This window comes from Phocoena phocoena, chromosome 10, assembly GCF_963924675.1.
Source record: "Phocoena phocoena chromosome 10, mPhoPho1.1, whole genome shotgun sequence".
Lineage (NCBI taxonomy): Eukaryota > Metazoa > Chordata > Mammalia > Artiodactyla > Phocoenidae > Phocoena > Phocoena phocoena.
In genome coordinates this window covers 32414497-33567929 of record NC_089228.1, presented here as the reverse complement: position 1 = coordinate 33567929, position 1153433 = coordinate 32414497, and the positions used below count along the sequence as shown (strand labels likewise).

The window sequence follows — 1153433 nt, the reverse complement described above, 5'->3', positions numbered from 1 at the left end:
CACTCACCCTTTCCATAGATACTAGAGAGCACCTAGAGTAGGCAGAATCCTTAAAGTCCTCCCCACCCCAAAGATTTCCTGCTGTAATCGCTGACACTGGGACTGTGAACATCTCACAACATGATTATGTTACCTTATAGATATAATTAAGTTACTAATCAGTTGGCTTTAAATTAATCAAAAGAGAGAGTGAGTGGACCTAATTTAATCATGGGAGCCCTTTAATAGCAGAAGACTTTTCTCTTGCTGGTAGCAGAAGAGAAAGTCAGAGAAATCTGAAATACAAGAGGGATTTGCTAAGATGGAGGGAGCCACAGGGCAAGGACCTGAGAGTATCCTGAGGGATCCAAGAGTAGCCCACAACTAACAGCCAACAAGGAAATGGGGACCTCTGCCCTACAACCACAAGGAACTAAATTCTGCCACAACCTGAATGAGCTCAGAGGTGGGTGCTTCCCCAGAGCCTCCAGGTTAAATCCAGCCTGGCCCACACCTTGACTTTGGCCTTATAAGACAAAGAAGAGAACCCAGCGGAGCCTGAATGGTCTTCTGCACCACAGAAGTGTGAGATAATAAATGGATGCTGTTTTAAGCCACTAAGCTTGTGGTAATTTGTCATGCAGTAGAGAAAACTAATATGGCTCCTTTCTGTGCCAGGCAGTGTGCTTGGTGCCAAGAATACAATAGTAAAAATGACAGACAAATTCTATGCCCCCATGGAGCCAGTATTTTCAAGAGTGAGACAGACAACAAATAGATAAATAAATAAATAAGAGAAGGAGGAGTTTAAAACTTTGTGCCTGGAAGGAAAAAGCATGTGACAGGCATGCTTAAGATTTATGGACTACACGACAATTTTTATCTATTTTTTAATATAGAAAGATGTCCATAATTTTTCAGTGAAAAATGCAGATGGCAATTCCATATGTATAGTTCAATCTCATTTTTGTATCAACATAAACACTTGCAAATGCATATGCCAGAATATTGTTAATAATTATCTCTGGGTGGTGTTTTAAAATTTTCTTCTTTCAAATTTTTTTTTTTTTTGGTTGCACTTTTTGGATTTTTTTAAACCAGAGCATGTGTAACTAGTATCACAGCAGAATTGAAAGCTATTTCCATTGTGAAAAAATCAGTACTGGATGCGATCAATGCTCTTGACTTGGTTTTTTCAAAGGGAATCCTGCAGTTGGTGTGCAGGGGTCGGGGGCGGGGGGGGGGGGGGCGTGCAGGCGAGCTGAGTGCAGCAGTCAGATTCTGCCCCAGGACAAGCGCCCCCAGGAGAGCAGGCTATAAACGTGTGGTGTCTCACAAATATTCCTTCAGACTGTTTTTCTTTGGAATAAAGACACCTGCCGGATTATGGCTTTCTTCTCCTGCCCTTTCAGTAGTGATTTGCAGAAACAGGCTGGGAGAAAGGGGTCTTTGGTAAATACGGAGGGGTTAAAGGGGAAACTGTTTAATAACAGTAGTAAAACACAGGCTATTTTTGACATCTGGGTTAATGTCCATTACGCTCCATGTGCTTTCCAAATGTGTGCAGTGTGCCCCCAGGTACAAAAACAGACAACCATTCACAGCAACTTCGGATGCCCCTGACATTGCACATGGTGCCCACGTCAAAGCAAGCCCCTGATAGGCCAATTAACAACAGTCTGAAGAGAAGAGTTGTTTGTTCTGGGGGCAGTGGGCATCCTGTGGAACAGCTCCACTAAGTGACTCTGCTTGCAGGAAAACCCAGTAGAGTCATTTCTGCTCAAAAAAAAAAAAAAAAAATCTATAACTACATCTGTGTTATTACTTAACATCTTTTAAAACGGCGTGGAATAGGTTTCTCGTTTTCTTCATGAAGATTTATTTATTATTGTTGTGATCAAAGTGACAACAAATTATGTTAAATCATTTAATTTTCTTGATAGGAGCAACCACCTTGAAGCCATAATTCAAAAATATGACTGGAGAGCAACATGTTACCTTGCGAGTGGCCTCCTACAGCTCCACAGGGCAATAAAATGTAACACTTCAGAGCCCAAAGGGCTGAGGCTGGGGCTGCGGGTGGACCCAGCAAGGCCTCAGCTCAGAATTCAAACTGCTGTAGAGCCTGCTGGGTGGGAGGGGCCCTGAGAGTCTCCGGATTTCATCTTTACCTTTGCTTTCTGTGCCCTGGGGTGCAACTCAACCGCAAGGTTTTAAATGAAGGGATTTTGTTGGATTCAGATGTGTACAGCAAAACGGCAACATGTACTGCTGTGCCTCCTGAGAATTTATTTTTGCCATTATCACTGCGGCCAGAATTACTCACAGCTAACATTTTGTGCATGCTGTCTGCCACGCTGGGCGCTCTGGGCTTTTGAGTGAATTATCTCCAACAAGTCTGACGGCCCTATGATACTGACCTGGTTGACAGCGCCTTAGCAGGTGAGGAAACTGAAGCTTAAGGGAAGGAACGCTTTTGGTCCAATTCCCATCTTCCTGGGGCTTGACTTGAAGCCACACCTTCTCGACTCCAGAGCACATTCTCTTTACCATAAGGCCAGGGCTTCCTAAACCTCGGTCCTTTGTGTTCCACTGTCCCAGTTTCTGTAACCTTTCTATAACACCTGCCACAGTGGATCGATATTTTTCTTTAAAAATCTTTTCTAATAACCAATTTCCTTTTAAAGAAAGATTTATTTTAATACCATACTGGAGTATTTATCTAATATACCTTCCAATAATTGCACAGCTGTTAAAATGAAGGTGCTTCCCCATGAAACACCTAAAGCTGTCTTCTCGCGGACATGCAACGCCCTGCCTGCCCCTAGCCCTCCCTGCCTTGGAGACCATTCCCACTGCCCTGGGTGGCCTTCTCCAGAGCAGCTCCTGGTCTGTCGGCTGGCTTGAGCATGGGCCACACTCGGGCCACCAGCTATCCCCGGCACTGCCTCAGACGACACTTTAGGCTCAGCTACCATGGGCACTCTTTTCTCGTTTCTTCTCCACGGGCAGATGGCAGCAGAAGTAAAGGTCAGAAATCTGCCACTCAACATCAGTGTTAGGTACGCTATGTAACTTTTAAAATACTGGTTGAGTAGAAATGTGCTTTTAGTTGCCATTTTTCCCTTAAAATGATACCTTCTTTAACCCGAGAGATTGCCTGCAAGCTAAAGGCCTTTGCCACTCTACTCCACAATTTCTTGATCTTGGTACCACGGACATTTGAGGCTGGATAATTCTTTGTTGTGAGGACTGTCCTGTGCATTATAGGACGTTTAGCAGCATCCCTGACCGCTGTCCATTAGATGCCAGTCGCATCACTCCCTCTCCCAATAATGACAATAAAAAATGTCTCCAGATATTGCCAAGTTCCCCTTGCGGCGGGGAGCGGGGAGCAAAATTGCCCCCATTTGAGAACCACTGGTCTAATCAATTGTTTCTGTATTTAACCGGGTGATTGTATAAGCATTGTAAAATATGTAAGATAATTACATATTATAAGATATTTTTATAAGATATGTATATGCATACATGCATCTACCAACCCATAAAAGATACGAGCAATTTTGCAAAAATAAAGATCTATTTCTAAGCTCCCATCATATTATTGCAGACACCACAGCATAGATTTAAAAGTCCTGTGGAAATAGGTACAAGCTAAGTTATAAAAATAATGAAAATGTACAAGTTATCGGACATAAAATAGAAATGCCGCAATCCTGAGATAGCAAGACACCTAAGCCACTTGCTGAGCTAAGTGAAAAGGTAAAATCTAGTTTAAATTTATAGCATTCCTTCAGTGTCCCTCTAGGAGTTTGGCGTTTTGCCAGGGTTCCTTGTTAAAAATTTGTTAAACGTGTTTGGCATTAATGCAAACACAAAGTGGTCATTTGTTACAAATTCTATTGGAATGCATTCATTTAAGGCAATGAAGTAGTTACTAGAAAAGAAAAAAAGTTCATTAAATACATTTTAAAAATACAATGATGTATGCAGCGTGTAGCTGTGGCGCCCTGGTGGCTGTATAAATCGCTGACACAATAACCACACGTTGTGTTTAGTTTGAAATTGGAACCTTTTAAACGTAAGTGATAGAATAAAAACTGGTTTTGTTTGTTGTCAAAACCCATGTTAGTCTTTCTTTTCCGAACGGGTTAAAATAACCAGAAGTTTGGCATACGATTTCTAGCATCTCAAATCAGTGAAACACATAGGTTCAAATCATGCTTTGGGAATCTTTTCCGGGAACTGGCTGTGACACTGGAGATGAAGGCTGATTCAACAAACAGAATGCCCGCCTCCCCCGGCCCACCCGGAGAGGGGGGAAAATGCCCGTGTCATCGTGGGAACCCCACTCAGGGAGGGTCAGTACCTCTGTGTCCTCACAGCTGTCTGAGGTTATTAGGTTACCTGTAGAGGGAAAACCATTGGCTTTCATCATGGAGACAATGGAATCCTATGAGCAAATATTCTAAGCCTGGTGTATAGAACTTCCACCTTCCTGTCCCACCCTGCACTGTTCACACAAAGGAATTATTGCTGGGTAGTGATGACTCCTTATCTCCTTCAAGAAACGGTTCTGAAGCTCAGCTTTTGAGGAAAGGGTCTATTTGACATTATATGACATTTGATCCTGCCACGTTACCCTGCTGTGGATGTATGCATGGAATATGCCATCTCAGGGCCCCTAGATGTTTGCTAACAGCCAATCCTAAAGGTGAATAGGAAACTCATGTTTCACAAGAATATTCAGAAAGTATTCACTGCTCTCTTCCTCCCCCTTTCTCTCACTCTCACATACTCACTGCCATGAGAGCACCTGGAGGATAGAATCCCCGTAGTTCAGGGAGCCACAATCCCAAACCCCCATGGCCCCCAAACCTCTCTCTAGGTTGGCCTCTTTCGCCAACTGAGTTTGGCGTTATCCAGGCCGCCCTTGAAGGGGACAGACTCAGAGTCTTGAAATATTCCCCTAATTCAAGAGTAAACTTAGACAAAACCTGGTATCCCGTGTGTGACCTAAAGAAGTTTGCCCTTCCCGTCACAAAGGCCAAACAGGGCCAAGAAGCCAAACATCTAAGAACAGGGAGAAAATACTTATCTCCCAGGAGCAACCAGAATGCATGATATAAAAGGTAAGAAACACACCAAGTATTACAGAGCACACCGTGGTTCTCTTTTAGAAAACGATTGGCAGAGAGATGACAGTTTCAAACTGGACAAAACTATATGGCCACGAGAACACACTGTTAAGGCCTCTCTCAGGGCCTGGGAAGAGGTCTGTGTACTTGAGGGGGCAGAAGCTTATGCCCCATTAGATTCATGATGAATCTCTTCTGCTTGCAATTAAAGTTTACTTTTGAGATTGCATTCAAATTCTAATGAGAATAAAGTAAACCATGTTTTCAAATCCCTTACGGACAAGGATTCCGCTTGGGGATGATCTTGAGAAAGCTCATCGGAGCACGAGGGAGTTGCAGGCATGAGATGGCCCTCCTCGAGAAAGGGGCAGACGAGGCATCCTGGAGGATTTGAAACATGACGGAACCATTTGATATCTCAAGTTTGCCGACCAGAAGTGGCTCGGATGACAAGTGTTTACAACAGGATCTTCATAGAGCCAATAATGGCAATTAGTCCCCAGGATTTGAAGGCGCCCTTCCCGCCTTGCCTCACTGAGGTGGAATGCCATTTACTCTTGGGGCTGGCGACTAATTAGGGGTCTCTTTTGAAGATCAAGGTTTTGCGATCCCTGTTTCTTAATAACAAGGTTGGCCTGTCGGCCACCTGGGTCTAGGCGAGACCTCCCTTTCCCCCTCCCCAAACAGCAGGCACCGCCTGAGGCCAGGAGCAAGTGTGGGCAGGAAAACACAGATCCAGCCGATGAGCAATTTAACCTCTTCACCACCAAGGTTCTGCAATCCAGTGCTCCATTCAGCTGCCCGGAAACAGAGACAATTGACCTCGTTTCTCAGGAAGGGCTGAAGGCCTGGGTGTGTTGCAAAGTAACCATGATCAAGGTGCAAACACCACACAGCAAGCTTTCATACGGGAAGAGGGGCAGGAAGACTCCACTTCTCCAGAGGAGTGGCGAACGAAGAGGCTCTTCGCATCTCCTTCAGCTTGGGCAAGTTCCAGAAGGAATTCTAGAAGTCACCAGCTAACGAAGGCTGAAGGTAGAGGGGGAAGGACAATCAAGCGCCCCTTCTGGAGCCCTAATCTGTCATCAGACCTGAGAGAAAGGTGCCTGAATCTGCTGACCTCTTACCAGGGCCCCCATGGCCTTGCTGGAGGAGGCTGGGCGGGCTGCTATGCTCTTTAAGACACTGTCAGGGAGAGAGAGAGGCCAAGACAGCAGGAAAAGGAAGCTGCAAAGAATTAAACTTGTGACAAGTTGGGCAAAGCACAAACAGCAGAAGAGGTTGGTCCTTTGGGCTGGTGACACACTCTGGCCTGGGTTGGTTATGGTCACCAAGCCCATCGGCATTCCAAAGTGGCAACAGCTAATGCAGCAAGTTCAACGTGGTTTTGTTTCATTTCTGAATGCTGGTTGCACGGCGGCAATGATGGCCGCTGAAGGCCGGCAACCCCACTGCCATAAACAGTCAGCGCTGTCGGTGATTCTGAAAATCATCTAAAAAACTATTTATTTTTGGCAGATAGGGGCTAAATGGAGCTTGCATTTGACTAATTGTACTCTAATTTCAACTTGCTTCAAACTTTTTTGTGTTTTCTAAGCAACACCAAATCAGAGTTTCCTCAACAAAAGGAACTAGCCTTCTTGAGGGAGGGGGAGACTTCTTTGGTAGGTGGGGAGGGCAACGTGTAAACACGAGCCAGCAACCAGCTGAGTGAAGTTAGGCCTTTCAGAGACATATTCGGGGTCTCTGAGCCCACTGAGCCCTGATCCACACCCCCTGCAAATCAAGGTATAGGTGAAAAGCTCCCTCACTTTAGTCCATAGAGTTGAAAGTGAAATAGGTTATTAACTGTGATGCAAAGGCAAATTCAGTTTGCATTTTGTATTGTCTTTAAGCCATGTTTATGATAAGTACAAGAATCCTTCCTCCCTCCCCTCCCTCCCTCCCTCCTTCCCTTCCCTCTCTCCCTCACAATTGTGAGTGCATCTACCAAGAACCCCGCTAAGTACTGGAGACATACGGCTGAACAAGATAGACGCTAGCTCTTTCATGGAACACACATCTAGTAAGCCTGTCAGATATCACATTCAACAAATAATTAAACTGAACATGTGCTTAATTAATTAAAGTTGTAGTAAGTACCAAGGAGGAAGAATGACCTGTCAACATTCTCTGAGCACAGCACTTCTGACACGTGGCATCCAGTCCTCACACTCTGAAGAAGTTGCTGCGATTAGCTTATTATACTGCTCCAGAAAGAGGCACAGAGAGGTAAAGACACATACTCAGAGTCACACAACTAGGAGGTGGTGGGGTCATGGGGCAATCACACACACTAGGACATCAAATCCCTAATTTATAGGAACAAATGGGGGCCCTGATCTGATCTGCCAAGAGAGTTGGAAAGACTTTCCAAGGAGGTAATGTCTATGTTGGGGTACATACGCCAACTGGAAGAGAATGGCTTCTTCCAAGACAACTTCTTCTTCCTGTTCCTGTTCCTCCTCCCCCTTCTCCTTTCGCTCTGTGCTAACTGAAAAGTAAGTCTGTGGACTTCTATGTATTCCTAGGGTTTTGTCCAGACTCTGTCCTTTGAAATGGATTTTTACTCAGCGCTTTTTGTCTGTCAACACGAGCTCACCTACAGCCTCCTTCAAAAACCTCCACTTCAGAGTATCATGGCACATGCATCTTCCTTCCTCTCTAAGAGTCTGCATTATGGCCTTCCAGCTTCGTGGTATTTGGGATGATTAATCACTTTTAAATATGAAAAAAATTAACATGTCTGAAGCATTCTTCTCCACTGTCAGAGGTTTTGCTTTAACATAGAGCCAGAATGTCTCCCTTTCCCAGCAATTCCAAAGCAACATATCTTCTGTTGGAAATTCAACTGTAAAATCCCATGCAGAAGCCCCAAGCAATATATCTTAACATCTTAATTTCATTTAGGAGGAATGCAATGATTGATTATTTATCATTCTGAGATTGAGTGAACTATCTGGAGGATTCCAATCTATTGCCTCTATGCAACTGATGGGATATTCACATGTCTTCTGGCTGCAGGAGGGATTTGGAGTCCAAGTTGCCTTTGAAGAAGTGGGATGCTAAAAGGATTACTGAGCCGGCGGGGGGCAGGGGGGTCTGCCTTTACCAGCAAAGTATGACTCCAAGGCTTGACTTTCTCCAAATTAGAGCTTCCCCCAGTGATAGCCAGGATGTCTGCTGTCGAGTTACTCCCATTTCTCTATCCCCACACATGGAATCATGCCTTGCTGCCCTTATCCTTTCATAGGTAACCTTAAAAGGCCTGGGGAAACCTTGACATGAAATCCATTGACACTGGTGGACTTGACTTCTCATCCATGAGATTTCTTTTTTTTTTTTTTGCGGTACGCAGGCCTCTCGCTGTTGTGCCCTCTCCCACTGTGGAGCACAGGCTCCGGACACGCAGGCTCAGTGGCCATGGCTCACAGGCCCAGCCGCTCTGCGGCATGTGGGATCTTCCCGAACCGGGGCACGAACCCGCGTCCCCTGCATCGGCAGGCGGACTCTCAACCACTGCGCCACCAGGGAAGCCCCATGAGATTTCTATTTAACTGAAAGCTGCTTTGTCAGAAAGGAATTTTGACCACAGTATAAACAAAATGGCACCTTCCTGGGACATCTGGGTCAGACTATTGGCCTCATAGCTGCCATTCTGGTTTCCACACAAGACATCATTAATACCTCTTCATGTTGGTACTGTTGCTTGGTCAGCAGGAGAATTGGCCAAAATGTTAGAGAACAAGACTTTTGGAGTGTCTACAGTACCACTGATCTTCTGCTAGATGTGTGGGTGAGAGTGGACAACAAAAACATGGTCCTCAAGTCCAAGTACATGTTCTATAATGATAGATCCAGACTGAGTACCTACTATGTGTTTTACGCAGTGTAGGTTTTAAGAAATACTCACAGAACAAGATGCCTCCAAAATCACAATCCATCTCCGCAAACACATACTTGTGTAGCTTGCTCGGGAAACTCATTGCCCAGTGGACCACCTTACAAAGAAAAAATGCCATTCGCTCCAAAGAATGAAAAGTTTGGGACAAGCAGAGGTTATTTCAGAGGGAATCTAAGGCCAGTCACATTTGCACAGTGCTAAACAGCAGACATGCTCTCTAGTTTGAATTTACATTTAAATTCCATGTCGAAGTCTGCCCCTGTAGGTCTGCACAGAGCACAAGGTCAGTGGCTGCAGCCCTAGGTCTTCCATCTCCAGCTCCTGCTCGGGGATGTAAGTGAACTCTGTAACCGGCACTGGGACTGAGGGGCTATGAGTGAAACTGAAAGAGGGTTAACAATAGGCCCCTCAAGGGGACCCATTCTCCCACCTGTTATGAGGCTTCTGGCTATCACAAATGTTTCCAACTTAGATGTGGAGGTGCCCTGAGAGGGAATTCCAGCACTGCTTTTGTCACTGGTCACTTTGAAGATTAAATAGGGGAAAACGCATTTTCATAATACATGAACTCGCCGGAAGTTTCCCTATTAAATCCCAAGGTTCTGGCAGGTGGGGGCTATGTTTAACTCTTCCAAGACAGACCTGGCATCCGGGATGGAGGGCCAGGAAATGCCTTGGGGAAGAACGGGGCCAGAGATCAAGGAGCTGGGACAGGACAAAGTAGACACCTGAGGCATGACACCAGCTGGTCCTGGGTCCCTTGGAGTCACTTCCAAAGCCCAATATGGCAGGACTCCAAAGTCCTCCAGCAGTCCCCAGGGGACCCAAGGATACACCAGAGGCCTCGACTTTGCGGCAGAGAACTTCCTTAGGATTCGGCCCCATGGAATGTCGCAGACCCCTGCAAGAGCACAGGAAAGTCCTGACTGGCGGTGCCAGATCCGTACTGCAGGAGGGGGCACAGAGCTGGGTCCTCGTTCAGGGCTTTTTCAGGGCAGTTCCTTCTGCCTGGAGCACTTTCTCCATCGCCCTTTACCTGGCTACCTCCTGTTCAGGTGTCAGCTTAAATGCCACTTCCTCAGGGGAGGGTCTTCCCTGACTGTTGTTCCTGGTCAAATCTCCCTGCCCAGCTCTCCCTTAGCCCTCCCCGCCTCTCCCTCATGCCCCTGCTTCAGAACAATCTGGAGTCGTGCATTTGTGTCAGTACTTGATTAATGTCTGATGTAGCCTCAGTTGCCTTCAGGAGGACAGACTGTGCATACCTTCCTCATCACAGTATTTCATATATGCCTACCGCATAGTGGGTGCCCAATAAATATTTCCGTGGATTAAAGGGAGAAGTGAATCCACTGATGATAACAAATGTTTATCGAATGCTTACTACATGCCCGGAAGAGTCCGAAATGCTTTACAGCAGTGATTTTCAACTTCGGCACTGCTGACATTTGGGGTGGGTAACCCTTTGCTGTGGGGGGCTGTCCTGTGCTTTGTACAATGTTTAGCAGCATCCCTGGCCTCCACCTGCTAGAGGCCAGTAGCACGCCTCCCCTTCCGCTTCACGACGATCAAAAATGTCTCCAGACGTTGCCAAAGCCTCCTGGGAGGGCAACCTCAGCCCCTACTCCCTGCTGAGAACCACTGACGCACACACCTCAACCCACTTAATCTTCCACAGTTACCCCATGAACTGGGCACCATTAGTCTTCTCCTGTTAGAGTTAAGAAAACGGAGGCTCAGAGAGGTTAAGTAACTTGCCCAAAGTCACAACACCAGCAGGAAGTGGAACTGGGACACGGGAAATTCTGTTGCTCAATTTGAAGAGGTGTTGGAACGAGAAAGGGCTGGCCCCCCGGTCACACAGGTGAGAGGTGGCCACTGGGGGACCAGGACCTGGCCTTTCCTACCTTCGCCCAGTGAGCTTCTTGGCTGTGGCCCTGGGGTGCCTTTTCAGACTGTCCCAAACCAGGACGCTTCACTGGTGCTGGGCTTCCAGAAGGACCTCATAGACCAGAAGCAGCTGCATATCTTCTGTTCAGTGACTGCTTCTCTTTCCCGAGTCAGTGGCCAGCGATGCCAGACCCTCCGGGAGCAAGGCTGTTAGGAACCAGCAAGGTGAGGTCAAGGGCACCTCACTCCCAGGCATGTGGAATGTGATGGGGAAGTGGGGACTCAGACCCAGGTCTGCCCGCATCTGAGCATGGTGGGGAGCAAGCCCTGGACTGTGGTGCAGCCATGCTGAGTAGCAGTCCAAGTTCGGGCACGGTCTACCTTTCTTGCACCTGCTCAAGTGACTCCATTCGACCCTCGGCCTCTCATCCAAGGGTGAGTGGGAGGGGTGAGACTGTCCACCTCAGAGGGTTACCCTGAGACAGGGCCTAATAGAAGCTTTGCACACGTGAACTGCCTACCACTTTTTCCTCTTCTTAGTTTGAGTGATCTCTGGTAAATCACTTAACCTCTCTGAGCCTCAGTGTTTTCATCTACAAAGCAAAGATAATAATTCCAACCTCTCCAGGTAGTTGAGAAGATAAAAGAAAATGAGCTTGCTGCTAAAGCCCCTAGATCAGTGCCTGACATGTAATAGGTGTTAATTAGCAGTCGTTCTTGTCACCTTCCCCTCTACACTAGCCCATATACAGTAGAGAGAGACGGGTGTCAGGACCAGCTTGATCCAGAGTGTGGAAAGTACCAGCCCGGGGTGTTCGTGCCTAGGTTATTCATGGGTTGGACCAGGGCCTGGGCATTTCATGAAAGGAAGCATGCAGAGCAAAGAGGGAGCACATCAGAAGGGCCTAGAAGGAGCAGTGGCAGAAGGAACCCAAAGCTTCTCCCAAACTGCAAATTCCATGCCTCCAACCTGGAGCACCTCCGGCAGCCGGCCACACTGGCAGCCTCCCCCTTTCTCCTTGGGCTCTTCCTGTTGGCACAGCCCAGCCGCTTTATAAAGCTTCAGGAGAGTTTTTTCATGGCTCCAGCTGTTAGATAAACTTTCAAGGATATTTCTGTGGCAGGTACAAACCTGGACAGGAAGCCTCGGGAAGAAATCCTAAATTAATTATATGTCAACATTTAAGCCACAAGAAGGAGCAGTTGTCATAAATTTTGGGGAGGTTAGAATCCAATTTTAGCGGTAAATGTGAGCGAGCTCGCTGACTCACTTGTGAACTGGTGCCAACAAAATGATATATTTTACATTCTTTCACAGTTTGTTTTGGCTAAACACAATGAAAAAAAGGGGGGAGGGGATTACAGTTTTTATTCTTTAGCGGGCCGTTATGTTCAATCATGCAAAAGAGCTACATCACACATGTGCCAAAGTAGAAGAAATGAGCTCAACTTAGCCACTTTTTCTGTTGCCTTCCACCTTTGTTGAGAAAGGAGATGGGGCTGAAAACACAAGGCCACAGGCACTACGGTCACCTTCAGTGTGACCCGACGCCAGATATTCCCAGCAACAAATCAAGACTCCCCTAGGAACTGTCCTCCTGGTTTATCTTCAGTTCTGACCAAACCCTCGTATGGTAAGGGTCTCCGAAACATCAGTTCTCTGAGCACTTGTCACAGGTAAAACCTGTTGTCAGGCGGTCATTGGCAGAAAGGTAAAAAAAGTCTCCTTTAATCTCCACAAAATTAGGAATGTGGCTGGGTACTATGATTATTTTTGCTTTCTGCTTTCTTTCTTCTTCATTCCTTCAATTGGTTATTCAATTCAGGAAGCATTTATTTCTGCTGGCCATGAGCTAGGACTGGGGGTTCAATGGAGAGTAAGACACAGACCCTGATCTTAAAGTCTGGCGGCTAAATCGGAGGCATAGCTGGGTAAAGAGACGATTGCAATACAGTGTGATGTGTGAGCAAATGGGGACGGGTGGGGAGGGAGCCCGGGAGGCACCTGATACAGTGTCTGGGAGGGTCAGCAAAGACCCCACAGAGGAGATGACTTCCAGGTTGAGAGGTGAGGGGTAAGAAGTGGGAGTAACCACAGGAAGAGGGCAGACCGTTCTGACTAGCGGGGCAACATATGTAAGCACACAGCCTGACGTAGAGCCAGACCAAGGCCTGCTCAGAGGACTGCAAGCACCAAGGACAGTCAAACACAGAATGTAGGTGGGGAAGCCCTGTTTTCCCCTGTTTTCCCCTGTTGGGGAAAGCCCCAACAGGTTGCAGGCATCGAGGAAAGCCAGGCCGAGCTGTGCAGGAGATTGGACACTTCCCCGGGGGCAACGGGGCACCATGGCAGGGAAGTGATCTGGCCAGATGTGTGATTTAGGAAGGTCCCTTCAGGCAACGTGGAGGCTGGATGGTGGCAATCGGTGAGGCTGTGGGGAGGAGGTACATACCCTTCCTTAAGGGAAAATCAACCCGCTGAGTGGCGGTATGGGTTGAACTGTGTCCCCTAAAAGGAGATGTTTAAGTCCTAATCCCTGGTACCTATGAATGTGACTTTGTTTGGAAATAGGGTCTTTGTAGATGTCATCAAATTAAGATGAGGTTAGGGCTTCCCTGGTGGCGCAGTGGTTGAGAGTCCGCCTGCCGATGCAGGGGACGCGGGTTCGTGCCCCGGTCCGGGAAGATCCCACATGCCGCGGAGCGGCTGGGCCCGTGAGCCATGGCCGCTGAGCCTGCGTGTCCGGAGCCTGTGCTCCGCAACGGGAGAGGCCACAACAGTGAGAAGCCCGCGTACCGCAAAAAAAAAAAAAAAAAAAATTAAGATGAGGTTAGAGCGGATGAGGGTGGGCCTTAATCCAATGACTGGTGTCCTTCGAAGAAGAGGGAACTTTGGACACAGAGACACAGGGAATACACACGAGGAGAAGAGCATGTGACAATGGAGGCAGAGATTAGAGTGAGGTATCCGTAAGTCAAGGAACACCAAGGATTACCAGCAGCCATCAGAAACTAGGAAGAGCCTCCAAAGAGAGTGCGGCCCTGCCGACACCTTGATTTTGGACTTCTGGACTCCAGGAACTTGAGAGAATAAATCTGTTGTCTTAAACCACCAAGTCGGTGGCCCTTTGTCACAGCAGCTCTAGCAAACTAACACAGGGGTCATGGTGGAGTCTTGCTGTTCTGCTCCCACCAGCATCAAAACTCCAAGCTGCCTGTGTGCTGAGACAGCTGGGGTCCATATGGGAGAGGGTCATCTGAGATCCAAGAAGCATCTACCCTTGACTCTGGTCCCTTTGACCTGCTTGGTGGCCTGTGATGGGCCTCTCCCAAGGGTGGCCATCCGTGAGAGAGTTAGCACCAAAAGTCAATATTTGTCCACAGGCAACAGTTGTGTTTGCACTATGAAAGCCCCAACAGGTTTTTACAGAGATTTCAATCCGTGTGGTCTTCAGGCCATGAAGTAACCCTGTCCTGAAGAAACCCCTGAAGATGAGCCAGGAGGGGTGAAAGTCCCAAACAGTACGCTCTGACAGCCAGTGGCTCAGGAGGCGCGAGGGGACTGGTCCCAGGACCAGGATCTTCAGGGGCGTTCTGCAGACAATCGCTGTGCTTGTACTACTGGCAGGCTGGACTTCCTCATGTGGCTCCTCCGGGGCTCCTGGGCCCTCCCTCTGTGCTGATCAGCTATTCCCAGCTGGAAGCGCTAATGTCATCCGCTTCCCAGAGACGCCAGCTGATACAGCTGATGGGACTGCTGGCCATCAGGAGTGCACACGTCCCCACACCTCGTGTGGGAGGAGATGCCTTGCCACCCTGGTTTTGACTGGGTGGGGCTGGGGGTTCAGGAAGCATCTGCAGGGCCGCTCAGTGCCAAGGGCAGTGCCAAGGGCAGTGCCTGGAACTAGGGGCTTCTCAATAAATGAGTAAGTAAGTAAATGAAGACTATGGGCTTTTTAATCCAATGGAACTTAAATTCAATCCTGGCCTGGCCTATGGTTAGCTGTGCAACCCCGGGCTTCAACTGCCTCATCTGTGAGATGGAGATACTGAAAATATAGAAGTGTTGAGAGGATTAAATGAGATCATAAGTGCTTAGTGGAGTAGCTGACAGTAATAAGGGCTCAATAAATGTTAGCCATCGCAATTATCATTCTTTTTCTTCATGCAGTCATGTGCCAGTGTAACAGAAGTGTTAATATTGGCCAGTTCTAGACTTGGAGGCAGGAGTGGGAGGAAGGGAAGAGAGAGTAGAGAAATCCTCATTAGAACGCAGTTCGCAAACCCCTTCTATTGCCTTGATCATTACTGGCTGTCATGACAACCCTGTGACATAGGTCAAGGGTTGTCATCTCTACTCCTGATAAGAGAGTCCGAAGTTCACACCAGTTAAATAACTCAAGCAAATGCTTTCTAGTGATAAGTGGCAGAACAAAACCAAGCCCAGTTTTCCCTTCACATCGGGACAGAGCCCAGAGGCACTGGATGACTCCTCCCTGAATAAATGAATGAATGAGAGATCCAATTGCAAACCAATCTTCAGGAGCAGGTGGGGGAAATCAGAGCTGACAAGGATAAGATGGGAGCATTAGGAGACCTGCCTGGACACCACTTGCTGTGTGCGTTTGGGCAAGTGACCACCCCTTCTCTGACCTCAGTCCCTAAATCTCTTGCAAATCCTAGGAGAGGAGTAGTAAGGGGGAACCAGAAGCTACCGATTAGCAATCATTTAATTTCCTGAGCCTCAGTTTCCCCATCTGTCCAATGGAAACGATGATACCCCTCCAGTCTTACTCTGAGGCTTGGATGTGATATATATATGAAAGGGCTCTGCAAAAGGAGGAAGCAAAATATGATGGCAGATTGGAAAAGAGAAAAGGAAGGAAATGGCCCAAGATAAAAATGCATTAATATTAACCAACAGGTTCCTCCAGAACAACAAAGCGATGAAACAATAGTTTTAGAGAAACAAAACCCAGCCTAGGAAAAGTATGTCAGAGGGAGCGGAAATGAAGGAACAACCAAGTGGCCCTTGGCTTACCTATCTGGAAAACACAAGATGAAAAAGATTTTTTGTAAACCAATATTTGTAAAAGCCTCACTGGGCTTTCTGCCTGCACAGACTGCCTATTATCCTGGCAAAGGATGAAAACAAGTGAATTCTTATTTTAAATGAGTGTGAAGCAAATTCAGGTAAATGTTATCAGCATCACCATGAGCTACCATTTACTGAATGCCTACTATGTGCTGGGCAGTGTGCCAGGAACTCTGCATAGATACGATATTCGGTAAACATTTTTAGCACCTTTATAAGGCAAACATAATAGTCAATCATTCATACATTAGTATATTTTCACATGTTTATTTGTTCAACAGATATTTCTGAAGTGTCCCCTACAAACACTAAATGCTGGAGAGGGTGTAGAGAAAAGGGAACCTTCCTACACCGTTGGGGGGAATGTAAATTGGTACCAGCACTATCGAGAACAGTATGGAGGTTCCTTAAAAACGAAAAACAGAACCAGCATATGACCCAGCAATCCCACTCCTGGGCATATATCTGGAGAAAACCATAATTCGAAAAGATACATGCACCCCAATGTTCACTGCAGCACTATTTACAATAGCCAGGACAGGGAAGCACCCTAAATGTCTAACGACCGAGGAATGGATAAAGAAGATGTGGTACATATATACGATGGAATATTAGCCATAAATACAACGAAATAATGCCATTTGCAGCAACATGGATGGACCTAGAGATGATCATAGTAAGTGAAGTCAGTCAAAGACGAATATCGTGATATTATTCATATGTGGAATCTAATTTTTAAAAAATGATACAAATGAACTTATTTACAAAACAAAAACAGACTCACAGAAATCAAAAACACTCTTACGGCTACCAAAGGGGAAAGGTGGAGGGGAGGAATAAATCAGGAGCTTGGGATGGACACAAACACACTACTATATATAAAATAGATAACCAACAAGGACCTACTGTATAGCACAGGGAACTCTACTCACTATTCTGTAATAACCATTATGAGAAAAAAATCTGAAAAAGAATGAGTATATGTACATGTATAACTGAATCACTTTGCTGTACGCCTGAAACTAACCCAACATTGTAAATCAATTACACTCCAGTACAATTTTTAAAAAAAAGAAAAAGCAGATAACTAACAACAACAAACGTCCATTATGTGTTAGATATGGTACTGTCTGGTACAGGTACGGGATGAGCAAGGTCTAGTCCCTTCCTGTAAGTCAAGGTTTCTCAGTGTCAGCACTTGTGACTTTCTGGGCCAGTCCTTCTCTGTATGATAATTCTTTGTTGGGGGGTGGGTGGGGCGGGGCACTAGCCTGTAAACCGTAAGGTGTTTAGCAGCATCCCTGGCCTCTACTCACATAGATGCCCATTGCACCCTAGCCTGACAACCAAAAATGTCTCCAGACCCTGCCAAATTTCCCCTGGAGGGTGGGGGTGAGATTGCTCCCAGCTGAGAGCCACTGCCTTAAGTAAAAAGATGAGGAAAGTAAATCTCAGAGAGGCAAAGTCCAAGGTTGCACAGCTAGTCAGGGAGTCGGATGAAGCAGAAGCCAGAGCTGATCTTTGATGCTGACGTGACTTTGTTTCTATGCATTGAGCTCCTGGGGGTGGGAGATCCCAGGCCAGAGTCACTGTGATCTTGTCTTGTTTGCTATCAATACACGTCACCCTTCAACTCTACCTTTGGATTCTTTCGCTTTTTTGCTCCCTATCTGCCAAACCACATCAGTCACAAACATTTAATTCTTGAAACGTGGAGGAAACTCTAGGTGACCCACGTTCCGACCCCAAGACATCCTCACATATTGCTATGAAGGTAAGTCAATTCTCCACTGAGCCCCTGGATGGCCCTTGGGAGTACAGTTTCCTTCAACAGTAACTCGGTGGGGGGTGTAGAGAAAGTCGTAGAGGAAAGAGAATTGCGATTATTATATTCCCAAAATATCCTGGAATTTTTAAACTTCAAAGTTGTATTTCAGTTCCAAGAGTAGCCTAACCTTTGCAAAGGTTGCTCTACAAATACATATAAGATAAAGAATTCCCTGGGAGAGTATCTGCCAGGATCCTAAACCTACATTCATATCTCATTTATAATCACCCTGAAAAAGACAGGTTCCTTTCACAAGGAGCACACGTTACCCCTGGTCTGGCATTGTGCAGAGGATTGACAGGTGCAATTTGTGTGAATAACCACCGCAGTCAGCCGCGCTTGAGAAGGAACCAGGGACGCGTTCTTCAGAGGGAGAAACTGCTGAGTCACACAGTCAACTTTTGCTCCCCAGAACGGTGCCAAGGGCACTGGTTGTTACTGACCAAATTCAGAGGACCCGGCAGAATTAATTTGACCATCTATCGGGATCTAAGTTCCCCGACTTGGAAGACCTAGGCTCTGGTTCCAACTGTGCTATTAACCCATCATGTGATCTGGAAGAAGACCTTTCCCTTCACTGAGCCTCAGTTTCCTCATCTGTAAAATTAGATCATTGGACTAGATGAGAACAAAGGATTTGTCTTGCTTAAACAGTCAATGATTTTCCAGAAGCATCCTTTTCTCCACAGTAGTTGTGGCCTAGAGCCTGGGAGTTCCTCAGGGGAAGGGACTATGTATGAATATGATGACATCGATGATAATATCTCAGGGCAGGCGGTCCTTGAATGAATGACTCAAGGGATGAGTGTGGGTGTGGCCGTCTTGCACTTGGAGCACAGAGCTGCCTCTGCCATTTCACTGGATCCCAAACCCAGGATAACTTACTCTGGGACATAAGGGATTTACGGGTTTGTGAGAACCATTGTGTGGATCAAGGATTGGATAGAGAGTAAAGGGTCACGCAATAAATATTTCAGAGTCTGCAGATCTTATGGTCTCTGTCACAACCACTCAGTTCTGCAATTGTGGCGTTGAAGGAGGCCACAGACAGTAAGTAAATGCATGGGTGTGGCTACGAGCCAATAAAACAAAAAAGTAGGTGGGGGGCTGGATTTGGCTCTGGGCTGTAGTTGGCGGGTAGTTCTGGGTGTAGCCAAAGTATGTGATGTGTGTCTTCTCCATCTTGATCGGTCCCTGGTGTCTGGGCCTGGAGAACAGCATGGCCACTTCCTGAAATAACTACAATAATAACAGTCCCACCTCTCCCTTGGCTCATCCTCCTGCAGTCACTGGAGGCTAAAATCACCTCCTTTGAAGAGCCCGGTTGCCCAGCCCAGCTGAGGAGCAAAGATCTCCAAGATTACTGGCATCAAAAGCCACACTGTCTCCCTACATGAGCCTAGGGCTGTAAGAGCAGGGAAATCAGACGGAAGGGATGGATGGCATTGCAGCACCCATGCACGGGAACTTGGCTTGCCTTCCCTGGAAAATCAAATCCAAGTGTTAAGAGTCATGACACCCAGCTACAGCAGGCAGCAGCTGAAGGTGGGGGTGGGCTTTGCTCCCACCAGAACACCTTTCCGGTTCACACATGAGCACAGTTTGGATTCTAACAGGACTACGAAAGAATAGTTTGATCGTGAGGTCATCACATGGGGCTCCAGAGCCCAACTGACCTTTTGAAGTTGGCTCAGGGAACCTCATTATGTTGCATTTCTGCATCGATCCCTCTTCTGATTTTTTACAAGTCCCTTTGCCCCTGCATCCCTTTGATTAGATTTTTGCCTCGATAGAGAGGCACAGGCTGAGGGGAGGGGAGCCATGGAAGGAACCAAGAAGAAAGACCCGATTATTAAGTGAATAATCCACCCTGGGGGCCTTGGCTTGCTACTCCTTGGGCTGGGCTTACTGGAGAGGACGTCTTTAAGGAGTAGTAATTCTCCGGAAGGCAAGACTCCCATCGCTTACCAACACCATTTGGAATGAATTGATGCAACCGTCGAGTCGCAAGCAGCAACCCCGGCCAAAGCAAGCACGAAGTTTCCCATCTTGGAAAGCAGTCATTGGGAGTAGCTCCTCCAGAAAGGAAGCCAATCCTTCCACATGACAAGCCACTCCTCCCTTGCCTCTTGAACAGAAGTGTGTTTGCTCAGCCCGCTGTCTGCCCCGATGTGCTTTTGCGTCCTTGCTGCCATTTTTCATAGTAATGACTCCTGACTTTCTGCTAGCAGAATGTCAGAGCACAGAGAGGTCCCCAGAGATTCTCGGTTCCCTTTAAAAAGATGATAAAGGGCGGCTTGGCGTATAACCGCACGCAGAAATCACCGTATTCGTGATCCAGTCAGGAGAAGAGGTAACTCCTCCCCTGATTTCAACCTGCTGATGGGAACCCTCAGTCAGGCTCAGGCCCCCAGCTCAGTGATAAAAACTGCTTCCCCTGCCCGGCTGCCATTCTTAGAAAGCTAGGCTTTCCCTGGGCCACCACCGGCAGCAACAGGATGCCTCTTCTTCCAGATTCAACATATTGGAAGAGTTTTAAGGCACAAAGCGAACCTGGGGGGCTCCTCTCACTTGCTGGAATAAGAGGCTTGTAAATTTCAGAGTCGTTAATCATGGTAGTAAAAAGACTGGGAAATAGAACCCAGGGAGACTGTCCTCCAGGTTTTAGCCTTTCCAGGCTGATATTCCACATCCAGGGCTGCTTCATACCAAGACTCCAGGGCCGTACAAGATCTCTGCTTGAGCCGCACCACCTCCTCCATTGGTGTCCCAGATCTCTTCTGTGGTGTAAAGATAGTGAGGGCCATTAAAAGTAACTGTGACTTGGAAACGCCCTCACATGCATGGAAAGACCACAGGGATTGACATTAACACATAGGGTGACCGGGGTTAAGCTGTGCAACTTTTCAATGCTTTGATCAGGGCCCCTCCGGCTGCACAGGTCTCTCCCTCTGACCTAAGGACCAACACAGTATGATTACTTTCTCTTTATCATCACAAACATCACCAGCAACAGGGGCTCCTATTATGTGCTCGGCGTGAGCTAGGGCTGGGGCACAACACTCCGTAAGACACATCCCTGCCCTCCAACAGAAAGCAAACAAACCTTTCCAATATCTCAAGTCCGTAATCACAACGACGATACTTAGCACAGACCAGGCGCAAAGTATGGTTTCCAAGGCTGTTTCTGTACATTAACTCATCAAATTCCCCCATCCTAGTTTGAGAGATGAGAACATCAAGGACCTAACAGGTCAAGACCATTGCTCGGGGTCACACGGGTGTTAAGTGATGAAGTTGGGAACAAACCCAGCCTGACAGCACGGTCATCTCAAGCTGCACTTCCACCTCAAGGACATAATGGTGGTGTGGGGCTCCTTCCTCACTGGTGTGGTTCTCCCACTTAATCACTGCACCTTTCCCTTTATTCCAGAACATTTTAATGAACCCCTTGTAGGAACCTGACTCAACGTTGGGACTACGGCAGCAGCCAGGACAGACAGGGTCCCTGCACTCACGGGGCTCACAATGGAGCAGAAAAGACCCCTTCTCCCCCCAAACCGCTTTCAACCCTTCTTCACTGGCGAAGACCCTTTGTCCCTAGAAACCTGGGGCATGAGTCGGAAAATGTCTTCCCAGGGGACAGGACAGGCTAAACTGCAAAGACTGAGTCACGGCCAGGAACAGCTCAGTGTAAGACCTGTTTTCCCAAAGTGCGTTCTCTCACCTGACAGGGGTATTTTCTTGGTCAGCAAAAGATGTATCCATCAGGGGACACAGGGAGGGACACAGGGAGGTCTGGTGGGGGCGTCACAGGCAGGAGTGGCCAGGCTGAGGCCTCCTGGGCACAAGGGCTGAGTCCAAGAAGGGTTCTGGGTGCTTCTGTGACTCTGGAGGTGGGGGTGGGATGGAGGTTATCTCAGGACTGGAGGTTCTAACCAGGACTCACGACTCTTCAAATGTTCCCGCACCTCCAACTCCCTTCTATGTCCTTACGACAATACTCAAATGAGTCACAGCTGGATCCGCCAGTTGTCGAGTGCCCTGTGCAGCCGTCGGGCTGAGCGCATGACGTGTATTCCGGCATTTCATCCTCACCACCGCCCTGCATGGTGGGTGTTAATATTCCCATCCCATTCCAATTCCAATGCTACTCTCTGTATGACTGTTATCTCAGACAAGAGGCAGCAAAGGAACCAAAACCCAGAAGACTGCAAAGAAGGGAGCAGAAAATGAGAGGTGGCATGACAAGGACTTGGGGGTGAGGGGAGCAGGTTGGAGACGCAGAGGCAGCTTCTTCCATGTGGGCTGGTGGGTGGAGGTCAGGATCACAGCTGACAAGAGCTCCCCTCGTGGAGGGAGGTGACTCGCTGAACATTTCGGGGCCTCTCTCTGCTTATCCCCTAAGCCTCACATGCCCACCCTTCATCTGGGACAACTCTGCATTTTCTCCCTTCTATATTGTGTGGTTCCTTATACGATTTCCTACGAACTAAAGGCTCCGTATCATTTTGATGATGTAGAGAAAGTGAAGCCCAGAGAGGGGCAGGTCACCCAGTGGGTGAGTGATGGCACGATAAGGCGGTTAAGAATGTGGCCTTTACAATCAGAGGTGTCGGGTTTGAACCCCAGCTCTGTGGCTTACTGGCCAGGTGTCTTGGGCAAGTTACTTCATCTCTTCAAGCCCAGTTTCTTCTGTTGTAAAAGGACAAGAGGAACTCCTCACTGGCTTGGATGGAAGGATTTGCTGAGAACATGGGCTAAAGGACCTATCGCAGAGCCCGGCACAAAGTAATAGCTCAGTAAACAATAGGAAGTATTATTTTCAGGCTCATTCGAATTCTGACTCATACTCTTGAAGTCAGGGTAGAATCTGAATTTAGCACCAAACAGTGACACAAGGTTCTCCAGTCATTTCAGGACCCAACAGAACACTGGAGTTCCCATGGCTCTGAAGGGAGAGCAGTTAAGCGTCACAGTCAGTGGAAGACACAAAGGCGGAGAGCTGAGGGGTCCCTAAAGCATCCAGTGACTGGAGTCTTGCATCTCAAACAGGCTGGGGCATGTGTGGCCATAACTCAGCCCTGGTGCATCCAGAATGTGGTATTTCACCGTGTGTGACTTCCCCAGGTTATTTCAGTGGCTCAGAGCTTCATTTCCTACCCAAGCTTCCGAGTGGAGCTGACACACATTCCCCCTTCACGCCTGACTTGTTATTTCACCAGGCCCCCCTTCTAAATGACAGGGGAAATATCCCGTGGAATATTGGAAAGCAGGAAACTACCTTTCAAAAATAAATGGGTATCTTAAGCCAACCTTCCGGAATTCTACTACACGACCGCCTTCCAAATTCAATGACGGCCAAAAGCGTGTGTGAGCGTGTGCAGGCCCAGGGATATTATTTTTAGAAAGAAAGGCTGGGAGCAGGGGGAGGAGAAAGTGGAAGTCTATCCTAAGCCACGGTTGAGGGGTGGCTCTGGAGCAAAGGATTAACACCTGGGACACAAGCATTTTGGGAAACTGAGAGTCTGGTGACTGGGTGAGCCACCAGCAGCAAATGGCAGTGGGAGGGAGGGGCTAAAGTAGATGTGAGGCTCAGGCACATGAATGGGGCCGTTGAGGCCCTCTCCCTGCCCCGTGATCTGGGGAAGGGGATGAGATCCTCTCCCCCAGCCCACAGGGACCCGTTTCCATTTCTTACGATTAAACAAAAACAATAGTTTTAAGTGCCAAATTCCAAATCATTGTCCCCAGTGCAGTCAGAGTGAATTTACTAAAACAGAAAGAGATTAAGTCCCTCCCTCCCTCCCTCCCTCCTTTCTTTCCTTCTTTGCTTCTTTCTTCCTTCCTTCCTTTCCTCCTTTCCTTCTTTCTTTACTCATACTTCTACTAATTCTCTCTACTTTTTCTCCCTTTTATTCTGAGCCGTGTGGATGAAAGGCTCTCCGCTCCGCGGCATGTGGGATCCACCCGGACCGGGCCACAAACCTGCATCCCCTGCATTGACAGGCGGACTCTCAACCACTGCGCCACCAGGGAAGCCCAGTTCCCCTTACTTTCAGGAGAAAGACCAGTTCACCTCTTCCAGCTTCTTTCATAGTCCAGCTGCCTCTCTCTGATCTAGCTCTCTCCTTTCCTTGTCACCTGAAAAACTCAAATTCACCCTTCCATCTCAGGTTAGACAGCAGTTCCTCCTCTATGAAGTCTTCCCTGAGCCCCTGGTCTAAGTCAGATGACCCTCGCCCTTGCTCCCAAGGCCCCCCGACCCACCCACCCCTCCTGGCGCTTCTCACATGTATATGGCTGGTCTTCCCAGTTACACCGCATGTCCATGGGGATAGGGACCCTGTCTCTAGTCCATCGCTGTGCCCTAGCACTGTGCCCAAAGCATAGTATATGCCCAAGAAGTATTTGTGGATCCACGGAGCTGACTTGATATAGGGCCTGGGGTAAGGTCTTATAGAACCCAAATTTATCAGCCTCTGTCTAAGGAGCTGAAGTCATAAATTGATAGACTGTGAAATATAAAAATTGAAACTTAAAGATTTTGGTAGCAATGAATCCAAACTTCGTGCCTCCCACGGAACTAAACACAGGGATGTGGGCAATGGTGGAAGGAGGGAAGCCCCCTACCATCTGACTCAGATATCAAGAGGCAGGCCCTGGGTTGCTCTCAGTAGCACGTTGATGGCCTCCCAGCCCCCTCTGCCCAATGCCTCAACCCTGCCCGACAGGAAGGGACTGTGAAACCTCAAGCTCTTGCCTTGAAATTAGAGGCATCTAAACCTGTAGCTTAAGAACTTTTGCCACATGTAATTATTGGCCTGAGACATCAGTCACCTTCAAAAATTCTGCGCTGACAGAGGGCAAAAGAAAAGCATCTAGAATATCAAAAGGTAAAGGGTCCAGATTAAAAAGGGAGAGGCAAGGAGGGCTTTTCCCAAGTCATAGCCTTTAACTGACTCCAGTCTCTGCTAAGCACCTTGGCCTTCTTTGTCAGAATGCTGGGAGGTGGGCTGGGCTCCACTGACACCGGTGACTCGCTGCAGACAGGCCCGGCCAGCAGACACATCTCCCGGAGAAATGTCCCCTCTCTGCCATACTGGGGGCCATGAGCAATCAACATCTAGAAGTGACAAGTCTGTGGAAAGAACAGTCTTAGAAGCTGGGATGGGTCTGGAGCAAAGAGGTAGAGGACGGCCCCGTCCTCCCTCCCATCCCTGCAAGTGACAGACTCCAGAAAAACCACGAGAATATCAAAGGGTGAGATGCCAGGCCTGGCCCTTGACAAACTCTGGGCCAAAGGGAGGCTGACTGGCTGGCATTTTTAATTCAAATGTCAGTTGAGCAAATTTCACAAGTCAGCTCATTCCTCTGGGTCCTAGTTTACCAATCTGTGAAGTGGTTCTAGAAAATTATCTGTGTCTCTGCCCTTCACTCCCACTTTAGAGCACAGGCATATTTTCAAATAAAACAAGACCCCCTCTTCTCAGAAAGATGGCACGTGTAGCTTCAGTCAGCCTCCAGTTCAGTACAAATGCAGCTTTTCTTTGCACTATTTCAGATATAAAGAAATCACAGGCTGCCTTGGAAGGAAATTAAAAAGACAAACCAGAGTAATTCCTCCAGAAAGCCTTAGAAACCAAAGTCCTGCTTATTCTGCGTGCAGAGCACAGGCAATGAGGACACATATTTCAACTTTTTTTTTTTTTAAATGTTACATTAGCATTGTACTTTCCTGCAAGGAAGTCCAAAAATGAACCAAAGGGCTTTAGAATCGCGAATGAAGGTGCTGACTATTAGTCTATCAGAACACTGCAAACCGCGTCCACCCTCCCCCCACCTCGCCCCGACTGGGGACAAGCCTACCATCTTCGATTTGTCTCTCTGGTTGGCATGCGGGACGCAGCACAGAGGAGACGCTCTGTAGGATCAGCCTGTCAGATCCTTTGAGTTCATGTAGGATAAAAACTGGTATCAAAAGGAATGTCAAGCAAAGAAATCTAAATAATTAAAATCTGTTTAGTGGCTATGGACATCATCTCTTTCTCTTTGCATTTCTGTCCCTAGCTTTTTCTTTATCTCTGAATTCCCCACCAACCCGTGGGACTTTGCTGGGCAAAACCCACTTCTCCTCCGGTTGCTGCGCTGTGCTTATTAAATGTGGATGAATGTCAATGTCACCCAGCTCATTAATAATTGATTTCCAGCCCTGTCTCTATTTGCAGAGCAGAAGCCACTTACAGAGTCTATTATTCCAACTCTGTGTGTGGGTCATGGGGCCAAAGAGGTTCCACCAGGGGTAACCTTTGTTGACAACCATCACCATGGCAACTCCACACATCTCCAGCCTCAACTCAGATGCCCACGTAGGTGTCGAGTCCTGCCCTGCGCTGGGGACGGGGCTGGAGTTTGCCGAGCTAAATGTCTATACGAGCAACACTGCTGGCAAAATGGGATTTTTCCGTTTTAATTCTGGTCTTTGTCGAATAGCATTGCCTCCTTTAACGAACACATTTGGAAACGGTCATGGAAAAGGGCATTTTCAGATTTTAAAAAACAAAACCCTGTTTTTCCTTCTGTCTCCTCAGGCAAAAAATAAAGACAAAGTAAATCTCCCTCTGGCTGCTTTTTAAATTAGGTCATTTTAAATCAATGAAACCTATATAATCCCGGAATAACCGATGGTTTCCTTTCCACCCGACCAAAGGCTGCAAGCTTAGACGGGAAGAATTACTGTTTTGCTTTTAACCAACCTATTAATATTTTGTCCTACCAGCCACGCTTCCTCTATCCCTCTATCCCTTCTTTGAAGATTTCCCCCCACTAAATTAATGTTTGACAATTAAATGAAGCCAACGGAGAGTTTTGAAAGATCCACACAATTACGGATTGGGTGGGCGTGCAGAGCCTTTAATTTAAGTGGGAAATGTTTCCCAAATTATGGCCTGAGACCTCACAGCTAATTACATAATTTTTGGCATCTGAAAAAACATAAGCTGAGAAAACGCAAACAGAATCACACTGATAATGAGAGAGAAAAACCTGGAAGTGGGTCCATCTATTATTTTAGAAAATAAAGCTACTAGATATATCAAGGAAGACTCCATAGCAGAAAAACAGTGCTCGAACTCCACGTGGTTTGAGAGATCATCTGTCCTATATTTGTCAAGTTGAGGCAGGGTGCTTGATTAAACAAGACCACACATTTGCGAAATAGTGTATATTTCACCCCTGCTTGCCAATTTTTTTAGGCACTTATTTTCATATTGAAGGCTCTGCTAAGTCCTGCAATGAAATAACATATTTAATTTTTAGTCCAAAACTGGCCAAATTTATGTGATTTTATAAAAAGAATACTTATTTAAGTAATGTTTATTGAAACAAAATCAAAGATATTTTAAAGTACTTATTTTAAATAAATAACACTGATTTAATACATCCTGGGGAGACTTCTATTTTTTTAAGCAAACTTTTTATGCTCCTGTGCAACCTGAATTTCTCCAAATCCACTTTAGAAGACGCTGGATGAATTCTACGCCTTATAAACAAAGACACTGAGTCCCAGAAAGAGCACCTAAAGGGGTTCTTGGAGGAAGAGAATGGTGGATCACAATATTCCCAGGCCGATGCCCTCTGGATCAGAGCTCACTGATGCCCTACCTGAGAGATGAGAATGTACCACGGAGACAGACTGGATTCGAGGCCATGACAGGGATAAGTCAATGTGCCTTTCTGTGACATCCTCAAAAGAATGTGCTCTTGAAGTGAGAAGACAGAAGGTGCTTGGGGGAGTTGGGGTGATGTGCACTTGGGAGACTGGGGTGCCAGCTCATCAGAAGAGGTGCCTCCTTCTCACGTGGGAGTCATTTCATACTGTGCTCTTCTACTCTGGCTAATGATAACTTGGAGTGGTAGGAATGTTCCAGACTGAGAGCTAGGAGACTAGGCTGGTGCTATTTCAGGCTGATCTTTGCTACAAAACATGCATGTTGAGGTGGCTGGGGGCAGGAGTAGGGGTAAGAGGTAGCCCATCCTCACTTGGGAGAAGAAAATATAAGATTTAATGAAAGCTTTGCCACTGACTCGTTTTTTGCTTAGGACATGACTTTTAATCTGAGGTCTTAGATTCTCCGTCTGTAAAATGAGGGAGGTGAACCCCAGTATCTTGAAGGCCCTTCCCAGCTTTAACATTCTTTATCCTACTCTCCTGGGAGTGACACTCAAAGCCACATTCACACAATGACTATACCATGAATAGCTGCTTTTAAAGTCAAAACCGTCTTCTCTGAGAAAGAATCGTCTTTGTTTCTTTAAAGAGCAAGGTCAGTTCAGACCAGCACCCCACAGACCAAATGCTTATGCAAAGCTTATGCCTTTTCTGGGAGGCACTAGGGCAATCCTGTAAGGGCTGGCTGTTCCTTACTCTGCAGAGACTTTCAGATAACAGCTTCTCTTGTATAGTCTGGCTCTCACTCCCTGTGAAGAAAAGCAAGAGGTGCAGATGTGCAGAAGCCAACAAATACATATATATATAAAGTTTTCTTTGGAAGAAAATTTCAGAACTCAGAAAAGTTAGGTCCCAAGTCCAAGTTCAGCTCAGGTCTTCCTCCTGATCAAAAGTCTCCATTCCTGAAATGCTATCTGAGAGAAAACAACTTCGTTCAGGACATCAAGCCGTGAAGTCACCAAGTTTTGAAGAATATCAACCTCCCAGACCGCCATCTGTTATGCAAGCTCCACGCAATGAATAAGGCTGCTAATTTTTTTTGGCAAGAACTTCAAATTCCATGCTTTTACAAATTAAGATGACAAACAGCTTATTTTACAAACACTTTGGGCCAGCAGAAAACAGTCCGGTTCCCCCAGCGAAACCACAGCTTTGATGAGAGGTCTGAGACTGTCAAGTTGAGCCAGTGGTGCTTGCCGCTGGGATTTGGACCCTGCATCCAGGCTGACGAGACCCCTGGTGGTGGGGCTCCTAGAGGAAAAGTCATTGACTTTTCATTTTAAACAAAAGCTAGGAATGATCATTCCCATTTTTGTTCTTAACTAGCTTGTGCAACTGATCATCTCTGGTAAGGAAAGTTCACGGGACAGTTGAATGATTCATCAAGAGCAACTCTCCTAATCTTTATATTGCCTTCTCCAACATAAAAATTGGTCAGTTTTCAGCACATACCATTCACAGAATTCAAAAATTGTACAGGAAAATTGTACATTTCTACACAAAATGGGTTGTTTAGAAAGCCAGACAAGGACGGTCATTTGATTCCAGATAATAATACAAGCAGGAATGTTTTTGCCCTGGTTAGTTTCATAGACCTTGGAAATAGACAAGTCAATGTGCTAAAGGCCAAGTCAGTTTTGTTTGAATCGATTCAGCCCCAAACATATTGAGTGGATAGACTTAAAAGAGTTTAAAATTTTCCCAATACCAAGCTACCTTTTATTGAGCACCTATTATTTTCTAGGCACTATGAAAAGCAGTAACATGTACCATCTTTAATTCCTCACCGCAATCCGGCATAGTCTATATTTTAAAACTCATTTTATAGTTGGGGAAATTGAGACTCAAAAAGCCTAAACATTTATCCAAGAGCACAAGACTTGTTATCTGAAGCCAAGATTTGAATCCAAGTCTGCAGAGCTGGGTTCTTTCCCCTATATTCTGTAGGAGAAGCCAGTTCTGGTTCCTTTTACTACAGCTAGAGCAGCGCTCACCATTCCCTTTGCCATTTTAATGCCAAAATTCTAAGGCCATGGAAGATTGTATCAAAAAGAGAAAACTGCCCAAGATGGTCAATGTGGCTCATTAGAGTGCTAATGACTGCCTGGAGATCTGTATTCACCGTGGCTCAGTGAAAAGAAAGCTGGCCAGTTTGGGTGATACCAGCCATGGGAGAGGAGAGTATTGTTATCTGTATCATTTATTTTCTGACTCTGAGCTACAGGATACTATCAGGACCAAAATTCATCTCCTTCTCTCAATCTTGTTCTTTCTCTCATGCCTTGAAAAAGCAACAGTGACTCCATGACATATTCCACCAAACTTTATTTCCCCCAGGGAATTACTCTAGCAGTAAAATAGTCAAGAACAGGGGAAAAAAAGGCACAGATCTTCTTTCATAGAAAACTGAAGAGCCCTGAGTGCCCTCCAAATCATTTCCCCCTTTGCCCCTTCTCACTGACAGCTGCTCTGGGTCACCTTTTTCATTCAGGTTTCTGTCTATGTCAAGGTGACTCACAGCTTGCCTACCAGCAGACCAGTTCTCTCTTGCCTGACACCAAAAGGAACGTTCAAAGACTTCTCCGAGTCTTCTAATGGATTCCACTGTGGCCCATACTTGCCTTCCTTTTGCATCCTATTTCCACGCAGAAAGGCATTTGGTCTTCCTACCCAATCATATATAGTCACTCTTGTCTTCTGTCCCTTAGGGTAGGGCACCCTCTCTAGAGGTCCCTCCAGGGCTCTGGCTGTTGGGACAGTTTCCTAGTTCCCATATCTGCTCAGAGCTTCTGAATTGATGGTATTCCTCTGCAAGCCCAAGATGATCCCTTCTCCTGGCCTGCCTTCTCGACCTCCTGTGCCCTTTGTGTTTAATCTGTCCTCTCATCTGTCCCTGAACTCCATCAGACCTCATCTCTGGGGGAAATGCAGGAGTGAGGCTGAAAAAACAACAGGGGCTGCTGGGGAGTTGTTTGGGAGGAGAGCAGCCGCAGAGGGCTGTCCACGCGTAAGCAGTCAGATATCGGAACTTGGAGGGAGAGCTTTAGGGAGACAGGGTTTATATCCGCCAGTAACATCGAGGGCTGGAGCTTAGACTAATAGGAAGAAATAAAAATGGGAATGTTTCGGCTGGACATCAAGAAAAACATCCTGATGAAAAGGGAAGGCTCCCACGTGGATGTTCTCATAAAGATGAGTGAGTGGCCAGGTCACTGCTGCGCTCAGCTCCAGCGGGTTATAAACAAGGCCGTGCTGCCTCGGGCGAGTTGGAGCCTGGCCTCCCTCCAGTTTCCTTTCCCTTGGAGAAGACCACGGAGGTGGGGCATGCAGATAGATCATGCGGTGTGTGGCCAACCTTGGTTGTAAGAATCAGGAGGCATTTAAGCTACATCAAGAAAATGGGAGTTTGGGGAAGCATTCTGCTGGTCTTGGGGAGAATGTCATATGTCATATTTGGGACTGAAAGAGGATCTGACAAGTGCCAGGAACTAGGACAGCACGAAACCCCTCTCTCCTGCGTGTGTTGTCCCCGTCTGCCGTTTGATCCTCTCTGTGGACACCTTTTTCCTGGTTCCTCATGCTTTCTGCGTCCACAGAACCTCAGCCTGCATGCAGTGGCTGACCTGGCCTCTCTTGCCTCGCCAGCCTTGCAGCCTTACTCTCATGGCTAATCAACTCTACCTCCCCTCTATTCAGAGTCCCAAGAACAAGAACCTGACGGGCCCATATCACTGGTTCCTGGAAGGCCAGCTCACAGGTCAGCAACCAGGTGCCCAGCCCTCATCCAGTTAGTGATGGCTGAGGTGGGGCTGGGCAGTGGGGTCTACACACGGTTGCCTAGGGGATAGGAGCCGTGGATGGGGAATGGGGGGTGAGCGGGGGATTTAGAAAGCGATGTGGGCCTTAGAAACCACCAGACCTGTCTGGAACTACCTCTCCCCTATTTCAAGCACATAACTCAGTCCTCCAAGCTCCAGGTTTCAGTCTCCCCATTAGAGCTAGACCCCCTCCTGAGCTCCAAGGCCCTCCTGCTTGGGTTGGGCGACTGCTCAGCAGATGGAAAAAAGGCGACCTTCCCTCTCACACATATGGCCCAGCGACTGGCTATTGGGTTTATTGGGTCTCAACAACAGCCTTTTATCAGTGACGGATGTGCCATTTGTTCCCCCTCCCCTCCCCCCAATTCTGCCACACCTACCCTTTGCTCCTGGCTGTGAAGAGGCCAATCCTCCCCCACCTATGATGTCCCCCACCTCCCCGTATCAGTGGAGGGGGTAGTGAGGGGCACCCTCTGTGAATGGTCTACTGGGGGTTGTTTTCCTCTCACTTATCTGAGTCGCTTAGGATAAATCTGAATTCCAAAATGTTTGCCAAATAGTGGCTCCTTGCTTGATTCTCCTTGGATTCATTAAAGAATTCAGCTTAAAGTCAAGGAACCACTTCTGAGACCCTTACCAGGGCTGAGGAACAGGGTGGGGGGATGGGGGAGACAACACTCACCATTATTCACCACCACAACATACAGATCATCACAGTGTACCAGCCCCATGACAAAGGACTCATTATTATCTCCATTAAACAGATGAAGAAATAGCTCTCAGGAAGTTCAACTACTTTGTCCAAGGTCTTGTGATTAGTGCCAGACGTGAGATTTGACATCCATATTAGTCTTTACTAAAGGTATATCACTTTTGTAGGTCAAGATTTTTTTTTTGGGGGGGGGGGCGGTTATGCAGGCCTCTCACTGCTGTGGCCTCTCCCACTGCGGCTCCGGATGCGCAGGCTCAGCGGCCATGGCTCACGGGCCCAGCCGCTCTGCGGCATGTGGGATCTTCCCGGACCGGGGCACGAACCCGTGTCCCCTGCATCGGCAGGCGGACTCTCAACCACTGCGCCACCAGGGAAGCCCCCAATTTTTTTTTTTAGTATAGCATCGTTTACTATTTTATTGTACATTTAATAAAAAGTAGAAACACACACATATCCCCTCCCCCGACAATCATTAGGGAGGGCTGTTCACATTTTTCTTAATGCAGATCTGGCCAACCTTTGTGGTTGTCATTGCCATGTGACTGTTACGTAGTATAAAATAGCTCCTGCTTTTCTCCACTGTAGTACTGCACCTTCATTTGTACTGTTATCGTTTTGATGGCTGTAAGAGTGCTTTCTCCAAAGGACTTCTCCTCTCCCATCTAATCAGTTACCAAGTCCTGCTGCTTTTATCTTCAGAATGTCTCTGGGATGTGGTCCTATTTCCCATCCTCACCGCCACAGCTGCCACATCTCTCTCCTAGACTCCCTCATGGATTCTAACAGGGCTCCCTGCCTCCAGCCACGGCGCCCTCCCCAGCCACACTGCAAATTCCAAATGGCAACCAGAGGGCTCCTTGCAAGGGGGAGATCCGATGATATGACTCCAGAGGGAGGGATGGAAGGATGGAGTGATGAGAAGCAGAGAGCCCCGAGGATGTGCAGTGAACACTGACACTGAATCTCCACAGAGCTGCAGAAGGACAGGGACCACTATGCCTGGGACCAGGTGGATGGGAACAGAGTGCAGCCGGCCTGAGCACCTGAGGAGCAGTTCATCCTCCTCTCGGAGGGACTGCCAAGGACAATCTGCTCCCATTGGCAACTTTCTTCCCAAGGAGCACTCGGTATCAGCAAATCTCTGCCCTCCAGGAAGGAGCTTCCGTATGTGTCACATGGAGCAAAAACAGTACAAAGATGGGACGAAGAGAAAGTAGTCAAAGGTAGAAGCAAACAGAGGACAGCAAGCTGTGCTCACACCTACTGTGCCAAGCTATGGCCCACTGGGCCGAGGTCCTCCCGCCAGTGTTGTCAGAAGCCCAGCCCAGAGTTCTGGGGTGTGGTTCAGAGCGCGGGGGCACAGCTAGGTGTCCCCGCCCCCCGTTCCTGGAGGAACCCAAGGACAGGGGAGTCAGGTCCATTAGGGGGCCCTGAGTCCCCTCACCCGGTTTTCAGTGCCCTCCTTAGGGGCTCTGAGATTCACTGGCTCAGCACACACAGGGGCCCTCAGTAACTGTTTCGGCAATGAATAGGTGGAAGGAGGGTAGAGCAGGAAGTGAGGACCCGGTGGCCCGGAGCCAGGCACCATCAGCAACTATGTAGGTAAGGGGCAGCCTAGGAAAAGCTTCAGATGGGTGTGGGGATCCAGATGCCTGACTATTATCAATTTATATAATGAAAGCAAGAATAACAAAGGCAGCAGCTACCCAGGAGCCAGGTGCTGTGCAAGGCACTTCACTGCCATCTCATTCCAGACACCCTGGCCTCATGGCTGTTCCTTCATACACCAAGCTGGCTCCCACCTCAGGGCCTTTGCCTTCCCTGTGCCCTCTGCCAGGAGCACTGTTCCCTCACCTCCGTCAAGTCTTTAAATCACATTCCAATGAGACCCTCCTTGATCACCCCATTAATCCTGTTCCTCCCCCTCCCCCTCCCACCCCTTCTCTGGGCTGCATTTCTCTCCAAGGCATTTACATCATCCTCTGACACATGACATCATTTCCTTATTTATCATATTTACTGTCTGTCTTGTCTCTTCCACCAGAATCCAGGCCCCACGAGGGCTGGGATTTTATTTTGCTCATTGCTCTATCTCTAGGGCCAAACACAGTGCCTGGCACATAGAATTTGCTGAGACATTTGCTGAATGAATCTTACTTAACCATCACAGTGACACTAATAAAACCAGGTGTTGTATCTCTTCCCGTTTCACAGATGAGAAAACTGAGGCTCAGTGAAGGCAGGGAACTGCCTAAGTGAAAACAGCTAGTAAGTGGTGAGGAAGGAACATGTGTGTGTGCCTAGGTCTCTCTGATACTTGAAAGCAGTCTCCTCCCCACACCCAAAAGAAGAGTTTGGGCTTGGCGATTTCTGAGGCTCCCTCTCCTGACTTGTGAGGGGGAGTCACAAGTGGTTTAAGGAATGAGAGTTTGAGTTCCGTTTTCCCTACTCAGCCCTGGGACCTTGGTACCCTTCTCAGCATCTCTGAGCCTCTGCTCCTCTGCTGCAAAATGGGAATGACAACAGCGCATCTCTACAGGGGAGTCATCAAGAAGCCAAGATGCACATAAAGGGCTCTCACGGTGCCCTGCACAAAGTGCATGTCACGGTCGGTCTGCCGAGGCCTAGGACCCTCTCCCTACTCACCCTCGCCCTGCTTCTTTCTGTCCAGCTCCCCATCACTGAATCTCCTGGGGCAGGGAAGCACTCCGCTCCTGTTATCCTCTGAAGCAGCCAGGTCCTAATGGTTCAGCCTCCGAGAGGCGGGGTAGGGCCCAGTGGGCCATGTTTGCAGCCCGGCAAATGTTCCTAGAGCCTTGTTTTTTGTTCTGTTGCTGGGCCATTTGTTTTTATAGCTTATCGTTTCTGCAGGGGGGCTTTGAAAGGCTGCCATTGCTCCAATGGATGTTTCCGGTTCGCCTTCATCAAGCCACATTTAATGAAAACCAGTTTAAGGTCTTCTTTCTCATAAAATGTCTCAGGGTTGCTCCTGCAGCTCCTCTTGGGAAATAATGAAGATGAGCGCTCCCCGCTTGGGGCAGCAAACCCTCAGCCGCGGGAGATGCTCTGTCCCCAGGAAGTTTCAAAGACTGGAGGAGAAAAAACAATCCAGTGCAGCCTTTCCTAGCGGGGAGGAGAGGTGAAGCCTGGGGATCCTGAACGTTGCAGACAAAGGCAATGGAGCTGGGTTCCTCGTCCCCTCTCAAGGAATTGTCAGACCAAAGAATTTTTGCTCTGGGAAGCGGTAGTCTCTAAGCCCCTCAATAAACACTTGCAGTCCAGGGAAGTGAAAGACCTAAGATCACACAGCACAGTTCGGTTAGTTGGAGCAGAGCTGGGAATAGAAGCCAGTTCTCCTGGGGAGGACTCCATGAGCCAGGGCCAGGGGACCTCCTTCAGGCTGTCAGGCCTAAGCTAGGGTCGGGGATATCTGATGAAGATCTGACAGGTCTGCAATAGGGGCCGGAAGTAGCTGGAATACAGTTTCACAGACAGCAGGAGGCCTCCTCTGAATAGAAAGCACAAGGATTTCAGATGCATGTGCTTGAGTGCACTGGGGCCCAGGCACTGGCGGTTACCAGCCGATATAAACACCCATGGGCGAGACCTGGTTCTCCCCAAACATGCCGCGTGGGAAAGGACCGACACAGCATAGCCATGCTCTTCTCCTGGAGATGCAGCTATTTTTCTCCTTTCAGATTACCTTTGTGGTAATAAATCATTTTGGAACTACTCTACCAATGGATTGTTTTGTCAATTGTTGCAGGAGATAAAAGGGTTCAGTATAGCTGATTGATTTGGGTTCTTTGCAAAAGTGACATGGACTTTTTTCCCTAAACGTGTCTCCACATTTACTTCTAATTTGCCCATTACTCTAGCTGCCACGCTTGCTCTCACTGGAGCCCTCTCTTCTGGGCAGGAAAAATAAGAGCAGAAAAGAAATGGCCACGCTGGAGCCTCTCCTGTGGACCTGACAGATGTTATGTCAGCAAAGATGTTGATGCGGGGTGGGGGTGACCTGGGAGTGGAGGCAGCCGGGTTCTCTCTCTGCTCCTATCATAGCACCCCAAAGCTGTGTGTCCTTTGATAGGTCATTTGGCCTCTCTGGAACACTTTTCCCACTTCTGAAAGAGGAGCTTGGTTCAGATTAGGGGTCATGACTGTACAGTGTTTGCTTGGGCAGTAGGCGGGCAACAGTCCTGTCGTGGGAGTGGGAGGGACTGTGGCAAACTGGGAGCTGTTCCTGCCCTGACGGAAGGGGCGGCCAGCTCTCCGCTCCAGCCCATGTGGTTTTCCACACGTGGAGATTCTTAGCGGCCAGACTACCCATTTTTCAAAAGGAACTAAAAATCTAGATTTTTATGGGAACAACCAAGTTCTAAATCTTGGCAATAAAATCAGATGTTTCAAATACCATGCACACAGGTAAAAAAAAAAAAAAAAAATCCAATTGTTGATCTCTAAAGTAACCCTGGGTTTAAAACTCGAGAATCCATACTCATCTATTACCAAAAAGCAGAGGGTGTACAAGAGAGGAGCTGGAGTCCTGAATTCACCACTTACCCGAAGCACCCATCACCTCCAGTGTCTGAGCTCCTTGTCTATGAAACGGAACTAGATTGCCTGCCCTTTGTTCCTGCAGCGTGGTGGCGGCATGAGGATTAAATAGGGTCTCTTGTGCGGAAGGACTTTATAAAGGGTAGGGTGCCATGCCCTGGCTATTCTCATTAAAAATTCTTCTCACCACTGGGGACCCTGCGGCCTAAACTTGGAACTAAGCAGTCATCTGCGAGGCAAGGCTGCTCTCCCTCCGCAAAATGCCTGAGACAATATGGAAACCAGATGCGGAGCAAACACCGCCTTACCTTTTTTTTTTTTTTTTTCAGTGCTTTTGTAACGTTTCTAAGTCGTTCCACATTCATGAGCTCTGATATCACTAAACTCACAGCTGCTCTGCAAGGCTGTTAGATCAGGTATTATTACTTTCCAGATGGGGAAACTGAGGCTCAGAGATAAGAATGACTGGGCCAAGGTCCCAGAGGAAGTAAGTGAAACAAGATGGAGACCTTGTGGCCTAGACAGCTTCTGGCTGGCGATCCTTTCTGGGTGGCTGGCTGCTTGCAAAAGACATACTTTTCTAAATACAGGCTTAACATGTACGGTCCTGCCCTCGGCGAGCACTAAGGCAGCTGAAGCATCTTGGTAAATTTCATTTTCAGTGGCAGGAGTGACAATGGTAAAAGGAACAGCTGCTTCCGCCACTCTCACTCTTGCAGCCTGTAGCCTGGAGAACTGAAGACACCCGCTGGGCGCCCTCTGCAGCTTTACCAACCCACTAAACTTTAGTCCAGGGTCATCTTTCCTAAAGGCAAGACATTTCTCTCTCTCGCTCTCTCCCTCTCCCTCTCTCACACTCACACTCACACACACACATACACACACACACACACACACACACACACACACACACACACACACACACACTGTTACTAGAAAACTTTTCCATGGCTTCTTACTGCCCATCACGGTCTGAACCATACTCTTCGCATTCTTTGCAGCACAGCTTCTAGCCTGGCCCAGCCTGATGTCCATGCACCTTTGGCCTCTGCAATCTTCCCCTGCCTTATGCTCCTCCCCTCTCCCCCTGGCCTTCCTCCAGGAATACTTACCTTCTTCCCTCTCTCTTCAGGGCCTTTGCAACACCTGTTCCCCCCTCAGCTCAAGCATCACTGCCTCCAGCATGCCCTCCTTGAAGCCCCTATTCTTGGTCATATTCCTTCGCGCAGATGTCTCATAGAATCCTGGTCCTTTACTTCAAAGGCTTTATCCCAATTTGTGAGTATACGTTCAGGAGTGCGATGATCTCATTTAGTTCCATCTCCTCCACTGAAATCTAAGCTGCTGGAGGGCAGTGGTCTCATCTCTTTGTATTCAGCATCATGACTCCAACGCCAAGGATGGTGTACGGTAAATATTTGTTGAAACAGTGCATAAATAAATATGTGAATTGGGCTACACTCACTATCTCATTTAATTCTCTCCAAATTCTATGAAGTAGATTCTATGAAATATTCCTTGTTGTAGGTGGGGAGACAGAGTCTAGGAAGGTCAGTGACTTGCCCAAAGTCATACAGATAGTAAGAGATGCAGGTGGGATTCAGCCAGAGGTCTTCCTGATTTCCAAATTTTCAAACATAGACTATTTAACAAAATAGTATAGTAAACCTCTGTATTAGTCAGGGTGCTCTAGAGAAACAGAACCAACAGGATGTGTGCAGTGTGTGTACGTGACAGAAAGAGAGAGAGAAGGAGATGGACTCCAAGGAATTGGCTCATGCAATTGTGGAGGCTTGGTGGATTTAAAATCTTTTAGGTGAGGCCGGCAGGCTGGAAATTCAGGGGAAGATTGAAGATGGGTCCAAAGGCCATCTGTTGGCAGAATTCCTTCTTGCTTAGTGGAAGTCAGTCTGTGTTTTATTAAGGTCTTCAACTGACTGGATGAAACCCACCCACATTATGTAGGGTAACGAGCCTTACTCAAAGTCCACTGATTTAAATGTTAATCTTATCCAAAAAAAAAAAGAAATCTTCATAGAAACATCCAGAATAATGTTTGAAAATACCTGGGCACCGTGGCTCACACAAGTTGACATGTAAAATTAAGCATCACAACCTCCATTCACCCATCATTCAGATTCAGCAATGATCAAGAAGTTGCTACATTTGCTTCAGCTAGCCTTTTGTCCTTTCTTTTTCTTTCTTTTCTTTCTTTCCTTCTTTCTTTCTTTTCTTTCCTTCTTTCTTTCTTTCCTTCCTTCCTTTTCTTTTCTTCCTTCCTTTTTTTTTTTCTGTTGGTGAGTGTTTTGCAACATGTCACTGGCCCTCTATCGTTATACCCCAACCTACTTTGTAACTCAAGCCTGCACCCAATGACAATGCCTGCCCATGGTCCCCTGCACCTCCAAGAGCGGGGTCCCGTCCTCAACTTGGAGCAACCTGGTCTCTCAAAATGCAGAGAGGAGGCTTCCCAGGGCTCAGGGCCCAATCTCCACTACCTGGAAGGTGAGGTCTGATTTGTGGGACAATTTCCAGGGTCTCAGTGAGAAGTTTCCTCTACGCTCCAGCAAGTCTGCACGTAAATTGAGCTTGGCAGGGATGGGGTGGGGATGGGGGCAGGTAGCGATGCTTGCACCTTCTACTCCGGAAACTCACTCTCCCTTTTTCCACAGCCGTATATTATTTTCATTTTCAGGTTGTGCCCACCCGCTCGCCGTCGTTTACTGCTGTCTCCTTCCTCCCCCTCCCTCTCTTCCTCTGGCTTTGAGAGGTCTGGACTTCTGCACACTAGAGAAAGGGACCCATTCAATCTACTGTACCTACAAGCTTTGTAAACAAGGTACAGTGAGTGAATCATGGAAAAAATGTACTTTATGTGAAAAAGTTCATTATATGGCTTTGTTCTATTAAATTGCCTGGTGTGACTAACCCTACCCCGCGAATCTGGAAAAAAAAAAGAGAGAGAGAGAGAAAACAAAGGGACCCCTGGAAATGCCCCACTGGTATCTATGTCCCGAAATTCCACATCAACATCCACATCATTTCTGTTGGTTTAAAAACACATGAATGGACTATTTCTCTAAGCATGAAATACAGGGATTCATTTTATGTTGCCTTCTAATCACCTCTTCCTTCAAAAAATTTTTTTACTTGTCCAAATAGATTTAGGAAGTAGGGTTAAAAACCCACCAACCGAATAAATTCTTTTCTTGAGTGGTTGAGTAATTTGTAATCATTCTTCTACTTTAGCATCATTTTTGTAACTTAATAATCTTGTGTTGTTATGATTGTGGGGCTTCCAGATTTTTCTATTTTTCTTATGACGATAACAACAACGAGTTATTAAAATGCACTGGGCACTGTGCCGAACGCCCTACATTGGTAATTTTGTTTTATCCTTACAACAGCCCCATGAGGACACGGAGGCTTTGTGGGGTTAAGTAACAGGCCCCAGGTCACAGCTAGGAAATGACAGCACTGAGACTCAAAACTTACAGCCACACCTCTGCATCGTTTAAAGTCTAATTTTCCAAGTTACAAAAACAGGGTTGGAGATCAAGACATACTAATGATAATGGAATTGTCTGAAAGAGGTTGGAATACTGGGTGACTTTCAGTTTCTTCGTTAAACTTTATTAAAATTTTTAGAGTTTCTAAAATGAATCATGGACTAGTGCTTTTATAAAGGTTTTGTCGGGGAAATAATGTAATCCTGCCTAGGCTTGTAAAGGGAAGACTGAATGTCTTCTTTAAGGTGTCTCAATGCACCTGAGAGGACATAATACAAAATACGCCTGATTCTTTGTATACTGTGATAAAATGCAGTTTCAGGACCCAGAGGACCCAGACTGTGCTGGCTGCCCCACTCCTCACTGTGATTAAATGAGTGAGCTCCTCCCCTTCCCTGGGCCTCAGTTGTTTCATGTGTACAATGGGACTGATAGGTTGAAATACTTTCAAGGCCCTTCTGGCTGTAAACTTCTACAACGGAATAACTTAGATGGTTCTGTGTCACCAAATATTCAAAGACAATGCTTTATGGGAGCTCATGATATCCTTAACAGGTAGAAGGAACTTGTAGGCATTTTCCATCCTTTTGTTAATGTTTTCAAGACAGAGCTGCGGAGAGGGCCCTGAGGGATTAATAGCCAGGCTGTAGTTGGCCTCTTAGGGGACTGTGACAGGAGACACGGGCCTGTTTTCAGGAGATATTAAATGGATGACATCCTCTCCTGGGGCCTGAAGGGTCTCAGGATGCTGTGATTGGCTCTTTCTTCTCCTGCTTCTGCAGGGACAGCCTTGGACTCTCCATTAGTGACAAAACAAAGCCACTTGCAAATTGCACGGTTGTGAATTTTCACTGTTGCTTCCCAGGAAGCTGGGTTTCCATGCCTGTGACCCATGCTGCAGGTTGCCCCTGTTTTAAATCGAGAGTGAGGGCTGAGCCCAGGGGCACAGCCAACCTCGCCTTGGAGAGCCTGGGTTCTCAAGGCCGGCAAATCTCTTTCCACCCAAGCTCCAAGAGAGGCTGTAGCCGCTCTGCCCGCTAAGTCTTCAGTTCACCCACCCCTGGAAAGTAAGGAAGGGAGCCTTGGACTGCCTGTGAGGTGGGGCCTGAAGCCGGCCCAGAGCCCTGGCTCTCAGACAGAGACTTCACCAGTGATTCTGCGGATACCATTTCCCATCACCACACCTAGCTGCCTTGAAGAAATCGGCCCTGGATGCCGTGGAAAAAAATTTAAATGCAGGCACAAAAAATAGTAATAATCCTAATAGTCTGAGACCTGCCGTCCTTGCTAACAGGACCATAAAGGGCATTTGTTTCTAATTAAACACCAAAACCCTAAACCTTTCAACTCTGCATCCACAACTACTGTAAATGTTTATGAAAAACGGGAAATTCTCGTTTAATTCAAACCATGCCAGAAATGCGTTTTCATTGTCTCGACTGGTGGAGAAACCCTATCAGCCCCAGCTTGAGCACATCTGAGCTTTAAATTAAGAAGGGCAACCTGCCTGCGAGCAAAGCTGAGTCCTGGGCAAGACCTACGTGAGGAGTTAGGCCAGAGCAAAAGCCAGAGTGCTTTCCAGAAAGAGAAATGGGTACCAGAGGTGCTAACATTTGCGGGGAGGATCACAGACACCTCAGGAATGGATCAGGCTGCCCAGCAAAATGGTTACAAGCACAAGTTCTAAAATCAGATAACTGGGGTCAACTTGTTATCACCCAGGTGATCCAAGACAAAATTGTTAAACTTTGTGGGTCTCAGGTTCTTCAAAGATCATTATGTTAATTGAGATCAAGCCCTAGCCATTGGCAGCGAGCAAAGCTGGCATGGTCCCCGCCCTCAGGAAGCCGATGGGCCGCGCGGAGAAGCGGCATTAGTCAGATACTCGTCCCCAGCTCTGGGGTATCTCCTGGCAGCCCTTCTGAACCCTCATCAGTAAAGACTCCTAGAGTTGCTGAAATTGCCCCCACTCACTGAGGAAGCAGGTCAGAAAGGTGTCAGCAGGTGGGGAGCAGCCCTTTCAACAATTCCAACGTGACTGTGCCCCAGGGCCTGTGGAACCTTGAATGCCTTTCCAGAATTCCCAGCAGCCAGAATTCATCAGCACACTGATGACCACCCCGGCTGTGGAAATTCCTGGGACAAGAGGAATCTCTGCCTTCTAAATCAGAGGATGCAAGTCCTCCCTTGGAGACGAACATTTCATTTTGCCTGAGAAAGAGCAAAGAAGAAGCCTCAAGGGCTCGCTTAGCTGCATTTCCTCACCCTTCATCCAGCCTTAAAAATTGGGGGATTTCCTTTGCAAGTCTTTGGGGAGAAGGCTTAGGACCTAAAATCAGGGGCTGAAGCATCCTTTCTCTCACTCTCTGCATATTCCCACTCTAACAATGTCAGCATTGGCCTTTCAAAAGCAGGGAGGTCCACCCTCCCACCTACCCAATAGGGTTGCATTACTGCCCTCTAGGAGTAGAGCAGGCATAGGGTTTTGCCTTTTGACGTCCAGTTACCTTACCTCCAGGAAGGTAGCCCAAATTCTCACCTCCTGCAGTTCTGTCCACATGTTCCACCCCCAGCTCTAGCCGTACAGCCTATGACACAGCTTGACCAATCATAGTATGGCACACTCCCTGGCCTACAATGACTCAGTCAGATCTAATGGGGTGAACTGAGAGTTTTACTCGACTATTGGAAGAAAGGTGACTTCTCTTTGCCAACAGACCCGAACCTGGTGGCCATCTTGCTACCAGGTGGAGCTTGAGGGGGTAACCGATGCACAGGAAAGCACAGGCACAGGGTGAAGGGAAATGATCCCGACCACATCATTTGAGCCCCTGGTTCCCACCATGCCCAAGGGTGGGATCTCAATCTTCTAATGTCACAGGCCAATACATTCTCTTATTTGATTATGCGATTTTGAACTGGTTTTTCTTTCATTCACAACTGAAAGAGTTGAAAAAGAGAAGAGCTAGATATGTGATGGACAAGAGGCAAACCCTATTAACAACACCTAACAAATATTTACCGAAAGCCTGTTATGCGCCTGGCACGGTGCGAGGTACACTATGGAACACCAGGACCCAAACACACACACAGGCCTAGAGTTCACAGTCTTTTAGGAGAGATGAGATATGAGCTTAAGTGACAGAAATATAAGGGAAAATGTGACAAATGCTGCAAGAAAGGGGTAAAAAATTCTGCTGACACATGAGGAATGAGAGCCTTCCCCTGGCTAAGGGCCAGGAGCAGTATTCACGGAGCCGGCATTTTAGCGCCACTTTGAAGAGAGGTAGAATTTCATGAGCAGAATTTGGAATGGGAAGTGGCAGATGGCACCCCTGGTGGAGGGGACAGTGTGAGCAAAGGTGAGGGACACATGTTCTGGAGCGGCAGATACCACTGTCCCCACTGACAGGCCAGTACCAGGGAAAACGGGGAGCAGACGAGAATTCGGTGGGGACGTGGCCAGGGCTCGCCCTCCCTCTCAGCCCACCTCTAGTGTCTTTGTCTCCATCATGCAACCATTCTGGCTGAAATTCCGCCACCTAGGGCTGCTGAAGGCAAAGGTTTCTACAACAGATCTCAGCCTGCAAAGGACTCTAGGTTTTGCTATTCTGGCCACCTCTGGAGGGAATCCTTTATGTGTAGAGTAGTTGCCACGTGAGCTCTGCTCTCTCTGAGAGTTAAACAGTTCACTTGGCACTCTCCAAAGGCTGCTTCTAACATAAAGCCATGCAATGTGGGCAGGAAATCCACTTGGAAGAAGACCGGGAGGGGCACACTAATCAAGGTCCTACATGGGTTGGCCACACTAACCTCTTCTCACTCCACTCGTCTCTTGGCTTTCTGCATTCTGATGCCACCTCCAGCCACAGGGCCTTTGCACATGCTGTTCTCTCTGCCTGGAACTCCATCTCTTTACCTAATCAACTCCAACTTACCCTGCAGATCACGACTCAATTGCCACTTCATCACAAAAGCCCTCCTGGACCTCCAGAACTCAGCTCCTCCTGGTGTATGAGTTAAGGGCCAGGATTCTTGTGTCAGAATGCCTGGGTCTGAATTCCAGCTCTAATGCTTACTAGGTGTGTGACCTTTCTGTGTTTCTGTTTCCTCATCTGTAATATAGGCATAATCATGGAGAAGCTCCATAACAGCAATAGTGTTAGCACATAAAGACACGTGGTAGACAGGAGCCGTCATCATGTGACTCCAGAGCACCACTCTTTGCCTCTTCACACATGTAACTTAATGTTTTCACGTGATCCTTTGCTTGACATCTGTCTTTGCCAGCTGAGTGACAGCCCCATGATGCAGGGGTAATGTCTGCTTTTGCTCACTGTCCTATCCCTACCACTTGGTGCATTGCTTGGCATATAGTAGGTTCTTACTAAATACCTCAGGAATGCAGTTATGAATGAAAGAATCCAGGTGGAATAAAAGAGAGATCCCAAATATTCTTATCATTTGTAGAATCCCCGATCTCAACATGTCCCTCCAAGTAACTCAAGAGCAAGATCTTGAAGTTACAAACATCTGTTGTTTAAAAAGATGAAGAAAACAGGTTCCAGAAGATGCTCCAGCCACCAAATTCCCCTTCAGCAATTAATTTCCTCCTAAGAAATAGATACAAGGCTCGGAGTAAATGTAGCCAGCCAACCAGATGCAACACTCTGAATTCAGCAGAAGTCTGTCCAGTGTGCATCAAATGGCTATAATTCCTCCTCTAGCATCCCTAACAGTTGCTGAGAAATTTCCGTGTTTGTGGCCTTTGGCCCAGATTTTAAATAATATTATGCTTTGCTCTGTAATGCATCTGAGAGTTTACATGTTTAGGGTACATTTCTCTATGGGCCTCATACCATATAATGGGCCAAACTCTCCTCTGAGATCCACACTGGATCTCCAAAGTATGGAATATGTTATAGATCCATGGGTAAATAGTGGTTTCCATGCCAAACTTTTGATCCATCCTGTTCTGTGGTCCTCCAGAAAGCGTGGCTCAGATGGGAATGACCAAAAGTGAGCATGGTGTGCAGTGGGGACATTAACATTTCCCCCTGCAAAACTCATCGATTTAGTCCTTACAGCAAGGTCTGGAGAAGCAGATGCCAAGTGGGCACTAACAGAAATGCAGGCAAGAGAGCCCGATGCTAGAGCTTCACCTTTGGACGGACTCTGACGTGCAGCTCCATCTGGGCACTGGTTTCCCCGGAGCAGGGCTCCTTATTCTGCTTCCCCTTGTCCCAAGTGCCTGAGCCAGCCCAGCCAGGCTCATTTCATGCCTCTCTCTGTAGGTCTGAACCACAGAGATGATGTTTTCCTTCCTGCATTATTCAGCCTTCTGAAAATTTTTCTGCATCTTTCCTCCTTCCTTCCAAAGACATGATTCTCCAACTCTGAGGTTCTGATTCACGCAGCATCCATGGAGTACAGATCTGAGCCACAACTCTCCCCTCACAATGGCTTCTTACACAGAAGAAAGTGCTAGAGAGACAATAGGGGCACGCATATACCCAAAACCCACACACACCTCCCCTGCGACTGAAGCCATAGCCTCTCAGACCTTACCAACCTGAACTCCCACCTCTCCGGGGTTCCTATTTCGTTACCTTGGTTTAGGTCCCATATCTACCTGTTTAGCAACTAAATTGTTAGAAATCAATGCCAGAAATCAGATTAGCTGCACCAGACAACACGTGTGTCCCTGAGAGACCCGGCTGGTGAAATGAGGCTGGAAAGGAGGCCCTAGTGGATGGGGCCCGAGCACTGAGGTGGGCTAGGTTTTCAGGGGTGAACCTAGATCCCTGCAAAACTCCACACAGAGGGGCCTCAGAGGACAACGCCTCCCGTGTATCCATCAATGTCCTCCTTGTCTTTGGCTTCTCTCCACTGGAGATGGAGAACAAAGAGAGAACAAGAGAGATTAATTTCTTTCTAATCCTTCCCTTCAAGCAAGGGCCTGACCACTTGGCTTGGCCTGTATCAGCTCTGTCCCGGGCAAGGCCATATTTCACGCCAAATCATCGGTTTCTAGGGGAACAATGTACCACCCTGTGGGGTATGGATGGCTGTCCTATCTCACAAGGGCCCACGGGGGCTGCTCAGACGTGATGTCATTCATCCTCGCCCTCCAGAGCAAGGTGGGGACCAAGAGCTTCATCTTGCCTGTGCTGGGAGGGAGCTTTAGCCCAGAGGCGAGGTGCCTCTCTTGAATCCTGCGGCACTAGGAGTGATGCCCAGGCCAGCCCTCCTTAGCTTCTCAACAGCACAGCTCTTCTTCCCGGCCCAGGCAGCACGGTGGTAACAAACTCATATGTAAATGAGTGGGCGTGGCTGTGTTCCAATCAAACCTTACTTACAAAAGCAGTGTTTGGCTCACGGGACATAGTTTGTTAACCCCGTCTTAGTATAAGGCCTGCCAGAGAGAGAGTTCCTGCTCAAAACATTGTCAGACTGAAGCAGGTTTCTCAGCCTCGGCACTATTGACATTTGGGGCCCAGTCATTGTGGTGAGGGCTGTTCTGTGCACTGTTTTAACAGCAACCCTGGCCTCTGCCTAAGATGCTGGTAGCACTTCCCCCTAAGTCATGACAATCACAAATGTCTGCAGATACTGCCAAATACCCCCTGGGGAGCAAAATCGCCAGAAGTGGAGAACTACTAGGTTGGAGGGAACTTAAAGAGACCCTGATGTTTGAGTCCTTTCAACTGTTGTCCCCGCCCAGGGTAACGCAGGCCCGGCTGGCGTACCTGCAGGCAGAGGGATACTGGATACTCTCACTTAGAACAGTCTACCTGGAATCAGATGATGTAAAGGGTGCCACAGCTCCTACTTACTGAGTACGTCCAACAAGCCAGGCTCTGTGCTGTGTGCTTTGTATGTATCATCACAGCAACCCTATGAAGTGGGTACTGCTTGATCCCACGTTAGAGTAAAGCTAGATGGACCCCAGATGACATAGCCAACAAGGGCAGAGGCTGGGCTTCAAACCCCTAGCCCCTCTGCTCAGGGACCGGAAGACCACGCCCTCGGCCTCCCAGTCATTCCGATGTTAACTAGTATCTGCCTTCTTCAGCCAGACCTTTTCTAACACTGGCTGGGACTGGGGCCAGTTGGTTGTATCTGACGTCCCGCCTGTCTGCTCAGAATGGAGACTTGCCCACTCTCTGCCTGTGCCGGGCAGGGTAGACACAAGAGCTAGACTCCTCCAGGTCCACACTTAGCTGTTTGACCCTGAGCCAGTGCCCCATCCTCCTACAGCTTCATACGTCAGTGAAGTGAGAATGATCATCTTGCCCTTGAAAGGCTGCTGGAAGACCAGAAAGATAATGTAGGCTAAAGGCCTGGCAAAACCAAGCTCTATAGACATATTGGATTCATTACTGTTACTGGGCTGATGATCTCTTTCTCTAGCGTGGCTGCTACTTCTGGACTGGCTCCCTCTCTAGCTTCATTCTAAGTTTGCATTTTTCATTTTGGGTTCTGGGATCCCTGAGCCCTTCTCAGAGGTTCCTTTGGGACTCTTCGAAGAGTGGCAATTAGCCAGATCCCAGGTCCCCTTGTGCCATGCCCTTTACCCAGAGCACCTCTGCTTTTATCTTTTGTACGCATTGAGCCTCAACTTGAGATTCCTTTGGTAAAGTAGGCTCAGCTGCTAAATAGAGCTAAACACCATCGCTCTCGGGCTTTGCTCTCCAAGTGTGGCCCTTGAACCAGCACATCAGCATCTAGCCTCACCTGGGAGATCATCAGATTTGCAGAATGTCAGTCCTTATCTGCATTTTCATGAGATACCCCAAGAGAAGCATATGCCGGGGAAGTCTGAGTGGCTGTGCTCTAGGGGTCCACTGATGCAGGAATGCACATTATCGTACCCTCCTGGGAGCTCCTGCACTGGAAACAGGACACTGCTTTGACTAAGTCAATCCAAAGCTGCAGCTGGGAGATCCTTTGGCTATGCAGAAATTTCTGTAGACTGTAACTGTATTTTTTCTAACGGGATTATATCCATAATATATTACTGTGTGGATTAAAGATGGCCATAAAAAGCGGAGTCCATTTTTCCATCCACTGAATCTGCTCTGGCCTGTGACTGCTTTGCCCCATGGAGTATGGTGGAAGTGATGCTATGTCCCAGATTCTAAAAGAACTAGTAGCTTCTGCAAAATCACTAATTATTAGAGAAATGCAAATCAAAACTACAATGAGGTACCACCTCGCATTCGTCAGAATGGCCATCATTAAAAGTCTACAAATAATAAATGCTGGAGAGGGTGTGGAGAAGAGGGAACCCGCCTACATGGTTGGTGGGAATGTAAAGTGGTGCAGCCACTATGGAAAACAGTATGGAGTTTCCTCAAAAAACTAAACACAGAGTGGTCATATGATCCAGCAATCCCACTCCTGGGCATATACCTAGACAAAACTATAATTCGAAAAGATACATGCACCTCTATGTTCATAGCAGCACTATTTACAATAGCCAAGACATGGAAACAACCTAACTATCCATCAACAGATGAATGGATAAAGATGTGGTACATGTGTACAATGGAATACTACTCAGCCATCAAAAAGAATGAAATAATGCCATTTGCAACAACATGGATGGACCTAGATTATCATACTAAGTGAAGTAAGTCAGAAAGAGAAAGCCAAATACCATATGATATCATGTATACGTGGAATCTAAAATGTGATATAAATCAACATATCTAAGAAACAAAAACAGACTCAAAGATATAGAGACTTGTGGTTGCCAAGGGGGAGGGGTGGTAGGGGAGGGAAGGTATGGGAGTTTGGGATTAGCAGAGGCAAACTATTATATATAGAATGGATAAACAACAAGGTCATACTGTACAGCACAGGGAACTATATCTAATATTCCGTGACAAACCACAGTGGAAAAGAGTATGGAAAAGTTATATCTATATATATAACTGAGTCACTTTGCTATACAGAAGAAATTAACACAACACTGTAAGTCAACTATCCTTCAATAAAAGTTAAAAAAAAAAGAACTAGCAGCTTCTGCATTGGTCTCCTGGAGACCTAAACTGCCATGTAAGGAATCAGACTACCCAGATGAAGAGTCCACAGGGAAGGCTCTGAGAGTACGTGAAAAAGAGGGCGCCAGCTGAGCCCAGCCGGCAGCCATGCCCACCAAGGCACCAGGCATGTGAGTGAAGCCTTCTGGGACTCTCCAGCCCAGTCCAGCCACCAACTGAATATCACTGAGGGACCTCAGTCCACACCACATGGAGCTGAACTGCCCAGTGAAGCCCTAATAGAATTCCTGACCCCCAAAATTGTGAGATTTAAGAAAATGGCTGTTTAAGACACTAAGTTTTGGGGTAATTTGTTATGCAATGAGAGATAACTATTAGAATAATTTCAGAGAAGAATGAGGAAAATCTATCATTTGGTCAAAAGTCTTAGAAACTCAGGTTAGAAATATGATCAAGGAGGAACCAAATGGTCAGAAAGCCACTGTTGGGGCAGAGTATTTAGGTCATTGTCTTGGCAGGCTGTTGGCCTATTAAGCCCCTCACATCCCTTTTCTGAGTACACTGAACCTTGTCTCCCAGCAAGACTCAGGGCACCAAGTGAGGGAGGGCACTCCAGACTTTCCCCCCACCATGGCTTGGGATGCAAACTTGAAAGACTGGCTTATCAATGGATCAATGGCTAAAGGCAAATATGATTTCATCAGTTCAGGCAGAAGGTTTAGATGATGTTGGAATGTTCCCACCAAGCTATTGCTTCTTCACTTAAAAAAAAAAAAAAAAAAAGAGAAGAGAAAAACTTAGGCTAGAAATCATACATTCTGGGATTTAGAACAAGCTCTGTCACCTTGGATAGTGACAAGCTTTGTGACCTTGGGAAAATTTCTTGACATTCCCGGTTTTTAATTTTTCCATATGTCCGCTATGGGTTTGTACAAGCTCACAGGTTCTCATATATAGTTCTTGGGAGTTCATGGAAGATCCTCAGAGACTGTGTATGTTTATGTGGGTTAGAAGCAGGCAAGAGGGAAAACTCAGCAAACTGTACTCTGGGTCCTCCAGCTTCATTTCAATCAGAGGAATTTACTAGCACCCAGTGGAATATTTAATTCGAAAATGAAAGCTAAAAACATTCCTGAATATCACCAGTCTTTGTGATTTGTAAGGGTCCTTCTAGAATCCTCATCCCTAAATTCTCCGTTCTTAATTTTGAGGGGGAGTGGGTATGGCAGTCGTGCACGTATTTCACCCACTGTAGTTTTCAGAAAGGTAGGCATGCGGGCCACTCTTTTTTTTTTTCCTGCACAGTATCCACTCGCTTCTGCCCAAATTTCCTTTGGGAAACCACCCCTCCTGTACTCTCAGTCTAAGTAGGATATGACCATACATGGTCAATCACAACGCAGCATCCTCTTGGCCATGACATATTTTTCAGCAATGGATAGGCACGGGTCCCAAACCAGTCCAATGAGCGTCTGCCCTGAACTTTTACTAGAACTGTTAGAAAAGTGACCATCTCTTCATGGGGCTGTAGGATGCCAGCCTGGAGCTGACAGCAGCCATCTTGCCTCCTCAATGTGAAAGCCAGCCTAAGAATGAATCCAACCCAGAGGAGAGAAGAGCCAAGAGATGAAGAGAGACAGTATCTTGATGGCATCTTGAGGTTCTGGACGCAGCTACATGTGAAGTCAATAGACCCCTGACCCCTGGACCTTCTAGTTATTTAAGCTGAAAAATCCTGCTCTCCCCCTTCTTTTTCAATTAAGCCATTTAGAGTTGGGTATTTGTCACTTGAAACCAAGCATCTCAACTAACAGAGTAAGTACTTACAGCTTCATTGAATCTGGGGATGTCATATGAGAAAAGTCCAAGTGTTTTGCATACCTTGCCTGCAGAGAAAGCGACCGCCAAGGTTGGTGGCCTGAGAGTTTGTGCAACACCAAAGAACACCAAGCTCACCCAGCCCAGTTGCCCTCACATCCTTTTTTTCCCCGTTTCTTTCCAGCTGTACCTTCTTTTATAGAGCTCATCTTTCTCCAGCCAAGACATCCAAAATGACATGCTATTGGAAGCCATTTCTGTCCATGCTACTACCTGCGTTTAAATTTCTTTGTTGTGTTTTAAAAAATGATCGTGATGTGATAGCAAATGAATGTTGGCAAATTACCAACTGACAGGCGTAAAATTTTATGAACATGCACATTCCAAAGGAGTGTGGAAATAAGCCATCCACTGTGGTCCAGTTTGGCAGAAATGTTACAAAAATATAAGTTTGGCACATACTGTAATTCATTTAAAGATGCTTAAAAACCCATCCATCAACCTTGGACGGAAGGTCAAAGAAACATATGAATCCCAAATAAACAGTAACTGATGTACAAGGAAAAGGCCTGAATGTCAGCCCTGGATACCAGAGAGAACACACACATGTGAAGAAGATGGTGGTGAGGTTTGTTTGGAAGGCTGAGCTTCTAAACCTTCATCAGTGTTTAAAAAGAAATAATAACCACTTCTCAGCAATAAGTGGGGTGCACTCTTGCTTGCTGAATGGCCGCCTGAATTCTGCTCCTCGGAGAGAATTTTGCTAATGGACTGATGAGTATGCATCCTTAGAGTCTACAATTTTTACTTCAAGGACCATGTCTGTAAAAGGAGCAAGAAGAGTCCAATAGATTGCCCTTGCATATCTGGCATGCAGACCCTCTCCACCTCAACATGAATTGGAGGCGCTGACTCACTCCTTCAGTCCCAAAAGGGCTCCTGACTGGGACCTGACCAGTCAGATTGTCTGATTATTAATAATCAGATTATTCAAACCCTAGTCATTGTGACTGGTTCAAGGGTGGTGAGTGTTCCATCTGAGCCTTCCATATAATCTGATAAGTGAATACTGAAGAGGGGGCAGGGAGGGAGACCAATCCTTTTCTTCGAGGATCCTCAGCAGAAAAGACCGTGGGCTGTGGAGAAATTGCTACCTTTTCCTTAGCCTTTTGTAGAAAAAGGGAATGAGGTCAACATGCTGAGAGAAGTAAGATAGATGCAACAAGGGTGGGAGAGATAGATAGAGACAGAGAGAGAGAAAGAGACAGAGGTAGAAAGATCTGAGGTCCAGCTGTGCCTGCAAACAGAACCACCCCTGCCTGGACTTCTCAGTAATGCTAGCCAATACATATTCTTTTCAGCTTCAGCCGGTCTGAGCTGGGTTTCTGCCATTTGGAACTGAACTAATTTCGACTGATACAGTTACCCACATGCTGCAGCATGATCAGGACCATAAAAGAAGTTGGACAAAGAAGAAGGATGACACGGTTCTTACTTCAAAGAAACTCACCATCGAATCGTGCTCAGTTTGGTAATGGCTGGCTAAGCATCTGTTCTGTTCCAAGGCCTGTGCGAGGTGCTGGGTGATCCTAAGATGAAGATGACACAGGTCCCATCCTAAAGGATCTCTCTCTCGAGCCAGGAGGTGGCTTTCTTCTTGGTGTTTTGAAGGTAGGGAGATTTGTGACTATTTGGAACCAGGAAAGCACCATTCTGCTCTGGAGGAAGGTGAGCAAAGTAGAGGGGAAGAAGGAGAGCTTGGGGGAATGTGGACTCGGAAGTTCAGTTGTAGTGCTTTAGTACAGTGGCAAATCATTAAAGAAAGACTGGAAAATTATTAAAGAGAGATGCTCCCTTGATGTCTTCTAATCCCCTAATTCTAAGTGGCCTTGTTCTTTTTCACATTTTAATCATTTGTGAAACTGCAGTGTAGCTTCTAAGTCGCTTGAGTGCTTGAGATTCAGCTTCCCCAACTGCAGTGTGGGATAACAATATTCATGTGGTAGGATTCTTGGGACAGGAACACTGCTAGTTGCCCACCCTACTTTTTGTTCACCGTTCTTCTTAGTTACAGGATCTCTGACTTTTAGATAGACACATGGCTACTAGAATAATGACCATATTTTCCAGCCTCTCCTGTAGCTGTGTGTGACCATTTGTTTAAATTCTGACCGGTGAAATGCAAGCAGACTGGTCCTATGCAATTTCTAGGACAGGTCCATAGAGGGAGAAGGAGGCCGTATTCCTGTTGCTTAGAATACAGCCCTGATAGCTGGAGCTTGAGCAGCCATTTTGAATCAGAAGGCAGAAACCACTTCCTATCCTAGGACAGGGATCAGCAAATGTATTCCTTTCAGGGTCAGATAGTAAGTACTTTTGGCTTTGTGGGCAATATGTTCTCTGTGGCAGCTACTCAACTCTGTGGTAGTGCAAAAGCAGGCCTAGACAATATGTAAATGAATGAGCATGGCTGTGTTCCAATAAAACTATATTTACAGCAACAGGTAGTGGGCTGCAGGCCTCAGTTTGCTAAGATGGAAGAGCAGCAAGTTAAAGGGACCAGGGTCCCTGATGACATCATGACACCCCTTACCTGCACATGAACTGCCTCCCACAAAACTTCTTTTATATGAGAAAAAAAATAATAAATTTCATGATTGCTTTAGAATTTCTGCCATTATAAGCCAAACCTAATTCTAACTAAAATAATTGTTTAAGGAATGGGTAAATGATACATGTAAAACATCCAAAAAAACCATTAAAGTGAATACTGAATAAAGTGGGTATTTCATAATACTAAGCAGATAGCTATATTTAAAAAAACCTTTAACCTCCCTCCAAGTTGAGGACCTAGTGACCAACAGGTCTCAAGTCTTCCTGGAAGAGAGGGAAAGAGTCTGGGCCACAGACAGAGTGTACAGGTTAACCCTTCTGCCCTTGCATGCACCTCTTGCTCTGCTCTCCTCTATTTTATCGGGCTGGTATTCCTTCCCAGCCTGCTGAGATGCTGCCATCAGGACAACAGTAAACCACTCAGAAAAGAAAAAGTGCTAAACTTTATTAAACGTCATAAAAAAGAAGTGACTGCCTAGGCCCACGTAAGCTCACTTGGGTTGGAGCACCCAGGCTTGGCCGTAAGTCACCCTCTGGCAACCGAAACCACATGAAGCACAGTGTTGAAAACTTGCTAAATCATTTGGCACTCAAAGACTTTTAAAATAAAATATTTTCAGAGTAATCATTTGATTTCAGGCTCTAAACTGTGGGCTTCACTGAGCTGAATGTAAATACTCTGTCTTCACAGGCACGTTCAACAGCAACTGAAATCAGGGCTATAGTCAAAAGACTCTTGCTGTCAAGTTTCAAATCCAAAAATACACTTCTCTCAAATTCCACATTTCTTCTTCCTTATGCCTCACATGAAATAGTCGCATCTGGGTGGAGGCAGAGGTCCCTAAACCTAGGGGAAAATGTCCTGGCTATTGAGTTTTCTGGCTCTGGATTTAAGTATACTTGACGTTCATTCTATTTATGTTATGCCTTCACTGAACTTCCTACTGTGTGTCAAGAGCATCTGCTCTATTCTGACTATGTGGGTTCAACTCCTGGCTTCACCACTTACCAAATGTGGGACTTCGGGCAAATATGTAACCTCTCAACTGCAAAATTGGTTACCTGAAGAATTCATTCATTCATACATCATGAAAAAAAATTTTTTGAGCACCTACTATGCACCAGGTACTATTCACTGTGCAGGGAATAAAGTAGACAAATACCATGCATGTATTATGCCTGGTGCAAAATAATTACTCAATTAAAGCTTGCTGTTATTATGCTGGTCATATATTGTGTGTGTGTGTATATACACACACACACACACACACATATATATTAGACCACATTCTAGGTGTGAGAAATCCAGAGGGAAACACCAGAAGTCCTTCTTCCCATATCACTTGCATATGAGTGGAGAAGGCAGGCAATATATAAATGTAAAACCAAGATCCTTTCCTATGGTTATAAATGCCATGAAAACAACTAGCTGGAGTTATATGACAAAGTGATAATATGGGTCAGGGTGGTCAGGGGAAGATTGCTTGAAGTACCATGGGCAGATCTGGGACAGAGCACTCCAGGCAGCGGGGTGGGCCTGTGCAAAGACCCTGAGGCCAGGAAGGCCTTGATGTTAGAGGAACAGACAGAAGGTCAATGAAGCAAAGGGAAGAGTGGCATAAAGTACAGTTGGAGAGGTGGGCAAATAAGTCCCTCATCATATGGAATTTAGAAGCCCTGGTAAATCTTTTGGATTTTATCCAAATGAAATGAGATCTCACTGGAAGGTTTTCAGGAAGAGCTGAATCTGATTTTCAGTTTAAAACCTGATCCTTATGAATGTATAGACACTAGGGTGAAAGCAGGATGACCAGCTAGGAGGCTGCTGTGGTCCAGCTGGGAGATGGACTGGGTGGTAAATGGTAAGATGATAAGAAATGGACAGTGGTGGGGTGAACATATTGGGTGGAGGAGGTGAGAGAGAAGGAAGAGGAGACAATGATTTCAAGGCTTTTCAGGAGGAGGACCAGATCTGGAAAGACAGTGAGAAGACACCGAGAAGATGATTTCCCAGTGGGGATAGAAACAGGGGTCTGGAGCCCTGCTTCAGGCTTTAGAGTCATCACCCATGGATGGAAGATGAAGCCAGGGGAATGGATGAGGTCACTCTGGTGATTAGTGGAACAACATACAGCGGCTGGGAGAATTTCCTTCCGGCCTTTCCCTCACAGCTGTCCTATCACTATCCGGTGAGTTTCACTCCTGGTGATGGTTTCCCTCTCTGGACCCTTCTAATCTGTTTCCTTTTAGAAGGTGGCTGTTTTCAGTGGATTTTCATTTCTTTCTCATTTCTTTCTTTTATTGCTCATAGCCTTCTCTTTAGCTGCCTTGGCAGGGAGATGCTATATATTAAAATAATTATAATTTTATTTTATAGCTCAGTCGAATCTATATTCAGCTCATTACAAGTGTATGGGCCTCACTAGCCAAGTACACTTCATAACAGTGAGCTCTTATTGAGAGAGAAATCTCATGTTCTCTTCGTATCTCCCATAGGCTGCTCCCTGAATTGTGATGAATCACATGTGGGCACAAGAGGCCCACAGTTTGGGTCAGCACTAGTTAAAGCATTGTCCTGGTTCCACTTGGCAATGCTTATAAAGCTGGGACCCGTGAGGTCTAAGCTCAGAGTGGCAAAGTAACAAGAGGAGAATCACCCAGCAACCCGTGGTTAGTAGGTATCTCAAAACTAACATGTCCCGAACCGAGCTCCTGATCATTACCAATTCATTCTGTTCTGTCATCTTCTCTATTCCAGGTGGTGGCAACTCTGCTCCTCCAGCTGCTCAGGCCAAAAATTTGGAGACACCTTTGACTTCTGTCTTTCACACTCCACATCCAATCTTTTAGCCAATGCTGTCATTTCTCCCTTCAAAACCCACCAAAAAGCCACTGTTACCTTCACCTCCCTTCCCCTCCACTGTTGCCACCTTGGTTCAAATCCCTCAACATCTCTTTCCTGGGTTGTTTTAACGGCCTTCCTGCCCTTGTCCACATTCTGTCTATTCTCAAGTCAGCCAGAGAATTCCCATGAAAATGAAGTCAGATCATGACCTGCCCAAAACCTTCCAATAACTTTTCTTTTCATGAACAGTAAAAGTCAAAGTCCTTCTGTGGCTTCTGAGGCCCTACATGGTCTGGCCTTGTTTCCTCTCAACTCATCCCCTGCTGCTCTCCCAATGCTCGCCATACTCATGTTGAATGTCACGAACACATGAGACACATTCCCATCTCAGGGGCTTTGCAGGTACCCTTTCCACCACCAGGAATGTTCTTCCCCCAGATATAAGCAAGGCTCACTCTCACCTCCTTCAGGTCTCAAATATGACGCACAACACTCTCACCAAGGCCTACCCAGGCATCCCGATTTAAAAACTGCAGCTGTCCCACACCTCTCATCACCTCTTCTTTCCTGAATCTGTTCTTCTTCTTGACAAGAGGAAGCAGAACCATCAGCAAGTATTTCATTCACCTATTTATCTTTCTCAAATCGCCTATCTCCCTGAACTGAGGGCAGGGATTTCTGTTTTGTTCATTGCTGTATCTCCAGTGCTTCATCCAGCACCTGGCACAGAGTAGGTGCTCAATAAACGTTTGTTGAATGAATGAATAAAAAGACAGTCTTTAAAAATTCAAGTTTCTTTTAAATTACATTGACCTTACCACTAGGAAGGGCTTTGCTCACATGTAAGTCAGGATGTGCCAAGTTGTGCTGCAGTAACAAACTGAAACCTCAGTGGTTTTTACACAGCACAGTTTATTCCTTGTTCATGCTCTGTGTCTACAATGGGTTAGCAGGGGGTTCTGCTTGTCATAGTTACTTGGGATCCACCCCAGCAAAAGCTCCACAGTCAGAGAGGTAAGGAGGAGAGAGCAAGGTGAATTACACATGGCTCTGAAAGCTTCTGCACAGAAGTGCCACACATTGCCTCGGTTCATAGTTCATTAGTCAGAGCGAGACACCAGCTCAAGTCTGACTTCAGGAGGAAGGGAGGTGAAATCCCCCCTTGTACCCAGAGTGATGTTGGTCAAGGGCCCAAATAACTACCCCGGTCTAGCAGAACACAGTAAAATTCTCTTCACCTGTGTCCCCGCAGCATTCCCTGCAGCCTCTCCAGTTCCTCCCACCCTTTGTCCCCTCATCCCCCAAAGCTCCTCCAACACAATTCTCCTTCTTTCTTCAAGGCGTGCCCCTCTCCGGCTCTAACTCTTCCCCTGGACATACAAACATATCATTCCGCAGATTCTGCATCAAAGAAGCCAAGGACTTGGTTCTGCAGGGACGGCCCCCGCAGGGATGAGGTTGGTGGGGGTAACCTTTTCTCAGCTGGAAAAGCCAGAACCTTTTCAGCCGGCTGGCTGAAGTGCAAGGCTGGTAAAACTCACAAGTTATAAAGCTTTGTCCAGTAGCACGGGCACACGGCATCCTGCCCACTAGCCAGAACATAGCACTGGCGCTGATTTCCACATCCCTGACACCAAGATCTTACAGTGATCAAGGGAAGATCCAGCCCTTTGGCATCCTGTCCCTTCAAAAAAAACCCCCAAAAATCTATTTAGATTATCCTTTTAAACGTATTGAATCTGTGATGTCTAACCAGACCATTAGCCTGACAGAATTATACCCATTTCCCTCACCATTCCCTTTAATAGAGGTGTTACTATGTCAATCATTTTGTGAGTCCTTAAATCTCCATTCATCATTTCCACCAATTTTTACTGAGTATCTACTATGTGTCAGGTACAGAGTGAACAAGATGAAGCTCCTTGCCCTCCAGGAGATTAAATTCTACCAGGGGTGACAGACACTGAAACAGATGAAATGCTATCATGTTGGAAGATGCCAAGCGATATGGTGAAAATAGACATGGAGCAGAGGAAGGGAGCTTTGGAATGTGGCTGGACGTGGATCTGTTGTTCCAGGCCATGGCGAATACAATCACTGTGCAGCAAGGTGATGCAGAAGATTACGGTAAGCTGTCGTGTCACCTGTGGCCCAGGTAAGCCAAAGAGAAGGCTAGTGCCGCAGGGATGCTGTGGGTGGCTCTCATCACCCCATCAGCCAGGGACCACTGCTTCTTTTTATCCTCTTCATTTCAGAGTGATGAAAATGGAATGGGTTCTCCATTTTCCTCACCTTTCATTCATCTCTCATTGGGATCATTCCAGGAACTTCTGGGTAATATGATTGAGGGAGAGGGGCTAAAAGTTGCCTCTGGACCCACTTCAAGGAAATGCCACTGAAACCCCAGAATTCATCACACTTCAGTGAGCAGGTACCCTTGTCTCCAAGGAGCTGAGGAGGCAGCAACTTTCCAACCTATCTGATTAAACAAATAGATGAAAAGACCACATTTGGCGGCAACAAAGGATCAAAAATCCCTCCATGATTATCTTGGGCTGAATCTGAAGAAAGAATCTGCACTCATTCCAATAACGCAGTGAAGTTCAGTGGCTGAAAAATCTGCAGAACAAGTTGGGTCCCAGTGTGGAAAGGGCAAGGAAGGAGCAGGCACTCACTCTGCCAATGGGGAGGAAAAAAATTTTAACGAGGGCAAGATAAGAGCCAGACGTGTAGAAATATTTCTCTTTGAGGATATTCTTTGTACCAATTACTCTTCAAAGATATCATGTTAGCGTTTTTGGCACAACTTGACAATTAAATTAGACGAATGGTTTTCAATGTTTTTGCATCTGATGTGCCTGAAACTCTTATTATGCTAACATTTTCAGCCCGTCACACACATTTTTAAAACTTTGGCAAGTCATATAAACACTGATTTCAATTAAGTCAAGAATTTTTAAAACATTTCACTATTCATCTTTTTTAATGACATGGCAAGTAATTAATTGGGCTTGATTATCATTTTGCGGTGCCCAAAGTCTGAGGATAGAAGGAAACACAGCCACTAAATTTCTACTTTTAGATGATGCCTTTCAAGATGGCTTCATTTCTTATATTCATTGACTCTCCTCTCCTCCCAAGAATTAATGGTGCCTTGAATCACGCCCCCCGGCCCCCGCCCACCGCTTTCAATTTCATGCTCCAAAATGGTTCTTGTCCTGGTGCTACTGGTCCCATCTCCATCACAGAAAGGAGAAGAATGCTGTACTGGACATTGGAAAGGAGCATAATAACCGTGTGGTTTGCATATGAACCTCAGCCAGAGGAGAAGCAAATCTCAGGTCTTATCTCTAGGGTCATAGTTTCCCACTTGCTGATGTGACAATGTAACTTGATGAGATAATGATTTCCAGGTTGGTTCCAAATGGTCTGGGATCGGAAGGTGAGTGTAGACGGAAGGCCAGCAGGAGTTGCAGCGAGCAGATGACACACGGATTGGAAGACGTGGCTATTCTGCAGGACATCTTTCCCAGGAGTTCAGAGTTCTGACAATATTCTCTAACACACTGCCGATAGTGATAGAACAGATGGTCTATCTTCAGATAAGCCATAAAGACTGGTACGTGATAAGGAAGTTCAAGGAACCTCTAAACCTTGGAGCTTCCCTTTTCTTCTCTGCCCTTCCCTCACTTCCTGCCTTTCCCCTGCACAAGTCTTCTTGTTTTCTTCTCGCTTTTGACACGTGCCAGTTCTTAATCAGGCTGGCCAATTTTGACCAACATCAATAAAGAGAAGTGATGTTCCTTTCTCCATACCCATTCTCTATGCAGAGGGTTCTTTCAGGTCATCAGGGATATTTACTTATGAAAAATCCCACAGAAGTCTGTTCTTTCTCTATTTCATCTGTCAGTACATTTTAGAATGATCGGTGATCTGATGTCTTCATCCCTGCTGGATGGAAAACTCCATGGGGACAGAGCTCAGGTCTGTTTTGTGTACCACGTACGCCCCAGAGCCTAGGTGCATTAAATATTTTTTTTTATTATTCTGATATTTGGACATCTAGGGCCTTACTGACCCTAGAAAGACTGCTCATCCCAGGATCAGCTGATTGCTAGAGACAGGAAACGACTTGCCTTTCAGCGTACCTTTCATAAGCAAAGCGCCCAGCAGAAGCCAATTCCCCCAACCACCTCCTTTCCTGGGCACTCACAGGGTTCATATACTTGCTCTAGGCGAATACTGCCCTGCCCTAATCACCCCAGGGCCAGGTACCAGACAACTCAGGACAGCCTGTACCTGACAGACACCAATGAAATTACTCAAAGCAACCAAATCCTGAGACTGTTTGCCCTGCCTTTCCTGTGGAAACCACAATAAAGGCTCTTGCCCACTTCTTCCCCTTGCACCTCCTGCCTCCCGACTGACTCTGGTGCTTCCCCACGTGGTCCTGCATGGCATGCCTCCTACCCTTGGGAACTGTGGGTTAACAAACTAACTTTTCAATGGCAATCGTCTCCTTATCTGTTGGCCTCACCATCCCTGGATAATAACAAAACCTACATTTTGAAACACTAGCGTAGGTGCTCAATAACTAAGTGGATGGCTCTTCCAGCCCTTCCTCCGAACTTAGAAGTCCCCCCAGATTCCCTGCCTATTGTTTCTTCGGGCTTCTTCCTTCCTTACAAGATAATGTCAACACCAGGCCACCCACCTTGGCCAAAATTCAGGTGGTCCCTCTCCACCCAGGGAGTGCTGTTTTTCCTCCCCTGGCAGGATTTGCGTGGCCCAAGAAGGCAAGGCTGATGGTGTTGCTGAGGGGAGATGGCGTTGGGACACTGAAAGGGCTTTTCCTGGCCGCCTGTCATTGTGAGACATTCCAGCTAGCAAGGAGAACAAAGACAACAGCCAGGGAACCTCGCCTTTTACGGTTCTGTCCTGGCAGCACTTCAGGAACAGCCCAGCATGTAGGTGGGGGGCCAGGCAGGCTTTGTTACCCACTTATGCGCTCCTAGGCCACCGGTTCTCCAGCTAGAGAAACACTCATCACTGCAAGAGGTGCAGGGATCTGAAAGTGAGAATGCAATTGCTGAGGGGGACACCATTCCTGGAAATTAGCTTTCCTCACGCCCATCCCCAATCATTTCCCATACACACCTGCGTGGGCATCAGAAAGAAAGGACTGAAGGAATTCCATACTTAAATGACACCAGTGACATTTTTTTTGACCCCTCGGGGATATTTGGAATCTTCTACAACATGATAGGTAATATTTATTGAGCAGTTCCTCCATGCCAGCACCATTCTGAGCACTTTGTTTGTGCGATAGCCAAGCCTTATAATAACCCTGCCAAGGGGTATCGCCATCTCCATTTTCAGATAGAAACATGGAGATTGGGTAAAGGGACTTGCCCAAGGTCACAAAGTTGGGGGGGGGGGCAGGTTTAAACTCTCAATATGTAGCTTTCAAACAGCCAAATTCTAAGCATTCAAAAGCCTTAGCTGGGTGGCCTCTCAGGGCCTCAGTTTCCCTCTTTACTTTGAAGCAGTCGCCCCAGATGCTGCCACTCAGGGGCTTTTTATGCTCTATTATTTTGACTCAACAAGTGACACTCCAAGCATCACAGATTTTCCTTTGTCGCTGAGAAAACTGCAGGGTGTCTGAAGCCCCTTCATAGGCTGTGACCTCGAACAAGTTGCTTAACTTCTCTGAGATACAGGAAAGGAAACAAAATAGTCCCCAAGCAGGTTTGACCCCCAAACCCCAAGTTCTTTCCAAGTATTCTCCACCTGTACCACCTCCTTCCTCACCAGCATTCCTTTGTCAAGGCACATGTTTCTGGAATCTTATGGAATTACAGGACATGACACATAGAGGAATGGGAAAGGGATAGGCCTTAATGTTGCTGAACCTTATCTCTACTACTTCCTAGGAAATATTTAGCTTTCTCTGTGCCTCAATTCTCTCATCTGTAAAATGGGCACTGACAGTAGTCATTGTTCCATAGAGTTACGTGAGAATTGCCTGAGATGATGCATTTTGCATGAAGCTGGCCGACAGCAAGTACTCAATAAATGTCAGCCATTAATATGATCGTTGAACTTTATGATTTACTCTATTCTCTGCATGCCTCCTACATCTGGAATGATGATGTGAAGAGCAACAGATGTGACGGCAGTCAGGATGGCGGGGACCACAGCGGCCATCTGGTAGTGAGCAGAAATTCAGCACCAAGAGGCAATGTCACAGCTAGTTGGAGACAGGCTATAAAAGGGAAGACTAGGTTAGCTGGATGACCCATTGGGCTACTCTCAGGTAGTCCCTCACAATTGTCATTACTTCTTCCTCTATTTGCACAGCCAAGGTCTGTCCGTCCCTCAGTCCTCTGCTTGCCCGAGTCAACTGCCTGGACCTTCCTGAGCCCAGGCGTCCCTGCCTCGTCTTCACCCTGCACGCACACAGTTCAGGCATCCATGAAGCCTGCCACAGGCAAGAAGCCTACGTAGAAACGGTTCTGTCTACAAACTTTTTTGGAGTGAGGAGGAACCATGAATTTCCATAGTCCTAAAATGCATTATTTTCCTACCTTTAAGCTTTTTAGAAATTAGAATAGAGTTCACATTTGATGAGTGCACTTGACGTGATGTTTCTTATCACCCAAGAGCTGTAAATAAATGGGAGGGGCATTTTAGAGGTGAGGGAACACACTCACGTATCCCTGCATTTTGTGCAGAAATTAAATACTATCCTGCTAGGGTTGGTAGTAGTAGTAATAACAACAACGACGACAGCTGTTATTATTATTGTTGCTCTTGGTGTTATTGTTAGCAGCCACTTTGTGTTGAGTTCTTAAAAAATGCCCAAGACTTTCCATGTAATATTTCTAATCCCTTATAAACAGAGCTCTGAAGAGTGGGTTCTGTTAATCGTGTTTGACCAACGAGGAGACTGTGGCTCATAGAGGTGAAGTGACTCACCCAAAACTGCACAGCTGCATAGCCAAAGGGTTTGGATATCCATAACTTCTCTCCAGAGAGATCAGCTATCAGCCGTCCCCGCAGGTCAGAACGGGTCCCCTCTGTCCCTGTGGCCAGCAAGTACTAAGGCGTTAGCTGGTCACCGCTGCCACATGAGCACCCACTTGTCCATGACAGAGAACCACACACCAAAGGAGGGGTGGCTCTGGGGCCCCTCTTCTGAACTACTGGCTCACAGGTCTATTTCCCTATCCCTCTCCTGGTCTCGCCAACCCAGGGTTCTGAAGTCAGGCTGCCTGGGTGCAAATCTGCGCTGTCTCATTCTGACTAGCCCACGTGACCTCTTGAAAATTATGTCACCTCTCAGTTATCTGCAAAAGGGGGATTATGGAAACAAAACCACCCTGCAGGGCTGTTCTAAGAATTCTCTGGGGAGGATGGGCACAGAAGTCAACTATCATTATTCTGAACTCGCCCAATAGGATGCCAGGCCTGATTCCTGGCCCCAGCGCCCTCCCCCACCAGCCAGCCATGAGCCTCCCAGGCTGCTTCAGCTCAAGAGCTTCTGCCGTCCCACTAGGGGCTCGGTGCAAGGCAAGGAGAAAGAGCATGGGCGCCATCAGGACGTCACCAGACTAAATTCCACCAGCCTAAGGCCTTCTGACTGAAAAGAGCGTGCCTTTGCAGGAAACCCAGAATAGCAAGAGCGGCCAGACGCTGCCGGAGCTGTGTGCCAAGCCCTGGGCTGTGCATGAGACATACCTGATAGCACCGAACCCTCTCCATAAACGATCACATAGGTACTTTCACTATGCCCATTGGACAGAAGAACAAGCGGAGATTCAGAAAGCCTGCGAAGTGATCTGCTTCAGGTCACACAGCGACTTAACAATCAAGCTGGAATTCCAACCCAGGTCTGTGGGAATCTAAAGGCCCATTTCTATACATCCTACTCCAAAATAAAAACATCTATGAAGTTCCTATCATGCACCAGGAGCTCCTGCTGGTGCGTCAGCGTATTTAATGTCCCAAATGAGTGCACTTGATGTAGTGTTTCTCTCCTCATCACCAAAGAGCTGTTAATAAGAGGAAGGGGCATTTTAGATTTGAGGGAATTCACTCACTTATTCCTCAAAAATTAGTATACGTCATACCCTTCAAAGATATATATATATATATATATATATATATATATGTATATATATAATTTTATAGATGAGTAAACTGAGGCTCAGAAGGTGAAGGGACATGCCCAAGGGCAGCAGGGGAGCAGCTCTGGAATCCAGGTCTGCTAGGTTCCAGGCACCAGCCCTTAGGCATTTTCCGTGTCATTACCCTGGGGCTCCTCCTAGGCTCCAGAGCGGAAGCAGGTGCCGGGCATGCCCTCTCCAGCTCTGAGCCAAAACAAGAAGTAGAGAACCAGCCTCCAAGTAAGTCTACTGCCCTGCGGGCCTTTCCACTGGCTAAGAGCCCTCTGGGTCTCTTTATAGCCTTGGCTGACAGCGTCCTCTTAGTTCTCGGCCCTCAGCTTCTGACCCACCGCACCATATGGGAAAACTGAGGCTCCAAAGTGGTGGCAAACGTTAGTCACGCAGCATCACCAGAGACTCAGGGGAGAATCTTCTTGTGCGAGATGATGTCACACCCTCAGGGCCCCATGGCCTTTCCTGAACTGGGCTCTGGTCTCTCTCTTCAGGGGCGAGACCTGCCACACTTGGTTCCTAGACAGGTCAGGTGATAAAAGATCAAAAGACAAGCCGAGGCTGCTGGCTTACCAACAGGCTATTGTCTGCCCTGTCCCCAGAGCCACTTTCCAGGCCTCGGAGGCCTGCGAGCAGTCCCTCTCCACCCGACCACCTTCTCTTTCACAACTGATTTAAAAGAAACCCTCCTCCTCCTCTTAATTGCATGCTGTGTGTTCAGATTTCCTGAAGTTCATGAACTGCTGTGAAATTTAAGACAAGCCTGCATTCCTGCTGCATTGCTACTTTTTAATTCTAAATTCCACCCACCATTCCTAGGGAAAAAAGGAAAAAAAAAGCCCAGCTGAGTCAAAGAAAATTTATGCCAGTTGAAAGGAGAAGGCCAGCCCCAAATAATTCTACTAATAAAAGGGCAGCGAGAGACAGGGTAAAAATAATAACGCTATATCCTCATAAAGTTCCTTTATTTGTGATTCCCAAGGCACTTGGGGAACGTTAGCTCATCAGGGCAGGGTCCCAGATGCAGCATCTGCTCCCAGTGGCTGCCTCCATCACTCCGGGTGCTCCATAAACGCTGGATCCTAGCGGTCTAGGGCCTTCAACGTGGGTTGGTGGGAAGCGTGAACCAGAGGAATTTTATAGCAGGAGAAAGAGGCGCCAAAAAGCCTAAAGACTTCCCCATGGTCACCTGATGAGTCAGGCTGAACCCCAAACAGAGCCCAGGCACGCACTCCAGACTTTGGAGAGGAACCCACTGGGCGGTGGCCACAGGCCATTAAGAGATGCTTTGTAATAACAAAGACCACGTCCTGGAGCGGTTCATGGGGCCTCCACAGTCCTGTGAAAGAGGAATAGCACCCCTCCCAGGCCACTGGAGTGAAAGGAAAGGGAAGGGATTGGATAGGGCTTCACCGCACCAGTTAGGGATCATAAATTCAGAGAAGAACTTTCCTAAGGCAAGCCTTTACTAAGGCCCTACTGTGTGCGTGGCACCGGAGGTGGGGAGACAAAGGAGACAGGCGCCCCGCCCAGGGAGCCCACCATCCCCTGGTGGCAGCACTGCTGGGTAAACAGCAGGCTCTGAACAAGGAAGAATGGGGTGCGTGCTATGGCAGGCGCAGAGCAGGCCTGCTCACTTAGGGCCATCCTCGTCTGAGTCACCAGCGACACTCATCTGACCTCTGCCGCGGTCTGTCAACTGCTTTCTTGAGGCCACCACACAAGAGCCAGACAGTGAGAAATACAGTGTCACTCCCCTGTGTCAGTGTCCTCCATGGCTTCTCCCAGCACTTGTACCACAGTCTGGCTCCTGTCTCTCTCGCAGACCTCTGTTCCCACTATTCCCTTTCTACTTCGTCATTCCCCCAACCCTGTCTTGGGACCTTCACACGTGCTTTTCTTTGCTCCAGGAAAACTCTTGCCTCAAGCCTACCCACAGTCAGCATCCTCCAATCATTCAGATCTTGGCCCACCTGTCCCCTCCTCAGAAAGGCCTTCACTTAGCTTCTTATATAAAGTAAACTGTGCAAATCCCTCTCCATCATGTGACCCTGTCTTCTTTCCTTCATGGCAGTTGTCCCTATCTGATCTGCTTACTCTCCCTTATGTATCTGTTTACTTACATATAGCCAGTCTTCCCGTATTAGTTAGCTATTGCTGTATAACAAACCACCCTGAAACTCAGTGGCTTAAAATAGCAATGACTGATTGTGGTTCATGAGTCTATAGGTCAACTGGATGATTCATCTGGTCTTGGCTGGGCTCACTCATGTGTCTACAGGGATTAGTCAGGTGGCTCTGCTGATCTCAGCTAGGTACTCTCACGTGTTTGGGAGCTGACTGGCTGTGATCTGGTGTAGGATGGTCCTTGTTGGAACAACTAGGGTCTCCTGTACATGGCCTCTTATCTACCAGAAGGCTAGTGTGGGCTTGTTTTAGTATGATTAGCAGAGGTGTGTGTGTGTGTGTGTGTGTGTGTGTGTGTGTGTGTCTGTGTGTGTGTCTGTGTGTGTGTCTGTGTGTGTGTGAGACAGAGACAGAGACAGAGAGAGACAACAAGAAAAAGAGAGCAGGAGTTCACAAGGCCTCTGAAGGTTTAGGCTTCAAACTGGCACACTGTCATTTCTGCCACGTTTTGCTAGCCAAAGGAAGTCTCAAGACTAGACCAGATTCAAGAGGAGGTGAGACAGAATTCTACCTTTTTATGGGGGAATCTGCAGCACTACATTGCAGAGCATGTGGATAAATGGATCCTGAAAAACTGGGGACATTTTTGCAGCCAATCTAGCACATTCTCCATGTAACTTCCACGAGAGGAAGGACCTCAGTGAGCACTTGCCACGCACCATACACGGCTTTAACCATTCACGTAGTATACATAATTCGCGATCCGTGTTTGGTGTGTGTGTCAATTTTTTAAAAGTGGCGCAAACCCCTTTGGAACACTGGATTCTGGGACAAGGTTGTGATCTGGGTTAGACAAGTTACAACAGGCATCTACCGTATGGAGCTGCTCTGTGCTGGGAGACGTATTTGCCCCCTGAGATATCAAAATCCGCGTAATAACAGGTCATGTTATAACGAGGCTTTGCTGTACATGCTTGCTCTCAATTTAGACAGCAGGCCCTGCCAGGTCTTCCTCCAGCTGCTGGCTTCAGACCTCTCTTTCCAGAAGGATAAGAACTACCTGTCAAAATGCAAAGCTCTAACAATGAAATATACAGCGCATGCTGTGGGAAAGCCCTCGGTTTACTTCCACGGGCTGCAGCTGGCGTGCACGGCTGAAATGATTCATTCCTCCACCCAGCAAAACAAGTCCGTTTACAGGGCCTCCTAAACAGAACACATCCTCAGCCTTTCACATGCTCTGCATTCGGCTGGTGATTTAACCTCCTTTGCGTTGAAGAGCAGCAGACTCGGGGCTGGAAAAGGCGGCTCCCTCCTGCATCGCTCTCTGCTCCAAGGCAATGTACTGTTACATTTCTAGGAAATCAGAATGTCTTTTGAATCCTGCTTCAAGTATCTACACATTCCATGCTAAGCTGCAATGCTTAATTTAATATCTCCACGGCAGTGGTAAGAGTTTCAAACAATAGAGCTCGCAGCCTCAGGGACACAGGAGGAGAACTCAAAAAATGAAATAATAGTTTGGGGATGACTGCACATTTGAGATGAGGCAAAAAAGACCAAAAAGCAAGCACAGTTTTGGCCACAGTTGTCAAAAGTGAATGTAAATGCCACTTGATAGCGACATCAAGGACATCTTTTCTCTTGGGAAGCATGAACTTTACAGGGTTCCATTTTGGGAGAGGGTAGAGGCTAAAGGCTAAAGGCTATCCCTTGGCTGAAAACCTGAGGGCAAGAAACCTATTTCAGCCACCAAAAGAGCCACGGATTTTCAACGTCAGGGGAATCTGAGGACGGAAACCGAGAGAGGCCGAATTCACTTCCTTTGGAAATCACTGTCTGGATCAGGCGCCCTCAGATTGTTACCTACTCCCACGAGAGCCTTGAAATCACTTCTCCAAATCAAAGGCGCTAATTGCTTTCTTAAGGGTGCTGGCTAGAGTGGAACCCAAGAGCATGGCAAGTGCGATGTTCTCATTTCTCTGGGCCTCAATGATGCTGGAGTTTTGGAATGTAAACCTGTAGATTGACTACATATACATTCTGACCCCTGAGATGCCTGTCTTCCTCAAACCCACACAGGCATGTTATTTGTCCATTAATTCATTAAATATACATTGAATACCCCTAGTATGCGCCGTGGACTGTTCTAAGAACAGTGAGCTTACATGTTTGCCTGCATGAGGCTTATAAACAAAATCAATAATGGAATACTAAATACTAAAAATAAATAGTATTTAGATAATGATAAGTGCCAGATACACCACGGACAGGGGTGGGGTTTATTTTTAAATATGGTGGTTAGATGAGCCCTCACTGAGTAGGTGACATTTCAACAGGAGTTTGAATGTGGTGAGTAAGTCCTGTGGTTATCTGGGGGAAGTGAATTATAGGCAGAGAGAACAGGCAGTGCAAAGACCCTGTGGCAGTAAGTGCCTAGCTTGTTTGAGGAGCCTCCAGGAGGCCAGTGGTGGAGGAGAGTGATGGGAGTGGGATAAAGGGGACACACTGTATTGGGACCCGTGTGACACCGATTTTAAGGATGTGTTCCTCTAAGGCAGTGCTCCGTGATTTCCATCAGCCCTCAAAGGAGTCAATTTTAGGATGAGCAATTCAGAAGGGAAACAGAGGTACTGTCAATCTTTTCCTTTTCAAATACTTAAGCCCTGGTGCTCCTACTGCCACTTCCTTTAAAGAGGAAAGTGAGAAAGAAAACAGCATGTCTAAAAATAGGCATGCAGTAATATTATTTAGTCCAGCCATGGGGAGAAAAGGTGAAATGTCCAGGGTCATCCATCAAGGTGAGTTTATAGACTGTAACTTCTTTAAGACAGTAATTACACTGATGGCTGATAAACCCAGGGAACTTACCCAGAGGAAGGGACTTTAGATGTGTAAGGAGAAGTCTACTTGGGCAGGAAAGCGTGGCCAGCACTGTTTCTAAGTGGGAGTCAAGGTGAGAGTGAACACAACAGGGTTCCTGACCAGTGGTCCTTTCAGCCCCACTTCATGGGTGGGCTTCAGAAGGTACACTTCATGGGTGGGCTTCAGAAGGTACCTGTGAACCTCCTAAAATGATATACAACATCTCATAGGCGCTGTGTGCTTTTTCCTGGGAAAAGGGTCCAGAGCCTCTCAGAAATTTTCATGACCTCCTCCAGAACAAAGAACCATTGACTTCCCAAAATCTAATTGGTCTGAGCACTGTCAAGTCCTCCAATTGTACACAGGCTCTCATTTACTTCCTGGACTCCACGCATGCTGTTCCCTCTGTTTAGAACAGTCTTCCCTGTTTTTCACACAGCTAACGCTCACATGTCACTCAGGTCTCAGTAAAACGACATCTCCTACAGGAGGCGATTCCTGGTGGGTAGACTAGGCTATGAACACCCTATAGCATCCAGCGTGTTTCCTATCTCATCCCATCAGAGTTTATTGTGAGTTCTGGCTTCATAGAGGCTTTCCCCGCTAGGATGTAAGCCCTGGGAGGGCAGGAACTGGGGCTCTCTCCCTTGCCACAGGGCCTCGGATCTAGTAGGTACCCAATAGGTACTTCCAGATGGATGGACAGATGGGTGTACTGATCAATTACTCTTAGCAGAGAGGTAAGTTGTTTTGGACAACAACCTGCTCTACTCCCCAACCGGTGGCCAGGAGCCATGAAATGGGCTATTACAACCTACAACTTCTGATTCTCATGGATTGAGTAATTACACCCAGAAGCTGGCTATCAAACTTCTGTGGGAGAATCTTCTTTTTAAAAATATTTTGCTCTCCCTCAAGGACTGAATTTTGCACAGTGGATTGACTCCCACTTTGAGTGAGTTTTTAAGCAAGCCCAAACTACCTTCTGCCTCTGTACCACTTCACAGACTTCTTCAGGGCTTCCTGCTGAGCCTTCCCTTGCATGAAGGAGTAAATGTTGAGCCTGACCTTGAGAGCCTTTGTTAAAACAGACAGGATGACACAGGTAGCCTGAGTTCAAATTTAGACTTTACTATAAACCAGCTGAGGGACCTTGGTGAGCCATCTAGTGTCTCTGAGCCTCAGTTTCCCTGCACGTGCCCAACTCATGATGGTTAAGAGTATGGGACTTCAAAGGCAAAGCTCTGAGTTTGAATGATGACTCAACATTTGCCAACTGCGTGGCAACATGAGGGTTACTTAAACTTTGTAGGCTTCAGTTTTCTCATCTGACGAAATGAGGCTAAAATAGGTTTACTGCAAAAATATCGATTGCTTAGCACAGGGACTGAACTCGGTAAGTACTAATTATTGCGCTAGTATTGAAATGATATTCTCTTCATAGTTATTGATATGCTATGTAGACCAGAATAATAAGACAGCTATTCCTACAGCTAAGTCAAGGAGAGAGGACTTGGGTTGTTCCCTCAACACGACCCAGAGTCCAAAGCAAACTGTCAGATTCTTACCCCCCAAAAGATGGCGTGTAGTCTCTTTGCATTAGCCAGTAAGAATCTAGAAAAATCACACGTGAAGTCAGGCATCTGTTAGCTATTGGCTACTTTCCAATGCAAAAGCACTCATTCCATTCACCCATTCATTCAGGAAAGAAAGCAAGGGTGCACTAGGCGATTATTAGCTTCCCTAATAATTTACTGAGTACAATCCTATGTCAGCAACTATGCTCAGAGCAACAGTGGTACCAGACAGTATGGGCTAGTGGAAGCTGGGGGACCTGCTCAGCACAGGTGATGGAACCAGCCAAGTATATGACGGAAAAGTCCCAGCTCTTCTAAGTAATCCAAGGGTTCACTGAGTTGCTCCTGCCATTGTGGCCTTCAAAGGGCATCAGGGGCCTAGGAGGAGTCCTTGCCAGCAAGTCCAACTACACCCCGACCGTCTTGCTCCCCATCCTAACAGTCCAAATTCTCAAGATTTCCTGGGCTGGAATCTTGACCCCTCCACATATTAGTTACATGACTCTGAGTAAGTCACTCAACCTCCCAAGTCTTAGTTTCCTTATGTGTAAAAGAGTAATAAGCAACATCTGCGGCTGACTGCAAGGAACAAAGGAGATAAGGCAGGCAAAGTGCTTCTTTAACAGTGCTTGGCACAGGGAAAGCGCTCAGTAGACAGCTATTATTATTATTATTAGCAGTAATAACAGTGTACTCTCAGAGACCCTACAGTGTAGGGTTAAGAGCTCACTCTGGAGCCAGATGACCTGGGTTTCGAGACGGGGCCTGCCACTTCCTAGTTGTACACCACCCGGGGTCAGGTGCTTAATCTCTTGCAGACTCAGCTTCCCCATCTGCAAAATGGGATCAAGAATAGCACCCAAGGGCTTCCCTCGTGGCTCAGTGGTTGAGACTCCGCCTGCCGATGCAGGGGACGCGGGTTCGTGCCCCGGTCTGGGAAGATCCCACATGCCGCGGAGCGGCTGGGCCCGTGAACCATGGCCGCTGGGCCTGCGCGTCCAGAGCCTGTGCTCCGCAATGGGAGAGGCCACAACGGTGAGAGGCCCGTGTACCGCAAAAAAAAAAAAAAAAAAAAAAAAAAAGAATAGCACCCACTTCCTGGAACTTTGATGAGGACTCAATGAATCAACAGGCATGAAGCCCTCAGAGTCATGCCTGCTTTATATCAATGCGCAGTAAAAGATGGCTGCTATTACTGTTCACTATTCATGCCAGGTCTTCTGGGCTCAATTCCTGGGTCTGCCCCTGTCTTGCTGAGACTCAGAGGCCCATTCCCCTCAGTTAGACGAGGTTTTAAAACCACATGTTTTCTTACCTTCTCACTCACTCTATTATAATGCGGAGACCCTGAGGCATGGGGTGGACTTTGTAGAGGCTAAAAACTCTCTCACTTGATATGTCCTGTGAATGGGCTATTTACAACTTTCCTCTTTACTGCTGTGCCATCCTGCTCTGGTGAGTGGAAGCGGCCACGGTCCACATCTTCCTGCTAAGGCCGTCTTTTTTCACAAGACCCCCCCAAATGGGGTGGGGATAGAAGGATGTGTGTGGGAAGGATAACATAAGACAGACAGCAGCAATTCCTCACTGAGTTGGGAAGATTGACAGGGGAACCCCGCCAGCAAATTGGAATCACACATGTAGCACTCGGGCATTCCTGTCCAAAGAGGGAGGTGTCCAAACGAATGGCTTGTCTCAAGCTGAGCAGAGGCCCTGATTTTATCACGGAGTCAATGGACAACAAGAACCAGACTTGCCTGCAAATGCCCGGGGAGTTACAAATCCAAATACGGTCTTGTCTTTGCTGTTTCAGGAGCCTGATGTATGTCTGTCCATTTGGTGGGGAGGAGCTCAGGCAGAAACTGGGTTCTTTCGAGCTGGCTTCTGCCGCCACTGTGGTCCCTGAGATTCGGTTCTTTGAGTTCCTCTGTTTACCGTAAAACTCAAGTGGTACCATCTATTAAGTCCAGATTCCCCAGCTTGTTCTGAGATAAATAGCACCCAGCATGGTCTCCATAGCTGACTGTGCTGTCAGCTGGGCAGCTCTTAGCAGGGTGGGTTAACAGCCTTAGGACTAAATTTCTAAAAGGTGCCTCCTTCCAGTTTCTCATTTCTCCTGTGTCAGGGCTCAGGGTTTTTACACTGTTAACTGTCCTTGGGCATCAAGTGGCCTGCTAAATGGCTAGGCTTACCACCACTGACCTGGGGCTCCATTCAGCCAGATGTTCCTCCAATAACCAGCTTGACAGTCGTGACCTCAGGTAGCTGCCGAGCCCATAATAATGCAACTAAGAGTTATTAAGATATGAAGAAAATTCCCTACATACCCCCTTCCTCTTTCTGCAACTGCTATGGTTCTAGGCTTTTAAAAATGTGATCTTTGTCACAGGGTGCTGCTGAAAAATTATAAGCAAGAGTTCTACTTGAATTTGCTTGTCAGGGAGAGCTCTCTGGGGGACTTCTCCCTGGAAGAGAATAAAACTCCAAACTGTATAAGGATGTTTAATTGTTACTCCCAGTCATATAGGCCAACGGTATGGCTACTGAGGGATGTCTGTGGGTTTGAGGTTTTCTGACCCCAGTCCTTCCTTTGTGGCCATGTGAATCACCTTCTTGATTATTAAGAACACAAAGTGACCTAGAAAAGTCTGCAGGTTTCATGGAAATGAAAGACCCACAAACAAACACAGCTGGTTTCAGCTTTGATGCCGATAAGCTAAGCGAGGCAGAGCAGGACCGCAGAACGAAAATCAAAAACCAGCCTGAAAACAAGAAAAGAAAACCTTTTTCCTCTCAGCCTGTAGATGTGGGAGGGAGGCTAGAGGGAGCTTTGGAAAGGGCAGTGTTTGAGAGCAGGGCTTCCAGGAAGGGAGTCTGGGAGCCCTGAGTTGTGTCCTGGGTCACATAGAGGCCCCGGCTGCAGGCCTGTTGTCCAGAGCACTGGCACACCCAAGGGGACCCCAGGCCGGAGGAGGAACAGTAATTATGGGGGTGTAGGGGAAGGACCAGAATGAAACCAAGTGCGAGGTTGATATTTCCCAAAAGAGAGTGGGTTGGGTGGATGGGACCATATTCCGAAAGAGAATAACCTGCTTGTAGGAGGGTAAAGCAGATGCCTACAAGCCCTCTTCAGATGCAAGAGGAGGACCCTGGCACTTAACTGCCCAAAGAAGCCCTGGGAAGACATGTGGAGCGGCCCTTGGGCTGTGGGTCTTTTTTGCATTTCCAAGGTTAATTCCAAACTCTCCTTGCCCAGCACAAAGGTGGATTCTGGTCATGATGCTTAGAGATATGCTATTCATAGGTCCCATGTTACTTGGGGAAAAGATGTTATGATGAAAGTATAACTTTATATTACTGCATTTGACCATCACAGCAAAAAACACAACTATTACTAAAAACATCTTACTGGGAGATTTCCCCACTCTGCATTTACAAACACAGAAACACAGTCTGAGCTGGTGACCTAGCTGGTGACCCATTTAGCCATAATTAATTTAAAGAAAAGTGCATTTAAAACAACTGTAGTCTCTAATTGTCCTTCAAAAAAGAGTGCATATTTTTTAGCCAAATTTTCAAACTCTTTTTAAATCTCTTACTGCTCTAACCTTTTCCACATTTTGTGACATAACACGAAATTCCTTAACCCCCCCGGCTTGCACTATAGGAAAAAGAGATACAAACTCTTTGAAAGGAGTATTTTTATCCTTTTATTCCTTTTTCTGTGGGAAACTTAATTTTATTTATTAAAAATTCTATTGTGGGGTTTCCCTGGTGGCGCAGTGGTTGAGAGTCCGCCTGCTGATGCAGGGGACACGGGTTCGTGCCCCGGTCCGGGAAGATCCCACATGCCACAGAGCGGCTGGGCCCGTGAGCCATGGCCACTGAGCCTGCGCGTCCGGAGCCTATGCTCCGCAACGGGAGAGGCCACAACAGTGAGAGGCCCGCGTACCGCAAAAAAAAAAAAAAAAAAAAAATTCTATTGTGAAATAGTTCAAACATGCAGAATAAAATTGAAAATCATGTTTTAAGCACTTATATACCCACTTATATTTATATCCGGTGGAATAAATAAACCTTAACATTTTGCCGTACTCCCTTCAAATCTGTTTTTCTAGGAACAAAAAATACAGATATAATTTAAATCCCCCATTCTTGCTTTTCTTCCCCTCCCTTCCCTAATGCCAAAGTAAACACTAAACTGAAGTTGGTGAGTATTATTTCTCTGCACGTTTGTTATGCTTTTAATACTGTTGTGCTCTATGTATTCATTAACAAATGTAGTATAAACCTGCAAGTTAAAAATTTTTAAACAAATATTTTCATACTGCATTTATCACTATTAAACTTGCTTCTTTCATTCAATACGATGTTTTTGCAATTTACCCATTTTAATGTAGTTGGCTCAAGTGCATTTTAATGCTGTGATGTATCCTTTTGCATAAATATACCAGAACTTCTATTGATAAATATTTGTATTTGCATCCAGTTTTTTGCTATTACAAAGCTTCAGTGATGCTAATTACACCTGTCCTCATGTACATAGATTCAAGCATTTCCCTAGGGTATATACCTAGAGGTCGAATTGCTACGTTGAATTGTTAGTGACTGTCTAACTTAAACTTGACTAGATGTTGCTGAGTTGCACTCCAAAGTGGTTATGAAATCCGTACCAGCAGAGTCAGGGCAATCCACTTTTGCTGTAAAGTATTATTTTCCTTGTCTGCTAGGCTGGCAATAATATTATTCAGTGGTTTCTACGTGCCAGGCCTTGTGCTATGCTTTTCAAACATATTATCCCATGTAATCCTAACAACGACCTTGTAAAACAGGTTTTATCCATCCCATTTCACAGACAGGAATCAGAGGCCTGGACAAGCCACTTACACATGGTCAAGCTAACAGTGAGTAGTGTGTTGGTCATAGCAACCAGCTGTGTCTGGCTCCAGAGCTCTTAAAAAGTTAAGTATCACTGCCTTCAAAACTGCAAAAACATCCCTTTTCATTGACCAGACCCATGATTTTAAACCACAGAGACAATAAAGTTAGCCAAGTGACTAAAAAATTGCTATGCATCTCTAGGCTGAACCCAGTCTCCTGACTCCTTACTCCCAATTTGAGGCTGGTGCAAATGTCAAGGTTGCTTCCTTAACAGTTTTCCCCAAGGGACCACAGAAGGCCCCAAGCTGGGTGGCATCAATGGCAAACATCTCTGCTTCCCAAGCCTAGCTGTAATAGTGTTCACAGACCCCAGCCCCTCCTTCCAGGAACAGTCCTCCAGCCACGGCCTCCCCACCAGCAATCAGGGCGCCGTGGAACGCATCAGTCACGCAAACCATTCGGAGCATTTTTCCAAGAAAGGGAACGACATCATAAAGTCTCAGCAACTGAATCAGAACAAATGGATCTTAAAAACAACTTGCAAATTAGGCCCCAGTAAGTTGAGGAAATGTTAAAAAGACACTTGAACCTCAGAAGTGAAAGCAGAGAGCGAGAGGGAAATCCCCTCGGCCTGATGAATCAATTCCAGAAAAACCCTTTCACCTGGTCCCCATCCATCAGCACCAGAGTCAGAAGATACAAAATGTTGGCTCTCACTCTTAGCACCTCTGCATTAATGTTACCCACACTCTGAGTGTGGTCAAAGGAAACTGATTCTGGGACAGAGACCAGGAAATCCTGACTGGGGAAGAGTGTACATCGAAAAAGTGGCTCCTCCTTCCCAAGTGAGATCCAGAGATGCTGATCTCCCGATGAGATCGCTGTGGGCAGGAACTGTGCTCTAACGCTTTGGTTTTGTTCACAGAAAGGTTCTGTTGGGTCATGAGGGTCCCTTGGGTTGCTTCAAGTTCATTGTTTCAGTACGGCCCACTGGCCACCTAGCCCTTCCAGAGTGGTGGACAGGCCGACTGAACCCAGTGCTTGGGCCATAACCACGGCTTGGGGTATTGTGGAAGATTCTGAGGATAACCAGATCCCAATACAGAGGCAGAGCAGGGCAAGAGTTAAGCACAGGCTTTGTGGTCAGCTGGACCTGGGTCTGAATTCACTTACTAGCTGTGTGACTTGAGCAAGAAACTTAACCTCTCTGAGACTCAGTTTCCTCAGCTTTAGAGAGGGAAGTGATATCACCAACCTCAGAAGGCTATTGGAATGATCAAAAAAATGAAGTGTTTAGAGCACACAGCACAGTGCCAGCACGTGGTTAACTCTGCTTCTCTCAGTCGTGGTGGTTCTGTCTGAATTAGAAAAAACACCCCCTTCTTCAAGACACTTGATGGCCATCTGGCAGAAATAATCCTGCAAATCTACAATTATTGTGCAATGAGTGGTGCCCCTGGAGTTGTGCAGTGGACAACCTGCACAGCCATAAGCACTGGCCTTGCAAATGGTAAGTGCTCAATAAACTAATACTTCATTAGTAAGAATAAAAATTACCATCACCTAAGAGATCTATTAGAAGTCTTTCAGCTGGCACTGCATCCTTGAAGGAAGTTGTAAATGAGTTCCCAGGACTCCAAAAAGCGTACAGAACTCATGGTTGAGGGGTTTGGGAAGGGTGATGTGGGGAGGGCAATGAAAGGTTTTCAGGCAACAGTCCCAGCAGGAGACAGGCAAGCAGAGGATTCAGAATCCTCAGGTCAAACCCAAGAGGCGAGCCTCATCAGTCACGGGCAAGTTGAAGGTCTGACAATCAAGAGGTCATCCAGGGCTTCCCTGGTGGCGCAGTGGTTGAGAGTCCGCCTGCCGATGCAGGGGACGCGGGTTCGTGCCCCGGTCCGGGAAGATCCCACATGCCGCGGAGCGGCCGGGCCCGTGAGCCATGGCCGCTGAGCCTGCGCGTCCGGAGCCTGTGCTCCGCAACGGGAGAGGCCACAACAGTGAGAGGCCCGCGTACCGCCAAAAAAAAAAAAAAAAAAAAGAGGTCATTCAGAGCTCAGCCTACCTCCCAGGACTGCACCGAGGAGCATATAGGGGCAATAATACACATGAAAGAAAATGCCGTGAACAGCACGACTTGCCGAAGGATTACTACCTTTTGCTCACGCATCTCCAGTCCGTGAAATCCTTGTCCTCCCAACAGCTTTGGGAGGCCCTGCGTTTTCACCGTACCTTTAAAAAAAATCACTTTATTGGGGTTTGTTTGTTACTAATTATAAAATTAGGACAGTTTTTTTTTTAAAGACAATAATTTCACTCAGAAAATGGGCCACAGATACAAATGGGAAATTCTTAGGACAAAAAAACGGCTACTGAACAAATGAAAATAAGTTAAATATAAGAGAAATAAAAATTAAAACAGTGAGTGAAAATTAAAACAATTTTCCACTCATCAGACTGGGGAAAAAAAAATTGACTGATGTTGTCCAAAGCTATTAAGATTATGGGGAAACGGGCACCCTCTCATCCTACTGGTGGGTGTATAAGGTGCTTTCAAACATTGTGGAAACCAGTTTGGAAGACTTTATTAAAATTGAAAGACAGCATCCTCTGACTCAGAAGTTATACTTCTAGGAGTTGATTCCACAGAAATAAAAGCACCAGAATACAGAGCAAAACGTAAAGATGTGTTTGCTGCAGTCTTCTTGATACCACCAAAAAAACCAAACCAAACCAAAACCAAAAAAAACTGGAAACAACCTATTGCCTGTCGAAAGGGTATAACCAAATGAGTATGCTTTTTTTTTCTATGGTCTGGAACAGTATGCTGCGTTAAACTTAGGAGGTAGCTCTATATATACGGATCTGAAGGAATGAAACTGATATGGTATCAAGTGAACCACAGTGGCCCAAAAATGCAAATTGCAGGCCACAGTTCCGTAAAAATTACACATATATGTATGCATACATGCAAATAGGGATATGTGTTATAAACTCAGGGAAAAACTGGGAAGGACAAACACCAAACTGTCAACTGAGGTATAGCATCTGGGCGTGTGATCCAACTGCCAAAAGGAGGGGTGCAAAACACTGACTTCCCACTTTATATCTCTATTTAAGAATTGTGGGTGATTTTCACTTGTGACTTTAGCAAAGTTTTGTTCGAACAAGAATTTAAAAGCACATGCTCTATATTATTGAGCAGTTAGGAAATACTGAGAAGTATTTTTTCATTTTCGTATCTGTCTCTTCTCTTACTTAGGACTGCATTATGCCATGTATGACCTCACAGTTCTACCCCGGTGGGACCCGGCACTGCGACAGGGAGGGGAGGTCTCTGGTGCAGAAAGTCTAGTGGAGAGTCCTCAGACCTGAACCTCGAAGTTGGTTCACATGAATCAATATCGAGTTTGCACCCTTTGTTTTCCAGATGCAGACACTGGGCCTGGAACATGCTGTTACTCATGCAGGCCAGGAACTATTTACAAAGAGGATGAGAACTCAAAACATAAGCATGTGTGGTTCTGATGGAAGAAGCAGCTGACTGAAGCCCAAACCAAACATCCACAACGAGGATAAACAAGCACAGGTTTTGAGTGGGTGCTGGGGGGGTCTCTCCTGCCAGGTTCACTGCCCATCACTGCCCTCCTTCTCTTTGCCAGACCCTCTGTCAAGCACCTGATCTCCGTTATCCTCATCCTTACCATGGCCTCTGAGGCAGGTTGGATGTATCCCATTTACTAACGAGGAAACTGAGGCTCAGAAAAACTAACCTGGCTGCATAAGGTCACACAGTATATAAAGGACCGAGGCAGATTTTAAATCCAGTTATGTCTGTCTAATGCCCTAACACACAGCTAAAGAAAACATGACTTCCCTGTCTCAAGGCCTTCTTGGAAGAAGCATTTGTGAAAAAGAGCAGTGCCCAAAAAGGTGCCAGCCAAAAGCGGGCTTTGTGAGGGACAGCTCTCCAATCAGGCCAGGCTGTCTGCCAAGGAATAGCTGGTGAGGCTTCCTTGGGCTGTTCCAACGTGTGGGCAAGGCAGGAAGTTGGGATTCTAAGTGACCCAGCAAAACGGGAAGGGCGGCCAGGCCAGACGCAGGCTTCCTGGAGCTTATGGTAGCTCACTGATGAGTTCTGCTTACTCAAAGGCTGCCATCAGAGCCAGGAGAACAAAAGCCACTCGTGCTGACTCAGTAGCTTGGGCCACTGTGGGCACGTCCCTAAGCCCAGGCACAAGCTTTGCTCAATCCGTTTTTGTCATCTGTTAAAAAGCACCTGATTGGTAAGCTTTTGTTTTGAAAATAAACACTCTCTTGGATTCCACACTCTCTAGGCCAATCTTTTCAGCCTTTATTGATGCTCCTATCTCTCCCCTCTGCCCTCTCCTTCTGAAGAGATATTTTTCTTTTATTCTTTTGGGATTTGCCTGACAATCCTTTTCTCCATGCTGGTGGAGTCATAGGGAAAGGTAGAGAAAGATCTATTTTAGGAACGGGTGTGGGGAGAGGATAGAAAGCGTGAGTGAGAAGGGGACTCTGCTTCTTTATTTGAAACCCATTTTCATCTCTCTTTGCCTTCTTGGGACCCCAGCTTCCTGTCTATAATGACAAAGTGTATATACATACACATTAATAGCAAGAATGAAAAATGACTAAATCACCTTGGATCGGATCACCGAAGAGATAGGAGCTAAATTATCAATAAGCCAAACCAACAGATGTAGACATGCAGGTAGTTAAATCTGAGCAATTCTGGACAGCCCCCACCCAGCTCTGCTGAAAGTATTTCCTTTCACCTGCCCACCAGTGGTAGCTGACATTCTACTATTAGAGAGTCATTCTTTGGACTGATAACAGTGCTTGTTAAAATGCACATCAGAATAACAGTCTCTCATATTTGCAAAGGATGAGGTGTTTGAAGACCTCTCATATTCTTGCATTAACCTAGTCAGATAAATTCTATGAGCCCCTACTGTATGCTAAGGGCTATCAAGCCCCTAATTGATAACATGCTGGTATTGCAATGGCAAGTTAGAAAGACATGATACCCTGTGCTACAGGAGGACACGATAACGGGTTAACCATCTAGACCTGGGGCCACACTCCATGCCCTTGACTCCTGATGCTGTGCTCCTCTATCTGACTACCTGTCACACTAACGCTTGGGTGGTATGAGACACCGCACCTTTGCAACCTTCCTCACCTTGGCGCAAATCAGTCCACTGGTTCATTTCCGTGTAATAGCCATCTAAGAACAGGGCTGGGCATGGGGAGATGGAAAGGAAGGGCCCCATGGCGGGGGGAGTGGGAGGGCCATCCATGGGATTCCACGTGGATGCTTAGGGTGCACAGAATACCCCAGGGATAGAAACCAGGGTGAGGATGGTATGGGAAGATCCAGAAACACACACCTCCCGCCCGTCACAATGCTCCTTGGCAAGTCTTTTGATCACTGGCTAACTTCCTCTCCCATTTCAGACAATGGTTTTTGTCCAAATTTCTCCTTATGCCTCCAAACATCTCTCACACTCATCAGAGATCTCACCTGCTTTTAAGAGACAGTCAAGGTCATTCAACAGGAGCCTCACAGATTATACTTTTCCTCACCTGGTGATATTCCCTGTCTGCTCACTGGGGATGTGGCAGGTGCTTTTACAAGCTAATGAACTCATCCTCCTACCTCTCCCATTTCCTCCGGGACCAAATATCTGAAATCTTCCTGCTTTTGTATCTTCCTACTCAGCTTCCTCTGGCTCCCTCCTCTTGGTCTACAAATAGGCCTGATTCTCTCCCATCTAAAAAAAAAAATCTTTCCACACTACAACCTCCTCTCTCTCTCTCTTCAATGTCTGCGGCCTCCACCTCCAAATCTAGACATTCCTCAACTCTTCTTTTTTCACCACCTCAGTGATTTTGTGTCAGATGCCAACATTGAATCTTCAGTGCCAAAAGTCATGGTCTTGCCCAGGCTTCCTTATCCTCATCGTGTATCCTGTAATAAGAAACACTGTCCTTCCTCCTCTACCTGGAATTGTCCCCCTTCTCTGCTTCTGTGACACTACACTCAGATTCTGTCCCAGCCTTGCTGATGGCTCTTTTTCTCTCCTGCATTGTCATCCCTGAGTTCCCCACTAATGTATCCAAATGACCACAGAAAGAAAAGGTGGCAAAAAGATGTTGGAGAAGTGTTCAAGGAGACAGAAGAAGAACTCCAAAATGTCCAAAGTCACAGAAGCCAAGAAATGAGCAAGTTTTAGGAAGGAGACAGATGTTGACAAAATCAAATGACTCAGAGTAACACTGCTAGCTCTTTCTAAGACAAATCCAGGCCTGAAAACACAGTTGCATGAATGAACTAGGCTTTTGTGGCTTGTGGTCTACAATAGAATTTTATTAAGAAAGGCCCTCCTAGTTACTCAAAGTGCCCAAATGAAAAGTGGAGGACTCTAGGTCAGGTAGTAGTAGAAAATTCGGCCTCTTCTCCAGTTCTTTGATTATATAATATCCTTTCTCAGACTTGAAAGAACTCCTAACATATGGTTATCACCACCACCAATATCATCATCTTCATCACCGTTATTACCACCAACATCAGTATTCTCACCACCAGCGCCACCACTACCACCATCAGCACATTTATTACCATTCTCTTTACCACAACCTCTTTCATTATCATCATAATCATCAAACTTCATTGAACAATCCCCAAGTATGTACTTAGTATGTACCATGTTTTGTGCTGAGCACTTCATGTGTATTATCTCACTTAACGTTTATATCAGCTCTAAAAAGTCAGTTTATTATTTCAATGTTACAGATGATAAAACCAAACTCAGAAAAGTTCATTAACTCACTTATGATTACATAGTTAGTATGTCCTAGAATCAGAATTCAAGGGCTGATCTGCCTGAGAGATTTTGCTTCCCTATGGCAGGCTGTCTCTCTTGAAATGTGAAAGTAGACAAACCTGCCAATGACATATTCAACAAGCTAATACGGAAGAGGAAGTTCTTTTAAAAAATAAGCAAGAAATCTCGCCATAAATTACAAACATGTTGATTCCAGAAAAGTTAACATTCCCAGTCTTGGTCACATTAAGACAAGCCTGTCTTTCAGCACACACATTTCCCAGCTTGTTAAACTGGGATGACTCTACATTTGTTCATGAAGAGTTTGGCATCTTCTGCTAAAAATCTACTGCAATGATCAGAAGATAAAAGACCTCTCTTTTCTTATTTGCTTAGAAGGACCCACCAGTTTAAAATGTTTTCTCTACTAATATACACAAAAGAGTTTATTAATCCAAAATGAAGATATCTGTTTAAATGTAGACCAAAGGATTGAGGTCAAAAAGACATAGATATGACTTGCTTATCTTTAACAGGATACATTGAAACTAAATAGTGGTTTAATAGCATCATTCCAACATTTGGTCTCCTAATGGACTTTGCAGGATTATTTTACATGAAAAATTTTCCTGTCCAATATTAAGGTTCTTCAAAGACTTTGTCATCATCCCTTACCCTTTTGGGAGGTGGCGGCAGGGAAGAGAGGGGGAGGTGGAAAAGCCCTCTTGCAAATCCTTTTGCAAAAATCTTTGGCTGAACAAAGTCTTTCCCATTTAAGAGCAGGTGACAGTAAGATCTCTCCCATAGGCAGCACATTAAGACTCTCTGCAGCAGTAAACAAATCCGTTATGATGAAAGCCGGACATTCCTCAGGGCCAGGATCTAATGAAAATGTCAGTGTTTTATGCAGTTTAAAAACTGACAATTCAACAGTTTTACAGGAGCTATTTAACATTTATCATCACTTACAAGAGCTCAAATGTAGACAAGCAGAAGGGCAACAGAAGAAACCAAGTGACTCCTTGCTTAGAAGCTGCTACATTACCCATAACCCAAGAGCATTTTACAATCTGTCAATTACCGGAACTCTTAGGCAACACAGCACAGGTCTTGGCAAAGGCAAGTTGGAAGTCTGCACTCCAAGATATAACCATCACAGTGACCATGATCTGCACTTACATTTATACCTCACCCCATTAAAGACCCAACCACTCAGGAGCCAGGATCCTAGAGAAAGCTGTTAAACCACCTGAAGGCAATGCATTAAAGGCCTCTGAGTGTCTGCCAAATTATGCTTTAGATACTATCCAAACCACTATGAGAAGAGAAATAGAATATGTAACTTCCAAATCAGTAGAGGAGAAAATAAAAAGAAATAAAGGAAGCATAGTCAATTCAAACAAAGCAGTAAAGAAGAGAAAAGGAAGAAAAAAATGCCCATGGAACATGCAAAATAAGAAGGCAAAGTTAAGTCCGAATAGATTAGTTACAATAAATATAATTAGCTTAAATTCCCCCATCAAAAGACAGAGACACCCAATTAAAAACAAAAAACAAACAAAAACTCCAGCTTTATGTTGCTTATAAAATGGACCAGGAACACACAGAGGCTGAAAATGAAAGGATGGAAAAAGCAAACACACACATTAACCAAAAGGATGTTGTTATAGCAATATTATCAGACAAAATAAAATTCATAGGTAAAAGCATTAGTAGGATAAAGGGAGAGATTAATTAATAACAAGAATAACCCACTAGGAGCTGTAACATTAGATAATGAAATGTACTACAGTTAAGGTCATAGGCTGGAAATATATAAAACAAAAATTGATAGAATTACTGAGAAATGAGCAAATGCACAATAATGAATATGTGAATGCTTATCTCTAAGCAACTGAGAAGTTAAACAGCTAAAACATTAATAGAGATACAGAAGATTTCAGTTACATAATTTATAAGCTGCATCTAAGAAACAAAGAAGAGGCACTTGAAGGAAAAATACACATGCTCTTCAAGTACACATGGAATGTTTACAAAAAATTGAACACGGGCTTGACCTTTAAAAAAACTCAACAAATACCAAGAAGTGATATCACGTGCTTGACATCTGAACTTCTCTGTTGAAAGAATTAATGAAATTGTAGAACCGTATACATCAAGGCCATTCCACCCAATTCTTTGCCTAGAAAGTTCTTCTCATTTTCCAAGCCTTTTCTTAGTGTCTCCTCCTCAAAGCAGCCTTCTCTGATCACCTTAGGTAGAGTAGGTCCTTCCAAGCTCAGTCACTGTTATATTGCTCTACTGTATCTTCTTCATGCATTTAACTGGTTTCTGAAGTCACCTTATTTGTTTATTTACTGGTTTACTGTCTCTCCCCGTGGCCTCCAACCCTAAATATAATGGAAGGCATTTTTAATCTCTTGCTCTTAGAATAGAACCTGGCCATAGTAGGCACTCAATGAACATTTGCTGATGTCAGCCTGACTTGGCAGCCTGCAGTGCTCTAGCCCCTCACAGAGGTACAGAGCTGTCCCCTAGAATAGATCCCATTACATCAGGTTATTTGTGTGACAGTCTCAGTAAGAGAGAGTGAGCTTGTCATCATATCTGCATATGTAATAGATACCAAATAAATGGCTGTTGGATAAACTACGATCACCCTGTGTACCAGAAGTCTGAAACCTCGAGGAGCCGCATGACCTGCTTCAAGCCACATCTTAATGAAAGTGCCTGATTCCTCACTGTGGGCATCGCACTGATCCCCTCTAAGCAACCTCTGAAGCACATCCTATCACGTGTGGAGGCTGCAAATGAGGACAGAGAAGACAACTTGGAAATATCTTTTTCACCAAACTCAGTGTTTCTGTTACTGTTATACAGATACCAGCCTTTGCCGAGTCTATTAAAATTGACTCAAATGATCACTTCTTGTAGTAACTGCATGTCTATCTGTACAAGGACTGCATTTTCCAAGTAAGGAAATGAGGAAGGGATAAAACTTAAAATAATAGCTTGTTGACTTAAAATCAGCAATCTGGCCATGTTGTAAGCCCAGTGGTTAAAGTAGGAGGAATCACTATGTGACTTTGGACAAGTCAACTAGTAGGCCTAAGCCTCAGTTTCCCTATCTATGAAATGGTCATAATATTAGTGCTTACTTCATAGATTGCTATGAAGACTAATTAGATTAACCCATCAAAGCACTGAATATAGTATGTGTCCCAGTGAACTTGACAAATGTCACTAAGATTTCAGACCCTTGCATGGTCAACTTGATTACTTTGGCATTAGTTGTTTGCAAGCTTTGCTCAAGAAGCTGGTGTTTGGTAATCTGTCTTCTGGAGCTCTTCCGGAGAGGTAAAACAGTTATAGAATGGGCCTTAAGGTCTCCTTGAATCTGATTAAATCCATTTCCTGTTGTTAGAGCTGAGCTAGAAAAATCCTGGCCAATGCTATATGTATTTGTTGAATGGCCTTTTTACCGAAGATTTCAGGAAGATGAGGCTGCTAGAGGGGCAGCCAAGATGACAGCACTGATTAACAAAGGGGCATATTGTCTGGCACATTCTTCTCTGACCTAACCCACCTCCTGCCTCAGAAGGAACTATTCTGGAATGGAAAGTTTCACCATAAACATCTGCTTGCCAGATCTGTCCCAACACTGCAGCCACTGGTGACAGCCATCGGGCAATAAGAATTTTCCCTTGGATTGGGAGCTGCTTGAAGAAGGGCATAACCAAACTTCATGTTTATCATGGCAGAAGACAGGAGCAGCACAATTTCCATAGGGACTCCTTTTAAAGATCAAAAAAAGTTTGCATACCCCTTCATCTAAGTAATTTTATTTCTCTTATCTTTTGATTCAGAAAAAACACCTGATGACAAATAGCTACTGGGAATTCAGTAATGGTTTGAAATGAAACCTCATTGCTCCAAGTGACTCTCTTTCTTAACTCATTAATTTTTTAAAAAGCCACTCAGACCTCCCTGAAGTTTAACCACTCCCTGTCATTTTGTGTTCACTCAGGCTTTGTGCAGACAGCCAGTGAGCTGTCCTTCGGCACTCTAAAATGTCAGAGCTCGTGCCATGAGTTCCCTCCTATGGCCAAATTCTGCCACTCTGAAGAGAAGCAGACGCTCTCAGAGCTTGGGACCCTGGACCGTCACTCCTAAATGACAGGAGAAGGATGAACAGCTGGGGCTTCCGTAAAACTCAGTGGGATAAGAGCACAAAGGGATTCAGAAGCCAGAGTTAGTTCCGCATTTCCTCTATAATAACCAGCATCGACTATAAACATACCACACGCCAGACATTGTGTTTCAGCTGCAGTTAAACAGGAAGTCCTCAATAACTGCTTCTGGATGGGTGGATGGAGAAATAAATGAATTAGATATCAATTTTACTCCACCCTCCTGAAATCGAGCCTCAGCATTGCAAGGGCATTTGGATTTGCACAATCTCTTCTTTCATTTGTCAACTATTTGAGTGCCAGATCTGTGCAAAATTAGCTTGTCAGGCATCAAACAAAACCAGACAGAGAATCGGCCCTCCAAGCGTGTCCTGGCTTGGAAAGATGGAACCAGTAGTAATGACTCTGGGTCAACGAAGGCAGTGGGTGAAGACAGTTCCTTACTCCCAGGAGCTTCTGGCCACATCCAGTAAGATTCTCTGAAGATGCTTAAAACGCCTCCCTAAAAGTCACGGAAGAATCTTCGAAGGTATGGTAAACGTTCCCTACAGGCAGCTTTGCTCTCAAGGAGGAGACCAGCAGAGGCTGATCCCCAAAGGAATGATCTGAGAGAGAGGCAGTGAAAGAGTCAGAGGAAGCAACAAAAGGAAGAGAAATAAATGCCAAGGTGCTGGCCTCACACTTGGGCACAGTGGTACTGGTGCTGTTAGTGGACATTGGGAAAACTCAGTGTCTCCTGGGAGATGAGACCCTCCCCTGGGTTCACTCTGCAGTGAGTCTTTGGGTGTTTTCACCCATGTGGTTGCCCAGAAGGTTCTCTGCTGTGGCAGCCTCTACAGGCAGAGTCCCAGCTAGCATGGGAGGTGGTGCCAGCTCCCCAGGGACACTCTTCCTCACCCCCCCCACCACCATGCCACCAACCTCGACACACAACCAAAATAACAACTTCAATTCTCAGCTTCAATCGCCTGTCCAAAGAGAATTGGGAGCCTGCTTCTCTGTTCTCTGCTCTAGTAGCTCTCTCATCCTTCAGAACGCCTTTCAAAGTGCGAAAATGCACCTTTTTTCATGTAGATATTTGCTGAAGTCTCTGGGCCTCTGGGCTGTGGGCTCCCTGAGGGCAGGGGCAGGGCATTCACTGTGCATCTCCAGGCACATGAGGCTGACTAGCTTCATCTTCCAATAGGAAGGGCTTCCTGGCCAGTCACGGAGCTTTGTCACACAGTAGGAGACTTGCCTCCGTTTTCTGGGAGAACTTTAAATTTTACAAGGCAAGGTGAAGCTGAAAGGTTACCAGGATCGAGCACACCTCCATCACCCACTCTCCTTGATGGCTCCTCCAACCCACATTTCCCTCCCCTACTGAAGATCTCAAATGAGAGTCTCCCCAAAAAGCAAATAACGCCCCAAACCAGAGATGCTACACTTATAAAATGAGACAGTCCGTTACTGTGAAAGAGCTGTGGAGAGTGAAAACAAAGTCAAGACAAAAAAAAAAAAAAACAAAAAACCATTGCCCCTGTTCTAAAATCTTTAAGAAACCCTTCGCCTCACATTTACGTTTTGGGTTTTTTTTTTTTTTCTCAACAAATCATATTTAAAATATGTGTTTCCCCTTGGGGATATTGGTTTAGAAATATTATACCGAATTAAAAAATGCTTTAGTGACCAATTCTACTTTTTAACCTCAGCAATTTTCGCTCCTCCTTCCCCTTCCTCGGTATCCCTGCTGACACCACACTCAGGGGGCGTGTTTGAGGACCAGAAAGAAGGCCAGCGTGGTGTGGCAGAGCACAGGTTAGGGGTGGTGGTGGGGGACAGCATCAGATGAGCCAGGCAGGTAGGCAGGGGAGGGAGCATGCCAGGCCTTGTAGGTCTCAGCAAGCCTTTACATTTATTTCCAGTACAAAGGGAACTGCCTGGAGGGACTTAGGAAGTGAGTGTATGATGTAATTCACATTTTATAAACATGGCGCTGCCTAGCTGTCTGATGAATTTCTGCTTTGTGCCCATGATTGGGTTTCAAGCTCCTGGATGACAGGGTTAGAGGTAAACTCCTATCAATGCCCTCACCTCATGCATTCACAGGAGTTTTAAACCAATAGTTCTCAAACTTCTGTATGCAGCAGAATCATCAGGAAGTTCATTCAAACCCAGTGTCCTGGACCCCGCCTACAGAGTTTCTAATTCAGTAGGTCTGGGTGGGGCCTGAGACTCTGGATTTCTAACAAGTTCCCAGGTGATGCTGGGAAGGAGGTCGCTGGTGCAGGCAGGGCACTTAGAAAGCCAGTGTTTAAATCTGTTTGCAGAATAAATCAGTCAATGAAGGGACGTAAAAATGTTTTTTAAAAAACACAAATAGGAACAGTCAGTGGTTTGACTTTGACCTAAAACGGCAATCATTTATTCTAATTTTTCTTTTTCTTAAACTATTCCCATCCCCATATTATGTGATGATAACAAGAGGACTAACCCCTACACGCAGAAGTACTCTGAAAGGAAATAGATCATTGTGATTACACAAGATGAGACACTTCAGGGACTGCATCGCCAAGTTTAATTATAAATCAAATGTCATTCAAAGATTTTTTTTTTTTTTTTGCAAAAGTATGTGATTTATTTGTGTAGGCAGTAATTACCTGCCTCAATCCAGAAAGGATATGAGGTGGTGAGGCATCTGTTGGTGCTATTCCAAAACTGAAAATTAAACTAAACTTTCCTTGGATTCAGAAATAAAGCTCACCATGGCCCATCCCTGTTTGGTTCAAAGCACACAGCACTGGCGAACACACATACTATGAGACGAGGTCGTTTAAACTCTCTTTCTTGAAGGAACCCCCAAAGTTTCTAATTTACGTGCTTATTATGCCAAAGCAGATATGCAGCTGAAGAATACAAAGTAAGTAGAGACTCAGAACCAACAGAGGCAGCAAATATTCGCAAACAATGAGACCTGCAAGGGATTCATTTCCAAAATATACAAACAGCTCATGCAGCTCAATGTCAAAAAATCAAACAACCCTATCAAAAAATGGGTGGAAGATCTAAATAGACATTTCTCCAAAGAAGACATACGGATGGCTAATAGTCACATGAAAAGGTGCTCAACATCGCTAATTATTTGAGAAATGCAAGTCAAAACTACAATGAGGTACCACCTCACACCAGTTAGAATGGCCATCATCATAAAGTCTACAAACAATAAATGCTGGAGAGGATGTGGACAAAACGGAACCCTCCTACACTGTTGGGGGGAATGTAAATTGGTATAACCATTATGGAGAACAGTATGGAGGTTCCATAAAAAACTAAATACAGAAACACCATATGATCCAGGGACTTCCCTCGTGGCACAGTGGTTAAGAATCCGCCTGCCAATGCAGGGGACACGGGTTCGAGCCCTGGTCCGGGAAGATCCCACATGCTGCGGAGCAACTAAGCCCGTGCGCCACAACTACTGAGCCTGTGCTCTAGAGCTCACAAGCCACAACTACTGAGCCCGTGTGCCTAGAGTCCGTGCTCTGCAACAACAGAAGCCACTGCGATGAGAAGCACGTGCACTGCAACGAAGAACAGTCCCCTCTCGCCACAACTAGAGAAAGCCCGTGTGCAGCAACGAAGACCCAACATAGCCATAAATAAAAAAATTAATTTATTTATTTAAAAAAAAAAAAAGGAAATACCATGTGATCCAGCAATCCCACTCCTGGGCATATACCCAGAGAAAACCATAATGTGAAAAGATAGAGGCACCCCGATGTTCACTGCAGCACTATTTACAATAGCCAGGACATGGAAGCAACCGAAATGCCCATCAACACAGGAAAGGATAAAGAAGATATGATACATATATACAATGGAAGATTATTCAGCCACAAAAAGAACAAAATAATGCCATTTTCAGCAACATGGATGGACCTAGACACTGTCATACTGAGTAAAGTAAGTCACACAGAGAAAGACAAATATCATACGATATCGCTTATGTGTGGAAACTAAAAAAATGGTACAAATGAACTTATTAACAAAACAGATATAGAGTCACAGATGTAGAAAACAAACTATGGTTACCAGGGGGGTAAGGTGAGGGGGAGGGATAAATTGGGAGATTGGGATTGACATATACACACTACTGTATATAAAATAGATAACTAATAAGGACCTACTGTACAGCACAGGGAACTCTACTCAGTGCTCTGTAATGACCTACATGGGAAAAGAATCTAAAAAAGAGTGGATATGTGTGTATGTATAACTGATTCACTTTGCTGTACACCTGAAACCAACACAACACTGTAAATCAACTATATTCCAATAGAAATTAAAAAAAAAAAAAAAGAACCAACAGAGGGACAATATACTTCAGACCTAGGATAGTTGGCACAGACCGCTACGCAAGAAGCACCCAGGGTCTATGAGGGTTTACCTTGCCTCTCCCCTCGTGAGGCTGCAGTTTCCATGTGTACACATCCATCCATCCAGAAACTGTTATCGTAGCCCAACCAACAACAGGCAGTACAAACTTAGGGATGGCTGGGGGCTTGAGGGGTTCAACAGGAAGCCCTTTTGCCTAAGGTCTACGGGGTCACAAATTCACATTCTGCTTAGGGAAAAGGCTGGTTAGACATACCCCAGGACTGTTTGGGACTAGACCACCACAGATGGGTGGTCCTAAATGAAATCTCATCTATTCAGTAGTTATTCGGGAACTCATGGTCTAAGAGGTTGACCAAGGAGGGAGGAATTCAAAACATCAAAAGCCAGAGTTTCAACACAAGAAAGTCTGTTGAAAATCATAGGCCTTGAAAAGCAAATGATAAATAGTCATGCAATAGGAACCAATGAATGAACCGTACTCTCTATCCACATAGCAAGACACAAACAACTGGAAGCCAATGGACAATTTACTTCACGTGGATGATGAACCTGGATCTTTGTTCTGTGCTGGTGGGAACTCATGGAACAGTCTGGCTATGATTTAACCACAAAAATAGCAACCCCTACACTCTAGCAAAACATAAAGTACATATGAGCCCCCAAATCCAAGATCAATATTCAGAGTCCCTAAAACCCAACTCCCCATGGCATTTGCAGTTACCCACCTCCGAAAGGGTAAAAGTAAACATGGGACCTGCTCTGGTGTTAAAAGCCACCGGATCCTCCCCGCTGTCTCCCTCCTCCTCTTCTTCTTTACAGACACGTAAAGTTGGATCTCTTGAAGGAACTGGGGGCTCCCACTCTAGGCAAAGGTTGGACAGGTGATCAATGTACAGCATGAGATTTGACTGTGCCTCCGTGCCTCCGACAGAGCTGGATCATCTGGGGCAATGAAAATTATAAGCAACAAGAAAGTGGTATTAACAGCAAGGGTAGGGAAGCCCAGGCAGCGCACACCATGATTCCCTAGGACACCCAGCAACCATTCCTTTCCCCATTCAGTCATTCCAAACACACCATCAAGCACTGTGCCAGGCTCTGGGGAGACGGTAGTGACAAATATAAACACAAGCCCTGTCCTCACGGAGTTTATGGGCTATTCTGGACAGTGAGACAAGCAATTAAAGGACAGTGTGTAAAGGAACCTAGAGGGTGCAGTGGAGCACAAAGCAAAGGCAGTCAACCCAGACTGGAGGTGGGTGGTCAAGGAAGGATTCCCAGAAGTGACATTTAACGCTGAGCCTAGAGGACCCATGGAGTTAGCCAGATAAGACTGGGATATGTCAGCATGTGTCCGAATCTGAGATGAGAAATCATGGATGGTCTGAGGGGCTGAATGTCCCTTGTTCTCAGCCATTGTCCAGGCCATAATCCTATACTCAACAAAGGCACCAGATCTGGAGTCGGCAGCTTTCATCACAAGGTGCTCCTCCAATCCCCACAATCCAGTTGTGTTTCACACTCTTCCAAGTGGGATCCCAGGAAAGGAAAGAACATAGAAAATAGTTTGTTCTATAAGAAGATAGGAAAAAAAGTGAAACAATAATGTGGACTCGAACTGCTACAGAATAGACCCAATTGCAGCAGTCTGTTTTTCTGTACACCAGCATTACAGGTAAACTGAGATATCAAGCTCACTCAGGACAGCTGAAACGACACGAGGCCCAACTGCAACTTGGCGTCCCCAAAGTGGGAGCCCCAAGGCTTCTTCCCTTTGGCTCTCTCGCTTTGCCCTTCCCTTTCCTCCAAGTCCCCAGAAAATCACAGAGGGGGCTCTTCGCTCTGTTGCTCTTATCCTTGGTGTTTCTGATGTCTAAAAGTCTACCACAGGCGTGATACCTCCCACTTGCCTTATGCAGCTGAGGAAAACCAGATAGTTTAAGAAGCCAATCTTGCAGGGGCCCCCACGCAGGAAAACAAAACAAACAACAACAACAAAAAAAACTTGTGAAAGTCCCAGTAGCTTGAGTGTTGCCCAAGGTTCTAGCTGCCTGTGCATTATGAAAGAGACCATTGTAGGGGATGGTTTAAGACATGGCAATAAGCACGTTTTTACCAAAATGCACAGTCCGAAGTAGCTTTCCTTTACATTTTCATATTATCATAGAATTCAAGGCCTGCAAACAAAATCCTTGATTGAAGACAGAACGAAACGAGCAGGCAGCTATTTTAGAGACAAAGAAAGGATGTCTTTTTAACCTATGACAACACAAATTTGTTTAGGTTTTCGCTCCACTAAGTAAGTAAGCAATTAGGTTTTGTCCAATAAAAATATCCCTGTGCGTGTGCAAACACCCGAGGCAATCATATAATTACCCTGCCCAATCAGATTCAATTGCTGACAGTTGAGTTCCCACTGCTCATTAACTTCAGATCACAATGAGGTCTTTACGGAAGCCCTTTCCCGTCTCTTTACAAAGGTTCCTATGATGCCATGAGCAGCCCCAGCGCTACCTCGTTCAAGATAATCATCCAAAATGGCCAGGGCCAAGGCCAGCCTACTCTGACTTCCCTCTGAAAAAATAAAAAGAGAAATTCGAAGAAACACTGGCTTACACGCCCTTGCTTCATTTGGGGATCTCACTTCTAAATATAATAGTAACCTTTCACCCCCACACTTTAAGTGCCGTAATTATATAATTAAAACCAATTATGTCATTTAACAGAGACTTTTTCAAGATCCACAGCAAGTGGATCAATTACCTCAATCATTGACCTCAGAAGATTTCAAACTGACCTGCAACAATGACAATTAGATAAATTTAGACACTGGCTTCCAAGGCCTGCATGGACCAGCTGTGTGGATTGTAGCTCGTCTAGATTCTTCTAGACTCTAGAAGCTGAACTAAATTCACTAACTAAATGCATCTAACACTACCGCCACCACTTGTTTGCACAACACTTCCAATATCCCAAGATACTTGCTTGATTTTTTATAACCACCCTAATAGTGTTGTTACTTCCATGTTTCAGAGGAGAAAAAGGAGGCTGGGAGAGTTTGACATTATCTCAAGTGATGCAGCTAGGTAATGGGCTAGCTGCATAACTTCCACCACAGAATGCAAAGCCCGTTAATAGCAAGTAGTGTGTGTGTGTGTGTGTGTGTGTGTGTGTGTGCGCGCGTGTGCACGTGCGCGTGCACATGTCTTTATTCTCCTGGGCATCCATTCCTCCTATTTTCATTATCTTATCCCAATTTCCCTTTGAGGAAACACATCCACCCCACTTGCAGCTCATGTGCATGACACGGGGCTCCACTCCAGCTCCAGGGTATGCAGTCACCTAGGCCTCAGCCAATCAGCTCCTAGCATTCTCCTAGCCACAGCATTTGTTCAGGAGTGAGCACATGACCCAACCAAAGCCAGTGAGGCACACTGAGAATCTTGGGAAAGAGTCTTGCTCTTGGGCTTTCATGTGAGAGGAGGTACAATCCGGCAGTTGAGCAGCTATCTTGCTACCACCAAAGGAGTGAGGGATAATGGAGCCAAGAGATACAGAGAGATACACTGGTTCCAGGAAACTCCTTGAATCCCTTTGTGTTGACAGTAGGGGCATTTAGAACATGGAGTAAGTCAACAGTACACTGGAGAACATATGAAGAGTGCTACCACCTACCGCTTGGATAGGCTTGATGACAAGGATGGAATTAACTGTCTGTGGCTCTGAGCAGCAGCCCTGTCTCCTGCTCACAGCACAGTGAAGTGCCTCCTATTTTTGAGTTATTTAAAAAACATACCATTTTACGGGCAGAAGGAAGCACTTTAACCTGCAAAATGATTTTTATCACATACTAAACATCCTTATAACTTTGTGGTCCTCTGCTTTGGTCAAAGTTGTCTCTCCTTGGAGTTGAGACAGCTGTTGGAGCCAAGAAGACGACCTTGCACTCTGCCCTGCTCAGTGGTATCCTTGTGCTCTCCAATTCCTGGATCCGCGTGGGATGTAAGAACTGAGGACATACACACTCATCAAAAGGGAGCATTTCCTTTCTTTTTTCTCTTATCCCAGGCCTTGAGGGAAAAGAAAAAAGAGCAAGAATTCTTCTATCACAGGATTTTCAACCTTGGCACTCTTCAAGTTTGGGGCCAGATTCTTTGTTGTTGGAACTGCCTATGCACTAAAGCATGTGTAGCAGAGTCCTCTGGCCTCTACCTACTAGATGTCAGCCGCATCCCTGTTCCACACTGGACATCCAGAAATGTCTCTAGGGGACACTGCCAAAGGTCCAGGGGTCAGGGCTAATATCAGCTCTGGTTGAGAACCACTGCTTTAATAGAACATCTGAGGTATTTGTTGGATTTTCCTTGCAGCATCTTTGAGTATTATGACGTCTTCTCCTTAAAGTGTGAGGAGGGAAGGAACCACCATGCTCCTTAGAACTGGCTAAACAAAAAGACCCAGGATCTCAATACTGCCTTCTATCAGGGCCAGGAAGTCACATGAGACTAACTGACCCACTAAGGACCAAAGTGGGGAAAAGGCATATCAAGCAGAAATAATTTTACCTAAAGATCAGAGAGAGGAAAAGGATATGGAGGAGAAAATTACAAGTGAAGGACGAGTGTCTATACAGTGAGTTCCAAAGTGGGCCTGTGGCTTCTCACTCCCACAGGAAAGAAAATGAAACCTTAAGATTGTTGCTGGGTTTCTTGAATTCAGGTTCAGCCAAAAAGGTGGAATAGTCTGGTTTCAAACAGAAATGAAACTCACCCTGTAGAGAAAAAGCCAAAAATGGTAGTCTCACTTATTTGGACAAATGTGGGCAAAGACACTTGAAACAGGCAAGACTGGTGGATTAATAGAATATTTTTTACAGAAAGGCATTTACTCTCTTCCACATGTCAGCAGTGAGATAAGAGTGGGTTGGCAGAGGTCCTCCCTTCAGGCTTGCTTGAATGAGAAGACAGAATTCATTATATAAGCAATATGCATTGTGAAGCCTTGAAGAAAGGGGTTGAATTGGTTTGTCCTCTCAATGAGTTAATTAGTCACATTCCCTCAGTATTCTGGGGAATTGGTTTCAGGACATCTAGTGGATATCAGAATCCATGGATGCCCAAGTCCCTTATATAAAGTGGCAGAGTATTTGCATATAACCTATGCACATCTTCCAGTATACTTTAAATCATCTCTACCCCTAATACAATGTAAATGCTATTTAAATAGCTGTACAGAACATATTGATAAATGCTCTGTAAATAGCTGCTGGAGCATGGCAAATTCAAGGTTTGCTTTTGGAACTTTCTGGACTTTTTTTTCAAACATTTTTGATCTGCAGTTTGTTGAATCTGCAGATGTGGAACCCACGGATATGGAGGGCTGACTGTGTATCTTCACACTAGCAGGTAGCTGAGACCAGCCTAGGAATTCCACAGTAGTGGGATTTCAGTGAGGCTTTAACGCACAAACTTCTGCACACCTCACAGTACTGACTGCTTTTTCATTAATTAATGAATTAATGAATTAATGAATTAATGAATTTTTGGCTGTGTTGGGTCTTCGTTGCTTTGCGTGGGATTTCTCTACTTGTGGTGAGTGGGGGCTACTCTTCATTGCGGTGTGTGGGTTTCTAATTGAGGTGGCTTCTCTTGCTGCAGAGCATGGGCTCTAGGCACGCTTCAGTAGTTGTGGCTCACAGGCTCAGTAGTTGTGGCTCACGGACTCTAGAGCGCAGGCTCAGTAGTTGTGGCGCACGGGCTTAGGTGCTCTGTGGCATGTGGGATCTTCCTGGACCAGGGCTTGAACTCGTGTCCCCTGCACTGGCAGGTGGATTCTCAACCACTGCACAACCAGGGAAGCCCCAAAGTACTGACTTCTGATCAAGTCTGTCAAAAGAACCAGGTTGGTTTGCATGTTTTAAAGCCTGGCTTTTGTTGGGGTGTAACTGGATGAAAATGTTTGGATTCTAGCAGTTTCTCTCACTAGAAGTCCTAATGCCTCAGAGCATGGAGAGGTGTATTAGGGGAATTCAGATGATCAGAGCTGAGGTCCCACTGCTTCCTCAGTTCCCAGGCAGCCTTCCCCTCTAGCTACCACCATGATCCAGCTGTCCCATCTTATTGCCCCTAACTTCTCTCCTGCAAGCAGTGAGATCTGACTGCTAGGGTGTGACAGTGTCTCAAATCGAGAAAGAGTAAAAATAAAGGCATCTCTGAAGGGCCCTGGCCCTCCTCCCATTGTTCTTCTAGGCTTACGGTTTTTTGTTTGGTAGACGTAACATTTAGAATAAACAATTATAGAAAAATAGAAGTAGTTGTCTGGAGGGTCTAGCAGAGGTCCACAGGGACTTTTATGAGCTGTATAAAGAACTGTCTTTTGACTCAAATCAACAGAATTAGAACGGAAAAAGGAGAAGTAACAGCTGACACTGCAGAAATACAAAGGATCATGAGAGATTACTACAAGCAACTACATGCCAATAAAACGGACAACCTGGAAGAAATGGACGAATTCTTAGAAAGGCACAACCTTCTGAGACTGAACCAGGAAGAAATAGAAAATATAAACAGATCAATCAGAAGCACTGAAATTGAAACTGTGATTAAAAATCTTCCAACAAACAAAAGCCCAGGACCAGATGGATTCACAGGCGAATTCTATCAAACATTTAGAAAAGAGCTAACACCTATCCTTTTCAAACTCTTCCAAAATACAGCAGAGGGAGGAACACTCCCAAACTCATTCTACCAGGCCGCCATCACCCTGATACCAAAACCAAACAAAGATGTCACAAAGAAAGAAAACTACAGGTCAATATCTCTGGTGAACATAGATGCAAAAATCCTCAACAAAATACTAGCATACAGAATCCAACAGCATATTAAAAGGATCAAACACCATGATCAAGTGGGGTTTATCCCAGGAATGCAAGCGTTCTTCAATATATGCAAATCAATCAATGTGATAAACCATATTAACAAATTGAAGGAGAAAAACCATATGATCATCTCAATAGATGCAGAAAAAGCTTTTGACAAAATTCAACACCCATTTATGATAAACACCCTCCAGAAAGTAGGCATAGAGGGAACCTACCTCAACATAATAAAGGCCATATACAACAAACCCACAGCCAACATCATTCTCAATGGTGAAAAACTGAAACCATTTCCACTAAGATCAGGAACAAGACAAGGTTGCCCACTCTCACCACTATTATACAACAGTTTTGGAAGTTTTAGCCACAGCAATCAGAGAAGAAAAAGAAATAAAAGGAATCCAAATCGGAAAAGAAGAAGTAAAAGTGTCACTGTTTGCAGATGACATGATACTATACATAGAGAATCCTAAAGATGCTACCAGAAAGCTACTAGAGCTAATCAATGAATTTGGTAAAGTAGCAGGATACAAAATTACTGCACAGAAATCTCTTGCATTCCTATGCACTAATGATGAAAAACCTGAAAGAGAAATTAAGGAAACATTCCCATTTACCACTGCAACAAAAAGAATAAAAATACCTAGGAATAAACCTACCTAAGGAGACAAAAGACCTGTATGTGGAAAACTATAAGACACTGATGAAAGAAATGAAAGATGATACAAGCAGATGGAGAGATATACCATGTTCTTGGATTGGAAGAATGAACATTGTGAAAATGACTATACTACCCAAAGCAATCTACAGATTCAATGCAGTCCATATCAAATTACCAATGGCATTTTCCACAGAACTAGAACAAAAAATTTCACAATTTGTATGGAAACACGAAAGACCCTGAATAGCCAAAGCAATCTTGAGAAGGAAAAACGGAGCTGGAGGAATCAGGCTCCCTGACTTCAGACTATACTACAAATCTACAGTCATCAAGACAGTATGGTACTGGCACAAAAACAGAAATATAGATCAATGGAACAGGAAAGAAAGCCTGGAGATAAACCCACTCACATATGGTCACCTTATCTTTGATAAAGGAGGCAAGAATATACAATGGAGAAAAGACAGCCTCTTCAATAAGTGGTGCTGGGAAAACTGGACAGCTACATGTAAAAGAATGAAATTAGAACACTCCCTAACACCATACATAAAAATAAACTCAAAATGGATTAAAGACCTAAATGTAAGGCCAGACACTATTAAACTCTTAGAGGAAAACATAGGCAGAATACTCTATGACATAAATCACAGCAAGATCCTTTTTGACCCACCTCCTAGAGAAATGGAAATAAAAAGAAAAATAAACAAGTGGAACCTAATGAAACTTAAAAAGCTTTTGCACAGCAAAGGAAACCATAAACAAGATGAAAAGACAACCCTCAGAATGGGAGAAAATATTTGCAAATGAAGCAACTGACAAAGGATTAATCTCCAAAATTCAGAAGCGGCTCATGCAGCTCAATATCAAAAAAACAAACAACCCAATCCAAAAATGGGCAGAAGACCTAAATAGACATTTCTCCAAAGAAGATATACAGATTGCCAACAAACACATGAAAGGAGGCTCAACATGACTAATCATTAGAGAAATGGAAATCAAAACTACAGTGAGGTATCACCTCACACCAGTCAGAACAGCCATCATCAAAAAGTCTACAGACAATAAATGCTGGAGAGGGTGTGGAGAAAAGGGAACCCTCTTGCACTGTTGCTGGGAATGTAAATTGATACAGCCACTATGGAGAACAGTATGGAGGTTCCTTAAAAAACTAAAAATAGGGCTTCCCTGGTGGCGCAGTGGTTGGGAGTCCGCCTGCCGATGCAGGGGACGCGGGTTCGTGCCCCGGTCTGGGAGGATCCCGCAGGCCGCGGAGCGGCTGGGCCCGTGAGCCATGGCCGCTGAGCCTGCGCGTCCGGAGCCTGTCCTCCGCAACGGGAGAGGCCACAACAGTGAGAGGCCCGCGTAACGCATAAAAAAAAAAAAAAAAAAAAAAACTAAAAATAGAACTACCATACAACCCAGCAATCCCACTACTGGGCATATACCCTGAGAAAACCATAATTCAAAAAGAGCCATGTACCACAATGTTCATTGCAGCTCTATTTACAACAGCCTGGACATAGAAGCAACCTAAGTGTCCATCCACAGATGAATGGATAAAGAAGATGTGGCACACGTACAATGGAATATTACTGAACCATAAAAAGAAACGAAATTGAGTTATTTGTAGTGAGGTGTATGGACCTAGAGACTGTCATACAGAGTGAAGTCAGAAAGAGGAAAACAAATACCATATGCTAACACATATATATGGAATCTAAAAAAAAAATGGTCATGAAGAACCCAGGGGCAGGACAGGAATAAACACAAAGACCTACTAGAGAATGGACTTGGGATGCAGGGAGGGGGAAGGGTAAGCTGGGACAAAGTGAGAGAGTGGCATGGACATATATACACTACCAAATGTAAAACCGATAGCTAGTGGGAAGGAGCCGCATAGCAGAGGGAGATCAGCTCGATGCTTTGTGACCACCTAGAGGGGTGGGATATGTAGGGTGGGAGGGAGGGAGACGCAAGAGGGAAGAGATATGGGGAACATGTATACATATAGCTGATTCACTTTGTTATACAGCAGAAACGAACACACCATTGTAAAGCAATTATACTCAAAAAAGATGTTTTTTAAAAAAAAGGAATATGCTGGGGAATGGGCAAAATAGTTTCCTCTATATCCTTTTATTTTATAAATCATATCTATATGTTAATAATTTTAGATTTGGTTGTGAGTTCTCCATTAAAATAATAATTATATAATCAAAAAAAAAGAACTGTCCTTTGTAACATTTAGTAATTAAATCTGGAGGAGCGGGTCTTTAACTCTTGATACATAAAGAATGAATCTCAGGGCACACTTTTCCTGTGGATGAGCATCCCCCCACCCCACCCCTTTTCCACTGAAATCATTCACCCTGGCCTGCCTATGTTTCTCAGAATACCTGGCTACATCAACAGAGATAAAAGAGAAGAGTAGCCCACTTCCCAGTTCCAGCTGGTGTTAAAATCATACGATGAATTTTCTGTGTTTTGATGGAAGTGCCTTCTGAGTGAGTCCACACACTGGCACATGAAAATTTCGTTTGCACCAAAGAAGTGAGTCACGGTGAGAACATGGGTCTGCTTGAGCAGGCATGTGCCGCTGTTAAAAGCACAAAATCCAGGGCTCTACATACACCCTAAGACGAGTACTGCCCTCCCCATGTCCTTCTCAGCGTGAAGCAGGGGAGAGACAGCTTCACTGGGGTGGCAGGTGTCACAGGTCACCCTCACAGTCATTACTGAACAGAACTTCTAAGAGCAGCAAGTCCTTGCTTTTGCCACCGAGAAGCCTTACTGCCAAGTTCCAGAAAAGGATGTTAACAGTGTGTGGAATTCGGGTTAAGGCAGGAGTTGGCTTCTAGAGATGAGCTTCAGCAGATCTAGAAACTGTATGCGAAATTTGGCGTAAGCACTTTCATGCTTTATTCTGAGGAGTGGATTTGTGGTTTTCATCATCTTCTCAAATTAGTATGAAACTCTGAATAAGAAATTAAACAACAGTTTTTATAAAGCTATTCTGCAATTTTTTTCAACCGTTTTCTGAGCTGTAATTTACATGCTGTCAAGTTCATTCATCTTCAGTGTAAAGTTCAAGGATCTTGAATAACTTTATTTGTGGTGCAGACATCACCGTAAACCAGTGTTAGAACATTTCCACCACCTCAAAAAAGATCCTGTGCTCGTTTATAATAAACTTCCTTTAATTTTTGCAACACAAGTTCTAGGGTTGAAAGAAGGCTCTTTGCATATCGGCAGAGCTGACCCATTTTTCCTCCCCTTCTCAAAAGCTCTGCTAAAAAATTATTTATTGTTGATCTTAAATTCAACTATAACTAGGTATACTGTATTTTTATTTGTGAAATCTGACAACCTTAATCCAGGGTCAAAGCAGAACTAAGCAAGTAAATCAAAGTTCAGGTCTAGAAATAAGTGTACTTTTTTGAAGCACTGAAAATAGACATACGTTATATTAGCAAATTTGAACCATCTAGGTTCAAAGATGGTTAGAAACTAGTTCCATGTAGGATTCATGCTGAAAACTAAAGCTGCACAAACAACCAGACGAGCTCAGGACCCAACTGCTGTTTTACAAGCAAGCCTGGCACTCAAAGACTTATATGCCACATTTGCTTTGAAAGGTTAAGAAATTGGACGTAATTGTTAACCTTGCAACTCACAATCACAACTAGAATTGTGACTTTTACAGGCACAAATTATAAGGAAATTGTTCTTAACCCTTCTGAGGTCATAAACCCCTTTGAGAGAATCTGATAAAAGCTATAGACCTTCTTCACAGAAAAATTTATGGATACATACAATATTTTGCATAGAGTTTCTAGGGGGAAGGGAGGTTCATAGATTCTATAACAATGATTGTGGACCTCTCAAGGGTCCAAGGATGCGGGAAGAGCCTAGGCAAGTTGACGAAAGCTATCCTGAAATCTTACGCTCCTTGCTTTTCTCTTCCTCCCGTTGCTGCGGGAAGGGAAGTCAGGGTAATGGCACAGGAACTGGGTAAGGCAGGACGACATGGCCAGGCTGCTCTCAGCCAGCAGTGGTGAGAACTGGAGCAACTCGCCTGAACTCCACGGACTCGAGGGTCACTGTCCGTAAAATGAACAGATTGGCCCAACACTGTTTCCACAGCTTATGTCCCAGGGATCTAGCTGAAAGGTATCTGAGAAGGGTCATTTTAGACCCTGGAGCACTGCACAAGATTTAGTGTTTAAAAAAACCAACAACAACGTTCAAAACCACTGGACTATAAGTCACCAAAGTCATCAAGGTTCTGAGTCACCTGGTTATCTGATTCTGACTCTATAGAGCAGAGGTCAGGACACAGTGGGGAAGATCTAGGCGTTCTGGGAAAAAAGGCATTTGGCAGGGAGAGGAGAGAAAGACACCCTGGCCCTCACCACTCTTTAGTTCTGCAGCACGTTCTTCCTCCTTTGTGTTGCTCTCCCTTTCTTCACATGGAACATTCAAACACTGCCCAGTTTTCCTTTGCTAAAATAAATACTTTTCCCAAGTACATGAACTTAATCAAATTTCCTTTGGGTAACAAGGATACCCCAAGATCTATTATATCATTAGGTAATGTTATACTAAGTATAACAGGAGCCCACATGGATAAAGGACATGTGTGCCCAGCTCTGTGCATTAGAGATAGTATGTCTTTTATGCCTTCAAGCCTCCTAAAGTACTTCTCAGTATTATCAGTCTTATTTTTCAGAAGAGAAAACTGAGGGAAAAAAAATTAAGTGATTTATACAAAGTCACCCAGCTAGCCAATGACAAAAAGGGATTTCAAGTTCCAGAGCCTACACCCATAGCCACTCTACTATATTGAAGAGATTAACTATGCAATTTGTGACTCAAAAAAAAAAAAAAAAAATACAGGTTTTACTCATTTATCTTCTCTTGAAAACAAAGAACCTATCACTTTAAGGAAGTTTATTATCATGCCCAATGATATGAACCATAAAACTATTTTTGAACCTTATTTAACACTTATTGACATCTACTAAGCAGATCTACCATGTTCATATTTATCATCTCAAAGGAAAATAAATGATTTAGTTTTGGGCTTTATCTTATCCATCCTTGGTCCTTGAAACAGCACAAAAGATACACTCTCTTCTTACTTGTTGTCACAAGATACTAGAGGCAAGCTGAGGAAAACATGCTGGGAAGTAATGTTCCACACTTTGTGTTAAGACTTTTCTTCTTTAAATAGAGCTTGTGTAAATCACAGACGAAGTTGACAAATTTCACGGCTTAGTCATGGCTAACGTATCGGATTTCATGGTTTGACAGAGATTAACAAGAAAATCACATTAGAGTTACAACTATTAGTAGATTCTTAGATATTTGGTAAAGAAACTCCAAGCTCTCCAAACTCCACTGCTCACTGCATACCACTTTTCATCCTTCCCTCCATGGATGCAGAACCTCTGTGAATCCAGGGAGAGCAAACTGGGATCCTCCAGAGCTCCTCAGTCACCCCCTGGCTATCACAGGGGTGAGCTGCTGCCTAATGGGCTCTAGGGAAAGGTCTAGCATCATCGTGGAATAGAGCAAGCGTTAGCATTTATGACCCAATTCATAAAAGTGTAGACAGGGAAAAAACATACTATGTTTGTACATAACACAGGCATTTCACCCTAACATCACATGCACTAAAGAGAGGAATGAATTGTTATAGGTGTTGAAACTCAGATATTTTAGGGGAAAATTAAGTTTTTACATCTCAGATATTTTAGGTAAAATTTAAGATTTCACATGTTTATGAGGAGGCAGTTCAGCAGAGGTCTTGTTAAAAGCAGTGGCATCCAAGTAGAGACTTCAAAAAGCCTGCTGACTGCTGAGCCATTTGGCCTGAGGGCTCTGCATATCCTCTTTCGGTAAGAGCCCAGCTTGCTTGTCATTTTTGCATAAAAGACAACCAATTTGTCAGCCATTTGCTTTAATTCTTCTTCTGAGTCTTCCTAACGATAAACTCCATCTACCTTCTGGTCTTCAATATCATATATCTGACTGGAGGATGGAAATTCACTTGCACCTCAGACCAGTTTCCTTCCCAGGCGATCCTCCTGGGTCTTACAGGATGTCCTTAATCAGAACCACATTACTCAGCAAGAGGAAGTCCTTGCACAGACGCTGGCAAGACACTATGGCAAATTAGTTTCAGAACATGGAAGGTCAGATTGGGAATAAAACCTACAGTTATCTATTGTGTTTTCTTTAGCTGAGAAAATTAAGGCAGGGTGCCTAACTCTTAAATAACCAAGATTTGGATATGGAGCAGCCATTTAGGAAAGGAGTTCCAATGACTGCTGTGCACAACAGTCAGTTGTGGAAACTGCAGTCTTCACATTCCAGGTATTCTGGATGTGAGCAAGGATTTTCTCATTTTATCCAGATAGGTTTTTCTATTTCAGTAGCACCCTAGATTGGTAAAATAGAAATAGCTAAGGTATTACAGGTGTTGTCCAAAAATATAATTGTCATTTAACTTAGTGTGTCTGTGTGTACATAATACCTATATCTATATACATATTACACACGTATATGTGTGTTAAATAAACAAAGCATATTTTAATAATGATAACGGCTACTATTTATTACACTCTTATGTGACAGGCATTATACTAAGCGTTTTTCGTATGTTATTTTATTTACTCTTTCAACAAACTATCGTGGTAGAGATTCTCTTTGTTTTTCTTTTACGGATGAAAAAAAAAAAACCCTGAGATTAAAGGGGATTTGAGCCACAAAATGAGTCACAGAGCCATAAGTTGAACTCGGGGTGCCTGACTCCTGAACCTGTGTTTTTAACCACTGTGGTATACTGAGCCCTGGAAATTCTCATCAGTTCCATTGAGATGGGTGCCCAAGCTCACTCTCAAAAGAATACAAATATCCTGACGGCGGGAATGAGGAGTCTATTACTTCACTGACACACGACTGTGAAAGGCTTCGGGCAGACGGAGGGGAGGGTGTGAGAAAAGGGAGAAATTGTTGCAGAAACCCAAGACCTACCTCCTTCACAATCTTACACAGGATTAGCCTGCCTGGGGAGACTCAGAGAACCAGAAGGACCAGGGGCCTTAGTGGGAACCTGTCCCCCACCCAACTTCAAACTGGCAGCCTTCCCTTCTCATGAATGAGCTGGCCCGAGAGATTTGGAGCAAGAAATATTTCCAGTGTGTCTCTACCTTAACTAACACCACGGGGGCAGCTAACAATTACAAAAGGAATGAACTTTTTCATCAAACGCCCTTCCATAAAACCATTTCCCAGGAAATGTAACACAGCATGGAGCTAGCCGACTGCAATTTTCCATCAACAATGAGCATCCTGGGGCACAGGTACTACATTTAAACGATTTTCCTCCAGCTTTTTGGCAAGGCTCTCTCTCAAGGAGACTCAGAGTTGAGCTGAGGTCTCATTCCCCTCCGGCCAGCAGGATAGGAATGTTTAAAGCGGCCCTGTCTCTTCAACACCCATGTGTAAAACGCCAATAAACAAGCCAGCAAAGACCTGCAGGCCTAGTTGCCTTTTAACTCCGCCAAGATGATAAACTCCCTGAGTAAGGAAGGAAAGACTCCCAGGGATTTAACAAGTTTATCTGCCTGCCACTTGAACATTTTCTGTCTGCCTACACTTCAGTGAATTCACCAATAAAAGGATAAAAGGGTCCCGAACCTCAGACCCCTCAATGGCCGAGAAGCCACAGATTCAAAACGTATGCCCAGCAAAAATCAACCCGTTAACCGAACTTTGTTTCACGTGTTTGTAAGGTCGAGGGCAAGGAAAGTGGGGCCACTTGCCTGTTTCTAGCATCAGCCATTTCCCTGTTTTTGACTAAGGCCTACAAATCTTTACCTACAATAAAGAAAACTGTTCTCACAAAGAAACGGGAAAGGCAACTCATCCAGAAACCTCTAAAATTCAACTCAGGGGACTGTAATGAGAGGAGAGAAGCCACATGGGCCCTGGTGGTGGAGGAATGGAGTGTGCTCATCAACATACTGGTCAGTTCTGCAAGGACATTTTTTATCTCTCCCTCCCTGAACTGACTTTGGAGTTTAGCATTTTAGTTGTTTTTGTGCATTTGTACCCTACCACCCAGAAGAAGAATTCTGAGACCTCTGTACAAATTGGAATTAAATTGGAAAAGCAAAGTAAAACAAAACCAAAAGACTTGGAGGCAGTACAGGGAGGTAGTGCCATTCAAGACATAAAAGAAAGGTGAATGGGCATAACCTCTCTGGGAGGTCACTTCACGATATTTATCAATATAAACGTGCAACTTTCCTTTTAGGAATTCATTCTAAAGAAATTATTGGACAAGTGCATAAAGGTGAAGCACAAGGAGCTATAGCATTCCAATAGGAGATATTTAAAAAGAACTACATTCTCATCATTAAGGACTGGTTAAATAATGTAAAAATTCTATACTCTGCAGCTAGAAAAAGGATGCTGTGTGTATATATATATATATATATATATATATATATATATATATATGTATACATATGTTAGTGTGAAAAGGTGTCCAACCTACAACATTAAGTTCAAAAAGCAAGTTATAAAAACATGTACAGTATGATTTCATTCTTTTTTTTTCCCCAGAGGCTTGACACAGAGAAAGAACTAGGGGGCTTCCCTGGTGGCGCAGTGGTTGAGAGTCCGCCTGCCGATGCCGGGAACGTGGGGTTGTGCCCCGATCCGGGAGGATCCCACATGCCGCGGAGCGGCTGGGCCCGTGAGCCATGGCCGCTGAGCCTGCGCGTCCGGAGCCTGTGCTCCGCAACGGGAGAGGCCACAACAGTGAGAGGCCCACGTACCGCAAAAAAAAAAAAGAAAAAGAACTAGGAAGACACATAGTTCATCAAAATGTTAGTATTTCTGGACGGTGTAATTCTTTTGTGAAGACTTTTGAATTATTTGAAATTTTTAAATAATGAAAATGCACTGCCTTTAAAATCAGGTAAAGCACTAAAGCTAAAAAATAAAACATTCTGCCACCACCACTACTCTCCTGATCACCAGGAAGAGAACCCTATCTGAAAGAACTTTATGGAAAGATACAGTTTTCCTTTCTCAAGGGGACACAAGTGAAGAACGTTAAAGGATTTGGTCTTGATTTATCATCACATATAGTTGTTATTCCAGTATATTTTCCAATGAGATGAGAATGAACAGTGAAACTACAAGTGGGCTCAAAATCCCAGGGGGGTGTATTTCCTAGGTGGCCCATGCTCCCCTCTACCCTTAAATCAGGGTAAAACGCTGAGAGCTCCTCTATTAAGCTGACCTGTTCCACTTAATAAAATAAGAGCAGCCCTAGAGTAGGGTGCTTGCCAAATGAAAAATCTGAAACACTATTTTTCTATTAAAATCTCAACCATGTTTTTCCTATTGGAACCTGGAAACTGGACAAATTCTGAAGGAATCTAAAGGAATTTCTTTAGAAAAGAATTCTGTTAACACCAAAAGCTCCCCAAGCACTACACAGAGCAAATGCTAGAATGCATTACGCTGAAACGTGAAAACAGAAGTTCAAACCCACAGTGATGTGTCCTTCGCACCAGGCTTTGTGTTTATCAGGGCTTATTCGTTTGTACACTTATCCCTGTACATTTTCTTCATCTCCCTGCTTCATAATTTCATAATCAGTTCCAGATTTCCTATTTCTTTCACATCGTAAGGCATGGAATCCTGGATTTGGGATACGCAAGGTTTAAGGGTAAGGACGAGTGGAAAGTATGATAAAAATAAAATCAAAATGGAAGTTTTGTTTCAAACCCACTGAGAAGTAACAAATTGAGAGCATGCCTCAGTACCCATTTGACCCTCAGAAACTGTTAGAACATGGACACATGTATAAGAATTTCACGTGTAAAAGATCCTTTGGTTGGGAAATCTCCTGACCAGTGGATGGAGCTATGGGAAACTAAAAGGGTTCCCACATCAATGATGGGTACGTCTGCCAAAGCACTATCGCGCTACTCTCAGAATTCAGAACTCTGTCCCTAGATTATAAAACAGTAAAGTGAAATGTCAGCCTAATCTAGGATAAACTTCATCTCTAGAGTTAAAGACACTAGCCTCTCAACGGGCTTCAATTGGAGGTTTCTTTGAAGGAATGTTCTCAAATTCATTAAAGAAATTTCACCGACTTCACAGACTCTGGCATCAAATAGATGACCTGAGCTCTTCATTGCCCCGCAAAACGACTGTTCACCTTGAAGCTCTGCAAATTGGGATTAAGTTGGCCGTTTGCTTTTTACCGTGAAGATGACTCCCCGCCACTGATCACTGAGTCCTGGGGCAATCACCTGGTTGATCAATGATATCAGATTTAACTCTATAATGTGTCTCTTTTAAAATGCACATCCTTTCATGGGTTGGCTTTTTTAGGGATTTTGCTTTAGATGTAGTAGTGCTGCTTGATATTAGTGATTCCCCTCAATACAAACAAAAACAAACAAAACAGAAACAAAAAACCCCATTTAGGACATATATCATGTTTTAAAAACCCAAGTTTAACTTTTCAACTGACTTGAAAGATCGGTGGTGTTTTCAGATGCATAAACTCATTTTTAAATTCTGCCTTGAATTTCACCTACTGAAATGCCGAAAGGCTGAGGCATCTCATCAGACTCCGATGTGCTCTGGGGAGCAACGTTTACTTGCTTTTCACAGTGACTCTGCACATTCCAAAGACAGCGCAGCATAAACACATACACCAGCCTTTAGCTTTCACCCTCTAACCCCACCGTCTGCTTCCTGTGCACCCCATAATCTAAAACATCTCCTCTTCACAGGTATATGGTCTTGGATTTGTCATGGTGAACGCGAGACTTTACAAGGTCAATAAAATGACAGCTGCACAGAGGGGACGGGGTGGCTTTTACCGACTCTGACTCTAAAACACCACTGCCTTCAGCTCCCAGGGATCAGGAACTTGAAAGCACTCCGATTCACTTAGCTCTGTGTTTGCCATAAAGTTAAGGCTAATCAGATTTCCCCCAACTTGCAGCCCTATCTTAAATCCCCAAGCTTCTCCTATGCAAACTTAACTGATGGAAGATGTGATTATGCCTTCTCAGGTCATAAATTCTAGATATTTATAACATAACTGTTGTCATTTAGGTCAATTAAGATGCTTTTACTGGCTCAGAACAACTACCTATGGGGCTTGTCCAATACTCTGGCTGTGGTTTATGACCCTGAGGGTGATTTTACCTTAGAGAGGATATGAAAGATGACTGCACGCGAAAATGGTCAGGAGGCTCTTGAAGCATTTTCCCCGCATTGTGATTATCTGCACCCATTTCCACTCTGTCTCTGGAAGTTCAGACCCCTTCCTTACCCATTAAAACCACTGTTTGACTCTATAATTTCCCCTAAAATTGGTTTCTTTAATCACCTTTTTTCCTCCAAAGACCTGAGAGGGAGGTAACACCTGAGACACTCTGATAAAACTCCCAAGTGGTGGGTTGGCTAAGCATCCAGCTGGAAAATGCCAGGCTTTTTCAAATGTATAACGTGTACCTGTAGACAAATGGGTTTTACTTTTCACATGGGGCAAACTGCTCTGTCATGAAAAGCAGAATAGGGTGACAATAAAGAAAGAATGGAATATATTCGAGGATTTCATGCAGACAGGCTACAGCTTCTCCTTTTCCCTTGTGAAGTATCACTTATCTACCACTGTCTCCCTCCTGCTGTTTTTCCTTTCAACAAGAACCCTAAGCACCCACTATATTCCAGGCACTGTGCTGGGGGGTAGAGAATACAGAGATCCAGAAACTCCTAGGTTGGCTGGAGACATAGGCACATTAATAATTATAATACAAAGTGTTAATAGGCAACAGGAGAGTCCTGCACAGCAAATTCTGGAAGCCCTGAGAAGTGGCATTTCCACTTTTGGAGGGGAGGGAGTTCTTTAGGGAAGGCTCCTTGGAAAAAAAGAATTCCTAGTCTGAGGCTTAGGAAATGCAAGGAGACAGCTGGCCCAACTGGGGGAGAACAGCACTACCAGCAGGGAGAGCACCAGCAAAGGCTCATGGGGAAGGCGGAGGACCCGTGCGGAATGCAGAGGAGGTTGGTGTCCTGGAGCATCGCACGCCTGACAGGCAGCGGTGAGAGCTGAGGCTGCAAAGGAAAGCCAGGACAAGATCCTGGAGGGCTTTGCATTCATGTAACGCAAGCTATTACTTTTCTTGTTCAAAGGAGACCTGGTATGATGGCACCCTTTTCACAAAACCAACGGGATGGAGCCGAAAGAACTATTTTCTTTTTCTCTCCCAAATCTACTTTGCTCCATGCTTCAAACAACAGCTGGCGTTGTAAAATCCTCCAGCCAAACATGCCAAACAGAACTGTCTGAAACTTCGGTCACACCTCCCTTGGTAGAGAACACTTTGCTCTTGATTAGCAAACCAACAGTATGTGTAGAAGCCAGGTAAAACGTCCAAAATTCTACCTGGTAAACATATACCAAACGCTGACCCCATGCGAGGCACTGTCCTGGGGATGAGTCAGAAATGTGGCGGAGGAGGTGTGACCTCGGTGTGCAGTGTGATTTTGATGTACACAGTGACACACCCTGGGTTTTAGAATTTAAAGGCCTTTTATCATTTGATTTTTTCTTGCAATTCTGAGGATAATTTGCTTGAGTTTGGCCACAAAACAAAACAAAACAGAAAAACCAACACAACATCTACTAGGTGAAAGGAGGGCACTCGTGTGGAAAACACGCTACGGCAATGGCATTTGAAAGTGTGCAGTACGGGAAAATGCAAGCTACTGGCAATTTCCCTCAAATTAGCTGCTTAAAGGTGCTACAGAGATCCAGGCTCAGAAAGTGACAGTGATGATCCAGGCAGTCACAAGTTTCTCCAAATGATCAAACTGTAGTTCATTTTCAAGAGTCTTATGGAAGTTTTTGGCTGTTATTAAAATTTTAAAATACTTGACTTTGTTTATAGTCTACCTTGTTCCAAAAAGGATTAAAGCACCTAAGACCAAATAGAAGAGGCTCATATTACTGGAGAAGGGAGGAGTGGGGCTTGAGTTACATCTGTCATGCAAAGTCAAGTTGGTTCCAACTGGGACTGGGACAGTGCTGAGGAAACTCAAAGCTTTTCTAAAACAGACTATTCCGATTGAATACACAATTCTACAGCTGCTGGGTGACAGGCAGGAGCTACGAATCCATTTCTAGAGGAAGTCTGGGAACCAAGAGTTTCATCAGCTGCATGGAAATCCCACATAAAGAATTCACTTTCTTTCACTGGTCTCTATGCCCAAATGTGTATTTACACATTTACATAGATTTGACCCCTAGGACAGTGCGGGGTGGAGGCACCGCCTCCACTGCCTGGTTTGCATTTCAGTCTCACCACTGGAGCAAGTAAGTCACCAAACCTTTCCCTTCTTCAGTTTCTTCATCTGGAAATGTAGCTAATAGTAGTCTTCATCTCAGAGGATTATTGCGAAGATTATAAGAATTAATACATGTAAACAGTGCCTGGCACTTATTAAGTGCTCAGTAAATGTTAGCTATAATCATTATTTTCTAGTCTTCTGTTAAGCACAGAGAGAACAGCAGAAATAGACCATTGCTTTGTCATAAGGGTCTTGTTGTCTAGCTGGAGACAAGATCACCATAGGGGAAACCACGGTGATCAGGAAAAGGGAATTCAGGGGAAAAGTGAGTTAGAATTCTTAAGAGGCTCAGGAGTTCAGGAGAGGAGGAGATAATGCCATTTCCAAAATTTTAGAGGAGGCTTCCTAAAGGAACGTAACTAGGCTGGATCCAATAGGTAGGATTTAGACAGAAAATAGGGCATTTCATATAATGGCAAATAATACAAAGACATGGAAAGAAGAGTGAACACTATATATTTTTAGAAGAGGAAAAAGTATGTCATTATCTTGGAGTGGTGGAAAATGTAGAAAAGCTGCCTGGGGGACCCATTTGGGAGGAATTTGAGGATAAGGCAGAGGTAATTGAACCTAATGTGGTTGGAAACAGGAGGAACTGGCAATCTGTCATCAGGGGAGGGACGCAGGGAAAGTGGCATTTCAGGAAGGTGAGCCTGGCTGAGACACGCAGGTTGCATGGGCTGAGAAAGTTCTGAGTCAGGGAAACCACCAAGATGCCGCCAGAGGGGTGAGGTGATGTGGCCCACAACGGACTTGTACTGAGAGGACAGAAAGGAAGTGGTGGATGGGAAAGTTGCTCTGTGGGTAGAACTGGCTCGCCTTGGTCAGTGACTAGACATCTAGACATGAGGTTGAAATGCACAGAATCTAGAGTCCCATATTTTGGGTTTCAGGCCCAGCTCTGCCACTCAGCAGCCTTGGATCCAGCGCTCTGACTCAGTGTAAGCTCGGTTTCTTCCTTAGCAAAATGGAAGCAAGAGTGCCTACTTTATACCGACGAAAAGGACTTCGCACAACACCTGGCTCACAGCAAAGTGGTCAAAAAAGGTTAACCGTTTGTTTGGTGTTGGTATGATAAAGAAGAAAGAAAAAATGAGGGCAAGAAAATAGAGTCTCTATATTTGGTCCCTAAGTCACTGAGAGAGACACAGTCCTAACAGCTCCCTGGTTCCCTCCTCAGGAGACCTCATTAACATTTAACACGAGCCATGTAATGTCCTGTAGACAAATAGAGATGTCAGTATGAATAGACACTCATTTGTTGTATCCTCTTTATTACATACCTAATATACTTCTATCTCACCATGGAAACCAACTCTTTCCAAAAATATCAGACCAAAGGAAAATGGTGATAACTTTGCTTCATTTAAAAGAAATAGCTAAAGATAAAGAGGCAAGAACTTTGTACTTTATTTCATAAGAAGAGGGAGGAAAAAAGATGACACACCGTACCAGCGATTACCTGCCCATTTTAAGCCCTGTCAGCAACACAAAGACTTAAACTGAAGCTAAGTCCAGGGCACATTATCCCTTTAAGCCCCTCTGTTAACTTAAGGGGACTGAAAGGCATTTCTGCATTTCTACAGGAGGTTCGTGGTAGGTTCAGAAAACTTTTAAAGAGGTGCCTTATTATCTCAGGTAGGTGTGTTCCAAAGAATCTAAACTGAATGTACTTTTGTTTTAGTTCCTGAAAATGTTTCTCATCTACCTGTTTCCCAGAGTCCATCTTGCACAATGCAAATTACAGAGTTAAGTCATGCTGACCTAGTAAGTCTGGAATGAAAAGGCTAAGGAAGTGGGCAACACGGGGAAACTCTTCAACAGCATTCCTTTTTGACCCTTGCAGAACTGTCCTTGATGGCTCTGAGTGTGTGAGCCTTTGCATCACTGTTAAGCTGCAAGGTACTTGGAAACAAAGTTTTGAGAAAAGCCACAAAAATCAAAGGAGAAAAGGCAAAATGACCTGCTGCTGATTACTGCTGATAATCAGCTCTGGTGGTCACCAACGTTAGGACTTCCAACCCTTCAAGCAACTAGCAGGAGAGAAATGATGGAGTAACTCCCCCACATCTGCTAATGCATATTTGCTAAGGAATGGATGCTCCAGTCCACAGACCATCCTAGACCATGGATGAGCAATGATCACTTTTTCTAGCCTTTATACATGCAACTGGCTAATATACACAATTAATGAGCTTTTACTAGCCAGCCCTGCTTCCATACTGAATATAGCCCGAGCCAGTGATTGCTTTCATTACAGAAGGAAATAAACGGCTTCTCAAGGTTCTTCAGAAAAGATGGCATTGGAAAAGTAACCCCTAACAGATGCACGGCACAGAAGAACGGCTACTGCTCACCAAAGACATAAAACCTAAATCAAAATAGCTTTAGCTACCACAGAAGCTCCACAAGCGCCTTAAACTTGGCATCCGTGCATAAGAACACAGGTTGTAGGGTCTCTCAGACCTGAAGTTCTGTTCAACACGTAAGAGCCATGTATCCTTGGCCAAGCAACATCTCTGAGTACCAGCTCCTAGCCTCTAAAATGGAGCCAAAATCTACCTACCTCTTTGGACATCATACAGGTCAAATGGATTAACACATATAAAGCATTTAGATTATGCCTGGCATGTGAGAATTATTCTATAAATATTAGCTACTGCTATTAACGTAAAATCAAGAAAAGAACCACCTCTACCCCACTACACAGTGTTGTTATTCAGGCTATGAGTAAATTCTGATCAGTGGAAAAATCCTCCCTGAATGAGACAGAAACACAGAAAAATTTGGCTTCAGCTTCATAATACTGTTGAGTCAACTGTTTCTCTAGAAATTTCCCTTTTCTCTGGGTCCATTTTAAAAATCATCTTTAGCACAACAAATCAGATTAGTCATGTGGGTGATCCAGTATTGTCACTTTAATACTTGGAAGCTGTAAGTGTATAGACAAGATTAGCGGGAGGACAAGTAACTTAAAGTCATGGAACCAAGGGACCATGGAGCTGCCTAGGACTTTGAAAACCTTTTAGTTTAACTGTTTCATGATATAGATACCAAGAGGGAACGTATCTTACCTCCACAAGGCCACAAGGGACAGAGGAAGGACTAAAACCCTCAGTCCGGGACATTTTGGCCACTACCACTTTTAACTCAAGAGATTAGCTGTTCTTCGGAGTTTCAGTAAAACTTGACTGTAAAATCATCTTGACTTGGTGCCATTTTTTGATGGGGAGGTAGGGGCTGAGGTCATATTTTAGCTACTGATTCAGTTCTTTCAATGGTTACTGATACACTTAGGCTTGCTTTCTCTTTTATTTTGGGTCAGTTTTGGAAATGTTTATTTTTTCAGGAAATTGTTCATTGTATCTGGTTTTAAAAATATATTGGCACAAAGTTAGTCATAACACCTTGTATAATAAAAACAAGTCCCTATTGTATCTGTAGTTATGTCTCTATCTTACTTCCTAATGAAGCATGTTGTAGCTTCTCTACTTCCTTTCTCCTGTCTGGCCTGGACAAAGGTTAGACTCTAGAAGAGTTGTCCAACCAAACTTTCTGCCACCACGGAAATCTTCCACTCTGTGCTTGTACAATGTGGATAGCCCTGCACTGTCCAACACTGTGGCAGTAGCCACTAGCTCAGTGTGGTTACTGAGCCCTTGAAATATGACTGAGGAACTGAGTTAGAATTTTTATTTAATTTATTTAAATTTAAATAGTCACATGTGGCTAGTGGTTATCACATTGGACAACACAGGTAGATATAAAACGTTTTCAAAGATTTAGCTTTTCCTGGATCCTTTCTTGTTACCGTTGATGTTCTCTATTTTACATATTTATGCCTTTGACCTAAAAAGAATTTCCTTCATTTTACTTCTTTACGTTTACTCTGTCTTTATGAAGACTGGTCATCAGCCGGGACACAGATCTATGCAGCTTTCTGTTGAGACCTGAATTCCTGCTTCCTTGGATTCAAGTCCCAAAGGCTTAGTAGAAAAAGTCTGTGAAAAAGGTTACTGAAGAGAAAAGCTGAAAAGCTGAAGGCTTCCCAGATGAAAGCCAAGCCAGAAACCTGGCTGTTAAGAATATTTTCTCTCCTCTGAAAAATGAATTCGTTGAATCCAATGTGACACTGAAAGGAAAATCAAAATGCTTGAAGAGCAGGCTGTGGACTTGAACACCCATGTAACTGGATTCCTCCTTGGGACTGAAGGCTCTGACACACGATACCTGGTAGAGAGGGTCCTGCTAGCCTTGCTGAAATCTGGACACCATGGGCCTTTTTTATATGGGGAATTTTTAATATAAACAGACTTGAGAACCAGGAGCTTAGCTACCCAGGGATTTCTGCCATTCGGGACTAAGGAAGGATGGAAGCAACAGGAAAAAGAAACAGATGAACCACGGTAGAGGGATGAGAAGAAATCTCCTTCTGACTAGAGGGAGTCAGTCTCCAGGCCTGAAGGTGAGAGCCACCCTCCATAGAATAAGAATTCATTACACTTCCATTCCACCGTCCTCCAGGTCTTGCTGTACTTTGTGCCATCATACAATATATATTGTGAAATTCAATATCAGAAGGGATGCCCAGGCAGGGTGACGGGGAGGCCGCAGCTCCCAGAGACGATCAGAAGCCACTGAGCAATGAATTCTGGAGGCTTAGGCTTTTTCTGCTTTGATGGCTGGGGTTAGGGGCAAGGGCAAGGCTTACCCCAAAGGGACTCGAAAACACCAGAAATAAAGAGAATGAACCTAAAACACAACGAAACTTATGGTGATGTGGAAAGCACTGCAGGTGAAGTTAGCCTATGATTTCAAATTTTCCTCGTGATTTTACTACAGTATTTCAAGGTGTCTTATAATATCCTTGTCTCTTGCTACTTTTGAATTGTACTCTAAATGGCCAGAGAATTCTAACCACTTACATTATGTAGTTATAACCAGAAAGTTACAGACACGCGTATTAGCTGTTCCCTGATAATCTGTCTCATTAAACAACTAATTACAGTGCCAGGCACTGTGCCAGGGGCAGGGCTCACAATGGTAAATCATACAGATAAAGGTACTTCTCGTGGATGGGTGTTCTACTGAAGACAGACAGACATGTTCTCAAATAAACAACATAACAGGGTGACAAACGCTATCATGAGTACAAAACACGTGAATGTGACGGGGAGGGCCTGGAGGACAGGGGAGGCACTTTGGCTGGTGTGGTTAGGGAGGGCCACCTCAGCAGTAACAGGCTGAGAACTACACGAAAGAAGTCTTGCAAAGATGGACGGGAATGGGTTCCAGGCCCAGGAGACAGCAGGCTCAGAGGTTCTGAGGTAGGAATGAGCTTGGCATGTTGGAGGGGCAGAAGAAAGCCAGGGTTCCAGGGCTGCAGTGAACCATGGTATGGTGGTAGGAGAGAAGGTGGGCGAGGGATACAGGGGCCAGACCGGAGGGACTCTTTTGAGTGAGAGTAAGGACTTTGGATTATAGGTTCATGAAATACTTGAGGTCTCTCTCCTAAAGCACAGTGTCAGCTAAGACAGGTTTTATACTTCCTTACTGACCCTCAAAGCACAGTAGACCCTGATCTGGGTGAGTTTTCCTCAAAGAAAGGGCAGATTACATTGGTGCTTTTTGCTCAATGAGCTGGGCAAGAAACCAAGTTCTTCCAAGAACTCCCCATGTGTCTCTGACCATCAAAGACCCTACTGTGGGGGCTTCACCAAGCTCCAGGGCCTCCCTGGTGGGCACACAGTCAACTCGGGGAGGCCCAAACCCCTTGGCAATCATCCTGCTTCGGCCTCTGGATTTCACACAAAGATTTGTTTCCCTCTGCCACTGGGAAAAGTACATAAAATAAGTGTGCACTTGAAAATCAGACAGAGAGTAAATATCCAGGGCAGCTGGGCTGTGATCTAGATAACACGGGAGAAACTAAGAGTGGGGAGTCACGTAACATAAAAATAAGAAAGAAAGAAAGAGAGAGAGAGAGAGGAAGGAAGGAAGGACGGAAGGAAGGAAGGAAAGAAGGAAGAGAGAGAGAGAGAGAAAGAAAGAAAGAAAGAAAGAAAGAAAGAAAGAAAGAAAGAAAGAAAGAAAGAAAGAAAGAAAGAAGGAGAGAGAGAGAGAGAGGAAGGGAGGGAGGGATGGAGGGAGGGACGGAGAGAGAGAGAGAGAGAGAAAGAAAGAGAGAGAGAGAGAAAGAAGAAAGAAAGAAAGAAAGAAAGAAAGAAAGAAAGAAAGAAAGAAAGAAAGAAAGAAAGAAAGAAAGGAAGGAAGAAAGAAAAAGAAAGAAAGAAAGAAAGAATCATGGCAGTAATGATTGGTTTGGGAAAAAAAAAATAGATGGAAAGAATTTGGAAGGTAACAACTTCCAGATGGTCCGGGTGGTGAAGATAGCTATATATAGAGAAAGAGGGGCTAATTAGTTCCTGGGCCGAGGCCCCAGTTTCTGTTAAGTGAGTGATTGTCTCATGGTGGTGTAGTCCAATACTAAGGGACATACACCACTTCGCAAGTAAATTAAGTATTTGGGTTTTTTCCCAAGCAATGGGAATTGCCCAACCTTAATACAATTAATTAAGACTCAATGAATGTTTAATTTAGTTCTGGTGCTTGTACCAGGGACACAATGGGCTCTTTGTTTTGGCCAGGGCTCCTAAATATTGGAAAAAGGGAAGCAGGCTGAAAGAGAGCAAGGGTTAGTCAATAGCTTTCCCTCAAATGCTCAGATGCACAAGTTGGTTTCCAAACGTAACAGCCAATTCAGTGAAACCCAAGAGATTGCCCTAGGAGGAGGCTATGGACCTTCCAGGAGGAAAGGAAAATTATTGCCTCACGCCTCTGGGTTGGCACACCCAAAGTTATAAGCTAGTCTTTCAAACGCCCTCTCCAAAACTCTAGCTCTGCCAACTAAACGGACCATCTTTACAGTGCATGCTCAACTAAACTCTCATTTGATTTCTTCCTAATTTTGAGTCAGAAATTCCCAGCAGTGAAAAGGTCTGAGAAAGTTTAGGAGGTAGGAAGAGTGGTTGGAATGCTCCTTCCAGAATACTGTGACCAAATGGACTGCGTTTGGCTGGCCACTAACCATCACCTGACAGGCGCTGGACAAACACGTGGGGATTTTTATCACTATAGAATCCACACTACTGGCTCCTGAGAAAACCCCACAAGGAACAACAACAACAAAAAGTGCTTCCGTTTACTGTGTATCTACTGTGTGTCAGCTGTGTGTGGTGTTTCTCACAGATTATCTCATTCAACTTTCGCAACAACTTTGAACAGTCAGCGTTCTTATCATCCCCTGTGGTACACATGCAGAAGCTGAGGATCTGAGATATTAAGTACTTTGCCCAAGATCTCATAGCTAGTAAATGCGGGAATTGGGATTGCAACCAAGGATGCCTGACCCTGGAGCCTGCACCTACTCTCGCTCACTCCTGATACTGCGCTGACTTGCTCTCTAGGTAAACTCCCATGCGGTGGATGAGCTGGAGGAATTGCCACACGGCTGGCTCTCTCTGTGCGCACTAGCGGAGGAAGGCTCAACATTTTAGCCAGAGAGCAAATGTGTCCTGTACGCCCATCTATATACTAACTTGCAGAGTTGGCAAATGGTGAAAACTACAGGTGGATCCATAGAACAATGGCTTCCCATCCTGGTCAGGTTGGATCAGAGAACTAATTGGTTGGAGAAGAGAATCAAGGAGGCCCAGGGCATGAATAACTGTGAGGCTCAAGCTTTTTTTTTTTTTTTCTGGAATCTGGTCCTGCCCACTCTTGATCCACTGCTGGAAGGCTGTCAAGCTCTGGGAGACAGGGTGAGATGAAGGTAAGGAGGCAAGGATTATTGGCCCAAATCCCCATGGCTCCATTCTCTTGTTTCGTCTTGGTGAAAGCCCGAGGGGTGGCCCAAAGACACCCGGCTTGACCATGGGCTAATGAGCCCCCACCTTCACCTTACCCTATAGGACCTTTAGCAGCCTGAGGAGATTTCAGTCCTAACCTAAAACTTTAAGACTACTCAGAAGATGTAACTCACCTAAACTATCTTAGATTATAAAATTTAGAGCAGAGAAGAAAAGAAGTTGGTTAGCTAGCTAAGTCTCTAAGAGGTTCAATGACTTATGAGAGGTCACCAGGTTAGTGGCAAAACCAGGACAAAAAAGGCAAGCATCCAAATTCCTAGTGTGTGGTTTTCCCATTATATCATCCTGTCATTATTTTTTCCCGAGTATCCACTAGTTGTCCAGTGGTCCGTCTATGCATTCAGTCAAGAGAATCCTTATTGCCTACTATCTGCAAGGCATTGGAAAGTGCAAATATAAGTAACTCTACTCTGTTGTGGGCTTTCGTGGGTTCTGAGACAAGTAACTGACGACTTGTACTGTGCCTGATGCATGAAAATTGATGCACGAAAGCACCTGGATAACATAACTCAGGGAAGACTAAAAAGAGCTAGAAATACCCCTGGATGTCAATACAACTGGAAGAGTACCTGGTGCAGAGAAGGCACTTCAAACTATTTATTGAATGAACGAATAAGTGAATGAACAAACAGAAGTGTCTCCAGCATAATCTGCCCTGCTGGGCTTTAAGAACTCTAGGCAATAGCGACTGTGGAGTAATCACTCCCTCACGTGACTTTGCGAGGGGATCCTGGGTCAGTTCAGGAGGTAAGATCTCAGGACTCTGGAATCAGAAAGACCTACACTGGAATCCTGCTGTACCACCTACTCACCATAGGTCCTTGGCAAGTCAGTACCTTGTCCTCTCCAATTCTTGCCCAGTAAGAGGGCAAAGTAATACAACCTCCCTTATTAGGCTGGTGGGAAGATTAGAACTTGACAGAGTAAAATGCTCCAGAAATACAAGCAATTCCTATGGCAATTCTTTCCAACTTAACTAAAAGCTTCTCTATTTTATCCATCCTTCCATCCATCCATCCATTTATGTACCTATTTGTACTTTCTATTCACCAGGCATTATCTTAGCATTCTGCAAGTACTAACACATTCAATCCTCATAACAACCCAATGTGTCAGGTACCGTTATCTTCCATTTTACAAACAAGGAAAACAAACAGCAAAGAGGTTAAGTGACTTTCCAAAGTCACATAGCTAGAAAGTGACCAAGGCAGGAGGCCCGTGCAGGCAGCCCGGCCTCTGAGTCTGTGCACTTGGTCACTGTGCTATGCTGCTTGCCAACAGTGAAAGGAGGCTCACTTCCTGTCCCCTGAAAACGTACATGGCCTTTTCACCACTATTCCCACAAGGTTCAAAAGCCTACTTTTCACGAGGCTAATACCTAACACTTAAAAAACCACGTGGTCATCAAAATGGTCATGTCAGCCTGGCAAGGCATAGCTATAGCTCTGAACCCACTTGTCAGAGGAGTGACACGGTTCACCGAAGCAAACAGCACCAGGACACTGGTGACTAGATGCTCACCACCCACAGCTCCTACAGCACCATCAGGCTGACGATGTGGTTTCTCCATCCATGGCATGACTGGGTTGGTCTGGGACCTCAATTTGATGCCAGGCAAAGCACAAATGTCCAGACAACTCTGGTGGCATTGCTTGCCGGGGAGGATTCAGCCGCTGCCTCATGTGTCATCTTCTGAACTCTGCCCTATATCTCTAATTCTTCATCATCATATTTATAATCATAATAAAAAAATAGGTTTTAATCTTTACCAATATGAGCCAGAAATTTCATATATGTCATCTCAGATAACCCTGTAATAACCACATGAGTTAGGTGTTGCTGTCCACATTTTAAAACTGAAGTGCAGCGTTTCCTTTATTTCTTTATTTCTTTGCCAGGCCTATGCCCATGGTTAACCAGTTAGTCTTGCTGGGAGTGGGCACAGAGCCAGGTCACTCTTTCCACTACTCCATTCTGCCTGCCCTTTGTATGGCACAAAGCTCCATGACCCTCTCCTCATGATCATAATTTTATTATCTATGGATGAGAAATTACACAATGACAAAAATGTATCAGGGATACATCAACCCTTTTAAATTATTTTGTATTTTATCAACCACACCAAATCTATGTATATCTGAAAAACAGTCAACTATACTATATCATCTATCAATCCAGTGGTCAGACGGCACATTTGGGCATTTTATAAAATAACTGTGTCCCTTGCCCACAAAGTTTCTGGAAATGCAGGAACCCCTGGCAAGCATATGTGTCTCCCTCTACTGGGCTATGAGTTCCTTAGGGACTGCTTCTTACTTCAGTGCTGAGCATATAAAAGGTGTTTAATTGAACATGTGTTGACAGAGCAGATACATTCATAAACACTCAATGGCCTTTCATTCATTCAAGAAATATTTACTGAGTACCTTCTATGTGCCAGGCACTGGTCTAGAATCTGGGGCCATAGCAGTGAAAAAATGGAAATAGACGAAACAGATGAACTCATACACAGTAAATCATAAGCACGTGAATTAATATATACAACCTAACTGGGAGGCAGATATGCATTATTCTCATTTAAAAGGTAAATGAAGTTAATAAGTAACTTGCCTCTTGTGCCCAGCAAGTTGGGGGCAACAAGCCAGGAGATGAGCTCTTATAAAGTTGTCACTGAGACACATTACTTTTATTCTAGTGCATAGGCTTCCAGGTGATTAATATCCTCAGACTGTAACAACTAGATCATCAACCTGATATTGCCAATATGAGTAAAAACAATAATCTCTAACATTCAGATAGCACCTTTTCTATCTAATCTCTTTCACTCTACCATTATTTCATTTTAAAGATAAGGAAGGTGAGGCCTAAGGAATACCTTACCTAAATTTACATAGTTAGTAATTTCGGATACTTCTTAGATATATTTTCTTAAACATGGAATATGGATTTTGTTTTGTAAAATATATATTTGACCATTTAATCTTTTACTTCTAGGTTATCTATATAACTTATTTATTGAACAAACATTGTTGAGGCCCTAATATACTCGGGGTACTGTGGTAGATTCTGAGGATACTTCAGGGGATAATTTATACACGGTTCATTTCCTATAGAATTTACAGTTTGTTGGGGAAAGACAGTTACTGAACAAGTTTTGATTCTTATAAAACACTTTCAAGGAATTCTCTTCAAATTTGCACCCTGCTTAGTCACAGATATCACATGTATCTTTCCACTTGCCTTTTGTGTTCTACAGCCTACTGGTAGAGCCAGATACATTGGCCATTAGTTCGGTGGAAGAACCAAGACTCATCAGCTACACATAAAGAGGGCCAGTGGTGTTCAGGGTACAGGGATTGAAATGAAGTATTCTAGAGGTTCAGTGAAATGGGTAGGCTCTAAAGTTGAATTCTAAAGCAGAAGCCTAGAGGTGAACATAAGCAATAATACAAAGGTGGAATTTTCTAAGGCAGGAGGAGCATGTTGTTGGGACCAAATTCATCATATGCAGGGACAGAGTCCATAAATGCAGGGACAGAGTCCATAAACGATATAGTCAGTAGAAGCGGGTGAGCGATGGCCAAGACAGGGTCAGAAGTAAAGGCCGTAGTGAATCTCAAAAGGACAGTTGTGGCATAGATGGCGGGTGGACTGACAGATGCTGCCTGTAATGGGGTAACTAAAGGCTTCCCTTGAGAGCCTTCTCTGGGACTAGACAGTCCCTGAGAGAAGAATATTTCCTAGTGCGTAACTCAGGGTCAGATGCGAAAGCCCTTTATAATTCTAATGAAATTGGGAGGGGGAAGGGTGGGTCTTATTTTTCTTAGCAGAAAAATCTCCTTCTAGGTAAAGACTCACTTTTGTTGGGTGAATATTTTAATATGACTGAGGCTGCCAAAAGGCAAGTTGAATAACAATGGATTGTTGATAAATTGCCTTCTAAGAAGGATGCGTCCAGTCAACCTGAGTAGTTCTTTAAGGTCATTTAAGTTTTGAGTAGAATCTGAATCTTTTAGGACAATAGAACATAATTTAGAGATTTATGGGGAAAACATCAAGAAAGAAAGTCTATTCGTTGGTATACCTATTGGCCAGTAGCCAAAGAATCACTCTTGGAGAAAAGAAGTCTAATAGAGATGATCATTAAGCGGTTTGCTGTAAGGTATGCAATGTAAACTTACCCCTTTATTTCTTCAATTAAAAACTGTATCTTCTCTTTAGAAATTCTTAAATCAGGATTTTACTTTTTTCACCTACCTTAGAAAAGGTCTCACTTTCATTTCTATGGGAAATCAAGTCAACATCATATGCTTAATATCAGTCATCTACTCTTCTGTAATAGAACATGTCCAACCAAAATATCTGCATGAGATATTTAAGGGGGGGATTACAAGATCAATTAGTGAAATTATTAGTTTTCCAAACTGGAAGGTTCCATATCCCTGTCTCGCCATATTTATTTTCTGCTCTGAAGTGACAGCTAATGTGAAGTAGAATATTCTAATAAAACCTGAAAATTTGAGAAAAAAAAATCTGCATTGCTCCTTAATGCTTCTGTGAAGTACACTTGACTTTGGAGCACATGACCAAGTACTGAGTCCTTACTAAAGTTGGTAGAGGAAAAACTAGAAGTTATTCATATGGGGAGTCATATACAGATTACAATATTAATAATAGTTGACCCTGCTTAGCACTACTATGTCTTAATGCTTTCCTTACATTACCTCATTGAATTTAATCTTTACTCCAATGATATGCTTTAGTGTATAGCTATGGTGTTAATTACCTTGGCCTTGAATTGACACACATTACTACTTCTCATTTTCCACTGGCAAAACTTAGTTCTGTGGTAACATTAGATAGAAAAGAAGCTGGAAAACGCATTCTCTTCCTAGAAATAATTCTGTACTTTGAAAGAGAGAGCACACATTTGATAGACAGCCAGTCATATTGGCCGTATCAGCCAGGTGGATAGTATCCCCATTATATAGATGAGAAAACTGAGGCTTAGAGCAACCAACTTCCTCACAAATAAAAGTGGAAGAGCCTGCTCCATGCCGGATATTTTTTTAGATGCTTAATGCATATTACGTTTAAGGCAAAGATCCGTTAAGTTAGATGAAACAAAGTTAAGCCAACAGTCGCAACGAACAGAATGAAAAGACAGCAGGAGCCATTAAATAGAATAAGTAACTCCTCTATTTACTGATAAGGAATGAACTCCAAGATATGTTGTTAAATGAAAAAGAAAGAGCAAACCAGGTTGATACAATTTGTGTATCTTAAAATCGTCTTTATACACACTCATTTGTCCTCATGCATACACAGGCTGTCTCTGGAAGAAGGATACACAAACTGCTGGCACAGTCATTTCTTCTGGGGAAGGGAAGTGAAGGCTTGGAGAGGTACTGACCTTTCATTATAAACCCATTTATACCTTTTGAGTATTCTATTTTGCACATGTAATTACCTATGAAAAATTTAAGATTTAAATAAAAATACAAAAAGTGATCAGAAGATGGCATAAACCTTTGAGAAGTGCCGCTCTTCTTCCAGGCTGGAGAGAACTCCTCTGAGCTGACCTTCCACCCACACTCTGACTGCTGCCCAGTTTGCAAGAACACTATCCCTGACTCCCTCTGACTTGACACCATAGTGACTCTTGACAATCTTAGGGGACACTGACCATGGTGCCATTGCCGATAAACAACTCTTAGACATGGTTCTGCTTCCCCATTTCCTGGCAACTGAATGATCCAGGTCGACTAATCACCAGTCCAACACCCCCCCACCCCCCGCCCAAATTTACCACTTGTGTCTGCATCTACTTCCTGATGACTGACTAGCCGTCATCCTGGATAACTGGCCCAGGGCAGCACACACACAGAAAATCTGCAGAAATAAACGAAGATGTACAGCTTGGTAAAAAAGTGATTTTTGAGAACATTATCCTTTGAGAACAAAGGATAAGGGAGTTTCAAATGTGAATTTTTATGATTAAGGATTTTAAAAGAAAACAGGTATCACTTTTCTCCATTCTCGCTTATCAGAGCAAATCATTAGTGATTTTTATGCCAGCTATCTCATTAGGTCAAGCTTTACCTCAGCCAGAACTAATTTTACGGACATGAAAGTAGGTGCAAACAACCTGAAAAAAAAGAGAGAGGGAGTGAAGCGTCTGCCCTTATGGAGCTTACTTACACTCTTCTGAGTCCAGGAAGAATAAATACATTTCTCCTTTGACCCTTCATGCAAAAGCAAATTTAAACCTTCAAGGATTTTGTCCTTGATTCTTTTTAATCAATACAAAGACGATTCAGATACACATCTCTCCAGGCCCCTTTCCTTTCTGGCTATAGGCCGCATCATAAAACATCCCATGCCTGGGAATAAAGGATCTCAGATGGGAAAGGCCTCTTGCTCTGCCTACCTCCCACATGGCCCGCTAGTGGCTCCATTTGTGTTCCAAGAGCAGGGGACCTGTCACTCCAAAGGGGCCCCTTCAGATGTGGTGAGTTTGTGACACTTATCAAATGCTGCAGAGACCTCTGCATTAGGCCAGCTTAGTACAAAAGGGTCTGGTTCCCTTCTCTTCTCAAGTCTGTGGTTTTTACAGGGGATCTGAAGGGGTGGTTAGGAATTCAGGTCATGGAATGCCCCAGACATGAATGCCGTTTATAAGAATCTGCTCATGCCAGAAGTAATAGACAAAAGTTGAAGTAATTTATCTCCTTTGAATATTACATTTTATGCATTCATGCATCCTCCCAGGATATCCAATCCACAGACTGCCTTGAAGCTACTTGGGATGTATGTACACCATACATCCATGCTCCTACTATTTATTGGGACCAGCTTGCTCCATTTCTACCATCCTGTCTGATTCTACCTATTAAATATTGTCAGTCTCGGCTGTAACATAATCCTGGCTGAGATTCACATGCGAGATGTAATCTTGACAAGCCATTTGGAATCTCTTCTAAAAAAATGTAAAAGCCAGCTTTCTGCCAGAGGAATGAATCAATCTGATAAAAATGTATACAGGGGAAGCCTAATCCGTTCATATGAGAACTTGTCAGTAGAACCTCTACTTGGACTGTAAGATTAAACCATCTTCATAAATTGTCATTAGAAGGAGGCATGGTCCATTCAGCTGTCCTCCTATTTCTAGTTAGAAACTCTGGTTTGCATTTCTCGGGTGGAGACGTTGGCAAAAGCCATGTCAAGGATGAGCATCAGAAGGACAATGAAATCTCACTTTTACTCACTAATAGTGGTTCATTTTTTATTTTTGCTGTGTTGGGTCTTCGTTTCTGTGCGAGGGCTTTCTCTAGTTGCTGCAAGTGGGGGCCACTCTTCATCGCGGTGCGCGGGCCCCTCACTATCGTGGCCTCTCCCGTTGCGGAGCACAGGCTCCAGATGCACAGGCTCAGTAGTTGTGGCTCACGGGCCTAGTTGCTCCGCGGCATGTGGGATCCTCCCAGACCAGGGCTCGAACACGTGTCCCCTGCATTAGCAGGCAGACTCTCAACCACTGCACCACCAGGGAAGCCCAGTGGTTCATTTTTAACCTGTGAAAGCAGGATGGTAGCTCTTCCCTCTCCCACAGCAGTTTCGAGAGTTCTGAAGGGGAAAATCTGCCTCCCTTTATTATTTCTTTCTTCTAAACATCCTTTTTTTTGACCTCTTACCAGATAATCACCCACTGATTATTTTAAAGGTATGCTAATATTTAGACAAATCCTCCAAGATCTCTCTCAGGTTGGAACAGGAAACGCTTTATGTCATTTTAATGTTTATCAACATTAGTGGTGAAATCATATCATTATGAAGGAAAACATTTTCAGATGATTTTTTGATACCGTCCAAAGCGATCTGTGTGTGAGTTCAGGATGACGCACAATGAAGAAGCATCTCGAACACAAGCTTTGCCAAATGAATTAGCGATTTCAGTCACCTATCACTTTAAATAGCAAGAGTTTCCATCAGAGAGTTAAAAAAATAAATTTTCAACCTTTCTATCTTTCTTCCCTGCTCACAGTAATCCACACTAACAGGGGGAGATTAAGGACAAACGTGAGCCACGTTGTCAGAGAGTGAAGTTGACAGCACAGGATTTGGAGACTAACAGGCCTGGTTCCAGCCCTGGTTCTGTGGCTTTCTGGCTTAATGAACTTGGGAAAGTTACTCAGCCTCCCTCAGCCTCCATTTCACCGTCTGCAAAATGGAATGATAACATCATCGACTCACACAGTTGTTACAAGGATTGAGCACAGTGCCTGAGATACTCTGTGGGCCTAGCGTAGTGTATAGAGCACCTTGATGATGGGTGATTATTTGTTCCATGAATTAATGAATGGGTCAGTGAATGATTCTATTCCCACCAAAACAGTAGTGTTTTAAATCAGGGGTTAGTTGGCAAACTTTTCCCGCAAGGGGCCAGAGAATAAATGTTTTAGGCTTTGTAGGCCACATGGTCCCTGTTACAACTTCAGCTCTGCTTTGTAGCAGAAACCAGCCACAGACAATAAAGGAACGGGTGTGGGCTGTGCTCCAATAAAACTTTATTTGCAAAGACAGGCAGGGGACTGGATTTAGCCTGCAGGCCATAGTTGGGAGACCCATGTTCTAATGATAAACCAGGCTGACTTTCAAAATAAGTGCTCAGTCATGACTGAGAAGCCCAGTGTCAGAACAAAGCATTCACAGGGAAACTTGGAGGTGATTTGAGGTCAGACCCTCCCAGCTCTACTCCAACCATTCCCTGCACCCTGTCACACTCTCCCCCACCACTTTCAGGACCCATCATGGTCTCACAGTTATGCTGGGGTCCCCCTATCTCCCAGTCCCTCTCCTGGGGACTCACCCATCCAACAAACCAGCCTGTATCCAGTTGCTCCCTGGGACCAGTCCTGTGGTGAGGTCTGGCAGGGCAAAGGCCCTCTGGGAACACATCCCTTCTTTTTCTACTCAAACCACTGACAACCCTCTCTTGCCCCAAATCCTCAGAGATGGAAATGGAAACCTTCTTGTCCACAGCCAGGCCAAGAAATGGAAATGCTATTCCCTATTATACTCCTTTTAATCTCAAGAAGATGGAAATGTTGCTGAAGATGGAAAGGCATGGGCCAGAGCTGCTAAAAGAATGGGTTGTGGCTTTGTTGAGGTAGCATTTCTATGTGCTGAGCGCCCATCGTGTTCCAGGCACTGCCGAGAGCCCACCCCCCATACCTCACCGCCAAAGCCCTCTGTACAGAGGGAGAAGCAGAGCTCAGAAAGCCTGGAGGACTTGTCCAAAATCACAGCCTGGGAGCAAGGACTGGCACCAAAGCTGCAGTGACCCAGGTCTGACCAATTCGAAAGCCCAAGTTATGAAAATCCATTCCCTGCCCCTGGGCACACATGGCAGCTCTAACCCACTGAGTATTCACTGGAGTCAGGCTTTCAAATTTAGTACAATTTGCAAGCATTTTCCTTACTGACATGTTCACTTGCTTTTTGCCATCTTCCCTGCTAGACTATAAACTCAAAAGAGATTGGTCTGTATACCCAACATAGTCCCTGGCACACTGTAGGTGTTTATTACATATCTGTAGAATTAGTTAAGAAAGAATAATAATGAGGATATTAGATAGTAGTACTATTTATGGGCCAGGTTTTTTTTTTTTTCCGGTACGTGGGCCTCTCACTGTTGTGGCCTCTCCCGTTGCGGAGCACAGACTCCGGACGCGCAGGCTCAGCGGCCACGGCTCACGGGCCCAGCAGCTCCGCGGCATGTGGGATCTTCCCGGACTGGGGCACGAACCCGTGTCCCCTGCATCGGCAGGCGGACTCTCAACCACTGCGCCACCGGGGAAGCCCTGGGCTGAGAATGTGACACACATCAGCTCAACGATGCCTCCAGCTCCACAAGTTACTTACTGTTTTTTCCCTTTTTATTGATGATAAAACTAAGGTTCTGAAAGGTTAACCCTGTAGCTCAAGGTCGGAAAGCTAACAAATGGCAGAAGCAATAACTGAACCCAATTCTGTTGGTCTCTTAACCCAGATTCCTCTTATTCCATTCAGTTCCTACCACACAATGATCGCCCTTGTCCCAATCCAGGCAGTGAGCCTGCTGGCCCAGGGCCCTGTTCCTTCCACGACAAAAAGTCATCTTTTCTCTTTCTCGCTGACCATGTTTGTTCCTAGTGTCTGGAAATTGCCCTCACCTATAAAATCAGGATAATTTTCCATTGTCAACACACATCCCAACCTCCTCCATGGGGTTTTTGTGAGAATTAACTCCATTTGCAGCCATTAATTAAGCTGTTAAAAGTACAAGTAGCTTTTTCTCCATTTTTACATGGCTTCCCAAATGGTTAATGCTGATTTCTTTCTTGGTGCAAACACAAGGCGCTCATAACTTTTCAATGGATTATGAAAGTTATTCCCCCAGGGGCTCGGCAGTCATCGCTGAGCATAGCTTTGACATGATGTCAGTGAATTTAGTCCTTACCGCCCTAATAGTGGTTCTTAATAATATTATTGGAATTGTTATTACCTTCAATTAAAAGGTTGGCCATGAGTGACTTACTACTTCAGAGAGGTTCCCCAAAGATTCTCATTAGAGTTTGCCGTCCTTTCGCCAAAGGGCACCATAAGAACAGGAACCAAAGTCCTTGCCCATCCCCCAAATAAATACATTAATAAATACACAGCATTCAAATATTTTATGTTTTTGGCTGGCTACCAGGTTTTAAATTGACTTCCTTAAAGGTGGATAGGGCTGGCTAATCACTACCACTTTGTTTTTAAAAACAAAAAGGAAATCAGAAAAACGTTAAATATTTTTCTTCATTTTTACTCACCAAACTATATTAGAATAGTATTAACCGTGCAGCTGCAGCCTTCACAAAACGGTCCACCTCTTATCTTGCTAGAGACTCGGCAGCACAGAGGTTGGTTTCAAAGACAATATGATGAATGGTCCCTGGTGAACACTACCTATTACATCTCCCTTGACCATACTTGAGGGTTGAGAACACCCTGGAGAAATGCCTTCGAGGTCAGGTGAATGGCTCATTGGGTTCAGGGTCAGTGAGCTGACTCTGTAAATGAGCCTAGAGCTGTAGGTAGGTCTCAAGAGAAAAACAGGAACATGTAGGTTGGATCAAAAGAGGGCTTAGACTGTGCCCAGAATTTGATGCTCAGACATCAAGAAAACATGTCACCCACCTCTGGGGAGACTGAGTCCAAGTGCTAGGACAGGAACACTACCTGCGTCTTCAGAAGTAGTATCAGAATGCCCCCAGACCTAACGGACAGTGAAGAGAACTGTCTCAAGGGTATGGGAATGGATCCTGGGGACCCAGCTGCAGAGCTTCAGGGGAGGGTTTTTTTAGGCCAGGACAGACAGTGAATTCATACCCAGGAAATAAGGGAAGCTGGAGTGCCCACAGAAGAGAGAGAAAGCACAAGCTGCGGCCAAAGAGGAAGAAGATACTGGAACACAGTATCTGGTCCATAATGGACACACTCATATTTGTTAGATGAATGAACAAATGGATGGATGATTGGGAGAGACCTAATATTCTGCTTGGCCTGAAAGCTCCATCAACTTAAGTCTGCATCAGCTAAGAAAGATTATCTGTGTGTTACACCGAGGCTCATTTCGACATATATTCCAGAAAACTCTCCCCTGCTTTTAACCCAACCAAACCCAAGCCGATCCACTTGCATGAATTTATGGCACTTTTGTTCCTGCGGGGTATGCGTGTGTTTAATCTTTGTTTCTAAAAAAAATTACTTACGTAACCCCCCGGGCTGCTTTTGAGTTTATCAAGGGCAGGAAGCAGATGTTTTCACACTTGGACCCAGGCTGTGAGAGAAGAGGTGCTGCATCCCTGTGTTGAGGAGGCAGACCCACGGAGGGCTGGAGCCCCAAGGAGAACCCTGTCAAACTGGGAGGAAATGACTTTAGGAGCACTGCCTAGGAAATCCTGCACTGCCTGATATTAAAGAATGCCACAATTCACAGGTCCTGTGGCTGCATTTTACCTCCCCGGGAGAAGAAGTCTGTGGCTATGTTGGGGCGGGCAAGCCTTGGCTTTGATTCTTTGTCTGCCTCTTTGGTGGCTAACGGGGCCTTCCTGCCTCTTTGACACCCCATTCTTTGTTCATCCATCTTTGTCAAGGAGTGACATTCCAGGTCTTTCAGCAAGCCTCCCATTCCAGGAATAGCCTTGCAGCCCGGTTCTGCCCACATTTCTTTCTGTTCTCGACACATACTAATGCTTTCTCTGTCACACTTTTCTAGAGATCCTACCTTATCTACAGGCCTGGAAGGAGAAACCCCACAAACAGCTTGATCTGCCCTAACTTGCTAGAGTTGACTGTACCAAGAGAGGACTCGTGCTTCAGGCAAATACATCTGTAACTCTAGCCAGTGATCTGTAGCTTGTGGCCTGGTTCTGAGATTGACCAACGAGTTTCCTCCCCTAGAGATTAAGAGGAATTTCAAGAGACTGAGTCAGTCCAGGAGAAGGTTGTGGGGACATGCAGGCCATGGCAAGAGTATAATGAAGGTAGAGTAAGTTGGATGAGAGGGGAACAAAAGAACAGATGAGAAAATAGAAGACAAACATCTTGATATTCCACTCTCCAGATCCAGTCCTGTACAGCTCGGCTATGCTTCCAGCCCTTCAACTCTGTGACAGTCCCCTGCAGATTTTCAGCAAATCCCTTGCATCAGATGCTCTTTTTGCCTGCACGTCATTAAGTATAGTTTCATTTTGTAGCAGGACCTTGATTTTTCCTTTGGGGCATCACAGTTCCCCCACTGTCAGACCCTGGGGAGGGAACGTGACACAGGCCTAACTAATCAAAATATCCTATTTCTTAGCTACACAGTGATTGGTTCAGGGATGGGAATGTGATAAGAGTTGCTGTGGTGAGATTCCATATAGAGATTTTTGCTGGAACTATTGGGAGAGTGAGACTTTCATATTTCTCGGGTATCTATACAGTTATATAACCATCTGGGGATGTCAGCAGCTGTTTTTCTATCTTATGGTAAATCTCTTGGTGGAATTCTGCTAAGGAACAAGATTTCTTTAGGGGAAAGCAAAGCCAAGAGGTGGTGAGAGACAGAGTCCGAATAATATATATATATTTTTAGCCCCTGGATCCAGCCATACCTGAAGGCATGACATCTTGATCTTTAAGATATAAGAGCCAATATATCCCTCTTCCTTTTATTAAAAAAAAAATAGTTTGAACTGAGGCAAGAGTCCTACCTACTACATATTTCTTTTGAATTCTGATAGCCTGGATAGGTCACTATACCTTGCAGCACAGAAGCCTTCCCTCCCAATCCTGTCCCCCTTTTCCTTCCACCACGTACTCTGTCATGAACAAGGTGTTAAAAGAAGAGCAGAAATTTTGACTTTAGCTATCTCGGTGCCTTTGTAAGCTGCATATTCACCATCTGGCCATCTTTTCCACCCATCTTCCTATCCCATTAAGTTTCTCAGTTTGATTCATGTAGTCTTAAATGTGTTCAGAGAGCCTAAGAGGGTCATGAAGGATATTTTATGGTGAAGAATAGAAGTGTTGCCCACCACTTCCCTCCAAACCCCACTAGCCATTCATTCTGCAGAATCAAGCCCCAGTACCTCCATTTTACTATCTGCAAAATGAGAATAGTAATAATACCTCCTCTTTCTTCAATTTAAAATGAAAAAAGGAGAATGAGGAGTACTTCAAAAGTGAAGAGTTACGATGTGTAACTGTTCTACAACAAGCATGCATTTCTTACGTAATAAGGAAAGACTTTTAAAAGTTACTCATTAAGAAAAAAAGTCAGTGTAATATGTGAACACACAGAGTTGACTGAATGCTATAGAAAAAGTGACCGTTTAGGCCTTAGAAAAACTTAGTGGTGTTTGAAATGCAATACCAGACACTTACTATGACCTTAAGTGAGTTACCTAACTTTTCTCAAGGACTTCCCATATGTTGAAACTAGGACAATATCCCATATCCCATAGGCTCACTGTCAGCAATAACAAAAATAAATATACATAAAGTGCTCTGGCACTTAGTAGGTACGTGTGTGTGTGTGTGTGTGTGTGTGTGTGTGTGTGTGTGTGTGTGTGATAAACAGATAATATATGATGGGAAGACAGGGGTGTAGATCAAAGTTACTTATATCTATGATCAAGTATCTCAGTCCATGGATAGACATCAACAGTACAGGTGAACCCCTTCAAATTTATTTTGTGCATGGGTATTTTCTAGAAGGAGCCTCCTCAATTATCATGTTCTCCATCCAAACGGTCCAAGACCTTGGAAAGATGAAGCATCATCAGTGTAAACAGAGAGATATAGACTGATGGATACTTTGTTCCCATGTTGCCCACTGCCCCTAACTCAGAGCGCATAAACAGTACTCATCTAGAGTCAGAACCTCTCCAATGGAAACACACCAGGTTCTCCTTATTGGAGTTAAACTGGGACCTGGATGAGAACACCCCTTTGACAGGGATCAAAATTTCAGAGTACATATTGGAGAAGAGAGTTGGGACATCAAAAATGAGACTAAAATTTTTGGAAATTAATACATTTATCTTATTCTTAATAAAATTTAGGTTACAATTTCAACAACTCACTACTTCCTGTAAAGCAGGTACCAGTCCGTGGCCTGTTAGGAACTGGGCTGCAGAGCAGGAGGTGAGCAGTGGGTGAGCAAGCGAGGCTTCATCTGTATTTTTTTTTTATATAACTTTTTTTTTTGAATTTATTTTTTTATACAGCAGGTTCTTATTAGTCATCCATTATATACACATCAGTGTATACATGTCAATCCCAATCTCCCAATTCAGCACACCACCATCCCCACCCCCACCGCCGCTTTCCCCCCTTGGTGTCCATATGTTTGTTCTCTACATTTGTGTCTCAATTTCTGCCCTGCAAACCGGTTCATCTGTCATTTTTCTAGGTTCCACATATATACGTTAATATACGATATTTGTTTTTCTCTTTCTGACTTCCTTCACTCCGTATGACAGTCTCTAGATCCATCCACGTATCTACAAATGACTCAATTTCATTCCTTTTTATGGCTGAGTAATATTCCATTGTATATATATACCACAACTTCTTTATCCATTCGTCTGTCAATGGGCATTTAGGTTGCTTCCATGACCTGGCCATTGTAAACAGTGCTGCAATGAACATTGGGGTGCATGTGTTTTTTTGAATTAGGGTTTTCTCTGCATATATGCCCAGTTGTGGGATTGCTGTGTCATATGGTAGTTCTATTTTTACTTTTGTAAGGAACCTCCATACTGTTCTCTATAGTGGCTGTATCAAGTTACATTCCCACCAACAGTGCAAGAGGGTTCCCTTTTCTCCACACCCTCTCCAGCATTTCTTGTTTGTAGACTTTCTGATGATGCCCATTCTAACTGGTGTGAGGTGATACCTCACTGTAGTTTTGATTTGCATTTCTCTAATGATTAGTGATGTTGAGCAGCTTTTCATGTGCTTCTTGGCCATCTGTATATCTTCTTTGGAGAAATGTCTGTTTAGGTCTTCCGCCCATTTTTGGATTGGGTTGTTTGTTTTTTTTAATATTGAGCTGCATGAGCTGTTTATATATTTTGGAGATTAATCCTTTGTCCGTTGATTCGTTTGCAAATATTTTCTCCCATTCTGAGGGTTGTCTTCTCATCTTGTTTATGGTTTCCTTTGCTGTACAAAAGCTTTTAAGTTTCATTAGATCCCATTTGTTTATTTTTGTTTTTATTTCCATTACTCTAGGAGGTGGATCAAAAAAGATCTTGCTGTGATTCATGTCAAAGAGTGTTCTTCCTATGTTTTCCTCTAAGAGTTTTACAGTGTCCAGTCTTACGTTTAGGTCTGTAATCCATTTTGAGTTTATTTTTGCGTATGGTGTTAGGGAGTGTTCTAATTTCATTCTTTTACATGTAGCTGTCCAGTTTTCCCAGCACCACTTATTGAAGAGACTGTCCTTTCTCCACTGTATATCCTTGCCTCCTTTTTCATAGACTAGTTGACCATAGGTGTGTGGGTTTATCTCTGGGCTTTCTATCGTGTTCCATTGATCAATATTTCTGTTTCTGTGCCAGTACCATATTGTCTTGATTACTGTAGCTTTGTAGTATAGTCTGAAATGAGCGCGACTGATTCTTCCAACCCCCATTTTTTTCCCTCAAGACTCCTTTGGCTATTCGGGGTCTTTTGTGTCTCCATACAAATTTTAAGACTTTTTGTTCTAGTTCTGTAAAAAAATGCCATTGGTAATTTAACGAGGATTGCATTGAATCTGTAGATTGCTTTGCATAGTATAGTCATTTTCACAATGTTGATTCTTCCAATCCAAGAACATGGTATATCTCTCCATCTGTTGGCATCATCTCTAATTTCTTTCATCAGTGTCTTATAGTTTTCTGCATACAGGTCTTTTGTCTCCCTAGGTAGGTTTATTCTTAGGTATTTTATTATTTTTGTTGCAATGGTAAATGGGAGGGCTTCCTTAACTTCTCTTTCAGATTTTTCATCATTAGTGTATAGGAATGCAAGAGATTTCTGTGATTAATTTTGTATCCTGCAACTTTACCAAATTCATCATTTAGCTCTAGCAGTTTTCTGGTGGCATCTTTAGGATTCTCTATGTACACTATCATGTCATCTGCAAACAGTGACTGTTTTACTTCTTCTTTTCCGATTTGGATTCCTTTTATTTCTTTTTCTTCTCTGATTGCCGTGGCTAGGACTTCCAAAACTGTGTTGAATAATAGTGCTGAGAGTGGACATCCTTGTCTTATTCCTGATCTTAGAGGAAATGCTTTCAGTTTTTCACCACTGAGAATGATGTTTGCTGTGGGTTTGTCATATATGGCCTTTATTATGTTGAGGTAGGTTCCCTCTATGCCCATTCTGGAGAGTTTTTATCATAAATAGGTGTCGAATTTTGTCAAAAGCTTTTTCTGCATCTATTGAGATGATCATATGGTTTTTATTCTTCAGTTTGTTAATATGGTGTACCATATTGATTGATTTGCGTACATTGAAGAATCCTTGCATCCCTGGGATAAATCCCACTTGATCATGGTGTATGATCCTTTCAGTGTGTTGTTGGATTCTGTATGTTAGTATTTTGTTGAGGACTTTTGCATCTATATTCATCAGTGATATTGCTCTGTAATTTTCTTTTTTTGTAGTATCTTTGTCTGGTTTTGGTATCAGGGTGATGGTGGCCTCATAGAATGAGTTTGGGAGTGCTCCTTCCTCTGCTATAATTTGGAAGAGTTTGAGAAGGACAGGTGTTAGCTCTTCTCTAAATGTTTGATAGAATTCACCTGTGAAGCCTTCTGGTCCTGGACTTCTGTTTGGTGGAAGATTTTTTTTTAATTAATTTAATTTTATCATTATTATTATTATTTGGCTGCACTGGGTCTTCATTGCTGTGTGCGGTCTTTGGTGGAAGATTTTTAATCACAGTTTCAATTTCATTCCTTGTGATTGGTCTGTTCATATTTTCTATTTCTTCCTGGTTCAGTCTTGGAAGGTTATACTTTTCTAAGAATTTGTCCATTTCTTCCAGGTTGTCCATTTTATTGGCATAGAGTTGCTTGTAGTAGTCTATTAGGATGCTTTGTATTTCTGCCATGTCTGTTGTAACCTCTCCTTTTTTCATTTCGAATTTTATTGATTTGAGTCCTCTCCCTCTTTTTCTTGATGAGTCTGGCTAATGGTTTATCAATTTTGTTTATCTTCTCAAAGAACCAGCTTTTAGTGTTATTGATCTTTGTTATTGTTTTCTTTGTTTCTATTTCATTTATTTCTGCTCTGATTTTTATGATTTCTTTCCTTCTGCTAACTTTGGGTTTGCTTCGTTCTTCTTTCTTTAGTTCCTTTAGGTGTAAGGTTAGATTGTTTATTTGAGATTTTTCTTGTTTCTTGAGGTAGGTTTGCATAGCTATAAACTTCCTTCTTAGAACTGCTTTTGCTGCATCCCATAGGTTTTGGATCGTCGTGTTTTCATTGTCATTTGTCTCTAAGTATTTTCTGATTTCCTCTTTGATTTCTTCAGTGATTTCTTGATTATTTAGTCACGTACTGTTTAGCCTCCAGGTGTGTTTTATGTTTTTTCCCCTGTAATTCATTTCTAATCTCATAGCATTGTGGTCAGAAAAGATGCTTCATATGATTTCAATTTTCTTAAATTTACTGAGGCTTGATTTGTGACCCAAGATGTGATCTATCTTGGAGAATGTTCTGTGCGCACTTGTGAAGAAAGTGTAATCTGCTGTTTTGGATAGAATGTCCTATAAATATCAATTAAATCTATATGGTCTATTGTGTCATTTAAAGCTTGTGTTTCCTTATTAATTTTCTGTTTGGATGATCTGTCCATTGGTGTATGTGAGGTGTTAAAGTCCCCCACTATTATTGTGTTAGTGTCGATTTCCTCTTTTAGAGCTGTTAGCAGTTGTCTTATGTATTGAGGTGCTCCTATGTTGGGTGCAAATATATTTATAATTGTTATATCTTCTTCTTGGATTGATCCCTTGATCATTACGTAGTGTCCTTCCTTGTCCCTTGTAACTTTATTTTAAAGTCTATTTTATCTGATATGAATATTGTTACTCCAGTGTTCTTTTGATTTCCATTTGCATGGAATATCTTTTTCCATCCCCTCACTTTCAGTCTGTATCTGTCCCTAGGTCTGAAGTGGGTCTCTTGTAGACATCATACATATGGGTCTTGTTTTTGTATCCATTCAGCAAGCCTGTGTCTTTTGGTAGGAGCATTTAATCCATTCACGTTTAAGGTAATTATCATTATGTATGTTCCTATTACCATTTTCTTAATTGTTTTGGGTTTGTTTTTGTAAGTCCTTTTCTTCTCTTGTGTTTCCCACTTAGAGAAGTTCCTTTAGCATTTGTTGTAGAGCTGGTTTGGTGGTGCTGAATTCTCTTAGCTTTTGCTTGTCTGTAAAGCTTTTGATTTCTCTGTCGAATCTGAACGAGATCCTTGTGGGGTAGAGTAATCTTGGTTGTAGGTTTTCCCTTTCGTCACTTTAAGTATATCAGGCCACCCCCTTCTGGCTTGTAGAGTTTCTGCTGAGAAATCAGCTGTTAACCTTATCGGAGTTCCCTTGCGTGTTATTTGTCGTTTTTCCCTTGATGCTTTCAATAATTTTTCTTTGTCTTTAATTTTGCCAATTTGATTACTATGTATCTCGGTGTGTTTCTCCTTGGGTTTATCCTGTATGGGACTTGCTGCACTTCCTGGACTTGGGTGGCTATTTCCTTTCCCATGTTAGGGAAGTTTTTGACTATAATCTCTTCAAATATTTTCTCGGGTCCTTCTCTCTCTCTTCTCCTTCTGGGACCCCTATCATGCAAATGTTGCTGCGTTTAATGTTGTCCCAGAGGTCTCTTAGTCTGTTTCCATTTCTTTTCATTCTTTTTTCTTTATTCTGTTCCACAACAGTGAATTTCACCATTCTGTCGTCCAGGTCACTTATCCGTTCTTCTGCCTCAGTTATTCTGCTACTGATTCCTTCTAGTGTAGTCTTCACTTCAGTGTTATTGTATTGTTCATCTCTGTTTGTTTGTTCTTTAATTCTTCTAGATCTTTGTTAAACATTTCTTGCATCTTCTCGATCTTTGCCTCCATTCTTTTTCCAAGGTCCTGGATCACCTTAACTATCATTATGCAGAATGCTTTTTCTGGAAGATTGCCTATCTCCACTTCATTTAGTTGTTTTTCTGGGGTTTTATCTTGTTCTTTCATCTGGTACATAGCCCTCTGTCTTTTCACCTTGTCTATCTTTCTGTGAATTTGGTTTTTGTTCCACAGGCTGCAGGACTGTTGTTCTTCTGGCTTCTGCTTCATCTGTATTTACAGCTGCTCCCCATTGCTCACATTACTGCATGAGCTCCACCACCTGTCAGATCAGTGGTGCCATTAGATTCTCATAGGAGCGTGAACCATACTGTGAACTGTGCATGCGAGGGATCTAGGTTACACGCTCCTTATGAGAATCTAATGCCTAATGATCTGAGGTGGAGCTGAGGCGGTGATGCTAGCACTGGGGAGCGGCAGCAAATACAGATTATCATTAGCAGAGAGGTTTGACTGCACAGAGACCGTAATAAATCAGTTGCTTGCAGACTCATATCAAAACCCTAACAGTGAGTGGCAACTGACAATTAAATTGCATCTGGTGGCAGGCTTTAGAGTGGCGAGTGAGTCGATGTACTTCAATTGTAAAGCTGCATCTGATGGCAGGCTTTAAGTCAGAATCCGACACTTATTTTAGTCTGCGCATGGCCTGCCCGTTATTTTCTTTACCACTTCCTTCTGTGCCTCTTGTCTGCACTGCGCACCGGTCTCAGTCACAGTTTTGGTAAGCCCACAAGTTAACCCTAGCCAAAATGAGTAAAAAATAAATGTCACTGGAGAGCTTCTTTGAAAAGGAGGAAAGACCCAATAATGAGACAGCAGAAGACTCTAAGACTGCCAACAAAAAGAAAGCTGCATTTAAAAGAAAATACTAAGAGTCCTACTTAAATTACGGGTTCATTGCAACAGATGATTCACGTTCTCCAAGCCCGCTTTGTATAATATGGGGCGACCGGCTATCCAAGGAAGCCATGAAACCTTCAAAACTGCTTCGCCACACGGAGACCAGCACCCTGCATTAAGAGACAAGCCTTTGGAGTTTTTCAAAAGAAAAAAGCATGAACACGAAGAACAGAAGCAATTATTGAAGGCCACCACTTCATCAAATGTGTCTGCACTGAGAGCATCATTCTTAGTGGCTAACCTCATCGCTAAAGCTAAGAAGCCCTTTACTCTTGGTGAAGAGTTGATCCCGCCTGCTGCTAAGGACATCTGCCGTGAACTTTTAGGAGAGGCCGCAGTTCCAAAGGTGACACGTGTTCCTCTTTCAGCTAGCACCGTAACTAGAGAAGCTGATGAAACAGTAGAGGATACTGAGGCACAATTGTTACGAGAGGATGAATGAGTCACCGTGGTATGCAATCCAGGTTGGTGAGTACGATGTTGACAGCAAGGCAACAATGCTTGGTTTTGTGCGATATATTTTTCAGGAGGATGTGCATGAGGATATGCTATGTGCATGAGGATATCCTCTGTGCACTTTTGTTGCCAACCAACACCACAGCTGCAGAACTATTCAAGTCTTTGTATGATTACGTATCAGGAAAACTGAATTAGTCATTTTGTGTCAGTAAATGCACGGATGGAGAGGCTGCCATGACTGGACAGCTTTCTGGTTTCACTACTCAGGTCAGAGATGTCGCTTCTGAATGTGAGTCTACGCACTGTGTCATCCATAGAGAAATGCTGGCTAGCCGAAAAATGCCACCTGAACTTAACAACATTTTGCAGGATGTGATTAAAGTTATCAACCACATTAAAGTACGTGCCCTTAACTCACGTCTGTTCGTGCAGCTCTGTGAGGCGATGGACGCAGATCACACACATCTTCTCTTACACACAGAAGTGAGACGGCTTTCTCAAGGTAGATCACTGGTCAGAGTTTTTGAGTTACAAGAGCCACTCCAGAGATTTCTTTTAGAAAAACAGTCACCACTGGCAGCACATTTCAGTGACACAGAATGGGTCGCAAAACTTACTTGTGTGACATATTCAAACCTGCTCGACGAACTCAATCTGTCACTTCAGGGGAGGATGACAACTGTGTTCAAGTCGGCAGATAAAGTGGCTGCATTCAAAGCCAAACTGGAATTACGGGGGTAATAAGTGAATACTGGGTTTTTTGGCATGTTTCCAACATTAGCAGAGATTTTGAAAGCGACTGAGTGAGGGCCTTCTTTCTCCCAGCTGGTGCATGATCAGCTATCTCAGCTTTCAAAAGAGTTTGAGCATTACTTCCCAACCACAAAAGACGCTTGGACTGGAAAGGAATGGGTCCATGACCCATTTGTGAATAAGCCAGGTGAATCGACTTTGTCCGTGCTAGAAGAGGATCAACTGCTTGAGACTGCAAATGACGGTGGCCTTAAAAGTACGTTTGAGACAACTTCAAATCTCCTTACGTTCTGGATTAAAGTCAAGGCGGAACATCCTGAGATTGCCACGAAAGCACCGAAAAGCCTGCTTCTATTTCCAACTCCTGTCTCTGTGAAGCAGGGTTTTCTGCAGTGACAGCGACCAAAACGAGATCACAGAGAAGACTGGACATAAGCAACACATGTCGGTGTCATCGCCTCCCATCACCCCCAGATGGGACCATCTAGTTGCAGGAAGACAAGCTCAGGGCTCCCACTGATTCTGCATTATGGTGAGTTGTGTAATTATTTCATTATATATTACACTTTAATAATAATAGACATAAAGTGCACGGTAAATGTAACGTGCTTGAATCATCCCCAAACCACCCCACCCCCGGTCCATGGAAAAACTGTCTTCCACGAAACCGGTCCCTGGTGCCAAAAAGGTTGGGGACTGCTGCTGTAAAGAGCAAAGAATAAAATGTGTTGACTTATTTGACCCATTTTTTGCCTAACGTGGCTGTATGAGTGTATGATTTGACATCCTTTACTTCTACTAGCCCAGTCATTAAGAGGGTGACATTTGCAAAAATATTTGAGACTTCTGCCATTTCCCCAAGGATATGTCACAGCATCTAACATCCAGTCACTCACTTTGAAGACCCTGATGTGTCATCATGCTTACTGACTTTTCTCTTTTTAACTGATACAAGTTGTCTTCATTCGTTAATGAATGTGCATGTAATACAAACTTGGTTTCTAACATCGCTTTCATCAACTCGATAAACGCTTGCATCTTTTGAAAAATTTGTTGCTTCATCTTGCAAGTAATATATGATCTATTTTCACTGTATTTCTGGATGCTGGATAATCCAATAAAGACAGATACACAAAGGAGCTGACTCTTAATATAGTGGGAGGCCCAACATGAAATGGGGAAGATGTCTCAGTGAGGCTAATTTGATAAGTGGTCAATTAATTCATGAATGTTTTCATGTTATGACAATGTTGGCTTTCCTGCAACCTTTAAACCACTGGCCTCAGAGAGTGAATTTTCGGATAAGGGGACTCCTGTATAGTTAGTACAAACTAGTGCCAGGTTGGTACAGGGACAAGAGAGCCTTTCAGTGCGTCTTCCCATGAAAGCCATGTTGCACATAGCGGCTGGTGAGGGGGAAAGAATACATTTCAGATAAGTGCATATTAAGTAAGCCCTTGAGGATCAGTCCATGAACTCTAGACTAGTGAAAATGAGGCCCACATTCCAAAACAATTTTGCAACCCCCCCTTCTTTAATAACAACTCATTTTTACGTAGGGGTTTGCCTGTTCTGCAATTCTGTAATAGTGAATTTTTGTTTATTGTGTTTCTGGATGACAAGGTGTGCCTGTGTTTCTTTCTTGCTTGCACATAAGTTTGCAGAAAGTAACTGCCCTGCAATTCTTAATCCAACCCCTTCACGCATTCCTTTATGCATTGTTCCAGTTTGTCATGTCTGAGCTGTCACCTGAGAGCTGATCTTCCTTTGCTCAAGTCCATTCAAGAAGCATCTTTATCCTTCAAGATGTCTGGTGCATAGATGGACTGTTTTGACTGAGCTAGCAAAACATATACAGAGCATCTTTTCCCAAAGTACGCACGGGTTATTTCCCAAAGAAAAAAAAGCTTATAAAATAAAATAGTGGAATTTAGATTCATGACTTTTTTTTAGGGTGGGGTGTTACTTTGTAAATGGAACCTAAAAAACAATAATATTAATATTTGCTCCTTTTTACCAAAATCTTTTTACATGCCAGACACTGTGCTAGCCATTTTATATGCACAATCTAGTTTGATCCTTATAATAAATAACCTTCCCTGAAAGTTTTTTTTTTTACCAGTAAAATGGAAGTTCCATAACGCAGGGATTTTTGTCTTTTTGTTTATTGCTGCATCCCTGGTGCCTAGAACAGGGCCTGGAATAGAGTATTCCACAAATATTTGTTGAATAATGAATGAATCCCTATTTGCACAGAGAGAAACTGAGGCACAGAGATGCCGATTCTAAGCAACTTGCCTAAGGTCACAGAGGTAATAAGTGATGAATGATATTTCAAACAAAAATCTAATACCCAAACCTACCATCTTAAAAGATATGCCCTCTCTCCCATCCAATACACATACATACACCCACACATTCACACACACCAACACACACACACACACACACACACACACACAGGCCACGCAGCTCATCTGCTTCCTCAGCTCGCTACTGGACAATTGCTGAAGGACAAAAACCCAACCCCTACCTCTACAACCTGTCCTCCTCCACCAAAGGTCCTCCGTGGGCCCTTTTCGTCGGCAGTGTTCACTGGTATTTGGTGACCTCCCGGCCCAGTTCTCATTCCCTGTGCTACAACCCCCTGAAGACCACCGCACAGTCTACACCCGTCCAGGAGACAGGCTGTTTGGCAGCAGCTGCGAAAGCTGAACTAAGTTATTTGGGGATTAATCCGCTGCTGAATGTAGTCTTACAAGCATGGCTTCGGGGGAAAAAAAAAGATAAAGGGAGCTAATGCCCTTCGTATAAATGTGAACTTATATACAACACAGACACAGGCACACCCACAAGCACGTTGACTAAAAGTTAAAATATGATTATCAAAGGATAAGAAGGACTTACAACTGTAATGTAAAACATTAAGAAATACGTTCCAGCTTTTCTGTGTTCTGCAGGGATACAAGTATGCTCTGAGCCAAGGAGGGGGGCGGGGAAGGGAGAGAGCAAATTGAAATATCTTTAGGTAGACTTAAATACAGCTTCGGAGATTATAATTCAGATCAAGGCTAGAGCTCCATTTCAACGTTCCTTAACTGCTAGTAATATGACAAAGGCCTGCAAATTGGGAGGTACGTCTGCTTGGGAAGGGATGCTTATCTGATCTCAGCCCATCTTTCTTCATGTTTCAGTCCCAGAACAGCTGCCCTTCTCTTGCTGAGAAACTCAGCAGTGGCACCATAAACCGCGAGAGGCTGAAACCCCGGCTGAGATCCAGCTGAGGCTGCCTCGCCCTGGGTGTGTGTGTACCCACCGGTGGGTGGAATCGCTGTGGGCTGCCGCTGGGACAATAAGATGGTGCCCACTTGTAACCTGGTGGGAGGGGATGACAAGACAGAGAGAGAATGTGACCTTCAGAGAGTGGTGGCTCAAAAAGGGCATGGTTGCTTTCCCCCATGGCCAGGCAGGTTTCCTAAAGCTGGGGGTGAGATGGTGGGTGGTATCCTTCCCTCACATGTTCATCCATTCACTCATTCATTCATTCACCTTCTACTCATCCAAACATTAATAGAGCAATGCAGTACAACCATCTAATGCAAAGACTTGGGGGGCGGCCTTGGGTGGGACTCCAGCCCCCACATGCACTGGCTGTGAGACTTTTGAGGAGCGACCTGACCAAGCTTCAGTGTCCTCACCGTTCAGTGGAATAAAAACAGTGCCCATACCTCATAAGGCTGCTGACAGGAGACTATGAGTCAGTGCAGATAAAGCTCTTTACACACTGTCTGGAGCATTGTAAGTGCTCAAAAAAAAAGCAGATGTTAGGATGAGGATAACAGTCATGTGGGCGCTGTTAGAGATGCATCATGCACACAGGCTGGTACCTCCTAAGGCACCTCACGTGGTTGCCAATGAGCAGAAAAGGCTGATATACAAGCAGTAAGATAAAATGTAAAAACGGAAAAGGCCCCTAGGGAACATTCCAGAGAAAACTCCAGGGAGAAAGAGAGACCAGTGGACCTAGAGTTTGCCTACCAAAGGAGGATATCATTATCCTACCATCCAGGGTCAGAGATGTGGCCACTGTGGTCATCAGGCAGGGGAAGTAGCCTTCTCAGAGACTGGAGCACAGGACAGGCTCCCAGTGGGCCCTGGGGGAGAGAAGCTGTTTCTGCAGTCATGCTCCTTCAGAAGACAGCCTCTGTGGGTCTCTGGAGGGGGGCAGCGGAGAGAGGGTGAAAGTGCTGTAGGGGAGAGGGCGCACACCACCGAGACACAGGACAACCTGTCGCTCTGTGCCACTGTGGGACGAGGCCGGGCAAGGACACGAATGGAGGCTCCCTTTCATCTCCCTTATCTCATCTCACAGACCAGTTCCCTGAGAGTGTCCCGAGGAGCACAAGTTCTATGAGGTGTCCTCTTCCAAAGCCATCCAGGGCCAAGTACACAAATACACCTGTGACGTGCATCGGACTGTATTTCCCTCTTGGAGTTTGACAGTGCTCGTTAGTATAGTAAAGGCTCTGAGAACTCCTGCCACAATCTGTTTACTTTAGTTCAAAATTACTCAGAGTAGTTTTTCTCGTAATGCCTATGTCCCAATCCTCTCATTTGACACATAAAAAAAGTGCAGGTCCACAGTGAAGAGGGGACTTTCTCTAGGCCACACGGTCAGTCAGGACAGAGCTGACCCTGCATTCTAGCTCTGGTGGACAGCTCTTGGCCTTCCTCCTCATTTCCCCACGGAGCCAGGGTTCCCTCTACTCCGTGGAGTAGGTGGTGACAGTGCCGACACTTCTGTCAAGCAGAAGTCATTCAAGGTGACTGCCTTTTCATACAACACTAAAAACAAACCATGAAAGACGTTTCTGAAATGTCTGATGGGGAATGGATTTTAAATCTCAGTCCCTGGAAGACAGGCAGGTGGGTAAGGAGGCAGAGGAAGCAGGCAGGGATGAAGCACAGGAGGCAGCATCCCAAATTCTGGGTCTGGGCCCAGCCCTTCCCCTGCCCAACTTGGTCACACGTGTTGACTCTCCACACCTCAGTTTCCTCACTGTGGAGCACAGGGACTGCGTTGATTATAGTTCTGCCTGTTTGCGATCCTAAAGAAAGGCTTGGTAGAATTCTGCTTGACTACCTGGCATTGTGGGAGGCCGGAGTCTGCCGCTGCAAGCCCATCTCCCGCCTGGTGATTTTTATGCTTCTCTGCCTCCTCACTCATATAGCACTGCATTCCCCTGCTCCAAACCCTCCCAACGCTCCCTAGCTCTCCTGGAAGAATGTTCAGTCTACTTCTTCTAGCCTGGGTACTGTGAAAATCGGCTAGTGCCCACCGCTCCAACTTCACCTCGCACCACCTTTCCCATCTCACTTGGTCACCACCGCCCTGGCCTTCTTTGTGCTGGCTTCTCCTCCGTCCAGGTGTCACAGCACCACATCAGCCTTTCAGATGATTTTATCTGAGGCAGATCCTCACCCTTGGGCTTTTCCACCACGTCACCTCGTCTCCCTCTTTGTACTTATAGCTATCCAAAATCATCATACTTAGTCTTTCATTTACCTGCTTAATTTCTGACTCTCCCCAAGAGAAGGTCAAAATCCCTAAGAACAGAGTATTATTTACTGTTCTGTATTTACTGCTCGTTTACCTGGCACAAACACTGGCAAAAAGTAGGTGCTCATTAAATTTCAATTAAATGAACGAATGAATTTTCTGCCAAGAAGGAGTCTGCTTACCCCTTGAAGACCCAGGTCAAGTAAAGCTGTCCTTGAATCATCTAAGCAGAACTGAAAAGCCACCCTCTTTGTGTCCTCAGAGCCCTTTCTGCTTGCCTCTCAGAGGACACTGAATATGATTCTGTCCTCACTGCATCAAGGGCACACATTTGCATTGAGGAAAGGGACCCGTATGTGCCATACTATAAGTCCTAGGTCTTTGCTGGAGGCTGGCCCTCTGCAGGTCCTCCATAGTACTTAGAGAACTAATGAATCACTCTTCTAGAACCCAAATGTTTCTATATGTATACAATCAGAGATTTGCTTCCTCTCCAGAAAAGATCAGCCATCGGAGTTTTAAAGCTTATATTTAAACTGTTTATATCTTCATGTCTCTGTGCATCCCCTAAGAGAAAGATCACCTAGAAGCCACACAGTCTAGTGAAAGAGCATTTAATGGATGCCTTGTATCCTGGGTTCTAGTCTCAGGCCTCACTGAGGATATTGAGCTGGACTTTTCACTGTCCTGAGCCTTCGTTATCTCTTTATTATATGGAAGGGGTTGAAAAACCAGAATTTGAAATACCCTCCTAGCTCTTCCTTGTTTTGACTTTGTGGTTCAGTCCTCTGCGCTCTCCCTCTAACAGCTCATACATACAGTTTTACACAGGGGTATGTCTGGGTGTAGCCAAACAAGTATTTTGCCAAGAAAATCCTATCCTCAGAGAAACAGGAGATCATCCATTGCACTCTAATTGGTGTTTTAATTCAGAGTTAATCTGCCATGCACAAGCCTGTACCAAATGAGAGGATTTTCATATCTGTTGAAGGGTCAGAACTTTTCCCGGATTGCCAAAAAGTCAAAATCACAGCAGCTCCAAACCCTATTGCATTTCATTTTACCCAGCCTTGCAGATGAGCTTCTAAGCCTGCTTGGTCAGCAAACATTTCTACTGGCCTGGAGAAGCTCTTCAGTTCTCCCCAGTCACTCCTACCAGGACTGTGGCACCATAGCTAGGAGGAGCGGGATAAGCCAGTTTCCATTCCTGTGAACATTTCAGGGTATGAAGCCTGCCTTCTTTCAGACTCTGTGGGCCTTTGCTAATTTGTATGACAGCTTCAATGTAAATAGCACACATCTGCATGGGTTAAAAAAATAGCCACTCATTGCAAAGGGCAGTGTACTGTGTTTATTTATCATCAACAACTGGAAATCAGGTTCTGTCTCTGGTCTAGAACAGCTGATGGTTTGCGACAACCTCCAAGGCATTTAAGTAGTTTTAGTTGACTGTTGACTTTAAAAATTATTTTTTACTCATTTTATTTTCCATGATTCTTTCTCAACTACCCAGCTGGGAGAAAACAATGAGCACCTATCAAGTTGGGTATTTATAGTGTGTGTACTGCATATATCTCATCAGGCATACATACCTGACAGTTGTCTGCTAATGACCACACTCTCTTTCTACTACTAATAATCCCTATTTGCTGGGCAGGCAGGGTAAGGGCTTCTCTCCTTTAGTCCTCCCAACCACCCTAGGAAGAGCATATCCTCATTGTGCTCTGAGAAATGAGGAAACAGAGGCACAGAGAGAGTTAAACACACCGACTAAGACTGTATACTGGAGAGCATCAAAATTGGTATCTGAACCCACAGCGTATGTTTTTAGTAATCTATAGTATCAAGCAGTAGCCTCACACTTTGCTACTGAGCTGGGCTACCAGTCAAAGAACACACATAAGCATAAAATTAATTCTTGGCGGGTGGGTGAAGGAATTCATTCAAGAACAGTAACTCAGGTACAGAAGTAACATCTTTAGTTTTACTGAGACAGTCAATCATCTCTATTGAATTTTATTATACTTTATACACCCCCACACACACATATATTTCACATGTGCATATACATGTCCCAAATCGCTACTTCTAGAGTCATTTTTCTCATGAATTTCTCCATTGTTCACTTTAATTCTATCAAATTCCACAGGTAAGATAAAAGATTACTCCTACTGGCAATAATGAAAATAGCATCAGCTGCTAACATTTTTGGTTGTTTACCACAGGCTGGCAATTTGGGAAGCAATCTGAGAATTCATTTTGAAAACTGTAACAAATTGTTATAATCTGTCAAAAGAGCACCACGAAGCAATGGCAAAGATTACATGATATGGAAAGATGAGCGAAGTATATGACGTGCAAAAGAGGGACTTACAGAATAACTTACATAATACAAGTTCATTTCCTATAACACGTGTGTGGGGTGCGTGTGCGTGTGCACAAGTCTAGAAGAATCTCTGGGACAACACAGCGGGGACGGAACTGGGGATGTCGAAGAGGGAACTTTCACTTTTCTCTTCATGCATCTCTAGTCTGTCTAACCTTTTATGAGCATGTCATTTAAATTTAAATAGCAATAAAGATGACATTTAAAAGCATTCCCTGCCAGCTGACACAGGCAGCCCATGTCACCACTGGTGAACTCCACGTGGTAACTCCTGCCACCAAGGCCACGTCTGCTCTCCTGGGTCATGTATTCACCCAGCCCCAGCTCTGTCTTGGAATGCTCACTCCATCGCAGGGTCTCAGGGCTGGCTAAACCGGCTAAAACACATTGAACATCTTTCTGTGTGATTCTCCACCATCCAGGTCTCCCCCCCACCCTCATCCTCTGCATGCAGCAAAGACAACGTAGCTGAGAACTGTCTGCCCTCCGGACAAGGGTGCTGAACGTAGCCCTCTTGATGAGGAAGGCTTGCTTCAACCCAGCTGGTCAAGAGGAGATCAAAAGGAAGACACAGGTCTCGGCTCCTCCAGACAAGCAACCCTCCAAGTTCCAGTCCTCCTTCACCCCTGGCCTGTGCAGCTGGCCTTACCCATGCTAAGCTCGAAAACTGGCGTGAAAAACTCGCACGCTCAGTTTTTCAGAAGGCGCGCTGCCTGGCCTATCTGCAGGACACACCTCGGGTGCTGGGTGGCAGCACCTGCCAATCAGACGGCTTTTCCGTGTGAGCCTACTTCCCCCGAGCTCTGAGAACGTGGTTTCCGATCTGACTTTCACGTTTCAGGGCTGAAGTTTCAAGGACGCATCTGGACAAAATATGCTTTCCATATAGGCCAACAACCTATTTATTTATTGCTTATGACATTGTACTTGGCAGCTAAGGAGATATAAAACAATTTGAACCACTCTGCAGAAAACGGTTGCAGAGTTGCCACTGGAGACCCCTGTGGAAGATAATAGAGGAGAACGGAATCTCGCAGATCTTTCTGTAATTGACAGACAGAGCCTCAAGAGGCAAGCGCGGCGAGCGGGCATTCCTGTTAGGAGCTCACATCTCTTTCCAACCTCAACTCCTGCTTTGGCACAAGCAGGAGACCAGAGGCATGTGCTGGAAGCTTCATCTGACGGGGCGAATGAAGCCCGTGTGAAGGACTGCGTCATCCACCCCTAGTTGCCGGACTAGACGGAATGTTTGGAAGGGCTAACGTGGTGACTAATGCTGACTGCTTCCTCTGCCCCTTTCCCATGGACACTGTTAGTGTCCCACCTACGTCCCACTGCTGATCCTGGCCTGCCTTTGCCTGCCAGCTTCTCTGGCCCCCAAGGCCCACCCGGCACAAGCTTATGGCAGGGGAAGGGCGTGAAGATACCGATGCCTCCGGGGAGCAGCCCTCAGCCAATGACTGATGGGAGGGAGGGTACGTTTACCCCAGCTGCCTCACGCCTTAGGTGGGTCACTCTGAGGCACGTGTCCTACACTGGCTCCCAGAGGTCCCTACAGGATTAAGCTGCAGTCACCCGTCAACCACCGCGATGACTTGATAACAGCTCCTCTATTGGTTGCTTTCCCATCCCTGTCCTACTTCCCCACTGCCCTATTGATGTTTCCTGGGATCCCATCCCAAATAAACTACTTGTACTGTAACTCTGTTGTAGAATCTGCTCCTGGGGGAACCCAAATTCAGACTCCCTTACCCCAATCCTGCCCAGCCTTTAAGGTAGAGATCATAAATTAAAGCCCCAAGACCAGTTTCTGTCAAATGGGATGGTTGTTTGGCTTGCAGTCTTCAAAGGGAATTCAAATTAGTTGCTGTAAAGTAAACAATGGGATATTTCACAAAGAAATCTAGATTCTTGGTTTTTCTTTTAAAAATGCACAGATATGATCATACTGGGCCTGTGTTCCCTCATGGCATGTGAGGCTGGAGCTGACATGTGATGCCTCTGTAAGCCAGGCCTGACCATCCATTCCAACCCATTTCTCAACCGGTCTAGCTCCCTTATTGACATTTCCAGTCTGGACCCTGTACACAGCTGGGTTAGCTAGCCTACCTGTAAGGCTAGGTGCGTTCTTCCTCTGAGTCTCCCTGCCTTCCTGAGGGCCTGTACTGTCATTGTATTGCTCACTCAAGCCTGGACCATACCTAGAAAGGTACGTGAGCAGAGGGGAGTATTCTGCCAGAGGAGGCAATGATGTAGGTAACCAGATAGAAGCTAACAGCTAATGAGTACAACCATGTCAGATACCTGCTAAACTTTGGCATCTTGTGTTTTCTTTTTCATTTTAGTCTTCATAGCCATTCTATGAGGTAGATCCTGTTATTATTCTCATGCTTTACAGGAGAAAACTGAACCTTAGGGAGTTGGAGAACTTGTCCACATACCCAGTAACACTGAAGCTGGGATGCAAGTTCAAGTTCACTTAATTCCAACATGCATGCCGTTCTTTCTGTCTGCTCAGCACCCCCTGTCCAGGATGTAATAAATAGTTACTATTCCATCATACAGGCCTGGCCTCAAGTCCGGGAAGTTGTAAAACCCACTTTGTCAGTGCAAGGAAGAAATCCACCTCTAAAAGGGAAGTTTCCAAAGTTGCCGGCACCAGGATGCCTGGTGATTATTTTACACGGAGAACTCTAATAGACGTATGGCCCCCAATGCTTGCCAGCTTCTGACCAACCCAGTCTCTCACAGGCAGACTCATGGGGAAGCCAAATTAGACTTCGAAAGCCAATTCGTTCATTTACAATGATATTAAGTCATCACTGCAGAACCTTCATTGTCTATGTATGGCAAGTGCAGCCCTTTCCCTATAGATACACCCTTCAGGGAAGCAGTGTCTTCAAAATGATTTAAAAAGAGAATAGGAGGGATCATGATGAAAGGAGCATGGTGTTTCCAGTACTAGGGCTGTTGGCTGAAGCAGGCATTTAAGGGCATCATGCTAAGAGGCCCCGTGTGCTAATCCACAATGAAGACAGTAGCCTTCGTGGGAAGAGTGACTGCTGGATTCTATGGCCACAGCCTCCTCACTCATCTCTCCATTAGGATAGACCAGCCCTCAGGAAGCCCCATGGGTACGGCTCCCAACCGCTGGATAGTGCCAGGATAGACGTCCCCAAGATTCTCCTCTCCAACCCCTCTTTGCTCTTTGCTTCCATGGTTGGGTGACCCCTCTCCTGACATACTCATTCCTTCTTTGCTATCAATACATTTAGTCAGCTAGATCCAGCCTGGTTGGCCAGGAGCCACTTTGGCTCTTTAGGGCAAGTTGGCAAATCTCTGCTCTGATCCATTCTATGTTGCTTTCATGGGTATGCAATCTATTTTCTTTATTTCCAAGTTCTTGGGGTGGGAGGGAATAATCTCACCTGTCCTGCAGCACACAGGGTATTTCCTTTATGTCTCCCTGGCCAGAGTATGAGTACACAAGGGTAGGAGGCAAGAAAGCCAGGTGGTGAGAACACAGACTTTGGAGTCATGGTAGATCACAACTCACATCATACCTCTTCACTGACTAGCTATTTTTTTTACTGTTGTTATTATGATATTATATTGGATATATTTCTTAGCCTCTCTGGATCCAGGTTTTCTCCTCTGTAAAATTCAAGTAATTATTTCTAATTCAAAGATTTACTCAAAGGACCAAATAAGTAATGTGTGTAAAGTGAAAAGGAGTGTCTGGTAACAGGACAAATGTCCAATTCATAGAACAATAATAATTATAATAATTATGGCTGTGACCTCACCACGTCTCGCGTGTTCCCTACAGCTCTGAGGTACAGCTCCCACCATAGATCTCAACAAATACTTGCTCAATTGACTTGAACCAAGACTCAGTAACAGACACATCAGGACTCAAACTGGCTTACTGAAAAAGACATTTATTAGCTCTTGTAACTAGATCATGCAGGACTAGGCTGGCTTTGGGCACAGCTGAATTCAAGGGCTCAGACAACGTCCCTAGGGATCTGTCTCTGCCCCCCCCCCCCCGCCCCATCACTCTTGTCTGCTTTCTTCTTTTTTTTACTACCTTCTCAGGCAGGCTGTGGCCCCCAGTACCCCAAATGCCATCATCCCAGCTTGCAATTCTATAGAACAAGCATTTCTTTATCCAAACAGTCCTAAACTCAGAATGAGACTAGCTGGGTCCTGTGCCCACCCCTGAGCCAATCACTGTGGCCCAAAGGACAGCTCCCTCTGAGTGATCAGGTCTGGGGGTCGAGGATTCTGATTGGCTGGCTTGAGCCAAGTGCCCATACCTGACACAGTGCTGGGCAAAGAGTAACTGCCCCAGAACTGTGGAAACAAAGGGATTTCCCAAAGAAAATCTGGCTGCTGGTTTCAGAAGAGAAGGAGACCGATTATGGGCAGATCAAAGCAGCAGACAGCAGCAGATAGCAGCTGTACACCACTGTTAGGCACTGAACATACTTCACACACTTGCTCGTGAAAAATCTCCCTCTGCTGATGCAGAGTTAGAGTAATAAGAAGACTGAAGGACCATCACCAGTAAGTGGATCTCAGTAGCCCTGACCTGTCAGCCTGTGACAGGGCTTAGCTACGGGGTCACAGCAGCCACAGGTGTTTAACCAGGCAAATGTTACCAAGTCTCAGGCCTGCAGGCTCTTCCCAGGGTCCAGTCCCAACTGACTGGCAGCCTTGACAGGACCTGTCGAAGCCAAGAGTCAGGACACCTGTCCAGACATTATAGCACCTCAAGGCACATGGAGTGGGCAGGTTATAGGTGCACTGACCCTTCCCCAAACCCACAGGGCAACCTGCACCCACCACCTTCAACGGCAAAGGCCTTCTTCTCTGCAGAAAGCAAGAGCAAAGAAAAGACAGCGAACGTTTGAAACTGCTCATCATTTCCTGCTTCAGTAAGGAGTTGGGACGTCGTTTTCTTGAAAGCTTTTGTTCTTGTCAGCGTATTCAAAACAACCCAGAGGAGTCACCTGCTCTGAAAGCCCCAAGACGCCCATCCACAGAGGCGCTCTTGGCTGCCCCACGCAGCAGAAGGAAGACATGCTTCCCGGCTGATTCCCTACACCTCAGGCCTTCTACAAATTGCAGATTATAACCCCATCTCACCTCTGTGGACCACAACTCGGGCCTGTCAGCCTAGAAGAGTATTTGGAATAAGATTTAGCCAAGTCAGGCCTGGCTGTCATCCTAGACTCCCTTTTCTCCCTCCACGTCACAACCAAATTCCATTGACTCTCCTTCCCAGATAGGTCTGGAATCCAGCTGCCTTTCTCTATCCCTAATCCCAGCCTTCCTCTATTCCTAATCCCAGCCTTCCTCTACAGACCACACTTCTCTAGCCTCCCAAGGGTCTCCTTGCATCCACTCACTCTCCAACACCCATTCTTGATAGTTCCACCAGAGGGATCCTTCTAAAGCAGGGGTCCCCAACCCCCGGGCCTGTTAGGCATCGGGGTGGCACAGTAGGAGGTGAGCGGCGGGCGACAAGTGAAGCTTCACCTGCCACTCCCCAGCACTCGCGTTACCGCCTGAGCCATCCCCTCCCCGCTCCCCCCTCCCGCCCCTGGCCCGTGGAAAAGCTGTCTTCCATGAAACCGCTCCCTGGTGCCAAAAAGGTTGGGGACCGCTGTTCTAAAGCACCCACATCTGATCATGTCTCTGCTCAGCTCTTTATTACAAGGGAACCTGGAAACCACTGAAACAAAGTTCAAACTCCCTAAAGCAGTAGAAAGCCTTTCTGACCTCAGTCCTCACTGACACCTTCAGCCTCATCCTTTGCTAGTCTGCCTCTTTGCCTTCCATACTCCAGATATATTTATGGACTTAGTATGCTTCCAGATCAGACCTCCATTATGACATTCCTTTGGTCTGGAACATTCTCCTCCACCCCGTATTTGCCTGTATTTTTCCTGTAGGTCCCAGTTTAGGGACCCCAATTTTTGGTTTCTGAAGCTGAGCTTGGCATCTCTTCCCCATGTTCTCGTGGCATCCAGTACCTACTCCATCACAGCTTGACTAGACCAGCCTGCAACTACCCGCTGACCCATTCTTCCTTCTCTAGGCTGGAAGATCCATGAACACGGAGCCTGTCTTATTCATCACTGTAGCCTCAGCTTCCAGTGCAAACTCTGGCACATGACAGAAGCTTGGTTCCTATTTGTTAAATGTTTGAATACGTGAATGAATGAAGGCAAGGAGGGGTCTGCTGCATGCTCTGACTTCCCGTTGGCTGAATTTGAAGTCACGCTTTTTGTACAGACAACTGAGATCAAATCAGCACATCGGCCCGCCCTAGAAAAAAATGTCAGTTATGCATCACATTTGCTCCACTCGATACTCCTTTTGGTTCCTGATGTTTATGCTCAAGGTATAAAAATGTCTGCATCACAGCTTCCACCTCTAGAATTGAGTGCCTGGTGTGGGGAAGAGTGTACAATCTTTGACACAATCTAGAGCAAGTGGGACCTCCAAGGATTTGAAGAGAAATATAAGAGTGTGCACTGTGCTTTGACTTGAAGGGCCTGGAGCGGGGGGAACAGGGGTCTCCTGTTTCCTTGACCAACCAGCTTTGATTTTTTTTTTCCTCCTTGCTCAGCATCTGATGGTGTAGTATTCCAAGGGTATTAAAACAAGGTCAGTAGGCTTTATGTGACAAAAGGCATTCTTAAATGTGAATGTTTAGAGTTTAAATATCAGTGGTTTTGCGTATGGAAACATATTAGCCTCATATTTAATTGTGAAATATAGTGTTCATGTGAAATACAGGCTAGGCTGTGATGTCCCATAGGTATGGGTTTGAGTCCCAGCCCCGCTACTTATAAGCCATGTCATCCCTGCCCATGTACCTAACCTCTGTGAGGCTGAGTTCTCTCGTTTATAAAATGGAGATGATAATAAAAGCACCAATTCTTGCAGGGCTATTGGAAAGAATAAGGTAAGGAACGCACAGAAAGCACCCAGCAAAGCATCTATCGCGTGGTAAGCATTTAGAAGATGTGACCTACCCTTTGTCATATTATAACATTGGACTCTACCCTGCTTCATATGCAAGAGTAAGAAACACAACAGCCTGCTATAGGTATCCATTTTTGCTGTGTCCAACACACAGATGTTGGTTCAACCTCTGTATTAGTTTTCTATTGCTGTCATAACAAATTACAACGTATTTCGCATGTTAAAATAATTTATTTATTATCTCTCTGCTCTGGGTCTCCCAAGACCAGAATCAAGTTACTGGCAGGGCTGCTGTCTTTTCTGGGGATCTGAGTCATTCAAGTCATTGGCAGTATTCAGGTCCATGTGGTCATAGGACTTTCCTTGGTAGCTGTCAGCTAGGAGTCATTCACAGCTTTAAGAGGCCTTCTGCATTCTCTGGCTCATGGCTCCCTTTCTCCAACTTCAAAGCCTCTCATCATACTTATAATCTCTCTGACCTCTCCTTCTGCCTCCCCTCTCATTCCTCTTTCGTATTCCACTGCATCTCTCTGACTCTTCTGCTTTCCTCTTCCACTTTTAAGGGCCTATGTCATCATATTGGGTCCACCTGGATAATCCAGGATACCCTCCTTATTTCAAGATCAGCTGATTAATAAGCTTGATTCCATCTGCAAAGTCCCTTCACCCAGTGCCTGGATAAGTGTTTAAATAACCCGGGACAGGAGTCATGGGGAGACACCTGTGGAATTCTACCTACTACACCCTGTTATTTTTACTTTAAAATGTGCAACAAAATCCACATCAACACAGCACACTCATTAGGTATTTAGTTTGGGCTATTTTGTAGAGTTGGCTTAGCTGGGAAGAAAAACATGAAAAAGTTATTTTCTAAAAGAATGGCCCACCTCCTTTCCTGAGAGACTAATGCTCTTTTCAATACAGAGTTTTGCATCCACTTATCAAGGAAACTCCCTTGATTCATCTGCTTTTCCACTTTCTGCTCAATAAAGTCCATACTATTTTAAGGAATTTTAAGATGTAGATCTAAGGTTTTTATCTATGAAGCTCAACTCCAACTTTCAAAATGTCAGCCAGCAGTGTCCAAGCATGGAAGACTCTTAGGCAATCCTGAATTAATCCAAATTGAAAAGTGTGGGCTGAGAAACTTGAGATTCAGGTTGAAATGTATTTGCTGGTTGGCACCCAACCCTGTTCTCATCAGCTTATCGGATTCATTTGACATAGAAACTTAAAATGCTGGGTCTCCATTCTATAGAAATACTTGCCTATATCTTCGAAGACAGATACACGAAATTGTTTACTGCAATCTTGTTCGTCATAACAACAACTGGCAAACAATCTAAATAGTCATCAACTCTGAGTGGCTAAATAAAACTTGGCAGGGGAATTCCATGGAATATTACTATAGCTATTAGAAAAGAATAAGGCAGATTCACATGTACAAAGATGGAAGGCTTACCAAGACAAACTGTTAAGTGAAAAATGCAAATCACGGAAGAATCTGTATAATAGGACTCAATTTGTGTTATCAATGAAATGTGTAAATGCATATATATTTTGTGAGTGCACATGAAAGGCACATCTATGAATAACTGGCACACGCTGCTTCTGAGGAGAAGTGTGAAGTTGGGGAGCAGAGGAAGAGGGGCATCTGGGTTTCAAGCTGTTTCCTTCAATATAGCTTAAATCTTTAACAATGAGAATTGATTGAATAATGAATCAATCATAGACTAAAATAAATCAGACTAAAATAAAAATTGGGTGAAATATACCAGGCTGGACATACTACTGAGGAGTAGGGGGCATGCATTACTTCTACAAATGGGACTTGGAAAATGATCTTATTTTAAAGCTTTTTCAGAAATTAAAGCCTGTCAAAGTGCTAAAATAAATAATCTCTGAATATTTCAGCCCCAAATCCCATGCTTATTAATTGTTGCAGTAGAGCCAAGCATAAAACAGGCTGGACGAGAAAGGGCTATTTGTTCTCTAGTTTCAGATGACTGTAACCTTCCATAGACCTACCACAAAGTAGGTGCTCAATAAATACTTGAAGAATAAAACAAAACGATTCAATTTGGGAAAGTAAAGTGGCTGCCTCTGATTAATTAAATCAAGCATACTAAAGTCATGGTACCGTACACAGATATCCAAGATTCGACCCAATCCCAAGAATGAATGGACAGAAGGGAAATGATTCCATTACGAAATACAGGCAAGGAAGATTTGCAATGCAGGCAATCCTGAGTGTAGTACTTTAAAATAGAACAAAACAAAAAAGAAACCCCTAAAAAACAGAGCCTAAAAACCAGATTCTAACCGTATGTAGCAGCCTGGGATAAAGGTCTTACAGGCTGCATGCCAGACTGGCCAGCAAAGGGGAAAGGGGCTCCGAAGTTCTGTCCCTCCATATGTGGAATTCAGGGGCTGGAATAAGTGACTGTTAAGCTCCCTTTCAGGGCCAACCTCCAGCAATCTGTAAGTGGCTGCTCCGGTGGGCCCAGGAGCCTCAAAGGAGCTGGAATCAGTCCTCTCAGCTTCAAAGGAACAGAGCCTTGGGTTTGCATGTCAAATGTCAGAGCAAACCTAAGCCTGGCCCCCACCTCCTCCACAGATCACCTGTCAGGGGCTGAGTTGCAAGAGTCAAGGCAGCCCTTTCATTTCAAAGGGGAGGTTGGGAAGGGAGGCCGAATGTGGCAAAATGCCACCCGAAAGCCCTCAGCATAAAACACTGCATAATTTTTCGTTCTTAAAAAGGCTTTTTTACTCTTACTCTTTTTATTCTGTTACAGCAGTAACTTTACTTTGGCTTCACCAACATTAAATAAGTGACGAAGTGAATAAATACACAAAGCAAACATGAGTCCCACAGTGGCCCCTAGATTCTAAGCGGGGGAATGCAGGGGACCCCATTTCTAGAGATGCATGCACACCCTTTGCTGCTGTTGGTTTGTTTCTGGCAATAACCGAGCAACATTTTCTAGTGTGACTATCCTGTGAGCCACAGGCTTGTTTCCAAATTGTACCAGATGCTCTTCCACTAACTCAGCCTCGTGTTTTCATCAGAGTTTTATGTTTTGATGATGTACATCCTTGCTACTCAAAGTGTGGTCCACACACCAGCAGCATCAACATCGCCTGAGAGTAAGGTTGGCAGATAAAATATAGGAAATTCAAATTTAACTGGGCATCCAGCTTTTCTTCTCCTCTAAATCTGGCAACCCCACCTGGGAGCCTGTTAGAAATGCAAACTCTCAGGCTCCATCCAGACCTGCGAAATCAGAATCCACATTTAATAAAATTCTGGGTGGTTATAAGATCCAAGAGGCATTGTTCTACTTTGTTCCTGCGAATTAAATCTTTTACTCTTAGGTCTTGTTGGCAAATTCTGATCTCATATCTGTACCAAACCCAGATGAAAAGAGTAATCCATTAACAAGGTTGGTTTGTATGTCTCCCTCATTGGAGGGTTTCACAGTGTATTCTATTTGTAAATGCAGCATTTTCCAGCCTGGGCATACCGCTCACTTTCAATCACTGATCAGCCAGAGCTGGTCCTGCAGGCTGAATCCCCATCACTTCGGAGGAGACGCCAGGCTCTGTTAATTGCTTGCTGGGTGGTGGGGAGGAGGGGTGGGGTTACCATCTCGCCTTTGATCAGGAGGGAGAAGTAATGGTTTTACTTACATCCTGCTTTGTCTCTGCACAGGCCCAGAGCCTGAGGATCCATTTCAGGCTCTCTCTTTCTTCCTGGTATTCTGTTACTGCCTACATACCGTGGCCCAGGGCTTGGGGGGTGGGGGGAAAACCAACGCTCTTTGTGGTACACCCACATGACAGGCTTCAAAATGGAAACAATATTTAAGTCAAACCTGGAAGATCAAGTTTGCTCAAATCTCACAACACAGGGAGCTTTTGAAAACTTCAGCAGCAGGTCTGGGTTTTTGATGGGGAGAGGCGAGCTGGGATGGAGAAGCAAGACCCTGTTAAGAGATGCTGAATCCCCACATGGGAGTCAACATTTCCCTTTATTCCTTATAAATAGTGAGAATAGTAATAATGCACCCAGATAGAGCCTTGAGAGTTTCAAGGTGTCTTTAGAGACACACTCTTCTTCAGTCCATAGAATAATTTTGGGGGAAGTGAAGGTATAGGTGACCATTATTAGCCTCTTATGACAGAGAAGGCACAACCAAGTAAACACATTTTAAGAGTCAAACAAGTCAAGACACTTCCCTCAAGTGGCACATTTCCTGACTCCTAAAACAATGTTCTTTCCCTGCTGATAGAGGTTCATTTTTTTGGTTGCCCCAAACTATTCAGACCTCAATTATCCCTCATGGGACTGGAAGAAACCTTAAAAAGATTCATAGAATCCTGTTATGGGTTGAATTGTCCCCCCTCCCCCCAAATTCATATGTTGAAGTTCTAACACCCAGTACCTCAGAATTTGACCTTATTTAAAAATAGGGTCATTGCAGATATAATTAGTTAAGATGTGGTTGCACTGCAACCTTAATTCAACATGATTGGCATCCTTACAAAAAAAAGAAAGTTAGACACAGATACACCCACTCCAGGAGAAAGCCATGTGAAGATGAAGACAGAGATCAACCTGATGTATCTACAAGGCAAGGAATGTCGCAGATTTCCAGCAAACCAACAGAAACTGCAGAAAAGGCATGGAACAGATTCTGTGTCACAGCCCTCAAAAGGGACTAACCCTGCCGACACCTTGACTTCTAGCCTCCATAACTGCGGGACAATCAATTTCTGTTGTTTAAGCCACCCAGTTTGGGCACTTTGTTATATCAACGTAAATAACTAATACAAATCCTGAGGTGGCAAGTACCACCTTGGCGCTAATGCTGATGCTGGCACTGGGCAGAGGGCTTCACGTGCATCATCTCACAGCTTCCTCACATCAAACCCGGGATGTAGGGCGATTAGAAAGGATGAAGCTGAGGCCCACGGAAACTGAGCTACTCAGTGAAGATGACACAGCCAGCCCATGGCCAAGCTGGGTTGACACTCAGGCAGTGTGAGTCCAGATCCTGTTCTCATAACCAGTAAACATCACAACTTCAGGTAGAGTGGCCACGACAACAAACTAGCATCATTAAGCCCTTTCCCTAAGTATGCCAGGTGCTTTTAGGAACTCTTAACACCACACTGAGGTGGAAATGAGCATTGTCTATATTTGATAGAAGAGGAAGCAGAGGCCATGAGGCTCAATGACTGGTCCAAGGTCACATGGCTCATCAGTGGTAGAGCTGAGGTTTGAACCAAGTCTGTGAACTCTAGCAGGAGCCCAGAGAGCTCAGATTTGCTGAGTGTGTGGTATGTCTCAGTGGCGGGTGTGTGTCCATTTCCAGATCAGCACTGCCCCTCTCTCATGTCACCATGCAGGCATCATCTTTCTGTATTTCTACCCATTGTGCACATCCTGAATGCCATTCTCTCTTTCCAATCCCAATGCTCACAAGGACATTTTCAAAAAATTCATTTCCCTTCCCTTGCTCCATAAGAAAGCTCTGCTTCCTCCGAGTACTGCAGATGATGGCTTCACGGCTATAAAGTCTGTGAAGTTACTTCAGTCTGTGGGTCAAACTCTGATAATGCCCTAAGTCAGTTCCAGGAATTTTCATCAGCCACGCGTTTAGAGTGCATCTGAATGTAGGGCAGCGGCTCTCAACCAAGGGCAATTTTGCCCCTAGGGGACATCTGCAATTCTGGAGTCATTTTTGGTTCTTACAAACGGGGTGCTGGAATGCTACTAACATCTAGAAGCTAAATGCTAAACATTCTACAATGCACAGTCGCACGACAAAGAATTCAGCCCCAAATGTCAATGCTGTTGAGGCTGAGAAATCCTGACATAACGTGTATCCTCCAGAGGCCAAATGCCCACATACAGTCTCCAGCTCCATTGCTCACCAGTTCTGCAACCTGGGGCAATTTTCTTAAACTGTCTAGGGTCCAGTGTTCTTACCTTCAAAAGGAGACTAATAATAGTACCCACCTCATGGGTTTGTTTGAGGGACGCAATGAGTTAGTACATAGCAAGGGACTAAGTAAAGTACCTGGCACAGTGTAAATGCTCAAGATAGTCACCCTCACCACTTGCAAAGCTGGAAGTTAGGCGCCTGACTGTGGGGCTCCAGCAGCTGCTCGGCTGTACTCTACGATTTTAGCTGAGGTGGGTAGTCTCAGATTGATGGATGCCTGTGCACTTGCCATTGCACAAACCCTAAGTTGCAATTCAGTTGGAAACCAAGTTTCAAAGTAAAATCAGGCAGGAGAAATAATTTAGGCCATCCCTCTCTAAAACCTTTAGAAGTATTCAGACATTCCCTTTGGAATCTTTTCAAGGTCTCCATTCACCTATGCACCTAACATTTACATCCCTTTTACAACATGCCCAGACACTACGTGGTTTAATGGATTTAATCCTCGAAACAACCTCAAGAGATGGGCACTGCCTTCTCTTGTTCTTTCTAAACAAAACCGCTTCTCCTGAAGTATCGGGACCCAAGATTAACCAATACCTTATTAAGTATTTATTCAATATTATTGTTTTTCCTGTTATATCATGGGTGTTATCTTCTTGTAGGTTCCAACTCTCTCCATAAGCATAAGGATTTTATCAACAGGACACAGGCTTTGTGGGTTAGCCTGGGCACCTAACACGCCGTTTAACATACAATATGTATTATATAATAATACACAGAATATATACAATTTATAATAAATTATATACATATACATGTGAAAGATAGATAGACAGACAGACAGAGGGATAGGTAATACTGACTTATAAATTCTTGGAACTCAACCTTCTTTCGACCCACGTGGGGACAGTATGTGGTTTAAGGAACTGGGTCTGAAGAACCCCTTGCTATATAGTAGCTGGTGGTGGCCACACACTATTGAAGGAAGAACATGGGATGGGGTAGTGAATGACAGAATGGGGTTCCAGCCTGGTCTCTCCGCCTCCTAGCTGTTGACCTTAGCAGTGTGATTTAACTTCTTCTGTGTAAAATGGGACAACCTAAGAACTACATGTTAGGGTGGAAGGCGAGGCGGCGTTTCATGTGGACAAAATAAATGTTTGGTAATGGCTGCTCTCCATCTCTGAACAAATTCTGCTCATCATCGTGACTTGGATTCATGGCTATGAGGCTTATGAGACTCTGCTGGTGTCAGTTAACTGACTACAACTCCACATCTCAATGATGTTGTGTCACTTTCCTATCCTTCCTTTAGTTACTATGTGTTATCCCTCTCTGCTTCCAGCCCTGGTATTCAGGCCACATCAAACAGTCCTCTATGCCAGCCAACTGAATTGCCCGTGCTAACCCATTTATATGCAGAGTCGACGGCAATATTGATCATACAGTGTGAAGTTGCCCTGTGATAAATGGCAGATTCCTTGAATTCTTCTTATAATCTTATACTCACAGACAATTAAGAATATACCTTACTTGGGTAAAAGGACTCAAGGAGATCAGGGACCTTATTTGTGTAGTTTCTGTTGTACTGCACATAGTAGGTACTTGGTAAATATCTGTTGAACTAATTGCCAAACAGGTGAGCATTAACAGGTTAAGTCCTACATAATACGGCCTGTGGCATTTTTTTCCCAGTGTCTTCTTTCATTTCTTTTCAAATAATCTGAATAATTTGTAGGCAGGAGCACAAGAGCTTAGTTTTTAATCTCATCAACAAAGAACCTTCCAAAGAGGAGGCATTCCTTTGACTTGGTTGTTGGCATTTCAGATGTAATTACATTTTTCACCCTAAAATTTCCCAACGAGATTAAGAGTCAGATACAAAGTCTCCTTAACCCTCTGCTCAAAAGTTTGCACAAGGAGCTCTGCCCACTTTTCATGGGATTTCCGAAAGATGCCAGCTGCTGGCAACCATGAATCATGAAACACAAAGGACTCATAATCGCCTGGAACATACCCTGCTTGCACAACTCCTTAAGAGCCTCTCTAAGAATACACCAGAGTCTGCAAGCATGTACTTGCTTTTCTGCAGGTAAAGAAGATGCAGTATTGCCTTTTTCAACAAGTTGTATCCAATATTTCCTTTATCTATTCTGGATCAGTCAAGATAAGAGAGTACACACGTCTAGGAAAAAAGGCAGCTTTAGCATTTTCTTTGTAATTTCACTTGCCTTCTGGCCTCTGAGTTTCCCCCGACTTCACATTATGGTGATATTTCTTGTAATGACTGAAAAGTTTCAAGCTTCTTTGTGCATCTAATTCCAACTGGCTATTAACTGTGCTAGTTTATTGGAATTGTGTATTGAGGGCTTTTGAATCTGCAGGCATATATTTTTGTTGCCTAGATCATTTGCTTAACCCTAAGAAAGTTATATCCAACTTATTCCAGGCAGGGGCCTCAAGCATGAAGACCCCTAGGGAGACTGGGTCCACGTTTTCCTTTGGTCACGGGTGTTGATGCCAAATAGTTTCAATGGTCAGACTGGTGCTCAGTTCCCAACCTGATTCAGGAGATATCCACTAAGTAAACTTCTAGGTCTTTATAACACATAGTAGATACTTGATAGATAATTACAGAAATAGTGATGCTGCAAACTCTAAGGGGTGACCGATGAAGAAGGTATCAGAGGAGGTAGTAGTAAATAAAGAAAATAAAGACGACAAGGGCTAGTATTTATTGAGCGCTTACTATGCACTGGTACTGGGCTAGCATTTCACAGCCTTATCTCACTTGATCTTCATAAGAACTCAGTCAGGGAGGAAAATAAGACATCATTTTTCCCACTTTCTAGATGAGGACACTGAGGCTCAGAGCAATTAAATGATGTGCCCAAGGTTGCACAGCTATTAAGGGGCAAACCTTGGAAACAGAGCTCTCACTCGCATCCCATGGACTCCTCCTACAAGCAGGCTGGACATTTTATTCATGAAAAAGGAAAGAACAAGAGGAGGAAGGTGAGGTGAAATAAGGTATGAGGAGAAGGAAGATGTGATCTACAGAGGAAAGTCCTGAGGTGGAGAAGAGGAAAATGACGAAGTCTTTGTTGGCTGTCATCATGATTCTCAGAAAAACAGGCCCATCTTCCTTTCCCATGCGAGGGGGGCTGGGTGGGGAGTATGAAGGCTAAAGCAGAGATCTGAAAGGGTCACCTTGGGGATGCAATGTGGGTCAGTGCAGGAATCAGGAGTCCTGGTGAGCAGCTCTGGAGTGAGACGCACCTGGGTTCAAATCCCAGCTCTGACATTCCTGATCTGTGTGACTTTGGGCAAGGAACTTCCCTGCTCTGTGCCAAAGTTTCCTCACCTAGAAAACAGGATAACAGTAGTACCTACCACATAGGGGGAGGTGAGGACTGAACAGCATGACCAATGTGAAAGCAATGAGGATGGGGGGGTGGAAAAGTATGGCCCACCAAGTCGCGTGCAGCTTGCCACTGGTTTTGCATGGCCTACAAGCTAAAAATGGTGTTTACCTTTTTTAAACAGTTGGGAAAATATCAAAAGAAGGATGTTCTCTGATATATGAAAATTATATGAAATTCAAATTTTATTGTCCATAAATATGGTTTCTACTGGAATATGACCATGCCCATTCATTTCCTTGCTGTCTTTTACTGTTTTTGCATGGAATGGCAATTGAGTAGCTGCCACTGAGATGCTGTGTGGCACTCTCATGGCTTTGCACTGCTACTCAGCCCACTGCAAATGGCAGTGAGGCAGTGAGAACGTGACAGCCTTTTGAGTGACATGTGTACCATCCATCTGTGGGCAGAGACATTTTCAAAGACGAAATCATAAAATACCATTACGGAGCATCGTTTACAAATGAACATCTGCAAAAGATTCCGATGACAGAGAATACTCATGTTGAACACCAATTAAGTGAAATGTAATTTCTCTCCAAAGAATCCAATTCTTCTCATTAGTAGACATGTATTAACAAAATTTACACTCATTATATTTTGAATTTCATTAATGAAAAACTTGTGAAAATTTGCTTTCTTTCTTGTTATATAAATACTTATATAATATTCTTCATTTTGCCTTTTGGCCCACAAAGTCTATAACATTTACTATCCAGCCATTACAGAAAAAGTCTGATGAGCCTTGACTTAGGAAAGTGGCCAGTGTGTGGTAAACAGCACAGGAGAGGAACTGCTGGCTCGCACCTCTGCTGACATCATAGCCCTGCATCATTTCCATCATGAGGGCAACTTGGCTAAAGGCCCCAAATTCTCCTTTATAGGTCTTATTCAACACTGGGCATATATATCCCTCAAGTTTCAGGTAAATACTGGATAAAAGATAGCTATGCAACCATAGTAAGGAAAAGAAAAGCTTAATGGTGGGGCTGGGCTACGTGCCTTCTCCTTCTCAGGCCCATTCATTCGTTCTTTTTGGCACAGGATTCTGCCAGCTCCTAGCTAACGATCTCAAACAATGCTGGTAGCTCCACCTGCTAGGGCAAATAGCCCACCCTGAAGCCCAAAGAGACAGCAAGTTGCAGCAAACCTTTCCCCAAATATATTCCCAAAATACATTTTCCCCAGATAGAGTCTATATAATTCTAGATGAGGGTCTGGGAAGAAAAAGGTCCATGAGCAATAAGCATGGTAGACCCAGCCAAACCTCTCTTTCTTTCAGCATGTGACAACTGGCCTGAGGACACTAGCCCATCCAAGGCTCTGAGAATGCCTGCAGTGAAGAAACCTATTTGATTCTGTTTAATCCAGTTTTACTCAAACTTGTTTGAACATAGAATGCTTTTATTATAATTTAAAAATAGTGGGCTTCCCTGGTGGCACAGTGGTTGAGAGTACGCCTGCCGATGCGGGGTACACGGGTTCGTGCCCCGGGCCGGGAAGATCCCACGTGCCGCGGAGCGGCTGGGCCCGTGAGCCATGGCCGCTGAGCCTGCGCGTCCGGAGCCTGTGCTCCGCAACGGGAGAGGCCACAACAGTGAGAGGCCTGCGTACCGCCAAAAAAAAAAAAAAAAAAAAAGTATTTCTTAATATCGAGTACCATCAGCGCTCGGATAAACATCCTTAGGGACTTATTACCACAGGGGAAGGAGCAGCTGACCGAGAGGCAACTTTCTGACTCTGTAAAACAGGCACGGTGCTACCTGCCTGCAACCCTCATAGAGCTGATGGGGGATCAGAAGAAAATCAGAGACAGACGTGGTCTATTTTCTCTAAACTGGTGAGGGAGCTGTGTGAGTGAGAAAGAAGTGGGAGAAGTGGCAATGTCAGCCCTCAGAACTTTGAAGATGTCTGTGGTGATGAGTGGGCTATGCATGGTGCAGTCAGGCTGAAGGCCTCCCTTCAGCCTCCCCTGCCCCAGCGTGATTTTTGGGAAAGCAGTGATCATCCCAGGGGGAGATGGAGAGAGCCCGTCCTTCCCTGTTCCATCCCATGCCCAAGGTGAGAGGCATGCCAAAGGCAGACACCCAGTTACATAAAGCTCCTGGAAGGCCTTGATGGGTGGGAGTCCCAAGCCTCAAACCAGGTGCTTCCCACAAAGTGTGGAAACAGCTTCACAGTCTGGCCTTGAAAACATGTTAGTGCACTCATAACTTAAAGAAATAATAATAACAATGAGAAAATTCATCTGGCGTGTCTCGGCTTGCACTCTCCCGTGCAGTAACCGCCCTATCTGACATCAGATTTCACAGAGTCCCAAGCCTGTCGTACAAGGACAGACAAAGATTACTCTTTGGTTCCGAACACTTCCTCATTCTCCCTCTCTCATCTCCACATTCTGTTGACAATTGTACTGAACGACCTCTGAGGCTGAATCGAGTTTCTGATCGCCTGGTGGACATGCTGCCAGTGGGGCAAGCCGTCCCTCTGTCAGAAGAAAACAGGTGTTCTTTCATTTCCCAGGGTCACCTGCCTTCGGAAAGAGGAGCGCAGAAGATTTCCCCTGACATGGTTTCCTCGTGCTCCCAAGCTAGTGTCACGGTGCCAGGAGATACAAGTATAAAAAATAAACAAAACCATAAAAGTAACCAATAAGAGCAGCAAAAAGCCCTACAAGCAGAACCTAATCACAACCCAATGCCACGCAAGGGACAATGGGGAGACAGACTCCCTTTTTAATCATGGAGGGGTTTTTGGTTTTGTTTTCTGTAGAGGGATTTGTACAGAAACTCCTCTCAAGTAATGCAGTTACATCAGAGATCAAGGTGTGTTGAAAGAAGGATGGATGCTGGGGAATAAGCAAGGCGGTTAATTCCACCACATGCTGACCCAGGGCAGCCACAGGCATCCGGGCTACCTGGGCTGACACCTGAGTGCAGAACAATGAAGCCTCATTCCGCTGCCAAGAACCAACGCACTGGGCAGTATAACTATGCCCCTGCTCCCCAGAGGGCCGTAGTATGCCCACCCCAGCCTGCAGAGGCTCTTCCCACTGCCTGATGAAGGGCAGAAATCAAAATGATAAACCGATTTCAATTTGTCAATGTGGAAAATCAATCCCGCGGCACCGAGTAAATAACAACCACCATATAGCCTTTGCTACTTTAAAGGCTTAAAGCAACACTTAAGAGTGGTGGAACCAGTATTTGAACTGGGTCTGTGTGACTCCAGAGCCTGGGTGCTACCAACCACTTAGCACCAAAGACTATGCAAAGTCGGATTTGTCTCTGCCAGTTATATATTTACACGACCATATCTGATAGGGAAAATGTGCTTTAAAATGGTACTTTCTCTGAATGAGGACTTTAAGAACTTTTTTCCTGATTCCTCATTAAACTTTCTGTTTTTTGCAACGAACATAAAAGTAGTAAACGGCGAAAATAAAGCAGTGGCTGTGAGGAGCTCAGGGTTTTCCAGAGAAAGTGATCTTTGTAGTTTTTGTTTCAGAGCCTCATCCTACGTTTTCCTCTGAAGGATGAAGGTGCAATGTGCGCCAGGGGGGTCTTCAGCCACATATGGATATTTGTCTTTTTATTCTGAGTTTAACAGGTTTCATGGAGCAATGGTCTTTTCTCTAAAAGATGACAACAAACTCTTCCACATCCCTCTGGGAGCTCTGTTTCCACCACTCCGCACATATACACAGTGACTGAGGCACTAAGGACCTGTGACCACTGACACAGACATAACAGGAGGGGCCAGACTTATTAGGACACACAGTGGGGTAGCAAATGAGCCAGGCTGATCCTCAGCCTGTGAAAAGCTCCCTGAAGCTGAAAGAAACAGCAGGCCTCCTCCTTATGCAGATTCAGCATCTCAGTGATTTTGTTACCATGGGAACAGGTCTGTGAGAGGGAAAGCAAGTGTGGCCTAGTGTTTGTGAGGGCAGGATCTGCATGGGAGAGATGGGGGCAGTTTAGACAAGGGCCTGGCAGGAGAGAAGTTTCCGTTACTCTATGATGTTATTCTTAGCATTTGCATTATATTTTCTGGAAAACAAAGCTAGAGGGAATGCATTACCATCCCAATGTCTCTGACAGACATGTTCATGGGGAAGGGACCTTGTGGCCACCCAGGCAAAATGGATCCGTAGCATCTGTTTCATGAGATCATCTGATAGCCTAGTGGGCCAGCACGCTTCCTTCAGAGATCATGTTCCTCTGGGGAAGGCATATATGGGGAAGGCCTGCGGATGGAGTTAAGATCCATCTGGGCGTGGTCAATGGCTTCTCGTCACTTGATGACTCAATGGCAGAAAGGAATATTTCAATCATTCTGGTTGAAACACCCAGTGGTGACCATAAGTATACACTCTTGTTTTGGATGTTGTCTGGTTTTCCATTTTGTTGGGGATGTGGAAATGATTGGAAGGAGATGGGACTGGGGTTCCTCTCCCTGAATCACCAAGAAAATTCTGGTCCAGCTTATTAACACTGCCCACCAACTGGATGGCTGCCCAAAGCGGTGTCTACTCTCGGTCTACAAGTCTAGGAATGAGACCTATGGGTGATCTTCTGGAAGAGAGGGCGTGTAACATTTTGATGTCCCAAGCGTAAGACAATTTACGGGCAGGATTGTCACAAATGGTGATGTACGTCCCTCTGGCACCCGCTAATGCGCAGACAGTGCTAAATGCCATCGGCTCCTCTCTCCGTGTTCTCACCCATGGCTGGATTTTCCAGTGTCCACTCAGCTTATTATTTTTCTTTTAGTGTTCAGTTTCCATACCCCTCCTACCCATTGATATCTGTGTCTCAGATTAATTTTCACCAGATGTGCGTATCTGAACTTCTCCAAGATTTGTTACTTTGCCTTCATGATCCTAACCTTCTTTGGGCCATTTGTGTGATTTCTCTGACCTCCATAGTGTTTCCAACACAACCCAAATTAGTGTCATCTGCGACCTTCCTCCACATGCTCTTTTCTCTCCTTTACAGATCATTAATAAAAAGGTTAAACAAGACCAGACCAGCACCACACTCTACAGCAAATGACAAAGGGGTGGGAGAGGCTGAAGAGCTCCCTGTGAGCCGGCCCTGGCACAGGAAGGATGTAATGTAATGCAGCAACACTCCGCTAGACGCCTCCCACCTCTGGCCCACAGTCATTTATCACCACTGTTTGTTTATGATTTCTCAGCCAGATTTCAGGTCCTTAGAGTGTGGTCATATCCAAGCCAACACACATTGCTTTGCCAGGTAACCCTTACAAGCTCCAGAGGAACCCGTAAGAACTTATTTGCTGGACTCGATTCTGCTTAAAAGCTTCTCCCCCTGCCCCCAACCAAGTCCATCATACTTGAGAGCAGAAAATGGTGGGCTGCGACATCATCACCCTTTTCTCTCTTTCAATTCATCAGCTCACAACTGTTCATCAAATATTTGTTGGCTTTTCATATTATTCACTCGATTTTTCTCTGAGCTGAAAGAGACACTCTGCTAGACATGGACTAATCCAGAGTCTCCAGCAATCAAACCTTCCTTTGCTAGACCTAGGTGTCATTATAATCAAAGGTAACTAAACAGGGTGTGTTTTTAGGGTAATGATGCTTTAAGACCTGCTAGAAAATGTGTAGCTGGCTCGTATAGCTTTGGTCATAAAAACAGATTTCGCCTTTTGATTTTCCTTTCTTTTGTCTTTTCTCTTATCCCCCGAAGTCCCCCATCCCAGAGCATCAACTACTTTCTTCGGCTGGCATATAGAGTCCACTCTTCTGAGCACAGTTGCAGTAATAACAGTGATATTCTCATGAGGACTGGCCTCACCATGCACCAGACATGGCTAGGCATCTCATTCACCCCATCTCGTCTAATCCTCACCACAGCCCTGGAAGGTGTGTATAACCTTCTCCAAATGGGGAAATGGAAGCGCGGAGAGGGAACAACACTTGCCCAAGGCCACCCAGCCAAATAGTCTCTGGATTCAGCCCAGTCCAAACCCAGACTGGTTTGAATCCAGAGACCACACTATGAGCCACACTGCCACACTGTCACCCAGTTTCCCGTAGATTAGCGGTTCTTCGTCTTTTCTGAGTCACTGGCCCCTATGAGTATCTGTTGAGGATCACAGATACTCTCTCTCCTTGGGGGATGCACACATACCCACATCAAAGTCTGTTAACCATGTCCGGGGGTTTGCAGACCCTTGGGGGTTCATGAACACCAGCTTAAGAATCTGTGTACTACTCTTAATTCCTCCAGGGTAGGAACTGTACTTTCTTCACTGCCTCAACTCCAGTACTGAGATAAAGAAACATCTTTTGAATGAGTTATTGATTGAAAGAACTTGGGGTAGGACATTCAAGCTGTAGCTCTGAAGAACAGCTTTACAAGCCTGAAGAGAAGATATAAAAATATAGATATCTTCCAGAGGAGCAGAGAAGCCACAAAAAAAAGGTAAAGGGGGAAGAAATAAAGCAAAAACATTTTATTCCGCCCAGGAATTAATTGTGCCATTGGAAGTAGACAGAGTCCTTGTCAATGGTGGTTCTGAAACATCTAGCAGCTACTTCTAGTTATTCTCACCCTAACTCCTGAAAACTGGTTACCGAAAGCTTCTTCTGCAGGAAATAACATACTCAGAATTTTAAGATAGGAGCCAAAATCTCACAAGGTTTGCCTTAACTGACAGAATTCTTGATGACTGAGGATCTTAGGAAAAACTGCAAGAACCAATGGCATCTTCCTCCTTTTCATCCTTCTACAACTCATCTCTAAGTCCTTTCCATCCTTCTACAACTTTGGGTGCTCGGTTTTTCTGGAGACCGCTGTGCCCACATGTCTCCCTATTCTATGACTGCTGATTTTTCTTCGCAGTCTTCGCAGTCATCGATATTCAATTCTCTCCTTTGCTTTGAGAGTCAGAGGAGACACACACTCTGGAAGTTGGACTCCAGCTATGCTTTAAACTTGACAGCCCACACGTCACTGAAATGAGAGGCCAAAGATTCCCCTGATGATATACAGGCAAACGGAAAACAGGGGATCAAAAGTCTGCCTTTCCTTGGCCAGTCTGACTGGACACCTGGGGAACACAGAACAGAACAGGACTCCTACTCAGCCTTCAGCCTCCAATAATGGCGTGTCTCAGCATTGACACCCAAGGTAGAAATCTGGAGGTTCTTGATTCAATCCTCTCTCTTAACTCTTCATCAAAGTCCTGCTGACTTCACTTCCTAGTCTCATCTCCAACTTATCCACTTGTCTGCATCTCCCACACTGCTCCCCTGGGTCAGCACCATTAATTCTTCCACAAATGATGGAAGAGCCCCTACTTCCGCTCTTCCTGCCAAGACAATTCAACCTCCACACAGCAGCCTGGGTTGTTCTACAACATAAATCGAATCATGTCATGCCCCTGCTTAAGATCCTCTAATTTTCTTTTCATTTTTTTTCACTTTTCTTAGGCTAAAACCCAAACTCCCTACCTTGGCCTAAAAGGCCCTACATGATCTGGCCCCTTCCCACTTCTTCATCTTCATCTTACTGTCTTATTTGCTACCCAGAGTTATGGTTTTAAGCTCCTTCAGCCCATAAAGCTCTTTCCCACCTTCAGCCCTTTGCTAAAGTAGGTTCCTCTTGTTAATCTCAGTATCTTCCCAGTTTCCATCAAAGCAATGATCAAAATGTATAAGGTTTCCATTCATATATTTATATTCTTATCGTCTGTTTCCCTAAAACAGACTGTAAGACCAACAGGGTTAGCAACCGTGTCTAACTTACGCATCACTATTTTCTCAGCACCTAACCAAGAATTTAACTTTTTAATGAAAGAACAGATGAATAAGTGAAAAACGACTGAATGAATGGATACATGAATGAATGAAGGATAATTCTTAGGAGCCAATGGCACAAGGAGGAGATGTATCAGATCCTCAGTCATAGGAGATGTGGGTTGAATCAAAATCACTAGTTGGTATCTGGTACAGTTGATGTAAAAGAAAGCCTCCACTTTGCAGAGAAATCAAGACTTCAGTTGCGGAGGCTGAGCACAGGCCTTGTGCCCAGACCACCTCTGCTAAGAGAAGGCGCAAAACGTAGAAACTTCCCAGCCACCATAAAATATCTCCTTCCTCATTCTTCCTGAGAGGAGGCATGCCAGGGAGTTCCACGGGCCTTCGAGCACTGTTTCTGTGTGTGGAAAAACCCCTTCCTCAAGTCTACGTGCTCTGTGATTCATACACGCACTTACTGTCCACGTGCTGGTGGCACAGAACGACAATTCTTCATTTTGACGGGATGCATCTACTAGCATTATGGCCCTGTGCCAAAACTTGTTAACGCCCACATCTGTACTTTTACGAATCAGGTCCTAAACATTTGCATATGTTTTCAATGTAGAAAGACTTATCCCTTTCTAGTGGTTTAAGAAACAAAAATGATCTTGTGTTCTATGTCTGCTCAGTTACGAGAGTTCACAATAAAAACTCAAGCATTCAAATGTCAAGGCAGATGTGGCACTAGATCTCGCAAGGTCCCTCACTATCCCACCTCGCCGAATATTCACAAACCAAAGTGCCTCTTGGGGCTCCAAGGAAAGCACCTTCGTTCAGTGGACATGCAGAGTTATTTGCTGACACAAATGATTGCCACATCAAGTGGATTTTCCCGAAGGAAAGTAACGGAGAATGAAGCGGCTGCTTTTCCTGTATTTTCAAAGCAAGACAGAAAATGCAGAAGGGCTCCAAGGGCGCATTTTCACAATCAGACTGGGGGGTGGGGTAGGCAAGGGGACACTGGTTGAATACACACTTCACTGATGCCCGTGAGGGCAACAAATTGCTGGAAATGTGATCCCATGGGGTCTCTGCAAGAAAACCTGAAAAATAAGGTAGGCCAAAGGTAAATTCCAGCCATAACAAAATAGGAGTGGGGATGAGCCAACAGGGAGGGGGACTGGAGAGGAGTTGGAGGCGGAGTGTAGGAATATACGGTGGATCTAAGCAGTGCAGACTACATAGTTTGTGGGGCACAGTGCAAAATGAGCTGCGGTGTGCCTCGTTCAAAAATTATTCACAGTTTTCAGACAGTGACAGTAGAGCATTAAACCAAGCTCAGGGTTCTGTGGACTACACAGGTCACATGCTGATAATGCTGGGCTGGCGTGTGAGGTTTATGGGGGGAACGACTAGCTCTAGGGGCTGTCAAAACTCTTTAGAAAAGCAAACTTCTCCCAGTCCACTTTGCTCTCAGAAAACACCACCCTTGAATGATCACAGCGAGACAAATAAATCATGCCTGGGGTAGTATCTGGAAGTGCCAAAAAAGGGAGGAGCTTTGGGGGTTGTTATGTTAATTCCAATTTGTTGTAATTTTTGGAGCAATGTTTCCTAAATCATGATTCATTTCAGCACCAAAACACCAGATTCAAGTCAGGGCCTTCTGTTGCTATTATAAGCATATTACTGATGCCTAGTAAAATAACTTCTTGTAATGTTTCTTTTATAAGGGCCGTAAATCAAAATATTCAAAACAGTTAATTTTTAATGTGCCACTATTATCCATCTTTAGTTATAAATTTAATGTCTCCTTGGGCCCCAAAGATTGTAATGCGACTCAAAACATGCAACGGCTGTTCAGCAATAGAAGCTCCCCCAGTATCTCATTATTTAAATCCTTAAGATATGGTTTTAAAAGCCTGAGGATATCTGAGCAAACTTGTTTAAAGGAGTCATAAAGAAAGATAAGTAGTTTTCCTCAGAAGCCTATAAAATTTATTGCAGCATATAAAGCAGGATTATATATTGACTAATTTTCAGAAGACATTTGTTTTCTGGGGTACATGGTGCTTGGGGAAATTTCATGAAAGAATAAGGAGGATGGGGATTTAACACCATTGCCTCCATTTGCCTTGAGCAAAGCAAGGCTGCCTATGGTCCTTGGCACCAGTTCCCCCCTGAAGACGACAAGGTTCCTATCTGAGGGGATGGCAGGGCGGGTGTCAAGAATCTTGTGAAAGAGCAATAAAAATTTTTATTATTCAGGAGGAGACACAAATGCAGCCCAGGGTCCTAACACTTCTGATAGCAGAAGCAGCTCCACAAAAGAGCCCCAAGGAGGACTTACACTTCTCTAGGCAACCCCCAAACTCGAAGAACCTTCCTTTGCCTACCTATTCCACGCACATTGTGGGCAGGTTTCACGTGGTCACTCTTGTACGTTATAAAATCTTTACTTCTCACTTAAAGTTGCTTTAGGTCAATTTATTAGCTTTTCTGTATGAGTAAATGCAATGTTTCTCTTGAAGTTTTTCCTAGATAGGGAGTCTCTCAGACAGAATCTTAGGAATTGCTCTGGTTTCCCTACCTCCCCACATTGATAAGCTTCCCTTTGGAACCACTTTGCTCCTGGAAGAGTTAATTCCCGTGTTGTTTTCCACTTTACCCAGGAGAGGGAGAAGAGAGGCGATAGTCTGATGTGACCAGGAAGCAGGTTCTACTGGCAGCAAATGGGTCCAGGAAGTGTTACTTTTTTACTATGTGGGAAGACGTTGTAAAGGAAAATCAAACTCCTGTGTGTTCCCTGAAGGACCAGAGAAAGCAGTCTGACTCACTGGTGGGACCTACAACAGGTTCAGCTGAGCAGTGAAACACATCAATGAAACTGTCACCCACAGGCAGAACACACCAGTTACTGTTTTAAAATTCGTGTGAAGCACCACTGTTAAGGAATGTGAAGGCAAGCCTTGGAGAAGGGCACACCTGTTGAGTTACATCCCAAAGAACTGCCTCTCTAATCTCAGACCTGGGACATTTCACGTTTGTCCCAGAAAAAGAACGGCACATTGAGTACTTTTTGACTGTGGCACACAATCTACCACATTTCTTGTTCTGAACACAATGGCATATACAATGTCACCAACTTCAACAGCATATTCTACATCGCCCTATGTATATTCAACTCCAGAGTGTTGCGACTTGGTGTTGTACAGCCTGCAGTATCCTGAAGAGATGTGATTCCCAGCAGCAAAAGTCCCTAGAGTTCAGTGTTCCATTTTATAACACATAGCAATGACACACACCACTATTCAATTATAATGCAGAGAGCCCAGAAATAAAGAGTGGGTTCTTAATAGCTAAAAATCAGCCTTTAAAAGAGCAAAACTCTCTGAAAAGTTCAATGCGTGAAACACAATGCAAAACTCCACAGAAGCTCAATTGTCAAAAAACAACAGATGTAATACCACTCATGAGACCTGCCAATATTAATATTTCTATCCTGATTCACTTAAAGAGCTACAGTTACCCATTCACCATTACTATGCCTTGATCCTTGTGTTTTCTTCAGAACTGCCATAGAAGAGAGTACAATCCATTAAATGGGCTTCTTAGAGATGATAGTTTCAGCTCCATGAAGATAAACAGTTTTATTTCCCTTATTCCTTGAGAAACATGTGGTACAACCAGAAGGACATGAGAGTCACACCACACTGGCATATCTGGTAAAAGCAAGCAGTTGGCTGAAAACCACGACTGGAGAATCGTGACAATTTCTGAGTCCACAATCATGCCTTAAAAAGTGTGGATAAATCCTGACGAGGGCACAGTTTACATTTTAAATAACATAGAAGCATTCGACTCGTGCTCAACCCAGCCCCAACAAGGCAGCACAACCACGTGGTTGCAGGGAGGGGGCGCAGGAAGGAGGGGGCTCTTGGGGGTGGTCACAAAACACAGAAGCAAACATAGGGCACACACACGGACATCAGCCAACACAACTGAGCACACACACCATACCACACTAGAATGCAATTTTTAAAAGAAAAATGATATAAAAGATGGTTTCTCACCCCTCAAAACAAAACTGGAACTTTGGTTTACAGGCCCGGCTATGCCCATATGCCCTCCTCGTCATCCTGCGGCCGGCCCAGGGTAAGGAGGTGCACGGAGAGGAGGGGAACACCGGAATGAAAGAAGAGAAGGTTAGTTACACTGTGATGCACTACAAAGGCACACTGATCTTCACTTTGTTTTTTAATCTTAAAGAGCAAGGGAAAAAAAAAATCCACAGTAACTTAAGTGCCACATCACTGACTTGTCAAATACATAACTGAGTTTTGTATCTATGGCAACCCCTACACAAAAACATTCCACCCAACTAGCTCTGAGTCTGTGTCAAGATTGGATTAGAAGATTAAAATTAGTCTACATTAGCAGATGATTATTTTTTTGGAAAGCATGCAATCTGAATTGCATATGCCTAAGGAGTAGATTAAACCTTTTAAGTAAGCAGAGAAGTAATTATAGTAACCAAATACCCTTAATTTCTCTTAAGCTTCAAGTATCAATAAAGGCTGAAGAAGAATTAAAAAAAAAAAAAACAACTCCATCGACTTGGGTGGAACAAACTCTTGTAGCATGCGATAATTCACATTGGTTATTTCACAAAGGCTCAAACATGCTGTGATCTTCTTGATTTGTCAGGTTCTATTTTGCTCTCAGCATAAAAGAGGATGTGCCCGCCATGGAATGATTATACATTTGCATGGAATGATTATACAATTGCAATCAAATAAGTTTCAAAGCAAAGAGAGTAAACTTTCAATTCAGTAAAATGCTTGTAGAAAGGAAGTTTTGTTTAACTTAAAATTGTGTCCAACTGTGGATAAATGGAAACTTATTTGGTCTGAATTCTTGTTGAAAACGTTTCCAGAATGGTTCAGGCCATTTTCCTCGCTTAGTGAAGAAGCCGATAGGTAGGGAAATTGAATCTTTGAAGACAGAAGTATATCGACCAACACAAGGTCCTGTTTTGAACAAGAATCCTCATCGCTTACGGCAAGGATAGAAACAAAGTGTAGAAACAAACCACTCAGTAGTGGTTCATATCCTGGTCTCACACATAATTTGGGAGCTGTGTCTTTTAACAAATCCCTGATGAAACCAGGTTTTCCCATGATTTGCTTTTTGTTTTGAAAACCTGGAACAGGAAAAACAGTAACTTGGAACATTTTCACATCATATGTATCCTTATTGCTTAAGTTGTTGTAATGTTAGGTTGAATAATATGAAAATGTCTATATTTGACCATTTTTGATCTAGAAAACAGCAATTTCATACAGTTCAACCTAATATTGCCGACAGGTCAAGATAATTTTCATCTACTCAAGAATTTAAATCTGTGGTCTTTGAAATGAGTTTTCAGATAATTTCTTCCCTTTATATTTCTGTAAATTTTATTTTGTGCATTTTAAAATATTATTCTGATAAAAAGAGTTCACCAGACTGCCAGAAGGGTCTGTGGCCCACAAAGAATTAACAATGCCCCACTGATTTGAGTCAATCAAGTGATTTGCACAGAGTCTGAATTGGACAACTCAGTATGAATTTGTACTGACAGTTCGGATGGTAATATTCTGGCAAAAAATAAGGTACAATTGATCATCTTAGCTGGGTCTTCTCATGTAAAATTTACCTGTGTTTATTTATCACTACACAGTCTAGTCATTGCTCCTGGCAATAAACTTCCCTTTTCCCTACATAACTTGAGAAATACGGATTTTTACATTCATTAAACTTCCTCTCAGTTCCTGGAGAAAAGCAAAGTTGATGTCCTTTTTTATGCTAATTAAGAAGGAAAGTCTACAGCATGGGACCCTCAGGCATCCACAAATGGATTTCAAAGGGTCTAGCAACCCCTTGTAATTCAATGCAGAATATTGTAGGTATGTGTGTTAAGTATATTTCTCTGGATGGAGGTCCTAGCCTTCATTATAAGGTTCCTGACCCCCAAAGTCACGGCTACAGGAAAACTCCAGGCTCAGAGTCACAGAACAAAATAGAAGGTTTTCCCTAAAATGCAGCCCACAGCCCCTGCTGACTGCTTCTAAATGGCTGTAAAATCACTCTCCTTGCAGAGCAGCTTATTTCATTTTGTATTTAAAACCCAACAGCATGTATAGATTCAGTTTGTTTCAAATCCATTCATAGACGTTTTAAATTTTAAAAAAGAAGAAAGAAACAGGAAAGAAAGCCATTGCCACCAAAATCTACCACTATTTTCTTAACAGTGAAATGTGGTCTAATGCAAATCACTTTTAGCAAATTAAATATATTAAAAAGTAGTAATTAATTATGATTGAAGCAGACAGGAGTTGTAGCTCGAAAATATACACTGCCAATATCACTACTGTGCCTCGTCCACCATAGGAATAAAAAGGAGCTCCCAGATGTCGAGGGTTATTAAAAGCCAGATGTTGAGATCGACATCTTATATGCTGGTGAATAAAATAAAGAAATATGACAGTCCAATATAAACTTTGCTAACATTTAACATGGCAGAAATGTGGATAAATTCCTTCAGTGAACTCAGAATATTATGCATTTCTTTCAAGGTTTTAGTTTCTAAAGTTTAAAGTTTTTAAAAGAAAATAGAAAGGGAAGTGGTGGCCATTTCTGGTCTCTCTAATCTTCAAAGCTTAAACATGAATTGACCCTAATCACCAAGTGATCTGGGTCAGAGTGAGTGTCCGCTTGGGGAATAAAAACAAAAATGCAGGAGCTAATCAGAGATGGAGCTCCAAGCATTTCCAAACGTTCGCAGCTGTTTGACTCCTGCACTGCCTGCATCTTTGTATGCAAATGTTAATTTGCTCAGGAACCTTACTGCACAGAAATGTAAATCTGGGGACCAAAAAATAAGAAACAGATAAATGTCACTTGATCCCTAAATTTATGCCAAGTTATTTAGAAATTCTTGGAGTTTTAAAATGTATCTATCAGGCCTTGGAGAGTCTGTTTCCTTCCCTTGTTTTTCTGTTTTCAAATCGACTTTGCAGTCGGGTTTCTGGATGTTGCCTGGTGTTTGCTCCCTTGTGTGTTCTCTGGGAGTGATTGCTATGCCAGGAGTTGCCAAAATATCTGGCTGGGAAGAAAGCCTCTCTAGTCCATCCGTCATCCGCCTGCTTTTGTCCACAGCATCTGGGGATAGAACATCCAAGGTGGGCTGAAGCCCAGAGCATAGTGACCACAAAACACAGCAGGTATTGATGAGGGGAGAGGCTTAACTATCAAACAAACTCAGGATGTATCTATGGCTCCAGAGATGATATGAAGCCATGATGGAAATCCTGCAGTCCCAGATGCTGTGCTCTAATAGGGTTCTCTAAATACTGAGATAAAACAAAATCCCTCACCGGATGGGCTGCTCACGGGGCTATGTTGATGACAAGATCTAAGGGCAAAGTGACTGAGTCATCACTGACAAGACAGGAGACTTGCCATTGTGGGGGACATTTATTAGCCCCAGCAAAGAAGGTCTGGGAAGGAACTCCATAATATGACATGATAAACGGCCCAGTGTAAACCTTTAATTGGTCTTTATTTTGAAGTATTAGATATAGCCAGCAGGCAAGCCCTGGCCCATCACAGGATTTTTTTTTTTAAACATCTGCAATTTTCTTTGAGTTGATAGCTGGCTTTTTTCCTGAAATTGAAGGACTAGGTTCCTAATGGGGACCTTACTGTCACACTTGTCCTAGATGGAAATGAGAATGAAATTATGGAAGCGTCACTTTCAAATCCGCCTACTGCCTCTGTAAGAATTCAGCCAGCTGTCTCTGCAGGAAGTGCAACCTGGCCTCCTTGTGGAAAACGCAGGGAGACTGTCCTGGTTACTTACAGGGTGTGGCGTGGACAGTCACCAGACCCACCCCTACTCCTACTACAGTTCATGGCTTCTCTGACACTTTCTGCAAACTTCAAGCCCCAGGACTCTGCAAACTTTGGCCACGCGAGCCACAAAGGCAGGACCATAGAGCAGGATTTATGATGTGCTCTGTGCCCGGGTTCGAGCAAAGCAGCTCCTCTTGGCATTTCCAAACTGCAGGCTTGGCCAGAATTGGCAAAAGAAAGCATGTGTAAAGGAAAGCAGTGGGCGCGAACCTGGCAACAAGGGTATTGAGCCTCAAGCCTCGAGCCTTGTCAGGACACTAATGTGCTTTCTCCCAGGGTCAAGTCCAAACCTTCCCTCTGGAAACCTCCCATTTGTGTCTTCCACGTCTCCTGCCTCCTAGAATGCTTAGCCCATAAATGGATGTCTCTGTTCAGGTGATAAGGTCAGGAATGGCTGTAAACTCTTACATGATTTGTATTTGTTACAGCCTGTGTGACCCATTTGCAGACAAGTTCTCCCAAAGAATAGAAAAGTCCTATCTAGATTCAGATAGCTGCTTTGTGCTCTGTTTAAATATAAATGTTAATTTATTTCTGACCTGGGCTAGAAATCAGCCAGTGGGTATTAGCACCAGCTCCAGGTTAGAGAGAGTGTGATGGCTTTCCACGTTTCTTCACTAAGTCTCACCAACACACAGTTATGGGGAGGCTCTTTGTGCAGACAAGGAAAGGCAGGCTCAGGGAGAAAGATGAGGTAGCTTGCTAAAGGACACCTGGCCAGGAGCTGTGGAGCCGGGATCAAATTTCAGCCTGTCTGACCACAAAGGTACACTGTCCTGACATGTGAACTTTGAAGCCACAGAAAGAAGCCTCATTTTGGCCCCAGAAAACATCTGATGGTTCTGCTTAGCTCAGCTCTGAAGTCCTTAGGACTCTGCACTGCCCTTTTGCAAGCTGTTGAAGGTCCTGGCTGGAGCTGGATGGTACAACTTAGGTGGCGTCTCTCTGGCTCTTGGAAGAAAGAGAACCTCACATGCACACAGCAGCTGTCCCTGACAGGGCATAGCAGCACCCCAGGAAATTTCAAGGTCCCTGAGGGAAAAGGCAGCACCTCCACTCCCTTCACACTGCCTCACAGCATATGTGGGAATTTAACATGTATTTTCAAATGAGTAAGTATGTAAGGATAGGTCCTTGCTTTTCTGAATGACTCCACTCCACTGAGAGAGAAGGCCGCCTGGATTCCAGAGTTCCTTAGGGCTGCCAAGATCGCGTTTACTTGTTTCTCCCCAGAATGGTTCCGTCCCCTTCTCATTGTACTAGCGGCACCCCTGATCTATTCTTCTAACCTGAGTTGGAGAAAGCTGAACGGCACTGGCTAAGGGGCAACATGATGGATGATATCCCATTTTAAAAGACATTTAAAAAATGATATCTTTTAAAAAGATATTTTAAAAGACACATGCGCTTGTTTCTCAAGGGAGAGGCAGAGGCTGCAAGCCGGTGCAGCCTGGTGGGTTTTCGGCAAGTCCACCTCACAGGGACCCCCTGAGGCAGGCAGCCACCTCAGTCTTCTTTGCCAAGCCATGGAGAATATTAGAGAAGCTTGTGGGGCATTCTCCTTCACTTCTAATGTGGCATCTTTCTCAATTTTTTGGACTATCATTACAGGGTGACTTGAAGAAACTAGTTTTCTATTTCCTTCAAGCACAAGTAATTCTAACAAACCAATCTCTAGTGCGTGGTGCCAGCTCTCCCAGCTGAAAGATACAAGATACCCAGCTGAAGATGGAAATGCTGGAAGGCTGTACTTTGGCCAACAATAGTTTTTTGGAGCCCAAAGTCAACATCTGCTAAAAGCTGACCCACTGCCAGATAGCCATAAAAAAGGGGTGGGGTGGAGACAGGCTTTATTTTCACTCCCTCATCCATCAGTCATTAACGCTTGGCTTTGTTAAACAGTGAAAACTGTGTTTTTTAACAAGATTCTGGTTCTGCTGTTTCCTGGCTGGTGGGCAACCAACTCGCCTAGCCTCTTGACTTCCTCAGTTGCCTCAAAAAGAAGATGGGATCAGAAGACCCTGACACTTCATAGGGTTGCTGTGTGAATTAAACTGGAGAATGTAAATTAAACTACCTTGTAGACATTACAGACGTATACAAATATAACTGGGCACACCATCCCTGTTGGTAGCATTTGATAGTTTGTCACTATTATAACACATTATTTGATACTGCCCTAAGACCAAAGGCAAAAGGCTGTATGTAAAAAGGGTGTGATAGTGTATTAAACTATCCTTAGTTATTTTAACATCTCTGGGCTGTTCAAAGCTAGGGTTTATTCAGTTCATTAATATATAGATGCTGAAACAATTTTTAAAATGCTACTGTTCCATAAATAAGGTAGTTTTCAGAATCTGTGTGTGTGCAGTATATGTTTAAAGAATGTTTCCAATTCCCTTTTCTGTGGTTCCTTATCTCCTGAGTGCTGCAAGTGCCTGGGGTATGGAAGACCAACACTATCCTTATTACATCAGTTCAAGAAAAAAGGAGAAGCATCGGTGTTTAGCAATAGAAAATGGATTTCCCTGCTTCCAGACCTTTCAAGGTTGGCCACCCCCTTTCAAAGGGGGAGCTGAAGAGCTGCCTCTTAGACTAATGTGACTGGATTAAAGCAGCAAGTTGAAAAGGAATCAATGCTTCCATGTTGCCGAGATGAGTTACGTCTACGAGCTGGGGAGGGTAGACTGTGTCTGAAAACCCCTGCTGACTCAAAAGACGCTGCAACAAATCTCTTAATGAAACCCTAATACTGCAAACAAGGTTTAAAACTAAGAGGAATCAGGGAAAAGGGAGAAAAACAACTCTACCCGAAATAGAGTAAGACTGAAACAGGCTCAAATCTCCTTTGAGGAAAAATCCTTTTCTAAGAGTAGGATCCTGATGCATTAAGCAGCCCTGCCTTTTTCCCAGACATGAAGACCCTACCTACCTGGCAGGGTTTATCAAATCGTGCCCTCATGTGCTTACATGTAAGGAATTAACATCACACCCAGATTAAAGAGCTTTGGCAATAACCTGCTCATCTGCAGAGCCAGCTGCCTAAGGGCTGTATCAGCCCCGCCCCCTTCCTCTCCTGTGGCTGTATCAGCCCCGCCCCCTTCCTCTCCTGTGGCTGTAATGGTTGGGTGAGCACGTAACTGCTAGTAGAGGAAGGAGCAGTTAAATACCTCCCTCAACAGTTCAGACACTTGTCCTCATTTCCTTCCTTACCTGTGGCCTCACAGACAGCCACGACAGGGTCATTCCAGAGCTTCTGCTCTTAAAAACAAGCAAACAAATAAACTGTCACCTTTATTTCCCAATGGTGAGAAATCACATATTCCTCTGGTTCGTGTTTTAGTAGCTTTGGGGATTTCTGTTAGTCTTTGAGGGAGAAAGAAAAAAAACGACATCTGAGCTATCTTTCTACTTCATGTACTTAAAAAAAAAAAATCTGTTGAGTTTTAAATACAGCATCTTCCAATCTACTTGTGATAAAAGGAGCATCAGAAAAGGGGCAAGTGAGCACAAGAAAAAAAAAATTCGCAACTATGTGTGCTGAAGGATGTTAACTAAACTTATTCTGGTAATCATTTCACAATATAATCGTATATCAAATCATTATGTTGTATAACTAAAATGAATACAATGGTAAAGGTCAATTATATTTTGATTTTTGAAAATTAATTTATTGTTTACAAAAAGAAAAGAGGCAAGTGGCTCACAAGATTTAATTCAAACTGCATTCCAGGATATCTTTGACTCCAATTCTCAGAGGACTGGCCCAAGAGTGGGAACAGTTGAAATCTCTGAACCCTTATCCCATCCAATAAACATCAGCCCAACAAGAGGTTTCTTCATGGGTTTTTGAATTTGAAGGCTTCATCCCTACTTGAAGCCAAAACCCAAAGGCTTCTTCCAAGAGGTGGTCCATGAAATTAGATTTGCAATGCAAAAAACCTCTATCGTCTCTTGTTCAGTCAAGCTTCAGACATACTAGCTTGGATGGGAAACTGATATTAAAACCCTAAGACATGTAACTTTTCTTATTAGGTTACTGTCATGGGGAACAAAAATTTTTTTGTTTGTTCTGAAACTATAGTAAGTTCTGATATGTGGTAGTTAATTTTTCTTCTATGTAGGAAACATGAAAATGTATTTACATACACATACATATATGTATATACAATGTATATTCAAACACGCACTCAGGGGAAGTTAGGGAGAGAAATTTCTAGTTAAACATGATCTTGAGAAATTCTTCCATATGTGGAAAAGTCCTCAGTTCGTCTGACATATAGCTATACATACATATATACACACAGGACACTATGTATACATTTATCCCACATTCATTTAACCTCAAAACATAAAATAAATTCTTTTTTTTTCCTTCCCTAAGCAAAAGCTAGGAATAACAACTCCATATACAGAATCCATCTTCTGGGGGGCAATGGAGCAAGTTAAACCCCTCGTCTGTTTGTTAGAATTCAAAGGGCTGCACTTTGGCTAATCTGTTGGTGAAAGTGCAAGGAAAGCAGGGCATCAATCACAGGATCCCAACCAGCATTTCACAGAGAGGGCAAGTGGGGAATCCCAGGGCCTTGAGTTGGCTTTCTGAGAAGTAACAGGGCCCAGGGAGGAAATGCTGTGACTATTCCTTCTCTGGGGGGACAGTGAGACTCCACCAACTCCTGTTAACCAAACATAAAGTTCAAGGCCCTGGGAGGAAGAGGAAGAGGAAGAAGAGAAAAGCAGGGGGGTGGGTGCGGTTACAAGACAGATCTGGGGCCAAGAAACACATGGGGCTTGGAAATGTCACCTGCCTCCAGCCACACCTCCCTGAGGACCTGACGGCTGGAAGTTCCCCTCCTATGCGAATGCTCTGCAGGACACTGGCTAATTCAATCTGGGAGCTCAGGAGTATGCAGCATGGACAGAGGTGGGAAGGAGAGAGAGCAGGAACCTTGTCTTTATTTTCAGAACTAACTCTACCTTATGGCTTTTCTGCCTGAAAGAAGAGGGTAGAGGGGACACGTTCTGAGACCAGAAATCTCAAAACCAACCTAGCGAGCGTTGCAGCCTCTTTGAAGAGAGCATAGGTGCAGTCAGCATGGCAAGAATCACTGGGATAATTTCATTATATCTTAAAATACGATCTGTATATCTCTCTCATGACCACTAGTTTGAAAAGAAAGCCAAACCTAGGTCTGGGTTCTCTGGTGAACAAGTTATTTGATGGCTTATGGGAAAATAACATGTGTCTCAAGCAGAATTCTACAGGAGTTTTCAGCAGAAAATGAAAGTGGACATTCAGTGCTCTGAAATGTGCCCAGTGGTACAAACTCATGTTTCAGCTGAGAGCCAACACATGCTGGGACCACACAGTAAACAGGAGCAACAGAGAATGGACCAAAGATCACTATTTACATCTGCAGGCAGATTCTGGAAATTGCCGAGTGGAGTGGGTAATATTTAGGATTAGGGCAATCAAATTTCTAGGAATAGATTAGCAGAGGAGACACCCTAAAGCTGAGGATGCAAAATAGAGAACCCAGCTTCTGCCACAATAAGGTCACTATCTGAAAGTACTCCAATAGCCCTGGCTGATCTGATGGCAGCCCTGGGCCAAGTGAAGCATCCTCTACTCTGCTCTGGGGGCCTGACTTGTCCCAGGCCTTGTGTGTACAGAGGCCCATGAGTGAGTAAGCAACAGAATGTGGGTCCTGGCAATCCACTGCCAAGGGCCCGCTGTAACCTAGAGCAATTCCCCTCCTTCTCTGTGCCAGGCTCTCTACTCCTTGAGGATCTCACTCTTGTGACTCTAGGGAAGTGGGAGAGTTGTAGGAGGCCACATTTTCACTGGCACAGTGACAGCAGGAAGAGAGAAGAGTAAAAGGGCAAGGGGAAATGGGGGAGAAAGAAGTGAATGGTCACAAACAGAAGAATGGAAATAATGTCGATGAAGGCTGGGGCAAATGGGAGGAGAACTGATGGGATGACATTTTAATTCAAATTTGGAAAATAAATCAAAATAAGAGAAAATCTGCTACAGTTGGACAGGAAAGGGAAAACACACATTTGCATTCTAGAGGAAATCAATGTTGTAGCCATGCAACCATATTTAATACATGTGGTTGCATAAATATATCCAGACTGACATCCAAGGAGGTTTGCCCCCAGGGTACAGCACTCAGAGACTCAGGCCCTTCTCTTGGGCCTGTTGATTTTCAGGTGTGTGACTCTGAAAAATTAACAGCCTCTCTAAGCTCCAGTGTCTTTATCTGTACAATGGGGATACTACCATCTGCCCTATTTCCCAAAGGTAGTACGAGAACAACTCATTCAACAGACATTTATCAAGTGCCTACTGTGGGCCAGACAAGTGTGACTGTGCTTTGCAATATGTAACCAAGAGTATGAATATGACATAAGATATGGCCCCAAATTTCCTTAATCAATTTATTAAGTCTTATGCCTCCATGCTCCTGGACTCCGCAGCCCTCCTTTAGAAGTAAGATTTCTATAAGTAAAATGTGAAATTTAAATTTCAATTGGGATCTGAAAGTCTTCAAGGTGGTCAAAATGCCTTGATCTTTCCAGCCCCTGTGAGTGAGAATTTCCATTCAAAGAAGGAGGGAGAGAGAGGAGAGGCAAGTTCTAGGCTTGGAAAGTGGCCATATATTCTGGGGTTTCCAGTCCAAAAAGAATGTTTACGTTTTGGCCAGTTAGGCCCCCACAAATTAGAATCAGAATGGCAGATGCTTTACCAAACGGAGGTGCATTTTGCACACAAAAAAAGCAGTAAGATCCAGGTCCTTAAAGACCCAACATCCCACTCAAGACCCAAGGACAGAAGTGTGAGTCCTGCAAGCCAAAGGGCAGTCTGAACAAGCCTGGCATTTTGAGTTGGCTGAAGTGTGGTGTTCACCCTGACGCCATACTTTTTTCTTATCCATGGGGTTATTAGTCCATACCTGGGAGCCACTGGAAGGAGATTAATGAAATGTGACTATGAAAAGCATACGATGCCTAGAAAAATAAGTAAAAAATCTTGGCATCATGGTAAGACAAGGAAAGACGCTACTTAAAGAAAATGACAGAAAGTGACAATGACAGGTACAGAGGGCATTTAGGAGAAGTTGCGTTTCCACTGAGCTTTTCTAAATCAGTCAGGCTCGGTAACTTCAATAAAATAAAATCACTAATGAGTCTCCAGCATGTACTATTTATTCTTTGGTCTTAATTATTTCTCAAAGCTCACCAGTAGCTTGTGTCATGGGAAATATTTGTTGTCTGCCTCTGTGGCTGCTTCTTGGTTTGAAGGATTTCCTAAGGCATTACTGGTGTTTCTCTGAATGTTCGGCTTGAACACATTCAACGACTATGGCTGTCCTGGGGGTCACAGGCCACCAAATATTAACTGTTCCTTTCTTGGGTAGGGGGTCTAGGCTGTTGGACTGCCACACCCCACTGACCTCTCTTACACGTTCTCCATATTCTCTTCCCCTTATGACGCTCATTTTCAATCTCTGAAGGGCCATGTATTTATGATGAGCCTTATTTTCCTGGGTCCTCATTCTTGTAATGGCTCCCTTAATTCCAAGCTATTGATTTTTTTTGGTGGGATAACTCATTCTCAGATGTTAGAGTCTGAAGAAAAGTTATCCTAAGAAACGAACACTCTCATTTTCTGCTATGCAAAGCATAAGGAAAATCTGCCTTGAAACTTCACCTTCTGGTGAAAAACACTGACGGAAACTGGATCAGCCCTGTTTTAAACTGGGTAGTCTCTTTCTTCACCTGATACTCTGAGAACAGTATTTCTCAGAGCACAGATGTTACTAGAAAAGAAGAAAAAAGATTCCATGATCAAATAAATCTGGGAAATGCTGGGTTAAATAAAATTGGAGAGATTTCTTTCTTATATGGCTTTATAGATCCTTTGATCTGTTAATTGTACCAAGACTCTCCAAGATCGTGTTATAATACACAGCACTTTCCCAAAATTCTTTGCCCACCAAATCTTTATTTCAAGACTTTCCTCATGGGACTAATGTTCCAAACGTTACTTTGGGAAATCCCAGTCTAGACTTATAACCCTTGGATTCAGTTTCTCCCGAGAAAGCAAAATCATAGTAAAGGAGAGAGGGATAGGGAAGAAATGGAAAAAGAATCTAACTCTGAAAGTACCTGGCAATACTTAAATTGAATTTCCTAAGGAAAAATGAGTTTCTCTGGAAAAGTAGAAAAGTGGCTGCTTTTTTATATTTCTTCATTTTCACATGTATCTGACCTCTTAATAAAGCTCAAAAGGCAATGTCAACATTTTGTAGCCCCTCTTCTAGAAGATACAGATGGTCAGCCTCATGGCCACAGGAAGGTCAGGGCTGGAAGATTCATGGGAAGGGAATCAGGAATCCCTGGAAGAGACCTTTCCCCTTTAAGTCAGTTCAATTAACATCAAGAGCGTTTAATTTAAATCTCATCCAAATCAATCCATTATTCAGACTCTAATGTTGTCACACACTGATATAAAGCTGTCACTTTCTCCAAAGAAGTAGTTCCACTCCATACATATTAATATATATACTTACACAATTATGTGTAGCTTTTACAATCAACTGGGAAAGACTTCCCAGCCATTCAATAACTGTTACAGTCTGGGACTTACTTAGATTTATAACAATGCATATATTGATAGATGAGTTGGTGAATATAAATCTCAAAATCCCATACAGGGGAAGGCATCACTGTCCAAGACCTGGAATACCTAGTCAGAAAGGGCAACAAGCCCAGGGGATCTTGCCATCTCCATCATTGGAGTCAACCTATTCCTGCCAGGGCTCCTAACTTAAGCCTCCTTCTCTGATTGAAAAAGTGCACCAAGGGAACTTTACAGCCTAGCTGACTCCAGTTTAAAACCACAAAGCTACCCTTCCGATTAAGGGTATTGCACTTTCACAGTGAACCCCACTGCAGTTCCTAAGTCATGGGCCCCCTAATTAAGTTAAAACTACCTGTTATCTGTCTCGTTCTGATTGACAAGATCCTGAACAGAACTGAATGAGACATCAGACTTTTGCCCTAAACCAGACAGCAAACCCCTTGCATGCAGGGGTGTTACCCATCATCCTCTTCCCCAAGCCCAGCAAAGTGGCCGGCGTGGAACATGTGCTCCAAGTATTGGCTGAATGAGCAAAGACCCAGCAGCAGGACTCTAGTCAGTGGAGGACCCCCTCCTCTCAGGGCCTGGATTTTTCATCTGTAGAAAGGATGAGGCTCTCTGCCTCTATGTTCATGGTTTGCTTAGAGTAGTTACTGAGATGGAGAATGTGAAGGTGGAGCGTCATCACCACCTTCCTAACAGTGCCAATGAGAAACGTGTACCAGAGGTCCTGACCACGTATGTTAGTCAGACATTCCTCAAGGAATGCTAATTCTTCTGTGGAGGGCACCATCCCTGAGCAATTATTTCTGCCCCATGACAACCTCTAGTGTCTGTAGACAAACTTAAGAGGGTCAACCAAACAGGCAAGTACTCTAGTCTAATAATTAAAGATCTCTGGAAAGGTATCCGGAGACTAACTTTTGTAAAAAAATATCACTCACAAGGACGGTAAATTTGAACTGGTGCTGTGTTTCTAGCAGGACACATTAGTGTATGTGTCTCCGTGATGAAACAAGACGGTTATCTCAGCAGGTTCTTGTGCAAACCACTTCCCCAATTTGCCTCCAAACCTTCTTTCCGTCCCTATAGTGCTCTGTGTTCCTGTTTCTCTGGGGGAAATTCCAGGATGGCCTTCTAGCACCAATAAAGCCTTACACTTACACCTCACGGCAGAAGGTCAAGGAGCAAAGGGCAGGGATCAAGAGTGAGAATGAATTAGTTAGCAGGATGCCAGGTACACTGGGGCAGGTGAGTGTGGGGAGGTGGTGGTGGTTGTGAGGGATGAGAACTGAATAAATAAAACCAAATCAGACCCAAACCACAGACATATGAGATAATGACATAAAATTAATCTCTCTCTCCATTTTGCTGATCTCCAAACTGAGAACCATTTTTGAGAGCTAATGACATAAACCAGTGCCTTTCTGCACTTGGCTTCAGAAACTAAGATGTCCTATGTGGACATCTTCTCCAGGGTTGAGGTCTCTGAGGGCAAATGTTTCCCAGTACAAGGATAGGGCCAAGCTGGGGGCGGGGAGCCCTCCGATTGGAGCTACCTCACTGCACAGCTCCAGGGGGTATATTTTATGTTGTGTACTATATAAATGATGCCCCCTGGAGTTGTACTACTGGGAAAACACCTTGGAGACTTGGAATCTTAACTTCTCCTATGGGATGGAGTGACATGAGGTAAAAAGGAAACAGAGCCACCTGAAAAAAAATTTTAGGAGTACAATAAGCACCCCTTCCTCCAACAAACAGGTAAACCCCTCCTCACACAGGTAACTCAAACCCTTCCCTCACATATTTAGAAATACAGAACAAAGGCATTCACATTTACCCAGATGATTCCATTCCATTACCTATGACCCCATCCCTCTTAAAATTTATTGTATACGTTAAACTACTTTAAAAAAAGGTCATAGTACAATAAAGGAGGAATTACTGTCAATATTGATTATATTATCCTGCTAGTTTGCATTTAACTTCATAATTTCCACAAAGTTTACCTTCAAGAGTATTAATGCTAAACATAAATAGTTTTTGCATGTGGCGGGTGAGTGTGAATATCGTTGAAAACCACAGGAGGGCTGTGTTTTTGTCAATCCATCTCTTCACTTCTTTACTTAGTTAAGGGAGAAGATAGGGTCCAAATCAAATAAACTAGACCCCTTGACTTCACTGGCTAAAATGAAGCAAAACTGATTTCTTTTCATGTTGTTTTACCCCACTTTTAATTTGCATCACTAAGGAATTTTCTAGGACTGTTCTCACCAAGCTCAAGGCTTCTCTGATTGCCAAGCTCATGGAAACAAAGTGCTTTCTCTTAAAACCCTGAAAGAGACATTCCAAAGTAAGCCACCATTGGATACTGAGCCAGCAACAGACTACATATCTATGAAAGAAGAAAGGAGAGGAGGAAAGAAAATGCATAACATAAACAAGAACAGACAAAACCTTAAAGAGGAAGGAGAAAGGAAAACATTTAGATTCCTTGAGTGATGGAAATAAATACCAAAGCTATTAGTTTCAGTTCAAAGAACGTATCACTTTATGCTGTTTATTATTTCTTGAGGATTATTTATTTTATCTTAGAATATCCAAAGGGTAAAAGGGGCCTTGGAGGTAAGCGGCAATGAAACTGACCTGGTCAGGAGAGGGCCTGTGATTGGAATGTTGCGACCTCCCAGGAGATCGGTGGTGGTGGTGATGGTGGTGGTGGTGGTAGTGGTGGTGGTCCTCATCATAGTTGTCCGCCATCAGCTTCATTCTGTTCTGGGTCTGCACAGAACAAAAACCAGGGAAGATTCCGTCAGGAGCTAGAAGACCAGCCAAAGAGACTCAGGGCATAATTACAGCACCTATAGGGCTCCCTTTGTTCCTTTTTTAGGAACAGTTCTCATTTTTAGTTACACTGAAACTTAACAAAGAATGCACCATGCCATGAGCTTTGGCGAAAGAGGTTTTGTCACATCCTTGAAGCCACTATGTTGCTGGATCTCCATTCAGAGACATAAGTGTACTTCCCCCACGAGATTTAAAAGGCAATAAATGGACACATACTAAAGTGCTTTGTTTTATGTTATCAAGCGATCAGAGAGGTCCGGAGTAAGCCTGCAATCACATACCGTCAATGGTCACATCCTACACTCTAGAGCAAGCAAGAGAGGGAAGCCCTGGATGAAAAGATGGAAAAGGCCTGGATGGAGACACAGAACTACAGACAAACAGTGGCCTTGCAAGACAAGGCCGAGAAATCCACTTAAAAGCTGCCAAATGCAAAAATACTGATGGGGATGGTTTGTTACCATGACGACTTCTAGGGAAAGGGCACTCGATGGACATTTTAATTGATATTGTTCTTTGAAGAAATTAAGCAAAAAAAAAGCGAAGTTGATGGAGAAGAGCTTTACTCCCTGTTATGTTTGTCACGAGACAACTAGGTGTCAGAGTTAAACCCCAAGGGCCATAGAATTGTATTGTTTTATTATGTCGGGCAAGAAAGAGACCAACGATCAATCGACCTAACAGGGTCACAGAATCTAGAAAACTGCCTAAAGACCATGGAAAAAGGCAGATAAAAATATCCAGCTCGGAAAGCCAGGAAATGTAGGACTACAAGTGTGGGTTTGGAGATAAGGCCGTCTGGGTTCAAGTGTTGCTCCACCTCTTTGCCGGTTCCGTGGTCTCCTGAGAGTTAACTATTTCTGTGCCCCGATTTCCTCAACTTCAAAATGGGAGTAATAGTACCCCCTTCCCTGCGGTTGTTCTAAGGAGAAAATGATACGATGGACTTCAAGTCAGTCCAGGCTCTGGCACATAATGGGCTTGAAATAAAAGTCATGCTGTTATTACTATTACTGGTGCTGTTGTTTACTGGAAGACACTTCTCCTTCTTAATACACGTGGTTTCCTTTGCCTGTGACACCTCCCCCAGCCACCTTCCCTTGCTTCTAACTTCTGTGTCTGGCCTTTTCCTGACCCCACCCTTGAGAGCAGGTGACGTGTGCCTCCTACTTACCACCTCTCTCTAACCACCGATTTATCTGTCCATTTGTCAGTAAACTTGAGGCTGTTTCTTTCATCTGCCTCTCTCCAGAATCTAACACAGGGCCAAGTAGATGTAGATAACATTATGCATGCTGTTGCAACCAGTGACTGAAAGAAAGAAGGGGCCATAATTGTGAGGGACGCTGCCATTCTAGAGGCGAGCTGCATGACTGTCCTTAGCCAGGGAAGGTCACTAAGAGTTGAGAACATCTCATGAGTTGCCATAACAATACCACTGGTGGCTCATGACACCAAGCCATCAGCACTTTAAGAGAGCTGGAAGTCAGAGGCTGGCAGAGCCCCCAGCCAGATGGAATGTTACTATGTAATATAAATAATATTCTGATAATAATTCTGGACCTAGCAGTCTACTCTTATAGTATTTTTCATGTATGATCTTAACTTAACCTCAAAACTTTCCTGGGAGGAATTATTACTATCTTCATTTATAGCTAGGAAATCAAGGCATAGATTTCAGCCCCCAGAGGCTCTTTCTTGACATAGAACATGGAGATTTCCAGGCCTTCCAATTCTCAATCACTAAGCTTTTCTCTTAGCCGTGTTGCTAGCAAAAAAGGCAACAGCCGAACAGGTAGAAATAGCTTTCTCATAAATGCTTCAGTTCTGTTAAGTTTTGGAAACACCTCACATCGCAATTCTATGTGACAGAGGATGTCTCATGATTTACTCACTCCATTTTTTAAAAATGTGTATGGTATTTGAAAGGCCCCAGAGTGGACGTAAAAACATGCGTGTATATGGATAAAAACAATAAAAGTAGAGGGAAAGAGCCACCTAAAAATCTAATTAAAATATCTCAGGCAACCGTTGGCAGCTGATAGCATTTCCATCCTTCACTTGTCCACTTAAAGTGTCAGAAGACCCAATGGACAAGTTACATCTTATGAGAAACAGCAGGTCAGTGGAGCTGTTGCCGACCAAGTGCTGAGATTCCCCTATCCGGGAATCTCTTATACACCAGATTGTGAAATTCAGCACTTACACCTAAAATTCCAGTAGTGTCAGGAGCCTATACTTTTGAACTCATGAACTAATAAATCTGGAATTGTTTCTTCTAATAGAATTCTAAAAGTCTGAAGGGAGCTGTAAGACCTGCTATGGTCAAGAAGGAAGGGACTCGCCCAAGAATGAATGATGAAGCCTAAATGAACAAATAATAACTCTGCTATTGTAAACGTCATAATGCCCTTACCCTTTGGGGAAGCTCCTGTGATTTTATGAGATTATTTTCTTACCAGCGACAAGCTTAAAGTTCCCTACCTTTGAACTGTATCCCATAAAAGAATGTACAAGCTAAACAAGATGCTATATGCAGTCCTAAATGTGTCTGCTGAAATGAGGTGTTGGAGAATAGGCATGTCATGGGATAAAGACTGTAAATGAATGATGTCATCTTTCCAATTTGGTGCTGAAATATAAATAAACCACGTTGTTCATGTGAATACCAGATCTGGGGGAAATGTACACAGAGCAATTGTGAGCGGAAGAGGCTTCTTTTGATTAGTCTGGGCTGGAAGAGAAGAGTGTGAAATGGAGATGAAAAATGAGAGTTTAGCCTGATATTTTAGACCATTTTTATTTATCTTGCTTGTAGCACGTCCCCTAAACTATGACCGATTTCTTACAGGCTGGTGGCTAGTTTTCCCTTCCGTAGAAAAGTTTGACCAAATCCTGCCCATTTAATTGTGAAATTGGAAATGGACCTCTTAAAAATTTTTTTCAATCTACACTACCTATCCTCATCTCCACACAATTATATTGGTTTCCTAACACACCAAGAATGGTCTAGAAGGATAGAAAGCCATGAATAACATTTCCTAAAGGTGGATGGAAGAAAAACTGCAGAAAATTTAAAGAAGGATTGGAACAAGGATACTATTCGTTCAAATATTTCCAGACATGTTTACCAGGTGATGCTTCACATCCCTGTGGCCATCAGAGATATACAAGGTGCCCACCACAAAGCCTTAGACAGCAAATCCTCTGGGCAGTCATAACTGAAATCCCGGGAAAGCTAATATAGAGTTGGAACTAGGTAGCTTTCCACAGCTCTGCACTTGGCAACTCATGGCCTCATTTAGTAATTCACTGAAGCCCATTTTTATTTCCTTTTCAGAGTTTACCAAACTGCTGACCTGACACGTTTGCCCTGGGTAACTGTGTTATATTGGTTTTACTGTATTATGTCATGACTGCTGAGACAAATCTCATCAGATTTCATTTTCTACTTCCTCTTTCTTCCAGGCGCCACCTTATTGCTCTGGGGCAACAGGTTCCTAACAGTTCTCCTGTTACACTCTTGCCTCGCATTGAACACAATCTGTAGTCAAGAGTGACATCAGACCTCTGTTACTACCTGGCTTTAGATTCCTCAGAGGCTCCCCACTGCCCTCAGGAAAGAGCCCCATCTCCTCCGTAGCTTATGAAGCTCTTGTGAGGTAACTGCTGTTCACCTCTTGGCTGCCTATCCTCCCCTCCCTGCCCTGGGACAGGCTGATCTCTGGTCCTGTCATGCCTTTTATTCTCTCCCCCTTTACCTGGCTTATACTCATTAGTTCTTCTGGTCTTGGCTTCAACACCATCACCTCCAGAACCACTTTCCATAAGTCCACCTCAGAAGGGATTAAGTGCCCCTCTACTGCCTCTCCCAGAATGCTGTACCTACCCCCACCCGCTTCCATCATAGCACTTATGTCAATGAATGGTAAGTAGTCACGTGTTTTCTGGGCTTTCTCTGTCACTAGGTTGAAATTCTCTTGAGGGAAGCACTAGGTGTGAATTACCCTTGGACTCACCACCTAGCACAGAGTCTGGTACATAAGTAGCAAGTAAATGTGTGTGGAATAAATGTGTAAATGTACGAAGGAATGAACAGGCCACTTTGGAACAGATGAAAGGAAAAAATACACAATTAGCATCTATGACGAGCCAGGTTAGTATGTAACTCTTCATGTGATAGTTTAACCTTCCCTATTGTGCATTTGGTTTTGGTGGTTGTTGTTCTTGGGAGCGAGGGAGCAGGCTAAATGTATAGTTTCGGAGCTGTTACAAAAGTCAAATTGTTCTTGTTTGAGAAATATGCTGTTCTTGAATAAAATGGACCTACTGAAGTACTCCCTGCCTTTGGGTACTTACATCATTAAGAATAAAGAGTGTGGGAGTGTTATGGGGTTCATTTCCTTCCAATCATCTAGCGTTTGGAAGAACAGGAATCTTTATAGAATACTTCCATTAGCACCCAAAGTCAACCATGGAAAACTGAAACTGTATCCATTAACTAAAATCCCTGATGAACACCATCTGTGAAAAGGTGTCATACACTCCATCTCTCTTGACATTTCTGAAGAGTTTATCCAAGGAGCTCTTGAAACAAAATGAAAATCCTTGATTGACTAGAAACAGACTCAATAGCTTAACAGCAATATGTAGCTATAAAAGTGTAACATTAAAACTGCCTTTAAAAATATTTTAGCAAGGTGGCAATAATGAACTATGCTTTGATCAGTCATCTGGATCAAGTTAACAATAAAACCTTCATGACTATGGTTTAAATAAGAAAAAATATATAATAAGATTTGTTGCTATGGGATATGGAGATAATACCATACAATAGCAATTACACTTTCTTCTCTCAGGTTTTCTTTCTCCCTCTTTCCTGCCAGGGAAATCCGAAATAGTCCAGAACTCTTCTACTGGTCATGTTTCTGTGAAGTTAGAGCAAGGTCAACAGTTCTTGTCTCTGAGTTAAAGATGAAAAAACCAGACAACAGCTGAACAGTGAAAAGGAAAGGGATTTCCTGAACATCCACCAGGCCCACACGGCAATGAATCATAACTGAGTGGGGTCTGGGTTCCAATGCTTGGGTCACTCTTGCAGGACGAAATGAAGCAGGAGGGTGAAGAAACTATTAGGGGAATATGCTGCATTAGGGAACCTTATGGGAGTAAGTAAGAATCACTGAAGGGCATCTGCCTTCTACTGTGGACATTGCACAGAAATTCATTCAACACTCACCAAACTCCTGCAACCATAAAGACTAGAACAATTATGTGCCAGGCTAAGGGTCTGAGCAGAATGCATTCATTGAATCCTGAGATAGCTATTCTTATGAGCTGTCTTTTACAATTGAGGAAACCAAGCCCATGATCACTCAGCTAGTGAGCAGAGGAACAGGACTTAAACCCAGCTTTCTGACTCCAGAGTCCTACGGTAGTGTATGAAGGGGAAGGTCACAGGCCAGATGCATGCAACAAAGCAAAGATAAATATATGAGGAATTAGAGGATGGACTATAACACAATACGAGAAGAAAAACAAGGAGAAAGGCTTGGTTTACATGCGTGTCTGGAGGCAGGGGAAATCCCCTCTAGCTAAGGGCTGTGACATCAATAAGGCTCCATGGGCCAGATGACCCTTGAGCCAAGATTTGAAAGTTGGTGTGGACATGGCTAGAAGGAAGAGTGGACTGGGGAGATTCCATGGTGAACTCACTCTCTAATCGCCATGAGAGGAAAAACAGGTCAATGAGGGGAACTGGAATCCAAAACATCGTGTGTGTGTGTGTGTGTGTGTGTGTGTGTGTTGGGGTGGTGCTTTCCTCATTCCTTTATTGGATGTGGGGAGAGCAGGAAAAATATTTGAGATGATAATTCCTATCTTATTTCTCAGAATTTACCAGCTTGGGGCATTTTGGAAAGAAGTTAAGAAAAGCCATAGCCATATGCTCACACATGTCAAACTATGACACCTCTGGGAAAACGGGCCAGGCTCTGGACATCTTTGTATTTACAAATATCTACACACTCTACTGCTGCAGCATCAGTCCTGCCGTGAAAACTGCTCTGACCTCTTCTGACCCTTCAGCTCATCAGTCCTTCCTCCCATCCATCTGCAGTCAACAGGACATTGATGAGACTCTCCCCCACCCCAACTTTGCTGAAGCCGTTTTCCCTTAGTCCTTATTTATAGACAGAAAATTAGTAGTCACCATGGACGGTTTGGCTGCTATTTTTGTACCTACTCATTAAGTACCTTTATTTTATTTTATTTTTAATTGTTATAGGGAAGTCAGTGCCCCTCCCATCCCCTCTTGTTCCACCCTGGAGGTCACCTGTAGATTGAATGGGCAGTCCCGGATGTGCTGTTATCTTCCCACCTCAAGCCCCTGCACCTCTCTCTGCATGAGGTCTTTCTCTGATCACAGGGGCAAGTTTCGCCAGGGAACAGGGCAGACAGAAGAGCTGGGCAGTTCATGCCCTTAGAAAAACCCTCAATCTATGAGGGAGGGACGTGATGGATAACTAACCAGCACCCCAGTCCCTTAGTGGGACCATACTATGGTGTGTTCCAGAATCTCTCAGTAGGTCCCCAGCAGGGTGCAGCCCTGGTTGACTACATTGGGAAACTACCCATTAATACATGTTTATCTGCATGTTTATCACGTCCCTGTATCACTTCTCACCATGCTTCTTGGGATCACCTCCCAAATAAACTACCTGCACCAAATCCCTGTCTCTGTGTCTGTTTTTATGGGAATCTCAGCAAAAGTCTAAGATCTGCACAGGACTAACATTTCCGTGACTACCAGGCCTTTTCATGGGCAGTTCTGAGATTTTTCATCACCTAGGGAGATAGATCTCTCAACTTTCTTAGGCAAGTAACAGAGGCCTAGCACTAACACTGTTGCTGCCAAATATTCACTCTGTGACTCAAACTGAATCACTTTTCCAAGAGCCTCAGTTCCTGTATCTATAAAATGGGCAAGAGAGGAAAGAATGTTTTAGCGTGAACCAAACTCCACATGAAGAGATGTTGATCTGTTCTTCTTCCTTACTGTACGTTTTTTGTAGCTTTTCTTTTCTTTTCTTTTCCCTTCTAAAAGCAAGGGAGGGAGATTATTCTGATAAAGTACTTCCTGCTGTCACCTTAGGAACCTGAGGAATTCCCCAAAGGGTTATGGGCAGCAATTATAGCTGAGAATATCACCACCTCTGTTCTGCTATCACCCAGTGCAGCCCATGGGGGCAGAATTATTTACAGAGAAAGAGTTCTATGTACTTTTCTAATGATGTAGAGATTAGTATCCTTAATAGTAGCAGAAGGAAGGCTGGCACTGTGAGACAGAGCCTCCGGTGAATATCAGTGATAGTAATTAGGCTTTCCTAGCCAAGCACAGCACTTTGCTGTTGTCATCTCTTCTAGTCAGTCACACCAGTGCTCTGATGTAGGTTGCCGGGGAGGGGTATATTCAAAATCTTTAATAGCTGCTATCACAGGGGCAGAAGCCCATAAGAACCAAGAGCAACTCAAATGCATATGACCTTACTATCAGCCCTACTAGAGGCTGCTATTATCCCCACTCTACAGAAAAAGAAACTGAGGCTTACCAGTATGACAGCTCTATCTGCCTTCTTTGCTACAATATTGTGAGCTGAGATTGTGGGATAAGTTTGAGAAAAATGCCTTTGTAATGCATGGGTAAAAAGGGAAAGTCAAAGTAAAATAAATAATAGCAGTGGTAGTATTTAGAAAGAAAGAAAGAAACTGAGAAAGACTAAGAAACTTACCCAAGATCATACAAATGATAGATTTGGGATTATGATGCCAGAGCTTCCTAAGTAACCACTCTACCCTACTGCTCAGATTCATAAAGACTGACCCCTTTATTATAAAAATTAAGATTGAGTTGGAAATGAGCTCTGACTCTCTGGACATTGACCCCAATCAGAGCTGATGAGAGAAGCAGCTCATTTTTGTTTTTTTAAAGTTCTCTGTGAAAAGGATGAAACTCAGACACATTATAAAATCTTGATCGAGCCCCAAGGGAGTCCATATTGCTGACCAAGCCCTAATATAAATTCATAAGCCATTATCCACAATCCACACTAATTTTTAATGCTTTAACCAATACGATGGTTTCAAACCTAGGCTAACACATTAGCAACTGCAGACAACCAAGAAATTTCTAACATCTTGAGCACTGTTGGAGGTTGTGGGGGTCTTGCAGAAAGGGTAGGGCCTAGAAGTTTCCACCACAAACTTACTTCGTTTAGTGCAGGTCTGTTTAATTAAGTAGTGGACAGCACATGCTATACTTAGCTTTTAAACACTTGTAAAGTCCTCTTCATTCATTTATCTTACTTGTCACTGACAAGCTCTTCAAGGACTGTAACAGTATGCAGAGCATGAAGAGCCTGGGTAAACAAGGCATATTTTATGTTGAGTCTAAACTGTTTCAATTCAGAGAGTCAATAGAGGGTCTCTGAAAAAAACCCCAGACTCTCCTACTAACTAAGGACATATTCTGTGCATGGTCTGTTATGAGTTTCTTTAGAAAGTGATCTTCAAAATCAAATCCCAAATTTTTAACTAAAAAGAAAAAAATAAGAAAGAAAAAAGGGAGGCCTGGAAAAAAGGAAGAAAGGAAGGGATGGAGGGAGGGAAGAAGGAAGGAAGAAAGGAAGAAAAAAAAGAAAAGAAAGGAGGAAAAAAAACGAGAAGGCTGTGTGCAGACATTAGAATTCAGACTCTAAAACTGTGCTGAAAGGAAACCATAAACAAGATGAAAAGATAACCCTCAGAATGGGAGAAAATATTTGCAAATGAAGCAACTGACAGAGGCTTAACCTCCAAAATTTATAAGCAGCTCATGCAGCTCAATATCAAAAACACAAACAGCCCAATCCAAAAATGGACAGAAGAGAGAAAGAGACATTTCTCCAAAGAAGACATACAGATGGCCAAGAAGCACATGAAAAGCTGCTCAACATCACTAATCATTAGAGAAATGCAAATCAAAACTACAATGAGGTATCACCTCACACCACTCAGAATGGCCATCATCAAAAAATCTACAAACAATAAATGCTGGAGAGGGTGTGGAGAAAAGGGAACCCTCTTGCACTGTTGGTGGGAATGTAAATTGGTACAGCCACTATGAAGAACAGTAAGGAGGTTCCTTAAAAAACTAAAAACAGAACTACCATATGACCCAGCAATCCTACTACTGGGCACATACCCTGAGGAAACCATAATTCAAAAAGAGTCATGTACCACAATGTTCATTGCAGCACTATTTACAATAGCCAGGACATGGGAGCAACCTAAATGCCCATCAACAGATGAATGGTTAAAGAAGATGTGGCACACAGATATACAATGGAATATTACTGAGCCATAAAAAGAAATGAAATTGAGTTATTTGTAGTGAGGTGGGTGGACCTAGAGTCTGTCATACAGAATGAAGTAAGTCAGAAAAAGAAAAACAAATACTGTATGCTAACACATATATATGGAATCTAAAAAGAATGGTTCTGATGAACCTAGGGGCAGGACAGGAATAAAGACACAGACATAGAGAATGGACTTGAGGACATGGGGAGGGGAAGGGTAAGCTGGGACGAAGTGGGAGAGTGGCACGGACTTACATATACTACCACATGTAAAGTAGATAGCTAGTGGGAAGCAGCCGCATAGCAAAGGGCGATCATCTCCGTGCTTTGTGACCACCTAGAGGGGTGGGATAAGGAGGGTGGGAGGGAGACGCAAGAGGGAGGGGATATGGGGATATACATATGCATATAGCTGATTCACTTTGTTATACAGCAGAAATTAACAGAACACTGTAAAGCAATTATACTCCAATAAAGATGTCAAAAAAACAAAAACAAAAACAAAAAATCCTGGAGAGCTGAACTGCCCAGAACCCAATACTTCTGAATCAACACCCAGTGAAATTTTATATGTAATACTGCACTTATAGTTGATTAAATATGTTTGACATTGAAGAAAAATAAAAATAAAAAAATAAAACTGTGCTGACAAGGGAAGTAAAGGTCTTCATTTAATTCATATATCCAACAAATATTTATTATCACTGTCCTAGGCAGAACTGGCATCACCAAATCATCTCCTCAACTAATGAATGTTAGAAACTATCTTAGGGTATGGCCTAACAGAACTGGCCAACAGACTGGAAACTGATAGCTCGAATGACTATTCTGAGGGCAACGTGAAGGTCGAGCAACCCAGCAGTGCTTCAGGAAGGGACGGAGAGTCTTACACAGGAAGGGCTAAGAAGTGTCCACATACCTGGAGATATGCAAGATGATTCACAGGGAGTAAGTGGGGTTTTTTCATAGTTATGCGTTTGCTATAAAATATATTTGAATAAATTATAACAACCACATCCAACAGAGAATTCACAGAAATTATGTCATAGGACATGGAAAACCTTGGGGAAGGCAGTTTTCTAAATGACAGAAGCTTGAGACACCCTCATCAGAAGGAAAGAGCAAAGCAACTGAGAATGAGTTGGGTTACAGAGAGCAGACACTAGAAATTCAGAGCAGCCCAGAGAGAGCAAATGCATCCTGAAGAGCTGTGAGAGTACAAAAGGACGTTTCTCCTACAGGGGCTTTTGAGCTCAGCGCAGAAATGGGAGCAAATGCAGCCCTGGCCGGCTCCAGTTCTGAAGCTGAGTGGAAGGGCACAAACCCAAGACCTCCTCTGTACCTCATCCCCTTCAAAACAAAACAAATGACAACAAATCGGGTAGAGAAGGGAGGGTGTGAGCAATGCAAAACATGTGGTGGGGCTGCTGGCCAGTGCTGAACACAGAGAGAACCCCAGGGAGAGGGGTGGTGAGATGGCCAGGAGGGGTTTGGCAGGGCAGAGGGGGTCTGGCAGCCGGAGGGTGAGAGGAAGACAGACGGAGAGACAGCTAGGGCTTTGGACAGGGAACAAACCCCTCTCCCCAGCTGGTCTCACACTTGGGTAAAACAACTGGAGAAAATGTAAACATGCTCATTAGTACTTTTCCAATCAGTTGAAAAACAAATGGGAAGAGAGAAATGGCAGTGGAGTGTCCCAAATACCAAATCTATGAAACATTCCCTCCGGCGTTTATCTTCTCGTTGGGTTGCTTGCTGTGCTGTCCTCCCTCTGTTTGGATTTCAGTACCCTTACTAGCTTTATATGGGATACTCTGAATTTGCCCTAACTAGGACCAATTTAGTTCTACATGGAAGGAGAGTCTGAGTCACATGTTCCACTCTGGATAGGTCTCCATAGACCCTCCCAGAGACAAACAACACAGGCATGTCATTTGCAGGTCCCCTCACAAGCTTCTCCAGGCTGATATTCCCCCAGCACACAAGAATGAAAACTCATTTAAAACCATCACCTCTTCTCCTATGAAATCTTACCCCCAAAGAAGAGGCAAAGTGGAACTTCTGGGTTTTTGGATCTGAAAGCAAGCCAGTTTCCAGAAAGGATGATATTACGTTCTAATTTCATCTGGAAATGCCTAGCGTGTTGACTCATGTTGTCTTTTGTTGTGTGTGTGTGTGTGTGTGTGTGTGTGTGTGTGTGTGTGTGTGTTTCCCAACACATCAAATTAATTCATCAAAATATATTTTGACAGACTCTAGGTCCATCCACCTCATTACAAACAACTCAATTTCATTTCTTTTTATAGCTAATATTCCATTGTATATATGTGCCACATTTCTATCCATTCATCTGTCGATGGACATTTAGGTTAGAGTCTGTCATACAGAGTGAAGTAAGTCAGAAAGAGAAAAACAAATACCATATGCTAATGCATATATATGGAATCTAAAAAAAAAAAAAAAAAGGTACTGCTGAACCTAGTGGCAGAGCAGGAGTAAACACGTAGAGAATGGACATGAGGACATGGGGGGAGGGGAGGGAGAAGCTGGGGCGAAGTATATATCGACATATATACACTACCGAATATAAAATAGATAGCTAGTGGGAAGCAGCTGCATAGCACAGGGAGATCAGCTCGGTGCTTTGTGACCACCTAGAGGGGTGGGATAGGGAGGGTGGGAGGGAGGCTCAAGAGGGAGGGGATATGGGGATATATGTATACATATAGCTGATTCACTTTGTTATACAGCAGAAACTAACACAGTATTGTGAAGCAATTATACTCCAATAAAAATCTATTAAAAAAAAAGAATACATTTTGAAAATTAATTTCTCTTAGTTATCTGTTTAAGGTTGACTCCAAAAAGCCTGGTCTTCCATGACCCTGGAGTTGAAATAGCATAACTACAAAAAAATCCAAAAGTATTTAAACTTGAATCTAAACAAAAACAGATATTAAAGTACTACGTAACTAAAGTTTCTTCAGAGCGCTAGGTGGACGTGGGTAACTGGAAAGCTGAGATTTCAGCAGCTGTTTCAAATCTCTCTCCTACAAATGAGGACTTGCCAGAATAATCCAGATTCATGTAAAGTTAGGCTAGACCACACCTTAAATCAGTGACTCCAAGTTCACTATTTTACAGAAGGGGAGAATGAGGCTCCAGGAGGTTGAACATTAGTCAATCACAAACCCAGGAGAAAGCCCCAGAACACTTGACTGCTGACCCCAGGCCCTTCCCCTGCCCCTGGCTGCCTTCCCATTTGATTTCCATGTGTAGACAAGTCCACCGTGCCCATGACCAGGAATACCACAGGCCCATCTCATGTCTTTCATTTTGCATTCCAAAGTACTATGGTATTAATTTCCATTCTTGCAGTCTGAACAGCATCAAACACCTAATCACTTTGGTCTCAATGCCTACAGATAGGTTAAGGAATTTTCCATCTTCTTTGAAATATGAGCCTTAGTTTTCCAGCAGAACTACTGATTTAGCTTTCTAATTTCTTCTTTTTCTATAACATCTATACTTTTCTATTATAGGAATCAAACATGCTAGATATGAACAATTAAATAGTATAAAACAGTTTATTTTTTAAAATTCCCCCTTCTCCTACCCCAATATCCACTCCCACTTCTAAGGATTTTTGCCAGTCTTTCCAGAACATTTTTGTGCATAATGCAAGGAAGGAAATATGCATACCCTTTAAAAATAAAATGTCCAAGATGTCTTGGCCATCTTTCCATGTCAAGATCATGTAGAAATCCCTCATTTTTAATGGTTATGTATGATTCCATTCTATGCAATCCTCTATCAATGCACTAAAACAGCGGGCAGAAATCTTTGTTTATTTTGTTCAAAGATTTATCCCAAGCACCTAAAACACTTTCAGGCACCTAGTCAGCACCAGTAAATATTAGTTGAATGAGCGATGAACATTTGGGTCATTTCCAGTTTTTCATTATTCCAACAATGCCTCAAAGAATACTCTTCCAAAAGAACAGCTTTGCCTGTCCTCATGCGCTTGTTCTCAACAAGAACGGATGCTGAAACGTGTAATAGCTGTTTGTATAATGTACTAGGAAAAGAGAGATTCAGTAGAGATCCCTAGAATAAAGTATACACATTTTAAACTTTGAAAGATATTACCAAATTTCCCTTCAAAAATGTTGGTCAACTTCCAGTCTGCACCTCTTTGCCTACACTGTGCCAACACAGAATCTCTTCAAACCCTTTAATCTTCAAAAGTCTAATCCATGAAAAACTGTATCTCATTCATATTTCCCTAATTATAATTTGAGGCTGAGCATCTTTTCATTAATTTATTGGCCATTTCTATTTCACTATCAGAGGAGCCTCCTTTTCACGTCCTTTTGTCCACTTTTTGGGGGGTTTGTTGGGGACATTTTCTTATTGGTTGTGAGAATAACTGTATACATAAAGAAAATTTGTGGGAGCTGCTTTCAGGAAGGGAAGAACCTAACTACAAAAGGGAAGAAAGTGTATAACAACAGGCTATGGGAGGAGAAGGAAATATGCACAGACAGAGGTGACTTGAGGATACCTTGGAACCCAATCATTCAAACACATTACCATCTGACATGTTCACTTAAGCAGGAGAGAAAAGGGGGAAATATTAGCTAGTTGGTGTTTTGGAATGCAAAAAGAGTCAGTCCCCTTCCCTTTGTGCCACAGCTCTAGCAGCTGGTGGTTACTGGTGGACCGTTAGCAGGAGTCCTAGCGTTAGCAGCCAATATGGTCCTTTACTCCTCTGTGAAAGACTTTGGGTTTCTTCAAAGTCTAGGCCATCCGTGGGAGAGTGTTGGGTATGTTAATGCCATTCATCATGCATGTGTTGCTGGAAAGAATTAATATAACCTTCTTTCCTCAAACAGGAATTCCCTGCATAGGGGAATGCGTTACCATTAGAGATGGGAAACTCCGTACCTAATGACACAATCTGTTAAATGGCTTAAATGGGTGTTCCTCCTCCTCCGTACATATTTTGAGCTTTTTGGTTGCAGTTTTCTAATTCTGCCTTTTGGAGGGGACCCAGGTCTTTAGACATTTAAATACAGCTATGCCCTTGATCTCTAGCTTATGTAGCCTAACCATTCTTTGCCCTCTCAACCAGTCATCCTCCGCTTCTTTTAGTCCCCTCTCTGTACCCTAACATACATGGGGTTATTACAGTGGGACAGGGCTCCTCTTAGAGAATAATTCCCTGAACAGAGTCTGAATCCAAGTCTTCACATGTGTCCTTACCTGTGCTAAACACTATTTTAAAACAATCAATACATTCTTACATTTCATTGATTTCTTAGCATCTGCTGTACAATGATGACTAATATTCAAATCTGCAATTGATTAAACTCATATCCTGGTGGCAGTTTCCCTTCCATTCACACACACACACACATACACACACACACACACACACACACACCCCTGAATTTTAATTCTAAATATAAACTTCATTGTTTTCATTACTGAATATTTGCTTTACATTTATCTTAACTAAACTTGCTAAGATATTTGTCAATTCTAATCTTGTCTCCCACTGTTTTAGCTAACCTTCCCAGCTTTGAGGCATCACGCTTTCAAAAAGTGTATTATCAAAGGCTGTATACGATGGTGACAGTTGGGCACCTCTGGCAACCTCCCTGCTGACATGACAGGATTCCCTAACCAACCTGCCTAGGGTTGAGTTGTTTAATCATCTGGTAAAAAGTACACACACACACATACACACACACAAGTTGGTGTTGAATGCTTAGCTGAAATCCTGCCTTTGTATTAACCTTCCAAAAAACAATGTGAGTTTAGCAATACCTAATCTTAGTGAACAAATAAAGATAAGAGATTATCAACTTTATTCCAAGTTTCATAAACCACTGACTGAATAACTTGTTCTGGAATCTGGGTGTGGATCAATATCAAAACTACAGTACTTCATAAACACATTTTTCTTTTCAGCACTTAGTGGTAATGCTCAGGAGGTGGGTAAAATTTAGAAAAGCTTAAGAAAAGGGAAAGTTAATTTCCCTCTTCTTTAGGAACTTTCATACACTGTTGGCAGGATCGTAAATTGGTATAAACTGCTTCAAGGGCAACTTGGCACTATCTATGAAAATTCAAAGTATGCACAGGCTGGGGTCTAAAAGTCTCTTGAAAAGAAAGTTGGACAGATACACAGGAATGAAAAGGATAAAAGGATATTCACTGGATGTTGATCACAGGAGCAATTAATGAGAAGTAAACAAAATACCCATACAACATCAAATTACTGAATATTCATTATTCATATAGTAGAATCTTTAGAAGCCATTCAAGAGTGACGTATATTTATATTCATCAGAAGGAAAGAGTATCACAAAATATAGTTGAATGGACGGTGAAGCAGGTGGTAAAACAACATGTTCATATATGTACGTGTGTATATGGATACACACATACATACTTGCATATGTGAGAAAAGTCCAGTAAGATGAGCACAAAATACTGACGGTTATTGTTAGGTGCTTGAATTTCAGGGAGTTGACTTCCTCCTTTCTTTCTTTCTATATTATTTAAATGTTTAATAAATGACAGGAAATAATAAATGAAAGAATAAAAACTTTTCTGTGCTCCATATACAAAATTGCTGATATATAAGTTGTTCTCAGATTAGGGGGGAATGGTATCAAAATAATTTTAGGTTAGGGGAAGAGATTCCTGAGACTGGCCCTGGGGAACTTAGACTCCTGCTGTCTTCTATTTTGGTGAACTTCAAAAAACAGAACAGGCCACAGCTCCCCTCCTTTCAGCCTGGTCCTTCAAAATTCTGATTACTCTTAACCAATCTCTCTCTAGTCTAGCAAACTAGCACAGTAAACTTCCTCCAGGAGAGACAGTGAACAAACCTGGCCCCTATCAAATACTAAAGAATGCATGTCCTTCACAGTTAGAATGAATGTCCTGGCTGTAGCTACACAATACAGTTGCATGGAAAAGGAAGGGCTCCCAAGGTCAGGCTCAGGACCAATGCACTAGTGCCAAATTCAAATCCTCCCCCAAGAGCCCTAGGGCCCTCATCTGGATCAAGTCAGTGTCCATCTGAGTTTTGCATCATGGGCCAAAGATTGGGAGTATCTCTTTGCTGGGTCTTTTCAAGTTGAGAGAGTTAACAGTAGATCTCTGAGTTTAGGAAATATCTTGTAATAACACGGCATTGAAGTAATATATAGGCTAAACTCAGGCAAAAAATATTTGTCTCATTCCCACGCACTGAACTTGATAATTACATAGGAGCTGGATATTAAGGACCCAGACACAAAGGAGTGGGTTAAAAAGCATAATTACGGCTCAGAAATAGCATGTGCCTGAGGACATTTCAGGCCAGGTCCCACTCAATCAACAACAACAAAAAACAGCACCCCAAATCAAATGGTAGGCACTCTCTCTCTATCTCCGCCCCCACCCCACCCCTTTCTCTCTCTTTCCCCCTTATTTTGGGAAATAAACCATGAAAAGAATCATGCACCATAATGATCATTTAGGAACAAACTTGAGATGGAAACTGGTAGCAAAATAAGGTCCTTAGTTCTGGAATTTTAAGGTTAAAGGCCCAAGGGTCTCCTCTCAGGTCCTGAAACTTTATAGGACACTATTTGACATCTGTGCTTCCGAGAAAAGACCAAAAATGTCCATGTCTCATGGGCTGTTTAACTGAAGGAAGCTATTATTTTATCCTTAATATGGTGGGGGTGAGGATGCATTAATGAAAGACTCAAATCATTACTGGCCAACTAATCTTAAGCATGCAGAAAACAAGACCATGACCTGGGAGGGGCCCACGCTTCATCAAATGCAGGGCAAGGTCTCATGGGCAGAAATGACCCAGCAATCGAATCTCAGAAGCCATTTTATCATTCATCAAAAATGCTGGTTTCAAACTTGTTTCACGTTGACAGTGTTCATATCTTACTCTCCCTGAAGAATACAGAGTAGTTCCCTATCATCTTGTTTATCAGATAGAAACAGTTCAGCTGCCGGGCGAGGCCAACCTCCCTCTTTCCTCCTGAACAAGTGACCTCTTCCCAGCTTCCTCCACAGAAACTCTCCACAAGGATGCTCCATTTCTAACCCCATGTCCACACCCATTCATCTCTACCCTGGTGCTTCCCTTGTCAGAAGCGACTCCTCCCTACAAAACCAGGTCACAGCCAGGCTCAAATGTACCCTGTTAAGACAATTTCCACAACTGGAAGTATCCTGGAGAATAAAGAAAAGTAGAAGTAGAGTCAGAAGGCCTGGATTAAATGGTCAAAGTTAAGTCACTTAATAGCTGTTTAACTACCAGCAAGTTATTCAACCTCTCTGATTCTGTGCAAATGGCATCGTCAGCCTAGGCTGCTAGATATCAAGAGAGGTGCTCTAGGTACCTGAGTTCAGTCTGTGGCTTCTGATTCCTTTTTATAGCCCTAGAATGTCTGGAACAAGGCTCAGATTCTCTTTGTGCTGAGTAAACTCTGTTGATCAACTGTCTCTCTTACCCATTGTCATTGTGTGCCCTGTGCTGACAGGCTTCTTTCCACTCCCACCCTCACTCCTGTTACATGGTCCTGTATCAGCCCCCAGTTCCACCTCTTCTGGTTACAACTGCAGCCAAAGGCCAGCCCAAACCTTGCCATTCACTTTACGTTTACAGTAGCTGAATTTGCAAGGATATCTATAAAGAGAGAGTGAGCACTTGGTGACCCAAGGATTCCCACCTTCAGGGGCGTAAGGGTTGCTGGTCTCCTTTAGTAGCTCAATGCCTCCCAAATGCTGGTCTGTCAGTGGCATCCATCAGCTTTTAGTGTCCTTCCTCTGAAATTCTGAGGGTGTAGGTCATTGGGTTGGCCCTCCAGTTGGTATATGGTGAAGGTGGGGAAGAATCTCAAATGTCCATGTCAAAAGAGAGCTAGGTTTAGGAGCTGCTCCTGCAGTTAATGTAACTATTTTAAACTTTAAGACACACATAAATTCTTTTTGAGAATTATGCCTGAGACAGCCAGAAACATTACAGAGAACCAGAAATTCCTTTTATTTTCCACTCTGATTTGTGACCTTCCTTCTTTATCTATGAGACTATGGGGCACAGCATTAAGACTTGTAGAAGTTCCAAGCTGGGAATAACTTAGAAAAGGTCCAGTAGTTTTCACTATTTGTTCTTGGTATGCTACTACTGAAGAATAATCAGGAAAGAATCCTTTCTTCCTCTTTCTCAAGTTTTCTCACTTCTTTAGGGATGCCTCTGTGAAGTTTTGGGAAGCTTATATGCCATAAAGATCCTGGCGTTGTTGAGTATAAAATCCAGCATGAGCATATTCTGACTCTGTCCCTGAATAAGTGTGTGGTTTTTGTTTGGTTTGTTCCAGAAGCTCTTTCTTTGGTTTACGTTTCAGCAGTGTAAAGGATATGAGAAACACCTTAACTTCCTGGCAAAGTTTTAGGAGAATACTGCTTTAAATGGAGAATGAGCCCTCTGCTTTCCCAGAACTTTTCTCTGCATTCTCTGACTTTGGGAACAAAATATAATACTTAAAAAACAAACAAATAAAGGAATCAACAAAAAGCAATAGAATTTAGACCCAAGACTTTACTTCAGAGGGTTCAAGGTAAGGAGAGTAATTGCCTACAAATCAATCAACAGATGGAGCAAAGGAGGGGAAAAGATGTTGTGCTGTTTCCTTGATCCCTATCTGAATTCCCAGAGTTCCACAGAACATTCCAAAAGTAATTTGGCTTTTGTGCACAGTGTACAGGGACTAACATTTTTCAACAGAATTTCATAAGGAGATAGGATAATTTTGGATCCTGCTCTCAGCAGAAGCTGAAAACTGGGTGCTGCTAAGAGGACAGAAATGGTCTTTTTTACATGACCACTCTTCTGAAAAACCACCCCAGGGGTGGAAAATCGCCTACCCTAACCACACTGAGAATCATGGTGGAAATTCCCAAGAGAATTCCTGCTCATAAAAATCTGCAAAACAGATCTGTTAGAACAAAACTGTAATTACAAACAGAGCAAGACTCTCACTTAAATAATTTTGCAGCTATAATGCCAACTGATTCAATAACCGCCAAACCTGATCAAACTCATCAGAATTGACAAGATTTGAGTCCCCTAAAGGTGATTACTGAGCATGTTTGACTGACCACCAAACTATGTGAGATGCTTAAAAAAAGAATAAAGAACAGGACAATAGATTTCAATCCAAGCAATTTAAAATATTCAACGATTTTCAGTATGACCCAGCAATCCCACTACTGGGCATATACCCTGAGAAAACCATGATTCAAAAAGACACAGGCACCCCAATATTCATTGCAGCACTATTTACAATAGCCAGGTTATGGAGGCAACCTAAATGCCCATCGACAGATGAACAGATAAAGAAGATGTGGTACATATACACAATGGAATATTACTCAGCCATAAAAGGGAACAAAATCGGGTCATTTGTAGAGATGTAGATGGACCTAGAGTCTGTCAAACAGAGTGAAGTAAATCAGAAACAGAAAAACAAATATTGTATACTAACACATATATGTGGAGCCTATTTGCAGGGCAGGAATAGAGACACAGATGTAGAGAACGGATGGGTGGGCACAGTGGGGGAAGGGAAGTGTGGAATTAATTGGGAGATTAGGATTGATATATATACACTACCATGTGTAAAACAGATAGCTAGTGGGAACCTGCTGTATAGCACAGGAAGCTCAGCTTGGTGCTCTGTGATGACCTAGATGGGTGGGATGGGGGGTGGGTGGGAAGGAGGTCCAAGAGGGAGGGGATATATGTATACATATAGCTGATTCACTTCGTTGTACAACAGAAACACACAGCATTGTAAAGCAATTATACTCCAATTAAAAAAAAAATAACTGTTTGGCAGAAAAAAAGGGAGAACTTTTATCAAGTATATTTTTTTTTACCAAATTCCAGAAATGGAAGTAAAGTGACAGTAGGTGCCCAAGGTCATGTATATGTGGGTGACCTAGTAAAGAAATATGAAATGCCTGACATCTAGCCAACACCTAGCTCCTTCCACTTTGGAGAAAGTAAGAACCAAGAGTGAAAGGATGCTCTGTGAATTCTTGTGGCCGTACCTGTATCCTCATAGATTATTTCCATGCTCAGTGGAGTTATTACTAAACTAAAGCATCACACATCACTCTAAAATTTTCCTCAGAGAGAAATTATAGCTTTCTACTTCCTCAGTTCTCTTGGTCTGGGTCAGAACATTAATATTTGTTGGACAGCATGTTTTTAAAGTGGGAAGATATTTCAAAAATCAAATATTCTGGTTTGTTTCAAAGAATATGTTCTCAGCTAAAGTCTGATGCTTTCTTCCTGTGGGGGTAAGCCACAGTTGGCCACAATTCACCAAAGTTTCCACCAGCTAACAATAAAAAATTATGTCCCCTTCTAAAGAAACAAGAGAAAAATTACACTAAAGTTGCATTTCCTTTCCAGTCTCCAAAGACAATCTGAACAACTGGCTCAACATGCCAAATTAAGCCATGAGAATCTATCCATATCTAATAAGGATTAGTAAATGTTACAACATTCAACACAGCCTTAACAAAATTTATACTCCATCTTCTAAGGCGCTGGGTTCAGCGTGGTCTTGTTCCAGCCCTGATGGAGGAGGATATGCAGCCTAGTCCTTCAGTGTCCTCTGAGAAATCCCAATCATGTGTACAACAAGCAGGAGGGCTTTTCGCGTGATTAAAGAAGGTTTCTTTATACAGAAATAGTACCTTTAGAACCAGAACGTGGTAACTGAGCTAACTACCTAGGGAAGATTCAGGTGTCTCTCCCCTCAAGCCCAAGATAATTTTTTTGGAAGCGGAAAACCTAGTGATGGAACCTGCTTTGCGTCTTGCCAAAGCTGGGTGTCCACCTGCAACTTGGAAAACTTTGGAAACGTTTCTAAGTTACATATCTGGAGGGAGGAAGATTAAGACTTCTACACTTTGGGCTAGCCAGCTCTGACTGGGTCTGCTCCATTCCATTTCTCATCCATACTTGCCAAAAGTACAAAGAGGCAACTGGGACATTTGCTCATAGTATCTGCTATTAAGATAAATCGGCAACACTTAAGCGTCTTTGGTTCATAAAAAATAATCCCCCAGAGATGGCTCCTCCCCCTCCAAAATATCAGCTTTTTGTTTCCCTGCCTCACCAAGGATTGCATCACTAGAAAGCTCAGGAACACAGAGGCTCTCCCTGGAAGCCCGACCTCATCTCAAGAAGCCTCAGAAGACCCTGAGAAGACCCCCAGCAGACTTCCCAGGAGCCTGGACAAGCAAGACCGGGGCTGGGAGATCTGGATACTCTTTTCCTGGAAGGAAGATGTCTGAACCCACACTGAACTGGGGTTCTTTCAAGGCAATGTCTGCAACTTCTGCACTATTTGTTTTTCTTTAAGGATAAATCACGGTCTGGCTCCCAGAAGAGCAGAAGACAGAGGCCTATTTATGAACATTGTCACTCAATTTCTTTCTTCTTTGGTCAAGGGAACAAGTCATGTGGAGTGGGTCTGTGTCAATGGATTGTCACTAGAGACTGTTTGGGACCATCATTCCTCAAAGCACAGTGCTACCCTGTGGGGAAAAAAAACCATAGCCCTGTCTTTGCACCTCAGAACTGAGATCAACATCCTGCACATTTGTGCAGCCCTCAGCGTTTTTAAAGACCTTTCCCCAGAGAAGATGCTTCATGATAATGCTTCTCTGTGAGTTAGACAGCAAACAACATACCCATTTCACAGGAAGGTAAGTTGACCTGCTCACCATCATACAACTAATAAGTGAAGATGAGTCGGGATTACACAAGCCAAATGAGCAAAATTCAGAGCCTCCCTTCTTCTCTGTCATCTTTGAAATCTAGAATTCTCAAAATTCTAGAAAGATGGCAACTGTGTTGCAATGGAAAACAAAGGAGTTAACTCTGTTACCCCTAAGGTAGATTCGCTCACTAACTCTGTGACTTGGTTTCTCCATTTGCAAACTGGAGACAATGATGGTATTACCTCATTGAGTTTTTGTGAGGATTGTAATAAAACAACAAAAGTACAATGCTGTGCCTAGAATATCATTTCTTCAAGAAATAATAGCTGTGTTAATATCTTACTGAATAATATATCTCCCCTACTCAACTGCAGGCTCCATCAAAGCAAATACTCTCACTTTCCTGTGCATCCTCAAAGTCCTTGGTATAGACCAAGTACTCAATGTACGATATATATGAATGTGCTGGAATAGTTTCTGACTATCAGAACTGTGAAGAGCTAAGAGGTCTGTTAGTTTAACCCCTTCACCTTACAGATGGGGAAGCTGAGCCTGTGAGAGAGAAGCAAAACGAGCTGCCCAAGGTTCTCAGTGTGTTGGGGGTCAGAGCTGGGCTAAAACTCTGACCCCCAGGTTCATTCCCAGACCTTGCACCTTCTATTACCTGCCAGGGCTTTCCTGGCAGCCCACCTGGTGAGAGGGGCTCCCTTGTTTTGTTTAAAGATCAAAGATTTAACATCATACTTTCTGGATGGCTGCTGAGTCAGACATCTTAGAGAGTATCTGGCCCCCAAACCCGAGAAGACTGACAACAGAAACTCTGCCTGACCTTGTGACCCACACACCTGCTTCCTACGCTAGCACCCAAAGGGGCTTTGGCACACCCACGGTAGCCCAAAGCAGTAGGGTTTCTGGTTGGCTTCTGAGCTGTGTTTGGAATTCTAGGAGAGCTGAGCCATGAGAGAGAGGAAATAAACCAGCCTCGAGATGACTGGTTAATCGGAGGTTTCTGGGGCCTAAGAACCAGCCTGGACTGAGACCCTCTGAGTCGCCACTGTTGTTCAGTCAATCGTCACTGTTTTCTGAAATGGATCGCCTCTCTGTCCAATCTGAACTTGTAAACTCCTTGCACAATTCCACTGTGCAAAGATCATCTGAGTAAAGATTTGCTGGCTGTGCCCAGTGGGCATTTCCAAATGGCCATATCAGGGCAAAGATAAGAGAATGGGGTTTTGGTTGTGTGCTGATTTTCTAAAAAATTTATCTCATCTAAACACCGGTGCTGTGGGGTTCTGGCTCCCCCACCTTGTCAACTCAGCAACTGCACTTGGGATCTGACCTGAGAAGAACAGATTCCAACTCTCCTGGCTGCAGTTTGTCCCCACTGACCACTCCCTCCCTGCACAGCACTCCACATGGCCTACTCCCACCTCCCTGCAAGTCTTTGCTCACCTGTCCCTTTCTCCAGGAGGCACCCTGGGAATGCCCTATTCAAAATCACCCCCAGACACCTCACAGAACATCATCTTCATTTTTCTTCATAGCCTTTATTGCCAATTAACATGCCATATATTTGATGTCTTTATTTTGTTTCTTATTTGTGTCCTCCACTAGAATACAAGTTCTCTCGGGGCAGGGATTTTTGTGTTTTGTTCCCTATGGTACCCCCAATGTCCAGAACAGTATCTGGCATATAGTAGATGCTCAATAAAGATGTGCTGAATGAACTGCCCATTTTGTCCCACGACTACTCCCCTTAGAAGTCATAAAAATCTGCCTCTGCCTCTTGCTCTCTAAGTTTACCTACCATTTGTCCTAGAATAGCGATATTCTTTCCCAAATCTACGAGATTGGCATGTTATTAGAAACAGACTTAACACAAACAGTTGACATTTATGTAAAAATTTTAAAATGTCAACTACTTTGTAGAAGAGAGCTATTGCTTAATTCTCTAAAATCCTTAGAATACCCGAAACTCCAATATTTCAACTTTGGGGCATTAACCTTAAGGAAAATAACAGAAAAAAAGATTTATGTATCGAAATGTTCACCAAGTGAGATTATAAAAGTGCAAAACTAGAAACGATTGAAATCCCAACGATAGGAGAATGACAAAATTAATTATGGCAGTGATGGAAATCATAGAACCAAGTTATATGTGTTTGAAGACTTTTAAGGACATCGGAAAATGCACACAACATCAAACATTTATAAAGCTAAAAAAGCTTTATTATGTAGTATGTCATGTCTTTGTTCAAATATGTATGTAGACAATGGAATGTAGGCAAGTATAAATCTTATACTTATTATATCTTATACTTACACTTATACTTATTTCTGAGTGGTAGGATTATGGGTGATTTTAGTTTTTATTCACATTTTCTAAGTTTCTATAATGAGAATACATTACTTTTACAATAAAACATTTATTTATATGCTTTCAACTATGAAAAGTATCATTTACATAATAAGGATGGCTACAAAATTAAGTCCTTATTACTTTTTAAGAAAATTTTTATTAGACTATAGTTGCTTTACAGTGTTGTGTTAGTTTCTACTGTACAGCAAACTGAATCAGCTCTACATATACATATATCACCTCTTTTTTGGATTTCCTTCCCATTTAGGTCACCACAGAGCACTGAGTAGAGTTCCTTGTGCTATACAGTAGGTTCTCATTACTTATCTATTTTGTACATAGTATCAATAGTGTATATAGTCCTTATTACTTTTTAATATAGTGCTACGTTGAAAAAAAACAGTAAACATGGGGGATTCTGGAACTTGTACCTCTGCATGTGGCAGAGGATAACAAAAGAAAGTGGCACTTCCCAAAAAGAATATGGAGTTGAGTAAGAGTAAAGAGAAATGTTAAATTCTGAGTTTGATCATTGTGTTTCTGTAATCAGGAGAGAGGAGGGTAAAAAATCCTTTTCCTGTTAATTACTTGAAAAAGCCAAAAAAGAAGAAATTCTGAAGCCAGGAAAGGGTAAACTCAGTCCATACAACAATGCAGATCAATGACAAAATCAGCACGATTTAAACACAATTATTCAAGGGGTAGTATGAAGCAAAAAAGGGGCAGGGGAAGGACTTTTCTTTCATTTTGAAATTCAGCATCAGGAAGACACAAGGGCAGGAAGTCGGATCTTTTTTCAATTCAATTGAAATGATAAGGTGAAGACAACCTGAAAGGACTTTTAATTATATGATGAGAGGAAGGAAAGGAGGGAGAGAGAGAAAGAGACCAGGAGGAACCTGTTTTTGTATGTTAAATGATGAAGAAGAAACTGGAAAACTAAAGGAAGAAAGGCTTTCAAGCAGATATCTTGAGAATGAAACACAAAGGCTCCAAGAGGCAAATGTCAACATTTCATGCGGGAAAGCAGAAAATGCAACACACTTGATCAAGCCTGTAGCCCTTTCTCCCCTTGGCAGTGGGTGACGCCTGGTGATGCAGGAAGAGATAAATCGCCCTCCCCAGCCTGCACATGTGACCCCGGGGTCACGGCAGGAGCTGGCTGGGGCGGCAGGAGAGGCTGGGAGTGGTGCTCAGGGTCACAGAATAAAGCCTGCTTTTTATGCTCCTTTTTAGCCCCAGGTCAGGGGGGCTATGACCCAAGAGGTATAGCACCAACTTGGGGACATCTGTTGGGAAGACCATGAAAGAGTTTTGGAATGAGACCCCTCACTAGCTGTGGCATCTTTGCCTAATTCCTGGACCATAGTTTCCTCATCTCCAAAATGAGATTAATAACAACTGGTTTTCAGAGCTGTTATGAGAATTAAATGAGATAATATATTTAAAATTCCTAGCCCAGTGCCGGGTATACATAAGAGCTCAAAAACTGTTAACTCTTCCTACTCTAAAATGTGAGTAGAAAAACTATGATGAATAGCAAGAATGCTGCACACATTACACCCACACTTGATTTCTCTTAAAGCAATGTCAGTCTAAGGTCCCCGCAAAATCTACACAGCATAACCGCTGGATCCCTCCCTCCCCAAAATACAGTGGCTCCCTGGAGGCTGACATCTTGGAAACTCTCCCCCATATACACTATCTGAATGTTCTTGGAGGCAGTAATGAACAGGTTAAAGCTGAGGGGATTTCAAACATGTCTAATCCAATAAGAGGCTTGGTAAAACATGCGCTATCACTTAAAGAATAACTGTTTAAAAATAGAGCGCAGGTGTGAAATTTGAATTAAAAAAAAGAGAAAGACAGCACGTGAGAGATCTTCTTGGCATTTGTATACTCTTCTCTGTTTTGGTCACCTTCAGCTAAGCCTGTTATTCTGATGTACTGTGCCAACGGCTAGATACTGCAGGGGATGCTTCAAATGACTGAAACAAAGCTGGCAAATCACTCTAAAACTTACAAGTCAGACCCGTCTCCCCCTTTATGTATTTCTAAAAGTGGGGGAATGAAGTGGTAAAGTTGGTCTTTTCAAGTTTTTCTACTTAAAAAGGTATACTCCAAAAGCAAAGAGCAAGTTTTTCTAAGAGTAGCAATACTTACACTAGGATCCTTGAAAACTTAAGAAAGTATCATGGTTGGATAGTCATTTGTCACAAAAGATAGGCTACGGATTGTCAATTATGACATCCATAGGAATGCCTATTTCTGCAGGAAGTATTCCCTGCCTCTCTAGCAAGCAAAGACCTTTGCACATTGGTGACACTTCTGCACCAAAAAGTAGCAGTTTGCTCTGTCATCTGTTTCATGAGCTAATATCTGCCTTATAGGTGGTAGAGATGATAAAAAAAAAAAAAGCAAACCCAAGGCTCAAGGACAAAATCAGTATCAACATCTCCTTCTATAGCCCAAGAGTGCCCCACACAGCACCACCAAAGGTGCTCCATGAATGTTTAGGGAAGGGAACTAAAATGGTTTAATCAATTAATTTATTTATTTATTAACTGGTTTTTAAAACATGGCTTCCTTCAAATGAGAGACTCAGAAAAGTGGTCCATCAGAGTCCGCCTGATGCTTTGGGAAGGTGCATTTCTAACAGGGATTTGAGAAACACATGGATTCACAGAGAAAACACTTCGCCTCCACAATCTTTGAGCGCTAGTTTGTGTTGTAACTGGCAAACCAAATGGATTCCCTGAGTATTGGGATTGAGGCACCAGTTGCCTAGAGTAAGAAATGTCTCCAGGCTAAGAGAGCAGAGTAGTACCCTGGCCAATCACTTGGACACTAAGAGTATACTGTTCTCAGTAACACCAAGGAGTTCAGGTTTTACCTCTGTGAGGATGCCCTGCCCTTGGCCTGCCGAGGAGTGACCTAAGTATTTCTTTTTTAGAAAGGGGTTCTCTAGAACATACTGTAAAGACCCTTGGCACTGAAGTCAATGATAAATAGAGATGTGGCTAGATTCTACCAGTGGGTCACGAACAGCTTAACCCAAAGTGAGTCTACAGTGAAAACCAATGCATTTGCATTCCAGCAATTTGATCTGGGGCGAGTCTGTGATGCATTACAATGCTGGGATCAAATCAAGCTTTTCTGGCACTCATCCAACCACAACATGAGGCTATGGGAACCCTACTGCATGAAGTTCCTTCTCTGCTGTTCAATTGTGCTCACCTCCTAAACCATAAAGGGTAATTAAAAGTCATCTGCATACCATGTAATGGAAGTGTAAATGGGGAGCACAACCAGGTGTGGCCCCAAGTACAGGGGGTAAGAAATGCCTGGTCAACCATCCCACTCAGGTGCTTCCTGCTTTCCTTGACAGGATGGTTCTACCTCTGCTGAGATCCAATTTTGGCTAGAATCTCATCCTTACAACCAGCTCTCCTGAATACTTCCCAGGGCAGAGTCTGCCTTCTCCCACTCTTGGCCATACCTGTTTGGCTAATTCTTAGAGACAATCCTATGATGGTCTGGACACGATAGGGGAGGGGGAGACATACCCAAATCAGTTGTACTGTGCAGAGATGATAAAAAAAAAAATGATAAAAAGATGATAAAAAAAAAAAAAGCATAGCCTCCAGAATGTTAACCTGGACATAGGACTTCTCTGCAAGCTCTGGGGGAAAACACAGAGAATCAGTGGACTAGTCTTAACGCCTTCCTGTTCCCAACTGACCAGTGGGTAACCAAAAGCAATGCCAGAACTGGTAGGAAGGGGAAAAGAAAACCAAGCACAATTTATCTCTGATCACAAAAGTATTCTAACTGGTTCTGAGAAATAAGCTGGTTCTAATTTCAACTAAACAATAGTGTCTGGCCCTCATTTTAAACAGGCATTTTCATCAAGGATGTACATTTCACTACTTCAGCACACAAGGGAGCGTTTGGGAATAAGGCTTAGGGGGTAAGATTTAGTTTTAAGCTTCCTTCAAAACCCTTTAGCAGCAGGAAAATCCAATGATTTCAGAATTAATTATTTTGATGTCAGTCCTTTCTTCAAGGGTGGAGGAAAAGAGTTGGGGGAATTGGATCCAAGACACAGAAGAAGGAAAGATGGTACATTTTAATAATATTTTTTAGAACTACCATCCCTAGAGAAAGAACAAGAAAATTAAAAAAACAAAACAAAACAAAAAAACCCTTAACTAATTCCCAATTGAGTCCCTCTCCCAATATTGCAAAAATCTAGAAGGAAGATTTTTTTAAGAAGAGGTAGAATAAAAGTGTCAGGGGTGTGTGCTTGTGAAGAAATGGAATTGGGAAGAACACAAAAATTGGATAGACTTATATGTCTACCACCAAACTATGATTAATCCTTTATCTTCTTGTAAGCAACAAGTAACAGAAAGTTAATTTGTACTGCTCTCTTACCTTTATACAGCGCTCAGCCTAGAATCAACTCAGATGTCAACACCTGAAGAGAGTCATAAAGATTCTTTTGTTGTTGAGCATAGTTGGAATTTCTGAACTGATTTCACATCATCTTCTCTGGCTCTCTTGATAGGTGTTTAATGGGAGTTTAGGTATTTCTAGGCAAATTAATTTATAAGACGCTCAGACGTATTCAGGAAAGAAATGGCGGGACTTCCTTTATAACTGCAAATAATCTCTGCCACACCCGGAAACCCAGTGGCATTTAATTCAAGAAGAACCTCCAAAATTGGAAGGGATCTGAACTAGAATACAGCAAAGAGACTGGAAGGGAAGGTTCAAAATGGACACCACTGCAAATAATTCTAGTATGGTAAAAGTCATCTCTGCAAAGTGTCTTGCAACGTGGCAAGAAAGAACATGGCACCAATTCTGTGGTCATGATTCAGCAAGCAGGTCTCCATGTCTTCTACCAACTCTGATAAGTTGGTGGTGGCTTCCTGGAATATTAGGGTCAGAAGAATTACGAGGCTAAGTCTTGTCTAATGTAATGACTGATCAGAGAAGTCTCTTCTTTTAATAAGCTGCCCTGACAATTCACTCACTCATTTATTTATACAGTCAACTAATATTTGCTGAATGCCTACCATGTGCTAGCAATTGTGTTAGGCCTGGAGACAAATGGTCAGCAGAAGAAAAGTCATGAGGCCACTTCTCAGTCCTCATGGAGTTCATTAACTAGCAGGACAGATAGTTTCTATTCAAGTAATCACCAAAACAAATGCAAAATTGCATCTGTCCCAGTGCAATTAAATGATGTACATGTGCTACAAGAGTGCCAAATTGGGGATGTGAACCAGTTGAGAAAGTCCCAGATGCCTCCCTGAAATAGTGATATTGGACTGAGATTGAATTGAACCAGTAGGCGTTAACCAGGTGAGGAGAAGAGGGAAATGTGTTTCAGGCAAAGGGAATTGCATGTACAAGGCAGAGAGCACGTTGGCTTGAATTTGTCTTTATCTCACCAGCAAGGGAAGCCAGGGAAGATTTTTCAGCAGTGAGAGCCAGAGAGTGATGAGCATTCCATGATACATCTTTAGAAAAGATCATGCTTCTGCCCACTGAGGTTTGAGAACTTCTGGCCTGGCCTGGACTCTGGCTGCAGTTCTCCAAGGCATAGCCACCACCCTGAGCAGGCCAATGGCATGGAGGTGGTCACTACTGTCCACATGCCTACCTCCTCATAGCAAGGAAACGGCAGGATTTGGACTCGAATGATATGTTACTGAGACTGCCAGAAAGTCAGGGAGGGCATTTTGTCAAAGGGCCCTGTTCCTATTCTATTTGAAAATCTCAATAGCCATAACAAGCAAGTTCTGGCATTAGTTCTCTGTGGCTCCAACGGAGTGCCAATGCTTTTTATTTTTTTTTTAACTTTTATTTATTTATTTTTAACATCTCTATTGGAGTATAATTGCTTTACAATGGTGTGTTAGTTGCTGCTGTATAACAAAGTGAATCAGCTATACATATATCCCCATATCTCCTCCCTCTTGCATCTCCCTCCCGCCCACCAATGCTTTTTAAAAAAATGCAAGCTAAGCACTGGGACTCCTTCAAGGCTGGAGACAGGGGATTTGGAGAGTGGGCTCAATTAGAGCAACCTTAAACAGGGCACTCTGAGTGGTACTGGAGGGAGTCTTCCCTGTTCTGACACTGCATGGTTGGTGTATTCTGCTTCCTAACTTTGGATAATTTCTGCTCCAGAACATACCAATCTTAGCAGATCCTGCACAGCCTACCCTAGCCCATTACTGCTGTGATGGTTCACCTTTTTATTCACTCCGGCCTCACTGCCCTCCCTGCTATTCCCAAACACACCGGCACTCTCTTGCCTTAGGGTTTTGCACGGGCTGTTCCCTCTGCCAGAACATCCTTCCTCTAAATATCCACAGAGCTCACTCTCTCACCTCCTTCAAATTTTGCTCACGGCTTCTTCCAGGTGAGGCCCATCCTGTCTACCCTATTTTACAGTGTCATCAGCCCCTCAGTCCTACCCTGGCATGCCTGTTGTTGTTATGCTGGTCTATATTTTTCTTTTTTCTACCACATGACTTACTTATTATGTTTATGGTTTATTACCTTTCTCTCTACCCCCTCTAATTTAACAAGTAAGGTCCATGAGGAAGGGACTGTGGATACTGTGCGTGAAATATCTGTTGTGGATGAATCCCCAGCACCTGTCAGAGAGCCTGGCACATGGTAGGTATGCAATATGTTGGGTAGTTGGGTGATTATGAGGACAAAATGAGATAACGTTTGTAAACCTATGTATATATAAAACACTTGGTATAGACCTGGCTTATGGAAGTCACGTAATCATTCACACAATAAATATTTATCAAGTGCCCATTATGTGCTTGGCAAAGTGCAATAGCTATGGGGATTGTTCAATGAGCTACTCGAGTTCAGTCACTGGGAATGATGTGGGCAGAGAGACCCGCGTGAGATGAGCTCAAAAGGCAGCCTGGGGCTTCCCTGGTGGCGCAGTGGTTGAGAGTCCACCTGCCGATGCAGGGGACGCGGGTTCGTGCCCCGGTCCGGGAAGATCCCACATGCCACGGAGCGGCTGGGTCCGTAAGCCACGGCCACTGAGCCTGCGCGTCCGGAGCCTGTGCTCCGCAACGGGAGAGGCCACAACAGTGAGAGGCCTGCGTACCACAAAAAAAACCAAAAGGCAGCCTGAAGAGGGTGACACCTCTCATGAGCCCATCTGCCTCAAAATCTTTGCAGAACATTGTGTAGGTGAACACCCAGACCTATGACTTTCCCCTCCCGTTAGCCTGGGTGCCTAAAAGAGCTCTGCTCTCCCGAATCAGACATGCAGGTGATGACCACTGAGGTCTGGGACTCACCCTCCTGGGGATGTCCTCTCTGATGGACGTCCATGTGGGCTGCATACACAAACCAAACAAACTTAATAAATGTTGGGGGCCTGTTCAGTGCAGGCTGGGAACTAGGGTCTAGAACTCCTAACATGTCTGCTCCCCACTCCCCAAGGGCTTGGGCTTTAGGGGTGGGGGGACCGGGAAGGCTTTAGTGCCAACAACTGTCTGCTCTTTCTCCCACAGTTCAACAGTATATTCTCAACAAGCTGCGACTCCAAGGCATGTGAAAGACAGCAAAGATGAAATTGAAATTAAAATCAAACTATCTCTGAGGGCTGGTGGTGATAAAGTCAATTAGCAGCGGCAGTAGTAGTAGTAATAGCAGCTTACACATATACAGCACATTGGTGTGCCAGGCATGTGCAAATCACTTAGTATACATTACACCTCACAAACAACCCTTTGAATTAAGCTACTAGCCCAATTTACAGATGAGGAAACTGAGGCTCAGGGAGGTTCAGTATTTTGCTCGTGATCACTCAGCGAACAAGTGCCAGAAACAAAATTCAACCTAAGCAGTGCAACTCCAGATGGCATCTACAAAACCCATTTAAGGTTGTGTGGCAAAAAAATCTGTTTAAGTATCATGGTGTGTCCAGCTATGAAGCCTGAGCAGGGCACCCAACCTCTCTGGACCTCTGGTTCCTTCTCTACGAGAGCATCAGCCCTTCTGCTTTGGTGGGAGTCGATGAGTTAATGTATGTAAAGCCCTTTGACCCATACCTGGCACATGCTGAGAGCTCAGAAGTATTAGTAGTTGTTGATGTGATCAAACATCCTAAGCTCAAGAGCTCTAGGCAGAACCTACTCTTTGTGAGTGGCTGGAGAACATTCTTAAATGTGTTTTTGGCATCTACTTCAGGTTTACAAAGATAAGGGGCCCTCACAATTTCTGGAATACCCATCCGCTTGCAACTCTGAATTACTTTCTGAACATGGTGGGGTATGTGTGGACGCAGGTGGACTATACACAACCTGAGCTCTATCACTTACAAGCTATGTGTGTTGGGCTGGTTATTCCACACTCTGAGTCTCAGCTATGGCCCCTAAAAGAGGAGGTAATCTTGACACTCACACCACAGGGCTGCTGTGAGGACTGTGGGACAAAATCCCTCAGGGACACTGGATTCACATTCTGGCACAAAGTAAACCCTCAGTAAAAAAAGGGCATGCTTTTATAAGCAAATTACTCATTATCTTTAGAATCATTATCATTTACAACAAGGATACATAAATTCACATTCTCTCTTGCTCTGTGGCCCGTAGGGTGTGGGGAAGAATTTCAAACCTAAGTCACGGAAAGAAGCCCATCCTCCTCCTTTGCTGCCTCTTTTTCCACAACAGCCCTTCAGACCCTGCTTTAGCCCAGGCGCGAGACTAACTGTGCATGGCTGGGGTTTCCTAAATGTGCCCCATGATACCCAAAACCAAGCCTGTCGTGAATAATGAAGGCTTTGTACAGCTTCCCAGGAGCAAATTGAAGGGCTACACTCAATCCTTCCTGGAATCCAGGAGTGCATTTTCATGATGCTGAGAAAGAAAAAAAGCAGCCTTAAAAAAAAATTCCTTATTGGGAAGGGTAGAGGGAGATTTGGGGAGGAAAGTATCTAAGAGACAAAAAGAAAAATTTAATCCAATGTGCCTGACAGTAAGGCCTCTGGCATCTTGTCTTCACAGCAGTGCCAGGCTATTTCAGAAGAGCTGTCCCTGTAGGGTGGCCATCAAAACTAGAACCACTGGCAAATACAAAATAATCAAGTTGCATTATAAATCAAGATATAGTGCTATCATCGATGGTTCCAGACTTTATGGCCACTGAATATTGGAAATCATCAAAAGAGGTGAAGGTCAAGATGTGATGTAGGTCTTATGCACCCCCATCCCCAATGGTGGGGGAGAGTATCTCCTTAGCAGCTGACTGACCTGAGACCTTTGGATCATGTATGCATCGTAGCTGGACCCGTGGTACTTGGCCGTAATATCTGGGCTGTAGCCAGCATCACAAGTGCATGGTATATTCGAGCTCGGGGGCTGTTTCCTAGGTCTATAAACCTGTGGGAGAAAGCTACAATGGTTAGGTGCAAGAGGGGAGGGCACAGGGCGCACAGGGAAGGAATTAAGAGAAAGCAAAGAAGGAACCCCGACTTGACTTTCTGTGGCCCAGTGGGTGGAGAAACCAGTGTAGAAGGTGCACAGCCCCAAACAAAGAGGTCAGATGTAAGCGGCCCCCGACCCCTGGGGCCAGCACTAGCAAGGCATGCTGCTCTGTGGAATGACCCCAATGTCTGGCAGTGACTGGGACCTTCCCTCTGCAGAAGAGGGCACCCAGGCGTGGCAGTGCTTGCTCTCGTGCTCTCTCTCTTTTCTTCTCTCTCTCTCTCACAGCAAGGCACCCCATGAGAATAAGACTCTGGTTCAGGGCCAAAGGATGGCTTTTCCTTCCTGAGGAGGGAAAAAGTTGTCCCAGTTGTGAGGGGAGAGAGCTTTTCCTTTCGGGCTTCCTTTCCATTTACCTTGCACACTATGCTCAGCCCAGATCTCCCCAGCAGGCAGAGAGCCACTCCTGGGGGCTGAAATCAATATGGACGCACTCCACATGGTACCATGTGGCATTCACAGGTGGCCCTAGCTAAGACGTGGCAGCCACCTTGTCAGACCACAGACCATTGAGCCATTATCTGCTGAGTGGGTTTCATAATGAAGCTAGAATCCAACTGAATATCTTTAACTATTGATTCCAAAAGCCCTCAAGTTAGATATGGAGGAGAAATAATGCCTGAAGATTTCAGGGATGACTTTGCAATATGCTCCAGGTAGATATATTTCCATTTAAGTCACTACTAGAAAACCCTCCAGAAAGCAAAGAACTTTCTGCTCAAGTTAGGATTTTATCTCTTCTTCCTTTTCCCTCAGAAGAAGTATAGTGGCCTAGAGAGGAGGGAAAAACAGGTTAACGGGGTAAACAGGTAATAGAAAAATATTTGACTAAATAATGGCTGAGGAGGTCTCCAAGCATAGGGGGTGGGAAAGGGTCCTTGGCCGGAAAGTCCTGGGAAATAGGTGAAGAATCAAAGTTGGAAGAATGGTGAGAAAGAAATCGAAAGAACTGGATGACGGGAGTTTATTATTGGGCCCAGAAAGTGAGCAAGACAGAAGGTAACAAGTCCAATGGGAAAGAAGGTGCCCAGAATTTAATTAGTACTTTTTAGGATTTAGTCAGAAGTCATAGAAAGTCCACTGGAAGGAAGAGAGCTGAGAGCTATTTCTGGGGAGATGATGCTAATACAAAAGAAAGGAAAACAGCACTGGTTGCAAACCACACAAGCCCAGGCACATGCACAAAAACACAGAAAAGCAATAAAATGTTGTTCCAGCGACAACTTGGGCCATTTCACTCCTACCTGGTTTTAGCTGTGTGAGCCTGCAGGATGGATGGCAAAATGAAGAGTAGCTAAACCCAGAGAAAGCACCCCAAACCCCAAACCCAGCAAAACACACCATTCGTGCAAAAGGCCCCACCTGCTGCTTTAACTGATGCACAAGTCGATCTTTTTCCCGCTTGAGGGCCATCACTTCTTCCTGTGTCTTTTTCTTTTTGGAGGCAGACAGTTCCAGCAAGGCAATGTTTGCATCTTTTTCACTGATTGCCGCAAGCAGTGCTTCCTGTCTGGTAAAATAAAGATTATTGTGATGATTTTTATAAAGTGAAAAAAAATCAGCATTTATAGTTGAAATGAGCCATGAAGTGTTGTCTCATGGGGAGGACCTATGGATAGTGTTTAAGAAAAACTACCTCCTTGACTCTCAGAATGTACAAAGTAGTTTGGGTCAGAATCCCTGAGACCAACACACTGTGTCCTCTGAAACACGTATCTTTTGATGGTTTCACAGACACAGCTGCATATGAGAAATGGAGGGGGTCAATCTGCCCATTCCTTTCTAAGACATCTACCCATTTATCCATCCAGTCATTCAACCATTCATCCATCTGTCAATCCTTCCATCCAGCTAGCCAGCCAGCCATCTGCCAGGTAAGGTTCTAGGTATCCCAAGACAACTCAGCAAAATTGGGCAGCAACTTCAATATCAAGTATTATTTTTATCATGCAAGGTTTTCCTTGGAAGAAAGGCATGCAGAGATATTTACTAGGGCCTCCTTTAAATTTTCAACAAAATTAGTAACGCTCCCATGCCATTCTACCAAAAACCACTCTCATTTCTCAGTCTTCCTTATCTCAGTAATTACTGCACCATCCACTAAGTAGCCCAGGCCCCCTAATTAGAAGTCATCCTTCATTCCCTTCCTATAAACTTCTCCCAACCACCAGTAACCACTGGTATAGCTCTGGTAACCACTGGCCGCCCTGGTACAGAGACCAAAGTAGTCTTTAAAAACAATATAAATCCAGATTCCACCATTCTGTTTCATGAAAAGTCCATTCCATCACCCGTTAAACTTCAAATTCAGACCCTTTACCGACGCCTGCAACTCGTTACACCAACTGGCCCTGAGCCTCTCCCTGAGGTCATCTTGTTCCTTTCCTCCCTCCTCAATCACTAGCCTCTAGCACATTTCGTTCCTGATCTCTTTTCTAGTCCCTGAAAATGTTACACTTGTTCTCACCTCATATGCTTTGCTCTGCCATTCCCTCTGACTGGAATGCCTTTGCCACAAATGGCATGTCTCAGCTCAGAAAAGCCCTCTCTAGCCACTATCCCTAGCAGTGTCTTCCCAGCTTCTACCTTGTACCCAAGCCACTGGCCTGTCACGTTACACTGTTTTTTCATGGAACTCTTTACTATTTGAAAGGATCTTAAGATACTTTTTGTTTCTTTGTTTTCTAGACTTGACACTCCATGAATTGGAACCTCATTTGTCTTGTGCACCACCAATTCTCCAGCTTCTAGAAGAGCATTAAGCATAAAGCAGATGTCAAAAATGTTTCTTCAAACCTAGGGGCAAGATGGGAATAAAGATGCAGACCTACTAGAGAATGGACTTGAGGACACGGGGAGGGGGAAGGGTAAGCTGTGACGAGGCGAGAGAGTGGCATGGACATATATACACTACCAAACGTAAAATAGATAGCTAGTGGGAAGCAGCCGCATAGCACAGGGAGATCAGCTGGGTGCTTTGTGACCGCCTGGAGGGGTGGGATAGGGAGGGTGGGAGGGAGACGCAAGAAGGAGGAGATACGGGAACATATGTATATGTATAACTGATTCACTTTGTTATAAAGCAGAAACTAACACACCATTGTAAAGCAATTATACTCCAATAAAGATGTGAAAAAAATGTTTCTTCAAGAAATAAGTAAGTTCCCTTTATACTTTCTAAAAACTGTGGAAGACACCACTGGATAACTCTTGCTCTCACTTAAAAAAAATTACAATGCTTTGACTGCTGTTTAATCACTGATCATTGCTCACTCAGAAAAGTATTACAGTTTCTTGCTCCCATTTTACAGTGCAATTTTCTGTCAACATCTGTCACAAAGTTTAACCTGGAATTTTCTGAGACCATTATTGACTAAGAAATGGCTCTCCTGCTATGTTTCATTTAGTCCTCCTTTCCTCTGAGGAGGACTTGTCTCAACCATTTGTGTCACTTCAGCAATATTCTAGATAATTTAGAAGACCCTAGAGACCCAGGAAAGCCTCCATATTGGGTACTTTCTTGCACACAAGTCCTAGGACTAAAACCTGGTCATGATGCTGTTTTGCCTTTCTTTAATCCCCATCACCAGACCAGGCCCTCTCCAGATGTTTGGACAAGATGGTCATTATTTGGATCTCAGACTCTTTTCCCTTTCCACTATAGGGATTTGTATGGACTTTTCTGGGTCCCGCTCATGCCAGGCAGTAGGAGCTTCTGTCTGAGGATCAGTCAGATGTGAGCAGCAGAAATGTCAGGAAATATCTCCACTTTGCAGAAGAAAACCAGTGCAGGCTGGACTACAAATAACAGCATTAATATTCAGTTTCACAGAGCCTGTCTTCCTCTGGAGAACATCTTGAGACAACAGACATGTTGGCCATTCCTGGCCACTGCATATACTTAAGGCCAAGGTGAAGAGGCTGCATGGACTTCAAATCGGGGGGAACCCAATTGCCATCTACTCCAACTTAGCTACAACACACCCAAAGTGATTGCATTATTTTTTGCCACTCTGCCCCAAATAGAAATTTCCAAGTTTTTAAAATGGAAACAACCGAAAAGACCATTATTTGGAAAATTGGAAGTTGATAGTACATTTTGCTATATCCCAACGATTCCCTCTTTACAGCTATATGCAGCCATTTAAAATGCTGATGAAAAAAAAGCAATGATATATGAAAAGATTTATGTTTGTTGAGAGACTCTATGAGTCTCATATTTCTGCACATTTTATGAGCAAAGGTATTATCTTCTATTCTCACAGTTTTCCAAGGGTGTTTGTAGAGTGAATAGCCTTGGGAGATAGATGTAGTGTCTCCCTTAGGATCAAAGGGTAAACATGCTTACCGCCACGTACAATAGTGTCTCCCTCCAGAGCAAAAGGCAGACATGTTACTGCCCATTATAAAAGATTCAAGTTCCCTAAGCTCAGGGTTGCTCTCCTTTAACGAAACCCATTGCACATACAGCTATTCACCTGGCCCACCTGCCTTGCCTCCACGAGACTTGGGGAAAGGGGTATGGACATAAACATGCTGACGCTATTCTCTGCACCTTGAGCAATAAAGCCATTGCCTCTGACCCCAAAGTCTCTGGTCTTCTGCCTGCGTCCATGAAACTGAGGCAGGCTAGCCTGTTAGCAATGCCAATAGGGAAAATCTCAGACCCTTCATAATTTTTGGCTTGCAAATGTACACACAATAATATCCCCCAAACATAAAACCATATGCATAGAAAAATAAAATGAGAGGGAAATACACTAAAATGTTAAGAGTCATTATCTAATGGTGGTGGAATGGATAGGCTAGTTTTTACTCTTTTTCTCCTTATACCTTGCTGTGTTATCCTTCCCTCCCACAAAGTATCATAAGAGTAAACATTAAAAAATTGTAAATGAAGCTTTTCAGTCACCAAATAAACTGCAGGTACATGCTTCAAATACTTGGCATACCTGAAATTTCCTCATTTTCCCATCAAGGTATGTATGTTCTCTCTGTCCTTCTCATTCTTTAGACACAGGTAGGTGCACACACACATTTTCACATACACACACGTCTGGTACAATCCACATCATCTCCCACTTGGACAATTACAATAATCTCCTAACTAGGCTCCCTATGTCCACTTTTATATTCCTATGTTCCATGACCTTTTTAAACCCATTTTCCTCTGCCAGGTCAAAATTCAGAATGAGATAGCTTTAGTAACTGTTAAAAGTCATCATCAACCTAAAGAATGACCCTTCTAAACTCCTTTTATCCTACAATTCTATAACTTGGGCTCTTCATGTATTTAACATGCATTGCTCCTCTTATAATACCATCAAAAGTCCCAATAAATTAATTTAAAATTCCCAGTTTTCTCTTGATCAAAGAAAATCATTAATTCCCAATTCTCTATAGATATTGTCACTAAATATAGCCCCAAATCTAATTATTCTTAATTATTGAACCTCAAATATATTTAAAATCATTTTTATAAAAGTGTGTTTAAAACCACTCATCAATACTCATATCCATACAAAATAACAATTTTGTTCTTTGTAACCTTCTCCTTATTGATTGCTTGTTTTTTTGTTTGTTTGCTTTTGGCTAACGAATCTGTTTTATAAGTACTGGTATTATATAATGATAGAACTCTGAATAAAATTAGTGTAACAAGGATTACACATATTTGGAAACCCTCATTTAAATACTGGTCTTAAACTAATGATAATTCCTTCTAAAATACCTTGATTGAAATCTACGTTCCAGTAATTCCAGTCTACTTAAATCAAAGAGTAATTGGCAGAAGATTTTTTTTAAGTATATAAAACTAGAGAAATATGAACATTTCACACTTTAGGATATCTGGAGAGATGTTCTTAATATGTTAAGGTTATATCTAGCCATTATCTATTTGTACAGGGATGCCAGGCAAAGCAAATTCTTAATTCTGGGCTGACAGAGCCATTACATTTGTGGGGTTCTTTTAAGGGAAGTCTTTACAAAATGAGTTTAAAATAACTTTTTATTAATCTGATACTTTTAAACAAATAGTTTAAATCATTATGAGCTAATTCTGCATGGTTATGGATTTTCATTAACCTTACTTTGAAAGTCAGGAGTTTTTTTTTTTGAGGGTGAGGGATACTAAGCCTGAGGTTTTTCTAAGAATAAGTTCATCTGCTAGCCCTACATTAGCTTCTAAACTTTTACAATGTCCATAAGCCAATGAGCTGATATATCTTAAAGCACTTAATAACAAATACTTCACAGTTTTTAGAAAACAGCAGACATTGAAATAAACTAGGAAGCTTAAATTAAATGTTTCTGGGTTGTTGTTTTTTTTTTGACTCAGCCTTTCAAAACTGAAGTATTTGCAGCTCTGTAAAGCCTCCTTTACGTCTATATCTTTTTTTAAAAAGGCTCAAGTATAAAGAGTATATACACTTGGCTATAAATTGGAAACACAAAGAAAACTCCTCATTAATTTCTTCATCAAGTAAGCCACCTTTTAGATTCAAGGCCAGATTTACATTGCTTCAGAAATTGTCACTGTCCCATCAAACTGAAGAAAGTTTCTATAAGCCTGAAGTCACTTTCAGCACTTAATCTGTCCGTTTTGCTTATTCACAGACAACATAAAAAGGAACATATATACTCATCTTTAGATAGTTACTGGGGTTAAGTATATGCCAAAAGCTTGCAGAATTATCTTTAGAACACTGCAATGCTGCAGTATACAATTACTAAGGTAATCTGTCTATGCCTCAAAACGTAACTTAAAATATGAAAAGGAAGCCCAAATACGCTAGAAAGGAAGATAAGATAATGCAAAGAGAAATAAATCTATAAGAGTCTGCTGAATGCCAAGCTAAGAAAGTGGACCATAGACAGCATTTTATCAAAGTGCAGCCTAAACAAACGTCAAGGGGAATAATTTCTTTAACAAATATGGGCAACAATGGAGGGAAAAAGGGGGGGATTCTGTGCCCCTGCATGCATTTAGTCAGGGTTAACAATGGATAAAAATATGTGCAAGAACACATTTAATAACCCTAAACTGTCATTCAGTTTGTAGGAGGTAGTCAAGATACAGCTAATAAAACACCAAAAAAATGGTCTTAGCCACCCTGAAAAAAAATCCTCAAGGGAATAAAACAAAACAGGACTGAAGGGCATCTCCTGCCAAGATAAATGCCTTCTTTCGAGAGTTGCCTGTGGCTAGCCTTCACAAAGAGAGTTCCAGAATCCTCTGATGGTAATACATCTCTACGTCACTTACCACAGGCTATTTAAAAGGGAGCTTTATAAACATTTCTATTTCACTCCCTGTTGCTGTCGTTCTATTAATGATGACTTGGGCTCTGAGAGAGGGTCTAAAATTAATTTTAGGAGTTGTAAATGAGGCGGGCCAATTAGGAACTGTCATAAATTAGACTGGAAGAGAAGCATTAACACAGTTTTTCCTGTGGGCTCTTGCTTTAGTTAGCCGGCCCATCTTTAGGAACACATTCAATTACAAAAGCAGATGCTTAAAAAAGGCATTCCATTAAGAAATGTTTGGATAATTTCAAGGGAAAACCTATATTATGTATGGTGCTCAGCCCACAGTCATGTTCTAATCATAATGTGGGGGAAAAAATTCCGCTCAATCAACTTTTCCCAGTTAATTACTGTTTTCTTTCCCTCTTGACCCTGAACCTTCAACCGTAAGTTCAGTAGGAGGTGACTTAAGACAGACGGTGACGAAAGACCCTGTTCAAAACAGCCTCTCTCTTACCCCTGGCATGAGGGTGGGTGAGGTTCGCTATGATCAACCCTGGAGTTAGATGCTCATTTGCCTAAATTATAAGAGCTGTATTTTTTTTTTTTTTTTTTGCGGTACGCGGGCCTCTCACTGCTGCAGCCTCTCCCACTGCGGAGCACAGGCTCTGGACGCGCAGGCTCAGCGGCCATGGCTCACGGGCCCAGCCGCTCCGCGGCATGTGGGATCCTCCCGGACCGGGGCACGAACCCGCGTCCCCTGCATCGGCAGGCGGACTCTCAACCACTGCGCCACCAGGGAAGCCCTAAGAGCTGTATTTTCAAACGGCATCTTGAGAAAGAAGAGGCTTTTGATATCAATTACTATCAACACTACCCACCAGTAGAAAGATGTACCGTGTATACAGAAGGCCCACACAGAAAGTGAAGCAGCTTGCGTGAGGTGGGCCCACAGGGTGAGATATATTTGAACAATGTGAGTTTCAGCAAGGACAAAGAACAGACCAGATTTGTAAAGGCCAGGCTTCGGCAGCCCAGACTCAATGTGGTTTGCTCTCTGTCGCCCACCTAAAACTGACCTCAAGAAATCGTTTACTCCAATTACAGGGAATTTTGTCTTTGAAACTTAATAGCACACGACTTAAGGGACCACGAGTCTTGTGGAAGTTCTTTGCTCCGTGCACCGGCTTCTACCCCACTACTCTCTCAGGGCACAACCCAGGGAGGCAGCTGGCTCATCCTTGAGCTCCTCCAAGTGCAACCAGTCCAGGCAGCTCTAAAGAGCCAGCATCGTGTGCTTCAGGATACAAAGATGTCGGCACCTCTTGGCATCCTGCTACAAAGGGGTATTGGTGAGTCTGAGGCCAGCTGATTTTCCCGTGTGGAAAAGGCCTGATGTCAAAGGAGGCTGAGTGCCAGGAAGAGGTACTGCCCTCATCCTAAATTGCTTTCTCCATTCCCAGCCCTTTGGAGATTGATAAAAAGGCAATAAGGGATGGGAGGGACCTCTGTCCAGGTCCTGGCAAGGACATGTATGAAGTATTATTGACTACTGTGTGCCTGATCCAGAGAGACAGAGAGAGAGAGAGGGAGGGAGGGAAAAAATTAGAAAATACTTCTTCTGATTACCTTAGTCTATTTTGAGTTTTTAAAACTTACCCATACAAATAAAATATCACTGAAGTCCTTTAGAGGAGAAGATACTTAGTGCCTTAGTTTTGGAATTGAATATAACTCGGTTTGAATCTCAGCAATGTCTTTTGTTTCTGTGCCCCTGCACAAGTTACTTTATGCATCTGAAACTTCAATTTCCTCATAATGAATTAAGAAGGATAATAGTAACTCTCTCAGACTGTTGTAAGAAGTAAACGTGATGATGCAAGTAGAGATTCTGTCCACTGTCGGACAGGACCACACAAATGTTAGCAATTACTTATTATTACATAATATGGACACCACCAAATGTAAAGACTCAAAAGTTTTGCATTAATTTCTACTGGGGTCCTCTTTGTAGAAAACAAAACTAAATATGCCAATGGGTCTCTTATTTTCAAGACAGACTCTCAGAGAAGCCTCTGAAATTGGTTTCTGTTAAGCTGCCCATTTGACTTTCATGAGGTGATGTTTGTTTTGCAAACAAACTTAAAGGAGAAAATAGAGCTTGAATGTGGAGAAGAATATGTCCGTCATAGAAGAGTTGCATCCAAGAGCAGCCCGGTCTGACTGTTCAATATCATCCCGTCTGAACTGATAGGAAAGGCCACACAAAGGTGGGCAAGATGTGATTCACGCAGTGTGAGAAATGGAAAAGTGTTCTGAAAAGTGACCTTTTAAAGGGCAAGGTCAAGTGCAAAATCTAACCAAAGTCAAACAACTTCAAAACAACAACAAAAAATTCTTTCATTAAAGAAAAGACCAAAACTTAAAAAAACTGGTAAAATTGGAAGGCAATGAGGGCAAGTGAAATGAAAGGGCTCCCAGACCCAAGAGAATACCCTGTGTCAATGTAATGTTCTGTGATGCTCATTCATTCTTGTTATTCCCATTCAGTGATGAGAAGGCTTCTATGTTGAGCATTTAACTCTGCCAAGGTAGCTTTCTATATAAAATACACCCGACTAGACTCCCTGGAAAGGTTATTGATGATTGATAATAAGAAAACTAAATACATCTGGACTTCACTGTGGGCCGGAGCTTTGCCAACATCTACCTAAACTAAACCTATTGTCCATGGATGATCACTGTCAAGAGACTTGCCTCATCACATTAACTTTTTGGTTGACTTCAAGGCTTGGCCCCCAAGGCAACTGATCAATTAATTTTTTCTTATTGGTAAGATGTATATGTGTGTATCCATGTGTGTATTATGTAACTGTCCCAAAAGATAGTATATTTTAATTTTCCCTCTACTCTATATTTAAGGCTACTGAGGTTAGTGAGTCTTTGCACAGAGCAGCAAATCGCCCTCCTGTACCTTGAACTACATACTTCCCTTCTTAATTTGAAATTTTTGTGTTAAGTCAAACCTCCCTTTGTTTATGTTTACGTGGAATAGAATATCCCCATAGGCTATACTATAATGAAAAACAAAGCAGATTGTCATGTCATTGCTCTAAGAGGGATATAAGCAGAAGGAGGCACATTCCAGAATTTCGTTAATGCAACATTTGAAGAAAATCGAATTAAGGTTCTGTGGAGCAGATCTTTGTAGAGAGAAATACAAAAAAATTGAGTTTGTTGGAAGCAGCTTCTTTGAGAGACCTCCCATTCATGGGAAGGAAAAAGGCAGCTGTGCTCCTGTGTTGGGAGAAGGAAACATGGAGTGATATGTTTACGTGTGCTGTGGATGACCGTAGCGGCCAGGTAAAAAGCAGGCTTCTAGGAGGGGCAGGAAGGTGATAACGTGATAAAAAGGAGGGCTAAACAGATTCCCATCAACTTGAATCTGTTCTCCCTTGCTGTGCCTGCCACGGAACTGAACAACAATTCAGGATAACCAATAGAAGTTTTCCTTCGGAAAGCTGATGACTTTTAAGGCATCCTCAAAGATGAGATTTGGCACGTAAATCTCTTTGAGAAGTCCGGATTTTAGGTCTGCCATCTCGTGGCCACTGCAATAAATTCTACCCTTTTCCACTTTTTTTCCAAAGTAGTTACATCTTTATAATCTATGGTCTAAAGAGATATCACAAAGGGTGCTTATTTTTAAAAAAATGAACTTTAGCCATAGGAGAGCTCTGCAATGCAGAGGGAGCTAGGACATTTCACATTCTAATCCTCTTTCCACTCACATTTTTCATTCCTTGATGAAAGCCTAGAATCAAATTATCACTTATCAGATTATCAAATAATCATTCCATATGGGATTCGGCCTGTTGAGAAGTCAATTAAGAGGTGATAGGTACGTTTCAGGTACGTTTTGTTTTGTTTTTTTTTTTAAAGAGGTAACTTAATTGACACATAGTTGCCCACAAATGAAAGTCTCAGCATTTCTGTTCTTGCCATAGATTTGCTAAGAGAACATATAGAATACAATAGATTGTAAATCCAACGGGGCTTTGTACCTAAAAATTAGGAGGATGTGTCTTTCTGGAAATAACTTAAAAATCCAAAGGACAGAGATTAAAAATACACACTTTAACATAGTGAGGGGAAGAAGTGAGACCAAATTCATCACAGTTCTATGCTGGCAAGAAACTGCTAAAATGCCTCCATGAAAACAGACTGAACCTGTCTAAAGGACACTCACTAACCGCTTGTTGAATGTGTCAATGGGAGAGAAAGCAAATGCACAGGGCCGTTTTCTTGGTAAGGCTTCACCAATGTACCATAACCTATAGACTAAAAAGAGATGCAAGAACATATCCAAAGACGATAAATTCATTTCAGAGGCCAAATTAAAGAAGTATAGAACTATAAACACACACACACCTAAACTGCTGCATTGCTAAACAACTGATTTAAAAGATATGCAGAACAAAGAGAGGCAAAAATCAGCTAGTGAGTCCAAAAATAATGAGAATTTATATCTGTTAGTTTCCTGAAATTTCTGTATTCATGAATACAATATGTGGGACACTACGAGGGCTCCTTCTCAGAGGGTGAGGGAACATGAAACCAGACAGCGGATGAGGAATGAAAGAGTCTGGTAAACTACCTGAAAGCACTCCACATCTGGAAAGAATCGTGGGGGGAACCAGCCCAAGACACAATGGTATAGAAAGCAGTCTCAGATTTACAGTATGGGTGGCCCTGTGGCTCATGGAAGTGAAATTTCCACTCTGGGAGGAGTGATCACTAGAGGCAGGAACATTTCTGATGTGAAATTATGAAGTCCAACCAGAAGCAACTGAAATGAACGTGTTCCTCTGGGGTGGCTGTTTACTGGTCACACAAGGAAGAATAAACCAACCAGATGATCAGAGCCCAGTTCTTCAGTCCCTTCAACATGAGTGCCCACTGCACACCAGGAACCAGAGATGAAAGGACAAACAAAACAGGCACAACCCCTGCTTCCTTAGAGCTTGCCACACAGCAGATCCCAGAGACTCTCTATCCACATAGTCATGAGATGAGCTGACCCTGCAATGATGCCACAAAACACAAGGAAATACCCTTCGACTTCCTTTAGGAACAAATACCAGATCGTCAGCAGTACCATGCAAAGAAGATATCCATGAATCCTATTTACCAATCTGAAGGCTGGGAATAAGAATCCACGTGGCATCTCTACCCACGTGTACCAAATACTGGGATAACTGATTCAAAAGCTCCCTCCCATCCGGTCCTCTTCATTCTCAGTATCCAGTGCAATCCAGCTACAACCCAGAAGCTCAAAAACAAACAAATAAACAGAAACACAACATCTTATATTTATAGCTATTAGACTGAATGATATGAAGCGTTTTTGTAGGTCAGAAGCAATCAAATATCAGCAATTTCATGTAGTTCAACCTAATAGTTTTCTTCCATAATAAAGGCAGCTCTACTGGTTTCTTTGTTTGCTTGTTTATAATAGGTGCCCATTTTCATTCTTTACCACTTTCTACTCTCAAAGATTTCAAAGGTCGAGGCATTTCCCTCTCCACAATATCCAACTCTTTTTTTTTTTTTTTTTTGCTGTTAAGGAACTTTTTATTTATTTTAAAACATCTTTATTGGAGTGTAATTGCTTTACAATGTGTGTTAGTTTCTGCTGTATAACAAAGTGAATCAGCTATACGTATATCCCCATATCCCCTCCCCCTTGCATCTCCCTCCCACCCTCCCTATCCCACCCCTCTAGGTGGTCACAAAGCACAAAGCTGATCTCCCCGTGCGATGCAGCTGCTTCCCACTAGCTATCTGTTTTACATTTGGTAGTGTATATATGTCCATGCCACTCTTTCACTTCGTCCCAGCTTACTCTTCCCCTTCCCTGTGTCCTCAAGTCCATGCTCTAGTAGGTCTGCGTCTTTATTCCTGTCCTGCCCCTAGGTTCATCAGAACCTTTTTTTTTTTTAGATTCCATATATACGTGTTAGCATACGGTATTTGTTTTTCTCTTTCTGACTTACTTCACTCTGTATGACAAACTCTAGGTCCATTCATCTCACTACAAATAACTCAATTTCGTTTCTTTTTATGGCTCAGTAATATTCCATTGTATATCTGTGTGCCACATCTTCTCTATCCATTCATCTGTCGATGGACACTTAGGTTGCTTCCATGTCCTGGCTATTGTAAATAGAGCTGCAATGAACATTGTGGTACATGACTCTTTGAATTATGGGTTTCTCAGGGTATATGCCCAGTAGTGGGATAGCTGGGTCATATGGTAGTTCTATTTTTAGTTTTTTAAGGAACCTCCATACTGTTCTCCATAGTGGCTGTTTCAATTTACATTTCCACCAACAGTGTAGGAGGGTTCCCTTTTCTCCACACCCTCTCCAGCATTTACTGTTTGTAGATTTTTTGATGACAGCCATTCTGACTGGTGTGAGGTGATACCTCATTGTAGGTTTGATTTGCATTTCTCTAATGATTAGTGATGTTGAGCATCCTTTCATGTGTTTGTTGGCAATCTGTATATCTTCTTTGCAGAAATGTCTATTTAGGTCTTCTGCCCATTTTTGGATTGGGCTGTTTGTTTTATTGATATTGAGCTGAATGAGCTGCTTGTACACAATATCCAACTCTTAATCTCACATATACCCAAGACTAACCACTAGAGGCAATTAATCCAGTCCACAGGAGAGAGACTGCTACACAAATCAGAGAGGGAGGAGGGAGATTAGAAGCCTAGAAAGGTGACAGACCTCAGTCCCTTTCAGACCTGGAAAACCACTTAGTGAGAAACATCCTGGTGACCAGACCCCAACCTGAGACTAATTACCACTCCCTGAGATACTGACCTGTTGACTGATTGCTTTGAGATCAGATCATCTATCTCCCAGGACAGCCTTGAGGCTGTCCAGCCCCGCTGAGCAGCAATGGAGTACCTTCTTTTAGATTTGAACTTCAAGTCACAGGACCTAAGGCAGAAGTTCAAAGAAGAATGGGGCTGCAGAACTCTTAATGGGGTTTCCAAAGGCTCATTGATGAGAGGCCCAATAACAAAAAGCACCTTTGAGAATGGCAACACACTCCTGGGTAGTAGCATAAGAGAGCTGTCTAATGTTGTCAGCCAGTGTCTAATCTCCCTCTATATCTGAAAAGAATTTACTACAGACAAAAAAACTATGCTAAGAGGGATCAGCAAGGGATGAGGCTTGCAAACGCTTCCAGTAAAGAAAGCAAATGCATATGAAAACTTAAATCCCAAAAGATAAATAATAGTTGATTAATGAATGACTCCATTGTTAGGATGAAGGATAAATGATTATTAATAGTTATCACTGTGTTTGCTGTATGATACACAAGGCATAAGTAAAGCACATTATTTCATTTCATCCTCTCAAATTATCCTCCAAGGAAAATGTTATTATTATTCGTATTGTAAAGTTGAGTAAACTGAGTAAGTTTTAAGTAGGTTGCCCAAAGTCACATTACTTTTTTTTAAAATAAATTTATTTTATTTATTCATATATTTTTGGCTGTGTTGGGTCTTCATTGCTGCGCGCAGGCTTTCTCTAGTTGAAGCGAGCAGGGGCTACTCTTCATTGTGGTGCGCAGGCTTCTCACTGCGGCGGCTTCTCTTGTTGCGGAGCACGGGCTCTAGGCATGCGGGCTTCCGTAGTTGTGGCACATGGGCTTAGCTGCTCCGCGGCGTGTGGGATCTTCCCGGACCAGGGCTCGAACCCATGTCCCCTGCACTGGCAGGCGGATTCTTAACCACTGCACCACCAGGGAAGCTCCCACATTGCCTTTAAATGGTGGAACTGGAATTTGAATCCAAGTCTGTGTGACTTGGTTATTTTGCTAAAATGCTTGATTGTAGGAAGTAAGGAATGTCCCTTTGGTCCGGGATGATGGGGGGTTGCCTTCAGAGAGGGCAGGGGTGACAGCTGAGTATGATGGAAGGCTGGACTGGAAGGGCTCTGGAGGGAAAGAGAGGCTTCCAGATGGTCATAAGCCTTTGAGGAAACACTAAGAGGATTCGGCCATTTAAAATTATTTCTCTCTTGCTTATTTATGCTTATTTCCAGCTGCACAACTTCCAGGAATGTTAGGGTACCACCAAGGAAAAGTGTGGCCAAACTAAGTAATTCCTAAGTGCCAACCCAAAGACTGGTACTGGCTCGTACTGAAGTTTTCATACATGCACGCACTCACACATACACATACAAGTCCCTGCACACTCATTCACACACACACACGTGAAGACACAGACAAATATTGTGGGAGTAAGATCGCCAACCGCTTTGTAAGTAACAGCAGCCTTTTATTCTGAAATTAGGTAATGTCCTTCCTACTTTCTGCTGTTAAAATACCCTTTTATGCAATGATGATGACAGTAGTTAACATCTGAAGACTCTTATTTAATAGCTTTATGTTGTTTTCAAAAATATTTTTTCCTATTATTGGTCCATGACATCCAAAGTCTAGAAAGCATTCATTTGATTGACGAACATTACTCTAAGGAGGGTATCTATGAGGAATATCTGGGGCATTCCCTTTGTCCCCGCATTGTTCTACATAGATGGGCGCTTGTCTTTCATTTTGAAAAGTGCTTGACATTTCCCTAAGTATCGCTGAGGCTTCCAAGCAGTCTGCCTGACAAACTTATAAATGCCATGTTGAACTCAAATTGTGATTACCAAGTGACCATCCCTTTGACAACAGGAAAGTCTGTTTCAGATATCGTATCCATAGGATACGTGGAGAATAATCTTTTATTTCACAAATAAGCCTTGTCAGGCATAAAGTCCAGGTCCTTCTGGGGGCCCTCAGTGATCACAGAAGGAAAGAGAAATTGAGTTGGTCAACATCAGTCTTTAGGAAAACCACATCTAAAGGTGGCCAGAGGGTCCAGTGTGAACCTGCTTCCCCTCCCATTGTCCATTTTGTTGGATTTCTAATGCAATATGTATATGTATAGAAACTACGAATGTGGGAATAATCAATTTCTTGGGTGACTTAGGAATATGGTAGTTATTCCTTCAAATACTTCCTGACGTGACTACAGACAAGGCTTGTTCCAGGGGGCTCCTAATATTCGAATGAGGACCTAAGGATGAAGCCACAGGTAGGTGAGGCTGATAGCAATTCAATAAAAGGAAGAGCTCTGGCTAAGTAACAGATGCCCAACAGCAGCACAGACTGCCTCATTCTCATCTCGGAAGGTACTGGTACCGACAACACAGGACCATCTTGAGCAACTCCCAGAGAAAGAATGCTAACAAAGGATGAGTGACGCGACTGCAACTGTGTTTTAGTTAGGTTTCTTTGGATTATAAGCAGCAGAAACTGATTCTGGCTAACTTAGCAAGGAGAGGATGTGTTAGAGGGATGCTTGGATGGGACAAAGGAAAAAAAAAAAACAGCTAACAAGGGAGTTTTAGGAAGGTCAGTGAGAAAGTCACTCCAGGACCCTCACAGCAAGAAATCCCAAATCTTTCTTAGGAAGTTTATATAATAACTCTGCTACAACCTTTAGGCTTAATAGAAAAAGAGTGATGTCCGACCTTTCTGGAAAGGAAATAGATTAGCCCAACTCAGATCAGTAAACTACAACCTGGGATCCCTATCAATGGGAACCCACCCTAAATAACTGGGTCGCATAAACAAACAGGGATAGCTATGATTTGGGAGCAATTACTCTAATGATCTTACAGCCTGAAGGGTCTATTTCAGTGGGGTGGCTAGAGCTGTCTGTTACTGGCTAGCGAGAGTCAATTATGTGCATCTCTTTCCAACTCCACGGTCAGTCTTTACCTTTGCCATGGTAGGAGTATTTACACCGTGGAAATTGGCAAATATTACCAATCAGGGCTTTTTTTTCCCCGCTGACACTGTTTAGCAGCACACCATTGCCCTATTTCAAGATTATGAAACCATCTTGCCAAGATTGCTATACACCCAGGAGGACATGCCACAGATCCCATAACTGGGGATATTTTCTAATATTTGCTAACACTCACCAGCACTTTTTCTGTGCTGAACACGACACTATTGTAAAGCACTCTACTCCTGTGACACTATACTGTATAACTTCTTTATGTGTATTAACTCATTCAACCTGCACAACAATTTAAAGAGGTAGGTGCTTGCTATCTTTCCCCCATTTGACAGATAAGGAAATAGAGCCAGAGAGGGATGAATTAGCTTGCCTGAGTTCACATGGCTAATAAATGGCAAAGTGGAGATTTGAACCCAGGCAGTCTCTAATTCGATAAGCCCTCAGAATAAAAGAGACAATGTGTAACTATTGTTCTGAGTTGTGATATTCTTGACACAGAGAAACTAGACAACCCAATTACTTTGAATCTTGTGAGGACCTGGCTGAATCTCAGTAAGAGGATCATCTGTCAGTCACAGTGCTGCTGTCAATGAGACCAGCCCAGAACAGCTCCCAGCTAGTGCTTGGTTGTTCATTCCTTTCATTACCCAGGATGCCCAATGCATCGAAGACAAATCCGAAAGCTGCTACAAACCCACAGAGAAGAGAGAAATTCACAGTGTACAGTGCTAGAACTCCCGAAGCGAGTGAAAACAGCACTCCAGGACTCAGTGGACAGTGTATATCACATGGATGTTCCTGAAGAGGCCCTGACGCCACAATCCCAGGAAGAAAGGGGAGAGAAGTCTGAACCTTCAACCTACCTCCACCACTAGTACTACTGGGAGGTAGGCATGGAAAACAGAAAGCAGGGGCCTAATAGAAAGTCACCTGATTTTAGTTGTGTGTGTTGGACAAGTCATTTAACATTATGCATCTTGGCTGTGGGGCCTGTAAAATGAAAATGATGTTACCTACTCCCAATGTCACTGGGAGGTTCAAATGAGATAACCCACAGGAAAGCATCTGATAAGCTGCAAAATCTCACCAAAATGGTGAGCAATATCCCTACTCACATAACTGTGGCCCCTAAAGCACGAACAGCAATAATGTAGATGATTCATTTCAAGCAGTATCTGTTATATGCACTCACTATGAGCTAGGCACTGCTTCTATCAATTAAGCCAAACCGTTAAGCTGGTGTAAAGTCATCAGTCCAAATGGCTGATGGGAGTTTCAGCTGGGATAAACCTAAGTCCATGAAGGGAAAATGACTATCTGAAGGAAACACAAGACAGCTTTCCTTCTCTAATGATTTATTTAAAGAAGTGACCACAATCCATTGACAGGAAAGACAATGCTGTCCGTAAATAGTCTTTAAAAATTATCAATTATTTAAATCCACTGAAGAGTCAATGAATATTTGTTGAATGAATGAATGGGATTCCACAGATCTGGATTCAAATCCTAGTTCTGCACCACTACCATCTGTGTGATTTTGTGGAAGTTAATTAACTGGGTGAATCTCAGTTTCTTCATCTATAAGATGAGAATAATAATACTCTCATGGGGTATTATATGAGATAGAATATGTAAATCATTTAGCACATTTACTCGGATACAAGCAGTTATTATTATTATGAACACAAGCTGTAGTTATTATTGCTATAATTATTGGGTTAGCTTGTTAGTTTACTATTAATATCAGCTACAAGATAAATATGTTCAAATCACCAATTGCCAAGGGAGTAATATGAATATTCCCAGCTGTTAGAGCCGAAAAGAGAAAACTATTTAAAAAAATAAAAAAGAGGAACGTTGAGTAACAATATTCTCAGTTTTCTGTATTTGTATCTAGAGATTTAATACGTTCCTAGGGTTTATCACGGTATCACAATTCCACTTCCACTCGCTTAAGCAAATGTAAATTGGAGAGTGGAAAGGAATTTTCTGATAAGTGCAAGGAGAACCACATTATAAAATTGAGTGTAGCCAAGACAACATTTCCACTCTAGGCTCTGGCTTCCTTTTTTTCAATCACTTAGCAGGACTCTTTTGAATATCCAAACTCAGTATTTCAGTGGATCTTCAGAGCCAAGAAGCTTTCTGCAAAGGATTAAAGAAGTAGCAAAGTGTTAAGAATACAAATTTAATTCACTCGAAGAAAAAAACAACTGTGAAGCTGTGACAGTTGCCCATTCTTGGGTGAAGAATAAAAAATAAAAAACACCACAAAATTTTAACAGGGAAAATATCAATGGACTGCTATGGTCAAATAAACGAAGCCCCATCAATTTATTTGTAGCTTCTCTTTGAATTGCAGATAGAAACAGGTGCTAAATGTCTTCCTTTGTCCTGTTAAAGAAGTCTGAAATTCTCAGGCTTTTCTATACTAAACAACACGACGTGAGCGGTGACAGTTCTCGGCTCAAATTGAATCAATTTCTTGTAATAATATAGCACAATAACTGCATTACATTCTTAAGTGATAGCTGCATTCTTTATTTTTTAGTTTAAAAAAGGGAGGATGAAGGAGATACAGCAATTGTCCTGATAAGAAGACAAAAATCTATCTCCATGTTAAAGCTTTTAAAAAGCTAATTACGAATAAAATGCTCAGAGTTCTAGTGATTGGCTATTAATCTTTTTTTTCCTCAACCATTTCCTCGAAGATCCATCTGCACTTCATTTATTTATTTCCACATAAAGACAGCTTATAATTCGCTTATCCCAAATTTGAAATACTGGTTTGTCTGTAAATATGGAAGCCTAGAAGAAGCCCCAGTAATTGGTGCTTTTAGCCGCCCACTTAATCTTACTTAAATTACCAGCATTCACAATGAGGAATGACCGAGAGGCTCAGGTTGAGTAACCACCAGGATGGCGAATGCAGGAGATGAGGTTAATAAAGATTATTGTCAGGAATCTGAACACTACTCCAAATCACGGTTACCAACGAGTCACAGATGAAGAGCTTTGCTAACTAGAAGCAAGGTGATGGCCAACTGCAGTAGTTAAGACGTTATTACTTCTGTAAACGCTAAACCCGAGTATAAAGTAGACGTGTAATCTTCAACTCCCTGAACACCCCAATTTGGCCACTAAAGATGCTGTTTTACATTTCCAAACATTTTCCCCTGTCACTACTTTTTATACTTCAGTTCTCAGGTTGTAAGTATTTGTTACTTGCAAAGCAGGCCCCTTTGAACACTGAATCATTGGAGGCATCTGTAACTCACTGCCAATGCCGCCTGCCAAACAAAAACTCCCTGCTGGTGACATGACCACCTAGTGACCTCTAAAAATGTTGTAACAATGTGAAAAATAGCTCCCTCTTGTAGGAAACAGCAATTTTTTAAATTAAACGTACATCGAACGTTCGCTTATATACAGATAAATGGTGTTCAGAGTCACCTTCTCTGTTTCCAATTTCAATCTTTTGAAACCCAGCCCAAACCTAAATAAATAAACGTTGATACTAAGAAGAAACTAAGAGCTCAAGAGCCTTGTGATTTTGCAAACAGCTTTTTTCCATTTTCGAAAATCTAAACTCTGGGCCAGACACAGAACAGGTAATGAAAAGGAACAGGCTTGGCAGTCCCTCTGTGGTTCTAAGCTGAAAAATACGTCAGGCAGAAATAAGTGGCTATAATTTGGCAGGCTTAATGTCTTTAAAAGTTTGCAGCTTGCTAGAGAAAAAAAAATTTTTTTAAACAGTTATAACATTTACAAATTGAAACACAATCACTAAGCTAAAAAGCCACCTTGACATAATTTTCATTACCCTCATACTTTTAAATATACGTTTATCATCTTCAAGTGTTTTTCCACCTACATAATAGTAGCACTGGTGGTTATTAAAACTGAGGGCACCAGGAGGCTTTCTGATGCTAACGGGATGTTAGGCGACTGTAATAGTGGTGAATTTTGTTTATGCCGTTTGATATCAAATATTCAAGCCTAGTGTCAGTTTAAAAGGTGCAATGGAGGGGCTTCCCTGGTGGCGCAGTGGTTGAGAGTCCGCCTGCCGATGCAGGGGACACGGGTTCGTGCCCCGGTCCGGGAGGATCCCACATGCCGTGGAGCGCCTGGGCCCGTGAGCCATGGCCGCTGAGCCTGCGCATCCGGACCCTGTGCTCCGCAACGGGAGAGGCCACAGCAGTGAGAGGCCCGCTTACCACAAAAATAAAAAAAAAATAAATAAAAAAAAAAAAAAAAAAAAAAAAGGTGCAATGGAGCTTCCCATAGGTGCCCAATGGGACACAAGAAATGGGAAATTGGACTTGACAGTAAGTATTTTTGAGGCTGTGGATCACTGTTTTTCCAGTTAGCTTATCTTCCTAAATTTCAAAATTAAAAGTCTCAAAGCACCAGAGCTATGACATGTCAAAGGCTGTTTGACTTTAATGTGTCTATTGTTCATCCTGACAACTTCTCCTGATGAATTATTTGCAAACACTGGCCCGAGCCATGAAAAATCAAATCTGCTTGAAAACAAAGTGGCACCAGCAACTGTTTGTTTCCAAGCCGTTAAAATGCCTGGAAGATGACCCGTTTTAGAAAGAAAGGGTAATCAGTCCTTTTGCCTCTGAATCTTTCTGACCTATCACCACACTCCACCCTCCCCCTACCAAGGCAAAGAAAACCATCTGAGTTCCCTCCCTCAAGGCAAATGTACCTACTCTTAAGTCTGATTTTTTAAAATAATAAGATAGAAAAAACAAGAAAATGCATGCCCAAATTCATGTTAAAATATGCTTTTACCTTTTCAAATTTTAGCTTAAAACCTACTTTTTTAATATGTGGATGTACCAAATTCAATATGTTCTTGGTGAAAGTGCTGTACACGGCACTAAAAACTATTTCCCTTAAAACTAAAGTGAATTTTGGCAATCAGAAAAAAATGTCAAATGATATTAGTGTTATAGCATGGTGAATTCCTACCGTTTCCAACCGAGGATGGCTTCTCCTTAATTTGTGACACTTTCCCCAACTTTAATTAACAGTTCTATAATATGTAAATTGTTCTGGAAAACTTATGGTCTACAAAAGAGCACTCATACTACTGAGCATAAAGCAAATTTGAATTTTTAAAGAAATCTGAGAGGTAACAGGGGAACTGCCTTCCACCCTGACCTCTCTGTCTCAGGCTTTGCGGAAAGGCAGTTCATACTGGCAATATGGTTTGACCAATGTTACATCCAAATTCATGCAAATTATAACTATGCATATAAAATCAGTATAATAAAATTATATTAGGGGGATCTATATGAAGTTTCTAGTCTCCAAATGACAATATCACTTTCAACCTAACAATAAAGTACCTTACTTTCTGCATCTATAAAATGAGTCTAATAATTAGCTCACAAGACTGATATGAGAGGTCAATGGATATTGTATATAAAGGAGTTAACACAGTGCCTGGTACATGGTAATCATTCAGTAAATGAATGTAGTAGTAGTAGGAAGAGAAATCATAATTCTATAAATATTGTTCATTTTGAACATTCTAAGTTTAGGCTACTACTGCTTATGTAAACACAAGCTGTTTATCACATAGCTTACAATTTAAGAAATGTACGTACTTTACTTACAATTTAAGAAATGTAATCAATTCTTAGTTAATATCAACTAAGTGTTCTCAGTAAGTATGATATCTTTAAAAGTCAATTTTATTTTAGGTTCCGGTAATACTTCTCTTTTGTAAAAGACAATTGTATCAAATCAAGATAAATATTATATATACATACACACATTTATGTCTCTGGGTTCTTATTTTCTGTATTCAGATAACAATAGAGACCATTTTCTCATCAGGAGAGAATTACATTTGATCACTACAACAGTGGCTGAAATATTAACACTTTTCCAATTTTCTGTCTATCCAATATTTCCCAGAAATTCCCCGTACTGTGCTAGGTGACTCTAGTAATCTGCTATTCTCCCCAAAACAAACATGGAGTGCTCTAAGTTCATGAAGAAGAGACAGAGTTCCATAGTTTAAGTTTCATCATGCAAAGGAACAGTATCACACTAAATTATCCACTTCTCCAAGAGTATACATTATACATCTGAGATAGTCTAGCGCTCTGAAGTTAATTAAGCCAAATCATGTGAATTGGTTTCCTCAACTCCAAACTATGTACACCACAGGACCTCCACTCACACCCAGGAAGATCACAGAAACCCCTCCCTGCAACTTCTCATTTTCTGCTTTTCCTAGAAATCTGTCATTCTCACAACCACTTCTCTGGCTGGTAATCATGAAAGTTGAGAGGCCGACTAATGAGGAGGAGGGCTTCCTGCTGTCCTTCAGAGCCCTCCAGGGCCCCTACATGCACTTTAGGAATCTTTGGACTTGAAGATCCTTACCCCCATTATACAGCTTTCTGCATTAGATTTCTTTGTCTCCTAGGGTATTGCTAGCCTGCACATTGAGGGCTGGCATTCAGACAAGGTGGGTCATGTCTGTAGCCAAAAGAAATTCAGCTATTTAATGTAAGAAATTGTGGATATTGGATCTTTCCACTCTTCTTATTGTATGTTAAAAGCCAAACCAACTCCCTTGCAAAAAGTTCAAACTATATACTATTTTCCAAGAAGGTTACAGTGGGTTTATGTCAATGCAGGTGAGTGGATCAAATATATTCTTCAGGAAGGTCTCCAACAACAAATAAGGCTTAAGCCTATTAAAAGACAGTCCATTTTGGAAATTCAAAACACTTGGCTTGCCAAGGTAAGGGCTAACCACCAAATTCCACCAGATAAGGTGGTTTCTCTTTTTTCTTTTTAGATTATACACTCTAATTCTTGATATTTTTAGTTCTTTGCAGTGGAATTTCAATTTGGAATAAAATTTTACTCCCTAATAATTAAGCCAAACCTCAAAAGGAACTCTGCTTTATGACATTTCAGTCTCCCCCAGTTTACCTATCTGTGGAATTCCTCCTTTTGTACCAATCCAACAGAGCGTAAATTAAAGCAAATTGTGAGCAGTATCCTAAAGGAAATAAACCATCCCTGAGTTGGTGTATTGTTGTGCTATGTCTTCTTGTGATTTTGCAAATTACAATCGTATTATAACCTTCAGAAACAGCTTTCAAAATATTTCATGCATACAAGGAGATGACTACTTCCACAGTTCACTTAAACCACTCAGGTCTTACTCCATCTTCTCAACATTAGCAAAGGAAGAAGGTTTCACCATTGACTCCTCCCCCTCACTGGGAGTCTGACCAGCTGGGACATTTTAAGTCTCTTTCATTATAAAAAGAAGGTTAAGGTCAAAATAAGTATGATAAACATGGTAGTTTCTATTCTCAATACTCAAGGACGAAAGACTAAACAACAAAAAAATGTAACATTAAAATTCACTAAATACACGATGAAGATTGTTTTTTCTTCCCTTGCAACATAATCATGGAGTTTTGAAAAACAGAAGATTTTACCTTTAGTAAATCTAGTCTTCTAAATGAATCCAGTAGTTAATTTTACAGCTGCACATTCCTTAAATTTATGTTTCCAATTATCTGAGTGACTGACACTTTTAAGTTTTACAGTTGATTTTGAAGAGCAGTGCACTTAAACTCACATGAAGAATATTTTTACACAAAGGAAAAAGTAATGAAATTGTACTTTAACGAGTTCATCTTTGTACTTCTGAAGTTTTAGCATTTTGGTTGAAGTTTCTTTAAAAGTTAGTAAATTCCAACGCTGTGACTCTTCATAATACAAACTTTGTTATTGGGTTTAAACTTTTTTCCTACAGTGTCAGCATCCCTCCCTGACATAGACCTCCTATCAAACAGTAGTCCAGTGTCAAGGTTATCACATGAAAAGAGACTGTAGGTTTCAGTCTCTCGTCCTTTTCCAATAGCTGAAAAAGGAAAATTCACAGCACTGACAGACTAACACGTTGACATCAGAGAGTCTGTGATATCAGAGGTAAATTAATGTGCTTCCCACTGCCCAAAGCCAAGGAGCAGACTGGATTCTTCAGAAACACATTCTGAAGCCGTTTTATCTCCCAATCACCTTCTTCCTTAAAGGTAATAGTCTACTGTCTGTAATGTAAGCAAATATCTCAGTTAGGTTGTAAAAAATTGATTAGGGGCACGCTGGAGACCCCAACCCAGTGGTGTTTTTAATAAAAGATACATGGATCAGCTCTTTGATATTTGCCTCATATAGGAGCATAAATATTTACTTTTTTTTTTTTACTTTCTTTTTAACTTTTACTCTTTTACTTAGCTCAGAAACACTTGAAATAGAATGAGTAGCAAAACTTAGTTACCAAATCTAGTTGTTATCTAATACATTATTATTAAAGTATTTTCACAAATATGTTGGGGAGAAAAATGAGTGAACAATGATGCACAGTTACTACATGGCTTCACCACCAGAGGACTGGATCACAACTGTAGATGAAGTTGGGAAGACTGCCCTGAGGACATCCCTATCCAATGCTTGTTCATATCAAATCTGGCTTCCCGCAGGGTGCCTCGGCTGGTCTGCATGGAGGTGATTCAGTGCCTGAAAATGTGCCGTATAAAAACAACCCTCCGATACAATAATCCAGAAATAACGCTACAATTATTTGACACGTATAATAAGCATATGGAGTCAGTTAACCAAGGAATGAGATACAGCAAACGGTAGTGGTTCACAGGGTGCCTTGATTTGTTTCTGGAATAGGAGAGCCTAAACGGTGTGATATAAACCTGTAGGAAAGAACACTGATAAGCCACAAACCCTCCTCCCAAAAAAGTAGGTAGGTCCGGGTGGATCAGAACATGCCAAATGAGGAGACAGGTGTCTACCAACATTAAGGTAGATGCTTTGAGGATCAACCAAGATAACACACTAACGCTGATTCTGCAAATAAGAGAGGTGTTGCTGCTATTATTATTGGTGGTGTTCTTAATCCTGCTACTCCTATCGTCATCATCGTTATTCTTTTTTTTTTTTTTTTTTTTTGCTGTACGCGGGCCTCTCACTGTTGTGGCCTCTCCCGTTGCAGAGCACAGGCTCCGGACGCACAGGCTCAGCGGCCATGGCTCACGGGCCCAGCCGCTCCGCGGCATGTGGGACCTTCCCGGACCGGGGCACGAACCCGTGTTCCCTGCATCGGCAGGCGGACTCTCAACCCCTGTGCCACCAGGGAAGCCCTATCGTTATTCTTAACATAGCTCAGGTGTCAGCAAACTGTTTCTGTAAAGGGCCAGATAGAAATATTTTAGGCTTTACAGGTAGAGTTGCCAGATTCAGCAAATAAAAATACGAGAGTCCAGTTAAATTTGAATTTTAGATAAACAGTGAATACTTTTATTTTTAGTATAAGTATGTCCCATGCAATACTTCGGGAACTGCTTATACTAAAAATTTATTCATTGTTTATCAGAGTTGTGAATTTAACTTAGGCTTCTTGTATTTTATCTGGGAACCCTATTTACAGGCCATGGGTTCTCTGTTGCAACTTCTTGACTCTGCTATTGTGGTGTGAAAGCAGCCACGACAATACATAAATAATGTCATGTGGCTGTGTTCTAATAAAGTTTTACTTACAAAAGCAGATGACAGATAATGGTAGGAGTTGGTCCATGGGAAATAGTTTCCTGGCCCACACCACAGCTCAAAATTAAGCCTACACTGAGTAAAATAACCAGATTTAAAAAAGGATGGACTATTCTAAACATTGAGAATGGAACTTTTTTTTTTCCCATTTGTATAAACAGTATAAAACCTTTGCCACTGCCTGGGTTCAATTTCCAGGTCCTCCCGTCTGATACTTTGCCCAGGAAATGTTTCTTACATTACAATGTACCTGAGAACACAGTCATTGAAAACCAACATTTGACAGACATACATGTTCCAACATCAACTATAACAGATCAACTATAACAGATACACGAATGAGACCCTGTCCTTGCCATCAAAGATCTCCCACCCAGGTCACGAGAATCCATTTTTTTTTGAACAGTAGTACTAAAGGTAATCAATATTGTAAGCTAGGTGAGTCAAGCAATTTTTGACCAAGGTTGGTAAAAGAAACTGACTAAGGGACCTGAAAAGGTCTTGATGACAGATGACATGCACTCAGGTAGTTCACCTAAATGATAAATGAGGCAGAAAAATACAATCAAACTGGGATATTTATTCGAAGAAAAGGCTACGAAAGAGAAACAGTGAAGAGTGGTTGAGTATTTAAAGTGATACTGGTGGGGGAGAGATCCCATTTATCCATATAGGTTCCAAGGGACCTGAATTCTTTCATGTAGCTTGAGATGGCAGAACTAGAGTTCAGTTCAGTTCGATGTAACAATTCTGTACTGAACACATACTAAGTAGGTCAGCCAGAACCTGGCCACATGTAGGTTACAGTCTAGCTGGGAAGATAGAGGTAAATACATAATTAAATAGGGCATCAGGAAAGGGACGGTTGAGGAAATGGCATTATCAAGGACTTCAGGAATCACCAGGATTTGGCCAGAAGAAAGAGGTGGGAGGCAGTCTGCAGGCAGGTGGGAGATCATTGGCAAATGTCAAAAGCGTAGAGACAACGTGGCAGGTAGAAGGAACAATAAGAAGTTCAATGTGGCTAGAGAGTGGGGAGTTAGTAGAATTAACTCTCTCCCAGGAACGCTGATGAGACCGTCAAGGGTTTAAACTAATTAGTAGATAGGTATTAATTTTACAGAGGTGGAATGTGGCTCAACTTAAGCACTGATGGAATGCTCTCCATCCACTGAATTCTCCAAGAAGGGGAAGAATGGCTATCTTGACAGAGACTGTGGAGAGAATTCTGCTCTAGGCAGGACATTGCACTCATGATGAAGACGTGTGGGCTGTGTCCAGCATTAAACACACACAGATTCAGGGGTGGACTCCACCTCTTACCAGCTGGGTGACCCTGGGCTTCAGTTCTGCCATCTTGAAGGGAGGATAATTTTATTGTCCTTGCAGGGTTATTGTGAAATTTTAAAACGATGGCTACCCAGTACCAAGCATAACTGTCTGGCACATATAAGTATTCAGCAAGTAGTATAGGTATAGACTTCCCAACTTTAAATTATGGACATTTTCCAAACAACCAGAAATGGAGAGGAGAATAGTATAATAAACACCCACAAGCCCATCACCAAGACTTAATAGATGCACCATATTTTCTCATCTTTTATTTCTGAAATATTTTAAAGTGAGTTGGACATGACATTTCACCCCTAAATACGTTGGTATATGTTTCTAGAAAATAAGAGCCTTTTCCTATATAACAACACCTAATAAAATAAAGAATAAGATTATAGATATTTTAAGCCTCTCTCTTTTTTAAAAAAAATGTTGGATTTTCATGATACAGTTCTATGAGCATTATTTTAGTGCATTCACTAATTCAGACATGCAGACCTACCCCTTTTAATCTTTTAAGGTCCCCAAAACAAGTTCTCAAATACTAACATTCTCAATATTACTTTCATTCACTGTTTCCCTTACCATCTTTAGTTCAGAAAAAAAATTTGCAGTTCTTACTTTGGAGCCCTGCAGTGTTCTCCAGAAAGTGTTTACCTCTCTGAAGACAGACAGTTTTAACTGAAATTATGTCTCTGCAACAGTCATGACAGATTATTAAGCACATTTGTAATTAGGGCCCCATTTCCAGCAATTTCTTTTCTTTCTCAGGCTAGTTTAACTTCCAGGTGAACACAGACCACTCCTTCTTCTTATCTCCACTACTGCCTGTAAGAGGACTGACTTCTGTTGCATCTGCTGTGACATTTGCATTGTGTTTACTTTTTAATGGCTTCTTTTCACCTGGACTGTATACATAGGGCCTGTGTTCATCAGTCTGCAGTACTTCATCCAGAGCCTGGCAGATGTTAAACCCACAGTAACTGCTGGCTAAATGACTACATGAATGAATAAGATGCCTTACAGCTCTGATCATGCTGTCATTTTGTTTGTCAAACATTCCTTTCCTAGACGGGACAAAAGCAAAGTTCTGCTTAGATCATATGATCTTAAAGTCTGAATTAACAGATTCTAAACTGAGATTTTCTGATAGTTTCCTAGGCATTCCTAAGACATTTTGGCAATCACTGAATAAATCCTCACTTATATTTATTTACATATCTCCCAAGGATTCATTTACAGACCAACTAACACCCAGTAAAATCTAGAGGTCTAAGAATAAAGATGGGGACCTCCTTTCCCCTTTCCCTTAAATGAGGGAAGCATTTTTCCACTGTGTGTAGCTGAATGTGACTACGGCCAACAGAACACAAGCCAGCCAGGCCCATTTTTGGTGGGGCTTTTCTTCTTTTTGGCAACACGTAAGGTTAGAATACGGCTGCCAAATTCTAGAGCCCTTCAACTCTGTGCCAAACTGTCAATTTCAAGAATTACCTATTAGAACAATTTCTAGGAGACCGGTTTTAATCCAACTCAATATAGCTTCTTAGAAGTTGTCAACATACTACTGGTTCTTCCAATGGTCATAAAAGTAAGTCATAATCAAGTCTCCTCACAAGTCTACATGATCTCTTTCTTTTTTTTTTTTTTTTTTTGACTGAATGAAGCTGAAATTCCTAAGGTAGAGAATTCAAACCAGGGCACATACGTGACTGTAGTATCTTCATAAATCAAATTATGCAAAACATATGCAATTACCAGAACTACCTGCTTGAATAAAGGAGACTTTTTTTTTCTCCCAGACACAAGAACAATCTGAAATCTACTTTTCTTGGCAGATTAAGTTGCTCATCCATCTCTAGCCATTGGTACTTGTTCAAACCGGTGTAATGGTTCTGCAAAGGCTGATCCTAAAGGGTCCCCAAATTCATATTTAATCTAGAAATAAATGCAGCAATCAATCTTTCCTAGGGTCTAAGAGAGCTATTTTATTCCACTCCGTGACGTAGCACTTGCAACTATTGTTATGGCTTTCTGCCCTAATGCCTCAAAATGAACATTTTTAGACAATCTAAACTGGCAGAGACATCCTGAACAGAGGGAATGAGCATCAGGGAGTGGGTTGTTACTTGAGATTTTTTTTCCCCGAGGTTTAGGGAGTAGCTGTCACTGGAGCTATGACATCATGCAGACAGTATATTAATGCAAAACACTGCAAAGCCTGCTTTAAAAGGGGATGGCAAACTAGCTGAAAAGCCTGGGTAAATCTTGCCCGCATTGCATCTGTAGAGCTGCTATTCCTTGCCTGCTTAGGTGAGTTTGGTTTTAGTTCATTTTGCTGAATTATGAAGTGACCCCATCGCCTCTGTTTTACTTTTCATTAATCTCAGAGAAAAACAGTTTTTAATAGAATGAGTGTGAGATGGCAGTAGAGTTGGATGTGGATTTTGAACGAGCTGGCTCCAGGCCAGACTCCAAACTCGGGGAGGAATCTGTTAAGCCACTCAAAGCCCACACAGGGTGTGCCCAGGTCCCGCATCCCGGAACACCAAGGGAACTGTGAGAATCTACTTCCAAGGCCTGCCGGGAGGAGAGGCTGATTTCAAAGTCCAGACCATACACAGCAGCACTAAATCCCAGCAGATAATCAAGATTATCGCTGTCTCCCAGGGCAGGTAACAGGAAACTATAGATTTGGAGAAGGGGCATCTGCTCCACTGGAAGGTTCGAACATGCCTCCTGGCTCTCTCCACAAGGAAAGGGAACAAAGACCCAAACAAAATACAAGAAGAATGGACAAAGGAGTGTTTGGGTGGCTGATTTTAATAGAATCAAGTAACAGTACGGGAGCTCTCCCTGTTCAGCCTTGGAAATGACCTAAAGAGGCCAAGCAGGGTTGGCATTTCAAGTGGATATGGAGGGAAGCAGACTGGGCTCATCCCAGAAACAATGAGAAGGAAGGGGCATGGGCCGAGCTTGGGGGACAGGCTCAGAACATACAAGGGAGAGTATCTTGGAAGGCAGTGCTCACCCTCTGGACCCACCTCTATGTCTGGCACAGGCTGGGAACGGTTGATGATCCTCTTAGAGACCGTGGGCACACTGGGCATTGGTTATGTACAGAACTCCGGGACTGTTACCCAGAACTCATCTTCTCAGAAAGCCCAACATCTGGGGAGAGAGAGCTGCCAAAAAGCACACTATATTCCTTTTTGCCTTCCCACCTCCACTTCCTGGAACAGGAGACGTGAGGGTGGGCCACCCGCCTGATCCCCCACATTGTAGCCTCCTCCTCCTATCGCGTCCTTCCTGTCACCTACGTACCCCAGGTCATATCATCTTGAGGTTTAGAAAGGCTTCATTTGTTCCCTCATTCATTCAGACAGTGCGTATTTATTGCGCACCTACTGTGTGCCAGGCCCTGTACTGGGAATCGGGGATAAAATGGTGAGCAAAAGTAGGCAAGGGTCCTCCTGCATTCATGGAGTTATTATGACTTAATGGGTGGAAGGGGGGCAATGACAAGTGGGGAAGCGTTAATTAAGTCATACAGATAAAATGTAAACTTTGAAGCTCCAGTGGCATAATCAATTAGCGCACAGTACTTACAAAATGTAAATTGCTCAGAGGGCTTTGGTTTCTTGCCAGGGGTGCCAGATTCCAAGTCATTGGCACCTTCTTCCATTGCTAACGTATCTGCCTGCTCCAAAGTGGCTGGTTCTAGGGGCTGTCAAAGACCCCAGAGGCTTCAGCAAGGCAGCCTATTCAATTTTCACTGACTGTCCTAACTGCAGCCTCGTTGCCTTCAGGTACAAGTGCAAGGGAAGTAAAGCAGAAAGCTTCCTGTTTGACAGATGTACAGCTCCACTCAGAGTCACTCCTCCTCTCTCAGCCCAGATTTCCTTACGATGCTTGAATTCCCAGGACTCTAATGCAGGAGTCCTTCATGCATTAGACCTCTAAGGAACCTGCCTAATCAGACATGCCCAGATACACGAAGACTCAGCCTAAAGCAGGGGTGGCAAATAGACTCGCTCTGATCCATGGGTGATGCCCTCCAGGAGTATTAAGGATGAAAAGGGTTTTGAGGCTGAACAAGAAACTATAGCTTTAGTGATCAGTGATGTCTGCTATAGACATGAAAATGCAATACCTTGTATGACACTCAAGCTATGAACGCCCTCAATACTCCTTCAACGAATATTTGAGTACCTACTATGTACCAGATGTAGCAGGATGTGAAGAAGGCTGCCAGCCTCTTCACACGTTCATTCATTCATTCATTCAACAACTAGTTGATGATCACCAACTCTGTAATAGGCACTGTGCTTGGTGCTTGGGATACAGTGGTGAACACAAAGGACTAGATTCTATCTTCCTGAAATTCAAAGACTGTAAAAGAGAAGAACGATAAACAAGTAAACAAATAAATATAACTTCAGATAAAGAAAAGTGATAGAGTTAGAGGAGAGAAGGTAGATTGTAACTAGGCTAGCCTCTGTGAAGGAGACATTTGAACTGCGCTCCAGAAGGGGAGATGGGGTCACGCATCGGCAGATTAGAGGGAAAAGCATACTTGGCAGGGGGAACAGTAAGTGTAAAAGCTCTGAGGCGAGAGGCGGATGATACCAGATGGATTTGGGGAGGTAGGCAGTGGACGCGAACAGGCTGCATATCCTAGTATGGGGTTGGAATTTTACTATATTTTTATGTTTTCGTTTTATTTAATTATATAAATACAGAGATATGCATCTGAAGATGTAGTGCAGCAAACAGACATGATCTAACTTGTGCGTTAAGATCACTCCTGTGCCTATTGTGAGGCTGGATTGTAGAGCTGGGGTAAAAGCAAGATCATGGTTTCCTGGTCTATAAAATGGGGGTGTTGGACTACATGGGCTGTAAAGTCCCTTTGGCTCTGAAACTCTAACATCCGTGACGCACCAGGCTGAGCTCTAGGGCCACAGTGAGCCTGTCCGCCTTGTTCACTGTTATCCTCCTCGGAGCCCTGCCCAGGGCCAGGCACACAGTAAATATTATACTAAATTAACGTCTGCTCTCTATATACGTAAGACCTGTCCTCCTGCCATTTAAGAAGTCTGCCCTTCTGTACCTAAGAGCTCACCATCACTGTTGATGAGGTGAAGTAATTCAACATGTATTCAGAGGTGGGCTGGGGGCTAATAGCCAATCCAGCCTGGGCTAGGAGCTCTGAGGCACACCAGGCTATCCTCTAATAGTTTATACCCCTTCCTGCTGATTCTACACCTGAACACATTTTAGGGGTGAGACCGCAGAATGTGAGTCTCTGCCTGGGGTGGGTGGGAGGTGGAGAAGGCCATACAGGCAGAGGGAACGGCAGGAACAAAGGTCTGCAGGTGGAAATTACAGGATATTGTGAGACAGTGCTGGAGAGTCCAGCCTTCAGCTCTCAGAGGATAAAACATTACAAATGTTTGTTTGAAGATTATGAAATTGTCATTTTTCAGATTAAAAAAACAGCTGAGTATCAGCAATTTCATTCAGTTCAACCTAATATATAGGGGCCAAATTATGGAAGGCCTAAGTATCATGTTAGGGGATTGGGTATTCACCCCCCAAGCCACAGCGTCATACTTGGTTGTAAGGAAATCTGTATACATTCTGTTCTGGGGACAGCTGATAACTGGGGACAGCTGAACAAAACTCTGGACAGGGGAGTGAATGGAAGGCAGAGGATCAGGCAGAAGTTTTTTGCAGTAGATTATTTTACCACTCCCAATTATTTGCTTCCTACTTCGCTGTAAGAGCAGTCAATATCCCCTCCCGCTGCCAGGTGATGTGCCCGGCCTTCTGTAGGAAGAGTATGCTCCCCCCTGCCCACTATCCAGCTTGGCCTTATGATCTCTTTTGGCCAATAAGAGGCTAGGTAATTGATACATGCCAGCTCCAAGAAGAAACTCTAAGAGCCATCTTGTGCTTCCTCCAACTCTTTTCTCTCTGTCACGAGAATGGTATGTCCTAGACAGGGGCTGCTACTTCATCCTGGATCCTCAAGTGAAGATGACAGTAGAGCACAGCCCCCAGTGACTGATGACTGCCGTGTAACCTCTGAGGTGTGGGGGTCACTTGTTATACTGCAAAGCTGACTACTGTAGCTTGTAAATAGGCAGCCTTCAGGCCATACCCGACTCATAGGAACATTTTATTTGCTGTGCATGGAATTTTAAAAGTTTTTTCTTTTTAATTAGTTGCTATTATGTAAAACTCCCAATGTGGTGCTTTCTTTAACAACTGGCAGAATTAGTAATACCAAGGCTGTGTTCCTGCATGGCAGAAATCACTTAGAACTGAGTAGGACCTGCCCCCTCCAATGTGGAAGATGCTCTCCAGTCCTCACTATTCCTTAGTGTCTCTTCAACTGTTTGTCACATTTATCACAACTGGTAAACTGTTGTTTTTGTTATACCCAGCCCAAAATGGATTACTCAAATTATAAATTGTCTTGATTATTTGTCTTAAAGATAAAATGAAGAATGACACGAGCAACACCCATCCTGCTAGGTACTTTCCCTGCATTATTGTCTCACTGACTGTTCATGTCGACTCTATTGTACAGATGGGGAAAATGAAGCTTGGAAAAGCTAACAGCTGCTCAGAGTTAGACAATCAGTAAAAAGTGAGGCTAGGACTTGAACCCAGATCTGTCAGCCTCCAAACTCCATGCTCTTAACCTCCCTTATTACTTGTTCCTAATAGATGAAAATAAGTGGAAAGAATGACAGAAAAAACACTCACAACCAACTAGAACATGATGATATGGTTCTTTCTAAAGTCTGGTATGTGTGTGCTTTCTTTTCACTTAACAACCTTTCATACAATCTAAATATGCCTTTGTTTTCCTCAGTAATTTCACTTGCTGTGGCATCCTTATCCCGAGCTTTTGTATTATATGGGAAGGCTACAGGAATGGCTTCCCTCAGGAGTAATCAGGAGTAAATTAAAGCAATAGATTAGTTGGGATGATTTAATTATCAGCTCCTGCCACAGAGCCGCATTCTGGGCCTGTCTGCTGATGTCCCTGAATACAAGACCTTTCTTTCTCCCCAGGCCTCCATCTTCACTGCCACCTGCGTGTTGAGGCCCAGGCCCTCCTAGGCTGGCTAACTGTGTAGGCACAGAGCCCGGGCCACCTAATCGAACTGGGCTTCCAGTCAACCGCCGCCCTCTCCTGGGACCCCGTGGGGGCAGCAACAACTCTCAGTCCCACTGAGTTGAGATGACACTGTTAACCCTGCACGTCTGATGGGACTGTACCTTCTGCAATTCCCACCTTGCTCCATAACATGCCTGACGAGGCAGGTTCTCCACCTGCTGTGGGAATTCACCTTTGAGCAGAGCACCAAGCGTGTTGGTAGTTACTGTTTCATCAGAAGTCCCAACTGTGTTGGTCTTTTGCTCTTATCCAGTGGTGAGCCTCACTAATAGCCACGCACTTTGGAGGGGTGAAATAAGACATTAGCAACCCAAGAGCACCTCAGAAATGCTCTGGTCTTCAAAGCCTCACATCTGTGGCCTTCTCCACCCATCAGAGGGGTTGTTGTGCGTATTAGATAAGAAAGTCCATGCCCCAAAGTTCAGCATGGTGCTCCTGGTGTGCCACCAACAGTCAACATTCTTGGAACTGCCATTTATTTTTATTACTGAAAAGACTATTTAAGGTGATTTCCCTTCCTTTCCCTCCCTTCTGCATTTTCACTCATCAGAACAGAGCCCAGCATACTGGAATGATAAAATCTGCCAAGAAGGAGAAAGCCCCTTAACCCATAAGCAGCTCCTGCTATAGTCACCCTCATTTCAGCTCAGGGCAGCTCTGTTTTCCCGTTGCTCTGACCCAAAACACATCCCCCACCCCCTGACTCTCTCCTGTCCCACATCTGACCCTTCAGCATTTCCAGTTGGCTCTACCTTCAAAACAGGTCCAGAAGTGGACCAGCAGAACCACCCTGCTGCCACCACCTAGTCTGGCTCACCATCGTACACTGCCTGGATTTCTGTGGTGGCCTCCCAGCTGGTCCCCCTGCTTCTGCCCTTACCCCTGCAGCCTTCGCTTAACACAGGCATCACGCTGAAATGCTACATCGGAGCAAGTCATTCCCCTGCTCAGAAGCTTCCCACACGGCTCCCCATTTTACTCAGTCAAGACAAAGGCATCCTAATGGCACCAGCCCTACATGACCTGGCTCCTAATTACTTTTCTAACATAATTTCTACTCTCCTTTACCCACTTACTCTATTCTTACTACACAGGCCTCTTTGCAGATCCCACCTTAGGGCCTTTGCATTTGTTGTTCCTTCTGCCTGGAATGCTCTTCCTCCCAGATATGCATTTGGCTGGCTCCCTTACTCTCTTCGACCTTTGTTCCAACCTCACCTTCTCTGTGAGGGCTTTCCTTAACTGAAAGTCCCTAACTGCAACATTCCATATATCCCTTTTATAAGTTTTTTCTCCTTAGTGCTTATCACCATCAAAATATCATATGCTAAGCTGAAACTTACAAAATTGCCAACTTTTAAATTTTTTGACCTGTGAAACTAACAATGTCATATGGGTCAACCTAATACTTATCTTGTTGATTGTTTTTCTCCCTCTAGAACATCAGCTCCATAAGAGTGGGGATGTTGGTTCTGTTCACTGCATTTCCAGCACCTATAACAGCGCTCAGCACAAAGTATGTCCCAGTCAATAGTCATTCAATGAACAAAGATGGTGGCTTGGTGCTTCAGTTTCAGTTAAAAATGAAAAAAAAAAAAAAAAATCAAACTGCTGACAGGTGTTCCTGGGAAAGGCAATTTTGGTTAAAGTATCCTGAAAGTGCAGTGGGAAAAGCTTTAAGTGTATTTTTCGGTTCACTAAACACCCAGAATATACTGAAAGGAACAGAGATTACAGAGGGAAAGGAGGCTGCCTTTGTATATATATTTATCCAATTTGAGATTCTTGTCATTTTATTCTCCTCTTCCCCAAATCTGGGCTGCTACTCCTGCCTGATGCCCAAAGGACTGTAACCAGAAGTCCCATAATCATAATCTTTTTAAAAAATACATCCTTCTGGCTGCCCTGCTTAAGTTCAAAGCAGCAATTAACCCCACAGCCTATGAGACATGACACACCCTCATTTAACACACAGTTTTAATATGATACTTTCAGTCTCGAACCGGGCTGGGTGAAACATGGTCCTTACTTTAGGGAAAGGGAGGACAATGGGACATAACCGCAATGCTCCCAGTAGTCCAAGAACCACCTAGCTGGCTGGGAAAAGCACCCGCAGGATCTCATGCAGGGAGGCCTTATGTCAACAATGGTTCTTCTAGCAAGTTAAGATGAATTCCACAGCCCAAGTTCAGAGCCGAGCACTCATTTAGACACTGGGAAAGTGAAATTCCCTGAGCTGTGGCCTGGAGCAGGATGACAAAGCACTCAGGGAGTCCCAGACTCCATGGTCTTTTGTCAGTTTTATGATGCTGCGGTACACCCGGCCCCACCTCGGCTCTCCTGTTGGCAGGTTGGGCTCTCCCGGCCCTGCTCCAGTGGTTTCCCGCAGACTCGGTTCACACGTGGTGACACTGGTTCTCACTCTGCAGGTTTGGTTTTACAAGGCCAGGCCTTTGGAGGTGCTCATCCACCTACACCCTCTGCCTTGAGCCTTGAGGCTGGGTTGCTGCCACCAGGTAAACAGCATGGTCTGGCCCAGCCGGGGGGAACATGATATTCTTTTCCAGTCAATTTGCTTTATTTTCCATTTAAAAAGGAAGACCTTCATTAAAATATCCATTAATATTAACTAATTACTAATATTTATTTTAACATGGTTACGAGAATGGTGTGTTTTACAAGTTTTAGAGACATTAAAACATAAGCCCAATTTGGTTCTTGCCTCATTAAATTTTAAATTGTTACAGGTCACTGCTTACACCAACACTAATTCTAACTCCCTGGTCTAACAAGAGAAAAATTTTAATTCAGTGGACATTTGAGAAGAGTCAGCATCCTTATGGGGGCCTTTATACAGCTAACACAGGAGCCTGGCATGCCTCAGAAGTCCCCACATGTGTCATCCTGCCTTTCATCTCGTTACTCAGCTTCCAATCTACCAAACTTCAGGGGAAAAAAACTTCTTTGTCTTTAATTTACTATTTTGTCCCTTCCCCTCTGTTTCCTTCCTTCCTCCTTCTCCCTGATGAATAAAGGTGTGTGTGTGTGTGTGTATGTGTGTGTGTGTGTGTGTGTGTGTGTGTGTGTGTGTGAGAGAGAGAGAGAGAGAGAGAGAGAGAGAGAGAGAGAAAGAGAGACACAGAGAGACAGAGTGTGAGAGAGAGAGAGAAGATAACATGAATAAGTGTGAGAGGATGAGACAGAGTAAAGGTAATAAGAATGCCCTCCCCAAGCTTGACCAGAAAAATCGGATCAGAAAAATACTTTCCCTTCCCAACCTTCTGATAGTCACAGTAGCAGACAAGTTACGAGCTCAAACCTGCTCTTCTCTGCCAGTCTCTGCCAGTTTCCAGAGAATATGATTTGTTCTGTGTGAGGTTTGCTCAGAGGAAGTCTGTGGGTCAGTATAATTTGCATAATCCATTTTCCTTTCAATTTTAAAGGAAAGAAGGACAATGAGCCTGTGTGCCAGAGGAGAAAAAGGATGAGAAAGGCAGTCTGGTGGTGGTCCCCCAGCGCAGCCTCACTGAGCTAGGACTAAGCCTCCTTCCATCCTGAGACCAGGCTAGAGGGTTCCCTGGCCTAGGCCCCTGCTCTGAGGGCCTGCATATCAAAACACCCACAGGGAATTTCTTTTTCTTTTCTGGCTCTTAAGAAAGTTGTTGCTATTACTGTTGTTGTTGAAAGTTTAGTAACTGACCAAGCGAACTAGAATTACAAAGAAGAACACATCAGCCAAACTGAGCCTCAGTTTGCCCTCTTGTCCTGGGCCCTGGAAAAGTCAGAAGCAGGCCTGTCTGTGCCCCGTAGACAGAGGATAAGCATGGAAATTGAAAGAGAGGTTCTCATGGAGAAGACTAAGGAATAAGAACATACTGATGATTTAATTCTTCAGACACAAAACGTGACTAAGGGTGGAACAGACGTAAGTGAGACAGTGATGGAGTAGAGAAGCCACCGAGTGCATATGGTGGGACTACAGAGGAGATGGTCCAGAGATTCATGAGTAACATCAACTGGGGACTCTCAGAACCAGAGGAACCTGGGAGCAGAGGGGAAAATCCCTACACAAAGGAATGGCATGAGTCTCTGATGTATACATCCTAGAAGGACATGAAGAGCCAGTTAAGGGACGAGCTGTGGGCTAGCCAGACATGGCTTTGAATACTGGCTCCAGAGCTTTCTAGAGGTTATAAGCTGAAGCTGGTAACTGCAGAGGTTTGACCTAGACTTCTCTAACCCTTGGGTTCCTTATAACTGGTACCATCCCATAGAGTTGCTGGGAGAAGAAAAGAGAAAGCACATACAGAATAATAGCACAGAACCTGACACATAGCAAATACATACAAATATTAGGCATTTGCACTAGGGTTAGAATTACCATCAGTATTAGTTTCAGTATTAGTATTAATAGTAGTTGTTCTGTTTAACGTGATTCCATTTGGCTGGTGGATTCTGAAGAAACACTGTGGATAACTGTAACTCCTCAGCCCCATCTTTTCTGTGACTCTCGCTTACAAGGCCCAAGTGTCTCCCTCCTTGTCCCCCTCTCCCCCCAAGGACGTTTGAAAACACATTAAAAAAAAAAAAAAAAAACAGCAATATACAGCATCTCAAAAAGTAACATGTCATTTCTCCCCAAGAACAAATGACTCTGCCAGGCAGAAGCACTCGGCACCCTGTGCTTCACGCTTGGTGCTGATGTGTCAGTGCCAGGGGCGTGGGGCTTCAGGTGGCATCTGAAGACCCACACATCACCAGATTCTGGGGCAACACCCTGCTGGAAGGCAGGACTGTACCCACCTAGGGCAGGAAACAGTTGTGGCTTTGTTACAGTAAAAATGAAATTTACCTACATTTTAGCTACAGACAGGGCTAAAGATGGTCCTTAGCCCACACCCAAGGACACCCTCCAGGCCACCTCTGGAAGGAAGTCTGGCAACAAAAGCAGACACGAAGATACGCTACCAGGACAGCAGAAGGAGACGTGAGGCTTTGTTGTAATCTGAACTTATTTATGGACGACCTCCAGCTCCACTGGAAATGTTGCTCATTACCCAGAAAGCCAAATTTGTGCAAGTTAATTTACAACTCGAAGACGTAATGTTATGGAGTAATCTAGACTTTGATTTATAGTAAATTTCCTACTGGCATGAATTTTTATACACCGGGCTTTAGCTGATCTCTCTAACTGACAAATAATGCTCAGCAATTATACACTATCAGGCAAACATGCTGTAACATACACTTTTACCCTTAATCCTGTATATAAATTTTACTTTTTATACTTGTGTAGGTCTCTTCCACATGTGAATTTTAGAATACTGTGCCCATTTACTGTACCGTTTATCATGGTGAAATGTGACTAATTGTCTATTTCCTGTATGAGGCAATTATTTTAAAAATCATGTTTGTGGTGTTGCCTCATGTTTCTGAAGAGAAACAAAACTTTCATGGCATAGGATGTTTCCTTGAGGATGTTTCACATCTGATTAAATAAGTTTATTAACGCTCACTGATGGTCAACATGGTCCTTCTTCAATGGAACAAATCCAAATACCCGTGGGGGGAAAATATTTTTAATTTTTCAAAACAGAGATTTGTTACACTAGAACCCGTGTGTGTGTATGTATATGCATATACTGATGCATAACTAAAAGAATACCTGTGGGCGTGAATATATGTACATGAATATATGTGCGGGTGTTCCTTAAATCCTAGGAGGGCTACTGATAGTGATAACTGTGGCGAAAACCAGGTCCTCTAGAAATATGGTTTGGGTAAGCATGGCTGTTTCTAAGACTCTATTTTTGGCACTTTTCCTCCCCATTCAAAGTGGTATGGTAAGGAGGAGGGAACAAAGAAGGATGAAGGGGAGGCTGAGGGGGAGTATTTATGGGGAGGACTGTGTTTTCACGTCCCTTGCTAGTCATAATGCCCAGTTATTTCATTTCTTAATTTTTTATTTTCAAAATCTTAGCATTGGGAGGACTTTTCAAAAGACATGAAATACAGACATTGTAAAAGAAGACTGAGATTCATATACAGTAAGTCCCCTACATACGAACCTTCAAGTTGCGAGCTTTCAAAGATGCAAACGTGCGTTCGCGTGTCCAATCATGTAAGTTAGTTCATGTCTGGCGTACATTGTCACATGTGTGCATCCTCTACAAGTGGTTGTGCTTTTGTGTACTTTACTGTACAGTACTGTAGAGCATACCGTAGTACACTATCTTTATTTCAAGCCCAGGATGTCTGAAAGCAAGTGTAAAAGCAGCAGTCATGTAGCTGGTACTGCTAAGAAGCACCAAGCAGTAACAATGGAAACAAGTGAAAATAATTGAGAGAGCGGAGTGAGGCAAAAAGATGGTAGTAAAGAACAAGGACAAGATCATGAACATGTGAAGTCTGCTGTGCCGATGATGTCAACAATAATATCGAAGAAGCGTGGAAAAGTGACGGAGGAGATGCAGAAAATTCTCAGTGTGTGGATGCAGGATCAGCATCAGCGTGGACTCCCGCTCAGCTTCATTCTGATTCAAGAGAAAGCTAAGAGCCTTTAGGAAGACCCAAAGAAGAAACACAGCCAAGAATCAGAGGGTGCATCTTTTAATGCCAGCCATGGCTGGTTTCATCCGTTCGCGGCAAGAGCCAACCTTCACAACATAAAAGTAAGTGGCGAGGCAGTGAGTACAGATACGGTAGCTGCCTGGGAATATTCTGAAATGCTTCAAGAAATTATTGATGAAGGTGCGTATTTATCCGAGCGGCTTTTTAATGTGGGCGAGACAGGACTGTACTGGAAGAGGATGCCAGACCGAAGTTACATCAGTAAAGAGGAAAAGTTGATGCCAGGCTATAGGCTAATAAAGCAGCAAAGGATAGGCTAACTCTGCTGTTTGGTGGCAATGTTTCTGGCGATATGAAACTGAAGCCTCTCTTGGTTTATCATTCAGAGGACCCAAGAGCCCTTAAAAACATAGCTAAGGGCTCTCTTCCTGTTGTGTGGAAGAGTAATCCCAAAGCCTGGGTTACACAGGCCATTTTCCAGGACTGGTTTTTCCACCACTTTATCCCAGAGGTAGAGAAACATTGCTTGGAGAAGGACATCCCATTCAACGTTTTTCTGCTGCTCGATAGTGCTCTGGGCCACCCCCCATTCATGGATGACTTTCATCTCAACTTCAAAATAGTGCATCCGCCACCAAATACTACATCGCTCATCCAACCTATGGACCAGGGAGTTATACCGACTTTCAAGAAATATTATTTACGTCACACTTTTTATCAGAGAGTAAAGGCAAGTGACAAATCAGGAACAACCTTGCAACAATTTTGGAAGGACTATAACACCTACGAGGCTATAAAAAACACTGACTTAGTTTGGCGTGAGGTTATGACCATCACCATGAATGAATTTGGAAGAAACTTTGCCTGCAGTTTGTCCATGATTTTCATGGATTTGAGAAGGTGGATGAGGAATACAAAGAGGTCTCCAGCAACACAGTGACCCTCAGAGAGAAGCTGGAGCTAGATCTGCAAGAGGACAACTTCATCAAACTCCTTGCTGTGCAACACGTGGAGGTTACTAATGAACACCTGATGGGATTGGAGGCCCAGAGAAAGGACGAACAGAGATAAGAGGAAGAACAAATAACTGAAGAACCAAAGAGATTCACGATGCAGGAAATGGCAAGGGGATTTTCTTTATGTGTGGAGGCACTGTTAGTTTTGGAGGCAAAGGACCCCAATGTACAACAGTACATGAAGGTTGCAGCAGCCGTTCAGAATGCAATCCAGTGCTACTCGTGTCATCTATGAGCAAAAAAGAGCTACTACCCAGACATCACTGGATCGTCTTCTCAAGAGGGTAGATAGAAAAAAATCCAGCAGGGAACCAGAACCTCTGCCATCCACGTCAGGCATGAGTGAAATTGCAGTTTGCCTTCCATCTCCTATTGCTGACAATCCTTCAGCTCGACCATCTCCCACCTCCTCTCCCTCCTCCAGTCAGTAACCCTTCTTGCCTGTTCACTCGATGCCAGTTCCTGTATGCCAGCTGTTGTACTTTAACTGCTGTACTTTTGAAGGTACTGTACTGTAAGATTAAAAATGTTTTCTTCGTTTTTTGTATTTTTTTTAAAACATTTATTTATTAATTTACTTATTTTGGCTGCACTGGGTCTTCATTGCGGCGCATGGGCTCTAGAGTGCATGGGCTCAGTAGTTGCAGCGCACAGGCTTAGTTGCAGTATGTGGGATCTTAGTTCCCCCACCAGGGATTGAACCCGGACCCCTGCATTGGGAGTGTGGAGTCTTAACCACTGGACCACCAGGGAAGTCCCCTGTTTGTTTTCTATGTATTATTTGTGTGAAAAGTATTATAAATTATTACAGTACGGTACTATATAGCCGATTGTGTTAGTTGGGTACCTAGGCTAACTTTCCTGGACTTATGAACAAACTGGACTTACGAACAGGCTCTCAGAACAGAACTCGTCCGTATGTAGGGGACTTACTGTAATTATAGAAGTTCTATGGGGCAAAAAACAATCAACCACCACAACAAGCCAAAACAAAAAATAGCAAAAGACCTCACATAAGCAAAGGTATAAGATAAATGACAATTAGGTAAGCACATTTCGGATAAAGAATCTGCACATTCTTTGACACATTAATAAGAAAAAGATCCACTAGCCCAGCAGAAATATGGACAAATGATATGAATAGGCAAATCACGAGAGACACACGTAAACGACCAATCAATGAAAGGATGTTCACACACAAAAATATTAGGAAAACAAAAAGTAAAACAACCAAACCCCTCTTTCTGGGGCTGTCTAATCAAAAAAACCCAAAAAGGACAGCAGGAGAATTCAAACAAATAATTACAAAATGACCAAAAGGCAAGATAATATAATAGACAAAGAAAAGATCATAACGAGGACAATAGATCTCTATGTAGATGAAATGGATAATACTTTGGGAAAATAAAAATAATAAAATTCACTGGGAAAAGAAAGATAATACCCCCCAAATCACGAAATAAATGGAATATGTTGCAAAATAATTATCTCCAAAAATGGCCCTGGGTTTGGGTCTCTTGACAGAGAGAGTACTTTCAAGAACAGATCAATTTTTTTTTGTCTGCTTAAAGAGTTTTGGAAATATAGACTGCTTCACAGTTTAATCTTCAAAGCTGCCATGGCTTAGATACATAAAAGAAGAAATTATAGGCTAATTCCACTTATGATTATGATATAAAAACCATAAGTCATAACACTTGCAAAGAAAACCCAGTAACATATTAAAAGAATAACATAAACATAGCCAAGTAAGATTTATTCAGGGAAAGTAGGACAGTTTAATATTAGGAGTTCTATAACTTATCACATCATGAGTCAAGAGAGACAAATATATTCAATATATGTGATCATCCAAGTCAATGCTTCTTAATCAGTGGTACACATCAGCATCATGGGCCCGATTTTTAACATGGCCAATTATCCTGCAGCATATCTGGATCAAGTCCCGGTCTTTTTCTTTTTTTTTAAATGCTCTTCGGGAAGTCTTATGTATACCTCTGAGATCCATTGATTTAGAAAAATGCTTAAGAGGCATTTGGTAAAAATTGAAAAATTCCTGATATAAAATCACAAGAAACTAAAAATAAGAGTGCATCTCTTTAATAAGGATGATCTCATCTGAATAGTGAACATAATAATGGTTAACTACTGGCAGCATTCCCATGAAAACCAGATACAAGACAAGGGCACCCACTCTAGTCACTAGTATTTAGTATTGTTCCAGAGATTCTAAGTAAGCAATATGACAAGGAGAGGATATTAAAACATAGCTATCGTAAAAGAGAAGTCAAATCATCATTATTTACGGGTCACATGATTATCTACTCAGAAAGCCTAAGAATCAGCTAAAAAACTGCTCGAACTAATAATTCAGGAAAGCAACAGGTTAAAAAAATTCACTAAGCTCTCCTATAACTTGTACTGTCAGTTCAAAGAGACAATGGGAAAACTTCCTATTCATAATAGCCAATAGGTATATAAAACAGAATAAATAAACCTAAAAAATCAATTACAAGTTCCAATTTGAAAAATAACAAAATGGAAAAAATGTGTAACTTAGAATTAAAGCCATACAATAAGTGAATACAAATAACATAATATAAAAGAATACCTCAATCATAACAGCTACTATTTACTGAATGTGTAACATGTGCCAGTTATTGTATGGAGATGAGTGTTTTACATACATTATTTCATTTCCTACTCACAACAATTTACTTTTAGCTAGGACATGCCAAAATTATATCCATTTTACAGATGTACCTTTTGCCCCAGGTCACAAATCTAGTACTTGGTAAATCCTAGATTCAAATCCAGCCAAGTCTTCCATGTTCCTGATCACAGGTTTTACGGCAAATATCTCCCCACACTGAGTTGGGAGCATCTTATCTTGTTCTTTAGTTCTGTGTTATGTGTCAGTAAATGATATGCCAAGAAGAGTTCATGAAAATCAAAATCTTTCCACATCACTATTTACTAAAACTTCCTAAGTGGGGAATGGCACCAAAAGGCTTTGAAGGAAACCATCAGTGAATTCCAGGGCCTCAGCTTGCAGTATGTCACCCAAATATATTTGGACACCCAGTCATGGCTGTTGTTCTGGGCTCCTGCCAAAGACTTTGTGTAAGACCTTGAGCAAGGAAGTTTGCCTTTGCTGAGCTGAGTACTCTGTTAATATTCAAAATAATGTCGAGGTAGCCACAGCAAAGCCCAGGAAGGGATGTCCAGGGCTGTGACATTTTGCAGAGGATACCCATATTCATCACCTTGTTTCAAGTTCAGACCTGCCCTTGAGACCTCTTACAGAGCCCTTCATGTGAGACTGAAAGTGACACTCGAACTCTTGGAAGGAGAAGCACTAGGAAGAAAAAGACTCTAACATCCCTGACGCCACAGCCCTTCCCACCAGCACTGCTCCCCAGGGTAGGTACTCAGAAAACATTCCCTGACTTCTCCAAATGATCCTAATGAATGCCTGGGGGAAGAGCCATTTGTTACCTGTGAATTTTCAAGTTCATACAATGCATTCATTTAATTTTCAAAAAATGTTTTTGTCATGCCTTGGTTGCTAGGTCCCTTTTCTTTCCTCAGAAAGTCTAAGAACAGAAACGGCTCTTATATTTTAAAAAAAAAAAAGGAAGAGGCATACAAAGGATGAAGGACCATATTGGATAAGCAGCTTATAGGTACCTTCCTTCATTCCTCGGTGCTTCCCCGTAAAACGGGAATGGTCGAGCTGTCAAAAGAAGGGACCTGGGAAGACATCTCACTGCTCCTGTCCTCTCAGGCTCCCATACAGATATCCCTGGACTATCACGGACGGGCACCCCATATTGGTTCCCACTGTGTACTCTGATATATTCTTTTATTTTAAGGCTTTCTCACACCTCAACTGGAATTCCTTTCATTCCCACCTCTCCAGGAGAGACAGCCCACTGAGGAAGGTCTGCCTGTGTCAGGCAGACACTCTTGCTCCTATAAAAGACCACAGGTGACTTACCGAAGGGGTAATTCCAGCATTTTCCTGGGTGCCTTCGGTGCTCAGTCCCATTGTTTTTTCTACTTATCCCCAGCTCCCCACACCCTTCCCTCTTCCCTCTCCTTCCTTTTGCATTTCAGAAACAGACACCACCATCTGGCCATTTAATCAGACCAACAGACCAGATTATCCTTGACTTCTCTCTCTTACCCACCAGGTTCACTCCATTTACTCATCCCAAATCCGTACTTTTCTCTCCATTTCCATTGGGAAGACTACTACCATGTCACATGTCACAACCCCAATAAGCTCCTTACGGACTGTACCACTTTTATCCATTTATTCAACAATTACTGAGTCCCTCCTATGTTCTAAGAACTATTCTAGGTTCTGGGAACATGGGAGCAAAAAAAAAAAAAAAGAGCAAACAAAAAGCCATCAGGGGAAATGGAATGGGGAATGAGGAGTACTACATTATTGTCGTGAGAAGGGTGCACCAGGAAAGGCTTCCTGATGGCACAGAGGCTCTTTTGCTCCCACGCTCTCCAAGTTCCTCTCCACTCTCCATATGGCAGCCTGAACCATCTTTTCAAGATACAAATCAGATCAAGTTACCTGTCTACTTGGAAAGATCCACTGACATTTTAAATAACGTTCATCACCCCCATTATTATTTTTTGTCACTATAAGTAAGAGGTAGCAAATGAATATGTGATAAATAAACAGTACTGTATACTTGGTACTCTGCCTGTTATTGCCATTGGAAATACTGAAGGAATCTATAAAGCATACTTCTCACCTCCTGAGCTTACAATCCAATCACTGAAGCTACTATTTATTAAGCATTTACTGTGCACCAGGAGTGTCTGATGGCAAAATGTAAGCAAGGCTCCATTTCATCATTGAATTCTGTCCACCCAGCTAGTCCACAAGCTCTCTTCCAGGCTTCTAGTCTTTCTGCAGATATTCTTATGCTGTTTTGTATACAGAGGGTACTCAATCAACATAATGAAAAGAATAACACTGTGTATGTTAATTTGATAGTATGTTTGCTGCCAAGACAGGTAAAATATCACATATTCATGTCATTATGACAATATCAACCACAACAAATACTATCATTTATTGAACAACAGACTGCTTTCTTCAAGTTTTCTCATTTAGTTGGCATTCCACCCCTATGAGGTGGGACTGTTACTATCCCCATTTTACAAAAAACTAAAGTGAGGTTCAGCAGATAGCAAATGGCAGAGTGATAATTCACACCTTGGACTCCAAAGCCAGAAACAGCTGGTGTAGCCAGCCATAGCAGAGGCCACAAAATGTGGCCCTATCCTACAGTTGGACCCTGAGGTGTCCCACACAGAGCGGCACACTTTTCACTCACACCATCAAATAATTCTCACCCAGTAGCACCCACAGTGATGCAGTGAATACTCACCAAAGCATGAAATGAAGGGTTCACATACAGTTTTACAAATATCTGCACTTCACATGAGGAAGTATGCTCAGTAGCAAGGAGTTTGGGTTTGGCAGGCCAATTGCATGGGCTCAAGTGTCAGTTTGGCCACTCCTTGGTTAAGTCACCAGTCTGGGCCTCAGTTTCCCCAGGGATAAAAAGGAACAAATATTTATACTACCAATAAATATTTACCTTAGCATTGACTGCTACTTTTTAAACTATCTTATAAACAGATATTGATTTTCTCATACCGACAGTCTACTTATCACAATTAGTGCTAAACTGATTCAATCTCAAGTAATTCTCAAGTAATGAGAAATGTGGGATTTACTTTTTGAAATATTTTGTTCTTTCTCCTAGAATGACAGCCCTAAAGAAAAACTTTTCTGCTGATGCCACTTATTTATTTATTTTTAATAAATTTATTTATTTTTGGCTGCATTGGGTCTTCTTTGCTTCGTGCGGGCTTTCTCTAGCTGCGGCGAGCGAGGGATACTCTTGGTCGCGGTGCACGGGCTTCTCATTGCGGTGCCTTCTCTTGTTGCAGAGCACAGGCTCTACGCACACGGGCTTCAGTAGTTGTGACATGTGGGCTCAGTAGTTGTGGCATGTGGGCTCTAGAGCACAGGCTTAGTAGTTGTGGCACACGGGCTTAGTTTCTCCACGGCATGTGGGATCTTCCAGGACAAGGGCTTGAACCCGTGTCCCCTGCATTGGCAGGTAGATTCTTAACCACTGCGCCATCAGGGAAGCCCTGCTGATGCCATTTAAAAATATGATGCTTATCTGCAAGTTAACTTCCGAGATAGACTGATAGCATCTCTTAGTGTGCCTATCACTTAGGATTACTGAGGTTGGAGAATGCCCATCCTTGAGAACACAGGAAAAATAGTCATCTGCCTTGGGTAACAAAACATCATTGCTTTGCCCCTACAGGTGATAATGTGAAGATCACCAAACACACATTCTCAAGGTGGGATCCCCACACTGAAAGCCACAGGTGGCCATTAAAAAGATTGGACAGTAACTAAGAAACTAGGGTTAGCTGTCGAATATCCAAAATGATATTGGCTTCCATGACATCTCTATATCTTTCACCCCAACCACTATAGGTTACCACATTTCATGTCTTTAAATTCAAAAAACTTTTTTTTTTTTTGCGGTACGCGGGTCTCTCACTACTGTGGCCTCTCCTGTTACGGAGCACAGGCTCCGGACGCACAGGCTCAGCGGCCATGGCTCACGGGCCCAGCCGCTCAGCGGCATGTGGGATCTTCCCGGACCGGGGCACGACCCCGTGTCCTTTGCATCAGCAGGTGGACTCTCAACCACTGCGCCACCAGGGAAGCCCTCAAAAAACTTTTTAAAATTAATTACATGTGATTAAGATATTATCTTAAACTAGGATGCTTTTGTTCTAGAGGGGGAAAATACTTGTTATAGTAGATAAAATTCATTTTGAATAGGCTGAAATAGACCACTCTTTCAGGAGTAATTTTTTCATAGGTTATGTAAAATCCTGTGTTTCTTGGCTCATGTGTGTTTTCCGTTTCTGTTCAGAGAGCTCTGATTTGTCTCCCCCAACTTTGTGATTTTCCCTTTAACTCCACAGAGGAACAGAATGAAGGTTGAGAGGGAACTGTGATTTGAGATCTGCCACGGAGGTTCATCATTTTCCATCTTTTCAGAAAAAGAAAGAGTTTCAAGAGTTTCTATAGAGCTTGTCAAGGTTCTTCATATTGGTCACCAACTTATGTAACTGTGTAAAAAAAATGCTGCCTCGATGAGGTCATAGGACCCAAACCAGTCATACCAACAACAGAGCTCGGTGAGACTTTGAAATACTTCATAGGAACTCATAAATTATGTCTGTAGGTAAAAAAGCCTTCCCTGGTCTGTTCATTGTTTGGAGTCCCTCTTCGAACATGACACCTTGGTAAGCTTTCTTCACCCTTTAAGTTTTAACATCTACTATTCCCTTTCCCTCCCACATTTTTCTAGGTTTTGTGGGTTCTACACAAATAAAGTAAGTCTGCACAAATCACAATCACACAGGTGAAGTCTTCCTTGATTTTTCAAATTGTGTGTCAATCACCATCCACAGGAAGCCAACTGGGAAACATCCCTTAGCCTCCTGGTATTTGTCAGGAGTTAGTCCTTTGCATGTGGCCAGAAGTTGCTACCAAAGCAAGTTTCCACAAGTGCCAACAAAACAAAAAGCTGTTCATTTAGGCTTTCATCATATATTACTTAACACTTAATATATGTGGATAATTCTGGATAACAAGGACATTTAAAGGAATAACCAAAGATTTTTATGACAGAAAGCATCACAGGGGAGGGAACCGCAGTACAACACTATGGGGGTTTGGAAACAGTAAAGGTTACTTCCAGTTGCAGGAAAGACTTCTTGCAAGAGGTGTCATTTAAGCTAGGCCTTGAAAGAATGGTAGGATTGCTACACAGGAATTGAAAAAAGAACATCTGACCCAAACAGAATGACTAAAAGAACCACTGGGAAGTGAGATCGTTCAGGGTACACATGGAGAACCTTAAAATAAATCCGGATCAGAAGACTTTCTTAATATTCCTGTTTAGCCTCTCAGTGTTTAGATGACAGAAAGGGTCTTCAGAAAATTAACCAGCACCATCCTTTGCCATCTAACCAAATCTCACTTCAAATTATTATTAAAAAAAGATGTTTTTAAACTTATAGTTTCAAGGTTTCTTCCCCCACATTTTCTCAGTTTCTTCTTTTAGCTAACCTCAATCCCTGTGCTATAATTTTGAGCCTATATCTTCATCCTGTTTCCATGGGCAATAGCTGCTTCTCACGGTCTTTACATCGATTGTCTTTCTGCTCTTCCCAACCCCCTAATGCCCTGTGTTCCTCAACCTCAACTCTCTCCTACTCTGTGAATCTCTCACAGCACTGAAGGGTGCTCTGCCTTGTGCCAATGAAGAGATAGTGAGAGATGCCTCCTGAAACCTGTACAGTCCACAGCTCATTCATGCTGCCTAGAAGTGCCCCTGACTTTCAGCAATGCCTCTACTTGGGGTGGGCTGTCTTGACTGGGTCTATGCAAAGCCAGATCTCTACCACCTTCTGCTCATAGAGTTTGTTTTTCTCCTGCCCCGTTGAACTGAATTCAGACTGATTGTTTCTGATCACTTCTTTAACATATCAAGGACACAAGGAATTCTAATCCTTTCCTCCAAGGTGCCAGCTACTTCTGAGTGGTTTGCTTTCCAACTCAGTGGTTAAAGGGACTTTGAAATCAGCCATGTGTTTAAAATATTGAACAAAGACTTAGATCTTGAAATGTGCATTTATCCTTTCACTTATTTTCTTAAATCATGAATTGACTACCACGTATGGATCCTGCCTGTACATCTGTTTTAGATGTGGGAATTTCTTTTAATTCCTTCATCATTTGAGTTAAACTCTCCATACTATGTCACATTTAGCTTGCAATATGCCAACAGACAGTGGAATAATTTTCTTTTGCAAATCTGATAAAAAATGAGTCGAGTCCTGTCCTTCTGTGGAACGTGCGTGAATGGTGGTATGGTGGAAGGTAGGGGGGTTCTTTAGAGAAAGCCAGAGCCTTGCTTAACCATGAATTTTGGAAGGAATTACAGAGCTTTCTACACACTGAACCCAATGTCATGAAAATTATTCAAATGCCTTCTTGGTGCCAAGGTCCATGCCCATTGAGTTCATTCCTGAGGGGCAAGAGAGTCCAGTCTCTGGTTCTTCATGCTAGAGTCTGGCCTCACGATTAATTCCACGTGTGTGACTGTGAGTGTAGGCGTGTGCATAAGGCTCTCCTGCTGCTGCTGCTGCTGCTGATTGTAAATAACCATATTTATAATTTTGTCATACTTACTACGAGCCAGGCGCTGTGCCAGGTATTTTACATAAATGTTTAATTAAGCCTTCCCAGTAAGTCTGTTACATTGGATAAGTACTATTATTATTCCCATTTTATGGATGAATAAACTGAGGCTTAGAAAGATAAAAGTCATCTGAACCAAAATTTATACACTCCAAAGTCTTGACCAATACCTGCCTACCATTCTGAATGTCTGTCGCTAAGCTAGAGTCTGAGGGAATGTTGCTCCAGGTTTGGGCTGTGGCTGGATTGGAGGGTGAGTTGAATGAGCCCTACCCAAGGACAACAACGGCAGCATCTCCCTCAAGATGGTGAATAATGAAAAATGCCCGTGGCCTGTATCCAAAAGGAAAGATCTACTCAGTTCTTAGAAAGGTCACTCCCAGGAGAAAATATAATGCTTTGAGTCCTTGTCCTAGATATGTATGAATGCAACATGACCTGTGGGGTCAGACACAACTTGGTTTTAATACTACCTCCCTTAATTACAATCTTGACCTGAGGCAAGGTACTCAAGTGTCCTTGAGCATCAATTTCTTCATCTGTAAAATGGAGATAAGAATAGTACATGTCTATTAATACCCAGTAGGGCTGTTATGAGACATCTGTTAGATAAAGCCCAGTGCTTGATTGCTAAAAAAATCACTTCTATTTTTATTGTTGTTAGCCAAGCTCAGCCATCTCCATTCAAATACAGGGCCTGACTTGGCATCTTAATTATTTCTTACATGAATATTTCACTATTAACTTTATATGCATTTTACCTCATATAAGATCTTTTACTCACTAATATTTCATTTTATTTTAAATGAGAAATAGGAACAAGAGAGATAAGAAACATTCCTCTCTCCAGTAAATCTACAAAGACCCCAAACAGATATCTATTAATCCTAAGAACTCACTGGAGATTTACCAGTCCACATTGACAATACTACCCCTACAGGCTCAAAAGAGTCTCAACATCAAATATTCAAGACGAGAGCACGGCTCAAGCCCAAAGAAGTCTCATGGTAGTTTCTGAAACACAGAGGCTTTCTGATTCCTAGGACCTTTTAGTACCTATGATAAGAAAGCTATGTCTGAAAGAGACCTCTCCAACCCTGGGAGATCTTTGATGTTGACCCAGCCCCCAGTATTATTGACTACGACGCCAAGAGCACATTCATTCTTGCAATCCTTTCATTATGTGAACCACACAAAATAAGCCAGCACTTCCAGAACCTTCTGTATTAAACTTCCTGGAAGAAGGGAGAAGAGAGGCCTCTTAACTAAGACCCAGTTAAATCCATTTTCTTCAAATACTGTTTAGGTCAAGTCTTACTACCTCCCGTCTCTTAACAGAAAGTCAAGGAGAATGTGGCAGGGGTTAGGTCAGTTCCAGCTGGGATGAAGAGCCATGTCTGCCTTAAAAGATGGTCCAGAATCTCCACTGACAGTCTCACAGTGCCTTAAACACTGGGCAGCAGGAGACACTCCTCCACAAGTATCTTGAGTCCAGGCCACGTGCTAGGAAGGGGCCCATGAAATCTCCTCTGTTTCTCCCCAGCACGATCATTAGCTACAGTGGGAGGACAGGAGACAATTCAAAGCAAACAAAAAGCAACACAAAGGTATTTTGATCCTTTTGTCCTGTGAATTTTTATCTTCGAGGTTATTTCCCTTAAGAATTCAGTCTCCTTCCTCAATTCTCATCTAGAAATACCAAGCCCATCAAGTAGTTAGGATGATATAGAGACAGGAGCAACGGCTAAGTCCCTTTGGGCACCATATCAATTCCGCAGCTGAGGAGTTGGCCAAAGGCCTTAAACATACCCTTCCTCTTCCCTGGGCCTTGGTTTCCCAGAATCAAACATATATAGGCTGGAGTAAACGGCCATGAAAGTTAGCTCTGTTCAGTTCTGAGGCCTGAAGTTTCCATTTTCATTTTTGTTTTGTTTTTAAATAAATTAATTTATTACAGAATAACATGCATACGGAAAACTTCACACATCATAAATGTACAACTCCACGCATTTCACAAAGTGATCATACGTGTGTATCCAGTGCCCATCCCAAGAAACAGAACATAACCAGCACTCAAAAGCCTTCTTGTGCACTCCCTCAGTCACTTCCTAACAGGGGTAATCACTGTCATGAGTTCTAACACCATAGATTTGTTGTGCTTATTTGGACTTTATGGGATCATATGTTCTTTTCTCCTTTGTGCCTGGCTTCTTTCACTCAACATGTTGGTAAGATTTATCTTTGTCGTGGAGGTTACAATAGTTCATTGTCATTGCTCTAGAATATAACACTAGCCTTAGGTGTAATATTTGTGGTTTATACTAGATGTCTCCAATTTTGTCCTGTAACTTATGACCCACCATGATTGTCCTGCAAACAGAAGTAGAAAAACAGAAGAACCCACTTGAACTGCCTAAGAGAGTCTTTGTTAACTGCATCTTGGGGCCATGGATGCTATGCTCTTTCCAAATCCACAGGAGCCTTATGGTCAGAGAAGCTGAAAACAAAGTGTCAACAGCACCAAACTTACTTGAGCAGTACATTTTGTACTTACTACTATTCCGTAAGATTTATACAGGTTAGACCTGAGGCCCCTTAGGTGTTTCTAAGCCAAAAAGACGACACTGATGCATAGAGAAATTATAGAGACACTGACGATAAGCCTAACATACAACTTAGTTTAAAGAAAAAACATTCAGTATAAATGAAAGAAAATAATTTATGTGTAAGAAGAAAGAAAAAGGCATTGTGCAGGGTTATGTCAGGTAAAATTGCTATCATTTTTTCAAACAATTAGTCTGAGAAGAACTCACAAGGAACACTGGAAAAGAAAGGTACAGGGTTGTAATCTCGGGATAATAAACTGGATAGAGTTAAAAAAATTTAGCCACATTTTTGAAAAAGGAAATAAAACCTTTCCTATTTAAGCAAATGATCAAACATAGAGGGTCATGAGGTTACTGGTGATGCAAAAAGGCAAGAGAAGTTCCAGAGCCATCATCCATATCCCTTGACAAGGCCAAGAGACCTTTTGGCATCAATATTTGATTTGGCAGCCAGCGTTGACACTGTTGGGACTCATCAGCCTGAAGAAAGGCTCTTCTATCGCCCAGATTTAAGGCAATGACTTAGCCTCACAAGCTTGGATTTTACCACAAAATACTCTGAACTGGGCTCCTAGTCTCCTACTGTGACTTCTTCCCTCCGTTCTCTGAAATGAAGCCTGAAAGATCTCCCCCAAATGCAAACTTAATCATGACATGCCTCCATTGAAAAGCCTTCCATGATTCTCTATTGCCCACTGGATAAAATCCAAATTCTCTATTGTGGCTTTCAGGGCTCTTGCGATCAACCTCTGTTTACCTTGCCCTGCCCATCTCTCACCATTCTCTAGCCATATGGAACTTCTTATAGCTCCCTTCACCTGGAACACTTTCCACCCCAGCGTTTGCCGGCCTCATTCTACTTATCTTACAGGTCTCAGGGAACTGCTGGCTTCTCTGGAAAGGTTTCCTTGACGGCCTTACGGTGCCCCTGCAGCCTCCCACAGCACAGTAATCACAAATTGCTGTCCGGTTCCCTGTGGCAGACGTTCTGGTCAGTGCCTCACTCTCACCCCCTCAGCATTCACAACCACAGAATTTGCCAACAGAGTCCTACTGTGGAAACCTGCAACACCACCTGAAGGCTTCTTCTCAGCCTGCCCTGCACGTATAGGCCAGTATACCAAAAGCTCATGCTCCTGGAAGCGTCCCTCAGCTAAGGGTGGAATAAAGATGGAGAGTGACTATCTCAACTTTCTCCTCCTCCGGATAAGTTACTTGTTCCTAAATCCTTGCCTGAAGGCCTGTTTCTGGGGAAACCCAACCTGAGACACTGGCCCATCTCCCAGCCAGACTGTGAGCTCAGCAAAGCTAAGGACTGAGGTCTCTCGTTTGTCAGTGGGCATCCGCAGTGCCTGCCACATTCCTGGCACAGAGCAGATCAATGTTTTTTGACTAAATGGGATACAACACTCAATGAACACCTATTTCATTGTTGGTTTTCTATTTAAAGGAAAGATGGAGCCTAGCAAAGAGCACAGACTCTGGAGTCAAAAGACCTGGGTTCAATTTAAAAAATGAAATCCTCCACTTCTGATGAGTGGGACCTTGGGCGTGGGGGCATGGTGGGGGAAGGGGTACGACTACTGACTCTGCTCCTCTTCTGTCCAACAGGAGTCTTTAGGGGACTCAAAGAGAGCTTCTTAAAACTGGGGAGAGTTACACATATGTAAATTGTCCTTATTTTAGGCATTTATGTAATTCTTTGTGACTAAGTAGGGGAAAAGAGATTTTATCCTAGATACCATAAACACTTGTGGTGAGAAGAGGAAGTTGATGAAACTGGGGGCTGGGTAAACACTTAATTCCATTTGGAGAGTCTTTTAGACGTTGAAATCTCTGTTTTAATAAAGATGGTATTTATTAAGGAAATATGATCAAGGAAGTAAAATAGGCTTTGAAAAGTCTAGGAATAATTGCTAAATATAAATAGACATAAAAAGATATGCCTATATTCCTCTCTCTCAGACTTGTAATGCACCATATCAAGTACAAACACTCTCAGTATGGTTCTTACTTTGTTTTTCTCCTTTAACAGCTTCAAAATTCCTAAACACAAATGGAGAAATGTCTGAGATTTTTTTTCCAGATTAAGCTAAAATCAAGTGTCATCTGTGCCTTCACACTGCTGTTTTTATTTCGTGAGACATGCCAAACCCTATATTACCCAACCAGACCACAATTTTGAATATAGGACTTAATAAAAGAGTAAGAATCAACAATTAGAATATGGCCTAAAACAGTGAAATTCTTAGTTGTGGTCAATACCGAACATCAATATGGAATAAATTGAACATTTTTTGACATCTTTTAAATTTAAGGACCCAAAAATAACTGTTTTGTTTTCTGGAGAGAGGCAAAGCGAGGAGTAGTTCACAGGGAAAACTCGGATTCTTCATCATATTGATTAGCACTCCGTAAGGGTAAAAAGTATGTGAAAATTATTCCCACAGAGTTCTCAAAGTTAGTGCTTCCAGGGCTGGGCTTTCTCTTCAGACCCTCACCCACGACTGTGTATCTTATGTATCCATGCACATGGAGGACATAAAATACATGTCAAACAAAATAAAGCAAGTTATTAAGTACAACAAAACCCTAAATCTTGGTGGAAGTCAACAGATAAACAGACTATAACAGTAGAATAGTCTAAATACACAATGCATAATTCATGGCTAACCCAAGGCTGGGCTTGGGCAATATTTCACTGACTCCCCTTGCAGTTTTTGAGGTTAAGACTGGGCAAATTGCACTGCCTTTGCTAACTCAGCAAAACTCTGGACAATCAAAAAAGAAAATCCCATCTCTTCTAATAAGGGGAACAGGCAAGAAGGCAGAGGGTGGAGAGGGTGTTGTTTAGTTCTTGAAGCTAGACATTGAAAAGTTGTTGTGTACTAAGCTATCCACTATCTTTTTAATAGATAGTTTTATTGTGGACAAATGTTTACGTCTTCTTTAGGCTATTGTGCTCCTAAAATGAAGAGAGCTGACCAACCTCTTTCCCCACACTCCATCACCCGCCCCTGTGCTCAGTTCACAGTAGGCATCCAATAAACATTTGCTGAAGAAACTTCCTTTGATTTCCATTTGTTGTCCACTGGATGCAGCAATGAAGTGCACCCGTGAATATACAATGCCCAATAACAACAATAATGGAAACCTGAATAAAATTCAACATCTTCATGCAAATTGGAATCTTAGACAATTTCTCACATTTATCATTTCCCAAAATATAGGATGAACTAACAAATGAGTGTATATGATTTTCCCCAAAGCTGACAAGGCAAAACCAAGTCCTTGGCAGCTCTCCACTGGCCACAAATGAGGCTCTGTACTGCTAAGGACCACCAAGTCTTCCAGAGGCTAGAAAGCTGAATGGGTTGTGGGATACCATGTAGAGTGCATTGTCATTTTTGGCAATTAAGAAATAAGAGAGGAAAGGCAAGTGTCAAGTCATCACCAGCAAAAGTTCATGTCTTACTGGTACATGGGCAAACCATGCTTGGTAGTGCTACAAGTCTGAGCCTTGGGCAGTAAATGGATATGTCCACATAATAATAGAATTTAAAAGAATGCTGTGAACACAAAAAGGTGAGAACTACCCGATTAGCCTTTCTAAGCTAATGGATTTAACCAATCTTTAACATCTTCATTTGAGTACATTTCAGTTGATTGTTTGCTAATCAAAAACCCAGGTGAATAGTCCAATTACAGAATACCTGTGTCTTAGAGTGTCTATAGGACTGTTTTTGCCTAAGAGTGAGCAGAAAAGATACTGGGCCTGCCGTGAAGAAGGTTTCCTTCACGGTTTAAATGTGTAAAGGGGTAGTAGGAGACCAAAAAACTGTGTTTTGATTGTTATACAAGTCATGTTAGTTTGACATGTTGATTATATAAATATAATGATAAAATAATATTGTTAACAAAACATTAAAATGAAAAACAAGTAGAAAAGCCTAGATAAAGCAGAAATAATTTACACTTAATGTGATGAAAGGGCTAACACTATTCTTCCTGTGAATAACCATATAATTTAGGGTCTCTGTCTGCACTTAGCCAAATTACTGAAAACCTTACTACATCATTAATGAATAAAGAGAAAGGCAGACTAACAGAAGAACTTGAGTGCTAGCTTAGAACTTTCAAAACATTTAGAAGATGGTGGTGACTGGAAATCTTTTAATACGTGATATGCCCAAGCAAAAATCCATGGGGAAATGCCTAGGTATAGGAATAATTCCAGATCTCTGTAACATAGGCAAACAAATTAGAATGTCTCTCTATACCTTTGAAATATGTACTGAAAGCAAAACCATGTACCTTTTACAATATGGAAATAAAAAACAGTACTCTCATGTTATGGTACCAGCTTTTACTGGGGGTTGTTGCAGGAGACAGCTCTATGAAAACCACATCTGCATTTGCTGGAAAGGGCTGTTGAGGGCATTATCCATTATGTGGTTCAATATTCCTATAGAAAATCACACACAAGAAACTGTTTTTAATATCTGGTGCCAGGAAAATCTCTATCTCCAGGAGCTGGTCCATTTCCTCCTTTCTAATAACAAAAATGGTACAATTTATCCCATTTCCCTTTTTGCCCTGCCTGCCAGGGAGTTCAGGGCCAAACTTGATGACCAATCATAGTAATCAGAATGGACTTTGTGGTTAGCAGAGTTACTTCCTCCAGGTTTTCAAGGCTTTCATTTTCAATTTTTATTTTTTATTAATCATGGTGTGTGTGTGTGTGTGTGTGTGTGTGTGTGTGTGTGTGTATGCACACACTTGAAGACATGGGCTTTATTGTAACTTCAATTCCTATTTGGAAAATGATGAATTATGTTTACTGCATAAAAGTAAAAGATCCAGGAAGATGTAAAAATATGCTTTTTTTTAGTACAGATAGTTTTCGCACACATGTGTGTGAGCCTAAGTATCTTGTATTTCTCTCTGGGAACAACCACTTCTACATAAGTTAAGTGCTAGTCAGTGTTACACCCAGACAAGTTTTATTCTGTTTATGGATTATTTCTTTGACAAAGTTATATATTCTTATTTACAGTTGATGCCTTTCAGAGAATTAACACATAATTCTGCAAAACTGTGTTAAACTCACGGTTATCAATGAAGTCCTTAAAGCTGGCTCTCATGGTTTGGCTGAACTCACAGAATCACTGCACAGAATTCATTTATGTTACGTATACCAAATGTTTGAAATGGACCATCATGTCATTTTCACTTTGCTTCTATGTTTTCTTTTTTCTTAAGCAATACATATGAAATTAATGGTTGATTTGTTTCAAATGGTCTATTTTCCTGCCCTGAGTCTGTTCTATTAGCCAGCTTATATTTAAACATATTTTAGTCATATAGGTTTTTCCACTGACTAATAAGCAAAATACAGCTTTACAAAATCCCAAGAAAAGTACATTAACTTTCTTTCAAATTGTTGTTTTAAAAAAGTGTTCCACATTGAATTCCCAAGCTTGGGACAGACCGGAAAGATCCCATGAGTTTTTAAACCATATTCATTTCCCTGAGCATGGGGGCTCTGCCTCCTGGATGGTACAATGCATTCAGTCCTCCTGTCAGTTAGAATTTAGGAAGTCATTTCTCTTTAATGGTTGCCAGACCTCCTGGATAAGCTGGGGCACTTTGCTTTGCCCTGGATCTCCACTGAGAATGGAACCTTCCTACTTACTTTCCCTTTCACCACCATAAGAACACTGGGATCCTGCTGGCATAAAACTGTTTTGACCCCTGAATCATAAAGCTGTACCTTAACAGTGAGATTGTTTGCAATTAAGTAACCGATCCTTTTCCTATTTAACTTGAGTCAGTTCATTTGATACTAACACCAGGCTTCTGTAAGCCCACCTCTCCACCCCCCACCTCTTACTCCCTTGACAGGTCTCCAAGAGTATCTGGGCAACTTTGTTCTTCAACTCTGCACATAACAAGAAACCAAGAGGCCACAGAGGGACTGGAGATCAGCACAAGGCCTGGAATCAGACAGACCCACCTCAGATTGAATCTGGGGTCTGACACTTACTAGCTACACGACTTTGGGTAAGTTACTTTGGTGGAACCTAAGTCTCTTCATCTGTAAAAGGTAGATACTAGTAACAGTACCTGCCTCACAGGATTGTTTCATTCATTTGGCAAACAATTACCCAGAATACCTACTATTTGCCAGGAACTGTGCTGGGCTCTAGATACACAGTCAGAATATACATGGATCCTGCCCTCATAGAAAATACATAGTTACAAATTTCTGTCAGTGCTCTAAAACAAAATGACAGAATTCTTTGGCAAGTATCAATGAGAAGTGGAGGGAAATGGCTTTACAGAGGGAAATCAAGGAAATCCTCTTGAGCAGGAGGCATTAAGGTTATGATCTGAAGCTATAATGGAGGAAGCAGACACAGGGCATGTGGAAGGGCATTCCAGGAAGGGGAACTGCATGTGTAAAAGCCCTTAGCACGCAAAGCCTGGCTTTTCTGAGAAAGAAAGTAGACCACTGTGTCTTTGGTGGACTTGTAAGAAGGCAGAACCTTCAAAACAAAGTTGGTGAATATCAGTGAAGATTCAATATGCAAAACAAACAAACAAACAAAAAAACCAAAAATAACCCCCATGATCCAGAGTTTAGAATAGATCAGGTGTCAGTAAACTACAGCTCATGGGCCCACTGCCTATTTCTGTAATCAAAGTTCCAATGGAACACAGCCACATTCATTTGTTTATGTATTTCTATGGCTGCTTTCACACTACAACAGCAGAACTGAGTAGCTGCAACAGACCTGAAAGTCTAAAATATTTACTATCTGGTCCTTTAAGAAAAAGGTTGCCAACTCTGAGACAGAGTAATCCTCAATAAATGTTTAAATATAACAACAACAACAAAGTAAGCCCAGACTGTATGATTCCACTATATGACATTCTAGAAAAGGAAAAATTATGAAGACAGTGAAAAGATCAGTGGTTGCCAAGGGTTAGGAAGAGCTAGGAATGAATAGGCTGAGCACAGAGGATTTTAGGACAGTGCAACTACTCAGTACGATACTCTAATGGTAGATATATGTCGTTATAAATTTGTCCAAGCCCAAAGTGTGTACAATACCAAGAATGGACCCTAAGGTAAACTACGGACTCTGTGTGATCATGATGTGTCAATGTAAGTTCATCAGCTGTAGCAAATGTAGAACTCTGGTGGGAGGTATTGATAATGGAGGAAGCTATTCATGTGTGAGGGCAGGGAGTATACGGAAATTTTCTGTACCTTTCACTCAATTTCGCTGTAAACCTAAAACTGCTCTAAAAAGAAAAGCCTATTTTTTTTAAGTAATATGATCTTCAGAAGCAACACTTAATTGCTACAAAAAAGTGGGGGGAGGGGGAGGTAATTTCCTCTGTAATTCAGGCCCAAACCTACTTTTTCTTGGATTCCACATAAAATACAGCAACTCAAATAAAGTCTCCTCTGAATATCAAGATGTGAATAAATGTAAATTTTAAGTAAAAAAAAAAAAAGAAAAAATGGTAAACCATCTTGCATATCCTTGGTAATCCGTAATGGGATTTCACTTGAAAATCTTAGGGAGATGGGTTAAACTGAAAATCCTGGAAAACCTACAATGCAGCAATATTGTAAAATTAAGATTGACAGACAAAATATTTAAAGATTTTTTAGAAATTATTTCTATTGATAGTGTGTGCACATTGGGCATATGAAATAAGAAACTTCTGCTTCCAGCATCATGGCTGACTATGATGCTATGAAGGGCCCTTTCAAAACATAATTTTTATTGCATTGTTGGGCTCATGGGAAGTAAGGAAAACCTCTAAAGGACTAAAATAAACAAACAAAACTCCAAAACTGAGCTGAAACCAGAATAGTGTGCTGAAAGCCCACATAAATAGCAGGGGTTGCTCTGAGAGCAAATAGCAAGGTCACCTGTACAACTGAGAGACTAATCCAGTGGCAAGTTGGAGGGGCTTAACCTGAAAGCCCTGATTAAACCAGGATTATTAAAAGAACTAAGTGGTCCTAGATTAGTAGCAGCCCTTGCTCCCAGAAGAGGCCAAAACAAATTTTCTCTGGAGAAAAGAATCTCTATTTTAGTCACTTATGGCTCCCACTAATATTTGCCATTTATAAATCCACAAAGATTACCAAGCATAAAAGGAAACTAATCATCAACGAGGGAAAGACAGTAGAATTACCTGAGAATAAGTGTGAATTTACATATACATACATAATGGCTTCAGATATTGTAATTATTAACTATAGACTATAAAATAGCTGTTTATAAAATGCTTAAATAAATAAAAGAATTAAATAAAAAAAGCATGCAAAAAGAAACTAGGAAGATTTGGAAAATCCAAACTAAACTCTGGACTTTGGAGGACAAAAAAATATAATTGTTAATCTAAAAAACTCAATGATGAGCTAGTTTGCAAGGCAGAAATACAGACACAGATGTAGAGAATAAATGTATGGCCACCAAGAGGGGAAAGCAGGGTATGGGAGGGGTGGGATGAATTGGGAGATTGGGATTGACATATATACACTAATATGTATAAAATAGATAACTAATAAGAACCTGCTGTATAAAAAATAAATTAAATTAAATTAAAAAAACACTCAATGATATGCTGAGAAACAACAAAAACAAAAAAACCTCAATGAATGGGTTTAGTCACAGATTAGAGAGTACTGAAGAGAGAATGGTTGAACTGGAAGGAATAAATAGAGAAATAACCCAGAATACAGCTCAGAGAGACTAGAAGAGGGAAAGTGAGTCTGGGATGTTAAGCAGTATGGAGGACAGACACACATGTAATTAGAGTCCCATAAAGAGAGACACAAATGGTAGGTGATATGTGAAGAGAGAACAGCTGAGAACTATACAGAATGGGTGAAAGATATGAATTCACACATATAGGAAGCAGAATAAATAAAATAAAATTTACATCCGTACATTGTAGCAAGAGTAAAAACAATCACAGAGGAAAGCTAGTCACTCATAATTAGCCAGATAGCACACGTTTCCAGAGCAACAGCAGAACCTTGAAGTTAGTGAAACAATATATGGTTGAGAGAAAACAACTTTCTACCTGAAACCAGTTGATTCAAGAATGAGGGTGAAATAAAAACATTTTCAGAGAAACAAAAATTGAAGAGTTTATCACCAACAGATCTACACCAAAAGAACTTCTAAAAGTATAAAGAATTATAAGCCAAGGGGGGGACCTTCAAGATGGCGGAGGAGTAAGATGTGGAGATCGCCTTCCTCCCCACAAATACATCAGAAATCCATCTACATGTGGAACAACTCCTACAGAACACCTACTGAACGCTGGCAGAAGACCTCAGACTTCCCAAAAGGCAAGAAACTACCCACATAACTGGGTAGGGCAAAAGAAAAAAGGAAAAAGAGAGACAGAAGAGTAGGGATGGGACCTGCACCTCTGGGAGGGAGCTGTGAAGGAGGAAAAGTTTCCACACACTAGGAAGCCCCTTCACTGGTGGAGACGGGGGGTGGTGGTGGGGAAGCTTCACAGCCACGGAGAAGAGCACAGCAACAGGGGTGCGGAGGGCAAAGTGGAGAGATTCCTGCACAGAGGATTGGTGCCGACCAGCACTCACCAGCCTGAGAGGCTTGTCTGCTCATCCACCGGGGACAGTGGGGGCTGGGAGCTGAGGCTCCAGCTTCGGAGGTCAGATCCCAGGGAGAGGGATCTGAACACAGCCTGAAGGGGGCCAGTGCGCCACAGCTAGCCGGGAGGGAGTCCAGGAAAAAGTCTGCAACTGCCTAAGAGGCAAGAGACCATTGTTTCGGAGTGCGTAAGGGGAGGGGATTCAGAGCACCGCCTAAATGAGCTCTAGAGATGGGTGTGAGCCGCGGCTATCAGCGTGGACACCAGAGATGGGCATGAAACGCTAAGGCTGCTGCTGCAGCCACCAAGAAACCTGTGTGCAAGCACAGGTCACTATCCACACCACCCCACCCAGAAGCCTGTGCAGCCCGCCACTGCCAGGGTCCCATGATCCAGGGACAACTTCCCCGCGAGAACAGACAGTGTGCCTCAGGCTGTTGTAACATCACGCTGGCCTCTGCCGCTGCAGGCTCACCCCACATTCCGTACCCCTCCCTCACCCCGGCCTGAGTGAGCCAGAGTCCCCTAATCAGCTGCTACTTCAACCCCGTCCTGTCTGAGTGAAGAACAGACTCCCTCCGGCGACCTACACGCAGAGGCAGGGCCAAATCCAAAGCTGAACCCTGGGAGCTGTGCGTACAAAGAAGAGAAAGGGAAATCTCTCCCAGCACCCTCAGGAGCAGAGGATTAAATCTCCACAATCAACTTGATGTACGCTGCATCTCTGGAATACCTGAATAGAAAATGAATCATCCCAAAATTGAGGCAGTGGATATTGGGAGCAACTGTAGACTGGGGTCTAGCTTTCTGCATCTAGTTTGTTTCTGGTTTTATGTTTATCTTAGTTTAGTATTTAGAGTTTATTATCATTGGGAGATTTGTTTATTGATTTGGTGGTTCTTTTCCATTTTTTTTCCTTTTTATATATAGATATATATATATATTTTTTCCTTTTTCTCTTTTTGTGAGTGTGTATGTGTATGCTTCTTTGTGGGTTTGTCTGTATAGCTTTGTTTTTACCACTTGTCTCAGGGTTCTGTCTGTCCGGTTTTTTTTTTCTTATTATTATAGTTTTTAGCACTTGCTATCATTGGTGGATTTGTTTTTTGGTTTGGTTGCTCCCTTCTTTCTTTTTCTAATTACTTTCATTTTTTTATTTTAAATAATTTTTTATTTTAATAACTTTACTTTATTTTATTTTATGTTTCTTTCTTTCTTTTTTATCCCTTTTTTTCTGAGCTGTGTGCCTGACAGGGACTTGGTGCTCTGATTGGGTGTCAGGCCTGTGTCTCTGACGTGGGAGTGCCAAGTTCAGGACACTGGTCCATCAGAGACCTCCTGGCTCCATGTAATATCAAATGGTGAAAGCTCTCTCAGAGATCTCCGTCTCAACACTAAGATCCAGTTCCACTCAACAACCAGCAAACTACAGTGCTGGACATCCTATGCCAAACAACTAGCAAGACAGGAACACAACTCCACCCATTACCAGAGAGGCTGCCTAAAATCATAATAAGGTCACAGACACCCCAAAACACACCACTGGACACAGTCCTACCCACCAGAAAGACAAGATCCAGCCTCATCTATCAGAACACAGGCACCAGTCCCCTCCACCAGGAAGCCTACACGACCCACTGAACTAACCTTACCCACTGGGGGCAGACACCAAAAACAACGGAAACTACAATGAGATATCACTTCACACTGGTCAGAATGGCCAACATCAAAAAATCTAGAAACAGTAAATGCTGGAGAGGGTGTGGAGAAAAGGGAACACTCTTGCACTGTTGGTGGGAATGCAAATTGATAGAGCCACTATGGAGAACAGTATGGAGGTTCCTTAAAAAACTAAAAATAGAATTACCATACGGCCCAGCAATCCCACTACTGGGCATATACCCTGAGAAAACCATAATTGAAAAAGAGTCATGTACCAAAATGTTCATTGCAGCTCTATTTACAACAGCCAAGACATGGAAGCAAACTAAGTGTCCATCAACAGATGAAAGGATAAAGAAGTTGTGGCACATATATACAATGGAATATTACTCAGCCACAAAAAGAAATGAAATTGAGTTATTTGTAGTGAGGTGGATGGACCCAGGGTCTGTCATACAGAGTGAAGTAAGTCAGAAAGAGAAAAACAAATACTGTATGTTAACATGTATATATGGAATCTAAGGAAAAAAAAAGGTCATGAAGAACCTAGGGGTAAGACAGGAATAAAGACACAGACCTACTAGAGAATGGACTTGAGGATGTGGGGAGGGGGAAGGGTAAGCTGTGACAAAGTGAGAGAGTGGCATGGACATATAACACTACCAAACGTAAAATAGATAGCTAGTGGGAAGCAGCTGCATAGCACAGGGAGATCAGCTCAGTGGTTTGTGACCACCTAGAGTGGTGAGATAGGGAGGGTGGGAGGGAGGGAGACACAAGAGGGAAGAGATATGAGAACATATGTATATGTATAACTGATTCACTTTGTTATAAAGCAGAAACTAACACACCATTGTAAAGCAGTTATACTCCAATAAAGATGTTAAAAAATATATCTAGGGAATTCTCTGGTAGTACAGTGGTTAGGGCTTCATGCTTCCACTTCAGGGGGCACAGGTTAGATACCTGATCAGGGGACTAAGATCCTGCAAGCTGTGCGGCATGGCCAAAAAACTAAATAAATTAAAAAAATAAAAATACCTAATTTCTTTATTAAAAAAACAATTAAGAAAATGGTAATAGGAACATACATATCGATAACTACCTTAAATGTAAATGGATTAAATACTCCAACCAAAAGACAAAGACTGGCTGAATGGATACAAAAACAAGACCTGTATATATGCTCTCTACAAGAGACACACTTCAGACCTAGGGATGCATACAGACTGAAAGTGAGGGATGGAAAAACATATTCCATGCAATGGAAATGAAAAGAAATCTGGAGTAGCAATTCTCACATCGGAAAAAAATAGACTTTAAAATAAAGACTATTACAAGAGACAAAGAAAGACACTACACTCGGAGGCTTCCTAAGAGAGAGGGAGAAGGATGGCGGCAGTAATAATGGATCATCTGGGTGCATTATGGATGTAGAATCTGAGGGGGAAGCTGGTCTTGGGGAAGTCTACCATTCTCGAAGACAAAGTACAGCAAAGACAAGATGTGGTATTTGGCAAAACTGATACGAGGAATGTCCACTGACCAGGCTCTGGCTCAGCTGGAATTCAGTGACAAAAAAGGGGCCCAGATAATTAAAGAGGTTCTCTTAGAAGTACAAGACATGTCAGTGAGAGACCACACACAGTGTGGAATTCAGATCCAATTTATATATAGCTGAGTCCACCTCAGGGCGAGGCCAGTACCTGAAATGCATCCAGCACCACGGCAGAGGTTGCTTTGGAATTATGGAGAAGGTTTTTTGCCATTATTTTGTGAAGTTGGTGGAAGGCCCTCTACCTCCACCTGAGGCACCAAAGACAGCAGTCGCCCATGCCAAAGAGTATATCCAGGAGCTTCGCAACCAGACCATCATTCACACTCTATGATGGGGGTATTAAGACTCCACAGTGTACATATTTTACCATTTATTTCCTAAAACCAACAAAAATTAAAGACAGACGCTTCTTATGATTTGTCATTGAATTACTGAAATATGAAGTACAACTGCTAGTTTTACATGAATATTTATAAAGCTCTGCCCATCTCTCTTGAGCCTCTGGGTATATTTTTTGTATTGGCAACTAGGAAGGAGAAGTCAGCTTTAAATGTAGTGACACACTATATAATTCAGAAGGCTTTTTTGAGTGCTGTTTGAAGGCAATGTTAGCTTTCTAGCTTGTGCCCTGCAGGTGGCAGTTTTGATACTGGACTTGAGTAGAAAGTTATAGGATAAAAAAGCTTGTCCTTATTATTTCACTTGATTTCTCTCCTGGAACTGGGGGAGGGGGTGGTAGAGGGGAGCATCCCTGCACATTGTTTCAGTGTAGTATTTTAGGGCATTCTGTAGTTCAGTTTTTCCTTTCACTGTTGGCATAGGCCAGTGGACGACAGATTATATTTTCCTTTACTGTTTTAGTAGTAACTTGAAACTACAGGAGTTTATTAGATATATTAATCTAAAACTCCAAAAACCATTTAACTTAGAATGCTTTATTTTGCTTAAATAATGACTATTTTTATGTCTCTTACCAATAATGTTTGCTATTGCTTGGCTGTCTAGTTTAGGCTTGATTCATTTTTCAGAGTGAATTCAATTACGGAGAGAGGAATTGAACCAGTCTCAGCCTTGCACTCTAAAATAATTGATATGTTTAGGACATTCCACCTGAAAGTGGAAAAATACACTTTCTTCTCAAGTGCACATGGAACGTTCTCCAGAATAGACCACATCTTGGGTCACAAATCAAGCCTTGGAAAATTTAAGAAAACTGAAATCATATCAAGCATCTTTTCCGGCCACAACACCATGAGATTAGAAATGACTTACAAGACAAAAACAGTAAAAAACACAAATACATGGAGGCTAAACAGTGTGCTGCTAAATAACTAAGTGATCACTGAAGAAACCAAAGAGGAAATCAAAAAAATACCTAGAGACAAATGACAACAAAAACACAACAATCCAAAACCTATGGGACGCAGCAAAAGCAGTTCTAAGAGGGAAGTTCATAGCAATTCAAGCTCACCTCAAGAAACAAGAAAAATCTCAAATAAACCATGTAACCTTACACCTAAAGCAACTAGAAAAAGAAGAACAAAGAAAACCCAAAGCTAGCAGAAGGAAAGAAATCACAAAGATCAGAGCAGAAATAAATGAAATAGAAACAAAGAAAGCAATACCAAAGATCAATAAAACTAAAAGCTGGTTCATTGAGAAGATAAACAAAATCGACAAACCTTTAGCCAGATTCATCAAGAAAAAAAAGGGAGAGGATGCAAATCAATAGAATTAGAAATGAAAAAGAAGAAGTTACAACAGACACTGCAGAAATACAAAGCATCCTAAGAGACTACTACATCTCTATTCCAATAAAATGAACAACCTGGAAGAAATGGACAAATTTTTGGAAAACTACAACCTTCCAAGATTGAACCAGGAAGAATTAGAAAATATAAACAGACCAATCACAGGAATGAAATTGAAACTGCAATTAAAAATCTTCCAACAAACTAAAGTCCAGGACCAGATGGCTTCACAGGCGAACTCTATCAAACATTTAGAGAAGGGTTAACACTTATCCCTGTCAAACTCTTCCAAAAAATTACAGAGGGAAGAACACTCCCAAACTTGTTCTACAAGGCCACCATCACCCTGATACCCAAACCAGACAAAGATATCACAAAAAAGAAAATTATAGACCAATATCACTGATGAACATAGACGCAAAAATCCTCAACAAAATACTAGCAAACAGAACCCAACAACACATTAAAAGGATCATACACCATGATCAAGTGGGATTTATCCCAGGGATTCTTCAGTAAATGCAAAACAATCAGTGTGATACACCATATGAACAAATTAAAGAATAAAAACCATATGATCGTCTCAATAGATACAGAAGAAGCTTTTGACACAATTCAACACCCATTTATGATAAAAGTCTCCAGAAAGTGTGCATAGAGGGAACCTACCTCAACATAATAAAAACTATATACAACAAACGCACAGCAAATATCATTCTCAATGGTGAAAAACTGAAAGCATTTCCTCTAAGATCAGGAACAAGACAAGGATGTCCACTCTTGCCAACATGGTATTAGTAGTCCTAGCCACGGCAATCAGAGAAGAAAAAGAAATAAAACGAATACAAATTGGTAAAGAAGTAAAACTGTCACCGTTTGCCAGTGACATGATACTATACATAGAAAATCCTAAAGATGCCACCAGAAAACTACGAGAACTAATCAATGGCTTTGGTAAGGTTGCAGGATACAAAATTAATGCACAGGACTTCCCTGGTGGCGCAGTGGTTAAAAATCCGCCTGATGATGCAGGCGACATGGGTTTGAGCCCTGGTCCAGGAAGATCCCACAGGCCATGGAGCAACTAAGCCCATGTGCCACAACTACAAAGCCTGTGCTCCAGATTCCATGAGCCACAACTACTGAGCCTGTGTGCTACAACTACAGAAGCCCATGCGCCTGGAGCCTGTGCTCTGCTACAAGAGAAGCCACTGGAATGAGAAGCCCGCACACTGTAACGGAGAGTAGCCCCCGCTCACTGCAACTAGAGAAAGCCCATGCACAGCAATGAAGACCCAACACACCAGAAAATAAATCAAATAATGATAATAAATAAATAAAAATAAGGCAGTAGGTGGCACTCACTTCCCTCTTGTTAGCAGAAAATTGTTAGAGTGTTCAGCGCTACCTGGTTTTCGTTGATACACGTGTTTTCATTGACGAGAGGCACTCCGTCCATGGCCCTAGTCCAGTGTTTCTCAAAAGTTTATATGTAGAGGAAGAACTTGGGGTGCTTGCTTATTAATGCAGACTTCTGGGTTTTACCCCAGAGATTCTGATTCACTAGAAATCTGTTTTAAATAAGCACTTCCTGGTGATCCTATTGTAGGGGACTGCACTTTGAGAATACCCCTCTAGTCGAATGAAGAATGTATCTTTAGCACCATGTTTTAAGATGGCATTAATTATAGATACTATTTACTGGGACCACATTATTTTACATGCTCCCTGCTATATTTTACAAATAACTATCTCAGGGTCACACAGTTTGTAAATATTGGAGCTATGATTTAAACTCTAAGTTTAAGTACCTGGTTCTGCATCCCTAATGAATGTACAGGTATGTTTCTGGGCCTCCACAATTAACCTAATGTGTGGGTAAAAAGGCAAAGGGCTCAGTGGAATAAGGCACTGAGGTTTAGGGTAGATTCATTCTGGGTCCTAAGCTATTCTAGCATGGAATCATGGAAATAACACTGGAGTGGTCGAAGGCGAACTTCATTCTAGTCCTGGCATACTCATTAACCAGAAGAACACTCTGGGCAGGTCTCCTCCCTCCCTGGCCTCCATTTCATTCATCTAGAAGATAAGAGGCTCAGTGTTCTCTGTAGACCACCTTCTTCAGAATCACTTGAAGGACTTGTTAAAAGATCCAAATCCCTGGGCCCTACTCTAAGACGTAGTGAGTCAGGATCTGGTGTGGGAGACCAGGGGGTTTGCACTTGTAATGAATGCCCCAGTGATGTGTGGCTAGAGAATCACTGCATCAGAGGGTCTCTAGGTTCTCTTTCAGTGCAGGAAGTATACTGATCATAAGTTTAGCTCAATAAATGACCAAGTGGTGAACGTGCCCAGGTAAACAGGTGAAGAAATAGAATGTGACTGCAACCCTGAGTCTCCTTCATGCCCCCTGCCAGTCACTACCCACCTGTCTTCCCCAAAGGTAACCATCACCCCAACTGCTATCATATGATAGGTATTTTTTTAAAGGTTAGCTTTTGTTTTCTTTAACTCAACGTAATTTATTGGGCAACCATTATATGCCTGGTGCTGAGGATACAGGTAGTAAAAGAGGAATCGGCCCTTGCTTGTGGAGCTCACACTCTGCTGGGAAAGGCAGAGTAATTCAGTAAACCACTAATTACAAGTCTTCACTGTGCTGAGTGTTACGAAGCAGAGGGACATGGGCCTATGGCAGCAGACATCAGGGTGCGCTGGAAAATAGTCATTGGATTTTTGGGAAAGTTTATTTTCTTAAAGACACAGTGAGGGGAAAGGGTAAAATGGCAAATGTCATATGGATCAGTAAAGAGTTATGTTGTCAGAATGCTCACTTGGGTTTTGTTTTCAACTGTGTAAACATTAGGACCACTTCATCCTTCCAGAAGTATGATGTGGGATGTGGGATGTGTGATGTGGATGGGGAATATACTGTCTTTGGAGCTGACTCAGAGTTACCAAACTTTATGAGGCTCCAGCTAACCCTGAGGGGAAAGACATGCGAAGTGAGTATACTGCAAACACTGCAAAATAAAATGAATGTGTTTTTCTCTGTGGGGGGGAAAAAAAAAAAAAGAAGGACACTACATAATGATCAAGGGATCAATCGAAGAAGAAGACATAACAATTATAAATATTTATGAACCCAACATAGGAGTACCTCAATATATAAGGCAAATGCTAACAGCCATAAAAGGGGAAATTGACAGTAATACAACCATAGTAGGGGACTTTCACAACCCACTTTCAAAAATGGACAGATCACCCAAAATGAAAATAAATAAGGAAACACAAGCTTTAAATGATACATTAAACAAGATGGACTTAACTGATATTTATAGGACATTCCATCCCAAAACAACAGAATACACTTTCTTCTCAAGTGCTCATAGAACATTCTCCAGGATAGATCATATCTTGGGTCACAAATCAAGCCTTGGTAAATTTAAGAAAACTGAAATCATATCAAGTATATTTTCCAACCATAACGCTATGAAACTAGATATCAATTACAGGAAAAAATATGTAAAAAATACAAACACATGGAGGCTAAACAATACACTACTAAATAACCAAGAGATCACTGAAGAAATCAAATAGGAAATCAAAAAATACCTAAAAAGAAATGAAAATGAAAACACGATGACCCAAAACCTATGGGATGCAGAAAAAGCAGTTCTAAGAGGGAAGTTTATAGCAATACAATCTTACCTTAAGAAAAAGGAAACATCTCAAATAAACAACCTAAACTTACACCTAAAGCAATTAGAGAAAGAAAAACAAAACAAAAAAAAAACCAAAGTTAGCAGAAGGAAAGAAATCATAAAGATCAGATCAGAAATAAATGAAAAAGAAATGAAGGAAACAATAGCAAAGATCAATAAAACAAAAAGCTGGTTCTTGGAGAAGATAAACAAAACTGATAAACCATTAGTCAGACTCATCAAGAAAAAGGGAGAAGACTCAAATCATTAGAATTAGAAATGAAAAAGGAGAAGTAACAATTGACACTGCAGAAATACAAAGGATCATGAGCGATTACTACAAGCAACTCTATGCCAATAAAATGCACAATCTGGAAGAAATGGACAAATTCTTAGAAAAGCACAATCTTCCAAGACTGAACCAGGAAGAAATAGAAAACATAAACAGACCAATCACAAGCATTGAAATTGAGACTGTGATTAAAACTCTTCCAACAAACAAAAGCCCAGGACCAGGTGGCTTCACAGGGGAATTCTAATAAACATTTAGAGAAGAGCTAACACCTGTCCTTCTCAAACTCTTCCAAAATATAGCAGAAGGAGGAACACTCCCAAACTCATTCTATGAGGCCACCATCACCCTGATAACCAAACCAGACAAAGATGTCACAAAGTAAACTACATGCCAATATCACTGATGAACACAGATGCAAAAATCATCACAAAAATACTAGCATACAGAACCCAACAGCACATTAAAAGGATCAAACACCATAATCAAGTGGGGTTTATCCCAGGAATGCAAGGATTCTTCAGTATATGCTAAACAATCAGTGTGATACACCATATTAACACACTGAAGGAGAAAAACCATATGATCATCTCAATAGATGCAGAAAAAGCTTTTGACAAAATTCAACATCCATTTATGATAAAAACTCTCCAGAAAGTAGGCACAGAGTGAACTTCCCTCAACATAATAAAGGCCATATATGACAAACCCACAACTAACATCATTCTCAATGGTGAAAAACTGAAACTATTACCTCTAAGATCAGGAACAAGACAAGGTTGTCCACTCTCACCACTCTTATTCAACATAGTTTTGGAAGTTTTAGCCACAGCAATCAGAGAAGAAAAAGAAATAAAAGGAATCCAAATCGGAAAAGAAGAAGTAAAGCTGTCACTGTTTGCAGATGACATGATACTACACATAGAGAATCCTAAAGATGCTACCAGAAAACTACTAGAGCTAATCAATGAATTTGGTAAAGTTGCAGGACACAAAATTAATGCACAGAAATCTCTGGCATTCCTATACACTAATGATGAAAAATCTGAAAGAGAAATTAGGGAAACACTCCCATTTACCACTGCAACAAAAAGAATAAAATACCTAGGAATAAACCTGCCTCAGGAGGCGAAAGACCTGTATGCAGAAAACTATAAGACACTGATGTAAGAAATTAAAGATGATACAAACAGATAGAGAGATATACCATGTTCTTGGATTGGAAGAATCAATATTGTGAAAATGACTGTACTACCCAAAGCAATCTACAGATTCAATGCAATCCCTATCAAACTACCACTGGCATTTTCCACAGAACTAGAACAAAAAATTTCACAATTTGTATGGAAACACAAAAGACCCCGAATACCCAAAGCAATCTTGAGAAAGAAAAACAGAGCTGGAGGAATTAAGACCCCCAGACTTCAGACTATACTACACAGTAATCCAAACAGTGTGGTACTGGCACAAAAACAGAAATATAGATCAATGGGAAAGGATAGGAAGCCCAGAGATAAACCCATGCACCTATGGTCACCTTAGTTTTGATAAAGGAGGCAAGAATATACAATGGAGAAAAGACAGCCTCTTCAGTATGTGGTGCTGGGAAAACTGGACAGCTACATGTAAAAGAATGAAATGAGAACACTTCCTAACACCATGCACAAAAATAAACTCAAAATGGATTAAAGACCCAAATGTAAGAACAGACACTATAAAACTCTTAGAGCAAAGCATAGGCAGAACACTCTATGACATAAATCACAGCAAAATTCTTTTTGACCCACCTACTAGAGAAATGGAAATAAAAACAAAAATAAATAAATGGGACCTAATGAAACTTAAAAGCTTTTGCAAAGCAAAGGAAACTACAAACAAGATGAAAAGGCAACCCTCAGGGGCTTCCCTGGTGGCACAGTGGTTGAGAGTCCGCCTGCCAATGCAGGGGACACGCGTTCGTGCCCTGGTCTGGGAAGATCCCACGTGCCGCGGAGCAGCTGGGTCCGTGAGCCATGGCAGCTGAGCCTGCGTGCCCAGAGTCTGTGCTCCGCAACGGGAGAGGCCACAGCTGTGAGAGGCCCGTGTACCGCAAAAAAAAAAAAAAAAAAAAAGGCAACCCTCAGAATGGGAGAAAATATTTGCAAATGAATCAACGGACAAAGGATTAATCTCCAAAATATATAAACAGCTCATGCAGCTCAATATTAAAAAAACAAACAACCCAATCGAAAAATGGGCAGAAGACCTAAATACACATTTCTTCACAGAAGATATACAGATTGCCAACAAACACGTGAAAAGATGCTCAACATCAGTAATTATTAGAGAAATGCAAATCAAAACTACAATGAGGTATCACCTCACACCGGTCAGAATGGCCATCATTAAAAAATCTAGAAACAATAAATGCTGGAGAGGGTGTGGAGAAAAGGGAACCCTCTTGCACTGTTGGTGGGAATGTAAATTGATACAGCCACAATGGAGAACAGTATGGAGGTTCCTTAAAAAACTAAAAATAGAGCTACCATATGACCCAGCAATCCCACTACTGGGCATATACCCTGAGAACCATAACTCAAAAAGAGTCATGTACCACAATGTTCATTGCAGCACTGTTTACAATAGACAGGATATGGAAGCAACCTAAGTGCCCATAGACAGATGAATGGATAAAGAAGATGTGGCACATATATACAATGGAATATTACTCAGCCATAAAACGAAACGAAATTGAGTTATTTGTAGTGAGGTGGATGGACCTAGAGACGAAGTGAGAGAGTGGCATGGACATATATACACTACCAAATGTAAAACAGATAACTAGTGAGAAGCAGCCAAATAGCACAGGGAGATCAGCTTGGTGCTTTGTGAGCGCCTAGAGGGGTGGGATAGGTAGGGTGGGAGAGAGACGTAAGAGGGAGGGGATTTGGTGATATATGTATATATATAGCTGATTCACTTTGTTATAAAGCAGAAACTAACACACCACTGTAAAACAATTATACTCCAATAAAGATGTTAAAAAAAAAGAATTATAAGCTAGGAAGGAAAGTTTGAGATGTAAGAAGAAATGAACAAAGAATATTATTTTTAAAAATATTTTTGTATATATTTTTATATAAAAATAAATTTTTGTTTATAAAAAAGGTTTGTTTATAATTGCCTGTTTTTTAAAAATAATGTCTAATCTTAATATAATATAAAAATATGATATAATTTTTTAAAACAATGTCTAATGTTAATCAAAAAAAGCATAACTAAATTACTGGAAAAGAACATGTAATAGGAGGTGATAAACAGAGTTAACATGTTTTATGATCTTTAGGTTGCTTAGAAGAGGGAATTCACTGGCCACACAGTCAGGGATGGAGGCCATGCACAATTCAGTCACACAGTCTTCTCACCAAGGCTTATCCAACTACAACCAAGCCAAGTACCAAAGCTGCCCACAACAAAGGACAATACTGAGCCCTGGGTAGACTAACAAGCTACCTAGGGAAATACTGATGACATTAGACTTCTCTGACTTTGAAGAGGTCAGTGCTTTGACTTAAACAGGATACAATCATCCCTTTATGGCTTTAACTTCTCCTCTTCAGCACTTCTTCCAGGACCACAATTCTTAGACATACACAATGCCTTATCTATCACATGATAGTCTGCACAACATCACCTCCAACCATGAGACACACTTGGCCATTAATGGGCCCATAACCTAGAAATGCTGATTTAGTACCAAAGCAGGGGGACAACACCCAAAAAGGCTGGGTTGCTGTCCTAAAGGAATGCAGTATATGTCTTAAATCACAGGTCAATATATGGTGCCATCTCCCCTATAGTAAGGATACATGGATCAGGAAACTGAGAAGAGGAGGTGGGAGTGCTCTCTCGCATTTAACCACCTAATAACTCACTAGAAGAAGGTTGCTTCCACCAAAGAACATTATCATGGTGTGATCAATTAGAAGCTTAAATTGTCCTATGGCCATTTTGAGTTTCTCATCCCACTGAACCAATGAAAAAGTGTCACCATTTCTGTTATGCAATGGGTGAAAGGAAGGAGATATATAGAACCCAAGTATTCACGGGGATACCCTTAAATGAAAGTGTAACCCAATAAGTCCAGGCCATCAAGGACTTAGATGTTGCAGGAAAGAAGGTACGGATCACCCTATGAAGTCATGAACCCTATCCAGCTGAAGTGCCAGCAGAAGGTAAGGGGATTGTACAAGAGGTGATGGAAGAAGGAAACCATGGTTACCAACAAGGCTTCATGGCCAGCTATAGAGATGGGGACTATAGCAGTTATGTTTGTTTCACTAAATCATTTATTTTCTCCCTTTTACCCTCTGCTACCTTACAAGACTGGTGGTAGCTCAAGTTTTGGATAGGAATATGACATAACTGACATTGGCTCACAATGACACCGGAGCTGAGGTGACTTCATTCTGTGTTGGGGATGCTAACTTTTCACATGAAAGAAGGTTGAGAGTAGATGCCAAGAGGTGAGTGGAATTAACTATGCCAGATATTTTCCATTTGTCCCTCTGGATCCATCTCCATTCTCTCCTTGCTTCCTTCCCCACAGATTGATGTACTCAGGTCACATCAGTGTGCTCTCTGCCCTTGGGCCTCCAGTAGAATTAAGCTAATTGGATTGCAGGGAGGAGAGTGAAGTCAGCACGTTTATTTCTCTGGTTCCCTCCCTGTGAGTTCACTTCAGACTAGCTGTGTCCCTTGACAGAAGGTTACTATCCCTCTCAAAGCAGCCCCATGTGACTCTCTTTTAACAGGTTCTGGGAACCTCTCCTTCCCTTGTCTCTTTGGGCCTAGAAATGGTGACATTTCTGCCGCTATAGCCCGGGGTTCCTGCACAAGTCCTAATTGTTCCCCTATACCATACCTTTGGAATTAATTCCTTTGTAAATAAATGTTTCTTGAATTATCCTAATTTGAAATATCTGTTTCTATTGAGGCCCTGATTGACCTACTCACTGATTCCATGTTATATAACAACGTCTGTGAACAACCCCTACGTGGAGAGATTTTTTTTAAACACCCATAAACCCAGACACCTGGATAATTTGTTATGGAAACAAAACTGATTAACCGTTTGGCAGTACCAGATGGGCTCAGAAAAGGTTGCTATAAGAACACTTTCTGGGTAACCAGGAAAAAGAAGGTCCAAGATGGATATGAAAAGTCAGGAACTCTCTACTTCTGGCCACTGTAGGGCAGTTGCTATAGAAAGCCAGGAGATGTCCAAAAGTTTGCTAAAGCCCAGATTACTAAGTTAAGAGAAATGTTAACACAACTTAGTAGTAACTTGTCTGAGGACCAACTTGCTTAGAAAAATTTGGATAGGCTGTAATTTATAATAAAATGAGCAACTGATCAGATACTCAGAGGGAACCTGAATATTTCTCAAAGATGAAGGTTCTCAAACTGAGTTTACATGGGTATCACCTGGCATCAGGACAGGGTATATTATGGCAGGGTTCAGAGCAAAATGAAAATGTAGGCCTGTTGCTAAGAATTCCAAGATGATGACAGCAGAACCATTAAACCAAGCACAAGGCTCTTTTAAAACCCCAGTCCTGTGTGACTGCACAAATCACATGGCTATGAAGCCATCCCTACTTGGAGAGCTTGTTTCCACACAGATCACTGCACCCCACTCCCAGAGCTTCTGATTCAGTAAGCCTGGGATGAAACCCAAGAATTTGCATTCCTAACAAATCCTGGGGGATGCTGATCCTGCTGGCCCAGGGGCCACACTCTGAGAACCACTACCCTAGAGAACATAAAAGTGGGAAAAAAACATCAGGAGGAAATGAACATACAACCAATATATTTAGAGCCCAAGCTGATCGTATGAATAGCTTTTGTATTGGATATCACAGTATGTATATCAAAAATTTACAGAAAGTTAAATTTACTCATTTATAAATTTATAGATACAAATTTAATATCCCAAATAATATTAACTGCTTATACCACACTTAAATATTCCTTTTTTCAACAAACACTTATTGAATGTTTACTATGTGCCAGGGTACTATGCTTGCTCATTCATTATCTATGAATAGGTCATAAATAATTGAAGATATTATTTAGAATAGTGATCTCAAGTGTCAGGGAGAAGGAGAACAGAGTTGGGATGAGGGAGACCCCCCCCTCCCCACCAGGCAGGCAAATAGAAGAAGGAAAAACTATCGTTTTTTATAAGCATATGTCTATTGTATGCTTACCAAGAAAATATAGTTTAACAAAACCATCTTAGTTTTGATCAACTGACACATGACATAGAAAATGCATCACGGCTGAGTGATTTCTAAAAGGTAGAGAATGCCTTACTTCAAATAGGGTGAGATATTAGGTTTTCACGGGTGACCTATAAAAAGTTTATTAAGAATTAAAAACTTCTATCATATGTTGAACTACCCACTGTATAAACACACACACACACAAACCTTCAGAACTTTTCAAATACTCTACTTGGAATAACCAAGTTATTAGCTGAGAAAATCAATGAGTCCAGGGTGATTTTTTTCCTGAAGGATTAACAAAAAGTCAGACACCTTTTACAAAGAAGATTAAATCACCCCATTGTTACTTACAAAGTCTCACAAAACCACCGACAATTTATGTTCACAAACGCCTCCTGCTTCACAGCCTGTAAGAGCCCATACCAGCTTCAGTGTTCTGGTTTCTCCTCCTGGATGTACAGTGTGGCTGGCTGTTGACTATTCATCATTATGATTTCAAAGGATGAAAAGTTTGCTCATGTGGAATGTAGGTATTCTTGACCTCTGAAATCCATTGTTCTGAAGCCAGAGAAAAATATTTCTCATACTAAACAAATCTGATAAGGTCATGTCTGGCTTCAAAGAAAGATCAGCAACCGACTGCACAATAGTTTGCAATTTCTAATATATTCTTCTCTCTAGGCCTCGAGTGTTGATAATTAACTGCCTACGGTTCTAAGCTGAAGTTATTGCCTTTCTATTGTAATTTTGGTACAATTAAGTAATTGTTATTGTAAAAAATTTTAATCACATTGAGAAAATAAAGTGATTTTTTCCCCACAACCTTCCTATCCCCCACTTGCACATAAATAAGATGAAAATATATGTACATTACAAGAGTTTACTGGGAAGAATGCTACTGAAGAATCCTAAGAAAACTTTATGCTAGACTTTCAAAATATTATAATTAATAAGGGAAACCCCAGTTTCCAATGAAAATCTTCAAATCAAAAGTATTTTCAACAGATGAATATTTACTATGAGATTCTGGTACTGGTTTTTGCAAGGGCATTGCTTTTATTTTTCAAGCAAAGATCAAAAATATTTTGTATTTGGTCCCCTGTTGATTTATATCACTTTAACGGCCAATATTTTTTAATTCACAATGAAATTGCACAGAGCTCAATTTATAAATATTTATCTATAAAGTTAACAACTGTGAACTGTAGTGGTGTGTCAAACTATAAACATAGTCATGGAATATTGGTTCATTTTGAGAACAGATGTTGGGCCAGCTCCATGATGGAGTTGATTGCAGTAGACACAGTAATGATTTAGTTTCTTTCTTTCTAGGAACTTTTAAAACACACAGGTAAGTCTAGGGAAAGCAAACCTATACTTGAGTCCCCATTCTCCATTTCTGCCACAGTTGCAGACATCACTAAATGATCCTAGAACTTCTTCAGTTCTCAGACCAGCCTTGGTACAGATCTCATCACAGTACTCTGGCAGTCACTATCAATTGACTAGAAGAAGTACAAGCTCAAATTATTTTCTCTGTGTTTAAATCTTGTATCCTATAGTGGGTCTCAAATATTTTCATGTGTAGCATATTTTCAAATATTAGAAAGCTTGGTAGCACTCTCAAAGGGATTAAAAGATTGAAAACAATTACAAGTAATTTTCAACAACAATAATAATCTAATCTGTCACTGCCTTACAATGTCTAGCAAAGCAGCCACGATTGACCAGTCATTCACTTTGTATCCAGCTTACCCTTGAAGGGTAAGCTTTGGTTTAATGGGTATTGTACCCATTAAGCATGCCATGTTCCTTTAGGCCCTGCTGGTACTCTGCTTAGGAGAACAGACTCTACTATCAAAACAATGGGGTACGACGCTGTCATTTTACCTTGAGAAAGAACACTCTGGCCAATGAATGGCCACCTAATCCCAGAGACAGACAGAATGATTAGGAAATCTGCTGGGTTTTCCAGGTGAACACAATAGACAGGTAAACACAAATACCTGTTTTATTTTCCTTACCTCCTTCAATTCTCTCAGTGTCCCATAAGAAAACTGAGGCTCAGAGAGGTTAGCTCCTTGCCCCATGACTCACTGTGAAGAAGTGACAGAGACACGACTCCTACCAGGAGACAGGGCCGACTTCAAAACCAGCGTGCTTAGCCCCTCTGCCACTCTGCCCTCTGATGACTAACAGAATCCAGTCCCCTTCCGCAGTGGGAGTGGATCTTGAAAACCAACAGTAACAACTGGCAAAATGAAATAGCCACCATCACTCTTTCCACTGCTTCAGTCGGAGTATGTTATTTTGTTTTTGTTTTTGTTTGTTTTGAGGGCAGGCAATCCACTTTGTCTTCGGACCAGGAGTCTGAAAGCATGTTTCTTCTGCTTCCTTCAAGAAGTCTCCCACTTGAAATATGATTACTTACTGGAGATAAAGTGGATGATAGAGCCACAGGAAACACAGTATGAATTAGTATCGGGATTACCTACATTTAGCTCCCCCACCTTCACACAGGAGCAATACTTTTACTCTCACCTTACAAGTGAAATAATCGAGAAAAGAAGAGAGAGACTACTAAGTTTAATTAAGCATCTACATGTCAATACTCATGTGACATACGTGAGCTCCTTTAATCTTCACAATAGGTACCAGGTATATATTTTTAATATCTTCTGGTTATTTTTATTACCATGTCATCAACTATATGTTTTATGTGTTTGTTTATTATCTGTGTCATGCTCACCCCCATTAGACTCTCTATTCGGTAAGGGATTCTGACTTTGGTCTGTTTCATCTACTACTATATCCCTAATAGTGCACGGCACATGGTAGATGTCCAATAAATATTGGTTGAATGATTGAATGGACACTCATGAGATTCAATAACTTGCCTGAGGTCACACAGTTTGGAAATGAATCCTCTGTCATGTGTACCCAATCGCCACATGAACACCCCAACTCTGGGCTCAGGGCTATGTGAATGATTGAACAGTCCCACCAGGACACAGAGGGCTGGGGCAGTATTATAAGGATATCACTTGGCAGTGCATCTCACAGGAATAATGGTACCCTTTGACCACGGGTGTCCTGAAAATATTGCTTCTTCACAATAAAATAAAAAACAAGGGCTTCCCTGGTGGCGCAGTGGTTGAGAGTCCGCCTGCCGATGCAGTGGACACGGGTTCGTGCCCCGGTCCGGGAAGATCCCACATGCCGCGGAGTGGCTGGGCCCGTGAGCCATGGCTGCTGAGCCTGTGCATCCGGAGCCTGTGCTCCACAATGGGAGAAGCCACAACAGTGAGAGGCCGGCGTACCAAAAAAACAAAAACAAAAACAAAAAAACAAAAGAAGAAGAAGAAAGAAGTTTATCAAAGAGATAGCAGCTATATCCTCAGATTTAGGAAACCCCAAAACAAACAGCCCTGATGGGATTACACTGCAGGTGCAGGAGACTGCCCACAATTCCTCCTTGCTACTTCCCTCCTAATCTTCAGCCTCTGTCTGGTTCACATGGATGCAACTCGACTCAACAAACTCTGACTCAGGGTCACTCTGTGTCACCTGCAGGTGGTGACTGGGGAAGATGCATCCCAGTTCTTAAGTATCTCACAGTCTACGACAAGGAGAAAGGCAGTGAAACAGCTTGGTTTAAAATGAAGCATCATGAAAATGATAAAAACAACATACAGCAGGAGTACAAAGGAAAGAAAGTCTGGTTATGTGAAGGCTGCGTCAAGGAAGATTTCAGGGAGCAGAGGAGGCAGTATGTGACTCGGGCTAAAGAAGAGGGTCACTACCGCAAGGAAAACAAAACCCCAAAGTCACCATCAAGCTGAAGCAGGGTAATTATGGATTCCTGGAGTTCAAAGCAAAATTGAGAGGCAGTAGAATTTAGCCCAGTTGTTCTCATCTGGCATAAATAAGGGGTGACTGCCCCAAAGGGGACATTTGACAGTGTCTAGAGACATCTGTCACAACTAGGGGATGCTACTGACGTCTAGTGAGTAGAGGCCAGGAGTGCTACTAAGCATCCTACAATGCACACTGCAGCCCCCCGAACCCCCCAACAAGGAATTATTCAGGCCAAAATGCCAATAGTGGCAAGGCTGAGGAAACTTGGCTTAGAGTAACGAACAGGAGCTTTGAAGGCAAACAGACCTGGGTTGGAGTCCCAGCTCTGCCCCTAAGTACCCCAAATGGCTACTTAGTAGCCAAGAGGAAAACATATCTTCATTGAGCTTCAGTGAGGATATGTTCATTTGTTAAATGGGAAATGTCAGTAGTGCCTGCCTCACAATGGCCACTCCTTATTCAGCAGATATGACTAAAGGGTCTCCTATGTCATTGCTCCCCAACCTTTTTGGTACCAGGGACCAGTTTCATGGAAGACAATATTTCCACGGACTGGGGGCGGGGTGGGGGAGGATGGTTCAGGCAGTAATGGGAGCGATGGGGGGCAGCAGATGAAGCTTCGCTCGCTCTCCCACCGCTCACCTCCTGCTGTGAGGCCCGGATCCTACCAGGCCACGAACCAGTGCCGATCTGCGAACCTGGGGGTTGGGGACACCTGTCCTATGTGCCAGGCACTATACTAGGTCCCAGGATACTAGAGCGGGTAAAATGAATGTAACCCCCATCCTCATGGAACTTATCATGGAAATCAGGCATAGAAGGGAGCAATAATAATAAAGAGGTAGAGATGCTACTGGACAGATGTGTTAAAGGTGAAAGAAGTCCTAGGAAGGAACAAATAGCCTAGACAAGAGGGATCAAATAAGACTTCTCGATAAAAATAGCATTTAATTGGACATACGGAGGCTGGTGAAGGGTTACTCAAGCAAAGAGGGGCAGATTAAGTGCGATAACAAATGTGAAACCCTTATTACAGCACCTAGCACAATGTAAGCATTCCATGATGGGAATTATTCTGAATATCCTAAAGAGGCACACTATGTATACGATGGATTCTATTTTTCAGTAGGGGTCATTTTAATATGGTGGAGACTGCTAAATGTTTACCAAACTGTGTTTTCTCCTTCTCAGGTACTTGGCTGCCTGGCGAGACATTCTATGAGACCTTACAGTTAGATATGGCCATGGACCAAGTTCTTGTCAGTAAGATGTGAGAAGAAGTGATATGCTGATTTCTGGGTGTGGGCTTTAGGTCAAAGGACATGATTCCTGAATAACATTTTTGTTCCTTACTTTTTGTTTTTTATTTGTGGTATGCGGGCCTCTCACTGCTGTGGCCTCTCCCGTTGCGGAGCGCAGGCTCCAGACGCTCAGGCTCAGCGGCCATGGCTCACGGGCCCAGCCGCTCCGCGGCATGTGGGATCTTCCCGGACCGGGGCACGAACCTGTGTCCCCTACATCGGCAAGCGGACTCTCAACCACTGCGCCACCAGGGAAGCCCTTTTGTTCCTTTCTGACTGCTAAATACGGATGTAGCCCAGCCCAATTACAGCCATGCTAGGGCTGGGTAGGCAAAATTTTTCTGTAAACATTCAGTCAGTAAATATGTTCAGCTTTGTGGGTCATATGATCTCTGTCACAATTACTCAACTCTTCTGTTGTAGCACAGAAGTGGCTACCATATACAACAAATGACCATGGCCGAGTTCAATCAAACTTTATTTATAAAAACAAGCAGAAGGCCGAATTTGGCATGCAGGCCACAGCTTGCTGGCCCCTGTGCTAAGGGATGTTGGATTCATGACAGATGGTATTGAAAATAACTGCCTTATCAACCTAGACCCCCTCACCTTGGAACTGTTATGAGAGAGAAAGATAAACATATATAATCTTTGAGCCCTACAGCTTCGACTTGCCTTAACTAACAAATGGGAACAGGACTCTTTGGGTTTATTTGGACTGTCCTGGGAACCCAATAAATATGCACATATATTAGGGTCTTCTGGTGAAATGACCCCTGTACATCAGGCATTTGGAAGTAAGGCTGACTTCAGGCTGGAGGGAACACATGCTTTAGCAATAAGGGGTTCAGAGTTAAATTCTCAGCACTCAGTCCCCATCCAGCTGAGGGAAGCACACTGGAGACATCACCATCATTTAAAAATGGAAGGTTTACAGAAAAACTAACAAATTATCTAATTCAGGCTGCTGAATGCCTGTTGGTGTCCTCCTGGAAAACTCTAAGTAAACAGCTCGTCTCTTTAATCATAGTGGAGAGCACACAAAGGAGGCAGTGAAATAGCAAATGGACCCCGGGTGCTTCCAATGGCAGGCCACGCCGGCTGGAAGATGGCTTCAGGAATTTTATGTAAGATGAAGGGTGAATTCTTGTAAGCCTCTGAACCAAGCTCATTGGTGGTATGCATTATTTTTGGCTTCCTCTACAGCTGTTTTTGTTGGGGAAGTTTGAAGGTGCAAGTGTCCTAGGAAGATCTCTTTCCAAAAGTGTTTGAAAAAAAATTGTCATAATCCATTTTACATTCATAATCCATTTATATCTGCAACTATATTTTAGGCAACCTGACCTTCATTAGAAATTAACCATAGCTAACTATGGGGTAGCACTGTCAAGATGTCTGAGCTGGAAGGAATTTACAAAGTATCCAGTTTAATCTGATTTTCCCATTTCACATGTGAAAAAACTGAGGCCCACAGAGGTTAACCTTTCAAGGTCACAAAACTAAGTTAGAAATAACATACCTGTATGGTTTGGGGTGGGAAAACTATGGAATTTGCTATTTGTTTGTTTGAAATTGGGAGGAAAATACAATTCCACTGTCCATTTACCCTTTTGTTTTCTATATTGAAAAGGTCCAGAGGTAAATGTGGGTACCTCAGTTTTAAAGAAATTTTTATGACCAAATCACAAACTCTTATGAAACTTGGAGTTAATAAAAACTCCTGAATTTTGATTGATTTCTTATCATCATTCAGTTTTCTAGAGAAAAAATGGTTTAAGTAAGATATTTACATGTGTTCCTGTCAAATAATGACAGTTGTGTCCCTCAATGCAGCCTCTTTTTTTTTTTTTTTTCCTACTGAATTCTCTGGCTTTTGGAAATAAGATGTGGGAAGGAGGTACTAACTGCTAGTTATGTCTTAATTGAGATGCTAAAGCATCTTCATGAGGAAAATTCACCTTTTTATTTGTAATTTCCCTGTGTCTTCGCATAGGTTCTTCTGTATTTTCCAAAGGGTCTTATGCCACACCCTAAATGTAGAGAAGGAAATATTCCAACACAGCTCTCTGTACCAAGGCCCCTGGGCCAGGCTGCCACTCTTCATGGAGCTGTGAGTCTTGGAAGCAGTTATTCCCTGTCTTCCTCAGAATGGCACCAACACACAAGGAGTCAAGAGGACTCCTTGGGAAAGCCCCCAAATTCAATAAGCTGTCACTTCTTTGAAAAGACAGAACTAGGGCATGAAAATGTTTGGAACATGGGTGCCATGCTGTTGATTTTCACTTAAACCGTATACTTTACAGTACTTAGAGCAAATATATATAAAAGTTAAATTTGACAGCCTGGTATTTTAAAAGATATAGTTATCTGTGAGTTCTGGGATCGCAATCCAATATCTGGGAGCTGACCCTGTGACCGTTTGTCTCTCCACACAACAAAAGTATAAAAGTCCTACGTGTTGGTTGGCATCCATGCCTCAAATCACGGAGGTTTTGTGGTAAGGCAGTAGCTGTAACAACAGATGGCCACATTTTTGATCCCCAAAACTGCAGAGGAAATGCACATACAAACATTTTCTACACATTTTCAGATACACCAAATATGGTACCATCAAGGGCATCTCAGGTAGCAGAGAACAGTTCTGCTAGTTCTTGAGTCTAGTGCCAAAGGGACTAGGAAGGTTTCCACAGAAAGACCAAAGATGCATTTCACATTGAATAACCCACAATGACAAGAATTTATGGAGAGAAATCATTCTCCTCACAGACACAGGCATGTCTGCAAATCATCAGGCAACTACTGTACTTTTAAAAACCTATCTTGATGGTCTTCTGTTCATGTATATATTCATATTCTGACATTTTTGTCATGTCCAAACATTTTGGTTCTTTTTTTTTCTTTTTTTTTTGTTACACACAATTGAGATGCTAGAAGAAAACTCAGAAGATATAGAAAAGGAAAAATAAAAACAATAATCTATGATCTCATCAACTAAAAATAAACAATTTTCAGACAGTGGTAAATACCACTCCAAATATTTCTGCCCTTGTCTCATGCACTCTGTTTTTGTCTTCCCACTATCTTCTATATACACAACACACAGAGATACACATCCTAAAATGAATGCATATTATATATATTAACCTGACTTTTTTCACTCAGTGATATGTGTAGAATATTTTTTAATGAAAATAAATGCCTATCTGTATTATCCCTTTTAACACTTATATTGTATCCACTGAGTATGTATAAACGTACGTATGTGTACAAACACACCATTATTTACTTAATCAGCTTCCACTGTTGGACAAATGGAATGTCTCCTTTCCCTCTCTCACTATCATAAATGATTCCTTAATAGATGTGGACATCCATGTACCTAGATAACTGTCCAGCTGTTTCCATAGGCTAAATTCCTAAGAGAATTGTCATACCAAAGAATATAAATATTTTAAGGCTTCAGAAACTTACAATTCCTGCACTAGGATGGGTATTGTTCAATAAAACTGTTCAGTAAAACTCTGTGATATGGAAATGTTCTATAGCTGTACTATCTGATATAGTAGCCACTAACCACATGTGGATTAGCCTTGTGCTCTGCACTGACCATTTTCCCTAAGAAATGAGAAATTAAAACTTATGGAACACAGAAATGTTCAGCATGTGTAAATAGTTACATTAAGAGAAAATAAAAACTTGCTACAACACCTTCAAAGAGCTGGCCTTACTATAAACGCTAAATTTTTATCATTCCTTCAAAATTATTTCTCCTATTAAATGCGAGCTCCTCCATCAAAGCCACATTTACTCGTTTAGTCAACCGTTCTCCTAGCCTTGGGCAACACACGCTTTTCCATTTCTTCTCATCTAACCCTCTTGGCTACTGTGAATGCTACAAAACCCACTTCAAAGCATGTGAGAGGCGGGAACAGGATCTACAAGGCCAAGAAGAAAAGATTCCAGGGACGGGATAAGATATGAAATTCGTAGAGGAAGATGAAAGCATTTACAGACATCTTTGAAAATGCAGCAGCATGAGAAAACTGCAGATGAAAAAGAATGAAAAACAAAAATAAAAGTATATCTTTGGCATCTCAATCAAATGTCTTTCTAGGAACCTGATTATTCAAGTGTCCTAAAATTCAGGAAGATGTAAGTTAGAAAAATGCCCACTGGTTGTTAGACATGCATAATCAAATCTTCAAGATCACTTCATGTTCATTTTTCCTTTTCATTTTCTTGACAAGCCTGCAAGGCACACAAAGTTAATAATAGTATGTTCATCTTGCAGGTAAGAAAACCATGACAATTCAAGCAGAATTGTTGGAGATCTAGGATCAAAGATTTCCTGCTGTCAACTCTGAAGAGATTTTTTTACTATACTATGCTGCATTTTTCTTTATTTTTGCATTCTGAAGCATGAATCAGATCCTGTACCCTTCCTTTTCAGTTTAAACCTACAGTGGCCAGGGTTATGTAAAGAAGCACTTTGAAATCCATAGGTGGGACATGAAATAACTAAGAGAAAAATTGGCTGATGTGGTCAATCTCTCTATAAAGTAGTTACATAGCGTATGACAAGTTGTAAGATATATGTAGGCTGGTAAATGTGGGCAACTTATTTACAAGCCTACATGAAAGCTGGATGAATGTATGGTTTTACTCACCTTTCTCCAGGTCCCACATGAGAGCATTTTTCCTGGCCCTCTCCTTTCCTTCAAACACACAAACATACAGTATATGCTGAAACTCAGTGGACGCCATGCAATGACAGTAAGTCATTTAAAATAGGCATGATGTTTGCCAAGAGGTCTGCTCTGCCCTTTGCCCATTTGGTTAAATCCTTCTCATCCTTTAGGTCTATGTTTGGAGGTGCTACTCTATCCAGAAGCCTCCCTTAACTCCTCAGCACTCCTGACCCTTTCCATAGAAGCTGCCCATCCCATATCATTGGGAAGATATCTCTTCTAATCCCCTGTTTAGTCTTCCTTTGCCACTAGATTACTAGCTCCTATCAGGCAGATTCTTCAAATACTGAAACTGGGTCCAACATAGCGTGGTCACCAGTAATGTTTGTTAAACAACTATTTGTTGAAGTAATGGTTGAAGTAATACATGAACAAACAAATGATCTAACAAGTGGTTCCAGCCCAATCAGGGTTTGAATATGGTGGAGATGTCCACTTAGATATTTACTTAGACAACTGCTGTATTAGTGGGGTGTGGTAAGCAGAATTTTGGCTCCCATAACCTTTGTTCCCTTGTGTTATACCATGAATATGTCACATTACGTGGCAAAAGGACTTTGCAGATGTAATTAAGGTTACTGATGAGCTGACCATAAAATAGGCAGATTATACTGGATTATCACAGTGGATCCAATTTTGGCATCTGGGCTCTTAAAAGCAAAAAAGGAAGTCAGAAGAGGAAGTCAGAGAGATGTGGCAGAGGGGGAAATCAGAGAGATTCAAAACATCAGAACTCGACCTGCCATTGCTTGGCGTGAAGGTGAAGGGGGCCATGTGAGAAAAGCATAAGAAGGAAGTTAATTCTGCTAAAACCCAATGAGCTTGGAGGAGGAGCCTTAGCCCTAGATAAGAACAGCAGCCTCAACTGATACCTGGATTTCAACCTGGTGAGACCCTGAGCAGGAGAGTACAGCTATGCTGTACCAGAATTCTAACCAATAGAAACTGTGAGATAATAAAGGTGTGATGTTTTTATGATGCTACATTTGCGGTGATTTGTTATGGGAACAACAGAAAACAGATACAGGGGCTTTCTCCAGAAGCAACAGACCTTGAGGCAGAGTTTGACTCAAAGTTTTTAACAGGGGAGGTGATCACCAAAAACTGGTAAGGGATGAGGAAGTGAGCCCACAAAGGAGAGAAAGCCAATACAAAATGCATTACTGAGCAGGTCATCACAGCGGGGAGTTGGGGCTCATACCACTGGGAACCTCTGGGAAACCTACAGAAACAGCCTTGGTTTTCCTCTCTGAGGGTAGGAAGCCAGGGCACTGTTCCTCTGCTCTCACCTGCTCCCAGGGGCATTAACTCTCCAGCATGTCTGGCCTTTCTCTGTTTCCTTCTTCCTTGTAGTCTCTCCTCTGGGAGAAAAAAGCAATCTGATACATGGATTCCTCGGAAAGTATTAAAGACTAAACTATGACCCCTTGGGTTGCTATGCACCTAAAAGATGACTTACACTAAGAGAATGGGCACTATTTAACCTTCTCAAGAGTAAACCTCAAATGGAGGAATTTTAGGATTGTACCAATGGGAGAGGGTTTTCTAGTCTCCCTACGACATCTCCCTACAACCTTGTCATAGTGGGGAATATCCCCACTATGCTGGCAAAGCTTGTCTACCCTGAGCATTTACCAGCGACATGCTTTGTGAATACACACGTGAGCTCTATCAAAACCATGTTCTGAGTGGCCTTTCCCCACACTGTTGTGCACATCTTTAACCACTTTGGGTTCTCAAATGAAAGCCACATTATTAATACAAAGCATTATTCTTTTTTTTTAATTTTAAAAAATTTTTGGCTGCATTGGGTCTTTGTTGCTGTGCGCAGGCTTTCTCTAGTTGCGGCAAGTGGGGTCTACTCTTCATTGTGGTACGCGGGCTTCTCATCATGGTGGCTTCTCTTGTTGCGGAGCATGGGCTCTAAGCGTACGGGCTTCAGTAGTTATGGCTTGTGGACTCAGTAGTTGTGGCCATGGCCTCTAGAGCACAGGCCCAGTAGTTGTGGCACATGGGCTTAGTTGCTCCATAGCATGTGGGATCTTCCCGGACAGGGCTCGAACCCGGGTCCCCCTCATTGGCAGGCAGATTCTTAACCACTATGCCACCAGGGAAGTCCTACAAAGCATTATTCTTATGCGCTAGTAATGATGGTAATAAATCCAAAGAACAAGAGTGAAACCTAGTGCTTGAGGACGTTCTGAGGATGTGGGAGATCCATGCAGGAACTGGTTTCTTAGCAGAAGCGTAAGTGCACCTCTGTCAGATGCAATCTCACTCCCACATAATTCCCATTGTTTCAAGACAATTCAAATTCCACCTTTCATTAGATGAAAGGCTGTGATTGCAAAACAAGGAGCTTTCTACAGCTAGAATAAATTGGATTCTTCTATAGAACATATTGTTCCCCAAGCAAGCAGAATAGGCTTGGGGGAAATGCCTGTAATTGTCATGGGCAAGCAGAGCTGGCCAGGTAGAAATTTCTTTTACAAACCATGAAAGGGACTTGAAAACATTTTCTGGTGGCTGGTGTGTGTGGCAGTGCAGAGGAAATACTCGATGAGACACCTGCCTCTCAAATGTGGCAGGATTCCTCAGAATATTTATACTGGGGCTAAAGTCACTTACACCAAATGTTTCAAGTCCCACTTCTCAAGGATAAGGTTGGTAGGATATGAGGGGTTTCCACCCATGCCCACAACATGTGTGTTGTTTTCTATTTTCCAGGGCCTGGACATCATTTATGTACTACTCATAACCATCTTCTGCTATTAATATCAACTCCGCTTCACAGATGAGAAAAGTGAGCCTTCAAGAGGTTAGGTCACATGCCTAACTAAGATTGGAACCCAGGCATGACTTGCTACTCTGGTCCCTGCTTCAAACATTTTTCAGCTTTTAGTGTTTCACACTCAGACATGCACGTTGCCAGGCACCAAAGAGCTCAGCTTTTCTGGAAGGAAGTGTGAGCATCCATCTGCCTCCTTCCAGCCCTGACTTGTGCCACAGCATCCACAAATGGACACTTCTGGGAGCCCACCCACGGAATGGGCAGTCCTCAGCTTATCAAGTCCAACCACACCCCTTCCATTCAAGAAAGCACTTCAGTTTGCAAATAAGTGAGACCTGCTGTGTTATAAGAATAACCTTGGATCTACTCTCATGTATTTAGAAAAACATCAACCATTCCCAAACCTTGGTTGAGGCACTATTGTGTAGTGGTTAAGTCCTTGGGCTCTGAAGCCAAAAGAACTTTGGAGTCCACCTATTTGATTCCATCAATTACTAGCCAAGTGGCTTGTGAAGCAAAGCAATTAAGTTCTGAGTCTCAGTTTCCCCATCTGTCAAGTGGCCCATTGTATAGTATCTGCTCATGAGGCTGTTGTAAGAATCAAGTGAAGTCATTCACATAAAGAGCTCTGCACTATGCCTGGAACATAACAAGTCCTCAATAAATGTTAGTCTCATCATCATCGTTATCATCTTATTATTTTCCAGTTTGTTATTAGTGGCAAACCTCCAGCTGATGAGGACATAGCAACTATAGTTAGGTCTCAAGAACTGCCTTCCAGTTCTCTCACTGGATAAAGCCCCAGACTTGGCCTCTCTTTGTTCATCTTTTGAGTCAGCCACCTGATTGCTTGTCACCTCCTCTTTCACGGGGCACCACACTTCTGGGGGATCACAAGTAAGATTTAAGATCTGCATGATGGGACTGTTGAGTGGAATTCCTCTTTCCTTTGGGCAAAACTGCCAAGGCTTTCCAGAGCTGCCCTGGAAGGAGACTATACCCTGAATGTTTCAATTCATTACACTGACATTCATGAAACATACTCTGAGTGCCAAGCTCCACACACTCAGAGCTGGAGCCTCACAGCCAAATCAACGTGGCCCCTGAGGGAGAGCGTGGGGAAGTGCCTTTTGTCTTACCAGCATAGAGCAGGACCTTGAAAGAGCAAATAAATCCTAAAAAATCATAATTATAAAACAGTTCTACCACCTTTTATATCTAGATGAATGCTATCAATATAAAAGTTTCTTCCTGCATCAAACATTGAACAATTTGTCAAATGTTACTACACTGATAAAGTTTCTATAAAACACACATTACATCAATACGGTAATCTTTCTTCTTCCAAAGAAAAGAACAGGAACACAGAGACTGATCTTTGGCTCAGATGGATCCAGGTTTAAACTCTGGCTGGCTACTTGATAGCCAGGCTACTTAGCAGGTGTCCTAACCAGGCAGGCCTTGTTCCTCTCATCTCCAACTTGGCAATATCAAGACCACCAACCTCAGAGGGCTGCTGCGTATGTTAAGTGTGACAAAGCACTTAGCACGGCACCTGACGTTCAAAACTATTAGAAATGCTTCTTCTTATTAAAATGCCTCAAAACTCCCTACGTAGCTTTTCTGACAAAAATTCAGCAAAGAAACTACTAACGGACTTAGGAAAGGAACAATAGGTTTATATTTTCTAATAGAAAGCATTTAATGCACATAACTTATCTCTGCAAGTCCACAGTGTCCCTATTTCCATTGGGGCACATAGGAAGGGAACAGTTTTTGCAAAGACCAGCGTATACTTCAAGGCTGGCACTGGTGCCAGATAACGTGGGTCACCCCATGGAAATGCAGTTTTCTGCATTAGCTTTTAATGGTCCTCCTCTGCTGGGCATCTGGGGCTATGGTTAGAAGTAAATGCACTCAAGTTAATATCTGTTGGTGCCAGAACTGCCATGGGCACATACTTTTCTTTCGATGGTCCTGGGAAGTGGTTTGTTAAACTATTGTTCTCGATTAAAAACTCATGTGTTTGTTCAGTCCAATATGGGTCGCTGCTTTGAGTGAAAGATCCCCTTGACATGGCAAAACCTCTACTTGTGACAAGCCAGTGCCAAGTATGTCTTAACCAGATGCAGACCCGGGTTTGATTAGCAGCCACTGAATTCCTTGTAAAATCAGATAATGATGGTTTTTCCCCTCTCTGCTGAGCAAATATCCTCGGCTTTTAATCAAGTCTCTATACGAAAACCTCTATATAAATAACTCCACACAGTACAATGGTTTTAAATCTATGGTTCATCTCAACTTTCCTGACCTCTGACTGTTTAATCTGAGAAGGACCTGTGCAGTACCAACTAAAAATAAAGGGACTACAATATTTATTTTGGCAGATACCATATAGATATAATAGAGGGACATGTGGTGAGTGGAAATTCTCTACCACACACAGAGAGAAGAGAAAGGAAAGGCTCTGGAGCCCATTTTTGTTTTCCCACTTTGTGGGATAGCATCTATTGGATAATGATGATATTAGGACTGCAAAGACACGTGCCACTTTGGAACGCTGCACAGACTCTGTGGCTGTGCATAGAAACCTCCTTCTTTGCCCCTTTGGATGTTCAAAGGGCCCAACTGCAAACCTGGGAAACATGAGCCTTTTCAGAGGGGCTGGAGTCTCAGCTTGGGCTTCCTTTCCTTTCTTGTGGGCACAATTTGGGCGTCTGCAGTTAATTATTTGCAGGTGCATTTCTGCTGCATGCAATGGAATGAGTTCCCAATTAGGCTCCTGCAGGTGTAATTAGAAATTTCCACATCACTTTGAGGGGGCAAGTGGATAATTGTGCCCACAAGGTGGTAACAGTTCCTGACAGGGTCGAGCAGAATGTTCCGTTGTAGACCGCTATCTGGGTATCAGGCTCCATGAAATGGAATGCTGAACATTCAGGAATAAGTGTCAGGTGTGCTTCTGAGGTTTAGAAGTACAACCCCACATGGAGGGTGGGGCTAGGGATTCTCTGATTCTTCACATCCATAAAAGAGAGTGGAGCTACAAAACAGCATCAAAGGACCACACGTGGGTTCTCTGAGGCATAAGGGAGCAAAAGCTCTTGGCTGATGACATTGAGCAATTCAAGAAAAACTAGCTCCAAGAGAGAACTGGACCAGAACTATAGAATTAACCTTTTGTAGGACAAGAAACGCAACTCAGTGAGAAGAATAAGCAGCTATTAACTTTACAATAAACTTTACAGTTAAAGTGTTTTCACATAAATCATCTCATGTGAGCTCGCATAAAGTTACAATACTAAAATTTTATTTACACATACTGAGTGCTTACTGTGTTGGATGTTATCCTAAGTGTGTGTGTGTGTGTGTGTATGTGTGCGCGCGTGTGTGTACTCAATTTATGCTCTTAAGAGCCATTTAAAAGAATTATTATACCCATTTTAAAGAAGATAGATTGAGGCACAGGGAGATGAAGTAACATTCCCGAGGTGACAAGGCTAGTAAGTAGTGGAACCAGATCTCAAAGCTAGGCAGGCTAGCGCCAGGGCACTAGCTAGTTTGCCACTAAAGATGAGAAAATTTTCCAATGAGAAGGCAGAAACAGGTAGTCAAGGATTTGCTCAGCAGGACACAAGACCATTCATTTGCTGACTCATTTGGTCATCCGTTTATTCATCCATTCAACAACTCAAGGAACATTTAGTGAGTACTGTGGTCTAACCACTCTGCTAGACACCTACTTAAGGGATAAATGTTTTATAATATTTATAACATCAGATAAATGTTTCATAACTTTCCCTCATTGCTTGTTTAATGTGGGGAGGAAAAGAGAGGAGAGAGCAAGAAAAAAGGAAGGAAACAGAAAGCAAGCAAAGGAGAGAGGTGAGAGATAGAAGGAGGGCAAGAGCTAGAGAGAGTTTAGAAAAGGGGGAAAAGGAATCCTTGGAAATTAGTTTCTCTTCCAAAAACGAATTCCTTATAAGGGAGGGGGAGAAGTCTCATCAACCAATCCATGGGATTATACTGAGGAGTGCTGAAGAGAGACCCTGTCGTACCTCCAGATGCTTATTTCTTACTTTAACAGCAAGAGCAGGTTTCTATGGGACTGCCAAAGTGAGTTCTCACACTGAAATCTAAAAACCAAAATGGACCCAGGCTCCCTGTGCAGCCCTTTGTGGCCTACAAAGGGGCTAATTCTGAGTGCTTGAGTTCTGGTCAGTCCATCCAATGCATGGCAACGAGCTTGAAGAATCTCTAGATGTGACAGGGCCAAGTGCTGATAAGCCAAATTCCACAGACCTGTTCCCTTAATGACCACCCAACTGTATGCTGTCCTTTCTACTGCAACACGTTTTAACAGAATAATTAACCTATGGTTGGGATAAGTGTCTCAGAATGAAACAGAAGCTTAGCAATAATGTTTCCTAAAGGATGAAGAGAACTTGAGAGAGCTCCAGGACTAAAAGAAACCTAACCGTTGTTTCTCGATGAGCCTGAGGGTCATGATAGCCAGAGCTGACCTGGGGTGCATGCTAACTTTTTCTCAGGGACCATTATGCGAATCTCATGACAAACCTATGAACCTAATAACACCTAATACGTATGGAGAGCTTCCATATGCCCTGCACTGTGCAAAGCTCTTTAAGGAGACTATCTGATGATGGAGAATATCTCACAATAATCCTTTGAAGTAGATACCATAGGCTGGGCCTTAGAGAAGTCCAGCATCTGGCCAAGATCACACAGCTGGCCAGTGGCAGGACACAGAGAGAATGTGCGCACTTAGGTGCTTTCACACTTTGCTCCCAGTGTGCACATGGAGGTGGTTTGAAAATGATCTTTCCTAGGATGTTTCTTAGGGCCTCACTTAAAACTTCAAACATATTTTCTTTTTCTGAGAGGACATTTCCACTGTAAAAGTCCACTTTGCTTTACTGGTTTCATCAAATAGCTGGGCATTTTATGCTATTGGCTTACTACACAGCCATGCAAGAGTACATTTTACCTGTCCTTTCTGAAATACCCTGAGATTTGAACTTGGCATAGGTGCAGTCACTCAGGAGATTTTGAACTTGGCATGGGGACAGTCGTCCAAAATAATTTCCTTTTAACATCCTCACTTATTCCACAAAGAATTTAAAGTCAGCTAACACGTGGGGCCTGTTCCTGAAATTTATGCTGTTACAACATAATCTTCAAGTCACTCCATTAGGGCCAAGACCTGTTACATCCCTTTAAATTATTCTGCCTTACTATGAATTTCATGGCGGTGAAAGTAGGGGCTGAGTGCTCCTCTCATTGAGCCTGTGTAATTGTTTTTCTCATTCTCATCACTGGCTCTTATCAACAGCCAGACTGTTCTTGACTTGCAGGAATTGTTAATAGCCACCATGCTGCCCAGAAATCTCCATGGCAAGCTCCTCCCTTCCCTTCTTCATTCACCAACCAGACATGGCTTTGCCAGTACCATCTTGGCTAAACTGATGAGGTCAGGTACTGAGCAGTTCCTTTCATTTCCATTTTAAAAGATGTGAAGTAGTCACTTGGCCCCTTTGTGCTGAGTTAGCAGACCAAAACTGGGTCCATTTTAATGAGACATTTTATGCCCATTGTAATCCAGCTGGCCTCATGAGAAAGCTGGTCATGGGCAGTCACCCATCTGAGTGATTTGAAGTGACCCCAAAGAGTTCACCTGACCCAGGGCCTTAAATGCCCATCATTCAAACTGGACCACACGTGATGCTCTTTAAAAATACCAATATCCTCCCAGAGGAAGCCCAGGCGGCCTTCATAGTAGACAGCTCTGGTTTTGTTGGCCCAGTACCATTCATACTTTGGCAAGGGGCCTTCTTATCGCGCCCTGTTGTCCTCATGAATATCTCATGCATGGGTCCTACTCCTCCCAGCCTGTGTCATTCATAATACATGTCTCTCCTCCCCACCCCTACAATGAATAATTGCTTCAGAGGTGTGTCTGAGCCCAAGTGGTAACCAGTAAGAGGCAAAGGGGACTGGGGGATGTTAGTACCCACTTCATGGAGAAAAGTCATCTCTAATAGGAGAGAAGAAAACCTCTCTATCAAGAGAAGATGGCTGAGGGGCAGCAGGAGGGACATGGCCCTGATGACTGAGCACTTCACCTCACCAGCTTCTCTCAGTTACAAGGACCAACTAATTCCCTTTCTGGCTCATGCTACTTTGCAGTGAGTTTCTGTCCACTGCAGTGTACTAACTAGTAGACTGCTTCATAAGTACTCTGGAGTTGATTTTATTTAAAGTTAAAAAAGACCCAAGTGAAAGAGACAAATAACAGGCAAATGTTGACAAGGGGGGAGCACATGGCAGGTCTAAACGAGGCCTCCCACAGGCAAGTCTAACAATCCAGGTCCCAAGGATCAGCAGTAAGTCCACAGGCAAGTAGCAGGAAGGATATTCTGAGAGTGGGATAGAAAGGGAAGAGTAGTACATGGAATAAAAAATAAACTCTTTTGGGGCTTCCCTGGTGGCGCAGTGGTTGGGAGTCCGCCTGCTGATGCAGGGGACATGGGTTCATGCCCCGGTCTGGGAAGATCCCACATGCCTCGGAGCGGCTGGGCCCGTGAGCCATGGCCGTTGGGCCTGCGCGTCCAGAGCCTGTGCTCCGCAACGGGAGAGGCCACAACAGTGAGAGGCCCGCGTACAGCAAAAAAAATAAAAATAAAAAAAATAAACTCTTTTGGTACAATCACTTTGAAAAATTGTTTTGCAATATCTGCTAAAGCTGAAAACACACACATCTGTGACCAAGCGCTTCTATTCCCGAGACTAGCATACACACACGCGCACAAAAGAAATATATTACAAATAGCAGCACTATTTATAATTGCTTCAAACTGGAAACAGCCTTAAATGCCCATCAAGAAAAGAATGGATACATGAACTATGAGATAGTGATGCAATAAACTACTACACACAATAAAAATGAATAAATAAACTGGATATGCATAACATGGATGAATCTCATAAACGTAATGTTGAGCCAAAGAAACAGACACAAAGTAGTAGATACTGTATGATCCCATTTATATAAAATTCAACAGGCAAAACTAATCCATGGTGTTACCCTTAGGAGTGTAGTGATTGGAAGGGTGTGAGGGGCTGCTGCTGCAGCCCTAGTCTTTTCTATTTCATGATCTGGTTGTGAGTTTCATGGGTAAAGTTAAGTTTGTGTAAAATTCCTCAAGCTGTACACTTAAGATTCGTGTTATTTCTGTATGTATGTCAGCCTTCAATTAGAAATTAGAAAAGCTTCCCTTCTTTCACGTTCTTGAAGCTAACAGACTTGCTATGGAAACAATTCTTTCATTTTGAGTTTTGGTCAATGTAAATGGTTACTGCTCTTGGCCTTCTCAGATCTATTTGTCTTGCTTTCTTCTTTCTGCCTTTCCTCACTTCCAACAGCCATGTATTGAATGCTACAGGCATGCTAGGCTCAGGGCTGTCCCTCATTCTGCAGGTACTTCTTTCCTTTGCCTTTGCTGGTGCACATCCGCTCACCCCCCTCCAAAAGAAGAGCTTTGATAGAAGTGGAGAAGGGAGCTGATGATCTGGTCTACTGGACTAAGGAAGCTTTCTCTAGACCCATAGTTGAGTAGTCCAAATTCAAAAGATGAAGCAAAAGTGGTGGCAGACACTATTTACTAAACTTATTTTATCTTCTTCCTGGCATGCAGATAGGTTTCATTTTCCAGACCCTACTGCACTTAGGGAGCCATGTGACTGACTTCTAGTTAGTGAAGTGTGAGTGAAAATAATGTACACCATTTCCAGGACAACCCTTAAACCCCCATTTGTATTTGCTAGGCCTGCCATAACACAGACTGGGTCACTTAAACAACAGAAAATGATTTTCTCACGGTTCTGAAGGCTAGAAATTCAAGATCAAGATGCCAGCAGGTTTGATTTCTTCTAAGGCCTCTCTCCTTGACACATTCTTGCTGTGTTTTCGCATGGTCTCTTCTCTGTGCACATGCATCTCTAATGTCTGTGTCCAAATTTCCTCTTCTGATAAAGGCACCAGTCATATTGGATTAGGTCCCACCCTAAGGGCCTCATTTTTTTTAAAGGGCCTACCTCCAAATACAGCCACATTCTGAGGTACTTCAACATATGAATTTTTGGTAGGGGGGACACAATTCAGACCATAACACTCTGCATGATTCTCTAGGTTCTCTCCCCATCCACCAGCTAGCTGTTAACATCCAAATGATGTTATAGGCCATAAACTGAAGATGGCCATCTCCATGATCCTGGGTCCCAGACAATTATGTGGGAACTTAGACCCTGTTAACTTGTACTCTCCACGGACTGTTTACGTAAGGAAAAAATAAACTCCTGTATGAGCAAGAAACAAACTCCCGTATATTTGAGCACTTATACGTTTTGGGGGTCTATGTGTTAAAGCATTAGTTGGCTCGAAGTAAGATGAAGGGCAATGCATTTTTTGACATTTTGCCAAAAATCAGCCTGGGTGGAATGATTATTTATGTTGAGGATTCTGAGGCCTCTCAAAATACTTTATCATTTCTAGTATTATCACATGGTTTACATCAGTGTCTCTCAAAATGTTGTAAAAGTATGGAGTTTTGGGCCTCAACCCACACCTGCTAATCAAAATCTCACTGTAGTTTGGAGCCCTGCATTTTTAATAAGCCTATATGTCACTCCAATGCAAACTAAAATTTAAGAAGCATTGGCTTACCCAGTGGGTTTCTTTCTAATTTTAAAATGACCATTGAGTGGGTATAGCAAAGCTGCTCTTGACTAAATGTGATTAAGTTTTTAGATTTTCTCCATGGAATTATCAAACATGTTCATTTCTATTTCCTCTGTGTTCTAGGTAAAACAAATAATTCTTTCTTCCCTTTAATCATCACTATCTTTTGATGACTTACCACTGGATTGAGGTCTCAGCTAAAACTACCATTTGTATATTATGATGATTTTTCTTAGTAACTTTCATTGAAATTTCATTTATGGCTGACAAAGAATTTTACCCAGAGAGTTCTTCCTTATGTACTCATTTCAGGCTATGAACAGGGTTGCTTAGTTCTTAATGTCACAATTTCAGGTTCATGCTGAGTCAGAGAAGAAATGAGTCAACCTGAAAAATACTCCTACTCCATTTTATATATGTGAGTCTTGGGCTGGGATTTCTCAAAGTGTGACAATGGTTCCTTAGGATTTTAATAGTTATTAACAAATAAAATGGTTCCATGGTCAAAGTTACTAGGAAATACAAGGAAAAATTTATCAGATTTCTTCATCTAATGATTATATTCTGAACCTCTAAACCTCCAAGAGTAGGACATAATCTATAAATTTTCCCTGACTTAACTTGCCACAAAGTGTTTGTGTGTGTATCTATTTAACAATTTAAAATAACACTGTTCTGGGCTTCCCTGGTAGCGCAGTGGTTGAGAGTCCGCCTGCCGATGCAGGGGACACGGGTTCATGCCCCGGTCTGGGAAGATCCCACATGCTGCGGAGCAGCTGTGCCCGTGAGCCATGGCTGCTGAGCCTGTGCGTCCGGAGCCTGTGCTCCGCAACAGGAGAGGCCACAACAGTGAGAGGCCCGCGTACCGCAAAAACACCCACAAAAAACAAAAAGACAAAAAACAAATAAAATAACACTGTTCTTCAGAACACAAACACCCATCTCAAAATTCCCTCATAATTATTATTTAAGGTCATATCATGCTGGGGGTTTTTTGACTAACATAGTTACTTCTGAATTTCTTTATATTAGGAACATTATGTATATACAATGGTTCTTTCAGTCCTATGATAATTTAGGACATCTCTTGAAAGATATTTTAAAGAGAGGAGCACTCCTCTGGAAAACTAATATTGTGTCTGTGGTGACATTACAAATTCCTAACGTTAATGTAAAATAATGGAAACTGAAAAGCTGCTGTATTTGCTGCTGTTTGGTGTTTTTGTTGGAAGGGCCCTCAGTAACCACCTAATATGGATGGCACACACTGAGCATGTGTGCCTTCATTTTGCCCTCCTGTGCCATGGTAGGCACCAATAATCACTCAGGGACTATTCTAATGCACTTAGCCAGTATGGGCCTCAAAATGACTATGAACACAGTGCTCCAGGAAATCACTACAAGACAATCAGAATCAGGGCTCCAGTTGACCTCTACTACTGGGTAGTTAATAATTTTCAAGAGTTTATCAGAGTCTAGGGACATCCCTGGTGGCATAGTGGTTAAGACTCTGCACCCCCAATGCACGGGGCCTAGGTTCGATCCCTGGTCTGGGAGCTAGATCCCACATGCACGCCGCAACTAAGAATTTGCATGCCACAACTAAGGAGCCAGTGAACTGCAACTAAGGAGCCAGTGAGCCACAACTAAGGAGACCGCCTGCCACAACTAAGGAGCCCACATGCTGAAACTAAGAAGCCGGCGAGCTGCAACTAAGGAGCCCACCAGCTGCAACTAAGACCCGACACAACCAAATAAATAAATATTAAAAAAAAAAAAAAAAAAAAAAGAGTTTACCAGAGTCTACAGTCAGAATACGTTACTTTGCAATCTAAATATTTGACTTTGGCAAATCAGATAACTTATCTAAGCCTTAATTCCTTCACCTGGAAAAAGGGAATTTAATAGCGCGTATATTACAGTTGTTGTGAGGATAAGTGAGATAATCCATGTAATTCACATAGCACAATGCCTGACAATTATCATTGTTTAATAATTTTCATTTATTAGCCCCAGTATACAAAAGGCTAAAACTGAGGCTGAGAGAGTGTCTTAAACCGTGTCAAGTTAACAAGTCCAAGATTACTGATTTCCATTTTGGTTTTCTCTCTCTCCTATATTCATTCTGTATAAAGGCTTTATTAAACTTGTGGGTATGTATTCTCTTATTTTATCTCTAACTACTTAGATAGTTCTAAAAAGATTTAAAATAGCTTTCAAATAGATGGGCTGGTAATGCATATTCTGGACTGGGAAGGGTTCCAACTCTTCTGCCCGATTTTCCTTGGCGCCAATGGCTATCACGGAAGAGCTGGTTGTAGTAAGAGGTCACAGAGCAAAGCACAGCCTGTTTCATTTTAACAGCCTCACTTTACTTGTTACTGACAATGCCCTCCTTTACATTAGCTATGACCCCAGATGACTGCCTTAACAAAAGGAAGTAACACGGTCTAATTGTTCTGGATTCCTCTGCAACAACTCCCTCTTGGGTAAGGAGCATTCCTGGCCTTATTCCAGTACATTTATTCATTCCCTCAGGGGGCAAAAAAAAAAAAAAAAAAAAAAGAAATTATAAATAGTCACACGGTCATAATTAACCCTACCTTGCTTCCACAAATGCTGTATCTGATTATTCATAAATGCCATTGCACATGTGGGTAAATACATTAATATGTCCATTCTCATATAATGAGCAGAAACCCTCTAGGAAAACATGATACTACCTCTCTCATAGTACAGGGGTCCCTATGAATTCTACATCTCCTCATCTCCCACACTAACAAAGCCTGGTTAAGCCTGTAAGAAATGTCAGGAATCAATGGGAACTCATGGACCAAGAATAAGAACCCTCACCAGCAGAAAGTTCCAGAATCCATGATAAATGCAGAGTTCCTCATGAAAGAATGTTATTTGTGACATTTACAAACCTGTTCCATTCAGAGGCAATGGTGGAAGCCATACAACATTGCCCATGTTCAGGATATCCACTGCTGTGCACAAACCGATTAAAACCAGCTGGAAAGTTGTCAGCCATTTTAAACACTCAGCTTAGATCACAGTTGTGCTACTAACTGTGACTGTTTAGAAAAATCACTTAAGCACTAAGAGGCATAAAAGAATAAATTCTGAACTTAACTTTTAAAGACCATGGGGGAAAATTACATAATGGCAGGCAATATTTAACCCTTTAAATAATGCCCTGAGACTTCCATTGCTGGCCAAAAGGGAGTAGTCCACTACAGCCCCTCTCTCTCTCATTGATTACAGCTAAATCCTGTATAAAAGCAACTTCCTGAGGACCCTGAAAGTGATGTGTCTGTAGGAGCCCACACAACTAGAACTCCGAGAGAAATCTCATCTTTCTGGCTACAGAACTGGGGAAAGAGGTCTCTGTGATCCAAAGAGTATAAGGGAAATCCCCAATTTTCCCCTCTTTCTTTCTCTTCCACTTTTGCCCCAAGGGAGATCCTAGTTGCAGAGCTGTGCTGCAACAGCTGAGGTAGTGGGCAGTTAAACCTCCAAGAGAGATCCCAACTTTCTAATCAGAAGTCTGGGAAGGTAGGCCTTGCAAGCTGGAGATTGTGGAGGGAATCCTGGAGAGTAACGAGCTGAAGAAGAAAATCCCATATTTCTGTTATGAACCTGCAAAACTACTTGGCTCATCCTTAAGCTGTGCATGTGTGGGATAGACCTAAAGGCTTTGAAAACTGAACCGACATTGGAACCACCACTACGGAAGATGAAACAGAACTTGCAATGAATATAACTACACTGACTGCCTGCTAAGCCAAAAAATTCAATATTCTCCAGGGGATTTTAGCAGGACCCAGAGTCTAACCTACATGATACTCAAAATGTTCAGGATACTTGTCAAACAAAAACCTGGAATATGTGGCCAATTTGCAAAGAAAAAGAGAGTCAATAGATGCCAACACCAACATGACCCAGATTATCAGACAAAAAAACGTTAAAGCAACCATTATAACTAAGCTGCATGAGATAAAGATTAATACACTTTAAATGAATGGAAAAATAGAAATTCTCAGCAGAGGTAGAAACAATAAAAATAAAATATCTGAAATTAAAAATCACCCGATGTCTCAATGGCAGAATGGAAATGACCATGGAAAGAGATATGAAACTTGAAGATAAATCAATAGAAAACATCTGATCCGAAAAAAGAGAGGAAAATATTTAACAAAATATAAGCAGAGCATCAGGGACCTGTGAAACAATATCAAAATATCTAACATTTATGCCACTGGAATCCCAGAAAGAGAGGGAAAAGAATTTAGTGCTAAAAAGATTTTTGAAAAATATGGCTGAAACGTCTGAGATTTGGTAGAATACATAAATTTCCAATTTCAAGAAACAAAATAAACTTTAAACAGGATAAACTCAAAGAAAACCACCCACAGCTACATCAAAATCAAACTGCTAAAAGCCAAAGATTGAAAAAAAGTCTACAGAAAAATGACATGTTACACAGATGGGAAAAATAAATGGAATGACTGTGTATCTTTCATCAAAAATCATGGAAGCCAGAAGACAGTAGAACAGGTTCTTAAAAGTCCTGACAGGGAAAAAAAAATCTGTCAATCCAGAATTCTATAGCCAGCAAAAGGACCCTTCAGGAATGAAGAGAGAATTCTCTGACAAAGACACATTCTGAGAATTTATCAATAGCAGACCTGCTGTGACCAAAAAATGTTGTTCAGAACGAAGAGAAATGAAACCAGAAATTCAGAAAAGAAGGAAGTTCAAATGCAATGGGAAATAACTGGAAAATATAATAGACTATATTTTTTCCTCTTTGGACCTTTAAGTTATGTATGAATTAAATGTTCTTTTAAATGTAAAAATTATAATGTTGTCTGGCGGGGTTGTCAATGTATGTATGCAACATGTATGGCAAATATAACATATAAGTAAAAGGTGAAGAGAATGAGACGGTTGTGAGGTTTCTTCATTTTAATTAATGTGGTAAAAAATTAATTCTAAGTACACTGTAAAAGTTTAGGTATATATACACATATTGAAATCTCTAGAGCTTCATTTAAAAATTAAAGATATATAGTCTAAAAGCCAACAGATAAAGTCAAATGGAATATTAAACACATTCAAATAATCTGAAAGGTCTAAAGAAGAAACAGATGAATAAAAATTAGATAAGACAAACAGGAAACACATAATAAAATGGTAAACCTAAATCAAATCATACCAATGATTATAATGAATAGTCTAAATATATCAATTAAAAGACAGAAACTGTTATATTGGATTGAAAAAGCAAGATCCTACTATGTGCTAAGAAACTCACTTTAAATATAAATATATACATATATTAAAAATAATAAGAAGGGAAAGGATATACCATGTAAAAACTAAAGAAAAGAAAACTGAAGTGGCTATATTAATATTGATAAAGTCAGTTTCCAGATAAAGAATATTACCAGGAAAAAAAAAGTTTCCTGGTAATAAGAGAAGGTTACATAATAATAAGGGGTTATAACAGTATTCAAAATTGATATAGTTAATAATAGAGCTTCAATGTACACAAAGCAAAAACTGATAGAATTGAAAAGAGAACAGATTATTTTACAAGGACTTCAGCACTCCTCTTACAGTAATCAATAGAATAACAAGAGAAAAAATCAGTAATGGTATAGAAGAGCTGTATAACACTATTAACCAATTGGGCCTAACTGACATTTATAGAACACTCCACTCAACAACAGAATACACATTCTCTTCAACTGCAAATGAAACATTCACCAAAATAGAACACATTCTATGCCACAGAATAAATCTTAAGAAATTTAAAAGAACAGACATCATAAAAATTATTTCTTCTGAGCATAAAAGTAGATATCTATAACAGAAAGATACCTGGGAAAATCACCAACTATTTGGAAATTAAATAACACATTTCTATATAACTCGTGGGTTAAAAAGGAAGTCACAAAGGAAATTAGAAAATATTTTTAATCAAATGAAAATAAGAATACAACAAATAAAAATATATAAGAAGGATATGATGCAGTGATTAGAGAAAACTGCATTAGAAAACAAGGTGAAAAAATTTCAAATCAATGAAATTGAAACCAGAAAAAAATACAAAAAGAAATCAATGAAACAAAAAGTTTGTTCCTTAAAAGATCACTGAAGTAGATAACCTCTAGACATACTGACCAAGAAAAAAAGAAAAGGCAGAAATTACCTGTATCAGGAAAGAAAAGAGACCATCATTAGAACCTTTAAAACATTGATAAGGGAATATTACCTATGATTTTATGACCGTAAATCTGACAGTATTGATTAAAATGGACCAATTTCTTGAAAGAAACAAACTAACAAAGCTCACTCAAAAAGAAATAAGCTATGTGGTCTATTAAATATATGCTGCCAGTCACCAAGGTAGCCTAAAACAACAAGAAGTACAAACCCACAAATCTAAGAAGTGCAATGAACACCGAGCACAGGAACATGAAGAAAACTAAAGCAAGGCACATAATAATCAAACTACTTAAAATCAATGGAAAAAGGAATATTAAAAACAGCCAGAAGAAAACAAAGACATATTACAGAGAAATAAAATAAACATGATAGCAGATTTCTTATGAGAAACAATGCAAGTTGGAAGACAGTGGAGCAACATCTTTAAAGAATTAATGAAAAAAAAGTCAGTCAACCTAGAATTCTATACGCATAAAAATATCTTCAAAAACAAAGGTGAAATAAAGAATTCTCTAGATAAACAAAAGCTTAAAGAATTCAGCAGCAGCAGACTTGCTCTACATAAAAATGTAAAAATCTTCAAGGACAAGGAATATTATATCAGATGGATATCTCAATCTACAAAAAGGAATAAAGAACACCAGAAATGATAACTACAAGAGTAAATATAAAAACTTTTTTCTTATTATTTAAATCTCTCTAAAAGGTATTCTGCCATTTGAAACAAGCATGATAAAAAAAGGTATTGTGGAGTTTATAACAAAAATAGAAGTAAAATGTATTACAGCAAAAGCACAAAACCAGGAGGAAAAATGGGAATATAATGTTGTAATGTTGTAAAGTTCATATACTATACATGAAACGGAATAATAGCATTTGAAGGTGGATTGTGATAAGTTAAAGATATATTAATACATTATAAATTCTAAAGCAACCACCAAAATAACAAAAGAGCTACAGTGAATACACTGACAAAGAAGAAAGAAGTGAATCCGTTAAAATTCCTCAATTAAGGCAGCAAAAAGAGATTAAAGAAAATATGGGATAAACAGAAAACAAAAAGCAAGATAATACATTTAAACCTGACTATAATAAAGAATCACACAAAATATATTTGGTCTAAATACCCCAATTAAAAGGCAGCAATTTCATATTGGATAAAAAGAGACCTAAATATATGCTGCCTATAAGTAATCCACTATAAGTATAAAGATACAAACAAGTAAAAAGTAAAAAGTTGGAAAAAGACATATTTATGCCAATACTAATCAAAAGAAAATTGGACTGGCTATGTTAGTACCAAAACAAAGAATATTAGCAGGGATGGAGAGGGTCATTCCATAATAATAAATGGGTTATTTAACAAAGAGAACATAGCAATCCTAAATGTTTATGCTCCTATTAACAGAGCTTCAAAATAAATGAAGGAGAAAGTGATGGATATATCAGAAGAAATGGACAAAGTCACAGTTAGAGTTGGAGATTTCAACACCCTTCTCTCAACATACAACAAGTAGACAGAAAATTAATGAGGACATAGAAGACTTGAACAACACTAATAACCAACTTAATAGACATTTTTAGAATACTCCACCCAATATTAACAGAATACATATTATTTTCAAGTGCACATGAAACATTTACTAAGACAGAACATATTTTGGGGCCATAAAACAAGTCTCAATAAATCTAAAGGATTAAATTAGGACAAATTATGTTCTCTGATTATAATGGGATTAAATTAGACATCAATAGTATAAAGATATCTTTAAAAATCAGCAAATATATAGAAACAAAATAAGGCAATATTAAATTAACCAGGGGTAAAAGAAATCTAAAGGAAAATTAGAAAGCATTTCGAACTGAATAAAAATTAAAATACAAAAAATCAAATTTGGTATTCAGCTGAAGTAGTCGTTAGAGGGAAACTCATAGCAGTAAAATGCCTACATTAAAAAAAAAAGAAAGGTCTCAAATCTATGACTTCAGCTTCCACCTTAAGAAACTACAAAAAGAACGAATTAAATCCAAAGTAATCAGAAGAAAAGAAATAACAAAGATCAGAGTGAATATCAATAAATACAAACAGAAACACACTAGAGAAAAGTTAATCCTTTGAGAAGATCTATAAAATTGATAAACCTCTCTCCAGACTGATCAGGAAAAGAATACATAGAGAAAAAAACCAAATTATCAATATTAACAGTGGTAGAAGTGATATCACTGCAGGCTGCACTGATACCAAAAAGGTAGGAGAATATAATGAACACGCCAGAAATGTTGACAACATAGATAAAAATGGACAAATTTCTTGAAAGACACAAATAACCAAAGCTTATTCATTTAAAATAGACAACCTTATATAAAAGAACTGAATGTGTAGTTAAACATCTTTCCACAATAAACACCAAGAGTACATAAACTCTTCAAGAAAACTGAATATTAATAAATACTTCCCAGCTCATTCTTTGAGGACAGAATTACTCTACAATTTAAAGCAGACAAAAATTCCAAAAAACTATAAGCCAATATCCCTCAAGAACATAGATGCAAAAATTATTTTTGGAATTTTCATATACTGATGGTGGGAAAGTAAAGATAAAACCACTTTTAAAAACAGTCAACAGGGCTTCCCTGGTGGCGCAATGGTTGAGAGTCTGCCTGCCGATGCAGGGGACACGGGTTCGTGCCCCGGTCTGGGAAGATCCCACATGCCGTGGAACGGCTAGGCCCATGAGCCATGGCCGCTGTGCCTGCGCGTCTGGAGCCTGTGCTCCGCAACGGGAGAGGCCACAACAGTGAGAGGCCCACGTACCACAAAAAAAAACAAACAAAAAAAAACAGTCAACAATTCCTTCAAAAGTCAAAAACATCCTACCATACACATTCCACTAGGTATTTATCTAAGATGAGAGGAAATATTTCTGCATACAAAGACTTGTACAGGAATAAACACAGTAACTTTATTTATGATAGCCCCAAACTGGAAACAACTCAAATTTTCTGCAATAGGTAAATGGATAAATAGTATGGATAAATATTATAAAGATATAATAATATTATTTAATAGTAAATAATATTATTATTTAAAATAAAAATATTATTTTTATTATATAAAAATTATATTAAATATTATTATGGATAAATATTATAAAATGGATAAATATTACAAAGATTACTGGCATACTAGTCAGCAATAAAAAGGAATGACTTATTGATTCATGTAACATAGATAAATGAAAAAAGCAACTCAAAAAGAATGCATACTGTATGATACTATTTACATAAAATTCTAGAAATTGCAAACTAATCTACAGCAACATAAAGCAGATCAGTGCTTGCCTGGGGAGTGGGGTGGAGAGACTGTGGAGAGGAAAGAGGGGTGGATTACAGAGGCATGAGGAAATTTGGATACATAATGGATATGTCCATTATCTCGACTGTTTCACATGTGCATCCATATGTCAAAATTTATCAAGTTTTACACATTAAATAGCTGCAGTTTATTGTATGTCAATCATACCCAAATAAAACTGTTACATTCCAACTAATAAATTCTTAAATTAAAAAACCCACTGGCAACAACCAAAACAATTTAGCAGCTGCCTTTTACTGAGCATTTACTGTGTTCAAGGTGCTACACTAAATGCTTTTTCATGTGTTATATCACCTGTTGAAAAACCTAAGGCAAGGACTATCAAAGGGGATCTGAAATACAGAAAGGTTATATAATTTGCCTAAAATCACACAATTAGAAAGGGGTAGAGCTGGGATTTGTTCCAGAATCAATGATCTTAGTGACAATACCATGAAAAAACTGAGACTCAGAGAAGGCCACACAAAGCTGGGGATTCATCCTGTACCTGTCTTGCTTCAGAGACCAAGCTCTTCATTATATTGCATCCCTTGTTGGAAACATCTTGCCAGAGACATAACAGTCACCCTAAACTGACCAAACTTATGCTAAATAAATGTGTACTTTCTGGCCTCTGCAACACAGATGGGACCCACGTCCATGCTCCCTCGGCGTTCACATAACCATAACTGTTGCATGAATTAAAAGTGAATTAACTTACGGTTAGTAGCAAAATTTCTTGTTAAAAGTGAGGAAATTGAAGCTCACAAGGAGATTAAGAAACTCACCTAAAGCCATGCAACAAATGAGTAGTGGTGAAAGTAGAAGTCAAACTCAGGTTGGCTAACTCCTGGATGACTTCTGACCCTCTGAAAGAGATGCTCAAAATCTGCCTGACAGAAAATTACACCCTCTAAGACAACCACAAGTGGCTCAGAGGTGTTGAATGGCTGCAGATGAGCTAAGACAAGTTTACAAAGGAATGTCGGTGTCCTATTCCAGGGACACACAGTGAATGCTCAGCTTTTCTTGTCTCTGAAGACAATGCATTCCAAGCTCCAGGCTCTCTTGAAGAGTGGAGGGGCTCTGCTATTCAGCTGTCCAGCACCCCTGCTATCTCAAGGTTAACTAATTATTTTGCTTTATAATTCACTGGAGACTGATAACTATTATTTCCCTGTCTAACACATACTTAAAAGTGCTCTGGTTATAGATTGCTAGCAATCACGATGGACACATTTTTAGCTCAACTTTATGAAGGGTATTTAGACTCAGGATTCTAGAACCATCACATCTACCTCAGAGAAATTAACAGGTAGACTGAGTAAAACAGGTAGGATCACTGGGTTTGCTTGCTGTCTTCCTATTTCCTGGTTAATAGGGAAATTCCAAGGGATCAAAAGTGCATTGAGGCACTTTTAGAGATGAGTTCTACACAAGAAGGAAAACAAGAAAGACAAGGAGCGAGAGAATATAAATGAGAGATCAGAGGCCATGAATAAAGATATCTGACATATTTATAAAGGCTCCAAACCGACAAAGGACAGCTGGTTGTTCTCCAATATCCATTCTCTCCTTCTAGAGTTATGGAATTTTAGCTGGTCTGTAGCCCTCGGCTAAGGACTACATTTTTCACTTGCCCACAACTGGAGGTGGCCATGTGACTAAGTTTTGACCAAGGGGATGAGTGCAGTAGAGATGTACACAGCATCCAGACTGTGCCCTTAAAGGAAAGGAATATGTTCTTCCCCAGTCTCTTGTTCGTCTTCTGGTAGTTAGAGCACAGATTGGACACAGGGAGCTGGAGCAGCCATCCTGAGCCATGAGGTGAAAACTGTCATGTGCTGAGGACGGCAGAATAATAAGGTGGAGCCTGGGTCTCTTTCACTGTCAAACTACCAAGATAGTCCTAGGAGATCTACATAGACTTTGACATAAGGAAGAAATAAACTTTCATCTTATGTAAGCCACTGGATTTGGGGATATCTTTGTTATAGAAGCCTAATCTGAATCCTAACTAATATATCAGATTATATGAGATTGATAATTAGGTTAAGGATATTAAATTGTATTGATGGAAAGAAGGGTTTTATTTCATTGCAACAAACTCTTCTGGAACCACCTCCTCCAACCACCAGACAGTATAAATCAAGAAGAGATCAAAAGTGTGATTTATATTCATAGACTTAAAATCTAGAAAATGGGGTCAAGTTGTCGAGCCACCTAAATTTTCCCTTGCAGCTTCTTTGTGAACGCTTGGAATATTACACTTTAAGTGTGGAATGTTTGAGGAGAGGACTTTCTGAGGCTGAAAAGCATAAGTTCTTCCATTTCTTTAATCCCACTGCAAAAATGTGTGGCCCAAATGCTTCATGTCAGACCTGTTGGCTCCTTCTTCTGCAAAGACTCTAGTCGTTATCTTAAAATCACACTGGATCGTATTAGTTCACTCCTCCCAATTTCCTTTTCTTAAAGCCGGGAGCCTCATCATATCACAATGAAGTATTGTAAAAATATAGGGTAACAAATGTTTTCCTCTGGGCTTGGTAAATTGGAATGGGGCAAAGATTGTGCATTTACACCCAATTTACTTCAGACCATATTACCTATAGAATAACTTGTGAGTTCCCAGATAAAAGCAAATAATGGAAACCATGCCAAAGTAAGTGAACATTTTTCAGTTCCTTTCAAATATTAAATACTAATATATTCCCTCACAAATATCAAAATGTATAGCAGCATAGTCTACTTTCATGCAAAATGCCATACATACTCTCTACCACCACTTTGGAAAGACTGAAAATATGCATTTTGCATATACCTCCTATCAGCATTTCTACTCCTGAGTATATAAGCAGCAGAAATGTGTGCAAATGTTCACCAAAACACAATTAGTAGAATGTCACAGCAGTGCTATTCATAACAGTCCCCAAATGAAAACAGCCCAAGCGACCAAGAAGCAGAAAGTGGATAAAAACAAACGTGGTATTCTTGAGCAAGGGAATACTCAATGGGAATGAAAATGAATTGACTACAAGTGCACACAACCATATGGGTGAATCTCACAAGTAAAATGCTCTGTAAACGAATCTAGGAAGAAAATAATGCATATTTGACGATCTATTAACCTGCAATTCAAAGCCAGGTAAAATTACTCTACAGTGTTAGAAATCAGAAGAGTTACCTTTGGGAGAAATCATGACTGGGAGAGGTATAGAAGACCTCTAGAGTACACAAGATGCCCTGATTTTTTGATCTGGGTGCTGGGTACGTGGGTGTGTTCACTTTGTAAAAATTTACCAAGGTGAAATCCTGTGCTTTGTGCACTTTCATGCATGCATGCTATATATAATTTTTAAAGAAAACTTTAAAGAAATACATGAATCCAAACTATTAGATTTGTTCTAATACCAAAAGCAAAGCAAAGTGTGAAAAGACTGTTGCCACCATCCATCTAAAACATTGATACTAAAAAATACTATGGCCATTTCTATAAAAATGGATAAGTTACACCAAAGGACAAAAAGAAACACTATACAGAATAGGCCAAAATGGAAGAGCAGGAAGCACTGCCTTTTAGGAAAATCTGCTAACAACCTTTGGGTCAAATGCCAACAATATAAGACTTCAACACCAATTGTTTTACTTACAAGTAGAAATTTTCACTTTTACACCTCACCATTTGACTTACTTAAAATCCATTATTTTCAATGGAGATCAAAAGAAGATCACATCATAATTTTTGTAATCTAGATTATCCACTGAAAACCAGAATCTACTGGGTTTATAATGCCCAGCACACTGGATTCAAGAAGTTCGCTGTGTGTACAGGGATAAAGGTAACTCAGTTTATAAGAGCCCAATTTAATTTTTCAATACAGCAGCCACCTGCACTAAAGGTGGTGCTAATAGAGCAAGAAGCTGATGAAGTTCAGGCTGCCTCCTGGGTGTCAAACACAAATAAATTTGGAATAGAAATGTCAACTAATACAAACCACCATTGTGGATAGAAGGGACTGAGGGAAACTGTCAGGGAGAAGGGCAGCCTCTGCATTGGAAATGACTTCTTGTAAGGATTTAAGTTCCTCTCTTTCTCTTTCTCTCAGCATTGATGTGATTTCAGGTTATGCTTGCATGACGTGTTTTGTCAGGAGAAGGGATTTCAGAGAGAAGGCAATCTTCCATCTCCAAGACAGTCAAAGCTCATAATGACATCCTAGCCTGCCCTGCCACAAGGAAACTCAGGAGAAAGCTTGTGTAGGCTGTGAGGTAAATGGCACAGCAACTCAGCAAGTGCCAAACCCACCAATTCCGATATCTACCTGTTTTTGGTAGATGTAACAGAAGCTCTTTTTAGGCATAACCTGAAAACAAGAAACCATGAAGAAGTAATTGGTAAAGGTGAAATCATGAATGTCTAAATGGCAAACACACACACACACACACACACACAAACACACACACACGGGGAAAATGTTTTCAATGTTCCAACAAAGGGTATATATCTTTACTGTACAAACAGATTTATCAACTGCCACATCAAACAAAAAGGGCAAAGTGAAGGAAGAGGCAACTCACAAAGGAAGAAGGATAAATGGGCAATAAGTCTACAAAGCATTTTTTCTACTATAAACTTTAAAATAAATAAATAAAATGAGGTATCTCCCCCTCCTTTATATTGGGAAGGAAGAAGGGGCTTCCAAATTGAAAAGACATAAAAAATGTCTAAAGCCACTGTTGGCAAAAGTGTTGGACTACCTCATATAAGGACAGTTATATGCAAGGGCTCAAAAATGTGTGATCTCTACTAGCAAGACCTGAGACAAGCTCAACATTCATTTACAGGGAGTAGTTAAATAAATCACAATACCACTGATAAAGTAGATTTACAGTGAGGTAAATCTGTACTCACTCACAAGCACTAAGATTAATGAGATGTTGTTAGGGAACCATGCAGACTATGTAGTAACAAGTAGTGTGTTACCACTTTGATATGAAAGAGCATGTACATACACAGAGTGAGTGTGTGTAAAAAATAGAGAGTGAGAGAGAGAGAAGGAGGAGGAAGAGGATGGATAGATGAAAAAAGAAGGAAGAAAGGAAGGCGGGGGAAGGAGAAAGGAAGAATCGATTATTAAATGTTGACTACCTGCATGGTGGTAATTTGGGTGATTCTTCAATTATTACACATTTCTGAATTATTTAATGTTAGTACATGAAAATCCTTTATATTTACCATTAAAAAGGATATTTTCACTTAAGAAAAGCAAATGCATAACCCAAAATAACAAAACTAAGTAACTGAAAACATTTCAAGCACACTTGGAGCTCGTATTTATCACACCATACTTTGCAAGATCCTACAGGTTAAACACTTCAAGCCATCTTGTCTTCTCCTACCTTTCCTGCCTTTTCCCCCAAAGCCGATCTTTTTCCACATCCTATTAATTTCCCTTTCACTAAACATTTAATAAGCATTTTATGAATTCACATTTTCTCTGTGTGGCTCTCTCCTTCCCCTCTTTCCCGATTCTTCTTCTCCACTAGGTTCTTCACCCCTCCCTTGAATCATCGCTGTAGGCTCCTAAATTGCACCAGCGTTGCTAACTGACTTCTGCTCCTATTCACCCTTCATACCACAGAGCCATCCTCCTATTGTGCTTTCACATTTTCCTCTGGCCCCAAATTTGTGGCATTCAGATCTGCTAGTCCAAATCCACACTTCCAGCCTCATCTCCCCTAAACTCAACCCCTCTCCATTCTGAATCCCAAGTAGTTGCTTGCCCCTGGGATGACTTATTCTCTACACTCACCGAGTAAACTTATATTTCTGTGCCATTGGCCCAGTAAGAAGCAAATGCACCTGCCCTTTCCTGGTTATGGAAACTCTGCCTAATTTTTAAGTTTCAGATTGAATTGAATGACGCCCCCCTCTATGACACCCTTGCTTATCCCCCAGCAAAGCAAAACCAAAAATGATTTCTTTTCTTCATCAATATTTCATTATTCTAAGTGTGCCCTGGTCTTCTCCACTACAATGTGGAGCTTCTATTACATTGTTTTTGTGAGTGGAGACAATTTTTGTTTTTTTTTTTTTATCCCCTTATCTCCTGAAGTTCCTAGCACAGGCACTTGGGCCATTACCATTAAAAAAGTATACTACGGGCTTCCCTGGTAGCGCAGTGACTGGGAGTCCGCCTGCCAACGCAGGGGACATGGGTTCAAGCTCTGGTCCGGGAAGATCCCACGTGCCGCGGAGCAGCTAAGCCCGTGTGCCACAACTACTGAGTCCACGCTCTAGAGCCTGCGTGCCACAACTACTGAGCCCGCGTGCCTAGAGCCTGTGCTCGGCAACAAGAGAGGCCACTGCAGTGAGAATTCCACGCACCCCAACGAAGAGTAGCCCCCGTTCGCCGCAACTAGAGAAAGCCTGCACGCAGCAACGAAGACCCAGAGCTGCCAAAAATAAATAAATAAAAATTAAAAAAAAAAAAGTATACTACGAGCACCTGTTATCTGCCAGGCTCTGTGCTAGATGAGTCCATATTAAGCTGTTTTCACAACATGGTCTGTGTGGTGGGCATAGTCACTCCCATTTTGTGTGGTCAAGACTGAGGACAAGAGGTTAAGTAACTTGCCAGAGACCAGGGAGTAATGGCAGATTTGAGATGGCAGCCTTGGACTGCTGTCTGCCTCCAAGTTCATGCCTTCCCTCTCCTGACCAGGGTTCCTACACAAATGCATATGGAGGTGGACTGGTCTGAACATGCAGAAAGTGAAGACTCCTAAAATCCAATTTCCTAATTGAGAAAGTAATCAATGTATTATCAGGTTATCAAAATTTTAGTTTGCTTTAGGCTAGCTCAAATATCACCCACCCCCTGGGTCTGTGGTCTCTCAGACCCTGTCCTGTCCTGCTAAGAATATATCCTTTTTGCACTTTTTTTTGTTTTTGTCCCATGGCTCACTGTGCCTAGAATTAAACTCCCTGCCTTCTCTCAAGTTCTGATGTAATATCTGGTATCCATACCAGGAAGATGCCTTGTCCAGGCTACTATCAATCATTCTACTTCTATCTCAATGACGGTCCATGCCTCTCTTCTTCATTTTGTACATTCTGATTATTTTAAACTAAGTCCTTCTGGGAGCCAATGACTGAGGGGGAAAAGGAGTCCACTGACCAAGTCACTCACCATCATCAGAGGAAACAGGTCTCTGGGCAATCTGAGATTCTGTTTGACTTCATCAATGTCAACAAATTCCAGGACTGCCCAAATTACGAAATAACCAAGGTCTTGATCCTCGCCTTGAAGATAACAACAATAATAATACCAGTAGTCAATTACATTTGTTTCCTAGGGCTGCCATAACAAATTACCACTGTGGTGGCTTAAAACAACAGAAATTTATTCTCTCACAGTTCAGAAGGTCAGAAGTCTGAAATCAAAGTGTCAGCAAAGTTGATTCATATGAAGACCCTGAGAGAAAATCTGTTCCACTTATCTCTCCCAGTTTCTGGTGATGGCCCGTGGTCCTTGAGTTCCTTGCCTTACAGATACATTATTCCAATCTCTGCCTCCATTTTCACATGACTTTCCTTCTTTTCTGTGTCTCTTTTCTGTTGCTATCTCTTTTCTGTTGCTATCTCTTACAGTCAACAGATTTAGAGCGCACCCTAATCCAGAGTGGTCTCACCTTGAAATCTTTACCTTAATTATATCTGCAAAGATTCTTATTCCAAATAAAGTCACATTCTGAGGTTCTAGGTGGATATATCTTTTGGGGGCCACTATTCAACCCATATACCAACATTGGTTGAAAGTTTACTGTGTGCCAGGCACTATTCTAAACAATGTGTATTAATTCATTTTATCCTCACAATAACCAAAAGATGTAACCACTCCCCCTTTTTTATTGATGAGAAAGATAGAAAGACCTGTTAATTTTCACAGTAGCCCATGGTGGGAAAAGACAGAGCTAGTATTCCAACCCAGGTAATCTGACTCAAGAGTTCACGTTCTTCATACTGGGGTCAACTGCCTCAGAAGCATTTGAAAGAATCAAAGTGTGCTAATTAACAGCAAGGACACTCCTAGAGAGTCACACTGTTAATCTAAGAGCCCCAAGCTAGACAATGTTGGAGAATACATAATGTATACATGCCATTGCAACTTATGCTCAACCATCATTAATTGATCACAGAATTCTTTCCTATTAAGTCTGAAGCTAGCCTCAAGTGTTCCAAACACTTATTAGTAATCAGTTGAAGGTGACACTCAGGATAAAACCTCTTTGCTATCCTCGTTCTAGGATCTTCTATTTTACAAAAAATAAATAAGTAACTAAATAAATAATAAAACTGGAGAGAAGAGAAAGATGAGGCATAGCTTCTTCTGTCTCCTGCTGGAAGGTGAGCCCCTGTCCTGTCTTCTAGCCTGTCTCCCACTAGGACTTGTAACTACCTTCCAAGTCTGACAGAGCAAAACTGGATCACATCGGGCATCCCTGGTGGCGCAGTGGTTGAGAATCTGCCTGCCAATGCAGGGGACACGGGTTCGTGCCCCGGTCCGGGAAGATCCCACGTGCCGCAGAGCGGCTGAGCCTGTGGTCCGTGGCCGCTGAGCCTGCGCGTCCAGAGCCTGTGCTCCGCAATGGGAGAGGCCACAACAGTGAGAGATCCACGTACCACAAAAAAAAAAAAAAAAAAAACTGGATCACATCAAACAGCATGGAGATCCAGACCAAAGCCCAGGCTCAAAATCCAGATACCGGGGGCTTCCCTGGTGGCACAGTGGTTGAGGGTCCGCCTGCCGATGCAGGGGACATGGGTTCGTGCCGCGGTCCGGGAAGATCCCACATGCCGCGGAGCGGCTGGGCCCGTGAGCCATGGCCGCTGAGCCTGCGCGTCCGGAGCCTGTGCTCCGCAGCGGGAGAGGCCACAACAGTGAGAGGCCCGTGTACCGCAAAAAAAAAAAAAAAAAAAAAAATCCAGATACCATCAGACTTTGTTTGAAATTCAGAGACTGCACGGGCTGCTTGGGAAAGCTCTGCCCTTAGAAAGAAACTTTGCTCCAATTGCTAAGAAAAAATACTAGATAATGATTTTTTCCAAAGCCAATGGTGGGGGCTGCTGGTGGGATGGATATTCACATGGTGACAGGACAGTAGGTAGTACTAGACCAGAGCAGCCTCGTATGTGGCTTCCTTAGAATCTGACTTCATTTTCAGTGTTCCCTACAATCAAGCTGCTCTTCACATAAACTTCACTGCAGATAATGGCATTTGCTACAACTCTTCACAGTCAATTCTTTTTTAGTTGTCTTTATTTAAATACGCACACACAACTATAAGGAGTGCACTGGAAAAAGACACACAACACACTCCAAGGAAATAAAATTTTCCTGGGTTATATGTACAACTCACAAACTTGGGGATCACCAGAGTGTTGTTTAGTTTGGTTCATGCTGTCACTGTGCAAGGCATGTTAACAATTGGACTCCAGAGCTTTGCTTTAGATACTTGCTCCTCACCTCTCTTGTGCAGAGGTTTAAAAAACTAGTTTTTATTATCTTTTGCTTTTCCTATCCACCTAACTTTTAAACATTCTAGACAAACCTTCTGCTCTCATTGAAGTGGACCATAACAAAACAGCATTTTCTTTAACACCTTTATTGGAGTGTAATTGCTTTACAATGTTATGTTAGTTTCTGCTGTATAACAAAGTGAATCATCTGTATGTATACATATATCCCCATATCTCCTCCCTCTGGTGTCTCCCTCTCACCCTCCCTATCCCACCCCTCTAGGTGGTCACAAAGCACAAAGCTGATCTCCCTGTGCTATGCAGCTGCTTCCCACTAGCTATCTACCTTACATTTGGTAGTGTATATATGTCCATGCCACTCTCTCACTTCGTCCCAGCTTACCCTTCCTCCTCCCTGTGTCCTCAAGTCCATTCTCTACATCTGCATCTTTATCCCTGTCCTGCCCCTAGGTTCACCAGAACCTTTTTTTTTTTTTTTAGATTCCATATATATGTGCTAGCATATGGTATTTGTTTTTCTCTTTCTGACTTACTTCACTCTGTATAACAGACTCTAGGTCCATCCACTTCACTACAAATAACTCAATTTCATTTCTTTTTATGGCTGAGTAATATTCCATTGTATATATGTGCCACATCTTCTTTATCCATTCATTTAAAACAGTATTTTTTTAAAAATGAGTCCATTGGATCACATAGGTGTCACATCAGTGTTGGCCATGGGAGTCTGTCCTAATAAAGAGAGGATATAACAGCAGAAAGAGCCCAGGGTCTCAGGTCCCTTGCAAAGAACATAGTACATTTACTGGCAATCAGCTTCAGGCTTAACCTACTCATATATTACTAAGGCAATATTTAGTCTCCATTGATGTAGCAGAATGTACTTTACAGTAATTCAACCATAAGGAACAGTCACTTTTTAAAATTTTTCTATCTTACTCCTGTCAAAGACATAGCTTTTTATTTTAATACAACTCTCTCATTTTACAGGTGAGAAAAATATATTGAGAACTGCTGAATGTCATCCAGCCACTCCATCACAGAACAGAGGCCAGAACAAGGTCTCCTAGCTCCAACTCTATGATTCACAATCTCTGCTCAGCTGCAGCCACCCAACCTCGTTACCAGGTGATCTGCACAGAAATGTAAAAATTCCAAAAAGAACCCATAGCAAAATTAATGAAAGGACAAGTATATGGATGCTTTTGAATCCTCCAATTTTTTATGACTTAAGTTGCTCCAGGAACTCAGTCTGCATTTGGTTGTATTTAACCTCCAATATTTAATGCTTTAATGAATTAGTAATATATTGATGGCATCATAGAAATTTATTTCAAAACTACTCAATAAAAACATGCCCAGTGTTTTTCTCCAGATGTTTTTCCATAAATGACTCACAAGTTCATTAACCCTTGACATGATTTCTCAAACTTGGCATTATTGACATTTGGGCTGGATAATTCTTTGTTGTGGGGGCCATCCTGGCCATTGTAGGATGTTTAGTAGCACCCCTGGCCTCTGGCCTCTAGACACCAGTACCATCCCATCCCTCCCTACTCCTCTTCTGTGACAACCAAAATTAACGTCTCCAGTTATTGTTAAGTATGTCTGAGGGCCCAGTAGCCCCTGGTTGAGAATGACTGATCTATGGCAACAGCATGCCCCAATGCCATTCATAGGACACAAAACTTGACAAATTAATTAGCCGTACATTGAAAGATACACATAGAAAGAACTCAGGTGATAAAACTGAATCAGTATACTCTAATCTGCTTATATCAAACATCATCACCCTTGAAGACATTATACTGAGTGAAATAAGCCCATCACGACAAGGCAAATCCTGTATGATTCCACTCATATGAAGAACCTAGAGTAGTCAAATTCATAGAGACAGAAAGTAGCATGGTGGTTGCCAGGAGCTGCAAGGAGGAGGCCATGGTAAGTTATTGTTTAATGGGTACAGAGCCTCAGCTTGGGAAGGTGAAAAGGTTCTGAAGATGGATGGTGGTGTCGGTGGCACAGCAATATGAATGTATTTAATGCCACTGATCTGTACACTTAAAAATGTTTAAAAGCATAAATTTTACATTATGTATCTTTAATACAAGTTTTTAAAATAATTAAATTTTTTTTATGTTATCAGAAGGCTTAAAGTACCTAGATATGCTTTAAAACTCCCATACAGAAAAACAAAAAAAACAAAACAAAACAAAAACTGGGTTTTTTTGGTAATTGCTTTATTTTATTCGTTTTGTTTTGTTTTGAAAATAAACTCCATAGTTAAGGAATCCAAAGACTAAGAAAATCTCTCTCTTAATTCATGGCCAAGCTTTCATGGCCAGAAGCAACAGAAGCAAGCCCGGCTCTAGTGCCTGCTGCAGAACAGCGCACACACATACACCAGGGATGCAGGCCCTCAGGGAGGCCCCCTGATTTAAGAGCCTTCTCTGTGTGAAACTCAGCAAGTCCAGATCCCCTAAGGACCCGGCCTGTGGGCCACGTCAGCGCAGAGCCGTTCCAATTGCCAGGATGCTCTTGACAAAAGACGGTCTGGCACCGAGCAGCAAGGCCATTATTTTCATTTAAACCATACATGTCATGTCCTGTTTGTGAGAAACACGTTAAACAACTCAGAAACACATTCACAATGGGCTCCAAAGTGGGATTCACATTCCTATGGGCTGGCGTACTGTAAACTGCAGGGGGAGGCTGGCAGGGTGGCGGGAAAACTCAACCACCCTTGTTTCAACGGATGGTCCCGCCCCAAAGCTCAGCTGACAATGGGGGCCTTCTCTTCATTGTTTGATGTCTTACAATTTTCTTCAAGTGCTCAAAGCATACTAAGCTATATTATCTATGGCAGCCCAGAACCCTGAATTCCTTTAAGATTCTGTTACCAATTTTTATTTCCATTAAAAAAAAGAAGAATTCAGCCAAGGGAATATCCAAGAGGAAAGTAACTGCCCCATTTCTACCTAGACTGCAACAACAGATGATTTGTCTACCATGACTGAAAGGCATTTTGCAGATGTCAACCAACTCAATAAACTTAAATTCTCTTGTCCTGAGCCACCCTATCACAAGAGCATCTTGATGGAAATGTACTCATCTATAACACACTAGGTGAGAAATTCTTTGTTCACTGATAAAAGAAAAAACTAATAAACATGGAGAAAATAATTCAGTCAAATGCAGTTTCAATTTACCTTGCTGCTCACTTACTCACCAAACATATATTAGTTATATGCAAACCTCCAAGAAAAGTATATTCTAATATATTAAAATTAGAACCCAAATCTAGGACATCAGCCAAGTCAAATAATAAACAGTGTGATAACTACGTCTGCTTTTGTGCCCTGACATTTCTTTAGGGGAGAAAGATTTATCATTTAAACTGTACATATCACATCCTGTGGAAGTTTTTAAAAATTGAACCATTTCTTCCAAACGTTTAAAGGCAGATTAACTAGAAAGAAATACTAATCAAACAGAATCAATGTCCTATAGAATCCATGAAGAGTATTTTAAAAAGAACCATATAGTTCATTAAAACACAGGTGGAGCTAGTAGAATTCCTAAAAGCTAAAATAAAATAATACCTGCCAGAATTCACTGAAGATGGGAAGGCAAATGTAGAATGCCTTATTTCCCTTCTCCTGGGACTGACACTTTTCTTGTTGAAGTATACAAAAATTCTGCAGCAATTGAAGTTTTACCTTGGCTTTATGTAAAAATATGTCTCTGGCCTCTTAAATGCAACTGGTGAATACAAATATACTTGGCCCTCACCCCCAGGCTGCAACATCCCGTTCTTTCCTCTCTGGCAAGTCTATCAAAGGAGAGATGGACATCACACCTCCGAGAAAGAGGAAGATCATGCTTTTCTTGGCACTTAGTAAAAAGAACTTTATCTCTGCCTTTATTATAAATACAAGAGGATGCCTGTTGCATGAAGAACTGATTCTCCTGATAGCAGTAATCGGCATCAAAAATAACTTGGGCCCGTGGTTGGTTAAGACATCTCAGTTTTGTGTCTGTAAACATCAGCCTGGCAACAGTCTTGGTTGAGACTACCAACACTCCTGTGACACTGAGTAACAGCTCTCTTATTTGAGTGTTCCTCCCGGCCATATGCAACCCAAAGAATGGTGTAAAAGAGAGAAAGACCAAAGGACACACTCTGCAGCTCAGGAAGAACTTTGGGGCTCATCTAATACAGAACTCCATTCATTCTTCATTAGCTAATTCATTCAACTGGCACTGTTCTAAGCAATGGAGACTGAGGGAAAGTCTAGGTTCTCCCAGAACTTACCTTCTCAAATGGGGACTATGGACCTACGGACAACGACTACACACACACATACGCATATACAATACACACATGTACATAGTGGTGCTGTTATGAAGAAAAATATCTATACCATAGAGAAATGAAAACATATATCCACATAAAAACTTGACACAAATATTCTTAGCGGTATTATTCATAACAAAAAGTAGAAATGACTCAAATGTCCATTAACTGGTTAATGGATAAAATGTGGTATGTCTACTCAATGGAATATTATTTGCCAATAAAAAGAAATGAAGTAGTGATACATATTACAACATGGATGAGACTTAAAAGTGCTATGCTACATGAAAGAAGCCAAACACAAAAGGCCACATACTGATTTCATTTTTGGAATACCCAGAAAAGGCAAATCCATAGAGATAGAAAGCAGATTAGCGGCTGCCAGGGGTAGGGGAAAAGAGTTAATAGAGGGTAACTGCTTAGTGAGTATGCGGTTTTGGGGGGTGGTGAAAATGTTCTGGAATTAGATAGTGGTGATGATTGCACAACATTTTAAATATACCCAAAAAATCACTGAATTAGTTAAAAAGATGAATTTCATATTCTGTGAATTTAATTTTTTTAAATACTTAAAAAAATAAGATTAGAGCAAAGTATGAAGACAGAGAGTAACAAGAAAGGAGCTATTTAAGTTAATGTGATCAGAAAAGTCTTCTCAGATAAGCTGACATTGAAACAGAAACCTGAATATAATGAGGTTAAAGACCAAACAGATTCTTGGGGCTTTGTTCCCTACTATTCCTTTCTCATTCTCTCTCTCTCTCTCTCTCTCTCTCTCTCTCTCTCTCTCTCTCTCTCGCTCAACACTTTTTATTACGGCAAAATATATATAATACAAAATTTGTCATTTTAGTCATTTCTATTTACAATATTGTGTAACCATCACCACCATCTATTTCCACAACTTTTTCATTGCCCAAACAGAAAACTGCTACTCCTCTTTGTTTGGTCATTAATACAGAAAACAGAACAAAACAAGAAAAAATGAGAAATAATTTACAAAAGAAAAGGTGAGTATGGAGAGTACTTATATCACTGTTTTGTTTCTCTCCTCTTCAGTAAAGAGTTAATGATGACAATGGTAATATTTGTGTTATACGGGACACTCAAGTTCTGTGTTGAGAGAGATAAAGTGGTTGGGGAGGGAATGAGGAGAAAGAGATGTCTGGTAAGATTAGCCTTTTGGTAGGAAAAGTCCTTCCCTCATCATGAAACATTTGATTTCTCAATATTTATTGACTCAGAGAGAGTGTAATGGCCAGGAACCTCCCTACAACCGTGTGCTCTACAAAATGGACAGTCATCCAATCAAATCCAGGTCTAAGAAAATCCCAATTTCTGCTCCCCAAATATAAATAACTTCAAAAAGTTTAAGAGAACTATTTTTCTGTATCTTGGCATTAAACCTTAATAATTCATAGAAAGAGCAGTACTATTTTTCACTTAAACTAACTTGTAATATATGTATGTATGTATATACACACAATAACAAAACCTCTATTTTAAAAATGAAACATACACTACTTAAAGACAAAGAAACGTAAAGATGGCTAAAATTTTTTTAGTTTGAACTAATAAGAGTTGGCTCCTATTAAACATATCATTCTCAGCATTATTTTCTCATAATGTCATACTTATTCTGTGCTATAACCCAGCTTATGTATTACATGTCTTTACTACATGTAAGAAGGAATTTAAATTTACAATGCTGGCAAGGGAAATGGATTTATACACTCTATAAGCTCTTATTCAACACTTAAACATACTTAAAACACTACTGATAGTAAGCTGCCACGAAGCAAATGTGTGATCTAAGTAACTCTGACTCATTTTGCTGTACAGCAGAAACTAGCACAACGTTGTAAATCAACTATACTCCAATAAAAAAAATAATTAAAGTTCATTCACAAAAAATATTGAAAGGAGGCTCCAATGCATATCATAAAAGCACATCAATGCCCACGATGAAACTGAAGATAGGTATCTCTGCTCTGATGGGAAGTATCCCAGCTCCAGTAGTAGGTGTGTCCTACCTTAAAGCACTCTAATTCACAAAGTGAGAAGGAACTTTTTGATTCAAAACGCAAGTCTCTGTATTATGCAGCAAGACAAAAATACTCTGCAAGACAACTAGGCTGAAAATAACAAAAACACAATTCCTGGGTGTTCTCCCTTAAGCCAGTCACATCATCGAGCTGACAGGGCAGGCAGAGTTTAGGCCAGATTCAGTACCACTCTGTGCTTCAGAGCCCAGGGACTAGATCCTGTTTTCCTGGCATGCGGGACCTACATTCTCAATCAATCCACTTGCTGAGGTCCCAAATTGCCAGCCTTCCACCTCCCTTTCATTCCCTCTGCCCAGCTCCAGTTCCCTTCCAGCGGCAGCCCTGCATCTCACAAAGAACTGTCCTGCCCTTCCGGCAGCCCAGTGCACCCTCAGTGCCTCGCCATGCTGCATCCAGCAGCTCTATTAGCTGGGCGTGGTCATGCACCTCTCCCAGCAAGCCCTGAAACACTGACCACTCTCCAACAGCCTCGGGCTCCTCACACACCCTCTCTTCTGATTGTCCCTACTTCAGATGCAGAGACTTGCAGCTCTTTGGGTGTACACTTCCTGGGCTGCTGGAGGGAAGCTGCAGGACTTCTCACCTCTGGGCTCACTTTGCTTAGCCCCATGAAGTCACTTTGCCCACAAAATCATTTCTTTTTATTTTTTTTCCCCTCTTCTTCTTCCCTTCCACCCACCCCCCTCTCTCACCCTCCTGGAGTAACTCTAAACTGTTTTAGAGCACCTTCATTCCTGCAGAGCTTCAAACAGCAGATCAGCAAAGTCTAGAAGTGTACGGGCTGCTAAAGCTGTCTTCGCTGTTGTCCGTGCCACTGGGGCAGGGGTGTAGAATGACCTTAAGTCTCCAGGCTCCCTACAACGCCAGCCCAGCCAGGCTGCTCCTAATGAATAACAAATGGGCCTTCCCGATGCATTCACTCAGGACAAGCTGCCATTACAATCCGTTTTGTTTTTTTAGTGTTGTGGTAATGTATCATCTTGCTTGGCTGGATGTCATCCTTGAGAAGGTCACCAAAGGTATGTGTGCCTTTCTCCCAGACTCCCCTCCAACTCCAACCCACCCACACCCCCATCACCACCCCTCCTTTAAAGGAAGTCGTGGCAAATGTGGACAAAGTACTTGACACCTTTGTTTGGACCTACGGAACCAGAAAATCTAGGCCCCCCGCTCATGGGTCCCGCTTATTAGCTATAAACACTCCCCATTTTATAAGAGAAGTTCCTCAAAAGATGGCAGGTAGATCTTTAGCACAGAGAGAAGAAGACAAGCCACGTGAGCCACAGGGGACGGCACTGAACTTTCAAAATTCGGGGGGTGGGACGGACGGTGTTTGCAGAAATGAAGGCCCGTTATCCTAAACTAAAAACTCAGGTCTTGATTCAGAGTAGAAAAGGATTTTTTCCAAGTCTCCGACTCTTCATCTTCATTTCACAGATATTTAAAGCATGTATTATGTTGCTATGGACAATTAGCCTTTTATCCAATTTTACTTGAGAGTTTAACTCTCCCACCCGAAGGTTTTAATTATACCCTCAGCCCCATACTTAGGCCTCGGTTCCTGCAGCTGGAAATCTGCCCCAGTGATGTTATAACCTTGTTAATGTAACAAAAGAGGAGTTTACTTAAAACTGGACTGACTATGGACTTAAGCCAAATTTACTTGAAAGAGGAAAGAGTCTGTCAAAAATCCTATAGTAAACACGGCAAAGCAGTTCTTTCATAGCCTTCTCTTAATTCATAGCGACAAGCAATTTACATGTAAGTGGATTCATATGCTCTACCAAGAGGCCGCCTCTCCAAGCTCGGGCGGTGTGCACTGCCCCCCACCCAACCCGCCTCCCCTGGTTCTTTTCTTTCCTCCCTTTTAGTTTTTTTTTTTTTCCCTTTCTTGGTATGTGGAAAAGGCCATTCTCCTTAGTGAAACAGCATAAATCCACAATGTTTTAATCATCCCAAAGCATAATTAGGGCCCTCTAAACATTTACCAAGCCAGTCACTCTGAATAAAGGCAACCGAAATTTCCAAAAGCCACTCTTAGATGTGACTGTTGTCCTGTCAAATACACACTTTATATTCTGTTGCAGCCTGCTTACGAAGAGCGAAAAAGTCCCCTGCTAACGAGGCAAGAGTTGTGCGCCTTAAGTCGGAGCTGTTGATCAAATACCAGAGCCCACATTTTTCTCTGTTGCCAAAATCCTGCAGGGCTTCTTGCCTTCTACTGTTAATTAGATTACCTTTTTTAGTCCACACACTAACAGAAAACATACATTAGACTAAACAAGATATGACAACAAGGAAGGGTTGAAGAGAGAGCCTTCTGAGAAAACATTAAAGAAAAACATCCCTCTCAGTATCATTGTATAAAGGAAAAAAAGAGACTGCAGGTAATTTCAGCCTGCAAGGGGGAAATCCTCAACATTTGAGAAGCAAAGACCAAAAAATTAACTCCCCGCAAGCAGGACACCAGGCAGGGATTTGCTTTAGTTTCATTATTTGCAACTATGCTCTTTGACAAAATCCATCCACAGCAGACAACTGGCCAGCACTCAAGTTTCTTTCATGCACATTGAAAGTTTAATTAGTTCTAACTAGATCAAAAGTTGTTTTTCCCCTTTTGGCATGTATCTGTACCATTTCTGTGCTATTTGGAAGCTGCTAGACATCAAAGGCAGATCCATCATTCTAGGGGAACCTCCGTTCCTTGGAGGCGATTCCAGTCTACCTCTCCTGCCACGCTACTGGCTCTCATGGCAGCCAGGGGCCACCGTGCGGGGCTGGTTGCACCCCACGACAGGCACACAGCTCCTTCTCACTCCTCCGGAACAGCACCCAGCACAAAATGGCCTAACTGTTCCTGAGAATGCCCTTGGACAACCCCAAACAAACCATTACCATATGGACTTGGCAAATGGCCCCCAACGGAGAACTGATGGAAAATATTCCAAGATTGAGAGAGTCCAGAATTTGGCATCATTTAGGCCTTTAACAGCTCATAATATGGGGACCTATTTCAACTACTCCAAAGTTACCCTAACTTTTTCTTCCATTTTTTTTTCAGTCCTTTTTGCTATTCACTCCTAGGTCTTTGGTTCTGGGCTTTGAACTGGGTTAGCAAGTTACTAGGCAAACCAACTACCTACCAAGAGCCTTCTACTTATAGGAGAGCTTAGAGGTTATAAAAGCACAGGCTGAAAGCAAGGGTTAGCATCCTAGCTCTCCTTCACATTAGCTGTGTACCTTAGGCAAGCTTGCTTAGCTTTCTTGAGCCTCAGCTTCCTTCTCTGTAATCTGGGAGAATATTTCCTTCATCAGGTTGTTACAAGGACTAAGAAAGATGTAAAGCACTGAGCCCTGTGTTCTCTCTATAGGTCAAACAGGCCTAAGGGCATGCTCAGTTAGTGTTAGACACTAATCAAAGTAACCACTACTTTAGCATATATAGTTGTAGTGTTGCTTGATCTGGTCTTTTTACCACAAAGGTAAGGTTATTTTAAGATTCTTTTTTGGGGGGGCTTCCCTGGTGGCGCAGTGATTGAGAATCTGCCGGCCAATGCAGGGGACACGGGTTCGAGCCCTGGTCTGGGAAGATCCCACATGCCGCGGAGCAACTAGGTCTGTGAGCCACAACTACTGAGCCTGCGCCTCTGGAGCCTGTGCTCCGCAACAAGAGAGGCCGCAACAGTGAGAGGCCCGAGCACTGCGATGAAGAGTGGTCCCCGCTTGCAGCAACTAGAGAAAGCCCTCGCACAGAAACGAAGACCCAGCACAGCCAAAAATTAATTAATTAATTAATTAATTTTTAAAAATATTCTTTTTTTTTGATTATATACTATATGCCAAGAACTGAACTAGGAGCTATTTATGTAGACTACATCTTCCTTTGTCAGAGTGGCGAGCTCTATGGGCTCCACATTCTAGCTGCTTCACCAACTCACAGTCCCTGGCATCTGGAAGAAGTCACGCAACCCACTTCGGGCCAATAATATAGGGCTATCCCCTTGGAAGGGGATATACCTTCCCACAGGTAAAGCTGTGTAGCACATAACCTTCCTTCTGGTAGAACACAGATGTGATGACTGAGCTGCAGCAGCAATTTTACAACATGAAGACATGTCGTAAGACGTGTTGTAAGACATGACAGAGGATAAGACAGAATAGCAATAGTAAAATACCGTACACTTTCTGGACTGCCTACCTCCAGACTTACTGTTATGTGAGAAAACACATTATTTAATTTGGGGGTTTTCTGTTAGGGCAAGCAAGGATATCCCTAGCTGATACTTACCCTGATTTCTCTTTGGCCTAGAAGATGTGACTACAGAGAAAAGAGGATTTCTGGACACCCTGCAGGTCTGCCTGGACTTATTTAAGGAAGGATTAGATGGCAACTTGAGATGTAGAATGTCTGCTGCCCAAACTCATCACACTTCCCCTTCTAGCAGGCCCACCACATGCTGCAGGATCACACAACACAATTACTAAATTGTGGTTTTATCACTGTCTGCAATATTTTGGCTTCCCTTGGGTTTCAAAATATTATGTTTAAAAATCTCCCTCCTTGCCCTTGGTTGTGTTCCAAAAAGAAAAGGCATTACTGGCGGGCATGCGCCTTCCTAAGAAGCACTGATGAGGGTACATCTTGAAGTGAGCACATTAATGGGTGTCCTTTAAACCCTCCACTTCCCATTTTCCCATTAGAGCCTCCTTAATTTAGCACCCCAGGATTCTACTTAAATTACCTTCTTAGTCAGGATTAGGGGAGCAAAAGGAGACCACAGGGCCCTGACCCTGACAGTTCAAATTGTCAGCGCCAGGAGACTGACACACTTTTCTCCCCACTAATCCCGCACTGCATGGCATGGTCTCAATTTTAGAGAAATCCGAATGCTTATACACTTAGCCAATCCCCAAGTGATTCAGATAAACTCAGTACTGAATAAGTGAGGCATTTATGTATCTTGAATATCTCTACTTGCTCGATGCCAGGGCCTCAATATTTTGATAAAGTGATGACAGGAAGAACACAGAGAACAAAAAGTAAAAGCAAAGAAAATACTATAAGTACATGGAAAAACTATGAGCTGCTAGAATTTATTTTGTATATTAGAGAGGGGATACATGTCTATAATATTTTCAAAATGTAGATTTTAGAGGCCAGATTGGTTTTCCCTCCTTTTTTGAGGAAACTGAAGCAGATTTGGGCTCAGAATAATTCAAGGGCAATTTCTAAAAGCCACTTTGAATGGTCTTCTTCCTGAATCTGCCAAAAAAGTACACTGAAAAGGACTTTAAAAATCCTTTCTGTCTGTAGCAGCACTGTCAAACAGAAGTATTAATACAAGCCAAATTTTCTAGTAGCCACATCAAAAAAAATGTAAAAAGAAACAACTGAAATTAATATTAATATTTTATTTAACCAGATATACTCAAAATATTATTTGATGTATAATCAATATAAAAATTATTACTGAAATAATTTATATTCTTTTTTTCATATTAAGTTTTTGAAGTGAGGAGTGCATTTACATTCATAGCACACCTCAATTTGGACTAGCCACATTTCAAATGCTCGTTAGCCACAGAAGGCTCATGGCTAATGTACTGAATAGCACTGATTTATATACCTCTTCTGTACACACACACACACACACACACACACACACACACACAATCAATGGCACAGTGACTATATCATTAGCAGAATAACATGTATCAGTTGTTGACTCCTTCTACCCGTTCCACACATTTAGTGAAAACAGGTGGGGTATAAATCAGCACAAGGCATATTATAGCCTAATCCAGGTGAAATTGCTGATATTTAACCATTTTTTACCTAAAAAACGGCAATTTCATGTAGTTCAACCTAATACTTTTAACCCAAAGTTTTCATGAAAGGGGTCATGGTGAGATCCAGAGTTTATGCCCACAGTAGGCCTCCATAGTAGGAAAATCTTTGTCATGAGTAGTTTCTGATTACAAAAGTATGAACCACTATATTTCAAGTCCAGGTACAGTAATTCATTAACTACTAAAGTGTTTGGATCCTCTTTTATAGACTAATAAACAGCTTCTCCAAGTCTGGCTGAAAGATATTTGACCAAAAAGCAAGGCACTTGCCAATGACAGGTGTTCCTGGCTACCTACCACATGTGGCTCAAGGTCTATGGCTGTAGATGCCTAGAAGCACATCACTTAGATGCTTCAGAAGTTCCTCAAATTCAGTCTTTGCAAAACCATAGTCTTGGGTCCAAGCAGGGAGGGCGACAAGGGCAAGCGCCCCAGCGACATGCCCTGGTCCCAAAGCAGGCGGGGACCCTGCATGAACCCCCACATAACCAATCCAAGCTCCGGGAGAAGGCGGGAGGAGGGTGGCCCCGGGTCTGAGCACCCGAATGCCTACCCCAGGCCAGGCTCTGAGTCAGGCTGGTCGCCCTGGTGGGTGTCACGCCCTTTTCCGTGGGCGACCATAGGGCAGAAGCGTGGGTTTCAAATGCAAAACATTCGTTTCCTGGAATCAGATCTGGATTCCAGAGGATATCAGACTTTTCGTTCACAAAAAAGTCAGCACCTGGAGGAGACCTAAGGACCAAGGCCTTCTGCCGCTCAGCTGTATCTGCCAGTAAATAGGTACCTTGAAGCACAGGCCCGCTTTCTCTATCTTGCTGCCCTCCTGCAGTTCCTCTGGGATCATGGCTAAGACCAGTACATCCCACCAATGGTAGCTGTTATGAGACATAACTCAATATTTGTGGGGCAACACTCAAGGAAATAGCCACTTCAAATTTATCCTATTCTACCATTTAGACTACTTGTGGGAAGAGAGAACATTTTTTGCCTCCTGCCAAAACAAGGTCCTTTGTGCAGCCCTGTGGCTGACAGGGTCTCGGTGCTCCGGCCGGGTGTCTGGCCTGTGCCTCTGAGGTGGGAGAGCCGAGTTCAGGACTTTGGTCCACCAGAGATCTCCCAGCCCCACGTAATATCAAACGGCGAAAGCTCTCCCAGAGATCTCCATCTCAACGCTAAAACCCAGCTCCACTCAACAATCAGCAAACTACAGTTCTAGACACACCATGCCAAGCAGCCAGAAAAACAGGAACACAACCCCACCCATTAGCAGAGACACTGCCTAAAATCATAATAAGGTCATAGACACCCCAAAACACACCACCTGACGCGGTCCTGACCACCAGAAAGACAAGATCCAGCCTCATCCACCAGAACACAGGCACCAGTCCCCTCCACTAGGAAGCCTACACAACCCACTGAACCAATCTTAGCCACTAGGGGCAGACACCAAAAACAACGGGAACTACAAACCTGCAGCCTGGGAAAAGGAGACCCCAAACACAGTAAGTTAAGCAAAATGAGAAGACAGAGAAATACACAGCAAATGAAGGAGCAAGGTAAAAACCCAGCAGACCTAACAAATGAAGAGGAAATAGGCAGTCTACCTGAAAAAGAATTCAGAGTAATGATAGTACAGATGATCCAAAATCTTGGATATAGAATGGAGAAAATACAAAAAACATTTAACAAGGACCTAGAAGAACTAAAGAGCAAACAATGATGAACAACACAATAAATGAAATTAAAAATTCTCTACAAGGAATCAATAGCAGAATAAGTAAGGCAGAAGAACGGATAAGTGACCTGGAAGATAAAATAGTGGAAATAACTACTGCAGAGTAGAATAAAGAAAAAAGACTGAAAAGATTTGAGGACAGTCTTAGAGACCTCTGGGACAACCTTAAACACATGAACATTTGAATTATAGGGGTCCCAGAAGAAGAAGAAAAAAAAGAAAGGGTCTGAGAAACTATTTGAAGAGATTATAGTTGAAAACTTCCCTAATATGGGAAAGGAAATAGTTAATCAAGTCCAGGAAGCACATTCACAGGTGAATTCTATAAAACATTTACAGAAGAGCTAACACCCATCCTTCTCAAACTCTTCCCAAAAAGTGCAGAGGAAGGAACACTCCCAAACTCATTCTATGAGGCTACCATCACCTTGATACCAAAACCAGACAAAGATACTACAAAAAAAGAAAATTACAGACCTATATCACTGATGAATATAGATGTAAAAATCCTCAACAAAATACCAGCAAACAGAACCCAAAAACACATTAAAAGGGTCATACACTAACAGCCACAAAAGGGAAAACTGACAGGAACACAATCATAGTAGGGGACTTTAACACCGCACTTTCACCAATGGACAGATCATCCAAAATGAAAATAAATAAGGAAACACAGCTTTAAATGATAAATTCAGCAAAATGGCCTTAATTGATATTTATAAGACATTCCCTCCAAAAACAACAGAATACACTTTCTTCTCAAGGGCTCATGGAACATACTCTAGGATAGATCATATCGTGGGTCACAAATCAAGCCTTGGTAAATTTAAGAAAACTGAAATTGTACCAAGTATCTTTTCCGACCACAACGCTCTGAGACTAGATATCAATTACAGGAAAAAATCTGTAAAAAATATAAGCACATGGAGTCTAAACAATACACTACTAAATAACCAAGAGACCACTGAAGAAATCAAAGAGGAAATCAAAAAATACCTAGAAACAAATGACCCAGTGATAAACACGATGACCCAAAACCTATGGGATACAGCAAAAGCAGTTCTAAGAGGGAAGTTTATAGCAATACAATGCTACCTCAAGAAACAAGAAACACCTCGAATAAACAACCTAACCTTACACCTAAAGCAATTAGAGAAAGAAGAACAAAAAAACCCCAAGGTTAGAAGGAAGGAAATCATAAAGATCAGATAAGAAATAAATGAAAATGAAATGAAGGAAACAATAGCAAAGATCAATAAAACTAAAAGCTGGTTCTTTGAGAAGATAAACAAAATTGATAAACCACTAGCCAGACTCATCAAGAAAAAAAGGGAGAAGACTCAAATCAATAGAAATAGAAATAAAAAAGAAGTAACAACTGACACTGCAGAAATACAAAGGATCATGAGAGATTACTACAAGCAACTCTATGCCAATAAAATAGACAACCTGGAAGAAATGGACAAATTCTTAGAAAAGCACAACTTTCCAAGAATGAACCAGGAAGAAAGAGAAAATATAAACAGACCAATCACAAGCATTAATATTGAGATTTTGATTAAAACTCTTCCAACAAACAAAAGCCCAGGACCAGATGGATTCACAGGCAAATTCTATCAAACATTTAGAGAAGAGCTAACACCTATCCTTCTCGAACTCTTCCAAAATACAGCAGAGGGAGGAACACTCTCAAACTTGTCATCACCCTGATACCAAAACCAGACAAAGATGTCACAAAAAAAGAAAACTACAAGCCAATATCACTGATGAACATAGATGCAAAAATCCTCGACAAAATATTAGCAAACAGAATCCAACAGCACATTAAAAGACTCAAACACCATGATCAAGTGGGTTTTATCCCAGGAATGCAAGGATTCTTCAATATATGCAAATCAATCAATGTGACACACCATATTAACAAACTGAAGAAGAAGAACCATGTGATCATCTCACTAGATACAGAAAAAGATTTGACAATATTCAACACACATTTATGATAAAAACTCTCCAGAAAGTAGGCATAGAGCGAACTTACCTCAACATAATAAAGGCCATATACGACAAACCCACAGCCAACATCATTTTCAATGGTGAAAAACTGAAAGCATTTCCTCTAAGATCGGAAACAAGACAAGGATGTCCACTCTCACCACTATTATTCAACATAGTTTTGGAAGTTTTAGCCACAGCAATCAAAGAAGAAAAAGAAATAAAAGGAATCCATACTGGAAAAGAAGAAGTAAAGCTGTCACTGTTTGCAGATGACATGATACTATACATAGAGAATCCCAAGGATGCCACCAGAAAACTACTAGAGCTAATCAATGAATCTGGTAGAGGAGGATACAAAATGAATGCACAGAAATCTCTTGTATTCCTATACACTAATGATGAAAAATCTGTAACAGAAATTAAGGAAACACTTCCATTTACCATTGCAACAAAAAGAATAAAATACCTAGGAATAAATCTACTTAAGGAGACAAAAGACCTGTATGCAGAAAACTATAAGACACTGATGAAAGAAATTAAAGATGATACAAACAGATGGAGAGATATACCATGTTCTTGGATTGGAAGAATCAATGTTGTGAAAATGACTATATTACCCAAAGCAATCTACAGATTCAATGCAAACCCTATCAAATTACCAATGGCATTTTTTACAGAACTAGAACAAAATATCGTAAAATTTGCATGGAGACACAAAAGACCCCAAATGGCCAAAGCAGTCTTGAGGGAAAAAAACGGAGCTGGAGGAATCAGACTCCCTGGCTTCGGACTATACTAAAAAGCTACAGTAATCAAGACAATATGGCACTGGTACAAAAACAGAAATACAGATCAATGGAACAGAATAGAAAGCCGAGAGATAAACGCACGCACCTATAGTCAACTAATCTATGACAAAGGAGGCAAGGATATACAATGGAGAAAAGACAGCCTCTTCAATAAGTTGTGCTGGGAAAACTGGACAGCTACAAGTAAAAGAATGAAATTAGAACACTCCCTAACACCATACACAAAAATAAACTCAGGGGGCTTCCCTGGTGGGGCAGTGGTTGAGAGCCAGCCTGCCAATGCAGGGTGCGTGGGTTCACGCCCCGGTCCAGGAGGATCCCACATGCCGCGGAGCAGCTAGGCCCATGAGCCATGGCCGCTGAGCCTGTGTTTCCGGAGCCTGTGCTCCACAGCGGGAGAGGCCACAGCAGTGACAGGCCCGCATACCACAAAAAAGAAAACAACAAAAAAACTCAAAATTGGTTTGAGACCTAAATGAAAGACTGGACACTATAAAACTCTTAGAGGAAAACATAGGAAGAACACTCTTTGACATAAATCAGAGCAAGATCTTTTTTGATCCACCTCCTAGAGCAATGGAAATAAAAACAAAAACAAACAAACGGGACCTAATGAAACTTAAAACCTTTTGCAAAGCAAACTACAAACAAGACGAAAAGACAACCCTCAGAATGGGAGAAAATATTTGCAAACGAATCAACGGACAAAGGATTAATCTCCAAAATATATAAACAGCTCATGCAGCTCAATATTAAAAGAACAAACAACCCAATCCAAAAATAGGCAGAAGACCCAAATAGACATTTCTCCAAAGAAGACATACAGATGGCCAAGAAGCACATGAAAAGCTGCTCAACATCACTAATTACTAGAGAAATGCAAGTCAAAACTATAATGAGGTATCACCTCACACCAGTTAGAATGCGCATCATCAGAAAATGTACGAACAACAAACGCTGGAGAGGGTGTGGAGAAAAGGGAACCCTCTTGAACTGTTGGTGGGAATGTAAACTGATACAGCCACTATGGAAAACAGTATGGAGTTTCCTTAAAAAACTAAAAATAGAATTACCATATGACCCAGCAATCCCACTACTGGACATATACTCAGAGAAAACTATAATTCAAAAAGACACATGCACCCTAACATTCATTGCAGCACTATTTACAATAGACAGGTCATGGAAGCAACCTAAATGACCATCGACCGACGAATGGATAAAGAAGATGTGGTACATATATACAATGGAATGTTACTCAGCCATAGAACGGAATGAAATTGGGTCTTTGGAGAGACGTGGATGGATCTAGAGACTGTCATACAGAGTGCAGTAGGTCAGAAAGAGAAAAACAAATATCGTATATTAATGCATATATGTGGAACCTAGAAAAATGGTACAGATGAACCAGTTTGCAGAAACTGAGACACAGATGTAGAGTACAAACGTATGACACCAAGCGGGGGAAGCAGCGGGGTGCAGTGGTGGTGGTGCTGTGATGAACTGGGAGATTGGGATTCATATATATACACTAATATGTATAAAATGGATAACTAATAAGAATGTGCTGTATAAAAAAATAAATAAAATTCAAATAAATAAATAAAGGAGTCAAATTAAAAAGGGCCTACTCCATAAAAACAATGTTCTTCTTAAAATGTTTTAGCCAAAATTGTAATATAATTATTATCAGTGTTCAAATAAATTATTGCTTGGTTTCAAAACAAAACAAAACACCATATGCTAACACATATATATGGAATCTCAAAAAAAATAAAAAAAGAAGGTTCTGAAGAATCTCAGGGCAGGACAGGAATAAAGATGCAGATGTAGAGAATGGACCTGAGGACACAGGGAGAGGGAAGGGTAAGCTGGGACGAAGTGAGAGAGTGGCATGGACTTATATATACTACCAAATGTAAAATAGATAGCTAGTGGGAAACAGCCACATAGCACAAGGAGATCAGCTCGGTGCTCTGTGATCACCTAGAGGGGTGCGATAGGGAGGGTAGGAGGGAGACGCAAGAGGGAGGAGATATAGGGATATATGTATATGTATAGGTGATTCACTTTGTTATAAAGCAGAAACTAACGCACCATTATAAAGCAATTACACTCCAATAAAGACGTTAAAAAACAAAATCATCTCCACAACCGCCATTACCACCATCATCGTCGTCGTTATCTCCATCATCAGCACCATCATTACCTTCAACATTACCATCACCACAACCAAGACTATCATCACTGGGGTCATCATCACCACCACCACCATCATCACCATATCTCCCATTTAATAAGTCCTTACTTAGTTCTTTTTACCCATGTCCCTAAGATACTTTCACTCCTTTACCCATTGATCTTCTATCAATCTTTAAACTTAGTTTAAATATCACTCCTCAGAGTTCTCCCCACCTCACAGGCTAAATGAATTGCTCTCTCACCTCTGTGGAACCACTGAAAAAGTCCTTTGTACATGTCTACGTTATAATACAATGTACTAGTTATGCAATCCTCTCTCCCTGCTTTCAGCTCCTAGCACTGAGTCAGGTAGATTTTACAACACTGTGCAGAGCCCCCCTTTTAATAGCTTTATTGAGATATAATTCACATATCACACAATTCACCCATTTAAAGTGTACAAGTAAATGAGTTTTAGTATATTCAGTTGTGAACCCATCACCACAATCAAATTTTAGAAAATTTGCATTACCCCAACAGAACTCCATACCATTAGCAGTCATCCTACACTTCTTCCCCCCAGCCCTAGGCAACCACTCATCTATTTTCAGTCTCTGTACATTTGCCTATTTGCATATAAAATGGATCATACAATATGTGGTCTTTTGCGACTGGCTCTTTTTACTTAGCATGATGTTTTCAAGGTTCTTACATGTTGAAGACTCTATCAGTAATTCATTTCTTTTTATTGTCAAATAACAGTTCATATATGAATATACCTCACTTTGTGTATCCATTTATCATCAATTCATCCATTTGGGTTGCTTCTACCTTTTGGCTATTATTCATAATCCAGCTGAAACATTCATGTACAAGTTTTTGTGTGGATATATGTTTTCATTTCCTTTCGGTATGTACCTAGGAGTGGAATTGCTGTTTCACATGAGAACTCTGTGTTTAACATTCCAGAGAACTACCAAACTGTGTTTCCAAAGTGGCCACACCACTTTACAAGCTCATCGTCAATGTATGAGGGTTCCAGTTTCTCCACATCATTATCAACACTTGTTGTCTGTCTTTTTTCTTACAGCCATCCTAGTGGGTGTGGTGTCTCATTGTGGTTTTGATTTATATTTATTTATATTTCCCTAAAGACTAAAGATAGTGAGCATCTTTTCATGTACTTATAGGCCATTTGTATATCTTCTTTGGAGAAATGTCTATTCAAATCCTTTGCCTTTTTAAAATTGAGTTACTTGAATTTTTATTGTTGGGTTGTAAGAGTTCTTTATATATTCTGGATGCAAGTTCTTTTCCAGATATGTTTGCAAATATTTTCTCCCATTTTGTGGATTGCCTTTTCTTGATAGTGTCATTTGAAGCACAAAAGTATTTAATTTTGATGAAGTCCAATTTATTTTTTTCTTTAGTTGTCTATGCTTTTGGTGTCATATCTAAAAAGGCTCTGTCTACCCCAAGGTCACAAAGATTTATACCTATGTTTTATTGTAGGAGTGTTAATAGTTATAATGCTTACATTTAGGTCTGTGATCCATATTGAGTTAATTCTTGTATACAGCATGAGAGAGCCCTTTACATAGCTTCAAGTTTTCAGAAATAGATAGTCCACACATTTTTATGTATATCTCATATACACATTTAGCAATAGTTTCTTCTTCAATTGCAACAATACTCAAGTATGCTTTATCATGAGTATTTCAGAGAGAAACCTGGTATTCAAGATGTCCTGAGAATTTTACACAGGAAGAATCTAGAGAAGTTAAAAAGACTATTTATCATCAAGATACTGTCAATCTTGATAAATTTTTTGAAATTTTGATTTTATACTGTCCTGTGATATTCTTCATTGCCTTAAATGATTTCTATAATCTGAATATTGAAATTCAATAGGTGTTTGTGGTTTCTTGGGTTTTGGTGTCATTTCTTCTTCTTCCCTCCCTCCTTCCTTCCATCCCTCCCTCCTTCCTTCCATCCCTCCCTCCTTCCCTTGGTTTCTCCCTTCTTCCCTTCCTTCCTTTTCCTTCCTTCCTTCCTCTTTTCTTCTTTTGTCCCTGCCTCCCTGGTCAATTCCTTTCCTCCCTTCTTTTCTAAGTTCTTTCCTAACTACTGTTCTCCCTTATTTACTTATTAATTTCCTTTCTTAATTCTCCTCTTAACTGAAGTGTAAGCTCACTGAAAGCATCTGCTGTAGGTCTTAGTCATTTTCATAGCCCTTTACCAGCCACCACCATCCCACTGCCCAAACACAGTGCCAAGAATTGAGCCTGGCATGTGGTAGGTAGGTACTCAGTAAGTGTTTTATGATTTGATTTGAGTAGTTAAACCCTGTCCATAGTTCCTAACCAAACTATAAGGATTCCCTTCTCCCACAGTGACTGTATATGCACTATTCCTACCATTTTCAATTTTGCAAAGAAATTTATACTAACTGGAGAATGAGAAGCATTACTCCATGTAAATGAAAAAGATTGAGAGAAAACAGTAACAGTACAATCATGACTATGCAAAATGTATGCAAGGAAAAAGAGACTAGGAAAAAAAATCAGAATGTCAACTCTTTTTCTTGGGTAAATGCTTTCTTCTTGCTGCTAGTCAGTATTCTTATAATATGCACATTTAATTTCTGTTTTTAAAAAGAGAAGTCTCTTTCAAAATAAGTAGTACTTTACTTGATTTTTCAGATATGAAAAGAGATGTAACTTCACTGCTATTAGTCACTTGAAAATGTTATACAAGAAGAAAGCATTTTTATAATTACAAAGCTTTACACAAATATAATTTATTAGTCTTATCTTGAATAATAATAACACAATGAATCTACATCATCCAAACCATTATACTGTTTAAAATATGTAGCAATCACAGAATTTCTGATTTATTACAGATAATTTTCTATATTCAGTTGACCCTTCCATGATGATAACATATATCCTCGTCTTCTCTCCTGCCTTACTGACCCTGTGTACATTTCAACATATTAAAGATGAATTTAGTGGTTCCTTAATCTATAAATGAAGTAGCCTCTATACCTCCTCTGGGTTTTATCAGAAAGCGTGAGTAATGTGTGTGTGGTCTGTACACAAATACACGTGCACAATGAAGCCCTGCATCTCCAACAGGCAGGCTTTGCCCCTGCAGGTGCGGCAAGCTGGGGATAATATAACCTGTGTCTAAGATGCAGGAACATTTGCTGCATTCCTGGAAATGGTTTGTTGGTTGGATTTAAGAACCCTGGAGCCTGTAGTTGATCAGTTCTGCTCTGGCCCAAGGAAATGACGCTAAGACAGTTCAGGAGACAAGTGCATAATTCAGTCAGTTTACAAAGACAGAAAACAAAAGCAATCCCTGGCAACAGAAGAAGCCAGCTCTCCTTCTCTCCCATCTGATTTTGGAGAGCACTTGCCCTGTGGACTTTGACATCAGAGGCTGAGGCTCTCCTGGTCTTCCACTGGCTGCTGCTTAATAAAAACACTATCCCATTTTGATCATCATTAATTCCTCAGTTAATAAAGCTTAAAGAAGAAAGCATGTTTTCGAGATGTTAAGGGGTAGAGGCTCAATCTGGCTGAGGTCCACCTTGGCAGGAATCAACTCTTTTCTTCCTAAGGTTTTATATTCTTTTGGTAAATTTTTTGTATTATTTCAAATATTAAAATAATAAAACAGTTGGTTATGCGATGGAAAGTGGTTCAAGTTTGCTGCCACAGAGTTTCATGTATACACTTTTAGGTGCATTAAACAGCAAACTCCAAGCTGGAGTTTTAAATATTTTCCATGCTCAATATCTCCCTGAAAAATTCCAGACCAGTTCTGGGAACCCCTTTCATTGTGTACCTTATTTTTTTAAAAATCCTTTCTTATTATAAACATATAAATTATTTCCAACAACATCATGAAGGAAAGGTAATGCTGAAAATTTCATATTCAATTACAGTTGACCAACGTGAATGTAAACAATGTTACTATACATTGTAGAGCTAGCATCTCTAATGGCAGCTTGGGAAAAATGACTTGAGTTAGTAGCCAACTTTCAATGGCCACATGTCAAGAAGAATGTGAGAATGGAGGGAAAAGGGGGCTCTAACCTGCTTGGAGGGGAAACTGTTATAAGGTTAGGAGTCAAGGATGATGTGGTAGAAGGTTAGCTATTATTGCATACTTCTGGGGGTGACATTTTTGATCCCCTTCCCCATGTAAGTGGCCATTTTTCAGCAGAAGCTTCCAGAGCTGTTTTGGGCTTTTAGCAGGACCCAATCTATTTAATCACTGCATTATTTTAGTTGGCCATTTAAATTTTGTATTTGATAGTAAGTCCCATATGAAACACTCCTCCTATCCCCCTTCATTACCTGGCTCACTTCTCTCACCCATTAGGTCTCATATCAGCCATTCATTCCTCCTGGAAGCTTCCCTAAACCTTCATACTTCCTTCCAATCTGGATTAGATGTCCCAATACCCCCCAGAACCTTCCTTATCAGAGTACTTACTCCATCTTCCTCATTAGTGCATGAGCTTCACTAGGTAGGGACCACGTCACCAGGGTCAGACTCAGTGCCCTGTCCATAGAAAGTGCCCAGTGACTAACTGTGGAATACACAAAAAAATAATCCACAGAATTTCGAATGGAGATGGGTTAGAATACTGAGGGTCCTGTAAACCTGTTACAAGAAGAGAAATAAGAACTGGATACTTTGGAGATGAGAAGATTCTACAGCATGGAGGATACTGGGGACAGGACAAGACAGGAGAACAGCCTTAAATACTCAAGAATTATAAAGAAGGACTAAGTGCTTAAGCAGCCTCAAAAAGCAAAATGTAAAAGAATAAAAAAAGCAAGAGGGTGAAATGATGAAGAAAGTTATTACAGTACAACAAAAGGCAAACATTCAAGGGAGGGTTCTCTGAAGAGAGAACACTGAGGAGTAGATTTATTAAGAGTTACTAAGTATCAGATCTATCCTAAGTGTTTTACATGTATTAACTCATTTAATCATCAGAGAAACTCCACAGGCAAGGTAACGTCATTTATACACTTGTCAATGTCACAGTGCCAGTAGAGTAAGCGGCAAGGCAGAGATTTAAATCCAAGTCATCTTTCCCCTCAAAGCCCAGGTCCTTGACCCTTGTGCTAATGTATTCCTCGTCAATCCTGGTGCCAGGTAGAGGTTAAAGGACCCCTTCTCAGAAATGCTGTTGAGGAGTTTAGGGAACAACACCAGATGAGAGGACAGGCTGGTGATATGAAACACTAAGTTCCCATGATGACACTAACTGTCACCATGAAGTCTTGCTTGGCTCAAGGCTAACTGTCAACGAAAATGTGATGGATATAAAGTCTGTTGTGGTGTGAGACCCTAGCCTTCACATTTCCCTATCCTTCTGGGACAACTCTCTCCACCTTCTACTGCAACCAGGGTGAGACTGCTGCCCAAGTCCCTGGCCCACATGTTATGCCTTCTTGAATCATTCCCCTGTAGAGTAACCAGATTTGAATACCAAGCCCAAGACAAAAATATGGTTCAACCAGAAGATATCCCATGGTAACCTAGTCGAGGGAGAGAAGGGCAAAGATGATATTTGGATATGGAAACCATTCTATTGCTCCCTCAAATCACCAAGGTTGGTTGTACAAAAGACATTCAGATAATGAAGACATCAAGACTAGAGTTAAGGTCTGGGAAAATGGGGACTATGTCTGAGCCGTGACTAGGTCAGCATCTAGGGCAGTGGGCGGAACCTAGTTATTGCTCAGTGAATTATGATTGAATTAATTAATGACCAAATGCTCTAGAGCAACTACAGAAAAAAAATTTTCCCAATGAAATGGAGCTTCTGGAGGCAAGCACATGTCATCAATAACAAAAATAGTGCAAGAAGCAAAATGGTTATGTTCAGTCTTCAGCAGAGATTCAGGAGTTTAATCTTATTACAAAGAAAGCTTAACCTCAGTTACATTCCCTGCAGAAAAGCTACCATTAATCAATACCCAAGAAACCTTAGGCATAGAAGATGCGACCAATCATCAGTTCATGGTCACACTTTGGAAGTTGTTGTTTGTTTTCTTTCTTCAAAAAACCTGAAGAGTTACCATGCAGTCAAGAAGTTGAAAAGAGACAAGATCAAGAAAGGCCTACCCTTCCAGTCATGTGTACAAATGTCCATAATCACCAAAAGATAACAAAAACTCTACCCATGATGTAATCACATCAGTCCTGGGAACACTGAGACTTAGGCATAAGCCAGGGTGAATAGAGCCGAAAATCAACTGAAGAATGTGTCAAGTGTTGTAAATCTTTCTGATTTCCCTATATAATACCACTAAATGGTCCATTTTGCTGCTTTATAACAACATTTAAAAAAAAAATTAGAACCTAAGCCTCTCACATTTGGGTCCCAGTGGGTTTCAACCTTATGGGGGAAAGCCTTTGTTAGAAGTGTTCTCCACCTTGACGTGTTTGTAATTTGGTGTCACAAATGTTTATCTGAGAAAAGAATGTTTATATTGAAATATTTATGAATGAAATGATATAATGTCTGGGATTTGCTTCAGAATAACCCAGGGATAGAAGTGGGGAAATGTGGGATAGGAAGGAAACAGTACTGGCAATGACTTGAATAATTGCTGAAGTTGGGTGAAGGGTATGTGGAGTTTCATTTTACTTTTGTATGTAATAGACATTTTTAAAAAAAGGTTTAGCAGTAATTTACCCAAACCCATTGAGCCATCAATTAGAAAAGAGATGATTCTCACAGGAGTATGCCTCTCTGTCCTATGGAAGCACCCCCTGCTTTAAAGAAAGACAAAACCAGCGCTCATCAATATTAGACTTAGATCTCATTTTGGTGTTTCTCCCCAGATACCTGCATGGGTCCTACATTAAAAGGCAGGCTTCTCAAGGTACTTTTTAAAAAATATTCTTTAGTAGGGAACTTTCAATTAACCAAAATTCTTTAAAATTCTCTTCTCTAAACTAACACACCATTGTAAAGCAATTATACCCCAATAAAGATGTTAAAAAAAATCTCTTCTCTAAATATAGGCATTTGATAAATTCATCATTCTAAATAAGAAGCTTATCTAACTTCAATATATTCTTCATTGAAAGGCCTTCTCCATGGAAATCTTTAGTAAAAGGTGAAAGACTTATTCGGTCTGAAAAGAAACAAGAGTATGAAACACCTCCTAAGAAATGAAAGTATCCACAGGGGAGTTGGGAGTCAAGGTGGCCATGTGGGAAGATGCAGAGTTAGCAGTTCCACACAACTAAGGCGCCTGCTGGCTGCTAGTGGGGGGACTCTGATACCAAAGGAGACGGAACCCCAAAGTGAACCACTAGGATGTAAGGGGACTGATGGGGGAGGAGAAGTGGAGGCCAGACAGGATCGGCGCCCCTGAGGCAGGGAAGATCAGGAGAGGCAGGCAGGAGGGACTCTCTGGGAAGAGCAGGAGAGAAGCAGAGGGTGACTGCCCTGCTCACTCGGTCTGGGGAGCCTGCTGAGCTCCCAGGCCAGTCCCCTGCCCTCCAAAGCTCCCTCCAAGCCACGTAGGGCCTTGGGGGCATAGGAGGGAGGCCGGGGAGATCAGGAGAGGCAGGCAGGAGAGGCCCTCCCAGACAGGAGGAACAGGAAAGGAGAGGAGGACATTTTCCCCACCCACTCGAGTCCCGGAAGCCTGCTGGACTCACAGGTGACAGCCCCTGCCCTCTGAGACCAGGGGTAGGGGGCACGCCTGGGCCCCTTCTGTTCCTTGAGCCTAAGCCCCACCCCCTACAGCCCCCAGTGCCTTTTCCAGCCCTGCGGGTCCTGAGCATTGGCGCTGCCCACCACCCAAAGCTTGCCCTTGCTTAGGCCCCCCCCCCTCCACAGTCAAGGCCTTCCCCCCGCCCCCTTTTTTTTTTCTTTTCCCTCCTCCTCTTTTTCACTATTATGGTCCTGATGTACCTTCCAGTTTTTGATTCATCTATATTTTTATTTTTACATCCTTTCTAACATATCTGTTAGTTTCCTAGTCTAATTTTACTTTGTTATTTTTCTGTTTTATTTTTTTGCCACCACAGGCAGCTTGCGGGATCTTGGTTCACGAGCCCTGAGTCAGGCAAAAGCTCCTTCAGTGGGAGCTCCAAGTCCAAACCACTAGATTAACAGAGAACCTCAGACCCCATGGAATATTCATCAGAATGAGGTCTCACAAATTCCTCATCTCAGCACCAAGACCCAGCTCTACCCAATAGCCTACAAACCCCAGTGTTAGAAGCCTCAGGCCAAACAACCAGTAAGACAAGAACACAATCCCACTCATTAAAAAAAAAAAAAATAAGAGGTGGCGAAAAAATATGTCACAGATGAAGGAACAAGGTAAAAATCTACAAGAACAAATAAATGAAGAGGAAATAGGCAATCTACCTGAAAAAGAATTCAGAGTAATGATAGTAAAGATGATCCAGAATCTCAGAAATAGAATGGAGGCACAGATTGAGAAAATACAAGAAATGATTAACAAAGATCTAGAAGAACTAAAGGACAAACAAACAGAGACGAACAACACAATAACTGAAATGAAAAATACACTAGAAGGAATCAATAACAGAATAACTGAGGCAGAAGAACAAATAAGTGAGCTGGAAGACAAATGGTGGAAACAACTGCCAAGGAGCAGAATAAAGAAAACAGAATGAAAAGAATTGAAGACAATCTCAGAGACCTGTGGGACAACATTAAATGCACCAAGGTTCGAATTATATGGGTCCCAGAAGAAGAAGAGAAAAAGAAAGGGTCTGAGAAAATATGTGAAGAGATTATAGTTGAAAACTTCCCTAACACGGGGAAGGAAATAGTCTCCCAAGTCCAGGAAGCACAGAGAGTCCCATACAGGATAAACCCAAGGGAAAACACACCAAGACACATATTAATCAAACTAACAAAAATTAAATTCAAAGAAAAAATATTAAAAGCAGCAAGGGAAAAACAAAAAATAACTTAAAAAGGAATCCCCATAAGGTCATCAGCTGATTTTCCAGCAGAAGCTCTGCAGGCCAGAAGGAAGTGGCAGGATATACTTAAACTGATGAAAGAGAAAAACTTACAACCAAAATTACTTTACCCACCAAGGATCTCATTCAGATTCAACAGAGAAGTCAAAAGCTTTTCAGACAAACAAAAGCTAAGAGAATTCAGCACCACCAAACCAGCTTTGCAACAAATCCTAAAGGAACTTCTCTAACCGGGAAACACAAGAGAAGAAAAAGATACACAAAAACAAAACCAAAACAATTAAGAAAATGGTAATGGGAACACACATATTGATAATAACCTTGAATGTAAATGGATTAAATGCCCCAACCAAAAGACACAGACTGGCTGAATGGATACAAAAACAAGACCCATATATATGTTGTCCACAAGAGACCCACTTCAGACCTAGGGACACATATAGACTGAAAGTGAAGGGACAGAAAAAGACATTCCATGCAGACAGAAATGAAAAGATAGCTGGAGCAGCAATTCTCGTATCATATAAAATAGACTTTAAAATAAAGACTGTTACAAGAGATAAGGAGCGACACTACAAAATGATCAAAGGATCAATCCAAGAAGAAGACATAACAACTATAAATGTTTATGCACCCAACATAGGAGCACCTCAATACATAAGGCAAATGCTAACAACCATGAAAGGAGAAATCAACAGTAACACAATAAGAGTAAGGGACTTTAACACCCCACTTTCACCAATGGACAGATCATCCAAAATGAAAATAAATAAGGAAACACAAGCTTTAAATGGTACATTAAACAGGATGGACTTAATTGATACTTATAGGACACTCCATCCAAAAAAAACAGAATACACTTTCTTCTCAAGGGCTCACGGAACATTCTCCAGGATAGATCACATCTTGGGTCACAAACCAAACCTCGGAAAATTTAAGGAAATTGAAATCACATCAAGCATCTTTTCTGACCACAACGCAATGAGACTGGAAATCAATTACAGGAAAAAAACTGTAAAAAACACAAATACATGGATGTTAAACAGTGTGATACTAAATAACCAAGAGATCACTGAAGAAATCAGAGGAAATTAAAAATTACATAGAAACAAATGACAATGGAAACACGATGACCCAATACCCATGGGATGCAGCAAAAGCAGTTCTAAGAGGGAAGTTTATAGCAATACAATCTCACCTCAAGAAACAAGAAAAATCTCAAATAAACAATCTAACCTGACACTTAAAACAACTAGAGACAGAAGAGCAAAGAAAACCCAAAGTCAGGAAAAGGAAAGAAATGATAAAGATCAGAGCAGAAAAAAATGAAATAGAAATGAAGAAAACAATACCAAAGATCAATAAAACTAAAAGCTGACTCTTTGAGAAGATAAACCCTTAGCCAGACTCATCAAGAAAAAAAGGGAGAAGACAAAAATCAATAAAATTAGAAATGAAAAAGGAGAAATCACAACTGACACCACAGAAATACAAAGAATTATAAGAGACTACTACAAACAACTCTATGCCAATAAAATGGAGAACCACAAAGAAATGGACAAATTCTTGGAAAGGTACAATTTTCCAAGACTGAACCAGGAAGAATTAGAAAATATAAACAGACGTATCACGAGCAATGAAATTGAAACTGTAATTTAAAAACTTCCAACAAACAAAACTCCAGGACCAGATGGCTTCACAGGCGAATTCTATCAAATATTTAGAGAAGAGGTAACACTGATCCTTCTCAAACTCTTCCAAACAACTGCAGAGGGAGAAACAGTCCCAAATTCATTCTACAAAGCCACCATCACCCTGATACAAAAACTAGAAAAAGATACTACAAAAAAAGAAAATTATAGGCCAATATTACTGATGAGCATAGACGCAAAAATCCTGCACAAAATACTAGCAAAGAGAATCCAACAGCAGATTAAAAGGATCATACACCATGATCAAGTGGGATTTATCCCAGGGATGCAAGGATTCTTCAATATATGCAAATCAGTCAATGTGATACACCACATTAACAAATTAAGGAATAAAAACCATATGATCACCTCGATACAGAAAAAGCTTTCGACAAAATTCAACACCCATTTATGATAAACACTCTTTAGAAAACGGGCATGGGGACCCACCTCAACATAATAAAGGCCATATATGACAAACCCACAGCAAGCATCATACACAATGGTGAAAAACTGAAAGCATTTCCACTAAGATCAGGAACAAGACAAGGATGTCCACTCTCGCCACTCTTATTCAACATAGTTTTCGAAGTCCTAGCCATAGCAATCAGAGAAGAAAAAGAAAGAAAAGGAATACAAATTGGAAAATAAGAAGTAAAACTGTCACTGTTTGCCGATGACATGATACTATACATAGAAAATCCTAAAGATGCCACCAGAAAACTACTAGAACTAATCAATGAATTTGGTAAGGTTGCAAGATAGATAATTAATGCACAGAAATCTCAGGCATTCCTACACACCAACAACGAAAAATCAGAAAGAGAAATTAAGGAAACACTCCTATTTACCATTGCAATAAAAAGAATAAAATACCTAGGAATAAACCTGCCTAAGGAGGCAAAAGACTTGCACTCAGAAAACTATAAAACACTGATGAAAGAAATCAAAGATGACATAAACAGATGGAGACATATACTATGTTCTTGGATTGGAAGAATCAATATTGTGAAAATGACTATACTGCCCAAAGCAATCCACAAATTCAATGCAATCCCTATCAAACTACCAGTGGCATTCTTCACAGAATTAGAACAAAAAATCTTACAATTCATATGGAAACACAAAAGACCCTGAATAATCAAAGCAATCTTCAGAAAGAAAAATGGAGTTGGAGAAATCAGGCTCCTTGACTTCAAGCTATACCACAAAGCTACAGTAATCAAGACAATGTGGTACTGGCACAAAAACAGAAATACAGATTAATGGTACAGGATAGAATGCCCAGAGATAAACCCACGCACCTATGGGCACCTAATTTACAACAAAGGAGGCAAGAACATACAATGGAGAAAAGACAGCCTCTTCAATAAGTGGTGCTGGGAAAACTGGACAGGTACATGTAAAAGAATGAAATTAGAACACTACCTAACACCATACACACAAAAAAACTACAAATGGATTACAGACCTAGATGTAAGGCCAGACACTATCAAATTCTTAGAGGAAAACATAGGCAGAACACTCTATGACATAAATCACAGCAAGATCCTTTTTGAACCACCTCCTAGAGAAATGGAAATAAAAACAAAAATAAACAAACGGGACCTAATGAAACTTAAAAGCTTTTGCACAGCAAAGGAAACCATAAACAAGATGAAACGACAACCCTCAGAATGGGAGAAAATGAAGCAATTGACAAAGGATTAATCTCCAAAATATACAAGCAGATCAAAAAAACAAAGAACCCAATCCAAAAATGGGCAGAAGACCTAAATAGACATTTCTCCAAAGAAGATATACACATTGCCAACAAACACATGAAAGGATGCTCAACATCACTAATCATTAGAGAAATGCAAATCAAAACTACAATGAGGTATCACCTCACGCCGGTCAGAATGGCCATCATCCAAAAATCTACAAACAGTAAATGCTGGAGAGGGTGTGGAGAAAAGGGAACCCTCCTACACTGTTGGTGGAAATGTAAATTGATACACTCACTATGGAAAACAGTATGGAGGTTCCTTAAAAATAGAACTACCACATGACCCAGCAATCCTACTACTGGGCATATACCCTGAGAAAACCATAATTCAAAAAGAGACATGTACCACAATGTTCACTGCAGTACTGTTTACAATAGCCAGGACATGGAACCAACCTAAATGTACATCGACAGATGAATGGATAAAGAAGATGTGGCACATATATACAACGGACTATTACTCAGGCATAAAAAGAAACTAAATTGAGTTATTTGTAGTGAGGTGGATGGACCAAGAGTCTGTCATACAGAGTGAAGTCAGAAACACAAAAACAAATACCGTACACTAGTGCATACATATGTAAGCTAAAAAATTTTTTTAAATGGTACTGGGCTTCCCTGGTGGTGCGGTGGTTAAAAATCCGCCTGCCAATGCAGGGGACACGGGTTTGAGCCCTGGTCCAGGAAGATCCCACATGCCATGGAGCAACTAAGCCCGTGTGCCACATCTACTGAGCCTGCACTCTAGAGCACACAACTACTGAGCCCACGTGCCACTGAAGCCCGCATACCTGGAGCCCATGCTCCGAAACAAAGAGAAGCCTCCGCAATGAGAAGCCCGCACACAGCAATGAAGAGTAGCCCCCTCTCTCCACAACTAGAGAAAGCCCACGCACAGCAACAAAGACCCAATGCAGCCAAAAATAAAATAAAATAAAAATAAATAAAGTAAGAAACAATGGTACTGATGAACCTAGTTGCAGGGCAGGAATAAAGAGGCAGACATAGAAAATGGACTTGATGACATGGGGTGGGAGGGGGAAGCTGGGGTGAAATTAGAGTAGCATCGACATATATACACTACCGAATGTAAAATAGTTGGCTGGTGGGAAGCATCAACATAGCACAGGGAGATCGGCTCAGTGCTTTGCGATGACCTAGAGGGATGGGATAGGGAGGATTGGAGGGAAGCTCAAGAGGGAGGGGATATGGGGTCATGTGTGTGCCTATGGCTGATTCGCTTTGTTGTGCAACAGAAACTAACACAGTATTGTGAAGCAATTATACTCCAATAAAGATTTAAAAAAAAAAACAAAGAAAGAAAGTATCCACAGGAAAGTTTTGGAGCTATTTAGGAAACCGTTGTTCCAGAAACATAAGATTACAGGCAATGCCCGAACATGAGAGTAGATTACAGAAAGTTCACATTGAAATCAGTTGCATAGAACTGAAGAGTGAGTCTATGTCCCCAAAGAAAATGTCCTTGAATTACAGACAATTATCTAGGCTACCTACTAAAGACTAAAGATGGATGACACTGTTAAGTAGTGGGAAGGCTTCTTTCTAAGATTTATGAATCTACCTGGTCTAGGGCCGCCTGCCTCCAGAGGGCAGAAGGCCTATGTGCAGGGCATGGGCCAGTTTAAAACTTTACTAGTGCCACTAACGTTGGCTCAAGGCTCATAGTATTCCAGGAAGGAGGTAGGCTGCTGGTCCAAGGTGAGAAACTGTAAATGTATGCAGGCTAGGAGTAGACCAGCACTCCTCAACCAAGGGTGATTTTGCCTTCAAAGAGGACTTCTGGAAATATCTGGAGACATTTTTGATTGTCACAAGTGGAGGACGGGGACTGTTCCTGGCACCTAGTAGGTAAAGGCCAGGGATGCTACTAAACATAGGACACCTCCTGCAAAAAAGAATTTACCAGCCCAGTGTCAGTAGCGTTGCTGTTGAGAACCCCTGGACTAGAGCAATACTTGCCACAACAATTCCCTCACAGCCCCCCTGCGTGGAGGCATGAAAGTGTTCAGGGGAGAAGAACACAGAGCTGGCAGGAAGAAGGGAAAGAGAGGGGCGCCTGTCTCTACCACTCCTATAGCCAATCTAAACCCAGTCCTGTAAATTCAGCTCCCTGCGGGTCTCTTGAAATCTTCCACTCCTCTCCATCTCCACTGCCACCATCCTAGGACAAGCTCTCCCTACCCGAGAGACTGCAGCAGCTTCCCAAGTAGTATGCCCACATCCAAAACTATCCTCCACACAAAAGCATCTGTATGGTGTGGTGGTCATGCATGTGGCCAGACTACTTGACAATGCTGAGAGGTTCAAATCCCACTTTTGCTACGTGACCTTGGGCTAGTTATTTAACCTCTTTGTGCCTCTGTTTCCTCAAAAGTAAAATGAGGATGACAACAGTACTTATCCTAGAGAATGTTGTGAAGATATTGTTTATATGTTCAAAGCTCTTCAAAAGTTTCTGGCACATGGAAAGTAGACTGTAATTGCTTTTTATTATTTCCAAATCATAATCTGATCATGTGACTTCACCCCAATGGGTTTCTGTTCTTAGGATAAGTACCAACTATCTGACCATGGCCCCTAAGGTCCTGGGTAGTCTGGCCTCTGCCATCCCTCTAACCTCAATCAATCCTGCTTTCCCCCTTTGTCTCTGTGCTTCAGCCACACAGGCCTCCTGTGAGTTAATGGAGGGCATGTTTCTCCCTTCTGCCACAGGGCCTTTGCACAGGCAGTCTCCTCCTCTAGAATGTACTCCCCAACCTGACTCCACTCACCATCCCTGGCTCTTCATTTAATGAACTCTCATCCAACACATCATGGCTTATCTTCAGGGAGCCCTTCTACTACCTTTAGGACGCTCTCATGGCCCCAGAGACATTTCCTTTTTTGCACACTTTTCCCAGCTGTAATTCTACATTCAGATTTCTAATCCTATAATTGGACATCAGATTGTTCATTCATTCTCTCAATAAATAAATGACTTCCTGGATGATTTGTTTTATGAATGAGTCAGCGACTGAACAGGCGACTGGATCAATGAGTAGGCGTGCTGAGCTTGCACCTCAGGCTGAAGTGCCGCATTAGAGCAGTTGCTGACCAAAGATGCAACGCCCTCAGCTTTATGGGAACCCCAAATGCCCTGAGCTTGGATCTAAGGATGTTACCCATGGCCTGGAGGCAGCTGACTTGTGCTCTAGCCCAGGACCTCTAGAATGCTCTCTTTCCTCCCATCTCAAGAAATTCTTCCTTTTTCAGTCAAACCAACTTCCCTAAGCCTAAAGAATAAGGGAGGAATATTTTTTCCTTGTATATGGCGGGAGCAGGGGGCTATTTTCATTAGCCCTAAGACTGAGGCTGACTCTGGGAATGTCAGCTTCACATCTTTCTGGGGTCAGGGCAGCAGCAGTCATTCATGTTCAAAGGTCATTTGAAAAGCAACTGTTTTTTTAAAAAAATCACAGAATGACAGTTTCGTTTTAGTGTTTTGACTGTAGCGTCAAGCAATCTGCTTCTTTTTCCAAAATTACTTACTATGGGAAATGTAAACATTTTTTAACAATGCTTTCTCAAATCATCCTAACAAATCTCACACACGTGACCACAGCCTATGGCCTTCCCCACTGTACTGGTCTGGGTTTGGCCGGAAACAGAATTCACCACAGATGAGTCCACTGAGGAGAGTTCAATGAAAGTTCAATGAAAGGACTACAGAGGAGAGGTGGGCAGGGTTCATAAAACAAACGCGTTGAGGCACCCAGAAACTGGCTCTTACTGCAGCCAGTAAGGGGTGGCTCTTACTGCAGCTCGGGCTGAAGGGGCAAAGGAAACATGAGTTAATCCCAGTGCCAGTGGGAACCATGGATGGGGCACTGCTAAGAGGAGCTACAGTCATGAGAGAAGTCCCTGCTGCCAGAGATGTGGCCCCAGTGCAAGCAGGGAACAGGGAGGAAATTCTCTAGCCTTTTTCTCTTCCCACCCTCCCATCTCCTGCAGTGCCTCCTATAGGCCCTGGACCCAACCAGAAGTCAGCCAGCAGAGGAACCCCAGCAATGCACTATACAGGGAGCAGCTTCCCAGGGCACAGTCTCCCCTCCCAAAGAATGGAAGGGAGAGCAGAGAATAACCACTTTGCATACCCAATCCCATACTGCCTTAGAATAAAACCTTAGAAATGCACTGAAGGGAAAGTTTTACAAGAAAACATCCAGAGATAGAGCCAGGAAGAGAAAGAAGCACCAAGCTCAGGGCTCATAAAGTGAACACACTGACACCATTTTCAAAACAGAACAGAAAGACAATTTAACTTTTATCATAACTGTGCTGGCACTAGCCACAGTGTACTCTGCAAATCTCTTCAGCTAAGCGAAGGGTTGGGTGTGAGTAACAACAGATTCTCAAAGAAGTTGGCCAAAGCCTCCTGTAGGTTCAAATTAAGATCCCACGGATATTGGCTTAACCCAAAGATCAAGTCAAACACTGCATTTCAATGTTCACCATCCCCTGGTTCCCAAATTCTGTGACTGGAAAACAAAAGAGCTTGGCAGTTCTTGACCGGCGGCTTGGCTTCAGCCTATAGTTCTCAATTGCTTTGCTCCTGAAGAACTGAGTGGCCTCCCCTCTACATCTCATTCTCTACGCAAGATTGCCAGAGCTGGCCCTTCCTCCGCCCCGAAACATGCATGTGTGTGTCTCTCCCTGCCTGCCCCCACCCCCCGCCGCCTCTCTCTCTCTCTCACACACACACACACACACACACACACACACACACACTCTCTCTCTCTCTCTCTCTTCTTCCCAGGGGCTCGGTCTGCCTCCTGCCCAACAGTCAAAATGAGAATCTAGCAAGACAACCATTATGTTGAGAAAATAAAGAAAATATTTTGACCCCTCTCACTTTATAGGGCACCAGGACAGGGGTAGGAAAGGGAGAGGAAAAAGGAAGAAGAGGAGAGAGAACATAAGGAAAAGGAAAGGAAAGGAGGAAGAGAGAAGAAAGAGGAGATTGGGTGGAAGAGAAGGCAGGGGTGGATAAGATCGGGGAAAGGAGGAAGAGGCAGCTAGCAAGAGTCAAATTTTCATCAGCATTCATTCATTCCTTTATCAAACTTTTATTAAGTACTTTCCAGGGACCAAGAACATCCAAAGCCCTCCCCACCTCCATGCTGTGCCTTGTCCTGTAAGTCTTCAGTGACTTGGAGCCTTTTGTTATGATGCCCTCTGTCACTGAGGCTGCAGATCTTGATGTTTCCCTTCTACATCCTCAGGGTTGAGGCTTCCCCTGATTAACAGCTACAGTATATTTTACCTTCACAAAGAAGATACTACAGGGAGGCAGAGAAGCCCTACAAGTTGGGATTTTCCCTGAGTCCTGCCCTTTGCAGTTCTGGCAGACAGCTGGCACCTGGGCCACAGTCTATTTCCCATTGATGCCCCTGCTCTGGAATACATTCTCCCAAGTACGGTCCTCATTTTTCTTCTATCCTTTTTTTCTCTAAATGACCATTGCAAGAAGTGGTTCCTAGGAGAAGACCTAACTACCTAGTGGGCTGTGATGAAAAAAGAACAAATGGAAAGGAGGGACAAAGGTAGAAAGTAAAAGGGGCATCAATTTATAGGGCTGGCTGGAGGACTGGCCAATTTCATACCCTTAATTAATTTATAATTTAGAGTTGGACAAACTGAGGACCAGAGAGATCCAAAGGAACCTGCTCTTGGATTGAAAGAAGGACCACAACTGCCCCCTTTGACTTGCCATACTTTAGGAGGTTGGAAGGCCTGTACATTTCTCTTTCCCGTTTTTAATGGTTGATCTTCCCCAGCCCCCATGGAGCTGCTGCTGTGAAGATGGAGATAACATGAGGTATGGTGCTTGGAATAATTTAGACTCTACAATTCATAAGCATTTAGATTATTTAACTGCTGATTATGATTATTTAAGCTGAAAGATTATACACTCTAGCTCAGAAAATGTTTGTATTTCCATTAAAAACCACCAGGCCAAGGGACCCATTTGACTGACAGTTTTCACTATTAAACTTATACATGCAGTGCATGTTTTTGGCCAGAAGACAGTGTCTCCCCTTGCTTTGTTTTAAGATAAGGAAGCTGAGTTCAAAGGCCTCCTCCAACTAGCTCTCTTCCTGCCCCTCCCCACCCCCATCATCACCCCAGGCTGCTGTCCCGCTTCCCCAATGTGAGTTGGAAGAAGCACCTGTTTGCCAACTGCCTTCTATTTGACCAAAACTGATCCCACCATTACAAGACTTAAAATTCTTACAACAACATCCTGAGTTTTTCACTAGGAGACAGTGTGATGCAATTTGTCAGTGGTTAAAATCATAGAATGTACTGTCAAAAAGACTTTGAGTTCCAGGCGTCTGAGCCTCAGTTTCTGCATCTACACAGTGGAGGTAATAATACTCCCCATCTCACAGGAGGTGACATACTCAGCCCCTGCCTGACATGTAATAAGCACCTAAGAGTTGTTCACCGGTAATATTAATCCCATTGGCCAAAGTCTGCATGCAGTAAATAGTACATATGCCTGGGCTAGTTTAATTCTCTGAAGACATTTTAATCAAAGATAGTACAATCCAGGGCTTCCCCGGTGGCGCAGTGGTTGAGGGTCTGCCTGCTGATACAGGGGACACGGATTCGTGCCCCAGTCCGGGAGGATCCCACATGCCGCGGAGCGGCTGGGCCCGTGAGCCATGGCCGCTGAGCCTGCGCGTCCGGAGCCTGTGCTCCACAACGGGAGAGGCCACAACAGTGAGATGCCTGCGTACCGCAAAAAAAACCCACAAAAAAACAAAGATAGTACAATCCTTAGGGCAGGGAGAGTCAAGGGTTCTTGATTCTACCTGACATGAAATTTAACCACTGATTCTTTCTCTGTAATAGTTTGTGAGACACATCTTTGCTTGGCTCATACATTTCACATCTGAAGAGTTTTATGAAAAATAAATGCAATGTACAAAAGTACAGGAAAATTCAGTTGTGGTCCTATTAGAGAGGACAGTGTCTTAAACCAAGCAGTCATTTTTGGCTTTTGGCAAAAGTTCCTACGTTCAAACAGAGTTCCTTAAGAGAAGAAACAAAGAAGATTCCAGCATCTCCTAAATATTATTCATGTTCCAGATCACTTATTTAGCAGATTTACTGGTAGAATTCCACATTGAAAGGAACTGTGGAGATCATCCCTCTGTCCCCTTCCTGGGGATGGGAATTCTCTCTATAGCACCCAGAGCAGGTGATATCCCCCTCCACCCAGGATTTGCTGACATACCTCAGGAACAACCTCAAAAGGCTACAGAATTCTGACTGGTACAAAGCACTGAAGGAAGGCCTTCCTCCCCTTAAAGGATGATTGTGCTCTAGCACAGTCAGCTGAGGCGGCATAAGTCAAGTCCATTTCTTTCCTCTCATGTCACCCCTTTAATAGCTGAAGGGAGAATCTGCCTCTTGGTCTTCTCTAGACTAACACTCCTCACCCATCAGCTATCCCAACCATGATGAGACTTTTCAGCTATTTCCAAACCTGTTCACTCACCACATGACTCTCCCATAGTTTACCAACACTGGTACCCAGAAATGAACTCAGATATATACTGGACATGCGTGCATACAAGTAGATATCTGTTAGGAATACTATCTCTAAAAGTATAGTCACAAAGTTATTTTTAAATGCTCAGTGAGATAACATACCAGTTGTCACTTTCTTTCTATACTTCGTTTATTTCAGCAAAGACTGCTAGTTGCCCCCAATACCCCACCACCCCTTTCCTTCCTTGGGCTCCCTAAGTGTTAGCTGGACATAGAGCCACCCAGCTACAGTCTGCATTTCCTGCCTTCTTGCATCTAAGTGTGACCATGTGACAAACAATTTCTGTTCACTTAGAACACTGGCTTAGATCGGTGCCTAAGGTGTAGAACAGTCCTTGCAAGCAATGAATGCCCAACAGCTATGTATCGCATAAACTGTTAAATGACTCAGATGTTCGTGGATGGTATGTGCAACTTAAAGGGCACGGAGATTCCCCCTTCTCCTTTCTCCTGTCTGCTTGCTGGAATGTGGATGGAACGGTTGGAGCTGAGGCAAAAACCTTGTATCATCAGATGGACACCTCTCATGTACAGAGAATAGCAAAGCTTCAAGGCAGAAGGAGTGTGGGTCCCTGGTGACTATGCAGCTACTTGTATGAACTTCTGGAATGTGGGGTTTTCTGTTCCTCGCATTGAAGCTAATTAGACCATTCCACTGTTCTAAAGTTATTTTCTTTGTAGTTAAGTTTTGCTTACCCACTTTATGTACAGCAAGCCTTTTCTCTTCCACTAAAGGCCCTAAGCCACCAACTTCAGCGTTACAAGAGAGAAACAGAAATTTTGAGCGGTAAGCTACTGTCCATCGTGTGACTGCCTGCAGCTCAGACCACAATTGCTGTTTAATAAGCAGTTCTGCTCTCTGCCACCCGTCCTCGATCACTGCAGGTAACTTAGAAAGCTGAGACAAGCTTCACTAGTGTTTTCCCTGACTCAATTTACTTTTAGAATTTAGCAGGAGGTAAATAAGGACAGACAGACTGGGACATTCTAGGACACGTTAACATAGTATTTAATATATAGTCTAAATTGTGCATGCCAAGGTTTTTCTAAACAAACCATTCATTGATTAGAGAAGGAATTGCACTGTAGCTGCCTCCCTATAAAAAACTGTTGAAAGCAGGAGGTCAATTGGAATTTGAAGATGGGATCAGTGTATGCTAATTATAGTCAGTTTACCTAACATATTAATATGTCACACATTATACATATATGACTTCTACAGCTTATAAATCACTTTCTCGTAAATGCATAATTTCATTCAATCTCCATAACATCTCTTGCAACTGAGTTTATCAGTTTTAAGTAACAGTTGCCCTCAAAACTCCTCTCCCAGGCTCCATTTATCCTGTCCAAATTACCAGGCACTTAGGATTCCTTCCTAAAGAAATGTGATTTGTCTTTTCTCATGTTGGCATGAAGTAAAGAATAAATTGATTTTATCATTTTCTGCACCATGCTTCTCCTTTGAAGGGTACTTACCTAATGAGTGGCTCTCTCAAAAGAGATCCTAGATCAAAGAGGCCAACAGGATAATGCCTTGGAATAAGCCGGGGTCTTACCTCACTGTAAACTTCCTAAAATAGCCCAGTGTATACAAAGGCTTCTGAGGCTATCTAGAGAAGATGTCTAAAATGCAACAATACCCAGTAAATTAAGATGGATATCACAATGTCATCAGATGAGATAAAGTACAGAGGTCCCCTTAAAATCTTTACATAAGTATGAGAAATCACCTCAAAAAGTCTAAAACATGCACTTCAAATTACATAACTTTTAACCAGCTCTCAAAACCCTTATTCATTCAGTGTTTAATACTAAATGGAACATATCAGTTAGCCTGCCTGTCTGCCTGTTAAATTACTATGCTAGTTAAAATCGTCTGAGCAAATGCACACAGATAGATTTTAAGTACAGTATCTCATGGCCTTCAATTCCTTTTAGCTACAGATATCAAATTCACCTGCCACAAATTAAATAATTGAGCTTTGGTTACTGGAATGTAAGCTCATTAACCGGCATTAATAAAACCAAACATATAGAATGATGTTCTTAATATTATTTTGATAAAACCCTTTAAGTAGAAGCAAGTGTAACAAAGATGAACCACTATGAAATGTTTTAGTAAGAGGTTTTAGATTTTTTTAAAATAAAAGCATAATCTTATACACAAGGGAAGGAGAATATTATGTTCTCGTATGAAAATGTATGGTTGGGAACTGTTAGTTCCTTCCGGTGTGGGAATAATAACTGGCAGTTAGAATACAAAGCAATGAAGATCAAACTGGAAAAGGGCATACTGGGGGGAAGAATGCTACTCAAGACAGAGTCAAAGGCTCTCCTTTGGGCTCAGTTCCTAAAAGGGTTCTCAGACTATAGGGAGTGACAGGGCATGTCCCTTTTTACCCCAAATAACCATGATGGTCCTTACCTATGGAAGCAGATTTCTAAGTGGGATTCCAAACTCCTTTGGTTCCACAAGAAGCTACTTTATTCATCTACCTATTCATTTATTTACTTATTTGTTCATTCATTTCCTTCACTCATTTTACTAAAATGCAAGCTTGATAAGGGCAGACATTTTTGTTTTTCCACCTAGAACAGTACCTACCACATAGTTGGTGCTCAAGAAATATTTATAAATTTTTGAACTAATTCATCCTTTCATTCCTCAAATGCAGGATTTATAAAATATGGAAGTACAATCTAATTTTGTTAAAAAATAGAGAGCATTTGTAAAGGTATATACCAAAATGCTACCAGTATCCACCTCTGCATGGTAGGATCGAGGTGGTTTTGTTTTTAAGTTCTGCTTCTCTGTTTCTTTTTTTTTTTCTAAAATGCACACTTTTACCCAAACAAATATCTAAAAGGCTGGCTGGCCTGTGGATGGGGCTCAGGTGAAATCTATGTAGCTCTGAAACAAAAACCAAGACAAGTGGGACGATTCCATGGAAGGCCACTTCAGTTCCATCTAAGGACAAATGAGCTACCTGCATGAGCCGTGGAACATGAACCACCACCTTATGAGCCCGTGACTTCCAAAGGAAGTGGTCTTCACCAGGGCCTGGTGATTTCCTTATGAGTCATTATGTGGACAGGAGTCTGGCTTACGTAGGCTGGAAGGTTGGACCCAGCTGCTTTCCAATACTAAAACTCCGTGCCATTTGATTTTGCAACGAATTTAACAGACACCACCTCTTATTTCAAAATCCCCTTTTATGTTTCAAAGCACTTTTACATATGCTGTAAAAGTTCAGTATTAAAAAAAAAAATCCTGTCCCTATAACAATACTATAGAGTAGGCAGGGCAAGTATTATTACCTCCATGTTACCAAAGAAAAAACTGAGGCAACCAGAGAGTGATCTCCTTTAATGTTATGGTTCAGTTATAAGACCACATCTTCTTTCTCTTGACTCAAGGCCCCGTCCCTCTTTCCTCTAACACCACAGAGCCTCTCCCTTGCTACCAGGGCTGGGAAACTGGGTAGACTTGCCTAAAGCTGCTTGCACAATGCCTGTCAGTTGAATGAAAACCAACAGCGCTTGGCACAGAGTGACAGCAGATACAGTGATATGTCCAGCTGACTGCTCCCACTAACTTTCACTGATTTGGTTAATGCCAAGTAACCAATATGTCAACTCAGCTTAAAAATCAAGATTGACCAAACCATTTGGTTGACTTGAAGAGGCTGATAAAGCTAATTGGGGTTCTCAGTCAATGTAACTGCCCTGCACCTGTGTCCCCATAGTCCTGGGAAGAAGCCCACTGGTAAGTGGGGCTTCTAGGCCAGTTAAATAGTGAATGAGGTCCATATTGGGCTTAATGAAGCAGGGCTTTGTTACTGTTACCAAAGGAATTAATAGGAATTTTGTATTTATTTTGCAGTGGCAGATTAATAAGCACTTGGGCAATAATGTGGCAATTCACCAGAAGAGGTCTTAGTTAGGTGCTATCTGAAATCATGAAATTAAGTAGGAAAACATACACACGGAAAAAGTTTATAGGTTTTAGAAAAATAAACCCGAATTTTAGATAAATGATACTCTTCACAAAGTATATTAAACAAATGACATATTTTCATTGGCTGATAGCGCCATTTACACACATATATCATTTTCTGTGTGCCAAGCCCTGCTCTGAGTGCCTCTCCTCACAACCACCCCACGAAAGTCATCATAGTTGGAAACTGGAGGGTCAGCGTTGTTAAGGTCATTTTCCCCCAAGTCACACAGCCACCAAGTGGAAGCAACAGGATTTCAACCCAGCTCTGATGACTCCCAAACCAGCATGCTTCACCATTACTTGTTCTCTCAAAACATTGAAAGTATATGCTCTTTTTATAAACAGGAAATAATGAAAGTTTCCTTATAATGGCATAATAAATCACTCCAGGAGCTGTAGAGTTAACTTGGGAACAGCTGCAGAACGAAGAGAGAAACGAGGCTGAACTTGACACATAACAACACACAAGGAGGCAGAAGCCGGATAAGTGAAAGAGAAAGAATAAAGGCTGATGGAATCAATGTACTGGTATTGTTAATAAATTATTGATCACATCGATAATGTCACAAATGCTTGAAATACTTTTCTTCCTAAGTACATAAAATCCAATCTCCAGCATTCAATCTATTCATTGCTTCAACAAACAATTACTGAGCACTGTTCTAGGCAGCATAATTACTGCAGTGACTCAAACAGACAGAAGTTCTGGACTTGGTGGAGGTGACATAAGCTCCACAAGAAAATGAGGTAGTAGAAAGGGAGGCTGATTAGATTTTGGTTTTAATCCTGGCCAGATGTCCTTAAGCAAATTACTTGAAATCTCACTGAGTCTCAGTTCCCTCACCTCTAAACTGAGGATAATAATATCTGTTTTTATTATATCATCTTTTATTAGGAAAAATGAGAGTTTATAAGTGGAAATAAAACTACTTATTCTTTGGTCTTGGAGAAACTGAGGTAGTTGACGAGGAATAAAAGTTTTGTCCTCGTTATTAAATCCTTCAAAATATTTCATTCCATATTTTCCATGATCTAAGCTTCCTGGGTTTAATGTTAACCATGTGTAAGACTTGCAGGGTCAGGATAAGGTTATTCTTCCATACCTAGCCACCAATTTCAAAGTCTATGTTACAGGCTTAAGATGCCATAATTCTGTACATTTCCCCTTACTGTGGAAGGAGGTTGGATTTAAATTATATTTTAGTGATTATTTCATTTTAAAACTTACAGAGGGAGATGCTGCTTCTTGCCTATTTTTTTCAGAAACAGATCCACAGCAATTGATTACCTCTAAAATCTTTGAGTAATTACCTTTACTATGTTTTTCCATGGTGATATTGTTTCATTGTAAGAACGAAATAAAAGCTAGGTGAAGACAGGTGTGTCACAGGCCTACAGGAATGACCACTGCCCGACAACCAGCTGTACCTTATTGATTAAATCAAAGACATTTATTCCGGTCTCCCCTCAGCCCTTACCTACCCAAGGAGACAGGGAGGCAGGGGGATTTCCAAGCCTGTTTTTATCGGCCCAGCAAATCAGAGTCCTGCTTTCTAAACAAAGAGGTGCCAACCTTGAGACTCTATGAACACCAACACAAGCCAGGCATTGTACACAAGTGAAAAGAATATAATTAGCAAAGTTATAGTCACAATTAGGAAATACCTCCTCAGAAAAGTTTCCACTTAACTCTGAGCAGGACTTAAATTACCATTGTGCTTAACAAGGCCTCTGTCCCTTGGCCAACTCAGACCTTTTCGGCAGATCTATTAGTGCCGTCCACAAAACACAGAGGCACCTAATGTTGGATTTTTTTTTTAATAACAGATGTGAGACATGTGCAAACTGGGACGTGGAAGCTATAATTCAAAAAAAATAAGAAGCGTAGTCATGGAAATAACTAGTCAAGTGTTAGCTAAATTATTATTTCTCCAAGCTTTCTTCCTCTTCTCTAGCCTTCCCTTTCTCATCCCTACAGATAAGTTAGACAAGAGAGAGTAGGAAAGCAAAAATGGGTACTCACTTCATCTCCAGGATCTCCTCCAGCTGTTTTCTCCTCTCTATCCGGAGGTTGGCCAAGTGTGCTTCTTTTTCAGCCAGAGACTGCTGTGTGGAGGCAAGGCGAGCCTTGGTGGCATCCAGTTCCTGTCTGGTCTTCTCCAGTGCATTCATCAGTTCCTCTATCTGTAAAGCACATGGAACGCAGTGTGTTATTTCTCCTCCATTCAAGCACAAGGCACTTTGTGCTAGCCTATGTTCTGACCATAGACACAAAGGAATCAAAGCCATCCTTGAACTGAGCATTGTATCTTGGCATCCACTCTTTCTTTGTCACTAGTTAAAAATAAATATTTCAAACACAAGAAGTGTCCAAATTTCTAAAGGTCCTCATTCAATTGGATTATCCACTAACTTTTATAGAAACTGTTTAATATATTTATTAGAAGTGGAGGGAGAGTGGCTTGACCCAACTTCAACCTGTTTGGCAAACATCTCAGATACTGCCTCACTTCAGTTGGCTGAAGGCAACACTCAAAACGCATTTTGTCCGGCACAATATACTTCTGTGTGTAGGCCCCAGAGTATTCTGACAGGAAGTTATTCTATGTGTTTCAAATTCATTCATGTTTTAACCTATCAAAGCCTTGTTTGGCAAAAGCGATTTGGTGTCCAAAGGGCCTCAGGGGTCTCCCTCTCACCTCACCTCCCTGTTTCACATTCAGGAAGCAAGGTTTGGCCAAAGGTAAACAGAATTCCAGCCACAAAAGGTTCAAGTTTGGTTTGCCCCTGAAGTTTGAGAGGGTTCTAAACTTGAAATAAATGACATGTAACTTTTATAGGGTGCTAATACACCATAGAAATAAGCCAGACTATCAAATATCCAGGGTTTTCAGCCAGGTCCCAAAAAATTGGACCAGGGAGTCCCCAAGGCAAGGCCTTATCCTCCCCAAACCACTGGAGGCTTTTAAAAGCCAACACACAACAATGAGGGCTGATGTTTATGGTTTTGTTCCAGAGACTTCCGTGGAGCAAGCTGGTGAAATGCCATCTCTTGCACAGATGCATGCTGCATCCACCCTGCTGATTTAAAACCATGGTTTCAGGAAGTTTCTAGGTTCCAGGGTTGACGTTTGGGTCACCCCTTCCAGCTGAACTTGGCAGAATGGGATCATCTATCACCAAAGTCAACAGAACGCCCTTCAAAACTTGTCAATGATATGTTAAGTTCCAATTCATAAAGACTTTCTACACCATTTCTGCAGTTTTACATGGAATGTATTCAGAATAAGCATTATAGTTCACATCCAAGGTAAATTACAGGATTTTAAGATTCAGGAAACCCTCCATTTTGCCCTGATAGAAGGAGGAAACTTGATGGCCATGTAATGTAAATAAAAGCCAAAACCAAAACCAGTTTAAAAAGCAAGGAACATAAACGATAACCTATGAAAGTCACAGAATTACACAGGTTTAATTGTAGGATAAATAGCATTATTCTTTAACTTCAGAAATATACAAAATTTTAAAATTAAAAAGCAATTAAACTTTTTAGTTTCTCATATAAGTTCATAGAATATCATAAATAAAACTAGAAGCAATACGTGATGAGGCTGAAGCAGAGGTGGGGGTTTTCTTCTTCTTTTATTTTGTCTTCTTTTTTCCCCTACTATTGAAATACTCAATAGCAGTGTTTAAAAAATATATATTAGTATTATGGTCATTCCAAGTGTGCCAACTCAGACAAAGTCTGCCTGACCCTCCATATGGGATGGCCTTTGTCCTCACGACCCCGTTTCCTTTCACAAATGTACTATTTATCTCAGAGAAGAGGGAGAGTGTTGAGGATTCTCACCTGCTGAATCTCTTTCTCATTAATTGAACTGACCTGCCTGCAATCTACAGACACAGTATGCTACTCAGCTGGGTTTCCAAGTTCTTAGTTCACCTGCCACCTGACTCCTTAGGGCAGGCACTAACTAGTTTTATATTAACCCAACTTTAACAATTACACCTTAATGACTTGCAGGCTTCCCTGGTCATTTCAGCAATAATCACGTGGAGAAAACCTGGACACCTGAGAGATGTAATGCAGACTTTCTTTGACTGATGGAGATGCTTTTGGCTTCCAATGTCAATAATTCTTAGTTTGAGGTGAGACTGCTATTTTCAACACCTTGGAAGCAGAATCTCAAAACAGCTTCCCAGGCCAAGGCCTTTCACTCCTAATTCACCTGACCACTGAGGACTGCACACTGGACCACCTGGGGCACTGGCCTCAGATACACTGTTCTAGTCTTCGCACAGCCACTGTTTCTACCTGTAACTTTCTGCAAATAAGCACTTGATTCTTGGCGTCTCAGTTTCCCAGATGATGCCCATGGTACCTCCTGTGTTAGATGTTCTAGAGTTCTGCAAACTGTTTCCTTTACTACCAAAACAGGAGCATTAGAAAGCAAGAAATGTTTCCCCCGCCATGGTGGCCATCAGGGTCGTTCACAATATTCTAGTTCCCCCCTTTCCAGGCACATGGTAGGACAACACTTCCCTCTCCCTTTAAGTTGGGTGAGGGTTTGGCCAAGAAAATCGTTGTCATTTCCAGGTAGAAGCATTTAAGTACTAGCAGTCAACCCCAACCTTCCCTTTTCCCTGCCATGATGAGCATAGAAGCATGTTTCAGATGATGTCTCCTTCAGTCTGAGTCCCTGGGGGACCACAATGAAGCCCAAGGCCAACCCACATCACATAAGCAAGGTATACACCATTGTTGTACTACACCAAGAGATAAGGGGCCGTTACCCCCAGCTTGACTTGGGCTGTCTTGACTGATGAACTGTCACACTTCTTATCAAGTGCTCTATAACACCTGCCTCCATCTCCCCACCCACCCCACCACCAGTCCCCTCTCATCAAGAGGAAGTGCTTCTTATTCTTGCTATCCCATGGAAACTCTACCTTTGCAGGCCACTGGTACCTTCCTTCTTGCCATATGTCTTTTCTTAACGTGTAGTCTGCACAGCTAAACAGTTCCCCAACTTCTTCCCGTCATTTGAAGTAACATTTTAGCTGGCTATGTATACGAAACTTATGCCTTAAAAACTACCAGATTTGAATCATGTCTCCATCACTCACTGTATGACTGACACAAGTTCCTTCATCTCTTTCAGCTTCAGTTTCTTTATCTGGAAACAGGAAATTATGTTGCTTATTCTATTAGATGTTTATGGATAGTAAGTGAGATGATGTAACCTATACATCATTTATTCTAACTGATATCAATAAAATAACACTTTTTCTTATAATAAGGTACACTCGTACAGAATCTAAAAGATACAGATATGAAATTTTTAAATGTTTCTTTTTATTTAGGTTAAATGACATTCTTTTTAGCTAAGATCACCCAAAATCCCACCACATGGAGATAAACACTCTAAACAGTTTGTTTTAATTTCCCCATCTCTCTCTTTCTCTATTTGTGTGTATGTATAATTGATATGCTATATATAATTTTCTAAATAGTTTTAAATAAATGTATCATTAGAAAGTTCTCCTTCTCATTAAATAGTCTCTCTGAAACATGGTTTAATGGGTGAGTGGGGCTGTATCCATTCCCCATTTTCCTAAAAGCCAACCCTTCCCTTGGGCTCTCCGAAGCTCTCCTAAATTAGTAATCTATCTCCCCTGTTTCTTTTGCAAATTCTTCACCTTCCTGCAGTCCATAACTAGACCTTTCCCCTTATGACTCTGTCCCAGAGACATTTTCCTCATCCATGTGGCTCCTCAGAAGGAGGATTGAGATTTGTCTCCACAGCTCTCAACTCTGATACTTTTCCAACCTTTGTCTCCTTTTATTCACTTAACATCGTTCACATATACAGAACCAACCATTGATTACTTCTGTTTGGATGTCATAATATCACTTTAAACTCACAATGATCCATGCACATATAACTAAAACCAAATCCCTCCCAGCCATCCCAGCCCTCCTAACCTGCCACTCCCTAACACATTGGTAGCCCTGACCTTTTCTCAGTCACTCACGTTTAAGATCTCAGAACCACATTTGTCTCTTCCCTCTTTTATTTTCTATTCATCATCAAGTCTTGTAGCTCTGTTTTAGGGATACTTCTTGGACCCATCATCCCTTTCTACCATTATTTTTGATGCTTCAAGCTTGGATCCCTTCCCTTCCCACATTTCTGATAGGATTGAAAATAAGTGGGTGTGTTTGTGTGTATTCCTAGCCTTTGTCTCTACCCCTACCCTAAATAAGGACATGGCTTTGCCTGATCAGCTTCTCCCCTACCAGAGTTATCTCTCAGCCAGTTCTGTGCCTGGATTTTAGGAAATGGGTAGCAGAGTGAACCTGTAAAACTGAGTGCAAAAGTATAATACTTTTAAGTGCAGGCTACAATGATTTATATCATAAAAAGGAAGGAGATACAAGTGAGAAGAGAAAGAGGAATAATGAGCCTGGAGATTGGGGACACAGAGGTTTTGTTTTGTTTTAAGGGCAGAATAAGATAATTGAGAAGGAAGAGAAAAAGGGAAGGGGAAAAAACTTGCTAGGAGTTATTCCTGGGGTCCCTTCAATGTTTTCCAAAGATACAGATTGAAGGTTAGACTTCCCTTTTGATTTTTTTCAGCTGTTTTGACTGTGTGTCTCAATGTGACTTTGAACTGGGCCCTGTGGATTTGGGATTCAAAGACGTCTCACAGGATTTACTGTTACAACTCATCTCCCTACTGTCAGGAAAATATGCCTAAACCATCAATATTTTGTCAAAAATATCAACTGGTCTGGTTCCAGTATCCCAAGGGGCTCCTGAGATACCCAAAGTAGTTGTCTTCAGACTGTGTTCCCTAGTGCACCAGGGGTTCCAAAAAGGCATCTGGGGGCTGATAGATCGGTGGAGGGGAAGGAGGAGTGTGAATGAGAAGAGATCTCCGTCCACTATCTCACATTCACAGGGAGTCGTTCTACTTTGTTTTATAGATAGCATTCCACTTAAGATTTAATTTGAATTTTTAAAATTTTAAGTATTTTGAAATACTGAGAATGGTTAAAATCATGGATTATGAAAGCAGACTGTATTAATAATACCTGCTTTACCACTTTTTAATTATAGAGCCTTGATAAAGTGTCTGAGTTTCCTCATCTGTAACAATGGTATGTCTCATAAGCGTTACTGCAAGTATTAAATGAAGCAATCAAAGTAAAGCTCTTAGTGCAGGGACTGGCAAATATGAAAACACTTAGTACATTCTTAACATAAGAGATAAGCACAGCATAGTGGTTACAAACAGAACTTAGGAGCTAGCCTACCACTAACTATCTGTGTCCTTCTGAGTCAGTTATAAAAGTCTTCTGAGCCCAGGTTTCTTCCTTGTGATGTGGGAACGTAGCTCAAAGGGGTTTTGTGAAGGTTCAACGGGCTAACGTGTGTGATGCCCTAAGAACAATGCCAAGTACTTGGTGCCACAGAAGTGTCAGATCTTGTTAATAAAGTGCCAGTAAGTATTCAACCCATTTTATGTTTGCTTATTACTGAATTCAAGATTTTGTGCTTGGTGTCACCTACCGTCAACCACACACACACACACGTACACACACCCCTGGACTGCCCTATACCAACCCCTCCAATTACTGAAATCGCCTCTCCTTTAAGGCTCTGCCACAGGGCCCTGGCCTCCTTCACAGGTACAGTGATTAAATCTGGAGCTCTGAAAACAGGCAGACCTGGATCAAGTTTTGGCTCCACCAACAGGATCTCTGTGACCCTAGGACAATATTAACCCAATGCTTCCTAAACTCTGTTTCACCTTTGAATCCTTTAGAAAGATTTTTAAAATCCTGATGCCACGGTAACACTCCTACCAACTAAATTAAAGTGTTTGAGGGTAGGAGTCAGGCATCAGTATTTAATTAAAGATGAACATGATTCCAAAGTGATGCCAAAGTGCAAACTTGTCTGGGAACCCTGGACATTTGCTGACCTTTCGCTTAGCCTGAAGGTCCTCCTCTATAAAATAGGGAGGAGACAGAAGCTACCACACAGGATTGGCATGAGTATAAAGGGAGATAATACCCATAAAGCATCCAACCCTCTCTGCTAGAAACCCTGGAAGTGTCCAGTGTGTGACAGTTACCACTGTCCCTAGTATGGGTTCCTGGCCACATGATTTTCACCCAACCCAAGTGCCTTCAGTTCTTACCATCTGCACCTGACTTTCTTCCACCTAATTAAACACCACTTCACATTTCTGCACAACTATTTCATGTGTGTGCTTAGTTGCTACAACTGGATTGTAATCCCCAGAGGGCAAGGACCACATCTCCGCTCTCTTTGTGGGAGGCCCTTCAGCCCCGACACAGAACCAGTGTCCACACTCAATAAATACCTGAGGAATGAGAAGAAGGGGTATGCAAAGATGGGATTCTGAAACACCTTCCTTTGACCCACTTAGTGCAATGATGGATGAACTGTAAGTCTGAACTTGATACTTTCCTACCCCATCCATCAGTGGTCCCCTTGCCATCCTCACCAAATGCCCTTTAAGTTCTTGCTCTCTGTTTGCCTCAAGCACCTTCTCTTTGCTATGGGGACAAGAGGGCTCAGTTACTCAGCCCCTGAATGGATGGAACCCCTATGCTCAGTGCCACCCCATCAGCCACCAAGAGCACCCAGGAACCCGTGAGTTTCTAGGTGGCACAATAAAAATGTCCCAGGCCTTGAGCTGGGACATTTGAGGTTGAAGCAAGAAGCTTTTAATCCTGCTCTGCATTCTACTCGCTTTTTGCCCAGGACCTGGGAGACGTGCAGTCCTTTCATCATTCCACCACTTCATCTCACTGGGCGTCTCCTACGTGCCGGGCATTCTGCTAGACGCAAGCAACAGGCTCATCCTCAGAAGCTGTCTGGTTTGGCAGGCAAGCTTGAATCAAACAACTTTTTAATTACAATAGTGATATAAATAAAAAAAAACCCGTCAAAGGAAAGGACTGAGTGATGAGCAAGAGTTAAACCAAAGCCAGTCTTGCCCGAGGCCTCACGGCCCACCTCCCTAAGGCAGGTAAGTGGGAGCGGCCTGCTGAAGAGGAGGGAAACAACATGTGCTGGGGGGCCCAGGCTGGGGGCCATGTGGCTCTGTTCATTAGGGAATTGCTACTTGAAGCATCACAATGATTATGAGCCAATAAACACTTCTGAGAAGTCCAGCAGGAAAGCAACCCACATGTCTCTACTCAACACAGCACTTGCTTATTTTGGAAGCATATCTATTGATAATTCACCCGACAATAATATTTCCTGGGGGTAAAAAAGTTTTAGAAAGGCTGTCTTATTCCTAAAAGGCCATCCTTGATGAAAAGAGATACACAGCAACCTCAGAAATCTTCTATAATACTTAACATGTTCCACTTAAAAGAATTTCCTACAAGGTCCCCAAATATGGTAAGACTGGAATTCTGATCCTATATCTAGAAAACTAAGATTACATTTTTTTGTTTGTTTGTTTTTTTTTGCGGTACGCGGGCCTCTCACCGCTGTGGCCTCTCACGCCGCAGAGCACAGGCTCCGGACGCGCAGGCCCAGCGGCCGTGGCTCACGGGCCCAGCCGCTCCGCGGCACGTGGCATCCTCCTGGACCGGGGCACGAACCCGTGTCCCCTGCATCGGCAGGCGGACTCTCAACCACTGCGCCACCAGGGAAGCCCTAAAATTACATTTTAAAATATATATTGGTTTGGTGTTACATATCTAGAACATAGTAATTAAAGGTTTCTTCAAGCTAGATGACTACTTGGTCTCACCAATTAAACTAAACAAAAACCCCTAAGTAATTGTGTGTCGTTTCTGATTTTATTAGTTATCCTATGTAGCAGATTATAAAAACTCTCTTATAAAATGGTTAAGGTACAAGGACTATTCAAATGTATTTGAATAATTCTTAACTCTGTACACTTTAAGAAAAATGAAGCTATCAAACGAATTTCTAAAGAGTCTAATGCTTACAGCCAGCTCTGGAGAAACTGTCAAAACTTTTAAAGTGAATAGTGGAGCTTTAAAACAATAAAATAAAAAACCTGTCTAAGACCTTAAATCATTAACATGTGTCGACTTAAACTTACACATACATTTGTGTTGTTTAACTAAATATCTGAAAACCAGCTTCTCTCTCAGTTATCTGCCAAGAGCTCCACTCCCTGTTCTGTGTGTTTCTTCCTGACACGTGGCAACATCCAGTGCTTTTCAAGAGGCTCACTTGGCAAGAGCTGATCTTCAAATATTTTGATAAAACAGTTTGTTTCTTAAATTATATGTCAGTATTGAGTTAGTATCTATTTTGTGTTAATGATGTGGAATTTTAAAACCATATGTTAAAAAATACACAGGCTCTTCTGCCTTTCCCCTTAACCATCCATCCTAGTTTTCTGTCTTCGCTACATCCTGAGTGCAAGAGGATGGTAGTTTTCAGTCTGCACCAGAACACAGAGCCAAGGAAATCCCCGTATCCCAGGTTACAGCAAAACTGGAATGTGAATTGGTCCTGTGGGAATAGCTGGGACTTGGCCCAGCTCTGCTCTGGGCACAGAGGAGGTCACACTAAGATCAGAAGGTAAAGATAAACGCTGAAACCCTCCCTCCTCAAGAGCAACAACTTCTTAGACAGTGATGCTGTGGGACGAAGGATCTGTTAAAACAAGGACTACTAATCTTATTTTTCCAATTACTCTTATCTGACATTTCTATCTCCACCTCCCTCCCACCTCCCCACTGCTGCCTTAGAGTGACATCTTTTGGAAAAGGTTGAAACTGAAAATCCCCAGATTGCTTTCTGCCTGGACCTGGCTACCCTTAAGATTGAGTTTGGGATTTGTTTTTTCCTCACCGAAGTTAAACTTCTGGGAGCTTTGCTTAAAAGTGTCATCTCTGATCCTTCAGCTGCAAACAAATACCCACATCAAGTGCGGGTGTTTGGGCTTGAGCTCTTCGATTCTGACTACAATTTAAACTCCCCCTTTTCCCCCTACTCCCCCAAGGCTTACTGACAAAATTTCACATGACAATAAAGGATGGATGGAGAAGAAATGTGTAAAATACATACATTCTGACTGAACAGATTCCGTGTTGGAGTACAGATGAATAACAGTTTCTCCAGAAGGCCCTTGAGCACTCTTCATTCCAGATCGGATTTGGCTCAGTGGAACCTCCCTGAGAAACAGGCTGTGAATATACACTTCTGTGTATGTCTGCTGTAGATACTTACTGAGCAACTGGGAGGCATTTTTACTTTACCTGTGCACAGTTCTGCAGCACAGCAAAGAGCTGGGTTTTTTCCCTAACAGAGTCTCACATTCTTGAGAAGCAGTACAGAGAGTGAGTGGCTAACTGTGTGGACTCTGAAGCGAGAGGGCTTAGGTCCCAAACAAGATCCAGCCACATGCTGACCGTGAAAAAGGTACTTGAGCTCTATGTACGTCAGTTTCTTTCTCTGTAAAATGTGGATAACAGCTGCACCTCCCAGAGTCCTTATGAAGAATACCTGACTTACAATAGTTACATGCTTGGCACACAGAAAGTGCACAGTAACCTGTAATCATCAACAGTGATGTTAGTTTGAACACTAGCTCTTACTTTTCAGCCTATGAGAGGATGAGTAAGCAAGAGAAAGTGCTGAATTTCCATTTTCTTACATTTTCAGAAAGACAACACTTTTCACCTTCAATGGAACGGCGAAATTTTTTACTCAGAAATCTATTTATAACAAACCAAATTAATCACCCACAAAATATGCTAAATTCCAAACACAATTATAAAGGAACTCATGAAGATATCAGAGCAGCATGGTCCCATAAAACTTCCTGCAATGATGACAAGGTCCTAATTTGTACTTTCCAATATACATGCCACTGCTACACGTGGCTATAGAGCACTGGAAATATGACCGGTACCACTGAGGAACTGAATTTTTAATGTTATATAATCTTAATTAATTAAAATTAAAAATTCAATATCCATATGTCTAGTGGCTACTGTATTGGAAAGAGCCAGAGCATCAAAATTTTACAACTTTTATTGTCCAACGGTGATGTTTAGAAATTATTTCAATTTTTGTGGAAAGTGTTTCTTTTTTGAACATATGAGAAAAACTTTTAAAATTCCTTTACATTCAGTGTATCTCATGAATTAGCATTTGACCCAGTGATTTCACTTTAGGAATTTATTCTAAGGATATAATAAGGGATGTGTCCAGAGAAATTTATTCCAAAGATATAATAAACATATTCATCAGTGTTGTTTATAAAAATCAGAAAAATTATGCATGTGTGTATATACATATTATATATATAGATATACACACAAACATAAACACAAGTACAAACATATACAAACATACACATATGTACCCTCACCTTTCAAAGAAATTAGTTAAATAAATTACGGTGTGTGTGTGTGTGTGTGTGTGTGTGTGTGTGTGTGTAAGTGTTGCAAAGAAAGTGGATAGTAAATTGCAGGCATCCAATTGTTGAGATGTTGGTCAGACATTAAATACTAACTAGAAAGATTTAATGGAAAAGAAAGATGCTCATGAAATCCTAACTGAGAAAAGCAGGTTAGTAAATGATAAATACAATACAATCCCAACTATCTGTAGGTTTCTAAATGAATATTCATAGAAAAAAAGACTAGAAGGAAAGGCATCAAAATATGCATAACAGGTTTGTTTCTAAGCTTAGAGATTTCAGGTAATCTATTACATTCTTCTTTGTACTTGTTAATGCAAATATGAATCACTAATGTAAAAAGAGAGTTAAGTTTTAAAAATTGCAACCATAGCTATGAAACAGAAACAGACTCACAGACATAGAAAACAAACTTGTGGTTGCCAAGGGGGAGGGGAGGTGGGAGAGGGAAGTATTGGGAGTTTGGGATTAGCAGATGCAAACTATTATATATAGGATGGATAAACAACAAGGTCCTACTGTACAGCACAGGGAACTATATTCAATATCCTGTGATAAACCATAATGGAAAAGAATATGAAAAAGAATGTATATATGTATAACTGAGTCACTTTGCAGTACAGGAGAAATTAGCATAACGTTGTAAATCAACTATACTTCAATAAAATTCAAAAAAGTTTTTTTACAGTTGCAACGAAGGAAGGTCTGCAGAGAAAGTACTTCTGCTCCCACGGAAAAATTAGTTGCTGGTAGACCATGGCCTCCAAAGGATAGTAATAAAGCAGAAATCCAGGGCAGGGTGGGGCCCTCTGGTGGCAGCTATGGTGGCAACTACTGTCAGCCAAAATAACCTTAAGACAGGCCACACTTTGTAGCATGGTTTCTTTGCCCCGACAGTCACTTAGATTTATGCTGATTATAATCCGGGTTCACCAGGGAGTGCCTGAGTGTTAGTGACTCCACAGCTGTCAACAGCCATTCCTGCCACCTCCACCCGGCCCCGCAATGTGCTTGAATGTTGCTTCATTCATTTCAACTTGTTCCCTAATAAAGTTCCTATGCATTTTCAAGTCCAGTATGGTGGCTTGCTCGCTTGTTTTGTGCTTGTTTAGCATTTTCTAATTTTATTATTGTTATTATTGTTTTGATTCTGCAGCACTCAAAGTAAGTTGGCAGGCCCTGCAAAATCAGAACCATTTGTCCATGCCACTTGACCACTTCTATTAGCAAGGTTTATTCATTCCCATTCAACAAATCAGGGCAATGCTTTCAAACAGACCTTCTTTCTTGTGATGTAAGGATAAGCTGAGGCAATTCCAAGAAGGAAAAATGAAAAAAAAGGAGGCTTCTTTTACTCCGAATTCTCCTGCTGGCTTAGCTCTGCAGGAGGTACCTGTTGATGATGGCAAATTTCAATCAGGCCAAATGAGGCCTGCCTCCAAGCCCTTTCCTGATCCCCTCAGAATCCTTGAGCCGCAGTCCCATCTACCTTGAGCAATAGGTAGTGGCCTCCCTGTATGTCAAATGCATCCTTGAATGGGTCCACCGAGGCATCTTTGCAAACACACAGTAGATTGTCAACAGATGATTGTGGGCGGGATGCAGGGAGGGAGAAAAGAAAAGAAGCCATGCTCTAGAGAGGTAATCATTACGTCTGATTTAAATAATGTGGTTTCCTAAACCCCATTTGATCCTCACTTACTCCCAAAGGAGCATACCACTTAACTGATGGATAACTCAAACTCAAAAAGGGTAAGGGATTGACCCAAGAATTGCAGATGGCTTACTCTTTACCAGGATTTGAATCTGACTGTCGAGTACAAATATAAGGGGACACTTGTTAGAGGGAACTACATATACTGAGAGGATCTGGGAGGAAACTCTGGGCCACGAGACCCTCAACAGCAAGGAAAGACCATGGCTCATTCTCCTCAGTATGCCCAGGCCTGAACACAACATCTAACATACAACAACTGTGTGCCCTATGCTTTATTTTAAAAGATATAAAATTGCATCTCAAAATGTATATGCCAAATATAGTGAAATTTCATTAACTTGATAAAAGAGCATTTACTGAAAAATCTATAGCTAGCAGTTGTGAAAGACTGCTTTCTCTCTAAGATCAGAAGCAAGGAAAGGATACCTGCTTTCACCCCTCTTATTCAGCATAATATGTGAAGTTCTAGATGCTGCAATAAGGCAAGAAAATAAAAGGTACAAAAATGTCAAAGGAAGTAATAAAACTGCCCCTCCTTGCAGATGAAATAACTGTTTATGTAGAAAATCCTAAGAAATCTACAAAAAACACCTAGAAGTAATAAATGTGTTCAGCAAGGTTGCAGGACACAATATCAACACACGAAAGTCAACTGCATTTCTATAAGCTAACAATGAACATGTGGAAACCAAAATGAAAAACTAAATACCATTTACAATCACTCCCAAAAAATGAAACATTTAAGTATAAACTTAAAACATGGATGGAATCTGTACATGGAAATCTACAAAATTCTGATAAAAGAAATCAAAGAAGATTTAAATAAATGGAGAGATAGGAAGTGTTCATGGATGAAAAGACTAAACATAGTAAAGATGTCAATATTTCCCAGATTGATCTATAGGTTTAATGTAATTTCCATCTAAATCTCAGCAAGTGTTTTATAGATATAGACAAGCTTATTCTAAAATTTATATGGACGGGCATAGGTCCTATAATAACTAAAACAATCCTGACAAAGAAGAATAAAATGGAAGGAGGCACTTTACCCAATATTAAGGCCCACTGCATAGTTAGAGTAACGAAGACAATGTGATATTGGCAGAAGGATAGCCACATAGATCAGTAGAACAGAACTGAGAACACAGAAATAGATTTACTGTGATAATATTATATCTCAGAGATAAATGTTCAAGTGATGTTTGACAAAAGAGCAATAAATTCAATGGAGCAAAGATAGCCTTTTCAACAAATGGTGCTGAGCAACTGGACATCCATAGACGAAAAAAAGAAAAGAACATTGACCTAATCTTTATACCTTGTACAAAAACAAACTGGATCATGAACTTAAATGTAAAACATAAAACTATAAACCTTTTAGAAAAAAAACTGGAAAAAATCTTCTGAATCTAAGGCTAAGCAATGAGTTCTTAGAACTGACACCAAATATCACAAACCATAAAGGTAAAGATGAGTACACTGGACCTCATCAAAATTGAAAAATATTTGCTCTGTGAAAGACCTTGTTAAGTGGATAATAAGCCAAGCTATAGACTGGGAGAAAATATTTGCAAAACACATATCTGACAAATAACTGGAACTCCCAAAATTCCACAGTAAAATTTCCAAGACAATTAGAAAACAGACATAAAGCATGAGCAGACATTTTGCTGAAGAGGACATACAGACAGCAAATAAGCACATGGAAAAATGTTCCATATCTTTAGCCACTGGAGAACAACAAATTAAAACCACAATGAAACATCACTATACACCTGTCTGAATGGCTAAAATAAAAACTAATGACAATACCAAATGCTAGTGAGGATACAGAAAAACTGGATCCCTCATACATTGCTGGCAGGAATATAAAATGGTGTGACCGTTCTGGAAAACAACTTGGCAGTTTCTTAAATCTGCATGCAACTACCATATGACCCAGTAATTGTACTCTATCATTTATCTCAAAGAAATGAAAACTTATGTTCACACAAAAACCTGTGCATGATTGTTAATAACAGCTTTATTCACAATAGCCCAAAACTAGAAACAACTTGGATGTCCTTCAACTAGTGAATGGTTAAACAAACGGAGGGGCATCCACACCATGGAGCACTACTCTGCAATGAAAAGGAACAAAGTATTGATAAACCCAACAACTTGGAGGAATCACCAGTGAACAATGCTAACTGAAATAAGCCAGTCCCTAAAGGTCACATCCTATATGATTTCATTTATATAATGTTCTTAAAATGACGAAATTACAGAAATGGAGAACAGATTATTGGTTGCCAGGGGTAGGAGGTGGATATAGGGGAGTAGTTTAGTACAGTTATAAAGGGCAACATGAAGGATCCTTGGGGTGCTGGGACTGTTCCATACCTTGACTATATCATTGTCAATACCCTGATTGTGATACTGTCCTACAGTTTTGCAAGATGTTACCACTGGGGGAAACTGGTGAAGGGTACACAAGATCTCTATTATTCCTTAAAACTGCAAATGAAGCTACAATTATCTAAAAATAAAAGGTTTAAGTTCTTCAAAAATAAAGAACATGTCACGTGTGTTAGGCATCTACCTCCACAGGAGAAGGACAGCCAGGGCAAATGCTGGGGTAGAAGAAGGGAGGTGCTCACATAAGGTCAATGAGCCCACTCCCATGCTCTTCAGGAAGAATCCTCCCCAAAATGTTACAGCTTAGGAGGATTTCAACAGAGAATATTCGTGCTGTAAATGACTTCTATCCCCAAGGACAACTACATACCCAGGTAAAACCATCAGCATTCAGAACAATGGCTTGACACCTATTGAATTAGGATACAAAATCGACTTCCTCAAGAGTCAAATGAGAAAATTGTCATGATCGTAGTCCCCTTTTTATAAAACAATCACATATACACACAATAAAACTTTTTAAAATTTATTTATTTATTTTTGGCTGTGTTGGGTCTTTGTTGCTGCGCGAGCTTTCTCTAGTTGTGGCGAGCGGGGGCTACTCTTTGTTGCTGTGTGTGGGCTTCTCACTGTGGTGGCTTCTCTTTGTTGCGGAGCACGGGCTCTAGGCATGCAGGTTGCAGTAGTTGTGGCTCGCGGGCTCTAGAGCGCAGGCTCAGTAGCTGTGGTGCACGGGCGTAGCTGCTCTGCAGCACTTGGGATGTTCCCGGACCAGAGCCTGAACCCGTGTCCCCTGCATTGGGAGGATTCTCAACCACTGTGCCACCAGGGAAGTCCCACAATAAAACATTTTTAAGTGCCATGTTCAACAATAGCTTAGCTACTAGTGCATCATAGGCTTATCCATAAAGGCCACCGGCAGGTAGTGGTTTCTTTATAATTATAATCCAGGTAAGTAAAACAAAATTATAATAAAGCTTCATTACCCTCAAACTAAATACATCCTCCAGGTCGCTAGCTTGGTGAGCTTCTCAATGGGAGGAAAGCAAAAACCAGACATGAAGTGCTAGAATGAAATCTTCCGCTTCAATTTCTCCTTTATTTAAAACATTTTATAAGGGCTTTATGTTGACCCTGTGGCTTCAGGAGAAGGAAATCCTCCCAAATGCATCTCTGGGGCACAGCATCCCCCACAGCAATTTGGCTCTCTCCTCTCAGAGTGATTGCTGCTACATGTAAAAAACAATTCTCAATTGGTTAAATCTGGGAAAATCGCTTCATAAAAAGAAGACTCGGAACAAAGACGTCCACCCAGTCAGTTCTCCCCATGTACAAAGTGACTGGCAATGAGTATGAGGCACCCACATAAGCAAGGCAGACAAACCAAACCTCACTGCACTTTCAAGTTGAATAGAGAGTTTATCTGCTTTCTTTCCTTCTCCAAATGGAGTAAGTCTCCACCCCATCACAACAACAGATCTGCTAAATTCTGCCTCTCTTCTGATCTTAGCAGTCATCAGGGAGCTGCTTAACATCCTCCTTAGCACTCCAGGGAATGAGACTCTACTTTTTGGCCATCCGGCTGAACTAATGAGAGTAGGGTTGTGACACTGAGCTCCCTGGACCAGTTACTCTGCTTCTCACCTGGCTCTGCACCACAGACTGTCCCTGAACTCCTGCTAAGGGCTGTGTATTGGTCCCTAAGGGAGCCGGGCAGAGAGTGGGTGGATGGCAAGGGTCAAATGCTGTCCACTACTATAAAAACAATCAAGTACATGCCCTGCCGAGCATAATTTTCATGCTTAAAAACGGTAAATTTTGTTTTTCCCGATTACCCTGATGCATGGTAGCATTCACCGTTGGTCTGAGCAGAGACAAAAACTGAGCAAATCTTAATATGTGACACTCAGTTCTTCAAAACTCCACAATTGTGTTGAAAAGTTCTCTGTTGGATGGTACAACTTATACTCACATATTAAATGTCAGACATCACCAAATACTTGTATCATGCTTTAGAAGCAGATGTCTGTATGTTTTTCCCAAAGGACGTTTTCTACAAATTGATGCCTTTGATCTCTACTTTTAAAATAAGTGATGTTTTTCCCTAGTGGTTCTTTTCAGATCAAAAAAATTCAGCCATTTTCATTACCAATAGATTATAGCCTAGTCCCATGTAAAGTGATTAAACACAAGCCTGAAACAAACATAACCCTGGTATTTAATAGTCTCAAGAAAAACATAAGTGAAAACATTGGATTCCTTGCTTGAACGCCAAATATTCACTCAAGGATCTGACTGCTTCAGCTGGGATTCTCTTTCATGACTTTTCAAATATTTAAATTACTTTGTTTACAAATACTTCCCCTTATTTCTCCTCTCTTTTCTTCAATAATTAATACTGTTATAACTAGCTATAAGAAAATCATGCTATCTGGACTTCAAGAGGAGGAACATTTAAAATAATTGGGTGTTTAAAATAACTAGCAATACACTGTATAAAATAATTAATAAGAACCTGTTGTATAAAAATAAATAAAATTAAATTTAAAAATAGTAAATAATAATTACAGTAAAATAAATGTTAATGTTCATAATAGATGTGAATTAATGTTATGTTATCATATAATAAAAAAACAAATTAAATAACTAGCAAGTACACATACATGGAAATGAAACCCCATTTTGATGGGTCACACTCAGTAACCTTAGAGGCGCCTCTATCTGGGCAATAGTTCCTTTTGGACAAAAAACAATTAGGCTGTGTAATGTTGTGCTGAATCCCCTCAGATAAACCATGCACACACAGCCAGGCCACTCTTGTGCTGGCTCTGAGGCCGGGGCTGTCAGGCCTACTTCTCTGGTTAATGTCAGTAGCACTATGTATAAAAGGTGACTCCAGTGTGTACAAATGTTGATCTTTAGAGAAGTCATGCCTAGACTCACAGACACATCCACTCTTTCGTCCACTGGGTCAACGGCAGGAACAGAGGGCGACCCCGCAAGGGGCTTGCCAAGAGCAGAGTCTCACTTGTCAGGTTACGTTGCCCCCAAGGGACTTCCCTGCCTGAGATTAATCCATAATCCTGTTTTGTGTTTAAAAAGTTCAGGTTCTAAAAGCCTGGCCTATGAGACAGTTTCTGAGGCGACAGAGAAATGTTCTAATACATGATAACAAATTAAGTGCCAGTGCAAGTAAGCACCAAAAAGCAAGGAACTGTGTGGAGTAAGTGGCACGAAATGTTTGCCCTTGTCCCAAATCATTTCTGTAAGGCTCCAAAATAGATACTAAAAACATATTTTAACGGCTAGAGTACCTGTAGGTTTAGAAAACAAAGTTGAAGCCATCTATGGTTTTACCACCTGCTGCACAAGCTAAGCAACATAAAGATGCCCTCAGATCGAAAACACAGCCGAGGTTCTGAAGAAATATAGTATTTGCTGATGTGACTTCCAAACTAAATTTCATCTGAATGCCAAACAGTAAGAAAAGTCTCCGCTCCAAGCAATCCCATTTTTATTACATCAAAATTGTTTCTTCCCTTGCCAACCTCATTCTACCACTTTTGGCCAAAAAGTTAATGTCCAGAAAGCTTCCTTTTACAATTCTAGCAGAGCTGACCAAAAAAAGCAGGAACTTTCAATGCTGTACAAACCATCACGAACATGTTCTCAACTGGATGATTCTGAAAACTCGTAACTAACTCCACTCTGCAGTGAAGATGGAGAACGTGTTGGGATACACAGCTCTGAACAAGACGGCCACATGAACTCCTCGGCACTCATGACCACTGAGGTGTGGACAGAGACAGCTGGCCCCCTAGCATCTTCTGCCTTGATGCAGAGAGAAGAAAAGCATGACAGCTAATCATACAAATTCCCATTGCAATTTGTGGCTCTGTCTGGGTTTATAGCCATTCCCGCTCAGATTTAACTTACAATGTTTGGCAACATGGCTGACCTCTTCAAAGGTGAAGGTGAGCATGTAAAGAACATTTTCTACCCAGATGAAACCCTTCTAATCTAACAAAAGCAGCTCCAATTTCCAAACACGAAAAATAAAGAGACAAATCGTCAAGCTTGTTGCTCACAGTTTGGAGTTGCACGTGGTGTGTGTGTGCATGTACACATATAGCATCCCTCCTGCCCCCTCCCACCAGAAAGTGTCTGCAGAAGAACCAGCGGCTGAAGCGGCTGTTATGTCACCTGTATGGCTGGGAAGAAACAAACAAGGGAACTTTGCTTGCTGGATTTATTAATGAGCTAATAGCTTTATGATACAAGTGGTTCAGAAACATGAGAGAACTGGTGGTGGGTGGAGAAGAAAAGTACAGGACTCACAGTCGAGAAAGATCCAGGTTCAAATCCTGGCCACTTGCTGTTGTATGTCTTTGGCCTCTGACGTGACCTCTGACTTTTCAACTGGACATGAGATTATACGCCCTGTGGTTATGGGGATTACATGAGGTTGCAGGGTAAATGACAGCACAGCATCAAGCATGTTGTGAGTGATCAAGACACTGTCATGACCTGTATTATCAATATTGCTTAAATGTTTAACTGGGGAAAATGGATGAGAGTTCTGTGCCTCTGATATAGCTTTCAATGTGATGAAAGAGATCCATCAGTATAAAACAGGAGGAAACACAAGTGCTGAGGTTAGGTAGGTGACTGCTCAAATCCCTTCTCTGTCACTTACCAGCTATGTGACCTTGAGTAAGCCAGTTACACTCTCTGGGCTTCCGTATTTGTAGACTGGAGATAATAATACACTTTACATAGGGTCATAGTGAGGCCTAGAGTTTAAAATGTCAGTAAAACACTCAGCCCCGTGCCCTGTCCTTAGTAAGCACCTGATAGACGATAAGTATTATTTACTAAAATCAACAATAAGCAGGACAGAATTCCATCTCTGCCATAAGAAGAGGCATAAGCAGAATGTTAGAGGCATAAACAAGCAGGAAATGACACATTCGGAAAAGCAAGAAAAGGGGAGGGGACGCTTCTCAGAAGTGATAGCATTTAAACAACGTCTTAAAACCAGGTCACAAACCCACATGCTGGAAGAGCAGAGTAGTTATCATCAAGGAGTAATGCTGGCCAGGCAGGGAAAATGCTCCTTAGCAGCCACTAATTCTACCAGGCAAAAATGCACGTTCCATGAAACAAGATCCTCTTATCACAGAAGAAAACTGTCTGAAGTTTTCTCGTTATATCTGATATTTTCAAATGATGCCTCAATTAAAAAGAAAAAACCTACCTGAATTCACAAATTACATTTGGGGTCCACATATGGATTACTGGCTACCAGTTTTGACCTCTTATTTTAAAGGACGGGTAGAATTTTGTCAAGCAGGGATGGTGGGGAGAACATTCTAGCAAGGAAACAGTGAAGGGGAAGGCAGGGGAGGCAGCAAAGGCCAGGGAGTGTTTGGAAAGCAGAACACTGCTCCAAGGGATTGAAAGGGAGAGGATTAGAGACAGAATGGTCAGGAAATGATGAACGGCTGGAGAAGGCTTTCAGGGAGAGGCATGGGCCGGGCTGACAGGGTAGGTCTGGGAATGCTGACATGGAGAAGGAAGGACTTCGAAATGCCAGAAGAACAGCTAGCCTACCAGGTCACTCTCTTCCCCTCTTTGGGGCTCAGTTTTCCCTTTTTTAAGGTGAGCGCCTGAATAAGATGAGCTCTAAGCCCTCTTCCAGCCCTTTCTGCACCATTCAGAAGCACCACTGCAATTTCCCTTCCTAGGGACACTGCGTGCAGCTTCTGTGCTCTAGCCTGTGGCGGATGTCACTGCAGCTCACCACTAGGAGGAAAAGGAGTCAAGGTCTCTTCCATGGACCACCTTTACTAGCTATAGAAGACAAGGTGACCTGAGACATGCAGAGGGACCCAGAGGCCTTAAGCATAGACCTGATCCCTAGATGAAGCAGCAGCTCAAATAATAACACAATCAACTTCACTGAATACATGTTTTGGGCCAGACCCCAGTCTATTTACTGAACAGAATTATCTCATTAAATGAGGCAGGTCTTACTTTTATTTCCATGTTACAGATCAGGCATAGAACGGTTAAACAGGCGCAAGGTCAAATAGCTGGAAATCACAGGAGGAGCAGCTAGACCCAGCAGTCAGTCTGATGCAGAACCCTCAATCCCAGCCACTCCATCAAACTGTCTCCCTTCCAGTGTCTTTAAAATCTGTATTTTGGTTCTGTGTTCCTTTAACAATTGTGCCAAAATTATATGGCAGGTTAACCCAACTGGGAATGTTCCTTGGCTATAAGTACATCAAGAAAGGCTAAGGACTAGGGTTCCCTCTCTTGCTCCAGAGGGTGGCCCAGGGTTTGAGTCCTAGGGAGTTTTATTCCTCTTGACATGGTAAAGAGGTTAAAGAACTTTGTTGCGAAAAATTGGGATTCTTGGTCCAAGAAGTCAAATTGTCAGAATGAATGTGGATGAGTGGGGAGTTGCTGGATTAGGAGATTTGGATTCTACCTCAAGCAGCTAAAGGGGTGGTACATTTCACAGATGGCAGGGGCCTGCATCCCAGCCCAAGCAGCTCCCCAGAGTGGGGAGACTATAACCCCAGGACCAAATACTAAGCAAAAGGGTTCAGAAGCCATGGGAAGGAGTATGTTAACAACTACATTTGGCACGGATCCTGAGCATCCCAGGGGCAGCCACCTGGACCAAAGACCAGAGGCTTTGTCTCAAGAACCCTGGTAAATAAACCTCGGGATTCTTATAAGAATCCTGAGGGAGAGGGGCCCCCGTAATGTCTGAGATTTGATCTTCTGCCATCCATGGCTAATTGGGAGGGGAGTTGTGATCTAACATTTAATTTGACTTAGAAAAAAAGTTTTTGCACCCAAATATTAGCGGGTTAAATTGGCCAATTACAATTATGTACATGGAAAAATATTTATATTAAGAACAACATATGTTTGAGAAATTTTGATCACCTGATTATGGAAAACTTTCTATTATATACTTATACACTATATATTCTGATTGTTTTCTCTTTAAATACTCTAATTTTAGGTTGAATCAATGGCTAATCTATAAGATGAATATAAAACTATTTTTTAAAATGTTAATGTATGTGACTATACGTGGACACACAAATATTCATTTCTATCTCCATTTGAAATGAGAGACTAACCAAATATTCTAAGGGTTTCCCTAAGCTCTAACATTAATACCCAATAACTAATTAACTAGTAAGTATTAATACTAATTAACAATTATATGGCATTTACCCTGTACTAAGCATTGATCTAAGCTGCATAAGTGTGAATAATTGTTTACAACCCCATTTATTTCTTACCGTACTCCTTTGAGCTATATTCCCATTTTATAGATGGGAAAATTGAGACACCTGGAGGTTAAGTAATTTGCCTTCAGTAGCATAGCTAATAAGTGGCAGAGCTGGGATTTGAACCCAGACTGTCAGGCTCCAGAGTTTGTGATGACCTCTAGAGTACTTTGCTTCCTAGCATCTGCTGGGAGGACTGAAGGTAGAACATATAGCACTTTTCAAGTTCTCTATAAATTCATTCATTAATTCAACAAAATTATGTCTGGCACTATGCCAAATATGAGGGATTCAGTCCCTGCACTCATGGTATTCACAGTCCAGCAAGGATCTTCCTCTGAATTCCCTCCCTTCCTCCTTTCATCCCTCCCTCCTTCTCTCACTCTCTCTGTCCCAAGGAAGGTACCCATGTGAGCAGACTTCATTTCACAACTTCCTCCAAAAACTCACATGCACATACCCTGGTGATGTAGGTGAATCTAATACACATCTGAATGGGTCTAAAGAGAGCTAAATTTGCAAATCTGGAAAAGCGAATCACACCTAAATGTAAGGCCAGTCACTATAAAACTCTTAGAGGAAAACATAGGCAGAACACTCTTTGACATAAATTGCAGCAAGATCTTTTTTGACCCACCTCCTAATGAAAATAAAAACAAAAATAAACAAATGGGACCTAATGAAACTTAAAAGCTTTTACACAGCAAAGGAACCCATAAACAAGAGGAAAAGACAACCCTCAGAATGGGAGAAAATATTTGCAAACAAAGCAACGGACAAAGGATTAATCTCCAAAATATACAAACAGCTCATGCAGCTCAATATCAAAAAACAAACAACCCAATCCAAAAATGGGCAGAAGATCTAAATAGACATTTCTCCAAAGAAGACATAGAGATGGCCAACAAACACATGCAAAGATTCTCAACATCACTAATTATTAGAGAAATACAAATCAAAACTAAAATGAGGTATCACCTCATACCAGTCAGAATGGCCATCATCAAAAAAATCTATAAACAATAAATGCTGGAGAGGGTGTGGAGAAAAGGAAACCTTCGTGCACTGTTGGTGGGAATGTAAATTGATACACTCACCATGGAAAACAGTATAGAGGTTCCTTAAAAAACTAAAAATAGTTTTTTAAGGGCATATACTGGGCATATACCCTGAGAAAACCATAATTCAAAAAAGACACACGCACCCCAGTGTTCACTGCAGCACTATTTACAATAGCTGACATGGAAGCAACCTAAGTGTGCATCGACAGATGAATGGATAAAGATGTGACACGTATATACAATGGAATATTACTCAGCCCTAAAAAGGAACAAAATTGGGTCATTTGTAGAGACGTGGATGGACCTAGAGTCTGTCATACAGAGTGAAGTAAGTCAGAAAGAGAAAAACAAATATTGTATATTAACGCATACATGTGGAATCTAGAAAAATGGTATAGATGATCTTATTTGCAAAGCAGAAATAGACACAGACGTAGAGAAAAAAATGTATGGATACCAAGGGGGAAGGGGGCAGGGGTGGGAGGAATTGGGAGGCTGGGATTGACACATATACACTACTGATACTATGTATAGTAGACAACTAATGAGAACCTACTGTATAGCACAGGGAACTCTACTTAATGCACTGTGGTGACCTAAATGTGAAGGAAATCCAAAAAAGAGGGGATATATGTATATGTAGAGCTGATTCATTTTGCTGTACAGTAGAAACTAACACAACATTGTAAAGCAGCTATACTCACTAAAGACTTAAAAAAAAAGAAAAGCAAATCACAAATATTGATCTCACAACCCAAAGATAGCAGGACAGGGTCCTATTAGAAATAAACCCAAATTGCCAAGACATGTAGCATGGAAATCTAGAAGGCTTGATAGAGAACATTTGCCACTATTAAAAGATTTCTTTTGCGTTCACAGTTCATGAGCTGAGTGTGGTTCATAAACATTCTGGGGTTGGAGGCCCGATTAAATGTAATATTCTTGCAAGGGAAAGAGTGCTGACTTCATCGCAAGGCAGGCCCTGCTGACGGCAGACTAAGACTGGAATGTGCTGATAATTATCTTTAAGGCCAGTCAACAGCTATATGTCTCCTATAATATCACCTTTAAGATCAAGCCAAGACATTCCAGTCTGAATCAAGGTTTATTTATGAAAGGATTTAACACTTTTAGATCCCATATTGCTTGGAGGACCACCAATTTCCATTCCCAAATATCCAATTTCTTCAATTTCACAGAGTATGAATGAGATTTCGGGTTCCCATATGTGGAGGGAAAAATTTAAGACACTAAAGTTCCTTTTCTTCAATGAGGTGAATTTCTTTGCTAACGCCTCCGCAAAATAAAACACCACTAGGGACTGAAAGTAGAAAATACCATGTCATAATGCTACATTCATGTAGATGTGAGCAAATTTTCAGGTAATTCTAGCTGAATGGTCTCCCTTGTTCCCCTCAAACTTGAAAGGTCAAAGGAGCAATGTAATTGTGGGTGCTCTTTATAGACCACAGACAGAAGAAAGAATGGCCCTTCTACCAGCAAGGACACAGGATTTAAAGGGATACACAGATATCCAAAGAAAGCAACAGAGTCCAAATGGACCCCCGCATGTTGGAATCATCTGGAAGATTATATAAGGTCCTTCACTGGTGGTGTTAGGGACCGATCAGGTATCTTTTTTGAAGAACTCGTGTAAACTGGCTTAAACTAGACCAGGGCTGGCATACTGTGTGGTATGTAGTGAAAAGTTATAGTGTCCACTGGGGAGGAGAGAGAGAAGCAATCTCAGAGGAGATATCCCAGGGCCCTATATTTCAGGCCTGCAAGGTTATTTCCTAATTGCCATGCTAATAAGAAAGATAATGACGACCATGAAGGCAACCAACAGATATAAAAATAAATGTTTTTTAAAATAGGAAATATAGTATTAATCATTTGATGACATAACTTTATTCATTTGGTGACTGAAAGTAATTTAGGAATTAAGCAAGAAAAAAATGAAAAACATTTAAGCTGAAGAATGATCAAATGTCTTATATTTATTACTACACTAGTAAGTATTAATAATTACCTATTAATAAATAATTATAATATTTTAATTACCTGTTAATAAGTACATATTAATGGTGCTAATATGTATGCATGTGTGAGTGTATATTTATTTTTGCATGAGAACCAACCTGCTTGATGGTCGTTTTCTGTCATTCTAAATTAATAAAGGGACATTCTGGTTTTCTAAAACAAAATTATATACACATATGTATGTATTTACACACACAGGAGAGAAGGCTGTTTAGAAAGAAATGCACCAGGGAATTAAAAGTGGTTTTCCTTGGTTGTGAATCATGGATTTTTTTTCTATTTCTCATGATCCAAACCCAAAATAGCTTTATTGATACTTTGATCTCAATTATAAAAATAATACATGCTTACATATTTTTAATTCTGAAAATACAGCAAAGTATTAGGAAGAGAAAGAAAAACAAAATAAAAATAAAAACACAACTCCAGGACCCACAGAACTGCTGATGACCATTTTTATAGCTTTCCAAACTTCCTTCCATCTATGCTCATCATTTTAACAAAAGTCAATCATGCTACACATACTGCTTTGCAGTCTTCCTTTTAGCTTAACAAAATACCATTAATGTTTTCCCTGTCATTAAGTATTAATCTAGTTCATTCTTTAGTGGTCACAGTGTAATCTATAACACTCTCCTCCCAATGGGCCTTGAGTTGTTTCCAAGTTTTCAAATTGTATAAATAACTGTACAGAAATGATCTCTGAACATTATCCTCCACTCCTGATTCAGTTATTACTTAAGGTAAGTTCCTGGAAAGGCACTTGCTGGGTCAAAGGCCACGCATATTTTTAAGGTTCAGAATATACACCAACAAAGTTGCCTACTGAAAGACTATACAAATCCAGAAGGAGGAGCATATTTTATCTTTTTTGTTAGTTTGTTTCTCTGTATTTTCTGCTGATGCTTTCTATAACTTACACTTTGCTTAAAAATTGCTTGTGTAAAAGGAAAAAAAATAGTTCATGGAAAAATAAAAGGAAAAGAAAAGTGATAATTGGAAGACGACTTTTTCCAAAAGACAATTCTGATCTATGGGACAGGTCTTGCCTAGAAAGAAGATGTCAACACAGGACTCTAACTTGATGCCACTGTCCACTAAACTCACCCAGCTCACTCCCCTTGCTCATGCCCATCATGCTACCTTCCCACTCATGGTCATCTACTGGTAGAGAATGCAGTGATCAGCAAGGTTGAGTATCCAGTCCTTTTAATGGTCCTAGTCATCACTATGTCTTATGACTTAGACATAAGGAAGGTCTGAGGAGCTCATGAATTCCCCTGATGCAAGTGACTTGCTGCTAAGTTTTACCTCAGACCAGGAGAAATGATTTGTCCATTTACTGCAGTGTACAAACATGTGAATCTAGACTCAGAAAGGAAGCAGCTACTTGTCAGGTTGATTTTGAGGACTCTCTTGAAGTTTATCCCACAAAACTAGATACCCACCATTGGAAGATGAAAGGAAAGGAACCAGATACATGCTTGCTTCCTTCTAAGTGCTAACCATACCTGCAGTATGAAATTTAGAAGCTCATATAACTGCACAACGATTTGCCCTACCAACCAAGAGTGTGACGCTGTTGTCGGCTTATAGAAGACATTCCCATAGAATAGACAGAAAGGATCACTTTAGTTTGTTTAAAAAGAGAAATTCTCAGTGCAGTACACAAGGGGCTGTTGTAGAGGTATGGAGGATAGAAAATCTAACACAAAAAGCAAGAACCACTTACATTAATGTATAATATGCCTTTGCTTCAGGAAACAAATTGCTCTGTTTCCAATATTTTGGGGTCTTTTGATAAAATTCTGCCATTTGACAACTGTAATTTTCATTGGGAGAAGAGTAAAGTTGAATTGGTTTGGATTAATGAGAGACACATAATATTTGAGATACGAGGGATGTACAGTAAGATCCCATGTATTATTGATGTCAACACACCTACTTACAAATAACATCCTTCCTGTTTTCTGTTGGCTGAGGGGCTGGAAGCAAGATAACCACCCTCATTAAACATATGTGTATGCAGGAAGACAACAGGCTCTAATGAAGTTATTGGGGAGAGCTGATTATTAATTTATTTGGCCTGTCAGAGGTTTGGTATCCACTTCTTTATTCACTGCTGTATTGCAGAGAGTGAGAATGTTAGATAAGTAAAAAAAAGTTAGAAGTTATAGATTATTTCAAAAATTATTTCACTATTTTTGTTCATTAGAATGAACAGCATTCATATGAACAAACACAGCAAAGCAGAAACAGGGTCATAGATGGAGAACAAACAGGTAGGTGCCAAAGGGGAGGGAGATGAATGAAATAGATGAGGGAAATTAAGAGGTACAAACTTTCAGTTACAAAATAAAGGAGTCCTGGGGATGAAATGTACAGTTTGGGGAATGCAGTCAACAATAATGCAATATTTTTGTATGGTGGCTAATGTGGTCAAAAGGTACAAACCTCCAAATACTGGGGATATAATGTACGTTATACACATAATTAACATTGCTGTACATTATACAGGAAAGTTATTAAGAGAGTAAATCCTAAGAGGTCTTGTCACAAGGAAAAAACATTTCTTTTTCATTTCTTTTATATCTGTATGAGACGATGGATGTTCACTAACTGTATTGTGGTAATAATTTCTTGATGTCTGTAAGTCAAATCGTCATGCTGTACACCTTACACTTGTATAGTGCTGTATGTCACATATCTCAGTAAAAATGAAAGAAAAATTATTTGACTATTTTAAAAACTATGACATTTTTAGATTGCAGGACAAAAATAAAATATCATTAAAATATTTCCTAGTAGTTCATGTCTTCTAAATAGGACATACACATCCCTAGTATTTGTATAAGGTCATCCCAACCCACAGCCACTGACCCAGAGCATGAACTCCACCTTGAGGTCAAGCCAGGTGATTCTGAAAGAAGCGCTAAATCCTCCAACCACTGCAAAGCCATTCAACTCACTGTGGCAGCAGTATGGTATTTCTGTTCCAGTGGCCTAGAAGAATGAGTGTACTTCACAAAGCACCCAATTTATTCCCCCAAAATGCTTGGCCTGCCAGTTGACTTTGGGCTTATTTTACACAAAAATCCAGGATTTTGCAAAGATTTACTCTAGGGTTTCCAAACGTAGAGTATTATTGCCTCGCTGACAGATTTTTAGACTGGTGCTTGTAACAGGTGATTTTCACACCACTAGGAATCCAGAACATTGGGCCAAAATTGTCTCTAAGACTCCAGCTGATGTCAAATCAAACAGATTCTAAAATCTGTGTAAGCAAAAATACTTCTTAAATTAATAATCATGTGTGAGATAGTACAGCAGCATCAAAGTTACACAAACTACACCTCCTGCTCACCCTCGCTCTGTAACGGCCACGGCCACTGGTATTTCCTCTGTTTCTCAAACACACTGAGCTTGTTCCCACTTCAGCAACCTTACATTTGCTGTTCCTGCACCTGATGCCCGCTCATTCCAGTGCTTTGCTCCTGGTCACCATTCAGCTTCAAAAGTAGCCCTCCTGCCTCTCCAAACCATACTGTATATGACATGGCCTGGTGATTTCCTTCACAGTACATATAACAATCTCCAATTGCTTGCTCAATTTTTAAAATGTATTCCTTGTTAATAAGGGCAGGGCCTCATTTTCTTTATTCACAGTCACATCCCTAATACCTTGAACAACACCTAGGGCAGAGTAGGCACTCAAAAAATGTATGCTAAATAAATAAGTAAAAAGTTTAATTAATCCAAAGTACTAGGATTTTGCACTAAATTATAGGGCACAGCCATAAGGTATGATTTGTATTATATTCTAAGCACTCCATCATTATAAAAACAAGATCTATTCCATTAAGATCAAGTTCATGGTGTGCAGAATAAAGGGGATTATATTAATCTACTAGTTCTCAAAATCCATCATGAAGATACCCTGTTGAATTTTTTCTGCCACCATGTCAGTGTTTTAAAAGAGTTTGCTTTTCAAATAAACTTTCTTCTATTAAATTGATAATATGCCTTTATATACTTCTCTCAGAATTTTTGAAAGATAAAAAAATGGCATGTGGAAAAAAGTGTACAATGAAGGTTTATAGCAATATTACGCATAATAGCTAAAAAGTAGAAACAACCCAAATGTCATCAACTAATAAATGGGTAAATAAAACATGGTATAACCAAATATCCATACAATGGAATAGTATTTATTCTTAAAAATAAATGAAGTACTGACACATGCTATAACATGGATGAGCCTTGAAAACATTATCCTAAGTAGAAGCCAGACACAAAAGGCCACATATTGTATGATTCCATTTATATGAAATGTCCAAAATAGGCAAACCCATAGAGACAGAAAGCAGATTCGTGGTTAACAAGAGCTGGGGACTGGAGGGCAAAAATGGGAGTAACTGCTTAATGGGTGCAGGGTTTCCTTTTGGAGTGAGGACAGTGTTCTAAAATTGACTGCAGTGATGGTAATACAACTCTGTAAATATACTAAAAATCATTGAATGATACACTTTAAATAGATGAATTGGATGGTATGTGAATTATATATCAATAAAGCTATCATGTGTGTATATATAGACGCATATATATATATATATATATATATATAATTGGTAGATACCAATTATATCTTTGGAGAGTAAGCTGGATGATTAATTCTCATCTAGACCTAAAGTCTACAAATAAAGACACTCTCTGCTCATCCAGGGTTACATTGCTTAAGGAAACATCAGCTGTTCTATTCTAATAGATAAACTCTGAAATCTCAGTGGCTTATTGTAAGTTTATTTCTAGCTCAATTAAATCCCAATGAACAGCTGGATTGGGGGGGGACGTTCACTACGAGCGGTCGTTTGGGTTCTTTCTGTCATTCTGTCTGGGTCATCCTTTAGTCTGGGCCTCAGAGTTCCAGTGGATTTTCTGTATCTGGCCAGCAGACAGGGACAGAGGGTAGAGTAAATTACACTTCGGCAATATGCCAAGTCTGAAAATGGCAAAGATCACTTTCATTGACCAAAATTTAGTCATATGGCCACCCCGAACTACAACAGAATCTGGAAAGTGTAATCTATCTGGGTACCCAGGAGAAAGAGAAATCAGGTTTTGTTGAACGTATAGCAGAGACAAAGCAGGGTTTACCACCTAAAGAAGAGAGAGATTTGGGAGGGGTCTGTGAACATTTATTTTGTAACACACACTATTGAGCCAAAGATATTTCCTCTTAACAAGTAGTTGGTAACAACTGGAGAATAGAGTAATAAAACTAATTTAGAAAGAAATCTGGCAACATCTAGTAAAATTGAAGATATGTGAAATTTACGATACAATGAGATAGATTAGAATACCCTGGCCACAGTATTTTGCAACTTCTCTTATCCCTTGAATCTGGGCTGGCCTTGTGACTTGCTTTGACCAGTAGAATGTGATGGAAGAGACACTGTGTGCATTCCAGATCCTAGGTTTTAAAAGGCCTTGCACCTTCTCCCTGGAGTGATGCTCAAGAATGCTACGATACAAGGAAGGTGATCTACCCTACTGGAGGAGAAGAAGCCACATGGTAGATATCCGAGGTGCCCTAGCCTACAGATAGTCCTAATAGCCAGACATGTAAATGAGGCCAGTTGCACTATTCAGCCATTCCAGCCTTCATCTGATTGCACCCAGATGAGAAAAACTAGCAGAATAACCACCGTGTCTACACACGGAATTGTGTAAATCATTATTTTAAGCCAGTAAATGTGGGATGTTTTATGATACAGCAATAGGTAACTGATACAAACAGGAATTTCACCTCTGAGTATATATTAAAGATAACTTCTTACACTTTTGCCAAAAGAAAAAATGTTCAAGAATGCCCATCGTGGCAGTGTTTATAAAAGGAAAATATGGAAAAAACCAATATGTCAACCATTACAAAAGATGGATATTTAATGTATGATTTAGATATCTAACAGAACGCTATACAACAGTGAAAACAGAGCTATAGGTATCAACTTGGATAAACTTCAAAAATGTATTATTCAGAAAAGAAACTGAATTACCCAGTGATACGCATTTATTCAATCATCAAATATTTATTGAACACTATGTAGGTGTCAGGGATAAAACAGTTCTGAAAACAGACCAAAAAAAGAAAAACAAAAAATCCTGTCTTCAATGAACTTGCATTCTAGTGGAGGGAGACAGACAATAAAATAGAAAATAAGTTAAATGTTTAATAACCCAGATAGTGAAAAGTACTAAAGAATAATGAAGAAGGGAAAGGAGACGCAGCATTGGAGGGATTTGCAATTTTAGATGAGGTAACCTAGGAGGCTCTTTAGGCAGGGTCATTTAAATAAAGACTTGAGAGGAGTAGGGGACTAACCATGCGCCATCAGGGAATGGCATTCTAGGCAAAGGGAACTGCAAGTGCAAAGGCCCTGACGTGGAAGGACCACTGGTATTTTCAAGGACTAGGTAGGAGGTCAATGGGTAATTGGCCTAAGAAGTAAAAAGGAAAGTATGAAACCATTTATGTTGCACTTTATGAATGCACAAAATAATAGTATGTGTCATTTACTAATTCACAAGTATCCAGTAAAATTATAAAAAACAGTCTATATTGGTTAGGGATACATACATATGTCAAAAAAGTATAAACATAAGCCTGGTGGGACTTCCCTGGCGGTCCAGTGGTTAAAACTTCAGTTTCAACACAGGGGGTGCAGGTTCGATCCCTGGTCAGGGAGCTAAGATTCCACATGCCTCAAGCCAAAAAAAACCCAAAACATAAAATGGAAGCAATATTGTAACAAATTCAATAAAGACATTAAAAATGGTCCACATCAAAAAAAAAAAAAATCTTAGGAAAAAAAAAGCCTGGAAAAAGACCCATTACTTTCAGGATAGGAGTCCCTCTGGGGAAAATGGAGGTAAATGGAATCAAGATGGGGTATGATAGCCTATCTTTTAAAAATGTCACGTAAATATAGCAAATTTTATTTATTTATGTATTTAATTGTTTGTTAAGTAAAATTTATTCAGTGTGGATGTTGGGTAAATAGGCTTAATTACAATATTCTCTGTATTTTCTAGTATGTTTGAAATATTTCATAATTGTTTTTAAAAGGAAATGAAGCAATAACTATTTAATCAATAATTAGCAATTGTTTAAATGAGGAGACATAGTTGGACACATACACATACACACACACACACACACACACACACACACACACACACTAAATGAGAAGAGTATTTGCTGTCACTAGGAAGGACACAATCTCTCCCTGCAGGTAATAGCTACCACATTTCACACATAATATTACACAGGACTTAATCCACATATAGTTAGGGCAGTGCTATTTTGATGATGGCAAACACCAACACGGATTCTTCTTTAACCTTTAAGTGTCTCTCTATCTACATCTAATATAATTTCAAAGTAACATTTATATGTAAAATTACATCAAAATAAAAGAGCAGGTCCTTCTGTATAACTGGACAGGAAGAGGTTAATAATAATGATAATAATGACCATAAGAGCATTGACATTTACTAAGCACTCAGCCTCTTTTCTAACTTTCAAGTATATTAGTTCCAAGATTCCAAGTATACTAAGTCATTTAATCTTTCTAACAGTTCTATGAGGCAGGGAATGCGATTACTCCCAGCTGACCAATGAGGGGCAGAGGTACAGAGGTGACTGACTTGCCCAAGGTCACACAGGTGGGAAGTGATGAAGCCAGGCTTCAAACTTAGCAGCCTGTCTGATGGCAGAGGCTGAACTTTAACCACTAAGCTCTGCTGGGAATGCAGAAACCTCTAGGCACACCCTAAAACCACTCCCATAATTCACAGCTTGTACACTAAAGTTAAAACCAACTGTGAATATGTTTGTGTGACTGGCAATAAATTATTAACTATATGGTTCATATTTGCTTCAACTGATGGGATTACAGGGTTCAACCGAATCAATGTGAACCGTGATTGCCCACCAACATGAATTTGAAATCTTGCTGACTCTTGTAAATAAAATTGCATCCAAAATAGTTATGACCCTTCGAACTCTTATAAATGTTATCATCCTTAACACGGTGTTTGGAGAAGTTGGGGGTGGGGTCCAATTTAGCTCTGAGAAATGCCTCCTGATTCTCTCTGAAAACCATATTTATTTCCCTAAAAGCCATATTTCCATATATATTAGTCCTACGGAGTTCTTTAGGCAAAGTTTGGGGATTGCTTCTCAATTGGGAACTCCCAACATGGCAGGCCAAAATTCTCTGTCACCACAAACTGAATGGTCAGAACTGAACAAGATTTAAACAAAAAAGAGAGAGATGCTAAAACAAAATGAACACAGTGCAAAGGCATTTAAGGTCAATAAAACCAAAGTTGAAAAATGTAAATAGTTTTGCTTTACCTTTAGCCACAAAAATGAAAAAGAACTAGCATACCACATTTATACTAGATTTTGTTTAGTAATAGATTAAATATGTATGCAGTCCATATATGGAGAAGACTATTTCTTATAACTGGAAACAACTGGAAAAACATGTTTGCTAGAAATTATGGGCAACAGGGAACATCAAAATGTTTTTGGTGGGACATCTAAAAAGACATCTTAACTATTGGTTAATCACTTCTTTCAGATAATCTCTACTATAAATATACTTAATATTTTCCCTCATTTAAGATAAGCTTTGTTAAATAAGATCAGACACAAATCTCTGTCTCCTTGCTAAACTCTAACAATTGTATAGGATCAGTCCAGAGGTACTGTCTCACCCTGCACATTAGCTCATAAAAAGAACATTTATTCAGAAGACTCCCCAAACATACCTCCTGCAGGCAGTTAGTCTTCAAATTTGACTAGAATTTTCTGTCAACTGTCCCAGAATGTTTCTGATCCATATAGTTCAAATCAGTGACTTTAAACTACATTAACATTTTAATTTAAATTATTTCTATTACTGGAGGCAAAGTAAATTCAATGCTCCCAGAGTGATGTTTCTAACAAAACCAACTCAAACTTTGCTTCTCTAAAATATAGCCATAAGGGAGAAAAACACTATAAACATAGTAATTATGGTGAGATAATCAAAGGCCTCTACTCTGAAAAAGAAAATTGTCCTAAAAATGTCACTTGTGGGTTTTGAGGCTCTGGAGCCTTGAAAGGGACCTATTTTAAACAGAAGTTGAGAGGAAGCAACACACTTTGGATCTTTCTCTGTCTCCCCTCCCCTTTCTCTCACTCTTGGGAAGGAGAGAAGTTACAAGTTGAAAAACTCAACCAGCTCTTCTCCACATCCCCCCACCGCCCCACCCGCTTCTTTCTCTGTCTTCATTTCTACACTGGCTTCAAAACACCCCCATTTTACTTAGCCTTTTCCCCCCACTCAGATTTCCCTGGCTTATAATTACAATCATGGGGAGCTCCCTACAGGATTGTCTTTGAGACCTCTCAGACCCGGCACAGGGAAATTCCCAGCTGAAACTGACTTTGTCTCCTGCTCTTTAAAGAAACCAGCAGTGTGAACTAACTAAAAAGTTGACCCAATTTGAATAGACATTTCTCCAAAGAAGATATACAATAAGCACATGAAAAGATGCTCAACATCACTACCCATCAGGGAAATGCAAATCAACACCACAACGAGATGCCACTTCCCACTGATTGGGATGACTATTGTCAAAAGTGGTGGTGAGGAGACTTCCCTGGTGGTCCAGTGGTAAAGAATCTGCCTTACAATGCAGGGGACATGGTTTGATCCCTGGTTAGGGAACTAAGATCCCACATGCCACGGGGCAACTAAGCCCGCACGCCACAACTACCGAGCTCGCGTGCCTCAACTAGAGAGGCCGCGTGCCGCAAACTACAGAGCCCACGCGACCTGGAGCCCACGCACCACAACTAGGGAGAGAAAACCCGCACACCACAACTAGATAGAAGCCTGCGCACTGCAAGGAAAGATCCCGCATGCCTCAACAAAAATCCCACGGGCCGCAACTAAGACCCGACAGAGCCAAAAATAAATAAAATAAATAGTAAATCTTAAAAAAAAAACAGGGTGGCGAGAATGTACAGAAATTGGAGCCCTTGTGCATTGCTGGTGGGGATGTACAATGGTGCAGCCACTGTGAAAATGTCAGTTCCTTTAAAAATTGATTGTAAAATTATAATACAATTCAGAAATTTCACTTCTGTGTAGATGTCCAAAAGAATTGAAAACACAGATTCAAGCAGTGTTCGTGGCAGCATTATCCACAGTAGCCAAAAGGTAGACACAACTCAAATGCCCACTGACCACTAAAGGGATAAACAAAATGTGGTACATACATGCAATGGAATATTATTCATCCTTAAAAAGGAAGGAAATTCTGACACATACTACAACTGAAGACGTATGCTAAGTGAAACAAGCCAGACACAAAAAGACAAATACTGTATGATTCCACACATAGGATGTACTTAAAACAGTCAAAATGATAGAGTCAGAAAGTAGAATGGTTGTTGCCAGGGGCTGGGGTACAGGGGGATGAGGAGTTATTGTTCAATGGGCAGAGTTTCCGTTAATAATAAGAAAAACTTCTAGAGATGAATGACAGTGATGGCTGCACATCAATGTGAATGTATTTAATGTCACAAAACTGTACACTTAAAAATAGTTATAATTGTAATCTTTACACTATCTACCTTTTACCACAATAAAAAAGTTGACTCAGAGGGTATAAACACAGAATGATTTTCAGTCAACTATTTTTTTAAATAAATCAATAATCTGCCATTTTGCAGCTCCTCGCTAGGCTATAAATATGATGATTCTGAGTTGTAGAGACTCTCCTTTAGCAACCATCAGATTGGAGTCTCGGTTGTGGTGGACTGAACCAATGTCATTCATGCCTTTAAACTTTCTACAGCTTTAAGAAGGAGGCTCTAGCTTAAGACAAATGGATCACTTTTCACTTACGCCCAGGACCTGATAGACATCACTAATCAATCACAGCACTGCTTTTTGCTGAGGCCCCTGGCACTTCATAATCCTTCCCAACATTGGGTTCAGGCAGCCACCAATTAATCAGAGCTGTGGTCAAAATGAAGCCTATTTGCCATAGTTTTCTATTTTTACCCAAATTAAAATCTTACCGGTTACAATGGATTGAGCTGAGCACACCAGGTTACAGATGTAAGGGAACAGGTTTGCCCCAATCTCTGTCCATGCCTTTTAACTGCCCTGGATTCTGACACACACAGGGCCAGGGTACAAGAAAAGCACCTCAGGTAATACAACTCAAATGACCAAAGAGCCAGAGATTCTTCTAGCACAATAATAGAAAGGAGATATGCTAGTATAGTCATTATGAAAGACCTCATTGTTTTCTAGAACAGGGGTTAGCAAACTTTATCTATAAAGGGTCAAACAGTACATATTCTAGATTTTGTTGATCATGTGGTCTCTGTTGCAACTACTCAACTCTGCCTTATGAAAGCAACTATAGGCTATACATAAATGAATAGGCATGGCTGTGTTCCAGTAAAACTATTTACAAAAACAGGTAGCACGTGGGACTTGGCCTATAGGCCACAGTTTGCCAACCAGTGTTCTAGACGTTCCATCTTCAGTCCAGATCTCACTGAGGCTGCTTTCACCTTTCTTGTTATCTACCTTCAGAATTTAAATCCATTTCTATCCCCATCTGAGCACCCCCCGCCCGCCTCTCCCATAGAGCTTAATGAAGGACAAGTGGCACAGAAGGTAGAACATCAAGCTAGAGGTGAGAGGGCCAAAAGGAGAGGATCTAAGAGGGCTGAAATCTGGCAGGGGCAGGGGGGCAGCAGTACATGTAGAGTTAAGAATTAAAAGTTAAGAACTAAGGCCCTCTACCAGCGAGTGGCTGAAGGGTGGATGAGTAGCGTAGAAGAGCCATTCTCCAATCTCGACCTATCTGCAAAAGCTGGATGCAGTGTAACATGGTATTCAAATCCATCCAAAGTGAAGCCTTTCTGGGTATGCTCTTGGATTCTGTGTGTGAACTTGACATGACCAGGGGCCAGTTTGGTTATGGGTTGCACTACCTTGGTAGTACTGCAAGTGATATACTTAGATCACTCTAAAGAGTGGTGCGAAGCAGGTTCAAAGCTAAGATAAGGTTATTTAATCCACTGCCACTTCCAACAAAGTTTGCCGCAAAACAATTAGATAAACAGGGTAAGTATAGAGCAGGTCAGAGCCAGAGTAGTTCAGTCCTGGGCATGCTGTAACTCACTGACCCTGGAAAGTCACTTAAGGTCTGTTTCCTGTATTTAGAGTGGGAATCCAAATGCTAGCTCCATACACGGATAAGCAAGGGCACACATTCCAGGTAATCTGCATTCAGACTAATAAAAGATAACATCTAATAAAGGGAAAAATAATCCTTCATCCTACAAAGTTTTGATGATCCGCCTTCAAAACAAGGTGGGACTGAAAGAGATAAAGGTACTTGGTGGGAGAGACAGGAATGCAGAGGAGGAGATAGGGAGAAAAACTGTGATTTGAGAGTGGAATTATAGAAGCACAAAGGTCAGACCTACGCCAGTCTGCAAGAACTACATATAGCTTCTTGTTGAAGTTGACACATAAGCTACGGATGTGAGAATAAGCAGGAGTTAGTTGGGGAAGGCAAGTGGGAGCTGGGGCATTCTAAACATGAAGAAACACAGTAACAAAGGCCCAGGGGAGAGAAACAGCAGAGTAAATGTGTGTAGGGAGTGGATCTGTTCAATGTTATTAGCAGGCCCTAAAGCTGGAGGCAGGTTCCAGTGCAAAGTGAGGCTGAGGGTTAGGCCAGGGCAAGCCGATGGAAGGCCTTAAATGTCCCAATAAAGAGCACAATTTATTCTGTATGACGGCAGAGATGTTGAAGGTATTAGGTATGGCGGTGATGAGGAAACGCAGAGAGTGTCAAAACAATCAGGCTGGAGGCAGAGGAGCCAGTCAGGAAGCTGTTGGGTAGGGCAAGCAAAAGAAGATCAGAACAAAGGTGGGGGATAGAGGGGATGGAGAGGAGGGTGTAGATTTAAGAAACATCTAGAGGCTAAAATAAGAGCGACCTGGTGAGCAATTACATTGAGGGCAGGGGGACATGAGAGATAGGAAGGGACTAAGGGTGACTCTCAGATTTCTGGCCAGGCTGTATCCCTGTAAGGCCAGACCACGCCACACCCTAACATGATGTTTCCAACTACAGAGAGAATCATTCTCCCAGAAAATAGGCAATCTGGAAAAAGTTCCCCAGAAGGAAAGATGTAAAGACAAAACCAAGTTTGGAAATATCCTGGTAACAAGTACTGGAAATTATAATTACACACGTATAAATAAAAGGCCAGCAGAGATGAACGGCTATGCAATGCTATTCTTAAAGCCAGTTTCACTATACATGGTAGTATTTCTACCATGTTTCAATGTTTTGCCTGCAAAATGCACAAAGCTGTAAAGTGTATATCACATGTGTGTCTGGGTGTTTTACAACCACACCATGCCTCAGATGAACACCTTCTGTCCTGTAGTATTTCATTAGACAGAGCATTTTTAAACAATTGGAAGAAATTTTAGTAAGTGTATATTTCAAATTCCCTGCCTAGAAAAAAGATTTGAGTGTGTGGGCACCCATTTACTGTTTAGGTTTATAAATTACTGTTATTCTTATAACAGTATGTATACTGTAGGGTAGAAAAAACTTTTAAAACATTTTCAAGCTGTCTTAAATAGTATACACATCATTAAGCAGATGTCAAATTATTGACATGACATGGAATTGCTGGACACTTCAAGTACCACAAGTCTTGAGTAACTAAATTCAAAAAGGCATGTAGGGGGCTTCCCTGGTGGCGCAGTGGTTGAGAGTCTGCCTGCCAATGCGGGGGACACAGGTTCGAGCCCTGGTCTGGGAAGATCCCACATGCCGCGGAGCGACTAGGCCCGTGAGCCACAGCTACTGAGCCTGCGCGTCTAGAGCCTGTGCTCCCAACAAGAGAGGCCGCGATAGTGAGAGATCCACGCACCGCGATGAAGAGTGGCCCCCGCTTGCTGCAACGAGAGAAAGCCCTTGTACAGAAACGAAGACCCAACACAGCCAAAAATAAATAAATAAATTAATTAATTAAAAAAAAAAAAAAGAATTAAGAACTTCTTTTAAAAAAAAAAAAAAAAAAGGCATGTAGGGTAGAAAAAATGAAAATGAGCAGTGAAAGGTCCAGAGGCTTAGCAAAATCTGTTCCCTGAGGGTAATTCAAGGACTATAGGCTGTGTCTAAATTCAAACCCAGCACCAGGATTCTGGCTTCTACATTCCAACTGCTGTCCTAATGGAACATTTTATAAAAATTATAAGAGCAAAAGGCCTACAAGCTGGAGGTCACACAAGGATTTTATGTAATTTGATAGGGACTGAAATAAGTTACTCTCAGAAATAGAGACTCCTGATCTTCCAGTTTCACAGTGAAACATACCTGTGTTCCGTTGACTATGGAACAGTTGAACACAAGTGAGGTTCAGGTTTGAATCCTGGCTCTATCACTAGCTAAGCACACAGCTCTGAATAAAGCATCCCCCTTTACTCCTTCACCTTCCATCTCTACAACTGAAAATGAAACGGCTGAACAAGATCACCAGGGGCCTTTCCAGCCAGATCCTCCAGCTAGGTGCCCATGGTTAGCCCTCCCACGTAGCACTAAACCTCTCCTCCACAGCACTCAACAAGCTTATCATTCATTTCCGGTTTAATGTTGATCTTCATGTCTGGAAGGCAGTTCTATGAGGATGGGGATCTTGTGATCTTGTTGATTTCTGTATACCCAATGCTTAATGCAGTACCTAGCACGAGGAAGTTCAATAAATATTTTCAGGGAACTTCCCAACCCCCTTTAATTACTTAATTAATTAATTTTCTGTAATTAGTTACTAGCAGTATCAGAGTAAAATCCAGACCCTTTGATATGCCCTCTGGGAATGGAGGACAACTCAGTTCCAAGTTGGATGCCTCTCCATCCTTTCTTTGGTGTCAGATCATTTGGGAACTTGCCCCATCAGAGGCTTTCCCAGCTGGTTTCTCTCTCACCAGGCCCTGAAGGGCCATGTTCCTAAACTGTTTCCCTGAGCTTCCTGGTTCTTCTAAAAGGAAACAAAAATCCCATTTAAGTTTGTTTCAAATTTTATGTTAAAAGCTATAGAGAGGATGAACTTGGTTTTTTAAAATGGCACATACTAGAGAAGTTAAAAAGGTAAGATATCTCACAGTAACTTCTCAGAACTAAGCCTTGTCTCAATTCAATTCCTTTCTCTTCTTAAAGATCCATAGGGAATGACCCACCCCAGGGAGTTCCACCATCCCTTTGTTCCTGTAGTGAAGAGTCAAGCCTCTGGTTTCCTCCCCATTTCCTTATCCAGTGTCCTTCATCCTCAGCCAACAGAGGGAGACTCCCGCTCTTAAGTTTCTCTCATTAGTTCTATGCACTGATTGGTGATCTCCCTCCCCTGAGCCTCAGGTCCTGAAAGATCCTCAGGCTGTGGTTCTTTCAAAGGACTAGCACCAGCCTAGTATAGATAGACATCTCACCCTAAAACTCCCTGCTGGGGGCTGCCTCCTGCTGTGCAGTCTCCAAGCCTCCAAGTCGAGTCTTCCTCACTTTGCAGAAGGGATTCTCCTGGGAAGGGGCTCTGAGCCAGCCATGCCCATCCCAGGTGCCTTCCCGCCCTCCTCAATTTCTCCCAGAGTCTTCCTCTTGCTATTAACCCTGGTTGAGTTCAAGTTTTGCGTATTTATTTTTTTCCTGTTGACTTTTGGTCTTCCTTACATGGCCACTTTTATTTCATTCCAGGTCCTCCAATGTAGAAGTTTTTAGAGCTTGCTTTCAAATAGACAAACAAAATAGTGGACAAAGCTAGTATATAATATGTAGGGAGACACGACTGGCTAAGAAAACGTATGAAGGAAAGTAAGGCAGTGATTACCACAGAAGTCAAGAGAGTGGTTATTTGGGGAAGAAGGGAATAAGTTGGTTTGAGCGTGATCTTGGAAGACTTCTGGAATAACTAGAAAGTCTGAGGTTCTTTCACAAGTGGTAAATTCAAAGGTGTTTCCCTTATAAATTCACTAGCTGTACATGTATTTTTTGCTGTTTTATGTATTTGCATTATACTTAACAATATTTTTTTCTTTTTTTTTTTAAAGCTCACATCCTCTTTGACTGTACAACTTAGCTAAGGAATGATGACCAACTAGATTTCTATAAACAAAAAAAAAGTACAAATCTCTTCCCATGTTTCAGCAAATTCTCATCACTGCAATAAATATTTCACATCAAACTTCCACTTGCTTGTGTCCCCATTCATGAATCAGAACAGATCAGTTTAAAGACAGAGAGTATGTCAAAGGAAAGCTAGACCCAAGAAAACTTTGAATGATGGACAACTTAAAGAAAAAAGCCCTGAGTAGTCACTAAAAATATAATACCCCTTTGTTAGAGCATTTTTAATAATTACTATGTACAGAAAAGGACTTTAAAGCAGATGAAGGCAATAAAGATGCTACTTTTATGACACCTATTGTTATTGTGTGCCTGAGACTAAGTATTTAATGTACTTCATCAAATTTAATCTTTACAACAACTCTAAAAGATAGATATTATTTATCTTAATAATTCTACAGTGTGTGTACTGTTAGTCCTCTAACAAGTCAAGCCCATTCTCACCCCTGGAGACCTTTGCAAACGGTTTCCTCTACTTCCAATGCTCTTCCCCCAACTCTGCACACCTGCTCCTCCTTCAGGTTTTAGCTTAAAAGTGATACACTCCTCATTCCACAATTAGCCTTCTTCCCCCTGCTAGTACCCCTTAAAACATACTCCCAACCCATTTAGCACTCAGAAAAACAACTATCCAATTCCTCATTTCTTGCTCACAATTATGGTAAAATCTTCTGAAAGTAACAGACCATCCTGACGACCGAGCCGTCCTCGAATTCTTTTCAATAAATCCTCAGCTAGAATGAGACAATCTGTCTTGAGATATGCATTCCTTTCGACAAGAAGCCATGAAAAAGCAAGCAATTAATACATGGGGCTGGCCAGCAAAAAATGCTCTTGTTAATTACTATGAAATATAAAGAAAATAACAGTGCCTGATTACAAGCACCAACCTTCAGGCTTGGAAAGGAGAAAACCTGCCCTCCATGCAAAGATAAAGCCAAGGAAAAGAGTCTTAATTTCTCAGCTGTACATGGGTTGCTTTAGGTCAAGTTTTAACTGCAAACTTTAAGCAACAATAAAGATGGCAAACAAAATCCTTCGGACGTGAGAAGAAAGAATAATCATAGCTACACGTGCTTAGTCCAATGGGGGAGTATACAGAGCGTTACTAAAATTTATTTTATAGCTAAAATTTATGTTTAGCTTGGTTTGTGGCTGCCTCTGCAGCCTGTATGTGCAGGGCATTATAAATACTCTTCAGGGGTCCTGCCTACCTCCCACGCTCCATAGCATCAATCAAATTAACCAAGTAGCCGTCAAAGTCTTTTTGGAGGGCGCTCTGTGGCCCAAACCCACTGCAGGCAAACCTCTTGGCCACAGGAGCCATGCCATTTCCTCCTCAGTCTCCTGGCTCCTGTGGCCTCCAGCCTGGAGATGGTGTCCAGCCTCTCAATTTACGGGAACCCCTTCCCTGCCTCCTGTGCGTGGGTACGCAAGGCCATATTTAGCTCAGCCTACCCAGGGTTCACTTCACTGGACCAAGTGAAGCCAAACACCAAGTGAGCACAAGAAAGAAAGGGCTTTCTGTCTCAAGTATCTGTCTGTGTGAAGTCAGTGGCTTTTTAAAGGCTACCACTTTGGTGCCTACGCGTCAAATTCTTTGGGGGTTTAATTTAGAGGTGGAAAATATAGTCATCTAACGCCAGCAAGCAAAATTAAGGAGGCTATGATGTTTCAAGGCAAGAAAATAAAACAATCTGGGAATGGATATACATACGTGTGTCTATATCTTTATACATGCATATATACCATATGTGCACGTGTGCTAGAACAATGAGGGTATGGCTTGCTGCCAAACATTAAGAAAAGTTTTTAAAATTTACGATGCTGGGAAAAAGTATACAAAAACATAAATCTTAGATTTTTCTCCTAATCAATGCTAAACTACCAGAACATACAAATCTTTAAAACAGTATAACCCAAGGAATTGAGAGTTTAACAAAAAACCTAAAATTAACAAATGGCTTCCACCAATCGTATCAGAAAATGACACAATATTTGCTCAATGCTAACTACAATAATGATGATGACGGCAAAAGTAATTGTGTCTGCCATTCCTGAGCACATCCCAAGCACAAACAATTGTGGTAATGTCTTTACGTTGAGATGTCATGGATTCACACAAACCTGTGAGGTAGCTAGTCTTCTTATCCCCATTTTAAAGATGATAACACTGAGGCAGAGCAAGATTAAAAAACCTCAACATCACACAGCTGTAGAGTGTCAGAAGAGGGAATGGATTCCAGGCCCATGCGTCCCTAGATTAAAGAACGAAAAGTGACAACCAATGATATGCAGCCTCCCCATGGGAAAGGAACAAAACCCAGATCTAGATAAAGAAAATTGGGAAGAAATCAGGGAATTTTCTGGATAACTGAAGCCTCCAAGGAGTCAGTGTCGTCCTCGGTGTCAACATAATTCTGGCAACAAAGCTTCTGTGTGGTTGTAAATGACTTTGAACCTTTCATAGTACAGAAGCAGTCATTTGAAAAGTTGGAAACCCAATCAGTGTATTACTTATATGATGCCTAAAAATCAGCTAGCATGATTTCAAAACAGAATAATGTGGTCTGAAAGAAATAAGACGAGGTTACAAAATATGCCCTAATGTTCCCATTTCTATGCACATCATCCCTATTCCAAGTAGTTGCCTTGGAGGCTGTTAGTTATTCCAGAGAGGCAGGCTTTTTTCTCCAAGACATTTTGGGAAACCTGCCTTTGGAACCATCCCCAGAGTCTGGCACATTCTTGTGACAAAGTATCATACCAGCAGCATAACTTTACAAAGTCCTTTAGAACCAGATCTGGGGAATAAGGCTACGGATCAAAAGACGAAACTCTGGTTTTAGAAAAGAATGAGTTGTGATTACAAAAGAGTACCGGTCTCTTGTGTGGCTCCTAAGGTGGCCAAAGGAATTCCAGAAAGCTTTTGAGTAACAGCCGCCATGCTGAGAAATGTACACAAGTTCCACTGGGTGATGACTGAGCAGGGAAACATTCATTTGAAAATGAGAGTGTCAAAAACTAGACTGTTTAAGATGGTGGTAGTGATGCAGTTACCGTGCTTACCCAGGCTCGGCGCTTCCTGCACAGTGCCCAGCACACAGCAGGTGCCCGCTGCACGGTTGTAAATGACTCAGTGACTCTACCCATCGGTCAATTAAACAAAGAACAAACTCTTTGCTAATGAGAAAATTCTTTGCTCATACAACGGTTAATGGGTCAAAAACCTAAACACTCACAAAAGTATGGCTTTGTTGGAGAACTAAAATACGAAGAAAAACCTGCTGTAAGGATCTGCCACTCATTTTTCCACCTTTCTCCAGATGTTTCCAGTCTGCAGACTCTGTTTCCCCAACATGTGCATACAGGGTGCCTGCCACACAGGCAGTCGCTCTGAGAGCAGGGTGGGAATTATGTTACCACTGCCCCCCTCATTAAGCTGCTTTCCCTGTGCCGACAGCCACTCCAAGCAGCTTGCAATGAAGATGATGCCCCCTGCGGCTTATATGAGAAAGGAAGAATAACCGGGACTGACCTCTAAAGATGCACATGTTCAAATGCCAACAAGAATGCTTCTTGCAGGAAAATCCTATTCCAACAAACTTCAGGACAAAACCTAAATGGTGCACCCTCTATTTATGGTTAGCCTATCTGATTATTCAGCCGTTCATTCATCCCACGTTTATTAATAATTAATACATTATGATGATCTTACTACTTAATGGCACTGAAACGACCCAGTTGAGTAAGACACAGGTCCTCACTTCCAAAGAGGTCGCCACTGCATTTCATTCAGAACACCCACCCCCTGCTCTCCCCCAAGCCCCCAGCACCCGCTGCTGACCAGCATTAGCACTCTTCTCTTTCCTCCTGGACGCAACTCCCCAGTCCTTCTCTACTCTGTGCCAGGCAGCCACTCACAATCCACAGAAATGCCACGGGATCTTTTCATCCATTCTGCTTACTTACAATAATTCACTTATTCAGTTAGTCAAAAATGCTTATTGAATGCCTACCATGGGTCAACACGGTTCTGGAAACATAAGAGAATCCTATATTCTAGTGAGGGAGATGGACCAAGTCCCATGTGGTCACAGGAAAGACAGCTAGGAAACAAGTTCACAAATAACTGTACATTATTATATTTAGGCTGTGATATGCACGATGAAGAAACATAAAGTAAGGTTGGGACATAAAGAATGACGAGAACAATGAATTAGAAAGAGCATTCAGAGAAAGGCTCTCTGGGGAGATAACATTTGAGCAGAGACCTGTAAGTAGTAAAGAAGTAAGTCACACACATATCTGAAGAAAGAATGTTCTAGTCAAGGGAACCGCAGGTTCTAAGACCTAAGGGCGGGGCAGGCTTGAGACTCGTGTGCTAGAGTAGTCAGAGAAGGAGCCAGTGGGAGGAGAGGGGTTCCCAGAGAAAGCCAGGGCCAATGGCACAGGGCACTGCAGACTCTGGTAAGGTCTCCAGGGAGCCCTCAAAAGCGTTAAGTGTTGAACAACAATATGACATCATCCTCATCAGCGCCATCACGGCACCAGCAAACACCTACTCTGTGCTGTGGGCTGTTTCCTAAACGACCACAGTACTAGGAGGTGGGTGCTGTCATCACCTGAGATCCAGAAACTTAACCTGCCGTATATCACACAGCTAGCAAATGGCAACACCGGGAGTCAACCCAGAAGTCCATGACCTTAACCAGTGTGGTAACACATCTTAAAAAAAGCAATCTGCATGATAAAGAGATAAAAGGGTCAAACCACTCAGAGGTGAAGGCAACTAGACTGGGAAGACTGTACCTGCTGATGGAAAAGTCCCTCCAGGGATGTCACTGACTCTCAGAGGATGCTTGTGGAGAGTGAGTGAGTATGCTATTAAATACAAGAGTGGCAAAAAGTAATAAATGATTTTGGATGTAACTAAATTAACAAAATAAACATCATAAGTAGACATCTTGACGATTTTATCCATACCCCTATAAGTTTATACATTCAAACTTGAAAAATTTTTTTTCTGAAACGTCTCTTTGAGAAAGAGTAGGTAGCTTTGTAATCAGGGTGGCTTATATTTGGGTATATATGATAATATTTTCAGATTCATAAATGTTGGAATGTACTCATCAGAAATAGGGAGGGGGCCCAGCCCTCATCCTGGGGACATTTGCAGGAAACGCCAACAAAGCTGCAGGAGCTGCCTTAGGTGAGCAAATTCAAGCTGCTTTTGCTTCGAATGTTCATCTGCTGTACTTGTACTGTTGCCTAGTCTAAACCACAAAAAAATCTCTCCCCCATCTCCTAGTACATCTTACATTATGAGTATGTCGTCATGGTTATGTCCGTCCATTACACAGGGTGACGGAGAAGCAAGAACCTAGTCTCAGAAACCCAAGAGGTTAGTACAGAGCCTGACACAAATGGCTGTGGAATGAATGAAACTTTCATTTCATCAGCATTTAAAATATAGAGAAATGACCTTATCTTTATATGGTTAAAAAGCTTTAAGAATTAAAAACATTATAGAATCTGTTAAAACTGAAAAGAGGGTTCTCCCTCCTCTTGTAATATATCACCCAGACATCACAGTCCCTAAAGATGCAATTTTAACTACAACCCTGGTCTCAAACATTGGACGGTGGTGATTCCTGTGAGGTGAAAACTTTAATCAGGTGAACGAAGCCACAGTCTCGTACGGCCTTAATTCCCCATTTAGGGTACGGGGGTAAATAATTTTGTAAGATGAGTAAAACGGTAAAGCCATCATTAAGCCAGGTTAAGAGAGGTGCACTTCATTCAGAGATTATAGGCCCATTTACGATCGGACTCAGGCACCCAGGAGACATACAATCAATGTTATATTGTTTAACTGTTAACATTTTTAAATTTGCAGTTTTCTAATTTCTCATAAGGATCCTTTCACAGCCAAAAATGTACAACCAAAACAGAAACAAGCCTGCAACTAATGACACAGGGACGCTCTGCGCTTCATTTTCAACCCGTATAATTGATTTCGACAGCATGACAGGAACCTAAAGCACTATATTCCACACCGCCAATGAACTGCTTTAGTAGGAAGAGGGCAAAACTGCATCCAAGTGAGAATTAACAGTGGATACCTTAAAAATTCAATTTTATATTTTAAGGCTGGAATAATTTCCATCTCTTCCTCCAAAATATTCTTTATCAAATTTGGATTTGGGGCATAGCATAATGTGAGCTTATAATCAGAAGTCAGGGCAGATCCCAGAGTCACAGGGTGAGAGAAGGAAATGCTACTATGCCTATCATAAACATTTTTCAAGTTTGCTTCACATCAACGTTTTTAATGAGGTGCAATTTTTTAAAAACTATATCAGAAGTAGAACTTTCTTGGCCAATCTTTCTAACAGAACTATTTTTTTAATCAAGTAGCAGGTGTAAAGTCATTTTAAGATGCCCAGGTGAATTTTTATTCAGCAAAGGTAATAGAATGCTTAATAAAGCATCATTATAGAGTTTGTTCAACCTCAACCTGCAATCAAAGAGCTGATTGCAAAATTCAGCTATCAGCGTTGTAAACTGCCTCTATCAGCATTTGCCCAAGTCTCATAAAATACTAATTCTTTGCAATGTTAATAGCTGTTCAGGGGCGGGGGTGGGGGGGATTTCTTTTGTCAAATGATTTGGAGACATTTTAAAGAACATTAAACAGTTTTCTTGATCCCAGCACTTCTCACTGTCTTTAATATGCTAATATGCACCGTGACTCTGCAAGTGAGGGAGATAGTACCTATTATTTTCCAAAGGCATTTGACAAACTGAACACTTTTTTCTAATAGTATCTCATAGAACTTCACTTTCATAAATGTGTTTGGGAAATGTAAACCTAGATAATATCAACCAGGTTTTTGTCAAATTATTCTTTGTCTATTTTCCCACAGCTCAGTATGACCCACACAGTTGAGGGGGGGAAACAGCCTCTATTGACATAGTGGCTTATTAAAATAATAGTCTACTTCACAAATAATTACATTTAAAAGCCACATAGCTCCTGCCCTTGAGAAATAAGTCTGTAACCCAAGTAGGTCAATTCTGAGGAGTTCCTGCATTGTTTATCTTGTGTCCAGACTGTCACAGTGCTAATCTTTATCTTATACCAAAAAAGTAACAATTGGTGGATGTATTATTATAACCGACTACTCTAAAGAAAGAAAACAATATTTTAGTGCACCCTACAAAAGTCTTCAAAAAATGGCAGTCCTTGCAATTCAGATGGAAAACAGAATGAGTTCTTCGAATAAATATTTAAAACCACATATTATACTACAGGGCTGGTACTGAAGGAGACGAATTTCCCCCATTTTCCTGGATTCCCAACTCGAAGACATCCCTACCACTGACACGAACGCTCTATGTGGGCAGCAGCATTGACAGTGGGACCATGAACTACCCTCTCAGATGGCACTTTTAATTCATCACATGTATGCATCCTTCAGTTAGTCCCAGGACCCCAGGATTTCAGAGTTGAAAGGGCCCTTATCCCAATATAAGCCTCTTGTTTTGTAGACAAAAAAGCAGACTCGGAGAGAACAAAAATCCCTTGCTCAAAGTCACACAGCTAATTATAGACCGAGCCTAGAATAGAATCCAGATCCTCAACTCCCTTGGTACTTTCATCTCTTGCTCACTCAGACACTAGAAGCCCCACTGCAGAGCTGTGCTACATAAGGCCTTCTGGAGCTTCTGCTGTGGCTCACCAAGTCTGCAGCTACAGAAACATCCTCATTGTTACCTCTTTCAAACCTTCCATCCCGGAACAAGCAACAGCCCAGGAACACACTCTCTACTTTACTTACAGAAGCTGCTGCAAATAAGATGCCTGGGAAAAACACCTTTAGTCAGAAGAAAAGATCTTGAGATATTCAAGGGTAAAAGAATTTTATCATACTGATTGTTAAATGCCCAGCAGGTAGCACAGCACCCAGCACACAAAAGTCCTCAAAAAACACCAGTGGGACTGCTTGCTGAACTGAGGCAACATGAAGGCAGAGCTTTAGAAGCTTTTAAGAAGCATTTAAGTCTATCCCATTAATTAAAAGAAGTTTAACCAGTACTCTATAAAATCCATGTGAAGCCTCCTTACCCGAGGTTATGTCATCTAACTTTTCTACCTGTTTTTGGAGTAGCCTGACCATTATTTTCACTGTTGCTATAGTTACTGTAGTTGAGACCTGAGGAAAAATGCCAGCTCTTTCTCTTGTTTAACATCACCAAGTCTCAATCTTCTCACCTGTAAAAATGGCTTCAAAGATGGTAGCAGTCTGATTTGTTTGCTGGGAAGTTCAAACAAGTCAATGTGTATACAGAGCAATTTGGCCAACTAGGCTTGGTTTTTAACAGCTGCTTGTATTGAGAAAATTATGAAAGCTGGGTGGGCAAGAATCCTGAGATCAGATGTGTTTGTCTGTTGTGGGTGTCAAAGGGGAGAGGGCAACATACATACTGGATACTGGCTGTAGATGCAGTGGTGCGCTGCCCAGATTCCTCTTCAGGGCTGAGAAACTCGCTCCCCAGCTGCCAGGGACATGCCCTCCCTGAGAGCTGCCTTGCCCTCCCCAGGGGTTATGTGCATCCATTGACTGTTGATGAGGGGTTACAAAGGCCCAGCCCTCTCATCTCAACTGGGCTCAACTCCATCCAAAAGGCCACCCCAACTCCAGAAGAACTGATAGGAACTGCTGAGGCTTTTGCTACAACTACACTACAGTTCAGTTTCTTCCCGTGCCCAATCCTGCTTCCCTCCCTTCCTGAGAGCACTCCCAACCAACCCCCTGCATATTAATCTCAGATTCTACATTTCCCAAGGAACTCAACCAAAGACATTATCCTTGGCCTAGTTCATTGCTCAGTAAAAAGTAGCAGCTATCGTTGTTACTGTTGAATTCTCTAAGCAATCCATACTTGTTTTCCATGATAAGAGACTTCCTGAGTCTCTTTATGGGTGACCAGACTCTGTGAATGAGAAAAAGTGGCAAAGATAGAAAAACTTAAACCAATTTTTATTTATCATCTAAAGTATCCTAAGCTTCACAGACAGTTCTCATAGCAATTTTCTTCACTGCCAATTTGCCACTTCTTTATTTATTCTATCTTGAAAGAATATCTTGTTTATAAAATATGCATAAAGCTTAGTTTATTGTGAGGGGTAATTTTATGTTGTCTTAGACAGTCAATCTAAAATCCAGCACTGAGGGAGCACAGGCCTGATCTTTGGACCTTTGGGTTAATGGTTCAAATCCTACTAAAGGCAGATGTATCTTATGGAACCAGAGGTCTGCACAAACAGCATTGGACAAGAATGCAGAAGGCCTGGGGTCTGGTCTCCCTTTGGCCAATAACTCCTTCTGGGATCTTGGGCAGGTCGTTTGCCTTTGCTGGGCCCTACTTTCCTCATCAGCAAAACAACGGGCTGGTATTAAACAAAGTCTATGGTCCTTTCTAGTAAGAAAAACTTATGATGGCTTAACCTTGCAGGGTTTTTTCAGGCAACATAAATAAGAAGTGAGGGAGAGTGTAAGAGCAGAGAAATTAAAAATGTCATAAATCCAGATCACCAACTTCCCAAACACGTATTACAGGAGAGACTATTAAGTGAATAGGAACAAGATTTTAGAGTTGTATTTTTTTTTTTTTTGCAAGATTTCCATCTAAATCATTGCCCATGTCATTGATTGTCATTTCCATAATCTGGAGTGTTTGAATATACAGCTTAGCAATGCTTTGGACAAGCCGTAAGTCAAAGTTAACATTTTTTTAAATTAACCATGCCCAGGTCTCCACATTGGCCAGCGATGGTCTGAAATACCAACATCTATTAGAAAGAGGTTATTGATGTCAGGGTGACATGCACTGTGATCTGTAGGTGCCCCCATGACTAACCCCTGGTAGCCATATCTCAGGGTAAACCTGCCATAGTTACCCTGGCCAGGAAGAGCTGGTTTAACTGGACTGGCTTTTTTGATGCATGCTGAACACGATTGCCCCTAGGGATTACCGAATCCCAGAATCCCACGTGCGCGAGTCATTATGTAAATTCTACCTTTGAAAAAATAGTAAGGTGTGCCATCAGAACTTTTTTCTTCTTCCAGTCCCCTTGCCTTCAAAGTGTAGTAATGCCTTCGTTGTGTCTACTTTGAAAGTTATACTGCACATGGTATGGATTCAAGCAGAATAGAAGAAAAACATACTCCCAAGTACACACCTTAAAAATCTCACTTCTCAGTGGCTTTTAAAGCATGATTTCTGGTTCACAAACTTTCACCTGGGAAAGGAATATCACCCCATGAAAGAACTTTGAGAAGCACGCAGGGCTCTAGCTGAGCTGCATTATTGTTATTATTGGCTAACTTGATCACCAGCAGTGATTTTAATAAACATTTAAAAATGATGTCTCCAGTTTACAGCCCAAACCTCACCTCAAAATAAACCCAGAGGTCAAAGTTAAACAGAGGAAAAGCAGACTCTACAAAGCAAGCCCCCCTTTCCCTAGAGCTGAAGCACACCCTTCCTTTGGCACATCTATGTCTGCGTCTAATTCTCACTGGAGATCACACTAGGATGCAGGTTGCCTTCCCCTTATCAATTTGTATTTCTGGGACCAAAGGCACAAAAATGGGATAATATTAAAAAAAAGTCTCATCCTCCTAAGGAACCTCCACCTAAATGAATAAGATTATCAGATCATTCTAGCAAGATTTCTTTTCCCAGCCCCCATCCCCTCAAGCTTTGTTATTCCAGACCATTCAAGACGCTACTCCCATTTTAACAGTGATTTCATCTGACAAATATGTTACATTTCATTCTGCAGGATCTTCTGTCTTTGACAAACATCCACTTTGCTGAGAACTGCCGAAGAGGCACAAATGGAGCGAAACATGAAAACCCTGCAGCAAAGAATAATGAACTCCACTCTGTCTCCAGGGGGTAATTTAGTAGGTAGATTAGGCAACACTTGATTAAGGGTAAACCCCTCTTTTCCACAGAAATATATTGTGTTTGTACAGAGGGCCTATATGAAGTGGAGGATTAGGTCACAAATCCTCAGGAAAAAGCAGAAGACATTTCTCAGAAGAAATATGCAAGTTACTGCACGTCTGGAAAAACAAGTAATACTTTATTGGGAGGAAAGAAGAAAAACTCCACATACAACAGTTTTATTTACACGATTTCACTTGGCTTCTTGGAGCATTTGTAACAAATGGTTAGCTCCCAAATACATTGCACAGGATGCCTTGTCACCCCTGACAGTCTGTGCCTTACTACAAAGAGTAACTGACTTCAACTCAAGGCTACTAGAAACTGATTGTCAAATAAGATTTTCTGAGAATGCCTACAGGGACCTGCTACAACAAAAGTCATTTTTTGGCTCGTGGGGGATTATAGTGTGAAAGAAAAACAAATGTCAAAATAAATCCCCAAGAAAAGAAAGCACTTCTGTACTAACCGGCAGTCCCCCTCGTCAATGTTCTGTGTCCTCCGCAGACCTGCAAATACTTGAGTATTTCTCATCGTCTGAAACCATGAACAGATTTGGAAATGTTGGATGAAGCTCAGTCCACATGTCAACAACACGATGGAATTTATCCATAATTTAATGGAACTTCCCAATCTCTACCCATCAAGGTAGAAAATCACAAGACAAAAGAAATAAAACACCTCGGAGTATTAAAAAAAACATATTAAGTTCTAATGAAAATTTGAACAAATGTGGATTTTTCTTTTAAACCTATGTTAGGATGACTTTTCTCATCTTTCCATATGTTGAACAAGACGGCTGAAATGGAGCCTTCCTAAATCACTCTACACCATGCCAACAGAACAGCCATGGAAAACTAGGAACTAAATAATCATATTTTGACAATGATGAATCTCTTAACTCTGCTGGTCAGGTTTCTTCCAATGGCAGTCGTTAGAAGTGTACCATAACACATGAACATAGATCACAGTTACAGTAACAATTTTAAGCTTAGGGAATTGAACTTAACTCAGTGACTTAGAGAGATGAATGTATAGATATGAGGCTTAAAAACTGCTGCTTAAAAACCTACCCGTGTCCCTCTGTGAAGAAAAAACTTAGCAAAGCTTGGGAACTTCATAAAGAACTATATGTTTTGCTGAAATCTACGCATTTTTGAGGTTTATGTTGTTTGTTACACTCCCTCTGTTAGCCGATTCCAACTCTAATTGGAGGAGCAAAGTAAAGGAAGTCCCATTGGAAAAAAGATATGGAGGCACAGAGCTGCACAAATTGAAAAATAAAATTGTCTTTCTAGGTTTTTTTTTTTTATTTTTTAGAACTTTACTAAAAGGACAAGAACAAATGGGAACATTCATTTGCTTTTTAAACTGATCACACTTGCGTTTAACCACTGGCAGAGAAGAAACTTTACAGTTCCCTGGGAACCTATAATTTGGAAACGGAAGCATACAAGAACAGACTTTAGTTTTCAAGCAATAAATTGAAGAGAATTCTGCAGACATACAACAGAAAAGAAGCATAAAATATTGGCGCATGTATTTCTTAGAATGTTAGTTCATTAACTCGATAAGCTGCACAGGGAAAAATGCAGCCAAAATCTACAAAGATGTCCACTGGGACTTCAAATTGGCATATTTACTCAGCAAGAAATAGCTAGAGGTCGGCAGGTGGGGAATGCACCCCATTCTGGTAATGACGATTTAGGGTGAATCTTCGGCAAAACACCTTGTTGAAAAATGTTCATGTGGGCTCTAGTGGGATACACAGAAGCCCAAAGCTCCAAGGCCAGTCATAAATATTATGCTCTATAATCTGTGTCCTGGGAAACAGTTCTAAAGAATTATACAAGAAAATCATGATCTTTCACATCTTACTTTCACACACAATTCAACATAAACTTGAAAAATGTTTTAATTTTTCCTCCTATTGGCCAAAATGGTTTTTTAATGCTTTATTGGAAACTTTCATTTACTGGTGTGTGCTCTATATCTGTATTACTCATCAGTGTAAAATAATTGCAAAGTATTTGTTGGGTGATACTCCCAATGGTCACTGTCTTCTATGTTTGAAAGCTCATTATCAGTCTCTCTGGGAGAAAGCTCTAATAACTGAATGCCACACACATCAGGTACTATGCTAGGCTCTTTCATAAACCTCATCTTATTTAACCCACCCATGGACGTAGAGAGTGTAATCCCCACTTACAGATGAAAAAAGTGACGGTCAGAGAGATTCTCTGCCTTACTCAAGGTCCTGAGCTAAAAATAATAAGGGCCACTATTGGAACACCAGACAGTTCAGCTCCATGGTTCTTTATCTTTCCCTTCCTGCTCTCTTTGCCAATTCTCAAAAAAAAATTTTTTTAGAACTTAAATTAAGAACACTCTCTATTCCTATAGATTGTGGGTATTCCTCTGGGGAACAATAACTCAAGCTACTCAAGGTATTTTCTGACACACAAAAAAAACCCTCACACAAACACGCTGAACTGCCGTCTGTCTTCGATGCGTCAAGCTGATCTAGCTAGGGTGCACTCTTAGTCTCTTTATTTATACCACATGAAACCAGTGGGATCAGAGCATGAGGTTGTGTAACAGAGGCTGCAAACCAATGGTCAATTCACCAGCACTTGCTTCACTGGACTCATAGAGTGCTTTAAAAAATTGAACCAATTTTCTAAACTCCATGGATTGCACATAAAAATTCACATTTTATGACAGACAGAAGGTCCCTCAACCCTAGGCCCACCTTTGTGGCAACATCCAGCCAAAGCTTAGTGGTCCCAACTCCTTTCGATGAGGCATGGGCTCTTGAGTTCCCTCAGTCTCCTTCACTCTCAATTACATCCATAAACTAAGGCCACTGTAGCTGTAATTTTTCATTATATTTATGTTATTGTTTTTCCTATAATAGAGAAATGTTTCTCCAAACCTTATCTCTTTTAACAGATTGAGTGACGGGTCTCAATTCTTCACCCTTCCTTGTATCTACTTCTTTACAATGTTCTCTTCATGGACAGAGTACACTTCCCCAATCCTTGACTATTAGCTTATACATGTGTCTTGAAGTGGGGTGAAAAATCATAATGTTAAAGACTAGGCCTTATGAGGCCTAGCATGCTTTTGCTTACTGTCTTGTGCCTCTGCTACCGTCATCAGAAGAGTTTCCCTTGGGTTGCTGATGCCCCTCCAGCCTGAGTCTCAGACTAAACACATGTGGAACAGAGCTGCCCTGGCCACCCACAGACCTGAGTGAGAAGCAGACGTGCCCACACTAGGCCACCCTGGAGCAACTGAGCTACTCTGTCCACCTAAAAATCTGTGAGAATAACTACTAATGCTTTAAAGTCAATGAGTTTGGGGGTGATTTGCTACACAGCATTATTATGGCAATTGCTAACTGATACATCTCTACCAAAAAAAAAAAAAAATACAAGCTGAAAGAACCAGACGTCATAAATTTTCTTACATGCAAACATGTTTCTTACTTATATGAACAGCTTGGACCCTGAAGGCATTTGAGTTTGCAATTCCTGACATAAAACTATAAACTTAGCAACTAAAGACGGGTGAGCTTGTGAAACATTTCTTAGCATTACTATATTTCTAGGTTTGACTGAAATGGCCCAGTTTTTGCCTACATCCTGGTTTGGAAAATAAATAACATGGTCACTCTATCTACATTCAAATTTGTCTCCAATTTTCATACCAACTGGATGAATCTCTTTGACCTCTCTTTGGAGCCTAAGTGAACAGCTATTATTATTGCAGGCAGTACTTTACCTGAGATTTTTCTGGATGTAATACCTATTTGGTTGGTTGAAATCATGAAGTCAGGGTGTCCAACCATTACAAAATGCTGGTGTAGAATCAATCACATTTAGTAAGTGCCAATCCCACATCTACCAACCAGTCAACCAACCAACCAACCAAACCCAGTTGACTGATCCTTAAAGGGATTAATAGGCTAACTTATAAACAGGAAGTACTTAAAACAACAGCAATACTGAAAAATCAAGTGCCCCCAGAAAGGAAAGTTCTGTCTTCAGAAGGCAGTAATTACTGCATCTGAGTACATCTGCTTAACAATCCAGGAAAGTGGGAGTTTCACTCTCTATTAACCTTAACCAGAGACATTTTCATCAAAATTAATCGTGATTACTTTTTATTGCATTTCAAATGCTATCCTTTATTTGGGGTGGTCAGGAATGCAACTAAGCAATTCCAGACCATGCTATCTTTTATGAATATGTCTATGAGGTAGTTATCAAGGCCCCTCATGAAAATACTGCTATACTTAAGTTCATGGGCCAAAACAAGACATTAATTTCCATAACTAGATGTGTTCTAAGAAAAAATTACTATATATAGAAAAAACAAAAACTTTGATGCTCAGTGCATATCAGAGTAGAAGTATATAAATACCCATGCATGTAATAAATATTCTAAAAAATGTTTCTTTTATCTTTTCCTTGTTACTATAATAACAGTTCATCATTAACACTTATTTTGACCATAGCTTATGCCAAGTACAGTTCTAAATGCTTTATATGCATTGACTCTTTAATCCTCACAATAACTCTGGAGTAGATTCAATTATTATTCTCATTTTACAGATGAGGAAATTGAGGCTTAGGGAAGTTAAGTAACCTGCTCAAGGACGCTCAGCTAGTAAAATTTAAAGCTTGAATCCCAGGCACTCTAGCTCCAGAGTCAGCTAAGAAAGGTAACAACAACACTTAACTTCATTGCCACCATGACCAACTGGTCTATTGTGTTTTGTGCTCTGACTGTACCTTGCTCTCTGCAGCCTCTGTACTTTCTCTGATAGTTCTCCTGGCTGGTGAGCCTTCTCTACTGCTCTGTCCCTTCCATGTCAAACTTATTCACCTCCAATCCCATCAATCCCATGAAGTCTCTCTGCCACTCCACAGTTTTCTTACCTTCCTCTCTTAATTCTCCAGAACTCTCACTATTTGAAGACAGTCGGATCTGGATTTCAGTCCTGACTTTGCCACTTATTAGCTAAATAATTTTGGGCAAGTTACTTAACCTCTAACGGCCTTCTTCTTCTCATATATCAAATGGTAGTGAATATACCCCTTATTATGGCTATAGTGGATCTCTGTGATTTTACCTGCCTAGCACCTGTTCTGAACAGAACTCCTCTCTTTCTTGTGGGAGATCACCTGTCCTCAATCTCAGCCCAGCAGATTTGGGTGAGGTTAACCCTTTCCCCCTAGGTTCCAGGTAATCATATAACTTGATCCTGGCCTGGCCAATTTATTTATTCTATCGGCCTTTGAATTTTTGCTAGAATTACTCAGAAAGATCCTTTCTCCTCCCCATGTGGTGGCTGCACTTATAGAATGTAGGCTGGCTGCTGGTGGCCATAGTTGGCATCACCGTGGACAGCCTGAGACTCAAGGCAACAAAGAGCAAAGCATGCCTGTGAGTAGAATGAAGACAGATTCCTGATGCCATTGCTTGAATATCTGCATGTAGTCAGACCTGAATTCCTCTCCTGGTCTTTTCAGTTTATTAAGCCAACAGATTCCCCCCAACTTTTTTTTTTTTTTTTGCTTAGTTCAAGTTGTTGTGTTCCTGTCACTTGGAAATAAGACTCCCAACTAACCCAGTTGACATAAGAATTTAATAGGTGCTATAAAGTACATAGCACAGTACACAGCACACTGAAAATTCAATAAATGGTATCCACTACTGTTATTGTTCCTCTACATTAGTTTCTTGAAGGCAGGAAGACCTGAAGTCAGATCTATGTCCACCCCTTACTAGGACGCCACTTCATAACTTTTCTGAGACTCTAGTATTACCTTATATAAAATTGCCAGCATTATTGTTGAGGAATAAATAAGAATACATGTCTGACAAGGCAACAAAATTCTGCAAATTTTAGTTATTATTATCTCAGTTTGTAGGCTCTAATATAACATCTCATAAGATTCATGGGAGAATTAACAACCAAAACCCTGGGTGTCAAAAACATTGAGGAAGCCATGGATTCAAATAAACTACCAGTCCATCTTAAGATGATACCAGGAGTGTAAAAAGGACCTGATGCTACTATCATGCTATCCAAATCAGGCATCGATGTAAAGGGGCTTCACTGACACCATTAAGGCACCTCCAGGACACAGAGAAAAAAGAAACTAATACTGACTAAGTAACCACCTTGGGCCATGTTCTGTGCAAGACATTTCCTTGGACTTCCTACTCTGGAATAATTATTTATTTCTCTTTTGGTCAATTAAAAAAATGAATTATGAGTACATATTGAAATTATCTAACTTCTTCTATCTCCAAGGAGGAAACCTAATATATAACTAGAGAAAGACACTAATTAATAAGCAGAATTTAACATGAACTCTGGCCAACTCGAACTTGAACTGCTCTGTTTAAAGGCACACTGGAATAAATAAAGGGACTTCAAAGCAAATGCCCTGTTTTAGCTTGAATGTTTTATTGAACACATGGGGAGAGCTCTTTTGCCAAAAACAGGGATGGTTAATGAGGAAAAATTGGTGTTTTCCATCAGCCGGTTGGTTTCCGAGATAGGCCATCCATTCAGAGATAAGTATATTCCACAGAAAAGACAGAATAATGATCACAGCCTTGGAGTTTTGAACAAAACAAAACCAGTTCTGTAAACTGTCTGAAGTCAGTTTAATGCATCCTCTTCCAAATACTTTCTGTGATAATACTCATACATTTCCCTTCTGACACCAAAACAAGTTCAATATAATTCTAAAAGGAAGACATTTCTGTTTGAAGCTTCTTGCCAAATCTATAACTGCAGCCCTTGCCTTTTAAGGTGAGGTACGGGAACCAAGAGACTGTGTGTAGCATTACGGTAGTCTCCACCGTAGCCAGCCTTTCTTGGGCACTATTTTGAAAATGATGCTTTGAACTCGGAAAGACCTATTGGGCTCCCTGGGAGTACACTGTTAGTGCTGGACTCAGAGCAAAGGCAAGTCCACCATTTCCATGCATATTTTCCCACAGCAAGGAGTATATGTTGGAGGGAGTCAATCTCCAATTATTTAAGGGTTAAGAGGAGAAGGCTGGGCTCACCTGCAAATGCTGAGAGTTGTCCGCCATGCTATCCTCTCGCCTGCGGACTTCTTCCAGTAACTGGGCATTCTTCTTTTTTTCCAACTGTTGATTGTGCTTGAGGTTGGCCACCTTCTTATTCTGATCCTTCATATGCCTGAGAAAAGTCAGCACAGTTTGGTTAAATTCAACCAGTGGAAGATAATGTGTTATCATAATAGAAATACTAAGTATAGAATATTTTGCTATGGGTTCAGAAAAATTTCGGACCTGAGAATGTTCCATTCATTCAACCACAAGTACGTCTTGAGCACTCACTCAATGCCAGGTGCCAGAATGGCAGTGAGGCTGCAGTGGTGAATGAGAAAGGTAAAGTCTTCATCTTCCTCATGGAGCTTGGAGTCCAGTGGGGGAGACAGACAAGTACCAAGGAGACACAACTTAGGATTCCTAATGTTGAAGGAAATAAATAGGATGCTGTGAGAGATGATGATGTGCATTATGTGTGGACAGGCAGTGGGGTGTGGGAATGACTGCAGTCACTGTGGCCAGGGAAACCTCCCTAAGGAGACGAGACTATGGGTGAGACTCGAAGGATCCAGCCAAGGAGACACTAGTGGAGGAGTTCCTCAGGTAGAGAGAACAGCAGGTGCAATTCCCAAGGCAGGAAAGACCACAGTTACTTCTACAAACTGGAAGGTTGACGTGAGGCTAGTCCAGGCAAGGCGGGGGTGGGGTGGGGTGGAAGCGTGGGCAGGAAGGGGCGGGGTTGGGGGAGAAGTGAGGTTGGAAAGGGGACTGCAAAGGTAGGTGGGACTCAGTGCACAGAGGCCCCTGTGGTCTGTGATGGGGCATTTACTTTCTTCTAAGTGGTTGCTTTTCTAATTACTATTATTCTTTTGGATCACATTCCTATTTTGAGATCATAATCTATTACTTTGATTTTAAAATAATAATTACAAGTCTCCAATCAAATACACTGTCATCACTTAGCTCAAACAGAATAACACTTTGGCTAATCACCATGTTAAATAAAGCCCGGGTGCTTGGAATAAAAGATCTTAATGAATCTATAGGATGTCAAAGTGCAAAATCATAAAGTGATCAAGTGAGTAAAAGACTAAAGACAGAGGACAGGTTAAAAAAACGTGTGTGTGTTGGAGGGAGTTACAGACTTAATGTGGACTATTTCACCAGTAGTGTTTAGCAAAACATTCCACAGATTTAGGCAACCATGTCGACAGCAGCTGCTATAAATCTAATCCAACACATGAGCAGGCAGGAGGGCAGTACAGAGAGCTCAGAAGCAGTGATTCCAGAAAAGGAGAGCCACAGAGCAGAATCACTTGGGGTCCTTGCTAATCCCTCTGTCCCCTCTCCCCAGCATTGCTGAGTCAGCGACTGTTACTGAGCCCTGACTCCCGAAAGAAGCGTACTGAGAATCACTGCTCTTGCAAAGTTATGAATGAGATGAAAACTAGATGATACGCAGCAAACATGTCCAGAGGAAACCATTAATAACCAGGTGGAAGTCACGCTCAACGAGAAACCCTTATTTCTAGTTCTCATAAAATTATATACTCCCCTACTCCCTCCCACTCCAAGAAAATGAAGTTCAAGAGAATTGTTGATTAAGCCAAAAAATCTATTAGAAATCCTGCTAATAAAAATATTCAGAACACTTTGGCTCCTTATAAATATTTACAGAACCAACTGAAGCAGTGATTTTAGTATTCCTGGTGGCACTTATTAAGGGGGTAAAAGGTGAGATAGAATAGCCATCTTCTTAGTCATTATTTGGATCGGATAATCACTGTCTGATAGTTCTCAGTTTTACAGGATACAGTACTGCATACATATGAAACTACGAACTAAGTCTACTCACTAATCTACTTTTAGGAGATTGTCTTTTGGTTACTATAAAGATGTTAAGAATGACCTTTTGCTTCCTCATTGAAAAAGAATATAGTAGTTCCAAAGCTCATGCTAACCCAGGGCAAGCACATTTTCTAGTTGCTTAGGAAATAAGATCAGTGCTCAGTAACAGAATGTGATGGAGAGGTCAGTAATATTAGTGAGGTGGTTTAATTAGAGAACATCTTTATAAAGAAATATTTTTATTACTTTGAAATACACACTTACACAGAGCTAATTGCTAAATATTTCCCCTGCAAGTACCAGTGATAAATAAAATTGATTATTATTACAAACATCATTTGCACTGTTAAAAAACTCCCATATAGTTCTTGGAGCAGTTTGAACATATTAGACCTTACCTCCTGGGATATTACATGTTTTTTCAATCCAAAAACAAAAAAACAAATTCAAAATCCATGAATCCCTGAAAGCTTTCCTGAATTAAGAATGAGTAGCTAAGAAAAACGAGAAGCTGAAGTTCAGACTCTGTGATGGAGGCTGATCATCAGCATTCTCCAACCATCCCTTCAAATACTGTCTTACTTAGGACACCAGTGATTAGAAAAGAAAAGCTGGGTTTTGAATGGCACTGCTTAGGATTTGGGCCAATTAGATCAGTGCAGAGTAAGGTGATAAAAATGACCATCTTGTCTCTGTACACGTGAACATCAAGAGATACATACACAGTGTTCAAACTCCTTTGCAGGAATGCTATGGTTCTCAAATGTATTTCTAGCATTGGAAGTGTTTCTTCTAGTAAAAGCATACTTGAAAGTTAAAAAGGGAAGGAAAAATTGCTCTGCCAGAGGTAGGATAGAGGTAAGGAGTAGGGGGTGCCTAGGAACAGGTGATCAGCACCTCACCTACTACACAATCTCTCTCAGGTGGCCCTAAGGGAAGCCACAAGTTTGCCTGAAGCACAGGTCAGAAGCAGCAATTTACAGAGTAGGAGGAGAGACAGGGAGGCAGATAGAGAAGTCAGGAAATTTAAAAATGTGAGATACCTTGGAGAAGAGTAAATGCACCCACAGAAGCTCACTAGAAGGAATGACCATAGTGAGTTTTGCTACTAATAAACTTGACATTTCCAAGAATAAAATCTGTAAGTGACTTAACAGTCCTCTTACCACCTGCAAGAGTAAATTCACACTGCATAAATCCTGCTAAACTCAGTACAGATCTCAATTGTCTCTAATTTAAGAAGGCAGAGCTCCTGGGGGTACAGACTGCAAAGCCCTCTGGCAATACTGCCTCAGGGGAAGGTGCCATTGACACCCACTTCCCAAACTCCCACCCACTAGGCAACTCAGGCATTCCAAGGCTATGCCAGAGACTGACCTACTCCATGTTTGGGAAAAGAAAGTTTTTTTTGGAGTGAACTATTTGTGAAAGGAAACACCATTAAAAATATATCCAAGACACAGTTTTTCTTTTAAAAAGCAGTTACGGGATCGGGGGGTGGATAGAGGTTAGTTGGAGAGCACAGTGATAGGGTCAGTTTTCAATGTTTGCCTTAAATTGACCAGTTTCATAAAGCAAGTCATGTCACTTTTCAAAATTCAGCCATCATTAAGAAATTTGGACTAAATTTAAAAATTCCAACAGGTATCAAGATCAACAATGGCTACCATATTAAGAATGAATGCCTGACGTTTCTCCAAAGAAGACATACAGATGGCTAACAGGCACGTGAGAAGATGCTCAACATCACTAATTATTAGAGAAATGCAAATCAGAACTACAATGAGGTACCATCTCACACCAGTCAGAATGGCCATCATTAAAAAGTCTACAGGGGCTTCCCTGGTGGTGCAGTGGTTGAGAGTCCCCCTGCTGATGCAGGGGACACGGGTTCGTGCCCCGGTCCGGGAGGATTCCACATGCCGTGGAGCGGCTAGGCCCATGAGCCATGGCCGCTGAGCCTGCGCGTCCGGAGCCTGTGCTCCGCAACGGGAGAGGCCACAACAGTGAGAGGCCCGCGTACCGCAAAAAAAAAAAAAAAAAAAAAGTCTACAAGTAACAAATGCTGGAGAGGGTGTGGAGAAAAGGGAACCCTCCTACACTGATGGTGGGAATGCAAATTGGTGCAGCCACTATGGACAACAATACGGAGGTTCCTCAAAAAAATAAAAATAGAGTTGCCACATGATCCTACAATCCCACTCCTGGGCATATATCTGGAGAAAACCATAATTCCAAAACATACATGCACCCCAATGTTCACTACAGCACTGTTTACAATAGCCAAGATATGGAAGCTACCAAAATGTCCATTGACAGATGAATGGATAAAGAAGATGTGGTTGGTGTGGGTGTGGGTGTGGGTGTGTGTGTGTGTGTGTGTGTGTGTGTGTGTGTGTAATGGAATAGTACTCAGCCATAAACAAGAATGAAATTATGCCTTTTGTGGCAACATGTGTGGACCTAGAGATTATCATACTAAGTGAAGTCAGAAAGAGAAAAAAAAATACCATATGATATCACTTAGAAGTGGAATCTAAAATATGACACAAATGAACTTATCTATGAAACAGAAACAGACTCATAAACATGGAGAACAGACTTGTGGTTGCCAAGGGGTAGGGCGGGTAGAGAGGAATGGATTTGGAGTTTGGGATTAGCAGATGCAAACTATTATATAGAGAATGGATAAACAACAAGGCCCTTCTGTACAGCACAGGGAACAATATTCAGTATCCTGTAATAAAGTCTAATGGAAAAGAATACCAAAAAAATGTATATATATATGTATAGCTGAGTAACTTTGATATATGGCAGAAATTAACATTGTAAATTATACCTCAAATAAAATAAAATTTAAAAACGGAATAAATAAGCAGAATTTTGCTATTTTCACTAAAATAATCCATCAAATTAAAATTAGAAAGTATTCTCTAACTTGCTGTTGAGAGAGCATCAGGCCCTCAAAAATATTTGAATGAATGAATGCTTGCACCTATGTCACTGTCATCTCTCTATGTTAATATCTAATAGATACTATAATATTGTTTGAACTTAGAAACCATATCAAATACTTTCAAAAATCCTACACCTTCTATGAAACTCAGAATAAATACTACTTTCACCAGGTTTGAGATCTCTTTCATTTATTTAAACCTTTATGATTTTTCGTTCTCCTGCCTTTAATACCATACTTTCTCCCACTTATCATACCGTGTTGGAGGGCTTAGTACCTCTCTTTTTCTTTCTTCCCAAAGGAAAGAGAACTGTTCTCTAGAATTACATAGCCTGGAGCATAGGACAGGAGATGCATATGTTTCTCTATGGGCATGTGTACATTTGCATATAAACTAGAAGATCAAAACTTCCCTTTTAAAATCTCCGCAGAAACAAGATGTCATTTTTTACCCATCTGCTCTCAAAATCTTTAAAGATTGATAACATCCATTGTTGGAGAGAATGCAGGAATCCAGCTGTCTCACATGTGGTCAGGAATGTCATGGACAAAAGCATTTTTGGAAACCAATTTGTAAGTATCCACCACAGCGTACATACCTTTTGCCTAAGCAAACCCACTTCTAGGAAAGTAGCCTACAAAAATGCTTGCACATGTGCACAAATATATGTGTACAACAATTTTCATGGTAGCACCGTAAAAGTAAAAATGTGAAAAATGCCTAGTCATCCATCAGAAGGAAACTGACTGAAGAAATCAAGTACATTCATACGACAGAATCCTAAGTTAGTTAAGGACATTAAGGCAAAACTGAAGTATGGACACGGAAAAACCTTCAAGACGTACTGTTAAACAAAAAAGAAAGCAGGCAGCAGAATAATACATATAGTCTGACCTTTTTTATGTTAAAATATAAAAGCCCACTGGGATGTGTATGTACACACAAATGGAAATGTCAAGTATATATACTCCTGGAAACTCCACACCAGTCTATAAACAATGGTTATCGCTGAGAAAGGGAATTGGATTCGAGAAGGGGGAGCTTTCACAGTTTACTGTATGTATTCATATGTGTTTAAGTGATGTATAAATACAGACAAGGAAAGGCACAGATACTAAGTGCATAAGCCAATGATTTTTGACTAATCAAAATATAGAGCCTAGCCATCACCCAGCCTCATGTCCCTTCCCCCTGCCCTAAAGTAATCTCTGTTCTAACTTTTATCTACATGTATTTGTTTTGTCTATTCTTGAACTTCAAAGAATCATGCAGTACATGCTCTTTTGTATCTGACTTCTTTGACTCAAGGTAAGGTTTTGGTATCACTCATATTGTTGTATGTAAGCTCTACCTTACTACTGAATAGTATCCCATTGTTATGAATATAGCACAGTTTGATTAGCTATTCACTTGTTAAGTGGATATTTGGGCTGTTTCCAATTTTTACTGCTAAGAATAAGCTTGCAATGAACATTCCTGTACCAGTTTTTCTTTTCCCCTGTGGACATGTTTTCATTTCTCTTGGATAAATAACTAGATGTAGGTTTAACTCAGGGTGTAAAATGGTACAACCACTGTGGAAGATAATTTCTGAGTTATATGAATCTTCCAGGAGCAGCTGCAGTGCAGGGGCTAGTAGCATAAACTCTGGAGCCAGACTGCCTGGGTTTCCATCAGAAGTCCACTACTTTATAGCTGTGTGACCACAGGCAAATTTCTTAACCTCTCTGTACCTCACATATAAAATGGAAATAACTGTGTGTAACTCACAGAGCTATTGTGAAGAGTTGATAAATTAGTACAGGTAAAATGCTTAGAGCAGACTACAGTATGTTCCCTCCCTCTCACACTTAGCTTACAATATGAATGTAATCATGTCTTGTGCAATATTGTGAACACATACTTAGTGTCTTGCTCCCCACACCAGAATAGCAGGTATTCCAAATACCTCAGGCAATGGATTTTGGAATGCATTACTAAACCCTTTTTGTCATACCTTTAGTTTCCACTTGTGATCTCCTTAATAATAAGATAAGTTACATTCTTGGAAGGTTATCCTAAAGAAAGTGTTGCAGGAAGGTCATGACAAGCATGGGTAAGTGAGCTGGGATCCTGAAGTGACTGCACAAGTAGACGGGCCACACACACACAATGGAAGCTGACAATGAGTACTGCATGCAGAATTTCCCATAATAAAAGCTTTTACTTTTAACCACTGAGATGATCCCACTTTTTTTTAAAGCCTGTAAACACCATTCAGTACTTCAGCATAGCTATACATTTTAGAAAGCTCTCGTAAATAGTCTAAAGCTAGTTTTACAGCAGGCACAAACGTGCTGAGTATCAGGGGCACGATATTCCTTCCTGAAAGAGAAAGTCTCTGGGCAGCTTGGCTACTTGAATCTAGCTCTCCCCCCGCCCCGCAAAAGAGCAACAAGTAGGGTTATGGTCTTAGGACTTAGTTCCAGAATGAGCCAGATCTCTTGGACGTTGTATTTTGCAGCATCCCCTCAAGAGCAGCCTACCAGTTTGGCCACTAGCTTTGACGACTGCCTAGGTCCTTGCCAAAACCCTTCAGCAGGATGCCCACTACCTCCCCATGCTTTCCTTCTTGACTTCCCTCCTCAGTAGATTCCCCCTCCCCTCCCTACCTATAGTCCTTTCTCCCTTCATTCCCTGGAGGTAAGTACCCTCCCATCTCCCTCGTTTCTGTTCCCACCTCCTCTGTGGTGTTTGGGGCTGCACAAGGATCCAGAGACAAGGCCACCTTCAGTGAAAGCACATGATGTCAACACACCTTAAAGTGACATCATTTATCATTTACCAGCGCGGTTGGATATACCCAGAACCTGATAATATAGCTAAAGAAAGAAGGTGTTAAAGGGCAGGGAGCATTCAGATTTGAAAACTTGAGAAGTGGATCTTCCCAGAGATAAAGAGAGTCCTAGCTTTTCACCGTAGAGTACTGGGTCCCACCAGCAAAACTCTCCTTGGAGATGATTTAATAAGGCTATTCCTCATTCAGTCTGATGAGAATCATTTGAGACAAATCAGGTCAAGAAACAAGACAGTACGATGCCCAAGACCAAGGACTTTGCTGCCAGACTGGCTGCATTCTCATCACAGAGGCATCCCTTACTAAGCGTGTGACCCTAGGCAAGTTATCTCACGGGGGGGTGGGGATATTCAATGATTTCGTAAGCCTAATGCTCTTACAACAGTCCCTCGCACACAGTGGGTAACTTATAAATGTCAGCCTGATACCCCTGACCCAAATAACCCTCTTCTAAAGAGTATATCTACTCCCCTCATTGCTGATTTCCCCACATGAGCCAGGAAAACCTAGAGAACAGATTACACAGCAGAAGATGGTCACAATCAGCAAGAGAAGGGTTTGTTTTCTAATAGATATTTCACTTTGGGGGAGGTTTCAAAGGGCTGACTGCTTTCAACTGTTCTCCCTCACCCTAGCCCTGAAGAATCTCCTCCGCCCAAATATCAATGGAGCACTACCCTAAGTATGAACGGAACCCAATGACTGACAGCCGAAGCTGAAGAGAGTAGATGATGGGGGTCTGTTAGAGAAGACCCCAGGGATAGAGTGCAGAGAGAGCCAACCCTCTCTGATGCCCCCTTGCCCTCTTCTAGATGCACCTGGTAGGACTGGTATCCACAGGAAATTCAAACGGAAAAGGCAAGGCCTATTCTTCATCTGTCTCAGAACTCAATGTTCAGTCCATGGGCATTTAATAATAAGGCACTCTTTTGTCAAGTAGACCATACACAGCTATAAGGATCACATGATTACCTAAGAAGCTTGGCTCCAATTTACTATTTACCAAGTAAATTTTACTATTTTACCAAGTAAATTCTCCCAAATGGGTATGGTGACCCAGAGGGAGCAGCCTGGTCATGTAGGCCTGAGAACAAGAATTCTTCGACAGCGAAGAATTCAATCTCATAAAATGAATATCAGTTTATTGTCAATGAAATGGTACCCAGTCAAAGTAGAAAGAAATAAAATGAAACTGCACTGACAAATATAACAGGGCATTATTACCCAGTAAAAACACAATAACAAACCTAGAGTTGTCATTCCTATAAAGTCATTCTTCAAAGTAAATTGAAAATCTAAAAGGTTGAGTCCAAAAGAAATGAGCTGTGTTTCTCTTTCCTAATTTAATTTATATTCAATAGACAGTTTTTTAAAATCTACACAGTTCACAGCAGGCTGATGGCTTGTTCTCATTTATGCTGCTGAGAAAAGCTTTCTAAAGTCTAAAAACAAGGATCACGGCAGTGTGGGAAGACACAGAGTTAGCGTCTCCCCACACCTAGGGCGCCTGCCGGCTGCTGGTGGGGGACTCTGACGCCCAAGGAGATGGGAGGAACCCCAAAGTGAACCGGTAGGACATAGGGGTACTGAGGGGGGAGAAGTGGAGGCCAGACAGGATTGGCGCCTCTGAGGCCTGGGAGATCAGGATAGGCAGGTGGGAGGAGCCACCCGGGAGGAGCCATCCAGGAGGAGCTGTAGAGGAGCAGAGGGCGTTTGCCCCTCCCACTCAGGCCCGGGGAGACTGCTGAGCTCCCAGGCTGGTCCCTAGCCCTCCAAAGACCCCTCCTGACTGTGTGGGTCCCTGGGGGCATACGAAGGAGGCCCTGGAGACCAGGAGAAGCAGGTGGAAGGGGACCCCCCCAGCCCGGAGGAGCAGGAGAGGAGAGGAGGGCGTTTGCCCTGCTCACTCTAGCCCAGGAAGCCCAGGAGCCCCTGCTGGGCTCCCAGGTGAGGTCCCCTACCCTCTGACACCACGGGTGGGAGGCATGCCTGGGTCCCTTCTGTTCCTTGAGCCTAAGTCCCACCCCCACAGACCCCAGGGCCTTTTCCAGCCCTGTGGGTACTAAGCATAGGCCCCACCCACCACCCAAACCTCACCCTTGCTTAGGCCCCACCCTTCACAGCCAAGGCCTTCACCCCCCCTTTCTTTTTCCTTTTCCCTCCTCCTCTTTTTCACTATTGTGGTCCTGATGTACCTTCCAGTTTTTGATTCATCTATATTTTTATTTTTATATTCTTTCTAAGATATCTGTTAGTTTCCTAGTCTAATTTTATTTTTTACTTTGTTCTTTTTCTCTCCTTCTCTTTTTTTTTTTTTCTTTGCCATCCCACGCGGCTTGTGGGATCTTGGTTCATGAGCCGGGGGTCGGGCCGAAGCTACTGTGGTGGGAGTTCCAAGTCAGAACCACTGGACTAACAGAGAACCTCAGACCCCAGGGAATCATCACCGGAGTGAGGTCTCACGGAGTTCCTCATATCAGCACCAGGACCCAGCTCTACCCAACAGCCTACAAACTCCAGTGTTGGAAGCCTCAGGCCAAACAACCAGTAAGACAAGAACACAATACCATGCATTAAAAAAAAAAAAAATGAGACAGCAAAAAAATATGTCACAGATGAAGGAGCAAGGTAAAAACCTACAAGACCAAATAAATGAAGAGGAAATAGGCAGTCTACCTGAAAAAGAATTCAGAGTAATGATAGTAAAGATGATCCAGAATCTCAGAAATAGAATGGAGGCACAGATTGAGAAAATACAAGAAATGATTATCAAAGATCTAGAAGAACTAAAGAACAAACAAACAGAGATGAACAACACAATAACTGAAATGAAAAATACATTAGAAGGAATCAATAAGAGAATAACTGAGGCAGAAGAACAAATAAGTGAGCTGGAAGACAAAATGGTGGAAATAACTGCCAGGGAGCAGAATAAAGAAAAAAGAATGAAAAGAATTGAAGACAATCTCAGAGACCTGTGGGACAACACTAAATGCACCAACATTCGAATTATACAGGTCCCAGAAGAAGAAGGGAAAAAGAAAGGGTCTGAGAAAATATTTGAAGAGATTATAGTTGAAAACTTCCCTAACATGGGGAAGGAAATAGTCTCCCAAGTCCAGGAAGCACAGAGTCCCATACAGGATAAACCCAAGGGAAAACACACCAAGACACATATTAATCAAACCACAAAAATTAATTCAAAGAAAAAATATTAAAAGCAGCAAGGGAAAAACAAAAAATACACATAAAGGAATCCCCATAAAGTTATTAGCTGATTTTTCAGCAGAAACTCTGCAGGCCAGAAGGGAGTGGCAAGATATACTTAAAAGTGATGAAAGAGAAAAACCTACAACCAAGATTACTCTCCCCAGCAAGAATCTCTTTCAGATTTGACGGAGGAGTCAAAAGCTTTTCAGACAGGCAAAAGCTAAGAGTATTCAGCACCATCAAACCAGCTTTATAACAAATGCTAAAGAAAATTCTCTAGGTGGGAAATACAAGAGAAGAAAAAGACCCACAAAAACAAACCCAAAATAATTAAGATAATAGTAATAGGGGCTTCCCTGGTGGCGCAGTAGTTGAGAGTCTGCCTGCCGATACAGGGGACACAGGTTCGTGCCCCGGTCCGGGAAGATCCCACATGGCGCGGAGCGGCTGGGCCCGTGAGCCATGGCCGTTGGGCCTGCGCATCTGGAGCCTGTGCTCTGCAACGGGAGAGGCCACAGCAGTGAGAGGCCCGCGTACCGCAAAAAAAAAAAAAAAACAAAAAAAACTCAGAAATAAATGACAATGAAAACATGATGACCCAAAACCTATGGGATGCAGCAAAAGCAGTTCTAAGAGGGAAGTTTATAGCAATTCAGTCTCACCTCAAGAAACAAGAAAAATCTAAAATAAACAATCTCACCCTACACTTAAAACAACTAGAGAAAGAAAACCCAAAGTCCTTAGAAAGAAAGAAAGAAAAAAAGATCAGAGCAGAAATAAATGAAACAGAAATGAGGAAAAAAATAGCCAAGATCAATAAAACTAAAAGCTGGTTCTTTGAAAAGATCAACAAAATTGATAAATACTTAGCAGGGAGAGGATGCAAATCAATAAAATTAGTAATGAAAAAGAAGAAATCACAACTGACACTGCAGAAATACAAAGGATTATAAGAGACTACTACAAACAACTCTATGCCAATAAAATGGACAGCCACAAAGAAATGGACAAATTCTTAGAAAGGTACAATTTTCCAAGACTGAACCAGGAAGAATTAGAAAATATAAATAGGTCTATCAAAAGTAATGAAATTGAAAATGTGATTAAAACTCTTCCAACAAACAAAAGTCCAGGACCAGATGGCTTCACAGGCGAATTCTATCAAACATATAGAGAAGGGCTTCCCTGGTGGAGCAGTGGTTGAGAGTCTGCCTGCCAATGCAGGGGACATGGGTTCATGCCCCAGTCCAGGAGGATCCCATGTGCCACGGAGCAGCTGGGCCCGTGAGCCATGGCCGCTGAGCCTGCGCGTCTGGAGCCTGTGCTCCGCAACGGGAGAGGCCACAAACAGTGAGAGGCCCGCGTACCACAAAAAAAAAAACCAAAAAACATATAGAGAAGAGTTAACACTGATCCCTCTCAAACTCCTCCAAAAAATAGCAGAGGGAGAAACACTCCCAAATGCATTGTACGAAGCCACCATCACCCTGATATCAAAACCAGAAAAAGAAAATTATAGACCAATATCACTGATGAACATAGATGCAAAAATCCTCAACAAAATACTAGCAAACAGGATCCAACAGATAAAAGGATCATACACCATGATCAAGTGGGATTTATCCCAGGGATGCAAGGATTCTTCAATATATGCAAATCAATCAATGTAATACACCACTTTAACAAATTAAGGAATAAAAACCATATGATCATCTCAATAGATGCAGAAAGGTCTTCTGACAAAATTCAACACCCAATTATGATAAAAACTCTCCAGAAAATGGTCATAGTGGGAACCCACCTCAACATAATAAAGGCCATATATGACAAACCCACAGCAAGCATCATACACAATGGTGAAAAACTGAAAGCATTTCCACTAAGATCAGGAACAAGACAAGGATGTCCACTCTCGCCACTCTTATTCAACATAGTTCTGGAGGTCCTAGCCACAGCAATCAGAGAAGAAAAAGAAAGAAAAGGAATACAAATTGGAAAATAAGAAGTAAAACTGTCACTGTTTGCTGATGACATGATACTATACATAGAAAATCCTAAAGATGCCACCAGAAAACTACTAGAACTAATCAATGAATTTGGTAAGGTTGCAAGATAGATAATTAATGCACAGAAATCTCAGGAATTCCTATACACCAACAACGAAAAATCAGAAAGAGAAATTAATGAAATATTCCCATTTACCACTGCAACAGAAAGAATAAAATACCTAGGAATAAACCTGCCTAAGGAGATGAAAAACTTGTACTCAGAAAGCTATAAAACACTGATGAAAGAAATCAAAGATGACATAAACAGATGGAGAAATATACCATGTTCTTGGATTGGAAGTATCAACACTGTGAAAATGACCATACTGCCCAAAGCAATCTACACATTCAATGCAATCCCTATCTAACTACCAATGGCATTCTTCATAGAATTAGAACAAAAAATTGTACAATTCATATGGAAACACAAAAGACCCCAAACAGCCAAAGCAATCTTGAGAAAGAAAAACAGAGCTGGAGGAATCAGACTCCCCAACTTCAAACTATACCACAAAGCTACAGTAATCAAGACAATATGGTACTGGCACAAAAACAGAAATATAAATCAATGGTACAGGATAGAATGCCCAGAGATAAACCCACGCACCTATGGGCACCTAATTTACAACAAAGGAGTCAAGAACATACAATGGAGAAAAGACAGCCTCTTCAATAAGTGGTGCTGGGAAAACTAGACAGCTACATTGAAAAGAATGAAATTAGAACACTACCTAACACCATACACATAAATAAACTCCAAATGGATTACAGATCTAGATGTAAGGCCAGACACTATCAAACTCTTAGAGGAAACCATACGCAGAACAGTCTATGACATAAATCACAGCAAGATCCTTTTTGACCCACCTCCTAGAGAAATGTAAATAAAAACCAAAAAAAAAATGGGACCTAATGAAACTTAAAAGCTTTTGAACAGCAAAGGAAACCATAAACAAGATGAAAGGACAAACCTCAGAATGGGAGAAAATATTTGCAAATGAAGCAACTGACAAAGGGTTAACCTCCAAAATATACAAGCAGCTCATGCACATCAAAACAACAAAGAACCCAATCCAAAAATGGGCAGAAGACCTAAATACACATTTCTCCAAAGAAGATATACACATTGCCAACAAACACATGAAAGGATGCTCAACATCACTAATCATTAGAGAAATGCAAATCAAAACTACAATGAGGTATCACCTCACACCAGTCAGAATGGCCATTATCAAAAAATCTAGAAACAATAAATGCTGGAGAGGGTGTGGGGAAAAGGGAACCCTCCTGCACTGTTGGTGGGAATGTAAATTGATACAGCCACTATGGAGAACAGTATGGACATTCCTTAAAAAACTAAAAATAGAACTACCATATGACCCAGCAATCCCACTACTGGGCATAGACCCTGAGAAGCCATAATTCAAAAAGAGACATGTACCACAACGTTCATTGCAGCACTGTTTACAATAGCCAGGACATGGAACCAACCTAAACGTCCATCGACAGATGAATGGGTAAAGAAGATGTGGCACATATATACAATGGAATATTACTCAGCCATAAAAAGAAACTAAACTGAGTTCTTTGTAGTGAGGTAGATGGACCTAGAGTCTGTCACACAGAGTGCAGTAAGTGAGAAAGAGAAAAAAGGAATACCATATGCTAACGCATATATATGGAATCTAAAACAATTTTTTAAATGTTACTGATGAATCTAGTTGCAGGGCAGGAGTAAAGAGGTAGAGATAGAAAATGGACTTGAGGACATGGGGTGGGAGGGGTAAGATGGGGTGAAGTGAGAGTAGCATCGACATACATACACTACCGAATGTAAAATAGTTGGCTGGTGGGAAGCAGCTGCATAGCATGCGGAGATTGGCTCGGTGCTTAGCCATAACCTAGAGGGGTGGCATAGGGAGGATTGGAGGGAAACTCAAGAGGGAGGGCATATAGGGACATGTGTATGCATATGGCTGATTCGCTTTGCTGTGCCACAGAAACTGACAGAGTATTGTGAATCAATTATACTCCAATAAAAATCTATTAAAAAATAAAAAAACAAATAAAAGTGAAAACAAGGATCAGCAAACTTTTTCTGTAAAAGGCTATCCAGTAAATATCTTAGGCTTTGGGGACTATATAACCTTTGTAAACAATACTCAACTTTGCCTCAATTTTGTCATTGTAGCATGAAAGCGGCCACAGATTAACATGTACACAAATGGGTGTTGCTGTACTCGAATAAAACTTGATTTATAAGAACAGATGGCAGGGCTGGATTTGGTCCATGAGCCAGAGTTTGCTGAACCCAGCACAGCAGCAAATAATCACAGCAGCAAATGCTCACGTCACATGATGTGTTCTAAGCACCTTACATATATTAGCTCACTTCATCCTCACAACCCTATTAAGTGGGTCCTTTGATTATTCTTCTTACAGGTGAAAGTTACAGAGTAACTGAGCAGCAGAGGCAGAATTCTTAGTCATTCTGGCTCCAGAGGCCACCCGCAGCCCTTTAATTACTGTGCTGTGCCAACCGACTGTGGAGGGTGTAGCAGAGTTCCTACACACCACTGTCCCACCACCTCTTCTCCCAAGCAGCCCCAGAAAGCTCTAGTGAGTAGCAACAGACATTCTCAGGATACAATCCCTGTTCTGCAGTCCATCTACTTTAAGGCACACCACACCAAACTTCACAGCATGCCCTGGGCAGCAACTTGGTTGACTTGTAGAGGGAGAGATACATATGAGGTAATTACCCAAGAATATTAGCTTTCCGCCAGGGGAGATTTGGAGTGCAAGGTGGGAGTTTAACAGCTTCAAACTTCATGGTGGCAGCAACATTTACTGAAATGAAGACCCAGCTATGAAGCAGAACACAAAACCAACAAGGACGCCGCCATGCAATTTCCCTATTAATTTCCGGTCTCTGGACCTGTTAACCTCAATGTGACCACTTTTTGAACAAATTATTAGGTTTTATGGATGAGTCTACCTCCACAAGTAGAAATGTTTAGTGCATTTCATATCCTGGGACTTCACTGCCTCATAATGAGCTTGGTTCTTCTTCCTGTATAAACATTTAATCGGAGACTAAGAGTTTGGAGACGATAAAGTAAGTGAAGATGAAAGTAGAAGCTCAACAAAAATGGAAAGTAAGAGAAAAACAAAGAGGCAAGGACAGTTGCATGATAGTAACAGATCTTAGGACAGAACTTCTGGGACCATGGGGGCAAACCCAAGACAGAGCCCAGACCTAAGATTAAAACTCCTGCCCTGTTCCCCCCTCAAATTTTCTCCTTGCATATCATTCACTTCTTTTCAAATTAAAAATATGCAATCTGAACATTTTAAAAACAAAACATTTGTATAACTGCCACAATTCCATGGAGTACTGTATTCTTATAGAAGTCTCTGATTCCGCCGTTAGACATAGGCACGTTACGGCCAGTTTGGTGGGGTGCCAGCTGTATTTACAGTTTGGGGTACTATAAAAAACATATGGAAACTGTGAAAATTGAACACCGGGGGGCTAATGTTGGCGGAAACCAACATTCCACAGTCTGGCCAGAGGTTGGAGGTGATTTGCCCAGACAATATACAGCGAAAGCAACCTGTGAGCACAGGGGCACTTCATGTATGCAAGATCTGTTTTTATTGCATTCAACCCGGAATAGGGCTGTAGCAGCCCAGACATAAAATAAAGCAAAGGCATAAGAAGATAAAAATCTTACATACTGATTTTCCAAACTAGAGTACAGAAATAATGTGTCAGGATTTATATTATTTCCTGTCAGAAAGCCATGTCAAAATATTGCTAAACAATGAAAGCACCCTCTGTTTCTCGATGTCATATGTCAGGCACTGTGCTAAGAACTGTAAAAATATCATCTCAGTTAAACAAAACAACATCCTCATATCAAAAGTATTTTTATCCCTCTTTTATAGATGAAGAAAATGAGGCTTAGCGAGGTTAAGTAATTGGCCCAACATAATACAGTTAATAAGCAGGGGATCTGTAACTTGAACTATCATTTCTATGATGCCTAAGCTTAAGGTCTTATCTATTATGCTATATAAAAATCATTAAATATTACTCTACATTATTAGGAAATCTTTGCCACAAAAGTACATGGGGCATTCTGGCCAGACCAAGATATTCCTTTTTTTTTTGAGAGCTACGATCTTTTTTTTCTAAGAGGGAGCAAAGCACTAGCCTCAATAAGTAAGTTATACTCTCTTTAGGATCTGGACCATCTGAGGCATGGCTTATCAGACCTTCCCAAAGATAGACTAACACCAAATCAGTTGATGCCTAACAAAGTACCACAGATTTAGCAGCCTAAAACAACACATTTATTATCTTTCAGCTTCTGTAAGTCAGAAGTCCAGGCACAGCTTGGCTGGTCCCTCTGCTCCTGGTCTTGCCAGGCTAAAATCAAGATGTTAGCCAGACTGCGTTTCTCATCCGTAGGCTTAAATGGAGAAGAATGTGGTTCCAGGCTCATTCAGGTTGTTGGAAAAATTCCTTTCTTTGCAACTGTATGAATGAGATTCCTAACTCTTTACTGGCTTTGGCTGTAGGCTGTCCTCAGGTCCTAGAGGCTGCTCGTAGTTCCCTGCCATATGGCCCGCACCACAGGCAGTTCACATGGCTGTTTGATTCTTGGAGGCCAGCAGGAGAATCTGTCTTTCCAATCTGCTAAGGGAGAGTCTTATCATGGGAGTGCTACCCCATCACTTCTGCCATATAACACACCCTAGCCTAGGGAGTGGCATCCATCATTTTACCATATCCTATTAGCTAGATGTAGGTCACAGGGGACCATGTTAGAATTCTGTCTACCATATGTCCTATCCAATAGAATTTTTCACAATTATGGAACTGTTCTACTTCTATGCTGTCCAATATAGTAGCCACTTGCCACGTGTGGCTACTGAATATCTAAAACGCAGCTAGTAGAACTGCGCAACTATAGAACTGACTTTTCAAGATTATCTAATCTTAGTTAATTTAAATGTAAATAGTCACATGAGGCTTGTGGCTACCATGTTGGACAGCACAGATCTGGACATTAACCAATGTCCAAATTATATGCTAATTATTTTTTAAAACTTTATTTTATTTTGTTTGTGCTAATCTTTCAAAAGATTGCCCAGTTTTTTACTGCCAATTTCAAACATTTCTTGGGGACTATTTACTTCAGTATGTACCCAACAGACTTCATTTTTCCATTTCCCAAACTTCTTCCAAACCATTTTCACCAATGTAACCTAAGGCATCTGGAAGGCCTAACTTATGGCCAATGAGGGGTTATGGAAATTTATGCATCTTTATACTTTCCCAAGTATTTATCCCCATGACAGCACACTGCAAAAATAAACGCCTGTTCTTTCCACTCTTCTTCTCGTAACTCAAACCTCTTGTAACTCTTAGTCTAATGTCTTTACTCTAATGAGTAAAACAGAATCAGTGGTGGGTAGTGGATGAAGTGACAATCAATGAAGGATAACCAAGTGGCAGAATTATCAACAAAGAGGGCGTAAGCCACTTTCCCCCAGTTGTATGAGAAGACAGAACGAACCACTTCCCCACACAATTGCCTCAACACAATTAACCACTTCCAAAATCCAACACTGTAATGCCACCTATTTCAGTTTCACTTGATGATGTTTTTCTTAACTCAGTGACTTACAAACAGTGTTATGTCAGCACTAACCCTGCAGGATGTTAATAATTGTTACCAGAACAAAAACAGAAAACAAGAAAATAAGGGTTAAGATTAAATAAGTCTTGAGAGCACAAAAATAAATGCGAACTAGTTTCTTATGCTGCAGGACTTTTCAGAGCCTTTACTATTATAAAGTGCACTGTGAATCTCCAGAAAGGGATATGGTAGGATGTTTATTAGACTTATTTGATCCAAACCCTTTTCCCCCCAGGATCTTCCCACTGAATTATTGCTCTGAGGTACAAAGTCTGAGGAATAATAGTGTTAATCAGGGTTTCCCAAACTTTAGTCATTAGTGTATCATCTCAATGATTTTTGCTAGACCATGCACTACCTGCGTTACTTACTTAATATTTCTCTTTAAATATTTTTACCTTACGTACCTTTTAGCCTTAGATTCTTTCTAAGCAAGAATTAGTGTAACCATATGTTTGGTTTGATAAGCCATGCCTCATGCAAGTTATGATGTTCTAGTACAAAGAGGCATAGCTAATAAAATATACAAATATTCACCTGTACTACCTAAAAGCATCCTAATTTTTAAACACATAACTAAGAACAATAAAGGTTCCTGGGTACCACTAAAGCCACAGCTAAAAATGATAGATACAGCGTTTAAGAACAAGAGGAACAAGAACCATGTCTCTGTCTTCCCTGTATGGCTGATGAGATTATTGCTCAGAGCAGCTAAGTGACTTGCACACACTCACTCATGTCTAAGATCCTCAGCATCAATGGGAATTGCCAGATGAGCTATGAGGTAAAAGCAGTTATGTCTGGTTGCCACTAAGCTGGTCCCCAGGTTTCATCAATTACAGCTTCTTGAAATGTGTTCTTCTTCAGTACTAAGGTAAGACACCCTCTGCTGTAGTTTAGCATCTTCATATTCCCAGGGACGTGCAGATGGTTGACCTTCACTTTCACCTTAAGAAATTGCAGCCCTGACCAACCTGGGGATTCTGCTTGAAAGCAGAATAATGCCTCTCCTTTGCTCTTCAAAAGCAGCACCAAAAGGCCATCCAGGTGGAATCTGGAGGGCCCTGGGTCAGCTCTAGTAGCTTCAGCTAGCAACAAAGCCAAAGTGACAGTGGGACAGAGTGAGCTTAAGAGCCATGCCTTGGCACCTGTTTGCATGGGTTCAAATCTCAGATCAACCATTTCTTCACTGAAGGACCTGGGACCTGTGAATTATTTTTCTTGTATCACTTTCCTTATCTGCAGAATAGTATATCAACAGTAAAACAATACTTACTCAAAGGAGAACTAAGATAGAGATAAGGCATGGAGAATGCCTGGCACATAGTAAGGGATCTATAAATGCCACCTTATAGTAATTTTAATGATAAGGAAAAGAATAATAACAGTAAGAGTGGCTTAGGTTCTCCATACATCCAGGCTGGCTTACTGTAGGGGACAGACACCTTTACTCAGTGACACCTGTTAAAGGATACTGTGTGCTGGACAAAGCTATTGGAAAGAAGGCCCCCATCCCCCTCAACCCCATGCCCCAGGACTCACAAAGCACCAAGAAGATGGCACCTATCTGAAGTCCTGGGTTATCTCAGCTTCACAGTTAAAAGTTCAGACCTCAGGAGGCAGTGTGACGGGACTATTGAAGGCTTCAGGAGGTGGCATTTGGGCCACACGTCTGCCTCTGCCCCATTGGTCATGTGCATCAAGTCTGGGGTCTGATCTAAATTGCTTTAAAAGTAATAAAGATATAAAGATGTGGCATTTCTTGACCCCCTGCGTTTATGGAGCAGGACTTAGCTCTGCTATATAAGTTAGAACAACTCCCAGCCACTTCACAATCACAGAATACATTTGGGCAGCTTTTATTCCATCTGTCCTTCTTTGTGAATCAATGCACTCCTGTTCTCTCAATTGCCCCTGTGAAAAGGTCTTCTACTTGATAACAATTACTCAAACCAAAACAATCAGAGAATACCAAGATCCAGCCTAGACTTCTGTCATTTCAGGAAGATTCTGAAAGAGAGTGACCTCTCAGACCTCCTCCAGAACCTATCTGCAGATTCCTGACCACAGGATCATCAACCTTCCTTCTCATGCTTCCCTTTTTCTGACCCAGTCTATTTCTTCAAGGGATACATCTTCCATACTAGAGTTGTGATAGGATCTTTACTAGGAGGGATACAGGAAAATCCTGAGCATCCAGTTTTTCATCTCCTTTCTAGTTTCCATCTGGATGGCAATGCTTCTGGAGCTCCCAGAGGCAGGGTGGCCCAACTTTTAGGAATGTTCTCCCATCTAAAAAAACCCACAGAGCAGCCACAAACACTCAGGGTCACAAGCATGCATGCTACAGAAGGTAGCATTTCATCAGCATCTCTCTGGACTAGACAATGTGCACGTTTAATCCTCAAGACCACTTTGCGATGTAGGTACTGTTATCCCTATTATAGACCAGAAATATGAGGATGAGCAGGTAACCAACGTGCTTAGAGGACTCTTCCATTTAGAAGGAGGCAGAGCTAAGTTCCATCCCAATCTGTTATACTCCAAAACTCATGTTATTTTCCTAACCTATCATTGCTATTCTTGCAATTACCTCACTTGCTAATTTCGTATCACAGCTAACAAGGAAAATCCTTCTACTAAAAACAAACAAAAACACCACTACCCAGCTGTAAGACTGTTTTCCCAAAGCCATGTCACCACCACTCCCCATCAGCAGTTCCAAGCATCTTCTCTTCTCACCACAAAAAACTCAGCAAATATGTGTTTCCCACATCAGAAGATACACACGTACATATACATACACACATATATACCTACATATATATGTACACACATATTTAGTTCATACACATACTACTTATATTTATTTCACATAAACATACGCACCAATATACATACATATTTATTTATTTCACACACACACTCCTGCGAAGTGCCTGTGAAGGCATCTCTCCTTTAGGCAAAGGCTCTGCTATATAAAAAGACACTACAAGAGACTAAAAACCATCTAAGACTGTGAAGACAGATGAACAGACTAGAGGAAGCCTGCTCTAACATTCCTCATATAGCATCCAAGGAAACCATTTACCCAGTGAATGGCTAAGGTTTGGGGAATAACTGAAGTTTTATAGTTTTATAAAATTCCTACAGGATAGTGACGAATGACTCTATTTAATATAGCTATAGTGTAATTTAGAAAGGATAACTAAAGTTACACTGTATAAACTGATCTTTCTACACAAGTAGGTAATATCCTATTAATTTTTTTTACTTTTATGAGAAAAACACCTTCAATATTAATTAGATGAATGTAAAAATACTTAAGATTCAAGATAAAGCATTAAAAAAAATAAATTCACTTGCAAAAAGTAGGTGTTTTGCTCTGCTAAGTGGTCTCAAGCTTGGATTTTACACCCCATGCAGTGATTCTTATTACTAAGTCCATTCGCTGGTATAAATCCTAAATTCCTTCTTGTTGCACCTTATAAAATCAGAATTCTTCTTTATCCAAAGAGATGAGAAGCAAAAAAGATTTACCTCTTTCCTAATGGAAGAAACTGAAAGCCCTTATAAATTCAACATACCCAAAGTTCACTCCATGAGGAAAGCAACATCCTATTAGAAAATAATATGTTAAATTCTTACTAAATTTTTGTACCATAGTGAATTCAAGTCCTATGTTGTTCGCATTTTTAATTAATTGATTTTCTTTCCATTTGATCTTTCTTTTCTTTTTTTTTTTAATACTACATTTTAATTTGGATCTTCTAGAAAGCCAGGCTATTTGTTTCCGTCCTGAATGTGGAAGTGAAATAATTCCTGGCTGTTGGCACTTAATTTGTATATTGTTGTTTGGTAGAAATTGATTAAAGTCCTGGCAACACCTGAACACACGCTGGTTAAAAAAAAAAAATCACAAGTTTCTCACTGACTGAACTGTTGGGAATGGAATATTTTATGATACAGATTTACAAATCTCTAGGAACTGGAAGCACTTCCTGGGCAATTAATCAAGGGGAACTTTTATGTAAAAACACATCTCGACTGAGCTATTTACAAAAGATCCCACAAGCTGCAATGACTAATTATAAGTCTCAGACCTGGGCAGTTTGCTGAAATGCTTTTCTTCAGGTCATTAAAAATACCAATGACAAAATACAAATTCAGCAAGAAGAATAAACTAACTACGGGAAGTTACAATTACAGAAAGGAATTATTCAAAGTATGTGACCTTTGCACAAAAAATGATGTACATTTATTTGATACAACAGACGCTCCTCTATTTTGCCCCTTTGATAGGTCTGCTGTAATTCCCACTAACATTAATGAGAGATATGTGCTAAAAATGAATCGCTGCTAACTCCAGCCATCTGTGCATTCCTGGTACAAATAAAATTGAATGTCATCACTACCCTATTGGATTTCTCGGTAATGCTCTTTGCTGATAAGAACTTTGAAAAAATACCAATGGCTTTTTTTCCTTTTTCTTACTCATACAAAGCATGCCCATTCCCCTTGCTACATAAAGGAGTCCATTCTACTCTGAATCCAGGCAGCCACTGAGAGGTGGGGTGAGATAAATCCCTGCTTATCAAGATAACTATTTCCCCCCTCGGTATAAATGGAGACAAAGTATACCCAGACTCTAATGATTAAAATGGCCAAATTCTTAGCAGGTTAACTCATTACTTTTCATCCTTCTCTTGCCAGCCCTGAAAGCTAAGTAGCTGTCTTAACAGCCTGCAGCAGTCACTTCCAAACAACCCTCTTGCCCTACAGCTATGCTAAAATGGAGTTAATTCATTTTTCCTTTATGAATTACTGGCTGTCAAGAATTTTAGAAAGGTCCCAGGCTTTAATGGAGACCTTTGAAAAGAGAGGCCATGTACTGGAAGACCCAAGGAGGGATGCTGGGGAGCCAGAAAAGCAGGAAGATTGGAAAGCCACTGGTCAGGAATTGGAAAAATAAATACATATATATGGTGGAAGAGAGGCTCATGTGACTATCTCTAATCACAGCCAAGTGTTTCCTCAGTAAGAACTGGGGACATACAGCACCCCAGCGCCATGCAGTTATAACTTCACTTCTCTGAGCAGCCAGCCACCCAGCTGATCCTCAGCAAGCCAAACGTTTTCTAGGGCCCCTTCATACACCTTCTTGGAGTGGGTGGAGGGTGTGTTAAGCCTTGCTTCTGAAAATCCAAGTGTCTAATGGATCAGGTGGATCACTTCTTCCTCTCAAGCTGCACAGAAGGCTGTGGTGCTCGGGATCCTCTCTTAGATTTGATCATTAGATCTAGTTTTATATGACATGTGATGACAGAACTGCTAAGAATATTTATTAGCTTGGCTAACAACTAAAGAAGAAATGGTAATCACAGCTCTCTGGAGAGGCTTTTTAAATTTCATTTTATGGCACTATAAAATGAGGCCATACCCTGAGCATTTAAAATGGGCAAATTATTTCATTGGAAGGAGCTCAAATTTTGAACTTTAGTCATATCAATAGACAAAAGCTAAGTGAATATTCAAGATAAAGTCCATTTCAAATGTAGCTACTAAGACTTCACCAAAAGAGAGTAAGCATTTATTTGATATGAGTGGTCACATGTGTGTTTGTAGGAGTATGAATATCTGGGGTCTAGATTACACTTTGAATAAGTTCTTAATATTTGGTAAAGCATTCCTAATCCTACCTCATGGAACCCTTGAAAAAGCAGTGCCAATGTAAAACTGTCAACTGGTAATTTATTTGTAAGCAACATATTTAATTATAATAGTACAAATTCACTTACTTTCCCTGAGAGCCTAATTTTGAAAGCTATTACTTTATTATTTAAATTGTCATTTTATTATTTAAAATATCAATTAATTACTTGAAAATGTCAACTATTGTGTATTGGACAATTTTTTAAATAGAACACAGCAAATATAAATGTAAAATTACCAGTACACCAAAGAATGTAAGAAATCATATATCTAATAAGGGTCTAGTATCCAGAATATGTAAATAACTCTTACAACTCAACAATATAAAGATGAATAGAATTAAAAATGCGCAGGATCTTAATAGACACTTCTCCAAAGAAGATACACAAATGGCCAATAAGTATATGAAAAGATACTCAATATCTCTAGTCATTGGGGAAATGCAAATCAAAACCATAATGAGATACCACTTCATAATACTAGGATGGCTATGATCAAAAAGGCAGACAATAACAAGTGTTGGTGAGAATGTGAAGAAATTAGAACAATTATATGTTGCTGGTGGGAATGTAAAAATAGTACAGCCACTGTGAAAAATAATTTGGCAGTTCCTCAAGAAGTTAAGCACAGAGTTACTCTATGACACAGCAATTCCACTCCTAGGTATATACTCAAAAGAAATGAAAACATATATTCAAACAACTTGCACATGAAAGTCCATAGCAGCATTATTCATAACAGCTAAAAACTACAAACAGCCCAAAAGTCAATCAGCTGATGAATAAACAAAATGTGGTATACCTACAATGGAATATTATTTAGCAATAAAAAGGAATGAAGTACTGAAACATATTACAACATGAATGAACTCCAAACACATTATGCTAAGTGCAAGTAGCCAGTCACAAAAGACCACATATTATATGATCCCATTTATATGAAATGTTTCAAATATGCAAATCCATAGAGAGAGAAAGTAGATTAGGGGCTGAGGGAAGGGAGGAAATAACTGGGGAAATGAGTGTGACTGCTAATGAATATGGGTTTCTTCCTGGGGTGACAAAAATTTAATTCTGGAATAAGATAAGAATGATCATTGAGCAACCTTGTGAATACACAAACAACCACTGAATTTATACACTTTAAAAGAGTAAATTTTGGGCTTCCCTGGTGGCACAGTGGTTGGGGGTCCGCCTGCCGGTGTGGGGGATGCGGGTTCGTGCCCCGGTCTGGGAGGGTCCCACATGCCGCGGAGTGGCTGGGCCCGTGGGCCATGGCCGCTGGGCCTGTGCGTCCACGGCCCGTGCTCCGCAACGGGAGAGGCCACAGCGGTGAGAGGCCCGCGTACCAAAAAAACAACAAAAAAAAAAAGAGTAAATTTTATGGTATATGAATTATATTTTAATTTAAAAATTATACATGCTAGTAATTAAAAAATTAAATAGTACAAAAGAATTTATAAAAAGAAAAGTTATATCCCCTCTCCACCTGCCCCAATGACCACTCCCACTATTAGGGGGGTTTTGCCAATCTTCCCAGAAATTTGTTATGCATAACGCACAAATAGACACATATTCCCCTTTGAAAATACAACAGACAATGTTATGTATTTTACAATAGATCTTGGACATCTTTCCATGTGAGGAACATATAGACTGGGGTGTGGATAAAAAGACTGGAGTGAGATGGTGGAGCTGAAAGAGGGAATGCCAGGCAACAACCTGCAATCCCACCCTCTGGAAGAGCAAGAATCTGTCAGTTTCTCAAATTTTCAAATGTTCACTGAACAACGCTGCCAGGATATCCCACACAGAATCTCAATATATTCAAAACTAAATTCTCAACTGTCCCATCTCCAGAGTCCAAAATCACCCTACTTCTTTTGCAGTTTCTTCTCCATCAAAGTCATCCAAGATTGGGAGTAAAGGAGGAGTAAGTCCTCCGTCTTCCTAACACTTCACATGCAATGGATCACCACAATCAGCCATTTTCATTTAATTTAAAATGTCTATCAAAGCAGTTACCTCCTCCCTATTCTTACTGCTGCCATCTTAGCTCATGCCTTTGATTTCTTTATCCAGACACTGAAATAGCTCCTATCTGGCTTCTCTGCTGCCAATCTATCTATCTGTCCTCCCACCCATCCTTCCAACCATTTATCCATCTATTCATCCAACAAATATTTATGGAGCAATAACTATGTGCCAGGAAAAGAAGACACAAAGATGAAAAGGAAATTCTTTACCATTAGACAGTTCAAAGTCTAGTAGAAGGGAGAAACATGTAGCTGGAAAATAACAAACTGCTTTTGCAACATTAAATAAGTGCTGTCAGAACACAAGGTGGAACTACTGATTTTTAAGAGAAATCAGAGGGTGACATGTGAATTGGGACTTCAAAGATGAGTAGGAGTTTTGTACAAAATGAGGAAGAAACGGGGGGGGGGGCATTTAAGCAATGGGAAGAGTATGCGCAAATGTAGAGGGATGGGAAAGGTCTAGCAAGTGTAGGGAATAAGAAAAAATTCAGTAATGCAAGCAGGTGGAAAATGAGGAGGTGGAGGGGGCTGTGTGTGTACGTTGGGCTTTAAGATAAGACTTGAAAGCAACCCAGGGCTAGAGTGTGGAGGACTTTATAAGCCAGGCATAGAGTTTGCTATTTTGCCCAGTGTGTGAGGAGGCAGCAAGGGCTGTTAGGCAGGGGGTGCTGCCTCACTGATTTTCTCTGGAGTAGAGGGTGGGGGCAGACTGTGACTGTGGAGGCTACTGTATAGTCCAAGTGACCCACGAGGATAACAGCGCCGAGAAGGAAGAGAGGAAATGAGAGAAATGAAATGGGATGGATTCGACACAATGAGGGATGAGGCACGATGAGGCATGAGGCAAGGTTTCTATCTTAACACAGCCGAACGTTGTACCAGTTCCAAGAGTAAATGCTAAGTAGATGGAGTAGTGGGAGGATGGGTGAAGGAAAGGGTGATGAGTCCAATTGTGGTTATATTGGAAACACAAGGTAAGCATCCTTCTAAAACACAATCCTGTTCCCCATTGCCTTCACAATGAAAACATTTTAATTGTTTTTATTATGTCACGCAAGGGAGCATCCATGTGTGCTTGTATCCACATGTCCTTTGTTCTTGAGGAACAAGAACTCTGGGTTCAAATCCAGAGTGACCTTGAGAAGGTTACCAATAAACTCACTAAGCCACAGTTTACTCATTTGCCTATTGTAAATTATTACTATCCTTCTTACAGCATCGTTGTGGAGATTAAAATAAATATTTCACATCAGTGTTTTGTACAGAACCTGGCCCCATGGGAAGTACTGAATGAATGGCAGCAAAGTTTTCAAAGAAGGGCAGTTAGAATTATCTTTCTCCCAAATTACATTAAAAATATAGGGTCTTTTAAAGGTCTAGTGTGCTTTTAAAACTTAGTTGATCGTATGATAACAATCTGCCAATAACACTTAAAATTTAGAGAAGTTGAAGAAAGCTATGTTATTCACTCTCTCCAAAACTTCTTAATTTTAGAGCACTGGACAAAAGTAAAAAGGCTATGAGAGATGAGAAGGTAAACCAAATAAACTGACAAACAAGCAGAGGAGAAATTCCCCTCACCCCAGCAGCTGTAAGAACTGAGAAGCCAACACAGATCCTATCAGATGAAGTCATTAAAGCTTAAAAGTTTAAGGCTTAAAAGTTAAAAAAAAAAAAAAAATCTGAGCTCTGTAGGAGGAAGACCTTGCATTTTGATGGCATGATATCTACCCTAACATTATGATGAGGAAGAAATCATTCCACAGTATGTTTACTGCCTGGACAAGGGCACTAGTACATGAGTTTGAATTCTCAGCTTCTGTTAAGTGCTGCCAACCTTCCCACTTGTCTGAGACAAGATCAAGGGAGATGCAGATATTGTGCTGCAGAGAAGACCATCTCTCTATCAGGGAGTTGTTCTGTTTTCCAAAAGGAGCATCTTCATATATCACAGAAAAGGCCTTCATTTCTTTTCAGCTTTTATGCTGCTGGGATTCTCTGATTATACTGTGTGGGGCCATGAAAAACCCTCCCAAGAATGATTCCTGGAAGAAGCAGAAAACCCCTCTTGGAAATATATCTTTTCTCTTGGCTGCTTCCCCAGAATTCCCCACCAGGAACTGTCTTAAGCAGGCAGGAGGATGGATGGCCTGAGGTCTTCCCCATCTCTGCTGTCCACATTTCTTGAAACCTGTCCAGAGCTGATGACTGTCTCCAACATACAAAGCTGCTGTTGCCTCTGTGGAGGCGAAGTCACCAGGCCCCCTCAAACTCACTTCAAAAAGGAATTCCACATTCCTGCTCAAGAGAGGGTGAAGACTCAGACCAGCAGCTCAAAAAAGGCTGCTAGAACTGCCAACACAAACAGCTTCTCAACTTCCATTGTAAGACGTTTTCATCAGTGTTTGGAATCCTTTGTATTATAGAAATAGCTTTCCATCCCAAAAGAAGCACATTAAAGAGAGGTCCCTATGGTATCAGGAGTTCTTGAGCCAAACCAATTTATCCTAGCACAAAAAGTCTCGCTGCAGAACAGGACACAGTGATTGTGTCCAGTGATTTCTGGGTTCTGGAATCACAATCTGAGTTTAAATCACATCTGAGTTTAAATCCTGGCTCCACCAATAGCTGTGTGACAGCAGGCAAGTTACTTAACTCTTCTGAGCCTTACTGTCTTCATTTCACAAATGAGACCAATAATTTCACAAATGGCACCTACTGTCTTGGAGTTGGTATAAAGAAACTGTGAGATAAACCTTGAAGAATGCACAGCACCATGCCTAGCACCAAATAAGTAGCCAATTATGTCTTTTCTTATTTCTGTTGCTGTAACAGCAACAGTTACAACTACAGACTGCTTGAGCAAAATATCTGCCACCACACCTTTATTTCCTTCCTGCTATCATAGTAGCTAGGTTTTATCTGCTGGTTTTTCCTGTCCTGCTGGCTCTTGTTAAACTATTCAGGCTGCTGATTTTTGTGTTTTGTCTGTTTCCTTATTTTATTAATTATCCTGTTGCCTCCTCCTAACCTCTAGTGCCTACCTTATTTCAGTGCTGTTGTTCCTTCTAGCTTGGTCTACTGCCTACCCTTCCAGAACAGAGATGTTACAGAATTAATCATTCTTTAAGATACTCCTGACTATGCTCTTCCCAGGCTCAAAAAATTCAAAATCTTTAGCTAAGTACTCAAGGTTTTCCCTGTCCAAGCAAACCCTTATTGTTCACTCTTCCCCCTACTCCAGAGCCTAAGCTATAGAACCCTATTCTCTCTTCTGAGCATGGCTTGTACCTTCCCACCTCTGCTATCTTTGATCGTGCTCCCCACCTAGTTCTACATCTGATAAAATATTTTCCATTTTTCTGTTCCAGTACAAATATCATCATGTTCATAGAAATTTCCCCAACCCCTCCCTCTTGTGAATGCCCATGACATTCCTATAGAATTTGCCACACTCTTCCATGGGTAATGCCTCAACTATCCAGTTCCAGATTTTTCATTCCACTCTGCCTACTGGACAGGCCTACCTAGCTATCCTAAAGCATCTAAAACACAGCCTGGACAAAACCTTTCTGTTCTTAGCTCCTGACATATTTTCCACACCTGTTCCTACATCCTGCAACTGTTAGGCAGGAGTCTCAATCATGTAGGTAAGTCTCACTGAACCCAGGGAACGCTGAGAAGTTAGGCTTCCTATGAAGAAAAAAAAAAATGATATCCCGGCTGGGTCTCACAAAGCAGGATAAGGGAAAGCCATCTGAGGTCCAAGGTGACTCTTGACACAGGGTTGTTTTGTTGTCCTGTATAGCAAGGGCTGGCTAATCTTCCCCCACCCTGTTGACTCGGTTCCCCTCTATGTGAGCCTCCATGGCTCACATTCCACTCTGCATGTCTTTTCCATAGCTTCTGGTTAGCCATAATTTCTACCTCCTCATAACTTCAGATCTTTACGACTCGTGTTATTAATTCATTTCATAACTATTTATTAAGTGTCTACTATTTTACAGACACTGGATGAATTAAAGACAGGTCCTTTCCAGATGGAAGTTCCACCCTAGCCTAAAAGACAAACGTTGAACAAGAATTAAGGCTGTGCTTCATGTTCTAGTGGGAAGTTACACGAATTTGTAAGAGACAAACCTAACTTGGGCTGGGCTAGCTCCAGTTAAAGGCAAATGGAGGAAGTGATATTTAAACTTCACTTGACCTAGAAAAAAATTAAGTTATATCCATACTTCATATCTTGGAGTAAGATAAATTCCAGATGGTCTAAAGACTAAATATAGAAAATCAAACCATAAAAATACCAAAAGAAATCACAGGACAATTGCTCTTATACTCTTTTGTGTGGAAGAGGTTTTCAACTATGACACAAATTTCAGAAGACACTGAAGAAAAGACTGAATACATTTGACTACATAGAAATATTTTTAACATTTCTGTGTAACAAAAACCACTATTAGCAAAAAAAAGACAAACTAGCAGGGGGGAGCAATTAAAACTCAAATCAAAGACAAATGGGTCATTTTTGTAATATATAAAGTGCTTCTACAAATAAGTAAGAAAAAGACCAACAAAAGAATACGACAAATGATAAACATACTTAAAGATGCACTTCACATGGCACTTAAATGCCATGGTTCACCTTCCATATTGACAAAGATCAAAAAGCTTGCAAACCACACTGCACTGACAGAGTTAATGTGAGCAAAGGCACTCTTACATACTGCTGCTAGGACTGTAATGGTTTAGTCTCTGTAGAAGGCAACTAGCAAAATCTAGCAAAACTAGAAATGTATTGTCCTAGTAATTCCACATCTAGAAATTTATCCTACAGATATATTCATATATATACATACATGTATGAAATTAAGTCTATTCACTTATTAATTATAGCAGTCTGTATGAGAGGAAAAGATTTGAAACAATCTGTAAGTCCTTTAGGAGGTACAATGGAACAGTACACAGAGGTAAAAAAAGAATAGAAAACTTTAATGTATGAATATGGGAAGATCTGTAAAGATATTTTGTTTAAAATAAAGAAAATTGAAGTGCAGAACAGTGTGTATTACATTATGACACATGCATAAATATCACACTACAAATCCTATCACTTTGCTTCCATCTCTCTAGATGCTCCTTCCGCGAATAGTTTTAGTTACACCACAGTACCTGGAACAGAGCAGATATACAATTAATATTTGATGAAAGTGAATAAATCAATGAATAAAGAAAATGAATGGATGAAGGAACACACTTGGGTACTTGGCCTGTCCTCTAAACTCCATATTAGGTACTTTTATACATGGATACAAAAAGGTTGTGGCCGAATCCTGGCTACCTAGTTCCCTAGTTCCAGAAAAACCTAAAATACCTCCTTATATAAGACAAACGTATTAAATAAATTAATTTGTATGTATGTATATAGAGAGATAAATTACTTTTCAATAAGCATGACATGCATTTTCTAGTTCACGTGTTCATATCTCTCAGGAATAAAGCATTCAGCATTCAGAAGGATGATATTGTTTTCAACCTTTCCCTCAAAATCCCTCAGTGGTTTAGGGGAAAAAAGAAGTCTACAGTCTTTATTCCGGCAACTGAGTTACCTATGACTAGGAAAGCAAAGGAAGCCTTGACAGGATCATCTCCCACTTCTCTCTTGCACGAACCCCCTGCTACTCTCACCAGGAAAACCTTCAACACAACCGTAAGCATGAAAACCACAACCATCACCACTTAATGAACATCTACTATGTGCCAGATTGTGCTCCACACTCAACCTGTATCTTGACCATAAGCTCATGAGAGATGAGCTATAACATGAATGTCTCCATTTTACAGACACAAGGATAGGCTTAAAGACATGTGGACTTGTGCCCAGCATGCCACAGAAATGCTGATGTTGTTTCTTAGGATGGAGTTTATTTAATTTTCTACATGTAATATTCTGACAACAAATAGCAGTTTGAAAAACCTGGATTATAAGTGAAATGCTAACAAAAGTAATAACAGGTCTTGGATAGATGACAAAATCCAAGAATAGTGCTTTTTTATCTGTTCAGGAATCCCTAAAAAGCCCCTGCATGTTGCATGTTTAGGTAGCAGAAGAGCACCCACACTCACCACAGTGATAGGACACCTATGTGCCAATTGCCCAGTGAGTGTTTCTCACCAAGGCTCACTCATCGCAGGTTATCAGAAGATTCTCCAGCTATTCGTTATTATAACCAACTCATTCTCTCCACAGTAATTATCTGTGAGCAACATATCATGCTGTCCTTGGAACCATCAAACTGACATATGATTAAATAGCAGAGGGTTCTGAAGTTAAATTTAAAACCACTCTCTTACACTTCAACTCACACATCACATTGAGATCTGTCCAGCCATGGGAATATTCCAGTTAACCAATACCAAAGACCAGGGAGAGGCTATTCCCTTACTTCACGTTCCCATCTGAGAAAGGTGGTGATGACATCCTCAAAACTTTCTAAAGAGATTTTCCTAGGACGTGAAGTAAAATTTGGCAAAGCAGTTCTCTGTAGGAAGTTCTGCCCCCGCCCCACATTAAAATGTCTCAAGAGTTGCTTATATTCACCATTATATCATCACAGTTATGTGTGGGGTCTTACAAAGACAGAACAGTTCTTCAACACACCGTGAGGATCACACACTTTCAGTTTTCCTTGAAAAAGTGACTGTAAATCTTAAGTTATTGTACACTCAGCTGTATATACCAATAATGTTAATACTCATATTAACAATGTTACCAATTAGAAAAAAAAACTGGAAGAAAAGATCAATGGGCAAGCTGGGGTTAATATATAAGTCTCACTCTCCTTGGAATGAAAAAGGAGCAAAAAGAGGTTCTTCAAGGGGAAATGTTTCCATTTCCCGACCCACTCTATAGTTTCTTGAATTAAAGTTTTTCTACAAAAATGGTTCTACACAACCCACTTTATGTTTGCAGGAGCTGTGATTTAGGAAAAACAATTTTTTTTCCATCTCTACTAAGCAGTTGCACCCAAAGCAAAATCAGCCAATTTCTGCCTTACTATTCTACTCTAGTTTTCATATTTATTTAGTTTACTATTATAAATAATTTTCATGTATTTAGTATTCATTAAACTTACAGTAAAATAAAAGAGTGGCAAATACTGAAATCATCAGAATTCCCTAAAAAGAAGATTTCCAAAGCCTTTATGAGATATACCAACAACAAAGTAGTTTCTTCAGAGAAACACACACAGCATCCACTCATTTTTAAACAGGTACTCCCAAAACGTAGGCTTCACAAAAATGTGACATTATGCAGTGTGAAAAGTCCAAGCACCTTTACCCAATATGGAAGAAAGTCCCAGTCACTAGTTGGATAGGTTTCCCTACAACTCAAGCTGGTATTGTCGGTAATGAAGTGACAGAATTCACATTTCATAAGAAAAGCCATATAAAGGAAACAAGGTATCATTTTTCTAGAAAGTGATTTATAATAATACTGAGAAACTTTTTTTAAAAAATTCCTTCCCCTTCTCAACATTTACAGAAAAGGCTAACATATCTTGAGAGATTTACTAGTTGCTGATATTCATCCATATGGTAGCACCAACCAAAAGCCAGGAGCAGGGGAGGAAAAGAGAAAAGGAAAGATTTTGAAAAAAATACAAATGAATCGTTACCTCTACCAATATGACATCTCTTATTCAGAGGCCTGGACTTAATAGGCTTACCTGGCACTCTCTCTTGATTTTCCTGTTGTTTTATTGTTGTCATTGTTTTAATAGATTTGCAAGTTGAGAATGGTTTTACTCATTTCAAGGAACCTCAGAAACACACTGCACTACAAAAATATTTCAACTACAATGCAAATTGTATTCCTTCAATCTTTTTCACTATTCTGGAAGGTACGGATAGAGTGCCAGAGCAGCAACTTAAGCAGAAGCTAAAAAGTAAAAGTAATACAGAGCTTAAAGCCTTAGTTCTACAAATTGGAACTGGCTCAGCAAAACATTAGCCATGGCAAGTCCCACCAAGGCCAGGTCGGAAAGGTGCAAGAACCAAACCCTGGCTACATCTCAAAGGTTCAAAACCATTTCTAAATACAGAACCCACTTTATATTTGCAGGAGCCGTAAATCAGAGAAAACAACTTTTTCCCATCCCCGATAAAATATTTGCACCCAAAGCAAAATCTATTGATTTCTGGCTTTCTACCAGTTCTGCTTGGGCATAAAATTTTCTGACACTTCACCAGAAATGTCAGCATTAGTATAAGGCAGTTTTAAAGAGGGAAATGATTTTCTGACCTGTGGATAACCCCTTCAAAGGCAACAGGAAAACGAATTTTTAAAAACACCTGAAACCCAGTTTTTCCAGTTATTAGTATAAATGGCACAAACTATTTTTCATAAGTGGCCAAATCCTTCCTTATAGGAAGTACTGGTCTTTGAATTCAATGAGGGGAGGGGTCATTCTATATCCTCAACACCCAGCACAGACCCTTGCATGGAGAAGGAGTTTAATGAATAGTCAAGAAAGGAGGGGAAGGGGAGGGACAGAGGGAGGGAGAGGGAAGACGAAAGGAAGATGGAGGGAGGGAAGAGGGAACAAAGGAAGGAGGAAGAGAAGGAGAAAATGAGGTAAGTTCAGAAAGAGATCTTTTCCCTTTTATTTGTCTTAATTGTTCTTGAACTTTCAAGCATCCAGCTTGATAGAAAACCAATCATATCTTTTCTTAGAGCTTCCTGTCTGAAGCTAGATATGATATCCAGGGCAGTCAACTCAACCTCCAGAAAGAGCCCACCAGCAAATAGCAAATCTCTGTGGGGACCAAGTAAAAGGTAGAAGGGGGGAGACGAAGCTAACAGAAGTTCCTTTCTTCAACAGTCATGCATTGAACAACCTTCAGGAGTATGACTGCCACCTCCAGTGTGTGACACAACACCGCATGCAGCTAGAGACCCATGCAGCGCTAGAGGAGGCTGCTGTCTACTGGGAGACACAGTGCATTGATTAACTGCCCTAATTCAAGGTAGGATATGACACAAGCCAAGGAAAAGGGTTAGATAAAGCTCTGAGGAGATCAAGACAGGGCGAAAGTGCTTCTGTCTAAGGCACTCAGGGAAGAGAAGATAGCTGAGGTGGCCCTGCCAGAGCAGGATCTGTGCACAAGGAACCAGCTCAGGGTAAAGGAGGTGGGGTGGAGGGGGAAGGAGGGCACGAATCTCAGGGTGAAGGAAGAGGCTGGCTGCACAGCAGACAGCAGTCCCCCAAAATGCTTCATGGAATATAATCTACAAGTATTATATGTGGGAAGTCATAGATTAAACACAATTGCACACTAAGTTTCACACTAAGTTTCCCTCCTAAAGGCCTCTCAGAGTTTTTATTATGCAACTGGAGCAGAAGTAGCAAAAAAGTTTTTTTAAAGTAAATCAGAAAGGACTGGCTTTTGGGGGAGAAACCCCAATACCTTCACTTAATAGCTATATTAACTGGAGCAAAATATGTAACTTTTATGAACTCCAGTTTCCTCTTCCCTAACATGGAAGAAATGACAGTCCTGACCTCATACAGCTGTTATGAGAAGTAAATACTACCAAAAAAAAAAAAGATTAAATCAGTGCTGCCATTTAGTTAACGTTCAACGTTATTACTGCCGCTGCTACTTCTCTTATTCCGATTATTACTAGGATCAATGTGCATCATGAATATAAAAATGAAGAATGTAATACAGCATTTCTCAAACACTTTGGTCAGTTTTTCACCAGCTATTTTTTGGAAATGCCAGGCCAGCATGTAGTGCCCAGCCTAGCACACAGGAGGTGCTTACTCTGTCTTTGTGGAGGGAACGGAGCCAAGAACTGACCCCAGCAAAGAGCAAAAAACTGCAGGATGCTCTGGGCAAGGTGTTTTTCATTATTTCTTTGGGCAACAGGCCTCTGAGGTCTGGGAGCAGTGACTTCATCTTTTGCTAGAAGAATGAGGGACTGAGAGTGCAGTGTTCAGCTTTGGGGAAACATCACAAAGAGTTGATTTTGGTAGAAGTGTTTGAAGTGACTCTGTAACAATGAGCTCACGCCTGCTGCCAGGCGCAAACCATCAGCTCGAGCCTGCTTGCCAGGGAGATGCACACAGCCCCTCACCAGACATGTGCAGGGAGGATCCCAAAACACCCACTCCGAAGACAGCTACTTCCTCTCCAAGAGGGTATACTGAAGCACAAACAAGAAACCCAGAATCCAAAGCGAATCGGAGGCACAAACAAGAAACCCAGAATGCAAAGCGAATCGGAGGCTGGGAGAGCCCAGGAGAGGCCTGCGCCTTCTGGTTTTACTTGGTTGATTCTCTGGCAGGATTTTGGACTGAATCCCAAAGGATACTATTCCTTTTTTTGGTCAACTGCTGCATACATTTATCTAGATAACCTCATCTCTCATAAGTCACATACTAACCTCACAAATAGTTCCTAGAAATGAGCAAATTTCACATAAACCCTCCCCGAGTGCAATGCAGGGATCTTGCTATACCTCTCCAGCTTCCCACTGGTTTGTGTATAGAGACAAAAGTGGAGTTTTCTGGAGTGAGACCCTAAACAGGTTTAGCATATGACATTTGCATTTTACCAAACCCAATACTTAACATCTGTCTACCTGAATTTAAAGCAGGAGAGTCTACACAGAGTTTGAAAAAGAAATGAGGTCACTTTAAAAAGTAGTTGGAGGAGAGAATTTCTCATGGAGTCCACACAGCACATAGAAAAGACCCAAGAGTTAGTGAAATTTTCCAATTTCAGATTGGGAGATAAAGAGGTGCATGGCAGACTACAGACTTTTACGGTAAGAATGATCAGACATTTAAAAAAATATATATGATAAAAATATACACATATTATATATGTATGTATGCATACACAAATATATGTAACTCAGTTGTGAGCTATGTAAAGAAGGCACAATGGCCAAAGATCGTGTATTCAATTCAATTGTTACATTTCATTTTATTTTAGCTGGTAAACCTGCAAGTGGCTGGACAAAAAGCATAGTTAACTCTGAAAACTTGTCAAAGCTCAGAAAGCTTCTAGGACTCCATAGACTTGTTTCTAGAAGAGCAGGGCTGCCCAATTCTTCCTACACTGAAAATATAACTAGAGACAGTTTGCAATGATTGTACATTTTCTCCACCGTGTTCATCTGAGGCAAGAGGTTAAATGATATTGAAATGGTCTGAATCTTCTTTTGACCACTATAGTTCTCCCAATTAGACTTGGCCTGAACATTTTATCAAACACAATCAGCACACCCTTGTCCAGAGAACCCCTTATTACCCACAAACTCTCCAAACCCTAACCCTACAGCCCATCTTCTGACAGTCTAAGTTCACATTCATTCACTACACAATAGGAAAAAACCAAATACTGAACAACACAGTTCCTGGCACATAAAAGACACAGTAGAATAACTGTGGACGGCATCTAAAGGCTGGGAGCCTGAGGTGTGAGAATGAACGGGGTCCCTGGTCTCAAGGGCTTAAATATCAACAGGTACAGATTAGGGGTAGCAAAGGGAAGGCAAAAGGAGAAAGAAAACAAAAAAAGACAGGCAAGGAGAAAAGCTTAGAGCTTCTTAAATGAGCAAATCCAAAACTTGGAGGAAGAGTTTGGATGCCATGTGGCCAAGGCCGTCCTCCCCACCCTCATTATGATGTCTGTTCCTGCACATAAGGGCACCAGAAAGTGAATTAACAGTCATTAGGTTTTTGGTGAGAGCAGTTCTGTAGGGCTGTAATTTTAATCTCTGTTTAGATCTCTGTTTGGGGAACGATTGAGAACGGGCTTCCTTCAGTGTGATGAAGTTCAAGGCAGTTCCGGTGGGACACCCAGTGTGGTATGTGGGAACAACAGAGAAGTGGTTTCAATTTGAAGGACTATGAGCCCCACCACCGGGTTGGGAGCAGGCAGTGGGTGGTTGGAGGGGGCAAAACTGATGTGTGGGCAGGATGCCTTGTTTTAAAATTATTCACTACTGGCTTAGATGATAGCAGTGGACAGAATAAAGAGGCGCAGACCCTGAATAAAGAGAAGAAAATAATATAGCCTGCCTCTGAAAAGAGCAACTATATTGGCTACCAATTTAATTTGAATCTTTTTTGAAGTCTGGGTAAGCCCAGATCACACAATGAGCATCTTGTAGTAAACTCACTGACTGAATTATAAAGAAATCACTAGATATTATTATGTTGTTATTGGAAAGAGAAGTCTAGCTTGACTTAAAGGAGAACCAATTATTGACTTGGGCCCCCTGCCTTAGAGGAATCAAACCTGGGATGCATTTTCAAACAAAATGTCCATTTCGCTTCTTAATACTGGGGTGCACACAGTCAACGATGAATCTAGTTTTACATTTTGTTCCATATGCTACGCCCTAGGTAATTAAAGTATGTCTTATGGCTAATAAAAATGAAGTTAAAAAGGTTAAAACCAAAACAATGACAGGAAATAACATGTGTGTACAATATGTTACTAACACACTGATAATTTTCAAAAGTGACTTTAAAAAAAAGTATTATAAATCTTTCAAAACACAGTGATTTATTAAGCGAAAAGTCTAAACGATTTGCACTATTAAATTTAGCTTTTAAGTTGCTGTGTCACGAGCAAATCTTTTGTTCTCCTAGGTTAAATTTAGCATCCTGCAATTTTGTTTTTTCCACTGCTCCATGTTTTATCATCATGCAGCTAATTTTCTGAGCTGCTCAGGAGAAATGCACTCGGGAGTTTTCACAATGATTTCTCTTACTGATTTTATAATCCAGGAAGAGAATGTATCAAATAATCCAACAATGATTTATTTTCATCTTCTTCTGTTCCTTTTCCCACCTATACAGGCTTCTCATAAAATAAACCTTCCCTAGGCATGGGATGAAACGGAAAAAAAAAATGTGGTGGCCAGAGGAAAACCATTTCAGAAATGTATTTGTTACACAAGTGCAAGCAATAAATTGAGCTTAGGAGGGAAGGGCGGTTAGAAGAAAAACTGAAAGTACTGACCTGAGAGTCAAGCTGATTGGAGCAAGGGTGAAAGCAGCAATTTGGAGGATAAGCAGAAAGGAAAAGGGATAGCAAAAGAGAATAAAAGGAAGTAAATGCATTAGTTTTAAACATACAGCCAACAGATGTTATATTAGCAGGTTTTATAACCAAATGAAGGACAATAAAGCAACTTCTATCTGATATTACCCCCCAAAAGCCTGGGCATACACTCTAAGCTGTTATATTAATTATTACATATAAGAAACCAGTATCTGCTCTCATGCACATAATTACAAGCACTGATGTGAAACAGAGGTGTGTTCCAGCAACACAATGGCACAATTTGCTCTTTTCTGGAGGAATATTTATAGAGAAAGCTCCTATCTGTGTGCATGTAAAATTTTATTATTTAATAAACTGAAATGAAAATTACTAAGGTATTAGAACTGGTGGTAAGCACTTATGTCAGAAAGATTTTATTAGAACCAGTAAGTTGGAAGATTATATCCTATGAGATATTTTTTCTTCATCCCTAAAAACCAAAAGGATCTGAGCAATTTAGCTTTCTGTTCAAAGATTTCCATTTTACATGCTCACAGAGCACTGTACCTAGCAATGATCAAAGACTAGGAGGACAGCTTCAGGTGAGGTGCCATCTGCCTATCAGCCCCCCAAGAAAAGACAGATTAACTTCCAAAGCTGAGAGTAATTTTTTTTGGTTGTGAAAATGAGGATCAAACTTCATCACTGAAAATATCCAAACACTTGATAACTAATTTGTAGAAAAATATGTAGCATGTCTTTCTAATTTGTCAAAAGAATAAAGTCTCTAATGTGAAGCAAAAATTAAAAGTCATCTCCTCTTCAGGCTACCACAGAAATCATAGTGGACATTCATTTTGTTAACCTATAAAATGCCCTTTGCAAAAAACCAGTGGATTAACACATACTGTATCAGCCATCTGCTCAGTGGGAACCCACCATTCCATACTATTAAGAAGTAGTTTTAAGCATTTCACAAAGAAAGAAAAAGCACAACAAATCCTCAGAAGAAAGCTTAAACAAAAACATTTCAGATGAATGATACAAATCAAGTAGAAATGATTTGTATCAACTATAATGATACAAATCAAGTAGAAAATTCAAGATTAAACACTTGGTGAAAGCACTGATCCAATAATCCCTCGTGTCTGAAATTCCCCTGCAGAGTAGTTCGTGATAACGAATGCACGACTGATCAAAAATAAGAGTTAAGTCAGGCCATGGCCTTTGTGGGGACTCTAGTGATGCTGCTGCTGTTTGAAATCTGTCTGGAGCAGAGGTAAGCCAAACTGAGGTCCATGGTCAAACTTTAGGGAATCCTAAACTGAAACAGCAAGGAAACATTTAAGGTTTAGCTGCCTTTTCCAAGGGTCCCTAGTTTCTCTTGCCAACTCAAAGGCATCTATATCCATGAACTTCCCCAAAAAGCTGCTAGGGATGGTATAAAACCATCTGTCACTTGTCTTAAAGAAATTCCTTCAAATACATTTACAAACATAAATGGGAATTACTTAGCAACAAGAGTTTATATCAAAACAAACAGAACTGGTATCAAGTTTCCTCCATGTACCATCAGATTTCTAGATCATATTATAATTTTTTAAAAATGAAAGCTTAAGTTTACATTTTCTGAAAACAGTTCTGAAAAGCAGCAAAGAAATTATGTCAGCACGTTATTGAGCAAATTCAGAGGGAAAAATAATAGTCTATTTCTCAACCTTAGATAAGGTGCTTTTAGGCATCTAAAATGATTTCTCATTGTCCAATTGTCTGGTAGCATGAGTCCCGATCCAGATATTTAAATGCTACCTTGTTTTCCTTTCTTTTTTTTTTTAACATCTTTATTGGAGTATAATTGCTTTATAGTGGTGTGTCAGTTTCTGCTGTATAACAAAGTGAATCACCTATATGTATACATAAATCCCATATCTCCTCTCTCTTGCGTCTCCCTCCCACCCTCCTTATCCCACCGCTCTAGGTGGTCACAAAGCACTGAGCTGATCTCCCTATGCTATGTGGCTGCTTCCCACTTGCTATCTATTTTACATTTGGTAGTGTATATATGTCCATGCCACTCTCTCAGTTCGTCCCAGCTTCCCTTTCGCACTCCCCATGTCATCGAGTCCATTTTCTACTTCTGCGTTTTTATTCCTGTCCAGCCCCTACGTTCTTCGGAACCATTTTTTTGTTTTTTGATTTTTTTAGATTCCATATATATGTGCTAGCATACAGTGTTTGTTTTTCTCCTTCTGACTTACTTCACTCTGTATGACAGTCTCTAGGTCCATCCACCTCACCACAAATAACTCAGTTTTGTACCTTTTTATGGCTAATATTCCATTGTATATACGTGCCATATCTTCTTTTTCCATTCGTCTGTTGATGGACACTTTCACGGCTTCCATGTCCTGGCTATTGTAAATAGAGCTGCAATGAATATTTTGGTACATGACTCTTTTTGAATTATGGTTTTCTCAGGATATATGCCCAGTAGTGGGATGGCTGCATCATATGGTAGTTCTATTTTTTGTTTTTTAAGGAACCTCCACACTGTTCTCCATTGTGGCTGTATCAATTTACATTCCTACCAACAGTGCAAGAGGGTTTCCTTTCCTCCACACCCTCTGTAGCATTTGTTGTTTGTAGATTTTCTTATGATGCCCATTCTAACTTGTGTGAGGTGATACCTCATTGTAGTTCTGATTTGCATTTCTCTAATAATTAGTGATGTTGAGCATCCTTTCATGTGTTTGTTGGCAATCTGTATATCTTCTTCGGAGAAATGCCTATTTCAGTCTTCTGCCCATTTTTGGATTGGGTTGTTTGTTTGTTTTTTAACATTGAATTGCATGAGCTGTTTATATATTTTGGAGATTAATCCTTTGTCTATTGATTCGTTTGCAAATACTTTCTCCCATTCTGAGGGTTGCCTTTTCGTCTTGTTTGCAGCTTCCTTTGCTTTGCAAAAGCTTTTAAGTTTCATTAGGTCCCATTTGTTTATTTTTGTTTTTACTTCCATTTTTCTAGGAGGTGGGTCAAAAAGGATTTTGCTGTGATTTATGTCATAGAGTGTTCTGCCTATGTTTCACTCTATGAGTTTTATAGGGTCTGTTCTTACATTTAGGTCCTTAATCCATTTTGAGTTTATTTCTGTGCATGGTGTTAGGGAGTGTTCTCATTTCATTCTTTTACATGTAGCTGTCCAGTCTTCCCAGCACCACGTATTGAAGAGGCTGTCTTTTCTCCATTGTATATTCTAGCCTCCTTTATCAAAAATAAGGTGACCATAGGTGTATGGGTTTATCTCTGGGCTTCCTATCCTTTCCCATTGATCTATATTCCTGTTTTTGTGCCAGTACCACACTGTCTTGATTACTTTGTAGTATAGTCTGAAGTCGGGGAGCCTGATTCCTCCAGCTCTATTTTTCTTTCTCAAGATTGCTTTGGGTATTCAGGGTCTTTTGTGTTTCCATACACCATGTGAAATTTTTTGTTCTATTTCTGTGGAAAATGCCACCGGTAGTTTGATAGGGATTGCATTGAATCTGTAGATTGCTTTGGATAGTACAGTCATTTTCACAATGTTGATTCTTCCAATCCAAGAACATGGTATATCTCTCCATCTGTTTGTATCATCTTTAATTTCTTTCATCAGTGTCTTATAGTTTTCTGCATACAGGTCTTTCGCCTCCTTAGGTAGGTTTATTCCTAGGTATTTTATTCCTTTTGTTGCGATGGTAAATGGGAGTGTTTCCTTAATTTCTTTCAGATTTTTCATCATTAGTGTATAGGAATGCAAGAGATTTCTGTGCATTAATTTTGTATCCTCCTCTACCAGATTCACTGATTAGCTCTAATAGTTTTCTGGTAGCATCTTTAGGATTCTCTATGTATAGTATCATATCATCTGCAAACAGTGACAGCTTTGCTTCTTCTTTTCCGATTGGGATTCCTTTTATTTCTTTTTCTTCTCTGATTGCTGTGGCTAAAACTTCCAAAACTATGTTGAATAATAGTGGTGAGAGTGGGTAACCTTGTCTTGTTCCTGATCTTAGAGGAAATGGTTTCAGTTTTTCACCATGGAGAACGATGTTGGCTTTGGGTTTGTCACATATGGCCTTCATTATGTTGAGGTAAGTTCCTTCTATGCCTACTTTCTGGAGAGTTTTTATCATAAATGGGTGTTGAATTTTGTCGAAAGCTTTTTCTGCATCTATTGAGATGATCATATGGTTTTTCTCCTTCAGTTTGTTAATGTGGTGTATCACACTGATTGATTTACATATATTGAAGAATCCTTGCATTCCTGGGATAAACCCCACTTGATCATGGTGTATGATCCTTTCAATGTGTTGTTGGATTCTGTTTGCTAGTATTTTGTTGAGGATTTTTGCATCCATGTTCATCAGTGATATTGGCCTGTAGTTTCCTTTCTTTGTGACATCTTTGTCTGGTTTTGGTATCAGGGTGATGGTGGCCTCGTAGAATGAGTTTAGGAGTGTTCCTCCCTCTGCTATATTTTGGAAGCGATTGAGAAGGATAGGTGTTAGCTCTTCTCTAAATGTTTGACAGAATTCGCCTGTGAAGCCATCTGGTCCTGGGCTTTTGTTTGTTGGAAGATTTTTAATCACAGTCCCAATTTCAGTGCTTGTGACTTGTCTGTTGATATTTTCTATTTATTCCTGGTTCAGTCTCGGAAGGTTGTGCTTTTCTAAGAATTTGTCCATTTCTTCCAGGTTATCCATTTTATTGGCATAGAGCTGCTTGTAGTAATCTCTCATGATCTTTTGTATTTCTGCAGTGTCAGTTGTTACTTCTCCTTTTTCATTTCTAATTCTATTTATGTGAGTCTTCTCCCTTTTTTTCTTGATGAGTCTAGCTAATACTTTATCAATTTTGTTTATCTTCTCAAAGAACCAGCTTTTAGTTTTTTATCTTTGCTATTGTTGCCTTCATTTCTTTTTCATTTATTCCTGATCTGATCTTTACGATTTCTTTCCTTCTGCTAACTTTGGGGGTTTTTTGTTCTTCTTTCTCTAACTGCTTTGGGTATTAGGTTAGGTTGTTTATGTGAGATGTTTCTTGAGGTAGGATTGTATTGCTATAAACTTAGCACTGCTTTTGCTGTATCCCATAGGTTTGGGGCCATCATGTTTTGTCTTTTGTTTCTAGATATTTTTTGATTTCCTCTTTGATTTCTTCAGTGATCTCTTGGTTATTTAGGAGCATACTGTTTAGCCTCCATGTGTTGGTATATTTGACATTTTTTTTCCTGTAATTGATATCTAGTCTCAGAGCGTTGTGGTCGGAAAAGATACTTGATACGATTTCAATTTTCTTAAACTTACCAAGGCTTGATTTGTGACCCAAGATATGATCTATCCTGGAGAATGTTCCATGAGCCCTTGAGAAGAAAGTGTATTCTGTTGTTTTTGGAGGGAATGTCCTATAAATATCAATTAAGTCCATCTTGTTTAACGTATCATTTAAAGCTTGTGTTTCCTTATTTACTTTCATTTTGGATGATCTGTCCATTGGTGAAAGTGCGGTGTTAAAGTAAGCTACTATGATTGTGTTACTGTCGATTTCCCCTTTTATGGCTGTTAGCATTTGCATTAAGTTTTGAGGTGCTCCTATGTTGGATGCATAAATATTTACACTTATTATATCTTCTTCTTGGATTGATCCCTTGATCATTATGTAGTGTCCTTCTTTGTCTCTTGTAATAGTCTTTATTTTAGAGTCTGTTTTGTCTGATATGAGAATTGCTACTCCAGCTTTCTTTTGATTGCCATTTGCATGGAATATCTTTTTCCATCCCCTCACTTTCCGTCTCTCTGTGTCCCTAGGTCTGAAGTGGGTCTCTTGTAGACAGCATATATACAGGTCTTGTTTTTTTATCCATTCAGCCAGTCTATATCTTTTGGTTGGAGCATTTAATCCATTTACATTTAAGGTAGTTATCGATATGTGAGAGTTCCTATTACCATTTTCTTAATTGTTTTGGGTTTGTTATTGTAGATCTTTTCCTTCTCTTGTGTTTCCTGCCTAGAGAAGTGCCTTTAGGATTTCTTCTAAAGCTGGTTTGGTGGTGCTGTATTCTCTTAGCTTTTGTTTGTCTGTAAAGGTTTTAATTTCTCCATCGAATCTGAATGAGATCCTTGCTGGATAGAGTATCTTGGCTGTAGGTTTTTCTCTTTCATCACTTTAAATATGTCCTGCCACTCCCTTCTGGCTTGCGGAGTTTCTGCTGAAAGATCAGCTGTTAACCTTATGGGGATTCCCTTGTATGTTATTTGTTGCTTTTCCCTTGCTGCTTTTAATATTTTTTTTGTATTTAATTTTTGTTAGTTTGATTAATGTGTGTCTTGGTGTGTTTTTCCTTGGATTTATCCTGTTTGGGACTCTATGCACTTCCTGAACTTGATTGACTATTTCCTTTCCCATATTAGGGAAGGTTTCAACTATAATCTCTCCAAGTATTTTCTCAGTCCCTCTCTTTTTCTCTTCTTCATCTGGGACCCCTATAATTCGAATGTTGGTGCATTTAATGTTGTCCCAGAAGTCTTTGAGGCTGTCCTCAATTCTTTTCATTCTTTTTTCTTTATTGTGCTCTGCAGTAGTTATTTCCACTATTTTATCTTCCAGGTCACTTATCCGTTCTTCTACCTCAGTTATTCTGCTACTGATTCCTTCTAGAGAATTTTTCATTTCATTTATTGTGTTGTTCATCATTGTTTTTTTGCTCCTTAGTTCTTCTAGGTCCTTGTTAAACATTTCTTGTATTTTCTCCATTCTATTTCCAAGATTTTGGATCATCTTTACTATCATTACTCTGAATTCTTTTTCAGGTAGACTGCCTGTTTCCTCTTCCTTTGTTTGGTCTGGTGGGTTTTTACCTTGCGCCTGTATCTGCTGTGTATTTCTCTGTCTTCTCATTTTGCTTAACTTACTGTGTTTGGGGTCTCCTTTCTACAGGCTGCAGATTCATATTTCCCGTTGTTTTTGGTGTCTGGCCCCAGTGGGTAAGGTTGGTTCAGTGGGCTGCATAGGCTTCCTGGTGGAGGGGACTGGTGCCTGTGCTCTGGTGGGTGAGGCTGGATCTTGTCTTTCTGGTGGGCAGGGCCGCATCCAGTGGTGTGTTTTGGGGTGTCTGTGAACTTATTATGATTTTAGGCAGCCTCTCCGCTAATGGGTGGGGTTGTGTTCCTGTCTTGCTAGTTGTTTGGCATAGGGTATCGAGCACTGTAGCTTGCTGGTCATTGAGTGGAGCTGGATGTTAGCTTTGAGATGGAGATCTCTGAGGAGCTTTTGCCGTTTGATATTACCTGGCACCGGGAGGTCTCTGGTGGACCAATGTCCTGAACTCAGCTCTCCTACCTTAGAGGCTCAGGCCTGACACCCAGCTGGAGCACCAAGACTCTGTCAGCCACACGGTGAGTGACAACTGCGTGCCCAGGTCTTTTTGGACACATCTCACAAAGGTTCTTCAGGCGCTCCTCATTTCCTCTGGTTCTGCTTGCAATCTCCAGTATTAGACATGAGCCCAAATGGTGAACACACCTCCTTCAGACCCCAGTTTAGTGCTGTAGAGAACACTTCATTTCGATTCATTCAGTCTTGTCTGTAGGTACTTTGGTAGAACTGGAGAGATTCTGACACATACACTTGCTTTTTTATCCAAAGTATTTCATTCAAAGCCAAAGATGTGAACTGTCACAGCATCCACCTGATGGAGTTTGACACCTCGCTCCCCACCACATAGGGTCAGGGATGCCTCTCAGCCTTGAGCTCCAGCACTGCCCGGATTATCCCAGGGCACACTGCTACCCTGTTTTCTATTCTGATTTATGTTTTAGGAGTAAACCCCCCTGAGGGACCCACTCTCTTCTTCACAGTGGGGAGGGATCTGATTGAGGGCTCAATTTGGGCATTCCCTGACCTCCAGACAAACGGTGACAAAGCCCCTAATATATTTAAGATAATTTACATGAAAGGTCATCTGACTGATTCCTTCCCATGGGTGAGATGCCAGAAATCCAGTGGCAGCAAGCCTTGTTTGACAGACTCTGTTAACCTCTCTCCTTCCCCTAAGGCACTAAAGGATTAAGCTTGAAACTCTAAATAAAACTCAGAGACCTTGATGAGCACTGACATAGAAAGACTACATATTTCATTGCCTCTAATGTTGCCTCTAGCTACTTGATTGTGCACATACAAGGTATCTAGCATTGGTGATCTCATAATGACTTCAGCCTGATTTGGACCAGCTCTCAGGGGCTTGCTGAAGGTCCCCTGACCACATTGTGTCAAATTCCCCCAGAGCAGCCTGCAGTCCAAGGCAGAAGCTCCCTGCTGAGCCATCAGCATCAAGTGCAAGGGTTTATAGGCAGAACTGCACATAGGGACCACACTGGAGCAACATGCACTTTGAAAAGCAGAATCTTTAATGGCTGATGAGAAACATCATTCACGAAGAATTTAAGAGGTAAATGCATCCATGCAAGTGCTAGGCATGTGCTATTTAGAATGTATATATTGTGGAGAAAATAAAAAATGGGAATATTAACGGAATAGAAAGCAAACACAAACTGCCCCCTGAGAGAGAAGTAGGCATGTGTCAGTGTCGTTTGAGTTATCCCTAACCCCATACCTTTTCTCGCACGTGACGGAAGTTCTGGAATATCTTAGAACATTAGCTGCTTTTAAAAAAGGGTCTACTGACTCTGGTAGGTCACAGTACAGACCAGAGACCACAAATTTATTACGAGTTCAATTTTTTGGTTTTCAAAATCACAAACTTAATTGCAAACACTCCTCCATGATTCCAAAATGGAGCTATATGTCACATTGCTAAGAAATCTTTAGTTCCCAACATTATGAGGTATGAATTTTGTAGTTTAAGCCAGCAAATGGAGATACTGCCCAATTTGAAAAGGGCTGCCTGACAACTTGAGGAAGATGCTTTGGTCAGAATACACATGTAGCCCAGCAGATAATGCTTCAGAAAGACAGGCCAAGGCTGAGCTCTCCTGTTCCCAAGAAACTTCGCCTCTTGATCTCCACTCCCACCCCTTTCTGGATCTGGGCTGGGACTGGGGCTCAGACATTTCCCAGACTATGCTCTGCTGCTGGACGCAAGACACAGGCCGGCAGAGAACTGGGACAGAGTTAAGTCCCACCACACGTTTTATGAATTACAGTGCCTGGGAGGCATCAGCTTTAAGGGGAGGCAAAGGCAGAGATAAAGAAAATGTGCAGAAAGTACATAAAGATAAATGCCTGTAAAATCACTGTTGTTTTAATGCATTCCATATTGCGGAAATAAAAACGTGAATATTCTTGATGATTTAATGGCAATAGCGTTCAGCTAAGACCTGTTTGTCCAACTAGACAATTATGCTATTTTATGCAAATATTTATAGTTGCTGATCCTGACTTTCAATTACTGTTCTGAAGGGCTGGTTTAGTGCAAAAAAATGCCTTCTAAATGAGCTTTCTCTCATGAAAGCCAATAAAGATGAGGCAGATCTCCTGTGGCCCAGCAGCGATGCCTCTCTGCCAGCTACGAGACTGTTGAGTGCTACTGGACTAGCTTCTTCTTTCTGGCCCATTGTTGGATGGGATTGCTCTCAGTCACTCATCTGTCAGACCTGGGTTCAAATCCTAACTTTGATTCTTATAAACTCTGCAATCTTGAGGAAGTTACTTAATCTGTATAAGTCATAGTTTTCTCACCCATAAAATGATGATAATGAGACTTTCTGTGTTGTGGGTAGAATTAAAATGGTATACAGTACTTGCAGGTCAAGTGCTTAGCAGAGTACCTGTTATACTGTGAGCATAAAATATATATAATCTATTTTGAATCATAATTACTATTAGTAATATTATCTAGGGCATCCTCGCTATGGCTCCCTTCTTCTCAGCGAAGTGGACTAGGAGTCAAGAAACCTACACTACAGTTTTGTCTCTTTCTGACCACAGGACTAATTTTCAGAAGGTCGTTCAACCCTTCAGGGTCTCAATTTTCTCAGCAATAAGAAAAACATGGGGCTTCCCTGGTGGCGCAGTGGTTGAGAGTCCGCCTGCCGATGCAGGGGATGTGGGTTCGTGCCCCGGTCCGGGAAGATCTCACATGCCGCGGAGCGGCTGGGCCCGTGAGCCATGGCCACTGAGCCTGCGCGTCTGGAGCCTGTGCTCCGCAACGGGAGAGGGCACAACATTGAGAGGCCCACGTACCGCAAAAAAAAAAAAAAAAAAAGAAAAGAAAAAAGAAAAATATGATAACTTCACTGTGATTTCACACTATCTTTTTAAGAAAAATTTTGGTCCTAAAATATCATTCCAAAATAACCATGTAGATACATCTAAAATTAACAGTATTTTTAAGAACCAGTAGGCTGGCAGAATATTTCCACACTTTAAAATTAAAATGAAGCCCTTAAGGATTTTAATTTGCCTATCAGAAAAAAAAAAAAACTTGACATAATTTCTAAAATGGGTCACACTGAACAAAAATCAGATTACCATCAAACTAATACAAAGACTTTTTAAGTGGTTTTCTTTTCAGGTAGTCAAAGCTTCAGTCTCTTACACACTTTGCTGGCACAAATGCTAGATCATGGATATCACTCAAGGAAGTTGCCCATTATTTTCTCAAACACTGAAGAAGTACATAAGCCCTCAAAAGATAAGCCAACTGACTTCCGAGTATCCCACAGAAACACAACATCATCCCTACAGGCCATATTCCTCATGCATAACTTGTTTCCTCCGTGAAATATGAATGTGCATTCCAAATTTACTGCAACCTGAGATGGGCAACTAAGCAATCAATGTTCATTCACTGTTGACAATTCACAACATGAATGCAAAGTTTACCTCTCAAGTTCTGCAATTTTCTTGTCCTTGTCATTCTTTTCATTCTCCACCTCCTTGAGGATCTCCAGCAACCGGTCGACTTCTGCTTGGGCCTTGCCACACTCATCACGGTAATAAGATGCCTCTTTATCAAGCTGTTTTATTCGGTCTGCAAATTCTGGGTTCATCCTGGAGTCATCTTCAATATTATGAGCCTTCAACATTATATTTTTAAAGAATGTAGTTAAGATAACAATTTAGAACAACAATAGATAGTGCAGTCACCAATGGCCCAGAAATTAACTTTGGAGAAAAAAATAACAACTATCAAGAATTATGGGTATACTGTCAGTTAAAAGGCAAAATAGAAAAATCACAAATTTCAGCTACCTTAGAACTATCTTGGTTTTTAAGGCTAGTTTCTTCTACTGTTAATATTTTATTTCATTAAATGATGCTGCTTTTTGCTTTTTTTTCCCCACAAGAAATGGGGGCTTGGTGGAGGTAGAGACAGTGATGTGTTTATTTCTGGTGTTTTGGCAAACAGAACTAAGACAATTCAACTCCTCACAGTAAATGACTCATACCAACAGCTTCCTTTTCCAATACAGAGAAACTGAGAAAAAACAATGTTAAATTATTTCTCCAGGAACCATCAAGGGTATATGTAAAGCTAGGTAACATATAAGAGACTGGCTGACTGATCATTGAACACTTCATCCCACTGAGAAATTTCAGCAGAAGATGTAGAATGAAACAAAGCCTTGAAAAAGCAGAAGGGCTTTCCAGCTAACAGTCATACCCATAAATTCTTGTTCTTTTGATTAAATAAACCTGAACCGGGAGGAGGATGAGCTAATTCATGAGCAAGCACACAGACGAGAATCTTCAAACACATGCATGGGGGGTGGGGGGCAGCTTTACACAGGAGAACAGACACAGGCAACAACACAGCAACAACACTGCAGAATAATTTGCAGCCAAAGTATTTGTGGTTTTTTGTGTGTGACAGTGCGTTATGGCTTTTTTTTTTCCCAAAATAAACTTTTGGCTGAAATATTCCCAGACAGATGGAAATAACACTGCACTGCAATGTTTTGCCTACCCCTTGTTTCCCATTATTCCTAATTGACTTCTTCAAAGAGCAGGCAGGGAAAAAACAAGTAGTTTAACAACAGTGCACATTCAACATAGAAAGTTCAGAGAGGTCATATATGTATATATCTCCAAAATCCATGTGTGAACTAATAAAATGTTAACAATTTATTAGGACTTAAATTATCCTGCTGTCTTCTATGTAGAGCAGATGTCCGTTGTGTTTTTATACACTTTTTAAAAAAAATTTCAGGGAAAAAACAAGGCAAGCAAGCTGCAACTACTGTGGGGTCAAATGAATCATGCATGGTTAGAAAAATTAACACTAATACTACTGTTAGAAGATTGACAGTCTTTGCAATAATTTAGTAGAAAAAAATTCAAAAATTAGTAGAAATAAAAATAAATTTCTTATTTATGACAAACTAATTATTTTTAGGATATTTTTGCATGTAACATATTATTTAAGCATGAGGATAGATGGGGAATAATTTGCTTTCACATTCTTTAATCTAAGACTTCCTTATTCAAGAAATAAACTCAACTACGCAAAAGAACTTGGAAAAAATATATCAATTCAACACAGTATCAGGCAGCCTGTCATCACATTTCTCAGAAAATATTTAGTTTTATTTATTTAGTGCATACACTGAGTTTCATTATAATAGAATAGAATAGAATTAGTGAGCTTTTTCAGTATAATTAAAATAATCTGAAAGTGAATCTTGAGCTAATATTCCTTTAGGAGTTTATTCATCTAATAATTTTATTTTAAATTGAAGTAATGAATATTAATTTGTTAATCTCCCATCAAAAAATGTAGAGCAGGTATTCTATTTTAAAACAAAATACTCCATATAACTACTTCTATTTGTGATAATAATAATCAACTCATTTCTCTTATAACAGAAAAGCATTTAAAATATACAGCTTTTCGATTACTATGAGAAAGAAAACAAAAATTTCATGTTAATTCTCTTCTACTTTTATACTATATTACCATTATTTTATGGCAGCTAAAAACCTGTCCATGGCAGTTTTCTCAAACTAACCAACCAGTGACATTGAGATGTTTAAGAAAAAGAATTAAAGAACTAAGTAATGACCAGCTAGAAAGACTCAAAATAAATGAATAAATGTTTTGTAGCTTATTTCTGATGAGTGAAAATTCCTTTTTTGACTCAGATTTGAAGATTCACAAAGAGCTAGCCGTTAGCTGCTGTGGTTTATTTTGGTTGTTTTTATTCTTAAGATTATTATTATCACGATTTTTAATAAATGGGTACAGGATTACTAATTGTAAGATCTAGATTCTAAATATGGCCTTGTGTCTTACGACTATGGGCAAATGAATAAGCCTAAGGACAGTGAAAACTATAAAATGACAAACATGGGGAAGGTATTATTCATTTGTGTTTTTATTGTGATTATTATTTTATAATATGCATCCCATAAGTGGGGCTTGTCATACAGCTAAATTGATATGCTTATTTAATTTTCATTGACAAGATACTACATACACCTTAGAGAAGCCTCCCTGCTAGGTTTTCAGAGAAAGCAGTCTGCTGGTGATAGGTATGTAAACACATTCCTTATTTTAGCTACTTGAAGAAAAGAAGATGAACCAAGGCAAGTTTTCAGCACAGGGTGAAATTCAATGGGTTGGCAATCTTTTAAACCTACCAAGTGAATACGGTTAAAGGACTCACGGGATGTTTAGAGGTACAGAAAGCCTAGGAAAAAACAGTCCTGAATCTAGACCATGTTGACCACTGTGTGTGATGCTACGGTTAGATCATGTTATTAAAATAAAGACCATAGCCAAGTTTACAGCTGGCCTGGTGTCTGTTAGATAATTTGTAGGTGCTAATGATTCTTCCTTTTAAAAGGAATAGACAACCTGAAGAACACCTTTGAGTTAAATATATCTATTTATCTCTATATCAATGTCTACTGATTTCTGGGCAAAAGAGTTTATGTCAAATCACCTTCAATATTGGTGTCAGAATTCTTGGAAAGGTTATTAAATAAAGGTGTAGATACATATCATTTAAACATTTTTCAAGTCAATAGAAAGCTGCAAGAAAGAGTCATATAGAGATGGAGGAGTAACAGCTGCGTTTGGATAATCACTAGGGTCCATGTGAAGACCCAAGGGAAGAGAGAGTTTCACATGACTGTAGCCTGGTGAGTCCCTGATCCAACCTAAGCAGTGGAAGCAAAAGTCTTCCACAGAATTTAACCAGCTCTACTCAGCATGAATCACAACTTTTCAGAGGATCGGCTGAAACTGTTAACTAGTGTAGCGTGAGTGTGTTATACTGTGATCTATAGACATGGGGGAGATACTATACCAAAGAAAAACAGGAGGAAATTGAGCTTACAAAGCCAATGCTTCCTTCAAAATTGTAAGGCCAGAGCCTCCTCTAAAACTAGAGAGAAGGAAGCACTTTCTTTGCATTTAGGCAATACTCTTGCCTTTTCAAATTAAAACATGGGTTCTTTAATCTGGACTGGGAGTTCCTGATAGGGATCAAAAGTAGACAACAGATTTGGGCCTAATGTACTTTAGGCACTGCAAAAACATAAAAATACATTTGAATAAATCATTACCTGACAAATTCCTACCATGGCATTGTGACCTATTCAAGGTTTAGACTGAAAATATACAATAAGTACTTCCCCTTATGAATCTGTTGATTTTAAATTAGTACCCCCAAAAGGTCAGGAAGCAATTGCCCATTCCATTCATCTAAGACACATCAACTTCATTCACTAGTCAGGAATCTAGCTCTTGAAAAATGCAGATTGGTGTGGATTTTCTTTTAATTATTTCAGAACTTATGTATCATAAATATAGTTAAGCACATTGTCACTTTCAAAGACGTACACCAGTCATTAAAACCAAAGGAATACCGATGAGCATTTTTTTCCTAATGTAGAGATTTAATTTTTCTGATTAAACAGGTCAGTTTAAAAACAAATCCAGGTATCTGGTTCTGCTTCAAAATATTTCTGGTAACTTTTAGAGCAAATTTCAAGCATCTTACAGAAACACAGAAAATTGAGAAAAGAACATTTCAAAAATGTCTGTATTACATATTAGATCAGTAAATTTTGAGGGTCCCCCAATTATGTTTCTTGCATTTCCATATGTAAGGAAATTTCCCCGCAAATGGGAACAATCAAAACAAAGTTTGGAGCCTCACAGATGTGGGCAAGCTTGCCATTTTGATGTGAACTGGTTCTGAAAGCCTGAATCAAGCACAGAAGAGAAATCTGGTCATGACTTAGGACAAGGAGTACACAACAATACCTAGTGGTTATTTTAATGAAACAATTTAGAACTGTTTCAGGAAATAAGGCAAAATTACAGATTAATACTATATCTAAATCAAAGTTAAGAGCAAACGTGATTAAAACCATACCAGGATTGATAGTATCAATATGACAAATCACAAGTTTATTTACACTCCTTGTGTGAAAGTTAGCCATTGATTATTTTTAATAAAATGTTAGTTCACCATTCCAAGTGCCTAGAAAGGAAAGTATTAACTTTGGTCCAGAAACCTGATGTGAAACTAGGCAGGGAATATTCAATTATAATGTTAAATAACATTCTCTCTTTGAAATGGGCCTTAACAACTTTAATAAAAAATCATTTCTCTCAAAATAAACAAATGATTAGTCATGACCATAAAGTGCAAGCAGAACGCTAACTAATGAATCTGAGGACTTTTCTTTCATGCTGCTTATGGTTTTAGCAATAATTTATTAAATTTATGCACTGTAAAAATATGATTCTCCATTGCAGCACTTTGGGGGTTTAGTGTCTGTTAACAACACTTTAACGGTCCTTTCATATCTTAACAGCAGAACAGGGTATATAAACTACTCTAAACATTATTTCAATCCGCTACAGTAAGTTCCAATCTTCACATAATTCTGAGTTATAAACAAAATATTACTTTTTAAAATAGAGTTTTTAGGATGATTTTAGAACTCTAACATGTTATAAAATTTAAATTTTATTTTAAATCCAATTAATTAATACCAAATATAATAGGTGAGTCTAAAAAATATGTCTGGAAACTAAAAACGATGTACCTTTCAGTCTTACATTAATTAATGCTCAAGGAAATTATTCTTTCACAATTCCAGCTAACTACATCCAGAATATTCACAATTTGCATATTATAACAACCATTCCAAAAAGAAATTTCTTGTCATAGATGAGACAGATAGGATATGTATAATAAACATAAGAAAAATTATTTTGAACATTTGTTTAAGTTCCACATATGCAAAATAAAAGGAACCAACTGTATGCTTAACACTTCTTAAGACCCTTCACACAAAAATATAATTATTAATGTAATACCTTTTAACTATGGAATTTCCTAAAATTAGCAATGTAGAGAACTGAGTAATTATCTGGATGGTCTGATACAAAACATGTGACTTCCAATCTTAAGTGTTATTTCAAATATAACTTGAATTCTTTAAGTACTGAAAGCCTAGATTCAGTGTGAGGTATGTTTTTTGTGTGTATATGTGTGTTTGTACATGCTACATGTACGCTACATGTATGCTACAACTACCTCTTAAATAGTTGTAATTTTCCACTGTGTCAAGGGAGCTAGTTAGTCTATGAGTGAATCAAAAAATTTTCAGACACTGGCTAAAAAAAAATCGTAAAAAGAAAACACTGTACCTAGATAAGGACTGTGAAAGTATTTATAATTCAGCCTATCATGTCCCTGGGATTGCACTCTTATAATGACATATAAATCAGGAAGAGTTCACTGAACATGAACAAATTTTTTTTTCCCTTTGGACTGGAAAAATGCTTGGTCTTTTTCTTGTAAAACCTTACATAAAATATGAGTCCCACAAAAGGTGAATTTGTAGAAGAGATGGGATTTCAAAAGATAGTGACCAGGCAGGGTGGACTAATATGTGTGGGAACAACAGAGGGGTCTCAAGTGTGCCTTAGCCAGTAGCAAAGTTGCCCTCAGTACCTCCAAATCAAACATTTGCCCTGCAGCAATGATGGTATTAAATGAAGCACTAAATTTAGGACCCAGAAAGTCTAAAGATTTATTAAAAATTTATAAGAGGCTTCTGGATACGATCTCTGGGCACAATAACCCATCAGGGCTACAGCAAAGAAGGTATTGGAGACTGATGAAAAAATGATATTACTTGTCTAGAAGTAAGAACTAAAGGAAGAAAAGAACTCGCCTGAAGATAACCTGCACAGTGTTTATAATGACAAGACAAAACTCCTTCAGGAGTAGAGACTGGTAGTTAAGCTCAAGAAAGGTTATTACTATAAGAAGTAATAAGGATACACAGACAACATTTTAGACTCCTAAGACATGGCATTAGAGTATCACTTAGTAAAATAGAGTGACTAATGTAAAAGGTTTTTCAAAGTAGAAGGTTTATTTCTACTCTAGGGTAAAAATACTCCCAGCAGGACTTCAAAGCTTAATTTTTATTTATTCTGATTTAGCTTAGACAGATGTACATAGGACTGACTGTAAAATTATCTTATTTAACAAAAACAAGTTATAATTCACCAAATTTTGTAGGGCGGCCATATTCAAAATAAATAAACAAGAATAAATTTCCTAGGTACCAATAACTGGTTAGAAAATAAAAGGAGAAATATAGCATTCACAACAGTAACTAAAAATTATATACATAGAAATGCTCAGGGCTATCCTTAAAAAGAAAGATCACAGGCTTATAATAGGAAAATGTCAAAACTTTACTGTAAAAGATAACTGAAATAGATAAAAGTTGTATCAAGTTCACGAAATGGGAAAAAAATATTGGAAAGATAGCAATCATTCTAAAATTATTTTATAGGTTGAATATAATTCAAATTAAACAACTGTGCTTTTTAATTGACAAGGTGATCCTAAAGTTTACTTGGAATGAGAAAATTAAAGGCTAAGAACATTAAAACAAACTGAGACTTTTAAAAAGCAGAGAGAAGTAGGGTGGAATTTGTTGCACTAGATGTTTAAAAATATTATAAAGCCACAATAAATAAAATTCCGACTCAACAAGCAATGGAAATTGATAAAACTAAACAGAAGCTCAGAAATTAAAATATTCATCCATATAAGAATTTAGTATAAAACAGTAACAAGATCAGTGGATACAGAAAGAATTACTTGATAAATGGTGTTGGGATAACTAGTTGATCATTTAGAAAAAATATAGTTAGAACCCCACCACTCAACATGAATCAAAGTAATCTAAAGATAGATAAGGTGGATAAATTGATATAAAAAGTAACATTTAAAAAATTTAATATAGGTGAGTGTCTATGCTTGAAATCAGAGGATGACTTTTAAGCATAAAGGCAATGAGGAAATCCTAAAGGGAAACACAGGTCAGGAATGTAAAAATAGTTCTCTATAGAAAAAAATTAAATAAAACTTTGCCACAAATCTGACGAAGTTTCCATATAAAGCACAGAATAACCCATACAGAATAATCCAATGAACAAAAGAGAAAACTCAAAAACAAGTGCTTACATGACTTAAAGAAACAATTTACAGAAGAAAAATACAAACAGCTAATAAATGAATTAAAAACCTCAACCACACTAGTAATTAATGAAAGGAAAGTTAAAATGAGAAAAAATATTCCACCTGTGCATTTGTCAAAGTTATGTAAAATGAAAGTCCTTGGTGTTGGTCTGGATGTGACAGAAAGAATGCCTTTATTCAGTGCTGGAAGAACCATGCCTTAGTAGAACTTCTCTAAAATGCAACATAGTGGGAACTACCGGGAACTTTTAAAAGTTACTGGCCCAGGATTTTATTCTATTAAAAAAATAGAAATATGGGAAAATTAATATGGAAAGATGTTCTTCAGTGTATTATTTATACTGGCAAAAAAAAAAGGGGGTAAGAAATGATTAACGTTTGGGGAATGAGAACATAGAGTGGAATATCATACAACCATTAAAAAGGTGTTTTAGAAGAACAGTTAATTATATGAGAAAATTCTGATGATATGTCATAAAAATAGGATATAAAACTCAACAAACACTGACACAATTTCGTGAAAAGAAATAGATGTTAGATAAGAAAAAAGAAAAAGAAGAAAGAATAGAGGGAAGGAGAGAAGGAAGGAAAAGGGAGGGAAGGGGGAGAAAGGAAAGAAAGAAGGAAAAGCGTAGAAAAGGAAACAGGAGATGAAAGAACACTAACAATCAATCAAAAGATATCTGGGTGTGGAACAACCTAGATGTTCCTAGTTATCATCTCTGTTCACTGAGGTGTCTTGTTACTTTTATTTTCTCCTATATCCATCTATACTTTGGCAAACTTTCTGCTGAGACCGTACCTTATTTCTATAACCAGAAAAACAGTCATTTTTTAAACACTCTAAAGTATAGAAAATTCATCATGCTGCTTCTCTATCAGTCTAAAAAAGAATTGAGGGCTTCCCTGGTGGCACAGTGGTTAAGAATCCACCTGCCAATGCAGGGGACACGGGTTCGAGCCTGGTCTGGGAAGATTCCACATGCCGTGGAACAACTAAGCCCGCACGCCACAACTACGGAGCCTGCGCTCTAGAGCCCGTGAGGCACAACTATGAACCTGCGTGCCACAACTACTGAAGCCCGCATGCCTAGAGCCTGTGCTCTGCAACAAGAGAAGCCACCACAATGAGAAGCCTGCGCACCTCAACGAAAAGTAGCCCCCACTCACCGCAACTAGAGAAAGCCCACGAGCAGCAACAAAGACCCAACACAGCCAAAAGTAAATAAATAAATTTTTTAAAAATTCAAAAATAAATAAATAAAAACGAATTGAACCCTGAGAATATCTGCAGACAGGGGAGTTAAAATAATAAGCTATACACTATGGAAAACAGTATGGAGGTTCCTCAGAAAACTAAAAAGAGAGTTGCCATATGATCCAGCAATCCCACTCCTGGGCAAATATCTGGGCAAAACTATAATTCAAAAAGATGCATGCACCCCTATGTTCACAGCACCACTATTCACAATAGCCAACACATGGAAACAACCTAAATGTCCATCAAGAGATGAATGGATAAAGAAAATGTGGTACATATATACAATGGGACACTACTAAGCCATAAAAAAGAATGAAATAATGCCATTTGCAGCAACATGGATGCAACTAGAGTTTACCATACTAAGTGAAGTAAGTCAGAAAGAGAAATACAAACACCATGTGATAACACTTATACGGGGAATCTAAGATATGACACAAATGAACTTATTTACGAAACAGAAACAGACTCACAGATATAGAGAATAGACTTGTGCTTGCCAAGGGGCAGAGGGGTGGGGAAGGATGGATCGGGAGTTGGGAATTAGCAGATGCAAACTATTATATATAGAATGGATAAACAACAAGGTCCTACTGTATAGCAGAGGGAACTATATTCAATATCTTGTAATAAACCATAAAGGAAAAGAAAATGGCAAAGAATATATACATGTATAACTGAATCACTTCAGTGTCCAGCAGAAATTAACACAACATTGTAAATCAACTATACTTCAATAAAATAAATTTTAAAAAATAATAATAATGAGCTATATTAATTGGCTATATTAATAATTGGCTATATTCCCAGGATGCCAAAACAATGGGTTAGCTTAATTAACTCAGGGAGAAAAATCAGTCAACGACTTTTGAATTAGTCACCTAAAGGACTGAAAAGTTTGCTTTTGCATCCTAGAGACCCATCACTGGGTTAAAATGAAGGCAAAATCCAATACCTGCCATGTTATCAATATTTCTGGAAATGGTCTAAAAGTTAACAGAACTATTTCTTTGGCCCTACCTATCCTAACAGGGATGGTGAACTCCTATTGTGGTCCTGATAAATCATAGCTGCTGCAGAAACAAAGCCCTCCCCATTTGCCCTGCACACCTAAAATATGACATACTTAGGTTTTTTTCCTGTCCTTAAGTAGTAAGTGTGAGACAATTTCAGTGGGATTACTTTACACCTCTTCAAAATGATCTACAGAAAACACTTATTTTTCTCGCGGTCAATTTTCAAGCTTGAAGATATCCCAATCTTAATTTGCCTTTCTTCACATCTCCACTGTCCTAAGCCTGCTTATTAACCATTCAAATGTTAAGGGAAAGGAAATTTGGATTATTTTTGTTGCTCTGCTAAAAATCACACATGGGGAAAGAGGTTAATAAAGATGCTCCAACGAGGCTTGAGGAATTCTGTTTGCAAAAGTAAAATTTGTTTTAAAGAATGGAGGGTGGAGACTGAATCTAATGAAATACACCCAAGTATCTTGTGTATCATGCTGTATGTATCCTGGAGCAGTGGCTTAACAAAAAGTTGTTGGCTGAATTGTTTCCTTTATCCCTGCTATTCCTTTTTCCCATGATGGGAATTTATAAATAAGAGATAATTAGAATGCATGATAGCACAGATCACATCTGCCACATAACAAATCCCAGTCACCTTATGTATTATTTCTCCCATTAAGTCACCTAAGTTGGAAAAACAAAAAAGCCCTTCTTCTTTAATAAGTTAAAGAAACAAACTGCTTCATATAAACACACACTTGTCATGAGGATAAAAAAATTAGTGGTGGCATCTGGGCTGTTTTACACATATTTTTACTAGTTACCTGTTTTTTTGTACCATTAAGCTATAATCAGAATTGTTACTACCTGTTATTAGGAGACTATATTTTAGTTTGTTCTCAAATGATATGTTTTTAACTCTTACAAAACCCACAGTAATGTTAGGCATTTACTAGTCTCAAAGAGCATAGCCCTACTTTAAAATAAAAACCTATTTTAACTTCTATCCCTTGAATATAACATACATTGAGTTGTTTGCTATTTTACAAATGCTATCCCTTTTGGCATAGATAACTCTATGTTTGAAGGATCTGGGAAAGAATTCTATGAGCCTAGATCTGCAGATGACCTCTGTTTTTCTATCACCTTAGGGTTGAAGTTAAGACAGAGGTAATATCAGAGCTGGCAATAGTTCCCTGAGTTCTTAATTTTTTAATTTCACTTTCAAAAGAAATGGCAGTGGCCTCTGCACAGGTCATTTCTTTTGACAGAACGGAAATGGGAAGAGACGTATATTTTCGAAACACCCCCAATATGGCACACTGTGACGTGATCAATGGATCCTCATGCTTTGATATGTTACAGCGGGAACTTTCAGAAATGACTTACTGGGTTGTACATCTGATTGAACAACTGCTCAGCTTGCTACATTGCAAAGGTGGGGAGGCATTGAAGCACAGACAGGGAAAGAAGGAAAGATCCAGAAACACAGCATTAGCTCAACAAATCTAGTGCATTTGCACAGACAAACTCATGGTTAAAAGGAAGAAATTTCAGTTTCTAAACATTCCACAGTGAAAGTGAGAGGCTCTAGGGAAACAGAAATGTTGACTTTGGCTCCTAAAAAAGAATAGCTGGAATAAGAAATTGAAGGTTTGTGTTACTTTCCCTTTCTCAAGTTAAATAACCCATGAAATAAAGAAAGCTGTCCACTTTTGATGATACATGAAGTGCTGGCCTCCAGCAATGAATCAGAGGAAGTGCTTTTGGCCAAGCCTGCAATTTGTTACCTGAACTTCAAAGATGGTAATAATAAAAGATTAATTAAATCTTATCATTGAATTTATAGCTCTTCTTTTATATTAACACCAGCCTGAATTTTCTATTCAGTCTAACTTTAGAAAAATATAGATCAGCAAACAGCAGGTTAGCAACAGCAAAATATCAGTAAGCAAGACATTACAGGATTAACAGCAAATGGGAAAAGAAAAAATTTAAGTCAGTAGGAAGATTAAAGGGAACCAAAATACAGTATTATCCATTGTCTACTACCAGTTTCCACTGGTAGTTCATAATAACAAAAAATACCATTTTTTGTGTCTATCCTACTATGTTCCAAGTCCTTTAGAATCTGTAATGCTCTTCTATTTTGTGTAGAAGATTTAAATGTTTGCAGATTTAAATGTACTAAATATTTTAAATAGCATCCTCAAGTTATATTTATTAAATACTCGCATCATTAATTTTGGGCCCAATGTCAAGGTGTAGAAGGTGAAATATTGTAGGATCTTTTCATTTGCTTTAAGCCAAGACATGTCTTTGAAGAACATGAATTTTTTTCTTCAACTTTGATAAAGTAAATGATAGTTTTACTGTGGTTTTAAAAAACACCCTCCTCAAAATGATATTAATTGGAAAATTACCAAATAAGACAAATCAAAACATTTTGAATTGCTGTTGCTTCTCAAATGATTTCTAGTCATTTAAAGTAAATTTACTTCTACATATTGAACACTGAATACTCTTTTGAAAGACAAAATGATCCACATGTCACTAGGCTCTTCTCAACCCCTAGGTGTCTAATTAAGATTAATGAATGCACTAAGTTATAAAGCACACTCATAGCTAGTACTTAAGAATTATTTGGTTAATATCGTTTTATCAGCCTCACTAATATCAGTAAAGATTTCCTTACAAGTGAATCTTGGATTGTTTGTTTTTAAGAGGTGGGATGGAATGTGTAAGGAATAGCTCCTTTTCTGCCTATAGTAACCATTTTTGACACAAAGTATTTGGAACTGTCTTAAACTGACATAGGATAGTAAAGGGTTCAAAGCAACTATGTGTATGAATGTTCTCCACAAACTTTTCTGTTAAAAACTCACCAATTTCAAGCATTGTTTATAAGACAAAAGCAAATTTAAATCGCCATTTGGATTCCATTGTCACTAGCAAACAAGATTTCTGTTCAGCTAAACACATCTACAATGCTGTATGGATTTTATGATAAAAATACCTGGACGCTCACAAATCTTAAGCAAAATTCCATGGGGAACTCATGGTTTATTTATGATATAATAAAACTATTATGTTTTCAGCTTTCATTTAGTAACCCTTTATATTTTATTCACAAGTCACATACCCTTTTATTTAAAAGGAGGCCCAGACACTCCTTAAGCTTTTATAGCTGCTTATTTTTCCATGAGTAAATGATGTGTTTTATGTATATTCACATACTGTTGGCTTATATTTTCAAATATTTCATGCAGATCTCAATTCTTTTTAAGGTGATGGGTACTTGAGGTTTTTACAGAACTATTTATTAGCAGAAATTAAAGAGTACTAGAAAAAGTATTTTGAACTTTCGAATTTAGTTGATGTAGAGGGCCAAAAATAACAAAATAACATCTGCAGGTTAGGTATAAAAATATTTAAATTATAATTACCTTATTTAATCTCACTGTACTATGCATTTAGGAGACAGTATAAGCAAAGATTATTTATATACTTAGAAATAAGTTATCTTTTCATAAATTAAATAGGTCCTTTACAGCAAGACAACCATATTTGTTACTTTAATCCTGGTGATGTAGCAGAATGTTAAAATGTCCTCAGGAATAATGCTAAAATATTTATAGGATTTGATCTATGAATTTCAGAACATGGTGTCTATCTGAGAGTCTAAGGAAACCACATGTTCTAATTGACTTTTGGGGGTTAACCATAACTATGTTGAAAGAAACTAAATTCAACTGCACAGACATTCATTTATTAAACTAGTTAAGTCATATACATGGAAACTACAAGCATCAATACATGAACCTCTTTCTTTTAATTGTTAGAGGATTTCAAATTCCATAGATGACTTACACTAAAAGGGAGGGTGTCAAGTATGTATCTGCAGAAATAATATATGGGATGCCCTCAACTCCATAATGGCTCCTCAGAGTTGATGAAGGGCATCTTTCATGCCCAGGTCTATTTGGGGCCCTCCTTCAGGACTTAGCACACTGCAAGTGAGGTAAGATAACTCAAAGACCACCACAGGAAGCCAAAGAAGTTCTCTCACAGAGTTACCTGAGAGTCTGCCTTATCATCACAAAACTGTTCATTAAATAAAAAGTACCTTTCTTAGGTTCATTTCTTGATATGCATATACATGTATAACATATTGCTGAAAACATTCATATATGCGTCAAGAGTATGTATCATACACCCATGCATAAATAGCCAAGTCAATCTCCGCGTAAACACCCTCAAAGAGGCAGTTTAAATTCTTCTATTTATTGCTCAAGATTTCTGTTTAACTAGATGTTGCTTGAAAAAAGTGAGATGTTGAGTGGATTAGGAAATAGACTTTGTAATATAGAGATTTTCTGGCTGTTTTTTTGTAAAGAGATTTGACCTGTATATTTATCTTTTTCTGTATTAGTAAGGAGACTTTATTAGTGTGAAATCTCATGACAATTCCCTAAAATTCTGTGGTAAAGTGTACACAGTATAATCACATTTCAGTTATATATTGCATCATACGTACAAAATAGTATATTAAATTTTAAAATATCCAGAATTTCTCCACAGATATGATGCTTTCACATCCCTATCATCCATATCATATATTTTCATAACTCTAGCGAATAAATCCCCATTCCAATATGCTATGAATTATACAGTCAAATTTTATTATATGCTTCGTTTGACTGTTTAGATTCTTATCATCTCTTTTGAATAAGTTTATAAGTTGTCAAAGGGAAACAAAATGCTTAAACTCATAATGTTATGAGTTTTACGTGAACAATGAATGCAGACGTACCAAACAACACAGGGAAAAAGTCAAAGGAACAATGCATGACTGGAAATGTACTCCACAAAAATGTCCAGTTCAGAGAAAACATGTTAATGCTGCAATGCAAAGATCCTGTTTTCTTTTCTGAAGCCTTCTACATACAAACTTGCTTAGACATTCAGGCCATTTCTGGTCAAGTATAAATAGTCAATCCGTACATCTTCCAAGGACTCGACTATTTTGGTGAACTTCTAGAAATTTAACATTGTCGGGTAAAGTTTTGCAAAGTTCCAATTAAAAAAATTGACCTACTTCTGAAAGTAGTAAAAGTTTATTAATGTATAATGGGACCCCTGGATTCTTTGGTTTATGCAAACACTTCCATTTATCTTTTTCTGATAGTTGAGATTTGCCCAGAGAGTAATGGCTGGTTTTTGGTTTTTAAAATATTTTTCACTTCTACTACAATTTTCATCTATTTGTCAAGGTTTTGTTTTGTTTTGTTTTGTTTTGTGTTTCCCCAGACAGGAAACCTAAGATAACTTTTCAGGTTCACAGACAGACTTGATGCAGACTTCTTAGGAATAAAGATTGCTCAATTAATCCTTTTATCACCAGATGACAAAAGATAAGGGGTTTTTATTTTTTGAAAAATGTCTCTTTCTTTCCTATTTTATAAATTCAGAAAATGAGCATGTTTTTTCTTAGACTTCACTTACCTTTTTTAACTGTGCTTCCAATTTGTTACATTCTTCTTTCTTTTGTTCAATGGCTATTTCTAGAGATTTTAATTTGGAGTCCCTTTTCAGCCCCGCTGAGGCTAATGAAGATGCATGTTCCTTGAGGTCAATTAAACTAGACTGAAAGGAAAAGAACACTAGTAAGTAGAACACTATAATTTCTACTCGTAATGTCTTCAATTTGAATACATTGATTCTATACATAGTAATAAAGTGTGCATTAGACAGAGAGGGTAAATATAGTCTTACTAAGGTAACAATAGTCGGCCCTGGCCAGGAAATTAAAGTTGACCAGTTTACAGAACCAAGCAGGATCTAATTGCAGTAAAAATCAAATGTGACCAAATGGTGCAGTCAGTAAATGCATGTTTCATGTCTCAAAGTTATGCTAATGAACTAAGTCCCAAGGTGGTCTTTACATGTCATGGCAAAACAGACACCCTGAACCTTCCATTTATGTTTATTGCTGTCAGGTGGCACAGACTCTAAGAAAAATATGAAAGAAAATACAAACTTTAATTCTTTTCTCCCCAAAAAGGGCAGACCAAGTATAAAAGAAGAATCCTGTTGTTTTTATCAAATTCCATTTCTTTAATGAAAAATGGCCAATGGTTTCTCAAACATCTTCTACAGAATCAAAGATAAAATTACTTAAAAATTCAGAGTAGACTTTATGGCCTAGTGCTTTGTAAATTCAGATTCAGCAATATAATGAATCTCCCCAACTCTGACATGGGGTTACCCAAGTTGTTCCATTCATTAATCACGCCCAGAAACCAAGAGCTTCCCTGTATAGTACGAATCCCAAAAGGTAAAGAAATAAATACTAGCATATACCACAGAACACAACGTTGCTAGCTAGGAGAGCAATGTCCACCAGCAAACACAAAATGGTTAGCAACGTCTATCTACGCGACTAAGTTGTTCAGGTTCCACCCAAAATCAGACAGGGTGTATTTCCTTTATATGCCTTTGCAGTGCCTAGGAAAACACTAAGCACACAGCAGTTTCTCAGTAAATGATGTGGTCTAATACTTTACTGCTTCATGGGCACTGGAACAACCTTATTGGTGAAGATACTGCCACAATCACCCAGCAAACCACCCAGGTCCTAACAACCCTCTGAGGGACAGGTTAGCCATTCTCATTTTTCAGGTAAGGAAACTGAGGCTCACATGAGGCCCTGTCTTCTCCAAGGTTCTCAAGCTATTAATGGGAGACATAGGTCTGAACCCAGGTCTCCGACTCCAATTTCAATGGTCTTTATCATGTAACTACCACAGAAATAATAAAGAAACATAATCCAGGCACTCTGTCATGCTGAAGATTATTACCACTCCAACTAAATTATAAGCTCCATGCTAACAACAATTATACATTGTTTTCCTTTATAAATTTAAAATTGCCAGGGGTGATAGCTTTATGTGTCAACTTGGCTAGGCCATAGTCTCCAGTTATTCAATCAAACACTAACCTTAAGTGTTGCTGTGGAGGTATTTTGTAGATGTGACGAACATCTGCAATCAGTTGACTTTAAGTAAAGGATATTATTCTTCATAATCTGGGTGGGCCTGATCCTATCAGTTGAAAGGTCTTAGGAGCAGACTAAGGTTTCCCTCAGGAAGAAGAAATTCCTCCTGTGGACTGCAGCATCAGCTCCTGCCTGAGAGTTTGCAGCCCGCCCTTCCTGATGGCCTTCCCTGTGAATTTTGGACTTGCTTAGCCAGCCTCCATAACTATGTAAGCCAATTTCTTGTAATAAATTTCTTAATATGGTTAAATCCCTTGGTACAGTTCTGTTTTTCTGGTGGAACCTTGACTGCCACATCTAGCCGAATGGCAGGCACATTATTACACAGGAACAATAAATGTTTGCAGAAATGCCTATCTGAAGTTCATAAAATGTAAGCATTGTTTACAAAATTATTTTCATTTAAAGCTTATGCTCCACCATGTCATCAAGATCTCTTTTCAATTAGAAGCATATCTATCTATCTATCTATATATATATATATTTTTTTTAAGGTGCAAACCCATGAATAACACTTGCAATCTGTGAAGAATGCTGCAAACGAGATAGAAGCTTCTGTGCCTTCTGTTACATACTAACTACAGTAATTACAGATCCCCCAGGATTTACATTCTTTATTTTCATATCAAAGAAATAATCTCTTCTCTAAAAACTAGTGAGCTTAAGTTTTAGAGAATACAAATTTTGTTTCTAAGTTTCCTCAAAATTCCTATTACTCATCAATTGTTCCCTTCTTGGACTCCTAATTTAGACAGTACTTTAGTTTGTATAGAATTATCAAAATCCAAGGGCTGAGGTGATACTTTGGAGCTGGGACATATACAACTATGCTGTGATACAACCCAACAGAGCAAAAGGATTGACATATCATAAAGGAGATAAGACATTTTCCACAGACAAAAATAAATGTGAGGGGACCAAGTGTGGACAATGGCACATATCTCAGAGCTTTGGAGACTGAATAAAAGAATGGGCATTGCTGCTTCTCAGACTTCTCCACCGAAGTATCCCTAAGTAAACTAAAGGGGTTATAGCCATCCCTCAGAACAGGGATACTCTCCATAACCACCAAAAAAATATTTCTTTAAAGCATATTGGTTTATATTAAAAAAATGCAGGTTAAGATTTGTTTTTTGTATCCATGTTTGTGCTAGCATTAAAATACTCTTTCAAATTATTTACCATAATGTAAAAATGATGTCCCAGAAGAGCAGCCACAACCTATATCTATGTGTCCAGCATGGTACCATATCTCCTAACCTGGGGGTATTGAGTGATCCATTTGAGAAGCACAGATGAATGTACAGCACCCAACACAAGGATTAGTACATAACAGGCCCTCAGTAAAGTGGAGCTATTGTTATTATCATCAATGCTGTTGTTGTTACTGTTATCTCAAACAAGGGATCATGAGACATTGAAAAAAAAAATACAGAATCCTCCAAGCCGTATGAATATGGTAAGACATCAAGAAAACTTTCAAGGAGCTAAATGGCATGTGGTCAGTAGAGTACAAAAGATATGCACAGAGCATCACCAGATGTAGGGAATTACAGTAAATGCTGTTCTTTGAATTCAGATAGCTTTACAAAGCAAAGGTAACTAGGTGCACCAAGCCTTCACACTGTCCCTCAAACTAAGTCTCTAGTCTCCCAAGGCTACATGGATATGGGTTTATGAGTACTATCAGTGTGGTTGTTTTCCCAGACTCACCTCTTTTTCAGTCAGTTCAGCTTGTAAAGCGTTGACCTTCTCTTTCAGGTCTTTATTCTCTTTTCGGAATGATTCTATCTCTTCAAGTCTTTCCCGATCATCTCTCTCCCGTTGTTCTTTCAAACGCTCAATTATTCTTTCCTGTGAGGCAATTGCCCAAAAAAAGAGTTGAGAACCGATCAGTGTGCATGCCAAGGCATGCTACAAAAGGAAATAAGAAGAAATACACATAAGAAATGTTCTAGAGGAATCAACAAACACAAGATATTCAAAACTGGGTTTGTGAAGAGAAGCTGTGCGTAACAGTATTTGGAAAAGACAGTCAATAAAGCTTTCAGCTGTTAATCAAAGTTAATATCATAGGGTTGCAAGGGATCTCAATGTTCAAGTTCATGGTGGTACCAGGAAAATTCCAAGAGCAATTCCAGAAGAGGGAGGTTCAGGCACCAAGACCTAAAGTCTTATATGGGTAAGGGGAAGAGGTAGAACTAACCTCTTGGATCAACCCTCTTTGCTTGGCTTTCCCATCTGATGTCAAAGAACTTTCCTTGATTTCTGAAGACTCTTCTCACTAGAAAGGGGATCAAAGTGGGGCAGGACCTAGACCCCTCCGGGACTTAGAGCTGGACTCCCAGTGAAAACTTGAGACAAAAGAAAGAATAAGCTCCTTATATAAGTGATTTTTCAATGTGTCTGGAGCTGTTTATTTACTTCCATATTTTTTCAGTGGTTTCTTGGCAATCAGTAGAGACTCAAAAACATTGCTAGAATTTGAGCAAAGTTCAAACAGCAGCTTCTTTTACTGAGAAGCTGCTACATGCTAGGCACTGTGACCCACCCTTCTCATCTAGTCCTTATCACATCTGTGAGATCTGAACCAGTACCACTGGTAACAGAGTAGTGCAGAGGAAACCCAGTCTCAGAGAGGCCGACTGACTCGTCCAAAGTGATCCAGCTCATAAACAGAAGGCCCACCCTGCCATCCAGGGCTGTCTGAGTCTTAGCCACGCCCAAATGAACACACTGCCACAAACATACACCTGGAGCCATTCAAGGAGATCTGAGGGTCTGTCTGTCCTTGACTTTTATATTGAAATAAAAACATTACTCTAGTAGACATGTTTTCCAAAAGTGTGAAATCTTACTGATATCAAAATAAGAACCTTTTGGTTTTTTCCTAAGGATTTTTTTAAAAATTTATTTATTTTTGGTTGCGTTGGGTCCTCGTCGCTGCGCGCGGGCCCTCTCCAATTGCGACGAGCAGGGGCCCCTCCTCGTTGTGATGCTCAGGCTTCTCATTGCAGTGGCTTCTCTTGTTGTGGAGCACAGGCTCTAGGTGCGGGGGCTTCAGTAGTTGTGGCGCACGGGCTTAGTTGCTCCGCGGCATGTGGAGTCTTCCCCGAGGGGCTCGAACCCACGTCCCCTGCACTGGCAGGTGGATTGTTAACCACTGCGTCACCAGGGAAGTCCCAGAACCTTCTTTTTTTAAGGAAAATTCTGCTTGGGTAAAATTTAAGTTAGATTTCTGAAACTTGTTTCAAATTACCTAACACATATTTGAATTTCCTTTTGGATGGTCATGTTAAAAAATGTTGGTGCAACGATTCTTAAGAATATTGTCTTTTATATTCTTACAAGTATACAGTACAAGACGATGCCTGATATATAAGACAACTGTAAAACGGTGTTTAATGTAGAGGGAAGTTAGTTTGAACACTTAGCCTGTGATTTAAGTTCCCCCAGGGGAGCAACTGTTCTACCCCAATGACAATAATTTATGTCTAATGCTTTCAAGGGCAAAAAAAGTACCATTGTTGTTTTGTAATTACTCAAAAACACTTTAAAATGAAGTATATTATTACTATAACAGTGGGGGTAGAAATAGAACAAATGAGTCTATTACATTCCCTATTTTGTTTCTTCTTGATTTCAGTTACTGTCCTATTTTACTCTGTCTGTGCCATTGTAGAGTAGATGATTATGTGATTGACAGAAGAAGGAAATGGCCTCAGTGCACGGTAAGTCTCTCAAGGACTTTTAACAATTTCAGCAACTGAACCCACACCTTTTGCCTGCACTTATTGCAAAAGCCTCACAACTGGTAACCCCGTGAGCAGGCCATCTCCATCCCATCACTTCCACCCCGTGGCTGTTGGAGTGATATTTTTAAAGCCCCAAACTGACCATGTCACATCACTATTTAGAAACCTTCCCAGGAATCACTCTGGCCAGAACATAAACATGCATTTATTCTCACTAGGCACCCTTTGCTTGGTTTTATTGCATGTCCACTCTCTCAGCCTAGCTTTTCAAAAGGCAACAGTCAAATCTTATGAATCTCTTAACCCAGGGCTGGGCAAACTGTCTGGCGTACAACAGGCAATCAAAAAGGCTGATGGAAGGAACAAAATTCAAATTAGGGATCATCCTGTCTTCAAAGGAAGGGAAATTAAGTATGCATGTTAACATCCAGAAGGTGTCAGAGTCACTTGGAAATTAGGTTGATTTGCTCTAAGCACTTGTACTATTGACTGGGCATCGATGACAAAGAAAATCAGCAAGCAGTATAATGTTTTTAAGTGTTATTGATGATTCAATACTACAAAATATTTCTCCGTCAATCACAAAACTAATTTAACTGTCAGCCGCGCAGGGCCAGATGTCAAAAACATGTGTTAAAAGGTCCTAATATGGCATGATCTACTTGATTAACAACCAACTTGCAGAAATTCCAACAATGTATTCTTGTTTTAGTCTTATTTGCATTGGCAAGTGTTCCTTGTGCACCCATCTGGCTCTGCACAGGTCTAATCTATTTGTGCTTTATCACTGGGTGGGAACTGCACTGCAGTGGCCTCCAGCTCTGCTATCTGGCTTTCTCAACTGCTTATCTGCTACGTGGCCACAGCAAGGCTTGGCGAGACCAGCTTTATAAATACTGCGGGTTCCTTGAGCTTCTGCGTGTCATTCCTAGAGCTAAGTCATACTCAAGCTTAACTCACCAAGCAGCAGTATTTATTTATTTATTTATTTTTACACACTCTGGATATTTGAATAAGTTCCCAGACATTAAAAGGAATAACACACTCCCTGGGATGTAATAATCCAAGTGAAATGGTGAATAGTGCCTAATGGGTTCTATTCATCAGCCAAAGGACAGCAAATAATTAAATGCTCTTATAAGTACACAATTTTTAATTAATCATTTTCTTTTTTGTCCCATGTCTTGTTGCAGAGGATCGGTCCACTTACATGCGGATAAAAATGGAACTGGTGAGGGGAAGGCTATTAAAAGAGATTGCATTGTCAAACACACAAAGAACAGAACGTTTAAATTTTAGTCCCATTCCATCACCCATGAGCTGAGTGGCCTTGGGGAGGCAATAAAGTCCCAGCTAAGGGCTAACTTAGACAGAGCAGAAGTGGCTTCCCAGAGTGCTGGGGTGAGAAGTTAACTGGTGCCACGGGTGATTAATGATGTCCACCCAGGGCCCAGAGATGAGGAACAGTGCTGCACATGTCCCAGATTTTCATTTCTGGGCATGTCATCTTGAGCCCACTTCCCATGTTTAAAATGAACATGGATTTACTGTTTAAAATGAACATGGATTTACTGTTCCTCAAAGTGTGGCCTTCCAAACACTTGCATCAGAATCACTGGGCATGCTTGTTAAAAATCAAAGATTCCCCACAGCAGAGCCCACAGCAGAGCACTGAATCAGAATCACTAGGAAATGGGATCCAGGAAACTGTATTTTAAGACACTCTCTAGATGAGAAGATTATTTTTAGATACATACAGAAGTCTGATACCCACTGGAATAAATACTTAAAATAAATCTACTATTCTTTGTCCCATGATAGAAAACTTTGCCAGTTCCTATCCAATGTTTTTGTCTGTGTTTTTCAAATACACTAATGCTCTGATTTTTGGCACCTTTTGAAAATTCTCTCTGTTTGCTTTTATTCTTCATCAGGTGAAAGGCTAAAAATCAGATGCAAACAGGGTTTAGAAACTAACAGCTCATGGGCCACAGCTGGTCCAAAGAGCTATTTTGTTTGGCTTGAGCATCATACTATAAAATCTGAACTTGAATATTTTGAGGTAAGTCAAAGACTGCTCCATCACCAGCAGTCCCTACTACTTAACACCAAACCCACTTCCCTCATTTCTGCTCCCTGCATGGCCCTTCATGGCATCCAAGTTCTCAACTGCCCATCTATGGTCCGGTACAGACTTCACATGCCTGAGATTGTGGATCAGCAAACTAAATAATTATTGTCAAGGTAATTCCAAAAGATAATGGAATTTAGAGGTCAGCTAGTTTAAATGCACATTTTGAAGATAAGTTACTGAGATGCCCTGAGAGGACAAGAGGCTTGCCCCACGTGATGCAGTTATCAAGTAATGGGGACAGTTTGATGGGGCCAGACTCCCACAGACCTCAGCTTTCCTTCCTGAACATCTCCTGAGTCTCAAAGGAAGTACTTAAGTAAAGGGAGTAGTTTCAGGTATGAGAATTGTTTTGGGATTTAAACTAGAATAAATCAAATCTTAGCAGGGGGGAAAAGGATAAAATGCTGCCAAGAATACGTGATATGGCGCTTCCCTGGTGGCGCAGTGGTTGAGAGTCCGCCTGCCGATGCAGGGGACACGGGTTCGTGCCCCGGTCTGGGAGGATCCCACATGCCGCGGAGCGGCTGGGCCCGTGAACCATGGACGCTGAGCCTGCGCGTCCGGAGCCTGTGCTCCGCAGTGGGAGAGGCCACAACACTGAGAGGCCTGCACACCGCAAAACAAAAAAAAAAAAAAAAAAAAAAAAAAAGAATACATGATATGGAAAAGTATATGGTATAAGTTTATTTCTGTACATTTGGAGAAAGAAATCAAGGGTACAAGTGGACTGACATGATATCACTCAAAAACTGCAAAAGGGATACATGATTATTAATAGTTTTTGAAACAACATTCCTTTATTCAAATTTTACAAACAAAATTACTACAAGAAAGTTTTGAGGGACTTCCCTGATGGCGCAGTGGATAAGAATCCACCTGCCAATGCAGGGGACACAGGTTTGAGCCCTGGTTCAAGAAGATCCCACATGCTGTGGAGCAACTAAGCCCGTGCTCCACAACTATTGAGCCTGTGCTCTAGAGCCCGCAAGTCACAACTACGGAGCCTGCGTGCCACAACTACTGAGCCCGCACGCCACAACTACTGAAGCCCGCATGCCTAGAGCCCATGCTCTGCAACAAGAGAAGCCACCGCAGGGAGAAGCCCGCGCACTGCAACAAAGAGTAGCCCCTGCTCGCCACAACTAGAGAAAGCCCATGCGCAACAATGAAGACCCAACACAGCCAAAAAAAACCCAAACATTTGATACTAAATTCTTGAAAATTGTAAAAAGAATATTTTTCCTGAAAAACCATCTTATTTATTCTTATGTTTCCACATAAAATCTTGTCTCTTATTTATAATTTAATGTTAAAGTTATAATCTTGTAATTTTAATAGGAAAATTAAGACTATCTAGGCATAGAATTATGGCTCCTTTTTTTAACCTTCTATATTTTTAGCATAGAGAAGTGGTTCTTAGACTAGTGTATGTATCACAATGACCTAGGGAGCTTGCCAAAGTGCAGACTTCTAGGCACTACTCAAGGTTCTGATTCAGTAGATATACATGGGGCCTAATAATTATATTTTCAACAGACTCCTCCTGGTGGTTCTGAAGTAGAGGTCAGAGAAGCCTTCTTTAAGATTCACTGACTTGTGGAACCAGTGGGCTATTTAATCTAATTCTCCCATCCTACAAATGGGAAATCTGAGGCCCTGGGAGAGAGAGTTATTTGTCAAGGTCACCCAGTTAGTGGCAGAGCTAAGACTGAGCACACTACACACACTCTGCACAGTACGAGTCCTACAGAAGTGCCGAGAGAATGAATGAACTAACTTAACTAGAATGAAATGCGCTAGAAATCGGTAAACATCAGGATGACCTATTTGCCTAATAGATTTTGTTCATTCTTTTAATCAAAGTAATCCTTTTAAATGTCAGTCTGAACAAAACCCTCCAAATGGCTTCTTATCCCCTTTGGAGTGAAAGTCAAAATTTTTCATCCTTTCTCCCAGGGGCTTCAAGGGATACTCTTCCCCCCTCCCCCTCCCACTCTGCACTTGCTCTCCCCTCTAGTACATTCTCCCTCCAGAAGTGCTCATGGCTCATCCCTCACTTTCCCTTCTCAGTAAGACCCTCTACCTGGCCATTTCACCCCAGCACTCCTTGTACCGTCTTCTTGCTTTCTTCTATGGAAATGATTACCCTCTGAAGTCCCATGTGTTTTACTTACTTAATTATTGCCTGTGTCTCCTCAGTCCCATTAGAATCTAACCTCCACGAGAGCTAGGATTTTCACCCATTCTCTTCTCTACTGGACCCCTAGTCCCCACAGCAGTGCCTGTCATATGGTGGCGACTCACTCAATCAACACCCACTGAGCACTCCCCCATGCAGGTACTGTGCTAGGCACTGGGGGAAGGTAAGCTAACACACACAAATAACACATATATACGGGTATGTTGCTCAGGCTTGGAGTCCAGCAGAGAAGACCAATTAATCACATTAAAACAGTTAAATGAACAATTAAGATTGTGACAAGAGCTCTGGGAAATTCACGGTGTTCATGAGAACATAAGAGAGGATTTTACCTAGGAGGCTTCCCTGAGAAAATGACTGATAATAATAATAACAGCTATAACTTATTATGCCTGTTATTCTCAACACTTTCCATATATTAGTGCATCTTCTCCTCAACGTATTCCACTAAAGTAGGTACTATTATTATCCTCTTTTACAAATGATAAAACTGAGAAAGCGAGGGGTTAAGTAACTTGCCCTAAGTAGTAAGTGTCAGACCTAGGATTTGAACCCAAGCAGTCTGACTCCCATGTCCACATTCTTGACTACTGTGCTATACAGCTTCTCAGGAAGTTGAGCTCTCTGAAGAAGAGAAATTAAGTCTGCAAAGAGTAAAGAACATTCTAGGCTCAGTAATAGCATGTGCAAAGTGTCTGAGGCAGGAGGGAACAATGGTGCACTTAAAAACCTAGAAGGCCGGGGCTTCCCTGGTGACACAGTGGTTGAGAATCCGCCTGCCAATGCAAGGGGCATGGGTTCAAGCCCTAGTCCGGGAAGATCCCACATGCTGCGGAGCAACTAAGCCCGTGCGCCACAGCTACTGAGCCTGCGATCTAGAGACTGCAAGCCACAACTACTGAGCCCACATGCCCCAACTACTGAAGCCCGCACACCTAGAGCCCATGCTCTGCAACAACAAAAGCCACCGCAATGAGAAGCCTGAGCACCACAGCAGAGAGTAGCCCCAGCTCGCCGCAACTAGAGAAAGCCCGCGTGCAGCAACGAAGACCCAATACAGCCAAAAATAAAAATAAATTAATTAAAAAAGAAATCTAGAAGGCCAGTATGCCTGGAGCACAAAGAATGAGGGAAGAGAGATGGGGGATGAGGCTGGAAAAGGAGGAAGGAAGGAAAGATGGGAGGAAGGAAGGGAGGGAGGGAAGGAGGGAGGGAAGAAAAGGGGAGAGGAGAGGAGGGGAGGGGAGGGGAGGGGAGGGGAGGGAAGTGAGGCAGGCAGAGAAGTGGCTGGTCAGGTAAGAGCCAAAGCAGATGAAGGGTCGGACCCTATGGGTGAGGTTAAAGATTTCAGTCTTTATCATCCTAAAAACAATGACAAGGTAGTGAAGGTTTTTAATCAGGGCCAAGGGTGATGTGACCAGATATGCATTTCAAAAAGACACCCCTTGGCTTCAGCGTGCCAAGTCTACTGCAAAGGGCGAGCACGGGAGTGGGAGGCCCAACTGGGACTAGGCTTAGTGCGGGTGCATGAAGAAAAACAAGCTCACTGAAATGCATTTGGATCATTTCCTCCCAATCATGCTTCCCTAAATCCTGATACCCCTGCTAATTTTTAGTCCAAGCTTACCTTCTCTGACAAAGCCTCCTCAAGCGTCGCCAGTGCAGTATCCGTATTACTGGAATCAGTCTGCAAGGACTTCACTCTGTCTTTCAGATTGGTCAGTTGCTTGTCTTTATCCTTAAGTTGTTCTTGCAAGTTTTCAATCTGAAAGTAAAGATCACCATATTTAATGCACATTTTATTACATATTCAGTGCCAAGGTCCCTGAAGTGGACCTATCTAAAAAGAAAAATTTTAAAAGACCCAAGATTATGGAAATTGTCAGTATTATGAAGTTACACTTTGACTCAGAATCAAGGCCATTATGAAGAGACCTTCTTTCTTCCATGTAATTCAACTTCGTGTTTAAATGGCAATACAGACGAGCAGAATATCTCCCTCCATGCAAATGCAAGCCCTTCAGACATGTAAGCACTATTATTTCTATCTATTTCTACCTCTTTCACCAGCCCTTTAAGTCTCAAGTCCATAAACCTAATCTTGGTGCAGTGAATCAGAGAAACACATATTCAGCATTACTTTATTCAATGAACAGACACGTACTGGGTGCTCATTCTGCACTGAGCACCGTATCACTATAAGGCAGAACCTATGTAGTCATTCACTCACTCCTTTATTCAGTATTAAACTTTGTGATATGCCAAATGTTGTCAAGTGGCTGTTTCAAGTAACCACATGAAAAGCCAAGTAGGTTATCACCAGTAGACTGTTAATGGGAAGAACCTGTGATATAAATCAAATGTAACAAGTACTAAACACTCCATCTGGCAAATAAGTCATGTGCTGGCAACCAACCAGCCACTTTTATCCACTATCTGCAGCCTGAAATAAACACACCAAATAGCCGATTATAACGCCTGCCCAGGAACAACAGCAAGGACCTTCTCTTGGGCATTGCGTACATTATCATTCATGTTTTTATTCTCTGCTTTCAAACCTTGTATTTCTTATCTAAGGATTAAAAAAAAGTCCCACTGTACAAACAATTTATTCATATTAAGGGTTTTAAATTGACAAGGAAAAAAAGCAGTACAACTCTAAGATAAGTCCATTCAAAATATTTGTATTCTGCACCCAGGCTTTCTCAGGAAATCATTCCAAATGCATGTTTCACAATGTGTGACTCAAACAAATTTGGAGATTACTCGATTCACGTAGCATGAATCTGGAATGGCAATACAAATAATGACAAGAGTAGAAGCAATAATGAGAAGGAGGAGGGTTGACAGTGGAGGTGGCAGCAGTAGCAGCATCAAAATAGTTCTGAATGCAAAGATGCTGACCCTCAATCTGAGGACAGAGGACGTGGCTAATTTTTCCAATGATTAAAATAGATGTGGCCTAATGCAGATGGACATTTCCTCCTTCCATTCTTCCCACCATCCTTTGCGCCTTCCTTCTTTCTTTTATTTTTCCCTTTCTCCTCCCCCTTCCTTCTTCTCCTTCCTTTTTTTTGCCAATGTATTTTTTAATAAGACATGTTTTCTGCCTTGAGACGGACATCCTGGTTTGGGGAAATAATTAATCTTCTCCTTCATCAAAATGCATTGTATCCTATTCAGCTACCACTGTAAAAATTCAGTGTCCCTCCATGCAAAACACAGGAACTCAAAAGGTATAATCATCTGCACTCAGAACAAAGGCTCCCTCCGTTCCAGACAAGTGTTCACGGGGTTACACAATACAATAAGCAAATATATGAGTGAGCAAAAATATGGATGGTTACATATCAGAATGTAGTCATTATACAGAAGAAGCCAGCAGCTGAGAGGACTGACTCTTGAGAGAGTGTGTGTTATTATTTTGAGTACACTCACACCCACATTTGCATACACACGTGTGCAAATCCATGGTGGCTCCAAGCAAACTGATTAAGTTCCCCGTGTTCACCCTGGGAGACAGTGCCCTGGACAGAAGAAAGGAGACTTTCTCTCAGGGCATCAGCCCTGGTGTAGTGGCATCACTGATTTCAAGGGACTTCGGGCGCTGCAAATAGAGGCTAAAGAAGACTGCTGTGAGACTCCCTGGGGCCTCCTCAGTTACTGGGGAGATTAAGGATGTTGAGGGTCAGTGGTCCAAGGAATACTCAGGTAGGCGATAAGAGCTGGAGAAATGTGGGCTGGTGAGACACAGGAGTGACATAGCTATTATCTCACATCTAAGAACTCAGCAGAAGAGCCAATTATACCACAGACAAGATTGAAACACAGAGCTGGAACTGGAGACATTTATAGAGGTAGGGATACACCACTTTTAAAACGTTGCACAAAGATCACCAAGAATGATTCTTAATAAAGACAAGGTACAGACCAGGGTGGGGAATATATAGCCTCTTGTGTAAATAAAAAATAAGCCTATAAATAGATACATATACACAGCTATTAATATAAAATTTTTTTCTGGAGAAAAAATTCACAAGAAATTTTAATAGTGTTTAACTTTGGGGGAAAGGGTCTAGGGTACAAAACTGTGGAAGAGGCCTTCTGTTTCTCCTTTCTGAACATTTCTGTAGTTCTCTGCTTGAATTTTCTAACCATGTGGGTTTTATTCATTTTTAATGCCAACCAAGATTATCTGGTTGGTAAAATTATGGGTAATTTTTAGTTTATATTTGTATATAAAAATTTAAACCATTATGCAAGTATTTAAAATCATGTTTGCATACAACTGATAACTAAGTAGAAATCAGAGCATGAGAAGGAAAAAGAGTAGAATGTAAAATCATATGATATTTCTTTGTAAAAAGAGACAATTCTACCATAGAACAACAACAACAAAATATATATATGGAATTCACTAAAGTATTATTTGGCAGTGGTATGAATGATGATTTTACTTTTCTTCTTTATACTTTACTGCATCTGCCAGCTTGTTCTCCTTGAACATAACAGACAGAATAAAAGATATTTAAGACCAACTACAAAATATAAGAATGGTTCTTTAAATGTGTTTTGAACAGTAAGTTTGTGCTTTTTAAAAGGACTCATTGTAAGAGGAAATATTCCTTTCTTACTCCAAGGAGGACTCAACTCTTAAAATTTTAAATTTAGGAGACTGGGGCAAATGTAAAATTCTGTATCTTTTTAAAAATTATTTTGCAGCTTTCTAATGTTTGTAAATTATTAACAACATTTACAAGAAAAAAAGTAGAAACTTTTCTTCAAAGGGTGAGGTTGTACTAGGTTGAAATAGCAGGCAATGAAAAATAAGCAAATTGAAAACCAGGGTTTAGGACTGGGGATGGAAAATGAGGATTTTGTGAGAAATTCCACATGCTGCAAAAAACTGAATCCACCTAAGCAACATAGTCAACTCACTGGTCACTGTGACTTGATAAAATAAGAGATGGGCCTGAGCAGAAGAGGGCTAGAGATGGACCTGAGCACAGGGTTGTCCTTGCCTTTGAACTAAGCTGCCTTTTCATCACAGCTAAGGAGACTCGGAAGGAGCCAGTTTTGCTGAAGTGGTACCTGCACCTCTCAGAGCAGACCACTGGAGAGGGGGCAGGGGCAGGGAGAGCTCAGGCCCTGGAGGTCACCAGGCTGCCCTAATCCTAATGGCTTCAGACTGATTTCTGAAGCTCCAGGCCTACCAACACTGTTGCCCCAGCTGCAGAATACCAGAAACTGAGATTTACAGCACAAACCCAGCTGCCATGGACCACTGAAAACCACCACTAGCCCTGTAGCTGTGCAGCGCCATGGCCTCGACCTTACAGTCTCTGCAGCAGAGAGCACACCACATTCTCAAAATTCCAGCAACTCTGGGGCAGCTACATCTAATGAGCAGAGCCAGGGTCGGGTACACAGCACAGCTGCAAAGGAGGCTGAGAAACCAAGTGTTGACATTTTCACCTTCCATCAGGAAAGGTCCTTCATAAGATCAGAAGAGAGTTCAAAATATGGGTAGCCAAAAAAAAAGAAAGAAAGAAAAAGAACCCATATCTACACACCTAGGGAGAGCATGGTTGTTAGCTCCCAAACCTGGAAACTGAACCATCCTGAAACAATTTCTCCCAACTGTCTCTCTCTCTCAAGTACCTAACGCCTATAAAGCTAAGATTTGACTTAGACACTTGTCCAAATGTGGTCCATGCAACTCTTTGTTGCCAGTCTATAAGATAACTACAAAAATCGAGAGTGCCTATGTATCACACCAATATTCAAGAACAAGACTGATGGACTTGTCACCGTGAGCAGTGTATAGACAAACTGAGATATTTCTGAACACGAGTCACATGTGGCCAGAACTTCACAATGATCATACACAGCAGGACCACATATTGTTCCATGACAAATTAGATATTTTAAAAAAGAAACAGGTAGCTTGGGAAGCATGAATTTACAGGCCTGCAAATCTCTCATAATGCTTCAGAAATACCTTTTCTTTTTTTTATTGTGGTAAAACACATAAAGAATTTGCCATCTAACCCATTTTTAAGTGTATACTTCAGTAGCAGTGTAGTATTTAATACCTTCATAATGTCGTACAACCAACACCGTCAACCACCTCTAAAACTCCATCTTATAAAACTGAAACTACCCATTAAATGATAACTTTCCATTCCCCCTACCCCCAGCCTCTGGCAACCACCATTCTACTTTCTGCATCTACAATTCTGAGTACTCTGAGTACCTGATATAAGTAGAATCATACAGTGGTTTTTGTGTAATTGGCTTATTTCACTTAGAATAATGTCCTCAAGGTTCATCCAGAGCATACATCAGAACTTCCTTCCTTTTTTAATACTGAATAACATTCCACTGTATGTATATACCACATTTTGCTTATCCATTCATCTGCTGATGGATACATAGGTTGATTATACATTTTAGCTATTGTGAAAAATGCTGCTATGAACATGAGTGTACAAATACCTCTTTGAGACCCTGTTTTCAATTCGTTTGGTTATATGCCCAGAATCAGAGTTGCTGGATCATATGGTTGTTCTACTTTTAATTTTTTGAGGAACCACCATATTGTTTTCCACAGTATAAGAATGTACCACTTTACATTCTCACCTACAGTATATAAGGGTTTCAATTTTCCCACATCCTGCCCACTTTTCTGGTTTGTTTTTGATTGTCACCATCCTAACAGGTGTGAGATAGTATCTAATTGTAGTTTTGATTTGTATTTCCCCAGTGATTAATGATGTTGTGTGATCTTTTAATGTGCTTATTGGCCATCTGTATTTCTTTAAAATGTCTCTCCAAGTCCTTTGCCAATTTTTAAATCAAGTTGTTTGATTTTTGTTGTTGAGTTTCAGAATTTCTCTCTATATTCTGCATATTATTTCCTTATCAGATACATAATTTACAAGTATTTTCTCCCATTCTATGGGTTGCCTTTTCACTCTGCTGATATTGTCTTTGGATGCACAATTTTTAAATTTTTTCATGAAATCCAATTTGTTTATTTTTTTCTCTCATTGCCTGTGCCTTTGGTGTTATAATCAAGACATCACTGCCAATCCAATGTTGTGATGCTTTTGGTCCGTATTTTCTTCTAAGAGTTTTAGGTCTTACATGTAGGTCTTTGATCCATTTTGAGTTAATTTTTGTATATGGCGTCAGGTAAAAGTCCAACTTCATTCTTTTGCATATGGATATCCAGTTTTTTCCCAGTACCATTTGTTGAAAAGACTCCTTTCCGCACTGAATGGTCCTGGAACCCCTGTCAAAAGTCATGGGACCATATATGTGAGGGTTTACTTCTGGACTCTCCATTCATGGTTTGTGTTTATGCCAGTACTACACTGTTTTGCATATAATAACTTTGCAGTAAGTTTTGAAATCAGAAAGTGTGATTTCTTCCAGCTTCATTCTTCATTTTCAAGACTGTTTTGGCTATTCAGGGTCCTTTGAGATTCCATATGAATTTTTTTCTTTTTTTTTTTTTAACATCTTTATTGGAGTATAACTTATTTACAAATGGTGTGTTACTTTCTGCTTTATAACAAAGTGAATCAGCTATACATATACATATATCCCCATATCTCCTCCTTCTTGCATCTCCCGCCCACCCTCCCTATCCCACCCCTCTAGGTGGTCACAAAGCACCGGGCTGATCTCCCTGTGCTATGTGGCTGCTTCCCACTAGCTATCTATTTTACCTTTGGGAGTGTGTATGTGTCCATGCCATTCTCTCACTTCATCCCAGCTTACCCTTCCCCCTCCCAGTGTCCCCAAGTCCATTCTCTATGTCTGCATCTTTATTCCTGTCCTGCCCTTAGGTTCTTCAGAACCTTTTTTGTTTTTTAGATTCCATATATATGTGCTAGCATACAGTATTCGTTTTTCTCTTTCTGACTTACTTCACTCTGTATGACAATCTCTAGGTCCATCCACCTCACTACAAATAACTAAATTTCATTTCTTTTCATGGCTGAGTAATATTCCATCGTATATATGTGTCACATCTTCTTTATCCATTCATCTCTCGAAGGACACTTAGGTTGCTTCCATGTCCTGGCTATTGTAAATAGAGCTGCAATTAATATGGTGGTACATGACTCTTTTTGAATTATGGTTTGCTCAGGGAATATGCCCAGTAGTGGGATTGCTGGGTCGTATGGTAGTTCTATTTGTAGTTTTTTAAGGAAACTCCATACTGTTCTCCACAGTGGCTGTATCAATTTACATTCCTACCAACAGTATAAGAGGGTTCCCTTTTCTCCACACCCTCTCCAGCATTTATTGTTTGTAGATTTTTGGATGATGGCCATTCTGACTGGTGTGAGGTGATACCTCATTGTTTTGATTTGCATTTCTCTAATGATTAGTGATGTTGAGCATCCCTTCATGTGTTTATTGGCAATCTGTATATCTTCTTTGGAGAAATGTCTATTTAGGTCTTCTGCCCATTTTTGGATTGGGTTTTTTTTGGATATTGAGCTCCATGAGCTACGTATAAATTTTGTAGATTAATCCTTTGTCAGTTGCTTCATTTGCAAATATCTTCTCCCGTTCTGAGGGTTGTCTTTTCGTCTTGTTTATGGTTTCCTTTGCTGTGTAAAAGCTTCTAAGTTTCATTAGGTCCCATTTGTTTATTTTTGTTTTTATTTCCATTTCTCTAGGAGGTGGGTCAAAAAGGATCTTGCTGTGATTTATGTCATATAATGTCCTGCCTATGTTTTCCTCTAAGTGTTTTATAGTGTCTGGCCTTACATTTAAGTCTTTAATCCATTTGAAGTTTATTTTTGTGTATGGTGTTAGGGAGTGTTCTAATTTCATTCTTTTACATGTAGCTGTCCAGTTTTCCCAGCACCACTTACTGAAGAGGCTGTCGTTTCTCCATTGTATATCCTCCTTTATCAAAGATAAGGTGACCATATACTATAGAAACTATCCCTGAAAGTATGGTGTTTTGGCATTGGCTTTTTTTCACACAGTATGATTCTTTGGAGATCCAGCCAAGTTGTTATGTTTACCAATAATCTATTCATTTTTATTGCTAACTAGTATTCCATGGTATGGATACATCAGCTTGGTTAACCATTCACCTATCTAAGGATGTTGGATTTTTCCAGTTTTTAGCTACTACAAATAGGCAACTATAAACATTTATGCACTAGTTTTTTCCATGAACATAAGTTTTCTTTTCACTGGGATAAATGCTGCCCGAGTACAACTGCTGGGCCTTATGAGAGTTGTAATTTAGCTGTATAAGAAACTCCCAAACTGTTTTGCAGAGTGGCTGCACCACTTATACTTGCTTTCACAGAACAGAAAGGCCAATTTATTACCCTTTCTTTCTATAGTTCATGCCTTTAATATCAATTCTATGAACTTGCTACCTAGCCCTACATTCTGAAGATTTTATCCTATAGTTTTTCTCACAAATTTATAGTTTTATGTTTTACATTTAAGTCCATGATCTACTTTGAGTTAATTTTGCATAAGGTGTGAGATTTAGGCTAATGTTCATTTTTATTATCTATGGATGTTCAGTTGATCCAGCAACATTTGTTTAAAAAAAGGCTATCCTTCCTTCACTGAAATGTTTTTGCATGTTTGCAAAATATCAGTTAAGCATCTTTGTGTGGGTGTATTTCCGGGTTCTCTGTTCTGTTCCACTGATTTATGTCTCTGTCTCTCCAATAATACAACACTCTCTTGATTACTGTACTTACATTGTAAGAGTTAATACCAGTAAAGTGATATTTCCTACCTTATTCTTTTTTTCAAAGAATGCTTTAGTTAATCTAGGGCTTGTGTCTTTCCGAAAATTTTTTATAATAAGCTTGTCTACTTCAATAAAAACCCTTGATGGAAATTTGATAGAAATTTCATTAAACCTACAGCTCAGTTTTGGGAGAATTGACACCTTTACTATGTTGAGTCTTTCAAACCATGAATACAGTGCATAACTCCTTTGTTTAGATCTTCTTTGATTTTTTTCATTAACGTTTCGTTAATTTCAGCATGCAGAACGTGTACATGTTTTGGTAAGTTCATATCTAAGTATTTCAGTTTCTTTGGAGTTAATATAAATGGTATTATGTTTCTAATTTTAGCTTCCACATATTCATTGTTAGCTTATACAAATGTAGTTAATTTCTGTGTGTTCAGTTAAGTCTCAGGATACAGGACAACACACGTGAGAGATAGTGGTCTGTAGTTTTGTTCTGGAGGGTTTTTCTTTGCTTTTGCTTTTATTTTTTTTAATATTATTTTTCTGCTTTGGGTGTCAAGGTAATACTGGCCTTATAAGTTAGTTGGAAAATATTCCCACATCCCTTTTTCAGCATGAGATTAAGTAATAATAGTGTTAATTCTTTAACTATTTGGTAAAAATCTTAAGTGAAACTATCTGGGCCTGGAAATTTCTTTTTCAAGAGCTTTTAAATTACAAATTCAACTTATTTAACTGTTATAAGATTATTCATGTTATCCATTTCATCTGGGTTGAGTCTGGTAATTTGCAGTTTTTGAGGAATTGGGCCATTTCCTCGAAGCTATCAAATTTATGAGTATTAAGTTGTAATATTCCTCTCTCAACTTTTTAATGACTACAGAATCTATAATGGTGTCTTGTTTCATTTCTGATATTGTTGATTGGTACCTTCTCTCTTTTATCTTTTTATCAATTTTATCGATTTTTTCCCAAAGAAGCAGCTTTTAATTTTATTGATTTTTTTCTATTGTTTCTGTGGTTTCAATTTTATTTATTTATGCTCTGTATTTATTATTTCCTTACTTATACTTGTTTTGGGTTTATTTTGTTCTTCTTTTACTGGTTTACTGAGGTAGGAACTTTGAATATTCATTTGCTACCCTTCTTCTTTTCTGATGTAAGTATTTAACGCTATAAATTTCCCTCTCAGCACTGCTTTAGCTGCATTCCACAAATTCTGATATGTTGTAGTTTCATTTCCATTCAGTTATATGTATATTTTTTCTTTGAGACTTCAGTTTTTTTTTTGTTTTTTTTTTTGCAGTACGTGGGCCTCTCACTGTTGTGGCCTCTCCCGTTGCGGAGCACAGGCTCCGGACGCGCAGGCTCAGCGGCCGTGGCTCACGGGCCCAGCCGCTCCGCGGCACGTGGGATCTTCCCGGACCGGGGCACGAACCCGCGTCCCCTGCATCAGCAGGCGGACTCTCAACCACTGCGCCACCAGGGAAGCCCCAGACTTCACTTTTGAAGCATGGATTATTATCTATTTAGCATCTGTGAACCATAAATTATTTGTAGATTCTCTTCTCTATTACTGAATTGTAGTTTGATTCTAGTATTGTCATAGAGCATACTCTATGAATTAAATTCTTTTAACTATGTTGAGGTTTGTTTTACCACTCTGCATATGGTCTATCTTGGTGAATGTTACATGCATACTTGAAAGTAATGTATAATCTGCAGTTGTTGGGTGGAGTGTACTATATATGTCAAATAGCTCTTGTTAGTTGATAGCTGTTCAGTTCTTCTATATCTTTGCTAATTCCTGTAATTAGTTCTATCAATTGTTGATAGTGGGGTGCTGAAGTCCCCAACTATTATTGTGAATTTGTCTACTTCTCCTTTCACTTCTATCTGGTTTTAGTTCATATATTTTGAAGCTCTTTTAGCTGGTGCATACACATTTAGATTTGCTGTCTTGTTGGTGGATTACGTCTTTTATTATTATATGTCACCTATTGTCCCTGGTGGTTTTCTTTGCTGTTAAATCTACTTTTTCTGATATTTATATAGCCATTCCTCCTTCTAAAAAATTTGTCTTAACGTGATATCTTTTTCAATTCTTTTACTTTCAACTTACCTATGACATTGTTTTTGAAGTGAATTTCTTATAGACAGTATATAGTCGTGTCACATTTTTGTTGCTGTTATTGCTGTTGTTGAATCCACTCTGGCAATCTCTGTATTTTAACTGGTATATTTTGACCATTTATATAAAGTAATTATTGATATGTTAGGGCTTACTTCTGCTATTTTATCATTTGTTTTCTGTTTATTTCCTTGGTTCCTCATTCCTCTGTTTCTCTTTCCTGGCTTTCCTGAGAGCTACCTGAAGTATTTTTAGGATTTCATCTTCAATTATTTATACAATTTTTGAGTATAGAGTTTTGCATATTTTCTTAGAAATTGCCATATGTGGTGCAATTTACATATGCAACACGTCACAACCTACTGATATAAATGTTTTACCATTTCAAATGGAGTATTGAAATTGTACTTCCTTTAAGGTCCTTTTACCTTACCCATTTTTAATATATAGTTATCTCATTATTTCCTTTATATACATTGAGCACAACAGATACTGTTATGATTTTTGCTTCAACCGTCAAATATGATTCCAGAAACTTAAAAGAGAAAGACAGTCTATTACATCCAGTTCTATTTCCTTCCATTCCACTGTTCTTCCTTCTTTTCTGAAGTGCTAGTCCTTCTGTTATCATTTCCTTTCTTTTTAGAGAGCTTTCTTTAGTCTTTCTTTAAGGATACATGTGCTAGTCTGTTGGTGGGAATGTAAGTTGGTGCAGCCACTGTGGGAAACAGTATAGAGGTTCCTCAGAAAGCTAAAAATGGAATTACTCTATGATCCAGCAATCCCACTCCTGGGACTATATCCAGACAAAACTATAATTCAGAAAGATATATGTACCCCTATGTTCACAGCAGCACTATTCACAATAGCCTAAATGTCCATTGACAGATGAATGGATAAAGAAGATATAGTATATATATATATATATATATATATATATATATAATATATATATATACAATGGAATACTACTCAGCCATAAAAGAGAACCAAATATTGCCATTTGCAGCAACATGGATGCAACTAGAGATTATCATACTAAGTAAGTCAGAAAGAGAAAGACAAATACATATGATATCACTTATATGTGGAATCTAAAATATGACACAAATGAACCTATCTATGAAACAGAAAGAGAACCATGGACATAGAGAAAAGACTGGTGGTTGCCAAGGGGGAGGGGGTTGGAGAAGAAATGGAGTGAGAGGTTGGGGTTAGTAGATGTAAGCTTTTGTATACAGAATGGATAAACAACAAGGTCCTACTGTACAGCACAGAGAACTATATTCAATATCCTATGATGAACCATAATGGAAAAGAATATGTTAGAAAAGAATGTATATCTATGTATAATTGAATCACTTTGCTGTACAGCAGTAATTAACACATTATAAATCAACTTACTTCAATTAAAAAAAAAAAGGATATATGTGCTAGTGACAAATACTCTTGGTTTCCCATTATCTGAAAATGTCTTTAGTTCCCTATTCACTCCTGAAGGATAGTTTCACCAGATAGAGGACATGTGGCTGAAATATTTTTCTTTCTGCACTTGAAAAATGTGTCAAATCTCTCTGGATTCCATAGTTTCAGATGAGAAATCTACCATCATTTTATTTGGTATTTATTTCTCTATAAATATTGAGTGGCTTCTCTCTGATTGCTTTAAGATTTTTTTTATCTTTAGTTTTTAGAGGTTTAATTATGATGTGCCTTGGTATAGATTTCTTTGGGTTTGGGTTTATCCTATTTTGGGTTCACTCATCTTTTTGAATCTGTAGGTTTATACCTTCTCCCAAATTTGGGAAATTTCAGCTATTGCTACTTTGAATACTTTTTCAGCTCCATATTCTTTTTCTCCTCTCTTTCTAGTACTCCAGCAATATGTTAGGTATTTGTTATTGCACAGGTCCCTGAGCTGTGTTCATTTATTTTCCAGTCTACAGTGTCTCTGTTATTCAGACTAAGTTCTATTGATCTGTCCTCAATTTTACTTGATTCTATCATCTGTTGTCTCCACTCTACTATTGAATCCTTCCAGTGAGGTTTTCAAGAAGTAGAAAACCTCACTGGAAGGATTCAGTACTTGTTCAATCAGTTTTATGATAATTGTTTTAAATTTTTTATCAGATAATTCCAATATTTGATTCATCTTGGTGTTGGCATTAGTTCTTTCCTCACTCAAACTGTGATTTTTTTTTCTGGTTCTTGGTATGATGAGAGATTTTCAATTGTATCCTGGACATTTTGAATATACCTTAAAAGGTTTGTTTTGTTTTGTTTTCCTATTTGTATCTTAGATTTTAGCAGGCAGTCACCCTATTTCAGTTTAGTATGTGGGATCTGGTTGGCTTCCTTGACTTGCTGACATCACTGCTAGGGGCAGAGTGGCTTGTTGCTAGGGGTTTTGGGTCTGGGGATGGGTTAGGCTGCCCTAGCTCTACTGATAAAGCTGCTGTGGGCAACTTGAGCCCACCACTACTGGCAGGTGTGAGACGGAGGATGGATCAGCTCATTGGAGCTCTGCTAGCAATGCTGCTGTGGGCAGACTGGGCCACTGCTAAGTCCCAGCTGGGCTTCCCCTTTCCCAAAGGGAAAGCAGGCATTCCCTTCTTCTCTTCCTCCCACCCTCATTCCTCTGTCTCTCTGTATCTCTCACTGCGCCTGCCTCTCTCTCTTTTCCTTCTTCCCTTCCTTCCTTTCATCTATTTCTGTTGGCAGTTCAGAATTGCAGGGCTCTCCAGCTCCAGTCAGGGACGTATAAGGAAGAACAAGATAACCCAGGGAACTCAATGAGGCATCCTTCAATTCCCGAGGCCCACAGCCAGTCCTCCTTCTTCTTTTCCCCCTTTCAGGGTCCTTTTATGATGGTCTGTTGAATTATTTCCAGACAATCTAAATTAACTTGTATTTAGAGAGAAGGAGCAGGAACAAGTGAGTTTATGCCACCTTATCCCAGAACTGGAAGCCACTAAATGTTTTTTGAGAAATGGATTGTTTAACTTGCTCTTCAAAATCCCATCACTGATTTAAAATGAAAAGAAGCAAAGTAACTTGTTTAAGGTAATCCAAACAACTAGTGGTGAAAGGAGGGTTCACACTCAGACTGTCTGACTCTAGAGACTCCTGCCCTGCCTCAGATTCTCCACGGTTATTCAGGAGCATTTCAGAGCAGAGACTCTCAGCCCCCTCCCTATATCAGCACACCTAGGGACCAATTCCCACCAGATGATAGATGGAAAGGATGGAAAGGAACAAGAGTCTAACTGGAGGGTTGAGTAGTTTCCAAATCAGACTCCATTTGAGTTTCACTCCCAAGTGGCATGAAGTTACATGGTAAATAAGTTCAAAGAAACTCAAACAAATTCACTGCGTTGGTAAATATTCCCTCAGCGAAAATGCTTAACACAAAGTGAAGAAAAGGACTTGCATGATACCACTAAGATCTACGTTTCCCATCATGGGGCTGGCACATAGTAGGCCCTCGGTAAATATTCCTTGACTGTAACCAAAGTAAACGAGTCCTTTTAAATTCTAGATGAGCCTTGGCTCAAATTACCTCCCACAACAGTGTTCCTGAGAACAAATAACCACATCATGACACCCTGTGGAATACTTGAGACACTGCACTCAGCAAGTTCTACCAACACCCAAATTCAAATGGACAGGGAGAAAGCAGAAGAGAACACAGCTCTGCAAAGCACATAATCAGTATCTAAAGGTCTAGAATGTTCTTTTATCATCAGCAGTCTGACCCCAATGGATAAGCTCTCTAAAATAAAAGTGCCTGCTTCCCATGCTTGGTGCTTATCTGAATTCCAGAGCATTTATATGATTTCCTTTCTTTTAAAACTAATTTTAAAATGTGATCCAAACCCTAACCAAGACAGCATGTTCCCAAATAGTATGGAATTTTGTATAATTTTCCTTTAGACATAAAATGAATAGGCAGCAAATTTAAAACATCCCTAAATTGTTCTAAGATGGAACATCCCGAAACTGTCCAATGAGAAAATGACAGGCAAGGTCCAAAAGAGCTCCTAGAAATTCTCATGATGTAAAAATATTAATAAATAATTGTTGTAAACTATACTTTCATGGTTTGCTAACCATGGCTAAACTTATTGGGAGGATGGCAGGGTGGTTAAGAGGTCTGGAGCCTCCTAAACAGAAAAGTTTCCTAACGTCCTGCAAACTGATTTCTGCTGAAAGTCATGATAAAAAGATTCTACTTTTGTTTTCCGCATAAAAAAACTGAAAACCCATCAAAGTTAGAATGTAAAATATTGCATTTTTTTTCATATTTTGTACTCCCCAAAAGAAAAGAAAAGAAAAAGAAAAATGTATACAGGGGAATTACTATATGCAGCAAAAGTACATTTGCACACGCATTGAACAGGAAATAGTTTTAAAATTTATATAACACTGATTTTACCTGAAAGTCATAGCTTTACACATTATATAGCTTTTGTATCAAGTTTCAACGATGCATATACCTTTAATTTTTATGGACTTCTTTATTCTAATAGTATCTGACATCACAAAAAATAATTTGCTTATTGGAACACACAAAACTCACATGGAAGAAGGAGGGATTAAAAAAGAAATAATGGGACAAATAGAAACATCTTGTAAAATCTTTAAAATCTCATAATCTTATATATGATTCTGAGAAAGATATCACTGTAACTGATCTTGTGCAGATTTTCATTTTATTTTCTTTTAATATTTACACATTCATTTTTCACTCTCTATTCTAAACTTGAAATTTAGTTAACAGGATACTACCTGCCTTTCACGCTTGTTTTGTTGCTATTTAATTCCTAGGCTGCAATTCAACTGCAACTAGCTTTAACTTTTAAGTGCACCATCTAATCTTTGACTATTTAAATAATGAATATTTTAGTAATTAAAAATTGCCATTAAGATCACTCAAAAAAATCATTAAACTCTTCAGGATAAAAGTCTTTTCTCCTCCACACACTGTCAATAAACAAAGTGCTAATCTTGTCACTTTTTTGGCCACTGTCTCAGGAATGCTTCTTAAGTACTCAAAGGATTAAATTAAATCTCACCTGCAGACAGGCTTTACAATTCAGCCGAAAACCGGGTTCTCAAAGGAAAATTACTTTCATTATCTTAAGTTAAAACCAAAGATTCTGTCCTCTGGAATTTGCAGGAAAATAGCAGCATCAAAGAAAACAATTCACTTCAAGAGAGTTTGTTCTTCAAGACCCTGTCTAAAAGAATTACTTAAGAGAGAATTCATTTCGGGAAATATTTTCTCAAGGTCATTCTAAGACAGCCATAAAACTGTGTCATTTAAATTACTTCAAGTTGATGTCTTTTCACAATTCTGACTGTCTTCTTGGGGTTTTAAGAGGCTTTTTATTTTTAAAAAATCATTTTATTTATAGTCCTTGTTTTGAACTCTAAATTTGGCTTAGGGTCTTTTGCTTTTCTAAGAGGTTATATAATTTTATGAGCTAAACATTTGAAACCCATGGAGGGGATAAGAATAAAATTTATATCTTTTGAGTTCAAAAATGAAATAATAGAAGAAACTGAATTTGAAATTAAAATATGTATGCATTTGGGGGCGAAATGACAACACTCTAGTACCCAAGAAACTATTTTCCAACTTAAAGTAGTCTATCTATGTTCTTTAATTTAAGAAATACTTAATAGGATAAAATACTCACATTGCAGAAAATTTCCTCCTAAGAAGAGATAGCATTTCAAAACTTTCCCCCACCATGTTGTTAAGAGCCACTGTGGGGAGGATTAGGACATGGTTCATTTTTGGACTCTTGAATCTACCTCCTAAATAAACAAATCCTGGCTCTTTCTCCCCAACTCAAACACAAACCCAAAGGAAGGACAGGGAGATGAACTACCAGACTGAAAAATAGAAACATTATGTCAAAGCACCCTACATCATTATTTGCAGACAATTTATTTTGTTACTGGTTAGTATCCTTCATGTTAAATGTTCTGTCCCCTACAGCAAATGTTCCATTTCAAAAACATAGTAACATGTGCTGGAAACAGAAACCACCAAAGAAATACGTCTGGTGGCTATAGAATGTATTTGTGGTGGATTAGAAAAATGCACATTATTACTGAAGCTCACTATGTATGAATTTCACTATCAATATAATATGTAAAATAACCCAACAGTATATCAAAATTCTTTGTCACCTGGAATAAAAGTTTTATGAGATAGAAATTAAAGTATATTTCACCATCACCAGGCTATCTGTAAAAGAGAGTTCTGCTATATACAAGTATTAAAGACAAGATTTGCAAATTCACTCTTTATTTTCATCTTAGAAACAACAGGAAGTATAAAAAGTAACAGTTCCTCAAATAGATACATGAGCTGACCTGTAAAAAGATCACTCTGTATCTTAGTGGGGTTTTTTTTCCTTTGGTTTTTCCATTTGACTCTTTAAACAATGTGTTTTATCTATACTTGGCGAGACTTGCCCCAGGCTAAACCTTCTAGAGCCCAGTCATAAATGGCTCTGGCAGGACCTCAAAGAGAGATCCTACCTGTGCCCCAGCTTCCCTTCACTTCAGATGAATTTCTTCAGGGACACATAATCTTACATGTCATTCTTACTAAAGCCACGGTGTTGCGTCTGAGCCTCACAAATGTTATACAGTAATTCTGAGCATCTTTAACATTTATCTCAAATATTTTGGAAACTAAGCATGAAAGAATCTCTGGAAATGAAGAGTTTTCATGAGGTTAAGGCCAAAACCCTTCCTGAGAATTTTTTATGACATAATGAATTATGTTCTTCATTGGAACAAAGGAGTGGGTGGACAAAAAGCCCATAAGCATGTAATTCAGCAACCTCTGAGACACTAGCATCCAAATGATTTAAACAACTAAATACTGTCAGGGGTCCCAACGGAATAATCTATTCCTATCACTCACTGTGCTGTGATGAGTCACACATCTGCAAAAACTATAATCAATTATTAAAATATAAAAATTATCCATGGGGCTTCCCTGGTGGCACAGTGGTTGAGAGTCCGCCTGCCAATGCAGGGGACACAGGTTCGTGCTCCAGTCCGGGAAGATCCCACATGCCGTGGAGCGGCTGGGCCCGTGAGCCATGGCCGCTGAGCCTGTGAGTCCGGAGCCTGTGCTCCGCAACAGTAGAGGCCACAACAGTGAGAGGCCCGCGTACCGCAAAAAAAAAAAAAAAAAAAAAAAAAAATCCAAAACAAGTGTGGCTTCCAAATTGACCACATACAAATTGACCACATACAAGAATCGTCTAGGTACCTGCTAATGCAGATTCTTGGGTCACAGGACCGGAGGTGCTGACTCATTGGGTCCATGGAGAGATTTGGTAATCGGCATATTTTAAAAAGTGCCACAGGTGATTTTGATCTAACGGTTGATGGACCAAAGTTTTAGAAACACTGAAAGGGAAACCTTTTTATATCAAACTGAGTCCAAAATGAATAGTAACTACCCATTTCTCCCTCAGTCATCATCTCCTTCAAGAAAAATGGACAATATTCTCCCTTAGTCCCTCATAAGTGAAGTTATTTTTCAGAGGTCTGAGAATTCAAAAAGCATTTCCAGAATATGGATCCAGGTAGAGGCCGGGGGAGAAGGTTCCTTTTCCCTTGTACCTTCCTTATCATGAATCGATATACCTAAGTGGTTTTTGCATTTGATAGGAGCATCTTCTATGAGAAAGCAAGGTCCTGTGAAGATCCAGTCTCCCTAAAAGACTCTGAACACGTGAAATCACCAGTTACATGGCAAACCTTATCCACAACCTATCTTCACTTAGTACCCACTGGAGGCCAAAGGCATAACTAAGGAGATGAAGATATAACAAGCACTCATAAAAACAACAGGACCTGGCAAATTCTAGCAGACAGAGCTTCAGCGTAAGTGAAACAGATTCTGTATATTCTCTGCCTCTCAAGTTCCTGGTAAAAGAATTTCACGGAATCTTAAATGTATTGGGAGAAAGAAGCACAAAAAGATTATGAACAGCAAACCTGCAGGCCTGTGATTTAAACCCTGGGGTTGGATAGACGAGCTGAAATGGGTAAGCAGCCCTTTCATTTTCTTCCCTTCAAAGTTTAACATCATTCCTTCCAGCAGGAACCATCTGTGCTTGAGAGGTCTGATTACAGCAGATGCAGAATTTACAGAATAAAATAATGACTCAGGCTCCAGATTTATTCAGCTAATGGAAAGGGGTCTGTCTTCTGCAAAGTGTCAAAAATTCAATCTCGTCTGCTAGTCTGACACTAAAGAAAACGCAAACCCCTTCTTTTCCCAATTACATTCAGGGTTCCTTAAACTTTCCTAGGAGGCTAGTCTTGTTCTGAAATTGGATATTTAAAGAAGCAGTCTGCTTTTGTTTATACACTTTTGTTTCCTATTAAGATCTAGAATGCATTTTGTTCTTTTATTGTACAAGGCATCCTCCCCACGTAATTTCTGAACCTCATGGATTGATGTTTCTAGATGGCCATCAACAACTTCTAACCTTTATTAACAAACTCTTCTGGTGCCCTAATACCACGGGGTGCTGTCCTTAATCAGAGAAAACAGTAAGGTTTAGTGATTCAAATCCAGATGTATTCAAAGGTGCAACACTACAGATCACTGCAAAATTCTCCACAAAAGTAGAGTAAACTGTAAGGGGATGCCGCAAAGCAGCAGGGATCGTTCCAAAGGAAAATGGATCAGAGCTCATGAGCCAGATATTTTACCAATAATTAGTTAATGTGTAGTGTGAAGCAAGTGTGAAACCAAATGTAGCAATCGAAGCACACGGTATATTTAAATAATCCCTTAGAATAAAATTAAGGGGGAGGGAAATGGGAGCTATTTGAAGCATTTCACTCTGGGAAAGGTACATTGAGTTACTGACAGGTCCGTTCTAAGGTGGCTTTTACATACTTACAAGTGCTTTTTTAAAAGAAAAAGATAGCTGTAACTTAAAAAAAAAATAAAAGAAATTTGCCCTCATACTTAAATTTCCACAGGCTCTCTCCCCTAAGGCTTCCTCTTTTCCATGATTCAGTAATTGCTGGCAAGAGGGGCCACTTGCACCTCAAAATAAGGGGCAAGTGGCTAATTATTTCTGTACAGGCCCATCTGCAAACCCAATCAGTTGCAGATGTAGAACTGTACCCACAGAAAAAGCAGCAGCTTCTATACCATAGAGGCCTAAATGAAGTGGAACTCCAACAGAGGCAACACAATGACCCAGCAGTAGATAGACATGAGGTACAGCTCTATTTAGTCCCCAGAAATGTGCTACCTTGGTGATTTTCTTTAAAACAAGTAAATAAGAACCACCAAAAAACTAGAATTATATTCAGATAAGCAAGTTAAATCTGCTCACGATACTTATCTTGGTCTAAATATTAAGGCTTAATTTCCTTCAGTGTTTGGCCTAACTCTACCTCAGTCTTTTTTTTAATTCAAGAATGAAGGGAACAAGAAGGAAACCATATGTTCAGAGGGAGGCCTCCCACACCAGGTGCTATGTTTGTTGATTGAATCCTCATGATGACCCTATGATTTGGTGACAATAATCCCTATTCTACAGACAAGGAAACCATTACATACCTACTAGATGGAAAAGTAATACTTGAACTCAAGTCTGTCAGATTCTAAACACTGCTTTTCTTTCTTTTTTTTCTTTAACCATAGTCAGCTAGCCACCACTTTAATTTTTAATATTTAATGTGAATCGGACACAGCATGCTTAAGAACAGCTCTTCTCTAAACATTTATTCCAGACTGGCCTGACTACATACTATTAGCACTTTCCTTTGCCCCCACCCCACCCCCCAGATACAGTCTCGGTAAAGGTCAGTGATAAGACAATGTGCAGTAAACTGTTCAGTAATAAGAAATCAATGCATCTTATTTACCGATATGTCTGATTTTATATATTTTTAAAAATTTATTCAGTATTGAGCTACTATTTGTTTGCCAGGTACCTTTGCAGACCTGGTGAAGAAGCCAGACAAGCTCCCTGGCCCCGTGGAGCTTATGCACATTAGGGGACGAAATTAATAAACATGTCAACAAATGCTCATAAAACATAGTAACTTCAGATAGTGATAAGTATGAAGTCCTATGGGGAAAAAATAAATAAATCAGACCAGGGAAAAGAGAATGATGGGAGTTGGAACAGAGTTATGTCAGACAGGGCGCTTAGGAAGACTTCTTAGAGAAGATAACATCTCAGCAGAGACATAAATGCTGTGAAGAGCCAGCTGGGGAGAACAGCAGTGCAGGCTCTGAGGTGAAAAGGAGACAGGGGAGTTCAGGAACAGCAAGAAGCCTTCACAAACACTGGCCAACAGAAAGCATCATATCACCTGGTAACAAAGCTTTTACTCTCCAAAGAGATGTGACTGAAATCTCTGCAAAAACTAAGGCAGTCATCTATTCTTTTGTTATGAGTGTCTACTACACGAGGGCTATCTAGTTAGATGATTTATAGAGATACGTAAACTACTGTGGGACTCCTAGCCTGGGGGTCAATTCACCAACAGCCTATCAGAGAAGATACCAGAGAGAGAGAAGAGAAGCAAAACCTGATGCCTGGAGACCCAAACAGAACCTTCCCCCCAAAATCCAGACAGTGCCAAGGGGAACTCAGTATTAGACCGGGCAATCCTCTGAGGTCGAGCTGGTCAAGCGGTATTCAGTCTCGCACACACTGGGTGGGATGCTGGAACGTGTTCTTGAACTTCAGAGAACCTGGGATTCTATTTCTAGGGGCACTACAAGGTTTCAATCAAGGCTGAAAGGGGAAGAAACGTACCTGCAGCAACAAGACATTTTGTGATACAGAAATCTGGAGAGGCTTCCTACACTCAGGAGTCATATCACATATGACACCATATGCAGGCCTGTGAGAAGCTGGAATTCTCCCAATGAGCTGAGCAACATAAAGCAACTCATGTGGACATCCCAAGCTTCAGGGTTATTTCCCTAACTGGAATGATCATGTTTCCCCAGCTATCCTCATTTGTGCAACAAATACTAGATGAGCGCTGGACACCCATGAGGTGTTGGAACACAGTAGTGAACAAACAGCTCCTATCTTCACGGTTCACATCTAAGGGGAGAAGACCCCGAAATAAACAGGGAATTACAATATAGTGTGTTGTTACAAGTCAAGTACAGAGCCACTGTGGCACCAAGAGGGAGTACCTACCTCATTCTGTGGGGTCGATGAAGATGTCCTGTAGAAAGTAACAACTAAGCTGATACTCAAGGGACAAGTAAAAATTAGCAAGCTGGGAAATGAGATGAGAGGAGAGGAGAATGTTCCAGACTGAGGGAGGAAACCTTTGAAGGAGCAGAGGAAAGAGAGAGCAATGATTTGTTCTGGGACCTGAACGTAGTTCCAAATGGCAGGAGAAAAGAGTGAAAAGAAGGGTGGTGGGACAGAGGAGGCCCATATTTTATAGGGTGCTGTGAGAATTCTAGGGACCTTTATCCCAAGGGCAATGGGAGTATTTAAAGTTGGGAGCATGGGGACAGCATGACTCGACTTGTGTTTGATAAAGATAATGCTGGCTGCTGTGGGTCAATGTATGGGAGGGGCTGAGCGCAAGCAGGATGGGCAAGAAGCTCCCACAGCCATGCAGGCAAGATACTGTGAAGGGGTATCCAACGTGACAGTGACTGGACAACTTCAACAGGTCAATGGACAAACAACTGCAGTTCATCCATGCAATGGAACGCTACTGATATTCCACAGACTGATAACCACCAAAGCATGGATGAACTTCAAATGCATTATCCAAGTGAAAGAAGCCAGGCCCAAAAAGGCTATATACGTATGGGTCCACTTATATGATATTCTGCGAAAGGCAAACATAGAAGGACAAAACAACAGATCAGTGGTTGACAGCAGCTGAGGCTAACTGCAAAGGGGCAAAAAAGAATTTTGCAGGATGATAAAACTGCTACATATCTTGATTGTAGTGATGGTCACATGACTATATGCATTTTTTAAAGAATTAAAAAAAATTTTAAGACTGTTTTTTAAAGCAATTTTAGGTTCACACAAGATTGAGAGGAAGACGGAGAGATTTCCCATATACTCTCTGCCCCCACACGTGCAGAGCTTCCCTCATTATCAATATCACACATCACAGTGGTACATCTGTTACAACTGATGAACCTACAATGATACATCATAATCACCCAAAGTCCATACTTTATATTATGGTTCACTCTTGGTGTTATATATTCTATGGGTTTGGACAAATATATAATGACAAGTATCTACCATTATAGTATCATACAGAGTACTTTCACTGTCCTAAAAATTCTCTGTGCTCCCGTCAGAATGGCCGCCATCAAAAAATCTAGAAACAATAAATGCTGGAGAGGGTGTGGAGAAAAGGGAACACTCTTGCACTGTTGGTGGGAATGTAAATTGATACAGCCACTATGGAGAACAGTATGGAGGTTCCTTCAAAAACTACAAATAGAACTACCATACGACCCAGCAATCCCACTACTGGGCATATACCCTGAGAAAACCGTAATTCAAAAAGAGTCATGTACCAAGATGTTCACTGCGGCTCTATTTACAATAGCCAGGACATGGAAGCAACCTAAGTGTCCATCAACAGATGAATGGATAAAGATGTGGCACATATATACAATGGAATATTACTCAGCCATAAAAAGAAACGAAATTGAGTTATTTGTAGTGAGGTGGATAGACCTAGAGTCTGTCATACAGAGTGAAGTAAGTCAGAAAGAGAAAGACAAATACCGTATGCTAACACATATATATGGAATTTAAGAAAAAAAAATGTCATGAAGAACCTAGGGGTAAGACAGGAATAAAGACACAGACCTACTAGAGAATGGACTTGAGGATACGGGGAGGGGGAAGGGTAAGCTGGGACAAAGTGAGAGAGTGTCATGGACATATATACACTACCAAACGTAAGGTAGATAGCTAGTGGGAAGCAGCTGCATAGCACAGGGCGATCAGCTCCGTGCTTTGTGACCACCTAGAGGGGTGGGATAGGGAGGGTGGGAGGGAGGGAGACGCAAGAGGGAAGAGATATGGGCACATATGTATATGTATAACTGATTCCCTTTATTATAAAGCAGAAACTAACACACCATTGTAAAGCAATATACTCCAATAGACATTTAAAAAAAAGATAAAAGAAAAAAAATTCTCTGTGCTCCACATATTCATCCCTCTCTCCACCCAGAACCCTTGGCAACCACTGTCTTTTTACTGTCTCCAAAGTGCTGCTGTATGCATTTTTTTAAATGCATAGTTATACACCAAAGAGGGTATACTTTACTGTATAAAAATTATATATCATATATTTTAAGTCACTGGACCCCTAAAAAGTGCTTATAGGTCTAAAGGTTGTACCACTAAGACTCAAGGGAGAGGCAGAGCCCATGGCCTCCAGGAGCTGTTTCTGTACAACTTCCTCACTCTGAAACACCCCATAGTTGGGTGTGGGATCTGCAGGGGACTAAGGTAGAAGCCGGCTGGTGGATTGTTGAGACTCCCTTGTCTCTGCTTCACTTGCAAAAAGGGGTGGGAAAGTGTTGGGGTCACGGGTGAAATACATGCATGCCTACAAGATACCCACCCCCCACATGCACACACACCCTCGCAAACTGGCCCTGCCTAACTCCCAGCCTGCTCTCAACCCTTCCTCTTTTTTTTTTTTTTTTACATCTTTATTGGAGTATAATTGCTTTACAATGGTGTGTTAGTTTCTGCTTTATAACAAAGGGAATCAGTTATGCATATTCATATGTGCTCATATCTCTTCCCTCTTGCGTCTCCCTCCCTCCCACCTTCCCTATCCCACCCCTCCAGGTGGTCACAAAGCACCCAGCTGATCTCCTTGTGCTATGCAGCTGCTTCCCACTAGCCATCTACCTTACGTTTGGTAGTGTATATATGTCCATGCCTCTCTCGCATTGTCACAGCTTACCCTTCCTCTTTATTAAAGTCATACTGTATCCTCAAACTGCTAAGCTCCCCCAGCTCCGCCCTCTCTGGCTTGGCAAATACCTTATCTTCTTTCCCTCTTCCCCTGGTCTCCCTGAGACCTTCCTGCCCCTGACAGACGAGTGCCCTCCCTCCCTCCCCACCCCAACTCCTGCTCTCTTATGCTCTCAGCACCTGCAGTTCTTCATGAAACCGTCTGCAACTACATCAGGTCATTAACTCCATATTCATAATTGTAGCTTGACTTTTGTTTATTGACTACCATTTTCCACTGAAGCTCCATGGGGCAGGGAATCCATCTCTCCCTCTCTCATCTCCTGCTGTATTCCCAGCCCCTAGCACATAGTAGGCCCTCAATACATACGTGTTCAGTGAATTTCAATAAGCTGCTCATTAGAAATACTAGATCTGCTGAAGATGCTCTGGAACATCTTCCTGACTCTTCCAAATTAATAGTTAGGGAAAGCAGGTGAGAAACACTTGTAAGACTTTTACAGAGAAGAAAGCTCCTTCCCCACTCATTTCCCTGATGCACGCAGCTGAAATAATCAAGATAAGACACATGCAGGACCCATTTACCGTTCAGAATGAGCTGCTTCCCTAGGCTGTAGATTTAATGGGAACCTTGCTCTGCTTGTTCCAGAATGAATGCAACTCCTAATTTGTAGATTCAATAAGAGTCACAGAAATAATTTTCCATGGCCCTCTTGGAACTCAGATAAGTGCTAGAATGAAAACATTTACCAATAGATTAAGGTGGTTTCAACTTTTCCATTATAAACCTCTATTTTCAGGGACTTATATGATAAGCCAGCTGCAAAACTTAATTCTGAACTGAAACTTGCCCAATAATGATAGACTGTCTTCACAGATATTTCTAAAGAAAAAGAGAAAGAAAGGGAGAGAGAAAAAGTCTAACCCTTGGCCACTAGCAAGTTACGGAACTGTCAAAAAGAAAAACTGAAAAGCAGTTTTCAGTGTTTCTTTAAATCATCCTTGTAAGAGAGAAAATGCACCTTTGTTTTCAACATTAATCTTCAGAACAGGTGATCAGAGATGAGACCATTGCATAAATATGGGAAATGTTTTCATTGGAAAGTTGACTCAGAAAAAAATAGGGTGTTGATTCCATCACCATGGTACACTGGGCAGCCACTTTTAAAAAACCCACAAATTTAATCTGATAACATTTGTTTTTCAGTGTCCCAAGATGTAGGAAACAGCAACTCCTGCTTTCCTTTAGATACAATAAATTGAGCATAAACTATGCTCTCTTAGGTCCCTTATGGCCTTGGAGAGAAAAAGACTTTGAGAAATGTGGGCAGTTCACGCACTGTCCATTTTGCTTAAACAGAAGTATAAATAAGTCACACAATTACAGCAATGTGTCCTTTACGCAGACTTTAAAATTCCAGCATGTCTCCAACCAAGGTCAGAGGCAGCACCATCATGGATATCCTATGGGTAGTTTAACAATTATCACAGACTTGTTTGCTCTGTGCAAAGCTACAGATGGCTTTCCGGAAGAAAATGAAAAGGAACTTGAAATGATGTGACGCATGTGGATTCTGTTCTGGATTCTGTTCTCAATCCACTTTAGGCTTTAGAGACATTAAACAGAGAGCCGGTATTATGGAAAAAGGCAGTGAAGTGCAGGGCAGGCAACTCTGGCCCAGAGGCCAGTTTCCAGTCCACCACCTGTTTTTTGTGGGTTTTTTTGCGGTACGCGGGCCACTCACTGTTGTGGCCTCTCCCGTTGCGGAGCACAGGCTCCGGATGCGCAGGCCCAGCGGCCATGGCTCATGGGCCCAGCCGCTCCGCGGCATGTGGGATCTTCCTGGACCGGGGCACGAACCCGTGTCCCCTGCATCAGCAGGCGGACTCTCAACCACTGCGCCGCCAGGGAAGCCCACCACTTTTTGTAGACAAAACTTATTGAAACCCAGCCATGTCCATTTGTGTCTATACCTGCTTTAGTGCTTTGTTTCAAATGGCAGAGTTGTGTAGTTGCAATAGAGACCATCTAGTCCTTTAAGAAAATACTTGATAACCCCCAGTGCAGTGGACATGAGGAGATTAGATCTCTGTGTGACCTTAGGCAGGTTAGCTAATCCCTTTGAGCCTTGGGTGCATCAACTGTAAAATGAGATAATAAGAATATCTATCCCATAGGATAAATATGGTGGCTACAGGAGTTAACACAACTGGAGAAAGCTGGGAGGAAATGGGATTTTTTTAGAGCTGGCACCTGAATTTCATATGGGGGATAACATTGCCTTTCCTTTGGGAAATATGAAATATTACACAGCCCTTTTTTTGTAGAAAAGATGAGGAGCTAAAGGTGTAGTCTACAGGGAAACAGAGGAGCACAGAGACCTGAACTCCACTATACTCAGGTGGGCTATGGCCAAGATGAGAAGAAACGCAGTTAGGTGGGCCAGGGAGAGAAGTGGGCAAGAGACAGGGCTGAGCAACTGCCTCTTGGCAAGCTGCTGAAATGAGCAGACAAAGGTGAGCAATGAGAAACTCCACATGATGAGGCAGCACTAGATTTCTGAAGAATCAGGGAAGCCTGAGGCTCTGTTTACTCAAGTCTGCCCGATTGTGACCTGCTCTCCCACCTCTACGTTTCAGGAAAGGCTGCTCAGCCCCCACATGCCTTATGTGAGTGGTAAGAGTGGAAATTAAGGAAGGGTGGTTGTATTCCATGACCAGGTAAACAGAACAACCAGACCCCAAGGAAGGAGATACAGGTGAGCTCAACAGTACAAGGGTAGAAATTCACAACTCAAGGGCATCCTTGAGAACAGGAGACTCTGAGGAACGGTGGGGACTCTGGGGAAGGGGTGGGCTTCTTACTGGATGTGGGACAGGACAAGAAAGCTGTATTTACTCATCCCAAAGGACAGGCTGACCTCATCTGGCACCTGACTTACACACATCAGGAACTTAGCATAGGAGCTGACACAAAAGATCACTTGCCGATCTTTCAAATATTCTTGCCATTATGATTATTGTTGTTGTTTACTGGGAGTCAGAAAACTTGGTTCCCATTGCTTTTCTATCTCATAATCTCAATCAAGCCATTTAACTACTGCTAGACCTCGGCTTCCTCATCTATAAAAATAGCTGTCCTGATGACCCCACAGGATTGTGGAGGGGATTGAATGGGACAACATGTACCCTATGAAAATTGTAAAGCCCTATCCCAATATAATGTGGCAACATTAAGAAGTAGTTGACTCTTTGGGTAAAACATTAACAAGTCTAACCCCCTTAAAACTGAAACTTCAAAGATCTAGAAGCAGTCTACATTTTCTCCCCATTTAATTCCAGGAAATAAAACTGGTAACCTCCTCAAAGTTGCAGTAGGAGATATGAAGAGACAGGCAAGCCAACTGTAGTTCATGGTACCTTCTTCCCATAGCCTGAGATCATTTATTCAAAAGTGTGCCTTTAAACCATCTGTGAACGCTACCTTCAAGTTCTTACTAAGTTAAACTTTGCAACAGCTATCAATTGTATGGCAGTCATTATATCCATCTGTCTTGTAGAAGTAAGTCATATTATTTTAGGAAAACAGGTGAGGATAATATAAAGTCATCCTTTAAATAAAGTTTTATACGGTACCTGTGCCCCGACCTGGGGCTACAGAGCTATTTCTTTAGGGGATAGTGCTTCAGATGGCACTTAAAGAGAAATAGCAGGACTATGCCCAAGCATGGCCCAAAGTGATGAACCTGCTTTGAACTGAAATAGGAAAGCAAACATTGCTGAACAGGGAAAAAGGGGTTCAAGGGTTTCAAAATAAAAATTCGAGAGAAACTCCAGTTCAAACCACTAGAGCCAATTTTATTTTGAGATAACATACGAATGAATTCTAGACATGGAACATGGTGGGTGAACAATAATACTGAGTAAATGACTGAATAAGTGCCATTTGTATATATAATATGATCCTCAGTATATATAAAAATGGGCTATTGTGTATTAAGTGTTTATTATGCCCCATGTACTCTATTGGTTATTTTGAACACCCATCATCTCATTTCACTCTCAACACAATCCTATGGGGGAAAACGTGTTCTTATTTTAACAATGAGAAAATTGAGGCTTAAAGGAGTAAAATAACTTGACTAAGTCCACCCAGCTAGATCACTGGCTCAAGACACTGTCTATCAATAATAACATGGGCCAGATCTTTTAGAATAATGGTTAAAATCAAGTGGTTTTGCCAATACCCAACCAAGCAAGATGGAAAAATCAATACAGTAACAAGCAAATGCCTGTTTTCAAGTGCTTCAATTTTTATTCATTCATTCAAAACTGCCCTCATGCTCAATATAGGCACTTTTCTATTAAAAAGCAATTACGATCTGACATGGGCCAAATGTTGGTCTTCAGAGGTTCACAGCACTCATGGCAGTGCAATGTAATTCAATATTCCAACACAGGGGCTACCAAAGACAATGCTAGTGTTGGGTTGCAGCACTCGTTACCTCCGGCGAGACACGTACCCTCTGTGTATAAACTATCAAAGCCCCACTACACTTAAACTGAAAGGCCAAACATGGCAACCTGGGTCCCTTTAATAAACATCTGCTTAACAGTTTGTCTCTCTGCAGCAGCCAGCGAAGGGAATGTGATACGGCCTCCCTGCTATAAAGCCGGGATAGGCCAAGCCAACAACCTGAGCTTATGCATTCTAGATGAGATGGCAGTGTTCCCTGATGGGAAGGGCAGACATAAGGAGAAAAGACAGGCATCAGTCGCTGTCAAGTTTCAGAGATGTTCTCTCCCAGCAGAACAGCAAATGAGGCAAGTTATTCTCCTCCCTTCCAAGGAGAGATATCACTTTTTTCAGACAATAAAATTCATGGAAAGTGAAATGGTTTGATTATCTTTAGCACCAGTAAATTTTATTGTAATCTGTGGCCAAATATGTTTATGTCTGATTCTGATATGCAGCCTTAGTTTCTATTATTCAGAGAAAATTTGAAGACATTAAAAGACATTAGTCATCAAGTCTGCCCCAAAGAGCTCAAGCAGTACTTTTCTACTAGAACATCCTGTATAATAGGCGAGACAGACAGACTGCCGAGGTAACAGATGCTGGCTTCCAAATCCGCTACTATCTGGAGGCCCATTAGCCCCATCCCTAGCACAACCCAGCTGCAGAGACTCTTCTTATTTTTGTTGAATTCATTCTGTCTCTACCTCTTGGCCCACCCTGCTCTGAGCATTTTCTACCTGCACTTGTCCCTCTGGTTTGAGGGTTGTCCTCTTGTGGTTGCTACTATCTGCCCACATTTCAACAACAATAACAACAGGGGTGGATCGAGATTTTGTCGGGCCTGAATTGAGTGGGAGTGGGGAAAGCTCATTTAAGAAATACAGGAGTATCTTAGTTTTGCAAATTAAAAAAACGTAACATGAGAATACACTCCCAGGGCTTTGGAAGACACCTGCAAAAGGGAGGGGACACAAACTTGAGCATAACTAGGTTCCCAGTAAATTCGTCTCTGTTAAGTAACAACTAATGCTTAATGAGCAATGTCCAGAAAACCCTCAGATCATCCCGCCTTGCCAGGCAACATCTTAACTACTTGCCATGTGACAATCTTTCCTTCACCTGGAGACAAATACTTTTAAAAGCCTGTCCTTAGATGACACAAGGTTAGTCTGTTCCATTCCTAAGATATAACTTACATTGATTCCCATAAGGGGAGGGAAGGAAGACATGAAACGTCATTGGGTCTCTATAGTTTTCTCAAAGTCATAAGGATTTTTGCATGCTTGCTACAACTTGGTGATGTTTCTCCTGAAAAACAGGAGAAACCTACTTCTCAATGCCCCAAATAAGAAAGGAAGAGTTACAACTCAGTGGCCTGTCAACCATCTAAGATATAAGAGAAAGATACAAATGAACAATACTGACCGGGTCTCCTAGCACTGCCCAGACTTATAAGAAACTCACACAAAAGGGCATCAACCTTCAAGAGCTGAGAAATCACTGTTGGTAATAATTGGTCATTACTTACTATCATCCAATTAGAAAACAGAAAGGACCATGTGGAAAGTACTCTCTGGTGTTGGTCTCACAGAGCTCTCAATCCTGTACTCACTGTCTTAGAAAAAGAATTAATCAATATACTAAGAGTTTGGCAAGAATAAAGGTGTTTACCCTGATCATTCGGTTAGAAATGCTCTTTAAAAAAGGATTCATTAGGAGCCAGGCACTCTGCCAGGCCCTTTTCATGCATTCTCTCTTGAATCCTTAAAACTTCTCTATGAGGTGGGTACTATGATCATGTTTATCACAAAGATTAGGGAAACTGAGGCTGAGAGCAGCTAAAGAACTGGTCTAAGCCACAGAGTCAAAATAACAGAAGCCAAAATTTAATCCCAGGTGTTTTCTGCTTCCCATTGTTCCAATGAAACGTTTTTTATTTCTCATCTGTTCCTCCTTCCTCCAACACAAACACATCTCGTAAACAATGGCTATTAAATCTTAACTTTAAAAAAATTTCTAATTTCTTATATTTTAAGTTCAATTCTGGCAAAACACACACAACATAAAATTTACCATCTTAACCATTATTAAGTGTACACTTCAACGGCATTAAGCACATTTGCTTTATTGTGTGAACATCACCACTATCCATCCACAGAACTCTTTTCATCTTGCAAAAACTAAAACTCTGTACCTATTAAACAATAACTCTCACCTTAACACTTTTTGGTTGTTTTTTTTTTTCTTTTAATTTGTCAGCATCAGGACCCAAAGTGCCTCAGCACATCTTGGCCTTACTTCAGAAATGCTGGATTCTTCTCAACTGCAAAGCCTATGGCAAGACCTCAGCTGACTGGGTAAGCTTCTGACTTACCTATGTGATTCTTCAGCCTCTCTACGATATGCCTAAAATACAGCACCAAAGTAACTTCCCACAACCTTGCCTTCTTCTGTTAAATTGGAATAAGATCAGTACGTACCTGTCATGAGGGTGTCATGAAGATTAAATGACATACTCATTCAGTATAATCCACAAATATTAATTCAGCTCCTATTACCTGGCAAAGGCTGATCTGTGCACTTGGGCTACATGAGTACACAAAACACACAAAAATCCTTGCCACTGTGGAACTTAGATCCAGCAAAGCAACATAATTAGTAAGTAAATGATAGAGTGTATTGAAAGGTGAAATATTATGGGGAAAAAAAGAACAAACAGAGCAAGATAAGGAGGATAAAGACTGCTGGAGTGGGGGGCAAGCAGGACGCACTACTTGCATAAGGTGTTCAGGGAGGGTTTGAGAAGGTGACAGTAGAGGAAAGACTTGGAGGTGGTGAGGAAGTTACCCTTATAACATGTAAAGTCTCTAACACCCAGCACAGAGGAACTCAGTAAATATTAGCTGCTATTATGAAATAAAATAATAATCACAATGATGATAACAATCATAAATATCTTCTTGATCTTGCCCCTAGGAGGTCTGATAAAGCTACAGAAGTGAATAAAATTAAAAATGTATTACTTTTCTTTGCATTATGTTCACACTAAATTTTTCTCTAAATAACTGATTTCTAGTTAGCAGGTATACTCATAGAGATGTAATCAATATGATTTTCAGACAAGCTCTTGTAAAACAAATCATCAATTCAGATTACAAATTTCTGTATTAAAATATCCTAGACTTTATAATCCTTCAGTTATAATTCCCAATATCCAAACATACTCTGAAGTAGTGAATATCTGGAAACCCATCCTCTGGAAAGCTACACCTCTCCTTCACATTTAAAGAGACACATACCCTGACAAGGAAGGTATACAGACTCGTGACCGGTGTCCGTAATAGCTGCGACCCATGGGCTTACTTCAAGGACTGGCTCTTGCAAAAGTTGTGAAGCTGAAAAAATTTGACCTTCAGATTTATGACTTTGCTAATGCTGACCCTACCACGCTCCAGGTACCTAGTATCCAGTATCTCCCCCACCAACTCTGCCATCACCCCTAATTACCTCTCTGGACTGGCAAAGACCCTCTGTCCTTTGACCTGATGTGATGGTAAATTTTATATGTCAATTTAGTTGAGCCACAATGCCCAGATAGTTGCTCAAACATTATTCAGAATGTTGCTGTGAGGGTGTTTTTGCATGAGATTTACATTTAAATCAGTGGTCTTTGGATAAAGCAGATTGCCCTCCATAAAGTGGGTTGGACATCATGCAATCAACTGAAGGCCTGAATTGAACAAATGACTGATCTCCCCCAAGTAAGAGAGAATTCTCCAGCAGACTGCCTTTGAACTTCATCTTTTAAATCAGTTCTTTCTGGTTCAACAGAATACTGCCTTAGACTCAAACTGCAACTTTATCCTGAGTCTCCAGCCTGCCATCTCCTTCATCGGATTTTGGACTCATAAGCCTCCATAATCACATGAGGTACTCCCTTAAAATAAATCTTTCTCTAAATTTATAAATAGAAAGATGTGTGTGTGTGTGTGTGTGTGTGTGTGTGTGTGTGTGTGTGTGTGTTTTTACCCATTCAACTGGATCTGTTTCTCTGGAGAATCCTAAGTAATGCACTTGGTCTTTATTTCACCACCGCAGACACTTTGGCCTGGGGCCTTCCTACTCTTCTCTGGCCACATGCCAGTAAACGGATCATGGAAAGGCAGAAAGTTACAAAACTTCTTGGGCTAAGGAGGTTAGTGACTTTGGACAATTTCCTTTAGCTCTCTAGGCCTCAAATTCCCCATCTGAAAAATGAGATGCCTTCCAGCTTAGAGATTCTCATTTTAATTCCCATATTTGCCCACAAGTCCTTTCTGAACAACTTAGGAGTGCTGGACTTATTCTCTGTATTTAAGTCTTTTATCCCAAATCATACCCTACTGTTCTGCATCACAATTCTCTCTTTAGTCTTGTAGGTAAAAACTGTGCTTCAATAAAAACTATTGTTTAGATCATACTCTTTCAGGTTATCTGATTTCTAGTCTTTCATTGTCTTTGAGCTATTTTGCAACTTGGTAAATTGTAGACAACTCATAGCAAAGAAATTAATTTTTGCCTATAATCATACAAATTCTGACCTGTCCAGTAGAGGCTACACTGACTTCTCTCTCTACTTGGGGAAAAACAGTTTTGCATCCATTTGCATATTCATTTCAATATTTCTGATCTATAAATATTTCTGACTTCGAGATTCTCTATCCAGTTCTAATATCTGCCTGGTTCTTTCATCGATTAATGAGTTAAGTAAAATCTTGAACACATATTCACTTTATATCTATATCAGAGTCATGATATTACCAATTTTTGAAAATTGTCTTTGAATGGGTCCTGTCTCCTCTGCTACCAAGAACATCTTAAGTATATTTAGGATGTTTGCTGAATGAATAAACAAACGAATGAATGAACTAACAAAGAAACATACTTCTTCCCCATGAGCACATCGTGATACTATATGCATAAAGAGTGGTTAAGAGTAAAAATCAGACTACCTCATTTCGTAACCTATTACCATACATACCATCTTCATTACCTACAGTAATTCTCTATAACTCACTTTCCCCAACCACAAAATTAAGAGAGAAAACCCCCTCAGGTATTGCCACTAGGATTAAAAGAAATAATCCATGAAAAAAGGCTCAACACTATGTATGGCAGCCTTGTAAGTGTTCAATAAATTGTACCTGTTATCATCATTTTAAAACAGGTTGACCATCTGGACAATTGTACACATTCTATCTCTCTACTAGCAGCCCCCAGAGTGCCCCATACCCAACAGGTACTTCATAAAGGCTAATGACAGTGGTGGACCACAACAGTACCAAAACCTCCTGGCCTGCCAAGCTTAATAAAGTGTGTTATCCATTCTTCCAGACCACTGCTGGAGATGCTACAGCCTGACCTTCTATTGATCCCAACATCGTCCCAGTGGACATTGTTCCATTGTAATTTATTACAACAGCCAAATTGAATCCACATGACAGTGCTCTGAGCCAATTCTCACTGAGGTTCTCCCCATCCCCTGCCATCACCCCCACAGCCCCCAAAGATTTGTGGAGACACTGAATTAGATGATTTACTCAATTCCAGATATTAAAGCTATTGAATTCCTTTCTTTAATCTTGCACGTCCACCTAGAAAACGATAAAGATGGCCTGGCATGATTTGTTCTGTACTCTCGTAAATTTATTATTAATGTGGAGTCAGTACCGTTCTCTTGCCTGCTCAGTTCTTCCCAGCCATGGTCTTTATCTTGAGGAATTCAAGTTGCTTGTTGCTACTGACATCTCCCATATTCCTCAAGCCTTTATTCTCAGTTAGAAAGAGCCAAGTCCAGAAAGATAGTTCTCTGGCTGCAGGCATTACTGCACATAAATAACAACAGGACTGAGCAGATTCTACATGCAAGGTTGCCAAAAGATGTCTGAACAAATTAGCACCTCCCATGTACTGTAAGGCAATTTCAATAGCTGAAATCAATGTTTTTAATTTTTCCTTCAATTCAACAAAAGGATGGTGTATCAGGCCCTTTCTCTGTCACAGCTCATTGCTTTTGTAAGCATTTTGGACAATATTTTCTACGTTTTTCTTCTCTCCATGGACTAGACTAATCTGTGCTGACACTCCAATTGGGAGACTTATCTAACCGAACTAGTTTGTCAACTACCATAACACTTAGCACACTCTCTGCAACCTTCCATATCCTTGTTGGTAGAGATGCTACAGAAGGAGAGAAGGGACTTTACAGGATAAATTATTCAAAGAAAAAAACATTTAGCTTAAAATTCTAAGTGAAGGTCTTGTGGGGCACTGATGTTAAAAAATATATAAACCACACAGAAATGTACAACAAATGTTTGAACTTTAAACAAAACTAAAATACCAAACTAAAGACACAATTACAGTCCCTTTAAAAACTGTTTCCAAGAGTTCAGATTTGAACATGGCAAACAATGTATATTTCCTTATGACAACTGCCATGTTTACCAAAGATTTCAGTTGAAGTTATTGTAAGAACAATATATAAATCACCTTGGATGCCTAACTAAGTTCTGTATCTATGACATTCAACCATCTGTTATAAAAATATCAAAAAGGTGGTTTAAAATAAGGTAGAGGAAAATGAGCTGATATGCACATGGGTAAAAACTTGCATTACTGTGACCAACTTAAATTAGCAAATAAATGCTTCATGTTATTTATAGAAGTTTTTTATATTATAAACCATAACTCTGAATTTTCCTTAAGATTAAATATTTATTTTGTTCATTGCATTATGTAATAAAAATGGATAAATATTTGATATAGATGCAAGAGATAACATTATTTTTTAATTTTTAAATTTAATTTTATTTTTTTATACAGCAGGTTCTTATTAGTCATCAGTTTTATACACATCAGTGTATACATGTCAATCCCAATCGCCCAATTCAGCACACCACCATACCCGACCCCCCTGCCGCTTTCCCCCCTTGGTATCCATACGTTTGTTCTCTACACCTGTGTCTCAACTTCTGCCCTGTAAACTGGTTCATCTGTACCATTTTTCTACGTTCCACATACATGCTTTAATATACAATATTTCTTTTTCTCTTTCTGACTTACTTCACTCTGTATGACAGTCTCTAGATCCATCCACGTCTCTACAAATGACTGAATTTTGTTCCTTTTTATGGTTGAGTAATATTCCATTGTATATATGTACCACAACTTCTTTATCCATTCGTCTGCTGATGGGCATTGAGGTTGCTTCCATGACCTGGCTATTGTAAACAGTGCTGCAATGGACACTGGGGTACATTAGTCTTTTTGAATTATGGTTTTCTCTGCATATATGCCCAGTTGTGGGATTGCCGGATCATACAGTAATTCTATTTTTAGTTTTTTTAAAGAACCTCCATACTGTTCTCCATAGTGGCTGTATCAATTTACATTCCCACCAACAGTGCAAGAGGGATCCCTTTTCTCCACACCCTCTCCAGCATTTGTTGTTTGTAGATTTTCTGATGATGCCCATTCTAACTGGTGTGAGGTGATACCTCATTGTAGTTTTGATTTGCATTGCTCTAATAATTAGTGATGTTGAACAGCTTTTCATGTGCTTCTTGGCCATCTGTATGTCTTCTTTGGAGAAATATCTATTTAGGTCTTCTGCCCATTTTTTGATTGGGTTGTTTGTTTCTTTAATACTGAGCTGCAAGAGCTGTTTATATATTTTGGATATTAATCTTTGCCCATTGATTCGTTTGCAAATATTTTCTCCCATTCTGAGGGTTGTCTTTTAGTCTTCTTTATGGTTTCCTCTGCTGTGCAAAAGCTTTTAAGTTTCATTAGGTCCCATTTGTTTGATTTTTATTTCCATTACTCTAGGAGGTGGATCAAAAAAGACCTTGCTGTGATTTATGTCAAAGAGTGTTCTTCCCATGTTTTCCTCTAAGTTTGATAGTGTCCGGTCTTACATTTAGGTCTCAAACCCATTTTGAGTTTATTTTTGTGTATGGTGTTAGGGAGGGTTCTAATTTCATTCTTTTACATGTAGCTATCCAGTTTTCCCAGCACCACTTATTGAAGAGACTGTCTTTTCTCCATCGTATATCCTTGCCTCCTTTGTCATAGGTTAGTTGACCATAGGTGTGTGGGTTTATCTCTGGGCTTTCTATTTTGTTCCATTCATCTATGTTTCTGTTCTTGTGCCAGGACCATATTGTCTTGATTACTGTAGCTTTGTAGTATAGTCTGAAGTCAGGGAGTCTGATTCCTCCAGCTCCGTTTTTTTCCCTCCAGACTGCTTTGGCTATTTGGGGTTTTTTGTGTCTCCATACAAATTTTAAGATTTTTTGTTCTAGTTCTGTAAAAAATGCCATTGGTAATTTGATAAGGATTGCATTGAATCTGTAGATTGTTTTGGGTAGTATAGTCATTTTCACAATATTGATTCTTCCAATCCAAGAACATGGTATATCTCTCCAACTGTTGGTATCACCTTTAATTTCGCAAGGATCTCATTCAGATTCGATGGAGAAATCAAAAGCTTTACAGACAAGCAAAAGCTAAGAGAATTCAGCACCACCAAACCAGCTCTACAACAAATGCTAAAGGAACTTCTCTAAGTGGGACCCGATGAGCACACTACTACAGAGTGGAGTCTCTGTTTCCCCCAGTCCTGTCGAAGTCCTGCAATCAAATCTCACTAGCCTTCAAAGTCTGATTCTCTAGGAATTCTTCCTCCCGTTGCCGGACACCCAGGTTGGGAAGCCTGACGTGGGGCTCAGAACCTTCACTCCAGTGGGTGGACTTCTGTGGTATAAGTGTTCTCCAGTCTGAGTCACCCACCCAGCAGTTATGGGATTTGATTTTACTGTGATTGCGCCCCTCGTACCGTCTCAGTGTGGCTTCTCCTTTGTCTTTGGATGTGGGGTATATTTTTTGGTGAGTGGGACCCAGGGTTTGGGTTTGTTTTTGTAGATCGTTTTGGTGAGTTCCAGTGTCTTCCTGTCAATGACTGTCCAACAGTTAGTTGTGATTCTGGTGTTCTCACAAGAGGGAGTGAGAGCACGTCCTTCTACTCCACCATCTTGGTTCCTCCCCTCAAGAGATACCATTTTTAAAAACCTAATTCAATTTTTAATAAAAATCTATTTTTATTTCTTAAGGACAGAGATATAATACGGTACTTATATGTTATCTAGTTATTTTTAGATAAAGTAGTACTATGCCTTTAGAAATAAAACATAAACAGGATAAATAATAGACAATAAAAGGACTCATTCTAATTTAGGCTTCAAAGTGAACTACACAGCTCTGCACACTTCAGGATCTGGTGTGAGCTTTCTGTGGGGATCTGGTGCTCATCAAACCAAGCTTACATGTTTAAAAGGCTTAGCCAATACTTGCAGGACATCTGGTCCTGTCCAAAATGTCCATAAGACATTTGGTCCATGCCAAAACATCCTTGATATTTAGTCGTATTTGGTCCTGTCGAAAATATCCATAAAGACATTTGGTCCATGCCAAAACGTCCTTGATACTTGGTCCTATCCAAAATATCCATAAAGGCATTTGGACCATGCCAAAAGGTCCTTAAAATTTGGTCCTACCCAAAATGTCCATGAGCATATTGAGTCCATGCCAAATGGTTTTGGACAGGACCAAATATCAAGGACCTTTTGGCATGCACTAAATGTCTACTGGACATTTTGGACAGACCAAATGTCTGCTAACCTGCCAATTACCATATATATTACACACCCCTGGGGTGAAAGCAACAACTGTGATATCTGCTGGCCATTCTCCAAGCCAGTGCTTACTATGAATGATACAAAGTTGAGGTAGATTACACAAACTCACCCTTTGCCATTTGCAACAACATGGATGGACTTGGAGGGTATTGTGCTAAGTGAAGTAAGTCAGAAAAAGACAAATGCTGTATGATATCCTTTATATGTGGAATCTAAAAAATAAGACAAGCTAGTAAATATAACAAAAAAGAAACAGACTCACAGATATAAAGCACAAAACTAGTGGTTACCAGTGGGAAGAGGGGAGGGGGAGGGGCAATCCGAAGGTAGGGGATTAAGAGTTACAAACTACTATGTATAAAATAAACTAAAAAGATATATTGTACAACACAGGGAATATAGCCAATTTTTAATAATAGCTATAAATGGAGTATAACATTTAAAAGTTGTGAATCACAATACTGTACACCTATACCTTAAGTAATACTATGCATCAACTATACTTCATTTAAAAAAATAATAATGATAGAAGGTCCTTTCTTCTCAACCTAAACACAAAAACGTGCTGGTTTGTTCTCTTTCTAAAAGCAATTTAAGGTCATCATTTCAACGCAATACATCACAGCAGATGCACGCACGCATGCACACCCCCTCCCCACCCCCACCCCCACCATCTCACTGCCCTTCAGGGACCTTTCCACTAGTTCATCACTAAAATGGTTTCCCCTATCTGACCTCCATATAATTTTGCTAGTTTAGCATCAAAGCTCTGAATTCTGGTCTTAAGTCTGACTTGAGCTCACCTGAGGTTATGTATCTGATTTCTGGCTCTCAGAACCCTCACCTCCTCAACAGGCTGAATCAGACCAGGCTGCTTCTCAAGTCTTCTTCAGTGCTATCATTCTATACTGTCACAACTCTGGCTTCAGGGCAACCTCAGGGACAAAAAAAAACACCTGTGTGGCTATGATACAGATGTTTCATAAATAAGAGGCATTATCTTTAGAAGTAGTATCTTTAGAATGAACTATTGATAAAGGCTACAGCGTGGATGAATTTCACATGTGTTATGCCACGTGAAAGAAGCCAGATGCAAAAGGCTATATGCTGTATACTTTTATTTCTATGACATTCTGGAAAAGGCAAAACTATCAGCATGGGGAGCAAACTGGTGGCTGCCAGGGATTGGGGGCTGAGAAGAAGGGCTGCCTACAGAGAGGGCAGCACAAGGGAGGTTTTGAGGTGACACAGGTGCCCTGTATCATGACTGCGAAGGTAGTCATACAGCTCTATGCTTTTGTCAAAGCCCACAGAACTGTAACACAAAGAGTGAATTTTATTGCATGTAATTGAAAAATCAATTTTAAGTAATCCTTACAAAGTAATTCTGTTTTCTTTCCAAGCTCTTTGAAAGAGTTGATGGGTCCAACATTTAAATTCTGATTTTTAATATAAAATAATAATTACCTGTGCACCAGTAGTAATGGGCACCTTGTGCATTCAACAATATTCCTTTGAACACCTACTACTATGTTGAGAAGAACTGAGATGGAAAGTCAGCTCATCCTCATTCTAAAGATGGGGAAACTGAGGCAGAGAGATTGTAAGTAACTTGCCTAAGGTTAAAATGTCCTTAAGGTGAGATTCAAAGCCAGGCTTGACACAGTCCATGCTATTAACAAACTAATTCTGCTGATGCGTACATATATGTATATGTGTGTAAAAAATTTTTAAAAACAAAAATAGTCATATGTTGGTGAGGGTGTGAGAAAACAGGCATTCTCATTTTCTGTACGTACATATTGTAGACAGTTTATTTCACTTAGCAAAATAATGTGACTATCTTTCCATGTCATTGCTGTAGGCTGAATTTCTATGTAGAAATATACCATCATTTATTTATTCACTCCTCCACTTTATAATATTTTCACTCTTCAGGTAAAAAATTTTTTTAAATTAAAGAACCATGCTATGAACAAGGCTGTGACTAAATCTATGCCTACATCCTTAATTTTTTCTTAGAATGAATCCCTAGGTGAAGAATCAGTAATGAAGCAGCTTTGGTCTACTACCCCCATATCTGTCTTTCCCCCAGCTACCTGACACATTATACCTGCCTCTATTTCTTTTCAAAGACCCTCCCCTGCAAGCTCTAATGATAAGTGTTGGTAACACAGAACGGCAGCACAGAATATTTGCCTCTACTCCTACCTTCCCATCTGGCGACCCTTGTCTATGCCTCCAGCTGTTCACAAGTTCACAAACATTCATAATTTGGAGAAAGCCTCAGTGTATGTATGTGCTACCCTTTATAGCCTTTTATAAGTCAAAGTGCCACATGCAACCTAAAGAATTTAACTTCATATTTCACTACTAAAGAAATATTCCCACCCCAAGTCAATTAGTGCTATTCATTCGAGCATCCTATTTGCTTAGCTTTGCTTCATTCAGACTTTACTCACAAAAAAAGCCTCAGAATGCAACAGAAACTTGGGAAGAACTCATCCTTGGAAGCAATTGACTTACTTTCCGTTGCATCAACAGGAATGTCTGAGGCAAATAGTAAATACAGCCCCCCAAAGAAGTACACCTTGTTCAGCTCTATCAAATATTTGGAGTATATTTTTGAAAAATCTCAAACTTGCCATGAAGGCTGTTATATGTTAGAGTTGCCTTTAGGCTATAATAACTTGTGATCTACCCCAGAGCTCAGCAAACCATAGCCCATGGGCCAAATCTGATCCACTGCCTGTTTTGTAAATAAAGTTTTATTGGAACACAACCATTCCTATTTGTTTACTCATCCTGAATCTCACCAGAACTTTGGAGAGATTTGTTTATTCGTGCCATTACATTTCAACTTTCCAACTAACACTTATTAAGCACCTATAAGGTGCCAAGCACTGTGCTTGTTGCTAGGGATAAGAAGATGAGTAAGACCCAGTGGCTTCCTCGGCTGAGCTCAGGATTTAATGGGGAACCAAACACATAATATCATACTTTAAGAAATCTCAGTTATGCAACCTGAAGTAATACAACCTGAGAAGTGTAATAAAGGTTCATTCCTAAGCATACATTTTGAAATCATGCAAATCCCCCTCAAATTATAAAAATTCATCCAACTTCCATGGTTTCTAAACTGAGCAGTCAAAGGCACAGGAAACTGCTTTCATTACAGCTACAAGCAATACCACTTTAGTGAGCCAACACCCCTTGTAAGTATCCTGTGAACTCCACTACTCTCCACTTGCCTCTGGATTTCTGTGACAGGTTTACTACTACTGAACAGTTATATTAATATGCACTTGTATCAGTTTTCTATTGCTGTGCAACAAAATACCACTAATCCAGTGGCTTAAAATGACATCCATCTATCAGCTCACAACTCTGTAGGTCAGATTTCCAGCACAGTGTGGCTGGGGTCTCTATTCAGGGTATTCTGAGGATGAAATCGGGGTGTTGGCCAGAATGAATATTTGTCTGGAGGCTCTAGAGGGAAGAAAAACACTTCCAATCTTATTCTTGTTATTGGCAAAATTCAGTTTCCTGTGGTCTTAGGACTGAGGTACTTGCTTCCTGGCTGTTGTCACTGGGAGTCACTTTCAGCTCCAGGGGTTGTCGCATTCCATGCCATGTGGTCCCCTCCATCTTCAAATCAACAGTGGAGAACTTCTCATGCAGTGAATCCCTCTCCTATTTTGAATCAGTGACTTCCCTGACTCTGACCTTAGAATCCATGTTTAAAGGGCTCATATGATTAAGTCAAGCTTACCCAGATAATCTCTCTTTCTTAAAGTCATCTGTGCCACATAACATAATCTATGTTAAATCCATCATATTCACAGTCCTGGGCATTATTCAAAGAATATATACCAGAGAGATGGGAAACCTTGGGGGCCATCTTAGAATTCTACCTACCATAGCACTTTTGTTAAAATTATAAATTACTTTTATAAACTAATTATATTATCCAAGGGCCGAGTACATGTTGGTGCTATTTTTTTCTTTTTTTAGATAAATTGATCAGATTTTCTTTAAATTAATTAATTAATTAATTTTTGGCTGCCTTGGGTCTTCATTGCTGTGTGCGGACTTTCTCTAGTTGCAGCGAGCAGGGGCTACTCTTCGTTGCGGTGCGTGGGCTTCTCATCGCAGTGGCTTCTCTTGTTGCGGAGCACAAGTTCTAGGCACACAGGCTTCAGTAGTTGTGGCATGTGGACTCAGTAGTTGTGGCGCGCAGGTTTAGTAGCTGTGGCTTGAGGGCTCTAGAGCGCAGGCTCAGTAGTTGTGGCGCACAGGCTTAGTTGATCCACGGCATGTGGGATATTCCCAGACAAGGGCTCAAACCCGTGTCCCCTGCATTGGCAAGTGATTCTTAACCACTGCGCCACCAGGGAAGTCCCCTTGTCGGTGCTACTGCTGGTTCTCAGAAACCAGCAATCATAAAAGCATGTAAGTGTGATATAATGCTATGCTGAAGACCCCAAACTGCCATATACCCTGTGCCATTAGTTTAGAATTCAACTTCTGGGAAAACAGTCTGTTTAAAGCAGTTATCTCTTTTAGTTTGCAAAAGGTATAGTATAGGGCTTCCCTGGTGGCGCACTGGTTGAGAGTCTGCCTGCTGATGCAGGGAACACGGGTTCGTGCCCCGGTCCGGGAAGATCCCACAAGCCGCGGTGCGGCTGGGCCCGTGAGCCATGGCCTCTGAGCCTGCGCGTCCGGAGCCTGTGCTCTGCAACGGGAGAGGCCACAACAATGAGAGGTCCATGTACCACAACAAAACAAAACAAAACAAAACAAAAAGGTATAGTATAATCAAGTAAGGAAAAAGGGGAAAAAATGGCAACAAGACTGCAATATCAGAACAATATTAAGGTGTCCCTTTCCCACAATAACTGTGGAGTTATGTGCCCCAAGAATGCATCACTTCTAATTTACATTTAGCCTTATGGGAAACTTAAGACACATATTATAAAAGTTTTGAATTAGGGACTTCTCTGTACAATATAACATGATAAATGCTAATATAGATATGTGTAAACTCTTCACAGCAAGGTAGAATCCACTGTCAAACACAGGATAAGTAAAAAAGACAGACAGAAAATTTTCCTTCCCACATACCTAAGGTTGATTTAAATTAAATGGCTTGGGGAGTATGTGGGAGGAAAAATGGAACCAGCTCCGGACTGAAATCTGTAAAAGCTCAAACACCTCTAATTCCCTACCACAAAACAACAACAGCTGGCAGCTGAGACTGACAGATGTGTCAAGATGCCTGTACCCATTAGGGTAGCAGCCACAGTCAGGGCACTCTGGGCATTTTTATTTTAAATCTTCAGGGGTTTTGCAGGTAATTACAAACAAACTTTTAAAAAATCCATCATGCTGAAATTGAGTACAGAATATAAGGTCTTAACCCAGAAGCAAATATTTATTTAAAAGAGAATTTGCCTCCCCTGGCTCAGGATCAGCTCTCTCATTGAATAAGAAGCAGTTCTCAGTACCATCTGGCTCTGAACTGCATTTTGAAATAACACAGATAATCACTATTGCCACTAGCAAGTCATAAGGGATTGGAAGAGAACATTCATAATATGGAAGTCAAAATGACTCTCAAAGCTAATTACAAAATATATTTGATTTCTAGAAGACATAAAGAATAGAAAAACTTCTCTGAAATTTGTTTTCTAAATGAGGCAGGGGAGTGTGGTCCATCTATATTAAATTACTTCTAATTCCACCAAATGCACTGTGCTGCCCCTTCCAGCCAAACCTTTGCAAATACTATTCTTGCCACTTTGACTGGACAACACTTCCTACTCCCTCAGATCCCAGTTTAGTCATCAACTTTTCCAGAAGTCCTCCTTGACCATCCTATTCCCCACAATAGGTGAGGTGGCCCTCCTACATGAACCATGTACCTGGCTGGCATAGCACATATCACACTTTGCCCTGCAATTGCCCGCTCAGTGGTCTTTTCCATGAGTGTGAGCTCTCAAAGGACAGAAACTATACCTTCTCCAATAGCCTCTGTATCCCCGAGTGCCTGCAGAGCATCCAGACCATTACAGATGCTGAATATGTATTGCTGGATGACTGAATGGTAGGAAGGAAGGGAAGGCAAACTGGCCAGAATAGGGCAGTGATGTCCCAGGCCTCAGCTATCATAGGGGAATGGAGAGAAGAAAAAGGAAAAGTGTAATCAGAGCCCAGGTTCTGTCACTAATTAGTTCTTTGACCCTAAACAAGCCACTTCATCTCTGGAACCTCTGTGTCCTGAGTGGAAAAATAAAAAGGTTGGACTAGGAGGGTTCACCAAGTCTCTTCCAGATTTATGCTCTCTCATATCTTTGTCTTCCGGACTGCCCATGCTTTATCAGCATACCCATTTTAACATGCCTTTTAAAGTCAAATAATATTCAGTTGGGTTCAATGGGGTGAGGGGGTAGAAAGATGCAGCTAATTGAGTATAGTGCCTATAGATGCTGACTGAATGCATGAATAACTGAGCAGGCTTCCTAAATCCCTTTAATGGCTCCATCAGAAGGTAAAATTTTTAGCTTTGGTTCTTTTGATAATTAAATGTCATTTCATCAATGTCATCTCTAAGAGAAAAGGCAACCTCAAATCCCTTAGGAAAAAAGCAATTACACAATGGAGGAGGCTGGTGAATTCATTGCTTATCAAAGAAGCTAAGGTTTACCAAGGAAGCCACAATCTCTACTCAAGAGACACAAAGTGACCTTCGAAATATCACTTCATTGGGGCAAAATGATCAATAGGAAAAACTGGTTAAAATCAAGCTGTTTCTTCCCTAGGCCATTGCTAACATTGGGCAAATAATTCCAGATAAGAGTAGCATCCACGCATGCTTGATTGTTTGTCCTGTGGAATTTAATGTGTCCTAGGACCCTTGACACCAACCACATGCCATAATAAAGACACAATGTATTAAATGATGCCAGAGGAAAGATGCTTTTGCTTAGACCCAATGACATACTGCTACCCTACAAACATAGAATACATACAGAGAATTTATTATACTATAATAAGTTAGCTTTTTCCTATATTTTCTACTGAAGAAGGCAGTTTCAAAAGAAAACGGGCAAACCACAAACGCTAACCTAGACAATACTATTTTTAGTTGCAAATATTTAAGCAACGTAGGTTAACCTACGATCAGTCAACATGATCAAATGATGTTACCTTATCCCAAATGACTAGACAAAATATATGAAAAATGCATTAAATGTGAATATAGAAATCGTATTTTCAGCCCAAATGGCTGCTAAAATAAAGTTCATTTTTTGTCAGAAAAAAAACAATAGTCTTAAAGGTATTTTCCAGATGACTGAAATGCTGGCATTTAGCTAAAGAAATTTAAACTGGGTCATAACTGATAGGTGACTCATCTCTATTCTAAATCAGATGTTTTACTTCTACCATATATTCCCTATACTGAAGTCTGACCACCACCCCTCTCCAAATTAGTTGATTTGATCAGTATGGTCAGATCAGTTTAAATAATTCTAAAAATTTTAATACTTCAAGAGTGCTATATACATACTCTTTATAGATTAATTAATATATGTGAAAATTATAAAAGAGAAAGTAATATTAATAGTTCAATCATACACACACCCACTCACCCACCCAAGATATTTACCTCTGTAAACTGCCTATAATCATGCCAGAAAAAAGGTGTAGCTAAAAATGTTACAGAGAAATGTCTGTTATACTATGTAAAAATCACTTTAAGGAATACTATCTCAAGGCAGGAAGCAGAGAGATCCAAGATGAGAATGGTGGTCCATACACAGGAAGAAAAGGACCCCAAAAGACCAGGGTTAGGTCTGGATAGTAATTTGCTTTGGCAGAGGCCAAGGGGCTGTCTCTTGTGCATTGCAGGATGTTTAGCAGCACCCCCGGACTCTACCCACCAGACGCTTGCAGCAATCCTCCAGCTGTGGCAACGAAAACTACCTCCAGGCATTGCCAACTGTTCCTCGGGAGGTTGGGGCTCGTAAGTGTACCCCAGTTGAGAACCACTGCCTTAGATTCACAGCCACCTCGGTTGTGGCTCCATCCCCTGAGTGCCAGCCCAGTTCCTGGCTTCAGATGTAGAGTGAGCTTGACTACACGAAGGTCTAACCTTAGGTGAACAGCTCCCTGCAAAGTGGAATGGCTTCCCAGACCACTTCCTCTCGGACTAAGGGAGGAGTCTACCGAATCCTGAATTCATCTGCAACTAGTCCAGGAAAGATGCTCAGACGTCTCAAATCATCTTTTGAGGTCTCAGTCCTTAAAGCCAACAACCAAAACAAAATGAAACTACTAAGAGAGCAAAAATGGCGCAATCCTTTGAAAAGGAAGCTGCAAAACAATCCAATGGCTTAGAATGGTACGGGAAGAAACTCATGGAGGAAAATATAAACATAAACTGAAGGTCACCACAATCTTTCTTTTTTCTAAATACAGACTAACAAACTTTTAAAAATCCAGATCTGATGTCATACTTTTTAATTTAACTGTTTTCCTATTTTTCATCACATTATTTAGTAGCTGCATCTCGGCCCGTTTGGTATTAAAACCAGGCATCCTCAGGTATCGACCTCAGGTAAATTGTTCAAGCTAATCCCTAAAAGCTAATGACCCCACTTGTCTCATGAGGGAAGCAGGACCATAAATAGAAAAACACCAGAATAGTGTGGTGGTTAAGAATAGCTCTATCACCTCCCTGCCATGTGACTCTGGGCAAGTCACTCTCTAAACCACAGTCTCCCATTTTAAAAATAGCAATTATGATTGTACGTACATGCCGTTAGGTTTGTTATAAGGACTCGACCTAAGAATGCAAAGCCCTTAGCACAGTGTCTGGTATACAGTAAGGATTCAATCAATAGTAGATTACCTTTTTGTTATGAAAATTATCATTTGCATGGTCATAATTGGAAATTACCATGGATAATCAGCAATTTCATTGTATCACTCTCATAAAATGCCATGACTCTAACAATCCAGTAAGTTAGAAGTGAGAACTGGAGGAAGAAGCATTCTCTTTGGGGAACAAAACAGTATTTTCTATAAATGCCACATTTTCTTTTTATTAAAAGGGAAAATTAAAGAAGAGTGGCTAAGCTCCCTTACTCAAGGCTTCATCCATTTTTATCTTCCCAGGGTAATGGAACAGAGGCTGGAGGTGTTAGATGCAGGTGGAGCAATAATCATTTCCTTATCGGTGCTTTATTACTCATGGGATGGTTCCATCTTGCAGCCTACACAGAACACACTGTTCTGGGAACAAGTGTGTCTGACATTTCACTGGGGCAAATGACTCTTCTCACAGCAAACAATATTCTTGGGCCAGGAGTGGATCTCAAAGTGATTTCTCTTCTCCCAAGTTCTCATTCATTCAGAATTTACTGACATAATTTATTCATCAAATGCATATTGACTGAGGACCAACACCTGCCAAGAATTTTGCAAGGAGCTGGGGGGTATCTTGATGATGAAGTCCGGGGTGCTCAAGAAGCTTAGCCCTGGAGGGAAGCCAACATTCATTAACGGGGTGCATAACTTCAAAGTGAGCCAAGAAATGGTTATCTACGAGTGTAAAACCTCTCCCAGCCTGCAGTGTCAGCAAAGAACTGAGGGGAAAGCTCAGATGTAAGGCTTGGAACCACATTTCCCAGATTCCTTTTAGGTAGGGTCCGGTTAGATCCTACTAATGAGAGGCATTTGTGTGTACTTTGGAGCTCTGTCCCAGGACTCTGAATCTTGACCAACAGCACGATGTAAGGGTGTGGGGCGGGGGTGCAGGGGAGGGGTGAGGGCAGCCATCAGCAGAGAAGACACTTGACCAGACACTCCGGGTTACAAGGTCAGGGCACTGTCTGCTTTCTCTTGGTCTCCTAGAGCTGTCCTGGTTCTTGATCATCCCTAATCTGGTTCTACCAGCCAGATACTGGAGCTCTGGATATTCCTGCAGTAAATTTCCTTTTGCTTAAGGTAGCCAGAATTAGCTTCTGCTCTTTGCATCCATCAAGTGGTTTGTTTCTGGTAACATGCCACTTTATACAAGTCTACCTTCCCAACCAGACTGTCAGCTTCTTGAGGACTGGAGAATGTCTTATTTCTCTTTAAACCTCCAGGGCCTACAGTAGTGACTGACTGACATGTAGGAAACACTAGTAAATGCAAAATGAATATGATTTTTCACATGTTTAAAAAATTAGGAGGTTTGCCAATAATAAATATAAAAGTCCAACTGGATATTTAACACTGAGAAAGAGCTCAATTGAGTCAGAAAGTCCTCCATACCTTACGTCAATTTTACACTCATGTGGAAATCTCTATGTTCCCTAGCCATCTTCTCAAATTTAACTTTTTAATATAAACTTCACGAAGCAATCCAGTATGCTAATAACCACATTCCTGTAGCATTCTTTCCTCTATTGTCATTCAGAATTTTCACCATCATACTTCCAAATGGGTAGAATAAAACTGCTAAAGGGGCAGGTCCATATATACCATTCCCAGGAGCCAGCTACACTCCCCTCTCCCTGCCCTTTCCAACCCACGGGGCAATCTATGAAGCTCAGTAGACAGCTAGGGAACTTGGCGTACAGAGAAATCACCATCTGTTTTTCTACCCCTAATAAATAAAATACCTCTGCTCTATAAATTCACATTGCTTGTGGGACTGAGACCTAGAATGAAAATGGAGACAGAATTTTTCTCCAATTTAATGGCTTTAAAAAAATTTTCTTGGGTAGTAAGTTTATGCTGCAAGAATCTATGAGCTACATAACAGTCTGAATTTGATCTGGTTCAAATAATGCTACCATGTTCTAAAATCCTAGGCATTATACACTTTCCAAATGTACAATGTCATCAAGGTTTTATGACATTTACTACAAAAACTCAATAGTCAGGTAGCACCTCATCAGTGGAAGCTTGAATTCAGGTATGGGAACAGAATGCTATGGCTGTAGCATGAAAACTGGGATGCTTCTCTGACTTCAGTATCATAGCCACACAGGGATGATCCACTAAACAATCTTCATACATGCACCTTTTTGACACCTACTAAAAGAATTCCATTTCTTGGAACTATGGAGTAGAGCCAGAAACATGGTGGTAGGACCAAATCCATTCTCGATGACTTCTGTTTTGCTACACAAGTTTGATCAGAGATACTATGCTACCTGGGGTTCTCTGTTTATTCAATTCCACTTCCTTCCTCAAGTAACAAAATGCTTAGAGCGTTATGCCCGTGCCTGCTGCCCAGACATGTGACCTGTGCACATGGCTTATGGAGTACACAAGACTTCTGAGACCCAAGGCTCTGAAGGCAAAGCTGACAGATATGAGGTGCAAGCCTAGCTTGGCCAGGTTCAACATGGCTATGGAAGGAGCATACCCAGTTCTACTGGCATCAAAACACAGTGCTGGTTGCCAAAGAGTCTACAAGAAAGAAATATTAAGTAATACTGCACCTCTGACATTGACATGAGTTTATTGTTCTTCCATGCCAACACACCCTAGTCCAAAGCTTATGCTGTCGCAGTCCAGGCCTGCCCTAAATCAGCCAATTATGCTGAATGTGGTCAAAACTCTAAGGAGTCCCCAGTCCCAAAGACAGTGTTTCATTAGCCCGTCAGCTTCTGTATTATTTACACATTCTGAAGTAGTAGTTTCTGAATTGTGTGCATCACTTCTTTAGGAATTATTTCTCTTTCACACTGCAGGTATAATAGCACTCCTGCCCGATCACTATGTTGCCAGTGGTTTTATATCCTCCACCAAATGTACTGGTAAACACTCAGTGAAAAAAAAACAAAACTTGAAGCTAAACAACCTCTCCAAATATACATGAAATATTCCCAAATCCATTATCAGCATGGCTTAAATAAGTGGGATCATGACCCTGTTGCCCAAAGGAGCCATAATACACAACTGGCTTTGTTCTAGAATTCCCAAACTGATTCCCAAACCTTTGAATCTGGCTGTGACGGAAAGTTTAAAATTTTGCAAAATACTCACATCAGCAAAAGTGGCCAACTGTCACTTCTGCATTGAAAGGACTTCCCAGGGACTTGCCTGGTGGTGCAGTGGATAAGACTCTGTGCTCCCAATGCAGGGGGCCCGGGTTTAATCCCTGGTCAGGGAACTAGATCCCACATGCATACCACAACTAAGAGTTTGCATGCCACAACTAAGGAGCCCATGTGTCGCAATTAAGGAGCCCTGAAGCCACAACTAAGGAGCCTGCCTGCTGCAACTAAGACCTGGTGCAACCAAATAAATAAATAAATATTTTTTTAAAAAAAGAAAAAAGATAAAAAGAAAGCGCCTTCCCAAAATCTTTACTGAGAAAACTGTTGCCATTTATTCCTCAAGAATGAAGGAGCTTAGACTGGATAAACAAAAAGGTCCTACTGCATAGCACAATCTCCTGCGATAAACCATAATGGAAAAGAATATTTAGAAAAAAGAATGTCTCTATGTGTATAACTGAGTCACTTTTCTGTACAGCAGAGATTGGCACAACACTATAAATCAACTATACTTCAATTAAAAAAAAAAAGAACAAGAGAGCTTAGTCTCAACTCCTGGTTGTGCAATTGTGATGTTCTTACTTGATTTGCTCTCGCACTTGGTGTCATCATAAACTTGAGGGCCAAAGAAAAAGGAGGCCTATTCTCTTAATTTGCAATAATCATTTTATTCTATACTCCCAAAGACATAAACTTGTATCTAGGTTGTATGACCTTGGGTAAGTCTACCATAAGCCTCAGCATCGCTGGGGTTAATAACTGTGCTTGCCTCACAGGGTTATATGGTCAAAAGTAAGTAAATAGTGAACGTAATAACTGTAGCAGAGTACCTAGCATACAGTGTTCAACATAAGTTAAGTTCAATAAATGCCAGCTTTTGATATCATTTGCTGGTGGGGATTCTAAATGAAAAGTCTTCTTCTGAATCCTTAGTATATGCTCCACGAACTGCCACTTAGTCCCACCTGCCCTAGACAGTCCTTTGATTCAAAGCGTCCTCAGTTGTCACTTCCCAGCCCTCTTCTAATCACCTGTATCAATTAGCTGGAGCTGTAACGGTGACCAGGGCCTTGTCTGTAAAATCTTAACAGAAATGAATTAATAATATGATCTATCAGACCACCAATATCCTGTGAGGATGGAAGCCGCTGAGGATGGGGACACGGCTTCATGGGCGTGCAACTTGTGTAGGGTCACAGGGCCCCATACTCAGAAGAGCCCCATGCTTGGTTTAATGCTTTCCTTTACCATCCTGAAATTCTCAATAAAGTCTGAGCAAGGGGTCCCACATTTTCACTTTGCACTGGGCCCCACAAATTAGGTACCTGGTTGTGACTGGAGAGGTTTGGTCAGAGTGTGATAAGAATTATATTATGTTTTAAAAGAATTACTCCAGCTTGTGTTAAGAACAGCCTGTAGTAAAGGTAAGAGTTGAAGCAGGAAAAACAGATAGGATGCTGTCAATATAAACAAGGTGAGAGGTGATGGTGGCAAATGACACCAAGAGGAGGGCCGGTTAGATTCCATTTGCCTGCAGCTGCAGCATTGGTGCCCGGCAACATGCCTGTCTATGGCAGTGTCCTGGCCAGCCAGCTCGTGCTTCCCCCCACTGGTTCCTGCCCAGCTTCCATGCCGCCTGCTTGTTAATCTGAGACCCCTGTGTTTCCCAACAGCTTCTTTTTATTAAAAGAGCAGGTGTTGGTTTCTCTTTTTGCCTACACTTTTTCTTACGGAAGGCAAGGGACCCTATGGTCCCACCAAAATTGTACACAGTAGCAAATAAGAATTCTTAAAAAAAAAATCTGGGTGCTGTCCCCAAATCTCATTCCCCTACAATGGAGAAAATGAACTGCTGGAAGAAGGAAAGAAAAAAGAGCCCTAACCAGGCCAAGCATCTTCTGGGTTAAGTCACTGTATTAGAACTTACTATACATTCTCTCACTGATTCCAATTAAGTAATGGGTGTAAACATTACCACTCCCGCACTAAAATCTGTATGGGTTTGACAGGATAAGAGCTACTAAAGTTTATGTAAATACAAAATGCAACTAAAATACCTTTAAGACCCACAAAACACACTGCTCAATTCTCAGTAAGGAAAAAGGAAAAATTAACTATAAATTTTAGTTTTATATCTAAATTTGTACAATTATCTCTATGTTTAAGATGGTAAATGAAAAAATAATCATCACTATTTAGTTTCCAGGTAATCAAATAGAAAATTCAACAGGTCATGCTAAAAATGACACAGTCAAACCACAGGTAATTTAAATACCAGTAAATTTAATGTTTATACTCCCTAATCTACAATTCTTCAACAATAATTTCTTCTTTTCCACGTGCTCAGAAGTTTCTCTCAAATGACAAAACATGGATGTTATCAATTCTCAACCTGAAGGGCTTATGTCAGCTACTCACCTTTTTCTGAAGAACATTGATTTTCCTTTCCTTCACTTCTAACATATCCTTCATGTCTCGAATCTCTCCAGCCAGTGTCCCCTTCTCTTCTGTGAGGTCCTGCAGCTGTTTTGTTTTTTTATTGAGAAAAGATTCTTTCTCTTCTAGTCGTAATCTCAGTGCATCTACCTGAAATCAGGAAAAAGAAAAAGGGTTGTAGTTTTACAGAGAGGTCATCAGTAACCATCAGTCCTGCCCTGCGAGGAGCGTGGGGCAGCAGTATACCTTCTGAGCGGTGTGATCAAACACTGCTCATGGGCACCTCCATGTGTTTTAAAGCCTACATCTACCTTAAAGTTCTGTTGCATGTGTACCCGAACAGTGATACATTTTTTAAAATATAAGGTTTATATGAAATAAGACATTATGAAATAGTAGTATGTCTCACGTTGTAAAACCAAAGGTTGGGGAAAAAAAGCACACTAATTCTGTGTGTCTTTCAGAGTCCAGGGAGGGTACAACACGTCTCATGCAGCATGCTCCAGGGATGCTCATGTTCTCCTCAGAGAATACAATGAGCCATGCCATGGATATCTGGGAGAACAAGACTGACACGTTGAGAAACACTCCTAAATTAGAAAAAGACGTGTTGCCAAGAGGAAGTAAATGCTGCTAGAAGAAAATGCTGTGGAAATGACACTCGTTCTCCAGCTTTATGAAAGACTGCTTTCCAAATACTAAAGAAAAAAAAGACACAGCATACAAAAAAATTCCTATTTCTACCTTAGCTCAAAACTTAGATTATTACAATTTCTGCTTTTCAAGTGTCGGTAATAAAATGAGGAAACATATCCTTTATTTTTTCAATGTTAGCGTTCCAAAGACCATGTGCAAAAAAAGTTTACATGGGTGATGTGGGGCGTGGGGGCGATGGAAGACTTTAATCCTCACCTTCCGTACCAAGAACTGGACAGATAGAAGCTACATCAACATTCAGGAAGTAATGATGCAAGCATGTTATTCAGAGATATCAAAATAACCAGGTATAAAGAGTTTAAACAGGTGGTCTTGAGGAAAAAGAATGGGACAGGGGTGAGCTGGGGGTTGCTGCATCTGATACCAATTCTTGTTGAACATTTTGCTCATTACACTACCAGCAGGTAAAATTTGGATGAAAGGGGATAAAAACAAAAGTTGTTTACAAAGGATGCAAGAATACTGTAATATGCCAAAATAAATAGATATGTAAATATTATGAGGACTCAAAGTCAAAGGCAACTGGGAACAATGGAAAGAGGACACTTAGGTTTTAGGCCAGGTTCTGCTTCCATCTTCTACCTGTGAGGATCAGGACAAATAACTCTCACTTCCCCACACCCAGGCTTCCAGACTCAGTTTCTTCATTCATAAAACAAAGTGGTAAGAACAGACTGTCTCTAAGTGCCTGACATTTTATGTTTTTAAAGACAGAAATCAGTCATAGGCAGAATACATCAGGGAAGGAGGATGATATTAGAGATAAAGTTATCAGAGTAGAATCTCCTTTTCCTACCCCTCTCCAAGAAAGGGGTGCCAAAGTTGTGTTTTTAAAGGTCAAAGGTGATGGGGAGGTTGGTGAGGAGGTTTTCTAGTTTCTGTCCCAGAGAGGAGGATGAAGCTGGGAGGTCCCAGCAAGGGAAGAAGCGATGACGAGTGCTTGAAGCCCAGTTTGGCCGAATGACCCAGACTGCGTTATGAGAGAGGATGGACATTCTGTGCTTGCAGAGGGTGTGAACTGCAGATTCCTCAGACATCTGATAGCTGTGTGTCTTCTTACATAATGGCCATAGAGGTCTGGGGCGGGTGGGCGAAGGGGATACTCATGTCCTGGGGATCTGCCCTTTTCTAAGTGAAAATTCACGCCAATTGCACTAAAGCTTAAACATCTCAGATTCTCAAGTGGCTTATCTTTGTTTAAAGTTATCTTCGTCTACCAACCTGGAGTAACATCAATACTTCTCTTCGAGCTTTCCTCTTATCTGGTGAAAAAAATATGATTTTTAGTTTATACATAAAGGATGGCATTTAGTGGGTTCCCTGGAAATTGGTGGAACATGCTGAACACTGTAGATCACAGCAGTGGTTAGAAGGGGTTACATATTCAATTGTAGAGATCTGCACACAGGCTGACCAGGATTCAGTGTATATCTGAGAAAAAACCGTGGTCCCATTAGCCCCACGTTCTACCTATCAAAGATGAATGGTCTGTATCTGGATCGAAGGAAACACCCAATATCCAAAACCATGATATAAATAAATTACAATATGGGAGGTAGTAGTGAGTAGTGCTAGAGAGAGTTTAGAAAAAGAGACTCTCTATTGATGAATAATAAGCTTAACATTTGCAGTGCCCTCTGGCTATGTGTGATCTATCAGTGCCCTGCCCCATCTTACTGAGCCCAGAAGAGATAAACAGCAACCTTAGCCATAAGACTATTTCTCCAGGAATAAAATGGAGAGCAAAGATGGTCGTGATCAACACACTACTCACAACACCCAAACTCTACATGGCAGGAGGGAGTCTGTGCCAGCTGAGGTCTTCTTTTTGGGAGTTTATTTTCCATGTGCCTGACAGCATGTACTTAGCTTCAAAGGAATTTGAATTGTGCCCTTCAGTCACCTTCACTCTATCTTTACAGCTTTGCACAGTCTCCTAGAATCAAGAAATGAAGCTTAAGGGTCTTTTTTTTTTTAGACAAAACTTTGACCTGAACTGCATCCAATTCTCAACCAACATTAGCCCAGTTTGTAGTAAGCAAGCATGACATCATTTCTAAAGTCAAATTTTAACTTCCAGATGGTGCAAAACCACAAGCAGGCACACAGACCTTCTGATGCACAGAAGTTTAAATACAAGGAAGATCAGGCCAGAAAGAACATAATTAAAAATTAGAATATGTAGCTCCAAACTGAGCAACAATGAGTAGGATTAAAGTTCCCCTCGCTAATACTCGAACCTCACTCGACAGTGTACATCATTTTTAAAAGAATCAGAAAATCCCTGAAGTTTAGATTATATTCCAACATCAGGTAGAGACATAAAAGTTAAAATGTTTGGGAATATGAAATACCTTTCTCTGCCTTGTCACTCAACACCAAATAATTTTAAGGGCCCTTGACTCTCTCTCAAACTTTGGCAGTCGACTCAATAATAAAACTTGGCAAAGCAAAGAGCACCATCATTTCCCAGAAAAAAAAAAAGAAAATTAGAACTGTATGATACAGTCAGTGCACAAAGACCCATAGGTTGAATTTTCAATTTTTACATATGACTTAACCACATGGGAACTAGTTACCTAATGTTAAAACTAAGACAATCTTTTCATTTTAGAAGAATTACTCATTACCTTCTGATCCAGTTGTGTATTTGTGTGTATATGTGGGTGCATGTGTGTGCATATTTAAAAGCATATAACATATGAAAATTTAACCTTTTACCTGGCAGTATGAAACATGAAGCATTTGTTATCACTTCTGTTCCAGGTAATAACTTGAAAGAAAAGGACCATGGCAATGAAATGGGCAAAAATTGCCAAAGTCAGAGTTAAACATTATTAATCTTCATTGTCATCACCCAGGAGTTATAACCAGTTCCAATGGTGAGGTATGTTTCTAGAAGTTCTATATATAAGCCTCCTGACCTTTCTCCCATAAGGTCACATAGGCCTTCAGAAACGGGTACAATATTGTGACAAAACACAAAGTGCTACTTGATGTGCCATGAATAATTTTTAAAAATCAAATGGTTCACTTCAATCTTAAAATGACTACAGCAACATTTGAGAAAAAAAAAAAAACACTTGAGAGAGAAAAAGGGGCCACTTGAAAATTTTCACAGATTGAATACTACTTACTTGACAACACTTCAGGCATTGAATAAACATGCTATCACAAAGAAAAACTTTAAAAGAAAATGAAACTGGAACATACACAAAAGCTCCCAATATAGTTTTATTTCACATTCAAAGTGTCGTTTGTTTGTTTTTCCTAATAGTAGACTTGGGTTAAGGGTATATTTGAATTTGATTCAACTTGCAATCATTCAAATGAGGAGACAGTTTCAAAGTTGGAAGTATGCATAAAGTACATAGCTTCCAAAGACACAAACACTAAAAATAACCTAACATCTAAAAGTAGTAACCACTACTTCTCACTCACATCCAATTCTCCTTTCCTTCCTGAACACAGGAACAATTTCCCTTCCCAGCCCCCTTGTGGGAAGATGAGGCCACGTGTTTTATTCATGAAATGTAAGCAGAAGCGACATACATCATTTCCTGTCTATGCCATCCCCACCCTCCTCCCCTTCCTCAGAGATCTTAAAGGCTACATTTTCCAGATGGTGGAGCTAGATGATGGCAGAACCTCCATAAATCTGGATCCTCAAGAGAAGCAGGATCACCCCTAACCTCCTGCCCCCCAATCCCTAACATGGGTTGGACATAACAGTATGATGTGTTAAACCACTCATCAATAATTACAATAATTTCCCCTGGTTTTACTAAAAAGTGTGCGCCTTAAAGCTAGAAAGGTCTGTCTTAGAGATTACCATAAACCTAAACGAAATCGGGCCATTGTACTTCCCTCTACTCCTTCCATGTGTGTTAAGACCTCAAAATCTACTTTCCCCTATCCTTTCACTCCAATTCCAAAGAAGGGGAGAAATGTCAGAGGGCCAAGGCCAGAGCTGAAAGGAAGAAGTAGCAGAACCCTAGGGAGTGAACACAGAGGTTAAAGATCAAGACCTTGGGGAGAAAAGAAAGAGATCGAAGAGGAAGAGTCTCCTTAAGCACATTGGTTTGAACTTCAGTTTGTATCAATATCAACAAGTGGCTCAAGTAGACAACTCTGTTTTGCAAAGTCTCTGCATTGCAAATATATGTGTTCAAGCAACTCATGGCAATGGCCATGGACTTACCCACGGGCCTTCCAAATGTCGGGAACAAAACTAAGGTGTTATGAGCAAAATGTGGCTAATAAGAGTACCTCTTTCACCAAGTTATGTTAAAGATTAAATTAAGTAACACATATAATGCACTTAGCACAGTGCCTGGCACCTAGAAGCACCCAATACATTTTGGCTATTATTATTATATTTTATTATTCTGCTTTCCACAGCCTCTAACCCAGTGATTTATATACCGTAGGAATGCAACAAAGGTTGCTAATCAACAACCCTCAGGAAAAGTGAAGAAACAGCAAGTAAGGTTTTGTGCTCTAACATGTACCAGCGTGTTATATTGTCTGTCATTTACTTTAAAATATTTCAGCATACACAGTATGATGTGTGTGTCTATGTGGAGGGGTTGCCTGGGTGGGTGGGTAGATGGGTATATTTCCCAAATGCAAAAAAGTTCTCCAGGGGTAGTTAATTAGCCTATGAAAGATTTCAGTTAAAAGCTGAGATGCCAGAGTCAACTACCAAAAGTGCCTCAATATTCTTTATATTTGATGAGTACCTGAAATTCGGTCAATTAACGTAATTGATGTGAGGAGTGATTTTTCCTTGGTGAAATGGGCGGTGTTCGAGATGTGTGGATTGGCTAGAAATGTTGAAAAGACATTCCCACCCTTCCAGAAACAAGACTGAAGACAGTGTGTCCAACGAAATTATGATGCAAGCCACATATGTAATTTTTCATTTTTTAGTAGACAAGTTTAAAAAGTAAAAAGAAACAGGTAAAATTAATTTTAATGAAATATTTAACTTAACCCTATATCAAAACCCTAATTTTGATAACACTATATCAAAAATATTACTCTTTAACATGTAATCAATATTAAAAAATTAATAATATATTTTACATTTTTTGTATTGTCTTCAAAATTCAGCATTTATGGGGCTTCCCTGGTGGTGCAGTGGTTGAGAATCTGCCTGCCAATGCAGGGGACACGAGTTCGAGCCCTCGTCTGGGAAGATCCCACATACCGCGGAGCAACTAGGCCCGTGAGCCACAACTACTGAGCCTGCGTGTCTGGAGCCTGTGCTCCGCAACAAGAGAGTCCGCGATAGTGAGAGGCCCACGCACCACGATGAAGAGTCACCCCCACTTGCCACAACTAGAGAAAGCCCTCGCACAAAAACAAAGACCCAACACAGCCATAAATAAACAAAAAAAATTTTTTTTTTTTAAATTCAGCATTTATTTTACACTTTTAGCATATCTCAATTAGAACTAGCCACATTTCAGGTGCTCAATAGCCCCATATGGCTCATGGCTACCATATTGGACCATGCAGGTCTATGATTCCAATAAGCCCCAAAGTTTCAACCCTTACATTTTGATCTCCCCACATATAGACACTTCAGGGAGGATTTTGGACCAACAGCAAACATGGCTGGCTGAGCCTTGCCACAGGAAATAGTGTCACACTGACCTCTCATGAACCTTTTATGATCTCAAAAGGACAGAGAGCTGGAATTTCAAGGAGAACTCAGAGAGGTTGTATGACTGATACAACTGGAGGCAGGGTCATGGGCAGGAGTCCTATAGCCTTCCCTTCTTTCACCATCAGAGGCTACTGATCTCTACCAAAGAGAACCACCTAATTGGCTTGGTGATTTAGTTAGTATGATCCTTCTGGAGTCTTGCTGAAAAGAAAAATTCAGAATAATCATTGCTTTTTAAAAGCTCTTTCATACAAATCTCTAATTATAGCAAAAGTTGCCTTTCAGAAAAAAATGACCTTCAGGAACTGCACCATTAAAAATTAACTTATAGATGAGGGTGTGTCTATCTCTTACCCTATACTTAGGTTATGTCTTTCTACTCTTCGACTTCTGCAGCTATTTTGATTTCAGACTTCTCTTCCCTGTAGGTGCTCTTTTTATCTCCAGTAACTAGAATTAATTATTCATTCATTCAACAAATACGAAGACTTGATTTTGTGCCAGGCACTGTCCTAGTTTAGAGATACAGCCTTTTAACAAGACTGTCAGGTCATGACTTATTGAACCATATATTTGTGAAGTTGGAGGTGAGGTAGAGCAAATAAGTATTACGTAAATATTATCAGTAAACATGACTTTTAGGGTAAGAGGAAAGTAATACAAATATAAAATCTAAGAACATATGTAAAAGCCTTGTAAAAAAAACTGGATGAAAAAAGGCTAATTTGTGGCTATCTGTGTTTATTGGTGAAAATGTATATTGTGTGTTTCGGTACATACAAAATAATAAAATTCATGATTTAGCAAATGTCTACCAGCTATTATAAATTAGACTTGGACTGACACTTTGATATTCATTAAAATGGTTTATTTAACTGATGGCTACTCTTTACTATCCCATCTTAGAACACTAAATGGTCTTTACTGATTTGTTTTTGCTTTGTTTCATTTTGGCTGTGCCACACGGCTTGTGGGATCTTTGTTCCCTGACCAGGAATTGAACTCGTGCCCTCGGCAGTGAAAGCTTGGAGTCCTAACCACTGGACTGCCAGGGAATTCCCTTTATTGATCTTTAAATAAGTTGTGCTTTATACATGCTCCTCTGCTTTCAAGATAACTTTGGATTTTAATAAATTTAAGTCATTAAAAAAGAGCCTTGTAATACTAGTAAGGATGAACACATGGTATGTATTCTTTTTTAAAATATTATTTTCTAGCTTTGTCCATTAAAAAAGCTTAGAAAAAAGTGACCATCTCAGTAACAATGATCGCCCACCCCAAATACTGTCTCTTAAAACCATTTCTAACTAAAACCAAAACCATTTCTAACTAAAAAAATCAGTTTCACTGTAGAAATGATTGATTTTAGGTCTGTGGCAAGAAACTGCGCAGTAAGTATAGAATACCTTGTTGAACCAGAAAGCAAGGAATTGTGAAAAAACAGTAGTCTTTTTGTTGGTCAAGGATGGGACAATTTGATGCTACTGTATGAACAGACATTGTGGGCGTCGGGGGGGGGGGGGGTGGTATGGAGGCCAGGGACAGGCAGTCAACCGGAGGAGAGACACTGGCTGCCACAACTAGGATGGAGGTGGTGGAGAAGGAGAACGTGGCTGTGTTTGAGATATATTTTGAGAAACAATCAGGAGGCAGCTGGGAGAACTGCGGGTTTGTAATTATGGGCAGGGGGGAAGGAAGGAAGGAATCAAAGGTTACTCCTGGGTTACTGGCTGGAATAGACAGTGGAATTATTGCCTGTTATGGGAAAGACTAGGGAGAATCAGACTTGAGGTCAGAAATCAAGAGTTCAGAATTAGGTACATGTAGCTTGAGATGCTAGGAAACATTAAAAAGGTAAATGGCTATATGAATTGGAAGCTCCTGAGACAACATAACCTAGACTAGAGTCTAACCTACTTGTGGGCGAGCAGTCCTGTAATTATATCAACATTCCTCCAGAAGACTAATCAGGACATCTTCTGCATATTTACAGATTTACTTCCACATAGATGCATTTACTCCCACTGAGATCAAGTCAACAAAAACTTGTGAGGAGAGGACATGTACACAACTGAAAACCGAGAGAAATCCCTTTAAAACGGTCCCTGGTTTTCAGTCTTAGTTAAAAGGTCTCCCTACCCCTGGCAGTAAGAGATATGATCTTATCAGTTACACCCTTAAGCTCTTCAAGACGACCAGTTAATGTCAATCATGAATTTACCCTCCTGTTGATCAATGGAGTGATAATGACTGGGGGAAAAAGACTAGATAATCCCAATTCCGTGTACTAGCTTTCATCTAGCAACCCAAAACTTAAACATTTGACCAAGGAAAAAATATCTATACTATATTTTAAGATATTTAAATAGCACAAAGAGTAACAATAATGGCTGTATTATACATTGCTTCATATTTACAATATACTTTTCTCTTAAATTATAAGTCCGTTCTTTCATACAATTTCAATTCGAAAAATAAAATTCAGGTATATTCAGTATTGTATAAACACATGCTATGCTTATAAAAGTTAAGTTACAATCACCAACTTGTTAACACAGTTAAAATGTTCAGGTTGTAAAGATGCATTTTGTCTTACCTACCTATCAAAAATTATACCCAACTCCCACATGCCACCTACTTGAAGAAAACAATACTGGGTTAAGAATGCTTTGTATCACCTACATGGAAGGATTCATATCATACGTGGGTTAATAATCCAGCCAACTTTATAAAGCCTGTTTTCATACTTAAGTTTTTGGCTACTTCTTACACTAAAATTAGGTGGTTTTAAGTGACTAGTCCAAAGTTCAAAATTTAATGTTCAGTTCAGTTCCAGCACATTTCTGAAAACACATGGGAATTGTAACTCATGTGTTAATACTTAAAGTTTTTGTTAATAAAACTTCCAACACTAACCTTACCTCATTGAACTTACCTCACTGGTTTTTATGCTCACTATAAAACTATAGCTGTCATAATATTTTTGAATTACTACAAAAGGAAGTAAGCCATTCCAAAGTCAATGTTATTTTGCAACATGATGATAGTTATAAATTCAAAATACTTAAAACCAATTTGCAAAGCTATCAATCTTAGTACCTCCTAACATTTGAAAAGCCCGTCTTCAAAACATTTACTATTACCAAAAAAACAAGTTTAAGAAAACACCATGTATCATTCATACTGCACTTTCCCTTCAAGTAAGCACATTAAATTTAAACAAAAAATTTTAAATATTGGTCCTACTTAGATATGCCGTCAACTTTCTAAACTATCACTGAACCCAAAGAACTTAAATCACTGATAATTTGGTACCAAGATTAAGTAACAATTTTGTGATCTCAATGTCAGTTATTTTCAATAAATCCAAATAAGTAACCTCCATCCAGGTATGTGTGACATGTTTGTAACTGACTAACAAATTAGAAACCAGAGTCCTTTTATTTAAAAGAGAATTAAACCTGTATTTTAAAGTCATGTCTCTCAAATCAGGGCCCATACTCCTGGAGGATGGGGACCTATGTTCAAGGATCCACGAGTTTGCTATGAGACATATTTTATGTTATATTTTCTTTTTAATGATTATCTCCAAAGTTAAAGCGAACTTATTCTGGATCATATAAATAACTCCTTATAATCAAGGATTGTTAAACGATCTCAATACCTGCCTTTGTATTTGCACTTAAGATTCTTTGGGAATGAAATGGAGAAAGCATAGAAGAAATATATCTTATTTCTCTGATACATTCCCTCCTCCAAATCTTGGCCATGGGATATAATGGTGAACATGCAAACAAGGGGCTTATCAGCACTACAGAAACAGCAATCAGTGAGGAAACTAGATTAATACACAGCACATCACCATGCAGACTTCTGAGCTAGCATCTGAGCCACAGCGGTTGGCACCATATTCATATCAGGTATAAATTTACATCCAGCAAACACAATTCTTCTCCATATAAAGTTAATATAATTCATTTAAATTTTATAGGCCTTGACATTGTATTTTCATTTAGTGTGTAATTTTGATTTGGTTTCATAGTTCTGTAAGAGCTATAAGCATACCTAGTCTTATCTTTGTACCTAATTAAGTAACGTAAGTAATAATTATTACATAAAACAATACTGGGTGTCTATAATGTTCTTTTTTTCTTTTAAAAGGAATTTCTTCCCAAGTGTGAGACATACTGCTCTAAAGTAAACAGTATTTGTTCTTTGAAAGCCTCCTGGGTGTTGTGCAAAAATTAATTGGGGGGGTGGAGGTTCGTTCTATGATCAAGTCAACTTGGGAAACACAGCTAGCTCTCCCGATTTATGGTAGACGTTATCATACTAAAGGTTCTGAAGTCCCATAGCCAAGACCTTACTTACTTTTCCCAAACCTATCCAACCACAGAACCCGTATTTTTCTAAGAACACAACAATACCCTTCAGAAAATTTTATGAAACATTGTTCTCGAGTACCTTTTCACAATCAAATTTTTAAGGCATGGCAAAGATATTAAATGTTTGAGTCCTGTGAAATGGGGACACACCACTGGATTAGATTCAGAAGGCCTTGGCTCAGAGTCAAGAGATACATGTGAGACATCCTCTGGGGCTAGCAGTTTGTTAGGTGATGAACCAGGGTGACTCATACATTCCTCAGGGCCACCTAGGAGGTAGGTACTGTTTACAAGTTAAAACACTGAAGCTCAGAGGGCGTTCAGGGCTAATGTGGTAGACTGTGTTAAAGCCTTATCTTCTAGTTCAAGATCCACTCCAGTCTACATCCCAAGTTCATTTCTGGCTCTGCCAAAACCTGAGGGTGAGACCTTCAAGAAAGTCACTTGCTTCTTAGGGACTCATCTACCTCCTCTATAAACCAACAAAACTTTGCTCAATGACCTCTAAGGTCATCACCTACTCGAAACTTTCATGATGTCAGGAGGTGAGTAATCCAGACACTAAAACATATTTTAAAGCTTTGAAGTTAAAACAGTTTGGTATTAACACAGGGAGAAAAAGACAGAGGAAATCCGAAATAGATTCACATACTTAGAGAAATTTAGTATATGATAATACTGGCACTAGATTAGTAAAAAACAATAGATTATTCCATTAATAATGGCTAAACTCTGACTACCCATTCAGAAAAATAATAATAAAGGTAAATCCTTACCTAATTCCTCATGACAAAAACAAATTCCTAATGAAAAGTCCTAGAAGAAAATATTGGGGCCCTTCTTTTTACTTTTGAAGCATGCAAGTCCTTCTAAGCAAGAGAAAAAGCTTAGATACCATAAAGAAAAAGATAGACAAATAAGATTAAATACAAATGAAAATATTTTCATGAAAAAAGACAAAAGGTAAATTGCAGGAAATTTCTGTGGAAGCCAAAAGTAAAATGCTATGTGTGTCCCAGTGTGTATAATATGTTTCCAATTGGGAATAAGAGAAGGAGAATTTGCTTGTGTGTGCATAGAATTTTTCTGGAAAGATGCATAAGCAAATAAATAAGAGTTTATTAAATGCCTACTATATGCTCAGTCACATAAGTGATAAAAACAAGGATTAATTTAACACATTAGTAAATTCCACCTGTAAGCTAACTAAGGCAAAATACATTGTTGGAAGGCAGGAAAGAGTAATAGCTACAAGTAGAGGCTCTTGAGCTAGACTCCTCAAGTTCAAATCTTAACCTTCCACTTACTCACCATGACCTAGAAAAAGATACAATCTCTCAAAACTTTAGTTTCCCCACCCATAAAATGAGGATAATAGTAGTACCAATGCCCCAAGGATTAATCGAAACATGACTTGCAAGGTGCTTTATTAAAAGGTACTAAGAAATAAAGTAGAACCAAACAATGAACAGTGGCTACTGCTTAGTACTGAATAGTAACATAAATTATGATTACCATGATAAATAATATATGCCATCATCTATATGTGATTGGCAAATTTAGTCATTAGAGTACTATACGTTATATTCTAGCAGCTGCCATTGAAAGCTAATTGCACTGACAACAATGATCGTAACATTAGCTAACACCCATGGGGCAGTTTCATGTGCCCATCTGCACTTTGAGACAGGGAGTTAATGCTCTCCATTTTCAAGGCCCAGAGCCACACAGATTACAGGTGGCAAAGACAAGACTGGAGCACATGTCTACCAGACTCCAAAGGGCCTACTCTGGATCAAGCTCAAAAGGAGGAAAGCTGGAAATATTTGAATAGTATAAATGACAACCACAGGAGTGAAGAGGAATATGGCATGAAGCAAAGAAATGTAAACTGCTTAAATTATGATATGTATTTTATCCTGTCTGATATACTGGTATTGGTAGGTATTGTTTATAGGTGAAAACATAGATGCTCTGAGGGATCTCCAGGCTAACATGGTAGTACTGTGATTTATATATTTATCATATATAATGTATATGTATATATTATGTCTATCTTTATATATCATATGTTAAATTCTATATGATAATATATATTTATATGAATTTATTTATAAATTTATATAAATATTTATATAAATATATATATACAATTAAATCATGTTTGCTGTCTCATATCACAAAAATACATAATATATGTAATATATAACACATGGCAGGATACAATAGCTCTAGTCTCCATCCATGTTTAAAATGCGCTGAACAAAATGTCATCAGTGAGAAAATCCTGCAAAATGCCACCTATAGGTATATACCATTCCATCTACATATTCTTATGATGTTTCAACATGAGCCAAATATTTACTACAGAAATAGTTTTCATAGGTTTGCTTTTCAAAATAGTGAAAACACTTCTTCTATCCTAAGATATTCAGACAGGTCTTTTACTCACAGAGATAGCTCAAGGAAAGGAAGGTTGACTACTGAAGTTCCACTGTAACACACCCCACTAGGGTGTGTGCTGAATTTAGGAACACATTCACTTTTAAGCCAAGTTGAGGCTTCACATCATTGACTTTCAGGTAGAGCATAAATGATTGTGAAATGGGTGGTACCACCAAACCCTGTGCAAATTTAACTTGGCCAGAGTAAGCAATTGTTTCTCTGTTGGGACTTGTTATAGACTCTTCCAACTTGGAAGCATTTTGTTACTAAGGAACATGGAGCTGGAAATAAACTGAGTTCCAGGAGTGAAGACGATCGCTATAAAAACCAATTAAACCAGAAGCAAAACCCGCCATGATGTTTTAAAAATTAAAACCATGCTACATACATTCTTTGGTCATTTTTTTTCCCTAAAGGGAAACAAACAACCATCTCTTTCTGGGTTCACCATCATTGCTCCTGAAAACAATCTACCGTGATCAAAGCACTATTATGGCAGGGAACATTTTGGTATGGAAAATTTTTGTGTGTATGTGTGTGAATTTACCATGTGTGCAATGGGTCAATAATATTCTACTGTACTCTTCTTCCAGCAGTGGTTTCTTTGTTTAGAGTTCTACAATTTTATGACAGAAATCACAAGTGAGCTGCTCAAAGAGTAACAATTGGTGACTGGGAGTTCCCACCATTTTCAACATCTGTAAAATGAGGAAATTGAACTTACTGTTCCAGTTCCAACTCTGACATTCTGTGATTTTATGATTCTATCTTGTTAGTTCATATTCTACAACACTGGAATGCATCAAACCACCCACATACTAAGGGACTATTATTTCTGAGCAGCCTGATATCCTATAAGCAAACCTGGTCACTGGGCATTTACCCCTTTAAACAGTATTTTCATTGCAACACAAGGAGGGGGGAAAGACAGCACTTTGCATCACTTTTAGTCTTGCAAACAGAAGTGTCTTGGATAGAAAATAACTAAAAATCATAGCCCTACCTTTCACAATTACCAGTTACACAGAGAGGAGAGAAATGTGCTGACAGCATCCTATCTAGCTGAAACACAAGAAATGCCCAGAAATGAGAGCAGTAATCTAAAAAGAAGTACTGTCTGAGCCAGAGGGGGGAAAATATGTCTAGAAACTACAACCTTCTGATGATGGGGAAATCAAATGCACCAAGTGAGCTTGCCACTTCACTGCATTTCAGATACAACCTAATTTATACAAAAGACAAGAAGAGCAAGGATGTTGTCAGGACAAACATACTGCCAGATTCATATATATCCATGTAGAAAGCAGAATTTGAGTCTTTTAGAAGCTGTCACCATTAACCACAATAGTCCCAATTTCTTCTATAGATTTAGAAGTGGAGCATACAGGAGGGCAATTCTTCCCTCCTAAGTTTCTTCTCACCAGGCACTTTGGATCCTGCGGCAAAGCACATAAAGGACCAGAAACATGCACAAACACCTCCACCCTATCCCCAAAGCATTCCCTAAGAGGAATACATGTTTTGCTGGACAAAATAATATGTTTGTGCCCCATGTTCATTAAGTTTGAATTCCTTAGCCTCTTATGGAACTCTTTCAATGAGACTGTCTGTCCATGCCTCTAGAGTACCTGCTCTGTTTATCACCTCAGGGATTCTCTTGCCTCACACGCCCACTCCAGCTGATCGGAAGTAGCTTTATAGAGCCCTTTGTTAAGAAGGATCCTGAGGCTACATCCAGCATTGGTGAGAAGACTGGCAAGATAAAGAGGTGATGTCTGCTCTGCACAACAACTGTATTGCAATTTTGGATCCCTGCATCTAGAACGCCCAACCCTGAACCTCCACCCTCATGGGCACATCTGGCTCCCTGTCCTTGAATTAGGCTTAAGTATCCTCCAATCTTGAAAACCCTTCACAGTATCTACAGTAAGTTGACTGGTGGCTCCCAAAAAGATATGTCCATGTTCTAGGACCTGTGAATGTGACCTTATTTGAAAAAAGGGTCTTTCCACATGTAATTATGGATCTTGAGATGACATCATCCTGGATTATCTGGGTGGACCTTAAATCCAATGATAAAGGTCCTTATAAAAGACATACAGATCAGAGACACAGACTCTGAAGAAGGAAAAGGCCATGTGAAGGTAGAGGCAGAGATTGGAGTGGAGCTCTAGAAGCTGGAATGGAAAAGACAAGGGAGGATTCTTCCCTAGAGCCTCTGGAAGGAGTGCAGCCTTGTTAACACCTTGATTTTGGATAACTGGCCTCCAGAACTGTCAGACAATAAATTTTTGTTGTTTTAAGCCACCAATTTTGTGGTAGTTTATTACTATGTGTAATCCTAGCATTTCCAAAAGTATTTCCAGAGAAAACCAGTTCTACAAGTACTCTTGTTGGGGGAAAAAGGACTGGGAGTAAAGTGGGGGAAATGTTCCAAGGTAAAATTAGTTTGGGAAATCCTCTTTCTAGAATTTGCAAAATGCTCTGTGAAGTCCACTTTAACTTCGGTTAATCAGCATTTCCCACGCTTATTTAACTCCAACACTCTTTTTTATAACATCCTATTAATATCCCAGGGAACACACTGTGGAAAATACTGCACTAGCAGTATGGACTAAGCACCCAAGTCCAGGGCACAGTGGCAGGTCTTAGAAATATAACATTTAGAAGATTCCCTTAGAAGCTTACATGGCCACACATAATGCAACATGATTTAAATCTACACTTAACAAAATGGTCACATACTAAAAGTGGGTTAGAGTAGTCCCACTGGAAGGAAATTTCTTCATTTTGATTGCTAGCAATTCTAAGTATTGTTTATACAAAGGAGTAAAATAGCCTATAAAATTTACATTTTTCAAATGCCAAATTTTGTCTTGACAAATATTGTTAAGAATCCCCGTGAACTTGAAAAAAGACATTTTCTGAAATACCTTCCCTCAGAAGATCAGGGCTAAAGTATGCTTTCATTCCATTCCTTTCTATATATTCCCCATCATCACAAGTTACTTTCATTAACATTATTAAATTGCAATATATTTATGCTTGAATCATGGTGAAGATAAAAGCTGTAAAAATAATCTCTTGGTTATTTCATGACTGCACATGCTATGAAAATTATAAGGAAGATGGAATTACAAGGAAGGGAGCCTTAAAATTCATTCTGTAACCTCTGATAATTGTCCTCAAGACAGAAATTTTGGGACAAATCAAATTATGGAGGAAAAAAATCCTCCTCTGTTTTTCTTTTCTTGGTACAGTTCTGAATGCAAAGTTATATTCCAGGCAAAGATGAGTGAAACTCTGCTCTTTCTAATCTCTGTAAAGACTATGAAAATAAAGATATCCATTTCATTGGACAGGATGATGCCTGCTCTGAAAAGCAGCCGTTCTCTGCTGTGATTGGAGATGAGTGGACAGAACCTGCACTCTTTGAGCTGTGGCCATGTAGGCCTCCAGACTGCACCTCCATAATCCTTTTCATACCTCAGGAAAGCAAACACCACAAGAGCTGCTTTATGTCACCAATGAAGATAAGAGCATTTATACATTGGACAATAACGATATTATAATTTAACAAAAGAGAGCAACGGTTTTCCTTCAAAGAGTTCACATTATTCATATATATGCCTTCACTATTCCCATATGATTTTTGAGGGGCTCATTTCAGTCCCTCTTTAAAACAACAACATTGTAATAATAACAAAACTACTGCTAATTATTGAATGCCTTAACTACTACATGCCAGCCTAAGGGTATGATGATGAAGCAGAGAGTATCACTCCTCCTGTTTTCAGAGAAAAAAAGTGAGCCTTAGGAAAGTGAAGGACTTAGCGCATGACCCCACATCCACTAGAAGTCAGAACTGAGCCTTATCTGCGCATCAGAAAAGCCTGGACACGAGGGACCTGGAGGACTTAGGTGACAAACAGGATTCAACAACTCAGCTTTTCTGCCTCCCACATCAGGGCCTGGAGAAGCCCTTATAGTTTCAGTGTCCCAATAATGTAGGGGAGGAAGTCATTCATTAGAGAAGAAAATGTACTAAGTTGGAAATACTCCACTCAGCAAGAGGAAATTGGGTTGCTCTTAGCCTCAGGGAAGAGAGTCAAGATGTTTGTGCTGAGACCTTCTGAGCTGGGGAAAGTAGGCTATACATGTCTTGGCCAAGAAGCATCCCAGCTTCCCCTCATCCTCTGCAACCTGTGCTGGTTTTGGGAGCATAAAAATGGAGTTTGCTTGGGCTTCCTTTCGGAATTAAACTTCAAATCCAGTAAAACAGGGCAGGCACTTTCAATAACAATTGTTACCAGATCCTTGTCACCTGGATGTTCTTACACTCATATTTTATTCAACTGTTCACTGGCTAACCTTTCCCTCCCTTAATTTCACTTACAAAGCAGACTGGAGTCGCAAATTAAATGCCAAGGAGGTCAAGCCAATGACACTAAAGAGTGACTCTGGCTGGGTGGGGACTCGGTGAACTGGGGAAAACACATCTCATCCCAAGGGGGCAGCGACTCTCTCAGCCCCTGGGCAAGGTTGCCAAGACGGAAGCATGCCAGTGCTGCAGAGCTTCCCCTTATTTAAGAGAAACTACAAATCTACATTATTATGTGACACGTCCTGATATTTTTATTTCTAGCACCTTTTTAAAATTTCTTTAAGGAAAAAAAAAAAGAACACTGGATGAGTCCATTAAACTAAATCGGTGGATTGGATTCACCTTGTGGGTTTCCAGCTTGTAAAACTTCTGCTAAACATTATGGAGTTAAAGAATGAGGAGTAAGTTAAGATCACTTCATTTAAAAGAACAGCAGAGACAGCTTGTTAACAATGTTATGTTTTCCTAAGAAAAGATTTACTCTGAATTTATAATAAGACAAAGAATAATATGCAATTTTGTGTCCTTTCTATTGATATGTTGATATTCTGAACTTCTAACAGGTTGGGGAGAAGGGCAGAAATTAAGTTAAATTTCTTCCAATTAACCCATCAATTCTGATAAGCAGTTGGTTTTATCTTTTGGACGCTAACTGAAAAACTGTCAAAAACATATGTATTATTCACCAAATTGGTATATTAGCACTATTTTCAAAAATTTATTTGACAACTTTTTTGTCAACATTGACCAAGTTCCAGGCTCTACTTTGAGCTCTGAGGAAACAAACAACAGTGTATGAGATAGTCCGATCTTTTTCACTGGAATGATAAACTAGTAAGAAAGACAGTTAAATAACCAATTCCAATAAAGTCTGGCTACCTGTTATGATAGAGAAGGTAGAGAGTGCTACAAACTTAGGCTTAGAGCACCTACTTTAGCCTAGGATGAATTAGGGAGAGTTGCCTCAAGGAGGAGACACTGAAGCTGAGACTGAAGGGACAGAGGTCAGTGAAAGGGAGACAATCATTTCAGATAGAAAATACCTCAAATCTTTAAGCAGGACATAAAGCTACTGGTGGGGAACCTACACAGAAATCTCTTTCTAACAATGAAAGGTCACAAAGAGAAATCAAGGAAACACTCCCATTTGCCATCAAATCAAAAAGAATAAAAGACCTAGGAATAAACCTACCTAAGGAGGCAAAATACCTGTACTCAGAAAACTGTAAGATACTGATGAAAGAGATAAAAGATGACACAAACAGATGGAGAGATATACCATGTCCTTGGATTGGAAGAATCAATATTGTGAAAATGATTATACTACCCAAAACAATCTACAGATTCAATGTAAACCCTATCAAACTACCAGTGATGGGGTGGGGGGCAGTGAGAGATGAGAGAGATGAACTGAACCATGTTGTGGATTCTGGCTTCTATCCTGATGGCAATGGAAAGTGACATAATCAGATACGCTCTTGAGAAGGAGAACTCAGCAAGGATGTGCTAGGGCCAAAGTATTACTGTGTGCATAGACACAACCTTCCGTCCTCTTTCTAGGAGGGATGAATTTTCACTTGCTGGGTCAGCTCTCAGGCTCCCCGTTGTTGTACAAAATCCAAGCGAGGGACTAAGCTAGCAGTTCTAACCTAGAGAGGGCAATCCTGCCTCCCTTGGAACATTTGACAATGTCTGGAGACATTTTTGATTGTCACAATTGGGATATAAAGGGGTGTGACTAACATCTAGTAGATAGCATCCAGGGAAGTCCCTCCACCACAAGGAATTATCCAGCTCAAAATGTCAATAGTTGCAAGGCTGAGAAACTCTGGAATAAGCTAAGAAAAACTGAAAGTCAATCTATACCTATTTATCTATATATAGTTTTTAAAGGGACAGGAGGAGAGAGAGGGAGAGATTCCAAAATGCTGTATGGGACTTCCCTGGTGGCACAGTGGTTAAGAATCTGCCTGCGAATACAGGGGCCACAGGTTCGAGCCCTGGTCCAGGAAGATCCCACATGCCGCAGAGCAACTAAGCCCGTGTGCCACAACTACTGAGCCCACATGCCACAACTACTGAAGCCCGCGCACCTAGAGCCCATGCTCCTCAACAAGAGAAGCCACCGCAATGAGAAACCCACGCACCGCAACAAAGAGTAGCCCCTGCTCGCCACAACAAGGGAAAGCCTGTGCCCAGCAACCGAGACCCAACACAGCCATAAATAAATAAATAAATAAAATTTTAAAAACACGAAAACAAAATGCTGTATGACCTTGGTAACAAAAGGAGTTTGCAGGGATTTAAAAGAGGGGAGAAGATGAAGAATAGCTGAGTGCTAAAGAAGGAACCTGAGATAAAAGGAAAGAAGGGTTGATGGGAAGCTCTGCTGCACTACTAGCCTGGTGTCGACTCACTGTATGATACCACGTATATGTGGGATTCAAAAAATACAGCAAAGTAATGAGCACAACAAAAGTGAAGCAGACTCACAGATATAGAGAACAAACTAGTAGTTACCAGTGGGGGAGAGGAGGGACAATATAGGGTGGGGCAGTGGGAGATACAAACTACCGGGGTAAGATAGGGTCAAGGATGTATTGTACAACATGGGGAATATAGCCAATATTTTGTAACAACTATATAGTTATTTTAAAGGAACGTAACCTTTAAAAATTGCATAAAATTTTTTAAAGTCTAGAAAAACAGGAAATCAATATGTATTTTTCAGATGAATCAATAAACAAACTGATGAATGAATGAAGTGCATTTCCTTTAATGAGACACAAGAATTGAGAATTGAGACCACCTTTGTCACTATAACTTCAATATGACTGTAGACCACCATGTCAACATCTTAGTTGTTTGTTCCAGGAAATCTTTTCCCAGAAAAGACAAGGTTGGAAACCAATAAATAAATAAATTCACTTTTAGCTTCAGGAAATTCCCATTGATCAATAAAAATCTATTCACCGAAGGGTAAGCTGGGACAAAGTGAGAGAGTGCCATGGACATAAATACACTACCAAATGTAAAATAGATAGTTAGTGGGAAGCAGCCGCATAGCACAGGGAGATCAGCTCGGTGCTTTGTGACCACCTAGAGGAGTGGGATAGGGAGGGTGGGAAGGAGACGCAAAAGGGAGGAGATATGGGGATATATGTATAGCTGATTCACTTTGTTATAAAGCAGAAACTAACACACCATTGTAAAGCAATTTTACCCTAATAAAGATGTTAAAAAAAAAAATCTATTCACCTAGTCAAACCATCCTCTTGTCCACCACAGTTATTTATCAAGACTCTCTTCAAGGCCCTCACTTTGCTGTGTCCATCAACCCTAAATTACTATATCACAAACTTTGGCCAATTCCAATTAGTACTGCCTGAAAGACCCATCTTAAACTACTGTAAACCTAGACCTCAAAGCCCTATAAATATTCTACTTCTAATTTCCCCTTCTGAGAAACTGCAAAGGCTTTGTCAAGGTGGCATTCTCCCTCACTGAAATAAGTTGTAATAAACTTAGCTGGTGATATTTTAGGAAGTTCAACAGAATAGAATTACTTTTTAATTACTGTAGTTATTAGCTATGTGTCTTTGAATTTGACAGGACTGGGTCATATGAGATCCTAGATTTGGGGGTTTTTCTGAGTTATATTTTAGGACCTGCCTGGGATTTTGAACCAAAGCTTAAGAATCCAGCTGCAGCATATCTTAAAACATCCCTACAGCGTTCCATCCACTTATCTTAAAATATTCATAGAGTACTACCGTGTTCTACTGTTTTCTAGATCTTAGGAGTATTAGTGAACAAAAAGCTTTCAGTTTAACAGGAGGAGGGAAGAGGACAGGAGAAAGACAATGGTAAACACAGAAAATAATTAAAATTATAGAATGCTAGAAAATTATACAGAGGAGGGCAAAGGGAATCCTGCAGTTGGAGGGGGCTGCAATTTTAAACAGGGTGGCCAGTGTAGACCTCACTTAGAAGGTAAATGAGGTGAAGAGAGTTAGCAATGTGGTGAGTCAGAGGACACGTGCTCCAGGTGGAGGGAACCAGTACAAAAAACCAAGAGTGGGCACATGTCTGGCATGTTGGAATAACAGCTAGGAGGCCAGTGTGGTTGGAGTGGAGTGAGCAAGGGGACATGGGCCAGGAGACAAAGTCATGAAGTAACGGGGTGAGGGCAAGAGTGAAGAGAGATCACATAAGCCTGATGTCACTGTGAGGACTTTGGGTGAAATGAGGAGCCCCTGGAGGGTTTTGAGCAGAGGAGAGATAGGACTGGACTAACATGTTAACAGGCTCACTCTGGGGAGGCACTGAGAGCAGAAGGAAGACCACTTAGGAGGCAACTGCAACAATCCAGACAGCTCTTAGTGGCAACGAGGAACAGTGGACCAGTTCTAGGAAGATCCAAGAGGATGTCCTCACATCCTTCTGATTGACAGATGTACTAGCAAAAGAGCAGTTGAGACCCAAGCTAAGCAGGCATTTTAACATGACTGCTGAACTGCTGGACTCATGATATAAAGGAATATCAGCATCAATCAGACACAAGCAGTCCTTGTTCTTAAAATACCACCTCAAAGTCAAAGAGAATTGGGGAAATGATCTAAAGCTGGCATGTGATTTTAGAAAGAACATACAATTCAGGACTGGATGTTTCTGGTACAGAAAGTAACTTAAAAGACATGATTTCAGTCCACTAAGAGAACTTTTCAAAATTCCTTTATACAATTCCAAACTGTATATTAATTTTACTATAATCTCTATGGGCACCAGCTTCTTAAGAAAGTAGGGTCCCTTCAGCACGAACCCTTGAGAAGGGCCTGTTCTCTAGATGGAAGTTTCCTTAGGAGGAATCAGAATGAACACAACCGGGCTTCCCTGGTGGCGCAGTGGTTGGGTCCACCTGCCGATGCAGGGGACGTGGGTTCGTGCCCGGGTCCGGGAGGATCCCACGTGCCGCACAGCGGCTGGGCCTGTGGGCCATGGCCACTGAGCCTGCGCGTCTGGGGCCTGTGCTCCGTGGCAGGAGAGGCCACGGCAGTGAGAGGCCCGCGTGCCGCAAAAAAAAAAGAAAGTGAACACAACCAAGCTCAGCATGGCAGTACCTCCAGATGCACAGGAAAATTACACTGGCCCCTATGGAAAGAGGAGGAAAGATAGGTGCTTACTTGTAACCAGAATAATCCAATTATATATTAGATGTCTCTTTTGTGGAGGTCTACAACTGGGAAGAAGGAACCAAAATTATTAATTTTTCACTTGGACAAAATGTTTCACTTCCTCTCCCCTTGTCCCAGCATTGAAGGGGGAGCAGCCTTTTACTCTGGGTTGTCTCTGGGGCTCTCCTGGACTCCAGAGACAATGCAAAATGGAGGGAACATAAAAGCAGCCCCAGAGATTAGGTCCATATATATATATATATATATATTTTTTTTTTTTTTAAAGGGCTGAAAGGGCAGAGAGAGGGAGAGAGAGAAGTCACTGAGGTCAGAGGGTAACAAGGATGGAGTACCAGTCGCCCTGCGTATTCTTTCAAAGTGTGAGGAGTGCTGCTATTGTTTATAAACTGGAAAGTTTGTAATATTCTTTATGATATATAGGAAAAGATTACTTTTCAATTACTTTGGCTGCTGGAAGTATTTCATTGACTGTGACCTAATCACTATCATGATTAGATCAGAGATAATCAGGTGATTGATTAAGCCCAGCCAATTACAGTCCTTCTTAGAACCATCCAATGAACCTAATAGGGAAACCTGTTTTAGTCTCTTGAGGTTGCAAAGATGGGAGGATATGATTCTGGGTTGGCTGACAGCCCTAACTTCTTACAGAATATAACCAAAAAAGGAACAAAGGCCAAGAAGCTGCAGGGAAAAAATGAAAGAAGTGCAATGAGAATGTTTGAATCCCTGGATCCAGCTATGCCTGAAGTCAATGCAATCTTGAAATCCTCAATTGTACAAATCACTAGATCCCCCTTTTTGCTTAAACTAATTTGAAATGGGTTCCAGTTACTTATGCAGTCCATTAAACTTCCCAACCCTTCTTTTAAATGAACTGTAAATCCTCAAGCTTGATACAGTAATCTCAGACTCAGAGGTTCAACTCTCAAGGACATGGGATTCCAGATTCACTCTCCCCACATTTTGGTAGCCCTAAATCCAACTCTGTACCCTCTCAGTTCACGAAAGACAATAGGGTATAATAGAAAAATGCCTAGATAAAGACTAAGGGGCTTTAGGTACTCGTTCCAGGATGCACTTTAGGTATTTTTCCCAGGATGCACACTTGCTGATTTGTTCTGGCCAAGCCACATAACCTATCTACCCTTCAGCTTCGCCATCTGAAAAATGAAGGGATCTCAAGGATCCTGTCCACCACTGATACTGTGCTTTCACCCTAAAAATATGCAGGCAGCCACCAGGGCTAAAGTACTGGGAAACTTCTCCCCATCACCAAAGCCACCTTTCTGATTTTTTTAACAATACCAAAAAAAAATTTAACCTAAATAAAATATAATCAACTAGGAAAACTTAAATACTTACTAAAGAAGTAATTGTCTAAACTTCTCATTCTAACAAAGTAAGAGAGAAACTTGAGATGTGATCCCACCCGAAAAGAAATACCAAAATTGATAGTTATTCCTTCTAAGACAGCAACTGGTGAATTTTTTCAAACTTTCAAGGAACAAATAATTTCCAGATTAGATAAACTACTCAAGAACATAGGGAAAAAATGTTAATTTACACTACCAAGAAAAATATGATTCTGATCTTAAAACCTATCTAGCTCTGTGTATGTATAAAATATTCCTTATTAATATAGATACAAAAGTCCTAAATGAAACTAGCATATAGTACTTAAAATACTTTGAAAATCACACCACAACAAATAGGCCTTCACCTGGGATCCTTCAGCATAAGAACTTTTGTTAATAGAAACACCACATCAATAAGCAAAGTAAGAAAAACCGATGAGAATTTTAATTGATATTAAAACATCATTTAATAAATCACAACTTTCATTCCCATAACATTTTTCTTTTTTTTTTTTTTGCGGTACGCGGGCCTCTCACTGTTGTGGCCTCTCCTGTTGCAGGGCACAGGCTCCGGCTCAGTGGCCATGGCTCACAGGCCCAGCCACTCCGCGGCATGTGGGATCTTCCCGGACCGGGGCACGAACCCGTGTCCCCTGCATCGGCAGGCGGACTCTCAACCACTGCGCCACCAGGGAAGCCCTTCCCATAACATTTTTAAAGGGAAATAGAAGCTCTCTCAACATTAGGAAAAGTATCACCATAGCAAAGAAACACAGTGCCATCACTGGAGAAACTCTTTAGGCATTCCTACAGACAGTAGAAACAAAGATTTAATACTGTTTTGAAGTTTGCCTATTGCATAAGAACCAACAAAAAGTTTTTCAAAAAATAAATAGTGGCACTAAAGGGATAAAAACATTACTATTTGCCTTAACATTATAGTATGAAAATTGAAATGACCAATAATTTTTCGTAATTCTTACAGTAAAAGAGTAAGTGGTCTGAATACAAATATACATGTATTTACTTCATATAAATATATATATTTCATAACATTACAAAAGATAAAGTATATATGAATAAACTTAATAAGGGTCATAAAAGACACTAAAATTAGAGAAATACCTGACAAAATATATTATTCACTTAATTTAACTATTTAATTTAATCAACTTGTCCCCAGTTAATTTGCAGATTGAGTGCACCTCATAGATGATTCTTTTTAGAAATAAAAGAGAAAATAGTGCTAGCAATAAAATGGGGGGAAAGAATCCGATAAGCATATCAAATATCATTCTGAAAAATCAATTTTGGATTTAGGGTAGCAGTCTCCCTATCTAGAACACAAAGCAGGAGAGCTTGATGCAAGATATAGCACAAACAATCAGGCTGAGAGGAAAGCAGCTTCCCAAAAGAGCACCAATTTTATATGGAAAATAAGATGAAGACTGAATCAAGACTGAACAATGAAGAAAAACCATTTAAATAAATCGATCTTTGGAGAACCAAAAAAGTGATGACAAAAATGCTTGACAGATTCAACTACATTAGCCAAAAACTTGATGAAAACTCACAAAACCAAAATTTAAAAGGCAAGCAATAAAATGGAGTAAATATTTGCATCAACTAAGAGAGTTAATATCTCTAATGTATAATTATACTAAGTAAGAATCCACCACGTGAGACTCATGGAGAAAATAAACCCAGTAAACACTTTTAACCCTGCCTAATAATTAAAGTCATAACAGAGTGTAATAATGCTATGCTGAACATTTTAACACTAAAAGACCCAGTACTGGCAAGATTGTGGGGAATGTTTTATCAGCCTTTTGCTGAGGCATTATACTTGGTTTATTTACAAAAAGCAATTCAGAAGTGCACATAAAATGCCATAAAAACTGTTACATTCTTTTGATCCAGCAAGCCAAATATTCAAAGACATCCACACTGAAATAGTACCTATAACCAGTGAAAATTTTTATAAACAACTGCAGTGACGAAAAGTAGAAGTGTGGCTGGAGAAATCAGAGCACTCAATGAGATTAACAATAAAAATCAGGAGGCTTATAATCACATAGGCACACTTTTAATAACATTATGTTAAATTTAAAAACTCAAAACCCCAAATTTTAGGTATATTATAAAAGCAATTTTATGATAAATAATGTGAACACAGCATAACAGATGAGAAGGGAATATGGAAACAATTTTTTAAATTCTACCATAATGTTAAAATTGTGAATGATTTAAACACCAATAATATCATTAGAGCATATTAATAACACATTAAAAGTGGGGGGAAGAAGGATTTTTGTAAAGTACCCCGTAGGCAGTATTGAAACAGGTAAGAATTTTTCAAAAATTTCCCCAGAATGATGTGGCTTATTTGATTCTACATATCTAAATGAATAACAGAGACTTACCCAGAATGAAAAGCTGTGGAAAAAGCCTTTGAACTGGTTAATCCCATATCTGCCAAGTTTACCTCTGGAGTCCAGGACATACACCTGCTCTTATTAGGGGCCCCACCTGTTCATATGGAATTCCTGTGCCTCTTTCAATTGTTGAACTGATCACTACCAAGCAGTTGCTTTCACAAAGGCAGGGGGAAGCCCACAGCCTGACAATGTCTCAAGGACTCCAATTTTCTCTCTAACTGAGGGAACATGGCCCAAGCATTACAGACCCAAGAGCATGACTCTTCACACCCTTTAAAAGAAGAAAAATTGGCCAAGTAACGATAGGTATGTGCCATTCTCACACACAGGACTTCTATAATGTCCAGCAAAGAAATGTTGGTACTCCATTCAAAAAATAGATTTAAAGGGAAAATTTGTCTTACATCCATGAATTGCCACCCAGAGCCCATGCTGAAGGAACATGCCCCTGGTGTATCCAGGAAGCTCTGTTCTATGAACTCGAGTCCTGTCTTCAGTCCTAGGGTCTGCAAGAGATCCACTTTCTATCAACCAAGACTAGTAGGTGACTTTTGACAAAAATAAGAAGACAAGCAACCAGTGTGCTCTCCTTTCTCTCTCTCCCTCTCCCTCCCTCTCACCTCGCACCTCTGAGAGTGCACCTTCTTCTGATTTTGATGTTGATAGTGTCCAAAAGCACCAAAGAGCAAAAACTCTGCCAAGGGGGGAATCAGAAAAACAGCAGTTGATTCAGAAAGAGAACCAGAGTGCCTTCCAGAGTGGACCACTCCCAGGAGCACCCACACAAGAAGACATTCAGTTAAGTCAGCCATGCCCATCATTAAACTATCTAAGCTAGGGAGAAAACAAAGATGATGCTTTGAAATTCATTCATAGGATTTCAAGACAAAGCTGGTTTTACCTAACTTTACAACAGCCAGTTTCCACTGAACCATGTCACAGCTCCACAAGAAAGGCCAAATGGCTCATTATGTGAAAAGTTCCAATGACTGTTTTTTAATGTTTAGCAGCGGTTTGCTTGGCTTGGCCACTGCAACAAATATTGCTGAACTGTTTAACTTACGAGAGACATTTAAAAGCTAAAAGCCCAAATTCTAAATATGTAATTCATAAAACAGCATATTTTCTTTAATTCATTTTCTCAAAGTTTACAATATCTGTACTAATTCTCTGTAACTAGATATGTTCTGGATACATTCTCAGAGAATCTGTGCAGAATAAAAATTTGAAACATCTTAAAACTAACTAAAAACATCTTTCTAGTGTGCTGCAAGGCAAATGCTTTTTAGATGTTTTGCATTTTTATGCTAAACAGTGCAGCTGCGATTGATAAAAAGCAATCAAGCTAATTTAAGTCAATCAACTCCAGGAGGTTCTCACCACTTGGATAAAAATGTGCTCTCACTCCTTAGAAAATAAATAAAGATTTAACAGAGTGAATGTATTTTCTTGACTCTGCTTTCTTGCCATTCCAAAGGCAGCATATAACCAAGATCATGTTAAGCAATTTCTGTCACTACTTTAAAGTATAATGCAAACTTTTAAGTCATGTTTAATTAAGTAATCCTGGGCAATAGCATATTAGCAAAGAGTAAAAAAGCCTTGAATGAGAGAATCACACACACACGCACACACTCACACACATGCACGCACACACACACACACACGATTGCTGTTAGAGAAGCGATCAATTCCTCTTTAGTCTCTAAGGAGACTATCACATTAAACAATTTAGTTCTGGATGGTTGTTATTACTAAAAGATGATCCTGGAGTTTTAAAATCACAATTTGAAATATGTAAGTTCAGCGATAAACTGGAAAGCAGAGTTCATGCATTTAGCTAACTACATACATTGTAAAGAAAACCAGGAGGGATGGTTACAAAGTACTCTACCATGATAAGGATAATACATGTTTAAGATTTGGGGCGGGAAGGGGAGGAGAGAAACTAAATTTCCCATTTCCACTAGAAGGTCAACATGTCACTCCTCTGACTGCAAAATTCTAAGATTCCTGCAAACATGACCTAACAAATAAACCTGAGCAGTATCTGATAAAGGCCCATCATCAGAGATATTAGCTACCTGGGCAGGAAAAACAGACCAAAACCATTTGTTCTTTTAGGGAAGTGGTCCCCAAAGAGGCAATATGAAAAATCAGGAAAAGCTTCTCTGGCCCTCGTGTATAAAACCCTGAATAAGTTACACAGCAACTCCAAAAATATGTCTCTCCATCTTCTAGATGAGGGTGTTAATATCCTTTTTGAGAATTAAACGACTTGACAGGGCCCCCCATACAAGCTCCAGTTCATAGGAGACATCAGCTGCTGTACTAGTATCTTGTGTGAATACAAGTTTTCTTTCTTAACTTCTTGAATGTAGGAGGAAGGGGTGCATTTAGGAAAATGTGATTATAAATGAAGGAATGAAGTTGAGAACACTACTCTGAAAAGCTTCTATGAAAGCAGTCACGTGAGTAATGCTGAAAAGATGAACTGGGTGATTTCATGGTGTTTCAGTCCGCCAGTCTTCTCTAGCCATAAGAAAGCCGCATCCCTGGTGCTGAGCAAGCAGGTAAAAAGATGCCTTCGTGTAGCAGGCCTCTGTGATGTAACACCCACCTACTGAAGCTCTACATGCTTTGCAGTGGTGTGATGTATGTGTGTGTATGTGTGTCTGTATGTATGTATTAGAAATATCAGAATTTCTGCAAATTCCTGAAGGACACAATTTCCTTGTATAATCAAGGACATAACTATATTAATCATGCCTTTTTATTTTCTGTATTATGATGCTTTGACATGTGTGTCCTTGCTGACCCCGAAGAGACTTCCCCTCCCAGGGCTGGCCAATTCCTAGAGATAGTAAAGGGCTCACCTATAGGTATGCCTTTCATATGCAAACCAATCAATCCAGAGCCCACACCCCCACCATGGCCTACGTCAGAATCTCACGCTCAGGGTCGCTATCACCCAAAGGCCAGGTACCAGAAAACTAGGGACAGCCCATACGCTCCAGAGCCTGCTGAAATTATTCAAACTAGCCAATCCTAAACGTGCTTACCCTGCCTCAACCAGTCCTTCCCGTGGAAACCACAATAAAGGCTCTTGCCCATGTTTTCCCCTCCCTCCCTCTACTTCCTGACCAGCTCTAATGCTTCCTTGCGTGGCCCCGCCATGGTATGGCATATCCCCTCCTCTTAGGAACTGTGAGCACAAACTATCTTTTCAACGGTAGTCTTCTGATCTGTTGGCCTCACCAGACCTGAATAAAATAAAATCTACATTTTAAAATAATAAGAAAGCCATGCTTCACTCTATTTTACCTTCACCTAAGTAAGTGTGGCCCAGGAACCTGGCTTTATGATCAAGGAGAACATTTATGATCAAGGACCTGTTTTCTGCCACGGAATTACAAGTTGTAAGAGCAGATGTATCTCTAGTATTGAACCTGGGAGGGACAACTTGTCCTGCCAGTAATGTGGAGTCAAGGCACTAATGTCTTGAGAGCAGAATAGCAAGCCTTTATATCTTCCTGCAGGAGAAGGGGATCACTTTGCAGCCTCCAGGAATGGCAGGCATCCACAGAAGGAACAGTTGCACATTCATTGGGATACCACCACATACTCGCAGTCATGTGTTCCAGAAACACTTTTTTCAATATTCATAAAGTCAGACTCTCCACATCTTTCCATTTGCCCTCCCCTTTCCAGCCACCCAACCCCACGAAGAATTCCCTGAACATACCCGACTCTCTTGTCTCCATGTTTTCGCTCACACTGTTTCCTAAGCCTGGAACGCCATTCCCTCTCCTGGTCATTTTGCCCATCAGCATTCTATTATCCCTCAAGTTCCAATGTGCCTCCATAGTGGAGCCTTCCCAACACCCCCTAGCATGAGGAATTATTCTTCCCCTCTCCAATACCTCTTTCATGTTTGCCTGTTTGTACTTTCCTGGGGACCATGTTTCTCTCTACTATAGATTACATCTATTAATAGTTAAGACATTATTGAGTGGTCTGTATATGACAGGCACTGTGCTAAATGTTTTACCTGCATCTTATCCGTGGATGCTGATGCTAACCCTTTAAGGCAGGTATTCCCATCATCCTGTTTTACAGTTAGGAAAACTAAAGTTCTGAGAAGTTAGTCAAATTGCCCAAGATCCCAATATTAGTCAAGTGACAGAGCCTGGACTGGAACTTGAGTCCCCAGACACAAAGCCTGAGCTCTGAATAGCTGATGCCGCCTCCTCCAGGGCTACATACTGCCTAAGACTGCCTCAGGCATTTGCAGCTGCTCTCACTATGCTCAGCTCAGTGCTCACTCACAGTGGATAGTGAGTGCTTAATACCTAAGAAACTGAACAAATAATTCTAGTTATGTTTGAAAATCATAAATTCAGCCATTGTGCTTCGTCACTTATTTGGTAGTGAGCCATTGCCTGGATTCTCCGTGTCAATATGAACTTGAAATAATCCTTAGAAGGGAACCACTTGGCCTCCATTCCATACAAGTAGCTGCTAAGACAAGACAACTGGTCCGTCCAATGGACATCTTCGTCCTTATTGGATATTCCCTGCCTAGTCATGAGACCTTGGGCCAGCCTCAGTTTCTGCACCTGTAAATCAGGTTAATAAGAAGACCCCCTCACAGGGGTGCTATGAAAATGGCATGATGTGTGTAGCATGAAGACTGCCACGTATAAAGTGCTCAGTAAGCTATTCAAAACCAAAAAAGGAGGAGGAAGAGAAATGATAGGTGTAATTCACTAACTCTACCGGAAAAACACACTAAATGAGTGCCTACTCTGCAAGGGGCTCATCCTAGTCTACTCGGTTTTGTCACTTTAGCATCTAATGAGCAATCCAAAAGCTCAGCCTAGGTCAGAGGAAGGGGAGGTCACAAAAGCAATGAGAACAAGCCTCTCTAAGACAAAGGGGTTTGGAGATGAGCAGACTGTACACATTGGGGAAGAAAAGGAAAGACTACTCTGAGCAGAGGAAATGCAACAGAGAAGCTGTCCCCGGGACAAGGAATGGGCCAGCCTGGCCAAGAGGTGACTGAAGCTGTCATTTTAACCACTCTACCCTGATTACTCATGGCACGTGGGATGGTACAGTAATGGAAAGTACGTTCAAGGTTTTGGTGTTAGAAGGGCTGCAGTTAGAATCTCAGCTCTACCACTTCAGAGCAGAGCAAGTGACTCACTGCTCTAGGTATCAGCTTCCTCATCTGTAAAATGGGATGGTTTTATAAGGACCTAGTACTTATGTGAGCACCATGTTTGGGCAGAGTAAATGCTCAGTCAATGGTAGTGTTTGTTACTAATAAGAGCAGGGTCTATAAAATGGGGATACTTCTCCTTCACAGGACCACTGTAAGAGTTCAAGATGATGACACACAAAGTCCCCAGCACAATACCTTAAACGCCATAGATGAGCACTAAATGTAAAGAGTTACTGTTAGTAGTGGCAGTAATAATACTGATATAACATACACAAGGCTTAGCAATTAGAGCAGGGGTTTCTAAGAGCAAAAAAACAAAAAGATAGTATTAAGAAAAATAACAAATAGCAGAAGCAGTATATGACATGCCAAGCGCCAAGCACCAAGCTAGGTCCTTTCCATGAACAAATGTGTTCCTTTACACAACCCCATGTGTAGGCAGTATAATTTCCAGTTTCCCATTAAAGAGGCTCCCACCAATACCGTTAAACAGGGATTGGTAATTTTTTTTCTTTGGTAAAGAGCCAGGTAGTAAATATTTTTGGCTTTGCAGGCTGTGTAGCCCCTTTCACTACTAATCAATTCTTCCATTGTAGTGGGAAAGCAGCCATAGACAATATGTAAATGAATGTGCATGGCTGTATTCCAATAAAAATTGATTTACCAAAGCAGGCATATACAAGATCTGGCCTATAGGTCATAATTTGTCGATCTGTGCCTTAAGCCACTGCAATTTTGAGGTTGTTACTGCAGCATGACCTAGAAGATACTATCTGATTTAACTGCTACTACACTTGACAAAGGGAATCTTGTTAGAGAGCTGCAGAGAATTAACAGTACTTTTGTGTCTCTCCTTGAAAATATTTGTTAAAACGGGACCATGTAAAATTGACTTGGGCTCAGATCATTGCTCAATCTGGTTAAATGATAGCAGCGTGATTTCAATACCTTGGAAAGGAAGTACACATTGGCCTTTTGGACAGAAACACTATTCCATCCCTTTCTTACCTGGTTTACTCCAACTCACCTTTCAGATCTCAGATGAAGCATCTCTTCCTCCAGGAAGCCCAGCCTAGAATCACCTTTCACTGGGCAGAGCACTTAACCTCCTTTTCTCATTATAATTGTATTACTGAGACTATTTGATTAATATCTTTCTCTTGCACTGGACAGTGAGCTCCAGGAATGCCAGAGCCATGTCTGATTTTGTTCACTGTGGCATCCCCAATACCTAATTCAGTGTCTGGTAGGTGCATAGTTGGCACTCAATAAGGATTTGTGGTACTGTAAAGCAATTAAGACAGATCATGAGTAGTCACCTTTTCCTGGTGACTCACAGAGCTGTAATCACCCATCCAAGGTAACAAAATTATCATGCAACAGAGCTATAATTCAACCTAGATTCAGCTGATACTCAAGTCTGGATCTTAAACAGAACACTCCACTGCCTCCTAGTGATCCGGGGATGACACTTCTGGGAAATAAACCTACCAAAGATCAGATCACCTCAGTCAAAACGTAGGGAAGTATGGAAGAAGTTGTGTGATAACCCTCAAAATAAGAAAGCTCGAAATTTTTCTTTGGTTTACTAAGAAATTCCAAGTGATGTCTAACACATGTCTTCTGCTTGACCGCACACTATTGCAAAATAATTTTCAAATTGGTTGCCGGCACTAAAAAAGCAGAGGTTCCACCAAAAAGTCTGGATTTCCTGCTTCTCTTCAAGTCAGAAGATCTGGCAACACTGGATTCCTAGTTCCTGAGGGCAAGAATCAGCTTTAGATTGGGCCTCTGCTCTCTAGTTACAACAGTCTCCACTCAGCTGGCTTCCCTGAGTTACAACACCTGTCTGGATCCCATCACGTTGATATGGGAACCCCTGGGTTATATGGACTCAGTGGAAGGAAAGAGGGCTACAAGCTGAGTAGAAAGTAGGAGAGAGTGGTTGTTTCCTTTCCTTTGGAAAGGATATTGAAAAGAAAGAAGGAAGGAATTAAGAGACTGAGGAAGGCAGAGAAGGAAAAAGGAAAGAAATTATAATCTTGAAATTGGAAGCCAAAATAGAAATATTGAAGAGGTGGGAGGTTTTCACCTTGGTTGTAATTTTGTAACTGTCCAAATAAAGGATGGGAACGGGGAGAGAAAGCAGTTCCTGGAGTACATGGCAGTGATGGAGGGAATATCCACAGCAATTCCCATTAGCATTATCTGATTTAGTATCGTATGATGCAAGCAGTTCTGAATACCTGAGAGTTATCCGTGTGCAAAAATCTTAGCAACTATTTCATCCAACCCCTCCACATCTGGCATTTAAGAGCAAACTACCCTGTAAAAGCAAACTACTCTGTAAACAGGTGTCCACCGTTTTGCTTGCCAGGCCCTCTGGTAACCTTAGGAGTTAACCTAAGACCTTCAGGACCTTTAGGTCTATTTTAGAGTCAAGGCTGGCCAGTGAATTTAACAATCATGATACTTCATAAGTATCACGAAGGAAGCTTGTTTCAGTTCCTGGTAGTAAAAGTACTGACAAATCCAAAATGGAAAGCAAAAATAAACCCAGAATCACACAGCTGAAAGAGCAGGGAAGTCAGGCCAACGCTGGGTTGAAATCCTACACTGCTACTTTTTAGCTGTATGTCTCTGGGACATTTACTTTACTTCTCTGGGCCACAGTTTTCTCACCTGAAAAATGAGGACAGCACCTCATTTTGCAGGATTTCTATAACAATTTACTAAGACAAGGTCTGTAAAGTCCCTAGAACACACACATTCCTCTTTCCCAGCCCTCCATTCTCCCTGAAACAGGCATAGACAGGTTAACCATTTGCATTGTATTACTGTCTTTACTTTTGAGAGTATTCACAAGATATATATAGTATGATGACACCAGTTAGAACACTCACTGGTTTTCAGCAAGTACAATGTCTTTCTCTAAAGCAAAGGTGGATTACTTCAAAGATATCCAGAGTTTCCACGAACCTATCTACAGAACGCACACAAATTGTGAGTGCCCTATGACTTAGGTTTTTATATGAATTTTCAAAAACACAAAGGCTCCAACTTTCAAAGATCAAACATCCAGGCATTCAGTGCAGTTAAATATTTTTCCTTCTGAAGAAATAGTTATTACTTCTTAAAAGGCTGAACTTTGAAGATACTGTTTATCCTTTGCATGTTTAATTAAAACCCTTAAATTTATTCAGAAATTCTCATTAAACCTGTCTCTTTAGAAGTTTATTTTAGCAAAGTTAATATTTTCTTTTACTAGGTGTTAATATAAATAGGGTAGTTTACTTCAAGTTTTTCTTGAGGATGCTGCAATGTTTGAGGCTTATCCTGCCCAGCAGTTCCAATTCCTCCCTGCAGCAACAGAGGAAAATTGCTACCACATGTGCCTGACTTGCAATCCACACAAGCTCCATGGACTCCGCCTGCAGCTCAGCCCAACCCTAGGGCTGAGATGTACTGCACAGCCACCAAATGACAAAGGACTTCACCAAGATCACTTTGGTTTTGCCCAAATGGGTGAAAGGTTGCATGCTAGCACAGGCCAGCTCTCAAAAATAATTCTGTAGTAGCAGAATGATTGGAAACAATAATTTGCAATTTATTTATTTATTGAAACAATAAACAGAAATTTTGGAAACAACTTAACTGTTCATCTATAGGAGAAAGAGTGACTAAAGCATGGTAAGTGGAGTAATGGGCAACTGTTGACAGTGAGGCAGGTGTGTGTGTACTGACATAGAAGGACCTCTAAGAAACGGTAAGTGAAAAAAGGAAGTTACTGCTTTTACTTTATTTTTTTGGTAAAGTTATTGTTTTTAATATCCCATATAACCTCATTTATGTTTGGAAAATCCCCACAATATCAATATATGTATATATTTGATAAGTATGTAACTACTTAGAAAATATATGGAAGGGTACACCCCCAAAATAAGGGTGGTTACCCCTGGGGAGAGGACACAACTTCACTGTGTTCAGAAGACTGAAGAGGAATTTATTCTACATGTTAAATTTTTTTATTCTACTTTTCAAAATCACAATACAAATACATTTTTGCATTACGTCATAATTAAAAATAAATAAAAATCCATTTATAAGAAAGATGGGCCCTCCAACATGAAAGAAATTCACTCATCTTATTTTGGCTCCTTCAGGTTAAATGAGTGGACAACTTTGGATTTTTCCAGGTAGAGAGGGCTCGTGGTGGGGAGGCGGGAGCAAAAGAAGGACCAGAAAACTGTGGGCAACAGTACAACCAGGTCTGGGAGAGAACAGAAATTCCCTTTCTGATATCCCAGGAGACCAGGTGGCTCAGAAGCGACACCAGAATGCCCATTGGATTTATAATTCGATCTCTCTTTTGCCACTGCTTCTGCTACTGTTACCACCACCCTCCTTTCTCTCCACATCATGACTTCTGCTTCTTCTTGGGTTCGGCTGCCACATGGCTTCTGCTAAGTACCTTTTCTTTAGCCCTCTCTCAACTTCTCTGTCACTCTATGGGCTTTGTTTCTTTATACCTTGAGTCCAAACACCGCAAGAGAACACAAAGCATATTTAATGAATTCATCTACCATTCCATATGCTTTTCCTATCCCATTTAATCCTTGGAATAGCTCTCTGGAATTCAAAGAGTTACATGACTTGCCCATCCAACTTAGTCCTAAAACCTCAGAATTTGTCCTTGATTCCTCTCCTTCCTCACACTCTCGCTCCATATCCAATCCCTCCACATATCCTGACAACTATCCCTCCAAAATGGATGGGAAAACCATCCTCTTCTCTCTATCTCCACATGCTCTCTAGCCCACCATCACTCCTCACTAGCATGTCTGCACTGACCTCTAAGCCTCCTCTCTGGCACAATACAGGCCATTCACCACAGAGCAGCCACAGTGGTCTCTTAGGAATGCAAATCAGATCACCTGCTGCCTTGCTTAAATCCTTCTAGTGCCTTCCCACTGCACTGTGAACACAATCTTATTATTTCCTTACTGTGATCAACAAGACCCTCCTTGGCCTGGCCTCTGCCCATCTTTCCAAGTTCACCTTCTCCCACTTTCCTCAGGCCTCACTGGCTTTCTCTTTGCTCTGTGTACATAAAAGCTCATTCCTGCCTGAGGCCTGGGCACTCACTCCTCCCTCCACCTGGAATCATTATCTGATCTACTGTACTGGCCATTAGATGGTCCTTTCATATTTGATTTCTCCACACTTTCTCCTGAAAAAAAACCACACACTAGAAAAGCTCCCTGAGAGCAGGGATTTTTGCCTGTTTTTTTCACTGCTCCATCCCTAGTCCTTAGGGTAATGCCAGGTTCATTGAAGACATCAATGAGTATTTGTTGAATAAATAAATGAATGAATGAGCAAATTCAGCTGACACAGAGCTAGGAAGACACAAACCTAGGACTCTAAACCAGGCTTGCCTCTGATCCCCAAACTGATGAACTCAATCACTATGCCATACAGTCCCAGCTACCCATCCCACCCACCCACCCACCCATGTCTCTCTCTCTCACACACATACACGCACACACACACCAAATGGCACTCCGGCCACAGTTACTTACTCACTGTGCCTTCTACAGGCCACACTTTCACCATCTGTATTATATCTTATGATTCAAATACCCTTTTTCGCCCCACCTTTTCCATCATAGCAAACACTTTTCATACTCAGGGTCCATCTGAAAGTCTCCTCCTCTTTAATGCCTATCTGGACTCCCTCCCCAACAAGCACATTAATTCCCAGGGTTTCACAGTTCTTTGTTTCTGCCTTTATTATTGAATGTGTTCCATTATGCTGTTTTTGGTTCTGCGTCTACACATGGGGAGATCCTAAAGTCATCTAACTTACTCTGAAGTTTCTCAGTCAATATGTATTACAGATAATTACTAAAAGCCATTCTAACTATGGTTACTTTGCCCATATAAAAGTTCTATAAAATAAGAAAGTCCATCAGAATCAGGTAGCATCAACTTCACAGGATTGATATGAGGATTATTTGGCATCACAGATGGGCTTCATACCTGGTAAATGTTCAATAAAGATGGTATGCTACTATTGTTTCAGTTAGTGGTATATAAGACTTGCTGTTGGCAATCACTAATCATTAGAGAAATGCAAATCAAAACTACAATGAGGTATCACCTCACACCAGTCAGAATGGCCATCATCAGAAAATGTACAGACAATAAATGCTGGAGAGGGTGTGGAGAAAAGGAACCCTCTTGCACTGTTGGTGGGAATGTAAATTGATACAGCCACTAATGGAGAACAGTATGGAGGTTCCTTAAAAAACACAAAATACAACTACCATACGACCCAGCAATACCACTACTGGGCATATCCCTGAGAAAACCATAATTCAAAACAAGTCATGTACCACAATGTTCACTGCAGCTCTATTTACAATAGCCAGGACATGGAAGCAACCTAGGTGTCCATGGACAGATGACTGGATAAAGAAAATATGGCACATATATACAATGTAATATTACTCAGCCATAAAAAAAATGAAATTGAGTTATTTGTAGTGAGGTGGATGGACCTAGAGACTGTCATACAGAGTGAAGTAAGTCAGAAAGAGAAAAACAAACACCTTATGCTAACACATATATATGGAATCTTAAAAAAAAAAGAAGGTTCTGAAGAACCTAGGGGTAGGACAGGAATAACGACACATACATAGAGAATGGACTTGAGGACATGGGGAGGGAGAAGGGTAGCTGGGACGAAGGGAGAGAGTGGCATGGACATATATACACTACCAAATGTAAAATAGCTAGTGGGAAGCAGCCGCATAGCACAGGGAGATCAGCTCAGTGCTTTGTGTCCACCTAGAGGGGTGGGATAGGGAGGGTGGGAGGGAGGGAGACGCAAGAGGGAAGAGATATGGGGATATATGTATACGTATAGCTGATTCACTTTGTTATACAACAGAACCTAACACACCATTGTAAAGCAATTATACTCCAATAAAGATGCTAAAAAAAAAAAAGACTTCCTGTTGGCAAAACGTGCCAAATTGCATTGATGCCATAAGTAACTTCATTCCACTGATTTTTTATAATTGTAAGCACCTAAGGGAAAATCACTCTCACTTTGTTAATCATCAGCATAAAGCATTAGCCTGCCAATAAATACAAGAACCATGTTCTTCAGAAATCTTCCTTTTTTTTTTTTTTTTTTTTTTTTTTTTTTTGCGGTACACGGGCCTCTCACTGCTGTGTCCTCTCCCATTGCGGAGCACAGGCTCCGGACGCACAGGCTCAGTGGCCACGGCTCACGGGCCCAGTCGCTCTGCGGCATGTGGGATCTTCCCGGACTGGGGCACGAACCCGCGTCCCCTGCATTGGAAGGCGACTCTCAACCACTGCGCCACCAGGGAAGCCCAAATCTTCCTAATTTGAATTACAAATTTCAGCTTGCAGATAGTACAATGCCCAGGATGAGGCATTGTGTAATAATTTCTCTCTAAAAGACTGACATTATAGCAAAGTATTATAAAAATGAAAATAAATGCAAAGCTGAATCCACTTTCCCACAGTGGTCAGTCAACGCAAAATCTTGGGCTCTGAAACATTCCTAAAACTTTGTAAGATTCTTTGAGATAAACCCATAGTGGCTAAAGAGAGGGAGTTGAGCAAAACTAGACACTGCAAAAGGAAAAAAATATATAAGACAAGATAGCTCCATCCTCAACAAACTTACAGTCAAATTAGAGAACAATTCTGGAAACTCAATGTTAATTACTGTGCTGAGAGACAAGAGAAAAAGTGATCGAGGCCACATCACCCAGGGATTATGAGCACAAATAGACGTCTGCCAGTACTTAAAGATATGTGGAAAAATGAAGATGAGAAATGTGTCCAAAAGGAAAGAAAGAATTGAAAATGAGCTTGCCAGGAACTTACCTATATAAGTCCTATAACTGGACAAAAGAAATATTTTCAAATCGCCCATGTCCTAATTTTCTCTCAAATCTTCACAAATTAATGATCATCCTTTCTTTTTTATGTTTGCAAATCCACTCTACGGTACATTAAGATTTTTTTGAAACCAGAACCATTTTATTATTAGACTCAACAGACATAAGATCACATTTCAATAATCTAATCGAACATATAATAGGAAAAAAGAACTGTTGCAAAAACTATACACGTTATTCACTGAAATTTTGCACGTAGGTAATTAATATATGAAATATTATTACAATTGTAACTTTTTGTTCTCCAACTTCCACCAAACAAAGGTTATTACTGAAGTAACAATCCCCATACTAAACTCCTGTATGCACACTTTTGAATCAATTCTGTGTTTGTCAATAATGTTTTTAAGTACATTAAGATATCTTGATAATGATCTTAACTCTATTGTATTTCATCCAACATGTGGTATTACTTTAAAATTCACTTTCTAGAAAAAGACTAGAGAAAATTGGCTTACTTCTTCTAGACTGGGATTTAGATAAAGTCAATTTACAAAACACACTGGCACACTCTAGCAAGTCAATATTGAAAGTGCTTCTCCTTTTGTAGTATCCAAGAAGATTCCAAAAAAATCAGCATGGAGAAAGAATAAAATTAACAAGGTTTTACTACCTGTATTTCATCTTTTATATACTTTCTCTTTCTTAAATACGTAAGATAAATATCTAGGATTCCTTGAGTCAGACTTCTGTTTTACTAATCGGAAAACAGCCTGATTGTAAGATTAACTGAAGAATCCAAGCAGGCAAAATAAAGTCTTCTAAACTTCTAGACTGAGAGTAAAATAGAAATTAGATCCTCTGATGACTGATACCCATCATTGTGGGTAAAAGAAATGATGTCAAGCAAAAATCATGTGGCCGTGGTCTGTGCCTGGCAGCCCAAGCCATTTCCAAGGAAGTTATCAAGGACTGACCCTGCCTAAATGAAGTGAGTCATGAGCAGGTCCCTGACAGCCAGCTGCAAAGTCTTACAGGGACTGGCTAGATTGAAAAAAGATTTCGAAAAGCTTCAACATAAAAAGCCCAACTGATTCAGCTTCCCTATCAGATTTCCCAATGCTTTCTTCTACGTCTTTTACATCCAAATTACACTCTCATAAAAACAAAGACTTAGAAAAACTACAAAAGGTTAAAACAAGACTTTTTCCCTCTGAAGAGTATACTTTGGTTGATTTGATAAAAGGTCTGAAATCATCTTCAAGGTCACCAACGAATTTAGAATAATTTAGCTGCAACAGCATCTGTATAAATGAGAACATAAAGTCCCAAGATAGGTAGATGGGAGACATCTTGTGGCATCTTCATGTCACTGGGAATGAAATTCAAAGCGCCTGTGCAAGTCACTGACGTTTATTTTTATTTTGTTTTCAATGTTTTCTTACGTAAATATCAAACATACAAAAGTACAGAAAATAATATAATGAATCTCCATGTACTCATTTCCCACTTCAACAAGTATCCACTAATGGCTACACTTGTTTTATCTTTCCCTCCCCAGGCCCCTGATTATTTCAAATCAAATCCCAGGTATTATACCATTTCATCTGTAAATATTTTAGTATGTAACTTGAAAAGATAAGGAGTCTATATTTTAAAAAATTCTATCATCACACCCAAGAAGAATTTACCAATGATTCCTTACTATCATCAGTTCAACCTTCAAATTCCCCTAGTTGGCTCACAATTTTACCATTTTGCTTATTTGAATCAGGATCCAAATAAGGTTCATACATTATAATTGGTTCATAGGTCTCAAGTTTTTTAATCCATGGTTTCCCTCTCTACCTTTCTCTCTCTTCTTCCTTGAAAACTATTGTTGTTGTGTTAAAAAACAAAAAACAAACAAAAAAACAAAAAAACCACGGAGTCATCTATCCTGCAAGAGTATTCCCATGGTGGGGAGCTTCCTCACTGCACTCCTTGGGGTTGTTTGCCAACTTCCTCTCTGTCCTCTGTATTTCCAGTAAGATTCAAGTTTGATTTTTCTGGCAAGCCTACCTCATTGGCAACAGAGCATACCTCTATCAGGAAACGTGTAATATTTGATACGGCATCCATTAAAGCTCAATCCCCAGATCCATTAAATCATTAGAGGTTGCAAAATGGTGAGAGTCATTTATTAGCTGGAATACTTCTACAAAGAGAATCTTCTCTGCGTCGACTCTTTGCTACCCCGAGGTACAATTTATACAAAAGAGTTACGATGAATGCTCATTTCTTTCCCTTTATTTACTAGTTTCAAATGCTCCCTAGAATCTACCAAAAAAAACAGTTTTTTTAAATAGTTCTCATTCTGAACTCATGGATTGAATAAAGCATATTTTCTGGGCTATTAATGCTCAAATTCTTTGTTCAGTGGGCACTTTTTTTTTTTAATTTGCTCTTGAGCTCTTTTGACATGTCCTATCAATCTCTGATAGCTTCCCTACTTTCTGGAATGACAAGATGTCATCATTTCCTGCCTCCAGACACAGACTTATCCATTTCTACAAAGGCCTTTAGTGAGAAAACAGCAAATTTGACACTAGGAATAGCTATCACTACCAGAGACTGGCTCTTGTTTCTAGGACTTTCCAGCGACACAGCTAGGATATAATAGATATTGATAGATATAGATACAGATATAGATATATTGATATAGATTTTAAAAAATGTACATAAGACTACAGTATTTTTACTTAACTTCATCAATCTTGCATTTGTATCTTCTTTCTCCCAAGTTCTGAAAATCCAAGCTCTTACTGACACCAACAGAAACACTCATTTATTTTACCACATTCTTCAACACACACCTGTCTTAGAATAAATAATATCCATAACTACAACCAATAATATAATCACTGAAAAGAGTTTAAGATTCTATGCAGGTTTTTTTCTCCTGACTATATCCCACTATGATGTACACTCAAAATACATATTTTATAGTCACTTGGAATAGATCCTCTCAGTGTGGTTATAACACCACTCAGATACACAGAGAGGTTCATTTGTTTCACTTTAACTTTTTAGAGATTGCCTTTTTGGATTTAATTTTGCTTCATAATTACATAAAATACTTACATGGTTCCAAAGTCAAATCTATAAAACAAACTATATTCAAAGAAGTCTAGGTTCTCTCCATGTTCACTCATTCTATTACCAAAAAAATAAAAACCACTTGTTTTTTTATATTATGGTTTGTCCATCATTTTCTTTAAAATATAAACAAATATGTACATTCATACATATATATTTGCATTCCCTCAATCTCTTAGGTAAACACTAGCATACCCTAAACACTTTTCACCACGCTCTTTTTATTTTTCACTTAACCAGATTATCCTAGAGGTCACTCCGTATCAGTATATACATGCTTCATCTTTTACACAGCTACATAGAAATTCATTTGTAGATCACAGTGATTTATTCAGTAAGTCCCATCCTGGCAGATGTGTTGGTTGTTTCTAGTCTTTTACTATTACAGATGGTGTTGTAACGAAAAATCTTGGATATTTTGTATTTCTTTGGAATCCATTCCTAGAATTGGGATTGCTGAGTCAGAGGCAAACTTGTATAATTTGCTAGATGTTGCCAAATTCCCCTCTGAAAGGGGATATACCACTTTGCATTCCTAACAGCAATGTTATTATAGGGCTAATTTTTCCCCACCAATAAATAGCATACATTTCAAATCTTTGAAGTTTTGCCCATCTAATAAATAAAAAAATTATTTTTCAATGTAGTTTTAATATGCATTTCTCTGATCATGTATCAGGTTGAGCATCATAAATCAAGCACCATTCACATTTATTTTTCTATGTATTATCTATATATCAAGCCCATTATTCTATAGGGTTGTTGGCCCTTTGGTTCTACAGGTTGTTGGCGCTTAGGGTTGTTTTTAAAAACTTTACAAAAAAGAAAAAAATTTTATAAACCCTCTTTCTGCAGCATAACTAGCAAGTATATTGCCCAAATTATCTGCCTTTTTACTCTATGATAATTTTTGCCCTGTAAAAATTCTTTATTTGATATCATCAAACTTATCAATCCTATATATTATTGCTACCAGATCTTGATCCATAGTTAGGAAAGTTTTCCCCATAACTAAGTTACAGAAGGGTTAATCCATGTTTTCTCATAATACTAACATTAAAGCATCACCTAAGAATGGATATTTCCATTGCTACCATGATACAATATCTCATCTAATTCTCCCACTGTATCTCCAGTGATACCAAAGATCAACAGTAGATTCAACAAATATTTCTGGAATTCCTATATTGTGCTAGGCACTGCTCTCAGAGCTCATATACTCCAGTGAATAAGCCAAAAGATCCTTTTCTTCAAGAAATTTATACTGTGATGAAGTTTTCCTTCTATATAAATATTAGGTTAACAAAGGGTTAATATAAATACTCAAGTGCAGGCAGCACAGTAGTGAAAACCCCAGCTAGGCCACAATGTCCCTGAGGAATAAGATTCTGTTTTTGTGTCCTATACAACCTGTATGAGAGACTTTATCCAAGAAAGTGACACTTGAAAATTTAAAGATCTGTAAATGAAAAGGGCTCCAAGCATTGAAACACGTTCTCTTTCTGGTTAGTTGCTTTCATGAACTTACTCAGAGGCCCTGTTATATACCCAAAGTTTCTATGGGGTTGCTCTGATAAGTAACCAACAGTCCACTAGATCGAATTTTCCATGAGTCAATCCTAGTGGATACTCAGGGAGAAAAAGAACTACAAACAATTCTTAAACATTTTTCAATAATCATATTATGAGTGTAATATTGGCAACATTTATCTCTTATTTATTTCTGTATTCCTGGCACCTAGCACTACACCTAACACACAGTGAGTACTTTATTTAGTAGGTTTATTTAATCTACTGGAGATCCAACAAAGGTTACCAAAATGATGCTGTATACCTAGCTTCCATACCTTAGTGCTGTCTCTTCTAACACACACACACACACACACACACACACACACAGAGCAAAGAGCAAATATGATTCAATTTTTCCAAATTAAATCTTTAAAACTCATGTACATCTTTCTGCAAATGTACTTTTTAACTTTGGATGGGAGGGAGGTTGAAAGAGTTGACAAATCCTAAGGTCTAGATATCTGGCAGTCCCAAGCAGTTCTCCTAGACATGCATTTCCCTTTGTCCTCAACTGCTCTCAGAAGAGCTGTCAAAGGTGGTCATCACTATAGAGAGAACCAACCCTCTGACAACCAGCTTCGCTGGCACTACGCTAAGCAGTCACACTCAGTAAATGAGGAGCTGGATCTTCTTTTTTCCTTCACATTTGACCAGATCTTAATGACAGAACTTACCATCTGTCCAATTTCAAATTAACAACTGCCAAGTAGTATTTTAGAGGCCAAACATCATTCTGTTATAATAACAAGGGCTTAATAAATCACTCACGTTGAAATGTTAAAGATAAAATAAAAAATAAATGCAAGAAAGTAAATTTCACACACTTCAAGAAAGAAATGCTGGCCACAAAAACAAACTGCTATAGGGTTAAAATGATCCTCATCATCACAACTTATTACCTCAAGTTGTATTCTCTCTCCCTTTTTTTTTTTAAACAAGAAGAGGAGAGTACATGTCTGTGTGGAATAAATATCTGTATTTAATTTAAACAGAATAAAGTTCATATGAAAATGGGTAAAAGATTCTTGCAGAAGCCCTGCAATTTAACTTCACTCTTTACATTTTGGTTTGATATGTAAATATACACATAAAGAAACCCAACCACAGTAAATGTTACACTTTTTCCAGAGGAATGGAAGCAAGTATTACAAATGTGGTCCAGTGTCAGGGAGAACATAATCACAACGTACACTGGTTATTTCCAAATGGTGCTCCCCAAAAGGAAAAACCTGAATGGAAGTACTTAATAAATTCTGTTTTCCATAAAATTCATACAGAAAAAAAAAAGAAAGACTGTGAGCTTGGAGGTCAGTGAGAGTTTTGTTGAATTTCCCTCCTCCTAAATTCTGTCATCTCCTTTTCTAAAGTGGCAAGCCAGCTTCCCACAGACGTGACCGAAATATATTCTTTTTTTCCTGCAAACCATGGTAAGTAACACATACCATGGACATGCACTCTCTCATGGATGACTAGCTAATTGGATGTTGTCTCTTTCAGTTGCAGCTTAATATAGTATAGCCAATGTCTTTTGCAAACAGAAGTAAAACCAAACAAAAGCACTAATGATCTACTTCTTTTCTTTCAAAGAATATGAAGGGCTCTGACTCCATATCTCTACACCCCAAAACAATGCAAACAGATTATGAAGGGATTTAATGTAGAAATTAAAATGAATCAGTTATCTTAATTACATGTTTAGCTACACAGGTCAAATAATATCCCAACGAGCTCACAAAGAAGGGCCAAATTCTTTTGTTTCACTAGAAAAATAAGTTCCTCAAAATAAGTTGACAATGGGCTAAGGATTGGAAAGTTTTTGATTAAAAAGCAATTTTTGTTGGAACACTTATAATGAGATTTGAGCTGCAGAAACAATATAAAATTGAAAGCAGAATTACATATAAAATGAGTACTGTAAAATATCATTATTTTAGTACAATGGAAAATAAGGTGTTTGTGGTTTTACTCTATAAATTCTGTGTTGTCTGTTCATATGTATTCCTTCTTGGCTGTCCTCGGAATAGCCATTCTGATTTCCGAGTCCTTCTGCACCAGCATTCATTTGTGGTGGGGGAACCCAGACAATCAACATCTCCTAGGCACTACTTTTTTCCTCCATTTTATTGGCTTTTCAGGACTAATTCCTGTCCATGCATCACACTGGTGTTCAGTTACACAGCAGACAATGAATTTTCCTAATCCATTTAGTGTGCTGACAGAGCCATGTTCACAATTTATAGAATTTCCTTTTAGACATCTACCTATTTCACAGTTCATTAAGATTCAAACTGAACACCTGTGTTTATGAAGTCAAACGCAATTTTATACTAACAAGGTGTGAAATATGGCATTTTCTGGGGCTTCCCTGGTGGCGCAGTGGTTGAGAGTCTGCCTGCTAATGCAGGGGACACGGGTTCGAGCCCTGGTCTGGGAAGATCCCGCACGCCGCGGAGCAACTAGGCCCCGAGCCACAACTACTGAGTCTGCACGTCTGGAGCCTGTGCTCCACAACGAGAGGCCGCGACAGTTGAGAGGCCCGCGCACCGGGTGGCCCCCGCTTGCCACAACTAGAGAAAGCCCTCGCACAGAAATGAAGACCCAACACAACCATACATACATACATACATACATACATACATAAATAAGCCAAGCATTTGAAGCCCTTTAAAAAAAAATGGCATTTTATGAAAGCCTGAACAACAATAATAACAACAAAAGCACTAGACTCTGGCCCTATGGAATAAAATAACGTCTACAGCTACCTGTACCATCCTTAATCGGCCAAAAAAACCATTGCAGCCAACAGCCATAACACATTTTAATTCCTCCACCACATGTCTTTCATGTTTTACCTTAGGAAAGCAAGAGTATGAAGCTGCCTTGCAAAGTTCACCCGATTATCTAAAGTCTGCAAAACAGCTAAAACATCTCAGGAAGTAAAGCCTGGCCCCTTTAAACAATGTCTTCACTAGCTAGATACGAGGACATTTTCAGCATTCTGGGGCCCACAAAGCCTGACCCTGGCTCATTTTTATGTGACCCCAAAGTTTTCACATCATTAATAAAGAGAGAATCAAAACAAAGCCCACAGACATTAGGAGAGGTGAAAGTGTGCAGTCTGGCACTGCCATCGTACATACCCTCAAAATGAAAAGGGATAAAAATAAAATGCACGTAGCAGAGGTGGTGACCCCTATAACGACTGTGTTTCTCAAGACTTTTTTTTCTACTGGTAATAAACTGTTTTGCAGACCTCCCAATTGTGGCCACCATGATAGTTACAGCTTTGCAGGTTTATGTCTTTTTCTTGCAGTTAAGAGTGTTATCAATAAAAATTTCCAATGATGCCTTTCCTGGTTAAATAAAAACATTTTAAAATGTGAAGCCAATGATGGGATTAGAATGGAAAACTACAAGTGACACTGGGATTTTGTTTTGTATATTTTTTCACCAACCCCCTTAATTTATTAATTTTAAAGACATTCCTTGCAAGTCTTAAGTGATACAATGCACCCTGATTTGGCACTGGGGTGTTCTGACAGTCTTAAAAGTTGGTTTGGGGGCTTCCCTGGTGGTGCCGTGGTTGAGAATCCACTTGCCAATGCAGGGGACACGGGTTCGAGCCCTGGTCCGGGAGGATCCCACGTGCCGCAGAGCAACTAAGCCCGTGCGCTACAACTACTGAGCCTGTGCTCTAGAGCCCACAAGCCACAACTACTGAGCCCATGTGCCACAACTACTGAAGCCCGTGCACCTAGAGCCCATGCTCCACAACAAGAGAAGTCACCACAATGAGAAGCCCATGCACCATAATGAAGAGCAGCCCCCGCTCACAGCAACTAGAGAAAGCCCGCACGCAGCAACGAAAACCCAATGCAGCCAAAAATAAATTTAAAAAAAAAAAGGACACTTTAAATATTATCCTTTGAAGGCTGGAATAAAGTGATTAAAAAGGACTTTACTGCTTGCCAGTCAACCGAAGCAAGAGGTAAAACGGAAAACTGAAATTATTGTTTTAAAGTAAAGGAAAACTCCTTGTAAATCCCACCTTATGTACTGTAGCAAGTATTATTTCCAGTCATTTAAAAAACTCCTTTGCTCAACATGTGTGAGTTCAGAAGAAAGAGTAGTTCCTTAAGTATCTGAATAGTTTGCAAAGCCCTATGTGAATGCATCTAGTCCCGCAGTCCCTGGAGGTCACAAAGCGTTCCTGACTCCTTGTCAGGGTGACTTTTTATATCCAAGAATCCCGGCCTCACCATGAAGTGGGGTAGAGGGCCCATCTCAATGAGAAGCAAACCAAGAACCAAGGAAGGACTCATAAAACTTGTTCTTTTTCTCCATGTGACAACAACATTTTCATCGTCAAAAGCTTGGATTTATGATTCATCTTGAAAACTGACAGCCCAAATTTGCTTTCTAGTTGTGTTATCACACTGAATCATCCATGACTCAGAGGAACAAAAAATGCTGCCACAGGCTCAGAAAACACCGCCTCCTCCACCAGTACCTTGCACAACCTCCCTGAAGAAGTGATCGCCATCATTTCTGTTAAAAATGCATTTAATTTTTACATTACAAATGTACAGCATGTGTATCATAGGCCATTTAAAGATCACCTGAGTCTAACATAAAAAGAAAACACAGTAAGATACTGCTGTCCATTCTTTTACTTTCTTTCTACAAAGGGTGCATGCATGTTTGAATATGTATATATATACATATCACAAACATCTTTAAAGAAATAAAAACTAAATATTATACAATAAATTCTTCTTAATATACTAGAATTCTAGTCTTCATGAAAAATGGTACCCTCCCTAAAGTTTAGGTGACATCCTTCATTACTATGGCCACAGTGCCACTGTTATAGCCACAATGTTACTGTAAGAATTTACATCTCAGAGTTATTCATTCTTATCCCTCTTCATAGCCAGTAGAGGGTTGTACCTAGTAAGCATTCTTGAATCCCTAGTGAACCTCCCTGTTAAGAAAGAACTATAAAACCTGCCATAACCTTTGCCATGAAGATTAAATGAGACAATGTATGTCAGCTTTTTGACACAAAGAAAGCCCTCAGCCACTGGGACTCTTATGGAAAGTGCTAGATTTCTAGTTAAGAGTTTAGAACTTGAGAACCCAAGCCCTGTTACTCACTGTTCTGTGACCTTGAACAAGATACACATCCTCTCTGAACCTCTATTTCCTTGTCTTAAAAAAAAACGGTCAACAATACCAAATTCACAAGTTGTAAGCAAAGTTTAAAATAATGTATTGCATAGAAAACACTTAGCCACACTTCCTGGAAATCAATATAGCTGCCATGTCTTGTGCTCAGTAGAAATTTGGGCAATAAAGTTAAATTAATAAGTCCAAAACCAACAGCTTCTGAGATTATGGGTCCCACCTTGTCCAGCACCTTGCACATCATAGACGCTCAATAAAATATTATCAAATGATACCTTGCTTGTTTAGACAAGTTGAGGGAAGGGTCTACCTAAATTATAGCTGACTGAAGCATTTCTAACTAGATGCAGTAACTCCTGAAATAATCTGTAAGCCTATAAATACCATTCCCTTTCTCAAGGAAAGCCAGGTTGCTTGAATGTAGGCTCAAAAGAGGATCAGTTTTCTTTTTTCTTTCTTTTTTTTTTTTGAGGATCAGTTTTAATCAGAACATAAAATCTTAACATTATCAGAGTAATCACCTTAGCAATATTAGCCTTAAATTATAACAGGTATAAATAGACCTTTTTTTTAACATTAATTTATTTTCAGCTGTGTTGGGTCTTTGCTGCTGTGCGCAGGCTTTCTCTAGTTGTGGCAAGCAGGGGCTACTCTTCGTTGCGGTGCATGGGCTTCTCATTGTGGTGGCTTCTCTTGTTGCGGAGCACGGGCTCTAGGTGCGTGGACCTCAGCAGTTGTGGCACACAGGCTCAGTAGTTGTGGCTCATGGGCTCTAGAGCTCAGGCTCAGTAGTTGTGGCGCCCGGGCTTAGTTGCTCCACGGCATGTGGGATCTTCCCGGACCAGGGCTCAAAACCGTGTCCCCTGCATTGGCAGGCAGATTCTTAACTATTGCACCACCAGGGAAGTCCCTAAATAGACGTTTCATACAGCTTGCATACTCTAGTCCTCAAAAGAACTAAACATTTAGTTTTATCTTCTTTCTTTCCTTTACTTATCTGCCTTTAAACAACCAAAGAAAGATGAAGTCCAATTAAAACCTTGTGTGGAATTATTACTAACCAGTGATAATGAACTCACTGAGTGTTTATGGTACTGTGATCAGTTCTCTACCATACATCCACATACCCAATATAATGCTGACTGGATGAAGGCAGGAACCATATCTGGCACATAGTAGTCATTTAAAAAATATATGTTGAATGAAAAATGCATGAAATCTATAGGGCAAGGATCTTTAATGTGAAACTCTTGGAAATGCTTCAGGGTATCTGTAAACTACCTGAGAGTATATACGTTATTGCACATGAATATAAGTATGTATGTGCCAAGGTGAATTTTCTGGGAACTGAGCCAACAGATCACATGAGATTTTCTTATATTGATTACATTTAAAGAGCAAAACGAAAAATGTTCTGGACCCTTACTATGGAGCTGCCACTAACCTAACCTGCATGTGTTGCCTCTCGCCTTCATGAACACAAAACCCCTACATTCTTTAATTAACATGTTGTCAAGTGTTTTTTCTTACAAGTAGAATGTTTCCCTAACCTATTTGGAACAGAAATGATTATAAAAGCAGCATCATATACCACTGTCACATAACATATCTTCCAGAATACAAAAAAAGATGCAAAAGAGATGCCATGCCTGGCAGTTCAGAAATCACGCTGGGCCGGGGCAAAGTGTACTCGCAAGAAAACAGAAAGAAATCTTTTAAGTTGGAGCTAGAACAAAATAGATGGCACTTTCATAGTATTTTCACTTCTCTGCATTATTCTAGGGCATAAAAAAGTGACTCCGTTGAAATATAAAAGTCTGAGCTCAGTAAAAGTAGACACCAAAAATTCAAAGGAGACCCACAAAGGTAGACCCGTAAGAAGTGAGGTAGAGTATTCCCCAAACATCCTGATATACAATAGTAATAACAATCACAACAATGATAATAATCCACACAATTTATAGCTAAAACCCTTTAGTAGAATCAAAGCACATTTCATACAGATGCATCAGGCTGGTACAATGACTGCTGCTTTACAGATCAAGACATGGAGGTTCAGAAATACAAGTCTTGTTCACGTCATAGTGATTAAATGGTGAGGCTAAGGCATGTCCACACATCTTCCACTTCTAAATGCTGTGTTTTTCATATCACATTTTACTTCAGATTATAAAATAATAGCTAGGCCTTTCTTCTTTCTGATTTCTGGATGTGCTGGTAATTCATTGAAATCCATAAAAGTCAAGGTGCTGAAGTCTATTTATTATTATCTCTACTCACATGAAATTAATGTGTTGGTGGATAAGGGTAAATTGGTATGTGGGAAACATCAAGGGAAGTAGCAAAATAAGATACTTGGCCTTACGGTCCTTTGAAGCTATTTTAAAAAGTAAAATGTTATGTTAAGAGCTATGTGGTGTCTGTGTGTGTGTGTGTGTGTGTGTGTGTGTGTGTGTGTGTGTGTAATTATTATTCCATTGATTTATTGCACACATGTCAAAGAGCATCTGGGCATCTGTACAAGTTAAAACAAACCTACCCAAGCCACATAGCCACAAACCCAGACAACTTGCCTCCCCTCTCATCCCAGCCTTCAACCTACTACCTCCCAAGCGCAAATTCTGTGGTGGCAAAAGCCTTCCTTGCAGAGATTAACCGTTGAGTCAGTGACATCTGTCATTTTTAACATATTCTAAAAGAGTTGCCAAAGATAGTTGATGGCACAGATTTTCCAGAGAAACCAGTAGGGCTCTTTCCATTCTAGAGAGAGTCCTCTTCTGTTTTAGCAAGAACGTTCAGCAATGACTCAGGGATCTAATTGGAGGGAGCTATCACATGTAACCTCTTCTAAGGATGAAAACAGTATCTTTCACATGAACGTAAATTCAGTTCTTTCATTGCAGGGCACAATGAAACATAACATATCTTACCTACTGAATACTCACCCACTAACCCACATTAGGTAGGGAGACTCTTATTTCCCTGTTTTTCCAAGAAGCAGGAAAATTACTTCAGTGTATTTTACCCTGCTGCCAAAAATCCCTTGCCTATGATCCAACAATTAGAGCTAATTTCAACCTAAATTGCTTCCTCTGTGAGATGGATATCATCAGATAACTCTCTTCACTTCCATTTACAAAGATTTTAAAAGAAGAAAAAAAAGGAAAAGAAAATTCCTTGGATATTTCCAGCTGATAAAATCATTAATCTCACAATCCCAACTTCAAAGCAGAAAAGCAGAGAATCATCTCACCTTCTCTGCACATAGAGAGTAATTTTTTCTACTTTAAAGTGCTGTCTCTTTATTGGGTCATTTTAATTATTGAACGTGGGATGGAAGCTATCCACATAATGTCACCTCTGTCTTTTTCATGAAATATGTACAGGTCTAATTTGGACTACATTAATTCGAGAGAGGTAAAAAACAGGGCAAAGAATAAGAAAAGGGAAAGAGGCCACAGAATACAACACTCATCAGTACAAGGAAGAGGTAGTAAGCTTCTCCAAGCTGACTTTTCTCATTCTCTCCTTCTGAAGAGAAACTATCAAGAAGCCTGACTACCTGTTTGGGCAATACCTCAGCAGACTGCCTTGCTTCTCAAATTTCCTTCTACCCAATACACAGCAACACAATTACAGTAACTTCATTAGTAATGCTGGTATTATTGCCAACTTAAGACAGCTGTGAGTACAATCTGTTGCAGTGTGACTGACCACTTTGAAGAAAAACTTGGGCTCTAGAATGGAGGTCAGCAAATTTGGCCCTGTTCAGAGTAAGCCTGTTAGAGAAAGGACAAGCCAGGCATTCCAATTCCCACTCAAGCCTCTTCCCAGGAAATTACAATGCCATGGGTGGCAAACTTTTTCTGTAAAGGGCCAGAGAGTAAATAGTTCCAGCTTTTCAGCCTTACAGTCTCTGTTGCTACTAAATCCTGCTTTGGTAGCACAAAAGCAGCCAAAGACAACACATAGATGAAAGGGTGTAACCATCAAGTTAAATAAATTTAACTTTAAAGTTAACTTATTTAACGTTAAATAAGTTTAACGTTAAATAAGTTTAAAGTTAAATAAGTTTAAATATTAAAATTTTAATAAAACTTTATTTACCAAAGCAGGCAGAGGGCAGGATTTGTCCCAACAAGCCATAGCTTTCCACCCATATTCTAGACAAGTCCAACATGGTAGAAATGGTCTATAGTTGTGCTGTCCCATACACTAGTCTCTAGCCACATGTGACTACGAAATACATGAAATGTGACTAAGAAGCTCCATTTTAAATTTAACCGAATTTTAATTAATCTAAATTTGAATAGCCTCATGTGCCTAGTGGCGACAGTATTAGCACAGTTCTAGATACTATTCACTGCTGCCTCCTCAAAGGAAATACAAGCCAACCTCCAATTTATGGCATAGTTTGCAGTTATGTCTTAAAAAATAAAATATCCATGCTTCTACATTCACAATGGAACTATACACAACTGAAAATGGTATTTCTTAAATGTAAAATATCTACATCATTGAAGCCAAAATGACAGTTTTGATTCGAAGCAATCAATTAACTGCCTATTGGCCAATCAAGTGCATAGACCTATCAGGTCCATGCCAAGACCTATCCAACCTGGAACTTGTTTCCTTTCTCCTCTGGACATTGTCCTGCACCTTGACTGAGGGCACAGACCTACAAACTGGCATGGCCCCATTAACTCCTACAGAAAATCCAAACCTACCCACAGACCCCAAAATGTATACATGCAAAGACACGGCTCCAAGAACACAAGAGAGAACATCCAACTCAATCAGACTGCCTTCTCCTAAAGTAATCCATGTAACACACTGCCTCAACACAAAAATCAGGTAGATTCACTGCATTCTTTGCTACTGGCCCCATTTAATAATTTATTTTCTGGCAACTGTTTCATTTACATAATAACTAGCTTGTATTTTGCATTTCTTAGCAATGAGATATCATCCAATGAGAAGCAAGAAAATAGGATAGCAACATGTATTTGCGTTTTTTTTCTTAGTATGAATAAGAAATAACAAACCACATTTCATTTAAGAAACTAACACAATATCAGCTTTCTTCAATGGGTAAAAGAATCTTGAAAATTGAGGATACTGCTTAGGATGTGAGAAACCCAAGGGTGCCAGGAGGGGGGCCTACACAGATACACAGTAAAGTAAGGTAGATGACACCCTGACACTTTTATGATTTTTGATAAAATGAAACCGTTTCAGATCCAATCATTTATCTATGGTTCCCAACTGCGAAAAAACTCTGAAAAGTGAAAAAAAAAAATCCAAGTGTGAAGCAAACTCCTTTGGTGGCACAACCTAACACGAACCAACAGAAGGCTCCTTATATAGTCTTTATTTACTCTACTTTAGTGTAAGAAAATTTTTTTCTGCAGAAATATCCATGTTTGCTTATGCGATGTTGCTGCAACCCCATTGGGAGTGTTATACAATCTATGATACTTGCAATGGATCTGACCTTTCCCAAATCCCCAATGTATCTGATATCCAAGATGTATCTGGCCCCAAGGATTTGGATAAGGGATCTTGAAAAGAAAGCTGTTCAGATAGGATATTTTCTATCAACTCAATGTCTGCTGCCCGAAGTCCTGAAACAGCGCCTTACCTCGGTCTGAAGGATGGCAGCCCTCTGTTCTTTGGCAGTAAGCGACTCTTTAAGCACTTCAATGTGTTGCTTGCAATCTGAATTCTGATTGCTAAGAGTTTCAAGCTTTGTTTGTAAGGCAAGAAGTTCTGACTCCTTCTTTGAAAGCTCCTGCTTCAGCTGATCAATCTGTGAAAAATGAAATTACAAAAAATTAGAGCCGCAGCTCCTACTCTTTACATTTGAGAACTACTGAATTCTCTTAATTTCCAAGAACCAGTGATCATTCATCCAACAAGGCAGACCATGAGTTTGCTTAAAAATATGGCTTGAGAGTCACTCAGTCTTAGGGGTCTGGGGAGGCTCTTTAAAGGTGACTCAGAGTAGAAAATAGGAAAGGTAAGGTCAGCAGCCCGCCTTCTACCTTCCACACCACTGAGAACCAAGCTTTACAGTGGAATGAAGGCTTCCTGGCCAAACCTACAACTCATCCAAGAAACCACAAAGTCTACTGACCATAGTCCTCAGAAGTGTCAACAGGAAGCTGACAAAGGTAATTACCCAAGACAGAACCTGGACCTTCTCTGCTACTCCAAAATGGAAATGATCATTCAAGGGCATCATTTGACAGAAAAGAATCCTCACCCCAAAAAAAGTAAGCATTGAGGGTTTTTTTTTCTCACATTAAACACTAAAAAGACACAAACATAAAATACATATAACATAGAAAAATAATACAAGAAACATCCATCATTCAATTCACCAAAAGGATCATTAGAATTACCCATATCCCAACCCATTTCTATCTCCTTCTCTCCCACTTTGGAAATAGCTACCACCCTAAATTTTGTGTTTGTCCTTTTCTTGCTTGTCTTTCAGGCTCACCATATATTTATTACATCTGTAAATAATACACTATTTAGTTTTACATGGTTCTTAACTTTATTTGCACTGTGTATTTTTTTTAGCACTTTGCTTTTTGCTACTCAATCTTACGTCCTGGAGATTATATCAAGTTATTGTACGTGCGATTTGTTCATTTTCAATGAAGTACAGTATTCCATTGTAAGACTTCATTAAAATTTGTCTATTCTGCTGTTGATATACATTTGGGTTTGCTTCCAGGGCTTTCTGCCATTACAAAAAGTGCTATTCTAAACATTCTTATACATAGCATCTGGTACACATAGTAAAAATAACCTAGGAGTTAAATTGCTGGACCACATAGTATGCACATCTTTAACTTCACCAGATAACACCAAAGTGTTTTCTAAAGCAGTTATACTAATTTTCATGCTCACAAGCAGTATGTAAATGTATCAATCACTCCATGCCTTTGACAATATCGTATGTCACTGGCCTTTCACATTTTTGCCAGTCTCGTAGGAGTTGTGGTCGATGATCTCCAAAAATGAATGCCACCGATTTCCTCCTACTTGTACACACATGCTGCTCCTCACAACTAGAGGAGGAGTCTATTCACCACCCTCTTGAACCTGGGCTGGACTGTGACTTGCTTCAACCAGCTAAATGCAGCATGTGTCATATGCCTGCTCTAGCCCTAGCCTGTAGGAGGACTGGCAACTTCAGCTTCCTCCCACTGGAAGTCAACCACCAAGACAGAAGTCCAACCAACCTGCGACCACCAGGCTGTGAGGAAGCCCATACCAGCCCATGGTCAAGCCATTGAGAAAGACAGAGAGGCCTGGTGGAAATTGTGGCTCCTCTGTCTTGTTCTTGGTCTTAAAGGGAAGAATTTCAATGTTTCATCATTAAGTTCGATGTTTGCTTTAGCTTTTTATAGGTACTCTTAAGTTTTAGAAAGTTCCCTTTTATTACAACTTTGCCAAGAGTTGTTTTTTTTAATGATTAAGGAATGTTTAATATTATCAAACATTTTTTCTGCATCTCATGATTTATCACATTTTTCACCTTTAATATGTTATAATTATATTAATGGATTTAAAAAATATTACTCTCCCTTTGCATTACTAGGAACAATTTCACTTCATCATGATGCAGTATATTTTTTATATGTTACTGGATTCACCTTGCTAATATTTTATCAGAATCTTTTCTATGTTTATGGGTAAGATTGATTTGTAATTTTCCTATCTTGTAGCTTTCCTTGTCAGGTTTTAGTATCAATTTAGCCTTCCAAATAAAGTAGGGAGTGTTTCTTCTTTTAATGTGTTCTGAAATGGTTTATGTAAAATTGCTAATTTTTTCCCATTGATGTTCACTAGAAATCACCAGAAAAACTATCCAGAGCTGGTGTTTTCTTTCTCCAAAGACCATTACTTACTTCAACCATCTTTAATGATTATAGGAATATTCATACTTCTAATTATGAGAATCAATTTTGAGAAACTGTTTTTCATTTAAAATTTTTTCATTTCAGCTAAATTTTCACCTTTATTGGCAGGAAGTTTTCATAAAACCCATTTATCTTTTGATATCTATGGCACTATGGAGAACAGTATAGAGGTTCCTTAAAAAACTACAAATAGAACTACCATATGGCATCTATGATTATCTTTTTTCTCCTTCCTAACAGTCTTCATTTTTACTTTTTCTTGATGAATCTCAGCAGAAGCATGTCCCATTAAATAATCTCTTCAAAGAGCTAATTTTGGTTCTGTTGATCATCCAACATTTTTATCTTCTATCTCATTAATTGTTGCTCTCCTTTTTAAATTATTTTCTTCTTACTACTTTCCTTAGATTTATTCTATTTTCTCTTCCTAACTTTAAGTTGGAATCTAATCTCACTAATTTTCATACTTCTTTCTTTCCATGTATAAGCCTTCAGACCATAAATTTTCCTGTCAGTATCATTTTAGCTCACTCTCCCTAGTTTGATATGTAGTATTGACATTATTGTTCAGTCTTAAATATTTTCCAATCTCCATTACGATTTATTTCTTGACCCATGAATAATTTAGATGTTTCTTAATCTCCAAATATATAGATGTTTCCTAGTTATCTCTGTGGTTTTTATTTCTTACTTGCTCTGTGAACAGAGAACATGGCCTGTTCTATACTAATCATTTGAAATCTGGTGTATCTTGCTTAATGCACAGTATGTGGTCAGTTATCATAAATGTACTCTGTTTACTATGTGCTTTAAAAGAATATGGATCGGACAATTGTTGGGTGCGATATTCTGTATTATGTGCATGACATTTGATAACACTTTTAATTGGGTAGTTTAAGTCTTCTGTATTTTGATCTTCTAATGTGATTCATCTGTTGATTACTTGAGAGTGGGTTAAAACCACCCACTATAATGGTGAAATAATCAATTCCTCCTTGTAGCTCTGCAAATTTTTCAGCTCTCAAATGGTTTCTTTGCCTCAAGGTCTACAACAGCTTTCTTATGATTGGTATTTGGTCAGTGTGTTTTTTTCATTTTCGGTGTATCTTTAACCTTATATTGGAGAAGTTTCTTGTAAATAGCATATACCCAGATTCCTTTATCCTATCTTATAAAATTAGTGGGGCATTCATTATCATTGTGGATACATGTGAATTTATTTCAACCATCTTTGTGCTTTCTATATATGCTACCATTTCTATTTCTTCTCTTTTCTTTCTTGCCTTGTTTTGAATGACTTTTTTTCTCATTCTATTTTTTTGCCTCTACTCTTTTAAAAGTTATACTTTTATACTTATTTAATGTGTTTGTTTTATTTATTTCTAACTGTTAGGGTATTACCCTAGAAATCACAGCAGGCTTACATTTATCTAAGTCTAAAGTCAATCTATGCTTATCTCCTTTCTGAATAATATAAGGACCTTGAGACACTTTAAGTCCAGTCACCATCGTCTTGACATTCACATTGTCATCATATATTTTAGCTCTTTCCTGTTTTGTTTTTCACTCGTCATTTTTTTTTACAGTCCATGTTTGTTTAGATTTACCCCCACATTTGTCACTACCTTTGTTCATTATTCATTCTTTCACCTCAGATATTCCTTTAGGAATCTCCTCGTGCCTGAAATGCATCATTTAAAATTTCCTTTGGTGGCAAACTCAATTTTGGTCTACAAATATCTCAACTTTATTCTTTATTTTATGAATATTGTTGCTGACTATTAAAAGTAATTTTCTAGGTTAAGAGATATGTTCTCGCAGCACATTGAGCATATTATTCCACCTTCTGCCTAACAGACGCTATTAAGAAGTCAAGCTCTCACTCCAAATTCATTCCTTTAAAGGTAATGGGGAATTTTTATTTTTTTATTCATTTATTTTTTTGCGGTACACGGGCCTCTCACTGTTGTGGCCTCTCCCGTTGCGGAGCACAGGCTCTGGACGCGTAGGCTCAGCGGCCATGGCTCACGGGCCTATCCGCTCTGCGGCATGTGGGATCTTCCCGGACCGGGGCACGAACCCGTGTCCCCTGCATCGGCAGGCGGACTCTCAACCACTGCACCACCAGGGAAGCCCTAGTTGCCTTTTTTTAACAGCTTTATTGAAATATAATTTATATGCCATACAATTCACCTGCTTAAAGCATACAGGTGATTGTTTTTAGTATATTTACAAAATTGTGCAGCCATCATCATAAGCAAATTTTAGAACCTTTTCATCATCTCAATATGAAACTTTGTAACTATTAGAAGTCACTCTCCTTTCCTCACCCCCTACGCCCAAGTCCCAGGCAACCAATAATCTACTTTGTCTCTATGGATTGGCCCTTTCTGGGAATTTCATATAAATGGACTCTCACAATATATGTACTTTGTGACTGGCTTTTTTCACATAGCACGTTTCAAGATTCATCCATGTTGTACCAAGTATCAGTACTTCATTGTTTTTTATGGCTGAATATATTTCACTGTATGAAGATGTCATATTGTTTCTATCCATTCATCTCATGGTGGACACTTAGGTTGTTTCCACATTTTGGCTATTATGAATAATGCTGGTAAGAACATTCATGTGCAAGTCTGTGTGTTTTTATTTCTCTTGGGTATAAACATAGGTGTGGAATTGCTAGGCCACATGGTAACTATATGTTTAGCTTTTTGAAGAATTTCTAAACTGATTTCCAAAGTGACTATACCATTTTGTATCCCCACTAGCAACCCCAGAGTTCTAATTTCTTCATACTCTCATCAACACTTGTTATTATCTGTCTTTTTACTTATTACCATTCCAGTGAGTATGAAGTGGTATCTCATTATGGTTTTGATTTCTCTAATTATTAAGATGCTATCAAACATCTTTTCATACACTTATTAGCCATTCATATACCTCCGTTGGACAAACGTTTTGCTTTCTAAGACCTTTTCTTTGCCTCTAAGATTTTATGGCTTTATTTTTATGCAAATAGATTTCATTTTATTTATATCCTATTTGGGGTATTTTGAGGTTCCTGAATTTGTGGACTGATACCTGTCATCAGTTTTGGAAAATTCTCAGCTTTCATCTCTTCAAATATGGCTTCTGAATAGTGACTGTCCCTACACTCCATCTCTCTTTCTCTGGAGAATTCAGATTACACTTGCACTACAGCTTCTTATTCTATCTTCTATGTATCTTATCTTTCATGTATTCCATCTTTTTATCTTTTATTTAATTTCTTCTGCCCTGTTTTCTAGTTTATTAAATTTCTCTTCTGCTATGACCACTCTGCAGTTAAACCTATTTATCAAACTTTTAAATTTCCATTTTTATATTTTCCCATTTCTAGACATTTTATTTGGTTCTTTTTAAATTTGCTTGGTCTTGCCCTTTATTCATATTTTCAACTCCTTTTATATTTTAAACATATTAAACATATTTATTTCAGAGTGTTTGCCTTAAAATTTCAATTTCTGAAGTCCTTGCTTTCTGGTTCTGCTGTTTATTCTTTCTACTGGCTTTCACTTATGGTGGCTTGCTTTCTTGCAGGTTTTGTAATTTTTTAATATTTTTTACTCATATGTTTTGGAACTTTATCTGGAGAAAACCACTGAGGTCTAAGGTGAACATGTGGTCCTTGAGAGCATTTGTCTCTGCCAAGACCTGGCGCACAACCAAGCAAAGGCCCCTTTAAACTAAATTCGATACTTAAAGTTTTGGGATCACCTCACACTGCACATCTGCGTTAAGAGCCAGCTGTGGTTATGGATTCTCAAAGCTAGTTTTTTCACTTTTCTCTTGGCTCAAAGTTTTAAAATAGATAAATAAATAATTTTCCCTGGAACCCCTTAGTCTAAGGGGGAGGAGAATAGAATGGGGAGTTTATTTTTACTTTATCCCTGCACTAAGAGTGTAGGTGTCTGGGATCCCAGCTCTATGCGGTAGTGGGATTCCTATTTGACTCCTCATCTTGAGCAGACTTAGGCTTCTATCACTTTCCTTTAGTGTCCCTGTGACTGTGAAAACTAAAGTTCAAGTTCACCTGCCTAGCAAATGCCAACAAGAAGACAGAATCAGTGCTCTGCTTATCACTCCAGCCTCCTGCCTTGGCTTAATTTTGGCCCTTCAGATTCCTTCTAACTTGAAAGTTCATAAGTACACTTTAAATTGTATGTTTTTAAACTCTATTTGATCCAGCATTTTTGTTTTCAACAACTAAAACTAGCTAAATAAGAAGCAAGCTACTGACAATAACTACTGAGCATGAACAGAGTGGCATGCTTAAAAAGAACTGAGACCTGCCATCTTCAGAAGTTTTCAGGGTGCAGCATTTACTAGAAAGGTCGATATGGAATCCCATTTGCAGGGAGACATCAGACTAGATCGAGGGACAAATAGGTTTCATGTTGTTTGCCAAATCTGAAGATTTGGTAGTGGCTGGCCAGAAGTCATTCTTGAGAAGGATTCTGGGTATGCTAAAAGGCTCACTGCAAAAGAATTGTGATAGATTTATCAACATGCTTTGGGTATGTGGGACCAGGTGGTGGCACTGCTCAGGTCTGTGCAATCCATGAAACACATTATTTCTTTATAATTTAACAAATGATGAATCTATGATTTTTAGCCAGAACAAAGTAAGTCCTCTCCCCACCCCTCTCTTTATCTCTCTCACACAAGAACAGAATATAAATAAAATGAGGGAAAATCAGGATTAGGATTACACAAAATTATAAAATTAAATCTGTTGGATCAGCATGATCGGCACTCTTCTCAGGGGGTACAGCCCCAGATCACGTGTACTTGTAGGTGACAGCACAGTATATAGTTGATTCCACATATGAAACTGATTTATCTGAAAATAAAGCTAAAAAAACTTTCAACTCTACATGCCTTAACAAAGATGATGTTTATAGTAAAAACAAACAAACCTATTTTGTGCTAACTTCTAAAAATTATCAGAGTAGAAACTTCATGTGGGAGTAGGGTACTGAGAGAGGAATTTGAATGAAATTAACATCAATGGAATAGTATTTAATAGGAAGGAAGACATGGCAGGGTCTATATACACCTACTTTATTCAATAAAAATAGATTGATAATGATAAAATTATCTCAGTCCATAAATATTGAATAGGCAGCTGCTTTAAATAGCTTTCAACTGCAGAGCAGAATAAAGAAAAAAGAATGAAAAGAACTGAGGACAGTCTCAGAGAGCTCTGGGACAACATTAAACGCACCAACATTCGAATTATAGGGGTTCCAGAAGAAGAAGAAAAAAAGAAAGGGACTGAGAAAATATTGGAAGAGATTATAGTTGAAAACTTCCCTAATATGGGAAAGGAAATAGTTAATCAAGTCCAGGAAGCACAGAGAGTCCCATACAGGATAAATACAAGGAGAAATACGCCAAGACACATATTAATCAAACTATCAAAAATTAAATACAAAGAAAGCATATTAAAAGCAGCAAGGGAAAAACAACAAATAACACACAAGGGAATCCCCATAAGGTTAACAGCTGATCTCTCAGCAGAAACCCTACAAGCCAGAAGGGAGTGGCAGGACATACTGAAAGTGATGAAGGAGAAAAACCTGCAACCAAGACTACTCTACCCAGCAAGGATCTCATTCAGATTTGATGGAGAAATTAAAACCTTTACAGACAAGCAAAAGCTGAGAGAGTTCAGCACCACCAAACCAGCTTTACAACAAATGCTAAAGGAAGTCCTCTAGATAAGAAATGCAAAAGAAGGAAACGACCTATAATAACGAACCCAAAACAATATAGAAAATGGGAATAGGAACATACATATCGATAATTACCTTAAATGTAAATGGACTAAATGCTCCCACCAAAAGACACAGATTGGCTGAATGGATACAAAAACAAGACCCTTATATATGCTGTCTACAAGAGACCCACCTCAGACCTAGAGACACATACAGACTGAAAGTAAGGGGATGGAAAAAGATATTCCATGCAAATGGAAACCAAAAGAAAGCTGGAGTAGCAATTCTCATATCAGACAAAATAGACTTTAAAATAAGGACTATTAAAAGGGATAAAGAAGGACACTACATAATGATCAAGGGATCGATCCAAGAAGAAGATATAACAATTGTAAATATTTATGCACCCAACATAGGAGCACCTCAATACGTAAGGCAAATACTAACAGCCATAAAAGGGGAAATAGACAGTAACACATTCATAGTAGGGGACATTAACACCCCACTTTCACCCATGGACAGATCATCCAAAATGAAAATAAATAAGGAAACACAAGCTTTAAATGATACATTAAACAAGATGGACTTAATTGATATTTATAGGACACTCCATCCAAAAACAACAGATTACACATTTTTCTCAAGTGCTCATGGAACATTCTCCAGGATAGATCATATCTTGGGTCACAAATCAAGCCTTGGTAAATTTAAGAAAATTGAAATTGTATCAAGTATCTTTTCTGACCACAACGCCATGAGACTAGATATCAATTACAGGAAAAGATCTGTAAAATATACAAGCACATGGAGGCTAAACAATACACTACTTAATAATGAAGTGATCACTGAAGAAATTAAAGAGGAAATAAAAAAATACCTAGAAACAAATGACAATGGAGACACAACGACCCAAAACCTATGGGATGCAGCAAAAGCAGTTCTAAGGGGGAAGTTTATAGCAATACAAGCCCACCTTAAGAAGCAGGAAACATCTCGAATAAACAACCTAACCTTGCACCTCAAGCAATTAGAGAAAGAAGAACAAAAAAGCCCCAAAGCTAGCAGAAGGAAAGAAATCATAAAAATCAGATCAGAAATAAATGAAAAAGAAATGAAGGAAACGATAGCAAAGATCAATAAAACTAAAAGCTGGTTCTTTGAGAAGATAAACAAAATAGATAAACCACTAGCTAGACTCATCAAGAAAAAAAGGGAGAAGACTCAAATCAATAGAATTAGAAATGAGAAAGGAGAAATAACAACTGACACTGCAGAAATAAAAAAAATCATGAGAGATTACTACAAGCAACTCTATGCCAATAAAATGGACAATCTGGAAGAAATGGACAAATTCTTAGAAATGCACAACCTGCCAAGACTGAATCAGGAAGAAATAGAAAATATGAACAGACCAATCACAAGCACTGAAATTGAAAGTGTGATTAAAAATCTTCCAACAAACAAAAGCCCAGGACCAGATGGCTTCACAGGTGAATTCTATCAAACGTTTAGAGAAGAGCTAACACCTATCCTTCTCAAACTCTTCCAAAATATAGCAGAGGGAGGAACACTCCCAAATTCCTTCTACGAGGCCACCATCACCTTGATACCAAAACCAGACAAGGATGTCACAAAGAAAGAAAACTACAGGCCAATATCACTGATGAACATAGATGCAAAAATCCTCAACAAAATACTAGCAAACAGAATCCAACAGCACATTAAAAGGATCATACACCATGATCAAGTGGGGTTTATTCCAGGAATGCAAGGATTCTTCAATATACGCAAATCTATCAATGTGATAAACCATATTAACAAATTGAAGGAGAAAAACCATATGATCATCTCAATAGATGCAGAGAAAGCTTTTGACAAAATTCAACACCCATTTATGATAAAAACCCTCCAGAAAGTGGGCATAGAGGGAACTTTCCTCAACATAATAAAGGCCATATATGACAAGCCCACAGCAAACATCATCCTCAATGGTGAAAAACTGAAAGCATTTCCACTAAGATCAGGAACAAGACAAGGTTGCCCACTCTCACCACTCTTATTCAACATAGTTTTGGAAGTTTTAGCCACAGCAATCAGAGAAGAAAAGGAAATAAAAGGAATCCACATCGGAAAAGAAGAAGTAAAGCTGTCACTGTTTGCAGATGACATGATACTATACATAGAGAATCCTAAAGATGCTACCAGAAAACTACTAGAGCTAATCAATGAATTTGGTAAAGTAGCAGGATACAAAATTAATGCACAGAAATCTCTGGCATTCCTATATACTAATGATGAAAAATCTGAAAGTGAAATCAAGAAAACACTCCCATTTACCATTGCAACAAAACGAATAAAATATCTAGGAATAAACCTACCTAAGGATACGAAAGACCTGTATGCAGAAAATTATAAGACACTGATGAAAGAAATTAAAGATGATACAAATAGATGGAGAGATATACCATGTTCTTGGATGGGAAGAATCAACATTGTGAAAATGACTCTACTACCCAAAGCAATCTACAGATTCAATGCAATCCCTATTAAACTACCACTGGCATTTTTCACAGAACTAGAACAAAAAATTTCGCAATTTGTATGGAAACACAAAAGACCCCGAATAGCCAAAGCAATTTTGAGAACGAAAAAAGGAGCTGGAGGAATCAGGCTCCCTGACTTCAGACTATACTACAAAGCAACAGTAATCAAGACAGTATGGTACTGGCACAAAAACAGAAAGATAGATCAGTGGAACAGGATAGAAAGCCCAGAGATAAACCCATGCACATATGGACACCTTATCTTTGATAAAGGAGGCAGGAATGTACAGTGGAGAAAGGACAGCCTCTTCAATAAATGGTGCTGGGAAAACTGGACAGGTACATGTAAAAGTATGAGATTAGATCACTCCCTAACACCATACACAAAAATAAGCTCAAAATGGATTAAAGACCTAAATGTAAGGCCAGAAACTATCAAACTCTTAGAGGAAAACATAGGAAGAACACTCTATGACATAAATCACAGCAAGATCCTTTCTGACCCACCTCCTAGAGTAATGGAAATAAAAACAAAAATAAACAAATGGGACCTAATGAAACTTCAAAGCTTTTGCACAGCAAAGGAAACCATAATCAAGACCAAAAGACAACCCTCAGAATGGGAGAAAACATTTGCAAATGAAGCAACTGACAAAGGATTAATCTCCAAAATTTACAAGCAGCTCATGCAGCTCAATAACAAAAAAACAAACAACCCCATCCAAAAATGGGCAGAAGACCTAAACAGACATTTCTCCAAAGAAGATATACAGAATGCCAACAAACACATGAAAGAATGCTCAACCTCATTAATCATTAGAGAAATGCAAATCAAAACTACAATGAGATATCATCTCACACCAGTCAGAATGGCCATCATCAAAAAATCTAGAAACAATAAATGCTGGAGAGGGTGTGGAGAAAAGGGGACACTCTTGCACTGCTGGTGGGAATGTGAATTGGTTCAGCCACTATGGAGAACAGTATGGAGGTTCCTTAAAAAACTACAAATAGAATTACCATATGACCCAGCAATCCCACTACTGGGCATATACCCTGAGAAAACCAAAATTCAAAAGGAGTCATGTACCAAAATGTTCATTGCAGCTCTATTTACAATAGCCCGGAGATGGAAAGAACCTAAGCGCCCATCATCGGACGAATGGATAAAGAAGATGTGGCACATATACACAATGGAATATTACTCAGCCTTAAAAAGAAATGAAATTGAGATATTTGTAATGAGATGGATAGACCTAGAGTCTGTCATACAGAGTGAAGTAAGTCAGAAAGACAAAGACAGATACCGTATGCTAACACATATATATGGAATTTGAGGGGAAAAAATGTCATGAAGAACCTAGGGATAAGACAGGAATGGAGGCGCAGACCTACTGGAGAGCGGACTTGGGGATATGGGGAGGGGGAAGGGTGAGTTTTGACCGGGCGAGAGAGAGTCATGGACATATACACACTAACAAACGTGGTGGGGTGGATAGCTGGGGGGAAGCAGCCGCAAGGCACAGGGATATTAGCTCGGGGCTTTGGGACAGCCTGGAGGGGTGGGAGGGGGAGAGTGGGAGGGAGGGAGATGCAGGAGGGAAGACACATGGGAGCACATGTATATGTATAGCTGATTCACTTTGTTATAAATCAGAAACTAACACACCATTGTAAAGCAATTATACCCCAATAAAGATGTTAAAAAAAAAAAAAAAAAAAATAGCTTTCAGACTATCACTGCCATAAGGTAAATTTTAAATAAATATTTTATGCAGACAATAACAGAAAAAGGCTTTTCTAAGGGGAACATAGTTACAGGGTAAAAAATCATATTCTTCCATAAAAGTATGCCTTTGGCTTCTTTTATAACCATAAACTCAATAAAAATGGAAAGTGACACACATGAGAACTGAGGCTGGGGAAGGTCTGTCTCCGTGATGGCAAGAAGAAAAGCCTATCGGAATTACATCACATGGTTTATATGAAGTCCATGTGGACATCAGGCACACTTCATCTCGTCTGAAAATTCCTCCACCACTTATGCCTGTGACACAACTAACACCCTGAAAAAACTACTTTGCCAAAGAAAACAGCTTCTTTTTCACTGCAGATATGGCCCTCAAGTCTAGAAAGTGATATGCTTATTATCATGTAGTTTGGGTTGTTAGGTTTGTAATCCATCAGAGGTTAATAAGAAAATGTGTTACAAATTCAGAATAAAGGGGGAGATCTAAGACATCAGAGTGGCATCTTTGGCAAACTCTGAAAACAGAGGGAGTGGCAAATGTAGAAGTACTGGGATCAGTAGATGAAAAATGTGTGAAACTAGGAACAAAGCCTTGTATAGAACAGGGGATGCCATCACTTTTTCCCTACTAGAAAAACAATTATTTATATGGTACATTCCATTCTTAAAGGCTTAACAGTGCTCCTGAAGGTAACTCATGCTTTCCACTACCTCTTAGATTTTGCCCTCACAGTCTGATTCCTCTATGCCTTGGGAGTAGGGGGTAGAAACTGGAGTTTCGAAGAGGGGAGAGTTGCACAGCTAGGAAGGTCTCCCAGCACCTCAGTTCTCAGGGACAACGTGCATGTGCCAAAGGGCTTGCAAGATGCATGGATTTCAATCCTGGCTGACTATGTCTGGTATCCCTGCCTTTGCACAAGCTGAGATTCCAAACTCTGCTTTTACATTTTTTGCAATTCACCTTCTATTATTCCAAAAATGTTATGTCATGTTTATTCTATGATGTCATATTTATAAAAGCAATTTAGGTCTTCACTGCTACTTAATTTAATCACAAAGCTTTCAAGAGGACCTACCAGTCCCAGCCATCTGCTCAACATCAAACTGGAGGTGCATGCCATTTCACATGGCTACTTAAAATACTTTCTTTCCCTCCAGCTACATTCTTTATTCATTTTAATAATTAATGCAAGCAGCACTTCCTTTTCATACAACATTGTTTCCATGTCAAATTTTCATTGAAACATTTAAAATTATCTATTTCAACTTATTTCTATTTCTGAAAATGAGTCTGTACGTAAGAATTATTATTAGCTGCCTTTATTATCTATTTGGAGCAAATAGTTGCATATTGAGATTGAGATTGATTGAGATCATGCCCTGTTAATGAAGAGGAATCAAATGCTGAGTCAATTTTATTACCAATGGGTCATAAAAATAATTTTCAGCTAAAACTTCAAAAATATAAGCAAACGGGCTTCCCTGGTGGCGCAGTGGTTTAGAGTCCGCCTGCTGATGCAGGGGACACGGGTTCGTGCCCCGGTCCGGGAGGATCCCACATGCTGTGGAGCGGCTGGGCCCGTGAGCCGTGGCCGCTGAACCTGCGCGTCCGGAGCCTGTGCTCCGCGGCGGGAGAGGCCACAACAGTGAGAGTTCCGCGTACCGCAAAAAAAAAAAAAAAAAGCAAACAAGAACATAGATATTATAGGAGCTATTTTTTATAATTAGGCTGAATTTTAAAATCTTTTTTCAATTTAAAAAAATAATAAGCTTCCAAGTAATCATGATAGAAAACATTTAGACCTCTATTAAAGAAATGCTCAGATTAAAGAGCACCTCTAAGCCTGGCACCTTTATAAACAGTGATCAGCCTGAAGGTGCCTCTCCAAAAGACCTGGTGAAAGAAAAGTTCTCTGGGGCACTCAAAAGCTTTCTACGTATTCACTACAAGCAGCAAGAAGAAGTAACAATATTTAGCTGCAAATTCAGGTTTGGTTTCCAAAGAGTTCCACTGCCCCTCTTGTGCAGCATTTCATAAGAATTTCTGAAATGTTCCTCTACCATGACCCTTCGAGTCTTTATGAACTATTAAAACAAGTTTCTAAAGTCAACTGTCCCTGCCTCAAACCTACCATTCTCTAGCCAGACAGGATCCAAAGTCACCTTATGATTTCCATTTCTATCACTGCTTCTATCACAGTAAACCCAATAAGTTTAACAACTACATTTCCATTTCCCGTGTATGTTTTAGAGCCTCTAGATTTTTGCAGTTTAAATCTAGTATTTCTTTACTCTTTTGGAAAAGCCTATCATTTCACATACACTTGAGTTCTTCCTACTTCCTTATCTGTGTGGAGTTGGGGGTGGAATGGTATTTTCACTTATCCTTCTAGGTTTGCTCAGACATTGATTTGAGTTTGCATTCTTCACCAGACCTGTCAATGCGGTCTTACCAATCTGATTATTTAGACAAAAAAAACCGCTAACACTAAACTTACACAACTTGCATCACTCCAGCCAGAAATGGACTCTCCTCCCATCAAATCTTCAGGGTAGTATTTTGAGTACATTTCTTACCTTCCCAACTAAGTGGTCAGTATTGGGAAATGGGAAATACTTTAAACGTGCACCACTTTTAGTGCCCCTTTGGGGACCACAGAGCTCAAAATCCAATATTGAAAGCTTTATCCATATAACTCTGAACAAACAAAAGAATTCAAGAGACTCCACTGGTGACACTAAACAGTTTTCTTGTCAATGTGTGTAACCAACTATTGTAAAAATTAACTCCTCGGATGTGTGTGATGATGTTGATAAGCAACATATTCATATAAGCTTTGTAGAAAAGTTATCCAAATAGGCTACAATGGACCATGAACTATGAGAGCAATCCCATTTTAGAGGATATCAGTCTATGCCTCTAAAATTTAACAAGTTCCATGATAAATTATTCACCCAACTAGAATCAGTTCACACAGCCTAAGGGATCTCACAAAGCACAAAACACAAGCACTCAGGACTAAACGCTTAGCAATAACTATGTCTTAATAGACCTGTTCAACCACACCCAGGCTTAAATAAGGAATCACACTACCCTCTCAAAAGTAGGAAAGGTAAGAAAAAAAAGCAACTGAAGTAATGATACGAGGTATAAGCAATAAATGTTACAGTTCAATCCAATAAAAATATTCTTTCAATGGAGAAAATACTAAAAACTAACTCTTACTAGTACTTTTTAGGTAATGTTCTTATCAGTCTATAAGAGATATCTGCATGATATTATAAGAAATCATTTTTATTTATATTTCTTGGAAATCCATTTTTCCCTGTTAGTCAAGTTAAATATAACATTTATATTACTTTTATTATAATTATTATTATATTTGGTTATATGTCTTCAATAATAATGGATATTGTTATTAGCTACTTTTTTGAACCAGGTGCTTTAACTACATTATTTCATTTAACACTTTGAGTCACCCTCTAAGATTTACATTGTTGTCCCCACTTTACAGAAGAGGAAAATGTGGCTGAGTGACTTAAGTCACTCCTCAAGGCCATGGAGCTAAAGGGCAGGCTAGAGATTTGCCAGAGTCTGCTTTAGTCCTCAGCCTGCACTCTTTTCACCTAACTCCATTTCTCTCCTCAAACATCCTTCTGACCTAACCACTTTGGGAACCCTTGAAAGTAACTAACCATTAAACGTTAAAACTAGCTCAAGGATTGATGGTGTCTCAGAAGACTATGGGTTAATAAAGGTCATGACTTGCTTGCTGAAGACCATATACATGTTTTATTCACCTGGACACAATCTATGGTGAGGGGCAGAGTTAACAAATTGCATTGCCTTTTCAGTTGTAGAAGTGGCTTGAACTATCTCCCACTGCTGAATAACAGGACAGGATGCGGAGGAAAAGTTTCAGCCAAAACAATAATTTCCCCCAAACTCCATGAGTTCACTCATATCTGTGCATCTGGTCTTCATTCCTAGAGTGATCTGGTCATTGTCTGCAGGCCACCCTACTACTGTGCTTGCTGCACATCAGCTCAACTCTCTATGAGGAAGGACTGCAATAAAGAAACCAGAAGGGAGGACTGAGCAGGGAAACCCGTTCTGCATTTTGTGGTCATCCCTGAAAGGAAGGGGTTATATTCAACTACACTGGACATTCTTCTTATCTCTGCTCCTTGATACAAATTTTTAGTCACAACCTCAACTTCAACTAACAGATGGAAGCTGGCAGAAGTAAGCATAGTTTTTGTTTATTTCCTAGAGAAACACACACACACACACACACACACACACACACATACAAACACACACAGTGAAGCAGATGCTAGATATTATTTCCTCTAATTTTGAAAATTCTCTGCAATGATTATGCATGTATTTCACAACTGATAAAAATCATAACCATCATCTAAGCATTTTTCCTCTCAACTCCCACTGCTTTCTCACAGAAGTCTGCATCACTCTTAACTCGGTAGTGTTTTATAAAGCAACAAACAGTAGTAAAACCTACAATAAGAACAGGGGTATTTAAGAGCAAGTGGTAGGAAAAAAAAAATTTTTTTAACTGGTGTGATTATTATCTTCACAAAGAAAATAGCTTAAATAGAGGAATAAATAAAAGCATTTCAAAGTCTCAAAAGGCCTATTAGGCTGTTCATAAATTTAATAATTATGCATATATAAAAATAATAGATTTTCAGATGATTGGTCCATTTGCAACCCAAGGTTTCATTTTGAAAAATACAAACCGAATTCTTTAAAACTGGCAATACTGATATAAAATAATGGAACATATTACTCTAACAATATTTCATAAATATTCCACACCAACAGATAACAGTAATAACAACACTCTCAACAACAATGGCTGACGTTTATTGAATGCGTTTTAGAGATCACTCAAGGGACTAAGTGCTTTAAATGCATAATCTCCTGGAATTGTCAAAGCAACCCAACGATGAAGGCATTTTCTTTTTCTTATCCATATTTCATGGATGAAGAAACTGAGGATTACAGACATTGAATAATTTCAGCACTGGGACTCAAAATCAGTTCTCTCTTAAATACTACATTAAAACCTTCATACCTTTGAAATCAGTTAAATTGGCTTCCAAGATCAACACCTTTTAAGCCAAGATCAACACCTTTTAAGACAATCACCTTCCAGGGATGGGCCAAAAATTGGGCAATGATTGAAATTTTTAAAAATAGCAAACTTATGAAAACTCAAAAAATTTGGAAGAGACAGGACTATTAAAAATAAATGTTAATTTCCATGAAAGAGGGACACCAAAGAACTCATTAGGAAATCCTGAACCCCTCAGTAAGTAGAAATTCTACCAAAAGCTTTCCCTGGTTTCTGTCTGGAATCCATGCTTCTGAACTAAAAATCTTCTTCATTCTTCTTTATTGTCCATATATTTCATATATCACATAAAGCAGATTATGTGGGTATCTGGGGAAAGCATGTATTTAAACCATAACTTTCCAGTCACACTAAGAATATAAAAGTTTATAATTGTGGACCATACCTTGGTTTTCATGAACTTGGAGTGACTTTTGTAAACCTCTATTTGTTTTATCTCTTCTTCGCGGTCCTCAGTGTTCAGCACACCATTGGCTTTTAACATCTGGATCTCATCCTCAAGATCCCTTATGTTTCGCTCCAATGAAGCTATTTTTGTGTCCTGTTGGTAAAAAAGAAGAGAAAGAAAATTGTTTTTTTAATATTATCAAAACAGTTTCAGAAAGCAGTTTCAGTAGTAATACATTAATCAGGGTGTAGACATAGCCTTGAATTCAGAACAATTTATTTTTTTCACTTCTGAAGATCACTTGTGAGATTTTTTAAGCTCCCAGTAAACAGCATATGTCAATACAATACAGAGAGTTACCTAGATATGTTTGTCTCATATCTGGGAATCAAATTACCAAAGCAATAGTGATAAAAGTGATCTAAAGTATTAGAAAACGAAAACGTCATTTAAATAGACGAATTTGTAATTTCAGATATAGTTTACCAGTGTATATTTTTCAGTCTACTTGCAAATACAAAAACGGTTTGTTCATGTGTGTATTCTGTGGCTGGTTTTATAAGGCATGCTTGGAATTTGACTGTGAAAGAGAAGGAAATTAAAATCTACTAATGGGGAAAAGGATTCTCATCTAAAATACAGACATAAGTGAAATTAAATAACTGAATCACGACTTAGTATGACTGATACACTAAATATTGAAAATTTATAGCAACTGGAAATAATATATCACACCATGATTTATTTGGCAAGCAGTCAGCTGACTGCGTGACAAAAAGCATTACTACCTTGAAGGGCATTTCTAACCCATTGATTTACAGAGTTAAAAAACTAGAAATATTGCACTGAAATGTGGGATTAATTGAGGAAAAACCACAGAGAATTTTTTTTAAAAAGGAAATGACAGACTCCACACACAAGATAGAGCATAATAAGAAATGATGCACTAGAAAGTAGAGAAGAGAGAACTCTTATAGAGGAAAAAAACATTTCCTCAAACCTCAGGTATGAGACTCATATCAGTCCTTGGAATGAAACACACTGAAAGTTTGACTTCAAGTTTTCTGACTGTCACCATCTACCTGACATTTTATTGTGCAGATTCAAGGAGCTTATATTATATTTGTAATTGAAATTTAATAAAAAATGAGCCACCAATGCATTTTTTTTTTTTTTACCATTTTTTAGAATCTAAAAGACTAAAGAGTTCCAGAAGTAAAGACAATGAATGGGGCATTCTATTCATAACTCATAGAAAAAACTTTTCAACAAATATGTCTGTCCTGATTTTGTGGCTATTTTCTATTTTATTTTCCTATATTATATGCCCAGTGGCATGTTTCCTGTAGCAACATGATAATCATTATTACTATCACTGACATCGCCATCACTGTTAAAAGAGAAAAAGTGAGGAGCAGCAACAGCTGCTTATTGAGCTCCACTGTGTGCCCATATCTGGGGGCTCTAAGTGCTGAAGACGCTTTTATTAATTCTCAGGGAGACCCCCAAGAAGATGAAAGAAAACAATTCTGAAATTTGCAAGACTATTATGGAATGTTACATTCTGTAGTATTTCATTTTACTTTAAAACTATTTATTGTATTTTTTTCAGTTATAAAAGTATAATAATATACTTTAAATTCACAGTAAATGGAGAAAATCCCCTCTATTTCTACCATCCAGTGATAGCTATCATGTTTTTATGTATCGTCTGCCAGTCTTTTCCTATTTTAGATGCATATCTGGAAATCTTGTATACTGCCAATTTGAGCGAGGAGAATGTTATGGACTGAATGTCTACGTGCCTCCAGAATTTATATGTTGAAGCACTAACCCCTAGTGTGACTATATTTGGAGATGAGGCCTTTGGGAGGTAATCAGGATTAGATGGGGTCATGAAAATGGAGTTCTCATGATGGGATTAGCACCCTCATAAGAAGAGATACCAGAGAGCTTGTTTACTCTCTCTGCCATGTGAGAACACAGCAAGAAGGTAGCCATCTGCAAGCCAGGAATAGAGCTCTCACAGGAATCCAACCATGTTGCCACCCTGATCTCAGACTTCCAGCCTACAGAACTGTGAGAAAATAAATTTCTGTTTTTTAAACCACCCAGTCTGTGGTATTTTGTTATAGCAGGCCAAGCTGACGAATGTAGGGAGTCTTCCTTAGTGACTCATTTGAGTTCTAAGCTGTGATAACTGTAGATAAAAAGAGCAGCAATAATGAGAAGGCTATGGAAAAAAAAAAAAAAAACTTCCAGAAGTTCATAAGAGCCTTCATAAATAAGTGAGAGTCATTTTAAATCAAGATTTTTTCTGACTATAAAATTGACATGCTCATTATAGAAAACTTGAAAAGCCACATAGATAATTATGACACCCACCCCAATCCCATCACTCCAATCTACCCACTAGTAACAATTTTATTTACCCCCATGAAGGCCTTAAGACTACATGATTTCTTTAAAACACATTAAAAGATAGATCTCTATTAAAACTAATCAATATAATATAGATTTCCCCTCTTTATTGAGATACAATCTTTCAGCATTTACAAATATCTAAGTGCAATCTTTACAAGAGTTAACTGTAAATTAAGTGTGAAAGGGCCAACATTCCTTTCCTTTTTTTTTTTTTTTTTTTTGAAATTCTCATAATTTTAATGGTCAATAGCTTCTGGTTGGCTCTGGATGGTACAAATACAGGTAAACAACATACTTAACGATACCCCTCCCCTCCCCCGGCGCATTCACATCCCCACTGTAGCATTGCTTCCATCACATCCTGCTGCCCGGTCAGACTTCCACAGCCTCAGGCCCCCATGGGTTACGGAAATCCACATCTTAGTGTGATGAGCTAAAAAAAAAACCGTGGTACACTTGTGATCTGTTATTTCTTTAAAATAACAAACGTGAAGCCGGATGCCTACCCAGGCTCTGCTGCCTCACAGAGCAGCACGGGTGCTATGCCACCTCGCAGGCCGGGCTGCCTGCTCCCCCTACTCCGCCCCGATCATACAGCGCAGAGCTCGTAAATCTTCTTGACGTAGTACACCAGAGCCGCCAGTGCTATCGTGTTGTGCAGTCTCTTCCTGTGCAAGTCGTCCTTCAGGACCAGCACCACCAGGGTGGAGGAGGTGAGTGTGTGCAGGGGCAGCCGGGACAGTCTGTAGGCGTCGTACTCCACCAGGTACTTGCAGCAGGGGTCGAACTGCCAGGAGATGCCGTAGAGGGTGCAGGAGGCCTGGCTCAGCACACCCGCGGGCAGCGAGATATAGTGGGAGTAATCCAGGGGCGGCGCCAGCAGGGTGAAGAGGCAGGCGGTGTCCGCCAGCACAGGGGTCTTGTGCAGGCAGTTGCCCACGGTGATCCAGCGGCCAAAATCTTCTGAGATTTCAGATTCAAGTCTAAAGTAACTATATTTACATGTATAGACGTATGTATATATATATATATGTATAAATATGTTGTGTACTGCAATATGCTTTGTAGTCCCATATTTTACACCTTAAATTCTTGATAGCGTTTGTTAAAATTTCAGGTCTTAATCATTCAGGCAAGGGGAAAAGAAACCCTCAGCTTTCCTCTCAGTCAATTTCTAAGGCTTTAAGTTAGCAATTACCACAGCTGCCAACTTCTAAATGGGTTAAAAAGGAGCTTTTCACTGGACCTCTAAAAATTACATACTGCTAAAGAAAGATCAGAATGGAGTTGGAAACATAGAAAATCCTATTGACCTATACATATCCGAGTTAAAAATCTCACCAAATGTTGGAACACATTTTAAAAATAATATTTTAACTTTTACTACTAATTTTCTTAAATTAACCAGACTTTATATTTCCTCCCAAACTTATTTTACTTTAGCCACAGATGTCCCAAAATACCAAAAAAAAAAAAAAAAAAGAAAAAAGATGAAAGAAAGAAAAATGTATATTGTGGAAATCACTTTAATAAAGATCTGTTTCTTCTGTCCTTATTTATATTTCTGTTCTTACAATAAGAAGTCAATTTCAAGAACCCATACCTAAAATCAAAAGCATAGAGAAAAGGAGATGGGAGAATATCAGTAAGATCTAGGGAGGAGAAGAGATGCAAAATACACAGACATATTAGATGATCTATTGATTCTGCCCAAGAAGATATTCAAAATGCTGAACCAGAGAAAGACATGAGGGGGCTTCCCTGGTGGCGCAGTGGTTTAGAGTCTGCCTGCCGATGCAGGGGACACGGGTTCGTGCCCCGGTCCGGGAAGATCCCACATGCCGCAGAGCGGCTGGACCCGTGAGCCAAGGCCACTGAGCCTGCGCGTCCGGAGCCTGTGCTCCACAACGGGAGAGGCCACAACAGTGAGAGGCATGCGTACCCCCCACAAAAAAAAAAAACAGAGAAAGACATGAGGAAATATAAGCATGAAAAATAAAGGCAAAGAAAATGACTGCCATGGTCACACCTTCTCTACTGCTTCAGTTTGAGGAATTCAGGGAGAATAAATTTTATTTTTCTTTTTTTAAAACCTCTAAAACTAAGATAAATGACTAAAAACATATTTAAGGAGGACTACAGAAGGAAACTATCTCACAAGTCCTGATATGGCTCAATGTTGTACATGGATGTTGCCTTTCAAAATAGATACTAAATGCACATGCTCAGTAACTCAAGCACTGGTCCAGAATAGAGAGAAAAAATACTTAAGACATATGCTGTAACATCTTGAAAAGTGGAGTTTTAGAAGGCAGAGCAGCATTTTATTCCCAATCGCCAAAGCATCTTCATCGGAATATCTTTAAATGTTATTTATAACTGATATTCTAAAATAAGTTGTGTAGTGAGATCTTCAAATACTCATCTAGATTGTGTTTCACAAATAAGCAAGCTCTCAAAGCAGATAACTGTAGGCCTTCCTTAGAGATGGGGTAAGTGAAATACAACATAAAACAGCTTTTTCCGAAGTGCACAGAACCCAAATGCTCTGTGAAAAGGGGCTTGCAGGGTCAAGTAAGCTTGAGAAATGATTATTGGGGATTCCCAATGCATATTAGCATTAATCACTCTGGGAAGTCCTACAGCAAAGTATTCTACTTACTTTTATTTTTTCCAGTATTATTCCTCTAGAAGTCAATTCTTGGGGAAAAAAATAGAACTTTAATGATGTTAAGCTTGGGGTTATATACTAAAGTGAAGAGTCAAAACAATGATTTGGATTCTTCAAGAGAAAACTTACCATGATTACCCCCAATTTAAAATAATTGAGGGCTTAAATATCCAGATCACCTTGTCAGCTTCTGTCACTCAAGTCATTTACTGAGAGCCTGCTGTGAGCCCAGAGCAAGGAAAGAACAGACATAGACTCCCATGCTCCCTGATTCAGCACTCCATGTCTCAGGTGACATTTTTCAAATAGTCTTGAGATCGGAAAAGCATAAAATTGCTTTGCTTTTATAATATTAACATATTTTGGTTAAAGATTGCAAGAATGTGGGGAAAAAAGTTTCGGGGGGGGAAATAAACAACTTAAGTGTGTTCGCTTCATTCCCCATGAGTAAGAAAAAATATCTGAATTGAATATCTCTTTAAGTTACTCCTTTCCATATATTCATAAAATAATACTTGTAATAATACTTCATTTTATACATCCAGATTATAACTCCTACTCAAAGATTAATACCCAAGACTATTTTATATCCATCATCCAAAAGATGCAAAATAGGTATCTGATGGGCAAACAATCAATCACTGGAATCGAACCCCTAGCAACCATCTACCCAATGGGCCCAGCTTGCTGATTCTGGAATCAGCCATGAATATTAGCAAGCCAACGAGTGCAGGGATTACAGCAATGAGGATGAATGTCAGGTGGAAAGACTAAAATAAGTTTACCTTATCTTTGCTTTTATCTTTTTTTTTAATAATCTCTGGATTTTTCTAGGACATGTCTGCTATAATTGATAATAAATTTAGATACAGGAAGTTCTCTCATTCATTCAACAAATATATACTGAGCATCTGTTGGGTACCGGTCACCTTGCCAGGTGTGTGAGATACCAGGTAGGTATGAACAAGATTCATGGGCATACCCCTCTACCATGGAGCACAGTCTAGATCCTTGTTATGCAAAGTGTGGTCCACAGACAGCAGCACTGACATCACCTGAGAGCTTTTTAGAAATGCAGTATCTCAGGCCACAACTCAGCCAACTACTGAATCTGAATCTCCACTTTCATAAGGTCCTCAGGTGACTTGGGTGTTCTGAATGGCTTTAGGTGTCCAACATATACAAGGGACAAGACTGATTAGTGCAAAAGAGACTAGGACAACTTTACTGGCCAAGTACATTTAGAGAAACATGAAGCTACTCTCAAGAGCTATCCAACTTGGCATAAGTGTACAGCAACCCTAGGACTAAACTCTCTGGAGAAACTTTGCCAGTAAAGATGCCTTTATTACCCTCTTTGTGTTTGCCAAACATTATGTTCCCCTTAAACAGCAAGAAACAGTTTTCAATTCCTCTCTAGGAACTGTGGACACTGAAATGGTGAGTGGGTGGAATATCAAAAAAAGCAATATCATTTAGTTACAAAAAGTAACAATTATGTTATTGCTGAGTGTCACAATGTGCTTTCCTTTCAAATACAGGAAGAATTACTGGTTTCATTTTAATATCAGGCCAAGAAAGAAAATAGAAGCATTTTTTACAGAGCACGGAACTCGCTGTGATCACATATCGGTCTATGGACATTAATCAACAAACTTAGGGCCAACTGGTTTAAAGAAAAGACGTGATCTAATGTTCAGGAAACATCCCTACATAATTATATTACACTTTATTTAGAATAAAATTCTAGACTACTATTACTGGGTACCACAGAGGCTCTTGAAGGCTTAACTTTTAAAAATCATCTAATTGTAGTTGCAAACAAAACTGAGCAGTCTTTGGTCCAGCTATCTAAGTAATGCCCTGCCTTTGGAAGGATTTACTGTGTGGAATTCACCGCAGTTATGTGAGCCCAAGTTAAGCGCTCCACAAAGAAGTCAACTTGGGCCTAAGGCACATTCGGAGGAAAAACAAAAAATCAAAAACTCTTCTTCTTGGCTCTTATCAAACTATAAAAAGATGATGACCTAGATTAGAAGATGACATGGGACACGCTGTTTTCTCGTGTTGCCGTTTTTGTGTTTGTCTGTTTATTCAGATGGTATCTAATTCTTTAGAGCAAAATGTACACGCACAGAATCAGGTTGGGCTAGTTCAAATTAAAAGCAATTAGGGTGTTTTTGCTTTTAAATTTATTTATTTATTTATTTTTGGCTGCGTTGGGTCTTCGTTGCTGCACGCAGGCTTTCTCTAGTTACAGAGAATGGGGGCTACTCTTTGTTGCGGTGCATAGGCTTCTCACTACGGTGGTTTCTCTTGTTGTGGAGCATGGGCTCTAGGCGCCCAGGCTTCAGTAGCTGTGGCTCACGGGCTCTAGAACACAGGCTCAGTAGTCGTGGAGCACGGGCTTTGTTGCTCCACTGCATGTGGGATCTTCCTGAACCAGGTCTCGAACCCATGTCCCCTGCATTGGCAGGCGGATTCTTAACCACTGTGCCACCAGGGAAGCCCAATCAGGGTGTTTTGACGTTTCTTTTTGTGGTCTCATTGGCCTACTTCTGAGTCATTCTTCATGAAGTCCATGCCCCAGGCATGCATCCTGCTGTCCTGTCTCTGTACCCATTACTAATGACACACAGGGAGAAGATATGACTCTAGTGGTTCTTGCTGGACACTATGTGACCTATGAGGTTTTGGTCTCCATGTATTAATTTGTTGTTGTTGTTAACAGACTCATGTCTAACAAAAAGAGCTAAAGATAAAACAATCCAACTGACCCTTAGAAAGTCGCAAATCAGATTTTTATGTCTTTGGGCAAGATACTGAGCTTTCCAGAAATAAGACCGTGCTCAAGAGCATGTTATGAAAATTACAAGTGATCTGTAATGCATGAAAAGTACCTATCATGGAACTCCCTCAAGAGAATAAAGGGTTGCCATTATAAGCCAACAATAGTATAGAAGTCCCTATCCATCTCCCAGTTCGGTGAGGTACACATGTAAAAGACAGTAGCTTCTATTTTTATTCCACCCTGTTTATCTTCCTGTGTTCCTAACCTTGCTAATCCTATAACCTAAGGTTGTTATGAGACTTCAATGAGTGACAACATGTACACCTTCCAGTATAATACCTAACACACACTACATGCTCTATCCTTCCTTCCTGTTTCCAGCTGTGGCAGTAGCTGTTTCTTTTCTGTCTATTTGCTCAACTTCTTTTTCTTTTAGGAACTACATCTCCCCAACTCCCTGTGGTTTTAGTGGGGTTTTCTAGTCTGACCCACAGTGGCAAGCACCATGGATCCTCTGGACGCTGACTGATCCAGGGGTGAATTCATTAAGCCATCAAGGCCAATCAGAGTTCTTCGAGGGGACTGACACAAAATCAAGGACCTCTCCTTTTGTGAGATTATGAATGATAAGAAAAATATGGGCCTGTGGCTGGTTGTGGCCTTCTCTGATACCATGTATTAAGAATCTGCCTGGGCTTCCCTGGTGGCACAGTGGTTGGGAGTCCGCCTGTCGATGCAGGGGACACGGGTTTGTGCCCCGGTCCAGGAGGATCCCACATGCCGCAGAGCGGCTAGGCCCGTGAGCCATGGCCGCTGAGCCTGCGCGTCCAGAGCCTGTGCTCTGCAACAGGAAAGGCCACAACAGTGAGAGGCCCGTGTACCGCACAAAAAAAAAAGAATCTGCCTAAATGATGGAGCCTTATAATATCAATTGAACAGCTAGGTCTATCTGAATCATCTACTCTCCATAACATCAAAATACAGTAGCAGGGTTTCATTCACTTGTAACCAGAAGAGTATAATACACAAGAAACAGTGTGAAAGATAACAAAAAATATAGTTAGATATAATATTTTATAAGAACACAGGCAAGTCAGAAATGGGTAAGACCACCACAAAAGAGTCAAGAAATCTCCAGAAAGCACAGGACTCTAATATGGGATATGGAGATAGATAAGAACAAGATTATCAAGAAAATTAAATGTTTTCCAGCCAGAAGTAATAATACTTGCAAAGTCAAGAGCACTCAATGTGATGTCCAGCACATAATATTTAATTAATATAAGTTGAAGGAATAACAGAACAAGTATGGACCATGTATCAAGCAAGAGTAAGACAGGACTGATTAAAAAGTATAGATCACTTTTAGTTGCAGTGAAGTAGGAAATAAAAGGAAGATGGGGCTGAATGATAAGCAGTCTTCAGAATCAAGCAAGGAGTCTGCACTTGAATCTGACTGGGAATCATTTATAAACTGGTAAAAAGAAGGCAATAAGGGGCTTCCCTGGTGACGCAGTGGTTGAGAGTCCGCCTGCCGATGCAGGGGACACGGGTTCGTGCCCCGGTCCGGGAAGATCCCACATGCCGCGGAGCGGCTGTGCCCGTGAGCCATGGCCACTGAGCCTGCGCGTCCGGAGCCTGTGCTCCACAACGGGAGAGGCCGCAACAGTGAGAGGTCCATGTACCGCAAAAAAAAAAAAAAAAAAAAAAAAAAGGCGGCAATAAGATGGCTTTCGGGAAGTTAATAATAAAAACCAAAGCTAAAATGGAAGTTGCAACACTAGAAATGATGGTGAAAGAATTCTCAGATATAGTTGAGAATCAAGTATAGAAAAAACAGTGGAGGAATCACCAAAAGAAAGATGAGTAAAAATTGATGGAAATCATGAAAAGGTTGCAGAGAATAAGAGAGTGAAGTTTCAAGAAAGAAAGGGAGTCAAAGAAAAGTTTGAAGACAGTAAAGACTAAGAAAAAAATTAGGATATCACTGCAGACATAAAGGCAGTTTCAATGGAGTTGTGTTATCTTAATTGGAAATTGAATCCCAGTGTTTTAAATCCCAGAGTCAGGGGTGATTGCTGAGTCATTCAACAACAGTACTGCACAGGGCAAGAACCAACCAGAACAGATGCCACCTGGAGCACAGAAACCAGGTCTTGCAAGTCCCTGTGTGGACAGGGGTTAACTCTTTAGTTGCTGGATTTGGGAGGTCCCAGGGTAAGAGCTGGAGTGGGACGGGTACTCTGAGGGTTTGGGGTAACCATAGAACTATTTCAACATTTTAACAATCAGTATAGCTGTACCTATGCCTCTCAGTTGAGTATCAGCCCTACATAGAAAGCTGCTGCAATTAATAGTGAGAGTTTCCTACGTTTCCAAGGCATGGAAGGGAGCACTGGCTAACCCAAAATCATATCCATGTGCCTGTGAGACAGCCTAATACAGAGCCTCTCCAGTACCAACCTGTGGACTAGGTGCATCAGAAACTACTTTTTTGTGGTTGTGTGTGTGTGTGTGTGTGTGTGTACGTGTGCGTGTGCGTGTGTGTTTTAACTAACAATGACTTGGCCTCTAAAGACATTCCCTTTAAGGACAGGGTGACACAAAGATCTGCATGTATCTGCAAGTTCCTTGGGCTGGGGAAAAACACATCAAAAAGATTTTTTTTATGCCTACATTTTCTTCCCCATTTATGCTACAATATAAATATCTATGCATTATCTGAATATACAGACAGGAATAGCATAGGACAGAAGCAAACAATGTTTCTCCATCCTGGTACTAAAAACGGATTAATAACAACATCAGCTAATGTGTATTGATTACTAAGGCAAGCACTGTGCTAGAAAATCTCATTTAATCTTGCCCATAACCCTATGAATTAAGTATTTATTTTACCTACTTTATAGGTCAGGATATCCACAAAAGGGAAATAACTTGCCTAAGATTTTCTCTTTTGTTGAAATAACTTTCTGGGCTCAAGAGGGTGCCATATCAACAAACCAAAACTTTTAACTTCCATGTGCCTGTAAATGTTCTACTAGACCAGAAACACAGTATATCCAGTCAGCCAATCCCCAAACACTAAACCAACTCTGGGCTCGGAACTTATTCCCTTATTCCTTTTCACCTCAAACAAGGTTGACTATGCCGCCCCAGCCAATCAGATGCTTTCTATTTTTCTCTTCCTTGTTCTCTTTTCCTTATCCTATAAAACCTTTCTACCTTCCACACCATTTTGCAGTTCTCCAGATGAAGACTGCCTGCTTCATGATAACACCTCATGAAGTGTTTGTTTGTATCACCGTAATTATCTTCTCTAATCATTTTTTAAACACCTTTCACAAACTGGAATGATTCCCTCCACAAAGCCTTCCCTTGAATAGGAGTGAGGAGGCCACACACTGTGACCTTGCTGTTCCCAGGACAACCTCAGGACAGACTGGCCTCAGAGACAGTCAGCCACCTAGAAGCTAGGCTCTTTTGGTCCTTTCCTCCACACAGTACTTTTAGCCTTTAAAGATCACAGAGCAAGGTCAAAAGGAAACAGTGAAGATGTTGGGAAGAGAGGAAAAGGAGGAAGAAATTTCAGAAACTGCTTCCAGATGACAGGGTAGCCCCTCGGTGTATGCAGCCTGCCCTCCCAAGGCTGGATCCATGTTATCTTTCACAAACATTTGAATACAAAGAATGCTTGAATTCCCAGAAATTCAGTGAAATACTACTTTGCAAAATTGTGAATGCATTTCAGGGAGTAATAAAAAGACGGACACCTGACACTTCTTTTCTCTTCCAACACTCTTTGGGAAAAGATCAGGTGAAGTTCTCCTTACTGGCCTTCTAGCAACCTGAACTCACTCTTCCAATTCCTTTTAACACTCCCCCAAAGCCCCCAACAGCCCTGGTTTGGGGCCTCATTCTCAGGATCTCCAAAACATACTGCAAATCCTTCTATGTTCAACAAGCTTGTCTCATGGAAAAAGCAACAGGCGGCAGAGGAATTCAGGCCACCCCAAGTCACCAACAAGGCCTGAGGGATGTGGAAAGTGGACCATGCCTTAGGGATGAGGCATGTGACGGCCGGTACACTGTCATTACTGAAAGTTGAAGGGGGAGTTCACTTGAGGCCTGTGGTTGACTTCTCAACTCCGCTGGAGGGGGGTGCGCACGTCAATAAGGAAACTGCAATGCCTAAATAAACAATAAGCTGGGAACCTGAGCACCAGCAAGGGAGAGGGCAGGGGCTGCTGGCCTGAGCAGAGCTGGCCAAGATGGAGCAAACAAAACAAAGTTTTAAACTTTGCAAGAATGCCATGTCAATTCAGACTCCCCAGGCAGGCCCTTTGAGAGTCCAAATTGCCGGTCACCAAACCTCCAGACTCAGTAGAATTTTTAAAGCAGGACACTTTGTTCAATCCCTTCATTTGCCAAATGAGAATAGTGAGAGCCAGAGGGGACAAGTGACTTGCCAAGGACCCAGCAAAGTCCCTGGGTCATTTATTATACCACAGGCCTACTGGGAGTTGCTGTTTTTTTCTCCACTGGTTTCTCATTTCAAAGACACTTTTAAAGTCTTTCCACATGCAAACTGTGCTAAATTCAGAGCTAAGACTCTGAAGTAAGCTTGTTAAACTCTTTCTCTCTGGTGGTCCTTGCTCAAAGGTACCATCTCTTTTTTTTTAAACAGGTAAAATTCAATTTTCAGACTGAAAAGGAAGGGATGGAGGAGCAGAGAATTCCTTGAGCATCTATTGTATGCCAGGATTTTCCCACGCCTTAAGACATTTTAATTCCCACCGCAATTCTGCGCAACCTGGTATCATGGTCCCATCTTACAGAAGAGAAAGCTGGACTTCAGAGAAGCACTAAGTGGCAGGACCAGATTCTCAATTTCCATAAATAACATAACCTTCTCCACTTTGGAGCCTTTTCAGTTCAGCAAAAGAAACCAGAATAGAAGAAATTGTGTATCTTTAAGACTTTTGATAGATGGTTTTTCTTTCAACAAACTTATTGATGTTTTTCCTAAATTATAATTCCTGATCATCCCTATATAATGAATGCACACTACTGAAAACATAAAAATATAGGGAGGAGAAAGAAGAAAAAAATCCTTTCTAATCTCCCCTTCTAGAATTAGTGTCAACATTTTGGTACGTTTTTTTCCCCAAGCTTTTATTCCACACTGATAAATATAACCTCTTTATATATTATTAAGACTGTAACTACTATACACCTTAGAAATGCATCTCCTAGTTGGTTATTCTATAATTCATTTTATTTTTTAATCTTTGAGTAACCAAAGTTATTGACCCTTTCTTTTATAATATCTTCATTTTTTAATAATGGCTTTGTTAATATACAATATTTATACCATAAAATTCACTTTTTTAAAGTGTACAATTCAGTGATTTATGCAACCATCACCACGATCTAATTCCAGAATAGTTTCATCACCCCAAATTGTTGTACCTATTAGCAGTCACTCCTTTTTCTCCTCTCCCCTTAGCTCCCTGCAACCAGTAATCTACTTTCTATCTCTATGGATAGGCCTATACTGGAAATTTCATATAAATGGAATCATATAAGATGCCTTCTGCAACCGGCTTCTCTCATTTAGCATGTTTTCAAGGCTCATCAATGTTATAGCATGTATCAGTCCTTCACTTCTTTTCAGTGCTGAATAATATTCCACTATATGGATATACCATATTTTGTTTATTCATACAAGATAGTGAACATTTGGGTTGCTTTAGGTTTTTGACTATTATTAACAATTATAATATGAACATCTGTGTATAGGTTTTTGTGTGTAAACGTTTTCAAGTTGTTTGGGTGCATATGGTAACTCTACATTTAACATTTTGAAGAACTGCCAAAGAGTTTTCAAAAATGGACTGAACCATTTTAGATTCCTACCATCAATACATGAGGGTCCAGCTTTTCCACATCTTCCCAACACTTGTTATTGTCTCTCTTTTTATCTTAGCCATCCTAGTGGGGGCTAAGTTTTATCTAATTGTGGTTTAGATTTGCATTTCCCTTTTGACAAATCACACTGGACATCCTTTCATGTCCTTATTGGCCATTTGCATGTTTCCATTGAAGAAATGCCTATTCAAATCCTTTGCCCAATTTTTTTTTTTTTTTTGCGGTACGCGGGCCTCTCACTGTTGTGGCCTCTCCCGTTGCGGAGCACAGGCCCCGGACGCGCAGGCCCAGCGGCCATGGCCCACGGGTCCAGCCGCTCCGCGGCATGTGGGATCTTCCCGGACCGGGGCACGAACCCGCGTCCCCTGCATCGGCAGGCGGACTCTCAACCACTGCGCCACCAGGGAAGCCCTTTTGCCCAATTTTTAATAGCATTATTTGTCTTTTTATTTTTGAGTTTTTCTTCCTTTATTTTTCAATGAACTTTGTAATTAAAGTATACTATACATAGGAAAGTAGCCAAATAACAGGTTTTCAGTGTGATGAATTATGATAAAGTGAACATGGCTGATTACATACAAACCATAACATAAAATAGAATATTACTTCTACTCCAGAAGCTTCGTTCACTCCCCCTCCCAACCTCCCCACCCCCCCTCCTCCTCCAGATTAACCACTATCCAGACATCTAACACTATTGATTACTTTTTTCTATTTTTGGAACACATACAAACAGAATCATATTGTATGTATTCTTTTGTGTCTGGCTTCCTTCCACACCGTTTTGGAGTTATTCAATTATGTTGTTACAGGAAGCAATAGCTTGTGCCTTCACATTGCCATATAGCATTTCATTGTATGAATATTTCACTGTTTATTTATCCACTCCACTGTTGATAGCTATTTCATTTGTTTCAAGTTTTTGGTTATTCCATATGTAATTATGTTTTGTACCTTCTATTTAAATTAGGTCTTGCTTACCATTGTCAGATTTGCTCCTAGATGTTTGGGGTTTTTTAATACCATCCTGAATTATATTGTTTTCTAAATTTCATTTCATAATTGTTTGTTACTGGTATGCAGATGATTCATTTTTATATACTGACCAGCTGTTTAAGTTCATTTATTAATCTAGTAGTTTATATATGGATTCATTGAGATTTTTTACACACAAAATTATGGTGCCTGTGAATAAAAGGGTTTTATTTCTTCCTTTATAATTCTTATACCTAGGATATCCAGAATATTGTTGAGTAGAAGTGATAGTAATAGGCATTCTTGTCTTGTTCCTTATATTATAAGGAAAGCTTTATCTATTTTACCATTAAATATGATACTTGCTGTAGCTTTCTTGTAGCTACCTCTTATCAGATTAAAATTCTCTCCTAATCTAAGTCTGATAAAAGCGTTTTTTAGGTTTTTTAGCATAAATGAATGCTACATTTATCAAATGCTTTCTCCACATTCATTGAAATTAATTTTTCTCCTTTATCCTGTTAATGTGGTAAATAACATTGATTGATATCCAAATATTAGTCCAACCCTGCCTTCCTGGAATAAGCACAACTTAGTCACTGTCACTGCATTCAGTTCATTAGAATATTTTGCACTGATGTTTATGAGAGATTGTTTGTAATCTTCCTTTCTTGTAATGGCTTTGTTGGGTATTGATATCAAGGTTATACCGGATTCATAAAATAAAATGGGAAGTGTTTCCTCTTTTTCTATTCTCTGGTATAGTTTCTGTATGACTGATAACCATTTTTTCTTCAAATGTCTAGTAAAATTCATTGAAGAAGCCATCTGGGACTACGGGATTTTTTGTTTGGTTTGTTTTTTAGATATTTTTTTTGGTGGTAAGGTTTCAAATCATAGAAACATTTTCTTTAATATACAGGACTACTCAGATATTCTAGATATTCTGTTTCTTCTCATCGAGTTTTGATAAGTTGTATTGTTAAAAGAATTAATCTAAAATTTCAACTTTATTATCACAATGTTGTTAATAAAATCCCTTGATATTTTTTAAGTCAGTAAGATTGATAGTGATGCCCCCTTTCAATCCTGGTATTGTTTGTCTGTCTCTATTTTTCTCAATGATTCTGACCAGGAGATCTGTTAATCTCTTCAAAGAATCAGTGTTTAGCTTTTATATTCCCCTGTTGTATATGTTTGGTTTCTATTTCATTAATTTCAGCTTTTATCTCTATTATTTCTTTTCTCCCACATTCTTATGGTTTCATTTGATCTTCCATTGCTTTTTAAATTTAAAAAGTCTTCTCTCAACCAGACTGAATGACTTGCTCTTCCCCAGACACGTCTCATAATTTCCAACCTCCTTGCCTTTGCTGATATGGTTCCCACTGTTTATAAATAATCCTTCTACCCACTATCAAAATCATGCCACTTTTTTCAAGGCCCTCCCCAAATGCTATCTCCTCCAAGAAGCATTCCCTGTCCCTCTCTTATTTGATATCCTCTGAGTCTCTGCAGCCCATTTTGCTGTTCTTAGGTCACTATTTAGATCCAGGCTCATATACTCCCTTCCACTAGCCCCTTAAAGACTGAGCGCTCACTTCTTCTGAAAGGCCCACCATGGTGCTGTATACGATATAGCTGCTTGGTAAGCACTGGTATTTGTAATTCAACTTCAGGAGTTATAGTCACACAAAATAAACCTGTTTATAGCAGGAATTATCAATTAGCAACTCAAACATTTAGATTCAAACACATATAAGAAGAGTTTGGGGGAAAAAAAAGTCTCACTTTTTTAATCTTCCTTGCTTCTAAATGACAACGATATATCATCCAGAGCTAACATTTAACTTGACATTTTGCTTTTTCTGGCTATCACTTAAAACCCACATTTTTCCCCTTATTTAAGGAAAATAGTTAAAAAAAGAACACAAAACCGTGTCCCATTTAAGTTGAAAGATGAGAAAATGAAGAAATTTCTCAAGAAAAAAAAGGCTAAAGGATAATTTCTGGTATCATAAGCGGATAGGGCACATCAAAAACACAGGGCTTTGCAAGTTTAAATGAGTTATGCTCCACACTACTATAAAGGCTTCAGGGCAAGACTTAAAACTCAAGGAAAGAAACCAGGGCATATGTTGGCTGTAGGGTACATATTTGGAGCCCCATGTGCAGGACTGATAACATATACATGTAAAAAGGATGAATCTTGCCTTACAGCACAATGTACAATATTGCCCCTTTCCAAATATATCAAACAGAACTTTCCAGCTCTCATGAGCTGCCTCAACCTGTTCTATGATGCAAAACTCAGTGCATAATTTCCAAAGTGTGGAAAGAAAAACTAGTTGAACTGATGGGTCCTCTTCAGTAAAAGCAGACTGGAAGAGTAGAGAGTCTAAGAACTTCAGAGAAGAAACCCATGTTCAAATCTCAGCTGCCAACCTACCAGCTGTACGACCTTGGGCAGGTTGCTCATCTTCTCTAAACCATAGCTTTCTCATCTGTGAAATGGGGCTAATTTTACCTACTCATGGGTCATACGTCAGACGCCTTGCACCTGACTCCACATGTGTGGAGTGGTGTTCGGGCTATAGCTGTCACTGGTGACGCAGGTGGTAATTTTGTTGTTATTGCTGTTATTCTGTTTAGCAGCCACAAAAGGAGCTATGGCCTATTTTTAAGGCCTAAAAAGCCATCAAACTGGCTTGATTAGAAAAAACGAGGCTTGACACCAATTTGCTACAAACACATCATCTTGGGAGAAGAAACAATGCTGAGTGCAGTGTTTAGACTCAGATAAGTAACAGTTCAAAATATGGATGAAATAAACCAGGGTAGGCCCTAGAGCCAAAGAAAACATTTAAGCCACTTCATGGTATTCCTGACCAGATCCCAAGACTCAAATTAACTTCACACTAGGAAATGGGATACTTTCAATGGCCAAGGTTTGAATTTGAAATCTCTCCCTTCCTAGCTATGAGATGTTGGGAAAAGTTACCAAGTAGTTCTTGCCTTCTCCATGTTCCAGTGTATCCCTTCCATGCCTAGTGAAACTGAATTGACTGAATTTGATCAGACACCAAGTTATCTCTTAAGAGAAAATTAACTCAACTACAGGTCAGTCAACCCCATGCAGAAGAACAGCAGACATCTGCCTGAACACAAAGATAAGGCTTGGTTTTTAGTTTTAAAAGCAAAAGATCAACCTCACCATAGAGTTAGCACCTGAATGCAAAGTCATATTCTTTCATCAATAGCACATCTACAAGGCAGCAATTTCGTCAAGCTCAATCTTGAATTGCTTACTACTCAGTTTCCATAGAAAAGCTCACTGGCGTAAACGTTACACAAGAACCACCACTCATGACACACAAGTGCAGCGGCTGGTCATGTGACGAGAAACCTAAATAACTACAATTCTCACTTCAGTTACCACAGAAATATTGTCACATAGTCACATTATACCCCTAACTTCTTAATCCACTTTAGTTAACAAGTTCACCAGATCAAGTACATTTTCTGTGACTCTTACTAAAACGCTTATGTCACTCATGTATGTCCCATGTGATAAATTCTGCTGAATTCAGTGCTAGCATAAAGTTTGTTTTTCTTAATGAATGTCATTTAATTTATTAAAGCAAATGAGAATTAGGAAATTCCATGCTTTTTCTTACAGCCTGAGTTGTTAAATTTGGAGTGAAGGTTTATGCTCCATTCTCAGTAATTATTATTATTCTAGGGTTGGTTCGTTTTTTTGCATTTTTTAAAAACACAACTTTCTCCCTGTCCCTTCCTCCTGTGATTATTGGAGATGCTGCAGCCATCTTGCTCAGACAGGCAGAAAGGGGCTGTCTGAAAACAGAGCTCATGTGAAGAAAGCTAAAATAAGAGATGGAATGAGAGAAAATGGAATCTGTTAACATCTTTTGAGCCCCAGGATCAAGCTATGCCTGAAGCAATACCAGTTTTTCCAGTTAAGTGTACACTCCTTTTAGGCTTTAGCCATTTTGAATTAGATTTTCATTCACTTAGAAGTTTTAACTGACAAAGAAAAAAAATTTTGAGATTATCTGACAAATACTGTCACTACTGAAATTCATTTTTGTTAAAAAAAAAAAAGAAAAAGGGGCGGGACTTCCCTGGTGGCACAGTGTTTAAGAATCCGCCTGCCAATGCAGGGGACATGGGTTCATTCCCCAGTCCAGAAGATCCCACATGTCGCGAAGCAACTAAGCCCGTGCGCCACAACTACTGAGCCTGCTCTCTAGAGCCTGTGAGCCACAACTACTGAAGCCTGTGTGCATAGAGCCTGTGCTCTGCAACAAGAGAAGCCACTGCAATAAGAAGCCCACACACCACAACGAAGAGTAGCCCCCGTTCGCCACAACTAGAGAAAGCCCGCGCACAGCAACGAAGACCCAACGCAGCCAAAAATAAATAAAATTTTTTTTAAAAACTGGATAGAGCTTTATGAATGAACCCAAGAAAGTAAAACTTTTATGTCATGTCAAATTTATAATAAAAGTAGGTTAAAAACACATTCTTTCAAAGGAATTAACATTAAAGAAAAAAGAGGAAAGAAGCCCTTTTAACTACCTTTTTATTGACAGTTCTCCATAAGAGCAGAAAAGAGAAGCTAAGAATCTTTAGACACAAAAGCAAGAAACGGAGGAGTACTGCAACATTTACGAGAAAACTGACTTTTCTGAAAAACACATGCAATGTTCTAAGTGCAAACCTGGAACATACCTGCCAGACCAAACCAAGATTAAAATTAAAACTTGGTGCTTCCTGCAGTAAGATAAATCACAAATAACTTCATTCACTTTGCTTCCTTTTATTTTCATTCAGGTGACTTTAGCCCCCCTGGTTCAACTGGCTGGCAGCAGTTGTGATGGCTGCAAGCGAATTGCCCCCACTTTGGTGTGTGCAGATGGCCCTCCCTGACAGACATATTCTCACAACTCTAAAAGCCCAGAGGGGTACATAGAGATCTACTAGAACTACCAGACTGTGGTTCTAAAAGTGCTTTCATTTGGACAAGATTTCACAGATGTTCACAACAAACACCTTTCTTGAGTTGATGCAAAGCATATTTTTGGAGAAGATGAGGAGTCACAACTTCACCCTCAGTTTCTCTAAGAAGCAAGGGAAAAGTAGGGGTAAGCTCTAAACCTTAACTCGTGTCATCTCCCTGAAACTAAAGGTCCAAATTACTCTAGGAAAGCTCCTTTTAACTTCAGATTTTGCCAAGGCACTAGATGATACTGATGCTTACCCAAGGTGTTTAAATTAAAATACAACCAATGTCTCAAGTCCCACCCATCAGGTTTAAGGGTCAGTTCTATTTGGTAGTCAACCCTAAGTCTTGTAGAATATGGCTTTCCAATATTCCCTCCAATTTCAAACAGATATAATATACAAAATCAGAAGAGATCACAGGCTCTGTCACAACCTACACATGGCTGAGGAGATGACCCTCTACCAGCTGCCTCCATAACTCAATTTATGCATGTTAAGTATAGATGCTAATGGGACCCAGACTTCTCCACTGACAAAACAGAAGGCAGTGCTTTGTAAATTAACACGCAACCAAAAGACAATAGAAAAACTCCAGGCTCAGTTCCCTGACAAGTATATAAGTATATTGACTATCAATGTCCTAAAAATAAATGTGTTCTTCTACAAATCAGGATCACTGGCATCCATTTAAAAAAAAAAAAACCCTCTGGACTCAATTTACTGATAACATATGGATGTGAATGTGCCCTAAAAATTATATTTTATGCCTTCTCATGTAGATAGCCTAAATGAGTGCTTTATTTACTATTTTTTGTTTTCTAATAAAACATATGATGCTAAAAAAGAGTAAGCCATAATCAGAGTTTCTACTTATAAAAGTCACAAAAAATTACTAATTGTACAGAGAACTTTATCAGGAAAATGCCCACTGCTCTGGGATAGATGTCATTCCTGGTTTCTCCAAAGGTTTCTGAAACTCAATCTTTACTTCCTTTTTTTTTTTTAAAGATAATTTGGAAGTCGTTTTATATACATCCTCTTCTATTACTAACTGTGCTGGAACTGGGGAGGGAGGTATGGAGGTGGGTAGAAGGAGGACTAAATGACTCTTTGCAAAAAAAAATAAAATAAAATCTTTAGTCTTCTCTTTTTTTCTTTTAAGCCTTAGCCAAGTTTCAAGTTTGGTTCCAATGTGAAGTGAGGATGAAATCTCAGTTATGAGATTCTACACTCCCCCACAAGTATAGAATGGTAAGTTTATTTTCAAAATAGTGCTAAGTAAAAATTACACAAATTCAAAATGAATTGATGAGCCAATATTAACTTTTTAAAAATCTTACTATCATTTGATCCCTTTGATAATATTTTTCACACCAATTTGCAGTATAAGTGCCTTGAATCCTGTAACCTCAGTTAGGGGACATAAAGTTTTAAAGCAAATGTTCTACATTATTTCCACAAAAATCCACTTGGATGAAGACACTGTCATTGACTAGAAAAAAAAATACGAAGTCAGAATTGTACACACCAGGAACTCAGTAGCTCGTATTAGTTTCTTTTTCCCCAGGACTTGGGAATTTGGGGGCAGACAATTCAAAATCATGTGCTACAAGACAGAAAAATCATTACCCTATCAACAAGTTTCAGAAGTCTTTTGTAGGATGATGGTGACCGGCAAACTCTCAAATGTTAAACTTATGCATGAAATAACCAGATTGCAAACATCATCATTATAAATTTTTTTTCTTCAGGGAACAACGTAAATCAAGAATTATTTATTCTTAAGATAAATACTATTTGCTTCCTTCTGTCAAAAACTAGAAGTAAAAAGACTTCAAATTTCTATCAACTGACAAAGAAACTGGCTTTCATTTAGATCTGTTTCTTTACAGCTTGCTCATCATTATTTACTTCATTATTCTTTAAATGCCCTAAATCCATGCAGGAGGATCTTTGCTTCTTTTAAATATCTCTATGCATCCACTGCTAAATAGAATACCTTGTGAGTATTTAATAAATTATTGTTAATTCCAGACTTGGTTAGGAGAAAATACTGGAGTCATAAGAAAGTATTATTCTTTGAAAAGTAAATTTTGCTGATAGCATAATTTTAATCATTTAACGCCTCCATTGCATGTACAACAACTTCTCTTTGCAAATCTTAGTTTCTCAAGGTATCTTTTCATTGTAATGTGAATGGGAGGAAAAAAAGAATTACTCTAGCTTTAGAAATTTACTTTTAAAGCACATACAAAACCTCTCTTAGGGTTGAAAGCATTGGCTATCCTCTGGAAATCAACCCAGCTCCTTTGAGACAGGGATACTTGAGCCCTTTATTCTTTTGCCCAGAAAAGGCATCCTAATTAAAGGGCCAATAAATTAAATGCGCCAGAGAAGGCCAAAAAAACAATCAAGAAGAAAAGCACCCACCAGGGTGTCTAGAGAAAAACACAAGGTTCATTTCACATGTTTGTGTTAGGCACCATCAAGTTTAGAACAAACTCCAGGGGAACAGCTGTTTTTGAGAAATGTGAACAGCTCCTACCTTCATTTCAATGACAGTCTGGAGAGCCTTCGTCTTGGCTGGCTCTGGCTGAAGTTGGCTTCTTCGGTGTAATTCCTGGGGAGGAACACGATAGAAATAAGCCTGACGGTTCATCCTTCCGTTATACCATGACCTTTACACAGGTACCACTCAGCCCACCAAGTCCAGGCTCGCTGTGTACAGACATAAACAAGCCACAGGTGCCTCTTCCCCCACCCTCTTTAGCATCCCTCCTGCCTGGAGCCTGCGTTGCGGTGAAAAGCTCCTGGCACATGCGCTATTTCTGAAACTTCCATCAATAATTAATGTCAACTGTGACAAAGCCAGCAAGTAATCATAGTCCAAATACTGTTCAACACTGGGGCTGTTGCCCAGCCGTCAAATCATAGTTTAGTAAATTACATTACTCCGTGCTCCCAATACAAACACAGCAAGAAAACGGAGGAAAGAAAATGACTAACGTAGTTGCAAATCTGCTGCACGGGTGGCATTTTGCTACTGAAGTAGGTTTGAAATGAGCAATTTAAAACATTTTCAGTACAACTGTGTCACTTTCTGGAGTGAATTGGTCTGATGAAACCCTATGAATCTCTTGCTTCCTAATTTACAGTTTCAGTCCTTGTTCAAAATCACATCTGTATGTGATATTCCTATGCATTCATGATGCCAAGAAATTAAAACTGGCATTAATATCAACAGTGTTAGAGGGGAGAAAAAATGGTTAAATCCAGATGTAGACCAGTAACTTCTTTAGGTAAAAAACAAAAAAACACATTACAATTTTAAGCTTCAAGGCTTACTTTTTACATGCCTCTTCTCAAAAAAAAATTTTAAAAGAGTCTGTCAACACTTTGAAAGATTGATTTGGCAGAAGAGAAGAGATAAAGTTTGTTCAGTCCATGCTTTGATTTTCTTAATGATAATTATCAACACTTATATGAAAGTAGGCCATGCATGACAGGAGTAAACAAAAATGCTCATGCATGTCCACACTGCTGATACAATTACTCACCTAAGTGAGTAATTGCACCTATGGAACAATTCCATTAAGACTTATTTGACTTATAAGTCACCTATGGATAATTCCATAAGATTTATTTGCTTCCTGAAAAGTCATTTAAAGTCGACATGGAGTAGTTTTAGGTCTTTACATTCCATTGGACCGCCAACATTTAAAAAAAGAAAAGAAAAACCTTGGGTGTTAAAGAAGAGGACCAACATAATTTCTGGCTTTATCTAAGCAAGGACATTAAAAGTAACCCTACATCCACCACTACCATCTACTATCATCACCATTTCATTAAGATAGAACATATTTATGTAAAAATTGTCAGAATAACAGAATTGCACAAAAAAAGATAGTCCTTCCCTGGATTCCAGGATAAGAAAACAGGCAACCTTTCACCCATGTCCTATTACATTGTTCTTATTTTCCAGCAGTCCAAGAAGACTTGGTCAAGGGCCAAGGTGCATAAGTCTAGAGATCAGTACAGGGGAATTACTGCTACAGCTCTGCACTGTAGCATATTTTCTTCTCAAAGTCATCACTGGCACACAAAACTACTTCTCAGACTTCAATCTGAGCAGAACTAGAATTAGTGCTTCCTCATTGTTCAAAATGGCCTCAACATCAGTTAGGACATTTTTGCCCCTAACGTATTTCTGGAAGGGATGAGGTCAAGTATTACTGACTCCAGTTCCAGCACACCACTGGGCACCTTACGTAAGGACCTCAGGCTAAGAAAACAGAGCTACTTAGCCCTCAACGTAACTTCCAAGGTTGTTGGAGTTCACTAGACCAATAAAAGCTTATAGATGACAAAACAGAAAGTAAGTCCCTTGTTAGAGTTGTTCCACAGTAAGTGGTAGGAGTATCACATTTCATAGGTCACCAATTCTGATACCATGTGGCATCAGAAACATCTTAATGAAAAAAGCTGAGAATGAAATTCATGATAATTTCATACCACAGCCAGTCAAGTTCCAGAATAAAAATCATATGATAATTTGAGGAGAGAGGTTAAGATTGTATAAAACAAAAATAATCATGAAGCAACTAAGCAACACAACAAAAATAAAAACACAGGGTAAAGACATGTGCCGTTATAATTTCTGCCAAGCATGAAAAGATTTTTAAGGGCAAACATGCAATAACAAAGCTGAACTTGTAGCAATAGTTTTGCAAAAATGAAAACAGAGTTCTCTTTGCTATAATTATACGAGTTCTATTATAATATAAACCAGCTCAAAATCCAGATTGGGCCCTCACCCTCTCTGTCACTCCTTAAAAAAATAAAATCTCCAATTACCCAAGAAGTGCAATATTCCTACCCTAACTACATTATATTTCAATCAATTCTGGCTTCACAGTTTCTGAGGATCACCTTAATTCTTAAGGTGTCAGGTAAGTGAAGATTATAAGCCACCTGCAGACTTTAGGGATTGCCTGAAAGTCCCATCTCAGACACTTTATCCATCTCTGAGATTCAGGATCATTAAAATGCACACCCTGACTGCGGCAGAGAGGACCAGTTGCCCAACAAAGATTGGTGTGCCTCTTCATCAGTGTAGAGCTATTGCTAGGAAGTACCACCACCACCACCCTTGTATCCAGGTGAGACCATGTGACCTATTTCTGGCCAGTGGAATGTGGGTAAAAATGAAGAACTCAAGTCCATAAAAACCTCCTACCCTGTCCTCAACTCTCCCTCTTTTCCTGTCTGCTGACTAGAAGTAAAGGACTCCAAGACCCAAGAAGATGGCAGAACCCCGAGATAAAAGGAACCTGGGTTCCTGAAATGCCGTGTGAAAAGTCTGCTGAACACCCACACTGGATGGTGGAGCACAGGAAAAATAAATTTCTATTAAATTAGTCTCTGCGCTTTCAGGCTTTATCTGTAGAGATCCCAGGGCCCTCTGCTTTAACTACTGCAATGGCTGGAAGGAAAAATAATACCTACCTAGTCCTGTATTGTTTGTTGCTTTTGAATTACAAAAGTGATGTTAACGTGTGAGTGCTTGCCGAATTTTTCTAAACTGAGAGTAAGATGAATTGGTTGCTGGTGCTCCAACTATCCTTAACCATCTGAAAGATGTACCCATTAGGCACTAATCTTAAATAACTAAAGAATTTCCCCAGCAGCATGTGGTGTAGGGATGCGAGAGGACAAGATTTAACTTACTCTAGAAGTTTTTAAATGACAGTATTAAACCATCAAGCGCAGTGGTTCTATGCTTTTCTGGGTCACTGATCTCTGTAAGAATCAGACGGAAGCTGTGGATTATCTCCAGAAATGGACACAAAAGCACGCATTAACAAATTTTATACCATTACAGCTGGTTCAGAACGCCTGTTCCAACACCCAAGAAGTTCATCTGTGAAACAGACTACAGGCTAAAAACCACTTATTGAGATGAAAGAGAACTGCATGGGGAGTGGGGAGCCAGGACCCTGTCCAGACACAGCCTGAGACCTTGGTCATGCCCCTTCCCCTCTCTGATCAGTAAAATAAGCAGTTTTATGAGTGAGTTTCTAATGGCCCTTCCAGCTCTGAGAACACCCAGATTTTTAATAGCAGCTGATTCTGAAAAGCTGATCTCTGGCTGATATTTCTAATCACACTCATTCTCCATTTCAAAAACAGAATAAAAATAAAAGAAGAAAATTGGATATCTCATTGCAACACTGACACCGAGGTTATTTTTCTATAATCTAATGACTAGGCTGGCCTGAGATGGTCTAACACTGCCAGCTCCTCCAGCTGTTCAGCATGGAAATATACCAAGACCCCAGAATTTTGAGCACGAAATCTCAAGTGGTTCATCAGGATGACATTACTTGGCAGTTAATGAGAATCTGAAGTCTAGTGAGTTAATCTGGATGGACACTAGCATACAAGATGAGCTTGACAGAATAACGTTTGCACATACCATATACTTTCTCCAGTACACCAAAAAAAAAAAAAAAAAAAAAAAATCAAACCTTAACTTTCTCTCTAAAGGTAATTTACTATTTTTATCTGGCCTTTCCACCTTACCGTTCTGGTACTCTACTGCTATGTAACAAATCACCCCAAATTTTAGTGGTGTCCAACCACCACCATTTTATTATGCTCATGAATTCTGGGTCAGGAATTCATAAAGGATAGAGTAAGGAAGGCTTGTTTCTAAAGCATGGTGTCAGAGGGCTGGAACAGCTGGGGCTCGTGGATCCACTTCCAAGATGGCTTCTCCACCCACATGTCTGGTGCCTCGGCTGAAAAATAACTTGAAGTCTAGGTTTAGCTGGAATTCTCAATCTTATCAACTATATATGGCCTCTCCATGTGACTTGGGATTCCTCACAGCATGGCAGCCTCAGGGTACTCCCACCTCCTACATTGAGGTGTAAAGATTCCAAGAGCAAGTGTTCCAGCAAATAAGCCAGAGACTGCATGGCCTTTTATTACGTAACCTCAGAAGTCCCATAGCATCACTTCTGCAATGCTATGTTGATTAAAGCAGTCACAAGCCTGCTCAGATTTCAAGGAAGATTGCCCAAGATTCTGAAGCCATATTTTTCAATTGCCTCTTTTAAGAAACAAAACCAATCGGAGAAACCAAAAGGAAAGAAACACTATAATCTCAGCATCAACTCAGGTCAGTCTTAAGATACAGCAGAGCTTCATATATTCAAAAAATAATTTGACGCAAGGGATATAGGAAATACAGCAGTAAACCAAATAGACAAACGTCTCAGTCCTCATGTGTTTTTTCATTTCAAATTCCAATTGGAGAGAGGCACAATTTAAAAAGGTGACTAAACCAGTTTGTCATAAGTGCTGTAAAGGAAAATAAGTCATGAAGGTGGAGTGGGACATTTGGGAGGTGAGGGATTGATAGCCATTTTAAATAGGGTGATTAGGGAAAGCTTCAGGAAAAGGTGACATCTGAACAAAGATCTAAAGGAAATGAAGGAACCAGTTGTGCAGATATTCCAGGCAGAGGGAATAGTAAATATTTACGTACATGGCTAGAGCTGCATAAGGGATGGGGAAAGTAGTTGGTCGGAGAAGTCCAGGGGTGGGGGATGATGGGAAGATAGGTATACATTTGGAGTCCACTGTAGGGATACTGGTTTTACTCTGAGAAAAATGGGGATCCACTGGAAGGTTCTGAGGAAAGACAAACCATGATATGGATGTGATGCACATTCATAAAGGATTACTTCAGCTATTGGACTGAAGTATGGTTTTGGATTGAGGAGGGAGGTAAGAGAAGAACCATAGGGCCTAGTAAGAAGAAACTAGAGTAACCCCGACAAGGGATGACAGAACCTTGGACCACAGTGGAGGCAATGGGAAGGAACTCAGTTTGGATATACTTTGAAGGTGAGGCTCACTTGACTTCTTGATAGATGGCCTGGGATTAGAGAAAGAGACAAGTAAAGGATGGCTTCAAGGCTTTTAGCCTGAGCAATACGAAGAATGGAGGTGGAATACCAACATAGGCAAGAGTGGGGAGAAGTGGGAGTTATGGGAATCAAGAGTTTGGTTTTGCCTGTGTTAAGTTTGTGATGCTATTAGACATTCAAGTGGAGATGCTGAGTAGGCGGTTTAGTAGATGAGTTGGATGTGAGGGGAGAAGTAAAAGCTACAATTACAAATTTGAAATCGGTGGATAGCATTTAAAGCAATGAGCCTAGATAAAACCAACTAGGGACTAAGCATAGAGAGGAGAGGAGAAATCAGAGGACTGAGCCCAGGGGCAATCCAACATTAAGGGGTCTGAGAAGTGAGGAGGAAGCAGCAAAGGAGACTGAGAAGAAATAAAGGTAGGAAAAGAACCAGGAGAGTAGCATCCTGGAAATCAAGTGAAGCAAATAAGCCCAGGATGCAGGAATGACCACCTTATCAACTGCTGCTGAGCAGTTAATAGGATGAGGCCAGAGGAAAGACCACAGGACTTAGCAACAAGCAGGGCATTAATAAACTTGACTATCCAGTAGGTGGATAGTGTGAGTGAAAGTCTGACTGGAATGTGCTGTGGGAGAATGGAAGGAAAAAAGACCTTCAGGCTACTATATTTGCTCAGGCTGCTATACTGCACAATGATTTACTGATCATTTCTTTCATCAAAACTCTGTTTTAGATTTGTACACCCATGTTCATAGCAGCATTATCAGAAAAGCCAAAAGGTGGAAGCAACTGAAGTGTCCATCAACAGATGGATGAATAATCAAATGTGGTGTATACATACAATGTATTACTCAGCTTTAAAGGAAGGAAATTCTAACACCTGCTACAACGTGGATAAAACTCAAGGACATTATGCTTAGTGAAATAAAGCAGTCACAAAAAGACAAATACTGTATGGTTGATAGGAGGCATCTAGAGTAGTCAAAACCATAGAAACAGAAAGTAGAATGATTACTGCCAGGGGCTGAGAGCAGGGGGAAATGGAGAGTTGTTTAATGGGTACAGAGTTTCGATTTTGCAAAATGAAAAAGTTCTCCAGATTGGTTGCATAACAGTGTGAATATACTTAACACTACTGAACTGTACACTTAAGAATGGTTAAGGTAGTAAATTTTATGTTGTGTGTATTCATCACAATTAAAAATAAATTTTTAAACCATAAATATATAACAGAAACTGTTTAAGTTCCACAACCTTCACCACTTCCATTCTGCTAGAGAGAAACCATCATCTAAAGTTGGTGTCTTTCTCATGCATGTTCTGTGCTTTTATTACATATGTATGTCCTCATAAATAGTAAAATCTAACAACAGAGTACATTGTTTTCTCATTTACATAAATGACAGCTGTCCATATTGCACAAAGCTTTTGCATTTTGGTTTTTACCTCAACAATATTTATGTTTTTAGAATTTATGTGCGGAAATAAGCGTTCTCTATTCTTTTTTTCTATTACAAACAATTTTGTAGTAAACCTCCTAGTACATGAAAAAAAACCTTTTTTTGGTACCTTTACTCTTAAGTGCCCAATACTTCTGTTCTTTATGAAACATTCTGGTTTTCTGCTTGAAATAATCCTCTACCCTTTTCATCTCTTGTATCTGTAGGGGTCAGCAAACTATAGCCCACCATCAGTTCTGGTAAATAAAGTTTTATTGAAACACTACTACATCCATTCACTTACATATTGTCTATGGTTGCTTTCATTTCATTTCATGGCAGAGTTGAGTAGTTATAACAGAGACAATATGGACTCACAAAGCAAGAAATATCTACTACCTGGCCTTGTACATAAAGTTTGTCAACCCCTGGTCTAGAATATCTTCAATAATCAATCTAGCCATCTCCTTGTGTGGTAATTTAAAATATGTCCACAAAGTTTGTATATTCCCTTTATAAGGTGAAGCCTAAATATCTTCCCCTTGCCTGTGGACTGGACTTAATAACTCAGTTCTAACAAATAGAATACAGTAGAAGTAACATGTGTGACTTCTGAGGCTTGGTCATAAAAGACATTATGGCATCCTTCTTGCTCACGTTCTTGGACCACTTGTTCTGGGAGAAGCCAGCTGCCACATCCTGAGGACATTCAAGCTCTAAAGAGAGGCCCATATGACATGAAACTGAGGCCTCCTGCCAACAGTCATGTGAATAAGCCATTGTAGAAGTGGATGTCTAGCCTCGGTGAAGCCTTCAGATGCCTGTGGCCCTACCCAACAGCTTGACTGCAACCTCTTGAGGTACTCTGAGCCAGAATCACTGAGCTAAGTGACTCCTATATTCCAGACCCACAGAATCTATGAGATAATAAGCATTTGCTGTATTAAGACACTAAGTGTTTGGGGTAATTTATTTTAAAGCCGTAGATTACAAATACGTCACAGAAGAGCCATTACCTGACCCTCCAGACTAGTCTACATCCTCCTCCACCCTCATTTAGACTCTCATAGCACTGTGTACCTTTTCTTCCTATCATTGGATATGGCTGCAATTAATAGCTTCGTGTCTGTATTTACCACTGAGTGGTAAATTCCATGAGCATAGGGACCCTGTATGTCCATTATACTCCCAGTAACTAACATAGTGCCTGCCAAGAGTAAGTGCTCAATTAATATAGACACATTGAATGAAACAGTACAATTGACATTATACTTATAAGCCTGGTGGTTCTAGAATTCCTTTGGACCAAAAGGAGTCTGATGTGAAGGATGATAATAGCTAATAGGTACTTATACACTGCTATGTGCTAAGCACTCTTCCAAGCACTTTATAAATAGTAACTTGTTTAATCATCACAATAACCTCCTTAGGTAGGTACTATTATTATCACCATTTTTTCACACCAAGAAATGGAAGCATAGAGAAGTTAATAACTTGCCCAGTCTACTGCACTGCACTGCTGGGATTTATGCCAGGAAGTCTGGTTCCAGGGTCTCTGCTTCTAACCACCACGCTTACTGCCCATGTTTCACCACTTGGCTTTGATTTGATATTTAAAGGTGACACCTTTATCTCCACTGGCTTCTTTCATTGTAGCCACCTCCATAATTTTCCTTTGATTCAGTCTTCCATTTCTCAATCTTTTCTTGAGTACTTGAAAACATACAGAAACTTACTCTCAATAACAGTTGTCTGGTACTGATCTCCATATTAGATATTAAAACAAATGGCAAACATGGTGAGGCACACAGAAGTGGATAAAAAACAGTTACTTTCAAATATTAACAGCATTCTCAATGTTTGAAAGATCAAGTACTAAAAAATAACTACGTAAAAGATTTAAGTGATATAATTAGTAAGACTGAATTAATAGACAATTCTATTTTGGATCCTATAGATTTCCATTTCAAGATTCCATGGAATATTTAAACAGATTGATCACATACCAGACCACCAAGAAAAATCTCAAATGGATTCCAAAAGGCAGAAGTGATATAGGACACATTCTTTGCCCACATAATAAAACAAAAACAAACGTTAAAAATGAAACCTCACTATTTGGAAAGCTCTTAAAAGTTTTAAAATTCATCCACTACAGTTAAATGGATCCTGTCCACTCCATCTACTAGGTGTGTGACCTTAGGCACGTGCCTGAATGTTTTCTGATCCTCAGGATGGTGAAGTTGAGTTGAGGTAAGCATGTATAGTGCTTGGCTGGGCTGGCACTCAGCACACTCTCAATCACTGAAACTCATCCTTATTTTTCTTGTTGCCCCTGAATGGTTATTAGTATTCCTGAAAGTATATTACAGAATGAAGCCTGGCAGAATGCCTTCCCTGCCACTTGTTCTGTGATCTGATACTGGCTATCGTCGCCACTGGGTCTCCCTGAATAATTCAAGAAATACTGAAGGACCACTATGTGCCAGGTAAAACACAGAACATACCTGGCTTACACTCCGGAAGTGATATCATGCCTAGAGGTTTCGGCAGATGGTGAGTTGCACAGTGCTGTTGGAGTGGAGAGAGTGATGAAGAGGGTGCTGGGAGATGAGGCCCAAGAGGTCAGGGCTAGGAAAAGGACAGGCTGTGTAAGGCCATTCAGGTTCTCATGAAGATCTTGGTCTTATACAGAAGACTTCAAATTCCAGAGAGATGGGAAAGCAGTTTCAATGGAAATATGTAAAAATGATATAAGCTTACTGTTTTTTTTAATTGGGGTAGAGTTATTTTACAATGTTGTGTTAGTTTCTACTGTACAGCGAAGTAAACTTACTGTTAAATTATTTTTTTAGTCTTCACAAAAAATGGATATTTGGGAACATAAGACCATACCATCTGAATCTCTGCACATACACAATTCCCTTAATTTGTTTTGATATATAACTGACTTTTTGCTAAATCTGCATTAAAGATGGTTTGACAGATTTATCTTGTTCCTTTGGACACTATGATCCTGGGAACAATAGAAAGTAATAGAATGAGACGCCAGCTTTCAAATATTTGGCCAGTGGTGTTAGCGATGTCCAAAGTTTTTTGGGATAAAGTTTGTCCCAAATAAACTAAATAATAAAGTTTAGTTATTTAATTCAATAATTACTAAGGACCTAACACGTAATAAACATTACAGAGATATCAAAGATAAATGTAACAGGGAGGGGCAAGATAGGGGTAGGGTGTTAAGAAGTACAAACTACAAAGAATATAATAAATAAGCTACAAGGATATATTATGCAGCACAGGGAGTACAGCCGATTTTTATAATAACTATAAATGGAGTACGACCTTTAAAAATCGTGAATCACTATGTTGCATACATGCAACTTATGATATTGTAAATCAACTACATCTCAATAAAATAAAATTTTAAAAATTATTTTAAAAAATAATTTAAAATAAAATAGATGTAGCACAGTGACTTTGTAACATGTCAGGTCTCAAGGAACTTGACTGTCTAGTGGAAGAGGGAATACATAACTAGATTACCAGACCACAATAATAGCAGCCACCATTTACAGAATGCTTACCATATGCCAATCTCCATGCCTCCCATCTAGCTCCTGGGTGAATCTGCATAACACCCCTATAGGTAGGAGTTACCACCCCCATGACAAAGCTGCAAACACTCAAACTCAGAGAGTTAAATAATATGCCCAAGATCACAGAACTAGTAAACTTGAGAGTGTGACCAAGGTATCTGACTCTTAAACTCACGCCCTTAATTACTAACATAACACCAGGTTTAGATTGCTATTTGTGTTTCCTTCACGCTCTGCAAATGTCTAGGGTTTTTTTTTTTTTTTTTTTTTTTTTTTTTACGATATGCGGGCCTCTCACTGTTGTGGCCTCTCCCGTTGCGGAGCACAGGCTCGGGACGCGCAGGCTCAGCGGCCATGGCTCACGGGCCCAGCCGCTCTGCAGCATGTGGGATCTTCCCGGACCGGGGCACGAACCCGCGTCCCCTGCATCGGCAGATGGACTCTCAACCACTGCGCCACCAGGGAAGCCCGTCTAGGGTTTTAACAGCTAACTGAACCTGACTTCTGGTTTGTTTTTCAGTCCTGTTAGGCCCTCACCAGTTTTGAACAATATGCTAATGGGAGAGAATGAGAGGTAAGCATCCAGGCCTGATGAGGGAAGGACTATGGAAAGCTTCATGGAAAAGTACAGGTGGGTGGTTAGTCTTTAACCATTTTTGGACTCCAACAGAAATCTACCAGAGGACTCTTTCTGAGCTGAAATACTTCTCCTTGAACCTTATATACAATGGCCTTTGTTCTACTCATTTGGGAACATGAAGAAAACAGGATCCATCCCTCCCATGACGAGAGCTTCTTTGTCCAAAGTCTTTCTTACTAAGCAGTCATTATTCTATCCACTATGTCTTACATGGCACAATGTTGGGTGCTCTCAGCAGCATCCTGGTCATTCACCTCTACCCGTGTACCTGATCTCAACTGATCTTGGAAGTTAAGCAAGCTTTGGGCCTGGTTAGTACTTGAATGGGAGAGCGCCTGAGAAAAACGGATGCGATAGGTTTTTAGCATGGAACCAAGAACCACAGAGGATTATTTCCAGGCCTTGAAACCTAGTGAAGTTTGCCCTGCTGGATTTTGAAACTGCCTTGGACCTAGTAGCTCCCTTTTACCTTCCATTTCTCCCTTATTTAACCTGGAACGTCTGTAACTTATCCTATGCCTAACCTATCATTGTCTATTGGAAGCAGATAAATTGTTTTAGTTTCATACGTCCCCTGATGGAGAGGAATTGTGCCTCAGGAGTTGTACATAATAGGTTATACCAAGAGCCTCATCCGTACATAATTTTAGACGATTTAGATGATGGGAATTTTGAACTGATGAGATTTGGGGACTCTGAGTTGATGTTGTTATGGGATGAGACCTTTGAGACTTTGGGATGGAGCGAATGTATTTTTTATTTGGGAGGAACATGAATCTGTAAGGGGCAGAGGGCAAACTACAGTCAGCAGAATAACACCCACTAACAAAGATGTCCACTCATTTCCAAAACCTGTGAATACATTATATTACATGGCAAAAGGGGCTTTCCAGATGTAATTAAGGTTATAGATATTAAGATAGGAATCTTAATATCTATATTAAGGTATCTGGGTGGGCCCAATCTAATCACATGAGCCCTTTCAAAGCTCAGAACTTATTCTGACTGAGGCAGAAGACAGAAGTAGCAGATGGGGAAGCCAGAGAGACCACTAAGCATGAGAAAGTTTCAATGTGCCACTGTTGGTTCTGAGATATAGGGGCCATGTGAAAGGACCAGAAGGGGCCTCCAAGGAATGAGGATGGTCCCCAGTTAATAGCCATCAAGGAAATGGGGACCTTGGTTCTACAAACACAAGGAACTAGATTTGACCAACAACCTAAAGAAGCTTGGAAGCACATTGATCTCAAGAACCTCTAGAAAGGAGCACACTGGTTTTGGTCTGAGAGTCAAGGCAAAAAATCCAACTGAGTCATGATGTACCAGAACTGCTGACCTATGAGCTAATAAATTTGTGTTGTGCTAAATGTGTGCTAATTTGTTATGGCAGCAATAGCAACTAATATAGTGTGGTTAATCTTTTACTAACCTTTGGAATCCCCTATTAGACAGTTCTGTCCACACTGAGGTGGCATACATGGCTCTGAAGCGTCTATATACAGAGGTTTGTTCTACTCTTTCAAGGAGAAAAGAACAAGTCAGGTTCCTCTTCCATGGTGACAGGTTCTTATCCCATGATGACAGCTTCCCAGTCCAAAGTCTTTCCTACTAAAGAGTCCTATTCTACCCACTGTTTCTTATATGACACAGTGTCAGGTGATCTCAGCAGTACCCAGGTCATTTACCTTAGTGCATTTCTATATCTTAGGTCAGATTCCTAAGAGGTACAGTCTGAGACAAGGACTTTTATGTAAGTGATTTCTTAAGGGAGAGTTCAGAGGGGAACCCATAAGAGAGGGAGGAAACCCATATGAAGTAGAGAAGAAAGTTGAGCAAGGATTTTGTTGTTTAGGAAGTCTAGCCTGATCCAGGCCAAGATGGTAGAGGAGGAAAACCCTGAACTCACCTCTTCCCATGAACACACCAAAATTACAACTACTTACAGAGCAAGTGTCTATGAGAACCACCTGAAGACGAGAAGAAAAGATGTTCCACAACTAAATATATATATAAAGAGGGAAGCACAATGAAACAAGTAGGAGGGGCAGAGACACGGTTAGTCAGGACCCACAACCCACAAATGGGAAAAATATCACAATGCTAGAAGACCTCCCGAAGGAACAAGGTGTCCAAACCCCATACTGGGCTCCTACACTGGGAAGACAAACCTGAAGAATGTCTGCCTTCGTAAACCAGTGGGGCTTATGTTTGGGAGAGATGGAGGGTTATGGAAAACAGACTCAGCTCTCAGAGGGCATAAGCAAAATCTCACACACTTCAAGTCCCAGCACAGAAGCAGTAGTCTGGAATCCTCCCTCTAGCCTATTAGCATTGGGGTCTTACCCAGCTACCAGTAACCTGGCACCAGCTCTATGACCCACAGGCTGTGCACCTAGACACACCAGTACCTGGCCTCACCCACTAGCAGGCCAGCATCAGCACCAGGCCCCCAAGGTTTCACACCCAACCACGTGGACACCCGCTCCACCCACCAGAAGTCTGGCACCAACACCAGGCTCCAAAGGCCATGCAACCAATGTCACAGAAAGCCTACCCTGCCCACTGGCAGACCCACAGCCACCACATGAGGCAAGGCCTTGTAGCCAACCAAGCCAGGAGCCCACCCCGTCTACCAGCATGATGAGTAAGTTGGCTCTGCCAAAACAGAAAGGTACTGGACCTCATAGGAAGTCTTCCACATTTCTGGTACATTTCTCCAAGATTGAGAAATGTAACAAACCTATCTCAGACATAGAAATAAACACAGAGAATTAGGCAAATTGAGGAGACAATGAAATATGTTCCAAATAAAGGATCAAGACAAAGCCAGAAAAAATAAACTAAAAAAGTGGAGATATGCAATCTATCCAATAAAGAGTTCAAGGTAATTCTTAAAAAGGGGGAGAATAATGGATGAACACAGTGAGAATGTCAATAGAGTTTAAAGATATAAAGAAGAACCAAACAGAGCTGACAAATACAATAAATGAAATTTTAAAATATACTAGACAAGGGCTTCCCTGGTGGCGCAGTGGTTAATAATCCGCCTGCCAATACAGGGGACACGGATTCAAGCCCTGGTCCGGGAAGATCCCACATGCCACGGAGCAACTAAGCCCATGAGCCACAACTACTGAGCCTGCTCTCTAGAGCCCACGAGCCACAACTACTGAGCCCACGTGCCACAACTACTGAAGCCTGTGTGCCTAAAGCCCATGATCCACAAGTGAAGCCACCACAACGAAAAGCCTGCGCACCGCAACGAAGAGTAGCCCCTGACCGCCTCAACCAGAGAAAAGCCCATGCACAGCAACGAAGACCCAATGCAGCCAAAAATAAAATAAAATAAAATATACTAGATGAAATCAACAGTAGATTAAATGATACAGAGGAATAGATCAGCAATCTGCAAGACAAAGTAGTGGAAATCACCCAAGCTGAACAGAAAAAAGCATCAAAGAAATGATAGTTTGAGACAATATCAAGCATACTAACATTAGCCTTGTAGGGGTCCCAGAAGGAGAAGAGTTAAGAGGAAGGGGCAGAGAAATTATTTGAAGAAATAATAGCTGAAAACGTCCCCAACCTGGCAAAGGAAACACATCCAAGTCCAGGAAGCAGAGACAGTCCCAAACAAGATGAGCCCAAAGAGGGCCACATCAAGACATAGCATATTTAAAATGGCAAAAGTTAAAGTGAGAATTTTAAAAGCAGCAAGAGAAAAGCAATTAGTTATGTACAAGGGAACTCCCATAAGACTATCACCTGATGTTTCAACAGAAGCTTTGCAGATCAGAAGGGAGTGGCACAATATACCCAAAGCGATGAAAGGAAAAACCCCACAACCAAGAATACACTACTTGGCAAGGTTATCATTCAGATTTGTAGAAGAGATAGAAGGTTTTACAGATAAGCAAAACCTAAGAGTTTAGCACCACTAAACCAACTTTACAAGAAACGTTAAGTGGACTTCTTTAAGTGGAAAAGAAAAGGCTACAATTAGAAATATAAAAATTATGAAAGAAAAAATCTCACTGGTAAAAGCAAACATACAGTTAAGGTAGTAGATGAACCACTTATAAAGCTAGTAGGAAAGCAAAAAGACAAAAGTAGCAAAAAACATCTATATCCACAATAAGTAGTTAAGTGATACACAAAATAAAAAGATATAAAATATGATGTCAGAAACATTAAATGTGGTTGGGAGGAACACAGGGTTGTTGGAACGCATTCAAACTAAAGAGATCATCAACTTAAAATAACCCCATATATATAAATTGTTTTATATGAACCTCATGGTGACCACAAACCAAAAAACTATAATAGAAACACACACAAAAAGAGAAAGGATTCCAAACACTTAAGATAGTCATCAAATCACAAGGGAAGAGAGCAAAATAAGTGTAAGAAAACTAAAAAGCACACAAAAACAACTGGAAAACAATCAACAAAATGGCAATAAGTACATACCTATCAAGAATTACTTTAAATTGTAAATGAACTAAATTTGCCAATCAAAAGACAGAGTGGATGAATGGATAAAAACAAGACCCATCTATATGCTGCCTACAAGAGACTCACTTCAGAGCTAAATACACACAGAGACTGAAAGTGAGAGGATGGAAAAAAGTATTCCATGCAAATGTAAACAAAAGGAAAGCTGGGGTAGCTATACTTATATGAGACAAAACAGACTTTAAAGCAAGTATTGTAACAAGAGACAAAGAAGGGCATTACATAATGATAAAAGGATCAATCCAACAAGAAGATACACCAATTGTAAATATATATGCACTGAACATAGGAGCACCTAAATACATAAAGCAAATATTGACAGAGATAAAAAGAGAAATTGACGGTAATACAATAATTAGTAGGGAACTTTAACACCCTACTTACCTCAATGGACACATCATCCAGACAATCAATAAGAAAACCCTGATCTTAAATGATACATCAGATGGAATTAACGGACACATAAAGAACATTTCTCCAAAAACAGCAGAAAAACATTCTTTTCAAGTGCACATGGAACATTGTCCAGGATAGATCACAGGCTAAGCCACAAAACAAATCTCAATGAATTTAAAAAGACGGAAATCATATCAAGCATGTTTCCTGACCACAATGGTATAAGATTAGAAATAAACTACAAGGAAAACACTGCAAAAAACACAAAACACTATGCTACTAAACAACCAGTGCGTCCTGAAGCAAAGAGGAAATGAAAACACAATGATCCAAAATGAATGGGTTGCAAAAGCAAATCTAAGAGGGAAATTTATAACAATACAGACCTACCTCAGGAAACAAGAAAAATTTCATATAAACAATCTAACCTTATGCCTAGAGGAAAAAGAACACACAACACCCAAAGTTAGTAGAAGGAAGGAAATAATAAAGATCAGAGCAGAAGCAAATGAAATAGAGACTAAGAAAAACATAGAAAAAAAATCAATAAAACTAAGAATTTGTTCTTAGAAAACATAAAATTGATAAAAATTGATAAACCTTTAGCCAGACTCATCAAGAAAAAAATGAAAGAGGCCCAAATAAATAAAATCGGAAATGAAAGAGAGTGAGAAGCTTCGGCGGCCATGGTTCCCAACGTGCCTGCAGTCAAACGGGCTCAAAAGTGTCCTAAAGGCATCCGGTCTGTGCTTCTGGGGCCACCCAGAGCCAGCAAGGGTACCCAGGCACCCAAATTCGCTGAAAACTTCCGTGTCTGCCATTTGGCTACTGGAGACATTCTGAAGGCCATAGTGGCTTCTGGCTCAGAGCTGGGAAAAAAGCTGAAGGCAACTATGGGTGCCAGGAAACTGGTGAGAGATGGAATGGTCGTGGAGTGCATTGAGAAAAATTTGGAGACCCCTCCATGCAAAAATGGTTTTCTTCTAGATGGCTTCCCTTGAACTGTGGGGCAGGCAGAAATGCTTGATGACCTCATGGAAAAGAGGAAACAGAAGCTTGATTCTGTGACTGAATTCAACATTCCAGACTCTCTGCTGATCTGGAGAATCACAGGATGACAGATTCACCCCCAGAGTGGCCATTCCTACCACAAGGAGTTCAACTTCCCAACGGAGCCCATGAAAGATGACATCACAGGGGAACCCTTGGTCCACCGATCAGATGATAATGAGAAGGCCTTAAAAATCTGCCTGGAGGCCTACCACACTCAGACAACCCCACTGGTTTACTACAGTAAACGGGGGATCCACTCTACCACTGATGCATCCCAGACCCCCGATGTCATGTCTGCAAGCATCCTAGCAGCCTTCTCCAAAGTTACATCCTAGTAACAAAAGGCCAAGGCTACACCACTGCTCATCACTCCATGGCATGATCCCTGCTCTTAGATACTGGGCAGAGGGCAGGGGTGGTCAGGGTAAGGATGGAGAGGGAGGAGTGGTGAGGGGTCAAGAGGAGAATGGGAAGAGCAGCAGTGCTGTGGTGAAGCGATTTCTTTTACATGGAGTAGAAGTCTCAAAAAGTATAAGCAAAGGGAAAAATTAATTTTTTAAAACACTGACTGGAGGACAGAAATAGAAACAGGGAGAGGCAGTATTATTTCTAAGGAATCACGTTGTCATTTACTCCAGACTGGTGACAGTATTTTTTAAAGCCAGTGCCCTAAGACCTCAGCTTTTATGGGAACCTCATGCCAGCCCAGGAACGCAGGAAATCACACTGTTGTCCTGTCTGTCCTGTAGCTTGGAACAGGGCAGGAGTTAACTACTAACCCTGGTTCCCCATACCATGAGATCAAAAAGTCATCTCCCCATTTGAAAGAGATATGGAGTGTGCACATGGGAGCAATGGCTCAGCACATCAGGTTTACTGGAGTCATGGGGCAGGTGGGGCAGCTGGTCTCACTCCCCTCCCAACTTATCACTGATTTACCAGCCCACCTGCTCTCGTGGGTAAGCTCTTGGCAGCCACCCAGCATATGCTACATTCCTACACTCTTGCCTTCCTCCACCCATGTCGTGTGAAAGAACCCTTTTTAATAAATAAGCAAGTGTCCTAAGCAACATTATCCAAAGACTGTCCTTTCCATCCTCAAATCCTGTGACTGGGATCACTCAACAGCACTGTGATGTATTATTTTCAATGAGGTGCCTTTCTTAACTGTCCAAATGATGCCTTGTTTGGCCCCTAAATCAATAAAGTATGTTAAAAGTTTGTAAAAAAAAAAGGAAGGGAGGGAGGGAGCGAGGAATGAAAGAGAAGTTACAACTGACACCACAGAAATCCAAAGGATTAAGAGACTACTATGAACAATCATATGCCAATAAAATGGATAACCTAGAAGAAGTGGATAAATTCCTAGAAACATACAATCTCCAAAGATGGCATCAGGAAGAAATAAAAAAATATGAACAGACAGATTACCAGGAATGAAACTGAATCAGTTACTTCTAAAACAAAATCCCAAGAAACAAAAGTCGGGACAAGACAGCTTCACAGGTGAATTCTACCAAGCATTTAAAGGTGAGCTGACACCTATCCTAGCCAGACTATTCCAAAATATTAAGAGGAAGGAATGCTTCTGAACTCATTCTACAAGGCCAGCATCACTGTGATACCAAAGACAGACAAAGATTTTCACAAAGAAAGAAAATTATAGGCCAATATCATTAATGAACATAGATGCAAAAATCCTCAATGAAATATTAGCAAACAGAATTCAGCAGTGCATTAAAAGGATCATACACCATAATCAAGAGGGATTTATCCCAGGGATGCAACAATGGTTTACTATCCTCAAATTAATCAATGTGGTACACCACATTAACAAACTGAAGACTAAAAATCATATGATCATCTCAATAGATGCAGAAAAAACATGACAAAATTCAACATCTATTTATGGTAACAACTCTCAACAAAGTGGGTATAGAGGGAACATATCTCAATGTAAGAAAGTCTATATATGACAAACCCACAGCCAACATCATACTCAACAGAGAAAAGCTGAAAGCATTCCCTTTAATTGAGGAACAAGACAAGGATGCCCACTCTTGTCACTTTTATTCAACATAGTATCAGGAGTCTTAGTTAAGCAAGACACATAATACTGAAAATCCTAGCCACAGGAATCAGAAAAATAAAAGGAACCCAAATTACAAAGAAAGAAGTAAAACTGTCACCGTTTGCAGATGACATGATAATATATACAGAAAATCTTAAATCCAAAAAACTATGAGAACTAATAAATGAATTCAGTAAAATTGCAGGATACAAAATATATAGAAATCTGTTGCATTTGTATTCACTAACAAACTCTCAGAAAGAAAAAGTAATAAAACAACCTTGCTTACAATTTCATCAAAAAGAATAAAATACCTAGGCATAAACCTAGAAAAGGAGGTAAAAGATTTGTCCTTAGAAGACTGTAAGACAGGGATGAAAGAAATTGATTATGACTCAAGCAGATGGAAAGATATGCCACACTCATGGACTGTACTGAATATTGTTAAAATGGCCATACTATTCAAGCAATCTACAGATTCAGTGCAATCCCTATCAAAATTCCAATGCATTTTTCAAAGAACTAGAACAAATAATCCTAAAATTTATATGGAAACACAAAAGACCCTGAAGAGCCAAAGCAATCTTGAGAAAGAAGAACAAAGTTAGAAGTATCATGCTCCCTAATTGCAACCTACATCTACAAAGCTACAGTAATCAAAACAGTATCATACTGATACCAGAACAGACATGTAAATCAATGGAACACAATAGAGAGTGCAGAAATAAACCCATGCTTATATGGTCAATTAATTTATGACAAAGGAAGCAAAAGTATACAATGGGGAAAAGACGGTCTTGTAAATGATGTGGGGAAAACTGGACAGCTACATACAAACTAATCAAACTGGACTACTTTCTCACACGTATACAAAAATAAACTCAAAACGGATCGAAGGCTTAAATATAAGACCTGATATCATAAAACTCCAAGAGGAAAATATAAGCAGTACACTATTTGACATCTATCTTGGCAGTATTTTTTTTTCCTTTGTCTCCTCAGACAAGGAAAACAAAAACAAAAATAAGCAAATAGGACTACATTAAACTAAATGCTTCTGCACAGAAAAGGACACTACCAAGAGAACATAAACGGGACCTCCCTGGTGGCCCAGTGGGTAAAATTCTATGCTCCCAATGCAGGGGGACTGGGTTCGATCCCTGTTTAGGAAACTAAGAGTTCACATGCATGCTGCAACTAAGAGTCTGCATGCCTCAACTAAGAAGCCCACATGCCACGACTAAAAAGCCGGCATGCGGGGGGTTCCAAGATAGCAGAGGAGTAGGAGGACGGATGCATCAGGAATACATCTAAAGATGCAACAGTTCTCACAGAACACCGGCTGAACACTAGCAGAAGACCCTGGACACCAGAAAGGACTATAAAGATCCCCACATAACTGGGTAGGACAAAAGAAAGAAGGGAGAAGGAGGAGGGGAGGAAGTGGGACAGGACCTGCACCCTGGGGGGTGGAGGGGAGAAATGAAGCAGGGGAGAGATTTCCACATCCGGGGAAGCCCCCTCACCGACAGCAAAATAGGTTGGGACAGAAGGGAAACATTTGAGGCTGTCAGAGGAGGTTGAAGCAACCGATCTGTGGCAGACGAGCCACCACAGTCCTGCGTGCCCCAGGCAGGGACGTGTGTCCACCAGTGTACACAGGGGCTGGGAGCTGGTGCGTGGTGATTAGAGAGCAAACCTGGGCGACGACTGCTGTTGGCTGTGGGGAGATGGCCTGAGGGGACGGGAGGGAGGAAATCCACAACAGGGAATGCCTATGAAGGAAAACCAGACTGCGATGGAAGCAGGGCACTTCTGCTGAGTCACACGGAGCCACCACCGTAGCCTCCGTCTCTCCACAAACCGGCACCTGCAGCCGGGCAATAAAAAAAGTCCTACCAGGGCTGACCTTCACGCATCTGCCGCTGGGCACTAAAAGAAACCCGGCCAGGGCTGGCCCTCACATGCCTACCACCAGGCACTAGAAAAAGCCTAGCCAGGGCTGGCCTTCAGCAACTTCCACCAGGCATTAGAAAAGGCTCCCACTAGGGTCATATCTCTTGAGCCCATGGCCGCTGGCTTCCTTGCACACCTGGCACCGCCAGGGCTCCCATGATCCAAGGAGCCATACCACCTCCACGCCCTGTCCTCACCAGGGCAGACCCAAGTGCTCCAGGGCAGCCTTGGTAGCAAACTCCTGTGGGTGGCCCACATGCAGAGCTGGGGATAAAACCACAGACAGGCCCCAGGGGTGGGGTGACTAAGGAAGAGGAGTGAAAATCTTTCCATCAGTTGTACAACCTGCAGGTTAAATCCCCGTCATCAGCTAGGGAGACCCTGCGTGTACAGAATATCTGAGCGGACGAGTGTTCCCACAAATGAAAACAGTCTAGCTCTAGCAGCCGTGGACTTTGGGGGCAAGCACATGTGGGAGTAGGGCCAGATCAGAGTCTAAGCTATCTCCACAGGCCCACAGCAGATCCAGAGACCAGCCTCGGCACTGGAGGGCCTCGTGGGGAGGCAAAGGTGGGCTGTGGCTCACAGCGGGGGCAAGGACACTGACATCTGAGACCCCAGGAAAACATTATTACTACTATTATGTTTTGATTTGTTCTGTTGCTAGTTCTGTTTTTGGGGTTTTTTTTTTTTTTATGTAGTCCTTGGGGATTTTTTTAAACATATTTTTTATCTTTTTATATATTTCTATTTTTACTTTGCTTTTTTGTTCTGTTTTTTTTAATATATTTTTAATCTTTTATATTTCTATTTTTACTTTGCTCTTCTGTTGTCCTGTGGTTTTTTTCCCTTTTCCTTTTTTTTTTCCTTTTAATCACTTTTGTCTGTTTCTTCTGTTTTCGTTGCTTTATTCTTCAGCTGGCACTCTGCTTTGGTTTTGTTTTTTGTTCTGTGTTTTTGTTAGTTTTGTTTTTAATTGATTTCATTTTGGGGTTCTTTTGTCTGTGTGGTGTTCTCTTCTTTTTTGTTTTCTTTGGTTGTTTTTGTTTCTTTTGGGTGTGTTTCTTTGTTTCTGTTCTTCAATCTTTGATTTTGCTTTTACCATTTGTCTGGGGTTTTGTTTGTCTTTTTTTTTCGTCTTCTTCTTTAATCCCCTTTATTTCCATGACAAGTAGCTTGCAGGGTTGTGGCTTCCCGACCAGAAGTCAGGCCTGAGCCTCTGGGGTGGGAGCACTGAGTCCAGGATGCTGGACCACCAGAGAATTCCTGGCCCCAGAGAATATTAACAGTGAGAGCTCTCACAGAGGCCTCCATCCAAATCCAAGACCCAGTTCCACCCAATTGCCTGCAGCCCTCACCACTAGACACCTCATGCCAAACAACAAGCAAGACAGGAACACAAACCCACCCATCAGCAGACAGGCTGCCTAAAGTCATACTAAGCTCACAGAAAACCCAAAACACACCACCTGACATGGTCTTGCCCATCAGAGGGAAAAGACACAGCTCCACCCTCCAAAATGCAGGCACCAGTCCCTCCCACCTGGAAGCCTACACAAGTCACTGGACTAACTTCACTCACTGGGGGCAGAGACCAGAAGTAAGAGGAACTACGACCCTGCAGCCTGGGGAAAACAGACCTCAAACACAGTAAGTTAGAAAAAATGAGAAGACACAGAAATATCTTGCAGATGAAGGAACAAGGTAAAACCCCCAAAACCAAATAAATGAAGAGGAAATAGGCAATCTACCTGAAAAAGAATTCAGAGTAATGATAGTAAAGATGATCCAGAACCTCAGAAATAGAATGGAGGCACGGATGGAGAAGATGCAAGAAATGTTTAACAAGGACCTAGAAGAACTAAAGAACAAACAATCAGTGATGAACACCACAATAAATGAAATGAAAAATACACTAGAAGGTATCAACAGCAGAATAACTAAGGCAGAAGAACGGATGAGTGAACTGGAAGATAGAATGGTGGAAATAACTGCCGAGGAGCAGAATAAAGAAAAAAGGATGAAAAGAAATGAGGACAGTCTCAGAGACCTCTGGGAGAACATTAAGTCCAGCAACATCCAAATTATAGGGGTCCCAGAAGAAGAAGAGAAAAAGAAAGAGACTGAGAAAATATGTGAAGAGATTATAATCAAAAACATCCTTAACAAGGGAAAGGAAATAGTCAATCAAGTCCAGGAAGCACACAGAGTCCCATACAGGATAAACCCAAGGAGAAACACACCAAGACACATATTAATCAAACTAACAAAAACTAAACACAAAGAAAAAATATTAAAAGCAGCAAGGGAAAAACAAGAAATAACATACAAGGGAATTCTCATAAGGTTAACAGCTGATCTTTCAGCAGAAACTCTGCAGGCCAGAAGGGAGTGCAGGATATATTAAAAGTGATGAAAGGGAAAAAACTACAACCAAGATTATTCTACACAGCAAGGATCTCATTCAGATTTGATGGAGAAATCAAAAGCTTTTCAATCAAGCAGAAGTTAAGAGAATTCAGCACCACCAAACCAGCTTTACAACAAATGCTAAAGGAACTTCTCTAGGCAGGAAACACAAGAGAAGGAAAAGACATACAGAAACAAACCCCAAACAATTCAGAATATGGTAATAAGAACATACATATCAGTAATTACCTTAAATGTAAATGGATTAAATGCTCCAACCAAAAGACACAGACTGGCTGAATGGATACAAAAACAAGACCCGTATATATCCTGTCTACAAGAGACCCACCTCAGGCCTAGAGACACATACAGACTGAAAGTGGTGGGATGGAAAAAGATATTCCATGCAAATGGAAATCAAAACAACACTGGACTAGCAATTCCCATATCAGACAAAACAGACTTTAAAGAATGTTACAAGAGACAAGGAAGGACACTACATAATGATTAAGGCATCAATCCAAGAGGAAGACATAACAATTGTAAATATTTATTCACCCAGCATAAGAGCACCTGAATACATAAGGCAAATACTAACAGCCATAAAAGGGGAAATCAACAGTAACACAATTATAGTGGGGGACTTTAACACCCCACTTACACCAATGGACAGATCAGACAAAAAATTAATAAGGAAACACAAGCCTTAAATGACACATTAGACCAGATGGACTTAACTGGTATCTTCAGGACATTCCATCCAAAAACAGCAGAATACACTTTCTTCTCAAGTGCACATGGAACATTCTCCAGGACAGATCATATTTTGGGCCACAAATAAAGCCTCAGTAAATTTAAGAAAACCGAAATCATATCAAGCATCTTTTCTGACCACAATGCTATGAGATTAGATGTCAATTACAGGGGAAAAAACCTGTAGAAAACACAAACACGTGGAGGCTAAACCATATGCTACAAGATAACCAAGAGATCACTAAAAAAATCAAAGAGGAAATCAAAAAAAATACAGAAACAAATGACAACAAAAACACTATGACCCAAAACCTATGTGATGCAGCAAAAGCAGTTCTAAGAGGGAAATTTAAAGCAATACAATCCTACCTCAAGAAACAAGAAAAATCTCAAACAACCTAACCTTACACCTAAAGCAATAAGAGAAAGAAGAGCAACAACAACAACAAAAAAACCCCAAAGTTAGTAGAAGGAAAGGAATCATACAGACCAGAGCAGAAACTAATGAAAAACAAATGAAGAACACAATAGCAAAGATCAATAAAACTAAAAGGTGGTTCTTTGAGAAGATAAACAAAATTGATAAACCATTAGCCAGACTTATCAAGAAAAAGAGGGAGAAGACTCAAATTAATAAAATTAGAAATGAAAAAGAAGTTACAACTGACACCGCAGAAATACAAAGGATCATAAGAGACTACTATAAGCAACTATGCCAATAAGATGGACAACCTGAAAGAAATGGACAAATTCTTAGAAAAATACAACCTTCCAAGACTGAACCAGGAAGAAATAGAAAATATGAACAGACCAATCACAAGCACTGAAATTGAAACTGTGATTAAAAATCTTCCAACAAACAAAAGCCCAGGACCAGATGGATTCACAGGCGAATTCTATCAAACATTTAAAGAAGAGCTAACACCTATCCTTGTCAAACTCTTCCAAAAAATTGCAGAGGGAAGAACACTCCCAAACTCATTCTACGAGGCCACCATCACCCTGATACCAAAACCAAAAATATCAAGAAACAAAGAAAACAGTGCACACCAATGTCACTGATGAACACAGATGCAAAAGTCCTCAACAAAATACTAGCAAACAGAATCCAACAGCACATTAAAAGGATCATACACCATGACCAAGTGGGATTTATCCCAGGGATGCAAAGATTCTTCACTACATGCAAATAAATCAATGTGATACACCATATGAACAAACTGAAGGATAAAAACCATATGATAATCTCAGTAGCTGGAAAAGCTTTTGACAAAATTCAACACCCATCTATGATAAAAACTCTCCAGAAAGTAGGCATAGAGGGAACCTACTTCAACACAATAAAGGCCAAATATGACAAACCCACAGCAAACATCATTCTCAATGGTGGAAAACTGAAACCATTTCCTGTAATATCAGAACAAAACAAGGGTCCCACTCTCACCACTATTATTCAACATAGTTTTGGAAGTCCTAGCCATGGCAATCAGAGGGAAAAAAAGAAATAAAAGGAATACAAATTGGAAAAGTAAAACTGTCACTGTTTGCAGATGACATGATACTGTACACAGAAAATCCTAAAGATGTCACCAGAAAACTACTAGAGCTAATCAATGAATTTGGTGAAGTATCAGGATACAAAATTAATGCACAGAAATCTCTCACATTCACATACACTAACAACAAAAGATCAGAAAGAGAAATTAAGGAAAGAATCCCAGTTATCACTGCAACCACAAGAATAAAATACCTAGTAATAACCTACCTAAGGAGGCAAAAGACCTCTATTCAGAAAACTGTAAGACACTCATGAAAGAAATAAAAGATGACACAAACAGATGGAGAGATATACCATGTTCTTGGATTGGAAGAATCAATAATGTGAAAATGACTATACTACCCAAAGTACAGATTCAATGCAATCCTATCAAATTACCAGTGGCATTTTTCACAGAACTAGAACAAAAAATTTACAAATTGTATGGAAACACAAAAGACCCCAAATAACGAAAGCCATCTTGAGAAAGAAAAATGGATTTGGAATCAGGCTCCCTGACTTCAGACTATACTACAAAGCTACAGTAATCAAGACAATATGGTACTGGCACAAAAGCAGAAATACAGATCAATGGAACAGGACAGAAAGCCCAGAGATAACACCAGGCACATACAATCACCTTATCTTTGACAAAAGAGGCAAGAATATACAATGGAGAAAAGACAGCCTCTTCAATGAGTGGTTCTGGGAAAACTGGATAGCTACATGTAAAAGAATGAAATTAAAACACTTCCTAATACCAAAACAAAACTCAAAAATTAACTCAAAATGGATTAAAGACCTAAATGTAAGTCCAGACACTGTAAAACTCTTAGAAGAAAACATAGGCAGAACACTCTTTGACATAAATCTCAGCAAGATCCTTTTTGACCCACCTCGTAGGGTAATGAAAATAAAAACAAAAATAAATAAATGGGACCTAATGAAACTTAAAAGCTTCTGCACAGCAAAGGAAACCATAAACAAGACGAAAAGACAACCCTCAGAATGGGAGAAAATATTTGCAAATGAAGCAGCGGAGAAAGGATTAATCTCCAAAATATACAAGAAGCTCATGCAGCTCAATAACAAAAAAGCCAAACAACCCAATCAAAAAATGGGCAGAATGGAACTCCCTGGTGGCACAGTGGTTAAGAATCTGCCTGCCAATGCAGGGGACATGGGTTTGATCCCTGGTCCAGGATGATGCCACATGCCACAGAGTAACTAAGCCTGTGTGCCACACTACTGAGCCTGAGCTCTAGAGCCCACGAGCCACAACTATTGACCTCACGTGCCACAACTACTGAAGCTCACACGCCTAGAGCCCATGCTCCACAACAAGAGAAGCCACGACAGTGAAGAGAAGCCCCCACTTGACTCAACTAGAGAAAGTCTGCACACAGCAATGAAGACCCAATGCAGCCAAAACTGTAAATAAAAACAATTTTTTTTAAATGGGCAGAAGACCTAAATAGACACTTCTCCAAAGAAGACCTAGAGATGGCCAACAAACACATGAAAAGATGTTCAACCTCACTAATTATTAGAGAAATGCAAATCAAAACTACCATGAGGCATCACCTCATACCAGTCAGAATGGCCATCATCAAAAAATCTACAAACAGTAAGTGCTGGAGACAGTATGGAAAAAATGGAACCCTCTTGCACTGTTGGTGGGAATATAAATTGATTCAGCCATTGTAGAGAACAGTATGGAGGTTCCTTACAAAACTAAAAACAGAACTACATTATGACCCAGCAATCCCACTACTGGGCATTATACCCTGAGAAAACCATAATTCAAAAAGATACATGTACCACAATGTTCACTGCAGCACTATTTACAATAGCCAGGACATGGCAGCAACCTAAATGTCCATCAACAGATGGATGGATAAAGAAGATGTGGCACATGTATACAATGGAATATTACTCAGCCATGAAAAGGAATGAAATTGAGTTATTTGTAGTGAGATGGATGGAACTAGAGTCTGTCATACAGAGTGAAGTAAGTCAGAAGGAGAAAAACAAATACTGTATGCTAACACATATATATGGAATCTAAAATAACAGTACTGATGAACCTAGTGGCAGGGCAGCAATAAAGACATAGGCATAGAGAATGGACTTGAGGACACAGGGGCAGAAGAAGAAGCTGGGAGAAGTGAGAGAGTAGCACTGATATATATACACTACCAAATGTAAGGTAGATAGCTAGTGGGAAGCAGCTGCATAGCACAGGGAGATCAGCTCAGTGCTTCGTGACCACCTAGAGGGGTGGGATAGGGAGGGTGGGAGGGAGGCTCAAGAGGGAGGGATATGGGGATATATATACGTATAGCTAATTTACTTTGTTGTACAGCAGAAACTAACACAACATTGTAAAGCAATTATACTTCAATAAACATGTGAAAAAAAAAGACACACGCACCCCAATGTTCATTGAAGTCCTATTTACAACAGCTAGGACATGGAAACAACCTAAATGTCCATTAACAGAGGAATGGATAAAGAAGATGTGATACATATATACAATAGAATATTATTCAGCCATAAAATGGAACGAAATTGTGTCATTTGTAGTGAGGTGGATGGACCTAGAATCTGTCAGAGTGAAGTAAGCCAGAAAAAGGGAAAACAAATATTGTATATTAACGCATATATATGGAATCTAGAAAAATTATACTGATGAACCTATTTGCAGTGCAGAAGAGGCACAGATGTAGAGAATGGAGTTGTGGACACAGGGTGGGAAGGAGAGGGTGGGATGAACTGAGAGAGTAGCACTGACATATATATGCTATCATGTGTAAAATAGATAGCTAGTGGGAAGCTGCTGTATAGCACAGGGAGCTCAGCTCGGTGCTCTGTGATGACCTAGAGAGGTGGGATGCGTGACAGCCTCCAGAGGGAGGGGATATATGTATACATATAGCTGATTCACTCTGTTCTACAGCAGAAACTAACACAGTATTGTAAAACAATTATACTCTAATTAAAAAAAAAAAGCCCACATGCTGCAATGAAGACCCCATGTGCCCCAACTAAGACCCAGCACAGCCAAAATAAATAAACAAATAACTATCAAAAAAAAAAAGAAAACATAAAGGCTGCCTACTGAATGGGAGAAGATATTTGCACATGATATATCTGATAAGGGATTAATATCCAAAATATACAAAGAAGTCATACAATCCAACATCAAAAAAACAACCTGATTTAAAACTGGGCAGAGGACCTGAATAGACGTTTTTCCAAATAAGACAGGCAGATGGCCAACAGACACATGAAAAGATACTCAACATCACTAACCATCAGAGAAATACAAATCAAAACCACAAGGAGGTATCACCTCACTCCTGTCAGAATGGCTATCAACAAAAAGAAAACAAATAACAAGCATTGGTGAGAATGTGAAGAAAAGGAAACACTTGTGCACTGTCGGTGGAATTGTAAACTGATGCAGTCACTGTGGAAAACGATATGGAGGTCCCTCAAAAACTTAAAAATAGAACTGCCATATGATCCAGCAATTTTACTTTGGGATATTTACCCACCCCCCCCCCCCACACACACAAAAAGCAAAAACACTAATTCAAAAAGATATATACACCCCAATGTTCATTGCAACTTTATTTACAATAGTCAGGATATGAAAGCAACCTGTGTCCATCAATAGATGAATGGATAAAGAAGATGTGGTATAAATATACAGTGAAATGTTAGCCAAAAAAAGTGACATCTTGCCATTTGCAACAACATGGATGGACCTGGAAGGTATTGTGCTAAGTGAAATAAGTCATACAGAGATGATCTCGTACGATCTCAGTTATATGTGGAATCCAAAAAAACAAAACAAACGAAAAGAGACATAGGTACAGAGAATATGGTTGCCAGAGGGGAGGTGGGTAGAAGTGAAACAGGTGAAGGGAATTAAAAAGCACAGACCTCCAGCTATAAAATAAGCCACAGGGACAGAGCACACAGCAAAAGGAATATGATCAATAATATTGTAATAACTTTGTATGAGGACAGATGCTTACCAGATTTATTGTGGTGATCATTTCATAGTGTATGCAAATGTCAAATTACTATGTAGTACACCTGAAACCGAAGATCATATTGTGCTATATCTTATTTTTTTAAAAAAGAAAGAAAATTAAGCCTAAGCCCGCAGGAGCTCTGGGGAGTCCCCTCTGCCCCAGAATTTACCCCACTTGACTCCAGGAAGCTGAGCTTCTGTAACTCTGCTCTAGTTAGTCACTGCGTGGGGGCTGCCTGGACACTTCTGGACAGGAGGAAGTATGGCAACTCTAGTCACATGAAGGCACACCTCTAGGAAAGATCACAGGTATGAGTCTTGGCAGCAGCACCCACAGCTACTGGAAGATGGGCACACCTGCCCAGTAAATGGGAGGCCAGGGGGTCTGAGCCAGGCAGAATTAGCATCTGCTATAGTTCATGATTCAGAGGTCGTGCACAGAACTCCAGCTTTGGTGTGAACCAGCACGGAGTGAGTAGGGCTGGATTCCATTTCTTCTATTCTAGATAACTGGCTTTAAAATTTTCATTTTAAAAGTAAAAGTTTTTTTGTTCCCAAACAAAATTCGACATCACACACAGATGATAAAATTGAGCATCTAGTATGTTTCAGACAGTGTGACAGATCCTAGAGATAGGGAGGAAGTAAAACAGATTTATCCCTGCCATCATGAGGCTTACTGTCTGGTAGGAGAGACAGAAGAAATATGAAAAGAAACAAATTAAAAACCGCAAATATATACAGAAGGTAAGTGCTGTACAAACAACAGCAATAAATGGATGCTGAGATGGAGATAATGGGGGAGGGAAATTTACGATCCAGAGCCATGCTGAACATGTGGTCAAATTTCTAATTCTTTAGCTCTGAACTGTAGTATCAGTTAAGGTACTTTATTTTTCCGTTATCATCCCCCTTAAATTTCTTTTTTTTTTAAACATCTTTATTGGAGTATAATTGCTTTACAATGGTGTGTTAGTTTCTGCTTTATAACAAAGTGAATCAGCTATACATATACATATATTCCCAAATCTCCTACCTCTTGCGTCTCCCTCCCACCCTCCCTATCCCACCCCTCTAGGTGTTCACAAAGCACCGAGCTGATCTCCCTGTGCTATGCGGCTGCTTCCCACTAGCCACCCCTTAACTTTAATCTAGTGATCAGGGAAGAACTCCCACAGTGGGAAACATTCAAGCTAAGACCTAGAGGATGAGCAGGAGCCAGCCATGCAAACACCTGTTGGGAGAGTGGTTCAAGAAGAGAACAAAGAAGTGGAAGAAAGTGGATCTATTGTGACTGATGGGGTGGGAGGAGAGGAAAGGCCTGGAGCCCACCCACTCCATTGCAGGGATCCCTAAAGCACCTTCTGGGAACTCCAGGCCACCTTAAAATGTCATTTGAGAGCCATAATTCTGGGTATCATACTTCTGGTCACAGATTCTAAAACTGGATTGAAGAAAGTCACTGGCTTTCTGTCCAGTTACCCTCAGGGACCACCCAACCATCATTCCACATTCTTGGATCTTTACACACTTTTTGTCATGTCCCTTTCTTTCTCAAGTACTTGGAGAAGGCATGGGGGAGGGAGGGCCTGACTTGCTTCACAGCTCCAACCAGAGGGCCCATTTTAGAGATGCCAGCAGGGGATGGCATATGAATCAACAGCGTGTTCCCTGCACACCCCCACGGTCCAGATGGCTGCGTGTCACAGGAGGAGAGGGCGGCTCCTCCGCAAAAGACCTCCCTGGCTGGAAACACACGCCATACTTTGGACCACGAAGGGAACACACTGTGGTAGTGGTGGTGACATTTTTACAAGAAAAGGACACAGTATTTCTTTTGCAACGTTTTCATTTCAAACACCCATCTGTAGTAAAACCTTATAGTGTAAGATACTGAGGGCTCATAGAATCGGAAAGCACCATAGGAACTAGCTGGTGCAGCTTCTCACTCACAGTGTGAATCTCTTCCTATCCCTGATGTGGGTCACTGAGCTGAAGTTTGAAAATTTTACATCTGGGCAGTCACAACTCCACGAAGCAACTCTGATAGTTGGCAAGTTTTCTTTACATATGTTAACTCAAAATCTGCTCCCTCTGACTCTCCTCCATCTGGTGTGGTTCTTCATTACACAGAATTTAATAACACCCATGCTGGCCATTCATCGAGGTCTTGACATGTCCCAAGCATTGTGCTAAGTACATGACATAAAATACCTCATCTCACCCTCAACCCAAACTTGGGAGATAAGCACAAATCTTATCCTCACTTGTCATGAGGAAACCCAAGCCTCAGAGAGGATAATGGAGCAACCCAAGATCAGACCACTGAGAGGCAAAGCTGAGATTCTGACCCACAGCTATCATTCTTTAAAAGCTCAGGCAACTCTTGACATGCAACTTCCACAGAAAAAACCTAGCTCCTTTTCATAAGAAGGCACCCCAAGTAAGGGAAGCCAGGCCACATCTATCTCTTATGGAATTTTCTTCTCTACCTGAAATATCTCCAGGTCCTTTGACCATTCTTGGTAGAACATAAGAGCCCAAATAAGAACCACCCTGATGACCCTTCCCTGGAAAAGCTCCAGCTTCTAATCTCATTCCTAAAACATGGTGCCAAGAACTGGCCATTCCACACGCAAGCAATCTGACAATGGTAGAGTCCATCCATCCTTATCCATCTTCTAAAGCAGCCAAAAATTAGTCAGCCATTTCAGCCACTGTGAGCTGTTTTGCATCAAGCAAAGATGCTCCTGAATCAGAAATGGTGTGACATTGTCCCATGTGGGACAGGTAGGCTCACATGAATGAGCCCAGGGCCAATTCCCCCCACCCCCAAGAGAAGTGCCCTATACACGGGTGTTCCTTGGCTTCCCCTGTGGGACTTGCAAACATTTGGCTTTCAGGCATCACAGATGGAGCCTTTTAAACCACCATGCATGCACTCAATCAGAATTTTAGGGTTTCAGATGGTGAACAAAACCTGTTGGTGCTGCTTGCAGGTCAACCCTAAATCTGCTCAAAATCCTCACCATCTAGTCTTTCTCTGCAGCAGATTCTGTGCAACTCTAGAATGTTTTATTGCATTTGCCTTTGTTATTGTATTAAAACTAGTGGAAAACTGAAACAAAAGGACTGACATAAGTGACAACAAGCACCAATCAAATAACTGAGGCAGGTGGCACTAGTGCACATCTCAAAGTGGCTCATCTCTAGCGTGAATCTGACACTTTAGCCAGGCAACTCCCTTTCAAGTATGAGGCTGAGTAACAAAATTATTAATACTGCCAGAGATTCCTAATGACTGTACCTTAAAAAAAATTTTGAGATTTTAGAATTTTTTTCATATCTCTAAGAAGAGTAGTCTCTTCCTCCTGTAAAACATATAAATAACTGATTTTTGGACATCTGATTTGCAAACACTTCAGGCTTTACCACCAACCAGCTGTAAAATCTCAGATAGGATGGAGACCTCTCTGTGCCTCATGGCCTCATCTATAAATGGGAACAAGAACTGCACCCGTCCCATTTGTTACAAGGATGAAATAAGCTAACAGGTATAAAGCCAGTATGCAGTGGTGCCTAGAAGGGTACCTGGAACATAGTTCAATAAATGTTGACTATTTAACATTTATTTAATGGCGCGACCCATTCCTCATGACCATCTGGAGTTCGGAGGGCATTAGGACAAGCCAATGCAGGAAGGGCAGGAAAGGCAGGAAGCTGGAAAAGGGGCATGCACCCTGGGAGGGGACAGGAATGGTCACAAGAACAGGATGCCCCCAAGATGGCAGATGGTCCCTTTGGAAATGTGTAACAGGTGAGAAGCAACCTAGGCAGAAAGGCAATGATGGGTCACGTGTGGAGTTCATTCACAGGCAGAGCTGGTAAATGGGAGGCCCTTACAGAGGCCTTGTTGAGCAAGCTGGCAGCAAGGTGAAACCAAGAGGCAAGCTGTAGTCCTCAGGAGGTCCAGAAGAAAAAACCCAGGGTCCAGTCTAAGAGCTACACAGCAAACTGTCTGAGGGCACACTCTGAGTAGTTACCTAACCCCTAGCACACAGCACACCCTCTAGCATATGGCCCAAACAAGAGCACCTAACATCCATTACCAAGCACCTCTCTCACACAGCCCTCAACCACAACTCCCCGAAGTCCTGTGATTATCCTCACTTTACAGATGAGGGGTCTAAGGCCCAGAGAGATAAAATGACTAGGCTAAGTGCTCAGATAAGGGAGAGACGGATGGATGGGTAGATGAAGTAAATTGACAACACGGTCTCAAACCTAAGGCAGAAGCCATTTCCCAGAAAGAAGCTACACATCACCCTCTGATTTCATGCTCCACCATAACCGCCCCCATATCCCGCCATTACGGTCACATTCATCCATCCACACTCCTCCCAACATAGTCCCCAGGTTATCCTTTCTATCATACAAACTTCATTCATTGCAGTCTCTCAAAGGCAGAGTTCAAATCCCATGTACTGCAGGAGGCTACACACACACACACACACACGTATTAATTCTTCCTTCTTGTCCTGCACTTTGCTTTTATTTCCATTAGAACGCAGATAACGATAGCTAACATTTTAGAGTAGTTTCCATGTACTAGGTACTGTGCTAAACTGTACATGTTCTGTGTCATTCAATCTTCAGAATTTTTTCCATTTCACAAGCAAAGAAACCAAGGAACTGAGTGGCCTACAATAATACGGTTCAGATTCAATTCCTTGCCTGTGCTCTTAGCCATTATTACCTAGCTCTCTGCAGTATTCTTTCTGCACGTGTATGTATATGTCTTCCGGGCGGCCCTGGGAAAGTGGAGCAGAAGGTGGCCTCCCAATCCCCAACATAACTCCACAGTGCCTGCCCACTGCTGATACTCACCACTGTTTGCTAAGTCTAGTTGACTTCCTTAACTTGGCGAGTTCAAGGAAGCTGGATCATCGGGAACTATTTCGATAACTGAGGAAATGGGGGCTGGCAGAGAAGGGGGGCCATGAGCACGGAGAGGAGAGGGGCAATGTGAGGGACGAGCAAGCCACACTGACGTGTCCAGAAAAATAACAACAGCTGCTGTTTACTGAACCCCTACTCGGGCAGGCCCCCTGCCAACTGCTGACAGGCATTACTGCACTTCTAATCCTCACAGGGTAACCCGCATTATTCCCATTGTAAAATGCAGATCTGGAAACTGAGGCACTCACCTGAAGTACCCAGCTTGGAGCAAAGGAGACAGGCCTTGAACTGACACTTAACTCTGATGTCCGCATGTCCCACTACAGCTGGTAAGCATCTTTGGGTGGAGGGGGCGTACGTTTAAAAAAGAAATGCTTATCATAAGAGCCACCGCCAAAAGTGGGGAGTGGTTTTGGGAGGGTTTGGTTGGGGGGTGAGGGCGGGGTTCACATAATGCTTGGGGAAAAAGTGAAATTTACCTGTAATCCCAGTATCAGAGATGACTGCCATCAACAGTCTGCCATAAACTTGCTTTCCAGACCCTCCATGAATGTGTATAAATGTGATATGTTGGGGCGGGGGGCGGTGTGTTCTCTTTAATTAAAACAGGACAGTACTATACATTGTGGGAAATAGTAGAAAAAGGTAAAGTATATTAAAAAACACAGCCCATCCTCAAAGGAGTCTAGACAACCACATCCAGTCAGGCAGTTCCCATCTAAATTCATTGCTGAGTGACAAGACAGATGACTTCCCTCCTTCCTTGCTTAAGACTAAAACTTCTTGAGATCAGTTATTGAGAAGATATAATGGAGGTTGAATAAACTGCTCTAAAACAATCAAGCTGTCCACAAAGACACAATTGGAGTTTCGCTTCTAAAAACTGTACTGGTATAATTTTCCTGTTGGCCATTCCCTTGAAATAATAATTGAACTAGTGAGTCCATTCCTCATAAACACTTTCATCATCTTTGGCTTGACGACGCCTAGCTACCAAGCCACAGATAAAAGTTTCTTCAAGATAGTAAATCATGAGCCATATGTTAGAAGTTACCCTTCCTCCCCTATCAATGGGACTATATCCCCCACCCTTTGTCCTTTCCAAAACAGTGGAAGGGATTTTTGGCAGCCAGACTCACATTAGAATCCCTGGGAATAACACTGCTAATCCCCAACACGACACTTTGAAACCTTCAGAGTCATATTTCACAATGGTATTTTCACAATGTCTGTGGAGATCATGTTTATAAAAACAGATTCAAAACAATGAAAAAGGATAACTGGAAACTGAGCTCCAGTCACCTATGTGAGAAAAGCTCTTGGCCTTGGCTGTGCCTGTGCCTGAGACAAGCATCGTCATGAGAGAGAGCACAATGTCATGATGGAAATCCCAGCTCTGCAGACTAATGGCCTGGATTCAGATCCTGGCTCCACTAATCTCCAGCTCCATGACCCTGACCAAGTAACTTAACCTCTCTGTGTCTCAGCTTCAGTATCTGTAAAATAGCAATGGTAATAGTACTTGCTTCACATGGTTATTAGAATTAAATGCAATAATACGAAAGCTTCTAAACTTTTCGATTGCAATTTTCTGAAATACACTTTAGTATAGGCTTCCTACTACAGGAAGCAACTTGAGTGGTAAGTTGAGTCAAGGTTTCTAGAGGCCAAGCCTGGAAGTGGTATATTCACTTTTGCTCTTGTTCCACTGGCCAAAACTTAGTCACATGGCCAAACATGTAAGGGCATCTGGGAAATGCAGTCCAGTTGTGTACCCACGAAGAAATGGGGAATGCAATGCTGGTGGCAACAGCAGTTTATAACAACATGGATTTAACAGCAAGTTTCATGAAACAATTCCTCTACTTACTAAACATGAGAAACTCTGATTCTATTCCACTCTGCTCTATTCTAATTTTTTTATTTAAAACATGTTGGTCATGACCCAATCAATTGCTTTTCAAAATCCACTAGTATTTCACAATTCACCATTTGCTCAGTAAGTATTAATTGTTATTGACAATGGTGGTGACAGCAACAGCGAACAAAAGGACAAACTAGATACTTTCAAATTTTTCAGAAAATTTTTGGCATTTGGGTTCACAAGACTTTACAACAAAGACATGCTTGGGTTCTGACTTCAGGTATTAGGAATCTGAAACACGCACCTAGAAACACTGATCAATTCCTAGAGCCCAGGCTGCCTGAGGAAAACATAACTTACAACTATACGATGTAGAAACTAACAGAAATAAACACACGTGTGTGTGTGTGTGTGTGTGTACATACAAATGAAAAATGACCACTATAAAGAGATCAGAGAAAACATAAAGAAGAAGGGGCCATGACAAGAGATTTGTACTCTCTGAATACACAATAGCAAGCACAGAGTCCAGAGTAAGCCCAGGCATTACCTTATCAAAAAGTGTACAAGTGATACATCAGGTCTTGCTCTTCATATCCTTGCCCTATATATTCCCCACAACTTGTGCATAAGTTAGTACAATGTACTTCCCTGGCCTTCTAATGTGCTAAGGGATTTGAAACTTCCTCTCAACCTCCATGGGGAGGCTATGTAAGGACTCAAGAAGAGTGTGACTTGATCAAACGTGCATTTCCAGTAGATATCTTAGGATATACTGGAGCTGACCTGACCTGAAGCAGGGAGACCCACGAGGAGGCTGCTGTAGTAAAAGGTCAGAGAAGACAGTGACCTGAGTTAGGGCAGAGATGGTAGGTAGAGGAAGAAGGGCCCTGAGTCAAAGGATACACAGAGGTTCAAAGTGGTAGGTTTTACTGACTGACTTGGAAATAAGAAAAATCTCCCAAGGAAGATGCACAGGTTTCTAACTTGGACAACTGAGCAGATGAAAGTGTGCCATTGTCTTGAGATGAGGATCATAGAAAGAGAACTAGAGAATTTGATGAATTCAAGCTTTGTGCAAGTTATGTTTGAGACACCTGGGGCTCAGTCAAAAGGTGCCCAGGTGGCATTGGAAATGTAGGCTACAGGTGAGGTAAGAATGTTGTGAAGACGCAGATTTAGGAACTACCAGCAAATGAATGATGGTTAAACTCAGGGGGTAACTGTGGGACTGGATCTAGGCTATAAAGACATCACAGGCCAAACCCCAACCCCCAGCAACATCAGCCCACTGTACAACAGAAGGTGGGGGGTGGCAGAGAAAATGGCAATGACCTTAGGTGCTCGCTAGAGAGAACAGGCAATAGCGTAAAACCCAAGTGCCCTTGGACTCTGACACAGCTTCTTTATTCATTCAACAAGTGTTTATCGACAGGTGTTTATGTACTATATGACAGGCACAGTGCCAGGGACTGAAGAAATCATGATACACAAGAGAGACATAGTACCCACCCATGGTCTAGTGGGCAAGAAAGCTAAAAATAAGGAAGCAAATTTTAAAAATTAAATAGGGAATGCTATGAAGGAAACAGGGTGACAAGAGAGAGAATATCATAGAAGGGGAAGGACCTACTTGGATTACAAGATCAAAGAAGGTGGTATTTAAACAGAGACCTCAATAGGTGGTATTTAAACAGAGACTTCAAGGATGAGAAAGAACCCGATAGGGGGAAAGGAAGCAAACGGAACTGGGTTTTAGACAAAGGCAAAGGAAAGATATTGGATGTTTGAAAAACTGACAAATCAGTGTTCTGGAGCTTGGAAAGCAAGGGGCATCATTAATAAGGATTAGATCATGGGAAGGAATTTAGACTTCACAGTAAAAGTCATAGAGAGCTATTGAAGGTTTTTAAGCAGGAGAATAACATGATATGACATGTACTTTTAAGAGTATCATTCTTGCTGCCATGTAGAGAAAGGATGAAGGAGGAACTGTGGACTCAGGGATATCAGATAAGAAGTGAATAATGATAGTGGCCTAGTCCAGGGGGTTAGATGGGGACATGGAGAGGAGTCAAATGGCTGTGAAATGTAAGTGGAGGTATAGTCATCAGTACTTGATTATAAATAGGATGTAGTGGGTGAGAGGAACAATCAAGGATAATTCCTAAGTTTCCAGCTTGAGCAACTGAGTGGACTGGGTATCTATCTCTCAAGGTTGTTGTAAGGGATGAACAATATATCATGTACATCACTCAGCACCAAGGCCAGCACACAAATAGAATTACCACTTTCTATGTGTCCCTTCTGTTCCATGTACAGACTTCTCCCATGGAAGTGTATTATTAGGAAGTTTATCATTATTTAATTATTTGAACTATATGAAAATCTCATACTCTTTTTTTTTTTTTTTTTTTTACTTAAAAAATATGGGATGGAGTCATTTTGGGGTCAGTCTTCTCTTCTTAGGAGAACTGTATGTAAACCAAAACTTTATTCCAGGAGTACGAGAAATCAGCATGAACCAAGCTCTTTTTCCTTAATTTTCTTTTCCTTTGTAAGGAACTAGGCATAGAATTAGTAAAAGAGAACATAAAGCAATTCTAAGCATCTCTTCAAACACAAGCCCAGCTAAGTATCCCTTCCCAACACTCCATAACCCTCTATCCATCCATACACAGCCCAGCCACCAGGGGAGGATTGATCAAAGCCATTTGCTTCAGTGGGTACAACAGGCTATACCCTAAGTAGAAACCCAGATTGTTAAGTGACTTCTTTAAAAAAAACAACAGTAAGACAATATCTAACCACGAGGTGCATACATTTTGCTATCAGCAAAGAATAAAGAGTTAAGAATATGCTCTTATGCACAATAAATTCGTTCTCATGGAACAACGTCTTTACAACACTAGGAGCGTTAAGTCTTCATATGTTTCTAGAGAATTCCTCTTTGCTTCTAGAAGCCAGTTCTCTGGACCACTTTCAGAAAGGGTGCTTTATTAACATGCTTGGCTACACAAGAAGCAAATGTTGCCATTAACTCAGAGTCAGATCGCCAAAACATAACTTCTTCCAATGCCTGGATCAAAACAGCCATCAGAACATTGGTTTGGCCATCTTTGTATTCCACCAATACACAGAATACCGCAGGACATCTGAGTGGAACGGGAGGATTTAGCCTGTTGGCAATACCCGAAGTCTGCAATCACTTTCCCTAATAACCACTTGTAACCAACACTGTCCTCAGGTGAAAACTCCATTTTCCATTTTGAAAGCCTCAAGATACCTTATCCATGAACTGCAGTACGTTTTAGGGGGATATAAAAATGTCTTTCATTGAGGATGAAAACTGGTTTCTCTTAGTTATCCAAAAGACATTATACACTCTTATAAATAGCTGTAACAGTAAATTAAAATTACAAAATCTGATTATAATGAGTTTGTGTCTCTAGAAAGCCTCCCAAAATGTCCTGATTGAGGAACTCATATACAATTGTACTGCAATCTAGAATAAAGGACGACGGTGGGCAACCACAGCAGAGAATTCTGAGCATCACTAAGCTCAAGCTCTTAAAAGGCAGCCAAGCCTATGCTACTAATTGCTTTGGAAAAATAAAACGCATTCCATAACCACTGACATTGAAGTCACACATGTCTTAGGTCCAAAGATTCTTGGGCCTTCCTGCTAAGACAGCCCTTGGGCAAAAGACAAGTTTGTATTGCACCTGGGCTCACAGTTCCTGAAAGACAGTTTCTTTGTGCAGCTGAAACCTAAACCTCGTTGGGAAAACATTTCTGCCCATTACCAGCTTATCAGAGTCTATCCAGAATGAGATCACCCAGCATCTCCTCCTTGACTTGATTAAACTATCATTAAGTTCCCAAGAGAAGGACAGTGGCCTGAGAGCCTCTGACCTTAAACTAACTCTAAGAGCTATTTGTGGAAGATGAAGAAGGCCAGATTTTTCTGATCACTTTTCTATTTCTTGACCGCTGGCTTAAAAGGGGTACGAGTAAATGCTACTCAACCTAATTAGGACAAAAGGATTATTTCTTACTTGAGAAAAGCCCAATTATCAAATTATGGTATACTCTCTAATTATATATAATTTTATAGCAATTTCTTTAAAATCTGCATAAAGTCTTTTCTTCAATTACTTAATAAATAAAATACCAACTGAAAATGTTCCAGATATGATGAAAAGGCACATTCTCCTATCCATATTGTGTTTATGACAGGTCAGGGGTTCAGCATCCCCTAATTCATTCCAATTACTTTGTGACTATTCTCCCCCCAAAAAAAGCATATTAAAAAAGAAAACACAAGGGACAAACTGAAAGCTTGGGAACAGGAATTATAATACTTATTTATAATGAGCTTGGTAAGTGCTAAGTAAATGCCATCTCATAACAAGCTCATAGACTAACCCAAAGAACAGCCTTATGTAGAGGACCTGATGGGAGGTACTTTTTTATTGTCTTGGGGAAATTCACAAGACAGCCTTGAGTGTAGTAGTCAGACTGCTCTAAGTTCCATGAGGGCAGGAGTTGCTTGCCTTGCTCACACCAGGGTACTCCACCTCCCAACACAGGGCCTGCCACAGAGCAGGCATTCAAAACATATTTGTGGACTGGATGCATGATTTAATTTTACTTTTGCTCTGCTAACTCTATTTAAGGTTTCATTTTCATTAAGAGACACACAAACATTTGTAGTTAATTCCCCTGAAGTTTTTAATGTGACATATACATTTAATTAGATGCATATTTAGGAAGCACTGAAAAATCTTCCAGTGACATCAATATGACATAACACTGCCCCCAACAGAGTCACTTATACTCAGCAAGAAAACTTTTTTTTGAAGAATGGTGTGTCTGTGTGTGTGTATCTCATTATGAAGCCACAAAGTTGGATTCAGGTTGTCTTTGAATGGCTTCTTCAAAAGTATTTTCATGTAAACTCTTTTAACACTTCATGAAAAAAAAAAAAAACAGCTTGTCTTAACATAACTGCTTGTCTTGTATAGAATACCCATGTCTTAGAACAAAATAAAACAAATAGACCCAATCCTTACTATCTGTCATCCAGATATCAACACCTTCATTGAAGAAATTAGCAGGGAATACGTTCTCAGATTTTATTTTTCAATCCACAGACAACTAAATACTTGATTAGAGTAAGCAAGAGCCTGTGTTCCATAATTGTGTATGACAATACCTATGATTGCTATGGAGATTTTCCTCATTAAGCCCATCTCCAAATTGTTTCCCCAAGTCCAGGGTGCTCTCTTAGAAAAAGGCAGTATCTTTCCACAAAGTGAGTCACTGGAGAACATTGCATTCTGAGCAGGATCCCAGTTACTCCAGCATCTGATTAATGTCTGTCCAAACTCTGGACCAGTAACAAGACCCTCTGTAACTCAGCTAACCACCTAACAACCCACATCATTAGGGCCCATTATCTTTTACAATGTTGATTTTTGGTATCCAAGGGCTGTGGTTCAGACAGACTATTTAAAGGCATTAAAATAACAACAGTCTTGCCAGCTGTGGGCAATGCCACCAAAACTACCATCAGGTCACAAGACCAGATGCAAAAGATGCCAAGAACAAGACTAAGGCAGAGGGAACACTCACTTAAGAAAACAAATCCATTTGTGTTCCCAAAGGAGAGCACTGGGCAGCAAATCCAATGGGTATGGAGAATCAATAGCTGGTAATATAGATGGTGGTACCTCAAGTTGTTTGCCTAATTCTGTTTAGTTGTCCCTTAAACTTTATCTGCTTTCTTGTCAAATTTTATCTTGGTCAAGGTTTAAAAGTTTTAAATATTGGATAAATTTTATCTCCTTTTTTCTGGGCCTGAGACTCAAGTCTACAAAAAAATCACCTATGTGGCTTCGTATAGCAACTGCCATTCACTGGTCTTTTTTCAACTTAACCTGTGACTATAAGCTCATTATGAAATAGGTATCATTTTTGAGCACTCTCTACTTGTCAGGCACCATTAAGGATTCTGCCTGTATTATTTAATCTTGTAACAGTAATTTCTGTTCTACAAATGGGGAGAAGCATCGAGGAATGCTAAATAACTTGCTCAAAGCCACACAACCAGAAAAGGGCAGAGCCAGGGTTTGAACCCAGGTCTTAGTGACACCGGGATTCAGCTTCTAACCCATTAAACTACACTGCCTCCAAAGCTTTTGGGTCTTAGAATTTACACCAGACATTCTCAACCAGTAGTTCCCAATTTTTCCAAGGATAAAGACACCTTTCCAATAACAAAACAGCATTTCATAAGTTAGTGTAGAATGAAGAGCTTAGCATAGAGTCTGAAACATACTAAGCACCCAAGAAATGTTAGATGTGTCATCATTAGCATTATTATGAAGGACCTCAAGATACTAACTGCACTTTTAGGATACACTGATGACGCTAATGAGTAAATTAATTTCGTATCCATTATAACAGCATCTACATTCATTTGGGAAAAGAAGTACTATATACACTATTGTATATATAATTTCATCCCCAAAATATATGATATAATTTTCTGAGTACAAAAAAAAATACCCATAGCACATACATATAGGCAGACCTTGTAACACAAACACACACACACCCAGATTCGGAACTCCTCTTAAGGTCCCAGCTTTTCACTGAGTGGCATGCCAGAATCCTCTGTCTTCTTCCTCCCTTTCATGAACAGTGTATCAATAGTACCCTACACCTCCAAAGGCACCCCAAATGGATTTTCACATCATTCATATCTTTACTTAATTTCACCACTTTTAACATGTCTAAGTCCTTGCCTAGGCTGGGATTTAAATAGATGCAACATAGCGAGATACGTCAGCCTATACCCGAATTATAGTAATTTCTCCTATATACCAATAATAATTTAGTTAAGTAACCAGAAGAACTAGATGGAGATAAGCAAAATGAAGGGTGACTTCAAGGAGAGAGGTAAAGCATTTAGAATATGAGAAACAGGAGATAGGAGAATTATCATCAGGTGCAGTTCTCTCTGCTATAAAAAAAAACCCCCTCAAGATGTTTGGTGCAGACATCTCTATAGCAATAAAATGTCTATTTCATAGGGATTCAAGACTGGGATTATTTTCAATAACATTTTCCCCTGATTATAAAATTAATACGTATTATTTTTGAAAATAGGAAAACTATAGAATAGTTTAAGAAAAAAAGTAACCACTATGCCCCTACCCACACATAACTATTAACAATATTCTGGATTTCCACCCAGCCTCTTATCTATGTGTTTTTTAATTTTTCCAACTATTTACAAATGTTTATATCTCTGTAGTTATTTATAAAATACAAATGGGATCATATGATATATTAAGCTTATATTCTGCCTTTTTCATTTAACATTATGTCCTGAGGTACTTCCCACTAACTATTTTTCAAAAATATTATATGTGGGCTTCCCTGGTGGCGCAGTGGTGGAGAGCCTGCCTGCCGATGCAGGGGACATGGGTTCGTGCCCCGGTCCGGGAAGATCCCACATGCCACGGAGCGGCTGGGCCAGTGAGCCATGGCCGCTAAGCCTGCGCGTCTGGAACCTGTGCTCCACGACGGGAGAGGCCACAACAGTGAGAGGCCTGCGTACCGCAAAAAAATATATATTATATGTAATGGCATTAGAATATTCCATCTCATAGGCTTAAAGTATCTTAAAGATCACAATTACCTTTTTTTTACATCTTTATTGGAGTATAATTGCTTTACAATGGTGTGTTAGTTTCTGCTTTATAACAAAGTGAATCAGTTATACATATACATATGTTCCCATATCTCTTTTACCTCTTGCATCTCCCTCCCTCCCACCCTCCCTATCCCACCCCTCTAGGTGGTCACAAAGCACCAAGCTAATCTCCCTATGCTATGCGGCTGCTTCCCACTAGCTATCTATTTTACGTTTGGTAGCGTATATATGTCCATGCCACTCTCTCGCTTTGTCACAGCTTACCCTTCCCCCTCCCCATATCCTCAAGTCCATCCTCTAGTAGAACACAGGGTTGGGAGAAGGTAAATTTTCTCAGGAAAAAAAGCTTTTAAAAATGATTTTTATGGGGCTTCCCTGGTGGCGCAGTGGTTGAGAGTCCGCCTGCTGATGCAGAGGACATGAGTTCGTGCCCCGGTCCAGGAGGATCCCACATGCCATGGAGCGGCTGGGCCCGTCAGCCATGGCCGCTGAGCCTGCACGTCCGGAGCGTATGCTCCGCAACGGAAGAGGCCACAACAGTGAGAGGCCCACGTACAGGAGAGAAAAAAAAAAAGGTTTTTATGGTGTTCAGTTACTTGGTAAACAGCAAACAAAAGGACACATCCCAGTGTAGACACCATGAGATTAAGGACATATCTATCTTGTCCATGCCATGATATCTTCAGGACCAAGAAGATTCCCTGGCACAATATTTATTTAAAGGGAGGAAGAAGAACGGGTGGTTAGGCATTAGAGTTTGGAGGATATACTTAGAGAGTTGTACACTTGGGGTTTCTAGAAAACTCAGTTCCTCAATGACTGTGAGCCTCCTCTAGATTAAATGGAGATCAAGAAGTGAAAGGCTGGCACACATAATGTTTTACTGTTCATAGATGGCATTTTTACTAAGTGTAAACTGCTTCCACTTTTGCAGCATGCAAACTAGCTGGCAACACTGCAAAGTCAATTGTGGTAATTTGATCCCCAAAATGCATAACGGTTTATCAGATCCAGACAATGTGGGAATAAACTGATGCATCTTCAAGCAGATTTTCCAATCAATTACTTCTGGGACATCTGCTTCTACATCTGCTTGGGCAGGGTAGAATTTCCATGATTCAGCCTATCAAATCATAAAGATACCAGAGGGATCACCATAAATATATCACTAATTGTTGCCAGGAATACTATGTTTGTCCTTAGTATTCCAAAATTCATAAAGAGATTCTGAATAAATATTTTAAAAATAAAATTGTTGGCCACAAGTTAATTCTAGCAAGTTCTGCTTGAGTCAACAGGTCAGAAATTCAATACACCTGCTTGTTTTACCTATACTTTCTTAAATTCTAGTTTTAAAGCAGTGCTTTACTCTATGTTATCATTTTGCAGATGTAATGGCAAACAGTGCTAAATAAGATATTATAAATCCCCAATGGTCGAGTAGCTAACAAGAAAGATCAACAGCTGAGGAAGGTGGAAATTTGTGCTGTTCTTCACCCTTAAAACCTTTCTTTGTCCTTAGGCTATGGTCAGGAGCTGGTAACTTTTCAGAAGTTGCCTCATTGGCAAAGAACACACTGGTGCCTCATTAGAAACAGGCAAATGGTAGCTTCTCAGCTCTCCAGAAGGAAAGAAAATACAGGGTGTAAGAAAGTATAGCCCAGCTAGTGATATGGCGTGGGGGACAGCTCTATAGTTAAGGAGCACATCCATTAGATAAAGCAAAGAACTCGGACACTGAAAAGAACACTGGGGCCCCTCTGCAGAAACTGAAGTTAAAACAACTTCAACTGACATTGCCAGAGGAACCAGGGGCTAGAATAGGCAGGCTAGGAAACTGTGGATAGCCACAGCCACTGGCCCCTTTAGAAACTCAGGCTCAGAAAATGGGGTGCATGGTGATAGAGCAGGGCCCCAGAGTCCACAGAGCCCTTCACCCAGTTCTCACAGAGCAGCCAGGGTGTCAAACTTGAAGACTCCTCTCCCCTTCAAAGGCTCCCCACTACCCAATGGATCAAGTCCACGCATTCGAAGCTTTTTGCCACCCTCCTTCACACCTCACCACTCCTCCTTCACACCACTCCCCTCCCTCTCTCACTAGCTCCAGAGCTCAGCTGATTTCAGCTTCTGGAGAACATCATTCGAGAATCTTCCCTGTCTTGAATCTTCTCCCCTGCTCTGCTTCCCTCCTATGCACTTCTCCCCTCTCTACCTGCTTTCAGTTTCTAATCAGGTCTCCAAGATGCCTTGCTTGGCCTCCCAGACTAAATTGTGGTCTCCTAGTATCAGTGCATTTCTCCTTGATTTCACTCCTCATCATGGAAATTTCCTATGAGGTGCCTTTAGACAAACTATAAGTTCCATGAGGATGTAGAACACTTTTGTCGATTCACCATTCTCATTTCTAGCAGAGCATGCAGCACATAACCAGTGCTCAGTAAATATTCATTTAAAAGTGGACAGATGAACTATGTTGTTCCTCTTTCAAAGGGACTCACAAGGACGACCACGGTCTTGCCTGGTGAAGTTAGCCCCAAAGTCCTCTCAAAAGTAGACACGAGGGCTTCCCTGGTGGCGCAGTGGTTGAAGTCCACCTGCCGATGCAGGGGACACGGGTTCGTGCCCCGGTCCGGGAAGATCCCACATGCCGCGGAGCGGCTGGGCCCATGAGCCATGGCCGCTGAGCCTGCGCATCCGGAGCCTGTGCTCCGCAACAGGAGAGGCCACAGCAGTGAGCGGCCCGCGTACCGCCAAAAAAAAAAAAAAAGTAGACACGAAACAAGGGTCTACCTGGGGGCCAGCCCAACTTGGCTGCGCACTCTTATCATAGTGAGTGAGCAGTTTCAATAAGCCCTAGTATCATCCTCCTCATTATTAACCTATAAACAAGCACCAGTTCCAAGCTTCAGAGAATTCTCAAATGAGTTAACCATGAAAAATACACTTGAAATTTCCATGAAGTCATGGCATTAAGTTCATTCAGACAAAAGAGTGCTGCTCTGTGGAATTGAGGGGCAGCCTATTTCCCTTCTTACTTCATCCTTGACAACATAGTACAGTATAAAAGCATATACTTTAAACACAAACAAATCCCAAGCACAAACTTTAAGGGCACTTTTACAATCAACAGATATTTTCCTAATATCATCAATGGTACATATGTAAACACATACTCTAGTAAACTAAACTGCAAGTAAAGTTCCTGATCTAATTTCTTTCTCCTAATTAACTGACAATAGTTTTCTTTTGTGCAAAAGTGAACTACCTGGGGGCTGATAAATCAGACACTTAAGCAGAGAACTTGGCAAGGGATTCTGGTCATTTGCCGTGGAGATGTGCATTTCTGATGTTTCCTTTAATAAAAGTTATTATCTACAGGAAAAATAATTTGTTGAGCCTATCTAATTGAAAAGAAGGAAACATGCCCCAAATGGCTTTCATATTTACGACTCAAAATCTGTTTTTAAGCCCAGAGAACGCATATATAATACAGCTAAGCTGCTTCTACATAATTTAATTACTGGCCTGACAGCATATTCTTGAGGGAATCCATGTAGGTGTGCTTTGTACTAAATATTATGCTTTATGCTCTAAAATGAATAATGCATTCACACTGTAGGTGCGGGCTTTTACTTTGTGCTTAAGTTACACTATCAGGCATTCTTTAGGAAATTCCACAACTGAAGACTCAAAATTGAATTAAGCTAAGTAAACTGTCAAGGCCAGAAATCACCATTAAATGAAGAAATCTTGGATAAACCTCTGTGCCTTTTCAGTAAATGTTATTTTGTTTACGTCTCATCTTTCAGATTTGCATGTTATAAAAACCATAACATCAACATGAAAATTACTTGACCAACTGAAGTCATTCTTAATATTCAATTAACATTTAATGGAGGACACCTTATACTCATATTTGAACATCTACAATACAACAAGAACTGATACATACTGATGCTTTAATCTTCATAGCAACCCTACAAATTAGATGTTCCTAGCTCCATTTTGTAGAAGTTGAAACCGAGAAACAAAAAACTTGGCCCGTGCATTCTTAACAGGGATGATATTGCCACCAACGGACAAAAATTGGTTCTTAGGTGATGAGAAAAACTTAGATATTACAATGGTTGGTGGCCATCCAAAGGCCAACCCTACCCCCTTAAATTTTTATTCCCTAGTGTTTAATTTCTCTCATTAGGGAGAATTAATTTAATTTTTCTTCCTATGTGTGCAATTAAAAAAAACAAAAAAGTTTGAGAAACGCTGACCTAACCTCTAGCAAGTGATGGACCCATTCATTTATTAAGTGATATTTGGGGACTGTCTATGGGCTAGGCACTGTGCAGGACCTAAGTATACAGTGGTGAACAAAACAGACATGGACCCTGGAGTTCCCAAAGCTTACAGCCCTAAGGGGGATACAAATATAAACCAAATAGCCACACAACATACCATTCCAGACCACAGAGAGTGCTCTGACAGAAAAATAGTCGAACATGACTAAAAGGTCAGAAACTGCCTCTTTACAGAAGTGACTTTAGGCTGAAACCTGAAGACCAAGAAAGCTCAACTGAGGCAAACAACAGTGAAAAACAGTGCTGGGTCTAGAGAACCAGGCAGAAAGACTCTGATGCCTTGAAAACAAAGTGGTAAGAGAATTCCTGCTCCCTGATTTGAGAGACACTTTAATAGCTTAGTTTCAATTAGCCCAAAGAGCGTGAGCACAAGGTTAAAATCACAGTTTTATGGCTAATGATCTTGGGCAGTTTATTTCATCTTGTTGAACCTCCATTTTGGCAAGTGAAAATAAAGATAACATTGTCCACACATGGCTGTTATGAGGATTTAAATGGAAATTATTTATGGCAAGTGCCTGGCACATGGAAAGAGCATAAAAGAGTTAGTTGTGGAAGGGCTTCCCTGGTGGCGCAGTAGTTGAGAGTCCGCCTGCCGATGCAGGGGACACGGGTTCATGCACTGGTCTGGGAAGATCCTACATGCCGCAGAGCGGCTGGGCCAGTGAGCCATGGCTGCTAAGCCTGCGTGTCCGGAGCCTGTGCTCCACAACGGGAGAGGCCACAACAGTGAGAGGCCCGCGTACCACAAAAAAAAAAAAAAAAAAAAATTGGTTGTGTATTATGATTGTTTATAATGATTATAATCAGAGTAATACAACAAACAAAAGTAGACTCCTCTGGATGACACAAAGAACAAAACAAAGTCTAGCCTTGATTTGGAGGTACTAGTAATTGCCTACCTATTTATCCCCTGCAATACCTTAAAGTGTAATTACAAAACTTTCTGCAGACAAGATTAGCTGCAGACACACATAGGGACTTGCTAAGCATGGTCATTTTCACAATTCAACACTATCCCTAAGTTTTGCTACATCATGCTACTCTGCATTTAACGTCATATTTTCTAACAGTAATCCCATGAAATGCTCTATGAAAAACAGGTTGCAAGGGCAAATGCAATGTAGGTCAACTGGGTTTTTCATGACAAGCCATAAATTGATAAGTGAAGTAGAAATGTATTGAAAGGTTATGGGGCAGCTCACAGGATCACTGGGAGGGATGGAGAACCAAGCTGAGATGCCTTGCAGCTAGGATCACAACCCAAAGCACCACCATTGCATCTGACTTGGCTGTCCCAACCATCACCACACACTGACAGCTGCATGTTGCCACTGGCTCCACTGCAATTGCCCGTAGACCCTGGGTGCTTCAGATTTTACCATTGCCACAAAAGTGTCACTACTTCCTGTTCAAATTCCAGAACAAATGCATGTGACTGGCTGAGTCAAGGTCACTTGCTTGAGGGATAGGTGCATGGAAACTTGAAAAGTAAGCATTTGGTATTTTCCACTTCTCTGGGGGAGTTAAATTCTGCTTCTTATCAAGACTCCTGTGGTAGAGAAATCCTTCCACCAAATATGGAAACAATGTTATGAAACTGAGAGAAAAAAATGAATGTCCACTTTATGCATATGCTCTGAACAAATATCTGTCAGAGATACCCACTGAGGTAAGGAACTTCAAAAGTCCATAATTTAATTTGGCAATTTGGCATCTGTTACTAAGATTCTCTTTTTTTCTCTGCTTTGTGTCAAGCTAACATTAGGTACTGACTAAGCATTAGCAAGTTAAGTGTCAATAGCACAGAAGCCTCCCACTTCTGCAAAACTAGAGAGTGAATTTAAACAATGTTATTCTGCCTGCTTTGGTTAAAGAAGTCAAGGGATGTCATTTCAGAGCCCAACAAAAGTTATCAGCTCATCGAAAAAACAACAGTAACTCTTGTTTTTTGAGCACCTACTATGCAGCACACCCTGGAGAAGATTAAGCGCTTTACATGGAGTTCTGGTTCAGCAGCTTTGCAACCTCCTACAGAAGAGAAAAACAAAGACCATACATACAGGTTACAGCCTTGCCCAAAGCCACACTCAATTCCAAGGTATGCTACTGACATCCATGGAAATATCTCATCATGTTTGCACAAAACCTAAGAAGCATTTCAAAATTCCTGAAACAATCTACACAACAGTACAATAGATGCCCTGGCATCTTCCGAGTAAAAAGTAAAAATCGAGGACACAAGAAGTTATGAAGAATCATGAAAGAAGTTTAGATAATTCACTCACTGGTGCAAGGAGAGATACCATTTTACTGTCATTCACTGTCCAGAGCATATTAGAATGTTTTTAGTAGTCAAAGACAATGTTACTAACAACCCATCATGGGACTTGAAATGCTAAAAATTATTAGCATGAGCCCAAGTGGTGAGCCCAAATGAAAATACTCTGTGCTGAGAATGGCAGATAATACAAAAGGTATCATAGGTTATTGGAAGGACATAGCAGTTTATGGTCATAGATTACAGCCTCTGTTTTCATATTTGTGAGAAATGTCTACAACGCATAGTCTGAACGCAGGGTCTTCAGTTCTCTTAGCTCTAACCATACTACTTTCCTCTTAGTTTCCTACACAAATAATTTCTCTCTTTCCCTGACTTTTTGCAGATGATGTCACTCTGCATGGAACACCAGAGGCACAAACACCACACCACCACCACCTGCTCCTTCCACCTGACTCCACTGGCCAACTGCGATTCCTCCCTCAATTCTCAGCTGCAGCATCGCTTACTTGCGAAGCCCTTACCAGACCATTTAAAAGAAGCTTAAGTGCCCTTGCATAACCCTCCCCACATGCTCCGTCCTTCCCCTTTCTGAACCATCACCACACTTTTAACTACTTACCCAGTTTTGGGCTCCCCCTAGAATGGAGGGTCAGAGGTCAGGCACCAACCTGATCTTCTTCAGCAACAAATTCTCTAACAATAAACTGCTCAACAAATGTTAAATAGATGAACAGATGAATGAATGAACAAATGAACAAATAGCTGCTATAGCTCGAGGTAAAATACATCACAGTCATATTGTTTCTACGGCCTAAACAACCATACAAAAGCCCCATGGTTGTGACATGTCAAATGGGAAAAAAGGAGACCTACAGACAGACTCATTCAAGCCTGACCAAGCTTCAGGTTACACACAAAGCTTTCCTCCGTCTTGGGAACAACCAGTTCCCAGAACAAGTTGGCTCCTACTTGAAGCCATCATACTTCTCCTCTCCCTCATCTTCCCAGTGAAAAGCCACATCCCAGCTAGGTGCCTTTTGCCACACCAGCAATGAAGACACACACTGCCCCCCAAGAGACCAAGCTCGGAATTTAACTCATTCCCTCCCAGACGCAAGGCAGCTCTCTATGTTGACAAATGGAGCTCTGTGGCATCTGAACTGTCCTCACCTCTTCACATTTCATTTTTCAAAGGAATCTTTGTGCCTAAAATGAACATCCTGGAAACCAGAAATAGAGAATCCAAGTAGGTCAGTATGAATGAGCCCATTTGAGGAGATTCCTTTGCTGGGAGGGCAAGGCTTGTCAGCGTTGTGGTGGGACCCCTGTTAACCACTGTCCCCATTTCACATCACACCGACTGAATTATGCCTCTTAGATGGAAAAACATTCTCCCCAAAACCAAGATGGCACACAAACTGAAGGCAACATTTGCTAGAAAATGGTGACCATGTTTGTCAAATAGAGAGGGGACAAATTAATAGAGAACAACAAACTCAAGGGTTACCAAAGAAAAATAGCTGAAAAATGACAACCAACAGTTGACTTGGCAGGGTAACCACACTATTTCTGCTGATACTTTAGCCCTGCAATTTATGTAAATCTACCCTTTTTTTCAATCCACTGCTTCTTGGCACCTGCACTTTAGCTACTGAAGCTCTCTTTGGCATCTCTCTGTAGTAACTAATCATGTCCCAGCCCTGGTGGTCAACCAGAGGGTAAATTTGTTATCAAAGGGTCCTCACTCCTCAAGAGACCATTTCTACGTTAAAATTTATTTGCAATGCTCCCTATCCACCAAATACAGTTTTAAAAACATTCTACAAAACATCATCTTTGAAAGTTGAAGCCTGCCAAAATACATGTTAGTTCACCCACATCTTTCTGCATTATATTTTTAGATAACTTTACATCAATATGAAAGATACATCTAGCAACAAAGAAGAAGAAGGAAAAGTGATATATAGATTTAAAGTTTTTGTATGTTCCCTATATGTCAATTAGATTTACTAAATAATAATATTTTTAGATTCAGATCAGCAAAAATGCTCAGGTTTAGCACAGCCACAGCTAACCACAGTATGGAAAAAAAGCCCTCTCAAATCCTATTGGTGTCTAAATGAGCACAATTCATTTATAAGGTTATGTGGCAAAATCTTAACTGACTGGCCCACCAATCCTACTGCTAGGAATTTACCCAATGAATATATTTACACAAGAAACTTAGTGTTTATGTTAAAGGGTGTCTAAGGTAGCACTATTTATGATCAAAAAAAGTCCAAATCTAGAATAAGGAGGAAACAAAATAGATTTTTTTTTTTTTAAAAGAATCAGAAATTCTTAGAGCTACACCTTGGGTGAGGGGCAAGGAATTTTTCATAGTTATAGGAACAGGGATGGTAACAGAAACAGAGCAGGAAAGGAGTGTTCTTGTTTATCATTACAAGGAAGTACTGCCACAGCTATTTATCCTTCGTGGTGTTTGAGAAATTTAACTATAGAACTTTGAGCTACTTTGAAATTATTGTTGTAGTTGCAAGACAGAGACACTATGTAAAGCCTGGACTAAGTAGGCTTTCTTAAAAAGTAAACACACACGCACAGAGGTTTGTTTTTTTTAATTGAGGCATAGTTTATATACAATATTATGTAAGTTTCAGGTGTACAACATAGTGATTCATAATTTTTAAAGGTTATACTCCATTTAAAGTTATAAAACATTGGCTATTTTCCCTGTGCTGTACAATATATCCTTGTAGTTTATTTATTTTATATATCGTGGTTTGTACCTCTTAACCCCCTACCCTTGTCTTGCCCCTCCCCACTTCCTTCTCCCCACTGCTAAGCACTAGTTTGTTCTCTGTATCTGTGAATCTGTTTGTTATACTCACTAGTTTGTATTATTTTTTAGATTCCACATATAAGTGGTAATATACAGTATTTGTCTTTCTCTGTTTGACTTATTTCACTAAGCATTATACCCTTCAAGTCCATCCATGTTGTTGAAAATGGCAAAATTTCATTCTTTTTTATGGCTAAGTAGTATTCCATTGTGTGTGTGTGTCTGTGTGTGTGTGTGTATGTGTGTGTCTATACACACACACATAAACATTGGAGTGCATGTATCTTTTCTCATTAGTGTTTTCCTTTTCTTTAGATATATACCCAGGGTTGGAATTGCTGGATCATATGGTAGCTCTATTTTCAGGGGGTTTTTTAAGGTTTTTTTTTTTTTTGATGTGGACCATTTTTAGTCTTTATTGAATTTGTTACAATATTGCTTTTGTTTTATGTTTTGGTTTTTTGGCCGCGAGGCAAGTAGGATATTAGCTCCCTGACCAGGGACCGAACCCACACCCCCTGCATTGGAAGGCAAAGTCTTAACCACTAGACTGCCAGGGAAGTCCCCTATTTTTAGTTTTTTGAGGAATTGCCGTACTGTTTTCTACAGTGGTTGCACCCATTTACAATCCTACCAATAGTGTACAAGGGTCCCCTTTTCTCCACATCCTCACCAACATTTGTTATTTGTGGTCTTTTTGATGATAGCCATTGTGACAGGTGTGAGGTGATAGCCCATTGACACACACTGGTTTTAATATGCAAGTATACCCAAGGTTACAAACCCTTTCTTACTCTACAAATACACATGTATTCTATATCCCAACAATGCAGAAGGCCTTCACACATCATTCTCTTCTACCTTTTACCCCATGGGAGACACAGAGATACTAATAAAAATAAGAGAGATTTTGTACACCCACTATGAGCCAGGCACCTGCTAAGGGCTTTACATGGCCACCAACACAATGGCTGGCAGCCCCCCACCCCCGCCAGAGAATTAACTCTCTCACTTGGCATATATTTCCTATTATCACCTCATTTCTTGGCCTCTGGTGGGAGGGAATCTGCACCCTTTCCTTTCACTTTTCCCTTGTTTATCCTGTTAATCTCCCCGCAGGCAACCCCTTTCTCGTGAACACCAGCTCTTTTTCCATTCTTCCACCCTCACTTCAGCCTTCCATCCCCTACCTAGGTTCTTCAGTAAAACCTCCCTCTTAAGATTTGGTCCCCTCTTTCTGCATGCCCCCTCTTTTTTTCCCATTTGTTAACTGCTCCAAGAGGAGGTCCTGAAACTGTCAGCATACTTAGGATGGGGAAAAAAGTGTTATCTGACATCCAGAAGCTGGCCTGGCACTCACAGCAAGGCCATGTTAATCTCCTGTTGGACACAAACCACCTCACAGAACACCGACTTCAGACAAGGTTACTCTGGGACCATGATAAAGTGAGACAAAACAAAACCACGTCACAATTTTGTCTAAGCACAGATGGTAATAAGGACACTGTGCCACCAACATAATACCAAACACCCCCTTGGTTATAACGAGCGACTGCTGCTTACTTACCAATGATGATTTTATCTTCCATCTAGTCTGCCCTTCCTATATATAAGATTTATTAAGCTACTCAGTCATAGAATTGTGCCCACTTTCTCACAGCCTCCAATCTAGAGCAAAATCATCTTCCCTGAATCATTCAACCCAAGCCCAAATCCTATAATAGGTTTCTTCTAACACCCTATTACTGAGACTCTGCATTTCCCCATAATGCATGTTCTCTCTCACTGCAACAAGCAATAGATCCAAAATGGTCAACAAGTGTGCTCTTTCTGGTCACTGGCTGGATGGCACTGACAGTAACATGAAAGGAAACAAAGTCTACGTTCTGAAGGAAAATGGGATGTCATCTTACTGATGCTTCCAGCCCATCAACAGCCACTCACCCCCAACTCACAGGGCTCTGGCCAGAACTTCAGCTCCTCAGATCCAGCATTCTGCCAACCCAAGCACTAGCACTTATGAAAAATGAGAACTATGCCTCATGCAATCTATCATTTTTCTATTTATTAAACTACTATTGCAACTGAGATGCTATTATTCTGCTCCAAGATACATATTATCTACCTATAAAAAAAATTCTGTGACCTGCATTTTACTTATGATTTTTCCTATAAGCAACTGTCAAGTTAGAGAAAATACCTCCAGCCAACGTGCAAAGAAGACTTTTTCAGTTTTGTCTTGTTTTAAATTAATTCTCTGCAATTTCCCTGGGTCAGGAATCCTGTTTTGTTTACCATCATCTCCCCAGCACCTAGCACCATGTATAGAACATAATACAGGCTCAACATATTTGCTAACATTTTGTAGTTGCATAAAATTTAAAGTACATGGAAAATGGTTATTTTTTAAAAGGACAGGAAAGAGATGTGAAAAGGCGAAAGTCTGCAGAGATGAGAAGATAGCTGGAAGCACTATGGGTATGTGAGAAGGGTCTCCAGCCTACTCCCAAGCTACATTCCCAGCTGGTGGTCAGGGAGGAAGAGCATACAAACAATCCCATCTAGAATTCCGAGGCTCATAGGCTCTCTTATCCATCTCAACTCCTAACATCTTTTTGGTAACCTCCACATACTTGTGGAGGACTCATCCAAACTCCCTGGCCGTTTGTTTTTGACTTCCTCACCTCCGATTATCTTTCAGTTTGCCCTGTTGCAACATGCTCACAATTACTCTCAAAACCTTGTCAACACCAAAAACTAACTCCTGTTTATGCTAATATCCTACCCTTTAACTTCACCTTCCATCCTCCATCTTTCTTGCTTGACTACTTCCACCTCATCCTGCTCTCAATGCACGGATCCCACTGCGTCATCATCAGCCCTCCCTGGTCCTTTCCTCACTTGCCCTGCTTAGATTCCAAGTTGCTCATCATAACTACTCCTTTCTTCTCATCCACAGCATTCACCCCATCCTTAATTTTATGTACATACATGGTGTGTTCTGACACAAGATGTATTTTCACGAAACCAATCCGCTCCGATGTGACTGGTGAATGAATTCAGTATAATGTGGAAGCTGTGTTGGTTCATAAGCAATTTTTCTGAGGCAATGGGGAGTAAGAATACAGGAGTAGAGTTACAACCTCCTAGAGGAAATAAAGGAAGTAAGTGTCAGCTTGACTAAAGCCTTTTCAGCTCTATTTTTAAAAATTAAACAAAAACAAAAAAACCTCCTGCATGTTCTCCTCCCTCCCCAGAGTCACACCGCAGCTGTAACTGGCTCTCCGGTTGTAGCAAGTTGAACTTCCTCCTATGCCCTCCTTAACAGAAGCCTCACCAAAAAAATTGGAAACAGCCTCCAGCTGGACTTAGATGCCTGCTTGGGCTGTGTATGTTTTCCTGGTGGGGTGCGGAGCAGGGATGCCAATTATTGTTTTTGCCAGTGCTTTGGTTACAAATGTACACAGATATTGAACAGTCTGTACCAATCCTATTTTTCCCCTAAGTCCCAATACTTTTACTGCATGATTTTACAGAATGCCATTTGCAAGACTGCATGTATTTTATTTTAATACTTAAAAATATATGTAACAGGGCTTCCCTGGTGGCGCAGTGGTTGAGAGTCCACCTGCCGATGCAGGGGACGCGGGCTCGTGCCCCGGTCCGGGAGGATCCCACATGCAGCAGAGCGGCTGGGCCCATGAGCAGTGGCCACTGGGCCTGCGCGTCCGGAGCCTGTGCTACACAACGGGAGAGGCCACAACAGTGGGAGGCCCGTGTACCGCTAAAAAAAAATATATATATATATATATATGTAACATATTTATTTAGAATATATTTATCAAGTGCCTACCATGTTCCAGGCATTGTTTCTGCTTATTGAAAATACAGTAGTGAACAAACCAGACCCAAAAAAGTCCCTGCCTTTCTAGAGCCTAACATACTAATAGATATTTTTTAGTGGGACAACTGGTAGAGATGTTCTTGTGCTTATTTCTTACCAGTTCTCCCACTGCACTGTAAATTCCATGAGGCAAGGTCTGTCCTCTGTCCAGCCCCAAGCACAGTGTTGTACACACGAAAGGCGCTTCTACCATTCTTTAGACACTTGGAAGGCATGTTCAGCAAAGCTTCAAATTTTACAAGTAAAAAAGGTGGTTTCAGAGAAATGACAATAGCCTCTCAAGTCACAGTGTCTGTGAGTATCAAGCTGAATAGAATTGGGGTCTCCAGGTTCCCCTCTAGGAATTTAAAGTACAAAGCAAACTGTAAGAACTAAGGGTACTTGAGTACAATACTTAAGTACAAAGTCTGAAGATTTTAGTCTTTGCTCAGAGAATCACCTAAGAAAAAACAATAACAACAAACTAAAACAATCAAGGAAGATGTGACAGTCCTTGCCAATTTTTCCAGAAGGTCCCTAGTTATAATGCTTATTAATAACTTAAGCAGAACACATGACATTGACTGAGACATCTCCAATGATAAACAGAAAATGAGAATAAGCTCCATCGCTTTAAAATAGGAATTGAAAGGATGATAAAGACAATTTCAAATCCAGTAGTGGTTGAATAAGGCAAGTCAGCATCCATATAGCATTATAGTAAAGTGCTTTTAAAATTATCCAAATTATTATAGAGTAGTAGGATACTCCCTGGGGATCCTTGAATTCAAAGTCATTAGGCAGGAAAAAGAAAGAACTTTATAAATTATGTATGCCAAAATTATGTATGTCAGAAAATATTACCTTCTTTATAGAACTAACTATAGTTAATATTTGTGTTTTTTAAGCATTTTACTGTTAAAGTAGGAAAAAAGGTAAACTAAAGATTGTGTCATAAAAGTAAAATACTACTAACGGCATTCACATGCTCTTTGCCACTTCTCCCAGCATCTCCAGGATATGTACTACCTCTTACATAGATTACTGTAATAATTTTTAGGCATATTTCACCCAAGTGATAATAACAAAATTAAAATTAAGATAACAACAACATGTGTCCGGTGCTAAGGAAAGCATTATGACATGTGCTGTGTTTAACTTCTCTTAATCCTCACAATAACCCTAAGAAGTAGGAACTACTACTACTCTCATTTTAAAGATGTAGAAACCGAAGCTTAAGCATATTTAAGTTACTTAGGATTCAAAACAGGAAAGTGTGATTCCAGGGTTCATGTCTTTAACACTGTACTATATACATATTTGCAGCTTCTACTCTAAATTCAAATTGTGCTCTCTAAAGCATGGTGCTTCAATACTTTGAATGACTCCTTCCATGTGAAGAAAAAATTATTTTACTAAGCATTCAAAGCCCTTCCTGCCCTGACCCCAAATCTATCTTTCAAGACCTGTCTCTCATACTTCAATCACTGAACTGAGTATTTTTTTCCTTAATATATAAACAGATTTCCCAAACCCTTCACCTGTGTGCACACTCTTCTCTTAGGAATGTCCCACCAGTTCATCTCTTCCCATCAAAAACCAACCCATTGGGCTTCCCTGGTGGCGCAGTGGTTAAGAATCCGCCTGCCAATGCAGGGGACACGGGTTCGAGCCCTGGTCCAGGAAGATCCCACATGCCGCGGAGCAACTAAGCCTGTGCACTGCAACTACTGAGCCTGCATCTAGAGCCCGCAAGCCACAGCTACTGAGCCCACACGCCACAACTACTGAAGCCTGCACGCCTAGACCCCGTGCTCCAAAGCAAGAGAAGCCACCGCAATGAGAAGCCCATTGATACAACTAGAGCAATCCTGCATGCAGCACCGAAGACCCCACGCAGCCAAAAATAAATTTTAACAATAAATAAAAAAAAAACCCAACCCATTACCCAAGACTAAGCTCAAAAGCCACCACCTCTGTGGCATTCCTTCAACCAACTGTGCACATGCTATAGCATCTCTGATTGGCTGCCCTGTATTTGAATATTCCAGTCAAAACTCCACGACAGTCCATGACGTAATTGTACATAATGCATTATAAAGTAAAGTGGTTGAACTTGAGGCAATTATGCAGGGGTTACAGTTATGACACATTTATTTGCATTAACATATTTCTATCTTTTTTGAGTCACAGAAAAATAGGTCAGGTCTGACAGGCTGAATTTTAGCAGTCAATCACCACCATTAGCCATTCTCTTCAAGAACAATATTACTCAAATTGTCAACAGTGACTTTAATAACAGACACATGGCCTAGTTACTATGCATCAGACCATCTCCCTCATTGAATGCTTAAATAAGAAAGGAAAATCATTCTAAATAAATTCTCTCTTCAGTTGCCGCTAAAAATACCCTTTGGCCACACAATATAAGCACTATACAACTTACATTAGAAAAAATTCTTTATAGAATATAAGATCTAGACATATTTCTTAATTGTAAGCCAAAACAATCCAAAATAAGAAACAAAAATCCCTTCTCAACTAGATACATGAGATTTAAAAAACTAGTTTTGCTACAATCTCCCAAAGCAAGCAGGGTTCCTCTCAGAGGGCTTTCTTTCAACGATCTAGAATTTCTCTTTTTATCATTCAGAAAACATCCTCCTATGCTCCAATGGCCTCCATTCCAGGGGAGCTATGTACAATTGTCGGCTCTGTCGATGCCTGGGACTTCATCCACGTGCACAATCCCGTTGGGGCACAAGCAGAGGTAACAAACTCAACCAGCAACTCAAGGAGAAAAGTGAAATGGCCAGGGCTATGATATGGCTCTGCCATCCTTCATCACATCACAAAGAGAACCTCTACCCATCAGCAGTGAGCAGTGCTTGCAACCAACATTCACACTGGGGAACTTGAAAGCACGTGGAACAAGATGAGAATGATGAGGAGGCGTTTAGGATAAAATTTACCCTGCAGAATAAAGTTGGAGTTTATCGATGAAATTGGCAAGATGGGAAAGGAACAAATATATCCTGACAACCTTGCTGCCTGTCAATGAGAGATACTTATCCAAAGACACACCATGGTAGTAAGTGCTACTTCTCTGAAATGCAGTGTTAACAGGCCTTACTTTGGTAGCAGTCTTGGGTTTGAAACCTGGCTTACCAGGTGTGAGGTCTTGGGAAACTTACTCTCCTTGACCTTCAATTCCCTCATCTATAAAATAAAAACACTACCTCTCCCAGCCATCTGGGGACTGAGACAGCATTTAGAAAGCAGACAGCACGGTGCATACCACATAGTAAATGCCAGTAAGTTATGGTTCCTGCTATTATCATTTGATTTTTATTATCTGAAGGTATTAAAACAAAGACTTATCTGTCTAAAACCGTGCTGCCAATACAACATTTGTTAACGATGGAAATGTTCTATAGCTGTGCTGTCCGCTTTGGTAGTTACTAGCCACATGTGGCTCTGAGCACTAGAAATATGGCTAGTCCAATGGAGAAACTGAATTAATTTTACTAAACTTTAATTAATTTAAATATAAACAGTCCCATGTGGATAGTGTCTATTGTATTGAATAGCACGCGTTTAGGATAATTAAAATACCACTTTCATTTGAAGGGAAAATGACCTAGCCCAACGGCTCTAAAATTTCAACTGGTAGGTCACTATCAGCCATCAAGTTTTCAACAGTCCATAGCAAAACAAACTAAAAAATTAAGTTTTATGAATTTTTCATAAAGCTAAATTCATTCCATTTAAAGGACTATTGCTCCTTCTGAGATTGGATGCTCACTCTAAATTTTTATGAAATTTAGCCATTCATTCGACAATTGTAAGTCCTTTCTATATGCCAGGCATTATTCTGGGGATACAGCGTAAATAAAACATTTTCCTCCTTCATTCTAGTGGAGGAAGACAGACAAACACACACACAAAAACACACACACACAGCATACACACAGAAGTCTACAAAGAAAAATAAAGCACGAAAAGGTAATAGAGAGTAGAACAGGGGGAGGGAAAAGGTCAGGGAAGCCCTTTCTCATACTGTGGCACTTGAGAAAATATCTAAAAGAGGTGAAGGAGCTAGTCATGCACTGAAGAAAAAGCATTCCAGGCAAAAGACACAGTTAGTACAAAGGCCCAGAAGCAAGAACAAACTTGGTATATCCGAGAGAGTTTAGTATGGCTTAAGAGGGTAAGTTATAGAAAATGAGGTTAGGGTATTTATCAGAACCAGATTACATAGGACATGGTTGGACACTGTAAGGATTTTTTTTTTTAGAAAATTTTAATTTTGGAATAATTTTAGATTTGTAGAATAAAGATAGTTCACAGAGCAGATCTCTCAGCCAGTTTCTCCAAATGTCAAACATCTCACACAACTGTGGTACACTTGTCAAAACAGAAAATAGCATTAGTACAATAGAATTAATTAAACCCCAGATTTTATTCATATTTCATCACTTCTCCCACTAATGTCTTTTTCTGTACCAGGATCCAATCCAGGACACCACACTACATTTAAACATGTCTCCTTAGTCCTTTCTGCTCTGTGACAGTTTCTCAGTCCTTCCTTGTTTGTCATGTCCTTGTAGTGTAAAGACCACTGATCAGGTATTTTGTAGATTATCCCTCAATATGGGTTTCTCTGATGTTTCCCTTGTGTTTAGTCTAGGGTTATGGGTTTGGGGAAGAATACCACAGAGATGAACTGCCCTTGTCATCATATCCTATCAGGTGATGATATGATAGCCACATGATTTATTACTGGTGAAGGAGTCTTGGCTTTTATTCTGAATGAGATGGGAGCCATGGGAGAGTTTTGAGCAAAGGAGGGACATAGCCACACTTTTAAAAGGATCATTCTTGAGCTGTGTTGAGAAGAGTTCGTTAAGAGGCAATAAGCATGGAAAGCAATTAGGAGATTATTGAATGATTCAGCTGAGAGATGACTTTGGTGGCTTAGGCTAGGATTGTGGCAGCTGACGTGGTAAAAAGGGGTTGAGTTCTAAATATATATTGCAAGGAGAACCAACAAAATTTGCTCATGAATTGGATATGAGATGTGAGAGACAGGCCAAAAGATAATGAAAAGATTTCTGTCCTGAACATCCGATGGGAAACACTGAAAGAAGACCAAGGGAGTGGGGGGAATTAAGAATCTAAGTTGGACTCACTGCATTTGCAATGCCTATGAGACATATAAGCAGAGAGGTGGAGTAGCGATTGAACAGATGATTCTAGAATTCAAAGGTGATGCTGAGGTCAAAGATATAAATTTGAGAACCATCAATAAACTGATGGTATCTAAAGCCATAAACTGGATAAGCTCACCCAGGGGCTGAGTGTTGAGAAAAGAGAAAAAGTCTGACATGAAAAATGACGAAGCTAGGGCTTCCCTGGTGGCGCAGTGGTTAAGAATCCGCCTGCCAATGCAGGGGACACGGGCTGGAGCCCTGGTCTGGGAAGATCCCACATGCTGCAGAGCAACTAAGCCTGTGTGCCACAACTACTGAGCCTGCGCTCTAGACCCTGCAAGCCACAACTACTGAGCCCACGTGCCACAATTACTGAAGTCTGCACACCTAGAGCCCGTGCTTCCCAACAAGAGAAGACACCACAATGAGAAGCCCGCGCACCGCAAGGAAGAGTAGCCCCTGCTCGCTGCAACTAGAGGGAGCCTGCGCACAGCAACAAAGACCCAACGCAGCCAAAAATAAAATAAAAATAAAATAAAATTTTTAAATGACAAAGGTAGTCGATGATAGCTGTCTTTTTTTTCAATTTCCTAAATTGGAAAAATTAAAAGCTGGCAACTCTATAGCCATATTCAAAGGTTTGGTGGTATACATATAAACAATTGTTAATATATATTTACTTATTTTACTGTATCTCATTTTTTTCACTCCAAAGTCCTGAGAGAGAACCATAAGTCTAAGTAATATCTCCAGCTCCCTTTGCTATCTTTAGTTTTTCAAAGGTTTTCCTGCGAGGCACTATTTTTCGTGGACTGGAAGTTTTTACTTTGGAGAAAAGAGGAGGTATGGTTTTAAGGGCTTCAAGAGCATGGATCCTGTGGTAGGAGAGAGGCCCAGAGAGCAGCAATTACTTGGTGCTGTCCCAAGGCCCGGTGACACTGGTGAGGCGGTGTGTGGGGTAGTTAAGATCAGAGACTTTGGAAGGGGGCATGGGTATGCCCCAGCTCAGCCACTTAGTAGCTACAGGACCTTGAATGAGTGGTTGCCCTCCCTGAGCCTCTGCTTGCTTCTCAGCATAACAGGGTTCTTCTTCTAACATACTGAAGCCCTAAGCACAGCGTCATATCCAAGATTTTTGGCCAGCTGCAGTTTTGGTGCAGTGCTGTCCAAGACAGAACAAAGATAAATCCTCCTATAAGCAAATCTCTTTCAATTAGGGAAGGAGGTGTGAGAGAAATAATGTCACAAGCAACCATTTTTAACATTTCTTTTTTTTTTTTTCGGTACGCGGGCCTCTCACTGCTGTGGCCTCTCCCGTTGCAGAGCACAGGCTCCAGACGCGCAGGCTCAGCGGCCATGGCTCACGGGCCCAGCCGCTCAGTGGCATGTGGGATCTTCCCGGACCGGGACATGAACCCGTGTCCCCTGCATCGGCAGGCGGACTCTCAACCACTGCGCCACCAGGGAAGCCCCTATAACAATTTTTTAAATGCCTGTATCTACCAGCTGCCTTCCTAACGAAGCATAAATCTTTCAGATATAGCATTGAGGTCTGCAATTCCCAAATTCTAAATGAACGAATGAACGAATAAACAAATGAAATCTCAGGATGATGACTTTTTCAGAGGAAGTTCAGAAAAGGAGCTAAAGAGAAAACCAAGGTTTATTCCAGATCTTACATATCAAGTATAAGCATGAGGTGGGGCAATTTCTAATATTTTTTCCCCTATCTTCTTAAGCAGTGGTTATCAAGCTTCAGTGTGAATCAGAATCACCTGGAGAACTTGTTAAACTGTGGATTGCTAGGTCCAACCTCAGAGTTTGATTCAGTAGGTCTGGGAGGTCTGGGGTGGTCCCAGAAACTCTGAATTCCTAACAAGTTCTTAACTGATGCCAATGCTGCTTGTCTGAAGACCACTCTCTGATAACCACCGCTCTAAAGAATGTCCCTTAGGTCAAAGCCATATCTGAGAAGATTTGTGTGGACACTAATCTCTTTTATTTACTTCCAGCAGGGCAATGACTGATGGCCAACGGTGCCTGAAAGATTTTACCATATGATTTGCAAATCCAGTCCTAGATATTTACTGTGTGAATCATTTTCCAACCATCCAGAACTTCCAGGAATTCATGGACACCAAACCACACACTTCTGAAAGCCTTCCCTAAAAGGAAAGCTTAAGAAAAGCCCAGAGGATATGAAGTAAAGACACTCAAAAATGAATTCAACAATTACTTCATAGCAACACTGTCAAACTTTGACATAACCAAAGGCCATATGAAATATACTAGAAATTGACTACAGCAAAACCTAAGACAGCCCAGCCAAAGTGCAGGAAAAAAACATTTTAATAACTCTTACTACTTCTTTTAAAAACTATACCATGATTGAGGACTAGTAAGAAAAAGAAAGTTCAGTTAAAATTGCTCTACATTATTAAATACAAATAAAAATTCAGAATTATGCCATCTACTCCACAAGATTTACATTAATAATTTAATGAAGAAAATACTCAATGAAAGCATATTCTGGACAAGGCACTGTTGGAATGAAATACACACCCCACACACACACTTATCCCCAGACTCAAGGATGTCCATGTCATGAGCTGATGAGTGTTACAACAGAAAAAAACATATTTATACCATACTGAACACAGAGGTAAAACAGACCATTACACAGGGGAAATCAGTCCTGGACTTGTAAGAATGGAAGGGCATCCCAGGTGAGAACATGGAAAACACCAAGTTCTAGAAAGAGAGACAGCTCAGGGATTACTGGGGGAAGGCTGTAAAATGTGCCAAAAGTGGAAGACGCCCTTGGGAGTATAGCAAAGGGTGAGGCTATTAAAGCGGGAGGGAGACCCCCAAAGGCAACCCATAAGAATGTGGCCTTTGCCACACATTTAACAAGCAGTAAATGAATAAAGTTTCACCCTATACAGGAAACAGAGCATCCCTGTCAGCATGCAGAATTTAGGCATAAATATAGTAATAGTAATGGCAGATGTCAAGCATGAAAACTTTCTTGAGATTCACACAAAGTGATAGAAAAGGTAACAAACAGAAATCAAATCTATGATTGCAAATATCCTTACTCTTTTCTCATAATCAGTCAGGATTGGGGGAATTGTCCCCAGTTGAGGCTCTATGCGCTGCCTTACAAAGGATTCAATACAGCACCCCCTATCGAAAATCACTGCCAGAAACCAGCAAACTGCTTAATATTCTCTCATATCAGTAGGAATGGCAATGAAAACTTAGAGGTTGAAGAAATTGCAGTTCAAGTGCAGGCAAACCTGGGTGTCAGGTTCCATGGTATGTGCCTTTGTTTCCACTTGTGTAGTCTGCTTGCACATGGTATGTCTTCAGAGGTAAGATCCAGGGATTCCATGACAGCAGGACAAAGGAGGCAGGTGTGGTGGAAAACATGAAGCCTGTTTACAGAGTCCAACATACAAAGCAACTGGACCTGTTTGAAATTATTTATCTACAAATTTTATTCCAGCAAGAAATGAACATAAAAGGGCCAAGGGAAAAAGAAAGTACATTCTAATGTGGTTCTCAAGGAGCCATCTTCACAGCTACCACGTGGTCCAGGCTACTCCTGCTCTTGTTCACTTCGGGACTACAACAGTTTCCTAGTGTCCAGTGGGCTTGGGACACTGGAGTTAATATTGTCCAAGTAGTAAAGCACCTCCTCTCACTCTCAGAAATGTCCCAGTTTGGATGATGTATGGTCACTCTACTTCTCATTTATTCTCACCTAACTTCAATCCTTTTTCCACATCACAGGCAAAATGATACTTGCTACACTACTACAGTCCTTGATTCCTTCCCAGCTTAAAACCTTTCCTTTGATCCCACTGTGTTGGCATCCAAGGCCTACAGTGCTAGGCTCATTCCTGCACCTTTCCTTCTATCATCCCCAGAATTCTTTAGCTCCTCAAGGATGCTGGAGACTTCTGCCTTGGGCTCTCAAACATTCTGTTCCTGCTACCAGGAATGCTCCCCCATCGTCTCCCTTTCCCTGCTAATTCCCAGTCAGCATGTGGAGCTCAACCCAAAAATCACTTCCTCAGGAAAGCCCTCCCTGACCACCTTTTCAAACTATGCATTTTCCCTTCCCCTTATAACACCACATGTGCAACTAAATACTTGTGTGTGTAGTTGTTTAATATCTGTCTCCATAGTGCCTGAGGGCAGGAACTATGATGGGGTTTGCTCACCATTGAATCCCCAGTGGCTAGAATAATGTCCTCCTCATAGTAGGTGCTCAATTAATATTACTGAATAAATGAATTCACTTAACAGATCACATCATAATTTTTGATGTGGAACATAATTTGTAAACAGACTTCATTTCATTCATTGGTGATGTAATTTCCTATTGCTGCTCTTACAAATTATTAAAAACTTAATGGCTTAAAATAGCACAAATCTTTTATCTTATAGTTCTAGAGACAAGAAGTCCAAAATGGATCTCACGAGTCACAATCAAGGTGTCAGCAGGACCATATTCCTTCTGAACACTCTAGCGGAGAATCCCTGCCTTTGTCTTTTCAAGCTTTTAGAGGCGTCCATGCATTCCTTGGTTCCTAGGCACATTCCATCTCCAAAGCCAGTAATGACATTACTCTAATATCTTCCTCTATCATCACATCTCCTTCTCTGACTCTCTCTTGCCTCTCTCTTTCACTTATAAGGATCTTTGTGATTATCTTAGGCTCACCTGGATAGTCCAGGATAATCACCCCATCTCAAGATCCTTAATTTAATCACATCTGCAAGATCCTTTTGCCATGTAAAGCAACATAGTCACAGGTTTCAGGGATTAGGATGTCCACATATTTGGGGGGCCATTCTGCCTACAGTTGGTTTTAAATGTACTTATTTCCTTATAAGAATACTAACAACAATAACAGAAATGAGAATCTATTACAGTTCTATATCTTTAGAGAATCACTATGAAAACTCATCTATAGACAAGGCGAAGAAGAGCAGCATGAAAATAATCACAATTCGTTCTTTTCTTGGAATAATTTCTCATGAACATCTCAGATGATTTGCTCAATTCAAAGCAACTGTGTTAATAGTGAAATGGGCTTTTTTATAAACTCAACTGGGTAATTGGAGGGCAGAGAATTTAATTCAGTTAAACTTCGTAAGTTTTATACCAACACTCCAAAAATGTAATTCCGAGATAGACTCTTACTAACATCAAAGGTCTTGATACACAGTTCTTAACAATTTATGGACCATAAACCTTGGAATTTACAGGATATTCAGACGGTTTAGAGTATTAAGACAAAATGGTTTCAGCCAGGATATAGACACCATGACAAGTAGTAGCAACAGCATTTTCCTCTATTGTCTTGAAACAATTGATTCTTCCTGATCTCCTTTAGGGTTTACAGGGGGAACAACTGCTTTCACAAAGAGCCTCTCCTGTCCAGATTCCTTTGGTCTATACCACCTCTCCCCCTTCTCAGAGAACCAAGCATACTCAAGGCCACACACTGCATTCTTCTAAGATCTGGTCTCTTTCCTTAAACCCACCATACACCGAGTTATATCCAGAAGAGTTCCTCCCATCCAGGCATTTGCTTATCCATGAAGAAAAGCAAGCTGGATTTCATTCAAGAGCTAAATTCCCTGACTCTTATTACTTACATTTGACTTTTCCCCCCCTTTTAATTTATTTTCACCTTATGCATACACTAATCATTCAACAAATATTACTAAGTGCCTACTCAATAGCAAACTGAGTATTAAGTTGTAATAGTGAACAAGACAGGCATGGCTTCTGTCCACATGGAGTTTACATTCTACTGGAGAGACAAATTAAATTAATAATTATACTAACGATTGTAATAGTGACACTTGCTACGGAAATATCACAGAAATCACAAAATGGCTACATGTGGGCAAAATCTGACCAAGAATTTCAGATAGCTGCTAACTTAAAAAATGATAATAATAAGGAAATTTCACAGTGAAATAGGATTTTCTGTTACTCTGAAAAACTGGCTAGAACTGAGCAACAGCTGTCCTTTTTTGATATGGCACATGGTTTCTGGTTTTCCACAGTCCTCAGCACTCCCTTACGTCTCCCCGACACTGAGCCCAAGTCCTATCACCATCTGTCATCACATTTATGCTGCTATTTTTTCTACAGGCCTGTGTTACTAGCCACGTGATTATCTAATTTTAAGTTTTAATTAATTAAAAGTTAAATAGTAACTAACTGTTTAGGTCCATAGTTACACTAGTCACATTAAGGGCTCAATAGCCACATGCTGCTAGTAGATACCATCACAAACCAGGCAGATATAGAACACTTCCATAATCACAGGAGGTTCTGCTATCAACAGTCCATTTCATTCTTTACATCACATACTTGGCTCCTATAGGCATACCAGTCTGCAAGTCCTACTATGAGATGATATGAAATCATTTGAAAATGAGAACCAAAGTGAATCTGGGAATTCAAGGAAGACTCCCCTGTGGAAGTGACCACAAAGCTAGGATCTGAAAGACAAATGACATTGCCAACTCACGTGCCAACATTAGTTGATTAAAGATACTTGGAGGGAAAGTGATCTAGGCAGAAAGAACAATGCATAAGGGAATGTAAGGTGGGAATTTATCTTTATGGAAATATTTCCTGATGATCTTAGCTCACTAAATGTCTCCTTACTAAAAAAAAAAAAAATCCTTGGTTAGTGCAAATCCAAACAGTAGAGGGCTACATATAAATTCAGAGCTTCAGGTAATAGTGCCATACTTTTTTTTTTTCAAGTATCCCTTGAGAAATGATCTCCATTTGAAGGGCACATACCCAGAAAATCAACTTTTCTTCCTCTCCATTTCAGGATGATAATTTCCAGTTCTGAAACTATCAAGGCCCTAAATGTGAAGGCCATCTGCTGAGCAGACCGTTTCCCTGGGAACAGCAAATGTTCTTCTTGCGTGGATTCCACTGTAATATTTTTCCTTTCTAAAGGACAGTGACTTCGCTGTGGAGGAAGGCATCCTCAATTTTTTTTAGAACCTGCTTCTTCCGTGAAAATGATGTGCTTTGTGAGTTGTTTCAGATCCCATGCTGCTAAAAGCTAGATTTTTGCTAACAGCTTCTCAAGTCCTAGGGTCTATTTATTACTTGAGGCATTTTTGGACCCTTGGTGGTAAGAATAGGGAAACAGGTCTGATCTTTCCATGAAAGGAGACCTTATTTTCTGGTTCCACACAGCCAACCTCTACTAAGTGACCACCTTTCCAAAGCTTAATTAGTTCTGTTTAAGAATAGAGAGAAAAATTATAGATGACTAAGTACTGCCCTAAAAGCCCAGGAATACAACAGACATGTAAACAAGCTTAATCCCTCCAATCAATGCAAAAACAGACACGTTACAGGTGCTAAATGAACAACCAACACACATGTTGGTAAAAACATCAAGGCAAGTCAACATAGAAAGCCTACAGGAGAACCATCTCTCATACAGTTCTTCCACTGACCTCTCACAGGACATCCAAATGCAGTTTTTGAGTCAAAAACAAACCCACTTGCTACTTCCCGGCCTAAGCCATTCTGCCCACTCCCAGATCCTTGAGACCAGTAAGATTTAAGATTTTATTCCCATCAGCAGACTCCCAAACCCACAAAATACCTGCCTGTACCTAAAGCTACATTTTATACTTCATTAACCTGGTATTTTTCCAGCGTCAGTGGGAATCTCCATCACACCACCAGATGACGGCATCACCCTTCCTGGACTCCACATGTGTTTATTGCAAGAAGACATAAAAATCCTCCATACTCAAACCCTTCCAGTTGGCCTGTCTAATACTTGCTTGTACTTTCATCTTTACTGTGAAGCAACCTTGTTAAAAACTTTATTTTTCAGGTGCCACCATGGATAAATCAGTCTTTTGATCAGGGAGAAAGCATATGCGAAGCTGGGAAAGGACACATTTTCCTTTTTCTGGGAAGGTTTTGAGGTTGTCAGTCACTGTAAAAATCTTTTCTTGGGAATGCTGTCCACATCTGCAAACTGTTCCTATAACATCTACATAGAAATCGATTTAAGAATATAGCTTTGCTCTATGATAAGCAATCTTCCTCAGAAAACACCAACCCTGGCCTCCTCAGCTGAACTATAAAGTCACGTTTCTTTCTTTTTTCTATGACAGGACAGAAGTGATTCACATACCTGAATTCCCTAAAAAATGGAAAATTTCACATAGGAGAGTACCTTGATCGCTTTTCTTTTGAAGTCACGATGTACACGTGAGTTTCAAGGGTTCCTTAGCACAAAGAAAACTTAGGAGGAGATAATGTGAATAATACATCATTTAAATCACTTCTGCTTTTGCATTTTTTCCTTTTTTTTCACTCTATCAGAAGCAAGCATGTTTGTAAATTATAAAGTAGATGGCACAAATGTTTAGTTTCTGAAGAACATATCATCATGCTTGCACCACTAGTTAGCTGTGTAATGTTATCCCAACCTTTGCCTTCTCTTAGACCTAGGCCAGAGGGGTCCTTCTCCTGGGCCACACACTATAGAGGACCCCACATAGGACAACTCTCAAACTGTAATTTTTTTCTTTTAAGTCTCATAAGAAAGTTGTGTATATTTTTTTATTTGGTGACTTGCCTGAACCAACAAGAGGGACTTGTTAGCTGAATTTGGCCTGCAGACCAGAGGATGCTGAGCTGAAAGCCCATGGCAGGGTGAACCACAGCCTCTGCCACTGGGAACCAAGAACAAAATGGATGTCCAGGTATACTGAATCCCCCAGATAACTCTGTTCTCTCCCTTCCCCTTGTTCAAAGGATGTGGTCTCAGAGGTACTCAGAACCCCCTGGAAATGGAGAATCAGACAAGTGGGGCCTGGAGGTAGAGAACAGGCCAACCCACCTCCCACCCTGTGGCAGCATGGCAGATCCATGCTGCCACACAGGCTCACAGGCCATAGAGCTGGCCCCGGAGAGACTGAGGCTCCTGCAGTCTCCAGGCACTGGGCTGAAGGCCCCAGGAGAAAAGGCAGGCATAGCTTAATTAGACCTTTAGCATATTTAGCTATTTGGGTCTGTGGGGCTCCATTACCATGTTCCCTGGGTCCACTAATGGTAGGTAGGGCAGCCTGCCTCTGGTTCCTTGACTAAAAATAAGAGAATTCAATTAAATTGCTCTACAGTTTAGACCTGCTCTAAAAAGTCATTATATTTTTCACTTAAGTACGTTAAGGTAAAGCCAGGTAAAAATTGCAATTCAAGGTGTCAGAAATAAATAAGATTTATTTTTCCAGAGTTATTCCAAGAAGAAATCGTTGAATGAATTGCAGCTTCTGGCTTGCCCTTTCCTACCTCTCATGCCCTATAAAAAAAATGTCATTAAGTAAAACTACGGTTTGAAATGCTTTGGGTTACACACACACAAAAGAACAATTACCACACTGTAAAATTCTGCATGTGGCATAAGAATCACAGTTACTCTCTTTCTAATGATCAATTGCCAATTAACATTTAACCACCTTCTTGCACCGAAGACCTTTTCTAAAACACACAAGAGGAAAAACACATGGAGAGGTTATTTCAAGACTCAGCATTCAAATAATAAGTTTTGAGAGAACAAATAAATGAAAGCCATGTCAAAAGGAACCAAAAACTACAAACACTGAGGAGTGTTTACTATTTTTACTTAGGAGCAATGACTAAAAAATATTTAGAGATGTCAGCTGTGAAATACTAATCTGAATTTTAATTTTTCTGATTTGTTTATACTAATTACAAAGACAGATGTGCTTACTATGCACACTGCTTAGCCCATAAGCACCGTATGAGAAACAGCTTTCCCCTTCTGATCAGAGGCATAAATAATGTTTCTATATTATGTCTTATTCCCATATATCATGGAACTGGTTGAAATGTATCTCTGGCTACTGTAAATCATAAACACAGTTAAGCAGAACCTCCTCCTTGAATGTAGAAAACAAGTACATAGCAATGAAATCTAGAGCTATACAGTATTTGAGTGTGAGTTCCTTCACAGTCCATTTTAATTGATTTATACAGACAGGAAAGAGGGGGAACATTAAACCTTTTACAAACCTTCCCAAGCTCGCCTAATTAGGCCAGTCCTGCATAAAGAACTTCATAGTTTTAGAAAATCTGAGAGCAATGAAATAAAAAATGAGATAAATTAGGGAAAAACACACGTATTCCAACACCTGTTCTCAAATTCTGTGCTTCTAACAAAGGGAAAATTATAGGTAATAGGCACAGTTCTGTGACCAGGTTCCTTACTGGGCCACAGAAAGGTATTTCTGAAATTTTGATCCATATTTTACCTTTATGAAGGAAATCTGTGAAACAAGCCAAAATCATTAAAGAGCACAGAAAAGGCCATGCTTGACATGAGAGTTTATTTAACAGAACATTATCTGAGACATGTAAAGTAACCAATCTCTGTCAGGATTTAAGGTATCAGTTTAAAAAAAAATAGGCATTTCCAATCTTTATTTAAAACGTTCTCAGAATCTTTGTGTCTAGTAGGTACCTGAGTAAATGTTAAAGTAAAAACTAAAGTATCTAAAGGAAGTGACCCTGTTCTAGATTCTAAGCCATCATCGATTATCTGACACATCTTAATTTATACCTGCAAAGAAAGGACTATTTTGTAACACCATCAATTGGGAGCTGCATCCCAATTTCAGAGATACTAAAGTGTAAAAACAAGTCATTAAAACACAGAAAATACAACAAATCATTAAACTTGTAAAAACTATAATCAATTTGTCTATAATGATCACTTCGCAAATATTTGTAAAATATATGAAAACACAAACGACTTTACAAACAACTTTGATAGGAAAGTGGAATGAAGAAAATTTCTATACGTGTTCACATAGACAAAAAGTCCCCCTTCGTCAAGCCTCTCCCCTACTACTCTGGCTCAGCCTTCTCTCCTACCTCAGAGTTCCTACAATGTTGGCAGTAAAAAGCACACTAGTTTTATATGCATACACATATCCATTTATATACACCCTCACCCACACTCTAGAGCAGGGGTCAACAAACTGTGGCACACAGGCTAAACCAGGCTGCCAGTTTTGTAAACAAAGTTTTATTTTAACAGTCATGCTCATTTGTTTACATATTATCTATGGCTGCTGAGAACACCCTACAATGGCAGAATTGAATAACTGCAAGAAACTGCAGAACTGAATAACTTCAAGAAACTGAAGGCTTTGCTCACAAAGCCTAAAATATTTATCATCTGATCCTTTAAAGAAGAAAAAGTTTGCTGAGCCCTGTGCTAGAGCATAAGGCCCTAGAGGGCAGGGACCATATTTTGAACTGGTCTTATTCTCCCAGTACCTCTGGCACCAATTAAAAAGCAGTTAATGTATGCTTATCAGTAGTAGATTTTAGAAATTTAAGAGTAGCATGCCTCTAAATCGAGCTGAAAGGTCTTCTGAAGACTAATTTCCATTTCTAGAGAAACCCTTTGCCCTGCTTTTCATCCCTCCTTATACAAGTTAAGATTCAGTATATAAAACAGTCCCACACTAGCTGTATGATTAATACAGAGAGAAACTCTATTTATATCCCTGATTAAGTTGATTAAACAGGATCATCGATTGTCTTCCACACCACAAACAATATATAATAAAGAAGCATTAACCACCTAACAGTAATACAAGGCATCAATCATTTCCCAGACATCTGTTAGTCATGCTCTCTGTGCTACTCTAGATAAGGAGCTACCGAATAGAATTAGACACAGCACCTACCCTCAAGGGGCTAACTACCTTCTTTGACTTACTCTCCCCTAGACTCATTTCCAAGTAAGCACATTGTAAACAGCATGATAGCAAACAGAACCTCAAGTTGATAACAAAGGGATGACCCACTGAGTATTTGATGAGGACGTGGATGCTTACCGTGTGCAAAGGCCCTGTGGCAGAAAGATGGATGTGCTGTCGTGGCTCCTTACCTTGAGCTGTATAGAAGGATATCGTTGTGACTAGATCTAACAAAAGGCAAATGGAAGAAAAATGCAGTCCTTCAGGCCCCTGAAGAGGGAGGAATTCATAGGACTGGAGGTTAAAGAAAAAATAAGCGAAGAAATAAGTGAAAGTCTTTCAGGTAGATTTTAACAGAGAAGATGAAGTTCAATAAGAAAACCTTCCAGAGTGAGGAAGGAATAAAGGCACAAAGATAGGGAGACACAGTGTCTTGTACATCTGTACATGCTCTACAAGGAGAGGTATTATGCATTCTCCAAATGTATACTGAGTGCCTATTCTGTGCCAGGAGCAAGACAAGTTCCCTTTAGAGGCACAAAAACTGTCTCTAAAATTGACTTCATATTATCATCACTCTAGTGTAAAGAGAGCACAGTGTAGGTGAGGAATACAGTGGGAGACAAGGCTCAACAGGTAGATTGGGGACCTAATTGCGACGTGCCTGGGAGGCCAGGCCGACGAGGTTGGAGTCTATTCTCAAGAATATTTATAATATTTTTTAATATTTATATAATAAATTATATATACATATTTAATACGTTTTAATACAAGTTCTGCTCACATTTTAGGGTACTGGCAATCACTCCTAATACTAATCTTTAAAACCAATTGTATTTATAGCAAAGTACAGAGCAAAATGTGAATTTAACTCTACTCATAAGAAAAGTACCACTACTCATTTTCAAATGTTTGAACTTGATCATTTTGAGATAAACAGAAGGGACCCAGTATATATGTTAGTACAGCAGCCAATGTACTGCTGGCTATGGATTAGAGGTTATTTCCAAATGACTTTACATTAATACTCCACATAATTTGCCATCTCTGTATTCACGTGTGTGTGTTTCTCAACCTTGACACCATTGACAATTGAAGCCAAATAATTCTTTGTTATGGAGGGCTGTCCTGTGTACTACAGCATGTTTAGCAGCATCACTGTCCTCTACCCACTAAATGACAGTAACACACCACACTGTGATAAACAAAACTGTCTCCAGTCATTGCCACATGTCCCCTGGGAAGTGGAATTATTCCCTGTTAATCATCACTGCTCTAAATTTAATAGTTCCATTTTATATTAATATTAATAGTAAAAGGTAACATACATTGAGGCTTACAACTGGCCAGTCACTATTTCAATCATGTTTATAAATTAACTCACTTAACCCTCAGAATATCCCATTTTAAAGATGAGGAAATAATCAGAGAAAGTACATGTCCTCTCTAAGGCCACATTTCTACTGAGGGGTAGAATCATTTATTGAACCTGAGTTCACTGACGTCAGACCCTTACCTCCTAACTACTGTGCCACTTTGCCTTTCTGTAAATGGACAAAATTGACAGGAACAGACCAGGTACAATCTCTATCTTCCCTACTTTGTGACCCAGAGCCATCCAGGAGATCCAGCACACATTTAAGGATATACCTGCACAGCAGAAGCTCTTGCATCTTCCCAGGACTAAAATTCAACTACTGAACAACTGGTAGGACCCAGGCATGCACCAATCCCAGGGACACAGGTCATAAACAACCCCTATGAGTATGACCACCTGATGCCTACAGGATGAGTATGAGCTCTACATTTTCCTCAACTGAAGTTTTGTTTTGCCCAAGCAAGCACTGCCTTAATCAAAAGCACACATTCATATGGCCCCTGCAAGGTGCAGAACACCAAAAACAAGCATGAGTACTTTAAAAAGAGATGAGATCCTTGCTTTTAAGAAATCTGAAATCTCATGGATAAGGTAAAGCACCCAGCTACAAAATGGTGTTAAGAAGACTTACAGCACATCAGACAATAATAACTATTTCACCTAAAAGTAAGGAGAACCCAAGTTGACTACATCACAAAATTAAAATTATATATTTTTCTTGGAAACAATTTTTTGAAAGTAATCAATCAGGTTAATAAAATGTTGTGAACTAACAGTACTTGAGAATTTTATTAATAGACATTAAAATGACCTGAAATTCACCTATCAATTTGTTTATAATTAATAAAGTTTTTTATTATTCTTGAAAGCTGTTTGTGCTCTTTAATAGGATAAATGTTTCCTTTATGCTCCAGTTAATCTATTAATTTGCTTAGCAAATCCTTTGCAAAGGCAAACTTTTGCCCAGCCCATACAAACTGATGCAAATTTTAACTGAATTAATTGAACTTTTACTTGAGAAATAACTGACCTCAGAACTATTAAAACTGACCGCGGGGGCTTCCATGGTGGCGCAGTGGTTAAGAATCCACCTGCCAATGCAGGGGACATGGGTTCAAGCCCTGGTCCGGGAAGATCCCACATGCCATGGGGCAACTAAGCCCGTGCACCACAACTACTGAGCCTGTGCTCTGGAGCCTGCGAGCCACAACTACTGAAGCCCGCATGCCTAGAGCCCCTCCTCCGCAACAAGAGAAGCCACCAGAATGAGAAGTCCATGCACTGCAACGAAGAGTAGCCTCCCGCTCACAACAACTAGAGAAAGCCCACGCACAGCAACAAAGACCCAACACAGCCAAAAATAAATAAATTTATTTATTAAAAAAAAAAAACAACTGACCAGGAATAAAGGGCAGAGGGGAGAGGAGTTCTCAGCCAGCCTTCTCTGCACAGTAGAATCACCTGGGGCTCCTTTCTAGTGATTCTAATTTAATTAATCAGATCTGGGGGTGGAACTTGCATGCATTTTTAAGCTTCTTAGATTGTTCTCATGAGACCCAAGGGCGAGAAAAACTGAGTTAAAGGAATGTCAGTGCAAAGGGGGAATCAGAAAACACTGGACACACCCACGCATACTGTAGGCTCTTGCACCCCAGAGTCAATCAGCTCTTCTACCAACTCCTACTTCATGACCTTGAGCAGCTTATTTCCTCTCTCTGATCTCTGGCTTCTTCATCTGTAAAATGAAGATGTTCAGAGGAATATATAATAAAACTCATGTAAAGAGCTTAGCACACTCCCTGCAAGTGCTCAGTATATTTTAGTAATTATTGCAGGCCTTCCAGAAGAGGTGACTTTTGAATTGAATCTTGGTCTCAATTGGTCTTGATGGTAAAAATAAATCTATGTGCCTCTGTCTGATAATGTTTTAATTCTTACAATTTCTTTAAAAAAAAAGAGAGAAAGATTCACAGAATTCAATGATATGCTGTATGGACTTCCTGTTTATAATTAACATGCAAGTTAAATATCAAACTTTGTGTTTGCCCCTTAGGTATCCAGTATCCAACAGATCTATTACTTTTTGCCACTTCAATCTTTGAGGTCCCTGATCTAATTCCAACAGCACTCCCATACTTTCCAACAATTACACAAACATTTGCACCACCCCCAACTGCTAAGACAAAAATCTGTTCGCATCTACATTCTTCCTTGCAATAACTAATCCTGCAACCACAATAAAGTAAGTTCCAGGTGGGGCTGAATTTTTTTACAGTATTAGTTATAACCCTCTAAAATAATTTATAATGGAAATTCTGAGATGTCCTTCACTATGGAGGATACTGGTCCTAGGCACTATGACAGAACATGTGTTCACAGGCGCATGCAACTGTATGTATGCAATATGCATACACAGAAGAGGGTTCTGTTCACTTAAGTCAAATTTATTCAGAACAGTTTTATGTTATTTATTTTCATGAGTTTTAGACAAGATCTTTTTTAGCACATTACAGAGGCCTGGAGGGGCTTTTTGCATAAAAGACAAAGCCAAGCACTGTTAATGCAAAGTATAGTAACTCAGTGTTTTGAGAAACACGGCCAACATATTTGAATATGAAGCCATCAGGCCAAGAAATCTTGGTGTCTAAAGCTGAGAAAAAAATTGACAGTTAAGTTCTCATTATCAGGAAATTTCTTCCTACCTTGTGGCAACTTAGCACAGCCTGCCTCAACATTACAAAGATTCATACACACATTCCACAAAACACTTAGGATGTGAATATTTCGTATCATTCATGTGGTGGCAAAATGTAAGGCATGAGAGACCAAATCTTCAGTCTTTGCTGGGCCACTTACAGACCGTATGACATTAACTAAGTCACTTCACCTTTCTAACCCTCAATGTATTCTCTGAAAATGCCATAGAAATAGCACCTATCCCATTCAGGTTGCTGTGAAAATGAAATGAGATGATATGTGTAAAATGCTTGGCACAGTGCCTAGAACAATAAACACTCAATACATATTAACAATGATTATTATTATCTGTTTTATCTGATACTTCAGTTATAAACCACGCTCACAAAATCCGCATCAAATTTCTTAAATAGTCTAACCAAATAAGAGCACAACACACAAACTATGCTAAAAATCTAAGGTCTGAAGATCAACTAAAACCTAGGGCCCATGTCGTGCTGAACATTACGATGGAAAAAGCTAAGGAAAAATGCAAAATATGAAGCAAAAGACCTGATAGTCATGCTAAGAAAATCACAATTCAGACAACTTACCTTAAGGAAGTATGAGAATTTTAATGTCCTTGGGTGCTACTGGGGTTCAGAAAGAATCTTTTACTAGAATAATACCTAAGAGGCCTTACCAATACTTCACCTTCTAAAGATAACACTGAAAGAGCAAGATGAGACTCCACTCAGAGTGTGGCTTCTCACTACCCCCTGCAAATATACACAGATTTCAGGTAATTGAGAGAGCTGTTCAGGAAGCCTCCTCATTGTATTTTTAAAAGCTCCCTTTCCATCATTAAAAAGGTACACATTTCTAATAGGTAAACATCCTTCAGTTGAACAAACTCGAAGCATGACTATTCTTAAGTAAAGCTGACTTCATTTGCCAAAACTCCTGGGCACACTTAAACCAACGTGTGAAATTCCATGAACTCCAGGCAGGGGGATGCAGGGGAGGGTGGCGGGGGGTTGCTGAAATGCTTAACCTTACAACAGTGAGACCCAGTGAAAGACGGACTAACTGACGAACCCACAGACCAGCAAAATCTTAATGGCTAATAGCAAATTATTTTTAATACAGAGCCAATCACAAATTTACTAGATCATGAAGAAGACTTTCTTTAACAGACCACTTAACATAGTTTGCCTGGAAAGGGAGAACTTCTGAAGGTGCACCGCCATCTAAACACAATAATATTTCAGTGACCCCCTAACAAACTCACATATACGTAGTGGCTGAAGACACTTCTTACCCATCATAGAACTAAAGAACGTTCTCAACTGCCTCCTGACACCCTGACAGCCTCACAGTTCAGTGTTTCAAGTAGATCAATAGAACCCAAATGTCCAATTAAATTTTGTCTGGCTAAAGTCTGATTTAAAACGTGAAAAAATAAGACACACTGGTATTGTTCAAACAGTATTGTGGGGGTTTTTTTCTAAGTTAGCTCTCGTGAGAAAATTCATATACTATTTCAATCTAGGCTGATATGTATCCTCAAAGTTGACACAACTGCTTTATTTTAAATAGCTTGCAAAATGTTACAAGAATGGCCTTAAAATCAATAACTGATCTGCCCTCTCCCAGAGCATGGTAAAAGCAATGTCCAAAACGAAACCAGTCAAAAATAAAAAGTAAATCTCATTCAAGGCTGCCATCTAGTGGGAAAATCAGGTGGCTGTAATGTTGCTATGCAACATTTGGATGGCATGTTTAAAACCCCAGAATGTTGGAACTCAGAAAAAACTTAGTTCAGTGTTTTCCAAAATATGTTCCTTGCTAACAGGATTCTGTCATCAAATATATTTAAGACATGCTGGGTGAAACACTGGAAAATACGTTTTTACTACAGAATATCGCACAGCCTAGAATATGCTCACACACTGGGAAACTCTAAAGGGGGATGTGGCATTTCTCACATGTATTTGATCAAGGAAACTCTTTACTTGTGGATGCCTTTGAACTCCTCACAGAGCACTGGAGTTTCACAAAATAACGTTTAGGAAATGCTGATCTAATCCAACTCCTGCCTCCACATGTTACACATGAGGCCTCCAGCAATTTAAGCAAATGCCCTGGTACCCAGTACTGCCTATATAGCCTGTCAAGCCCCAGAGTGGGTCTGTCTTTGTAACCTGAGGGGTGAGTGGAACTGAGCTGAGGGTGGTAGACTATAGGACACTCCCACTTGCCCCTCTTCTCTGTCATTAAAATTCTATTGTGGAAGGTCTGGAGGCTTCATTTAAAGTGCCTATCAGGCTAGAAGGACATTCTATTGCACTTAGATTAAATACTGGTTTTGAAACTCAATACTCCCCTGTCAGGACTTCCCTGGTGGTGCAGTGGTTAAGAATCCTCCTGCCAAAGCAGGGGACACGGGTTCAAGCCCTGGCCCGGGAAGATCCCACATGCCACGGAGCAACTAAGCCCGTGTGCCACAACTACTGAGCCTGCACTCTAGAGCCCGTGAGCCACAACTACTGAGCCCACGTGCCACAACTACTGAAGCCCGCGTGCCTAGAGCCCGTGCTCCGCAACAAGAGAAGCCACTGCAACGAGAAGCCCATGCACTGCAACGAAGAGTAGCCCCCGCTCGCCACAACTAGAGAAAGCCTGCATGCAGCAATGAAGACCCAATGAAGCCAAAAATAAATTAATTAATTTAAACCATTGTGGGTATTGTGTTTCTTTGTATTCCAAGGAACCTATGAAGCACCAGCCATACAGCTCTTATGAGAGTACTTTGTTCGGGTATTGCTGGCTAAGGGGCTGCAGATCCACATCTTCTATGGACAGCCTCGGCCACAGCCAAGTCTCCTGACACTTTATTCAGTGTTTCTCACTGCTGTAACTTAACAGCTGGTTACTGTAAGAAGGAATTCATGTTCACAGACTCTGGCTCCACAGCCTACTCTCTTCTCTCCAGATTGAAAAATGGATTAGTAATAACTTGAGTGAAAATTAAAGAATAAAAAACAAGTAATAAAGTATCTGGTTTGGTACTTTTAAAATCATTTTGATGGCTATATAATATTCCATCCCTGTTAGTTTCATATTTGGAAATGTTTACATTTTATCTTATTTGAAACAGTTTCCTCTTATTTAAAAATATTACAGGGCTTCCCTGGTGGTGCAGTGATTAAGAATCTGCCTGCCAACACAGGGGACACAGGGTCGAGCCCTGGTCTGGGAAGATCCCACATGCCGCGAAGCAACTAAGCTCATGTGCCACAGCTACTGAGCCTGCGTGCCACAACTACTGAAGCCCGCGTGCCTAGAGTCCATGCTCCGCCACAAGAGAAGCCACCGCAGTAAGGAGCCCATGCACCGCAACAAAGAGTAGCCCTGTTTGCTGCAACTAGAGGAAGCCTGCACACAGCAGCAAAGACCCAATGCAGCCAAAACAATAAATAAAATATTTTTTTAATTTAAAAAATTTTTTATATTTAAAAATTATGTTTTCTCTTATTTTAAAAAAGGGAGAAATTCCTTTCGATATCTTCGGGCACAAAACATTTTCTGTACTAAGAATTATCTCAAAGGATAGATTCCAGAATGAGAACTACAGAATTCAAAGCCTAAGCCTCATTTATACTGACAAGCTTTTTCCCAATATGGTTGTCCCAATTTACACAAAATATGAGATTTCTTATCCCTCAGTTATGAACAGGAAGCTTGAGAGGTAACTGTAGGTGCAGACCACTCTCAGTATAGTCCAGGTCGAACATGCACAGCAACTGGGAAGCTCCGGAAATACTCACCTGTTTGCACACACACTCAGAATTTAACATAAAGAATCCTCTCCCATATGTGTGATGCAACTTCTAAATATTCCCCAAACTCGAAAACCATAAGTTTCCAAAAGGACTTGTGCTTCCAGTAGATTTTAAAAAGCTCTTAATTAAGACCTCAACCTCAAGGTGCTCACAGGAGATTTAACACCTACACATAGGATTGGTGTTTTAATCAGATTAACAGAGAGACCCAAGCACAGAGTGGAAACCAGATCAAAGTATTGTCAGTTAGATTGGACTGGTTGGGAGAGGGCTGGTGCCTAAGTTTGAAACTGGCACTCCTTTGCACCAGAGACCTGCCTGTAACTTCTTCACATCTGTCCTGGAAGGCTACCCACTTTTATTCTGCTCATGGCTTACAGCAACATAATGCGATGTTGTAAAGAGACTCTAAGAGCCATAACTGACCTGAAATACTTTCTTGGCCCCTCACATATTTCCCCTCATACTACACTCTGCCCAAGAGTTAACTTTCCTCAGGAGACCCTAAACCACAAAACATTTTCTTTCACTTCTAAAACTATTTTGCTTTCTGTATATTTTCTGACAGGACTCACAAGTATTTCCAAAGGCTTGACTATGAGTTAGAATGCACAGCGTATTAGGGATAGCTGATTCATCAAGAGGAGGATCCAGCTCTGATTAATTTTTCTTCCCTCACCTTGCTTAGAAAAGGATTCCCAACATACCACTGGTCACCTGATGCTGCCACACAACTGAGAAATCATTCATTCACTCAAGTATTTATTGCTCTCTTGTTTTCTATCAGATCCCATGCCAGGCTCTGAGAATCCAAAATGCATGTTGAATCAATAACTCCAGCCTCACTCATTTATCAGCTGTGTGACCTTGGCCAACTAAACTAATTTCTCTGAGCCTCAGTTTCCTCAACTGTAAAATGCGGGATAATAATGGTATATGCCTCGCAACAGTAAATAATTGTACATACCTCCCAAATTTAGTGAGATAATATGCATAGTGAACACGGTTTCCAACACCTGTTAAATATTCAGAAAGTTCAGTCACTAATGTGAAAAAATAGAAGCATAATTAACTCAGTTGATACTGCTTAAAAATTATTATAGCAATTATTGAGACAATGTGCAAAATATAACCTTATATTTGATGTACAAAAGAATGTTATATCTAACCGAATTTCAATGCGGCCTATAAATTCCTAATTCCAACCCCCTAGTGGAGAATAAAGGTACAGGTGACTTAACCTTGGCAATTAGAAGTAACTTGGTAGAGAAAGACCTTAAAGATGGCAGAGGAGTAAGACGTGGAGATCACCTTCCTCCCCACAAATACATCAAAAACACAACTACATGTTCCACATCTACATGTGGAACAACTCCTACAGAACACCTACCGAACACTGGAAGAAGACCTCAGATTTCCCAAAAGATGCCCTCAGGTGACCTACATGCATAGGCAGGGCCAAAATAAAAGCTGAATGCCAGGAGCTGTGCGAGCAAAGAAGAGAAAGGGAAATTTCTCCCAGCAGCCTCAGGAGCAGCAGATTAAATCTCCACAATCAACCTGATGTACCCTGTATCTGTGCAATACCTGAACAGACAACGAATCATCTCAAAATTGAGGCAGTGGACTTTGGGAGCAACTGCAGATTTGGGGTTTGCTTTCTGCATCTAATTTGTTTCTGGTTTTATGTTTATCTTAGCTTAGTATTTAAAGCTTATTATAATAGGTAGATTTGTTTATTAATTTGGTTGCTCTCTTCCTTTTTTCTTTTAAATATAATTTTTTTTCCTTTTTCTCTTTTTGTGAGTGTGTATGTGTATGCTTCTTTATGTGATTTTGTCTGTATAGCTTTGCTTTTACAATTTGTCCTAGGGTTCTGTCTGTCCTTTTTTTTTTGTACAGTTTTTAGCACTTATCATTGGTGGATTTGATTTTTGTTTTCGTTACTCTCTTCTTTTTTATTACTTTTTAATTTTTTTAATAATATATATATATATCTTTTTTCTTTCTTTCTTTTTTTCTCCCTTTTCTTCTGAGCTGTGTGGCTGACAGGGTCTTGGTGCTCTGGCCGGGTGTCAGGCCTGAGCATCTGAGGTGGGATACCTGAGTTTAGGACATTGGTCCACCAGAGACCTCCCGGCCCCATATAATATCAAAAGGTGAAAGATCTCCCAGAGACCTCCATCTCAACACTAAGACCCAGCTCCACTCAATAACCAGTAAGCTACACTGCTGGACACCCTATACCAAACAACCAGCAAGACAGGAACACACCCCCACCTGTTAGCAGAAAGGCTGCCTAAAAACATAGTAAGGTCACAGACACCCCAAAACACACAAGATGCAGTCCCACCCACCAGAAAGACAAGATCCAGCCTCATCCACCAGAACACAGGCACCAGTCCCCTCCACAACCCACTGAACCAAACTTAGCCACTGCAGGCAGACACCAAAAACAATGGAAACTACGAACCTGCAGCCTGCAGAAAGGAGACCCCAGACACAGTAAGTCACACAAAATGAGAACAGAGAAATACACAGCGGATGCAGGAGCAAGGTAAAAACCCAGCAGACCAAACAAATGAAAAGGAAATAGGCAGTCTACCTGAAAAAGAATTCAGAGTAAGGATAGTAAAGATGATCCAAAATCTTGGAAATAGAATGGAGAAAATACAAGAAACGTTTAACAAGGACCTAGAAGAACTAAAGAGCAAACAAACAATGATGAACAACACAATAAATGAAATGAAAAATTCTCTAGAAGGAATCAGTAGCAGAATAACTGAGGCAGAAGAACGGATAAGTGACCTGGAAGATAAAATAGTGGAAATAACTACTGCAGAGCAGGATAAAGAAAAAAGAATGAAAAGAATTGAGGACAGTCTCAGAGACCTCTGGGACAACATTAAACCCACCAACATTCGAATTATAGGGCTCCCAGACAAGAAGAGAAAAAAAAGGGACTGAGAAAATATTTGAAGAGATTAAAGCTGAAAACTTCCCTAATATGGGAAAAGAAATAGTCAATCAAGTCCATGAAGTACAGAGAGTCCTGTACAGGATAAATCCAAGGAGAAACACACCAAGACACATATTAATCAAACTATCAAAAATTAAAAACAAACAAAAAATATTAAAAGCAGCAAGGGAAAAACAACAAATAACATACAAGGAAATCCCCATAAGGTTAACAGCTGATCTTTCAGCAGAAACTCTGCAGGCCAGAAGAGAGTGCAGGATATATTAAAAGTGATGAAAGGGAAAAACCTACAACCAAGAATACTCCACCCAGCAAGGATCTCATTCAGATTTGATGGAGAAATTTAAACCTTTACAGATAAGAAAAAGCTAAGAGAATTCAGCACCACCAAACCAGCTTTACAACAAATACTAAAGGAAGTTCTCTAGGCAGGAAACACAAGAGAAGGAAAAGACCTACAATAACAAACTCAAAACAATTAAGAAAATGGTAATAGGAACATACATATTGATAATAACCTTGAATGTAAATGGATTAAATGCCCCAACCAAAAGACATAGACTGGCTGAATGGATACAAAACCAAGACCTGTATATATGCTGTCTACAAGAGACCCACTTCAGGCCTAGGGACACATACAGACTGAAAGTGGTAGAATGGAAAAAGATATTCCATGCAAATGGAAATCAAAAGAACACTGGACTAGCAATTCTCATATCAGACAAAATAGACTTTAAAATAAAGACTATTACAAGAGACAAAGAAGCACACTACATAATGATCAAGGGATCAATCCAAGAAGAAGATATAACAATTCTAAATATTTACGCACCCTAAATAGGAGTACCTCAATACATAAGGCAAATTTTAACAGCCATAAAAGGGGAAATCGACAGCAACACAATCATAGTAGGGGATTTAACACCCCACTTTCACCAATGGACAGATCATCCAAAATGAAAATAACCAAGGAAACACAAGCTTTAAATGATACATTAAACAAGATGGACTTAATTGATGTTTATAGGACATTCCATCCAAAAACAGCAGAATACACTTTCTTCTCAAGTGCTCATGGAACATTCTCAGGAAAGATCATATCATGGGTCACAAATCAAGCCTGGGTAAATTTAAGAAAATTGAAATCATATCAAATTGAAGGAGAAAAACCATATGATCATCTCAATAGATGCAGAAAAAGCTTTCAACAAAATTCAACACCCATTTATGATAAAAATCCTCCAGAAAGTAGGCATAGAGAGAACTTACCTCAATATAATAAAGGCCATATATGACAAACCCAAAGCCAACATCGTTCTCAATAGTGAAAAATTGAAACCATTTCCACTAAGATCAGGAACAAGACAAGGTTGCCCACTCTTACCACTATTATTCAACATAGTTTTGGAAGTTTTAGCCACAGCAATCAGAGAAGAAAAAGAAATTAAAGGAATCCAAATTGGAAAACAAGAAGTAAAGCTGTCACTGTTTGCAGATGACATGATACTATACATAGAGAATCCTAAAGATGCTACCAGAAAACTACTAGAGCTAATCAATGAATCTGGTAGAGGAGGATACAAAATTAATGCACAGAAATCTCTTGCATTCCTATACACTAATGATGAAAACTCTGAAGGAGAAATTAAGGTAGCAATCCCATTTACCACTGCAACAAAAAGAATAAAATACCTAGGAATAAACCTGCCTAAGGAGACAAAAGACCTGTATGCAGAAAACTGTAAGACACTGATGAAAGAAATCAAAGATGATACAAACAGAAGGAGAGATATACCATGTTCTTGGATTGGAGGATACAACACTGTGAAAATGACTATACTACCCAAAGTAATCTACAGATTCAATGAAGTCCCTATCAAACTACCAATGGCACTTTTCACAGAACTAGAACAAAACATTTCACAATTTGTATGGAAACACAAAAGACCCCAAATAGCCAAAGCAATCTTGAGAAAGAAAAATGGAGCTGGAGGAATCACCCTCCCTGACTTCAGACTATACTACAAAGCTACAGTCATCAAGACAGTATGGTACTGGCACAAAGACAGAAATATAGATCAAAGGAACAGGATAGAAAGCCCAGAGATAAACCCACGCACCTATGGTCACCTTATCTTTGATAAAGGAGGCAAGAATATACAATGGAGAAAAGACATCCTCTTCAATAAGTGGTGCTGGGAAAACTGGACAGCTACATGTAAAAGAATGAAATCAGAACACTTCCTAACACCATACACAAAAATAAACTCAAAATGGATTAAAGACCTAAATGTAAGGCCAGACACTATAAAACTCTTAGAGCAAAACATAGGCAGAACACTCTATGACATAAATCACAGCAAGATCCTTTTTGACCCACCTCCTAGAGGAATGGAAATAAAAACAAAAATACACAAATGGGACCTAATGAAGCTTAAAAGCTTTTGCACAACAAAGGAAATCATAAACAAGATGAGACGACAACCCTCAGAATGGGAGAAAATATTTGCCAACAAAGCAACTGACAAAGGATTAATCTCCAAAATATAGAAGCAGCTCATGCAGCTCAATATCAAAAAAACAAAAAACCCAATCCAAAAATGGGCAGAAGACCTAAAGAGACATTTCTCCAAAGAAGATATACACATTGCCCACAAAACATTAAAGGATGCTCAACATCACTAATCATTAGAGAAATGCAAATAAAAACTATAATGAGGTATCACCTCACAGCAGCCAGAATGGCCATCATCAAAAAATCTACAAACAATAAATGCTGGAGAGGGTGTGGAGAAAAGGGAACCCTCTTGCACTGTTGCTGGGAATGTAAATTGATACAGTCACTATGGAGAACAGTACGGAGGTTCCTTAAAAAACTAAAAATAGAACCACCATATGACCCAGCAATCCCACTACTGGGCATATATACCCTGAGAAAACCATAATTCAAAAAGTCATGTACCGGGCTTCCCTGGTGGCACAGTGGTTGCGAGTCCACCTGCTGATGCAGGGGACACGGGTTCGTGTCCCGGGCTGGAAAGATCCCACATGCCGCGGAGCGGCTGGGCCCGTGAGCCATGGCCGCTGAGCCTGCACATCTGGAGCCTGTGCTCCACAACAGGAGAGGCCACAACAGTGAGAGAGGTCCACGTACCGGAAAAAAAAAATAAAAAAGTCATGTACCACAATGTTCATTGCAGCTCTATTTACAATAGCCAGGACATGGAAGCAACCTAAGTGTCGATCAACAGATGAATGGATAAAGATGTGGCACATATATACAATGGAATATGACTCAACCATGAAAAGAGACGAAACTGAGTTATTTGTAGTGAGGTGGCTGGACCTAGAGACTCTCATACAGAGTGAAGGAAGTCAGAAAGAGAAAAACAAATCCTGTATGCTAACACATATATGGAATCTTAAAAAAAAATGGTTCTGAAGAACTTAGGGGCAGGACAGGAATAAAGACACAGACGTAGAGAATGGACTTGAGGACATGGGGAGGGGCAAGGGTAAGCTGGGATGAAATGAGAGAGTGGCATGGACATATACACACTACCTAATGTAAAATCTATGGCTAGTGGGAAGCAGCCGCATAGCACAGGGAAATCAGTTCGGTGCTTTGTGTCCACCTAGAGGGGTGGGATAGGGAGGGTGGGAGGGAGACGCAAGAGGGAGGAGATATGGGGATATATGTATACATATAGCTGATTAACTCTGCTATACAGCAGCAACTAACACAACATTGTAAAGCAATTATACTCCAATAAAGATGTTAAAAAAAAAAAAGAACAAACTTGGTAACCACTAGTTTAACATCAGTCTTTGAGATTCTCTTCTTTCCCCATCTTCTCATCTACCCCTAACTTCCTGACACTGGAAAAGCAGCCTCTGGGGCATACTTGCCATCTACAGATAGTGTCAGAGTAGCAGGTGCCACCTGACCTCTGGCATCAACTACTGATGACTGTTGCCCCCACCACGGACTCCAACAAAGCCCACACTCTGAGTCCTCCTCCTCACTCACTGCCAAGGTCTCTCCAGTCTTCCCTCTCAGCATCTGCCACAGCTTCCCTTGAGGGCTCGGTCCTCTTGGCTGCTTTTCCCATACCACATTGGAGCTTGGGTCCTACATGGCTGTCCTCAGCCACTGCCATTTCATTCAAGCGGTGAGTTAAATGTGCATCATCTAGTCTTCCCCAGGCTTCCCTGGGAAGCAAGTTCAGTTCCCCCACTGCTCTATATGGCTCCTGAATTGCCCGCGAAGTTTTCTGGATCTAAGGAGACTGTATCTCACTCTCTCTTCCCTCACGTGGAATGGGGCAGGGTTCAAGGGCTCTCTTCCCAGGCACCCACTTGCTTTCCAACTTCAACTACATCTCCTTTGAAAACACTGGGCCAATATGCTTAAGTACTTACTGGTTGCATGACCTTGAGAAGTGCTTAATTAACCAGTTTCCATATCTGTAAAATAGGAATAATATTCATCTCATAGGGACACTTTGAGGATTAAATGAGATTACATATTGATAAAACTTATGAAACAACTGCTACCCATTCCCAACCCCTTCTGGATTTTCCCTTCTAGGTGACCTTCTGGTCACTGCATCCATATGTATAAATTGTGCTTGTTCTAACTATAAAATCCACCCTCCCTTATCTAACACCCTGAAAATTCATTTGCAAGCATATGCCCCAAGTTCCTGCCCACATAAATCGGCAAAACCTTGAGATTCTTTTGGTATACACCTTAACGCATCATGGCTTAAAATCTTTATCAGGCATTGCAAGCTTAATAACCACCTGCAGTTTAGGTGACTTAAACTGCACTGAATAGCCTCATCCTTACCGCTCCAATCACAAGCCTCCATTTCCCACCCTGAGTAACTCTCGCAACTCACATTTAGATTTTCATTTACATTATAAAAATTGAAATACTTAAAAAAGTTACCTCAGAGGTCACTTTCCATGACATCAGGTTCAAGGTCAAATCAATATATTGATGCCTTAAAAATCGGAACAAAAATCAAGGATTTGGTACATTTTACTTTTCAGCCATTGCCTTGTGAGTATGAACTTTACCCCTTCATCACCTCTAGTCATATCTTCCTTTTAAAATCTGATTGTAGCACAGAAAGAAGTTTAGGATCTTTGCCTACAAAAAATGGAAAATGGGCCACCAGAGATTTAAAAGCAATTTCCAGCAAGTCAGTAATTACAGAGGTCCACCTAAGCGGCCAAATTCCCATCAAGGATTTTTTTTTAGTTAGAGACATCATGTCAAGGTAATCACTTCAGCTAGCAATGAAGATGATCAGACATTCTCAGAGAATGCAACTGCACAGATTAATCCCCCTCCTCCCAAAAAACGGTATCTCATAAGGATCACGTAAAATTAGTTTCTGCCCTTCCTCTCTCCTGTGTAAATAGCTGATATTATGAAAAACAGGGCAGAGTCAAAAGAGTTTCCTTATAACAAGCATTATATCAGGTGGCCAAGGATGCAACATGGGGAAAAAACTTGGGTTTTGGAGTAATTTTTAATGTAATATCCCAGACACTGCTTAGGATATTATATCTATAATTTTCTATTTATCACATGACACCATAATGAACACCATTATGACAACAACCAAGCAGAACTCCATAATCCTAAGAGGGTAGGGAAATGGGGGCCCAAAACCTGTATTTGTTCTGTGTGGTCGTTCCCTGCAAGTCAGACCTGACTGGAACAAAGATGAAAACTGACCCAAGCTGGGCCCCATCCCAGGTTCCAATTGGATCTATAAAACAAATTCAAGAGCTTTGGGTTGGCTGATTTGACCACAAGGACCAAGACACACCACAGGTGAAGCCAGTGCTCAGAGGAGCTGGAACACACTGGCAACCGTCAGGTTTCTACCTCCAGCCTTTCCTAAGGGCCAGCAATATCCAGCACTTGAATTCCACATGCTGCCCTTTCAGTAAAGACTCCTTTTCTAATTGTGCTAGCTATGATTTCTTGCAACCAGAGTCTTAACTTCCACATACACTGCCTGCTTAGATTCTCACTGCATCTGCCTAGCCACCCCTCTCAGTCTTCTCCAGAGAGAAAGTGAATTTGCTCAGTCAGTCCGTTTGGTCCGCAACCAGGGAAAGTAAGCTCTATGAGAATGTTGCGGGGAACCCTCAGGAAACCACTCCTCCCCGCTAAGTCCTGGGGTTCTCTGCCACGGCCCAACACTTCCTTACAGGAAACAGATGAGAATAACAGACTTTTCATAAAAGGTTAGTGAAAAGCTTACTAAATAAGGTAAAAGAAGATTGAATGAGATGTCACAAAGGGCCCTTAATTTCAGCACCAATTAAAAAACAGGAGGACATCGCCCCCATGCCATATCCCCAGAATGGCAACCCACAGTGACTCTCAGAGAGTCTGAAAGCTTAGGCAGCCCCTCTGTCGTGTGCCCTGTAGCTCTGTGAACCAGGTCCACTCTGGACCCAAGCACTGCTCACAGTTGAAGCATCCTTCTTCCAGGCAAACTGAAGATAGCAGACCATAATTTGTCTCTGGCAATCAGGCTCCAGACCTTGCATTATTAACTATGCTCTACCTCTTCCCCCTCTGATGTCTTCACATCCCTCCATCCCCTGCCCAGTCCAACCCATCCACTCCATAGCAACCTTCCTTAGGGACAGTGTTATTACTATCAATTCCTTGCTCAACTCCAGCAGTAGCATCCTGTTCCCAGGCCAATTACAGAATGCCAATTTGATTATGTCCCCCTCTTTCATAAAACCCTTTAGTGGTTTCCTAAAGCTCTTGAATAAAGTCTTGACTGCTCACCATTGTCTACCATATCTCACAAAATCTCTCTCCAGGCCTCTTCAGCCTGATGAAAACCTCTCTCCCTCTTTTTCACTCTGTTACAGGTATTCTAAACCTGTGCTGTCCAATACTGTAGCCCCCAGGAGTGGCCAATTAATTCAGTCTCTTGGTTGCACTAGCCACATTTCAAGTGCTTAAAGTCACATGTGACTATGGCTGCCATATTGGACAGCACAGCTCCAGACTTTCCTTGGTTCCTACTATGGACCTAGCTCTCTGCTGCCTCCAGCCATTATAAAGCCAATCCTTTTGCCTCCAGTGCATCTGTACCTTCCCCTCCCCAACACTCTCCTTGAATTCTTTTTCATCTTTCAAGACTCAGCTTATATACCACTGATCCAGAGAAGCCTTCTTTGCCCCCTTGACTAGGTTAAGTAACTGTTAAACACTCCCAGGCATATTTAATAATTGAAATGATTTAACTATATACAATCTGGGTTTTCCCCATAAGGATCAGCACTGTCTATCCTATGAACAGCTTCATCTACGGTGCCTGGCGGGCAGTCAAAACAGACTCTTCCACCTACTAACTTCATTCTCTTGTATAACGTTTTGGAAGAAGGGTAGACCTTACCTATCTTTCATCCTGGACTTCCCCTGATCCTCCCTGCCTCTCCTATTCCCTAGCCAAACTGCACAACTCACTGTCCTCTAGACCAGTCCTTTGTGTTCCTACCCTTGAGATTGTGCTTGACTGTGCCCTGTCTTGCTATCCCATCCTATTTTATCTCCTGAAATCTGCCCACTTTCAAATGCCACTTCCCATAGGGGTTCCCAACATTAATGGAAATCATTCATTCTTTGCACCTTTTGAAGACCATATGTGGCATTACTTCTCTTCAAGTGTGTATCTCCTCCTGCTGCCCTTACTGTATGACTGGAAAGGAAGGGGCCACATCATCCCCACACCCAGCACCACATCTGGCACACATTTTGCACTCAGTGACGATGAGGTGGTAAGGAACCACTGGATCTTAGACACAGCCATCAACAAGATATGATCAGTGGAGCTGGGATGATTAGCAAGACAGAAACTCCAAAAGAGAATTACCTGAATAACAAGAGATAAAAGAGGCTTCTGGGAAATGTCAAGAAGTTCTTTAATATATTTTTGGCAAAATGACTCTTTTTAAAAAATGGTAGGGTGAAGGTGAAACACTGAGTGACAGACATTGCATCATGGTAGCTGTCCATTTTTTCAGAAATATCTTGTCTAAATGAAAACTGATATTTGTGTTTTATTCCTTGTTCTTTCTCTTCTAAAAATTAGCACAGTTATATTTGTCACTTATATTTTGTTAAATGTAAGATTTGAAAACTCATTCCATACCATTAATTCCATTTGAAAGATGAACATCCAATCTAAACTTACTAACTTTATTCTCATTATTTATATGAATTTTGCTCCCAATATGAGTATCTTCAGGTAAGAAGGACCTCCTTCATGGGGGCACAGTCTTAACTAATCCCCTGTAACAAGTTAACATTCCTAAGATTGTCACTTCTTCGTCTCACACTTGCGCTATAGAAGTTATAACCTTAGATGTCTTCACAGCCACAAACTAATTCCCCTAAAACAGAATTATCCTCTTACAACCTACATGGAGACTGATTAGGAGAAGGCATTTTCAGAATCAGAAGATTCAGAGTAGCAACAAGAGAAATACAACAATACTAGCCCACTTCCATTCATTTTATGCCCTTTCAGGTAGAAGAGCCTTTAACCTTCTACTCTCAGGCTTATGTAATTTACAAGACAGTAACAAGTTCAAAGTGATTTTTATTTTTAGTCTATTAATTCAGTCAGCTTTTGATTTTCTAGTTGACTCACAAATACAAGAGATTTCTAATACATACACATATTTGTTCTAGGCCACTACACACTCATAGAAAGTAAAAACTTGAGAAATTTTTGCTAGGCCAGAATAATACAGAATTTTTCGTTTGTAATGCACAAACTAAAACAGCTTTTAATTTTTTATATTATACTAAGCCGAATTGGTATAAGTGGCTTAACTTTCTCACTTAATCCAAAGCAAGTCTAATCACTTTTAAATTTCAAACAAATATTAAGAGACCGAAACAGGCTGGCAGTTCGGTAAAATTTACTGTCACAGTCTAACAAAACAGGCTGAGGGAAACATATGGCTTTAAAAGTTCTAATTTTCACCTGCCTTCTCCCAGACCTTTCAACACTATGCTCAGCTGACTTCCACAAGGTACTAAGGAATAGGAATTTTAACCTACTTTGGGGCTTCTCCAAATTTGGTTATGAAATGTGGTGTCATTCCTTTTTTCTAGTTACACCCAGTTTGGTTGAGGATAAACATGTAAGTAGGAGGTTAAAGCATTAAAGATTAAAAAAAATTCCTTATCCATAATTAAAAAGAAAACAAAGGAAATTTCATAAATACAAGTACTTTGGCTAACATTATAAACATGTAATATCCAAATAGCTTGAATAAAATTCTGTTACTCTCAATTTACTCTTGGTGAGTCTGTTCAAACCCTAGTTACTCTACACAATTCTAAAAAGCTTGGCAATCTAATTCCCAATCTAAACAGAATTAACACGTCAAAGAAGTGCTAGAGACACCGTCAACAAGAATAGGTGATTTCTAGCAGCATAGGGAGTACAAGAAAAGAAAAAAAACATCAACAGTGGATATTAAAGGACATCATCTGAGACCACTTAGGAAAGAGGCAGATAACCTTCTATTCCCAAGACCATCCAAAGGGACCCACCCCTTCACAGGAAAGAGTAGTAATAGATAATGCTCATCTCGACCCCGAGCTATAAAAAAAAAAAAAAAGGCTTCAATATGTCCAAGACACATTGTGTGTAAGAAAGCCAGGAAGTATTCAAATAGCTGTAATTTATAAAGATTTCCCTCAAAGTGGTTAATCATTTTTTGAAGTGTTGACATGTAAAGGGCGAGGCTCTGGTCACTTGGGGAACAGTCTTATAAGAAAACCTCCTTTCTCCCATACCATCAGTTAATGGAGCACTGCAAAGGATACTCCACATCAGAAGTTGTTCCAAGGACAACATTCCAAAGTCAGCTACAACAACAAACAGCAGATGTCCTGAAGAGACATGGATATCTCCTCCCCACACCCAAACTGTTTAATGGGGGGGCAGGGGGGGAATAGACGAAAAATTGTGTGACCACATAGGCAAGCTATCAATTGCTAAAAAACAAATTTCCAAGTTTCCAATGAAGGCACAAGAATACCTTTAAAAAAAAAGACAAATCATTCTTATTTTTACAAAAAAGGAACCAAATACATTCTCCTTGTACAACTGCCAGGCCGACAAGCAGATCTTCCAGTATGAGATGATCAAACCTGAATAACTTCCTCAAGGGAGTAGACACTTCCAAGTAGCAAATTTACATTTTAGAATAAGCAAATTTATTTTTATTTTCTCCAGGACAACAATGTGAATGGTAGTTAAACGTTAAATTCTAGTTTCTAAACTCCTGTAATGGAAGAAAAACAGCCCAAATTCAGGGCAGGGTTGTGTGAGGGTATGAACCCCCAGCCCCAATCCCTAGCACCAAATTACTAAGACCCCTCAGTTTAGTGGAAAACAGGACTTAGACATCTGGCTGCAATGTGACCATCGTGGCCAAATCTGAGGTACAGTAAATGTGTTTCCCCACCATCAAGGCAGGCTATTTATTTATGTATTTATTTACAACTTCTTCACCTGCTTCTAGAAAGACCCCAAGGATCCTGGCTGGTGAGCTGCCTACAAGGCCAGCCCTGCATCTTCACACATTTTCTTTATATCCTGAAAAAGTTTAATGGAAAACCATACCCTCATCCAAACCGTCCAGAATACACATAACAATTCCAAGGAGGATGAAGCAATCCAGTGGTTTCCATCTTATCCTTACCTCGTCCTTACCAATGCATGCAGGAATAGGGTGACCAGCTCTTTCCGATTTGCCCAGCACTATTCCAGTTTTTAAACTGAAAGTCCCACGTCCTGGGACTCCCCTTACTCCCAGGAAACTGGGATAGTCAGTCATTCTACACAGGAACTGTGATATTCACACACCCCCAAGGCAGGGTCCAGAGATGTGGTTATGCACAACCCCTTATCTTATTAGCTCAGGGAAGCATAACTGTGAGTGGGAGTCTGTTGGTCAGGCTTGGGTTCAAATCCCACTCTCTCCACTTCATGGCAGTGTTAACCTCTCTAAGCCTCAGTTTCTACAACTATAAGAAAGATAACAACAGAACTTTCCTCAGGGAATTATGTGAGAATTAAGTGAGATTATGGACCCAAACTAAGCTTTCTATTATATAAGCTATCTAACATTGCATCTATTATTTCTATCATTATTATACCTTAATATTTTAGTTTTAACACATTATTTGCAAATTTCATGACCTTAACTATTATGAAGAACAAATTGTTTCCCCTGTACCTCACAATTTATGCTCACAGTTGAGAATTCAGTCACAACCATTAACATGACATCACCCCCCCAAAATACATGTGAGATCCCTCTTTGCATTTCAGTCAAAATGACCAATTTGGGCACTTCCAGACCCAAGAAAAATAACTCCAGAAGTTTACCACTTGAACAAAAACGATTTTCCTCCACCTGGTTCCCTGTCAGTAATTGCATTCTCTCTTTCCTGCTCTGCCCACCTAGAGGAGTCCCTGTCATCTGCACCACCAACACTGCTGCATCTAAAACGGCCGAGTTGAAAGAGACCTTTTCCCCTCCTCAGTGGCTGTTCCAATGCAATTCCATGTAAAACTGCAGACTATCTCTAGAAAGAAATGGAAGTAAAAGTGGGATAACTACAGGAACATGTGTAAAATGTGTCAACTCAAAGTATGACACTAAACAAACCAAAAATGCTCACATGACCAATACTAAGTTGCATGAATAGCCCTCAAGCCCAAGAGGCAAAGCCTTAAAGAAGAATATACTAGGTATAGTCTCATGTATAAGAAGAATATCGCCACCCCCATCTCCCCAGCTTAACCACCTGTCACCCACCTTCCTTCAAGGTGTCAGCTGATCTTCAACTAATCTGAGCTGATGCGATTCTTTGGTATAACCTGACTTTTCACTGCTGGACTTACGTGGGCAAACTTCTTCTACTTCTTAAATTATTTCTCCTTCACTTGAAAAAGATGGCAACATACACACAGACATTAGCAATAGCTTCAAGATGAAAGTAGTATTCAAGGATCACTTTTATGGAGGATTCATTTTTCATATTCATGAAATGGGAAAATTAAACAAATTATACTTTTCCTGTGGCTCTCAGCCACAGTATGACTTCTGGGATGATAATCTGTATTGCTTTTCATACCATAGTAGGAGCTTCCAAACAAAAGTGAGATTGCGAGGTTGCCACTAGCCCATATGGCTCCTTTGTGCAAATTAGAAAAGAAAGCACCTTCCTCAGGACATTTTACTTCCATGTGCCGGAAAACTGTTGCAATATAATGATTTTGTTGGAACAAGGGACTGTGTTACCATCTTCTGACAAACTGTCATAATATTTATGCAAATCTATGATGTCCATGATATACACAGCACATTCAGAGTTGTGCAGTGCCCAATCTACACAACTGTACATTGGTTCTGGTCAATGTCCCTTCATCTTCATAGCATCACAGCTGTAATAAACTAGCTACTTGTGATTTGCCTAAAAATTGTCCTGACAAGTCAGATTCTTATATTGTTTGTTTGGGTGTGTGATTTGCACACGTGCATGTATGTACCTGTATTATATGTTATTTTTAATGCATTTTGCAAAAAAAAAGAATCATCTATGTCAGATTAGACTACTGGCTCAAAGCCATGAACACAGCTATTATATACATAAGGATAAGAAATTTTAAAATATATGCTTTTATACCAAGGCAATGTCATGGTGGGAGAAAGAGGAAAAGGGGAAAATTAGGTCTCAGAGCAATCAGTTTATTCCCAAGGCAAAAATGTGCATTCTTATCTTGCATAACCAAAGATTTTACTAATGATAATAAAAACAACTGCTCCTTTTCAAAATCCACTTGCTATAGCACAGGAATCAAATTTACCATGTGGGGCTTCCCTGGTGGTGCAGTGGTTGAGAGCCCGCCTGCCGATGCAGGGGACACGGGTTCGTGCCCCGGTCCGGGAAGATCCCACATGCCGCGGAGCGGCTGGGCCCGTGAGCCATGGCCCCTGAGCCTGCGCGTCCGGAGCCTGTGCTCCGCAACGGGAGAGGCCACAACAGCGAGAGGCCCGCGTACCGCAAAAAAAAAAAAAAAAAAAAAAAAAATTTACCATGTGAGCTTCTTCTTCCTTTAAACAGTTTTACATTTAGCTGTCATCAGCTTCAACTTTCCTACCTTTAGATTCTGGCCTCTAAATGAGACCATTAATAGTTCACAACGCCCAAAATAATGGGTTTTCCAGGAATGGGATCCCAGTTTCCCAAGCAATGAGAAGGCCAGATCACAAAAGCCACATCTTAAAGAAAGTAGATAATTATTCAGAAATAAAAATCTGTAAACAAGATTTTTTATGGCCTGCTCTACTTGTGGAGCACTTAGACATACTGCTTTTCTTCCCCCTCTTAAATCATCACTACAAGTTAACAGTGAATGCAGCAGCAGCAAGGCCAAGTAAAACAGCTTTATAAAGAGAGGGAAGGAAACCAGCCCAATTAAGATCCTAATAAGGGCCAGCTGCCTCTTTTGCTGCCTCACCTGGATTCCCCCATTTTATTCTCAGAGCACAGAGGTTTTCTTAGTCCCATTTTACAGAGGAGGAATCTGAGTCATAGGGAGGTTGAACAACTTGCCTGAGGTTACACAGCTATTAATGATAAGCCATAGCTGGCTCCAAAGCTCTTGCCTTTCTGCTACACCACACTGACCTGGGCAGAGCTTTAGGTCAGCACTTCTCAAACCTTCATGTGCTCAAACCTTCCCCTGTAGATCTTGTGAATGAAGGTTCTGACTCCAGAGGCCTGAGGGGAGCCTGAGATGCTGCATTTCTAACAAGCTCCCAGAAGATGCCCATGATCTGATGGTTGTTAAACCACATTTTGAGTAGCGAGGTTTGACCAGTGGTTCTCATCTGCGGACAATTTTGGGCCCCGCCCCTCTGAGGGACATCTGGCAATGTCTAGAGACACTTGACTGTCATAACTAGGGGTGGTGGTACTACTGGATCTTGCAGGTGGAGGTCAGGAATGTTGCTAAACATCCTACAACACACAGGACAGCCCTTCACTCCCAACAATACATTACCTAGCTCAGAATGTCACAGTGATACAGTTGAGAAATCTTGCTTTAGAGGCCCCAAGTTCATTTAAACTTCTTCCAAAACTGCTGCAGTTTTGCAAACTTGCACTGGGGTCAAAGGTAGCTCTAGTTATTTCAAAAATTCTCCTGAAAGCCCAATAGAAATGCAAGCAATGTCTAGAGTATTATGAAGTTTAATTTCCTCACAAATATTCTGCCATTATACTGAAGAAAATCAAATCAGTTGATTACAAAGAAGGGTTTCACACACTGCTCAGAGTTTCTGTGAGATCCTTATTTCTTTGCACTGGAGGTCACAATTGAAAAGGCAAAGGATAGGATTATTTGTAGATGCAAATTTTATAATTTCCTGTTCTGGCAGCACAAACATTTACCCTGTTGACAAGGATCACATGAAACCATCTTTCATTATTCAGCCTTAGCTATTGCTACTTACCATCAATAATGTGCTGGGATACTGCAGTGCTTTGCACCCAGCATCCACCCAATTCCCAAAACTCAGCAAAGAAACCAGTCATTCATCTGAATCTTTACTGTTCATAATACCAAAAGACTAGTTCAATCTTTTTTTTTTTTTTACTGAAGTAACCATGCCTTATTGTGGTGTTAAGAGAATCTTCAAGTGTCATTTGTTTGCTTATAGCATATACTTTAGGAAGATTGTACATTTGAATACAATTTAGGGGTAAGTTAAGGTTCAGTTAAATTCATACAGTTTTGGGGGGAGTGGGCATCTAACATAGAACACGTGTGCTAACATATCAAGCCCCCAGGCTATACAAATCCTTCTGTCTTTCCTACCTTACCAATGAACTTTTCCTCATCCCTAGGGACCTAGCCTGAAGGTCCCACACTAACACAGCTACCATAACAGGGTCTTTGTCATCTCAGTGTCCCCCTCAAAACATAGTTTAGAGTTGAAGACTCTCAATAAAATGACTGACTGAATCAATGAATGAATGAATCAATGAACTCTCTATCCTTGAACACTCAGCTTTCTGGGTTCTCCCTCCTTTCTAAATAATCCCTTCTCAGTTTTTGTTTTCACTGCTTCCCTTCCTCCTTCTAGGTCCTGAACTCAGATATGCCCCCAGATATGCCTTTGGGCCCTCCTCCCTTTACAAGGGCTCTTCCCTTCCTCTTACAAATGATCCCAAATCCACATGAACAGCCCAGTCTTCTGCCTTGAGAGGCAAACATGTATTTTCAAAGGTCAAATTAATCTTCCCCTCCCAAAACCCTGCCTCCCTCATGACTGTCATAAACATTATCAGTGACCCTGTCACCCAAGCTGAAAACTCCAGCGTTCTCCGATATCTCCACCCTCTTCATCTTCACATTCTTAGCTACCATACAATGTGGTTCCTGTTTCAAGGCATTCCCTTCTATTTCCAGTCTGTTCCCACTGTCATCACTTCAATTCCACTCCACAAACAGCCTCCCGGACTTTCAAAGCTAGCTCCTAATTGTTAGGTGCAGGACTAAGGGGACCAGTATGGGGGCCACTTGTAGAAAGAGTGTGGGTTATAACTGCCCCATAAGAAGCCTTTGTGACCCCAAATGCTGCACTAACAGCACCCCCTGGTTCTCTCACACACACAAAGGAGACGGTGTCATCTGAGGGTTAAGAGCATGGGCCTTGAGTCCATCCTGACTGTGACTCCCTATAAGGCTCTGGACAGGGTAATCCACTTCCCTACAACTCCATTTCTTCATCTGTAACAAGGGGAGATTAATAGGCTCTATTCCATTAGGTTCTTGTGAGGATTAAGTGAGTTCCTCCATCTAAAGTGCTCAGAGCAGTGCCTGGCACATACAACAGGTGATTAATAAATGTCAGCCATGTTGATGACAATGACCACAGACCACTTAATATGCCAGGATCCCAAAGCAGAGCTCAGGCTGGTATAATCAGCAGTAATAAGGCACAGCAACATCATGAGCACCAAGATCCAATGCACTGAGGAGGACATGGCACCGTTTCTGTAGTGTTACTGTCAGGCACATATAAAACCTTAGTCCAATCATAAGAAGACATCAGAAGAACCTGAACTGAGGGAAACTCAGCAAAATAACTGGTCAATATTCTTCAAGGGTACCAAGATCATGAAAGACAAAGAAAAACTAAGGAACTATTACACACTGGAGGAGACCGAGGAGAAATAACAGCTATATGCAACGTGGGATCCATAAAAGGCCATCGGTAGAAAAATGTGAAGTTTAAACAGCGTACTTAGATTGCTTAATAGTATTGTGCCAGACCAGGCAGAAACATTAATTTCATGGTTCTAATACTTATATTCAAGTTAGGTAAGATATTAACATTGGGGTAGGCTGGGTGAGGGACTTATGAAAACTCTGCACTATTTTTGCACACTTTTTGTAAGTCCAGAAGTAGTTCAAACTAAAAAGTTAGTCCTCCACAAAAGAACTCCAGTGCAGCCTCACTCCAAAGTCAATCCACAAATATTTATAGGGTTCTTATCATCTACCAAGGACAGCACTAGGTCCCATGGATGCACCAGTGAAGTTCAGAGGGTTCTTCCCTTGGATATTCACAGTAAATTGATATTTAATAATTTCTCTGAGAAATACCTGCACAGGCAGGGACCCTAATTCAGTCTAGAGTGTAAGGGAGTGAAATTGAGGACTTGTAGAGAAGGTAATACGTAGGCTGAATAATGTAGGATAAATAAAAATTGGTCAAGTGAAGATGGAGGAGTAAGGGTGTCCCCTGTGTCCGCAGACAGTAGGAGAGACACACGAACATAGGGACAGAGCCCAGAGGCTGGTTGTGGAGCAAAGCCAGAGTCTGAGGTGATTGGGAGGCTGAGGAGAAAGAAGGAATAGGACTTAAGACTGGAAAAGCAAGGCCTTGTGAGCCTGGCTCAGGAGTTTGTACTTTGTCCTCCCAGCAACCGAGGGTTCAGAAAGGACAGATAAGCATTTTTCAAAGATGACCCTAACAAGTGTGAAGAATTATGAGGTACAGCGCTGGGAAACTAGTTAAGAACGCCAGGCCAAAGGTAAGAGCAATGAAAATGAAAAAACATGGGCAGATCCAAGAGTCTGTAGAGACAGTAAACAGGACTTAGTGATACATTGGATACAGGGGGTATGGTAGGCTGAATACTGTCCCCCCTCAAAGAAGGCAAAGCCTTAATCTCCAAAACCTGTGCATATTTAACCTTGCATGGCAAGAGGGACTTTGCAGATAGGATTAAGAATCTTGAGATGAAAAAATCATCCTAGATTATCCGGGTGGGTCCAATGTAATCACAATGGTCCTTGTAAAAGGGGGATCAGAGTTACAGGGAAGGAAACATGACAACAGAAGCAGAAGTCATAGAAAGAGAGATCTGAAGATGGAGGGAAAATGCTTGAAGATGGGGGAAGGGGCCACAAGCTAAGGCCTGCAGCTGGCCTCTAGAAGCTGCAAAACTCAAAGAAATGACATGCAGATGGCCAGTAGTCACATGAAAAGATACTCAAGATCACTAATTATTAGAGAAATATAAATCAAAACCACAATGAGGTATCACCTCACATCAGTCAGAATGGCCATCATCAAAAAGTCTACAAATAACAAATGCTGGAGAGGGTGTAGAGAAAAGGGAACACTCCTACACTGTTGGGGGTAATGTAAGTTGGTACAGCCACTACGGAAAACAGTATGGAGGTTCCTCAGAAAACTGAAAGTAGAATTATGATATGATCCAGCAATCCCACTCCTGGGAATATACCCAGACAAAACCATAATTCAAAAAGACACATGTGGGGTTCCCTGGTGGCGCAGTGGTTGAGAGTCCACCTGCCGATGCAGGGGACATGGGTTCGTGCCCCGGTCCGGGGGGATCCCACATGCTGCGGAGCGGCTGGGCCTGTGAGCCATGGCCGCTGAGCCTGTGCATCCAGAGCCTGTGCTCCGCAACGGGAGAAGCCACAACAGTGAGAGGCCCACGTACCACAAAAAAAAAAAAAAAAAAAAAAGACAGATGCACCCCTGTGTTCATAGCAGCACTGTTCACAATAGCCAAAACATGGAAATGACCTAAATGTCCACTGATAGAGGAATGGATAAAGCTGTGGTACATATATACAATGGAATACTACTCAACCGTAAAAAAGAATGAAATAATGCCATTCGCAGCAACATGGACGCAACTAGAGATTATCACACTAAGTGAAACAAGTCAGAAAGAGAAAGACAAATACCATGTATCACTTACATGTGGAATCTAAAATAGGGCACAAACAAACCTATCTACAAAACAGAAACAGACTCATAGACACAGAGAACAGACTTGTGGTTGCCAAGGGGTGAGGGGGAGGGAGAGGGATGGACTTGGAATTTGGGGTTGGTAGATGCAAACTATTACATTTAGAATGGATAAACAACAAGGTCCTAATGTATAGCACAGGGAACTATCCTAAATATCCTATGATAAACCATAATGAAAATAATATTTAAAAATAATGTATATATGTGTATAATTGAGTCACTTTGCTATACAGCAGAGACTGGCACAACACTGTAAATCAACGAAACTTCAATAAAAAGAAAAAATAAGAAGAATGGTAAGCTAACATTTATTGAGCACCTAGTATGTGCCCGTCATTACATTTAATTCATGTATCACATGTATTACATTCAAATTAATTTATTCAAGGTATTCAAAGCAGCTATTTACCATACAATATAATCCACTCTAACTTTCTGAAGCGATTACAAAGTGAAACCAGGATGGTGAAGCAAAGGTCACTCTTGAGTCTGCCCAGCTCAGTACAAACACCTGTGCCCAAATAAGTGACCTATAAAATGCCACCAGGCAAGGTTTGATTCTTAAGAAACAAATCTATGTTTTGTAAAGGGAGCATAGACTTGCTTTACAAGGAAACCAACTGATGTGAAGGTAACTCTTAGTTATCCCCTCCTCACCTTTCCTCAAGGAAACATAAATGGCATTTGTTGAGTCAAGCCCTGTGGAAAAGTGTTTTGCATAGGCATTTCATTGGAAACCAAAGAATAAACTCAGAGGTGGATGCAAAGGTTTTGTAGAAGGCAGAGAAAACTTCTGATTAAATTAAAATTAGGCCTGCCAGAAGTCTCCTGTAAGTTTCACTAGCATTCTTAGGTCTCTTGCAAAAGCCCAGCACTGCTACTTGGGAGAAGACAACACAATTAACCCCACAAAACAACGGCAGAGCGCAACAGAAAGGGAAGAAAAGGAGTGAGCTTACAATAAAAGAGAAAGAAATCAACATATGAAGAGACAGGATAAGATTTTAAATGAAGTCATAATAGAAACCAGATGAGAAACCTAAATGGAAATACAAGTTTCAAATAAAACAAATCAGAGAGAAGGAGAGGAACTGAATGGGAAGAAATGACTGGAAGTTACCTTGACTTTCGACAGAGTAGATGATACAATGATTCTCATTTCTGAGGTCAAGTCCCCAGTGAGGTCTTAGGCAAGTTACTTAGCTGCCCAGCACCCACACCTCATAGGGTTGCACTGAGGAGTAGCTTAGTATAGCACTGAGCTCTGGGCTGGCACCTAGACAGCCTTCCATTTAACAGTGGTGGTGAGGAACTGTTGGTGAGGAGCCAGGATGATTAATGCCATTAACACCCTGCCAGGACCTCCCAAGATGAGATTCCTTGAACCTTTCTCTTTCCCCGTGATAACCCTCAGACAGTCAGTGCCACACAAGTTCCTTGGAAGGCTGCTGTGATTTCAGGAAATGTGGTCATTTTGGACCATTCTCCTTGAGTTCTCTGTGCAAGAAGTAACACATTTGTGTCTGTAAGGCAACAAAGCAAGGAGCCAGCATGTAAAGATAACCACAGCCTAGAGAAGAGGTAATAGAGAACATATTTTCCAAAAAGGTTTCATGTCCTCTGGAGAATCCTGTGTCATCCCATGTCACAGTCCCCACTCGGCACAAGCATCCTCAAGTCTCCACTAAACTCCCATGATCACTCTGTCTGTAACAGTTGCTCAAAAAGCATCCTGAGGATACCTACTGAGATTAGCACGTGGCAGGTTTTTACGGTGTTTCCAGTGAGGAATTGGCAAGGACATTTATGCAACATTCTGTCTTCTAAAGCAACTAAAACGTGAGTCTTTAAAATCGTCTAAACCTTCACGTGCATCATGAAAGTACTGCAAAAAAAAACCTGTTGGCAGGAACACCGCTGGGTATCATGAAGGAGGATGGAATACTCACACTAAGTAGGTATTATTTCTACTATCTAAGGCACAATCAGGTTTTGCCTCTTCCTTGCTGTATAGACCCTGCCAAAACAACAAATATCTCCACTGTCCTTTAAAAGAAAATCACTTTGCAATGCATTTCTATTTGGATGTGCATGGAAAAAGCACTGCCTTAAAGAAGATCATTTGTCTAAACCAGGATTAACTTCCAGCAACTAAAAAGTATACATAGTGAGGAGAGAGCTCTCAATTCCGGGTTCAAGTGATTAAATAGAAATGTTTCCTTTTTCACAACTATTTGGAGAAGTACATTTAAGTCTGGCCAAGAAATATAAAAAGAAAGTGGCATCAATGAACCCAAAAGAAGTTAAGGTTGGAACGGCAGCTAATCTCCATCAATAGGTTTCTGAGTGGGGGATGTGTTGGGTGTTGATCAGCATTTCCTCTGTATATGACTACTGGCCCCAGCAGAAACTCGGCTGTTTAAGGGCTATATGCATCTGAGGGACTGTCTGTGAAAAGAAAACTTCCCTCCATTAATAAGTTTTAAAAACATGCGCTAATTAATTCATGCTGGCGGTCCAAATCCTCCCAACAAATTTCATTAGGTGATCAGGCTGAGTTCAAAAATATATGCAGGATAAAGAGAAAAACTCAAGTCTAGAGACAACTGGTAGAAGGGGGAAGGATGGTGAACAAAATCCAAGAGTCTGAACTCAAAGTTTTAGAGTCAGGAAAAGGGGTAAAACTAGAGGACTTGGTTAAGTGGGTCAAAAAATAAAAGTTTCAGTTGCATAAAAAGTCAAATTTGAGTTCAGATTTTTAGTGTGATGTGCATAAATACTTACTTCTATTTTAATATTTGCCTTTACTTGAGATTTACTGGGACTCTGCCTGAGGCAAGATTTTTTTAATAGTAATAATAAAAATGCTAAATAGTACTTAGAGCAAAGCATGTGTGGTCATGATGTTTTAAAGAGAAAGAAAAGGTAATTCTGAACATCTGTACTACATTTCCACATGATAAAATCACCACACTCCAAAATTGTTCTGAAGTTTGGTGGTGCTGGGGTTGGGGGAGGGGGGATAGTGGTTCATGCGAAGAAATGTTTATTTAAAAAACAGAAAGGGACACTCAAAGGCCATTTAGGGAAAAGCAAGGACGACAACATTTATTGTAAAATAAAACTGCTGGCATTGACATATATACACTACCAAATGTAAAATAGCTAGCTAGTGGGAAGCAGCCGCATAGCACAGGGAGATCAGCTTGGTGCTTTGTGCCCACCTAGAGGGGTGGGATAGGGAGGGTGGGAGGGAGGCTCAAGAGGGAGGGGATATGGGGATATATGTATATGTATAGCTGATTCACTTTGTTATACAGCAGAAACTAACACACCATTGTAAAACAATTATACTCCAATAAAGATGTTAAATAAATAAATAAAAATAAAACTGCCAATTAATAGTGAGAGTCCAGTAGTCAAAAAGTCAGGTCACGTGTCTTCTCGGATCCATTCGTATTACCTCCTGAGAGTAAATGTCTCTTATTCTCACAAAGTCCCAACCTTCCCATGTGGTATCTCATTATCAAACCCCCTCCCTTAGATTTCTTTGCTACCTTTTCTGAGAGTAAAGGAGAGAGGCGGGGGGAAGTCGGAGAAAGCTTCTCTCTCTCTCTCTCCCCACTCCCCCCACCACCGCCCACCGCCCCCCACCCCCGCGCGCGCGCGCGCGCGCACACACACACACACACACACACCCCCCCCCGCACTTTTGTTTTTTTTTTTTCAGGCTTAAACCCCCACCTCCCCTCAGTACATCTGTTTCCTAGTTGTATCCCCTGTGGTCAGTCTTTGGGTCAGGAAGTATCTTGATCTGGGTTGCCCTTCCTTAGTAAAACAGAGTTTCAAGCACGTGGGGCTGGGAATTACTATATTTGCCATGTCCACAGGCCAACCACCAGAAGGATTTGTCAATCACTCTATATCAGAGTTCACAACCTGGGTGATTTTGGTCCCTGGAGGATATTTTGCAATGTCTGGGGATGTTTTTAATTGTCACAATTGAGGGAAAGGCAAAGGTACTACTTGCCTCTAGTGGGTAGGGGCCCAGAATACTGTTAAACATCCTACAATGCACAGGACAGTCCCCACAACAAAGAATTATCCTGCTCCCATGTCAATAGTGCCAAGATTGAGAAACCCTGGCCCATACCGACAAAGCAAAATTACATCAATAGGCAGGGTCTTCCCCCAACACTAAAAATGCCCTAACAACTGGCAACCCAACTCATACAACCACATATCACCAAAAGAAATCTGACTGCCTTGGGGGCTGAAGGAAGGACAGCCAGTGGTAAGGGGATTTCTCAGTTGTCATCCTGACCAGGTCCTAGCTTTACCTAAATAAGAGTACTTCCCATAGGAAAACCCAGCAATTCTATGGCATGCCAACAATTACAATAAGTAAATATTTTTTTAACACAACTGTATACACACGGCCACTTTTTCATGCTAGTCCCTTCAAAGCAGCCATAGATTTTTTTTTTTTTTTTTTTTTTTGTGGTACGCGGGCCTCTCACTGTTGTGGCCTCTCCCGTTGCAGAGCACAGGCTCCGGACGCGCAGGCCCAGCGGCCATGGCTCACGGGCCCAGCCGCTCTGCGGCATGTGGGATCCTCCCGGACCGGGGCACGAACCCACGTCCCCTGCATCGGCAGGCGGACTCTCAACCACTGCGCCACCAGGGAAGCCCCCAGCCATAGATTTTTAAAGCACTAACTGCATAAGCCTAACAAGTATCAATAAACACTATTTCTAAAAACATAAGAGAAGGACGAGTTGGAACCCTGTGCTTTAATTAAGTCAGAATTCCTAAATCTATCAGAGTTTTAATGGCAACCTCCATTTCTCTGGTACTTTCTAGGCTACTGAATACTTCACACAGAGTCCCTTTTTTTTTTTTTTTTTGCTGTACGCAGGCCTCTCACTGTCGTGGCCTCTCCCGTTGCGGAGCACAGGCTCCGGACGCACAGACTCAGCGGCCATGGCTCACGGGCCCTGCCACTCCACAGCATGTGGGATCTTCCCAGACCAGGGCACGAACCCATGTTCCCTGCATCGGCAGGCGGACTCTCAACCACTGCGCCACCAGGGAATCCCCAGACTCCCTTTTTAATCCACACAGGTTACCTTCCTAACACCCACCACTCCTGAAAGAGCTGCAGACTTTTGTGATAACTGGCAATACCCTATGTGCTGTAATTCTGGAGATTAAAATCTGATCTAATAAAAAAAAGAAAAATGTGCAGAAATGATGAAAAAAATTGTCTCCCCGTTTTAAAAAAACTCAAAAGTTACACATAAAAGTAGTAGGATTTTTATACTCTGCACATAACTAATTGCACGTATTTTTTTTTTAACCAAATCTCTTGATTCAAAATCTATTTACCTATCATCAAAATTAGGAATCTCCACACTTTCTTAAAGGGTCAAGTAGTTAATATTTCAGGCTTTGAGGGCCACAGGCAAAACAGAGGATATTACATAGGTACTTACATAACCATTTCAAATGTAACCATTTAAAAAGGTAAAAACCACTCTTGGCTCCCAGGCCATTAAAAAAAAAAACAGGTGGTGGGCCACATTTGTCCCACAGGCTACAGTTTGCCAACTCTTAATCTAAGTGAGCAGTGAGTGACTCTTTAGAATTTTCACTCTAGTGTCTCACTTATCTTTCTTTTTCATTTTTCTACAAACTACTCATATAATTATATTTTTCCTTTAGTAAGGAGGGTTTATTTCATTCTTCACAACTGCTGTAACTATAAGCCACTCAAAGGAATCAACCAGCAACCATTCTCATTGCCTTATTTAACACTCTGCCCAAGACATTTAAGGCATCCTTCAACCTATATGCCAAACTGGAAACACAAATAAAGCTATCCCTTTCAACCAAGCCAAGGTGGCTAGGAAAGTAGATTTTGCTTTACCAAATTTTGGCCAATTAGAAGAGAAATGAAATGGGGCACATATTAGGAGGTTATAAATACAATTTTAATATCTCACAATTGACAAAGAAAGAAACCCACAATACCCAACAAAAACTAGATAAAAAGTAAAGTCGTTTTGAGAAGGCAAAGTATTTCTTTTAGGCAATGAGGTAATGATGAAGTAAAAAAGTTGAAAAAGAAGGCTAGCTGAACAGATGAAATAGAGGTCCGACTCTAAGCACCTCCAAGTTTTCCTTATTCTCTGCTATAAAAATTCACCTATTCCCTAGGAATTCATGGAATGCCTATATATGCAGTACCATGCTTCATATTTTAAGCAAGTACCTTCATTTTAATGAGCCACACATGGTCTGAGGAGGCCTAGCCCTGGTGCTGCCTTCTATGTGGCACTGTTTAACCTTCCACTGCTCGGTGACCTCATGGACTTACCAACCCCAATTCAGCAGGCCCAGATAAGACGTGGCAAGGAAAAAAAAAAAAAAAAGAGCCTTTTGCATTTTTTCCTCTTTTTGCACTTACAGAGAAAATATCCCTGAGCTAGAAGTCAGTAGACTAGAATTCTCGTCTTTTGTCTGTTCAGAGATTTCAGGTTGAAATCCCTGGCCGTTTCAAGGAGTGGTTAGGGACAGATGCATGAAACCAGCAGGCCCAATTTTGAATTTTAGATCCATCACTACTTGCTCTGAGAACCGGGACCAGACTCTCTGGGCCTCAGCCTCCTCATCTGAGAGGCAGGAAACCACCTCCTACCCTAGAGTATTGTTGGGAGGATTACACGGCACTCCCCGAAAAGTGATTCGCTCATGAGTACCTGGTAAATGTTACCTGTCATCACTTCTTAATCTCTCTGAGCCTCAGTTTCCTCACAGGGTTACCAGGAGCATCAGAGGAAATCATTAAAATGCAATGTGTTCTATAAAGTACAAAGCTTTCTCCACATGTACGGTATTAGCTAATATCCCCATCCAAGACACACAGGACTCTGTTACAGGTGAGCAACTTCCCATTGCTGCAGCTTGTGAAACACACTCAAGTACCTGCAATACCAGTGCTTGGAGTACTTTCTCACCACTGAGGTTTTGTTTGTGGTGCACTGTTTCACCAAATGATGACAATGATAAATTAGGTCAGCTGCCGAAAGAGTATTTTTCAAAAAGCAGTCACACCCAAGGTAGAGCAGGAGGACAGAGTCCTGTTAGAGTCTCTCCCAGCATAACCTCCTGACTTCTCCCGGCTCCCTGGCACTTCCCCAAACACCCTTTACCCTGCCACTTTCTCTTCTCAACAGGTTGCAATATGCCTTGAGACTAATGGCTCCCTGGGGCTCCATCAGTCTTTGTTACTGTAGAAAGCAATCAATTACACTCATTAAAATCAATATGGGGTAAAACCTCGACCATTTCAAATTAGCATGCAGTGTTTAAACTTTAAAGAATGTATTAGAATTTAAAGATAAGGCAAATGCTGCCAAACAGAAATGAATACATTCCCTATGTCGTCAGAAATGTGAGGGTGAAAGTTATGAAATCCTGTTTTTGGATGTGTTGTTAGCAGGGTCCAGAAAAAGTGCTTTTCCGCAGAGATTCTTCATTGGGGTCTATCCTGCATTCAATGCTTGGAGAAAATGGAACTCAGTGAGAGCAAAGGAAATCTGTATCAAGTAGGCATCAGTCAGTGAAAAGTCCATGTAATCTCAAGATACCATATTCAAAATTAAGTGCTTATTCAGAAAAGAAGCATGAAAAAGTATGCAGTTCCTAGGGTCTCCTCCTAAATAATAGTAAGAGTAAGTGACATGGCAGCCTTTAGAACAATCATATAAACTGGGAGCTTGGTGGTCACAAATAATGAAGTGTGTGTGAAAACAACTACAATAAAAAGTGACCAGTAGTCAGAAATGCCTTGTGCATCTGGGCAGAACTTCTCAGTCATTTCCTCAGCCATATTCTCACCCTTGGCTGGACAGCTCCACCAGGATTTCATCAAACTCAACACATCCACAGTCTTTCCTCAACCCCAGCTCCTCCTCCTGACAGTTCTCTCCTGCCCCTTGCCCCACCACCTGCCTCTACCAGGGCCCACAGTGATTGGCTGCCCCTCAAAGCTCCTAGCACTCAGCTCCTGAGCTGTCAAAGTCCTGCCTGCAGGTGGGGATGACCTTGCCCTTCAATTTCTTGGCCACCACCCAGATTCAGATTCTTGTTCACCTGAACAACAACAGTATCCTTCCAACTTATCTCCATGCCTTTATTCTCCTCCTATCCAATCTACTATCAATTAGCACCTGACAATCTTTTCTGATCATGCCATTCTCCAGGGAAAATTCCTTCAAAGGCTGCCCAGAGTAGCAAGTAAAGACCAACTTCCTGTATCACATGCTCAGAGTCCTCAGTGACCTGACCTCAAACCACCTGTTGAGATTTATTTCCTTTCCCTCCTGACAGGTGGAGTTTCAGCTGCTCCAAACTCACTATGCCCCAAACCCACCACAGTTCCCACCTCTAACATGTGGCTCAGCTACCTCTTCTACAACCATATCTGCGTGTTGAAATTCTTCCTGCCTTTCAAGACCAGCTTTATCACGGAGGAAGCCAGTTGTCAGCTCCCCTACCTCTAAGCTGCGCAGCATGTAAGTGCCATTCGAGGGCCTCTCAGTGCACCACCGCAACAAGCAGTAGTGTGTAGTGGTGACAAGTGTAAACTCTGGAGCTAGACTTCCCAGGTTCTGATCTTGGCTCCAGTGCTTGATCTGTGACGAGGTACAATTATTTACCTCTTTGTGCCCTGCTATCTGTGTAATGGGGATGATGACAACAGTTTTCACTTAGTACAGCACCTGACACAGAATAAGCCTCAGGGCTTCCCTGGTGGCACTGTGGTTGAGAGTCCACCTGCCGATGCAGGGGACACGGGTTCGTGCCCCAGTCCGAGAAGATCCCACATGCCGCGGAGCGGCTGGGCCTGTGAGCCATGGCCACTAAGCCTGTGCGTCTGGAGCCTGTGCTCCGCAACGGGAGAGGCCACAACAGTGAGAGGCCCGCGTACGGCAAAAAAAAAAGAGAGAGAGAGAGAATAAGCCTCCGTAAGTGTGAGCTGTTTCTCTTATTGCCCAACTGAATCCCTGAACAAGACCACAAACTTGCCATGGATGCTCCCACAGCACCCTTGTATATGGATGCTCAACAGGTAACCAGTGATATACAACACATTTTGAAAAAAATAAAACTTCCAGTTAAGCTTACCCTCAAAGCTACTGCTCCACTCCAAACACAGAGCAATGAGAGAAAACAACAGAATATGGCTCTGTACAATCATTATAAACTTGTCCAATATTGACAAAATAAACCACGGAGCAACTCTCAAGGTACTTTTAAACTATTTTTTCACTCTTTCAAATATTTATTGAGCATCTTGCAGGTGATATTTGAAGTCTGGGAATATTGATGGAAGGTACTCGTTATGTTAAAACTTACTTTATTAAAATAGGGAGCAGTTGTTAGGTTCTATTATATATAGGAAAAACTCCTGCAAAAAAAGGATATAAAATGTTATGTTTATATGGTCACTTGTGTCTGGGAATATTTTCTGTGATAAGCTTTCTTGGTAGAAATAGAATGTATAATCTGTACAGTCAGATTTAGAAATGACTGCAGCAGCAAAATCATGGCTCAGCCAACCAAATTGGAGACAAGTGTGTGTTAAAGAGAACAAGGCCATTTGGTACTGAGAGAGGGTGGACTAGGGTGAAGATTAAGTATATAGGTGAAGTCTGAGCTGTCAATAAAAGGCTTAGGAGCTCAAGAACTTCTAGGTCATAGACTTTGCCTTGGTGGATCTCCTGCTGGCCTAGGGACAACTTGGATAAGTTGCCCAAGTTTACTTGGCTAAGTAAATGAGGAGACCAAGAATTCACGTTGCCTTGCTCTCCTCCTCCCTATCCCCCAACAGCATGAAGGGAAGCCTAGGCCCAGTATCCTGGGGGCTTTACTTGTCCAGGGTTGGTAGCAATTGCGGCTCCCAATGACTTAAGTGTTTTTCTGCCCTTCCTTTCAAAGAATAGCAAGCTGCCCAAGGGTATTAGCATAGAAGACCAACAAGCATGGCAGAAGAACGTATATCCTTTCCCCTCAAACATCTTACGGTACAATGAATCCAAAGACTCCTGACTCTCTTCTGAGCATCAGCCAAGAAAACATTAAGGAGAGTGAATATAGGAGGATCCTAGTATGTAAACCCTCTTTTTCTTTAATGAGATCAGTAGTACCTCGGGTACTTGATTACTAAAACCTTTATACGGAACAATATGTCCTCTGCGGAAAAAGCTGGAGAACAAGGTCAACTATTACCACATCAAACAATGTCTTATCAAATCAACCTGTATCAAGAAGCATCAGACTACACTAGTGAGCAATGCCTGCATTTTAGCCAACACTTCAGCTCACATCAGCCTGTCAGTTGTAGTTCTTGGCCAGTAGTTCTGGTCTTCCAAATAAGTTGAGATCATAATCTTTTTGTTGTTTTTTCCTGCCAGGCAAAGAAGAGGTTTCACCCTCAGTCTTTTCCAGACCACCGAAAGACAACAAGACACTAAAGCAACCCAACCCTCCCCATGTGCAACTCCTGCCAATTCTCAATCTCCTGAAACAATGGGCTAAACAAAGCCAGTATTCCAGGAGATGGGGTTTATATGAGGTCCAACACCTCTGCCTGAGAATTAATCATAAAACCACTAACACTCCATTCCCCAGCATTACACCATTCAGCTCCAACTGGGTTGAATCGTGCAAAATGAAAAAGGAATCAGGAACACTCTGAACTTAAAACCTCAAGTACATTTTAAATCCTGTTTTAGATTCATTTAAATTAACAGAGGTCAGGCAACTTCTTTATTCAAGCTGGGTTATTCTTACTGGTTTAATACCAAAAGCAGTCAGCCACATTTTTCCACTAAAAAAAAAAATACCCTGACAGAAGAACAAACAGCCTAAAACCCGGTAGAGAATATGGAAACAGCTTACAATAAACTTTACTTTCTAGAATAACTAATTGAGGAAATTACCCAGTTAATTGGCCATGGGAAACAACTATTTGTATATTATTACATATTTTGTAGGTCATAAATTAAAAGCACAGTTTTTCTTTTCTAGCATAGCATTCTTCCAAAGTGTTTTTACAAAGAACATCAGTGCAACAAGAGAAAAGCAAATCAAGTAAGTTTGTGAGGCTCTGCCTTCCCCAGGCCCCTTCTTGGAAATAACTGATGCACACTTGCATATGAGAGAGTCTGAGAGCCCTTCGATAAGCTCTATGGATTTCAACATTTTCCCAAGTTCATTTAGCCCTGCAGCCCTTTTTCTCTCATAACACATAACAATATCCCACAAAACAGCTTGTTCTGTGGAGCACACTTTGAGAAAGATTCTTCTAGAACAGGAATATATGTAAGATATGGTTTAAGAGTGGAGACTAGAGGCAGCTTAATTCAAATACCAGCTTGTTAGCTGTGGGACACTGGGCAAGATTTTTGATGTCACTTGTCCCTCAGTTTCCCCAGGCAAAATGGGCAAAATAATAGCACCTACCTCCTAGGCATGGGCCTTTCCATCTAACAGGAGTTTTCTGAGAGCCTTACATGGCTGGTTCCTTCTTGTCATTCAAATTCACAATGTCACCCCCTTCAAAAAGCCCTCCCTGACTATCCAATATGAAGTTGACCCCACCCAGCTCACTTGTACTTCATCCTCTTCTTTTTCTCATGATACTTCTCTGTTTAACTATTAAACTGCTATCTGTTTCACCCCAATAAAATATAAGCACCGTGAAGTCAAATTTCATCAGTTATCATTACTCAAAACCAGATCCTCAATAAGTATTCACAGAATGGATGGGTGGATGGATGAATGGATGAATGAATAAATGAGGTGGTTGTGAGAATTAAATGTGAATCAACGTAAAGCACTCTTCATAGTGCCCAACAGATAAACATCTATCCAGATGCTGTTATGAAAATATCTGATGAACTATGACTGGTTAATGGATTCAGAATCATAATTCTTGCACTATTTTTAACTTGCCTCTTCCTAGCGTACTGTGGATAAACATTTCATGGCACTTATTTAGAGGTGTGTTGGAAAATGGACTTTCAGGGATGGGGCAAAGCGGGCAGAAGACCCTGAGAGTAGCACTTGCTGATTTCCACATTGTAAATACTCCCACCATGACCAATTTCAAGCTACCAAAATTCCTGGAAATATAACAAATGGCTCTCACAAGCCAGTACACTATTTCTCTTGGGAAGGGTCCTTTCAGGCCTCCAAATCTTGTTTGTTGAGTTCAAGTTTAAAATGAGATTTTTTTTTTTTATAGACAACTTTTTCACACTCTCCCTTCTTGATGAGATAAGGTAAGGGCCACCCACTGACTTTGGTCGGGTGCTCAAGGAAACTAGTTGCATGCGTTGGGCTGCGTTTTCTGTATGACTCTCTGTGCGCTCTTAGACTAATGTTTAAGGCTCTAAACATGACATATTCATGCCAGACCATCGTGAGGACCAACTAATCTCATAAAACACAAACCAAATTGTGTTTACATTCGTTTAAACAAAGATATACTAAAACAGAATCAAGGCACCATCTATTTAAGTGCTACCCGTGAGCAGAATCTATTCAGACTGACTACCTGACCCCAAGATCCCAAAATGGAGTGAAGGTCAATGCTGCAGATAGAGGCTTCTCTGGTATCACAGCCCTGCTATACATCCAACATGATCCCTTGGAACCCAAAATAAAGCAGCAGCTTTTTTAAACTATAGCAATCTACCAACCAGAGTTTTCAGATAACACAATCAAAATTTCAAAATCCACAGACACTCTACATGCAATGATAACATGCCAGTAATCATTTCTTCTCTTCTGTAAACTAAATGGAAAGTCTATGGAGTAAGACAGGAAGAGATTAGTTTCTGCTCCACTGTATTAGCTATCTATTGCTGTGTAACAAATTATCCCAAAATTCAGCAGCTTAAAACAACACACATTTATTATCTCACAGTTCCTGTGGAGCAGGAAACTGGCGCACAGCTCAGCTGGGTCCTCTGCTTCACTGTCTCTCAGAAAGCTGCAACCAAGTTGTCAGCCCAGGAACTGAAGTCTCATCGAAAGATTCGACTGGGGAAAGATCCACTTCCAAGCTTACTAAGTGATTGTTGGCAGTTTTCAGTTCTTTGTGGCTGTTCGGATGAGGGTCCCAGTTCCTCACTGGGTGTCAGCTTGAGGTTACCCACAGTTCCTTACCACACGGGCCTCTGCAACATGGTAGCTTGCTTCATCAAAGCATGCAAGGCGAGAAGGCAACAGGGTGTACTAACAAGATGGAAGTAACCTAATCATGGAAGTGACATCGGCATTCCACTACCTCTGTCATTCTATTGTTTAGGAGCAAATCACTAGGTTCAGCCTAAACTCAAGAGGAGAAGATTACATAAGGATATGAATTCCAAGAGGTAGGGATCTTAGAAGTCTTCCCACCACATTCACAGTCTTGGAATACAGATAGGAAGACCAGGCCCAACAAAGCATATCTTTAAGCATCTCAATGTGAAACCAAGCCATTTGACTTCCCAAACATGTAGCTAAGGTCTCATGAAAACAAAACCAAGGAGAATAAGCATGGAGAATATTAAATCTGAAGACACAAAAGTCCACTCAAATGTTATAAGCAAATACAGTTTATATCAGAGAAAACTCCTGGGAGCACCTGCATTACCAAATCCCAACACGAAAGCCATGTTTTCTGAACAACCAAACAAATGACTCACTGGAAGCGCTGCCCATCCAGAAAGGTACATTATGCCAAGAAATCTAGTTTGGTCTAAAAGCAAATGTCTTTTCGAATTCTTATTTATGGCTGCAGAATATTTTGCAAATATACTTAATGCCACTTTATTGCTTCCTGTTTTCTGTGAGATCTGTGTCTGCCACAGCATTTTGCCTACATGGTACTATTGAGATCCACATCCACCATAGTAGCAAGGAACTGCTATAAAAATTTCAAACTTTGGCTGTCACCCACATTCTTTCTAAGATCTATCCAACTACGTATTCTCAGATATCTGAGGCTCCCAACATTCAATGGTGGTGGCAAGCCAGAGAGGCTGCCTCTGAAAAACTTCAAATGATTTAACTAAGTGCAAAACACACTCTCAGAAAACTTGGAACACTGTCCTTGGAACATTCATGTCCCTCTGTCCATGAATGTAAATGCAGACAAAGATTATCTAAACGCTCAAAATTGGTCTGCACATTTTTCTATTCTTTCCAGAAATATCCTTAGGCTTTACTTTCTGAAAACCCCACCCCCAATTCAGCTATAAAAGTATTTATGCTCATTGTTTTGCTAATCACCTATTCATTTTGCTCCTTTAAAAAGAGGATACTTAATAAACATCTAAAATTTAACCAGTAGTGCATTTAAAAGGCCCTGAAACAATGGCCATCTGTAGGAAAGCAATTGTAAACCACCTCAGAGTTGACACGTGCTGCACACACTTGGGTCCTGAATACGTGTTGAATCATAATGGAACATGTGTGTGGTGGGCATAGGAAAAAAAGGCTAATGCGAAATTCCAGTTTAAAGGTGATAAGCAGACAGGAAGGTTATAAAACATGACAACAGCAATTTGGTTAAGGCTATAGATAACTTTCAACCTGTGGTAACAACTTGATAACATATTTAACGTATTTTAACTTGTAAAATACGGCTTTGGGAAAATAAAGTGAATGTCCTTACCTCTCTAAGATGTATGTTTTCCTTCTCTTTCTGGTCTAAAATCACTTCCAAGTGGCTGACTTGAGACTCAGCCTCTGCCATCCTACGTGTCCGCTCATTGTCATCCTCAAGACTTTTGGACGGCAAACCTTTACTTTGCAACATCTCAAGAAGCTTTTTAATCGACTCATCTCGGGCATTGAGGGTCTGTTTCTGTGTTTCGATTCTCAGCTCCATTTCCTCCAAGGTCTTCCTCAATAGGAACAGTTCCTTAGCCTGTCTGTCATGCTCAGCTTGGAGCCGCCGGAAGTTCTCCTCCGTCAGTTCGATGGTAAAGTGCTCTGCTCCTCGGTTGCCACTCTCTTGCTGCAGGAGGTGGTTGAGGTCTCTCTGGGTTCGCAGCTCATCCTGAAGGGCCTGGATTGTCAACTGCAGGTGCTGTGATGAGAAAGACGGAGCAGGAGAGGAGAAAGAAGGGGGGAAAAAGTCAATGGACATGCCAAACGCTATTTGCTGCTACCACACTATGAAGATGGAATGTTAATCATGAGGTCCAGAGGGCCAGCCGTGAAGTCCTCCAGGGTGACTTCAGAAGCATGGGACAGCACATGGAGAGGGGGAATTAATTCAATGATGCTTTCTGAATGTCTTAAGAGAAATGTACACATACATAGAAACAGTATATTAGTGTCAGTCACAAGGTAAATTATACATCTACAGGGTTTTAATTTAGGAGTGGAAAGGGTTAGAAGGGAAGCTTTCACAAACACACCTTCTTCACACCCACAATGCTCCAGACTCAGTATTCCTTGTTTTCTAAGGTGTTCTTTATTCTACTATCCATTATTTTCTGCGATTAAGTGCACGTCCATTTAAAAATAAAAATAATAGCATCCACTACAAGTAGACACAAACGAGGACTTTATTTTTACAAATAAAGCTGTGAACAGGTTTAGTAAACAGGATTACTTCATCTGCAAGCAAAAGGGAACAAATGCAGACAGAGACAGAGACACTCAAACACACAAGGGGGTGAGGTTGTGCAGAGCAAAACAAACGAGCTGCAAAGAGTGGACAAACCTTGGTTCTTCTGGCATCCAGTAGCTGAACAGCATGGGAAATGAAAGAAAAACGAAGCAAAAATCAACACAAAGAAAAGTCCAGTGCAAGCAAAGGATATTTAACAGAAAGAACTTAATCAACACAAAGTACCTTCACAGAGAAAAAAAAGAAAAAAGAAAAACAGTTTCTTACTGCAGCAAAGACCCATAAGCTACACAGAATTTATAGCACTGATACTTGATAAATGTGATTTTAAAAAAGAAACAAAATGAGGTTTATTCCACCTTTTGTCTTCCTAAATCTCACTGACCCAAGAACCCAATATCTTGGTTGTATTACCAGGGAGGAAAGCACAACACTCCAGAAGTACCCACATGTCATTCCAGGTCACCATTTTAGCCAAAACCAGAGTGAAAGCGCCAGAGAAACAAAATAGTTACCACTTGTGAGAAAAGAAACCCTTGCACAAAGACAGCTGAATTCAGCAACACTTTCCCAACAGGGGCAACCCCCAGGCTGATCAGAGCAGGCAGCCATAGCTGAAGGCATTTCTGTCCTAGGAAGAAACCAAGGGGCTTCCAAAACACAGTTACTCATCCATTCACCAAACACATTCTCCCCATGCAGACCGGACACAATGCTAAGTACGGGAATCAAGATGGACATAAGGCATAGGTCCTGCCTGAAGGGAACTCACAGTATTGTAAGGCATGGATAATACTATGTCTAAGTTACATAAATACTGGAGGAGTCCACACTGGGAAATCCTTCTGAATTCCCACAGCTGACACCCAGAGGGCTTGAGATTTTTCTCAGTGTGGGCTGTACCCAGAGACTAGCATCTAGTGATGCATTAATTAAACTCTTCGTTGGTATCCACTTCAACTTTCCATTTAGGATCATCGAATGAGAAATTCCTAGAGCACAACGAACAACTACTCTCTCTCATTTGTGCGCCACAGCGTCTCCCAGGGTACTGAATGCAGAGTAAGAAACTGGTATGTATTTAATGATGGTGATTATAAATTTTTTAAAATATAACTCACCCCTATCAAAATTACTATAAACTAAGATTAAAATTCAGTGCTTTTTAGTATAGTTACAAAGTTCTACAATCATAAACACAATAAATTTTAAAACATTTTCATCACCCCCAAAAGAAACCCTGTACCCTCTACAAGTCACCCCCCATCTCCCTCCCTACCCTCAGGCCCTAGCAACCATTAGTTTACTTTCTGTCTCTATGGATTTGCCTATTCTGGACATTTCACATCAACGGAATCATGCAATAAGTGGTTTCTTTCACTTAGCATGTTTTCAAGGTTAATCCATGTTGTAGCATGGATCAGTATTTCACTCATTTTATAGATGAATATTATTCCATTATAGGGACCTACCACATTGTATTTACCCATTCAGCAGTGGATTCATACACAAATACTCAGAGCACCATTATTAATAATAGTCAAAAAGTGGAAACAAAACATATGTCAGTCAACCGATGAATGAGTAAATAAAATGTGGTATGTGCATACAATGGAGATCATTTAGCCATACAAAGCAATGAAGTACTGATACACACAGCAACATGGGTGAATCTTAAAAACGCTATGCCGGGCTTCCCTGGTGGCGCAGTGGTTGAGAGTCCGCCTGCCGAAGCAGGGGACACGGGTCGTGCCCCGGTCCGGGAAGATCCCACATGCCGTGGAGCGGCTGGGCCCGTGAGCCACGGCCGCTGAGCCTGTGCGTCCGGAGCCTGTGCTCTGCAACGGGAGAGGCCACAGCAGTGAGAGGCCCACATACCGCAAAAAAAAAAAACAAAAAACACTATGCCATGTGCAAGAAGCCAGTTACAAAAGACCGCATGTTATATGATTACACAGGAAATATCCAGAATAAGCAAACCCACTGACAGAAAATAAATTGGTGATTGCTGGGGGGTTGGGGGGATGCAGGATGACTGCTAAAGGGTATGGTAGTTATCCTTCCATCCCTCATTTGGAGGATGATGAAAATGTTCTGGAATTAGACAGTCATGTTGGTTGCACAACTTTGTGAATATAGCAAAAACCAATGAATTTTACATGTTAGATGGGTGAATTGCATGGTACATAAATTATATCTCAATAAAGCTGTCAAAAAAAAACATGAGGTGGGATTGTAAGGTAATGTGACCTTCCTCCACCACCCCCCATCCCTAAACCACACCAAAGTTCACAGGAGTATCAACCATCTTCAGCCCACTGATTCTGCTGCCAAGCCTCTTGGGACGGTGCAACTGTCTTCAAGTCATTTAAACATTCCTGACAACGGCAAATCTTTGTCCTTTGAGAGTGGCTTGGATTTCTGAGACAATCCAAGTTTATCTGGAGACAAACACGATGAATCAGAATGATCAGACTACAAATCATCTTTTCTGAGAGTGACCAAAAATAAGATTGGATTTTTTTATGTAGTTAATAAACTACTAGCCAGAAGGGAATTCCCTCCCCTCCCTAAAAAAGATTGCCGTAGTGCTTTGAGCAAAGACAGCAACACTGGAAGATAACTCTGTTAAGGCGGCTGCCCGCTTGGATGGGCAAGTTGCCTATTGCCCTGATCCTTTGTTTCCAAACCCGCAAAATGGGACTAATCATAATGCCTCATAGATTGCCTGTGAGGAATAACTAAGATAACACATCAAGTGCCAGGTTTAGGTTTCAGAGTGAAGGGAAGGAGTAAGTTCAGTAGAAAGAGAGGAAGGAAGAGAAGTGGAAGAAAAGAATGAGAAGGAGGGCTTCCCTGGTGGCGCAGTGGTTAAGAAACCGCCTGCCAATGCCAGGGACATGGGTTTGAGCCCTGGTTGGGAAAGATCCCACATGCCATGGAGCACAGCAATGAAGACCCAACGCAGCCTAAGATAAATAAATTTTTTTTTAAAAAGAACGAAAAAGAAGGAGAGAGAAAGAAAAAGAAACGGAAGGAAAAAAAATCAGTCTATTTAACCATTCAGTGTGCATTTACCCAGTGTCTTCCTCATACTGATGAAATTTTTTTAAACAAGAAACGAAAGGAAAAGAAGTGGTCCATGCTCCCAATCCATGTGGACAAGTAAACCAATAGTAGCAATACAACATAAGTCATAGCCAGGTGGCTAGAAATGCAGAGAAGGTGTAACCCAGGCTAGAGACGTGTAAGAAAATACCCCCCACAAACCAACAGCTACCACTGAGCTATGTCTTGAAGAATACATGAGCCAACTTCGTGCAGAAAGATGGAAAGAGTAGAGAAAGTACAAAAGCCTAGAGGCAAAGACAGACTAGATTAATGAACAGTAACAGCAAAAATCTGTAGAGTGCTTCCACACTCCAGGCCCAGTTCTAAGCATTTTTAATGTTCACAACCATCAGTGAGACAGCCACTGTTATGAACTCCATTTAACAAATGAGAACATGAACACACAAAGTGGTTAAGCAACCTGTACTGTTACCCAGCTAGGTAAGTGGCAGAGCCAGGTGTTCATCCAGAAAGTCTGACCCCAATACCCCTGCATGAACCACTACACAACCTGACCTGTGAATTGGTGTAAATACTTCAGGATGGCTGAAAAAAAGAATAGGGAAGTGGGCAGGAGTGGTGAGAGCAGACAGGCAGGCAATTTTGAAAGTTATAGCAATTCTCAAAATTAAAAATTAGCCATCCTAACCAACCTATTCCTCAGAGGTTGTCATGATGGATACTTCCAGTTTGTACATTAAGAAAATTTACTTTCCAGATAATCATTCTATTAGTCACTGAATGACTTCAGCATGACCAAACACAATCTGATAATCAACGTAAAATTTAGTGTTCAAAAATTTCTCAAACCCATATGTCATTTAGTTTTCATTCTCTTTTAAGATATTTAGGGGCTTCCCTGGTGGTGCAGTGGTTGAGAGTCCGCCTGCCGATGAGGGGACACGGGTCCGTGCCCCGGTCCGGGAAGATCCCACATGCTGCAGAGTGGCTGGGCCCGTGAGCCATGGCCACTGAGCCTGCGCGTCCGGAGCCTGTGCTCCGCAACGGGAGAGGCCACAGCAGTGAGAGGCCTGCGTACCGCAAAAAAAAAAAAAGATATTTAAATTAAGCAGGAATCTCCTTGTTCCTAAAAAGGGATTCTTGAGCATAATTAACGTGCCTTATAGAACACTGATCATCCTTCTGCTTCAGAGGATCGGGAGAGATTTTAAAACACTCTTTTTCTCTCTCTCTTGCTCTCTCTCCCCGCCGCTCCCCACCTCGCTTTCTCTCCCCTCTTCATTGCCTTACTTTTAAGAGAGTTAACTCAATCAAGTTTCAAAAATTATTTACCAGATACTCATCTCTAGTTGAATACTTAACATAGACAATTTCAATTTTAAAATATAACAGTACTTTCAATAAATAACCAACTGAAAATAATATTCTCTGTGTCTGTTTCCTTATTTGTAAAAGTGAGAGTAGTAATTCTACTGCATAAGGTTATTTTAAGGATTAAGTGACTTAATACATATAAAGCTCTAGAAAGTACCAGGTAGACAGTAATCAATTACATCAATCAGGATAGGCTAGAGTATGCTGTGACAACAGCACAAAAACCCACATTCTGAAAGATGAAACCCACCTGACATGCTGATGGCATGGGATCAAAATTCTTAGAGCTCACAGAGGCCTTAGAGATTAGCTTCTTAACTTCATTTTACAAATGAGAAAAATCAGATCCACACAGGTTAAATAACAGGTCCAAGAGCACACAAGCACACTGCTAAAGCCAGAATCTTTCTGGGATCTTGGACTCCATCCTGGTATGTATTCTAATAACCCTAAGAGTAGACCAAAAGGGGTGGCTCTCCACTTTGACAACTTAGGAAATAGCAGTGGTGTCTCATATGGATAAGAGAACCTAGATCATTTCCTATTTCTCATTAGGATAAGAGATAACCTAAATCATTTCCCTCTGCATTACTGGTGCCATCAAATAGTTAAATAGCATGGGACACTCCAAGGATAATTTACTGAGACCTCCTTTCTAAGTCCCTGCAATTAGTAATAGCTACTGAGTAGCTATTAGAAACTAGTAGTATTAGTATTAGAAGTAGTAGCTATTAGTACTAGTATTAGAAGTAGTAGCTATTAGAAGACAAGCTCAATTTTAAAAAATTCTCTGTAAAAGATCAAGATACAACAGTACAAGTGAAAACTCTGGCAAAGCCAAAGCACTTTCTCTAAGAGTCAAAAGATTTTTTAAAAATTAAAAAAAAGATGCACAGGTTTCAATCTCCCCGCTTCCTTGATTATTCAATTCCTTGGAATTGAATCGTCTCCCACTTCTCAACCACGAAAGCACATTTCTTTTAAGGCAGCCACTTAAACTTCATTGGATCAATAATCAAGAGCATTCATTTCAGTTTGTTACCTACATCAGGTACCTACAAACCCACAACTTGCAAGGATGTGTCCAGGAGCCATCTCTTTGGAATCTCCCAGTAATCACTGTGGTCTCAACTTCCCAAAGCCTCAACCACTCCTTCTGTTGCTTCCATTCCACTGCATATTAGGAGAGAGAAGCCCTTCCAATGTCCACCTGCATCGGAAGGGGACATCACCAGGTGATCCGACCTCATGCCTGGGTCCCAATCAAAATTCTATCCACTTGGCACTTATGGCACAGGTGAAACAGGTGGCAAAACAGCTAATTCCCTTCAAGCACAAAAGTGAGTCTATGGTTGGATGAATATTCAGAAAGCTTTTTACTCCCCACCCTGATTGTGGGATCATTCTCCAGTTGTCCTCAATCAAAGCTGAAAAGGCAAACTCCCTTATCCACAGCTGGCCACTGAGGACACGACAGAAGAAAGCAAAAGCAGCTGTGACAACAAGCATCCAGGCTCCTCTCTGCAGTCACTCTGTTAGGAGTGAAAACAGAATGCATCATATTTATCCTGATACCTGGCCTTTAACCCAGTTCTTTTTCATCTTCCCCCCACACAATTAATTACATACTTTGAACTTTGTCCTGGACAAGGCTTAACCCCATCTCCAGTCCACGGAAGGAAAAAAGTTTACAATCACTGCCCCGTCTGTTAAACACAGTTAAACACAGTTAAACAGAATGGGAGCTAAAGAGATGAGTCCGTCCAATTGATTCTAAGTCTCAGACAATAAAGGAGGTCATAAGGACTTCTGTTTCTGATGTTATGGCAGGCTAATTTTCTGATAGGACCTCCTAGTACTCAATAGTCGGATAAAGGCAAATATATCTTTCAAAGCATTGCTGTGCTCACAAAAAAGCAAGGGAAACCTTCAAGAAAGAGAGAAAGTGAGCACGTCAAGGGCAGATTCTGGGCCAGATTTGTATCATACCCCCTACTCTAGCACATAATAGGTACCCAATAAATAGTGAGTAAAATATGGATAGGAAGATGAAGACCAGAAAGAAAACTGTTCACCCAAAGGTCAGCACAGGGAAACAATGTGATGGAGAACAGCTTCCATTCTTTGCTTTGCTATTGTTAGCCTGGGGGTGGGGGGAGAGTTGCGGAGGGAGGGGAGAGTAGGAAGAATATCCTTGGCCTCAGATTACTCTGTCCTGTTCTCTCCCCCAAAACTCAAAATTCCTCACGTCCACCAGCCCACTCATCTGATAATACTGCTCCAAAGCTGCCAGAACTATGTCCACTTAACAAGAGAATAAATTGAACTGGCTTAAGGGATTCTACTGCAATCACATCGTTAGCAAACATGGTCCAGGGTCTAAAATAGACATTTCCTCCAGCCAATTCTAAAGTCTCTCTTGCTCTAAAAATACTATAGAACTTCATTTTACACAACTCTTATAGGCTTCCATAGTCACTTCATTTTGAAAAAAGGAGAACAATGAAAATATAAGGAACTAAGCCATACTTGAGTTTATATGGAAAAGGGGGGGAGATAAACTTTGCTTTTAGCCAACATTTAGGAGACTGACTTCTAATAGCTACTGGAGTCAGAATCGAATCCAGATATCAGAATGTCTAAAACACAAAAAAGGTAAATAGAATGAAAATATAATTATATATGTATGATGTGCATGGAACACACAATTATTTAAGTAGGGACTAGCCAGATGTTTAGAATCTACTGTGTCTTATCCCCAAACATGGAAAATATGAGTTCCTGGCAGATTTGAAAAAATTTGTGACCTTAAGCTCTTTTCTACACTATGGGGAAAAAACAAAAAATGATAAAGTTTTCTACTACAAAGCAGTTTAGGGTTTCATTGCTATGAAAACCATCTCTGAGCTTGATAAAAATATGAATTGGCTTATATCCAAAAGTCTTGAACTTTTTAAAAATAAATCCATACTCCTTCTCAAGCAAGGGCTTAACATACTCTTTCAAAGAAAAGAGAATCTCTTTTCAGACAACTTGACCTGCTCTACTTCTCCTATGACTTTATTTTCCTATTTATCATTTTCCAGCTTGTCTCAAATCAAATATTAAGGGCAGGTTCTCTGATTCCTTTTTCCATAATTCTGCTTGCAGGATGTGCAGCATTCCTCGTGGCTTCAAACCTTCCATGGGCTGTGTCATGTGTGTGAAAAGACACACAGCAGGCATTGGCTAAAAACATGTGGCCCCAGTGGACTGTTCAAGAGTTGCTCTGCTGAGAAAAGTATTAAAAATTATGTGAACATATGGTCTAGGCTTTCTCCTTTAGGGTAGAATAGGCACATAGCTAATAGAGAATATTGATAGGTGATTTTTTTTAAAGCACCAAAGCACCAGTATCCTGGGATCCTCACACAGATGCACTATCCATGATAACCGCAGAATCCACTTTGGTTGATAATATGTGACATTTTGCCAAAATTCATAATACTAAGTATACATGCAAAAGCCCTCTTGGCAGTTGCTTTTGTAAGCAAGAAGGAGTTCTGGTTTTCATTACAGACCAATACTATAAGGTGGCACAGTATTGGAATACTGTACTGAGCTGAGAGTTAAGGACTTAAGTTCTAATTCCAGCTTTGCTACTAACCTATTACATGATCTGGATAAAATCACCAAACTTGTCTGGGCTTCCAAGAGCAGTGATGATGAGCAGGGTTTTGAATCCTATAGCTACCTATGACAGCCTATGTCACCTTGGACAAATTATTTAAGTACTGTGAGCATCAAATTATTCATCCATAAACAGGAAATAATCCTCATAACTAACTTACACGATGTGCACAAAGACAACATGAGACACTCATCAAAGTGAACAAGTTCCCATAAAGCATGAAGCACAGGGCCTGGCACATAATGAGTGCTCAATAAATGTTCACTGCTATCATTGCTGTTGAGACAGTGGTGGCCGCTAGAGGTCCAGAATTAAAATGTGTCTCCTTCCTCCTCTCATTGAAAAGAAACAAACAAATTTTTGACCATCAAATACATGCAACAGTGGGAAACAAAATGCTAAGTACTTTGGCATTTTTTAAATAAGGGAAAACAGGAAACAGTTGTTTTAAGACCAACTCAGAGATGGATGGAACTGATATCCTATTAACTTGTCTATAAATAACTCTTTAAGCGGCTCTAGGGAATACCAACCATTTGTTTTGAAGGTCAGGGTTCTATCCCTACTATTATCTAGTAATATATAAGCAGCTAAAAGACAGTGGCATCCCCTGATGTTGACACTGCTCAACCTGTTACAGCTAAAAAAAGATACAAATTTAAGAAATATTGATTTTTTAAAAATGTGTTTAGAGAAGCAACCCCAAACATGCAACCATAAAAATGATGGTTAAAATTGGAACTTTTCCAATTATTATAGTCACAGCCACATGCAGTCAGTGGATAGTTGTTTCATTTTAATTGCTTAGCAAATCTTCAGGGTAAATGACATTTTAAAATCTTTACTGCAATTTCCTTCCCTGTCACCTCCTCTTCACCTCAACATGTTCACTTAACAGAACTGCTTACCACCTAAGTATTTCTAAAAAAAGTAAGAGGACCTAAATTAATATCATTGCAAATAGCTGGGTGGCAAGCATTGAACTACTCGTTTTTTCCTACTCTGACCACATGATTTGCTCAAACTCTAATCCTTGTTATTCAATTTTTCATGAGGAGAGATTCTTCCTAAGTACTCTCCTGCTTCTCTCTGCTTCTTGATTCACTCCACCCCTGGGAAGGGGGGATAACTGACCTCCATGCTACTCAAAATGTGACCCTTGGACCAGCAACATCAGCATCACTTGGGATCTTGTAAGAAAGGTGGAATCTCTGGGGGGGTGGTGGTGTGATGAATTGGGAGATTGGGATTGACATGTATACACTGATGTGTATAAAATGGATGACTAATAAGAACCTGCTGCATAAAAAAATAAATAAAAGATAAAAAAATAAAGCAACATGACTGCCAAAAAAAGAAGAAAGGTGGAATCTTAGGTCTCACTCAGACCTGCAGAATCTGAATCTGCATTTTAACAAGACTACCAGGTAATCTGTAGGCACATAAAGGTTTGAGAAGTACTTCTCTGGACTTAAAGAAGTTTCAGCTCTATTATTGCTTTAAGAAATTTTTGGTAATTGAAAGGTGGGGAAGGGAAACATCATGAAAATAGGACTGTAGTACAGTCCTAAGGAGCACACTAGAAAGTCAGTTTGTGTGATTAATAAAAACTGAGTAAACTATGAGTAGTGCCCCTTAATACAAGACAATACTAGATAAAATAGACCAAGAGGGTCATTCGTTCATTCATTCATTCAACCTTAATTGAACTATGTGTTCTCTGACAGGCAATATACTAAGTTTCCTTTCCAAGTCCTTAAAACTGTGTTCATTTATCTATTTCATATTTATTGACATCTTAGACACCGTGTTAGCTGCTTGCTCTAGATGTTAGTAAAATATAGACCTTCCTGCTCAAAGGGTCACAGTATTTGTGGGAAAACAAAAAAATGAACCCATGTCTCAAATAGCTTTGTACTTCCCAAAGAGAACACACCTCATAGGTACAATAAATATACGTATTATACGTTAAAAAAAAAAAAGCCTGCCAGGTTAAATATAAATATTATTATTATATACATAATATCTATTTTATTATATAAAATATATGTTACATATATTATATAGTATATGATTATATATTATACGTTTATTTTTTAATGATATATAATATCTGAATTTTAATTCTACACCTTTGTTATTGTTATTTAAAGTCAATCTGAAGGAATCTTTAAAGACTCATCTAAAATGCCAAGTTCTAGGCTTTACATTCAACTCTTTTACTCATTTTTACTTTTAAGTAGCATATCCATGCTACTGTGCTCTCGGTGGAATTTTAAGTGACTGTGAAAACCAAGAGGAGTCTGAGATGAACCTTATTTTACAAACTATAACTTGAACAGTATATAGGGAAAATGTGAATATACTGGGTCCTAAGTAGCCTAATCACTTAAACTCCCTAAGTTTTTCCATTTTATTAAAAGGCCTACATCTTCATTTCTTTCTCTGGTGTAAAGGTAAGATTACTACTGTATCCACACAATGCCTATGATCTTTAATATTTTATATACATACTTTTTTTTTTTTTTTTGGTGGTACGCGGGCCTCTCACTGTTGTGGCCTCTCCTGTTGCGGAGCACAGGCTCCGGACGCGCAGGCTCAGCAGCCATGGCTCACGGGCCCAGCCGCTCCGCGGCATGTGGGATCCTCCCAGACCAGGGCACGAACCCGTGTCCCCTGCATCAGCAGGCGGACTCTCAACCGCTGCGCCACCAGGGAAGCCCCATATATACATTTTATATTATAACAGAGAGAATGAATATACCATATCCCATAAATAAAAATATGGCCAACATACCATAGTATGTAAAATGAAGAGACAAGAAAAACACTAGAAGAAAATACATCAAAATGATCATTGCTGGGGGAGAGGGGAATAAAGACAGACTACTAAAGGGTATGGGATTTTCGGGGGAGGTGATGAAAATGTTTTAAGTGAATACAGTAAAAATCACCAGATTGTACACTTTTCAAGGGTGAATTTTTATGATACATGAGTTATATCTTAATAAAACTTAAAAATGACAGCAGGTGGGAGCATTATGGATGCCTTCTGCAAATATTTTTTCTAAGAATAATTTTTGAATGCCTACTGCTATAGATTGAATGTTTAGGTCCCCCCAAAATTCTTATGTTGAAACCTAATCCCCAATGTGACGGTACTTGGGGAGGTGGGGCCTTTAGGAGGTGATCAGGTCTTCAGGGTAGAGACCTCATGAATGGGAATGCTGTCCTTATAAAAAGAGGTCTGGGAGAGCTCTCCCGCTCCTTCTACCCTGTGAGGGCACAGTGAGAAAACAGCTGCCCATGAACTAGGAAGTAGGCCCTCACTAGACACCAAATCTGCCAGCACCTTGATCTTGGACTTCCCAGATTCCAGAACCGTAAGAAATAAATGTTTGCTGTTTATAAGCCACCTGGGCTATGGCATTTTTTTTTTTTTAGCAGCATGAATGAAACTAAGACGCCTGCCATGTGCTCATCACTGCTAGATTAGTTAATATTCTTTGAGTTCCAAGCAACAGAAACTGATCTGGCCTACCTTAAGCCAAAGAAGAGAATGTATGAGAAAGATATCAGGGTATCTCCCTGAATCAAAACAGCAATTGTGAAAACAAAACCCAGGAAAAGAAACAAGCAGGACATAACAGGAATCTCTGCAAGAAGTTGTGACTTGGTTTCAACAATTCTTTGCTCCAAATTGTAAATACCCAGGACAGAAGACAAAATGGTCCTGGCATGGGCCAGGTGTCCACCATGAATCAATCAGCTGTGGCAGGTGACACTGCTCATCAGGAGCTACTCAAAAGAGAAGGATATTTGTTTAAAGGTGGGCAGAGACCACAAGAAGAATCTATCAATACTACAATTGCTGTTATAATTAAAGAAGCAAAATATGAATAACATAATAGTGCTGTGGTTATGTTTATTCAGGGCAAGGAATTCCTAAACAGCAATATATACAAGACTTGGGTGATCTCCATGGTACAAACATAACCATGCTAATTCAAGCTTCTGACACCCAACAACAGACGTGAGTTAAGAGAATGGAAAATTTAAAGAGAATTATAGACTTCCGGGAGGAAATAAAGGAATAATTAATTTGACAGTGAAAGTCCTAAATATTTGATTGAGAATAATACTCCCAATTAATAACCCTGTCTTTGATGTCAAACACTTTGGGGTCAATCTCCAGCTTGGGCACTCACTAGCTGTGGGGTCAATCGGATCACTCACTAGCTACAGGGTCCCACAGCCTTGCGTGGGCTGTGGGACCCTAACAGGTTACTTCTGTTCTCTAGATTTCACTTTCTATCTCTTTTAAAAACCCCTAATAATAAGGGGCTTCCCGGGGCTTCCCTGGTGGCGCAGTGGTTGAGAGTCCACCTGCCGATGCAGGGGACAAGGGTTCGTGCCCCGATCCGGGAAGATCCCACATGCCACGGAGCAGCTGGGCCTGTGAGCCACGGCCGCTGAGCCTGCGCGTCCGGAGCCTGTGCTCCTCAACGGGAGAGGCCACAACAGTGAGAGGTCCGCATACCGCAAAAAAAAAGAAAAAAAAAAAAGCTCCTAATAATACAAACATCTCACAAAACCATGATAAAGTTAAACAGATAATGCATGTTTGATACTTAGCAAGTCCCACTCCAATCCACAGGAAGCCATCATTTTTAAAAGCCGTTGTTAGGAATATACAAACCCAAAATGTAATGGAAAGAAACAATAGTAGAGGTGGGGGGGGGGTGAAATTATGTTTGGCTGTGTCATACACAAATAAAACCTTTAACCCAGAGGAAATTTTCTGGCTTGGCCACTTCAGATGCTAACATTTCAATATCAAATAAAATACTTTGAAAGGGGCTTCCCTGGTGGCATAGTGCTTGACAGTCCGCCTGCCGATGCAGAGGACACGGGTTCGTGCCCTGGTCCGTAAAGATACCACATGCCGCGGAGCGGCTGGGCCCGTGAGCCATGGCCGCTGAGCCTGCGCCTCCGGAGCCTGTGCTCCGCAACGGGAGAGGCCCGCGTACCGCCAAAAAAAAAAAAAAGACAGCAAATATTTAACAACAGAATCACTGAAGATTAGTGAAGAAAGGGATCAGAAGAATAATTATTTTTGCTTCATTTTATAGGAGGATAAACTGAGGCCCAAAGAGAGGAACCACTCCTCACCCAAAGTCACAGCAGAGATGGCAGCACTGCTAGCTGTAAAGCCCAGACACCAAACTCACAGCACATTGTTTTGTCATGGTCTTTCCCATATAGCCCCATGCACCAGTCTTATTTGGTCACCAAACTGCAGAAGGATCCCATTACCACATAATTAGTGTCAGGGCATGTCCAACAGCTGCCACGAGCCAGATTTCCACACTGGAGTCAAACATGTTTGGCCCAGACACATCCCTTCCACCACATACCACCGATGGTGCAGCTGCCGTAACCACACTCCATACCCCAGTGGCTCCAGGACTTCAGGAGTCGGAACAGATCATTAATTCCAACCAAGATGAAGTAACTCTTCTCTCTGAAAGGACTTCTTAAACAATACCTTTAGAGAATTTGAAAAGATTTAGCATTCTTCCACCTGAGAGCTTCAGGACTTTAAAAAGTGTTTAGAGGAATTTCCCCCTCCAAAAATGTGAGATAAATGTCAAGACTGAAGGGGCCACTTAGGAACCTGGAAAATATGATAAGTCACAGGAGATCCATGTTATCATTGAGAAAGCAAAAGCAAAAACCAGAAAGGAAGGAAGGGTTCTTTTACAGATACCATCACTGGAAGAATATGTTATATGGCTGAGAAATAAGATCCCTCAATACCAGTCCTGAATGATATCAATTTGAGGTTATTTTTATTTTATCTGGATAATTTTATACATATTATTAATAACAAAAGCTTTCCTTAGCAAAAACTCAGAAACCCATGTAAGCACATTCATGAGCATATGGATACATTTCATATGCTTTAAAAGCCCTTCTCAAATCTTTAAACCAGTGAAAGTGAATAGAAGTTTCTCCAAAAGGATAGTAAAAATTATTTTTAAACAAGGACTTGCAAAGTACTTTTTTCATCCCTGGGTATTTATTTTGTTTTATAATTCATTTGAGACTTTTAAAGTTGGGAAGGGAGGAAAAAGGCTTTCAAATTTGAGTCTGGAACAGAGCTAACCTATCAAGTCTAACAGGGATATAAAGAAAGTGTGTCTAACAGTGCAGACACTGCTGGTGCCCTGAACAAAAGCATTATTGAATGGAAGAAGAATTTAAATTGAAGCAAGTCAATTGAAGCAATGTAAAACCTTAGTAACTCCAAGTCCTGCTGCCGTTTTTCCTAATAAGATAAACTATTAGTTCTGGGTTACATACATTTCAACATACCAGAGCCCTCAGCAAATTACAGGGAGGCCAATGGCTCTCTTGAATCTATGCATCTGCACATTATTTAAAATGCATGATTGTCCCTTTCACCATCATTTGAATCCTTAGCTGTGGAGTAGAAAAAGGCTGCTGTACAAAACCAATGAAGATGGGGGCCTATGAAATGAGTGGAACTTTTTGCTGTATCTTTAAAGGTTTTGTTTCTTTAGTTTAAAAATCTAAAGGGAAATAAGAGTGGAAAGAATTGCAGGCTTTATGGTTTTAGAAAGGAGGAAAAAATAAACATAGGATGAGTTTACAGTGTCTGCAAAGAGACTCCTCACTTATTCCTTTAAATAAGCTTTTAAGTCACCTTTTAAAGGGGCAAGGAAAATTCTGTTATTAGAGGAGTTACTGAAATCTAGTGTGGATTTCAGTTAAGTGTCCGAGTCCTGGACTCAAGCGAGAACTGGATTTACCACTGTTTATGTCTATACTGTTTAATCTCTGGCAAATAATTTGCCCTCACTTTCTTCCACTGTAAAATGAGGATGATACACTTGTAGTTGTGAATGATTTTATATTTATGTATATATGTAAATGTATATATATACTTATATCTATGTATGGCTATATATATAGCTTAGTACAGTTTATGAATTTAATAAACAACCTCTCTTCATGTTACAATTACTATGAATAGTGAGAAACACCATTTTGCTAGAAAGTACCTTTAAAGGTTATTTAGCAATTCATTCAATAAACTCTAGGCAAGATAACATTTATTTACTTCCTCAGAAAGAAGTCTTTTTTTGAAAGAAGCTTTTTTAAGGATGCTAACACAATCTCCCATCAAATCCGCTATCTGTCTTCCTTCACTTGAGTCCAGTCAGAGGGTCTGTGGTCATTAATTTCTGCCACAACCACTCCCAGGCAACATTCACTCAACTCACTTTTACTGAGCATTAATTAAGTGTGATAAGCACTATGCTAAGGCACTGAGGATTCAAGGTCAGATAAAGCAGGAGACATTGTCCTTGGCCTTGAGAAGCTCTTAGTCAAGAGGAAGTGACAAATGTGTAGACCAATAATCAGGACAGCAAGGGATGTGAGCATAAGGGAGCATATACAAAGTGCTGAGGCAGCACAGTGGAAGGAGGCATCGATCTGGTTTGAGCACAAGAAACTCCACAGAAGATGTGAACTTTGAGTGGGGACTAAGAACAAAGGAGAATTTTCCAGAGGCAAAAAGGGGCGGTATTCCAGGCAGGGTAAAGGACATGACTAAAGTCTGTAAGTGTGGAAAAACCATGGCATGTTGGGTAGGAAAAGAATACACCATCAAGAGTGGCAGGAGGTAGCTACAAAAGTGGCAGTGCTCATCGATAAAGGACTCAAATGTCATGAAAAGGATGTGAACTTCAGAAAGTGATGTAAATACTGTTTAATACTGCACGTTACAAACCACGCTTATGAATGCATTCTCAGAGGTCCATGAGTTTCATAAAAATTTGAAATTTCTTTAATTTTAATGATAATAAAAATAAAATTATCTAAAATTAAGACACCACTTTTGTCAGTGCTAACAATTTATGTTTCATTCATTCATTCAAAATATATCTACTGAACATCTACTATGTGCCAGGCACAATACTAGGCATCGGAGATGTAACAATGAGCAAAAGAGACAAGTACCTGACCTCATGGAACTTAGAATCTAAAAAGGGGAGACAATCAGTAAACAAATAGAAATATAGCATATCAGGAAATAGTGCTGATAACCCTAACCCTAACCGATAAATAAAACATGAAAATGGTAAGAGGGTATTAATTTCATGCAGGATAGACAAGTAGTCAGTCATACTTCCTCACCAATGTGACATATGAGTAAAGATATTTGGAAGGTATCTTCAGAAAATAAGATTTTCCCCATGGTTGTCACAAACGTTCTTAAGGGTCTACAAGAACGTTTTTTTATTTTTACTTTAAAAGGGACACATATACTAAAGTTTGGGGGAGACACAGGGGTGGATGTTTTACAGTTGGAAGATAGCCTGAAAGGAAGGTTAGAGGCAAAGAAACCAATGAGGAAGGTATTGGAATAATCCAAGTTACAGGACGGGTAACTATAAACACCAGGAAAAGCCAGAGAAAATCAAACAAAAATACAAAAATACCTCGTTGCATGCACAGGTGACCATGCATAAAAGAGAAATCCTTGGGAGCCAAAAACAAAAAGGAAAATTAAAAGTCAGAGTAGTGAAAGGAGCTGAGGGTTTGTCTGTCAAGGGCTCAAGGCAGGGGCAGAGAGAGTGAGCTTGGGTTAACAGCCTTAGAAGAGTGCCAGAACAGGCTCTGGGCAAGTTAAAGCTGAGACCCCCTCCATAAAACTGGATCCGTGAAATGGTAGATGACAGCCTGAATTCTGGACTCGGGACAAGATAAAACTAGTTTCTCCAAGGGTCTACCTTCATGTGAATATGGGGTTCACTTTCCAGAGAAATAAAAATGATCCCAAGGTGATACCTGCAAAAATAAATGCTGTACAGTCTTTCAACCCAGATCATGCAGAATCTCAAAGATCAAATGATATTCAAAGAAAGAATGACTAAAACTTTTCTAAAATTCATTAAAGATTGAGGGAAGCAAAATATATCCAAACAAGTAAAATTAAACTCACATCCAAGTATAGCAAAGCAAAACTACAGAACATCAAGCATAAAGAGAAGGTTTTAAAAGCAACCAGAGAGGAGGAATAGATTAACTGCAAAGGAATAATGCAAGATGACAATAGACTTCAAGAAAGTAACAATTTTATTTCGATAACAAAAGATTGAAACTGCTAAGAGAACACTTTCAACCTTAGAATTTTACTCCCAGTAAATCTGCCATTCAAGAATGAAGAGAAAATAAAGGTATCTTGAGACAAAAACAGTTTACCACTAACATAAACCACCTGAAATAGCAGTGTGTTATACTAGCTCATAAAAGCCAAATTTTCTGGACTCTTGAGAGTCAGTTGACAATATGTTGGTTACTTGAAATCAGCCATGGTGGGAGTATTTACACGATGGAAAAGAGCAAACACTAAAAACCCGGCTCTTTTGTCCTCAGGGAACCAGCTGTTAAACATTTACCAGCACACCACAAAGAACATTAAGTAACTTCTAGAATATGTACTTCAAGAAAAAAGAAAAATCTAGAAGGAAGTATTGATACGAATGAAGGACAGGTGATCAAACAAATATGGTAAATGTTGTAATTCTAAGCACTGATTATATAAAACAATAATAATGATGACAACTAATTTGGACGGAATCAGGAGTTTATCAATCAGGTGATCAACTTATGCTGTGGTAACAAACCCAAAATCTCTATAGCTTAAAACGGCAAATGTTTATTTCTCACTAACACTAAATATCCTTCAGAGGTTAGCAGGAGGACTCTGCCCATTGTAGCCCCCCAAGGACCTCATCTCAAAACTTGCTTCAACAACTGCTACAGGTCATATGGTGAACTACACACTAGCTCTTGAAGCTTTCTGTTTCTCATACTTCACTGGCCAAAGCAAGTCACATGGCCATGCCTAATTTCAAAGGGGACTGGAAAGTATTCAATACAACACTATCATATCCCCAGGGAGATACATAAAGAAAAACATATAAGACGGGAGGCAAATGGTTGGTGTTAAAATGTTCCAAATTCTTCATGGATTTTTTTTTTTTTGAGAAAACTAAGATAAACAGGTTACCTTTAGACTTGAATTCAAGTGCACATGTTAAAATTCAAATGTAATAGTTAAAAGAATAGAGAATATAACTTCCAAATCTGTAGGAAAGGAGAATAAAGAAAATGCAATCAAAAAAAAGACATAATCGACCTAGAAAAGGGAGAGCAAATAGGAAGCACAAAGTAAAACAGTGGAAATAAACCCAAATACATCAGTAATTACAATAAAGGTAAATGGAATAAACTTACCACCTAAAAGGACAGAAATCATCTTGGCATTTTTTAATGCTGCTATATCTGTTTATAAGCAATATGCCTAAAACTTAAAAACACAGGAAAGTTGAAAGTAAAAGGATGGATTCAGAACACAGGCATGCAATCACACAGGCATGGAAGCCACAAAACCTCAGGCAAATCACTTAACCTGGGGGAATGGCAGTTTCCTCACCTGTAGGATGAGCTTTACAATGTTACACTAGTTCCACATATGAACCATGTTACAAAGTTCACAACACTTCACAATGTTATTAGGATAAGCTGTGCATAAAGTGCTTCAAACAGGGCCTGGTTCATAGCATCAGCCTGGCAAATGATAGCTGTCATCTTATTAATCCTACCTGCCCACACACAGTTGGGTAGTGTTTGCAAACAGAACTTCAATCACTCTTCCCATCCCTTTCCTCATGTCCTTTTGTAATGTAACTTTGCTACCACTCCCATCAAGAAGTCCAATCTATTTCTCCACCCCCTGGGTGTCTTTTGATTAACAGAATTCAGAGGTGATGTCTGTGAGTTCCAAGCCAAGGCCCCAACACAACTCGCCACTTCACTTTCATCCTCTTGAGACTTTGGCTTCCAGCCAAGAAGGAGTTATAGAGACAGAATAATTTTCTCGCCTGAAACAACTAATAAACTAGACAACATATACAACAATGGTTTCAAGAATAGTAATCCCTGACTTCCCTGGTAGCACAGTGGTTAAGAATCCGTCTGCCAATGCAGGGGACACAGGTTCGATCCCTGGTCTGGGAAGATCCCACGTGCCGTGGAGCAACTAAGCCCACGTGCCACAACTGAGCCTGCGTGCTAGGGCCCGCAAGCCACAACTACTGAGCCCACGTGCCACAACTACTGAAGCCCACGCTCCTAGAGCCTGTGCTCCGCAAGAGAAGCCACCGCAATGAGAAGCCCACACACCAAAACAAAGAGTAGCCTCTGCTTGCTGCAACTGAAGAAAGCCCACGCACAGCAATGAAGACCCAATGAGGCCAAAAATAAATAAATAAGTAAATTTATTTTTTAAAATATGTTGAAAAAGAATAGTAATCCCTGAGAAATGGGAATCAAAAGAGGTGAGCACTATAACTGCCCCAGCCTATTGCCTGAAGACAATGTCCAGGCTGCAGCACAAGGAGGAGAGTCCCAGGCAAAGACCTATACTCTCCCTAGTTTGGGAGGAGTCTGGAAAGATCAAGGCAACTAAAGTTCACAGGGCAGAGAACTGCAGAGGGTCCCCCTTAAGTATTCAGCTATTAACCATCAAATGTGTGTGAATAAACTGCCTGAGGCCAGGGAAAGAACCACCCAAAAGGATAGAGGAAACCATACTTGGAGCTCAGACTTTTGCCCTCTTGATATTAAGCCCAAGGTACCCTCTTTAAGACTACGAGACCATGAGAAGAAAGACCCAAGCAGGAGCTTCCCTGGTGGCACAGTGGTTAAGAATCCACCTGACAATGCAGAGGACATGGGTTCGAGCCCTGGCCCAGGAAGATCCCACATGCCACGGAGCAACTAAGCTCATGCGCCAAAACTACAGAACCTGCACTCTCGAGTCCGTGAGCCACAACTATGAAGCCCGTGTGCCTACAGCCTGTGCTCCACAACAAGAGAAGCCACCACAATGAGAAGCCCTCAACAAAGAGTAGCCCCTGCTTGCTGCAACTAGAGAGAGCCCACATGCAGCAACAAAGACCCAACGCAGCCAAAAATTAATTAATTAATTAAATTAAAAAAAAAAAAAGACCCAACCAAAAGGCAACACCAACCACCAAACATGTGACAGAGTCCAGCTTAAACCAAACATTCCTGTCAAATCACCAGATGACTGCAGCCTCAAGAATGACCCTAAAAGAGATCAGCAGAAGAACCACTGAGCTGAGCCCAGCCAAGTCAGGCCAAAATTAATGATCCTCAAAACTATAAGCAAATAAAAATATTATTTTAAGTCCCCAAGTTTGGGGCTGATTTATTACAGTGCAATAGATAACTGATATAAAAGACGCCTAAAACAATGTTGTATATACAGAAAAATGAGCAATAAATGTCCAGTAAATAGCCTATCCCTGCCTCCCACTGGCATAACCGATACCTAAGGGCAGCCAGCCCCAACTACAGCAAGAGTCATAACCTTCTTGCAGGAAATTAAAACCATTCTGGAAACACGTTCTGAATCAGAGAATCGGGAAATATCACAGCTCAAATGTCACATCTACTGTAAAACACTCCCAAGAGTCTGCTGATGGAAATACCCGCTTCTTCCTCTTGTTACCATGGAACATTGAAGATAGCCCTGCTCTTACACCTATGTCAGGGTAGTCTGTGGGCCTCCTATCCTCAGCAGCAGCCAGCCGCAGACACAGCTGAACAGTTCACCTCTTACTTGTGGTGAGTCACTTAGCACACTTCCTGTCCCTCAACAATAACTACACTGGATGCAGCATGCTGGGCTATTTTAATCCTTGAGAAAGAGGTCAGAACACAGAGATTAAAGGATGACTAAGGAAGCAGCTCTGTGGTAGTGATGAGAGAGGAAGCTGGCTTTACATTTATTAAGACCCTCCCCCCCACCATGACTCACCCTACCCTGGTGGGGAGAAATACCAGCTGCAGTCTCAGGAGCCAACAGTCCACAAGATAGTTCAAAACTCTAATGAGCCTTTGTGCATCTCCAAGTCAGCCTGCTTCAAAATGAGCATCTGTCTGCTGCCCTTGGTCACAGAGGAAAATGACAAGCCAGGAGTTCATGCCAATCTGAAAAGCCCAGATGAGCCTTAGACACAAGAGCCTGTTGTAAAGTTAAAAATTAAAAATCACCCCGGGCCCCTGGCTACCTCTGAGACCTCATTTCCCACCACTCTCACCTTCACTGAATAGGCTACAGCTACCCCAGGCTCCTTGCTGTTTCTCGAGCATGCCAGGCACACTCCTGCCTCAAAGCTGTTGCTCTCACCCTTCCCTCTGACTGGAATGCTCTTCCACCAGATGGCTGAATGAGTCCCTCCCTCACTTTATTTAGTTCCCCACTCAAGCATCATTTCCCTAGGGAGGTCATCATGAACTACTCCATGTAAATTAGGCCCCTCACATTCACCCCGGCATTCTCTATTCCCTTACCCTATTCTTTTCCCTCATACCACATAGCATCACTAGACACTACCACCATCTGTCTATCTTTAATCAGTGTCTCTATCTTCTAACTAGACATGAGCTCCGTGAGGGTAGGGATTTGACTATTTGTTAAAAACTGTACACTCAGTGCCAGAAACAGTGACACACACCTAGTAGATGGTCGATAAATATTTGTTCCATAAATTAATTTATTAACAATATGATGTCCTCCAAACATTATAAATGCATTGTCAATAGTGCTGTCCGTGGCTCATGAAAATTAGATTACAAGCTCTATAAAGACAGATGCTATACTTGTCTTGCCCATTTATGGACTATATGTAAAAAGAATAACTTAAAAAGTGCTTACTCTGCATTGAGCCTTATGCTAAGCTCTTTATATGCATTTTCTCACATCTTCAAAACAACTTTATGAAGTGAGTGGGATTACCATCCCCTTTTTACAGATGAGGAAAGTCACACCTGAGATTTAAGTCTGACTTTGGGACCCAAGTTCTTAACCCCAATGCTACGTTCCCAGGTAAGAAACAGAATGAATGAATGACTGGATTATGAGCTAGAGATGTCCATCATGACTTGCTCTGGTCACAACCTACTCCAAGCAACTCTGTCCATCCACAGCCAAGCTCCATGTCAGTTGGCCCTGCTCCTGCCTCCCCCCAGTCCAGTGGCTAAATGGACCAAGGAATAGGCCTCTCACCCATGGCCTGACTGGGCCATCATATGTCTCTCAAAAAAATGGAATTGGAAACTGAGAGCCTGAGGCAGTCAACAGAGGAAGCAAAGTTGCAAAGAATTCCTCAGGAGGATATGGGGCTTTGACAAACCAAAGTCGCAGAGAAGCCGAAGTTCTGAGGAAGCAAAATAAACATGGAGAAGGCTGTGGAAGGTAGATAGTAAAGAGGGAAGAATAGGGCAGGAAAGCCATAGAAATGCCCAAAGGAAGAGCCAACTTATATACCAGTAGTGCTTCAGTTTCAGCTCCAGTGAACCTCTGGTTTCTTTCTCTTGAGGTAGCTTGAACAATCTCAACTTACCCAATCAACCATAGTGTAATAAACTGGCCAGGCTAAACTATAGGATGAGAAATGGCATTCTTATCCAATAGGACCCTCTCTGGAACCACGCTGAATTGCTTACTAATCCTGGACACGTAAGAGAGAGCTAGGAGAGTTCCAGATTTCAGATTTTTCTCCCTCCACCACTCCTGACCTTCAAGGTCACCAACTTCTGCTGTTCTTGTCTATTTCTGGCCAGAAGGAGAGCTCCTGTGGCTGTGCATAGCCAGGCTGTTCAGTAGGTTCCCTCAGCAAAGCTTGTGGGACCCTAGTGACTCACCTCTCTTTCTTTATGCCACAGCCTTCTCGCTCTCAGGAAGCAGCAGCACAGAGGCTGTGTCAGGCCAGGGTAAGGCACCTGCTCCACTTCTCGACTCCTTTGTTCTCTGAGAACTCTCCTCACTCATGAGTTCTTTTCTCAAGTGTCCCATGATCTGCTTCTGCGATCTGGCTTTCTTTTGGTGAACCTCAGTCCACCAAACTAGGGCTGCATAGGTCTAGATTCCACTTACGTTAAGAGCGCAAGTTCTTTCCCCACAAATGTTCCATGACACCTGGGCGGCCTGGAAGCATACAAAGGGAATGCTGCTGCCTAACTCTGCCTGCTGACCAATTCAACTCAGCCCCAGTCAAAATATCCCCTTAGAAGACCACTGAAAGATAATGGACCCCTATTTACATTTCACTACTCTAAATACACATTCGTGCTGCCATCTAAAGCGACACCAAATTCCCTCAAGAGAATCAAAGAAACACTAACCAGAAGGAGCCTAATTCATTCCTTCCAGTTTGCGTATGATGAAACTGAGTTATAACAAGGCAAGCAGGAACCCCTCAGGCCCAAATAAGCCAAACATGAGAAAGGAGAATTCCTTTGTAGGTCTACCCTCCTCAAAGCACAATGTGGTTTAGTTCAGAAAACACTAACTGATGGCCAATATCAACAGTGTTATACAGGAAGCTATGACCATACGAAGATGAGTAACATCCTCTTCAAGGTAACTCAGTGGGAGCAAGATTGACCCACATATTTATGTGATAAGATAGGAATTTGTACATATTATACCTGAGGCAGAAATAAAGTGCTACAGTAACCTCAATCAGGAGTGTAAAAAATAAATGTGACCAGAAAGGGCTCCAAGGAGAAAGTCCTCATGCTTCCAGTCTCAGCTGGACTGTTCCCTCCTCACAGAGGCTTCCATGACCTCACAGGCTGGGGTTGTGCCCTGGCTGCACAACCCCACAGCACCTTGGTCTTTCTTTCACTTCTATAACTGATTCATTTTCTGTATTTTTGTCACTAGATGCAAACTCCACAAAATCAGGAATCTCATCCTCAGTATCTACCAGAGCGCTGTATACACTATAGGTACACAGTAAAGAAACATATGTATATGTGCACGTGTGTATGTATATGTGTGTTTGTGTGCATAATGAAATGAGTAGGATATACCACAACCATATTAGAGAAAGAGAAGGTACAAATGGGAATTTTTAGAATAGCCTTTGCAAAGGCAAAGAAGAAAGGAACAGAATAAGAAAAAAGAGGCAAAGCAGGAGGGTAAATAATAATAGCATCAAGTAACATTTACCAACCCCTTACAATAGCTCCATACATGGATTCTCTCATTTAATCCTCCCAGCTGCTCTAAGAGGGAGGTAGTATTATTAGTCATGTTTTACAGACAAGGAAACTGGGGTAGAGAGAAGTAATCACACCCAAGGTCACACACTGAAGAGTAAGAGCCAGACTGGAACCCAATGAGTCTGATCTCAGAAGCTGAACTCTTCATCACCATCTGACACTGAATTTGAAAAAGAACAGCAGACTTTGTGAGAAGAGAGAAAGAAGTCCAGATTTGGTGTTTGGAAAAGTACAAGAACGTCTCCTCTGAGAGTTAGCTTCTTGAAGGCTGCAGCTCCAGCCACGTGCATCCTAAAAGTAATTCAAATAAAAATGGTGGAAGAGCAAGGCAACAGACAAATCCATCGACATCAAAGCTCAGATATTTCCCTGCATCTTCCCAATGTGCCTTCCCCTAGCTCCCCCTTGCTCACCTTCTTTTATTTTCCAATAAAAAGACATTTATGGATCCAGAAAATAATCAAAAGCAAAATATTTACAAATTATAAGATGGGAAGTAGACTTCTGATATTTAAAAGATTTTGTTATGAGCAGACTAAAGTATAAATTCTATTTTGAGAGAAGGCTAAGGATTTATTTTTTACTCTTTTACCCTAACTTCATTTAGAACATAAATCAGAAACAAATCCAGTTATACAAAATGTCCAACAATGAAAATCATTCAGCATGATAGGAATTTTAAAAAATAGTTTAAAGGACCTTCCAAAGCAATGACTGATTAAACAGTTGTCTGGTATTTAAAGTAAGCCAATGACTTCTATGACTTTCTAGCTTTCAGTAGATTTTGAAGATCCACCATAACCTGAAGTGGATATAACTCAGTTTTCTGTTTTGTAAAATATCCACTTTACTACCTTGTTTCCTCCAAAAGAGACAAAGACAGGTAGCATATTCTTTTCATCCACTCCCTTTTCCTTTCAACCACACACTTGTGTTAGAAGCATCTGGTTGTAACCACAAGACAGTTATACGTTGGCTGCCAGCCATTATCATTATTCTAAATAAACTCCTTAAATGGTTGCTAACCATCTTCCTATCTCCTATCTATAAGCTGATAGGAACAAAGTAAGAAAAAAATTACTCTTTTATTTATTAATTTTTGAATAAACAATGTTATAAAAACTCCAGTGGGGGCCCAGTCTTGGCCAACCCCCATACTTTTGTGAGTTTTACCCCAAGGAGCCCTATCAGGCTTTCACAATAAAGCCAGGAGAAAAGTCCTTTGGTTCTTCCTGCAAGGAGGGTGAGGAAAGCAGTCATTATGTATTCCCAGAGCATTCTGTTCTACTTAACAAGGTCTGCCCTCAAAGTAAACTATCAATATTTTACCAGAACCTAACTGAGGGAAGGGAAATACCCAACTCCAACTTCCTCTAGCCTTCCTGTCTCTCCTAAGAGGGAAAAACAAAATGAAACTGAGAAGCCCTAGTGAAGGTCACAGCCCAGGGGCACAGCCTCACAAGTAAAAAGACACCTAATCATAGGACTATTAAAGAACAACTTTAGACAAATTACTAGTTGTCCAAGTACTTTCACATATATTTTCTCATTTATTGCCATCCTGCAGGACAGTCGAGGAAAAGGATATTGTCCCATTTTGCAGATAAAAAACTTAAGCTCTGGGAGGATGCTAAACATTGGTGTGGCCAGACTTTAAATCCAGCTATTTAAACCCTTTCAGTCCACAGCAGTTTTCACTAAACCACGTATTTTCCTATTACTGGATCAAAACTTAATTACAGGGCTTCCCTGGTGGCGCAGTGGTTGAGAGTCCACCTGCCAATGCAGGGGACACAGGTTCCTGTCTCGGTCCGAAAAGATCCCACATGCCGCGGAGTGGCTAGGCCCATGAGCCATGGCCGCTGAGCCTGCACGTCCGGAGCCTGTGCTCCGCAACGGGAGAGGCCACAACACTGAGAGGCCCGCGTATCGCAAAAAAAAAAAAAACAACTTAATTACAGTCCCCAACTTATAATACTAATACCGTTTATCAAGCCTTTAGTTTAGGAAAGACACCGTGACAAGTTCTTCCCGTGCGTTATCTCATTTGATGCTCACTGTATTCCTTATGAGAGAGATATTTTACTGCTTGGCCCATTTTCCAGTAAAAGTCTCAGGATCATAAAGGCCCAAGGTCACACATCAAGCAGGGGTAATTAAAAGGTGAGCCCGTAACCACGTGTGCTTCATTCTAATCATGGCAGGTGGCAAAGACTCCCTCCTTGATCAAACTTTAATTAGGCTCCTCTGAGCACTCTCATCAACTAGACCTCCACTTGGCCTCTGTTCTGTCCTTGCCAGGCCTGCAAAACCCAGTCTTAGCAAGAACCTGGTAAGTCAGTTTAAAGAGAATCCCCCACCCTAGGTATCTGATGATGTTCCTCATCCTCCTCCTCTGACGTCTAAGTCCGTGGCCTGCCTTTAGCAAGAATTCTCCTACCCTTGACGTCTCCCCTTAGTAATTTTCCACCCACTCACCCCCTCACTCTGCTCACTGGCTATAATCTTCAGCTGTCTTTGCTGTATCCCAAGTTAAGCCCCATCTCTCTCCTCTAGTGCAATACCCCTATTGCAGGAATCTTGAATAGTCTTCCTTACCATTTTAACAAGTGTCAGAATAATTGTTCTGTGAACACAGGAATGATACTCCAACAAAATAACAGTTCTCAGGAGCTTCTGCAACCAAGTTTCTACCGTGCAGAAGACTCTGAAGCTTTGTCGACCTGCACCCCACAGGCCTACAAGGCCTATACGTGCCCAGCTTCAAGACCGAAGAAAGAGCCTGGAGTCAGGTGACAGAGACACCAGTGGTTTAAAGGATAGGGGGAGCTTACCCTGTGAAGCAAGGTCCTGAAGCGACAACCCACCCTGCGCGGCAGAGCAGAACATGGCAGCAGCCTTCACTCCCGGGGAAAGGGGAGCTTACTAGTTATAGGGGGAAGTGACGTCAGGTTGGCTCATTGGTTGCCAGGGAAACCAGCAGAGGAGCACGCCCCTCATGCGCCTCTTTGGTAAGCTATCAAGGTGCAGGTATTTTGACTTAACGGTTAGAACAATCACCAGCTGGGGAGGGGGTAAGTACGTAGGAAGGTCAGTCATGTGAATAGGGTGTAGGTGAAATAGGCACTGGTCGAGCAGGGGATGTACAGAGAGCAAGAGAACAGCCGCTTTGGGTGGCCTCATCATACACACTTGTACATACTAAGATGTTCAAGCACTATTTTAAATCAGTATTTGATGTGATGGGGGGAAAGTACAAGAGCACCAAGCACCTAAACATGGGAAGTGAAGGCTGGTAGGCCCATGTGGAATCAATCGCACTTCAGTAGCTGCGCCCAGCCCAGCCCGCGCAATGATTTGTGGGCATGCGGCTTTGAGGCGCATCAGTTTCTCACTCTCCCCATCACCAACATTTGCCTTCTGCACCCCAAAAGCTAAGAGAGTAAAGATGATGAGACCTCACATCTAGATTTTCGGGGCCAAGCACCCCACTCACAGCCGAAAAAGGGTACTCACTCTACCCCCAAACCCAGATTATGTAAGACCTAATTCATGCTGAAGGTTTACTGGTGAGACCACTCCCACTGCCTCCATTCTGAGCTTGCAGGGTTCAGAAAGCAGAGCGGGGAAGATGGGAATCTAATAGCCGCTTACAAGAACCCTTCTGAAACAGGCTCTGGGGACTGACTCCAGGGGAGACTTCCTATATTACACACACACTCACACATGCACACATATACACATGCACAGAGTTGCTTTTGCTCTGAGAGGAAAGGTGCTGAGGGAGGCATTGTAAACTATTGTCAAAGCATACAAACTCATCTTATCCCTGAGTCGTCACCATAAGGATAATAACCATGACAAAAATAATAGCAGCTACTAGTTATTGAACACCTGCTGGTGCCAACAGGGTACTAGTGACTTAAATCATTGTGTTTACTCCTAACAGCCCTGTGAGTTGACTAGATTTTCCAATGAGGAAACTAAGCCTTAGAGAGGTAAAGTAACATGTCCAACAGCACCCAGCAGAGCCAGGATTTCTACCCAGATCTGTCCAATTCCAAGACCAGCGTTCCTTCCACCTCATCCAGAAATTCACGTCAGGAGTCATTCTATCAAACACGTGAGTGCGACTCAATACTCAGTGTCTCAGTGTCAAAGCCTTTCCTGAGCCAATTAGTTTCACGTGGTAACACACACCAGCCACAGAGTAGGTGCTCAGTAAATATTTGCTGAGTGAAAGAATCTGTTTAGGTTCTTAATATTTCCAGTTTATTGAGGACTATATCTTTTGCCTCTGGGCTCTTCTCACCAGATTTTCCTGCTTTGTTTGGTAACAACAATGGAAACTTATATCCCTTTGTTATGGACTGAATGTTTGTGTCTCCCCAAAATTCATATGTTGAAATCTAACCTTCAAAATGATTAGGTCATGGGGCTTCCCTGTTGGCGCAGTGGTTGAGAGTCCGCCTGCAGATGCAGGGGACATGGGTTCTTGCCCCGGTCCGGGAAGATCCCACATGCCACAGAGCAGCTAGGCCCGTGAGCCACGGCCGCTGAGCCTGCACGTCCGGAGCCTGTGCTCCGCAACGGGAGAGGCCACAACAGTGAGAGGCCCGCGTACCGCAAACAATAAAATAAAATAAAACGATTAGGTCATGAGGAGGGTGGAGCACTCATGAATGGGATTAGTACCCTTATAAACGAGACCTCAGAGAGCTCTCTTGCTCTCTCTCTCTCTCTCTCTGCCGTGTGAGGCAAGAAACAAGAAAATGGCCATCTACAACCTGGAAGAGGGCACTCACTAGAACTTGTCCAAACTGGCACTCTGATGTCAGACTTCCAGCCTCCAGAACTGTGAGAAATAAATTTCTGTTGTTTATAAGTCACCGAGTCTATGGTATTCTGTTACAGTAGCCTGAACTAAGACACCTTTTGATCCCATAATTGCACTCCTAGGAATCATATCCAAGAGGATAATCAGAGAGGCTCTTTTATTTTGAGAGACAGGGTGAGTCAGAGAAAGAGAGAAAGAAGAAAAAGGAAGAAGAGGAAAAAAAGTTTTTTAATTCCCAACGTGGACACTGCATTTTCCATTTACTTGGCCTCAAGAGTAAAGGTATGGCATTTTTGAAACAAGAAGTGAATCCTTTGGAGGAAGTCATGTGTTCATTTCTCACTGAAAAGGTAAAGTTTTCCGTTCATGCTGCCAGAGCCTTTTCCAGTATCCGACACATGGTCACACTTGGTTCACACATAGTAGTCCCTCACAGATAGGATAAAATCAGTTGACTGGACCCATGACCTAATTGTCAGAGATGGTCCATTAAATTCTTATGCTCTCTCTCGTCTACAGCTGGTAAGAATGTAAACTGAAACACCCTCTCAAAGGGCAGAGTGCCCATCTGGATCCAGAGACTTAAATGTGTGCCTTCTCTTTGATCTCCTGAGTCCATTACTAGGAATGCGACCCAAGGAAATCATCTGAAAACCAGACAAGGATTTAGGTTGCAGAACATTCTTTGAGTTTTTCATGTTGACAAAATATAGCAAACATCTTCAATGTGGGATACTGGAGAAATGGTTAAATAAGTTGTGGTTCAGCCATTTGGTGGATTATGAAGTAGAGAATAATAAAAACCCCATCTCTCACATATGTTTTATGGCATGGGTAAATGCTCACAATAAAACATTAAATAAAAAAGCAAGATTCAAAACTGTAACACTCTTAAACCAATTTTTCTAAAGCATAAAAATTAGATAAGTTATTTTGTCTTTACACATATGCATATCAAAGACCATAAGGAAATACCAAAATGCTAACTAACAAATGAAAAGGCCATCTTTGGCTGCTAGAATTTTTTTTTTCTTCTTTATACTTTATATTTTCCAAATGAACATATATTTTTTCATCAGAAGAAGAAAACATAATTGTTTCAATGAATGAATTTTAAAATCTATGTTCACCTTCCAGGATATTGGTTTGTGCTATCTATAACAGTCAAGTCATCCCAGAGAAGTGACAAATCATGAAAGCACAACAAAACAAAATTCTAAAGAATAAGATGAAACACATTCCAAAGTATAACTCCAGTCACTCCCAGGAGGCTTTTCCTTACATTTAGCCCACTCCCTCCCATTGTAATTTAGAATCATTTAACTTGCTTTGTAATCTCATCACTAGTCTTTGAATCCCTAGTGTATCACAGGGTGCCTGACACAGAGGAATCACTCAGTAAATGCTTATTTAATCTCAAGAGCAACCATCCAGCGGACTATGGAAGCCATGGTTTCATTATTCCCTCAAATGTTCTTATCCCTCTTCTAGCAACAGCCCCCCTTTGCTTTGGCTAACTCATGCTCTCTCCTCACCACTCAGGTGAGGCTGTCTGTCATTCACAGCCTCCTGACCAGACACAGGGACAGTTCAAGAAGTGGGGATATGGACCAAGCAGGGGCAAAGTCCTTCCCTAAAATCAACATGGGGATATTGAGGGACAGAAGCACTCCCCCACAACACACCACAGAGGCCAAGGTGCAACAAGGTGCCTAGAGCATTGGGGGGCCACCTTCTCCGTGTGAAAAGCCATATTATAAAGCCATATCGGCAGGAGGACAAAAGGAGGCTGACAAGAAGGGGGAAGGAGGGCTGCGAGATGAACAGAGACAAGGCAAGGGCTGCAGAATGATGTCCAGGTCAAGAGGAGCAGAGACCATGACAGCAGAGAGAAAGAGAGTTCTTGAAGCCTTGAAACCCCAGTTCTAGCCCTGATGACCCCATTCCCACAATTTAGCCTCAATTCTGTCCTTCCTAGAAATGGTGAGACAATAAATTCCCGTTTTCCTTAGGCTAACTTGGTTTAGGTATCTGTATGTGCAACCAAAACTGTCCTGACTTCTTGGTGTCTCTAATAACTATAAACATGAATCCTTAAGTTAGAATCCTTAAGAAATATTGCATAGAAAAAAAAGCACTGCTTTGTTTCTGAGAGACTAGGGAAAGACCATGCCTGATAAACTTACTTATTAGAATATCTGAAAACACTTGAGAAGTTGCCAAGCTGATTGATACTGATGATAAAGTTGGCAATAAAAATCTCTTGTAAAAAATTTGAATGTGAGGAAAGCTCATAGGATTAGAATATAAAAATATATATATTTATTGAAGGGTGGCATTGATACTAGCACATTAGGTTAAAATGTGACTTCTAAAAGGTAGATTCTCTACTCAATTAGTAAGAAGACTATTTAACATGCTCACCATTAAAGAACAAACTGAAAACTCATTTCATCTCAAGGTCCCACCTTCTCTCAAGTTAGCACATAAAGGGCCCATACGAGACACATACATGTCAGTCACAATTCTTCCATGATTTTACCTAAAACAGATCATGATTTTCACAGATACATGACTAGGGGATGGTCTTGGGTCAACTGAGAAAGCTGTAATTAAAAAAAAAACAAAAGTGAGGGGATTTTCTGATAGGCAGCAGCTCCAGTGTGCATTATATATACATTGGAACATTTTGCCTAAGTGTTATTAATGACCCATAAACCATAAGATGAAATACAAAACCATGAGCAAAACACCTTAAGCTAATGGAGCCTTGTAAATCAGAAGGCAGTGCCTGAAGGAAAGGAGACTGAGAACTAAAAACACATATTAAAAATCCAGATCAAATGAGGCACCAGACCAAAAACGCCATCTAAACAATAATTAGAATCTAAGTTCACTTAAGTTAGGGCTTACTTGAAAACCATATCTGAGGATAGAAAAACAATCGTGCCTCTATACCCTGCTGTGAGCCATCCTTTCATTCATTCATTTGCTGAATGAACACACAAGGTTTGCAGCTGTGCACCAAGGGAATAAACAGGGTGAGTGGGCCTGTTTGGAGCTTACAGTTTCAAAGTAATTAAAACGCACTGAGTATTTTTAAAATAGTAAGATTAAGCAATTCAAGCAACTTCATTGAAGCTGGGCTCTGAAGGGGAAGAGATGCTAGTTAGATGACAAAGAGTGAGGGGAGAGAATCTCAGACAAAAGAACACCAAGTGCAAAATCCCTGAGGAGAGGAGTAGGGTGTATAAAAGGTACTTAGAGAAGACTAGGAAAGAGAGACAGCACCGTGCTATGGATAAGAGCACGGACTCTAGTGCCAGTGGACCTGTTTGAATCCTACCTTCACCTGACATTTATTAACTGGGTGACCCTGAGTAAGTTACTTAACCTCTCTGTGCTTCCTATTTAAAATAGGAATAATACTTTCTACACAATGGAATTATTAGAATAGTGTCTGGCACATGGAAAGGCATTTAGACAGTATTGTGGTTGGAATACAAAGAAAAGGGGAGAGCAGCATGAGGCTGGGTCCAAATCACACAGGGTATTGATGAGAAGAAACACAAGAAGACTAGGTCTTTTTAAAAGATCCCACTGACAGTTATCTGGACAACTGATGAGGGTGTGGTGATGAATGAAGATGTACCAGCCAGCCAGTAAGAAAGTTTCTGTGGTATGTGGCTGAAAAAGAAGAAAAGATCAGTGGGGATAGTGTTGAGGCCTTGGAAAATGTTTATATGACATTATTATTCTACGTGTTTAAGATTTCAATTTTGTCACTAATGAAAAAAAAGAAACTTCATAGAAAAGCCAGATACTAACACATGAATCTTTATTACTCTAACCCCTACTAGAAAAACACATGATTATTTTATAACCTCAGAATTTGAATAGGGGCATGAGAGGTATGGTCAAGGCACAGCCTTGTGACATTTGAGAAAAACAAATATGAATAGGCAAATACTTGAGGCAAAGTCTCAGCACTAGGACCAGCAGAGCCTGGCCTTAATAGTACATAAGCCAAAGAGGACTAAGAAGTGCTTCAAGCTCCCAGACACCTGCATTTTCTTCCACGTGTTTTCTTCCTAGAAAAATAGGCTCTTTCTTTAAAGAAATGACTGCCAACAGGCATGACCCACATTTGTAGGCAGGAAGGCACGGGTGCACTGTGCCAAACCACAGTTCCCACACTCTGGCTACCAGGTAAACCCCAGCCTTTCAATGTAGAGGTAAGAGCTCAGGTTATGCGTAAAATAGATAGCTAGTGGGAAGCAGCCGCATAGCACAGGGAGATCAGCTCGGTGCTTTGTGACCACCTGGATGGGTGGGATAGGGAGGGTGGGAGTGAGGGAGACACAAGAGGGAAGAGATATGGGCACATATGTATATGTACAACTGATTCCCTTTGTTATAAAGCAGAAACTAACACACCATTGTAAAGCAATTATACTCCAATAAAGATGTAAAAAAAAAAATAATAACTTCACTCATTAAAAAAAAAAAAAAAGAGCTCAAGTTATGGAGTCAAGGAGCTCAGACCCAGGTTTGGGTCCTAGCTCTACCACAGACTAGTTATGTGACCCTAAGTAAATTACTTAATCTCTCTTTGATCCTCAGGACCCTCATCTGCAAAATGGAGAAAGCAATTTCACTTGTCCCTAAGGGTTGTTGTGAAGATGACTTGATATACTATTTATAAAGCACTTCTCATATGGAGTAAGCACTTAATAAATGGCAGTTGTGATTATTATCTCTGTGTGGTTCCTGCAATGCCACCAAAATTGGGGATTAGAAGAGGTAGAGAAAGAAAACACTGCTGGTAAATTGGTCACCTGTTTTGAAAAACTGGCCTATAGACTAATGGTGAAGATATACCTACCCCACACTCCACTACTTCTACTCCTAAGTGTACACCCAACTGAAGCATATCCCACGTGCACCAAGAGACAAGAACAATAAAGTTCACAGGAGTATCATTCATAATAGCCCAAAACTGGAAACAACCCAAATGTCCATCAACAATAGAATGGAAAAATAAATGATGAAATGATGGTACCTTTATAGGATAAAATACCACATGGTGCCAAAAAATGAAAAACAGCGCTATGCTCAACAAAAGGGATGAATTTCTCAAACCCAATGCTGAATGAAAGAAGCCAGACACAAGAGAGTAAGACTAGATGATTCCATTAGTATAAACTTCAAAAACAATCAAATTAGCTCTAGTGTTGAAAGATGCATACTTGGGGGGTATAAGAATAAATAAAAGAAAAAAAAAGAATAAATAAAAGAGATTACCATGAAATCAGGGTAATGGCTGGCTTTGGGGGGAAGTCAGGGGTTGTGACTGAGGAGAACACGGAGGCTTCTGAGGTTTTGTTTCTGGACCGGGATGATGGTTATATGTATGTGATACTGATTCATTAAGCTATATATTTAGGTTTTGTACACTTTCTGTCTGTATATTTGTGATATTTCACAATAATTGAAAAACTAAATATTCTGCCTGCCCCATCTAATCCAGGCCCTCTTTTCAGGAGTGTCAGAAGATTGAGGAATGTGGTCTATGTAGTTAGCTCTGCCTTTCCAAACCCCCTGTCTCCTTGAGCCAAAATCCTAGTGGGGGGGCTTCCCTGGTGGCGCAGTGGTTGAGAGTCTGCCTGCAGATGCAGGGGACGCGGGTTCGTGCCCCGGTCCGGGAAGATCCCACATGCCGCGGAGCGGCTGGGCCCGTGAGCCATGGCCACTGAGTCTGCGCGTCCGGAGCCTGTGCTCCGCAACAGGAGAGGCCACAACAGTGAGAGGCCCGCATACAGAAAAAAAAAAATCCTAGTGGAGGCTGACAGGAAGGGAGGATGCAGGAGAGATGAGGAGGTGGGCCCACCACCTATGACTGTCTAGACAGAACTGCCTAACCTTGCATTCTGGTTAAGGGATACTCGTGAAGTCAGCCCCTGTCTTGTATCATATCATTTTTGAGATATGATAAAAAATGAAGAAAAGTGAATGAAGAAGCTTATAATTAGCACACGCAAGAAATGAGGGACACAAAGAGAAATGCCACATGGACTATTCATTTAACATGCACAAAGTGCCAAGACACAGTGATCATTCCAGGGATGACCTAGGAAGGACCAAAGTCCTTCCCCCCAAATCCCACAGGGATACTGGGGGAGAGAAGCACTTTTCTCCCTGAGGCTGCCAAGCTACAAGGATGAGTCTGGAGGGACTTCTCTGGTGGTTCAGTGGTTAAGAATCCGCCTTCCAATGCAGGGGACTCAGGTTCGATCCCCGGTCGGGGAACTAAGATCCCACATGCTATGGGGCAGCTAAGCCTGAGTGCCACAACTACAGAGCCCACGTGCTGTAGAGCCCACGCAATGCAACTAGAGAGAAGCCCGCACGCCCCAACGAAAAGATCCCGCATGCTGCAACTAAGACCCGATGCAGCCATAAGTAAGTAAATAAATACTTAAACCAAAAAGAAGGGGATGAGTCTTCTGGAGGCCACTTTCTCCAGCCATGTGGAGGAACCCATGTCTACATGGAGGACAAAACATGGCTGACAGAAGAGGGAAGGAGAGCTGAGAGTTGGAGAGAGACAAGGCAAGGGCCTGAGAACAGTGCCTTAGGGCAAGAGGAGCAGAGGCCAGAGAAGGCAGAAAGAGGCTTTGCGAGCCTTGAGTCCCCAGTTCTACCTCTGGTGCCCCGATTTCTGCAACTTAGCCTCGATTCTGTCCTTCCCACCTACGGTGAGACAATATACGTCAGATCTTGTGCTCAATTCTAATAACAGAAAGGTAAATAATATGCAGGACCTTCTCTTAAGGATGTGACCGTTTAATTAGGAAAACAAACATTCCAACAGATAGTTACACAGCATTACAGGAGTGCACGGAGGTAGAACACCTTAACCAGACTGGAGAAGGAGATGGAATTGACCAGACTAGAGAAGGAGAGGGAAGGTTACCTGTGAGCTGAGCCCTACTGAATAATTTGGATTCATTAGGAAAAACAGAGGAGAAAGGGTGGTCAAGGCAACAGTGGTGAGGGGCAGTTCAAACAAAGGGAGGAAGGTAAGAAAAGGAACTGGTACCACCGGGGCAATTAAGAGCACTCTGGTGTTGCTGGAGTGGCAGGAGAACTCAGGGAGCCGGGTCATAAAGGAGCTGAGAGCCACTTAAAGAAAGGAGTCTGGACTTTGTCATGTAGGCAGAGAGAGCCTTGAAAAGCTTTAATCATGGGAACAATGATTAAACATGGGATTTAATGTTTAAACCCCAACATGGGGTCCACTTTCCCTTTTAGAAAGAATGAGGATATGTTTTCTAAGTCTATGCAGCAGGAATCTCTCTCGCACTCCCTCTCTCTCTCCCTCCGTCCCTCCCCAGCCCCACTTCCTCCTGCTCCTGCCCAACACCCTGATTCTCTAAAACTCCCATCAGCACAGACATGTTCATTTCTTGCATTTGTCACCCTATGATGTAAATAATAAGAACAGCATCAGCTAATGACGAGAGCAACAGATCAGCTGTCCTGAGAGCTGGGTTCTAATCCTGCCCCACCACTATCATGCCTTGTGACCCAGGGTGAGCCACCCATGCCTTCCACCCCATCTTCTCCACAGACAAAATAAGGATTAGGAGATCAGTTCTAGATACCTCAGAGGGCTGTTGTGAGAAATGTGATAAAGTAGGTCAAAAATCACATCCTCAGCATTGCTGAACCTGCCAAAGGACTTCAGTAAAAGTAGCATCCTTATGCAAAATAGCATCACACAGCATAGTTTATTTGTTCTCTTATTAATTAAAGGTATATAAATTCTATGATGTGGCAAATCTATATAAACAAGGCATCCAAATTTTATTTAAAGTAAATAAAAAAGAATTTCTCATACCTGTACATGTCTGATATTATATTTGAGGTAATCTGTTTGTATTTGTTTTTTTCTCAAATAAGGTCAGCATTAAATACTACCACTACGAAGATATATTTTATTAGATACCTAATATTTAGCTCTAAATGAAATAAAGAAAACCATGTTAAAATATGGTGAAAACACAAGGCTTAAAAAAAGAACACAGATACGCCGACAATGTTTTCTACAGGTAATAAGACACTGGTACCTCAGCAGGGTATCAAAATCCCTGAGGAAAAATCAAATGTTTCCTGAAATTAGGTAGCAGTATTGCCTCTAAGATGAAGCTGCATGAATCTAGTGAAAGAATCACTGAAATATGGGGTTTTTTTAATCTAACAAATTTACAGAGCATATTTTTTGAGCACTATTAATTGCCTCGTGGCAAGTTTTCTTTTAATGGCACAAATAATAGTCTGACAATTGCCCACAAGGTGGCACCAAACTCATGCCCAGAAAACAACCAGGGGAATTTTTTTTAATTGTAAAGCAGACGTTCCAAATACTCAACAGACAGCTTCCTTTATAGCTTATCCTCAACGAGCCAGATTTATAGATATTAGCTTCCTCTTCTCCCTATATGATACAAAAGTTAAAGCCTATTGCCACCTACAAGAAAACTTTAAAAGTAGACCTGTTCTACTTCTGTGCAGAATTTTCAACAGAAAAAAGAAAATGTATGTAAGTCCTAAAAATAAATGTCCCACTTCTTGGGGGGAAAAATCCTGAAACTAATTTAACATACTGAATGGCACCCAGAAGTTGATCATTCTTTCCTTTGTTTTAAATTTTATTTGATTGAGCTTAGATGAGCGGATGTAAATCTTTAAAGAACTGAATGTTATTTAAAAATTGAAACAGTTGCAATTAATACTTAATGTAACAGGTCATGGTTATTTTTAAAGAATGAGATCTATTCTTGAAGACCTTCTCCTTCCTACCCATCTCCACCCTCTTCCATCTTACAAAGGCTGTTCTAAGGTGAACTGGTCTAGGCCAGCATAGAGCTCTTAGAACCTATACTAAAAGTCATTCTGGGAACAGACACAATGCATCACTGTTGGGTTAGGGGATATTTCTGCCAATTAAAAACACTGCACTGAGCCTGAGCCCCTGGGAGCTGAGCCTTCCATTTTGAAAAAGCAGAGGTTGTACAGAGCTTTAGATTATCCTCAAAGAGCCAGCTTCCTGTTAGCATGAAAAGAGGAAGCTACCTGTTAGGAATAGAACACCCACCACAGATAAGAGTGACCATCTGTGAAGGGTTTGTGCCATGAGCTCATCAACCTTTTACCAAAAAAAAAAAAGTTAAAAGAACAAGGTAGATACCTCCCATCCTAAGACTACCAAGCTACTTTTCATCAAGCAGCACCCCACTGGGCATGCCTGAGAAGCTTCTCTAATCCTGTTAGCAATCCTGAGTCATTAGTTCAGCCTCCAAAACATTGCTCCACCAAGGAAACACTCTTGATTGCAATCCCTTGGTTTTTATATATTTGTGATTCCTAAAAATATAAGGTAAACTTCATGTTCACTTATTTATGTTTCCTAAGCAAGGCATCTCACACCCCTAGACCACATGCATGTAGTTTGAGAGCTCAGGGACAAGGTATTCTAGAAGGTTTGTGAAGGTGCTGTCTGTAGCTGGCTCTGTCCACCAAGCCAGACACTCCCGAAGGCTGGCTGGAGAGGCAGGGTGGCAACAGGAAGCAAGGATGTGATCGTGTTAACAAGGATCTTAGTGCCTGCTCATTTGACACTGCATTCTGCAAACCTGCAGTGCTGACCCTGCCGCTATGCCTCTTTCTCCACATGAGGGATACAGAACTCTAGCGTCTCAGAACACAACTCTCTTCCGAGTAGTATACGTGCGGGGCAATCTGGCTGACATTTTACCTCAAATGTCCCAGACTATTTTTAAAATGCTGCAACAAGCCCTTTCTTACCCTGATTTTTAAACCGACAATACTACTTATTGGCATCACAGAATGGAGAACATATTCATACAATAAAATACTATAATAACAAAGCGTGTATCATTTCTCTTAATTCACCAAGCAATGCAAGGACTGTAAGACTTTAACAGGGGAATAGCATGACGGAGTAATGCAGCTTTGATTAAAATAGGTAGAAAACTACCATTCATTAGACATTTTCCACGTGCCAACTACCGTGCTGGGCATGTGTCAGTCTCCTTTTAAAAATGTATTTCATAACTGCAAACTTCCAAAGGGCCCATGACAAATCCTTGAGCGTGCCCTTCTGTAGCATTCAACACACGTTTACCACTGGGCTGTGCCAAGCACCACGATGGACACAGGTTAAGTGGCCCTGGTCCCTGCTCTCAGAGGACTTACACCCTAGAAGGGGAGGGGAAGCAATACAAGGCTTCTGTGACGTGTGTATCAGGTACTGCCAAGGGGGGGCCATTACTCACCCGTGTATTCTAGACCCCACCTTTATTAGAACAATCCAACCGAAGGGAGAGAAATAAAATGAAATACAAAACTGAATCCACTGGAATAGAGAAAAATCATTAAGAATCTGAGAAATGATTTTTCATGCGATGACGAAGTGATCTCTCATATGAGGATTCTCTTTTAGCTCACGAAGGAAAAATAAATTCTCTAAGCAAGGGGGCATTTACTTCGATGAAGTTTGCGCCCCTCAGCCTGCCTTTGCCTGATCTCCTCTCTGCCCCAGTGCAGGCCCTGGGCTGAGCACACACCCTCCCTTTAGAAGCACTACCAGGCCACACCAAGCTTTCTCCCCCTCATATACCATGTGCTCTTTCTCCCTCCAGCAGGCTCATTCTGATTTGTTCTTAAGGAACCACCTCCTTTATGCAGCCTTCCAAGCCCCACTCCCCCCACCACACACACATCAGACTGTGTGGGTTAGAAGTTCCATGGCCAACATTTCCCCACTAGGCTGTAAATGACGGCAGGGATTTTGTCCTTGAGGGCAGGGATTTTGTCCTGCTAGTTATTGGGTCCCCAATGCCTGCAACATGATAATCACTTAATAGATAATTATCAAATGATAGAATTTTAATTTTTAGATAACTTGACCTTCTCCCACAAAAGACTAAGCTCCTGGAGGACCAAAAGTGTCCAGCTTCCAGAAAGTGCACCAGAAATGTTCACTAAATAAACAGCAAACCTTAGGCCACAAGACAGAGTTGTCTAAATTAAATTATTGCTCCTTATTGTATAGTGGGTTTTTTTAAATAATAAATTTTCTGATTCGGAAGAACCTACGGGCAGGACAAGAATAAATATGCAGACATAAGAGAATGGACTTGAGGACACGGGGAGGGGGAAGGGTAAGCTGGGACCAAGTGAGAGAGTGGCATGGACATATATATGCTACCAAATGTAAAACAGATAGCTAGTGAGAAGCAGCCGCATAGCACAGGGAGATCAGCTCAGAGCTTTGCGTCCACCTAGAGGGGTGGGATAGGGAGGGTGGGAGGGAGGGAGATGCAAGAGGGAAGAGATACAGGGATATATGTATATGTATAGCTGATTCACTTTGTTATACAGGAGAAGCTAACACACCATTGTAAAGCAATTGTACTCCAATAAAGATGTTAATAATAATAATAATAATAATAATAAATTTTCTCCCTTCACAAAGTCTTGTCCTCATTAGCTTTGCAGATTCTGTTGTTTGCATTCAGATGCCGCAGTGAAGAATTCAGTAACAACAAAGAAAGGATTATTTATTTCAATAATCTTATCTGTTGATATTTAACATTCTTTTTTCCCCAAAGAATACAATACATGATCCCTGGCTCCTAACTCAGCTAAGCCTGTGTTACTAGGACTTATCAGAGCAAACAGGCAGAGAGAGGCAAATGGATATTTCAAATATCATGTAAAATGAAATAACCTTTTACATTTGTAAAATAAACGCCATTTCATTGCTCATATCTCCTGGATAAAGTGGCAAAAAGAAAAAACAAAACAAACATAAGGAAAGGACCCAGCGTCTTGCAGAATGTTTAATAACTTAGGTTAAGCTGGCCACTTGAGCCTCTGAACACAATCAGGCCTCCACTGCTCAGGCCAACAGCCGTTCCCTCGTTCTCCCTTCTTCTCTCCTTCTCCACCCTCTCTGATTAGCACACCGAGGAAACCTGACAGCAACACACCTTCATATGGTCTGCTGAGCACAAAGCTCACAATTACTGTAACCAAATGCCCTAATGTCTGCTTCCAATAAAAGCCTGCAGCATCGCTCAGAATGAAAACCCAGGAGCTTCTCCCAGCTCCACTCCTCCACCTCACTCCCTGCACACCAAGAAGTGGCAAGGACAAAAATACCATCCTTCAATAAAAGGTGGGCCCTGACACCAATATACAATGCATTTACTATGAAAATGGATTTAAGTTATTCCCTCAGTCACTTTTTTCCTGTTATCAAGCCAACCCCTCACATCATCAACCCCAAGCAAATAAGAAATTGGGATTGGAGCATTTTCACTAATGGAACATCAGTTCCACGGTGCCCTTGTGACGGTGGGTCATTCACTCAACAATGACTGAGTGCCTACTATGTGCCAAAGGTTATTATGCTTTACCTTCTACTCTTCTGTTAGGTGTTTCAAGGACAGGGACATGAATTCCCAGTTCTAAGCACGGTGACTGTTATAGATGTGAAGAGATGTACAACAAACCTTCACTGAATGTGTCAACAAAGTCCTCAAGGGATGTGTCAATGAAAAGCCACATACCAGCCAAAGTGCTCTTCTCAAGGCCACTAACAGCACCAAGCCGCACAGCAAGGATCCAGCTTACCTTCTCTGAAAACAATGAAGTCTGAATATAGGTTTGCCTTTAATGGGTTTTGTTCAATTATTCATTCAGCATCTTTTATTGAACATCTATTTATTCCACCCCCTGGAGACACACACTGCAAAAGAGAGGTGCAGTCCAGCTCTTGTCGAGCTTACAGTTTAGCTAGAAGGGCAAGCATCTAGCCAAACATTGCCCAGAAAAAGTTGTAGGGGTTATGAAAGTAAAACACACGTGCTCTGGTTCAACTGAGGCAGGAAAATGGAAACAACTGGTTTGTGGAAACAATCATTTGTGTGGTAAAAGAGAAAATGGCATTGGGGGACTGCAGAGGTGAGGGAGGGTTGTTCAAAAACAATGTGGCATTTATACAAAAAGGAAGACTGCAGGCTTGGGGAGAGAAAGAGAACAATAAAGAAAACTGCAGAAAGTAGCAGAGGGCTCAGCTGGAAGGTTCCTCAGTGAACTTTTGTGTCAGAGTGGTAAAAGGGCATCAGAGCAGTACTAAGACTTCCACTGTCTTAGATAACCTATTCCCCACACGCACGCCCACACTCTGGAATACTATGAGATAGTAGAGCAAACACAGGTGTGTAATTGGTAAGCATAAGTCATGGAGTATGGAGGCTCTGAGTGGCCTCTGGGTAGCTGGGAGCCATGAATCACTTCCCACTCTGCCTGTTGCCTGTGCCAGGCCAAGGGGAGAAAGAAAGTGACCTCACACAGCTTTCAAAGTCTGGCTCTCCTTATTATTTGGAGATCTACCCCTCACCCCATAGAGGGAGGCCAAAACCATCCCAAAGGGATGTCACCCCAGAGGAAGAATCACTGGGCCACAGGATACGAATATTTTTGAGGTTTCTGAAACATTTTGTCCATTTCATTTTGGCTTCTTATGTTACTAAAAATCTCTATGGAATAGAATTCAGTGTAACCCTTTGAATAAAGAAGATATATGCATATTAAAAGAGCTACCCAGGGGCTTCCCTGGTGGCGCAGTGGTTGGGAGTCCGACTGCCGATGCAGGGGACGCGGGTTCGTGCCCCAGTCCAGGAGGATCCCACATGCCGTGGGGCGGCTGGGCCTGTGGGCCATGGCCGCTGAGCCTGTGCGTCCGGAGCCTGTGCGTCCAGAGCCTGTGCTCTGCGGTGGTGAGGGGCCCACGAACTGGAAAAAAAAAAAAAAAAAAAAGAGCTACCCTTTCTGAATTTGCTAACAAGATTTTCAGAGACCAAAATGTGATCTCCATGGCTGTGTCAGTATTTTTTAAACTTCTACTTGCTAACTAGAACATTTAAAAAATATATTTATTTATTTGGTTGCATCAGGTCTTAGTTGCAGCACCTGGGCTCCTTAGTTGTGACAGGCAGGCTCCTTAGTTGCAGCTCACCAGCTCCTTAGTTGTGGCGTGCGAACTCTTAGCTGCAGCATGCATGTGGGATCTAGTTCCCGGACCAGGGATCGAACCCAGGCCCCCTGCATTGGGAATGCAAAGTCTTAACCACCACGGAAGTCCCCTAACTAGAATATTTTAAAAACTGATATCGGCCAATATTAACATTCCTCATCCTTTCATAAGACTATGACAATAATTCTTCACTGATATTTGATATTGATATTGATTAAAATGTATTTTAGTCACCTAAGCCCATGTTGAAAAATAAGGTCTTTGATTCAAAAAGTGCATGCCATCCTCCCCTCAGAAAGAATGACGGTAGTCTTAGTAATGTTTGTTATTAAACTTAAATTATTTTTGCCCTATATTTATTTTATAAAAATAATTATTCCTTATTTTACAGTAACAGTAAATCATTCATCAACAATTACAATGATCCAAGTGCTAGATATTCTGCTAATTACTTGGGCCAAAGAGGAAACAAAATTCAGAAGCTGCCCTCAAGAAGATGACCATCTAGTAAAGAGAACCAGACATGCAAGCAATTGTACTTAATATGTTAGTTTATGTAAGCAAGTGTGTACAAACAACAAAGAGAATATTAGGAAAGGAATATCTAAGTGCATCTGGGAAATTCAGAAAGGGCTTATAGAGGAGGTAACTCTTAAGCTAAAACTTAGACTTAAAAGAGAGACGGACAGGCAGACAAAAAGAAAGGTCTTTCTAGGCACAGGACATTAAAGGGAGTTCAGTAAGGACAGCAAACACAGAGGATGCACTGGGAGACTGGGAAGACTATGGGGAAGCTTGCCCACCATGCTGAGGAGTTTGCTTTCTCTCAGGGCCAGCAAAGAACGCATGAAAATTTTTGAGAATCGAAGGGACATGATCCAATTTAAGTTTCCTATATGAAATGGGGTAGACTGGAATAAGATTATAAAAAGAATGAGTAGTTAGAAAATAATAGTCCAGGTGAGAGGTTATACACCCTGAAATAAGACAACAGTGGTGGGCATCAACAGAGAGGTATAATACAAATGGTGTTAAGGAAATAGAAGCTAAGGGACCTGATAACTGACTGGATATTGACAGCAAGGGAAGATAGAAAATAAAAAGATGATTTCTGGGTTTCTGGCAGGTAAATTTATAGCTGTGCCATCCTATGTATGACCTAAGGAGAGGCAGCAGACATGAAGAGGAAGAGAGTAACTTTTGGTTGAACACTGTATTGATCAGCCTAGATTAAAATAAACTATAGTAATTGACAATCCCCAAATCTCAGTGATTTAAACAACAAAGATGAAATTCTCATTCATGCTACATGTCTATTGTACTTCAACAGACCTCCCTCTGGGGCACAGACTGATGGATACCCTGCCATCTGAAACACTGCTCAATTCAAAAGCAGGACAAAGGAGTGCTAAAGATTCATACCATGCCCTGACAATTAAAATACTTTGGCCCAGAAGTGGGACACATCACTTCCACTCACAATCTATTGGCCAGAAATAGACATATGACTGTGCCTAAATTCAAGAGGGCAGAGGAGTTGCAATCCTCCTAGATGTAGCCCAAAATAGCCCAGAAGCAGAGGAGAACTAGATATCTGTGGTCATCAGGAATGTCCATCAAAGACATGTTAGGTCTGAAGCACCTGACATGAAGTAGGACAACTTCAGCATGCCCTCTAAAGGCCATCGTGTGTGCAGGCTAGAGCTCAGGAAAAGTATCAGGGTGGGAGACACAGACCAAGGAGCTACAAGGATAAATGTGAAAATTCTAGTCCTCAGGGCATCTATGTAAAAATGAATTGCCACGGTTAACTGCTTTGCCCACAGTCACAGAGCAGCATGAATGTGGTGGCACCAGGCCTCCAGGTGTCTGACTCCAAACTCAACATTCTTTCTGAAGATGCCTCTAGTGGAATGTCTTATTTGGACAGGCTCTGTTCAAGCAGCAATTATCTGTTCAAGAAAGGTGGCATTATCTTAATTTTATCAGCAAGTCCAAAAAATTGCCCATATGTGTCCATTCTCTCAGAAAGCCAAGGGAAATTTTGGTGGCACTCACTCACACTTGGACAATGCCTTCATTTTTTTTTTTCACATAAAGATCTAACCTGTGTGTTTGGTTTTTACAGTGCGAGAGTTACTTTTCTAAACTTATGTGTCATAGTCCTCTGTTTTAAATCAGAACTAAAGAAAGGTTGAAATTTACACTACAGAAGGAGTCTGCAAACTTTTTCTGCTAAACAAATGGGCATGGCTGTATTCCAATAAAATCTGACTTATAAAAACAGCCAGCTAACCATATTTGGCTCACAAGCTATAGTTTGCTAACCCCTTCACTAAAGGACAAACTTAATTAAAAACGATACTACTTTGGGGTATATTATAAAGAAATCAGTAATTAGGGAATTCCCTTGCGTGCCAGTGGTTAGCACTCTGCACTTCCACTTCAGGAGGCAGGAGTTGGATCCCTGGTTGGGGAACTAGGATCCCGCATGCCACTCAGTACAGCCAAAAAAGAAAAAAAGAAAAGAAAAGAAAAAGAAATCAGTAATTTGGAAACTAGTATTGCACAAGATGGAAATCTGGTGATCACAAGAACTCCAGATTACAAACCCACCTAAATTATATTTATAAAATTAGAACGATGGATTTTTGTGTAGTGCTTGTGAAGCCCTCCACAGTTCAGTCTCAAAGTTCTGTACTGGTTAAAGAGACACTGAGCCTGTTATTAAGCTACTACCTCTCAGCTCCAAACACATCCTTCCATACCATCTCTATGATGCTAGGGCTGGGGCTCTGTGAACACCTTGTTAGCTGCTGCCTGTTAGGCTCTGACCACAGAGGGCACTGGATGGAAGCTAGGAGGCTGGAAGAGGGAGGTGTGGCTTGTTCCTTTCTGTCTGTAACCTATTGGCTTCCTGCTCCTGTGGATGGCCTAGCCCTGCTTCTTCACTCCAGCAGCTGCACTTCCTTCCTGTGGCAGCTGCTGGCTGAATCCAGTTAGCAGTCTTTCTGGAAGCACAGTTCCAGCCTGCCTCCTCCTCAGATCCTGGTCCTAGCCCCCTGCCCCTCACCTGAGCTCAGAGACTCCATAACACCAACCAGGTAGTACCATCTCTCAGAGGTCTGGGTACCAGGTCCTCAGCTTCCCTCCTCCGAGCTCAGAGGCCTCAGCACCAGACATTATCTTGGAGATGTGAGTTCAGCCCCACAGGGCCCCTCCACCAAGCTTCTGAACTTTAGTAATCTCAATCCTAGGAGTGGCAAATGCTTCCTGTGGTTGCTACTTCTGTGATCCCGTAGTGTTCTCTTGTTGTCTTTTCAGTTCTTTAATATCTGGTTGATATTTTTTATATTAAATTCTCTGTTAAAATATTTAATGTAATTTCTGTCTCCTGACTCAACCCTAACTGATACACAGTCAGGCAATTTCAAAAGAACTCTAATCCTCAATTTTTTTTTCTCGAGCACTATGAAGCAGACACATAATTCTGAACTTTACTAAAATCCCATCTGCTGCTCTCAAATACTACAGCTGCTCCCATGCCTGACTCCTCAAGAGTCTCCTCTCCCCCTGAAATTCCTTCCACCCTTAGCTTTTCAATGTAGTCTCTTTTGTCTTCCTCCCCAACTCCTTTCCTCCTAATTCTCCAACACAAAATCCCAAGAACCAGTCTGCCAAAAAGGATGAGTCTCAGAAGGTGACAGAGCTGAGGCACTTGGGCTCCTTTCCTCATGCCAGAGGTTACAAACTGAAATGCCCACCATGGGAAGGTGGGACATAGGTGAGAAGGTGGCCACGCATAAGAACCCTGGGACTCCAATGTCATCACCGTCTAAGTACAGTTATGCAAATATGCAAATTGGAAGTTGTGGTGCCAGTGGCGGCTGCAAAGTGTGTGCCTGTCTAGATATCAGAGCCTCAATTTTTCAAGGGAGGTCAAAAAATCAAGATTTTTTACGTGAAATCTCCGAGTTTTGAAACATGGCTCTTTACCATTCTGTGCAGGTTAACTGAAACTTGCCTAATCCTGCCTGCATGCCCTGTTTGCTAGCACTGCACAATGCTAGCATCAAATGCATTAGACATATTCCATTTTTTGTCAAAGATTTGATGATTAAAACTATTTTTAATAGTAACCTACAGAGCTCTGAATTACAACAGCAAACCAAAAATAGGATTCCCCTCCCTGCCACTTTTCAAAGTTACCACGAAAATGAAAGAAAGAAAGCAAGAAAGAGTTGAGTAACAGAAGATACTACCTGATTTAAACCCTCACCTCAGAAAATCTGGGATTCAACTTTGAAAAAAATTAACAGAAGAAAATAGCCTCTAAAGCAACGCTTTTAAAGTTTATTTTAGAAGGTGGTAGTGCCACATTATTTTTTAAGTAATATTTACAGAACAGTTTGTTCTAGAGTTCTAAATGACACAAACAGAGTAGGCCTGGTATACATATGCCAAAATGGTGACAATGAAATTAGAGCTTGATCCAGTGGTAAATTTACCCTCTGCTCATCCCACCAACACCTAAGGCTCTGAAATGGAGAAGGCATCATTTGAGTAAGTCGGCCAGTTGGGTACACATAAGGGCACACACCCACTTACCTCCCAAACCCCCCATGTACAATTACCCAGTCTGCAAGAAAAAGACACACTGGCTCTATAATTATCATAGGTGAACTAAAAAAGCATGCCATTTTAAAAGCTTAGCTACATTTCCCAGCCATACTTTACCAGCCTCAGAGCAAATTCCAAAGCAGTATGATGTCTGCTGCCTGGAATGTCTAACAGCACAGAGCAACGTGAAGTCCATCTGCTGGGGGACAAAGCGATGTCAGTAATGCCAGAGTGGGGATGCGGGGCAGAAGGGGTTAATTTCTTATTCCTTATTCCAACATGTCCCTGTGTGTTATTCCTACAGAAGGAAGACATTACAATTTCCCACGGCCAACTTATTTTGCTCCACCTCCACAAGTACTTATTGTCAACTGCAATAAGAACTAGCCCATCTAAAACCCACAACCTGAATCTCCAAAAGCCAGAAAGGAGCCATAAGAGGCCTCTACAGAGTTCACATGGTTGGCACACAGGCCATGCCCTAAAGACTCCTTGGAGAACTGCTGTATCTTCAGTCCATTCACTCTTTCTTGACACAAAATTCTAATTAGCCTGTTTGATTTTCAAAGTTTACAGATCAGACTCAGGAAATTTCAGTATAGAGACAAATCAAAGGCACTTGGGGACCTCAAAAGGCCATATATATTGTGAAATGCCAGAGCACATGGTGAAGATACCAAATGTTGAAGAGAAGGGGAGATGTGTTAAAGAAATGAAGAGGAGCGCATGAGTCCATCTCAAAAAGTGGGCCTTAAAAAGACAGTGTAATTGGTTAAAAGGCTGGAAGAGACTGGAGCCAAGTAAAAGAGGAGAAGACAGAAACAGACAATATGCTCAGATCAATAGGAAAAGAACCAATATGAAACAGCTCAGAGGGGCAAAATAACATGATTCTCACAGCTGTTAGAGAAGCATCTGATGTTTATTGCAGACTTCGGCATGTAGGCTCAATGTCTAGTACTTCACCTGCTTTATCTTATTCAACCCTTTCAACAACCCTGTGAGCTGGGTATTATGTCCATTTTACAGATGAAGCTATAGGCTCGGAGAGTTTAAGCCCAAGGTTACTTGGCGAGGAAAGGGCATATCCAGATTCAAATTCCAAGTCTGCCTAGTTCCAAAGGCTCTCTTGGGGAGGAGAAGAAGGAGAGGGGAAGAGAGAAAAGAAAAAGGATACCATTTAGTATGCAAGGTACCCACCATGCCCCTGACTCTCTGCACTCTGCATCTACCACTGCTCTATGAGGGAACATGTCTCTCTAGCATAGCATCTGGCCCAGGTCTGTACTCTCTGTATCTAATGAATGAGTACATGAGTCTTTCCATAGTACAGTTCTATAATGTAGGTGTTGTTATTCTCATTGAACAGTTGAAGAAAGCACTATTCTTTAAAGCATTTGGTCTAAAAGAGAAGAAAGAAAACTTTCCCAGTGAAAGATAAAACCAAGGGTAATCTTGACAGGACAAATGACTGCCCTTGTCAAAACAACTGATGGAATACTGGGAAGGAAAATAAAGCAGAATTATGAGGGGATGTAAAATAACAGACATTTTGTACTATTTCTTTTTCTTTCCTTTAATATTTGAGATAACATAACTTGCAGTAAGATCAGCAAAGGAAACAGCTCTCTTTGCAACAAAATTTCATTTATAGACCAAATTCCTGAAAAGTTTGCCTATGACAACTGATGCAGGGCATCCTCACTTGAAAGAAGGGAAAGAAAGAGAGAAAGAGAGATTCAGAGACAGAGAGAGACAAAAAGAAAATAAAACTAACAACCCAGAAAACTACGCAGCTCATCACGTGTTCTCTTCCAAATTCTGCAGAATCACACTTAACGTGACAGATGTGAAGAGGGAAGGAGGCTCACACTCAGAAAGGCAGGAGAACTATTCTGGGGAGGTTTGTTAGAAGAGGTGGCAAAGTGCCTGGAGAACTAGTGCACAGACATAGCTTTGGCATATTCATTCATTCATTCATTCATGGATACATGCATGCATGCAACAAATAATTACCACATCCTGACTATGAGCCTGACTCATCAACAGTAGCTGAAGATACTGTGGGGAGCCAGACATAGTCCCTACCCTTAAAAAGCTCATAATCTGCTGGAAATTTTCAGGCAAGTAACAAGTCAATTAATTCTACCCATAATGGGGTACATCTTAGGGATTCTAGGAACTCAGCCTATGGGAGCAAGGGTTGAGGAAGGCTGCTCAGAAGTGGCATGTGATTCTTGAAGGGAGGAGGGATAACCACGGAAAGAAGTAGAAGGAGGGCTGGAGAGGTTATCAGGGATATGACTTTGCATACCATGGTGAGATCTTTATATTTTATCCTGAAGAAAATTGAAAGTCATTCAATGTTCATTATTAGGGGAATCACGTGTCCAGATTGGCATTAAAAAATAAAAATGTGGAGAAAATACAGATAACAGAATGGAAAGACGTTAGATTGGAGGAGAGGAGGTAAGTCATGAGACTACTACAGTTGTTCAGGCTGGAAATATGGAAACCTAAGCTAAGGTTGAGATGGGGAGAATGAAAAGGAGGGAACTGAGTCAGGAGACGCTTGGGGGGAAAGAATCAATAGGAACTGGGGACTAATTTGGACAGGGGTTATGAAGAGTCAAGGATGACCTCAAAGTGTGTGATTTGGTTGTGGTGGGGCTGGGATGCTGGAAACATTCCCTAAAAAAGGGACACAGGATAAAACTGGGGGAAGGTGACAAGTTCAGACTTGGACGTATTGAGTTTAAACTGTCTGTGTCTGGTGAGAGCTCCTTGTCATCTGTGCCTCTATAGCCTACTCACTGAGTTATCTATTGCTACATAACAATATTAGCACAAATTTAGTAGCTTCAAGAAACACATATTTATCTCACAGTTTCTGTGGGTCAGGGGTCCAGGTATATCTAAGCTGGTTCCTCTGCAAGGCTGCAATCAATCTGTCAGCGAGGGCTGGGTTCTCCTCTGAAGCTCAGCTGGGAGAGACTCCATTTCTTAGCTTATATGACTGTTTGGAGCATTCAGTTCATTGTTGATTGGTGTCCACCCTAGGCTCCTTGCCACAAAGCTCTTTCCATAGGCAGCTAACAACATGGCAGCTTTCTTCTTTAAATCTAACAAGAATGAGTATCTCCTTGAAACACAGGCATTACAACCTTATGTAACATATTCACATACATACCATCACCTTTGCTGTGTTTTATTGGTTAGAATAAAGTCACAGGTCTTCCCCTCTCTGCCTCATTCAAGGGCAGAGGATCACACTAAGGCCTGAATCCAGGAGGTAAGGGTCATGGAGGCCACCTTAGTGTCTATCCACCACAGTCATTTTCATCTGATCGCCAAAAGTTGGAAACACCTGGACCTTCTTTCTTATCCCCTACTGCCCCATGACCTAAGCAACTAGTTACTGAGTGGTATTCAACTATAGATTCATGACCCATCCATCACTCTCAATTCAACCTCTTCCATGAAATCTTTCCAAGGAGGCTCTCCCCTCTGCTCCTTCCCCACCCCATTCTGGTCTGATAGCATTTAAAATCTAAACTAACAGTTGCCAAAATCTGAGGGTCAAAAAACTGCATACCCCTCAAAAGAAATAATAATAGCTACCACTTATTAAATGCTTGCTATATATCACTCACTATACTGGAAACCATATATGCAATATCTCATTCAATCCTCAAAATGATACCAAGTGAAGTGCAAATATTATTCGTATTTTACAGATGGGAAAATGGAGACACAGAAAGGACAAGGCACTTACCCAAAGTCATACAGCTAATTAAGTGGTGGGTACTGGGCATTCTGACTGCAGAGCCCACACTCAAAGCCAGACCAGCCACTTAAACATAACCACTTGCATTTTTAGGATCCTCTGAGTGAGAAAATAAAAAATAACCGAAAGCCACTTTGAGTTCAATAAATATATTTATAGTTTTTTCCCATGATAGAATATATAAATATCTGCGAAACACAGTACCTACATGTGCAAATGTTTATTCCCCCTACAGGTAATGAGGATTAGCAAACAACTGCAGAGCCTCACAGGCTTCCCCACACAACTCCTCAGCTGGGCACCAGCGGCCCCTGTCACATTCTTTTGGTACTGGGATTATAACCTGTATCAGTGGTTCTCAACGAGCAGCGATTCTGCCATCCAAATGGGGACATTTGGCAGTGTCTAGAGACACTTCTGATGGTCATGACTAGGGAGGGGGTGCTGTTGGAACCTAGTGTATGAAGGCCAGGGACGCTGCTAAACTTCTTATAATGCGCTGGGCAGTCCCTACAAGAAATTATCCAGCTCAGAGTGTTAATGATGTCAAGTTTGAGAAACCCTAATGTATATCAACATAAAGTTCACTCACTGTTTTATGTGTATGTCCTAACTCTCCAAGATAAACCTACATGCAATCAGAGCCCCAAATATCTGAGCTCCTTTCCCAACCTACACCTAAATTCCAAACAGGACGAGTGTCGAAGAGATAGGAATTGAAGTTTATTTCAAAGATGGAGTAGGCTTTATTTCTACAAGAGTAATTTATTCAATGATTAACACATTTCCTCCAAACTAAGAGCTTCTCCTTTGAATTTACTAAAGTCTAATTTACTTCTGGAATTAATAGAGCCTTACCCAGAGCAGCCTCTGGCACCTGTATATTTGAATTAGCAAACAATTCCCTGATTTAGAAAAATCAGATAAATGAAACAATATGCAAAATGGAGACAAACAGACCCAGAAGCATCATCAAATGCCAAGGACTGGAAGGTGTTTATTTCCTCAAGCAACCATTCACCCCTTAAATGTTTGAAAGGCAAGGACATGCAAATGAACTACCTTCCAAAAATGATTCTTTTTATTTTTTAATCACAAATCATTGTGAAGGAAGACAACAAGATTGTTCTAAAGCATGTCAGATGTATTTGCTGAATGATGAAGAGTCCTCTTTTTCGTTAACACATGTAGGAGTTGTGTGTATACTAAGCAGAAAATACATTATAATTCTAAGAAGGAGAAGGAACCATTATTCTATTTTTCAAGACAAAGAAATCTAAACCTGTACTCCAGACAATGAGTCAAAGGACCATCCCAACAAATTTTCTACCAAGTAGGAAATGGCCATGTTGTGTATTTCCATGCCTCTGTGAGTCAATCTCAGGGTACAATCTGGCTCCTCTTTTGCTCTCAAATAAATAGAAAACAAGTCCATTGAATCCCAAAATAACTTAAAACCTTTGGGACCGCGCCCACACTGCTGAGAAGACTCCAAAATTGTTCCGTCTGCTCTAGCACTGTACTTACCACGGGGGAGCTGATGAATCAGACTGGACAGGACCGCGTGGGTCTCTGAAATTCCTCAGGAGCATCTTGATTACACCCAATCAGTGAGGCCATACACAGAAGCCCAGTGAATCAGAAACCCAGCACAGTCAGCAGGGCTGGAAAACCAAGGCCATTAGTTCCTGCTGTTTCCCACCTCTTAAAGAATCAAATCCAAGCTGATTGTGAAAGACAATGGCCACTTTGTACAATCAACCACAGATTATTTTTAATGGGGGCAGGAGAGATTCAAAGCAGTGGGGGACTCCAAAATCACTAATCATCACATTTGGAATTTTCTGAAGGTTATTCTTTGAAACAACAGATCTAGTTTCTCAAATATAATTTTCCTAGGCACATGCCTGAGTACATGCCAAACAGTATCAGCAAACAGCAATACAAGTACATACCAAGGCCTGGTGGGGTAACGTGGTCTGGGGTTTAAGTTCATCTGAGCATTAGCCTGGTTCTACAGGGGTTGGTGAACTCATGTGAGTGGATTGAGCCCTTGGCTAGGATCTGGTTTGGAGTCTGAGTAGGCATCTAGTTGGCATATGTCTACACCCCTTCATTCATTCCACCTACAATTAGCTGAGCATTTACTCACACATGGGGACTTTATTCTGACTTTTCCTTCCTTTTCTGATGTCTGCTCACTCAGATTCTATACTTTCTCCACTTGATTTAGTGGCCTAAATCAAGCTCTACCTCCTCTAAGAAGCCAACCTCACCAACTCCAGCCAACATGATCTCACATTATTTGCTGAATACGGAACATCAGGGTAGCTGTCTGTGGAGCTCTTAACGATGTTCCAGGCACCATGCTCAACTCTTTATATATATTTGACCTCATTTAATTTTCCTATGCCAGATATATATCACTTCTCCCACTTCACTGATGAGAAAACTGAGGCTAACAGAGGAAAAGCAACTTACCCCAGATCACACAGCTAGTAAAGAGTATAGCCCTTGGGCACTAAATCAGGGCACAGTTTTTCTGTAAATGGCTAGATACTGAATATTTTAGCTTTGCAGACCACATATTCTCTGTTGTAACCTCTCAACTCTGTCTGCCATTGTAGTGTGAAAGCAGTCATAGGCTATACATTTAAAAATGAAAAACACATTCTTAGCTCACCAGCAGCATGAAAACAGGTGGTCTGGGGGCCTGTATGAATCTTCCACTATGTAAAGTCAATGGGCTACAAACACCTTGGCAATGTTCCCCCCCTCCAGCACACACAGCTCAAGACTTACACACGGTAACAGCAACCTGTGCTAGGTACTTGGTAGGAGCCAGACTCTGTCCTTATTTCCCAAAGACCTCACAAAAGTCCTCCCTCCACGCAGGAGCCATCACTATTCCTATTTGAGCAAAGGTGCTTCAATAAGCGAAAGAACTTCACAAGGTTGCCCTGCTGGTTAGGTGTGTGGGCTGGGATTTGAACCCGGTTAGTGGGACCCTAGAGCTGCATTTTCCACCTCCACAGCCTATATATACCCAGGTTGAAGCTGGAACCCACACCTCTTCAGTGTGACCACCCAGAACCGAGTCCTGGTCTCCTGGCTACTCTGCTACCCTTGTATGTCCACAGGAAATATAGGGCCACTACAGCCCCTGGCTTCCTGAGGCAGGTCTCACATGGAATGCCACTTCTTACCACTTTGAAGAGACAGAAAACATTCCAGATAACTAAAGATCAAAGGTCATTTCAGAAGATCCGATTTCATATTCCATTGTTAAACTTGAATAAGCCATTACATTCAGTGGAATGAATGATCTAAGGGATCAAATACATCATGTCACACAATGTCATTTTTTTTTAATTATAAATAAATATTGCAAGCACCAAGGAAATCACTTCCCAGAGCCCATTTCATTTATAGTCCCTACTCCAAGTGTGCCTGATTCTACTCTGAGGCACCAACCTGCCATATTAAACCATGCCATCCATATAAAGTTTCCTCCTCCATAAGACTTCTTCTGCCCTAATTCTGCAAATAACAGATAAAGACAAGCCCGGATGCTGGCTGAGGAGAGAAAAGGGGAAAATGGATCCTGATTACAAAAGAATAAATCTTTGCTCTCCCCATGGGTTGATATGTCATCCAGTGGAGCAAACATGAGTTTCAGAGCCAGAAATGTAGTTTACTGTCGGAGTGACCTTGAACCTCACTAATCCTCAAGTTCCTCATCTAGAACATATGAACAAAAATGGCTATGGCACAGGTTCTTGATAAATGAAACAATATTTCTAACGCAACTGGCCCAAACACTAGACCTACCCTCTTCTCTTTTCCTCTTATGTGAGGATTTTATTTTTAAAACACATGAAACAGGGACTTCCCTGGTAGCGCAGTGGTTAAGAATCTGCCTGCCAATGTAGCGGACACGGGTTCGATCCTTGTTCCGGGAAGATCCCACATGCCACAGAGCAACTAAGCCCGTGGGCCACAACTACTGAGCCTGTGCTTTAGAACCCGCAAGCTACCACTACTGAGCCCGTGTGCCACAACTACTGAAGCCCACGAACCTAGAGGATGTGCTCCACAACAAGAGAAACCACTGCAATGAGAAGCCCGTGCACCACAACAAAGAGTAGCCCCCACTCACCGCAACTAGAGAAAGCCTGCGCACAGCAACGCAGACCCAACGCAGCCAAAAATAAAATAAATTAATTTAAAAAAGAAAACACATAAAACAGATTAACTGTCATAGTGGCTGTTGTTTTACTTTTAATACACATTCTTTTAAACTTCCAAATTAGCATAAGGTAAAAGAGTCACTGTGACAAATTTAAATTGGAATTATCTAAAGTGGTGGTCTTCCCAGATTTTTTTTTTAGGTCCACAGTCAAGTGTATGAAATACTTGATAGATTAAAAGCATACTTCAATCTAGCTTACATAGTCAGTGTGGGTAACATAATACAACGAACACCTAGTGCTAGTTACGGCCAGACATAGCTTGGTTTCCAAAAGGTAACTACACCCTTAAATGTGCAGTAGATGCCCAGTCAGGCTGGTGGCTTAGGCCATGGGAACTAAAGACTTGGTTCACATCTCAACTCGTGACACTTAGTAACTGTGGATGTGAGCAAACCCCTACCTCTTCAAGCTCTGTTATCCTCAGCTATAATATGGAATGATGGTGTCTGCCCCCTGAGCTTGTTATGAGGGTGAAATGAGATAATCCATTTAAATGCATATTAAATCCATATTAAATATAAAGCATTAACATACTGCCTGACTCCTTATAAGGATTCAATACCTGTAGGTTATGATTATTAGTTTTATTAATGTTGGCTTATGATCACTGAGGAAATTCTGAAGAACATGCAGCTCTGAAAGAAGAGCTGAAAGAGAACGCTGAGCAATAAAACTACTGGGAAGGGTGGATGGTCTAGGTGACACCTTGACCAGGGGTTAACTCACTTGGCAGAAATTTATTTCAACATGTGTGCACGTGTGCATGCATCTGCAAAGAGTGCATGTGTGCCAATTCTGGCATATTTGCCAAAAACTCCACCACATTATCATCATGCCTTGTGAACCTAACCAGACTGGGGAGTCTACCACAGAACAACTGTCAAGTTAAAATTGGATCCTCGCTGTCCAAATGAAGGCAGTTTTTTAATTTCCTTTTCCCTTCTCCACTTCTCCTCAACCTCCCACAAATGAATATACTTACCCAAGCCAAGAATATACAGCTCAGAAATGAGATCAGGAAAAAAATTAAAATGAAAAACAAAAACTTAGGAAAATAAGCATATCAGAGAAAGTAATCAAAGAGCAGCACCACTTGATTATTCACACAATTGACACTATGATCTGCCCTGCACCAGATACTCTATCAACTGCTGTGTTGTTGTCTCTAATCTTTACAACCAACGTGCAAAGTATATATTCTTATTCCCATTTCACAGATCAGGAAATCAAGGCTTTTACAGATGAACTGACTTGCCCAAGGCCATCTAGTTCATAAGTGGTGAGTCAGGATTTGAACCCTACCCTCTCTAGTAATAAAACTCTTCCAAATAGTCCCTGCCACTTCTCCAAGCTCTGTGGCAGGCATGGGGTCCTATATAAAGAAACTAAGCTTGGCTCTTGCCCTCAAGGAGCATATAGTCTAATGGGAAGGACAGAGGCAAGCAATGATGATACAGAGTAAGGCATGGTCTCCAGGGCTAAAAACAATGTGTCATAGGAGATCCAAGGAGAAAGGGACTCAATCCAGGAATGAAGAAGCAATGTAAGAGTTAGGTACTGAAGGATGAGTAAGAGTTTGCCAGTTAGAAAAGAGGGAAATGCGCATCCAGACTTGGGGTAATCATGCAAACAGAAGCACAGAGATAGGAAAGATCCTTGCATGTTAGAGGTAGTAAGATGGGAGGTATCTGAGTGAGCTGTGAAGGAAAGGGAAACAGGCTAGAGAGGAAACGAGGGGCTGATAGAGAAAAGTTTGTCAGCCATGCTATAGAGTGTAGAGTGCATTCTGCAGCCAAATTACAGGCAGAAAGAGACCAGCAAAGCAGCTGTTGCCCCAGGACAGAGTATAGAAGGTGAAGACAGAGGACAATGGGGTGAAGGAAAGGCTCATTCATGGGTTAGAGATGGCGTGAGAGGTGAGGAGATCAAAGGCTGAAATGAAACACATGGAAGAAGAGATGATGCCTGCTCAAAGGAGTTCCATCCAGGGAAAAACAGCCCACAAGAGAAATAACAACAGTACAGGATCCTTGATATTTAGGAAACAGAACTGAAAACAGAACAAGCCCATAGCATATTTGATTTAGATCAGTAAGAAAAAGGGAGAGGAAGTTTCAAAAGTGAAAGTGATGGAGATTAGCACAAGGTCTCCAACAGAGATCAACAGAACCCAAAATGTAAAAAGTAGGACTCAATCTTCTATGTTTCAAGAGGAGCTTAACTAAAAGGAATAAGAAATTGAAAGCAACAACAACAAAACAAAATGAGTCTGGTTTGGAGGTGAAGCCACTGTACCATTGGAGACATCAAGAAATGAACCAGCACCATCAGTTAGAGCAGACAATGGTCCAGCAAGCCAACCTGAGCAGTAGAGATGGTAACTATTGCTAAAGGGACAGAGGTCATGCCCACAGGGGTGGCTTTCTTCATTTTCCCCTGAGAAATGCATCATAAATCATATATAGATGGGGGGTATGGATGCAGAGTACAACCCAGGAAACACTAAGACCTGAAATGACAGCACAACTTCCTTGTTATTCTCAATGTCGCTCCCATGATGCTGGCTGCAAGTCATGACTCACACTAGGGAATTAAGGGTTCTCCAAAAAAGATCTGTTTCAATTACACACACCACTTCTACAGAAAGGAAAGTGATATATTTCTATTGATGCAGACAGAACTTTAAAGCCCAACCAATCCTCTGTCTGGAGATTCAAGAGAGTTCAAATATGACAAAATAAAGACTAAAACCATATCTCCTGTCAAACAGAAAGAAGGACATTGGTCAACCAAAACCAGAGTAAACACATGAAGAAAGATCCATGGACCAAGCTACCAGGGATTTTAAGTGTTAGAACTTCCAGGTTCCTTGGATACCATCCTGTTCAACTTCTTGGTTTATAGATTAGGAAAATAAAGACCCAAACAAGAAAAATACCCCAGCCTCTTATAGCACATTGGGAGGGGAGAGAGAGAGAGAGAGACGGAAGGAGGGAACAGGGGAGAGAAAGAGAGACAAAGAAACCAGGGCTTATCACAACTTCCATTGCAAGATGATGCTCTTCCCAGGGTCCAGAACCCAAGTCCTCAGATAAAGCAGCCATCCTCCCCTGAGGGTGGGCTCAAACCCCTCGAGACCAGAGATAAATCAGCCACACCCTGGTTCTGCAACACTCTGAATTAGTGACTTTGGTGATGAGTGGTTCTATTCCCAGAGCTTCTCCTGTTTTGTGAGTATCTCCAGTGTGCCTCGAATTATTTTTTCTCCTAGGAAAAGGCAGGAACAATAACATGCAAGTCTATTCAGAAGGGACAGTTAGCATTTCGTATCTGCAAGGAGCTTGACAGTTGGCTCTTCCTGACAGATGCCATCCCCCTCCCAGGAGAACATCAGTCCCACTGGAGTAGAGGAATCCTGCTCTGGAAGCTCTGTCCAACAGCTGGGAGGAGGCTCCTCCTTATTTACAGTGCAGCCTTTCTTGGGGTTTTCAAGCCTGAGCTTCCTAGGTATCTTGAAAATCTGTCCAGAAATTGGCAGACACACCTAACAGAGGATGTAGTCCTTTCATAGTCTGGTCTCCTTTGGAAGAGGTAAACAGGATGGTTGCAATTTGTTTTTAGGATAGCCACATACAGAAACAGAGTGGTCATTCTATATGGCAGTATAATAAACATCATTTCTTCATGATACTTTTATGACACAGAGGGAAATAAAGAATTGAATCTGTGGATGGCGATACATTAAAGAGTAGAGTAACAATCGAGCATAATAGAAAGGACTATAATGAGAAGTAGATTAGAAGTGTAGGAATAAACTCCTGATGAAAAAAATGGCCATAATTTTAAAACAAAAATAGATTTGCTGAATTTCAAATGGAACAAACCATCCACAGTATGAAAAATAAACACACGATATTTCAACCTTAGAAGTTAAGCCCTGGGGATGTCCCTGGTGGCACAGTGCTTGAGAATCCGCCTGCCAGTGCAGGGGACCTGGGTTCAAGCCCTGGTCTGGGAAAATCCCACATGCCGCGGAACAACTAAGCCCGTACACTGCAACTACTGAGCCTGCGCTCTAGAGCCCATGAGCCACAACTACTGAGGCCATGTACCACAACTACTGAAGCCCGCATGCCTAGAGCCCGTGCTCCGCAACAAGAGAAGCCACCGCAATGAGAAGCCCGTGCACCGCAACGAAGAGTAGCCCCCACCCCCGCTCACCACTAGAGAAAGCCCGTGTGCAGCAACGAAGACCCAATGCAGCCAAAAATAAATAGTCAATGGGAGCATCAAAGAATGATCCCTTATAATAAAAAAAAGAAGAAGAAGTAGTTAAGCCCTTGTTTTGAAATCAATTAATCAAGTACTCATGACTGCCGACTGGCACCAAACACTGTGGGACGTAAGAGGGGAAGGTAAAGCAGGCTTCTTATCCAGAGCAGTTTGAAACTCAAGTTGGTACAAGCAAGGTGCACACAACTGAATTAGTGAAAAAGAGAATTTATACAGTGTGAGGCAGAAGTCATTAGGCAATGACACTGCCGCATCATGTATTTCTTCCTGTCAAAGTAAGTCCCAGAGTGTCAGTTTTCTTTGTATTGAAAAAAGGTGCAACTACACGACTTTTGCTTCACTTTAAATAGAAAAGCATTTTCTCTCTCAATGCAATTTAAAAAATAAAATTAGGCAATACTACAAATTAGTCTTCCAACCTTCAGTCCAATATTTCTCAAAGTCCAGTAACCATCTACATAGGAATCAACTGGGACACAGGTTTAAAATGCAGATGTCTTGGCTTCATCCAAGACCCACTGAGGGAGGACTTCTGAGGTGGGGCCCAGGAATATGCATTTTTATAAACACTGTGGGCAACTCTAATGTTTACTCAAGTTTGAGGACCGGGGCTTCCAAAATCTCCCTGTCTCAGGCCTCTTCCCTACCTGTGTCAGGGTGCATTTTCTGAAACAGAAACGTCATCATGTCATTCTTCTACTTAAAAAAACAAAGAAAGAGAAAATGTTTGCTATTCCTTCTTTGCCTACAGAAGTAAACCCAAACTCCTCAGTGTGGTTTACATAAATCAGCCCACCTCCAATGTCCAACCGCTGCCCAACCAGGAACATTTTCACAATATACTGTTAAACTAAAAAGTAGGCTCCAAAGCAATATGAACATCAGACACAGGCTACAGCTTGGATGAAACCTGAAAACATTGTAAGTGAATAAGCAAAGTACAAAACGACAAATACTGTATGATTCCACTTACATGAAATATCTAAAACATGCAAATGCATAGAGACAAAGTAGATTGGAGGTTACTGAGGGCTTGGAGGGAAATGGAGTACGTATTTACTGCTTAATGGTTACAGAGTTTCTGTTTAGGGTAATAGAAAAGTTTGGGAGGGCTTCCCTGGTGGCTCAGCAGCTAAGAATCTGCCTGCCAATGCAGGGGACACAGGTTCGAGCCCTGGCCCAGGAAGATGCCACATGCCGTGGAGCAACTAAGCCCGTGTGCCACAACTATTGAGCCTGCGCTCCACAGCCTGCAAGTCACAACTACTAAGCCCGCGAGCCTACAGCCCGTGCTCTGCAACAACAGAAGCCATCACAATGAGAAACCTGTGCACTGCAACGAAGAGTAGCCCCCACTCACCGCAACTAGAGAAAGCCCATGCACAGGGACGAAGACCCAACGCAGCCAAAAATAAATAAATAAGTAAAATAAATTTTTTTAAAAAGTTTGGGAAATAGTGGTAGTGGTTGCCCAACATTGTACCTATAATTAACGCCATTGAATTATACACCTAAAAGTGGTTAAAATGGCAAATTTTATGTGATGTATATTTACCATGATTTTGAAAAATTAATGATGTAATATACCAAACACCATTGAGTTGTACACTTTATATGTGTGAATGGTACTGTATGTAAACTATATCTCAATAAAGCTATTTAAAAATGTACATAAAATACCAGTGTGTGAGAAAGACAGGGGAAGATATACTCCTAATTACGAACAGGGATTAACTCTGGATGGCAAGATGCAGAAGGTTCTATTTTCTGAGCTTCTCTACATTTTCCCAAATTTTCATAATGACCTTGTGTTGTATTGCCTTTGCATCCAGAAGAGGAAGAATAATTGTCATTTTAACGCTAAAAGTTTAAACAAGACAAAAATAAGATATAAGCCGTGACCTTCTTGGGGGTCAAGGCACATGGTTGTGGAGTGTCAGAGAGGACCCCAGGCATCTAGTGCTGCCTACATTCTTCTTCACTGACTGAGCCCCTGGTCACTTCCATGTGTCTGTTTATAATGCTGTGTCTTGGTGGCCAAAAGAGCTTAATAATGCAGCCAGGGGGCTTCCCTGGTGGCGCAGTGGTTGAGTCTGCCTGCCAATGCAGGGGACACGGGTTCGTGCCCCAGTCTGGGAAGATCCCACATGCCGCAGAGCGGCTGGACCCGTGAGCCATGGCCGCTGAGCCTGCGCGTCTGGAGCCTGTGCTCCGCAACGGGAAAGGCCACAACAGTGAGAAGCCCACGTACCGCAAATAAATAAATAAATAAATAATAATGCAGCCAGGGACTCTGGAGGAAGACTGCCAGGATTTTACCACTCACTAAGCCCCTCTCAGAACCTCTATTTCCTCATCTGAGCAATGGAAATAATAATGGTACCTACTTCATAATGTTATCAAGAGAATAAATGAGCTAATTTACATGAAGTACATGAAACAATGTCTGACATCCAGTACTCTGACTTAAGTGTTTAGTTCACTATCAGCTGCAATCTTTTTTTTTTTTTTTTTTTTTTTTTTTGCGTTACGCGGGCCTCTCACCGCCGTGGCCTCTCCCGTTGTGGAGCACAGGCTCCGGACGCGCAGGCCCAGCAGTCACGGCCCACGGGCCCAGCCACTCCGCGGCACGCGGGACCCTCCCAGACTGGGGCACGAACCTGCACCCCCCGCATTGGCAGGCGGACCCCCAACCACTGCACCACCAGGGAAGCCCTGCAATCTTTTTTTATTGCTGCTGTTGCTGTTACACTCGTGTGTGAATATTTATTAACCATCCCCTTCTAGAGCAGGAATTGGCAAATTACGGCTCGAGGGCCAAATCTGACACATCACTCATTTTTGTATGGCTCATAAACTACATTTTTTTAATGTTTAGAAAAAAATCAAGAAAAATGACATTTCATGACACACAAAAATTATTTAAAAATTCAGATTCCAGTGTCCGTAAATACGGTTGTATTGGAACACAGCCATTCGTATAAATTTCCATATTATCTATGCCTGCTTTCATGTAGTTGCATGAACCATTCAGCCTGCAAAGCCTAAAATATCTGACCCTTTACAGAAAATGTTTGCTGACTCCCAGGTATGGAACACAGAAGGTCCCTTGTGCCTTGCTACTCTCCACTTGTCAAGTCTGTATCAACATGATAAGTCAGCACTGGGTCTGAACACCACTCTCTCTGCATTGAGTTCCTTGGCTGTTTATTCTCTTTGGTAGCACCTAGGCTTTGGCATCAGTTCTTATTGGTTTGGAGGAATCAGATCATTCCTTTTCAACGCTTTTTGCTCTCTTTTGTCTTTCTGTTTCATGTTGTACTATCTAAAAAGTGTTTGTCATAAAAAGAATCACAGTGTATAGAACACAGGCAATTTACGCACCCATCATAAAACAGGCCCTGATAAGCCTGCTGTTTGAGTCAGTCTCACAGGCTGGTGATTTTGTGGTTCTCATCAGACCAGTGTCCATTTGGACAAGCTTTTCTGTGAGTCACCAATAAAACCAGATAAAGTACTCCTTCCATCTCTAATTTTTCTCCTGAGAGTTTGGTTTTAATCCAGAAAGAGCATTCTCCCTGGTCTTCCTGCCAGGCGGGCAGAGATTGTCAGGTCTGTGTGTTATTGTTGTTGGTTTGGATTTTTTTGTTTTTGTTTTTGTTTTTGTTTTTGCAGGTTGAGGTTCGTTTTTAATTGAGATATAACTGACATATAACATTATGTTAGTTTCAGATGTACAACATAATAATTCAGTATGCATATATATTGCAAAATGGCCACCACAAAAGTCTAGTTAACATCTATCACCACACAGAGTTACAAATTATTTTTTCTTATGATGAGGACTTTTAAGATCTACTCTTAATATGTAATACAGTATAATTAACTATAATCACCATGCTATACATTACATCCCAGGACTTACTTATTTTATAGCTGGAAGTTTGTACCTTTTGACCCCCTTCACCGTCTCAACCAACCCCCCACTCTGCCAACCACCAATCTATTCTCAGGTGTGCTTTTGACAGTAGCCAACCATCAGGTTGAGGGTCCAAGATGCTAAGTGGACAAGCATCACTTTCAATCAACTGTGGCCAGCTCTCATGGGGTCATCTAAGTCTAAGTCATCTCCTCCTCCAGGAAAAACTCCTGACTCTTGTATGTTTACTCTCATATAATCCTAATTCTTGTACCTGTCTCACCTAATTTCACTAAAGACACCTTCAATGGACAATCTAGAGAATATCTGACTTAAATAAAATTGTTTTTTGAGAGGTGCCTTAGGGGAAAAAAGGGAGGAATAAGATTTCTCAGGCTCAATAAGCATCATTTTTTATTGACAGGCAGAAGGCGCCAAACAAAATTCTGATTCAAAAACTGCTTCACTAGGGCTTCCCTGGTGGCGCAGTGGTTGAGGGTCCGCCTGCCGATGCAGGGGACACGGGTTTGTGCCCCGGTCCGGGAAGATCCCACACGCCGCAGAGCGGCTGGGCCCGTGAGCCATGGCCGCTGAGCCTGCGCGTCCGGAGCCTGTGCTCCGCAACGGGAGAGGCCACAACAGTGAGAGGCCCACATACCAAAAAAAAAAAAAAAAAAACTGCTTCACTAAAAGATTCTTTGGCCAAAGCTAATGAACAATTTAACAATCTCGAGCAACCGCAAACTAGACTCATTTCCCTAGTAAACACTCCTCCTCCTTGTCCTCCAGATGCCTTCCCCTATGTCTAGTACCCCCTCATCCCCCTATCCTTCTGATCTCTCTCCTTCCACACCTTTGTCAACTTCTCTTCCCCTTTTCTCAATCCAGGTCCTCCACCTTTTCTCAATGACTCTCCTAAGACTCCAAATGCCAGTTGTGTCTGAAGATCCATCCTGCCCATGATTCTGGTATTCAAGCAACTATAGAATTTAAACCTTGACCTGAGCTAAATGAATAACTATAATTAAGGGTTTTCCTAAATCCAGATAAGACCAGCAACCATTGATAGAAGAATTCAGAATTCTTTTGAGTGCATATGACTCGGGTTACTAGACTTTTATCAACTTGTACACATATTTTCTAGAATCTAAATCCTGAATAGCAAAGGCTAATTGGACTGTCCCAGAAAAGGACCTACAGGATCTCTCTTTCCACAATAAACCTGAGAGTAAAAAAAAGGCCTGAAAAGTACGGCAAAATCTTCTAAAAGCCATAACCAAAACATTTCCGATAAAAGTAGATGGGACCATAATTCAATCATGCTGAGAAAAAATGAAAAGAAACTATAGGAGAGTTTTAGAATAGAATGAAAAATAATTTCCAACAATATTCAGGAGTTAAAGAAGGTGCTGATATAACAGTGGCTCTTTCACCTTGGCCAAAGGTACTCCCACTCGCCCTTATGGGCATGTGGTCCACTCCCTTGGGTTTACATTAGTTATTCTCCTATGAATCTGTATGTTTAGGGACTTCATTCCAAACACTAGATTCTGTCTTGCTGCACATAGACATGGCAAATATTGCAGTGTACCCAGCCCTATCACCCACAGGTTAAGGCCCCCTTCTTACAACATCTTCCTAAACAGCCTATTCATGATCTTGAGGAAATTTGTCAATTGAAAGAAACATGAGAGAAAAACTGCCCTTTAACCTTGTTAGAAGGGACATTATCAGGTACTGTTAACAACAAATCCAGCAGTGAAACTCCAAGGAGTCAATGAAAATTGTCAGATATCCTCTAAAAGTAGCCAATTTTCAGAATAGACAGCTGACCCAAGACTTTTGGAACAAGCTGATGACCTTAGATAGAGGACAGTTTCCACTCAAGGCAATTCCTGTTTTGTTTTTCATCTGCCTCCTTCTAATCATTCTTCCCATTTTCTATAGATTCCTGATTGTTTCCACCCACAACAGCACCTTTTCTTTTCTTTCCTCTTCATAATAATTGTTAGGTCAGAAAACATTCACTCTTAGATTAACTCAAACAGTAGCCACTACCTCAATCTTTTTTTTTTTTTTTTTAACCTCAATCTTAATGATTGCTAGATGCCCCATCCAACACTGGATACCCATGATATAATCCTTCGGGCAATTCCATTCTCATCAAATAAGACCATAGGGAATTACAGTTGATGGCATTTCCACCTAAATCTATGTGGCCAAATGACTTTAAATCAATCTGTGACTTTGCTAATGACCCTCTCTCCCAGAATAAAGAGCTAATTATTACAATCTGTTTGTCAGAGCCTAGGTAATGTCACATTTGAATTTAACACATTTCCTAGAGTAATGGTCCAAATGTCACCTGAAGGAGACTCTTAGAGATTCAAATATGTAACCCAGCTAATGTGATGCTTTGGCTCAGATCTCATGTTATAAACAACTCCTATTGTCCTATATATCCATGAGCACCTACTGAATACTACTCCTTTTTTTTTTTTGGCGGTACGCGGGCCTCTCACTGCAGTGGCCTCTCCCGTTGCGGAGCACAGGCTCCGGACATGCAGGCTCAGCGGCCGTGGCTCACAGGCCCAGCCGCTCCGCAGCATGCAGGATCCTCCCGGACCAGGGCATGAACCCGTGTCCCCTGCATCGGCAGGCGGACTCCCAACCACTGCGCCACCAGGGAAGCCCTGAATACTACTCCTTTTGCAGCCAAGATGCCTGATGCTATTTGCCTCAAACTAATACCTCACGTACTTCAGGAATAGTCCAAGACCTGTTCATGCACAGAGACTCCACTTCTATAATTCACCAAGGCTGGACATGAACTCCAAAATGAGGCCACCCTTGATTATTCAGGCACTCTACCAGGGGAAATGACTGACTCACTGTTTATGCAAACAATCAGAGCAATGTTTCCAATTATGGGAATCTTACAAACATAAATATCTGCAAGAAATTAATGACTAACTCTGGCAGAAGTTATTAATACTACCACTTCTGCCCTAGATGAATATGGATTAGTCTCAACTCATTGGCTCAAATAGTTATGGACAACTGCATTGCTCTACATTTCTTGTTGGCTAATCACGTGGTGTCTGTGCAATTGCTAATGCTGCCTGCTGGACTTGGATCAATGAAAAAAAAAAAGGTAGGATAGGCTAAACACAGCCCTCAGGAAACAGTTACTTGGCTCTCCAAGGTTGATCCTCATGGCCTATGGAATTCATTCTTTTGGTCAGGGTTGAGCAGTTGGTGTACCTGGGTCTGAAGCACCTTACAGGCACTATTAATTATTCTCTTTTTTGTCAAATGGTCAAATAACTGCCATGATGATACAACAACAAAAAGGTCAAGAAGATATTGCAACACTACAGTTGACTGTGGAGGGAACTGGATAATCTCTGACAAGTGAAGTTCTGGATCTCTAATCTGCCCTGAAAAGCAAAAGCAAAAGAATGGTGAAAAGAGAGGACTGTGGGACTGAATATACAAACGAACATGGTCATGACAACAGAACTCTGACCCAAAAATCTGCTGCCACCAGCCTTCAACAGTCAGGATTTGGTCAATGACTGCTAGCTTCCCTGTTTTTCGGTCGTGCTTCTAACTCAGGACCAATGAGAGGAAGCCAAATATTTTCCCCCAAAGCAATCACATAAAATGCCTTGTTTCTAGTTAGCCTGCTTGTCCATGCCAACTACCTACAGGCAAACCTTATATACCTGAAGGCTCCCCTTTTATCACTAGAGAGCTTTCCCACTCTACCAACTGCTTCCAAGAGTTTCTGTCAAATGCAAGCGATGGTGGCTGCCTTCCTTGTTATAGCAGGCTCTGAATAAATAGTCTCTGTTCTCATTTGGGTGACCTTCATTTATTTCTACACTACACATACCCACACGCGTGCACGCGCACACACACACACACACACACACACACACACACACACACATACACATATAGCAGGGCCATGTGGAATACTTCAGAAATCTCAGTAGCCATATAAAGAGCGTCACTCTTCAGTGAGGTAGCACATTCTCACCTCTCCACCCCACCAGCCAAAGGCCAGGTGTAATTGCTACCACCTATCCAATATCCCCTTCCCAGTTAGGCAAACTTGCCTGACATCCTACCACTGCACCCAGACTCTGCTCAGAGATGGAGCTTCCTAACCATGTGCTATGGCACAGCCACAAATGGGTTACCAGTGTGGTAATAAGTCATTTATTCCCACACCACCATCCCAGCCAGGCATCTCCAGCCATGGGCAACTTCAGCTGCTCACTCTAGAGTGACACAGGAACATTACCATTTTCTGTGTTTGCCATGGCTTCAGAAAACTGGGAAGGTACTAAGGAGTTTCCATGCCACCCAGTCCTTGGATCTTTCATGCTGTATGCGAGCCTCTGCCCTGGGAAGGAATTTGAATGGACCTATGGAGGTTTGGCAAGATGCCCAAAACGAGAGGAGCATAAATGTGATGCTTTTGATGGGTAAGACAGTTACCAAGGAAACGAGTAGAAGACTTCTCTGGTTAGGAGGTGTTCCATGCTTTCAAATTCTGAGGACTATACAAGCTACAAGCTGCAGTATGACTCCAAACAGGTGAGACCCATAATATCCCCACATTCCCACTGATGGCAGGACATCCAAATTATACTGATCAACATTAGCAACATTACATAATATTACTAAGGTTGATTATATCCTAACAATACATCTATCACTCAATAAGCTTTCACTATATTCCAGGCACTATTATCAAATACTTAATATGTGTTTTCTCATTTAATCATCACATCAGCTTGACGGTACAGGTTCTATTAATGAATCCATTGTATAGATGAGGAAGCTGAAGCTAACAACATTTGAGCAAGGTCACATAGCAGAACAGGAGCTAGAACTCAGCTATAATCTGTTAAACTTCATACCCTGAGCTACCAACCTCTAATTTACAAGGCTACATATAACCCATATTTGACTAACCACACATTAGCGACTCAGGCATAACAGCTTAATATAAAGAAAAACAAATGTGACAAGGGAGAGAAAATTCATCATTACTCAGCAACTGAAAATTAAATTTAATTTATATGAAGTCAGCTATTAATACTATGTCAATTCTAATTAGATACCTGTGTTGCACTTTGACAAATATGTAATATAAATTCCTTTTAGTGTTTCGATTTACTGTAGTTTTAAAGTTGACTTTGCATCAGCAACTGCCTTCCAAATTATTTCAGATGATAACCACTAAAGTAATTTCATATATTGTAAGTCTATTTTATGTACCAGGGCAGCATTTCATCAGCATTTTTCAGCCTAATATTAATGGAAATTTAACAATATATTTTATTTTAACAATATATTAATATATTTTAATCATAATGATCCCATAAAATTACACGGAAGTCACACTGAAATACTAACCAAAAAAAAACTATATATCATACTAATAATTGTATGTTATTTCAGAAGAAGTAGATTCAATAACTTGCTATGTTAATACAGAGTCAATTTCTATCAACTAAAAAGAGGAAGAAATTTTAAAGTCATTTAGTCTATTCAACCTTAGGATTTGTTACTTCCTAAATTTGAGTATAGGATATGAATAACTGGGGACATCACCATATCATGAAAGCATATTTAAGACCCAACAGGATATTAACTGCAGAGCCTTTCACCTTCCCCATCTCATTGTCCCCACCCTCCCAACTCTGTGCTTCATGCAGACAGTAGCATATTGGTCTAAAGCAAGGGTCAGCAAAGTTTTTCTGTAAGGGGCCAGATACTAAATATTTACTCTTTGTCAACCAGATAGTCTATTGCAACTACTCAACTCTGCCATTGTAGCATGAAGCAGCCAGAGACAATGCTCAAATGAATGTGTCTACTGTATAAACCTTATTTTTAATTAAATTTTGTTAAATTTCATTTGTTTTTATTTTATAAACTTTACAGACATTTGTATTTCAGGCAGATTTCATACGCTCTGAAATATTATTCTTTGGATCTTTTCCAACCATTTAAAAATGAAAAATCTATTCTTGCTCATGGGCTATGTGAAAATAGGCAGTGGGACTGACTTGGCCCTTAGGTCCTAGTTTCCTGACTCCTGGTCTAAAGCAGAATTGCCCGGTTTCGGGTTTTCTAAATGATCACATCCTCAGTCAACTTTACACCTCTGTGCAGAGATCATCCAGTATTTGTTTTCAAACAATAAACACAGCTAAAACTTAAGGTATGCCAGGCCATGTGTAAAGGGCTTTGAGTGGATCGTTTCATTAATTCCTCTCCTTAAGCTTAAAGGTAGGTTCCATCATTATCTCCATTTTATAGATGAGAAAACTCAGAGAAAGGTTAAGTAACTTTCCCAAGGTCAAAACTGACAAGACCTAAGCAATCTAACTCCAGGATCCCTGCTATCAGTACACCACTACTAAATGCCCACCTAAAAATGTTTCTGTGAGGCAGGAGGCAGGAGGCAGGAGAAAAAAAAAAAAACAGTCAACCAGGAAGCTTAATATGAAGAGTAACAAATAGGAGACATCAACAGAGCAAAGGTCACAACCACCAATACAATTAAAAAGTTCCTATTTCTACACTTCTTTTGAAAATGACTAGTCTGTTTCTTTTATTTAATGGTGAACTGTCAGTTTCAATCTAACAATAGTTATCACTGAGGATGAAGAACTGGATTCTCCCAAAATATAACTGTGCGTTTACTTAGTGTCCAAGGTCACCTTCATATTTTACCTTTTTCAGAATAGATGAAACCAGCCATTCCTGTGTGTTCTTCCTCAGTACTTGCATTAAGGGAGGAGAACCAGGATGCTCCCAAGGTTACCAGATCGTATCTGCCCATAACACAAAGGAGATATAAGTAGTAATCTCCCACCAAAACCTTTCCCTCTGGGAAAGAGATTCCAAACACTCTTCCTTAAAAGAGTACACCACGACCCTGAAGGCAGGGCTAGGTGTGGGAAAGGGGCAAGAAAGGAAGAATGGAGGCAAGGGGAAGTGAGCTCTGGGGCCAAAGGGACTCCCAAAACATTGGATCTGAAGGAGTGGGAAGAGAGGTAAGAAACAGGACTAAGGTTGGAGTCAGGCAAACAGGGGAGGTCCAGGAGACCCAGCAGGAGGAAGAACTTGGCAACACATGTGTACTGAACATAATTTTGTGCCACAAACCTAAGCCTTAAGGACATAGCCAGACAAAGTCTCCAAGTCTCCATCCTCTGGGTTTACAGGCTATTGATGAAAGGCAGTCCACTAATGACAATAATGATAGAGAAACATAAAATGAGGAAACACTGAATCCAGTGGGAATATCAGTTTGGAGAGAACCATTAAGGAAGCTAGGTTAAGTAGCTTCTTAAAATGGTTCCCAATGATTCCTACCTCCTAGTACGCATGCCCTGTGTAATTCCCTCCCCTTGAATATGGGCTGCACCTATCAACTTGCTTCTGTTGAACAGAATATACCAAAAGAGACGGGATGTCATATCTGAGATTAGGTTATTAAAGACTGCAACTGCTGCCTTTTTTGCACCCTTTCTCTTTCTTCCTCTCCCTTACATATTCACTCTGAGGAAAGCCAGCTGCCATGTGTGAGCTGCCTAATGGAGAGGCCCAAGTGGCAAGGAAATGAGGACAGCCTCCTACAACAGCCCATAAGGAACTGAGGCCCCTCAGTCCAACGGCCTGCAAGGAGCTGAATCCTGCCAACAACCTCATGGGTGAGCTTGGAAGCAGATCCTTCCCAGTCAAACCTTCAGATGTGATTGCACCCCAGCTGGCACATTGATTGTAACCGGTTAGAGACTCTGAGCCAGAGGACCCATCTAAGCTGCTCCCAAATTTCTGACCCACAGAAAATGTGAGAAAATAATTATCATTGTTTAAAGCCACTAAGTTTTGGGGAAACTTGTTATATAGCAAAGGAAAACTAATACAGATACCAAACCAGGTTGCCCAGAAAATACCCACCTCACTCTTTCTTTCAAACTTCTCTTGTTCCCCACAAAAAACATACAGTTTATAGGGTTTTCACTACCAAGGTCCAGAAGCTCTGATATGGTAACACTGATAAAACAAATGGAAACCATCCCTCCCAATGGGTGAAGCTGAGCTGATTTCAACTATTCAGTAGAGAATCTCATTTGCTCTCAGAAAAGAAATGACGTGAAAGAAGAAAGTCCTTCTTTTGCCAATGGGCTCGGTGTCATGAGTGGGGCAGAGTAGAGGGATTCTAGTAGAACCAGAATGGCAGAAAAATGCAGTAAATAAAGCAGTCACAATAAACAGGAGGCTGTTTCTAAAATATCATTTAGGAAGCAACAGATCAACTGGTTTCCCCTAGATTTACTTTGTCAAGGGTACTTCAATGCTCCCACAGCACCCTGTATTTCTCCCATCAAATCCCTTAATATGCTAACCTGTAAATGAATTGTTTACTGTATATGCCAGGCAAATCAAGGTCAGTCTCAAAGGTCAGACTCAGGCATGACTGCATCCTCAGTGTCTAGTACAGTGCCTGTAAGAATTCAATATATTTTTCCAAATGAGTAAAACATGATCCCACGTCTATGATAGGACATATGCATAGAAAAAGACCAGAAAGGAATGCATCAAAACATAAACAATGATGACCACTAAATGGAAGAGTATAATCTTTATTCATTTTCTTTGATGAACTTGTCTGCATTTTCCAAAATGTCTTTAATGCAGAAACACCAGAGACCACCATAAAACAAATCTTTTGGACCTATGCAGTTTATTTTTATAATTTTATAATCTTGAGATTGCTGACCTAACTTTCCAAATTCAAAGACTTATGTATAATAGATTATCATCTCACTTGTCAATTTTTCAACCTGACAACTGAATTCTTAAGCACCATGTAGCAGCCTTCAAATATAAATTAAGAGATCAACACTTGCAGAGCAATATTATGCATACAGTTACCATTGATTTTCATCTTTAAATAGAATTAATCACTTCACACCTTAGGTCTCAAGAAGGTATCAAATGGGAGAACACAATGTATTAAAAATAACCACATGAGAACCTTTGGATTGCACAGTACCTTGGCTCCAACCAGTCTTAACATGCACTGGAGCATCCGACCTACAAAACAAGATTACCCTCAAATGCAATCAATTAAGTAGAAAGCGATTTTGTGTGTGTGTGTGTGTGTGTGTGTGTGTGTGTGTGTGTAAACTACACATTTTTATTCTAAATCATGGGACTAAATCACAAAAGCAGCAGAGAAGAGCAACTCAGTACTTTCTATCTTGGAAACAAAGGCAGCCACCTGAAATTACTCTCCATATATACTCGAGATTTATACAGATAGAAAATATTTCTTTCACATAATTCCAAATTTCAAAGAGAGCTCAAAATCATCCACGTGTCTCCAGTTTAGAACTTTACCGAATAAGCCAGTTGAAGCAAGCTCAGAGACAGGCTCCCATTCCTTCCTAGTCATGACTATACCCACAGTGTGCCAGTAACAGTTATGGGACATCTCCACAGCAACAGGGCACTCTGATTCTGGCAGACACACCTCCATTAAAGAAGTCTTGGATTAACAGATATAAACTACTATGTATGAAAAAGATAAGCAACAAGGATATACTGTATAGCACAGGTAATTATAGCCATTATTTTGTAATAACCTAAAATATAGTATAATCTGCAAAAATACTGAACCATTATGCTGTACACACTGAAACTAACATAATACTGTAAATCAACTATGCTTCAGTTTAAAAAAAAAACGAAGTTTTGTCTCATAGGTTAGTCCTGCACAGTCCAATGGAAATATAACATAAGCTACATATTAATTTTACATTTTCCAGTAGCCACAATTTAAAAATGTAAAAACAAACAGGTGAAATTAATTTCAATAATATATCTCATTTAGCCCAGTATATCAAAAATAATATAATTTCAGCATGTAACCAGTATTAAAAACTGCTGACATACTTTACAATCCTTTTTTTTTGTACTCAGCATGTCACACTTAAAGCACATCCCAATTCAGACAGCCCACATTTCAAAGCAGCATCTGTATTGGACAGTGCAGGTTTTGTGCACTTCTCCTATCTCATTACCCAGTAGAGACGTTTTTGTGTTGTTTATTACTCACCAAGATAGCCCATCTCTCATGAATTTAAACAAAAGTCCAACCACATAGAGATGAAAAAGAAAAATAACCTGGTGCACTTTCTATTCGCTCATGAAATAATATATACCAAGTACCTTCTTTGTGTCAGGTATTGAGCCAAGAGCTTTACATAGCTCATTTCATTTAATGCTCACAACAACCCTATGAGAAGGTACAACATAATCCCTGTTTTACAGACGAGAAAACTGAGACACAGAAAATTATTCTGCCTAAGGCACACTTCTAGCCCTGGTGGTGCTTGGATTTCAACCCAAGGAAGCTGACTCTAGAACATACACTCTTACCCACCACACTTACTCAACAATAAGGAGCAAAGAAGGACAGGAGATAAATAATTAAGAAATCTTAGTCTGATTTGAGTGTGCATATCAGAAGACACTTGGGGAAGAATTTGAAAAGGCTGGGACAGAAATCCAGGCTTGAGGTACAAAGGGAAATTCACCTACCAAGGTAAGGAAGAGATGAGAGCAAGAAACATGTTCAGGGGAAAAAAACTGGCAACCAACTGAAAATTTTTGTGTCAACAAATGATGATGATGATGATGATGATAAGTACTAACATTTTTGGAGCCTTTTCCCCAAGCCAGGCATTGTGTTAAACTCAGGGTTTCTCAACTGCAGCACTATTGACATTTGGGGCCAAATAGTGGCTGTGGGGGCCTGTCCTGCACATCACAGGATGTTTAGCAGCATCCCTGGCCTCTACTCACTAGAGATAAATAACAGTCCTCCACCCCTAACAGGTGTGTCAATCAAAAATGTCTTAAGACATTGCCAAATGTCCCCCTAGGAGGCAAAACTGCCCCCCAAAGTTGATGAACCCCTGTACTAAGTGCTACACATTCATTATCTCATTTATTCTTCACAGTAGCACTACAGGAAGCAACATTATTGCCCTCATTTTACAGATGAGAAAACTGAGGGTCTGGTTGGGCAGTCGACCAGAGAGGCCCCACCACTAATAAATGAAAGAGCTAGGACTGGAATCCAGGATTGTCTGATTCTAAAGCATATTTTTACTGGTGGTCAATACAATTTCCCCTTCTATCTCTGATCCATTCAGGGATTTGCATGTTTTCCCACTCCCTCATCTGATTCCAAAGAGGAATATAAATAAAACGACAGCTTGCAGCTGTCCCCTTTTGTCTTGTGCTCTTTTAACTCTATTTGCACCCATGTTTTCACAGTTAATCACCTTTCAGGAAATAGGTATAGTATGAATGAACAAATAAATGTTTAAAGGCATGAATACATGCTTATGGAGAATGTGTCCTCATGTTCTTAATACAAACATCTAACCAACTGCAATTAAAAGCCACAAATGTTTTTATATGGAAATTAAACTATCAGCATATCACCTTTGATATAAAGTGAGATGTGACTAAAAATGTAAACTTCACAAATGGAGCTAAAGTTCAAATTGCTCCGAGTTGTAAATTTGTTCTTGAAATATTAAACACATGGGAAACAGAAGCTAATTATTTTGTCCTATTTTGGTATGTGAAAATTACTTATAATCTGACTGTTAAACAATTCAAAACTTATTTTAAATGATAATTGACTATCAAACTAGGCCAATTTATACCTACAATCCCTCTGAAACCACCTAGAAACTGGGACAACAGAGAAGAAAAGAAAAACACTTCCATGTGTGTCAATTTCTTTCTCTTTCTTAACCATCAGTCCCCAAGGCTAAAAAGAGAGAAAATCAAGAGAAATGTTTAACTAAACACAACCAATTAAAAAGGAAGCACTTTTCAAGCACTGAAAGTTTTGCGTGATTTGGTTTGACTATGTCAAGGAAAATCCCACGACTCCCACGCTTAAAACAGGCCATTATTCCAATGTTGCTCACAGGGAATTTTCTTTAAAAAAAAAAAAAAAAAAAGGAAATTTCTTCTAACAACTCATCGTCAATATTTTTAAAGAACTGTATGAACTGTTTAAAGCCTTTATCCTATCCCAATGAAGGAAAGAAGATCTGTATTCATACTAATCTTTGTAAATGTGTTGGCCAGTTGCAGAAAATAGATTCAATAGCCGATTCTTCTTAGTGCTTCAAAGTTGAGTAGGGGAGAGGAGAAGATGGTGAAGGAGAGAGAAAAGGAGGACAGGGGAGCAGAGGAAAAAATGAGAAGGGAAGAGAATTTTAAGGAAAAGAAAAGGAAGGGAAAAAAAGAAAAAACTGCCAAAGTTTTTTGCCAAAAAACTGCCAAAGCCTCTTCTGACGGCTTATGTGGGACTCTAATCTCCCACAGCTTTATATCCCCTCATCTGAATACATCTCTTTCCCCCATCAAACACTCAAAATTCCTTCACTGTGCATTCTGTAATCCAGGGTCTTCAAAAGCAGAGAACCCCTATACCCTCAACCTCTTTAGAGTAATAAGTCCTTTCCTGATTTAATCTATTCATCTTTCTACCCTCCTTAGCAAATACTTCATAACTTCTCCTTCTTCAAAGTTCCACCAACTCCTTCCCCCATCCTCACTTTCAGCTGATGGCCTTCCTACCCATCTCACCCAGAAAACTGAAGCTGCAGAAGAGAACTTCTTTGACCTGTTGCCACCTCAATAACCCATGAACTTGCAACTGTCTCTACCGTCTCTCCTATAACGCTGGATATCATGTCCACATACCTATCTAGGGCAGCCCCTCCTTTTGTGTACCAGATCCCATCCCCTCTCTCCTACTTGAAGACATCACTCCAGTGGTGCCCTCTGTACCAAGTCATATCCATCAGCAAAAATACTGTCATGTCTTTTATCTCAGAAACACCCTCTCTTGATCCCTACTTCCTCCTCCACCTGCTGTCCCATTTCTCTCCATTCTCCCTTTCAGCAGAACTTCTTTAAAAAGTTGTCTAGCGGCTTCCCTGGTGGCACAGTGGTTGGGAGTCCGCCTGCCGATGCAGGGGACGCGGGCTCGTGCCCCGGTCCGAGAGGATTCCGCATGCCGCGGAGCGGCTGGGCCCGTGGGTCATGGCCACTGAGCCTGCGCATCCGGAGCCTGTGCTCCGCAGCGGAAGAGGCCACAGCGGTGAGAGGCCCGCGTACTGCAAAAAAAAAAAAGTTGTCTAAGGTTATGGCCTCCAATTAGAATCAAGCTCTCCCCCTACCACCATTTCTCTAAAAGAGTTCTTAACCATACTGAGGTCATCAGTGACCTTGATAAGACCAATGGTCAATTCTCAGTTCTCATAGTACCCGATCTACCTGAAGCATTTGAAACAACTGATAATGCCCTGCCTGTGAATACTTTTCTTCACTTGACCTCAAGGATACAATATTCTCTTGCTTCATTCTACTTCATCAACTTGACCTCTTACTGTTGGACTGTCACTGGGCTCAGTCCTTGGCCATCCTCTCTTCTCTATTTATACTACGTACTTTATATTATACCCACCCTCTTGACGATCTGATCCATACTTCTGCTGATCAGTCCTAAATTTATATATCTTGTCTGGATATGTCTCCCCTGAATTCTAAACTTACAGAGCCCACTGACTAATCATTTCCACTTGGATGTCTAATAGACATCCCAAGCTTCAGATAGTCAAAACCAAATCCCTGGTTTTACCTTCCAAGCCTGTTCCCCTACAACTTTCTCCTCAGTAAATGGAAACTCCATATCACTGCTACCATCCTGGTCCAAGCACCAACCTCTCTCACCCAGACTAGAGTATTTGCCTCCAGTCTTCCTGCTTCCATTGCCCTCCTATGGTTTGTTCTCAACACAGCAGCCAGAGGAATTCTGTTAAAACATCCCATCACTCTTCTATTCAAGAAATCCTCTAGTGGAATTTCACATAGAGCAAAATTCAAGTCCCTAAAATGGACAACAAAGCCCTCCACAATCTGGCATCTTTCACTCTACCTCTGTTTTATTCTTCTGATACCACTAATCCCCCGTCTCCACATCCCATATATTCTACTTTGTTGTTGCTGTTTATTGTCTGCTCTACTTACACGTAAGCTCCAAGAAGGCAAGAGTTTTGTCTGTTTTTGTTTACTTCTATATTCCTAACATCTAGAACAGTTCCTGGCACATAGTGGATATTCAACAAAATATGCTGAATAAATGGAAGTATGAGAGCAAGAAAAGCAACAAATCACATCTGACGACTAAAAAGTTCATTTCATTTCTGTCATGTCCCTAGTTTCTTTTTATTATTATTATTATAAAATATATATAACATAAAATTTACCATTTTAAGTGTACAGTTCAAAGACACTAAGTACATTCACATTATTCTGTAACCATCACCACCATCCATCTCCAGAACTTTTTTCATCTTCCCCAACTGAAACTCCCTACTCATTAAACAATAATTCCCCATTCCCCCCTCCCCCGCAGCCCATGGCAACCACCATTCTACTCTCCATTTCCATGATTTTGACTACTCTAGATATCTCATATAAGTGGAATCATACAGTATTAGTCGGTTGGTGACTGGCTTATTTCACTTAGTATGCCTTCAAGGTTCATACATGTTATATACAGCATGTGTCAGAATCTCCTTCCTTTTTAAGACTGAATAATATTCCACTATATGTATACACCACATTTTGTTTATCCATTCATCCATCAATGGACATGTGGATTGCTTGCACATTTTGGCTGTTATACTAATGCTGCCATGAACATAAGTGTACAAACATTTGAGTCTCTGCTTTCAATTCTTTCAAAAATAGTAATTCTATTTTTCATTTTTTGAGGAACCATCATTCTGTTTTCCATAGCAGCTGTATCATTTTATATTCCTTCCAGCAATGCACAAGGGTTCCAATTTCTCCATATACTTATGAACACATTATTTTCTGTTGTTGTTTTTTTTTTTAATAATGGTCATCCAAATGGGTCTGAGGTGACAGCTCATTGTGATTTTGATTTGTATTTCCCTAATGAATACTGATGTTTAGCATCTTTTCATATGCTTATTAGCCACCTGTGTATCTTCTTTAGAGAAATGTCTACTCAAGTTGTTTGCCCATTTTTTAGTCAGCTAGCTTGAGTTTTTTGTTGTTGAGTTGTAGGACTTCTTTATATGTTCTAGATATTACCCCTTATCAAATATACAATTTGCAAATAGTTTCTCCCCATTCTGTGGTTGCCTTTTCACTCTGTTGACAGCATCCTATAATGCACAAAAGTTTTTAATTTTGATGTAATCCAGTTTATCTATTTTTCCCTTTGTTGCCTATGCTTTTGGTGTCCTACCCAAGAAACCACTGCCAAGCCCAACATCATCAAGATTTTCCCCTATGTTTTAAGTGTTTTTTAGTTTTAGCTCTTAAGTCTTTGATCCATTTTGAGTTAATTTTTTTATATAGGGTAAGGTAAGGATCCAATTTCATTCTTTTGCATGTGGATATGCAGTTTTTCCAGTACCATTTGTTGCAAAGACTGTCCTTTCCCCCATCAAATGGTCTTAGCACCCTTGCAGAAAATTATTTGACTACATGTGAGGGTTTATTTCTGGACTATCACTTATATCTTTGGGCAAGTCTCCTGACCTCTCCAACTTCAATTCCCCCAAATGTAAAATGAATAGATACCACCAGTAGGATAGTAGATACGTACCACACATGCCACATCCCTGCAAACAAAGACCAAGACAGACATCACTAACCATCATAGCACTCTTTCCCATAAGTTCAGTTATATTATCAGACTCCTTCTCAAAAAGGAAGTTTAGGCAGCCCCTAACAGGCAAAGTTGGATTGCTAGTTGAAATGTGAGGCCATCCTGGATAGAGAATATCTAAGGTCCTTATCAACCATACAGTTATCTGTGACTGCAAACAAAACACAGCCAAAATCCTTCTACACAACACCCTAAGTCCACCCAGCATTGGCAAAGAATAATTTCCCCAACCAACACGTGCATCTAAATGCACCATATTTGAGCAACCAGTGGGGAAAAAAATCAACATAGTGAGTAGTTTATAAAGGCTTTATAGGTCACATGCCAAATCTTTTCTGTAATATTGAAATCTTTACATAAAAATCTCCACATGTTTATTTCATCTACATTGGGACACCTCCTCTATTGATGGGAAACTCACTACTTTCACAAGAATCCCACTGCATTTTTTTAAAGCATTGGCTACTAGGAAAATCCATACACATATATGTTCTTTTAAAATGCTTTGCTCTTTTCACTTTATTATATTCATTTGGGTCCCTTCAAGAAGACTCTCTAAAGACTAGAGAACTACCTACCAAGAATGAGACCACTGAGGCTTCCCTGGTGGCTCAGTGGTTAGGAATCTGGCTGCCAATGCAGGTGACACGGGTTCGAGCCCTGGTCTGGGAGGCTCCCACATGCCGTGGAGCAATTGAGCCCATGAGCCACAACTATTGAGCCTGCACTCTGGAGCCCACGAGCCACAACTACTGAGCCGGAGTGCCACAACTACTGAGCCTGCACTCTAGAGCTCGCGTGTCACAACTACCAAGACTGTGTGCCACAACTACTGAAGCCCGCATGCCTAGAGTCTGTGCGCTGCAACAAAAGAAGCCACTGCAATGAGAAGCCCGCACAAGACCCAATGCAACCAAAAATAAAAATTAAAAATAAATACATTTATTTAAAAAAAAAAAGAATGAGACCTCTGTAAAAGGAATAAGAACTTTATTTACAGCTAAATGTCCTGAGCTGCAGATTAGATAGAGTATGAGATATAACTTGGTTCCTGGGGTATCCAGTGTAAACTTGGATCTTTCCAGAAGGGAAACTATCTTAAATTAATGACAGATATATGGCCTCAAAGTCATCTCAGTTTGGGACAAAGCAAAGAGAGAATGGAAAGTGTTGTTATTATGAATAAAGAGAAGACTTCAAACTCCCTCTCTAGAGTGAACACAGCTCTATAAAAATTAGAAATCCAGTGGAAATGATTATGAAAACACTTAAACAAAGGTTTGTATCTATACCTTGAAACCCCAGATCACTTGGTAGGGAAGTGACTAAAGGTGGAAAGTCAAGAGAGACTCAATACTCAGTAATAGCAAAAAACAAGATGTCAACGTCAAAATACTCTAGATTAAATTAAATATTAACAATAGTTAAGTCAGAGTGAAACACCTCAGCATCCCAGATTTCTCTGACCCTTGTTCGTGATACAATGGTTACAGACATTGGCTCTGATTACACTTTTCTCATAGTTAATTCTGATAGAAAGAACAGGATCATGGAATTATCCCCACAACTTCCCAATCCTGACACTCATCTAAATCTTCTTGAAAAGTATAGCCTCCATCCAGACACGCTAAATCAGAATCTCTACAGTTGGTTTTTGTTATCTGGGCTTTTTTGTTGTTTTCTTAAGTTCCCCCAAGGTGATTCTGATAATAAGTGGAACTGAGGACCTGTTGGTCAAGACCCCACGACTCTACTGGCTTTCTGTGCTGGAGAGACAGCATTAATAATTGGCTCTGCCAATGAACAAGGCACCATGGTCATTGGGAAACAGCTACTGTTACCAAAGACAATGAATTGCTAGACCACATAGAAACTTGGAGAAGTGCAAAAAATAAGATGCTAATTATAAAGCAAACACCAAATATAGCATTATATGTAACTTAAGATTTGGCTAGGCAAAATAATAGATACAACAGAAGCTCTCTCATCGAACATGAATAGCATATAAAGATGATCACAACTGAGCCTGAAGCCTTTTGTTGATAGCAAGGAGTTGCCTGGAACAACCTGTAAGAGGGATTCAGGTGGTTTTTCAAGTGTTCCCCTGTCACAGATATCCCTTAGACGAAGAGAAGATCTGCCAAAGATATTCTCCCCTCACTGTAGCATTTCTACTTCAATTTAAGAGCAACAGAAACCCAACTGCAATGGTCACAACCAATAGGGCTTTGTTTTTCTTCACAAAATAAGAAGGCTGTGCCACTTAATGATGCCATCTAAGACCCATATTCTTTCAGTCTTTCTTTATTCTTATTTTCATACTTGCATCACAATAGCAAAACAGCCACTTCAGCTCCAGGCATCGCATTCACATTCAAAGCAAAAGGAAGGGGAAAAGGAGTCACCGGCTTTCCCAAAGCCCCTCTCCAGCCAAGTTCCTCTATGTCTGAGTAGTCCATGGGTTACATGACCACATGTATATATGAGGGACCCTGGAAAATTAAAAATCTATCAAAGGAAGTAGGATTGTCTTGATCGGTTTTTATTAAATCATGGTTCATCTTCTGGGCCTGGCTATATTGCTGATCCAAACAAAATTAGACTCTGTTATCAAGAAAGAAGGTGAGTAACAGTTGTTGGGTAGAAAACAGTATCTACCACAACTTTCCTGACTCAATTTTGTAAATAAATGTCCCAACAACAAAAGAAATGACATGCTTTGCTTTAATATAATCCCATAGTTTTTGAAGAACTATGATGGGCCAACCATTATGCTAGTCACATCAGGGGCTAGAGTTAGATCAGACAATGACTATATCTGGAACTTACCAATTGAGACAGTCAAGCCAGAAGATAAGGCAACCAGAACTGAGGCCATCAGGATGTAAGAATATATACTATTAAAAGGGTACCAAAAATGTGCTATAGTGAAACAGCATCTACAGAAAATTCACCAATCTAAGAATTTAATAGCTGAAGTATTTTAAAATTTTAGCTACATTATAAATACAGACATTAAGGAATGTCAACTTTGAGAATGCAAAAATGCTATGAATTGAAATCATTTACAGTTACTGTGAAAGTATTTAGCAATGTGTTATTATTATAATAGAGCCCCATAAAAACATACAAGATCTCTGTTACAAAAGTCAACAGTTTGGCCTTTGTCTAATTTTGCCTAAGCCTTAAGCATTCTCATCATATCATGGGTGTTCTTGATTTCTCTTTAACCTGCGCAATGCAAAGTGATTTTTTAAATCCTCTAAAATGAACATGCCAATAAAATGGGCAATGGACCATACTAAAGATAACCTCCCTGCTGTTCCCCCCTTGTTTATTTGACTATTCAGAGTTTCTGCCGTTTTGTGTCTGTGAAACCTGGGATTAGGTCAGGCAGGTGCAGGTAATATTCTTTCACCATGACAACACCATCGTCTCTGCTAATGCATCCAAGCCTTTTAATATGATGAGGAGACTTTATAACGTCTCTAGTTGGGCTCTTCTCACCACCTGAACAGAGGAGAGGCTAACCAAATTCTATTTCAAAGAAGAATATCACTGCCCTTCTGTCACCCTTCTTTTCCAAGAGTGTCCTCGCAAGAAGTATATGACCCAGCCATCAGTGCTAAAGAGGCATGACTGGATAAGGGGATAAAGCAAGTTCCATGTTCCTGTCTCGGACTCTCATTTTCAGCAAAGGCTCTCAGCCTGTGACAATAATAATTTGGTGTGCAGCAAAAGCTGGAATTAACAGGTGAATATCTTCTTGTACGTTTGTAGACAGACATGATTCTTACAGATGATTCCTGTTTTCATCTGCCATTCTATTTCTGTCCATGATCATGCCTTGCTTTTGAGTAAGACTTTTTTAATGTCATATTTACATGTCCAAATTCCAAATCATCATTTTCACAATAAATATTTATGGAGCACCTATTATGGGCTAAGGACTATGCTCAGCATGGAGCATACAATGGTATCCAAGAGAATCCACAGACCCTGCCCTCATGGAGTTTAACGTCTAGACTTCCCAGGCTATTTCAAATGCCACCTCCTCTAGGAGGCCTTCCATAATTCCATTTCCTACTCTACATGCTCACAGTACTCTACTCACACTATACTTTCAGTTCATGCCATTTTCTACTTTGTATGGCAATCATGTATATATCTCATCTATCCTGTCCATTCACAGGAAGCTTAAGCCCACACTCATTTTTGAACCCCAACAGCACCTCATTCACTACCTCGCTTATAGGTGGCACCCCCCCAAAAAAATTATGAATTGAATAAAAAACACAGGGGAGAATAAATTTGTCAACCTTTAAAATCAGCACTAATTACATTTTCAGAACCTAAAGAGAAATTACAGATAGGAAGAGGATTTGTGAAAATTGTGGGGCAGTAGAACACATAGTATTAAGACACAGAGTACAAAAAATTATAATAAACATTTTATAGAATTCTCCTTGTAAGGAGGAACAAAGAATACCTCACTTCTAGTATGACCACATTCTAAATGGGAAAAAGCAAAAAATATAAGCCAGCTAAGCAATAGCTGTTAGGTGGAAAATATTGATCACAGGGGGAATCTATTACATGGGAGGAGGGAAATATATCAAGTTCAGTTAACAAATGCAGGAGAAACTCTGCCAGTCAGCCAGACCTTCAGACCAGACTCAGATTTCACAGAGAAAGAGAGCAAAAGGCAGAGAAAAAACAGGTCTCACCATGGAATGATCTGTAATCTTTTAACTACAAGAGTAAGGGGCACAAAAGAAACTACCAAGCAGGGCTCATGAGCCCCAGAGCTACATGCATAATATTCAGCTACCCAATGGCAGTTCACAGCATGAAAATGAGAAAAGCCATCTCCAAATAAAATAAAACTATCCCACCTATAATGACAGGTGAGGTTCACACGTGGTCTTATTAGTGCCACCTCACGTGTTGTGCCACAATAAGAATGATGTCCTAGGAAGGAAGACCACACATTAGGTCGAGCCTGTGCTCCCAAGGGATCTGGCCTATTGCTTCTGCAGCCAACTTGATTGGAATCAGTGGAGGTAAAATCACTGTCTGGTCCTATTACCTCATTCCATCTACTTTGATTCTGCTGCTTAGAAGGAAATCCCAGAAACAGGAAGTCCAAGCTGAGAACCCATAGATGTCATTCTCCAGGTAAAGAAAGGTTCAGAGCATTCAAGAAAACTGCAGGAATCTGCCATGCTTTGACCTAGGACAGCTAGACCCATCCAGATGGAGGCGAAGAACAGGAAGTTAACAACTAACAACAGCTCTATAAATCCAACTTCACAAAAGTGGCTAAATTTTGGTAGCTAAATCTACAGCTGACTCTGAAAGGAAGCCTAAAATAGAGCTGAAATTTTAACAATGGAAAATCATCTCAGTTAATAATTCCTTTTCCAGTTCTAAACCAGTGACAGTCAATAAAATAAATGATCATGTCGAACTCGGGAATGGAATAATGTGTTCTTACAATGAAAAAAAGAATCCCTTTCTCAAAACCTCTCTCAATAGGATAAAATGCCCTGATTAGTAACTATCTCTTAATTAGCTTTTCCATCAGTTTTTCCATCAAGTATATTTTACTCTCCACAAAAGATATTATCACTCAACTTCTTGGAAATCCTCCCACTGAGTTTCAAGAAAAAATTACAACCACTCAACATTGGTTTTCTAATAATGTTCTTAGTCCTACTCCAAAAATAGAATTTTTTAAAGCTTTTTAAAGCTTCTCATAGCTTGCTTTTCAAATTAATTAACTCTAAGTCATTTTCCTCTGCCTCCACCCCACCTAAGTGAATAAGTAATGGGAATGTTATAAGCTACATTAACAGTGAAAAGCAACAAAGGACAGCATATGGTAGTGACTTGGTTGCCTGGTACATTGGATTTAGAAGGGTTCTAAAGCCAAAACTAGGTTTAGTGGGAAAGTTTCATGATTGATTAGTGATTTCTGCCATTGCAAACAAAATGGAGAGTGGCAGCATGATATTTGTCAATGGGGCAACCTATATACATACTAGTTGAAGTAAGAAGAAAGAATTGAGAAATGTTTTCAGTAGTAGCAAGAAGATTCTTAAGTTGTTTTGTTTTTAAGATTCAGCTAGTTCACACGCAACATAATCAAGAGTTCACTGACCTGGCCTGATGAAGAAGTGGAATTATCATGCCATGGGATGCACTCTAATGCTTTGGGCCTACCTCACATGCAGGATTAGCAGGAAGTACTACTTATTGATATAAGGACCCCTCCCGGGGAGGAGAGGAGACCACCCATTTAAGCTTGGACTCTGACAGTCTAATAGAGCTGTAGGCAAAGTGCTGTGGAGAAAAAGCACTGAACTCAGAGCACCTGCTTCAATTTCTAAATGTGACTCATACTATATCAGACTGACTCCATCAATCGCATGGGAATAATGGCTCTTGCCCTCATCTCAAAGGGTGTTGTGGGGATTAAAATGAGAACCTAAGTGAAGCACTGAGACCTCAACATACCTTGAACACCTTTCAATCTCACGCCTAGGAGACATTCCAAAAATAAATGCTAAATTAGGCTCCCAAATACCAACACTGCAAATTATTCTCCATTGAAAGATTACCATAAGGAGCAGAAAGCTGAGTTCCCCTCCGTCCCCTGGAATAAGCCACCAGTGTCACTCCATTCAAGTTGCTTGGTCACAAATTTCAGTGGGCACCACTGACCACACCTCCTTCACCAGTGAGGGGATAAAAACAAAATAATGTCAGTGATTAACTTCTGTCTAAAACTTTACAGTTTTCAATCATTGACTAAAAGAAGACCCTCACATCAACTAGAAGTATTACCATCAGTCCTGCTTTAGGAATAACAAGACTGAGAAAGAAAAAGATTAAAGCAAGAGGAAGTGGGGGGCAGGGAAAGGCTGCAGCCTTGATTGTAAATACCATGCCATGTCTTCTGCTTAAGGTGAGTCTTATCAACTTAAGCAGGTAGATTGTGACAGCTGAATAATGACCCTGTATTCTCTGTTATCACTTAAAAACAGATAAAAGAAAATGAGCTATAATTATAGAGGTAAAAATTAAGTTTTCATATAAGGGAGAGTGTATTGATAAGTCACCCAGGCACAGGAACGTGTTACTAATGAGATTGTGGAGAACATCTCTCTAGGGGAGAGAAGAATGTGCCTGTAAACAGATACTTTTTTTATTTGCTGAATTAAAGTAGGCCTCTGGGCTTTAGGGAAAATGTTAAAAATAACCTTCTCTGTCCCCTGGGCATCATAATATTCCAAATCATATCTGATGGAAGATTAATTATTCCATTCCATGGATGCTCTTCAATTTTTTTTTTTGCGGTACGCAGGCCTCTCACTGCTGTGGCCTCTCCTGTTGCAGAGCACAGGCTCCAGACGCGCAGGCTCAGCGGCCATGGCTCACGGGCCCAGCCGCTCCGTGGCATGTGGGATCTTCCTGGACCGGGACACGAACCTGTGTCCCCTGCATTGGCAGGCGGACTCTCAACCACTGCGCCACCAGGGAAGCCCGCTATTCAATTTTAAGTTAAAACACTTACCGTGCACCTACCATGTACAAAGTACGGTTTAGCAGATGACATGCTGTGCAAAGTATTCAAGTAAACATATTAGAATCCTGGAGTGAAAATTACAGCAAAGACGCTCTCCTCTGCTAGATAAAGGTGAAGATGACTTCAAAGAGACAAACTATTTTAAAGAAATGTTTCAAATACCAAAATTATCAAGATGCAAGTGGATACATCCAAGCAAAGGTGTGTATGCGTGTAAATAGGAATGCCCGATAACATTTAATGCCACCACAACGGTTTTATTTCCTTTACAATGTTTCCTGGCCCCTGGATGTGGAACTATCTCACCTATATCTTTGGTTCTCAATCCTGAACCAAGTTAACTTCATGGAATGATTATTTCACCATGATACCGGCTACCAACAAAAGCATCCTCTATCTTGTTGGGGCTTATTATAGGACAATTTAAAAAGGAAGTGGTAGGCATGTGCACAGTGACTCAAAAATTCCTGCTGCTCTAGAGAGATGAAAATGATTCACATGGACTCTCTTACTGAGATGCATTTTGCCCAAAGATACTGGTACTCAACTTCTGTCTACCCTCTTTCCTTGACCATTATACTAGAATTCACCATAGCATAAAATCCTCTTTCAGGGCAAATAGGGAAGAGTTAACTAGCTTTCTATGGGGGTAAAATGGAGGGGGAAAGTCCTTGAATGTGTATTTTAAAGTGTCATTTGGACACAAGACTTTTCATCTTTTAAGATTTTTTTTTTTTTTTGATGTGGACCATTTTTAAAGTCTTCATTGAATTTGTTACATTATTCCTTCTGTTTCATGTTTTGGTTTTTTGGCCGGAAGGCATGTGGGATCTTAGCTCCCCGACCAGGGATCAAACCCACATCCCCCGCATTGGAAAGTCTTAACCACTGGATGGCCAGGAAAGTCCCAAGACACAAGACTTTTATATAAAGTTCCATAGAAAATGGCTTCCAATAAAGACCACAATCTCACTGCCCTCCCTTCAGCTCTTTTTGTCCAAAATTCCCTTCCAGTTCCTCCCAGTCACCATTTCCTCCCATGGGTCTTCACAGCTGTCATTCCCTTTGCCTGGAACGTCCAGCACTTATACCATTCCCCAGTCACCCTTCATATTATAGCTAAAATGTCATTCCCTCACGGAAGCATTCTCTGTGTCCTAAACAAGTGAGGCTTCCAGTTATGGCCCCCAGTTATGTGCTCTTTTCATGCCATTTAGCACAACTGTAATTCATTATTTGTGCAACTGTCTATTTAGGAACTATCACACTACACTACTAGTTCTTAAAGCCAAGGATTGAGAGGAGCTTCAAGGTGGCGGAAGAGTAAGACACGGAAATCACCTTCCTCCCCACAAATACATCAGAAATACATCTACATGTGGAACAACTCCTACAGAACACCTACTGAACGCAAGCAGAAGACCTCAGACCTCCCAAAAGGCAAGAAAAGCCCCACGTACCTGGGTAGGACAGAAGAAAAAAGAATAAACAGAGACAAAAAAATAGGGACGGGACCTGCACCAGTGGGAGGGAGCCGTGAAGGAGGAAAGGTTTCCACACGCTAGGAAGCCCCTTCGCGGGCGGAGACTGCAGGTGGCGGAGGGGGGGAAGCTTCGGAGCCCCGGAGGAGAGCGCAGACACAGTGGTGCGGAGGGCAAAGCGGAGAGATTCCCGCACAGAGGATCGGTGCAGACCAGTACTCACCAGCCCGAGAGGCTTGTCTGCTCACCCGCCGGGGCGGGCGGAGCTGGGAGCTGAGGCTCAGGCTTCGGTCAGATCCCAGGGAGAGGACTGGGGTTGGCTGCGTGAACACAGCCTGCAGGGGGCCAGTGCACCACAGCTAGCCAGGAGGGAGTCCGGGAAAAGGTCAGGAACTGCCTAAGAAGCAAGAGACTTTTTCTTGCCTCTGTTTTCTGGTGCGCAAGGAGAGGGGATTAAGAGCACCGCCTAAACAAGCTCCAGAGACAGACGCGAGCCGTGGCTATCAGCGCGGACCCCAGAGACGGGCATGGCACACTAAGGATGCTGCTGCAGCCACCAACAAGCCTGTGAGCAAGCATAGGTCACTATCCACACCTCCCCTCCTGGGAGCCTGTGCAGCCCGCCACTGCCAGGGTCCCGTGATCCAGAGACAACTTCCCCAGGAGAACGCACAGCGCGCCTTAGGCTGGTGCAATGTCACGCTGGCCTCTGCCGCAGCAGGCTCGCCCCGAATCCGTACCCCTCCTTCCCCCCCGGCCTGAGTGAGCCAGAGCCCCTGAATCAGCTGCTCCTTTAACCCCTGTCTGAGCGAAGAACAGACGCCCTAAGGCGACCTACAGGCAGAGGCAGGGCCAAACCCAAAGCTGAACCCTGGGAGCTGTGCGAACAAAGAAGAGAAAGGGAAATTTCTCCCGGAAGCCTCAGGAGCAGCAAATTAAATCTCCATGATCAACTGGATGTATCCTGCATCTGTGGAATACCTGAATGGACAACAAATCATCCCAAATTGAGGTGGTGGGCTTTGGGAGCAACAATATATATATATTTTTCCTTTTTCTCTTTTTGTGAGTGTGTATGTGTATGCTTCTGTGTGTGATTTTGTCTGTATAGCTTTGTTTTTACCATTTGTCGTAGGGTTCTGTCCGTTTTTTGTTTTTAGGATAGTTTTTAGCACTTGTTATCATTGGGGGATTTGTTTTTTGGTTTGGTTGCTCTCTTTCTTTCTTTCTTTTTTTTAATACCTTTTAAATTTTTTATTTTGAATAATTATTTTTTATTTTAATAACTTTATTTTATTTTTTTCTTTCTTTCTTTCTGTTTTTCTCCCTTTTATTCTGAGCCGTGTGGATGACAGGGTCTTCGTGCTCTGGCTGGGTGTCAGGCCTGTGCCTCTGAGGTGGGAGAGCCGAGTTCAGGACACTGGTCCACCGGAGACCTCCCAGCTCCATTCAATGACCAGCAAGCTACAGTGCTGAACACCCTATGCCAAACAACTAGCAAGACAGGAACACAACCCTACGCATTAGCAGAGAGGCTGCCTAAAATCATAATAAGGTCACAGACACCCCAAAACACACCACCAGACGCGGACCTGCCCACCAGAAAGAAAAGATCCAGCCTCATCCACCAGAACACAGACACCAGTTCCCTCCACCAGGAAGCCTACACAACCCACTGAACCAACCTTAGCCACTGGGAGCAGACACCAAAAACAACGGGAACTACAAACCTGCAGCCTTCAAAAAGGAGACCCAAAACACAGTAAGTTAAGCAAAATGAGAAGACAGAGAAACACATGCAGATGAAGGAGCAAGGTAAAAAAACCACCAGACCTAACAAATGAAGAGGAAATAGGCAGTCTACCTGAAAAAGAATCCAGAATAATGATAGTAAAGATGATCCAAAATCTTGGAAATAGAATGGAGAAAATACAAGAAACGTTTAACAAGGACCTAGAAGAACTAAAAAGCAAACAAACAATGATGAACACCACAATAAATGAAATTAAAAATTCTATAGAAGGAATCAATACCAGAATAACTGAGGCAGAAAAACAAGTAAGTGACCTGAAAGATAAAATGGTGGAAATAGCTACTGCAGAGCAAAATAAAGAAAAAAGAATGAAAACAATTGAGGACAGTCTCAGAGACCTCTGGGACAACATTAAATGCACCAACATTCGAATTATAGGGGTCCCAGATGAAGAAGAGAAAACGAAAGGGACTGAGAAAATATTTGAAGAGATTATAGTTGAAAACGTCCCTAATATGGGAAAGGAAATAGTTAATCAAGTCCAGGAAGCACAGAGAGTCCCATACAGGATAAATCCAAGCAGAAACACACCAAGACACATATTAATCAAACTATGACAAATTAAATACAAAGAAAAAATATTAAAAGCAGCAAGGGAAAAACAACATACGAGGGAATCCCCATAAGGTTAACAGCCAATCCTTCAGCAGAAACTCTGCAAGCCAGAAGGGAGTGGAAAGACATGTTAAAAGTGATGAAAGGGATAAACCTACAACCAAGATTACTCTACCCAGCAAGGATCTCATTCAGATTCGACAGAGAAATTAAAACCTTTACAGAGAAGCAAAAGCTAAGAGAATTCAGCACCACCAAACCAGTTTTACAACAAATGCTAAAGGAACTTCTCTAGGCAGGAAACACAAGAGAAGGAAAAGACCTACAATAACAAACCCAAAACAATTAAGAAAATAGTAATAGGAACATACATATCGATAATTACCTTAAATGTGAGTGGATTAAATGCACCAACCAAAAGACACAGGCTTGCTGAATGGATACAAAAACAAGACCCTTATATGCTGTGTACAAGAGACCCACTTCAGACCTAGGGACACATACAGACTGAAAGTGAGAGGATGAAAAAAGATATTCCATGCAAATGGAAATCAAAAGAAAGCTGGAGTAGCAATTCTCATATCAGATAAAATAGACTTTAAAATAAAGACTATTACAAGAGGGCTTCCCTGGTGGCGCAGTGGTTGAGAGTCCGCCTGCTGATGCAGGGGACACAGGTTCGTGTCCCGGTCCGGGAAGATCCCACATGCCACAGACTGGCTGGGCCCGTGAGCCATGGCCGCTGGGCCTGCACATCCAGAGCCTGTGCTCCGCAATGGGAGAGGACACAACAGTGAGAGGCCTGTGAACCACACACACAAGAAAAAGACTATTACAAGAGACAAAGAAGCTACATAATGATCAAGGGATCAATCCAAGAAGAAGACACAACAATTGTAAATATTTATGCACCCAACATAGGAGCACCTCAATATGTAAGGCAAATGCAACAGCCATAAAAGGGAAAATCGACAGTAACACAATCATAGTAGGGGACTTTAACACACCATTTTCACCAATGGACAGATCATCCAAAATGAAAATAAATAAGGAAACACAAGCTTTAAATGATACATTAAACAAGATGGACTTAATTGACGTTTATAGGACATTCCATCCAAAAACAACAAAATACACTTTCTTCTCAAGTGCTCATGGAACATTCTCCAGGATAGATTGTATCTTGGGTCACAAATCAAGCCTTGGTAAATTTAAGAAACTTGAAATCATATCAAATATCTTTTCCAACTGCAACACTATGAGACTAGATATCAATTAAAGGAAAAAAATCTGTAAAAAATACAAACACATGGAGGCTAAACAATACACTACTTAAGAACCAAGAGATCACTGAAGAAATCAAAGAGGAAATCAAAAAATACCTAGAAACAAATGACAATGAAAACATGACTACCCAAAACCTATGGGATGCAGCAAAAGCAGTTCTAAGGGGGAAGTTTATAGCAATACAATTCTACCTTAAGAAACAAGAAACATCTCAAATTAACAACATAACCTTGCACCTAAAGCAATTAGAGAAAGAAGAACAAAAAAAACCCAAAGTTAGAAGAAGGAAAGAAATCATTAAGATCAGATCAGAAATAAATGAAAAAGAAATGAAGGAAATGATAGCAAAGATCAATAAAACTGGTTCTTTGAGAAGACGAACAAAATTGATAAACCATTAGCCAGACTCATCAAGAACAAAAGGGAGAAGACTCAAATCAATAGAATTAGAAATGAAAAAGGAGAAGTAACAACTGACACTGCAGAAATACAAAGGATCATGAGAGATTACTACAAGCAACTATATGCCAATAAGATGGATAACCTGGAAGAAATGGACAAATTCTTAGAAAAGCACAACCTTCTGAGACTGGACCAGGAAGAAACAGAAAATTTAAACAGACCAATCACAAGCACTGAAATTGAGACTGTGATTAAAAATCTTCCAACAAACAAAAGCCCAGGACCAGATGTCTCCACAGGAGAATTCTATCAAACATGTTGAGAAGAGCTAACACCTATCTTTCTCAAACTATTCCAAAATATAGCAGAAGGAGGAACACTCTCAAACTCATTCTATGAGGCCACCATCACCCTGGTACCAAAACCAGACAGAGATGTCACAAAGAAAGAAAACTACAGGCCAATATCACTGATGAACATAGATGCAAAAATCCTCAACAAAATACTAGCAAACAGAATCCAACAGCACATTAAAAGGATCATACACCATGATCAAGTGGGGTTTGTCCAAGGAATGCAAGGATTCTTCAATATATGCAAATCAATCAATGTGATAAACCATATTAACAAATTGAAGAATAAAAACCATATGATCATCTCAATAGATGCAGAGAAAGCTTTCAACAAAATTCAACACCCATTTATGATAAAAACTCTCCAGAAAGTAGGCATAGAGGGAATTTATCTCAACGTAATAAAGGCCATATATGACAAACCCACAGCCAACGTCATCCTCAATGGTGAAAAACTGAAACCATTTCCTCTAAGATCAGGAACAAGACAAGGTTGCCCACTCTCACCACTATTATTCAACATAGTTTTGGAACTTTTAGCCACAGCAATCAGAGAAGCAAAGGAAATAAAAGGAATCCAAATCGGAAAAGAAGTAAAGCTGTCACTGTTTGCAAATGACATGATACTATACATAGAGAATCCTAAAGATGCTACCAGAAAACTACTAGAGCTAATCAATGAATTTGGTAAAGTAGCAGGATACAAAATTAATGCATAGAAATCTCTTGCATTCTGATACACTAATGATGAAAAATCTGAAAGTGAAATTAAGGAAACACTCCCATTTACCATTGCAACAAAAAGAATAAAATACCTAGGAATAAACCCACCTAAGGAGACAAAAGACCTGTATTCAGAAAACTATAAGACACTGATGAAAGAAATTAAAGATGATAAAAATAGATGGAGAGATATACCATGTTCTTGGATTGGAAGAATCAATATTGTGAAAAGGACTATACTACCCAAAGCAATCTACAGATTAAATGCAATCCCTATCAAACTACCACTGGCATTTTTCACAGAACTAGAACAAAAAATTTCACAATTTGTATGGAAACACAAAAGACCCCGAATACCCAAAGCAATCTTGAGAACGAAAAATGGAGCTGGAGGAATCAGACTCCCTGACTTCAGACTATACTACAAAGCTACAGTAATCAAGACAGTATGGTACTGGCACAAAAACAGAAATATAGATCAAAGGAACAGGACAGAAAGCCCAGAGATAAACCCATGCACCTATGGTCACCTTATTTTTGATAAAGGAGGCAAGAATATACAATGGAGAAAACACAGCCTCTTCAATAAGTGGTGCTGGGAAAACTGGACAGCTACATGTAAAAGAATGAAATTAGAACACTCCCTAACACCATACACAAAAATAAACTCAAAATGGATTAAAGACCTAAATGTAAGGCCAGACACTATAAAACTCTTAGAGGAAAACATAGGCAGAACACTTTATGACATAAATCACTGCAAGATCCTTTTTGACCCACCTCCTAGAGAAATGGAAATAAAAAGAAAAATAAACAAATGGGACCTAATGAAACTTAAAAAGCTTTTGCACAGCAAAGGAAACCATAAACAAGATGAAAAGACAACCCTCAGAATGGGAGAAAATATTTGCAAATGAAGCAACTCACAAAGTATTAATCCCCAAAATTCACAAGCAGCTCATGCAGCTCAATATCAAAAAAACAAACAACCCAATCCAAAAATAAGCAGAAGACCTAAATAGACATTTCTCCAAAGAACATATACAGATTACCAACAAACACATGAAACATGCTCAACATCACTAATCATTAGAGAAATGCAAATCAAAACTACAATGAGATATCATCTCACACCAGTCAGAATGGCTATCATCAAAAAGTCTACAGACAATAAATGCTAGAGAGGGTGTGGAGAAAAGGGAACACTCTTGCACTGCTGGTGCGAATGTGAATTGGTACAGTCACTATGGAGAACAGTATGCAGGTTCCTTAAAAAACTAAAAATAGAACTACCATACGACCCAGCAATCCCACTACTGGGCATATACCCTGAGAAAACCATAATTCAAAAAGAGTCATGTACCACAATGTGCACTGCAGCTCTATTTACAATAGCCAGGACATGGAAGCAACCTAAGTGTCCATCGACAGATGAATGGATAAAGATGTGGCACATGTACAATGGAATATTACTCAGCCATAAAAAAAAACGAAATTGAGTTATTTGTAGTGAGGTGGATGGACCTAGAGACAGTCAGAAAGAGAAAAACAAATACCGTATTCTAACACATATATATGGAATCTAGAAACAAAAACAAAAAAAAATGGTCATGAAAAACCCAGGGGCAGGATGGGAATAAAGACAAAGACCTACTAGAGAATGGACTTGGGATGCGGGGTGGGGGAAGGGTAAGCTGGGACAAAGTGAGAGAGTGGCATGGACATATATATACTACCAAATGTAAAACCGATAGCTAGTGGGAAGCAGCCGCATAGCACAGGGAGATCAACTCTGTGCTTTGTGACCACCTAGAGGGGTGGGATAGGGAGGGTGGGAGGGAGGGAGACTCAAGAGGGAAGAGATATGGGGATATATGTATATGTACAGCTGATTCACTTTGTTATACAGCAGAAACTAACAAACCATTGTAAAGCAATTATACGCCAATAAAGATGTTTAAATAAATAAATAAACTATTAAAAAAAAAAAAACACCAAGGATTAAGTCTTTCTTTTTCACCCCTGTTTCCCAAATAGTTAAGACAGTTTCCAGCACACAGTGAGAACTTAATAAATTTATGGAATAAATGAATGAATGAACTGAATCAAATAACTAGAAAGTTCTCTAAGAATCTCTCTCCTTTATTTCCCCAAATCAAACAGGAACCTGTTGACTGAAGCCAGAATCAGCAAACCATCATCTACACTACTGTAATCCTCAATGAAGACCGCAAAAGCATCACAGCACGAAGTTTAGTGAGCCATCAGCCAGAGTTTCTTTTTTGGGTGATGAATTAAAATTTATTGTGGTAATGTTTGCTCAACTATTTGAATATACTAAAAATCACTGAATGTATACTTTAAATGGGTGAATTATATGGTATGTGAATTACATCTCATTAAAGTTGTTATTAAAAAATTTCAGACTCTAAGCTATAAAACCAAAGTACTTTATTTCAAACCTAAAGTTTTTTACGTTGTCTTTGGATTCACTCTTAAATCATTAAAAGGGGAACTGAAATTTTTTGTGGCTTAAATTATCCAACTGGAGACTGCTGTATTTTGAATGAGACGTTCAAGAAAGAATTAGAATCTCTCCTTTCACATAAATGGACAGTTCACCAAAAACGGACTCCAAAAGGGTGCTAAACTATGACATCTACAAGGAATTAAAGAAATGCAAATTAAAATAAGATTAAATTTTTGCTTATAATTCTGATAAAAAGCTGAGGATTGAAAACTTCGTGGTAAAAGAGGAATTCATACTCACTGTTGGTGGGAGTAGAAGTTTGCACAACAATTTGGAGGGCAATGTGGCAACGGCTATTAAAATTTTACATATTCATATCATTTTACCTAGACATTCTCTCCTAGTAGTTCATTCAGAAACACTTGCTCAATTGGAAAATTATCTGTAATACTGAAAAACTAGAAATAAACCGGCTGTCCAATGGTAAGGGACTGGCCAAATAATCTGTCCACTCAATAGAATATTTGACAGTTGTTAAAAAGAATGAGATGTTTTGACATGTACTAACATGGAAAGGTGTCCAAGATGTATTGTTAAACAAAAAAAGTTAGAATATAATATGCATTTATAATTTTAATACACACATAGGAAAAATATGAAGGAAGATACTCTAAATTTTTTTTTTTTTTTTTTTTTTTGCGGTATGCGGGCCTCTCACTCTGCTCCGGACGCGCAGGCTCAGCGGCCATGGCTCACGGACCCAGCCGCTCCACGGCATGTGGGATCTTCCCGGACTGGGGCACGAACCCATGTCCCCTGCATCGGCCGGGAGACTCTCAACCACTGCGCCACCAGGGAAGCCCCAAGACACTATAAATTTAATGAGAGTTATCTTAGAGTGATGGGATTTCCATTTTCTGTGTTAACTATTTCTTTCAAGTTTGAATTTTTTACAATTCAAATTTGAATTGCATCACTTTTCAAGCAAAGGAAGGAAAAAAAATTTTAATTTCCCTTTCCTTTGCTTGGCACACTGGAGAATTGGGGGGGTGAAGGAGCAGACGGAAGGGAGAGAGAGAGCTTGAGGGAGGCAGAAATTGCAACTGTCTCCAGTAACTAGGGAAAATGGCAACTTCCTACCTTCTATTGTAAAAAGTCACACCCCCCTTTTTTTTTAATTTCCCACAGCTCCTCCTTTCTCTACTCTCAAACTTAACCAGTTTCTACTTCAAACCACTGGATGGCAATCAATCAATTCTCATGTCTTTACCCTCTTGTTGGACACAAGCTCCTGAAAGACAAAGGACTCAATTCATTATATCTCTAGGTCTTCCACAACACAAAGGACAATGCCTGTACACACCGTTCTGGAGACCTTCAGCAAGCATATCAGAACTTTAAAAAGAAAACAGTTTTTATTTTTTAAGTTTTTTTTAATGGTTTTGGCTTTAAAATTCAAAGAGTAAAAAAAAGATTAAAATGTCTTCCTCTTATCCTGGATTCTCACCTTGCAATGACTGTTACCTGTGTCTTGTCTCTTCTTTCAGAGACAATCTACGTATATACATGGATGGGGCAGGAGTGGCCACAGGTTGGTGGACTGGGGGAAGGTGATGGGTACACAGGAAGTCACTACACTATTTTCTGTTTATATTTCTGCATGTTTGATATTCTCCATAATTTTTTAAAAATTTCTAGTACATGCCAAAAAATTAGTATATTCCAACAAATTAAAATAAAACCTGAGTAGTATAGTTGTAAATATCTGAAATACGATAATATTCCAACAGAAAAAAAATTCAAACAACCCCACTATTTCACATCCCACTGTGAATAATGTATTAATTCAGATAAAACCGTGTCTTCAATATTTTTCAGAAGGAAGGGTTCGACTTACTTGTCATGAATTTAAATGAGGAAAAATACTACATACTAAGATTATTTCAAACACATTTAATTTTCCTACAAGCCAGCAATATCAAGACCTCTCTCCGAAAAAACAATTACTATTTTCTACTAACAAACTGTAAATAGAGCCCTAATGAATGATTTTGCTAATACCTGTTCTTACTATCTTCATTATTCTGTGATCCAGTTTTTAGTCTGATAGATAATTGGAACATCAATCAAATATCAAAAGAGGATACTTTAGTCTGATTTTAATAGAAGCTAAGAAATCTACGCTCCAAACATTTTTTTTAAGTTGCTAGTGAGAAACCTCAACAGCCATACTGTGAAATAATTTTTATCAGCCTTATTAGCCATAATCGCTGGGGGGGTGGGGGGTGGGGAAGCATCCTCTTTCAGTTTGTTTTCTCCCTCTAGCGATTACCTGATAAGAGGGAAGCAGGCAAGTCCTAAAGTTGAACAATCTAAACAATGCCTGGGGAGACAGCCTGTGAACTCTTCTAGCTCTGTTTAAACCTATCACTAAAGCCCAATAATTTTAAATTAGGCCAGTGCCAACCTGGAAGTATTAAAACACATAGTACCTTTCAGCAAACAAAGCATAGTTCAGTCTAGGCGTTTTGTGAGTAGATTGCTCAGGAGTTACCCCAACTTTACAAATGAAGAAACTAAGACTCTGAATTAACAGATTTGTAAAATGAGAAGAGTCAAGGAGTAGGTGAGTCGAATTTAAATCCTTTAACAACTAGTCCCAGTATTCCCCCATTCCCCCAGGTGTAAACATATGGTCATATGTACAAATCTTTTTCAACATAAATTAGTATTTCTGTAACCTGATCAATATTTATTTATATCAACATCCTTCCACTCATCAATGCCCACCTTATTATGCAAAGTGCAGAATATTCCATGAAGAAATGTACCATAATTTGTTTAGCCAATCCTATAAGGTGGATATTTAAGTTCTTTCTAATCTTTGCCATAATAAAAATATTATAATGAATGTCCAGATATACACACTTATGTGAATCTGTCCCATTATTTCTCCAGGATAAATTCTTAGAAGTAGAATAGCTGGAGGGCAAAGGGTATGCACATTTAAAATATGAATTATAACAACAAACTGCCCCCCGGAGGGATGGGGCAATTTAGAACCCCAGTAACAATGATTAGGGTCCATTTCACCAGTCTGCCCACCACTGTGCATTAGCTTTCTTTTTAAACTTTGGCAATACGATAGCTGAAAATAATCTCATTATTTTAACCTGCACATATTTATTAGTCAGTTAAATATCTTTAACTTACTTAAGTAAGGTTAAATATCTTTCCTTTTTCCTGCCCTGGGAATTGCCTGTCTGTGTTTTTCACTAATTTTTCTACTCCATTGTTACTCTTACTATTGATTTACAGAAGCTCTGTATACGGTAAGGCAAGGTTCCTCCACCTCTGCACTATTCACATTTTGGGCTGGATACTTCTTTGCTGTGGGGGACTGCCCTGAGCCTTGTAGAATATTTAGCAGCATCTCTGGCCCCTACCCAGTAAATGCCAGTAGCACTTCCTTCAATTGTGAAAACCAAAAATGTCTCCAGGGATTGTCACATGTCCTCTGGAGAGCAAAACTGCCCCTAGCTGAGAACCACTGTGCTTAGTGGATTAACCCTCTATTCCAATTACATGCTACTGCCTCTTGGATATTAGTCCCCACCTCCCCAACCAAGGGAAGTGTTCCTTCTTCAATATTTTTTACAGATGGTCAAATTGAATACTAATTTTCCAGGCAGGCTTCTTAATGCTGAACAACTATAGTTGTTCCAAAACTCAGATTAGTAAAATGAAGTCTAAATACCTTTAAGTTCTAATCATTAGTTTTAGTTATACCCTCTAGAACTGTACTGTTCAATACAGTAGCCACTAGTCACAGTTAAATTTAAATTACACGAAGTTAAATAAAATTAAAAATTCAGTTCCTCAGTCACACTAGCCACATTTCAAGTGCTCAATAGCCACATACAGCAGGTGGCTACCACATTGGACAACACAGATATAGAACATTCTCAGCATCACAGACTGTCCCCTTGGACAGAGCTGCTCTGGAACCTTGCCATTCAAAGTGCGGTCCATGGGGCTTCCCTGGTGGCGCAGTGGTTGAGAGTCCGCCTGCCGATGCAGGGGACACGGGTTCATGCCCCGGTCCGGGAAGATCCCACATGCCGCGGAACGGCTGGGCCCGTGAGCCATGGCCGCTGAGCCTGCGCGTCCAGAGCCTGTGCTCCGCAACGGGAGAGGCCACAACAGTGAGAGGCCCGCGTACCACAAAAAAAAAAAACAACAACAACAAAGTGTGGTCCATGGACCAGCAGCACTGGCATTGCCTAACAGCTGGTCAGAAATACAGAATCTCGGGCCCCACCCTGGACCTACTAAATCAGGATCTTCATTTTAACAAGATCCCAGGTTAATTTATGTGCACTCTGAAGTTTGAGAAGCATTGCACTGGGAGACTCAAACATCTAAGGTCGGTTATCAAATGTGCACTCATTCCACAAGTCCATACTTCTCCAGACTAAATGTCCTCAGCTTTTCATCTTATGATCTAGTTTCCAAATCTCCACTGATCCAATTCTTCACTTCCCTCTATCATCTTCCAGTCTACAAAGGACAGACAGAAGGGGAAGCCATGCTTCAAGAGAGGTCTGAAATGGAGACCATCACCTTCTTTGAACTAGACACCAGCTTACTTTTAATGTAGCCTCAATGTGCATTAGTTTTGTCATTTAGTAATTTCCCATCAGCCAGATTACACCAGAGGCATGTAATATACTTGTGGTCAACAGGTTCCTTGGGCCTTCTTCATGGAACTGCAGTAAGGTCACATGTACCGTAGACTTTTATGGGTGATTGTTTGAACCAATGTTCTGAAATGTACAATTATCTATATTAAATTTAACCTTGTTGGCTTCTGCCTTTTGGCTTCATCTACCAAGCTCTTAATGAATCCTAATTCTTTCATCCTACTTTGTCTGAAAACTTGATGCATATGCCTATGTCTTCTTCCAAACACTTGAAAATGTTAAACAGGAGGAAATCCAGAATAGTGACCAAAAGTCCCACAGTGTCTTCTTCCTCCTGCCTATATGAGCCATACTCAGACTCTTGGGTATGGTTCTGACCCAGCTATTAATCCACCTAACTGTACTGATACTTGAAATTACTTCCTAATTCCAAAATGTGTTGTTTCAGAAACCAATATAATTTTTCTAGCAAAAAGTAATTACAAGGTTAGATTTATATTGTCTTAAAGATTGAAGACATCCTCTCTTACTACCAATACTTCATGACAAAAGCATGATACCCTTTCATTTATATCCAGCCCCCAAATTAGGTCTACCAAAATGACTGCATTTTCACTGAAATACATACATTCATCTACATTGAAACAAACAAAAGTATTTTAAGTGATCTGTGCCAACACTTAACCTGTATCTGTGATGAGACCAATTCCCCAATGCAAAGGTGGTCTACTCACAGAATATCTCATTAATTACATCGAATGACTCAGTGATTCAAGCCTTATAACATTCTCCTCCTTTTTCTTACATATTTCACATAAATGAATGAATGATGGATGTGGTGAAGAAAAATATTAGACATAGGATGACACCCATAAGATGGCCTCTAATTTTGCAAATGAGTTGAAATTATTTTTATACTTCCACTAAATTAATTCTGGAGATTTTAATTTTTTTTACAGTCCCTCTTATCCCTTTCTCATTTTGTTTTTTCTTTTCTGGCTAATCCTGAGAAAGTCCCTATTTGTGCTGCCACCACCATGCATATTAATTGAACATATGCACTAGAAAAAAATATATCGAATGACTCTTACAAGGGAGGCAACCTGGGTGATTCAAAGAAATGCAAGATATCTCCTCCTTGAGGGGTTAATAATCCAGTGGAAAAGAGAAGACTTGAACATAAATAATTATGTTAGAAAGCAATATACAGAACATGCTATATAAGTAATCAACAAGCTATAAAATATTCAAACCCAATTTCTGGCTGGGATCATTAGAAAAGGAGGAAAAAAACTTCTCAGAGGGAATATTATTTGTACTGGTTTGAAAGATGGATAGGATTTCAACATGTGGGTGGGGAGAAGATTTGGAGACTAGTCCTGGCCAACCAAGCAAAGGAGCAGAGCAAGGGAGGGCAATATTGAATACAAATGGATCCACTTTGGCCAAATTAAAAGATGCATGGTGGGAAACCAGCCAGAAAAGACCAGAGCACCAGGGGTGGACATGTTTGATGATGATGAGAAAAGAAATGGATGGACCCAGACTAAGGGCAATGGCCCTCAGCAAAGTCAATATTGACACAATATCTAAGCCTATTATCAGAGTTGACTGAAGGGGAAGTATCAAAGACTGTTTATTCATGATATATAGCATAATATACAGCGATTCCCATATCATTAAATAGTCTTGTTTCTAAATATCTGGATGGTACTTAACAATATGATAATATGCATATCCTCCACTAGTGGATATTTAGATTAGTCCCTATACTTTATTTCTTAAAATAGAACCATTATGATGAACATCTTTTTACTTTGTGTACAAATAATTCTTAGAAGAGGAAACAAGGTCCTACTGTATAGCACAGGGAACTATATTCAATATCCGAGAATAAACCATAATCGAAAAGAATATAAAAAATAATGTATATATGTGGGTAAGTGAGTCGCTTTGCTGTACAGCAGAAATTAACACAACATTGTAAATCAACTATACTTCAAGTTTAAAAAAATTTTTTAGGGCTTCCCTGGTGGTGCAGTGGTTGAGAGTCCGCCTGCCAATGCAGGCGACACGGGTTCGTGCCCCGGTCCGGGAAGATCCCACATGCCGCGGAGCGGCTGGGTCCATGAGCCATGGCTGCTGAGCCTGCACATCCGGAGCCTGTGCTCCACAACGGGAGAGGCCACAACAGTGAGAGGCCCGGTACCGCAAAAAAAAAAAAAAATTTTAACTCTTAAAAGAGGAATTACTGGGGCTTCCCTGGGGTCGCAGTGATTGAGTCCGCCTGCCGATGCAGGGTACACAGGATCGTGACCCGGTCCGGGAAGATCCCACACGGAACGGCTGGGCCCGTGAGCCATGGCCGCTGGGCCTGCGCGTCCGGAGCCTGTGCTCCGCCATGGGAGAGGCCACAACACTGAGAGGCCCGCGTACCACAAAAAAAAAAAAAAAGAGGAATTACTGGTCAAAGGATAAAAATATTAAGACTCTTAATACACATTTACTATTTTCGGGTTTAAATCCAAGTCCACATCCTTCTCATATCCTAACTCCCATTCTGACATTCTTGAGAGCATGTTCTCCAATCTGGTCTCAGATTTTGCTTCTGAACTATACAGGGTCTTTCTAAAGAATGCTGATTTCTGGGCCCCACACTGGACCTTCTGAATCAACATATCTGGGAACAGGCCTCAGATATCTATTCTTTTGTCCAAAAGTGGTTGAGTCTATGCACAAACCAGAGCTTCTCACACTTCATTGTGCTACACATCACCTAGGGATCTTGTTAAAATGCAGGCTCTGATTCATTAGGTCTGGGTATGTGATTAAGAGTCTGCATTTCTAACAAGCTGAGAGCCGTAGTTCCTTCCTTGGCTCCATATGAGCAAGTTTTAAAAATCTCAATGCCCAGGCTGTATCCCAATTGAAGCACAATCCCTGTGACAGGGCCCAGGCACCACCCTGGAATATGACTGTGCGTAGATACCCCTTGAGCCTCAGTTTTCGTCTCTATAAAATGAGAATGGTACCAACATCTCACAGATGTCACTCATCACTAATCATCTCCCAAACTCCCTGCACTCCCATCATGCTGCCCTTCCCCTTGTAACCTTTGCATGCACTACTCCTCAACCACCAGCTACCCCCTCACCCTTGGCCTTGTAAGACCTATTCTCTGTCTTCACACTGTAGCTCACAGGGAAGACTTCCTGACCAGGCCCCAGTGCAAAATCAAATGAGGTTCCTGCATTTATACTGTTCATCGTACCCTGAACATCCTTCAAAGTGTCACATATTTTATAATGACGTAATTTTGTGCAGGTAAAGAAATAACATCTGCATGACCCCACTCACTAGCCTTGGTAGGCATGGATCCCCTCAGTCAGAGGGCAGTCCCTGGCTCACCACCACAACCCCTGTTGCTCCCGAGCTTCATAATAATAAATGCTAACGTGTTGAGCTACCTTACTCTATGTTAGGCTCTGCTCTCAGCATTTTATAGGGTTTCACTAATTTAATCCTCACACAATCCTATGAGGCAAGTGTGACTATTATCCCTGTTTTATGGATGAGAAACTGAAGCACAGAGAGGCTAAGTTGCTTGCCCAAGGACTCACAGTTGAAGGTCTTTAATGGACGAAACAGAATCTGAACCCAAGCAATCTGGGTTAAGAAAGGGAAATAGGCACAATGAGGGACTACAGAGGTTCCCTGGGAACTCACCCGTTTCCCAAACACACACACACACATGCTTTATAAGGGTCACAATGCCAGGGGAGCGACAGTTACTCAATTTGCACAGTAGACACCTTAGCTCATATTCATTCGTTCAAAACAAATGTACTGCACAGTCACTGCTCTAATGTGGAGATTCTACAACTACATGAGAAGTAGATATTTACCTATTATTAGACAGAACATAGAGGAATAAGCAAATACAGAAATTGTGGTAAGTGTACGGAAGGAACCAAATGAGGTGGTGAGGTAGGGGCTGGCAGGCTCCCTCAGTCAGCGTCAGGAGGGAAGTCTCTGAGGAGGTGACATTTGGCTGAAACTGAAAGGACTGGAAGCCAACTATTCCACCAGGAGGCCTGGGGCGAGTGGGGGGACGCAATACAGGCAGAGGCAGTGCGTGCAAAGACCCTAAAGCACAAAGAAGAAAGGACGGTTTGAGAGGTGCTGAGGGAAGGCGGGGAAGAGGTAGGAGACAAAGCAGGCGAGCCCGGCAGGGCCCAACTCACACCTCCAGATTCAGGAACTTTTCCATCCATGTTTTCACCAAGTCAGTTACCAAAACGCTTACTAGTGGGTTCACACACTCTCCTCTCGGTTCCTGGACTACGCTTCTGAAGAGAGCAAGAGCTGCAAGCGGCCGGGCTCTGAAGCGAGGCCCCACCCCCTTAACCTCATTGGTCCAGAGGTTGGCACGTGACCCAGAGCATTTCTTGGTTTCCAGTCCAGCAACCTTAGACAGCGCCTTGTACAAGAAGTCTGCTCGCAAAAGGGAGGATATGATTAGATGAGCCAGTCAGATTCTCTGAGGAATTTAACCGGGAATATGAAAAGAATAAACCAGTTGGATATAGGGAGAAAAGTGGATAGGGAGAGGAGTAATTGTGGCTATGTTAATAACAGAACTCTTGAGTAAAGATTGAAAGCTCCTACTCCCCAGCCCCCAGTGTCACCACGCCCCAGCTATACCTCGTTTCTTATTATCAGATTTCTGGAAGATTTCAGCCATCTTAATACCACTTGAATGCTTTTATTAAACGCTTACCTGTGCTCTGCGTTAAGGGCTTTCCATGTTATCTCACATAGTCTTCGCTAGCAAGTGTTGCAAGAAACACTATCTCCATTTTTACAGTTAAAGAAGAAATCTCCAAGAAGTTATGTACTCCAAATCACAAAGCTGTAATGGGCATACCTAGGACCCCAAAGGTCTGTGCTGTTAACCAATATGATTAACCGATTCTCATTTTCTTAAAACAGGGCCTCATTACCGGAGTTGTCCTGAGTGAGGCTCTGTTCCTTATATGGTGTAACGAATATACTTTTCAGTGTATCCATGCAGGTAACTATAGAGAGATGGCTTTTTAAAAAATTATGAAAAGCTGTATCCAAAATGTCAAATTTCAGGATATATGTAGAGCAAACTGATTTTAATTTAGGTCCATGTGATACAGAATATAAATTTAGTAAATGAACTTTGGTGAAAGATTTAAAGACAGGTAATAAAGCATACACTCATTAAATATACCACACAACGTGATACATAAACATCAAGCCATATGAATAAATTAACAAAATTTAACAGCTCTTCTCATGGAACTTTATTTCTATAGTAATAATGACTAACATTTACTGAACACTTATTGTATGCCAGGCATCATGCTAAATAAATGCTCTGTTTATATTATCTCATTTAAACCTCACTATGGGGAAAATAGTAAAATAACTCCAGTTTACAGATGTGAAAATGGAAACTCAGAGACGAAGTAGCTGGTTTTGTTTTTAGAGGCAAGTTTTAAATGCTGGTATATCTAATTCCAGAGGCCTGTACTTAATCATTTCAAGCATCTCAGTTAGAGCAATAATCATATACCACGTTGTGATGGTTTATTTAAAGGCCTGTCCTCCACTATGAAGCCACCTTCAAAGAGTTTATGGACTCTCCTATTCACCTCTATCTCCTCTTTGCCTGAGATAGAGTAGAAATATAATATTAATACAGATAAATTAGCTGGTCTATTTCTAATGCAAGACCTAGGCCAGTAATCACTCCTGCTGAATTTAGGCTATTGGGGGAATTTTGAAAGGTGATGAATTATCACAGAAAAAAATCCGCATCCTGAAAATGAAACACGTTAGTTACAAAACTTGAACTGCCATCAGTCCCCAAACAGCTAAATTCTTAAGCTTCTTATTAACAGATTGATTTGTAACAACTGTGTGCCACTCAGAGGATTTGGAAAAAACTGAGCATCTCTGAAAATCTCTCATAAAAATTATCTGTAAATAACACGCAAGATGTTGAAATATTAATGCCTCCTCCATGAGCACATCAAAATGCTCCCTCAGCCACCTTCCATCTGCTTGCCCGCCTCTTCCAACGTGAGCACAGCCTCACCCTGTTTTCAGCTTACTTGATGTCTAAAAAGATTATGCCAAAAATTGTTTCAGCCCACTGGAAAGTATCAGCCTCACATTTCAGACACATTTGGACATCCTAATTTAAAATTTGATGGAAAAATAGCATACTTGTGGGCTGTTCCTTGCCATATTTCAAATGCATCCCTCGCAAAATTCATTTCTCTATCAAAATCATAGGCATGCACTTACCTTCTAAGTGGAAGTAACAACAGCAATAACAGCAATAATAGCAGCTGACACTAATAGCCGCTGGCTCCATTTTACAGAGTAGAAAACTGAGGCCCAGAGGCATTCAATGACTTTTTCCAGGTCACAGGGCTGATGGTAGCAGAGCCAATGATTGAAACCAGGGCTCTGGACTCTAGATTCTATGTTCTTGCCCACTGCACCAAACTGCCCAGGAAGCTTTAGCCACTACCTAGCTTTAATCCTTTCTTTTCCAATATCTGTGGTCATTGTCATGTTGCAGCACAAAAAAAAAAAAAGGCTGGAGGGTGAGTGTAGCTGGTTGAGCAGTGCCCTCAAATAAGATATGTCTAAGTCCTAACCCCCTTAACCTGTGAATGTGACCTTATTTGGAAAAAAGAGTCTTTGCAGATATAATTAATTAAAGATTTCAAGATAAGATCATCCTCGATTTAGGGGAGACCTAAGTCCAATGACAAGTATCCTCATAAGAGAAAGGCAGAGGGAGATTTGAGACACAGAGACACACAGAGAAGGTGACATGAAGACAGAGGCAGAGATTGGATTGATGTCTCTACAAGTCAAGGAATGCCAAGGGCTGCTGGCAGTCACCAGAAACTCTGAGAAAGGAATGGAATGTATTCTCCCTCAGAGCCTCCAGAATGAACCAACTCTGCAGCCACCTTGATTTCAGATCTCTGGCTTCCACAACTGTGAGAGAATAAATGTCTGCTGTTTTAAACCACCAAGTTAGTGGTAATTTATTATGGTGTCCCCAGAAAGCTAATACATTGAGCTATGGACCCAAAACCCTTGAACAGAAATCAGATCCTCACTTTGCAGGAGGAAAGGAAACTGAGGTTTAGAGCAAATAATTCATTAGCATGCTATCAATCACACAATGGGTTCATGACAAAGCCAAGACAGGCTCTAGGCTACACTCTGGTCTCCCAATTCCTGGGTCAGCGTCTTCTTCAGTATCTCTTACCCACTTCATTGAGAGACAGAATCATACATGCACTTTAGAACATGACCACCTACATCAGTGTCCTTGTTCCACCATTTGCTAACTGTGCACCTCCGTTTCCCATCTGTAAAATGGGAACAGAAGTGACAACTACTTCACAGTGTTATTTTGGAGAACAAATGAGTCAATGTATATGCCTGGTATGTAGTAGCTCTCAATAAATGTTAGCTATTACTATTATTTTATTCCAATATCTATTGAGTTATTGATAAAGGGCAAATTATAAAATCAGGAATATGGCAGTGCCTAGAAAAATAGTGGTAGACACATTAGCAGGGTTTATCATTATGTGTGGAAATTTGTGACAAATTTTATTTCCCAATTTCTTACGAGGGGAGTTGGACATCAAGAGGTCACAACCACCACCCTTGATTTGCATCTCTCTGACAGTCTTCACTGTCCCAAGCCCCCCAAAAGAAGTGCCTAATATGGTTGGCCAGTGACCAGGACATCAACTGGAACGTGTTGTGCTAGTGGACAGAGTCACTGTAGAGCAAAAAGAACACAGCCCTGCCTCACATCCTCTCTCCACTTGTGCAGCCCCAGTAGGGCAAGCTGGCCCCAAGCCTCCCATCTGCTTCCTGCTCTCCCATTCCTGATCACTCCTGGAAACACTGTTTTCTCAGGCATCTGCCATTCACACAGCTCTCCAGGCATGGGACCAGGAAGGCAGGTGGTGCCTTTCCCTGCCGTGCAGGACAGGGCCCTGTCCACCCTCCTTTACCTTTTCACTTCTGGGTATTCATGTGGTAAGCACACCAGAGCCTCCTCTTCTTTCTAACCTTGATGTCCCGCTGGCCATGGTGGCTACCTGGGGTCAGCCTGAAGCAGGTGTGGCCATCTTGGGTCTGGTGGGGAGGGAACAGCAAGCTCACTCACCTAATCAAAAAATCCCTGCATGGAGATATTGAGCCTATCCTCAGCAATTAATAAAGCCATACTCTGTTTCCCTTTTGACTGCTAGTCTTTAGGTGATCAGACTCCTTGATCAGACTCTGGAGACAGGCAGAAAGAGCAGTAGCATTCAGACACCAAAACCCTACCCAAACTCCTAACAAAATCATATTACTTCCTGGGCTTCCCTGGTGGCGCAGTGGTTAAGAACCCGCCTGCCAATGCAGGGGACACAGGTTCAAGCCCTGGTCCGGGAAGATCCCACATGCCACGGAGCAACTAAGCCCGTGCGTCACAACTACTGAGCCTGCGATCTAGAGCCCACAAGCCACAACTACTGATCCCGCGTGCCACAACTACTGAAGCCCGCGCACCTAGAGCCCGTGCTCCACAACAAGAGAAGCCACCACAATGAGAAGACCACGCACCGCAACGAAGAGTAGCCCCCGCTCACCGCAACTAGAGAAAGTCCGCGCACAGCAACAAAGACCCAATGCAACCAAAAATAAATAATAAATAAATAAGTTTTTAAAAAAATCATATTACTTCCTGATGGAAAATGTATATAATAAGTTATGTTTTTTCAAAGAATAATGTTCATTATAAAGTGTCCTCTGATGTATTGAACTTCCTATTAGTCATCTGAATGATAATTAACACTTGAAAAATACAAAGAAAATGAAACACTTGGGGAAATTAAAGTCATATCTCCCCAAACCAAATACATCAATCTGTTGTAATGGTTAGCCTACTCTAATTATAGCACTGGATCTACATACACACACACACACACACACACACATGCATACACACCACAAGCCTTGGCATATATATCCCAATATAAAATCCAAGCCAGCTGCTGGAATTAAGCTAAATACTATTGAAATTAACAGTGTCCTTAGGAAATATAGCACGGGGATGCTGATTTCATCAGAATTCTATCTGCCTGTACTTTTTCCAGGAAGTTCAAGAACCATGAGCAGCTGTAGAAATCCAAGTCATCAGAAAAGCAAACGAAGGCAGCTCCTCTCCTGCAAAGCAAATTCCTTAAAAGAGCTTCAGCATCTGCCTTCTTAGCATAAGGGGGCAACACCTTAATCTACTGTGAATTTTTAATAGTTCTCTCTTCCCTTTTACTCCATTCATTTGGGAAACATGATCCATTTTACTCCAGGCCAGACACCAGACTTCTACCATCACTCTTTTTTTTTTAATTGGAGTATAGTTGCTTTACAATATTGTGTTAGTTTACTGTACAGCAAAGTGAATCAGCTATATGTATACATATATCCCCTCTTTTTAGGATTTCTTTCCCACTTAGGTCACCACAGAGCACTGAGTATAGTTCCTTGTGCTACATAATAAGTTCTCATTAGTTATCTATTTTATACATAGTATCGATAGTGTATATATGTCAATCCCAATCTCCCAATTCATCCCACCCCCACCCCTTTCCCCCTTGGTATCCATACGTTTGTTTGTTCTCTACGTCTGTGTCTCTATTTCTGCTTTGTAAATAAAATCATCTATACCAATTTTTTCAGATTCCACATATATGCGTTAATATACGATATTTGTTTTTCTCTTTCTGACTTACTTCACTCCGTATGACAGTCTCTAGGTCTCTCCCTGTCTCTACAAATGACCCAACTTCATTACTTTTTATGGCTGAGTAATATTCCATTGTATATATGTGCCACATCTTCTTTATCCATTCCTCTGTTGATGGACATTAGGTTGCTTCCATGCCCTGGCTATTGTAAATAGTGCTGCAATGAACACTGGGGTGCCGCCATCACTCTTTTTTTTTTATATATCTTTATTGGAGTATAACTGCTTCACAATGCTGTGTTAGTTTCTGTTGTACAAAGAAGTGAATCAGCCATATGCCTACATATATCCCCATATCCCCATATCCCCTCCCGCTTAAGCCTCCCTCCCACCCTCACTATCCCATGCCTCTAGGTCATCGCAAAGCACCGAGCTGATCTCCCTGTGCTATGCAGCTGCTTCCACTAGCTATCTATTTTACATTTGGTAGCATATAGATGTCGATGCTTCTCTCACTTCGCCCCAGCTTCCCCCTCCCCCCACCCCATGTCCTCAAGTCCATTCTCTATGTCTGCATATTTATTCCTCCTCTGGCACTAGTTTCATCAGTACCATTCTTTTTTAGATTCCATATGTATGTGTTAGCATATGGTATTTGTTCTTCTCTTTCTGACTTACTTTGCTCTGTATGACAGACTCTAGGTCCATCCACCTCACTACAAATAACTCAATTTCGTTTCTTTTTACAGCTGAGTAATATTCTATTGTATATATGTGCCACATCTTCTTTATCCACTCATCTGTTGATGGACACTTAGGTTGCTTCCATGTCCTGGCTATTGTAAATAGTGCTGCAATGAACATTGTGGTACATGACTCTTTTTGAATTATGGTTTTCTCAGGGTATGTGCCCAATAGTGGCATTGTCTTTGACTTTCAAGAATTAATCAATGCCTGATATACCTTACCTATTTCTCTTTCCCCAAATATCCAAAAGCAGATCTTTTCCCATTTCCAATCCTGTGCAGGTAGCTCTCAAACTCCTTGAACCCAAGAACATGATTAAGATGACGCCACCACCCACTCCCACTGCTAGAGTCAGGATTTTCAGCTAAGACGCTGAGGCCAAAAGATGCTCATATTTGACTAACATCCTGAATGTGAAAACGTTCTTCATTTCATCTTCAAACTAAGAATGTACATCTGTCAACCAAGGGGTAGACTAGAGCAACGTGGAGAGACACGTCCCACCTAAGACAAGCAACAATCCAAGTGAGGCAGCTCCCTGGGTTCAGAGATACTGGATCTGCTCGGTGTCCGAGAAAATTCAGAAATCCAGGTTCTTCATAGTCTCCCAGTTTACTGACGTTGACAACTAATTTCCAAGGTCACACAGCCAACTTGTGGCAGAGTGAGAATTATACCCAGCCCTCCTAGCCTCATGAAACCCAAGAGGCCTTAGCTCTGTGTGTGTGTGTGTGTGTGTGTGTGTGTGTGTGTGTGTATAACTGTATTTTATTCAACAGCTATTTACTAAACAACTGCCATATTCAGGGATATCATTTTAATAAGCAGATGGATGGATGGACAGCCAGATATTTATTTAAAAAGCAAGTGAAAAAGCAAAACATAGTTCCTAAATTTACAAAATACCTTTAAAAAACTGAGACACAACATTCAGTCCACAACTACCATTTCTGTCCTAAAATACTTTTATCTGCAATTGATATTGAATAGGGAATAGATTGCATAGTCTTAAAACAAAAAGGCAAACAAAATTTTATTTAAACCAGAGCATCTTCCACTAAGAAAGCCATGACTAAGGAAGCACTGTAGCTTTGTAATCCACAGGTAAAACCTCTTCTTGGATTATTTAAGAACCACTGTGCACTCTTGGGAGCATGGGGTATATTTCTGCAGCGTCTCTATCAGGATAGTAATTAGTATAGCTGAGAAATGCCATCAACAGCACAAGTAAAATTAGCCTTTACTTGTAAAATTTCTCCTGGGAAGTGCCGGTGGCTCCTGTCTCCACCAAGCAGAGTAATGGGCTTGCTGGGTCATCCCACAGCAAGCAAATCGCCCCATCGGCAGCACCTGCATAAAACCACCAGCACATCAAGCTGGACTGCCAGAACATCCACCTTTGTCTGCTTCAGTCACACCTGCCTCATCCTGGCCCCATCCCCTCATCAAATCTCACTTATGAGTCGTAAAACAGCACTTTTTTTTCTTTGGCCACCAGGGAACTCTTAATTTCCCTGAAAATTTTTGAGTAGCCTTAGAGTTATGGCATGTTTCAACCAAACATTTTTGTCTCAGTGCAGTGATACCTCAGGGCAGCAGTCCCCAACCTTTTTGGCACCAGGGACCAGTTTCGTGGAAGACAATTTTTCCACGGGCAGGGGCAAGGGCGGAGGGGGGGGTGCAGAAAGTTCAGGCGGTAATGCGAGCGATGGGGGGCGGCAGATGAAGCTTGGCTCCCTCGCCCGCCTCTCACCTCCTGCTGTGCGGCCCTAACAGGCCTCGGACCCGTACCGTCCGCGGCCCAGGGGTTGCGGACCCCTGCCTCAGGGGAAATGAAGGTCCAAGGAGAGGAGGCGACTGGGCCAACATCACATCCTGTCTGGCATCAAAGTCAAGTCTAAGTTAAGTCTAAAGCTCCGTAGTCTGGAGCTTTCTCTTTTTGTTAAACAAAGCAATCTCCTTAGGATAAAAGTTACTGCTTTTACTCCACACCTACTAATATCTCTTTATCTGGACCTTTCCTGACCACCTTCTCCCTGGGTTTGAGGAAGAGAAACACCACCGGCCCAAAACATCTCATGTTCTCCCTCCTCTTTCAGACCTTGTTCAACCAATAACCCCTCTTTCTAGTGGCCCATTCCCTAAAAGTTAAAAATATGGCCAAGTGTGTCACACATTGGTGGAGGAAGACTCCCCAGACTCTGCATCCCCTCCAGTTATCTCTTCAAAGCCAAGCTCCTTGCAGGAAAAGTATAAAAATCTATATTACCACTTGCAACTCACTGCAGTTTAACATCCATTCTCACCACCGCCATGATGTTAAAAAAAAAAAAAAAAAAGCCAGTTCCACTAAACCCACATCCCTATTCAGCATCACCACCTGGATGAGTGAGACTTTGCAACAAAACATGATCAAAAAACATGATCTCACAGCATCCTGATCCTGTTTTGCCCTCAGGCTTCCCAAGTGGATCAAGCCCCAAACCTTTGACTCCTTTTGTTTCCTCCACTAGAATGGAACCTCCATAGAGGCAGGAATTTTTTACTATTACTATACCCTCAGCACCTAGTCCAGAAAATGGTGGCAATTCCATATTTGTTGACTTGATCCATTTCAGCCGTTCAGTCATCACTTTGTTTGATCCCCTTGGGGGACAGCAGTGATATCTCCAGTGGAAAGTATGTAGACACATCTAAAGACCAGTGGAGAGATTAGGGTTAGAGAACTTGATATGAGAGACCATTCCTTTGGTACAAACTATTAAAGTGTCATCATAAGAGTTTTAGCTGGACATAGATTATGCAGCAGATGGATTCAGTAGACAGAGATTAATAAAACAGGCCAAAGTTTTTAAAAAATCAATCAATCAAACACCTCCTCTGAGTCCTCAGGAGTCTAGCTTGGTTGGATTAATGTGTGGAGCTATCTAGACCTGGAAGCCATGTGATCTTCTTTGGACAACTTGAGAGTTTGCCTTTCCTGAGAGTTTAGACAACAGCATTTATTGGGAAATCATCCTCATCTTTTTTGTCTATTGCTCCCTATAGTGATACAAAAATTTATAGTTTCCGCCTTATGCTGCAGAAAATATTTCAATGCAGCCTACCAGAAAAATGTAATATGAGTCTCCCTTTTTTTAGCAATAGAAAAGTCTGACTATGGCCCAAAATTCTCCAGAGGAGCCATCTGTAAAACAACATGAACTGCCTTAGATTCAGCTAAGGGGGTCAATATCTCAGGCAAGAAAACTCTCCTACCCATCCCTAAGAAACTCATCTGAACTGCTTTCAAGAGCAGGGTATTCTAATTCCACTGAATCTATAAAGGAGAAAGAATAACAGGACAATAAGGAAAAAACATTCCCAAGACTGTAATATGGCATCTCCTTGGCATATAACAATACCTATGCATCCAGGGATGACGTTTTAGAGATGGCATTTCCCCCTCCATCTCTCTCCCTCCCTCACTCCTTTCCTCTCTCTCTGTCTCTCTCTCTATCTCTCTCTCTGTCTCTTTGTCTCTGTGCCTCTGTCTGTCTCCCTCACACACACACATATTAATAACAGAAAAGGCATGTCAAAGAACTGAGCCAAGGAAAACTGGGCTGTTCTCAACTCAAAAGACGCAGAGCTTCTGCTGGGTCTGTAAGCACCCTTCCCTTTTGACCATCAGCATATTGACAGAGGAGGTCTTAAACTCATCCTTCTGCTGTACCATGGCAGAGGAGTTCACAGAGCCAGGAACATACAGGAAAAATCATGGAAGCAAAATACAGTGCCTCCATGTAATATTAAGTACCATACTTACTTCTCTTGAATCAGAAAAAAGTTTTAAGGTGATCTCCAAGGTCCAATTTCTCTTTCTCCTCTTTAAACATAAGTGCCATAATTGGACAAGTACTTTTGCCCTACCTTCATCCCAATGTTTTATGAAATAAATCTCTAATCATCTAGTTTCTCTTGTCCATTCTCTCCATTGAAAGTCTGGACTCCCCACCACCCACCCCTGCTCCCACCTTCCACCATTTTGAATATTAGTCCATTCTCAAGGACTGACTCCAATGCCACTTTCCCTATATGAAGTCTTCCCTCATCCCTTCCTTCTCTGGGTTTCTAAAGCATTTTAGTTGTATATTTTAGTGGCAGGTACAACTTTCTTCCCTTTTTTTAGTGGGTCTTTTTTTTATAGGTTTTTATGAGTACAGCATTTTCCCTGCTAGACTACATTCTCCTGGCAGGAGCTAGGACCTACTCATTTTTGTAACCACAAAGCTTCTAAACAGAGGGCCCTGTCTACCAATCAAGATGCTCTGGGCTATTAGTAAACCTCAACTCAAATTGGCTTATACAAATTGCAGGAAATCCAGAGGTGGGACAGTCTTCAGGTATGGCTCTGGTTCCATTTCTCTGCCATTCCCTCAGCTCTCTAACTCCCTTATGTGTTGCCTTTGTCCCCAAATTGGTTTCCCTCATGGTTATCATCATAATCTATTATTTGAATGTTTACTCGTGCTAGCATGGTGCTAAATATTTTTACATTAACCCCCTCATTTAATCCAATTAAACTTAAATCCTATTAAATTTACCCTTATAGCAGTAAATTTACACCTAAAGCAGGTACTATTATTATACCTACATTACAGGTGAGGAAACAGGTTCAGCCAGATAAACTAAATTGCCCAAAGTCCCACAACTGGAAATGGAACCCAGGAACTTAATCTCCAGAGCTGGTGCTCTCAACCACCAGCTGTCAAAGACAACCCAACAAGAACCAAGAAGGCAGGCCCCACTAATGCCACATTACCAGTCAGCTCACAGAAACTCTGAACGGGCAACATATCAGATGCAGAGGGTAAAAGTGTGGCTGCCAGAATTACAATATAAGCATCATGTATGAATGCCGCTACACATCCTACAACAAGGTTAGGAAACACCTAATAGGTGTTAAGAAGGCATTCAAGACTGGCACCAAGTTGAGACTTTCTCATAGAAGCTAATCAGAAATACTGGATGGGATTTGGAAAGGCAATGACTTTTTCAACATGGGCTTCCAAGTTGTTGTATTCAGACTCCATGCCGGCCCTAAGATTACCTTGTGTACACAGGGCTGGCCACTAGATAGTTCAGCCGACCCTGATTTTGGCAACCAACTTTGGAGTTAGTCTCTCTGGGCTCAACCTCAGCTCTGACATTTGCTAACTGTAACCGTGGACAAGTAACCTCCCCTCCGAGCCTTGCCTTGCTTGCATATAAAATGGGGATAATACTAATAGGACCTACTTCACAGGGTCCTCATGGGGATTAAATGAGACTCCATAGGTGAACCCTTTGGCACAGAGTTTGAAATATCATTATTCCATTTAGAATACACGTAGGAAGTGCTTTATGAGCTACACTGATAATTTTTATTCTTATCAAGGGAACATACTGCAGTCGGGTGGGTGTGCTAAATGGGAAAGTGATTCATAGACCTCACCCTCCTGCCTGAGAAAGGCAGGAGCCCACACCTTCCCCACAACTCCCCCTCCCCAACCCCTTCCAGAGGTCCCACATTGGCTGAGTGTTGGGAGGCTGCTATGCCCATTCTCCTGGACTCTGCCTCGGCTTCTAGAGAAGAGAGAAAATGCTCACATCAAGGACTCTTCTGAGAAAGGTTAAAAAACATGAGCAAGAAATTTCCTTCCCTAGCTAAAACTTCGTGTTCAAGCTCCAAGGTAGAGTCCAAAACAAGGTATATCACTGCTATGTTCCTTATTCACATTCTACATAGAAAAAAAAATGGCTCTCAAATAATTTTCATGAGATGGTAAAGGGACCGAAAGTGTGTCTCACACTACTTTAGAGTATTCTTCAGCCCTGAGCATGTAACTGGGAACACAGTAGTTACCCAATTAACCTTTACTTTCTAACTCACCAAAATCTTTTGTTTCTTGCTCTATCACAAATGCCTATGGCATAATTTAATTTGCAGTTTTAGATTTATTTGCAATTACAAAGAAATGAAATAGAATTCTCTCAGGTGAACTGGGAATTTCGGCACCCCAAGGCAAACATAATGACCTAAAAGTCCTCAATGAAATATTTAAACGTATACTTTACTATGACACCCAACACTATGCAGACTCTTTCAAGGTAACATTCCTGAGGGTAGAAGAAAATCTACCACCTCTAGTATATTGTACCTGAATACATTTAGTGAATGTGGTACAGTCTATCTACAACCTTCCACCTTACCAAATACACTCTTTAACCATCACCAAAATCCTGGTACGTGTCCCCACTTCTCAGCACAAACTGAATAGCAGTGAGCCAAAGACATGTCTCATACCACCAAGAGCTCATTCATTTCATTAACTACTAGGAACTACTTACTCCTAATACATGTACTTAATATTAAATGGCAATATCTAGACAAAGTTTTACCTAAATGCCCTTGGGGCTCAGAGCAGGGGTAGGGAGGAGAAATGTGCACAATTCAGATTTTGCACATTGTCCTAGGGAAAACTACAAAGTTTAATGAAAGCTTCGCAGCAAGTACCTTGTCCCCAAAGTTTAAAATCACAGACAGAAGTTTTAAAAATTTCAGAAGGCAAATTTTATTTATTATTTGCTGCATTTCTAAATTTGAGCAGTTTCTAAATTTGGTCATCGTGTGCATTATCCAACTTTCCATCGCATATATTTACTTATTTCTACTGGTTTCAGGATTCATTGGGAACTTTTATATTATTTTACATGGGTATTTCAGAAAGCTCCTCCAAGGGACAAATCAGTGAATCTTAATTTTTTTCAACCTTTTTAGATAATATGTGCTCAGAAGCCAGTATTTTTTAGAACTCAAGCTAACTGTTACACCTTAGAATAGAAGACGTCAGATTATAACATGCCTAGTTCTAAAAGTCTACAGATACTATCACCAAAATTTCAACCAGTTTGGAGACCCAAGTGTCAATGAGACTAAGGAAGTTTACAAACAGTGGAGAATTTTTTAAAGTTCCATACAGGATGCAATCTGACATTATGTAAAGGAGCCATATGGGTTCCATTAAGATAAGATAGCATGAACCTGGTATCAGTCAATACTACTTCTGGAATTTCTGCAGTGGGCAAAATCACAGCCAGGGATCGACAAGATGGGTGTGATGGTCAAGAGATTCCAGAGGGCTTACTGAAATAGCTAGTTATAGAGGTAACAGTAGTTAACTTTCTTTGATTGGTCTTGGTCTTCCTAATAACTGAAAGAAGGCAATCTCCCAATTATATGTTGCACAAACATATTTCCCAGAAATAGCTGCCCATTCCTCCTTACCACCTTACCCACAGGCTCCCTTGATAGAGAATCTACCCAACATGCCCTTTCTCAAAGAGACTCTCCATGGTTCTTCTGGGGGTGGGGCATGGGAAGGGGGCCACAGAGCTCATGACTCCTTTGGCCACAGCTGACTGGATCTAGAGCAGACTCTGATTCAAGTTGGGCCAATCCGATTATTGTTTCTCTGAATTCAAAACTGAAATAGAGAAACTATGCAGTATCTATTGAGCACTTGAATGGAGAAGACATGTATGCTTTCCTTTAGTGGCCACTTTTTCACAAGTGACATGTAAAACCAGATACTGAGAGAGAAATGAGACAGTGAGAGACTTTGTCCCTATTCCTGATCATTTTCCAACTAGCTCAATTCCAGCCCCCCAAGACACCTGGCTATCCTACTTACCCTTAGAGTCTGGGAGGAACTCTTATGTGTTCCTAGTAAATCCCCCATTTTTTTCCTTCAGCATGCTTGAATGTGTTTCTGCTACTTGGAACTACATTCTCCCTTAACCAAGAAGTGACGGAATGAATCAGTAAATAAATGAGCTGGATTCTCAAAGAAGACAAAGAAGAGGTTTCATAGGGCAAAGTTGCTAAGAAAGGCAGAAATCGGGAATGCTGGGACCCAAGAGGTGAAGATCTGACTTTCAGAGACAAGATTTGGAACAATACAAAAGATAATTCCTGAATAGGTGTGAGCATCCCAGTGAGGTCAGAAATTACTTGAAGAGGAAGCTGAGAGATGCCAGTTGAGGGACTCCTGGGTCAGGAGGCCATCTATATACCCTGAAGTTCTTGAAGATGGAGACAAGGTCAGGAAAATTCTAACTGGGTTAACGAGACCATCCTCATTGGGGTCCAATAATCCATAAAAAAGAGCTTCCCCATCCCTGAAGCTCTGCTCTTGTGGACCCAGCAAATTTGACAAAATCATAACCACCTTAAAGGATCTAATGGGCCTTTAATGAGCATCGTAAGAGATAATCTCTCTCTGCCACCTGTGGTTTTAATTTTCCAGCCAGTCCTGGAGTGGCTTCCTCTCAGCCTTCTAGATGGCTTTCCAAGATAGGAGTGTTCCTTTGGCATTCTCCCCTGTTCGTTCACTTGACAAGAACGTATTTGCTCCTTCCTGCTTGCTCTCTATCCTCTGTTGCTCCCAGCAACACACTCCCTTCCTCATTCTTGCTTTCCATCCTTTCTGTATACCTCCTTGACAACATCCTTATACTGTCAGGGAGCACACTACTACTTACACTCTATATTAGGTCTTCCACTTCAGCACCAAATTCCCTGGTTTTTAAGCAAATCTGTTGTTTTCCCTTTCAAGACAGTGGAAAGAAAACAATTTTGGAGCTAGGCATACCTGAGATTCAAATCCCAGCTCTCTTTAATGGTGAGACCTCAGGCAGACCACTTAATCTCTCTATGCCTTGTTTCTCATCTGTAAAATGGGGATGCCACATGTCTTGCAGGGCTGTTGAGCTCATGCACGTGGAAAGCAACTAGTAAGTTCCTGGTACATAGCAGGAGCTCAAAAATGCTTATCAGGGCTTCCCTGGTGGCACAGTGGTTGAGAGGTCGCCTGCCGATGCACGGGACACGGATTCGTGCCCCGGTCCGGGAGGATCCCGCATGCCACGGAGCGGCTGGGCCCGTGAGCCATGGCCGCTGAGCCTGTGTGTCTGGAGCCTGTGCTCCGCAACGGGAGAAGCCACAGCAGTGAGAGGCCCGCAGACCGCAAAAAAAAAAAAAAAAAATGCTTATCCACCCTCCCTTTCAAGATCAATGTGAGACAGAAACAAAAAACACCATAAAAGGTCAGTTTAAAAAATGTTTCATTTTCTTTATAGGTTGTCCATCTCCTTATAAGACTGATCTCTATTTACCAAATGTCTACATCTAAAAGAATTCAAGGTATTTGAAAAGTCATGGTTACTAGTCCAGGTCAAGATTTTTTTTAAGACATCTTTCACAATTCTTTCCCACACAATGATGAGTCGTTTTGCCTTTTAAATCATTATTTTTACATAAATATATAAATTCTGATCATCACTTCACAAAGTGAATAAATTGAGTATAGGCAAAGAATCAAGAAGATATAGTAACCATCCAATTAACTCAGGGTTTCTCAACCTTGCATCTATTGACATTGTTGGACAGATAATATGGCGGGGGTGGGAGGAGTCTAAACATGCATTATAGGACGTTTAGCAGCATGCCTGGCGCCTACCCACTAGATTCCAGCAGCATACCCCACCCAGCTGCAACAACCAAATGTCCCCAGACGTGGTCAAATGTGCCCTGGGGGGCAAAATTGCCCCCAGTTGAGAACCACTAAGTTAATTTGATCAATGTATATTGCAGTCAGACAGTACAAGCCCAGCTATGGGTTTATAAGACAGGAAGTAGCTGCTTAAGTCATTACTTCTTCTCTCCAGAATATTCCTACTGAAAAAACAAAATGGCTGCATGTCACTTCCAAGATACAATCAAATGCTGGCTTCACAGAAAAATAGAGAAGAAATTGCACGTGCCAGAATTCTGTTTGTCAGGCTGCTCTAGCTCTTGGCTGCATGCCCACATTCTGCCTAAAACCTACTTCCCAAACTTTTGAGAATGCTTTCCACAGCTTTCAGAACCTGACCTTTAGAGCAGCTTTATCTATGTGTGTGTGAAATAGATTTACAATTTTCTCTACTCCTGCAAAGCCAAACCACTTATTGAGTCCAAATGCCAACTGAGGATGGTGGGAATTTGCACACAGATGTCAGTGGACTCCAAAATAACAACACAGGAGCTCCACCTGCAACTAATTATAGAAACTGAAATTGCACTCTGGCCAGAAGAGGCCAGGTTCAGAACCCACCCCACCTGCTTTGGCCGATAAAATCACTCTGTTACTTCTTCTCCTGTCAATATAGACTTGCTTCTTAAATTCCTCTGAGGATGTTGTCTATAGGGAATTTTATTAGGCAGTGAATGCTTTGGGGGTGACCAATTCCCTCTGCCTTCCCCTCCCAGAGCTTGGTTTCAATAAGTGCCTTCAGCACAAGTGAGACTAAAATAATCTATTCACTGAAATATTCCAAAATGTTTTCTTTGGTTGATTGTGTGCTGTTGCTATCCCATAGCCAAAATAAAGTGATCCAGAGAGAAAATGGAAGATGGAAGTCATTTAGTTCTCCCAAGGTCTGGCATGCAAGAATGTTTATTTTCTTCCCATTAGCCAAGTCTTTCATAAGAAAACCTGGGAATAAAAATCTGTAAGGCTACAAATGCAGTGCACATGGCTGATCCTAGGGCTGACTGCAAGAGATTACTGAGGCAAAAATCAGCTGACATCTGTGACAAAGATGTATCGCTCACTTCAAATCATTCTCCTACATTCTGGCAAACAAAGAAATCAACTGTTGGATCCGTGCCATCTCATCTATCTTCAGAACCAAAGGAAGTTTTCACCTACCGACAAAAGGCATTTAAAATTGTGGTTTCAGTCTAAGTAGGTCATTGCCTAAGTCTGGACCAAAGTTTTTCCACCTTTCTGGAAAGGTGGACAAAAGCTACTATTCTCTGAAGAGCTGAGGAAGACTATTTCAAGATGAAGAAGATGATTTTTTTTTTCTTCTAAGATTCAGCATTCCAAGTTATGTTGTGGTACCAAACTAGTTCATATTCCCTAGTTCTAAATCCATGTGCCTATGTAACATTGGGCAAAACACACACAGGCACTCGCTCTTTAAATCAAAGTTAAAGTGAAAAAACTTACAGATATGACATATGATTGACTTCTTAATTTCTCACATCTCTTGATATGACTTACAAGGACATTTGGAGAAAGAGGGTGACTAAGGACAGCTCAAGTCAGTGCAGTGGACACCTGCTTTTGTCCTAGAGCATCCCTTCGCCCTTCATGTCAGTTTCTTTAGAGAATTGCTCCTCTCCCAATGCCTGCAGTTCTAATAGGTCACCAGTCATGGTAACCCCTTCTCACATACCTGTCCCCTGCCACCACACACACTCACTAAGTCCTGGAGAAAGAATATAACCAAGGCAGGACCAAAGTCCTTCCATAAATTTTCTAAATGATAAATGAAGATACAGGGATCTCTTACAGCTTCAATTATGACCTACCACATGAAGGAGAAAATGAGGCTCACACGTACAGGCAGATATTGAGAACCAGAAATGAAGAAATGGGGAGAGACAAAGTCCTGCTACAGTTTGAGGCCCTGGATCCAGTCAACCCCAAGCTCCATACCTGAGCCTTTCTGCAATTTCATTGCAGGAACTAATAAATTTCCATTTTCGCTTATACAGGCTAGCAGTAGCATTCGTGTCACTACTTAAGAGTATTGTCCAATACCATTAGTAAGTAGGTTTCTTCATTCTCATGTGTAAGGTCCTTTAAGGTCTCATTTCACCTCACTGAAATGCACCTATTTTTATGGTTTGATGACTGGTGATAATTAGAATAATAATTATCAGTTCATGATTTTCTATGTTTTATCAGTTAGGAAGGTACTAAGCTGCAAGTAATAGGATACCCAACCAGCAGTGACTTAAACAACTAGGGGTTTATTTTCTCACATGACTAGAAGTCTGGAGGCAGGCCATTGCTGGGGCTGGTGCAACTGCTCAGAGATGGTAAGACATATGTCTCTATGCTTTTCTTGTCCTTCCTTCCATGGTTACTAACAGGCAACATATTGACACTAAAGACAGAAAGAAGGAGGAAGGAGCACTGCTGGTGACATTTATTCCTTTATCAGGAAAATAAAAGTTTGCCTAGAATCTCCCAGATTTCCACTTGAGTTTCATTGGTCAGTCACCTCAGGAAGGGGAGGAGGAGCCTGAAGGTGAGCCACTAATCAGGCATCATTAGGATATTAGAAGGCCCAGGCACTGAAGGAAACTTTGACCACACTGAAAAGGTTCATCCACTTTAGAAGTCTCAAACTTAATGTCACAATTCCAGAGCTGCTCTTAAAGAAGTCTTTCCCAAAGTATGGCCTTTATACCCTTAGTTCTAGGAATATTTATAGTTTGTGACAGATAGGATTTGTGTGTATATATATATATATATATATGTGTGTGTGTGTGTGTGTGTGTGTGTGTGTGTGTGTGTGTATGTATATATTCACTTCACTCCCTTTCTGCTTCACAGGGAGTAGATTTCCCTGACCCCACTGACTTTGGACTTGGCCACATAACATGCTTTAGTCAACAGGATGTTAGTGGACAAAATGCAAGCAGAGGCGTTAAATGCATCTATGTGGTTTGGTTGGATCACTTGGTGTCTGTGATCCACCATCAGAAGATAAAGCCCTGAATAGCTGCTGTTCCAAAGAGAATGTGCAAACACGTGGAACGTACCTGAATCCCACTTTCAGCCTAGAGCCTGGTACTCAGAGCCCAGACCTGCCCAACTAAGTTGCAGCCAACCTGTAAATATGTAAGGGAGAGGTAAATGCTTATCTTCTTAAGCTAGCAAGTTTTAGTATGGCTTGTTAGACAGCATTACTGCAGCAATAGCTGCCTAATACATAAATGTTCAGTTTAAGATAAAGTTTCATGGTCAAGTAAGTTTGGGAAATTGCTGGATTAAGCAAGTTTAATAAATATTTTTAACTGCAAGAGTTAGAGCATTTCACATGCTGATATATTAGTCTGCTAGTACTGCCAAAACAAAGTACCACCAACTGGGTGGTTTAAACAATAGAAATTTATTGTCTCGCAGTTCTGGAGGCCAGAAGTTCAAGATCAAGGTGTCAGGGCTTCCCTGGTGGCGCAGTGGTTGAGAGTCCACCTGCCGACGCAGGGGACACGGGTTCGTGCCCCGGTCCGGGAGGATCCCACATGCCGCGGAGCGACTAGGCCTGTGAGCCATGGCCGCTGAGCCTGCATGTCCGGAGCCTGTGCTCCGCAATGGGAGAGGCCACAACAGTGAGACGCCCGTGTACCACAAAAAAAAAAAACAAAAAAAAAAACATCAAGGTGCCAGCAGGGTTCTTCCTTCTCAGGACTGTGAGGGAAGGATCCGTTCCAGGCGTATCTCTTTGGCTTATACATGGCCATCTTCACCCTGTCTCTTCCACTGGTCTTCTCTCTGTGCATGTCTATGCCTGTGTCCAAATTTCTCCTTTTAATAAGGACACCAGTCATATTGGATTAGGCCCACCCTAAGGACCTCATTTTACCTTGATTACACCTTATTTCCAAATAAAGTCACATTCTGAAGTACTGAGGGTTAAGACCCCAACATATCTTTTTTTAGGGGGGACAGAATTCAACCCAAAATATAGTGTTTGAATTTCTAGGAGAGGAGTATCTAATATGTAGTGTCTTAAGCTTATTTGACCAGAAGATCCCCTTTGGAAAGTATCATTTCCCTGGACACACTTTGGAAACCTGGCTTTGAGGGATCCATGGATCTCAGAGTAGTAGAAGGAATGGTGCCCAAAAGAAGATATAGGGATAAGACAGATCTGAGTAGTGAATATATTTAAGTACCACCCACAAACCTGATGGGACCCGACTCTCCAGGGATAAGCCCTTGATCTCATAAACACTCAGTACTCAAGGTTACTGCAGCTGCATTTAACTGTCAATGGACACCACTTCACAATGCAGCTGCCTCACCACCTTTTCAGCAGGAGATAGAATTAATTTTGTCACCCACTTCCAACTGGTACAACTCTTCATATCTGGACACTCACAGTGAAATGAATATTTTAGAACAGAGTTGAATGACCTCTGTTGAAATGGCCCTGCAGTTATATAAATAAAAGAAAAAATAATAATAAAGGAAACACGGAAATGTGATCCACCTCGACCTTTTCAAGTTACAGGCTCAAAATGAGAATCAATAAATCATATATGAAACTAGCTCTAAAACTCATCAAAAACCCTTATTAATATTGATTTAGAGTAGATTATTTTCTATTGTGTTAAGCCAGAAATAGAAATTATCACATAACCATTGCTTAAAAGCCATAACATTCCCCAGACAGGTTTACTTACACTTCTTAGGTTACGTTTCCCAGTGACCTTGTCCCACTTCTGCACACACGAGATGGGTAAATATTAGATCTAGTACAAACTTCCAGAGTATGATGCTATTTATATTCATGAAGATCCTTGACTAGCCATGCATGAATTAGGAAAATGTCTAAAAACTGCTTTATGTACACCTAATTTGGAAAAAATAATCCAATAAAAATACAAAGTTTGGGACTTCCCTCATGGCGCAGTGGTTAAGAATCTGCCTGCCAATGCAGGGGACACGGGTTCGAGTCCTGGTCCAGGAAGATCCCACATGCCACGGAACAACGAAGCCCGTGCACCACAACTACTGAGCCTGTGCTCTAGAGCCAGTGAGCCACAACTACTGAGCCCACGTACCACAACTACGGAAGCCCGCGCGCCTAGAGCCTGTGCTCCGCAATGAGAAGCCACCGCAATGAGAAGCCTGTGCACCACAACGAAGAGTAGCCCCCGCTCGCCACAACTAGAGAAAGCCCGCACTCAGCAATGCAGACCCAACACAGCCAAATATAAATAAATAAATAATAATAATTTTAAAAATACAAAGTTAATAATTGCATTAAAAATCCAGGGATATGAAAAGTTAATAACCTATATGCACAAAACTGCAAGATGTAAGTCCTTATGAACTTTCTGAAAATGTATTTTCTACCATGTTTTCTCTCTCTGATCTCCACTGTATGGGTAAATAGAATGGGGTTGTAAAGAAAAGACCACCATATCATCTTTTAGAGAAAAACGGGTCCACTTTCTCCCATACACAGTTGCATTCTCTTGCCCCCAACATCCACTCTTACCCCACAGGCCATTAAAAATAAAAAAAGGACTACCTCAAGTGGCAGCCTAACATCTATTCTAAATCTTTTCTCCTCATCTCTCCCCAAATCAGTCTACAGGTGTGACACTGACAGCACGAGACTCCACCTCACTCTTCCTCCATCAAGAAAATACATCGTGAAGCAAAAAGCTCAAGTGCTGGAATACAGATAACTCTGCATCCATGCACTCTGGTTTCTACAAACAAACCAAAAATTCCACACATCAGTACTGTAACTTAGTATCCCAAATGTATTTCTATACATGCAGATCTTTGTGGCTGAGAAGTAGGGCCTTGGAGAGAACCCAGGAAGTGTGAATGGGAAGGGGGTCTGGGGTGGAATATCCATCCAGGAACCTGGGCATCTACCCTTCACACATAAGAAATTTGGTCATAGCCACCTACCCATTGGCTCCAAGGTCTGTACTTCGTTTAACACAGGACGGGTGTTCAACATCCTCCCTTAGATCTGGAGTTGGGTTCAGCTTCCTCTGACAGAACCACAAGGACTTCAAAATATACTGCAAAGGAATTGATGAATGGGAGACCTCTGTAACACTGCACGTAAGGGTGAAAGGTCTGTGCCTGTGATCATTAAATTCACAGAACTATGAATTTCATATACAAGAGCATTCAAATATCCTCATCTCCACACTATAATGGACCTGCTTCCCATTTCTATTCACATAGCACAATTCAAATCATTTTAGATCACCTGAATTTAGTTAGTGAAATTCTAATTATCCAAATACCCCCTGGTAGAACTACATTTGTTGTTGTGGTTGTTAAGAAACCACAATCAAGTGTTGTTTCTCTCTTTTACATTCTTTTCTTCCATACAGAAAAGTTTAAGAAGAAATAAATTTCTAATTAAGAACAAAAATCGTAATTAAACTAAATTACATTCTTAATCATTCTATCAAAACTAGTCATGTTTTTCACCTAACATATGAAGTGTGATCTTCCTATCATACTAAGATTCTATTCATAGCTCAGTGATCCTATAAGGAGGTAGTAAGCATAAAGTTAAGATCTTACATGTTGGCATAAAATAGACCAAAGCCTTAAAGCCCAGCTCCGTCACTTACCAGCTGTGTGAACTTGGGCAAGCTGCTTATTCTCTCTACATTTATTTTTAATCTGTACAATGAGAAAAAATCTAGCACCTACCTCAGATGATTGATGCAAACACTAAATAAGATGATGTACACAAAGCTCTAAGCACAATGCCTAGTACATAGTAAGCCCCCAACTGATGTCTACTGATTGCAGTAGCAGTAATAATAGAAACAGCAGCAACAGCAGAACTCTGGATTCTTCCCCAAACTTTATTTCATCTCGCTCCACTTTCTGACAAATATAAAAACTCCACTGGTACAAATTTTTAGTGCTCCTTCATATCTGACTCTCCTCTCCTTCCTGGAAAGAAGAGAGGACTACACCTCACACCCCCTTGCATTTGTGTCACTTCCAGTCCAAGGAACTGAGAAGCCAATGTGCCACCACAGGCACTCTTTTCCTCTGCTGTAGCAACCCTTGAAGCCACGTGCCAAGATGAGGAAAGCCTGGATCCTGAGTCACTGCCTGGAGGAGAGCTGCCCTGGCGAGTCACTTGACCTGCTTCATAACTTCAGGTGAATAAGAAATAAATCTCTGATGGGTTAAGCCACTGAGATTTGAGGTCTGTTGATTACTGCGGCAGGATCGACCCTATTCTGACCAACAGGTATTCATATACCCCTGAAAGGGATCCTGATATACTTCTGGGGGGGGGCACTTCAATTTTTTTAAATATCTTGCTTTTTGTCAATTTTTATATTCTTTACTTTGTAATACTACTTCATATTGCAAGTAAATTGACTTTTCAAAATCTCCATGCCTCTTCCTCCTTTTATATTTTTAACCTAAAAAAGAAAATAATTATAGTTTACTTATATTTAATATACAGATTAAGACTAGGGCTTTCACTGGGTCATATGTTGCATAGTCATATGTCACCCACAGTAACCAAGGTAGCCTGTGATCATAGTAGGTTCCAGAAAAAGGAAGAGGTTCCCTCAAATATTCACTTCCTTCTGGCTAAGGTAACATGGGACAGTTAAGTGGAATTGTGGATATTACCTGCTTTAAACTGAACTATGTCTTACAAAATAGACAGGGGGCTTAAAATGTTTTTAGTCAAAGCAAAAAGGTTTTGTGTGTCGTTAAAATGTACCTCAATAAATTATTTATTTTATTTTTTCTTTTCCATATTAATTCTTTGTGAATGTCAAAGAAGAAACATAATATATTGGCACAGTAGCACATTGTGTAATTTATGAATAAATATACATGTATAAGTAGGGATCTGTGCTCAAAAAATTTTTTAATGATAAAACCATAAGAAACAAGTAATTTTGCAGCTGACAGTTTTAAAAATGGCTTCCAAACTTTTTGTCATTACTTGCATCATTCCTAAACTGCTTTAACCATTTTCCAAAACAACTAAAAAAGGAAGAAAACCAGTACAGAACTGGGGAAATGGACTTCATAAACCAGCAAAGTCAGAAAAAAGCAGAAATGATAGTGAAGGGCATTGATTTGACTTAGGAATGAAGAACAAAGCTTTCTGTTCCAACCAAAAATCATATTTCCACATCTGAAAACCAGCAAAGTCTCTGTCAGATAATCAAAGGGATAAGGTGATTGCTTTCTGCACATAGAAGGAAAACGAAGAGCAATTCTCAGATTATCAAAGGGATAAGGTGATTGCTTTCCACACATAGAAGGAAAACGAAGAGCAGATTCTCATACAGATCAGAAATGCTTCTACAAATGCTTGGACTCCAAAGGGGTGGCAGCCAGGGAAACAGATAGAAGCCAGCAGATGACCCCAAGAAAGGCAGAGAGCTTCCTTAGGACAGCATCAGGACCAACTATCAGAGAATGACTAGTTCAGCCAAGTTAAAATTACCTCCAGCTTCTACAGAAAGTTAAACGACATCTGGGAATTTTTTCCAGCCAAATGGCACAACAGCCTCTACTTCCCATCTCTTAGCATTTATCTCACTGCTAATAAGAGGTGAAGCTGGGATATAAACCCAGGCATGTCTTACTCCAAAGCCCCTATGAACAGCAGCATATAAATGAGCCTCACAGTATAGGTAGGATTTGAAAATGAAGACTAGCTGGGACTGAACAAAAAGAGGCAGGGAGAGGGGATGCTGAGAAGGCCACGAATGGAAAGGAACAGAGGGAAAGGAGGTGGGAAACTTTGAGTATGTGCAAGAATTACCAAGTGGTAGTGCAGGTAGCACAGAAGATGTGGAAGGAGGTGGTATGAGATAGAAGGTACTGTAGGCTCAGCCAGAGGTACACTTCATTCTGGAGGCAACGAGTAATTATTGAGAGCTTTAAAGCAGGGGAATGGCATAACTGCAGGTACACAATGGGAAAACTAATCTTGCTATGACATGGAAGATGGATCAAAAAAGAGTAAGCACATAGTAGGTGCTTAATTAATATTGAATGAATAAAGGTAGAAAGACCACGTTAAAATTTATTGTGTTTCTCTAACATGACATCAAACCCATCCTATCCAATCCCATTTAATATTGTTCAGTTTGCTATTTAGTGAACCAACTTCCCTCATTCTAGAAGGAAATGTTGCTGGTGCATTAAAAAAAAAAAATCAATTCACCAGTCAAATGTGGCCCTCTAAATGTTGCTGTTAAAGTGTCTACTCTTGGGCTTCCCTGGTGGCGCAGTGGTTGAGAGTCCACCTGCCGATGCAGGGGACGCAGGTTCGTGCCCCGGTCCGGGAGGATCCCACATGCCACGGAGTGGCTGGGCCCGTGAGCCATGGCTGCTGAGCCTGCACGTCCAGAGCCTGTGCTCCACAATGGGAGAGGCCACAGCAGTGAGAGGCCCGTGTACCGCAAAAAAAAAAAAAAAAAAAAAAAAGTGTCTACTCTTGCAAAAATCAACATTTTCCTCTTCTATTCAGAAGGAAGTACATCTGAGCTGCTCTTGTGACTACTGAAAAAGAAAACAAAAATAACCAAGTATAAAGTTAGCCAATGAGGACTGATCCCCCCTCTTCTGCAGCAATGTGAAAAGGTTATTGGAAAACAAGGAGATCACAAGCTGTAACCTTATATTTCCTATGCCCTCTGCTAGTCTCCAAGTCAAACACATACTAAGCCATAGCTATCTTGATGATGCCAAACTTTCTTCTGCACAGGCCGTGGTACCATCTGCAAACCGTCAACTACTCCGTGAGAAGCCAAGGCTGAAAAACACTGAGATGAGTCATAACCTACCTGATTTTCTTCATGGGAAACCCTCATCTGCTCCTTGAGGACAGACATCCGGGCTGCCTCTTCTTTCCTCAAGACTCTCTCCTTCTTGAGCTCAGGACTCCAGAAAGTCTTAATACTGTTCATGGAAGACCCCAACTTGCTGTCCTTGATGTCTAGCTCTTTCCGGAGGAGGTCATTCTCTCTCTGAAGTTCCTTGAGCTGGGCTTGAAGGTCTAACATTGTGCTATCCCTTACCTGCCTCAACATGGAGGGGACCTGGTGGTGGTGATGATGGGATGAGCTGGTCAGACCGCCATGTTGATCCGTGTATGAAAGGACATCTGTGTGGGAAAGTCCAGCAGAGGCAATATTGGGACTACTCCCCATAGCTGTGACTCGGCCTCCATATACAGCTCGATTTGTGGCCCTTCCCAGAGTCATGGTGCCCTTTGGGTAAGTTGTTGAAGCCACCCCCTCATGATCACTCAGATACATGGGTCCAGACGTAGCATAGGCTGCATTAAGGGACTGGATATTCTCCATGGACAGAGTCTTGCCTGTTCCTCCACCTCCCCCACTACTTGTTCTTCGGTGGCCCAAACGAGGAGACCTTGGCAAACGAGGAGATCTGGAAGGGCTACCTTCCAGATTGGTGATTGTTCTTGCACTTCCATACATTTTTCTTCTATTATGAGGTGCTATAGAAGAGAAGGAATGCTATACTAGGTTGGAGATTAAGCCAATATTTCCACTGTTGGCCAGAATTTTCACTGCATTCTTTTCATAGTCTGTACCAGAAAATGCATCCAATCAGAGATCTGAAAAATGAGAAAAAAAGATAATCAAAAACAAATTTCTTTAGAACTCTGTTAATTGCATTATATTTTTAAAATATGTACATAGATGATAGATTGATGATAATAGATGATAGAGTCACACCTATGCTTATTTAAAAATAATAGTGATCCCAAACTTTTACTTACTACACGTAAACATTTTGTAAACTCCCCCCAACCCTGCTCCCAAGCAAGGTGAAAAGTTCTCAGAGCAAAAAAGAAGCTCATTTTTCCTTAAGAAAATGAAGCTCTGCATTTCAGTCTGTGCTAAGTGACAGTTGGGACCTCCAGAAAAATTCACCATAGGATTCCTTATCATAGAGACCCTAGCGATAAAATACTCCATCCTAGGGACAAGACCCCCATACACAAGTGGCTTGACAGTGACTCTGAGAAGTTGTTGCTTCTTAGGATGTCAAATAATAGTCAAGCAGGCTGTTACCTCCCTCTCCTGTAACCATTACAGACAATACTAATCCATCACAGTTCTCTTTCCCACAAAATCCAGAACTCTTCTCAACACAACACTCTAGATGGTTTACCAATCAACTGGTATTGACACATGAGTCGGAACCTATTGGCCATCTTGGAGCTAGAAGAAAAAGGTGGCTCAACCAACAAGTCTCCTATACATATAGCCAGATCCTAAATGCTATCACCAAGGAACATGGCAGTCCTGTCTCTTTCCCCCTTCATACACATCTTTCAGGCTAGTGTTTTGAGAATTTTTTCCAGTTTGGTTGACATAAATATTCATATTAACCACTCTACAACTGTACAGAAAAGGCACAGGGAAACAGTCCCCCATGTCAGAGTTCCTGGTCCCACAACACCTAGAGAAAAGCTCCCTGTCATAGTTACTCAAGTACTTTGGTGCAGATTTACGTAGCTAGGGCTACAGGATTGTGATTATCCCTTCAGTGTTAGGATCCAAATGGCCTTAATGGGGTGCATCATGGCTTCCTGCTCTTCCTCTTAGGGTATGTTTAGTGTTCTTTCTTTTGCTTCAGCTTTTAAACACTAAGACCACAGATTTTGGAGAGGGGCCAACCGAGGTTCAAATATCCATTCTAACACTGACAAGCTGAGGGACCTTAGGCAAATTATTTAACTGTCACATCCTTCCCTTCTCTAATCAATAAAATGTGGGTAAAATCACCTTACTCAGTATTGTGAGAAATAGGTAAGATGATGCTTTTAAAACACCCAGTTTGGTGCCTAGCACAGAATAGTCAATAAATAGTTTTTGTTGGTAGTATCAATAAGTACATTAATAGCATTATATATCTTTTTTTACCTGCCTATCTTTCATTCTCCCTCAGCTCTCCCACCCCGCCCCACCTTTCTGGTAATACTCCCTATTTCTCTTAGAGAAATTGTTCCCAACTCTCTACCCACAGTTCATCAGGTTTAGGTGAGGCTGACTCCCTCCATTCTATCCTGGAGGGTGCCAGCGGTGAGAACATGACCCAGTCCTAGCCAATCATCATATTCCATCCACCAGACATGATAGCTGGTTTAGGGATAGGCATGTGACCCACATTGGTCCAAAAACACTCCCTATCATGACTTTAGCTGGAATAATTGGGAAAGATAAGCTCTTTTTTGGCTAGAATTACTTGCTTTCAAGATAGAGCTTCTGAGTACTACCATGTGGAAAGTGCTTCTCTGATAATGAAGCTAACGCAAAGGAAAGCAGAGCCAGACTTTGAATAGTGTGAAATCAAACTGGGTGACATCACTTGAAACCCTGGATCCAGCAGTCACTGACGCTACATCTATCCCTAGGCCATTTTAGCTACATATGCCACGTAGACTGACTACATTAATGGTCTCAATTCTTTACCCCTTCCTGTATCTGGGTCCTTGGCTGTGCCCTCCCAATCTGACTCTGGGTTCAGTCATGTGACTTGCTTTGGCCAATAATGTGATAGCAAATGGGAAGCAAGCAGAGGCCTGAAATAGCACTTGTGTGTTTACCCTCTTGCTCATTTTCCTCTGCCATGGCAGTTAGAACATGCCTAGTCTAGCCTGCTAAAAGATGAGAAACATAAAATAAGAGTCAAGGTATCCTAGCCAATAGCCAGCCAACCCCAAGACATTTGAGTAAGCCCAGCCAAGATCAGCAGAGCTGCCTAGCAAACAAGCAGCCGACCACAGATGCATGAGTAAGTCCAGCTGAGATCCAGTGAGCCCCATACATACATAGACTAAATAAATACTTCTGAGTATGTCACTGATGTTTTGTGGTTGGTTGTTTTGCAGCATTACTGCGGCAACAGAAAACTGATACATTCACCCATAAATTTTCTTTTTTGCTATGTTCAATTTGAATTAGGGTATCTGTCATTTATGCCCTAGAGAGTCCTCTACATAGTATGAAGAAATATTTTGCATACAGCTTTCTCCTAAAAAGTCTCTCCAAAGAATTATACACCTGTTCTTAACTAAGGAACTTAGTTTCAAACGTTTATGTTTCTCAAAGCTTAATTTTGTTTTCCTTGAAAATATACAAAAATCATTTTGTATCTAAAATTTTTGCATGAATAATCTGTTCTCTAAAAAAAGTGAGTCAACGGTTCCAACAGTAGGAATTCAGTTACAAAAATGATGAGGCAGACAGACAGAAAGTGGAATAATGTGACCATTACATGAATATTTAATGTTATGTAATACATATTACATATGTAATGTGTAATGAATATTAATCATGAGATGGAAAGATGCTCATGACATACTAGTAGTGGGGGGAAAAGTAGACTCAAAAACATTTTTATGGTCAATTCACATTGTAAAACACATATACATACACACTAGCTTGCAGAGAAGACTGGAACAACACACGTCAAAATGTTAACAGTGATGGGGTTCAAAATGGTTTTCATTTTCTTCCTTTTGTTTATTTGCATGTTCTAAATTTTCTATAATAAAGATCTTTTCCATTGTCTTTTTAGTCTTTATTTATTTCTACTCTGATCTTTGTTATTTTCTTCCTCCTACTAACTTGGGGATTACTTTGTTCTTTTTCTAGTTCCTTGAGGTGTAAAGTTAGGCTATTTTCTGAGACCTTTCTTTTCTCTTAATGTACCTGTTCATCATTATCAACTTAAGAAAATAATTTTTTCCTTCTATAATTCCAATAGTTAAATTAATTGTTATTTTTGCTATGTTTAGAATCTAGGTCCTAGCTAAGCCACCACTTACAGATGTATCTTCCAAGAAGTGATAAAATCTAACTTGTCCTTCTCTCTCTTCTCTTGTGTCTAGAGGCAGACATTTCTGAGGTCCCTAGCCAGGTTTGAAGTCCCAATCCAAATTCAGTAAAATTTACACCCACACAGATTTAATCTGCAGTGATATTACCAGCCCAGCTGGCCAATGCTTTGGAGAATTACAACAACCAACAAACAAAAGTGGATTTGCTCCTTCTGGAAATACACACACACACAACACACACGTGACATAACATGCACAGATATATTAACTAGCTTGAAATAACGTTTCTTTAAATATCTGCATTCTCCTTTTCTAGGTTTAGTATCGGTAGTTTAGTGTCATAGAATGGATTGAGAAGCTTTCCATTTTTCATATGTTCTGGAACAGTTAGCATAATAAAGACTCTCTATTCCTGAAATGTTCGGTAGAACATACCCATAAAATTAAATGGGCTTAGTTGTTGATTATCTTTTCACTTTTTACTATGTTTACTGATCTATTCAGATTTGCTGCCTATTTGGTGTCAATGATCATTAAAATGTTTCTTGAGAAACAGTCTGTTCCATCGAGATTTTTCAGTCTTCCTGGTATTGCTCTGTCTAACTTTTCCTTCAAATTTTTAAAATCTCTTCAAGTTATGTCTCCATCTCATTCCTAATGTTGTTTGTATTTTTCTGTTTCTCTTGATGACAATATGACAAATTCTTGTCTATTTTTTAGTGTTTTAAAGATACATTTTTTTCTGTTTTACTGACACATTTTACTACAGTTTGTCTTCCATTTCATCAATATCTCTTTATCCTTAATAATTTCTATTTCCTTTGTGTTTACATTTGCCGTTTTGCACTAAATGTTCATTTATCATCAATCATATTTTCTGATGAATGCATGTAAGATTACACACACTGGCTGCATATGTTTTATGTATAGAACTCTTCTTTAAACAGCTTTTCTTTTGAAATTTTTTCTACCCCAGGGAATATTCAGGATATATTTAAATGTCAAAGTAGATAGAAGTTTTTGGCTAAAACTTTGTAGTCCTCATGTTATGGCACTGGGATCATAGAACTTAATACATATATCTTCTAATCTTTGAAATTTGTCAAGACTTTCTCAATGGCCCAATAAGTGATTAAAACAACTAATAGGGGCTTCCCTGGTAGCGCAGTGGTTGAGAGTCGGCCTGCCAATGCAGGGGACGCGGGTTCACGCCCCGGTCTGGGAAGATGCCACATGCCACATGCCGCGGAGCGGCTGGGCCCGTGAGCCATGGCCGCTGAGCCTGTGCGTCCGCAGCCTGTGCTCCGCAACAGGAGAGGTCACAACAGTGAGAGGCCCGCGTACCGCAAAAAAAAAAAAAAAAACAACTAATAGATGATACAGAAAATTTTTAAATTCATATATGTGTACAGAAGAAAATGAAAACACTCTCAATTTTGTCACTCATAGACAACCTCTGTTAACAAGTTGATGTCGTTGCTTCCATTTCCTTTTAACTGCGTGTGTATAATTTTAGACAAAATCCTTATTATATTCCATATAAAGTCTTGTACTATCTTTTTCCTCAATGTTTTATTCTTAACATCTTTTTCCACTTAACATTAATGCCATAAGATATTTTGATAGAACATGATTTTTAATGGCCATCATAAGTCTCCAAAGGTGGCCACCAAAATTCCTCCCCTTCCTGTACAGATTTGTCTCTCCTTCCACTAAGAAATGGATGATATTTCCCTTCTTGAATCTGAGCTGGCTTCATGACAGCTTTGACCAACAGATGCTACAGAAGTGACACTGTTCCAGCTCTGGGCCTATCCTTGAAGAGGCCTAGCAGCTTCTGTTTCTGCTCTCTTAAAAACCAGAGATGTAAGGTTCAAGCTATCCTACTGGAAAGAGAAACCACACAGAAAGGCCCTGGAAGATGAGATACTACATGGAGATAGAGAGACCATGAGAAGGAGAACCGAAGTATCCTAGCCAACAGCCAGCACTAAGATGCCAGACTAGTAAGACAAGCCATCTTGGACCTCAGACCAGCCCAGCCCAGCTGCCATCTGAAATCAGCTGCATGAGTGACAGTCAACATTATGTGTAACATGAAGGACCACCCAATCAACCCACGTAGTGATGGAAAATAATAAATTGTAGTTTAAAGCCTCCTGAGTTTGGAGGATTTGGGTTGTTGTTTTTACATAGCAAAAGAACTGAAACAGTCACTTAATGTTTCATTGAATGGCTATCTAATCATTTCCTCAACCAATCACCTATTACGTGACACTTATGTAATTTCTTTTTAAAATAAAATTAACATAGTTAATATTCTGATTGATAAAGCTTTGTATACATCTCTTATTACTTCCCTAGGATTAAGTTCTAGAAGTAAAATTTTGAAATTTAAAGGCTCTTGATACCCACTATCAAAATTCCCCTCAGAAATGTTGACACTCACACCCTCACCCTTGGCTGTTTTTCCTCCACAGCCTCTAGTCTTTTCTCTCAACATAGCCAAGAATCCACCATCTTCTCCTGAAGCTACTAAAAATCTCTGAATTAACCAACTCAGGATCACAGCATATTCAGTAAACACACCTTAAGAAGTATTTATTAAATACCAATAGTGTGCTACACCAGCTCTGCTTTAGGCCACCGCTTCCTCAACAGTTCGTAAATGTTCAAATAAACAAGGCTTAACGGGATTTTGATTTTACACCTAGATATCTCAGAGACTTTAGGACACTAAGGTGTATTGTGACTGTTCCAAAATTCAGTATATAAGATAGCTTTTCCCAAATTTATTTGACAAGAGAACCCCTTTTCCCTTTGGAATACCTGAAAACTTTTCACTGAACACTCAACTTTATTCATGTAATAATTATATTTTAAGCATCAGCTTAATTCCCAGTCTTGAAAGTTGGGGATAAAGCAGTGATTAAGATAGACACAACTTCTGTCTATGGGAAGTTTACCCACTAGAATAGACTTTCTCAGAGTTTTCTTCATCTCAGATCTAACACAGTTTGAGGGGAAGATGGTTATGGGAACTACAATCTGCTTTAAGGGCAGAGACGTGAAACTGACCCAGAAGACTCAGAAATGAGTCTTTCAAGAAATACAGAAGATCAAACTAATGACTGTTTGGAGTTCTGACCCTCTAAGACAAGAAATAAATATAATTCTGTATTTATTTTTTCAAACACTCAACAAAGAAGCTAGAATGTCAAAAGGAACACAAGTCAATCATCAGCAGGCTGTTAATCTAAGAAGTGAGGAAACAGGTTGACGTTTCTTACTCCAAGGTCACAACAGACAAGAGGTATTATGCATAATTCCACATAACATCAAACCAAATAGGAACTCCAGAGAACATCAAAACAGTAACAATAATTTCTTTACCCCCATACATCTGCTTCTTAACAGTAAATTTTAATTAGCAACCTAGGCCCAACCCTTTATTTTGGAATTAGTCTCTTCCACCAAATTTACAATGAGCAGGGATGGTTTCCTGGAACAATTTCACCCCTAAAGCTGAAGCACATAGAGTGATGTCGATTTCACAAGTGAAAAGGCTCAGTTGACAAGGTAAAGCAAAGGCGAGTTCCCATGGTTAACAAGTCCTCCTAAGTCATATGATTCCTTCCTGTTCTACTGAGTCACTCCCAAATGCACCCCCCAGATGTGTTTAAGTCTCCTGAGATAGATAGATAGATAGATAGATTTTTTTTTTTTTTGCGGTACACGGGCCTCTCACTGTTGTGGCCTCTCCCATTGCGGAGCACAGGCTCCGGACGCCCAGGCTCAGTGGCCATGGCTCACGGGCCCAGCCGCCCTGCGGCATGTGGGATCCTCCTGGACCGGGGCATGAATCCGTGTTCCCTGCATCGACAGGCGGACTCTCAACCACTGCACCACCAGGGAAGCCCCCTGATATATTTTTGGGTACTTGTTTTGACACTCAGGCTTTCTTTAGTTGTTGTCTCCTAATTCTCATCCATCCTGATTTGGTTTTAGTTCTTAGTGCTATAAAATGAATCTCTGAGAAAGAACAAGAAGATCAACTTTATTCACCAATCAATAATGCAATGACGCTTATTTCCCATTACTGACTTCATGAAAACCATTTCTATGCTTCTCCACCCACCTATAAATACATTATAGGAAATGAGGTAGCAGTTAAGATCTTATTGTTTTAATTATTATTATGAAGCCAAGATAGGCTCAATCATTGAGCTTTCTTATAAACCCTTAAAAAGGGTTTATATATTTGTGAGGTACAGTCTTAAGAAAGATAATTTATTAATTAGGTTAAGCTGTGCACAGAAACAGACAAATATGGCTGAATATAACACCAAAGAAATTAACTACACATCTTTAAACCACCTTGTAAATAAAATTCGAAGTCCAAGGGTAGGTTCCATTTAAGGTTCAAACGCAAAATAAAATTTAAAATCTTATAGGTTTTATGAACCTATATGAATACTTTCTCTAATTACATATGGATTCATAAGTAAAATAAACACTCATTCACTCACTCTCTTAAAAGGTCTCTCAAAAGGGACTCGAGGGCTTCCCTGGTGGCGCAGTGGTTGAGAGTGCACCTGCCGATGCAAGGCACACGGGTTCGTGCCCTGGTCCAGGAAGATCCCACATGCCACGGAGCGGCTGGGCCCGTGAGCCATGGCCGCTGAGCCTGCACATCCGGAGCCTGTGCTCCGCAACGGGAGAGGCCACAACAGTGAGAGGCCTGCGTACCGCATTAAAAAAAAAAAAAAAAAAAAAAAGGGGGACTCGAACTGTAGCTCAAGGGGAAAAAAGGTAGAAAGAGCCTTGATTCCTGTCTACCTCAAGTATCTCAGACTATCATGGTCTAGAATGGTCTATTTTAAGAAAAAAGCACTTCTTGCTCTCTGCTCTAAAGTAGGTTAAGTTTATTTCCACAGATCTCAACCTCAGCCCATCACCTGAGCCCTGCTGACAGACTGTGTGAGCTGAGATCATCGCTATCTCCCAAGATTTAGCCCAACTTAACATACCTTTTCTTTTCCTATTGGCATCCCTAACTTTTAAAATATTTTGTGTCACAGATTACAGTTAATTCTAAAGCCTTTCTAGAGGAAGACATGGTGTAGAATAGATCTTAAGCAAGAAGTGGCCAGGAGCCAGATGCTGCCTACAGATGTGTGGTATCATGGCTAGCACAGTGTTCTTTAGAATTTTGATCTAGTTGCCAACATAGAGACAGCCATTTCACTTAAAAATCCAGACTCTGGCTTCTCCTGAAACATCTGAAAATCTGACAATGTCAAGCCCACTTCCCTACATGGCAACGACTGGTCAGAACCAACCAGCAGCTGCCCCTTAGAGAAAGGGCATGCATCCTCCACATTGGCCACAGCCCCCTCCATTCCCTCTTACCTTTTAACAGTCTGATTCCCTCTTTTCATGTTTGTCCCTAAAGGCATTTAAATGTTACTACTTCTACTCATATAAAAGATCTTAAATAAAAATTTGCTCTCCTTTACCACCTACTTCAAGTCCGTCACCAAATCCTATCAATTCTACCTCCAAAATCTCTCTCGATCTGTTTGTTCCTTGTTTCCACTTCTACTATCACCACCCTATTGCACCAGCAAGACTTGCCTAAGCTATCCCATATCCTCCTAAGGTATCTCCACTTTCTAATCCTCCTCCATTCTATTTCTCACACACCAGCCAAACTAAATATTTTAAGGAACAACTCTGATCACAGAATGTCTCTCCCCTTACCCACTTAAAACCCTTCAAAGTTTCCCAGTGCTCTTTGGACAAAGACCAAAATCCTTCCCATGGTCTGAGGCCACACAAGCTCTTGTTCCAGCATCCTCTCCTGCTGCTTTCTTCACTGACTGCCTGGGTCTTCTTTCTGTTGCTCAAGCACATCAAGTCTCTTCCTGTCTCAGAGCCTTCCTATGTGCTGTTCTCTTTGCAAGGCTAATTCCTCTTCATCTTTTAGATCACAGCATCTGACAGCATATCCTTCACAAGGTCTATCCCATCCAAATCAAGTCTTTCAGCTATGCTTACTCAAAGCATAATGCTTTTTCTTATAATATGAAAGACACGGTATTTTTTGTTTTATAAGAGAAGCTGCGCATGCCGCAACTAAAGATCCTGCATGAGGCAACGAAGATCCCACGTGCCACAACTAAGACCTGGAGCAGCCAAATAAATAAATAATTTTTTTTTTAAAAAAAAGAGAACCTGACTTTATCGCCTTGCAAGGGTTGTCTAAGTGTCTCTCTTGTTTAGGCTAAATAGGGTGACCAAGTAGCCTGGATCCACTACGTAAGGTGTAAGAAAGCCTTTTGTAACCCAATCAAGGCTGCCCCTCCTCAGATTCTTGGTTTGGAAAAAAAAAAAAAAAAGGAAACCATGAAGAAGAGGAATGGATACGCACAAAAGATTCTGGAGCCTTCAGGGAAGAAAGTCATTGACACCCCAGTCATGATGTCCCGGATTCAGAGTAAATGAGATCTGTGGGAGGAGATGAATATGGTTGCAAACAAGACTAGAGTTTCCAGAAATAATTACTTCAAGATAAGAGGGAGTCCAGGTTGGTGACTGGGACTCAAGACAAGTGACCCAGGAGCCGTGGAGAAGCTTGTATGGACAAAGCATGCAGGTGAGGCAGGAAGCTCCTAGAGGCCCTGCCATGCCAAGTGGAGCCTGTGCAGTGGGGCACAACGCTGTGCATGGGGTGGGGCTGTAACTCATGAGGAGGTCCACGTATCCTAGTAGGGTTCCCCGCAGAAGACAATGTGACAAGGATTGGGGTGCAGGTGGTTCATTTAGAAGGTAATCCCAGGAAGTACTGAAGGGAGAGTTTGGTACTAAGGCAAGGAAGTGAAGGAAGTGAATATAGGGTGCATTTTCAAGGAAATTTCTGCTGTGGACAACTGGGTTCAGTGTTGCTGAAGGAGTTCTGGGAGGCGGTATAGAACCTGCCTCGTAGGTGCACCTCTGTAAAGGCAAGGGACCCGTTCATCATTGGCAGAGGGCTGCTCCCCTGGCACTTCCAGCCTGTGCTACATGGAGACCAAGAAAAAGTCCTCATATTCCAATACAGGCCATAAGTGCTGATACAGTATCTGCTGCACCACGCATGGCACACCAGTGGCTGAGCTTGGCCACTTGGAGACTGGATTGGCCTTCCCTGTGGGACCATATACTGGGGACCACAGAGGGACCCACAGCATCTTTCATCTGAGGAAGACCAGCCTCAACAGAAACACCTTGTGGCACAAAGATGAAATCATGTGGTGTAACTGTTGGACAGAACATCTCTGGGCTTGGGTGTGGGATCTATACCCATATCCCCCTCACTTTAGGACAGTGAAATCCTGGGGTAGGGGTCAGGAAGGGAGACGGGGAGAAGTGGAGAAAGACGGGAGGAGCCCTAGTGGAAAGACCTAGAACTTCCAGCTAAGTTGGCAGGTGGGTTCCAGCATTTTTGGTTTAATTTGGACAAGTGAAACTTGAAGCAAGGTTTCTGAGTCATCCATATATGACCCAAAAGCACTTCCACACATTATAATTCCATATTAATTTGTGTGATTATTTGTTGGGGTCTCTCTTCCTTCCTACTTTAAACCCTTACACTGTACCCCAGGGCTTAACTTTTGTTCTAACATATATGGGGCCCAGGTCTAGAGTACAAATAGAGGCCCAAGTACCACATGTCTATATATTTTACAGTTATAAATCGAGGTAACAAACTGGTAAATAAAATGCATTTTATCTTCCTACCTTGACAAATATAAAGATGTAGAAGGTGAGGTGTGAATTTTGAACTTAGAATTCCTGGGCTCTTCAGAGCTCTGGCCAAAACATGGTGGCAAGAGGTAGGCCTTCCCCCAGCCAACATCCTTCTCTCCCGGCTCCTGGCTCAACCACACCCCAGGGGCCTCACATATGTGAATTCTGCACCCTGCACACTAAGCTAGCTCTGTCTACACCAGGGGCCGGCAAACTTTTTCTTAAAAAGACCAGATAGTAAATATTTTAGGCTTTGTGGGCTATTTGGTATCTGTAACAACTACTCACTCTGCCACTTCAGCACAAAGCAGTCATAGACAATTTATAACCAAATGAGTGTGGGTGTGTTCCAATAAAACTTTATTTATAAAAACAGGTGTTAGGCAGACTTAGCCCAAAGGCAGTAGTTTCCTGACACCTGCTCTATACTTTCACAAATAAGTACCCCTCAACAACTCTAGGCCTAACGGTGTGCACAGTGGTAGCATGGTTTGTCCTCAGGAGGACAGACCTGGCAAAGAAGCCCAAGCACACCTTGGAAGACCACTCAGGGTCACTTAAGCAGGGAGATCCCAGGCCTGTTGGTCCCGCAGACTCCCCCTCCCCCATGGGGAAGGTGCAGGCAGATGAGGGCCAGAGTGGGCCCTCTAAAGCCTCAGGCCCTGTGCAGGTGCTCTTCCTGCCCAGAGCTAAGGGTACACAGGAGATACATAAAACAGTTTTTGAATATTTGAAAGAATATATGTAATATTATGACATTTTCATCATATGATTGAAATTACTTCCATGGCATTTAATGCAATAATTTTGTAATTGTAGCCAGAGAGGTGATACATAGTGTTTTATAAAAGGAAAGAGGGGAGCTCAATATCAGACCTGGTTGGAGTCATATCTTTAATTTCTTAATGTGTAGCCTTAAGCAAATTACTTCACTTCTCCAATCCTCACTTTTCTCATTTGTAAAATGAGTATAATTGTGGTACTTTCCATAGTGATTTGGAAAAGATTAAATAAGACAATAGAAGAAAAGTAATTAGTACAATGCCCAGCACACAGCTAATGCTCAGTAAAAGCTGACTTTAATACGCCCAAGGCTACCAGAACAGGGCACAGTCGTTTTAAACCTGAAAGTTGTCTTAGAATTCTCTCAGTCCACTAAGCTTGCTTTGTCAGACTCCTGAGTCAAACTCAGCCCTCTATTCAAAAATGCTCAAGACATCAACCATTTTTTAAAACTGGAAAGAAAAATAGACATTTTCTCATTGTCTGCAGGCTACAATATCATACATATGTAGGTATTGAAGTCCTAATAATAAGCTATTTCCTCTTTAAATACCACAATGATATGAATCAGGGGGAAAAAAGTCCAGCTTCAGGTAGCAGAGATTTTCAAAAATGCTTTTCCATCATTCTCCAAGAAGCTCTCTGCAACTTAAACATACTCATCCACATATCACTACTCTCTCCTTTAGTCCTCCCAAACTCATTTTATAATTACTGTTTTCCATGTGCAGATTTAGCATGATTACATGTTCAGCTGCCTTGGCTATATTTTATGGTAAGGTGCTTAAGTGAAGAGATTGACTATATCTTATACTGCAAGGTAAGGACTCTGTACACCAAGTATTAGTTAATTGTACTTTCCATTGACACCTTCTGTTTTAATTTCAAACACTATCAGTTTATTCTAAGGGATTAAATTTAAAATCTGAAGCACCTAAAAACTTTTGTTAAAGGAATAGACCACTAGCTACTACACAGCTAAATCCACACGTTTAAAATACAACAAAATGCCAAACAACAACCAGTAAAAGTAAAAAAATAATTTGAGATGCTAAATCAAATTTTTTTTAAATTATGGTTAATATAATAAGCTGATTATAACAACATTATTCACTGCCTCATAAAGTTTCATAAATTAAGCTAGTTGCAACGAACAGATAAATAAGGTTTCTGATTCGTTTTTGAAACATCTGTGCATTTCCTTTAATCTGCAAAGGTAAAATGTCAATTGGCAAAGCTCTAGCTATAGTGTACTTACAAAAAAAATTCAGGAATTATTGGGTCTTACACTAAAAAAATCCTCAATCTGTCAACTAACAGATGTTTCAGAGAAAATGATAGAAAGGTAGAAGAATAACAACTCTACCCCTTTGCCCCTAAAACTCCAATCACACAAAAATTTTCTACATTTAAAATCAACACGTACAGATTACGTTTAAATAGCCCTTTACTAGAAAAGAATATACACATAATCATATACACAAGGAAAAATTTTAGCAAAGATTGTAAGCTGGGGCTTCCCTGGTGGCGCAGTGGTTAAGAATCCGCCTGCCAACGCAGCGGACACAGGTTCGAGCCCTGGTCCGGGAAGATCCCACATGCCACGGAGCAACTAAGCCCGTGCGCCAAAACTACTGAGCCTGTGCTCTAGAGCCCACAAGCCACAACTACTGAAGCCCGTGCACCTAGAGCCCGTGCTCCACAACAAGAGAAGCCACCACAATGAGAAGCCCGCACACCACAACCAAGAGTAGGCCCTGCTCACTGCAACTAGAGAAAGCCCACATGCAGCAACGAAGACCCAATGTAGCCAAAAATAAATAAATTTATTTTTAAAAAAAGATTGTAAGCTATTCCAAACACACACACACACACATACACACACACACACACAATCAATAATAAGAGAAGGGAAATGGCTTAAATGTGCAAATGAGACAAGCATTCATCTATGCATTCTGGAAAGAAGATAAAGAATAAATGTTATATCCTAACTCTGGGGTCTCTGAAAAATATGACTGATCATCATGGAGGAGTCACATGAGACTTTAGCAAAGGCCAGGTTCAGGGCGCTGAATAGTATTCAGTAACCACTATAACAACTGAAATTATAGTGAATAAGAGTCAATAACTACATTAAGTCATCAAGTGACTGAATTAAATCTCTTAGTGCATGGATAAGTGTAGGCTTATCCAGCAAAATATATTAAAAGAGAAATTACGGGACATGGTTTCAATCTATTTAACAAATATTTCGAGAACAAATCTGTAGTATTGTTTCTGACCTTCCAGGGACTCAAGTTCCTCCATTTCAAAGGAAAACAATAGCCCCTTTATTCAGGTTTACACAAGCAACTCCAGTTATTGTGCATGGCTACCAGGTATTGTGAACATTGGAAATAGATGAGACCCTTTCTGGTAGTAATAGGGTGTGGTCTCAGATGGAGAGAGTCCTATAAAAGAAAGACAGAGTAGTACCAGAGAGAAAAAATCCAGTTTTTTAACCTGAGCAAAAACTAAGGAGGAGGGGGGGCAGATCTGCAGTCGCATATATTAAAGAATTTACAAGCCTCGTGAGAAATTAAGGTTGTTTTTATTTCAAGAATCTGAAAACAAATAGTGTAAGGATATTTTTGATCATCACGGCAGCCATGCCCGTTGAGTTTGAGCAACAAGCTGTACCCTAAGGAATCACTATGTGCCAAAGAGAAAGGAAAAAAGATGGACCTGGGAATCTAAATGATGTGTTCTCACCCAGTGAAAGGTAAGGGACGTCAAGCTCCTCAGCATGAAGCCAAGTTTCGCACAAGTTGAATATTGTGAATACGGTGGGAGAATTGAGTCATCACCCAGCACACAGCAGGGTAGACCAGCTGACTGCCAAAGAACCGGCCCGGAATAGTTGGCATCATATTCCAGTTACAAGCAGCAATTTAGTTAATCTGGTTAAATTAATGTTGTTAATTTGAATTAGTAATATGACGTGTACTTAATTTCTAAATTGATTTAAGTTTTATAAAGGCGTAGGAGCTTAGAAAAAAAAAAACCTCACCAGCTTTATGTTTATACAGTTAAAAGTATCATTACAATAACAGTAATTTAAGCATACCTGGGGTTCTATGAGAAGTATCTTCTTTTAAAGGGATCTCATCTAACTGGGAGAAACCTTGGTTAAGTGATTAAACGTATACTAGGTTTGAGTCCTGAAACTCACATTTTTTTATCTGTTTAACCTTGAGCTAGCTAACAAACCTCTCTGAGCCTTAGTAAGTACCTCAGTAAGTTAACAATGGCCTCAGGAGTAACAACAGCTACTTCGCGAAAACAAGGCGAGTCATGACTAAATCAAAGAAAGTGTAAGTGCTCAGCACAGTGCCTGAGGCGTGATAAACACTCAGTTCAACAACCCTCATCATCAATATTAACTACAGACACACTGCATTATTTTCTTAAAGGATGATCATCATGTTGTTAATAATGAGTCCTTTGTTCCCTATTAATTTCACATGACTATAAAAGGCATTCAAATTTTGAGTCTCAATGTTTCCTTCAAACTCTATGATTAGTTCTTGAAAGACAGTAACGACTGAATTATTAGGAATAATAATACTAGCTACATGGGTGGTTTTACATGGATCCCAGGAAGAGAACTAGTCCCTTACGTACAATATGTGTCTTCCTCATGAGAAAAAGGAGAAAAACAATATTAAACATGTTGCGATGAACCTAAAAAGATTAGATGGTTAAAAAGGTTGCTAAGCAATTTGCACATGAGAGCACAATTTTAGCCAGTGCAGTAAATTGCCTCATTTGTTCGAAATATTCACTGTCCCTCTGTAGTCAGCTCATCCCTATAGTCTCTCCCTCCCATGAGAGGAGAATCCTTCCTGCCCCACTGTCATAAGGCTTGGCCATGTGACTTGTTTTGCAGAATGCAATGTGAGTTGAAGCAACACATGCCATATCCAAACAGAAGCTATAAGAGCCATCTTGTGAGTAAACCATAGTTGTTTTCTTCTCTACCATGAGAATGGCTCATCCAAGGAAGGGACGACTCCTTCAGCCTGAGTGCCAGAATAAAGACAAGGTGGAATAGAACCATGCACAACCCATGAGAGAGAAGGAGGCCACTGAGCTTTGGAGTTGTTATCTCAGCATACCCTAGCAATATCTGACTAACACACCCAGCTCCCACAAATGTAGTACTAAAACAAAATATTTAACATTTAGGTTAAAATATAGGGCAGCATTTTCTCACTGACGGACCTCTCATTTTTTTCTTCTTTTGCCACAACACCAGTCTAGGTAATGTCATCCTTTCGGGGACAAAATATCTCGTGTTAGGTTTCTAGATAAATGCAAACCACTTGTAAATGATGTCTTTTCAAACACAGATACACATAACCAACCATTTTAACTGCCTCCAAATGTATTCTCTTTATAATTCCTGGGCCCTAATTTCTTTCCTAACAAATAGCTGCTTCTGATGCTTGGACATCAAGATGAAGACAATCGTCAGAAAAGCTCATAGAAGGATAACCCCTGTTGAGGTGACATATCAATAGTTGCACAAACAGCTCAAGTGAACGCCAGGAAGCATCAATGGGTGTGGGCTGGAACTCATGACTCCAGTGGTCAGCACGTGTGTGAGTGCCTATCCTGGAGCACAGCCCCATGAGGAGTCCAGTCGTGCCCGGCCCAAGCATGCCTCACCACAGGGTGTCAGGAGAAAGGGAACCCGTACGTCTGCTACGTGTGATTCCATCTTACAGTGGCCCTGTGAGTTCCAGATTGCTCCATGTGATGCCACTGTCTTCCCTGGAGCCTTTTGCAGAACAGATGATTCAACCCTGATAGGTCCTTGAAGGCAATAACCACGGCTCATTCATCTTCAAATCTCCATACTGTAGTACTCAGTGTAGAGCAGTTAAAAGCATGGGCTTTGAGGCAAGAGTCCAAGATTCAAATCCTAGCTTCTCTATTTACTTGGGTAAAGACCATGTGAGGAAATGCTCTTAAGCGCCCTACTGATGTCCCTCTGACTTGAACATTTTAGAGTGCCCCAAAGGACTTCACACTGCCAATATCAGCATCTCTGCTGAGGATTTCTTTTGAACCTTGGAAAACTACTCTGCTTTTGCAAGGCGGGGGATGGAACTGCCAGGGAATTAACCATTCTCAGAAACAACTGACAGAAATATGGATACACCAATGTTCATAGATGCATTATTCACAATAGCAAAAATGTAGAAACAAACCAAATGTCCATCAGCGGATGAACGGATAAACAAAATGTGGTATATAAATACAATGGAATATCATTCATCCGTAAAAAGGAAGGAAACTCTGATGCATGCTACATCATGGACGAATCTTGAAACCATTATGCTAAGAGATGTAAGCCAGACACAAAAGGACAAATATTGTATGATTCCACTCGTATAATGTACCTAGAATAATCAAATTCATAGAGACGGAAAGTAGAATAGCGGTTGTCAAGGGCTGGGGGCAGGAGGGAATGGGAGTCATTGTTTAATGGGCACAGAGCTTCAGTCTGAGATGATGCAAAAATTCTGGAGATGGAGAGTGATTATGATTGCACAATATTGTGAGTGAACTTAATACCACAGAACTGTACACTTAAAAATGGCTTAACTGATAAATGTTATATATATTTTACCACAATAAAAAATAATAAAAATAAATTTTCAAAAAGAAAACAAAAAACAACTGACAGGAGCTGGTGGTTACATACCCCTGCTTCCTCACCCCTCACATGAGACCATCCAGAGGCAGGTGTGTTACACTATCTCCAGAGTTTCCTTGTGCGATTAAACTCCAGTCGCCACTGAAGTAACTTACTGAATAATGTCCTATGTATTGGCTGCCTTCTCCCCGCTGTCTCATATCCTTGTTCACCTACTGGCATTCCCTGTATGTCCCAAACAATTCCTTGTACTAGAATACTTGTCTCAGGTTCTAATTCTGGGAGAAGCTAAACTAAGACACCCAGGCAAGTTTCTTAACTTCTCTAAATGTTAATTTCCTCATCATGAGAAATAATATTTGGATCATGGGGTTACTGTCAAGATTAAATGAGATCATTCTTGCACGTTCTTAGCACAGTGTCTGACATATAGTAGGTACTTAATATGAGTTTCTTGAACTTCTGGTCCAAGAGTTATTTGCCCTTTTGATAAACTGTGTCTCAGTTTCAGGAAGAGGTTAGAAACCCAAGAGCTATTCTTTCCCATCTCCTACCTGATTAACACCTCCCATGTTATTTTTATTGAAATATAGTTGATTTACAAAGTTGTGTTAGTTTCAGGTGTACAGTAAAGTGTTTCAGTTATACATATATTTAAAAACATACATATTCTTTTCTTTTACATCAACATCTCCCATGATTTAACATTCACCATTTAACCACAAGAGGCATGAAAAGGAACCGAAAGTTTGCATCCAACTCAATCCTCTGCTTAGAAGTGGGCAGAGCCCACAAAGTTAAACAAGCTCCCAAATAACAGTTAGATCCTCCAAGGCAGACAGATCACCATCATACCCTCCTGACCAGGGGAATTAGAGGGCTGTGGGGTTAATTGTACACAAATCTTAATTCTTACCCTTCTTTCTCTTTGGCTCCAAATGTACCATCATAGCATCACTAAGGCATATGATGAGGACTAAGATGCATTTAGTCTTTTTCTACCAAATGAAACCATGGAATCATGAAAATCCATTGAGGTGCATCCTTTGCTAAGTACCATTTTATTTTCTTTGGTTTCTCTTTACTGGTTCACCAAAATACACAGAGAATTTTGCTAAGCACAATGACCACCTATGCCACTTAGCCTATCAAAGGAATATGCTACTGACGGTGGCAGACTCTCCTAAATAAGACTGGTGAGAAGTTCAATTTCTATCCACTACTTTTGCAGAAAATGCCTTTCTTAATATACGTTTTTTTAAAGCTGAACAAACAAAAGTTTACTACACTTATATGTTAAAAAGGGAAGCTCTGTACCCCAAGACAAATAAGTGACAAAATCCAAATTACATCTTGATCTTTATCATAATCCACAAAGCTTTTTTTTTTTAATTTCATATGTCCATAGCCTTTAACTTCATTCTTATCCCTCACAACTATATAGAGTTGGCCACCTTAAGTCCAAAGCATCTGACTGAGTAAACACCATCTATATTGGGCATGTTTAAATGGTTTCCATCTTTGCCTCAATTACATTATGTTTCTGAGGCTCATGTTTCTCCTTTATTACTGCCTATATTTTTTTCATTTTCCACTTACTTTTTATAAAATAATGAGAAGATTAAAGAACTACTCAAATGATTACACGAACTCTGCTATACAAATATGGTGATGTTGCTGAAATAAAACTACTTGTTATCAGGTAAGGCCATAATATAGTAGCTCAAAATGTTGGCTCACAAGCTGAAGCACAGAAGTCAAGATTAAGGTATGAAAGGCAGTTTAGCAGTGTTACCATCTAGAGTACAAAAATCATACAAAAGTAAAGCCATAGGCAGCTGGTATACATGGGGCACTGAAGGCAGTTTCAGCGCATAACTCTCAATCGTGTACGCTTCACAGAATAATTAAACCATTTTCATTCATGAGCATTCTCACGCCACTCTCAGAAATTGTACACTATGAATTACTTTAACTATTGCTTTCTATTGGTCTAACAAAGTCAGTTTAATTGCACCCGTTAACTGCAAACATTTGCAAACATTTTAAAACAAGATCCATACTCTGTGCTTTGCTCAAAACTCACTGAAAAGGACCTGGTCCCAGACGACATTCAGAGAGATGCTCAAAACCAACAAACAGCGTGGAGTCTCACTACAGATCTTTTATCAGGAGCATCTTCACCTGGAAAATGGTCTTTTAAAGTTATTAAGGCTGCATAAAGTGTGTTTGGTCAATGAAATCAGAATGGGCACTGCTAGGATTCCCAAGACCATATTCATAATCTTTCTATTGTTTTCCAGGTCATCCTGCTACTCCCTTACCCCAATTTCAAACTCCATACTCCCACAAACACCAAAAGCAGGTAGTTATTGCCACGAAAGTGGAATGAAAGAAGAATAAAGAGAATTCAGCATCTCTGGTTGTGTCAGTCCCCTACTGAAACCCTTTGACGGTTAAGCTTGAACTTCATCTCCTTAGTGGATCACAGGGTCTTCATGCCTGTTACTCTCCCTGGCCTCTCTCACAAACCCCCACCCCCAGCCAAGCTAAACTCCATCTCCTCAGGTCTACTTTCATCTCCCCAAACCCCCAACCTTCCATTCTCTTGCTCATCTTTGGACCTGGACTGTTCCCCCTGTTATTTGTACCATCAAAACCAAGGCCAGGGACTTCCCTCGTGGTCCAGTGGTTGAACTCGCTTTCCAATGCAGGGGCTGTGGTCGGAGAGCTAAGATCCCACATGCCTCGCAGCCAAAAACCCAAAACATAGAAAAGAAGCCATATTGTAACAAATTCAATAAAGACTCAAAAAAATGTGATAGGGGAAGGATGTTTTAAAAAACAAAACAAAAAACCAAGCTTACCCCAGCCAGGTCCTCTTAGTGTTCTACCTCCCCTTAGGTGTTGCCTTCTTCTAGAAGCCTGTCTCCATCCTTCATCCATGAATCTCCCACGTCCTCCTAGAGGAGGACAGCCTGGGTGTTCTGCCATAAGAGCTTCCATTACAGTAGCCTGCTTACTTGTTTGGTGCCCCCCCTAGAGGCTACAATCCCTGAGCCCCCCAAAATCACCTATTTACAACTCTGCTCTGTTTACAACTGCACCCCCAGTGCCAGCAGAGAGCTGCCATGAAGTAAGCACACATATATATAGCGAAAATATAATATAATGGCTTAACTCTTTGTTAATAAAGTCCATCATGAAAGCACACTGGACATTCTTGTTTTCCAGGATAAAATAGCTTATAAAATGACAGTTACTTAGCTGATCCTTTGCATGAAAAACCTGCTGTAAAAAAAAAAAAATCATTTTAGACCTGGAAAAGAGCCAGATGGTTTTGATATATATTAAGAAACGGAGAAATAAGTAGAAAGCTAGTGGTAAAGCCAGAAATGGAATTTAGGTCTCTTGACTTGCAGGTCAGTGCTCACATCTCTATATCCAAAAGAATCTGCTTGGGGCGGTGGGGGGGAATTCCCTGGTGGCAGAGTGGTTGAGAGTCCGCCTGCCGATGCAGGGGACACGGGTTCGTGCCCCAGTCCAGGAAGATCCCACATGCCGCGGAGCGGCTGGGCCCGTGAGCCATGGCCGCTGAGCCTGCGCGTCCGGAGCCTGTGCTCCGCAACGGGAGAGGTCACGGCAGTGAGAGGCCCGCGTACCACCAAAAAAAAAAAAAGCTGCTCGGAAGTTATTCTAAGCAGCTATTCATGTTGCTGATTTTAAGGATGTCCCCTCAATGTATTTGAAGGCTCTGTATGAAAAGATAGTACTTTCTCAGACTTAACAAAAAAGGTAAAGAATTTCCCTTATGTACCCCTACTAACTGCTCTGTGCTTGCAAGCCTGATGAACAGCAGTCACTGAAACTCCAGTGCCTTTATATCCACCCAGCATCAAACAGGACCTATTTTCAATGAACTCCTAAGAATACCAAGCTATCATCCAATTCACTATGTAACCTCCTGCTTCCCCCCATGGAGAGGTTTCAGAAACAAGATGGCTAGAGAACCAAAGCGGGTGGGGGGAAGGAAGCAGGGAGAATTTTACCCAGAAGGAACAAAAAGCACACATCACCAGACAGAAAGAAAACACATCTGAAGCCCTCTCCTGAGAGCCAAATGTGGAAAAGGATCAACAACGCTGCTCCACTAGGATCCTGATCTTTGAACCACAGTCTTGCTCCTCCAGGGATGGCAGTTAGCTTGCAGCCAGCTGGCAGGAATGCAGCATGGCTAATCTGCCTTAAACCAGGAATAAGAAAGTCATCTCGGTAGGAGTTTGGTGCCTATCGGTGTCACTAAGAAAATAACCATGGATCAGACCAACCTCACATCTTACAGAGCCACTCAACCTTCCGCCTTCAGAGTGTTGTTCTCCACCCTCAGAGCAGCTCCCAGACCCCAAATCACCTTGGGCCCCTACCTTCAATCACCTTGGGCCCACAGAAGATGAACTTCCCACCCTGCCCACACCCATCTTGTTTTAGAGAAATCTGCTACAAAAGAACTGGTAACTACAGTGCACAACTCAGTATAATTCCTTACATAAAACCCTGCCCTTTCTTGCTATAATTAGCCATACTGTTTTAGGGGAAAGCCTCTCACAGTTTGCATAAGGATCTGAGCATATTCTTAAAGAACACATTGCTCAATTCCCATTCAAGCTCTTGTCTTCTGAGCCACTAAGAAATTGCCTTGAATTAATAGTTTGCTCTTAACACACTTACAGAGAATGCACTTTGCTGCCTGTAATTCATTCACATCCTGAAATCACAGAATGACAACTACCTTTAGGGGTGGAAAGCTGTAAGGCAGGAAGAAAGAATTAGACTCCCCCCATGCATACACACACACGTGCGTGCACATACTGCACACATACAAGAGAATTAAGTGAGCGAAATGTAGAATTTGAAGAACAAACCACAGCAAAGTAAAGCTGCTGGTATAAGGCATCTATGAACATTGCCACTGGCCTTCCATCTATAGGTGTACCCCAGGGATGCCCTCCAACCTAACCCATACTCCTCATCTGCTGGGGCTGCAATCTCACGATTGACTCCCAGGAAAAAGTAATCACAGTTCTTTCCTGAAAGTGCTGGCTGCCTTCCTTTCCTTCTCTCTCTCTCTCTCCCTTTTTTTTTTTTTTTTAATTTTGTTGAGTGCCCACTAGGTGCCAGCAACTAGAGATTTCCTGGAACTTCAAAGCAACAAATCTGGAAAATGAAAGTGGAGAAGGAATGCACAAAATGCTAAAAGCAGAACTTGAGGCACAGACCTGGGAAACAGGGCCAGCCAAGTGCTAAGGAAATCCGGATAGAGCAGAAGTTGAACTGGCCCAAGAGAGGGGTGACCAATTACATCAGCAATTAAGTCAGTGAGGTAGTGGCCTCGAGTTTCCCCAGCTGAGACACAGTGAGTAGCAAATCATGCAGAGAACTCGGCCCTAGCCATAAAAGAGAGACAATCTGGCTCTTGCTGGTGCCTTTGGCATTGACACTGGTGGGGCTCAGTTGTTGCTTCTGTTGTAACTGTGTGTAAACACACTGCTCCTGCTATGCCCACTGATAATTTAACAGCCTGAGAGTCAAGCAGATGTGGGTTCACCCAACCAAGTTCCGGTTCTACCATGGCATTAATTTTAAGCAAGTTCCTCTGCTCATTTATTCAATCAACAAATATTTATTCAGCAGCCACTATGTGTCAAAGATTCTTCTAAGCACTGGAGGATACAGCAAAAGGCAAAAGCTCTTGCCTTCATAGAGTTTATCAAATTCTTTGAGCCTCAGTTTCCTCATCTATAAAATGGGGATAATATACCTACCTTTATGGGTATTATGAAATGAGGGATATAAAGCACCTAGCACATAGTAAATGTTCATAACTGGTGTCCTTCATAGAACAGAGCAAACTTTTCCACAACCCCCAATTAGGGTGTAAGCTCCAAGTGAGGAACTATCTATGGTTCACCCCTATACCACCAGTACCTATCACATAGTAGATGCTCAATAAATATTACACAAATCAATGAATGAGTCCTCAAGCTATAGTAGCCATTATTATGGTAACTGATAATAATTATTCTTCCCCAAACCACTGAGGTTCTACTACCTTAAAAAGCAACAGGACATTAAATTAAAGGCTTTTTTTTTAAAGTAAGGTGCACTACACAATATATCTTTGGACTTTTTTTTAACATGACAGCAAATGTAATTAAGCGTAAGTATTCCAATTCATCGAATCTATGAGTACAGAGACCTACATGGACAGCTAATGTAGATGCTACCTCCTACTTTCCTAAGCACAAAGTAAGGACAAGTTGGCCAGACCTCAGGTTGATCCAGAAGACACTTAAAAAGTAAGTTAAAGTTTAGCAGATGTGCCAAAAGATGATCAGTAAAGATAAGCTTTTTAAAAAGTGCTGCATAAACAATCACAAAATCTCAATGGCTTAAAACAACAAAGGTATTTCTCGGTCACATTGTATGTCCAATGCCAGTTGACTGGAAGCTTTGCTCATTTAGTGACTCAGGGACCCTGGCGGATGGAGGCTCCATCTCAACAGGTGCTTGCATGATCATCACAGCAGAAAAGAGTACTGGATGGTCTCACACTGGAAATTAAATGCTCTAGCATAGAGGTAACACAACATACACCTGGAGAAAAAGTAGCTGTGGCGAACATTAACAACCTCTATCCTGGACGATACTAAAACACAGCAAGCTGTGAAATAACAAAGGGATTTGTTAAAGAGGATGCTCCAATAAAACATCTGAACAGCTCTAAGATTCACATAATCCTGGACCTGGGAGAATGTGTAGGGATCATTTCAGATCAGTGGCCTCAACATAAAGACATACCAGACTACACAAACCTGGACCCTGAATTTTCAGAGCAGCTTTGCTTTTTTCTGTAAATATACTCAGGGTCCAGACAAGTTTTTTTTCAGGAAACAAAAGTTTCTACAGCTGAAAAACATTTGAAAACCACTAATGTAAACCAAATCCTTTATTTTACAGATTAAAAAAGTAGAGAGACAGGAGAAAAAAAGGAGGCCCAGGAAGTTAAATTGACCCTGCCCCACCCCTAAGAAAGCTCCAGAATGATTAGCAGATGTGGAAATAAGTCCACTGACAGAATTTGTTGTAATGTTCACCACTCTCTGGCCATACCCTTCATCTCTGCTACCTTTGGCACAATGGAGCCAGACCCAGACCAAAATCATGTCATACGAGGTCATCAAGGGTTCAGTAAATGATACAGACAAGAAGTAGAAGTCCCCACCTATTGCACTAAATAATGATTCACATCCCATTAACAATTCTCTACATTACTCATTCCCTACTTCCTGGTAAATGTGAAGCCATTAGTAGAAATTAATACTAACCTTCAGGAGACTTTCAGTTTTGTTCTCAGAAGATTACAGGTAAGCAGCCAACTATGATTTGTGTTCCCTCAGTTCCATTCTCTTCTCACGTTCCCAGCTCACCTTTGTGCCCAGCTTCTCCTCCACTTTCATTCACACTAAAGCACTGGTGTCACGTATTTAAGCCTCAATGATCTTCCAACCTCCAGTCTCATCTTACGCAGTTGTCCCTCAGTATCTGCAGGGGATTGGCTCCCAAAATGACCATGGATAGCAAAATCCAAGGATGCTCAAGTCCCTTACAGTCAACCCTCCAGACGCAGAACCCGTATACACTGAGGGCCAACTGTACTCGTTAGCCCAGAACTAAAACTCAGACTTTTCAGCCTGGAATCCAGTTGCCTCCTCAATTTTACCCCAAACTACTTTTCCAACACTATCTCTTCTGTGGCTATATTTGCCCAGCCAAAGGCAGGATGATGGCCCTGAAAGTCAAAATGACATAGTGATGAATCCTAGATCTTGTGCAAATGCCTTAATCTGATTTTTGATGTTCTCACCTTTAAAATAGGTATGATGGCATCTACTTTGAAAGGTTCTTGAGAAGGTATGTATCAGCGAGGATTATGTTTGATTACAAGTAACAAATAGTGGCTTACAAGTAAGGAGGTTATTTGTTTTAAGCAACAAGAAGTACAGGGGAAGGCAGTCTAGGCTGTTACTATGGCTCAACAATGTCAATCAAGACCAACAGCCTTCCAGGTGCCAGCTTTGTCGTTTTTAATACATGGTCTTATCTTTGTTGTTGTAGTTCGAGGCTGCGCCTCAAGGCATTGTGCCCATTTTCCCAGCGGCAAGAAGCAAAAAGCGGTCAAATGCTGCTGGGGTATACCAGCCAAGTGTGTCCTCCTCACTAAGCTTTAAGGAAGGCCCCCATCCAACAACATCCACTTGCATCATTAAGACCTGAATTTCGTGGCCATTCACGTAACGGAGTTTGGGAGCGTGAGATGCGCATATCCCCATCCCAAACAAAATTGGAGTTCTTTTAGTTAGAAAGGGGAGAATGAATACTGGATAGGCAATCAGCAATGTCTACCCCAATATTAAATTATATACTTTACGTAAAGTGCTAAGCGGAGTACACAGCACGTAGTTAACCGCTCGACGAAAGTTAAGCTATAATTATTGCTATTATTATAATTATTGTTATTATTATTCACGTGTCTTACCCTCTAGCCAAATGGAATAACTCATTATAACCAGATGTGCTCCTTACACTTCTACTATATCCACTGCTCTATCTGTACCTCTAAAACTGTCACTGCTTCAAGGTCCAGGAAAATGCCATTTCATCCAAGAATTCTTTCCTGACACCTACTCCTAATAAGTTCTATGGTAACAGGACTCACGTCAGACAAAAATTCTTGAGCTCCTCACTCCATTGAGCACAGTCCCTCAAACACAGTAGGTTCTAATAAATAGTGCCTTGATCATTTAAGTAATTCGCGTATACACTCATGTATATATTCATACCTGCTTTTACAGTCAGTCCTCTAGAATCAAACATGGTATATTCCTGAAATGCACAAGTAAAACACTAGGTTTATATGTCATAAAGCCAGGGATAGGAGTGAGGGGATGAAGACTGCATTCCCCAAGAATGAGAAGAAAAATTACAAAATTCTATAAAAACACCATACTTCTTACACATTGTAGGAGTTCAGATTATAGTTCATCAAATATTCCCTCCCCAACTATGGGCAGAGTCTACTTTTACCCATGGATGTTGGGCTTCCCCATGTGACTTGGTATATCCAAAAACACTGTTAGTGGAAATGACATTAGCTTGTGCAGCTTGGCAAGGCTCTTGAATACAGTGATATCCCACGATAAGAGCATGCTCCAAGTAGCTGCTATCCCTTCAGCCCTGGCCCCAAACACAGGTGGAGCAGATCAAAATCCAACTTACAGCTTATAGCAGAGCCACCACAAGGAGCCCAACCTAGATGAGCCAAATAACAGTCAACCGACAGACTCATGAGGGTGAGAATAAATACCTGTTTTTTTGTTTGTTTGTTTTTTAAGAAGATCCCTCTTTTCTTTTTTAAAAATATTTATTTATTTATTTATCTGGCTGCGTCGCGTCTTAGTTGCAGCACACGGGATCTTCATTGCAGCATGTGGGCTCTTTGTTGTGGCGCGTGGGCTTTTCTCTAGTTGTGGTGCGGTTTTCTCTAGTTGTGGTGCGCTTTTCTCTAGTTGTGGTGCACAGGCTCCAGAATATGAGGGCTCAGTAGGTAGCTGCCCCATGGCATATGGGATCTTAGTTCCCCGACCAGGGATCGAACCCGCGTCCCCTGCATTGGAAGGTGGATTCTTAACCACTGGACCACCAAGAATAAATACCTGTTGCTGTAAGTCCGGGAGTTTTGTTATGCAGCAAATGTTGACTAATTTATTTTTTACCATTTGATATAATTTCACATTTATTACATAATCATTCATTTTGTTCTTTTTCTTCTGGTAAGAAAGAACCAGTTAAAGCATCTCTGCCTTTGGTACACCTAATGATTTCTATCTTTTGATCAACTGTTTTAAATTTATGAGACCTACATTATCATTAATATCAATGCTTTTCTATTTCCCTTTTGTTTTACTATCTTCCTAAAATAAGGAAAATCACAATAAAGTATCAAGGAATAACATAAACATTGCTAAAACTGAACTGCTGGCTGGCAGGTAGGTCTCCCATGTGACAGCCAAAATGTTAACTTCTGAGCTGATAAAAGGGGTTAAAGCAAGTCCCAGTAAAACAAACAAAAATGTTGATTGTACAAAGTCAACGCCACCAAAATCAAAGACTATCTGTTGAGGTGAATTTCTGGACTCCAACACCATTCATCTAAACTCACTTTTCAGGATACCTGTTTTGGCCAACCATGACCACTGAGTTTCTTCAATGGGAAGAAGACACTGATAGGCTTAAGTCTGTGGGTTTTGCAGCATAATAAAGCAAGAGAGCAATATTGTTTTAATAGAATCATTTTAAATATAATTATATTTAATCACTAATGGAAAAGAACCTCTTTGTAAGTGGAAGAGAAAATAAAATTCCTATCCTTTAGCAAAAACAAAACAAGAAAACAAGCCAATTGGATGAAAAGAGCATGTATTCAACTAAGAACTATTCAGAACTCCAGTGGAAATTTAAGATATCAAGAAAAATGGAAGAGTGTGCATTCTATTCTGTTTTACCTTTTTTTAAGTCACCGTTAAGTTTGAAACCAAATTTCCTTTGGGCCAAAACTGACATACTGGAAATATATAATACACAAAATTACTTAAATTGCCTGTTGGTGGAGGCAACAGCTTTCAAAGTGGCAAGGCAAATAGGACAGTGCAAAGACCATCAATATGGCAGGGAACTCTTAACAGAATAGACCCTATGTAAGCCGGAAGAGCCCACACTGCAGACTGGACACATGCAGACTGCACAACCAAAATTTGAATTCAAGGCCATGTCCAAGGTCATGGGCTCTGGGTCAGAGAAACCTGGGCTCAAGTTCTCACTCTCACACTAAACTGTGGCAAGATACTTAATTCCTTTTAGTTTCCTTATCTATAATTTGAGGATAATAATAGTCCTACCTACCTCATAGGGGCTTTGCAGGGTTTAAAAAAGAAAATACATGTAAAGTACTCCCCAAAGTGCTAGCATATGCAATAACAATAATAATGATAATAGTAATAATACTACCTTGACAAACCTGTCTCCTACATGAAGACCATCCTAATCAGTATACGCTGGCTCACAATCTGTTCATGAAATACTGAATGCACAGCTTTATATTCACATCCAGGTACAACTTCCATAAGGTGACAGCTCTCTGGTTCAACCAGTAATTTTTCCACTGAATTCAGTGACAAGAGTATTGAAAAATTAGCCTTTCACTAATAGAGAATTGAGAAGGATCTGCTCCTTCCGCCCACAATCCATCCACCCTTGAAGATCTTGCTGGTGAAAGCCATGCTTCCATCACAATCCACACACCACCACCCCCAAACTGTACAAAGCTTTCATTAAAGCACAGAAGCAGACCGACAAGATGGCTCACCTTAAAAGCAAATTCACCTTAAACGCAAACTCTTCTACCCTCCAGAAAGGATCTGGCTTGACCCCACTGCCACCTCCAAACTGGCATCCAAACTGGAAGTGAAGAAGGCAGCCTTCACTTCAGAAGTTGGGTTATACTGTCAAAAACTAAAAGAATCTATTCGTGGTAATCCAAATAAAGCATGCTTGCCTGCTTCAAAAATATCTTAAAAATCCACCCAATAGAGCCAAGAGCCAAGTACTGTATACTGAGAAACAATGTGACTTTACAAGGACAAGAGTGACCATAGGAGACAAAGCGCCACACCCTTTTCCAGATACCTCAAGAGTAAATGGTATCTCTTATCAAGGAGCCTGCAATTCTAGAGAAATAGGTGGACAATTCAAACCCCCAACACCTTCTCCCATTTCATTCTTTACACAGATTCATTTCATTTTCATTTTTAAGCCAACGGCCTGAGCATCCCCAACTACTACAACTAAAAAAAGGGTTGGGGGTGACAAATACAAGTCAAGCATACTTGCTTCTAAGCCCATTTTCGAAGAGTTTTCTTCTCGCTTGTCTGCCTCTCACAGCTGGAGCCTCATACCTGGTATAAACCAATGGTTAAGTAAAACCACTGATTTAAAAAGCCAACCAGGAAACTAACCCTGACAGTGGGAACTGCCCTCCTCTCTCGAGCATTGATTGGCTCCTGAGATTCCAGCGGTCCCCATTCTGCCCACCTAAGTGGTAGGTGTGGCTGTCAATCACAGAAGGAGCTGACAATTCACCGCTCCGGGAGTAAACTGCCTTTCATCCAGCAAAGGCAGGTAGCCGCCTAAAATCGATCCTCTCGTAACAGAGCGGACCCTCCCTCTCGCGCAAGGAGAACAGAGACCCTTAAGTACAAAATAAATAAGGCAGGGCCGATCGTAGTTCACGAGCGCTGTTTTATTATCCCGCACCAAAGCAGCCCTTAATCTTCACTGTCCTAAGATGATCTTTCAAAGGCTCCGACAGTAATAAAAAAAATAAATAAAATGAATAGGTACAATCCTATAAGTATCGCTTTTCTTGTATAATTCGGAGATGGGAAAGGCGAGGGAAGGAATGTCGTTCAGTTTAATTTCACATCGTATTCGTTTGCATATACCACCACCCTCTACCCCTCCCCAATAAATCCGCTTCATGTTCTCTGACACGGTTTTTTTGTTTGTTTGTTTGTTTTAAACCGCTGCCCTCGGAGCCCACCGAAGCAGCTAGGTACCCCACCCCCTAGTCTGAGGCTCCACCTTTCTCTACTTTGTTCTGCTTGGGAATTCCCTGAGACCCTTGCCCCTGCCAACACCCCACCCTTCAAGGCAAGAGGGGGAAAGCCAGGCGAAAGAGGGGGAGATGGAAAGAAGAAAGGCAATAGCAATGAGAGTGGCTGCAGGAGAGGGACTGCGGGAGGTGGCCCGGGCCGCCGGGGCGAGCGAGCGGCCCCCGCGCGCCGGAGGAAGCCGTGCACTTGTTCCAATCCGGGGGTTTCTACATCGAGACAAATCCGCCCTTAGGCCGCCCCATCCTTTCCCCCGCCCCGGCAAGCCCTGGTGGAGGCAGGTGGTTCACCCCTCGGCTCCCCCCGATAACGCATTGCAGCTCCCCACGAGTGAGGGGGACCCGGCACGAGGGATGCCCGGGCACGGGCGCCCCGAGGGAGCCGGGCGCCCAGCGGCCCCGGCGTCGACGTCTCACCTTTCCGATGCTCGCCCCGGGGCCGTCCCACATGGATTTTTACAACCTCTTGTCGCCTTGGCCCCGGGCGGCGGGGAAGAGCCGGAGCCGGCACCGGAGCCGAAGCCCGAGAGAGCAGGAGCGGGAGGAGGAGGAGGAGCAGGGAGGGGAGCGGGGGGAGGGAAGGAGGAAAGGCGCCGTTCCGAGGGCCGAGGCCGGGCGCCGGGCCGGGCGGGGCCGACGGCCGAGGGGGCGGCACCCGCCGCAGTCTCGAGACTCGCGCTCTCTCGGGCGCTGCCAGAAATGCGCTCCGCCGGGCCCCCCGCCCGGCCGCTCGGCGCGCTCGCTCGCTTGCTCGCCGCTGCCCTGACTCACATTCCCAGCATTCCCGAGGAGCTGCTGGGGGGGTGGGGGGGGGGCCGGGGCTGGGACGCGGCCACCTCCGCGGGGGGCAGCAGAGAGCGCCCGGCCGGGGCGGGATTCAGGCGCGGGGGTCTTCGTAACGCTTCCTCCCAGGAGGCCGCTGTCTCGGAGCATCTCGTCTCCATCCCCTGTCCCCGACGCCCCTTCCCGGCTACCCTCCTCCAAAAGCTGCCAGGCACTCGGGGGATTAGTTAGGTGGCTTCAGCGACAGGGACAGGGATGACACTTGGTGGAGGGGGTGCAACTATCTTTCAAGTTAAGCTTTAGAGCGGGGGGGTCGAGGTTCCCTTACCCTGGCACCCTCCCATTAGTTTTATCTTCTTTAGGAGGGTGAAGGGATTTCAAAAGACTTACTTTCTTGTTCCTCCGAAGGAAAAAGAGAATGTAAATGAAGAAGGGAGCAAGAAAATAATACCATCATCATCATCATAGTTGCCATCATTCATTGAGTGCCTCATCTGTGCCCAGCAAAGTGTGTGCATCGTCCTATTTAAGGTAGAAAGATGGTGTCAGTTCATTCACACACATACAAATACACCTGAAGATAAAGTGCATGAGGAGTTGGACAGGTTTTGCATTGGAAAAAGCTCCCACCCAGCAAGTCTGGAGCCCCAGCTGCTGCTATTGTCTATTAGGGGACTCCAAACGTCAAGGGAATCTCCAGATTTGGTCTCTTTCACTTGAGTAGAAAGTTTGCAGGACTAGAGCAGTGATTTCCTTCCTGTCCTGATGAGTCTTATAGGGAGCTTAGACAAATGAAGCAAATCCAACCATGGGATGTCTGGGTAAGCAGAGGTAAATGGAATCATCCAAGACCAGGGATGACTCCTTTTTTCCTCTCCTGGTTGGAATTCAAATATTAAATGAAGGAAGTTGCCCCTGAAAGAGGAGGATGCCTTCCTTTTCCAGCCCAAATGCCCTATTTCTTACACCTTCCTTTTACACCTCTGGTATTTAAGGTTTTTCACAGACCCATAGACCCTGAGGCCTCTTTGCCCTCATCCTCTTCTTTCTCTCAGTCACAAGGAAATCAGCACTCATTCTGTTGACCTGGATGCTCTGTGGGCAAAAGCAAACTACACCTGTTGTGTTTAGTTTCCCATGTACCTTTTCCTCAACTGAAAAGGCTTGTTATATATATAAAAAGCCTTGTCGAGAGTCCTTTGAGAAGTCCTATAATGCCATGTCTTTTGAAATGTTACCAACGTTTTGTGGAGTACCTTCTAAGTGCAGCACTTACATTTTCTCAACTACTCTCACAAAAACTCTGTAAGGTGTTTCTATCTTTCAGAAAAGTCAGGTAACATACCCAGCTAAAAATGTATTTAAATTTATACCTAAGGCTCACTATTCTTGGGCACCCTATCTCTTTTCCTTTGATCCTTGGGTTCTAAATAGGAATCCTTGGACTCCATGGGAACAATTTCTTACTTATATGCCTATGTACGTTTTTCCTCCAGAGAGAAGATCTATGATTCTCAACAGAATTCTTTCACACTGGGTCCTTGAAAAAGTAAAGAATAATTGTATTAAATAGAAAGCAACTTTATATAGTAGAACAAGGACTGGAAGCTTTAGGGATCTTAAATAAGTCATCTTTACCCTCTTGAGACTTAGTTTTCTTATCTGAAAAATTAAAAAGCTGAACTAAAGGATCTTAAGATTCCTTCTAGAGCCAACATTCTCTAACTTTATGTTTAAATATGTATATAAACGCATACAGTGTTCAAAATGCTTAAAAGTAGCCCTTGAGGGCTAGGGATAGAAAATTATAAGATGTGTTATGTTTTATAAAACCTGTTAAGTGGCTCCAAGTTTTTTGTTGGTTTTTGTTTTGTTTTGCTTTGCTTTGCTTTGTTGTTTTTTTACATATTTCTTCATCATGGTGATCCCTTCCAGCAAGTCAGAGAAAACACTTTGTGCAGGTATTTTTTTCTCACATATTCATGCATTCATTCCCTCAACAAATACTTACTGAGTATCCACGCTGTACTAATTCCTGCAGGTTCAGAGCCTCTGCCCTCAAGGATTGCACGGTGTAGTAAGGGAGACAGGAAAACAGGCCATTACAATACCACTTAGAAGGGACAAAGCTCTGGGAACTGTAGGAGCATGAAGGAAGGACAGCCAACTTTTTACCTTGGGGTTCAGAAAATACTTCCCATGGGAATGTCATAAAATTTGCTTGCCACATCCAGCTTTCCTGCTCTATCCTGTGCTCAGTCCAGAGCAGCAGCCTGCATACTCTGTGAGCCCCACCAGAGATCAGATCTTTGATGGACACTTGCCTCTGGGTGGGCTATCACAGCATATCTCCACAGTATTTGAAACTGTGCCATGAGAATGAGTCAGCCAGCTGGTACTGAATGGTGAGCTGGTAGACCATGGTGGCCCAAATCAGAACCATGGCACCCAAAACAATGAAGCCAAAGATCATGGAGAAGTGAGCTCTAAGACCTTTGCCAAGGAAGCTGGTCTGCGGAGAGGAGAATAGGAAGCCATATAGACAGAAACCGAGATTCCTAAAGGCCTAAAAGACTTAGATAGCTAGCTGTTTACTTGATATCCCCAGTGTGGGTATCTAACTAGCATCCCAAACTTGATTTGTCCTAAACAAGACTCTGCATTTTAAGGTACCAAGCCGCTTCTCTCCCAAGGTTGCCCATCAGATTAATGGCACCACCATTTAACCAGCTACTCAGGTCCAAACCTAGGAGCAGCTCTGATTTCTCCTTTTGCTGATTTCATAGCCACCCCATCAGCCAGTTTTGTCATCTCTACCCAGGGCCATATCAGAATCTGAAGCAAAAGGAAAACTCTGTATATGTAACCCAGAATAGTCGTTCACCACATGAAGAATCTAGTTAGATGAGAAACAAAATCCCTAAACAACTCAACAATTATCTGTCCTTCTTAGGCAGGAAGTAATTTGTACATATCCCTTAACAAGGTAGATTTTAGTTGAAGAGAAACATCATTGGGCTGCCACAAAAGAAAAAAAAGGCCCAATCACCTGACCCTTAGGAAGTCAACCTATTGGCTCAGCTAAGCCAATATGAGTCAATTCTCTTTGCCAAAAGTGTTTTAAATTCTCGGTAGCCCTAAGCATCGTAGCAAACATATCAAAGCCCAGCACCATCAAAATATGTATCCTTTTTCCTGTAGAAATTTTTGAAAGTTTCTTTAACTTTGCTTTTAAATTTATTTGACTAATTCGTTTTATCCACTTGTGGCTATGCTTTGTCTGTAATCATCAAGCATACTCAAGAATTATTGAGATGAGAAGAAAATCTAACCTACAATTGTTTTCAAATGAAATGAAATGTTTGTAAATATGAAAAGCCATAAAGCTACATTGTGTAGGTATTTATAACTAAACAACTATTAATTCCCCATTTACAGTTTTCTGTATATCTGTAATGTCAAGGCATGTAAGTCTTTCAGGGGCTTGTAAAAAATGTTGATTAAATGTCCAAATTACATCCATTTACTTAGTTCCTTGGTTTCCAGTAACTTTCCATTTCTATGATTCTGGCTAGTCATGAAGTCTGGCCACCTTTGCTGTCCTTGTTTCCATGAGAGGCCCCCATGTCCTTCCAATAGATACATACCTTTCTTTTTTCTGTCTCAGGTAGCCTGAGCGAGTTTCTTTTCTTTGCAGACACAAATTCTCCCTGAATTGGAAAACCACCTTCCTAGTGCTTAGACAAAGCGCTTCACTCCAGTCCACTAGAATCCAGTGGCCAAATCTGGCCCAGTGACCGAATCTGGCCCAGTAACCAGATTCCCCAAAGAAAACAAACCTTGGGGAAACCTCATAAGTAGACATTATTACAGTCTTTGGGGATTCCTCACTCTGCTTCTGAGAAGATGTGGCAGATGGCCATGCTAAGGCCTAAGCCTGGGCTATGTCTGTTTCTATGTGGTATTTTCCATGAGCTACTGCCCATCCCTTAGGCCTCCTCTTCCTGCAGTGTTCCCTGACTTGGCTATTTAAAGGTAGTTCATTAGCACATTTTAAATTATGCTAAAAGCTGTAAAATTAAAAGGACTTTTAACCGTGCCCATTTTTCAAGAACAATTTCAGGGTGGAAAAGGCCCCTTAGAAGCCCCTAAGGAGAGGAATAACTACAGATGCAGGTTTTAAATATTTCAGAATGCTACAGGCTTATATATTCTTTTGGCCTTACCCAAACCGTGGTTCCTTAGACTTGTGCTTTTTGCTACTAAAGCAGTTACTTTCAAATACCACTGTGTTTTTCCTTCTAAAAAGCTAAAGGCATTCTGGAGAGTTAAGCTATTCTAGAACCCATGAACAGTTCTTACCTTGAATCCTGTCTGCACTTCCATCCATGCAGATGCTGAAAGGATGCAACAAAAATTTTAAGCAAGCTAATGATGGGATCCATTAAGTGAGAGAAAAATAACAAAATTGGGTGGAGGGTGTTGCAACATGAAAGGTATTTGAAATATCCATAACATGACAAAACCAACCTTTTTTCTGTTTACCCCCTTAGTGGCAAAAATTCAGCATTCAATAGTTGTAACATTGTCAGGAGTTTTAAATAAACCTGTGAAACTCCATGCTAAATGGGCAGGACTAGGGTGAGGCAGGTGAGACTCTAGCCTTAGGTGCAAATTTTAAGGAGACACCAAAATCTCAGTAATCAATATAATATATAATATTTTTGAAATGGAAATCAGCAAACTACAGCCCATGGGCTGGCTGATTGTTTCTGTAAGTAAAGTTTTATTGGAACTTCTGAGGAACAAAGAAAACAAAGAGGAAAAAAGGGTCTGGAGCTTCAGTTATAGGAATTTTATACCCTAGGGTTCCAAACAAGAATTTCTTATACTAGAGCTTCTAACTAACACCCAACTTCCTGGTGTTCCAGCGCTGCTGAAAATGCCTGCATTCATCTTTACAGTCCAGAGTCTCTCTGAGCAGGAGAAAAACATTTGCCCAAGGGGTGGATTCTTGTGAGAGAAAGGGTAACAAGCCACTGGAAATGTTTCTTGCAGCAAAAACAGTCTTGTTTACCCAACTTAACCAAGAGTCTTGAAGGTCTATAAAATACCTGCTTTAGGCTACATATTTGAAAAGTCACTGAGATAAATGTCTGAATAAACACACTCAGTACTCCATAAATATGAGCCATTTTTTAGTAATAGGAGAATTGTTAATGTAAATTTGAAGAGTGGAATCACAGTTGTACTGCAAAGATAAAAGTGATTGGCCCATTAATCATCCTGCCTCAGGACAGAGGCCAATGCTAGATAAAGGTAGAACAGGGCCAGGACCCAGAAAACAGGAGAGGGTGTTGGCTTTCCTTCCAAGCATTAAGTATATACCCTACCACCTACAAAAGTGGCTCAGACTACTGAATGTTCTACCACCAAGCAACTCTTATAGACTGTACAAAGGTTCATAACTTATGTTGCCAAAAATTCATCCATTTCTTGAAACAGGCTTTGGATCAGCTCTGAGAAAGAGTTCTTTTCTAAACAAAAGGCTTAACTACACAATTATATGAAAGGGAACTAATTTGCTTGGAGGAGAATAATGAAAGAAAACAAGTTATTTTAAATGATAAAAATATATACCAAATTGACAACAGCTTTAGAATGATGCTCTTGGGTTTGATTAATGAGATACATTATCAGCTGAATAAACAAGAGCTTACTAGTTTAGGACCTTCTTTTACTTAACCTTCTAATGAAAAAAAAATTTAATTTTAACTTACAAAAGTAAGAGGAACGGGTTATAAGATAAAATTCAAACATTCCAGAAGAGGTTAAAATCTGCTCTAAAAACAGCCAACCACTTTTAACAACCTGGTGTATATTCCCTTAGATTTTTTGAATGCATATTTTAACAAAAATTGGGCCCAATTATGTTTTCTGACTTTCAGTATCCTTTATCTCCTCCTTCTAGCTTTAGACCTCGTTCTTCTGGCTTCAGAAATTGTCACATCATCTTCCCTCCTTGGCCACAGTGGTTGCTCCAAGGGCTAGACATGTGGCCACAGTCAGACCAATCAGAATCCTTTCCTGGGATTTTTTTCAACTGGAGCTCTGTTCTTCTCTAGTCATGGAACTATAAGGACGTAATAACAGAGTTAGCAACACCCATGGCTCCACTGCCATGGAAAAGCTTCTCCGTGGTTGTCTACCACTTGTAACCAAGTGAGTCCTAATATACATACTCTCCTGCAATTTGATTTTGTTCAGCTAAAATTGTTTACATTGTGGACAGTTTCCGTGTCAGTGCACATCTCCCTCTTCCCTTTCAATAGCTGAATAATAGTCCATTGTATGGATGAATGTTTATGACCTTTTTCTAGAGCCAGGAACATAAGAAGTTTTTAAAAGTGATAAACACAGAAAATTATATTCAGATGGAAGAGCTGCAGCCACATCACAAGTGATGATGATTGTTATATAAATAAGAGACCAGCACTAATAAAGTTTAAGTAGAACTTAGTCCCCAACCACCCATGCAGACCTGCGGTAGCAAGAATACTTTGTGGCATTTAATATCACCTCTGCCTGTGCATTTAATATCACCTCTGCCAGGGACTTCTCTGGTGACCCAGTGGTTAAGAATATGCCTTTCAATGCAGGGGACACAGGTTTGATCCCTGGTTAGGGAACTAAGATCCCACATGCCGCAGGGCAACTAACTGAGCCTGCACACTTTGGAGCCTGCGTGCCACAACTAGAGAGAAGCCTATGCACCACAGTGAAAGATCCCGAGTGCCACAACTAAGACCTGACAAAGCCAAAAAATAAATTAATTAAATTAAATTAGATTAATAAATAACAATAATAATATCACCTCTGCTAGATGACTAAAGACTATGCCTCATGCATCCTGGTTTCTCCACTACACCTAGTAGTAAACTTGAACTCACCATTCATTTAAAGGGTCTTTAAACCTCTGTTAGAGAAACATTTTAAGGGAAGTTGAGAGGAGGCTATGTTTGCATTAGTTGTTGAGGCCTGGAACCATAAGTACAATTACTATTCAGTTTGAGTGTCTAAAAATCTGATAACCAACGTTTCCATCGTGCAGTTTCCAAGACATGGAACAATTGTAATAAAGAGTTAGACTTGGGCTTTGTGGCCCCACAATGATAGAGTCAAGCCAGTCCCTCCCTTTATGACCCTGTGTGGTCTTGAGCAATTTATCTAACCCCATTCAGCCTGTTTCCCCAAGAGAAAAAAAAAGGGTGGGTTGATTAACTGTACTTGCCTCACAAGTAATTTGAGAATATTAAATAAGAAATTGTATGGAAAGTTCCTAGGACTGTGCTGGGCCCATAGTAAATGCTCAATAAATAGAAACTAACATCATTTTCTTCATGAGATACAGTAAATTCAGTTGTCTGGGCTGTATGCTGTTTCCACTTTCCAAGTTTCTCAACTGCCAGTGTAACTTTAAAAAACTGTTCTTTTTAAAGTTTCAGAACACACATAGAAAGCTGGGTGCTAGCCAGGATACAGTTGGAATCAAAACAATCCTAAAAATAAGAAAAAGATGCATGACTTTTTAAATGTTGGATTTCTTTTTAAAAGCAAATTTATACTGTGAGTAAAGATCAGAATTCATTCTCTCTGTGACCTAAGTCAAAAACGAAGTTTATTGAGACATGATGCATGTCAGATGTTGTTTAGGGTGGCACGTGCCCTTCTCATGACATGTGAACATACGCAGCACATCTGGGGTTTTTTCTAGCAGGTGTTTCAGGCTGAAGAAGGAAGACGAGTCCTACATTTGACTACAACGCCCATAGCACTCAGGCTTTCCCTGGGTTATGTTCTGCAAAGTACAAACAGGTACAAAAAGGATAATTTTCTAGAGCCTTAAAGCAAATAGTTTGTGAAATAGAATTCAAAAGGCTTTCCCTTAATGGTTTTGAAGTCTCAGGAATTCAGACTAATATTCACAGAAAATCCACAGTGGGAAATACTGCAACCTGATTTGGGATCCAATTTAATACATTCCAAGAAATGGGCTCCTTCTTGCCATTTCTACTACTTAACACCCTCCTTTCCCACCACTCCACTTAATTAACTTCTATTCCACTTTCAGCCTCGACTCAAATGGCACTTCTTCCAGAAGGTCTCCCTGAGCCCTCTGTGAGGTGCCCTTGCTATCAAATCTCACTGCCCCCTGCACTTCTTTTTTATGGCTCTCATCATGACTATAATGGAATAACTGACGATTGATTCATGGTGTCGGTGCTGTCCACTCAACAGTATGTTTCAGTTCTATCAGGAATAAGACCACTTCTAGTGTGTTGACCCCAATGTCAGGACCACTGTCATGATATAATAGATACCTGTTGAAAGTATGAGAAAAAAAATCTTTTATTCTATGAATTTCAACTCAGAGTGGAAACTCAAAGAGTAGATAATTTTCTAAGATGATTTCCTTATGAAGATCAGAAGAATGCCTTTATTCCATGTAACAAAAACCCCCCACAAAACTATAGCATTTGATGTCATATCATCCATAGTCTATGAAATTAATTAGTTATCAGTTTCAGGAAAGAAAGTGATAATTATAACAATCTGCACTAATTGCATGTGTAACTGACTAGGTCCAAAAAGGGACTGAAAGAGACTTAGATAAGAGGGGTTCAGAAGCCATAGCTTACCTCCCTGCACAGACACACTTGAAAGTGAGGGTTCGAGACACAAGCCAAAGCGCTAGCAGGTCACTGATGCTGCTGTCCACCTTCTCAAAGCACCTGCTACGTTAGGTTTTAGCACAGCGTAGAATAGAAAAGAAATCTGAGACAGCTTCTCCTTCCCAGAGCCAGCTAGCCTCTGCTTGGATCCTTTCTGTGAGAGAGGACTCACTTATACCACAGGACTGTCCATTTCATTATCAAATGGTTCAAAGGGTTAGGTCATTTCTTCCTATATTAAGACCAAAGCATGTCTAACTCTAATTCTACCCATCAAAACCAGAATAAGTAGATGTGTGAATAAATTAATATTTACTAATTCTGCAACCCAAATGAGGCTTACTGCTCTATTTTAAAATACAGTAAACTTCTAGTTTTCTTCATTCTGTGTGTGAATTGTGAGCAAGCATGCGTAAGTGTATATGTGAGTGTATGCATGTGTGTGCATGTATATGTGTTTAATATAACTATTTTGCCACATCAACATAAATGGTAGTGGGTTTATAAGATTCTGGAGGCTTACTCCACTGTAGTTATTTTTATAACCATCTTTGTTAATTCTCAAAGCCATTAAAAATCAAAATGCTTAAATAAAGTAAACTTAATTATGGACTAAACTCTAGATCTGCCTCATCTTTAATATAAGACAAAGGATGGAAAAGAATCAAATGTTTTCTCTGTTTTGCCAAAGCCCAAAACCCTTCTTCTTTGGGCAAGGAAATACACACCATAAGGAGTAATTCTTTTATTGCTTCTAATTAGAATAAATGCCCAATATATCCTGGGTCTCCAGGAACATGACTAACACTTGCCTCACCTTGCAATGACTGCAGATGAAGCGTGGGCGAGGGTGTGAAAATGGTGGGTATCGCCTCAACACTGCTTCCTCCTCTAACCTTACAGTTGAAATCAGGCATCCACTAATATCTGGGCCTAGAGGCTCTTTCCAACAAATGTGTGAGAATATTAGGGGAGCTCAGATATTGAATCATTCCCGAAACAGATTTTGGGGGAAAGTAGCTTAGTAGTTAGGAAACCATGGCTTTGGAGACCAAGAGACCCCCAAATTCCACCCAGGTTCCACCTCTAGCTAAGCCAGGTAACCCTGGCCAACTTACTTAACCACTCAGTAGAATGAGGGTAACACCTCACATGGTTGTGATGAGGATTCCATGAGCTGCTCTTATGCACAGCCTGGCATAAAGTAAATAAATACTCAGAAGTGTTAGCTTCACAGATACCCAGGATGATCCCCACACATTGATTTAATCATCGACAGTGGGGCACCTACATGTTCAAGAAGCCCCCCACCAGATACATCAAATGTATAGCCAGGATTGAGAACCCTTGGTACAGTTTTGAACTAAACACTGACCAAGACTGGGAGAGGGACACCTACTATACATGACTGAGCTCTGGTGGCAAGTCAATTACATGCTTCAGAAGGAGGAAGAATGAAACTTACCTAAGGAACTTCAGGATTTGCTTGAGAATTTGGAGGCATTTGATGGGGGGTTACTGAGACAGAGAGGAAGAGGATTATACAAGTCTTGGTCAAAGACTGAGCTAGATGAGGATGGCTTGGAGTCTGTTTCAGATATTGGTGATGATGTCCACCCACTGCCTCAGGAAGTCCTGTCTGAGTTCTGTGCAGAGGGAGCCTCTAACCAGAAGTGATGGAGTCACTTCCACTGGGTACGTTTCTGAGAGACCCGGGGGGCTGAGAAACTTATTCAAGGTCCAGATGACAAAGGACAACACTAACAATAACAATGGTAACAGCAACCACCCTTAATATACACACTTGTGGGGCTTCCCTGGTGGCACAGTGGTTAAGAATCCACCTGCCAATGCAGGGGACACGGGTTCAAGCCGTGGTCCGGGAAGATACCACATGCCGTGGAGCAACTAAGCCCGTGAGCCACAGCTACTGAGCCTGCGCTCTAGAGCCCTCGAGCTACAACTACTGAAGCCTGTGCTCTGCAGCAAGAGAAGCTACCGCAAGGAGAAGCCCCCGCGCACAGCAATGAACACCCAAGACAGCCTAAAATAAATAATTAAAAAAATATATATATACACACTTGTGCCAAGCACGTTACATGCTTGTAACAATAACAATAGCTGATATCCATTGAGTGCTTACTGCCTATCAGGCACTAGTCTAACAGCTTTATAGGCTTAGTTTCATTTAACCTTCAAAACAACCCTCTGAAACAGCTACCATTCCACTATAAGAGAAAAGGGAAGCTCAGAGAGGTCAAGGGACTCACCCAACCTCCCACAGCTAGTAAGGTCAGGCTCTAACTGTGTCGTCTGCCTCCCAAGTCCAAGCTCCTAACCAACTGCTAGACAATGAAGACTCCCACTGTCTGACACATTCTCTACAGCTCCATGCTCATCCTAGCCTTCAAATAAGCAACTGCCTCTCAGAAGGTGCTGCCCACACAGCTGCAGGACATAAATTTGTACCAACTTCCTGGGAGTGGGCTGTGGTTGGGAGTCCCAATTTTAATTGTCAACAGCGGTGCCCAAGCAGTTCTGGCCATTCAATCTACTTTGTCTGAGAAGAGGCAACTGGTGGTCTGTCAAAGCAAATGCTACAAAACACTTTTTGTAGGCCGGGGGTGGGGAGCAGAAGTAGTCTCAGGTGGGAACAAAGGTTAAAGGACACATCTCTTCATGAGACCAGCTTCTAAAACATAAAGTGACATTCAAACCTCAGCTTCTGGACAGTGGAAACTTTTCCCAGGTTATCAACAATAAGTGTGATATGTTTTTGAGTATCTCATGATACTCAATGTATTTGAGTCTCAATACATTGTTCTGAGAAAGTGCATAATGAAAAGTAGCCCTATTCACAGCACCTTCACCTCAAGGGGCCGAAGCACTTAGATGTCAGAAGTAAACCGGAGAGGACAATGAAATTTCTGACTTGTCTCTGCCTTCAAGACTTGCCTTTTGACATTAGGTAAGGAACTCCACCACAAGGAGTTCATTAGAGGAAGCAGAAAATGGGATGGCTGACCCTTTCACATTGGCCATCCATAGAGGAAGACCCAAAGACAAACAAATAAGGCTTTATTCTATCGCTGGGTTTCATTATAGTCTGAGGCTGTCCCCTGTTGTAGAACATGTCCCTTGTGGCATTTACAAGCCACTACAAGTTGACATTAATGATAGCTGGTAATACATTTTAGCTTTCCATTTATTTCACTTATCATCCTCCTTACAGCCCTTTGAGAAACAGAGTGCTGCTTTTATCCCCATTGACATATAAGGAAACTGAGGCACAGGGTTTGCCTAGTTTTACATGGATAGGAGTAGAATTATGACCTCTGACCTCTCCAGTAAATTCATAGCCAACCATGCTTATACAGAGATTAACTTAGAGCTCCTTCTTGAACACTCTTTGAAAGCAGGTGGAATGTGAGCCTTAAGTAAATAAAGATGCTTGAGAAAGCTATAGAGTCAGGGAAGGGGAGTATTAAACAAGGGAGGACTCTTGGGCTGCACTTGGAGGACTCGCCGTTCATTGACCACTTGCTGTGCACCAGGCCCTGGGCCAAAAGCTTTACATACATACATGTCCTCATTTAGCACTCACCACCATCCTGGGAGGTGGGATGTAGTAGTCCCCATTTGCAAGATGAGGGATCATATCCCACACAGTAACTCTCCCCACACCTGGGCATTCTTCACACCAAAGCCATTATTGCTCCCCAAAACACCATGCTGCCACCTGTAACTAATGGATTGGGGAAAGGAAAGGCGCTTCTTAAAAGTAATTCAGTGATGTAAACCTTAAAAGTACATTATTTTAAGATTCTGCATGCCAAAAAGAAAAATCAGGCAAATGTTTTTAAGGAACATTTAAATTATTTCTACATTTCCCATTGCTATATATAGCACAGTGGAGGGGTTAAGCAATCTGGCTGACTTTGAAGCAGAAGAACCTTTCTAAGCCTTGGTTTCCCCATCAGTAAAATAGAGATAATATTAAACACCTCATAATGCTGTGAGAATTCAATGATATAATATATAAAGCATTTAGCACAGCTCTTGCTAGGTAGTGGGTACTCAATGAAAGACAGCTGCTATCACATCACAGTAGTATAATGATATTGCTAATAATAAGTAGGAGAGAAGTAACTGTAATAAGTAAAATATTCTGAATTTCAGATTGGAACCTTTTGTTTTCTTCTTTGCAAGTAACCATTTCTCATTGATGGGTGTCTTGTTGGCAGTTTTTCCTAGAAGCTTAGATTTGTGACTTTGGTGGGGAGGGTTCAGGAGTCATTGTACGGTGATATCAGGCTGCTTCTGCTTGGAAAACAGAAAGCCATGATAGCACCAACAGCAATGTAGAAAGACATGACTTACTAGCTCCTTTCTTATTGCAAGACCAGCAATGCAGATGCACCAAGAGAGGACCATGCAGGAGACACCAGGTTTTCTTCATTTAAGAAAATGATGTTGGAGCATCCATCAACTGGAATACAAAGTTGCAGTGGGGATGGCCTTTCTTGTTTAAGTGAGAAACAACGGTGGGCAGTGCCAGGAGCATCCCAAGTGTCTGAGCACCCTCACTACGTGGGAAGAAACAGCAGCAGCTCCAGCTGGCTGGCTCCCTGTTAAGGCTCAGTGCTGTTGGAAATGTCCTGAATCCCCAGGACTTGCTGATATCCTTCAAGAAACAAGACAGAAAAGCTCTGCAAGCCTACGTCCAGGTACATCAATGTTTGTAAATGTTAACTTCTCTGTGGACATATGTCTTGTACAGGTTTGAGATCTCATTTTCATACTTATTATCTTCATGACCTCAGGGAAGTTCTTGCCCTATCTGAGCCTTGGTCTTCTTATCTGTAAATTGGTTATAATAATAGTAAACCCTTAGTTTTAGTAAATAGTAAATTCCTTAGTTTTCCTGTGAACTTGGAGCAAACTAAAAATAAGAAGTCAATCCTTATGTGATTATAGTTCAATTGATAGCATATTAACATTGATGGTAAGTTGGAATCTACATGAAAGAATAGAAATAAAAATACAAGCAAGTATTATGAGAGATAACCTAATAAAATAAATCATGTGAGGGCTTCCCTGGTGGCGCAGTGGTTGAGAGTCTGCCTGCCAATGCGGGGGACACGGGTTCATGCCCCAATCCGGGAGGGTCCCACATGCCACGGAGCGGCTGGGCCCGTGAGCCATGGCCACTGAGCCTGCGCGTCTGGAGCCTGTGCTCCGCAATGGGAGAGGCCACAACAGTGAGAGGCCGGCGTACCGCAAAAAAACAAAAACAAGAAATCATGTGTTAAATAACACATCAGAGAACTTGAGTTGCCCTGGTACAGATATTTATAAAGTTGGATTATGAGTACAGTATATGTTGGAAAACAGGACAAATTACCACATAGTCTCAAGTTGGGAAACAGAACTAATTATTGCATAGGCTCAAGTTACTGAGAAGAATCAGCCACTGAAAACAGCAATAGTTGAATGTGTAGTTCGGCTTATAAAACAGTCACACTGAAATCTCCTTCTCAAGTGCCTATCAAGCAGGAACTCTGTTTCTCACTGTGTGGAAATCAGTGAAGACCACCCAAATGAAAACAAGCAGAAGCTGTTTATTCAGAGTTTTCTACAGCAAGGGAATCAGCCGCCATCACCTGTGTTTGGCAGAGTCTCTAAGGCAGACATTAGAGAAGGAAAGGCTTATGATGTTAAAATAAAAAAGGCTTTAGGTGCCCTAATTGGAGCTAATTCTGAATATTAAAGCTGTGATCATTAAAAAAAAAAAAGAGGTGTGTTTAGAAGTAACACAACTTTGAAAATAACACTGAGATAAGGTTCTGCCAATGAACTAATTGACACAACGTCACACAACATAGCGACTTAGACCTAAAAGTTATTTGGGACTGGATCAGCTGTAAAATTCCTTTTCAATAGATGATTCTCAATTGTAATTTGTTTTTTGCGGGGAGGGGGTTGTTTTTTGGTTTTTGTTTTCACTAATTTATGCATTGCTTCTAATTTAGAGCAGCATTTCCCCCCAAGAGTCAAAATGAGTTCCGTGGAACACTAGTCCCATGAGACGCTCCTGGAAGAGGAGCTGGACGCCATGAATCTCTCTCAGAGAATCCTGGTGCTCATTAGCAAATGAAATTTTGCAGTATAGAAATCTGTCTGTATTTAACTCAGTGTTTCCCAGTTATTGGCCCATGGAATCCTTTTGCCTTTTAACACTCATTTAAATCCCATGAAACTCATGTTCTAAAGAACATACTTCGGGACAGTGGTTCTCAAATTTTCAGGTTTGTCAGAATCACCTGGAGAGCTTGATGAGACAGATTTCTCAGGCTGCCCCTGGAATTTCTGATCCAATAGGTCTGCGGTGGGGCCCAAGAATTTGCATTTCTATGAGTTTCTAGGTGATGCTGATGCTACTGATCCAGGGACTATACTCTGAGAACCACCGCTTTGAGATATGTAGAATTAGACTCATCTCTACTGTTCATTTTTTACTAACTTCTAGGCTGTCAAAATCCAGAGCATGTTAGATCTGAGATGGAACTTGCATTTATTTATTCAACCAGTATTTATTGAGCACCAACTATTTGTGAGGCACTGGACGAGGCAGTTGGGATAAGTGAAGAAACACTGACATGATATTCATCCTCTCAGAGCTCAGAGTATAGTAGAGAAAAACTAAAACAAATAAACATGATTGCAAATTGTGAAAAAAAGAACTACAAAGGAAAAGCAGAGCGTGGATGAGGAGAGATTCACGTGGGTACTTAGTTTATGTTGGTCTGATAGATTAAATATGGCCACAGAGTCATTGTAGCTCTTCCCAACAGAGGGGATTTTCCTACCTTTTGAATCTGGACGGCCCTTGTAACCCACTTTGACCAACAGAATGTGGCAGAAGTGGTGTTATGGAGGTTACAGAGCGGAGGCATCAATAGCTTTCATTCTCACCCTCTTGGAAGCCATACTCTAAAGAAGCTGGGATGGAAGACCCTGTGGAGAGAGAGACCGGCTGTCCCAGCTAAGCCCAGCCCCAAGTCAACCTGCCAGCTGACTACCACCACATGAGTGAGCTCAGGCTAGACCAGCAGAAGAACCATTCAGCCACTCCACAGAATCATGAGAAATGGTAAACACGTGTTGTTTTAAGCAACTAAGTTTAGCAGCGCTTTGATATGAAGCAGTGAAAGCAATTGAGGAGCACGCAAGAGCTCTGGGAGAAAGGTCATTTAGGCCGAAAACTGAGTAGAAGTTGGGAAGGCAAAGAGCAGAGTAGGGAGAGCATTCCCGGTTGAGAATGGTAGAGTCCTGGCTCAGGGTGGGCAGCTCTCAGCTTTTCCAAGAGCTGAAGGGAGAGCTCCACAGGAGGGGATAGATTGGAGGAGTGGTGGATGCTGTCCAGATACTTTCGCCTCCTCAAGACTGAAGCACTCAATTCCCTGGCTTCTGCTGGCAGTGATGACTGACAGCACTCAACTGATCTCTCTCTGGGAATTTACTTTGGCTGAAGAGAGCTGCCTGGCCTAAGGTCACGACCCTCCCAGGGTGGGGGGTGTGCATCTTGCACCCAGTGACAAGTCTAAACATGTATGTGGGAGGGGGACAGATTTTGGTATAAAGGCCTGACCCCTTACCATAGCAGTTTGGAACAACTTCAAGATTTCCTGTGGGATCAGCTAAGGCCTTTGTTGTGACTGCATCACAGTTCATTCTCTCCATCTGCCCAGTACTGCTTGCCTCACTTGCCCTCTGTATCGATGCCATGCACACCCCAATAAACTTCCTGCATGCAAACCTCCATCTCAGAGTCTGCTTCCTGGGGAAGACAGACCGTAAGTGGGAAGGACATCTGTGAGAACTATTTCAGTAAAACAAGAGAAAGAAGAAGTTAATGTAAACTAAACATAGTAGCTTTGGGGATGGAGATAAGCAGACACATTAGAGATGAGGAGGTAGACCTTGGAAAATATGTGGTTATTTGAGAGATGGGGAAACTGAAAGCAAGACAGGATTACTAACAGTGCCGTGATGAGCCATACTCAAGCCTGAGGCAAAAGGAAAAGTCAGTAATACTAATCTTGTCTTTATCTAAAATGTTGGTATTTTGGGCTTCCCTGGTGGTGCAGTGGTTGAGAGTCCGCCTGCCGATGCAGGGGAAGCAGGTTCGTGTCCCAGTCCGGGAAGATCCCACATGCCGCAGAGCGGCTGGGCCCGTGAGCCGTGGCCATTGAGCCTGTGCTCCGCAACAGGAGAGGCCACAGCAGTGAGAGGCCCACGTACCGCAAAAAGGAAAAAAGAAAAATCTTGGTATTTTGTTCATCATGGATGTTTTTGCATTAATTTTGATTTTTAAAAATGTTACTTATCTTTGTTGCTGAATTTTTTGGCACCCCCTTAACTCTTGCACTAAAGACCTATACCTTAATCACCTCACCCTGGTCTCAGTCCTGGAAATGTTTGTTGTTTTAAGACCCTAAGTTTTGGAATAATTTGTTATACAGCAACAGGTAACTAGTATGCCAGCTGTCAGGGTTTTAGACATTTACTTAACCTCTCAAAGCCTCAGTTTCTTAATCTTTGAAATAGGGATAATATCATATTTCACATGGTTATTTTGAAAGTTATATGAAATATTTCAGGCAAAACCCTTAGTGTACTGAAATACATAGTGTTTCAATGTGTCCACAATTATCCTCAATAGAATCATAAGAGTTAGATTCTGATTTTAAGATCCCGGAGTAATATTGATCACTTTTTTCAGAATCCTGATGAGAATTTCTTCTTCTGTTTCTGAAATAAGTTTTCTAATTTTCTCTGTATATTTACTTTTTTTTCCAGTAATCTTTATGGGCATAAGTCTAGAAATTTAAATATGAGGGTTAATGTCTCGTTGCTTCAAAGCAACTGGTAAGGCTTGCTGTTCCAAATGGGAACAAGGCACCATGAGGTACTGTCTTGATTACTATTAACATTTATTGAGGGCTCATGAAGTGTTAGGGCACTGGGGCAACCACGTCACATACATTATGTCATTTAATCTTCCAGGCCACCTGTGAAGCAAGCATTCCCCATTCTCCAAATTATTCCCCATTTTACAGATAAAGAAACTGAGGAGGGCATAGAGAAAGTAAGCCCTTTGCCCAAGGGTACAGCTAGATGGCAATTAGCTCCATGCCAGTGCTCTCAAGGGCTCCACAGCTTGTGGACAATTTACAAGTGGAAGTATTTCTCTCAATTCCAGCTGTGCCTTTGATTGGGCAAATCACCTTTCCACTGCGCAGAGCAAAAGTCACACCTGGGTGTGTTCAACCAAAGTATTACGGGTGTTTCATCCCTTAAGAGTTAGCCCTTTCAAGGATTTCTCCATTCATAATACGAATTGTAGGCTAATGCTGAGTCAGCATGTTGAGTCTTACTGGTATCCCTGCTTCTGCATGAATAACAGCATGTGCTGAATAAGAGGTTTGGAGTTGCTTTAATTCCTTCCCTGTGGCTTTCGCCTCAAGAATTGGCTCACTCTGTTGCTGTGGCCTGATATGTCAGCACAATACAGCAGCCTTCTTGGGTTGCAGAACTCCAATTTTGTCAGTACCTTATGGTCTCTTTTGCCCTTGAACTTCAGATAGCAACTTTTCACTTTAATGCACATTACCTCGAGAAATTCAAGGCCAAAGAAAAACATTCCACAAGGCCTGCCTCTGTAGCAATCAGAGTCAAGTAGGTAATGGAAGAGATTGTGTGAGGGCCATATTTGTTCCCATGAGTCCAGATTGCCTGGGCATCACTGAACAACTCCCTGCACAGTTGGACGGCTTATCCTGGGGAGACTCAACATGCCCAGGAACACCTGGGTTTTTTACTTGAAAAAAAAAATCTGATGTTTGACATCCAGAAGACATAGTATTACATTTTTACTCTTCATATTTACTAAAGTAAGAAACCTTTGGGAGAAGACATCAGTGTATTGGTATAGGTTATTAAGTATTTGCTAAGCCCATGTTAGGTTGCTAAGCACCTATCATTTATCTTGTGTTCCAAAGTTTCAAGAAGTTTGAAATCAGATCCAACTGAAAATGAATGTCCCTCTAAAGAGGATATACATATCCTAATCCAAGAAAACAAACCCTTGACTTTCTGATTTATAGAAGTCCTAGAAAGTATTAGATTCTTATGTACTATACTGTCTGCATAAAAGGGGGAAAAGGAATTATTCATTTATGCACATTTAGGATCAATTTAGCTTCATCAGTTCATTCCACATTGTCAAGAGCGTATATCAAGCACTCTTCCCGAAAGGTCTCTGCCAGCTGGAGAATTCTCTGACCTAATATGCACAGAATCTTATACTTGGACAGGCTTTTTGAGGTCACCTCATCAAATGCTTTCCTAGTGCAGAGCTTCCTCCTTGACATTCCTGACAGATGGTTTGCAGATGCAGGCACGACTCTAGCACCATCTCCCCTATCAAGCTTCCCCTGGTCTCTGTCAGAATTTGCTGCTACCCGCACTGAGTCTCTGTAACACTTTATACACCACAAATGCTATCATTGTAATGATCATAAAAGTAGTTGCAACTTACTGAGCACCTACTATGCATGAGGCACTGAAGTATCTAATATTATAAGATAATCCTGTATAATAGGTATGATCACATAGGAAATGGGATAAACTTGATCTCCTGTAATTTGTCCAAGGTCACAAAGCTAGGAAATGGCAGAGACATGTCAAGTATGAGGGGTCTCAATCCTATATTCCCACTTCCCTCTCCATGCTGCCTCTCTTACACAGCAGTTAACATGTCATATTGGAATTACTCTGTACTCATCTGTTTCCTCCCTATTGATAGCAAATCTCTTGACGAATAATGTGCTGTTACTGTTCTTCCAATCTCCGGTCCCTACCGCTGTTCCCTGCACATAGTGGGGTCTCAATAAGCATTACTTGCTGAGTAGGCCACTTCCCTGTACCTCTGCTTCTCCAAAGCCTTAAACTCTGATTCTAGATCGCTTCCTTTGTCCCCCTTGAATCACACTGATAGGGACTATAATCAGGAAGCAAAATATATCATATTGATGCAAATTAAAATTCTTCAATCAAATGATATTGATGAGAACTCAGACTTGAAAGAGGTTCTATATGCAAAAAGGTATAACTATGTGGACATGGGTATTTAGAACCATTTTGCTTTTTATGATTGTTGGCAGAAATAGAATACATTAAATCAGTGAAAGTAAATAAGTATGAGAACTCAGCCCAGCCAAGGAAGAGGCATGATGAAAAAATAGTCTATATATTCTTTATGATCTTGAGTCTGCAGGAGAGGGGAGGTACTGATACGGAGTTTGGGAGCAATCCAAGCAGAGGGTGTATGGAAAATATTTTGGGTTAGTAATAAAAGAGGGAAAAGATGTGCCCTAAAAGAAGTTTGGGGCACATCTCATGTATCCTTGGCATTAACATCTCTGCATGAAGATCCCTTCATATGACTGTGAAGAAACAGAGTTTCCTTTCCTGTGTTATCAACTATTGAACCAACCTGTTGCCTTGATTGTTCTCTTCTCTCTTGCCTCCCACAAAGGTCTTGAGTCCACTCAATGTAGGCGGGAAGGGGATTAACTTTCACCCCAAAAGGAAGCTACTACTATTTCACTATGGAAAATTTCTTCCTCTCTTCTAGTCCATGTTTCTTTCTCTCCCTGTGTCTCTGTCTCTGTACCTGTCTCTCTCACTAGCCCTTTGCTTGTTCTAGCACCCATTCCTTAAATGCCTTCCTCATTATTTTCTCTCTTTGTCCATACCTTATTTATCTTTCATAGCCCTCCTCTGCTGTGAAGCCTTTACTGACTGCACCAGCTCACACTGACTTGGTTATGAACTGAATTATGTCCCCTACCCCCAAATTCATATATTGAAGCTCTAACCTCCAGTGTGACTGTATTTGGAGACTGGGCCTTTACAGAGATATTTAAGGTTAAATGAGGTCATAAGGATGGGTCCCTAATCCAATACGACTGGTGTCCTTGTAAGAAGAGGAAGAGACACCAGGAGTGCAGGGCACAAAGGAAAGGGCATGTAAAAACACAGGGAGAAGGCAGCTGTCTACAAGCCAAGGAGAGTGAGCTTAGGAGAATCCTATCCTGCCAACACCATGACCTTGGACTTCCAGCCTCCAGAACTGTGAGAAAATTAAATGTCTGTTGTTTAAACTACTCAATCTTTAGTATTTTGTTATGGCTGCCTGAGCCGATGACAACACTTCCTCTAGATCTTTTTATGTGTACCTGGCCTGCCTCTGTTGTAGCTTACATTGTCCAGTTCTCAGTCATTATAGATTTAAGTCTATTCTATTTAATGCTCCCTTGTTCACACATTACTTCATCAATACGTGTCTTATCTCCCAAAGCACAACATTAACTAACAGGAGAAAAATCATGTTATACAAACCTCTTTTATTCTAAAATGCCTAAAAGGAAGATGTAAACTCTGGGCACTCAATGAATCTAAATTTCTTAAATAAATGATAATTAAGCTGTTCCTGCTGGCTACCAGTTTTGTAACCTTGGATAAATCAATCCTCAGTTTTCACATCTGTAAAAAGGGAATAAATTCTATCTCTTAAATAGAATTAACCTGAGATTATAGTGAGGATAAAATGAGACAAAATTGTTTCACACATAGTAAGTGCTCCATTAAAAGAGAATTATTATCATTATCATTATTTTGTTCTGAAGCCACATATGAGAAAAGGAAAATGACCTCACCCAGAAGACACAGAATTGCTACAGATTTAATCTCCCCTCACCCAGAAGACACAGAATTTCTACAGATTTAACCTCCCTTAGACAAAGAAATCCTTCTCTAAATGATTGCAGCAGTTTAAACTCTCAGGAACAGCGTATACTGTTTCCATACTTATTTCCTCAATCCTTTACCAACTTTGAGCACTGTAGACAGTTTTCATTTTTTACAAAGTTCTTATTTCCACACTTTCATTTACAATCTCTTATAAAACTGTAAAATGAAGGACCTGGCCATTGTTTATAAACTATATAACAAGGGAGTTTAAAGTTTGGGTTCTTTAAGTTAATTCAAAGCAATAAAATCTTTTTTAAAAAACCTTATTTTCCTAGGCCATATTCTCTCCCAATTATTTGAGAACTAGGCAGGAATTCCTGTTCTCTATTGCTAGCTGAAGCTTCTACCCTGAGTTTCTGGACTGCCACTCTCACTGGAATTCCTGATGGCAGAGTCATCTCTTTTCTTTGACAAGGAGCATATTGAAATACTATCATTTGCCTACCCTTCCCTGACGCGCTAGAGCTGATCGATGCTGGAATGACACAGGATGAAAGGATTTAACGTATTCCCATAGTCCAACCAATTCTTAGCCACGGAGCTTGGCAGTGGAAGCTCCAAGAGTCTATCTAGATCCCCCAGTGTCACTCTTGTGAGCTTACCCACCTTACATATTTCAGCACCTGGACAGCTCTCTGGGTAACACCTCTAGAGGGAAATCTTGGTAAGCAGCTTACTGAGCCCTCTCGTGGTAGCTTTGGTTGTTGCACGATTTTTTTTTTTTTTTTTTGAATTGGAGTACAGTTGATTAACACTGTTGTGTTAGTTTCAGGTGTTCAGCAAAGTGATTCAGTTATACATATATATGTATTCATCCTTTTTCTAATTCTTTTCCCATTAGGTTATTACAGAGTATTAGCAGAGTTCCCTGTGCTATGCAATAGGTCCTTGTTGGTTCTCTATTTTAAATATAGCAGTGTGTATATGTCAATCCCAAACTCCCAGTCTATCCCTCCCCCGCCACCACCTTCCCCCCTGGTAACCATAAGTTCGTTCTCTAAGTCTGTGAGTCTGTTTCTGTTTTGTAAATAAGTTCATTTGCATCATTTTGTTTTTAGATTCTGCACATAAGCACTATCATATGATATTTGTCTTTCTCTGTCTGACTTCACTTAGTATGATAATCTCCAGGTCCATCCATGTTGCTGCAAGTGGCATTATTTCATTCTTTTTAATGGCTGGGTAATACTCCCATGGTATATATGTACCACATCTTCTTTATCCATTCATCTGTCAATGGACATTTAGGTTGCTTCCATGTCTTGGCTATTGCAAACAACGCTGCAATGGACATTGGGGTGCATGTATCCTTTCAAACCATTTTTTTCTTTAGATATATGCCCAGGAGTGGGATTGCTGGATCATATGGTAGCTCTATTTTTAGTTTCTTAAAGAACCTCCATACTGTTCTCCATAGTGGCTGTACCAATTTACATTCCCACCAACTGTGTAGGAGGGTTCCCTTTTCTCCAAACCCTCTTCTGCATTTATTGTTTGTAGACTTTTTGATGATGGCCTTTCTGACTGGTATGAGGTGATATCTCATTGTAGTTTCGATTTGCATTTCTCTAATAATTAGCGATGTTGACCATCATTTCACATGACTATTGGCCATCTGTATGTCTTCTTTGGATAAATGTCTGTTTAGGTTTTCTGCCCATATTTTGATTGAGTTGTTTGTTTTTTTGATATTGAGCTGCATGAGCTGTTTGTAAATTTTGGAGATTAATTCCTTTTAGGTCACATTGTTTGCAAATATTTTCTCCCATTCTGTGGGTTGTCTTTTCATTTTGTTTATGATTTCCTTTGATGTGCAAAAGTTTATGACTTTAATTAGGTCCCATTTGTATATTTTTGTTTTTATTTCCATTACTCTAGGAGATGGATCCAAAAAAGATATTGCTGAGATTTATGTTAAAGAGTGTCCTGCCTATGGTTTTCTCTAAGAGTTTTATAGTGTCTGGTCTTACATTTAGGTCTTTAATCCATTTTGAGTTTATTTTTGTGTATAGAGTTAAAGAATGTTCTAATTTCATTTTTTTACATGTAGTTGTCCAGTTTTCCCAGCACCGTTTATTGAAGAGACTCTTTTCTCCATTGTATAGTCTTGCCTACCTTGTCATAGATTAATAGGTACATGGGTTTATTTCTGTGCTTTCTATCCTGTTCTATTCATCTATATTTCTGTTTTTGTGCCAGTGTTATACTGTTTTGATGACTGTAGGTTTGTAGTATAGTATGAAGTCGGGGAGCCTGATTCCTCCAGCTCCATTTTTCTTTCTGAAGATTGCTTTGACTATTCAGGGTTTTTGTGTTTCCATACAAATTTTAATATTTATTTGCTCAAGTTCTGAGAAAAATATCATTGGTAATTTGATAGGGATTGCAGTGAATCTATAGATTGCTTTGGGTAGTATAGTCATTTTGACAATATTGATTCTTCCATTCCAAGAACATGGTATATCTTTCCATCTGTTTGTGTCATCCTCAATTTCTTTCATCAGCATCTTATAGTTTTTGAAGTACAGGTCTTTTGCCTCCTTAGATAGGTTTATTCCTAAGATGGTAAAAGGAATTGTTTCTTTAAATTCTCTTTCTGATTTTTCATTATTAGCATATAGAAATGCAAGAGATTTCTATGTATTTAATTTGTATCCTGCAGCTTTACCAAATTCATTGATGAGCTCAAGCAGTTTTCTGGTAGCATCTTCAGGATTTTCTATGTATAGTATCATGTCACCTGCAAACAGTGACAGCTTTACTTCTTCTTTTCAAATTTGGATTCCCTTTATTTCTTCTCTGATTTCTGTGGCTCGGACTTCCAAAACTATGTTGAATAAAAGTGGCGAGAGTGGACATCCTTGTCTTGACCCTGATCTTAGAGGAAATGCTTTCAGCTTTTCACCATTGAGTATGATGTTATCTGTAGGTTTGTCATATATGGCCTTTATTATGTTGAGGTAGGTTCCCTCTGTACCCACTTTCTGGAGAGTTTTTACCATAAATGAGTGTTGAATTTTGTCAAAAGCTTTTTCTGCATCTATTGAGATGAACATATGGTTTTTATTCTTTAATTTGTTGATGTGGTGTATCACATTGATTGATTTGCAGATATCGAAAAATCATTGCACCCCTGGGATAAATCCCACTTGATCATGGTGTATGACCCTTTTAATGCATTGTTGGATTCGGTTTGCTAGTATTTTTGCATCTATGTTCATCAGTAATATTGGCCTGTAATTTTCTTTTTTAGTGGTATCTTTGTCTGGTTTTGGTATCAGGGTGATTGTGGCCTCATAGAATGAGCTTGGGAGTATTCTTTCCTCTGAAATTTTTGGAAGAGTTTCAGAAGGATAGGTGTTAACTCTTCTCTACATGTTTGATAGAATTCTCCAGTGAAGCCATCTGGTCTGGATTCATGCCAACGAGTACTCCCCAGAACTACCACCACCAGTGTCCTTGTCCCCGCCGTGAGCCACAACCGCCCCCTGCCTGCACAGGAGACCCTCCAGTAGTAGCAGGTAAGTTTGGCCCAGTCTTTTATGAGGTCGTCGCTTTTTTTCCCTGGGTGCTGGTGCGCACAAGACCTTGTGTGCACCCTCCAAGAGTGGAGTTTCTGTTTCCCCCAGTCCTGTAGAATTCCCGTGATCAAACCCCGCTGGCCTTCAAAGCCAGATTCTCTGGGGCCTCCTCCTTCCATTGCCAGACCCCCAGGCTGGGGAGCCTGATGTGGGACTCAGAACTTTCACTCCTGTGGGAGAACTTCTGTCGTATAATTATTTTCCAACTTGTGGGTGGCCCACCCGGCGTATATGGGATTTGATTTTATTGTGATTGCACCCGTCCTATTGTCTCTTTGTGGCTTATTCTTTGTCTTTGGATGTAGGGTATCTTTTTTCGCAGGTTCCAGCATTTTTTTGTCAATGGTTATTCAGCAGTTAGTTGTGATTTTGGTGTTTCTGTAAGAAGAGGTGAGCTCACATCCTTCTACTTTGCCGTCTCGTCTCCTTCTCCACACAACTGTTTTTTAATTACTCTGGTAATAATGAAAGACCCAAGCATCTTAAGAATATAGAGAATAGGGCTTCCCTGATGGCGCAGTGGTTAAGAGTCTGCCTGCCAATGCAGGGGACACGGGTTCGAGCCCTGGTCCGGGGGGATCCCACATGCCGCAGAGCAACTGAGCCTGTGTGCCACAACTACTGAGCCCGTGAGCCTGGAGCCCATGCTCCGCAACAAGAGAAGCCACCGCGGTGAGAAGCCCACTTGCCGCAACTAGAGAAAGCCCGCACGCAGCAACGAAGACCCAATTCAGCCAAAAAAAAAAAGAATATAGAGAATAAATTTGCTAGTTTCCATTACCCACCCCACTCTCCCCTCCTCAGAGGTAAGCACTGATAATACACAACACACACATATATACTTACCCACCAACATCTTTTGTGTTTTGAACAGATTCATTCTAGACCCATTTGCTTTTATTTTCAGCTAATAGAATTTCTAGGATTTTTTAATCTAAGCACACATATCTTCTCATATTCCTTGAAGACAGTATGGAGGAGTGGTTGAAAGTGTGTGTGCTAGGGACAGATTGGTCACGAATCCTAACTCTGTCACTGCCTAATTGACCTTGGCCAAATCACTTAAATTTTGTGTGTCTCAGTTCACTCATCTGTAAAGTAGGGATAATAAAAGTTCATACCACAGAGGAGTTTTAGGGGAAATAAATGATAAAATATATGTAAGCATTCAAAAACTCTCAGCTGCTACTACTATTATTATTATTACTATTAATTACTCATTAACTGCTATGCAGAATTACAGAGTGTGGCTGTATCATAAATTATGTAATGGCTCCCTTATTGATGGACATTTCCATTGTTTTCTATTTTTCCTCTATTGCAAACAATACTGTAATGAACACCCTAGTATATATGTCTCCATGCCTGTGTGTAAGTGATTCTTTAAGATCTGTTCCCGGTAGGAGCGTGAAAACTTTTCAGTTAACTTCCAAAGTTTCCTAGAATCCACAAAACTGGTTGATTTGCACAGTGATGTTGAGAGGAAGAGAGAGATTAAGAGACAATCTCCCCTAGAAAGATGCAAGTCAGTGTAGCTCTAAGCGCTGTGAAGAAAAACAAAGCAGTGAGAGCACATGGAAGAGAGACTTGGGGGAATGACAGGTGGGGTACCCTACTTTAGATGGGTACTTAAAAAGGGCTTCTCCATGGAGATGAAATTAGCAAAGGGACCTGAATGGAATAAAAGACTAATAGCAAATGACTTACAAATATGTGGGACCAGGGCTTCCCTGGTGGCGCAGTGGTTGAGAGTCCGCCTGCCGATGCAGGGGACACGGGTTCGTGCCCCGGTCCAGGAAGATCCCACATGCCGCGGAGCGGCTGGGCCCGTGAGCCATGGCCGCTGAGCCTGCGCATCCGGAGCCTGTGCTCCGTAACGGGAGAGGCCACAACAGTGAGAGGCCTGTGTACTGCAAAAAAAAAAAAAAAAAAAAAAAAAATGTGGGACCAGAAAACAGTCTTGACTTTCTCGTTCTTTTCTCCTCTCCTCCAATGAAAGCAAACACTGGATTCACCCTTTTACCCCTTCTACTTAGCCATACATGGTCTTTATTTATCTTGGGATTCTCCACCCATCTGTCTTACCGTTCCTTGAGCATAACCACTTTGCAGGCAGGACTTAATTCCTTATGCTTCATAGTCCCCCAGCTTCTTACCAGAATAGGATCCTGGGATATGCATTCCATAGGTACTCAAAGGTGACTGGCTGGGATGTGACTGCTGTTCCAACTAAATAATCCCTGAAGTTACTATGCAACACGGCCCTTGGCCACGGGTATTCATTCTATTCAGTGACACGGAAACATGAAAGGGGAGGCATGTGTGTTCTACGGGTGTCAATTTTCAGAAAAAGTGAGTCCTTCACTAAGACCTTGGGCTTTAGTCAAAAGAAAGCTATTTTATGCTGGAGTGGTTTATTAGATGTGGGAGTTTATGCTTTTAGGTACAGGCCTGAAGGTATTCAGGGGTTTATAGAACCTATTTTGCTTTAATGTGTTTTGTTCTGGGTTTCAATTGTACCAATTAGAATGCTTTTGGCTGCAAGTAAGAGAAAACCAAACTTCAACTGGCTTGAAAATAAAGAAACTGTATAACCTCATTAAACAAATCTGGAGGCGGTTGACCCCAGGAGGATTTATTTGGGGGTTAGAAGGCATTATCAAGGATCCAAGATCTATTTTTCTGCTTTTCTGTCCTCAGCAAAGCAAGGTGGCTCGCACAGCTTGTTTGTGGGAGGGTCAGGGCTGTCCCCACATTCACCTGATTCTGAAGCCCATCCACTGAACCACCAGATGTCAATGCCTCCAAAGGCTAAAGTCATCAAGAAACATTATAGGAAGGAATGAGACTTGAGTCTGACCTTGAAGGGCAAACAAGAGTTGAACAGGCAGAAAGTAACAGATAAGACATATTAAGATGTGGGAAAGCATGCACAAAAGTCCAGAGGTGAAAATTACCTTAACACAAGAGGGCAGGGGAACAAGAAGGTAGGTCTACCTGACTGATGGGAAGAAGTGAGAAATGAGTGAAAGTGAGGGCAGATTGTGACTGGCCTTGAAATCAGCTGGGGGTGGGAGGAGGTGAAGGGAGAATGTGAAGATGTCGTGATAGGCAAATGGGAGACTATTTGGGCATGGACGTGATATCAAAAGTCATAGTTAGGACAGTGGTTCTCAACCAGGATGACTTTGTCCTCCAGGGGACATGTGGCAATGTGTAGATACATTTTTTGTTATCACAACTGGGAAAGGCGGTACTGGCATCAAGTAGGTAGAGGACTGGGATGCTGTTAAACATCATACAATGCAAAGGACAGCCCCCCACAACAAAGAATTACCCACCCCAAATGTCAATAGTGCTGTAGTTGAGAAACCTTGGTTTAGCAAGGTAGTCTGGCAGTAGTTGTCCGGATGGAACAGAGGGAAGAGGATGGAAGCAAAGAGCCGGGGGAAGATGCTCGGTCAAGGAGATAGGATTAAGACCAAGGTCGGAGGTGGCAGGGGATGAACAGGAGATGGAAACCCCTCCAAGTAGTCCAAAAGAAGAAGATGCAATTTGTAATCACTCTTAAAGGCAATCTTTTACAAAATGTGGGAAAACTAAGCTTAAAACTTTTCTTTTACATCATTTAAGGGCACCTTATTTTATGATAAAAGATTGTAAATGATGTACAACTTCAAGAAAATTGACACCATGGGGGTAGGGCACAGAGCTTTAACTATAGCAGTAACATTTTCATTCTTTTTTTAAAGCAAAATCTGAAGCAAATTTGGCAAAATGTTAACATCTGTTAAATTGGGATGGTGGGTACAGGAATATCTGTTATATTATTTTCTGTGCCTTATGTATACTTGAAATTTTTTATGATTAACGAAAAACAGGGTGGGGGAAGAAAGAAAAAGAAGGTCTTGGAGTGGTTGTGATAGCTTACATTAGAATTTTTATTGATATTTATTGAAAACTGTCATTTTTCAATTACAGAAGTTATATGTGAATATGTGTGAAAACTGTCCAACGATACAGGAAATATAATAAGAATTAGAAATCCCTTTCTCCTTGTTAACTACACTAAATGTTAATGTGTATACATCCAGATCTTTTTTTTTTTTTTTACATCCAGATCTTCATCTATGCATTTGTAGAAAGGAAGAGAGGGAGGGAGGAAGGGGTTGAGGAAGAGGGATTTGTGGTATCTAGATATATATCCATAGATCTATCTTTTCCATCTATCTTATGTGGAACTGCACCACTCATGTAACATGATTTTCTTATTAACACATCTAAGAGGGCTGCCTTTCCATGTCAATTCATAAAGATCTATCTCTCTCCTTTTTTAACCTCTCCATAATATTCCACGGTATGGATGTACCATAATTTGTTTACTAAGATTGCTGTATATTTAAGTTGATTCCAGTGTTTTGTCATTTTAAAGAACGCTGGAACCTATAACTTTGTGCTCCTTTGTAAGAATTTCTGTACGGGAGATTCCAAGAAATAGAACTTCTGGGTTAAAGTGTATGCATATTTCTAATTTTGATATACAGCAAGGTTACACCCCAAAAGCAGAGTGTGAGCTATCCATTTCCCTGAACTGTCACTGATGAAATCAACCTTTAAAAGTTTTGCTGTATTTATCAAAACTACATCTATGGATCTACTCCTCAGATGTACTCACACATAAGTGAAGTGATGAATGTCCAGAGCAGTGTTCATGGAAAAATACAGAAAAAAATCTTTCCACCAGCAGGGAAACATTTAAATAGACTGTGGTATATCTGCATAACGAAATTCTACACACTATAAAAAAAATAATGAGGGAGCTCTCTAGGTACTCATAGGGAAAGCTCTTGAAGGAACAAAGTAAGGTAAAGAGCAGTTTATACGGGGCCTGATCATTGTGCATAAGGTGGCAGTGGTAAATGTACATATTTTCCTGTATGTACATTAACAATCTCTGAAAAATTACACGAGATACTGTTGTGTTGGGGAAAAAGTGAAACTAGAGATTGAGGAGAAATAGATGGAAAGGGAACTTTCCCTGTGCATTTCTACACCCTTTTTCATTTTTATCTTTGAACTCTTTAAATGTATTACCTACTCAAATAATTTATATAATTTGAATTAAAATTTTAAAATTTACCAAATGATAGGTTAAAAGTGCTCTTGGTGCTCCTGGCAGTGCAGTTAGGCTGGTAATATCGAGCTTATTTTTACCCTTATTAACCATCCACATTTACTTTCCTGTGAACCTCCTGCTTACATCTCTTTCACGTTTTGCTGTTGACTTTTTTTCCCCAATTGTTTTGTAGTTTCAAGTATATCAAGGACTTTATTTTTACAGTTTTATTGAGATATATTTTTACATACCATAAAATTCACCCACTGTAAGTGTATACTTCAATGATTTTTAGCAAATTTATAAAGTTGTGTTACCATCACCATATAGCCAGGATATTAATCCATTCTTCCAGAGTTCTTTGATGCCTCTTGATTACATAATGCCTTGCAAGCATAAGTAGAGGAAATGTTTTCTCCCAATCTGATGTTTGTCTTTTAGTTTAGACTCTGATATGGACATTTAAAAATTTATCTAGTTAAATTTGGAAACAGGAGGACAGAAGAGACAAAAACAAGAGGCAAACAGTATTCCCTTGCTGAATCTCAAGAAGATTTTTAAAGAGGCCACACTATCCAAGCAGACCATATGAAATATTATTTAACTTGGTCATTAATTTCATTTATAAAAAGTAAATATGAGCTGTGGGTGTTTGAGACTATGTAGCACTATCAAAGCAATTAATGTAGTAAAATTTAGTACATGAAAAGAGTTACTTTTGCAAAGTTATAAAATATACATACAAGGGTATATGTAACTTATACAGTTTAAGAAGAATAAAATTAAACCCATATTCCTAAACAAGTACCTTGAAGCTACCTGTGAAAAAGAAACTTTTCAATCAGAAGGACAACAACCTGCCCCCGCACCCCACCTCCAATGCAGGAACCCCCTGGGAAGTGTTGATTTCTTCTGCTCAGGGACAGTTCTGAGCCTCCTGTCAATTACACCAGCCTCAGAATTTCAAAAATGACCAAAGCTAACATTACTGACTACTCTTTTTAGTATCAAGCTTCATAGTGAGCACTTTGCAAATGGTGTCTCAATTCTCACGGCAGCTGTAAAGTGGTAGCAGTGTTACTGTGAATTTACAGACGCTGAACCTGAAACACAGAGTGAAATACCCTCTCCAAGGTCACAGAGCTGGGAGGGTGCCAGGGCTTGAACCCACTTGTCTGTTAGTTCAATTTGGTAACCTCGGAATTCTATGCCTCCCAAGACTGCAAATGCTATTAAATCGTTCTGGAAATTTTTAAATCTCATATTTCTAAGTAAGTTTCTTTACTCAGGTGTACATGTACACCATTTCTCAGCAATCAGCACTGTGTGTGTGTGTGTGTGTGTGTGTTTTCTTTCTACTGTCTCCATAATAAATGTTTTCAGGTTGTCTAAATAACTGTCTTGTTCTGTCCTGTTCTGTTTTTTAGATCTTCCTATATCCAAATGCTTTTTCAAAGCTGCTTTTACCTTTGGGGCCCAGCTGGAATTTTTTTAATATTTTAAAATGATGGGCAAATGATAAAAGTTTCATCTGCTGCCCAACCTTCTCTCCCTGTGGAGTCACAGGAAGATATTTAGACTGCTTTCCCACAGGCAGGTAAATACAGATAAAATCTCTTTGTAGACATACCATTTTGATAATGATCATTTCCTACCCGAATTTTCATCTTTAAAATTCTAAAGGGAGCTGGGAAACAGTTCCATTCAATAAACAATGTTTGCATAGTTCTCCTTGTTAAGACTCCTCTGGAAATAAGTCTAAGCCTAAATTGAATTTAAAAAGCAACTTCCACTTAAAGAGATCAGTTTCTAAGAGCAGCCAAAATTTCAAGAGTCGTGTGAGAGTGCCGAAAACACCATCTTTCCCTGAACCCAGAGTTTGTCTATTTTCTGAGCTATTCATCTGTTCTGAATAATTTCTTCTGATCTGTGTACTTTACTGCTGCAGCAGTTAAAGAGGTAATAGAGTTCATATGAACTGGGCAGTGCGAGCATCAATGGGCAGCTTGTATCAAGTCTAGAGGGTAAAAATGAGTAGATTCAGATTCACTGGTAATTTACCTTAACTCCAGATTCCCCTTTTACATAGGGTTGCCAGATACAGTGTATGCCTGCAGCTATTGCAGGGAGTTATGTTGTTTTATTTAAATATTCACAAAGCAATCAATAGCTGAAGCACTCATTGATCTTTGAGAGTAGAAACTTTCCCCTAAGCATGCATAGACATGTTAACACTCTAATTTAAAGAATAATTTTCAAAGAAATCCATCAATTTACACTCTGAGGCCAAAATGGCTATTATTTGAGTTGTTCTCTGTGTCAGGGCCTTTTTTTTTTTTTTTTTTTTTTTAGGGCCTTTTTATATATACGTGTTTTTATCAAACACAGAGCAGTGTTATTATCCTTAGCTTAGAGATGAGGACATAGTCCCAAGGAGAGAGGCTGTGGTGCCCAAAGTCACACAGTTGATGAATAGCCACTGACCCATGGTTATTTGGCACCAATTCCCGGGCTGTTTTTGCACTCACCAGGTTTATTAACCTTTTTTTCCAGGTTCAGCAGACTCCTCAGACTTCACAACTTTGTGTTCATTTAGGTCTTCATCTTTCTATTAAGGAACCAGACTCCCTCAGTAATTTCATTTCAGGCCGTTTGCCATTAAGGTAACAAATGATGCTCCTTCAGGATGGAGCTATGCTGATGTATTTACTAATCACTCCCCTGGCTTGCAGACGTTGGCTGCGTTCAGTCTCTAGTCACAGAAGAAGTACTTCTTATCTTGCATTATAGTTTATAGAACAAGGAGGATAATTACGTAGTATATGTGCTACCCCCTGCCTCTATCAGCCAAGGAAGACATTGATAATCTGTTACGTGTGGTAGTTTCTCTACAGGATTCAGGGTTGGCCTCAGAATCCTCTCCATCTGCCACTCCAGGCAAACCAGTCAATTAAAATTGGCAAGTGAGGTGAAATTCATTTGCCATCTCCAATATAAGAAAAGCTTCCTTAAGTTTATTACATGCAGAAACTTTTGTTACTTAATAAAATGTTTGAAATACCAAAAAATTATCCCAAAATAGTAACTTCCAGGTATACACATCTGGAATTCAAACTGTCTTATCTAAGTCAAAATATAACTCATAATAAAGAAGAATTTGTAATTAAGTCAGAGCACTGGCCAAATAAGCATTGATTTTGACTTTAAATATAATCACAGAAGCACCTGGTGCTACTTGTCTTCTTTTATTGGGCCTTAGGTCTCTGGTATATCAAATGCAATTTTGAATCAACCAATCAAAGGAGCTGTAAAAATAATCCGATTAGAAGTCTAGAGGGATTAAAATTTCTCTTCTCTTTCTCTAAGAATCTTTTTTGTGTTTACTCATTCATGTAACAAATATTTACCGAGTGTCAACTCTGCCCGCTGGTGCTCAATGCTGGGGATGCCAACAAGACCGTGTTAGAGGGAATCTCTGTCCTCCCAGAGTTGTGCTCCCCGGGCAGCAGCCCCACCTGTGGGCAGTTCAGTAAGGGACCAAGGGAGAAGGAGGCTTACAAATCTCTAGTCTTGCTTGTTATAGATACTGCTCCAAATAGCTCCAAAAGCTTCCTGATGCTTCCTTTTGAACCCCATGGAGCATTTAACAGCCAATTTAATATATCTCCAGAAAAAACAAAACACAACCCTAAACACAAATATGGTCTGTCAAATACTGGGAAAATCTGCTTTGTTTCATGGAGGGCACAAAGTCATTCCTTGAAAGAATTATGCATCACAAATTGAGGGCAACAGACCCATATCCAAATGTTTGGAGAATCCTTCTCTAATTTCTCCATTTTATTTTAAAGAGAGAGAAATGAAATTAGGAGAAATGGGCAAATATGTTAAATGTAGGATGAAGTTAGAGAAATAAATACTATATGTTAATTCCCTAATGTGAAATGTGAATTCTTCTTTTGGACTCTCCAGTGAATTCTGGCATAGTTCTATGCCTTGGATATGTGAAATATTTGAATCCTCAAACTATAAGTTTTCTTCTAAATTAACATAGCACTAGAATGCCATCCCCATTAGAGTGCAAACTCCACGAAGGCAGGGATTGTCCCCATCTCCAGCACCCAGCAAGAGTAGACACTTGATGACTAATTAGGGAATGAATAAGTGAATAAGCAGAAAACTGATCTTGAGACCAGGGAATTATAATGAATAGATTCTAGTTTCCGTATTTATCATGTCCATTTTACCTTTGTATCTGATTTAAAATTGCATTGCTCCAGTGCTATCTCTAATACATCGTGTGCATAACCGTTTCTCTGGACATTCCTGAGCCTAGGAAGTTTTCTTTCTAACATACTCTAGTGCTTCAATCTGGTGGGAAAAAAAAAACTTACCTGCAGCTCTGAAGGGTGCTATTACCCTGAAAATAAATGTCAACATATTAGTTTTACATTTCAGACCTACAATAGATAAAGGACTGAGTTTACAAAGTGTAGTCTAATCTAGAAGAACTTGATGGAACAGCATATTTTGACCAAACCCTGGGCTCCAGCCCTAAAGGCAGATGGATTCTGGCTACCCCTCTCCCAACACACTGATTCTTAGAGAAAAAGCTGCTGAGGAGGGAATTGTACCTAACTTCCAGGCCTGCTCATCCCTTTGCACTCATAGCCACCTGGGAAGAAAGGGACCATGTGGATATCTGGTGTCTTGCCTGGTGAGCATTCTTGCTCTCTTAGGTAACAGCACCCTGACTTTCCTTTGAATTTGCAGAACCCATTGAAAGCAGTCTCAGTAGAGTGTCGATTACAGCCCCACCTAGCCCAGACACAGTTGTGACTCAAACATGACCAATTAGATGATCTATTTAGAATCTGAATCATGAACTGAAAAACACAAGGACAGAAATAAGTTGAAGTGTAATCATTCCAATAGCACCCCCTCACATTCACTTGTTCCTGATCCCGAGATTCCAGGACCTGTCTAGATATCTGTCTTTCAAACTATCTATCTTTCCATTAAATCCTAGTTTGTTTTTGTTTTATATTTTGCTTAGATTAGCCAGAATTGCTTGCTTTGTTGCTTGCAACCAGAAAATCCTGCTCAGGCTGGAACTAAGCCCCCTACTCCTTTGAGTTCAGAGTTGTTGAAATTTACCTGGTAGCCTAGGGTTAAAATAGGGCATGGTTAGACCTACTGTGGGCCCAATGGCACAATAAGAAATAGATTAGGTACATATGTAACTGATATAGAGGAATTTCCTTACATGGTAAGGGTGGACATTTCAGAGCTGAAATGGCCCCACTCTGAGCCAAGTGATAAAAGATAGTGAACTCAAAGATTAGCGTTCTTCCCAATGCAGACTTCTCACTCCATGCAAAATGCTTAGATCTTCACTTTTAAGGGGGAATCTCTGAGATGAAGGAGGCATTGGGAAGCTATGTCCACTCACTGGGTCCTACATGTGTGTTCTTTGCACTGAGTACTTGCTGGCTCAGTGGTACAACAAAGACAGGACAGTTTTAAACCAAATCTGATCATCCTTCGCTCCAAGATCCAAGTTCAGTCCACTTTTTATGGCCTGGCCCAGCTCAGGGATGGTCCTGATCAAGGCAACAGGGATGAGAATATGGGACAATGAGGTCCTAAGGAGGAAATATAATGAAGATGGGAAGAGACATGTGTGCTGACCTCTGCACCAGGAATTAGGTGGAAGGAAGTCTTCAATATAGGTCCAAAATGCAGCCAAAACCAGAACCTGCCCCATGTATTCATCTTTCCTTGTGGTGGATTAGCAGTACGAGAGGATCTAGAAAGCTATAACCCTGGGACCCAACAATCCAGCAAAGAGCACTCCTCCCTAAAAGTAAATCAGAGGGAAAGCATGACCTCCCTTTAGGAGCCTTTGAGGCCTAGGTTGGGGTCTGCAGGAGCAGCAGCTGCAACAACAACAAAAGTCAATAGGGCCGGGAGCTCAGCTCAAGCCATATCTCTTCCAACTGCAGATAGATATACCAAATTTTGGTTTGGTGGCAGAAGCATGAGTAAGAGTGTCATAAAAAGCAAGTGCATGTGGCCATTTGGGTGTATCTTTTCAACTGCACAGCTTTCATTAGAAGATGATGCCAGGCCTCTGGCTCTGAAAGGAGCAGCAACTTCTGGAGCAGACAGCATCCTGAGCAGTGGCTTGGGTGCCCTCAAGCCTCCAAGGGGCACACCTGAATTCCACACACGAATGTGAGAGCCCTCACAACCAACCCTGGAGAGCTTGGAGCTACTAGGAGAAGAAATCTGAGACGGAGGAAAAGGAATAATAAGAGATGTGAAAGGAAGATGATCAGTTTGTTTGATGACCTCCGAGGAAGATCTTTTGAGATCCCTCAAGCCCTGATTTGCTGGTGGCTGTCCATATTTTTTAACATGTAAAACCAGTCATGTCTCTGCTTGCCCTGCTCATGTCACATGAAATAAAAATCCAAGGGACTATCAGTTGCTATGTGGTCTAAACCCAGTGCATGATGAAAACTAAAATATGGTTTTCTTTATGTTATCACATAACCAACAGTTAAGCAATAAAGACTTGCCAGGCTTTAAATGCAGTTGTGGTTTAGAGAGAGGCTGAGTTTATAAGCGAATCTGAGGGCGTCAAGTTTAAGATTGGTCTGAGAAGAAAGGAGTGGGGTTGAAGTCACCCAGTGCCTGCTGGAAGCATTTGTGCATCATTCACCCATTCCAGACTTCATCCCAGGAACTGGCTCAGATGAGGCGAGTCCTACCCGCAGATCAAACCAGTGAGGGCCGGCTGCCTTGAGAGCGCTGTGGGAAGACCAGCCCACAAGGTAAATAGCCTACACAATTGCCAATACTATTCCCTGGTTTTTGAACAATCAAAATGTGAGTAAAAAAGGAAATTAAAAGCAAAGGTCAGGTTTTCCAACTAAAAAAGATAGCATAGCAGAATTTTTTTAAATGCTTAATTGAGAAATAAGAAAAAATAAGAGTTTTAAACCTGGTTTAGTTACTAACAAAAGGTGAGTCACTTCCCTTCTCTGCACTCAGTTTCCACACCTGTAAAGTAGGGGGTTTGAACTCAATGGTAAGCAACATGCCTTCTGCTTCTCTAGTGGAGTAGAGGGTTTGTGGCGTGTGATTCCACTGTTGAGGTTCTTGTTACACTTTATAGTCAATAACATGATTGTTTAATTGGCTGTCCTCCCACAAGACTATCAGTTTCTCCAGAGCAGGCACCAAGCCTCTCTTGTCCACCACTGAGACCCTAACAGCCTGTAGTGCTTGATAAGTATCTGTTGGAGGAGTGAATACCAAATGCCATCTCCAAATGCCTCTAAGAGGCAGCTCTTAGAGCTTTACCAAAAGGCGACTAGAGCCCTTAGTCCACTTAGGAAAAGGCGAGTTGGTATAAATCTTTAAAAAGTGGGCCAAAAATCACTCCTTTCATTTTGCTTCTTTAAGTTTTTATAAAAGCCCAATAATGATGTATATAAGTGGCAACATCCAAAAATATTTCCCACACCTCTGATATGGATACCACTACCATCCTGTCTTATGACTTCCATAAAAACCAAAATTGGAAAACTACATCCCAAGTCAGCTATCCCACCTGTGCATCAAAGGACATTACATATTTAAAAAGTGAGAAGACAACCTATAGAATAGGATAAAATATTTGAAAATCATACGTCTAATAAAGGTTTCATATCAAGAATATATAAAGAACTCTTGCAAGCTCAAAAACAAATAGACAAGCAACCCAATTTTAAAATGGGCAAAGGATTTGAACAGACATTTCTCCAAAGAAGGCATACAAATGACCAATAAGCATATGAAAAGATACTCAATATCAGTAGTCATTAGAGAAATGCAAATCTAAACCATAATTTGCATTTGGTTGGCTATAATTTTTTTTAAATGGAAAGTAACAAGGTTTGGTTGTGGAGGATATGGAGAAATTGGAACATTCATGCATTGCTGGTGGAAATGTAAAATGGTGCAGTCAAGTGTTTGGTAATGAGCAGTTATTTGGAGCCATTTTTCCAAAATAGAGGATGCTATTCGTAAAATGATTTATGTAAAACAGTTTAGTGGTTCCTCAAAAAGTTAAACATAGAATGCCATTTGACAGAGCAATTTCACTCCTAGGTAAGAATTGAAAAGAGCCATTCAAGCAAGTACATGTACACATGTTTTTTGTTTGTTTGTTGTTACTCATTTATTTATTTTTGGCTGTGTTGTGTCTTCATTGCTGTGCACAGGCCCTCTCCAGTTGTGGCGAGCGGGGCTACTCTTTGTTGAGGTGCTCAGGTCTCTCACTGCAGTGCCTCTCTTGTTGCGGAGCATGGGCTCTAGGCGCACGGGCTTCAGTAGTTGTGGCACATGGGCTCAGTAGTTGTGGCTCACGGGCTCCAGAGCGCAGGCTCAGTAGTTGTGGTGCACAGGCTTAGTCGCTCTGCGGCATGTGGGATCTTCCCGGACCAGGGCTCAAACCCGTGTCCCCTGCATTGACAGGTGGACTCCCAACCACCGCACCACCAGGGAAGCCCTGTACACGTTTTTAGCAGCACTATTTACAATAGCAAAATGGTGAAAACAGTCCAAATGCCTATCAACAAATGAATGGATAAACCAAATTTGGTATATACAATGGAATATTATTCAGCCATAAAAAGGAATGAAGTACTGGCACAGGCTGCAACATGGATGAACATTGAAAACGTTATGCTAAGTGAAGGAAGCCAGACACAAAAAGACAAATACTGTATGATTCCTTTTATATGAAATATCCAGAATAGATAAATCCATAGAGACAGAACACAGACTGGGGAAAGATGGCTCTGGGGAGAAATTCCTTAATGGTTAAAGAGTTTTACTATGGAATGATAGAAGTGGCTTGTAAGTAGATAGAGATGCTGGTTGCACAACACTGTGAGTGTAATTAATGCCACTGAATCTGGTTAATTTTATATTACGTGAACTTCACCTCAATAAATTATTTTTTAAAATAGATAGCACCTAAAATATATTTTTCCTGTGAATGTGTTATTTCAAAAAAAATACTTTATTAAACATTTATTTGAATACAAAAATTAATTCCAAATTAAATAACTCCTTCAGGAGAAACACCCAGAAAAAGAATATAGAGCTATTTATAACTCATTGTTAACTTGAAATGCTGCTGAATCCTTGCCATGCTTTTGCACAATGTGGTTCAGTCAAGTGTTTGGTAATGAGCAGTTATTTGGGGCCATTTTTCCAAAATAGAGGATGCTATTCATAAAATGATTCTTGGAGTGTTTATAGTTAAATGCCAATCTTTGTTTTTTAGTTTATGGGGAGACTCCTTTTGAAAGTCCCAGTTTGTGACTTGAGTAACTGAAGGAGCCTGAGGATGCTTCTCATTGATGACTGATCCTTCCTCCTCCTCAGAGCCAAGGTTTTTAGGCCAATGTAATAGTTTGCTAGGGCTGCCATAAGAGAATACCACAAGCTGGGTGACCTAAACAACAGAAATTAATTTTCTCACAGTTCTGGAGGCTGGAAGTCCAAACTCAAGGTGTCAGCATTTGGTTTCCCCTGAGGCCTCTCTCCCTGGCTTGCAGATGGTGCCTTCTTGCTGTGCCCTCGTATGGTCTTTTCTCTGTGCACGCACATCCCTAATGTTCCTTTGTGTCCAAATTTCCTCTTCTTATAAGGACATCAGTCACACTGGCTTAGGACCCACCCTAACAGCCTCATTTTAACTTGTTCACTTCACTAAAGGCTCTTTCTCCAAATATAGTCATATTCAGAGGTATTAGAGGTTAGGGCTTCAACATATGAATTTGGGAGGAACACAATTCAGCCTGTAACAGGCAGTATCAAAACTATACTATACAACAGATTATAAGAGTTTCAAATAATAGTGCAACATTAAAGTAGACTCAACCTCACCACTGGCAAAGATAGACAGTTTCATGATGTTATTCCCATCTTGCCCCTGTAGCCAAGAGGAAAAAAAAAAAAATTAAATAGCATAAAGATGCTTTTGCTTTCCAAAGGTCTAATATTTTCCTTTTTCTAGTAAGGCCTAGTTATCAATGGAGTAATCTTAATCAGGTTCTCAGTAATTTTAATGCCCTTTTTAAGTACATGGTGCCTTGTAGATTTAACTAGGTGAAAATTAGGTGACCTACAGACTTAATCCTATTGGGAAATACATGACTATTCAGAGCGTGATTCACCGTTTGTAAAATAGGAATGATACCTATCTGGTCTATATCACTAGATAGTATTGGGAAGACATAGAAATACTATATAACAATAGTAGTTCTAATCTATGAAATGCAACATTAATACAAGGTGAAACGATTACTAATGCCATCCAGTTCAACAAATGAAGAGTGATGCAATTACATAAGAAAATAGTGACAGAAAACTTCTCAATTAATTTTTATGTGGCCTTTACTTTTACAGCTTAGTTTTATTTTAAGAATTACTGAATGAATTTAGAAAGAGTAGCAAAATGTATATGTATATGCCATTAAGCAAGCTGCTCTTTCCATTAACTAAGAAAAGAATCTGGATCTGTGGTTTTAGGAAGGGAAGAAACTCAGTCAGATTCTAATTTTGTTTCCTTTCTATGTATGCTTTTTTGGGGGAATAAATTTGTTTGAACTCAATCAGCACTCTTTTTGTGAAGGAAATATGTGAAATGAAGGGGATTTGAGAATTGGGCCAGTGTCTATGGCAACACAACATTCTAAGTAAAGACAGGATGCATCAATCTGTACTATCTGATGGCAAAAGAGAAGAACTAAATGTATATCTGGAGAAAGGTGCCAATCAGCTTCAATTTGTCTTCTGTAAATTAGGATTCACTTTCGTTCAATGGAACTTTAAAGCTTTTCATTTTTGTCTTTCCTGTCTACATAAATGCTCACCAAGGAAGCATTAGGCTTAGAGAAGATTCTCGCAATTCATAATTACTTTCTCTTTTCTCTCCTGTTGATTACGTGTTGCGAGTACTGTAGTAAGGCTGAGTTGTTAACACTAATTATTTCAATCCTGATTTATTATTCCGCTTTGCAAATGTCGGTCCCCCCATGTCTCTGTTTCCACACCTAACTTTGAAGGTTATAGGTAAGATAAAGATACATATATTAAAGTTAAATAATTAACTAATAAATAATTAATAATTATTTAATTAAAGTTAAATAATTCCAATCTTACACAAACTCTTCCAGAGAATAAAAAAATGAAGAATGAGTCCCACGTCTTGTATAAGCTTAATATAACCTTGGTATCAAAGTAAAATAAGGAATATATAAGAACAGGAAGTCCCAGGCCTACTACACTCATGTATACTAAAACAAGAATCCTGAACAAAATACTGTTTATTTTTTATCAAAATAAACTAAATTATACACTATCATCATGACCAAGTTGGGTTTATCCAAGAATGTAAGATTGGTCTAACATTAGAAAAATGTGTTGGTGTACTTAATGACATTTATAGATTAAAGGAGAAAAAAAATCATATAATCAACTCAATAGGTTCAGAAAAAGTGTTTGATAAAATGTAACACACACAGCAAAAATTCTCATCAACCTCAGAATGAAAGTGAGCTTCCTTAATCTGCAAAAGGATAATTACAAAATACCCTTCATAATGGCAAAATCTTAAACATTCTTGTTACAAACAACAGCAAGACAAGTCTACCCACAATCACCACTCCTATTTAGCATTATACCAGAGCTCCTAACCAGAAGAGTAAGAGATGAAAAAGAAACAAGTTATTGAGATCGAATAGGGAAAAAACAAACTGTTTATTTGAAAATGATATAAGGGGGAAGTGGGGGGAGGGGTAGATTAGGAGTTTGGGATTGACATGTACACACTGTTATATTTAAAATAGATAACCAACAAGGACCTACTATATAGCACAGGGAACTCTGCTCAATATTCTATAATAACCTAAATGGGAAAAGAATTTGAAAAAGAATAGCTACGTGAATATATTAAATATATAACTGAATCACTTTACTGTACACCTGAAGCTAACGTAACATTGTTAATCAACTATATTCCAATATAAAATAAAATTTAAAAAAAGAAAGAAAACTATATAATTGTTTACATAGAAAAGCTGAAGGGATCTACAAATTACTAAAATTAATAAAGTTACAAGATACAACTTATAAGATTAATAAACAGATATGAGTAAGAAACATTCACCATTGTTTTTAAAAGGATACTATTTACAGAAGCAAAAGCAACTATAAGATAGATTATTTATTAAAATAAATCTGAGAAAAAATGTCCAAGACTTCTATTTTACTTAGTTATTTTTTTCTGGTACGCGGGCCTCTCACTGTTGTGGCCTCTTCCGTTGCGGAGCACAGGCTCCGGACGCGCAGGCTCAGTGGCCATGGCTCACGGGCCCAGCTGCTCCGCGGCACAGTGGGATCCTCCCGGACCGGGACACGAACCCGCGTCCCCTGCATCGGCAGGCGGACTCTCAACCACTGCGCCACCAGGGAAGCCCCAAGACTTCTATTTTAAAAATTGCAAAAAATTTTGAAAGGCATTTAGAAATAACTCAAATGAAGGTATATGCCCTGTTCATGGATAGGATGCCTCTGTATCATAAAGATTTCAGTTCTTTCTAAACTGACCTATAGACTCAGTGCAATTCTAATCAAGAAACTTGACAAGCTAATATTAAGTATATACAAAAGAGGAAAGACCTTCCAAGATGAAAATCAAATTGGAAAGCCTTGTCATACTGGAAATCAAGACTTAAAGCCTTAGTCATTAAGACAATGAGGTATTAGCACAGGATAAGCAAATATACTGATGGTAAAAAAAAAAAAAAAGGCCCCCAAACATACAGAACCTTGGTATGTGAGTAAAGTGGCATTGTAAAGCAGTCGAAGGATCTCAAACTCACACTACACACACACACAGAATCAATTACAGGTGGATTAAAGACTTGAATTGTGAAAAACACAACTTGCGGGGCAAGGAGAAATGAATAGGTGGAGTAGAGAGGATTTTTAGGGCAGTGAAAATACTCTGTATGATATTATAATAACGGTTACACGTTACATTTGACTAAACCCATAGAATGTATAACACCAAGAGTGAACCCTGATGTAAACTATGGGCTTTGGGTGATTATGGTGTGTCAATGTAGGTTCATCAATTGTAAAAAATGTACCATTTCAGTGGAGGTTAATAATAGTGAGGGAGGCTATGCATGTGTGGGGAGAGAGTATATCTGGGAAATCTCTATTCCTTCCTTTCAGTTTTGCTGTAAACCTAAAACTGCTCTTAAAAAGTCTTTAAATTAAAAAAAATACAACTTGGGAACTTTCTTGGGTAGGGAAATTTTTCTTAAATTAAGACACAATGTATACAAATAATAAAGAACAATATTTACTTATTTTAGTACATTCAGATTGAGAATTTCTATTAAAAAACACCATAAAGAAAGTGAAAAGATAGGTCACAAACTGAGAGCAGATATGTGCAATGCATGTAAGCCACAAAGAATTAGTATTCAGAACATATATAAAAATGTCTAAGAAAAAGACATCCCCAAATAAAACCAAGCAAATAAGAGAATACACAATCTAGTATAGAAAGGAACACAATATAAATGACTTTTCACAGAAGAGGATATACAAATAATTAATAAATATATTAAAAATGAAAATCCTCACGGGTAATCAGGAAAATGAGGATTAAAACTAATGAGACACCATTATATATCTTCCAGATTGGCAAAAGTTAACATATCTAAAATACCAAATGTTGGTAAGGATTTGGAACAACAGGAATGCCTGGGCGAATGCTAGTAGACGTATAATTGGAAACAATTTTTAAAAGTTTTTCCCTGGCTGGTAAAGTTGAGGCCGCATGACCAGAAATAGGTATAAAATTATTAATAGCAGCATTGTTTATGAGAGAAAAAATAAAAACTAACAAACACAAAAAGTCATGTAAGCAACCTATTGTCCATTAATAGGTAAATGAATTTTTTAATGTGGCATATTCAAATAATTTAGTTCTATACAACGATAAAAAAGTGAACTACTGTTCACATATCAACATGGATGAACCTTAGAAACATGACACTGAGTGAGGAAAGCAAGTCACAGAAGACTACTTAGAATATGAATCCATTTATACAAAGTTGAAGAACAAACTAACAAGTACACTGTTAAGAACACTATATTAGTTTGCTCAGGCTGCCATAACAAAGTACCACAGACTGGGTGGATTAAACAATAGACATTAATTGTCTCACAATTCGGGAGGCTAGAAGTCTAAGATCAATGTGTGAGTAGGACTGATGTCTTCTGAGGCGTCTCTCCTTGACTTGTAGATGGCTGTCTTCTTCTTATGTCTTCACATGGTCTTTCCTCTGTACATGGTTGTGTCCAAATTTCCTCTTCTTATAGGGATACCAGTCATACTGGACTAAGGCCCACCCTAATGACTTTGCTTTAACTTTATTTCTTTAAGGACTATCTCCAAATATTGTCATATTCTGAAGTACTAGAGGTTAGGACTTCAACATATGGATCTTGGGGGAACACAATTCACCCAATAATAGGTACATACATATGGGTAAAGCTATAATGAAAAGCAAAAAAATAAAATAAATAACTAAAATCAAAATAGTTGGTCTTCTTGGGTGCTGGGAGAGGGATGAACCCGGAAAGGAGCACACGGGAGACTCCAATGGTCTTTATGAAGCTCTATTTCTTAGGTGAATACCCTGGTGTTCATTTATTGTATCCCTTACATACGTTCTTTTGTGTGCTTGAAAATTTTGCAATAATAAACTTCTTTTAAAAAAGAAAAATAGGAGATACATATATCAGGAGAGTTTGGGTTGCATGCAACAGAAATCCAACCAAGTAGCTGAAGTGCAAGGGGAATCTATTGGCTCAATATCTGAGAATATAGAAGTCAAGATGGCTTAAACATGGATGGTTCCTAGGGCTCAAATGTTGTCATCAGACTCCTCCCTTGTTCACTCTCTCCTCTCATGCATGCTTCCTTCCTTCCATCCACAGAAAGAGAAGCTAAAGAAATTCCTTTGGGTTTAAGCATAAAATGTGCTAGGTTCTGGGACATCCCTGGTGTTACAGTGGTTAAGAATCCACCTGCCAGTGCAGGGGACATGGGTTTGGTCCTTAGTCCAGGAAGATCCCACATGTCACGGAACAACTAAGCCCACGCGCCACAACTACTGAGCCTGCGCTCTAGAGCCCGTGAGCCACAACTACTGATGCCCGTGCACCTAGAGCCCATGCTCCGCAACAAGAGAAGTCACTGCAATGAGAAGGCCGTGCACAGCAACGAAGAGTAGGCCCCGCTCACTGCAACTAGAGAAAGCCCACATGCAGCAACGAAGAGCCAACACAGTCAAAAATAAAAATTAAAATAATAAATTAATAAAATAAAATAATTTTTTAAAAGTGCTTGGTTCCCCTGAAGATTTTTCATTGTTAAATTATCATTCCCCTTTAAATTATTTTAATTGCTTTAAAATGAAATAGTAAATTTGTGTCCTGGATTAATTCTTATACCTCACCAATGCTTTTAAGTCTATAAATAGAGAATATTTCAGGTTCAATTTATGGTTCTCCTATTTCCATAGTTAATTCATTTCAGATGATATTTCTGAAAAGAAAATAGTGAATAATGGTAGGGTCCTCAAGTTCATACTCTTGTCATTTTGTAATATGTAGCTAAACTTATAAAAGATTCAGAGAGTGAATTCCTGAACATGTGTTAATTGTGAAACTTCCATATTAGCTCATCTTCTAAGAATTAGTACTTTACCACAATTAGATAACAAATTCTAAAATTTACATTTGTTTCTTTTTTGAGAACTCGCTAACCTGAAAAAAAGTAATTATGTGTAAATGATGATAAAATGTTTACTCGAATTGGCAATCTAATCAGTCTCAAAAGAAGTGCATCAAATTCTTATACTCGGGGGAAAAAAACAAATTTATGAAGAAAAGAGAAGTAAAGACTTTTGTATAATGAAATGAAACTACTTTTGTTTGCTATTGCAATAATATTAAATCAAATGGGCTCATGCAAACTTGAAGAGAGATAACCACAAGGCTTTCCTTCTTTATTAGCTGGTAGTATTTATACCTCCAGAAAGGAACAGTAGATGAGGTAACAGATACAGAGAGCTCTCATTGACAATGGAAACGTTATTTGAGAGGATTTGAACACAGCATCTAGAAGGATAGACTCGGGCTGTATTTCTCCCCTTCGTAACTCTTGAGGATATAGTACTTTGCACACTGGTATAAGAAGGAAAGAAATATTTAAAAGTAATTTCAATATGTACATCTAGCAGACATTTATACATGGTATATACCAAGGACCCCATTTATTGAGCACCTACTATGTGCCATGGACTACATGTTAAACCACAGTATTTGCAATTTCTTCCACATTTTTCTCTGGTTCAGTTGAATTTAACTAGGTCAAAAATTTCTCCATAGAGACAAAAAGTAGATCAGTGGTTGCCTGGGGGTGGGGAAGAGAGTGTGGATTGGATGTCATTTATTTTTGAAACTGGATTTTTGAGATTGATTGGCTTGTCTAATCAGCAGCAAACATTTTACAGTCTAGTCATTTACATACAATTACTCTTCCTTTCAGGTTATAGTTGTTTCAAAAGAAAAACACATAAATTTTAGGGCTAAATTTTTCGAGTAATGGTAGTGTTCTAAAACTGAAAGGTGGTGATAAATGATTTTTCAAAGGTTTCCCCCGAATTCTATAAATTTAAAAATAAGGCCCAAGGAGGGCTTCTCTGGTGGCGCAGTGGTTGAGAGTCCACCTGCCGATGCAGGGGACACGGGTTCGTGCCCCAGTCTGGGAAGATCCCACATGCCACGGAGCAACTAGGCCTGTAAGCCATGGCCGCTGAGCCTGCGCATCCGGAGCCTTTTGCTCCGCAACGGGAGAGGCCACAACAGTGAGAGGCCCGCATACCGCAAAAAAAAAAATAAAATAAAATAAAATAAATAAGGCCCAAGGACTTCCCTGGCAGTCCAGTGGTTAAGACTCCACCCTTCTAAGGCAGGGGGCATGGGTTCGATCCCTGGTCAGGGAACTAAGATCCCGCATACCAAAAATAAATAAATAAATAAGTAAATAACTAAGGCCCAACGTGATATTAAAACTTTGTTCTAATATTAAAAATACGTGTACCAACTTTTATGTGAAATAAGTTTTTTTGCATGACAAATGCCTCTAAAGAACAATTACAGAATTTGATCTGTGTTTTCACGACTGTTTTATCTTACAGTTAGTAATATAGTATTGCTAGAATTTTTAAAGCACAAGGCAAATAATTATGTCTGTGGTAAACATTTAATTCTATTTAGTAGACATGTTTTAAGGTGTCATATTTAATGAATGACTACATGCACAGATATGAAAACATCTATCTTGGCTCTTGCAGTTTATGCAAATTTTACATAATAATTCTCCACAGAGAATAGTCCCTTTAAAATAAAATTCTTTTTTTTTAAATAAATTTATTTATTTATTTTTGGCTGCATTTGGGCTGCGTGCAGGCTTTCTCTGGTTGCGGCGAGCAGGGGCTTCTCCTGTTGCGGAGCACGGGCTCTGGCCCACAGGCTTCAGTAGTTGCATGTGGGCTCAGTAGTTGTGGCTTGTGGGCTCTAGAGCGCAGGCTTAGGAGTTGTGGCGCACGGGCTTAGTTGCTCGGTGGCATGTGGGATCTTCCTGGACCAGGGCTCGAACCCGTGTCCCCTGCATTGGGAGGCAGACTCTTAAGCACTGCACCACCAGGGAAGTCCTAAAATAAAATTCTTAAACTTGCTTTAAATTGTGTGTTTTATTGTGAGTTGTATAACATGATCCTTATTATCATACCATAGAAAGCTACAGCTTGATAAAATTTGACTTAATTTTTATTCAACCTCTAGATATGTATTACTGAAATATAAAAAATTGTAATCATTTGTGTCCTCACAAAAGTAGGCGACTTCATTAACCTACATTAAAATTTTTTTTTCATTAATTGAAGTGTACCAAGGTCACAAATAGGAACAAGTGGAGTCATCTATAAACCTGTGCTTATGTCAAACTTGCCAAGTGCTGAGAGAAAAGTCCTATTTTCAGAATGAATGGCTACTAGGATATAACACAGGCTCCCTGCAGTCACAGACCCTTTGCACATGCTGTTTACACTGTTGGCCATACTCTTCATTCATTCTTCAGATCTCTGTTCTGGGATCTCTTTCTGAAGTTTGTTGTTATTGTTCAGGTAGGAGAATAAATCCAGGCCTGTTATTCCATATTGACCAGAAGAAGAAGTCTTGTAACTGAATCTTAATGGATCACGTTATCTCAGACTTTTGCAATCCATTTTCTCACATCACCAGAGTTTAGTTTTTTCCTAAAATATTAATCTCTTGTTATTCCCCTGCTTCAAGCTCTTTTGCAGCACCCCTATTATTTATAGAATAAAATTTGAACAGCTTAGAATGGCATATTTCATGTCTTCACGATGAGGCCCCTTCCCATCCCTCTACCTTCATCCCCTACCATTCACGCATATGGACCATTGCACATTTGGCTTTGTACAAATTGTACCATTGTACGTTGTACCACTGTACATTGCTCATTGTACATTGTACCATTGGCTCCAACCATATCAAGTTATTTCTAATTATCCTCTCCAACCCACTAACCAGCACTTACCAATACCTACCTCCCTGTCTTTGCACACACTGTTTCTTCTTCCTATAATATTCTTTCTTCTCTTCCACCCAGTAAACTCTTCTTTAACCTAGAAGATCTTTTTAAGCATCTGTAAACTTTCCCCAGATCTTCCCATCCCCTCCAAGTAGAATTGCTCCCCTGCCTTTTTGGACCACTATGAACTAAATCTTGTGTATGCCCCTTTTATAACATTTATCACACTGCCTTATGTACTATTTATGTGTCTGTTTCCACTAATATATAGTATACTCCACGAGGGTACAGACCGTGCTTTTCTTCATCTTTGCATGCCCAGTGTTAAATTCCAACCAATAAATATTTACTGAGCTCTTCACCATGTGCCGGGCATGTTTTATGTCCTGGGGATACAGCTTTGACCAAGACACAGTCCTGCTCCTCTTGTGGAGTTTACGTGGAGGTGAAAGAGGCAGCAATAAACATATAAGAGTATAGCATATTTATAGATCAGAAGAGAGCCCAGTTAGAAGGCTGTTATACAGGGAACAGAGATGATATTAGTATAGGCTGAGGGAGGAGAAGAGGAAGAGAACCAGACCACTTGAGATAAAGTCAGCAGGGTTTGTAGATCGATTTCTTGGGAGTGGGAACGGAAGAAGAGAAATTAAGGATGTATTTCAGATGATAGGTGCCTAATAAATTCACGTATGGATAAGTTCCTTAGCAACTGAAAACTAGTCACTTTTTGTTTTTTGGCTGCACCGTGCAGGTATGCAGGATCTTAGTTCTCCGACCAGGATTCGAACCTGTGCCCTCTGCAGTGGGAGCACGGAGCCTTAACCACTGGACTGCCAGGGAAGTCCCCCAAAACTAGTTTTAAAAAGATGAAGCTGTGGATTTTATTCAGAATTTAACTGGCCAATATCACCAGGAATATTTGCCTTGTACTGACTAATTACCATAGAATAGTGATAGTGAGCAAAAAAAGATAGTGACGGTGGTCAAAAAGTACAAACTTCCAGTGATAAAATAAATACATCCTGGAAATAAAACATACAGCATGGTGACTATAGTTAATTATACTGTACTGTATATTTGAAAGTTGCTAAGAGAGTAGATCTTAAAAGTTCTCATCACAAGAAAAAGAATTCTATGTGTGGTGATAGATGTTAATGAGACTTTTTGTGGCGATCATTTTGCAATAAATACATATACAGAATCATTACGTTGTGCACCCAAAACTAATATAATGTTATATGTCAATAATTTAGAAAATGAATAGTAGGGGCTTCCCTGTTGGCGCAGTGGTTGAGAGTCCGCCTGCCGATGCAGGGGACATGGGTTTGTGCCCCGGTCCAGGAAGATCCCACATGCCGCAGAGCAGCTGGGCCCGTGAGCCATGGCCGCTGTGCCTGCGCGTCTGGAGCCTGTGCTCCGCAATGGGAGAGGCCTTGACAGTGAGAGGCCCACGTATCGCAAAAAATAAAAATATAAAAAATAAAAATAAAAAAAGAATAAACTGAGATAATGCTATTAAGGTACTTATTACTATACCTAATATATAGTAAATATTAAATAAATTGGAGCTTATTTCAACATATGACTGGTAAAACAATTAATTGGTTGTTTTGTTCTGTGTTCAAGAAGAATGTCATGATTAAAATTTTTGTTCATATTCAGTGATTCTCTATAGAAATAAAGTTAGGTAATTCTTGCTCTGATATATTCTGTGCTCTAGAAAAATCCATGAAGGTCTCAAAAATATCAAATTTTTGAATATCAAAATAATTTAACAAAGTTAAATTATCACAGAAATCTCTCCTACAACATGAAAACAATGGTTTAACACTTTCAAGTGTCTTTCTAACATGGCGCCTTATCAAATATTTCTAGTATTGGGAGAAAAGCCCATCTGGTGAATCTTCTAGCTGAAGCAAGGAATTCTCAGTTCTCCTGAGCCTTTCCTGGGGAAAGGTGGGAGGACTTGACGAGAAGATGGCTGTGTCCCCAGCAGGGAAGGAGCAAACAAGGTCTGTCACTACATTCTTTGGAAATTAGAAGTAATTGAAGAAGAACTCTGGTGAGCAAGATGAGAGAGAAGTGGAGTTTCCAAATGGAAGAGAGAATGAGAAGAAGGAAAGAAAAGAATCAGGGCCTAATGATGGGCAGCATATTGGAGACACATCACTCCAAAGGCTGGGAAGGAAAGATGTCCGTGATGGGGGTTTCTACACATCCTGTTGAAGGGGAGAAAGAGAGAGAATATATACAAGAGGGTAACGTAGAGAGTAGAGCCTGGCAATCCTCAAGAACAGACATCTGTGCTAATACTGTGAACATATTATCACAGTAACCCTAAATGCTAAATTCTATTATTACCTCCATCTTACAGGGAAAGAAACTGAGTCTCAGAGATGCCAATGAACTTCCACTATATCACACAGGCAATCAGCAGCAAAGCAGGAATTTGAATCTGGTTCTGTTTAATTAGAGCTTGGACTCTCCTCCAGCTCGCTCTCCTGCCCTTATAGTTCTCGCTAAGGGAAGGGAAGCAGCAGATTCAAAAGAATCTGGAAAACTGGGGGATGGGGGGGAGGGGGGAATGCAAAGAAATGTACTTGCAATTATCTCATATCTGCAGTTATTAAATAAAAATTGATTTAATTTAAATCTCTTTGGGTTTGATATTTTTTAAACTCTTGCCAAAAGTGTAATCCTATACCATGGTAACAAAACATGAAGATTCATAAATAGTTTTATGAAGGGGTTTACTTGCCAAAGTCAAACTTGAAGTACTAGCTCAGACAATCATTCAAATCCTTGTGAGAATGAGTGTTGCTTAGTATTCTTTGGAGGCAATGATTCCTATTTCTGCTTAAGAATTAGCTTTTACTTTATTAATGAAGTATTTTTAATGAGTTTAATATAATTAGAAAATATGTCTCTAAATCCCCAGGAAGAGAGTCATAAGTTTCTATAATTTTACATTTTCTATATTAACCATTTAAAACCAAATTTTCTAGCTAAAATAAGTTTCATCTATGAACATGTCCATGTTATTATGGTATAGGAAACTGGACCTACACTGCCATCTGCTGTGTCAAGATTAGGTGAAAACAGCAAGATCCTTTTTGACCCACCTCCTAAAGTAATGGAAGTAAAAACAAAAATAAAGAAATGGGACCTAATGAAACTTAAAAGCTTTTACACAGCAAAGGAAAACATAAACAAGATGAAAAGACAACCCTCAGAATGGGAGAAAATATTTGCAAACAAAGCAACTGACAAAGGATTAATCTCCAAAATTCACAAGCAGCTCATGTAGCTCAATATCATAAAAGCAAAGAACCCAATCCAAAAATGGGCAGAAGACCTGAATAGACATTTCTCCAAAGAAGATATACAGATTGCCAACAAACACATGAAAGGATACTCAACATCACTAATCATTAGAGAAATGCAAATCAAAACTACAATGAGATATCATCTCACACCAGTCAGAATGGCCATCATCAAAAAGTCTACAGACAATAAATGCTGGAGAGGGTGTGGAGAAAAGGGAACCCTCTTGCACTGTTGAATGTAAATTGATGCAGCCACTGTGGAGAACAGTATGGAGTTTCCTTAAAAAGCTAAAAATAGAACTACCATATGACCCAGCAATCCCACTACTGGGCATATACCCTGAGAAAACCATAATTCAAAAAGAGGCGTGTACTACAATGTTCATTGCAGCACTATTTACAGTAGCCAGGACATGGATGTGGCACATATATACAATGGAATATTACGCAGCCAGAAAAAAACCGAAATTGAGTTATTTGTAGTGAGGTGGATGGACCTGGAGTCTGTCATACAGAGTGAATAAGTCAGAAAGAGAAAAGCAAATACTGCATGCTAACACATATATATGGAATCTAAATTTTTAAAAATGGTACTGATGAACCAAGTGGCAGGGCAGGAATAAAGACGTAGACATATAGAATGGACTTGAGGACATGGGGTGGGGGGAGGGGGAAGCTGGGGTAAAGTGAGAGTAGCATCAACATGTATACACTACCGAATGTAAAATAGTTGGCTAGTGGGAAACAGCAGCATAGCACAAGGAGATCAGCTCAGTGCTTTGTGACCACCTAGCGGGGTGGGATAGGGAGGGTGGGAGGGAAGCTCAAGAGGGCAGGGATATGGGGATATATGTATATGTATAGCTGACTCATTTTGTTATAAAGTAGAAACTAACACAACATTATAAAGCAATTATACTCCAATAAAGATGTAAAAAAAAAGGATTAGGTGAAAAATCACCCACATAAATTGGACTTGAGTAATGTAAAATATACATATGAAAAGCTTACATCACTTTGCTTTATGGAAATGAGTGCAAGGGAAACTACATGCTTGCAGTTATATATTTCAAATTGTACTGGCAGTGTGGGGAAGAACTTTACGTGTATGTGTATTTTCAATATGACATAAAAAAATGGAGAATAATAAAACAAAACCTGTGTCCCCACCACCTATATTTAAAATTGAATATTACCAATGCTATTGACGTTCCCTTTTTGTCTTCCTGGTCCCGTTCTCCACCACTCCCATGCCCACTCCAAAGAAATCACTCTCCAATATCATGTTTGTCACTGGGAAAAGTTTCAAAAGGCAAAGTTAAAAGGTAAGTATGTTCATTTTTTACTTTTGTAAACCTTTATCAAGGTTTACCAGTGAAGAAGTCTCTGTTCTAGCAGCACTTCATCCTGGGAAGTTAGTGGAGAGCACTCTATTCTGATACCCTTGTTCCCAAGAGTATTTTCCTCAAATTTAAGACTTTGTGCTGCCTAGCTAACTTCTTGGTTGTCACTAAGTCTTATACCATTCATAGAGCTTCGCTTTTTTGGTATATCTAAGGTATTACATCAGTTATGAGCTTCTGCTTTCCCATCACAAGTTCATGTGGGGAGAAAGGCAATCTAGGTAGGGGGAGTACAAAAGAAAAAACACAGGAATGAGAGAGAATAAAAAGTATATTTGGGGAAGAATAAATAGACTGTCACAGCTAGAGCATTAGGAGACTGGGGAAAGAGGACACGTCCTACTACTGGCACACCAACTACCAGGGGCTGGGAGAGCCACTGTGCCCTTAATGAGAGAAGGGAAACTCACGTACTTCTCTGGTGGTCCAGTGGTTAAGAATGTGCCTTCCAAAGCAGGGGTCGTGAATTCGATCCCTGGTCGGGGTACTAAGTTCCCACATGCTGTGGGGCAACTAAGCTCATGCGCTGCAACTACTAAGCACCCAAGCCACAACTTGAGAGAACCGGTGTGCTGCAATGAAGAGCCTGCATGCCTAAACTAAGATCCAACACAGCCAAAAATAAAATAAATAAATTTTTTTTTTAAAAAGAGAAACTCAGATGACAAGAGTCATGTTGGGGAAAGGATGGGACATCTGACATGGCTTCTACTGTATTTGAAGCGGTTCCACACAGCCAGAAAAGAACTGGCAGCCTGCAACTGGGGATTTTGTAGGTAAGGAGAGAAGTAGAGACTGGCGATTTCAGAGCCACCTTTATAGAGGTGAGACTGTGAATGAGGTGAGAGAGAGGTGAGTCAAGAGTCTGAGAAGAGCAGGGGCCACGGGGGCTAGAAAATAAAACTGGAGGAGTCAGTAATGAGATGCTGCAAAACACCACACTTTGAATGAAAAAAACACTCCTCTATGATTCTCCCCAGCACCTGATGGCTGTCATGGGCTATAACTGAAGACTCTTTCTTTTGGTTTTCTCTCTTAAGTGTCCTTCTCTTCTAACGGACCCAAATGGAGGCAATCCCAGGAGGAAAGACACAGAGCCTGAGACATCACACCGTCTGCAACCCTTTCTCCACCTCCTTCAATACTTTTATGTAAGAATAAACTGGTTTAGATGAATATCAGGCCAACTAGAAGGAAAACAGAAGACACGACCAAAGAGGAGCCAGTAGAATCTGGGTTACAGGGAGGAGAAAGCCATCTCTTTGGAGGCTATTGCTAAAGAGGACCTTAGACACTTGCAGCAGGCCACATCTTCCCGAGTCACGTGGGTGTTTGTGCTTTTACGTTTGCGTGCATGTGGAGGACCTGCAGGACAAGTTACTTAATGAAGGGGTGACGTGAGGAAGAGCATTCCAGCAAGAAGAAACAGCTCTGGAGGGCAGGGATTCTGTCTGTTTGGGTTACTGCTTTATCCCTTGTGCTAAAACAATTCTTGGGACACAGTAGGTACTCAATGAAATCTGTGATATGAATGACTACGTAAAGGTGGGAGATAGGAGTGAATGTGGCTACACTGAAGAAGTGAAAGAAGGTCAGTGGAAGGAGGCTTAAAGTTTGAGGGGCCAAGGTAAGGGGTGAAATTTAAAAGATCAAAATGGAGCTGGTGAACACAATTAAGTCCTTTGGACTTTATATTGGGGCAACAGAGTTTTTAAATTAGTGAGAGATTTTAAGCAGCATAGTGACTTAAGCAGACTCACATTTTAGAAATCATTCTGGCTAGAGAATAGAGACTGCTTAGGAGGCTGTTGGAATACCCTTGGGGAGAGATGGGAGGGGCCCTAACTCTGGTGGAGGAGCAGGCATGGAGAGAGATTGAGGATAATTTAGAATCAACCATTTACAAACTGAAAGAAACCTTAGACAGCTTGTCTAATCTTTTACATGAAGAGGTCAGAGAGGTTTAATTGACTTACTCCTGTAGTGGTTTTCTTTTTCTTCTTCCTCTGCTCTTTTGGTATTTCTTAAGACATTTCTCAGAATCGCCCAATTGAGACCTTCATCCCATCACACCTGAACAATTTACTTAATTTTGCCTTTGTCTAACGTATTGGTCCTATGGTTTGTATCATCTGCCCCTAGAGCCAGAGAAGACTGCTAATTAACTTGCTCTGTAGAGTAGCACTTACAAATGGATAGCCAACACTGCTTCACAGTGGTGGTCTGTAAGGCGGAAAAATTAAACCCATAAAGGGAGGATGCAGGAAGGCCTTCCCAGTTATGTACTCCTGAAGAAGTCTTTGAATATTTGCAGGCAAAGCTTCAGAGATCAGCAAACTAAGGGTTCAGGATGCAACCTTCCAAGAGGAATTGCTGAATCATAGGCAGATGTTTAAAAGTTTCTATTAAAAATTATCACACTGTTTTCCAATGAGATTGGACCATTTTACACTCCCAGTGTAAGAAGATGAAGGTTCCAGTAGTGTCACATTTTCCCCAACATTTGGTATTGTCAGCTTTCCATTTTAGCTGTTCTAGTGGATGTGAAATGGTATCTCATTATGTTTTCAACTTTCACTCTTGAAATTACTGGGTGGCTGGCATCTCTCTCCTGATTGGACCCAGACTGATACAAGGTCTTAGAAGCAAAATGAAAATGAAACACCTTTTTAACTTAAAGATACTTTATCAGGTACTTGATAAAAGTAGCAGTTTCCCATGACAAAAAGTGTTTACTCATACAGAAATGAGGTACCGTATTTAGAGAAATGGAAATGATTTACACATTTGGGATTGAGCTCGCTAAGAAAAATAAAGCACATATAGAGATTTTTTTCTTATGCTTTTCTACTTAATAATAATCATAACCATGTTTGTTTACTTTAGGATGAGCAAGATGTATAAATTTTATGATCTTAGGAGAGTCCCTGCAGTACTTAGATACTCAAAATTGGCTTAATCTAAAGTAAATTCAGGGGAGTCATAGACAACGAAAGGACTTACAAGCTCTCTTCTTTCTTCAGTAAAAAATTTCAAAACCTACTGTCATCTGTAGGGAAACATTTGTTAATTGTTTAAGTAGAATTCAAGGAGAACAGTTCTATAAAAGAAAGAAGCACAGAACAGTAGTTAAGATCATGGGTAATTTACATCTCTGTGATTCAGTTTCCTCATCTGTGAAAGGAGGCTGTCTGCAATTTTTACCTTAATTTTTTAAAAAGGAAAAAGAATCAAGTGATCTAAAACTCTGTAAATTATTGGACTCAAATAGCACTTCTCCTGTAACAATATTGATCATTGCTAATACTTACATGGCGTTTATGTGCCAGCACTATTCTAAGTACTTCGCATGTGATTAAACTCATTTAATTCTCACAACAACCCTATGAGGTGGAATACTAGTATTCATCCTCATTGTATCAAAGAAGAAACTGAAGCAGGTTAAGTTAATAACGTCCCATGATCACACAGCTAGAAAGCAATAAAGCTGGGATCTGACCCCAGGCAGCCTTGATCCAAAGCTCTGGAAAACTATTCTATGCACTGGAACAGAAGAGAACACAAAAGGCATGCATTTCTCTTTCCTTACAGATGACTTGCAGCCTGGATACCTCAAGAGCTCCAGTGCACTCGGAGTGGGTTCCAGAAGTGCTTACTTAGCATGAGCCAAGATCCCACAGGTGCAGCTTGGAGCAAGATTATTGTCAAGGTGACACTCTTTGCACCCACAGGGTAATAAGATCTGAGGAAACTACACTGCATATAAATGAAGGATATGCTTGTAGTACCTCCAACCTTCACATACCTTTAAACAATCAATTCAAAGCATTTAACTAAACTCTCTTTTCCAGGGGAATGGACCTCAGGCAGACCATAAAGAAGCATGGAGTGTTAAGGGCGCGACAGGCCGTGCTTACAACGTGTAGCTTACAATGCTACAACTGGAAACTTGACCTTCGATTCCTACCTCACAATACGCTTGGGAAGTGGAATAGTTTTGCACCAATTTCTTGCACCTGGTAAACAAGTAGGCAGAGAAGAGTGGTATGTAAAGGATGTAAAACCATGCAAAAGATGACTTATTGAAAAATACAGAAAACACAAAATAAAAATCGTTCCTCATTATTAGGTGAAATGTTGTTGGGGAACAGAATATTTTGCACAGTGCTAAACCATCAGCCCTCAGATTACTTACTGACTGCAAAGGGGAAAATAGATATTTACAATAGAGAGATAGGACTGCCACCAAGTCTTCAAACCTGACCACAGTAACTGTAGGACAATCTGATGTGATGCACGGTCGACCACATAATAACATCTTAAAAGTATTCACTTTTTATTGAAATATAATTGGTATACAACATTCTGTAACCTTCAGGTGTACTACATAGTGATTTTATATTTGCATACATTATGAAATGAACATAAGTCCAGTAACCATCTGTTCCCATAAAAAGTTATTAAAATATTATGGACCATACTCCTTATGCTGTATACTATATCCCTGTGGCTTATTTATTTTGTAACTGGAGGTTTGTACTTCCTTTTTCTTTTTCTTTTTTTTTTTGTGGTACTTGGGCCTCTCACTGCTGTGGCCCCTCCCGTTGCGGAGCACAGGCTCCGGACGCGCAGGCTCAGCGGCCATGGCTCACGGGCCCAGCCGCTCCGCGGCATTTGCGATCTTCCCGGACCGGGGCACAAACCCGTGTCCCCTGCATCGGCAGGCGGACTCTCAACCACCACGCCACCAGGGAAGCCCCGGTTTGTACTTCTTAATCCCCTTCATCTATATAGAATATATTCCTAGAACAAGTGGGGAAAATTAAATAGGAATGGAACACTCGATATTATCAGAAAATTGCTAATTTTCTTAAGTGTAATAATAGTGCTGTGGTTATATAGGAGAATGTCTTATTCTTAGGAGATCCATGCTTTAATGTTTAAAGGCAAAGTGTTGTAATGTCTGTAACTTACTTGCAAATAGTGATGCAAAAAAAGGTGGGTGTGTGCATGGCCGTGGGTATGAGTGTATGGATGTGGATGTATGCGTGTGCCTGCCCACCTATGTGTAGAGAGAGAGAAAGTAAATGTAGCAAAACATTAACCATTGTCAAATCTAGGTAGAGGGTATATAGGCGTTCATTGAACTATTCTTATTTTTGTTTATTTAAACATTTTCATAATAATAAAAGCTAGAAACAAAATAAAATTTTAAAAGTCACACTACTCCCAGAAATACTCCTGCTAACATGTTGGTTTAAATCCTTTTAGCCTTTTTTTTTTACATGCACAGATGACTTTTCCTTAAAACGAAAACAAAAAACAACACAGGATCAAATATACATTGGTACCTGTTCATTTATTCAGTCAAATAAATTAACAAATGTTTATTTAAATATATCTTCCACAGGCCAGGTACATAAATAAAAAGATATCTTTGAGTTTTCACTGAATGTACCATAAGAATTCAGTGTGCCTCATTTATTACAGCTATAGTTTGTAAAAATCATTTAAGAGTAAATAGATGAAAATTTGTAAAGTTTTAGTAACTGCATTATATCTACGGGCATCCTCATCATGAAACATCATTGCCAAATTTAATAAGATTTTTGTTGGCATTAAAAACTTTTGCTGTTTATTCGTTTAACAAATATTCAGTCTGTACTGTTGTTCAGTTCCAGGTGCTGTGGGTATATAGGTGTCAAAAACCAACTCTGCCCCTCTGAAGCTCACTCTGACACAGGATCTGAAATGTATTAGTACCCTGATTGAAAGGGCAGGGAGTAGGAAGTCCAGAAAATGGGTTCCTAATTTACCCACTAGTGGATTCCAGAGGAGCTTCATGGAGGAAGTGACGTTTAAATTGAGATTTGAAGGATGAATAGGAGTTAGATTCATGTATCGCTAAATTGGAACATGGGCTCTGGGGTTACATAGCTTGATACAGACCTCAGGCAAATTGCTTAACCAGCCACCTCCACTTGAGCTGAGGCACTTCTCTGAGAACTCCCTGTGAACTCTAAGGGCTACAATTCCGAGGAACGAAGATTCCCCCCAGCATTCCAGAGTCAGGACCAGGTGGGGCGAACCAACAGGGTCTCCCCGACAGCCCCGCCCCGCTGAGCGCAAGCGCCAGCACGCTCAACCCTGATTGGCCCGCTCTCCCAGCTCGCCGGCATCACTGTGTCCAATCGGCGTGGCGCTTGTTGAACGGCTGCGGCGACCGACGTATACAAGGGGCTTGAGCGGCTCGTGGAGAGCGCGGCTGGTTGCGCCATGAACTTAGGGTAAGCTGTGGAGAGAAAGGTGGTAGTCCGTGGAGAGCGGGTGAGGCTGGGTTGGCTCTTGGAGTCCTTCGCGGGGAGCCTTCCAGGCCTGCGGCGCCCCAAGCAGCAGTGCCCGGCTTCCTGAGGTTGAGGGGGCGAGGGGCTGGGTCGGCCTTTACAGCCTCCGCAGACTTCCGTTTTCCTGTTAATAACTCGCGAAACTGTCCGTGCCTCCTTTCCGCCTCCTCATTTACTTCAGGAGGGAGAGGGAGGAGAGACGAGAGAGGAGATAAAAGGTGAGGGCAGGTGGAGAGATAAAGCGTAGCGGCTTCCTGGGGAGAAATCCTGGCCCAGGCCCTGGTGCTTTACGACCCTGTGTGGGGGTTCTTTGCAGAGTGTGGGAGCGCCCAGAGGAGCTTAGCGGCCTACGTACGTGCCGGGAGCCGAGGCTTCTCGAGGAGTCGTGTATCACCGGTGCCTGGCACCTCATAGGCCCTCATTAAGTAGTGGTTGAGTAAATAAAAAGGACTGTTGCGTGGTTTATCACCACTGGGAAGTTTGATATTTCAAGAAGATGAAAAGTCATCAAACTTACACGTGTGCACCTCGTTTAGCAAATGGTTTCTGTGTTCTAGAATCTAGGGATAAGAAACAAGACAGTCTGACCCTGAAGGCGTTTGCAACGCGGTAGTGCTGAATAGACGGTTTCATTCAAGGTCTTTCTTTTGCTTAAGTTTCACCGACATAAACATGAACTGTTTGTAACCGTGCTACCGGGAAACCCTTAAAACCCATTCTTTATGGTGTTTTTATCTTAGTAAGTTGAAATTGTTTGATTTCCCCAACCTTAGCATCACCGCAAATTTCGTGTTCCCTTTCTTTGGCCCGCGAGATTTAATTTTGTCGCTTGGACGTCATTTTTGTCCCTGTTGATATGTATTGACGTACGTCTATTCTCTCTCTCTCACTAAAACAATAAAATAACTGTGTGTACTGCTGTTTTTGTTTTCAGTGGAATTTTTATTGGGACCTTAACAGACGTACAAGTTTCGTTGGTAGTATCTACTGTTACTTTGTGCTCTTGGCGTTTGACAGGCACAGATAAAGTATAGCGGGCAAAGTTTATTATAGATGTATTGCTGTGATAGTTACAAAAGTGTCACTAAGTGTGAATATGTATTAGTTGAAATACTCGGAATAGAGTAAAACTCCATGCTCAAGCAGTTAATAACCCTGGTGGCAGTCTTATAGCTTCATTTTCAAATACTGCTCTAACAGGCCATAGAATGTGTTAGTCATGAGACCATTATGAAGCTAATAAATGGTAGCTAGATGTGTTTTGCTCCATTAACATAGGTGAGGAGTTTTGTAACAGCATTATTTTTTCCAGTCTAGAGTTAGAATAACTAAATGATGTTACGATAACCAGATTAATTTATTCCTTGTCAGTAACCAAATGAAGTTTCAGATTAAAGATGAGAAATTGTTTGTATTGTTGGAAAGTTTCAGTAATTTTCTCCATGAAGTTTTTGATTTTATGTTGAATTGAAAAGTGTTTTAAATTAAAAGAATGGTTTCAACTATACATCAATTTTTAAAAGAAAAATGAACATCTATAGAAATTTTTTTAAAAAACGTTTTAATATTTACAAGATTCCTTTATAAATTCAGGAGAACAAATTTACTTTCAAGGTTCAACTGAGCATTTCTGTCTATTTAAAATGTTGCTGTTTCTTAAAAATGACAGACAACTTTCTTTTATTTTGCAGAGATGGTTTAAAGCTTGAAACTGAATTATTGGATGGAAAAACCAAGCTAATACTGTCTCCATATGGTATGCTATATTACTAGAAATCTAAAATACTAACTTTTAAATTCCTACGAAAAATGTGTAGCTGTTTAACAGATTTTTTGCTTGTAGTGGAATATTTAAATGACACTGAAAAAAAGCTGGTTTCCCTAACTTCCTCAAATTTATTTTTAGCCAAGTAAAGTCACATTACATCATTGCTTACCACTGTCAGTATTTATTCATGGAATTTAATGTTCCAGTATATTTCATTTGTAATGTTTCTTTATTATATTTGTATACAGCACATATGCTTATTGTCTAATGAATAATCTAGGTAAAACTTATGCAGTTATGTTCTGTGCATGTAAAGAATGTATTGTTTGAGAAAATTTATAATAAGACCATAGTTTTAAAGTCATTTTTAGTTTTAGTTTTAAAGCGCAGAGTATGCTTTGGTACTCTTTTCATTCACATTATTTTCTTTTTCTCTGATCTGTTTATAATTTTACCTTGGAAAATAAAAATGAAATATAAATACTTGAACCACACTGTAAAAGAACACTCAGGCAGGACCTAAAGTTAATGCTTTGAGGGTTAATATTTTTATTTAATATCTTCTTAAAATAATGTTAATTAAAATTTTCTTTTGTGACTGCCTTAATATGTTTTCGGTTGATAGTTTAGTAATTTTTTTTTTTCTTTTGTAGAACATAAATCAAAAATTTCTGTAAAGGTAAGCCAAATGACTTTGACCTGACTTGTTTTCAAATGTAAAATGCAGTTTACTTTACAGTGGTTTGAAAATAATTCCTGTCAAACTGTTACACAGGGTTTGGAATGATGGTGAAAAGTTATTATACCCTTGCTTTCAGGCTGGTCCTTTTACAGAAATGGATTCATAATTTTTCAGTTTAAAAAGCCTCGTAGAACTCACTTCTCTAGATCAGTTCTGTCCAGTAACACTTTCTGCAGTGATGGAAATGTTCTAAAATCAGTGCTGTCCAATGTGATAGTCAGCCACTAGCCATGTGTAGTTATTAAGCACTTGAATGTGGCCAGTGTGACTAAGGAAGTGAATTTTTAATTCACTTGTTTGATTTTTAATTTAATGGCTACTGTACTGGACAGTGCAACTCGTGACATCTTTAAAAATAGTCAAACTTTAAAGCAAAATTTTTTTTTTCATACTCAAATTGCATTTTCCCACACCAAAAAGATGTATTTGATTGACAAAATCTTACATGCATTTAGCTTCCTCCTCTAAGAGGTTACACTTGAGCTAAATAATAGTTTTCCTTTTAAATTATTTTTCTTTATCAGGAGCCCACAGAGCCTTTTTCTACAAAATACATTACTGCTTCAAAATTTTGATACCACTACTTTTCTTGTTTCCCATTTCTTTTTCCATTAAGCAGCAGAAATTTCTACTGTCCCCCTCTATAACTTACTGTAGCCCATTTTATTTTGCAGTATCTTAAAGTCTGTCTTTCCATATCTTGACTAGAGACTGCTTTGGGTGATGTGGCCCTTTTCTCTTCAACTCTGAACCCCTGATGGCTTTGCTGTTTCTTCCTGGTTTAATCAAGGTGGAAAAGTTGCTTGAGAACCCAAGATATCAATTACTTCATAAATGGGTAATGCTGATCAGAGTAATTCCACAAGCTACCTATAAAAATTATTACATGCACACACACACATACACAGTATATACATACCCTGTGTGTTCCCTTAATCACAGAATATAGATTGTATAGTTTTTTCCTAACCCTGCGCTATTAAAATTTTGCAACTAACTGTTCTTATTTGAGTCACATTAACAAATACAGTGCTCCTTTTCATGCTCCTAGATAGAAATCAACTATTACACATAGTTTTTTTTATCTTCACCTGACCTCAATTCTGTCGCACACGTTCCCTCTTCTATTGTGTCCTTAATGGATGTGCTATGGTCACTACATTTGTGAAGATATTTCATTATCTTTTTAACCAACTTCGAACATCTGGAGATCCCCTTTTATGCCTGTAATAAACAAAGTTACTAGTCTTGGACTTTTTGTAGAAACATTACAAAATTCTTTTAGCAGTTTAGGGATTTTTTTATTCTAGGATTCTTCTTTCCAGAGTAACTAATAAGTCTCTGCTGATATTGATCTTAAATTATTTATTGTCTTAAAGCAGATTATTTGAGTTTATTTCTCTTGCTTTTGGGACTCCAAAATACTGATGCATGGTAACTGTGTGAAGTGATGGGTATGTTAATTAGCTTGATTGTGGTGATTATTTCACAATGTATACATATATCAAATCATCAAATTTTACACCTTAAATATATATGATTTTTAATGGTCAATTAAATCTCAGTAAAGCTGGAAGAAAATACTGATGCAACCTAAATCTCCTTTTTATATTGACTTTATTTCAAGGAGCTTCTCTTCCCTTATTTACAGAGGTTCCTGAGATGCTTATTTCTTTCTTTGCTCTTCACAGAAGACAAAAACCAAAAACAGTAGTGCTGTCTTCCTTTTTTTGTTTTAATCAGTTTTTTAGTTTCCAGTATCTCACAGTTCTGTAGATATATGTTGGATTCTCTTTTCTGTGAGTTATTCATGCATTCACTCAGCATAGTGCTTTTCTTCTACTGGGGTAAGCTAAGTGACTATACTACCTACATTTCTGTTTTTCCTCTTCCTCACAGGCTGAATTACTGTCGTGTACATAGTGTGTTTTTTAAACACTGAACTCTATCTCATCATCATGAAGTTTAACAAACTGTGGTCAGAGTACTTTAATTCTTTCAAAATCTTTCCTGTACTTTTCTTTAATCTGTGGTAGTAAATATGAAGTAAAGATGGTTACCAGTCTAATTTCTTAAGCTTTTATAGGAAGATAAATGAGAGAAATATTAATGATTCAGTGTCATGGGTAATTTATACATTCTGACCTCAAAATTATCTCACAATTAGTTGAAATATAAAACATCTTAAAATTTTCGCAGGTATTTCTATGTGTGAGAGTCAATAGTAACACACTAAAAGATGTATACAATATTAGTGCTAGGTAGCACATTTTATATTTTAAAATGTTAATCTTCTCTGATTCTTTCTGGCGTTGGGATCCTGGCCCCATATAAATTGTGAAGTCGGCCAGCGTTAAATGCATTGGACGCTGTCTTTATATATTTTTTTAATATTAGGAAAAGTACTGGTACAATCAAAACTAGGTAAGAGAGCAGCATGCTACCTAAAAATGTTTATGATGTGAAGACCTATTTGATGTATTAAAATTCATCTAATCCAATAAACACTTGGGAACTGATTTGGGCTAGAGATTGCTTTTTCCTGTTAATTAACCTGAACATAATTGAATATTTATTTGGTAGTTCATGGATTTTTTTGCTGCCTCCACTCATTGCTCTTCTCTGGCATTAAGCTACAAACGTATTCAGGATTGAGCTGCATGTATATTGATCTCAAGCCAGACATTGCTACCCCCCTTTTTATTACATAATTTTTAGATGACTTTTTCTGTATGTTACTTCTGATTTAAGTGGAATGTGGCAAAATAGTTCTAGTTAAATTGGAGCTCCAATTAATAGGTTTCTGTTTAACAAGGATATACTGCAGCTGTAAAACTCCATATGTGTGTACAGCTCCATTCTTGGCTTTATTTGTTCTGTGACTGAGAGAAAAATGGAGTAAAACCTAGTCCATGTTTCCTAGAAGCAGGGGTGTCAGTCAGGTAAATAACTATATAATACAAGTACAATAAAATGTGTGCCATACTAGGGTTATAAAAAGAAGAAAACTGTGGAAAGCAGGTCTTTGTGGTTCAGGGAGACAGGGAATGCTTCATAAATGAGGTGACACTTTAATTAGAACTTAAAAGGTGAAGGAGATTTTCATAGTGAAAGAAGTAGGGTGGTATATTCTAAACTCAGAGAAAATAGTGGGCAAAAATACCAAGGTACAAAACATAATTTGCATTTGGGGGATAGTGTGTATATCAGCGGGGAGTGTAGAACATAAAACTTAGGGAGGGTGGTTACAATCACAAGGAGTTTAAATATACACAGAGGGTTTGAACTTATTTGATTTTCATGTAGGGAGCATTAAAGAATTTTTGAAAAGTAGACTAGATATGATTTGTGTTGTAGGAACGGGCTTCAGGCAATTCTGTGAAGGACAGATTATCATAACAGGGACACTACTTAAGAGACAATTATATTAGTCCAGGGAGAGTCTTATGAGACCCTGAAGCATGGTGGCTAGCAGAATGGAAAGAAGGGGACAAAAGTGAGAGACTTTTAAGATACGTTTAGGGAATACACTACACTTCTTAGCAGTTTGAGTGAGAAACTGATTAGAGAACTGAAATACTCAGCTGTTAATGATCCCAAAAATGTCAATATGAGTCAAAGAACGGTAGGATTAGTAATAGCTGTAGTCGTTGGAGACTGGGGTGGAGCTTAGCTCTGTAACCTACGTGCAGTCGGCTGATAATTTGCCTAATCCACACAGTGGTTTTCAAAAACTAGAATGAATTGTGAGTGTCTAAAAAATGGAACTTTTAAGGTAAAATATGGCATTCTTGGTTCTCTTGAAATACTGGATGATCTAGCAAGTAGACTCAGATTCCTCTTTGGCCATGTAGGCTGCTTCTGAGGGGTGGCTGCCTCCTTTAGACAGAAAAGTGCTCTTCAGTTATCCTAGTGGGATCCCACCCAGGCTAATTTACACTACGTATTTAAATTTGCCACCTCTCATTTAGAGTTAGTTATATAAAAATAGCCACAGAGATGGGAGGGTAAAAGGGCATTTTAGATTGTGGTATTGGTATTATCAAAAGTCTAAAGCCTGGAATAAAAGGGTGTAGGTGAGGTGAAGAGGGTAAGAAAGAGATTTTTACTACTGATAATACAGGTACATTTTGAAAAGAAAGGTAAAATGGGGTTGATTCATTGGTCAAAGTGTGGTTGTGTATTATGTCATTTTTGAAAGACAAGGACATTGGGATATGATAAGCCAGATGAAAGCCATGTGGCATCTACCCCACTCCTTGATAACAAGAATCTTGTCTTACTCATTTTATACCTCCAACGTCTTTCCCATAGTGTTGATCACCTAAAAAGCAACACTTAGCATTTATTGAATGACTGTTGAATTATTTTATGTTAGATGGGTTTGCAGAAATGTACGGTGGGATAGATTTGAGATAAGCTGTAATCAGTAGTGTGGTAATGAAAACCTGAATTTAGGTGTATTGTCATGTAAAAGGGGAGAAAAAGATATTTGGAAGGAAGAAATGACCAGTACTTGCTGGTAAGCTAAAGAAGACCTTGAAGGAGGAAATAGAGTCAAAGATGACTCTATGGTTGCTGGTCTGAAAGACTAGAACAACAGTGCTACAGAAATGAGATATTTTGGAAAGGGGAGCTAATTTGTGGGAGAGAGATAAAGAATTCAATCTTTAAAATGGTATGGTTGAAGATAGTAATTCAACAAAAATTTACTGAAACCTACCCTGTTCCACTGACCAGATACTGGGGACACAGCAGTAGACAAAGCAAACAAAAATCTCTGCCCTGGGCTTCCCTGGTGGCACAGTGGTTAAGAATCTGCCTGCTAATGCAGGGGACACGGGTTCGGGGCCTGGTCCGGGGAGATCCCACATGCCGCGGAGCAACTAAGCCTGTGTGCCACGACTACTGAAGCCCGCGCGCCTAGAGCCCGTGCTCCACAACAAGAGAAGCCACGGCAATGAGAAGTCCGCACACTGCAACAAAGAGTAGCCCCCGTTTGCTGCAGCTAGACAAAGCCGCGGGCAGCAATGAAGACCCAGTGCAGCTAAAAATAAATAAAATAAATAAATTAAAAAAAAAATCTCTTCCCTATAGTGTTTACGTTAGAAAAAGGTGGGAACTTCCCTGGTGGCGCAGTGATTAAGAATCTGCCTGCCAGTGCAGGGGACACGGGATCCATCCCTGGTCTTGGAAGAGCCCACATGCTGCGGAGCAACTAAGTCCGTGCGTCACAACTACTGAGCCTGCGCTCTAGAGCCCACGAGCCACAACTACTGAAGCCCGCACGCCTAGAGCCCACGCTCCGCAACGAGAGAAGCCACTGCAATGAGAAGCCCACGCTCCGCAACGAGAGAAGCCACTGCAATGAGAAGCCCACACACCTCAAAGAAGAGTATCCCAGCTTGCCACAACTAGAGAGAGCTCGTGCACAGCAACGAAGACCCGATGCAGCCAAAAATAATAAATTTTAAAAAAGGTGGAATGGGCAGAAAATAATCAAAATAAATATAGAATATTACAGGACAAAAGTGCTATAGAGAAACATGAGAGAAAGGGAAGGGGCATGGTCATTTCAGGGGCATGGTAGCCTTGGGAAAGTGGGGAGTGCTAGGGAGGTGGGAGTGAAGTTAGAGCAGGAAGCCTGCAATTTTTAATAGGGTGTTCAGAGAAGACCTCACTGAGCCAGTGATGTTGAGCCAAGATTTGAACATGGTGAGTGAATGAGCCATGTGACTAGTGCTAAGGCCTATGACTGGAGGTTCTTATTGAAATTGAGATTATTACCGTTATGGGTAGTTACAAGGTCAGTATAAGATATCACTGTGGCAATGAGTAACTGAGGTAGCATGGAAGACAAGAGTATAGGAACAGAGGTCAAGGAAATGAGGCCAGGGTATTGAAAGAACATGAAAGCACCAATAATTAAGACAGGAGTTAGGTTAGAGAGAGGGATGGTGACCCACAAGCTAAGTTATTCAAGGAATAAGGGCTGGTAACCTACCAGTGTATAAATGCCTGTAAAGAAAGATAGTGTGGGTGTTAGAATCATGACATGAGATTCAAAGCTGAAGCAGAATGGACTGTAAACACCTAGAATAAAAGTTGTTTTGTAATCTTCATTATCCTGAAATAAAATAATAATTTCCAGTTGTTAATGAAGCTTTCAAGTGGAGATTTGCAAAGGTTGAGTGTTAGTTTCTTATGGGTATATTATCTAACTAGCAAAATGAGAAAAAAAAGTTTCGAAGCCTGACTTATCACTGATTATATAAAGATAATTGTTGATTTTTCGTGGGCTCTTGTAAAGAATAAATTTCTGGTGTTTTAGCAGATGGGAAATAAGACCAAGATTGCAAAATGTCCTTTAAGAAATAAACAAACTGGATACATTCTGAAATCACAAAATACTTGTGTCAGGAGTGAAAAACTTTCGCAAAAGAAGAGAATTGGTTCAGAAACTTCATTGGCAAAAAGTGAAAAAAATAGTATGACTTTTTCACCCACTAAGGATTTATGCAAGCAGTATGCAGATAAAGACCATCTTCATATCCAGAAAGAAATTTCACCTGCAACCCCTGATATACAGAAGACTAGAAACAGCATAAATGCATTTGTAGTAGCTAAACAGAAGCCTTGCAAAAAGCACATCACAGCTGAAAATGTGAAGAGCAGTTTGGTGTGTCTAACACAAGGCCAACTACAACAGATTTTGATGACTGTAAACCAAGGAAATAAATCAGTTTCCCTGACTGAGAATGGAAAGAAGGAGGAAACAAGTAAGATTTTTCTGAAGTTTTAATATTGTTTATCAATATATAAGTTTTAGAATTTGAGTTTCATTGGATTTTACATAACTGTGCCTTTTAAATTCTAGTTTAATGTAACAATGTTTTAAAATAAATATTCATTTAGAAAACATTCTCATAGGCAGAATTACTTTTGTAGTTAAAATATGCCATGTTTTAAGGTTAATGCTCAGAATATTATTCTCATGTACCATGGCCTTAAGAAACCTAGTTTCTGTGGATTCTAGATTTTAGTTCAGAAAGCTATTGTACTAATTTTGGAAGGTAGGAGGCTTTACTTACATGAAAACTAATTATGTAAAATGTTCTAAAAAAATTGCTATTGTATTTCTAATGAAAAACGAGGGAATTTTGCTATGAAGATTTGACATGAGTTGCTGAAAAGGATTATTTTCCTGGCCCCGGCTTTTGCTCTTCCTGACTTGCAATCCTTGCTAAGAATTGGCAGCACTGTCTTTTTAACCAGCGTAAAACACTGACTTGGAAGTAGTGGTGTATTATATGCCTTCTATTTTAGTAGTCAGGGTATTGTATTATGTTTTTAAAAGCCTTCTAGTTTTAGCTTTGAGCTAAGGAATTGTGACTATGAATAGAGATATTATTAAAATTTTGTTAAGCAACCGTGAAATAAATAAAAATAAAATTAACAGTCACCAGGAAGAGGCCCCACAACTGGTCTGGGGACTAGGTAGCTCCTTAGCACTCCCAAGGGGCTCAAAATGGAGTCATTTTCCTTCTCTTGGTATAGATTATTCTTTGTAAAGTCAGGGAGCTAACTTTTATCTTTAAGGCTAGAATTCTAGTTCAAAGAACAAAAAATAAAAACTTACTAGGCCTAATGGGAGATGATATCAACAAAGTTAAAAGCAGAATTTGCCTAATCATATAATGACCTGCATATTAGATATGCTTTCTCTCCATTGGGAGAACTATCACATTGGGGGATTTTTGAGCCAAGCATATGAGCCCTGTGTAAAACATTTGGAATAGATACAGCTGGGATATAGAGACAGTGGTCCATGGAAAAGATCATCACTGATTGCTTTCCCAGCTAAATGAGAAAAATAAGGGCAAGGTAATGAGTTTTTTATAAAGCTGTTTGCATTTATTCTCCTTTAAGTTGTGATTTGTATTATCATTTATATTATTTGTAAAAGTGTTGTTGGCAAGAGTAAATGGAGGTTTTTCTGGTTGCTTGTTTTCTTACTTGAAACAGAAGTTTGTATGGCTGTGGCCATACCTCTGGGCCATTTAACTTCTGAGGCTCAGTTTCCTCTTTTGACAAAAAGGGAATCGTAATACGCACTGCGAGGACTGCTGTGAGAGGTGATTAATTAGATGATGTGTAAAGCCGTGTTTTTTAAAACTGCGTAACTGTATCAAGATAAGGTATTATAATAGATGTAATTTTAGTATTAATTTTAAAACATGCGTTTTACCTTCTAGGTCAGTATAGTCTAAATTTAAACAATATTCCTGATCAGCCAAAGGATGAGAACATCATGGGACTTCCGCAGAAAACTGAGGCCATTTCATCTGTTCAGGATGAAAAAAAGTCTGTTTTAAATGAAAATCAGGTGACATCTAATCAGTATGAGCAGAAAATTGCCACGTATGTAACTCACATCTGTTGTTGTGGGGTCATCTTGGGAATATGGTTTTACTTTTCCTTGACTTGTATGTGAAATATTTACTCTGAAGACTAGAGCTATTTAAAAGTTTATTACTTAATATTTATGGAGTAAGTTGTAGAGAAACATATGATAAGGTTTCTGTTATTTTTTGTGTCTTGTCTTAGAGAGAATATATGGAAACCAGCTGACATATTCAGTACTCTGGGAGAAAGAGAACGTGATAGAGGTTTGTTGGAAGCAAAAAAAGCCCAGTGGAGGAAAGAGCTTGGTAGGTAATTAATTGCACATTTTATTATAGTTTTGTTGGCTTAAGGAATGTATATTGAGGATGAAGTACATCTTGCAGTATGATATTATCAAAAACCTTGTTTTATAACATTCACCATCTAGAGTAGTTTTCTGCAAGTGGCATAAGAAACTTTGTGATTTCACATTCCCTTATGTTATACCTTTTTGTTTTCTGCTCTGTGGTGTGCACCAAAAGCCACAGATGAACATTAATATCATCAGTACCCTTCTGGAGCTCAAAGATTCCTAAACATTTCTCATTTCCTGAGAATCCATTTTAATATTTTTCCATTACAGAAATTCTGTGGGTTAAAGATGGTTTTATTTAAAAATAATTCATTTAAAAAATTAAAGCATTCTAATCAAGAATCATCAATATGATATCAATCAGTATATCCCATACAAAAATAAGCTTATTTCTTTTCTTCAGTCTGTAGACATCATAACAGAAAAAGTTATAATTTCTGTTAAGTAGGGTCTTAAGGTAAGTAAGGTAATAACTAAGAAACTCCTGTTACTTCTTGCAATAGACTTAGGGTCCAGGTATCAGAGTTTGGAAAATACACGAGGTAATAGTTGTACTTGGGAATAGTTGTACTAAAAACATGAAGATGGGATTCACTGTCCACTGAACTGGAAAATCCTACCAGTTAGTCACAACCCTTCCAGGACAGGTGATCTAGAAAAAGATAAGCAAAGAAATAGGGAATGAATTGATGTTGGAAGTCAAAGTAATAGAATAATAAAGAAATTAAATGTATGGTAGCAGTATCAGAAGGTTTGGAGATCTGATGTGTTTTATATCATAATTGCAGCTTTAAATGTTTGTTCAGTACAAATTTGGACACATGATTTTATGTACCTTACTTTTCAGCAGTTACAAATAATAATGGCTGACATTTATTAAATATTTACTTTGTGTGAGGCCCTATACTGAAAATAGACATCATTATTGCTCTGATTTCACAGAATAAAAAATGGGGTTTAGAGGGATGAACATCATTTTGCCTTCAGTCACACAGCTGGGAAGTGGTTGAACCTGAATTTGACCCCAGGGTTCTCTGACTCCAGAGTTCTAGCTTTTAAGTCTTTTAGTAATAATTAAATGAACATTACTGTAGAGTAGAACCTCACAATAATTAGCATAATATAAAATATGTTCTGAAAAATTTGCTCCTTATTTATAATTGTAGTAAAACAAACATTTTTACATCCATTTATGCCACACTTAAATTTGGTTCCGATTAAACATTTTCTTTTATTCCATATCCTTAAAATTCTTCTCTGTCTTGTGAGTTAATCTCCTTCCTAAAAAACAGTTTTGATCTGTGTTGGAATCTGCACTCTTTAAGAAGGTCATGATTTGTTTACGTCATTTTTTTTTTACAGTTTTTGTATATTTTTTTAAAAAGGACATTATTTACAGATGAACAGGTTGCTTTAAAGAAGAAAGAAAAAGAAGCGTCTGAAAAATGGAATAATCCATGGAAAAAATCTGAAGGTGATAAAATAGCGTGGGAAAAACTTCAAATTCTCGATCAGGCTAAGGTAAAAGTATCAAAATCAGGCACTTATGGAATATAAGATACCTTAACTGCACTTTTTTAATGCTAAGCCTTGTTTATATCATACAGCTTTTTTTTTTTTTTAATAAATTTTTTTATTTATGGCTGCATTGGGTCTTTGTTGCTGCACGCGGGCTTTTCTCTAGTTGTGGTGAGCGGGGGCTACTCTTCGTTGCGGTGCACGGACAGCTAATTGCAATGGCTTCTTTTGTTGCGGAGCATGGGTTCTAGGCGCACGGGCTTCAGTAGTTGTGGCTCACTGGCTCTAGAGCGCAGGCTCCGTAGTTGTGGTGCACGAGCTTAGTTGCTGCATGGCATGTGGGATCTTTCCCGACCAGGGCTCAAACCTGTGTCTCCTGCATTGGCAGGCAAATTCTTAACCACTGTGCCACCAGGGAAGTCCCTCATAAAGCTTATTTTTGAAGCCTATTCATTTTTTTAAAACTCACTTTTCATATGGTATTTTAAAACAACGTTATTTTGAATTAAATTATGACCTTAGCTACTCTGTTTGCATTCTGTAAATAGTCTTACTATGTTAGTAGGTGAGTGTAAAGGCCCCTGGCACCTCCTTTAGGCTCCTATAAAAGAGCTCCACGATGTTATAGATGACCACAAAACTCTACCACTGACCATGTGGTATCCACTGCAAGGTTATCAGACATAAGTGATTGCTTATCAAACATAAGTATATACCATGTGTCCCTCGGGTAGTGCTTTGGGGACCTTTAAATTTTGCATGTATTTAATACTAGACAAAAAAGTGCCCTTGTTTATCGTTTTGTTGTTAGACTTCTGCTAGCTATTCTAGCATTCTGTCACAGTCTCCCAGTCAGGTAATGGTGATCCAGGCTGACAGGCATTCACTGCCTAGAGCTAGTCAGATTTTAGAGGTAAGTTCTAAATGTCATTACTTTGAATATATAAGCTCTTTAGTACATGATGACTGTATAACTTATTTTCCTTGAAGAAGTGAATCTAAATACTCTTTTAAATCACCAGTTAATTTTTATTGAGTGCAGTATGCTCCTTAAATTTTTTTTAATTTATTTATTTTAATTTTGGCTGCGTTGGGCCTTCATTGCTGCGCGCGAGCTTTCTCTAGTTGCAGTGAGCGGGGGCTACTCTTCGTTGCGGTGCTTGGGCTTCTTGTTGTGGTGGCTTCTCACGTTGCAGAGCACGGGCTCTAGGCACGTGGGCTTCAGTAGTTGTGGCGCATGGGCTCAGTAGTTGTGGCTTGCAGGCTCTGGAGCACAGGCTCAGTAGTTGTGCACGGGCTTAGTTGCTCCGCGGCATGTGGGATCTTCCTGGACCAGGGTTCAAACCCGTGTCCCCTGCATTGGCAGGCAGATTCTTTTTTTTTTTTTTTAACATCTTTATTGGAGTATACTTGCTTTACAATGTTGTGTTAGTTTCTGCTGTATAACAGAGTGAGTCAGCTATATGTATACACATATCCCCATATCCCCTCCCTCTTGCGTCTCCCTCCTACCCTCCCTATCCCACCCCTCTAGGTGGTCACAAAGCACCGAGCTGATCTCCCTGTGCTATGCAGCTGCTTCCCCCTACCTATCTATTTTACATTTGGCGGTGTATATATGTCAGTGCTACTCTCTCACTTCGTCCCAGCATCCCCTTCCCCTTCCCCGTGTCCTCAAGTCCATCCTCTACATCTGCATCTTTATTCCTGTCCTGCCCCTAGGTTCTTCAGAACGATATTTTCTTTTTTTTCTGTTTTTTAGATTCCATATACATGTGTTAGCATATGGTATTTGTTTTTCTCTTTCTGACTTGCTTCACTCTGTATGACAGACTCTAGGTCCATCCACCTCACTACAAATAACTCAATTTCATTTCTTTTTATGGCTGAGTAATATTCCATTGTATGTATGTGTCGCATCTTTATCCATTCATCTGTCGATGGACACTTAGGTTGCTTCCATGTCCTGGATATTGTAAATACTGGACAGGCGGATTCTTAACCACTGTGCCACCGGGGAAGCCCTGCTCCTTAAATTTTAAAAAAGTTATTAACTATTTCTTTTTTTCCTTCCTAATGAACATTTACATTTTAACAAATGTATTCTGAAAGTAAGGCAGTAACCTAAAGATATGATTCTGGTGGTAGACATTTTCAGTACTGGTAGAGTTCTTATAGAACCCTGCCAGTTAGATTGTTTGCATGGCAGCTTGTTCTGCTCCATATAGGACTGACTAGCCTACATCAGTTTATAGTCTGTCGATAATTTTACGTTAACAAAAGGAATGAAATATGAATTACGTTTTTCTGTGTTCCCAAAAGCACTTTGACCAAATGTTAAAAGGCAATAAATTAGTCTTTCTAGAAGTTATTTTGGAAAACTCTATAGTTCTGGATGATAATTATAAGTTTTTAAAGTTTAGAAATTGATGCATGCACATACTACTAAAAACTGCAAATAAAACTACTCATGACGTCATTGAGAATCAGTTGTAAGCTTATTTACTTTTCAACATGAGGATTAAAAAAACTTTAATGCTAAAAGTATTAGGTATTTCTGTTACTGAAATGTCAGTTGAAGTGTTAGCATGTCATTTATTATTGCTTATTTTGCATGGCTTTTTAGGTCATTTATTATCTGGGAGTAATCTATACTATGATTGTTAATGAGATAAAGAACCATTTAAGGTGACTTTTAGTTTTTTTGCTTTTTTTTTTTGGATGATAGCATGTGTCATTTTTTTTTTAATAATCTAGAAAACCAGTAAAGTTACTTATATTTTAGAGTCAGAGATAGGGTTTGGGGATGGGAGAAAGACTAGAAAGGAAATCATATACTAAATCCAGAGTTGGATAACCAAGGATTAGAGTATGATTACCTATGCATATTTTTACTGTTTAAATGTAGTTTTTGTGTATTTATGTGTGAATGCTGTAAGATAATGGAGAGGTGCTACTGGGGGGACATGAACTGCAACAAAAAAATCCCCCTTTAAATACCTGAAAGCAGTTGGTTTCATAAATCCCAGCCATAGCCACAACCATTTATATTATTTGAATATTAAGTTAACCTCTTCATGTAATTGAGAGGAGGAGAAACTTAGTTGCAAGCAGAATCATCAAGGCCAATTTTGTTAAAACATGAGGTAATGCGAGGCTTCCCTGGTGGCGCAGTGGTTGAGAGTCCACCTGCCGATGCAGGGGACACGGGTTCGTGCCCCAGTCTGGGAAGATCCCACATGCCGCGGAACGGCTAGGCCTGTGAGCCATGGCCGCCGAGCCTGCGCATCCGGAGCCTGTGGTCCGCAATGGGAGATGCCACAACAGTGAGAGGCCCGCGTACCGCAAAAAATAAAAATTAAAAAAACATGAGGTAATGCATATTAAGTGCATAAGACAGTGGCTGACATATAACAAGTGTTTAATGAAAGTTTGCTCTAGTTATAATTTACAAAGCACAGGTCCATTCTGAACCCTGAGGCTGCTAAGAGTCAATCCTCTCACCATCTTCCTTTCCTCTCTCCTCTTCTTGATTCTCAGTCTTACTCCTCCTCCCCCAGTTGAATGGTCATGTATTCTCTTTCCTGTATTGTTCAGCCCAAACATTTTTTTACACTGTGCAGCTTAAAATTTCTTTTTGTGTTTCTAAGAAATTTACTTACAGCCTCAGCCTTTGTGAGAATACGTCACCTCCATGAAACCTTGGCTTTCCCTAATGACTACCCCTTCCTGGGAAGCCTCTTAAGTGAAGGGAGTATATTCTAGCATACTAACATGGGATAGAAAGTGAGGTTATCATTCTGCTAGCTTCTTACTGCTACCACCAGACCATAGTTCTGCAGTTAGCCAACAAAAGATTCCTCTTAATTTTCGGTGGTAAAAATTTGGTGGTAAAATATACATAACATCAAATTTACCCTTTTGTGGTGGTAAAATATACATAACATAAAATTTACCATTTTAATCATTTTTAAGTGTACAGTTAAGCGGCATTAAGTGCATTCACACTGTGTTGCAACCATCACCACTATCCATCTCCAGAATTTTTTAATCATTCCAAACTGAAACTATACCCATTAAATAGTAACTCCCCATTTCTCCCTCCCCTTAGCCCCTGGCAACCACCATTCTACTTTCTGTCTCTATGAATTTGATTATTCTCAGTACGTTTAAGTGGACTAACACAATATTTGTCCTTTTGTGTCTGACAGATTTCACTTAATGTTTTCAGGGTTCATCCATGTTGTAAACATGTATCAGAATTCCATTCCTTTTTAAGACTGAAAATATTCCATTTTATGTATGATACTACATTTTGTTTATCCATTCATCCAAATGTTGATGGACATTTGAGTTGTTACCACCTTTTGGCTATTGGGAATAATGCTGTTATGAACCTTGATGTACAGATAATCTCTCCAAGTCTGTATTTGCAAGTCTTCTGGGTATATACCTGTAAGTGAAATTGCTGGATCATATGGTAATTTTATGTTTTATCTTTTTATGTTAAATTTTTACCAGTTTTAATTTGATAACTTTATTTTTAATTGTTATACCGTTTCCACAGCTCCTGCACCATTGTGCATTCCCATCAGCAGTGCACAAGGGTTCTGATTTCTCTACATCTTCACTAACACTTGTTCTTTTCTTTTTTTCTTTTTTTTTTGGTTGATAGCCATCCTAATGGATGTGGAGTGGTGTCTCATTGTAGTTCTGATTTACATTTCCCTAATGATTCTTGATGTTGAGCATGTTTTCATGTGCTTATTGGCCATCTGTATATCTTCTTTGGAGAGATGTCTATAAGTCCTTTGTGCATTTTTTTTAAACATCTTTATTGGAGTATAATTGCTTTACAACGGTGTGTTAGTTTCTGCTTTATAACAAAGTGAATCAACTGTACATATACATACACCCTCATATCTCCTCCCTCTTGCGTCTCCCTCCCACCCTCCCTATTCCACCCCTCTAGGTGGTCCCAAAACACTGAGGTGATCTCCCTGTGCTATGCAACTGATTCCCACTAGCTATCTATTTTACATTTGGTAGTATATATAAGTCCATGCCACTCTCTCACTTCGTCCCAGCTTACCCTTCCCCCTCCCTGTGTCCTCAAGTCCATTCTCTACATCTGTGTCTTTATTCCTGTTCTGCCCCTAGGTTCTTCAGAAGCTTTTTTTTTTTTTTTAAGATTCCACATATATATGTTAGTTATACGGTATTTATTTTTCTCTTTCTGACTTTTTCACTCTGTATGACAGACTCTGGGTCCATCTACCTCACTACAAATAGCTCAATTTCATTTCTTTTTATGGCTGAGTAATATTCCATTGTATGTATGTGCCTCATCTTATTTATCCATTCATCTGTTGATGGACATTTAGGTTGCTTCCATGTCCTGGCTATTGTAAATAGAGCTGCAGTGAACATTGTGGTACATGACTCTTTTTGAATTATGGTTTTCTCAGGGTATATGCCCAGTAGTGGGATTGCTGGGTCATATGGTAGTTGAATTTGTAGTTTTTTAAGGAACCTCCATACTGTTCTCCACAGTGGCTGTATCAATTTACATTCCCACCAGCAGTGCAAGAGGGTTCACTTTTCTCCACACCCTCTGCAGCATTTATTGTGTGTAGGTTTTTTGATGATGGCCATTCTGACTGGTGTGAGGTGATACCTAATTGTAGTTTTGATTTGCATTTCTCTAATGATTTGGGATGCTGAGCATCCTTTCATGTGTTTGTTGGCAATCTGTATATCTCCTTTGGAGAAATGTCTATTTAGGTCTTCTGTCCATTTTTGGATTGGGTTGTTTGTTTTTTTGATATTGAGCTGCATGAGTTGCTTGTGAATTTTGGAGATTAATACTTTGTCAGTTGCTTCATTTGCAAATATTTTCTCCCATTTTGAGGGTTGTCTTTTCGTCTTGTTTATGTTTTCCTTTGCTGTGCAAAAGCTTTTTAAGTTTCATTAGGTCCCATTTGTCTATTTTTCTTTTTATTTCCATTACTGTAGGTGGTGGGTCAAAAAGGATCTTGCTGTGGTTTATGTCATAGAGTGTTCTGCCTATGTTTTCCTCTAAGAGTTTTATAGTGTCTGGCCTTACATTTAGGTCTTTAATCCATTTTGAATTTATTTTTGTGTATGGTGTTAGGGAGTGTTCTAATTTCATACTTTTACATGTACCTGTCCAGTTTTCCCAGCACCACTCATTAAGGAGACTGTCTTTTATCCATTGTATATTCTTGCTTCCTTTATCAAAAATAAGGTGACCATATGTGTGTGGGTTTATCTCTGGGCTTTCTATCCTGTTGTTCCATTTATCTGTATTTCTGTTTTTGTGCCAGTACAGTACTGTTTTGATTACTGTAGCTGTGTAGTATAGTCTGAAGTCAGGGAGCCTGATTCCTCCAGCTCCGTTTTTCTTTCTCAAGATTGCTTTGACTATTTGGGTTCTTTTGTGTTTCCATACAAATTGTGAAATTTTTTGTTCTAGTTCTGTGAAAAATGCCAGTGGTAGTTTGATAGGGATTGCATGGAATCTGTAGATTGCTTTGAGTAGTATAGTCATTTTCACAATGTTGATTCTTCCAATCCAAGAACATGGTATATCTCTCCATCTGTTTGTATCATCTTTAATTTCTTTCATCAGTGTCTTATAGTTTTCTGCATATAGATCTTTTGTCTCCTTAGGTAGGTTTATTCCTAGGTATTTTATTCTTTTAGTTGCAATGGTAAATGGGGGTGTTTCCTTAATTTCTCTTTCAGATTTTCACCATTAGTGTATAGGAATGCAAGAGATTTCTGTGCATTAATTTTGTATCCTGAAACTGTACCAAATTCATTGATTAGCTCTAGTAGTTTTCTGGTAGCATCTTTAGGATTCTCTCTGTATAGTATCATGTCATTTGCAAACAGTGACAACTTTACTTCCTCTTTTCCAATTTGGATTCCTTTTAATTTCTTTTTCTTCTCTGATTGCTGTGGTTAAAACTTCCAAACTATTTGAATAACAGTGGTGCAAGTGGACAACCTTGTCTTATTCCTGATCTTAGAGGAAATGGTTTCAGTTTTTCACCATTGAGGATGATGTTGGCTGTGGGTTTGTCATATATGGCCTTTATTATGTTAAGGTAAGTTCCCTGTATGCCTACTTTCTGAAGGGTTTTTATCATAAATGGGTGTTGAATTTTGTCGAAAGCTTTTTCTGCCTCCATTGAGATGATCATATGGTTTTTCTCCTTCAGTTTGTTAATATGGTGCATCACATGGACTGATTTACGTATATTGAAGAATCCTTGCATTCCTGGGATAAAAATATGGAATGCTTCACGAATTTGCATGTCATCCTATGTAGGGGCCAAGCTAATCTTCTCTGTATGTGCTGCCGAAGCAAGCACCTTTGTCCATTTTTGAATTGGATTTTTTTCTTTCTTTCAAAAAAGAAAGTAGTAGTTCTTTACATATTCTGGTTATTAACTCCTTATCAGGTATATAATTTACAGGTATTTTCTTCCATGAGTTGACTTTTCACTCACTTCATAGTGTCCTTTCTTGTACAAAAGTTTTTAATTTTGATGAAGTCCATTTTACCTATTTTTTGTTTTTGTTGCCTGTGCTGTTGGTGTCATATCTAAGAAATCATTGCCAAATCTAACGTTGTGGAGCTTCCCCCTATGTTTTCTTCTAAAGGAGTTTTACAGTTTAGATCTTTGATCCATTTTGAGTTAATTTTTATATATGGTGTACGGTAATGGTCCAGCTTCATTCTTTCGCATGTGGATATCCAGTTTTCCCGGCGCCAGACTGTTCTTTCGCCATCAAATCATCTTGGCACTCTTGTCGAAAATCATTTGACTGTATATGAAAGGGTGTATTTCTGGGCTCTCCATTCAGTTCACTTGTTCTGTATGTCTGTCTGTATGCCACTGTTTCACTGTTTTGATTACCCTACCGGGGGCAGAGGTCGGTGGGACATTGCACCAGCCTGAGGCGCGCCGTGCGTTCTCCCGCGGAAGTTGTCCCTGGATCCCAGGACCCTGGCAGTGGCGGGCTGCACAGGCTTCCGGGAGGGGAGGTGTGGATATTGAGCTGTGCTCGCACACAGGCTTCCTGGTGGCGGCAGCAGCAGCCTTAGCGTCTCATGCCCGTCTCTGGGGTTCGCGCTGTTAGCCGCGGCTCGCGCCCGTCTCTGGAGCTCCTTTAAGTAGGGCTCTTAATCCCCTCTCCTCAAGCACCAGGAAACAAAGAGGGAAGAAAAAGTCTCTTGCCTCTTTGGTGGGTCTAGACTTTTCCCCGGGCTCCCTCCCGGCTAGCCGTGGTACACTAACCCCTTCAGGCTGTGTTCACGCCGCCAACCCCAGTCCTCTCCCTGGGATCGGTCCGAAGCCTGAGCCTCACCTCCCAGTCCCAATCTAACCCGGAGGGTGAGCAGACAAGCCTCTCGGGCTGGTGAGTGCCGGTCGGCACCAATCCTCTGTGCGGGAATCTCTCCGCTTTGCCCTCCACACCCCTGTTGCTGTGCTCTCCTCCGCGGCTCCGAAGCTTCCCCCCTCCACCACCCGCAGTCTCCCCGTGAAGGGGCGTCCTAGTGTGTGGAAACCTTTCCTCCTTCACAGCTCCCTCCCACTGGTGCAGGTCCCATCCCTATTCTTTTGTCTCTGTTTATTCTTTTTTCTTTTGCCCTACCCAGGTACGTGGGGAGTTTCTTGCCTTTTGGGAGGTCTGAGGTCTTCTGCCAGCGTTCAGTGGGTGTTCCGTAGGAGTTGTTCCACGTTTAGATGTATTTCTGATGTATCTGTGGGGAGGAAGGTGATCTCCGCGTCTTACTCTTCCACCATCTTCCCCCTCTCTGTAGTAAGGTTTGAAATCAGAAAGTGGTTAAGTCCTCCAATTTTCTTTTTCAATATTGTTTCACCTATTCAGGGTTCCTTGAGATTCCATATGAATTTTAGGATGCATTTTTCCATTTCTGCAAAAAACATCAAGATTTTCAGAGGGTTTGCTTTGAATCTGTAGCTTGCTTTAGGTAATCCTGACAGTACGAAGTCTTCCTATTCATGAAGGTAGGATCTTTCCATTTATTGATATTTGTGTCTTTAATTTCTATCAGCAATGTTTTGTAGTTTTCAGTGTACATTTCTTTGGCCTACTTATTCCTAAGTATTTTATTCTTAGTATTTGGTGCTGTTGTACATGGAATAGTTTTCTTAATTTTATTTTCCCAGATTGTTCATTGTTAGTGTATAGAGATGCAACTGATTTTTTTCTCCTGGTTTTGTATCCTGCAGCTTCGCTGAATTTGTTTTATTTTAACAGTTGTGTGTGTGTGTGTATAGACTCTTGAAGGTGGTGGTTATTGTGCAGGATATGAGTTTGATGTGGATCCTTTTGGTATTATATTTTCTTAATGAGTAGATACACAAACACCAGTCTGCATTAATGCCCAAGATATTCATATAAAATAATCATCACTATATTATGTATATTTTATCTTTTCCATTGTTTGGCATTTCAACTTTCTGACTTTTAAAAATATTACGTATTATTTCTGACACACAGAAGGATATGTTGACCTTAAAAAACAAAAGAGCAAGTTATTTTACCAGCAACATGAGTTTATTTGGGTATAGTAGACAGTTGTAATTCAGGACAAGCAAACTGTGACAAACCTTAGGCAAGTTTGGAGAACAGAGGAGAGGAACTTGATTTTGTAGAGGAAAGGAGGAAATTGGGGAGGGCTGTGGTAGCTGCAGGTGGTGGGAAGCTTGTTGCTAGTGAGAAGGAAATCTTGGTGGGGTCTGTAAGCTGTGGTGAGTCATATATGGGTGACAGCTCCACCTTCAGGGCTTTCTGACTCCATTTTAAATGAGGTTTCCTTTATTCTTTTTCACAGGTATAAAGGATAATCCATAAAACATTTCTATCCATGTCATGTACCAAAAAGAGCTCATTATAGCATGGTTCAGAGTTCAACAAGAATTCCTCTAGATTTATAGCACTTACAGGACAGGATTTTTTTTTTTTAATAGTTGGTCACAACCCTGTAGAATAAAAATTGAATGCCTAGAAGCTTTATATTCCATTTGTTGTCAAGTTACTTTAGAATTCTGAGAAGAGTGTTTGTGAATTATGAAGTCCTTTCCACAACAGAAATGGGTTGTGACTAAGTTATAAACTAGTACCAGTCCACTGATGGCCTAATTTCAGAAGAAAGAAGTACAATAGCTTGACTAAAATGAATCAGTCTTAGCTAAAGATTCCCGTTGCCCATCTATACTGGCAGTCTTGGAATCAGAGGAACCCTATCTCAGTCCTCCCAAAGTTAAACTTTATGGAAGGAAATCCTCTTCCTTATTCAAAACTGGGGTGGGGGGGATCCCCTGGCGGTCCAGTGGTTAGGACTCCGTGCTTCCACTGCACAGGTTTGATCCTTGGTCAGGGAACTAAGATCCCACATGCTGCATGGCGGGGCCAAAAAAAGAAAAGAAAAAAAAAGCAAACAACTGAGTGGGTCTCTTTGCCTTATCAGAAAGATTTAATAATTAAATAAAATAAGGAAATTGATTTGTTTGAGGACCTGTTAGGATCCAAGAAGTGTACTAAGTACTTCATATACCTGTGAATCCCCTTTTAGAATAAGAAGCAGAACTTACTAACAACTAAACAGGTGGAGGAGAACACTGAGAGTAAGTTGTGTACGCCAATTACCCATAACACTAAACCTAGATAAATCTCTCTTAAGTTAGGAAAAGAACAAAATAAACCTAAATTAGAAGAAATAGATCATGAAAATAAGGAATTTTCCCACCAGCTGTTGGTGGGAATGTAAATTAGTATAGCCATTATGGAAAACAGGTTGGAGTTTCCTCCAAAAATTAAAAACAGAACTACCATACAATCCAGCAGTTCTACTTCTGGGTATTCTTCCAAAGGAAAAAAAACACTAAATTGAAAAGATACATGCATCCCATGTTGATTGCAGTTTATAATAGGGGACATAAAGAAGCAACCTAAGGTCTATCGATAGATGAATGGATAAAGATGTGGTGTATGTATATAATGGCATGTTACTCAGCCATAAAAACAAATGAAACCTTGCTGTTTATAAAAACATGGACGGACCTAGAAGTCTATCTAATTACTTCACTTATGCTAAGTGAAGTAAGAGAAAGACAAAGAGTACTATATGATTTCACTTATATGTAGAATCTAGGAAACAAAACAAATGAACAGAACATAATGAAGCAAACGGACTCATAGATACAGAGAATAAAGAAGTGGTTTTGCTAGAGGGGAGGGGGGTGGGGGGATAAGTGAAATAGGTGACAGAAATTAAGAGGTATGAGCTTGTAGTTAAAAAATATGAGTCATGGAGATAAATGTACAGCATGGGGAATATAGTCAATAATACTGTAATAACTTTGTATGGTGACAGATGGTAACTAGACTTGTGATCATTTTGTAATGTATAGAAATATTGAATCACTATGTTGTGCACCTAGAACTAGCATAGTGTTGCAGGTCAGTTTTACTTAAATTTAAAAATTAAAAAAAAAGGAAAGAAAATAGGGCACCAGTCGGTAAAATATATAATGAGTGAAAATGGCATTGCAGGTAGAGAGTGAATCATTAGTAAGTTAATATATTATGCCAATAATTATGAAAACTTAGATGAAGTGGGTAAATTACTGGAAAAGTTATAACTTACAGGAACTGACATAAAAATAAGTAAAAAGCTTGAATAATTATGTAACCGTTAAAGTAATTGTAGATCTGGGTAAAAAAAAACTTTCCCACAAGGAGAACAAAATGCCCACATGGTTTTACTGACAGTTTCTACCAAACTTAAAAGAAATAAATCCCAAATTTATTCAGCTTTCCAGGCAGTAGAAATATGAAATGGCCCCCAATTCATTCTGCAAGCCCAGTATAAACTTGGTATTAAAGCCAGAAAAAATAACAAAAAAGGAAAATTAAGTTTATTTCATTCATGAATATACACACAAAAATTCTAAAAAAGTATATTAACAAGTAAAATTTGATAATCTGTAAAAAGGTAATATATCATGACTAAGGTTCATAATGGGTTAAGGGAATTCTTAAAAATCCGCAAGTATAGTGTACCATTTTAACACAATAAAACAAAACATTTTAATAGATGCAGGAAAAGCATTTGATAAAACTCAAAGCCAGTTTGTTAAGGACAGTATTTCAGGCAATTAAACTAGAAGGAATTTCCAATTGAGTATTTAAAAAAAAAAAAAACAACCACCCTATAGCGAACATCATACTAAATGAGAAATTTTAGTAGTAGTCCCTTTAAAATTAAAAATTAAATAAAATGCCCTTATTATTATTACTATTTGTTATTGGTAGTCCTAGCCAGTATAGCAAGACAAATTAAAAGTCGTAAGAACTGGAAAGGAAAAAATAAAACTGTAGCAGTTTGTCATTTATATAGAAAACCCAAAAAATCTATAGGCAAAATATTTTAGAAATTAAAAGTGAGAATTAACGGCTTTCCTGGTGGCGCAGTGGTTGAGAGTCCACCTGCCGATGCAGGGGACATGGGTTCGTGCCCCGGTCCGGGAAGATCCCACATGCCGCGGAGCGGCTGGGCCGCTGAGCTATGGCCGCTGAGCCTGCGCGTCTGGAGCCTGTGCTCCGCAACGGGAGAGGTCACAACAGTGAGAGGCCCGCGTACTGCAAAAAAAAAAAAAAAAAAAACCGAAAAAATGTGAGAATTAGTAATTTGCTAGGCCATAAAGTCTCAACAAATTTCATAGGTTTAGATTACACAGAATATGTTATCTGATCACAGTGGAATTAAGCTAGATATCAGTAACAAATAACAAAATTTCCAAATGTTTGATATTTAAGCAATAGTCTTCTAAGTGAAAGAAAACTCAAAATTAGAAAGTGTTTTGAACCGAATGATGATGAAAATATATATGAGAACATATGAGCTTCCTGTGCTTGGAAGTTTATAGGCTTAAATGCATTTCTTGGAAGAGAAAGACACAAAGCAAAACATAAATGATCTAAGTATTCATTTCAAGAAGTTAGAGAAAGAATTGCAACAGTTAAACCCAAAGGAAGTAGAAGGAAGGAAATAAGATCAGAATAGCTGGATGCAAGTGGCCCTCTGTATCCGTGGGTGCCAGATCCATAGATTCAACCAATCTCAGACTGAAAATGTTTGGAAAAAACTTCCAGATGCCATGAGTCTTAATAAGATACTTAACACCTCTGTGCCTTAGTTCTCATTTCTTTAAAAATGATGCCTACCCCATAATTTTATCATGGAAATTAATGTATATAAAATGCCCAGCAGTGCTTGTAACAGAGAGAGTGTTGTCAGCCAATTCGTATTATTATTGTTATTATTGTGAGGGCTAAAAAAGATAACATACATAAAGTTCTTTATGAAAATGTATAATAAAGTAATTAGTCAGTTAAAAAAAAAAAGAAAAAGGAAAATATCAGGGAAAAAATATTCCAGAAAGTTTCAAAAAGCCAAACTTCAATTTGCTATGCACTGGCAACTAGTTACGTAGCATACACATTCTGTTAGGTATTGTAAGTAACCTAGAGTTGATTTTAAATACACATGAGGATGTGCATAGGTTACATGCAAATACTACACTATTTTATGTAAGGGACTTGAGTATCTGCCAGTTTTGGTATCTTCAGGAGGTCCTGCAACCCAATACCCCACAGATACCAAGGGACGATTGTGTTAGTAAAATTGGAAAATAAGGAAAAGACTGAACAGATATGGCTCCAAAGATATGGCCAATAAGCACATGAAAACCAGGATTTTAGCCATGTGCACAACTGTGTAGTCCTGGTTCCAGAGATTTTACAGTTACTTTCAAGTTCAGAGTACTCCAGCCCACCCTCCAAAATGATTGTAGCTCTTGGTTGTGCTGCTTTTCCTCTTGGAAGATCTGTTTTTTTCTAGCCCAGTGTCCTGAAACCACCCACCACCCAGAAGCATGCCTTTTATGCGTACTGAGTGGACAAGATGAGTAGGTGGACAGACTGTCTAAAGTGGGGAGGCTTGGTGTCTGGGCTTGGGAATCATGCACTGGCAAGCAGGACTATTCTGGACCATGGCAAAGTCACTACTGAGTGTTCTCCTTTCACAGACATGCATTTTTAGACTGCTTTAAGGGGAGAATTAAATGAAACAGAACTAAGCATGTCTAGGTGACCATTTGAAAAGCCTCTACTTTCAGTTCTGATATAGCAGCTGCCATTCATACAGCATTTATATTAGGAGTAAGACTAGCATTTTCTAACATAGAAGAACTTGAAGGTAGCTAAGGATTTACATTAGGAACCTGTAACATTAGCAACTGTTTGTGGGGAAGTGTGTATTGAGTACCTGTGAAAATGAGTTTTCACTCAAGGCTGTCACTTGCGAATAGGCTCAAAATAGGTGTTTAGAAAAGGAGCTTTTATGTAGGGGAAGGGGCATCTGAGGTCAATAATGTGAAAGAGAGAAAGTGAAAAAGTGAGTGAACCTAGAGAAAGAGGGTTCTTAGCCATGTTGAAGCATTAACTGAAGGGAGGTGCTAGATCATCATCAGAACACATTTGTTACACAGTGAGTCTTGCATTTTACACACATTTGCCTTACTCAGGTTTCAACTAAAATGAGCTCAGTAATCAAAAGGGAGTTTTCATTTACCTACCACCTCTCCCACCCCCCAGATCCTTATACTTTCATTCCTGTAACTGAATGCACGTGGGGGAAGACTTGTAAAAAAGAAAGTAATAATTTAAAGAGTTTTCTAGTCGGTTGGAGAAGTGAAATGACTTATTCAGGTGGCAAGCAAGTAAAACAAGGATGTAAGTCATCCTTGAGTGAGAAGTTGAAGACTGAATTGGAAGAACTGATTATTAAATTTTCCACAGGGTTGTAAATATAAGACATGTATATAAAGCATTTGATGAGGACTTTAGGAATTTTCAAGGGTATTTTGTGTCTTATCCTTGAATAATTGGAAACCCCACCAAAATTTGAAACCAGATCTGGTTACATCAGACTTAAGAAACAGATTACAGAATTCTATGTTGATTCAATGCCATATTGTGAATTTGTTTTTTTTTCTGGCCATGCCATGTGGCTTTTGGGATCTTAGTTCCCCGACCAGGGATTGAACCCGCTCCATTGGCAGTGAAATCGCAGAGTCCTAACCACTGTACTGCCAGGGAATTCCCTGTGAATTTCTTATAAGGAGTTCAAAGGGTCCTTTTTTTTTTTCCCAGTTAGACCTCTAAAATAACATTTCTAAAATTAGAAGAACTGTTAAATCACTTACCTGAAGATAATGCTCCTTTTGAAGTGGTTCTTTTAGGCTTAAATAAATAGGGTTGGTTTTTATCTGTTTAAAAATGTGTGGAGCACCTGCGATACTAAGATTTTTCCTTTTTGTGTATTTCCTTTGATCAAAGCAATTGGTGGAAAACTAATGAGCTTTGACATTATATTCTGTCAAACTTTTTAAAATTATGTCCTGTAGTTACGTCATGTAACAAAATGTTTTGTTGCTTAGCTCTTGCATTTTAGGACAGTTTGAGTAGAATATATGCTTTCCTTTTTGTTAAAGCATACTAAACTCTCATAAGTTAAAGGAACAATAAATTTTTATGCTACTGTTTTTATTTTTCTTAGAATTCAAGGACTTAATCTGGACACAATATATTTTTCTTAGTGAAATGTCATAGATCATGCTAGGGCTGTAGCAGCAGAAATGGGAACAAAAGGTATCCAAAAGAGGCATTATGATTCAGTAAGAGAAAGCCTCTGGCTGTATTATATCCTCCTGGCTCTTGGTCCCAAAGCAATGTGTTTGTATTCTGAAGCCAAGTGTTAAACAGTATTCATCTATTTCAGTTTATCAGTGATTCCTTTCAAAGTAAATGAGACTATATTAGGATAGAAATTTGAAAATCTTATAATTGGTTTGGAGAAAATTTTCTATTTTTCATTAGAAAATTTCCTTTCTTTACATTTACTTAGTTATCTTATATCCTTCTGCTAGTATGTGTTACAAATATATGATTCTGAAAATTAGAATATATCTACTTAATTCTTGTATACTCGAATTTCTTTTTAAGTATTATTATTTATACATTTATTTATTTATTTATTTTTGACTGTGTTTGGTCTTTGTTGCGTGCGGGCTTTCTCTAGTTGTGGTGAGCGGGGGTGGGTGGGGGGTGGCGCTACTCTTTGTTGCGGTGCATGGGCTTCTTATTGTGTTGGCTTGTCTTTGTTGCAGAGCATGGGCTCTAGGCACGCAGGCTTTAATAGTTGTGGCTCACAAGCTGTAGAGTGCAGGCTCAGTAGTTGTGGCACACGGGCTTAGTTGCTCCGGGACATGTGGGATCTTCCTGGACCAGGGCTTGAACTTGGGTCCCCTGCATTGGCATGCGGATTCTTAACCACTGTGCCACAGGGGAAGTCCCTCGAATTTTTTTGTTTAAAATTATTGCTTCTCTTAGAGTTAAATACCTTTCCACATTAAACCTATATAAATTATTTGGAAAGATTTGTAAATATAAAGTGGTTACAAAAAGAGGTAAACTTTTGATGGTACTGATGACTTGTTTAGGAAGCAGTACTGATGGAGCGCCCTTTCAGTGCTGTGAAACAAGAACAGCAGAGAAAATGCATTGAAGAGTTGAACAAGCAAATAGAGGATGACCGGCAAAAAAAAGTAGAGGAAAAAATTATATCTTCAAAGGTAATTTATGAAGTTTTATCGGTATAAAGGGGGAAAAAATAATTTGAGTCTCTAATCATAAACTTAAAAGTGTCCTGAAACTGTTTGACAAGACTATTCAAATTATTCCATATTTGCTCTTGTGAACCTTTTGTTGAATGAATTCAGTGTGATTTTGCATAGCTTCTTGTAACTAATGTTTTAGAAATTTCCTAATTCTTTGAATTTTTCATATTCTCCAAGCTTAATTGTCTAAATGTATATGGGATCAATACAGGATACAGTTTTGTTAATCTTTATGATGCTTGTTCTGTTGTGTGGTGACTTTTAGAAATCACGTTTGTCATTTGAGATTTTAAACATAAGAGTTGGAAGAGTTCTTAGCAGTTCTTATTTGTCGTGATTAGGGTGAGGAGCATGACAGATGGGCAATACATTTTGATTCATTCAAGAGCTGTCCTGGTTCTCAGTCTCAGCTGTCCTCTCGGTCAACACAAACACAACCAGAGTACTTCTGTGTCTCTCCGGACGCTCCGGACCTGGCTGATATCAGCAGTCTGTATACACCTGCAACGGGAAGCCAGGTTGAACCTTCAGAGGAGGAGCACGTAGCAAGACCTGTTAGAGACGTGGCTGTGGAAAGCAGTAAGAAAAGGAAGTAAGTGCTTCCTTCAGCACCTGTTGGTGTTTAAGGAGGTCTGTGTTCTGTGTGCCTCTTTAGGATTGTTGTTGTATTTGTATCTTAATTGGTTTCAGGTTTGGTGTTTTTCTTTACAGTAGAAATGACTAGTAGATACATTTCAAACAAAAATGACTTAGCACCTTGTTAAACCCACCTTTTGAAGGTTGTAAATAGCTAATGGATCTGTCTTGCCAGCTTTCTCCGTTCTATGACTGCTCTTTTGGACCCAGCTCAAATTGAGGAACGAGACAGGAGACGACAAAAACAGTTAGAACATCAGGTATTGCATTGTCAAATGTTGTTCTTTGCCTTAATCATTAGTAGTCATGGCCTAGATACCTAAGTAAATGGAAATTAAAATTCCAGTATAAACTTACAGAACAAGCCCTGCACAATCCTGTGATGAATCTAATCCCTACACCAACTGGCATTATATTAGAATTATACTTATGTTGAGAACCAGACAGTATCATGTAGTACAGCCACCTGCCTTCCAAGGAAGAAGGTCTTTAATGTTTAGGTTGTGTATCTGAAATGACACTAAATCTTAAGTTGGTATTGGATATTTTTTCTCCAGTTCTCCTGAATTCTGTTCAGGATGAGAATTAGTTCTTTGAAAGGGAAATAGATGCGAGGGATTGAAGTAGAATTATGATTAAGAAATCTAATGGATAATATAAGAAAGGAAACTAAGATTAAAATTTTGTCCTAATTTTAGTCTTATACTAAAGGAACTTAAATGTCCAATAATTCGGCAAAATCTCTACTATATGAAGAATTTGGCTTAGTTAATATGGTTACTTGCAGTCGGTTAAGTGAACAGACATTTATAGAGCATCTGCTATTTTTACCAGGCACTATGTATGCTAAGCACTGAGATTGTTTCTTCAGTTGTTTTTCTCTTAGTTCTTCTACGAGCCCTCTTGGGGTTAAAGAAAAAGCATGTAAAACTTGATGGGAGATGGGAAAAATACATTGGAAACCTGACATTTTAATTTAACTCATATACGTATTACTCTCTATATATTGATAAACATTTTTGAAACACCAGATGCTTTATGGATTTTTTAAAAATTTATGACAATAATTTATGTTACTGTTTATGACTAGAAAGCCATCACTGCTCAGGTAGAAGAGAAGCGCAAGAAGAAGCAGCTCGAAGAAGAGCAAAGAAAGAAGGAGGAACAAGAGGAGGAGCGTCGTTTAGCACGGGAACAAGAAGAGATGCAGAAACAGTATGAAGAAGATATACTTAAGCAAAAACAAAAGGAAGTAGGTATTTATATCCTAACTGTAACATTTTAGAGTAAAAATGGGTGTGTTGTTTTTTGGGTTTTTTTTAATTTGTTTTTGGCTGCGTTGGGTCTTTGTTGCTGTGCGTGGGCTTTGTCTAGTTCTGGCGAGCGGGGGGCTACTCTTTGTTGCAGCGTGTGGGCTTCTCATTGCTGTGACCTCTCTTGTTGCGGAGCATGGGCTCTAGGCGCGCGGGCTTCAGTAGTTGCAGCATGCAGGCTCAGTCGTTGTGGCACACGGGCTCTAGAGCGCAGGCTCAGTAGTTGTGGCGCACAGGCTTAGTTGCTCCACGGCATGTGGGCTCTTCCCGGACCAGGGATAGCACCTGTGTCCACTGCATTGGCAGGCAGATTCTTAACCACTGCGCCACCAGGGAAGTCCCTGGGTGTGTTTTAAATAAGAAATAACCAGAACATTTGCATATGTTTTGAAGTTGTGAAACTATGCAGAAACATTAAAGCTTTGCATAAATTAGGTTTTGAAAGTAGGAGGGAAGCTGGAGGTTTTATTGTTTCAAATGATTGATTCACAAATGGCTGTACTCCTTGGGTTTCTTTCTGCTAAGAAGGTCAGGATGAGTTATTACAAAATAAAACAAAAGTTATCCATTTGCTTGATTTTTAAATGTTTTCTAAGCAATGATTATACTAATAAATTTCTAAATAGGTTAAGAGAAATGATTGGCCTTTCTGTCTGTATCCACTTGTGAACAGGAGCATTTACTTGCAGAGTCATTGGCTGGGATTGATGATAGTTTGTTGCTGTGTTAGAGGATTCCTCTGTGCTAAGTAAGGGTCTATTAAAAAGAGTAGATATCTGGTTGGCTAGGAGAACCCCTATATTAAGTGGTACAGACTGCATAGGTACGGTGATGTCAAGTGCCATGTTTGAGTGGGCCTGACAAAGAGCAAGTTATACAATGACATTTGATTGCCAAAGGTTCGTGAGGTCTACAGAGCAGACTATACAGCACTCCTCCTGGAGCTGGGAGGTGGCGCTGAGAGACTGCCTTTTCTTGCCGTTTCCCACTTGCAACCTTTACTTCAGAGTTAGCTGATGAAGGTACAAATGATTTAGGTTCTGATTTCATTATGTTGAATAGGCTGAGCCAACTACACCTATGAAATAACTACATATGTGAAAAAAATCAAAGTGTGATTTGCTTGAATTGCAAAAAATGGCTGTAAGTCTTGAGTATTACCTCCTATTATCTTTCTTTTATCTTAATAAAATTCAGGTGGAATTGACTGTTGGTTTTAGAAGTTTTGAAAACTTTATAGCATGGGTAAAAGAGTGTTTGTATTTGTGGTCTAATACAGCTGTAGAAAAAGATACTAAAATGTAATCTGCAAAAGGGAAGGAACTTTGTTCTCTTGGCTTCTCTACTCCCAGTATCATGAATAGTGCCTGGCACATAGTAGGAGCTTAGAAAATATCTACTGAGAGAAAATATTCAAGTCTGTACGTTTGATAATTGTATTTAATTAACTTTGCGCACTTCAATATTGATAGGAAATCATGACCCTTAAGACAATTGAACTGTTCCAGACGATGCAGAGAGCGCAGGAGTTGGCACAGAGACTGAAACAAGAACAGAGAATCCGAGAATTGGCTCAAAAGGGACATGACACTTCTAGATTGATTAAAAACCTTGGCAGTAAGCACTGGACTAGAATTTTATTTATAATATTTCTTGAAAATTTTAAATAATTGCCTATTTTTAATACCTTTAAACACCTGTTAACTAAATATTTTTTGAGGAATTTCAGACTTTGAACTAATGTAAAGTTATAATGCTTACTTGGGAAATTGCCTTAAGAGTAGAACTAAATAATGTTATAATTTTCAGTATCTTTTCACATACATTTTCTTATATTTTCCTCACAATAGGTAAAATGTATACCTTTGCACCCATTTTTACAGAGGTATCCATTAAGTGATCTCCCAAAATTCAGTAAGGGATAAGAATGCTGATAGCTTTTTGTAAGCAACTTTAGACTAGCCTTTCTAAATTTTTATTGCAGTGTTTGCACTGCTTGATTAAACTAAGAGTCTTGTGTGTATTTAGTTGCTGCTATGTCATTTTATCACATAACTTATTTTTCTTGCCAGTTGATACAATACAAGTGGAATATAATGCATCTACTGACAACATTGCAAATTCAGCACATGGCTTGGATAAAATCAGTGGTAAAATGAATGCATATATCAGCTCTACAGCCTCTCTGAGGAAGGACACTGGTGTGCAAACGGGTACTGGTGTATAAATTGTGATTTGGCTTAAAATTTACTTAAAATTTAAGTCACAATTAGAAGTAAGTTAAATTAATTTAAAATGTAAAGGAATTTGAGGTTTTCAGTAAGAGTTAGGAAATAAAGGTATTTCTTGGTTTTTAATTTCTCTATAGCAGCTTTATTAAGATATAATTTACATAGCATAAAATTTACCCTTTTAAAGGGTACAATTCAGTGTTTTTTAAAAGAGCACAATTCAGTTTTTATATTCATAGTTGTGCAACTATCACCGTAATTAACTTTAGAACATTTTTATCACTCCAAAAAGAAACCCTGTACCCATCGACAATCATTCTCCGTTTCCTCTCTCCCCTCTATTCTTGGGCAACCACCAGTTTACTTTCTGTCTCTCTAGATTTGTCTGTTCTGGACATTTCATATAATTGGAATCCTATCATATGTGGTCTTCTCTGTCAGGATTCTTTCACTTAGTATGTTTTAAGTTTCATCCATATTGTTGCATGTAATAATAAGTACTTCATTCCTTTTTATCACTGAATAATATTCCATTTTATGGATATACCACCACATTTTGTTTATTCCTTCATCAGTTTGAGGACATTTGGGTTAATTCCACTTTTTGGCTGTTGGAAATATGCTGCTGTGAACATTCATGTGCAAATTTTTGTGTAGACATAAATTTTCAGTGTCTTGGGGGAGAAGAGTAGCATTGCTGAATCGTATAGTAACTGTATGTTTAGAATATTGAGGAACTACTAAATTGTGTTCCACAGCAGCTGTACCATTTTACATTCTCATCAGAAATGTATGAAGATTCCAATTTCTTTACATCCTTGCCCATACTTACTATTCTCATGGTTGTAAAGTGCTCTCTCATTATGATTGCTGATGTTGAGCATCTTTTCATGTGCTTGTTTTAAATTTTTACATAACTAATTAGGTAATATCCATGTTGGGTATCATTATCATAGGTCTCCATGCTTACTGTGAATCCTTTCAGCCCTCCACCCATGCGTCTAGGAAATATTTTTTCTTTTTTTAAATAACTTCCAATAAATCTTTTCGTTTTTTTATAAAATTGAGATATAATTGACACATAATATTAGTTTCAGGTGTACAACATAATGTTTGATATCTGTATATATTGTAAAATAATCACAATAATAAGTCTAGTTAACATTCGTTACCATACAGAGTTACAGTTTTTTTTCTTGTGATGAGAACTTTGAAGATTTACTCTCTTAGCAACTTTCAAATATACAGTACAATATTATTACTATAGCCAACATTCTGTACATTACATCCCCAGACTTACTTATTTTATAACTGGAAGTTTGTACATTTTGCTCACGTCCCAACCACCCTCTCTGGCAGCACCAGTCTGTTCCCTGTATCTATGAGGTTTTTTTTTTTCCACCCAGATTCCACATATACCTGAGGATCATATGATATTTGTCTGTCTTTTTGACTTATTTTACTTAGTATAATGTCCTTCAGGTCGATTCATTTTGTTGGAAATGGCAAAATTTCATTCTTTTTTATGGCTAATATTCCATTGTGTGTATATACATGTGTGTGTGTTTGTGTGTGTGTGTACACACAGTACATTTTCTTCATTCATTTATCAGTAAACACTTAGATTGCTTCCATTTGTTGGCTATTGTAAATAATGCTGCAGTGAACAAAGTAATGCATATATTTCCTTGAGTTAGTGTTTTTATTTCCTTCAGCTAAGTACCCAGAAGTGGGATTGCTGGACCACATGGTTCTATTTTTAATTTTTAAGGAACTTCCAATACTGTTTTCCATAGTGATTGCACCAGTTTACATTCACACCAACAGTGCGCAAAGGTTCCCTCTTCTCCACTTCTTCACCAGCTCTTATTTCTTGTCTTTTTGATAATCGCCATTCTGACAGGTGTGAGGTGGTATTTCATTGTGATTTTGATTTGCATTTTCCTGATGATCAGGGATATTGAGCATCTTTTCACATATCCGTGCTGGTGATCTAGATGTTGCCTTTGGAAAAATGTCTATTCAGATATTCTGCACATTTTTAATTGGATTTTTTTTTGCTGTTGCATAGTATGACTTCTTAATACATGATACATGATTTGTATATATTTTCTCCCATTCAGCCTTTTCATCTTGTTGATGGTTTCCTTTGCTGTACAGGACCTTTTTAGTTTGATGGAGTCTCAGTTGTTTAGTTTTGCTCACGCTACCTTAGCTTTTTTGTGTCAAATGCAAAAAATCACTGCCAAGACCGGTGTCAGAGAACTTACTGCCTAAGTTTTCCTCTAGAAGTTTTATTACTTCAGGTCTTACATTTAAGTCTTCAATCTGTTTTTAATTCATTTTTGTGTATGATGTAAGATAGTGGTCAAGTTTCATTCCTGTGCATGTGGCTGTCCATTTTTTCCAATGCCGTTTATTGAAGAAAATGTTGTTTCTCTTTGGATCTTTTGTTGTAAAACGATTGACCATATATGCATGGGTTTATGTCTGGGCTCTCTATTCTGTTTCACTGATCTATGTGTATGTCTTCATGCCAGTACCATACTCTTTTGATTACTACAGCTTTGTATTACACTCTGAAATCAGGAAGCATGATGCCTCCAGCTTTGTTCTTCTTTCTCAGGGTTGCTTTAGCTATTCAGGGTCTTTTGTGGTTCCATACAAATTTTATGATTGTTTGTTCTGTTTCTGTGAAAAATATCTTTGGAATTTTGATAGGGATTATGTGGAATCTGTAGATTGCTTTGGGTAGCATGGTCATTTTAACAATATTAATTCTTCTAGTCCATGAGCTTGGAATATGTTTCTATTTATTTGAGTCGTCTTCAGTTTCTTTCATTAATGTCTTATAGTTTTCAGTGTACAGGTCTTTCACCTCCATGGTTAAATTTATTCCTAGACATTTTATTCTTTTTTATGTACTTGTAATTGGGACTGTTGCAGTTGGAAATGGGATTGTGTTCTTAATTTCTCATTCTGACAGTTCATTATTAGTGTATAGAAATGCAGGAGATTTTTGTATGTTGATTTTGTATCCTGCAAGTTTACTGAATACATTTGTTATTTCTAATAGGGTTTTTTTTGGTGGAGGCTTTAGAGTTTTCTGTATACGATATGTCACCTGCAAATAGTGACAGTTTTACTTTTCCCTTACAAATTTGGATGGCTTTTCTTTTTGTTTTTTAAGATGTTGGGGGTAGGAGTTTTTATTAATTAATTTATTTAGTTTTGCTGTGTTGGGTCTTCGTTTCTGTGCAAGGGCTTTCTCTAGTTGTGGCAAGCGGGGGCCACTCTTCATCGTGGTGTGCGGGCCTCTCACTATCGCGGCCTCTCTTGTTGCGGAGCACAGGCTCCAGACGCGCAGGCTCACGGGCCTAGTTGCTCCGCGGCATGTGGGATCCTCCCAGACCAGGGTTCGAACTGTGTCCCCTGCATTAGCAGGCAGATTCTCAACCACTGCGCCACCAGGGAAGCCCTGGATACCTTTTCTTTGATTTTCCTCCCTAATTGCTCTCGCTAGGACTTCCACTACTATGTTGAATAAAACCAGTGAGAGTGGGCATCCTTGTCTTCTTCCTGGTCTTTGAATAAGTTTTCAGCTTTTCATCATCAAGCATGATTTTAGCTGTGGGTTTGACATATATGGCCTTTATTAGGTTGAAATACTTTCCCTCTGCACCCACTTTGTTGAGAGTTATCATAAACCATTGTTGGATTTTGGCAAATGCTTTTTCTGCATCTGTTGAGATGATTATATGATCTTTATCCTTCACTTTGTTAATGTGGTATATTGATTTTGTTGCTTTTGGATAGAACGTTCTGTATATACCTGTGAAGTCCTTCTGATTTAATGTATCATAAAAGGCTGTTTGCTTATTGATTTTCTTTCCGGATGATCTATCCATTGATGTGAGTGGGGTATTAAAGTCTCCTACTATTACTGTATTGCCATCTATTTCTCCCTTTAGGTCTGTTAATATTTGCTTTATGTATTTCAGTGCTCCCATGTTGGATCCATAAATACTTATAAATGTTATATTTTCTGGTGGATTGACCTCTTTAAATGCCCTCCTTTGTCTCTTGTTACAGACTTTGTTTTAAAGTCTATTTTGTCTGATATAAATACAGCTATTCCCACTTTATTTTGGTTTTCAATTGTATGGAATATCTTTTCCCTTCTCTTCATTTTCAGTCTGTGGTGTGTCCTTGTATCTGATGTGAGTTTCTTGTAGGCCACATATAAGATAAGTGTGGGTTTTTTTTTTTTTAATCCATTTAGCCATTCTTTCTCTTTTGATTGGAGAATTGAGTCCATTCACATTTAAAGTAATTAAGGATAGAAATGTATATATTGTACTTTTGTTAATTGTTTTCTGGTTGTTTTGTAGTTCCTCTTTGTCCCTTCTTCTCTTCCTTGGTGTTTTGATGACTTTCTTTAGAAGTATGCTTAGATATCTTTCTCTTTATCTTTTGTGTATCTACTATAGGTTTATGCATTGTGGTTATCATGAGGCCTACGTATACCAACTTTATAACAACTTAAGTCTGAATGCAATCTAAAGCTCTACATTTTTACTCTTCCCCTTCGTGTTTTATGTTTTTGATGTCACATTTTATATCTTTTACTTTGTGTGTCCCTTAACTATTTATTCTATTTATTTTTACTGCTTTTGTCTTTGAACCTTCATACTAGCTTTATTAGTGATGTATGAGATTTATGAGTGAATAATCCACTGCCTTTAACATTAACCTTTACAGTGAGATTTATACTTGTATATGTTTTTCTGTTACTAATTATAGCACCCTTTGTTTTCAGCTTAAAGAAGTTCCTTTATAAAACCAGTTTAGTGGTGATGAACTCCTTTAGCTTTTGCTTACCTGGGAAAACACTCTTTCTCTCTCCTTCGATTCTGAATGATAACTTTGCTGGATAGAGTATTCTTTTTTTTTTTTTTTTTTTTTTGGCCATACGTGGGCCTCTCACTGCTGTGGCCTCTCCCGTTGTGGAGCACAGGCTCCGGATGCACAGGCTCAGCGGCCATGGCTCACGGGCCCAGCCACTCTGCGGCATGTGGGATCCTCCCGGACAGGGGCACGAACCTGCCCTGCGTTCCCTGCATTGGCAGGTGGACTCTCAACCACTGTGCCACCAGGGAAGCCCGGATAGAATATTCTTAATGGAAGTTTTTTTCTTTGAACACTTCGAATATTTTATGCCACTGCCTCTGGCTTGCAGAGTTTCTGCTGAAAAATCTCATAGTCTTATGAGGGTTCCTTTGTACATAACAAGTTTTCTCTTGCAGCTCTTAAGTGTCTCTCCTTGTCTTTAACTTTCTTGACATTTTCATTATACTGTGCCTTGGTGTGTGGGTCCATTGGGTTCATCTTGTTTAGTGTTCTCTGGGTTTCCACAGAGCTTTCTTCCCCAAGGTGAGGGAAGTCTTAAGCCATTATTTCTTCAGATAAGTTTTCTGTCCCTTTTGTCTCCTTCTGGGCCCCCTGTAATGCAAATTTTAGTTCACAGTGATGTTGTCTCATAAATCCCTTAAGCTGTCTTCACTTTTATAATTCTTTTTCTCTTTGCCACTCTGATTAGATGAATTCTGCTGCCCTGTCATCAGGTTCATGAACTTTTCTTCTGCTTCTATTAGTCTGATGTTGGACCCCTCTATTTTTCAGTTTAGTTATTGTATTCTTCAGCTCTGTGGCTTCTATTTGGTATTATTTATCTTTTATCTCTTCTGAAGTTCTCACTGTGTTTATCCATTGCTTTCTTGAATTTGGTGAGCATCTTTAGGATCATTACTTACTTTGAACTCTTTATCAGGTAGATTACTTATCACTTTTTCATTAAGGTTCTTTATTCTTTCATTTGGAACATGTTCTTCCTTTGTTTCTTCATTTTTCTTGACTCTCTTTGTTGGTTTCTTTGCATTAAATGAACAGCCACCTCTTCCAGTTTTGTAGGAGTGGCCTTGTGTAGGAAATGAACGTTATCACTCAATCTTACCCTAGCTTTTGGTTGTATCTCAAGCCTTTGTGATTGTCCGTGCAGGATATTCTATTTTTAATAGCTCCCAGTGGTTGAGGAGGTGCCAGGATTTGTCAGTGTCCCAAATCTAAGCACCTAGATTCAGGCTGACTGGAAGCCAGACTTGCAGGCAGTCTTTTTTTGTTTCGTTTTGTTTTGGTTTTTTTGCGGTACGCGGGCCTCTCACTGTTGTGGCCTCTCCCGTTGTGGAGCACAGGCTCCGGATGCACAGGTTCAGCGGCCATGCCTCACGGGCCCAGCTGCTCCGCGGCATGTGGGATCTTCCCAGACCAGGGCGCAAACCTGTGTCCCCTGCATCAGCAGGCAGACTCTCAACCACTGCGCCACCAGGGAAGCCCCAGGCAGTCTTTTAAAGTATACAAGTATATACAGTCCTGTGGGACTGCAAGCATAAGCTCCACTGGCCATCAGAGCTAGGCATTCTGGAGGCGTCTCCTGGATGGCAGTAGCAAAAACTGGGGCTCCAGACAATTGTGTAAGCTCTTGTGTATAAGCTCTTTTCCGGGAGACATCAGCAAGCTGTAGTGAAGCAGAGGATAAGTGCAAAGATGGCGTACAGCAGCCTACATCCCTAAGAGCACCTCAGTAAGCCTCTAGATGTATGCCAAACCTGAAGCCTGCCCCTCAGGCCAAAGCTCCAGGATAAGCAGATAGACCTTTTTCATGAAAAGATAGGGTGTATGTGTTTCAGCTTCCTGTTTGTGTAGTGCCCTAGGGGTGGTAACATGCCAATAATTTTCAATTGTTATAGTCCCTTGAGACTCTGGAACACAAGCCCCTCTGGTCACCAGAGCCAGGCAATCAAGAGACATCCCCCAGGCAGCAGCTGCAGAAACCAGGGCACAAGACGTAAAACCTGTGGCACCATAGGCAGGTAAGTGCTCCCCTCCAAGAGATAATGGATGACTAGAGCATAGCTGAGAGTATGAAGATGGTGCTTGACCTCTAAGGTGTCTGGAAAGGGTTACAGTCAGCCCTTAGATATGTGTTTAATTAGGAGCCTGCCCCTCAGGCTGTAGCTATAATAAGCTAATAGGCTTCTTTCACAGAGAGACTGAACTCCTGCATCTGTTTTTTCTTGCTGTGCCCTGGCAGTAGTAGCTGTTTAAGAACTCTTTCTCCGTTGGTTACAGTCCTGTGGGACCTGCAAACATAAGCGCTTGGCCACTAGAACCAGGTGATGTAGAAGTGTCCGCTGGTGGCAGCTGCAAAAATTGGGGCACCTTGCCAGGGTATAAGCTTTTTGGGAAATACTGGAAAGCTGGATTAAGGTGGAGAAATAATGCGAAGATTGCATCTAATGGTCTCCATTCCCTGAGAGCTTGTCCGTAGGCCCCTAGATGTGTACCAAACTAGAAGCCTACCCTTAAGGCCAAACCTTTTGGAGAAGCAAATAGGAATCTTTCTCAGAAAGACTGGGGTTTGTTTCAGTCTGCTGTCCATGCAGTGCCCTGGGGGTGATAATCTGCCAAGAACTGTTTCTCTGATTGTTACAGTTTCATGGGACCCAGGAATGTGACCCACCTCTGCCCCCCCCCCCAACCCCTGCCTCCAGAGCCAGGCCATCAGGGGGCATCCACTGGGCAACAGCTGTAAAAACCAGGGCTCCAGATGCTTGTAAAAGTTCCCCTTCAGGAGATACTGGCACTCTGAAATGGGGTAAAGGGAGCGGGTGAAGATGGCGTGTACCAGCTATAGGAAGGCAGGGGGTGGCTTTGAAGATGGTACCCCCCCCCCCGCTGCCCGTTTGAAGCTGGGGGTGGGGAGTGTAACAGCGGGGCAGGGGCAGCAAGGTGGGAATAAAAGGCTTAGTGTTTTTTAATTTTTAAAATTTTATTTATATTTTTTTGAGTATAAACAGAACATTTATTAAAGTACTTCTTAAAATTACAGAGTGCTTAGAGAAAATTCTTACAGAAACATCTGTAAGGAAAATAGTTTTGGCTAGTATTCAAAATGGCACTAGTTCTTAGCATGCATCTACCTGTACTTCTCCCACCTCATTTTTATTTATTCTTACATAATAAACAACAGTAAAATGTAAGGTATTCCTTATTTCAAACTTATCTAAAGTATTTTTCACCTGCTGACTTTAAAACTTTGGAGCAACTTGACTTAAATTTTTAAACTAGCACTGCAAAGTGAGTTCATCCCACTGCTTCATTTCAGTGAGAAGTCTGTCTTGAGTTCAAGCTTTTGTAATCCTTGGAATAGTCCAAAACTGTATAAAAGCCAATTTATGAGCTGTCACTTTATTTATTTATTGGAGTATAATTGCTTTACAATATACAACGAAGTGAATATCGTACACTTTGTTGTACAACAAAGTGAATCAGCTATATGTATACATATATCCCCTCCTCTTGGACCTCCCTCCCCTGCCCCTGCATCTGGCCCATTTAGGTCATCACAGAGCACCAAGCTGAGGCTCCCTGTGCTATACTGCAGGTTCCAACTAGCTATGTGTTTTACACATGGTACTGTATTTATGTCAAACCTAATCTCCCAATTCATCCCACCTGTGTCCACACATCCATTCTCTACATCTATGTCTCTCTTCATTCTCTGGAAATAGGTTCATCGGTACTATTTTTCTAGATTCCACATATATGCGTTAATATACGATATTTGTTTTTCTGACTTCACATTCTGTATGACAGACTCTAGGTCCATCCACATCTCTACAAATGACCCAGTTTCGTTCCTTTTATGGCTGAGTAACATTCCATTGTATATATGTACCACATCTTCTTTATCGATTCATCTGTCAGTGGACATTTAGGTTGTTTCCATGACCTGGCTATTTTAAATAGTGCTGCAGTGAACATTGGGGTACATGTGTCTCTTTATTTTGTTTTTAAACATTTATTTATTTATTTTTGGCTGTGTTGGGTCTTTGTTGCTGTGCATGGGCTTTCTCTAGTTGCAGCGAGTGGGAGCTACTCTTCATTGTGGTATACGGGCTTCTCATTGCAGTGGCTTTTCTTGTTGCAGAGCATGGGCTCTAGGCATGCGGGCTTCAGTAGTTGTGGCACACGGGCTTAGTTGCTTCACAGCATGTGGGATCTTTCCAGACCAAGGCTTGAACCCGTGTCCCCTGCATTGGCAGGAGGGTTCTTAACCACTGTGCCACCAGGGAAGTCCCATGTGTCTTTTTGAATTACAGTTTTCTCAGGGTATATGCCCAGTAGTGGGATTGCTGGGTCATATGGTAATTCTATTTTTAGTTTTTCAAGGAACCTCCATACTGTTCTCCACAGTGGCTGTATCAATTTACATTCCCACCAACAGTGTAAAAAAGTTGGTTCCCTTTTCTCCACACCCTCTCCAGCATTTATTATTTGTAGATTTTTTGATGATGGCCATTCTGACTGGTGTGAGGTGACACCTCTTTGTAGTTTTGATTTGCATTTCTCTAATGATTAGTGATGTTGAGCATCTTCTCATATGCCTCTTGGCCATCTGTATGTCTTTGGAGAAAAATGTCAATTTAGGTCTTCCACCCATTTTTGGATTGGTCTGTTTGTTTTTTTGATATTGAGCTGCATGAGCTGTTTGTATATTTTGGACATTAATCTTTTGTCAGTTGCTTCGTTTGCAAATATTTTCTCCCATTCTGAGGGTTGTCTTTTCGTTTTGTTTATAGTTTCCTTTGCTGTGCAAAAGCTTTTAAGTTTAATTAGGTCCCATTTGTTTATTTTTGTTTTTATTTTCATTACTCTAGGAGGTGGGTCAAAAAAGGTCTTGCTGTGATTTATGTCAAAGAGTGTTCTGGGGCTTCCCTGGTGGCGCAGTGGTTGAGAGTCCGCCTGCTGAGGCAGGGGACACGGGTTCGTGCCCCAGACTGGGAGGATCCCACGTGCCGTGGAGCAGCTAGGCCCGTGAGCCATGGCCAGGGAGCCTGCGCGTCCGGAGCCTGTGCCCCGTAATGGGAGAGGCCACAACAGTGAGAGGCCTGCGTACCACAAAAAAAAAAAAAAGTGTTCTGCCTATGTTTTCCACTAAGAATTTTATAGTGTCCAGTCTTATATTTAGGTCTTTAATCCATTTTGAGTTCATTTTTGTGTATGGTGTTAGAGAATGTTCTAATTTCATTCTTTTACATGTAGCTGTCCAGTTTTCCCAGCACCACTTATTAAGGAGACTGTCTTTTCTCCATTGTATATCCTTGCCTCCTTTGTCATAGATTAGGTGACCATAGGTGTGTGGGTTTATCTCTGGGCTTTCTATCCTGTACCATTATCTATATTTCTGTTTTTGTGCCAGTACCATACTGTCTTGATTACTGTAGCTTTGTAGTATAGTCTGAAGTTGGGAAGTGTGATTCTTCTAGCTCCATTTTTCTTTTTGCAGATTGCTTTGGCTGTGTGGGGTCTTTTGTGTTTCCATACAAATTGTTAAATTTTTTGTTCTAATTCTGTGAAAAATGCCATTGGTAATTTGATAGGGATTGCACTGAATCTATAGATTGCTTTGGGTAGTATAATCATTTTCACAATATTGATTCTTCCAATCCAAGAACATGGTATATCTCTCCATTTGTTGGTATCATCTTCAATTTCTTTCAACAGTGTCTTATGGTTTTCTGCATACAGGTCTTTTATTGTCTCCCTAGGTAGGTTTATTCCTAGGTGTTTTATTCTTTTTGTTGCAATGGTAAATGGGATTCTTTCCTTAATTTCTCTTTCTGCTCTTTCATTGTTAGTGTATAGGAATGCAAGAGATTTCTGTGTATTAATTTTCTATCCTTCAGCTTTACCAGATTCATTGATTAGCTCTAGTAGTCTACCGGTGGCATCTTTAGTATTTTCTATGTATAGTATCATGTCATCTGTGAACAGTGACAGTTTTACTTCTTCTTTTCCAATTTGTATTCCTTTTATTTATTTTTCTTACCGATTGCTGTGGCTCGGACTTCCAAAACTATGTTGAATAAAGTGGCTAGAGTTGACATCTTTGTCTTATTCCTGATCTTAGAGGAAACGCCTTCAGTTTTTCACCATTGAGAATGATGTTTGCTGAGGGTTTGCTGTACATGTTGAAGTTGGGCGGGGGGCAGTGTAACAGCTGGGGCAGGGACGGCAAGGTGGGAATAAGAGGCCTAGTGGTTCTTTTAAAAAAAAAAAATAGGTGGTGCCCACCATCCTCATCCCCACCCCCATCCCAAGAGTATTCCAGCAAGCCCCTAGATGTGTTAAGTTACATTCCTACCTCTTGGGCCAACGCTTCAGCATATTTTTAAATGAGCCTCTTTCACATTTGGGTGTTATCAGCTGCCTCTGCACTGGGCCCTGAGGTAAGTGAGCCCTTTAAGAGCTGTTTCTCCCTTTTGCTATAGCTTTGTGGGTCTTGTGGACATGAGCCGCACTGGTTTTCAGTGCTGTATGTTTTGGGGGATTATCTGTTCTGTGCAGATCTTAAAAGTGGGGTACCCAATGTGGGGTTCAAACCCTTATCTCCTTGGGGAAAAGCGCTGGGTTTTGAGTTCCCTCCCAATTGTGGGTTGCAGCACAGGGGTGGGGTTTATGGCTTGACTGTGTCTCAGCCTCTCCCAGCCTGCTTTGATGGTGTGCCAGACTTGGGCAATGTGTAGGAGTCGCCCAGCCAGTTGTTTAGGCTTTTTTCAGAGGAAATTGTTCCATATGTAACTATAGGTTCAAGTGTGTCTGTAGGAGGCGAGTTCAGGATCTTCCTAGGTCACCACCTTGAACCAGACCTTCAGTTTTTAAACTAATTACCAATGGACTCTCCTGTCAGTTAATTGTGGTCTTGGGGATCCCTTGGTAACTTAAAAAGAGACAAAAACCAATTTGGCTGGCCGTAAGTTAGGAGATAATATTAATGTTCCTCTAGAAATATCAAAAAGCTACTCTGGAGTTGGCTAGTGCTGAGCCCCAAGCCCAGAATGTCTTAATGGAAATCCATCCTCTAACATACCACTCTTTCTGCCAGTTAATTTTAGATCTTCAGTACACCACCAGATTACATAATATGACAGAAGGTAGAAGGGAATTTGAAAAGGGAATTGGGTAAAGCAACCTGTTTAGTTTATTAAAAAAAACAAAATTTTTTTTATAGTTTCCACGTAAGCTTGAAGAATGTGGTTTCTCCCTTCTCTATGTCCAGATAAACAACAAAATTATATAAATCCTACACATTACTTAAGAGGAAGTCAAACTAAAAAAAAAAAAGTCAAACTAGGTCTTTAAGACCATGAAATTATGTATATCATCACTGGGTGACTCTAAGGCAATTTAATCAGTCAGGGTCCCAAAGTAGAATAATTAAAGATGGCTTATTTAAAAAGAGACTATTTTCAAAGGAGTGGATGTGAGGGAGAACAGCAGTAGTGCTTTGACTCTGGTGCTAGTAGCAACTGACTTGTTACCAGAACCTAGAAGACAAGCGTTGTATAGAGGTAACTTTGAGGGGAACCTTTGGTAAAGGGATAGAGTCAGCCTGAGGTCAGCTCACAGGGAATGAGCCAGTGGGATAAGTATCCTGAATTCACTCTTTTCCCTTCCTATAATCTGCATGTGAACACTCCTGACAGAAACAGAAACCAGAGGACCCAGGAACCCATTGATAAGGTTCTTACCAGTCAGCCTGCTAGGGCAGAGAGCAGGGGAGAGAAAGGTGCAGAGTGGGTCTAGAGTGGCAAAAAAGGATATCCAGTATGAAAATGATGTAGGCTGGGCAGCCTTACTAGGATTAGTCCTGGCCAGCTCTAGTCTGGAATAACACACTTACAGCAATAATTGGACTTTTTCTTAGCTAATTGTGAATTTAAAATTTTAATCATATGTGAAAAAAGGCCTTTAGAGCAACACAGTAATTTTGTTGCTCAACTGTTGTGATAGCTGAACACATATATAATCATGAACATTATGTAAATTTTAAGGAGATTTTAGATGTTTGAATGGTGAACTTTTCCTGTTTTCAAAATGGAAAAAAGTAAAAGGTTATATGTGATTCAGGGATGGCCTGGAGGCATAGCATGATGGTATATGAGATACAGACATTTAAAAAGTTAGATGAGGACTTCCCTGTTGGCACAGTGGTTAAGAATCCGCCCTGCTAGTGCGGGGGACACGGGTTCGAGCCCTGCTCCGGGAAGATCCCACATGCCGCAGAGCAGCTGGGCCCGTGTGCTGCAACTACTGAGCCTGTGCTCTGGAGCCCACGAGCCACGACTGCCGAGCCCGTGTGCCACAACTACTGAAGCCGGCGCACCTAGACCCCGTGCTCCCCCGTGCACCACGGTAAGAAGCCGACATACCGCAACGAAGAGTAGCTCCCGCTCGCCACTAGAGAAAGTCCATGTGCAGCAACGAAGACCCAGCGCAGCCAAAAATAAAATAAATAAAGAGCGAATCATCTGAAGTTCTGTTATGTGCTGTAGCTTGAATAATCCGTGAAGGCATTACGCTGAGTGAAATAAGCTGGATGTGAGGGGCGGGGGGGCAGTTGTACAGGGAGACAAAAATATTGTATAGTTCCACTGGTGTAAGGAATTTAGGGTTGGGTGGACAAATTCAGAAGTGGAAAGTAGAGTGGCAGTTGCTGAGGGTTGGGAAGGAGGGTGGAATGGGGAGTTACTGCTTAGTGGGTGCAGGGTTTCTGCTTGAGGTGATGATGGGGTCTGGAATTGTGTGGCATCATGAGTGTGCTTGGCGCCACTGAATCGTACACTTAAAACTGGTTTAATGGAAGATTTAGGGAAATTGGAACCCTTGTGCATTGTTGGTGGGAATGTAAAATGGTGCAGCTGCTAAAGGAAACAGGATGGCATTTCCTCAGAAAATTTATAATTACTGTATGGTCTGGCGATTCCACTTCTGGGTGTAGTCAGAACTGAAAAAAGTAAGGTCTTGGAGAATAGCCCAAAGGTGGAGGCAACCCAAGTGTCCCTTGACAGATGAATGGATAAACAAAAATGTGGTATATACATACAGTGGCATGTTTTATGGTGTGTGTGTATTCAGCCTTAAAAAGGAGAATATTCTGACACATGCTACAACTTGGATGAACTTTGAGGACATTATGCTAACAGAAGTCACAAAAAGAGAGTCATAGAGACAAAGTAGTATGGTGGTTGCTATGAGCTGGCAGGAAGCGGGGGATGGGGAGTTTAGTGGGTATAGAATTTTTTTTTTTCAATTTTCAAACCGGAGTTTTAGAGGGCAGTTTTAATGCCTTTGAAAAAATGGTTAAAATGGTAAATTTTGCATTATGTATGTTTTACCACAATTTTAAAAAAATTAATCATCTGAAACTTTCTTTTAGGTGACTTAAATGCTGGAATATTTACCAATATAGAATCATGCTGTGGATCGGTAATAGAGAGGGAAATTATAAACTGTTCGTCTCCTGAGATTCCTGCAGAATTTAATGAACAGTTTAACACTAGGAAGAACAAGCAAGAACTAGTAAGTCATGATAACGGAGCCAACTTAGAAAAAGAAAACAGTTATAATGACCAGTGTAATCAGTTCACAAGAAGAGAGAAACAAACAAAACATATGAAGAAGTGTCCTAAAAGGCCTGATTGGAATATAAATAAACCACTGAGACGGTATATTCCAGCATCAGAAAAGTACCCTAAACAGCTTCAAAAGCTGAGAGAAGAAAAAAGAGTAAGAAGGCAGATGGAACTGCTTCATTTGGTAGAAAGAAATAATCCTGGACACCTCTCTCAAAATAGAGTCACTTCACCAGATGTTGTTCTTCATTCATCTCAAGAAACTGAACCAAGTTTCAGGTGGCAGCTAGTCAAAAAGGTAAAGCTCTTCTGTCTAGAAAAACATTTTAAAGCATGTATTGAAGTTTTTAGAATGAGAATACAGTTCCACACATGCATGTTTTGACAGGGCTATTCTGGGTGTGAATAAGAGTTCTAGAAATTTGCTGTAGTTTACAGCAGGGGTCAGCAAACTATGGCCAATAGGCAAATCCATCTTGCTGCCTGCTTTTGCAAATAAAGTTTTTAGCAATACAGCCATGCTCATTTTTTTTTAACCTATTGTCTGTGGCTGGCTTCATGCTGCAAGAAGAGTTTAGAGTAGTTGCAACAGAGACCACATGGCTCACAAAGCCAAGTGTTTACTATGTCCTTTACAGAAAAAGTTTACACTTAAACCCTGTATAGATTAATGCTATTCTTTATTCAGATACCCATTCAAAACTCTTGTTTATAGTCCATATAGACAGAGGATAATTTACAAGGTCAGGAATTAATGGATTGGTTTCTCTGACTCTGGAGAAGTACCAACCCTCTCCTATCCTGTTATCCAGTATGTGTTACTCAAATATTATCCTCAGATTATTTCAACAACCACTAAAAACATTTGTGGGGACGTATGGAAACACTGTTAACTCCTGTCTATCATTTAGGAAGAAGAACCTCAGATAATTAATTCTTTCAACAAGGAAAGGTATGTTATGGATTCCGTAGCTACTTAGTGCTTTCTGTGTGATATAAAATACTTGCTCAAAATAGAGGTGAGATCAAGCATGTATGCATGTCTGTGAAGACAGTAACAGGAAAGTTTGTGACTTCAGGTGAATAGAGATTTAAGGGAAAGGGTGTCTGTCTGGCATTTTACCTAGAATTTGAAGGTCCAAATTGGACTGGACCTAGGCATCCTAAGCAGGAATGTGGGTGATATTTTGTTATCTTCAGACTTTAACAGTTTTGATTTTCCAGGTATGTCAGCAGTGGAATAGACATTCTGCTTGGATTGAGGGGGGTAGGGAATAAATGACTGGTAGGGATAATGAGAAATTAACCAGTGGGAGATTTTAAATTGTTAGAATTTTTATTCTCTATTTTTGTGCACAAACCGGCTGGTTTAAGCTGTCTCTGAATATGGCTCTAATAGCAAGTTTAGTTTAGGCGGTAAGTATATTATTTTATGGTGAATTCTAAGGAGAAACATTAGGTTTAAATTAACTCAGGTAGCGTTGATCCTCACAAGCTAGTAAATTTCTCCCTGTTCTAGCATATATATATCCTCAGCAAGTACTAGTAAACCCCAAATTAATCCCATTTTGTTGCCCTGTTTTAGGAAATGGTATCATAGAACTCAAGCCTCTTACATATAGTGTTCCTAAAGGTGTTATAGGTACATTTAGAATAAATTGAAATGTGACTGAAGAATAGAATATGCTTAATCTAAAATAAAATACAGTTTTTCATTCATGCTTTTTAAGAAGTCCCTTATTGTGCTTTTTGGAAAAATACAGGTCTCAATCACCACCAGTTCCAGCAGTGAAAACCAGAACGCAGCAAACTCAGACACTAAAAAACAGTACTTATGAAAGAGAGAATCTGATCTCAGGAGATAGTCAAACAGAATTATCACCTGGGTTTTCTGAACCATTTCATTTTATTCCCTATGTCCGAACCAATGAGATCTATTACCTTGATCCAGATGCACCATTGTCTAGGCCTTTAACCCAGGATCCTCAGTACCAAAATCTACATGGTAAGTAAATATAAGTGTACCCCCCCCACAATTAAAAATCCAAATTGCCCCAAGAGAGGTAGAAAAAATTTCTCTCTTTTGGAGTCAATTATTAAAATTTTTACTGAATATTTATTACTTACTTGGTGCTTTCCTAGGATATAAATTTATTAATGAATCCATAGAATGTTATAGCATAGGGCTATTTCATATTATAAATGTATTTGAATTTTTGTCATTTTTATCTGGCTTCAGACTGTGACCAAGAACAGCTTTTTGACCACCTCAGGGACCCACTTCTTAATCCTAACTTGGTGAAAAACAGGGATCGACAGCAAGCAATCCTTAAGGGACTGTCAGAACTGAGACAGGTATGAGCTCTTCCAAAGTTTGGATGTGACCATTTTCTGGTGGAGGGCTGTGTTTTACCAGTTTTACTAAACATCGTTGGTTACATGACTGTTTCTTTCCAGCATGAAATCATGAGACATTTTGAATATTAAGACAACTTTATTGAATGAAAAAAGGCATACATTTGAAATGGCAAAGCATGATCAATAAGGCCCTAAAACCAAAGGCAGAAAATAAATACAGTTATGCTTTAATTCTTAGTAATGCAGTTCACATTTTTTTGAACGTGTTGGCTGTGTTTGGAATAGAACTTGACACAAGTCCCAAAGAGTAATATAATGTGAAATTACAGGTATAATCTTACCAGACTACTTTTTCTCCCAGACCAATTTTGACTCATTATCTGCTCAGATAAAAATAAACACATCAAATATTTAAGGCTATAACTGTTCTCTACCGGCTGGCCTTAGAAAACAAACAAAAAAAACAAACACCTGTCCCTGTGCTTAAAAAAAAAAAAAAAGACTTACAAAACTGGTTTTACGATTAGCTTTGATTCACAGTATACTTTGTGTATTTGGGGAAAATAAACTGTAGTTTTAGGATTACCCTTTTCCATGTCCAGTCATTTATGAATGCCTCCTGCATTTCAAATTGTTGATTCAAGTGTTGCTTAAACAGTTCTTTCTTATAGAACTAGAAAATCACCCCCACTAACCCAGGATTATAAAGTGTCCCTTAGTTTTTTAAATGCTGTAGCTTTGGTTACATGTGGATTGAATTTTGTAACTCAAGCTTGGTAATCCACACAGTGAAGATTTTACTTAAACCTCTTTTTAAAGTGACAAGGTATATTCTAGCTTAGTAGAGACAAAAGTTGTAGCTTAAGAGAAAGAATGTGATGTATACACCTTCACCTACATAGTGACCGTATCTTACTTCAGCAGGGCCTTGTACTAGCCACTAAGGTTAATGCAGTCAAGATAAACACTGGGTGTTAAAGGGAGACTCATGACCATTTTAAGAGCATTTGGGGAAAAGGAAAGCGGTGGTGTTCAGCCCCACAGTTAGGAGACATGGTTTTAAGAAAGGTCATTTCTATTGGTTGTATGGCTAAAAATCTTACAAATGTGTGATAGCTGCACAGTATCCAAGTGAGAAAGTCTGGTGTAAAAATTGAAAATTCTTGAGTTGAACATGACAAAGATAACGTTTAAGCTATGGCCAAGTAACTGAGCGTAATACGTGTTTTCAAAGTAAATATAGTTCTGTATTAACAAGAGAGAAAGGTAAAATAGGAATAATTTGCCCGTCTGCTGCACACCGTACTAACATATCAATATGATTTCAGGGCCTTCTCCAGAAGCAAAGAGAGTTGGAAACTAATCTCATGCCTTTAGCTGCAAATCAAGAAGAGAATTTTAGTTCTTCGTTTTAAATGTAGAAAATCAAATCCTTTACATTTGATTTGTCTTCCAAATTATGAAATGAGATTGGTTGTTGCTTAACTGTATTTATCAAATAGCCTAGATTTCTTTTTAAAATGCTTATTTAAAACTTGTACATTATGTAGTAAAGTATGTGTGTATATATATATTTTAAAAAACAATAAAACAAGACACTTGTAAAAAAGTAGTAAAAAAAAAAAAAAAAATTTTTTTTCCTGCTCATCACAATGTGGGTATTGAGGTACTGATCTACTTACCTTAACACAGTCTGGAGTTTACAGTGTTCTTCCACACTTTTTACATGTAGCTTATTAAAATATTACTTAGATATTTTGCTCTATAAAAAGATTTTAAAGAGTAGAACTCAAAGTTCTTTTGAGGTGCCAAAGGAAGGTCTGACATACTTACTTTTACTAAAATAGCCCAGATTCAGTTTAGGCTTACATGGAAATTTTTTTAAGTCCTTTTTTTAATGACTTCTTTTATTGTAGAAACTACAGTTTTCAAAAACATTTACAAGTTTGTATTAGTAATGGAGAGGCAGTTATTAGCAATACATGTGGATTTAAAATTTATCTTCACCATGTACTTTTATCTGTGAATTTAAAAAGTTAGCTTTAGTATATATAGCACTTAAGTGCTTACCACCTGAAAAATATACTTACATTTTTCTAACAGTTTAAAAATCTACAGCAAAGTTTATTTCAAATTGTTTAATGCCTTTAATAACCAAATTCATATTTCAAAAGATAGATAGGTTTTTGTTTAAGGACCACACAAGCACTGAAAATTGTAATTATCAAATATTCTCAAATAAAAGGTTGACCAAAATTTTAGCAACAGGTGATTTTACATGGTTGTCTAAAAATAAAAAATAATGCTGCCTGGTGTTAAGTCCTTAGTCCTATATGTACATAGTTTTATCATCTAAATGAAATGGCTTTGTTCAATAAATCTTGAGGTATTGAGCCAAAATCGTGTAAATATTAACATCACTGGCTTATACCTGTGTAAAAGCACTATACAAAAAGCTTAAAATAAATGCATTAGTTGATATCAGTCATTTCAGCAAAAGTAGCAAATGCATTAGTTGATATATCATTTCAGCAAAAGTAGCTGGGATCATTGACATTAGAGGAAGGAAAAAAAAGTAAAGCCATTGTTCACTATCCTTTTGCAACTATCTAGTTTTACATATAAAACAGGCTTCAATTTGAAGCCAAAGTACAGATGACATAAGTGTAAAACTTAAAAGTGCCAATATGAGATAATTCAAGTACAATATGTTAAAAATATATATTTATTTCAATTTTCAGATGCTTCAACTGTTACAGGCCATCATGATTTAAATAAGAGGAAAAAAAACATTTGCAAAAGGAAAAGAAACCTTTTGTTTAGAGAATGAAATATAAATTGTGAATTCACTTTTAAGAAACAGAAAAAGGCCATAACAACCTACTTTAAAAAAAAAAGTTACTGTAATTATTTCTCTTTTGAAAACGGCCTGGAAGTATCACTTTTCCACCAACTTAATGGAGATTTCTCTCTATCCAAGTTTTGAGTATAAGCAGATAAAAAGTAATTTCCACTTTCTTCAGACTGACTTGATGAAAGGGCATATGGTGTCCCCAAAAATGTCTGATGAGTGAGAACATTAAAATGACTAAACTGATGGAACATATTTAATTGACTGTGATAAACCTGAAAGTTGCTATATGAATCCTGTTCAGCTGAATTACTGTTCTCTCCTTCAGAGCATACTATATCAACAGAAGCTCTCTCTTCAGAATCAATTTCATAAGTCTTCTCTTCTAATAAACGTTTTTGCAAGTCAAGAGACGATTGCAACTCAATTTGAATATTCTTTTTTTGATCTGTTCCACGTGATCCTTTGGTCTCTTTCTCCAACATTTCTGAATGAAAATTGCTGCATACTTCTATTTTTGAGATTTCATCCCCTGAATCCAGAGACATATCCTCTTCGTCCTTTTCATCGTTTTCTAAAAGAGCTACATTTAAAAAACAAAAAGTCCTCCTCTATTGAAATACACAATTTGTTTAAGTTTTAAAATTATACACTACTCACACAATATAATGCGTCAGGGTCTGCAAGTCCACAATCCCTTAAAGCTTGGTCTTCTGCCACAAGTTCACTTAGTCACAACACTCACACTAGGTGTGAATGTCCAGATAATCCGATGCTAAAAGCTTCTGCGAAATGTGTTCACGTTTAATGTTGGGAAATCCCAACTCCCAGCTCCAAAGGGGTTAATGTCAAAACAGCATCTAAAGTTATACGGTAATTCAGTATTCGACAAGACAAATATAAAATAAAAATTCTGACATCTAGCTTCACTGGATTACTACTAAACTGGTTAGCTGTATCAAACGTTCGAACATCTCTGCTTTTCCTCAAAAAACAAAAGTACATCTTTCATTTTACATAAAACCTGAAAGCAAAGGCCATCTCACAAAAGACTAAAGCTATGGATATCTCTACTACCTTGTAATTAAACTGCTTTAATTCACAACAGAAGCCAATAAAGCTTACATACCCTCAAAAAGAAAATGCCTACTCTATAGTATGCAGTCTACATTAACTCAAACACTGACTACAGTATAATAAATGAGCAGATTTTGTGTATGCTAAGTAAAAGAATGATAAATGCCTTGAAACACTTCCCCTGAACCTGAGTTTACACTGAGGTGAGCAGTTTCAAAATTAGCATTTCATTATATGAAATCAAAGCAAAACCATTCTTTTTCTGTCTGCCTTAAAGAAAATGAAAACTACTGAAAAGTTACCTGACTGCGACTCAAGATTCTCATTAGCACCAAGCAAAGGAAGGTTTTCTTCTGTGATTGAGTTGTGATAGCCCACAAGATTTTTAAAGTTTTGCATAAAGTCTTCAGCAGTCGCAACCACTATTCCATTATCGGTATAACTGGAAAGCATCTTGATACTCTTTTCTAAATTGAAAAAAAAAAGAAAAAAGTTGAGTATAAAACACTTGCAAATATAAAATGATAATGCCTGCCTCCAAAATCCTTTCCTCCACATTTTCAGAAACACCCAACACAGTCCCACAAAATCCTTTCATACACATTCCTGTATTCACAGTAGAAAGCTTAAGAGCACTCTCTTTACCTGTTAAAAAGACTATGTGTCGTTGCTGTATGTTTTGAGCCTGAAGTCTGATAAGGCAATCCAATTCTGGAGCATTTCGAGTTTGTGAATCACAGTTGTGGTATGACAAAATTTCAACCAGATGTTTCTTCTGATAGACATTCAGAAGGGTCAACAGACTCAGTGCTTTAGCATTCAATCTGTGAAATTAAGTAGTTCAGTATCTGTATCTGCATTTCTAAAATTTAGTATGGACATTTTCACTTGAAATTAAAGCCATAATTTCTCAATTGAGGCAACTAATAACAACTGCACTGCTTAGCTCACTGCCTGATGTACAGGTGCTTCTTAGTAGAGGGAAAGCAGGAATTGTGCAATCCATGGGTAACTCCAGGGGCTTTCTCTGGGTACAAAGCCTGAGGGCCAGCTATTCAGTTCAGACAAAAATCTCAACTTATTACTTACTAAATAAATTACACTTCTCTTCAGCTTCACTAATTTAGAACTGTAATGAAGGGTGTAAAAGGACAAAAAAATATAAATCTTTCCTTCAAAAAATAACACGGCTCTGAGCTATTTCTATACTTCCAGATGCAAGGCAACATGTGGTAGAAATTACGGGCTATTGTCAGGAAGATGACGGTACTAATTTGTACAAGTTATACCTCCGGGCCTCAGTATTGCTATCTGTTATATAAAAATAAGACTTCCCCAATGCTTACTTCACATGAAGATAAAACAAGTTTTTAAAAAATGAAATAAAAAGTTAAATAATTTAAAATTACTAAAGCCTGAATTTCCCTAAGTGTGTCCGATGGAATATCAATAGGTATTAGAAGAAAAAAATGTTTTGCGGTCTAGGTTTCAGAAATGCTGACTGACAAAATGTAAAACAGGATCCTTAACTACAAAGTTTCTCAGATCTTCAAATGTATAAATAAGTACATTATATGGACTCTAGTAGCAGGATATAGTATCCCAAACTCATCTGATTACAAGAGTCATTTGCAGAGCCTCTCAAGGGACTAGTGTTCCAAGAATCATGTTTTGAGAAGTGACTTCTGGGCATGTTAGAAATCACTTATTACATAAATGAATGTCTTAATCATAGATCCCTTTATCATGTCAAGATTAATCCTTGTCTCATATGTGTAATATTATTAGATTAACAATTAGGAGAGGGCCTGATCTACTTGGCATGTACAGTTCCATAAAAAAATAAAGAATGCTGGTTATCCCGTTTTGATGATTATTCTAAACCCAAGTGGTAAAGTTTAAGCCAATTTTATCTCTATACATAACTAGAACTTCAACAAACCTCTACATAAACAAGAATATCATTTTCAAACAGGCTAGAATAATTCAGCATCTACATTCCCTTACGGCTGGCAAAAGACATCTGTGAAAACTGAGCAGCATCTATAATTTACAAACATATAAAAAATAGCAAAATTCTGTGAACACAATGTTAAAATCAACAACCAATATATAGTTATTTTTCAAACCTTACCTGCCCAGTTCCTTTAGTTTTTTCTGAAATTTACAGTGGACTTTCCATTGCCATTTTCCTTCTGGAGTACTAAGTTCTTCGAGGAATGTCAAAAAATTTTTAAGGTTCTCTGTTAGAGATAATGAAGTTCATTTTAAATTCAATAAACAAGTCACCCACTCCACAACTGAATTAAGGAAGAAGTGTTTGTTGATATCATGTAGGAACACCTACTTTCCTATGTAGTATTTTCTTTCTCTTTTTTTCCCCTCTAAGGGAGACAGATCTATACATCCTCTCTGAGATCTAAGAACATAACATCTACACACAAAAAAACATGTTGGTAACAATAACAAACCAAAAGTAATCCAAGGGAAGTAGGTACAGAGAGCCCTGCTTTATACCAGACTTAAGAGGAAATTATTCGTAAAGAGTAAAAGAATGGGAAAGAAATCTGAGGTAATAAAAGCTCAAAAAATGATGGAAATGTACTAGTTATCTGTGACTGGCAGAATGGACAATGCATTAAAGTATGAGTGAGTCACTAATGAGAAAAACCTAGAAAAGACATGTTACATGCTTAAAAGAATAAATAAATCTTACCAATTGTGATTACTTCTGGATTTAGAATGGATTCATCAGAAACGATAAAACCTCCAGATACAAATAACTCATTGTATGTATGATTTTTAACATCATCCAAACTATCAACACCAGCAAAACTAACACAAGGAAGCTTCTTTAAAGTCACCAAGCCAGGTACCTATTTAAATACCAAAATAAAAATAGAAGTAAGGACAGACAGACTCAAGTGTGAAGTAACCTACATTAGATGTACTATGGCTCACCTATATTAGTGTGTTGTCTCTGCAAAGTCAAGCACAAAAACAGTATTTCCAACATTATTTCTAAATATACAAACCAACATTTATGTACTGGGCATCTACCTTGAACAGAACTCTCTAAGGAAGAGGCACTTAACAAGAGACCTGGAAACACAGAATGACAAATGCTAACTTGCCTGGCCCTGTGAGTACAGTCCGAATTCAAATGAGGCAACAGCCTACTGACTGAAACAGTCAGGAAAGACTTCAAAGAGCAGTAGGACTTGAGACAGTCTCCTAAGACTAGACGGGGTACCTCCAAACCCAAGGGAAAGGGGGACTGCTTCAGCAAAGAGGGGGTACAAACAGGTTTTACCTAGGACATACAAATAAAGGTGATAACAATATAAAGAGAGTCAGCAGACCCAATGGCATTCAAGGAGTCAGTATTCTTAGTCTTGACCATTTAAGCGATAGGTAAGATCTGTGATGTGCCACAATTTAAAATTTTGTAGAGGTATAAATATGAATCTCATGAGCTGATTCACAGAGGGTAGTTTAGGTCTCAAGTCCTAAACCTCCCAACCTCAAAGTTTTATCTCCTTTAAAGCTTATGAGGATATTTTAAAGACAAACAGCTTTAGTCTCAAAGATAGTAGGGATTTTTTACAACCAAAATAAGCAAAGAATTCAGCTTAATAGTCTACCTTGTGAATGAAACCTGCAATGTCTTCATTTTGAATAATAATCAATAGTTTATCTAATTTTGATCTTCTTTCCAAAAACTGTTCTGGATGACACTCTGTATTGCCTAATTTGATAAGATATTCCTGTTAAAGAAAAAAAACTAAATCAACATTTAAAAGCTTTTTTGCAAACATCCATTTAACACGAGAAATGCAAGATAAAGTAGTTAAGTTTAACTACTACTAGACCACTAATAATGATGCCCTTACACTAGGGACCTCAGAGATCAAGTCCACTCTTAGAGAAGACTCTGAAGCTCAGACCTTAACTGGTCACAATCACAATGTTACGACGCTATGCAGTCAAAGCCAAGTAAATGCTAGCTTGGGGTAACAGAACCAGAAAAGCAATGGATTAGCCCAGGTTCTTAACTCTTATTACTTATTCTGGGCAATCCAGAGCTCAGTCGTTAACCACTCTCACTCCCATTTTCCTTTCCTTTTGAAGCAGGCCCTTGATTCTCTGCAGCAGTGTTACCGGTATACTCCTTCAGAGTTAAAAAGCACTTTTATGACTACTGTAGTTCCTTTAACTCACAACAGCCCCAGGATCATTCATACAGAGCTTCAGTATGTACAACGTTACTTACATATTAATTAGTCATGCCTGCCAAGTTTACACCTTCAAACAAAACACTCTCCCATCTAACACATCCTTCCATGCTGCTGACACGGTACTACCTTTCAAAGGACACAAGAGAGCCAGTCCCAGCAGAATTCTCTTTGCTTGCTGGGGGAATCCTGAACTCTGAAGCAAACTGCAGGATTCTGAAGGTCACATTCCTCATTTCAGAGATACAGGAGATTAATTTTCTCAAGGTTGGCACCCTGGTTAGATAACCATAAATCTAAACCAAGGTTGCCTCACAATCAGTCTTTCAAGAGCTGTCTACAAGTGTCACACCCAAAGAGGATGCTTCTATGTAGCCCTAAAGAAGCATCTTCTACAGTGTTTGATTTTGCTCTAAAACTTCTAAAGCCTCTGGGCAAATCTCAGAGCAGTTTACAATCAAGTTATGAAAAAGTAAATTATTGTCTGATAGGCCTGCTTGTAATTTTTGGTCTTTTTACATTAAGAAATTTTAAATGCAAGTTTGTGTTAAATAAGACACTTTAACTCATAAAGTAACAAGTCAATTTGACTCCAGAAATATTTAGGAAGTTTAAAATTTTAATTCATAAAGTCCTGTACTATATATACTGTAACATTTCTGCTAGAAAATTTCCAATGGATATTGATTAAAAGAATTAAAAGTTCTGATCTGATTTCCTATCATATTTATAAAACACACAGCATCCTTTTCTTCTTCTACATAAAATAAATAGCAGAAATATGATTTATTCTAAGCCAGAATGGATTAAAAGCACCATTAGTAAGTAAACACATTTCCCACAAGTGTGTTACAATCAATTTTTAAAATGCAGTGGGAGGGGCTTCCCTGGTGGCGCAGTGGTTGAGAGTCTGCCTGCCGATGCAGGGGACACGGGTTCGTGCCCTGGTCTGGGAAGATCCCACGTGCCACGGAGCGGCTGGGCCCGTGAGCCATGGCCGCTGAGCCTGCGCGTCCGGAGCCTGTGCTCCACAACGGGAGAGGCCACAACAGTGAGAGGCCCGTGTACCGCAAAAAAAAAAAAAAAAAAAATGCAGTGGGAGGAGATGGAGTAATGGTGAGCACACTGGGAACTGTGCCCAACCCACTCTCTCATCTAGCCCTACACCACCATGTAGCTATGCCCCAAAGAGCTGGAAACATGTTGCTGGGGGTGGAAGATTGTTGAGAAGCTCAATGTTCAATCATACAGGGCAAAAATGCAACCAAGAAATTCCTGGTAAGTCTGGTTTCATCTTCCCAAGAAACTACAGGGAATTGGTAAAGGCAGCACACTGAGCACTCTGTTGCCCCCATTTCCATGCTCTTCACATTCTCATCAACACATCACATGAAACATGCTGACGTCAAAGAGATCCTCAAACTGACAAAAGGCTGAGGACATGTCAAAGCATGGAGTTTCTGGGCCACTCTGGCTATACGCCACTTATTTATAGTCCCCTCTGCTTCCTCTAACTAAAAAAGCAGAAACTTATCATGGTAAGTAAATTCCATAAATAGGAGCAGGCATTTATTTTAAAAACTAAGGCATTCCCGGGCTTCCCTGGTGGCGCAGTGGTTGAAAGTCTGCCTGCCGATGCAGGGGACACGGGTTCGTGCCCCGGTCCGAGAAGATCCCACATGCCGCGGAGCGGCTGGGCCTGTGAGCCATGGCCGCTGGGCCTGCGCGTCCGGAGCCTGTGCTCCGCAACGGGAGAGGCCACAACAGTGAGAAGCCCGCATACCGCAAAAAAAAAAAACACAAAACAAAACAAAAAAAACCAAGGCATTCCCTTAAGGAATTAAAATGCTATACAGTTTAGTGAATACTAATTGGCAACATTAAACCACTAATTGTCCCATGTGTTATAAATTACGTATCTATTGTTACAGATTTTACATACCTCTCTCTGTGTATTTTTTTAAACCAAATGCCTGAAACGCCAGTCTACTCCATAGCTTCAGTACAAAACACATACCTTGCAAGGACGAATCTTTCATGACTGGGGAAGTGTTTCAGGATCACCATGTTTTTTGATAATAAGGGCTACTGGGAAACCTGGCATGACCAGGGCATCAAGAAATGCCAAAATATATCATCATTAGGTCATCCTGGACAGTTTTATTTTTCTACCTGATTGATAAAACCCCCTGAGGTAAACACTGACAACTTCCTTTACTTCTCTGCATCTTTCCCTCCCCTTTGTTAAAAACCCAGTAAGAAACATTGAAAATCTTTAAATCAACAATTTAAAGGCATCTGCAATATGTATACAACTGGTCTTTAAAATGACACTATGCAAAACAAGATTAAAAATTCTAAGACATTTAGATCACCGGTTCTAAATTCAGTTGAAACTTACTAGTCTTTTATTCCATTCTGCATTAAATTATGAAAATAATATGGTCAACACCTAAAAACAAAAATCCATTTTACAGAGCTCAGACCCAACAAGAGAAGTTTAGACAGCATTACAATTACCTTCTCATTTAGTTACCTTTATTTCTTTACAGAGCACACTCTCCTCTTCTTCATGAATATAAAATTTCACAGTATTTTTCTGGACATCTTTCATGATTTTAACCAAACTGTTAAATACTTCAGGTTCTAACTGGCTTATAAAGTTTGAAAGAGCTGGTTGGGCAGAAATGTTTACATCACTGGGCGATTTTGTTTCTTTTTCTACTGGTTCCCGGGCAGTATGATCAGAAGTCACCACTGGCTCTGTGGCATGGTGTGGCTGGTTCAGTTCTGCTTCAGTTAAACCCAAAGCCGAAGAGGAAGGCTGCTCATTAGAGTTGGTGTCTTTCAGAGGATCACTACCAAGTGGCTCAAGGAGGTGTTTATTGTTGAAGTTGCTTGAGGAAACCGGTATGACATGCCTTCCCAGAGGACTCAATGCTATCTTAGTACCAGAATCATTAGGACTGGCTGCTGGCAAATTCCCACCCTTGGCTGATGCTTTGATAACAGTATTTAGTTTCTCATGCAAGCCATCTACAAACTCCTGTACAGCAGCTTTGGAAGTCTTAGAATATATGAACTCAGAAAGCCGTTTCATCTTCTCTTGTGTTGAAAAGGTAGGTGTGGAAATTCTGCTGACATATGAAACATTCTTCTGCTTCAGAATCTCTTCTATCTTCCTAGAAAAGAGACTGTACTCTCCTAACACTGTCCTTTCTGTGGTTTCACTCATTGCAGGCGCTTCTGCTGCTGGCACACACTGCTCCTCCACTGTCACCACCTGACCTGTCAACACGTCATCCTCAGTGGTGCCCTTTAGTGTGTCTGTAAATGGAGAGGATTGAAACTGATAATCAGAACTTCTCTGTCTACTTATTACCCGGGGGTCGTTAGGAAAGGCCTCCTGTGGTGGCAGACACACCAGTTGTTCTTCTGGTGATTTCATACCTATATGGGAAGAGTTTATTATTACAAAAGCAATCCAAAATAATAACATCTGAAAATACAAACTAATAAAGAAAAAAATGCCAGGTCAATTATATATTTAGAACAAACTATGCATTGGAAGGTAGAATAAAAACCTCAGATAATGGTGTGAACCTATTTCCTATGTGCCCTACTTATTTATGGCTGGTCTTTGTATTTCAGTAGCTAGAGTGGCAAGTCTGAATGTTACTTTCTTTGATTCCTTTTGAAGTATTCAAACAAGGGCCAATTTAACATCAATACAAATTAAGTCACTTGTTTATTTCTGCTTCCCTACCTTTCTGCAGATCTGACTTTAACAGACATGCTTTAAGCAGAATAGTCAGTTTCAACAGCTTGCTCAACCCCTATATTCTTTGCCAAGTAATGTCCACTAAGGTAATACCCTCTTAATAGGAAAATTTTGAGTGTAAGGCAACTGAAAGAATGCCAAGCTGAAATGCCGTGGGAATAAGTCATCAAGTTAAGAGTTGCATTCAGGATCTAGGATAATTAATTTTATCTGTTTTCAGATTTGCTCTTACATATGGGGTTGCTTAGTGGATTTGCTACAATGTTAGGGACTTCAATTTATCAGGAAAAGAAAGTCTCAGTCATATAGGAAGAGAACACATTTCATAGCTGCATTAACAGTAATACTTTTGATAGCACTTTTGTTCAGTATTTTTATTTTGTTTGGAAATCATTCCAAGAGAAATCATAATAGCTATTTACCCCATATGAGATGAAGACATCATCAAGCTAGCTGATGCTACTGAAAGTACGATAACCCGTGATCCTTGACAACTAGCTCAATCCGTAAGAACGTACTTTTTTCCACTCACAAATCCTAAATTCAAACACATATGTTCTTGAAACTACATTCAAAACAGGAACCCTAAATCCCTTTTTAAAAAACACGGGGAAAATACATTTAACAGCAATTTATAGTAATACTTTATTTCACAAAAAACAAACTTTCATTATTTTTCCCTACAAGTTCATATTATACAATTTTATCCTTTAAAAAAGTACTAATTTTTCTTAAATCTTAGCCAACATTCCCTAACAAATTGCTGTTGTAGTATATAAAATGTTACCTCTAGATCAGAAAGTCCACACATAGGTATAGTTTTCAAAACTATAGTACTTCTAAGATATAGTGAACTCCCTATTCAAGTCTGCAGCCAGGTATAGCAGTGTAACCCCTCTCTACAGAAAATTCAGTTTTGATTTTCCCTACACTCACACTTTTCTAAAGGTTTAAACAGCCTAAGCAGCATTTAGGTTATAACATTTTGCTACCAACCCCAGCGGTTACCATGAACCACTGCACCCATTAAGTACTGCAAAGGCACCTGTCAAGCATGGTAAGACCATACAGTAGGTCTGTAGGTCAAAGAAGAGAAGGGGAGCAAAATATCCAATGTACCAGGGTAAGAATTACAACTGTATGAAATTGATAAACCAGAAAATTCAACTTCCATAAAATAATTCAGGAATACTGAATGCCCTTCGTAAATCTGCAACATGGGGTTTAGTGCACATGTGAAATGTCAGCATGAGTACATAAGAAATCTGTAACAGGGAACTCCCTGGCGGTCCAGTGGTCGGGACTTGGCACTCTTACTGCTGGAGCTCAAGTTCAATCCCTGGTCGGGGAACTAAGATCCTGTAAGTTGTGCAGCGTGGCCAAAAAAAAAAACACCACCACGAAAAAAATAAAATCTGTAACAGAGGTTGATCAATGGGGTGAAACTAAGTGTCTGGCCTAGGGGTGGAAGGCTTATTTTTTGAAGTAGTTTTGTATTTCTTGAATTATGTACCATGTCAAATATCTGATTTATTCAGATAAAATGTCTTACTTGCATCTTGTAAAACAAATGAGTTGGGAAGGACCACGTGTAATTTTAAAACTTCTGAGTGGTTTGTTATTAAAAATACTTGAATACATTCTCCCAAATATCTCAGCTATAGGTGAGACCAATAAAGTTATTCCTAAATTTTTTTTTCTAAAAAAAATTTTTTTTTAAGTAACTGCACCACGAGGCATGCGGGATCTTAGTTCCCCAACCAGGGATCGAACCCGTGCCCCCTGCAGTGGAAGTGTGGAGTCTTAACCATTGGACCACCAGGGAAGTCTCCCAGTAAGCTTATTCCTGAAGGGCTACGGATAAAGGAAATGTTTTTAAGCTGAAATATAACTTAAATCAACATGGGAAATTTTCCATATTAAAAAATTCTAAACCAAATCCCTTTTGAAAATGCAAATGATCACCATCTAATTTTACTTTGTACAGATTTCCCCCATATAATTTTTATTATTAAGATGGACAACTTTATTATTTTTAAAATGTCTTCAATAAATGATTTAAAAGAAACATATGTCAATATCTATAATAATACATGTTTTCTACTAACTATCATTCAGGCATTGTGGTACTTTGACTTTTAAATGCAAGGGGAGTGGCGAGTTCTCAAAAAGTAGCATCACTTGGATTTTTATACTTTTAACCACAAAATATGAAGATGGTATGCCAAATAAAGACTGCAGATGCTGATGGAGCATTATGAAGCATAAACAAGATACCTGATTCTCCCAATGAGAAAGAATCACTGATAGAAGCAAAACTTACATGAATCTCAGACATACTGTTGTGTGAAAGAGCCAAAACCAAAAGAGGACATATGTAGTAGGTTCCATCTATCTTAAATTCAAGAGTAGGTAAAAACTAATGTATAGCAAAAGAAGTCAGATTAGTGGTTACGGTTTGGGGCAGGAAGAATACTGACTGGGAGGATGCAGAAGAAGACCTGCTGGGGTACTGAAAATGTTCTACATCTTGATTTGGGTGGTGGTCACCTAAGTGTTTACATATGTAGGAATTCATCAAGCTGTCTACTAAAGATTTATGCACTTTCCTGTATGTCATATCAATATATCTGTTCTTCCTGCTTTGTTTTTTTTCAATCGTCTTTTCCTAGGAGGAGAGAAAGATCATCTTGAAGAAAACTATTAACTCAAAGTTGTTTTTAATTCCCAAAAGAGAGGAATAACCATAAAGATCTACTAAAATTAGTCATTTAGCTTTTCTTCCGAATTAAAAAAAACAACAACACAAGATTTCTGAAAGAGTAAGACAAAATGAAATGGAAACAAAAAAGACGCAGACCAAACTCCAACCAAGAAGAATCTGCCTATGGCCATCTGCAGGGATGCTGAATTGACTTGAGTTTAGACAAAAGAGACTGTCTTCTAGGCACCTACTACAACTAGCTAATCAGTAATATCTATAAATGTTTCTGGAATCCAAAAGTTTCCTCATCTCTTAGACTATCTGCAGAAATTAGCTTTACAATTAGCAAAAGAAGAATTGAGTCAAAAAAATTCAAGATTAGGAATAATGTACCTAAATGATACATGGCCTCAGCTCCTCGTATTTTTTAAATTTAAGAGAAACTCGAAGACTGCTTCTCATAAGATGTCCTATAGAAATGGATTAAGAAAAATATTCTGGTCTTCCCAAGTCATCATATCAGACAGAATCTACTGTAGGTCAAAAAAACTTAATCTCTATGAATATTCAGTGACTCCCTTGAATACATTCTTTGTATAAGAATATTTGATATAAATCAATTAATGATTTAAATACAAATATGATATTGTCCAAATTTTCTGTAATTAACAGACTTAAACTGATGCCCTCCAGATAGAGGACCAGAACTGCAAGTAGCAATTCTGAAGAAGGGCACATTGGGAGGAAAAGCAAAGAGAGCCTTCTCACCTGGTGTTTGTTTCTCACCATGTTTCCCCAGCTGGTCTTCTGGGCTTCTTGCATTCCCTCCTGAGGGAAAGCATCCATTAGATTTGTAGACTCTCTTCAGGTACTGGTGACAACCTTTTAAAGCACCTTTCAGATAACCCCAAATGCTAACAAATTCAAGTATTCCCTCTTCTGCCTAAAATAATCCTGAAGGGTCATTAAGAAATGGGAAGTTGCTTCCCTTTCCATTCAGGTGATGATGGAATATCAACACCTAGATGTTGTGCCTTCAAATGGCTCTGAAACCAGCTATGAAGGTGTCTAAATGAGGAAGGTTAGGATAATCACCTTGTACAGACTACTCCCCTATTCTGTTTTTCCAACTCAAGCCAACTTCTCCAGGTCAGGAGTACCAGCTGCCGCTCTACGATCACTTCTAGGCCTCTTGCCCTCTCTGATAAGGTACTAAGTAGAGAATGGTGCTGAAGCCCATGGAAACTCATCAAGTTTTAGAAATTCTTTGCAGAGTCCTTGGAGGTCTCAGTAGCTTCTAGGTCACAAGCTATAAAGTATATTTCAGTCGACTTTCTAGCAAAAACTGTTTGTTTTTCCTTTTTAAAGGTTAAATAAAGATCTAGGAATGGAAAAGATGTGCCCTGGAAATATTTCCCCAAATGCTTAGCTAACAAAGATGAATAAGAACTTGGAATATTAACAGTATCTGCATATCTGTGTGTATGTGTTTGTATAGAGAAATTAGAATACTGCAAAATGATCTTTCAACATCTGCTAAACTATTCTTGCCTCATGGTTCAATAAGTTTTCTAGGGATATTTACATTTAATCATTTCAGGCCATTCTCTACAATGATCCAATTTCTCTCAAATTCTCCAATATTAAGAACTCAAATTTCTTTCAAATAGATGAACCTTAACATGACCACTTCTTAGACGACAGCTTGTGAAGTTTAATAATTTGAGAAGACAGCATATAATTGGCTGCCCAAAGACCCTCATTTCATCTCTGCAGCTACCTCACCTTATTAGAAACCCAATTTCTGACAACAATTTTCATTTGCAAGTTGCGTGTTCAACTCCATCGGGAGAGTAAGGATATTTTAAATCCCTCTGTTCTTAATAGGCTCTTTTGCAGATACTGACCAAGAACAGCAACACTCAATGATGAATATCACATTGCTCAAAAATAAGATACTGAAGATGTCAGAGCCAAGCAAGACCCAAGAGTGGAATCTAGAAAAGACAAAACCCTTCAGGAAACTGGTCCCTAAGTAAAACCAAGCAAACCTAAGTCCCAGTATACTTGTTCTTACCTGTAATTGGAATCAGTTTCCAATGTATTTCAGTCTCTTCAACATTATTTGACTTAGATTGTCTACGGAATCCATGTTCAATGGGAACAGTGGGACACAAACTGCAATCTTCAAAATTACTCATGCTAATTAAATTTGGATCCTAAAAATTAGAGTACAGATTCAATACCTTTCTTTTTAATTAATTTTAATGTCAAGAAAGAACAACTATTTTTTCACAGCAAATTTACAAACTTCAACCTGAACATTACAAGCAAGTAAAATCAACATGGTGAAGTTATAATGCTCTAATCTCAAACTAGAACATAATTTTTTCTCTCAAAACGTAATTGGTTGATTTACAGCAGAGGTTGGTAAACTTTTTCAGTAAAGCACCCAATATTTTAGGCTTTGCAGGCCAGATACTCAGCTCTGCCATTGAAATGCAAAAGCAGCCATAAGCAATACCTAAATGAATGGGCATGACTGTGTTCCAATCAAATTTTAGTTACAAAAATAGGCAGTGGGCTGGGTCTGGTCCATGCCCCCATCAACACAATTTAGAGTTTTAAATATGTCAGGAAATGGTAACAACATAGGTTAGTTTCTTAGTGCCTACCTTACACATGCCTCCAACTGAGATCCCTGTCTTCATCCTCCCCATAAAATAAATCTCCCAAAACTACATGTAGAAAGCCTGGGGACATGCATATGACTTTTCAAAAAATTTTTTTTCTTTTGGCTGAGCCACGTAGCCTACAGGATCTTAGTTCCCTGATCAGGGATCGAACCCGTGCCCCCTGCAGTGGAAGCACAGAGTCTTAACCACTGGACAGCCAGGGAAGTCCCATGATGCATATGACTTTTACTCAAAGACAGGGAAGAGAAAAACGGAAGAAAGTAAATTAGGAACAAGTTTTTAGGAACATGGTGCCATCCTGGTACAGTTCCCCAAGTGATGCAACCACTTCTTGGGAAGGGGGGAGCTGGGGAGATTAGGCTCCTTCTCAGATAGATATCAGTACTCTAAGCACGTATCATAAACTGGATGCCCTGTCAAGCATGGCTGAGGGTTACCTCAGAGGTAATCCTAAAGGCCAATCATCTTCCATTGCATGAGAAATACAAAGTATTTAACCTTGTTTCTAACTGGTACACTGACTTTGGTCACCTCATCTGCCTCACCTATGGGTTCTGGTACTGCCAGCAGAAAGCCAGTGTTTTGAGGACTCAATTTTATTATGAAATGATAGAGAATTAACTCCAGTAAGCCATGCCTGACAAATAGATGGTCCAGCCTTCACTTTATCACAATGGTAAATTTCAGACTACACATAAAGCTTATGAGCAGGAAGGAAAACACTTCTGCGTTTATCTCTGTGTAACAAGGAATAACTTAGAAATACTATCCTGCACAGACACCATTACTGAAATGTGTATCATTTCTTTGTGAAAAGGAAAAACAAGCACATTCACCCTTTTTTTTTTAATTCTTAAAAAAATTTTTTGGCTGTGCCATGCAGCATGTGGGATCTTAGTTCCCTGACCAGGGATCGAACCCATGCCCCCTGCAGTGGAAGCACAGAGTCCTAACCACTGGGCCACCAGGGAATTCCCCCCACATCCTCCCTTTCATACACACATTCACAAAAGCAAACAAAGATAACCAATAGATATAGGCTTACTTCTTTCAAATGTAGTTTATGGTCAGTGCCTACTTCACTGGTAGAAACAGCAAGAGGATACTTTAAAGATGATGTATCAACTTCTAGCAGTGGGCTCTGAGTATCCTTAAAATGTGCACTTTCAATTTTTACACCAGTAGGCTGCTCATATTCTTTCTTATCCAGGGTAGAGTTCAACTCATATTCATGCTTTTGCCTCATCTCTTCATAGGCACCATCAGAGCTCAATCCTAAGGCCTTGTTGACTGTGTCTGTCAGGGATGCATCAGAATGACGTGCATTTGCTAGTGTTTCTGATAGCCAATTAAACAACCTATGGATGTCAGCAATGCTAGAGTTAGAGGTATCCTGCTGCTGCCGTCTCAAGTCAGCATCATGCCCAAGTGAGCCAACAGGCTGTGGAGACTCTGAAGGGAAAAGAGAAAGAGCCATCTCTTAAAGTCTGGAAGGCAAGCATAAAAATAATAGATATATATACCTAAAAATTAATTATCATATAACATTTATAGGCAGGAACTCAATCAAACCACCTGCTTAGAGTTTACAAGTATATCCGTCCCTTACTTTCCAAATATGACTGGTTCTAAAATTTTGCACACAGGTCAAAATTCCCATTAAATGAAGGTTTATTTTCATCATAATTTGAAAATTCTACTAAAAATGAGCTCAAATATTATGTTGGTAATATGGATAATATATATAAATAACTGTACTGTAGTTACCTTAAACTCTACCACCAAAATCCTAAAATCAGTGAGGTACTTGACAACAGAAAAAATGCCTACACAACTATTTTGCAAAATGTTAGAGAAGGGTACGCAGATTACTCTTAAATCTTCTAAAAATATAAAAACAACAAAACCCCATGATTTTATCTGATTTTGATCTCTCCCATTCTGTATGTAAAATACTGGCTAATCTTTTCATAATCTAAGCTTTATCTTAAATGACTAGATTACTTAATTCATAACAAAGCTGAGATGTTAGAGATACAAAATCACCCCAAAGAAATCTACACCAATCTTGCACTAAGAACAAAAAGGACTAAGAGAGAAAACATGTTAGACATGGCTCCAAGCAGGTATAAATCTGGGTTATCTGCACCACCAGTATATTTAAAAACTTGCAAAGGGAGGAGACATTCAGAAAGGCATGTGCTTTAATGCTGAAGGAGGGTAGAGCCAGGGTAGATATCAGGATTCCGATTTAGGTAGTGTATATGTACCACAGGCAAAAAAAAAAGAAACAACAGGGTACATACTATATGATTCTAATTATATGAAATTATAGAGAAGGCAAAATAATCTATAGAGACAGAAAGCAGATCAGCGGTGGAGTGGAATGAGATAAACTACAAAGAAGAACAAGGCAACATTTGGGGGTAATGAAAAATGTCCTATATATTGGAGTAGTGGTAACACAGCTATAAAAAACTCATCAGACTGTGCACTTAAAATGAGTACATTGTATATAATTCATACCTTAAAAAGTGGATGTTAAAGGCAGTAGGGGAGACAGAAGGCTACCTCTTAATGAGTGGGCTCACCACCAAATCAAGATCAGAATGTTTTAAAAGTTAGAATCTAACCTTTAAATCTCTACTTTCAGGATCAGAAATAAAGTGTGCAAAATGATAAGAAACAAACACAAGTGAGGAACACCTAGATATGCAACTCTGACTATCACTAGTTCTACTTTAACCTATCTACCCCTTTTCCCCTGCCCCATTTCTCCTTTGGTCTATTATAACCAGCATAGCTTTCCCACCATTTTAATTACTGATAAAGCCTGATTTCCACCCACAAATATTTTTTCACACATACAAATTTGCCAATTATCAGCTAAAATGGTGCCAAAATTTAAGTACCTTGCCTATTATGTGTTCAGTGCTAGAAAATATAGCTGACTTTAGGAACAATGTTTGGAGTTAGTCAGAAGTGAGTTCAAACATGGATCAGTGAACTCATAACTTTAGGTAAAATTATTTAACTTCTCTGAGATGGCTTCCTCATCTGTAAAATAAGGCTAATAATGTCTACCAATCAAGAACTAAATGAGTCCATACATGTAAAGCAGCTAGCACATAGTCTCTCTTAACTTAACTCAACTCTCAAGACACAGGTCAACAGTACTAGACAGTATGGATCAGTAAGCACCGTCAGGTTCAGCACAGAGCAGAAATCCAGCATAAGCTAAAGGAGATGAAAACCATCAAGGAGGAGAACAGCCAGAAAGCTAAGGAGGGTTATGAACTGCAAAGATATGAGCCTTGAGAGAAATGAAAGATGCTTCAGGAAAAAAGAAAGAAGTAAAGGGCTGACCATGACATGTTCTGAGAAAAGTGCCTTAACCAAGGAGAGTGGGAAACACGGCTACCCAGGCTGGACGTGACCAGTCTTTAACAAAACCTTGAAAAACAAATACAGAAGCTGAGATTGGCAGCAAAAGTTCCTTTATAAAAACAGGGGACTGCCTAGATTGGCTCTCAGGCTATAATTAGCAAACCCTTGTATGAGGAGAAAGGACAAAACTACTTTACTATGTTTTTGGTTGTTACTTTTATACTATATAAAAACAATTCTGATATTTTACCTTCATACAGATGGCAATTTTCAGATAAATTACTGGTTTTGGCGAGCTTTCTCATATTTTCAGGTAGATCCTCAAGCTTCCTCTTCAAGACAGTTTTGCTTCTCATATCTTCTTTGTCTGAGTCCCCACCCACATTTTTTTTCTTACACTGAATTAAATTAATCAATTCTTTGACTCTATCCTCATCATAATCCAAAGAGTGAGATGACTTCTGCTTTCCAGGTGTAATAGTTTCACCCCTTGAGTTATTTCGTTTTCCGAATTTCATTTTTGTACCATTCATTTCTTCTTCTTGGCCTTCATAATCTGAAAGTGGACTAAACTGTTGAAGTTTTCTATTTTCTTCAAACAGCTCTTTTAATTTATAAATAGGTAACTGATACATTTCAGGCCGAAAAATATAGGTATGCAAACAATTATCAATATGGGATTTATTTTTTGGAGCTGAATATAAAAATTTTTTATCATCTAATCGTGAATCATATGGAAACATGATAAACTCTCGTTTACCTGAACCAAAACCTCGCTTAAAAAATTCACTTACATACTTTTCAACAACAGAATGAAAATTTATAGTATTTATATTTTTGAATTCCTTTCGACACTGAATCAAAGCAAACTGTAAAAATTGAGTTATTTTTAATACATCTGGTATGCTCTCACGTCTCTCCTGTGGTGCTGCACTGGTTGAACCTTTCTGTGCTGTAAACAAACAAAAAAGCAAACCATGTTAGCAATCAAGAAATTAGTCAAGTACAGATCTACATATTGTCAAAGAAGTGTAACAACATCCATACATTAATGGTGGACCAAACCAGTATGTACCCTAATACATATATGTTATATAGGGATATATGAATAGCATGCTTCTAAGCCCAGGAGCCTAAAATGGGCCAATAAGAAATTAAAACATGAAAACTGCAGAACATATTTTTAAAGGGAAAAACACCTGCCCGTTGAAGATCTTCTTCATGTCCCTAGGCATCAACTGGTGGCAAGGAAAATGTAAGGAGAAATAAAGACCTGAGGCTCCTAGCAAGACCGTCCAGCAAATGACAGTACTGTCACTCCTTCCTGTTGTAACAACTTTATCTCTATCTCTCTATCCCCATAAGCAGATATGTAGGCACTGAATGGCTACCATTGAGTATCTCATTTTTTTTGGCCGTGCCACGCCGCTTGAGGGATCTTAGTTCCCCCGACCAGGGACTGAACCTGAGCCCTCGAAACTGAAAGCATGGAATCCTAACCACTGGACCACCAGGGAATTCCCGAGAATTTCATTTTTAACCTAACAGTGAGAACTTTACCTTAAGACAGCATTAAAGTTCATTCTTAGAAATGGTGAATAGAAATGGTGTTCTCTAAAACAGTATGAAAATTCTTATTAATTGTGAATGGCCTAATATTTAACCTAGCACATGATGCACTTAGTCACTAAAATGTGAATGCAAAAATGAACTAAGCTAAAAAAAAAAAACATGTAATAATAGAAACCCTGAAAAACTAAGCTATAATATTGTAACAATTACAATCAACATTTACTTAGTGAAAACACTGACAAAAACCTTAGTGAAAACACTGACAAAAACCAAGACAATTTTTCATAGTTAAAAAAACAAGTCATATAATTTGTGTTTTATATTGCTAACACCTCTTAATACCCCCATTATCTCCCAAAACATGACGTAAGAAAGACAAAATGCTTAGTGAGTTATCTGGAAATTTTCAATAAAATGTCGGTATTTATATGTAAATGGACTTAGATATTCAAAGAACTTACAAGTAACTATGCCTCTAGGTTCTTGAAATAGAAACAAAGCATGTAAGACTCGAGACTTAGCAGTATGATGTTCTAAAAAAACAAAAGTGAAATTCATTAGCAATATATTTTAACTTTTAAAAAGTTAAAGGAGAATTATAAAAATTAAAGGGAAGATCACCTACCATATGGAGAAACCATTTGACAAGGAGAGAGAAGAAAAAGGTATCCTCGGTCTCCCAAAGGTTTAACAAGAACCTACATTTTTGGAAGAGGGAAGAAGTTGAATTTGCGTTATTATTCACCATAAGGCAGAAACACAGCAGTTTCTACCAATTATAAGGAAAGCAAAAAGTTTTTGATCATCTTTTTAGGAAAAGTACTGCTACTGAATTAGCTAAAAAACTCTTTCCACCAACCCTCTGCTCACTAACAGGATTCCAATCAATTAAGAATGCCTTAGTTTTCATAATTTTAACGAGAAAATATTACTGAAAGAATTCTCCTATTAAATCAACTTGTTGATTTTTCCTTGAAGCTAAAATACAAGAACCAAACAAAAACTTCAAATATTTTCCTCAGCAATTCAAAAGACACGTTTTTAATTGCCAAGGTGGTGTGCTGGATGTTGGAGATACAAAACAAGTATGACACAAATGCTACCTTTCAAGAGTTCAGGCTAATCTCAAATGAAATGTGTTGCTGTAATCTAATTCTTCACATATTTAATGAACATCTTTCACACGTAAGGCAATTTGCCTTACCAGAGATAACTTGAAAGACAAGCAGCACAAGATCCTTTGATCAAAAGAAGGTTATAATTGGGTGGAGAAAGTAACACAAGAAATATCAATAATTAGATAAGACAGGAAAGGTCTTAAAAAGATTTACAAAGCAACAGAAAGGAAAAAATACAGTTAGTCTATGGTTGGAAAACATATTGAGAGTATATGGGAGGTGGATTTTGAAGGATGGCTACATTGCCAAGAGCCTAAAGTTGTGGGAAAGACATTTCAATAGAGGCAACGTCATGAACAAAGGGCAGAGTTATAACATAATGGACAGCTTGCAGGCATCAGAGTATTTACGACTGGCCAAGGGTGAGGAGAGACTAGGAGAAACATGTAAGACAAGTCTAGAAAGAAAGATCAGGGGCTAGATTGTAAAAAGACAAGAATGCCAGGTTAGCCAGAAATGCCCTCAAGAGTATACCCTTTTGAGCTGAAGTGTTTCCCTAAAAAAAACCCAAAGAAACTTGATAGCACTGCAGGAGGAAAGAGAACAATGTAATGCAAAGAACTCAGTTCACAGACTACTGCAATAGTTCACAATATTTTTTGGATTAAAGAAAGGATAAAAGTAAAGGAAGAACTGAGTATGGCAGCTAAACACAAAAGGATATCTGGATTCTGAAAGAAAACTTGTGCTACCTAAATTCCTTTTAAACAATTCCAGTAAACAAAGTCTGTGTAAGAACCAATAATTTAAAGGACTAAAGTGACTACGCTACCAATTTACACTTAATAAAAACATTGTTTGAACATCCAAAAGTAAGGTGGACAATGTATCTGCAAAATTTTTGTTTCAGACTCAAACCCTTTTATCCAAAATGTTTTATATATCATATCTCTTCTAACATTTTGCCCAACTCTTGTTGATTTGTCAGAACACAAAGTTGGGAGACATAAGTAAGAGCTTCATGTTTTGTGGTTGCTCAGAAAAAAAACAATTAGATTATTTTAACTTCTCACCCACTCCAAATACCAGATTTTTTAACCTGACTGGCTTAGTGGCCTAAAGACCCTAGTGCGCTAAGGGGACTCAGTGTCCCCAGAGACTCATGGAACACAGGGAATCTATACCCAGAAACAACGCTCAGGCAGACAGAAGCCCTAGCAGTAATATCTGTGGCTTTAAGCCAAAGAAACACTTTCAATCCTGTACAATAGGAAACACGTGTGAACTCTGCACTGATGCCTCTATTTATTACCCCTTACTGTTTCCTTCTCCCTCAGAAAACAATACTAACCCAGTCTGTGGATTTATATTCCTTGATTCTACTATTTTAGCTTTGCAGATAACATTACAGGTAATATGGTATGAAAACAAAAAGTATTTTTAAAAATATAAAATATTAAGCTCAGAATCTTAAATTACCAAGTTTCAGAGAAAATAAGCTACCCTAAGAGAGATTCAGCAAAAACAATAGATTCAAATACCCAAGGGCTGCAGATTGGAATCAAAAGATGCAATATATAAAACAGGTATGAAATGTTTAAAGAAATAATATGGCAGAACTGAAAACATATTCACACAGAAACTGTCATACAAATATTCACAGTAGGAATATTCTTAATAGCCAGAGTGGAAACTGATGAATGGCAAACAAAATGTGACATTATCCATACAGTGAAATAAAAGAAATGAAGTACTGATACATGCTACAACAAGGATGAACCTTAAAAGTATTATGCTAAGTGAAAGAAGGCACTAAAGGCTACATAGTGCATGATTCCACTTATATAAAACGTCCACTATAGACCAATCCATAAGAGAGAAGTAGATTAGTGGTTGCCAGGGACTGAGGGGACGAAGGAATGTGAAGTGAATGCTTAGTGGGTATGAGGTTTCTTTCTGGAATGATGAAAATATTCTGGAATAAGATAAGTGGTAATGGTTGCACAACATTGTAAATCTAGTAAAAACCACAGAATTGTACACTTTAAAACGGCTAAAATGGTGATGCAATTTTAAAAAATAGCAAGGAACATCAGAATATAATCTCTACCTCCTAGAACAGTCACTGGCACACAATAGGTACTCAATAAGTCTTTCTAAAAGAATTAACAAGAATCTGTTTTTAAAAAAAAAAGTCAGGCAGATCTCAAAAAGAACCAAATACAGCTTTCAGAAATTAAAAATATTTTCTGTGAAATCGAAAATCAACAGCAAATTAGACACAACTAAAGACAGAATTTGTAATCTAGAAGATAGCTATGATGAAATTACTCAGAATGCAGTACAACAGCATGAGAACAGCATGATGCTTCAGAGTCCTAGAAAGGCAGTCAAAGAAGAGTGAAGAAGTATAATCACAGAGATAATGACTAACAATACTCCAGAAAAAAAGCTATAAATCTACAAATATGAAGACAATATATACCAAGCTAGATAAATAAGAAATCTACACCTAGATATATTTAATGTAACTGCAAAACACCAAAGAAAAAGAAAAAGCAACCAGAAAAAAAGATGATCTACAAAGAAAACATCATTAGACTAAGAGTGGACCTCTCAACAAAAATAGAAGCCAGAAGATATCACAGTAAATATAGTCAAAGTGCTAAGAGATAATAGCTGTCAACCCAGAACTATGTCCCCAGGATTTAACATTTTAAAAAAACACATTTTTCTCAAATATAGAGGGGGCATGTACAAAAACTGACCACAGAGTTTTTTTTTAATCCCCAATAAATTTCAAATAATTACCTGTTCTGATTTCAATGGAATTAAATTAGAAGAAGAAAAAAGTGTTCTCATACATTTGGAAATTTGAAAATATACCTGTACATCATATGACAAAGTGGAAATCATAATGGAAACTAAAAATTACTTAGAACTGGATGATAATGAAAATACTACATATTAAAATATGTAGGGCCTCCCTGGTGGCGCAGTGGTTGAGAGTCCGCCTGCCGATGCAGGGGACATGGGTTTGTGCCCCGGTCCGGGAAGATCCCACATGCCACGGAGCAGCTGGGCCCATGAGCCATGGCCACTGAGCCTGCGCGGCAACGGGAGAGGCCACAACAGTGAGAGGCCCGCGTACCGCAAAAAAAACAAACAAACAAAAAAAAACATGTACAATGTAGCTAAAGTAGTACTTAGAACTCAAGTTCACTGCCCATTTTTCTAACATAATTAAGTCAGAAACAGCTAAATAACACCGCCCCCCAAGTAGACTAAAACTGACAGCTGAAATTAATAAAACAGGAAAACAAAGGTACAAAGGATCAAAACCAAAATTTGGTTCTTAAGATGAATAAAATCAAGAAACCTCTGGTGAAAAGTACTAGTAAGAGACAGCCTAATGAAAATACTACTTGCAAAAATACTCACAGCAGCTATTAAAAAAACTATAAAAGTAATTCTAGCTCAATAAATTTTAAAACATAGAATGGACAATTTCCTAAAAAACCCCATAATATATCCAGACTGACCTGAGAAGAAATAGAAAACCTGAGTTTTCTATTAAAAAATTTGAATCATAAACCCATAAACATTTTAAAGACAGTTTTGCAGCTAAGTGCTACCCGACATACGAAGAATAGATTCCTTTCATCATATATACATCCATCTTTTGTAAAATGAGGAAACACCACTTACAATTCTGGGAAGCTAGTATAACCTTGCCATAAAAACTAGATAAGGACAATATGAGAAAGAAAAATTGTAGGTCGATCTCACTCATCATCACAGATACAAAATTCCTAAACAAAACATTCACACAACAAACCAAGTATTTTTTAAAAATGGGGGAAGGTATTCTAAAGACAGAAGCACAGGAATAGTTTAATACTGAAAAATGATAAATATAATTCATCTTATTAAGTTTACAGGATAAATACTATGTATGATGATAAATTTTATGTGTCAACTTGACTGGGCCACAGGGTGTCCAGATATTTGGCCAAACTTCATTCTGGATGTTTCTGCAGGTATTTTTGGATGAGTTAAATATATATACATGTGGACAGAGTAAAGCAGGCTGCCTTCTCCAATGTGGGTGAGTCTTATCAGTTGAAGGTCTGATTAGAACAAAAGGCTGACCCTCCCTGGAGTAAAGGGAAATTCTTCTTGCCTGCCTGCCTGCCTTTGAGCTGGGACACTGGTTTTTCTCCTGCATTTGAACTCTAAGTGAAATATCAGCTCTTCCTGGCCTCAAGCCTGCCAGACTTCATCAGGAGACATCAGGTCTCCTGGTTCTGAGACACCTGGATTCAGACTGGAGCTATGCCATCAGGTCTCCTGGGTCCCCAGCTTGCCAACTGCAAATCTTGGGACTTTTCAGCCTCCATAACTGTGCAAGGCAATTCTTTATAATAGATTTCTTTCTATATGTATACAGCTGACCCCTGAACAATGTGGGCATTAGGAACCCCCACGCAGCTGAAAATCTATAACTTTACAGTCAGTCCACCATATCTGTGGTTCTGCATCTGCAGATCCAACCAACCACGGATCATGTAGTACTGTAGTACATATTTACTGAAAAAAATTTGCATACAAATGGACTTGCACAAACCAATGCTGTTAAAGTATCAACTGCATATCCAACTGGTTCTGTTCCTCTGACGAAACCTGACTAATACACCATGTAACCATCTCAATAAATACAAAAAAAAAAAAAAGAATTCAATAAAATTCAAAACCCATTCATGGTTAAAAAATAAAGAAGGAAAAAATTTAAACTGATAAAGATTAATTATGAAAAACCTAAAGCAAACTTCTTACCTAGTACAAACTTCCTACTAAAGGTTAATGTTATAAATGTTCTTTTGAAGATCAAGAAGACAAGAATGGGACCTCCCTGGTGGCGCAGTGGTTTAGAATCCACCTGCCAATGCAGGGGACATGGGTTCAAGCCCTGGTCCAGGAAGATCCCACATGCCACGGAGCAACTAAGCCCATGCGCCACAACTACTAAGCCTACGCTCTAGAGCCTGCGTTCCTAGAGCCCATGCTCTTCATCAAGAGAAGCCGCTGCAGTGAGAAGCCTGCACACTGCAACAAAGAGTAGCCCCCGCTCGCCGCAACTAGAGAAAGCCCGCGTGCAGCAACGAAGACCCAACGCAGCCAAAAATATATAAATAAATAAATTTATATATATAAAAAAAGACAAGAACGCCTACAATCACCACTTTTATTCAACATCATACTAAAGATCCTAGATTAGAGAGGAAAAAACAAAACAATGTTGCTCCCAGATAATGAGATCTATATAGTAATCCCAAATAACATACAAAACTGAACAAATTATTCAAATTTCATATACTGATCTGACATAAAATCAATATGTAAATATCAATTACATTTCTATATACACAACAAACAGAAAATGCACTGAAGTGGAAAATACTGTTTACAACAAAAAATAAATAAATAAATACGATGTCTGGGGATAAAACTAACAAAAAATGAGCAAGACTTGTATCCAGAAAATTATAGAACTCTGCTAAAAGAATACCCTAAAGGAGTAAAGAGATAATCTTGTCATGGATAAGACAGTATCGAATTTGATCTACAGATTTAATACAATTCCAATTTTAAAATTCCAATAGGGTTTTTCTGTGGGGGAGGGGAGTAAGGAGCTAACAAGCTGATCCTAAAATTTTTTTGAAAAAATCAAGCTGATTCTTAAAATTGGGGTGGTGGGGGGAAGCTAAATCTCAAATAGTGGAACACTCCAAGAAGGATGAAAAAAGTGGGGCGATTTGCCCTACCTGGTATCAAGACTTAGCGCAGAAAGGATGGACTATTCAGTAAATGGTTCAGGAACAACTTGTTATTCATATTGGGGAAAAAATGAAGTTGGATTCCTATATTATATCAAACAAAAATAAAAAACAAAACAATACACATACATATATTTTTTAAAAACTTAAGTGCCAAAGGCAAAACCATAACATATTCAAAAGAAAATACAGGGCAGTATCTATAAGACCTAGGGGCAAGGAAAGATTTCTTAAGTTTAAGTCACAAACAGTACTTAACATTCAGGCAGACAAATTCAATTACATTAGAGTTATGAACATATATTCTTCAAAAAACACTGTGAATACAGTAGAAAGGCAAGTGTAAATTATGGAAAAACAATTGTAGCACACAGCTGAGTATTAGTTCCCAAAATATACATGAAGATCCTCAAATTAGTAAGAAAACACAAGCCACTCTATAATGGAATATAATTTGCAAAAATACTGAATAACTATGCTGTACACCTGAGAGTAACACAATATTGTATATCAACCATACTTCAAAACAAAAAAAAAAAAAAACCACAAGCCACTCAAAAGGAAAAACAGGTAGGCAGCTGAACATTAAAAGATATAAGTTTATGAGAGGATGATCAACATCGTATTTCAGGACAGACAAGCTAAAATCACAATAAGATACTATTTTATACCCACCAGATTGGCAAGATTTTGCCAAAGTCTGACTATACCAAGTAATTATGAATATCTGAATTAATGGGAACTTGCTGGTACTGAGGATATAAATTGGTACAACCACTTGAAATAAAATGCATTATTTTGTAAAGCCAGTAATACATTATGATTCAGTAATTCTACTTACAGATAATAAATCTAATATACTAGATCTATACTTGAGAGAAAATTATCTTGTATATGTACATCAGGAGAGACTCAAAATGTTCACAGCAGAGATAATATTCAAATTTAGGGACATTTCTCTTATACTTTTTCTTATACTAAAGTTAGCTTTAAGAATTCATTTGACTTCACTTTGTTATATACCTGAAACTAACACAACATTGTAAATCAACTATACTCCAATAAAAATTAAAAAAAAAAAGTTAATTTGACTAACAACCAACCGAAAGAGAGTTCAGTATTTTACTTATTTTATAAATACCCCTGTGGGAAAATACCACTTCCCTGAATTGTGTTCCTGCAAAAAGCCCTAGCCTTCTGACATGCAGAAATATATATGATATAAAGATAGGAAATGTCTGTTTACATTTCCCCCAGAAATATTTCACTCTTCACATACCTTAAGAATTATATCTATAGCCAATTACCTAGTTAATTGCTCTGATCTAAAAGGATAGTTAAATTTCTCTTATCTCCCTGAAAGTGCCAAGTGAGTACACAAAAGGTTACAGTACAGATTAGGTTCCTAGGTTAACTCCCACAATTCCAGAAGACTGGAGATCTATCTCCCTAGGTATTACATTTCAAGGAAGAATAAATGGGTCGCAGGAACTTGGAGATGTCTTTAGGTCCAAGAGGGCTAACTGGCTCCTGAAGAGATTTCATTTATTCATCAAAGGGTTGGAGTTAATATTCATTACATTTTCAAGGATATCTTCTTCCAGAAGGGCAGGGAGATAGATGCCTCCTTCCCTTCATGAGCAAAGAAAAATCATTTTCCTCACCGCTTGCCTACTGAGTGTCCAACTACTTGCATAGGATAACTGACCTGAGTCTTGATGCATTGCCCTAAGGGTCGGAAATAGGGCAAAAGAGAGCCAACACATTCATTACTTACTGTGAGGTACTGACTAAGTCTCTCTCTGATCCAGAACATCTCCTGTGTGTATTCAGGATAAAATTATTAAGAACCCAACAGTCCCCAATGCACCTCCCATTATGATGACAACTATGAAGAAAGTAGCTATAGTTAGAATAATTCCCAGTGGGGTTTGCAGGAAAGGGGGCAGCCACACAAAGTACGTCAGTTCATTAGATTCATGTAGTGTAACCTTATGGAATGCCTGTGCCAAGATCTAGGATCTTACTTTACTTCTTGATTCTGGGAAGACCCAGTCCTCCACAAACCTAATATAACACTTGCTCAGGTGAAAAACAAAATGCCAGTATCCTTCCTATACTGATTCTCACTATTAGGCACTCAACAGATACTGTACTTTTCTGATAAACTCCTCACTGTCCAGACCCACAATACTCATTCTCTGAAATTCAAGAACTGAACAGATTTGGATAACTCAATATCCCACCATATCCAAACCTACTACCTAAACTTTCACTTTATGAACTCAGGAACTGAATAGATTTTGGTCATGAGGAATACTTGTATCATAGACAAATTTTGGGAGGAAAACAAGAAACGCAAATATAAATATAAAAGTATGTTCACATGTAGGTGAATGTGCATGTGTGTGTGTTCTAAGATGCCTACCTAAAGATTTCTAGCTGGTCTCAAAAAGTTATTGCTAGTTGTCCATCAATTCACAAGTGTACAAACTCTGCCTGTGAGTTTTGTATATAATTTGACCCTCCATCTAAATATAAACGACGGATTGGTTAAGCAAATATATACGCATACAACAAAATTCTACGTAGCCATCTATGAAGTTGCAGGTTCTGAAAAATCACTGATACAACTCTCCGTGTGACTACCTGGAAACCGAGGCTCAACAAAATGAGGAGTAAAAAGAAGTCAACAGATGAAAACTTGTGGGCTTCCCTGGTGGTGCAGTGGTTGAGAGTCCACCTGCCAATGCAGGGGATATGGGTTCCTGCCCAGGTCCCGGAAGATCCAACATGCCGCGGAGCGGCTGGGCCCGTGAGCCATGGCCGCTGAGCCTGCGTGTCCGGGAAAGGCCACAACAATGACAGGCCCACGTACCGCAAAAAAAAAAAAAAAAACCAAAAAACTTGTATTAAATGGCATACTTGTGCAAAAAAACTTCTCTCCCTCTCTACTGGAATGTCCCATCAACATTTAAACATGAGCTCACCTACCTCATGTTAACAGAAACCTTGGAATAGCCACTCTCCTCTGCAATCACCTCCTCTCCTTCAGCTAAATTATACATATTAGCATCACGTATTCATTTTCCATTCATTCCTGAATCCATCACAATCTGCTGCCTGACCTAGTAATCCCGCTACCCAAACTCGATATACTCAATACTTACTAAATTAGATACTACCTAGTAAATATCTCTTAAATCATTCTCCTTTTTCTTTTCTCATCCAACCTATCATTACCCTCTAAATGTAATAGTTTCCTACATCATCTCCCCGTTTCAATTCACCAAGATAAATTTTTAAAACACAGATTTGATCACATTGCATACACGATTAAAACCTCATCCTACTCTTTAAAACCCATTGCTATAGGATCAAGTCCAAATGTCCAAACATTCGAGCACTGCCTGAATGACACTGCAGAATACAGCCCCCTACACACTTTTCTAGCCTCATGTTCTACCACTTTCCCCCAACTACTCTAGTGTTTTTATCCTTTCAACCTCACCAAGCGCCTTGTTCTTTTTGAATCTTCAAATATATCACTGTCTCTACTGGAACAAAGCACATCTGAGTAACTCCATTTATCACATAATCCAGGAAAACAGAGTCTCTTGCCTCATTCTTTTTGTTTTGTTTTTTGTGGTATGCGGGCCTCTCACTGCTGTGACCTCTTCCGTTGTGGAGCACAGGCTCCGGACGCGCAGGCCCAGCGGCCATGGCTCACAGGCACAGCCGCTCCGCGGCATGCGGGATCTTCCCGGACCGGGGCACGAACTCGTGTCCCCCACATCGGCAGGCGGACTCTCAACCACTGCGCCACCAGGGGAGCCCTCTTGCCTCATTCTTTACCAAACTATATACCCTGCATAAAAAAGTGATAATTAATAAATATTTGTTGAATATCACAGTCACAAAATATAATAAAGATACTTCATGGGAAAGACTGGTCTATAGAGGATCTAGTGTCGTGGCTAAAAAGAAAAGTACCAAAAGCCACCAAATTACATTAACCAAATGGCAGCAACAAAAACAGAGACCTTACGGTATTTTCTGAGGCAGAAAATGAAATAAACCGAAATATTATCATAATCTCTTATTAATATGCATATTTCTAAGGGAGAATGAGGAACATTTTAAAACCTTTCACTCACAAGTTTTTCCTTCTCTAGTTTTTGCAGCAAAATTTCCATGTTACTTCCAATTCTTGTCTTTTCTACAACTTCATAGAGACTGCAATACATTCCATTCTTCAAAACTGACATAGGAAAAAATACATAGTAAATATTCAAATCAAGTCTGCTTCTTATATATTTTAGTAAAATTAAATTGCTTTACCTTCATATGGACCTAAGTAAGTTTCCTTATAAAACAGCGCTGGAGGGATTTTCTGTTTCAGATGATCAATACTCATAACTGTTTCAACATCTAACTTCTCAGGACTGAAAGAAAATTGAAAAGGCATATTTGCCTTACCTGTATTTTTAACTCTAGCAATGTTCTCTCTCTCTCGCTCCTTCTCTCTCTCTCTCTCTCACACACACACACGCACACGCACACACACACAAACCCACCCCCACACACACACACAAGTATCCTGATGGAATACAGAAGAGCATATTTATGAATATCATACTTGATATTTGATTTGGGCAGTTCAGATATATGTACAGGTAGCTAGACTGTCCAGCAATATTACCAACCTTCCATCTTTGAGCCAGAAGCTAACCCTTATTTATACCAATTTTACTAACCACAAAAGATAAAAAGTTACCATTTTATTAAATGCAATTCAAATATGAACAGTTAAATTAATCTTCAACCATTTATGGGGACCCATAATGTTTACTGTGGTGGTAGCAAAAGATCATTTTAAACCTTTCTATTCCAACATATGTTGCACAGGACTGAAAACAGCATATAAATTTTAACTTAACTGACCACATCAAGCTGTTTCCAACAAAGAACTGATAAATTTTAAGTCTATCATGTTCAAATTGCTAAATGAAAAATATATCTAATTAGGACAAAACTTTGAAAAATACTTTTAATATTTAAAATCACTAAAAAAAAATCTTATGCCATAAATGTGTATAACTATTTAGCCCATCTGCAAATCAAGACAGAAAAGCATAGGGCTCATTCTGCCAACTAAGTTTCCAAAGTTATCAAATCAATCTTTTTTAAAACAAACCACTGTTTATATGTAAGTTCTTATGGATCAAAGTAAAATTTAAATGTAAGTAAGAAAAAGGAATTTTAAGTATAAGTAAGAACTGAATAATTAGCAACTACTAACTGCTATTTTCTTGTAATATAACATACTTACAGCTTGATAGGCAAAAAAGCACGAGTGGCTGACCTCAGAGAAATATAACACAAAAGCTTTCCTTTATTTAAAAGCTGTCCTTTCCACAACGTGTAGTTAAATTTATCTAAATAAAAAGAATAATGACACAACTCAGCCTCTTGGCAGCCCAGAAGCAAATATTTACTAGAACTAAGGGGAAAAACATCCAGAAACACAGTTTAAGTAGAACCACCAAAAGAAAACTTGACATTTCTATTTACAGGGAATTCAAATACTAGGATTTTTGTTTCAGGTATCTTTTCCCCTATAAAATTATTCCAGATGAAAAGAATAACAAATTTATTTGCCTAAATGTCCTCATATCAGAAAGCTGAGGAGCAAAGACAATACAGTACTGCCCTCCTATTACCCCCAAAGGAGACTATACTAAATCCAGTTAACTACATGAATCCCTCACAATGTCTTACAGCTTCCACTTGCGCTCTTCTCATCATAGAGAAATCTGAAGATAGAAAGTGTCAATATTGCTTTCAATCTTCTCTCTCTTCTAAATTCTACACCTCTGATGAAGTTATTAATACTTTTAAAAGGCTGAGTTGTGAAACTTGTTCTATTTTTTACCTTTATCAACAAAGTGCTAAAATTCTTTGGTCTATTCACAGTACCAGCAGATTCTCAAAGGAGACCTTATGTTTGGATGACCAAATGTTGATGCTACATCATAACATGGCCTCGAGCTTTTTCAAACTTTGCAGATTCTCATTCATTATAAAAATAAAACAAAGTACTTATTAATTTTTTTACTCTACATACTTATTCTTTCGATTTACAAAACTAAAAGAAAGAAATGTAAGAATCTTACCTGAGTTTCTATCTGCATTAAAGCTGTTAGATCTACAAATAAATTTTTAAAAAGAAGAAAGAAATATTACTGATTTCTAACAACATGAAAGTTAACATTCAGGGCATTGATAGAAATGCTATTTTTTAATGGGATACTGTACAATAGAATTAAATCCTTCCCTCCCAGTATGAAGAACAAATTACTTATTACAACATTTAATAAATTCAAGTCTACTCAGAGAAATCAGAATCACTTACTTGGCTCAAATTACCGTATTTTCCCAAATTTAAGGGAGCTGTTTTTCCCAAAAATATCCATCAGGAGAGAATACAGTCCTTTAAAGTCTCGGTCAACTACTTTATTTTGGTGATGAGATGTGAAGAAATAGCCTCAATCATACTTAAATATTTACTAAGCTTCTATTATTTACTAGGCACAGTTCTGGGTAACAGAATTACAGGGATGAACAAAATCCCTGCCTTCATAGAGCTTACAGTCTCATAAGGAAGACAGACAATAATCAAAAAGTAAGTATATAGTACAACAATCAAAAAGTAAGTATATAGTTTACCAGATGATGATCGTTTTAAGTGCTATGGAAAAAAAGGAAGAAAGGTACTAAGGGTACATAGGTTTCAAAAAAAAAATCATGGAAGGTCTCACTGACAGTGTAAACTATGCAGCTAACTGAGGAATGAGGAGGAATAGCAAATGCAGAGGCAGGAGCATTCATGGCAACATTCAAGGTACAACAAGGATGTTCATTTTAAATGATATGGAGGGTCAACAGATGAAATCAAAGAGGCAAAGAAAATTAACAGACAATCATTATTCCTAGGGGTATAACCTTATAATTAAGTGCTGGGTGTCTTTTAAAAATCACTGTTGAAAGGCACTATAGTAAATGTATCATGGAGATCACAAATATAGAGCCACCGAAAAAAGAAAGAATGAAAGAAAAACACAACTGTCAGGATATTACACAGATCAGTACTTGTGGCTGTGGATGGTTTCCAGGGCTATTCACTGACCAAAAAAAAGTGCTGCATCTCAAACAACTTAAATGAAGACAATCTGATCTGAAAACTGATTAAAAGGTTGACCTTAAAGGGCTTCCCTGGTGGCGCAGTGGTTGAGAGTCCACCTGCCAATGCAGGGGACACACAAAAAAATGCAGGGGACACAAAAAAAAAAAAAGAAAAAGAAAGGCTGACCTCAAAAGTGTTTCATGAAATGTGGCTTTTTAAAACTGCAGTATTTCTAAATTAATAGATATCACGCATGACTTCAAATCTGGGAACTCAAAGTAAAAATAAGTAGATATTTAACTGTTTCACCTACATCTCTGTAAATTTACTTATTCAATTTTGCCAAAACATTTTCTGGAATCACCCCCATGGGGGGGAAAAAAGAAACTGATTTGTACCTGGTCACCTTATAGTAGAGCTTGTAAGAAATCATCAATTAACTCATAATTAACTCTGACTGACCATCAGAATCACCTGGAAGTGTGTAAAAACTACCACAGCCTAGGCTCCTTCATAACTACTTGATTTAACTGGTTTGAGATGGGGCTGAGGATTTGTAGAAGCTCCCCATTTCCAGGAGAGCTAATACACAAAATTTCACTTTTAAAAACTGCATTTGGGGGAATTCGCTGGCAGTCCAGCAGTTAGGACTCTGTGGTTTCACTGCCAAGGGCCCAGGTTCGATCCCTGGTCTAGGAGCTATGATCCCACGTGCTTCATAGCACAGCAAAAAAACAAAATCAAACAAGCAAACAAAACTGCATTTGGGCATTCCCTGGTGGTCCAGTGGTTAGGACTCCCAAGCTTCCACTGCAGGGGGCACAGGTTTGATCCCTGATCAGGGAACTAAGATCCTGCATGCCACGTGACATGGCCAAAAAGAAAAACCCAAAAAAACCAGCTGCATTTATGCAGTTAAACAAACCTTCACTATCAGGAAAAAAAAGGTTAACCGGTGAGGTTTAATTTAGTTTTTATTTCCACACAGTTAAGTATCTGTCCTTCTAACTGACTTCTTAAAAGTCATCATGAACATTCATAAATCTAATTAATTTCAAGAGAAGGAAAAAAAATGGGAAGAAATACAAAGCGTTCCTCCTAACTCAGAAGTGCAGGATACGTGATATAATACCATTCTGGATGACGTCTAAAATTCATGAGTCTTACCTTGATGAAGGTACGAACTTTGGAGTTTGTATATCATCTTTATAAGTAAAAGACACAACTGCATATGGACACACGTGTCTCGGTCTTCGCCTTAGCTCATCAAAGCCATACTCATAAAAATAATACTAAAAATAAGAAAATGCAAAATTAACTTCCTTAAGAAGGCAAGAAGTAGACAGTGAAATCTTACAATTACCTGCCTGGTTTTTGAGAAACACAATACCACTTAAGTACCTTTAATGAAAAATATCTTCAAGCATTGCTTGTCAATTTAATTAAAATAATTTGTACTTTATATTCATTGTATGATATAAAATATTCTGCTTCTATATATATACCAGATGCCAGGATGCTAATAGGTATTCCAAAAGTTTACTTCTGAAGAACTAACCAGTGGGAATGTGCAACAAATTTCCTCATGAAAATGAAACAAATGGAGCCTAAGCTCCCAGGTCAGCCCAGAAAAACCAATTTGATACAATAGTAAAATACTAAGAACACAATTTCAAGCAAACCTAGCATTTTGCTCATTATTTCAAAAGAAAAACACTTTTTTGACTCTAACTGCAGACAAAGCAACAAAGGGGAGGTGGCGGAGATTACAAACATAGGTGACAAAGGCAGCTGAACCTCTTCCTATTACCCTATCCATCTGCCTCACCCCTTCACCTATTCACAACATTCATTGGATTAGGGTTTTCTGACCTGCAGTCTAGGGATTTTCATGAAAAAGAATGCCCTAGTTTATAAACAAAGCACTGTCCTTCAAAGTCCATTCTCTTGGGAAACTTCCAATAATGTTGCTGTTGCTCTAAAAATGCCTGGAATTTTTCTGGAAACATCAAGCCAATTTACAAGTTCTGCTACAAAAACCAGTAACTACTTTATAGTTATATTTCATATCTACTAATACTACTGTCCAGAAGGTAATCAAATGAGTCAGCCCAGATGACTTTGGTGAATATAATTTTTGCTAAAAGCCCCCAACAACAGGTCTTGCCCACTGAGATTCTTCAAAAAGAAAAGAGCAAGAATAAACTTTATTTTATATAAATAAAGTAAAAATTAAAGAAAAGAGAAAGAACATTTCCAGGGAGGTTAGCACCACCACTTTTCACATAGAATCCATTCAGATATACACATTTTTTATACATTTGTTAAAAAGAGTAACATTATAGTCAAACAACATATAAAAACACAACTGATATTCATCAAATACTACACTTTTAAATATGTGTAGTTTACTATAAATCAATTACATCTGAATAAAACTTAAAGAATGAATTCTAAGTTTGCATTTTAGAAAAATACTAATAAAAATATCTACCAAATCAATAATACAAAGTGATATGAATTAAGGTAATTCAAGGGGCTTTAACTTTACCTTAAAGAATGAGCAATGTTTTATTAGACAGGATCTTTCTAGGCCAGGAGAAACCAAGGCTTCAAGAGGAAATGAGATCGTTGAGGGCAGGAATTATACAAAAAACAGGCTGGAGGTCACAGTCTACAGGCAGGGAGAGCTAGCTAGGCTAAGGAGTCTTAATATCACTGTAAGTCTAAGAGGGGGGCCACTGTTATGTTTCTGAGCTATCTTGGAAACACTGAACAAACAGCAGTGAGAGTCACTGGAGTCTAGCAGTGGTAAGTGGAAACCAGAGTCTAGTGTGGTAGCAAGGAAAACTGAAAGGGAGACATTTTAAAGGATTTAGTGACAAACTGATATGAGGTCATAACACTAAAATGGATCCAGGTACTTACCTGAGTAAGCTCATAAGCTCTATAAGCCAAAAGTGATGTAATTCTATTGGCATTCTTCGACACATGACATTCATGCTTTGGTGTTGGGTCCAAAGCACTTTTATTTAATATAGATTCCAAACTTTTTACACCCATGGGGTCATATATACTCTTTATTTTACCCTAAAATACAGAAAATCTTTTAAGTCCACCAAAACCTAATTACTGACTGTATAACATTAATATTATAGAATAACTCTTTGAATATAGATTACCTATAACAACAGCTTTTTCCTTTAATACCTGGTAATAAAGTAATACCCAACACTTTTTGCTAATATCGAAGCAGTAAGAAAAAGTTAACCAAAAAAAAAAAAAGCTTGTTTGAATTTAATACAAGGAAATTAAAATTTTCTTCACAACACTTCAATAGCTTAAATAACATTATCAACATATTTCCCTCTCTTCATTCTTTTCTTTGGAAAGGAAAGCAAACTCTAAAGCTCAGAAAGCTCAGATTAAAGACGGCAAACCACTCTCAAAAGTATCTTTATACGCCAAACACAAGCAAGCACTGGTTTTTAATTCAATCAAACCCCTAAAGACAGGGTCGACTAAAATCCAAGTCAAATGCTGTCTTTGATATATGAAATGTAAAAGTTGAAATTACCTTCATTATTTTAAAAATAACAACATCGCCCACTGCCCCAGCTTCCAAAGGATTAGCTTGTAATAAATCAGCATACCTAGAAAGATAGACACCTAGCAAAGAGGGAAAAATTAAAGTTTTGTTTTAATATGGACACAAATATAAAAAGTCCAAATATTTAACATAATAAGAGATAAAAGGTATGACACCTTTAAAAAAAATGTAATGATAGCTGATATTTAACCAAAGCAAAAAATAAAACTAGAAAAAACATGAAAAATCAAAATTTTCAAAATCACTAGAACTAGACTAAGAGATTAAAAAAAAAAGATAACCCTTGTTTAATTGGAAGTATGCAAAATCAGAAACAAAGGATAAAACTGGTTTTCATTGCAGAACCTGAAACTAGTCTCTTTTTCTGGGAACATGACAAAGCATACATGAATTTAATTATAAGGACAACAGCGAAATTAGATAATATATTTTTAAAGGGCAACTTAGTAGTAGGTATATGAAAAAAGAAAAAAGATTACCCATGGAAGGACTGCCAAGAATTGTTATTTTGGACTGGCCCACCTGTAATCCTTTTTCACATATGCTCTGAACCTAAATAAACAAAACATTTCATCTTACAGTCAATACATTAAAAATGTGAAAAGACAGTTTGTAAACTTGTTTTAAGTAAAATCCAAGCTTCTAAATTATATTTTTTTGTTACAGAAATTATACATATACATGCTAGTTTATGACTAAATATCAATGTGAAACTGGCTTACACTTCCAATGTAACCATAGTTGTAATCTATTTTTGTTTATGCCACGTCTGACATATACTTAGAATTCATGCCATTCATATATATAAACATCCCCTTTTAGAAAGAATTAGTCCTGGCAAACTATTTAAAAAGAAATTAACTCCACCTAAACATCTTTGATCAAAGGAGTAAAAATAGTTCCCAGCACATATAATCAGTAATATAGAAGATAATCTGCTTTAATAAAGGAAAAATTATTTACTATCAAGCACATTCCAGGGGGGAAAATTAGGTTTGATCAAAGAAAAAATGAACATATTTGAAAAGCAAATTACAAACAATGAAGTACCTTGCACTAAGCCATTTTTTCCATTTCTACATCAAAAAATTGTTAGTTTATAAAAATCAAGTGTATAGTATAACTGATTCACTTTGTTATAAAGCAGAAACTAACACACCATTGTAAAGCAATTATACTCCAATAAAGATGTTAAAAAAAATCAAGTATTGATTAATTGCAAATTTAGGTAACTTACAATGGAAGCACTTTCAAATTGTTTTTTATAAAATGGGTTCACTTACCTGATACCGATCAACCATCAGAAATGCATAGGATTCTGAAAGTTCTTTATCTAAACGACCATCAAACTTCAGTTCTCTTCGCTTTTCTGTAAACTAAATGAAATTAAATCTATAACGACTCCTTAGTATGTGCTTATGTTTTTCAAGCTAAGAGTTTCAGGAAGCTTATTTCTAAGAAATTCCAAATCAGCAATTCCCTGGTGGTCCAGTGATTAGGACTCTGCGCTTCCACTGCTGGGGGCCCGGATTTGATCCCTGCTCAGGGAACTAAGATCCCACAAGCCACGAGGCATGGCAAAAAAAAATCCATATCTACAAAAGTGGAAATTATCTTTTCTCTCCCTGTAATTTCTACACTTCATTTTTTCCCATTATAATTGGATCTTTATCCTTACAATATAGTCAAATAAGCACCTAGTGCTAAACAATTTTAACTAAATTTCTATTAAAATCTTACCACATTCCAACTCTCCCATAGATTTTTTTTTTTTTTTTTTTTTTTTGCGGTATGCGGGCCTCTCACTGCTGTGGCCTCTCCCGTTGCGGAGCACAGGCTCTGGACGCGCAGGCTCAGCGGCCATGGCCCACGGGCGCAGCCGTTCCACGGCATGTGGGACCTTCCCGGACCGGGGCACGAACCCGTGTCCCCTGCATCGGCAGGCGGACCCTCAACCACTGCGCCACCAGGGAAGCCCTCCCATAGATTTTTAAGTTCATTTTTTGATTATCTTTGGATCTTTCATTTTACCTGACATGGTGCACTGCATATAGGTGGTTTAATAAATCTCTGTTTAATGACCAACTTCTAGACTATAAACTCAATTAGGACAAGGAAAAATGTTTCATTTCTTTACAATTATATTCTCAGTGCCAAGTACATAAGCCATGTTCCATACCCATTTCCAGGATAAAAGAGTGACTTGATCTAAGTACATAAGTCACCCTCAACTGCTGGCTTTCACTTTTAGATACAAGCAAATAGATATGGAGCCCACACCTAACAGATTTACATGCCATGTTCAGGCTATTACCGATCTTCAATAATATAATTAATGAATCTTTAAATGTTCATATAAAATTAACAAATAATTCCTATCATATCATGAAACCACATCAAACTACCAAGGTTTTAATTTCATCTGGGAGCCATTAACATTCATCCACTTTAGGGATCCTTTCAAAGTTAAATTCTCATAGCACTAGATTAACCAACCTACAAAAGTACAAAATTAATAGTATATCATGTACATCAGAAAGCAATATACACATCAAATATTTCTAAACATCTCATTTGTATTACCTCAGGATTATTATGGCTTTTCCTAAATCAAAACTCAAAAAAAGATTCTAATTTGTATATGAAGCTTAAATTCACTACCTAACAGGCTCAACTATTTCCCTTTGTTCTCACTTTTTCACTAAGAATTTCTACTAATGATATTAAGATAACTCAATTACCAGGCAATAACTGGGGAAAAAATTAAGCATATCCTAAAAAAAAAAAAAAAAACGTATTTTATTTCATTAACCTTCCAATTTAGACATAATATGCTCTTAGAGATTCCATTTAACTAACATGCTTGAAAGAGCAAAAAGCCTTGTAATGAATTTACAATTAAGCCATTATACAATAAGCTATCCCTATGCTTAAGATTCATTGTTAGTAAAAGAAGTTATCTTACACAATCACACGTTAATTTAACAGAACAGATAAATGTAGTGCAATATCAACAGTGTTTAGGGAAAACAACATGCCATTTAAAACTTGTTTTTCCCCTCCATAATTTGGTTTTCCTAAGAACTTTAGCATTTTTAAAGAAAAGGAAGAAAGTAAAACAAATTCCAGGCTATTAACTGGTTCTGAAGAATCTTACAAAAAGCACAATTTAAAACATACCTCCTGGACTTCCCTGGTGGCGCAGTGGTTAAGAATCCGCCTGCCAATGCAGGGGACACGGGTTCAAGCCCTGGTCCGGGAAGATCCCACATGCCGCAGAGCAACTAAGTTCGTGCGCCACAACTAGCGAGCCCGTGCTCTAGAGCCCGTGAGCCACAACTACTGAGCCCGCATGCCAAAACTACTGAAGCCCGCGAGGCATAACTACTGAGCCCGCATGCTGTAACTACTGAAGCCCGCACACCTAGAGCCCATGCTCTGCAACAAGAGAAGCTACTGCAATGAGAAGGCCGCATACAGCAACGAAGAGTAGCCCCGCTCGCCGAAACTAGAGAAAGCCCGCACGCAGCAATGAAGACCCAACACAGCCAAAAATAAATAATAAAAATAAATAAATTAAAAAAAAAAAAACAAAACATACCTCCTTTTCCAAAAGCTCATTATGTATCAAGCAAGCACGTCTGTAGTTAAAATTTGTTACTGAAGTTGGTTCAAGGTAAGATGAGTGGAGAATATTTAAAACATCTTCAAATTCCCGAGAGCCTGGAGTTAATGGCTGAAAAAGTGCTAAAATAAAAAACAGTATTAATTTTAAGATTCCATCTTAAATGTAGTTTTTTATATTTTTGTGGCTTTGTTAATATAACTTTTAAATAAAGTTAATATAACTTTTTAAGTAAAGTTAAAAAAAGCATCAAGGCTATCTTATTTTGTGATATGCAAAAGAGATACTTATTAATTCACTAAAGAAAAAACTCTTCAGCAGCGAGCATCTGGCATTGCACATGCAGAAAAGGAAGTTACAATTTTGCAAAACTTAGGGGATGCTACATTAGGAAACCTAAACTGCTTAAAGACGCTCATAAGAACCTGTGCATAAACTCAACTTGCCTCAACTCCTATTTTATGTTACATTTAGGTAGTATGTCTAGGACCATTTATTTCAGCAAATGAAATGCTTATGCCATAAGTAAAAGCATAAAAACACTTAAGACACTTAGCTGTCTATACAATAAAATGATTCTATCGGGTTTTTAATACTAAAGTTAGAATAAAATATGCTGCATCCATTAGCTTCTTGTATTACCAATATAAAGTAGGAGGATATTTACTATGAAAACTTGGTGAAATGGAAAGATGTGGAACTTTGGAGACAGACCAGGACACAAATATCAGGTCTAGCATTTACTGGCTTTGTGGGAGACCTTGGGTAAATCAATGACTTAACAAAACAAGCTCAGTACTTTCTTCAGTAAAAAGGAGAATTCCAGCTATCCTAATAACCACTATATGCCATATGGCACATAAGACAACACATGGAAAAGGCTCTAAGAACAGCATCTGGTGCAAAGAAAAACAGTAAAAGTTTTTATTCCCCACTCCACCAACTACTGCATACTCCCTTTAATTTTTAAAATACTTAAGTCAAATATACAATTTGTTCTTCAAACAGTAGCCTAATAACCTCAACTTTCCACTTTATGAAATAACTTATAAATTTAAAACATCAAGTCTATATATATACTTTCCCCAAACCAAAAGGAACCATTTATTTTTCACTGTAGATAGAAGTATTCATAGAACTTATGTTATATGCTATTACCTTAATTTCTTTCAAGATACTATAGAGTCAATAAATGTCATTCAAAATACTCTTAGACCACTACTGAAAGCGGTGTTCTACTTGTACATACTCTCAAAGGTACTAAAGAGCAGCTGTTGGGCTTCCCTGGTGGCGCAGTGGTTGAGTCTGCCTGCTGATGCAGGGGACACGGGTTCATGCCCCAGTCCAGGAAGATCCCACATGCCGCAGAGCAGCTGGGCCTGTAAGCCATGGCCGCTGAGCCTGCGCGTCCGGAGCCTGTGCTCCGCAACGGGAGAGGCCACAACAGTGAGAGGCCCATGTACCGCAAAAAAATAAATAAATAAAAGTAGATATTTAAAAAAAAAATAAAAATAAAGAGCAACTGTTTTTACTGTATTCCCTATAACGTCAAACGACATATCCATTCATCCACCAAACCACGTATATATTACAAAAGTGCCTGTAAAAATGTAGCTTTCAATGAGAGAATGTGTATAGAACAAATGATTCCCACTACTTTGGAATTGCACACTAAAAAAGGTGGCAGCGGGATAAAAGCAACATACTTATAATAATGCAATAAAGACAGTAGGAGTAAGCAGGAAAAAAAACACTCAAAAAGAACTAAAGAACTACTAAACACAGAGTGTGCTATAATAAAATTTATAGCAAATGGAGATACTCAATAATCTATTGATTGTAAGCTCCATGAGAGGAGGAACTATATCTGCCTTGTTCATTACTCTACCTTTTCTTGGGGCACTGGCCCCAAGCTGAATGACTGAGTGAGTGAAGATGAGAATAAACTTTGTCAAGACTTTTTTATATTGAATACAAATATATTCTAAACTACCAAAATATGATTGTTGTCATTTTAAATTAGGTCTCACAAATTCAACCATTCAGTGATATAGAAAACAAAATGAAAGCTCAAAAAACGGAGACATCCATTCTCTCAATTCAAATCTGTTTTATAGAATACAGTAGGAGAAAACGTTTTATCTTTGTGTCTGTCCCCAACTACACTGGAAAAACTTGTGAGGGAAAACAGCATGTGGAAGTTTTCATAGGCTTTCCCATCCAAAATGAGCCAAGCATGATTCTTAAAGTTGGGTTTTATGTATGATTGATTTTTATGTTTCTAAACTAACAAGTGACTTCAGGTATCTAAAGATGTGCCAAAAAGAAGTATCAAAAGAAGTAGCTTTAAATTTCTATGAAATTTTACAATCTACAAAATGAAATCATTTTCCTTAGCTAAGCTATTCCAACACTATTTCCACTGTCAATCTAACCAAAAGTGAAACATTCAAGTTAAATCATATAAATTTATATAGAAATTAACTTTCAAATTATTTTCAAAAAAGTACTTAACATTTCTGTTTCATTCCAAAGCAATGTCCTAGTCACCTCAAGTAATACTCAAGTAGACTGCCAGTGTGAAAAAAATTCTTGTGAATAAAAATACAGAAAAAGGTGCAAGATTTTAGGTCTAACAATACCTGTGTCCTAGTAGGTATTTTATATTTCATATATCTCAGTTGGCTTTACTAGTTAGGCCAAAGCTATAATTTCTAGTTTTTCTTCCCAATTATCAATTTCTGTAAGAATAAAATCATGCTGTAACTATTTTTAAAGATTTCAAGTCAATGTGCTGGTAATAGTAGTTTAGAAATATAACCAGTTTATGTTCTGAATGTACATTCCCTGGTGGTCTATTTTGTCCTTAATAATCCTCTAAAGGACATACCTGATCAACACATCCTGTCACTTCTTTTAAAGAAAACATATATACATCACAGTATTATGGGTCATCACTGAGGCAATAATAATAAATAAACCTATAACTACCCGTAGGGGATCAGAACATTTTATATATTCATCATCCATTTCACATAGGAAGTCAGAATCCAATATACTGTTCTCCGGATTCTGACAATTTTTGAGTCTAACAATTAGTGGCTCATTATTCCTTTTCAGATACTGTACTAAGAGCTTTATATGCATTATCTCATTTAATCATCGAAACCACCCTATGAAATTCATTATGCCCATTTCACAAATGAAACTGAGCTAACAGTCAACTTGGCCCAAGGTTGATACGTGAATAGGGCAGGTGTGAATTCAAAATAAGCCTCCCTAGCTGCAAATCTTGTTTCCTGAACTATAAGTAAAACATGTATATGTAAGTGCTGAATATAAGTGCTGAAACAAATCATTCCAAGAGCTGGAAAAACAGAATTGTTTCCTCATTTTAGACCAAGAAATTATATTAGCTATATGGAAATTAGCAATAAAAAAAGAATCTGATGTCTAGAATGCTCTTTCTACCCTCTTATGTCTTCTTTTGAATCTCATTTCTTAGTATTTCTTTCTCATTTATTGCATTTAACAGGGCCAAAAGCCATAGCTAACACCCTTTTTTGGTTTATAAAGGTTAACAGCAGTCGTAATAATTCTTCCAGACATTAAGAAACATATAATTTTGCTTATTTACAGTGCTTCCATCAAATTCATGTCAGAAAGATAGATACTGAGTTGATTTCTGATAATTCACAAGGCTCTTCTATTGACAAAACTGATGATAGATGTGTTTTCATCATTTTTTTTTCTCTTTTGTCCACACTACATGGCATGCAGGATCTTAGTTCCCCAACCAGGGATCAAACCTGTGCCCCTGCAGTGGAAGCACGAAGTCTTAACCATTAGACCATCAGGGGAGTCCCTTTTATAGATGTGTTTTTATGGGATTCAAGAAAAGACTTAGAAAGGCACTTGGAGATTTATAATTCAAATGAGGAGACTGTCTATATCACAGAACCACAACTAGAATTGAGTATTTTATATTACTGGTAGCATACAAAACATACTAAGAATTAAATGTTAAACTTAAGCAGCTGGAATAGACATAAAATTAAGGTCACCAAATAGTAGCTTTGTTTCTTAGTCAAAGGAACATCTTTCCTCAACTACTTTTACCAACTCATTTAGTGTCAATGCCACTCTTTGTGTTTGTATTGTTTATGTGTATATGTAAAAAAAATCGTAAGTGTAAAAACAAGCTAAACTTAAAAAAAGATGGACCAGCGTTATAAAAATATACCAAGGGAAATTCCAAAATATACATTCCAATTTAAAGTAATTCATGGAAAAAAAGGAAATGGCAAAGAGTAGGCTGTGGATCTCATTGGTCTGCAATTCTCTCTGAATCATCTCTCTGATGTCTATGGATATTAATGACTAAAATACAATGAATATCCATTTGCTCCTCATGATAATTTAGACGTTTTAAAAATCATTTTTTTCAGTCTAATAAAATTACTACAGACATAATACTGTAGGAATGGGTGATTCATCTCTACTCATGATTGAATATAGTGCAGAATCAGTAATAAACATTCTAGCAGAGATCTACAGAGATAATATGAAACTTGACTTTTTTTGGACTGGGGAATACGTCAAAGAAAGTTTTACCTCCATTACTTAGAATTTATATGCGCCTATCAAACGTTTTATGTGGATGACTGGATTCTGCCTGTACATTCCTGCTCAGATTTACTTCTATGTAGGGAAAACTGTGGTACTTAGAACCAAGCCATTCATATACAACTACTAAAACATCATGCAAATTTCCTTAAGGAAGAGACTCAACCCCAAAGTCTTCAAAAAGACAACTCCAAATTTTGTGGGAAAAGATGGGGATTTGGGAGGAGAATTGGCCTTTAATTTTCCTGAACTAGACTAGTATGGATGCAGGTGCGTAAGAGCATTTAGTTTTTGATGCACCTGCATGAGACGCAGATGCACGAGAGCAATTAATCTTGTGCCCTACATAAAGCATTAACCAATAAACATTTTCCAGAAAGTGCATCATTACTACTTCATTTCCCAAGACCTTTGGAGGGAAAAATTATATCAAATACAATTACTGATTTTAATTTACTTTTGATGACTTACACTATCAGATTTTAGAGTAGAAGGCGGCAATAGTGAAACATCTACTGACGAAGTACAATTCCACAATTTGGTTAAATATAACAGTGACTCCTTACAGTACAGAAAGTAGCCCAGCCAATAAGTAAACAGAATAGCACATAGATCACAAAGAGTAAAATCTTACTCTTTCTAGTCAACAGATCACTTAATCTGTGAGTACTTATTAAATGTGTTAATTTTCTAATGAACATAATTTTGGAATCTCAAAATTCCCCAGGGATGAAGACATACTAAACATCACTAAATTTAATAGTTGTTAAAAAAAAATTTTTTTAAGTGAACTAAAACTTTTCTACAATAAAAAAGAAATAAGAAGTACTCTACACCTAGGTTCAAATTCCAACTCCACCATTTACTAGCTGTGTAACCTTGGGCAAGTTATTTACCTCAGTAGTTCAGTCTCCTCATCTGTAAAACGGGAATAGTACCTACCACACAGGATTACTGAGATTTAGTTAGTACATATAAACTGCTGAGAACAATGCCTATAACTTATTAAGCACTATAAAGTGTTTGTCAATATCATTACTTAATTAGAATGGCAGTATTGTGGATGTTATGCTACTGTGAAGACCAATAAAAGAACTGAGTCAAGTTATACTCACAAAGATTTACCTTTAAGCTACCAAAAACATGAGTCCTAATCTTAAACTTCACTGGTAAAGCAGTCACAAGCAAAGGTCTGCCATATTAAAATACGAATGCAACAGAACCTTTGATACTGAAAAGTTCAAGCAGAGGTATCTACTGAAAATGATCTAATATTCATGATAAAAGACTCAGATGACCACACCACTAATACCTAGCCAAATCCTATACATAAAGTGATACCTTTCAAGTCTTCCAAGAGGACATTATCTTGGGATCAAGTGTGAAACTAGCAGTACCTGCCGAACTGTTTCTGATAAAGAATTTTTTTAATGAAAAGTCATATTTTTCTATTAAATTCTATCACCAAGTATTAACTCCTTTCAGGTTGGACAGGATGAAGTCCATGATGGTAAAAAGCTGCTTATTTAAGTTTTAAAAGTGCTATTTAGATCGCTATTGTACTATTTGAACAGCTGCTGCTAAGTGTACAAATATTTAGACAAGTTAAAAATTACTCACTTTCACGAAACATGAAAAAAGTCCACTGTGTTATATTTTCCTTACCAAAACCTCCCTAAGAGGAGAAAGGTAACAAATTTCCCCCAAAGAAGCATCAGACTCAGGGGAGAAAACAAAGACAACTAGGTTTTATATTTCCTAATTCCTCAATTATTATCTACTTTTAATGTGTTCAAATGAGGTCTATTTTACAGCAACCTCTCGATTTATCTAATTAAAAAAAAAACACACATGCAAACAGTGCCTTTCAACATTTCCTCGTGCCCTCCCACATTTCAACCCAAATGGGTTTTATGCCAATTTCCTGGTCCTATCAAATATTAAAAGAAGGTACATCATGCTTTGTTTTGCTTAAAACCCTAAAAAAACGGACTTCAAAATTGTATCAAGCTAAAAAATTGTTTAAAAAGAAAAAAATTCAACCTCCTACTTCGATCCTATAACCAGAGCCCATCTGAATCTACTTCCAACCTATTCTCTACCAATTGATAACTCAGGATGAAATCTAATTTTCCTCATATAGACTATACATCTTAACTAAACCAAAAGGATTGATAACCTTGACCTATACAAGAATTCTCTTGAATCCTAAAATGTATTACATTAACTCACTTAAAAGATACTTCTAGAAACATTCTGCATGCTAGTGGACAAAAGATAACTTCATCTTTCTTAACATCGTTTCTCACAGCAAGGATTTCCCTGGCTTTATCATTCAAATAGAAATTAACAATTTGACTTTATTTGTATCTTACTGACAGAAGGCTAACAATTTCAGGTGTGCAAATGTAGCTGGTTATGCACATGGCAAGAGGAAGCACATGCTTCATTCAAGAGTCTCTTTACCAAGATTCAAGTTACAAATAAAAAACGTTTTCCGCAAATAAGAAAATTCCTATTACTTTCCAAAGTAAATCTGAAAAAACGGAACCACGCACTAAAACAAAAAGACGCTTTAAATTGACTAAATCCAGACAGAGTATCCCAAATTGCTGGAGAGTCAAAAATTGTTTTCTAAGAATTGAAAACGATAACTTCCTCCATTAGAAAGGTGTCACAATACGGCATTAAGTTTTAAAAAGGTAACGTACTTTATTTAACTGTTCCCATACTGGTTCCAAAAACCAGACTGGACTTTTAAATATTTTTCTGAAGTTCTCTCATCTGCAAGATCAAGTTGGTGACTCTTGGGCATAAGCTGACCTCTATTTTTTTCCACAGGGAAATTACTGCACCAAGAACCTACCTTCCCAAGCTTCTCAAATACAAGAAAAAAACATACTAACGTTGGATTTAGAGACAGCCCTATCTAGCGCTTCAAAAACGAGAAAAAAAAATCTACATGGAAATGAAGTGTGATGGCAAACAGCAGTGTGCATGAATCACATCTAACGGAGATGTCTAAACAAGGGAAGACGCTGACATCGAGCAAATTTCAAGTAGACGCATAGAGCTGAAGAATTTCCACAGGGAGAAGCACTTGTGGTCCTCTCAACGCAATGGCCTTGGAGAAAGCCCCAGAATCCACGGCCACGGGTTATTTCCACAGTGAGACTTCTCAGAAGCATCCTTAGGAGGACACATCAGCTTCTCTGCCTTCAGGGGCTGGGAGGGAGGGGCGCCGAGCACCATCTTTCCTCTCTGGGAGCTGCAGCCTTACGGACAAGCTTCAAACCTGAGCTACTTCCAACTTCCACGGGGAGAGGGGGAGCAGGGAGCGTGGTTCCACCGCTTTCCTCTCGCACCAAGCGCAGCAGCTGGGCGGCCGTGGCAGTGCGGGAAGAGGCGGCTGGCGCTGCATGCGTGTTTACGTGTCTCGGATGGGTGTGGGAAGGAGACAGAGAGGTTCTAATGAAAAGATGGAGGGGAGAGAGAAAGAGGGGTTGGGAAAAAGGGGAAGCACCACCTTTCTTTTCTCTGCTCTTCCTGGGGATCTGAAAACTCCTCCTAACGGGTCTTTCGGGCTCTTCGGGGCCTTTGGGCAGAGCGGCCGCGCCCGCCTCACAGGAGTCCTGAGGCTGCTCGTGGCAGAGGCTCGGGGCGGCCTCGGCAGCCGCGGTCTCCTCAGGCCCGGCGCCGCCGCCGGGCTCCGCGACGCTGAGGCCGCCGCCATTTTGTGGGGAGGACTCAAGCTCCGGAAGCGCCTGCTTCAGCTCGTCGTCTCCGCCGCCGCCGCCACTTTCCCAGTTCGCGTCCGTCGGCGGAGAGGCCTCCGCCTCCGCCTCCGCAGCAGTAGCCATCGCGCCGGCGTGAGGAGCACCGGGAAGCTTCTGCCTACAAGGTCGACGGGGGTGGGGGGAAGGGGTGGCGAGCCAGCTTCGCCGCCAAGCTGCTCTCAGCCCACCCACCCCCTTCCCCCCCGTGGCCGCTGGCCGCTATCCCGGCCCAGCAGCCTCTCGGGGGGCCCCAAAGCAGGCGCTACAACCGTGCGGCCCGACCCCAAGAGCCGCTCCTCGCTCGGGCAGTTCTTCTGCCGGCCCCCACCACTCAACGTGCTGGCGTCGGGGCCGGGATGGGGCGGGGCCATCTCGGAGCGCTCCACCAATGGGGGCGCGGCGCCCGCCTCCGCGGGTGCGGACAGACAGCGCCGGGGGGTGGAGCCTCGGGGCGCCGGAGCCCGCCAAAAGGGGCGACCGCAACGGCTAGAGAGTACCTCGACGCCGCGGCCAGCTGCGGGGTGGATGGGCCTCAGGACGAGCTGCGAGTTCCCGGAGCACGCTCGGCCAGTGCTGCAGGCGAGGGAGGCGCGCTGCGCCAGATCCCGAGAACGCAGGCGTCGCCTCTTTACGGGCAAGATTACCCAGCTTCTCCGCGCACGATTCACATCGGCCAGGACAGTACAGAGGCAGTGGTTGTGGGACGATCTCGGCTTTGTGAAATATTTACGTGCATATAAAGCCCTGGAGTGGCGATAAGAGAGTGGACTGCAGCGATAAGAGCATGAAAGCCTCGGGGGCCCACTTCACCGACCTGCAGTTCCCACCGGATCTTGCACCTTTACAACACATTACTCCCACCCGCCCCCCTCTTTTATCTAGAGGGGTTAGAACCAGTGGCACGCCTCCAGCAAACAGTCGATGCCTTGGTCCTTTGATTTGACTTCATAGCCTAATGTTAACAGGATTTGGTTCTGGGGAGCTTGAGGAGAGAGGGGCTGCTGGCTTTTAGATTTCCCTTTGGTGTTTCAGTTTTCCTCAAGTGCGTGTATATTAAAGAAAAATAGAAACGTCTGCAGCCACGTTAAAAAATATACAGCAAGCGATCGCTTTCCCTTAAAATAACTTGACAGTCAAGCAGAAGGCCTTTAAAACAGCTTACACCGATTAGGTTGAAACTACTATTTATTTGGGTTATGGTGAATAGAGAAAATGTAATACTTCTTGGGTCCTTTCTGTACGCTAGGCACTGGACAAAGCGATTTACGTATACTATGTGCATTTAATCCTCACAACAACAGATGTTAGGGAGATACTATTATGCACAATTTAAAATAAGTGTTGCATAGGGAGGGTGAGAGGGAGGGAGACACAAGAGGGAAGAGATATGGGAACATATGTATAACTGATTCACTTTGTTATAAAGCAGAAACTAACACACCATTGTAAAGCAATTATACTCCAATAAAGATGTAAAAATAAATAAAGCAGGGATAATAAAAAAAATAAAATAAGTGTTGCAATTAGGAGTATGGGATTAATAGAAACACACCACTGTAAAACAACAAGGATTTACTGTATAGCACATGGAACTGTGTTCAATATCTTGTAATAACCTATTATAGAAAAGAATCTGTAAACTATAGTTAAATAAAAAATAAGTATTGCAAGATATAGAACAAATTAACAAAATGAGAATTTGAAGCCAGGTCTGTTTAACTCCAAATAAAGTACTTGCCCTTGACTGCTTCTCTTAAGACCTAATCTTCACAGCAGCTCTGTACCTTTATGCATTTTATGTATGGAGAAATGAGGATTGACATTTTGCTCCATCTCTAAGCAGTAGGATAAGGATTGGGACCCAGACCTCAATTTTCAAACTCCAGGAGTTGACTGACCAAACCTATAATTATAATAAAACCCTAGGCTTTGCCACGTGGCTGCTACTTAAAGAGCATTCCCAAGGGCAATAGCAAAATTATATTCCAATGTCCTGTGATAAATATCATACCTGTTTAACAGCTAATAGGAAAAGCTAATCATGACTTGCCCAACCTATTTGAATCAGCTCAGTAAGTCATAGGAAAGTATAAAACAATTATTCCTTTTAGTAAATAGTTAATATAAAAACATTTTAAAATACTGATGAAAACACTAGGGCCATGTTGAGGCAAAATGCTACATTATTTTAAGTTAAAAATTACCCTCAAAATTTGGAGGAAGAAGCTTTACTTGATAGTAGAGGCTATCAGAAACTCAGGTGTTGGGGTCTCCAAAGGGTAACTCTGTTGTTGGTTCATTAAAGGCATTTCTAAAAACTCATTTTTATCAGATTAAAGATAAGTAGGAACAACTGCATACTGGTGCCACTACTCAGCTAAGGCTTTCCTCATTTGGTCAGCAAAAGCCAGCTTAAACTCGGAAGGTAGAAGTCCTAGGATATGTATAAGGCAAACACACCAGTTGGTGGTAAAGAGTACCTAAAACTAAGCCCAGAGAGAACCATTTGTCTTCCACAGAAATAGAATCTTAAATTCGGTGAGGATAAAATTTTTCTTCATTCCAAGTCATTTATTTTTTTTAATTTTAAATGAATTCAGTATTATTCCTTATAAGGTGTAAGAGGATTGGGAAGCTCTAATATATAATTTTAACTATATATTCAATTATTGTAGATTAAAAATTTTAGGTTCACCTGGATAACATTACTACTATTCAATATTAAAAATATTTTTCAGTTGTTTATTGGGTGCTGTGTGCTGAGGATATAATTCTGAAGCAAAGGGACACGGGTACCTCTTTCATGTTTACAGTTCATCAGAAAATATGTCTAAAACTAGAATCTATGGTGATGGCTAAGCGGAGACCTAAAAGTTAAGAATCAGCTACAGGAAAGGGATAGAGGGGGCATAAACTTGCTATCTCAGGAACACTAACACACACAGTGAGATACAGAGGGTATCCACATATGTGTTTATATACATGTATGCATATAGATATCCAGTATATGGGGATGGGGGTTCAAGGGGAGGAGCTACCACTGATACACAAGGTTCTGAAGCAAGAGCTACTAAAGGTTAAAGATATAAAAGCTACCCTGGGGACTTCCCTGGTGGTCCAGTGGTATAAAGAATCCACCCTGCAATGCAGGGGACTTGGGTTCAATCCCTGGTCAGGGAACTAAGATCCCACATGCTGGGGGGCAACTAAGCCTGCACGCCATAACTACTGCACTTGCACACCTCAAGTGGAGCCCACGTACCACAAACTACAGAGCCCACGCACCCTGGAGCCTGCTCGCCATAACTAGAGAAGAGAAAACCTACAGACCACAACTAGAGAGAAGCCCATGCACCACAACAAAGAGCCCGTGCACCACAACGAAAGATCCTGCGTGCCGCAACTAAGACCCAATGCAGCCAAAAATAATAATAATTTTAAAAATTAAAAAATAAAATAAAACCTACATTGTCCCCTACCCTAAGTAATGGACAAAACAACAACACAAGGAAAACTAGAGAACAATGAGATAGTGTATAATTAAAAATGCAGGGACCACGATTGCCTTTTTAAATTGGAAACACAAAAATAATCCAGTTCAACTCTTCATTTTAAAAATAGGAAAAGACAGTGGACCAAGATCACACAGCAGACTAGTAAGAAGACTTAACATTCATTGAGCACTTTCTGTGTGCCAGGCACTGGTACTAGGAGTGTTACATGTGTTGAATCATTAATCCCCACAAAAAGTATTAATGCTATCCATATTTTACAGATAAGGAAACTGAGACAGAGGGGTTATTTAACTTTCTTATGGTCATTTCAGTTTTAAGTGGCAGAACCAAGATTCTAACCCAGGCAGTCTGCCTTCAAAGCCCATGCTCTTAATAACCACCCTAGGCTAACCTCTCGTTAGTAGCAAAACAAAGTCCAGAACTTAGTGCATTTTCCACTATGCCATTTCACCTCCCTTCCTCAAACAGTACTATAAAAGACAGGATATAAATAGTATAACTCAGCAATAACTGTCAGTATTACTGAAGCATAAACCTTTGAGCTAGCAATTTTACTTCTAGAAATTTGTAGTAGAGATATGCTCATTCACATTTGAAAGGTTTATTCAAGGATATCCATTGTTATTTGTAATGGGATATCAAGTGTTATTTGTAATGGGATATCAAGTGTTGTTTGTAATAGTAAATAATTGGAAACTAAATGTCTATCAATAGGGTATACCCATAAAATAGATACTGATACATGCCAAAACATGGATGCATCTTGAAAACATGCTAAGTGAAAGAAGCCAGACACAAAAATCCACATACTGTGTGATTCCATTCACATGAAAGTTTAGAATAGTCAAATCCATAGAAACAGAGAGAAGATTGATGGTTACCAGGACCTGGAGAAGGGGTGGGGAATGAGGATAGACTGACTGCTAATGAGTATAGGATCTCTTTTGGGGGTGATGAGAATGTTCTGGAATTAGGTATGGAGATAGTTGCACAATTTTGTGAATGTACTAAAAACCACTGAGTTATAAACTTTGCGGAGCACAGGCTCCGGATGCGCAGGCTCAGCAGCCATGGCTCACGGGCCCAGCCGCCCCGCGGCATGTGGGATCTTCCCGGACCGGGGCACGAACCCATGTCACCTGCATCGGCAGGCGGACTTTCAACCACTGCGCCACCAGGGAAGCCCGAGTTACACACTTTAAAGTATATAAGGCTTGATTTCATGATATATGAATTATGTTTGAATTTTTTTTTAAATAGAGGACCTAGGTATTACCGGAGGACAGAGATTCCAAGCAGCAGGGAGTCTCTCCCATTGCTGGCTTTGAAGCAGCAGCCTGCCATAAATTCTACAGGTGCCAACACCTTGAGAGATCTTGGAAGCAAATTCTTTCCTAGTGAGTCTCCAGGTAAGAATGCAGTCCAGCTGACATCATGATTTCAGCTGTGTGAGACCCAGGCAGAGAAACCAGCTAAGCCATATCCATACTCTGACCTACAGAAACTGTGAGATGATACATGGATATTGTTTGAAGCTACTAAGTTTGTGGTAATTCATCATGCCGCAATAGAAAACTAATACAGAGGCTACAAAACACCTGGCTTTTCTAAGTGCTTTGCATATGTTAAATTTATTTAATTTGCACAATAAACTCTGTGAGGGGGCCTCCCTGGTGGCGCAGTGGTTAAGAATCCGCCTGCCAATGCAGGGGACACGGGTTCGAGCCCTGATCTGGGAAGATCCCACATGCCTCAGAGCAACTAAGCCTGTGCGCCACAACTACTGAGCCTGCATGCCACAACTACTGAAGCCTGGGTGCCTAGAGCCTGTGCTCCGCAACAAGAGAAGCCACCACAATGAGAAGCCCGCGCATCACAAGAAGAGTAGCCCCCGCTTGCCACAGCAAGAGAAAAGCCCGTGTGCAGCAACAAAGACCCAACACAGCCAAAAAATAACAAAATAAATAAATCTTTTAAAAAAATAACTCTGTGAGGTAGGTACTCATATTTTCCCCATTTTTCTCATGAAGAAGCTCATTAAGTGCTAAAACAAAACAGCCAAGGTACAGAACAAGATGGATAGAGTGTTTAGCATTTGTACCCCAAAAAGGGCAAATACAGTTATGTATATACACCTATTTGCATAAAACTTTTGTGGAAGGCTACATAAATGACTAGCTACAGTGGTTGCCTGTGGAAAGGGAACCAGGGCTGGAGGGCAGAGGTGGGAGAGACTTCTCAGTCCATATCTTTTTATACTTTAAAGCATATGAATGCATCACTTACTAAAAAAACAAAAACAAAAACATTTTAAAAAGAAAGGAGTGGGGAGGGATAAATTAGGAGTTTGGGATTAAATAATCACACTACTATATATAAAATCGACAACCAACAAGGACCTACTATATAGCATAGGGAACTATACTCAATATTTTGTAATAACCTATCATGGAAAAGAATCTAAAAAAAGAATATATATATGCATATATATCTGAATCACTTTGCTGTACACCTGAAAGTAATACAACATTGTAAATCAATTATATTTCAATAAAATTTTTAAATTAAAAAATAAAGAGAAAGGAAAAATATATATAGAGAAGCATACTGAGAAGCTGTCGTTGTGATTACTCAGTGCTTCATGCAAGAGTGAAACAGTAGTATCTTAATAATCATCCAGAAATCCAATACAGAGATTTTAGAAGGATCCCTATGTTTCAACAGAGAGGAATTATAGACTCCCACATGCTGGTCAAATCAATTAGGTAAGTATATAGTTAGAGGTACAGAATTCGCACATAGAAATAAAAGCATAACAGTACCTTTGAAGTGAACAAAGTCACTAAAAAGATTCAACAGTAACAACAGCCTTTAACATTTGCAAAGCAATTTGTGTTTTTTTTTTTCAGGTAAACCACATTATTTGATGCTCACAGGTACCTACTTCAACCATATAGCTAGGAGGCTTTTTTTTTTTTTTTAACCTTTCCACTGATGAGCAGCAGGGAAAGATAATAAAGGCCAATCAACAAAACCACCACTAATCCAATGCATAGAACCTTAAGGAGATTAACCAGTTCAGCCCGTTCATTTTGTGAATAAGGACAGTACTATAAGACTACAACTCCACGGCCTATTCAGATGCATTAAAAACATATGAAACTGCCATTCCTTCCATTATGCTTGAGCTAAAACAATAATTCTACTTCCATGAGTCATCTTCTTTCCCCCAAAGAACTTGTCTATTACTCACTGAGCAGATATTTCTTGCGCGTGTCTCAAGGAAGTATAAGACCCTGACAACAAACTGGGTTGAAGTTCATCATGGTTGATGTCTGGAAGGAAAGACTTCCATGCAAGGAAGAGAAGGCACACAAGTAATCTTCAGTTGAAAATAATAATAAGGTTAGGGTTGAACCAGCATGTGAGCAGCCCTTCAACTACACAGCTGACTCAGGTAACCACAAATCTCAACTAAACCCAGGAGTCAAGAGCTGTTACTAAGGTTTAAGTTTTGGTTTCATTTCTTTCTTTAATTTTTTAAAAATTGAAGTGTAAAAGCCTACGACACTATGTTAGTTCCAGGTGCACAGCAGAGTGAGTCACTATTTCTATATGTTTCAAAATGATCACCACTTTAGTCATTTCTGAGTTAAACTCTTCTAAGACTTCTGTTACATGTAATACCATGAATGAGTCTCACAGGGATGATGTTAAGTGAAATAAGTCAGGCACAAGAGTACATACTGTATGATTCCATTTATATGAAGTTCAAGGGCAGACAAAAATGGTAATAAAAGTCAGAATAGTGGTTCCCTTATGTGTTTGTCAGGGGGAGGAAGGGGGTATGAGAGGGTCCCCTTTGAGTCAAAGGGGACATGAAACAACTTTATGAAATGATGAAAATGTTCTATATCTTGATCTAGGTAATAGTTATATGTATATATAAAGACAGTATATACATACATAAATATTTATTGAACTCTACACTTGAAAGGTGTGCACTTTACTGTATGATGTTACTCTTCAATTAAACAACAACAAAAACTCTTCTGCATGTTCTCATTATTCAAGGGCTAAAGATAAGAATTCTTCACATGGCTTATAGAGCCCTGCTGATCCTGACCCTTTTCTACTTTCCATCTCCACCTCTCTTCCCTAAGCTCCTCCTTGGCATCTCCTGTGTCTGGCACACTTGCCGAGCTCCCCTGGCCACATGATCAACCTTGGCACATATTGTTTCCCCAGCATCGTGTGCTTGCTCTTCTTCCCTGGACAACCCCTTCCCTGTTAGCTCCTGCACTTCCTCTGGCTTAAGTTTCACTTCCTCGTGTAAGCTTCCTCCATCATCCCCCTCCCACTCAAGGTTGGCTTTCCCTGTGTGGTGCTTTCATAGAACCTTCTTCTTTTCACTCAGACTATTTACCTCTCATTTCTCTCAATTTGTCATTACTCCCTCATTTATGGGATTATTTAATTATATCTATCTCTCCCACAAGAACTTATGCTCCACTCCATGGGCTGAGGGGCAATGTCTGGGTTTGCTTACCACAATAACCCTGGGCCTGGCACAGTGCCTGGAACACAGTAGGTGTTTACTAAATATGTTTTGACTGCTGAGGACAGAGTGGCTATCTGATAGTTTCTGGCAAGAAAATCGCTATCTCACATAACATGATTTGCGTTTACCCCGTTAAGTGTTTACTGGTATATCTCGCTTTAAGCAAACTTTATTATTGGAAATCACACCCCAAAATATAAGTTAGGGTGTGTCTGCCAAATGCCTTTTAAATGATTTATGCAAATTCAAAATGCCTTTCACTGCGTTTGAGAAGACAGATGAACACCATTTGCCAAATCCAACGCTTATTGAAATAAAAAGGATTTAACAATTGGGAGCGATTCTTGTGTTATGTCAGCCGGCTAACCAGTACAGACCCGGTTATAAGATCATTTATACCACCGCCATTTCCACCTGAAGAAAAACTCAGGTTTATACTAACTTCACACGGTGGTTGGTGAAGTTTTCTAAGTAAGAAGAGTGGTGCCAAGGACGTGAGTTACACAAAGAAACAAAATGCTCAAGAGGAAGTGATGTACTGCAAAAGTGCAAACAGCGGTGAAATGTGTGAAAAAAATTTTCAAATTAAGTGTTTTTGGGACTTCCCTGGTGGTCCATTGGTTAAATCTCTGTGCTTCCACTGCAGGGGGTGTGGGTTCGATCCCTGTTCAGGGAACTAAGATCCCGCATGCCATACAGTGCAGCCAAAAAAAAAAAAAAAAAAAACCCACAAAAACAAAACAAAAAAACGCGTTTTTATGCTTTTATAATAAAGGAGGGAAAAAGAAAGTTGTAGGAATTCATGTAGGAATTCAGAAGGTAATACATCTCACTACTCAATTTGGAAGACTGTGAATAAGTTGGAGGAAAAGGAATAATAATACAGATAATTTACCATTCATTCTCTCAACAAATATTTCTTGGGACCCTATCTGCTACCAGGCCCCAGTCTGGGCTTCTGGTGATACAGCTGAAAACAAACAGATCCATCCTGACCCTGCTGTGATCTTCACAGCAGTTGCCAGAGAAACATTGCCACTTTTGGCAGAGGAAGAAATGGTGGCTTAACTGTCTTGCTCAAAGAAATACCACCAATAAGTGATTCATCAGGACTCAGATTTGCATCTTCTAACTCCAATTTCAGGCAACTATACGAAATTCTACTTGCTTGCAGGCCTCTGGGATCTCTAGTTTGTAAATCAAGGCTCTCAAGAGAAATAAAGAAAAATTACAAAGTTACAGCACTATACATTTCAAACACTCCCCTGTGTGTCATTTCTTCTCCCTTGTTTTGCCCCTCTATTCTTCTGAGTGAATAGGAAACTTCCCACCAACTCCCTTACAAACACAGGTTTTTTCATTTTTACTATTTCCTTTGGCACCTACCAATTTGTAGATGATTTCTGGACAGACAGAATTAAATCGGTCATCCAGTCTCCTTGGCTGAACAGCTGAACTGAGAGCCTGCCTCCCTTTGACTTCACATGATTCACGTTATGGCTTTATTATCCGGTGCTTCAGAATACAAGAAAGGTACTCAGACTTACTTTAACTTTGGACATTTTCTCCCCAATTCATAAAAGCCCAGCAATAAAAACTAAAATTCCCTAAAAAAAAAAAAAAAAAAATCCCAGCAATAAAGGATATAGTTGATGTGACCTTTTGCTACTGTGATTCTGTGATTTATAGGAAATGTATACATTTGGCATTCGGATGACCAAAATATATTTCTCAGATATATTTGGCTTCATCCACAGTTCCTGGTTCACAGCTCCCTAAAACCTTGGAATTTTTTGGTTGATAAGAGCAACGGGAGCATCTTTTCTTATAATACACTGTTTGGTCTCTTGTCCTCAGTTCTGGAAAATGCTGCAGACAGAATGGGTATCTTGATATTGGTAACAATTCCTTTCCATCACAATTGGGTTTATGTTAATAAATGTGGCTTTGGATCCTACCCCAGGGTATGGACTGGTTGCCAGCCCATGTGAATGGTTGGTTTTCCTGATTCCAGTCATACACCCTGATTTCAAGGCAGGAAGGGGAGCTTGAGGTTGAATCAATCTCCGTTGGCCAATGATGTAGTCAATCATGGCTATGTCATGAAGCCTCCGTAAAAGCCTCCAAAGACAGCTTTTCGACCCTTTGTTGGAGAGCTTCTACATGGGGGACCCAGATTGCTTCTGCATGCTACCTTGCCAGCTCCCAATTTCCAGGAGGACAGAAACTTCTTTGTTCAAGATGTCGCCCTACATATCTCTTCATCTGGCTGTAGATTTTTATCTTTTAATAGACTTTTATAATAAATTACTAATCTTGTGAGTAAACAGGTTTTCTCAAGTTCTGTGAGCTGTTCTGGCAATTAAACCCAAAGAGAGAGTCATGGGAACTTATGATTTGTAGGCAGTTGGTCAGAAGCACAAGTAACAACCCGGGCTTGCTACTGGCATCAGAAGTGGAGGGTGATCTTGTGGGACTGAGCCTTTTACGTGTGGAATCTGATTCTATCTCTGAATAGATAGTGTCAGAATTGAGTTGAATTCTTGAACACCCAGCTGGTGTCCGAGAATTGCTTGTTGGTATGAGGAAGCCTGCATGCACACATGCACATGTTGGGACTGGGTGCAGGAATCCTTAACAACTACATAGTAAATACTGATTTTAAAAGAACATTAAGGGCTTCCCTGGAGGCTCAGTGGTTAAGAATCTGCCTGCCAATGCAGGAGACACAGGTTCGAGCCCTGGTCCTGGAAGATCCCACATGCCACGGAGCAACTAAGCCTGTGCCCCACAACTACTAAGCCTGTGCTCTAGAGCCCACGAGCCACAACTACTGAGCCTGCATGCTGCAACTACTGAAGCCCACGTGCCTAGAGCCCATGCTCCACAAGAGAAGCCACCGCGATGAGAAGCCCGTGCACCACAACGAGGATGAGTAGCCCCCGTTCGCGGCAACTAGAGAAAGCCCTCGCACAGCAATGAAGACCCAACGCAGTCAAAAATAAATTAATTAATTAATTTTAAAAAAGAAAAAATTCATTAAAAAATAAGAACATTATTAGCAAGTGTGCATTGACTGATAAATGGATGGAAAAAATGTATTGTCCACACAATGGAATATTATTCTGCCACAAAAAGGAATAAAGTGCTGATACGTGCTATAAAATGGATGAACCTTGAAAACTATGCTAAGTGAAAGAAGCCAGTCACAAAAGGCCACCTACAGTATAATTTTATATATATGAAATGTCTGGAATAAGAAAATCTATTGAGACAAAGTGTATTAGTGGTTGCTTAGAACTGGAGGAATGGGTAGATTTACAGGTGAAAGCTAAAGAGTTTTTTTAGAGTGATGAAAATGTTCTAAAATGAATTGTGGTGATGGTTGCATAACTCTGATAATACTAAAGATCACTGAATTGTACACTTCAATAATTATGTGGTATGTGAATTATAACAATAAAACTTCTTTAAAAAAGGAAATTGACCTAGTGTTCCACTAGTAACTTGGGTATGTGATGCACAAAGTTATTTGACCTACAACCACTGCTTAAATTTGTGTTGAACATGTAGAGAGAACTGAATAAACAATTTTTTATGCTTTTTTCTTCAAATAAAAAGAAAAAACACTGGATTCTACCTATACTGCAGCAGCATAATTTAAATATTATAGCTGAGATGTATCCTAGTCAATTAAGGCAGCAACTGACACCAACACCCTATATGTGTCTATATCCAGCCTTTACAGGATGTGAATATATAAGTAACAAGAGTGCTTGCTGTATCTTTTCTTGATTTTTATATTTTAAAGATTTTTTAATTTAGTTAATATTAACCCCTTTTTAAAAAAGAATATTAAACAGAAGGCCTAGTGAATTATGAACTATCAATATAAAATATTCCAAATTCTTTTAAAAAAATCCACCTCAACTATTTAAAATACAACGCTATTGTTTGCCTCTAAACACCTTACTTCAAATGTCCTTCCCCATACTTCCAAACACACCAAAAAACATGTTTTCCCCAATTATTCCTCTATTAAAAAAAAAAATCCCTGGTTAGAAGAAATTTGCAAAAATAGATCTTTACAAAAAATGCGACCTAGAGTTTTAGTACCCTCCAGTGGTTCTGAAAGGATGGGCAATGATTATTATAAGTTTTCTTCTAAAAACTCTTTGGGGAACCAGCCAAGTTTAAATGGGGTAATTGGTAGGTCTATGGTTTCAATTTACATAAATTATAGAAACATAACACTAGATATTTATCTAATTGAAGAAAATGTGGTGTTCAGTTACCCAAACAGAGGAATTCTACTTGTGGTTTGTGCCATTTGGTGATTAGTCTATTCTCTTGAGAATCTAAATGTGCCTCTCTGGGGACAGAGTACAGTAATGTTAAAAAATTCAAATAAAAAAAACCAATCAAAAAATGGGCAGAAGATCTAAACAGACATTCTCCAAAGAAGACATACAGATGGTCAAAAAGCACAGGAAAAGATGCTCAACATCACTAATTATCAGAGAAATGCAAATCAAAACTACAATGAGGTATCACCTCACACTGCTCAGAACAGCCATCATCAAAAAGTCTATAAACAATAAATGCTGGAGAGGGTGTAGAGAAAAGGGAACCCTCCTACACTGTTGGTGGGAATGTCAATTAGTACAACCACTATGGAGAACAGTATGGGAATTCCTTAAAAAACTAAAAATAGAGCTACTGTATGATCATATGGTACCATATGATACCATAGCAATCCCACTCCTGGGCATATATCCAGTAAAAACCATAATTTGAAAAGATACATGCACCCCAATGTTCATTGCAGCACTATTTACAATAGCCAAGACATGAAAGCAACCTAAATGTCCATTGACAGAGGAATGGATAAAGAAGATGTAGTACATATAGTCAATGGAATATTACTCAGCCATAAAAAAGAATGAAGTAATGCCATTTGCAGCAACATGGATGGACCTAGAGATTATCATACTAAGTTAAGTAAGTCAGACAGAGAAAGACAAATATAATGTGATACCATTCATATGTGGAATCTAATTTTTAAAAATGAAACAAATGAACTTACTTTATAAAACAGAAACAGACTGACAGATATCAAAAACAAACTTATGGGGCTTCCCTGGTGGCGCAGTGGTTGAGAGTCCGCCTGCTGATGCAGGGGACATGGGTTCGTGCCCCGGTCCGGGAAGATCCCACATGCCACGGAGCAGCTGGGCCCCTGAGCCATGGCCGCTGAGCCTGCACGTCCGGAGCCTGTGCTCCGCAACAGGAGAGGCCACAACAGTGAGAGGCCCGTGTACCAAAAAAAACAAAAAAAAAAACAAACTTATGGTTACCAAAGGTGAAACTGGGCGGGGTGGGGGGGAGGGATAAATTAGGAGCTTGGAATGAACACACACATACTACTATATATAAGATAGGTAACCAACAAGGACCTGTTATATAGCACAGGGAACTCTACTCAATATCCTGTGATAACCTATATGAGAAAAGAATCTAAAAAAGAATGAATATTAATGTGGATGTAAAACTGAATCACTTTGCTGTATACCTGAAAGTAAGACAGCATTGTAAATTGATTATACTCTAATAAAATTTAAAAAATGAAATAAAATAAAAATTGCAAAAACCGTCAGTTTCACTTTGCTTTGCAAAAACTCAAAAATATATAAACTATTCTTATATATTTCTTTAATAAAATAGTATTAAAATAATTCCTTTAGTAGATGTTTATCCACATTCATAACAGAGATGTTGATTAGTTACACTCACCATTATGTGCTGCTTCTTTCTTTAAATGCTAATAAACTCTTCACTTCTAATCAATCTGCTATCATAGGTCCTATGGTTCTTGGCTGAGTTTGTTTCCTATAAATATAACAAGCAATGTAAGACATTTAATACTGCCAAAGTTTTCCAAATATTTCTTTCAAATATTTCATACAAATAAGTATGAAGATACTATTTCTATGAAAAGCATATTAGATAGAATTTAGATTCTTACAGAAATGCATACAAGAGAATGTATCCCAAATATTTAAACTGCAGGTATTGTTCAAGCAAATTTCCATGTCCCTATTTCCTACCTGAAGGGGAGTCAAATGTCAAGTTTTATGGTTAAAAAAAATACATAATAATGTACAAGTCTGTCTCAATGCCTCAGTCAACTTCCAACCACACACAGCATGTCTACAATAAGCTAGGAAATTTGCAAGACAGGAAAATGTCTCATACTCTTACCCTGGGACACTGATAACTTGAAGGTTACCACACTGATGTTACTGGTATTCATTTACTAAACTCATTCAATTACCTAGCAATTAATTATTGAACAACTTGTGTTTTTGAGGAACTGTATCTGATGCAGGGGATTAAACATAAGACGAAGTTCCCACTGAAGAAGACAAACAAAGGAGACAACCTTGACACTGTCTAGCAGAGATTCACTGAGTCAGCAAAAGCCAGAGAGGGGAGGAAGCTGAGTGGCAGGGGGCATGATAGGAATCTGGGAAGAGAGGACAGTGAGGGAAAAAGGGAACAAAGACACCAAAGGGAGAAGCAAAAAGGTTTATGTAGCAGGGAAGCAGAGTTGGTTCCTGTTGTGGTGAGGCAGGAAGCTGAGAGGCAGGCTTAGCTGAAACACAGGATCCCTCCTGTGCTATGTTAAAGGACTTGGACCTAATCCTGAGGCAAGAGATAAGAATTTAAAGACTAGGTAGAGGGCTTCCCTGGTGGCGCAGCGGTGAAGCATCTGCCTGTCAATGCGGGGGACACGGGTTCAAGGCCTGGTCCAGGAAGGTCCCACATGCAGTGGAGCAACTAAGTCTGTGCACCACAACTACTGAGCCGGCACTCTAGAGCCTGTGTGCCACAACTACTGAAGCTTGTGTGCCACGACTACTGAAGCCTGTGCGCCTAGAGCCCGTGCTCTGCAACAAGAGAAGCACCGCAACGAGAAGCCTGCACACTGCAGCAAAGTGTAGCCCCCACTTACCGCAACTAGAGAAATCTGCATGTAGCAACGAAGACCCAACACAGCCAAAAATATAAATAAATAAATTTATTTTTAAAAAGTATTAAAAAAAAAAAGACTTGGTAGAGGCTGACCTAGTCAGAAGCACATTTTATTTTATTTTCATATTAATATATCTTTATTTTTTTAACATCTTTATTGGAGTATAATTGCTTTACAATGGTTTGTTAGTTTCTGCTTTATAACAAAGTGAATCAGCTATACCTATACATATATCAGCATACCTCCTCCCTCTTGCATCTCCCTCCCACCCTCTCTATCCCACCCCTCTAGGTGGTCACAAAGCACCGAGCTGATCTCCCTGTGCTATGCGGCTGCTTCCCACTAGCTATCTATTTTACATTTGGTAGTGTACATATGTCCATGCCACTCTCTCACTTTGTCCCAGCTTACCCTTCCCCTTCCCCAAGTCCTCAAGTCCATTCTCTCGACTGCGTCTTTATTCCTGTCCTACATGCACGTTTTAGACAAATCATTCTGGTTCTCATTACAGAAGGTGAGTTTTAAAGACATAACATGGAGGCAAGAAGATCAGTTAGGAGTCTGTTACAAAAATCTAGGTAAGAGATGGCTTAGGACTTCAGCATGCCTGGTCATTGTCAGCCTAGATACAAACCAAGGTTCTGTTACTTTGTGAGAGAATTTTAAAGGGAAGAAGTAAAGAGATGAAAGAAATTAATAATAGTTAATAAAGAAAGCTACTGCTGTTCTCCCTACCACCACAATTCTTTTTAAAAAATGTGTAATTTCGAATTCTCTGAAAAGACTAAACGGTAAACCATGAAAGGATGTTGCCAGGTGTTTTGAAATAAGCCATGTAAAGGACGAAAACACTTTCAATTCATAACTCAGATGCAGAAGACCTTAAAATAGTTCACAATTTTCAAGCTAACGGAAACACCCCCTATAAAACATTATAAGTATTATTCCTAGTGGAATGGTTTAACAGACCACAGGGTTTGAAATGGAGTGATGGAGCACAAAAGTATAAGAGCAGATAATAAGTAGACAGACTAGTGTAAGAAGACATTCTCTATCCACCCCAAACTAGATTCAGGCTATATCTGTTGTGTCAAAATTAGCCATGTAATATTCATTTTATTTTTATTTTTTTGGCCACACCGCACAGCTCGTGGGATCTCAGTTCCCTGACCAGGGAGTGAAGCCAGGCCATAGCAGTGAAAGCCCAAAACCCTAACCACTAGGCCAACAGGAAACTAGCCATGTAATATTTAAAAACACAGTATTGTTTTTATTGTAAAAATAGCTTAAATGTGTTTAGAAAATTTTGAATCAGACAGTTGCAGAATATCTGAGACATCCCCTTGAAACTCTAGGTTCGGAGAACAGAATCTAGCACTTGGCTAATGAATACCAAAGTTGACTTTGTATGATTCTTTTTTTGCCAAAAACCAGACCCTCAGGAGCATATACACAAACTTTCCAGCAGAGGGGAGCAAAACTTCACAAAACAGGTTTTTAAAACCCAGCAGCTTTTCTATACCACTTTCTAAAAGTATTTTTAAAATATTCAGCAGAAGAGTTATGTAAACATGTTATTTGTGTGTATCTGTATTACTTTATCTTTTAGGAATAATGGAATTGCAGGACTTACGTTTAGGCGGAAGAGAATTCTTTGCAAAGTTCTGAGACTGCTGAAGGCTTTTGGATGGACAGGAACTTAGGAAATAGCCAGAGGGAACAAAAGTGGGCCACAAAGTCTAGATGTCTTAGTGGGATCACCTGCTGGTGATTTGCCAGCTCTTTTACAAATAATCATAGTTTAAGGTACAATGGGATTCTTTCAAAAATATGTTCTAACTATGCACCTAGGTTTCCTCACCTGTAAACTGGAGATAATAATTATACCTACACCTCAAGGGGTTGCTGTACAGAAGAAATATAAAGTGAGTGGGACACTGTTTCCTTTTGAAAATTATGGCACAAAGTATATATAACAGAAAACATCATCTTAACCATTTTTTTTGTTTTTTGGCTGTGTTGGGTCTTCATTGCAGTGTGTGGGCTTCTCATTGCGGTGACTTCGCTTGTTGAGGAGCATGGGCTCTAGGCGTACGGGCTCAGTAGTTGTGGCTCGTGGGCTCCAGAGCACAGGCTCAGCAGCTGTGGCACATGGGCTTAGTTGCTCTGCAGCATGTGGGATCCTCCCAGACCAGGGCTCAAACCCGTGTCTCCTGCATTGTCAGGCAGATTCTTAACCACACTGCACCACCAGGGAAGTCCCTCTACTTTCCCTTTTTTTTTTTTTTTGGCCACGCTGCGAGGCATGTGGGATCTTAGTTCCCTGACCAGGGATCAAACCTGCACCCTTGCATTGGGAGTGTGGAGTCGTAACCACTGGACCACCCATACCATTCTACTTTCTATCTCTATGATTTTGACTATTCTGGGTACATCATATAAGTAGAATCATACAGTGTTTGTCTTTTTGTGATTGACTTATTCACTTAGCATAATGCCCTCAAAGTTCATCCATATTGCAGCATGTGACAGAATTTCCTTCCATTTTAAGGCTGAATAACATTCCATTGTATGTATAAACTATATTTTGTTTATCTGTTCATTCATCGATGGACACTTGGGTTGCTTCCACATTTTGGCTATTGTGAATAATACTGCTATGAACGTGGATGTGCAACTATCTCTTTGAGATCCTATCTTCAATTCTTTTGGATATATACCCATAAACAAGATTGCTGGATCATATGATAATCCTATTTTGATTTTTTTGAGGAACCACCATACTGCTTCCCACAGCAGCTGCACCATTTTACTTTCCCACCAACAGGGTACAAGGGTTTCAATTTCTCCACATTGTCACCAACACTTATTTTCTGATTTTCTTTTTAATAGTAGCCATCCTAATGAATGTGAGGTGGTATCATTGTGGTTTTGAATGCATTTCTCTAATGATTAATGATTTTGAGCATCTTTTCATGGCCATGGGCCACAGTTAACCTTTTTAATTTTTGGCTGTGTTGGGTCTTCGTTGCTGCATGTGGGCTTTCTCTAGTTGTGGTGATCGGGGCCTACTCTTTGTTGTGGTGTGCAGGCTTCTCATTGCGGTGGTTTCTCTTGTGGTGGAGCATGGGCTCTAGGAGTGCGGGCTTCAGTAGTTGTGGCACGCGGGATCAGTAGTTGTGGTTCAAGGGCTCTAGAGCACAGGCTCAGTAGTTGTGGCACATGGGCTTAGTTGCTCTGTGGCATGTGGGATATTCCCAGACCAGGGCTCGAAACTGTGGCCCCTGCATTGGCAGGCGGATTCTTAACCACTGTGCCACCAGATAAGTCCAATCTTTTTAATTTTAGACATATAAGAGGTAAATAGTGGTATCTCATTGTAGTATTAGCTTGCATTTATTTCACAACCAGTGATGTTGAGTCTTTTAATATACTTATTTACTATCCACATATCTTCTTTGGTCAAGTACCTGTCCAAATATTTTGTCTATTTTTAAATTGGGTTGCTTGTTTTCCTATTATTGAATTTTCAGATTTCTTTATATATACTGGATACAACTTCTCTATCAGAGATGTGATTTGCAAAAAATTTTCTCCCAGTATGTGACTTGTCTTTTCAGTCTTTTAACAATGTCTTTTTTTTTTTTTTTTTTTTTGCGGTACGCGGGCCTCTCACCGCTGTGGACTCTCTCGTTGTGGAGCACAGGCTCCGGACATGCAGGCTCAGCGTCCATGGCTCACGGGCCCAGCCGCTCCGCGGCATGTGGGATTCTCCCGGACCGGGGCATGAATCCGTGTCCCTTGCATCGGCAGGCGGACTCTCAACCACTGCACCACCAGGGAAGCCCTTAACAATGTCTTCTGAAGAGCAGAAGTTCTTCATTTTATTGAAGCCCAATTTATCCATTTTTTTCTTTTATGAATTATGATTTTGTGTCATATCTAAGAATTATTTGCAGAATTCTTTGCCTAACCCAAGGCAACAAAAATTCTCTTCTGGGGCTTCCCTGGTGGCGCAGTGGTTGAGAGTCCGCCTGCCGATGCAGGGGACACAGGTTCGTGCCCTGGTCCAGGAAGGTCCCACATGCCGCGGAGCGGCTGGGCCCGTGAGCCATGGCCGCTGAGCCTGTGCGTCCGGAGGCTGTGCTCCTCAACGGGAGAGGCCACAACAGTTAGAGGCCCGCGTTCAGCAAAAAAAAAAAAAAAAATTAAATTTTCTCCTGATTTTTTCTAGAGGCCTTACAACTTTAGGTTTTACATTTTTGTCTCCAGTCCATTTGTGTTAATTTTTGTATAAGATGTGATATAGGGTCTTACTTTATTGGTTTGTTTTGCTGAATATAAATGGACAGTTGTTCTAGCATCACTTGTTGAAAAGATCTTTTGTCACTGTAATGCCTTTGTATTTTTGTTGAAAAATCATCTGACCATATGTCTGGTTGTATTTCTGGGCTCTATTTGGGTCTGTTGACTGTCTATCATACTATAATATACTGTTTTGGTTATTGCAGTTTCATAGTAAGTTTTAGGTAAGTCTTTCAACTTTGTTAATCTTTTTCAGAGTTGTTTTGGCTAATCTAGGTCTCTTAGATTTCCATATGAATTTTAGAATCAGCTTGTCAATTTCTAGAAAACAGTCCACCTTGATTTAGACTTGGATTGTGTTAAATCTGTGGAATAATTTTGGGCAGAGCTGACATCTTAACAGTATTGAGTCTTCCAATCTATGACCGTGGTATATTTTCCCATCTATTTTGGTGTTTCTTAAGTTGTTCCAAAAAGAAAAGGAAATTCCCTCGTGGTCCAGTGGTTAGGACTCTGCACTCTCACTGCTGAGAGCCTGGTCCAGTCCCTGGTAGGGGAACTAAGATCCCACAAGCTGCATGCTGTGGCCAAAAAAAAAAATAATAATTTTTCAACTGTGTTTTATAATTTTCAGGGTACATGTTTTGCACATCTTTTCTCAGATTTATCTGTTTTAAATATTTTAATGATAATATAAACAGTATAGTTTTAAATTTCAATGTCCTGTTCATTGCTATCATATAGAAAGAATAAATTTTTGCATGTTTACCTTGTATCTTGCAACCTTGTTGACCTTATTTAATAAGTTTTGTATATTTCATATTTTCTACATAGATGATCATGTTATCTGTAAATAACGACAGTTTTACTTCTTCCTTTCCCATCAAGATGTCTTCTATTTATTTTTCTTGCCTTATTGTGCTGGTTAGGACCTTCAGTACAATGTTGAATAGAAGTTGTGAGAATGAATATCCTTCCCTTGTTTCTCATCTTAGGGGAGAAAGCATTCAATCTTTCAGCATTATGATGTCATAGTTTGTGATAGATACCCTTTATCAGGTTGAGAACATTTCCTTGTGCTTCTAGTTTGCTGGAAGTTTTTATCAGGGATGTATATTGTCAAATGCTTTTTCTATTGAGATGATCATGTGCCTCCCCACTTTTTAATTTGATGAATTACCTGGGCTGTTTCGTGGGGGGTTTTTTTGGCCACACCATGCAGCATGTGGGATCTTAGCTCCCCAACCAGGGATCAAACCCATGCCCCCTGCAGTGGAATTGTGGAGTCTTAACAACTGGCCCACTGGAGAATTCCCCATTGGCTTGATTTTTTTTTTTTTTAATGTTAAGTCAACTATTGATATAATTTCCCTTCTGCCTCAAGGACGTCTTTTAACATGTCTTGTAGTTCTGGTCTCGTGGTAATGAATTGTTTCAACTTTTCTATGTTAGAAAATAATTTATTTTGCTTTGCTTTTGAAAGATATTTTCACTGGGTATAGAATTCTGGGCTCAGTTATTTTTCTTTCAGTACTTTAAAGATATCGCTGTCTTCCTGCTTGCCTTGTTTCCAGAGAGAAATCTTCTGTTATCCTTACCTGTGTTTCTTTGTATGTAACATGTCTTTTTCCTCCAGCTGGACTTTTAAGACTTTATTACCAGTTTTGAACAATTTGATTGATATGCCTTCATGTAGTTTTATTTTGTCTTGTGTTTGGAGTTCACTGAATTTCTTGGATCTCTGGGTTTATAATTTCATCACATTTGGATAATTTTTTGCAATTATTTCTTCAAATATATTTTCTGTCTCCTCTCTCCATTCTTTTTTTAAAATTTTTAAATTTTATTTTTTTATACAGCAGGTCCTTATTAGAAACAATTTTATACATATCAGTGTATACATGTCAATCCCAATCGCCCAATTCATCCCACCACCACCTCCATCCCCCGCCGCTTCCCCCCCACTTGGTGTCCATACGTTTGTTCTCTACATCTGTATCTCAATTTCTGCCCTGCATACCAGTTCATCTGTATCATTTTTCTAGGTTCCACATATACACGTTAATATACGATATTTGTTTTCTCTTTTTGACTTACTTCACTCTGTATGACAGCCTCTAGATTCATCCACGTCACTACAAATGACCCAATTTCGTTCCTTTTGATGGCTGAGTAATATTCCATTGTATATATGTGCCACATCTTTATCCATTCCTCTGTTGATGGGCATTTAGGTTGCTTCCATGACCTGGCTATTGTAAATAGTGCTGTAATGAACATTGGGATGCATGTGTCTTTTTGAATTATGGTGTTCTCTGGGTATATGCCCAGTAGTGGGATCGGTGGGTCATATGGTAGTTCTAGTTTTAGTTTTTTATGGAACCTCCATACTGTTCTCCATAGTGGCTGTAGCAATTCACATTCCCACCAACAGTGCAAGAGGGTTCCCTTTTCTCCACACCCTCTCCAGCATTTGTTGTTTGTAGATTTTCTGATGATGCTCATTCTAACTGGTGTGAGGTGATACCTCATTGTAGTTTTGATTTGCATTTCTCTAATAATTAGTGATGTTGAGCAGCTCTCCATGTGTTTCTTGGCCATCTGTATGTCCTTGAAGAAATGTCTATTTAGGTCTTCCATCCATTTTTTGATTGGGTTGTTTGTTTTTTAATACTGAGCTGCATGAGCTGTTTATGTATTTTGGAGATAAGTCCTTTGTTGATTCATTTGCAAATATTTTCTCCCATTCTGAGGGTTGTCTTTTCGTCTTGTTTGTAGTTTCCTTTGCTGTGCAAAAGCTTTTAAGTTTCATTAGGTCCCATTTGTTTATTTTTATTTCCATCACTCTAGTAGGTGGATCAAAAAAGATCTTGCTGTGATTTATGTCAAAGAATGTTCTTCCTATGTTTTCCTCTATGAGTTTTATAGTGTCCAGTCTTACATTTAGGTCTCTAATCCATTTTGAGTTTATTTTTGTGTATGGTGTTAGGGAGTGTTCTAATTTCATTCTTTTACATGTAGCTGTCCAGTTTTCCCAGAACCACTTATTGAAGAGACAGTCTTGTCTCCACTGTATATCCTTGCCCTCTTTGTCATAGATTAGTTGACCATAGGTGCGTGGGTTTATCTCTGGGCTTTCTATCCTGTTCCATTGATCTATATTTCTGTTTTTGTGCCACTACCACACTGTCTTGATTACTGTAGCTTTGTAGTAAGTATAGTCTGAAGTCAGGGAGTCTGATTCCTCCAGCTCCATTTTTCTTTCTCAAGATTGCTTTGGCTATTCGGGGTCTTTTGTGTTTCCATACAAATTGTGAAATTTTTTGTTCTAGTTCTGTGAAAAATGCCAGTGGTAGTTTGATAGGGATTGCACTGAATCTGTAGATTGCTTTGGGTAGTAGAGTCATTTTCACAATGTTAATTCTTGCAATCCAAGAACATGGTATATCTCTCCATCTATTTGTATCATCTTTAATTTCTTTCATCAGTGTCTTATAATTTTCTGCATGCAGGCCTTTTGTCTCCTTAGGTAGGTTTATTGCAATTTTATTCTTTTTGTTGCAATGGTAAGTGGGAGTGTTTTCTTAATTTCACTTTCAGATTTTTCATCATTGGTGTGTCAGAATGCAAGAGATTTCTGTGCATTAATTTGGTATCCTGCTACTTTACCAAATTCACTGATTAGCTCTAGTAGTTTTCTGGTAGCATCTTTAGGATTCTCTATGTATAGTATTATGTCATCTGCAAACAGTGACCGCTTTACTTCTTCTTTTCCGATTTGGATTCCTTTTATTTCTTTTTCTTCTCTGATTGCTGTGGCTAAAACTTCCAAAACTATGTTGAATAATACTGGTGAGAGTGGGCAACCTTGTCTTGCTCCTGATCTTAGTGAAAACGGTTTCAGTGTTTCACCATTGAGGATGATGTTGGCTGTGGGTTTGTCATATATGGCCTTTATTATGTTGAGGTAAGTTCCCTCTATACCTACTTTCTGGAGGGTTTTTATCATAAATGGGTGTTGAATTTTGTTGAAAGCTTTCTTTGCATCTATTGAAATGATCATATGGTTTTTCTTCTTCAATTTGTTAATATGGTGTATCACATTTATTGATTTGTGTATATTGAAGAATCCTTGCATTCCTGGGATAAACCCCACTTGATCATGGTGTACGATCCTTTTAATGTGCTGTTGGATTCCATTTGCCAGTATTTTGTTGAGGATTTTTGCATCTACATTCATCAGTGATATTGGCCTGTAGTTTTCTTTCTTTGTGACATCTTTGCCTGGTTTTGGTATCAGGGTGATGGTGGCCTCACAGAATAAGTTTGGGAGTGTTCCTTCCTCTTCAATTTTTTGGAAGAGTTTGAGAAGGATGGGTGTTAGCTCTTCTCTAAATGTTTGATAGAATTTACCTGTGAAGCCATCTGGTCCTGGACTTTTGTTTGTTGGAAGATTTTTAATCACAGTTTCAATTTCATTACTTGTGACTGGTCTGTTCATATTTTCTATTTCTTCCTGGTTCAGTCTTGGAAGGCTATACCTTTCTAAGAATTTGTCCATTTCTTCCAGGTTGTCCATTTTATTGGCATAGAGTTGCTTGTAGTAGTCTCTTAGGATGCTTTGTATTTCTGTGGTGTCTGTTGTAACTTCTCCTTTTTCATTTCTAATTTTATTGATTTGAGTCCTCTCCCTCTTTTTCTTGATGAGTCTGGCTAATGGTTTATCAATTATCTTCTCAAAGAATCAGCTTTTAGTTTCATTGATCTTTGCTATTGTTTTCTTTGTTTCTATTTCATTTATTTCTGTTCTGATCTTTATGATTTCTTTCCTTCTGCTAACCTTGGGTTTTGTTTGTTCTTCTTTCTCTAGTTCCTTTAGGTTTAAGGTTAGACTGTTTATTGGAGATTTTTCTTGTTTCTTGAGGTAGGCTTGTAGAGCTCTAAACTTCCCTCTTAGAACTACTTTTGCTGCATCCCATAGGTTTTGGATCATCGTGTTTTCATTGTCATTTGTCTCTAGCTATTTTCTGATTTCCTCTTTGATTTCTTCAGTGATCTCTTGGCTATTTAGTAACGTATTGTATGGCCTCCATGTGTTTGTGGTTTTTACATTTTTTCCCTGTAATTCATTTCTAATCTCATAGCATCGTGGTCAGAAAAGATGCCTGATATGATTTCAATTTTCTTAAATTTACTGAGGCTTGATTTGTGACCGAAGATGTGATCTATCCTGGAGACTGTTTTGTGCGCACCTGAGAAGAAAGTGTAATCTGCTGTTTTTGGATGGAATGTCCTATAAATATCAATTAAATCTACCTGTTCTATTGTGTCATTTAAAGCTTGTGTTTCCTTATTAATTTTCTGTTTGGATCATCGGTCCATTGGTGTGAGGTGTTAAAGTTCCCCACTATTATTGTGTTACTGTCAATTTCCTCTTTTAGAGCTGTTAGCAGTTGCCTTATGTATTGAGGTGCTCCTATGTTGGGTGCATATATAATTGTTATATCTTCTTCTTGGATTGATCCCTTGATCATTATGTAGGGTCCTTCCTTGTCTCTTGTAACATCCTTTATTTGAAAGTCTATTTTATCTGAGATGAGTATTGCTACTCCAGCTCTTTTGATTTCCATTTACATGGCATATCTTTTTCCATCCCCTCACTTTCAGTCTGTATGTGTCCCTAGGTCTAAAGTGGGTCTCTTGTAGACAGCATATATATGGGTCTTGTTTTTGTATCCATTCAGCAAGCCTGTGTCTTTTGGTTGGAGCATTTAATCCATTCACGTTTAAGGTAACTATTGATATGTATGTTCCTATTACCATTTTCTTAATTGGTTTGGGTTTGTTTTTGTAGGTCCTTTCCTTCTCTTGTATTTCCTACTTTGAGAAGTTCCTTTAGCATTTGTTGTAGAGTTGGTTTGGTGGTGCTGAATTCTCTTAGCTTTTGCTTGTCTGTAAAGCTTTTGATTTCTCCATCAAATCTGAATGAGATCCTTGCCAGGTAGAGTAATCTTGGTTGTAGGTTCTTCCCTTTCATCACTTTAAGTATATCATGCCACTCCCTTCTGGCTTGTAGAGTTTCTGCTGAGAAATCAGCTGCTATAGGAGTTCCCTTGTATGTTACTTGTCGTTTTTCCCTTGCTGCTTTCAATAATTTTTGTCTTTTATTTTTGCCAATTTGATTACTATATGTCTTGGTGTGTTTCTCCTTGGGTTTATACTGTATGGGACTCTCTGCGCTTCCTGGACTTGGACAGCTATTTCCTTTCCCATGTTAGGGAAGTTGTCAACTATAATCCCTTCAAATATTTTCTTGGGTCCTTCCTCTCTCTCTTCTCCTTCTGGGACTCCTATAATGTGAATGTTGTTGAGTTTAATGTTGTCCCAGAGGTCTCTTAGGCTGTCTTCATTTCTTTTCATTCTATTTTCTTTATACTGTTCTGCAGCAGTGAATTCCACCATTCTGTCTTCCAGGTCACTTATCCGTTCTTCTGCCTCAGTTATTCTGCCATTGATTCCTTCTAGTGTATTTTTCATTTCAGTTATTGTATTGCTCATCTCTGTTTCTTTGTTCTTTAATTCTTCTAGATCTTTGTTAAACATTTCTTGCATCTTCTTGATCTTTGCCTCCATTCTTTTCCCGAGGTCCTGGATCATCTTTACTATCATTATTCTGAATTCCTTTTCTGGAAGGTTGCCTATCTCCACCTCATTTAGTTGTTTTTCAGGGGTTTTACCTTGTTCCTTCACGTGGTACATAGCCCTCTGCCTTTTCATCTTGTCTATCTTTCTGTGAATGTGGTTTTTGTTCCACAGGCTGCAGGATTGTAGTTCTTCTTGCTTCTGCTGTCTGCCCTCTGGTGGATGAGGCTATCTAAGAGGCTTCTGCAAGTTCTCTGATGGGAGGGCCTGGTGGTGGGTAGTGCTGGCTGTTGCTTTGGTGGGCAGAGCTCAGTAAAAGTTTAATCCACTTGTCTGTTGATGGGTGGGGCTGTGTTCCCTCACTGTTGGTTGTTTGGCCTGAGGCAACCCAACACTGGAGCCTATCAGGGCTCTTTGGTGGGGCTAATGACAAGACTGTGGGAGGGCTCACACCACGGAATACTTCCCAGAACCTCTGCTGCCAGTGTCCTTGTCCTCACCATGAGACACAGCCACCCCCCGTCTGTTCAGGAGACCCTCCAATACTAGCAGGTAGGTCTGGCTCAGTCTTCCCTGGGGTCACTGCTCCTTCCCCTGGGTCCTGATGCACATGATCCTTTGTGTGTGCCCTCCAAGAGTGGAGTCTCTGTTTCCCCCAGTTCTGTAGAAGTCCTGCAATCAAATCCCACTAGCCTTCAAAGTCTGATTCTCTAGGAATTCCTCCTCCCATTGCTGGACCCCCAGGTTGGGAAGCCTGACCTGGGGCTCAGTGAAGAACCTTCACCCGAGTGGGTGGACTTCTGTGGTATAAGTGTTCTCCAGTTTGTGAGTCACCCACCCAGCAGTTATGGGATTTGATTTTATTGTGACTGTGCCCCTCCTACCATCTCATAGTGTTTTCTCCTTTGTCTTTGGATGTGGGGTATTTTTTTTGTGAGTTCCAGTGTCTTCCTGTCGATGCTTGTTCAGTAGTTAGTTGTGATTCTAGTGTTCTCGCAAGAGGGAGTGAGAGCACGTCCTTCTACTCCACCATCTTGAACCTATCTCCTCTCCACTCCTTTACAGACTCCAATTACATGCATATCATGGCACTTAATGTTGTCCAATGGGTCACCGATGCTCTTCTCACTTTTCAAAAATTCTCTGTTCTCTGTGTTTTATTTTGAATAGTTTATATTGCTAGGTCTTGTTCACTAATCTTTTCTTCTGAACTGTCTAATCTGATGTTAATCCCACACAGAGTATCTTTCATCTCACACATGGTAGTTTTCATTTTTATAAGTTAGATTTGGGCCCTTTTTTCTGTATGTTTCATTTCTCCACTTAACATTATAATATACAGTTATACTAACTTTTCTTTTCTTTTGGCTGCACCACACGGCTTGAGGAATCACAGTTCCTGGACCAGGGACTGAACCTGTTTCCTTGGCAGTGAAGGCAGAGAGTCTTAACCACTAGACTGCCAGGGAATTCCCAACAGTTATACCTTTTAATGCCCTTGTCTGCTAATTCTAACATTTGTGTCTGTTCCGGGTTGGTTTCAATTGTTCTTGTATTTTTCTCCTCTTCATGAGTTGTATTGTCCTGCTTCTTTGCACACATTGTAGTCTTTGACTGGATGGTAGGCACTGTGAATTTTACCGTTAGGTGCTGGATATTTTTGTATTCCTATAAATATGCTTGTGCTTTGTTCTGGGATGCAGTTAAGTTACTTGGAAATAGTTTGATCCTTTTTGGTCTTTAAGACTTGTTAAGTGGGGGGCTTCCCTGGTGGCACAGTGGTTAAGAATCCATCTGCTAATGCAGGGGACGTGGGTTCGAGCCCTGGTCCAGGAAGATGCCATATGCTGCGGAGCAAGCCCGTGAGCCACAACTACTGAGCCTGCATGCCACAACTACTGAAGCCCATGAGCCTAGAGCCCATGCTCCGCAACAAGAGAAGCCACTGCAATGAGAAGCCCGCTCACTGCAATGAAGAGGAGCCCCCTCTCGCCGCAACTAGAGAAAGCCCGTGCACAGCAACGAAGACCCAATGCAGCCAAAAATAAATAAACAAAATAAATGAAAAAAAAAAAAGACTTGTTAGGTGGAACCAAAGTAGTGTTTATGCTCAGGCTAATTATTCACCACAACTTTTCAGGCCCTTCTGAGTACTTTATCCAACTGTGATATTCTACTAGTGTAGTTTGTGGGAACAGGAACAATTCCCAGCACTGTGTGAGCTCCTGCTAATCCTTCTGGATAGTTCTCCCCACCCTTGGGTAGTTTCTCACATGTGTGCACTGATCAGTATTCAGCTGAGTACCTTGGACAGGTGGCGGGGGTGCAGGGTCCTCTCTGCAGGCCTCCAAGGTTTGCTCTCCATGCAGTGCTCTCCTCTGTCCTCTAAACGGTAGCTGCCTTGGTTTCCCTGAACTCTCAGCCACATCTATTCCACTCAGGGACTTTACTGGACTAGGCTGGGTTTCCCCTCCCTGCCCTGCTGTCTGACAACCCTCTCAAGGCTGTAAGCTGGAGCAAACACAGGGCTCAGTCATTTATTCTCTTCTCTTGGGGTCACTGTCCTTCATTGCCTGGTGTCCAGTGTGTTCAAAACCATAGTTTCACATATGTTGTCTTTCCTTTTATTTTTTTGTTTCAGGTGGAAGGGTAAATCCAGTCCTTCTTACTCCAACATGACAATTTTAAAAAAAAATTTTTAGGGCAACGATTTTCTTTCATAAATTTATTTATTTAATCTTTGGCTGCATTGGGTATTTGTTGCTGTGCACAGGCTTTCTTTAGCTGTGGAAGGCAGGGGCTACTCTTTGTTGCGGTGTGTGGGCTTCTCACTGTGGTGGCTTCTCTGTTGCAGAGCGTGGACTCTAGGAGCCCAGGTTTCAGTAGTTGCAGCACGCAGGCTCAGTAGTTGCAGCACGTGGGCCCTAGAGTGTGAAGGCTTCAGTAATTGTGGTGTGTGCGCTCAGTAGTTGTGGTGTGTGGGCTCAGTAGTTGTGGTGTGTGGGCTCTAGGGCGCACGGGCTTCAGTAGTTGTGGTGCATGAGCTCAGTAGTTGTGGCTCATGGGCTCTAGAGTGCAGGCTCAGTAA

General features: G+C 40.6%; 4 protein-coding genes, 1 non-coding gene and 4 pseudogenes across 17 annotated transcripts; 3 read left to right on the top strand and 6 right to left on the bottom strand.

Annotated features, from left to right (window-relative positions):
• Positions 1–154485: 154485 nt before the first annotated feature.
• Positions 154486–155146, bottom strand: LOC136129541 (putative uncharacterized protein encoded by ERC2-IT1; annotated as a pseudogene).
• Positions 155147–193304: 38158 nt separating this feature from the next.
• On the bottom strand, positions 193305–930164 carry ERC2 (ELKS/RAB6-interacting/CAST family member 2). The gene is made up of 17 exons (XM_065885901.1): positions 929508–930164; positions 797135–797551; positions 678326–678400; positions 655961–656116; positions 638063–638230; positions 582741–582908; positions 529726–529863; positions 521723–521863; positions 518458–518598; positions 514342–514377; positions 503039–503232; positions 492131–492142; positions 452715–452850; positions 393338–393498; positions 229306–229453; positions 193625–193759; positions 193305–193373 (listed from the first exon to the last, which is right to left on the bottom strand). The coding sequence occupies exons 1-17, from the start codon at positions 930162–930164 to the stop codon at positions 193305–193307; spliced, it is 2952 nt and encodes a 983-aa protein (XP_065741973.1).
• LOC136130019 (large ribosomal subunit protein uL22m pseudogene) lies at positions 295454–295950 on the top strand (annotated as a pseudogene).
• LOC136130117 (U5 spliceosomal RNA) lies at positions 374298–374413 on the bottom strand. Its single transcript, XR_010656310.1, has one exon. It is a non-coding gene; the product is annotated as a U5 spliceosomal RNA (small nuclear RNA).
• On the bottom strand, positions 658977–662038 carry LOC136128922 (transmembrane protein 11, mitochondrial-like). The gene is made up of 2 exons (XM_065884979.1): positions 661981–662038; positions 658977–659350 (listed from the first exon to the last, which is right to left on the bottom strand). Exons 1-2 carry the CDS (start codon positions 662036–662038, stop codon positions 658977–658979), a joined length of 432 nt encoding a protein of 143 aa, XP_065741051.1.
• LOC136129499 (adenylate kinase 2, mitochondrial pseudogene) lies at positions 694997–695698 on the top strand (annotated as a pseudogene).
• Positions 930165–1021456: 91292 nt separating the features above from the next.
• On the top strand, positions 1021457–1073798 carry CCDC66 (coiled-coil domain containing 66). 8 transcript variants are annotated; one of them, XM_065884933.1, is made up of 19 exons: positions 1021457–1021482; positions 1023231–1023295; positions 1023961–1023986; positions 1030384–1030828; positions 1032305–1032470; positions 1032657–1032760; positions 1034207–1034328; positions 1035137–1035238; positions 1050954–1051085; positions 1051472–1051722; positions 1051942–1052026; positions 1052857–1053018; positions 1054552–1054696; positions 1055152–1055292; positions 1069652–1070145; positions 1070759–1070799; positions 1071611–1071852; positions 1072087–1072202; positions 1073534–1073798. In XM_065884933.1, the coding sequence occupies exons 1-19, from the start codon at positions 1021472–1021474 to the stop codon at positions 1073618–1073620; spliced, it is 2937 nt and encodes a 978-aa protein (XP_065741005.1). In that variant the 5' UTR covers positions 1021457–1021471; the 3' UTR covers positions 1073621–1073798. The 8 variants fall into 8 exon arrangements, with proteins under 8 accessions (XP_065741005.1, XP_065741009.1, XP_065741012.1 ...); XM_065884937.1 differs by lacking the exon at positions 1035137–1035238 and having other exon boundaries at positions 1021472–1021482; positions 1032305–1032449; positions 1073534–1073620; XM_065884940.1 differs by lacking the exon at positions 1035137–1035238 and having other exon boundaries at positions 1021472–1021482; positions 1032305–1032449; positions 1050954–1051088; positions 1051604–1051722; positions 1073534–1073620.
• Positions 1041639–1041725, bottom strand: LOC136130081 (U6 spliceosomal RNA; annotated as a pseudogene).
• A 1114-nt stretch (positions 1073799–1074912) lies between the features above and the next one.
• Positions 1074913–1124370, bottom strand: TASOR (transcription activation suppressor). Of its 6 annotated transcripts, none has more exons than XM_065884998.1 (24): positions 1124037–1124370; positions 1115861–1116006; positions 1113543–1113635; positions 1112739–1112811; positions 1112227–1112318; positions 1111578–1111739; positions 1109817–1109941; positions 1107640–1107671; positions 1106796–1106901; positions 1105805–1105908; positions 1105621–1105724; positions 1095134–1095206; positions 1094970–1095041; positions 1093187–1093888; positions 1090595–1091001; positions 1088931–1089072; positions 1087622–1087681; positions 1082905–1083695; positions 1079778–1079900; positions 1078850–1079009; positions 1078268–1078376; positions 1076779–1076957; positions 1076436–1076600; positions 1074913–1075916 (listed from the first exon to the last, which is right to left on the bottom strand). In XM_065884998.1, the coding sequence occupies exons 1-24, from the start codon at positions 1124368–1124370 to the stop codon at positions 1075861–1075863; spliced, it is 4410 nt and encodes a 1469-aa protein (XP_065741070.1). In that variant the 3' UTR covers positions 1074913–1075860. The 6 variants fall into 6 exon arrangements, with proteins under 6 accessions (XP_065741070.1, XP_065741066.1, XP_065741067.1 ...); XM_065884994.1 differs by having other exon boundaries at positions 1075113–1075639; positions 1082905–1083818; XM_065884995.1 differs by having other exon boundaries at positions 1075113–1075639.
• Positions 1124371–1153433: the final 29063 nt, after the last annotated feature.

What these genes read in the sequence shown, in the direction of transcription:
- TASOR (XM_065884994.1), bottom strand. Translation starts at nt 1,124,370, where the DNA reads ATGGCTACTGCTGCGGAGGCGGAGGCGGAGGCCTCTCCGCCGACGGAC. An exon ending in ATAAACTACATTTGAAAGAA is followed by an intron (nt 1,089,073 to 1,090,594) that starts GTAAGCCTATAT and finishes TCTAATTTTTAG; the next exon opens with GATCCAAATTTAATTAGCAT. An exon ending in AAACTAAAGGAACTGGGCAG is followed by an intron (nt 1,076,958 to 1,078,267) that starts GTAAGGTTTGAA and finishes TTAATTTCACAG; the next exon opens with ATTGAATGCTAAAGCACTGA.
- CCDC66 (XM_065884933.1), top strand. An exon ending in TGGAAAGAAGGAGGAAACAA is followed by an intron (nt 1,030,829 to 1,032,304) that starts GTAAGATTTTTC and finishes TTTACCTTCTAG; the next exon opens with GTCAGTATAGTCTAAATTTA. An exon ending in AATTCTTTCAACAAGGAAAG is followed by an intron (nt 1,070,800 to 1,071,610) that starts GTATGTTATGGA and finishes GGAAAAATACAG; the next exon opens with GTCTCAATCACCACCAGTTC.
- LOC136128922 (XM_065884979.1), bottom strand. Translation starts at nt 662,038, where the DNA reads ATGCCCATGAATCTTGTTCATACCTACCTGGTATCTCACACACCTGGC. An exon ending in CACACCTGGCAAGGTGACCG is followed by an intron (nt 659,351 to 661,980) that starts GTACCCAACAGA and finishes CTGAAATCTCAG; the next exon opens with AAGATTTTGGCCGCTGGATC.
- ERC2 (XM_065885901.1), bottom strand. Translation starts at nt 930,164, where the DNA reads ATGTATGGAAGTGCAAGAACAATCACCAATCTGGAAGGTAGCCCTTCC. An exon ending in AAAACATACATCTTAGAGAG is followed by an intron (nt 678,401 to 797,134) that starts GTAAGGACATTC and finishes GTTCCTCCCCAG; the next exon opens with GAATTACACCGAAGAAGCCA. An exon ending in AGACTGTCATTGAAATGAAG is followed by an intron (nt 656,117 to 678,325) that starts GTAGGAGCTGTT and finishes TTTTACCAACAG; the next exon opens with GACACAAAAATAGCTTCATT.